General features: G+C 43.2%; 2 protein-coding genes and 4 long non-coding RNA genes across 26 annotated transcripts; 3 read left to right on the top strand and 3 right to left on the bottom strand.

Moving 5' to 3' along the window:
- Positions 1-91958: 91958 nt before the first annotated feature.
- Positions 91959-94003, bottom strand: LOC130360795 (uncharacterized). 2 transcript variants are annotated; one of them, XR_008890798.1, is made up of 4 exons: positions 93672-94003; positions 92929-93016; positions 92435-92496; positions 91959-92210 (listed from the first exon to the last, which is right to left on the bottom strand). It is a non-coding gene; the product is annotated as an uncharacterized LOC130360795 (long non-coding RNA). The 2 variants fall into 2 exon arrangements; XR_008890799.1 differs by lacking the exon at positions 93672-94003 and adding an exon at positions 93098-93121.
- Positions 94004-128935: 34932 nt separating this feature from the next.
- LOC130360794 (uncharacterized) lies at positions 128936-130786 on the bottom strand. 2 transcript variants are annotated; one of them, XR_008890796.1, is made up of 4 exons: positions 130655-130786; positions 129912-129999; positions 129415-129479; positions 128936-129190 (listed from the first exon to the last, which is right to left on the bottom strand). It is a non-coding gene; the product is annotated as an uncharacterized LOC130360794 (long non-coding RNA). The 2 variants fall into 2 exon arrangements; XR_008890797.1 differs by lacking the exon at positions 130655-130786 and adding an exon at positions 130081-130109.
- A 21174-nt stretch (positions 130787-151960) lies between these two features.
- SYNE1 (spectrin repeat containing nuclear envelope protein 1) lies at positions 151961-635853 on the bottom strand. 14 transcript variants are annotated; one of them, XM_056567280.1, is made up of 146 exons: positions 635700-635853; positions 601159-601445; positions 526945-527006; positions 515228-515323; positions 513878-513961; positions 496531-496551; positions 495145-495237; positions 494228-494406; positions 489890-490086; positions 489666-489775; positions 481412-481519; positions 479534-479671; positions 479159-479323; positions 464723-464835; positions 459126-459294; positions 453429-453525; positions 453056-453258; positions 448118-448282; positions 446541-446693; positions 445807-445950; positions 444281-444454; positions 443323-443481; positions 434169-434333; positions 432872-433006; positions 431092-431250; positions 427821-428029; positions 426571-426703; positions 423472-423636; positions 418620-418787; positions 418218-418394; positions 417476-417616; positions 417202-417362; positions 408118-408268; positions 405918-406145; positions 405503-405601; positions 405083-405270; positions 403646-403769; positions 403259-403422; positions 399431-399584; positions 398496-399124; positions 389326-389505; positions 387700-387850; positions 387071-387229; positions 384918-385100; positions 380276-380377; positions 375889-376092; positions 374562-374769; positions 373980-374092; positions 373674-373879; positions 372471-372626; positions 370226-370517; positions 369950-370122; positions 368180-368489; positions 365628-365792; positions 363887-364243; positions 357349-357485; positions 355651-355828; positions 353308-353490; positions 350264-350407; positions 349887-350042; positions 348672-348836; positions 347575-347747; positions 345126-345279; positions 344368-344511; positions 343665-343829; positions 342288-342605; positions 341111-341263; positions 339884-340054; positions 339443-339769; positions 338811-338963; positions 338061-338228; positions 337505-337681; positions 335748-335894; positions 327500-327625; positions 327087-327263; positions 324644-324909; positions 322060-324223; positions 318974-319311; positions 314855-314999; positions 312566-312784; positions 311233-311498; positions 306442-306604; positions 303883-304038; positions 298938-299090; positions 293773-293955; positions 292845-292982; positions 291768-291953; positions 288780-288902; positions 287673-287855; positions 283682-283825; positions 278910-279104; positions 272530-272670; positions 268211-268378; positions 267699-267860; positions 267366-267560; positions 266450-266623; positions 265014-265205; positions 262350-262481; positions 260914-261020; positions 260117-260273; positions 259878-260009; positions 258925-259080; positions 255334-255543; positions 254347-254448; positions 245043-245162; positions 244721-244921; positions 244303-244476; positions 242073-242204; positions 240908-241104; positions 240646-240778; positions 231848-232030; positions 230843-230992; positions 229794-229970; positions 229210-229365; positions 226550-226705; positions 222264-222434; positions 216164-216297; positions 214554-214758; positions 213067-213249; positions 212352-212498; positions 212100-212254; positions 211679-211826; positions 209282-209376; positions 208838-209072; positions 207757-207951; positions 207220-207345; positions 203133-203288; positions 200616-200774; positions 199504-199670; positions 191273-191435; positions 187098-187285; positions 182437-182587; positions 179868-180050; positions 179323-179460; positions 178313-178504; positions 177636-177969; positions 176786-176854; positions 175155-175297; positions 171955-172081; positions 171154-171365; positions 169405-169605; positions 163803-163931; positions 163337-163549; positions 162443-162535; positions 161617-161675; positions 151961-152818 (listed from the first exon to the last, which is right to left on the bottom strand). In XM_056567280.1, the coding sequence occupies exons 2-146, from the start codon at positions 601223-601225 to the stop codon at positions 152578-152580; spliced, it is 26463 nt and encodes an 8820-aa protein (XP_056423255.1). In that variant the 5' UTR covers positions 601226-601445; positions 635700-635853; the 3' UTR covers positions 151961-152577. The 14 variants fall into 14 exon arrangements, with proteins under 14 accessions (XP_056423255.1, XP_056423260.1, XP_056423254.1 ...); XM_056567285.1 differs by lacking the exons at positions 601159-601445; positions 635700-635853 and adding an exon at positions 561177-561231; XM_056567279.1 differs by lacking the exons at positions 601159-601445; positions 635700-635853 and adding an exon at positions 547821-548054.
- Positions 347304-374727, top strand: LOC130362574 (uncharacterized). Its single transcript, XR_008891473.1, has 3 exons — positions 347304-347462; positions 365663-365744; positions 374593-374727. It is a non-coding gene; the product is annotated as an uncharacterized LOC130362574 (long non-coding RNA).
- LOC130362573 (uncharacterized) lies at positions 547456-552036 on the top strand. 6 transcript variants are annotated; one of them, XR_008891472.1, is made up of 5 exons: positions 547456-547516; positions 548131-548303; positions 548866-549024; positions 549124-549464; positions 551522-552036. It is a non-coding gene; the product is annotated as an uncharacterized LOC130362573 (long non-coding RNA). The 6 variants fall into 6 exon arrangements; XR_008891469.1 differs by lacking the exon at positions 547456-547516 and adding an exon at positions 547544-547861; XR_008891471.1 differs by lacking the exon at positions 547456-547516 and adding an exon at positions 547892-548012.
- A 180895-nt stretch (positions 635854-816748) lies between the features above and the next one.
- On the top strand, positions 816749-859945 carry MYCT1 (MYC target 1). Its single transcript, XM_056563359.1, has 2 exons — positions 816749-816949; positions 858252-859945. The coding sequence occupies exons 1-2, from the start codon at positions 816859-816861 to the stop codon at positions 858779-858781; spliced, it is 621 nt and encodes a 206-aa protein (XP_056419334.1). The 5' UTR covers positions 816749-816858; the 3' UTR covers positions 858782-859945.
- Positions 859946-982490: the final 122545 nt, after the last annotated feature.

Genomic DNA, 982490 nt, shown 5'->3' with positions numbered 1-982490 from the left:
TTATCTTGTATCTCCTGCCAAGGGTTAGGATATATTAGGGTACATTCCCACACGGCGTATTTGCTGCGTATTTGCTGCTGCGTATTTTATTTTCTCTGTTGAAGTCAATGGGTAGGAAAATACGCAGCACCAAATACGCAGCAAATACGCAGCAAAATACGCCGTGTGGGAACGTACCCTTAGAGAGCAAATAAAATTTTTTTTTAAGATAGGGCAGGAATAAGCAAGCATACAAATCTAAGTGACTTCAACAAAGACCAAGTTATGATGGATAGATGACTGGGTCAGAGAATTTCCAAAAATGCAGGTCTTGTAGAGTGTTCTTGGTATACCAAAAGTGGACCAAGGAAAGACAACTGGTGAATCAGCACCAGAGTCTAGGACACCCGAAGTTTACTCATAGGCTTGGGCATTGAAGGCCTAGCCCTTCTGGTCTGATCCTACATTAAAAACATTAATGCTAGCTAAGTTAGAAAGGTATAAGAACACTGTATGTTGTAGCATGCTGTGTATAGGACAGATGACTCCTGCTCACTGGTCAGAATAGACACTATTCAGGACTATTATAAAATATAGATAGTAACATTTAAAACTATTTAAAAAAAATCACCAAAAATTATAAAAAAATAAAATAAAATAAAAAATGATATGGTAAACATAAAAACTTTCTGGTGACACGTTCCCTTTAAGATGTTGACTTGGTTCCCAGAACATAACCTGATTGAGCATCCATGGTGTGTGCAGGTTATCACACGACTCCTTCAGAGGTCTTGTGGATGACCTGATGGGTCAGAGCTGAGGGGCCTACACAGTAGGTTTTAAAGTTTTGGCTGATCTATGCATTTTTATATCTATTAGCTCAGTTCTTTTTTTTTTTTTTTTCAAAGAAAAGCACCTTATGCAACAGAAATGGGTTAAAGACAATTCGACAGTTGAATGTATTTGTTATACAGTGTCACATGATTTCTATAAATCAAGACCATAGGTATTGATTGAAAGTTGCATGTGCAAGCTTTTGTGCCTTTTATCTTTATTTTACTTAATTCATCTTAAAGGGGTACTTCGGTGGAAAACATTTTTACTGGAGTACCCCTTTAATTTTACGCAACGTACAAGTAAAAAAAAAAATATTTAAAAAAAAAACAAGGATAAGAAGATGAATGTGTTCTAATTCTATTAATAATGGCAGCTAATATATGTGACTTAGCAGCAGTTGGTAACCTAGAGATGAAATGTTGCCTTTTTTGCATGGGTGAATAAACACTTTTTTTTTTTTTGCTTTTGCATCTTGTTGACCATGTATCTAGGCCCTGGCCGCGGACAACAGGGATATTAAAATCTTTTAAACATGTATCCGTAGTATGTATAGATGCAATAGGGAATATTTACTTAAGCTACTGTGCCAGACCTTCATCCTTAAAGGGGTACTCCGGTGAAAAACTTTTTTTTTTTAAATCAACTGGTGCCCGAAAGTTAAACAGATTTGTAAATTACTTCTATTAAAAAATCTTAATCCTTCCTGTACTTATTAGCTGCTGAATACTACAGTGGAAATTCTTTTCCGTTAGAAACACAGAGCTGTCTGCTGACATCATGATCACAGTGCTCTCTGCTTACCTCTGCTGTCCATTTTAGGAACTGTCCAGAGTAAAAGGAAATCCCCCTAGCAAACATTTGCTGATCTGGGCAGTTCCTAAAATGGACAGAGATGTCAAGAGAGAGCACTGTGCTCATGATGTCAGCAGACTGCTCTGTGTTTCAAAAAGAAAAGAATTTCCGCTGTAGTATTCAGAAGCTAATAAGTACAGGAAGGATTAAGATTTTTTAATAGAAGTAATTTACAAATCTGTTTAACTTTCTGGCACCGATTGATTTAGAAAAAAAAAAGTTTTTCACCGGAGTACCCCTTTAAATGCACCATAATTGTGGCATGAGACTCCCTATTATGTGCAAAATAGAATATACAGAATAGCTACAGAAAAAGTACATAAAAATATACAATAGCACAGTTGTGGGGCCAAGGTACGGTAATTGTGACTTTTTACTTAATTATGCCACACTAAAATGACCTTTTAAGCCATGTTCACACATCATTAAAAAAAAAAATAAAAGTATGAGTATAAAAGTATAAGTATCCGATTACAGGCATTATAGTTTTTGTGTCCAATATTTTTCATAGTGGGCTGATAAACGATTGTAAATAAAATATGGCCAATTTTTTCCCCGCTTTGTGGTCCAGAGCAGGCATTCACCTTGTGTTGAGGAGGAGCTAGGAAGTGTTGATCAGTAGTAGTAGAAAATGTAGGCTGTTTTTTCACTCAAGGCCAAGGTTTAGTTTGCTGCCATAACCCTATACTTAAATACCCCGGCCAAGAAAAACATTTTTTTCACATCCTTCCTGGCAATCTGTGCCCGTGTTAAAAATGCTGGTACCATATCAATTATTTTTCTTTGGCCTTTCCTGAGATGTTTCCCATATTTTTAACTCCAGACAATGGGCCTCATTTACTATTCTAAACCCGACTTCTTTTGTCTGTTTTTTTTGGCGCATCTTTGTCTGCGACATTTCGCAGACATCGTGCGCCAGTCTGCGACACGATGTGACATTTTTTCCCGACGGACCCGATGTGGATTCTCCCAAACCCGAAAAAGGAGCGTAACCCGACATTTCTGAGCTTTCCCACGTATTTATAAAGGTTTCCAACCCGAATTTGTTGAATTGTTGTGGATTTTTCCCCGACAACTCAGAGGAGTTAGAAACCAAAACCAACAAAACCCAGTGCGACAAACAGGATGCGACATAATAATAAATACCAGGGGAAAAAAGCAGTCGGGTAAGAAAGCAAGATAGACTTACAACCCGATTTTCTAAGTAAATGAGGGCCCATGTTGTTCTGAGGGAGATACGTTTCCACCAGAGCTGTCTGACTGTGGCTTACTCCTCCCTTCTCCATAGAGGAAACATGAAGGTTTAGCTATGGCAAACATTCATGTGTATGGGGAGGTCAGAAGTGATGTCTGTCAGCTGACCAAATAAATGTTCAGCCAAACATTATTGAAAGTGTATGGCTACCATTAAATGCAAGTTGCAGAGATGGTGGAAATTGGGTTAAATTTTTTAATATGGCACTTTATTTTTTTTTTTTTTATTTCATGACAAAAGATAGTTACTCAGGAAGTCAGGGAATAAGTATAACAAACAATTGCTTTATAGTTAAAAAAAAACAAACAAAAAAAAAAAACACTAGCAGTAATAATAATTACTAACACAGGTATTATGTTCTCCTTTTCTGATAATTGTACTAAGAAGTACCCAAGGTCTTAAAAAGCTGTATTACAGAATCATTAATATGATATGCACTTACGGTAATTTAGGTTATACAATTGCTGTTGTAATAGAAGAAAGTGTCACATATAAAGGAGAAGATAAAAGCTTTACAAAAGAATTCATTAATTTTGAGCAGAAGATGGTTTTGTGTAAAAAATGTATTTTAATGTTTTGGATTGCATTGATTTTTATTATACTTTTTTCAATGTTTTTATCTTTGGTGTCCATTGCAATTTGAATTTTAAAATTCGATTCAAACATATTTGGTGAGATACTTTTCATTGTCAATGTTACTGGTTTTGTTAAAAAATTGTGTACGCTTCCGTTTTGTCTTGAATAAAATATATGAAACAATTAAATACGAAAAAAAAAACCTGAAGACAACAAAGATGTTTTCTCAAACCATTTGATGTTGAAATAAAAAAAATAAAAATAATAATGTGTTTTCACCTTTTTTTTTTTTTTTATGTGCAAACACAACAGAGTAAATCCGTCCCATGAAGTGGAGAATAGGTCAAAATAGCATAAATGTAGGATCAGACAACATAGGTTTTGCTGTCTCTTGCCATGGAGACGCAATTGGTTCATAGCAGCTGTAGACACTGAATTATACTCTTCTTTAAACCAACAGAAAGTAAAATATGGATTTTTTTTCTATTGTTCAGACAAGTGCGGATTAAGTAAGTATAATTTAACTCATAGTTTCACACACACTAATCCTATATCCTAATCATAGATACTTATCTTTCTATGTCGCACTTTTGCTCCTTATATGCATCTTCTCAGTTTATCAAATGAGCAGGACTTTAGCAACGTCCAAGGTGGGAAGCAGACTACATTTCCCATTATGCACTCCTGACATATATTGCAACCTGTTTTTCTTTCCCTGACTGCTCCACCCTCTTATACATTTCACACACACTTTTAAAACATAAGCCTGCGTTGTCTATTGCATTAGGGTCCACTCCCTTCATTTTGGGAGACATTCCAATTCCATTTTGGTGATTGATGGGGGGGTCCCCTAGATCACCTAGTTATCCCCTATCCTGTGTATAGGGGAGAATTTAAAATTGTGGGAGTGTCTCTTTAAAAGGAACCTGTCATCAGTTTCATGCTTCCCAAACCACAGGTGGCATAAAGCTGGTGCATGCAGTCAGTCCAGGACACTATGAATTACTCCGATATGCTCAGGTATTTCTGAGTAATCATAGTTTAAAAATGCCGCCAGGACTTGGGTAACTAGTCCTTAGAGCGCGTCCCGGCAGCTGCTCCCTGCCCAGTGGGCTAAAGTGACACATCCCTCCCTATACACATATATAATATACACTGTTAGATAGAGACTCATCACTCAAGCCAGCCAAGTAGGTGAGCACCCACCAGGAGTCACCCTGAGTACTAGTTACCTAGGCCCTAGTGTATCAGAGTAATTCATAATGTCCTGGACTGGCGATGCCGGTGTAGTGCCATATTTAGTTTTTTGCCATGGAAGTGTTACATGACTCAGCACTTTCCAGTGCTTGACTAAGACAGCTCTATTGTCTGACACGCGCACACCCGCCCCCTACCATTGGTTCCTGGGGGGGCTGGGGGGTGCGCATGTCACATGACCACAAATATGCTGTCTCGAACACCGTTCCCTTCAGTGTAAGTACAGCTACCAGAGCAAGAGGATGTCTCCTGCTGTGGTAGCCGAAGCGCTGTGGCTGCAATGTTATTCGTGCTGCGGCTGTAATGTAATTGATCCCAGCCAGGCGGACCGTGCACCCGCCGGGGGGATCTCAATGCTGCGGCTGACATTAAAATAATTCCCTGCTATGGGGACCGTGCGCCCGCAGGTGTCATAAGCTAAGCGCAGTGGCTGGCATCTCATACAGTCCCCACTATAGGGATTGCACTGCGGCTGATATGTGACACTCTCCCCACTATGGGACCCGTGCGCCAGCGGGTGGCATTAGCTGAGCGCAGAGGCTGGCATCTTCATTATTTCAGCGGGGATTGTCGAAAAATGTGGCAAGAGCAGTACTGTTACTGAAAAAAATGGTGCCTTGCCTTGTCCCTGAGCAAGTGTCTGAGATGCCCCCCACCAGCATATGTCTGAGATCCCCCTACAGCGCTTACTCACTGATCCTCGAGAGCTGTAACCATGGAAAAGCAGGATAGAATAGGTGATTTGTCCACCGCGGGCACATGGTCCCCATAACAGGCAATGTATCACATGTCAGCTGCAGTGCGATCCCCATAGCGGGGACTGTGTAAGATGCTAGCTGCTGCGCTCAGCTTATGACACCCGCAGGTGCACGGTCCCCATAGTGGGGAGAGTGTCACATGTCAGCCGCAGTGCGATCCCCATGGCAGGGACAGTATAAGATGCCAGCCGCTGCTCTCAGCTTATGACACTCACGGGCGCACGGTCCCAATAGCGGGGAATGAATGTAATGTCAGATGCAGCGCTGAGATCCCCCTTCAAGCGCACAGTCCCCATAGCAGGGAATGAGTTGAATGTCAGCTGCAGCGCTGAGATTCCCCCCACTGGTGCCCGGTCCCCATGGCGGGGAATGAGATAAGTGACAGCCGCAGCGCTTAGATCCCCCGGGGGCACGGTCCCCAAAGCAGGGAATGAATTACATTACAGCCTCATTGCTTCGGCTATCACAGCCATAGTCGTAGCCGAACTCACACTGGAGGGAACGGTGTTTCAGACAGCATATTTGTGGTCACGTGACACACACGCACCCAACCCCCCCCCCCCCCCCCCCCCCCCTAAAGAAACCAATGGTAGGGTGTGGGTCCAGCAGTGGAAAGTGCTGAGTCATTCCATGGCAAAACACAAGATATGGCACTACATAGGCACCAGTTTTATGCTACCCACAGGGAGGAGCCTGGGGCTGTGAGCTGAACAGCATTTTATTTAGCTTTAATTGTGTCATATGGATACGGTTATAGATAAATACAGTGGGACCAGGTGTTTCGGTGATGCGCTTGGAGTGTAATAAAAGAAGAAGTCTGACATCCTTAAGGTTAGGAATACAGACAGCAGCTTCACTGCAAACAAGAAATTAAGCTTACAGCCAAAGTATGGACTGTCTGGAAAAGGTCTGCAAAAGATAATGGCCCATATCTAGTACATTAATGGGCTATGACTAAAAAGACCTTGGATAATGCCTACAATGTCCCAAAAATCAACATTCCTAATGACCCATAGAAGTTTATGTTTAAATATCAGCATGAAAACAAACACAGTATGGAATGGAGCCCTGAGGGACGGGTACTCCACTGGAAAATATATATATATTTTTTTTAATCAACTGGTACCAGAAAGAAAAACAGATTTGTAAATTATTTCTATTTAAAAATCTTAATCCTTCCAGTACTTATCAACTGCTGTATGATCAACAGGAAGTTCTTTTTGTTTTGAATTTCTTTTATGTCTGACCACAGTGCTCTCTGCTGACACCTTTGTCAACAGAGAGCACCGTGGTCAGACAGAAAGGAAATTCAAAAAGAAAAGAACTTCTTGTGGAGCATACAGTAGCCGATAAGTCCTGGAAGGATTAAGATTTTTAAATATAAGTAATTTACAAATCTGTTTAACTTTCTGCCACCAGTTGATTAAAAAAAAAAAGTTTCCAGGGAGTACCCTTTTAATACTGCCTAAGAGCTCTAAAGCCTTGTATTACACTGCTGAGGGTCAAATAGGAATGTATTAAAGTGGTTTTTAGCTTGTTTAGAAACATTCTGCGCTAGTAAATTTTGTATGCTTTTTGGTGCCTGCCAGTGTTAAAATGCACGCGGAGGTATCAAAAGACGCATTGGTTCTTTTGAAGCATTCCAAAATGGTGGAAAATATTGAAAATAGTGATAAAGAAATAGCTTTTGTAAATATTACAAGGTTAAAATATGAGTCTTGCAAGTAAAGAGGCAATGGATTTTTCCAAGCGTTTTTAAAAATGCTTTCTTTTGAGAGTTGCAACAGGACTGGTGTTCCAAAATATTGAAAAAGAAATAGCTTTTTTATGAAAAGCTGAAAAAATCATGGGTTGTGTATGTGTAGGCCTGGATGGTAGTAGTGGCAACAAGGGTGATGATGGATTGGTGGTAGTTGTAGCCATTGGACAGTAGGCGGCGGTAGACTGGTGGGAGTTGTATTGGTCAGTGTACAGCAGGCAGTATTAGACTAGTGGGAGTTGTAGTAGCCAGTGGACAGTACAGCAGGCAGTGGTGAACTGGTGTGAGTTGCAGAAGCCAGTGGACAGCAGACAGTGATGGACTGGTCAGAGTTGTAGTAGCCAGCAGACAGGACAACAGGCAGTGATGGCCCATTGGTAGTTGTAGTAGCCAGCGGACAGGACAGCAGACAGTGGTTGATGGGAGTTGTCGTAGCCAGAGGAAGCAGGTAGCGGTGGACTGGTGGGAGTTGTAGTAGCCAGCAAATTGAACAATTTTTTTAAATTTTTTACTTTTCAGTTCTAGTGGACACTATGCACACCAGGGAAAGTTTCATTTACAACGTGGCTTAGGAGGTGAGTCTGGGCTGAGAGGTAGACAACATTTATTTTTATTTTTTTAAATCAAGTCTGAAAAAAAATTGTGTTTAGTGCACAAAGTCTTGTTTATGAAATAACTCAGGAGTCTGAGCTAAGAGGGTCTTTAAAATTATGAAAGGACAAAAACATGAACACCAAGTTAAAACAGTGCCGTATTGTAAGAAAAAAGTGGAGAAGGCAATCTTTAGTGAGAGCGACCAGAAAGAGACAGTAGAGGTCACAAAGAAGCCCTAAACTGCAAGAGAAAGAGCTGACTGTGTGCCAATCATGTAAAGGGCCGCCTTAGCATATCAAAAGCGTAAGAAGATCTGAAACACATTGCCAAGAGAAGCAGACACCAAAAAGAGGGGATAAGATAGAAAAGAGGAAAGAAAGAGAATAAATGAAAACGAGTAAGGTGAGGCAAGAGCACAGAGTAGCAGGAGAGTAATCACGGTCCAGAGAGGGGGACACCGGTTGGCTGTAAACCACTAGAGAAAGGGGGGGAAACCATGAAGGAGCAACACAGCTATCAAGGCTCGCAAGGGCTATCGCAAGGACCTGTACCTATCATAAGAACAGAACTGTGATCAAGGGAGCCATGTGGATTCCGTGTGGACCGCGTCCGGCAGGGAGACAGACATAAGTACCTCCATATGGCGGATGTGAGCGACCTCTGCAAACCACTCCTCCAAGGATGGGGGTTCGTAGACTTCGACCTCAGAGGAATGACCGTCTTTGCAGCCTGAAGTAGATGTCGTGCCAGGGACCTTTTATAGTGTGCTTGCGCCATAGGGAACATAAAAAGCAAAGCCGCTTCAGAAGTAGAGGGAACATGAACCCCGGACACCTCCTGGATGACCTGCAAGACCGAGCACCAAAACGAAGCAAGCGCGGGACAAGCCCACCATATATGCGTCATCGTACCCACAGCAGCTCCACACTGCCAACAAGCCTCCAGAATGAAAGGATACCAGCGATGAAGAGTCGCCGGTACACAGTACCAGCGAGACAGGATTTTGTAGCATGTTTCCTGCTCTTTGGTGGCAATCGCATACTTGTGAAACTTAGGTAGAAACACCTGGCCCAAGCTTCTGGGGCAAATATCTCACCCAGCTCGTTTTTCCATGCACGACAATATGCCGGGAGGGATTGAGATCTAGGAGATAATAGCAAGCCATACAGAATAGAGATGGAGTGTCTGGGGTATGAGGAGGCAAGGCAAAAACGCTCAAACTGTGTTTTCACGGTGCAACTCAAAAGACTTCAGGAGAGAGAAGTAAAAGTGGCGCAACTGAAGATAAGCAAAGGGGGCTCATCGAGAGGATGGCCTCTCTGTCAGCAGGGTATTCAGGAGCTTAAACTGGCACTCGGCTAAGACATGGTGAAATCGGAGGGGGTGAGATCGGGAGGCGGCAAAAAAGGGACCCTCAGAGGAAGCCCCAGGTGGGAAATCATGGTGGTCGGTCACTGGTAGAAGGGGATTCTGGCGGTCAATTAAACAACTCCCCGTGCCAGCAGAGTGTAAGGAGGCAAGAGTATGACGGGTAGAATAAGAAGTCGGGTACAAGGTCAACTGGGTTTGGGACCAGGTCCAAGGCAGGGTGGCCAGGGCTTTAGGGCAGATGTCTTGGGCCAGGCGAACCCACAGCTTGGAGTCGGGGTTGTGGGACCAGTCAAGGACACTGGCATGTACGCAGGCCAAAAAGTACAATCGGCAATCAAGCAGACCCGCTCCTCTAGATAATTTAGGTCTGGAAAGGAGTAGCCGATTCAATCGAAGACGTGTCGATGACCAGACAAACAACCCAAAGCAACACTCTATGAGTTGCCAAAAGGAAGAAGGGAAGTGAATAGGGATGGTTTGTAGGAGATATAATAAACGGGGCAGAAGATCCATTTTCGGGATGCTCATCCGACCAAACCAAGAGAACTCCCTCCTATCCCAGGAAGTCAAGTCCACATGAAACTGTGCTAGCAAGGGAGAAAAGTTGAGGGATACCCTGGGGCCTAAGTAAGTGATCTCCTGGGGAGGCCAAGTAAAGGGAAAGTCCAAACATAGGGAGTCCACTGTACGCCCTGGTAAGGAGACACCAAGTGCCTCAGATTTGGAATAGTTAATTTTAAAATTACACCAAGCACCAAAGTCCCGAAGGTGGACCATGAGATTGGGCAACGCCACCACAGGGTCTGTAAGGTAAACCAGATCATCAGCGAAAGCAGAGCACTTATATTCAGTGTCAAGGACAGTCACCCCACGAATGTTTGGGTCGGCTCTGATGCCAGCTAAAAGATGCTTCATCACCAGGACGTACAGAAGAGGGGAGAGGGGGCATCCCTGACGTGTACCATTACCGTTGATTTTTAAATGAGCTGGCGGGGAATCATAAAGGGCCATGACCGTAGCTACAAAGTTGGAGCCAAGCCCAATGTGTTGTAAGATTTGTGCCAGGGAGGGCCAGAAGATTCGAACAAATGCCTTTTCGGCATCAAGGGAGAGCACCATCAAGTGTAACTTAGCAGTGTTGGCATAGTGGATGAGGTCAATGGTCTTGATGGTGTTATCTCTGGCCTCCCTCCCGGGCACAAAGCCCACCTGATCAAGATGAATCAGAGAGGGGAGGATGGAGTTGAGGCGAACCACCAGTAATTTAAAGTAAATCTTTAGGTCCGCATTTAAAAGGGAGATAGGGTGGTAGCTCACACACAACTGAGGTTCCTTACCAGGTTTGGGAAGTACTACTATAAGGCCAGCATGGAGGAGGTCGGGATGGGAGTGGAGGGAGAAAGAGTTAAAAGCACGAAGCATGAGTGGGGACAGGGAGTCTATCAGGGTTTTGTAAAATATGGCCGAATACCCATCAGGGCCAGGGCTCTTTCCACCCGGAGGTCCTTGATATCTAGGGCCAGTTCCTCCGGAGAGAAAGGAGCATCCAGCTTTTCCAAGGAGTCCGGGGGGACAGAAGGAAAAGGTGAGTGCAAGGGCGGGGAAGGGGGGTAAGGAGAAGGTAGATTGCATAGAGAAAAAGGTGTGGAAAGTGGAAATTATATCTGGGGTTGAGTGAACTACCGAGCCAGCGCGAGAGCGAATACAGGGGATATGGGTGTGGGCTAATTGGGTGCGCAATGCCCTGGCCAGCATGCGACCACTCTTGTTCCAATATTCGTAGAACCTACTTCGACCCATCTGGAGCCAGCAACCCCAAGATTCTTCCAGTAAGAGCTTAACCTCAAGCCTAGCAAGCTGCAAATCTTGAAGAACTGAGTGGGAGAGGGAGCGCTTATGGGACAATTCCAGGGAGGAGACCCGGAGGAGAGCATTATGGAGAGCCTGGGCCCGGTCCTTTTTCAGATGAGAGCCGTGTTTGATGAGTACCACCCTAAGAACACATTTAAGAGCTTCCCACTGATAGTAAGGGGTCGTGGGGTCAGATTGTTGGTCAGCAAAAAAAGAGGAAACAGTTGTGGCCAGATCTGCCAGACAGAGCGGATCCATGAGCAGGGATTTGTTAAGTCTCCACGACCAGGCAGAGCGAGTCTGTGATGGAAGATGGAGAGTACAGAAAATTGGGGCATGATCAGACTACAAAATGTTACCAATGGAGGAGGATACAACCCATGGCAAGGCACTATGCTGAACTAGAATGTAGTCCAGGCAACTGTATGACCCATGCGGGGAAGAGAAAAACTGTAATCCCTGTCTGAAGGGTGTTGGAGACGCCAAACATCAGACAGCTGCAGGAGAGCAAGAGCCCTCTTCACACGTTTGAGAGCAGCATAAGATATACAGGAACGACCCGTGGAATTATCCAGGGTAGGGTCCAGAGTCAAAATTAGATCCCACATAGGACAACAGTCCCCGAGACCACGGGTAGAACAGAGCCAACAAGGTCGACCAGGAAATTCATCTGACCTAGATTGGGAGCGTAAGCATTAATGACAGTGAGCGCGGAACTCCCCAGGGAGAGGGATAAGACTATGTATCGGGCCTGCGGGTCTAAGATAACATTAAGGACCTGGTGAACAAGGGATTTGTGGAGAGCTATGGCAACCCCCTTAGCCCACGCGTCTGGGTTATTAGCACAGAACCATACGGGATAATGTTTGTTCTTAAGGGCAGGGGCATGACCAACCTTATAGTGGATTTCCTGAAAGCAAGCGATGTGAACCTTGTGTCTCTGGAGATGGTGCTGGATCTGTGTCCGTTTCGCAGGTATGTTAAGTCCCTTCACATTGAAGGAAGCTATGTTGAGCCCCGCCATAGCAGGACGATGGAGAGTGGTTCATACCTGCTGGCCACCCGAAAGAAAATGGTAGAAAAAAAGAAAGAGAGCCACAAAAGACAGGGAAAAGAAGACAAGAAGAAAGGGAAGAAACACAAAGACAGCAGCAAAGGCACCACCGCAGCTCAAACTAAGAAAGAAGTGGTCAAGGACCAAGGAGACAAACACCGGGAAAAGAACCCAACGGAGTCACCAACCTAGTTGGGGAAGTAGAAAGCAAGCAAGCAGAGGGTGAGTCCGGAGGCAGCACCACACAAGAGGCTGAAGAAACAGGTATCATGAGAAGGAGACCTCTAGAGGGAAAATGAAAGCCATGAGGAAAGATAGAAGTGCAAGATGGAGGTTAAAACCAAGGAGCAGAGACATCATAAAGCCAAGGAGCAGAGACATCATGACACAAGTGAGGAGGAAGAAGGAAGAAGAGGCACGTGAAAAAGTTACATGATATACCAATAATAAATGGGGCCTGGAATTTACACCCAACATCAGCACCGAAACAATTGTTTTCCTTGATCTACAAATATACCACCCAGAAAACCATATTGCAACACGTACCCATTTTAAAGATGTGGACACCAACAGTTTTCTTGACTTTAAAAGCGCCCACTATATTAAATGGCTGAAAAACATCCCTTTCAGCCAGTATCGCAGGATCCGAAAGAACTGCTCCAGCACAGAAGACTACAAGGACCAATCCAAAACCCTCCAGAAACGATTCCGCCAAAAAAACTATCCTATACCCCTCCTAAAAAACGCTTACTTACGGAACCTTGCAACCAATCAAAAAGCACTTTTACCATCCAACGAACAAACCACAGTTGAAGAAACCCCTTCCACTTCAGCAAGCACGCCAGGCTCTCCGACAGATTTCTCCTCCAACTTCATCACCACGTATAACCAATCACACCATCGAATAAAAAGTATCTTTCAAAAACACTGGAACATCCTGATTCAAGACCCCATATTGAAAAAAATAATCCCCAAAAAAACAGGATTTACATTCCAAAGGGCAAAAACTCTTAGAAACATACTGGCCCCAAGCCGCCTGAAGAACCGTACTAAGGCAAACACACAACCTTTACTAGCTCCAATTACCCCAGGCTGATACAAATGCAGCCAAAGGGGGTGCCTCTGCTGAAACAGCATCGACCACAACGTGAACACCTTGACTTCGAAGACCACCTCTACCACTTTCACAATCAAAACCTACCTCAACTGTGGCTCTTCATGCGTAATCTATCTGATTGAATGTAGCTGTGGACTACAGTACATTGGGAGGACGACCCAACCATTATGTAAACGCCTAAACGGTCATCGTCACAACTGTTCTACTGGTTTTCTTGAACACAGTGTCTACTGCCATCTGGCTGAAAAACATAACAAAGATTTCCCACTTATTCGTATCCTACCTATCGAACAGATCTACCCAGAAGCTCAAAATAGAGTGACTACACTGAACAGAAAGCTTACGGACTAAATGAATGCATATATTTAAATGTAATACTTCATACATCCAGCACGCACCTCTTTATCCACCCCTCCCTCCCTATCCCCATCCCTAGATCCCCACACACAGCCTAATACACTCTAGGGACAACCCCCCCCCCCCCATCATATCCACCTTTTCCATTATTCATTCTTTCTCCCACCTCTCCCTTATTATTTTCTCCCACCTCTCCATATAACCTTTTCTCCAATTCCTCACTTGTGAAAGTGGTAGAGGTGGCTTTTATTTTTATATTCCATTTTTTATATTCCTTTATTTTTTTTATTTACATTTATTTTTATTTTCATTTTTATCTTCATTGTTATTTCTCTTTTTCTCTTTCTCCTTTTTATCATCAATACCTCTCCATTATTTCTACTTATACACTTTAATTTTTTTTTTATTTTTTATATTTATTATTATTTATTTTATTTTTTCAGTTTTAATTTTATTTTCATTTTCATTCCAATTCCACCTTATTCTCAACTCTTATTTCCATTTCCATCCACAATCATCATTTCCAATCTGTCTTTTTCTTCTCATTTCATTCCTTCTCAGCACATTCCCACAACCTTCATCCTATTCTATCTCTCTTTCCATTCCTCACCTACTACAAAAATAATCCTCCCCACTTTCTCCTCCAGGCAAATTCATTCCCAATACCATTCACCCTCACTTTCCTTTTCCAGTCTATTACACCCTTTCCATAACCCTCTCATCCAATCTCATCGTTCTGGTTTTCCCTTTGCAAGTTTATAACACCTGGAATCCAGGCTATACATGACCTCCTAACACAGTGCTTATACGCGCCACCCACACACACAGCTTCCACTAACCAGCGCAGCAATGCGCCGCCCATACACGTGGCTTTCACGCCACAACCTTAGCGTCCTCCATTAGCACACCAGCATCCGCCGGAAGTGACGTATTGGCCGTTCTCCCGGCCAAATACGCGCACTCTGGGCCAGCTGCCCCAGACCGGCGGCAGCACAGACACGGGCATAACGGGCATAACTCCCCACCCTCTACTTACTAACTAACTTCATCCCCCCCTCCCCACAGCTCTACAGTACTACCACAGGCATCTACGTGGGGTAAGTACTGATTCATTATCTTATCCTTGAACTAGTCTATCAATACAAGCACCATTCCCACTCCCTACCAGCATAATAGTCCTGTCCTGCTATTTGGAGATTTTATGTGCACATCTTGATATAATGAAGCCTTTAGGTTTTCCATAAGCGCATTTGCTCATGGTTCTCCTTCCCCCCCACCCCCTTTTTCTTTTACCTTTTACCTAGGGACCCACCACCCCAATTACTACTGGAGTACTTTATTATTATTATTATTATTATATATTTTTTTATTATTATTATTACTGCTTATCAATTTTTCATTTTTAATGTCTTAACTGTGACACTCCGCCATAATTTTTGTCTACATGTCACAGCATAATTCCTTTTCTATCGGTCCAAACATTTATATGTACTACAACCCAAACATAAACGAAACTTCCTCACCCTATACCATTTCTACTACCAACTTATCCTTTTTTTATTATATATATTTGTTTTTTTTAAATATATATACATGTGTCTATATCTGTATTTTTCTAGCACTGTAAGAACTGTTGTTTTTTATATATATGTATGTGTATACATGTGTCTATATCTGTATTTTTCTAGCACTGTAAGTGGACCTGAGGAAGGCATGAGTACATGCCAAAATGCGTTGTCCCCGTTATACCAATAAAAATATTTTATTGTCCTGTCTATGATATACCATCAGGAATCAGGGGGAATCTGCCAGACCAAATATGAGAACAGCAATCAGCAGCATAACATTACAATAATCAAGTAGCAGAGAAAGGCCCGGCCCGGGTTGAGGAGGGGACAGATTCCCAACGAGTAATCAACCTCTGGCGGCTGGAGCCCTTTGGTGGAAGTCCAGAATGGGCCTGTTTAGGGGACTTCTGGGGTGACTGTTGGATAGGCCGCTTGGGGGCTAGAGGGGCAAGCATGGGCCAATCAGGCAAGGTAACAGATGGCAAGTCCAAGTCCTGCAAAAGTCCAGGAAGGTCATCTGGGGAGCAAAGGGTGTAAGTTTTGCCATCTTTGTGCACCATGACGGCGAATGGGAAACCCCAGCGGTAAATGAGGCCTCTCTCCCTGAGCATATGCAGCAGCGGCCGGAGGGCTGCATGTTGAGCCAAGGTATAGCGGGACAAGTCCGGATACAGCTGCACTTCAACATCCTTGTAGAGAATCCGGCGACGGGGTCCTCCTCCTTGATAGCATAAAAGTGGACCCGACAAATGACATCTCGGGGGCATCTATCATCAGGACGAGGAGGACGAAGAGCTCTATGGGCCCTGTCCAGTCGATGTGTGCATCCGCAGGTCGCTCCAGCATGTCAATGAAAATTGAAAGCAAGGCAGGATACAGTTCATCAGGGCCTACAATCTCAGGCAGGCCGATTCTCAACATCGTGCAAGTGTTGTTGCAAGGCGAACAGCTGGTCACTATGCTTCTGCACCGTCTCCTGGAGAGCATGAAGCGAGGCAGCAGACGAATCCTGAACAGTGACAACCATGTCCACTCTAGATGACAAGGTAGACACCTCTGAGCGAAGTTGAGCAAATTCCTGCTTGCACTCACCACTTGTTTAGCCAAAGAAGAGAAGTCCTCTCTAGTAGGTAATGAAGCCATCAAGGAACGTAAGTCCGCAAGAGTAATCGGTCGGTCCGTCTCCGCAACCGAAGGAGAGGCAGCACAGGATGGATCCTTCTGGAAAGAAGTAGGTAGAGGGGAGGCAGGTGGAGGGGAGCGAAGAACTGGTGGAGTGCCCCCCAAACTCAATGGGGGGTCCAGGTGCACAGGAGCCTCCAACTCAAGGTGTCCCCCCACGTGGAGTGAGGAGGGACAGTGGTTAGGGGGGTCCCAGGAGGAGCCAGAGGACCACTGCAGAGAGGGGGGGGAGCCAGGATGGGGTTGGGGAGGGCACCGCATAAAATGCCAACACAGGCGAGGGACAATGTCCAGGAATAGGGGGCCACTCAGAAGGTGTCAGCAGGTGGCTCAGCACAGGCCCCTCAGTGGAGGCTGCAGGGGACCCAGTGGCAGGGGCACTATGAGAGCGGTGGGGCCAGAGGGGACCTCCCTGTGATGGGAAGGCATGAGCGCCACAGGGACAGGGAATGCATGGTGCTCCTGAGGAGAAGTAGTGCAGGCTGCCCGTTGCAGGTGGCTCACCTGTGGGGCACAGCAGTCCTGTAGTGTGCCAGCAGCGGCATGATCCTGCACCGTGCGCTCATCCAGCACAGGGGAAGCAGTCCCAATGTCGTGGCCTCGCTGGGGAGCTGGCGGGAGGCTGCGGCAGAGCGGAGGCATCGGCAGCCAGCAGGGACGTAGGCAGCAGGGTCCCGAAGGTGAGCGGCAGCTTTCTGGAGTCCACATGGAAAGGCTGGTGAGTGTCCTGGAGGGGGTGCGGCCCGCCCGCAGACCGTACAGCAGAGGGAAACACAGGGGAGGAGGGAGCCGCCATGAGGCAGCGAGGAGCTGCGGCATGGCTGAGAACGGGTGAAATAGCCTGTTAGATCCCGCTGGGGGGAAGCTGGACGGGTCAGGATCCCCCTCTTAGACTTCTTCCTACTGTGCCCCATTTACAGATCCCGAGGTCTCCTTGAATCTAGGGGTGCAGGACCAGAGCTCCTCCAACACACCAGCATAGCCAGCCACGCCCTCCCACTATGAAAATGTTTTTGAGCTGATCATACCAGCAAGCTTATATTTTGTACATTTGACAGATGTTTTAGCCCTACCTCTGCTATGCTCTTCTTCATTAACAGTAGCAGTACTCTCCTGTTCTGGATGCATCACCTTCTCATCCCTGATGCTCCTTTCACAATGAACTTCTGATGTCTGATCATGGGTTCTTTGCTCCACCTCAGCATATCCACCATGATGCCTCACAGTATCACTACCACACCTACCACCACCAATCCCACTAGTGATATGCTCAGCCGCAGCTTTCACCTCCATCAGAGGACATGGCAGGGTTGCTCTTTCTTCTGCCAACCAAGAGACATTTCTACATAGTTAGAAATACTATATGTTTAACTAAACTCAGAAAATGCATGTAGCTTTCCTTAGATAGCTATGTTGTGTTAATACTTTTAAATGTGTAGTTATGTTAAATCCAGGTAGACATTTTGTATGTTCAATTAAACCCCAAAAATACATAACGTACTTAATTTGGCCTTATGTGGCTATTCTGTGTTCCCACTCAACCCTTTTAAATGTGTAGGTATGTTAAACCCAGGTAGAAATAATATATATTTGATTAAACCCATAAAATACATGTAGCTTGTCCTTAGATGGCTATGCTGTGTCCACTCTCAAGGCCTTTAAATGTGTAGTTATGATAAACCAAGGTACAAATACTATATGTTTGAATAAACCCATAAAATACAGGTAACATGTCCTTATATCGCTATTCCACATTCACTTTCAATTATATCAAATGCATAGTTATGTGAAACCCAGGTAGATATACTATATATTCGATTAACCCCTTAAGGACCAAGCCCATTTTCACCATAAGGACCAGAGTGTTTTTTGTACATCTGACCACTCTCACTTTAAGCAACTTTATGCTTTTACTTATAAATTTGATTCCGAAATAGTTTTTTCATGACATATTCTTCATTATGTTAGTGGTAAATTTTTGTCAATACTTGCATAATTTCTTGGTGAAAAATGCCCAAATTTTATGAAAAATTTTGCATTTTTCTAACTTTGAAGCTCTCTGCTTGTAAGGAAAATAGACATTCCAAATAAATTATATATTTATTCACATATACAATATGTCTACTTTATGTTTGCATTATAAAGTTGACATGTTTTTACTATTGGAAGACATCAGAGGACTTCAAAGTTCAGCGGAATTTTTCAGGGACCAGTTAAATTTTGAAGTGGATTTGAAGGGCCTTCATATTAGAAATACCCCATAAATTACTCCATTATAAAAACTGCACCTTTCAAAGTATTTAAAATGACATTCAGAAAGTTTGTTAACCCTTTAGGTGTTTCACAGGAATAGCAGCAAAGTGAAAGTGAAAATTCAAAATCTTAATTTTTTACACTCGCATGTTCTTGTAGATCCAGTTTTTGAATTTTTAAAAGGGGTAATAGGAGAAAAAGGCCCCCCAAAATTTGTAACTCATTTTCTCTCAATTAAGGAAATACCTCATATGTGTATGTGAAGTGTTTGGCGAGCGCAGTAGAGGACTCAGAAGGGAAGGAGCGACAATGGGATTTTGGAGAATGAATTTTGCTGAAATGTTTTTTTGGGGGCATGTCGCATTTGGGAAGCCCCTGGTGCCAGAACAGCAAAAAAAAAAAAAAAAAAACCACATGACATACTATTTTGGAAACTACACCCCTCAAGGCACGTAACAAGGGGTTCAGAGAGCTTTAACACCCCACAGGTGTTTGACGACTTTTCGTTAAAGTGTGTAAATGAAAAAAAAAGATTTTTCACTGAAGTGCAGTTTTTTCCCCCAAATTTAACATTTTTACAAGGGGTAATGGGAGAAAATGCCCCCAAAATTTGTAACCCCATCTCTTCTGAGTATGGAAATACCCCAGGTTAGGACATAAAATGCTCTTATGGGCGAACTACAATGCTCAGAAGAGAAGAAGTCACATTTGGCTTTTGGAAAGCAAATTTTGCTGAAATGGTTTTTGGGGGGCATGTCGCATTTAGGAAGCCCCTATTGTGTCAGAGCAGCAAAAAAAAAACACATGGTCTACTATTTTGTGAAGCTACACTCCTCAAGGAATGTAACAAGGGGTACAGTGAGCCATAAAGGATGTGTAAATGAAAAAAACATTTTTACACAAAAGTGCAGTTTTTTCCCAAAATGTTTTACATTTTTACATGGGGTAATAGGAGAAAATGCCCCCCAAAATTTGTTACCCCGTTTCTTCTGAGTATGGAAATACCTCATGTGTGGATGTAAAGTGCTCTGCGGGCGAACTACAATGAACTACAAGAGGGAGCGCCATTGAGATTTTGGAGAGAGAATTTGATCGGAATGGAAATCAGGGGCCATGTGTGTTTACAAAGCCCCCCCGTGGTGTCAGAACAGTGGACCCCCCACATGTGACCCCATTTTGGAAAATATACCCCTCACAGAATTTAAAAAGGGGTGCAGTGAGCATTTACCTCCCACTGGTGTTTGACAGATATTTTAAACAGTGGGCTGTGCAAATGAAAATTCAATTTTCATTTTCACGAACCACTGTTCCAAAAATCTGTCAGACACCTGTGGGGCATAAATGTTCAGTGCCCCCCTTATTACATTCCGTGAAGGGTTCAGTTTCCAAAATGGGGTCACGTGTGTGTGTGTGTGTGTTGGGGTGGGGGTCCATTGTTCTGGCACTATGGGGGCTTTGTAAACACACGTGGCCTTCAATTCCGGACAAATTTTCTCTCCAAAAGCCCAATGGCACTCCTTCTCTTCTGAGCATTTTTGTTTTGCCCACATAGCACTTACATCCACATATGGGGTATGTTCTTAGAAATGGGGTTACAAAATTTGGGGGGCTTTTTGTCCTAGTTTCCCTTGTGAAAATGAAAAATTTAGGGTAACACTAGCATTTTAGTGAAAAAAAAAAGTTTTTCTAAATTTTCCCATCCAACTTTAATAAAAATACGTCAAACACCTGTGGGATGTTAATGCTCACTATACCCCTTGTTACGTTCCGTTAGGGGAGTCGTTTTCAAAATGGGGTCACACGTGGGTATTTTATTTTTTATTTATGTCGGAACCGCTGTAAAATCAGCCACCCCTGTGCAAATCACCAAATTAGGCTTCAACTGTACATAGTGCGCTCTCACTCCTGAGCCTTGTTGTGTGTCCACAGAGCATTTTACGCCCACATATGGGGTAATTTTTTTACACTAACAGGCCGGTGTAGACCCCAACTTTTCTTTTTTATGAGGGGTAAAAGGAGGAAAAGACCCCCAAAATGTGTAGTGCAATTGCTCCCGAGTACGGAAATACCCCATATGTTGCCCTAAACTGTTTCCTTGAAATACGACAGGGCTCCGAAGTGAGAGAGCGCCATGCGCATTTGAGGACTAAATTAGGGATTGCATGGGGGTTGACATAGGGGTATTCTACGCCAGTGATTCCCAAACAGGGTGCTCCGTTTTGGAAACACTGCTGTACGATAAGTTTTCATTTTTATTGGGGGGACCGTGTAAGGGGGTATATAAGTAGTGTTTTACACTTTATTCTGTGTTAGCGTAGTGTGGTCTTTTTAGGGTACATTCGCACTGACGGGGGGGGGGGTTACAGTAAGTTTCCCGCTAGGAGTTTGCGCTGCGGCGGAAAATTTTCCGCAGCTCAAACTTGAAGCAGGAAACTCACTGTAAACCCACCCGTGTGAATGTACCCTGTAAATTAACATGGGGGGGGGTGCAAACCTCGAGATGTTGCAAAACTACAACTCCCAGCATGCACTGACAGACCGTGCATGCTGGGAGTTGTACTTTTGCAACAGCTGGAGGCACACTGGTTGGAAAACCTTCAGTTAGGTTCTGTTATCTAACTCAGTATTTTCCAACCAGCGTTCCTCCAGCTTTTGCAAAACTACAACTCCCAGCGTGTATTGATCGCCGAAGGACATGCTGGGAGATATAGTTATGCAACAGTTGGAGGTACGCAATTACAACTCCCAGCATGCTGAGACAGCTGTTTGGGCATGCTGGGAGTTGTAGTTTTGGAAGATCTGGAGGGCTACAGTTTAGAGACCACTGTATAGTGGTGTCAAACTGAAGCCCTCCTAATGTTGCTAGGCAACTCATCGGCTTCCGTAGTCTGCACCAGGGAGCCAGCCGCATGTCATCGCCATCCACTGCAGCCACCGATCGCAGCCCGCTGCTGCCGCCGATGGTAAGTGACCTCCGGCGCCGTTCACCAATGGCTCTGCCAGGACTACTGTGGGAGGGCAGAGCGGGGGAACCAAACTTTAACCCCCCCCATCTGCTATTGGTCGGTTGCTTCTGACTGACCAATAGCAGGGATCGGAGGGGCGGCACCCCTGCCACCTAACTTTTATCCCTTCAGGGGGACCGGGGGTGTCTTGGACACCCACGATCCCCCTTATTTTCAGGGTCACCTGGTAACCAGAGACCCGTATGACCCAAAATCGCCGCAAATCGCCAGTGTGAATTCACCGGCCACTGCTGACATGGGGGGTCTCAGGACCCCCCTGGACATTGGCACGGGATGCCTCCTGAATGATTTCAGCAGGCATCCTGGTCCGGTCCCTGACCGGTTCACATCGGGGACGGAAATTCCCACGGGCGTACAGTTACGCCCATGGTCCTTAAGTACCAGCGAGCAAAGGCGTACCCATATGCCCGTGGTCCTTAAGGGGTAAACCCAGAAAATACATGTAGCTTGTCCTTGGATGGCTATGCTGTGTTCACTCTCAACACTTTTAAATGCGGTTATATTAAACCCAGGTAGAAACACTATATGTTCCAATAAAGCCAGAAAATACATGTACCATGTCCTTATATCGTTGTTCCACATTCACTCTCAATGCTTTAAAATGCATAGTTATGTTAACCCCAGGTACATATACTATATGTTAGACTAAACCCCCCAAAAATACACATAACTTAGCCTTAGATGTCTATTATGCATTCACTCTTAACGCTTTCAAATGTGTAGTTATGTTAAATCTCGGTAGAAATACTATATGTTCAATTAAACCCAGAAAATACATGTTGGTTAACCTTATATGGCTATTACACGTTCCCTCTTAACCCTTTTAAATGTGTATTTATGTTAAATCCAAGTAGAAAAACTATACGTTCGATTAAACCCAGAAAATACATGAAGCTTGTCAATAGATGACTTACTGTTTCAATCAGAACAAAGGCCAATAGGACACAGCAAGTGACACAGATAAAAGGGCAGTGATGTCACCCACAGCATTCAGAGCGCTGGAAGTTCTGCACAGAGGAGACGGAGAAAGAGAGAGAGAGAGAGGGAAAGAGTCACGAAAAAGGGACAGTTATTGGTTGGAAAGATAGAGAATGGGATACAGATTACAAAAATAGATGAAATAGTTAGTTATTAAAAAGAGACACCAAAACAGCATATAAGGGAACATCTTAATGACAGCTTTTGAAGGGCTCATCTTTTGCTACCACAAATCCAAAATCTTTTTCAAGGCTTATACCTGCATATACCTGAACTAGCTACAGTAAGGTACATTGATCTGTGCCACCCACCCACAAAGCGTGTTCAAGTGGCACCTATATACCGATAGGGCCTGTCAACACAGTAGTGAATATAATAGATTTTCGCAAACACCTTCAGTAAGCATTGTGCTGTCATCTCTGCCTCGCAAAAAGCGTGTTGAAGTTACATGTATCTAGCATGTAGTGTTATACGGTTCTGGTGCATTTAGTATGGTACTGCAAACACCTTCAGTACTCATTGTGCTGTCATCCCTGCCAAGCAAAAAAGAGTGTTGAAGTTAAATGTATCTAGCCTCTAATGGTATATGGGTCTGGTGCATTTAATATTGTTCCTCAAAGACCTTCATTCCCATGACCTGCTGTCATCCCCACCACGCAAAAAGCGTATTGAAGTTACACATATCTAGCCTGTAGTGTTTATACAGTTCTGGTGTATTTCATATTGTTCCGCAAACACCTTCAGTACTTATTGTGCTGTCATCTCTGCCATGCAAAAAGCGTTAAAAGCGTTGAAACTTAGATTTTACAAGTAGGTTGGTAAAAATTCACACAAAAAGGATAAAAGTAACAAAAAAATAGATCTGGAATTAGGTAGAATCAGTGGTCGAATCACAAGCGCTACTGGTGGTGGTAGACGTGGTGTGGATACTGTAATGCGTCATGGTGTCTATTCTTAGGGGGAGCAAGGAGCCCAAGAAGTCTATGCAGAGAGGAATGGCGTACGTAGAAGAAGAGGAGTTTGATGTTGATGATGATGAGGTGTTGTACAGGATGTGGGAACCACCTGGGCATGAGCTGACATGTTCACAGCAGGAGGGTAGTGGCAATGTCAGTGAAGAAGAGCATAGCCATGGTAGGGGAAGGAAACCTGTGAAACCTAACAGGCGTAGGGCTGCTGGTCTGATGAGCTCAGGTGACAGCGACGCTGCTGTATGTTCAGTTTCTATTAAGAAAATTATCCAGAGGAGGGGCACAATCAGGTGGTGCAGTCTCCGATATTCTGATGTGTGGAGCTTCTTTTATACCTTACCTGATGCAGAGAACGTGGCGATATGTCATCTCTGCAAACAGAAAGTAAGTCGTGGCCAGGGTAAGAGTGTAGGAACTATGGCCAAGATTCATCAAACTGTGTAAGAAAAAAACTGGAGTGATTTTCTCACAGCAGCCAATCAATGCTCAGCTTTCACTTTACCAGAGCTCGTTAACTGAGCTGTGATTGGTTGCTGTAGAAAAATCCCTCCACTTTTTCTCTCCCACAGTTTGAGAAATCTGGGCCTATGTCTCTACGTAGACATATGGAGCATCACTACAAGGCCACGTGGGACAGCTGAGATGCCCCACAACATGAGGAAAATGCTGCTCCTGGATGAGTGTAGGATGAGTGTGCAAGAAAGAACAGTCAAATTTATTTGTAGTGCACTACAAATAAATTTGACTGTTCTTTCTGGCACACTCATCCTGTGTGGTCTAGACTGTTATTGACAAGAGGAGAAGTGCCTGGCAAAATACTGTTTTTATGGACCTGATCCACCTGCCACTCTTCCACATGCCGTACATTTTCAGGATTTTCCTCATCAGTCTTGCCCCCATCCTCCCCAATCCCATCTGTTATCCATTGGGGAATTCATGTCCTCCAGACAACAGTTTTCTTAAAAGTCACCCTGTTGTAGTGCACCTCAATTCGTACCTGGCCAAGTTGTTGGTGAGGCAGGCCCTCCCATCTTGTTGACTCCACAGCCTTCAGGCAACTAATTAGGTGTGGCCAGCCCAGGTGGCGCATACCTAGTCACCATTATTTTGCAAAGAAAGCCGTCCTCGCTTTGCACGATAGTGTGGCAGTGAGGGTGAGCCACTCCCTGAACTTGTCTGTGTGCAGAACAGTGCATGCCATGGATTATACGTGGAGTAATAGCTACAGCCAGGGAAAATATGTGTCTGAAAAAATGTTTTGATCCATTGCTGTAGTTTCAGTTTGATTCCCAAGCCAGGCATGGGCTGCCCGGCTGGGACAAAATGCTTTTGCAAAGGCCCCTCGTCCAGCCAGAGTTGCTGGCCAAATGAAAAAAAAAATTTGGGCAAACCTGCTACTTCCAGCCATGGGGCAAAATTTTTATTGATTTTAAAGGTTTCTCAATCTGCTGCTGTAAACAGGCTACTACAACTTCCTCCAGTAAACCACTGTGACATGCTGAAGATTGCTATTGCAACCTCCTCTCCACTCCCCCTCTAGCCAACGAGGAGTGGGTCACTGGGCTGGCCATATTTGAATTAATTTTAACCCCTTAAGCCCTTTTTCACCTTAAGGACTTGGCCGTTTTTTGCAATTCTGACCACAGTCACTTTAAACATTAATAACTCTGGAATGCTTTTACTTATCATTCTGATTCCGAGATAGTTTTTTCGTGACATATTCTACTTTAACATAGTGGTACATTTTTGTGGTAACTTGCATCCTTTCTTGGTGAAAAATCCCCAAATTTGATGAAAAAATTCAAAACTTTGCATTTGTCTAACTTTGAAGCTCTCTGCTTGTAAGGAAAATGGATATTCAAAATACATTTTTTTTGGTTCACATATACAATATGTCCACTTTATGTTTGCATCATAAAATTTACGTGTTTTTACTTTTGGAAGACACCAGAGAGCCTCAAAGTTCAGCAGCAATTTTCCAAATTTTCACAAAATTTTCAAACTCAATATTTTTCAGGGACCAGTTCAGTTTTGAAGTGGATTTGAAGGGTTTTCATATTAGAAATACCCCATAAATGACCCCATTATAAAAACTACACCCCCAAAGTATTCAAAATGACATTCAGTCAGTGTTTTACCCTTTAGGTGTTTCAGCCGCAAAGTGAAGGAGAAAATTCAAAATCTTCATTTTTTACACTCGCATGTTCTTGTAGACCCAATTTTTGAATTTTTGCAAGGGGTAAAAGGAGAATTTTTTTACTTCTATTTGTAGCCCAATTTATCTCGAGTAAGCACATACCTCATATGTCTATGTAAAGTGTTCGGCGGGCGCAGTAGAAGGCTCAGAAGGGAAGAAGCGACAAGGGGATTTTGGAGACAAAATTTTTCTGAAATGGTTTTTGGGGGGCATGTCACCTTTAGGAAGCCCCTAGGGGGCCAAAACAGCAAAAAACAAAAACCACATGGCATACCATTTTGGAAACTAGACCCCTTGAGGAACGTAACAAGGAATTAAGTGAGCCTTAATACCCCACAGGTGTTTCATGACTTTTGCAAATGTAAAAAAAAAATTTTTTTTACCTAAAATGCTTGTTTTCCCAAAAATTTTACATTTTTAAAGAGAGTAATAGCAGAAAATACCCCCTTAAATTTGAAGCCCAATTTCTTCCGATTCAGAAAACACCCCATATGGGGGTGAAAAAAGCTCTGCTGGCGCACTACAGGTCTCAGAAGAGGAGTAGTCACATTTGGCTTTTTGGAAACAAATTTTGGTCTGGGGGCATGCCGCATTTAGGAAGCACCTATGGTGCCAGGACAGCAAAAAAAAAACATGGCATACCATTTTGGAAACTAAACCCCTTGGGGAACGTAACAAGGGGTAAAGTGAACCTTAATACCCCACAGGGGTTTCACGACTTTTGCATATATAAAAAAAAATTTTTTAACCTAAAATGCTTGGTTTCCCCAAAAAATTACATTTTTACAAAGGGTTAAAGCAGAAAATACCCCCCAAAATGTGAAGCCCAATTTCTCCCAATTCAGAAAACACCCTATATGGGGGTGAAAAGTGCTCTGCTGGCACACTACAGGTCTCAGAAGAGAAGGAGTCACATTTGGCTTTTTTGAAGCAAATTTTGCTCTGGGGGCATGCCACATTTAGGAAGCCCCTATGGTGCAAGGACAGCCAAAAAAAAAAAAACACATGGCATTACATTTTGGAATCTAGATCCCTTGGGGAACGTAACAGTGTTACAGTGAGTACTTACACCTCACAGGTTTTTTGAACAGTGGGCCGTAAAAGTGAAAAATTTGATTTTTTTTCACTATTTTGATAGTGTTACCCCAAATGTTTCATTTTCACATTGGGTAATAGGGCAAAAGGCCCCCAAAATTTGTAGAACAATTTTGTCAAAAAAAAAAAACCATATGTGGATGTAAATTGCTATGTGGACGCACTGCAATGCTCAGTGAAAATGTTGTTGAAATTGAAGTTGGGGGTCATGTGCATTTATAAAGCCCCCATTGTGCAAAAACAGCAAAAAATAAACACATGTGACACCAATTTAAAAAACTACACCCCTCAATGAACGTAACAAGGGGTACAGTGGTAAATAACAGCTCACAGGTTTTTTGAAAAGTGGGCCATAAATTGAAAAATTAGATTTTTTTACACTAAAATGCTGGGGTTACCCAATTTTTTACATTTTCACACGGGGTAATATGAGAAATTGGGTTACAAATTTTGGAGGGCTTTTTCTCCTGACTATGTAAATATACCCACATATGGGGTAACATGCTGGGCGGGCGCACAATAAGGCTCAGAAGTCATAGAGGTCTGTTTGCATTTGTGGCCTATGGCATATCAGTAGCTGACGGTTACATACATTCTGACCAAAATACAAAAATGAAACACCCACATGTGGCACCATTACAGAAAATACCCACCCTGAGGAGTGGGTATAGGGGTAAAGAGGACATTTTGAACGCACAGGTGTTTCCTAAATTTATTTTCCAGGAATGGATGAAGGGTAGCTTTTGAAAATTGCAATTTTCAACCTATGCTCTGCTTCATTTTTCTGGGAACAACTAATATGTGACTCCGAATTGTCGCCTGGAAATACGACAGAGCTCAGCGAGAACTCTTCGCATTTGAGGCCGATGTTTGTTACGGACATTCAGAGGAACATTCAGAGGAACAGTTACATACATTCAGAGGAAAATACAAGAAAGGAACACCCACATGTGAGAATACTACAAACAGTACACCCCCTAGGGAAGGTGTATAGGGTGAAGTGGAGATTTGGAACAGACGGGTGTTCCCTTCATTTATTTTCCAGGAATGGATGAAGTGTACTATGGGGGGAAGAAAATTGCAATTTTAGTACTGATATGGCAATTATTTTCCCAGAATGAGGACCCAGAGTACAGCCAAAAGTAAAAATGATGCCCGCCCCAAACCCTATACTCTGAAATATCATTCTGGGAAGGGGATGTGTGGGGCCGTCCCTATTCTGTTACCTCAAATGCACAACCTGCTCAGGTGGAGAGAGAGAGGCATTTGAGGCAACTGCAAACCTCCAATGCTGTTGACTCTGTGTCCCATGACACATTTTTTAGGGAGAAGAAAAAATAAAAGATATTGGGGTATTGGGAAAAAGGTTGTTTTTTTTAATAGTTTTTTTTTTGGGGGGGGGGTGCTTTGGTTTAAAATTTGGAAGTCAATGTACTCTGGACTGGTACATTGGAGCCAAATTCTGGGGAATGAAAATTAGGGCAAAGGAGGGAAAATGTAGTACTCCATGGAAGTGTGATACTCCCTGAAGCAGCCTACGCAGAGGCCCGGATGATCGGGGCAAGTGTCACATTGGTACATGGTGTCCCTCCATCTCCCCTTCCTGTGACACACTCTGCATTTCTTCTGGGTTCGTCCCGTCCTTCCAGTGTTGGGGATCACACCTGGAAAGTGTTGGCCGGGGACGATCCGAGGACCTGAAGTTCCAGAGGTGCTCTGACCCGCTCCTTGGTGGTCACCAAAGATGAGGGCCCTTAGAACTACCTCTTGAAACTCCAGGTATGTCCCTGTGTTGCCAGCGTACTTGTACAGTATAAAAGAGTTGTACATGGCAACCTGTACCATGTACACCGCAACCTTTTTATACCATACATGTGTTTTCTGCATGGCATTATATGGTTTCAGGACTTGATCAGAAAGATCAACTACCCCCCATATACCGATTGTAGTCCAGAATACAATCGGGCTTGAGGACCGGTCCCGTGGTACCTCACACAGGGACAGGGGTGCGGTCGTTCCCATGAATAGTGGTGAGCATAAGGCCATCCCTCTTGTCCTTATACCGGATCAACAACAGGTTCTCATGGGAAAGGCATGGGACTCACCCCAGGGGATAGGAGCATGTAGGGGATGGGGCGGTAGGCCTCTTTGATTCTTCCGGACTGTCCCACAAGCGACCGTGGATCTGCCAGCGAGGGATGTGAAGAGACGGATACTAGTATAAAAGTTATCCACGTAAAGGTGGTAACCTTTATCTAGCAATGGGTGCAAAAGGCCCCAAATGATTTTCCCGCTAACACCCAGAGTGGGGGGACATTCTGGGGGCTCAAAACGGGAATCTCGTCCCTCATACATTATAAACTTGCAAGTGTACCCGGAGGTACTCTCGCAAAGTTTATACATCTTCACGCCATACCGCGCTCGCTTGGTAGGGATGTATTGCCGGAAGCTGAGTCTCCCCTTAAAGCTGATGAGAGATTCATCAATAGCGACCTCCCGCCCTGGAACATAGGCCTCCCAAAATCTGGCCCCGAAGTGATTGATGACCGGCCTGATTTTATACAGGCGGTCATATGCAGGCAGGATCAGTTCGGAGGGACATGCCGCATTATCAGCATAATGCAAACATCTCCGAATGGCTTCGAACCGGGGATGTGTCATGGCCATACTGTTGAGGGGTGTCTGGTAAAGGACGTCCCCACTCCAATATTGCCTGACACTGGGTTTTTTCTAACTAGACCCATATGCAGCACGAGGCCCCAAAAGGTCCTAATTTTTGCTGCATCGACTGGAGTCCAGCCACCGGGTCTAGCTAAAAATTAGCCCAGGTTAGCGGCGACGAACTGTTGGGCATACAGATTCGTCTGTGTAACCATCAAATTAACAAAGTTGTCACTGGAAAATGACCGAAAAAGTCCATTTCAGTGAACCCGACAATGTTAATTTTGATTCCTGAGCCGCCAACAAACACAGGAATCACAGGCTTGTGGTCCGCTGGCTGAGTCCAGACAAATTCTCCGGTACGATGTACCAGTGATCTTGGCTGGGGGGCTTCACTAGTATGAGCGCCAGGGGGACTCATACTAGCGTGGGGCACAGGGTTAAGGACAGAGGAGGTTTGCAGCGCCCCACGGCGACGAGTTCGCCTCCTTGGAGGCTCATCATCACAACTAGATGATGAGGAGGACAATGAATTAAGGAAGGTGGGGTCTTCATCGTCCTCTGAGCCACTCTCGGTGTCGGAGGCAATTATGGCATATGCCTCCTCTGCCTAAAACGCTCTGGGGCCATTTCCCTACTCTATTGGGGATACAGGTGTGTGTGTGGGGGGGGAACTTTATTGGTGTGTGTGCTGTGTGTGGTGTGGTGGGAGACTGCCTCCCTAACCCGCCCTAACCTAACCTAACGAAACTAACCCGCCCTAAAAGAAAAATATATAATATAAAAAGGGGACTTTTTTTTAAAAAAGAGGGGACTTCTAGCGCGAAAAAGCCCTGCGTCCAAAAAAAAGTGTTTAACTAATCAGTGGTGTGCACACTGATTAGCGCTTGTGGTGGCAGGGGGCGCAGAAGTCAGTTGGGGGTCCGGCCACTCAGCCCAGAACAGTGGCTGGTGGCTTGTACACAGACCCCCACACAAAAAAAAACTGAAAAATAAAATAAAAAAACGCTTTACCCCGAAACAAATGCACCCACCTGAACCCCAAAAAAATCTCTGATCAGTGAAAAATCACTGATAGCGGTGGGACAGGCTGCACACACAGGTACGGCCCGTCCACACAGTACACGCCTGCTACTGGTGGCACGGACCGCCTATGGGAGCAAAAAAACGCTAGAAAACGCAAAAAAAAGCGCCGGCACCACAAAAAAAACGCTGATCAGTACTACGGGACTGATCAGCGGCGGGTGGGCTTTAACAAACGGTGGCGGACCGCTCTTTTATAACTAAGAGGGTCCGCACACACGCTTAGGGAAAAAAAAAAGATCTGCAACAAAAAAACACTGGCGGCAGACCGCAGTGACCCAAAAGGGGTCAGAAGGGTTTTTCTTTTTTTTTAACCCTAACCTGTCCCTACCTAATCGAAAGCTAACCCTGGGGGATTTCTGTGCCAAGGGGCCACAGAAAGGGGGCAAGGAGCACTTTTTTTTAACTGAGGGGATGGTGGGCAGCACGGGGCTCCGTCCTGCTCGCCAGATCTCTGTGGAATGGTGGGCAGAACGGAGCAACATGCTCCTAGCCCCCACCATCCCCTCCCATTACACTGTGATTGGTGTGGCCACTTTGGCCACCCAATCACAACTCTACTGAGGGGGGTGGCCACAATGCCAGACCCCAGTACAGCAGGGATGATGATTGGTGGTGTATATTACACCACCAGTCACCATCTATATCCGGGTCACAGGGTCACCTCCGGACCTCCTCTAAAACACTCCCGGAATGTCTGCTGAATGAAATCAGCAGACATCCGGCTCCGATCCCCGCCCGGCGAGCGGCGGGGAATGGAATCGCAGCACATCGCTCGTCTGAATTGACGAGCGGTGCGCTGCGATCGCCGACATGGGGGGTCATCATGACCCCCCTGGGCGATATGCCGCAATGCCTGCTGATCGATATCAGCAGGTATCGGGCACCGGCTCACCTCCGGCTAGCGTTTTCCCATGCCTCCGTATGCGTATTAACACCGGCAGGCATCTACTTTATGGTGCTTTATTTTGGCATGAATAAACCAAAAAATGGGCGAGCTGTAATATTTACCATGGGTTGTTGCCATAACCGAGCCATAAAAGCACTTTAAAACTACTTGAATACATTCCTTCCTAACAGTGTTAGACAGGGCTTTAGAACTGTTAGGCAGTGTTATAAACAATTTTAAGTTTAGGGGCTTATTTCATTGCAGGTTCAGGTGGAACCGAGCCGAACTCGGGATTTCTGAAAAGTTCAGCAAGTTCGGCGAGTCCAGCGAACTAAACTTTTCAACAGTTCGCTCAACTCATAAGCCTAAGCCATGTTCACTCTCTGCAAAAAAATGTTTAACCTGTTGTGCCCAGACTAGGTTTCAAAATAACAAAAGCTTTTTTTACGTTACTCAATCGATCACCTGCAGATCCTCCCCCCAACCCCACAACCCCCACAAACTTCAATATCCTGTGCCCAATTTCCACCAACAGTAGACAATATATCACACTGCTGCTGCTGCAACGGTGTCCTGCCTCAGTCTGTGATTGGATGAGCTGGATGTGACATGCCATCTGCTGCCCCTGGAAGTGAAGGGCAGCGGAGACCGGTCACCAATACCAGAGGGTACAGGGGCATCAAGGGAGTAGAGACTTTTTTTTTTTTTTTAAACAGCCTGGGCACATTAATAAAACGTGATTACAAATTCACTGGAGCACTTATTTAAAGCGTACATGTCGTTAACAAATAGTTTTGATATAATTTAGATAATACCATTATATATTTGTAATTACATTGGTAAAAAAAATGCATATTTTTGTGTGAAACCGGAAGCATGTCACAGAGCTTTGGTGCACAGAGCCCTACGTGTCCTCAGTGCACAGAGCCCTGCTTTTCCTCAGTGCACAGAGCCCTGCTTGTCCTCAGTGCACAGAGCCTTGCTTGTCCTCTGTGCACAGAGCCCTGCTTGTCCTCGGTGTACAGAGCCCTGCTTGTCCTCAGTGCATAGAGCCCTGCTTGTCCTCAGTGTACAGAACCCTGCTTGCCCTCAGTGTATAGAGCTCTGCTTGTCCTTAGTGTAAAGAGCCCTGCTTGTCCTCAGTGTAAAGAGCCCTGCTTGTCCTCAGTGTACAGAGCCCTGCTTGTCCTCCGTGCATAAAGCCCTGCTTGTCCTCGGTGTACAGAGCCCTGCTTGTCCTCAGTGCATAGAGCCCTGCTTGTCCTCAGTGTACAGAACCCTGCTTGCCCTCAGTGTATAGAGCTCTGCTTGTCCTTAGTGTAAAGAGCCCTGCTTGTCCTCAGTGCACAGAGCCCTGCTTGTCCTCAGTGTACAGAGCCCTGCTTGTCCTCCGTGCATAAAGCCCTGCTTGTCCTCGGTGTACAGAGCCCTGCTTGTCCTCGGTGTATAGAGCCCTGCTTGTCCTCACTGTACAGAACCCTGCTTGTCCTCAGTGTACAGAGCCCTGCTTGTCCTCAGTGTAAAGAGCCTTGCTTGTCCTCAGTGCACAGAGCCCTGCTTGTCCTCAGTGTACAGAACCCTGCTTGTCCTTGGTGTACAGAGCCCTGCTTGTCCTCAGTGCACAGAGCTCTGCTTGTCCTCAGTGTAAAGGGCCCTGCTTGTCCTCAGTGCACAGATCTCTGCTTGTCCAAACTCCTCAGTGCACAGAACCCTGCTTGTCCTCGGTGTACAGAGCCCTGCTTGTCCTCGGTGTACAGAGCCCTGCTTGTCCTCGGTGTACAGAGCCCTGCTTGTCCTCAGTTTACAGAGCCCTGCTTGTCCTCAGTGCACAGAGCCCTGCTTGTCCTCAGTGCACAGAGCCCTGCTTGTCCTCGATGTACAGAGCCCTGCTTGTCCTCAGTGTACAGAGCCCTGCTTATCCTCACTGTACAGAACCCTACTTGTCCTTAGTGTACAGAGCCCTGCTTGTCCTTAGTGTAAAGAGCCTTGCTTGTCCTCAGTGCATAGAGCCCTGCTTGTTCTCAGTGTACAGAGCCCTGCTTGTCCTCGGTGTACAGAGCCCTGCTTGTCCTCGGTGTACAGAGCCCTGCTGGTCCTCGGTGTACAGAGCCCTGCTTGTCCTCAGTGTACAGAGCCCTGCTTGTCCTCAGTGTACAGAGCCCTGCTTGTTCTCAGTGTACAGAGCCCTGCTTGTCCTCACTGTACAGAACCCTGCTTGTCCTCACTGTACAGAACCCTGCTTGTCCTTAGTGTAAAGAGCCCTGCTTGTCCTCAGTGTACAGAGCCCTGCTTGTCCTTAGTGTAAAGAGCCCTGCTTGTCCTTAATGTAAAGAGCCCTGCTTGTCCTTAGTGTAAAGAGCCTTGCTTGTCCTCGGTTCACTGAGCCCTGCTTGTCCTCAGTGTACAGAACCCTGCTTGTCCTCGGTGTACAGAGCCCTGCTTGTCCTTAGTGCACAGAGCTCTGCTTGTCCTTAGTGTAAAGAGCCCTGCTTGTCCTCAGTGCACAGAGCCCTGCTTGTCATCGGTGTACAGAGCCCTGCTTGTCCTCAGTTTACAGAGCCCTGCTTGTCCTCCGTGCATAAAGCCCTGCTTGTCCTCGGTGTACAGAACCCTGCTTGTCCTCAGTGTACAGAACCCATCTTGTCCTCGGTATACAGAGCCCTGCTTGTCCTCGGTGTACAGAGCCCTGCTTGTCCTCAGTGTACAGAGCCCTGCTAATCCTCACTGTACAGAACCCTGAGGAGTGTACAGAGCCTTGCTTGTCCTTAGTGTAAAGAGCCCTGCTTGTCCTCAGTGCACAGAGCCCTGCTTGTCCTCAGTGTACAGAGCCCTGCTTGTCCTCAGTGTACAGAACCCATCTTGTCCTCGGTATACAGAGCCCTGCTTGTCCTCGGTGTACAGAGCCCTGCTTGTCCTCAGTGTACAGAGCCCTGCTTATCCTCGCTGTACAGAACCCTGAGGAGTGTACAGAGCCCTGCTTGTCCTTAGTGTAAAGAGCCCTGCTTGTCCTCAGTGCACAGAGCCCTGCTTGTCCTCAGTGTACAGAGCCCTGCTTGTCCTCGGTGTACAGAGCCCTTCTTGCCCGTCCACACTTCCTGTTTTTGGAGACACACAGGCAGTATGACAAAATGACAAAAAATGACAAAAAATATACACAATTTTTAACCAATGTCTATTTAAAAAAATAAATAAATAAATAAATATATATATATATATATATATATATATATATATATATATATATATAGAATGGTATTATCTACATTATATAAAATGTTTTTGGTAACGTCAGGTAAACTTTAACCTCCTCCATGTGGGCTTCAGATGATTGTGTTCAGACACTCCCTTTGGTTAGTTTTGCTTTATCTCCCCTGATGAATTCTAGCTAACTTGGATGAAAAGTTTAGGGAGACAAGTTAGGGCTTGGGCCAGGTTTCTGTTTAAGTCTGTCCTTTTCAGGGCAATTGTCCTATTTGCCAGGAAGGGTGCATTAGGAAGAGCTCTGAGGGAAAGATCTTGCTGTTATATGAACACACCGTTTAGTGCCCTGTGAGAGGTACTATTTGCCATTGTCCCTTTGCCAATGTGATTGAAAGGAAATTGTCACAGTACACGTCTACTGAAGCATGACCATGTGCGATTTTTCTCATTTTTTCTTGCTGGCAATTGTTTTTTAATTCATATAATTAAAGCTACACTTAAATATAAACTGATTTTTTTTTTTTTGAGTGACACAGCAAAATAAGCCTAGGATGGGTGCACTGTGTCAATTTACAGCCAATCTGATTTCAAATGGCTGGGATCGTAGGGACGTTTGATCCTGGCTTTTCAAACACTAAGATACTGAGGTAACAACTACAGCAGCACCATGTTCCCATCAATGTTTTGGGCCTAATAGAAGGCTTTTTACTTTTTACATTGATAGACATAACACTTTTCACAGCTTCAGTAGTGCACAGTATTGTGGGACTAATAATTGTTGTCAATTAAAGTTCTGTAAAGTGTTAAAAAAAATACCCTTACAAAAGAAATTATAATAAAAAGAAGCCCACATGATTAGTTTCTCAAAATCCATAATGACCAAAAATGTTACATTATCTTAGGGGGAATACTGTAAAAAAAAAAAAAATATGTCAATCCCTAAAACAATTTCCAAGGGAAACAAATATTGAATGTATATATGACTACAAAAAACTGATTATCCCACAATTCTTATACAGATAAGTCAACCCTTACCTTTTTACAAATTTAATTAAAAGGAACCTGCCACATAGGTTGTGCCTGGTGATCTTGTGCAACCCATCACAAGATATGATGAGTCAAGAGGAAGTATGGAAGGACACATCTGTTCACAAAATAACAAATATAGGTCAAGATGTATTAATCTCCTTGAAACCAATCTGTCTGGCATTGTTCACAGAAATCAATCACAGCTCAGCTTTCATTTTATCATTGCATCTTTACATTTGAAAGTTGAGCTGTGATTGATACTATTATTTCTTTTGTCGAGACACTTAACACTAATCACATAGGCATGCACTTCACTTTGGAAATTCACAATACTCACCTGCACTTTCTAGATCTCACTATCTCTTTAGACAATTCAGGATCAGTACACACCAAAATATATCGCAAACCCACGTCAACGAATAATTTTCTAAACTGGCAGAGCTATCATCCCCAACCCCTGAAAAAGTAAATACCCATTGGCCAATATTTAAGGGCCTAAAGAAATTGCTCAGATCCCACTGCCTTCCAGGAGGAATGTGATCTCCTATACCGCAGATTTATATCACGTGGATATCCAAAAAAAGTTCTACATAAGGCGTATGCTAGGGCGAAAGCTACGCCACAAGAGACATTACTACAGGATAAACCAAAACAGACAGAGGAGAGGTTAATAAGGTGTATATGCACCTTTGATCAGAATAACCATAAAATATTAGGTATCCTCAGGAGGTTTTGGCCAATCCTCACATCTGACACCGATATAAAACAGGTGATCACACCTAGACCGTCGGTTACTTACCGGAGAGGGCGCAATATACAGGAACAGTTGGTGAGAAGTTTATATCAGGAGAGGTCGGGTCAAACATGGCTTCAGTCATCTATAAAAGGTTCCCATCTGTGTGGTTCTTGCACGTTTTGCCGCTTTATGCCAAAGAAAAAACAGTTTGTTAATCACATTGACAATACAACATATGTGATTAATGACTTTATTAATTGTCGGACTATGGGAGTAGTCTATATGGCTGAATGCCCCTGTCCTAAATTATATGCAGGAAAAACAGTACAAGAATTACGTAGAGGTATATCTATACAATTGAGCACGATTAATACCAGAGCGGATACCCCGATTTCCAGACATATGAGGGATGTGCATGCCCCAAATCCGTTAGATCTAAAATTCTGGGGGGTATCTTATTGTAAATTAGGACCAAGACGAGGCAATCTAAATACCAAATTGATACGTGAAGAAGCACGTTGGATATACCGCCTGAAAACGAAAAGTCCTAGCGGTCTAAATGAAGGATTCACTTTTACTGCATTTTTTTAGTGCAAATTATTTACAAATTTGATGCCTGCATTTTTTTTATTCCCTATAGTTCTAAGTTGCCAAATGGTGAGCCCTTAGTGATGTCTAATATAAGATAAAATAGACAGTTCCTAATCTCTATAGATCACATAGGATTCACAGTTCCTTCCCATCATTTGGTAGGTTAATCTCTGATGCAATATAGGTGTTTCAGAGATGAATTGGATTTAATACAAACTATTATTAATAATAAGAACATATTTGACTTTTGATACAAACCCAGTTAGGAATTCAAGATGTACCTGAGGAGAGCTATTTAATTATACTTGCCTCTGGTATCCTATTGCACTAAATAATCTGGTTATATCCAGTATGCCTGTATAAGTCTCGCTATTTGACAACTATTAGCCAATGGATTATAGACTAAGAACTCGCGCAGCTTAGTCTGCGCACCTTTCAAATATTCTATTACTTCACGCAGCTTAGTCTGCGCATCTACGTCATGCCCGCTCCATCCAGTGAGAGCGGAATACGTCACATAGACCGCAACCAATCAGCGGCTATGTAAACAAATCAACGCGTGAGCACAGGCACGCTGGGTTCATCCAGGAGTGTAAGTGCCGGCGCAGGATCATCGGCGCAGTTACATCATATTGGGGACATCCATTCAGGATACGGTACGTCATGGTATGCTAATACAAGTTGCGCCTGCGTACATGAACATTTGAGTGCTACAGAATACAAGTGTTAGCGCAGTTCCATCAGCGCATATACGTGGATGCATTCCTGTCCAATCATGTAGGCTATGTATGTGCAGTGTGAAGCAATTGGATGGAATGTTTAGAGGCGTAACCTAGCTAATAGTACATCTCTAATAGACAACTTCTAATTGGGTGATTTTCTGTCAATCAAATCAATATACCAATTAGATGGGTAAGGGAACTGTGAAATCATTTCCTGTGAGTGACATCACTAAATAGGATGTTATAAAACTCCAAACAGAGCTCGACCACATGCCATTGACCCTTTAGTCCTTGATAAAGCCACTGCTTGTGATGAAACGTCTGGGAGGGTTATGTGTGACCGTTTTTAACTACAGTGTGCTCCTAGTCTGAGTTGCCAATCGGACTGTAGCCGAGGCAATGAAATCATATATAAAGCACTAGCATGTGGATACATGCATTAGATATGATATTGCAGCAATCAACTGGAGACATATACACTGAAAATTTTAAATGAGTTGGCAATAAAAGTTATATTTTAGGTTTCATAATTCATTTAGTGGGTGGTAAATTTAGGGTTCTAGTGATCACTCCTTGTAAATAGTATTGAGATAATTAACCCTCCACCCATAGGTCCTTTTGTTGTTATTAGTGATTTATACTAATGGGCAAAACCAGACAGTGTTAGCTTCATCTATAAAAGACATAGAAGGTGCTCCATCAAAGTCATTCAAAGTAGTATCATACCAGCTTCTAAGAATAGCAGGATCCAGCCAGCGCTGACAGGACCAAGGCAACAGCGGAATCACATAAATTCAGGTTTATTGTCCAGAATGCAAGGCGTTTGACTGCGCAAGAACATGCCTGATGAAGCTGCGCTTGCGCAGTGAAATGCATTGCATTCTAGACAATAAACTTGAATTAATTTGATCCAGCTGTTGCCTTGGTCCTGTCAGCGCTGGCTAGATCCTGCTACTCTTGGAAGCTGGTATGATACTGCTTTAAGCGTTAGCTTCAGGCCGATTGATAAATTTGAACCATAAGGTAAAACACTAACTAAACTGTTCCAGCATGTATGATCCCTTGGATTATGTATTTCCACAAGGCTTGTTATTAATTTTCCTACTTTAAAAGAAGCTGACTATGACGCATGGCACAAAACTAAGAACCCCTAAATCTGAGAGAATCCTGAATTTCTCAGAATCTCAGAATCCACAGATGAGTGGGGGGAGAGAGTGAATAAAAGTAAATGTTTATTTTAAAGCAAGATCAGCATAGACTAAAAGCATAGCACAACTATATGCCATACTAACTCAATAGATGGTGTTTTTATTTCTCATGACTTCTCTTTAGAGGCCATCGGCATGCAAAATAAGAATTGTGCATATTAGTTACCGTAACAGGTGTATCTGTCTCTTGCTCTCACAGTAGCTCCAGCCCCTCCTGTTAAGCTGTGGCATTGCCAGTTGCTGTGATGATGCCTGGGCCAATCAGGAGGAGGTCGACTAGCCAATTGTTTCTAGCCTTAGCAACCCCTGAGCTGGTCTACTTGAGCTGCACTCTACTTCCAGACACTTGTCTGAGATAAGGGATTCTTCCTTGTCCCTGGCTTTTGTTTTTGCCATATTATGTGTATATATACACATATAAAGATATATATATATATATATATATATATATATATATTCCTGACTGGTTCTCTGATTCCTTAATTTTTTATTGCAAATTGAAGTGGAAGGAGTTTTGGAGGCGTTGCTCAAAGATGTTCACAAAATGACAGACTCAGGCCAGCACAGGACAATAACTATTTTATTAGAAAAGTACCGACAACACGTTTCGGCACATACAAAGTGCCTTCCTCAGGTACAATACGACAATGCTAGAGAGACAGATCTAAAGCTATACAAAATACAGATAAAATATCAAGTTGATATGGAGTAGCAAATAGTTATAAAAATTCAAAAAATAGTGACCACAGTTGTGAGCCAGACTTATACTCATTGTTATGACAAATCTAAAATATTTTTTCATGGGGAATGAATGCGTAAAATCCAAGTAAAATTCATATAAATAAACATGTGGTTGCTAAAAAAAAAAAACACTTATTTGGAATATTGATACGTTTATATATCCACTAGTATGGAAGGTATAATATACACAATATAATGTAATATAGTGTAGCGAGTCATTGGGGGTAATAGACATTAAAGAAAACATATAAATACATGTAAATACATAAAAAATATTGCTCCATACTACATAATAACAAGCATAAGTTTGTATTAGGGTATTTGGTGGTAGGTACATGTGTAATCAAAATTATATTAGCATTTCATAGATTTCATCTTATATTCATATTTATGTGTGCAAATGGATTTAGATAACATGCAGTATGAATGTTGAGCTTTCCACTCTTCGTTGTGGGAGTGTGCTGGGGAGAGGAAGAGAAAGCTGAGAATATGCCAAAGGATGTTTCTGGGAACAAAGCTTATGGTATGTGACAATACCTGGTCGGTATCATGTGTGTTCACGTTGCCGGCATGGTCTGAATGCGCTTGCTGGGAACGCACGCATTATGCAGGGAATCCTGGCACGTCACTTCCTGCCAACACCATCATTGCCATGGAGCCGCAGATGCCGTGTTGTCAGCGGCGCGCAGCTCCTTGGAGTGCAGTGAATGTACATGGTCTGTGCAGAAGCGTGACAGGCACTGCTGTTGTAATTGGTACTAGTCATTAGTGCAGGGGGAGATGGGTGATGTTGTAGGTAGTTTAATAGACTGACAGCCTAAAGCAGATTGTTATAGATGCAGTGTATAGGGGATGTGGGGACAGTGGCTTACATAGAATAGGAATGTATAGGCGGAGTTATGGCTACTATGGTACTGAGGCCAATAGGAGGGGGATTATGAAGTATATGATGAATAGGCAACTACTAGTGTAGGTATGGTTAGGATTAAGATAAATAGAGGGGAACCCCATTATATGTTTCTCACCCTTGATGTATCGTCACTCTACTCCAATATTCGTCACAAACTGGGTCTAACAACCGCAGCAGATTTTTTAAATAAAACTGTAAACCTTGAAACAAAACAGATTGACTTTCTACTAGAATGTTTGGAATTTATTCTGACCCACAATGTTTTTAGTCACGAAGGCAACCCTTACCACCAGAAGCATGGCAATGGGGACCCGGGTAGTCCCCAGCTATGCCAATCTTTTCATGAGGGGCTTTGAAGCCGAATATATCCATGGATCCACTGAATACAACAGAGACATCCTATACTATAAATGATACATAGATGTCCTGTTTGTCATCTGGAGAGGAGGACCAAAACGAGCAGAGGACTTCAAAAAGCATCTTAACAACAATGAATGGGGTTTGCAATTCAGCCCAAACATGAGCCAAGATTCAATAGTATTCCTAGATCTGGAGGTAAGCCACCACAATAGCCAGATTAAAACATGCACCCACTTTAAAGAGGTCGACACGAACAGCTTTTTGGACTTCAAAAGGGCCCATTACAAAAATTGGCTGAAAAACATACCATTCAGCCAGTATCGCAGAATACGAAGGAATTTCACTCAAGTGGGTGACTATAAAGGCACAATCTAAAATCCTACAGAACCGATTCAAACAAAAACCCCACTGCCATTCTGAAAGATGCCTTCACTCGTAATCTATCCAGCAGTCAGACCTCTTTATTACCACCACCTACCAATAACACCTCCAATCAAATATCCAGCTCTGTCACGCATAAAAAAATCTGAAAATGTAAACACTGAATTCTGTACCAACTTTATAACTACTTACAGTTATCAGTCACTCCAAGAAATTCAAAACATCTTCAAAAAGATCTGGCATATTCTCCATCAAGATCCCATCCTAAAGAAAACAATCCCCACTACACCTGCATTTACGTTCCGCACAGCTAAAACATTGAGGAATATTTTGACACCAAGCCGGCTCAAGAGGAATACAACAAAGGTGCCACCTCAACAAATCCTAAGGGGTCTTACAAATGCGGCCAAAAAAGCTGTCTCTGCTATGAAAGCTTTACCCACAACACAAGCTCCTTCCCTTCCAGTATCACCTCCACCTCTTTCTCCATCAAAACTCACTTGAACTGCAGATCCTCCTTTGTCATCTACCTCATAGAATGCATCTGTGGAGTAGCCATAACTCCACCTATACATTCCCATTCTATGCAAGCCACTGTTAGTCTATTAAACTACCTACAACATCATCCATCTCCCCCTGCACTAGGGCCAATTACAACAACGGTGCCTGTCACGCTTCTGCACAGACACTGCACCTTCACTGACACTGACAACACGGCGTCCGCAGCTCCCGGCACGCGCATTCAGACCACGCCGACACCTTGAACACACAGGATACTGACCAGGTATTGTCGCACACCATAAGCTTTGTTCCCAGAAACATCCTTTGGCATATTCTCAGCTTTCTCCTACTCTCCCCACATTCATACTGCATGTTATCTAAATCCATTTGCATGCATAAATATGAATATAAGGTTAAATCTTTGAAATGCTCATATAATTTTGATTACACATGTACCTACCACCAAATACCCTGGGTATTGAACCTGAAGATGGCACTTTGTATTTGCCAAAACGCATTGTCCGTACCTTTCAAATGAGATAATTATTGTCCTGTGCTGGCCTGAGTCTGTCATTTCGTGACCATCTTTGAGCAGCGCCTCCAAAATTGCCTTTTTTTCCACTTCCATTTGCATTAATTGACTGGTCTCCCTACGGGAGTCCAGTACCGGTCGGGGGTGCGGCAGCTCTACAATATCCATCTGCAATTTCACCCCACCTCACTCTGATAACCACGACTCCCAGGAGCTGTGGATCAGATTGTCATCACCTCATAGGTGAGTAGATCACTTAGGTGTGGTGGAGGGCTCATGCCAAGTCGATATACACTACAAGGGAGCACCCCCTGGTCTCTTTTATCTCTCTCCCAACTTTGTCTATTTTTTATTGTATCTGTATTGCAACACTCTCTCTGCTACCCACTTGACATGTTTGACTCCGATTATACGTTTGTATTGGCTTTCCCTGTCTGCTTTTTTGCTGTGCTGTTGTTGCGTAACCCTTTTGTGCCAGGATCTGGTTCCTGACTTCCTTCCTGTATTTGAGTGTTACTTTGATTTCGCTATGCTCTGCACTTTAGTATCATAAGGACTAGCACTGTGGTTGGGGTCACCATATTAAGGAGACGGGCACCCCCAAAAGCAGGAACAATGCCCAGCATGACATTATCTCAGGACCAATACCACATCTTCTTCCTTAGTACTATGAATGCTATGACTGCTCTGGTAAAGTAGACGCAGTGTTTAACCCAATTGGTACAAGATCTGGCTGAACAGGCTCAGGCTCTAGAAACATTGAAGGCACCAGTTTACTTCCATTTGAAACCTCAGTCGGAAGGTTCTGAGGTCTAGAAAGTAGAAATCATGTTTCTACTTTATGGAGACTCTAAGGAATGGGCTTTCTCTCTTTCATCTTTCTCTCTTTCATCTTCCTCTCTTTCAAAAAAGGGGAGACACTCAAGAAATAATATATGTGTGTATATATATATATATATATATATATATAATTTCATTAAAGGGGTACTCCGCTGTTAGACATCTTACTCCCATCCAAAGGATGGGGGATAAGATGTCTGATCACAGGGGGCCCGCCGCGATCCCCCCTGCAGAAGCCCAGAGCGACCCCCCCCTGCAGAAGCCCAGAGCTAAGTTTTCTCCGAGGCTGATGACGGGCGTTGCAGGGAACGGGGCATCGTGATGTCATGGCCCGCCCCCTCAATACAAGTTTATGGGGCGTGACGCCCCTTTCATAGGCTTGCATTGAGGGGCCGGACGTGATGTCACGAGGGGGGCATAATGTCACAATGCCCAGTTCCCTGCACCGACTGTCATCAGCCTCGGAGAAAACTTAGCTCTGGGCTGCTGAGGTATCGGGCTGCTGCAGGGAAGATCATGGGGGTCCTCAGCAGCGGGCCCCCCGCGATCAGACATCTTATCCCCTATACTTTGGATAGAGGATAAGATGTCTAACAGCGGAGTACCCCTTTAAGCAAAGTAAAAATAATAATAAAAAAAATTGAGGAGATGCATTCCTCACCAAAAACAAAATCTCCAGGATCTCTATTGCATATGGTAGTGTATAACGTTTAACACTAATCAGTATAGCATGACGGGAGTGAAATTCCCAACATACATACATTGGAGCAGCAATTTAATAGAGGCAGTATAGAAAGGACCAACAAATGCATAGGTCCCTATCCCCTATGGGGATTGCAACAGAGTATAGGCAAGATACATAAACTTGCTTCAGTGCAAAAAACATTCTATGGTGATATAGAGTATATACAAACCTAACAGACAATGTAAAACACTAATAGCAATGGGAGATCTGTGGTACCAACTATTACAACGCGTTTCAGCAATGAAGGCTTCAGGTTGGAACGATCAGGGATTGAGGTGCCAGTTCAGACTTGGGTTATCTGATACTCTCAAGGACCTTTTAGATAGCTACCACTCCCCTGACTCATTTAAACAAGCCAGGATCTTAGCAGTTTGGTCAGATGTTTTAGAGAAAGGAAGATGAGAACGACCAGCTACTTGTTTAAATGGCTGTCTTTCTTCCCTCTCTCTTCTTTTCCTGTTGAACCTGAGGACAAGGCACGCAGCTTGGGAGGATAAATCTTTGGAATGGAGAGATTATCGGGAATCAAAAGCCTATATTTTTTACTTTGGCGATGCCAGCCATGTGCTCAGAGCCTGTCCTAAATGCAAGCAGCTGGAAAACTTTAGCATCTAAGGGGTAATCAGGGAGATCATGTATGTACAAAGGTATCCCCAATTTGTTTCAAATTTTTGATTTCTGCAAAATGATCTTTTTCTGGTAAATCTGTGTTAGGCTCTGCATTTGTTTACTCAGGCTCTGCTATTGTTGAAATTGATTAAAATGATTCTGATGACTGACCAATATATTAATACTTATATGCCATTGATAATGCTGCATGCTGGGAGCAGACCTCAGACTTCATACCCCATATCATCCCCAGAGCAGTGGGCAAGTTGAAAGACTAAAAGCCAGTAAAGAACTGTCCCTTCCATGGCCAGAAGTGCTGCCCATAGCTTTGTACTCTGTAAGAAACACTCCCTGACAGCCAACAGGTCTAACCCCATATGAGGCACTTTTAGGGGGAGTCCCTAAGCTAGGATGTTACTACCCTCAGCAGCTTAGTGCAGGAAATGATAGTCTGGTCAGTTTGTTATCACACTGTGTAATGAGCTGAGAGTAACACATGCTGCAGTTTATTCTTCCATTCCAGATCCAGATGCTGAACCAGGAAGTCACAGTTAGGGGGCCGCTGGAACCGAGATTCGAAGGCCCTTACCAGGTTCTACTGACAACTCCAATCTCAGTGAAACTGGGAGGAAAATCAAAATGGATACACGCCTCGCACTGCAAGAGGGATCCTACACCATGTTCCTGATACATATCCTTTTTTGTATATGTGAAGTGCAATCCCAGCAACTCAATTCGACTCCACAACACCATTGGGGCCTACTTGACAATGACCCAAGGGTTGTACCCCACGTTTTGGTATAACTCTTCCAGTGCTCAAGTGGCTACCTTTGAATTTGACTACTGTGACCTAGTGAACTGTCCCGAGGTGTCAAAACAATGTCTTATGTATGGGCATGACAATTCAATATACATATGTGTGACTGATGACTACTGGGGGAACAAATGTGACTATTGGCGAGCAGTTGGATGGAACACAGGGACTGACTGGGACTATAGACCACAGAGTGCCAATAGAAGAAAAGACAATGCTGACAAGTCTCTACTCCAGAGAATGATACTTACTAAATCGGGCTCCTGTAACGAAAATGGGAAAACTGGTTCTAGTATGCCTCTTACCATCAAGATAGAAAACCCCGGCCCACAAGATCAGGGGGAATATATTCTAGGGTGGTAAATGGTCAGGACACTCAAGGGGAAAATGGGGACAATTCAGGCTAATGGACATGGCCATTTCAAATGAGTTCAAAGATCAGTTAAGACCAATAATAATAATAATAATAAATGCCATACTGCAATATGCCCTGGCTTTTGAAGATCAAATGGTGACTACAGCGGACCCCACAATTGAGGATACCATGATAGTTGAAACTGGGTCCTCAGACACTAATCTATAGCTAGAAAGGATAACATTTACCGTAAAAAAGCATAGTAAATCAGACTGTTATGTATGTGCTGCAGCTAGACCTCACCTTTGTACAGTTCCTTTAAAAATTCCAGAAGAAAGTCAGGAGTGTTTTATTAGTCTTTACCAACATGACCACTGACTATACAAAATGTGAACAATGGAAGAAAGAGTACCCTTTAATAACTAAGAGCACAAGGCCAGGTGAGGGGATTACCATTTACAAAGGAAACTACACCTGCTATGTTAGCAGAAAAGAAAAAGGTAAATTTATGGGAAACTTTCCCAAATGGTATTGTTCTGAATACATTAAACTCAGTGGATCAGAGATACAAAATCAGTTTTACTCTTTAGGTGACATCTATTGGATCTGTGGTGACATGAAAATCCGAGCACGACTAAAGGGTGATTGGACAGGTGAATGTGCACTAGCCAAAGTTTTAATGCCTCTGCACATAATTCCAGATCAGGAGTATGAGACCAAATTAGCTGAATCAGTTGATACTCAAATTAGGAGGAAGAGGAAGGGAGGCCCCTGGAAGCAGCCTAGATCCTCATGTGTACTTGGATTCTATTGGAGTCCCAAGGAGTTTAAAGCAAGAGACCAGGTAAAAGCAGGGTTTGAATCAATTTTTCCTATGATCACTGCCAGCAAAATGTTGAATGAATAAACTACATATATTACAATCAACAAAGGTTTGTAAATTATACACGGGATGCCCTTAAAGGATTAGCTGAACAGTTGGAACCCACCTCTACCATGACCTTCCAGAATCTCCCTAGATATGATTTTGGCAGAGAAAAGAGGGGTATGTAAAATGATGGGTGAGACTTGTTGCACTTACATACCAGGTAACACTGGTCCAAATGGTAAGGTTACAAAGGCCATAAAGAAACTAGAGGATTGGTCTGTAGAATTGAAGAAGAATTCAGGAATAAGTGACCCCTGGGATCAATATTTCTCATGGTTAGGAGACTGGTTTCTCCAAATAGTTATCACATTAGTGGTTTTCATTGCAATGGTAATAACCATTGTATGTTGCATAGTCCCCTGTGTAAAGAAAACAATAACCTCCACTGTAGAGGCCGCAATTCCAACAGGGGCAATGTATGTGGATATTGAACCTACTATTTCAGTTTATCTAAACCTAATCGGTACATCAGACCCAAGCATGACCAAGAGAATTTCCCCCATGAGAACAACTATCCTGTATGCCAATGGCGCAAGGTCAAACCCAGCAAAGTAGGGCTAATATAGGAGTCTCAGATGAAGGCTCAGTCTGGGTACAAAGGGGGTGGTTCATAAGTAGCCACTCATCTCAAACCAGTGAAGCATCCCATTCCTTTTTTCCACCTGAACCTGAGACTATTAGGCAAAATATATTCTAGGGAAACATGTAGTGTACGTTTAACAAATATCTTTTTATGGGGGAATTGTTGAAATTGATTAAAATTATTCTGATGACTGACCAATATATTAATATTTATATGCCATTGCTAATGCTGCAAAAAGATATTTGTTACTCACCCTTACCTATATACCAGTTTGCTATCTGCTCGTGACTAAGATGAAGACCTTGGGATGAGGCCGAGAGAAGCGAGATAAGGAAGGAGTTGGAAGTTTGGAGACATAATTGTTACAACTAGCGCTCCGGGTCCCCGCTCCTCCCCGGAGCACTCACGGCGTCTCTCTCCCCGCAGCGCCCCGGTCGGTCCCGCTGACCGGGAGCTCTGCACTGTCATGGCCGTCGGGGATGCGATTCGCACAGCGGGACGTGCCCGCTCGCGAATCGCATCCCAGGTCACTTACCCGTCCCGGTCCCCTGCTGTCATGTGCTGGCGCGCGCGGCTCCGCTCTCTAGGGCGCGCGCGCGCCAGCTCTCTGAGACTTAAAGGGCCAGTGCACCAATGATTGGTGCCTGGCCCAATTAGCTTAATTGGCTCCCACCTGCTCCCAGACTATATCTGATCACTGCCCCTGCACTCCCCTGCCGGATCTTGTTGCCTTGTGCCAGTGAAAGCGTTTAGTGTGTCCAAAGCCTGTGTTACCTGAACTTCTGCTATCCATCTTGACTACGAACCTTGCCGCCTGCCCCGACCTTCTGCTACGTCTGACCTTGCCTCTGCCTAGTCCTTCTGTCCCACGCCTTCTCAGCAGTCAGCGAGGTTGAGCCGTTGCTAGTGGATACGACCTGGTTGCTACTGCCGCAGCAAGACCATCCCGCTTTGCGGCGGGCTCTGGTGAAAACCAGTAGCCTCTTAGAACCGGTCCACTAGCACGGTCCACGCCAATCCCTCGCTGACACAGCAGATCCACAACCCGTAAGCCGAATCGTGACAGTAGATCCGGCCATGGATCCCGCTGAGGTGCCGCTGCCAAGTCTCGCTGACCTTCCCACGGTGGTCGCTCAGCAATCGCAGCAGATTGCCCAACAAGGACAGCAGCTGTCGCAGTTGACCGCCATGTTACAGCAACTTCTGCCTCTGCTACAGCAGCAACCATCTCCTCCGCCAGCTCCTGCACCTCCTCCGCAGCGAGTGGCCGCTCCTAGCCTCCGCCTGTCCCTGCCGGACAAATTTGATGGGGACTCTAAACTCTGCCGTGGATTTTTGTCTCAGTGTTCCCTGCATATGGAGATGTTGTCGGACTTGTTTCCTACAGAACGGTCTAAGGTGGCGTTCGTAGTAAGCCTTCTTTCAGGAAAGGCCTTGTCTTGGGCCACACTGCTCTGGGACCGCAATGATCCTGCCACAGCCACAGTCCAGTCCTTCTTCGCTGAAGTCCGGAGTGTCTTCGAGGAGCCAGCCCGAGCTTCTTCTGCCGAGACTGCCCTGTTGAACCTGGTCCAGGGTAATTCTTCAGTGGGCGAGTACGCCATCCAATTTTGTACTCTTGCTTCCGAGTTATCATGGAATAACGAGGCTCTCTGCGCGACCTTTAAAAAAGGCCTATCCAGTTGCATCAAGGATGTGCTGGCCGCACGAGAGATTCCTGCCAACCTGCAAGAACTCATCCATTTGGCTACCCGCATTGACATGCGTTTTTCTGAGCGACACCAAGAGCTCCGCCAGGAAAAAGACTTAGATCTCTGGGCACCTCTCCCACAGCATCCTTTGCAGTCTACGCCTGGGCCTCCCGCCGAGGAGGCCATGCAAGTGGATCGGTCTCGCCTGACCCAGGAAGAGAGGAATCGCCGTAGGGAAGAAAATCTCTGTCTGTACTGTGCCAGTACCGAGCATTTCTTGGTGGATTGCCCTATCCGTCCTCCACGTCTGGGAAACGCACGCACGCACCCAGCTCACGTGGGTGTGGCGTCTCTTGGTTCTAAGTCTGCTTCTCCACGTCTCACGGTGCCCGTGCGGATTTCTCCTTCAGCCAACTCCTCCCTCTCAGCCGTGGCCTGCTTGGACTCTGGTGCCTCTGGGAATTTTATTTTGGAGTCGTTTGTGAATAAATTCCGCATCCCGGTGACCCGTCTCATCAAGCCCCTCTACATTTCCGCGGTCAACGGAGTCAGATTGGATTGCACCGTGCGTTACCGCACAGAACCCCTCCTGATGTCTATTGGACCCCACCACGAAAGGATTGAGTTATTCGTCCTTCCCAACTGTACCTCTGAGGTCCTCCTCGGTCTGCCATGGCTCCGGCTTCATTCTCCCACCCTTGATTGGACCACCGGGGAGATCAAGAACTGGGACTCTGCCTGCCATAGGAAGTGCCTCTCCCCCCCTCCCAGTCCCGTCAGGCAAGCCTCAGTGCCTCCTCATGGCCCCCGTCCTGGTGTCACACTGCCCCTTGCCAGGCTTCGCCCTCTGCCCTCCCTCCCCATTCCCACTCCTGCTGTGCTGCCTGCCGTTGAGGAAACCCTCCATTCTTTCCCGGTGTCCTCATCCCAGGGGAGGCAGTTACCGGACAAAGAAAAGGGGAGACCTAAGGGGGGGGGTACTGTTACGCCTAGCGCTCCGGGTCCCCGCTCCTCCCCGGAGCGCTCACGGCGTCTCTCTCCCTGCAGCGCCCCGGTCGGTCCCGCTGACCGGGAGCGCTGCACTGTCATGGCCGTCGGGGATGCGATTCGCACAGCGGGACGCGCCCGCTCGCGAATCGCATCCCAGGTCACTTATCCGTCCCGGTCCCCTGCTGTCATGTGCTGGCGCGCGCGGCTCCGCTCTCTAGGGCGCGCGCGCGCCAGCTCTCTGAGACTTAAAGGGCCAGTGCACCAATGATTGGTGCCTGGCCCAATTAGCTTAATTGGCTCCCACCTGCTCCCAGACTATATCTGATCACTGCCCCTGCACTCCCCTGCCGGATCTTGTTGCCTTGTGCCAGTGAAAGCGTTTAGTGTGTCCAAAGCCTGTGTTACCTGAACTTCTGCTATCCATCTTGACTACGAACCTTGCCGCCTGCCCCGACCTTCTGCTACGTCTGACCTTGCCTCTGCCTAGTCCTTCTGTCCCACGCCTTCTCAGCAGTCAGCGAGGTTGAGCCGTTGCTAGTGGATACGACCTGGTTGCTACTGCCGCAGCAAGACCATCCCGCTTTGCGGCGGGCTCTGGTGAAAACCAGTAGCCTCTTAGAACCGGTCCACTAGCACGGTCCACGCCAATCCCTCGCTGACACAGCGGATCCACAACCCGTAAGCCGAATCGTGACAATAATATTTTAAGAAAGAAATGAATGCTTAATATACTAATATATACACAGACGCAATACTCAAATAACCAATCAAAATATAACATGATGATTTTGACATGAACCTCCCCTTTTTGTCAAATGTAAAAACTAATGTACTTCCGTATAAGAAAGAGAACTCTTTCCAACTCTTGGGGAGAGCTCCTGAGCTTCCTGCTGAAAAAGAGTTTTATACCAACTTTTTGTCTGGTGTGTATCTCTTGTGTCGACACTCAGCTGTATACAGCGGCAGTCATACACATTTTTAGGCCTAACCAAAAGCTATCCTTGACATTACTAATATTGTTGATTTTGACTTTATTAATTCTTTTGATCTGCCCCTTGTAACCATGGAATAGCCAATGCCTATTGCTTGTAGAGTATAGGAAAATAAACCTTGTCGGAAAGTGCTGTTCAGAACATCAGAAGAATCAGGTGGAAGCCAGATTGAGATGAAAGTGCTAGGAAGCACTGTGTTTATTTAAATACCAGATAGACGCGTTTCGGAGGATCATACCTCCTTCCTCAGAATGGCATACCTTTTTTTCTCTTTTTCTTTCCACTAATGTTTATTGCTGGTATGGATAATTCTACAAAGCAGGTAGGTTTGTTAAGCCACTGGGGTTACCAGTAAGTTCCTCGCATTGAGAAAATGTTTTAATTTCTGGTAATCAAAAATGTGTTTGTCAATATGATACTAAGATAACCTTGGTTAAAACAACATAATTTTGTGTTTGACTGGTCCACTGGAGAACTGGTTTGTTGGGGTCCTATTTATGTTGATAAATGCTTTTCTGTCAAACTGGCATCTCTTGGTTACTTTTTCTGACATTTTTTCTAAGAAGCCCTCCTCTACTCTTCACCCACACTGAGAGCATGACTGTACTACTGATTTGGTGCCTGGAGTTAAGTTTCCAAAGGGGTGTATATTCAATATTAATGGGCCAGAAAGATTGGCTATGAAGGAATGCATTCAGTTTAGCCTTCAAAATGGTCACAGAAAAAAAAAATGGTGGACCTTGCATTTAATATCATGAGCTTAATAAGATCGTTATAAGAAACCAATACCCACTACTTCTCATTTCAGATTTGTTTAACCAGGGACAAGGAGCCTGTTGGTACACTGGACCTCAGAGGGGCCTATAATTTGATTTGCTTACGAGAAGGAGATGAGTTGACAACTTTAAACATGCCATGAAGATCATTTTGAATATCTTGTAATTGCAGTTATTCTCCAGCTATCTTTTAGAACTAATTTCTAGTAGTACTGTAATGCTGGCGGGTGCAACAAGGTTTCAAATGCATAAAAAAAGTCTTAAAACTTAAATGGGCACTGACACTTCACTTTTAAAAAAAACATTTAACATGTTATAGAGACATGTCAAAAGTTTTGATCAAGGTTTAAGTGTTCAGACTACAACCGATAGACAGAACTTGCTGGGAGAGGAGCACACTAAGTTAGGCAAACTTGCAATGTTGCATTGTAAGTCAGTGGGGTTGTCTTTATCAGCTGCACTTTTCTCCCTGCTTATTCTAACAATTGATCGGGTTCACACAGCAGAATTTCCTCACTGAATTTCCTCTACTTCACCATGTAAAAACAATGGCACACATGACTTTCGGTTCCAACGCAGGGATGTGAGGATGCACTTTCAGCAGCACCCATCTGTGTGCTCACAGAACACCCCGTACAGCTCATTACCCGCATATAAACTCATCTCTACCGAGACATTAACTGGAGGGGAGGAGGAATCTACAGGGTGGGCCATTTATATGGATACACCTTAATAAAATGGGAATGGTTGGTGATATTAACTTCCTGTTTGTGGCACATTAGTATATGTGAGGGGGGAAACTTTTCAAGGTGGGTGGTGACCATGGCAGCCATTTTGAGGTCGGCCATTTTGAATCCAACTTTTGTTTTTTCAATAGGAAGAGGGTCATGTGACACAACAAACTTATTGGGAATTTCACAAGAAAAACAATGATGTGCTTGGTTTTAACCCCTTAAGGACATTAATAACTCTGGAATGCTTTTAGTTATCATTCTGATTCCGAGATTGTTTTTTCGTGACATATTCTTCTTTAACATAGTGGTAAAATTTAGTGGTAACTTGCATCCTTTCTTGGTGAAAAATCCCCAAATTTGATGAAGGACCAGAGGACTTTAAAGTTCAGCAGCAATGTTCCAAATTTCCAAACTCACTATTTTTCAGGGACCAGTTCAGGCTTGAAGTGGATTTGAAGGGTCTTCATCTTAGAAATACCCCATAAATGACCCCATTATAAAAACTACACCCCCAAAGTATTCAAAATGACATTCAGTCAGTGTTTTAACCCTTTAGGTGTTTCACAGGAATAGCAGCAAAGTGAAGGAGAAAATTCACAATCTTCATTTTTTACACTCACATGTTCTTGTAGACCCAATTTTTGAATTTTTACAAGGGGTAAAAGGAGAAAATGTATACTTATATTTGTAGCCCAATTTCTCTCGAGTAAGCACATACCTCATATGTCTATGTAAAGTGTTCGGCGGGCGCAGTAGAGGGCTCAGAAGGGAAGGCGCGACAAAGGGATTTTAGAGAGTACGTTTTTCTGAAATGGTTTTTGGGGGACATGTTGCATTTAGGAAGCCCCTATGGTGCCAGAACAGCAAAAACCACATGGCATACCATTTTGGAAACTAGACCCCTTGAGGAATGTAACAAGGAATAAAGTGAGCCCTAATACCCCACAGGTGTTTCACGACTTTTGCATATGTAAAAAAGTAAATGAAAAAAAATTCACAAAAATGTGTGTCCCCCCAAATTTCACATTTTTGCAAGGGTTAATAGCAGAAAATACCCCCCAAAATTTGTAACCCCATCTCTTCTGAGTATGAAGGTACCCCATAAGTTGTCCTGAAGTGCACTACGGGCGAACTACAATGCTCAGAAGAGAAGGAGTCATATTTGGCTTTTTGAGACCAAATTTTGCTCGGGGGGCATGTCGCATTTAGGAAGCCCCTATGGTGCCAGGACAGCAAAAAAAACACATGGCATACTATTTTGGAAACTAGACCCCTCAGTGAACATAACAAGGGGTTAAGTGAACCTTTATACCCATCAAGGTGTTTCACGACTTTTGCATATGTAAAAAAAAAATTATTATTTTTTACCTAAAATGCTTGTTTTCCCAAAAATTTTACATTTTTAAAAAGGGTAAAAGCAGAAAATACCCCCCCAAAATTTGTAACACAATTTCTCCCGAGTACGGCGATACCCCATATGTGACCCTAAACTGTTGCCTTGAAATACGACAGGGCTCCAAAGTGAGAGCGCATTTGAGGCCTAAATTAGGGACTTGCATAGGGATGGACATGGGGGTATTCTAAGCCAGTGATTCCCAAACAGGGTGCCTCCAGCTGTAGTAAAACTCCCAGCATGCTTGGACAGTCAACGGCTGTCCGGCAATACTGGGAGTTGTTGTTTTGCAACAGCTGGAGGCTCCGTTTTGGAAACAGTGGCATACCAGACGTTTTTCATTTTTATTGGGGTGGGGGGCTGTGTAGGGGTATGTGTTTATGTAGTGTTTTTTACTTTTTATTTTATTTTGTGGTAGTGTAGTGTTTTTAGGGTACAGTCACATGGGCGGGGGTTCACAGTAGTTTCTCGCTGGCAGTTTGAGCTGCGGCAGAAAATTTGCCGCAGCTCAAACTTGCAGCCGGATACTTACTGTAAACCTCCGCCCATGTGAATGTACCCTGTACGTTCACATTGGGGGGGAACATCCAGCTGTTGCAAAACTACAACTCCCAGCATGCGCTGACAGACTGTACATGCTGAGAGTTTTAGTTTTGTAACAGCTGTAGGCACACTGGTTATGTATCACTGAGTTTGTGACCTAACTCAGTGTTTCACAACCAGTGTGCCTCCAGCTGTTGCAAAACTACAACTCCCAGCATGTACGGTGCATGGTGTACGGTGACTGCTGGGAGTTGTAGTTTGCAACAGCTGGAGGCACACCGATCATGAAACACTGAGTTAGGTAAAAAAAAAAAAAAAAACTCTGAGTTTCACAACGAGTGTGTCTTCAGCTGTTGCAAAACTACAACTCTCAGCAGTCACCGACAGCCAACGGGCATGCTGGGAGTTGTAGTTATGCAACCAGCAGATGCACCACTACAACTCCCAGCATGCACTTTAGCTGTTTGTGCAAGCTGGGAGTTGTAGTTATACAACAGCTGAAGGTACACTTTTCCATAGAAAAAATGTGCCTCCAGCTGTTGTAAAACTATAAGTCCCAGCATGCCCATAAGGGAATGCTGGGAGTTGTGGTGGTCTGCCTCCTGCTGTTGCATAACTACAGCTCCCAGCATGCCCTTTTTGCATGCTGGGAGCTGTTGCTAAGCAACAGCAGGGGGCTGTAACTCACCACCAACAATCCACGCTGCAGGTCAGTCCCTCGCCGCCGTCGCCGCTCCTGGGGCCCCGATCCCAACATTGACGCCTGGGATCGGGGTCCCCAGCTCCCAGGGTCTTCTTACCGCACCCACTCGCGTCCTCCGGAAGAGGGGCGGAGCGGGTTGCGGGAGTGACACCCGCAGCAGGTGCCCTGATTGGTCGGCTGGTAAACCGGCCGACGAATCAGGGCGATCGTGAGGTGGCACCAGTGCCACCTCACCCCTGCTGGCTATGGCTGTTCGGGGCCGTCAGAGATGGCCCCGATCAGCCAGTAATTCCGGGTCACCGGGTCAATTGACCCGGAATCGCCGCAGATCGCTGGACTGAATTGTCCAGCGATCTGCGGCCATCGCCGACACGGGGGGGCATAATGACCCCCCTGGGCGATATGCCGGGATGCCTGCTGAACGATTTCAGCAGGCTTCCGGCTCCGGTCCCCAACCAGCTAGTGGACCGGAATTCCCATGGGCGTATGGATACGCCTTGCGTCCTTAAGGACTCGGAATGCAGGGCGTATCAATACGCCCTGCGTCCTGAAGAGGTTAACGTAACTTTATTATTTCATGAGTTATTTACAAGTTTCTGACCACTTATAAAATGTGTTCAATGTGCTGCCCATTGTGTTGGATTGTCAATACAACCCTCTTCTCCCACTCTTCACACACTGATAGCAACACCGCACAGGCTTCCAGTATCCGTAGTTTCAGGTGCTGCACATCTTGTATCTTCACAGCATAGACAATTGCCTTCAGATCTTGGCCCACGATGACCAATTCACTTTCCAGGAAACTGTTCATCTAGGAATGCTCGGACCTGACACCCATAATGTGGTGGTGCACCATCTTGCTGGAAAAACTCAGGGAACGTTCCAGCTTCAGTGCCTAAAGAGGGAAACACATCATGATGTAACAATTTTGCATATCCAGTGGCCTTGAGGTTTCCATTGATGAAGAATGGCCCCACTATCTTTGTACCCCATATACCACACCATACCATCATTTTTTGTGTTCCAGCAGTCTTGGAGGGATCTATCCAATGTGGGTTAGTGTCAGACCAATAGCGGTGGTTTTGTTTGTTAACTTCACCATTCACATAAAAGTTTGCCTCATCACTGAACAAAATCTTCTGCATAAACTGAGGGTCCTGTTCCAATTTTTGTTTTGCCCATTCTGCAGCACCTGAAACTACAGATACTGTAAGCCTGTGCTAGCATTTCTCCTGCGGTGTTGCTATCAGTGTGTGAAGAGTGGGAGAAGAGGGTTGCATTGACAATCCAACACAATGGCAGCACATTGAACACATTTTAAAAGTGGTCAGAAACTTGTAAATAACTTATGAAAGAATAAAGTTACATTAAAACCAAGCACATTATTGTTTTTCTTGTGAAATTCCCAATAAGTTTGGTGTGTCACATGACCCTCTTCCTATTGAAAAAACTAAAGTTGGATTCAAAATAGCCAGCTTCAAAATGGCCACCATGGTCACCACCCATCTTGAAAAGTTTCCCCCCTCACATATACTAATGTGCCACAAACAGGAGTTACTATCACCAACCATTCCCATTTTATTAAGGTTATCCATATAAATGGCCCACCCTGTATAAATGGAACGCTATCTTGCTAAATCCCAGGTCCGCTCAGAGCAGCCGCCGGCCTCACAAGAGAAGGGGATGGCCAAAATGGCACCGGCAGAGAGGACAGAGGATGGCGCCAACACCACTATTGCCTCATGCAGCCCCACCGCAGAATTTCCAGCGACAGAGATGGATGTCTCCCTACCTTCCACCCCAGAACTGTTCCTGATAACCCAGAACTCCTGTGATAAAACTTCAAATCCGGGTACTGGAGGTGCTGCTGCTCCCTCGATTTTAAGAAACTGTCAGTCATAGTAGCTGAACGCTTATTCCCAGCTTTACAGGAAACAATGATAAAAACCCTCTCTGTTTCACTCCAGCAATTACAGGCTGAGTAAATCACTACCTCTCAAACTGTGGGAGTTCTGGAGCATAGGGTGCAATCTGTAGAAGATGTAATTACGTCATCAGTATCCACCATTAAATCAACTCTCAAGGACAATTCCTATATGCGTGACCACCTAGAAGACCTCGAGAATAGGTCTAGGCAGAACAATTTGCGGATGGTCGGCCTGCCTGAGACTATTCACCCCCAGCAACTACAACAACTGTGTGAACCCGACTTACCGGAATCGCTGGGACTTAAACACCCGATGCGTGTGGAACGAGTGAACAGGGTGGGCCCTCCTCCATTACCCTCCGTGGACCAACATAACAAGCCTGATGCATGCCCCCGGCAAGAAATCATGCTCTACCTTGATTACAACGATAAGGAATCCATACTTCGGGCTTTCAGAACCCGTTCGACTCCTTTACTTATCAGAGGCTACAAAGTGGTTCTCTTTGTTGACTATTCAGCGGCTGTTACTAAACAACGTAAAGCCTTCAGCTTCATCTGGTCATACGTTTTCAATAAAGGCTTAACGTTCTACCTTCAATACCCAGCTATTCTCCATGTTCAACTGACTGATGGCACAGCGAAAACGTTCCGTACACCGCTGGATGCTATATCCTTTTTTCAAGTGAATACTGACCCTCAGCTACTGGTTCCTGGAGGTTCCATTCAGATGGACCCTTTTGCAGTGGCAGTCTTCGTCAGTCCAGAAAAGAAACGACGGAGGAGACAACGAGCTATACCAACTTACACTACAGTATCCTTTCAGTGGTCCCCAGCAAGTCCATCAGCCCCCTTGGACACCACATCACCATCATCTCCAGCCTTGTCTTAGTCACCTGAACACTGTCAAGTCCTGAGAAGATTGTGATCGATTGCATATGAGAGAGTGTGTGATCCTATAGCGTTCCTATATAGGGCCATGCACCCCTCTGAAGTTATTAAGTAACACTGCCTGGTTATTCTGGCCCATTCAGTGGGCTGTCAAGAATGTTTGACATTTCTCCCTCTCCCCTCAGCGCTTACCTATTCTTTCCAACCTTTCCCTACCCTCCCTGATCTTCCCTGTTTATTTCCCTGATCCTGTCTTTCTCTCATCCTCCACCTCTCTTCTTCCCACTTTGTCCTCTCCCTGGAAACCCTCCCCCCCCCCCCCTTCCACCCCTCTCCTTATGTTGTGGAATAATCTCCATGTTATGCTGTAATGTGGTACTACTAGTTTTTTTTGGGCTACGGCCTATTAATATATGTTCTATTCTCTGTGGAAAAAGGAAGTCATGAATGGCACAGAATGTTGCCTAGTAGGAATGTTCTTTTTCCTGGGCAATTGGCTCTCCCATTCTATGTATTTTTTGTATATACCTGGGTTTATGCGTTTTTTGTTTTGTTACATGTCAGCAGTTACCACCCAGTAGATTCTCCTGTATCACATTACAGACGGATCTCCATATTTCATACCTGGATCTCACAGGTTTAGTATATGCGTATAGTCACATGGAACGTGAAAGGGCTGTGTTCCCTTCAAAAACGTATGAAAATTTTGAGACTCTTGCCTAAACTAAAGGTTGCAAAGGACATGTTGCAAGAGACACATCTGGCTGAACCTGACTTTTTGAGAATGAAAAATTGTGGGTTGGGACAGTTTTAGGATCTCCCTCGGATGATAGAAAAGCAGGGGTTATAACACTATTAGTAAACTTTTAGTAAACATCTTTCCATAAGATTCTTCAGTCTGACCATGATAATGAAGGCCGTCTTCATACATTGTTGTTAGATTCACCCATTGGCACTCTAAGGTTATACAATATATATGGACCCAACGCATCTAATGTGGAGTTTATCTCCGCTCTGGAAGCTCAGATCTTGACAGTCCAGGTAAACCTGCACAAAGAGACAAATTATTGTCACCACTTCTTGACCGGACGGCACTGGTGGATCCCTGGCATCTACAGAACCCTGCTGAATGTCAATTTACTTATTACTCCAGCGCACAGTCCTCCTGGTCAAGAATTTATCACTTTTTTGTACATACTTCAGTTCTCCCACTAGTGCACGATACCCAAATAGAGGATATGGTCATTTCTGACCACACACCCCTCTCTTTGCTGCTGAACACAGAGATAATCCACAGTTTTAGGAAACTGCAAAGGCTGTTCTCCTTGTACAGATAATTTCATATGTAGCAGGTAAGAAGAGGGAGTTAGCACTTAAATACACTCAGGCTAGTGACTCCCTTTGACAAGCATATACTGTACTACCTTTCTGGTAAACCCCTCTCCACAGACTAAATCTTTATGGATAACGGCTAAGGGAGTTTTTGATGATTGGTTGGAGAGAAGAGAACAGTACTACTACACAGAGTTCCTAGCACTCCTCCACAGATTTGGGATCAAATAGGGTTGCCTTTTAGCAAATCTAGCTAAGGGCCCTTCACCAAAAATCATCTCCATACGAACAGCCCATGGCAAACTACTTACCAATCCATGTCACATAACCGACTACATGGGAAAACACTATGCTGAGTTTTATTCCACATCTTCCCCCTCAGTTCCTTCTACTGACACCCTTCCTCAGAAAGTTACCCTGAATAAAATAACCCCGAATAGAGGCGCTGAATGCTCCAATTACCCTGGAGATTGTCAAACAGACTATAAAACTCCTACCCAACTTTAAAGCACCAGACCCTGATGGGTTTACTGGGGAATTTTACAAAATTATCCAAGATCATGTTCCTGATGTCTTAACAATACTCTTTAATGGGGTCTTGAAAGGAGAGAGTCTATCAGATTCGGCATTGATGTCTTACAACCACTTACTACCAAAACCAAATAAGGATCCTTTGGACCCAGGGTCTTATGGACCAATATCTTTGATCAACGTGGATTCCAGACTCCTTTCCAAAATAATGGCCGATAGACTCTCCCTCAACCTGCCCTCATTATTTTCGCCAGTATAATCGGGTTTCATAAAGAACAGGTCAGCAGTCCTTAACATCTGTACAGTATTGTCAGTGCTGGATTCCACTCACCACAGATCTAGCCAAGGAGGCTGTCCTTCATTACTTACGTTAGATGCTGAAAAGGCCTTCGATAATGTCAGATGGTCCTGGCTAGATCTGGTGCTAGATAGCATGAGTTTCAGAGGAGAATTTAGAACTCTGTTACTCTGTTATGTGCCTATTAATCATCTCCAAAGTCACGTATATACTTACCGGGGTTCCTTTCTGCTAGTTTTCCAATGCACACGGGTACTCGTTAGGAGTGTCCACTCTCCCCCTTACTCTCCAATATTGCGTTGGAGACTCTTGCACACTATCTCTCCACCACAAATGAGTTCTCAGGCATATCGGTGGGCACGGGGGAAGTCAGGGCATCCCTCTTTGCTGACTACATCATATTGTACATCACTGACTTGGTCCAGGCTATACCCCATATATTACATACTGTAGTTGCTTGGCACCTACTCAGGCTACCGAATTAATGCTCATAAATTTGACCTACTCCTCTAACGATTATTTAACCCAACTGCAATCCTTGGGAATCCCTATTGCTACTCAATCTATTACCTATCTGTGCATCAAAATTGGAAAACCAAAACAATCCTTATACTCTCTTAACTACCCACCATTGATAAATAAAATTCAGATAGAATTACTGCATTAGCATCACCTACCTCTCTCCCTATTAGGCAGCTGTCACCTACTCAAAATGTGAAGCTTTTCTAAACTACTCTATCTGTTACAGACTATCCCACTCGCTATGAAACATTCTGATGTTCAAGTACTCACTTCTACCTTCACTAAATTTAGATGGTCCAGAAAGAAACCAAGAATTGCATTATGCACTTTCATGCTTTCTACATGGGAAGGGGGGAGGAGGGGGGGTGAATTTCCCAGATATTAGAGGTTACAACCTAGCCTGCCTATTACGTCACATTATGGATTGGTTTCAGGGCTCTTCAAGGTTTTCCAACACTCAATTGGAAACACAGTATGCTTCTCCATGGCATCTTAAGGACCTACTTCACTGCCCTCTCTTGTCTCTTCCGCCAATAATCAAACTATCTCTCCTGTTTAGAGATACATTGGCTTCTTGGAAAATTATTCATAAATGGATGGGTCTTTCTTATCTAATTTCCAAACATTTATCTCCATGGCATACACCTGATTTTCCTGCAGGACATGATAATGCTCTATTTCTACTGTGGAGGTCGCGGGAAATCAATGACGGGAGATTTGATAAATGGTACTGAGGGCCGCTGGTTCACTTTACCAGAATTAACGGCCATTTATAATATTCCATCCTCTCATTTTTTTACAGTATGCACAACCCAAAACGCATTTTTTCTCCAAACTCTGTGATATACGCCATGGAACCATTAATAATGACTTTGATTCCCTAGTGACCTCGACAGAGGATAGATCCATCTCACAACTTTACACCAAACTCCGTAAGTGGTTTATTCCTTCGTCTCAAGGTAGCTTACTTACTTGACCAAAATTCTACGGAACTTAGAAGTGGCTAAACAAATATTAACAGGCCTCTCTGACTTCCGGGCTCATGTCCTCAATTAAAAATGGAGAGAAATGCAATTGAAACTAATTCACTCAGCCATTTATGCATTCAAACTCCCACTCTCATCAGGGAAACCTGACTGAATCACACATTGTCCAAAATACAAAATAGATAGGGCAGATTTGTTTCACTGTCTCTGGCAATGCCCCAAAGTGGAGCGCTATTGGAGGGAGGTGGCAGACCTACTTAAACATGTTAGTCCCTTTACGAGGGAACTGAGCTATTATGAGGCACTGTTTCATATCTCAGTATCTAAATCTGATGGTTCAATCTTACATACTCACCTCCCCCCCCCCATTTCTCACTCCATACTCACACTAGCGAAGGTGCACCTCTTACGAGACTAGTTATCACCTAAAGTAACAACTATACCACACTTTATGGAGGCATTAAAACAGCTTTTTACCTTGGAAAGGAAGATAGTCTTACAGCATAAGGAGCACATGGTGTAGAAATTTTTCGCCAAGTGGAAACTATTCTTAACGAGTTTTTATGATACCACAAAATTGCCTTCTGTCATGCGCCCCTTTCAATGCACACAGTGGTATGCTTTGGCGGCACTCTCAGGCACTTTGGGAACATAAGACATGAGTAGTTTCCTAATTGATATCCGATTTGTCATGTCTTTTGTGACTGGTCCTTCATGTTGGGAAATCTGGGTGGTAGCTGCTTCTATGTTTGTCCCTTTGTTTGTCCTTCTGTCGTGGTGTATGTCTGTCTTTGGTTTTGTTATTTGCCATTGGTTTTTGAGTGAGTGCATATTTTTCAGTTTACAATTCGAGACCTAATTGGTAGGATAGTAGGGCTGCATTCTCCCGATGAGCTACCAGAGCTTTTTGCATACATACGCATATTTATACCCTGTTTCCATATATACCTTGTTCATCGTATATTGCTCTTTGGAGGATTCTCTGATTTCAGTGTCCCTACGGCAATGTAAATCCGGTTTTATACTCTGATTAATCCTCTCCACAGCTCCTTCTATATTATTGAGTATCTTTACTTATTAGACTACGTACAACTCCTGGACATTTATATGAAGCTCATTGGAGTTAGCCTACACCTCAGTTTTCAGACTTTTGATAGGGCTACCTATTGTTATAGTGTTATTTTGTCCTGATTGTATTTACAGTTTGTCAATAATCGACGTGTACCTTTATCTTGAAATAATAAAAAGGGTTTATAAAAAAAAAAAAAAACATGGCGCACAAGTAATTTGAGACAAATCTAAGCAGAGTTTCCATGTAGAAATTCTGCCAGGAATTCTCATGGAATGGAAGGTCCTGACAAGGATTATTTTCAATGAGGAAATTCTGTCATGTGAAACCAGCCTTAGACCCCAACTAAACATACTTTTGACATATCTCTAGGACATGTCAAAACTTTTTTTTTTACAGTGACAGTTACACATTAGGTCCATAAGGGGGACAAAAAATTGTAATACATTTTTTTTTTTTTATATCGTAAAAAAAATATAAACCTTAAGTTGTAATTAAAATCACCTCCTTTTTTTCCTAGTTTTGAAATAAAATATTCTGAACTGGGGTATGGCTTGTCACGCTGGTGGACGGCAGCAGGACCTTAGAGCTCTGGCCAGGCAACAGATTTCAGGGCTCTTTTAACAGCAATGGGTAACAGAAATTGCCATAAAAAGGCAGATAATCTTGCCCCAGACGCCAGGATCCTGCTCACACCATCACCGTTTTCTTACGCCCACAGGAAGCGGCGCACAGTCCTCCAAGGCACAGGGCCCCCTCACCGCTCTCCTCTTCAGAGCTGCTGGCGGCTTCATGCTCTGCACCTGAAGCACAGACTGTCATGGTGGCTCCAGCTACACTGGAGCTGCTAGGCTGCTGACCCCGAAACGCAGGAGACCGCAGCTATGGGGATCTCCGCTACAGGTATGCCGCGACCTACCTCACTGCAGGGCAGCCAGGGACCCCCCTGAATGCACCTATACTGCTCCCATCAAGGAATGCCGCAATGAGCCCCAGCAACCAGTATCATGGGCAGCCATGGTCTTATCTCCCCAGCCTGCTGGGATTGCAAGCCAGCACATACAGAAGGAGCCCTTAGATTTGCCTGAGGGACCACAAGAGGGATCTGTTACTCACTGTCCCTCTCCCCAGCTCTCTGCCATCCCTGACAGCCTTCCTGTTTCAAACCTGCTGCTTGCTCATCCCTCACACTAGCAGATATGTCCCTCCTCAGACACTGACGGAATTTCTCCATTAGCACCCTCACAATCCCTCCGTTTAGGCTCTGCAACTCACAATGCTGTTACTCACCCCTCAGCTCACCGGGTAACTCAGCACTCTGCATCTGTTCTCCAGCCAATCCATCCCATGTCTCCATCTCTCTACTCTCCGTATGAAACGGCAGCTGTTTCTGCTATTCACATGGACTCTGGTGCTTCAGCTTCTAGCAGGGATTCATCTGATTGTGCCAGCCCACCTGAATATTGGGGTGCCAGCCCAATGGCAAAGAAAAAGCTCTTCAAAACCCCTCTGAAACATGCCCCTTCTGGGGGATGTAGCTCTGATTATTCCTCCTCAAAAGAATCTAGGATACAGGGTTCAAATTCCCACAGACGCTCTCATGCCCATACACCCCCGCCTACTGTGGAGCCTTCAGCACCTGATTAACAAGCCCCTACGGCGCATTCACTGCAGTCACCTGAAATGGCAGCACACACCTTATGGAACCATCCAGAGCTCCACGCACTTCTGGCTCTTCTCCCCACAAAGATGGACTTGCTCATCTTGAGTACAGACCTCAAGAAAGTTTGGAAAAACTCCCTCAGGCCTATCCACTCTGATTTTAATCGATTGAAACAGAAGGTCCTGGAATTGGAACAGTTCCGTTCTCCTATCTCCTCCCAGGTTGCAGATATCCATTCTACTGTTTGCATCCACCACTTCTGGCAGGCCTCCACTATGGCGCATATTGATGACCTTGACAATCGCAACAGGAGAATTTAATATTAGAATCAAGTGTCTACCCGAAACAGTGCTCCCTCAGGATATATCTGGGATTTTGCAGAGACTTTTTAACCAGGTTTTCCAGAAACCAGTGGACACGCCTCTGGAATTAGATAGGGCGCATAGAGCCCTAAAGGCTATGAATCCGGATCCTAAAAAGTCCCAGGATGTCATTTGCAGAGTACATCGCTACCAAATCAAAGAGGAGATCATGCGAAATAGCCGCTCCCTTCAACATCTCACTGTAACCGTCTCTTTCCTGACCTCTCGCAACGGACTCTGTGTCTTAGAGCAACCTTAAGACCCCCTACTTCTCATGCTACAAAACCCCCAAATGGTCTACCGCTGGGGATTCCCCTTCTCACTCATTGCTCGCTATGGCTCTAATGTGGCTACGTTGTGCCATCCGGGAGAACTGCAAACCTTTCTGGAGACTTTTAAATGTGCCTCTTTCTGATTGGGAGCAAATGTTTCTGCAACAGATGCCTCCACTACTATTGGGACTATCTCATCCAATCAAACTTGCTCACTCCTCGAGGTTTGCTGTTTGAATCCCATCGCCAAAAGTGCAAGACCTGAACTCTTCTGACATTTCCTGCTCATCTACAGGATCCTACCCACAGTGGATGTCACCTCTGTGTTTACTCACCTCTGCGAAGTTGTTGGATGTTGGCTGGTTTGTTCTATTATTGTATTCTTCTAGCCTCTCCCCTGTTACACATTACTCGCAGTATTTTATCCTGCCCCCTCACATACTTGCATGACCCATTACAGCTTTGCACTTCCATATATTATTACTCCAATGAAAGAACCAACACTGCTTAACACTTCATCCCCCAAGGACTCACAGCAAGAACCCCTGGACGTTCTCGGCACTGACCCCCCCCCCCCCCCCCCCCCCCGTGCTCACAGTGAAAACAGGACAGCTTGCAACAATTCGAATGAAGAAGAAAAGAGCACTGGGCAAACAGGTTCCGATCAAGCGGTTTATTTGCAGGAGGAAATGCTCAGAAACAATTGTATTTGCTACTCACAGGTAGCTTTTTCACAGCTTCACGAAACCTGTGTGCCCAGTGCTCTTTTTGTCTTCATTCGAATTCTTCCATATATTATATCACCCTATTAAGTTGATCGCCCTTGTTCGACTTTGTCGGTGGGGCTCTGTTACTGAGTTACTAGGCCCTCCCCCACATTGTTCCTTCTACACTGATGCCCACCCAGCGTCTCTTTCACGTTTCCCCAGTAGGGTATCCCCCGGACTGGTTCCGGTGTTGGTTGTGGCCCTTATGGCATTTTCTCTTAGCCCCCTTGTAGCTGTCCCATTACAGTTGCTTTTCTGCTGCTACTTGCCCATTCTTGTCTTCTTATGTTTTATATATATCTCCATAGCTCCTGTGCGATCGCCTATCCATTGCCTCCTGGATGGTTCCTGCTCCGAGCTTTCCTGAGTCATAGTAAGACGTGGTCACTCCTATACATCCCTCATGGCTGACATCTAAATGGCCACCCTTATTGTTAAGGATTTTAACACGCCTGAGAAGAGAGCTCAACTTATATATACCTTTCACAAACAGAGGAATCATATTCTCTGTCTTCAGGAGATGCACTTTAAGACAGGTAGCCTCCCCTCCATCTCCACTAGATATTACCCCACGTGGCTACATAGTACCAACCCTGAAGCCAGGACAAAGGTGTGTCTCACTGGCCTTTCACAAATCTCTTCCAATTACAATAACTGATTCCATGATAGATTTGATAGCTCGTTACATTGCTGGCCAAAAACTAATAGTCGCCACGGTATACACGCCCAATAATGATCAGTGTTGTTTCTCCTCAAAACACTGGATTTGCTGGCTACCTTTGCCACGGGACCTATTATCTTCTGTGGAGATCTTAATTTCTCTTTCCCTTGTTGGATACAACCTCAGGTCATATCTATCTTACCACAAGCTACGTGCGTTGAAGAAGAAACTACACCTGATGCACCTAAGCGATGTCTGGTGAGCCCTTTACCCTTATACACGTAACTATACCTTTTTTTCTCATCCTCGTCAGTCATATTCTAGGACTGATTATATTTTCTGTCCCCATCATGTCCTACAATCTGTTTCTTCTGTGTCCTTTGGTGTCATAACCCTGTCGGATCATGCGCACGTTGTGATCACTTTCTCCCTCCCTCTTTGGCTAAGCCCCATGCAACTTGGAAACTCAATGAGTCTCTGCTTCTGGATCTGCTTTGCCTTCAAGAGCTTAACCCCTTAAGGACCAGGTTTTTTTTCCATTTTTGCACTTTCATTTTTTCCTCCTTACCTTTAAAAAATCATAACTCTTAAAATTTTGCCATATTTTCATATGTTGGCTTATTGTTTGCGCCACCAATTCTACTTTGTAATGACATCGGTCATTTTACCCAAAAATCTACGACGAAACAAAAAGAAAATCATTGTGCCACAAAATTGAAGAAAAAACACCATTTTGTAAATTTTGTGAGCTTCCGTTTCTACGCAGTAAATATTTTGGTAAAAATTACACCTTCTCTTTATTCTGTACATCCATATGATTAAAATTATACCCTACTTATATAGGTTTGATTTTGTTGTATTTCTGGGAAAAATCATAACTACATGCAGTAAAATGTATACATTTAAAATTGTCATCTTCTGACCCCTATAATTTTTCTTTTTCTGCGTACGGGGCGGTATGAGGGCTCATATTTTGCGCGCCGTGATCTGAAGTTTTAAGCAGTACCATTTTTTGTATTATCGGACTTTTGGATCGCTTTTTATTAATTTTTTTATGATATAAAAAGTGAACAAAAATTTGCTATTTTGTACTTTGGAATTTTTTTGCGTGTACTCCAATGACCGTGCGGTTTAATTAATAATATATTTTTATAATTCGGACATTTCTGCACGCGGCGATACCACATGTTTATTTTTATTTACACAGGTTTTCTTTAATGGGAAAAGGGGGGTGATTCAAACTTTTATTAGGGAAGGGGTTAAATGATCTTTATTAACTTTTTTTTAACTCCCACAGGGGGCTATAACACTGCACATACTGATCTTTTACATTGAATTTTGTTATACCATAGGATAACATAGATCAATAATCCTGCCACTTGACTGCTCATGCCTGGATCTCGGGCACTGAGCAGTCATTTGGCGATCGGACACCAGGAGGCAGGTAGGGGGACCCTCCTCGTGTCCTACAGCTGTTCAGGATGCCATGATTTCACCACGGCGGTCCCAAACAGCCCACTGAGCTAGCAGTGGGTAGTTTACTTTCACTTTAGACGCCGCGTCTAAAGGGCTAATAGCGCGCGGCACCGCGATTAGTGTCGCGTGCTATTTGCCACGGATCCTGGCCGTTGTTAGAGGCCGGGCCCGATCCGCTATGACGTGGGGCCATGCCGTGGCCATGTGTTATAGAAACGGAGCGGTCAGGGCATACAGGTACGCCTTTGGTCCTTAACAGGTTAAGGACTCTATAGCTCCCTTTGCTCTAGATCATCAGGGTGATGATGCGACCCCTGCAAATCGCTGGGACATGGGGCTAGGCTAAAAAGGGAAGCGGCTGCCAAATGTAACTGTCTCACTGCCCAACTTCATACACTTGAGTCCCTCCATAAACAGAGTTGCTCAGAGGTGGTCCTCCGTGACCTAATTCGGGTCAGACATGAATTACTAGCTCATATGAACAATATGTTATAAGAATTATATACAACTGGCCGGCTGGGTCTTTTACGAGTGGGGGAACAAGGCAGGATGGATTCTAGGAACGGCTTTGAAGGAAAAGAGGTCCTCCCTGTTTGTTCCATCCATCCGTACACCCTCTGGCTCTCTCATGCATCTGACTCACGATATCGCTGATGTCTTCCGCTCCTACTATTCCACCCTCAATTCCTTGCCGAAGCCTGGTCCCCCATCTTCCACTCACCCCTCACCTCCCTCTCTTTCTGAATACATCTATTCTACGGCACTTCCGTCCCTCTCATCAGAGGCTGCTCAGGATTTGGATTCCCCATTTACATCAGACGAGCTAAATCTAGTCATCTCATCCTTGCCAGCTGGGAAAGGTTCTCTCCACTCAGAACCTTCTAACACTCTCCTGTCAGCCCTTAATATGGCTTCTTCTTCCTCAACCCCCCCCCCCCCCCCCCCCAGTCATTTCTTCAGCCTTCATCACTGTTATCCCTAAGGAGGGAAAAGACCCCTCCTTGTTTTACAGTTACCGTCCGATCTCATTGCTCAACACGAACCTAAATATCTATGCTAAACTGATCGCCAACCGACTGGCTGGTCACCTGGAGGCCTTAATCCACCCTGATCAAGTGGGTTTTGTCCGCAATCTTGAGGCTCATGACAACACTTCAAGAGTGTTCTCTGTAGTGCATCATGCCCCCTGAAACAAGAGCCCTCTCTTTTTGCTTTCCTTAGATGCTGAGAAGGCTTTTGATCGGGTGGATTGGGGCTACCTTGTCGCAAATTGGTATGGGTTCTTTGATAAAGGCTCGAATAATGGCTTTGTACTCTCGTCCCCAAGCTTAGGTCAGGATGAATGGTCAACTCTCCCGCCCGTTTAAGATTTGTAATGGCACGAGGCAGGGCTGTCCACTGTCCCCACTGCTTTTGTTCCATCAGAACCCAGACATCAAGGGACTAGTCACTCCAACGCACCATTACAAATGCTAAGCCTTTACGATGACCTTCTTCTCTTTTGCTCTTCCCCTCTGACCTCTCTTCCCTCTCTGATGGCCTCTCTCAAACGATACTTCGCATACAGTAATTATGAATTTTACCCGACTAAAAGAGAGGCCCTTAACCTATCACTCCACCCTCAAATGGTTCATCAGCTTCAAGAATCCAACCACTTTACCTGACGCCTCACTCCCTTCGGTATCTCAGCATTCATGTTCCTTCCAATATTTCTGATACCTATAGATACCTAAAATTTCCTCCCCTTCTTCAGTACCTTAGGTCAGACCTAGCCAGATGGGAACGTAAGGACTTTTTGTGGTTGGGGAGAATAAATATTCTGAAAATGAATGTCTTACCCCGACTCTTGTACTTGTTTTCCTGTGTTCCAACTCACTTACCTCGCCTCTTCTTTCAGAAGCTTGCAGGGCTCCTATCTGGCTATCTTAACCCATAGGAAAACTGCTGGTGGCTTGGCTCTCCCAGACTGTCAGTCCTATTACTTATCGTCTTAGCCCATGTCTTAGACTGTTTCCATAATGGGGAGCGGAAGTTGTGGGTAGACCTCGAATTAACCAATACTCAGTTAGACCCTAAGGCCCTTCTTTCACTCCCGAGTGCGGCACTTTCTAAATCAGTTCTCTACTAATTCTCAGTGTTCCCTACCCCCGGTGATGGCCTCTATTGCCATGATACTTGCCTCCTATCTTCACCATTCTCATATTTTTACCCCGAATGGCCCTCTCTTTTTGGTATTTTTGGTACCCATTTTTTGGGTAAGCGGAGATTGTTGGGCATTACGTTTAGAGACTTCCAAGATGTGTCTAGCTTGAAGCCGCTTGAGACAACTTTGGAAGGTGATACCTCATCTTCCGCTACTGCTTTTCAGTACGCGCTATAGTGTCACTTCTACGAGGCTTCTAAATGGACTTTGAATTACATCGCCCGCTGTCTCCTTTTGAGCGTCTTTGTGTCTCCTCTTCTACGATTTCTCGCCTGATTAGTGTACTATATAATCTTTTCCTGGACTCCTTTGGGGACTCGCTGCTCACTTTTAGACACAGTTGGGAAACAGCCATTGGTTGCATGCTGACTGACACAGAAAGGACGACGGCAATCAAAATGTGTCAAAAAAACCTCAATATCCTGTAGGGCACAGGAAATCAATTACAAACTCCTCACCAGATGGTACAGAGTGCCAGTTTTCCTATCGCTCTTCTACCCCTCTGTTCCTGACATGTGCTGGAGATGTGGAGCGCCAGGTGGGACTATCACTCTTGAGTGCCCTTCTCTTCATTTTGGTCCCAAGTACTGGACCTTTTTCATTGATTAACCGTGGTTCGCTTGACCCGGTTCCCCTGCTCTCGTCTGTGTTGCCGGGCTAAGTGCCCATGGGAGTCCGGATCCTCTTGCGCTTTCTACTCCTCACGGCAAGGACGTCATATCCCATCTGTGGAGATCTACAATCCAGGAGGTGGCTTTTCTGCACAGAATGGAAGAACTACTTGCGGATTCACACAACACAGCAGCTAGATACGTTGCGATATGGTCCCCGTAGTTAAGCTTCATTTCCTCGCCAGATTTCAGGGACCTACACTCTCAACCTGTTGCCCATATCTCCCCACTGGCCCATGATTAGTCATTGCCCGTATTACCTTGAGTTCTCTTGCCTTGACTGCAGGGGCTTAAAGGTACTCGGAGCTGGGATCGTCACACTAGGTATGTTGATAGTCTCTGCTTTTTTTGTGCTTGTGCTGTGAACTTGCCCTTCCCTTTCTTTTCTTCTCTTATGAGGCCTGTTTTTCCCTCTCCCTCTCTTGGAGGGTGTTTTTCTCTCTCTCTTTCCCTTCTCTGTCATCCCCTTCGTTGTTCCTTGCCTTGGTTATGTTTCCCGATCCTTTCCCCCTAAACCCCCCCCCACACACACACACACACTATTTTATTTTATGGAGGATTGTAATTGCTTATCAGACAAGTGCCTTCTTTTGTTATAGATTGTTGATGCATTTGCTGTTCTCGATACTGTGTATTTCACTTGCATTTCTCCTTTTGTGCTGTTGACTGTTCAATATTATTGTCATTATGCTCCTCTTTGGAAAAAAAAACTTTCTAATTAAAAAAATATATATATACTCTGACCTTTAAAAAATAAACATGATTTGTATTGTCGCAACAGAACTAATAACATATACTGTTATTTATTGCATGCTGTAAATGTAAATAAAAAGTGATGAAAAAGTCCTATTTATCTCAATATGACAGAAAAAAAACATCATATTACCGTGCAAAAACAAACCCAACTTTTTTTTATTTAGTAATGGGAAATATTTTATGGTAAAACATTCAATTGGTCCTGCAAAAAATATGCCCTCACTCAGAATAATAAATTAACTAAGAAAGATAGGAATGGTGTGAAATAACATAACTTACCTACTAATCCTATTATGTCAAACCTATTAGCATGACTGCAATATCTAATATTTTATGGGCCTAAGGTTCCCACACATGGCATTATATTTCATATATAATGACTAAGTAAAATCTGAAAGCTGTAGAAAGTCTAGGCTGAATATTGCGCTTTAAACAAGTGTAAAACATTCCCTCCTATCAATTAACAAAGTAAAACCAAGACTCGCTGCTTTTAAAATATTTTACTCTTACTTTCTATTGAGCTTCAAGAAAAAGTTCTAGCTTTATCAGGTCAGCAGACTTGACAAGTAATTTGACCAATGTTAGCAGCTAGTGATGTGACATGCATTCAGTGTCAGCAGTCTGACCTGTCTCTACTCTACAGATACTGAAGAAAGATGATGTATTAAATAAAGTTCACAATGGGCACTGGAAAAAAAAAATTTAGATAAAAAATGCAGATACTGCATTTTCTCTAACTATGTAGATTAATAACAGAGGCTCAGAGATAAAGACCTACTCTTGCCAGTGCAATAATATAAAACAATTTTGTAACTATATCTAAAGGAGGCCTTATACATGAAGATACATTTAGTGGCCAGTTGTAGTGGTTGTCCTGTGGTAAGGAGCTCTTGAAGGTATCTATAAGGCTATGTCCACACAGTGTAAGTTGAGGCTCAAGAAAGGTTTAACAAAAACATTTTACACGGAGAATATCTTTTAAACCTGTCATAACACAGAAAAAAAGTAATGCTTATATATATGTTACTCATTGAGTCATGCAGATGCTTTACATGTCATTTTACATGTATAGCTTCAATATTTGGCTCACAAATCCCTCTGTTCTGCAGCTTACTCATTCTGACATCCACTGCCCAGGAAGGTATGTGTCTGAGGAAAGCACTGAGGCCGCCATCACTCACCATGCATTTACTTCTGCCCTGAGTCTGCTGGGCTGGGTCTCTTTATCCAACTGGATATTGTCCCCGCCTGTGCATCAGTTGGGCCAAAGATGATGCTGCATCCAGACAGAATCATGTTCTGGATGATATAGTGATCCTAGTGGTCTTTTTGTATAAGCCGTGATTTCAATAAAAATTAAGTAAAAAAAATTGTTATATTAGTATAGTATTAGTATAGTATATTAGAAAGGTTAATGTTTTGCCAAGATGTACAACATATAAAAAGTTTTGATTCTAACAGGGCCTGGTTAACCACCTAGATGCTGTGGTCACCATTGACAGTGGCACCTAGGTTTTAAAATGACCATTATCACATCATAGACTTCCTAACAGCTCTCATTATTTAAAAGTAGTAAAATTATTCATGACTAGAGAAGAGCAAGTCTAATCTGGGGAACCCGGATTCGACCCAAACTTTAGGATTTTTACAGCTCGGCAAACTCCCGAGCTTTAACCGTTTCGGCTTGCGTGAAAAAACGTGAAAGCATGGTTTTATGGCCGGCAGGGGGCAGTGAGATGATGTAGGGAAAGCAGCAGATGCCATGATAACCCAGGTCTATCATGTGATTGGCTGCTTTCATGTGTCAATCAGCACAAAGGCAAATAAGACACATCCAGGGACACAATTAAAAATGCCAGTGACGTCACCCATGGCGTTCATAGTGCTGGGAAGTTGTGCAGCGAGCAGGCACAGAGAGGGAGAGAGGCAGACATAGTGGTTAGAAAGAGAAGATATACACTGCTCAAAAAAATAAAGGGAACACTAAGATAACACATCCTAGATTTGAATTAAAAAACTAATCTTATTAAATACTTTCATCTTTACATAGTTGAATGTGCTGATAACAAAATCACACAAAAATTATCAATGGAAATCAAATTTATCAAACCATGGAGGTCTGGATGTGAAGTTGCACTCAAAATCAAAGTGGAAAACCACACTACAGGCTGATCCAACTTTGATGTAACGTCCTTAAAACAAGTCAAAATGAGGCTCAGTAGTGTGTGTGTCCTCCATGTGCCCGTATGACCTCCCTACAATGCCTGGGCATGCTCCTGATGTGGTGGATGGTCTCCTGAGGGATGTCCTCCCAGACCTGGACTAAAGCATCTGCCAACTTCTGGAAGTCTGTAGTGCAACATGGCATTGGTGAATTGAGTGAAACATGATGTCCCAGATGTGCTCATTCGGATTCAGGTCTGAGAAACCGGTGGGTCAATCAATAGCATCAATGCTTTCCTCTTGCAGGAACTGCTGACACACTCCAGCCACATGAGGTCTAGCATTGTCTTGTATTAGGAGGAACCCAGGGCCAACCGGACCAGCATATGGTTTCACAAGGGGTCTGAGGATCTCATCTCGGTACATAATGGCAGTCAGGCTAGCTCTGGCAAGCACATGGAAGGCTGTGCGGCCCCCCAAAGAAATGCCACCCCACACCATTACTGACCCACCGCCAAACCGGTAATGCTGGAGGGTGTTGCAGGCAGCAAAACGTTCTCCACACTTCTCCAGACTCTGTCATGTCTGTCACGTGTTCAGTGTGAACCTGCTTTCATCTGTAAAGAGAACAGGGCACCAGTGGCGAATTTGCCAATCTTGGTGTTCTCTGGCAAATGCCAAACGTCCTGCACAGTGTTGGGCTGTAAGCACAACCCCCACCTGTGGACGTCGGGCCCTCATACCACCCTCATGGAGTCTGTTTCTGACCGTTTGAGTGGACACATGCACATTTGTGGCCTGCTGGAGGTCATTTTGCAGGGCTCTGGCAGTGCTTCTCCTTTCACAAAGGAGGAGGTAGCGGTCCTGCTGCTGGGTTGTTGCCCTCCTACGGCCTCCTCTACACCTCCTGGTAGCGTCTCCATGCTCTGGACACTACGCTGACAGACACAGCAAACTGTGTTGCCACAGCTCACATTGATATGCCATCCTGGATGAGCTGCACTACCTGAGCCACTTGTGTGGGTAGTAGACTCTGTGTCATGCTACCACTAGAGTGAAAGCACAGCCAGCATTAAAAAGTGACCAAAACATCAGTCAGGAAGCATTGGAACTGAGAAGTGGTCTGTGGTCACCACCTGCAGAACCACTCCTTTATTATGGGTGTCTTGCTAATTGCCTATAATTTCCACCTGTTGTCTGTTCCATTTGCACTACAACATGTCAACCAGTGTTGCTTCCTGAGTGGACAGTGTGATTTCACAGAAGTGTGATTGACATGGAGTTACATTGTGTTGTTTAAGTGTTCCCTTTATTTTTTTTTGAGCAGTGTAGATTAGAAAGAGAAAAGAAATATGGAAAGTTAGTGATTAGAGATACCTTTTGTGTGTGTGAACAGGATTCAATCCCCATACAAGAAGAATCCTAGAGGGGCTCCTATACACCAGCACAGCATATAAGGGGACATCCTAATTACAGCCTCTGAAGGGCTCATCTATTGCTCGACAAATGAATATGAAAAATATAATTCTCTCAGCTCACCTCCTCCACGGTCTGCAAGGACTCGAGCCCGGCCCGGCTTGGTACTTGTAAGTAAATGAAGAAAGGGTAGTCCAGCAATACCTTTAAAATGTAGATCCTTTATTGAGCTTTTATTTAAAATGCAGAGCACACACCATCCACCATCACCTAGTCAGCAAAACTCTCCTATGGACGCGTTTTGAACGCATGCGCGTTCTTGATCACCATACCACCTGTGTGTTCCTCACCTCCTAAATAGTAAGTTCAGAAGGGAGGAGCACTTTCTTCAAGAAGACTTGTATGAAAACACCCTTTGTGTTCTTTAAAACTTCACCCAAAAACAGGTTAACTTTAAAACATACTATTGCATGAAATTTTTTTGCCTTTATCTATGTATGTCATATACAATTAGGAACCGTTATGTTGCATGTGTCCTAACGTGACAGTGGAATCGGCATCGGAATCGTTCAATGTTTCAACGCAATTTCACTGTGCAAATCTTTGTAGTAAGATTCACATGAGATGCTGTGCTCACATGATGGTTTAGACGATGTTACAAGTGCTGTTTCTTACTGAAACCAAATGAGCAACTTAGAACATATAATACGAAAATGAATTCTAATAGTGCAACATTAGTTCTTTCCGTATGTTCAGACCGTGCGGCATTCTGGTGCGCAGGGTGAACTGCCAGAAGGCTTCACGACTGAACAATTTTCTTTGTATATCACCACCCCTCTTGGGCTTCTTTACCCTCTCAATGCCATATGCCACAAAATTCTTTATGCTACCAATGTGAACATGTGCAAAATGTAAGGATGCACCCGACTTGTTCCTGTTACTTTCAGTTTTGACATCGTCATATAAGTGTTCACGGATTCTGACCTTTAATGAACGTGAAGTGCATCCCACATATCTCAGGCTACAAGCGGTGCATCCAATTATGTACACAACATTTGTCACATTGCAATGAATGTATTGTTTAATGCTGTGTCTCTGATTTTCTGTATTACCAACGAAATCTTTGCACACTTTAGCAACTACACATAATTTGCAGCGGATGGCTCCATATTTGAAGAAACCTTTGTTTCTCAGCCACGTGTTTGCACCCTGCGTTTCTGAGACAACTACACTGGGTGACAAACTATCTTTCAAGGTACAAGCCTTTTTGGGCACTACTGCCACCCCATGTGCCAGGAGACCTGCCAATATTTCATCATCTTTCAAGAGGTACAGATGTAGATCTCTGATGTGTTTGAAGTGTGGATTGTATGTAATTGCCAGTACTGGTTTCTGTGTTCTATTGTGTTTTTGTTAATTTGTGTTATGCTTTTTTATTTTTTTGTTGTTTGTCACCAAATCTTCTCTGCTTTTATTTTGGATGATATTCATTGCTCTGTTAAATTGTTTGTGACTGTAGCCCCTTTTTAGCAATCTGCTCTCCAATTGTTTGGCCTCTTCCACCCCCTATGCGTCCGATAGTATCCAGCCGGGGTTCCTTACTAGAGAGATTATGTCTTTGGCTAGATCAAATGCTTCAACCACTTGTCCGCCAGGTGCCAGGATACCGGCAGGATTCCAGGGATGTGTTGTGCAATTTAGATGGTTTGCGGTGGCAGTCTGGGTGGTTCTGGCTTACCTGTGACGTTGTATCGTTATACACTTGTATACCCTGGCCAGTAGCCATGCAAGCTCTGGAACACCACCTAGACAATCACAGCAATTACACCAATGATCTACGTGAGTTTATCAAACAAGTCACATAGTTTTTGATGTCACACAATTTTTTCAGTTTTGACAGTCAGTTCTTCATTCAGCATAGTGGGGGTGTCAATGGGGGCCAGACACCCCCCCCCCCCCCCCTCTTTGGCAAACCTCACAATGTCTTTTTGGGAGGAGATCACCATTTTTTCAAGCCAAAATCCATTTGCCACCCACGTGCAGCGGTATGGAAGATTCATAGATGATCTTCTCCTTATTTGGATAGGGGATATGTCTTACATTACACTGTACATGGAATATTTAAACGACAACCAGTTTAATTTGAAGTTCACTCAACTTGTAGACCAAGTTAGAGTCAACTTTTTAGATCTTCAACTTACAGGCATACCAGGACAAACAATACAAAGTTCCACATACCGAAAACCAATATCAGGAAGCACAATCTTTCGGGCCAATAGCAATCATCCCATACAAACCACAAGAGCCATTCCAGTTGGAGAGTTGACTAGGTTACAGCGTAACTGTACATCACACTCCACATTTTTGGAAGAGGTAAAACAATTAGAGAGCAGATTGCTAAAAAAGCGGCTACAGTCACAAACAATTTAACAGAGCAATGAATATCATCCAAAATTAAAGAAGAGAAGATTTGGTGACAAACAACAGAAAAATAAAAAAGCATAACACAAATGAACAAAAACACAATAGAACACAGAAACCAGTACTGGCAATTACATACAATCCACACTTCAAACACATCAGAGATCTAATCAACAAACATCTGTACCTCTTGAAAGATGATGAAATATTGGCAGGTCTCCTGGTGCAGGGGGTGGCAGTAGTGCCCAAAAAGGCTTGTACCTTGAAAGATAGTTTGTCACCCAGTGTAGTTGTCTCAGAAACGCAGGGTGCAAACACGTGGCTGAGAAACAAAGGTTTCTTCAAATATGGAGCCATCCGCTGCAAATTATGTGACGTTGCTAAAGTGTGCAAAGATTTCGTTGGTAATACAGAATATCAGAGACACAGCATTAACATTCATTGTAATGTGACAAATGTCGTGTACATAATTGGATGCACCGCTTGTAGCCTGAGATATGTGGGATGCACTTCACGTTCATTAAAGGTCAGAATCCATGAACACTTATATGACGATGTCAAAACTGTAAGTAACAGGAACAAGTCGGGTGCATCCTTACATTTTGCACATGTTCACATTGGTAGCATAAATAATTTTGTGGCATATGGCATTGAGAGGGTAAAGAAGCCCATGAGGGGTGGTGACATACAAAGAAAATTGTTCAGTCGTGAAGCCTTCTGGCAGTTCACCCTGCGCACCAGAATGCCGCACGGTCTGAACATACGGAAAGAACTAATGTTGCACTATTAGAATTCATTTTCGTATTATATGTTCTAAGTTGCTCATTTTGTTTCAGTAAGAAACAGCACTTGTAACATCGTCTAAACCATCATGTGAACACAGCATCTCATGTGAATCTTACTACAAAGATTTGCACAGTGAAATTGTGCTGAAACATTGAAGCTGTACACATGATGCGTTTATTGCCGATTCCACTGTCACGTTAGGACACATGCAACATAACGGTTCCTAATTGTATATGACATAAATGGATAAAGGCAACACTTTTTCATGCAATAGTATGTTTTAAAGTTAACCTGTTTTTGGGTGAAGTTTTAAAGAACACAAAGGGTGTTTTCATACAAGTCTTCTTGAAGAAAGTGCTCCTCCCTCCTGAACTTACTATTTAGGAGGTGAGGAACACACAGGTGGTATGGTGATCAAGAACGCGCATGCGTTCAAAACGCGTCCATAGGAGAGTTTTGCTGACTAGGTGAAGGTGGAAGGTGTGTGCTCTGCATTTTAAAGAAAAGCTCAATAAAGGATCTACATTTTAAAGGTATTGCTGGACTACCCTTTCTTCATTTACTTACTCATCTGTTGCTACCACAAATCCACAGCCTTTTTCAAGGCTCATACCTGCATATACCTGAATTGAATAGTGTTCCTGAACCATCTCCAGTGAGGTGCATTGATCTGTTCCACCCACCCACAAAACATATTCAAGTGGCACCTATACAGTATATGCCTACAGGGCCTGTAAAGACAGTAGTGACTTGTGACTGTAATAGTGTTCCTGAACCAACTACATTAGCCAGTAAGGTGCATTAATCTGTGCCACCCACCCACAAAGCGTATTCAAGTGGCACCAATATATGCCTATAGGGCCTGTGAAGACAGTAGTGAAAATAATAGATTTCCGCAAACAACTTCAGTACTCATAGTGTTGTCATTTCTGCTACCCAAAAAGCGTGTTGACTAGTTACACGTATCTAGCCTGTAGTGTTAATACGGGTCTGTTGCATTTTATATTGTTCTGCAAACACCTTCAGTACTCATTGTGCTGTAATCTCTGGCATGCAGAAGCGTGTTCCTCTGACACGTATCTGTCCTGTTAACACAGTTTTGTTGAATTTCATATTTTTCCGCAAACACACCTTATATCTTTGTAGTTGTGTAGACGCAATCACGCATATACTAAAAGGTCTGTGCATTCCAAACACTTCTAAAGTGAATTTTGGGATTGTTAAACTTGCCTTATACATACCTTGTTGAATGATAACCAGAGTTCAAAACATTGAAGCTTAAAGTTGACAAGTAGGTTGGTGATAAATCACCCATAAAAAAATCCTTAAAAAATATGTCTGGTAAAGGAATTGTCTGTCCTTGAGGGTCTGTTTCCTCATCTCTGTCTTTGCTTCCCCCCTCCCCTACTGCTAAACAAAAAGATAGCACATGCCACGAGGAGGAGTTGGGTCATGTCAGCCTTTTTAGAGTGTTGCTGAGGTGGGGAAAGGGACTGCAGTGGCCGCAGTGGGGAAAGGGGCTTCAGTAGTTTGCAACCACCCTGCAGCCAGCCAGCGCTTCTGACCAAAATTCTAATTTATCGTCTTTGCTTTTGCAACCACCCTGCTGCCAGCCAGGGATGCTGGCCAAATTCAAATGTGCCATTTTCTTTTGCAACCAACCTGTGGCCAGTCAGGGCTGCTGGCCAAAATCAAATTTGTTGATTTTGCAACCATCCTGCGGCCAACCAGGGCTGCTGGCCAAAATCAATTTAGTTGTGTTTGCTTTTGAAACCACCATGCAGCACGCCAGGGATACTGGCCAAAATGAAATTGACTTTATGGCAAACCTGCTACTTCCAGCCAGACCCCATGGACTTGTGGCTCACCAGACTGGACCATTGGCCAGAACTTGCCCAGTTTGCCATGAGTGTTCTGTCTTGTCCACCCTCTAGTGTGGCTTCGGGGAGAGAGTTCAGCGCAGCAGGTGGCGTGATCACCCCAAAGCGAACAAGCCAGGCCTACACATACACAACCCATCATCCCAAGAAAAGGGACACTTTTTTTGGCTTTGCATACAAGAGCTATTTCTTCTTCAGTCTTTGCTATTTCTTCTTCAGTCTTTACTATTCTGGAACGCCAATTCTGTTACTACTCCCAAAAAAGGGATCATTTTTGGCACGCCGGGATAAAGCCACAGCGTCTTCCCATGCCTTTGTGTGCATATTAACACTGGCAGGCATCTATCGACAACCAGGCATACTTTATGCCACTTTACTATGGTGTACATAAGCCTAAAAAATGGGTGAGATGGAATAGTTACCATGGGATAACGCGTGTCACCATAACTTATCCTTAAAAACACTTTAGAACTACTTGAATACATTCCTAACAGTATTAGACAGGGATTTAGGGCTGTTAGGCAGTGTTCTAAATGTGTTTAGGGGCTTATTTCATTGTGGGTTTGAGTCAAATCGAGCTGATCCAAACTTGCGATTTCCAAAAAGTTTGGCGAGACCGTCAAACCGAACTTTTCAAAAGTTCGCTCAACTCTATTCAGGACTTAAAGGGGTACTCCACTGGAAAAAATTTTTTTTTAAATCAACTGGTTCCAGAAAGTGAAACAGATTTGTAAATTATACGAAAAAGGAGTGGACAGTGCTCACCTATCTTCAATCCACCATGAACTGAGCAATTAACAGTCTAAGCATCTATACCCTAGGTGTAAAAAATACTAAAATAGACAAATAGAAAGTGACAGTGCTCAGAGTTAAATGGATACTGGGTTTCAATACTTGAAAAATAAATGCATTTTAAAATATAGTATTTATTAAAAATCACAATAAGCATAGCTATGCTTATTGTGATTTTTTTAATAAATACAATTATTTTTTAAATACATTTATTTTTCAATCATTGAGACCCAGTATTCATTTAACTTTGAGCACTGTCACTTTCTATTTGTCTATTTTAAGATTGTAAATTACTTCTATTAAAAAATCTTAATCCCTCCAGTACTTATCAGCTGCTGTATGCTCCACAGGAAGTTTTTTCGTTTTGAATTTCCTTTCTTTCTGACCACAGTGCTCTCTGCTGACACCTCTGTCCATGTCAGGAACTGTCCAGCAGGATAGGTTTGCTATGGGGATTTGCTCCTACTCTGGACAGTTCCTAAAATGGACAGAGGTGCCAGCAGAGAGCACTGTGGTCAGGCAGAAAGGAAATTTAAAAAGAAAAGAACTTCCTGTGGATCATACAGCAGCTGATAAGTACTGGAAGGATTAGGATTTTTTTTATAGAAGTAATTTACAAATCTGTTTAACTTTCTGGCACCAGTTGATTTAAAAGAAAATGTTTTTCAGTGGAGTACCCCTTTAAATGTGATTGCACTGTAACCTCCATTTCGGAATGTTAGAAGGAGTAATGAAAGCTGATATGATGTTGACTAGTTACTCAGGAGCAATAGACCCTGTCACTCAGCCTACAGTTCTGTAACTGCCACTGACAATCTAGCAGAAAGTTCTGAATAGTGCCCTGGTGAGCACCTTGTGTTCTTTCAGTCTCATTGATTCTGATTTGACAAAAAATTTGAAGTAAAAGCCAGTTAGACATGGTGCTCAGTGAGTAGGCCAGTCATTGGCAAAAAGTGAAGGGGATAAATCTGGTGTCACAGAGGATAAGGTAGGTTGTTCTGGTGTCCATTGTGTCCAGGGGGAAAGGAATGTATTGGTGTCCAGAGAAGTAGAAAGGCTTAGTTGCCACATGCCCTTTGGCTGACAAATTCTGTTTTTAGAAGAAAAAGTGGGTGTGGCTTGATGCAAAAAGGTGTTTGGCCTAACCCTGTGACAAATTTATTTCAATATATGCATCAGCGAGTTGGAGTATATTGTGAAATATTTGTTCCAACTCAAAGCTGGTATAGATTTCTGTGTGCGGGGCAGCATCTGATTCTTTTAATGAGTTGACCATATGCTATGGCCACAGGGACTTGAAACACCACACACCTTTGCCCCTCGCAGCATGCATAGGGTTAAAAGGGGTTATCCAGTAATATAAAAACAAAGCTAATTTCTTCCAAAAACAGTGCCACGTCTGTCCCCAGGTTGTGTGTGGTATGACAACTTGGCTCCATTCATTTCAACGAATGGTGAGTGGCAATGCAAGGGTCTGGATACACAGGCTAGGGATACACAAAACGCTTTCTGAGGGCACTAGGGCAACAAGATCCGGCAAGGACAGGAAGGGGAAGTGGGTTTTTATACGTTTTGAACTGATTGGGCCAGGCACCAATTAGTGGTGCACTGGCCCTTTAAATTTCATAGAGCCAGCGCGCGCGCCCTAGAGAGCAGGGCCGCGCGCGCCGAGAGGGCAGTTAAGGAGGACGTGGTGTGTAAGAGACCTGGGACGCGGTCTGTGAGCGGGCACATCCCGTCCCACGGATCACGTCCCCACTGGTGGGAGTGGAGAGGCGCCCGCGATCAGCGGCACTGACCGGAGTGCTGGAAGCAGGGAGAGACGCCATGAGCGCTCCGGGGATGCAGCAGGACCCGGAGAGCTTGGCGTTACAATATGGATAATGTGAATTTATTATCCTCCTTCTTATCCGAAAATGAACGACCAATTGGCAATGGCCCTTTTACCAACTGTCACCTAAAAAGTGTAAAATTCCCCCCTGTAGGTGAAAAAGACAGTATTGATATTTTTGTCGATACTGTGTGCCAAGAAATTGAGACTAAATTTAGTAACTTTACCCCTTCGAGTAATAATTTAACATTTGCTGAGCGTCAAGCTCTCAAAGCCCTGGAGGGAAATAGAGAAATAGTCCTGAAGCCCTCAGATAAAGGGGGCAATTTGGTTCTAATGAACCATCAGGACTTTGTCTCTATGTGTTTGAAAATCCTTTTGGATGAAACCACATATCGCATTTTACCTTCTGATCCTACACAGATTTTTCAAAGGGAGCTCTTGGGAATACGTAAATCAGCTAAGGAGGCGGAGCTGATTGATGAGAAGGAAATTCTTAAATCCATCCTCACAAAGAGTCTCTACTTTTTATGGCCTTCCCAAGGTTCACAACGGGTTGGACCCCTTAAAATGCCGGCCCATAGTGTCCAGCATGGGTAATCTAACCCAGAAGCTTGGGGTTTACCTCGATAAAGTTCTTCATCCATTCGTTGTCAGCCTACCCTCCTATCTAAGGGACACGATGGACCTGTTAATAAAACTGCAGGATGTGTCCCTTGATGAGGAACATTGGTTGTGCTCCATTGACGTGGAGGCACTATATAGTTCCATTCCCCACCAAGTGGGCCTCCACGCCGTGGAGCACTTCCTCAGAAGTAGGAGTATACACCACATGGTACATAACGAATTGGTGACAACTCTCATAAACTTCGTATTAACGCACAATTACTTCCTGTTTAACCCCTTAAGGACCGGAGGTTTTTCCGTTTTTGCATTTTCGTTTTTTGCTCCTTGCCTTTAAAAAATCATAACTCTTTCAAATTTACACCTAAAAATCCATATGATGGCTTATTTTTTGCGCCACCAATTCTACTTTGTAATGACGTCAGTCATTTTGCCCAAAAATCTATGGTGAAGCGGGAAAAAAAATCATTGTGCGACAAAATTGAAAAAAAACGCTGTTTTGTAACTTTTGGGGGCTTCCGTTTCTACGTAGTACATTTTTCGGTAAAAATGACACCTGATATGTATTATGTAGGTCCATACGATTAAAATGATACCCTACTTATATAGGTTTGATTTTGTCGGACTTCTGGAAAAAATCATAACTACATGCAGGAAAATTAATACGTTTAAAATTGTCATCTTCTGACCCCTATAACTTTTTTATTTTTCCATGTATGGGGCGGTATGAGCGCTCATTTTTTGCGCCGTGATCTGAAGTTTTTAAGGGTACCATTTTTGTATTGATAGGACTTATTGATCACTTTTTATTCATTTTTAAATGATATAAAAAGTGACCAAAAATGCACTATTTTGGACTTTGGAATTTTTTTGCGCGCACGCCATTGACCGAGCGGTTTAATTAATGATATATTTTTATAATTCGGACATTTCCGCACGCGGTGATACCACATATGTTTATTTTTATTTTTATTTACACTGTGTTTTTTTATTATTGGAAAAGGGGGGTGATTCAAACTTTTAATAGGGGAGGAGTTAAATGATCTTTATTCACTTTTTTTTTTCACTTTTTTTTTGCAGTGTTATAGGTCCCATAGGGACCTATAACACTGCACACACTGATCTTCTATGTTGATCACTGGTTTCTCATAAGAAACCAGTGATCAACGATTCTGCCGGATGACTGCTCATGCCTGGATCTCAGGCACTGAGCAGTCATTCGGCGATCGGACAGCGAGGAGGCAGGAAGGGGCCCTCCCGCTGTCCTGTCAGCTGTTCGGGATGCCGCGATTAGCCGCGGCTATCCCGAACAGCCCGACTGAGCTAGCCGGGAACTTTCACTTTCACTTTTAGCCGCGCGGCTCAGCTTTGAGCGCGCGGCTAAAGGGTTAATAGCGCGCGGCGCCGCGATCGGCGCTGCGCGCTATTAGAGGCGGGTCCCGGCTTCACTATGACGCCGGGCCCGCCATGATATGACGCGGGGTTACTGTGTAACCCCGCGTTATATCAGAAGAGCAGGACCAAGGACGTACCGGTACGTCCTTGGTCCTTAAGGGGTTAAAGGGGTACTCCGGTGAAAACCTTTTTTTTCTTTTAAATCAACTGGTGGCAGAAAGTTAAACATATTTGTAAATTACTTCTATTAAAAATTCTTAATCCTTTCTGTACTTATTAGCTGCTGAAAACTACAGAGGAAATTCTTTTCTTTTTAGAATGCTCTCTGATGACATCACGAGTACAGTTCTCTCTGCTGACGCTATTATAATAATAATAACGCTTTATTTATTGTGGTCCTCAGTGGGATTTGAACACAAGTCCCCAGCACTGCAAGGCAGCAGTGCTAACCACTGAGCCACCATGCTTCCCTTAGCATACATCTGCTATGCATCTGCTATGCATGGTTGCTCAAATGGACAGAGATGTCAGCAGAGAGCACTGTGCTTGTGATATCATCAGTGTTCCAAAAAGAAAGGAATTTCCTCTGTTACATTCAGCAGCTAATAAGTACTAGAAGGATTAAGATTTTTTAATAGAAGTAATTTACAAATATGTTTAACTTTCTACCACCAGTTGATTTAAAAGAAAAAAGTTTTTCACCGGAGGACCCCTTTAACACCCGCTATTGCCATCAAATTAAAGGGACTGCCATGGGCAGTTCCGTGGCGCCCACCTACGCCAACCTAGTACTAGGATGGTGGGAGGAAGTGATTGTGTTCAGCAAAGACCTGGCCCAGTATCAGGATTCTATCCTGTACTGGGCAAGGTATATAGATGATATCATCATTATATCGGCAGGAGCCAGAGAGTCTTTTGAGGAATTTGTGGCCAGACTCTCTGTGTTTTCTAGACGTCTGTATATCTCGGGGAGCTAATGGGAACTTGGAGACGAGGGTCTACCATAAACCTACGGCAGGTAATACCTTACTTAAGTGGAATAGTCACCATCCACAGTCACTCCGTGCTGGAATTCCTAAGGGCCAGTACCTTAGGATCAGACGGAACTGTTTCAACAATGACACGTTCAAAGAGGAGGCTAAGAACTTGAGAGATTGATTCCTATCTAGGGGCTATCCAGATCACACTTTGAGAAAGGCTTTTCAGCATTCTAGGGATAGCGATAGGAATCAATTGCTAATTCCATCATCTAGGGGAGAGACTCCCCAGAATAGAATTATTGCCACTTACGATACGTCAGCCAAGGATATTAAGCAGCTAATCAATAACTTTTGGCCAATTTTACACACAGACCCTATCGTCTCCAAGTTTGTAGGCCCCAGACCCCTAATAATGTATAGAAGGGGGAAGAATCTTAAGGACCATTTAGTGCATAGCTTCTATGTTCCGCCCACCAAAATTGGCACCTGGTTGGATACAAAAATCATGGGAACATACAAGTGTGGGAGCTGTAAAGCTTGTAAGTACATTAACACCTCTAAAACATTTTTTAGCCATACTTGAAATCCAGAGTTCAGAAATTTTGATTTTGCCAACTGCAAGACCTCACATGTTGTTTATTTGGCTACGTGCCCTTGCCCAAAAGCATATGTGGGTAAAACCATCAGGGAAGTAAGGCGTAGAATATTAGAACATGTGGGAGATATTGAACACTCCAGAGATAAACCACTTGCTATGCACATGCGCAGTGTCCACCCGCAACACCCCTTTAACATATCATTTCAGGTCATTGAAGTATTAAAGATAGATGGAAGGGGTGGTAATTTGGATAGACAACTCCTCCAAAAAGAAGCCAAGTGGATTTTGAAACTAAAAACCATTAGTCCGGAGGGACTTAATGATAATCTTTCTTTTGCCTCCTTTAATGATCGATAATCAATACTTCATTTACCATCTTTTTATCTTGTCAGCCATTATGTATCATTATATATTTCATCATGTTAAGTAAGTTATGCCAGAAGAATAGACTCATACTCATTACCCATGTAATTGGAGGTAATGAGTTAATACAAAGCCCCTATGCCAGGTCCCCATTTATATTTATGATATCATTTACTATTTTTATATATTAATAGCCACTGCTGTATTAATACAGACTAGCCTATCTTACTGTGAAGGAACGCCTAATGTGTAGTATGGATGATCACTTTATCATTAAGTGACAGCCCCTAATACTTCATGAGTATCAAATTTAAATATGTGTAACTAAATAAACTTGTGTAAGTGTTGGATGACGGTGGTATATTAGTATCTTTACATGTTGCGTTAAGTATATACGCTTTTCATATTGTTGCGGTTCCCTTTCAGTATGTGCTCCGTAGATACACTGTGGAGGGCTTTGCGCAGCCGCACTGTTTGGAGCGCAGTTTGCGTTCCAGTCGGTGTGCGCAGGCGCATAGGCTGAAGCGCCGTGAATCATTCATCCATTGAGCTGATGGCCGCTGAGCCGGAAGCTCGTAATTACGCGCAGGCGCTTGGGCTGGAACGCTGTTTGCGGTTCACCCACCGGACAGCGTGCAGCTCCCCGGAAGGAGACGAGTTTGGCTACAGACGGAGAGCAGGTAAGGGTTATAAAAGGGGACACTTATCAGAGTGCAGAGTGTCAATATCGCTGTGTCCATCTTTTGGCATCCTCCCTGACAAAACCGGGCTTCCACTCAGCACCCCTATACATCTCTGGCTGCAGGACTGGGCACTTCAGCTGACAGGGCTGAAAAGGGAAAACATTTCTGAACCTGTTATCTTCTAATGGGGGCATTGAGCTAAGTATCACCTGTGTTTTTTTTTGATCTATATGTATATTACAATATAGAAAGTGACTTTTTGATGCTCTGTGTAGCCCTTGGATGGATCATCATTACCCGAATATTGTATATCATGTGGCTTTGGTGTTGTGTGTCACTTCTGGTCTAGCTTGCTTTGAATTTGTGGTACCAGGGTGATTGTTGCCCAAGTGATGTACCCTAGTCCCTATCCTGATGAACCCCTCTATGTTAAGAGTGGGGGAAACGCGTCCGTAAAATACATGGGGATTGTTACCTTGTTGTTTTAGGGAATGAATATACCTTTAACTAGGATGGTCCAAACATCTAGTGGACATGTGATTTTTGAATTTTGGATATATCACGTGTGTTCACATATACACTTTGGCCTGGATTCGAGACGATCTGAGATTATACCAATATTCAAAGTTCTTCACTGCCTTGTTATCTCTCTATTCCCCTTCTGCATCTGTTTTTTTTTTTATCCTGTACACATATTTTATAGGAAGGGAACGTCACCGTGGTCGAGGCCATCCTGTTAAGGAGTAGTGTTGAGCGGCATAGGCCATATTCGAATTCGCGATATTTCGCGAATATATGGACGAATATTCGTGATATATTCGCTAAATTTGCATATTCGTAATATTCACGTTTTATTTTCGAATATACGAAAATTCTCGCATGCGAAAATTAGCATATACAAAAATTAGCATAAGCGAAAATTCGCACATATGAATATTTGCATATGCTAATTTTCGCATGTGCGAAAATTCGCACGCCAGTCTCACACAGTAGTATTAGAGTCTTCTTTACATCACACAAGCTGGAAGAAGATAGAGGTGATCACTGTAATGTGTACTGTGAAAAAAAAAACACGAATATTCGTAATTACGAATATATAGCGCTATATTCGCGAATATTCGCGAATTCGCGAATATGCGATATTCGCGAATAAAATTAGCATCGTGAATATTCGCGAGCAACACTATTAAGGAGATGGGTCCCTAGAAAGGCAGGGAAAGGCTCTTTGGGGGGGATATATCCATAGGGTGGGCACTATTACCTATTCCTGCTCATTAATGTCCTAATATATTTATCCTTCCAATCCATCAATTTACATACATTTACTGAATTAATCACAACCAATAACCTTCATCTTGTTCTATTCTATTTATCCATATATCTTGATCAGTCTCCAATCCAGGCCATATGATTTTTGTACATACACTGCAATTGTAATTTTTTGATTTGGTACCTTTTAACTTTGAGTTATTAAAAGTTATGTTTTAGTATCATGCCTTAAGGGTGTTTTTTCCTTTGGATTTGAATATACAATTATGGACTGGCCGTCCGCTACCTTGGGTGTCCATTGACCTGGCAGTCTGCAGCTACTGCATTACTTCTTGCTGTTCTGATATTTTACAGAGTGTGGCAGTATTATATTTAGTGGGTACAGTTTATAGCAGTATTATATTCAGGGTACAGTGTGTTGCAGGATTATATTTAGTTGTACAGTGTATGGCAGTATTATATTCAGGGTACAGTGTGTGGCATGATTATATTTTGGGGATAGTGTATAGCAGTATTATATTCAGGGTACAGTGTGGGGCAGTATTTTACATAGGGTACACTTTCTGGCAAGGTTATAATGAATACTGAATACAAAGTGAGGAGCCAACAATGTCTGGATGTCAGAATTCTGCAGAGAAGATGGAGCTGGAGGAAGACCTGGTCTGTGGACCAGATGAAGAAGAAAAGATAACCTAGAAGATATCACTCAAGTCAGAAGACGTCACTCAAGTGATTGGTGGGGGGTCTCATCAGTTGGACCCCCACCAAAGAAATGGCCCTGGGGGATGGGTAGGGAGCCTAGAAGTAATTTTTTGCATCGGGGCCCTGTGGTTTCTAGCTACACCTATGGGGCAACTATTAACAGAGGGGCCTACACAAACTATATTGAGCCCCCTATATAGTTTGGGTAGGCCCCTCTTTTAATAGTTGCTTCCATATAGTTTGGGTAGGCCCCTCTGTTAAAGGAGTAGTCTGGTGAAAAATAAATTATCCCCTATCCAAGGATATGGGATAAGTTATCGGTCGCAGGGGGGTGCAAGTGCTGGGACCCCCCTTGCAGGGGCCTGGCAGTTTGCTGGAAGCTGACGTCTGTACCCCGCAGGAAGCAGCAGCCGGCACACCCCCTCCATGTATCCCTATGGGGTACATGGAGGGGCGTGTGGACCGGCGCTCTGTGCGGGGTGCGGCATGCCGCCCTTCCAGCCGTGCAGGAGATAGCGGGGGGCCCAATGCTCGGACCCCCCGCTATCTATAGCTTATCCCCTAAGGATGGGGGATAAGTTATTTTTTACCAGACAACTCCTTTAATAGCACGGTTTTACACAACACCGCACTCTGCTCTAATCTAATTAGAAATATATAATTAGAAAATAAAATAATATTGAGGGCAGGCCACAGGGGGGGGGGGCAGGAATTGAGCTGTGTGGGGGGCCCCGAAATTTGTGATGGCAGCCCTGTGTCTGGCTATCCAGAGAACAAATCTCTAAGATCCCTGAACTACAACCATTGGAGAGTGACCCACAGGAGACATTTTTGGAGAACATCTCCCCCCTACAACCAACTGACCCATGAGAAAAAACCCTTTGAAGAACTATGTCTCAGAAGCTGTCAGCTTGGTCACATGTTGCCGACAATATACACTATGATCCAGTACCCACCTGACTTACCACCTTCACCCTTCTGGGCAAAATGGGAAACGGACCTGAACCTCTCACTATCATTGGTGCAAAGGGAAAGGAAACTTACTTTGGCCCACAAGTCGTCTATTAGTTCCAAATATCAAGAAGCCAAATATAAACTTCATTTGCACCGGTATAGAGGACCTGTACGATTGCCGTTATACCTCAAGTAAGATGCTGGAGATGTTGTCAGGCGGAGGGCATCCTCCTTCATACATACTGGTCCTGCCCTGTGCTAGGCTCCATTTGTCCCTATTCTTCTAGTTACAATTCTCTCTTTAGATTTAGGTCTGGAACTTTTCTCTCTCCATTTTTATGAGATACCCAAAAAACGGTGTACAAGAAGTCCATCCTCAAATTTAGGGTGGCTGGATGAAGATCTTTGGCTGCATTCAGGACTCGTCTAGGTGTTTTTTAAAAAGTATATTGTATCACCGATACCTATTGAGCATGTACTCACCTGAGGATTTTCAGACCAGTCCTGAATGCAGCGAAAGATCTTCATCCAGCCAACCGCACTATCCTGATCCAGTATCCAGGCAGTCTTGTCATTTGCTTTTGACTTCACACGCCATAGGACACCACGAGGTCTGCATCCAGAAGCCGCTTGTTACCATCTATCAGCGAGCACCTTGGGAGCGGCACAATCACAATTTCATCCTGGTCTGTGGTCAGCAGACCGCCGCGGTAATGCATGCCAGCGTTGTATACCACCCAAGCATTGCGGACCTCACCTTTTGTCCTAAGGAGATCACGGCTCAGTAATCTACCAGGCTGGTAATTATATTTCTAATCCGTCATCTCTTATTATCTCAGAACTTGACTCAAAATACGGGACATTCCATTACTGTCTGGATTATCAGATACCAGATTACCGAAAAATGTCATCTTCTTTATAAAAACAGTGCTAGATATCGGTGTTTATTAACTAATGTTACAATATATGGTCTTATAATCCTTATAATACCTCTGCACAGGGCCCTGTGCTATGAGGTTTATTTTGCATATATAATTGTATTTTAATAAAAATTTTATAATATTTTGTAGGGGTTGGTTTTTGTTTAATTCTTACTAGATTTGTAAATTACTTCTATTTAAAAATCCTAAACCTTCTAGTACTCATCATCTCCTGTATGCTCCAGAGGAAGTTGTGTAGTTCTTTCCTGTCTGACCACAGTGCTCTCTGCTGCCACCTCTGTCTGTGTCAGGAACTGTCCAGAGCAAAATGTGTTTGCTATGGGGATTTGCTCTTAATCTAGTCAGTTCCTGACACAGACGGAGGTGCCAGCAGAGAGCACTGTGGTCAGACTGGAAAGAACTTCCTCTCTAGTATACAGCAGCTGATAAGTAGTGGAAGGGTCAATATTTTTAATAGAAGTAATATACAAATCTGTACAACTTTCTTGCACCAGTTAATTTGAAAACATGTTTCTGATCGGAGTACCCCTTTAAGCTTCCTCTTCCCCTACTGGATCTCTTTTCTGCTCCTTAATCTTCACCCCCAACACCACCACTATCAGGAGCTTAGCCCCTAAACCCACAAAGATACACACATACTACCACAACTCATCTTATAATTTTTTGGTTTATTTTTTTTATATATTTTTAGATTTTTTTTTTATTTTTTTTTATTTTTTTCAGATTATTTTCTATTTTTTTTTATTATTTTTATATTTTTTTGATTTTTTTTTTACTCCCCTTTTATATTTTTCCCTTTCCCCAAACTCCCAGCTGTTCAGATCCTCTGCAGATGAGTTCACTCTCCGCCGTCCTCCTCCATCTGCTTTAGGTCATTAGCTTTTTTTCCTTTTTCAGTCTCTAATAGAAAACAAAAAACAAAAATACATCTCACATAAATGTTATAAGATTGGGAATATACACATTACAACTGAAAATACGTCATTCATGTAACCTTCGGGTGATAGTCTATAGGCCTTGTCAGACCCCCACAAGCACAAACAATACCACCATAGATCACTAAGCAGGAGGCCCCTTAGGAAATGGGGTCTCTGGGCAGTTGTAGTATAAATTAGTATAGTTACCTCCTTTCGCCTCCACCACAACCTCTTCCAGTTTAGAATATTTTATTTCCTTATTATTATTCCTAAAAAAAGGGAAATGTAAATATATTGTCATGGATGATATTATAGAAGAATGACATTATTAATAATATTAATTAATTAATAATATTGGAATTTCCACAATTACACAGATTGACCCCCTAGGCCCCGTCACACAATAAAGGCCGAGCATACAAGTGGATCCAGAAGGCGCTACACGGAGGAGGTAAGGGGACCTCCGGCCGCCATCTTGACTCATGTACCCCCGCAATCATGCTGTGGGTGGTCTGATAGGTGTCACTAAGGTGTCAATCTGACTGATTCCTGATCTGTCTGGTGTCACCCATGGCAACCAATCACAGCTCAGCTTTCATTTTGCCAGAGATGGTTAGGATATGAAAGCTGAGCTGTGATTGGTTGCCAGGGGCAACACCTGACATCTAATTGTAAAGGGGACATCATGAAGGTGAACTTACCGGTGGCAAAAATACAGGTATAAGAAAGTCAGCAATAAAGCCGCCCAAAACACCCCCGCCGCCAGCAACAACAAAGTCGTTTTTAAGTCTGTGGAGGAGAAGAACCATCTTTATATACAGTTACATATAGAAATTCATTAAATACTCTATGGGGGAGATTTATCAAAACCTGTCCTGAGGAAAAGTTGCTGAGTTGACCATAGCAACCAATCAGATTGCTTCTTTCATTTTGCAGAGGCCTTTTCAAAATGAAAGTAGCGATCTGATTGGTTGCTATTGGCAACTCAGCAACTTTTCCTCTGGACAGGTATTGATAAATCTCCCCCTGAAGCTCTATATTTTTATATACGCTATAGCTGCTGCAAAACTACAACTCCCAGCATGCCCGGACAGCCGCATGCTTGGAGTTGTAGTTTTGCAACATTTGGAGGTTCACAGTTTGCAGACCACTGCTCTATAGAACTATCAGTCACCCCGCTCCCCCATCATATTAAGGATTATATTATAATATATTATAGTTGGGAGGGACCCATAGTGTCTTAAGGGAGATTTAAATACATTTCGGGGGTATAATGTGGGATCTGGATCAATAAAGGGGTTAAAATCTTGGATCTGCATTCATTTGAGGGTTTGATCTAAATTTGGGGTCTGAATGAATGTAAGGGTCCGGCGTCGGGTTTGTGCATTAGAAGGGAGGGGGTCAAAAGGTACACACGAATCCCCAAAAACCCCATAGCACTTACCCATCCTCTTTCTCTGTCGAATCACCGTAGTGTGAGGCTCGGTCTCCAGATCAGCAGGATTTTGCTGTTCTGTTCTATTGTGACATCACATCTGCATCTGATGATGTCATCATGGCATCCAGCAGCTGATTGAGCTCAATAAATACAGGGGTCCGAGGTTGGGATCATACAGGGATTTTGCTGGGGTTTTATTAGAGAACAGGTGAAATGTCATCACTGTTCTAAATGGGAGAATGCCGCTATAAACGAATAGTTATAAACAGGAACACTAAACCACTACAAGTCCCAGCATAACCTAGAAATGAATAATTACACAGTGCTGCAGGGATCACTTTTTCTGTTATACAGGGAAGGACTGCATTCTCTAAGATTTTTTTTAATAGAAGTAATTTATAAATCTGTTTAACTTTCTGGAGCCAGTTGATATATAGATTAATGCCGGACATCATCATGTAATGAAACCACATGGTCACTACACTAGAGCACTAACCGCGCCTGTATACGTTCAACAGAAACAAAACTGGGGTGTGAACCCTGCCTACCCTAGCCTTGTCAACATGTGTAGATCATTGGACTGTGTTACCTCTGTATCCTGACTGTATCTATTGTATCTTTACAGTATCTATGACTGTATGTTACAGAGTAAGTTGTGTAGTTCTGGGGACACCCAGGATCTCGGCTGCAGCACCCCTCTGTCATTACTGCACAGAGCAAATGCCCAGGCCTATTTTTGGTCCCAGTCCCTATTTTTGGCCCTCCTTGTAAGTCATTTATATCATTGTGTATTTGCCTGAATGTGTCCAAACAGTGCTGAAGACACTGATATCTTTGTGCGACCGAGGCCCGGGTAAGGGGGTTGTCCAGGATTGGGGAAGCAGGTCCTCAGGGGGTAGAAAGTTCCAAGGCAATTTTTCGCATCAGGGCCCTGTGGTGTCTAGTTATAGGTGGGACCCGCCTGTCATTAGTTAGGCCCCTGTATGCAAAACCCTACTGTAAGTAGCTTGGCCCCTGTAAGGAGCTTGGCCCCTGTAAGTAACACCCTTTTGTTGGTAGTTTGCCTCCTGTATGTAGGGCCCTCCTGTAGGTAGCCTGCCCCATGCATATAGGACCCTCCTGCAAGTAGCTTGCCCACTGTAATTAGGTAGGACCCTCTTATAGGAAGTTTTCAAATGATTAGGCGTACTGTACCAACATTTAAAAGATTTAACAAAGGATGTACAACGCGTTTTGAAGCCAGGCTGGCTTCTTCCTCAGGCAAGGTACAACTGAGCATATCACAAATATTTACACCCCCCCCCCCCCCCCCCCGGTCTGTCACATGAACGCAAATGCAATAGTAAAAATAGTAACATAATTACAAGATTGGCAACATAATGTAAAACCGCACTCCATAATTAACAGCACAATCAAAACCACACTCCAATCACAGCATACAGATAATGGCACAATAGAAAAAATAACAGCAAATTCAAATAACAATAAAATCACATAATAATAATAGTAATAATAATAATAACAAAAATAATACATGTAATAATAATAATAGTAATAATGATGATGATGAGACCCCAAGTGAAAAGTTCAAATTAAAACAAATATAAATAAAATAAGATAACAACTGCAATAAAGATATCATTAACAGCAAAAGCCTCTCTGGAGCAAAGTATGTAACGAGCAAGTCCCCTAAAAAAAAGTAGTGCTCTCAATAACTTCATTAAAGGGGTACTCCGCCCCTAGACATCTTATCCCCTATGCAAAGGATAGGGGATAAGATGTCTGATCGCTGGGGAACCCCGCAATCTCTCCTGCAGCACTCGCTTGTCATCAGCTGCACGGAGCGAAGATCACTCCATGCCTGATGACTCGCGATACAGGGGCTGGAGTATCGTGACGTCACGGCTCCGGCCCCTGTATCGTGAGTCATCAGGCATGGAGTGATCTTCGCTCCATGCAGCTGATGATAAGGGGATGATGCAGAAGAGATTGCGGGGGTCTCCAGCGATGGGACCCCCTGCGATCAGACATCTTATCCCCTATCCTTTGCATAGGGGATAAGATGTCTAGGGGCTGAGTACCTCTTTAAAGGGGTACTCCATTGAAAAACTTTTTCTTTTTTTTTTTTAATCAACTGGTGCCAGAAAGTTAAACAGATTTGTAAATTAATCTTAAAATCTTAATCCATCCTGTACTTATTAGCTGCTGAATACTACACCGGAAATTATTTTCTTTTTGAAACACAGAGCTGTCTGCTGCCATCATGAGCACAGTGCTCTCTGCTGACATCTCTGTCCATTTTAGGGACTGTCCAGGACAGCATATGGGGATTTCCTTTTATTCTGGACACTTCCTAAAATGGACAGATATGTCAGGAGAGAGCACTGTGCTCATGATGTCAGCAGACAGCTCTGTGTTTCAAATGGAAAATAATTTCCACTGTAGTATTCAGCAGCTAATAAGTACAGGAAGGATTAAGATTTTTTAATAGATGTCATTTACAAATCTGTTTAACTTTCTGGCACCAGTTGATTAAAAAAAATAAAAAAGTTTTTCACCGGAGTACCCCTTTAACCTGTTCAGGACCCTTGACGTACGCGAACGTCATGAAGCCCTGGTACTTAAGGACCCATGACGTACAGATACGTCATGGGCAGTTCCGGTCCCTGTCGTGTGCCGGGCTGGGATCATTCAGTAGGCATCCCGTGCAAACGCCCAGGGGAGTCATCAGACCCCCCCATGTCGGCGATCGCGGCAAATCTCAAGTGAATTCCCACTTGCGATTTGAGCGATTCCGGGTCATTACAGGTCTATGGTGACCCGGAATATAAGGGGGATCGCGGTTGTCTAAGACGCCTACGATCCCCCTGAAGGCATAGGAGTGAGGTGGCAGAGGTGCCACCCCTCCTATCCCTGCTATTGATCGCCAGAAGCGACGACCAATAGCAGATGGGGGGCGGGGACCGGCGGGGCAGAACGGGGAAATGACGGGGAGTGGCGCTGAAGATCCACTTACCCATCCGGGCGGGCGACGGAGGCATCGGCGACGGAGATCTGCGGGCGGCGATGTCGTGTGGCTGGATCGTACGGAAGCCGGTGAGTTGCTTAGCAACATCTGGAGTGTACAGTTTGAGACCACTATAAAGTGGTCTCTAACTGTAGCCCTCCAGATGTTGCAAAACTACAACTCCCAGCATACTCAGACAGCTGTTTGGGCATGCTGGAATATGTAGTTTTGCAACAGCTGGAGGGCTACAGTTAGAGACCATTATACAGTGATCTCTAAACTGTATCCCTCCAGATCTTGCATAACTACAACTCCTAACATGCCCAAACAGCTGTTTGCTGTCTGGGCATGCTGGGATTTGTAGTTTTGCAACAGCTGGAGGACCACAGTTTGGAGATCACTTTGCAGTGTTCTCTAAAACTGTAGCCCTCCAGATGTTGCAAAACTGCAAATCCCAGCATGCCCAAACAGCTGTCTCGGCATGCTGGGAGTTGCAGTTGTGTACCTCCAGGTATTGCATAACTACATCTCCCAGCATGCCCTTCAGCGATCAGTACATGCTGGGAGTTGTAGTTTGCAACAGCTGGAGGCATACTGGTTGGAAAATACTGAAATAAGTAACAGAACCTAACTGAAGGTTTTCCAACCAGTGTGCCTCCAGCTGTTGCAAAAGTACAACTACGAGGATGCACCGTCTGTCAGTACATGGTGGAAGTTGTAGTTTTGAAACAGCTGGGAGTTTGCCCCCCCCCCCCCCCCCATGTACATTCACACGGGCAGGTTCACAGTAAGTTTCCTGCTTCAAGTATGAGCTGCGGCAAATTTTTCGCCGCAGCGCAAACTCCTAGCGGGAAACTCACCGTAACACGCTAGTGCGAATGTATCCTAAAAACACTACACTACACTAACACATAATAAAGGGTAAAACAATACATATACACCCCCTTACACTGCCCCCCCCCCCAATAAAAAATAAAACGTATTGTATGGCAGTGTTTCCAAAACGGAGCCTCCAGCTGTTGCAAAACAACAACTCCCAGCATTTCCGGACAGCCACTCACTGTCCAGGCATGCTTGGAATTTAGCAACAGCTGGATGCACCCTGTTTGGGAATCACTGGCGTAGAATACCTCTATGTCCACCACTATGCGATCCCTAATTTAGTCCTAAAATGCGCATGGAGCTCCCACACTTCGGAGCCCTGTTGTATTTCAAGTAAACAGTTGAGGGCCACATCCGTACTCTGGAAAAATTGCACTACAAATTTTGGGGGGCTTTTTCTCCTTTACCCCTTATGAAAAAGAAAAGTTGGGGCTACACCAGCTTGTTAGTGTAAAAAAATAAGAAAATTTACGCTAACATGCTGGTGCTGCCCCATACTTTTTATTTTCACAACCGTTAAAAGGAAAAAAAGACCCCCAAAATTTGTAATGCAATTTCTCCTGAGTACGGAAATACCCCATATGTGGGCAAAAAAATGCTCTGCGGGCGCACAACAAGGCTCAGGAGTGAGAGGGCACTATGTACATTTGAGGCCTAAATTGGTGATTTGCACAGGGGTGGCTGATTTTACAGCGGTTCTGACATAAACGCAAAAAAAGAAATGCCCACATGTGACCCCATTTTGGAAACTACACCCCTCACGTAATGTAATAAGGGGTATAGTGAGCATTTACGCCCCACAGGTGTCTGTCTGACAGATTTTTGGAACAGTGGTCCGTGAAAATGAAAAATTTAATTTTTCATTTGCACAGCCCACTGTTCCAAAGATCTGTCAAACACGAGTGGGGTGTAAATACTCACTGCACCCCTTATTAAATTCTGTGAGGGGTGTAGTTTCCAAGTTAGGGTCACATGTGGGGGGGTCCACTGTTCTGGCACCACGGGGGCTTTGTAAACGCACATGGCCCCTGACTTCTATTTCAAACAAATTTTTTTCCCCAAAAGCTCAATGGCGCTCCTTCTCTTCTGAGCATTGTAGTGCGCCAGCAGAGAACTTGACATCCACACATGTGGTATTACCATACTCAGAAGAGATGGGGTTACAAATTTTGGGGGGCATTTTGTCCTATTACCCCTTGTAAAAAAAAATAATTTGAGGGAAAACTAGCATTTTATTATAAAAATAAATCATTTACACATCCAACTTTAACGAAAAGTCAGGGGACCCCTTTTTACGTGCCTTGAAGGGTATAGTTTCCAAAATAGTATCATGTGAGTGCCATGTGTTCTTTTTTTTTTTTGCTATTCTGGCACCATAGGGGCTTCCTAAATGTGACATGCCCCCCAAAAACCATTTCAGAAAAACTCACTCTCCAAAATCGCACTGTCGCTCCTTCCCTTCTAAGCCCTCTACTGCGCCTGCCGAACACTTGACATACCCAAATGAGGTATTTTCTTACTCGAGAGAAATTGGGTTGCACATTTTAGTAAGATTTTTCTCCTTTTACCCCTTGTAAAAATTCAATAACTGGGTCTACAAGAACATGCCAGTGTAAAAAATGAAGTGAAAAAATTTGCACTTTTGTGGTGCACAGGTAATAGGGATATTACAGCGCTGTCCACAACCAAGGTATAAGATGAAAGTATTTATTACATGTAACGCGTTTCAAGGACGCTCCGTCCTCTTCCTCAGACATGAGGAAGAGGACGGAGCGTCCTTGAAACGCGTTACATGTAATAAATACTTTCATCTTATACCTTGGTTGTGGACAGCGCTGTAATATCCCTATTACCTGTGCACCACAAAAAGCGCACATTTTTCACTTCATGTTCCCTATGCCTAGCCAAGGGCGGGATAAGCTGCAGTCCTAGGTGGATATCCAGGTGGAGTTTCCATCCCAACCATCCGAAAGGATTACATGCCTGCTAGAGCGTTGTGCCTCTATAGCACAACATCATCTGGTGAGTCTCTCTATTATTAGGGACTCACTTTATTTTGTCTATTGTCCTTCACAGTGGAGCGCTTCTCCATCCTTTTTATTTCAGTGTAAAAAATGAAAATTTTGAAATTTGAAATTTGCTGCTATTGCTGTGAAACACCTAAAGGGTGAACAAACCTTTGGAATCCCAGAAAATAAGCGTGATAGGAGCTGTCAGAGACAGCTCCGACCAGCCTAAAGGATAGGAGCGAGGTGGCAGTGTTTCCACCCCCTCCTATCCCCTGCCATTGGTCGGTCAGGCTGACCATCAATGGCAGGAGGGGGGGGGGGTTAGAGTTCATTTCCCCCCGCTCTGCCCACCGATCGAAGTCAGTACAGAGCGGGGGAACACGGGAGGAGAGGGGGGAGCATGGCCCGGCTTACCCGGACCTGCGGCGGCGGTTGCGGCGGCATCCTGGAGCAGCGGCGTCATCATCTGAGCGGCAGCCGGAAAGTGCGTCGGAGAAAGCTGCAGTGAAGATCGCGATAAGTAATCTTCACTGTGGCCTTCTAAAAGCTGCAAAACTACAACTCCCAGCATGTCCATACAGCCAAAGGCTGTCTGGGCATGCTGGGAGTTGTAGTTTTGCAACATCTGGAGGGTCACAGTTTGGAGACCCCTGTGTAGTGGTCTCTAAACTGTGGTCCTCCAGATGTTGCTAAACTACAACTTTCAGCATGCACTGACTGTCTCGGCATGCTGGGAGTTGTAGTTTTGCAACATCTGAAGTGGCACAGTTTGGAGACCACTATATGGTGGTCTCCAAACTGTAGCCCTCCAGATATTGCAAAACTACAACTCCCAGCATGGCCAGACAGTCAGGGATGCTGGGCATGTAGTTCTGCAATATCTGGCCCTTCAGAAGTTGCAGAAATACAACTCCCAGCATGCCTGGACAGTCTAGGCATGCTTGGAGTTGTAGTTTTGCAACATCTGGAGGGCTACAGTTTGGAGGCCACTATTTAGCGGTCTCCAAACTGTTCTTCCCCAGTTGTTGCATAACTACAACTCCTAGCATGCCCAGACTGTCCAGGCATGCTGGGAATTGTAGTTCTGCAACATCTGAAGGGCCAGATATCGAAGAACTACATGCCCAGCATCCCTGACTGTCTGGCCATGCTGGGAATTGTAGTTTTGCAATAGCTGTAGGCACACTGGTTGGGAAACACTGAGCTAGAGTCTGTTTCCTAACTCAGTGATTCCAACCAGTGTGCCTCCAGCTGTTGCAAAACTACAACTCCCAGAGTGATCTGACAGACTGTACATGCTGGGAGTTGTAGTCTTGCAACAGCTGGAGGCACATAGGTTAGACTCTAGCTCAGTGATTCCGTTTTCTAACTCAGTGGTTCCCCACCAGTGTGCCTACAGTTGTAGTAAAACTACAACTCCCAGCATATGTGGCCCTAAACTGTTGCCTTGAAATACGACAGGGCTCTGAAGTGAGAGAGCGCTATGCGCATTTGAGGCCTGAATAAGGAATTTGCAGTAGGGGTGGACCCGGTTACAAGGATGGTGCTTGTCTCCACCAAAACCCTACAGCAGTGTCTCCCACAGGGTGCCTCCAGCTGTTGCAAGACTCCCAGCCTGCCAGGACAGTCTATGGCTGTCCGGCAACACTGGGAGTTGTGGTTTTGCCACAGCTGGAGGCGCCGTTTAGGAAACACTGCCGTATGAGACGTTTTTCATTTTTATTGGGGGGGGGGGGGCCGCGGCGTGTAAGGGGGTGTATATGTAGTGTTTTACTTTTTATTATTTGTTAGTGTAGTGTAGTTTTTTTTTTTAGGGTACATTCACACAGGCAGGGGTTCACAGTAAGTTTCCTTGAAGGAAACCCACTGTAAACCCGCCCGTGTGAATGTACCCTGTACATTCACATGGGGGGGTGGGGGCGCCCCAAACCTTCAGTTGTGGCAAAATGACAACTCCCAGAATGCACTGACAGACCGTACATGCTGGGAGTTGTAGTTTTACAACAGCTGTAGGCACACTGGTGGGGAACCACTGAGTTAGAAAACAGACTCTAGCTCAGTGATTCCAACCAATGTGCCTCCAGCTGTTTCAAGACTACAACTCCCAGCATGTACGGTCTGTCAGTGTACTCTGGGAGTTGTAGTTTTGCAACAGCTGGAGGCACACGGGTTGGAACCACTGAGTTAGGAAACAGACTCTAGCTCAGTGTTTCCCAACCAGTGTGCCTACAGCTGTTGCAAAACTACAATTCCCAGCACGGCCAGACAATCAGGGATGCTGGGCGTGTAGTTCTGCAATATCTGGCCCTTCAGATGTTGCAGAACTACAACTCCCAGCATGCCTGGACAGTCTGGGCATGCTAGGAGTTGTAGTTATGCAACAACTGGGGAAGAACAGTGGCCTCCAAACTGTAGCCCTCCAGATGTTGCAAAACTACAACTCCAAGCATGCCCAGACTGTCCAGGTATGCTTGGTGTTGTAGTTCTGCAACATCTGAAGGGACAGATATTGCAGAACTACATGCCCAGCATCCCTGACTGTCTGGGCATGCTGGGAGTTGTAGTTTTGCAACATCTGGAGGGCTACAGTTTGGAGACCACCATATAGTGGTCTCCAAACTGTGCCACTTCAGATGTTGCAAAACTACAACTCCCAGCATGCCCAGACAGTCAGTGCATGCTGGGACTTGTAGTTTTGCAACATCTGGAGGACCACAGTTTAGAGACCACTACACAGTGGTCTCCAAACTGTGACCCTCCAGATGTTGCAAAACTACAACTCCCAGCATGCCCAGACAGCCTTTGGCTGTGTGGGCATGCTGGGAGTTGTAGTTTTGCAGCTTTTAGAAGGTCACTGCAGCCTTCTCCGCCGCACTTTCCGGCCGCCGCTGCAATGCGCCGCTGCAACGGGATGTCGCCTCCGCTGCCTCCTCCGGTCCGGGTAAGCCGGGCCATGTCCCCCACCTCGCCGCCCGTGTTCCCCCCGCTCTGTACCGACTTCGATCGGTGCGCAGAGCGGGGGGAAATGAACTGTAACCCCCCGCCCCCCTCCTGCCATTGGTGGTCAGCTGTAGACTGATCGGAGCTGGCTCTGACAGCTCCGATCAGTCTTATTTTCCGGGAGATCGGGTCACCAGTGACCCGATTTGCCCGGATCGCGGAAAATCGCAGGTCTGAATTGACCTGCGATTTGCTGCGATCGCCGATATGGGGGGGTCTCAGGACCCCCCTAGGCATTGCCACGGGATGCCTGCTGATAGATATCAGCAGGCATCCCGGTCCGATCACCGCCCGGCGAGCGGCAGTGATCGGAAATGCCGAGGGCGTATGGATACGCCCTCCGTCCTTAAGTGACAGGACGCGAAGGGCGTATGCATACGCCCTTCGTCCCCAAGGAGTTAATAAACCAGCTCCAACACAAGGCACAGACACGGAAATTTCCTCATCGGATACGGATTTCTCGGAAACAGATCAAACTATATCTAGGAACAAAAACAAAAAACATGGAATCGGTCAACTTATTACACCCGTTACCAAGGAAGGTGGGGATGGAATTCACAAAGAGGAGGAGGGAAAAATTACACAGGGATAAAGGCAAAGACCGGTCCACAAGGGGGGGGACCCTCATAAGTGTCCTCCTCCTCATCGTCCTCTTTTTTAGAGAGGAGCCTACAATCGGAACCACCAAATCCAATGTAAACTTGGGCAGGTCAGATGACAAGGAAATTATTAATTTGTCTTCCTATAACCTGTCAGAATTTGAATTGTCCCTTTTAAAGAAAGGTTTGTCCTTTGTGCCGTCTAATGGACCTCGAATCTTTGATTGGGTGAAGGACATACACCTCTTTGGTAGATCTTTAAAATGGAAAAAAAAATTCCATTTACATGATTTGAGGACTGCAAGAGATTTAGGTGTGGATCCAAGCGATATGGATAATGTGAATTTATTATCCTCCTTCTTATCCTAAAATGAACGACCAATTGGCAAGGGCTCTTTCACCAACTGTCACCTAAAAAGTGTAAAATTCCCCCCCCTGTAGGTGAAAAAGACAGTATTGATATTTTTGTCGATACTGTGTGCCGAGAAATTGAGACTAAATTTAGTAACTTTACCCCTTCGAGTAATAATTTAACATTTGCTGAGCGTCAAGCTCTCAAAGTCCTGGAGGGAAATAGAGACATATTTCTGAAGCCCTCAGATAAAGGGGGCAATTTGGTTCTAATGAACCATCAGGACTTTGTCTCTATGTGTTTGAAAATTCTTTTGGATGAAACCACATATCACATTTTACATTCTGATCCTACACAGATTTTTCAAAGGGAGCTCTTGGGAATACTTAAGTCAGCTAAGGAGGCGGAGCTGATTGATGAGAAGGAAATGGCTTTCTTATATCCATTCTCACCAAGAGTCTCTACTTTTTATAGCCTTCCCAAGGTTCACAAGGGGTTGGACCCCTTAAAATGTCGGCCCATAGTGAGTGTCCGGCATGGGTAATCTAACCCAGAACCTTGGGGTTTACCTCGATAAAGTTCTTCATCCATTCGTTGTCAGCCTGCCCTCCTATCTAAGGGACACGATGGACCTGTTACTAAAACTGCAGGATGTGTCCCTTGATGAGGATCATTGGTTGTGCTTTATTGACGTGGAGGCACTATATAGTTCCATTCCCCACCAAGTGGGCCTCCACGCCGTGGAGCACTTCCTCAGAAGTAGGAGTATACACCACATGGCACACAACGAATTGGTGACAACGCTCATAAACTTCGTATTAACGCTCAATTACTTCCTGTTTAACACCCGCTATTACCATCAAATTAAAGGGACTGCCATGGGCAGTCCCATGGCGCCCACCTACGCCAACCTAGTACTAGGATGGTGGGAGGAAGTGATTGTGTTCGGCAAAGACCTGGCCCAGTATCAGGATTCTTTCCTGTACTGGGCCAGGTATATAGATGATATCATCATTGTATGGGCAGGAACCAGACAGTCTTTTGAGAAATTTGTGGCCAGACTCAACCAAAATCAAATAGGCCTGGGGTTCACCTACGAGGTGAACAAAAACTCTCTGTGTTTTCTAGACTTCTGTATATCTCGGGGAGCTAATGGGAACTTGGAGACGAGGGTCTACCGTAAACCTATGGCAGGTAATACCTTACTGAAGTGGAAAAGTCGCCATCCACAGCCACTCCGTGCTGGAATTCCTAAGGGCCAGTACCTTAGGATCAGACGGAACTGTTTCAACAATGACACGTTCAAAGAGGAGGCTAAGAACTTGAGAGATTGATTCCTATCTAGGGGCTATCCAGATCACACTTTGAGAAAGGCTTTTCAGCATTCATGTGATAGCGATAGGAATCAATTGCTAATTCCATCATCTAGGGGAGAGACTCCCCAGAATAGAATTATTGCCACTTACGATACGGCAGCCAAGGATATTAAGCAGCTAATCAATAACTTTTGGCCAATTTTACACACAGACCCTATCGTCTCCAAGTTTGTAGGCCCCAGACCCCTAATAACGTATAGAAGGGGGAAGAATCTTAAGGACCATTTAGTGCATAGCTTCTATGTTCCGCCCACCAAAATTGGCACCTGGTTGGATAGAAAAATCATGGGAACATACAAGTGTGGGAGCTGTAAAGCTTGTAAGTGCATTAACATCTCTAAAACATTTTTTAGCCATACTTGAAATCCAGAGTTCAGACATTTTGATTTTGCCAACTGCAAGACCTCACATGTTGTATATTTGGCTACGTGCCCTTGCCCAAAAGCATACGTGGGTAAAACCATCAGGGAAGTAAGGCGTAGAATATTAGAACATGTGGGAGATATTGAATACTCCAGCGATAAACCACTTGCTATGCACATGCGCAGTGTCCACCCGCAACACCCCTTTAACATATCATTTCAGGTCATTGAAGTATGAAAGATAGATGGAAGGGGTGGTAATTTGGATAGACAACTCCTCCAAAAAGAAGCCAAGTGGATTTTCAAACTAAAAACCATTAGTCCGGAGGGACTTAATATAATCTTTGTATATAATATAATGATGATCTTTCTTTTGCCTCCTTTATTGATCCATAATCAATACTTCATTTACCATTTTTTTATTTTGTCAGCCATTATGTATCATTATATATTTCATCATGTTAAGCAAGTTATGCCAGAAGAATAGACTCATACTCATTACCCATGTAATTGGGGGTAATGAGTAAATACAAAGCAACTATGCCAGGTCCCCATTTATATTTATGATATCATTTACTATTTTTATATATTAATAGCCACTGCTGTATTAATACAGACTAGCCTATCTTACTGTGAAGGAACGCCTAATGTGTAGTATGGATGATCACTTTATCATTAAGTGTAAGCCCCTAATACTTCATCATGAGTATCAAATTTAAATATATGTAACTAAATAAACTTGTGTAAGTGTTGGATGACGGTGGTATATTAATATGTTTACATGTTGCGTTGAGTATATCCGCTTTTCATATTGTTGCGGTTCCCTTTCAGTATGTGCTCCGTAGATACACTGTGGAGGGCTTTGCGCAGCCGCACAGTTTGGAGCGCAGTTTGCGTTCCAGTCGGTGTGCGCAGGCGTATAGGCTGAAGCGCCGTGAATCATTTATCCATTGAGCTGATGGCCGCTGAGCCGGAAGCTCGTAATTACGTGCAGGCGCTTGGGCTGGAACGCTGTTTGCGGTTCATCCACCGGACAGCGTGCAGCTCCCCGGAAGGAGGCGAATTTGGCTCCAGACGGACAGCAGGTAAGGGTTATAAAAGGGGACACTTATCAGAGTGCAGGGTGTCAATATCGCTGTGTCCATCTTTTGGCATCCTCCCTGACAAAACCGGGCATCCACTCCGCAGCCTGGACATCTCTGGCTGCAGGACTGGGCACTTCAGCTGACAGGGCTGAAAAGGGAAAAAAATCCTGAACCTGTTATCTTCTAATGGGGGCATTGAGCTAAGTATCACCTGTGTTTTTTTGCTCTATATGTATATTACAATTAGAGATGAGCGAATCGAACTTGACAAACCCGAATTCGTTATGAACTTCATGAAAAATTCGATTTGCAGCGAATACGAATATCGCTTCATTAAACTCCATTTTACAGCGTTCCAGGCTATTGTAGAGCTAGGATGGCGGATCCACATGTGAGTACATGGGGCAGGGGATTATGGGAGGGCAGGAAACAGCGGCGAGAATGAAGGTAGGCGGGCTGACCCTGAATCACATGTGAGATGCAGCCTATCAGTGTTCACTGACCCCTGTGATGTCACAGCCCCTATATAATCGGCGGCCATCTTGCCTCTCTTCATTTCATCTATGCACTCAGATGGAGAGGACGGGACTGTGTGTGTGTGTGAATAGCTCATACCACAGCGTTACACTGCAACTGCTACTCACATCAGCATTAGGGAAAGACAGGAGTGCAGAGTGCTGTGCTGTTACATTGAGAAGGATCATTGATAGCTAAGCCTCCTATTCACGTTATTGAGCATTGCAGCAGAGAGGGGCAGATAGCTGTCAGCTGCCTCATACAGATCTCCAAGCTGCCTGAACTTTCTGAAGCATCTTATCTCCTCATTTTTCAGCCCTATTGAGTTTTTTTTTCTCCACAAATTTTCTGCTGCTCAGAATTGTGTGACAGAGTGCAATTTAGGGTTTAATCCCTGGATTTTTCTTTTGGTGGTTCTGCACTGTTGGGTCCTGCTGCTGTTCAGAAATAAGTCATATTAGTGTGGACTTTAGTGCCTTTTTACCATTTTTCACCTGTTACTCTGTCTCTGTGCTAAATTCAGTGTTAAACCACACGTTATACACCTGCCGGTGTATTAAAGAAAAACATTTTTTTCCTGAGTAAAAATACGCTTAACAGTGGCCTTATCATTGCAAAGGGCCTAAATATAAGCAAATAGCGTACCATATAGTACCTTTTTTTCTGTCTCTGTGCTAAACTCAGTGTTATACCACACGTTATACACCTGCCGGTGTATTAAAGAAAAAAAAGGTTTTCCTGAGTACAAATACGCTTTTTCAGCGGCATTATCATTGCAAAGGGCCTACAAACAAGCAAATAGCGTACCATATACCACCTTTTTTTCTGTCTCTGTGCTAAATTCTGTGTTATACCACATGTTATACACCTGCTGGTGTATTAAAGAAAAAAAAGGGTTTCCTGCGTAAAAATACGCTTAACAGTGGCCTTATCATTGCAAAGGGCCTACATACAAGCGAATAGCGTACCATATACTACCTTTTTTTCTGTCTCTGTGCTAAACTCAGTGTTATACCACACGTTATACACCTGCCGGTGTATTAAAGAAAATACATATTTCCTGAGTAAAAATACGCTTAACAGTGGCCTTATCATTGCAAAGGGCCTAAATATAAGCAAATAGCATACCATATAGTACCTTTTTTTCTGTCTCTGTGCTAAATTCAGTGTTATACCACATGTTATACACCTTCCGGTGTATTAAAGAAAATACATTTTTCCTGAGTACAAATACGCTTAACAGTGGCCTTATCATTGCAAAGGGCCTAAATATAAGCAAATAGCGTACCATATAGTACCTTTTTTTTCTGTCTCTGTGCTAAATTCAGTGTTATACCACACGTTATACACCTTCCGGTGTATTAAAGAAAATACATTTTTCCTGAGTAAAAATACGCTTAACAGTGGCCTTATCATTGCAAAGGGCCTAAATACAAGCAAATAGCGTACCATATACCACATTTTTTTCTGTCTCTGTGCTAAATTCAGTGTTATACCACACGTTATATACCTGCTGGTGTATTAAAGAAAAAAAGTTTTTCCCGAGTACAAATACGCTTTTTCAGTGGCATTATCATTGCAAAGGGCCTACATAGAAGCAAATAGCGTACCATATACCACCTTTTTTTCTGTCTCTGTGCTAAATTCAGTGTTATACCACACGTTATACACCTTCTGGTGTATTAAAGAAAAAAAGGTTTTCCTGCGTAAAAATACGCTTAACAGTGGCCTTATCATTGCAAAGGGCCTAAATACAAGCAAATAGCGTACCATATACTACCTTTTTTTCTGTCTCTGTGCTAAATTCAGTGTTATACCACACGTTATACACCTGCCGGTGTATTAAAGAACTTTTTTTTTTCCTGAATACAAATACGCTTAACAGTGGCCTTATCATTGCAAAGGGCCTAAATACAAGCAAATAGCGTACCATATACCACCTTTTTTTTTCTGTCTCTGTGCTAAATTCTGTGTTATACCACACATTATATACCTGCTGGTGTACTAAAGAAAAAAAAGGTTTTCCTGCGTAAAAATACACTTAACAGTGGCCTTATCATTGCAAAGGGCCTAAATACAAGCAAATAGCGTACCATATACCACCTTTTTTTCTGTCTCTGTGCTAAATTCAGTGTTATACCACACGTTATACACCTTCCGATGTATTAAAGAAAATAATTTTTTTCCTGAGTAAAAATACACTTAACAGTGGCCTTATCATTGCAAAGGGCCTAAATACAAGCAAATAGCGTACCATATACTACCTTTTTTTCTGTCTCTGTGCTAAATTCAGTGTTATACCCCACGTTATACACCTGCCGGTGTTTTAAAGAACATTTTTTTTCCTGAATACAAATACGCTTTACAGTGGCCTTATCATTGCAAAGGGCCTAAATACAAGCAAATAGCGTACCATATACTACCTTTCTTTTTGTCTCTGTGCTAAATTCAGTGTTATACCACACGTTATGCACCTGCCGGTGTATTAAAGAAAAAAAGGTTTTTCCTGAGTACAAATACACTTTTTCAGTGGCATTATCATTGCAAAGGGCCTAAATACAAGCAAATAGCGTACCATATACCACCTTTTTTCTGTCTCTGTGCTAAATTCAGTGTTATACCACACGTTATACACCTGCTGGTGTATTAAAGAAAATATTTTTTTTCCTGAGTAAAAATACGCTTAACAGTGGCCTTATCATTGCAAAGGACCTAAATACAAGCAAATAGCGTACCATATTGTTACGCCGAGCGCTCCGGGTCCCCGCTCCTCCCCGGAGCGCTCACGGCATTCTCCTGTTCGCAGCGCCCCGGTCAGACCCGCTGACCGGGTGCGCTGTGATAATGTCCCCAGCCGGGATGCGATTCGCGATGCGAGACGCGCCCGCTCGCGGGCCGCATCCAGCCTCCGTGTATCATTGTCGGACAAGTTTGATGGGGACTCTAAACTTTGCCGTGGTTTTCTCTCGCAATGTTCCCTGCATTTGGAGATGATGTCGGACCAATTTCCAACTGAAAGGTCAAAGGTGGCTTTCGTGGTCAGCCTTCTGTCTGGGAAAGCCCTGTCATAGGCCACACCGCTCTGGGACCGCAATGATCCTGTCACTGCCTCAGTACACTCTTTCTTTGCGGAGATTCGAAGTGTCTTCGAGGAACCAGCCCGAGCCTCTTCTGTCGAGACTGCCCTGCTGAACCTGGTCCAGGGTAATTCTTCTGTGGGCGAGTACGCCATCCAATTCCGTACTCTTGCCTCCGAATTGTCCTGGAATAACGAGGCCCTCTGCGCGACCTTCAAAAAAGGCCTATCCAGTAACATCAAAGATGTGCTGGCCACACGAGAAATCCCTGCTAACCTGCATGAACTTATTCATCTGGCCACCCGCATTGACATGCGTTTTTCCGAAAGGCGTTAGGAGCTCCGCCAGGATATGGACTTTGTTCGCACGAGGCGGTTTCTCTCCCCGGCTCCTCTCTTCTCTGGTCCGCTGCAATCTGTTCCTGTGCCTTCCGCTGTGGAGGCTATGCAAGTAGACCGGTCTCGCCTGACACCTCAAGAGAGGACACGCCGCCGCATTGAGAACCTATGCCTGTACTGTGCCAGTACCGAACACTTCTTGAAGGATTGTCCTATCCGACCTCCACGTCAGGAAAGACGCACTCCGACTCCGCACAAGGTTGAGACAGCTCTAGGTGTGAACTCTGCTTCTCCACGTCTTACTGTGCCTGTGTGGATTTCTTCTTCTACCTTCTCCTTCTCAGCTGTGGCCTTCTTGAATTCCGGATCTGCAGGAAATTTTCTTTTGGCCTCTTTCGTTAACAGGTTCAACATCCCAGTGACCAGTCTCGCCAGACCCCTCTACATCGCCTCTGTTAATGGTGAAAGATTGGACTGTACTGTGTGTTACCGCACGGAACCCCTCTTAATGTGCATTGGACCCCATCATGAAAAGATTGAATTTCTGGTCCTCTCTAACTGCACTTCTGAAATTCTTCTTGGACTACCTTGGCTTCAATGCCATTCCCCTACCCTCGATTGGACCACCGGGGAAATCAAGAACTGGGGTAATACTTGCCACAAAAATTGTCTTATGTCTGCTCCCAGTCATGTCAGTCAAAACCCTATGGCTCCTCCGATACCTGGTCTCCCCAAGGCCTATCTGGACTATGCTAAAGTTTTTTGCAAAAAACAAGCAGAGACTTTGCCTCCTCACAGGCCTTATGACTGTCCTATTGATCTCCTCCCTGGTACTACTCCACCCCGGGGCAGAATCTATCCCCTGTCTGCTCCGGAAACACAAGCTATGACGGAGTACATCCAAGAAAATTTAAAAAGGGGATTTATCCGCAAGTCTTCCTCCCCTGCCGGAGCTGGATTCTTCTTCGTCTCCAAAAAAGACGGCTCCTTACGACCATGCATTGATTACCGCGGTCTTAATAAAATCACTATAAAAAACCACTATCCCCTACCTCTTATCTCGGAACTCTTTGACCGCCTACGTGGCGCCAACATCTTTACCAAATTGGATTTAAGAGGTGCATATAATCTCATCCGCATCAGGAAGGGGGACGAGTGGAAGACCGCATTTAACACCAGAGATGGACACTTTGAATATTTGGTTATGCCTTTTGGGCTTTGCAACGCCCCTGCCGTCTTCCAGGACTTTGTAAATGAAATTTTTCGGGATCTTTTATATACCTGTGTTGTGGTCTACCTGGACGATATTTTGATTTTTTTCTTCCAACCTAGAACACCGCCGGCATGTCCGCATGGTTCTTCAGAGACTTCGGGACAATCAGTTATATGCCAAAATGGAAAAATGTCTCTTTGAATGTCAATCTCTTCCCTTCCTAGGATATTTAGTCTCTGGCCAGGGACTCCAAATGGACCCAGACAAACTATCAGCCGTATTGGATTGGCTACGCCCCTCCGGACTCCGAGCTATCCAACGTTTCTTGGGGTTTGCCAATTACTACAGACAGTTTATTCCACATTTTTCCACTATTGTGGCCCCAATTGTGGCCCTAACCAAGAAAAACGCCAACCCTAAGTACTGGCCTCCTCAAGCGGAAGAGGTGTTCAACCGTCTCAAAACTGCCTTTTCTTCTGCTCCCGTACTCTCCAGACCTGATCCATCTAAACCCTTCTCACTGGAGGTAGACGCCTCCTCGGTGGGAGCTGGAGCTGTACTCCTACAGAAAAATTCTTCCGGACATGCTGTTACATGTGGTTTCTTTTCTAGGACCTTCTCTCCGGCGGAAAAAAAACTGCTCCATTGGGGATCGAGAACTACTGGCCATAAAACTGGCTCTCGAGGAATGGAGGCACCTGCTGGAGGGGTCCAAATACCCAGTTATTATATACATTGATCACAAGAATCTCTCTTATCTTCAGTCTGCCCATCGGCTTAACCCTTGCCAGGCTAGGTGGTCGTTGTTCTTTGCCCGTTTTAACTTTGAGATTCATTTTCGCCCCACTGACAAGAACATTAGGGCTGACGCTCTCTCTCGTTCCTCGGATGCCTCTGAAATGGAAGCCTCCCCGCAACACATTATTCCTCCTGACTGTCTGATCTCCGCTTCTCCAGCTTCCATCAGACAAACTCCTCCAGGAAAGACCTTCGTCCCTCCACGCCAGCGCCTCAGGATTCTCAGGTGGGGACACTCCTCACACCTCGCCGGCCATGCTGGCATCAAGAAATCCGTCCAGCTCATCTCTCGTTTTTATTGGTGGCCTACCCTGGAAACAGATGTTGCTAATTTTGTTCGGGCTTGTACAGTCTGTGCCCGGGACAAGACTCCTCGCCAGAAGCCTGCCGGTCTCCTCCATCCTCTGCCTGTTCCTGAGCGACCATGGTCTCAGATTGCTATGGACTTTATTACAGACTTACCTTTATCCCATGGCAACACAGTTATTTTTGAGTGGTCGTTGATCGTTTTTCTAAGATGGCACATTTTATTTCTCTTGCAGGTCTTCCTTCTGCGCCTCAGTTGGCGAAACAATTTTTTGTGCACATTTTTCGCCTTCACGGGCTTCCCACGCATATCGTCTCGGATAGAGGCGTTCAATTTGTGTCGAAATTCTGGAGGGCCCTCTGTAATAAGCTTAAAATCAAATTAAACTTCTCGTCTTCTTATCATCCCCAATCAAATGGGCAAGTGGAAAGAGTTAATCAGGTTCTTGGTGACTATTTGCGACATTTTGTTTCCTCCCGCCAGGATGACTGGGCCGATCTCCTACCATGGGCCGAATTCTCGTACAATTTAAAAGTCTCTGAGTCTTCCGCTAAATCCCCATTCTTTGTGGTGTACGGCCGTCACCCTCTTCCCCCCCCTCCCCACTCCCATGCCTTCTGGTTTGCCCGCTGTTGATGAGGTGACTCGGGACTTCTCCACCATCTGGAAAGAGACTCAAAAATCTCTCCTACAGGCCTCATCCCGGATGAAGAAACATGCCGACAAAAAAAGAACTCCTCCTGTCTTTTCTCCTGGAGACAAAGTGTGGCTCTCCGCCAAGTATGTCCGCTTTCGTGTCCCCAGTTATAAACTGGGACCACGTTATCTTGGTCCCTTTAAAGTCAAATGCCAAATCAACCCTGTCTCCTACAAACTCCTTCTTCCTCCTTCTCTCCGTATTCCTAATGCTTTTCATGTCTCTCTCCTTAAACCACTCATCCTTAACTGCTTCTCTCCTAAGGTTGTTGCTCCTACTCCTGTCTCCGGGTCCTCTGACATCTTGTCGGTTAAAGAAATTCTGGCATCCAAGGCGGTCAGAGGTAAAAAAAAAATTCTTGTAGATTGGGAGAATTGCGGCCTGGAGGAGAGGTCATGGGAACCCGAGGACAACATCCTTGACAAGGACCTTATCCACAAGTTCTCGGGTTCTAAAAAGAGGGGGAGACCCAAGGGGGGGGGGGTACTGTTACGCCGAGCGCTCCGGGTCCCCGCTCCTCCCAGGAGCGCTCACGGCGTTCTCCTGTTCGCAGTGCCCCGGTCAGACCCGCTGACCGTGTGCGCTGCGATAATGTCCCCAGCCGGGATGCGATTCGCGATGCGGGACGCGCCCGCTCGTGGTGCGCATCCCAACCCGCTTACCAGACTCGTTCCCCGTCTGTGCTGTCCCGGCGCGCACGGCCCCGCTCGCTAGGGCGGGCTCTGGTGAAAACCAGTAGCAACTTAGAACCGGTCCGCCGACACGGTCCACGCCAATCCCTCTCTTACACAGAGGATCCACCTCCAGCCTGCCGAATCCTGACACATATACTACCTTTTTTTCTGTCTCTGTGCTAAATTAACCCCTTCACGACGAGCGACGTACATGTACGGCGCCGCGAAGTGTCACTTGGCGCGCGGCGACGTACATGTACGTCGCGGGGTTCCGGGAGCCCCGCGTCACCGGTAGCGGTGATCGGGCCGGGATGACTGCTGTTATCTAACAGCAGGCATCCCGGCACATCGCCGAGGGGGGTCCTGAGACCCCCCATGACCGCGATGCGCGCAAATCGCAGGTCAATTCAGACCTGCGATCTGCGCGATTCCGGGTCAAACGGGTCACTGGTGACCCCGTGACCCGGAAAATAAGAGGGATCGGGGGTGTCCGAGACACCCTCGATCCCCCTAAAGGGATAGGAGTTTGGTGGCAGGGGTGCCACCCCTCTTATCCCTGCTATTGGTCGGCCGAGCATTCGACCGATAGCAGACCGGGGGAGGGGGGGGTTAAAGTTCGGTTCCCCCGCTTTGCCCACCTATCGGTGTCCGGGCAAAACGGGGGAACCGTCCAGGGAAGGTCAGCGCCGAAGGTCCCTACCTGGATCCCGGATCCCCGTTCGCGATCCTCCCCCACGTGCGGCGGCGACAGCAATACTTCCGGGTCCTGCTAGGTAAGTTGTTGCCTAGCAACATCCGGAGGGCCACAGTTTACAGTGGTCTCTAAACCGTGGCCCTCCAGATGTTGCAAAACTACAACTCCCAGCATGCCCAGACAGCTGTTTGCTGTGTGGGCATGCTGGGACTTGTAGTTTTGCAATATTTAGAGGGGTTCAGGTTGTAGATCACTAAGTGGTCTCAAACTGTAGCCCTCCAGATGTTGCAAAACTACAACTCTCAGCATGCCCAGACAGCAGTTTGCTGTCTGGGCATGCTGCGAGTTGTAGTTTTGCAACATCTGGAGGGCCACAGTTTTGAGACCACTGGACAGTGATTTACAACTTGAACCCATCTAAATCTTGCAAAACTACAACTCCCAGCATTCAGGAACAGCATAAGGCTGTCTTGGCATGCTGGGAGTTGTACTTACGTGCCTCCAGCCATTGCATAACTATTCCGCAATCAGTACATGCTGGGAGTTGTAGTTTTGCAACAGCTGGAGGCACACTAGTTGGAAAATACTGAGTTAGGTCATAGAACCTAACTCAAGGTTTTCCAGCCAGTGTGCCTCCAGCTGTTGCAAAACTACAACTCCCAGCATGCATGGTCTGTCAGTGCATGCTGGGAGTTGTAGTTTTGACCCCCCCCCCTCCCGTGTGAATGTACAGGCTACATTCACACTGGCGGCAGATTACAGTGAGTTCCCCGCTACAAATTTGAGCTGCGGGAAATTTTTTGCCGCAGCTCAAACTCCTAGCGGGAGACTCAGTGTAATCCGCCGTCAGTGTGAATGTAACCTAAAAACACTACACTACACTAACATAAAATAAAGAGTAAAACACTACATATACACACGTACACTGCCCCCCCCCCACCCCCCCCCCCCCTCCCCAATAAAAATGAAAAACGTATTGTACGGCAGTGTTTCTAAGATGGAGCCGCCAGCTGTTGCAAAACAAAAACTCCCAGCATTTCTGGACAGCAATTGACTGTCCAAGCATGCTGGGAGTTTAGCAACAGCTGGAGGCACCCTGTTTGGGAATCACTGGCATAGAATACCCCTATGTCCACCCCTATGCAAGTCCCTAATTCAGGCCTCAAATGCGAATGGCGCTCTCACTTTGGAGCCTTGTCGTACTTCAAGGCAACAGAATAGGGTCACATATGGGGTATCGCCGTACTCGGGAGAAATTGCCTAACAAATTTTAGGGGGCTTTTTCTCCTTTTACCCCTTATGAAAAGAAACAGTTGGGGTCTACACCAGCATGTTAGTGTAAAAAAATAATTTTTACACTAACATGCTGGTGTTGCCCTATACTTTTTATTTTCACAAGAGGTAAAAGGGAAAAACGCCCCCCAAAATTTGTAACGCAATTTCTCCCGAGTACGGAGATACCCCATATGTGGGCGCAAAGTGCTCTGGGGGCACACAACAAGGCCCAGAAGGGAGAGTGTGCGCCATGTACATTTGAGGTGATTTGCACAGGGGTGGCTGATTGTTACAGCGGTTCTGACAAACGCAAAAAAAAAAACACACCCACATGTGACCCCATTTTGGAAACTACACCCCTCACGGAATGTAACAAGGGGTGCAGTGAGAATTTACACCCCACAGGTGTCTGACGGATCTTTGGAACAGTGGTCTGTGAAAATGAAAAATTTTGCACAGCCCACTGTTCCAAAGAACTGTCAGACACCAGTGGGGGGTAAATGCTCACTGTACCCCTTGTTACGTTCCTAAAGGGGTCTAGTTTCCAAAATAGTATGCCATGTGGGGGTTATTTTGCTGTCCTGGCACCATAGGGGCTTCCTAAATGAGACATGCCCCCCGAGCAAAATTTGCTCTCAAAAAGCCAAATATGACTCCTTCTCTTCTGAGCATTGTAGTTCGTCCGCAGTGCACTTCAGGTCCACTTTGGGGTACCTCCATACTCAGAAGAGATGGGGTTACGAATTTTGGGGGGTCTTTTCTGCTAATAACCCTTAAAAAATGTGAAATTTGGGGGAAAACCAACATTTTTGTGAAAAAAAATTTTTTTTTTTTACATATGCAAAAGTCGGGAAACACCTGTGGGGTATTAAGGCTCACTTTATTCCTTGTTATGTTCCTCAAGGGGTCTAGTTTCCAAAATGGTATACCATGTGTTTTTTTTTTTTTGCTGTTCTGGCACCATAGGGGCTTCCTAAATGTGAAATGCCCCCCAAAAACCATTTCAGAAAAACGTACTCTCTAAAATCCCCTTGTCGCTCCTTCGCTTCTGAGCCCTCTACTGCACCCGCCGAACACTTTACATAGACATATGAGGTATGTGCTTACTCGAGAGAAATTGGGCTACAAAAATAAGTATACATTTTCTCCTTTTACCCCTTGTAAAAATTCAAAAATTGGGTCTACAAGAACATTCGAGTGTAAAAAATGAAGATTTTGAATTTTCTCCTTCACTTTGCTGCTTTTCCGGTGAAACACCTAAATGGTTAAAACATTTACTGAATGTCATTTTGAATACTTTGGGGGGTGCAGTTTTTATAATGGGGTCATTTATGGGGTATTTCTAATATGAAGAACCTTCAAATCCACTTCAAACCTGAACTGGTCCCTGAAAAATTGCGAGTTTGAAAATTTTGTGAAAAATTGGAAAATTGCTGCTGAACTTTGAAGCCCTCTGGTGTCTTCCAAAAGTAATAACACGTCAATTTTATGATGCAAACATAAAGTAGACATATTGTATATGTGAATCCCCCCAAAAATTTTTGGAATATCCATTTTCCTTACAAGCAGAGAGCTTCAAAGTTAGAAAAATGCTACATTTTAAATTTTTTCATCAAATTTTGGGATTTTTCACCAAGAAAGGATGCAAGTTACCATAAAATTTTACCACTATGTTAAAGTAGAATATGTCACGAAAAAACAATCTCAGAATCAGAATGATAACTAAAAGTATTCCAGAGTTATTAATGTTTAAAGTGACAGTGGTCAGATTTGCAAAAAAGGGCTTTGTCCTAGAGGTGAAAATGGGCTCCGTCCTTAAGGGGTTAAGTGTTATACCACACATTATATACCTGCCGGTGTATTAAAGAAATAAAAGGTTTTCCTGCGTAAAAATACACTTAACAGTGGCCTTATCATTGCAAAGGGCCTACATACAAGCAAATAGCATGCTATTTAGTACCTGTATTTCTGTTTTATACCACACGCTATACACCTGCTGGTGTATTAAAGAAAAAAACGTTTTTCCTGCGTACAAATACGCTTAACAGTGCGCTCATCATTGCAAAGGGCATACATACAACCAAGTAGTGTACTATTTAGTACCTGTATTTCTGTCTCGGTGCTAAATTCAGTGCTATTCCACACATTAGTATACACTGGCTGGTGTATACAACAAAAAAAAGAGTTTTTTACTGCGTATAAATACGCTTAACAGTGCGCTCATCATTGCAAAGGGCATACAAACAACAAAGGAGTGTACTATTTAGTAACTGTTATTCTGTCTAGGGCCTATATACTTTGAAAGGACAGCCGTAAGTAATCGCCTGCTGCTGTTCTATACCCTCATAAACGCACTAAGTATGTCAGGCTTGGAAGTGCCAGGACGTGCACAGAGAAGGGGCAGAGGCCTACATACGTCAGGCAGAGTTGGCAGCAGACTTGGGGCGAGTGGGAGCAGGAGTCGCAGCAATAGGCCTGAGCTCCCGTTAACACCCAGCGGTCGTGTCGTCGACCCATCTCTCCTCGTCAATTGTTTGCACACTCATCCCCATCATCGCAAGCGACATCTGACAACCCCAGTCAAGAGTCGGTGGGTTCCTCAGACACAACCCTCAGTTGGCATGGCCCGGGATCAGTCCCTGTAATCCCATTGCCTTTGTCCTATGCTGTTCCCTCTACCAAAGAAGTATCTTATGCTTTGGGTTCAGCTCCACTATTTAGCGAGGACGATGTAATAGAGGACAGTCAGCATCTAATGGGCAGCCAAGAATGTGAGGAGACATGCGTCCCTTGCTCGGCAAGGCGGCCAAGTAGTGACGTGGGAGGTGGTGTTTCAATTGCTCAGGGTCCTGAGGCAGACACTGTTGTGGAATACGAGGAGGACATCAGTGATGTGCACACATTACTGATCGCAATTGGGAGCCGGGTGCAGAAGCCGGGGCTTCATCATCATCAGGAGAAGAGATTTGCTCTTTGTCTATGAGGCAGCAAGGCGGTAGCACGGTTGGCAATCAGCGTGGTGGTGGCAGTAGTGGAAATTCAGGAGCCAAACATGCCAGGGGGAGACCACCTGCTTCGCGGCAAGCTACCATTCAGGGAGGTAGTGGAACAGGGGTTCCTGGAGACGGCGCTAATAGCAGTGAAATAGTGCGAACTACGGGTGGGAAAATCAGCTACTCTGCGATGTGGTTGTTCTTCATAAAGAATCCGGAGGACCTTAGCGTAGTCACATGCAAAATCTGTGGGCAGAAAGTGAAGTGTGGCCAGGGTCCCAATATCGGCACCACGACCCTGCGTCAACACATGATTCGACACCATAAAGCGGCCTGGGATAACAGTGGCTCCGAGGTAGTGGTCCAGCCTGCCGCATCACCCAGTGGCCATCCGCTCCCTCCGTCATCCAGCCAAGGCTCCACCACCTCAGCCGAAGGGAGCATTGTGTCAAACCATCCTTCTTGCGCTCCTGCTTCCTCCACTTGTAGTCAGCCATTCCACCAACAATCGATCGGCGAAGCCATGTCCAAGAGCCAACAGTATGCGCCCACTCATCCAACGGCACAGAAGTTGAATGTGCTCCTGTCCAAGTTGCTGGTGTTGCAGTCCCTCCCTTTCCAACTGGTGGACTCTGCAGCTTTCAGGGAATTGATGGCTTGTGCCGAGCCGAGGTGGAGAGTCCCAAGCCATCATTTCTTTACGAAGAAGGCAGTACCAGCCCTGCATAAGTTTGTACAAGAGAAGGTGAGCCAGTCCTTGAGCCTGTCAGTGTGTTCAAAAGTGCACGGCAGCGCCGATGTGTGGAGATGTAGCTACGGGCAGGGACAATACATGTCTTTTACGGCCCACTGGGTAAATGTTGTTCCTGCACAGAAACAGCAGCAACTTGGACAGGTCACACCGCTTCCTCCTCCACGCTCTCGCTCCCAGGCAGTTGGTCCTTTTACAGTGTGCGCCTCCTCCTCCTCCCCGTGTCCTCGGCCTCCACTGCACATCCAAATCTCGTGGCCCTTCATTGTACCACGTGTGTAGGGCACAGCGGTGTCAAGCCGTCCTTCACATGGTTTGCCTTGGCGAACGGAGTCACACAGGGGAGGAACTGCTGAAGTTCATTAGGTAAGAAATCCGAGTATGGCTTTCTCCACGAGATCTGGAGATGGGAACCATGGTGACCGACAATGGGAAGAACATTGTGGCCGCGCTGCGACAAGGAAGTGTGAACCATTCGCCCTGCATGGCAGACGTGTTGAATCTGGTTGTCAAGAAGTTCATCAAGTCTTCACCCCATTTGCAAGATGTCCTGACAATGGCAAGGAAACTGTGCATGCACTTCAGCCACTCGTACACCGCCAAGCACACTTTGCTTGAGCTACAGCGTCAGAATGGTATCCCACAACATAGTCTCATTTGTGATGTTGCCACACGTTGGAATTCCACCCTCCATATGTTGGACAGATTATACGAACAAAGAAAAGCCATCACGGATTTTTTGATGATACAAGCAGATAGGAGTACTCCCCTGTGTAACTTCAATGTGCACGAGTGGCAGCTCATACGTGACACCTGCCGTTTGCTGAGGCCCTTTGAGGAAGCCACATTTTTGTTAGTCGCTCGAATTACGCCATGAACGACGTAATTCCACTCCTACATTTACTCCAAAAAATTATTGAAAACATGGCTGGTCACGGCAATGGAGATGTTGCGCCTACATCAGAAGGCTACATGAGTCCTGTGGGGGATGAACTGGAGGAGGATGATGAGGGGCAGAGCAGAGCACAGTTTACGGTGGATGAGATGGCCGGTGTTTCTGGTCATTGGACAGGAGGGGAGGAGCAGGAGCAGCCAGAGGAGCTGGAGGGTTATTATGAGGGAGGTGAGACAGAGGACCCGGACACACCGTGGCAGTATGCAGTGGAGATGGAGGCAGGTAGTCCCAGTGAGTAACTGTCACAAATGGCACGATGCATGCTGAGTTGCTTGCGTAGTGACCCCCGAATTGTCAAAATTCGTCAGCACGATGACTTCTGGATCTCCACCTTATTAGACCCTCGCTACCGGCCCTGAATGGGGGCCTTTTTTACACCCACTGAGAGGGAGGACAAACTGACCTACTTCATGGAGCTTCTACGTAGTTGGTTGGCCGATGCCTATCGGCCACATGGTCCATCCACTCACAGGTCTGACTCGGGGGGCCCTCTGCGCTCACCTTCCACTGCCATGGCTGCTGGGGAGGGGAGGGGTGGCAGGAGCAGTACCGGCTCAATCAGCAGCAGCCTGAGTCTACAGTCACTGATGAGTAGCTTTCTTCTGCCGCATAGTGAAGCTACTCATCAGCAGCAGGTGGACATGGAGCAGGACCTGAACCAGCAGGTGATGGCTTACCTCGACATGACCCTGCCAACAACCGTTGAAGATCCGCTGGACTTTTGGGCAGCCAAACTCAATTTATGGCCGCAACTAGCGGAGTTTGCCCTGGAAAAGCTGTCCTGCCCGGCCAGTAGTGTGCCATCAGAGCGGGTGTTTAGTGCGGCCGGGGCCATAGTCACCCCAAGGCGAACTCGTCTGTCCACTAAAAATGTGGAGAGACTGACGTTTGTCAAGATGAATCAGGGATGGATCAGCCAGGATTTCCAGCCACCAATGACAGATGGGTCTGAGTAGATTGACCATTTTCCTACAACAAAATTTTCTCTATTGTGGTTGGTTATGAAACCCTCTGGGGCAGACCAGGGGATTGTACGGCCTGCTTGACACATACGGCCCTTTGATTGGCTCTGACCGGCCCGCGCTGATTGGGGGACAACTATGCTGCCTAATCTGGGGGACATCTATGCTGCCTAATCTGAGGGACAAGTATGCTCCTAATCTGGGTGACATCTATGCTGCCTAATCTGGGGGACAACTATGCTCCTAATATGGGGAAAACTGAAGCTTCTAGCTTTGGGCCTATCATTTTTTGAAGTTTCGCAGTAGCTAAATACATGCTTAATGCAAATGTAAACATTGATCTTTAAATTTAAGGGGTTATGAAAACCTCTTGGGTACTGCAAATGCATGCTCCAGACTCATTCTGTGTCTTTCAGGAACTACTTGCCTCCCTGGTGCCTCTGGCCTTGGGCCTTACATTTTTGGATGTTTAGCAGTAGCTAAATACATGCTTAATGCAAATTTCAACAATGATCGTTAAATTCTTGGCGCTCTGCCAGGGCCTTCTCCTACCCCGCCTGGGCAGATCCAAGGACCTCACTAACTAATCCAATAGCTTATAACGACGGGCGGTGTGTACAAAGGGCAGGGACTTAATAAACGCCAGCTTATGACCCTCACTTACTGGTAATTCCTCATTTTAAGATTAAATAATTGCAATCACAGATCCCTATCACAAACTGGTTTCAGCGTGCAACACGCACCTGTCCTTGAAAGATAGAGAGACGCTAATCCGTTCAGTGGAGCGCTAGTGCGGCCCAGGACATCTGAGGCCATAACACACCTGTTATTGCTCGATCTCGCAATTGATCGGGCAAGGTAAGGGGTTATTACCTGGTGCAATGTATGGGGTAATTAAACACTCTAGGGTAGTGTTATTGTTAAATTTACTGGTAATTTTATCAGTAATAAAAAATTTAATTTTGCAGAATGCTAACCGTTACACAACGGAACGCTTGTTGCGTGTGATTTTTTTAATGGAAAAAAAAAATAGATGGAGAGGGATTAACTCTGCTTAATCATTTTTGGCGAATGGAATCCTTTTGTCATCTGATTTTTTGGAGACAGATGCACTTACACACATGTAATAATTTTTTTAACCAAATTTCAAACATTGTGTGGTTTATTACTTTTGAGAAGAATGTCTTTGGGTGGTCCACCATCCTGCATTATAGAGTCTTCTGAACTGCTGTATATGCGCTTGTTTTTTAAAAAAAAGGTATTTTGTCCGACAATTTCGATAAAATTTTGCATTTTTTTGGGGTGGATTGTGAAGCCCGGGTGATGGGTGTGTAGTGTGTGCTCGTGTATCAGTCAACTCCAGTCTGTGTCCGTTAAGCAATATATGGGTTACTGATGCAGCAGAGGTGGGGCCTTGGTCTTGGAATTTCAATTATTTAAAAAAATGTAACATATTGTGTGGTTTATTATATTATAGAAGAATTTCTTTGGGTTGTCCACTGTCCTGCATTATAGAGTCTTCTGAACTGCTGTATATGCGCTTGTTTGTTCAAAAAAAAAGGTATTTTGTCAGACAATTTCGAAAAAATGTTGCAGTTTTTTGGGGTGGATTGTGAAGCCCGGGTGACGGGTATGTAGTGTGTACTCGTGCATAAGTCAACTCCAGTCTGTGTCCGTTAGGCAATATATGGGTTACTGATGCAGCAGAGGTGGGGCCTTGGTCTTGGAATTTCAATTATTTAAAAAAATGTGAACATATTGTGTGGTTTATTATATTATGGAAGAATGTCTTTGGGTGTTCCACCGTCCTACATTATAGAGTCTTCTGAACTGCTGTATATGCGCTTGTTTTAACAAAAAGTTATTTTGTCAGACAATTTCAAAAAAAAATGTTGCGGTTTTTTGGGGTGGATTGTGAAGCCCGGGTGTGTACTGGTGCATCAGCCAACTCCAGGCTGTGTCCTTCAGGCAATATATGGGTTCCTGATGCCGCAGAGGTGGGGCCTGGGTCTTGAAATTTCAAATTTTTGGATAGCAGGTGCTACCAATGAGAAAACTTTGACAAAAATGTCATATATTGTGTTGGTTTCTGGGGGGGGGGGGGGATTGTGAAGCCCTGGTGTGTACTCTTGCATCAACCAACTCCAGGCTGTGTCATGCAGGCAATATATGGGTTACTGATGCCACAGGGGTGGGGCCTGGTTCTGGAAATTTCAAATTTTTGGATAGCGGGTGCTACCAATGAGAAATATTTGACAAACATTTCTCATTGGGTTGATTTTGGAGGGGGGGTTGTGAAGCCCTGGTGTGTACTGGTGCATCAGCCAACTCCAGGCTGTGTCCTACAGGCAATATATGGGTTCCTGATGCCGCAGAGGTGGGGTCTGGGTCTTGAAATTTGAAATTTTTGGACAGCGGGTGCTACCAATGAGAAATCTTTGACAAAAATGTCATATATTGTGTTGGTTTTTTTTGGGGGGGGGGGGGGGATTGTGAAGCCCTGGTGTGTACTCTTGCATCAGCCAACTCCAGGCTGTGTCATGCAGGCAATATGTGGGTGACTGATGCCGCAGGGGTGGGGCCTGGTTCTGGAAATTTCAAAATTTTTGGATAGCGGGTGCTACCAATGAGAAATCTTTGACAAAAATTTCACATATTGCGTTGGTTTTTTTGGGGGGGGGGGGATTGTGAAGCCCTGGTGTGTACTCCTGCATCAGCCAACTCCAGGCTGTGTCATGCAGGCAATATATGGGTTACTGATGCCACAGGGGTGGGGCCTGGTTCTGGAAATTTCAAATTTTTGGATAGCGGGTGCTACCAATGAGAAATCTTTGACAAAAATTTCATATATTGTGTTGTTTTTTTGGGGGGGATTGTGAAGCCCTGGTGTGTAGTGTACTAGTGCATCAGCCAACTCCACGCTGTGCCATTCAGCCACTAAATGGTCTCATTTTGCCACGCTATGTCCACGCTATGTCATTCAGTCACTATATGGTCTCCTGACACTGATGCCACCACCAGGCTCTGTCATTGTGCTGCTGTGCAGCATTGATTCTAAGAGCGATGCCGGTAATCTGCATGCTATTCTGAATAACAGTATTATTTCACTACCCCAGCACACTCCATATGCGTTTTACGACACAGCAAAGTGTTCTATACCCCTATAGAGGCTGTATGTAGGCTAGAAATAGCCTTTTTTAACATCAATTCGCCGCGACTAAATTCGGATTGAAACAAACTTTTCGGGAAAATTCGACGAATCGGCCGAATCGAATTTTTGAAAAGTTCGCTCATCTCTAATTACAATATAGAAAGTGACTTTTTGATGCTCTGTGTAGCCCTTGGATGGGTCATCATTACCTGAATATTATATATCATGTGGCTTTGGTGTTGTGTGTCACTTCTGGTCTAGCTTGCTTTGAATTTGTGGTACCAGGGTGATTGTTGCCCAAGTGATGTACCCTAGTCCCTATCCCTGATGAACCCCTCTATGTTAAGAGTGGGGGAAACGCGTCCGTAAAATACATGGGGATTGTTACCTTGTTGTTTTAGGGAATGAATATTCCTTTAACTAGGATGGTCCAAACATCTAGTGGACATTCTATGTGATTTTTGAATTTTGGATATATCACGTGTGTTCACATATACACTTTGGCCTGGATTCGAGACGATCTGAGATTATACCAATATTCAAAGTCCTTCACTGCCTTGTTATTTCTCTATTCCCCCTCTGCATCTGTTTGTTTTTTTATCCTGTGCACATAGTTTACAGGAAGGGAACGTCACCGTGGTCAAGGCCATCCTGTTAAGGAGATGGGTCCCTCAAAAGGCAGGGAAAGACTCTTAAGGGGGATATAGCCATAGGGTGGGCACTATTACCTATTCCCGCTCATTAATGTCCTAATATATTTATCCTTCCAATCCATCAATTTACATACATTTACTGAATTAATCACAACCAATAACCTTCATCTTGTTCTATTATATTTATCCATATATCTTGATCAGTCTCCAATCCAGGCCATATGATTTTTGTACATACACTGTAATTGTAATTTTTTGATTTGGTCCCTTTTAATTTTGAGTTATTAGAAGTTATGTTTTAGTATCATGCCTTAAGGGTGGTTTTTCCTTTGGATTTGAATATACAATTTTGGACTGGCCGTACGCTACCTTGGGGGTCCATTGACCTGGCAGTCTGCAGCTACTGCATTATTTCTTGCTGTTCTGATATTTTACAGTGTGTGGCAGTATTTTATTTAGTGGGTACAGTGAATAGCAGTATTATATTCAGGGTACAGTCTGTGGCATGATTATATTTTGGGGATAGTGTATAGCAGTATTATATTCAGGGTACAGTGTGGGGCAGTATTTTACATAGGGTACACTTTCTGGCAAGGTTATAATGAATACTGAATACAAAGTGAGGAGCCAACGATGTCTGGATGTCAGACTCTGCAGAGAAGATGGAGCTGGAGGAAGACCTGGTCTCTGGACCAGATGAAGAAGAAAAGATAAAGGAGAAGATATCACTCAAGTCAGAAGACGTCACTCAGGTCACTGATATCATTGTGTATTTTCCTGACTGTCCCATTAATGCTGTAGTCACTTGTAAGTTCTGCAGTGATGATGGGTTAAACTGTGTCCAATCTGTGTCTCTCCAGCTGTTACAAAACTACAACTCCCATTGCCAGAGGCTCTCCAGACATGATGGGAGTTTTAGCTTTCCAACACCTGGAGAACCCCTTCAACTGAGGTGATCGGTGGGGGGTCTCATCAGTTGGACCCCCACCAAAAAAATGGCCCTGGGGGATGGGTAGGGAGCCTAGAGGTAATTTTTCTAGCTACACCTATGGGGCAACTATTAACAGAGGGGCCTACACAAACTATATGGAGCCCCCTATATAGTTTGGGTAGGCCCTTCTGTTAATAGTTGCTTCCATATAGTTTGGGTAGGCCCCTCTGTTAAAGGAGTAGTCTGGTGAAAAATAACTTATCCCCTATCCAAGGATATGGGATAAATTATCGATCGCAGGGGGGTGCAAGTGCTGGGACCCCCCTTGCGGGGCCCTGGCAGTTTGCTGGATGCTGACGTCTGTACCCCGCAGGAAGCCGCGGATGGCACACCCCCTCCATGTATCACTATGGGGTACATGGAGGGGCGTGTTGGCCGGCGCTCTGTGCGGGGTGCGGCATGCCCCCCTTCCAGCCGTGCAGGAGATAGCGGGGGGCCCAATGCTCGGACCCCCGCTATCTATAGCTTATCCCCTAAGAATGGGGGATAAGTTATTTTTTACCAGACAACTCCTTTAATAGCACGGTTTTATACAACACCGCACTCTGCTCTAATCTAAATAGAAATATATAATTAGAAAATAAAATAATATTGGGGGCAGGCCACAGGGAGGGTGGCCCAGGCATTGGGCTGTGTGGGGGGCCCTGAAATTTCTGATGGCAGCCCTGTGTCTGGCTATACAGAGGACAAATCTCTAAGATCCCTGAACTACAACCATTGGAGAGTGACCCACAGGAGACATTTTTTGAGAACATCTCCCCCCTACAACCAACTGACCCATGAGAAAACCCCTTTGAAGAACTATGTCTCAGGAGCTGTCAGCTTGGTCACATGTTGCCGACAATATACACTATGATCCAGTACCCGCCTGACTTACCACCTTCACCCTTCTGGGCAAAATGGGAAACGGACCTGAACCTCTCACTATCATTGGTGCAAAGGGAAAGGAAACTTACTTTGGCCCACAAGTCGTCTATTAGTTCCAAATATCAAGAAGCCAAATATAAACTTCATTTGCACCGGTATAGAGGACCTGTACGATTGCCGTTATACCTCAAGTAAGATGCTGGAGATGTTGTCAGGCGGAAGGCATCCTCCTTCATACATACTGGTCCTGCCCTGTCCTAGGCTCCATTTGTCCCTATTCTTCTAGTTACAATTCTCTCTTTAGATTTAGGTCTGGAACTTTTCTCTCTCCATTTTTATGAGATACCCAAAAAACGGTGTACAAGAAGTCCATCCTCAAATTTAGGGTGGCTGGATGAAGATCTTTGGCTGCATTCAGGACTCGTCTAGGTGTTTTTTAAAAAGTATATTGTATCACCGATACCTATTGAGCATGTACTCACCTGAGGATTTTCAGACCAGTCCTGAATGCAGCGAAAGATCTTCATCCAGCCAACCGCACTATCCTGATCCAGTATCCAGGCAGTCTTGCCATTTGCTTGTGATATCACACGCCATAGGACACCACGAGGTCTGCATCCAGAAGCCGCTTGTTACCATCCATCAGCGAGCACCTTGGGAGCGGCAGAGTCCCCATTTCATCCTGGTCTGTGGTCAGCAGACCGCCGTGGTAACGCATGCCAGCATTGTATACCACCCAAGCATTGCGGACCTCACCTTTTGTCCAAAGGAGATCACGGCTCAGTAATCTACCAGGCTGGTAATTATATTTCTAATCCGTCATCTCTTATTATCTCAGGACTTGACTCAAAATACGGGACATTCCATTGTTGTCTGGATTTCCATTACTGTCTGGATTATCAGATACCAGATTACCGAAAAATTTCATCTTCTTTATAAAAACAATGCTAGATATCGGTGTTTATTAACTAATGTTACAATATATGGTCTTATAATCCTTATAATACCTCTGCACAAGGGCCCTGTGCTATGAGGTTTATTTTGCATATATAATTGTATTTTAATAAACATTTTATAATATTTTGTATCATATAATTGAAGCACGGTCTTAATTTATATTCAACTAGATTTAATCTATATATCAGTTTTTCTGATACTAGTTTTGAGGGGTTGGTTTTTGTTTAATTCTTACTAGATTTGTAAATTACTTCTATTTAAAAATCCTAAACCTTCTAGTACTCATCATCTCCTGTATGCTCCAGAGGAAGTTGTGTAGTTCTTTCCTGTCTGACCACAGTGCTCTCTGCTGCCACCTCTGTCTGTGTCAGGAACTGTCCAGAGCAAAATGGGTTTGCTATGGGGATTTGCTCTTAATCTAGTCAGTTCCTAACACGGACAGAGGTGCCAGCAGAGAGCACTGTGGTCAGACTGGAAAGAACTTCCTCTCTAGTATACAGCAGCTGATAAGTAGTGGAAGGGTCAATATTTTTAATAGAAGTAATATACAAATCTGTACAACTTTCTTGCACCAGTTGATTTGAAAACATGTTTCTGATCGGAGTACCCCTTTAAGCTTCCTCTTCCCCTACTGGATCTCTTTTCTGCTCCTTAATCTTCACCCCCAACACCACCACTATCAGGAGCTTAGCCCCTAAACCCACAAAGATACACACATACTACCACAACTCATCTTATAATTTTTTGGTTTATTTTTTTTTATATATTTTTAGATTTTTTTTTTTATTTTTTTTTATTTTTTTCAGATTATTTTCTATTTTTTTTTTATTATTTTTATATTTTTTTGATTTTTTTTTTACTCCCCTTTTATATTTTTCCCTTTCCCCAAACTCCCAGCTGTTCAGATCCTCTGCAGATGAGTTCACTCTCCGCCGTCCTCCTCCATCTGCTTTAGGTCATTAGCTTTTTTTCCTTTTTCGGTCTCTAATAGAAAACAAAAAACAAAAATACATCTCACATAAATGTTATAAGATTGGGAATATACACATTACAACTGAAAATACGTCATTTATGTAACCTTCGGGTGATAGTCTATAGGCCTTGTCAGACCCCCACAAGCACAAACAATACCACCATAGATCACTAAGCAGGAGGCCCCTTAGGAAATGGGGTCTCTGGGCAGTTGTAGTATAAATTAGTATAGTTACCTCCTTTCGCCTCCACCACAACCTCTTCCAGTTTAGAATATTTTATTTCCTTCTTATTATTATTCCTAAAAAAAGGGAAATGTAAATATATTGTCATGGATGATATTATAGAAGAATGACATTATTAATAATATTAATTAATTAATAATATTGGAATTTCCACAGTTACACAGATTGACCCCCTAGGCCCCGTCACACAATAAAGGCCGAGCATACAAGTGGATCCAGAAGGCGCTACACGGAGGAGGTAAGGGGACCTCCGGCCGCCATCTTGACTCATGTTCCCCCGCAATCATGCTGTGGGTGGTCTGATAGGTGTCACTAAGGTGTCAATCTGACTGATTCCTGATCTGTCTGGTGTCACCCATGGCAACCAATCACAGCTCAGCTTTCATTTTGCCAGAGATGGTTAGGATATGAAAGCTGAGCTGTGATTGGTTGCCAGGGGCAACACCTGACATCGAATTGTAAAGGGGACATCATGAAGGTGAACTTACCGGTGGCAAAAATACAGGTATAAGAAAGTCAGCAATAAAGCCGCCCAAAACACCCCCGCCGCCAGCAACAACAAAGTCGTTTTTAAGTCTGTTGAAGAGAAGAACCATCTTTATATAGAGTTACATATAGAAATTCATTAAATACTCTATGGGGGAGATTTATCAAAACCTGTCCTGAGGAAAAGTTGCTGAGTTGACCATAGCAACCAATCAGATTGCTTCTTTCATTTTGCAGAGGCCTTTTCAAAATGAAAGTAGCGATCTGATTGGTTGCTATTGGCAACTCAGCAACTTTTCCTCTGGACAGGTATTGATAAATCTCCCCCTGAAGCTCTATATTTGTATATACGCTATAGCTGCTGCAAAACTACAACTCCCAGCATGCCCGGACAGCCGCATGCTTGGAGTTGTAGTTTTGCAACATTTGGAGGTCCACAGTTTGCAGACCACTGCTCTATAGAACTATCAGTCACCCCACTCCCCCATCATATTAAGGATTATATTATAATATATTATAGTTGGGAGGGACCCATAGTGTCTTAAGGGAGATTTAAATACATTTCGGGGGTATAATGTGGGATCTGGATCAATAAAGGGGTTAAAATCTTGGATCTGCATTCATTTGAGGGTTTGATCTAAATTTGGGGTATGAATGAATGTAAGGGTCCAGCCTCGGGTTTGTGCATTAGAAGGGAGGGGGTCAAAAGGTACACACGAATCCCCAAAAACCCCATAGCACTTACCCATCCTCTTTCTCTGTCGAATCACCGTAGTGTGAGGCTCGGTCTCCAGATCAGCAGGATTTTGCTGTTCTGTTCTATTGTGACATCACATCTGCATCTGATGATGTCATCATGGCATCCAGCAGCTGATTGAGCTCAATAAATACAGGGGTCCGAGGTTGGGATCATACAGGGATTTTGCTGGGGTTTTATTAGAGAACAGGTGAAATGTCATCACTGTTCTAAATGGGAGAATGCCGCTATAAACGAATAGTTATAAACAGGAACACTAAACCACTACAAGTCCCAGCATAACCTAGAAATGAATAATTACACAGTGCTGCAGGGATCACTTTTTCTGTTATACAGGGAAGGACTGCATTCTCTAAGATTTTTTTTAATAGAAGTAATTTATAAATCTGTTTCACTTTCTGGAGCCAGTTGATATATAGATTAATGCCGGACATCATCATGTAATGAAACCACATGGTCACTACACTAGAGCACTAACCGCGCCTGTATACGTTCAACAGAAACAAAACTGGGGTGTGAACCCTGCCTACCCTAGCCTTGTCAACATGTGTAGATCATTGGACTGTGTTACCTCTGTATCCTGACTGTATCTATTGTATCTTTACAGTATCTATGACTGTATGTTACAGAGTAAGTTGTGTAGTTCTGGGGACACCCGGGACCCCTCTGTCATTACTGCACAGAGCAAATGCCCAGGCCTATTTTTGGTCCCAGTCCCTATTTTTGGCCCTGCTTGTAAGTCACTTATATCATTGTGTATTTGCCTGAATGTGTCCAAACAGTGCTGAAGACACTGATATCTTTGTGCGACCGAGGCCCAGGTAAGGGGGTTGTCCAGGATTGGGGAAGCAGGTCCTCAGGGGGTAGAAAGTTCCAAGGCAATTTTTCGCATCAGGGCCCTGTGGTGTCTAGTTGTAGGTGGGACCCGCCTGTCATTAGTTCGGCCCCTGTATGCAAAACCCTACTGTAAGTAGCTTGGCCCCTGTAAGGAGCTTGGCCCCTGTAAGTAACACCCTTTTGTTGGTAGTTTGCCTCCTGTATGTAGGGCTCTCTGGTATGTAGGGCCCTCCTGTAGGTAGCTTGCCCCATGCATATAGGACCCTCCTGCAAGTAGCTTGCCCACTGTAATTAGGTAGGACCCTCTTATAGGAAGTTTTCAAAACTCCAACTCCACACTCTAGATCTGCTGCCAAATGATTAGGCGTACTGTACCAACATGTAAAAGATTTAACAAAGGATGTACAACGCGTTTTGAAGCCAGGCTGGCTTCTTCCTCAGGCAAGGTACAACTGAGCATATCACAAATATTTATACCCCCCCCCCCCCTGGTCTGTCAGATGAACGCAAATGCAATAGTAAAAATAGTAACATAATTACAAGGTTGGCAACATAATGTAAAACCACACTCCATAATTAACAGCACAATCAAAACCACACTCCAATCACAGCATACAGATAATGGCACAATAGAAAAAATAACAGCAAATTCAAATAACAATAAAATCACATAATAATAATAATAGTAATAATAATAATAACAAAAATAATACATGTAATAATAATAATAGTAATAATGATGATGATGAGACCCCAAATGAAAAGTTCAAATTAAAACAAATATAAATAAAATAAGATAACAACTGCAATAAAGATATCATTAATAGCAAAAGCCTCTCTGGAGCAAAGTATGTAACGAGCAAGTCCCCTAAAAAAAAGTAGTGCTCTCAATAACTTCATTAAAGGGGTACTCTGCCCCTAGACATCTTATCCCCTATGCAAAGGATAGGGGATAAGATGTCTGATCGCGGGGGTCCCACCGCTGGGGACCCCCGCAATCTCTCCTGCATCATCCACTTGTCATCAGCTGCACGAAGCGAAGATCACTCCATGCCTGATGACTCGCGATACAGGGGCTGGAGTATCGTGACGTCACGGCTACGGCCCCTGTATCGTGAGTCATCAGGCATGGAGTGATCTTCGCTTCGTGCAGCTGATGACAAGTGGATGATGCAGGAGAGATTGCGGGGGTCCCCAGCGGTGGGACCCCCGCGATCAGACATCTTATCCCCTATCCTTTGGATAGAGGAAAAGATGTCTAGGGGCTGAGTACCTCTTTAAAGGGGTACTCCGCTGAAAAACTTTTTTTTTTTTTTTATCAACTGGTGCCAGAAAGTTAAACAGATTTGTAAATTAATTCTAATAAAAAAACTTAATCCTTCCTGTGCTTATTAGCTGCTGAATACTACAGCGGAAATTCTTTTCTTTTTAAAACACAGAGCTGTCTGCTGACATCATGAGCACAGTGCTCTCTGCTGACATCTCTGTCCATTTTATGAACTGTCCAGAACAGCATATGTTTGCTATGGGGATTTCCTTTTATTCTGGACACTTCCTAAAATGGACAGAGATGTCAGGAGAGAGCACTGTGCTCATGGTGTCAGCAGACAGCTCTGTGTTTCAAACGGAAAATAATTTCCACTGTAGTATTCAGCAGCTAATAAGTACAGGAAGGATTAAGATTTTTTAATAGAAATAATTTACAAATCTGTTTAACTTTCTGGCACCAGTTGATTTAAAAAAAAAAAAAAGTTTTTCACCGGAGTATCCCTTTAACCTGTTCAGGACCCTTGACGTACGCGTACGTCATGAAGCCCTGGTACTTAAGGACCCATGACGTACAGTTACGTCATGGGCAGTTCCGGTCCCCGCCGTGCGCCGGGTGGGGATCGGACTGGTATGACTGCTGAAATCATTAAGCAGGCATCCCGTGCAAACGCCCAGTTCACACTTGCGATTTGCGCGATTCCGGGTCATTACGGGTCTATGGTGACCCGGAATATAAGGGGGATCGCGGTTGTCTAAGACGCCTACGATCCCCCTGAAGGGATAGGAGTGAGGTGGCCGAGGTGCCACCCCTCCTATCCCTGCTATTGATCGCCAGAAGCGACGACTAATAGCAGATCGGGGGCGGGAGGGTTAACTTTCGTTTTCCCCCGTCCTGCCCACCCACAATAGGCAGGGCAGAACGGGGAAACAACGGGGACCGGCGCCAAAAATCCACTTACCCATCCGGGCGGGCAACGGAGGCAGCGGCGACGGAGATCGGTGGGCGGCGATGTCCTGCGGCTGGATCGTACGGAAGCCGGTGAGTTGCTTAGCAACATCTGGAGTGTACAGTTTGAGACCACTATAAAGTGGTCTCTAACTGTAGCCCTCCAGATATTGCAAAACTACAACTCCCAGCATGCCCAGACAGCTGTTTGGGCATGCTGGAATATGTAGTTTTGCAACAGCTGGAGGGCTACAGTTGGAGACCATTATACAGTGATCTCTAAACTGTATCCCTCCAGATCTTGCAAAACTACAACTCCTAGCATGCCCAAACAGCTGTTTGCTGTCTGGGCATGCTGGGATTTGTAGTTTTGCAACAGCTGTTTTGCAGTGTTCTCTAAAACTGTAGCCCTCCAGATGTTGCAAAACTGCAAAACCCAGCATGCCCAAACAGCTCTCTCGGCATGCTGGGAGTTGTAGTTGTGTACCTCCAGGTATTGCATAACTACATCTCCCAGCATGCCCTTCGGCGATCAGTACATGCTGGGAGTTGTAGTTTTGCAACAGCTGGAGGCACACTGGTTGGAAAATACTGAGTTAGGTAACAGAACCTAACTGAAGGTTTTCCAACCAGTGTGCCTCCAGCTGTTGCAAAAACACAACTCCCAGCATGCACCGTCTGTCAGTACATGCTGGGAGTTGTAATTTAGAAACAGCTGGTGGTTTGACCCCCCCCCCCCCCCCCATGTTAATTTTACAGGGTACATTCACACGGGCAGGTTTACAGTAAGTTTCCTGCTTCAAGTATGAGCTGTGGCAAATTTTTCGCCGCAGCGCCAACTCCTAGCGGGAAACTCACTGTAACACGGCAGTGCGAATGTACCCTAAAAACACTACACTACACTACACTAACATATAATAAAGGGTAAAACAATACATATAAACCCCCCCCCCCCAATAAAAAAATAAAAACGTATTGTATGGCAGTGTTTCCAAAACAACAACTCCAGCTGTTGCAGAACAACAACTCCCAGCATTTCTGGACAGCCACTGACTGTCCAGGCATGCTGGGAATTTAGCAACAGCTGGAGGCACCCTGTTTGGGAATCACTGGCGTAGAATACCCCTATGTCCACCCCTATGCGATCCCTAATTTACCGTATATACTCGAGTATAGGCCGAGTTTTTCAGCACGATTTTTCGTGCTGAAAACACCCCCCTCGGCTTATACTCGAGTGAACTCCCCCACCCGCAGTGGTCTTCAACCTGCGGACCTCCAGAGGTTTCAAAACTACAACTCCCAGCAAGCCCGGGCAGCCATCGGCTGTCCGGGCTTGCTGGGAGTTGTAGTTTTGAAACCTCCGGAGGTCCGCAGGTTGAAGACCACTGCGGCCTTCAACATCATCCAGCCCCCTCTCACCCCCCTTTAGTTCTGAGTACTCACCTCCGCTCGGCGCTGGTCCGGTCCTGCAGGGCTGTCCGGTGAGGAGGTGGTCCGGGCTGCTATCTTCACCGGGGAGGCCTCTTCTAAGCGCTTCGGGCCCGGCCTCAGAATAGTCACGTTGCCTTGACAACGACGCAGATACGTCGTTGTCAAGGCAACGGCTCTATTCCGGGCCGGAAGCGCGGAGAAGAGGCGCCCCCGGTGAAGATAGCAGCCCGGACCACCTCCTCACCGGACCACCTCCTTACCGGACAGCCCTGCAGGACCGGACCAGCGCCGAGCGGAGGTGAGTACTCAGAACTAAAGGGGGTGAGAGGGGGCTGGATGATGTTGAAGGCCGCAGTGGTCTTCAACCTGCGGACCTCCGGAGGTTTCAAAACTACAACTCCCAGCAAGCCCGGACAGCCGATGGCTGCCCGGGCTTGCTGGGAGTTGTAGTTTTGAAACCTCTGGAGGTCCGCAGGTTGAAGGCCGCAGTGGTCTTCAACCTGCGGACCTCCGGAGGTTTCAAAACTACAACTCCCAGCAAGCCCGGACAGCCGATGGCTGCCCGGGCTTGCTGGGAGTTGTAGTTTTGAAACCTCTGGAGGTCCGCAGGTTGAAGGCCGCAGTGGTCTTCAACCTGCGGACCTCCGGAGGTTTCAAAACTACAACTCCCAGCAAGCCCGGACAGCCGATGGCTGCCCGGGCTTGCTGGGAGTTGTAGTTTTGAAACCTCTGGAGGTCCGCAGGTTGAAGACCACTGAGGGCGAATGATGAGAAGAGGATGATGAAGGGGGGGGGGGGGTGTGGGGATGATGAAGGGGGGTGGGGATGATGAAGGGGGGGGTGTGGGATGATTACAAGGGGATGATGAAGGGGGGATGTGTGGGATGATGACAAGGGGATGATGAAGGGGGGATGTGTGGGATGATGACAAGGGGATGATGAAGGGGGGATGTGTGGGATAAGGGGATGTGTGGGATGATGACAAGGGGATGATGAAGGGGGGATGTGTGGGATGATGACAAGGGGATGATGAAGGGGGGATGTGTGGGATGATAAGGGGATGTGTGGGATGATGACAAGGGGATGATGAAGGGGGGATGTGTGGGATGATGACAAGGGGGGATGTGTGGGATGATGACAAGGGGATGATGAGGATGTTAATGACGGGTCTGGATGATGACAGGGGGGGATGAGGTATTTCCCACCCTAGGCTTATACTCGAGTCAATAACTTTTCCTGGGATTTTGGGTTGAAATTAGGGGTCTCGGCTTATACTCGGGTCGGCTTATACTCGAGTATATACGGTAGTCCTCAAATGCGCATGGAGCTCTCTCATTTGGGAGCCCTGTCGTATTTCAAGGAAACAGTTAAAGGCCACATATGGGGTATTTCCGTACTCGGGAGAAATTGCATTACAAAATTTGGGGGGCTTTCTCTCCTAAAAATTTACACTAACATGCTGGTGTTGCCCCATAATTTTCACAAGCGTTAAAAGGAAAAAAAAGACCCCCAAAATTTGTAACGCAATTTCTCCTGAGTACGGAAATACCCCATATGTGGGCATAAAATACTCTGCGGGCGCACACCAAGGCTCAGGAGTGAGAGTGCACCATGTACATTTGAGGCCTAAATTGGTGATTTGCACAGGAGTGGCTGATTTTACAGCAGTTCTGACATAAACACAAAAAAAGAAATACCCACATGTGACCCCATTTTGGAAACTACACCCCTCACGTAATGTAATAATTGGTATAGTGAGCATTTACGCCCCACAGGTGTCTGGCAGATTTTTGGAACAGTAGTCCGTAAAAATGAAAATTTAATATTTCATTTGCACAGCCCACTGTTCCAAAGATCTGTCAAACGCCAGTGGGATGTAAATACTCACAGCACCCCTTATTAAATTCTGTGAGGGGTGTAGTTTCCAAGATAGGGTCACATGTGGGGGTGTCTACTGTCCTGGCCCCACGGGGGGCTTTGTAAACGCACATGGCCCCTGACTTCCATTCCAAACAATTTTTCTCCCAAAAGCTCAATGGCGCTCCTTCTCTTCTGAGCATTGTAGTGCGCCAGCAGAGCACTTGACGTCCACACATGGGGTATTTCCATACTCAGAAGAGATGGGGTTACAAATTTTGGGGGGCATTTTGTCCTATTACCCCTTGTAAAAAATTCTAATTTGAGGTGCAAAAAAATTTTTGTGAAAAAAAAAAAAATAATTTACACATCCAACTTTAACGAAAAGTTGTCAAACACCTGTGGGGTGTTAAGGCTCACTGGACCCCTTGTTACGTGCCTTGAGGGGTGTAGTTTCCAAAATGGTATGCCATGTGTTTTTTTTTGCTGTTCTGGCACCATAGGGGCTTCCTAAATGTGACATGCCCCCTAAAAACCATTTCAGAAAAACTCACTCTCCAAAATCCCAGTGTCGCTCCATCCCTTCTAAGCCCTCTACTGCACCCGCCGAACACTTGACATACCCAAATGAGGTATTTTCTTACTCGAGAGAAATTGGGTTACACATTTTAGGAAGATTTCTCTCCTTTTACCCCTTGTAAAAATTAAATAACTGGGTCTACAAGAACATGCCAGTGTAAAAAATGAAGATTTTGAATTTTCTCCTTCAATTTGCTGCTATTGCTGTGAAACACCTAAAGGGTTAACAAACCTTTTGAATGTCATTTTGCATACAATGAGGGGTGCAGTTTTTATAATGGGGTCATTTGTGGGGTATTTCTAATATGAAGGCCCTTCAAATCCACTTCCAAACTGAACTGGCCCCTGAAAAATTTAGATTTAGAAAATTTTGTGAAAAATTGGAAAATTGCTGCTATACTTTGAAGCCCTCTGATGTCTTCCAAAAGTAAAAACATGTCAACTTTATGATGGAAACATAAAGTAGACATATTGTCTATGTGAATCAATATAGAATGTATTTGGAATATTCATTTTCCTTATAAGCAGAGAGCTTTAAATTTTCTATTTTTTCATCAAATTTTGGAATCTTTCACCAAGAAATGCTGCAAGTATTGACAAAATTTTACCACCAACATAAAGTAGAATATGTCACGAAAAATCTATCTCGGAATCAGAATGAAAAGTAAAAGCATCTCAGAGTTATTAATGTTTAAAGTGACAGTGGTCAGATGTGCAAAAAATGGCCGGGTCCTACAGTGAAAATTACCTGGGTCCTTAAGGTGTTAAGTACCTCTGGGAATAATGTTTTAAACATATATATCCAAAATGATTCTCTATTAATAAGAGTTTGAAATCTATTTGGTACTTCCGTAGATAAAGATTCAACAGAAAGTCCCAACCTCTCGATCACTTGATCGAGTTGCACAGGAAGTAACCAGTTGTTGATCACATGAACTTGCTCCAGCAGTAAGCACCTCGCTATTCTTCAATTCGGTACGTAATCTGCTTAGAGCAAGAATACTTCTAAGATTCCTTGCACGTCTAAAATGATACCAGCCTTAGAAGGACTTTGCTTTTTAAAGATGAGGTCTAATTTCAATACTGCCCAATGTTTGTTAATAATTCTTTTAATTTTGGAGCTGCTAGAATTAAAATTAGTAGTAAAATTTAAACGTAATTTATTTATCAAATTAGTCTCCTGTTTTAACCTCTTCAGGATGCCGGGCATATTCTGACCAATGTCAGTGCAGTACAGTGGGTTGCCATGGCAACCCCCATTCTGTCCACCCCTGGATGTCGTGGGGAATGTGGGGAGAAGACGGAGGCCGGCACCTGAAGGAGAAGATGCCTGGGGACCCCCGATCGTCGCTGGAGACTGCAGAGATCCTGGCTCAGGTAGGGAAACTACGGTGGGGTGGGTGGGGGGTAATGAAAGTGAAAGTAAAGTGATCTTTACTGTGGCAACCACTAGGAAGGCCAAACTGCAACTCCCAGCACACAGTTTTCACAGTTTGGAGACCACTGTTACAGTGGTGCCCAAATGGTGGCCCTCCAGATGTTGCCAAACTACAACTCTCAGCTGCCCAGGCATGCTGGGAGTTGTAGTTCTGTAACATCTGTCCCTTCAGATTTTGCCATTTTCATGAAATTTTTGAAAATTGCTGCTCTACTTTGAACCCCTCTAATTTTTTCAAAAAGCAAAAATATGTCCATTTATTGGGAATATCCATTTTCCTTACAAGCAGAGAGCTTCAAAGCTAGAAGAATGCAAAATTTTCAAAATTTTCATGAAATTTTGGGATTTTTTACCAAAAAAGGATGCAAGTAACGCCGAAAATTTACCACCAAAATAAAGTAGAATATGTCATGAAAAAACAATCTCAGAATCAGAATATTCGGTAAAAGCGTTTTCGAGTTATTAATTCATAAAGCGACGGTGGTCAGAATTGCAAAAAAGGGCTCAGTCCTTAACTCCTTGGGGACGAAGGGCGTATGCATACGCCCTCGTGTCCCGTCACTTAAGGACGGAGGGCGTATCCAGACGCCCTCGGCATTTCCGATCACTGCCGCTCGCCGGGCGGTGATCGGACCGGAATGCCTGCTGATATCTATCAGCAGGCATTCCGTGGCAATGCTTAGGGGGGTCCTGAGATCCCCCATATCGGCGATCACAGCAAATCGCAGGTCAATTCAGACCTGCGATTTGCCGCGATCCGGGCAAATCGGGTCACTAGTGACCCGATCTCCTGGAAAATAAGACTAATCGGAGCTGTCAGAGACAGCTCCGACCAGCCTAAAGGATAGGAGCGAGGTGGCAGTGTTGCCACCCCCTCCTATCCCCTGCCATTGGTCGGTCAGGCTGACCACCAATGGCAGGAGGGGGCGGGGGGTTAGAGTTCATTTCCCCCCCGCTCTGCGCACCAATCGATGTCGGTACAGAGCGGGGGGAACACGGGCGGCGAGGGGGGGGAATATGGCCTGGCTTACCCGGACCTGCGGAGGCGGCGGCATCCCGGAGCAGCGGCGGCAGGAGGAAGAGCGGTGGCCGGAAAGTGCGGCTGAGAAGGCTGCAGTGAAGATCGCGATAAGTGATCTTCACTGTGGCCTTCTAAAAGCTGCAAAACTACAACTCCCAGCATGCCCACACAGCCAAATGCTGTCTGGGCATGCTGGGAGTTGTAGTTTTGCAACATCTGGAGGGTCACAGTTTGGAGACCATTGTGTAGTGGTCTCTAAACTGTGGTCCTCCAGATGTTGCAAAACTACAACTCCCAGCATGCACTGACTGTCTGGGCATGCTGGGAGTTGTAGTTTTGCAACATCTGAAGTGGCACAGTTTGGAGACCACTATATGGTGGTCTCCAAACTGTAGCCCTGCAGATGTTGCAAAACTACAACTCCCAGCATGCCCAGACAGTCAGGGATGCTGGGCGTGTAGTTCTGCAATATCTGGCCCTTCAGATGTTGCAGAACTACAACTTCCAGCATGCCTGGACAGTCTGGGCATGCTTGGAGTTGTAGTTTTGCAACTTCTGGAAGGCTACAGTTTGGAGGCCACTGTTCTTCCCCAGTTGTTGCATAACTACAACTCCTAGCATGCCCAGACTGTCCATGCATGCTGGGAGTTGTAGTTCTGCAACATCTGAAGGGCCAGATATTGCAGAACTACACGCCCAGCATCCCTGACTGTACGGGCATGCTGGGAATTGTAGTTTTGCAACAGCTGTAGGCACACTGGTTGGGAAACACTGAGCTAGAGTCTGTTTTCTAACTCAGTGATTCCAACCCGTGTGCCTCCAGCTGTTGCAAAACTACAACTCCCAGAGTGCACTGACAGACCGTACATGCTGGGAGTTGTAGTCTTGCAACAGCTGGAGGCACATGGGTTGGAATCACTGAGCTAGAGTCTGTTTTCTAACTCAGTGGTTCCCCCCCCCCCCCCAGTGTGCCTACAGCTGTTGTAAAACCAACTCTCAGCATGTACGGTCTGTCAGTGCATTCTGGGAGTTGTCATTTTGCCACAGCTGAAGGTTTGGGGGGCCCCCCCCCCATGTGAATGTACAGGATACATTCACACGGGCGGGTTTACAGTGGGTTTCCTTCAAGGAAACTTACTGTGAACCCCTGCCTGTGTGAATGTACCCTAAAAACACTACACTACACTAACAAATAATAAAAAGTAAAACACTACACATACACCCCCTTACACGTCGCCCCCCCCCCCCCCCCAATAAAAATGAAAAACGTCTCATACGGCAGTGTTTCCTAAACGGCACCTCCAGCTGTGGCAAAACCACAACTCCCAGTGTTGCCGGACAGCCATAGACTGTCCTGGCGGGCTGGGAGTCTTGCAACAGCTGGAGGCACCCTGTGGGAGACACTGCTGTAGGGTTTTGGTGGAGACAAGCCCCATCCTTGTAACCGGGTCCACCCCTACTGCAAATTCCTTATTCAGGACTCAAATGCGCATGGCGCTCTCTCACTTTAGAGCCCTGTCGTATTTCAAGGCAACAGTTAAGGGCCACATATGGGGTATCTCCGTACTCGGGAGAAATTGCGTTACAAATTTTGGGGGGATTTTTCTCCCATTACCCTTTGTAGAAATGGTAAATTTTGGGAAAAAACCTGCACTTTAGTGAAAATTTTTTTTTTTCATTTACACATCCGATTTAATGAAAAGCCGTCAAACACCTGTGGGGTGTTAAGGCTCACCGGACCCCTTGTTACGTGCCTTGAGGGGTGTAGTTTCCAAAATGGTAAGCCATGTGTTTTTTTTTTTGCTGTTCTGGCACCATAGGGGCTTCCTAAATGCGACATGCCCCCAAAAACCATTTCAGCAAAACTCACTCTTCAAAATCCCAATGTCGCTCCTTCCCTTCTGAGCCCTCGACTGCGCCCGCCGGACACTTGACATACACATATGAGGTATTTCCATACTCGAGAGAAATTGGGTTACAAATTTTGGGGGGCTTTTTCTCCTTTTACCCCTTGTAAAATTTCAAAAACTGGGTCTACAAGAACATGCGAGTGTAAAAAAAATGAAGATTTTGAATTTTCTCCTTCACTTTGCTGCTATTCCTGTGAAACACCTAAAGGGTTAACACACTTACGGAATGTCATTTTGAATACTTTGAGGGGTGCAGTTTTTATAATGGGGTCATTTGTGGGGTATTTCTAATATGAAGGCCCTTCAAATCCAAATCCTAAAAAATCCGATTTTGAAAATTTTGTGAAAAATTGGAAAATTGCTTCTGAACTTTTAAGCCCTCTGATGTTTTCCAAAAGTAAAAACATGTCAACTTTATGATGCAAACATAAAGTAGCCATATTGTATATGTGAATCTAAATATTATTTATTTAGAATGTTTATTTTCCTTACAAGCAGAGAGCTTCAAAGTTAGAAAAATTTAAAATTCTAAAAAAGTATCGACAAAAATTTACCACTAACATAAAGTAGAATATGTCACGAAAAAACAATCTCGGAATCAGAATGAAAAGTAAAGGCATCCCAGAGTTATTAATGCTTATAGTGACAGTGGTCAGAATTGCAAAAAATGCTCCCGTCCTTAGGGTTATAATGGGCTCCGTTCCCAAGGAGTTAAAGGGGTACTCCGCTGCCTAGTGCTTATTTCACCAACTTTTTACCTCTTATTTGTTGACTTCACATAACACCCCTGTACTGTATGCGCCTTATCCATTAGCGTTGTCGATCCCAGAGTTGGCGTTCTGTCTGGCTCACGTTGTTGCTTATTTCCTGTTGTTCGGTCCGTGAAAACTACCATTCCCCTAATACTTTGCGGCCTCATTATGCGCTTAGGTGCCACCTATTTTTCCTTGTTATTCCGCCCATCCTTTTTTTTGTTCACGCCTATGTGCATGCCTCTTTTTTTTTTTTCCGCCCATAGGCGTCCTAGCATCCACCCCTTGTTTCTTCTTTCCACGCCCATTATGTTCCATCGTTCGGTAGAGAAATGTGCGCCTGTGCATCCCTACGCTGCCAGCGTAGTGCTAACGTAGCATACGTTAGTAGCGTAGCCATGCGCAGTTCTACTTCCAGTTCAGGGCTTACGCTCCTAGTGTAGCCCTGCGCATGCACAGTTGTCGTTACAGCTCAGGGCTACGCTACTAACGTAAGCCATTATCTGTAAGGACTACTGCACATGCGCAGGGCTACGCTACTGACGTAGCCAACGTTAGCACTATGCTGTAAGCGTAGTGCTGAGAACGCGATTCACAAAATGACCAGACATGCGCACTACGTGCCGAAGACTACTCTCAAAATATACATGACGCATGCGCCTGGCGCAAAGGACGATTGGACCAGGCTAGGACGCTCACACAAGGGGCGGCAAAGAAAGTGAAAAACGTCATTCCCACACAATTTGAAAGAATGAATATTCAAGAAGTGGGCCGGCTTGACAACGAACATGGGAGGAGGGAAATGCGGACGTCAACGCCGACACTGTAGGGCGGGCTGACAACAACATGGCCGCAAACGTCAGCAGTCACAAAGCACCAAAAAACTACACTACTTCCTGTACATAGGAACAGTAAGTATAACGGAAATAATATGTATTATTGACACAGCAAGCATATTAGAGAGTTAAACAACTTTACACAATGGGCAAATGTATTGATAAAGTCATAGCAGCGGAGTACCCCTTTAACTCCTTGGGGACGGAGCCCATTATAACCCTAAGGACGGGAGCATTTTTTGCAATTCTGACCACTGTCACTTTAAACATTAATAACTCTGGAATGCTTTTACTTTTCATTCTGATTCCAAGACTGTTTTTTCGTGACATATTCTACTTTATGTTAGTGGTACATTTTTGTCGATACTTGCATCATTTCTTGGTGAAAAATTCCAAAATTTGATGAAAAAATTGAAAATTTAGCATTTTTCTAACTTTGAAGCTCTCTGCTTGTAAGGAAAATAAACATTCTAAATAAATAATATTTTGATTCACATATACAATATGTCTACTTTATGTTTGCATCATAAAGTTGAGATGTTTTTACTTTTGGAAGACACCAGAGGGCTTCAAAGTTCAGAAGCAATTTTCCAATTTTTCACAACATTTTCAAAATCGGAATTTTTTAGGGGCCAGTTCAGTTTTGAAGTGGATTTGAAGGGCCTTCATATTAGAAATACCCCACAAATGACCCCATTATAAAAACTGCACCCCTCAAAGTATTCAAAATGACATTCAGTAAGGGTTTGTTAACCCTTTAGGTGTTTCACAGGAATAGCAGCAATGTGAAGGAGAAAATTCAAAATCTTAATTTTTTACACTCATGTGTTCTTGTAGACCCAGTTTTTGAAATTTTACAAGGGGTAAATGGAGAAAAAGCCCCCCAAAATTAAATTTGTAACCCAATTTCTCTCGAGTATGGAAATACCTCATATGTGTATGTCAAGTGTTCGGCGGGCGCAGTAGAGGGCTCAGAAGGGAAGGAGCGACAATGGGATTTTGGAGAGTGAGTTTTGCTGAAATGGTTTTTGGGGGCATGTCGCATTTAGGAAGCCCCTATGGTGCCAGAACAGCAAAAAAAAAAAAAAAAAACACATGGCTTACCATTTTGGAAACTACACCCCTCAAGGCACGTAACAAGGGGTCCGGTGAGCCTTAACACCCCACAGGTGTTTGACGGCTTTTCGTTAAATTCGGATGTGTAAATGAAAAAAAAAAAATTTTCACTAAAGTGCAGGTTTTTTCCCAAAATTTACCAAAATTTGTAACGCAATTTCTCCCGAGTACGGAGATACCCAATATGTGGCCCTAAACTGTTGCCTTGAAATACGACAGGGCTCTGAAGTGAGAGAGAGCGCCATGCGCATTTGAGGCCTGAATAAGGAATTTGCAGTAGGGGTGGACCCGGTTACAAGGATGGGGCTTGTCTCCACCAAAACCCTACAGCAGTGTCTCCCACAGGGTGCCTCCAGCTGTTGCAAGACTCCCAGCCCGCCAGGACAGTCTATGGCTGTCCGGCAACACTGGGAGTTGTGGTTTTGCCACAGCTGGAGGCGCCGTTTAGGAAACACTGCCGTATGAGACGTTTTTCATTTTTATTGGGGGGGGGGGGGGGGCGACGTATAAGGGTGTGTATATGTAGTGTTTTACTTTTTATTATTTGTTAGTGTAGTGTAGTGTTTTTAGGGTACATTCACACAGGCAGGGGTTCACAGTAAATTTCCTTGAAGGAAACCCACTGTAAACCCGCCCGTGTGAATGTATCCTGTACATTCACATGGGGGGGGGGGCGCCCCAAACCTTCAGCTGTGGCAAAATGACAACTCCCAGAATGCACTGACAGACCGTACATGCTGGGAGTTGGTTTTACAACAGCTGTAGGCACACTGGGGGGGGGGAAACACTGAGTTAGAAAACAGACTCTAGCTCAGTGATTCCAACCCATGTGCCTCCAGCTGTTGCAAGACTACAACTCCCAGCATGTACGGTCTGTCAGTGCACTCTGGGAGTTGTAGTTTTGCAACAGCTGGAGGCACACGGGTTGGAATCACTGAGTTAGAAAACACTAGCTCCGTGTTTCCCAACCAGTGTGCCTACAGCTGTTGCAAAACTACAATTCCCAGCATGCCCGTACAGTCAGGGATGCTGGGCGTGTAGTTCTGCAATATCTGGCCCTTCAGATGTTGCAGAGCTACAACTCCCAGCATGCCTGGACAGTCTGGGCATGCTAGGAGTTATAGTTATGCAACAACTGGGGAAGAACAGTGGCCTCCAAACTGTAGCCCTCCAGATGTTGCAAAACTACAACTCCAAGCATGCCCAGACTGTCCAGGCATGCTGGAAGTTGTAGTTCTGCAACATCTGAAGGGCCAGATATTGCAGAACTACACGCCCAGCATCCCTGACTGTCTGGGCATGCTGGGAGTTGTAGTTTTGCAACATCTGCAGGGCTACAGTTTGGAGACCACCATATAGTGGTCTCCAAACTGTGCCACTTCAGATGTTGCAAAACTACAACTCCCAGCATGCCCAGACAGTCAGTGCATGCTGGGAGTTGTAGTTTTGCAACATCTGGAGGACCACAGTTCAGAGACCACTACACAGTGGTCTCCAAACTGTGACCCTCCAGATGTTGCAAAACTACAACTCCCAGCATGCCCAGACAGCCTTTGGCTGTGTGGGCATGCTGGGAGTTGTAGTTTTGCAGCTTTTAGAAGGCCACAGTGAAGATCACTTATCGCGATCTCTTCCTCCTGCCGCCGCTGCTCCGGGATGCCGCCGCCTCCGCAGGTCCAGGTAAGCTGGGCCATGTCCCCCTCGCTCTGTACCGACTTCGATCGGTACAGAGCGGGGGGAAATGAATTGTAACCCCCCGCCCCCTCCTGCCATTGGTGGTCAGCCTGACCAACCAATGGCAGGGGATAGGAGGGGGTGGCAACACTGCCACCTCGCTCCTATGCTTTAGGCTGGTCGGAGCTGTCTCTGACAGCTCCGATCAGACTTATTTTCCGGGAGATCGGGTCACCAGTGACCCCATTTGCCCGGATCGCGGCAAATCGCAGGTCTGAATTGACCTGCGATTTGCTGCGATCGCGGATATGGGGGGGTCTCAGGACCCCCCTAGGCATTGCCACGGGATGCCTGCTGATAGATATCAGCAGGCATCCCGGTCCGATCACCGCCCGGCGAGCGGCAATGATCGGAAATGCCGAGGGCGTATGGATACGCCCTCCGTCCTTAAGTGACGGGACGCGAGGGCGTATGCATACGCCCTTTGTCCCCAAGGAGATAAGGTGAAAAAGGGCTGCGTCCTTAAGGGGTTAAAGGGGTATTCCAGGCCAAAACTTTTTTTTATATATCAACTGGCTCCGGAAAGTTAAACAGATTTGTAAATTGCTTCTATTAAAAATCTTAATCCTTCCAATAGTTATTAGCTTCTGAAGTTGAGTTGTTGTTTTCTGTCTAACTGCTCAATGATGATGTCACGTCCAGGGAGCTGTGCAGTTCCTATGGGGATATTCTCCCATCATGCACAGCTCCCGGGATGTGACATCATGATTGAGCAGTTAGACAGAAAACTTCAGAAGCTAATATCTATTGGAAGGATTAAGATTTTTTAATAGAAGTAATTTACAAATCTGTCAACTTTCCGGAGCCAGTTGATATATCAAAAAAAGGTTTTTGCCTGGAATACCCCCTTAAACCATTAGATTCTCGTGGTTTAACTCAATTACACTGTTTCTTTAAAATTTTAGATTGTTTATAGAAATTCACATTAAATGTACAATTTTTTCAAACCCTACGGAACCATAAGGGATATTATATATACACTTATGGTAATGACAACTCCTAGCATCAAGTAGACAATTTACATCTACTTTTGTAAAATGTGTACGAGTCTTAGCACCCTCAGAGTTCCTATAAATTTCCAAATCCAGAAATACTATATGAGAATCAGAAATATTAGGTGAGAAAGTGAGACCCCCAAGGATGGGTTAAGGTTTGCAATAAATTCAAGGGCCGCTTCCCTAGTGCTTGTTCAAATAAAAAATAAATCATCAATAAATCTCCGATAAATTAAAATATCCCCAGACCAGCATGACTACGCGATGTATTGGGACTCGAAGAGCCCCATATACAAAATTTGCATGACTTTGGGCAAATCAAGTTCTTTTAGGAAATTTGTCTCAGGTAGGTACGTAGGTAAATGGACCTCCTAGTAGGAATATAGTCCAAGATAAGTAGTTCATTGGTAAGTAGTCTATTAGTTGATTGGCCTCACCATGGTGCTCTAAAGTACTGGGTTGTGATCGAGCAGTCACTCACCTGCATCCCCCTGCCCTGTGTCCCTTGACTAGATCACCCTCAGGCGCCTTCTTTACATTCCCATCCCTCTCTGGGTCCTACAATTTTGCAGTGCTCTACACCGGTGAGCCCCTCACTCTTCTTTTCTACCACTTCCTCATTTATACTGATTTTAAGGAACCCTTCATTTGCACCAAGCTTATAGGATCCAAAGTTTAGGACCTTGGGTCCGGGGAATAGTTTTCGGAGTTGTCATATGCAGATGGGTTCCGTCTGGCCAGGGCCGCCATCAGGGGGGTACAAACCATACACCTATATGGGGCCCGGAGCTTCAGGGGACCCGGATGTCCCTGGACCTTTTTTTTTTTTTTTTACTGGCTTGTCACTTCTACCCCCCTGTCACTGTCACTCACGACTGTCACTCACTGACCACTGGGTTCCCCCAGGACTATGACCGGGCCTCATAGTCCGGGGGGCCCACATATTTCTATTAAATTTACCCAGGGCGCGGGCCCCTTAAGAAACAAAGCATGGCCGGACAGGTCAGGGGCTGATTGGAGTAGAGACGTCACGGCACGCACGTCTACACCAATCACCTGACCTGTCCCTACCCTACCCACGTCCCCACGCGACCTCCAGAATCAAGTGACAGGAATAGGAGCAGCAGCCTCACGCAGTTGCATCGATCCCCGGCAAGGTGAGTAAACTGGCGCGTGGCCCAGGGGCGGGGTCAAGGGGGTGCATGATGGTAAGGGGACTACAATGGTGATGGGGGGGGGGTGTTATGGGTGTGATGAGAGGTGCAGGGGAGGGGTGTTATGTGGGTCATAAGAGGTGCAGGGGTGTTATGGGGGTAATAAGAGATGCAAGGGTGATAAGAGGTGCAGGGGGGGTGTTATGGGGGTCATAAGAGGTGCGGGGGGGGGTGTTATGGGGTTGATAATAGGTGTGGGGTGTGTGTGTTATGGGGGTGATAAGAGGTGCAGGGGGGTGTTATGGAGGTCATAAGAGGTGCAAGGGTGATAAGAGGTGCAGGGGGGGTGTTATGGGGGTCATAAGAGGTGCGGGGGGGAGGTGTTATGGGGGTCATAAGAGGTGCGGGGGGTGTTATGGGGTTGATGAGAGGTGTGGGGGGGTGTTATGGGGGTCATAAGAGGTGCAGGGGGTGTTATGGGGGTCATAAGAGGTGCAGGGGGTTATGGGGGTGATAAGAGGTGCAGGGGGTCTTATAGTGGTGATGAGGAGAGGTGCAGGGGGGTTATGATGAGAGGTGCAGGGGGGTTATGGGGGTGATGAGAGGTGCAGGGGGTTATGGGGGTGATGAGAGGTGCAGGGGGGGTTATGGAGGGTGATGAGGAGAGGTGCCCCTCGCACCTCTCCTCATCACCCCCCTGGTTATAGTAGTGATGAGGAGAGGTGCTGGGGGGGGGGAGGGTTATAGTAGTGATGAGGAGAGGTTTGGCGGGGGGTTATGGGGGTGATGAGGAGTGATGAGTACACAGAGGATAAGAGGGGTTGTATATGTATATATATATGATAAGTATGCATGTGTGGCAGTATTATATTCAGTGGATACAGTGTGGAGCAGCATTATATTCAGGGTACAGTATGTGGCAGGATTATATTTAGTGGATACAGTGTATAGCAGTACAGTATTATATTCAGTGGATACAGTGTGGGGTAGTATTATATTCAGTGGATACAGTGTGGGGTAGTATTATATTCAGTGGATATAGTGTGGGGCAGCATTATATTCAGGGTACAGTGTGTGGCAGTATTATATTTAGTGGGTACAGTGTGTGGTAGTATTATATTTAGTGGGTACAGTGTGTGGTAGTATTCTATTTAGTGGATACAGTGTGTGGCAGCATTATATTCAGTGGATACAGTGTGTGGCAGTATTATATTTAGTGGGTACAGTGTATGGCAGTATTCTATTCATGGTACAGTGTGTTGCAGGATTATATTTAGTGGGTACAGTGTATGGCAGTATTTTATTCAGGGTACGGTGTGTGGCAGGATTATATTTAGTGGGTACAGTGTATAGCAGTATTATATTCAGGGTACAGTGTATAGCAGTATTATATTCAGGGTACAGTGTGTGGCAGTATTATATTTAGTGGGTACAGTGTATAGCAGTGTTATATTCAGGGTACAGTGTGTTGCAGGATTATATTTAGTTGTAAAGTGTATAGAAGTATTATATTCAGGGTACACTGTGGTGCAGTATTTTTCATAGGGTACACTTTCTGGCAAGGTTATAATGATTACTGTCTTCATGCAGAGGATGAGGATCTGCTAACAAAGTGAGGAGCCAACAATGTCTGGATGACAGACTCTGCAGAGAAGATGGAGCTGGAGGAAGACCTGGTCTCTGGACCAGATGAAGAAGAAAAGATAACAGTGAAGATATCACTCAAGTCAGAAGACGTCACTCAGGTCACTGACATCATTGTGTATTCTCCTGACTGTCCCATCAGAGCTGTAGTCACTTGTAAGTTCTGCAGTGATGATGGGTAAAACTGTCCAATCTGTGTCTCTCCAGCTGTTACAAAACTACAACTCCCATTGCCAGAGGCTCTCCAGACATGATGGGAGTTTTAGCTTTCTGGAGAACCACTTCAACCGAGGTGATCGGTGGGGGGTCTCATCAGTTAGACCCCCACCAAAAAAATGGCCCTGGGGGATGGGTAGGGAGCCTCGAGGTTATTTTTTGCATTTGCATTGTGGTTTTTAGCTACACCTATGGGGGGCAACTATTGGATAACCTTGGATAGGGGATAAGTTATTTTTCATCAGACTACTCCTTTAACAGAGGGGCCTACACAAAGTATATGGAGCCCCCTATATAGTTTGGGTAGGCCCCTCTGTTAATAGTTGCTTCCATATAGTTTGGGTTTGCCCTTCTGTTAAAGGAGTAGTCTGGTGAAAAATAACTTATCCCCTATCCAAGGATATGGGCCCTGGCAGTTTGCTGGAAGCTGACATCTGTACCCCGCAGGAAGCCGCGGCCGGCACACCCCCTCCATGTATCTCTATGGGGTACATGGAGGGGCGTGTTGGCCGGCGCTCTGTACGGGTACGGCATGCCCCCCTTCCAGCCGTGCAGGAGATAGCGGGGGGCCCAATGCTCGGACCCCCCGCTATCTATAGTTTATCCCCTAAGGATGGGGGATAAGTTATTTTTTACCAGATAACTCCTTTAATAGCACAGTTTTATACAACACCGCACCGCAGACAGAAAGGAAATTCAAAAAGAAAAGAACAACTTCTGGAGTATACAACAGCTGATAAGTACAGGAAGGATTAAGATTTTTTAATAGAAGTAATTTACAAATCTGTTGAACTTTCTGGCACCAGTTGATTTAAAAAAAATATTTTCTAGGGGAGTACCCCTTTAAGTAATGTAATCTTTGTTATTTGCTTATTGTTGGAGAAAAAAATGATAGCAAACTAATGCTTATTTGTAAAATTGATTAGTTGTCCGATTATTGGTTTGAATCATTAATTAATCAGCTATAAAAAAAAAACGGTATTAGGGGACCAGGGAAGGGTTAATTCGAGGACATGATTTCCATTATTCATTTTTTTCAATAATATCGATTAATCATTGGAGCACCATGACACTATAGGACAACAGTCCACATTGGATACCCCCAAAGTACAAATACATACATGTACAAACTAGTATAAGTTACAAATATAGACTAATGAAACAAAATATAGTGCCATAGATAGTGCTCCAATGAATAATCAATATTATTGATTAAAATTAATAATGGAAATCGCTGTCCTCAAATTAACCCTTCCCTGGTCCCCTAATCCATTTTTTTTTAAATCTGATTAACTGTGCATTTTATTCTATGTCCTGTACATGCCCTTTGAACCTGCAAACCTTAATGTACACTTGTTTAAATTTTGTACTGTTTTCTTACGCATTGTGTTATGATTTATAATGCAAAAACCTTAATAAAAAAGATCTGTTTAAGAAAAAAAGTGCTTAAAAATGGAGTAAATGTCAATAAAGATACACAGCAGACACTAGATTTAGATTGCTAATATGGCCATATTATTATGAGTCAATGGTGGCACACAACTTAACAAATAAAGAAGACACAGACACCATTATATTTTACAATGTCTATAATTGCAAGAAATTAATACAAACAGAACTCTGCTTAGCAAACTGTACATACATAAATAATATTTTCTATCTCTGAACGTTTCTTAGATTATTCTCAAATCATGATTTTATTTCTTACATCCAGTTTATTAGCCCAAAATGTGCCATTTATTTGTACATCCTTCATAATTGAACTAGAGTTTATAATGATTTCATGCTTCTCTCAACACACCAACACACAGAAAGCCCATAAACAAAAATGCAACAGGGAAAAGTAAAAAAATATTTGCCGTGTAAGCTTTTTAAAATTTTATATTACAAGCGTCTAAAATAGCTTCATAATTAGAGCCTTTTTGTCCAATACTGATAATGTTAAGAGTGAGAATTACAGAACCGAATCTTATTAGAGAGATGCCGTCTATGCATAGTCTTCTGTGGGTCAATGCTGATGTCATCTTTTCCAGGGTCACTTTAGTTACTGGGCCTCTACAGTATTGGCTTTATACTTACAGGTTAATTCAGAGAAGTAAAGCTGCCATGATAAGTGCAATTAAAAGCTGCAAACAGCTCATATATATTCCACAGTGATTTCCATTAAACAGGGTGTTCATATAGGTGGGGGCCCATTGGTATATCTGAGCATCGGGTGGAAAGATCGCGCAAAATTATTGGATAAAGTACAACTATAGTCTTCTTCAGTCATTGGTACAAGACAGGCAAGACCAATTAAAAGCAGCAGAAGAAGTTGAAGTGGTAAGGCTGCTCGCAAAACCCGTAGAAAGAATGACTGGTGTCCTTGAACCGAATTGGCATCAGAATGGCAGGAACCTAAGCCATCGTCTTTGGACCTGATAAACAAAGTTAATACAATGAGTATAAAGCAATAGTTTGTTTAAACACCGTCAGGCTTCTTTTTAGTGAGTTCCAAGTTTTCTGGACCACATTCGGAACTCTCTACACACGTTTTACCTTATTATCACATATATATGCTACAGATCTAGTATATTTCTGACTAAACAGCTCTTTCAGCATATATTTAAATAGCTTTTTTCTGGAAACCATCTTGAAATATATATTCAGAGTACTTTTTGCAAACAAGATGTAAAATGTTATATTTTGCATATACATTCACTATAATACTGTACGGAATATTATGAATGTTATTAAAAAAACAACTTAATTTATGTACAGGTAAGAATCTTGCACTGAATCAATAGCCAAAGAGTAAATATAATACACTGCTTAATAATCTCATCCCAACACCTTAACATTACAGAAATGTTGATTTAAATTTACAGAAGTCTAGTGCCACTGCACAGGGAGACAAAATATTTCATGCCCTATATACAATACAATTGGGAAATAAATGTGAGGTCTACAACAGATATGCAAATGTAGTGAAAAAAGCCATATATTGTATCTTAATGTACTGTCATGATAGACTTTACTTTTCAATACTGTCTGGAATATCCATGTATGAACTTCTACAAAAGTATGCCAAAATGACAATATTTAGAATGCATTTAACACATAGAAACCTATAGTTATATCAGAGCTAGGGATGTCCCAACAGCATTTTTTTTTAAGACCGTGTACGAGTACCGATATTTTAATACTAGTACTCTCCGAAAACAATTACGATTACTTTTATTTTTTTAAAGAGAATCTGACACCAGGGTGACCCGATTTCTGGCGCATGCTTACTGTGCTGATGTGGTTTCCTTGTTGTGTACAATGGAGGCGGATGCTGTAGTATGAGCAAAGATTTCTTTTTCTCTCCATTGGGCAGAACAGGGAATATGCACTGGCGGCGAGACCGATGTTGCTGATGTTCACATGGTGAGCAGCGGTAGAAACCTGGTCACCTGCACTATCTACCTATAAATTCAAGTTAGTGCAGGTGACTCTGCTGTAGGATTGCCTTTAATAGTAGGTAGTATCCCCTTGTAGGTAGTATAGATAGTTGCAGACATTAGTAGCAGCCCCCATTATAGACAGCACCCCCTCCTTATAGATAGAGCCCCACCCTTGTAAACAGCACCCCCCTTGCAGACAGCAGGCCCCCCCTTGTAGACAGCAGGCCCCCCCCGTTGTAGAGAGTGTCCCCTTGTATACAGCAGCCCCCCCTTGCAGACAGCAAGCCACCCCCCCTCAGTAGTGCCCCTGGGAGTTGCTCACCTGCGGCTGTCCTCTGTTGGATGTTGCCGCTCTGCTGCCCCGTTCTCCCGTCCGCATCATGGCACCCTATGGAAGAGCATGTGACATACACGTCACTCTGCTTCCTCCATAGCGTTACACTGGGCGCAGTGGAGGAGGTGGAGTTACGTGTGTGTCACATGCTCCTTCATAGGACGCCATGATGCGGACGAGAGAACGGGGCAGCGGAGCGGGGCATTTGACTGGAGGATGTTGCACTGCAGCAGGTATCGAGCTTGGTATTGGGGACATTAAACGAGTCCCCGATACCATGCAAATGCCGGGTATCGGACCCGATACCGATACTAGTAGCGGTACCGAGAAATCCCTAATCAGAGCATATCTGTGGTGTGAATAGAGCCTTACATTCCTGATTTCAGCTCCCTATTCTGGCAATTAATTTTGTCAATATGTACAACTAGTGTTGTAGCAGACTGGTAGCTAACAATCCTAAGTACCATTACCAATCGTATAATCCACTTACTGCAAGGCAACTAGCCTACCATATTTAGGAGTTCCATACATAGCAATATCTTTATAGGTAACTAAGGCATTTGACTAAACATGATCCATATTTATCCGCTGACTGTTCATATTAGGTTGGTGGGAATATGACTGCTGTATGGGTTGTATGGACTGGCAGTAGACAAGTAAAGATAAGTTCTTATACCCACAAACTTCAGTACCAGGATTTTACAGTATTGTAGTTTTGTTTTTACACACAATTTTATTTTTCCCCCTGAACTTAAACAATGGTAAGAAATCTTAGGGCCAAACGGAAACCCTAAGTGACTGTTTTTTTTTTGTTTTGTTTTTTCGCCCTCTCAGTCTCTCTGGGGTGGATGGGTGGGTAAAGGGAATGCATAATTGAACTATGTCGTTACTGACTGGTTGTATAGATATATATGACTAAGTAAGTTATATTTGTCAACTTTTTAAAAAAATAAAAAAAAAGATTGGATAAAAAAAAACAAAATAAAAAACAATGATGTCAATGTGAGTAGATGAACAGTTATTAAAATAATAATTAGCCCATATGCAAACCATTTGTTCTTCAGTTTGCTTCTCCTGTTCTTTTGACTAGATTTATCTGTGCTACATAAAAAGACAATTTGTACTTCCCTCATAATGCTGGAATGATGGTGTACATATTTAGTTGTACACTCTTTACTTTAAATTTAATCATCTGTAATCAAAAAAAGCCAGCAAGCAAAGACTAATGTTATAAAGCCCACATTTCAGATGCTTTAATGGTGTCTAGGATCACAAAAGACTGGAAAAGAATTGTTAGCTAATATGGATTAGATTTTTCATAACTAAACTAAGAATAACTAAAAACAAAACTAGATGAACTCGAATTAAATAAAAAATGTATATTAAAATATATACGTACTGGAGTTTCTGGGTAGCGTAGTTAGGGATTTAATAACAAATATGATGCACCTAGAATAATCGTGAATCTGGTATCTTATAATAATGCAGTAAAACTGAATACCACACTCTGTGTAACACGAGATATGCTCTACAGCCTATAGAAACAAACATTTACATAATAACATATATAAGCCAAGTGAAAAAATGGTTTCCAACTAAATTTATTCTTACCAAAACCTGATTAATAGTGCAGTCCAAATGATGGAAATAATGCAGGTTGAATTGGCCCTTGTCAGCTTCTGACAATTTGGTGTTGAGCCAACAACCTGGTGTTGAGCCATCTGACAGCCTATGCCAGGAATACACAACCGGTGTTTGTAATGGAAATGTTTAGCAGCATATCCTTACAGGGTACCTATTGTTTTAACAAACTATAACATGTCAAACGTTTTGATCGATTCTGAGACCCCCCCAACAACTGCTTAAACGAAGGGACAGAACACTCTGGACCTTTGGATAAGGCTGGATAAGACTTTATAAAGAGATTTTGTGTCGCATTGTGGTGCTGTCCACCAGAATTTCCGACAAAAAATACCACAATTAATTATTTTTATCTTTACTCAGAAAACTCTATTAATGAGTGAGGCCATCAGGGAAAAGGGGCCTGTCTCCAAAAAACCTACAAGTTTACAGACTCTGTTTAAACAGTCTAAGAATTAGACACTTAGGCTAAGTTTCCACTTGTTTTTTTTTTTTAGGGGGGGAACGCCAAGAAAAATGCCAATTCTGCTGCATGACGTTTTTTCGGCCAAAAAAAACCCGCTGCGGCCAGAGGTTAGCTGTAAATCAATGAGAAATCGCAAAAATCTTATTCCACTTTGCGTTTTTCACTTTGGCATTTTTTTTTTATCCTTTTGGTGTTTTTTTTACTCTTTTTTGGCGTTTTTCAGCTCCTTGGCGGTTTTCCAAAATCGCAGCATGTTGAGCCACTGGCGTTTTTTTTCCCTGGAATCGTGGCGTTTTTCTTCCATAGAAGTCTATGGGAGAAAAAAAAAAGCCAAAAAAACACCATGTGGGTCTTAACTTTTTTTGTTTTTTAGCGTTTTTGCAGGCGGTTTTTATTCTGTTTTGGACTTGGATCCAAAAAAGTAATGGAGATACCTTTTTTAATAAAATTTCGTAGGGTACCATTAAAAAAAAATAAAAAAGATACAGTAGTGATGGAAAAAATTGTATTTAACAAAATTCATCTTTTTTATAACAAAATTTTTATTCATTTTTAAACAGGGATCAATTCATGTGGGCGGGCAGGGCACAAAAAATATAGCCGACAATAATAAAAATGTAGTGTGTGTGTTTTTCACTTTTTATTCTTTATTTTTTAGGTGGTACTACTACTCCCAGCATGGAACACACACTGTTCAATGATAGGAGTAGTAACTGTACTAATTGACAGATTGCCCTGGGTTCCGTTGTGATCCTTCTGTATAATGTATAGATGCGACCGCTCTTCTATGGTCCCCTGCACTGCCGTATATATAAACCTATTCCTATTTCCCACAGAGAGCTGTGATTGGCCAGATGGTTCCAGCCAATCACAGCTCTCTGCAGGAAATATTAATAGGTGGGTGTATATATATAGCAGTGCAGGAGACCATAGAAGAGCGGCCGCCCGCATCTATACATTATACAGAAGGATCACAGCGGGTGTCAGGAGAGACATTCACTTTGATCTTTCCTTAACTGCAGGTACTACAGCTCCCAACCTGGAACAGAGCGTGCTCCATGATGGGAGTAGGAAAAGATCACAGCGGGTATCACTCCTGACATCCGCTGTGATCGTCCTATCTATTGCAGAGATGTGGAGCGGCTCTATACAGTGCTCGCATCTCTCCACTATACTCCGGCCAGTGGTGTGAATAGAACATCACTCATTCATATTTCCCCCTGAGAGCTGTGATTGGCTGCAACTATCTGGCCAATCCCCACTCTGGGCAGAAAATATTAATGAGTGATGTTCTATTCACATCACTGGCCGGAGAATAGTGCAGAGATGTGACCGCTGTATAGAGCCGCTCCGAATCTCTGCTATATTATGGACGATCGCATCAGGCGATATGTCTATTAGTACAGGTACTAATACTCCCATCATGGAACAGTCTGTTCCATGCTGGGAGTAGTAGTACTACCTAAAAAATGTCAAAAAATTGAGGGGAAAAAAGTGAAACACAGACACTTTATTAAAAATTTATTAAAAATTCCTAATAAAAAATATACATTTTGTTAAATACATTTTTTTTCCATCACTACTGCATCTTTTTTTGTTTTTTTTTGGTACTCAACAAATTTTGGGTACCATAAAAAAAAAAAAAACACCAAAAGGGGCCAAAAAGGCAATTTCCACACAAATTAAAAAACACCAGGAAAAACACCAGACGCAGGAAATTGCACTGGCGTTTTTTCAGGCATCTTTTCTTGCGTTTTTTTCAAACCAAAAAACGCAGGACAAAAAAACAAGTAGAAATTTAGCCTTATAGTAAATGTGCGCCACTGAAAAAAGAAGTCTGAATTGCATTGTAAATCCATAGAAAATGTCAGTACATTACATATGAAAATATGGGCCATGTGCTCATTATATTTTGGAAATGCTGTGGATTTCAGTAAGAACCTAATTCATTATTTAAGGGAATCTGTCATTAGACTATGCTACCCTGTGTGAGGACTGATAATATGGGAACAAGCCCACTACCCTATTAGCTAAAAAGGCAAACAAATAAAAAGTTTTGCCATATAAAGATATATTAATAAATAAATATATCTTTATATATGTATGCCTAGAAGTATACAAAAATTTTTTAGGCCACTTTGTTCAAAAAATGTGTGTGTAAAACCACCCAAAATGGGGGTTCTGGGCTTTAAAAGTGATGTCATCAACATCAGAGAGAGATGGTCTAATTAAGTGATTCACTGATTAAATGGGCTGCGGTGCTCTGAGTCCCATTCAAAGATTACCAAGTACAGCTCCATACTTTTGGAAATGGTTGTGCCTGGTATTATAGCAAACTGCAGTTCAGTCCTATTCAAGTAAACTTGACTAAGCTGCTATACTAAGCATAGCCAAGACCAAATATACTGACCAATACCTAGTAAACAATAAAGATCACTGTCCTGTGAACCAGCCGAGGGGTGGAAGTGCTGGGAGTCAGATGCCCACCAATCTGATATCAACAGCTTATCAATAAAGTCCATCAATATTGTAATCCTAAAAAACTCCTTGAGGATATATTCACATACACTTTCTATGCTGTAGATTTTATGCTTATATTTATTTTTAGTGATTATTGAGCCGACACTGTAAATATGCCCCAGTGTGTAAAGCCAGTACTCTTATTAATCACTCTGCTGATTATTAAATACTTAAGAACCCAAATGATTACTTGTTAGTCAAGGTACAAACAATTCATGAGATCTGCATAAAAATGCTCCAAAGCCATTAAAAATCCTGTAAAACCTCTTTATTTTGTCTGGCCTTAAACCAGAGTCTATCAATGTTTACTGATCCAGTGCAAGATCAAACACAAAGTACTCTGATCAGAAGCATTTAGAATAATAAGGAACACAGTGACAGCCTGTTCTGTGTTATCAGTTACTACTGCAGCTGACATCAAACACAACCTGTCTGACTTACGCTTTTGATTAAGTTCTCTATTCAATTGCGCCTCGTTTGTATTCCATGCTTGTCTGAATGACAAATTGAATATTGTGCTGTACTGCAAAAAGATGTGTTAATCAAAAGAGCCGGTGGAGAAGAAGAGTGCTGCGCTGGGATGGGATTAGGAAGTGGACCTTGCTGAAAGCTGCAAAGCTGTTAGGACACACACTGGACCAGATGTTTGGCAACGCAAGATGTGAGCTGGAGAGGCGATGATAGCTCAATGCTTTTATTAACACACTGGATTAAAGCACACATCAGCTTGTCAGTGAACCTGCTTGTTATTGTGCAGCCGCCATACAACACATGCTGAGAGGTACTGCAACTGATACCAATTGGTAAAAGTTGAAATCTATTATAAACTTCGGGTAATATCCCAATGGGATGTGGGAGGTACAAATATATTTACCCATGGCAAATACAACTTAGAAAAACTGAAGTCTGTTTGGACACGTCTAATGATTGGTTCCTTTAAGTTAAAACACATTTGTCCAGGATGTTGTCAGCATAAGCTCCTAAAATGGTAGCACCTTCCTAAATCGGGTATAATGCAACTTACTTTTTGTTTAGCTGAAACCGTTTATGGAAATGTCATGTGGATGGGATGATGCAAAGAGGCAAATGCTTTAAATTTTGCTGTGTCCTGCTTTTATGAAGCCATTAAGAATATATTTGTGGCTATACAATAAAGCTATTAGGTTCTTATTATCATTCTTTAAGCTTTTGGGTGCTCTTACAACCTCTGATCTAGGTCTATGCCACACACTGAATTGCTGCATTCCTTTGAGGCAGAGCGGCTTTTGGCCCACTAAGGCATTGAAGTGGTAATCCAGTGGTATTACTGCCTGCTATAGTACCCATCAGCTATAAAAAACAAACTTACACTTACCTCCCGCGCTCCCCCCTCCCCCGATACCTTCAGTATCCTGCTCCCAGCTTCTGATGTGATCTTCTTTCTGGTGCCATGGCTCAATACGTCACATTGCAACTCACTCAATCACTGCCCAAGGTGGGACTCCCCTGCAACCAGTGATTCACTGAGCTACACTGTAACGGATCAACCACCTGCACTACTAGCAGAATGCTATCGAAGGCACACGGGGAAGGATGGTGGTAAGTAAAAGTTTCTTTTTTTTTTTTTGTTATAGCAGGAAGACTATAGCAAGCAAAAAACAAAAAAACAAAAACACATCTTACCACCGGAGTACCCTTTTAAGACTGCCACTCCAACTTCTACACCCATTATGGCTATGGTACTGACTACTCTAGTTCTTACAACTACAGAAAGTTAAAAAACCCTCTACTGTCTAACGTTTATCAAAACCTGTCCAGAGGAAAAGTTGCTGAGTTGCCCATAGCAACCAATAAGATCGCTTCTTTCATTTTTGAAAAGGTCTCTGAAAATTTTAATAAGTGACCTCATTGGTTGCTATGGGCAACTCTTCCTCTGGACAGGTTTTGATAAATCTCTATTGGCAATATTTGATTAAAATTGCTACAGGATTAACTGTTCTCATGTATGGATATAGATAACGAACATCTGTCCCAATACCATATAACCATACAAATGAAATTTTATGACAATGCATCTTTCTAGAACCATTAAGTTCACAGTTGATAAACAAGAAAATGTTTTAGATGGTCTGAATAGCTACCGAAAATGTATTGCAAAATAATCTAATTTGAAATGAAAACAAGTCAACTATATTTTCAGGTATACTGCACTCTACAAGTCTTTGTCTATGTATATTGGGTTTATTTCCATTATAAATTGGTACTGTGATTTCATTGTCTTCGGTGCTATGTTTGTTCTTGTGCTAAAACATTTTGGGACTGAAGTAAGGGGGATAAAAAACTAATGCAAAAAAATGGAAAAAATGACTGAAGCACACAAAAAAATAACAGCAACAAAAATACAGAAACGATTTATGCAGAGATGCAAAATATACTAAAACAATATGGAAAGCAGAAGCTACCACAGCAAGTCTGCACTCTGGTGGCCAAAAGTGGGGGAAACTTTTTGAAAATGTTTGAGAATTGTGTTAGTGGGGATTAGTGGGGTTAGCAGAAGAAAGAAAAAGAACCGTCACCAAATATAAGGATGAAGCTGTTCTCATAATTAAGAGTACAAAGGAAGCAAATGCCCACAAAATGGACAGTCCATTTTGACACTGGTTCCAAAATTTATGGAACAGAGCCTTAAACTGAGGTCTAGAAAAAAGAGGATAATAAAAGTATACTCCATACTGAGTAACCTTCTAGTTTTAGAGGACTAGGGTTGACATCTTCAACCAGGCTTGATGGACTTATTCTATCATCCTCTGTGTTCCAGAGTAGAATGTGGAAACCAGGAGAATAAGGTACCTGCTAGGTGGGTTGTTGACAGAGGGTCCAGGCTGTGAGACACTACATTTGCCCCGTGGCTGTTTGCAATGAACAGGGGGTAAAGAAAGAAGAATGTTCAGTCCAGGCAAAAAAAGACAAGCTACCGGTGAAAATAAAATCAACAAAATGAAAAGTGCAGCAAAAGAAAATAAAATCACATGAGGTGACCAATACCAAGGACATAAGGAAACTGGCTTTTCAAGTTTATTTTATTCTAGAATACAATATGGTATATGTTGTCAGGGAATATAGACTAAGATTCCATCAAATGTAATTTATATAAGTACTAGAAATCCCTTACTATCTGTAAATGCTATATTACTTAGGTTGGTGTATTCATTATATATGGATACAGAAATTGCTATGTATCTTAAGATCAATTTTACATAAACTATTTGCAAACTAAAATCTGAAAAGCCAGTTTTCCTTGACAATTTATTACTAGGACCTACATGGATGAATGTAGAAAATCAATTAAGAAGATCATAAAGTTTATAAGGACAGATGTTATAAAACTAAAGTATAAAGGAAGTCCCAAAACCATCAAAACTGATTAAAATATAATTAAAAGAATTATAGGGGGAGGCCAGAATAATCCCAGCTTCAGTAAAAGAAGTATCTTTTTTATTTATGTCATGCAGGAATGAAATGTCAGGGAGCCAGGAGAGCTGAACATTGCAGCGTGAACAGTTCTTGGGAATGGGGGATGTATTCACTGCCCTTCCTAGCGGATAATGTAGTGAAACCTTTGCCTGGTGTAATCCATGGATTTTTATTATTTTCATATATTGCCAGGTTGCATTACCGTTCTCTCCCTACTTGGGGTACTTGTGCCCGAGACAGGACTGAGGGATCCGGAAGTGTCTAATTCATCTGCGGAAGACCACGAAGACAACTCCTAGTTGTAAAAAGAAGCAGTAAAAAAAACAATTACCTAGGTATTTCTTAGAAATCATGCACTACTATAATATCATCCTTTAAAGAGGCTTTATGGTAGCATAGTGTTTACACCCATTTTTAAATCAGGTTCACACCCACCTGGCTTTTCAGGAAAATGAGCATAACATTAACCAAATACTAAACAGCTTGAGAACAGGGTGATTTAGCAACAAAATGAAATAGCACTGGAATAAGGGCACCCAAGGCTACAAAATAATATATAATAATAGCATAATATGGGCAATAGTACAGTATTTTCCTTTGTTATGGGTAGAAATGAGCAAATTTACAGTGATTCGATTCGTCACGAACTTCTCGGCTCGGCAGTTGATGACTTCAGCCTGCATAAATGCTTTCAGGTGCTCCGGCTGGAGACTCACTCCTAGGACTGTATCCACCTTTTCCAGCCCACCGGAGCACCTGAAAGCTGAACTCATTTATGCAGGATAAAGTCAGCAACCGCTGAGCCGCGAGGTTCGTGACAAATTGAATCACTGTAAATTCACTCATCTCTAGTTGTGGGATATAAATATGTACCTGTTAGTTGCATATTTCTAGTTATGAGAAATTATTCCAACATTTCTCGATTTTTACCAGTGATATAGGGGTGTTAGTACTATTCCTTATTTAAATATGGAAATAAGAATATATCCTTGCAATCATTTTAACCCTATTAAGACTGTACCAACAACTCACTAATACACAACCCTCATTTATCTTTATCATTTCTGATCTTTCACACTAAGCGCCAAAAACTTACCAGCTGACTGCTGGAAATGTCCAATATTTTCTCAATTTGTTTGATGTGCTGGGTCACTTTCTTTAAGAGCACTTTGAGTCTGTTCCCAATGACATGCACCTTCTCTTTGGCTTCAAGACAATCCTTGCCCTCTGCATTGACAAGTAACTGGCAGGACATGTCTTGTAGAGATGCCACCTTGAGCTGAGATTCTAGCAGCTCACGCTTGATTTGCTGTTACATAAAGACAAGGTCAGCAGTGTCCTCGTAGATATCTACACATTAGACTTGCAGCAGTGTTTGCAGATTTTAGAAAGACTGTTCTTCAAGAAAAATACTATTTCTATTCTATGTTTAACAAACTACTTTACAATGTGAGGGCACAATTGAGCATTCATGTAAAAATGTCTATATCCAATAATTCATATTTTATCACTTATATTTTTACCATTATAATCCTGGGTAAAATAATTAAATCTCATTTTACCGTTAACAGCTTGTGGTGATCCTGTAGAGTGTCAGAATCTAAACTGGGATTGATAGGAATTATCTCATTTCTTCTACGGTCAATATTTTCTAACCAAAGTAGCAGCCCGTGGCTCATTTCATGGAAGTCCTACCATAAAAGATATTTAAAGAAAAAAAAAAAAAGCATGTTTACTATAGTTAGGAAAATCTTAGGAAATCTACTACAGCATATACTAACACCTTAAGGACATGCGCCATAAATGTATGGCACTACAGAGCGTTACTTGGCACACAACGCCGTACATTTACAGGTGCCGGCGGCTGTCAGTCAATACAGATCACGTCATCTGCGGCAGTACGACACTTATAATGGCCGATCTGATTGCCCGCGGCAATCTGTCTGTCTCCCGGGGTCTTCTGCACTGATCTGCTTTCCAGCAGACCAGAGCAGAAGAGATCGCCGATAATACTGATCAGTGCTATGCCCTATGCATAGCACCGAACAGTTTTTGCAATCTAATGATTGACATAAATAGTTGCCTATGGGGACTAAAAAAGTGTAAAATAAATGTAAAAAAAAAAAGTAAAAAATAAAAAGTGAAAAAAAAATGTGAAAAAGCTCCTCCGCAAATAAAGTTTTAAATCACCCCTTTTACCCATATTAATACAAAAAAGCGTTAAAAAATGATAAATAATAAACATATTTTGTATCATTGCGTGCGTAAATGTCCAAACTATAAAAATATAATGTTAATGATCCCCTACGGCGAATGGCATAAACGTAAAAAAAAAAGTAAAAATGTCTCCTTTTTTGTCACATCAAAATGCAAAAAAATTTTAATAAAAAACTATCAAAAAGTCACATATATATGCAAACGTGGTACCAAAACAAACTACAGATCATGGCGCAAAAAATGAGCCCTCCGACATCCCTGAATACAGAAAAATAAGAAAGTTAGAGGTGGTCAAAATAGGGCAATTTTAAACATACTGATTTTGTAAAAAAAAGTTTGAGATTTTTTTAAAAGCAGTACAATAATAGAAATGCATGTAACCATGGGTATACTTTTAAGCCCTTAAGGACTCAGGGTTTTTCCGTTTTTGCACTTTCGTTTTTTCCTCCTTACCTTTAAAAAATCACAATTCTTTCAATTTTGCACCTAAAAATCCATATGACGGCTTATTTTTTGTGCCACCAAATGTACGGCGAAATGGGAAAAATTTTGTGCGACAAAATTGAAGAAAAAACGCAATTTTGTAACATTTGGGGGCTTCCTTTTCTAAACAGTAAATTTTTTTGGGTAAAAATGACACCTGCTCTTTATTCTGTAGGTCCATACGATTAAAATTATACTCTACTTATATAGGTTTGATTTTGGGGGTATATTCGGGGTAGCGCCGCGGCGCTAACAAAGTTATTGTTTTCAACACAGGGTGCCTCCAGTTGTTTCACCACTACAACTCCCAGCATGTCCTGACAACCAGTAGATGTCAGGGCAAGCTGGTAGTTGTAGTGGTGAAACAGCTGGAGGCACCCTGTATAGTGAACTAAGGGCAGAAGTGTCGGCCCCAGCAGGCATCAGTGACGTTGTGCCTGCTGGGCAAGTCTGCCTGGTAGTTTTTAATATAGTAAAAAAAAATTAAAGGCAGGGAGGGGGTTAGGGATAGATGGGCAATAGGCAGGGCCAGCAAAAAAAATGGATGGTGGGAGCTACCCTTTAAGGTGAAAATGGGCCAAGTCCATAAGGGGTTAATATATCAAAATGTTAACTCTACGACTGTCTATCCATCATTTACCATAATGACAGACGTAACATGAAGGGGAAAAAACAGAAAGAGACCATGAGAAAAACTCAAACACATAGCTGATAACTGATAGAACACCTACTATCGTAGAGAAGGAACATGAATGAAAAGCAGCACTCCAAGGTTCCGGTGAAGTAACCTATTTTATTCACCCATCAAGTGAAACACAGCAATGTTTCAATTCTCCAACACTAATGAAATGTTACCATATTTCCCTTGATGGGTAAATAAACTACTTTGCGTCATTGGAACCTTAGAGTGCCACTTTCCATTTATCTGTTACACTGGATTACCTGTGGACTTTGGGTCAGGTCCTTGAGAGTGGAGCACCCACCTGTGCAACTACAAGTCCCGGCACTGTGCCTTATCCTTCTTATTATGGCATTACAGTAGAGAGGTACTGTATTTTTCCACATCAATAACTAGGTTTTACCATTTTGTAAATATGGTTGTAATATCAGCTCCACTACTTGATGCCCGCTGTAGTTTACATTTATGAAATCTAACAAGGCAAAAGTATCTAAACTATCTATAAAAACATGCTAAAAATAAGCATGGACTGATATGATCAAATGTAATGAATTAAAGTATTCAAACAAGATTTGAAGACACAAGAACATAGTGTTGATGTTCTTACAAGTAACATGGCCGCACACTTTATTCTACCAATACTGTTAGTGTTTATTAACCTCTACTGTAGACTGACTGTGCTTAAGACTCGGGATCAGTCATCTGTTTATGGCAGAGATTGTACTACTGGAACGTTTGGCACTAAAAGTAACACATAACTTATTTTGCAACTCTAAATTCAATGGGAAAACAAACTACAAAGTGAAAACATATAGGTTTCTTATACCATAAATCTTTATTCTAATTGTTTTAACTTCTGTACTTCTTAAAGTAATTTATCAATGCAAAGCCCCAAACAACAATTCTTAATATTTAGCATTGTACCTAGTATGCCAACTGGCTTCTTTTTAACTCCATTTTATAAGTTTTATGGAGCCTCATGATTAGTTGATAGAATAATGTGCCAAAGCTTTTATGTCTCTGATAACCCTAATTTAATATGTAAAGAAAGTACAGTGTGTCTGGTTCACATGCACAACTAAGCTTGGTGCATTTAGGGTAACAGGGTGATCCAAGCTTGGTACATGAGATCTGAGGGAAGTGGGCATTAAAATTATACCTCTGAAACTGGTGACTACACCAAGAATGCTAATACAAATATTCTTACTCATGGGTTTTCCGAGGAACTCTTTTTAGAGTTAAATCTGGCCAGGCTGCGGTAAAAACAATAAACAAGCTGTGCACATCTGCTCTGTTCCCATTGCCTCTGTAATTCCAGCTATTCCCAATCTCACTGCGCAGCACTTCCTGATCTCATTTTTGACACATGAAGCGCCCCTACAGCCAATCAGTGGCTGAGGTAGGTCAATGGCAGCAAGGGAATCAGGGCAGGTATGCACACCTTTCTTATTGTTTATACCCCAGGCTGGCATAACTTTTCAACAAATTCCCTGCACAACCCAGTTAATGATAAGGTCATTTTTGGGCCAGGCAAAATTAATGGATTTCTTATGTCATCATTAAGACAAGTTATGGTCTCATTTTGGGTTACACATATAGAATGTGAGCATTTCATAATTTCATTCTAATTAACCCCTTGCCGCAAATGGACGTGAATGTACGTCCACTGCGAGCTCCAGAGGTATGACGCGCGCTCAGCAGGTGAGCGCGCATCATACCTGGTGGCTAACAGCAACCGGGACCCACAGCTAATGCCGGATATCACCAATCAGGCTGATGGCCGGCATTAACCCTTTAGACGCCGCAATCAAAGTTGATTGCGGCATCTAAAAGCGGTTAATTCCCTTGCTGGTTAGCTCAGTGGGCTGATCGGGACTGCTGCAGCGAAACCACGGCATCCCGATAAGCTGAGAGGATGACGGTGGGTATCTTACCTTCTTCCTCGCCGTCCGATCGTCGCTCTATTGCTCCATGCCTGAGATCCAGGCAGGAGCAGTGGAGCGACCGTAACACTGATCAATAATATGCAATGGCATAGCATTGATCAGTGTCTGCAATCAAGGTATTGCATGTTATAGTCCCCTATGGGGGCTATCAAATAAAAAAAAAAAAAAAGGGTAAAAAAAAGAGTTAATAAATGTGATTTAACCCCTTCCCTAATAAAAGTTTGAATCACCCCCCTTTTCCCATAAAAAAAAATGTAAACAAAAAAAACATAAACATATGTGGTATCACTGCGTGCGTAAATGTCCGAACTATAAAAATATTATGTTAATTAAACTGCACGGTCAATGGCGTATACGTAAAAAAAAAATCAAAGTCCTAAATTGCGTACTTTTGGTCATTTTGTATACCCTAAAACAATGTATAAAAAGCGATCAAGAAGTCTGATCAAAACAAAAATAGTACCAATAAAAACTGCAGATCACGGCGCATAAAAGTTGCCCTCAAAGCGCCCCGTATGCAGAAAAATAAAAAAGTTATAGGGGTCAGAATATGACCATTTTGAACATACTAATTTTGGAGAATGTAGTTCAAATTTTTTTTTTGTAATAAAATAAAATCAAACCTATATAAATTGGGTATCTTTGCCACCATATGGACCTACAGAATAAATATAAGGTGTAAATTTTACCGAAAACTGTACTGCGTAGAAATGGAAGCAGCTAAACATTTTTTATTTTGCCCCACAAATAATTTTTTTCTGGTTTAGCCGTAGATTTTGTGGTGAAATTATTAATGGCAAAGCTGATGGACAACTAATATGGTAAACATATAAATTTCACATGGGCTTTTCTCAATGTTCTCAGACACTTAAATCGCAAATCTGCATAAATCTAATGTAAATGATAAGAAAAGAAACAATATTTTGCTGTATAACTGGAGAAGATGTGATACTGACTATAAATGCTGTAAGGCCACATTCATACAGCGTAAAATTTGCCAGCAGCATTTTTTTTCATGTCCGTTTTAATCCCCTAATTACAGCTGAAAAAGTGAGCATAAAATGAAATACTTCTGCTAATTTTACACCATGTGAACCTAGCCTAAGGCTTCTTTCACTGAAATAGTTAATGGTTCTTCTGCCTATTCTTTTAATTATATGTTTGTCAATAAGGAAATCTGTAACTTTGTGAGCCCAAGGATCCAGGGCCTTACGCCTTTGCTATGGCTTATAAACAGTATGGATTTTGTACCTCATAATGGTATTCCTATGACATTATTATTTTAAGTACGTGCAAAACAAGATATGGAATGGCCCGACACAGCAGGATTAAGGCTGCAGCGTCAGTTATGTACAGCTGTGGTGGAGTGCACGTGGAACCCCGTAGGGATGCCAATATGGGAGGTGCAAAGTCCGTGTAGAGAACGATGAATACAAAAAGAAGCAAAGAGACAGCACTCACCATGGGCGACGGAGCTTTATTGCAGCATACCAGGTAACAAACAGGTGGAAGGAGGGAGGCGGGAGCGTACACCAGGACAGGCTGTTTCACGCCGGAAACGGCGCTTCTTCAGCTTGAAGAAGCGATGTTTCCGGCGTGAAACAGCCTGTCCTGGTGTACGCTCCCCGCCTCCCTCCTTCCACCTGTTTGTTACCTGGTATGCTGCAATAAAGCTCCGTCTCCCGTGGTGAGTGCAGTCTCTTTGCTTCTTTATGTATTATTTAAATGACTGTATTAGTTGTTAAAAGCTAAATGAAATACCAAGTAAAATGACTTTCCAAAAAAAAAATTATATTAATAATAAAAGAACTCTGAATAACAGTAAGGTATATTATAGACCTGGCATTGCATTAAAGCATCCTGTAGTGAACTACGCCAATCCTCTAATGTGCTGCCCACACGGTCCCATCTGAGGTTCATTTGTCTCAGCCGCTCTTGAAGCTCCTTGCTTTCTGAAGTATCTGCCTGAGTGAACTCTGAGCTGCACAGGTTAATGGACAGGACAATAGCTTTCCGACCATCCACAGCTTTCTGAAGTTCCTGGAAAAAGGTAAGTAGAAAACAAAATGATGGCTGCCGTGTACAAAAAAAGACTGTGTTACTTCTATGAATCAAACTAAATAAGCACTGGGTACATTTCCAAATTAATTATACTATGGCATAAATGGCTGCTTTGTAAGTACTAAGGGCTTTGTCCAGACAAAATAATACAGCACTGAGAAACAGTAGCATCTCCCACAGCTTGTAATCACAAATACAGTAGTGACATTTTTCCTACGGGTAGAAAATCAAATGAGAGAAGCAACTCCCTGGGGGAGAAAACCAGCACTCCAGATTCCAATCAGGATATGATAAAAATTGAAAGCTTTATCTCCATCTTCTTAAAAACATTACAAAAAAGGGGAGAGAAGGTAAAACAGCATAGAAACACCAACGCGATTCGGGAGGACCCTTTATCAAGGCCTTAGAGCGTACAGTGTATATCTCATCGCTCCTGTACTTTTGTGATTTGCCCAAAACAAATGCTAAAACTTCTGAAGAATGCACATTTTCAAGTAAATGGAATTAACCAATTTGATCATCTCTAGCAGGGGCTCTTATTTATCTTTAAAGGAAAACTGTCACCCTGATCACCCACACTAAACCCAATACATTGGGTTATAGAGTGAGTGACCAGGAATCCAAAGAGGGGTCACATACTATAATCAGTGCCATGGTTCCCAAGATACTGGCTGGCGAAGTAACCCTTCTAAATTCAGGGAGTGGCGCGACTCCACGTCCTAGTGATGTCATGTGAGCGCTGCGCTCTGTTGGTAGAGCGCATGCGCCGGAAGTTTCTATACAGCTCTCATGTCCTGAGCTGTATGTAAACTGCCTGCACATGCGCACTACGGACAGAGCGCAGCGCTCATGTGACATACGTCACTAGGACGTGGAGTCGCAGAATATGAATATGCTTACTAAACGAACGGCTGATTCAGAAGATGGAAAGAAGCACGGGTGGCCAGCCGGCGGGGCGCCGCCTCCTGCACGCAACTCCCTGAATTCAGAAGGGGAAATTCGACAGCCAATATTTTAGGAACCACAGCACCGATTATAGTAAGTGACCCCTCTCTGGATCCCTGGTCACTCACACTAGTGTATTGGGTTTAGTGTGGGTGATCAGGGTGACAGTTTTCCTGTAAACTCCCTGCACCTGTACAGTAATGAGCAGCAATGCATATAGTACTGTATGCATGGCCACTAACTTAACATTTGACAAGAACGTACACTTGCTGCAGTGAACAGTAATACATACAGTACTGTTTGTGTCAGCGTTCACTACTGTACAGAAGCAAGTAGTCCAGGGATACAAAGGTGTCCCAGCTCCTACAACCAGAAGCATTTTCACGCCAAAATCCGCAATTTGGTGCAAATTTGTGCTGAGGAACTTGTTGTGGAAGTGTTGGATATTTTCCTCTGCCAACAATCTGCAGCATTTTCACCACATGGGGCAAAAACATTACGATACAAAGAAATATGACTTGGGAGTGCTGCAAGATAGGAAATATTAAATGAAAAAGGCACCAATAAACCCAGGAGAGGTACCTTCAGCTTCTTTATCCTTTGTTCAATAGTTTGTATGTCAGTACTAGCGTCTAGCCGCTGCAGCTGTGTAAGCTCCTCCTCTGTTTCTCCCAGCCAATCCCAAATGTTATCAAGGTCTGACATAAATTGCTGCCATTGCTGAAGTTTTTGCTTCATTCTATGCTCCTTATTAAGGGCTTGTGCGTGGATCAGTTCCCATCTCTCTATAACGCCTGAGAAAGTAAAGGCATAAAAAACAGAAAGTTATTGTTGTGGAAATATGTTCTTAATGTAGTAATCAATCCATATAGAAAGTATCACTATTTAACAAGAATGAAGAAGCATGTAAAAATTATTAATTCTTAATTGGTGGCCTTTTGTACAGGTGCATTTTTTCTAGGTGTTTTTCAAGTTCTTTTTTAAAGCAACTTATTTTTGTTTCTAAGGTTTAAAACACAACTCTGAATGCATGACTCAACTGAGCACTAATTTTATTCCACTAACATTAAATATAGGTGGTATACTAAATATAGGTGGTATAAGATGATAAAAAAGCCCACAATCTGTTTCAAAAACACTAGATTTGAACATACCCAAACAATAGAATAGAAAAAAAAAGAAAAAAAAAAAAGAATAGTAGCATTTACTCACTTAAACCAGAGACTCATGTGTTTAAATTTATTTTCATCAATACCAACTGATCATCATAATTATTTTCTAACTACTTAATAAATGACAATGGCTCCTAGACTGGTTGAACTGTCTCCCATAGTCTACAATAATAAATATTCCTCTATAGTAAACATATAATTGATGTATTACCTGCAGATTGTGTCTCTGTACTATTCAAGTTAATGAAACCAGACAGCTTTTCCTCCTCCTCTTTAAGGTTGTCGCTTACTCGTCTTACGTTGTCAATGCTGCCCCGACACTCTCCAAGAAGTTTCATCTGGTAAACGCAAAGATAAGTATAACTGAATTGAAGGTCTTATTTCTGTTGCTTTATGTCATCTGATATAGAGGATACATGTATAAAGTGTGACTGTATGTAACGTTTACCTTTTAAATATACAGCTCTAGTTCTCTGTGTTTATAAAATATACAGATACAGCACTTTAATGTGACATTTAATGCCTTACATATTCTGATGCAGAAAACTGTGCTTAACCCCTTAAGTACTCAGCCCATTTTCACCTTAACCTCCTGGGGATGCAGGGCATATGCATACGCCCTGCATCCCTGATCCTTAAGGACTCAGGACGTACCTGTACGCCCTGGTCCCGTTTACCGGGTTTAAACCGCTCTCACCAGCAGAGAACGGGTTAAACCCGGTGGGTCCCGGTTGCTATGGGCAGCCAGGACCCACGGCTAATGTCGGGCACGGCTGATCGGACCGATGCTCGGCATTAACCCTTTGGACACCTAGATCAAAGTTGATCGTGGCGTTTAAAACGAACGTAAAAGAATCCCAGCAGCTCAGCGGAGCTGATCTGGACTATCACGACAAAACATAGCGACGGGAGGGTCTTCCCCTGCCTCTCCGTCGTCCGATCGGCGATCTACTGCAGCAGAGCACCAGTTACACTGATCAGTGCTTTGTAATGGCTGAGCACTGATCAATGTATGCAATAAAAAAAAAGTGTACATTTTTTTTAATAAAAGTTCCTTAACCCCATTCCCTATTAAAAGTTTAAATCACCCCCTATTCACATTTTTTAAAATAAAATAATGTACTAAAGAATAAAAATAAACATATGTGGTACCGCCTCGTGCGTAAATGTCAGAATTATTAAAATATTCGGTTAACTAAATCACACGGCGATGGCATACATGTAAAAAAATACCAAAGTCCAAAATTGTGCATTTTTGGTCACTTCATATACCATAAAAATATTAATAAAAAGCAATCAAAAAGTCCCATCTAAACAAAAACTACAGTTTTGGTACCTATAAACACTACAGATGGCACCGTACACGGAAAATTAAAAAAGTTATAGGGGTGATAAGATGCCAATTTGAAACATACTAATTTTGGTGCATGTAGTTTACAACTTTTTAAAGTATTAAAATAAAATAAAACCTACATAAATTGTGTATCCTTGTAACCGTATGCACCTACAGAATAAAGATAAGGTGTCATTTTTACCAAACATTGCACTGCGTAGAAACGGGAGCCCCCAAAAGTTACAAAATGGTGTTTTTTTATTTATTTGACCCCACTATATTATAAAATAAGTGATGTCAATGCAAAGTGGAATTGGTAACACAAAAAACAAGCTCTTATATGGACCTGTAGGTGCAAAATTGAAAGAGTTATAGTTTTTTGAAAAGAAGCGAAAATGCAAAACTCTGCCCCTAGCATCTTATCCCCTATCCAAATATGTCAGATCGCGGGGGTCCCGCCGCTGGGGACCCCCGGGATCTCCGCTGCAGCGCCCCGCTATCATTACTGCACAGAGCAAACTCACTCTGTGCGTAATGACCGGCGATACAGGGGACTCCGCCCCCTTGTGAAGTCACGTCCCGCCCCATCAATACAAGTCTATGGGAGGGGGCGTGGTGGCCATCACGCCCCCTCCCATAGACTTGTATTGAGGGGGCGGACCGTAACGTCACAAGAGGCGGGACCGTGACATTACAAGGGGCGGAGCAGTTGTGTCACAAGGGGGCGGAGCCATGATGTCACGATGCTTCGGCCCCTGTATCGCCGGTCATTACGGACAGAGTGAGTTTGCTCTGTGCAGTAATGATAGGGGGCGCTGGAGCAGAGATCCCGGGGGTCCCCTATCCTTTGGATATAAAAATCTCCATCAAAGGAAAAAATGTTTATGGGAAAGTAAGTATTTAAGAGCCTCCAACACTAAATATTGTAAATTGGTGCCTTATGTGGAAAACTCAATGCTATTTACAATTGATCACTAAGTGATCACTAGAACCCTAAATTTACCACCCACTAAATTAATTATGAAACCTAAAATAATTTTATTAATAGTTCGGACATTTACGCACGCGGCGGTACCACATATGATAAATTTTATTAATTTTTATTTATTACTTTTATTAACTTTTAATTTTTAATTATTTTTTTTTTAGCCCCCATAGGGGTCTATACCATACAATCTTCTGATTGCATACACTGATCAATGCTATGCCATAGCATAGCATTGATCAGTGTTCTCGGCACTCTGCTGCTCAAGCCTGATGAGCAGGATTGGAGCAGCAGAACGACGTTCGGATGACCAGGAGGGTCCTCCAGTAAGCTGATCGGGACATCGAGATTATGTCGCAATAGTCCCGATCAGCTCCGCTGCCGGGATCATTTCGGTTTAGTTTTAGACGCCTCAATTAACTTTGATCACGGCTTCTAAAGGGTTAATGCCGGGCATCGTCCCGATCGGCTGTGCCCGGCATTAACCCTGGGTCCTGGCTGCTGATAGCAGTCGGGACCCACGGGGTTTAAACCGTTCTCCACTTGTGAAAACGGTTTAAACCCTGTTAACGGGACTCAGGATGTACAGGAACGCCCTGAGTCCTTAGGAATTTGTGGACGGGGGGTGGGGGGGTACGCGTATGCCCTGCGTCCCCAAGGTGTTAGAGAGAGCACTTCAGAAATATCCTCCATACTATGATACATACAAATACTGTAGATAGATACTTATTCTTTTACATGAGATACAGTAAGTAAACTATATATTTAAAAAAGAAGAAACTAAATGTTACTGTTCATCTAACCTACTGTTGTAGGCAAATCCACAGTGAGAATGAGTAGTAGGAACCATGTTTTACTCGACATTTTATAAAAATAATTATAAATAGTTCTATTGGTAATATAAAGTGTTTATCACAATCTCTGAAGCCTTGTTATGCTTCATGTCACGTCACAGATTAGATCAGATCTCTGTAGCATTGAAGCATTGATTTTCCTTTGCAAGAGGATCAACAATGATGCAGAAAGCGAGCTCTGACATTTCAGAATCACTGGTGTGAAATAAAAACACACGTTCCCCAGGGTTAATACTTACATAGCCCCTGTAACTTGAATCTAGCTCAGGTCCAGTGGGTGTCCTACTGCGAATGACATTCTCTGCTTGCTGTAAATGAAAGCGACTGGTGTCCAATGCTTTGTCAAGTTGACGGATCTGTGTTTCTAACAAACAGGACTCTCCTGGGGTGGAAGGAAAAAACGTTTTGTCAATCAAGATCTCTGAGCTTCCTAGGATTTACAATGAATGAGAGGTCCAATAGATCTAGAGAAGCTAGCATGCATACCATTAGTACTATGTATAACTTGTGTTAACAGTGAAGCTAGAAAATTAGTTTTATGCACTGTTCCCTGTATAAGTAACTACTCAGAAGGTGGGACGGTCCACATCACATAACTCCCCCAGGTAAAGAAGCAGGCTAGAAGGACATCCAAGACCTCTCTGCATTACAAGATTGATTCCGAAAACATGATAAGAGTATTCAAAAAGTCAACATCTCCAAATACTTGTTCCTCTTTTTTGTTCTAATTTTGGATAAGGGAACTATTTTATTTTTCACCCCTGGCAAAAAATAGCCTAGGACTCTCCAATGTCAAAGATCATCTCATAAACAGACAATAACTAAAGGGTTATATGTTTTGTTACTGGTCAAAGTGGCCTCTGATCCTAAACTATTCCTTTTATTGATAACATCACTTCAGATAGCTTGCTTTCATAATATGTGCAAATGATTCACAGGTCTATATGGAATCCTATTAAGAACATTCTTCCTTTAAATTGATTCTCAGAACTGCGGTGAATCACAAGTGACTCATCTGTTTCAGTGATTTTATATAGAACATTTAAATTTTACTAATTCAAATGTCTTCTAAACATTGTCTTAAATGTTGTCTTTCCTGGAGAAAACCATGATCCTGAAAAAAACCTGAAATTGGTAGAGGACATGCTTATAGTATGTAACGGAGGCTCATCAGCTAGCTGTAAGCTATCCAAGTATGCTGGGAGTTGTAGTTGAAGACTATTCATGTAATGTATGTGCTGCAACAAGGCAGTCCCTGAAATTGCATTTGCTTGTAAACATTCAGCACATACAGGAGAAGTAATAACCAGAATTCCAGGGACACATTCTGAATATACTAGATCTCATATAGACTTAAGAGTCATACAGTATGTCCTCTACTCATTTAAATAAACGTTATTTATCCTAACCTACAGAGATGCATCTCAACAATGTATATCATTTTACGTCGGTGAGCCAAATGTCACTGACATCTTACCAATAGCTGGAGATGTGCCATTTCCCCACATCTTTCATCAAAAACTCCTTTCTGGATTTCCCAGTTTTAAAGATCAAGTTAGAAGCATCCTTTACAAGATGCTGCAAAACCTGATGATTAAGGCCTCTACAAACAAGGGGTGCTAGTAGCGGAAGGATGAGTTCCAGGCAAATCTGCTCTGTGAGGTTGTGTTTTCAGGCAGAGATTTGAGAATGAATAGGTATTGTTAAAGAAGAGGAGACAGGCCTAGCTCACTGACTGCGAAGGTCACGTATTAATAGCTTTATAATAAACATGCAGAATGGTGAATGCTTGTGAAATTAGCATTATATGAAAATGATACAGAGTGTGCTACGTCAGTGAAGTTCTCTCAGATACTGGCATTTAGCCTACCAGAGGACTGTTTCAGAACATTTTCAGTAAGTTTAATATAGGCTTCAGGACTTTCAGGAATTTCTACATCTGTAAAGATAAATGACAAGCTAAGTGTTTATGATATGTGTAAATTTCCTGGATGGAGTCACTGTGGTCCCAACTACTGTCTCACATACTGCAAATCTGTATTGTACAGTTACCGAATATTATTTTGAGACCCATGCTGTTCTTCCAGTTCATGTACAATGGCCCAGATTTATCAAACTGTGTGAGAGAAAATGTGGAATGATTTTCCCACAGTAACCAATCACAGCTCAGCTAACGAGCTCTGGTAAAGTGAAAGCCGAGCTGTGATTGGTTGCTGTGGGGAAATCACTCCACTTTTTCTCTAACACAGTTTGATAAATCTGGGCCAATAAGATTAAAATATACTTTTTCCATATTCTAGTTTATGCACATTGTGTTTGTAAATAGTGATGTTTTAAAAACAAATGTGTTAGACATCTGAACATATTGAAGGCAATATGGAACAAATAAACATCCTATCCGGTACTAAACAAGATTATTTTAATACTGCCTTGTTAAATGCACCAAAGTACATGCTGAGATGATGGAAGGGGCCCAAGATTACCCTACAACAGAAACTGATGTGATCCTAACAAACAATTTATGTTTAAAGGAACCACAAACCCAAAGGAGGTTGTCCAAGAAAACACCTCTAAAATGGAGCCTTGCGCTCACTTAATCATATGCTTTTAGTTAGGTTATAAACAGTCAAGAAACTAGAAAATGTAAATGTACATTCACATGAAGAGTTTTGTGTAAACTACAACTATAAAACAAAAAATATATATACTAAAAACATTACCGGTTAAACTTGCGGCTCCTTGAGAGAAATAATTTTTGACATGTTCATCATCTTCATCATCTGAGTGTAATACTTGAGAAACGGCAGTTTCCAAGTCCCGACTAAGGTCATAGTCATGATCCCATTCCAAGGGAATAGAGTCCACACTTGCAGGAGTATCCCGACCTGATCTTTCACTTCTCATAGGAACGATTAGTGACAGTGAGTGGTTTGATGAGGGTAGGGGTGAAGGTGAGCCACCAGCTGCCTTTGTGTGCCAAGGCAGATCAGACAGATCCGCTGCTTCATCACCATCCATTTCTCGGTCAGAGAAGTCATGCTCATCATCTGTCAACTAGAGGAAACAACAGTGGAACGTATACAGTTAACATACATTTTGCAGTATTTTACATTATAAGGTGTAAGCATTGACAAACAATATAGCCATTGCCTGTTGTAGACAAGGTACATTAGTAAATTAATATTTGTTATTTGCATCAATTATTTAAGTGACTAAATCATGAACAGAGACCTAACCATTTCCAGCTGTCAAATACAACACAATAAACTCAATTCCTTAAGTAACCAACTCTATGGTGCAAATTTATATGACCCACTGCAGTATACCATTATATAAATATTTCATGCCATTGCTCTCACATCTCAATGTACCCAGATACTGTATGTTACAAACTTACCGGAAGACGGATTAACTTTTTGTGATATCGTTCAACACGACCAAAGACCTCTAGACAGTACCTTCGAAGCTCATCAAGCTCTTCCTCAATAACAGCAGCATCTAAAGGTTCACTCTTTTCTATGAGCTGTTCTCCTTGAGTAATAATTTGATCAATCTTACTGCTGTTTAATGCTATTTCTTGCTGAAAGGCCTAGGGGGAAAAAACACAGTGACCCTATTAGATGTTTCTCAGAACTAATGATATTATTTCCTCACTTATCTCTTTTACTGCCTGGACTCTCTCTAACCTTTAACAACAGGTATGTTTAATGCTACCTTTACTAAACGTTCTACAACACCATGCCTCTGTCTGACTACTGACATCTACTGTCATCCTACTTCATAGTCTACTTTTCTTTTAGCTTTGTATAATATTAAGAGAAGGATAATAGAGCACAGAAATTTAAAATGGAAACACAAGAATCAATTATTTTTGTGAGATCCCACAATGAAAGATTTGTCATGAAGTATTTTAGGAAAATCTAATTAGCCAATGGCTGCAGTGGTGTAACTACAGGGGGAAAGGTAAATGCCCCCCCCTAAGTTATGCCTTGGCCCCCTTTAAACGAGTTTATACGAGAAAACTGTACAATTGGAGTAGGCTCAAGTCCCCTGTTGGGCGCCTCTAGCCTGGATACAAGATGTCATGACCCCTCCCATAGACTTGCATTGAGGGTGCAGGGCATAACATCACAAGGGGGCGGGGGGGAGTCGTGATGTCACGAAATTCTGTCCACGTAGTCGTGAGCTGCCACAGGTGGGTGTATGCATGAGAGATTGTGGGGGTACCCAGCGGCGGGACCCCCTTGATCAGACATCTTATCCCCTATCCTTTGGATAGGGGATAAGATGTCTTAGGGCCGGAGTACCCCTTTAATTCATTGGAGACTGTGTAATACTATATCGTTCGGAGTCTTCCAGAGATAGAGAGACAATCTATGATCTTTATCATAATAATTCACTGCTTACCTTCAGCTGTTTAATTTTTGCTTGCACATCACATTCAGAGAAATGCTCAATGTTTGTTAACTGGAGGTCCATTTCTGTTAACCACACCAAAATGCTGTCACGGGCAGTCTCAAATTCTTCTCGCTGACCAATAAAATGCTGTAAAGATACAAACCAGAAGAGATTAAATTGAATTGGGCAGATAAAAGTTATGTCAATCATTGATAATATGTTTTGGTGAGCAGAGCTCATGACACTTTTTTCTAAATAAAGACAAGGCTCAGACTGTGGTCCTGTTCAGTATTTTCCATCAGTTTCATTGAAAAAATGGCATGTACTACCTGTCTCTTCTGAGACACCTGGTTAGCATTGCCAGGGCTTGCATCCCCGCACTGTGGAGACATCTGGAGCCTCCTCCATTAAAACTATGGATTCAAAAAGTAAAAGATCCAAGACAAATGGAGGATCTGACTGCACAACTTTCTAACCGAGAAGACCAGCTCCAAGGACATGGTTAAATTGAACATTCCAGGACTCCAGACACAAAGAATGTATATCAGACAAACCTTTAATCTCCTGAGAATGGAGGTGACCCTTTTCTGCAGGTTGTCCCACCGCTGGTTTCCTTCATGAACCATCTGCTTTAGTTTACATGCAGAGTCAGTGCGGTTCTCTCGGGCTAGGCGGCGGTATTGTTTGTTTATAAGCTCCAGCTGTGTAAGACTTTCATGAACTTGCCTTTGAAAAGCCTAAAACATAAATGCACATGTTTAGAAAGCCTTTCTACAAGGACTGTCCATGTGAGGTACATCATTACTTTTACATACTTTTATCTATAGGAAAAGAACTGATCTAACAGTAACAGATACATCGTGAAAATCGATTGCATGGACAGAAAGTTACCAAAGATATCGAAGTACATAGATCTTTTTACCGGAAATATCACAGCTATGAGTATGACTATGTCGTGGAGATATGTGTGCATACTACTTGGATATGATCAGTGTTTAAAATAAGATCTAGCCTTATGGACTCATCAATAGTATTAGGTGTCACCTGAATACACAACAGACACAAACCAATGAGTAAAAGGCTCTAAACACATGTATTCACACACACACTATATATATATGACTACATGAAAACAAATCTCTTTTTTCTATCAGCTGTTCCTGCAATAAGGAGCGATTATAATATAAGAACAGGTGTCTGGATGGTAGCAGCTGGGGGCGCTGTGGGCAGCTGTGATAGAACATGCATTCCATTTTCATGTGACTCTCACATTGACTCACAGACAGTTCACAGACTGTTTGTTAGCTTATGTGCAGACACAGACTTTGATACATTTTGCACACGTTAAAAATCACCTCAGAACTTGCTATAGGATGTCACTTTTCTAAGGCAAGGCAGAAGTGGTATGAATTTGCATTTGAACATTATTTTTGCGCCTTTTTAAAAAAGGACGCAGTAAATTAATCTCATCTACTGCATAGTCATGAATGAAGCACTGCATTTCACAGTCACTTTTGCCAAAGTTGTCAATTTTGAAATTCTGCACTACATTTCAGCCAATAAAATGTCAGGAAGGCAATGATAAATCTTCCCCCCCCTTTTTTTTTCCAAGTTGCCAAACTCAGACACTCCATTATGATAAATATGGATACTGATAATAATGGTTTAATGTGACAAGCATATTTAATCTTTAACCCCTTAAGGACGCAGCCCATTTTGACCTTAAGGACGCAGCCATTTCTTGCAAATCTGACCTCTGTCCCTTTACGCATTAATAACTCTTGGATGCTTTAACATATTAACTTGATTCAGAGAGACAGTTTTTTCATGACATATTCTACTTTATTTATCTAATTTTCATTGATACTTAAATAATTTCTTAGTGAAAAATTCCAAATTTTTATGAAAACTTTGAAAATTTTGCATTTTTCTAACTTTGAAACTCTCTGCTTGTAAGGAAAATAGACATTCCAAATAAATTATATATTGATTCACATATACAATATGTCTACTTTATGTTTGCATTTATGTTTTTACATTTTGAAGACATCAGAGGGCTTCAAAGTTCAGCAGCAATTTTCCAATTCTTCACGAAAATTATAAAATCTGAATTTTTCAGGGACCAGTTCCCTTTGTAAGTGAATTTGAGAGTCTTTATGTTAGAAATACCCTATTATGGACCCCATTATGAAAACTGCACCCCTTAAAGTATTCAAAATGACATTCAAAACGTTTGTGTTTTACAGGAATAGCAGTAAAGTGGAGGAGAGCGCCATGCGCATTTGAGGCGTGAAATAGGGATTTGCATAGGGGTGGAACCGGATGAAAGCATAGCGCATACCTCTGCCTACAAAATACAGTGTTTCCCAAAAAGGGTGCCTCCAGCTGTTGCAAAATTCCCAGCATGCCTGGACAATCAATGGCTTTCTGGGAATACTGGCAGTTATTTTGCAACAGCTGGATGCTCCGTTTTGGAAACACTGCAGTATGAGCCGTTTTTAATATTTATTGGGGGGGGGGGGGAGGCAGTGGAAGGGCATGTATATGTAGTGTTTGGCTATCTGGGCATGCTGGGAGTTGTACTTGTTAAACTACAAGGCAGCAGTGAAGATCACTTACTATATCTTCACTGCTGCCTCTTTCTCCGCCGCCGATCCTCGCCGCTGCCTGCGCCGGCCCCCCTTTTTCAATGGCCTGCAGCCATCGCTGCCATCTTCACCCGCTCTTCCCAGACTTCCAGGGGTGGGCAGAGTGGGGGATCTCACCTTTTAATCCCCGCCCTGTGATTGGCCGACAAATCGCAGGGGATAGGAGAAGGTGGCCCCGATCATCCCTATTTTCCGGGCAAATGGGTCACCAGACACCCGATCAGCCCTGAAAATCTGTGATTCGCTGGTTAGAATTGAGAGTCTCAGAGCCCCCCTAGGCGATATGCCGGTACGGCTGCTGATAGATATCAGCAGTTATCTTGTTCCGATCACCGCGTCTGGAGAGGCGGTGATCAAGAAACGCAGCGCTGTAAATGTATGGCGCTGTGTGCTAAGTAGCGCTAAGCAGCGCCATACATTTACAGCGCTCGTCGCTAAGGGGTTAATTGTATTCTTTAAATGAAAGTAAAATTACCTCAAATTTTTTCAGCTCTTCTTTTGCTACTGTATAGAGCACGCCAGAAGAACTAGGAAAAGCAGCGGTCCTCTCAGAAATCTGCAGCCAATCTTCAAACCGTGAGAAATCGTCCAAGAATTTCTGCCACAGTCTCCAGGTCTCTTCAATTCTACAAGGGGAAGTAGAAAGCTTTGTAACGGTGGTCTCACACATAGGGGGAGATTCATCAAAACCTGTCCTGAGGAAATGTTGCCCATAGCAACCAATCTGATTGCTTCTTTCATTTTGCAAAGGCCTTGTTTAAAACGAAAGAAGCGAGCTGATTGGTTGCTATAAGCAACTGGGCAAATTTTCCTCTGGACAGGTTTTGATACTTCTTCTCTATAGTGTTTTTGGGACAAACTTCCTGATGTTTTTTTTTAGCAGTGTTTATAGTTTTTTTTGTTTGTTTTGTTTTTTTATGCAACAGCGGGATATAAACATCATCATTCAGTTTTGTGTGACTTCATTTTTTTTTCAAAATAAAGCATTTCTAAGTATGGTGTTTAATTTGGTGTTCTTTCTGCATGGTATTAAATATGACACAAAAAACACATGGTAACCTGTCTGGATAAAAACACCACCCATAAACACTTAAAGGCATAGAAAAAGGTATGTATGAAGGAAGCCTTCCAATGACCCTTTAGCATGGTGAGCAGCATGAGACTTTACCTGATCAAGTCATAATACAGGCTGGTGTCTGCTACTGAATGATTTACAAGCAACAGATGGGGCAGTTACTATGGCGGCTAGCCAGGTCATGGCATCTACACTTGAGAGATGTACAACTGCTTTTGCTGGATTAAACCAGTTGCTTTCTAGCTGAATCAGTACTTTGAGGACTGAACAAAAGGGCATTTTAAACATGCTGGAGCTCGCTCAATACAGTACATGAATAAGGCAGGTATGCCAGTGTAACGCTGTTTACTCTGCTACACAGCCTATGCCCGCATGGCACAGTGTGCTGAATAACTTTGTTTTCATTAGATTAACACAAGCATGTTTTTACACCCTTATTTACCAGCATATGAATAAATAATGTTCTCCTTATAAAGGATACATATAATTGATAAAAAAATAAAATAAAAAGAAAGCGCTTTCATTGAACTAGGGCTACGCTAGGGCTATTCATAATGGAAGCCGGGGATCTGTGCTGGATCCATTATATGGCAGGCTCAAATAGCACCGACAAACTCTACATACTGATATGAAGGTATATCACATCTAATAGTTATTTTTATTTCAAATTTGCCAAATAAGGTTTCTAACAGAGGCTTAAATGCAAATATGAACATGGCCTATTACTTGCATAGGTGATGCAAATATCTGTTTTTGTAGTGTACAGATGAGTTTCCAAGCCTCTGTACATATGCAACAAATAAATACAGTAGGCACTGCCCCTTCCCAAACATCTTCAAACGTGAGAGAGTGTTCAGTGACACAGATACTTGATTGAAGTACTGAATGTCAGAGTACGAGGAGGAGGTGAGGCTAGAAGAAGGACAAGGGTGAGGCTTGAGCTGTATCTGCGATAATGAATTATGTTAGATAGAAATGAAAAAACATACAGTATATCACATAAGAGAATACACCCCTCAAATGTTTGTAAATATTTTATTATATCTTTTGATGTGACAAAAAAACTGAAGAAATGACACTGCTACAATGTAAAGTAGTGAGTGTGCAATCTGTATAGCCATTAATGTCTAAACCTTGGTAACAAAAGTGGAAATGTCCAAATTAACACAAAGTTATATTTTGTGAATATTTTGTGTAGTCACCATTATTTTGCAGCACTGCCTTAAATGGGCAATGTCAGATACAAAAACTTTTGATATGTTGTAAAGCATGCAAAACCACTAGCTTATGCAATTGCTTTCATTAGAAAATTTTCAGTATTTCATACTGAAAACGCCAGTCAAAAAACTGCCCCCCTGCCTGCTTGGACACATACTAGTCCTGCTGTGTCCATGCATCATCACCTATGTCATGGACACACTTCCTTGATTGACAGGTGTGAGCGCAGGGCTCACAACTGGAGGACAAATCCTCCTACTGTCAGTGAGGACAAGCTGGGAGTTGTAGTTTTGCTAATTCTAGGGGAGATGTGAGCAGACAGCATACTGAGGGAGGGGGTGGAGACCTGCACAGTGAGGCCACGCCCCCTCCCTTTCAGAGGAATTCAGACTAGTGAGCTAAATTAAAAGTGTAATAAAAAAAATAAAATAATAATAAATAAATGTACTAGACATCTAAAATTAGACGAACATGGTCAGGATTAGGTACTGAGTGATATATATATATATATATATATATATATATATATATATAAAGGTTTTTTATTGGATCTGATAGGTACGGCTTTAAGGCTAAGCTTCCACTTGATTTTATTTGTGCGTTTAAAAAAAAAAATTTAAAAAATTTAAAAAAAAACACAATATCCCCCATGGCGTTTTTTTTATTGAAAAAACGCTGCGGACAGATGTTACCTGTAAATCAATGAGAAATCGTAAAATTCTTTTTCCACTTTTTCCCCTAATTCTAGGGGAGATGTGAGCAGACAGCATACTGAGGGAGGGGGTGGAGACCTGCACAGTGAGGCCACGCCCCCTCCCTTTCAGAGGAATTCAGACTAGTGAGCTAAATTAAAAGTGTAATAAAAAAAAAAATAATAATAAATAAAGGTACTAGACATCTAAAATTAGACGAACATGGTCAGGATTAGGTACTGAGTGATATATATATATATATATATATATATATAAGGTTTTTTATTGGATCTGATAGGTACGGCTTTAAGGCTAAGCTTCCACTTGATTTTATTTGTGCGTTTAAAAAAAAAAATAAAAAAAATAAAAAAAAAAACACAATATCCCCCATGGCGTTTTTTTCATTGAAAAAACGCTGCGGACAGATGTTACCTGTAAATCAATGAGAAATCGTAAAATTCTTTTTCCACTTAGCGTTTTTCAGTTTGGCGTTTTTTCACTCTTTATTGGCATTTTTCAGCTCCTTGGCAGATTTGCAAAGTTGCAGCCTATGGCGTTTTTTCCCCTGAAATCGTGGCAGTTTCTCCCATAGAAGTCTATGGGAGTAAAAAAATGCCATGAAAAATGACATGAGGGTTTTAATTTTGGCGTTTTGGCAGGCGGTTTTTATTATTTTTTGGACTTTAACGATCCAAAAAAAGTGATGGAGATACCTTTTTTTAATAAAATTTTCTAGGGTACCATTAAAAAAAATAATCCAAAAGATACAGTAGTGATGGAAAAATTGTATTTAACGAAATGTATCTTTTTTATAAGGACATTTTTAAACAGGGATCAATTTATGTGGGTGGGCAGGGCACTAAAAATGTAGCCGACAATAATAAAAATGTAGTGTGTGTGTTCTCATTTATATTTCACGCTGAGAGCGGGGATTGGCTGCCACCATCCGGGCCAATCCCAACTCTGGGCAGAGTTGGGATTGACCCGCCCACAAAAATTGATCCCTGTTTAAAAATGAATCAAAATTTTGTGCCATGTGTGAATTTCCGCACTGAAATTGTGTGAACATGGCCTAACATGGATGTGTGAACATGGCCTAACACTCTCATCACCATGCTTGACTATAGGCAAGACACTCACCTGGGTGTCGCCACACACGCATCTGAAAACTAAATACGTTTTATCTTGGTTTCATCGGACCACAGGACATGGTTCCAGTAATCCATAAACTAAGTCTGCTTGTCTTCAGCAAACTGTTTGTGGGCTTTCTTATGCTTCATCTTTAAAAGAGGCTTCCTTCTGAGATGACATGCAGACTAATTTAATGCAGTATGTAGAATATAGTCTGAGCACTGATAGACTGACCTCCAACCCCTTCAACCTCTGCAGCAGTGTTGGCAGCATTCATACATCTATTTTCCATAGATCTCTGGATATAATGTTGAGAACATGCACTTAACTTTTTGGTGGATAATGGCAAGGCCTGTTCTGAGTGGATCCTGTTCTGTGAAACCGCTGTATGGTCTTGCCCACCTTGCTGCAGCTCAGTTTCATGGTCTTGGCAATCTTTTCATAGCCTAGGCCATCTTTATGCAGAGTAACAATTATTTTTAGCAGATCCTCAGAAAGGTTTTGCCATGTTGAACTTTCAGTGATCAGTATTGGAGAGTGTGAGAGCAATAACACAACATTTAGGACAACTGCTCTCCATTCACAACTGAGACCTTGTAACACTAACAAGTCACATGAAAAAAGCGAGGGAACCTGGCTTATTGGGCACAATTTGGACATTTACCCTTAGGGATATTAATGGCTGTGTGTTTAGTTATTCTGAGGGAACAGCAACACTGTTATAGAGGCTGTGCAGTCACTACTTTACATTGTAGCAGAGTGTCATTTCTTCAGTGTTGTCACATGAAAATATATAATAAAATATTTACAAAAATCTGAGGGGTGGACTCACTTATGTGAGATACTGTATATGAATTCAAAATTGTAGATGACGTCTTTATGACTTTCTCAGTGACTGGTATGTAGTGACATTAATATAGGAAATAATAATCTGACCAAGTGTTTCTTCTTCTTAAATGCAATAGTGTATTTCTTATTTATTTGGAGTACCTAATGTAATATTGGATGCATGTCACTTACTTGAGTCTCCTCTCCATAGACATAGCACAGATGTTCCTCCACCTACGGTCCAAACTACGAGTAGCCTGCTGGATGGAATCGCACTCTGTGTCGTTGGCACAGGCATCACAGTCATGGAGAAGAACTTCACAGAGATTAAGAACTGAAGCAACGCCTGTACTGTGTTTCTCTATGTCTCTCTGCAGTTCCTGCAAAAGACAACCTAAAGTGTCAACTAGTGTCAAAACATTTTCACCCGTGAGAGGAGAAGCAGGTGAAAGCTTCTACATACACAAATATATCATTTACTTGATGGCACACTGCAAGTATACCTGGATTACTAGTGTATATATTATGCCCAGATAGCTATGCAGTTCTAGTCCAGCAAGTTAATGAAAATTACACCATAACTCGACTTCGTAAGATAACATCATAAGACTTAAAATACAAAATCTTCTTGTTTCAATGATATCATTTTTAAGCAGGCATACACATAGCAAACACTTTGAGGAAGTAACTCCATCTGAGGTATTTATTAACCTGCCAGAACATGTAAAGTCCTGTCCGTTAGCGTTTCATGTTAAAAGAATCTCAACTGGACTTTGTCCAATGTTTAGTAAACTTAGCCATACTCATTTGCAGTAGGCTGTAGAGACCATTTAAGACAATGACCTGTTCATAAACTGCATCTTGAAATTTACGGTAGTCTCTAGCCAATGCCCATTTCACATTGTAATTCTTATAGTGTTCCTGTATGGCTTTACTTTACAGTTTCTACTATCTATATGGAAATCAGCTGAATTTTCTCCTTACACCTGGGCAACATACTAGTCAAACTAAGAAGCGCATTGTATTAGCTATATACATTACCACTATACTGTACATGCAATTAGTGCACATGAACGGGACATTCATTCCATTCATATTACCATGCAAAAATCACTAATTTCTGTACAGTATTTAATGGGATCTCCTACATCTTAATGGTGGTTGCCACAAAAGACCATCAGATGAAGGCGTCCTTTAACTTGTATGTTTAGTTAGCACTCCATTTCAAATAAACCAACATAACACCTTTATAAAACTCTATATCCCAAAATGCTACAGGCCGCTGTCTGTTGAGTAGGAGGGTCTTGAAAATTTTGGCTTACAAAGGTTAGCTGTTCGGCTTCTAGTTAGCAGTTGAGTAACTGGATGACCATGAGAGCTGACACAAATTTCCTGTATTATTTTTACTTCTGGGAGTTATATTAGCCTATAAAATAGAAGCTTATTCTACCTTAAAGGGGTACTCCTGTGAAAAAATTTTTTTAAACAATCTTATACCTTCCAGTACTTATCAGCTGCTTTAGCCCCACAGGAAATTGTATAGTTGTTTTTCTGTCTGTCCATAGTGCTCTCTGTTGACACCTTTGGCCATGTCAGGAACTGTTCAGAGAAGGAGGAAATCCCCATAGCAAACCTCTCCTGCTCTGGGCAGTTCCTAACATGGACAGAGCTGTCAAAAGAGAGCACTCTGATCAGACAAAATAGAACCTTGCAACGTCCTCTGGGTCATACATCAGCTGATAAATACTGGAAGGATTAAGATTTCTTAATAGAAGCAATTTACAAATCTGTTTACCTTTCTGGCACCTGTTGATTTGAAAAGATTTGTTTTCCAGTAAAGTACCCCTTTAACCTCTTAAGGACACAGGATTTTTCTGTTATTGCATTTTCGTTTTTTCCTCATCAACTTCTAAAAATCATAACACTTTCAATTTTGCACCTACAGACTCATATGATGGCTTTTTTTTTGCGTGACCAGTATTACTTTGTACTGACATTAGTCATTTTACCCAAAAATCTATGGCGAAACAAAAAAAATTAATCATTGTGCGACAAATTTTTTTTTTTTTAAACACGCCATTTTTTAACTTTTCGGGGCTTCCGTTTCTACGCAGTGCATTTTTCGGTAAAAGTGACACCTTCTCTTCATTCTGTAGGTCCATACGATTAAAATGATAACCTACTTATCTAAGTTTGATTTTGTCTTACTTCTGGAAAAAATAGTAACTACATGCACGTAAATTCATACGTTTAAAAATGTCCTCTTCTGACCCCTATAACTTTTTTATTTTTCCACATACGGGGCGGCATGATCTGAAGTTTTTATCAATACCATTTTTGTTTTGATTGGATGTTTGGTTGCTTTTTATAAATTTTTTATAGTATAAAGAGTGACCGAAAATACGCTATTTTGGAGCGTGTACGCCATTGACCGTGCGGTTTAATAACTAACTATATGAATTCAGGTAGAAGAAACAGACATGGGCGCACATCTACATATTGTATTTTGATCTAATTGCTTCTCAGCATAAATTCAAAAACTAACAGGTTGTTAGTATACATTTTGATCAAAAGGTACAAGCCCACTCGCCACGTCAAGGCCACCTAATTTGAGTGGGTCCCTAATGTCCCTAGCATAAAATGGCGTAGCACTGGGCGGTGACCACCACCGCCACGACACCAGTGCCCACATGGGGAAGGACCCACTGGCAGAGCGGCCCCAATGCCACTCAAACCAGTCCATGGGTCGCACCTCCCCACAGACACGGCGCCATGGCAGCAACGGATGCCGCGCAGCACCACACCAGTGTGAACAGGGTGTAAAAGCTCACTTACCATGCGCTCCCAGTCAGACTGGGAGGCTCCTAGGAAAGAAAAGGCCCTTGTGTAGTTAACTACTACTTATATAGGGTTGAGCTGAGGGGGTGGGGCAGAGTGCAGACACATGTTAAAAAAAAAAAAAAAAAAGGAGGGGATAGAAAACACAATGTGAATTCAGGTAGAAGAAACAGACATGTTCGCACATCTACATATTGTATTTTGATCTAATTGCTTCTCAGCATAAATTAAAAAACTAACAGGTTGTTAGTATACATTTTGATCAAAAGGTACAAGCCCACTCACCATGTCAAGGCCACCTAATTTGAGTGGGTCCCTAACGTCCCATGGACTGGTTTGTGCGGCCCATGGACTGGTTTCAGTGGCATTGGGGCCGCTCTGCCAGTGGGTCGTTCCCCCTGTGGACACTGGTGTCGCGGCGGTGGTGGTCGCCGCCCAGTGCTATGCCATTTTATGCTAGGGACGTCAGGGACCCACTCTAATTAGGTGGCCTTGACGTGGCGAGTGAACATGTACCTTTTGATCAAAATGTATACTAACAACCTGTTAGTTTTTGAATTTATGCTGAGAAGCAATTAGATCAAATTACAATATGTAGATGTGCGACCATGTCTGTTTCTTCTACCTGAATTAATTAACTATATATTTTTATAGTTCGGACTTTTACGCATGTAACAATACCACATGCTTATATTTATTTTTATTTACACAGTTTTTTTTTAAGGGTAAAGGGGGGTGATTCATTTTTCTTAATTTTTTTTATGCCATGTTATAGCCCTCATAGGGTACTATAACATGCATTACACCGATTGCCCACACTGATCAATGCTATGCCATAGCATAGATTAGTGTTTTTGGCGCTCGACTGCTCCTGCCTGGATCTCAGGCACATAGGTAGGGACCCTCCTCGTGTTCGCCCAGCTGATCGGTACACCGCAGTTTCACTGCGGTGGTCCCGATCAGCCCGACTGAGCTGCCGGGAATGTTTTTTTCTACTTTAGACGTGGCGATCAACTTTGTCTGAAGAGTTAATAATGGGCATCATCGCGATCGGTGATGTCTGATATTAGCCGCGGGTCTCGGCTATCGTCAGCCGCCGGGACTGAGCCGATATGACGCGGGGTCACCGTGTGACCTCGCATTATATCGCGGGAGTCGGCGCAGGACATAAATATATGTCCTACATTGTTAAGGGGTTAATATACTATACACATTTTCTTAGGATTAAGTGACATGTTTGGCAGCAAAAAGCTGAGAACAATATTAAAATGCAGGGGAGAAACGTTTCGGCAGCCTCATACACCATGCATTTAAGATGTTAGTGTTGCACAGTTTCTCTCATCCATTTTACCGTGGTAACATACCTGTATGAATGGTGGCCACTGAGCTGTTTTTCTTAGTTCCACCGCTGATGCATTGATAGCCAAGTGTGCTTGTACACTTGGACCTCCCTGATGTGGAGCCAATGCTATTTACCGTTTACTCCTGTTATAGGGAGGAGTGAGATACCATACTTATTTAGGGTTTACCTGCTGTTCATTAAGTTTTCTTTGTATCTCTTCAGAGTCACTGGTTTCATAAACGATGGGCTTGGACAGCTCAGACTCAATATGACCCAGCCATGTTCTCAGGCTGCTCATGTTCTTATCCAGTTGTTGTACTGCAAGCAATGTCTCCTTTAATTTCTTCACTCTGTGGAGTGGAAGTAAACTTTAATATTTATCCTTTAACATTTCAGAAAACAAAAAAATCATACTTTTTACACTGTGAACTAAAAGTTTTTTTTTCTTTAGGCTCTAAAGAATACGGATGAATAAAAATGTTAAGGGGGCAATAAATAACAAAAATAAAACATTTAAACAGTATGGCAGTGAAGAAGCATTAAAAATGTAAAATGTAAAATGTAAAATATGTGAAAAAAAACAGATAAAAGCTGCAAAAATAGAGACAGAAAAACTTATTGCCAAAGAGAGTAAAACTAACCCCACAATGTTTTTTAACTATATAAATAGCAAAAAGGGTAAAAATGAAAGTGTTGGCCCTTTAAAAAATAATGAGGAAGAAATTATAAAGGGGGATCAGGAAAAAGCAAATATACTAAACAAATTCTTCTCCACTGTATACACCGAGGAAAATGCCAGGTGAAATACAGCGAGATAAGGTACACTCCGCAGTACAGGTCACCTGTCTAACCCAGGAAGAAGTACAGTGCCGCCTACAAAAAATCTAAATAGACAAATAGCCAGGTCCAGATGACATTCACCCCAGTGTTCTAAAAGAATAAAGTAATATAATAGACAGACCCCTATTTTTTAATATTCAGGGACTCTATAGTAACAGGGACTGTTCCCCAGGACTGGCGCATGGCAAATGTGGTGCCAATATTTTATAAAGGGGTTAAAAAAAGGGGAATTAGAGACCTGTTAATTTAACCTCTGTTGTATGTAAATTGTTTGAGGGTTTTCTAAGGCAGTGTTTCCCAACCCAGTCCTCAAGGCACACCAACATTCCGGGTTTTTTCAGTTACTCCATTGGAATAGAACAGGAAAAAAATTAAAATCCTGGACTGTTGGTGTGCCTTGAGGACTGGGTTGGGAAACACTGTTCTAAGGGATGCTACTTTGGCATATCTTGATAAAAATAAATGTATGACTCCATATCAGCATGGCTTTATGAGGGATCAGTCTTGTCAAACTAACCTGATCAGCTTTTATGAGGAGCTGAGCTCCAGACTGGACCAGGGGCAATCGCTGGATGTTGTATATATGGATTTTTCCAAAGCATTTGATATGGTGCCACATTTAAGGTTGGTGCATAAAATGAGAAGGATGGGGCTGGGGGAAAATGTGTGTAAGTGAGTAAGTAACTGGTTCAGTGATAGGAAACAGAGGGTGGTTATTAATGGTACTTATTCTGATTGGGTCACTGTTACTAGTGGGGTACCACATGGGTCAGTCTTGGGTCCTGTTCTATTTAATATATTTATTAATGACCTTGTAGAGGGGTTGAATAGTAAAGTGGCAATCTTTGCAGATGATACTAAACTCTGTAAAGCAGTAAACATTATAGAGGACAGTGCACTGTTACAAATGGCTCTGGATAGGTTGGAGGTTTGGGCTGGGAAGTGGCAGATGAGGTTCAATACTGATAAATGTAAGGTAATGCACATGGGGAAGAAAAATCCGGGCTGGGGTTATGTATTAAATGGGAGCACACTTGGGACGACTGAAATGGAAAAGGACTTAGGAGTCTTAGTTAATAGTAAATTTAGCTATAGTGACCAGTGTCAGGCAGCTGCTGCCAAGGCATGTAAAATCATGGGGTGCATCAATAGGGGTATAGATGCCCATGACAAGGAAATAATTCTACCACTGTACAAATCACTAGTCAGACCACACATGGAATACTGTGTACAGTACTGGGCACCAGTGTACAAGAAAGATATAGTGGAGCTGGAGAGGGTTCAAAGACGGGCAACTAGAGTAATACGGGGAAAGGGGGGACTACAGTAGCCAGAAAGATTATCAGAATTGGGGTTATTTAGTTTAGAAAAATGAAGGCTTAGGGGAGATCTAATAACTATGTATAAATATATAATCTCCCATGATCTATTTATACCCAGGACTGTATCTATAACAAGGGGGCATCCTCTACGTTTAGAGGAAAGAAGGTTTCTACACCAGCACAGACGGGGGTTCTTTACTGTAAGAGCAGTGATACTATGGAACTCTTCCAGAGGAGGTGGTGATGGTGAACTCCGTAAAAGAATTTAAGGGGTCTGGATGCATTTTTGGAGAATAATAACATTACAGGTTATGGATTCTAGATCTATATCAACTCACTAGGGACTCATTGGGGTTATAGGTTGAACTTGATGGACTCTGGTCTTTTTTTTACCTTATGAACTATGTTACTATGTATTCGCACGTACAGTATTGTGCGAAGATTTGATGCAAAGGATTTTCTGTTGCAGATTTCAATGTAAACTCAATGACAATACAGCTTCAAATCCTGTGCTTTAAATCTGCAAAGAATACTGTATGTGTGAATAGACCCTTAGGGTGTTAACATTAACAGATACCCATGCAGAACTGAATGTTAATCCTACTAAAATTCTACATCTACTAGTCAGATAAAGCTATGCATCTCTATTAACCGATGTTCCAGCATAGAGTAGGGTAGGAACAAATTTAATGAGTTGACTTTTGTATGATAACCAACACTCAGACACTGGATGCATAGATGGCAGATATACAAAGAAAGTGCCCTGACATCTCCTTTTGGCTTGGCTCAGCTTTTCCCATTTAACCACAGCTACCAGACCCCCACTTATTGGACACTGATGACATTTATGTTTTTCTTCCTATTTATTTGGAAGAAGCTCAATCAAGAAAATGCTTTATTGAAAAAAACAAAACAAAAAAACTACATACACATAGCCCATACATGACTACCAAAGTGATCTACAATACTTAGAATATAAAAAGAGTGGTGTAGAGCACATTTTGGTTTAGACTGATTTAGACAAATTTTTAGTCAGTTCAAAAACATTCAGAAAGACCCAATTAGTTCAGAATGAATCCATTGTGGCATTGTTAAAATAATAATTTGAACAAAGCCTTATACCTTCATATACGGTAGTTATATTTGTTGGAGACTTTCTTTATTGTTCCTCTAGGCATAAGTGGTTCTATGTCTTTAATAAATGAATTTTACTAGACTTTAAGGGGCTTCTCTCTATTTATTGGTATGTTAAAAAGACAAGATAATATATTTAAATAAATGGGTGTCATAATACAACTCTACACCCATGCAACATGACTATTACCACATGAACAAATAGCCCAACAGAAAACTAGTATGACAGTAATTAAATGTAACTGGATCTAATCTAGTACAATGCATGTCGTAGACCTTTAACTTGCCTGGGTATATTTAGACTACTATAGACACCACTCTTGACAACAGGCTGGTTGCTTAGGGCTGGTAACACAACACAACACAACACAACACTGTATCTGCTAAGTACCTTTCCAAAACTGAATCCTACACTATACAATATTATAACTAAATGAGTTGTGGTGCTCACAATAGAAGACACAAGCTTAACTGCAACTCTCTCACTCAAAGAGAAAAAAGTATAAATGACAAGAAAAGCAAACAGAGCAGTCCTCAATGTCTCACTCAATCCAAAAGCGGAGTGTGTGGCGGTATAGGGTTAAATGATTGGATGGAGCCAGCTGAACCATAAAATAAAAAATGTAATATAATAAAACACAGAATATGATAAAAGAAAGTGGGATATCTATTACTACTAAAATTAGCAATTATATAGATAGCCATATGTTTAAACAGTTTCAGCTTGTCACACACTTAATCATATATGTAACACACTGGAATTATGGGTTTAAAGGGGTTATCCAGGAAAAAAACTTTTTTTGATATATCAACTGGCTCCAGAAAGTTAAACAGATTTGTAAATTAAACTAAAAAAGTAGCCAACCCCTCTAGGATAGCATCAGTTGCCTGATACAGTGATGTAATGGTAAAAATGATGACTGGATCGTGCTTCAATTATAATATGAAAGTGTATGAGCTTCTGAAGTTAAGGTTGTTCTTTTCTGTCTAAGTGCTCTCTGATGACAAGTGTCTTGGGAACCGCCCATTTTAGAAGAGGTTTGCTATGGGCATTTGCTTCTAAACTCAAGTACTGAAAGGATTAAGATTTTTTAATAGAAGTAATTTACAAATCTGTTTAACTCTCTTGAGCCAGATGATATATAAAAAAAGTTTTTTCCTGGATAACCAGGGCTCAAGTCCTGCAGGAACGTGTGGGAACTGAGTTCCTGCACTTTTTCCACAGCAGGAACACAGTTCCTATTAGCAGGATTGCTGAAGGACCAGCCCTTATGTGGAAGAGTTCCCACACTTTTTTTTCCAGGACTTGACCACTGGTTTAAACCACCTTTAAAACAAAATGTGGAATTTATATTCATGGATATTGAGCCTTAATTGCTCATATTGCAACAGTCTGTTCCACCTGTAGAAAATGCAAAATGCCCAAATTTTGTCCGTTCATAACTCGTTATTGTGGGCATAAAATGACGGCACTGTATTTCACCTGTGAATAAAGAGAGCGTTCTTAGAATATGTTACTAGAAAGTCCGTCTACAGGACCAACAAAGTTCCAGACAAATCAAGCAGTTCTCAACAAGAGCTCCAAAGCTGGGGCCGGTACTCTGTGGTACTCTGTGGGCTGACCTGCGGGAGAAAGCTAAATGTTGCTGGCACTTTGTGCCACTCACTGATCCACGTCATCCGGTTCCGCTCCTGCCTTTAGCTACGTGTCCTCTCGCTATACAATATTACAATGCAGCTATTTAAGACTGGTATAGTGCAAATCACCAAAAGTCAGTGCATCCTGTTCTAGGTTTTGACAACTATTAGCAAGCTATTCAAGAGATGCAAACAATTCTATTCATAGTATACCAGGTACATAAGTGACTGTAGTAGACTCCTGACAAAGATATGTAATATGGAACCCAGAACTTTGTTGTCTACAGTAAATACAGATGCAATGTTCATACTGAATAATGCAGCAGCATGCCGGCCTTAAAATCACAGGTACGGGCACACATTACAGTAAGACATCATTAATACTAATGAACTAAGGGGTCACAAAAGAGTGAAGTAAGGGCAAAGTTTAGTTAACAAGAATATATTTGAATTTACTTTTTTTTATTCAGGGTCAACAGATAAAAACCAGTAAGACAAGGGTCATATGACTAGATGGGCTCTTCAATATGCCAATTACTTGGAAAATATTTACTTGGAAAATATGCCAATTACTTGGAAAATATTTATTTACACAGATAAAATAAACGTAGAACAAATAGTGATACAATACAATATAATCAGTGCAAATCTATAGCTGCAAAGAAAAATGATGCACACATAAAATTTAGATACAGTATTGATACCTAAAAGCCTTTAAAATGTATTTAAAATGTCTACTGATATGTGTACACTTAAACACATACAATAGGTTGCCTGGTACGTCTACATAATGACAGTATCTGTAATGACAATATGGGCATGCAGTATAATACAAGATTCCTGCCTTGAGACATCACAGTCGCAGTCTGGGAGTTCAGAATCCTCAATGCTGTCCTCTGCCATCATATGTGGACCCAAATCAGCAATGGCTGCTGCCAGCACCATGAACGTACTCATCAGGAAGAGCAAAATCATGAGCAAATTAATGCTCACTGTTTAGTAAAGACCCGCTCACTTCTGCAGACAGAAGAGCAATGAAAGCAGCCAACAAGTCAAACACTTGGAGCTGCAATGTGAGAATGAGTGTTTGGACAACTGGTCATGTTTCTATAAAAAGGATCCACTCAGGAGAATGTGGGGGATCGGTCTCCAGGAATGTTGTCTGCAAATGTGATATGTCCTTGCAAAGGAGAACAGAGCTGCAGGAAACCTGGCGCATTACAAAAGTTTACACCCCAATTTATTATGCCAAGTGAAATGCATACTTTGTATATAGAATGCACCTGACAACATACTGCCGTAAAGAGGTATCTAGTCTAACACATTAACATATCACACAGGCTATTCTATGAAACAGGCTGGGGTAAAGTACCTCTGGATCTCCAGCTGTTGTAAAACTACAACTCTCAGCATGCCTGCAACTGTCAACATATGCGGGGTGTTGCAGCTGGACAACATATGGAGTACCACAGGCTGGAGATCAGTGTTATTGGTGGAGTAAACCTAAAGAAAGTGCATACTGTGGCTGAAGCACTTCAGAGAGCCAACAAGGCCAGATCATAACTAAAGCCCCTTGTGTAAAGCTTGATGGATGTAAATGAGCTAGCAGAATACCTGAGATGCCCCACGTCATTCACTCACCAAGAACCAGTCACTGTATATTACCACATGTCACATGATTTATCTAAGTCACAGTGTGTAAATAAACAGATGCTTGCCTGAGGCCAAAGACCAGTCACTTAACCATAAGGTCCTCTGAATGTCATGACAGCTGTATCCAATGACATAAGTTATAGAACAGACACGTGTCTATGAAGTTCTAACTTTCTTAGAGGTTACCATGGTTTATTTTACCTTATATAATATAGGAAACATAACCTAAATAGAGAATTAATCGACAAGGGGGGGGATCGACAAGGGGGGGGGGGGTACACAAACAGGCCTGTTTGTGTACCCCCCTTGTCGATCCCTCTCCCCTATCTACATTTTTACCTGTGAGCATTTTGCAATAAAGAAAGAAAATTAAAGAGAAGAAGGGTGAGTGCCGGTTTTTCTTCATTATCCTTGGATCGAGAAGTTTAGATTTGTAAATTACTTCTATTAAAAAATCTTAATCATTCCTGTACTTATTAGCTGCTGAATACTACAGAGGAAATTATTTTATTTTTGGAACAAAGAGCTTGCTGCTGACATTACAAGCACAGTGCTCTCTGCTGACACCTCTGTCCATTTTAAGAACTGTCCAGAGTAGGAGAAAATCTCCACAGCAAACACATGCTGCCCTGGACAGTTCCTAAAATGGACAGAGATGTCAGCAGAGAGCACTGTGCTCGTGATATCAGCAGAGAGCTCTGTGTTCCAAAAATATAAGAATTTCCTCTGTAGTATTCAGCAGCTAATAAGTACTGGAAGGATTAAGATGTTTTAAGAGAAGTAAATTACTAATCTGGTTAACTTTCTGGCACCAGTTGATTTAAAAAAAAGTTTTCCACCGGAGTACCCCTTTAAGTTCATTGCGAAAACTGACACAGAAACTCCTAAGATTGAAAATGATGAAGTTAAAACAGCAGGGCAGAGGCTAAAAAGTAGAGAGTACTCTAAAAGTACTGTCCAAACAGAAATCACACTACACAAACATCCTGTGTAAACCTAGCCTAGACAGAGTGAACATGCCCTTAATATAGGGAACTAATGAAAGGAAACACCTTGTTGTAAGACTATTGCCTGCCAAGCGATGGGCTGCAGACCGTTTATTTCACTTACACATAAAGCAGCTGAAGCTCTGGTCCCTCCCTAGTTTGTCACTTGATACTATAGCAATTAACAGCATGCTGTCCTACTGGTCACAACTGTCCTACTATTTGCAGAGAAGGCCAGTCATTTATCAATAATGGTACTTAGAAATTCCATACTTAGCAGAAAGACAGTAAGGACAATGGCTCCGATTTATCAAAATAAGTGAGAGAAAAACTGGAGAGATTTGGCCCATAACAACCAATCACAGCTCAGCTTTCATATCCTAACAAGCTCTGGTAAAGTAAACGCTGAGCTGTGATTGGTTGCTGTGAGCAAAATCTCTCCATATTTTTCTCTCACACATTTTGATAAATCAGGGCCACTGTGTATGACTTCCCATAGATAGTTCATGGAATCCTACATACTATAATGCACTTTGACTGCAGTATTAACTATTGGGAACTTTTATTACTGAACATGTAAGTATGTGACCTGCTGGGCATCCCAGTTATGTACACCCTGCAATTACCTGGGTAAGCATGAGAAATGTAGTATTACATGGCAGCTACTCAAATGACTATCCACCAGAGTGGAAATACTGTAGCTCTTTACAGTGGTTCTCTGCTTTTGGTAATAGAGTGATCCTGGTCAAGTATATGATATCCATATACCATAGGACTTTTAGCCTCCGAAAAAAATGATTAATTACAGGTACAAAATCTTATGGAACTGTTTCTAAGTAACTTACCGTGCACCAATAAGGTCTAAGAGATGTTGCCACCTGTCATTCACTTTGCTCAGCTTGTACTCTATCTCTGATGCCTTGCTTTCATGGCTGGCCTTGGCAAGTCTTTCTCCCATTTGCTGAAGTTGCATTTTGTTTTCCCGGAAAACATTTATTTCTTCTTGGTAATCCTATTTAGCACATAAAACATTGTTTTAGATTTTTCATGTGACTATTGCTATTACTTGGATCAGTGTCAGTACCTCATAACAAAAACATCTTGGAAACAACAGGTAAAGCTGCTAAACATATCAGGGATATTAACTTTTTAATATTAGCAAAATTAACAAAAATAATAATATTTGGTCCAGCATAGAAGCAAACGTCATCTATTTTTAGTCTGTGCAGGTGTATAACAGTGAGGTATTTGCCTGGCAGGGAGCAGTGCTGAGATTGTCTGTGTCCCGGCTGCAGTCTGAGATTTAGGACTCCAGCATGAGTCTGAAATCTATAAAAAAAAAAAAAGGCTTGCCAGGACTGGTAGGGAGACCCCTAGTGGTAATTTTTTCGAAGTGGAAAATTAAATAGAAAGAAGCCTATTTTTTTAATAACATGCAAATGGAAAGTTATTCTCCATACATTAATCTATAATATATCAAAAAAAAAAAATTTTTAAAAGAAAGGTACCCTTTAAATATAATAGATTTTTTTTTCTTCTTTTCGTAATTTACATATCTGCAATTATATCCTCAGCAGCACAAATACCTGTATGTACCTGCAAATCTGCAGCAGACTGGTTCTGTATGAGGGCAACATGATACTGTACTGTATTTTTAAGAATTTAACCAACTGTCATAAATACCTTCCAAATTGTATGTACAGGGTATTTAATGGAAAATGCAGTGCTGTCAGCATGTCATCTGCAGACTACTGACACCTGTAATCAGTGATTTATTAGTTTGCTGATTGCATTGGAATTTGTGATTCCACTAATAGTGATATATCATGGAACTGGACATTATGCAATTCCCTTGGAACTTACATAGGGACTTAGTTTACTACCGTATATCTTTTTTTTGTTGTTTATAAATCTAAATAAAACAAGCTATTATTTGGAGCTAGGATGATGGTGATACCTTTCTGAGCTTGTCAATCATTTCTTCAATGCTGATGTCCCCATTCTGAGAGACTTTGCTTTCCATTTGAGTCAGCCACTCGCACAGCTCCTTGTTCTTCTCATTGAAGATAGCCCACTCATTAAGCCTCTCACTGACCTGCTGCCGACGTACAGAGACCTTTAACAGAGATCACAGAGATAAGTGACAATTTACTTTTGTTCTCCTGCACAAGGGGTTAAAATGTCACTTGTAAAACTGCTGGACTCAACACAGCTAACACCTAATAAAATATATTCACAGACACAGCAGTCCTATACTCACAGATTCACTCTGCTACATGAACCTTAGACAGTCAGCTGTAGTTTCCTCTAGATTGTCAGAATAAGTGTCTCTGTGCTAAGATCAGTTTTATATACATTCTATGATAGTACATTTCCTGTTGTTTTCACCTCAGAAAGCGAAGACAGGAAACTACTAAGTTATGCTAAATAATTGTCACATCCTGGCAATATTAGACAAAATGCAGACTTTGTAATCATTGACAGGTTTTCTTATTCAGAATGTAAGAATATGCTCGTTTGCAATCTGCATGTTTTTTTTTTTGCATATATTAGTGCATATACTATTCCAAAGGCCATAAAAACACCAATTTCTAGCTTGGAGTCACAAGGTAAAAACATAAAAGCTCTTGTCTACACCTAGATGCTTAAGAACCAAGTATAAACTAAAAGGTCATTTGAGAATTATTTTCATTGCTACTATACTGGCTGTAGCACTGCTGCCCCCATTGGTGAAAAGCAGTATTGCAAATTTTGCGGTAAGCTAACTAAACTGCAATAAAAAGGCACCTTTCTTATCAGCAAGAAAGTTATACAATATAGGATGGGGTGCTCTCTATATTAACATAACATTTTTACAGTGCACTCTGTTCATAGCCCTAAACTCACACGATTACATCCTTATTTTGTGTCTTGGTATCAAAAACAACATCCATTCGCCGTCACTGGTCCTCATTTACTGTGAGTGGAGTGGAGTTTGCCTTGTGGTTTTTTTTTTCCTGACAGGTATTTTTTCGACTATTCCATCTATTCCATACACTTTGCTTTTTTTTTTTTTTTTTTTTTTTTTACAACTGCACTGTGCTGTCGGGTTTTCCAGAGCTCTAATCCACCACATTTTATGTTGAAACATCAGTAAATGTCTTAGGGTATGTTCACACTGAGGAATTGGAGAGGAATTTCCACAAGTAATTCTGCTCGCTTATTCCTCTCCAATTCATTCAGCAGTGAAAACCCTATAGTAAGCCGTTAACTTTCCTCTCCTCAGTTCCCACTGAGGAAATTCCGCTAGCGGAATTCTGTCACAGAATTCCGTTCCGCATGAAGAATGAACATGTTCTTTCTTCATGCGGAATTCGGCTCGTAACTCCATAGAAGTAAATGTAAACATTTTTGGCATTCTGCCACGCTTCCGCAAGGAATTTGCTCGGAATTCGTGCATTACTGTGTGTCCTATCCTCTTTCATTTCTGCAAGGAAATCAGAGCGGAATTCCGCGAGAATTCTGCGCAAATCCCGCGCAAATTCTGCGCATAAAAAAACTGCGTTTTGGAGCAGATTTTGTAAGCGAACATTCCGCTCACACCTTAACCAGTGTGAACATACCCTTAGGATGTTTCAAAACTGGCGGGGACATGCCCCTTAGTGGCTACACCCCCATTTTTCCTGGTGGTCATGCCCCTTCTTAGTGGCTATGCTCCCTTTTCCTGGCAGTCATGCCCCTTTTTCAGGTTTTCTGAGTAAAGTGGAGAGTTAGTAGGGTTTTTTTTTGCAGAAATTCTGGCGCATGACACATGTAACACAAAAAAAACCCTATAAAATCTACTCAGAAAAGCCTTAGTAAATGAGGCCCATTGAACTGCTTCTTAAAGGGGTATTCCAGGCAAAACCTTTTTTTTTATATATATCAACTGGCTCTGGAAAGTTAAACAGATTTGTATATTACTTCTATTAAAAAATCTTAATCCTTCCAATAGTTATTAGCTTCTGAAGTTTTCTGTCTAACTGCTCAATGATGATGTCACGTCCCGGTAGCTGTGCATGATGGGAAAATATCCCCATAGGAACTGCACAGCTCCCGGGACGTGAGTCATCAGAGAGCAGTTAGACAGAAAACAACAGCTCAACTTCAGAAGCTAATAACTATTGGAAGGATTACGATTTTTTAATAGATGTAATTTACAAATCTGTTTAACTTTCCGGAGCCAGTTGATATATAAAATATAGTTTTGGCCTGGAATACCCCTTTAAGGGCCCTTTACACTGGGTGACTATTGGACAAAAAGACTAATAATGAATGGCCAAAAAAATCATTGTTTGGCTGCACATATCCATGTAAAAAAACAGAGAAAATGCAGCCGACAATCATTATGCCACGTAAAAGGCTCATTAAACTAACAATGATCCTATAGACATGTTGTCTCTGTTCATGACCACTGATAATAGAGAGGAGGTTTGCAGATCCACCGATATAGTACCTGATGACAGAGTTCCTCCCACTGTCTCTGCAGCAGTTCAATGCGTTCGTTAACAATGGATATGTCATCCGCACTGATAAAGGGTGAAAATGAGTTCTTCAGTTTTGTCAAATGAGCAAGGTCTTCAACCCATCCTTCAACTGCATTTTCAAGCTCCTGTACAAAAAGTAAAGTTATAGTGAGAGCACTGAATACATTTATAATACATGTGAATAGGGCAGAAGCATTGTTGTTCAATTAACCTTAATAATCTAGAATTCTCCTGCAGCAAATATGTGCAGCTAACAGCGATCTCATGACACTCTCTACAATACCATATTTATTGGGATGTCTCAGCAGAGGCTTCTTCCAAAAAGTAGCCACTGCAGTAATGAGCTGATCGGCCTGGGTTCAAATCCCTGCACTCCTTCCAAATAATAGATTTTGCCATGGTAGGTCATGGCCAGTCAGTCAATATGTGCTGTAGAGGCTCCATGTAAAACAAGGATGGCTCGAATCCATCAAAAATAGGTACTACATCTAGCAAGAAGTAAATATGGTCTACTAAAGCACATGTAGTGGTCTTCAGTAGTGGTCTTCAGGAGGCAGCACCTTTATGGGGTAATATGACATCTGATAGAGTATGATATGTCAAATGGTGTTGGCAGATGCAAGTGCTACAGAGACGGCAAAAAGAAAAACATAGCTTGGGCTTTTTACCATGCTAAGGATTGTCTACTGGGCTCTTAAGCCTCATTTACATATTAACACAAAGGCTTATATCACTACTAAGGACTGATATAAAGAAAGGACTATTGAGATAAAAAAGTTATGCCCAGAATCCCAATTAGAATCCCCATTTAGCTATGTGCTTATATACACCCCTGTTTTCCTGCTGACAGCTCCTCTCTAAACCTTTTATGACCCAGCTCATTTTTTTTATGTTTTTTTCCTCCTTACCTTCTAAGACCCATAACTTTTTTATTTATTTTTTTACTGACAAAGTTTTATTAGGGCTTATTATCTGCGTGGCGAGTTTTACTTATTTTATTTTTTTTATCATATGATGTATTACAAAGCCAGAAAAAAATTATATGTAGGGCAAGAGTGAAAAAAATATGGACTTGCACGATTTTGTATGCCAATAATTTTTTGTGAGTTAAAAATACGGTAAATCTGACGATTCCAATGATACCAAATTTGAATAATTTTTTTTCGTTTTATGGTTAAAAAAAAAAAGTTTAAACCTTGAAAAATAAAAAATAAACTTTGTTCATTGCCATGTTCTCACCCCTATAATTTTTATTTTTCCACTATGCAGCTGTGTTAGGGATTTTTTTTGCGCCATGAGCTGTAGTTTTTAACGGTACCAAATTTGTGTAGTTCTGGCTTTTTGATCACTTTTTATGTCATTTTTTTGTGGACATTTTTTATAGCAGAATTTTTTTGCGTTTAAGCCTCTCACCGTGCAGGATCACAAACATAATACCGTATATACTCGAGTATAAGCCGACCCGAGTATAAGCCGAGACCCCTAATTTCAACCCAAAATCCCAGGAAAAGTTATTGACTCGAGTATAAGCCTAGGGTGGGAAATACCTCATCCCCCCCTGTCATCATCCAGACCCGTCATTAACATCCTCATCATCCCCTTGTCATCATCCCACACATCCCCCCTTCATCATCCCCTTGTCATCATCCCACACATCCCCTTATCATCCCACACATCTCCCCTTCATCATCCCCTTGTCATCATCCCACACATCCCCCCTTCATCATCCCCTTGTCATCATCCCACACATCCCCTTATCCCACACATCCCCCCTTCATCATCCCCTTGTCATCATCCCACACATCCCCTTATCCCACACATCCCCCTTCATCATCCCCTTGTCATCATCCCACACATCCCCCCTTCATCATCCCCTTGTCATCATCCCACACATCCCCTTATCATCCCACACATCCCCCCTTCATCATCCCCTTGTAATCATCCCACACCCCCCCCCTTCATCATCCCCACCCCCTTCATCATCCCCACACCCCCCCCCCCCCCTTCATCATCCTCTTCTCATCATTCGCCCTCAGTGGTCTTCAACCTGCGGACCTCCAGAGGTTTCAAAACTACAACTCCCAGCAAGCCCGGGCAGCCATCGGCTGTCCGGGCTTGCTGGGAGTTGTAGTTTTGAAACCTCCGGAGGTCCGCAGGTTGAAGACCACTGCGGCCTTCAACATGCGGACCTCCAGAGGTTTCAAAACTACAACTCCCAGCAAGCCCGGGCAGCCATCGGCTGTCCGGGCTTGCTGGGAGTTGTAGTTTTGAAACCTCCGGAGGTCCGCAGGTTGAAGACCACTGCGGCCTTCAACATGCGGACCTCCAGAGGTTTCAAAACTACAACTCCCAGCAAGCCCGGGCAGCCATCGGCTGTCCGGGCTTGCTGGGAGTTGTAGTTTTGAAACCTCCGGAGGTCCGCAGGTTGAAGACCACTGCGGCCTTCAACATCATCCAGCCCCCTCTCACCCCCTTTAGTTCTGAGTACTCACCTCCGCTCGGCGCTGGTCCGGTCCTGCAGGGCTGTCCGGTAAGGAGGTGGTCCGGGCTGCTATCTTCACTGGGGGCGCCTCTTCTCCGCGCTTCCGGCCCGGAATAGAGCCGTTGCCTTGACAACGACGTATCTGCGTCGTTGTCAAGGCAACGTGACTATTCTGAGGCCGGGCCCGAAGCGCTTAGAAGAGGCCTCCCCGGTGAAGATAGCAGCCCGGACCACCTCCTCACCGGACCACCTCCTTACCGGACAGCCCTGCAGGACCGGACCAGCGCCGAGCGGAGGTGAGTACTCAGAACTAAAGGGGGTGAGAGGGGGCTGGATGATGTTGAAGGCCGCAGTGGTCTTCAACCTGCGGACCTCCGGAGGTTTCAAAACTACAACTCCCAGCAAGCCCGGACAGCCGATGGCTGCCCTGGCTTGCTGGGAGTTGTAGTTTTGAAACCTCTGGAAGTCCGCAGGTTGAAGACCACTGCGGGTGGGGGAGTTCACTCGAGTATAAGCCGAGGGGGGTGTTTTCAGCACGAAAAATCGTGCTGAAAAACTCGGCTTATACTCGAGTATATACGGTAATTGTAATATGTGTAAAATATGTGTATTTTTTTTTTTTGTACAGTGTTTTATTAAAAAAAATGGGAAAAGGGAGTGATTTACATTTTTATTAGGGGAGGGATTTTTTATTTATTTCTAAAAACATTTTTTAACTTTTTTTTATTATACACTTTTTTTTGCCCCCCATGGCGCCTATCATAAGCCATCATCAGATGCCTTACTTAGATCAATGTAATGCTAGACCACTAGACACCAGCAATCTCCGAAGTCCATTATTGCCGGCAGATGGCAGCTGTTGATAGCCACGGACATCTCCCAATCATGATGCGGACCCGACCCGCGGGCACCCATCATATCCGCCCACCCGACCCATGACGTACATATATGTCATGGTTCGGGAAGGGGTTAACACAAGTTTTACATGTTTTCACCCGTTTAGAGTTTGCAAGTAAACATTTAACTCATAGTAAATACCTGACTAAAAATACAAGAAAATAAAGAACTGGATCTATAGGGATAACTGCTTGAAGATATCTATATGCAGCTTTGGCCCATTCAGCCACATCAACATCACGCTCTACTTTCTTTTATTATGAATTTTAAAAGGGGGCAGGAAGACACAGAATATAGTGAAAGGGAATTTCCTACACAAAATGGTCAGCACTATGATGGAAAATATTTTATATTATTAGATAGCAAAAAGGTGATTTGGGAGACTGACTGAAACCTATCAGGGATTTAACAGCTACTAGACCATTAAAACGGCATAATGCCTTGATGCCAATAACTAATAATATTTTGCACTTAGGTCATGTTATGGTCTAATGCAATGAAGAAAACAACGCTGCTGCAATGTGATGCTGTCATTATCAGCATTTCCCATCCAACCAACTAGAAAGAATAACATGCAACATGATGATTTACTGATGTCTGAGCCTACTGCCTCCCACACACCGCTTCATAAAGCCCACACTGTCAATGCTGCAGCACTAGGTAGCACTGCTGTTTACCTTGCAGCGGATCTGTTCTGTATGCAGCTCATCATGGTGATCAGGGAGCGGCTGAGAGAGATTTTTCCTGAATGTCCTCAGTTTCTCCAAAGATTCTGCTATTCCCTTTTCACACTTCTCCCAGTCCTGAAATTACAGAGATATTTCAATGTTGTCATTCGCTATGTGCGATTCTGAGCCTACAAAGGATTTTGTGTCTGTGAACGGTCGTAAAGTGTGCACTGCGGAGCTCAGATATAGTGTTCCTGTGGAAACCTTGCAAGGTCAGGATTGATTCCAAGGCTAATAGACAATGCAGACTCATACACATTGTATGGACTTACTCAACACCAATAATTATATATATTTTTAAACAGTATAATTGTTTGCAAATCCCATAAATATGAACATGTATTCTTTACAATCTAAGTTCATAAAATAAAATATTTTCTGTAGCATAGCCACTGTGTGCTTCCATTCTACTCCAGCACTGTAATGTACTGTTGCATCTAACAACTGAAAAAAATTAGATGTTTATGAGAAAAAATATACACATACTTTTAACAGGAATGCAAGCTGCTTCTTCTGTTCTTCCAGTCTCACTGTGGTGGCCTTCCATCTCTCCTGAATGTCAATGAGTTCTGCCTGTAAGGAAGCCTCCGCCTCGCTGTCAGCAGAAAGAAGCAGCTGCTTCCCAGCCTCCACAGTAAGGATGTAGCTCCCTTGTTGCCTGTGGAGCACTCGGTCTCTAAGCTGCAATACCAAAGGAGAGTATATAACATTATACACACATTATATAACATATACCACAAGTTGTAGTCGCTTATATCCTTCTTCTCACAAGGGCTCATGGCCTAACTTCCTTATACCAGGTGCACACATTTTAAGGCTAATGTCAAGAAAGCCTGTTAACCCACTAGGATGGTATTGGAGTACCAGTGGACTGACAGTACCCAGATGAAACTAAAAAGTCATACAGATGTACAGAAGGAACAGTGATAGACACTAAGCCACTATGCTGCTTCAGTCTCAGCTGCTAACAGTATAGCTTTGGTTACAAAAGCAATGGAGGATCTGTCAGGAGAATACATCACAAACTCTGTCATCTTTGAGGGGCAAAATAGCACTGTATGTAGGATATTTTACCTACCAAAATGGCAGGCACCCCAGTGAAACCAGACATGGTCAACTAATAGAGTCAAACCAACAACAAAGAAAAAAAAGTATTAAAAAAGCCTAAATTGCAGTTATTTTAATGGTTACCAAAACTGTAAAATCAAAACTGAAATTAGGTAAAAGGATCCTTTACTAAGCATATATGTGTGTTGAGTCTAAGTAGGAGGCCAATTATGGCCAAATCCACTGCTTAGTCTGGTACATTGCATGGAAGACCTAATGAACTGAACATGCTATTGTTTATTCTATGCTTATCCAATGGTTAACATGAATAATTCAGCTTGAAGCAGCCTCCCAATGTTTTCAATGGGATTCTTTTGCTCTGTGCACATGGTTGAAATTCTGAGTGTGAGAATATGGAAGTATAAATGTATAATTTACTTCAACGATACCAAATCTTTCTGCTCATTATATAATAGTAATGAAAGACATCTCTATTGATTCAGTGAAGGCAAACATATACCTGGACTTCATCTAGAAGGGTTCTGGCTTGTTGGAGTGGTGTAGGGATGCTTCCCAGGCCAGTCACTGGCTGGTAGGACATCTCCACCAGCCATTTCCGCAGCTTTTCTGACATCTCTCTGTAACGCTGCCATTGGCGTATCTGGCTATCAATGATGCCTCTCCTTTGTTGAGCACGACGGATCACTCCTTGCCACTGATTACTCAGCAGGGTTAGCTTAAGACTGAACTCATCCCTAAGAGATTGAGATAACAGGGCTCAATAAATGTATTCAAAGAGTGATGGCAACTATCTGCTCATTCATGATGTACAAGATCTTAATAATGTAATGTTAAATACATTTTATGTTAATGAACATATTCCATAAGGCACATAAAATGAACCAAAATCATGAAAAGAAATGGTCCCTTTATCACATTCAATACATTTGTAATGATTCAGTACCTATCATCCACTTGTCCTTGCTCAAGAAGCCTCTGTCCATCGGCAATTATTGAATGCAAAATCTGTTGGCGGCTGAACATTTCAGCTTGAAATAGCTGAGAACAGAAAAATACATGTTAACGGTTGTGACAGATAACTCCTTGAAGAGTATTGATGTGCTAGTTAAGGAGAGATTTAGGATTTGGCACGTGGTTCCCTTGATATTAACAAACCTGCCACCATATGAAGACATTGTCACTCTTTCAGAAATGCATTGTGACAGAAGTTATACATTTTTTATATACCATTAAGTCATAAAATGCACACCTCTTGTCAAAGGACTATCATGATTTACCATGGAAAGGCAGAAGATGGGACTTGCAAAAAGAAGGGTATACTTAATATTTGTACAAACTTTTAAAGGCAACCTATCACAGTTTTATGTTGCACAAATCAACAGACAGCATAAAACTGGTGCAGGCCGCGTGATCCAGGCAAACTATTATTTACTGAAATGTGTTTCAGAGAAATCATAGTTTAAAAATGCCAACAAGACCAAGATAAGTGGTCTGCTTCCAGCCCACGTGCCTTGAGTGATACATCTCTCCCTATACAAAGATAGGTAAAGACATATAACTTATCACGTCAGGATCCACCCAATGACTAGCTACCTGGGTTCCAGTGGCATTTTTAAACTAAAAAAATCTCTAAAACACCCTTGAAAGAGTAAATCATAGTGTGCCAGGATTGAGCTGCCTGCACCAGTTTTATGCTGTTTACAGTTTGGGTAGCAAAGAAACTGGTGACAATGACAATTTTTACACAGATCTGTAAACTTGAATGGGCTGCATAGTTCTCTTGAATTAAAGGTTAAAGGGGTTATCAGGATTCGAAAAACAGACCTAATTTCTTTCAAAGACCGCTCCCTGTCTGTCTTCAGGTTGGGAGTGGTATCACAACTTGGCTCCATTCACTTCAATGGAACTTTGAAACAAATTATCCTTGTTTTTCAATTCCTGGATAACCTTTTTAAGTAATCTTGAAAACATATTGCATAACTTTTTCTGTACTAGTTATGAGTTATAGCTGGAATTATAGTATAAAATTGCATTTACAAGCCTGCTGGCTGTTCCTGGAACACAACGTTTTGACAGCCCTATCAGTATAGCTGAGCTTTTAATATGTTGTGGTGCAAAATTTTGTAAAGATAACTGGACAGGGCCTAGTTTAAGTATTACATGTCCCATAATGGAATTCAACAAAGTAAGTTTGGGAAACAAATGCAACTAAGAATACTCGGAGATCTTTGCTTCAAAGCCTGATGAATTATGAATGCACCCTGGACTATAATAAAGGAAGTGATTAAGAATCACTGTACCAAGACACTTTGCCAGCAACAGCTCAAATTTACATGGAAGATGCCTCTTAATAATGCAATTTTCTAATAATTTTACCACTATTTTTAGTACCCTTCGGGAACACTTTCAATGCTATGCCATAGCATGATTGTGGTTATTGGAGCTATGCTTACACAGCCTGCCGAGGAGGCCTGTATAGTCAGACCACATATGTGATGCCAGGGAGAGGTAAGTACTCTCGAGCTGTGATGTTAACGGTTAGGGAACCTGCAAAGGCACTAAGGAGGTCCAGAAGAGCCACACTATCTAAGCAGCAACATTATTTAACAGTTTTAGATATCGGAATTGACTTTAATTGTGGCATCTGAAGAGTTAATGTAGGACATTGCCTAGCATGCTTATGTCCAGCAGTAGCGACAATCCCGGCTGCTGATAGTAGCTGAAACTCAGCAGGTAAGAAGTTCACTCAGCTTGTGAATGCACTTTATACTTCTGAAATGTAACCAAATGTCTCCTTTAGAGGTTAAACTGTGGAACAGCCTATTAAGGATTTTTTATTTACATTTAACAAAAAAGATATATATATTTGAAAATGTACATGAAAAATAAAGAATGCCAAAGGTTTTTTTAATTTAATACTATGATTAATTAATTATTTAATTCACACTAGCAAGGTACTGTTTCAGGATGGCACAGTTACCACCAGTAAAGCTTTGAGACACTTTTATGTGCCAGAAAGTGGCAATAAACCTTTGAATATCTAGGGTATAATGCACAAAACACAAGGCCATGCTTCTTTAAAAAAATGGTGTGCAAGGTGCTAATAATATATAAAACAAATGTAAAATATCCAGATATGTGGAGCTAATAACTGTGCCACATTTTACCAAATATGGCACAGTTAATGTGAAAAAAGTGGCGCTAAATTCTTTGAATATCCCCCATTTGAAAATAAAAAAATATATATATTCAAATTTAAGCAGATTATGTATATAGTGAAGGAGAACGTGCATTATTTTACAGCCTTAGATACATCACCGAGTCTTCTCCTTTTGTTTACCTCATGTGCCCTTTGCTGCTCTAGAAGATTCTGGTAGTTTCCTGGGATTTCCACCGCAAGCTTCTGTTCTGTTTGAATCAAGAACTCCATCCAAGTTTCACATTTTTCCAAAAAGGTCTGATGGTGTAGTAGGAAAGACTGTAATTTGCTGCAAAAGAAACAAATTCAAGTTATTCCATGGGAGTCACACATACGAAATGTTTTCTAGGATACGGCACTAACAGACCCACTGTAAATTACAAAGTGACCCAACCTTAAAAAGAGGTTTTAGAACAACTTTATATTCTGTGTTCTAAAAGCTCTAGTTTCTAAAATTCTGGTAGATATAAAGCAATAATAAGACTACAAAGATTCATCAGAAATTGCAAACTAAACTCTTCATATATTGAGCATATGTTGATAATACAAGTATTAACCTTACCTAAACCTTTCTGTCGTCTGTGATGAGATCATTGTCCATGTTCTATTCATACACTGCATGCGTTTGATTTCCTTATCATTCAGTGGTAGTCTGTATCCTAACTCATTGAGACGATCCAAGTCTGGAGCCATGCTGCTAAATTTTAACATCTGCCTCTGCAACACAGAAATATAGGAGATGTGTGAACAAGTTCATTCTTCGTAACTTCCCCATTCCATTCTGTTGTCCACACATATCCAAGCACTGGCTTACTTTGAGTTCCTCCATCCTCTCTTGAATTGTGGAGAGATCTGATGATCGATTAGGGTCCTGACCATTCAGAACATCTCTTGCTTCGAAAAGCCATGTTTCAAGGTCTTCAAGACTCTTCACAAATGTTTCATAATCCAACACACCCGCCTGCAACAAAATCTGTGATTACTATGATAAGTTGTCCGGAGATAACATGTAATTGTGGAAAAACCCCATGAAGCCAAATTTTTAAGGAAAAATTTAAATATGCAACTCATAAACATAATGTTACCCAGCTGTGTATCCTATAAGGAAACTCCTAAATATTTTTTTTTATTGAAAAAGGCCATGTGGAGGCTAGGGAATGCAACATGAAAATGGATTGTGTAATATTTCAGTAACTGAGTTACTAAGGACAATCTTTGCTTGTCAGTATTATATCCCCCTCCTGAATGAGACCATGCACAGGTCCGCCACTTCTCCCCAGTGCACTACTGCCTCCTAGTGCTGAACAGAAGTGACCATATCTTCTGTTCAGCATGAGTGCATCGCTGAAGGTGGGGGTCAGAGCACACTAGGAAGAAGTGGCGGACCCGTGCATGCAAAAGTGGGAGCCAGCGATTAAGAGAGAACCCCCTTATCTTCCAAAAACTAGAGTGGACAAACTTTAAAACTACTTGGGCATGCCATCTAGAAAATAAATGATCTGTATATACATTCTCACAAATCCGTATACCTGCAGGATTGCCTGTTGGCGTTGGAGTGCATGCTCCAATACTGACAAGCGCTGACTCATGGAGAGGTGATCGGACAGGATGGTTGCAGCAGCAGACAAATCGACTTGTTGTTTAAGCTGCTCTCCAGTCTCTTGGAGAATAGCCAATGAACTCTTAGCAGTGCCCAAGTTTTTCAAAATAACCTGAATGGAATAAAAAACACAACAATGGAAGAAGAAAGGCAGAAGAAATGTAAAAGAAAAAGCCTTCTGATGTTCCTAAACATAAATCTTTCTAAATGGGTTGCTGCTTTCCTTTTTCAAAATGACTAAAATGTGAGAGCCCAAAAATGGCTGGTGGCTTTGGGCAAATGCTCCACTATTCCTTAGCACTAGTTTTGATAAATCTTCCTCATAGAAGACAGCTATATTTTGTTTTCCTTAAACAGGGGTGTGGACATTTTTTTTTTTTAAACTACTTGCCCAAGGGACTAAAACGGGAATTAATTTATTTTTTTGAATTGGCATTTTTGGACCCCTGTAACTTTTTAATTTTTTCGTATACCAGGCTGTATGAGGGCTCATTTTTTGCGCCATAATCTGTTGTTTGTATCAGTACCATTTTGGAATTGCTCAAACTTTTTAATCACTTTTTACTTTTTTTGTAGGATGTTATAAAAAAATAGCAATTCTGGGGTTTGGTATTTTTCTTATATTTACCGTATGGGATATATAATGTTATATTTTAATAGTTCGGACAATTACTTATGCGGTGATACCAAATATGTTTATTTTTATTATGTTTACATTTTTTTTTATATAGGAATAAGGGGGGGGAATTTGAACTTTTAATATGAAAGGGGTTAAGGTGTGTCTTTTAAACTTTTATTAAACTTTTTTTGACACTTGGGGGACTTTTAGGAGGAAACATTAGATTCCCCATACAGATCAATGTAGTTCTATTGACCTCCATTTATCTGTGTGCTCTGCTCTCCATTAATAAAGCCTGGTCTAGCTAGACTCTATCAATGACAGAGCCATGGACACCATGGAACAAGAGGTAAGCTCTCTGGCTACCTCTACAGTGGTACCTTGCCCACCTGCGATCGCACCGTGGGGGGTGATCTACCGCACTAGCCAACTAGGGAGCATTTACATGTTCCTTTAGACACCACTGTCAGCTTTCAGAGCAGCGATCTAAAGGGTTAATAGCTGTCTGCATGCCGGCTATTAGCGGAGGCCCCCAGCTACTGAAATCAGCCTGGGGGGAGGGCGGGTATGGCCCTAAGCTCTGCCGTACTTTTTGGGGGCTTTCAGATCTGGCATGATTTCTGGCATGGATTTCATACATTGTACTACAGTAGGTGAAATCCACAGCTAAATCCACATCAAATCTGATTGCAGACTTTGGTGCAAATTTCCAAACTGTTTCAACATCTTAACATTTCCACTGTGTGTGGCCACAGCCATAGTGCTCTATGAAATTATGAATGTATATGAATACGTACATTGCATTCTTGTATCCAGGTGGCGATCTCTTCATCTCCTATGTCCTTGTTAGTGGCAGCCTTAAGTAACTGATTGGTGCGATCTTCTTGTAGCTGAACGCTATTAGAACACTGAATGCAGAAATCTTTGTATTTCTGCCACAGCTGGAGTAGAGTCCTGCTGGAGTGCAGCTGCTCTGCAATATCTTCTAATAAACTATTCCACCTTAAGACATATAATACATCCTTAATTAGTTCATTTGATTGCCAACCTTTGTGAGCAGATTTATGCTGCCTGAACTATGGGCAGCTTGAAATCAGCTTCCCTCCTCACTGACAATTTAGTTATTCTCTGAAAACCTACAGAATTTCAGGGAAAAATGCAGTATACAGCTGTAGAACTGGGAGTCTGGCAGACAGTCTCCTGGCTGCCCCTTGCCAGCACCAGCTTGATTAACAGGTCTCTTAAACAGTTTGATTAATAAGTATATAGGAAAAACTAAGGACACTGTCGATCAGACTCTTCCCCAGTGCTCAGTTCTAAAGTAAGTTTTTCCCTGAAATGCCACAGTGCCTCTGAATAAAAGTTAGTTGTCTTGATAAGGGAGTCTATGAGGATTTCATGCTGCCTGTGGTTCGGCAGTATAAATCTACTGACAGACCTCTTTTAAAACAATGCTGAACAACAACTTTTACAGCACTGTAGTAAAACCTTGGTTACATTGGAGGAAAAGATAAGTGTAAAAATCAGTATAATTTACATTTTAGAGGAATGCCTAGCAGTAAACCTACAGCTAAAGGATAGCCAGTTGCGCTGCCTGAATTCTACTGCATCACAGCTAATGGAAATGAGTGGAATTGTGTTGCATGAGTATTTATGTATATATACACGTGTGTGTATATATATATATATATATATATATATATATATATGAATGTATTTACAAAAATATTAACCTTGACATAGCCTACTAATTTTAGTAGAGACGAGAATACCCCTTTAACTATATTGGTTTATTAAAGGGGTACTCCGGCGCTAAGACATCTTATCCCCTATCCTTTGGATAAGATGCCTGATCGCGGGGGTCCCGCCGCTGGGGACCCCCGTGATCTTCCACAGGCCCCCTCCATAGGCTTGCATTGAGGGGGCGAAGCGTGACGTTACGCAGGGCGGAGCCGTGACATCACTATGCTCCGTCCTAGTGATCGCTAGTAATCAGACCCGGAGCGAGCGTGGAAGATGACGGGGGTCCCCAGCAGCGGGACCCCTGCGATCAGGCATCTTATCCCCTATGCTTTGGATAGGGGATAAGATGTCTTAGCGCCGGAGTACCCCTTTAACATAACAGTCTCTAATGTAGGGCATTCATATCTGTTAACTAGAATTCCCTGTTTTACAAAGCATTACTTTTTTATTGTTTTTCAAGAAAGAATAGTCTGATGAAATAGCTATCTAGAATTTGAACAGAAGCATCTAAGTGTCTTAGAACAGTTGGCCCTAGTTGCTTGTGATCTGTGTTAGAAGAGGTTCATATACACTGATTTAGAGTTTCAGTAATGTTTTGAAAGAGTATCTGAAATGCTAGGAGTGAAGAAAGCTCTACGTAGATATAAATAGAATCAGCTTTTACCTTGTAGTGACCTCCTTTAAAGTGCTCTCCAGTGTTACTCCCACAGTAGAATTACATTCATTCAGGAGCTTGTTGGTGACAGAACCAAACTTGTTTAAAACTGCCTCGTGCTTCTCCTGCTCTTCCTGAAGACTCTGTTAATGCAAAGTGTGAACCCAGCTCGGTTAATGGAAGCAGAAAACCTGTGTAAAATGTTCGGCTACAATTAAAATGATGAAGTGCTTACAAAGGGGACACTAATGCAGGAAAGTAACTATGGTTGAAGGATGGTATGGTTCAACCTAACGTTGATTTTATGGCCATAATGCTGGCGCATGTCAGCATCTGTTTTACTGCCACAATGTTCAGAGATTCTCCTATGTAAGGCTGCTTTCACACTATAAAATTCATCCGTTTTAAAGATCCGTTTGATGTTCCGTTATGAAAACCCTGAAAATCGGGCATTAAACGTCCGTTAGAAAATCCCATTATAGTCTATGGGATTTTTACATTATCCGTTTTAATCCGTTATAGTCCGTTATTAATAACGGACGTTATTTTGTGACGGAAGATAGTAACGGGAGAAATAGTGCATGTACTATTTCTTCCGTTCATTCTTCCGTCACAAAATAACGTCCGCTATTAATAACGGACTATAACAGATTAAACTGATAATGTAAAAATCCCATAGACTATAATGGGATTTTCTAACGGATGTATGGGATTTTCTAACGGACGTTTAATGGCCGATTTTCAGGGTTTTCATAACGGAAAATCAAACGGATCTTTAAAACTGATGAATTTTATAGTGTGAAAGCAGCCTCAGGCTGCAAGGCCTATAATCATCTGGTTCAGTAGAATTGCATGTGTGTGTGTGTTCTGTGATGTAGAATTGCAACTATAATACAGATGTTTTAAAGGTGCTGAAAATATGCCCACCTAAGGTGGTGAAATATTAAAGCAGACCTGTCAGCAGGAAAATGGGTGTAAACAAGCACATGGCTAGATACACAATGGGGCTAGTCATCATGGTTCCAGCTTTATATGTAATTATAAGGCAAATTCGGCTCAAGCGTTCTGTTGGCGTTTTTCTGACCGACAAGAGGACAGCTAAGTCCGGCCAAACTTTTTAAACAGCCCAAAAAAAATAAAAAACATCATGGGCTGGACTTACATGGGCTCTTGCCGTGCAGGGAAATGTGATTCCTAACATATTTGTAAAAAACTTCACTAGCTAAAACTGACTTCTTACCCCAGAAAAAAAAAAGCTGTATAGTCAGTGGAAATCTGTCTCTAGTAATACAATAGTGACCATACAAAGTATTTATATGTAAATGAACAAACACATCAATCAAATAGGTGGTACATCAATTAGTGAAAGGAAGTTACAAAAGGTGCATTTAAGATATAGGGTCACTTCGACCACTATAATGACAATATTGCACAAGTGCCCAGTGATATATTAAAATTAAATTACATATGAAAAAGCTACACATATTGTAGAAATGACATTTTAACAATAATTACAACAGGTGAATCGGATAATTAATAAACAAGCAAGGCGGGGGCAAGGTGGTCGCACCCATCGTACCTGTCTCTATATGTAGAGCCATCGTTGCTATGGGTAACAGTAGAGTCCGATTGTGTAGTACATATCTCCGCGCGTTCAGAACGCCAGGAGCGGCCCAGTGACTACCCCACGTCACATGACCTGGGCGTCACGTGACCGCTCCCTAGTCCGCGAGTGCGCACAAGGAGAAGAGTGTCGATGCTGCCATGATGTATAAGGGAAGACCGGGCAGTCAAGCGGCGTGATCCGAGGCGCGCCCAACCAAGGGCACGAATCAGAGCACAGTCGTGGCCGCACGGTCTGAATATGTGTTGAGATAAATCGTATGATCTTAAGTGCGGCACAGAAAAAAGGGCGTACACCTGATCACAGGCAGTGTATATATGATCAAGGTGCATGGATGCAATAAATAGAAAGAGTGAAGAAACAAATGTGTGGGTGTGAATAGAGTGTGTGAGTGAAACATAGAAAGTGATAGAGTAAAAGAGTGTGGTGTGAATAGAGCAAAGAAAAAATAAAAAATAAAATAAAAATAAAAAAAGGATAAAATGAATAAATACTAAATAATAATAAATATTAAATAATAAAATAATGAATAATAAATAAAAATAATGAAAAAGTAAAGTAAAATGATGGATATAAGACTTGGTGCAGTCAAGGCAGTAATCCCGGCTCCACACATAAATGTCACACACATTGGGCTATTATTCGCCCAAACCCCTCGACTGCCCCTGCTCGTCCCAAATAAATGGGGGAGTCACCACGAGGTCCCCGTCTGCAGCATATGTCAGCTCGGGTCCATGGTGGTAGGCTTCTGGAGGTGGGTGTTTTACCCAGGGCAGCCCCGCGATCATCTATCACTCACTGAGCACGGGTACCAGAAAGTATTTGATGCCATCTATATAAACATTGTAAATTAATGCTCACTAGAATAAATCCAAGTTGGAGTAAAGTCAAAATAAGATAAATTAAAATTATAAAAATAAAATAAATTAATAAAGTAAATAAAATAAATAAATAAATAAAGTAATGAAGTATGTAAAAAAAGGCAAAAACAAAAATGAATAACAAAAAATAAAGATTAATAATGGCAAATAATTGATAAATAAATAGTAAGTAAATAAAGCCAAAATAAAAAATATATAAAATATATAAAAAATGAAAAAAATAAAAGCAGGAATATAGTGTGAAGAAAAGAGCATGTGTTCATATATTAGAAAGAAAGGTGTAGGTGAATACAAATGTGTGAAAAATGCACTAATAGTGAAGCAACGTAACATTTATTTTTTACCATGGCAGCAAAGACAAAATCTCTAGTAATTTTCTATACATGTCACATTTAAGAGATTGTAGGTAGGAGTATCTGCGGCCACCTTGTTCCCAAAGTTATCTGAAGAGAAAAGAGAAAGGAAAAAAGCATTTTATTAAAAGACCATAATGATATTAAATTATATTTAGAGTAGTATATGTAAACGGTCACTACCCTACTCAAAGAGTACATCAATTCATTCTGACACCAATGTTATGCATTGTAAATTTGAGGCGTAATGGTAAAATCTACATTTAGCCCCCTAGGTTTGAGGCAAGCCCTCAAACCTAGGGGGCTAAATGTAGATTTTACCATTACGCCTCAAATTTACAATGCATAACATTGGTGTCAGAATGAATTGATGTACTCTTTGAGTAGGGTAGTGACCGTTTACATATACTACTCTAAATATAATTTAATATCATTATGGTCTTTTAATAAAATGCTTTTTTCCTTTCTCTTTTCTCTTCAGATAACTTTGGGAACAAGGTGGCCGCAGATACTCCTACCTACAATCTCTTAAATGTGACATGTATAGAAAATTACTAGAGATTTTGTCTTTGCTGCCATGGTAAAAAATAAATGTTACGTTGCTTCACTATTAGTGCATTTTTCACACATTTGTATTCACCTACACCTTTCTTTCTAATATATGAACACATGCTCTTTTCTTCACACTATATTCCTGCTTTTATTTTTTTCATTTTTTATATATTTTATATATTTTTTATTTTGGCTTTATTTACTTACTATTTATTTATCAATTATTTGCCATTATTAATCTTTATTTTTTGTTATTCATTTTTGTTTTTGCCTTTTTTTACATACTTCATTACTTTATTTATTTATTTATTTATTTTATTTACTTTATTCATTTATTTTATTTTTATAATTTTAATGTATCTTATTTTGACTTTACTCCAACTTGGATTTATTCTAGTGAGCATTAATTTACAATGTTTATATAGATGGCATCAAATACTTTCTGGTACCCGTGCTCAGTGAGTGATAGATGATCGCGGGGCTGCCCTGGGTAAAACACCCACCTCCAGAAGCCTACCACCATGGACCCGAGCTGACATATGCTGCAGACGGGGACCTCGTGGTGACTCCCCCATTTATTTGGGACGAGCAGGGGCAGTCGAGGGGTTTGGGCGAATAATAGCCCGATGTGTGTGACATTTATGTGGGGAGCCGGGATTACTGCCTTGACTGCACCAAGTCTTATATCCATCATTTTACTTTACTTTTTCATTATTTTTATTTATTATTCATTATTTTATTATTTAATATTTATTATTATTTAGTATTTATTCATTTTATCCTTTTTTTATTTTTATTTTATTTTTTATTTTTTCTTTGCTCTATTCACACCACACTCTTTTACTCTATCACTTTCTATGTTTCACTCACACACTCTATTCACACCCACACATTTGTTTCTTCACTCTTTCTATTTATTGCATCCATGCACCTTGATCATATATACACTGCCTGTGATCAGGTGTACGCCCTTTTTTCTGTGCCGCACTTAAGATCATACGATTTATCTCAACACATATTCAGACCGTGCGGCCACGACTGTGCTCTGATTCGTGCCCTTGGTTGGGCGCGCCTCGGATCACGCCGCTTGACTGCCCGGTCTTCCCTTATACATCATGGCAGCATCGACACTCTTCTCCTTGTGCGCACTCGCGGACTAGGGAGCGGTCACGTGACGCCCAGGTCATGTGACGTGGGGTAGTCACTGGGCCGCTCCTGGCGTTCTGAACGCGCGGAGATATGTACTACACAATCGGACTCTACTGTTACCCATAGCAACGATGGCTCTACACATAGAGACAGGTACGATGGGTGCGACCACCTTGCCCCCGCCTTGCTTGTTTATTAATTATCCGATTTACCTGTTGTAATTATTGTTAAAATGTCATTTCTACAATATGTGTAGCTTTTTCATATGTAATTTAATTTTAATATATCACTGGGCACTTGTGCAATATTGTCATTATAGTGGTCGAAGTGACCCTATATCTTAAATGCACCTTTTGTAACTTCCTTTCACTAATTGATGTACCACCTATTTGATTGATGTGTTTGTTCATTTACATATAAATACTTTGTATGGTCACTATTGTGTTGCTTGAAAAAGGCTGCACTGGCAGCTGAAACGTCGCTTGCTTGTATTTTCATGGAATAAACCACTGTTTTTTACACTCAAACTACTTTTGTGTGCTGCGGCATCCTCCCTAGATGTCTGACTTGTCTTGACCAGGCTCTTTTCGCCGCTTGCACCAGCACTATGATACAATAGGACGTGCTGCTCCAATCTGGTTTTTGTTGTCTCTAGTAATAGCTAGATCAGGGCAAATGACAGGAAGAGTGACAGGGTTTACCATGTGTAGGAAAGAGGCCTGAGAATGTCTGGACTGTGCATCTAGTTGAGCCAGTCTGCCTACTGAAGATGACCTACACTGTTTTTAAAATTCAAGGCTTCCCTCTCAATCACCACCCTTAGGGCAGCTGTAATTTATATGTCCAAATTGCTGCAGTGTAAACTCCCCCTCCCCTCACACTTTAGCTTTTTAGCAGTAGTAGCAACAACAGCACTTTGCTTAGCGTAGCCCTTTCCTGTGTTTGGTCAGAGAAGCAAGGGAAAAACATCCATCTATGTATATTTCTGACAAGCAGCTTGGCTCTGGTCCCATCCACTGAGATGTAAAAATTTTTAAATAGCTATGCCCCATGGGACTCCGGGGGTCAATAACAGCAGTGAGAGGTCTAAAATCACCTTGTTGCCACTGTGCGTGGTTAATTCTAATAAAACCATGCATGTTTAAAAAAAAAAAGAATGTTTTGAAACGACAGGTAAACTTGAAGTCAACACTGAACTGACCTAACTATGGTTTTAGTAAGAGAATATAAAAAATAGACAAAAAATCCCCACACAACATACTAGGTTACAGGATAAATTTTGTTAGCTTTACCACCTCATTTAGCTGTAGGAACGTTTCCATAAAAATCTGTTGAATATCAAATTCCACGCTTATACCTGCTTTATTGCAACCTGCAGTCCTCAACGCACCGACCATATGCAACTAAGAAGCACCAGTATAGATTTTGCATTCCATAACACTTGTCTCATGGGTAATACTCAATGACATTCTTATTTCCGCTGACACGTCACAGCAAATGGTATTCCACCAGTGAGAATTTCATAGTGCATCAGTCTGATGGTCTCTCACCTGTAGGTTGTCTACTTGAACCTTCACAGCTTCCATGGATCCTGTCAAGAGCCGGAAGCGGGACAGTGAATACCTGGCTTCCATCAAATAGCTGTTCAGCTCTTCATAAACCTCCTTGTAAATGCTCCACTGATCAAGTACCGACTGTAACAATATCTTCAGCTGACACACCTAGGAAAAACAATAGAGACATAAAACAAACGTGACTTTCTTCTGCTTTTTACTTTCTTTGTCCATGGCTTCAGGTGAAAGGAAGAACAAAAGATTTTAGGTTTTAGTAGCAATTCGCTTTTGTAACTTCAGTCCCCCTGTTCTTGGTTATTTACACTGCTGTTCCATCTACAAAGGAGAAGTGACTGGACCAAGAAGTACATTGTGCTTCTGAGGCATTTGGTTGGCAACAGTTTGTCTTATAATTGTTATTGAATGCAATCCAACAGGTACACTGGAGACAACAGAATACCATATGGAGAGGCTGGCTAGAGTGAAAAGTGTTTACCATCATAATATGTTACAATGAAAATTATTTTCTTCAGTAGAGGGAATAGTAGAGGTATAAAAATAATAGCTTAAAATAATTTAAACACTAAGACAATATAAAGATAAACAAAATAAAATATAAGATAAACAAAATAAAATATGAAAGTAAATTCCAATAAGAAACAGGATCCTCAAACTGATTCTACTGCCATCTTTGTATACAGTGTGATAGAAACATGTGATCAGGTGAGGCATAACTACAGTCCTGTAGGCCCTGCCACTCTGTCCTCATATAGCAGTTAAGCCCCTTTGTGTCCCATAAAGTACCGTATATACTCGAGTATAAGCCGACCCGAGTATAAGCCGAGACCCCTAATTTCAACCCAAAATCCCAGGAAAAGTTATTGACTCGAGTATAAGCCTAGGGTGGGAAATACCTCATCCCCCCCTGTCATCATCCAGACCCGTCATTAACATCCTCATCATCATCCCCTTGTCATCATCCCACACATCCCCCCTTCATCATCCTCTTATCATCCCACACATCCCCCCTTCATCATCCCCTTATCATCCCACACATCCCCCCTTCATCATCCCCTTGTCATCATCCCACACATCCCCCCTTCATCATCCCCTTATCATCCCGCACATCCCCCCTTCATCATCCCCTTATCATCCCACACATCCCCCCTTCATCATCCCCTTGTCATCATCCCACACATCCCCCCTTCATCATCCCCTTATCATCCCACACCCCCCCTTCATCATCCCCACCCCCCTTCATCATCCCCACCCCCCTTCATCATCCCCACACCCCCCCTTCATCATCCTCTTCTCATCATTCGCCCTCAGTGGTCTTCAACCTGCGGACCTCCAGAGGTTTCAAAACTACAACTCCCAGCAAGCCCGGGCAGCCATCGGCTGTCCGGGCTTGCTGGGAGTTGTAGTTTTGAAACCTCCGGAGGTCCGCAGGTTGAAGACCACTGCGGCCTTCAACATCATCCAGCCCCCTCTCACCCCCTTTAGTTCTGAGTACTCACCTCCGCTCGGCGCTGGTCCGGTCCTGCAGGGCTGTCCGGTGAGGAGGTGGTCCGGTGAGGAGGTGGTCCGGGCTGCTATCTTCACCGGGGGCGCCTCTTCTCCGCGCTTCCGGCCCGGAATAGAGGCGTTGCCTTGACAATGACGCAGAATTACGTTGGCAATGAACGCACCTCTGCGTCGTTGTCACGGCAACGTGACTATTCTGAGGCCGGGCCCGAAGCGCTTAGAAGAGGCCTCCCCGGTGAAGATAGCAGCCCACTATCCCACCGGACCACCTCCTCACCGGACAGTCCTGCAGGACCGGACCAGCGCCGAGCGGAGGTGAGTACTCAGAACTAAAGGGGGTGAGAGTGGGCTGGATGATGTTGAAGGCCGCAGTGGTCTTCAACCTGCGGACCTCCGGAGGTTTCAAAACTACAACTCCCAGCAAGCCCGGACAGCCGATGGCTGCCCGGGCGTGCTGGGAGTTGTAGTTTTGAAACCTCTGGAGGTCCGCAGGTTGAAGACCACTGCGGGTGGGGGAGTTCACTCGAGTATAAGCCGAGGGGGGTGTTTTCAGCACGATAAATCGTGCTGAAAAACTCGGCCTATACTCGAGTATATACGGTAGTCAGCAGAAAGTAAGGCAATATTGGATATAATTGTTATTGGCTTCGCTACACGTGATGAAGTCCAGCATCAATAAACAGCCCAACTTTTTTGTTAGTCATTTCATTCAAATGGAACATAATGCATCAAACAGCAATTCAGAGCAAATCGTGTAGAGGCGGTTTACTCCTTTTGGTGTTTTATAAGGCCCAACTCCGGGCCAATGGGCATGATGAAGTTGCCGGTGAATGCACCTGCACGATCTGCTCTGCAATACCCTGCACACTGTTGTATGATGTTCCACTCAAAATAAAACAACAAGCAAAAAAGTTCTTCATGGTGAGTGATCTATTTATTATTTTTCTATGTAAAAGTCAGGTCACCCCTGTGTCCCATATAGTACAGGGTGGGCCATTTATATGGATACACCTTAATAAAATGGAAATGGTTGGTGATATTAACTTCCTGTTTGTGGCACATTAGTATATGTGAGGGGGGAAACTTTTCAAGATGGGTGGTGACCATGGCGACCATTTTGAAGTTGGCCATTTTGAATCCAACTTTAGTTTTTTCAATAGGAAGAGGGTCATGTGATACATCAAACTTATTGGGAATTTCACAAGAAAAACAATGATGTGCTTGGTTTTAACATAACTTTATTCTTTCATGAGTTATTTACAAGTTTCTGACCATTTATAAAATGTGTTCAATGTGCTGCCCATTGTGTTGGATTGTCAATGCAACCCTATTCTCCCACTCTTCACACACTGATAGCAACACCGCAGGAGAAATGCTAGCACAGGCTTCCAGTATCCGTAGTTTCAGGTGCTGCACATCTCGTATCTTCACAGCATAGACAATTGCCTTCAGATGACCCTCAAGATAAAAGTCTAAGGGGGTCAGATCCGGAGACCTTGGGGGCCATTCAACTGGCCCACAACAACCAATCCACTTTCCAGGAACTGCTCATCTAGGAATGATCGGACCTGACACCTGACAAGATGGTGCACCACCACATTATGGGTGTCAGATCCGAGCATTCCTAGATGAACAGTTTCCTGGAAAGTGGATTGGTCATTGTAGCCCAGTTGAATGGCCCCCAAGGTCTCCCGATCTGACCCCCTTAGACTTTTATTTTTGGGATCATCTGAAGGCAATGGTCTATGCTGTGAAGATACGAGATGTGCAGCACCTGAAACTACGGATACTGGAAACCTGTGCTAGCATTTCTCCTTCGGTGTTGCTATCAGTGTGTGAAGAGTGGGAGAAGAGGGTTGCATTGACAATCCAACACAATGGGCAGCACATTGAACACATTTTATAAGTGGTCAGAAACTTGTAAATAACTCATGAAAGAATAAAGTTACATTAAAACCAAGCACATCATTGCTTTTCTTGCGAAATTCCCAATAAGTTGATGTGTCACATGACCCTCTTTCTATTGAAAAAACAAAAGTTGGATTCAAAATTGCCGACTTCAAAATGGCCACCATGGTCACCACTCATCTTGAAAAGTTTCCCCCCCCTCACATATACTAATGTGCCACAAACAGGAAGTTAATGTCACCAACCATTCCCATTCTATTAAGGTGTATCCATATAAATGACCCACCCTGTAGTTACGCTCCCCACGCTGAACCCATTTAGTAGTCAGGCCTTCCACACTGCCCTCGAATACACACAATATATATAACAAAATTTACCACTAAGCTAAAGTACACTGTATCGCAAAATAAAGCATCCAAAGTTTCTACCACAAAAATTGACACATGTCAGCCACAACGTCAAATACTTCCAGGTACTGTGAAACATCTCCTTACTAACTCAGCAGCTTGAACAGTATAGCTTAGGTTCACAAATGGAAAATTTTTCACATTTTATACATGGTTTGAAAATATATTGCATAACTTGTCATGTACAGATCATGGAATACAGCCTCAGGACTCATCCACTAATAAACAAGTGGACGAATTTCCATAAGAATAATTTAACCCAACCCAACACAATAACTTACACACTACTTGGTATGATCAGTAGCCATGTCATGTTGAATGAAAGTGAACTACACTGGTCAGCAATATGTAGGTCTCTGTTCATTTAGTTTGTCATAAATCACATACTCTGTGTATGGCTTGTAGTCTATGAAAATTATCATGAATGGGAACCAGACCACTGACCTTACAGTCCAAAGTTGCCCAAGACTGGTTTAGTTCACTGAGGGTATCCATAACTATAGCAGAGGCTCTCTCTTTCTTATTCTGGATTAAGGATATTCCTGTCTGTCCCAACTTCTCCAAATCATTTTCTTTGGCTTTGACAGCTTCTTCAAGTTCCTGAAAAATAATCATGAGACATAAATAGTTTGTGATGTCTCTTATCTTATTGTCTGGAATGTAATTTTTTTTTATTTATTTTTTTATGAAAAGGTTAGCTTTAGGGTATGTTCACATCTGTATTGGAGGCTCCTAAAGTAGCCTCCAATACAGATGTGAACATACCCTAAAGCTAACCTTTTCATAAAGAAAAAAAAAAAAAGAAAAAAATTCATAAAAATAAAAAAAAGATTCCCACCACAGAGTTAGTTGTTTTAATAGGAAAAAAGCACTGCATCCAATGTTGTTTTACTCTGCCAAAATGATAGACCCTTTCGAAAACCCTCCTATATCCCATAATAAGTTAAAGGGGTACTCCGGTGAAAACCTTTTTTTTTTTTTAAATCAACTGGTGCCAGAAAGTAAAAAAATTTGTAAATTACTTCAATTAAAAAATCTTAATCCTTCCTGTACTTATTAGCTGCTGAATACTACAGCGGAAATTCTTTTTTTCCCGTTTGAAACACAGAGCTGTCTGCTGACATCATGAGCACAGTGCTCTCTGCTGACATCTCTGTCCATTTTAGGAACTGTCCAGCGTAAAAGGAAATCCCCATAGCAAACATATGCTGTTCTGGACAGTTCCTAAAATGGACAGAGATGTCAGCAGAGAGCACTGTGCTCATGATGTCAGCAGAGAGCTCTGTGTTTCAAACGGGAAAAAAAGAATTTCCGCTGTAGTATTCAGCAGCTAATAAGTACAGGAAGGATTAAGATTTTTTAATTGAAGTAATTTACAAATTTGTTTAACTTTCTGGCACCAGTTGATTAAAAAAAAAAATAAAAAAAATAAAGGTTTTCACCTTAACTGTGTTTGTTTGGTGCAGTTGGTATTTTTTGTGCAACATATTCTGCATTGCATCATAGTTTATAATGTAAACCACAATGCAGAACATGCTTTGTGCAGGTAGTAATAATTGAGGGCAACTCAACAGCACATCTATTTTGCTGCTCAATAAATGTTTGTTCATCCTCTGACCTTGCTATGGAAGCCAATGCACTTTGACAGAACTCTAGGGACCTTTGCACAAACCAGTATGTACAGCATAGAAAAAAAAGGGCGTTCTTCATTAAATTGTCCAAAATGTTATATTTATTTCTTTTTTTTTCTATTTATGGTATGACAGTAAAGAAGACAGGTAAATATAATGTATGTTTCAATATATAAAGATTTGGCAAAGATTTCTTCTGGCATGCACTACCTACTAACAGTCTACCTACATACACCAGTTCTTTGGAGACATCTTCTGGTCGGTACTGAAAAGGCTTATTTTAAACACAAAGATACACATCTTATTACCAAAGGACTTTAGTAGATTATTTCTAAATGTACAATGAGATGTACATTTCAAATTATACTATACTATGTTACATTGTTTATATTATTTACAATGATGTAACTAAAGTGCTATTCTCATTGTGGCTAAAGTGAATACCAGTCAAAACTCAGCAGCCAGAGGTGACCAGGATTACAGCATTAGCCAAGTGCGTTGTTCTTTGCTGTTACAGTGATCCCTCAACTTACAATGGCCTCAACATACAATAGTTTCAACATACAATGGTCTTTTCTGGACCATTGTAAGTTGAAACCAGACTCAACGTACAATGTACAGACAGTCCAGATCTGTGAAACGTATCAATGTCTGGAAGAACTGATCAATTAGAATGGGCATTCACTGGTAAAACCCCTCTATTACTGAAGTGCATGCACTGACTGGTGTCTGGTAGCGCCCCCTACAATACAGTGAGGTATTACATGTTCTGTACTCTTTACCTGTACCAGCGTTACCTGCTCCTTTGGACACCAGGATAGGGCGACTCCATGTTACTTTTTTAGGACTTTGCATGTACTGTACAGGACCCTGAAGAAGCTCCTGTCCTCTACATAGACCAGTGTTTCCCAAGCAGGGTGCCCCCAGCTGTGGCAAAACTACAACTCCCAGCATGCCCGGACAGCCTTTGGCTGTCCGGGCATGCTGGGAGTTGTAGTTTTGCAACAGCTGGAGGCTCCCTGCTTGGGAAACACTGACATAGACAGTGATTACAGCTCCCAGCAGCTCTTTCTTACCTTTATATGTAAGGACGTGCTTTATCTATATTAGTTATCTACTTATTTTTCTTACTTATCTACTTATTAATTCTCACTTTTTCCTATTTTCAGATGACATTTTGGTGCCTTTAGAACCAATTACCAGGTTTCCATAGAGTTCTGGTCTCAACATACAATGGTCATCCCAGAACCAATTAATATTGTAACTTGAGGGACCACTGTACATGTCTCACATCATGAATTGAGTGAATAGGACTTACAGACACAGCTCGGCGGTGAGTTCTGCTGTTTCTACAACTATCATTCACTTCAGTGGAAGATAAAGAAACAGAGTAGAACAGCCTACTGTGCATCTTATTTATTCTTGACCCCCATTTTATGACACCTAGAAGGGTATTTAGGGTACATGAATTACCTGACATTCCTTTAGGCTGTTCTGGACTGACACCTGATCACCAATGCTTTGTTGCTTCTGTAACTTCTTTTCTTGCTTCTCATACCAGGATTTCAGACTCTGCACACTGTTTTTGTATTCTGTCCATGATTCTAATAATCTCTCAAGCATTTGAATCTTAAAAATAAATAAATGATCAAATAACGGTTAGCATGTAAAGTTATAAGACATTACCATTATATAATGCACACTGCTGTACTATCCTTTGAGCATCATGAAAGTCTGGATCTACAACCCTTATTTCTATTTCTCAATCAAAGCTTTAGTGAGCAGGCTGACAAAGCAAGGAGTCCTAACCCCAGCCTGCTTATATACTGTTATTTTTTGCAGTATTTCGTTTTAAAATGGGCTTGATTCGAGGGGGTCAATGGTTCAACATCATGGTGACAAATCCAAGGACTGTTGGCTCACCAATATAGCATTTCATGTTGTCATTTGTGTGAGATGGTCTTAGATGTCATAGTCAAATACAGTTACATGTATATCTGTTGTTATCCATATTAACAAAAGTGGGGTAGCCATGAGACCTATAGTGCAGTAGTTACCTTTTTAGTTATTAACCCTTGCAGGATCTGCCATCTCCTGTTCATAGTTCCCAGCTTTTCCGCAAAATCAGTTTTGTCACTTCTCTTACTTTCCACATCCTGGCTGCTGATTTGAAGCACAGACTGATTCACAAAATCCACTGTCAGCTGCTTGCAGTTTATGTCAATCTTGAACCCCTACACAAAGAAAATAAATTCAGACTATAAAAATGAATATCTTAAAATATAATTCTAAACTGGTTAAAGGGGTACTCCGCCCCTAGACATCTTATCCCCTGCAGCACCCCGCTATCATCACTGCGCAGAGCGAGATCGCTCTGCACGTAATGACGGGCAATACAGGGGCCGGAGGATCGTTACGTCACGGCTCCGCCCCTCGTGACGTCACGATCCACCCCCGTCAATACAAGTCCATGGGAGGGGGCGTGGCGGTCGTCACGCCCCCTGCCATAGACTTGCATTAAGGGGACGGGCCGTGATGTCATGAGGGGTGGAGCCATGACGTCACGCTGCTCCGGCCCCTGTATCGCCCGTCATTACGCACAGAGCGAACTCGCTCTGTACAGTAATGATGGCGGGGTGCCACAGCGGTGATCCCCGGGGTCCCCAGCAGCGGGACCGCGGCGATCTAACATCTTATCCCCAATCCTTTGGATAGGGGATAAGATGCCAGCGGCGGAGTACCTCTTTAAGTGTGTTATAGTGGAGTTTTCCTAAATATTTTTCAAGTGTATGCTGTGAATTTTTCAAATCTGCAGCTTGCCCTGTATTTAGGGATTAGAGACACAATTCTACTACATATTTCACTTTTATGATGGAGAAAATCTACAACAAATTCAATGCAACATTAAAGGCTGTCTATTCAGTCAGCAGAATGAGGTTGGTCATTCTATCTACATTTCACCAGATAATACAATGAGCATTATTTATTTGATACCAAAAATACACAACCGAGGAATATTTGACAAAATTCACTGTATCAATTACATATAAAACAACATGATGTATTTTTTTGCTTTGGACAATATAAAACTTCTTCCTGTCATCACCTTGTATTTCAAAAGATATTCATGAATAGCTTCACAGCCCACAACATTCCGGATAGCCTCTTCATCCTCCTTGATAACATTTTCCATCAGAGAGATCCAAGTCATGACTTCGGTGATAGCATGCCGTGAAGCGAGCTTGTCCATTTGTAGCTGCCAAACAAAACATCAGAAATTATGAATGAGAAAATATCTGGGGTAGTTTGGGAAACTCAACTTGTCAGACACTTATTCTCTATTCACAGAAGCCCCATAAGTGTATATACTGTATATACTGAGTCTAATGTATATACCCTAGATGTCACCGGATGTTATTGCACTGTAATCACTTGTGTCATCAATATGTCTGCAGAGCCTATGTAGAGCTGGTATGTTCCTCTGTATTTGCACTATATGGAAACATATTGGCAACCGTATGGTGGTATTATTTAATTACTTTGTGGTAGAAATATGGTCAAGATGTGGGGGTATTATTTGTCCCTTACATACTGTACAGTGTCATGTTGGTAATGTTGGTTTTGCTATACAGGGTTTTGTTTAGTAACAGTAAAATGGTAATATGTATGGTGATAATCTTTACTTCTTGTGTACTTGGTGTTACTAGGAATTGATCCTACAGCACTTATTTTTTATAATACAACGTATTGTTGCTTTATACAGCAATGCAGCCTGCTTATAATAATTGCATTTAGGCCAGCCTTACCAAAAAGAATTAGTGTAAACCAGAAGTAACAAAAGAAAAAGTGAAAAAAATTAAGATTATCAGGTCTATATTTTGTTCAATACTGTTATATGGTTGTATTCAGTGACTCTGGACATTAAAAACTAAATACATGGGTTTGGCTATATGCCATGTAACCACAGAAGCCTTGTTCATCTTGCAGGCAATTTGGAAATTTATCTGGCTTGTACACTACATTCAATTGATATGTCCTAGTTATGGTGCACATGATGATCATGTCAGTGTAACTTTTCATTATATATTTTCAACACAATAGTTTATCTTACCTGATGAAGTTTCTCTTGTACTACTGGAATATGTGTGAGAAGCTCTGTCCATTGGTTATCTATTTTTGCGAGTTCTGAACGAAGTGACGCTGTATCCACTTTTTTCAGCCGAAGCAACTGGTTTCCAGTGCTTAAGACAGATGACTTCAGTGAAGATTTGGCATCAACTTCTTTAGAGAATTCCTGTCATTAAAATGTGACAAACAACATATATTTTATGTGACAAAACCAGAGATTAGCAAATTTTAGAAAAATTCGATTCGGCGGATTCGCCAAATTTTTCGAAAAAATTGGTTCAGTCTGAATTTAATTGTGGCAAAATTCTATTAAAAATGGCTATTTCTGGTCTACAGAGAGCCTCAATAGAGGTGTTGAACACTTTGTAACATGCATAGGTTGTGTGTTGGGTTAGTGAAATAATACTGTTATTCAGTATGACATGCAGATTAGAGGCATCGCTATTAGAATCACTGTTGCAGAGTGGCACAATGACAGAGCCTGGAGGTGACATCAGTATGAGGAGACACTGCGCGGAGTTGGCGGCAGCATCAGGAGACCATATAGTGGCTGAATGACGCAGCCTGGAGTAGGCAGCAGCAAGAGGAGACCATATAGTGGCTGAATGACACAGCCTGGAGGTGGCAGCAGCATGAGGAGAACATATGGTGGCAGTATTATACAGCCTGCGAAGGTGGATGAAAAAAGGAGAACTTAGCATCAGATGTGTGGCATCAGGCGGGTGGCAGGATCAGAATACTAGATGAGGCAGGTAGGCAGAATAAAACTGTCTCTTTTGTAAAAGTGTTAGTGTGCACAAGTATTGAGGATATGCATTACGTAAAACGTTACTTTTAATAATATTCTTAGGATAAAATATATGTACCCCAATTTTTTTTTTAAATCAAACAAAAGGAAAGGTGTGCAAAAAACACCATGTACCACCTACACCACCAAGTATTGATGTGATGCAAAGACCTCTAAAAGGTAGAAGGGAACCACGTATGGTTCATTCTAACCGGTGGGGATTAAAACTTCCCCTGTAAGGGCTAAAAAAGGCGGCCCCATACAGAAACCTCTCCCTATTTCCACGTACAAACAATGCCATTTCCCAGGGTTTTAGGAGGAAGAGGTTTCTGTGTGGGGCCGCCCTTTTTAAGACGAGTAACACTTTCCTCGAAAAGGTGGAAGGGAACAACGTATTGTCCATTGAAGCAGGTGGGGGTAAAAAATTCCCCTGTACGGCAACACATCAATACTTGAGGTGTAGGTGGCACATGGTATTTTTTGCACACATTTCCTTTTGTTTGATTTCAAAAAACATTTTGGGTACATATATTTTATCCTAAGAAAAGTTAAGTTTTAGCTAATGCATATCCTCAATACTTACTTGTGGCCTGATGCGGAGCAATGTAACTGGGGAGCAGCACCTTAAATATGTTTTGCACTATCCATAATTGTGAAGTGTTGGTGTGGCACCATGGTCAATGTACTCTAATGCATCAGGCATTGGTGGGTTGAAATCCTGGCTGATCCATGCCTGATTCATCTTCAAAAAGGTCAGTCTCTGCACATTTTTTATGGACAGACGAGTTCTACTTGGGGTTACTATGGCCCCCACCGCACTAAACACCCACTCTGATGGCACACTACCGGCCAGGCAGGACAGCTTTTCCAGGGAAAACTCTGGTAGTTGCGCCACAAATCAAGTTTGGCTGCCCAGAAGTCAAGCGGATCTTCAAGGTGTTTTGGCATGGGTATGTCAAGGTATGCCCCCACCTACTGGTTCAGGTCCTGCTCCAGGTGTACCTGCTGCTGATGAGTTGCTTCACTATGCGGGAGAAGAAAGCTACTCATCAGCAACTGTAGATTTAGGCTGCTGCTGATGGAGCTGGTACTGCTCCTGCTACCCCACCCCTCCCCAGCCGCCATGGCATTGGAAGGTGAGCGCAGATGGCCCCACTGCGAGAGGATGGACGATAGTGCAGATAGCCATTGGCCAACTGACTACGTAGGATGTCTCTGTAGTAGGTAAGTTTGTCCTCCCTCACAGTGGGTGTAAAAAAAGGTCCCCATTTTGTGCCGGTAGCGAGGGTCCAATAAGGTGGAGAGCCAGAAGTCATCCCGCTGCCAAATGGTGACAATTCGGCGGTCACTACGCAAGCAAGTGAGCATGCATCGTGCCATTTGTGCAAGCGACTCGGAGGGACTCCCTGTCTCCATCTCCACTGCATATGGCCATGGTGTGCCTGGGTCCTCTGTCTCGCCTTCCTCATAACCCTCTAGCTCCTCTGGCTGCTCCTGCTCCTCCTTTCCTGTCAGATGACTAGTAAAACCGCCCATTTCGCAAAACCTAAACTGTGCCCCTCCCCCTCCTCCTCCAGTTCAGTCCACACAGGACTCATGTGGACGTGAGATGTAGGCGCCACGTCTCCATTGCTCTGACCAGCCATCGTTTCCAACACGTGTTGTAGGAAATGAAGCAGTGGAATGACATCGTTCATCCCGTAATCCTGGCGACTAACTAATAATGTGGCTTCCTTAAAGTGCCTGAGCAAATGGCAGGTGTCACGTATGTGCTGCCACTGGTTGACATTGAAGTTACACAGGGGAGTACCCCTATCCACTTGGATCATCAAGAAATCGGTGATGGCTTTTCTCTGTTCGCATAGTCGGTCCAACATATGGAGGGTGGAATTCCAACGTGTGGAGACGTCACAAATCAGACTATGTTGGGGGATACCATTCTGACCCTGCAGCTCAAGGAATGTGTTTTGCGATGGACGAGTGGCTGAAGTGCATGCAAAGTTTCCTTCCGATTGTTAGGATGTCTTGCAGATGGGGGAACATTTCAGGAACCACTTGAAAACCAGATTGAACACATGTCCCATGCAGGACGCATGGCTCAGGCTTCCTTGTCGCAGCGCAGACAAGATGTTCTTCCCGTTGTCTGTCACCATGGTTCCCATTTCCAGTTTTATTGGAGTAAGCCATGATTCGATTTCTTGATGAATGACTTTTAGCAGTTCCTCCCCTGTGTGACTCTGTTCGCCAAGGCAAACCATGTGAAGAACAGCGTGACACTGCTGTGCCCTGCAAACATGGTATGCTGGAGGGGCACTGAGACTTATCCGTGCAGTGGAGGGTGAGGAGGCGGAGTCACACACTGTCACAGGACCAACGGCCTGAGAGCGTGGAGGAGGAAGCGGCGTGAACTGTCCAAGTTGCTGATGTGGCTGTGCAGGAACCATAATCACCCAGTACGCCGTAAAGGACATGTATTTTCCCTGACCGTAGTTACTGCTCCAAACGTCGGCGCTGCCGTGCACTTTGGTACACACCGACAGGCTCAAAAACTGGCCCACCTTCTGTTCCACAAAATTGTGCAGAGCTGGTACTGTCTTTTTCACAAAGAAATGATGGCTTGGGACTCCACCTCAGCTCGGCACAACTGCAGGACCAGAAACTTGGACAGGAGCACATTCAGCTTCTGCACCGTTGGAGGAATGGGCGCATACTGTTGTCTCTTGGACATGGCTTTACCGATGGATTGCTGGTGGAATGACTGACTCGAACTAGGAGGAGCAGGAGCATCTGGAGCGACATAAGATGGGGATGACACACAGCTTCCTTCGGCTGAGGTGGTGGAGCATTGGCTGGCTGAAACAGGGAGCGGCGTGCCACTGGGTGATGCAGCAGGCTGGACCACCACATCGGAACCACGGTTCTCTTAGGCCACTTTATGGTGACGCTGCATATGCTAACATTGGGACCCTGGCCACGCTTAACCTCTTCAGGACTCATGACGTATGCATATGTCATCACACCCTGGGTCTTAAGGACCCATGACGTATGCATACGTCATGTCTTTTCCTGGTCTCCGCCGCTCACCCGGCGGAGATCGGAAGCGGATCCCTGCTGAAATCCTTCAGCAGGGATCCAGGGCAAACGCCGAGGGGGGCCATGTAGGCCCCCCATGTCGGCGATCGCCGCAAATCGCAAGGGAAATCGCCCTTGCGATCTGCGGCGATACCGGGCTGATTGGGTCTCTGGGACCCGACCGCCCGGTAATTTCGCATGATCCCGGCTGTCACAGACAGCCAGGACCATGCTGAAGACTAGGAGTGAGGTGGCAACCGACCAATCACAGTTAACCGACCAATCGCAGGAGGGGGGGCGGTTACTTCCTCCCGTCCTGCCCGGCCCCTTGAAGTCCGGAGAGGACGGGAGGAAGACCGGAGGACGCGGCGGGGGACGGGGGAGTGCTGGGGACTGGCCCCGGTACTTACCTCGTCCCTGAAGACCCGGATCCCGGCGATGAAGATGGCGGCGGCGACAGGTGAGTAGATCTTCAGCCGCGGTCGGGCCCTTTACAGCAATGCACGTCGCCGTAAAGCGACATGCATTGCTGTATTGGGACCCTATATACTACAACTCCCAGCATGCCCAGACAGCCCTTGGCATCTGGGCATGCTGGGAGTTGCAGTTTTGCAACATCTGGAGGTCCACAGTTTGGAGACCACTGTGCCCTTCCAGATGTTGCAAAACTACACATTCTCAGCATGCCCTTACTGTCCAGGCATGCTGGGAGTTGTAGTTCTGTAACATCTGGCCCTTCAGATGTTGCAGAACTACAACTCCCAGCATGCCTGGACAGTTTTGGCATACTGGGAGTTGTAGTTTTGCAACATCTGGAAGGGCACAGATTGGGAACCACTGTATTAGTGGTCTGCAAACTGTAGTCCTCCAGATGTTGCAAACTACAACTCCAAGCATGCTGGGAGTTGTAGTTCGGCAACATCTGGCTCTAAAGATGTTGCCGAACTACTACTCCCAGCATGCCTGAGAATGTTTGGGAGTTGTGGTTTTGCAACAACAGGAGGCACACTGGTTGGGAAGCATTGTCTGTTTCCTAACTCCATGTTTCCCAACCCGTGTGCCTCCAGCTGTTGCAAAACTATAACTACCAGCATGCACTGATAGACTGTGCATGCTGGGAGTTGTAGTTTTGCAACAGCTGGAGGTCCCCCCCTTGTGAATGTACAGGGTACATTCACATGGCCAGGGGCTTACAGTGAGTATCAGGCTGCAAGTTTGCGATGCAGCAAATTTTGCGCGGCAGCTCAAACTCGCAGCGGGAAAATCGCTGTAACCCCTCCCCCTGCCCGTGTGACTGTACCCTAAAAACACTACATTACACTACCACAAAATAAAATAAAAAAGTAAAAAACACTACATATACACATACCCCTACACAGCCCCCCTCCCCTCCCCAATAAAAATGAAAAACGTCTGGTACGCCACTGTTTCCAAAATGGAGCCTCCAGCTGTTGCAAAACAACAACTCCCAGTATTGCCGGACAGCCGTTGACTGTCCAAGCATGCTGGGAGTTTTGCAACAGCTGGAGGCACCCTGTTTGGGAATCACTGGCATAGAATACCCCTATGTCCACCCCAATGCAAATCCCTAATTCAGGCCTCAAATGCGAATGGCGCTCTCACTTCGGAGCCCTGTCGTATTTCAAGGCAACAGTTTAGGGTCACATAAGGGGTATCGCCGTACTCGGGAGAAATTGCCTTACAAATTTTGGGGGGCTTTTTCTGCTTTCACCCCTTATGAAAAGGTGAAATTGGGGTCTACACCAGCATGTTAGTGTAAAAAAAAAAAATGTTTACACTAACATGCTGGTGTTGCCCTATACTTTTCATTTTGACAAGAGGTAAAAGGGAAAAAAGCTCCCCAAAATTTGTAATGCAACTTCTCCCGACTACGGAGATACCCCATATGTGGGCGCAAAGTGCTCTGGGGGCGCACAACAAGGCTCAGAAGGGAGAGTGCACCATGTACATTTGAGGTGATTTGCACAGGGGTGGCTGATTGTTACAGCGGTTTTGACAAACGCAAAAAAAAAAAAAAAAAAAAAACACATGTGACCCCATTTCGGAAACTACACCCCTCACGGAATGTAATGAGGGGTGCAGTGAGAATTTACACCCCACTGGTGTCTGACAGATCTTTGGAACAGTGGGCTGCGCAAATTAAAAATTTTGTACAGCCCACTGTTCCAAAGATCTGACAGACACCAGTGGGGGGTAAATGCTCACTGTACCCCTTGTTACGTTCCTCAAGGGGTCTAGTTTCCAAAATGGTATGCCATGTGGGGGTTATTTTGCTGTTCTGGCACCATTGGGGCTTCCTAAATGCGACAAGCCCCCCCCGAGCAAAATTTGCTCTCAAAAAGCCAAATATGACTCCTTCTCTTCTGAGCATTGTAGTTCGCCCGTAGTGCGCTTCAGGTCAACTTATGGGGTACCTCCATACTCGGAAGAGATGGGGTTACAAATTTTGGTGGGTATTTTCTGCTATTAACCCTTGCAAAAATGTGAAATTTGGGGGGAAACACACATTTTATAGAAAATTTTTTAAATTTTTTTTACATATGCAAAAGTCGTGAAACACCTGTGGGGTATTAAGGCTCACTTTATTACTTGTTACGTTCCTCAAGGGGTCTAGTTTCCAAAATGGTATGCCATGTGTTTTTTTTTTTCCTGTTCTGGCACCATAGGGGCTTCCTAAATGCAACATGCCCCCCAAAAACCATTTCAGAAAAACGTACGCTCCAAAATCCCCTTGTCGCTCCTTCGCTTCTGAGCCCTCTACTGCGCCCGCCGAACACTTTACATAGACATATGAGGTATGTGCTTAGTCAAGAGAAATTGGGCTACAAATAGAAGTATACATTTTCTCCTTTTACCCCTTGTAAAAATTCAAAAATTGTGATTTTGGAAATTTTGTAAAAAATTGGAAAATTGCTGCTGAACTTTGAAGCCCTCTGGTGTCTTCCAAAAGTAAAAACACGTCAATTTTATGATGCAAATATAAAGTAGACATATTGTATATGTGAATAAAATAAAATAATATTTGGAATATCCACTTTCATTACAAGCAGAGAGCTTCAAAGTTAGAAAAATGCAAAATTTTCTAATTTTTCATCAAATTTTGGGATTTTTCACCAAGAAAGGATACAAGTTACCAAAAAATTTTACCACTAAGTTAAAGTAGAATATGTCCCGAAAAAACAATCTCGGAATCAGAATGATAACTAAAAGCATTCCAGAGTTATTAATGTTTAAAGTGACAGTGGTCAGATGTGCAAAAAATGGCCGGGTCCTAAGGTGTAAAATGGCTGGGTCCTTAAGGGGTTAACCTTCCGCCGACACATCTTGCATGTGGCCACGTTAACCTCCTTTGGATGCTTGATGAAAAACTGCCACATCACTGAGTAGCTGATTTCCTCACCAACAGTCCACACTGATTGACTGATACTGTTGCCGACTCCAGTAACCCCTGTTCCACTACCTCCCGGGAAGGTAGGCTGCCGCGAAGCAGGTGGTCTACCCCGGGCACATTTGGCTCCAGACTTTCCACTTCTGCCACCATGCTGACAGCCAACCATGCTACCACCTTGCTGGCTCAGCTGCTGCCTCAAGGGCAACCTGCAACCCTCTTCTCCTGATAATGACGAAGCCCCTTCTGCACCCGGCTACCAAGTGCGATCAGCTTCATCATCATCGAGTTGTGTATGCACATCACTGATGTCCTGCTCAGGTTGCTCAACAGTGTCTGCTTCAGGAGCCGAAACGCTCGCAACACCACCTTCCACGCCACTCTCCTCATCACTACCACTGGAATTTTTTATTTAAATCAACTGGTGCCAGAAAGTTAAATAGAATTGTAAATTACTTCTATTAAAAGATATTAATCCTTTCAGTACTGTTAAGCTGCTGTTATGACCCACAGGAAATTCTTTTCTTTTTGAAGTTCCTTTCTGCCTGACCACAGTGCTCTCTGCTGACACCTCTGTCCATTTAGGAACTGTCCAGAGCAGGATAGGTTTTCCTCCTACTCTGGACAGTACCTAAAATGGACAGAGGTGTCAGCAGAGAGCACTGTGGTCAGGCAGCAAGGACATTCAAAAAGAAAAGAACTTCTTGTGGATCACAACAACATCTGATAAGTACTGGAAGGATTAAGATTTTTTAATAGAAGTAATTTACAAATCTATTTAACTTTCTGGAACCAGTTGATTTAAAATGTTTTTTTTTTCCAGTGGAGTACCCCTTTAAAACAGTATTTGTCTACAACAACAGCAGGTGTGTACTTTTGGCTGGCCTTTCACAGTAACTAGGCCCTTAGGACTATAACAGGAACAAAATGGTACACCCCTTAGATGTACGTACATGGTATGCACTTATGAGGGGAGTACAATGCGCTCCACTATGCTTAAAACAGTATTTGTTTAGAACAGCAGCAGGTGTGTACTTTTGGCAGGCTTTTCACAGTAACTAGGCCCTTAAGACTTTAACAGGAACAAAATGGTACACCCCCTATGTACACACAGGTTACACTTAATAGAGGACAATACGCTCCGCTACTCAACCAGTATTAGGCACTAATAGCAGGTGATTGTGGCTTTTAGTGCTCTGCTCACCCTAACTGGCTGGCTACTATTAGCTTTTCAGTTGTTGTACACACCAGTGCTGCAGCACACAGTTGCTGTGTACTACACCCAAAATTGCATTCTCTCTCTCAATCTCTCTCCCTTCCCTATCAGTGCTTCAAAATTCTTCAGATTCGATTCGCTCATCCCTAGACAATACATGCGATACAAAAATGTTTCTGCTCTATTCCGCACAAAAAATTAATGCATCAATAATTATTATTGAGAGAATTAAATAGCAAGAATAGTGCAATTTTAATTAGTCTGAAGGTAAAAAACAAGATTATTTGGCATACATACCAGGAAGGCATTTAGGTGATCCCTGACTGTCTCCAGTTCTTGAGGCACAGTAACAGATTGTTCAGTCCAAAAGTCCAGCCTATCCATTGCAGAACGCAACCAGTGAAGAAGCTCCGCAGACTCATTTTTGTATCTGAAATGAGAAATATATCTCAAAAAGCTGTTTTGCTTTTTGTTTTACATAAGGCAAGTATCCGTGTGCTGGGGCCAACAATGTATTAGTTGGGACCCAAAATGAATCAGTTGCTTTATTAGTTAGTACCTTGTCCAGTGCTTGAGTATATTCTCCAATCGATTCAGTTCTTTGGAGACTCTGCTGGTGTCACTTAACCACTGTTCACCTAACTGACTCAACATGGCTTCCAGTTCTGGACAGTTTACAGACATCAGAAGTCTTTTTCCATCTTCCAGAACTTGGTAAAGTTTTGGCTGGGACTCTGCTAAGCTTGATCTAAAGCACTGGAAGGGAAATTAAAAGACCCCATATTACTTACAACACATAAATGATCCTCCCTTGTTTTTAGGTATGACCAAGTATAAAAAAAAAGTAATGTTATACCTAAAAGTAATTTTGTTGTGTTTGATAAAATGTGAAATATTTCTACTCAAATCTACAAACGATATTACAATCAACAAACCAGAAAATAAAAGAAACAGTGATGGGAAGACCAGTATATGATGAAACATAAAAACCATATCCACATGACTCTGAACATATACTGCAAAACTTCAGGGACTACATATATCTTCTAGGGGAATATTACTTCTTCATATGCAAAATGGCCAAAAAACAGGAGCTCCAAGGTGCAGAAATAAGACATGTGCATATAACGCAATGTGGTTTATACAGACACAGTTCAATGACAATGGGGGAGATTTATCAAAACCTGTGCAGAGTCAAAGTTGCCCAGTTGCCGATAGCAACCAATCAGATCGCTTCTTACATTCCTAACAAGGCCTCTGAAAAATGAAAGAAGCGATCTGATTGGTTGCTATGGGCAACTGGGCAACTTTGCCTCTGCACAGGTTTTGATAAATCTCCCCCTATGTCCTTGAACTACTTCTTTAAAGAAACATGATTTATCAAAACCTGTGCAGAGAAAAAGTTGTCAGTTGCTAATAGCAACCAATCAGATTGCTAATTTATTTTCCAGAGGCCTTGTTAGAAATTAAAGAAGCAGTCTGATTGGTTGATATCGACAACTGGTCAACTTTTCCTTTTCACAGGTTTTGATAAATCTTTTTTTTTTTTTTTTTTACAAATCCCTTTTATTTCCCTTTTCTGCTGCACCCGTATTGTGCTGTGACTTTTTGTGACTTTCTTTCATGTCAAACCACAAGTTCTGACTGTAGACTAGGTAGCATAGCTGGTTTAGCAGCTATACCTGACTTTGATGGGAAATGAATGACTACTTTTATGTAATTACCTGATACAGTTCGATTCTTTCTAATAGTCTTTCTTCGGATTCTTCCACCAGACTCACAACAGGTATGTTACTTTCAAGTGATTCCAGATGTCTGCTCAGTTCTAAATATTTTTCATCCAGGAGCATCCATGTCTACAGAGATTTGGTTGAATTAATTGTGAATATAGGTTACAATATAAGAACACAAGCATTAGATAACAAAAAGAATATTATTAGCTAATGATCTGTTTATATGTGGAGAATTGGTCTAAGAGTTTTAGTGTTCACTATTTGCACTCATTTCGTGTATGACATTTTGGGAGGCTGACATCTGTAAATGATTTTTACCGGTACAACAATTTTAAAGTATTACTAAGGTTGAAATGGTTGACTAAAATGTGTCACTTATCTGCCACTACATGTATTGTTTTGTCTTGGACTGAAATAAAATAAGAAGCTTTTTGTAGGAGCAAGCTGCGCTGGACCTTCTTTTCTCATACTGCTTAGCAATTTAATCCTCTGTTTCATCTTCCAGATCAGAAAAAACTGTCTAGATAGTGAAACGACACCCTAGTACCAGCTCTCTATGGTATTAAAGTTTTCTTTTGTGGTGAATATTATTTTCTTCAGTAAGTTAGTATACATTAATACAAAAGTAAATAGAGTGTGTGAAGTATACACAGCAATATAACAGTAAACTATTATGAAATATGGTAAATCCCTACAATGCCTATAATGTAACCTTGGGTATAGTGACTTTAATTTACTGATATCCTGTAACATGGAACATTTAGTTAATGCCATTAAAGAAGCATTCATGGTTATAGATTTTTTGGCACTGTGCTCCAATTCTGGATTAGACCAGATTAAAGCAGCACAAAAACTCTAAATCTATATTATTATTATTATGTACCAATATTTATATTTACACATTTACAGTAACCTTTGATGTGGTCTGAAGTCAGAATCTTTTTATACAGACTACCCACAATGATCTGTTTTCTGATGTTCCTACATACATAGAATAATAAACAGATGTGCACTCATGATAGTAATCATTTTGCAATACTCTGTTGGGAAATATATATACACTATATAAACACATTAAAGGGGTTATCCAGGAAAAGCTTTTTTATATACATCAACTGGCTCCAGAAAGTTAAACAGATTTGTAAATTACTTCTATTAAAAAATCTTAATCCTTTTTTTGAGCTTATGAGTTGTTCTTTTCTGTCTAAGTGCTCTCTGATGACACGTGTCTCGGGAACTGCCCAGAGTAGAAGCAAATCCCCATAGCAAACCTCTTCTTCTCTGTGCAGTTCCCAAGACAAGCAGAGATGTCAGCAGAGAGCACAGTTGCCAGACAGAAAAAAACAACTCAACTTCAGTAGCTGATAATTATTGGAAGGATTAAGATTTTTTAATAGAAGTCCTTTACAAATCTGTTTAACTTTCTGGAGCCATTTGATATTAAAAAAAAGTTTTTTCCTGGAATGCCCCTTTAATGTCAACAGAGAATAAGTATATTAAAGGAAGGCTATGGGAAGACACAGTTGTATTAGGATACACATTAGGATACACAGAAAATACATTTAAAAAAAAACTAAAAAAATAAAAAAAAACTTCCTGTTTAGCATACAGCAGCTGATAAGTACTGGAAAGATTAAAGATTTTTAAATAGAAGTAATTTACAAATCTACTGGAGAGTCCAGCACTGCTGTGACTACGGCAAATTAGTGGTGCACAGGTGGACAAACATGAAGCAGGCTGACCTCATCAGTGCTCAATCCAGAGACAGTAGAAATAAATCCAAATATAATTTAGAAGAAATGTGGACGGCACTCACCAAGGTAGTAGCTTCAAGTTTTTCTTTATTGTACAAACAGGTTAGTGGTGTCAAGCAGGTAAGGGAACAGGAACGCCGAGGACATCAGTATGCAAGCAACCTGCACGCTGAGGTCTTCGGCGTTCCTGTTTCCTTACCTGCTTGACACCGCCACCCTGTTTGTACAATAATTTACAAATCTGTTGAACTTTCTGGCACCAGTTGATTAAAAAATGTTTTTCCACTGGAGTACCCCTTTAACAACAGGAGAACATCTTGTAGCCTGATAACAGAGACTGCACATTCACAACCATACACAGATTTACCCAATAAAAAAGTGTTTTGGAAGTGTTTGCATGCTTAGTTCATCTACATAATTGGTGCTAACAACATAACATATAGTTTACATTACACACATTATCTTACCTCAAGAATATACTCCAGCTCTACACCTCTCTTGTGAGATTGTTTTAGTACAGTAGATGCCTTTGCCATCAAGTCCGAGTGGTGCTGAGCCTCTCTGGATGAAGAATAGCTGCAGATTTTCCTAAAAAGTGTTTCTGTGAGAATCATATGTGACTCCAATCCTTGAAAATACTCCTGGAGAAAGATATTAATATTTATTTGTAATAAGTCACTAATAGCGTACAATACAAAATGTGGAAATATTTCATTTTAATAGGATTATTTGTTTAGGTTTGCTACAGGGGGCTACAATTGGCAGTTTTAGTAAGCCACCAATGTAATGCCCTGCTGGATGACACCATAGTTCATATACACACAGCTATATTAATTGTGCAATGATTGCTGTCATTATTAATCTGGTTTAAGGTGATACACTTACCTTATGTTTATCTAGCATAATGTTGACATCCTTCCTAGAAGAAACCATGCATTTCTTTCCACCTGACACCTTCTCCTGTCCTGTTTCGATCAGATCAGCTAAGTCCTGCAGGGCTCGGTCATACTGACCCTTCAGTGCAAGGTTCTGATTCAGCCCACTTCTCCGAGAGCTGATGACCATCATGAGTTCATCATAGGTGTCCTGGACAGAGTAATAGGTTATTCATCTACTTTCTTACACAGGAACATATCAACATTTGGAGAGATGTTTAATAACATTGTAGATACCAAAAATGAGAGAAGAAAACTCCACTGTTCTTTACCTGAAGTTTGGATAGCTCTTGCATGGATTGCTGATCCACCTGCAGTTTGTCTCCACATCTTTTCAACTCTGTAATTTCAGTATCCAGTTCTTTTAAATTATCTTCTGCTTGCATTATTGCCTGTGGGAACAGAAGAACATCAGGAACATTAAAGAGGTTGTTTCACGAAGCTGGTCATATGTGACCCACAAGCATATATGTAAAAGAATACAAATGTGCTGTTTTACATAACCAACGTCCCTGTATTTGATCACTTCCTGGTTTCCTGTTTAAACAGTGATTGTGCTGTTGCCAGGCGACAGAACACACACTTTCCCACAATCCCCCTGGTTTACATGTGCAGGAGAGACTAAGCCAGTACTTCCTGGACAGACCTGGAGATGCACTTGAACTAAGCATGTGTGACCACCTTAGTGGGTTTTAACCAAGGGCAGCAGGTTTAAAAACAAAGCAGGCACATGGGGGTTTAGGAAGTAAATGTCTCTTTGGAATAGGTTTCACTTCACTTAAAGAAGACGTCCAGCACAAAAGAATGTATCACCTATCTGCAGGATACGGGATTAGTGTCTGATCGCAGGGGGTTCGACGCTGGGCCCCACTGTGATCTCCTGTACGGGGCCCTGGCTCTGCTCTACCAATGCATGTCTCGTACCCAGCACATCAGCTGCTCAAAACAAGCCCCCTCCATTAATTTCCTGTTATGTACCTGTCCTTTAAAAAAAATAAAAAATAATAACTTAGCGTCCAGATCCTGATCATTTGCTAGCAGAGCTGTGAGAAAAGAACTGCTGACCAAGACTATCCCATTGTAAGTTTGTCTCGCTTAGCACGTTGTTCTTCTGGTGATCCAAAACTTTTGACATGTCTCTATAACATGAAGTGACTGTGCCCATTTAACAAAATAAGTTTGACTTTTTTTTTTAAAAGCAGTACAATAAGGCATAGCATGTTACCATGGGTATTGACCCACAGAATCTATAGAACATGTCAGTTTTACTGTAAACTGTACACTGCGTAAAAATGAAACCTCTGAAAAGTTGCTACATTTTGGGTTTCTCTTCAATATTCCTATTTTATTATAAAATGAAAATTGGTTGTGCAGAAAACAAGCCCTCATACAGGTCTGGCATACAGGATGGCAAAATAAAAGAGTTATGGCTCTTAAACGGCCAAGAGGAAAAAAAAAAAAATATCAAAAATGAAAACTGTCTGGGTCCTCAAGGCCAAAATGGGCTGTGCCCTTAAGGAGTTAAGTAATGTAACTTACATTCCTGTATAGTTTTTCTTCCCCAAGGATCTGGTGAGTTTCTGCTTTCCTCTCTAAACTCTGACTGGGCTGTTGCCATGCAATAGGGCACACACTTTTCTACGATCTCCCTTAATTGCATGTGCAGTAGAGACTAAGGGTACGGTCACACCTAGCACACAACTGCCTCGTACTTCACGTGATGGATGTTCCGCTGGCAGTCACAAGAGTGAGCTCCATTCTGCGGCTGGGTAGCTTGGGTGTCAGCTCGTAAGGGCGGATTTCCCGCTGCCTATCCGCTACAAGGAGGCACTGAGTCTACAGTGGAAAATCTGACGCTATGAGCGAACACACAGAGCCACCCAGCTGCAGCAGGGAGCTTGCTCTTCTGACTGCAGTCAGCGCATGTGCAGCGTGAAATACACTGTAGATGCCCTACATGTGACTCTACCCTAAGGGCTCATTCACACAAGCAGATTTCATTTTAAACTCCCAGCAGATCTTCCGCTGCAAGTTTGAAAATGGGTGGGGTCTCCAGGCGCTACCCGCAGCAAATTTTCACCAGTGGAATCTCCGCTGTTGAAGATCTGCCGCAGATCCTATTGACGGGGTCTGCAGCAGATTTGTAAAAGAAATCTTCTCGTGTAAACGATCCCTAAGGGTGTACAGTATCCTGTGCATATTTTATGACCAGGATTTGAAGCTGCAGATTTTACTGTAAACTAAGTGACTGAACACAGCTTAAATCCTGTACCTAACTGACACTTTCCCATAGGTTTTCATAGTGCATATTATTACGTAAAAAATACAGGCACTTTTTATGTTGATGTTTAGTGTTGTACCTAAATCTAGGTACAACACTAAACATGTACCTCTATTTAAAGTTTTGGCAGAAATATTATCTGTATATGTGTTATCTCATGAGCTTTCAAAAACCTTAGTGAGCCCCCATTTTCATGTGGGTGCAAGTCTGTATATGATATTTTTTATATGACAACTGCTTTTGTAGTGAAGAAAATGATTAATAAATTTGCAATGCTTTAAATTATTGTTGTAATTCTACAAGTTAAGTGTCTCCAAGAGCTTCCACTGCTTGAATCCTAACTAGTCATGCAAATAAGTCAAATTATGGTATTTATACATTTTTCTTAAGCTACTGTATGTCAAGAAACTTACCGATTCAACTATGGCTTCCTTGTTTATTTTTATTATTTTATTTCAAACCTGTTGATGCCCTACACAAATAACTGACAAAAAAGTAAAAAAATGCTATACTGCATTTTTGCTTTTTTAAGTCCCAAGAGAACATTTGATATTGCCAGTAAAGCAGTGGCCAAACAGGTACCTATTTCTTAGTGGATCTTCACTATTGATTATACAGAAACAGATGAAACTGATGAAATGGTAAACAGAAAGATACCTTCAGACCTGTGCTTTCTTCCTCATCTTTAGACCCTTTTCTGACAAATGTCATCTGATCCCCCCTAGTCCTAGCAGAGAGCCACTGCTAAGGTCTCCTTCAGCAAGGCTCCAGATTTTAATAGTTGTCCTGTAATGCTTTATTTTTTGTACCCCCATCATTAGCTAGTTGTGATGGGAGTACTGCTTAATAACAGTTATTCAAAAGGGGACAATACATCTTGATGTGAAGGTACGCATTGGATCTTCCTTGTGTAAATGTACAAAAACATAATTTAATAAGTATACGGTAGCCGAAAACTTGACAATCTAGTACTGAATAGTTTTAAATCTAATGAAACTGAGCAGGGATAACCAGTAGAATAGTTATTTAAAAAAAAAAAAAAAAAGTGATTGTGTACTCCATTTTAGAATTTTGCTCTGGGCTGCCTTTCTGGAGGGTTTCTACAACTGAAGTTTAACTTCAAGAATATTTATAGGATAAGCTGTACTGAGTGTTTATTTGGAGCAGCACCATTTTTGGCCATTATATCACATGTATATGGCATTTTGTCTCTTGATTACCCCACGCCGGCTCTATCTCTGTGTCACATTTATCTAAGCTTAGCTGCAGAGTCAATACAGACTACCATCTATGATGGCTGTTTTTCTAGTCCTGGGTAACCCTATTAAGTCAGTTTAAAATTGGTACTGAAGCCTCAAAATGTCATCCAAAAATAGGAAAAATTGAGGGTTAAAATTCATAAAACAAAATGATAAAATAATGAATACACATAAAGCAAGTTCTAACAATGAAGAAAGAGCTTCAGGAAGCTGTTGGACACTGTAGAGGATAGCAGCTTCTTCAGGGTCCTGTACAGTACACACAGTGTCCCAAAAAAGTAAAATGGAGCCGCCTTTACCTGGTATCCAAAGGAGCAGTTAACCCCGGCCAAAATTATATGGTAATTTTTTTTCTATATACATGAAATATAGTATAAAGTATTTAGAGTCATACAGTAGTACAGAACACATAGTACCATCCTGTATTGCAGGGAGGTGTTACCAGACAGCCGGTCAGTGTATGCACTTTAGTAATGCAGGTGTTTCACCAGTAAAAAGTCCATTCTGATTGATCAGTTCTTCCAGCCATTGACACGTTTTGCATATCTGGACTGTATGTAGCATTGTATATTGAGTATGGAATCTAGTTAAAAAAAAAGTCTAGAAATAACACTATGTTGAATATTTTGTAACCTAACTCTAAGTTGAGGGACCACTGTGTGTGTGTGTGTGTGTGTGTGTGTATGTATACATATATATATATATATATATATATATATATATATATCCAGCTTAACATATCCAATTCTTTCTTTGGGTAAATCAAACAGTTTCACTTTATTTGCTTTTTCTATACATGCTAACAATTTCATATCCAGAAAGTAGTCAGACGGTCTTTTTAATAAGTGCATTTATTAAGGTGAACAGAATTTTTTTTTTCTTCACCATTTGCTGGTGATAGTTATGAGTTAAAGTGCGCTGTAAATTTAAAAAAAAAAAAATACAAAACTATGCTGCAAAATCACATGGAAGCTGTCATTCATGTACAACGGAAAATACAGATAATACATCAAACAACGAAATAAATGATGATTTATTACAAGCTTTAGCTGTGTGCAGATTCAATTACATATATGTAAGCATCGCTGATATATTATTAAGCAGATATGTCATCTGACTATGCAGCTTTAAGAGCAGAAACACGGCTAGTCTATAAGCGCGAGTGATATGAAAATATTGGGCTGCTTTGCAAGAGTCCAAGCCCAAGCCATAGTCACCATCATTTATGAGAGAAGACCTTTCCCAGCCCACACAGCAGACTATTAATAGCTGGTAGGAAGGATTGGGGGGAGCACTCTCTTCACTCTCTAGCAGTTTCCTAACTCCTAGGCAACAGAACAGTGGACATGTACCTGTACCTTCTGATGTTCTTTAATCATTAATAAAATATGTATATAAATTGATTCATGTTGTGATGTCATTCCATGATTTCATTAATAACAGAGACTAACTCATAAAGATAATCTCATGAGACAACTACTTTTGTAATACTGCCATGTCCATGCTCAACATTCATACAATACATTGATAGACGAGGTCCACCTTATACTTCGAGGCTCTCCACTCAGCTCACAGTGGGACCTTCTGAGCTTTCCTATATAGCAAATATATACCATATTAAGGCATATGAATATAAATTGCCTTAGTTTAACAATAGACAGCACCCTTTCTCAAACATAGTCACAATTAAACTATGTTCAGCTTTTCCAGTCAATGGGCTTGTGGCGAAACAATGGGCTGTATGTCAGCATCCTTTTCTGACAGGCTGCTGCATTATAGCCAGACAGAAGCCCAAAAAGCATGGTGTGAATGGGGCTTTACCTTCGCTTGCACTATTGACACTATTGCAATGACTGAAATGACAGTAACACTTTAATATAGACAGGAAAAGAGGGAAGATGAGAACTCTACAGCATGCAGAACAAAGTCATGAACAATGTTAGCGATATCGTGGAATGCGCCCCATTTGGTAGAGGGTTCCTGTAGATTGAAGAAAAGGACAGAATCCCTGAAAATATGAAATGCAAGAAAAAGGATTTGAAAAGTCAGACACAGCTATATATGGAGGGATACTACATATAACAGGGATTGTGCAGCACTCACAGCAGCCCAGCATAAAACATTCAGTAATACTGAAACCTTGATGGTGATAAATAATTATGTTATGCAAGCCTACCATGATGCAATAGCTGTAAAACACTGCGACACGAGGGCAGGTCATCCTAAAAATGCAGCTGTGCATATGTGTCACACAAAATGGGTGTGATCTTTAACAGAAAAAGTGTTGGACTGAGGGTAATGATTCTGAGGGTCCCCTTTAACCCCTTAAGGACTCAGCCCATTTGGACCTTAAGGACTCAGACAATTTTATTTTTACGTTTTCGTTTTTTCCTCCTCCCCTTCAAAAAATCATAACTCTTTTATATTTTCATTCACCGACTAGTATGAGGGCTTTTTTTTTGCGCGACCAGTTGTCCGTTGTAATGCCATCACTCACTTTATCATAAAATGTATGGCGCAACCCAAAAAATACTATTTGTGTGGGAAAATTAAAAAGAAAACCACAATTTTGCAAATTTTGGAAGGTTTTGTTTTCAGGCCGTACAATTTATGGTAAAAATGACGTGTTTTTTATTCTCTGGGTCAATACAATTAAAATGATACCCATGATAATAAACTTTTCTATTACTGTTGCGCTTAAAAAAAAAATCGCAAACTTTTTAACCAAATTAGTACATTTAAAATCCCCCTATTTTAAAGGCCTATAACTTTTTCATTTTTCCGTATAAGCGGTGGTATGAGGGCTCATTTATTTGCGCCGTGATCTGTACTTTTTAATGATACAATATTTGCTTATATAAAACTTTTATTACATTTTTTATAAATTTTTTTGGGAATAAAATGTTATAAAAAAAAGCAGCTATTTTGGCCTTTTTTTTTTTTTTTACGTTCACGCAGTTCACCGTACGGGATCATTTACATTTTATTTTAATAGTTTGGATATTTACGCACGTGGCGATACCAAATATGTATATAAAATATTTTTTTTTACACTTTTTGGCGGTAAAATAGGGAAAATGGGACAATTTACGTTTTTATTGGGGGAGGGGGTTTTTCACATTTTTTTTACTTTATTTTTTTACTTTTATTTTTACACTTTAATAGTCCCCATAGGGGACTATTTAAAGCAATCATTCGATTGCTAATCCTGTTCAGTGCTATGTATAAGACACAGCACTGATCAGGGTTATCGGTCATCTTCTGCTCTGGTCTGTGGGAAGGCAGATCAGAGCAGAAGACTCCCGGAAGACAGTGGAGGCAGGTGAGGGGACCTCCGTCTGCCGTGCAGGATGATCGGATCACCGCGGCAGCGCTGCGGGCGATCCGATCATCCTGTTAAGTGACCGCGATGCTGCAGATGCCGTGATCGGTATTGATCACGGCATCTGAGGGGTTAATGGCGGACATCCGCGGGATCGCGGGTGTCCGCCATTACCGGCGAGTCCCTGGCTGCGATCCACAGCCGGGACCTGCCGCGCATGATGCCGGCATCGCTCTGATGCCCACGGTTATGCTCAGGACGTAAATGTACGTCCTGGTGCGTTAAGTACCACGTCACCAGGACGTACATTTACGTCCTGCGTCGTTAAGGGGTTAAAGTAATGGCAGACCAAGAAGCTAAAGGGATTTTCCAGGACTTATTGACTGATGGCTTATCCAGAGGGCAAGCCATCAACTGCTAATCGGTGGGGTGCTGACACCTGGCACCCCCATTCGGTGTGCCCATGGTGATGGTCACTGGGCTTCGCATCTTTTCTGAAACATTGTTTGTGTTCGAAAAAGGCTCCATTTTTTTTTTATATGAAATAAAGCTACTAATTTTTTCATTACATCTGAGTGCTGCAGCATTTTTGTTTTTGCATGGATATGGATATATATATATATATATATATATATATATATATTTATATTGGCAAGGCTAGCATTTGTGGGAGGAGCAGAGGCTAAGCTTAAAAGCTTGCAGCCAGCCTCTTCCTCCTCAGGGGACTTTGTTGTGTCCCACCCTTACCCCCCCTCCCCCCCCCCCCTTCTTTTCATTTAATTAATTACCAGGGTATGCCTCCTTATAGCCTTTTACCGTTGACAATGGTTTGGGCACATCATCAGCCATCCTTAACAGGTTACTCGTCCACACGGTCAGTTAGGTTCATCTGCATAACTCTTACCTTAGCCATAGCCTGACCACAAATATATATGTGTGTGCATATATGTATTATATACGTATACTTATAGAACAGAAGCTCAGCAGCACTCCAATGCGACACCCTTTATTTATTTCTATGTGGGGGACAAAAAACTTTTACAACTGACAGTCACAGTGGAGTTTACAGCAGCAGTGCCGGGTCCAAATTCTACATATATATGTATTTATATATAAAACAAAAAGTCCTGGAAAACCCCTTTAATAGGATATCTGGTGATTGGTTTAAAACTAGGTTTCAAACACGCTGTCTTCTACTAGACTTTTAGGGCCCTATTTAGGAGTGCATTTTTGTGGTACAGCTTGGGACCAGAGGAGGATCTTCTAATACCCTGCTGGGCCAGACCAACCTTGAACATAAAGAACAAACATAACCAGTAGTCAGGGCCAGCCTAAGACATTGTGCTGCCTGGGTCCAAGAGTGAAATGCAACCCATCTGCAGCCTGGGATTACATTGCAGAGCTGCAGGTGGGTCCCCTAGAACCCAGGGATGACCGGCATTTAATGTTTAAATGCCGTGATCGCTATTGATCACAGCATTTAACCACTTAAATGACGGACATTGGAGCCAGCTCCGGTGTCTGTCATTACCGGCAAATGTGAGTTGCTGAAAGCAGGGATCTGCCGGTTATAACATGGACCCGACCAGCGGGCACGCGCCATATTCCCCTTACCCCACCCATGACGTACTGGTACATCATGGGTAGAGAAGGGGTTAACAATCTTCTTGGGGTGTCAATTTGCCACTCCTGTGAAGATGCTGCCTAGGTCCAATGGACCCAGCGGGATCAAATGTAGGGCCGGCCCTTCCAGTAGTCAGGTTTTGACTGGATTCCTAGAGGACTAGAAGATCTTCCAATGGTCCCATGTTCTGGCATGGGAAGGATAGGTTCACTTCTGAGTTGGAGGTTCTGTTTAGTGCCTCTTTCCCAGATCCAGTTTAACTAACGCTACAACAGAACGCTGATAGAATCATGCAAGATGACAGACACCAGAGGGAAACCCAATGGACCCCATTAAAGTCAATGGGTGACTTTAGATCCGTTGGTGTACGTCATGCAGTGGATCATCTGACTCTGTTCACTCCTATGATCCAGGGGTAGGTAAGTATATATTTTTTTCTACGGCCCTAGCGATCTAGGGATGCCGGAACCTTTAAGTAAGAATTATACAGATATAATTAAACGGGCACTGTCAGATACAGAAACTTTTTATATGTTTTACTGATGAAAATGTAATATCTTTTGTAATGTGGTTGTTCAACAAATTTTTTTTATTTTAATTCAGAAGGATGTAGAGTCACAGCGATGGATTTGTAAATTGATTGGGTGGAGCCCCGCCTCCTGGGCACGATTCACTGAATTTAGCAGAGGATCCTCTGGAGGACATAGCTCAGGACCTACTAGACATATTTAGGTAAGTGACCTCTAGTTGGACTCTTGTTTAACCATACTGTAATCCAGTTTATTAGGATTAGTGTGGGTGAACAGGCTGACAGTTCCTTTAAGCAATCCAGGTAATTGATCCAACTGTGATGGATTTTTACCTGTGCAATTAGTATCATTTGGCATAATAGGTAAAAATAGCCCTCTGAGTTATTGTTTACTCCACCTTTAGATCAAACAGCAAGGCTGCATTTGATGTACGTCTCTGATTTCTGTTACTGATGTACTATTTATAAATGTTTCAGCAGATTATATTTGTTAATGAGGAGAGTCTTTTATCTGTCACATCATAAGTGCTGATCATCACTAAGACCGTGTACACAACTTACCTGCATTTGGTCTTTTGCTGGTCGTTCAGCTGCTTCAGCAAGTTTATGCAATATTATATATTTGTTATCAGCCAAGGATGTAAAGAGTAACTTCAAATCATTCTATAAAAAACACAAATTTTTACAAATTTATTAATTGACTCATTTAGATTCTTCTGGTGCCAATATGAAAAGATAGCATTTTATTTGTTTTATTGCGCTTAAACCTTACCTTCAGTAACAAACAGTCAAAGCTATGATTATAATTTCTTATCATTGGTTAGGTATACAACACAGCAACAATTTACAGTTTGCTTAGCTTATTCTAATAACCAGCTTAATAACAAATGATGAGAACAAACACATTATTTATTCAAGTAAATGTAGTCAACTATGCATCCATGCATCAAAAGTCACTTCTATACAGGTCTTACAAATCTTTCAAAACTTCAAAAACAAGTGACTGAATTTGTACCATAAAGCCTGGTAACATTTTCTAATTCCAAATGAATATGTAAAACTAAGCCTAGCCTAATATGGCTGTATTTTTATGGCCCTATTAACGCTGCAAGTCCTTAATTGACTGCAGGTCTGATAACCCGATCTGGAAGCTATGCTCAGGCGGGGACTTGTGGCCATACCATGCTTGAAAAAATATGGCTGTATTAAAGTGATACTCTGTTACATCTTATCCCCTATCCACAAGAAAGGGGAGAAGTGTCTGATCTCCTTCCCGGCACCCCGCCCATCTCCATGCAGATTAGGTCAACAACCGCATGAAGCGATGGCCAACACTCACCTTCATGTAGCTCTATTGGAGAGCTGGAGAACATTTCTGTCCTGTGGATAGTATGCAGAGTAGCCCTTTAGGCTAGTGTGGACCTAGCCTCAAACAGCCTTGTTACAAATAACGTGCAATATACAAATTAAAAACTACTAAATGTGTAAAAAAAAAATGTAAATATAACTAATGCAAATACTAGAAGTAAAGAAATGTGAATGTCATACCTGGAAGGTCAAAAGGTCCTGTAGTCTTTCTTTCATCTGACAACATCTATTGTTGACCACTGACTCTAAGGAGTTAAGTCTTCCCAGAAGACAATACAAGGTATCCTCAATGATCTCATGGTGGTCTTCACTGCTTGTAAATGTTTGGAAAAACAGAGTCTTGTTCTTGTCCATTTCTTCAGTCATTTCTTTAATGTCTTTTGCTAAAGTCTGTATATAAAGCACATATAAAACATGAGAAAACTATCTAGGCTACATTACAGTAACTACAACATTCAAGTATTGTCTATCTTCTGTAACCTATGCAAAAACAATGAAAGCCTGACACATGGATGGCCTCACTGTGCCTTTATATAATAGAGTCCATGCTCTGTCTATACACGTTGGGGGGGAATTCATCAAGCTGTGCTTACGTACATGACTTACGTACACTGTTTTCCATGGTGTGATTCTTACATGTGTCACATACATAAGCAAAACCCAAGAAATGACTTCAGAACACCACCTCTTCTCCTCTTCACCAACTTTTCTGCTCTAAAGAAATGTGCGATATATATGTATCTATTTCATTTTTTGCCACTTTTTTCCCAACTTTATTTTTTTTAACTAACCCATTTTTGTATGTTTTTTTTCTCTCGTTTCAGTTCCGTGTATGCAAAGGACTACTTCGGACTACGGTGACCAGCATTTTTTTTTTGTTTAATATTAATAAAAATGGTTAAGGAGGGCTTGTGGGGGAGTGTTTTTTGGAATACATTTTTTTTTTTTTGTGTGTGATGTGGTGTTTTATTTTCTTTAGTTTTCTTAACAGGTTCAGTAGTGGAAGTGGTCTAATAGACAGAATCCATTACTAAGGCGGGCTTAGCTTTAGCCCAAAAACATCTAGCGCTAACCCTCAATTATTACCCCGGAACCCACTGCCACAGGCCTGGAGCGTTAAAAAATAGCGCTTCTGGGCCTAGGCAGTAACAGGCTGGCATTATTAAGGCTGGGGAGGGCCAGTAACAATGGTCTTCGCCCACCTTGGTAACGTCAGGCTGCTGCTTGGTTGGTATCGTGCTGAGAATGAAAATACGGGGAACCACACATGTTTTTTTGCATAAATAATTAAATTACAAAAACCAAAAATGCATAGGGTTCCCCGTATTTTCATTCTCAGCACAAAACCAACCAAGCAGCAACAGCCTGACGTTACCAGGGTGGGTTAGGACCACTGTCACTGGCCCTCCCCAAGCCTAAATAATGGCAGCATATTACCGCCATTTTTGACGCTCCGGGTTTGTTGGTACCGGCTCTTCACGGCACCCCTGTGGGGGTGGGTACAGGCATAATAATTGGGGGTAAGCGCTAGCTTTTTTTTGTGGCTAACGCTAAGCCCGACTTAGTAATGGATTCTGTCTATTAGACAGCTTCCACTACTAATCGCGTTAAGAAAAAAAAAACACTGCACGTTTAAAAAAAAAATTATTCCAAAAAACACAAGCCCCTCGTTAACAATTTTATTAATATTAGACAAAAAAAAAAATGCTAATCATCGACGTAATCCACCAAATCCGAAGAAGTCCTCTGCATACACGGATCTGAAATGAGAAGAAAAAAACAAGGGAAATATGTTAATACATTTACGATCCCTTCAGCAGTTGCTAAACTACAACCACCATCCCATGATGGGAGTTGTAATTTAGCAACAGTGAGCCTCCAGTTTAGCAACAGCTGGAGGCACCCTGTTCCTAAACTACAACACCCATCAAGGGAATTGTAGTTTAGCAACAGCCAGGGAGGCCCGCTTATCTCCCACCGCCTGCGCCACACGACTACAGCTCCCAGCATGTCCTCACTGTAAAGGCATGCTGGGAGTTTTAGTTGTGAGGCGCGGGCTGGCGGGAAATGTGCGGGCGGGTGACAGGGAAGCTTGTCACTCATTCGCACATCTCCCACCCGTCTTCCCCGCATGACTACAACTCCCAGCATGCCGTTAGAGCAATGTTGGGAGTTGTAGTTGTGTTGTGCGTGGGTGATAGATGTGGGTGGGCGGTGGGGAGCGAAGCCGGCCGGCAGGGAACCTTGAATATTATACTACAGCATTGTCATTTCATATTCCCCGCCTGGAGCTGTGCTTGGCCGAGGGGTCTCGGCCAATCACAGCTTCAGGAGCGAAAAATGAAACGACATCTGTTATATGCCTGTGAGCTGGCCGGGGAGTGGAGCGCTTGTCACCTGCGCACACCACACAACTACAGCTCCTAGCATGTCCTTACAGGCGCATGTCATACGGCGCAAGTGACAAGCGCTCTGCTCCCCGGTCAGCTACCATGAATACGAAACTACGGCACTGTAATTTCATTTTTCCCTCCTGAAGCTGTGATTGGCCGAGACCCCTCGGCCAATCACAGCTCCAGGCGGGGAATATGAAATGACAATGCTGTAGTATTATGTTCATGGTTCCTGGCCGGCCGGCTCCATTCCCCACCGCCCGTATCTATCACCCACTGCCCCCCGCATACACCCACCACCCTCAGTATGCCACCCCTTGCCCCCACCCCCCATATACCACCCGATGCCCGCCTGCATTTACCCCCGCCAGCTAGCTACTCCAAGACTACAAATCCCAGCATGTCTTCACTGTAAGGTCATGCCGGGAGCTGTAGTCTTACAACAGCGGGTGGGGGTGGTATATGCGGGCCGCTAGTGATAGATGCAGGCGGCGGGTGATAGATGTGGGCGGCCAGCGGGTGTTGGATGCGGGCGGCCAACGGGTGTTGGATGCGGGCGGGACCTTACGCTTCTTTTTCTAAGCCAACTTTTTTGGGTGTAGATTTGCAACTTTTTAGTCCGTTTGCAACCTTTTTTGCAACTTTTTATCAAAAGTTGCAGTTTGTAAGTCCCTGCCTACAGCTAAGTAAAAAAACGATCTTGTGTAAAACAGCTGGATTGTAAGAATTTGCGCATGCCGGCAGACCACTAAAAGTCGCACAAAAGTTGCATGTGCAACTTTTTTGAGACTTTTAAACACCAAAAATCCTGTGTAAATCCCTTGATAAATTCCCCCATTGACTTCCGAGCTACCATCGTTGTTGACCTTGCACTCTACAAGATCTCTACATTTTCTGGAATGGAGGATTTATTTTATTTATCATAGTTTTGTATATATGAAAGCTTCTACAATGATAACATCCATAACTTTATTATGCTTTTCTAACTGCTGCAGTATGCTGTGAAGTTGTTTATTTTACCTTTTCTGCCAATTTTTTATTTATGTATTTGTTACACACTTTGGCCTTTTATTTTATGACTGCTCTTATCAAAAAACTTTAATAAAAATACAGTTTAAAAGAAATATCCATTCCAACACTTTATCAAGACTGGTGTCTCACACTCTGGCCTTAAAGAAATCCTTTGCCAGCGCACAGGCATGCTGGATTTATGTAGAGGACCACACCTTTACATAAATCTGGATGTATCTGAGGCTGTCTATGTGGCCTTACTGAAATATTTCAAAGTCTCAAAAGTCACAAAATGTTAGCACAAAAAATGTAGAGACTTTTTGTCGAACACACCAGGCGCAGGGATGATACATCCCACACATTATACCTCTTGGTTATAAAGGCAGGCTTCGGTCTGATCTGGTTGATGTGCTGTTTGTACAAATAGGCTTTCCTCCACATCATCCAACCATGTTGAAGTGACTGACACAGCTTCATAAAGTTTCTTCTCTAGAGGGAGGATCTTCTTTTCCCCAACCCCATTCTAAAGAAAAAGAAAACGTTCATTGTTTTAAATTTTATCTAAATCAAAGCTATGCCATTGTAGTTTTAATGTGTTTTATAAAAAAAAAAAAAGTATGCATTGCAGTTAATCACTTTACATAAATATATGTTTCTATTTTTATTCTATATATTTTTCTTATAAGGGTACGTTCACACATACACAATCGGATATGGAAAAACCACAGAGGAAAATCTTGCTGCAGAACCAATGAATTAAATGAGTAGCAACAAACTCTGCTTCAATAAAATTTTGTGGCAGTGTGAAGGTTCCCTAAATACTGGGTAAGGCTGGGTTCACACTACGTTTTGTCCCATACGGGAGCGCATACGGCAGGGGGGAGCTAAAATCTTGCGCTTTTACAACCGGACCTAAAACCGTGGTTGACCACAGTTTTAGGTCCGGTTGTAAAAGCGCATACGGCGCAAAAATGAGCCGACCGGACCGAACGTTTCACTCCGGTCGGCTCATTGAAATGAATGGCATACGGGAGCGCATACGGTGACATACGGGAGCGCGAGCTTTTAGCTCCCCCCTGCGCTCCCGTATGGGACAAAACGTAGTGTGAACCCAGCCTTAGAGGAGTAAAACATCAAGGTAAGGCAAGTACCAGACTAATCACAGGTCACAAATCCCTATGCTGCTGTCAGTTCAGGTCATTAGACCTATGTCTTAGTAAGGACTTTAATCAAAAGCTGGCCTCATGGTATTTTTAAGTGACCAAGATTACAGGAAAAATATAATTTAGCTAAATATAAATTTTTTCTAAAACTACATACGTGAGAAGAAACGTCTTCCAGTGCTTGGTTTAACCCATCTAAAATGTTGACAACTGCTGATTTATCTTGAACTTGTTTGTCTCCTTTGTAAAAAGGCATCCCGGAAATGACTCTATTCGTCTTGTTGAAAATCTGTTCAAAGTAAAATATATGTCAGTCTAGAAACAAATAGTAGCGTTAAGATAATCAATACGCTATTGTCATTAATGTGGTTAAGCTATTCAGTCCTCCATATTTACTGGTTGTTCTTGCTCCTGTTGTAAAGCATTTTGCACCAATTTTTCCTTGGAGCAAAGTTCTTGATGCAATGTTTCCCATTTCTTTCTCATTTGCTCCGGTGATGTTGGCTTCACTCCTTCCAAGCCCAGTTCTCTGGATAATGAGTCAGGTCCCTCACTATGTAAAAGAAGAGAACGTTTATGGATAAAACACATTAACAAAATGTATTCTATTTCTAGTGTGTGGACTGGTCCAATATTTAGCTTAAAAAGTCACTATCCTCACATCTAGTAAAATGTCACTAGAACCTACCTATAAATCATAAGAAAGCAGTGAAAGGAAGCTTAGAAGTAAAACATAAAGAATGTAAAGTAAAACTCCATTTTGCATAAATATTTTATCATCCAACTAGTAAGAATTTCCATATGTATATCTATAGGTACAAGATTTACTACTGAAACTATGCCAGATATCTAGCTTAATTTGTAATAAAAAATGGTTTACATGACCTCAACACATAATATATTAATCATTAGAATTTTGGACACTCTTTTGTCTCACTCAATAAGGGGGTGTGGCAGAAATTAGACTATGGCATGTGTGCACCAAAAGTGCGCTATATTTGTGTCGTAACATTTTGTCATAAAGTGAGCCAACTAGGAGTTGGTCTTAGACAAGACAATAAAGATGCACCAGATTTACCATGAACCACTGTGAGGAATCTGGAGCATTTTAGACTGTCTATTCTAAGTTTTTATACCTGTCAGACAGTATTAGTAGATCTGAGCCATAGTATAAGGAGGAGAAAACTTCACACCTGATATTTGTCTGATCACTGGTTGTCTGCTGATTTATTATTTCACCCCCACGACTTGCAACCATCTGCAATAATTTCTTCTGCTCAGCAAGTTCCTGTTCCAGTTCCTGAAACAAAGTACCAAAAACCATGGTGTTTTATACTGTATTAAATACATGTAAAATGTATCTCTCTAAGTATGCTAATTCCAAAAACATGTAAGAAATAAAAATAAAAACTTTACTTGCATCAGAATAAAGGACCAATTTACAAAACATATGGCACTTCACAATCTTCCAGTGGTACAAAGATGGCAGTAATAATTATACAAGTTGGAGCTATGCAAGCCAGCAAAGTGCTTACACATACTGTATATACTCGAGTATAAGCCGACCCGAATATAAGCCGAGGCCCCTAATTTTACCCCCAAAACCCAGGAAAAGTTATTGACTCGACTATAAGCCTAGGGTGGGAAATACATCATCCCCCCCATGTCATCATCCAGACCCCGGCCATCATCCCCCCTTCATCATCATTGCCTGTCAATCCCTTCATCAGTGGTCTTCAACCTGCGGACCTCCAGATGTTGCACAACTACAACTCACAGCATGCCCGGACAGCCATCGGCTGTCCGGGCATGCTGGGTGTTGTAGTTTTGAAACCTCTGGAGGTCCGCAGGTTGAAGACCACTGCGGCCTTCGTCATCATCCAGCCCCTCTCCCCCCCCTTTTGTTTTGTATTCACCTCCCCTCGGCGGGAAGTTAGGGTGAGCTGGTCCGGATGGATGATGACGAAGGCCGCAGTGGTCTTCAACCTGCGGACCTCCAGAGGTTTCAAAACTACAACACCCAGCATGCCCGGACAGCCGATGGCTGTCCGGGCATGCTGGGAGTTGTAGTTTTGCAACATCTGGAGGTCCGCAGGTTGAAGACCACTGAGAAGGGATTGATAGGTGGAGAGTTCACTCGAGTATAAGCCGAGGGGACCGTTTTCAGCACAAAAAAATCGTGCTGAAAAACTCGGCTTATACTCGAGTATATACGGTAGCTACTATGCTCAGATGCACTCTTCAAGCCTTTAGTATGTTACACAGATCATTATAAAAATAAGAGAGGAGACCCTGAGCAAAAAACAATAAAAAAAATGTTTTATATTTTTATGATACCATACTGCCACATCCCAGGACCAGTGGACGCTTACTCATTAGAAGGATTCCTTCTCTCATGCTTTCTATCAAAACTATGCCTCCCAATATAACCTATGTACAAATTTACAAGTAAGTGACATGGCCAACCTTGATTGGGGCCTATCTCCAATAGTGTGTTAATGCCTGCACCAATATTACATACATGCTGCTGATAAAGCATCACAATTAAAATACAACATTGCAGAAACTGGTTAGTTATACTGATCTAAATACTTGCATAAATTGCAATTCAGTTAAAATAAAGATTTACCTTTTGTTTCTGAAGACTGTTCTGCTTTTGTAGTGAACGGGTAGTGCGTGCTTGAGCAAGCCATTCCTGGACACTGGGGCTTTGTGAAGAAGACAGCTCTGATTCAGACTCCTCTTTTTCATGGAACGTGCCCTGATCAAAGATAAATAGAATCAGAAAAAGGCCAGCCCTTGGCATGCCTAAGACATCACCTTTAGAAAATCAAATTGCTATAAAATAAAGGGTTGGAAAATAATAGGTTTCATTTTTTTTATCCTTCAAATCCTGCGTGAAATATTAACATGTATAGGAATATACACAATGTCTATGATTTTACTTTAGGGAAAATGTGCCAAAAGTTTCAATATAAACATATTCACTCCTATATGTTACATACCTATAGGTATTATGTATTGCTTGGATAACCCTAACTCTATAGGGCATCATTCCTGATTGTACAACTTTACAAGGAACATGATCTAGTAAATATTCAGTCAATAAGTGCAGGGGATTACAATATAAGAACAGAAACCTATGAGATGAGAACCATTTGGCCCATCTAGTCTGCCCAATAATCTGAATACTATGAATAGTCCCTGGCCGTATCTTATATGAAGGATAGCCTTATGCATATCCCATGCATGTTTAAACTCCTTCACTGTATTTTCAGCGACCAGAGAATGTTATAGGTCATTTTTTTCTATTATTAGTATCCTACAATATCCAGTATTGCATAAAAAAATCATTAAAATCATAACGTATTGCATTACATTCTCGACCTGATCCTGAGTCAATAGTAAGACCTCAAACTAGCCCTCATGTGCAACGCACTCCCTCATATTGCTTGTAGTAACAAATAGGTGTAGCGTGGGGTACTAAAGAATCAGCATTGCTTCTTTTACCATTTGGTCGTGCTGATTTACAGTGCATTACATTTGTCTCGAAGCCAGACAGGAAATGCGGGCCATCTAGTGGGTGTTATGGGTGTCCACAACTTTGAGATCCCTGAAATCTGAAGCCTATTTTATTGACTTTCTTGTCCTTAAAAACAAGGTTAGCTTGTAACACGAAGCAGCCTGTGGGTATCATCTAGTTCTGGTTGGTCAGTAAGTTTACACCCTCTATAAATTCAGACACAGCTGAATCTGCAGGTCCCCGCTGTAGTAGAAACATAATAATCCCTTCATTCATTTAACACATTCACGTCAGAATATGATTATGTGACGTGAAGAGATCAGTCACCCGTGTATAACTTCTTCTAATTGTTATGGCAAACATGTGAGACACAAATATTGTGTAAAACATATTTATGGCCACTTAAAGAAAAGGTTGGCACACCGATTTTAGTTTTTTAAATAAATCAGTCATCTTCATATAGCTGGAAGAAATTTACTGAGCTTTTTAATATTTTGTGGGCCAATAATTTATGTAAAATATACATTTTCCCAAACGTTTTTATTTCTCCATATAAAATGATGACTTAATAATGCAGACAAACTGTATAAAGTCTTTTACAAATCTAAATAGGTGCTACTATAACTGCACCTATAGCAATTATACACAAGCAGCACTATGCTCACTACTTTCTACCTCTATACAAACCAATTTCTTCTCAATGACTGCCTTCATCTAATATTAAAGATTTGCAGCAGAGTGTGCTGGGCAGATTATAGGGCAGAGGTTGACTGAATTATCACTATTTTTCTGCAAAATGTAGTAATGTCAGGTATTCAGATAAAAATTACAAAAATGTCCAAAAACATCCTCAAAACACACAGTAAATAGTATATGTGATTTATCACAAAATCAAAAAATATACCCAAAGACAAAGTAATTTTGGAGTGATTTGACATACAATGTATAATTGGTTTGCTTAGATAGTGATTAGGTAAAATACATTATTATTACTATTGATTGAAGGTTAAGGAAATAAAGAAGTGAAATATTGCACAGCACACCCTGATAAGTAAGAAAGATCAAAGAGCAAGCAATTCCCAAACCAAAAAACAGACATATTACATGTTCTGCTTTCATGTGTGCTTTCATCTCGCCCCATGCTAGCTTAGCCTGTGGAACAAACAAGACATAAAAGTGCTGTTATAGTGATACATTATTAATATGTTTCTACTCTATGCATTGTACTATACCCAATACTGCAGTAGTTACTGATTGCCTCAAAAGGCAACAATTATGATATCCAATCACAGTATAAAATGGTTACAGAGTTGGTAGCTATTAAAGTGATTCTTAACCGAGGAATTCTTGAACTCAAGAAAATGATCAGGCATTCCTGATAAGACAGGAGTGGCAAGAGCTGTACATTGATGTAGCAGGCATCATAAACTTAGCCAATCATAGATACTTGCCACTAAAATATTTGCCAAGACATCTGAACCAAAAAATATATTAAGTAATGCTTTCCCTTCATCTAGTTTCCCTAAGGGTAGTAATGGGAGCACAAGTGGCCTGGGAGTGAGAATATAATTCAGTAATTCCTCATGATAATAAGAAGTCTTAAGTCTTGGTTGGTTGATATCTTAGTGATCCATTGGGTCTTATGATCCACATATGACTCCTAAAAGGATTCATATAAATAGTCCTAATACAAATAGAATGCTTACTAATGTAAAAACATTTCTGAATGCCAATCATGCTTGGACTGAAAAACACTATCAAGAAATGTACCTGAATGCTGATTTGCTTGTCTTGTAGAACCCTTTGTAGTTCCAGGAGACTTCCCTTTAGTGTCCTCAGTTTCATGGCTAACTGTTCAGCCTCCTCCTTGGTGTGGGCCTTTCCTTCCATTAATAAGCTCTCACTGTGCACAGAGAGCTCGGACAGAGCCACCACCTTCTGTTCAATTTCCAGCAGCATGTTCTGCAGCAGTGAAAATAAACACGCAAATTCAAACATTTTATGAAAGAATCCCAGTCAACGTTGGCACTGGACTGCCATATTCCATTTCTGACCCACAAAGACAAAAAGAAATGAAGGTCATTTTTCCCTGGAGATCCATGAAATGTTCACCATTGGTGATGGCCAGGGTTTGGTTTTGTAAGGAATATGGAGTGTCGTAGGAAAGGTCCTGCCCAGTGCTTCATTCCATTATTCTTCAAGTAGATGATCTACACGCAGCACAAACTGACCACTAGACAGTCTTCTCTTCTACAAATGAGCCACGTGTTACACCGATAAGCTGCTGGCCTTCAGACGTTTGTGAATGACTCTGAGCATATCTACATAATCCTCTTTACAGATTAGCCTGCATAAACAGGTCTGTAAATGGGTATCCTTTTATGAACCACTGCAGTTATTTTTATCTTCCTAAAAAGTTCTGTGACTTCAGTAGTAAAAATGCCCAATTCTGAACTAAAACTGGATTCATGAATTATTTTGTGTTGGAGTGAAAAGACATGGATCATATCACACCAGAATGAATGTCAATTTAGTCATGTTTAGGCCTATGCATATAGAGTAATTTCACACTAAAAGCATATTGGAGGAGATTTCCTAATCCTGTCTAATACTAAGTGTAAATTTAGACCAGGCAGTCTAAGAATGCACCAGATTTATCACAGAGGCTCATATGCGGTTTGGAAAATCTATCACATTTTGCCTGACTTTATAGTACATATTTAAACCATGGTCTTTTTCTGTTAAGTCACCCCCTAGTTAGCATGGTGCAAAAAGTGTAGGTTCACAGGGGCATACAATGCACTGTTCTTGGATGTAAAAAATTAGCTGATTTCCAAGTATAATGCAAGTGTCACCCTCCAAAACCCTGCTCCCACTGATTTCAATGAGAAAGGGGAAAATGCAATGAAAAGAAGTGACATGCCACTTTTTCAGTGCGGTCCAGCACTGAAGCTCCCATTGAAGTCAATAGGAGCTTCAGGACCAACCTACCCCCTTTGCTGCCCGTGCAGAGCTTTACTTAGTGCATTTATGCCTGTGTGAACATACTCTAACACATAATAAATGTTGGCATGTATGGCTGGTTTAGTTTTTTCCTAACATACAGTCAGAATTCTGGCAAATTTGGAATAATTATATTTGCCTCATTGTTTTTTTTTTTTCATTGTTTTGCGGAATGATTATCTGACACTAAGACTTGACTTTACCTGGCAATCAATGAGCTGAGCTTCCATGTCCATGGGTTCTTCGAAAGCACGTAACACATTGTTTAAGGTAGCCCTGGCACCCAGCAGCCAATGATCTAGCTCATCAGCTTCAGTGCAGTATCTCTGCAGAGCCTGTTCATGACGCTGTTCTTCTAGCTGTTCATTAAGTTTTTCCTAATGATATAACAATATGTTTTCATTACTAGGTCATATTTGAAAACATTAGTGGAAGAATATTTCCTGTCAGGAAGAAAATTATCTTAACCCAGAGCGCAAAGTTAAAGGGGTTATCCACCAGAAGGTGATTTTAGTACGTAGCGGGCAGACAGTAATGGACATGCTTAGGAAGGATCTGCGCTTGTCTTGGAGCTAAATGGCTGTGTTGTGTGATTACCATAACACTGTGACTAACTTTCTGTGAACTGGTATTTCCTGTTTGAGTTTCCTTCATTGCCTACAAATACCATAATTACATTTTCCTCCCTCCCACACATCAGTCACCCAACCCATTGAAATATAAATGAGCTGCATCCATTCAAAAGCCCTGTGGTTTTCAATCAGGGTGTCTACAGCTGTTGCATTAGTTGCAGATTGATCTCCCTCCCACCAAGCGATCGATCCACCCATTGAAGCAGACAGGCTCCCTGTCATCAGCTGACTAGTGAGTCAGGTCTCGGACGCATTGCAACATGGGAAAAATCTGAGACAACAGTCATTTTGTATGCTGTTAAAAATAATAATGGGGTAAAAATAACATAAGAATTGTGAGAAAACCGTCACACACAGGTACAGACACTATATTATGAACTACACTAACTTTATAGCACCTGTAGCACAGTCAAATAAAAAAAAATTCTGGAATACCCCTTTAATATGACACCTGCATGTATATGTACTTCAGTGAATTTTAGATTACCTCTAATAGCTGGCGCTTTCCAGAAGCTTTCATTCTGATGGTAGCCATCCTTTCAGCCAACACAGTCAGTGTGGATTGCAGAGCTAGTTGGTCTGCAGCCTCAGAATCCAAAGATTCCGAAACAAGTTCATCTGCAAAAGATGCTTGCAACTTGCTGATTTCTTCTTGTAACATTAAGATTTCATCCATAAAAGCCTATAAGGAGAACAATAAAACATTGTTCAAATTTATGGACCGTCAACCAGTTTCTGTCAACAAGTTATTATATTCATCAGTACAGTTTCCTTTAATTCATGAGAAATACATTACACATTAAATGACCATTTGACATACCTGATGCTCGGCCATCTGACTTTCAGGTGTTTTACTGGGTTCTAGGCTTTCATTTAGTTTGACTTCAATGGCTTCCATTTTAGTGGAAATAGACTGGAGAGAATCTTGGTACCTCTGCTGTCGTTCAAGAGCCTCATATAAAGTGCGCTGCTTTTCACTAATCTGATAATGTAATACAAAGCAAGTGAATTGACTTATGTACATAGCTGCTAAACCTAAAAATAAGAGAAATTTCCAATAAGGCAGATTTGCTTCTGGGACTGTGCTTACTGACAAAACAACCCTGTTCAGATGAATAGAACAGATTTTCTATGTGAAATTAGTTGTGTGTATATATATTCTACACATTTTCAATATACTTATTTGCAGAGAATTTTTTGGACACTGGTAGTTTAGGTTTTTCAGTAAACGTTTGAGTATAACATTAGTTGTGGAATCCCAGTTCATGTAGTGCACAGATCAAAAAGCAATGAAATTATGTAACGTAATACTTATATCATGTAAAAACCCACCACATTCTTCAACGTCTCCCAGGAACGCTGAAGGTCATCTAGTTTGGCATGAGCAGCCATCTCTATCCCTGGCTCATACATGTCTTGAGGTAACGTGGTGTTTGGTTGGATCTTGGCTGCATCCGTCTGCAACTGTTCAGCAGATAAGGCCTGGTAATAAGCAATGTCCTAAGAGCATGAAGCACAACATAGTACTTTCAACAGATCACATACCACAAGCATGCACGCTTTCTTTTATATTAAATTAGATTAGATAGATACACTTTTCTTGTTTCCTTAGACCAGGGTTTCACTGCAACTTTTTGTAGCGCTACCAAATATATTTTACAATTTATGCAACTGCATCAGCTCATACCAAGACATTGAGTTATGTGCATTTTGTGGACTATTGGTATTACTCAATAGTTAAAATTAATCCATAGCACTACAAAAAGTCATAGTGTAGCCCAGGCTTTAATGTTGTTATAGTTGTTAGTTTTCACATTATAGTTAAAAAAAAGTTTACTCAAATACTAAAAAGGCTCAGCAAACGCAAAGAAAAAAAAAAGGTGCAGCTGAACATCGGGGTCTGGGTTAATATATATATATATATACGGTATATATATTTAGCTGTATTCAGAATCACTAACTGCTAAATGATTCCAATAAAAGCAGTTATATTAAATCCCCTTGGCTTTCTTGCAGTCAGGAAAGATTTCATTTTATGAAAGCTTGTGCCTGCTGTACCAAAGGATGGATACAGGTAGCTATAAAGCTGCATTCACATATTCTGGTGCATGTTTGTGACAAAAGTTCTGACTGCAATTCCCCTAAAGAAAGAGATCAACAAATTTATTGTTTATGACACAATAACAAAACTAGAAAACAAAATATCTAAAGTATATTCAACTGCATTCCTAATGCAAATAAGAATCTGCTCACATAATGTTTTGTAGCCATGTTCTACTATATATATGTTGAAAATAGAAAAAATTTGTCCCATGACTCAATGTAAGTGCTGCACGACACAGACAGGGCCAGGGAGGGAAGGGGTAGGTACAAACATGTAGGACGTATTGTACGTAAATGCATTTGTGGTTTGAATTCTATCAATCTATTTTATTTAGCAAAAAAAATAGTTCAAGAGAGAAAAAATTTTTCTCACATTTTCAACACATTGATTAAAAAAAATAAAAAAAAAAATTAAAAAAAAACAGGCACTTCCCCTGTTACTTGCCGAAACTTCTTACATATTTGTGATTGTTTGGGGTCTGGGTGTTCAGAATGTTAGAAGGAACCAGGAGAAGCATGTAGCTGTGCGCTTCACTCCCTGACAGGCTGCAATCTCTGTCTTAAAGACGGAAATCAACTCTATAGTAAGTTTATCATCTATTATAACAAGCAGACAGCAGAGTAGCTCTTCTCTATGGTTGGGGAAAGCAACAGACGAGAAGACACCATGGCCCAAACTGTGTGAGAGAAAAAGTGGAGAGATTTTCCCACAGCAGCCAATCACAGCTCAGCTTTCACTTTACTAGAACTCATTAGCTGAGCTGTGATTGGTGGCCTTGGGAAAAACCACTCCCACTTTTTCTCTCACACAGTTTCATTACTATGGGCCCATCTGATAATTCTTCCCCTAAGGTCCAGGGTCTTTAAACCAGGGTTACTATTAACCCAGTGTTTATGTAATAATTATAATGGGACCTTTTAATATACTGCCTGTTCTAACACTGTACTATTATATATATATATATCCAATAATTTACAAAATAATATTACGAAAACCCCAAAAAGCATTTTCCCCAATAAAAACAAATAAATCCCTGCTTTATTTAACAATTCCTACATTCAGTTAAATATTTAAGGGCGGTGTTCACAACACATTTTTAGCAATTATTGGTTGTACTCCATATGCCAGGAAAAAGGTTGCTTCGTACAGAAGGGGATTCGTAACAGCAGTGAGACTATGGACGAATTGGCATCTGATAGGGTTGTTGGTTGAACTTGGTCTTTTTTTCAACCTTATCAACTACATATGCCACTGTATACACACATATTGGGATCCATTGCTAACAGATTCCTATAGTAGAAAGTATACACTTTCTTAGAAGTAGTATATCCCACTATACTATTCCATACCTTTTTCTGCTGGACCATGAGGCTACAATTATCTTTTTTTTTGGGCCTCCCTCTAATGAATGGGGCAATGGGTAGGTGTTTAACAAGATGTGAACCAGGCCTTATGATGGCTATTTCTCACTACTCTGCTATTAATATGTCTACTCAGACTGGCTGACTGATTGTATTACCATAGGGAGATGGATGAGCCACTGCCAGATCATTGAGATGGTCAATATGTTATAAGGAAAATTAGACACTGTCATGGATCACCCCCTCAAGGCTTGCTCTAGGTATTACAAAGCATACTAGTGTTGTCTGGAGAGTTGTGTCAGTTAGGATACATTTACCTTTTATAGGGGAGTTTTAGTCACTTTTCTATAGGGGACATCTGGTATAAAAACACACTAACACATAACATCACAAACAACTCTACCAATTTAAATGTAATAGAAATGGTTATGGCAATAAGAAACATATAGAGGTGTATTAGGGAGGATTTATAAGCCACACATTTATTGGATAAAAATAGACAGTCTTGTAAACAAAAGAATCAGAAAGATCTCTGTCTCTATGTAATCTCAATTAGAAGATGGAGGCTTTCTCTTGGGGCAGTGGTCTGCCTGGAACCAGAATACTAATCTGTTTAAAGGGGTATTCCGGCATCTAACATTTTATCCTCTATCCAAAGGATAGGGTATAAAATGTCTGAACGCGGGAGGGACCCCCACGATCTCCCTGCATTGTATACAGGACTGCGTCTCCAGTTTCAGAAACCTCCAGTTTCCGGGACTGGAAATGTGACGTAACGCCATGCCCCCTCCATTCATGTCTATGGGAGGGGGCGTATTTTCAGTGATGGCTTCTTCTGCTTGGAATAACTGAATGGTACTTGTGAAGTCTCTCAGCTAGGTTCTTGAAAAGTCTCTAGAAAGGTGCACTGGTTGTCTATTAAAAGGAGAAGTCTCACACAAAAAAATGTATCCCCTATCCACAGTACAGGGGATAGGTTTTAGATGGGGTAGTGTGGGGGGTTTCGAGCACCGGGGCCCCCCGCAATCTCCTTTACAGAGCCTCGGCTCTCCCCTGGAGTACCCACGGTCCCTTCATATATCTCTATGGGAGAATCATATATCTCCCAAAAAGATATATGGAGGGGGGCGGGTGCCCCACGCTTTGAGCATGGGTTGCAACGCACTGGTCCCGGGAAGAGCCAGGACTCCGATCTAAAACTCATCCCCTATCCGGCTATTAGGGGATAAGTTCTTTGTATGAAATATATCCTTCATTAGACAAGAAGGGCAACTGGATAGTTGAACTGCATGGAGGAGGCGTGTTGGCCGCAGCTTCGTGCTGTGGTTAAAAATGCTTGTTCCATGCAGGGAGACGGGGCGCCGTTCAGGAGATCACGGGGGGCCCCAGTCGTCGGACTAACACTTATCCCCTATACTTAAGATAGGGGATAAGTTGTATATCCTGGAGTTATCCGTTTAAATTGTTATCATTGAGGCAGAGTACGTGTTTTTAAAAACACCAATACAAGCCCCCTCAAGAGGGGAGTTCTAGCATATATAGGGGTTTTTGTACCCCCGGTCTCTTCTTGCCCTTAGGGAGAACAGTGTTTATTGGTCATAATATAGCCAGATTTTAGGGTCAGTATTATGGTTGTGATACATGGAATCTACTAATCCAATCTTAAAACACCATGAAGTCAGATAAAAATGTATATTCTAAACAGACTTTCAAATAAATAAGCGTTAAACAATTCTGTAGCCCAACAATTGTTGAAGTTCAAGTATGAGGATATAATATCACATTTAACAGCTAATATGTGAATAAGCAGAACACAAAAAAATACAAGAAAATTAACAGGACAAAACAAATCTACCAGACAAGTGCAGCCCATGATTTCCTGGATCACATAAAGACACAACAGCTAAACCATTAGGTGTGAGGCAAATGTATGTAATATAGGGAAAAATGCAAACAAAATTACACTTTAAAGCTCAGCAAGACTGCGTGTATGCATGGTGCAGAAGCCACCGAACTGAAAGGAAGTGAGGAGGCCCTAAAAATAGAAAAGTGACAAATTCTCTAATAAGTATTTTAATAATCATCTTGTTTAGGAAACCATATACTTGTGTGCAGAGAAGAGCACAAGGGTCCAGAGAATCTGGCGCTGCACTTGCTGGCATCAAGTAAATACAGCATAGTGATACCTGATTAACAGAAGCATCTGTATTAGCCACAGGTGAAGGAGACCGACAGGCGGGTGGAGAGGAGATCTCACTGTTCGTACCCTCCTCCCCTGATTCCTCAGTGACAGGAGACAGAAGAGTGTGGCAGCGACCAGCGGTCATCTGTCACAGGAGAACACCGGAAGAACCCCAGAGGACAGCAAGCAGAGAGAAGTCAGAGATTTGACACAAAATAACAAACATTACATGACAAGTAGCATATGCACATAAAGGGATATACAGCTGTTTGTTACCTGCAGCCTGATAATAATATAAATGTGCATGAAATAACAACAAACTACAGATGTACACAAAACAAAGAAAGCCAATCGGAGTCACTTATATGAAAAACATTTACATACAATATACAAAGTGAATTGCGAGAGGAATATAGCATCAGTAAGGTGATATCACCGGCCCTCCATACAATATATCAATAAAGAGTACATAGACAGGTAACAAGCTATAGCAGCATATTTTGAACAAGATTAAAGGGGCACTCCGCTGCTCAGCGGCGTTTGGAACAACACTGGAGCAGGAAGCTCGTGACGCCATAGCCCCGCCATCATGACGTCAAGCCCCGCCCCTCAATGCAAGTCTATGGGAGGGGGCGTGACGTCATGGGGGGGGGGGGGGGGGGCTTTGACGCCACAAGCTCCGGGTGCCGGCTACAGCATATAGGAACAGTTTGTTCAGAACGCTGCGCAGCGGAGTACCCCTTTAAGGTATAATAGCACACTATGGCACTAAAGCAGGGGTCTCAAACTGGTGGCCCTTCAGATGTTGCAAAACTTCAATTCCCAGCATGCCCAGACAGCCATTAGCTGCAGCCAACTGTTGTCCGGGCATGTCCAGGCATGCTGGGAGTTGAAGTTTTTGAACATATGGAGGGCCACCAGTTTGAGACCTTTGCACTAAAGGGTAAGGTATATGGTATGCACACTCAAAGTGAGAGTAAAGTGCCAAATAAGTAAAATGGGGGGTAAACAGAGGACAAATAGTAGCAGGAGCTGGGATAGCACCACTCCACACACATTTCGGTACGCCACCTTCGTCTGGGAGTCCTCACTTTGAGTGTTTAGGGTGGATATGGTACACCTTACCCTTTAGTGCAATAGTGTGCCATTATACCTTAATCTTGTTCAAAATATGCTGCTATAGCCTGTGACCTGTCTATGTACTCTTCATTGATATAATGCATGCAGGGCCGGTGATATCACCTTATTGATGCTGTATTCCTCTCGCAATTCACTTTTTATATTGTATGTAAACGTTTTTCATGTATATTTAATAAACTTGTTGTCTCTCAGACACATTATTTATTCATAAGTGAGCACGATTTTGTCTCCGGTTTAAAAACCGTACTGCAACCGCATATGTTTTTTTTTTTTAACATGGACGTCAATGGGAAACGCACATGTATACGGTTCCATACGGGAAAACGTATACGGTTTTTACTTTCTACATGCGCATTTGCATCCTAAAGTCCCCACCCAAGACCCCTTCCATTAAAAATGGACAATTTTTTAAAAAATGTATGTTTTTTTTTTTCTATAAAAACGGACGGAACTGTATGCACTTTTAAAAACAGTATACAGACAACAACTTACTGTTACCGTATATAAGACCTACAGTAATTATCTGTAAAACATTTATTTTTGGGGTGACTGTTGGCAACAAAGTGTTAAGCACTTTCTAAGATGGATTTTTTAAGGTGATTAAATAATATTTTATTATATGAGCTAAGCTAAGGCTGACATTACATGTGTATATACATTTATTATATACTACTCAGTGGTTTAACTTGAACTTTCCCATCAAAATCTGTAACCCACTCCCTTAAACATCACATGTACTATAGCACCAGAGCTCAGTCTTTATTATACTGCATGTTTATGCCCCTGCTTTCAATCCTACAGTAAAACTGCCTGCATAGTCTTTACTGTTTCTTAGCAACCTTTCATATAAATCATTGTTTTGCTGGCTTAGAATGTATGCTCACTCTCGCACTCTAGGCCCTATTCACATTATGCTCATTGTCACTGATGCATGTTCACACTAAAATACCATTAAAAAATATCCGAATACAGTGATCCCTCAACTTACAATGGCCTAAACATACAATAGTTTCAACATACAATGGTCTTTTCTGGACCACTGTAACTTGAAACCAGACTCCACATACAATGCTACGGACAGTCCAGATCTGTGAAACGTGTCAATGGCTGGAAGATCTGACCAATCAGAATGGGCATTTCACTGGTAAAACACCTGTATTACTGAAGTGTATGCACTGAATTCCTGTCTGGTAGCGCCTCCCTACAGTACAAGGAGGTATTATATATCCTGTACTACTCCTTACCTGTGCCAGGATTAGCTGCTCCTTTGGACACCAGGTGAGGGCAGCTCCATTTTACTTTTTTAGGACATTGCATGTACTGTACAGGACCCTGAAGAAGCTCCTGTCCTCTACATAGACAGTGATTTACAGCTCCCAACAACTCTTTCTTACTTTTATATTTAAGGACTTGCTTAACCTGTATTAGTTATCTACTTATTTTTCTTTTTGGATGACATTTTGGGGCTTCAGAACCAATTACCATGTTTCCATAGAGTTATGGTCTCAACATACAATGGTTTCAACATACAATGGTCGTCCTGCAACAAATCAATATTGTAACTTCAGGGACCACTGTATAGTGCTGCATGGCACCTTCAATGTAGTCCCTAAATGTAGTCACAAGTATACTCTGTTTGGTCTATTAAAGCCTGTGGCTATGCAGTAAGCACACCGTGGCAGCCACATGCTGCTGAATTGCTGTGGATTTTACAAAGTGGAATATCAGTGCAGTGTTTGCTCAGCAAATTCTACAGTGGCAATGCAGTGCAGATGTGCTGCCAATTTGCCACTGTGGATGAGCAAATGAAAATAAAATCTGAGGATTTACTGCTGATCTGTAGCATTTTGGCAACAAAATCCACAACTTCAATAGATTTATTCCAAATTTTGACTTCCCCACGGAGGTCAACTGAGAAAATCTGCAAAAACAAGACAGGACATGCTGCAGATGTAAAATCTATACCACAGGACACTATCTGCTCATTGCTGAAATTGTAAATGAGTAAAAAAAATCCACAACATTTCCGCCAAGTGAGGCCAAAGCTTTATGTGCAATTCATTTTAAATAAGTTTTGAATGATTTAATAAAGAGAGTACCATACAGGCCAGACATACAGGAACGGGCCAAGGAAAGAGACATGTAAAATATACACACAAAGATAAAGATTTCCTCTCCTATCCCTTATAAGAACTTGAATATCTTTTGGATCGTATCCCAATGTACATCCATGACAAAGACCATAAGCATAATCCAAATGGGACCAAATAGTGTAGTTTTAAATATATATATATATATATATATATATATATATATATATACACACAGTCATGGCCATAAATGTTGGCACCCCTGAAATTTTTCTAGAAAATTAAGTATTTCTCACAGAAAAGGATTGCAGTAACACATGTTTTGCTATACGCATGTTTATTGCCCTTGTGTGAATTAGAACTAAACAAAAAAAAAGGGAGGAAAAAAAAGCAAATTGGGCATAATGCCCCACCAAACTCCAAAAATGGGATGGACAAGATTATTGGCACCCTTTCAAATTTGTGGAAAAATAAGATTGTTTCAAGCATGTGATGCTCCTTTAAACTCACCTGGGGCAAGCAACAGGTGTGGGCAATATAAAAATCACACCTGAAAGCAGATAAAAAGGAGAGAAGTTCACTTAGTCTTTGTATTGTGTGTGGTGTGTGCCACACTAAGCATGGACAACAGAAAGAGGAGAAGAGAACTGTCTGAGGACTTGAGAACCAAAATTGTGGAAAAATATCAACAATCTCAAGGTTACAAGTTCATCTCCAGAGATCTAGATTTGCCATTGTCAACATTGCGCAACATTATCAAGAAGTTTGCAACCCATGGCACTGTAGATAATCTCCCAGGGCGTGGACCGAAGAGAAAAATTGATGAAAGGTGTCAACCCAGGATAATCTGGATGGTGGATAAGCAGCCCCAAACAAGTTCCAAAGATATTCAAGCTGTCCTGCAGGCTCAGTGAGCATCAGTGTCAGCACAAACTATCCATTGACATTTAAATGGATGGGAAAATGTCTTGTGGACAGATGAGACCAAGACAGAGCTTTTTGGTAAAGCCCATCCTTCTACTTTTTTACCGAAAACGAAATGAGGCCTACAAACAAAAGAACACAGTACCTACAGCGAAATATGGTGGAGGTTCAATGATGTTTTGGGGTTGTTTTGATGCCTTTGGCACTGGGTACCTTGAATGTGTGCAAGGCATCATGACATCTGAGGATTACCAACAGATTTTGGGTTGCACTGTACAGCCCAGTGTCAGAAAGCTGGGTTTGCATCTGAGATCTTGGGACTTCCAGCAGGACAATGACCCCAAACATACATCAAAAAGCACCCAGAAATGGATTTGAAATAGAGAAGAAAAACAGGGTCCAGATCCCAGGAAAAAATGGGTTAAAAATCTAATATTTGAATTCAAGCCATTAAAAATATAAGTGAACAAAAAAAGGGGTGAATAAAATCATAGCAGAAACGCCGACGCGTTTCGGACCATATAGTCCTTAATCTTGATTAAGGACTATATGGTCCGAAACGCGTCGGCGTTTCTGCTATGATTTTATTCACCCCTTTTTTTGTTCACTTATATTTTTAATGGCTTGAATTAAAATATTACATTTTTAACCCATTTTTTTCCTGCGAGCTGGACCCTGTTCCTCTCTATTTCAAGTTTACACTCCAAGAATGCGGTTGGATGTTGTCCGTGTTTCCTATTCACACTTGAAGTCCTCCTCCTCTCAAGAATGTACATGGTGGTGAGCTGGTTTTTCTTTTCCATAGACTTTGGTTACCCAGAAATGGATGGCAACAAAGTGATGGAGACTTCTGAAATGGCCAGCAATGAGTCCAAATCTTAATCCCACTGAACACCTGTGGAGAGATCTTAAAATTGCTGTTGGGAAAAGGCGTCCTTCCAATAAGAGACCTGGAGCAGTTTGCAAAGGAAGAGTGGTCCAACATTCCGACTGAGAGGTGTAAGAAGCTTATTGATGGTTATAGGAAGCACCTGATTTCAGTAATTTTTTCCTTAATTTTTGGTGTACAACCAAATATTAAGTTAAGGGTGCCAATAATTTTGTCCAGACCATTTTTGGAGTTTGGTGTGACATTATGTCCAATTTGCTTTTTTTCTACTCTTTTTGGTTAGTTCCAATACACCCAAAGGGAATAAACATGTGTATAGCAAAACATGTATTACTGCAATCCTTTTCTGTGAGAAATACTTAACTTTCTTGAAAAATTTCAGGGGTGCCAACATTTACGGCCATGACTGTGTGTATGTGTGTATATATATATATATATATATATATATATATATATATATATCATAGTTTATTGGTGATATTATAATTATAATGCAATATTTACAATATTTATAATGCAATGTCAATTGAATCTGGTACAGTATATTAATAATAAAATAAAATTCCCTACACGGTCATACACATGAAGAACAATGCATACCATAAAGAACACGTGACAGCCTGACTATGGGATCTGTTAACATGAGTGTGTTACAATTATATGCAAGAGGGACTTGAATCTTGTGACACAACATATAGTCTCCCCACTGGTAACAGGTACTATGGCAGAGGTCCCCAAACTGTGGCCCTCCAGATGTAGCAAAACTACAATTCCCAGGATGCCTGGACAGCCGTAGGCTGTCCAGGCATCCTGGGAATTGTAGTTTTGCAACATCTGGAGGGCCACAGTTTGGCGACCACTGCACTATGGCATCACGTGACATGTACTCTAAATAGAAACAACCAGCTAAACTATGTGTGAAACCAACAAAGACACCATTATATGTAACCCATGTATTACCAACATCATAATGGAATGTAAGATAAAAAGATTTTAAAATGCCTGTATCTCAATAGGACATGCTACATTAGTGAACATGTGGATTTTGTTTCTATATTTAAATTACATACATCATCTGGACAATTAACTTTTACTTTAATTAAAACGTATTTATATTTTATTTTACAGCTATAGTGAAACTATTTATCCAATCTATGTACATGATCAATAGCATACTGTCCTAATAACAGATATAAGCAGACATTGTAATATTGTCTGATGTGCTTCAGTAGCAGCAGCTGCCATCTAGCTCATAGGAAAGCAGAGAAGCTGCAGCTTTGTTCTCTGGCTTGCATGAAGCGTAACCCATATGAAAGCAGCTAACGCAAGCATAGGCCTTACCATAACAACAGACGGGTGAGCAGAGTGTGCAGGGAGGAGTTCAGCATCCAGTTCCTCCATTCTCTCGGTCAGTCCTTCCACTTCGGTGACAGTGAGCAGCATTGTGGCATGCTTGGCCTTCATGGTTAACATTTTGCACTTGGAGTTGAGTGATGCTATCTGCTCCTGATAACCTTTGATCTTCTTTGCCAGCTCCTGTGAACACATTTTAATTCAGTATGCTAGATAAGACAGAGAAATACAGCCATAAAGGAATCCAAGCTTGCATTGTATTGTGTTCCTGGCTTGCAAGCAGGCTGGGAACGACTGACCAATAAAATCCCAGCTCACAAGTCCTGTATCATCTATCAGCACTGGCTGGAAGGGAGGATGTTGACTGTGAAACTGAACTAAGCCAGCCTGCATCTCACAATACAGGGAAACCACAGAGCTGCTGCGAGACAAGGAAATAGCTGTGCAGCTTAAGTCACTGCAAGGAGGACCGACACCATTCAGGGACAGCATTGACAACATTGTGGCCGCTTATTACAGCCGACTATAAGCTTCCCCCAGATGGCTCATGTCTCCGGCTCTGTAATGAGGTCATGTGGTGACTGCAACTACAAAAAATGCAACAGTCAGCTCTAAGCCAAGATTAAAACAATGGAAAACAATAGGTGGCAGAGAGGTTAAAATGACAAATGTTACCCTCCATAGCTTGGTTAAGTATATCGCCATTAACCTCATCAGTGCCGCATAAAGAAAAGGTTCCTTACTGTTCTTACATTTTGATATCATTTAACAATATCTTGTGTAAGTTTAAACAGAGATAAGAGGGATATTAAGGTGAACAACACCTGTCAGCATGGCCATCATCCATTCTCAAGCCTGTCACCACTTTTTCCTTTATAAAGTAGACATCAGGCAAAGTGCAGGTTCTCTATGCAATGTTGGGAGTTATCACTGTTTACTTTTTAAATAGAGAATACAAGTACCCTGGATAGTAAAGACTGTCTTAAGACAACAATTGGTGGAACATGCTATTGAATTAAACACAGCAAATATTTAAATAAAAAGCTTAATGATTTATAGTAATTTATCTCACATGTCATGTCAATATTAGGTCCACATTAGGTGTACAGTTTACATATAGAACATGTCATTGCAATGTCCATCAAGGTTAAACATGATGGACTATAGGTTGAATTTGATGGACTCTTTTTTTTTTTTTTTCAACCTTATGAACTATGTCACTATAGTCATGGCCGTAAATGTTGGCAATTTTTCTCGAAAATGAAGTATTTCTCACAGAAAAGGATTGCAGTAACACATGTTTTGCTATGCACATGTTTATTCCCTTTATGTGTATTGGAACTAAACCAAAAAAGGGAGGGGAAAAAAGCAAATTGGACATAATGTCACACTAAACTCCAAAAATGGGCTGGACAAAATTATTGGCACCCTTAACATAATATTTGGTTGCACACCCTTGAAATCAGTCGCTTTCTATAACCATCAATAAGCTTCTTACACCTCTCAGCCGGAATGTTGGACCACTATTCCTTTGCAAACTGCTCCAAGTCTCTCTTATTGGAAGGATGCCTTTTCCCAACAGCAATTTTAAGATCTCTCCATAGGTGTTCAATGGGATTAAGATTTGGACTCATTGCTGCCACTTTAGAACTCTCCATCGCTTTGTTGCCATCCATTTCTGGGTGCTTTTTTATGTATGTTTGGGGCCATTGTCCTGCTGGAAGACCCAAGATCTCAGATGCAAACCCAGCTTTCTGATACTGAGCTGTACAGTGCGACCCAAAATCTGTTGGTAATCCTCAGATTTCATGATGTCTTGCACACATCCAAGGCACCCAGTGCCAGAGGCAGCAAAACATCCTGAAAACATCATTGAACCTCCACCATATTTCACTGTAGGTACTGTGTTCTTTTCTTTGTAGGCCTCCTTCTGTTTTCGGTAAATAGTAGAATGATGTGCTTTACCAAAAAGCTCTATCTTGGTCTCATCTGTCCACAAGACGTTTTCCCAGAAGTTTTTTGGCAAAATGTAGTCTTGCTTTTTTACATCCCTGTGTCAGCAGTGTACTCCTCCTGGGTCTCCTGCCATAGCGTTTTATTTCATTTAAATGTCGACAGATATTCAAGCTGTCCTGCAGGCTCAGGGAGCATCAGTGTCAGCGTGAACTATCTTTGGAACTTGTTTGGGGCTGCTTATCCACCATCCAGACTATGCTTCGTTGACACCTTTCATAAATTTTTCTCTTTGATCCACACCCAGGGAGATTAGATACAGTGTCATGGGTTGCAAATTTCTTGATAATGTTGCGCACTGCGGACAAAGGCAAATCTAGATCTCTGGAGATGGACTTGTAACCTTGAGATTGTCGATATTTTTCCACAATTTTGGTTCACAAGTTCTCAGACAGTTCTCTTTTCCTCTTTCTGTTGTCCATGCTTAGTGTGGTACACACAGACACACAATGCAAATACTAAGTGAACGTCTCTCCTTTTTATCTGCTTTCAGGTGTGATTTGTATATTGCCCACACCTGTTACTTGCCCCAGGTGAGTTTAAAGGAGCATCACATGCTTGGAACAATCTTATTTTTCCACAATTTTGAAAGAGTGACAATCATTTTGTCCAATCCATTTTTGAAGTTTGGGATGACATTTTGTCCAATTTGCTTTTTTTTTCTCCCTTTTTTTGGTTTAATTCCAATACACACAAAGGGAATAAATATGTGTATAGCAAAACATCTGTTACTGCAATCCTTTTCTGTGAGAAATACTTCATTTTCTAGAAAAAATTCAGGGGTGCTAACATTATCAAGTATGTTACTTATGCCTGAACTGATCTGGAGTATTAGCAACAAGCTTGTGGACTATTTCTAATAACAGCAGAACTGTAAATGAAGCTCTGAAGTATAATACAAAATGTAATATGGCCTTTATGACTATATAGACTATATAGACCTATTTTGCATTTATTGTACAGGTACAGTATGTTATTTTATTACTGTTATGTTATAGTTTATTATTATTATTATTATTATTATTATTGGAATGTTCTATACTTTTAAATAATTTAGGATCATCACAAGTTACAACATGCATTTACAAGGCTACACAATTTTTACTGTAGAGGACATAAATTGTAAAACTGTATTTTAGGGTGAAGCTACCGTACTTAAATTTATTATGCACCAATAATATCTTAAAGGAAACCTGACAGCAGGATTACCCACACTTACCTGAATACCCAGGTAGATAATCTAGGTGACCCTGTTTCTAACACTTATTACTCGGCGAAAATCAGTTCAGCTTTTCAGGTGAAATCCATCTTGTTGCTAATATGGTAATTTATTTTTCTGTGCAATAGAGGCGGGCTTTTGCTGTATGAGCAACTCTCTCTCCTGCTGGCTTCAGTCGATATCACTGTTTCAGTCATGAACATTCATCCCTGCTTCACTCTCACGGCATGACAGGCACAGTAAAATCGGCCAAAGCAGGAGGAAGAAAGCTTCCCTAACATTTAGTCTAACTTAAATTAATGAATGATGACACTGTGCCTCCCATCAACTGTGCCACTATGCCCCCTATATGAACTGAAGCATTAAGCACTCCATATAAACTGTGCCACTATGCTCTCCTTCCTCCTTAATAACTGTGACACTATGACCCCCATGAACTGTGCCACTATGCCCCCGAGGTCCACCAGTTGAGTACCACTGATCTAGAGAATATTCCTTGTTCCCTGAGTTAATAAAGCAGCAGTGTGCATGCCCAGCCACAGCTCCATTTAATTTCTATGGGACTTCCAAAGATGAGCACTGTACTTGGCTGTGTTGAAAAGTCACAAAGAGAATGAAAGGAGCAGTGGTGAAGTATCCACATTGCCACTCTAATTCTGTAATTTTTTTTTAACAGAAAAAATAAAGTCTCTGCAGTACTTAAAGGGGTACTCCTTTTTTGTTAATCAACTGATGCCAGAAAGTTGAACAGATTTGTAAATTACTTCTAAGAAAAAATCTTAATCCTTCCAGTACTTATTAGCAGCTGTATACTACAGAGGAAATTATTTTCTGTCATGACGACAGTGCTCTCTGCTGACACCTTTGTCCATGTCAGGAAATGTCCAGAGTAGGAGCAAATCCCCATAGCAAACATATGCTGCTCTGGACAGTTCCTAAAATGGACAGAAGAAATCTAAAAAGAAAATAATTTCCTCTGTAGCATACAGCCGCTAATAAGACAGCCCACTTTTAAGCAATTGAAAAAGGGAAAATATATTCCCTAAACGCGTTTTGCACACTGTCATATGTTTTATTTGTTTTAATGTAACAATAAAACCTATTTTTTTTATATACTATACCCTGTGATACAGAGTCTGAAGCGGATCACATGAAAGCAGCGCCAGTGCAAAAAGTTTTTTCTGCCATATCTACTTGTCTACATTTACCGGCCCCCATTTGGAAGGTGATCGGTCCTACAATTTGCAGGCTGCAGCTCGAGATCCAAATACGTCTGTACCCCATACGGAGGGGTTACGTGCATGAACCCAAGTATCCAGCCAGGTGAGCATAACACCTACACTGGGGATCCTTAGGACATTTTCTATACAGAATTATGCTAGGCGCTGTCCTCCTGTCCAGTTGATTTAAAAAAAAAAAAAAGTTTTCCACCGGAATACCCCTTTAAATACAATACAATACATTGGCTGAAGTAAAAAGGACCACACATAATTCCCACATGGAAAATCAATAGTTATAAAATATTGACCTCATGACGTTTGATCTGGAATTGCAATTCCTGTATATTGCTGGTGGTTACTTTTGCATCTTGCAGTTCCCGATGTGCTTCCTCTATTAGCTGCTGTAAATGTTTCATCTCTTGTTCATATTGCTCATATTGGACCACCGCCTCCTGTAGGTTAAATGGATAACTGTCAAACAAATTCCGAACTAAAATAAAAGTGACTCATATTTTACACGCTGCCAAACATAGTACTTGGAAATAAAAAACATCTTTGAGATTTTTTTTTTCAAGCTGTAAAATGGTGGCAGACATTACTACCAATTCACAATTTCTGCATTTAGACTTATTTAAATTTAAGTGTAATATAAATAATAAACTGCAAAAAATTCATGATGTGACCAAAAACAATCAATGCAATATCACATCTTCCCCAACTGTACCATGTACAGTACAACTTGCTGAGCCATCACAAATTCTGTCATGCAACAAGGAGATGCTTGCAATATTCCCAAAAACATAGTACAATGCCTTTATGTACAATGTGTATTTCGTTGTATTTACGTTACCAGCAGAGACATCTAAACAGGGACTTATAAAAGGGGTACTCCGATGGAAAACGTAATCTTTTTAAATGAACTGATGCCAGAAAGTTAAACAGATTTGTAAATTACTTCTATTAAAAAATCTTAATCCTTCCAGTACTTCTTAGAGGCTGTATGCAACACAGGAAGTTCTTTTCTTTCTGGATTTCTTTTCTGTCTGACCACAATGCTTTCTGTGGACACCTCTGTCCATGTCAGGAACTGTCCACAGCAGGAAAAAATCTCCATAGCAAACATATGCTACTCTGGACAGTTCCTAAAATGGACAGAGGTGTCAGCAGAGAGCACTTTGGTTGTGAAAGAAAAATCCAAAAAGAGAAGAATTTCCTCTGTAGTATACAGAATTTTTAATAGAAGTAATTTTCAAATCTGTTTGACTTTCTGGCACCAGTTGATTTAAAAAAAAAAAAAAAGTTTTCCACCAGAGTACGGCTTTAAATCCCAGTATTTAGTTATACTATTCATACTGTTTGTAATAATAAAGCTACTCCTGAATTGTAAGGCAAATAAAATCATAAAGGCAGGAAATTGGCTTGCCTAGTTGTAGTAAAAAGATATTCAATATAATAAGACAAACAGTGGAAAGGGAGTAACCCTTATGATTTGACCAGCCAGGTAATGGGAATGGTTCTGGAAAGGGAAAATGTCAGGTAGGTCTCTATGAATACCTCTCTTCTAATAGGCTATGGAACTTGGTAGGTAGAGACCCTGTTACACATTAGGTATTGGGGCCCATGAGTTTTACCATTGGTGAAGGATTGTGGTCACCAATGTTAACCCCTTAACGACGCAGGACGTATATTTACGTCCTGCGCCGGCTACCGCGATATGAAGTGGGGTCGCGCTGCGACCCCGCATCACATCGCGTCGGTCCCGGCTCTCATCAACTACCGGGACCCGCGGCTAATACCACACATCGCCGATCGCGGCAATGTGCAGTATTAACCCTTTAGAAGCGGCGGTCAAAGCTGACCGCCGCTTCTAAAGTGAAAGTATCCCGGCTGCTCAGTCGGGCTGTTTGGGACCGCGCAGTGAAATCGCGGCGTCCCGAACAGCTTACAGGACACCGGGAGGGCCCTTACCTGCCTCCTCGGTGTCCGATCGACGAATGACTGCTCCGTGCCTGAGATCCAGGCAGGAGCAGTCAAGCACCGATAACACTGATCACAGGCGTGTTAATACATGCCAATGATCAGCATGAGAGATCAGTGAGTGCAGTGTTATAGGTCCCTATGGGGGCTATAACACTGCAAAAAAAAAAGTAAAAAAAAAGTTTTAATAAAGGTCATTTAACCCCTTCCCTAATAAAAATTTGAATCACCCCCCTTTTCCCATAAAAAAATAAAACAGTGTAAAAAAAATATTAAAAAAATAAACATAAGTGGTATCGCTGCGTGCGTAAATGTCAGAACTATAAAAATATAGCATTAATTAAACCGCACGGTCAATGGCGTACGTGCCAAAAAATTCCAAAGTCCAAAAAAGCATATTTTTGGTCACTTTTTATACCATTAAAAAATGAATAAAAAGTGATCAAAAAGTCCGATCAAAACAAAAATCATACTGATAAAAACTTCAGATCACGGCGCAAAAAAATGAGTCCTCATACCGCCCTGTACGTGGAAAAATAAAAAAGTTATAGGGGTCAGAAGATGACATTTTTAAACGTATAAATTTTCCTGCATGTAGTTATGATTTTTTCCAGAAGTACGACAAAATCAAACCTATATAAGTAGGGTATCATTTGAACCGTATGGACATACAGAATATTGATAAGGTGTAATTTTCACCGAAATATGCACTGCGTAGAAACGGAAGCCCCCAAAATGGCGTTTTTTCTTCGATTTTGTCGCACAATGATTTTATTTTCCGTTTCGCTGTGAATTTTTGGGTAAAATGACTAATGTCACTGCAAAGGTGAATTGGCGACGCAAAAAATAAGCCATAATATGGATTTTTAGGTGGAAAATTGAAAGGGTTATGATTTTTAAAAGTTAAGGAGGAAAAAACGTCCTTAACCCCTTAAGGACCAAGGGCGTACAGGTACGCCCTTGGTCCTGCTCTCCTGATATAACGCGGGGTTACACAGTAACCCCGCGTCATATCGCGGCGGGCCCGGCGTCATAGTGAAGCCGGGACCCGCCTCTAATAGCGCGCAGTGCCGATCGCGGCACCGCGCGCTATTAACCCTTTAGCCGCGCGCTCAGAGCTGAGCCGCGCGGCTAAAAGTGAAACCGAAAGTGGCCGGCTAGCTCAGTCGGGCTGTTCGGGATAGCCGCGGCTAATCGCGGCATCCCGAACAGCTGACAGGACAGCGGGAGGGCCCCTACCTGCCTCCTCGCTGTCCGATCGCCGAATGACTGCTCAGTGCCTGAGATCCAGGCATGAGCAGTCATGCGGCAGAATCGTTGATCACTGGTTTCTTATGAGAAACCAGTGATCAACATAGAAGATCAGTGTGTGCAGTGTTATAGGTCCCTATGGGACCTATAACACTGCAAAAAAAAAGTGAAAAAAAAAAGTGAATAAATATCATTTAACTCCTCCCCTATTAAAAGTTTGAATCACCCCCCTTTTCCAATAAAAAAAAAAACACAGTGTAAATAAAAAGAAAAATGAACATATATGGTATCACCGCGTGCGGAAATGTCCGAATTATAAAAATATATCATTAATTAAACCGCTCGGTCAATGGCGTGCGCGCAAAAAAATTCCAAAGTCCAAAATAGTGCTTTTTTGGTCACTTTTTATATCATTTAAAAATGAATAAAAAGCGATCAATAAGTCCTATCAATGCAAAAATTGTACCGTTAAAAACTTCAGATCACGGCGCAAAAAATGAGCCCTCATACCGCCCCATACACGGAAAAATAAAAAAGTTATAGGGGTCAGAAGATGACAATTTTAAACGTATTAATTTTCCTGCATGTAGTTATGATTTTTTCCAGAAGTCTTAAAAAATCAAATCTATATAAGTAGGGTATCATTTTAATCGTATGGACCTACAGAATAAAGATAAGGTGTCATTTTTACCGAAAAATGTACTACGTAGAAACGGAAGCCCCCAAAAGTTACAAAACTGCGTTTTTTTTTCAATTTTGTCGCACAATGATTTTTTTTTCCGTTTCACCGTAGATTTTTGGGCAAAATGACTGACGTCATTACAAATTAGAATTGGTGGCGCAAAAAATAAGCCATCATATGGATTTTTAGGTGCAAAATTGAAAGAGTTATGATTTTTTAAAGGCAAGGAGCAAAAAACGAAAATGCAAAAACGGAAAAAACCCCGGTCCTTAAGGGGTTAAGGGGCAGTAGTAGAAAAAAAAAATTATATATATATATATATATATATATATATATATATATGTCACAAAAAAGCATTGGTTTGTCAGCTCATTAATGTAATTGCTTACCTGCATAATATTACACTGCTGAATGGCAGTGTGCTGAAGACGACTGGTCTCCTCTTGCAGTCTAACAGCAGTGCGGCATATGGGAAGGCTAGTAACTACTTCTTCTGGAATTCTTAAGGCACTTTGGCAAAGCTGGACAGCATGAACCTTTGGCTTTAGAGACTCCATTTTGGATAGTAGATGCTGTAAATATAAAAAAAAAATTCAGTTCACTTAGTGAACTGGTCTAGATTTATCAATCTACCAAAACTGTCTGGTTTTGACCTTTATAACCAACCAAAGCACATCTTTTATATCTTAATGAGCTTTGGTAAAATGAAACGTGAGCTGTGGTAGATGGTAAACTGGAGTGGTAGATTGGAAGTAAAGGCTTTTGCCACCATGTACACCTGTTTCCTATTCACAAGATAGTGGATAAAGGTCTGATCTTGAAAAGAGCTTGGCTGTCCCGGAGATTGGGAATAGGACTTATATCTGAATGAAGCAGCAATGAACATACTCATCCCCCCCTCTGTTCATTGTCTATAGTCCGAAAGATAGGAGTGTACATCATTTGGTTGTATTAAGCAATCCCATGGGCAATGATTGGGATGGGAGTCAAGTAAGGGCATAGGTGCTCCACTCAGGTGGGAGCTTCCGGCGTTCCAAAGATAGTGGAGGGTCCTAGCAGTTGGAATCTTTAGGATCAGATATTTATTTCTTAACCTTTTCATAGAGAAAAGTGTCTATGATGGTAAAACCCCTTTAAGTCTTTGATCAATATTAGATCCCCATAGGCCTTTACTTAAAGCTTGGTTAACCCTTTTAAGGGTATGTTCACACGGAGCGCATCCGCAGCACATTTCCCTCTGCGGATGCACAGAAGAGAAGTCACAAGAGCGAGCTCCATGCTGCAGCCAGGTAGCTCTGTGTGTCTGCTCGTAGTGGCGGATTTCCCGCTGTGCATCTGCTACGAGTAGGCACTGTGTCTACAGTGGGAAATCCACAGCTATGAGCAGACACACAGCTACCCAGGGGAGTCCAATCTTGTGACTGCCGTCGGCGCTCAGTGTTTCCCTACCCTAAATCTACTTTGAATAATACACAATATTGGCATGTGCACAATACCTGTCTATGAGACAGTTGCTCCTTAAGACTCAAGCGCCCCAGCTCTGGTGACGTCAGCGTAGTCTGGGCTTGTTCTAATGCTGTTTGTAATACTCTAATTTCACTTTCAAACTTCTTCATATCCTGTAGTAAGAAATAAACAATACTGCTTATTTATACAAAGTGGTCAAGCTCTGTGGATCTCACTCTTCCATAGATAAATGGGTTATCCAGAAATCTAAATAAGGAGTTCCAAAAACAGCATCACTCCTGTCTGCAGGTTGTGTGTGGTATTATTACTTTGCTCATTTAAATGAAACACTGAGCTGCAAAATCACATCTAACATGCAGACAAATGTGGTGCAGTTTTTTTTTTATCAGCTCTGTGGCAGCATTGTCTCCACTTTTTAGTTACACATATTAAAGAGGAGATGAATCAACACCTGTGCTGTCTGTTTGGGACTACATTGCAACTTTAGAGCTCAATTCACCAAACAATGCAGGTCCCAAATAGAATATAACAGAAGAATGCTTTTTATTATTTCTTTTATCAATTGGTGCATATTGATTAAATACGTTCATATACTCATGTTCATATACTGTATCAGATCTCTAAGACTGAGTTTCCACTTGGCAGTTTTTTAGAAAACCACCACTGCAGTTTTTGAGCCAAAGTCAGAAGTGGAACCAGAAGGAAGAAGAAGTTCAAGTCCTTCTTTGTATTTTCCTTTTCTTTTGAAAACACTTCAGCGCAAAAACGGCAGTTTTTCAAAAATTCAGTCTAAGGCCATGTTCACATGCCGGAAATGCGCGAAATGTCCGACTTTAATACACGGGTGAACAATCAGCTCATTTGAAGGTTTCGGCGGGCGCTAGGACCATTTGGAAATGCTCTCTCATAGACGGCAATGCATTTCCGAGTGGAATCTGCAGAAAGAATAGACATATCTATTCTTTTTGCGGATGCCAGAACCGGAATTCCTGTGTGCACAGTGCACCAGAATACCATTGCTATCAATGGGACTCTGCTGCAATAGAGTTTTAGAGTAGAATATTCCAAATTGGAATGGGGGCGTATTTCCTGCAAATTTTCCACTGGGTATGTGCTGCTGAAAATTCCACCTGGGATTTTGCTACTATTGACTTCAATGGATCAGTGGAAAAGGTATAAATTTGCCACTATTTCGAATTTTCTGCTGAACCATTGAAGTAAATGGTAGAATAATCTGCTGCATATTTTCAGCAGCAAATGCACTGTGAAAAATCTGCAAGAAATAAATCAGTGTGAACATACCCTTAAAGCTATGTTCACATGTCCAGAATGTCCACATGGAAAATCGTCCATTTTAAATTTTTGCACTTTAGTTTTTTCCTCCTCACCTTCTAAAAATCATAACATGTTAAATTTTCCACCTACAGACGAATATGAGGGCTTGTCTTTTGCGCCACCATTAAACATTTCACCACAAAATCTACAGCAAACCAGAAAAAAAATATATTTGTGGGGTAACATTGAAAAACAAAACGGGGCAAAAATGAGCCAACTGGAGTCACTATCTGACTCCGGTCAGCTCATTCACATGAATGAGATCGGGGCCAGGCCTGGCAGGGATATAGGGATATGGGAGCGCCCGGTTTTCCCATCCCCGTATGGACAAGATGTAGTGTGAATGGAGCCTAAGGCTGGAATTTCCTTGAAAAAACGCTGTGGCCAGATGTTAGCTGCAAGCCAATATGAAACTGCAAAATGCCACATCCACTTGATTTTTCAGTTTTTGTTTTTTTTTAAATCCTTTTGGGCTCAGTGGATGATTTTCTAAAACGACCTCATGTTGAGACTGTGGCTATTTTTCTTGAAATAGAAGTCTATAGAAGTCTAAAAAATAAAATAAATTAAAAAAGCCATGTGGGATTTAGCACTGGCGTTTTTGCAGGCTTTTTATTTTTATTTATTTATTTAGAGATCTATAAAAGGGATGGACATGTTTTTTTTTAATTGATTTTCATATATAAAAAAATAAAAAATAGAAAAAACATGCAGTAGCTGGAATTTGTAGAGAACAAATTCTATTTATTTATTTATTTATTTTTTTTTTGAAGATTAGAAGAGTTTTCGGCAGCGGGCAGGGAATTGAAAGAGCAGAGCTGCTGGGAGCAAGAAAAGGAGAGGGGTAAGATTTTGTCTTTTATTTTATACTTTTCTGGTAAAATATGTTTTAATTATTATGATGTATTGTAGAGATTCCTCTTTTTTTACAATACATCCACCTAGGGAAAAGTTTCCAACATACAGGGCCAAGGAAGCACAGAACAGATCGCTACATTGTATCAGGAAGTATAGTACAGATTGCTATATCTCAGATACAATGTAGCGATTTGTTCTGTGCTTCCTTTGCCCTGTATGTTGGAAACTTTTACCTAGGTGGATGCATTGTGAAAAAGAGGAATCTCTAGGAATCTTACATCCTAAGGACCAAGGAAGTACAGTACAGATCGCTAAGAGAATGTCTGGCACTACTGCAGAGCATTGCTCTGCCTAACAATGGATGACACAGACACAATACTGTTGTAATGAAAAAGTAGAGTAGGACAATTAAAACTAGTATAGACAGATTACAAAGATGATCCCTGGACGTATACACACTGAAATTATATATCTTATGTCGGGGGACCACTGTATGTGCACACACCAAAATTTCCGTGCGAAATTCCGCACGTAGATTCTGCTGCAGCAGAATTGATTTCAAATGGTATTCTGCTGCACTGTGCACAATTTCCGCACCAGAAACATCTGGCATGGAAATTCAAAATCTGGTGTCCGCAGAAAGAATGGCCATGTCCATTCTTCCTGTTGACTCCGTACCGAATGCACTGACATCTAAGACACAGTGCATTCCCGAGCGGACATTCTCAAGATTTTCCGTGCAGACATTCTAACATGTGAACATAGCCTAAAACTCTTAACTTGCATAATCAGACAAAATGGTGAGTCTGGGGGAGGACTTATACCTTTGCTGCATCCTGAAGGTTCTGCAGACGATGCTTTATTGTTTGCTGTAGTTCTTCAGTCTGACGTCCAAGTTCTGACACTTGCTGAGACAATTCTTCTGTCTGGTAAATACTGGACAAATATTCAGTTTTTTCATTCATTGCTTCTAGATCACTATGGATATCTCTGGACTCTTCCAACATAGCCTGAACAGAAACAAATGTAAATTAAATTGGCAGGAGTTGGTGAGACACTGACATGTATTTAAGAAAATCTACATAAGGGTTCATTCACACCACGTTTTTGCAATACAGTTCCCGTATCAGGTTTTTGAGAAAAAAAGGATTCCTCAAAACCTGACTAAACTGTTTCAAAACGTGTGTACAAATTTTAACCTGTATACAGTTAGAAACCGTATACGGTTTGAAAATTGACATCCGGTTGCATCCGTTTTTTAAGAAAAAAACATATACGTTTTTAACTTTTCACTCCATTTTGAATAAAGTTTTACTGGTTTGATTGAAATTCCAAGAAAAAAAACTGTGCAAAGTCAAAAACCGTATGGTGAAAACCGGATGGAACCGTATGCACATACAGTTCTGTACGGTTCCCATTGACTCCCATGTAAAAAAAAAAACGTATACGGTTTAATACAGTTTTTCAACCGGACCTAAAACCGTGGTAGACTACGGTTTTGGGTACAGGAAAAAGAAACTGACAAAACCGTACAGGATGCAAAACGGACACAACCTGATGCATCTTTTGGCATATGGTTTTCAATGGAGAGTCAATGCATACATTTTCCAATATGGTTCCATACGTTTTTCAGATAGAAAACGTATACGGGAACTGTATTGCAAAAACGTGGTGTGAATGCAGCCTAATACATATTGCATACTTTACAAGGAATGTAAGTAGCTAAAGTCCTTTGTTAATATGTAGTATAACAAGCACTAGATTATAAGATCTGACCATTTCTTAAAAAAAAAAAAAAAAAAATGAATAATAAAAAAAAAAAAAAAAAAAAATTACGGTAAACAACATAAACACTCATTCACATACTAGCCATGTACTAAAAAAAAAGGGCCACATCGTACCTGGTGAGCCATTGCTTGGTCACGAAGCTGACTCGCTGAATTCCAGATGATGTTACTGTTCAGTAATATTTTAGATTTTTCAATCCAACGTAAAATAAATTCTAGCATTTCATTGTATTCCTCCAGCTGAACGACAGCCTAAGTATAGATTTTATAAAAAAAAAAGAAACATATTTCTAGAGGCAGAGTCACACCAGATATTTCACATTTACATTCATCTTTTTCAACATGACTGTCACAAATCTGGCCTCTAAACCCTACCATTTAAATATTATAATATTATCTAGAATAGTGGTCTTCAACCTGCGGACCTCCAGATGTGGACAAACTACAACTCCCAGCATGCCCGGACAGCCAACGGCTGTCCGGGCATGCTGGGAGTTGTAGTTTTGCAACACCTGGAGGTCCGCAGGTTGAAGACCACTGATCTAGAAGATGTATTAAAAATATATTTCTTGTTTACTCATCTTCCAGACATGGCTGATTCCTGGTGTGGATTCAGCACTGAAAATCTACCACTCTTTACAGCACAATACTTGTATCAAACCCCCATCCACATGTAGCAGAAAACATTCATGTGAATCTCGAGGAATGTGGCTTTTCAAATACACCGTATGTTCATTACTTTATGAAACGGTCTTAGATTTTCTGTGTGGATTTCACCCTTTGCACTAAAGAGGACAGATTGTACAAGGTGTTGATAGGGAGAAAATCACACACAAAGCAGTCTGAGGAGGAAGAATCACATAGGCTGTGTATGAGTGTAGAGAGGAAAACCCCCACAGCAGACTGCAGAGGGAGTCACACAATAAACTTTGATCAATGTATCATTTTGTACATTGATCAACGGTTATAAGGAATGCACCTTATTTCACAATATTTCATTATTAAATGTGTTACAAAAACTGTGTTACCAACACTGATATACCTGCTTGACTTTGCCTGCTCTGTATTCAGCCTGTTTGCTTGCTTGCTGCTGTAATTCTGTAAGTTTCCCTATCTTATCCACCAGTTGCTTTCCCAGAGTATGATTCTGTTCAGCAAAGTCCTGTACTGCAGCATCCAGTTCCACCAGCTTTATGTTACACTTGTCTAGTTCCTCACATAAAATCTGTATGAAAAACAAATAGTTGTAAAAATGAAAACTGAATCGAAACTATAGTTAGTGTCATTTACATGGTTATACTGGATGTCTATTATATGTGAAGATATATATTTATTTTTCCCCCCCTTTTCTATCAAGAGCTCAGGTGACCTCTAAGGTGAGTGATTCGCTGGAGCATCCTGTGTTGAATGTACAGGGACAATGCAAAAAAAAACAAAAATAGTCAGCAACTCTATTAATAAGATTACGGCTAGGTTCACAGTGATGTAGCGCTTCGACCCGTTTAGGGTTCCTTTGGTTCTTTTTTGTTTTTTTTTTGCACAGAATGGACCCCGAATCACTCCAATTTGAAAATTGCCCCCTCAAACTATTCAACATTAGATTTAGGAAGTTTATTCAACCCTAAGATGTTTTACAGAAATTACAGCAAAGTGGAGGTGGAATTTAAACATTTCATATTTTTGGGGTATATAATTATTTGAATAAATTTTTTCGCAGTTGGTTTTCCGAGAAATGCCACTCAATATGTAATCCTGAGTCTGAAGATTTTAGAAATACTCCATATGTGGCCCAAAGGGCACTACATGACTCAAACAGAAGCCTCAGACACAAAGGAGTACCTAGTGGATTTTGGAGCTTCATTTTATTTAGGATATGTTGTAGGCATCATATCAAGTTGGAGAGGCCCTTGGGTGCCAAAATATTTTTGGTAGACATGCTCTCATGTTCATCATTACAATTCTGGGATACATGTGACACTCTGATGACTTTTTCTTTCAATTTTAGAGAACAAGGCTTAAGAAAAACCTGCAATTTTGATGAGTTTTAATAAAAATTTTTATAGTGTCTTCTTACACCTTTATTCTGCAGGTCCGCATGATTATGATAATACCTAAATTTGACACTATATTTACACCATTAAAATATGTTTTGTTAAATAATTAAGTACATAATTTTAGTAAAATAAAAGTATTTTTAATATGCATCTGCAGCATTTCTACTAAAAAAATAATCTGCAACTACAGATTTATTGTTGATAGCGACACCCCCACTAAAGTCAATGGGAAAAAAGTAGATTTTTATGCTTGGCACTAGGCAACAAGAAAAGTCCTCCCCACCACCCCAAGCAGGATATACCCGCCCACAGGCACCTGAGCTAATCTGTTTAGTCCGAGAGCAGTAGGAGAGGACCGACAGGCAAGAAAACACAGTAACTGTCCGAGGAACCACAGAATAAAAAATAACTGAAACACCCTCAGACAGAAACCAAACCAGGAATACCAGAATAAATGGGAGGGTGCTGCGTCCCCAATGGATCCTCCGAGAAAGAGATTTTACGGTAAGCATAAAAATCTACTTTTCTCTATCGGCTCCATTGGGGGACACAGACCATGGGACTTAACAAAGCAGTCCCCAGGGTGGGTAAAAGATTCCAAACTTAGGTGAAAGACTGGACCACAGCCGCCTGCAACACCTAGCGACCCAGACTAGCATCAGCAGATGCAAAGGTATGTACCCGGTAGAATTTCGTAAAAGTGTATAAAGACAACCAGGTGGCTGCTTTACACATTTGCGAAGCTGAAGCCCTGTTACGGAGAGCCCAAGAGGCTCCGACAGAACGAGTGGAATGAGCTGAGATCCGAAAGGGTGGAGTCTTCCCCTTGCAGCAGTAAGCTTCCGAAAAGACAACAGATCTGAGAAATTGTGTCCCTGAAGAAGGAAGTCCCTTACGATGACCCTCCGTAAGCACAAAGAAGGAGTCACATTGGCGAAAAGAAGTGACTGAAAGGTAAATCCGAACAGCCCGTACCACATAAAGCTCATGGAGCAAACGTTCTTTGGGATGAGACGGAGAAGGACAAAAAGACAGAAGGACGATGTCCTAATTTAGATGAAATGTGGAAACAACCTTAGGTAAAAAGGAAGGGACTGGGCAAAAAACAACCCTGTCCTGGTGGAAGACCAGGTAGGGAGAGCGGCAGGATAGGGCTGCAAGTTCCAAAACCCTCCTAATAGAAGCCGAATCCGGGCGGACGCTATGTCGAACTGGAGTCCCAGGAAGATTAAAAGACTGGTTGGGAGTCAGGTTGGACTTGTCCTGATTAACCACCCAGTCGAAACGGGCCAAAAACTGAAGAGTGAGGCGGAGGCTCTCTTGTTTCTGGGCCCTGGTTGGGGCCTTGACCAGAGGTCGTCCAGGTAGGGGATCACTGATACACCCCCTGCTCGCAGGAGTGCGATCACTGCCGCCAGGACCTTGGTGAAGACCCTCGGAGCAGTGGCCAGTCCAAAAGGAAGGGCCACAAACAGAAAATGGCCCTCTGGAACTGCAAAGCGAAGATATCACTGATGTGCTGGAAAAAAGGGGATGTGGAGGTAGGCATCTCGGATGTCCACTGAGGAAGAAACTCCCCTTGATCCATGGACGCCACTACAGCACGGAGACTCCATACGGAAATGACGGATGAGTAGGTTGTGTTTGAGGTGCTTCAGATCCAAATCTGGCAAATGGAAACCCCTTTCTTGAACTAGAAACCTGGCGGGAATGGAAAAAAGCGATCCCTCAGAAAAGAAGCAAACTCGATCCGATAGGCGTTGGAAATGACATCTCGGACCCAGGAATCCTGCACGTGGGCAGACCAGACGTCCCGGAAGAGTCACAAACGCCTTCCCACCCGAGAAAAATCTTTGGGTGGGGGCGTACCTTCTTGCAGAGGGAGGTTAACGGGTGCCTGACTTGGCCTTGAAATGCCCTAAACGGTTATTCGATTTCCAGGAGGGACAGGCCTTGAAAGAAAGAGCCTACATGTCCTGTGAGGGTGCCTGGTCTGGGCGCTCTACTGGAGCCATAGAACTGAAAGGACCAAAGGAGGTCGACTTCCGTCGGGAGTCGGTACTGCAAGACTTCTTCTTTGGTAATAACCTAAAACGGCGACAAGGAGAGCGACCCTTAGAAGAGGGGCGTTTTCGTGGTGCCGGAAAATAGGGGCGATAACTATGTGGAGAGCACCTATTCCTGCTTCCGGACTCTGGAGACGAACCAGAGGACAAACGCCTAGGGCGCTTGTGAGAGTGCCTAAAATAAGGAGAGCGAGCCTCCCTGGAGGTCTGGCTTAAGGAAGACTTCTACAATGCAGTCACCATAGAACAGGATACCTGCACCAAGTCGGAAATAGACTGGGAGAGAGAAGACATCCACTCCGGAGGGAGAGCAGAGCCCACAGGTTGTGGAACATCCTGTGAAGAAACACCAGGAGGGCCGGGGGGCGCAGTGGTGCATGCAGGACAAATGGGTTCAGCAGTACCACAAGGCACTTTAATTTTGCAGCCCATGCAGACATATTAGGTGACCAGGGCCCCTAGTACCTGTCTTAAGGGGGGGTGGTCAGTATTGGGTTCTGAAATAGCACAAGCAAGAATAAAAATGATGCAGTCTCACCCAGTGTCTGTGTCTCTCAGGAAGAGAAGAAACAGGCTGTGTGAAGAAACTCCGGTCTTCAGCAGAGGGAGAGAGAGGGAGAGAGAGGGAGAGAGAGGGAGAGAGAGGGAGAGAGAGGGAGAGAGAGAGGGAGAGAGAGGGAGAGAGAGGGAGAGAGAGGGAGAGAGAGGGAGAGAGAGGGAGAGAGAGAGAGAGAGAGAGAGAGAGAGAGAGAGAGAGAGAGAGAGAGAGAGAGAGAGAGAGAGAGAGAGAGAGAGAGAGAGAGAGAGAGAGAAGGGGGGGACGCAATGAGAAGGCGGGAGCAAGGTCAGCACCAGCCAAGTGCTCATTGGTTCAAAATGACCCCTGCAGCGTGCGCAACTCGCTGATAGGCAGATAACCTAAAACCACTAATAAGTGTGCAGCAGCGTTATAGGGAAGGAATCCCTGCCAGCGGGGAGTGGGCAGAGCTAAGTTCCGTGAGGAGAACCTCGCCGCGGCCATCATTAAAATCACTCTGAATGTGCGGCAGGGAAAAAGGGAGAAACGTCAGACATGCGCGATCAGCGCGGCTGACAGGAAACAGAAGTTTCGGTGCCCCGGTCGCATCGCACATGGATGCGGCCGAAGCAAAAATAAATCGGAGCATGCGCACAAAGGAGGCAGAGCACGCATTAAAAAGTCCTGCACCAGTCATTTAGCCCCTATGTTCAGAATGGCCGAGCAGGAAACTGTCCCCAGTATGAATAAAAAGGAGTGGGCTCAAAATAGGGGGGCTACAGAGGTTGAGAATCCTGTAAAGAAAAGGGGGGGAAATACTCACCTTGTCTTTAGAAACTTACCTCATGAAGTCTTCAGTCAGCTATTAAACACCTGCATCATGCCGGGCTGAGACAGCAAGACGAGCAGTGAAGGTAGGGGGACCCGGACCCAGAGGTACAACCCCAGGTGCTGACCAGTGTCGAGAAGGGGTTGACAGTACATGACTCGATGTCTGTTCCCCTTCTTCGCAAATGGGGAAACAGTGAACGCTTTGTTCCTGAAACCCCAACTGAAAATAGGGAAATAAAAGGGAGAGAAAAAAAACTAACTATACATCCCTAATCTCAAAAATAAGAAAAAATAAGCGACCAGGTCTGGAGAGCACCAGACCTGTGTCAGCCTCCTACAGACACTAAGCTAAAACTGATTAGCTCAGGTGCCTGTGGGCGGGTATATCCTGCTGGGAGGGGCAGACTTTTCTTGTTGCCTAGTGTCACGCCTCCTAGTGACAGCAGCATATACCCATGGTCTGTGTCCCCCAATGAAGCCGATAGAGAAATCCACAATAAACCTGCAACATATATGCAGCAGAAATTGACATGCAGTGGATTTAAAATCTTCCCCACAGGTTAGTTTTTGAGAAGATTTTCTGAAGACTTTTTACACAGTGTGTACAACCAATTTCTAAAAAAAAAATGTATCCACTTTGCTGCTACATTGCTGTAATACACAGTTTTTTTTTTTTACATGTGAATTGGCTGCAGAACATCCATTTTGTGACCACATCTTTAGGCCTGTTCTTACATACCGTGTGATCTTTTCTAGCATCAGTCACATCAGTTGCTTTCTCTTTTAATTTTTCTAGAATAGAATTCAGTTCTCCCTCAGTTTCTGCTATTCGCTTATCCAGCTCCTGGTAAAGTATTTGATTCTGCTGTGCTTCTTTAAGTTTCATTTGTATCTACATTAATAAAACATAAAATTTAGGCATTAGACATAAGTATTGCATAATGTAAATGGTTAATATAGTATCCCATTGTTTTTGATGGAAAGGCTGCAGAGGGTGCATAAGTTCTTATTAAGGTTGTGCTTGGATACCACCCAGAGTAAGCGCATGTTCACACTAAGCGTTTGTTAAACCATAAGGCTATGTTCAAATACCAGAATTGCATTTTGAATTGATTTCAATGGGATCCTGCTGCGCTGCATCTGGCGGGGAAATTAAAACTCTGGTGTCCGCAGAAAGAAAGGACATGTCCTATGAGACGGCACATTCCCAAGCGATCCAACGCCGGCATGACAAGCTCACAGTCTGCAAAATGTCAGCACAGAGATTTACCGTGCGGACATTCTGACATGGGAATATAGCCTAACGGTATTGTACCATGGAGCTCTTCTCCTTTGTTTTGTAATATCATTTCCAGGGCACTGTAACATTAAAGTGTACCTGTCATTATACACTGGTTAAAAAATGTGTATATTTTGGGTGAAAATATCCTGCCCCTGTAGCTATTGCCTGTGTGTCTCTGTGTGGAGACCAAATACAGGAAGTGAGGGCAGGACAAGCAGGACTCTGTGCAGGCTCCTGGCTTGTCAATCATCCTGCTATGTAAGTCAGGTGCCTGTCACAGAGCCACAGTACACAAGAGTCCTGCTTGTCTTCAAAGCATAAAGCCCTATTTGTCCTTAGTGTATAGATCCCTGCTTGTCCTCAGTGCACACAGTCCTGCTTGTCCTCAGTGTACAGAGCCCTGCTTGTCCTCAGTGTACAGAGCCCTGCTTGTCCTCAGTGTACAGAACCCTGCTTGTCCTCAGTGTACAGAACCCTGCTTGTCCTCACTGCACAGAGCCCTGCTTGTCTTCAGTGTACAGAACCCTGCTTGTCCTCACTGCACAGAGCCCTACTTGTCCTCACTGCACAGAGCCCTGCTTGTCCTCACTGCACAGAGCCCTGCTTGTCCTCACTGTACAGAGCCTGATTGTCCTTGGTGCACAGAGCCCTGCTTGTCCTCGGTGTACAGAGCCCTGCTTGTCCTCAGTGTACAGAGCCCTGCTTGTCCTCAGTGTACAGAGCCCTGCTTGTCCTCAGTGTACAGAGCCCCTGCTTGTCCTCAGTGTACAGAGCCCCTGCTTGTCCTCAGTGCACAGAGCCCCTGCTCGTCCTCAGTGCACAGAGCCCCTGCTTGTCCTCAGTGCACAGAGCCCTGCTTGTCCTCAGTGCACAGAGCCCTGCTTGTCCTCAGTGCACAGAGCCCTGCTTGTCCTCAGTAAACAGAGCCCTACTTGTCCCCCCTGTAAAGAGCCTGCTTGTCCTCACTGTACATAGCCCTGCTTGTCCTCACTGTACAGAGCCTGCTTGTCCTCAGTGTACAGAGCCCTGCTTGTCCTCAGTGCAAAGAGCCCTGCTTGTCCTCAGTGCAAAGAGCCCTGCTTGTCCTCAGTGCAAAGAGCCCTGCTTGTCCTCAGTGCACAGAGCCCTGCTTGTTCTCCCTCACTTCCTGTATTTAGTCTCCTCACAGAGACACACAGGCAATAGCTGCAGGGACAAAAATATACAAATTTCTTTTAAACTAATGTATATTACAAATAGCTCACAGTCTGCAAAATGTCAGCACAGAGATTTACCGTGCGGACATTCTGACAAGGGAACATAGCCTAACGGTATTGTACCATGGAGCTCTTCTCCTTTGTTTTGTAATATCATTTCCAGGGCACTGTAACATTAAAGTGTACCTGTCGTTATACACTGGTTAAAAAATGTGTATATTTTGGGTGAAAATATCCTGCCCCTGTAGCTATTGCCTGTGTGTCTCTGTGTGGAGACCAAATACAGGAAGTGAGGGAAGGAGAAGCAGGACTCTGTGCAGGCTCCTGGCTTGTCAATCATCCTGCTATGTAAGTCAGGTGCCTGTCACAGAGCCACAGTACACAAGAGTCCTGCTTGTCTTCAAAGCATAAAGCCCTATTTGTCCTTGGTGTATAGATCCCTGCTTGTCCTCAGTGCACAAAGTCCTGCTTGTCCTCAGTGTACAGAACCCTGCTTGTCCTCACTGCACAGAGCCCTGCTTGTCCTCACTGTACAGAGCCCTGCTTGTCCTCACTGCACAGAGCCCTGCTTGTCCTCACTGCACAGAGCCCTGCTTGTCCTCACTGCACAGAGCCCTGCTTGTCCTCCCACACTTCCTGTATTTAGTCTCCTCACAGAGACACACAGGCAATAACTGCAGGGACAAAAAAATACAAATTTATTTTAAACCAATGTATATTACAAATATACATATAATGTTAATTTCTACATTATATATGAAATTATGAAGTATTCCTAATGGGGAAAAATAAAAAATAAATAAAAAAAACCATACAAGACAACATGCAAGGGATTTGCATGACCAAAAATTTTATAAAAACAAAAAAAGATAAATAGAATTTAGTAATTTTATAATGTATTGATCCTAATAGATCCTCTGTCCTTCTATTAAAGTTTAAAGGGGTTATCCAGGAAAAAAAAAATGTTTTGTATATCAACTGGCTCCAGAAAGTTAAACAGATTTGTAAATCACTTCTATTAAAAAATCTTAATCCTTTCAGTACTTATGAGCTTTTGAAGTTAAAGGGGTAGTCCAGTGGTGAAAAACTTATCCCCTATCCTAAGGATAGGGGATAAGTTTGAGATCGCGGGGGGTCCGACCGCTGGGGCCCCCTGCGATCTCTCTGTACGGGGCCCCGGCTCTCCGCTGAGATAGCGGGTGTCGACCCCCGCACGAGGCGGCGGCCGACACGCCCCCTCAATACATCTCAATGGCAGAGCCGGAGATTGCCGAAGGCAGCGCTTCGGCTCTGCCATAGAGTTGTATTGAGGGGGCGTGTCGGCCGCCGCCTCGTGCGGAGGTCGACACGCCCCCTTCCAGCGGGCTGTCGGGGCTCCGTACAGGAGATCGCGGGGGGCCCCAGGGGTCGGACCCCCCGCGATCTGCAACTTATCCCCTATCCTTAGGATAGGGGATAAGTTGCTCACCACTGAATCACCACTGGACTACTCCTTTAAGGTTGTTCTTTTCTGTCTAAGTGCTCTCTGATGACACGTGTCTCGGGAACCGCCCAGTTTAGAAGAGGTTTGCTATGGGGATTTGCTTCTAAAATGGGTGGTTCCCGAGACACGTGTCATCAGAGAGCACTTAGACAGAAAAAAACAACCTTAATTTCAGAAGCTCATAAGTACTGAAAGGATTAAGATTTTTTAATAGAAGTAATTTACAAATCTGTTTAACTTTCTGGAGCCAGTTGATATATAAAAAAAAGTTTTTTTCCTGGATAACCCCTTTAACTTTCTCAAAAAGCAGCATCCATCCAATGAAATAGGAACAGATTATATCATGCCTTTAGGAATCATTTGGCCTACATTCTGATTTCCTTTAACTGGTTAACAACCAAGGACTTGTATACACGTCCTTGTGCCGTTAACGGGGTATGACGCGGACTTCTGACTTGAGCCCGCGTCATACCGGCCAGCCCCCAGCTGATTTTTGTAGCTGACGGCCGGCATTAATAGTCAACATGCGGCGAATGCCGCAGCCGGCTATTAACCCTTTAGATTGTTGCTGTCAAAGCTGACAGCGGCGTCTAAAGGCACCTTTAACTGCTCCCCACCATGCCATTCTCTTAGACTGGCCATAGACATGACATATCTATCAACATTAGCAGAGTCATTTTATTTGTATGATTACCACAGACATCAATAAATTTTGCTGAATGTGTCTGTAGTTTTCATATACACATCTCATATCTTTGTCCAGCTTCAGTTATGATGATGCAGTAAAGAGAAGGGTAAAACAAAAGCTAGTAAATCATGATTTGAAATAAGCAGTGACCATGTCTAAAATAACAGACTCAGCTCTGCTGCACTGTAAATATTTCTGCCACAGCTATATCCATCAAAGTACATGCTGTATACAATATGAATGTATAAGACTACCCATTATGTGTCGTATAGCTGTCTAAATGCCGCTGTTAGTTTTGACATAGGCATCTAAACTGTTAAAATAGCCAGCAACAGTGATTGCTTTGTTCTGGCTCTTAGCATTAACCCTCAGCTAGTGAAAAGAGCAAGGAGCCTGCTCTGTAAACCATTTACAGCCCCAGGACAAGAACACTCATGCTGGGTCGTTAAGAGGTTAAAGGGAATGTGTCTTCAGAAAGTGGCCTATTGTGTAAATTAAGTTTTTATGTTCAACAGATTTTCTAGGAATTTTTTGTGAAGTTCTTCTTTTAATTTTCAATGTTACTATCTATATTTTATAAATAATCCTGAAACCTTTCAGCTTCCATTCTGACCCTAAAACTAAGCTGAGATTTCCTTTACTATCTGAAATGATAGGAAAGAGATGGCTGGAAAGTCATCTGTACAGCATTACAGTGAAAGGAACTTAGAAACCTGTCTTACACAAACCCAAGATGGCTGACCTTAGAATAATGTACTAAAAATAAAATAAAATTTACATTAAAAAAAAAACATGTTTTAGTATCTGGCTCTAATCGGTAAAAGAAAATCTAGGCGACATATCCCTTAGAACCACACCTACTTTTTAATCACTTTGTATGTTTGCCAAGTGATAAGAAGATTTCCAATTTTATTTTTTTTGTCCCAATTTATGCCAAAAACTGAACTATAATTAAGTACTTGGGATATGTGGACTGGTGAGTCCTATTATTTTTACAAAACATTTTTTTAAATGTGCATGGTATATTTAGTTTACCTCTTCATTCATATTGGCCAGGGCTAATGCCACTTCAGCGAGCAGCAATGAGAGCTCAGATGGCAGAATTGTGTACATTTCCAGATATTTATTCTGCTGTTCTCCAGAAAGATTATCCATTTTTTGATGATGAGAATTCAGCTCCTGAATTAGAACCTTGGACAAAAGAGAAGGAAATGAATCACATGGAACAGTATACTGTGCACAGTAACGCCTTTATTACACAAAACAACAGTCATCTAACTGTGCGGCAGACCTGCCTTTCCTGCTAGCTGATTAAAGCCACATTTGGCAGTCCTGCTATAGGCTAATGTGGTTACTATAAAGCCACAATACCATGCCTCTTTTGTATCTTGACTTCCCTGCACCTTCCATACCTGATGAATTATTGTCTATAGGTTGGTTGCATGAATATTTGTTCCTGCTCATGGAATAGGCAGCAGTGCAGGAAAATGGAGTAGATCAGTGTGTTGTATTGTTGGGTACTGTATTTGTACTAATTAAGAGAATTTTCTTACCCACCAACTCACGTATTGTGGTCTAAATAGATGTGACAAGAGTAACAACAGTAATGGGGGTAATTTACTAAAGTGATCCCGACACTTTTTAAATCGGTTTTGCGCCTAAATGTGTCACATGCTTCGGGTGTCAGAATTTGCTATCAAAAAACCCAACCAACAATCCATTTTATGTCAGAAATCTGGAAAAGGATGTGGCTGCCATTAAATGGGATGGAGCTGCCAAAAAGGGGCATATCCCCAACATTTTTAAAAAATTTCAACATATAGTGGGGCAAAAAAGTATTTAGTCAGCCACCAATTGTGAAAGTTCTCCCACTTAAAAAGATGAGAGGCCTGTAATTTTCACCATAGGTATACCTCAAATATGAGAGACAGAGAAAAAAAAATCCATAAAAACACATTATCTGTTTCTTAAATATTTTTTTTTTTGCAAATTATGGTGGAAAATAAGTATTTGGTCAATAACAAAAGTTCATCTCAATACTTTGTTATATACCCTTTGTTGGCAATGACAGAGGTCAAACGTTTCCTGTAAGTCTTCACAAGGTTTTCACACACTGTTGCTGGTATTTTGGCCCAATCCTCCATGCAGATCTCCTCTAGAGCAGTGACGTTTTGGGGCTGTCGCTGGGCAACACAGACTTTCAACTCCCTCCCAAGGTTTTTATGGGGTTGAGATCTGGAGACTGGCAAGGCCACTCCAGGACCTTGAAACGCTTCTTACGAAGCCACTCCTTTGTTGCCCAGGCGGTGTGTTTGGGATCACTGTCATGCTGAAAGACCCAGCCACATTTCATCTTCAATATCCTTCCTGACGGAAGGAGGTTTTCACTCAAAATCTCACAATGCATGGCCCCATTCATACTTTCCTTTACACAGATCAGTCGTCCTGGTCCCTTAGCAGAAAAACAGCCCTGAAACATGATGTTTCCATCCCCATGCTTCACAGTAGGTATGGTGTTCTTTGGGTGCAACTCAGCATTCTTTCTCCTCCAAATACGACGAGTTGAGTTTTTACCAAAAAGTTCTACTTTGGTTTCATCTGATCATAGGACATTCTCCCAATACCCTTCTAGATCATCCAAATGCTCTCTAGCAAACTTCAGATGGGCCCGGACATGTACTGGCTTAAGCAGGGGGACACGTCTGGCACTGCATGATTTGAGTCCCCAGCGGCGTAATGTGTTACTGATGTTAGCCTTTGTTACTTTTGTCCCAGCTCTCTGCAGGTCATTCACTAGGTCCCACTGTGTGGTTCTGGGATTTTTGCTCACCGTTCTTGTGATCATTTTGACACCACGGGGTAAGATCTTGCGTGGAGCCCCAGATTGAGGGAGATTATCAGTGGTCTTGCATGTCTTCCATTTTCTAATAATTGCTCCCACAGTTGATTTCTTCACACAAAGCTGCCTGCCTATTGCAGATTCAGTCTTCCCAGCCTGGTGTAGGTCTGCAATTTTGTTTCTGGTGTCCTTCGACAGCTCTTTGGTCTTGGCCATAGTGGAGTTTGAACAGTGACTATTTGAGGTTGTGGACAGGTGTCTTTTATAATGATAACAAGTTCAAACAGGTGCCATTAATACAGGTAATGAGTGGAGGACAGAGGAGACTCTTAAAGAAGAAGTTACAGGTCTGTGAGAGCCAGAAATCTTGCTTGTTTATAGGTGACCAAAAACTTATTTTCCACCATAATTTGCAAATAAACTCTTTAAAGATAACTTGCACAATTGGTGGCTGACTAAATACTTTTTTTCCCCACTGTATTTGCTAATGTTTCTTCAAAAAATTTAGTGTATTTGAGCTCTGAAAAACCCGACAGATTGAAGAAATTGTAAAAAAAAATTGTAAATACCATGGAAAAATACCTGTTGGGGGGGAAGCAAACTACACTACACTCTTAGTAAATCAGGAACAATGGGTCATGTCATGGTCCCATGATTTAGACACTACTATCGACTTTGCTATTTAAAAAAAAAAAAAAATTAACAGACAATTCCCAACAGTTTTGGATGAAATTACTCTTTTCATGATACAGTACCTGAAATTTTTCCAAGTGCATATCTCCTGATGCAGAATTCAGCAAAGTTTCCTTGGTGTCTCTGATCCAGGATTTAATAATATTAAGTTCCTTCTCCACATCTTCTCTTTCTTTTAGTTCCTGCTCTACAAGCTTTTTGCTTTTCTTGATTTTCTGTTGCATGCTGTAAAGCACATACATACATAGAGGAATGAGCAATGGACATCTAACAAATATTAAATAGATGGTATATATCTTGGCTATTACATGACTTCAATTCTCTGGTTTCCTTCCACTTAGAACAAGTCTATACATTCACAAGGGAGCATAATAGTAAAAGTCTAGCTGCTGTAAATTGTCCATATAGATATAAACAATGTATATGTGAAATGGGCACTGTGCTAGGACCCTCAACACCTAATCAGATGCTCTGGGTCACAAGGTTAGACTCCATACCTTGTCCTAAACATGCATCTAAAAATAAAGAAGCAGGGCTCCATATCTACATGAAATGTGTTATTTATTAACCCAGTCAAGTTGACTGCATCTGTAACTTGGATGGGTTAATGAATATCACTTTTCACATACATAGGGAGTGCCGCTTTTCTACTTTTGGCCCCATATTGCTGTACCGAAGCAGGATAGATCCATGTAGCTCATATTGTTCACCTTAGCCCCAAGGCTAGAGCAATCTGAATATAAGAAATCTTATCATTACTTACATTTTAACACAACTTAAATTATGCTTTCATTGAGGATCAGAACAATATAGTGTACTTGCCTACCAATTTTAAAAACTGACCGAGAAGTGGCTAGGTTTGTCTGGACCATGCGTTTCACACATACAGTCATGGCCGTAAATGTTGGCACCCCTGAAATCTTTCAAGAAAATTAAGTATTTCTCACAGAAAAGGATTGAAGTAACACATGTTTTGCTATACACATGTTTATTCCCTTTGTGTGTATTGGAACTAAACCAAAAAAGGGAGGAAAAAAAGCTAATTGGACATAATGGAACACAAAACTCCAAAAATTGTCAGGACAAAATTATTGGCACCCTTAACTTAATATTTGGTTGCACACCCTTTGGATATAAAACCTGAAATCAGTCGCTTCCTATAACCATCAATAAGCTTATTATGTTGGACACTCTTACTTTGCAAACTGCTCCAGGTCTCTCTTATTGGATGGGCGCCTTTTCCCAACAGCAATTTTAAAATCTCTCCACAGGTGTTCAATGGGATTTAGATCTGGACTCATTGCTGGCCACTTCAGAACTCTCCAGGGCTTTGTTGCCATCCATTTCTGGGTGCTATATGATGTATGTTTGGGGTCATTGTCCTGCTGGAAGACCCAAGATCTTGGATGCAAACCCAGCTTTCTGACACTGGGCTGTACAGTGCGACCCAAAATCCATTGGTAATCCTCAGATTTCATGATGCCTTGCACACATTCAAGGAACCCAGTGGCAGAGGCAGCAAAACAACCCCAAAACATCATTGAACCTCCACCATATTTCACTGTAGTTACTGTGTTCTTCTCTTTGTAGGCCTCATTCCATTTTCGGTAAACAGTAATATGATGTGCTTTACCAAAAGGCTCTATCTTGGTCTCATCTCTCCACAATATGTTTTCCCAGAAGGATTTTGGCTTACTCAAGTTCATTTTGGCAAAATGTAGTGTTGCTTTTTTATGTCTCTGTGTCAGCAGTGGGGTCCTCCTGGGTCTCCTGCCATAGCGTTTCATTTCATTTAAATGTCAACGGATAGTTTGCAATAACACTGATGCTCCCTAGGCCTGCAGGACAGCTTGAATATCTTTGGAACTTGTTTGCGGCTGCTTATCCACCATCTAGATTATCCTGCGTTGACACCTTTCATCAATTTTTCTCTTCCGTCCAAGCCCAGGGAGATTAGCTACAGTGCCATGGGTTGCAAACTTTTTGATAATGTTGCGGACTGTGGACAAAGGTTGTTGATATTTTTCCACAATTTTGGTTCTCAAGTCCTCAGATAGTTCTCTTCTCTTTCTGTTGTCCATACTTAGTGTGGCACACACAGACACACAATGCAAAGACTAAGTGAACTTCTTTCTGCTTTCTGGTGTGATTTTTATAATGCCCACACCTGTTACTTGGCTCAGGTGAGTTTCACAATTTTGAAAGGGTGCCAATAATTTTGCCCAGCCCATTTTTGGAGTTTGGTGTGACATTATGTCCAATTTGCTTATTTTCCTCCCTTTTTTGGTTTAGTTCCAATACGGAAAAAGGGAATAAACATGTGTATAGCAAAACATGTGTTACTGCAATCCTTTTCTGTGAGAAATACTTCATTTTCTTGAAATATTTCAGGGGTGCCAACATTTACGCCCATGACTGTACATGATATAATGAATTTCTGTGAAAATAAAATAAATGATTTTCTAAAACAGATAGCTGAATTACTGCTAGGGATTGGTTTACCCCTCATTGGATGGTCACTCTGACTGCACTTAATATCATCTTTGTTTCTAGAGCCGACACTCTAAATTGTATTATGCAGCTACATTAACTGCTTTACTATATGTAAGGTTTCTATCACATCTTAACTGTGTGGAATGTGGAGCTCACAATAAAAGGCACAAGGTTAACTGTAATTCTCTTATCCAAAGAGAAAAGATAAAAATTCTAAGAGAAACCAAAAAACAGTCCTCCGTGTCCTACCCAAAAATTGAGTGTATGATGGACATATGTTAAATGATTTGATGTGACTTTCTAGATTTTATAAAATTTAATACCAACAGATAACAATAAACATCAAATAAAATTGCATTAGAGTAGTGTAATAAATAAATTAATATATTCAGCAGGGCCCTTGCGGTTATTGTGATGTCCAGACTGCTTATCAAATGCTTATTGGATAACACACTATGACTGTGAAGCCCATGCAAGCTGAAATGGAATGCCTCTTATATTACAGTGACAAGTAATTCCAATAGTGGAGTCCACCTGTAAATGTTCATATAAAATGTTCATGAGAAATGTTCACTTAACCTGTGAGATAAAAAAAAATGTTCCAATATAACTGTGCCGGGAATGAAATAGTGACTGGCTTCTACCTGTGAAAGAAAATGCAAAGTTCCGACTGATAGCAGAAGTTGGCATGTAACGGTGTCCCGTGGACTGCCCGCTGGAGGAAAATAGTCTGGCACTGTGTGCCACTCACCGCTCCACGTCATTCGGATAGACTTCTGTTCTTTGTTCGTTGTCCCATCCAGCAGTAATGGTACTTGCTACGGCAACACGCCAATGGCGTCTGTGGCGTTCCCTGCGGCCGTATGCTGGCGAGCTTCCGGAAGGTGAGGTCAGCTAACTGTAGATCAGCTGACCGAGTTCGGGGCGCACGCTCCCTAGGATATTAAACTTGTAAGCCGGGTAACAAAAGTAAATGCCAGGTTGCAGGGGTAGATGTAGATGGGAGTAGCTAACCCCTTCTTGTCCAGCATGTTTTTTCTCACTGGTGAGAAACTTGGGATGAGTCCACAGATGTCCCTTAGTGTGAATAAAAATAAGACTTGATAGACGTCTTTTCTTCAAAATAGTCACCAAAAGCGTTTCGTGGGTATCCTGGGATCAATCCAAACCCCTTCTTCAGTGGTGTATGAGTTGTATACCATCTTGGTTCCATTTTATATCTAACTGGTCCAATCACCAGTATCATTACTGTATTATAAATAAAATCTGTTGTGGGTCAGGTCTACAAAGCAGGATAACATATATAACATCTCTATATGCTATCCTGCTTTGTAGACCTAACCCACACCAGATTTTATTTATAACACAGTAATGACACAGGTGATTGGACCAGGTAAATATATAATGGAACCAAGATGGTATACAACCCATACACCACTGAAGAAGGGGTTTGGATAGATCCCAGGATACCCTGAAACGCGTTTGGTGACTGTTGGTGACTATTTCGACGGAAAAACGTCTATCAAGTCTTATCTTTATTCACACTAAGTGACATCTGTGAACTCATCCCAAGTTCGGCTTTGCCGGCACCTGTGAGAAAAAAACTTGCTGGACAAGAAGGGGTTAGCTACTGCCACCTACATCTCTCCTGCTACCCGGCATTTACTTTTGTTATCCGACTTAAACGTTTAATATCCTATGGAGTGCGAGCCCCGAACTCTGTCAGCTGATCTGCAGCCAATTGACCACACCTTCCAAAAGCAGGGATGGCCCAGCAAGTACCATTACCGCTGGCTGGAGCACTGAACAAAGAACAGAAGTGCCAGACTATTTTCCTCCCGCAGGCAGTCCACGGGACACCGTTACATGCCAACTTCTGCTATCAGTCGGAACTTTGCATTTTCTTTCACAGGTGGAAGCCAGTCACTATTTCATTGCCGGCACAGTTCTATTGGAACATTTTTTATCTCACAGGTTAAGTGAACATTTCTCATGAGCATTTTATATGAACATTTACAGGTGGACTCCACTATTGAAATTACTTGTCACTGTAATATAAGAGGCATTCCATTTCAGCTTGCATGGGCTTCACAGTCATAGTGTGTTATCCAATAAGCATTTGATAAGCAGTCTGGACATCACAATAACCGCAAGGGCCCTGCGGAATATATTAATTTATTTATTACACTACTCTAATGCAATTTTATTTGATGTTTATTGTTATCTGTTGGTATTACATTTTATAAAATCTAGAAAGTCACATCAAATCATTTAACATATGTCCATCATACACTCAATTTTTGGGTAGGACATTGAGGACTGTTTTTTTTGGTTCTCTTTGAATTTCTATCACATCTTACTTGGAACATCTGTCAAGCATGGCTTTCATTTCCTGAATGACCGGCAGATCCTCCATAGAAGTTGATTCAGTAAGCACATCCCGAAGGAGGCCATTCAAAGCTTGCTGCCTCAAGCGGTTCACTGCAGAATACTCTTGCTCTAGATCTCGAGAGAATGTCTCGTGGCATTCCAGTAGCGCAACCAGTTCAGCCTTTGATGCCTTTTCAGTACAGCTGTCTGGAAGGCGTTCCTGTAGCTGATCAATTGCTAAGGTAGATGCCTGTATCTGGGAACACAAATTACATTCAGTAAATTGTTTTGCAAAATGCTGTGTGTATGACAGACATATGCATACTCTTTTTGCGGCTCTTTGAATCTCTATGTCAATAATTTCTAACGGCACTGCCATAAGCATAACAGTCTATTCGTTTTACCAAGACTGCTCCTTGAAGTACAAACTGTGTACTTTCCTTAACCTCATTAAAAGACCACCTCTTTATTTGGAACATATTTTCTGTGACAGCTTTTTACTTAAACCATATATCATGAATAATAGCTACGTTCCTCAAGAACACCAACACGAAGAAGACCACTTTTTCAATGCAGGTTTGGGTGGTCATCCCAAAGAGGTTTCACTGTACACTATTAGGGAACTCTGAGTTAATTAAAAAAAAAAGGTGTACCTTTTACGAACCCCATCCACTTGTAAAAACAGCTGCAAAGAGATACACTTTTGTACATTACATGTCCCAATAATATTAATGGGCACTGTGTAATAGGCATTGTTCTCCAATGGTGGCAATGCAGGAAAAGTAAACATTTTCTACCAGGTTCCCACACAGTTTATAGGTCACCGCAGGAGTCATATTAATCAAAAGTTGTCTAATGTGTATGAAGGCTTCCTGACTCTCCTGAGAGATGATGTTGGGGTCAGAAAAGGATTGTGCATAGTTGATTTTAACTGCCCAACACTTTTATTTTTGGAAAGATAAGCCACTGTCAGAGTTGTCTGGCAGCAGCTTACATCCCATTTGCCGATGCAGAACACATGAATGTACAGCCGAGCCAAATGTTCATGTGTATTGGTGAGATAGCTGCCAGCTGAATAAACAATTGAAAGTGTATGTGCACCTTAAGCTGTGGAATGCCCTATTATCAGCTTACAGTCTGAATATCCTCCTAACAAACAGGAGTTATCCAAAGCAGACAAACTGTTAAAAAAACTAACAACCTAAAACACTCTGCTACTTCTACTATTTAATTAGAAAAAAATATTCTCCCAAACTTTACAGTTCTCTGAATATAATACAGGTAAATGTGTTCAATGAATGCAGTTTATGTAATATTTGCTACCTTATCACTTAGCTTTTTCCATTCCTGCACAGCTTCCTCCAGTAGTTTTTCCTGTTCCCGAGCTGTACTGCGAAGCTTGGTCCATCTCTGCCACACTGTTGACATTGACTTACTTATGGTTGCTTTGGTAGCATTATTTCCCAACTTCTCTATTGCTGATGCCTTTTCCTCAAGTGCTGTGATTTTTTCGTGAAAAGAATTCACCAAGTTTACCAAAGTCTGTAAAACAAAAAATACACATAAAATGTTTTACCTGGATTTAATTCACACTGCATTGAAGACTATAGGAGATCTGTCCAGAAGTATCAAGCTAAATAATACAAGAAAGAACGAGACATTTATTGCAGAAGGTAAAAGATTCAAGTAACATTGTACATAGGAAAGGTCATGCTTGCAGTCAAGGTCATGCGTCACACCTAAAATACACTTTGCTTTCAATTTACAGATGACTGAACATTGTTCTTAAAGGGCTTGTCCACTTATAACAATCAGTTTTTGTTAGAAGAACCCCCAAACAATAAGCTAATCCCAGTGTGTATAGCATCTGTAACAAATCAGCCCCACATCATTCCAATACCATCACTTTATTTGACTGTCATGCTGTTGCACCTGTAATATCTTCATGAAACATATAATGGGACCTTTGCAGTACAAAGTGGCATTTATACTTAGAAGTCCATGGAACATGATCTTAAAGGTCTTGGGGATGACACAGCTGTTTTTAGAGCTGTGAGTTGAACTCTGATGTCAGGGTTAAACAAGCCTACCTGAGCATCAAAAATACTTATTCTTACTGGTGGTATGACCTGAGCGTGCAGTGAACACAACATACATGTTACTGTATATATAGTAGGAGGATGAGACAGAGTAATTTTCTCTGTTGTACCACTGTACTCTGGCACAACCTTACCTGATGTTACTCATAGACAGCAATGGATTCTGCCTTATCAGTAAGGCCAAGTTCACACTTTGGAATTACTGGCCAGCGCCGACTCAGTCAGTGCTCATAGAAGGCAATGTCTGCGGTTCAATATTCTGGTGGAATTGTTTGAGGGATTTTCCAGGCGGAAACTCCACCTCAAAAACTCTGCAGTGTCTTCTGGTCTCAGATGAAGTAGACCATAGCAGAAGATGACCGATAACACTGATCAGTGCTATGCCGTATGCATAGCACTGAACAGTATTAGCAATCAAAGGATTGCTAAAGATAGTCCCCTATGGGGACTATTGAAGTGTAAAAATGAAAGGCAAAATTGCTGCTTTTTTGTCACATTTTATAAAAAAAAAAATTTTTTAAATGTATAAACGTTTTATATACACAAATATGGTATCAATAAAAAGTACAGATCATGGCGCAAAAAATGAGCCCTCATACCGCCGCTTATACAGAAAAATGAAAAAGTTATAGGTCGTCAAAATAGAAGGATTTTAAATGTACTAATTTGGTTAAAAAGTTTGCGATTTTTTTTAAGTTGAACAGTAATAGAAAAGTATATAATAATGGGTATCATTTTAATCATTGACCCGCAGAATAAAGAACACATGTCATTTTACCGTAAATTGTACGGCGTGAAAACGAAACCTTCCAAAATTTGCAAAATTGCGGTTTTCTTTTTAATTTCCTCACACAAATTGTATTTTTTTTGGTTGCGCCATACATTTTATGGTAAAATGAGTGATGTCATTACGCAGGACAACTGGTTGCACAAAAAAACAAGCCCTCATACTAGTCTGTGGATGAAAAAATAAAAGAGTTATGATTTTTAGAAGACGAGGAGGAAAAAACTAAAATGCAAAAATAAAATTGGCCTAGTCCTTAAGGTCAAAATGGGTTTGGTCCTTAAGGGGTTATCCAGGAAAAGAAAAACAGAGCTAATTTCTTTTTTTTTTTTAAACCACTCCCCGTCTGTCTCCAGGTTGGGTGTGGTTCTGCAGCTCAGTGCCATTGCAGTGAATGGAGCCAAGTTGTAATACCACACACAACCTGGGGACAGACATGGAATTGTTTTTTAAATAAATTAGCTGTTTTTCTATTCCTTGATAACCCCTTTAAACTGCCAGATCCTTTTATTATTGGGGAGATTAGCTGCAGCCCGAGGAGTATGAAAGTTATTTTCTCTCCGCATTGAAAAAACATGCACGCTGTGGATCCATGCTGATTGTTTTGTCTATTATTAGATTTGATAAAAAATTATTTTATTAAAAAAATTTAGTTTAAGAAATAGGCGCTACACAAATAAAGATATGATACAGCAATAAACACACATATTCTTAGTGACCACTGCTTACCTTATGAGCACCAAGTTTCTCTTCAGATTTATGGCATGTAATATCCTTTGCGAGTGAAAACTTAAACAACTTTTTCTCAGCTTCATTTAGGGAAATTACAACTTGGTTTCTTTCTTCTTGGTATAAATGCCACTGAACTGTACACCTAGAAGTAAAAAAAAAAAACAAGTTGAGATTACGACACACTGGCTTTTGTCTTCTTTCCCACACAGCTATAATAGTTATAGACATATAAGCATTATAGTATAAAGTTTATTGTTTTAATGGGAATCTGTCAAGTGTATTTGCTGTTAAGAGCAGCAGCTACCACTGGACAGCTGTTAGGGTAAAAAAGGAAACTGTACCTGTCCTAGAACTGATGGCAGTTCCCAAACCTATAAAGGCCCTTTTTTTTTTCTCAGTTAAGTGTCAAGAAGGTGGGGTCAAACTGCTCAAGTGCCACATCCTGGTGTGTCTCCTCGCTTGCCATCATATCAGCCCCTCATTGACTGATATAAAGAGCCCTGTACATCAGTTAAGTCAAGTCTGGTAGGTGAAAACAACTGAGGATATGTGCCAGGCTCTGGCACTTAAGCAGCTTGGCTCCACCTTCTTGATAAAAAGGTAATTTTAATGGCAATCAACATCAGATCCAGGAAAGGTACAGTTTAATTTGATATCTTCTTAACAATAACCCTTTGGAGGGTCCCACTAAAACAATTCTTTATTGGTATGCATGGTAATGAGGGTGTGAGAGACCCCAAATAGTGTTTCCCATGGTGCATTGAAGCACTAAAAGTGTCATACAGAATAGAGAGGGAGTGAGAGACCCTCACTAGTGTTACCCACTCTGCACAGAATATCGAGTTACGAAATAAACTGTGATTAACAGTAATAAGAAAGGTTAATAAACTTAGCAAAATAGGGAAAATACTGGCCAGACAATAATTTACTCCATATAGGAGATATCCCTACCCACATTAAACTGTATACAGTAGTGATAATATTGGCCAGCCAATAGAGAGAGATCTCTAATAATTTTAATTCACTATTCCTTTGTATTTCCGCACAATTTTAATGCATACCAATAAAGATTTGTTTTAGTGGGACTCTGCTGCAGGGTTTTTTCCCCTCAGGGAGGTTAGCCCTCCAAAGGGTTACTGTTAAGTAAATATTGTCCTGGGACTCACATGGGATGAGTTGTGTTTAAGTACTTTTATATCTTAACAACTATCCACTTGTGTCTGCAGCATTATTTTAAAGACATTTTTTTTTTTTAGCCTTTGAGCCCATGAAGCCAAATTTTATTACTGTGTAATATTGCCTCTACAGGTATCATCCTGTAAAAACCTCCGTTATTACTCCAGGAAAAAAGTCCTGAAAATGTCCGTCGAAAAATCCCATTCATGTCAGTGGGATTTTTTGACCACCCTTTTGCATCAGGTATATCCGTTTTTACTAATGTCCGTTATTTTTGCCGGCACAAAGCCGTTAACATTTTACATTGAGGTCTATGGGAAACGGATGTTAAAAAAAAACAACTGTTATCATCCCTTATTGTCTATTTTTTAACATCCGTTTTTTGTACTGAGCATTCTCAGTACAGCTGTACAAAAAAAGGGTCAAAAACCTGAGTAAAAAAACAAACGGATGTAACTGATAACGGATGAACAACATCAGGTTTTTAAAGAAAACGCATTAAAAATAATGGATGACGGTCATCAGTTATCATCCGTTATTATCAGTTATTGCATCCGTTTTTTTTCATCCGTTTGAATTGTAAAATAACGGCAGTAAAAAAGCAGGATGATACCTGTAGTGTGAAAGGGGCCTTTCCTGTAGTGCAAGTTTTTTTTTTATTGTATTGTTGTCTCTGACCGTTCCCAGCATTCCATGCGGCCAGAGACAATATGCAATATGTCCCATGGTGTCCAAGGGGAGTGGCTATGCTGCGGTGGGTGGATAACAGGATAAGAGGGATTTATTGGAGTAATGCTATCAACCCACAGCACTACAGCACTTCCAGGTGAGGGTCCTGTGCATGAAAAAAAATTAAATAAATCATGGAACTTTCTTTTACGGTACATTCACACATACAGTATCCTGCGCATATTTGATGTGCAGGATTTTAAGCTTCATATTTTATGCTGCAGATTTCAATGTAAACTAAATGACTGAACACAGCTTCAAATCTGCACCTTCAAATCCTTTGCATCAGAAATGCGCAGGATACTGTATGTATGAATAGAATAGATCCTTAATGTTCCGACATAGAATTATTGAACCTAAAAAGACTACCATTTATTGGCGTATAACACTCATATTAAAAAGGAAATTTGAGTAAATGATTTGGAAGCTCTGGACTTTACATCCCCCTACATAAGCCACTGTGGCACATAATACTCCCCCCCCCCCCCCCCCGACCTCCCTTGTGTCACACATTTTTCCCCTCACTGATCCTCCCCCACACATCTTTCCCCTCACTGATCCCTCCCACACATCTTTCCCCTCACTGATCCCCCCCAACACATCTTTCCACTCACTGATCCCCCCCCAACACATCTTTCCCCTCATTAATCTCCCCCACGCATATTTCCCCTCGCTGATCCCCCCCCCACAATCTTTTCCTTTACTGAGCCCCCCTCCACTCTCACAGACATCTTTCCCCTCTCTGATTCCCATTGTGCCACCCATCTTTCCCCTCACTGATTGTACCACATCAGTGAGGTAGAATTCCCCTTTAATCCCTTGCTTGTTTTTTTGGGGCTTTTCCCCTTACCTGGCCTGCTCGTTCCAGCAGGCTCAGGATACGGCATTGTCTGGGGCCATGCAGAGCACGTCACTCATCAATGCGCAGGCAGCCCTAGATGGCACCAGAACCTGAGCCTGTCGGAGCATGCAGGCCAGGTAAGAAAACAAAAACAAAATACAAGCAGGGGATCAGAGGGGGAGGTGGGGGTGGTAGGGGGTGAATGTCCCGGCAGCTGCTGCTGGTAACTTGTTTAAAGTGGTCGCAGCACTGGCTGCTTGTTCAAGATCTGCAGTCTGGCTACTTTAAAACTGTGACCAGCGGCAGCTGCCAGGACCAGAGTAGGATTTATCGGTGTATAACACGCAGATAAGATTTTAGCTTAATATTTTAGATTAAAAAGTGTGTGTTATATGCCGATAAATATGGTAATTAAAGGAGTAGTCCAGTGGTGAACTAGTGGTGAACAACTTATCCCCTATCCTAAGGATAGGGGATAAGTTGTAGATCGCAGGGGGTCCGACCGCTGGGGCCCCCCGCGATCTCCTGTACAGCCCGCGCGAAGGGGGCGTGTCGACCACCACACGAAGTGGTGGCCGACACGCCCCCTTCGCCAATCTCCGGCTCTGCCATAGCGATGTATTGAGGGGGCGGCGCTTGGTGCGGTGGTTGACACCGGCTATCTGGCCGGAGAGCCTGGCCCCCGTACAGGATAGAGGATACGTTTTTCACCACTGGACTACCCCTTTAACTTAAAGGGGTAGTCCAGTGGTGAAAAACTTATCTCCTATCCTAAGGATAGGGGATAAGTTTGAGATCGCGGGGGGTCCGACCGCTGGGGCCCCCTGCGATCTCTCTGTACGGGGCCCCGGCTCTCCGCCGAGATAGCGGGTGTCGACCCCCGCACGAGGCGGCGGCCGACACGCCCCCTCAATACATCTCAATGGCAGAGCCGGAGATTGCCGAAGGCAGCGCTTCGGCTCTGCCATAGAGTTGTATTGAGGGGGCGTGTCGGCCGCCGCTTCGTGCGGAGGTCGACACGCCCCCTTCCCGCGGGCTGTCGGGGCTCCGTACAGGAGATCGCGGGGGGCCCCAGCGGTCGGACCCCCCGCGATCTCAAACTTATCCCCTATCCTTAAGATAGGGGATAAGTTGTAAACCACTGAATCACCACTGGACTACTCCTTTAACTGTAAATATATTGCATGGAACAATAATTATTCTAATACAATTATATTGGAAATTGTATATATTCCTAAATAAATATTTGAGAAGAAAATTTCCCTTCAAAGAAACATGCTGCAATAAACAACATTTACTGAGGTGGAGGTACAAGAAAAGCTATGCCTCCCCCTCTCTCCTATAATGCATACATCATAATAAAGCCATACTTTCTTAGCAGTTCTAGTTGACTTTGAGTTTGCTCCTTGGTCTCTTTCCCTCTTTTCTTTATGGAGGCCACAGCTTGTTTGAGTTGATCCATCCCTGACTTGTTAACAAGTCCTTCAAGCTCACAAGTTGAAATGTGAAGTTCATCAATGAGTCCATTTAGTTTATTTTCAGAGCTAAAAAAATCTGTATAGTCCCTAAGAGTGTCTTCAGCAGTCTCAATGTCTACACCACTTGAAGTCTGTTGCAGCATTTGGTGTGCTTCTTCTAGCCAGTTAGATGCAGACTGTAATGCCCGATGGTGTCTCTGACTTGTGATGTACATTTTTTCTAGAGTAGCCTTCAAAAAACAGAAAATGTGTGTAAGATTCAATAGATCTCGTATTACAAATAGATGAATTTTTGGAAACAAATGTGTGCATATTTGGTTTGTCCCTAGCAGATTGAGAAACTGAATGGAAATTAGAATTATTTCTAACTGAAATAAGAAACCTTCAAGAGTATGGTCACACGCAGCACATTTGAAGCATATTTGACGCTGCCGATGCACTGCCGGCAGTCACAGAGCGACTGCAGAGCGAGCTCCCTGCTTCCCTGTAGCTCTGTGTGTCAGATTTCCTGCCAGCAGTTACGAGCTGACACACAGAGCTACAGGAAGCAGCAGGGAGCTAGCTCTGCAGTTGCTCTGTGACTGCCGGCAGGGCATCCGCAGTGTAAAATACTATGTGGATGCACTATGTGTGACCCTACCCTAAAAAGCCAGCTGCTAAACATAGAGGCCCATACTTATCAGTCAGCCTGAAACCCTAATTGTCTGTTGTTTCCCACAGCAACCAATCAAAGCTCAACTTTTACTTTACAAGAACTTGTAAAGATATGAAAGCTGAGCCGTGATTGGTTGATGTGGGAAAAGACAGACAATTAGGGTTTCAGGCAGATTAATAAATCTCCCCCAATGTGTAGGAATTACAAAAAGCCTACCACTGTATTATTCTGCTTACATCATGTATACAATATTAAGGTATAGACTACTAAAGGATTAACAGAACTAACAGAAGTAATAAAAAGGAGAGATACAAATTTACAATGCAATCCACTGCAACCTAATTTGGGTTTAGGTGTTGGAAAAATGCTGCAAAGCAAGACATCTTCCATGAGAGAGGTGTCTGATTGCTCCAAATGTTGATTCTACAGCAGAACAATGACCCTAAACATACAGGCAGTGTCATTAAAAACTATCTGCATCATACAGAAAAACAAGGAGTCCTAGAAGTGATCATATGACCCCCACAGAGCCCTAGTCTCAAACATACGAAATCTGTCTGAAGGTTTTGAGATAGCTTACACCCACAGAAGATCTGTGCTTAGTTCTCCAAGATGTTCTCCCTGCCGAATTCCTACAAAAATATCTGCAAGTGTACCTAGAAGCATTGATGCAGTTTTGAAGACAAAAGATGGTCACACCAACTATTAAATTAATTTAGATTTCTGTTCACTTCTTTGTACATTTTAAAGCATTCTCACTTTGCAGCATTGTCTTCACACCAGCCCAAAGTTTCAAGGATACATTTAGCTATGGGCCCTGCCTATAAATAACTCTGGGATTCGGCTATGGGTATATGCCTCAAGCTTTGTTAATAGATTGTACACTGGATTTGTCAATTAAACCCATACATACAAGACATGATGTCTAAAAATGTCATAAAAATCATACAACATAAAATTTATTCCCTAAGTATTACAACACTGTTTTAAAGGATTTCTTCCGGATTTGAAAAGTGATTCATGTTTTATCCAGAAAAAAGCAACTCTTGTCCATTAACTGTGTATCTCTTGTATAACAGTTCATCCCCATTTCAAGTATGCCACTGTTTCTGCAATAAAAGATTATCCTTTTTTTCTAATCCCAAATGACCTATTTCAAGTGAATGTGTCATCAGAAAATGAACTACTGAATTCATTACATTAAGTTTTTATGTAAATATATTTAGAAATTGTTGGTGATATTATAATTTTCTATTTTGCTGAAATCTTGCAGTTTTACTCTGGCCATTAAGCTGTTCTTTCTGTGATGAAAAGGAGGAGGCTGCTGAAAAGTTATCTGAACAGCATTACAGTAAAGGTGACACTAATGAATAGATCAAACAAAAGAAGCTCAGCATCCTCTTTCCCTGTAGAATGACCTCTGCTCAGGTCATAGAGGTCACAGCATGCTTATAAGCCTTACAAGCATACAAAGAATAGGGTCTGGGGATGTTCCATGTGTCTATGTGTATATGGGGCTTACAGTAAAGCATATCACTAAATGCTGTTAGAAACAGCTTAGGCAAGATGGCTGCCCTGGTAATAATAAAAATAAAATGTAAAACAGAACATAGAAACAGACTAGAAAAAAAATAATGTTTCAGTATACAGAACTAATCAGTAAGAAAAGAACCTAGGCGACACATTCCCTTTAAATTCCTAAAGGCAAAAGCCATACAGACTTTGTAGGGACTATGGGGGACATTTATCATTGGCTTTACAACAGTTCGATGTTCTAAATGTCTCTGCAAATTTTACGCAATTGCATTTGTTGCACAATTTGTTTTGCGCAATTTTCGGTAGAATATCATTAAGTTGTCTACTGTTTGGTGCACCGTACCCCACTTTATGCAGTGGAGCTGTATTTATTATTTGCAGAAATTTTATTTAGAAGTGTTTTTTTTTTTTTTTTTTTTTTTTTTTTGCGCAAAGCCTACTTTTTTTGCAAAAATCTACACCACCTAATAGGACACGTACAAAGTGTCAGATGCTAGAGCACAAAGTGTAAACCAATCTCTGCAGCCACTGGTTTCTATAATTGAGCACACTTTATCAACTCCTGTGCACCTTTTTGGTAATTTTGAGCAACTGTGCAAACAATACGCCAAGCAAACGGGTAAAATCTATTCTACCTTACACCAACATTGATAAATGTCCCCCTATGTGCCTATGTCCTCTGACACATTTTCTTTACTGTCTGTATTAGTTATATGTCAGTATAGTACTACTATAGCATTAGTAGGATTAATGTCATACATTTAAAAATTCCATTTAGTACACAGACCTGTCTTCCACTGATCACTTCATTGATTTCTCTGTCCAGTTCAGACAAGTCAGATATGCTTTTGTCCAGATCGGCTAGGACCAACTCTTTTACTTTTAGGTACTTTTGCTTTTCCCTGTTGCTGAGGGCATTCATAATCCTTAGACTGGATGCTATTTCCTCTTGTTGAATATGTAACTTTCTGATTTCTTCTTGGATGCTTTCAAGCTTCCCATCCAAAGCCAGTGGTTCACTTAGTTCTACCTTCTTTTGCCTTAGCCACTCCAAAGTCCGGCATATTTCAATATGGAAGTCAATGCTCTGAATTAATCTATTTTCACACTCTCCCATTCTTTCCTTCATCACAGCATGCCAAGGTTTTAATTTTTCATGCCACTGTTGAACCTGAAGCTCTGCAGCTTCATACGCTGAAGGATCAAGCATTGGAGAAATTTCTTCTAAATGTTCGGTGACTTGTCTGAGAAGGGTGCCTGTATTATGGAGGTTGGCCGCCAATGTGCGATAGCTTTTCAATTTGTCCTCAGCTGGAAGGGTTTCCCTGTTAACTTGTTCAAATTCCTTATCCAGGGCCTCAAATTTTATCTTCAACTTTGAACAAAGTTCTTCATTTAGCCGATAGGCATTTTTAGTGTCTGCCAGTTGGCTAACTCTCTGTTCTATGGTTCTTTTTAATTTATTATACTGGCACACAAGTTGTAACATTTCTTCAGGAAGCCATGGTTGCCCTGTGCTCCGGAAAATCTCCTTTTTCTGATTTAGTTCAATAACTGCTGTGCCAAGTGTCACAACTTCATTTAGGAGAGAAGCATAGTCCTGCTGCAGTGTCAATGCTTCCTCAGCTGAAAGGCTGGAGGGAACTCTGTTCATGAGTAAAAAGTGGTCTTCGAGTTCTTTTAGAGCCTTGTTTGTCAGATCAAGCAATGAAACATACTCTTTGCGGATAAAGATTGCCTCCTGAACTCTACTAAGTTTTTCTTTGGCCAAAGTAACAACATAGTTACATTGCTGTGGCAAAGAATTGAGTTTCTCATCAAGGTAAGATCGTTCCACCTCGTTCAATGAAGGCAAAATATCTTGGCCATTTCTTTGCAATGAGAGTAGAAGATTTTCATATTCAGGGGCCTGCTCAAGGATTTTCTGATATTTAGAAAGCTGAAAATATAATTCAGAATCATCATTCATTAGATTAATTTCCGGAAATGTTAAAACATCTGCTTGCTTTATCCAATGACAAGCTTTGTCTAAATCTTCTTTAAAAAATTTTCTTGAAACAAAGCTTTTTTCAAGTTCTATAAGCCTTTGCCCACACTTTTGCAAAGTGCTGTCAAAAACATTTTGCAATTCTTGTAATTTACCCAAAACCTCACTTTTTTCTTGTTCAGTGGCTTCCTTCATTAAGTCTCGGCCCTGGTTCCACAGGCTGGTAATGTCACTCTGGTAAGCCTTCAAACCCGCCTGGACATGTTTGCATGTTCTGATCTGCTTACTTACATCATCTGGGAGCAAGCAAATGTGCTCCTGAAACATCACCTTCTTTTCATAGTGCTGAATTTGATTCAAGGCCTGATAGGCCGCCATCAAAAACTGTGCTCTTTCAGATAAAGCTTTATTTAAGTGTCTCTTCCTTTGGTTGACCAAATCACTGAGGCAGTCAACATGTTTCTGTGAATCTTCTAGTGCTTTCTGAAGCTGTTGCCTTTCATTCAGTCCTAGATCAGCCATAATTTTATCTGCATCTTTGATAAGGTTTTTCAGCAATACTTGCTTAGTTTCCACTTCACTGCATATTGTCAGGTGGTCCATAAGCAAGTTCTGAGCCAGTTCAGGGGGTGGGCTTTGTTTCAAAGCTTCTGACATGCTAGGCTGCTGATCTTCAGCCCATTCAGATAGTTCCTGCAACCGGGAATTTAGAAAACCTAATTCTTCCAATGTTGTGGCACAAGTAACAATTTTTGATTTTACTAGGTCTTCTATCTGAGTCCAGCGCTGCTCATAATGACTGGTCTGTTCCTTAACTAACTCTTTGTCATCTACATTTAAATAAATGTCAATCATCTTTTGCTTTTGTTCCTTTAGGTCCTCAAGTGCAAATCTCCTCTCCTGAAGGATTGATCCTAACGTTTTCAATGCTTCGAGGTGTGCTGCTGTGCTCTCGGAATCAGATCTGTCAAGAGTATAAATAAATGTTCAGTGACATAATATTTCTTTATAGAAAATGTATAATAAGTAAGATTCCAAAAAGTCTTTAACATGTTTCTAACAACACGTTAGTAACCTCATGTCAGCCTTCTTTAGAGACTTTACCATTATAAGGGATTCTAACACAGGTATCTTAGATACCATGGGGTACTAAAGTAAAATGAGATATGTTAAAAAGCATATCCAACCATAATGATGTTCCTCCATGCTGACAATGGAAGTGCAATGGAAGTCTCAACATATGCTGTGCTCAAATTCACCACCTACTGTATCCAGTGATTCAGACAGTGCAGCATGACTTTGGATCCAACAAAATATTTAGATTTTAGATACTTTTTTATTACTGTAATTTAAAAATCAACCTAGTGTCTGTGAATTACCGTACCTGGCTAAATTGTCCCACTCTGTAGTAAGTTTTTCAAGAAAGACATCGACTATGCCAAGACGGTCATGGTAATCCCGTGTTCGCTGCAGATCTTCCTCCCTCTGCTGGAGGAGACTGTTTATTTGAAAGCAAAAATCGAGCCATCGGTTACTTAGCTGACTGATCTCAGAATGTTCTGGTGACTCCTGTCCACTGGTTAGCTTGTTCACTTTCTCTGTAAAATTTGTAATCTGATCTTGCTGTGATTGAAGCTTCTGACTAAATTCCTAGAGTGGATAAACAAAGAATTTTGAATAAAACATTGTCCCAGCACATTTTAAGCAGTTTTAGTCCATATTTACTAGAAACTATGCAAATGACACTAAAAGAGTAACATCAATGTCCTACTTAGATTAAAAAACAACATAAACCTTGCCTTATCACCACTATAGGTTTTGTAAATATGAAACAGTTATTGGCAGCACAGTGACTGACAATGCCTGGGGGGTACCGTGGCTGATGCATTCATTTAAAGAGTTAAATATTCATATTCTTTAGTTAGACTGGGTTCACACCTGTGTTGATGGTTCTATTAGGAGCTTCTGTCACAGGTTCTATTCAAAACACCAAACACAGCAGAGCAGCATGCTGTGTAATTTTGGTGGGTAAAAGATCAAACTAAGCAGGCCCCATTAAGGTCAATGAGGTTGATCAGGTTTGGTTAGTGACTGACGTGGAACGGATCTGCTGACATAATTTTTCACCAAGTTCTAATCCAATTACAGAGCAGAACAATGAAAGGAACAACAATAGTGTAAAACCCAGCCTTATTGATGTGAAGCTCCTAAAGGTTTCAACCTCACCAGGATAGCTACTCTATCACCCTACCATACAAGAAACCAAAGGCGCTGTGAACACAGCTGGAAAATGATGTCTTCAGGCGCTCTCCAGAATAAGATGATACTACATAAAAAACAGTTGGAGCCATTTAGAAAAAATACAAAATATACTTTTATTAGTACTACATCAATACATAAAACATGGAGGACTTCCACCCAGATGGAGGACAGAACAGCAAGAAAACATGGGTGACCCCTCAGGTCAAGAATAGGAGCTAGTAGGACATAATATGCACAAACATTATAGAAGCCATAGCATAGCTGAGGTAAAATTGTGTCCAAAAGGACTACAAAGCACAGCAAGTTCAAAGTAGCAAAGCATACTTAGTCTAAAAATGTTCCAAGATGGCTTGAGGGGACACCACCCCCAACGCCGCGTTTCGGGATCAGAGCCTTTGTCAAGGACCTGACAAAGAGGGTGTCCCACCCTTTGAAACGCGTTGTCCGAGCTTATCTTATGTTGAATAAATCTTTATTATTTTACCAGTCCGTGTTTTACGGTGCATATTATTTGGTTATTCTGATGAGCGCCTGAAGAAATAATTTTCCAGCTGTGTTCACAGCGCCTTTGGTTTCTATTTCCTGACCGTAGGAAGGACGGGTTTGATGCCGGCTGCACTCCAGACCTGCTAAGCCACCCTGCTTTAGCTGAATGCACAGATTGGTGTTGTGCCTACAGTACAACACACTCAGGTGAGCGTACCCCTTACAGCACAATATCCACCTTGCTAAAGGAAATAATGGCACATGGTTGCGCTTTGCTTTTTCTGTTTTGTTTTGTTTTTCAAACGCACCCTACCATACAAGTCATATCATGCACAGATGTCATCAAACATGCACAAAACATACATTTATATCTTGGAGTATGACACATAATGGCTCATAAAATGCCAAACCAAAATTAGCTGAAAATAAAAAGTAAGGATATTTCCTCATTGGAAGGATTGTACGTTGAAACATTTCTGTAGAGTTATTTTTTTTAGTAAAAGGAGTCGTCTAATTCATAATATCAATTTAATATTCCCTATTAAGGAATTCTAAGTTAATGGAAGGAGGGGCTGTATTTAGAAATCTTATCTCTTGCCAGGGTGAAAAGTGGTTAGAAAAAGTCACTCTCACTCTGGAGGACCCATATCATCCTTCATTGGACAGATAACCCACTGATATGAGTGTGCAATGCTTCATTTCCCCTGTGTTGGTGTTGTTGAGAATTTAAACAGGTTGTCCCAAAGATTACTGATGATTGGTGTGAGAAAGGAAATCATTTGTGATCAACTTATTGTCAAGGATAAAAAATAGGGATAGACCAGAGTGGAGAACCCCTTTAAAAAGTCAAAAATTACATACCCACACGCACATGCATTCAGTATGTTAGTATTTTCTGCCTTTTTACACATACACAGTAAAATATAATGTTTGTAAATGTGTACCACAACAATCTTCAATAGGAACTTAAATAATTATAACTAATTATGAAACTGATATATCATTTTGAATAACACTCATATAAACATAAAGAAAACACAATATGTTAGGATATGCCACAAGTTAGGCCATTCTAGTACCTTCAGCTGTGTGACCACATTCTGTGCTAGTTTGACCTCCAGTTCTGCACGCTTTCCCTTTAAGTTTTGGAGTTGCTGGCCAGCCTCCTGAAAATATGTCTGAAGCTCCATCTTCATTTGTTTTACTTCTTCCCAGCCATTTGCCAGATCCTGAGACTGCATCATTCTTTTTTCAATCTAATGAAGAACACATTGTAAAAGACTCAATGTTATCAATCAGTCTGTGCAAAGTAACCAGCTTCACACTGCCAGAAGACTAAACTGTGTCTCCTGATTCAGATTCCTGGGGAACCTTGGAGAATGAATGGTCTCACATCATGTGACTAGCATGCTACTGTCGATCTGCGAGCATTCATTGAGTTGTCATGGAGCACACAAAATGTTACTGGTTATAAAAGCAGTTAAGAGCTTACTGTCTGTTTTGTCTGCTGAATGCTGATCGCTACATTCTTCACAACACTATCAGATAAGTCACAAGCCGTGCACAGAAGGTCCAAGTATGTGTTGGCCTGCTCCTGCAGAGTCCTGTAGTGTTTCACCTGTGTAGATAAAGACAATGAAAAGAGCTGGTGGCTAATTGATTAAGAATGTTACTATACAAGTAATATGGTATAGGTATAATTAGAGATGAGCAAACTTTGGAAAAATTTGATTTGGCAGATTCGCCGAATTTTTTGAAAATATTTGGTTTGGGTCGAATATTTTTGCGGCGAATCGCTATTAAATACGTCTATTTCTGGCCTACTGAGAGCCTCAATAGGGGTGTAGAGCACTTTTCCTTGTCCTAACATATAGGGAGTGTGCTGTGTTAGTGAAATAATACTGATATTCGATGTGGCAGCAAGGAGACAATATGGAGTCAAAATTGAACAGAATAAAGAGATTTTTAATGTTATTTTTATGTAATTTAACTTGAATTTATTAAAATTTTAGGAGAACCCATTCTGGCGAGCATCGAGCTGGCGGTCCTCCGCCAGGCGAGATACCACCTGTTCCAGCCCCTACCTCTCAGTGCCCCCCTGATTATGAAAGTGTGAATGTTTCATTTAATCAGTTATGGTTCATTGTTATGGCTCTAAGCGGTTTCATTGGATTCTTGTGATAATTCCACAGGTAATATGAAGTCGACGACCATAGGGCCTCAAGTCTTGAAAAGATTACATCAATTTCTTTAAATATAAGATTTATATTAGATTCCCAAGTTAACTGTACCGGTGTTTACTTTGAACTAATACTGTATGACCCCAAAAATGTATGAGTCACATGGCGGCACAATGACAGAGCCTAGAGGTGGCAGCAGCATGAGGAGACCATAATCTGTCAGAATGACACCGCCTGGAATTGACGGCAGCACGAGGAGACCATATAGTGGCAGAACTACCCAGTCTGGAGGTGGCAACAGCCTGACAAGACCATATGGCCTAACAATAGAGAAGATTAAAGATATTTTTGAAGAATTTAATTGAAGATTTATGGTAGCTAGTGCAACCATAAAATATTTTTAAGCCCAGCACCATCAGTAAACCATAAAGTGGCTGAATGGCACAGATTGGAGCTGGCGGCAGCATAAGTAGACAATAGGGCTTCACAATCCCTAAGACTAAGAGATGAATATTAAAATTTAAATTGAAGATTTTTCGTAGTTAGTGCAACCATAACATGTTTTTAGGTAATGTACCAGGCCCTGCAGCATCAGTAAACCATATAGTGGCGGAATGGCACAGCTTGGAGCTGGCGGCAGCATAAGTAGACAATAGGGCTTCTCAATCCCTAAGATTAAAAGATGAATTTTAAAATTTAAATTGAAGATTTTTCGTAGCTAGTGCAACCATAACATATTTTAGGAAATGTACCAGGCCCTGCAGCATCAGTAAACCATATAGTGGCTGAATGGAAAAGATTGGAGCTGGTGGCAGCATGAGTAGAAAATAGGGCTTCACAATCCCTAAGATTAAAAGATGATTTTCAAAATTTAAATCGAAGATTTATGGTAGCTACCATAAAATATTTTTAGATAATGGCCCAGGCCTGGAGGTGGCTGAAGCAAGAGGAGACCATATAGTGGCTGAATGCCACACCCTGGAGGTGGCTGAAGCATGAGGAGACCATATAGTGGCTGAAAGGCACAGCCTGGAGTTGGCTGAAGCATGAGGAGACCATATAGTGGATGAATGCCACACCCTGGAGGTGGCTGAAGCATGAGGAGACCATATAGTGGCTGAATGGCAAAGCCTGGAATTGGCTGAAGCATGAGGAGACCATATAGTGGATGAATGGCACAGCCTGGAGGTGGTGGTAGCAGCAGCATCAGGAGTCCTGAAAGTGACCTGGTGATAGAATGGTGCGGTGGGTGGCAATACCAGTACCTGGTGACGAAGGCTGGTGAGAAAAGGTCTGATGCGGAGGAATGTTTGTAACTGGGGAGCAGCACCTTAAATCTGTTTGGCACTATCCATATTTGTGAAGTGTTGGTGTGGCATCATGGTAAATCTACTCTGATGCATCAGGCATTGGTGGGTGGAAATCCTGGCTGATCCATGCCTGATTCATCTTCACAAAGGTCAGTTTCTCTACTTTTTTTGTGGATAGACGAGTTCTCCTTGGGGTGACTATGGTCCCCGCCGGACTAAACACTCGCTCTGATGGCACACTACTGGCCGGGCAGGACAGCTTTTCCATCGCAAACTCTGCTTGTTGCTGCCATAAATCAAGTTTGGCTGCCCAGAAGTCCAGCGGATCTTCAAGGTGTGTTGGCATGGGCATGTCAAGATATGCCACCACCTGCTGGTTCAGGTCCTGCTCCAGGTCTACCTGCTGCTGGAGAGTTGTTTCACTATGCGGATGAAGAAAGGCACTCATCAGCGACTGCTGATGATGGAGCTGATACTGCTCCTTCACCCCAACCCTCCCCAGCAGCCATGGCAGTGGAAGGTGAGCACAGAGGGCCCCCTCGAGTCAGACCTGCGAGAGGATGGACGATGACGCCGATAGGCATCGGCCAACTGACTACGTAGGATGTCTCTGTAGTAGGTCAGTTTGTCCTTTCTCTCAGTGGGTGTAAAAAAGGTTTTGTGGCGGTAGCAAGGGTCTAATAAGGTGGATAGTCCGCTGCCAAATGGTGACAATTCGGTGGTCACTATGCAAGCAAGTGAGTATGCATCGTGTCATTTGTGCAAGTGACTCGGTGGGAATCCCTGCCTCCATCTCCACTGCATACTGCCATGGTGTGTCTGGGTCCTCTGTCTCACCTTCCTCATGACCCTCTAGCTCCTCTGGCTGCTCCTGCTCCTCCTCTCCTATCAGATGACTAGAAAAAACACCCATTTGGCAAAACCTAAACTGTGCTCCACTGTGCCCCTCTCCCTCCTCCACCTCCTCCTTCAGTTCAGCCCCCACAGGGCTCATGTGGCCCTGAGATGTGGGCGCCACGTCTCCATTGCCCTGACCAGCCATCGTTTCCAACACGTGTTGTAGGAAATGAAGCAGTGGAATGATGTTGTTCATCCCCTAATCCTGGAGACTTACTAATAATGTGGCTTCCTCAAAGGGCCTGAGCAAACGGCAGGTGTCACGTATGAGCTGCCACTGGTTCGCACTGAAGTTACACAGGGGAGTACCCCCATCTGCTTGGATCATCAAGAAATCGGTGATGGCTTTTCTCTGTTCGTATAGTCGGTCCAACATATGGAGGGTGGAATTCCAACGTGTGGCAACTTCACAAATCAGACTATGTTGGGGGATACTGTTCTGACGATGCAGTTCAAGGAGGGTGTGCTTTGCGGTGTACAAGTGGCTTAAGTGCATGCAAAGTTTCCTTCCCATTGTTAGGATGTCTTCCAAATTGGGGGAACACTTCAGGAGCCGCTTAACAACCAGACTGAACACGTGTGCCATGCAGGGCGCATGGCTCAGCCTTCCATGTCGCAGCGCAGATAAGATGTTCTTCTCGTTGTCAGACACCATGGTTCCCATTTCCAGTTTTCGTGGAGAAAGCCATGCTCCAATTTCTTTATAATTGACTTTTACCAGTTCCTCCCCTGTGTGACTCTGTTCGCCAAGGCAAGCCACATGAAGAACAGCATGACACCGCCGTGCCCTGCACACATGGTATGCTGAAGGGGCACTGAGACTTGTCTGGAGGCTGAGGACACGGTGGAGGATGAGGAGGTGGAGCAGCACACTGTCACAGGACCAACGGCCTGAGAGCGTGGAGGAAGAAGCAGCATGACCTGTCCAAGTTGGTGTTGTGGCTGTGCAGGAACCACATTCACCCAGTCAGCCGTAAAGGACATGTATTGTCCCTGACCATAGTTACAGCTCCAGACCACCACATCGGAGCCATGGTTTCCCAGGCCGCTTTATGGTGGTGCAGCATATGCTGATGCAGGGCCGTGATGCCAACATTGGGACCCTGGCCACGCTTCACCTTCTGCTGACATATCCTAAATGTGGCTCTGTTAACCTCCTCCGGATGCCTGATGAAACATTGAGTAGCTGATTTTCCCACCAACAGTCCGCACTTATTGACTGCTACTGCCGCAGTCTCCAGGAACCCCTGTTCCACTATCTCCCGGGAAGGTAGGGTGCTGCGAAGCAGGTGGTCTCCCCCGGGCACGTTTGGCTCCAGAATTGCCACTTCTGCCACCATGCTGACTGCCAACCATGTTACCACCTTGCTGGCTCAGCTGCTGCCTCACGGGCAACCTGCAACCCTCTTCTCCTGATGATGATGAAGCCCCTTCTGCACCCAGCTCCCAATTGTGATCGGTTTCATCATCAACAACAACAAGTGCCTGCACGTCACTGATGTCCTCCTCAGGTTCCTCAACAGTGTCTGCTTCAGGACCCTGAACCCTGGCAACACCGCCTCCCACATCACTCTCCTTATCACTACTTGCCCGCCTAGCGGAGGAAGCGGCGGATGTCTCTTTCACTTCTTGGCTGGGCAGTAGCTGCTGACTGTCGTTTTTTAGATCGTCCTCACTGAATAGTGGAGCTGAACCCACAGAATAAGATACTTCTTTAGGGGAATGCAAAAGAAGAAGAATGTCCAGCGCACACACGTATAAAACTGAGCTGCTTTATTGCATAGTTGCCATGGGAAACATCGGACACTCAGGTAACGTGACGCGTTTCGGCCAGCAAGGCCTTAGTCATACACATGTTACAAGCACTTAGATCGTTTATATATGCAGGGTGGAAGTGTCCCGGGCGGGGCTAAGCCCCAAATCATGTGACATCCCACCTGCACATATAATTACAAACAATGTTAAAACGTATGTATCAAATCTTTATTTCAGCACATCTATAACAAAATTCATTGTATAAAAGAATTAAGACATTGTTAAAATAAATCTTATGCACCAGTTGTGTATGTTTGGTTCAAAACCTAGAGAACCAGACTCCATCCTTTTAAGCATATATCAGTTGGTGATACACAACTAGCACTAGGACCCAAAGGATTATAGTGTTGAACTGAGAGAACGGTTATTTAACAGAGCAAGAGATGCAATTTGTTAAATCTCATGACAGAAACGGATATAAAGAAAGGGGGGGGTTTATTTCAATCATCATCTTTTGTACCCATGCAAACATGAGAAAAGAGGGGGGGAGAGAGAGAGATACTGAACAGGCGACTGGAAAACGCGAGGCAACTAAGACATATATAGTAGTATTCGAATTATAATAATGCCACGGTCATAACAACCCACTTATTTAATAGTGCAAGATCGTATCCAGTCTCCTGTTCAGACCTAGCGGTATCCTAGTCTCAAGGGTGAGAATCCAGTATATTTCACGATCCAACACCTTCTGTCTCAGGTTGCCACCTCTCAGTGGTTTGTCCACCCTCTCAATACCTTGTACCACCAGACTAGAGGTATTTCCACCATGTACCTCAGCACAATGCTTACTGACCATTGATACGTGTCGTGCCTGAAAATGTGCAATATCTGATAGATGTTTACGTACTCTAATTTTTAGTGGGTTAATGGTACAACCCACATATTGCACATTGCAGGCGCGGCACGTAAACAGATATACAACTCCAGCTGTGTTGCAATTAATGTATTGTCTGATGTTAAATGTCTTATTATTGCTAGTGGATGTAAATGACACTGAATTGTTCATGTAATTACAGCAAATACACTTTCTAGATCCACATTTGTATGTACCTTGGCAATTGAGCCAAGTAGAGGCTTTTTTCGGAGAGGTAGAGAAGAGGCTGGGGGATAAAGTCTGGCCCAAAGTTGGGGCTCTCCTGGATACACACCTAATGCCCCCCTTCAATGCCGTCCGAAACTCAGGATCTGTGTGTATAATTGGCATATTCTTTTTAATGATGTTGCTGATTATTTTGAACTCAGTACTGTATTGAGTAGAAAAAACCACAGGTGAACTAAGGCTATGGATTTTCTTGCTATGGGTATTATCTTTTATTAGATCACAATGACCCTTTTAATAGCAATGTTGTGCGCCTTTTTGATGAGGATTTTTCGAACGAAGTGGTTGCTATTAGCAACAGACTCAAGCAACGCGGCTACCCTGAATGGACTATCAAAAAGGCGCACAACATGACATATATAGTAGTGAATACTACTATATATGTCAACTATGCAATAAAGCAGCTCAGTTTTATACGTGTGTGCGCTGGACATTCTTCTTCTTTTGCATTTCTCTGGATCCAGTCCTGGTCCTGTCCGTGCGCTGAAGCCCGGGGTAGAGCCGGTTCGACTTGCTTGTACCTTCTTTAGGGGAAGGAACAGCATATGGCAGAGGCCATTGGAGGACAGGGACTGCTCCCGGGCCATGCCAACTGAGGGTTGTGTCTGAGGAACCCACCAACTGTTGACTGGGGGTATCAGATGTCACTTGTGGTTAAGTGCATGACCGTGTTAACCAATCAATGACGGCAGATGGGTTGGTGGTCGAGACACGACTGCTAGACGACATCGGGAGCTCTGGCCCCTTACTGCGACTCCTGCTGCCACTCGGCCCTAGTCTGCTACGACCTCTGCCTGTTGAATTTAGGCTTCTGGCACTCCTCTGAGCACGTCCTGGAATTTCTCTGCCTGACATACTTAGTGCGTATATGAGGGGAGTACAATACGCTTCACTACGCTTTAAACAGCAGTACATAGTCGCTGTGTACTAAACCCAAAATTGAACTCTCTCAAAGACTATTAGGAAAGGACTGCTGGGTATTATACCATCTACAGACTAGTATAACCAGCAGACCAGTTGTTGTGGAAAAAAAGACACAGAATTGCACTGAAAAATTATTCCTCCATCCTCTTAAGGTTCATCAAGATGAGCCAGCATGTTGAAATGTATGAGGCAACACACAGCTCTCTGCCCCTCTCTGTAATACAATGCTGTAGAAAGTGACTGGGAGGGTAATGGCTGCAGTAAAAAATTGTTTCTGTGCCAAAACACACTGCTCTCTGTCCACTAGAACACTGAGGTGACTAGGAGGTGAAACGCTGCTGTAATAAGCTTTTCTGTGTAACACACACACAGGACGTCCATCCTATCTCTCTGCAGTGAAAGGATGTAGTGATGATCCAGAATATGGCTGCTGATTATATAGGGCTGTGACATCACAGGGGTGACTGGCTGCTGATAGGCTGCATTCTGCATGTGATTCAGGGTCATCCCGCCTACCCGCCTTGCCTTCCCAGAGTTCCTTGCCCCATGTCCTCACATGTGGATCCGCCATTTTAGATTCCCTGGAGCCTAGACCACACTAAATGGAGTTTAATGAAGCGATATGCGCAATAGAATTTTTTGCAAAACAAATGAAATTTGTAATGAATTTGGATTCGTCAGTTTCATGTCGCACATCTCTAGGTATAATCTAACAGAATAACATTTAAGTAGCCAGTGGTATTACATTAAATGGGCTGTCTGAGATTTAAAAATAAATTAATTAAACTAGCACTTGCATTTGTTCTAAAATGAAAAAAAGTCGATAACGTGCCTGATGATTCCCCTGCTGCTCCAGTGGTTCTGTTTTTGCATGTACAGAACATAACCACTGAGGCTAATGATTGATAGAAACGAGCACTTCCTTACTCAGGGACCACTGAAGTATCACTGCTGAAGTGGGCCAGTATTGTTCGATTTTTTAGTTTTATATAATTTTCTGTTGCAAGTTTAAAATCTTAAATTGTACCTGCCGTGAACAAAAACTTTTTATATAATGTAGATAATACCATTATATGTATATATGTAATACACACTGGTTAAAAATTGTGTATATTTTGGATGAAAAAGATGCAGCTATTGTCTGTGTGTCTCTATGAGGAGTCCAAAAACAGGAAGTGAGGGCTGTACAAGCAGGGATCTGTGCAGACTCCTGGCTTGTTAACCATCCTGATGTATGAGCCAGGAGCATGTTATAGAGCTTCACCGCACACTGTCCTGATTTTTCTTAGTGCTCAGGGCCCTGCTTGTTCACCCTCACTTCCTGTATTTGGACTCCTCATAGAGACACACAGGCAAAAGCTGCAGGGACAAAAATATACACACTTTTTAACCAATGTATATTACAAATATTCATATAATGGTATTATCTACATTATATAAAAAGTTTTTGTTGATGACAGGTACACTTTAAATTCTCAAACAAACCTTTATGTCTATTTTTAACTCTATGCGTACCTGTTTTGTGGCCTCGGCCAGGCAGAGTGGGGCTTTGACTTTTTCTTCTAACTCTTTCTTTACAGTAGAATACCAGGCTTGACACTGCAGCAGTGTGTCTTGGTTACTAACATACTTTTGTAGCTCGTTTTCCAAACTTAAATACACCTGGAGGTGAAAGTGGTGACAAAAGTTTCCCTTTTAATATATATATATATATATATATACATACACACACACACACACACTGTAAAAACAAACCAGATTTTTTCATAATGATCTTCAACATGCTAAGTAACAATATAGTCAAACTGTGGTTTTCTGATCAAATGGTCACCAACAAGCCCCACTGACTGGGGTCTGGTGGGGTTTCCATCACTTCTCATAAGAATGACACCGCACACTGCACTATTCTTGTTGTCATATAGTATTCAAACCAAGATGAATTCCACAAACATTACAGATTAAGGATACTAGATTTATAGGGACAGACCGTTGATCCAGGGATTTATAAATCCCCGAGTCAGAAAGGAATTTTTTTTACTCAATATGGGGCAATTGGCATCAGCCTCATAAGAAAATATGGCCTTCTTTTGGATTAACACAGTAGGGACACAATGGAGATATAGGTTTATTAAGATTGAAAAAAAATCTAAAATCACTATACAACTATGTGGGGGCAATATCTCATTTGCATTCTCTAGTGGAGATAAAGCATTGTTATACAAGAAAATTAAACAGTAGCATTATGTATTCTAAAGCACTACTGCACTTCAGGTCCAAACTGTTAGGTATAACATGATGGTAGATAACAAACACTGTTATTTCTTATTATTTTTAAAGGGGTAGTCCAGTGGTGAAAAACTTATCCCCTATCCTAAGGATAGGGGATAAGTTTGAAATCGCGGGGGGTCCGACCGCTGGGGCCCCCTGCGATCTCTCTGTACGGGGGCCCGGCTCTCCGGCCAGATAGCGGGTGTCGACCCCCGCACGAAGCGGCGGCCGACACGCCCCCTCAATACATCTCTATGGCAGAGCCGGAGATTGCCGAAGGCAGCGCTTCGGCTCTGCCATAGAGTTGTATTGAGGGGGCGTGTCGGCCACCGCTTCGTGCGGAGGTCGACATGCCCCCTTCCCGCGGGCTGTCGGGGCTCCGTACAGGAGATCACAGGGGGCCCCAGGGGTCGGACCCCCTGCGATCTGCAACTTATCCCCTATCCTTAGGATAGGGGATAAGTTGTTCACCACTGAGTCACCACTGGACTACTCCTTTAATGCTTTTTATATACAAATGAATTGGAGAGATTAAAGTGTCCATCATTTCATTATACTTTCAAGAAAATTTTTAATCGGTCAAGATCCCCCATCAATCAGTAGAATGAGTGGAGTCCCTCATCAATAAGTAGAATTAGCGGGGAGGAGAAGTGCGCAATAACATGCTTTGCTGCCCAGCTTGCAGCGATGTAAGTCTTGCTTCACAGGATGGCTCCTCAGACTTACAATCGGGCGGCAGGACAGAGATTGCAGCAAGCAGGTGAGTAAAGCCTGCGAACGCAAACTCCAATCCATTCGTTCTACTGAGCAGTGACATGTCATTGCTGAGACAACAACTGAACAAAACTTCTGACATGTCTCTGTGACATTTAAAAAGAAAGGGATTTTTAAGTGGATTTTCAAGGACTTATGTGTACTAGAGATATCTGCGAAATGAATAAAAGTTAATTAATTCAGTACTGGGTCCTGCATTATCTGTGCTATTATGGGTGTATATAACATACCCTCTGGACAGTACTACATATGGCCGAGTAGCTGTCTCTTGTTCCCTGTAAATGTGCTTGTATGGTTTGTTTGAACTTTGTTTGCAGATGTTCTGCACAGTGAAGAACCAGATTTTCTCCCTTTACTTTGAGACTATTCAAGCGCTCTTCAAAGGCAGCAATATCCTCCATCATTGCCTGGAAAAAAGATACAGCATTCATGTCAGAAAAATTAAACAAGTTCATCATTTGTATATAGTTTGCTTAAATGGGCACTGTCAGATACAAAAAACTTGTGATATGTTGTAAAGCATGCAAAACACCCTTATTCTTATATTTATGACACTGTCCCAATGTCAACCCCTGCTGTGAAATACTTGTGTCAATGCAAGGAACTGCTGTCACTGACACAAGGAAGTCATTCAAAGCAGGGACTGACAACATGATGGCAGCCGTGGCAGGGAAGATAGGAAGTAATGTAAAGCTTGTAAACACAATCCAGGTCACCTGCCTCAAATTTACTAAAAATTGCACAATTTCTGAATTTAAACATTCCATTCATAACACTATATAATACCTTGTGATTAGCCAGCTGTTGAGTGATCATCTCTAAGTTACTGCCTTCCATTAGGTCAGGAGTTACCAGTCTACTTGACATATGTAGGAGCCATTTTTCCACATCCTGCAGCTCACTGTTATAGCAATCATGCTCCTTCACGTTGTCCTCCAATTCATTAACAGTCCTCTGTTTTATTATACAACATTGTGTTAGCAAAAAAATAAAAATAAAAAGGAAAGATAGAATGTATGATTGGCATAAGGCTGTCTGTGATACGTATACCATCCAAATGACAATTTATTTCTGTACAGTAATATTGCTTTTGATCTACTGGATGTACACAGGTGTGTGTTCTGTCCATTTGTAAAAGCTGCATCATTTGCCACTAGTAAGGAGGATCCAACATGGGATAAGCATCTGAAACTTGCATGTCTGATCCAAACACATCAGGTGCACAAACATATGAAAAGGCATCTGCACAAGATACCTACTGTAGCTTATTGATCTGTATGATGATATTTGGCCACCTTGATATAATCATGTTTATAAGTATGCTGTATTAACTGTCATTAAAATATTTATGATCTTTACAGAACACAAAGGGGGGGAACTAACATATACATAAACATGTCACTTGTTTTGAGGTATCCAGTGTACGTTCAAAATCTCAATAGGTTTAGGTCAAATGTATCCATTAAAGTCCACAGGCCCTTGTTTATATTTATCATGATTTTATAAGTTGAATAAAATGTTATAGAAGTACTTTACCCTTGATAGGTTGCATAACCCTTGATAATCCTTTTGCAATTTGTGGATTTTTTCCCCCAGAAAGGCATCATGGGTCATTCTAAGCAGGGCTTCACCTTTTTCAATCACAACTTTGATGGACGGCTCACGTGAGAGGATAGTTTGCTGAATGGACTATATAAACAAAGAAAAGAACATGATTATTGTCATTGTTAAAGAAACGTAATTTAAACAAGTAGTAGCAAACCTGTGGCTATGCTGTTGCAAACACACATCTCTCAGTATCCCCTGCCTATTGCAGACTGTCTGTGTTTAGAGTTGTATTTCTGTAGCAATTGAAGAATAAATATCTCAATACAGTTTTGAGAAAGAGTCAGCAAAACTTGACGATTTTAGATGGATCAGCTGACTCTCTAATGTGTATGGGGGTATTGGGCCCATAGGTATTGCAGGTGTATGGTTAGCCTAACAAGTCAGGGACCACTAATGTACATGACACATATATTTGATGCTCACACATAACACTAAGATAAACATCTCTTTATAGGAGTGCAGGTTACTTTTCTGTCACATTGCAGCCAACTGTACGGCTCTTGGGTTCTATGGAACCAGGATTCAAAGCATATGGAGCAAAGAAAAAGTACAACATTCACCTTATATTTGGCTAGCTGCGCCTTCTTCTCATACAGCTCAGTTTTGGATTCCACATCGGCTTGCAGGATGTTCTGATACTCTGTCAGCCATTGTACTAGTCCACTGTACTTGTCAGAGAATTCCTTTGCATGATGGAGACCTTTTTCCAGTGCTGTATGCTCCTTTCTAACTGAACTTGTCAGCTCCTCCAACCTTTCCACATGGTTGTGTATATCTTTCTCCAGCTGGTCAGCTTCATCTCCAGTCAAGTACTTAAGAACACGTTCACCTTTTTCACGCAGAGCTTTCAGTAGTCTGTGACCCAAATCCATATCACCTAATATAGACTAAAGACAGAAAATGGAAGGACATCAAGGTTAAAAAATCTAGTAAAATGTACAGTATAAAATCAAGTACAAAGCTATGAAGCACTTAACATTTATTCTATGATTAACATTTACCTCGAGTTTTTTCATTTTTTTCTCCAGTACTGTCTTATCCACAACTCCCATATCTGTTGTTATATTTTGGAAGTTTTGTGAAACATCAGTAAACCAGTCCGTGTAACTTTTAATGGCAGCATCAGACTCCACTATGTTCCTTATTTCTTCTTCAAGGAAGTGCATTTGTTCCTTAAATAGGGAGACAAACGTTACTGGCATCAGCCATATACGTCTCAACAAAACTATTTATGCAATGTTAAATATAAGGGGAGATTTATCAAAACCTGTGCAGAGGAGAAGTTGACCAGTCGCCCATGGCAACCAATCATATCGCCTCTTTCGTTTTTAAAGAGACCTGTGAAAAAGGAAAGCGATCAGATTGGTTGCTATGGGCAACTGCACCGCTCTTCCTGTACACAGATATTGATAAGTCTCCCCCATAGAGTACAACAAAGAGTGCATAAAGAAAAACTACTACTACAGTGGCAATAGTTCTATACACAATCACATGCTTTCTACTGTGCAATAAGAGAATAGTAAATATAACAATTCAGTATATTTGTATTGAATGAAAACATACAGCTTATTTATATCTTCGTTGTTACTAACTAAAACATGTGCAGTTGTTATCTATCAGGTTTTCATTTAGTGTGCAGCGTCTTACTTAAACTTGCCTATTTTTAGGTTGAGGTAAGTAATATTTTAAGCAGGGGCAAATGGGGGACTCAGACCAACACCAGGCGCTGGCGAGGAGGGGTTAACAGCCCATCAAGCAATGTACCGTGCCCCAAGCTCGCAGGTTGGGGATCAAGCAGTGCCATGCTCCAGTTGCCCCACACTAGAGAAAACAACAAAGGAAAGAAAACTAAACTTTAGCTGAAACTAGGAGAAAAAACTAAAGAAATAAGAACAGGTCTGGAGAGCCCCAGACCTGTGTCTGCCTCCTGCTGACACTAAGCTAAAACTGAGTTGTTCATTGCCAGGAGGCTGGTATATCCTGCTAGGAGGAGCCGACTTTCTTTAGTTTTTTGCCTAGAGTCAGCCTCCTAGCGGCAAGCAGCATATACCCATGGTCCTGTGTCCCCATATGAAGCGTTCAATAAAATTTCACTGTAGATATCTGGCCAATATACGGTATATTATTTCTTAGTTACTTAATATATGTTTAACATGAAGGTGTTGATGTGATCTTGACCAAGAAAGAGCATTGTAAAGAAAATACTTGTTACTTATTGAAGTATTTACCAAAATATGAAGCCGAGCAGCCTGATAGCGAGATGTTAGCAGGGTAGCCATAGTGCCAATTCTGCTACTACGGCCTTCCTCTAACACTTGCTGGGCTAATGTGCCAATTTCTTCAACTTCATCCTTGTAGACCATCACCTCCTCATGCCATTTCTAAATGAGGGAACAAATAAAAAGGTTGTACAGAATGTGAGTTAAATGATAAAAGCTCAATAAGGAAAATAAACTATACAGAAAAAACTCAAATTCTAGACAATCTGGCAGGTCGATAATAACGTAGTGTAGCCATAGACATGATATACTGCTCAATTATACAAAAATCAATTACATTAAAACAAAGCAGCACATATAAAATAGGAGAACAAGCTAGAGGTAGAGATTATCAAGGAAATTTACAATACATTACATAATGCCAATAAAAAAGTATCCAAGGTAATAATTAATATATATATTAAGGAGAAGAACAGCACACCTTGTTCGGATTTTTTTTCACAGCAATAGTTAACTATGTAAACATTCCATAGCTAGAAGTAAAGTGCCAGAGTGCAAAAAAAAGATAACATATAAGATGTGTACTAGCAAGCTACCAGTGTTCAGGTGACACCCATCCCTAGGATCATTTCAAGCTGAACACACTTCCTTAAAGGGGGTGACATGTACTCGGTGGGGTAAGGTTTAATTATGCACCATTGATGGTTAGAGCCTATCAGAGTGGCTTTATCAGGTGACTAAGTCAGGTGACCTGGCACATGACGCTGGATCAAGAAGCCAGCTTTTTCTGGTATGATGATGTTTGCAGGTCGATAAATAGAAAATATGATTTGTATGGCTTCATACATTTTCAGTTCTGCTGCCGTATTTTGATGATTTTCCTTGGCTAAGTGCACACTTAGTTTTCTGTCAGTATTTTCAGCCTCAAAAAGAGAATGTGATACATGCAAAAACAGCAGAAAATGTTGCTACAGCAAAAATAAATGACCCAAAAAAGTGTGAACAAAATGTTTAAAAAAAAAAAAAAAAAGGATGCTCTTTAAGCCAAAAAAAAGGAATAAGCACAAAAATGTATGACTGTAAAAAATTGTGACTGAAGATTTAAAAAGTTATTGATTTGTTTTAGGATAAAACACTGACCCTACATATACGATGGATGTGGAACGGTTTTTATTTATATATTTACCTTCATCTGTTGTAGCTGTATCTCCTTTGTTGCTCGCTCTGATTGACGCCCCGTTCTGATATTTACTTTTCCTTCCACAGAAGTCAACCATTCGTCCATCTTTTGGAACTTTTTCTCCATCAGCCTTAGCTTGTTGAGTGAGGCATTTACCTGGCTTCGTCCTTCAGTCAGTATCTGCTGATAAACTTGCCAATCATGTCTTAAGGATTCCAATTGTCTGTCTTCTGTGTGAGGAACACCACATGGTATAACTTCTTCTCTTATGTGTAAGGTACTGTTTAATAATGCCTGTCCCTCTGCACAGCGCACCTGAAGGCCCTGTAGAGAATAAATAGAATGACTGATGGTATTAATACAGTTCTAAACTTCTAAAGGGAACCTGTCACTAAAACTCTACCTGCATCATGCTATAGAGCAGAATGAGCAGACTAAGATATAGTTTTGTGTAAAAAGATTCAGTATAACTTGTAATTCACTGATGGAAATTACGGCTCATGTTAGGCTTAGGTGTCCAGTGGATTGCCTCACTCAATGATTGAAGGCCTTTCCTCTATGAACAGTCATACAGAGATAGCTGTCAGTCACTCATAAGGACCAGACTAACCGCTTCACTTCTAAGCCCAAAATAGGCAGAGATTTAAATTTATAAAAGAAAAGTTATATTGAAATCTTTCCCTCAGCACTACAATGTATAGCAGTTTGCTCAGCTCTACTATGATGCTAGCAGATAAAACTGATGAAAGTCATTAGGTAAGGGTAATGAAAATAGCTTAGACATTTCACTAAACAAAATGAATGTGAATGCAGCTGTGAGTGTGTATAAGGCTTCTTCATATAAAGTTACAATACATACAGTGGTCATATTAAAAGAAAAAAGGTTCATTAGTAAACATTTCTTATGATGGTTTAAAGGGGTACTCCGTTGCACGCGCCACAGTTCCCGGAGCGTGTTCGCCCCGGGTCTGATTACTGGCGACCACACGGCTGGCGGCGTGTGACGTCACGCCTCCGCCCCCGTGTGACGTCACGCTCCGCCCCTCAATGCAAGCCTATGGGAGGGGGCGTATCACGCCACCGGCCGGGTGGTCGCAAATAATCAGACCCGGAGCGAACACGCTCTGGGGGCTGATTACAAACAGGGTGCCGCGTGCAAGATCCCGGGGGTCCCCAGCGGCGGGACTCCCATGATCAGGCATCTTATCCCCTATCCTGTGCATCTAAGCACCGGAGAACCCCTTTAAGACACTACAATATTTAGTGACAGAGAAAACTAGATACTGGTTGCTATAAATTCATGTTATTTTCTGAGCTAATAGTTTTGCTTATGAACCTCAAAATCTGCTACTTATTTATTCTATAAATAAGCCTAGGTTTTACCTGTAGTTCCCGAAGAGTAGCATCGAACCTCTCGGCATCACCATCAAACAACACTAGACAGTTCAGTTTCTCATTTTCATGCTGAAGCCAGTCTTCAAATACCCTGAGCGCCTTTTGATAGCTTTGGTGGTCTGACACCATTTTCTCTAGTTTGGCGATGGTGTCCTGTTAAGATATAAACCATTGACCACCTTCAAATATAACAATACACATAACAGATATAATTGTACTCCTATTACTAATATCACTCATATACTAAGATTATTATAATATTTATTGAGATCTGTCAGCACCTAAAGGGTTAATATTACAAACCATAGAATAAAAATCTTCTATGCAAACTGGTGAATTATACTGTGATCCCTCAACTTACAATGGCATCAACATACAATATTTTCAGCATACAATGTTTTTTTCTGGACCATTGTAACTTGAAGCCAGACTCAACATACAATACTACATACAGTCCAGATCTGTGAAACGTGTCAATGGCCGGAAGATCTGACCAATTAGAATGGGCATTTACTGGTAAAACACCTGTATTACTGAAGCGTATGCACTGAAACATACAATGGTCATCCTGGAACCAATTAATATTGTAACTTGACGGAACACTGTGTTGACACTGTGAAACATAAACAACATTAGAAAATCTCCAACTGAGCTTCCATTACATATACAACAGAAGAACATGCCGCTTTACCTTAATTTTTTCTTTCAGTGTACTGTAATGTTCTTGTAGGTCTTGGAGCTCCAATTGGGTAACATAATGTTCAGTCATACTGGATCCTTTCTTTTCTATGGTCTCAAATAAACTGCTGTGACTTAAAATTTCTTCATTCAGTAACTGTAAAATAAATTACAATAATACTTCAGAGTAACATGGGAGCCTTCATTCTTCTAGATTGGAAACTTGCACACAGTTTTTAAAGAGGCACTCCACCCCTAGACATCTTATCCCCTATCCAAAGGATAGGGGATAAGATGTCAGATCTCGAGGGTCCCACCGCTGGGGACCCCCAGGATCTCATCTGCAGGACCCACCTGTTGCGGCTTCCGGAAACACTGGAGGCTTCGGCTCCCGACCACGGTGACGTGAGACCGTGATGTCACGTCCCGCCCCTCAATGCAAGTCTATAGGAGGGGGCAAACACGCTCCGGGGACTGATTTTAACGGGGGGCGGCGTGCAAGATCATGGGGGTCCCCAGCAGCTGGATCCCCGCAATCAGGCATCTTATCCCCTATCTTTTGGATAGGAGATATGATGTCTAAGCGCTGGAGTACCCCTTTAATATAAATACTAATCTGCAAATGTGAAACAGTAAATCCATTAGTCCAACCCCCCCTTACATGACATGACAACCAACAGTACTGGTTCAAAGCTGCAGCTATAAAAGTTGAGTGGTGAGATATTCAGTAACAAATATGCATCTAAGATCAAAACGAACATAGACCATTACCTTAGCTTTACTCTGTGCTGCAATTTTGTCTCTTAGTTCACTATATTGCCTCTCAGGTTCATTTAGCCTCTCCTCCACTCTGTCCATCCAGCAGGAGAACTGACGCACATCATCCTGGTAACTTGTCCACTTGGACAGGGCTCCTTCCAGCTGGCTGTAAATTTAAAGGTCAATAAGTCAATGTAACCCTTCATTGCTCATCTGATAGTTGTGAGTAAAACTAAGTGAGCCCTTAGCACTTACCTGGATTTCTGCATTGATTACCAAAACATGTGATTGGAATGTTATCTAAGTCATACAACCTAACTAAACAAATAACAATTGTATTCATCGTGTATTTAATTGAGCTCATTGAGTAAACATTCACTGTGCAGGGAGAAAAAGTAAGTGTTAATATATTCTCCAAGAACACACTGATGTTTAAGTTAATAAGATGAGATGGGAAATGCAGGTTCACTGATGCTTTGGCCAATAAATAAACACAAAGCCTTGTTATTGAAAAATCTGTAGGGTGAACCGTACATCAATGCAAACAATTTTCAGAAGACCTTAGAACAGTAGTCTCCAACCTGCGGACCTCCAGATGTTGAAAAACTACAACTCCCAGCATGCCCAGACAGCCGTTGGCTGTCCGGGCATGCTGGGAGTTGTAGTTTTGTAACATCTGGAGGTCCGCAGGTTGAAGACCACTGCCTTAGAAGATGTGTTAGACAAATGCTTTAGCCTGCAAAAGGCAACAAAAGCATTGCTAAAGATTGGTGTCTTTGGCAATGCTGTAGTAGCCCTTTCTAGTTTGCTGCAAAATGTCTAAAACATTTAAACTGTTAGTATACTCCTTAGAAGAGGGTGTTCTACCAAGAGGGCAATAGGAAATTTTGGAAAGGAAAAAAAGAATACCAATGATAATCTCAAAAGACCTACACAAGACTCTTCAAGAATGTCTATTTATGTATCAACCATAAAAAAAAACACTGAACAAGAATGGAAATCATGAAAGAACATCACACAGGAAGGAAAAAAAAAACTGCTGCTAGTCAGTTTGCTTAGACCTCCTGGATGTTCCACAAGGCTCCACAGATGTTCTATGGAAAAACACACAGCACTATATACAAAGGAAAAAGAACACTGCACAACAATAAAACCACATTTCAGCTATGAAACATGTTGCATTGAGCATTAAAGGGGTATTCCAGGCAAAACCTTTTATATATATATATATATATATATATATATATATATATATCAACTGGCTCTGGAAAGTTAAACAAATTTGTAAATTACTTCTATTAAAAAATCTTAATCCTTCCAATAGTTATTAGCTTCTGAAGTTTTCTGTCTAACTGCTCAATGATGATGTCACGTCCCGGGAGCTGTGCACGGTGGGAGGATATCCCCATAGGAACTGCACAGCTCCCGGGACGTGAGTCATCAGAGAGCAGTTAGACAGAAAACATCAACTCAACTTCAGAAGCTAATAACTATTGGAAGGATTTAGATTTTTTAATAGAAGTAATTTACAAATCTGTTTAACTTTCCAGAGCCAGTTGATATATAAAAAAAAGTTTTGGCCTGGAATACCCCTTTAAAGGGGTACTCCGGGGAACTAAATCCATAGCCCATTCTTTCCCTCTCACCAACCTATGAATTTGTCTAAATATAATTCATTAGCTATATACAACAGTTTTCCTCTTTCAGCTGTCACTTACAGGAAGTGAGAGAGAAATTCATTTTTTAGATCCACGTTGTCTCCTCAGTGAGAGCAGTCCCTCCCATCAAGACAACATCACCTGATCTATGTCTGATTTCTGATTGGGCTAGAGCTCTGGCTGTACAGCCCCCCCCATGTGAGAGAAAAGCAGTGAAGATTCTTAGTCACAACTGAGCACATAGCTGCTGTTTTCCTTTTGAATAGGCTGCCATTCAGAAAGATTTATAGCAGGAGGAGGCATAGTTTAAAAGAAAAGACATGTACAGTGGCCCAGATTTATCAAACTGTGTGAGAGAGAAAGTGGAGAGATTTCCCCATATGCAGCCAATCACAGCTCAGCTTTCACTTTACCTCAGCTTGTTAGCTGGTTGCTGTGGGAAAATCCCTCCACTTTTTCTCTCACACAGTTTGATAAATCTCCCCCAGTGTGTGTGTGTGTGTGTGTGATCTGCAGTGTAAGCCTGCACACAGATAGTGAAAGCAGTTGGCTGGCAGCCATTACACAGACCTGCGCTGAATTCTGGGAGTTGTAGTCTCTGTACAGCAAACAAGGAAAAAGTATTTAGGAGACATCAGGGGCCAAAGGAGCTGCCAAAATCAAATGAATAACTACAGGGGACACAGAACAGGTATTGTGGTGGCTTTGGGGCATATTTATTTTTCTTAACTTCCCTGGAGTACCCCTTTAAGGTTCTGGGCTGTTTGCTGCCTCAGGGCCTGGATGTCTTGACATCACTATACCTTTTACATTGAATACAAGATGACAGAAGGGACGCCCAGGAATCCTTCAGGTCTTTTAGTTGCTGCTGAATGGTGGGGGCTCCATCAGGAGAGGTGTTTCTCAGTACAGATTCCCCTCGTGTTAATGTCATCTTCATTTGAATTTCTTTATCCTGCTTCACCAACAACAAAGTCTACAAAAAATATCCAGGTGAAAATTAATCACAATAATTAAACAGCATAGTCAACTGCACACACAACCTAGACAACAAGCAGATTCCCTACAAGTCCATATTACAGGCCATTAGCCACTATGGATCTGTAATGTATGGTCCGGAATTCCCACTAAACTTGTATGCAACAAAAATAGACACAAAAAATAATCGCATGCTAGTTATTGTACTGAATATCTGATTGATAATTCAGCACTGGGCATCTCCTATCCTCCTCAGTACATCTTTGTCTCTGCGTGGAAGCAGTGGGCATCTCCTATCCTCCTCAGTACATCTTTGTCTCTGCGTGGAAGCAGTGGGCATCTCCTATCCTCCTCAGTACATCTTTGTCTCTGCGTGGAAGCAGTGGGCATCTCCTATCCTCCTCAGTACATCTTTGTCTCTGCGTGGAAGCAGTGGGCATCTCCTATCCTCCTCAGTACATCTTTGTCTCTGCGTGGAAGCAGTGGGCATCTCCTATCCTCCTCAGTACATCTTTGTCTCTACGTGGAAGCAGTGGGCATCTCCTATCCTCCTCAGTACATCTTTGTCTCTGCGTGGAAGCAGTGGGCATCTCCTATCCTCCTCAGTACATCTTTGTCTCTACGTGGAAGCAGTGGGCATCTCCTATCCTCCTCAGTACATCTTTGTCTCTGCGTGGAAGCAGTGGGCGGTGTTGAACAGCTATAAGCTCTTAGCATATGGTGTGAGCCTTAGAGGTGATGTATGAAGAGGCTTCTGAGGTAAATGTCCAGGCCTACACAGTCATTTCTGTGCACTGTTATCACTGTATGCCACAGGAGACAAGGACCCACTGAAGGACTGTGGCAACAATATTATCCATTGACTCAACTGTCTTAGGATAGAAGCACTTTCTGCTGTCAAATGAAATATGTCACAACTTACCTCCAGCTTTGACATTCTGCTGTCTAGGACACTTTTATCTGCAGTAGGATGACAGTACATCTGCAGTAGGTGAACGGCATCATTTATCCACTCTTGGAGGTCTGTCAGACCCTGTAAAAACTGCTGGTGCTCTGCGACAATGCGATCCATCCTTGACATTTTCTCCTAAATGTGGCAGGTATTAAAGTGCTTACTTTATGCCTTTATAAATTCATGTACCATAATAAACCAATAAACCACTATAGAAAGCACTCTCAATAAAATACTTTTGGGCTGTATTGTTTTTGGTTACTATATAAAGTGGTAGAGTAAAATCATTGCATTCGGAAAATGGCAATAATAGAAAATCAGTGTATTTATGGTTATGTATGGACCTGATGATGCACTAATTGTGAAGAAGCCAGCAAACACCCTCTCCTTTATAGCCCTGCTTGTCCCTCTCCTTCTGGATTTCATTGATGTCTTTGTTATGAAAGGAATAAAGCACAAGATTGAAGGCAACAAAAACGGTGAGTGCCCCATTTATATATCTTTCGGTGGAGTTTTTATATTTATGGTTATGTTCACACACATACGGCCTATCTTTTTTTTTTAACCGTGTGTGAACATGGCCTTAGGCTGGGTTCACACATTGTAAAATTACATGAAAAATATGGCCGCATAATAGGAATAATAAAAGAAAAAAATGTGCACACACTATTTATGACCATAATTCCAACACTGGAATACATTGACCACTATTACATAGACTTTGATACAGCACATTGTTACATAAAATACAGCCGGTTTTTATACTTATTTAATGGCCATCCTTTATTATGTACTTTTACAATGCGTGTGCCCAGGCTACAGTTGCCTTCTATGCAGGCTATAGATACATAGCATCATCTTATAATAGTGCTGTAAATAACTGATATGTAAAAAGCCAAAATTTAGCTGTGGGACAAGGGCCCATGAGGCAATAACATTATGCCTCTACTTGCAAAGACGACCAGAAATACTTCAGAATGAGGTGAAACCATTGGAAGTTATTGTCCTTGAAGGAATAACACTACTTTCTTTACGAACTCTAAAACTAAAGGGTAAAATATTTTTTACTTTGAAAAAGAATTTCACTTGACACTACAAAACAGAGAGAGGCAAAAAGCAGTAGAAGAAAATACGACATTATACACTCAATGCAAAATCCATGCATAAAGCCCAGTCACACATTACCTTTGTTAGATTGCTTAGTGCTAGGTACTGAGAAGACAGCAGGGAAACCCTGTGCATATAGCTTTTGTTGGCAGACTGGCCTTCCCTTAGCTGTTGAGCCTTCTCTTTTAGTCTGGTGATCTGTGGCTCATGGCAGCCTATTTCTTCTAGGATAGACTAGAGGGCACAAGCACATTTGAAACAGTACAGAAAAAGCATGCAACGAACAGAAAGATACAATGCATGTTAAATGCATCATATGGGTGACATACGCATTGTGTGACTAGATGACAAATGTGGTCAATGTATTAATAAGAAAGCACAAGGCTGTAGAAACATATCGGTTAGAACAATGAAAGCACATGTACATTACAGCTCACATCAATCATAAGACTTACCTGGAGCTTCTGCTGCTCCTTTCTCTTAGATGGCAGGTCATGGAGACGATTTTTGCTGTCTTGCACTATCCTTTCAGTATTTGCCAGCCATTCCTGAACGGGTTTGGCACTTGTTTCAAAATCTCTCATTTGGACCTTCAAATTCTAAATTATAATAAACATGTTTATTGGAAACAATATATAAATAGATATGCTGTATAATAAAAAACAAACAAACAAAACAATGATCTATAGCAAACAACCAGATTGCTTCCTTCTTTCATTTCAAAAGCTCCCATGTCTAACTGTAATAAAATAAGAAGTATAAAGATATTTTAAGGGAAGATCTATTTAAAATTGAAGTCTATCAATATTATCTTTAAAGGACAACTGCAGCGGCATTACACTTATCCCCTATCCACAGGATAGTGGATAAGTGTTTGATCGCGGGGGGTCCGACCGCTGGGACCCCCCCGATCTCCCTAGTGGGGCGCCGCCATAAACGCTCAAGGTGAGCGCTAAGGGGGCGTAGCGTTGACCTAGAGGTCGACAGTAATGCCCAGTCTTCACCCCGTCCCCATACAGTTCTATGGGGGATGTGGGGAGGCACGAACGTCGCCTCCCCCAGAGATGTATGGAGGAGGCGTGTCGGCTGCAACGTCATGCTGCAGCCGGCACGCCCCCTGCACGGGACAGCCGCGGCCCCGTACAGGAGATCGCTGGGGCCCCAGCTTTCGGACCCCCCGCGATCAAACACTTATCCCCTATCTTGAGGATAGGGGATAAGTGTTTGTAACGCTGCAGATGTCCTTTAAGGGTTATGTTCATACAGGGCTGATATGCTGCTGATTTTCTGTAGCCTTCCCATACTGAATCCACATTAGAAACTGCATCAAACCATCAGGATTTGAGTTTAGATTAGTTGTTTATCCCTCTGTGGTTGTTGGCGTGTATTACATTGTTGTTGAAGAAGGAAAAAAAAAACTATGTATTTAAAATCTGCAGTTGCAAATAATACTGATGAGTTACAGCATTTCTGTGGCAAAATATGCAACAATTTATTGCAGAAGTTCACTCAAAGGACATCTGCAGCCTAAATACACTTATCCCCTATCCACAGGATAGGGGATAAGTGTTTGATCATGGGGGTCAGGGATATCCTGCGATCTCATGCACGTGGCCAAGGCTCTCACGTGCGTCACGGCGTCATGCCTCCTCCATGTAATTCTATGGGAGAGGCGGGGATGCAGCATTTGTGTATCCTCGCCTCACCCATAGAGCTGGGGATACCAGGGCCCCGTTTGGGAGATCCACAGGGGGATACGTGTTTGATTGTGGGGGTTCCCAATGGGCGGACCCCCCGCGACCAAACACTTATCCCCTATCCTGTGGATAGGGGATAAGTGTATTTAGGCTGCAGATGTCCTTTCAGTCAATGGGGAAAATCCATACTAAAAATTACATCCCATGAATTTGAAAGCTACATAAGTAAATTTTTGTCTTTTTGGATTTTTTAAGTTAAAGGGGTATTCCAGGAAAACCCTTTTTTTTATATATCAACTGGCTCCAGAAAGTTAAACAGATTTGTAAATCATGGTTACTCAGTCCTCAGCTATATTACTCAATAAGAAGAATATATGGTGGATGGATGGTTCAGGTGGAAAAAAATGTGTAGACTTCCAGACCAATAAATGTTAGACAATTTAATAACAAAAGTCATTAAAAGAATCACAGCCGTAGTGCGGGGAGATGGTAAACTCGTGCAACACATTTTACCATCTCCCCACATAGAACTTTCCTTTCCAGGACTTGCAGTACTCTTTTTTTTTTTTTTTTACTATTATTTTTTACTATTATTACTATATTTTACCTTTTTCTTTACAGGTTTTTGCATAGTAATTTTTTACAGGTTTTAAATTAGTATACAGATACTTTATTATATTGCTACATTGTTCCATATTGCTACATTTTGGCTATATTTTTGGCTATAGGATTATACAATACGATCCTTTCCAGTGATATTAGTCTATGTGATTACATTTAAACCTTCTTATGGGATTACTTTATTATTATTTAATATTTGTGTTAGATTTTATGTCCCAGTAGAAACAAACACTGTCACACAGTCGTAGGGCCCTACGGCTGTGATTCTTTTAATTACTTTTGTTATTAAACTGTCTAACATTTATTTGTCCGGAAATCTACAATTTCTTTTTCCACCTGAACCATCCATCCACCATATATTCTTCTTATTGAGTAATATAGCTGAGGACTGAGTAACAATTTTTTTAAATATTTTTTCTATATACAATTCTCATTTGGGTGTGAGATTATCTTAGTTAACCTCGCACATTTTTTCTGTGAGCTGCTCATACTCCATTTTTTTTCCCCTTAGATTTGTAAATCACTTGTATTAAAAAAGTGCTGGGGCCCCCCAGGATCTCCTGGACGAGGCCGCGGCAGTATGATGGAAAGGGGGCGTTCCGTCCCCGCATGACGCGGTGGCCGACACGCCCCCTCCATGTACCCAATAGAGATACATGGAGGGGGCGTGCCTGCCACGGCTTTCTGCTGGGGATGAAACTGCACTTCCTGCAGACTGCCACGGCCCCGTACTGGAGATCCCAGGGGGGAACCAGCGCTCGGACCCCCCCCCCCCCCGATCTACGACTTAGATTGCGCTGGAGTACTCCTTTAAAGAGATGTTTACAAATCCTATTCACTTTGCTACTACAGTTAAATTCTGCTGATTTTCTGCATGCAAATCTGCATATAAATGCATCTTCATGAGAGGACCAGTATAATTAAATAACGATTTGTTTCTAATGAGATGTTACATGACAATATCATTAAAAAACTGAACATCACTGTTCAACCAGACTGTTCATCTTGAAGCTGAACAGACACTGTGCTGACAGAAAGACAGCAATGTAACCATACTGCTACCTAAAGGTAGATTTTATGAAAATAGATGTATTGCAAAATCTGTTCTAAAGTGGAGCTAGGAGGGAGCCTGCCTGCATAAAATTGCTCAGACAACACTTACAACCTAGTAAAAACACTACCTCTAGTGCAGATTCCTTCAGATGTAGCGATGAAATAAAGTTTTTCCAGTCATCTTTTGCAGCCAGGACTTTCTTTTGGATAGTTTTCCTCTTTTCTTCAGGAATTATACTGCACAAAAGTTCACCCCTTGATGTTACAGTCTGTAGTTTCTGCTGACCACTTTCACTTTCAGAAAGGCATTCCTAGGGAAAGGTAGAAGCTATGTGACAAACTGAGACTCAGAAGTTACCAAATTTATCTTTAGGATACATAGAGGCAGTAATAAATGGGACTGACCTCACAGCTTAACCCCTTAAGGACGCAGGACGTAAATGTACGTCCTGGTGCGGTGGTACTTAACGCACCAGGACGTACATTTACGTCCTAAGCATAACCGCGGGCATCGGAGCGATGCCCGTGTCATGCGCGGCTGATCCCGGCTGCTGATCGCAGCCAGGGACCCGCCGGCAATGGCCGACGCCCGCGATCTCGCGGGCGTCCGCCATTAACCCCTCAGGTGCCGGGATCAATACAGATCCCGGCATCTGCGGCAGTTCGCGATTTGAATGAATGATCGGATGGCCCGCAGCGCTGCTGCGAGGATCCGATCATTCATAACGCCGCACGGAGGTCCCCTCTCCTTCCTCCGTGCGGCTCCCGGCGTCTCCTGCTCTGGTCTGTGATCGAGCAGACCAGAGCAGGAGATGACCGATAACACTGATCTGTTCTATGTCCTATACATAGAACAGATCAGTATTAGCAATCATGGTATTGCTATGAATAGTCCCCTATGGGGACTATTAAAGTGTAAAAAAAATGTAAAAGTAAAAAAAAAGTGAAAAATCCCCTCCCCCAATAGAAAAGTAAAACGTCCGTTTTTTCCTATTTTACCCCAAAAAAGCGTAAAATTTTTTTTTTATAGACATATTTGGTATCGCCGCGTGCGTAAATGTCCGAACTATTAAAATAAAATGTTAATGATCCCGTACGGTTAACGGCGTGAACGAAAAAAAAAAAAAAAAGTCCAAAATTCCTACTTTTTTTAAAACATTTTATTAAAAAAAAATTATAAAAAATGTATTAAAAGTTTTTTATATGCAAATGTGGTATCAAAAAAAAATACAGATCATGGCGCAAAAAATGAGCCTCCATACCGCCGCTTATACGGAAAAATAAAAAAGTTAGAGGTCATCAAAATAAAGGGATTATAAACGTACTAATTTGGTTAAAAAGTCTGTGATTTTTTTTAAGCACAACAATAATATAAAAGTATGTAATAATGGGTATCATTTTAATCGTATTGACCCTCAGAATAAAGAACACACGTCATTTTTACCATAAATTGTACGACGTGAAAACGAAACCTTCCAAAATTAGCAAAATTGCGTTTTTCGTTTTAATTTCCCCACAAAAATAGTGTTTTTTGGTTGCGCCATACATTTTATGATATAATGAGGGATGTCATTACAAAGGACAACTGGTCGCGCAAAAAACAAGCCCTCATACTAGTCTGTGGATGAAAATATAAAAGAGTTATGATTTTTAGAAGGCAAGGAGGAAAAAATTAAAACGTAAAAATTTTATTGTCTGAGTCCTTAAGGCCAAAATGGGCTGAGTCCTTAAGGGGTTAAAGGGGTATTCCAGGAAAAAACTTTTTTTTATACCGTAAATATCAACTGGCTCCAGAAAGTTAAACAGATTTGTAAATTACTTCTATTAAAAAATCTTAATCCTTTCAGTACTTATGAGCTTCTGAAGTTAAGGTTGTTCTTTTCTGTCTTTCTGTGCTCTCTGATTACACCTGTCTCGGGAAATGCCCAGTTTAGAAGAGGTTTGCTATGAGGATTTGCTTCTAAACTGGGCGTTTCCCGAGACAGGTGTCATCAGAGAGGACTTAGACAGAAAAGAACAACCTTAACTTCAGAAGCTCATAAGTACTGAAAGGATTAAGATCTTTTAACAGAAGTAATTTACAAATCTGTTTAACTTTCTGGAGCCAGTTGATATATATATATACGTTTTTTTCCTGGATAACCCCTTTAAATCAGTGTTTTTTAAAACAATATGTCTTCAGCTGTTGCAAAACTACAACTCCCAGCATGCTGGGAATTGTAATTTTTCAACAGCTAGAAACACAATGTTTCAAAAACACTGGCATAAACAATGAACTTGCTGATGGATGCAAAGGTGAAACTACATGTGTATTAGATGGCTAGACTGGTATAATATAACATGCATTTATATTTGGCAACATTTTTCAATATAATTTGATTTAATATAAAAGTAAATATTTATACCCATTAGAGACAATAATGTTCTATGTCATTTATAGTTACAAAACATATACTATACTATTGTCTTACTTGAATTCTTTGAAGACTTGCTGCTGTTTCCTCGATACTTTGGGAGGTATCAAAGCATTTGGCAGTCGTCACTTTTGCGTTTACAAGCCACTGCTGAAACTCTCGAAGAGCCGTACGAAACCTCTGCTGCAAAATGTGCTCTTTACTTTGACAACTTTTTGAAGTTTGCAATAAGAGGCTTCAAAGTAAGACAAATGAGATGAAAAGGAATGCCATCGGTAACTAGCAATGTAATGTTAGATTTATCAGGTATAAATAGCAATATTCACAAAGATATATAACCCATGCATATATATTACAAAGTCTCAGCCTACTGCTCTTTTAACATATCTAAGGTAAAGGTGACACAGTGATTTAAGCGACTCAGATTGCATTGCCAAAGATCACTGTCTGTCGGTGACTGCTTCACAGCTAAAAAATGTGGATTACTGAATGTGGTCAATCGATCCAGTTGGTTTTGGCAATTGGTGACCACAATTACATTCATTAGGCTAGGTTCACATTGACGTCGTCTTCAGTCCCATTCAGGGTCCGTTCGGCTCTTTTTCTTTTCTTTTTTTTCAGCAGAACGAACCCTGAAACAGGTCGGAACACAACGGCGGTTCCCGAGGATCCCATTCACTTGAATGGGGTCAGTTGGGGAGACCGGTAGTTTAGTGCAGAAAAAAGAAATAGTGCATGCACTATTTTTTTTCTTAGCTAAACTCCCGTCGTTCTGATGGAATTGCCGAACTCCGAATGGCAGAGACCGACGGCAATGTAAAGAGGTCTTAGCTGTAATGTGGCAATCTTTCATTATCTGACGTGTTGTGGGCAAAGTGGCAGTGTAGCCCTAGATATACCCAACAGTCCTGATTATAAGTGGAGAAACAGACTGCCTATAGTTGCTATATCAGTGCATGTAGTTGAGACATTTATTCTAAGGTCTGTCCCTTCAGTGACCCCCCCGACCTACGATGGCCCCGACATACGATCATTTCAACATACGATGGCCTCTCAGAGGCCATCGCATGTTGAAGGCAGCATCAACATACGATGCTTTTGTATGTCGGGGCCATCGCATAAACGGCTATCCGGCAGCGCAGATTGCTTCAGCTGCCACCGGATAGCCATTTACGGTGCCCCGTGTGGTCCGCTAACGATCACTTACCTGTCCTCGGGGCTCCTGCGCGGCCTCTTGGGGATCCCCTGCATCATCGGCGCTCTCCATCGTCGTCATCATGTCGCTGTGCACGCCGTCCCATCATCCAATAGGAGCGGTGTGCGTAGTGACGTGATGGCGGCGACGGAGAGCGTGGATGCCGGGGAAGCAGAGGCCTTGCCTGAGCGTCGGGGACACCCCCAGGACGCAGCGACAGCGATGGAAGGCGACATCCAGGGCAGCAGTGACGAGCGGTGATGGTCCGGAGCGGCGGGGACAGTTGAGTATAACTTCCTATACCAGTGGTCTTCAACCTGCGGACCTCCAGATGTTGCAAAACTACAACTCCCAGCATGCCCGGACAGCCGTTGGCTGTCCGGGCATGCTGGGTGTTGTAGTTTTGCAACATCTGGAGGTCCGCAGGTTGTAGACCACTGTCCTATACTTTACATTGTACGGATCCCTCAACATACGATGGTTTCAACAAACGATGGTCCATTTGGAACGGATTACCATCGTATGTTGAGGGACCACTTAAGAAAAAAATGATCTAATACCTGTTGTAATCCTTAATCAAAGCCGAGACCTTTGCAGAATATACACCTAAATCCTTTGAAAACTTGCATAGATCATTCAGCTGGGCTTTTAGGTAATCTGTGATATGTTCAGCTTCAGTGAGAGCATTTTGGGCCTCCTGCGAATGGATTATACCAAATTAGAACAGGGAAAAATAACATTTCTCGGCTTCTTTGAATTCACTCCAAAACTAGGATTACATTTTCAAGCATATCTCCATTTTTAGACTATGCTTCTTGTTTCCATACTTGCAGTCAAAAGCAGCTGACTGAAGAGTAATATTCGCTTTGGCATAAATATGAAACTTAAAACAATGACTGAATAAGTCTAGGGCACAAAACCTTTATGGGGAGGGGAGCAGACATACCCCACTTTATGAAATAAAATACAATTTTTCAATTTCATGTTTGTAAAAACAAACAAACAGACACTTCACTATGGTCCACTGAACCGAGCGATTGTGTATGCAAAGATTACATTGGAAAGTACATACATATTCTCCCCTGCTTCCCAGTCTGTTAATTCACCTATACACTGTGACATAGTGGCAATGGGGAACATACTGTATCCTGTACACTACACAGTAAGGTGAGTGGGATTATGTCCATAGAGTGGACTGGTGGTGTGTTGCATTTGCCTACTTATTAGTGGCATGCAAAACATTTGTCTTGTCGCGTGTGTCGTGCATTTACAGTATTATGTGTGCAGAACGTTTCTTATTTGTAAATGGTATGTGTGCAGCATGTGTCTTCGGCTGCTTTCACACTATAAAAATTCATCCGTTACAAACGTCCGTCAGAAAACCCATGTTAGACGTCTGTTAAACAATCCCATTCAAGTCTATGGGATTTTTTTTTTTTACCCGTTATGAACCGTTATAGCCCATCATGAACAACGGCCGTTAGTTGTGACGGGAGAAATAACAAGATATGCATTAATTTTTTGCCCGTCACAAGAAACGGATAAATTAACGGCCGTTATTTTTAACATTGAAGTCTATGGCAAATGGATGAGCCTTCATGGCATCTGTTTGCACTCGGTTTATAATATACGTTATTACTTCTGAGCATGCTCAGAAGAGGTGACATCAGAAGACTCCTGCAATGCTGAGGGACTACAGTGATCCCTCAACTTACAATGGCCTCAACATAAAATAGTTTCAACATACAATGGTCTTTTCTGGACCATTGTAACTTGAAACCAGACTCAATATACAATGCTATGGAATCTGCGAAACGTGTCAATGGCTGGAAGAACCGACCAATCAGAATGGACATTTCACTGGTAAAATCCCTGTGTTCCTGAAGTGTATGCACTGACTGGTGTCTGGTAGCACCCCCTACAGTACAGGGAGGTATTAAATGTTCTGTACTACTCTTTACCTGTATTACTGAAGTGCATGCACTGACTGTTGTCTGGTAGCGCTCCCTACAGTACAGGGAGGTATTACATGTTCTGTACTCTTAACCTGTGCCAGGGTTAGCTGCTCCTTTGGACATCAGGTAAGGGCGGCTCCATTTTTTAAATTTTATTTTATTCTATTTGTTTTGAGGACATTGCGTGTTCTGTAAAAGACCCAGAAGAAGCTTCTGTCCTCTACATAGACCAGTGTTTCCCAAAGAGGGTGCCTCCAGCTGTTGCAAAACTACAACTCCCAGCATGCCTGGACTACAACTCCGGGCATGCTGGGAGTTGTAGTTTTGCAACAGCTGGAGGTACCCTCTTTGGGAAACACTGACATATACAGTGAATTACAGCTCCCAGCAGATCTTTCTTACTTTTATATGTAAGGATTTGCTTTATCTGTATTAGTTATCTACTTATTTTTCTTTAATCCTCACTTTTTCCTATTTTTGGATGATATTTTGGGGCTTCAGAACCAATTACCAGGTTTCCATAAAGTTATGATCTCCACATACGATGGTTTCAACTTACAATGGTCGTCCTGGAACCAATTAACATTGTAACTTGAGGGATCACTGTACTACTACTCCCATCATGGAACAGACTTGTTTCCATGAGGGGAGTAGTAATACCCTGGCTGCGGGAATCTGCAGACAGCTGGGGGACTACATTAGTGTTTGTACTACTACCTCCATCATGGACCAGAGTCTGTTCCATGATGGGGGTTGTAGTACAGGGGCTGAGGGATTGATCGCATCGGGTTTCACTTCTGAGACCCGATGCGATCAGAAGTTATTAACCCTGCGATGTATCAGTGTGTTTTAACTTTCATTTTTAAATTTCCCGCGGGGAGCGCTGAATGGCCGGTACTGAGGAGCCATTCAGAGCTCTCAGCGGGAGATTTAAAAATGAACATTGTGAGTAGCAGGGGGCCATATGTATATTAAAAGCGCTTTGGGGGGGGGGAGATATATAGCGCTGCAGGGGAGGGGAGGCAGATATATAGCCTATATATCTATCCCCCCCAGCCATTTATAATATGCCCCCTGCAGCACATTAATGAATATATACCCCCCGCCGGCGCATCAATAAATATAATACCCCCCCGCCGGCGCATTAATAAATATATACCCCCCCGCCGGTGCATTAATAAATGTATATCCCCGCTGGCGCATTAATAAAATGTATACCCCCCCGCCAGCGCATGTATAATGTGCCCTCGCAGCGCAGCCATCTATATACATATGTCACCGCTGCGCTATGAATGAAAAGCATTCAAGCAGACGTCTGCTGGCACTATGCGTTGCTAATAGAAATACTTTTCATTCATAGCGCTGCAGGGGTATATGTATATAGATGCGCTGGGGGTGCAGACATATAGCGTTATTTGCCCCCCACAGCGCTTCTATATACATATGACGGCGCTGCGCTATGAATGAAAAGTATTTCTATCAGCAGCATCGGGCGGCCGGCTGACATATGTATATAGATGGCTGCGCTGCGAGGGCACATTATACATGCGCTGGCGGGGGGTATACATTTATTAATGCGCCAGCGGGGGGTATACATTTATTAATGCGCCGGCGGGGGTATGCATTTATTAATGCGCCGGTGGGGGTATATATTTATTAATGCGCCGGCGGGGGGTATATATATATATATATATATATATATATATATATATATATATATATATATAAATGCACTGCAGGGGGCATATTATAAATGGCTGGGGGGCTAGATATATAGGCTATATATCTGCCCCCCTCCCCTGCAGCGCTATATATCTTGCTACAACGCTTTTAATATAGATATGGCGCCCCTGCTACTCACAATGTTCATTTTTAAATCTCCCGCTGAGAGCCCTGATTAGCTCCTCAGTACCAGCCATTCAAAGCTCCCCGCGGGGAATTTAAAAATGAAAGTTAAAACACGCTATACATTGCAGGGTTGCGGAGCATGCCACCCGCTCCCCTGCTTAATATCTTCTGATTGCATCGAGTCTCAGAAGTGAGACCAGGTGCGATCAATCCCTCAGCCCCTGTACTACAACCTCCATCATGGAACAGACTCTGTTCCATAATGGGGGTAGTAGTACAAACACTAATGTAGCCTCCCCAGCTGTCTGCAGACTCCCGCAGCTAGGGAATTACAAGTCTGTTCCATGATGGGAGTAGTAGTAGACCTGGCTGTTGGAGTCTGTAGGCAGAGGTGTTACGGCCATACATGAGGGATATTATAACTAGGGATGTCCCGATACTGGTATCGGTATCGGGGCCGATACTAGCCATTTACATGGTATCGGGGACTCGTTTAATGTCCGCGATACCATGTCCGATACCTGGTGCCACTCTGCTGCCCCGTTCCCCGGTCCTCCCGTCTGCTTCATAGTGATCCATGGAGGAGCATGTGACACACACGTCACTCCGCCTCCTCCCCTGCACCCAGCGTAACGCTACGGAGGAAGCGGAGTGACGTCTATGTCACATGCTCCTCCATAGGACGCCATGATGCGGACCGGGAGGACGGAAGAACGGGGTAGCAGAGCGGTAGCACACGACGGAGGACAGCTGCAGGTGAGCTGTGTGCTGCTACTAATGTCTACTGGGGGCCCTGCTTCTGTCTAAAGGGGGGCCCTGCTTCTGTCTAAAGGGGGACCCTGCTGCTGTCTAAAGGGGGACCCTGCTGCTGTCTAAAGGGGGACCCTGCTGCTGTCTAAAGGGGGGCCCTGCTGCTGTCTAAAGGGGGGCCCTGCTGCTGTCTAAAGGGGGGGGCCCTGCTGCTGTCTAAAGGGGGGCCCCTGCTGCTGTCTAAAGGGGGCCCTGCTCCTGTCTAAAGGGGGGGGGCCCTGCTGCTGCTGTCTAAAGGGGGGCCCTGCTGCTGCTGTCTAAACGGGGCCCACTGTCTAAAGGGGGGGCTGCTGTCTCCAAGGGGGGCCTGCAGTCTATAGGGGGGGGGGGCTGCTGTCTACAAGGGGGGCTGCTACTAATGACTGCCGGGGGGCTGTTGCTAATGTCTGCAAGGGAATACTACTTACTATTAACCCCTTAAGGACTCAGGGTTTTTCCGTTTTTGCCCTTTTTTTTTTCTCCTTACCTTTTAAAAATCATAACCCTTTCAATTTTCCACCCAAAAATCCATATTATGGCTTATTTTTTGCGTCACCAATTCTACTTTGCAGTGACATTAGTCATTTTACCCAAAAATGCACGGCGAAACGGAAAAAAAAATCATTGTGCGACAAAATTGAAAAAAACAAACGCCATTTTGTAACTTTTGGGGGCTTCCGTTTCTACGCAGTGCATATTTCGGTAAAAATTACACCTTATCATTATTCTGTAGGTCCATACGGTTAAAATGATACCCTACTTATATAGGTTTAATTTTGTCGCACTTCTGGAAAAAATCATAACTACATGCAGGAAAATTTATACGTTTAAAAATGTCATCTTCTGACCTCTATAACTTTTTTATTTTTCCACGTACGGGGTGGTATGAGGGCTCATTTTTTGCGCCGTGATCTGAAGTTTTTATCGATATGATTTTTGTTTTGATCGGACTTTTTGATCACTTTTTATTCATTTTTTAATGGTATAAAAAGTGACCAAAATACGCTTTTTTGGACTTTTTTTTTGCGCGTACGCCATTGACCGTACGGCTTAATTAATTATATATTTTTATAGTTCGGACATTTACGCACGCGGCGATATCACATATGTTTATTTTTTTTTTTTTTTACACTGTTTAATTTTTTTTATGGGAAAAGGGGGGTGATTCAAACTTTTATTAGGGAAGGGGTTAAATGACCTTTATTAACACTTTTTTTTTACATTTTTTTTGCAGTGTTATAGGTCCTATAGGGACCTATAACACTGCACACACTGATCTCTTACACAGATCACAGGCGTGTATTAACACGCCTGTGATCAGTGTTATCGGCGCTTGACTGCTCCTGTCTGGATCTCAGGCATGGAGCAGTCATTCGCCGATCGGACACCGGGGAGGCAGGTAAGGGCCCTCCCGGTGTCCGGTCAGCTGTTCGGGACGCCGCGATTTCACCGCGGCGGTCCCGAACAGCCCGACTGAGCGGCCGGGTCACTTTCAGTTTCACTTTAGAAGCGGCGGTCAGCTTTGACCGCCGCTTCTAAACGGTTAATACCACACATCACCGCGATCGGCGATGTGTGGTATTAGCCGCGGGTCCCGGCCGTTGATTAGCGCCGGGACCGACGCGATATGATGCGGGATCACGGCGCGATCCCGCTTCATATCGCGGGAGCCGGCGCAGGACGTAAATATACGTCCTGAGTCGTTAAGGGGTTAAAGGCAATCTTACAGCAGGGTCACCTACACTAACTTCAATTTATAGGTAGATAGTGCAGGTGACCCGGTTTCTGCCGCTGCTCACCATGTGGTCATCGGTCTCGCCGCCAATGCAAATTCCCTGTTCTGTCCAATGGAGAAGAGAGAAATCTTGGCTCATACTACAGCAGCTGCCTCCATTGTACACAACAAGGAACCCACATATCATACGATAAGCAGCGCCAGAAACCGGATCACCCTGCTGTCAGATTCCCTTTAAAATAAAAGTACTCGTACTTGGTATCGGCAAGTACTAGAATTAAAGTATTGGTACTCGTACTCGGTCTTAAAAAAATGGTATCGGGACATCCCTAATTATAACGGGTCTTAACGGATGAATATTTATTCATCCGTTAGCACCCGTTATTTCATGCGTTATTATACATCCGTTTTCAGACAGAAAACGGACGTTTAATAACGGATGAATGCTCATAGTGTGAAAGCAGCCTTACATAAGGGTGACCATCAAACAAGACCATGCAAACCCATTGCTTGCCATGCTCACAAAGAGAACTTGACATTATGATCTCTTGGTAAATAAGAATCGGGAGCATGTAACGTGTATATTTAACAGCATACAGCAATAACCTTCTATGCTTTAGTTCGGCAGAAGCTCTATAAAACTATATGTGGACTTACATATATAGCTCACACAATCATTTTTCCTGCATTACAGTTAACTGATTATATATCTGTGTATACTGTTTTCATGCAGACGCTTTAGTAAATAAGTATGAAGTAAGAGTATGTCACCTTCTGTCTGTGCCAAGCGTCTACTATTTCTTTGTCTGTATTCTTGCCTTCCCCTTGCATTAGCTTCTGAGTCCATTTTCCTAGGAATACACCGAAGTCCTGCACCTCTTCTTCCAGCCTGGAGACCCCAGATGTGAATTCTTGTTCCGAAATTGCCATTTGACTTAAAACTGCTTCCAAAGTGTTCTGACTTTGACAGACACTTTCCTCCCACTGCTTCCAGTCATTCTGCAGGCCTTGAATCTCTGCCTCCATCAGTTCACATCCGCTAGCTGTGGTGTTCTTCTTCACTGCAGGAGCCAGAGCTTCTACCCTGCTAAGACGTTCAGCTCCAGTCTGTCTGGAATCCATCAACTCCTGTAATGGAAAAAAAAATCATCACTATAGCGACCAGAGTTGTTTCCAGTCTGAACAGGAGGGAACACTGACAAAGTTTACAACTATCTGCAAAGCAAAAATGACCAAGTTTCTTTTTTTTAGTCAAACAGTACACAGACAAATTAAGAATAGTATACACCGCTGAGGTACATCTTCTTATGCAGTTGAACTGTAAGTTATGGCTCATTTAATCTGGCCATAGACAATTGGTCAGTGTATATGTTTAGTTAAAATGTATAGTACATCTGTCTTTGTGCATGTATGTACACTGATATATATGTGTCTATTATGATTTTTATTAGGTAATGCATTAATGGGGCATATGGACATAATAAAGCAGACATAAATCAATAAATGGACATAATCAGGGATCTGGGCTTGATTGGCCACTCTTATAATTGCGTGTACATGAGGTAGTAAATGGTAACACAATACAATAGGCATGATCATGGAACCATGAGGAAAAACCAAGCCATGAGGTAAAAAGGAATCTTCCTAGAGCTGGTCAGGAGAGAAGGGCCTTTGTATGAGAGGTGACCAAGAGCCCAATGGTCACTCTGGCTGAGCTCCAAAGAGCCTGTGTGCAGATGGGAGAAACTTCCAGAAGGTCAAACATTACTGAAGCACTCCACCAATCTGGGCTTTATATCAGAGTGGCCATAAGATGCCCCTACTCAGTTAAAACACATGGAAGTCTGTCAGAAGTTTGCAAAAAAGCACCTAAAGGACTCAGACTATGGAAAAAAAAGACCAAGTTTGAACTTTTTGCCCTTAATTCTAAGCACCATGTTTGGAGGAAACCAGGCACTGCCCAACACTTGCCCAATACCATTCCTACAGTGAAGCATGGTAGCAGCATCATGCTGTGGACAGGGAGACTGGTCAGGGTTTAGGGGAAGCTGAATCGAGCAAAGTACAAGGATACAGGGATTTTCTTTATGAAAACCTGATCCAGCGTGATCTCGACCATTTCCTTTCAATAAGATAATGACCTTGGGCACACAGGAGTGGCTTATTCTGTCACTTATTTCTAAAATTCAGTTATCACTTTGCCCACAAGGCCGCAACAAAAAATGAAAAAAAAGAAGTGTTAATGGTGTAAAGTTGTGGTGTGCATTTCACTGTTCATCTCATGCAGCAGGAAGGCTATGTGATGCACCCTTATATCTTGAGACACATAGAGAACATTTATTTATAAATTGCAATATAATAAACAAAAAAATCAAAAGGAAAGCTGAGATAGTAGGAGTGTTGAATGTTTTAAATTTTTTGGTGTATTTTCCATGTTTCATGTTCCTGATTAAAATGACACTGAAGACTCAACCACAGAAAATACTGATAAGGTATAACTCCAGGAACTAACCTTAATCTTTGCAATTTTCTTTTGGATGGCTGCAGCATCCCCTGAGGCATCAGACCACCGGTGAAACTCCTCTTTGGCTGAATGGAGCCAGTCCGAGAATTCGTGAACAGCGTCCAGGTACAGCAGGTGATCTTTCACAATGTCTTCTACATTCCTCATCTTCTCCTGGTCACAAATATCACTTTTCAGATTCTACACTTTTTGTTTTTATAAAATTCCATACTAAATCTTAATGTTATGATAACTGCCAGAACAGTCTGGTAATGAAATGTTTTAGCTACACATGTAACCTTCATTCAACCTTATTCCCCAGAGTTAATATAAAGTTTTACATGAGTTAAAGGGTTTTCTGACCAAGATGGAGTGGCAGGTGAACATGCATGCTGCTGCTCAATTCAACTGTATGCCTCAATAAAGATAGACAAGTGTTGTAATATGCTTGGCTACCTTTGCCAGGCCCATGCAGTTAACAAGAGTGACAATGCACATGTCTGACCACTGCTCCATTCAAACAGGACCTCTGTTTTCATAGTCAATGAGAGTCCCAATGGTTAAACCCAAAATAACCTGACTGCAAGATCCCCAGGTGGCTTTTTATAAGGATAGGCTTCCCTGTGTGTGTACATGAAGAGCAGCACTATTTTTGGCCATTATATAAAAAATGATTTTTTTTTACCAGATTTCTGCCCTGCAGGCTTTATCTATAATTTGCAGTCCTACCAGAGCTATGGGAAAAGCCTACCATCTATGGTGTCTCATTACACTGTACACACAAAGAAAGAGATCCTGCACTTCTATAGGGTGAGATCTCTTACTTACAAAGCTTATTGAACTGTCTATCTTTGGGTCTATTTACACGGCAGAATTTCCGCTTGCAGAATTCTGCCTCAAATTAAAGTCCCTCAATAGTGTTGTAGAATGGATCAAATTAGGCTGGTGTGGATAATGCAACACCAGTCTATCACAAAATTAGGAAGCAATTGTTAAATTTAATATTAAATACAAGCCTCTGGCATTTCTAGTTTCCAAGTGCCCTGGAGGCTACCCTTATGTCAACATATCTCCTAATGTGTTTCTAGCTCCCAAATGAAGGTGGCATCATCCTAAGGGGAGTATCAAGAGGGTATAAAGTCTGTGTGGGAGCCGCTACGATAATCCCCTAACTTGCATACAGTGTTGCAGTGTAAAGAGATTCCCCCACACAATTATAACTAATAAATCATAACTGAATCATGTGAAGCTGATCATGCTTCCCCGTGGAGTCATATGGTGCATGTCTCCATGGCCAGGTACAGTTCAGTTGATCCGCTCGAAGAAGATCGATGGCGTGCTGCTGCAGTGGCAGCGATGACGGCACACTCAGCCTGGCAGCAAATTTCTTTACACTGGGACCCTGTATGCAACTTAGGGGGTTATCCTAGTGTCTCCCACACAGACTTTATACCCTCTTGATACACCCCTGAGGACAGTGCCACCGTCATTTGTGCGCTAGAAACGCATTGGGAGATATGTTGACATAAGGGTAGCCTGGGTACTTGGAAACTAGAAATGCAGGAGGCTTGCATTTAATATTAATTAAACAGTTGCTTCCTAATAATGTGATAGACTGGTGTTGCATTATCCACACCAGCCTAATTTGATCTATTCTACAACACTATTGAGTTGTAACTTGGGAGTAATCCCCAAGTGAGGCCGTGTACTGGGTCAGAACATAATTTAGCACAACACCATATCAAATTAAAGTCCATAGACTTCTATCGGATTCCGCACTCCCATTCACCCTGCGAACAGAAATTCAGAAGTGTGAATGGGAGTGCGGTATCTCATAGAAGTCTATGGGCTTTAATTTGAAGTGGAATTCCGCGAGCAGAATTCCGTAAGCGGAAATTCTGCCATGTGAATAGACCCTTACTCTGTCTCTCTGCAGCCTGTGTATGTTCACAGGCACATCCCCTCCCACATGCCTCCTCCATAGACTTGTAATGAAGACACAGGAAAAGCTGAGCTGATTTTTTAGAGTGGGGGAGTTTGATAATAGGAGAAAGAAGCACTTTTGTCTGAAAAGACCTATAACAAACTAAATTATATTTGCTTGTACTATTGATCTATGCAAGGTGTGTTCAAATGACAATGCCTATTTAAATAACATATTGTTGACACGTCAATATCTACCATCACTTCGTATGAAGCTTTTGCAGCTTTAACCTCTTTCCTGGCATTTTATATACTTGTCCTAGAAGACATCAGGGATGGAAATAAAGAGAGGACTTAGGGGTCGAGCCCACCCCATACATAGTTGACTGCAGTTAACAACCATATGCAACCTCCAGGATAGAGATAACTCTGATCTCAGCTGTTTAACTACTTAAGCCATTATACAAGGAACCCCTTTTCTGTCACTCGATTGCCCATCCCACATTGCAATCAGTGTTCTGAGCAGTTGAAAGGAAAGCTTGGACCTAATGAAGGCCACCTGGTCTGCCATGCTAGCACTACTATTACCCCCTGACAGAGACAGGGTGTCATATTAGAGCGATAAATGTAAAACTTACTTTTGCAACAGTCATGATGTCGTTGAAATGCATTTTCAGCTCATTCTGAGCCTTGTCTGAAAAGGTCATGTCCTCAGTCTTCTGGTGCAATTCCTTTGTCTTTTCTATAAGATGGTGAAGAGTAGTGGCATGATCTTCTATGTCTGACAAGACTGCTTGAAAGTGATCTAGCAATGTAAACTTTTCTTGAAGACCATTCTGGTTCTGGATGGGTTGCTCCAGCTTGTGATCGACAGACTCAAGCCACTGTTCTATTTGGGTTTTCCTCTCTATATATTCATTCCACTGACTGAGCAAAGACTCTAAACCACTATAATAAGAACATTCCAACATTAGCGAGGTCTAATATGTAAACAGTTTCCAATGTCCAAAAAGTTTAAAATATATGTGTAGTGATTAAAAATAGTGTAGTGTCACAGTTGTCCATAAGTTGTGTGTGGTCTTTGATCTCAGACATTCAGTAAGTACATTCACCAAACACCTGCACTTTTAAATGGAAATGCATAAGTCTCCCTATATTTCTGAGCTTCACCAAGCTAGGGCACAGACAGGGTTATTTTCCACTTATTAGCTCAGACATGAAGTAGATAAAAGTTAAACAGATTTGTAAATTACTTCTATTAAAAAATCTTAATCCTTCCAGCACTTATCAGCTGCTGTATACTACAGAGGAAGCCCACAAAGTCCCCTTAATCATGTGTAACAGGTGAGGAGTAGAAAGGTTATATGCTAGTAACATAGTTATGTGATTTCATTCAAGCACAGGCACCTACTTGTATGAAATTAAATGACTATGTTACTAGCGCATAACCTTCCCATCACTCTCAGGCATTATTAAGGGGGCCCCATTCCCCCCCAAATGTTTTCGCAGCCCAGGTTAAACGAGTCACTGTGTGCAAGGACTGCAGCTCTACATATTGTGTACTTCTAAACTTCCTACTTTTTGTAAAACATGGAAAAAAGATTAAACAGAGAAAATATGAGAATAATTAAACAATGGATTTGCAAAATCATGAGTTAATGCCCTGATGGGTAACCACTTCACGTCTGAGTTCATCGGAGAGTAACTCTGTCTGTGCCCTATTATGTCATTGAGTATTAGATCTCAGCTCCATTCACTTCAGTGGAGCAGAGCTGCCATACCATATACTACCCATGGACAGGTGTGGCAAAATAGTGCAAGTAGTGGCCATATTTTTCTAATCCTTAACAACCCCAATAGCAGCACACTTTAGGGCCGGTTCACATTGGCATTCGCTTTAACTCCATCAGTTTTCCTTTGCCTTCTGTAAGGCACAATAGAGAAGACTGCTGTGAGCGTCTTCGTGGTTAAACAACCCAATTTAAAAGGAAAATTCAGGTTTTAGGAAATATATATATTATAACTGCTAATATAGCATTTATCACAAAGTGTAATATATTGAGCCACAGCACTGTGGCTCAATGCATCACACTACTGACCAGCCTATCGCCAAAGCGGGACACTGCTCCGAACGGCGATTTGCTGAGCCACAGTGTGACGCATTGACTACAGGCAAACCAGGAGAAGGCGGCAGCGGAGGACTAGGGTGCAATACGAGGACACCGCGGGAGCAGCAGAAGGGAAGTGTGGTTTATTAATTTACATGCAATCTGCCTGGGAATAATATCGCTAACAATTTGAGCATGGGATTTCTCCTTTCAAATAACAAAGTGTTCATTTTCATATACAAGTGCATTTGTGCACATGAAGAGTGTTACTTTTGGGTTAGAATGGCCAGTAAAGCTTACTTGAGACACCTTGCGGCTGTACTATGGACAGTACCCCAGACATCTTTCAATGTCTGCAGTTGCATCTGGATTACCATCTGTCCCTCCATGTTGCTGCACTTAAGAGCCTGTTCACCTTTACCAATTGCCAAGTTCAGCTTCACCTCTCCTTCACCTTTCACTAGGAGGATTTCCTAACAAAAAAAAAAAGATATTTAAAAATTTGTGTCATAAGACAAACAGTAGAAATACACAATTCTGCCATTGTATGATCTGATTATCTAAATACATCTTCACCTGGACTTGTTGTAGACGATTCTCAAGTGTACTCTTACTGCCCACTGTACTTTCAGCAGTAGACAATTTGTCCTGCTTATCTTTCAGCCATGACCAGGTAGTCTGCAAAGCTTCTTCAAAAATCTGATGTTCTTGTACAGCCACCTGACAAATACGGAGTTTCTCCTTTAGAATTTTAACAAGGTTTTGATAATTTGTATTCAGCTGAGATGACAGGCGGACCTCCTGTCCATCTCCACATCCATCTTCATGTAATGCTTGAGCTCGGTGGCAAAGTTTCTCAAAAGAATCTCTAAAGCACAAAGTCAATGTCCAGTTAGTTCCATTCCAAGGATTGATTCCCAATAATCCCCAATCAAAGAAAAGATCTTAAGGTTTGATATTCCTTCCCAAAAGACCATTTTACTTTAACAGTATCTAAATTCTGTGTTTAGACAAAAGCCAGTAACATTCTTCAAAGTTATACGAAATATAGAATAGATGGAGTGATGCAATATTATGCAATTATCAGTAAAACATTTATTAACAATAATTATTGTATGTAAAATATTTAAATAAAATAAAAAAGTTTTACAAGGCACTTAATATCATATATACTCGAGTATAAGCCGAGTTTTTCAGCACGATTTTTCGTGCTGAAAACACCCCCCCTCGGCTTATACTCGAGTGAACTCTCCACCCGCAGTGGTCTTCAACCTGCGGACCTCCAGAGGTTTCAAAACTACAACTCCCAGCAAGCCCGGGCAGCCATCGGCTGTCCGGGCTTGCTGTGAGTTATAGTTTTGAAACCTCCGGAGGTCCGCAGGTTGAAGACCACTGCGGCCTTCGACATCATCCAGCCCCCTCTCACCCCCCTTTAGTTCTGTACAGTACTCACCTCCGCTCTGCGCTGGTCCGGTGCTGCAGGACTGTCCGGAGAGGAGGTCGTCCGGTGGGATAGTGGTTCCGGGCTGCTATCTTCACTGGGGAGGCCTCTTCTAAGCGCTTCGGACCCGGCCCCAGATTAGTCACGTTGCCTTGACAACGACGCAGAGGTACGTTCATTGCCAACATACTTCTGCGTCATTGTCAAGGCAACGCCTCTATTCCGGGCCGGAAGCGCGGAGAAGAGGCGCCCCCGGTGAAGATAGCAGCCCGGAACCACTATCCCACCGGACCACCTCCTCTCCGGACAGCCCTGCAGCACCGGACCAGCACCGAGCGGAGGTGAGTACTGTACAGAACTAAAGGGGGTGAGAGGGGGCTGGATGATGTCGAAGGCCGCAGTGGTCTTCAACCTGCGGACCTCCGGAGGTTTCAAAACTACAACTCCCAGCAAGCCCGGACAGCCGATGGCTGCCCGGGCTTGCTGGGAGTTGTAGTTTTGAAACCTCTGGAGGTCCGCAGGTTGAAGACCACTGAGGGCGGATGATGAGAAGAGGATGATGAAGGGGGGGTGTGGGATGATGACAAGAGGATGATGAAGGGGGGATGTGGGATGATGAAGGGGGGTGGGGATGATGACAAGGGGATGATGAAGGGGGGGTGTGGGATGATTACAAGGGGATGATGAAGGGGGGTGGGGATGATGACAAGGGGATGATGAAGGGGGGTGGGGATGATGACAAGGGGATGATGAAGGGGGGTGGGGATGATGACAAGGGGATGATGAAGGGGGGTGGGGATGATGACAAGGGGATGATGAAGGGGGGGGGTGGGATGATGACAAGGGGATGATGACAGGTGATGATGATGAGGGTCTGGATGATGACAGGCGGTGATGATGATGAGGATGTTAATGACGGGTCTGGATGATGACAGGGGGGGGATGATGTATTTCCCACCCTAGGCTTATACTCGAGTCAATAACTTTTCCTGGGATTTTGGGTTGAAATTAGGGGTCTCGGCTTATACTCGGGTCGGCTTATACTCGAGTATATACGGTATTGTTTTGTGTTAGTGATTTAGTGTTTTGGATTTGCTGCAGGGGGTCACTAATTCATGATTTTATATTTAAATCTCTTTTACTTACAATTATTATTGTATTATTCACACAAATAAATGTTTTAATAATCATAACATAATATAATACTGCAGCATTCCATCTATTCTATATTTCCTATAACTTCGAGGACTGTTACTTGCTTTTGTCTATTTATTTTCCTAATAATTGGGTATAGGAGCTATTTATAGTAACCTTAGTTATATAAAGGTATAGTGAACCACACTTTTTCAGGTATATTTCATAAATTCTGTATTTACTCACCGTGCTGCGAGTAGCTCCTCTAGGAACATCTCCACTTTATGCATTTCACTTTTCTTCTCAGGTATATGTTGTTTGCTCTCCCCAAGAGTTTCTGTCCTCATTCTCTCTTCAAGCTCATGGATCCACATACTTAACTTTTTATGTTGGTCCTCAAAACTGAAATTATCAGTGTACATTATCAAATGATCATAAGTTATAGTGACTTTCTTATTATTGGATTGATGGTATGAATACAGGCTGATTTGCCAAAAAGTCTTATTTTGCAGATTAGTTTACTACTGATACTTATATACTCACTGTATTTTTTCTCACCTTGTAATGTTCATCAATAATATTACATTTTAATAGCTTGAACATTTATGCACGTCACAATATTGATTATGTTTTTTTTTGGTTTTGGTTTTTCGAGCGAATTAGGGAAAAGAAGTGTGAGTACTTGAACATGTATTTGCTTAATCATTTGTATAACACAGTGCAATACTTATTTATTACAGTGTACTGTTAAACCGAGACATCACTGGACCCACACCTACTAGTTATGACATCTAGGGAATTAAACTGCCAAAATGGACTTAAGTCCAAAACCAAAAGTTGCCAGCAAGTGTCAGCTGTAATATACAACCACCACCTGCCGCATATAGAGTGGGTTATAGGATAGGGGATAACATGTCTGATCACGGGGGTCCCGCCGCTGAGGACCCATGTGAACTCCCTGCTGCACCCAGCGTTTGTTTAGAGCGAGGTCCTGCCGCTGGGTAGGGGATAAGATGTCTAGTGGTGGAGTAACCCTTTAAGCTTCTGAACCCACTCAATATCTTTGCAGCACACTTCTGACCTAAGTGTACATCTGAATGCACAAAAAGGGTAAAAGGGTCTGTCAGACTATAATTGCGATAACTAAACAATAACTTATAATCATCCGCTTCAACAATGATGTCCTTGTACATCCACATTGCCACTGCAGCTAATCACTGTCTTCAGTGGTATACAGGACAAGTCCAATGACTGGCTACAGTGGTAACATGCGTATAAAGGCACATAACTGTTTCAGCCCTGTAACAAAGACGGCAGGAAGGATCGAATCAGAGATAATGGAATGTGGTGGGAACTAAAGGGCTGAGCATAGGCATTTTTATCTCAATCACAACTATCTTAGTGCAGGTGCTAGAACAAATACACACATTAAACACAGGTAGTTCTCACCTTCCAAGCTCAGAGATACAGTCTTCTAGAGCCTGCTTGTCCTTAAGACATTGTTTCTTAAAGCTTTGGAATTCTTTCTCAGCTTTTGAGATCCTCTCCTGAATACTGAGAACAACTGGTTTTGGCAAACAAAAATAAAGCTTCTCTCCTTCTTCCGCAGCATCTTCTAATTTGTGCTGGCCTTCACTAATAACGTCCAGTATTTCCTATGTTAAATGAATAAGAGATTATGTTATTTTATTACATGTAATCAGCACAAATGAACTGGAATTTTATTTTTATCTCTGTTACATTTCTTTGTTTTACCTGTAACTGTTTTATTTTTCCTTCTAAAGTTTTGGTGTCACCTGACCAATCCGAAGAGCCTTTAACTCCCATGTTCATTTCTCCAAACCACTCGTCAAATTTACCCATAGACACTGCAGGAACAAACATGTAGAAAAGTTTACATTTTACTATTGTATTATTATTTTTTTACTAATGCATAACATATACATTTTTTTTTTTAAGATAAAACATATATTACTATTTAGTTGTTACTTTGGAAGGACTTTTTGTAGGTTGAGTTTTAGGTCACATTTTTTGAACCATTCATTGATAACATTAACTAACCTGTTTACTTTATTGTGAAGCTGTGAGCATGCTAAAACGGGTGTTATTTACTTGTTTGTAATGTTTCTATAAGGGGGTTTTCTGGGACTGTTTAACTGATGGCCTATCCTCAATATCCAACAACCAGCACAATGAAAGCTGGTTTCCACAAGTTTGCTGTTTTTGTGTTTTTTTAGATTTTTTAGTCAGATGTTTCTATGATATGTGAGTATTTAGAACATGATGTAAATAGACTAGTTATTGTTTAACATTTCTCTACAAATAAGTAATACTTACCAAAAAATCGATTTTCCAACTTCTCTTGCAGAGCAACTTGTGTCTTGAAGCAGAGCTGGTTTGTGGCTTCATACTTTTTCACCAGAGCGGTCACAGCTTCCCCAATGACCTCAAGTTCTGTAGACCTAAACTGTCGACAGAGTGTGTTGAGGTTTTCTTGTGTGGTATCAATACTGGATTGTTGGGTTTGGAGTTCTTTTTGCATTTCCTGCATTGAAATAAAAATAAAAAGAATCCTTTATTAAAACTCATTCACTTAAATAATATTTTAAATTGATATTTTACAGATTTTTTTGCTTATGTAGAACTACTGACAAAATGAAAATGATGCATGCCAACGTGCATGTCATTCACACATGTCTAGATTAAATTTTGTATTGGCACCAAACAAGTGAGTGCCGCTCCCCATTACTTATGTTTGGGTTTGATGTTTTCATGGGTTTGAAAGTCCAAGCCTGTAAGAGGGCATACACTGCCCATAGAGTACACATGTGCTCCATTCCTGCCTCTTAAAGGGTCAACATTGCTAGTGTCCCAATACAGGTGTCTACTGTATGTTTATCCATCATTGTGTATGATTCTAATTTGTTTCCTGATTCCCATCTCTGCCCTGAATTCTGATAGATGCTGTATATTACTAGTGTCTGAAATTAATATGCCCCTAACTATTGAACCTGTGCTGCCACCACCTTGACCTATTTCCTAACTGCTTACTTTTAACGTCCTCTCCCAGCTTGGACCTTGGTCTGTTCCTGGACTTCCTTTTTGCCTGACCCCTCAGTGAGTTGCACTGGTGTCACCAGGCCCACAAGGCCAGCTGTCACCTACAGTGGGACCACACTAGAGATAGATATCTGGTGACCCCCTGCAGCAAAGTTTACACCCTGAAGAAGGGTAAAGAGCTAAAAACCAGGAGACTACTTAGGTAGTGACTGAAGAAGTGGCTTAAAGCCAAACTGGATAGGGTGCATAGTGGGCCCATAGCCTCTGTTCCTTACAAATATCAACAAACCTATAAGACAATATTAGGATAATTCCCAGGTACCTCATATATTCTACTAAAAACAGAGCATACTGAAATACTCAGTTGGATTTTCCTTCTAGGGTCATTAACTGATTACAGTGTTTGTCCCTTTTGCAAATTATTGTGAATTTTCCACATTGAATCTTAAAAAATGTGTAGGCGTTTTCCCATTAAGATGTGGCAGCTCTTCATTCTTTTCTAAATACAGTGGTTTCTAGGTAGTTAAATGTAAAACCCATATCCTCCATTCACATATTGGTTAACATTGTATAAAGATAGCAAAAACCTGCTAACTGGTATTACCTTCAGTTTTTTCATATCTTCTGGTTCCCGACTATTTTCATATTTCAAAATTGATTCTTCCATTTTATTCAGCCAGTCTGTCATCTGTTTAATGAAGGTCTCCAATTGCATTTTTTGGGCACTGAAGTCACCTAATGTTATTTTGGCCAATTGAGAGACTTCTTTAGCATGCTCCAATTTCTGCTTTAAATCTGCTGCAATGAACTAGAATAAAGCAGAAATGACAATATTATGGAGTATCCACTGGATCACTGATGGGGTAGGACAAAGGATGCTGTTACGTTATTGTAGTGTGGATTTTTGCAACCATTGATGTGTAACGAAAATCAGGTCATAAAAGTAAGCCAGTTCTCTGTAATCTTTAGTTGGTGAATCAGCAGGATGCATAAACACGTTTCTGATTTTATTTACTTACAGGTATAATCATAGCACTTTATAACACAACCAAAGTGGTACAAAAGTTCAAAGGAGTTATTCGATAATAGAATCTACTTCCAACTGTCTAATAAATGAACATATATAACAATAAAGTTATTTTACTACTATTTCTGCAATCTCTCATGCTTCTGCTTCTGATAGAAGCTGTATGCCCTGTTGTCTTATTGCCCCACTTCCTGTCTAGTGAACATCCTGTGTAACAGACTACTTGCTGTACAGTCTATCTGGGAATTTAGCCAATCATCTCTTCCTCTCATTACAACTTCTTGACTATAACCCTGCCCGCTACACTCACAGAAGCCTCAAGCATAGTGGAAGGGTGACATTTTCTGAATTCCTAGCTAGTACAGTGGAACATGCCAATGTTTACAGGATGTACAGACAGACAGTTTGCATCAAAAATAAAAGAAAGTATATATATATATATATATATATATATATATATATATATATACACATATATATATATATATATATACACATACACAGTCACGGCCATAAATGTTGGCACCCCTGAAATTTTTCTAGAAAATTAAGTATTTCTCACAGAAAATGATTGCACTAACACGTTTTGCTATACACATGTTTATTCCCTTTGTGTGTATTGGAACTAAACCAAAAAAAAATAAAAATACTTCATCTTCTTAAAAAATTTCAGGGATGACAACATTTACGGCAATGACTGTGTGTGTGTGTGTCTGTGTGTATATATATATTTATATATATATATATATATATATATATATATATATATATATATTCATTAATTAGACAGTCAGAAGTAGGTTTTATCATTGGAGAACTTCTTTAAAACTTAAGAAGCAGGATTGTTGAGAAACCAGTGTGAACATTTAGCCATGATCACTTTCCCCCAAGCAAAAAAAAAAAAGGGGGAGATAAATAAAAGCTGTCTAGTTCTACACAGTATACACATAGACTAGACAGTTTTAGAATGCATTAGATTTATAACAGTGACTCAGGTCAGCAATTTATAGGGTAGGGTCACACATGCCATATTTTGATGTGTATTTGCTGCTGCGTATATTCCTGCCCAATGAAGTCAACAGGTAGCAGCTGATTTTGCTACCCACTGACTTCAGTGGGTAGAAAGATACACACCAACAAAATATGAAGCAAAATATGGCAGGTGTGACCCTACCCTAAAACTGTCTTGTTTATTCATTTATTTAAATTAGCTTACTAATGCATATTGGCCCAGATTTATCAAACTGTGTGAGAGAAAAAGTGGAGAGATTTTTCCACAGAACCCAATTACAGCTCAGCTAACGAGCTGTGGTAAAGTGAAAGCTGAGCTGTGATTGGTTGCTGTGGGAAAATCACTTCACTTTTTCACTCACAGAGTTTGATAAATCTGGGCCATGGTGATGCATTAAAGCCATGCTCCCTTGTCATTAAAGGAATTATCCTGTGGAATTAGGTAATTTGTTACTGACCCCAGGCTGCATATAAAATAACAAATACTGTAACTCACCTTCTGCTGCTCCCTTGTAGCTCCAACATCGGGGAGCCCTGCCCACAGCCGGTGTCTCTGCTTTCCCCTGTGCTGTAAGGCATAGCGCCATCACTGTTCAAGGCGGGACACTGCTGCAATTGGCAGAGTGATGCTGTGACGACACATCTAGAGCTCCGGACGGCTCTGCTGAAGCAGACTGTCAGCGGAGACCAGCCAGAGATGGGGTGTCCAGATCCCGTAGTTATAAAGGGAGCGAGGAGGGCGAGTTAAAGTGTTTGTTATTTTTTTTAGGCCGCCTGGGGACAAAAAGAAATTACCCAATTCCACTGGATAAGCCTGTTAAAGCCACATCCACTTTGCACTAAGTGACACCTACTTGTTGAGCATGGCACACAACACAATTCTTTTTCTCTAATATGGTATAAAAATCTGCTGAATATCTCATGCACCAGTTTGTGGCGCAAACTGCACCAACATTTTGGTACACACATATTTGTCCAATCTCCTCCAATGTCTCCTCCACATATCTCCTCCAATGTTTTTCTGATAAAATCTTACTCTGACCACAGATTTAACAATATCTGTAAATATGTGAACCCAAAGTATCCGGTAGCAACCTTAAAGGTTTTCAGTCAGCTTTAAATCATGCTCCGAGCTGCAGACAAGAGCAGATAGCTCATACGGAGATAAGATGTTTAGGGGTGGAGTACCCCTTTAAGTTTTCAATCATGTTTTTCTTCTAAGTTCAAAAATCATAGAGGATGAGCAGCTTCCAAGCCTCCTCCCTCCCCCACCCCTCTCTGCAATACAATGATTGATGATATGGCTCAGTTATGGAAGCCAAATCCTGTTCATCAATTGTGCTGGGCAAAAAGGGGGTTGAGGAAGTGAGGAGGGCAAGCATACTGCAGCACTACAGCACCTCTATAATACTATAAAGCTTAAATTCCCTTTTAGATAGGTCAAAAGTTATGACCTATTGTATACAGATTGGGCCAGGCTATAATCTAAGCCTACAATCTGAGTAGTGGCCAGAGGAGGTCAGGCCAACCTAATATCAACCCCCTGTCTTATCAGAGTTTCCGGTTTATGTTCTATTACTCCCCATGCTATACAATGTAGCACTAGGAATAAAGATTATCATGTAGCTGTCAATTATATGGTTATAATAATAATGTTAAATAAGAGAGGCCCTAGAGTCATGGGTTTGAAGACATGATATCACTTTATGCTGATCCAGTGAATGATGATAACTATTAGTCCCTGTGTGATTAAATGAAAATTAAATAGTAAAACCTGCTTTTGAGGAAAGGAAAAGTTAGAACACACTAGACAGCTACTAGACAGCTCAGTAAATTTCCTATCCACAGTTTTCTAAACAATAGCATATGGCCACAGACATGACTGTTAAATAAATAAATATATGTACCGTAGCAAGCTGAATCCCCACCTACCTAAGTATGATGAAAGGTTGGTTTTACACACAGTATTTTGCACCAGTATGTATAAGCTAAATCAGATGTATAATGTACAGACAAAAAAAATAAAAAATCAATGGAAAGTATACCTTTTCTGTGTTTTAGACCCACTCCTGGGTGTGACTTCCAAACAGTGATGCAAAATACTGGCATCCTACCTTACCCAGAGAACAAGAATCCAAAATGTCCCCAATGTAGCACTAACCTGTAGTACACCAACATGGCCTGTGCCACTGCACTGAATGAATAAAGATATAGGGGGACATTTATAAAAGGATTTACTCCCCTTTTCTTGCTTATATTTGTCTCTCAATTGTCACATATGCGACTACGCAATTTTATGTACAACATTTTTTTGCCTGCAGAGCGAGAAGAGCATGTTTTTTAGCTTTGCTTATGCGTCCAAGTTTTGAAAATGGAATTGCAGTGGTCAGAGATTTATAACATGCGACGGTCGCAAAAAAGTCGCACAGCTTTAAAAAAATGCCGTACATTTACTCCAGCTCAACCCTGACTTACAGATTTTGGTTACATGAGCAAAATCTCAAAATGGAAAACAGAATGGAGGAAAAAAGCTGATTTGCTTACGTGTGACATATTTATAAAGGCCATGTGACTTTTATGAAGGCCGAGTGATTGCACGCAAAACATTTAGCAAAATAAAACAACTAAAAAAAACATACATAAGCAAGTTTTTATAAGTGTCCCCCATAAAGTTTTTAGATTTCAATAAATTGTTAAAAAATACTTAAAATAATCAATATTCTACCAAGTGAACTATAAACATGTAATAATAATATATATATATATATATAATACATGTAACTTATACTTAATAACATTTTTCAGTACAAAGTCTGCAGTATGGGATTGCTGTTGTTATAAGGTCATGTCGCTATTCTTAGACCTTGATGTGCCAGGCAGTATACAACTTTCTTTTACAATATCTAAACCACTATGTAATGATATCAGCATATGATATGTAACGGCTACCTACCTGCAACTCTGCTGGGGGCTCCTGGCTCCGGGTCAGGTCTTTCAGTTCATTAATCTTTGAGTGAAATTCTTCCAACTTCTGCCCTTTATTCGTAACTTCAGTCTGAATTTTCCCGGGAGAGAAAATGGCGAACAAAGAATAAAAATAAGTTAAACAGTTTTCCAGAAATGCCTTGATTCAGGGCCAAACCACGCTCCCAAGCTAGCAGTGAGTAAATGAATAAGAATTTTTTCCAGCGCAGGCTATTGCTTTCTGAGTCAAATAAGAAAATACAATTTACGGTACCACAAAGACATGTAACCACTATTGTTTAATGCAAATTCCTATTATATCACAATTCATTTGCTGCAATAAATGTTTTCACAAGAACGATTCTGATATATTATTTGTAAAACAAGGCACCAAAGAATACAAACATGGTACCCCAATCAGTACCTAGGTATGCGCAGTGGAAGGGGGGATTGTCCCACTGACTGCTGTCACCGAGGAGGTGTCAAAGTTTATCAGAGTGAATTATCACAAAAACGGTCAGTGTTCTTACATATAGAGTGCGACAATCTGACTGTTAGCTCACAACAATGACCCCCAAACCACCTAACGCGTTTATGTTGCCAGGTAAATGGTGACTTCCTCAGGGGAGAAACGGTTAGGGGAATGTGAGCACAGCAAAAGGGTATGTGTGCTATGGTAGTAGCCACTACCCAGTCACACAATGTGATAAACAGTAAAAAGTAAATAGTACATAGTACAAAACTCCTATAGATCATGCATGCAAATGGTGTACTAATGCAACACATTTAACTCTCACAGTCTTTGGCAAAATTGTAAGCAACAGTCTGACCCCACCTGTTGTGGGGGTTCTAATTTCCAAGATGCCGGTGATCTGTGGATAAAAAGTGACCCCAATTGTGCCGGGAATTCAATTGGTAACAACCTGTGGGTAAAATTCATATATTTATAATATACGCTGAGGGCCGTAACCTGTAGATAGAATAAATCACAAGTGCACAATCAATACAGGTCAGCAAGTTATGCCACAAATGAAAATGGCTAAATCCCCTGCTGCAAGAAGAGAGTCATGGGGCAGGCAATGAAACACCCACCTGACCGGCTACTCACGACTCCCAGGAGTTAGAGATGGCAATTCCGCAAGAGGAGATTCAGCGACATATATGTAGTGTGAACATAACCTTAGAGATTGCATAACAGTGTGGTAAGACCTACAACAGATATTAGCACCTGCATGGGTACGGGAGCATCAACAGGCACCGCGAGCAGCAACAAACGGGCATCTGGACGCTCCCACCATATAGGTGACAGTAAGTCAAATGAGGACAATTAAAAAGCGAAAAAATATCCCTAATTTTGGTACAAATATGTAGTGTCGCCAATAAAAATAACACTGATGTCCATTTTTATAGGCATTAGTAAGTATATCACTGCACTCAATAATGACAGAGAGTAATGCAAGTATAAGGGTGCACTCAGCCCCTGATGGGGAATAATTCCCTGACCTACCTGATGCAGGAGGCTGGGAGGGATGGGTAAGCTGGCCGTGGGCTTATAAGTGTGGACTAAAAAGTGTGGTCCCACGCCGGAACCTAACCTAATAACCAGCTACATTATCCTCATCTTACAGGCGTGTATGAACTAGCTCCTCAGTGGATCCCACGATCCTCCCTAAACTGCTTGTCTACCGACCACATGAGCCCTTGGTGCACCCCTTAGACAGATCCTGTGTCCTGGTGACACTAGTCTTGTCCAAAAAACAGATAAAATTATACTGTTCATAAAGGCCCCTTGAGGCACGGCTATCCAGGTCAAAGATCCAGCGGCACTCTTTCTGGAGGAGGACTCTATTCAAGTCGTCCCCCCGTCCCCCCCCCCCCCGCCCTCTAGGGGAGGAATGTGTACCCTCTCCAATCCACAAATGTGAGGCCGCTGGTGTCCCCATGATGATTTATGTTCATATGCCAGGCAAGGGGCTTGTCTTTGTCATGTCAGACATCACCCAAGTGTTCAAGGACCCGCTGCAAAGCCTGTAGCTTCATGAGAACCACAAAATCAGTTACTAATGAGTTGACCGGTAAAACATACCACATCTCCAATTTCATTAATTGCAATACCAAAGTGGTCATCTATTTGGCCCGCTGTGACTGCCCCCGCTTTTATGTGGGTAAGACTATCAGGGACCTTAAGAAACAGTTTTTTGAACACGTGGGTGATATCCGACATGACAGAGACAAGCCCCTTACCAGGCACATGAACGTACATCATCATGGGGGCACCAGCAGCCTCATTTTCTGTGGATTGGAGAGGGTACACATTCCTCCCCTAGAAGGGGGGGGACTTTGATAGAGTCCTCCTCCAGAAAGAGTGCCGCTGGATCTTTAATCTGGATAGCCGTGTCTCAAGGGGCCTTAGTGAACAGTATCATTTTATCAGTTTTTTTGGACTAGACCAGTGTCACCAGGACACAGGATCTGTCTAAGGGGTGCACCAAGGGCTCGTGTGGTGGGTAAACAAGCAGTTTAAGGAGGATCGTGGGGTCCACTGAGGAGCTAGTTCATACCCGCCTGTAAGATGAGGGTAATGTAGCTGGTTATTAGGTTAGGTTCCGGCGTGGGACCGCACTTTTTAGTGCAGCGACCTCCACTTAGGTCTAGGGCCTAGATCAGGGTTTACCAGGACAAGTCATAGGATAGGCCCACAGCAAGCTTTCCCATGCCTCCCAGCCTCCTGCAACAGGTAGGTCAGGGAATTATTCCCCATCAGGGGCTGAGTGCACCCCTATACCCCTATTTCTCTCTCAGTCAAGGCATTATTGAGTACGGTGATATACTTACTGATGCCTATGAAAATGGACATCAGTGTTATATTTATTTGTGACACTACATATTTGTACCTAACTTAGGGATATTTTTCCACTTTTTTATTGTCCTCATTTGATCTACTGTCACCTATATGGTGGTAGCATCCAGATGCCCGTTTGTTGCTGCTCGCGGTGCCTGTTGATGCTCCCGTACCCATGCAGGTGCTAATATCTGTTGCAGGTCTTACCACACTGTTATGCAACCTCTATCATCCATACTAACACCTACATGCAATACGCATCCCTACCAGTAGCGCAATCTTAGGTGCTGGATGTTCTCGACATGCCAGGTTACCATGGCAGCCGAGGCGCTGCCACTGGTGGCTAGGGGGAGTGTCCTCCCAGTACCTGCGCTGCTCCGGAACGCCACCCTGCTTATACAGCATGAGTGGATTTGGATGACTTCACATGCCACCCGGCATAGCGCCCTTATAGAGCGTCCGGATTTCTAATCTCTCCAGACTGCCACTGCAGCGAGGAGGACGACACCAACTCAAACTCCTGGGAGTCGTGAGTAGCCGGTATCAACTGCTTGTCAGGTGGGTGTTTAATTGCCTGCCCCATGACTCTCTTCTTCCAGCAGGGGATCTAGCCATTATCAATTGTGGCATACCTTGCTGACCTATATTGATTGTGCACTTGCAATTTATCCTATTTACAGGTTACGGCCTCAGCGTATATTACATATATGTACATTTTACCCACAGGTTGTTACCAATTGAATTCATGGCACAATTGGGGTCACTCTTTATCCACAGGTCACCAGCATCTTGGAAATTAGCACCCCCACAACAGGAGGGGTCAGACTGTTTCTTACAATTTTGCCATAGACTGTGAGAGTTAAGTGTGTTGCATAAGTACACCATCTGCATGCATGATCTTTAGGAGTTTTTTTTTAAAAAACTTTTTACTGTTTATCACATTGTGTGACTGGGTAGTGGCTACTACCACAGCACACCTACTCTTTTGCTGTGCTCACATTCCCCTAATGGTTTCTCCCCTGAGGAAGTTGCCATTTATCTGGTGTCAGAAACACGTTGGGTGGTTTGGGGGTCATTATTGTGAGCTAATGGTCAGATTGTCGCACTCTATATGTAAGAACACTGACCGTTTTTGTGACAATGCACTCTGATAAACTTTGACACCTCCTCGGTGACAGTAGTCGGTGGGAAGATTCCCCCCCCCCCCCCCCTTCACTGCAAATACCTAGGTACTGATTGGGGTACCATATTTTTATTCTTTGGCACCTTATTTTATTATTATCATCATTAAATGTTAAGTTTTAAGCAAATCGAGTTTACAAATTGATAACACATTGCCTTGATTATTGCTGGTCAACAGACAACCTATTCCTTGTCTGTACAGTTCATCATATATTATTTAAAAATCCTTAGTAACCAAGCAACGGTCTTCGGACCAAAGATACTAGAGTGATTCTGAACTCAACCGTACACATGTACTGTCAATAAATAAATGTTACAAAAATTATAGGATCCACTGTCAAGTTGCCTTTATATAAAAAAAGGTAGACAAGTTACAATCTGAATAAATCTGCAGCATCATACATCTTGTACTACGTAGTGCCATGCACTTTCAAGGAACAATAAGTTTAGAATGTAAAAAAACAACAACAAATTCTCCTCTCTTTCTATCTGGTCTCATCTGGCTGTTCAGCCACTGGCGACGCAGGAACTCTACCCCACTGCTACATTTGCATTAGAAGATCATAATTTTTACAATACCATTGGCCATTCATAATTTACAACATACCTGAAATTCTTCAAGACAAGCCTTCATTCGCTGACTGCTGTTTAGGTTGGTAATATTGTCGCTCATCTGTGAAATGGAACTAATGGACCATCCATCAATTTCATCATTTATGCTTAAAACATTTTCCCACAAGGATAAGCTCACACTTAGTCTTTGCAGGTTTTCATCTGCTCTCTCCAGTACCTGTTAAAACCATTGACAGCAATTATTTTTTGTACAAGGTATCAGTGGTAATGATACTTCAACTCACTGTCAGGCAGCTTAAACAAGCCCTCTGTGCTGATATGGCTTCGGACATCAATTAACAGGTACAATGGCGTCCGCTAAAATGGCCACTGTCATTATGCAAAACCTTTAACATGCCCTAGTGACATCAATAGTTTAAACCATGGAAACTCAACATGTATGTCTTTGAGAGCGTCTCGATCACCTAACACAGGCAAAGGGGAGGCAGGGGGAGGAGCGCATGGCAGTGCATTCTTCTCCCAGCTCGTTCTCCTGATCAGTCTGTACACTCCCCACCGATCAAAACTTTTAAAATGTCATTAGGACAAGTCAAAAGTTTTGTATGATGACAGATACACTTTAAAAGAGCTTATTGATGACTTTCTTAGTTAAAAGCATCTGTTGTGGAGACAGATACCCTACAAATGCTGATCCACAGCAGAGCAATGTGTGTTTACTTGTAGGATCCAGCCTACATACACATCCCAACAATAAAACACTATCAAACATTTAGAATGTTCTTCTGTACCCTGTTATAATATTTGGTGTCCAAATTTTAACAGAAGAATTATACGTAGTAAACAGTAGGCAGTTTAGCTTAATGTACTAGAATTTACATGTCAAACATCAGAAATGTAGATGCAGATTGTGGTTTTTTATGAACTAACAACAGAAGATTTTCCTGCTATGTGAACATTGAAAAGAATTTACTAAAACTGTTGTATAGATAATGAAAGCTTAGAGGGACAGTCTTTGGATGTCTGGACCCTATGCCACAAGCCATTGTCAGACAACGTACATTTTTCCTCTGATTTTTGAAGCACACAACTTAACAAATGCTGTGCTCCACATTTTCAACACATTCAGAACTGAAATTGGGTGTATAACTTTTAGGATGCAGTTTTCAAGTCAAAGTCAAAAGTGGATTCAAAATGTATTGAGAAATAAAAGGGAAGAACCTATAATACCCTTTCTACTGGATCCACTTCTGACTTTGGCTCAAAAAACTGCATGGAAAATACATGTGGTTCCAGCCTTACACCGCCAAGTATTTTTACTGAATATCTTTGTTTTGCTCGCTGATGCTAAAACAGGAAGCAAAGCAAAAGCAGATTAATGGTGATTAATTGAAACAAATATGAATTTAGATTTTTCTACACATAGGATATACAACAAGAGAATATACGACACAGATCAATAACACCAGCAGTATTACCACTGGAAAGGGACGGCAATATAAATAATTTACCGTATATACTCGAGTATAAGACGAGTTTTTCAGCACGATTTTTCGTGCTGAAAACACCCCCCTCGGCTTATACTCGAGTGAACTCTCTGCCTGTTCAGTGGTCTTCAACCTGCGGACCTCCAGATGTTTCAAAACTACAACTCCCAGCATGCCCGGACAGCCATCGGCACCTGGAGGTCCGAAGGTTGAAGACCACTGCGGCCTTCGTCATCATCCAGACATGCCGGGAGTTGTAGTTTTGCAACATCTGGAGGTCCGCAGGTTGAAGACCCCACCCCTGGATTGACAGGCGGTGATGATGAAGGGGGGGGGGGGGATGATGACAGGCGGTGATGATGAAGGGGGGGGGTGGGATGATGACAGGGGGATGATGACAGGTGGTGATGATGAAGGGGGGAGGATGATGACAGGGTAATGATGAAGGGGGGATGATGACAGGCGGTGATGAAGGAGGGGATGATGACAGGGTAATGATGAAGGGGGGGATGATGACAGGGTGCTAATGACGGGGGTCTGGATGATGACATGGGGGGTGACATGATGTATTTCCCACCCTAGGCTTATAGTCGAGTCAATAACTATTTTCCTGGGTTTTTGGGGTGAAATTAGGGGCCTCGGCTTATAATCGGGTCAGCTTATACTCGAGTATATACGGTAACATATGACAAATGCTTCTTACGTCAAGCCATTGATCCACATAGTAGTCCATATCTTTTTTCACTGGTCTTGAATCGCAGCCATGGATTCGTTTTAGCTCAACTAATACGTGTTTCCCTTTGTTGGTGAATTCATCCAGCTCTTTCTGGTTTTCATTCAGTTCATTCTTGGCTGATTCATGCTTGAAAAACAGTAAAATTTAATTAGTGATCTAAATTACAAAGACAGCACTGAAGCTGAATGACTACATATTTTCGCCTTCTCTCATCTCTCTGATATAATATACTATATACGTGAAGGTTTTCAAATATTGTCAATTTGGCTATTTTTCAATGAGAGGGTAATTTATATCTCCTTGAAAAGACTGACAAGCTGGAATAGAGGATCTTATGGGCAATGAAATGCTCCCTGGGAAAAAAAATGCATAGTAGCTCTCATCCAGAGGAAAAAGAGATGGCTTTCTGGTGCCACCTTTAGGAGGATCACCATTGTGCAGGGACAGATTTTAGGACTATGCAGCGCTGGTTTTCATCTTTTTCACAATCAGAGCGGAGAACCCCAGAGATCAGACTACAAAGACCATAATGGTATAGCAAAACCTAGAATTATGTCCTAAGAGAGCTAATATAGTTCCATCTTTGCTATACTCACCTTTGCTATGGCACGCCGGATGTCTTCCTGATCTTTTAAAGTTGACTTAATTGTTATCATGTTTTCTGCATTCTCTATAAGTCTAGTAATAGAAGCCTTCAGATGTTCATATTCTTTCATCAGATCGATAAGAACCAAGCACTGTTCTTGACTACAAAAAATAATTATAAATCAAAGAAAAGTTAATTACTACTGACTTATGTTTTATTAATTAAAAGTTTTTCCTCCACTGGTGGTAGTTTAACTTTGTTTTCAGATCGCTGCAGAATTGCAGAAAGCTAAGGCGAACAGCTCTGGAATGATGTTTTCCAGACCAGTGAGGTCCCAGAGCTGGTGTGTGAGGCCCAAGAGACCTGGCAGGTTCCCATTAAGTGATGACAGGCTATGACATTACCTTCTGATCAGAGGGGTCTAGTAGCTGTGACCCCTTACAAACCTTGCAAGGTAAAAATGGAGCAGAGCCAAATAGTGCTGCTGTGGTTGGGGGTGGTTCTATACTTCACACCCACCGCTCCTTCACTCTAGTGATTGGGAGTCCTAGCTTGCAGATTTTTAGAAACTAATCAAGAAAGGCATATCCTCCACTGAACCAGACCAGTATTTAGATATAACTTTTTTGTTAGACTGTAGACATATCAAGCCATGTCATAATCCTCCCCTACATGCTTTACTCCCATACTTTTTTTTTTTGTTAGGAACAGTTATACTGATTTTTGGTGTAAAGTGTTATTATTGTGCCTAAGGGTAAGTTCATACATACAAGATCTGCTGCATATTTTGTTCTGCTGACTTTGCTACCTATTTATAACTTCAATGGGTAGCAAAATCAGCTGAAGAAAATATGCAGCAGATCCTGTATGTGTGAATGTATCACAAAACAGAGTCGTCTTTTCCACTGCTGTGCATGTTTATGGACTACAATAAAAGGGTTAATACCGGGCATCACCACGATCGGTTTTGTCCGGTATGAGCCGCGGATTCTGGCCGTTGATGGCTGCCGGGACCGACCCGATATGACGCGGGGTAACCGCGTGACCCAGTGTTATATCGCGGAAGCTGGCGCAGGACGTAAATGTATGCCCTGTGTCGTTAAAGGGGTACTCCACTGGAATTATTATTATTATTTTTTTTTTTTATCACTGGTGCCGGCAAGTTAAACAGATTTGTAAATTACTTCTATTAAAAATTCTTAATCCTTCCAGTACTTATCAGCTGCTGTATGATCCACAGAAAGTTATTTTCTTTTTGAATTTCCTTTCTGTCTGACCACAGTGTTCTCTGCTGACACCTCTGTCCATTTTAGGAACTCCAGAGCAGGATAGGTTTTCTATGGGGATTTCTCCTACTCTGGACAGTTCCTAAAATAGACAGAGGTGTCAGCCGAGAGCACTGTGGTCAGACAGAAAGAAAATTAAAAAAGAAAAGAACTTCCTATTGCTCATACAGCAGCTGATAAGTACTGGAAGGATTAAGAATTTTTTAAAGAAGTAATTTACAAATCTGTTTAACTTTCCGGCACCAGTTGATTTAAAAAAAATAATAATAATAATAAAAATTAACAGTGGGAGTACCCCTTTAATACATAGTGGATGTTTAGTAGGAGCACCAAGGCTATTTATATGTTACCTTTCAATTATGAGCTTGTTTGTGTCTTCCCACGTCATGATCAGACCATTCAGCTCTTTATCTGCTTCTGCAGCCTTAGATAAATCCTTCTGGGCAATCTGCTTTGCTTTATCCATAAGCCACTGTTTTTCATGCTGGTAAGAGTTAATTTCCTCCTCCAGTTCATTGAAAAATTTTAACCTGTATTTAAACATATAACAAGATTCAGTTGTTTGTAAGACGTGAAGAGGATTAAATGGAATTTGTAGAGAATCTACTAGAGTCTACTAACATAGCATGCTAAATACAGTGGCATTAAAAAGAATATTGCAATATTTTTTAAATGATTTTCACCACCACTTTTCTCTCAATCCTTATAGCTGCACACCATGGCAGCCTCATGCTTCCCTGGTCTTCTCCACAAGCCTCATGTCCATTAAAGATCTACTCCTCCTAGGACATTTGCTAGTATGCAAGCGTGGGCCCCCAGCTTCTTAAATGGTCAGTGCACCCAAAACTTTTCCTCCACCAATCCATTTTTTCCCTAGACAATTTAAGGATTCTTCTCCCTATGCTCCCTGTCTGAACAATAGGGTATCTGACCTCATCAGATAGCTTGCTATCTGCCCTCACTTTCTGATTGTCTCACCTATTGCAAGAATGCTGCCTCTCCTGACCTTGGCCTATCCAATATACACAATGAACTTTGCCTACCTTATCCATGTCTGGATACACTAGTCGTCTTTTCCATTTGTACCATGCTTAGATACATCTACTTTTGCTATTCAGAGACTACTCTATTAATAATGACTTAAAGGGGTATTCCAGTAAAAACATTTTTTTTTTCATATCAACTGGCTCCAGAAAGTTAAACAGATCTGTAAATTAATTCTATTAAAAAATCTTAATCCTTCCAGTACTTATCAGCTGCTGAAGTTAGTTGTTCTTTTCTGTCTGACCACAGTGCTCTCTGCTGACACCTCTGTCTGTCTCATGAACTGTCCAGAGCAGGAGAGGTTTGCTATGGGGATTTGTTCCTACTCTGGACAGCTCCTGAGACAGACAGAGGTGTCAGCAAAGAGCAATGTTGTCAGACAGAAAAGAACAACTCAACTTCAGCATCTGATAAGTCCTGGAAATATTAAGATTTTTTTGATAGAAGTGATTTACAAATCTGTTTAACTTTCTGCAGCCAGTTGATATGAAAAAAATCTCTTTCTCGTAGCCTTCATTGGGGGACACCTATACTGATGGGTATATGCTCTTGCCACTAGGAGGTGCTGACACTAGGAAAAAAAGTCAGCCCCTTCCTGGCAAGATATACCTGCCCACTGGAAGTGAGGTAATCAGTTGTCACCAAGCCGTAAGAGAAGCCAACAAAGAAATATGTCCGAAGGACCCCAGAAGGGAATCCCAGATAAAAAAAAAAACAAGAACAAGAAAAGAAAATCCGGACCAAGAAAGAAGAAATGGGTGGGTGCGGTGTCCCCAATGAAGGCTACGAGAAAGAGATTTTACGGTGAGTACAAAAAAAATCTCCTTTTCTCAGTCGCTCTTCATTGGGGGTACACCTATACTGATGGGACGTACCAAAGCTGTCCCCTAGGAAGAGAAAAACAACCAACAGCAAAAGGGGAATCAGGGAGGGAGCGGAATGCACTGAAAAAGGGGCATCCCGGAACACCGGAGCATCTGACATGGGAACTGGAGGTATCGGGGTCACCTGGAAGACATACACGTAAAAATAAATGGCCAAAAGGATCATCACGGAACACTGGAGCAGCCGACATGGGAAACAAAGGTTCCCGAATTGCCTGGAAGATGTACACCTGTAGAGTAAGTAAACCCAACGTCCGCGAAACGCTTCAGGTGACAAACTTCTACGTTTAGGAAAGCGGTACAGAAAGGCCACCCCACAAACGGGACTGCGGAGAAGTGAGGGCAGGAGAGCTAACCTGCCCGAGACCACAACCATCACTAAGGCCCAAAGAACAAGAAGGGCAAACCTAGAAAAGAAGACACACCACAGCATACTATGATAGTGTCCAAGACAAGGAGACTAACCAGACAAGAACCCCAGCGGTCTGAGCGGACCGAAGCAACATCCCGTCAGGATGAGACGGAGGGGAAAACAAAAGGAAAGGTTACTTCAGAAGACTGTAGTGTCAGTGTAGCGCAACTGACACCGAGAAGGAAGGAGGAACAATCCCCTCCCCCCCCCCCAGGGAGATTGCACCGAGGGAGGAGGAGAGCAATGGCAGGACCAAAACAACAGACAGTGTCGCTGAGCCATACATGAGTGCATAAACTCTTCCAACAGATGAGTGTGCCAAGTCTGTAAAAGCAGCAGTATATAACCAAGAAACTGGAAGAGAGCCAGGCTGCAGAAGTGTGTAGCTCAGCTGATTGCTCTCAGCATAAAACAAGGGCCCAGCCATGTACCCCACCAATATAGAGGATTAGGGTAAAACAAGGGGTGTGCGCTATGAGACCATGCCAAGCTGCTGATCCCTGTACCCCCTGTGGAAGGGGATGATCAAAAAGTACTAGGTGGACGTAGTCCCCAGGAACACTGCAACAACATATTAAGGAATGGAGGAGCTAATTTGAGTCCTGACTACGAATGGAAGGAAGAAGCACAAACACACCCAAAGCGTTGAGGGGAACACCTCAACGTGGTGTAACCCTGGACCAGAAGGGCATCAATGGAGCCATTCTGGTCATTCCCTAAGGAAACAGAGCTGGCGTCTGAACCACCCTGGAGAGGAATCCAGGACAGATACCAGAGCAGAGGAGTTCGACCACCTAAACCTGTGGAAACAAGATCACAGGAAGGCCCGAGGCACACCCCACAGAAAAAAAGGGTAAGTGGACTCTACACGTGCAGAGTGGCCTAGCATATGTAGAGACACAGACATGGTTATCGCACGATAGTAGAGGGGTACCAAGACTGCAGACACAAAAGAAACCGTAGACATTCAAAAGTCCGGCAGCATGGTGTCACAACCATGCCCCTAGCAGACCAACGTTGCCCCTTAGAAAGAGGAACAGAGTGCTGCTCTTTCTGCGAAAGACCATGGCAGCTGCAGGAAATGCCCACACCCCAGCACCAAATGGTGCCACACACCAGGACTGCTGTCACAGACGCAAGGGATAAAGGATGTATGTGGAGCAGGAAACATGCAGAAACAGTCTGAACGGCAAGAATAAAAGATCCAATGAAACACTCTTTGGAACTTCACCAGGAAAATGAGTCACCGGACTATAACTGTGGGAGTGGCAAGAATGGGGAAGGTTACCTGGCAGAGTAGAAAACCATGCAGGCACAGTCTGGCTATCTAGCATAGTGACTATGGCCACACCGGGTGCAGTAGACAGAATCACACCAAAGTGGGTTACCAGCCTTCAGCCTAGAGAGCAGCAGGCATGTAGGGAGGAACCTGGTAAAGGAAGGAACCCCGCAAACCAGTATGTGGTGTATTGTATAGGGCCCATGGAGCAACATGGGGAGACTCACGCGTAACTACACCTTGGCAGTGGATAACCTGAACTACCTTCCATGGTGTAGGAAGTGTATGGTAGTTGGACCGACGTAGTAGTAGACCATGCAGACAACCGTCGGGCTGACTGGTATAGGATTCCTGAATGCTCAGGGACACTCCATCGAACCCCCCTACAGAAAATGGGGTATTGGAGTACGACCGAACTAACAAGCGACCTGGCGGTGTGAGAGATCCAGCTGATGAAAGTCTGGCTGACTGTCATCAGTCAAGAGTACCTGCAGGGACTCTCATGCAGAGTCCTTATACCAGCAGAGAGATATGGGAGATTTGAGCAAGCCCGCGGCAGCCCAGAGATGGGAGACCGACAGCGATGGAGACCGTGCAGACAACAGTCTGGCTGAACAAGTACACTTCCAGGCGCTGGATAAAAGGGGACAGCCAGATAGGCGATCACTGTGCCCCACTGCCGCATGTGGGAGGGAAGGGAGGCCTAGGAGCCTTAGATAGTATCTCTGTCACCTTGGGAGATCGGGGGAGGCTGAGGAGCCACGGAATGTATCCCTGTACCCCATCTTGAGTCCATAGGACACGCTGGGACACGTCTTTGTACACCTCCACAGTAGTGGGGTACTGGAACTCCAGTACTGGAACATCAGCTGAGTGATGAGTGACAGGCAGCTGAGGAGACCACGCAGACCACTGTCTGGCTTACTGGTATGGGTCCATAGTAGACAACGGGTCACTCCGTCGGACACCTTACATTAGCAGTGGTGTACCGGAGTGCCAGCTGTGGACGCGGCAGCTGAGAGATGAGTGACAGGGGAGACTACTGTCTGGAATATCGACATCAGGACCAATCCATGCCCCCACAGGGACACTTTCATGGAGACCTCGCACTAGACGGGGGGATTCAGAACCCTAGCAGCGGATGCGGCAGCCTGTAGAGGAGGGAATCATATTGTATGACACGCCAGGACACCCCCATGACGGGTGACCGGCGGACCTGATAGTGTCCTTAGCATCCGCCAGGAATGCAAAAAAAAAACTCTTGCAAGGGCACCCGACCAGTGTCTTGCCTCAGTAGGGAGGGACTGGAATTCAGCTGTGGGCACGATGGGCATGACATGGCAAGACAGTGGTAGACACTTAATATATCCCCGACTGTTTCCAAGTGATCGAGAAATCCCTGGCAGTAACCCGCCATGTCGGTGCGCATATGTTCCCTAACAGAGTGAGAAGCCTGCAGAAAATAGATACGCCAGAGGCATACCTCAACTGGCAACGTAAATAGTCTAAGGCAGGCCACCATACAGGGTGACTGAAGGAATAAAGTGGTCCCTCGATTCAGTGCCTAGAAAAAACAGATGTGACAGGCCAAGGCTGTAATAGTGTTTGGTTGCCACAAGGGGGAGCTCAAGAAGTAATGAAAAATCCAGGACGTAATACAATTGATGGTCACAAGAGGCCACCAAACACCACCAAACGGTCTGAGTGACCAGTGGTGAATATATATATATATATTGTTTAAACTTTAACAGACAGCGCAGCCCGCCGAGAAGGGAAGGCACACTAGAAGAACATCACCCTTGGAGCCAGCCTCAGACTAGGAAAAGCACAGGGGGGTACTTGTGGTAAGATGCAGCACCCGGCCGCATGATCTGTGGCCATTACAGGAAGGAGGCTGGGGAACTGGGTGAAAGACGCAGCCGGTTCCTCCCCGACTGGGGAAGAGCACTGAGGGCAGTCCACGTGGGACCAGAGACCCGCTGCCTGTGGCTATAGGACTCCGGTCAGCCCATAAAGAATGCAGCCAGGACACTGTGCCTGGCCGCAAAGAATAGAAGCCAAAGGTATTGCAAAAACATGGATCTTCACAGGCGCATAAACGGCAAAATAGGTCCTCAAGTTCATATTAATTATTTATTTAAAGCACATAAAAGCAACACGTTTCCTGCCCGTAGCGGGCACTTCATCAGGCAAGTATGCAATTTCAAGCACATGCACACTTGCCTGATGAAGTGCCAATAATTTATATGAACTTGAGTACCTATTCTACCTAATTTATTGCCGTTTATGCGCCTGTTAAGATCCATGTTTTTGCAATACCTTTGGCTTCTGCTGTTTGGACCGGTGAGCTAGGATCGACCGGAGGATCCTGGCTGCTAACGGACCTTCCTTGATTCCTTGTACAGTGTTGTGCCCTTAGCGCAACACCTTCTGGTAAGTGTGACCTTTATTGCACTTACCCATCATCATAACGTATCATAATAGGGGCGTGTGTGCCTTTTTTCCTTTTTGTCTTTACATGGCCGCATAGAATAGGAGTAAGCCTGGGACCGAAGACCCGCTGCCTGCAGCTATAAGTCTCTGGTCAGCCTGTAAGAACGCGGCCAGAACATCGCGCCTGGCCACAGCAGATAGTAGTAAGTGGGCTGGTGTGCCCACACTGAGAATGCGGTCAGCCGCGTGGGACCGGAGACCTGCTGCCTGTAGCTATAGGTCTTCCCCCTCAGCCGAATAAAGAATGCCGTACAAGGTAGTAAGTGGTCAGACAACGCCCCCACTGGAGAAACTGGGGCAGCAGCATAGAGTCTCCGGCCGGTAGTGAAGATAACGTGGCCAGGGCACTGTGCCTGGCTGCAATACATGTGTAGAGATGCGTGGCCCAGAGGGGGAAGGGAAGGTTCACCAGACTGTCCTCTCCAGAATGGCGCCAGAGGCCATGAGGGGTAATGGCGGCTGAGGAGCTGGGCACATGAGAGGAAGGGGACCCCTGGATGAGCAAGAGGGAGGGCAAAGGGGAAGGGGGGTTGTAGTACATACTCACCCACGGCTCCATCTTCTTATACTTACCCTGAAGTCTTTAACCAGCTTATGGCCACGCTGCAACATACCAGGCTAAGATAGCGGGGAGAGCAGGGGCAAATGGGGGACCCGGGCCCAGGGTACAACCTCCAGGCACTGGCACTTTGTGATAAGGGGTTGATGGCCCATACTCTTTTGTGCCCCTTTGTCGCATATTGGGGAAAAGGTAGCACCATGCTCCTGAACCCCCACTGAAAAGGAAAACAAAAGGGAGATAAAAACCTAACTAAACAGCCCTTACTAGAAAATATAAAAAAAAATATGAGATCTGGGGTGCTCCCAGACCTGTGTCTTGCCTCCTACTGATACTAGCTAAAACTGATAAGTGGATGGGTATATCCTGCCAGGGAGGAGCTGACTTTTTTTTTTCCTAGTGTCAGTGCCTCCTAGTGACAAGAGCATATACCATATTTTTCACCGTATAAGACGCACTTTTTCTTCCCCAAAATTAGGGGGGGGGGGGGGGGGAAGTTGGTGCGTCTTATACGGCGAATACACACCTATAGGGTCGGTCCCTGTGGCCATCAACGGCCGGGACCCGTGGCTAATACAGGACATCACCAATCGCGGTGATGCCCTGTATTAACCCTTCAGACGCGGCCATCAAAGCTGACCACCGCGTCTGAAGCGAAAGGGACAGTAACCCGGCTGCTCAGTCGGGCTGTTCGGGACCGCTGCGGTGAACAGCTTACAGGAACAGCTGTGCGTCCCGAACAGCTTACAGGACACCGGGAGGGACCTTACCTGCCTCCTCGGTGTCTGCTCCGTGCCGGGATCCCCTGCATGGCGGCACTCTCCTTCGACGTCATCACGCCGTCCCGACATCCAATAGGAGTGGCGTGCGGACGGCGACCGAGAGCGTGGATCCCGAGGAAGAAGACGTCCGGAGCGTCGGGGACACCATGGGGATGCGGCGACAGTGATGGAGCGACATCCAGGGCAGCGGTGACGGGTTCGGAGCGGCGGGGACACGTGAGTATTACCTCCTATCCAGTGGTCTTCAACCTGTGGTCCTCCAGATGTTGCAAAACTACTACTCCCAGCATGCCCGGACAGCCAATGGCTGTCCGGGCATGCTGGGAGCTGTAGTTTTGCAACAACTGGAGGTCCGAAGGTTGAAGATCACTGTTGGGTGCAGAATAATTTTTTTCTAGATTTTGCACCTTTAAAATTGGGTGCGTTTTATATGCCGGTGCGTCCTATAAGGCGAAAAATATGGTACCCATCAGGTGTCCCCCCAATGAAGAGCGACCGAGAAAATTCTTTTTCACTGGAATACCCCTTTGAGGGTTTACTGTCCAGAGTTCTGTATAGAAGTTGAAGGGTGAAAACCAGGTGACCCCATACCTTAGTTAATGTTACACAAAACAAATTACCGTATTTATCGGCATATAACATGCACTTTTAAAACCTAAATTTAGGGCAAAAAGCCTGCCTGCGTGTTAAACCCCGATAAATGTTCTGTTCACTTATTTAAAGTGGCCGCAGCAGCCCTGTTGAAGATCAGCAGCCCGGCCGCGGCCACTTTAAAGCAGTGACCAGCGGCGGCTCCTGCGAGTCGGACGCTTCTCCTCCTGATTTTAATATTACCCTACCTGGCCGCGCTCTGGCAGGTTCAGGTAATGGGCTGTGTGAATAGTATGACTAGTGACGTCTCCTGCCGGCTCCTCTGCACAGCATCAGGGTTGTCACTACTCATTTCCTGCAGCCGCTGTGGGTGACTGTTCTAGAGTGGCCGCGGACGGTCTGCTAAATCTGAGTGACGTCCCTGATGCTGTGCAGAGGAGCCGGCAGCGGATGTCACTCATCATACCTTACTATCCACACAGCCCACAAGACCCGCTGCATTATCTGAGCCTGATGAGTAGGGGGGGAGGATGTTGAGGCAGAGGGGGGTGATGATGAGGCGGGGGGGTAATGATGAGCGGGGGGGATGGTGAGTCAGGGGGGGGGATGGTGAGTCAGAGGGGGAGGGATGATGAGTAAGAGGGGGGGATGATGAGTCAGAGGGGGAATGATGCGCGGGGGGGGGGGAATGATGCGCTGGGGGGGGAATGATGCACGGGGGGGGAGATGATGTGCGGGGGGGGGGGGGGGGGAATGATGACCTGGGGGAGAATGATGAGCCGGGGGAGAATGATGAGCCGGGGGAGAATGATGAGCCGGGGGAGAATGATGAGCCGGGGGAGAATGATGAGCCGAGGGAGAATGATGAGCCGGGGGAGAATGATGAGCCGGGGGCGAATGATGAGATGAGCCGGGGGAGAATGATGAGATGAGCCGGGGGAGAATGATGAGATGAGCCGGGGGAGAATGATGAGATGAGCCGGGGGAGAATGATGAGATGAGCCGGGGGAGAATGATGAGATGAGCCGGGGGAGAATGATGAGCCGGGGGAGAATGATGAGCCGAGCCGGGGGAGAATGATGAGCCGGGGGAGAATGATGAGCCGGGGGAGAATGATGAGCCGGGGGAGAATGATGAGCAGGGGGAATCACAGAGGAAAGGATTCACACAGGGGATCGGGGGGGGGGGGGGGGTAAATGTGACACAGGTGCAGATAAAACGGGAGGAATGATGTGGTACGGGGAAGGGGGGGGAAGGTTGAGAAGGTACAGGGGGAATCAAAGTTGCGGGGATGATGAGGCATATAGTTCAGAGCTTCCAAGTCATTTATTTTACATTTATTTATTTTTTCCTTCACATTTTCTTGTGAAAATGAGGGTGCTTGTTATACACCAGGGCGTGTTATACGATAAATACGCTACATTCTGTTATAATGAATGTAACAATAGGAACAAACATGTTGCGTTCACATTTTACCTTTGCTGAAGGGCCTGTAATGTTGACTCTTTCATCTCTTCATTGTCTGCCTTTTCTTCAATATCTTCAATTGTCTTGAGTAGTTTCTCTCTGCAGTCAATAAATGATTTCCAGAGTGCGCCAAGAGCTTCTGCTTCACTCCGTTTTGTTCCCAGAAACTTCTGAACTTTCTCCAGCTCCATATTAAGGTTATCAGCCAGAGCTCTGCAAGAAGTCCTCTGCTCAGAAGTGGGGCACTTTAGATGGTACTGTGCTTTGGTAAGAGCTGTATCTAGTCCTACTGACAGAGCTGTCAATTCATCAATATCCTGAGCAACTTTATTTATGTCTTTCTCCAGAGACTCAGATTGATCTTTATCTAGGCTGCTTTCTCCTTCTACTGTTTCTTTTAAGTTACAAAGGACATTTAGAATTTCTTGGTGCATTTGTAAGAAGGAGCCTAACTTGACAAGGGATTCTTGTCGTCGCTCAGTGATTTGAATTGTTTCTTCATACAGCTGTACACAGTCTGTGACCCTTCCTTCCAACACGAAATTATCAATGGGAATAGTGAAAATGCACAACTTACTGAGCTGATCCTTCAAATGATCTATTTCTGCCTGCTGTGCTTTTACTTTTGCTATATGGTTCTAGAAGAAATAAAAAAAATAAAGTTGGATGCATTGCAAAATGTATATAAAATACACTTAGTGATGGGTCCAGCTATAGAGGTTTGCTAAGGCCTCTATTAAGAGACACTTATTGCTCAAAACGAATTAGAATTGTTCTACAAGCTGAGGTTTTATGACAGGCTGACATTTTATGGGAAGTTGATGTCTTATGACAAATTCTAAAAGGACTAAATTCAATATATATGATAAAACGGTCTTTTGTGTAAGAGCAATAAATCATATGTATAACAGAGGTAACTGAAGAAGCAGATACAATAAGGTTACCTTATTTAAAAGAATAGCAGATTCATGATCAGATGTGTTTATTTCAGCAGCTTCCTGAAGGTCCTTAAGAAATTGCTTAATCCAGAGGGAAAATTCTAGTAACAAGTCATCAAATTTCTGGTGTTCACTTACAATGGATTCCACGACACCGATCCTAAAAAATGGCCATATCAAGATAGTTTAAAAATTTTTTTAAAGCGGTATTCAGATTTAAAATAACTTATTTCAGAAACACAGGCTAGGGAATTAGTGTCGAAGAGAGCTCAGTACTTGGCTATCTTCAGTAGCTCCACAAACAATGGGATTCCCTCCAGGAGATCGCAGGGGGCCCAGCAGTTGAACCATCAAAAATCTGACACTTAAATGGGCAATCTCATTTAAAAAATTTTAGCTATTGCACTCCTTATGGTAAATAAACAATCTTTCTAATGTACTTTGTTTAAAACGAATTACGTTTTCTATGTTTTCTTTTTGTGTTTAAAAAAGCTGCCACTAGGTGTCCCCCTATCTCTTGCACAGACTTTGGAAATGCAGTCTGGAGTGCTGAGGGGGGAGGGGGTATGGTGCAGGCTTAGCCAATCATAGGTCATCTCACACACTGAACTGCTATGGGATGTGTAGCAGAGTGAGGGAGGAAGTTCTCCCTTGTATGGCTTCAGATGATGTTACACCTGCTGGGGAATGCCCCTTCCCTGTCTGTGAATCTGTCTCAGGAACCATCCAGTGTAGGAGCAAATTCCCATAGCAAACCTCTAATGCTTCCTGAGACAAGCAGAGGTGTCAGCAGAGAGCACTGTTGTAGGAAAGAAAATAACAACTCAACTTCAGCAGCTGATACTGGTACTGGTAGGGTTACGATTTTTTTAATTTTCTGGAGCCAGTTGATATTAAAAAAAAACTTTTTTTAAATACTGGAATACCCCTTTAAGTCCAAGTCAAAAACTGGAAAGGCATTCGGAGTCATGTTAGTTAAATACATCAGGAGTTGAACAAATCTCACTGATGCTTTGCTACAATGTATCGGTCTAAAATCCAGGTTATGTAGCTGTTAGCAGGGCTTAGGTATGAACACATTTTAACAGCTTAAAGGGGTACTCCGCCCCTAGACATCTTATTCCCTATCCAAGGATAGGGGATAAGATGTCTGATCACAGAGGTCCTGCTACTGGGGACCCCCGCAATCTCTCCTGCAGCCCCTCGAGTCATCAGCTCTCCGGAGCTAAGTTTGCTCCGTGGCTGATGACAGGGGCCGGCGGTTCGTGACGTCATTGCTCCGCTCCTCGTGATGTCGCGCCCTGTCCCCTTAATGCAAGTCTATGGGAGGGGGGGGGTTACAGTTACGCCCCCTCCCATAGACTTGCATTAAGGGGTGGTGTGTGATGTCATGAAGGGGCGCATCAGCCACGGAGCAAATGTAGCTCTGGAGAGCTGATGACTCGGGGGGCTGCAGGAGAGATTGCGGGAGTCCTCAGCAGTGGGACCCCTGCGATTAGACATCTTATCCCCTATCCTTGGATAGGGGATAAGATGTCTAGGGGCAGAGTACCCCTTTAAGGACAAAGGGTGTACCTGTTCGGCCTTGTCCCACTCCCCTTTTATGACGGGGGCTCAGAAGCTTACCCTGTGTCATAGCGGGGAGGTCCCAATCGCAGTGATGCCCGGCACTAACTCCTTAGATGCCGCAATCAAAGTTGATTGCGGAGTCTAAAATATTTTTTTTTAAAGTTAATAAATGTGAATTAACCCCTTCCCTAATTCCCATTTAAAAAAAACAAAAAAACATAAATATATGTGGTATCCACATGCACGTAAATGTCCAAACTATAAAAATATAATGTTAATTAAACCTCACGGTCAATGGCGTATACGTAAAAAAAAATATCAAAGTCCAAATTTGAGTATTTTTGATCACTTTGTATTCCCTTAAAAAAATATATAAAAAGTAGGTATTGACCGATATTGATTTTTTAGGGCCCATACCGATAATATGTTAACTTTGAGGCCGATAGCCGATAATTTATACCGATATTCCGGTATAAGTTATCAGCTATTCCCTCCCCCCCCCCCCCCGGCCCAATAGAGGCCGCTGCAGAACAATGATTTAAAGCGGGTGCTTTAAATCAATGAACTGCAGCGGCTTTTGCGGGGCCAGAGACCGCCGTTGCCACCCGCTACTCTCCCCTTGCCTGTCCTGGGGTCCTCCTTAGTCCAACCACTGCTGCTACCCCATTGCCGGTTTTATAATTACCTGTTCCCGGGATCCGCGCTACTTCTAGCTCCAGGGGCGTCGTGAGCTGTCACTGTGACGTCGCATTGAGGACGTCACCCGTCATTGCGAAGCGCACAGCATTAGCGCAGGACGTCGCAGAAGCCTGAAGTAGCGCAGACCCTGGGTCCTGGGAACAGGTAATTATAAAATCGGGGATGGGGGAGGCAATTGGGCAGCGGCGGCAGCAGTCTCGGGCCGGGGGGGCGGAGCATTATTGGCATATCGGCAAGATAATTGCCGATAATGTCAAAAATTGTGAATATCGGCCGATAATTTGGGCCAAACCGATAATCGGTCGATCCCTAATAAAAAGCGATCAAAAAGTCTTAAAAAAGAGCCCTCAAATAAGAGCTTAGAGCACATAGAATACTGTGCGCCAAAGTAATAGAAGATAGGCAGGGGGAGAGAGAGAGAGGGGGAGAGGGGGAGAGGGGGAGAGGGGGAGAGGGAGGGAGAGAGAGGGAGAGGGAGGGAGAGAGAGGGAGAGAGAGGGAGAGAGAGAGAGAGAGAGAGAGAGAGAGGGAGAGGGAGAGAGAGAGAGGGAGAGGGAGAGAGAGAGAGAGAGAGAGAGAGAGAGAGAGAGAGAGAGAGATATTGATTCAAAGGTTGTTGAATTTATGATTTACCCTGTAACCTCCAGGGACATTTTTTGTGGATAAAGTTTGACCTCACATATCATGGCGCAAAAAATTAGCCCTCACATAACCCAGAATACTGAAAAATATAGTTATAGAGGTAAAAAAAAAAAAGGAAATTTTTAAACATACATACAGCCCCCATACCGCCCTGTACGTGGAAAAATACAAAAGTTATAGGGGTCAGAAAAGGTCAATTTTAAACGTATACATTTTTTTCAGAAGTAATACAAAATCAAACCTATATAAGTAGGGTATCATTTTAATCCTATGGACCTACAGAATAAAGAGAAGGTGAAATTTTTACCAAAAAATTTGCTGCGTAGAAACGTAAGCCCCCAAAATTTACAAAATTGTGTTTTTTTGGTCGCACAATGATTTTTTTCTCCGTTTAGCCATAGATGACTGATAAAATGACTGATGTCATTACAAAGTAGAATTGGTGGCGCAAAACATAAGCCATCATATGGATTCTTAGGTGCAAAATTGAAAGGGTTATGATTTTTAAAATGTAAGGAGGAAAAAACGAAAGTGCAAAAACAGAAAAACGCTATGTCCTTAAGGGGTTAAACACAAATAAAACATAGAAAACTTGATTTTTTTAAACAAAGTACATTAGAAAGATTTTTTATTTACCATAAGGAGTGCCATAGCAAAAAAAAATTTAATGAGAGTGACCATTTAATTTAAAACACTTAAGGTATGCTGACTTCACTTCACTTCAATTTACCATTAGTTTGGACTTCAAAAGGTTACATATATTTTTACAACTTAGATTTTTGATATAATCCCAAATTTTATTTTCAAATGCCTCCATGGCTTTTATGATTAATAAAAGGCTGGATAAGAGAACATGTGCAAGCTAATAAGATTTCTGTGTTCACAAAAATTACCTAAATATATATATATATAGGAAATACATACCGTTTTAGAACAGCTTCTGGTAGTCTATTCCATCTGAGGGACAGGTTTTCAAGGTGGCCCCTAAGTTGCTGTACACTGTTCTCATCAGATGTTGCATACAAAGATGCACACAACTGGACCAGAACTGTATATCGCTTAGACTGTGTTAACTCCTCTTTCAGATCCTGGGGGGAAAAAAAAGGAAAATATATAAAGCTGCTCAACCTATCAGTTGTCCAGCACCCAGAATTTTATAATTTTGTAACTGTAATTTACTGGGAAGAATCAACTTTACTACTTTTTTGCTATGTATTTCACATTTATTTTGGTCACTGCACGTGTTCAAAGTCATAATCATGAATCTACAATAATAATACTTTTGTGGTGAATTACATATAATATTCATACCTGAAGGGACTTCATTTCAGTCTCCAGTTTTGCTCTGTCTGCAGAGAACTGTTCTTGCAGTGGACTGACCAAAGCTTCAATACCATCAAGCCAGGTCACAAAAGTTGAAAATTCCTTTTCTTGCCTAAAAGTGAAAAGGAAAGTATTTATAAATACCTGGACATGTTGGCTTGGTCAGTAGGTGGAATCACACAGATATTTTGGAGAGGAAATTCATTTTGGATTCAAGTTTTTTATCCCATAGACTTTAAAGGATGTTTTAATTTTTTAACTCCATTTTACAGTTTATACCCTGATTTAGTCAAGATAAAGTTGTTCATTTATTACTTATCTTGTACTAGATAAATCCTATAATGCAATAAGGAGTTAGTGTATCCTACATAAAATAACTGTACATTGCACTACACTTCCCAGGATGCAAACTATCAGAGCTAACCATATTTAGTCACTGATCCAACAAGAGATTTCAGCCCTGAAGCTATAGAATTGTAATATAAAATTGTTAGGCTATGTTCACTTATCATAAAATGAAGAGCAAAATACGTCCATATTTTTTATCTAATAATGTGCACAATGAAAGTCAATAGAAAATTGTCAGTCAGTGCACACATTGTTTAAAAAACGTCTGTAATTTCAAAGTCGGAATTATGGTGTGTGACAGCCAATCTTCAATGTGCTTTTAAAGTGTACACTATTACATTAAATATACAGTCGTATTTTATTCCTATTTTTTTTACGGACAAATATTACTATTCATTTTAGAATGTGTGAGCATAGCCTAATATGTTATTGCAAATCCGGACTTTAATACAGACTTGAACTCAATTGAACTCAATTTCATTTAATACAGACTTGAACGCAATTTAATTGACAACACAATGGAAGTTTTTTTTTTCCCAAACTACTGAAAAACATCCGTGTGGATTAATGAATGCACCATGGGTTCACAACTGGCTCTGTTAATTGTCTATGGAGCAAATTTTTGGCCACAGCAGAAATCTGGAGTCTCTGCAGTGGTTTTAGATAAAATTCACAGAGTAGTAGGCTGCAGTAAATCCTGACTGTGTCAATATGCACATTACTATATTGCGACTCGTTCAACACCTAAGTAGTATGGAACCATAACGTAGCATGGAACCCATAATAAGGCATCCAAAGGATTCTACTGCACCTCTTACACCTTTAATTTTATACAGAAGAAGATATTTTGGTGTGCCCTAGAAGCATTACTTTTAGGAGAGAATACTGTATCCTTATGCCACAGTGGCCCTCTGTGTAGCCTTGTGAATACTCTTTGCACGCATGAGGTTTAACATATATAGCTAGTATATAAGGAAAAATTCTTAAACTATATATCTGAAACTTTATGTCTGAAACTGTGAAACATGTGTATCTTAGTTGTTAATTTACTGATTGCATAGTTTTCTAAAGTCTTACCTCTGCCAATGGACTAACAATTGCTCCAACAAGGAGAGTCTTTCTTTAGCCTGTGTAGTCACAACCTCAAACCGGGTTTGAAGGTTGGAAATGGCCTGTACTACTTTACTCTTGTTTGTGAGTTTGCGATTGCCAGCACTCAGAGAATGAATACTGTTCTTCAACATTTCAACATCATGGCACAGATCCTAAGGGGGGGAAAAACACGTGACCAATGAAAAAGCCAGTGATTTGTAAATGTAATAAACAATGGACAATCTTTTAAAATGATACAACCTGTCTAATTAATTACAAACCACCTCCACATGTTCTTTGTTAAGACCCACTTGTCTTTATCATCTAAAAGTTATATTGTAATTCCACATACCATTACTTTGAAACTAAATCTAAATAAAACAAATAGTTGTTCAGCCACGATACCTGATGGGAGTGAAGGAGCTTGTATGTTTCTGCTGCAGAGGAGCAGTTGTTAACTGGAAGAGTCAAAGTCGTCTCAATAGTCTCTAAAGAAGTCTGAATCTGTAAAAAGGGCCAACATGTTATAGTCTAACACTTCTTATTATCTAGTCTAAATACCTGAACTAACCCATTAAGAAAATCAATAGAAAATCTAATCCCTTTACTGAAATGTTTTTATAATTTTAGAGTAAAGTATCATATTATCAAGGGACAACAGCATTGCAATTCAACATTTTTCTCCAAAAATATAGGTACTAAAAAGTAGTACCATTCATCAAGGGTGAGGATGGATGGTGAAAGCATAAATTTACTCTAGATAAATGGACTTCGTATTGTGCGCTTTACCAAACAGCATTAATTCATAATTTTTATTTACCTGTCTAATTGTGTCATCAAACTTCTGTTGCTGTTCCGCAATGCCCAAAATACTTTGTTCTAGTCGATGTGTATGTTCTTTCAGCCCATCCCAATACTTGGCCATCTGTGATAGCTTGGCTTTTACCCGAGCCATCTCTGCACAGCTAAGAAATTCAGCAAATGTCTGGCTTTGTGCCTCAAGATCTTTTACTGCATTTGATTTATTCTGCAGATCCTTCAAAATTTCCTATAAAAATAATATTAAAGGGAACTTGATCAGTTTTAAAATAACATGGAAAATACGACAAACATTTCAAATGGATTTTTCCTGCTTAGTTTGTTTTTGCCAATGGTGTTCTTTTACATATTGCACCATACAGCATGTGAAACATCTTGTTTAGCAGTTGTAGCTCAATCTGCAGCATAGTTTCCTTTGTACAGCAGTGCAGCATGTTCCAGAAGCATCAGCAGGCTGCACATTCAGTTGATAAATCTGACATAAGCTAAAGTGATATAATGTTAAACCTGGTTTTGTTTTCTGATTCTTCTCTACTTCAAAACTATAATTTATTAAAACCTGGGCAAGCAAAAATTAAACAGTTGAAGATGGCAACCAATCAGATTGTTTCTATAATTTTAAAAAGGCTTCTAAAAAACAAAAGAAGCAATCTAATTGTTTGCTATGGGCTACTGCACCACTTGTCTTCTATACAAGATTTGATAAATCTCTCCCTTAAAGTTTTCGGAATTATGATGTTTGACTGTATAGTGGCATAAATACATGAATAAGTCTGCCCTATTGTTTTATTAGAAGCTGCTGATTTTCAACACTTTACAGCTTTGTAGTATCTGTTACGTTATGCGCTTTGGTCACACACTCTGGCCATGAGCGCATGGTCCCGCTACCTGCTGCTGCCGGTGGGGCTGGGAGCCCCAGTCTGTCACTCACCTGGTGCTTCTCCTGCCCCCGCCTCTGCCTCTCTGCTCCGGCGCATGTGTCTTCGTCCCCTAGGGTGCGCACGCCGGAGCTTTAAGTTTTAAAGAGCCAGTGCGCTCATTAATGTAATTCACCTGTGGCTCATTGATAAATTCCTCCACCCTCCTCACTTCCGTGCCAGATCTTTGTTGCCTTGTGCCTGAGAGAAAGCATTCCTGAGAGTTGCCTTGCTGTGTATCTGATCCTTTGCTCTGTGACTTGACCTTGCTCCTCTGCTCTGCTATGTCCTGAATACGCTACTGTGCCGCCTGCCTTGACCTTCTGCTATCATGACTATGAGCTGCCTTATCCCTCCTGTGCCTCGCATCTCCTCAGCCGCCTGTGTGGTTGAGTCGTCCTAGAGTTAGCGACCTGGGTGCCGCCTGCCGCAGCAAGTCCTTAGACTCCGCTCCATGATACGGTCTGAGTCATCTGCCCCACAGGTCCAGCGGATCCGCCGGTGTTCCTGTCTTCTGAAACGTGAGTGTTACAGTATCTTTCTGTGGGGTTTTATAGCCTGAACAAGGCCATACTTTGCAACATTGGGACATTTTATTGATCAAGGGTCTATTCACATGTACAGTATTCTGCGCAGATTTGATGCACAGGATTTCAAGCTGTGTTCAGTCATTCAGTTTACATTGAAATTTGAAGCAGAAAATCCTGCGCATCAAATCAGAGCAGAATACTGTACGTGTGAATAAACCATAAGGGGGATGTCCAAGGGTTGAATACAATACAGTAGCTGTAGGAAATGCTATAAAATACGAAACATTACCTGTTAAATCTCCCGTCGCTCCAATGTTGATGCCTAAGTGCCCCCTTCTGGTCTTTGATTATTTTTCTGCAGTGATGGCATGCTTTATAGCCATGTGACCGCTGCAGTCAATTACAAGGCTTTGTTTTAATGTTGGGTTATATACCACATGACTACTGGATCCAATAATGAGCTGCAGCGGTCACATGCATATACATAATTATTCCAGGGAAATAAACAAAGTCTGGAGGTGGTCACTGGAGCATGGGGTGACAGGGGATTTAAAAGATGAGTAATTCTGGATTTTCTTTAATTTTACGTTTCATGCAGGTACTGTAATTTCTTCAAATGTCAGCACAAATTCAACATCCGCTTATAAGTTATAGAGATTTGATAATAAGCAGTGGGCACAACGGTTACAGGAAATACATTCCCCTATTGTTTAAAACAAAAACCAATCAAGCATCTAATGGTATAAACATTCACCTGGATATGTGTGACTTGAAGCTCTGGTGAAATATCAGACAGTTCTAGATCATTAAGTTCCTTTTCTCTTTCTGACATCCAAGTGGAATGGGCCTCAAAATAATGTTCAAACTTCTCCCAATTATCTTTAGCCAACTCCATTTTCTTGATGCTTTAAAAAACAAAAAAAACACAAAACATGTTTTATACAAACAAATGATAACAAATATATTTTATACTCATTAATTAAAATGGCTATAAAGAGAAAGTCTCCGCTGGGCGCAAGAAAGCTAAGCCCATCTACCTCCTACAGAGGATCCATGCTAAAAGGTAAAATCAACACTTCCCTCTTATCTATGATCCCTAATAAAGTTATAGGCAGCTGTACCTTGTGTAGCTTGTCAGATCAGTAGTGTGGATTATAAACAGACTCTGAATAGGTGCTCTAACATCCATGGGCTCTTTGTAAATTCACCAGAAGTTACTTTAATTTTGAAAGTAGGCATACAATAACATCAGTGATACGTTATGGGGGTATATTTCCCCTTCTTCAGACTCCCTGTATGAAACTTTTCTCCTTGCTCATATTGTGTGAGCTCCCAGCAGGAGAAAGTGGGCGTTCCCCAGCAGACGCAATGTCACTGAAGCCTGCAAGAGCTGTGCCTCGCCATGCCCCACACGCACTTCCTGATTCTGGTCTCCTGCCAGGCTGGGAGGAGACCAAACTGTTTGACTTGTGGCAGGGAGCAGAACAGAGCCACCTAGTGGCCGTTTTTTTTAAAATCACATTAAAAACATATAAAGGTTGAGAATTTTAACAGAAAGTAAATAGCAAAGTGTCTTATAATTACACAAGGAACAATATATTAAAAGTTTATTTTGGTGCCAGTTACTCTAACCTCTTGGGGACGCAGGGCATACGCCCTGCATCCCTGATCCTTAAGGACTCCGGGTGTACCTGTACGCCCTGGTCCAGTTTAACGGGTTTAAACCGTTCTCACCTGCAGAGAACCGGTTAAACACGGTAGGTTGCGGTTGCTATGGGCAGCCAGGACCCACAGCTAATGCCGGGCACAGCCGATCGGGCCGATGCCCGGTATTAACCCTTTAGACCTCGTGTTCAAAGTTGATTGCGCGTCTAAAGCAAAAATAAAAGAATCCAGGCAGCCCAGCGGAGCTGATCAAGACTATCGCGACAAAATCGCGATTTCCCGATCAGTTTACCGGATGAAGGGAGGGTCCTCACCTGCCTCTTCAATCGGCAATCTACTGCTCCATGCCTGCGCAGCAGGCTTGAGCAGTAGAGCGCTGGTTACACTGATCAATGCTATGCAATGGCATAGCATTGACCAGTGTATGTAACCAGAATATTGCATGTTTTGACCCCTATGAGGGCTTAAAAAAAAAAAAGTGTAAAAAAATTAATAAAAAAGTAATAGAAGTTCATTAACCCCTTCCCTATTAAAAGTTTAAATCACCGGGGGGTGTGGCCAGAATGGAGAGTTGATCGTTCGCACGCTACGGTGCTCCCGCTGGCTCAGCTCTTAAAACCATGTTTACTTGATTCTGTACGGGTCTTGACTCACCTGGTGGCCTGGAGGGAGTTGCGGTGACCCTGCTGTTTCCTCTGGTGCTGCTCTCAGGTACTGGAGGTGAAGGAGTGAAAAGAGTGAGGAGCACGGAGGAGTGCCGGCGCTGCTGGTGAGCAGACGCTGGCGGGAGCTGCTGGCTGTGCGACTCTGACGTGCTACGAACCCCTGAAGGTGACGCAGAGGGCTGTTGGCGGGGTGGCCATCGGGTCCCCTGTGCGGGAGGATTGGAGGGAGCAGCTGCCATTGAGAAGACGTTCGTGGGTGGGGCTTCTGGTTGCCCTAGAGACTCCCGGGCAGTGCTGCAGGGGATGGAGAGCTGCGGCTGCTGAGGAGGGAGCTAAGTGCTGATTAACCCCTTGTGCACTCTGTGATTCTGCTGCTGTAGATTCTGCTGCTGATTGAGGGGGTGAAGTGGGGTCCCCTGTGTGGCATCTGACTGGTTCTGAGGTACCTGCCCCCTGATCTCTAACCCAACTCTTCGGGGATCAGTCCCCCCCCCCTTCTGCTCTCCTGGGAGTGCTTCGGTGTTGCTGCTGCTCTGTGCCGTGGGGCACTCCACATCGCTATCTTGCTCTTGCTTCTGTATTCCTGGACTTAGTGGTGCTTACAGTGTTAGTCAATATGGGGGGTCCGAAAGGGTGCAACAAGAAATCTAAACCTGCGGCTGAGACAGCAAGACAATCTACTGGGGGATGTGGCTTCCTCTGATGAGGGACCTCTGCCTGTCGGTGCTCTGCTTAGAGGTGACTCCTGTGCGCCAACCCCGCTGGCCTTCAAGTTGATGAACTCAGACAGGACTTTGTGATACTTCACCACGAACTCTAAAGCGCCTTGAACGCACTGGGGAGGTGGAACGCCGGGTCTCCACTATTGAGGATATTCTGCAACCTATTCCTGCACAGCTGTCCTCTATGCAACGGCAAATCAGGACTGTGCTGGACAGAGCTGATGATCTTGAAAATAGGCTCAGACGCAACAATATCCATCTGGTGGGCCTCCCTGAAAGAGCAGAAGGCTCGGATCCTGTGGCCTTCCTGGAGAAATGGCTGAAAGAAATATTACCTCCTGACACCTTGGCCCTATTTATATAGTTAGTTGAGGTTGGGTTGGTGGGAGGGTGTGGGACTGCTTGGGTCGCTAGAATTCTTGCTACCTCCATGAGTTTAGTATTTCAAGGTCTAGGTCTACACAAGTTTAGTGTTAGACAGGGTTTTGTTGGGGATGCATTTGTTATGAAATGTTTTTCTTTTTGTTTTCGTGTTTGTTTTTATGTTTTTCTGTTTGTCCGGTCATGTGCTTTATCTGTGGTATGCTTGCTGTGTGTTCCCAGAGTCTCCCAGGAGGTGGTGCGGTTGCCCAAGTAGGATGGTAAGTACATGCTATTCTTGTAGTGCAGCGTGCGGGTGCTATGCCACGATATACAGCTTCTGCCGATGGTGTTTTCCGTATGCCAAGAATGGGGTCTCTTAGAATATTGAACTGGAATGTTAAAGGTCTCAACTCCAAATTTAAACAGACATTGTGCTTGGATTTAAAAAAAAAAAAAAAAAAACAGTCCCCTCATCTGGTTTGCAAGAAACCCATTTAATGGTTCAAAAGATTCTCGCCTTGAAGAGGGCTTGGATTAGCATCAGGTTACCACTCCCCCTATACTTCCTCTGCAAGGGGTGTTTCTATTTTGGTTACTAAATCCCTTCCCTTGGTTATTGATCAAGTGTCTTGTGATCATTTTGGGAGGTTTGTAATTATTCAATGTTCCTTGCATGCCCTTAGTCTGCTTTTGGTGTCTTTATATTTCCCTCCTCCATTTCATGTTGACGTCTTAGAATGTATTCCCTCAAAATTGTTAACGTTTCCCTCTCTACCTGTTCTCCTTTTAGGTGACTTTAATGGGGTCCCAGATCAGGGTGTTGATCGAACTGGTGCAGCAGATTCTGTCTCTCCTGGTCTGAATGCCTGGAGTTCAGTGTTGTCCCTTACTTAGGTTTGGCACTGGAAACATATGTCTGACCCATTGTTCTCCTATTACTAGGTAGTGCATAAGTCGTTCACCAGGATAGACTTGGTTTCGCCTCCTCTGATCTTCTACCATTGGTAAGTGACTCATTGTACACCACTAGGGGGATCTCTGACCACTCAGAACTCATAATTTCCCTTGGCCTGGGCCCTCGCCCCTCCTCCAAGGTATGGCGGATGCACACGGGCTGGTTGCAGGAGGAGGTGGTGACGGCTTCCTTGCTGGCTGCTCATAATTGTTACTGGAAACATAATAGGTCCCACCCTGACATATTGGTGCAATGGGATGCATATAAAGCTCATGTTCGAGGAGGATTTTTGGCGGGGGTGGCTGGTCGGCGATGAGAGTATGTACTTAGGGAGAGGGCATTGCAGGTTAAGATTGGGGCTTTGGAGGTGGAGGTGGTGGTGTTGTTGAACGGGAATGGTTGAAGGCCCAGAGAGCTCTAGTAATCCTTCAGAAGGAGAGGGTACAGAATCGATCGGTGGATAGGGAAGCAGCCATATTTGAATTTGGGGATAAGAATGGTAGGTTGCTGGCATATCTGGCTAGAGAGAGTAAACCTGTGACCGCTATTCCCTGTATTAGAGGGATATATGAGATACTGGAAACTGACCCGGTTGCCATTAAGAGTGTGTTTCGGGACCTTTATTCTTCCCATTTACCAGCTGTTTCTGAAGGCTTAGTATTCTTTTTGAGGAGTGTCCCCCTTAAGCCCTTGACTGCAGACCATGCGGACGCTTTAGATGCCCCCTTTTCGGATGAGGAGGTCTCTGTAGCTATTGCTTCCCTTCAGCCGGGAAAGACCCCGGGGTTAGATGGCATGATTGGGGACTGGTACTGGATGAATGAGGAGAGGCCGATTACTATTTTACAGAGCCTCTTTAATGCGGTTTTGGAGACTGGGACTCTCCCTGACTCCATGAGGGAAGCTCTGATTGTTGGCCTTCCTAAGCTGGGCAAGGATCCTACTTTGCCGGATACATATAGACCTATTTCTCTCCTTAATGTGGATATTATATTACTGGCTAAAGTGTTGGCTAATTGGCTGCGTAAGGTTATGGCCGCTGTCATTCAAAAGAGAGCATAAAACCGACCGGGTGAGGGTAACGATTAAATGGAAAAGACCCTATACCGCAGGCGGTTGTGTGAACTCACGCACAACAAAGGTCAGCGTGAATGAGTAGTAGGGCCTGGTCTGCAGCCTCCCAACCAAACAAGCAGTAGTAGATGTGGACTTCCAAAGAACAGCGGGTTACCATGGCGCTGACCAGGGATAGGCACGTCAGGTGAGTAGAAAGAAAGATTTCATTTAAAACAATGCAAAGCATTTCACCGCGCTTGCGAGGCTTCATCAGGCCTGATGATGCCGCGCAAGCGCGGTGAAACGCGTTACACTGTTTTAAATTAAATCCTTCTTTCTACTCACCTGATGTGCCTATCCCTGGTCAGCGCTGGGGTAACCCAACATCATTTGGAAGTCTACTGTTCATCCTGACCAGACGAGTTTTATGCCAGGGAGAGCTACAAATATTAATGTACAGCGATTACAACTCAATATAGCTGCAGCGGACAGAGGCCTCAGGGGGGTACGTGGTTAGCTTAGACATTTATAAGGCCTTCGATTCTGTGAAGTGGCTGTATCTGATGGGTGTTTTGGGAGTCCCTAAGTTCCCCCCTTGGTTCCGGGCGTGGGTAAGGCTGTTGTACGATTGTCCTAGGGCCCGGGTGCGAACAAATCTGGAGATCTCTGAGTCCTTTCGGTTGGGTAGGGGAACAAGGCAGGGTTGTCCTCTGTTTCCCTTTCTGTTTGCCCTAGCAGTAGGTCCCCTGGCTACTGCCATCTGAGCATTCACTGTTATTCATGACGTATGTAGGGGTTCCTTAGAGGAAAAGGTGTCCATGTATGCGGATGATACGTTAGTTTATTTGGCTGACTTCCAGGGTTCCCTGGGGGCCTTGTTCTCCCTTTTAGCTGATTTTGGTTCTTTTTCAGGCCTCAGGGTTAATTGGGGAAAGTCTTTCTTGATGCCCCTGTCTATTAAGGTAGACCCTGTACCGCCTCTTCCCCATGGGCTACAAGTTGTTACTCAGTTCCAATATTTGGGTGTGGAGGTTTCTCCTTGTGTGATGGACTATGTAAGGTTGAATTTGGAACCGGTGTTGTCATCGGTGACTGCTAAATTGCAGGCTTGGTCTTCCTTGCCCCTCTCTTTGGCTGGCAGGATTAACATTTTTAAGATTATTTATTTACCTAAGTTTCTGTATCTCTTTCATCTTTCTCCAGTGATTCCCCCTAAACAGTAAAAATGAGTGGCGTTTTGAGGTCCTTCTATTGGCAAGTCAAGCCTGCACGATTGGGTCATGCGCTGCTCCAGGCGTCCAAACAGCGGGGTGGTTTGGCTGCCCCTAATATGCACAATTACTTCCTAGCATCTCAATTGGTGTAGGTTGCCTGGTGGATCGACCTGGATCTGCCAAACATTTCCACTGCTCTGGCTGGAGCTCTCATGGGTTCATATGAAACATTGACTAATGTCCTGTATAGATACACCACTTCTTCCAGACAGTTGACTCCTATAAGAATAGTGGATGAGGTGTGGTTGGCAGTTTTCCGGCGCTTCCCAATACCGGTAATGTCCCCCAGGGCACAATTGTGGTGGAATCCTCATTATGAGCACCTACAGGGGTTGGAGGCTGCTCGTTTCTGGAGACATCATGGAGTCAAGTTCACCATGCATTTGTTTGAGGAGTTTTCCTCCTTCCAGAAGATGTGTGACTGCTTTCATCTCCCTCGGAGTGCCCAATTTTGGTACTTCCAGCTGAGACATGCGGTGGTGGCGCAATTTGGCTCTCTTGATGTGACCTCGGCTTTTTCTGAAGTGGAGCTGCTTCTGGGTACCACTGACCTCGCTAAGCCTTTGACTCAGGCTTATGCTTTGTTGCAATCAGTGGGTCCTGATCTGTTTGAGAAATGGGTGGATATCCCTGACTTGACCGAAGATAATTGGCGTGAAGTTACTAAGACATTTTACCCTACGGTGGTTAGTGCGAGGGATTTACTTATTCAGGTACGGCTTATCTTCCGTCTATACTACACTCCGGTTAAATTGCTTTGTATTGGGGTCTCCTCTTCGGATGCTTGCTTCCGATAAAATGCAGATATGGGTTCCCTTCTACATGTAATGTAGAGTTGCCCTTGTGTGGAACCATTCTGGAGAGAGGTGCTGCAATTTATGGCTGATCATCTGGACTTCCCCTATGTTTTCTCCCCTGTTGTTTGTCTCTTGGGTGTTATTGATGATCTGACCACAGGCTCCCATAGGCGCCTTCTTATTAGGTTTTTGCTGGAAAAATATTGATAATGGCCTGGAAAGATACCTCCCCCATAACTAGATGGTTTAATCTGGTCAATAAATATGTGCCACTATATAGGACTATAGTCATAAATGCCCCAAGAATTTTCATAGGGTTTGGATGCCCCAGCTATTAATAGGCGAGTCAGTGGTTCCCCCAGAGATGATTGGTTCTCGGGGATAGAGTGGCTGTCTGTGACTGGGCGTAAGAAATGGAGGAGTGCTCCGGGAGTGTGTGAGTGTGTGTGTGGGTGTTTATCTGTTGTCTGTCCTAGTGTCTACTGTTTTAGTGATGGCCGGGTGTGGATTCCCTGTCAGGTGTAATTGGTCCTGACGTGATCCTTCGATGTTGTATGCACAAGGGTGAGCTGGGGGCCTTGTGCTCGGCCTCATGTGAGTATTTCCTTGTTGTTTAAAATTGCAAAAGCTCTAAATGCTTTAAAAAAAAAAAAAAAAAAAAAGCTAAAATCACCCCCCTAAATCAGACCCATCAAAAGAAAAATGGTACCGATAAAAACTACAGATGACAGCGCAAAAATGAGCCCTCATACCACCCCGTACATGGAAAAATAAAAAAGTTATAAGGGTCAGAAAATGCCAATTTTAAACATGATAATTTTGGTGCATGTAGTGTATAATTTATTTTAAGCATTAAACTAAAATAAAACCTATATCAGTTGGGTATCCTTGTAACTGTATGGACATACAGAATAAAGATAAGGTGTCATTTTTACCGAAAAGTGCACTGCGTAGAAACGGAAGCCCCCAAAATTTACAAAATGGCATTTCTTTTTGTATTTCAGCCCACAAATAATTTTGAAAATGAGAAAGATGTCCAGCGCAGGTAGGGGAACAAATTATTTATTTGATTAAAGCTTCAGCACACGGAAGACATGACAAAGTGATGCGTTTCGGCCCTAGCCTCAGGCCTTAGTCATACGGTATGACTAAGGCCCGACGCTGGGGCAGAAACTTGTCACTTTGTCATGTCTTCCGTGTGCTGAAGCTTTAATCAAATAAATAATTTGTTCCTCTACCTGTGCTGGACATCTTTCTAATTTTCACTTCTGTGTTACAAGCGCTGCCCACGCCAGTCAAGGCACTACGGGCTTGGGAGTGAGCTGGACTTTCTCTTGCTTGGTTTCCACAAATAATTTTGTCTCCTAAATACTTTTTCCTTGTTAGCAGCACAGACTATAACTCCCAGCCAAAAGCTTTCACTATCTGTGTGCATGCTTACACTGCAGCTTACACACACACTGCACATGTCTTTTCTTTCAGACTATCCTTCCTCCAGCAATAAATATTGCTGTGCTCTGAATAGCAAAAGTCAGTGATTAGACATTCAGCAGAAAAACAGCAGCTATGTGCTCAGTTGTGACTAAGAATCTTCAATGCTTTTCTCTCACAGCTCACAAGCTCTCATACGGGGAGGGGAGGAGGAGGGGAGGTGTGGCTGTACAGCCAGGGCTCTAGACCAAACAGAAATCAGACAGAAATCAGGTGATGTTGTCCTGAAGGGTGGGGGCTAGTCTCAGTGAGGGGTTTAAAACAAGACAAGGTGAATTTGAGTATTAAATTTTTCTCTCATTTCCTGCCTGTAAGTGACAGTTGAAAGAGGGAAATATAGCTAATGAATGATATTTAGATAAATACATAGGTTGGTGAGAGGGAAAGGATGGGCTATGGGTTTAGTTCCCCGGAGTACCCATTTAAGGTGAAAATAGGCTGAGTCCCTTAGGGGTTATATTGTGCCATTTGCCATGCAGTCTACACTTTTTCCTCATTGCGAATATTCTTTTCCTTCTATGCACTTTTGTATTAAATTTTTCCCTTATGTGAGAGTCTCTTTATTTTTATCTTCTTGGAATGCACATACACTGAGCTTGAGGAGTACATTTTGCTGCGTTGCCATTTCAAGACTAACCTAATGTTTCAGTGTATCCTGTATTCTGCCTCAGTACTTGTATTTTTTTTTATCAATTTTTGATGTATTAATAAAATATAACATTTTAAATCATCACTTTCTCTGACTGCAGTAGTTTTGGTTAGAGCAACCTTACAATGCGAGAAATCTCTCTTGCAAAGCTTATGAGTAACAGACTTGGTAAACACTACAATCCCTTTAAGACAAACATACTTTTCAGCAAGGGTCTCTTTAACATGATTTACGTTGTCTTGAATAGATTTGGTTGTTTCCTGCAGATGGCGCTTGCCCTTATCTCCAAGCTTAATAACAGTAGATTTCTTGACAATGTTTTCTGCTTGGACCAAAAGATCTTCACTTCGCTTACACACCTCCTGAAAGAATAACAAACAGTCAAGTTTCCTAAATCCAATGTAAAACTTTCCTAAATCAACTATGAACATGTATATTCATATTTGAAGTTACAGTACAGTAATTGTCTACTAACCTTTGCCTCCTCAAGTTCAGATGACAATGTTTCCAAAGTCCCAAAGTTCAAAGGTCGTTCAAGCGTAGGCTCTATTTGCTTCAGGTTCTGGGAAATTGATTTTTTGCCAGTTTCTATATGTTCCCAGTTTTGCATTGTATCCTTTGAACAAAAATAAAGAAGGAGAAAGTTTAGAAAAACTAAGTGAAAAGGCGGCAAAAGTAAAACTCAAGGGTGTCTTGGAAACGTATAGGTGTCTTCAGCTGGCAGTAAGACGAGTATTTGCCATCATTTAATAATTGAAAGGTGTCCTAATAATGGTAACCTTGCCAATTACCAGAATAAAGGAGCTGTATGATTGAGATTCTGCTCACTTTGGCCCAGATTTATCAAACTGTGTGAGACAAATAGTGGAGAGATTTTCCACAGCAGCCAATCACAGCTCAGCTAACAAGCTCTGGTAAAGTGAAAGTTGAGCTGTGATTGGCTGCTGTGGGAAATCCCTCCACTTTTTCTCTCACACAGTTTGATAAATCTGGGCCTTTATGTTTTACACAGTGTCATGGACAGGAGCACCTCCATGATTAAACAACTCTGTTTATTTGTTCTCATGGTCAGTGGGGATACTCCTTGATCAGAAAGTGACAACATCTCCTGGCGATCTACCATCACTGGCTATGACTGAAATACCCCTTCAAGAATGTTAATGCATTCCCCATATATCCTCATTATAAATAAAATAAGTTTATATGTTGCAACTTACTGTTAAGCTTTCTTTTTGCTTTATCATTGCAGTTGCCACTTTGTCCAATTCAGTTTCCATTTTTGAAAAGTCCTCCTGAATGTCTTTGGGCAAACCTTTCTTAAGTTGTAACTGCTTTGCCTGAGCAATCTGGACCTGGATATCCTGCTTCTTTGACTGTATTTTCTTTATCTTTTCCTATCAGAATATAAACATGTTGTTAGTTGTGACTTAAAAAGCATCTGAAAGGTATAACTAAAATATGCAAAAAAAAATTAAATGAGAGAGTGACCTAGCAGGATCCATGTGATCTAACTTCCTTGACCACCTGATGAAAGCTAAAAACTTTTATCTGCAAATGTACTAGGGGCACTATAAATTGTAACAGATATTTAAATGTAAACATTTTTATTTTGTTTATACCTCATAATGAAAAAGTAGCTCCTGGGCCTCATCAAAGCTTTCTGTGTTCAGTATCTTCTCAGCTTCTGACTGCACTTCTTTAGAATCAGTGAGGATCTCACTAAGGACATGTTTTACTTCTGCCTTGCACTGTACACAATCTCCAACAGTACTCAAGATTTTGTCAGCCTGTTACATAAAAAAAAATTTTTTTCATTATCTCACAGTGTTAGAAATCCTCTCAGGGAAGGGGAATGTGTCTCTGCCTTGTGGTGTGAGGTGATTGATGTGTCTGCTCATGCAGCCTTGTCCAGGAGTCATTTCTTGTCCATGACTCATGCATTACCAGAATTCTCCTTAACCTGTTCAGGACCCATGACGTAACATTACGTCATGAGTCCGCTCCCGATCTATAACGCGGGGCCACGGCATGCCGGTTAGCTCAGGGAACTGTTCGGGACAGCTGCGGCGAAATCGCGGCAACCCGAACAGCTTACAAGACACCTGGAGTATCCCTACCTGCCGCCTCACTGTCCGATCGTCGAATGACTGCTCAGTGCCTGAGATCCAGGCATGAGCAGTCAAGCGGCAGAATCATCGATCACTGGTTTCCTATGAGAAACCAGTGATCAATGTAAAAGATCAGTGTGTGCAGTGTTATAGGTCCCTATGGGAGCTTTAACACTGCAAAAAAAAAAGTGGAAAAAAAGTGAATAAAGATCATTTAACCCCTTCCCTAATAAAAGTTTGAATCACCCCCCTTTTCCCCTAAAAAAAAAAAACACAGTGTAAATAAACATATATGGTATCACCGCGTGCGGAAATGTCCGAATTATAAAAATATATCGTTAATTAAACCGCACGGTCAATGGCGTACGCGCAAAAAAAATTCAAAGTCCAAAATAGTGCATTTTTGGTCACTTTTTATATCATGAAAAAATGAATAAAAAGCGATCAATAAGTCCTATCAATGCAAAAATTGTACCGCTAAAAACTTCAGATCACGGCGCAAAAAATGAGCCCTCATACCGGCCAATACGCGGAAATTAAAAAGTTATAGGGGTCAGAAGATGACAATTTTAAACGTATTAATTTTCCTGCATATAGTTATGATTTTTTCCAGAAGTACGACAAAATCAAACCTATATAAGTAGGGTATCATTTTAACTGTATGGACCTACAGAATAAAGATAAGGTGTAATTTTTACCGAAAAAAGTACTGCGTAGAAACTGAAGCCCCCAAATTTCCAAAATGGCGTTTTGTTTTTTAAATTTTGTCGCACAATGATTTTTTCTTCCGTTTCACCATAGATTTTTGGGCAAGACTGATGCCATTACAAAGTAGAATTGGTGGCGCAAAAAATAAGCCATCATATGGATTTTTAGGTGCAAAATTGAAAGAGTTATGATTTTTTAGAGGCAAGGAGGAAAAAAACGAAAATGCAAAAACGGGAAAACCCCTGGTCCTTAAGGGGTTAATAAACAGGAGCTAAGTAAGTTTGTGCAGAAATAAAATAAGGACTACAGGTAAAACTGACATAGTGTTACTATTGTAAGGCTTAGAGTGAATGTTAACCTTTTATATACTATTTTTATTTTTAGCTTCAACATTTTTAGCTTGTTGGTTTCTTTATAAATATTTATTGCAACAAAAGCACTATTTTTCTTATGCTTAGCTGCAAATCTTCTGCAAAGAGATAGATATAAAAGGGTGGACCGACCAATAACACTTTTGCCCAATCTATTTCTAACCAGTACGGGGCCTAAGAAGAGGAACAAGACAAAGGGTTGCAAAGTGGACTGAAAGTGCACTCTAACCCCTTGAGGACTAGGACAATTTTCACTTTGCACTTTGGGTTTTCCTCCTACCCTACTAAAAATGACATTTCATTCATTTTTCCACCTACAGACCCACATGGGGGCTTGTTTTTTGCGCCACAAAAAGTACTTTGTAAATACATCAATCATATTATAACAAAATCTACGGTGAAACACAAAACAATTATTTGTGGGGTGAAATTTTGGGAGCTTCTGTGTCAACACAGTGTACTTTTCTGTAAAAATTAGACCTTATCTTTGTTCTGTAGGCCCATACCATTACAAGGATACCCAATTCATATAGGTTTTATTTTATTTTACTACTTAAAAAAAAATATATAACTACATGCACCAAAATAAGTATGCTTAACCTCTTAAGGACCAAGCCCATTTTCACCTTAAAGTGTACCCATCAGATCACTCAAAAAAACAAAACTTTTATATGTTGCTCAGTATCTCATCCTGATCATGTACATGTACTTTTTTATGTGTCTATGACCTACATTTCTCTCAGAATTATCTTTATTTCTGAAATACCTTAATTTTGTCCACTAGAAGCAGGGGGGCGGGTACTCACTGTGATAATCACTTCCCTTCATCCCCCTCCCTCTCCTCAGTCCAGTGCTTCCCAACCAGGGTGCCTCCAGCTGTTGCAAAACTACAGCTCCCAGCATGCCCACACATCATTTGGCTGTGCAGGCATGCTGGGAGTTTTAGTATTGCAACAGCTGGAGGATATGATTGTAGTCCCCCTTTATTACACACACTTACACACACACACACACACACTGGCTTCATATATTCTTACACATACACATTAGATAGACACACTGATATACCCACATACACATATATCCACACACACACACACACACACACACATGCTTGGACACTTACTTTTTCGTCTGCAATGCATGTTTCTGCCTCTCTCACTGATGTCTGCTGTGTGAGAGCCGGCAGCAGTCTTCCTGCCCCTCCCCCTCCCCTTCTCTTCACATGAGTCTCTGCAGTGTGTACAGCCCCTCCCCCCTCCAAAACGTCCTGGAGTCCAGGACGAAGCGGTGTAGACAGAAACACTAAATGCATCCCAGGAGGCAGGGGGGCAGTTGTTTGACTTGCTTTTTCAGTATGAAATACTGCAAATTTTCTAATGAAAGCAATTGCAAAGCCTATTTGCATGCTTTACAACATATCAAAAGTTTTTACATCTGACAGTGCCTATTTAAGGACCAGGCCAATTTTATCTTTTCGTTTTTTCCTCCTCGTCTTCTAAAATCCATAACTTTTTTTATATTTCCATCTACAGACCCATATAAGGGCTTGTTTTTTGCATGACCAATTGTACTTTGTAATGAAACCTCTCATTTTACCATAAAATGTACGGCGAACCCCAGAAAATATTTTTTAGGGAGGAAATTAAAATGAACACAACAATTTTGCACATTTTGGAGGGTTTTGCTTTCACACTGTACAATTTACGGTAAAAATGACATGTGTTCTTTATTCCGAGGGTCAATACGATTAAAATGATACCCATGGCTAGATGCTTTTATATTTTTGTACCGCTTAAAAAAAAATCTTAAACTTTTTGTACAAAATCAGTAATCTAAAATCGCTCTAATTTGACCACCTATATAACTTTTTCCTTTTTTCGTATATAGGGCGGTATGAGGGCTCATTTTTTGCGCCATCATCTGTACTTTTTATCGATACCACATTTGCATATATTAAACTTTTATATGATTTTTTTATTATTTTATTTTTTTTTAAATAAAATGTGACAAAAAAAAGCACCATTTTGGCAATTTTTTTTATTCTTTACGTTTACGCCATTCACCGTACGGGATCAGTAACATTATATTTTGATAATTCGGACATTAATGCACGTGGCAATACCAAATATGTTTATAAAAAAAAAAATTACGCTTTTTGGGGGTAAAATGGGAAAAACTGACAATTTTAATTTTTATTGGAGGAGGGGAATTTTATTTTTACATTTTTCAACTTTTTTTTTTTTTGTTTGTTTTTTTACACTTTTTATGTCCCCATAGGGGACTATCTATAGCAATCATTTGATTGCTAATACTGTTCAGTGCTATGTATAGGAAATAGCACTGATCAGTATTTTCGGCTATCTCCTGCTCTGGTCTGCTCGATCTCAGACCAGAGCAGGAGACGCCGGGAGACGGAAGGAGGCAGGTGAGGGGACCTCCGTCCACCATTACAGATGAACAGATCGCTGCGGCAGCGCTGCGGGCGATCCGATCATCTATTTTAACTTGCGCATTGCCGCAGATGCCGTGACCTGTACTGATCACGGCATCTGAGGGGTTAATGGCGGACATCCACGCGATCATGGATGTCGGCCAATACAGGTGGGTCCCCTTTCAGCAGCCGGAACCTGCCGTGTATGACGCTAGCACCGCTCCGATGCTCGCAGTCATACACAGGACGTAAATGTATGTCCTGGTGCGCGACGTACCGCCAAAACTTTTACGTCCGTGGTCGTTAAGGGGTTAAAATTATCCTGTTCTAACTCCAATAACAAAAACTTTTATTATAGAAGATGTTAACTCACATGTATTAACGTTTTTTTTTTTTTTTTTTTTTACACTTAAAATTTTTTTTTTGTCCCAATAGGAAGCTATAATATGCCCTAAGGGGATAAAGCATCACTGTCATTTGAACACAACTTTCGACAAGATGGCTAGACATGTTAGAAGTTTAGTCCTGAGATATGCTGCATTTGCGAGTTATTAACTGACTTGCCAGCCACCAAATTCAACTCACTCACTTCATTATAGTCTATGGGAAATTAACTGGGTTTGAGTGACAGTCAGGGAGTAAAGCGCGCTTCTGTGAATTTCACCCGGCTATAACTTGTGATTGCAGGGGGTCTGAGGAAAGCTTGTTGCGGTCTATACTTATGACATGTCCAGGCAACTTGTTAAAATGCTGATGAATCAGTTAGTCCTCCAAGGAAGCAAGCCAACTTTAATTTCATAAGACCAATTTCACTATATTGGCACTATAACTAGTGCTATATATTACCTACCTCATTGAGAGAGTCCAGCAGGATTTTCAGATCATTAGACACTTTGGATAGATTCATTTCTTGCTTTGTCACTTCTGTCTCAACTGAAACCCCCATAAGTGTAATAAGCCTGTCTTTCAGATATTCAAGTTCATCTTTTTGTGTTATTGCATCACGTCTGATGTCCTATAATAATTTAAATGACATTATTTAAAAGTGTCACCTAGGTAAGTTAATGAGGCCGAATTACAATGGAAAATGATCTAGAATAATGGTAAAAACTTATGTAGGCAGAGTTAGCCAATTTTGTAACCTGTTTGAATTGGACCTTAGGCCAACATATAAAAGTGAGATTTTTTACTATTCCTAAATAGCTTAGGGTACCCTGATCAAACACAATTTTACAGAATCTTCATATACCCTCCCACTCTTGATATATGTGGGCTTATAATTTGTCTGACCATTAAGGGAATCCCGAAATGGGTAATGACCGTAAGTTTTATAAGGGGAGTGAATATCAGGTCATGAGATTATACAGTCGGGATGTGTAAGACTCTTTGTACAATATTCACACCCCCTTGACTGTATGATCCTGTCCATCACCAGATATTAACTCCAATTATTAAAATTACATTCACACTCACCTGATTCCCAACATTTTCAGACAAATAATAAATCCACATATTCATTTTGGAACTCACAAGACACTTTCAAAAGGGGGCATGGCTAAATGGAGTCCTTACATTCAACTATTTTTTTTTAATAGAATTCAACACAATTTTGGCACATAAAATAAAGTAAGTTACCCAAAATGAAGCATAAGTAAAAGAAAAATGGATACAAATTTTTTATTATGTGTGGAATAAACCACACAGCACAGGCCGCAGGATACATTTGGTGCATCTTCTGCCTTTAAGTTTATGGTGTCATTGTTGGACCATATTAATAGATCAGCCCTTATGGCTTTAACAATTTAAACACTTTGGTGATCATACTCTTACCAGCAGCAGCTCAATGAGAATTACAGTACAACACAACATGATAGCATACTAGGTTGCAAAATTATATTTTGTTAAGAACGAAGGTTAAAAGGAAAATTACGAAATCACCAGATAACTAATACAGATAAAGCAAGTCCTTATATAACAAAACTTCAGAAATAGTTTGCTAGAAGCTACAAATCTCTTTATACAAGGAGAGAAGGTGCTTCTTCAGGGTCCTGTACAGTACACACAGAGTGCCAGAAATATAACTTGGAGCTGCCCTCACTTGGTGGCCAAAGGATCTGCTCATCCTGGCACAGATAAAGAGCAGTACAGCACTGCACTATATTGTAGGGAGGCGCTACTAGACAGCTAATCACTTCATTCACTTCAGTAATACAAGCTGATTGGTCAGATCTTCCAGTCATCCACACATGCCGCAGATCCAGATTTTCTTTGGCATTGTATATTAAGTATATTTTCCCGTTACAGTTTACCAGAAAGGACCACGGCATGTCAAACAAATACAACAATTCTAAAAATATGGGTGCAATGCTTCACCAAGGGTAAACACTAAATCCTAGGGAAAAAACAGCATTCGACAATAATGTTAATTTGAGTCTGGGTTCACATATGTCCAGCGATCCAGCATAGTTGTCATCCGCTGTGCAGGTGCCTGATAATAAAACCTTGCAAGCAGCGTTTTTAAATAGGGAAGACAATGCCAGGTAAATATGCTGAATGATCCCTGGATCAATTGCTTTGCCCAATTCCACTTATAGGGCAATGGATGGAAAGTCGTAAGCAAAAAAATCAGCTTCCTGCATGTGGCATTCCCAACTGGGATGTCTCCATATCACCAGACATATGCAAACCCAGCCTTCTGAACACTGGGAGAATACATTATTTTGGATACTACAATACTCCCCTATATCATGGTCTGCATGGGGCAAGCACAAATAAAGTAATCTGGCTTTGCACCCTCAAAGAAGATACTAGTTAAAGGGGTATTCCAGGCAAAACCTTTTTTTTTTATATATCAACTGGCTCCGGAAAGTTAAACAGATTTGTAAATTACTTCTATTAAAAAATCTTAATCCTTCCAATAGTTATTAGCTTCTGAAGTTTTCTGTCTAACTGCTCAATGATGATGTCACGTCCCGTGAGCTGTGCATGATGGGAGAATATCCCCATAGGAACTGCACAGCTCCCGGGACGTGAGTCATCAGAGAGCAGTTAGACAGAAAACAACAACTCAACTTCAGAAGCTAATAACTATTGGAAGGATTAAGATTTTTTAATAGAGGTAATTTACAAATCTGTTTAACTTTCCGGAGCCAGTTGATATATGAAAAAAAGTTTTGGCCTGGAATACCCCTTTAACAAGTACCTGTAGGAAACTGAATTATGGCTTGAACCTTCTGAACCACACTTATTTAGTCTGACTGATATTATTGTGCCAACTGGGAAAGGTGAGATTTACATGTGAAAGGGGGCATGGTCTTAAAGGGGTACTCCGCCCCTGGCATCTTATCGCAGTCCCGCTGCTGGGGACCACGGGAATCCCCGCTGCGGCACCCCGCCATCATTACTGCACAGAGCAAGTTCGCTCTGTGCGTAATGACGGAGCAGCTAGACGTCATGGCTCAGCCCCTCGTGACATCACGGCCCGTCCCCTTAATGCAAGTCTATGGCAGGGGGCGTGACGCATGCTGGGAGTTGTAGTTTTGCAACATCTGGAGGACCGCAGGTCAAAGACCACTGCTGTAAACTAAAACACAGCAGTGCAAACATAGACTAGACAGTCCGCATACAGTATAAAGTATAGAGTAACTAAATAAATAAATAAATCTATCACATTTGAAGTTTGTCCACCTACGATACAGTAAAAATCAGACAATTTTAGTAAATTCTCCCCATTGTGATAGAGTTTTTCACTTATTTACTGGGGCTTCAACAAGCTGAACCGCATGTATGTAAGTAAGATGCAGTACCTTTGTTGTGTTAAGTGACATGCTTCCTTTGTTCAAGCCTTATGTTTTAAGGATGGCATCTTACATTACATTTAATGTGCTTTTCTGTACTTGACAACAAATATACAGTAAAAGAAGTATAAGTCATGAAGAATTTGTGTCACCTGTACTGAAGCTTTTATTTGTTCAAATTTAGACACTTCTGTTATTTCATTTTTAATTCGCTTCAACTGCTTATCTTTTGTCACAAGCCAATCTGATAATCCTGATAACCTAGAAGAAAGATCATATTGACAGCTGGTTTTATGTGAACAAAAAATCTATTTTAGTATATGTTACTATTAATTGTAATAATATTGGACATAAAACAACAAACATTAAAACCCAAGCAAGTTAACCCAAGAAACTACATCAGTGTATCTATTAAAATATGCACAAAAACTCATTTAAACTATAAGGGGAAGATTTATCAAAACCCATAGCAACCAATCAGATTGCTTCTTTTGTTTTGCAGAGGCCTTGTTAAAAATTTAAGAAGCAATCTGATTGGTTGCTATGGCCAACTCAGCAACTTTTCCTCTGGACAGGTTTTGAGAAATCTCCCCCTAAATGACTGCATATGATAGGCCTTGGTTAATGAAATATTCAGAATTATTGGACAATAAATAAATAAAAACATTTATTCACGTAAGGCCATGTTCATACAATGTTAATATTTACAGCCGTATTGCAATTTGCAATCATAATCGGATGATAAAAGAGCGTGTCAATTAATTTTACAGCCTTAAAGGGTACGTCTCATCAAAAAAACTTTATATATATCAAAGATTAATGTATGCAGAATAACTTTACAATTGCATGTTATTAAAAAAATATGCTTCTTTCTATTTAATTTTCCACTTTGAAGAAATGACCACTAGGGGTCTCCCTACCAGTCCAGGCAGCAAGCATTTCAGACTCATGCTGGAGTCCTAAACACTACGAGCTGCCAGTCTGCTTTGTTCACAAAGGAGAACACTCAAAGCTGCCAGCCTGCTTTGTTCACAGCCTGTTTGGCTGTGAACAAAGCAGGCTGGCAGCTCTGAGTGTTTAGGACTTCAGCATGAGTCAGAAATGCTTGCTGACAGGACTGATCGGGAAAAATACAATAGAAAGAAGCATATTTTTCATTAACATGCTATTGGAAAGTTATTCAACATTCCTTAATCTAAAATATATCAAAAGTTTATTTGATGAGAGGTACCCTTTAAGAACTATGGACATAAAATTCATGTGTGTGTGCACTAACACCAGTTTTGTAAGAATTTAGAATTGAAGCCTGTTTTTGAGCAGTAAAATCGTGTAAACATAGCCTTATTTTTTTAAAAACTAAAAACATTTCCATATTGAAAACTCAATAATTTGAATATGCTACCTGATCCGGAAATCTTTCCACTTGTCGGGATGTTCCATGAATTTTAGATGTGTACTGTCAATCTGAGCTTTTAGATCTTTCAGCAGCTCTCTGGTGCTTTCATACACTCCTTTTACAGGGTCTCTTTCTTGTAGTTTTAAACATAGTTCCTCGATCAGGCGTAACCGCTTCTCACACAGCTGGTAGCAGCCTTTTTCACTAAAGAATGCCTAGTATACAATTGTGAAGAAAATTAAAGATGGCCGTACATTTACAATAAGTGTTCGAATGGCTGAACATTCATGTGTTCACTGTGGGGAGGGCGGAGGTCAGACTGCTCTGGCATATCTCTCCAAAAATGAAAGGCTCGGGTGGCAAAAATAAAGCATTCCTAACATCATCTATTGGTGGAAAGTGGGGAGGCTGTCAAATACCTTATACTGTTGACCACTGGAGCTGGTGGATTTGTCTGTCTGACTCACGTCCCAGGAGCTGTGCAGCTCCTATGGGAATATTTTCCCATCATGCACAGCTCCCTGGACATGACATCATCATTGAGCAGTTAGACAGAAAACTTCAGAAGCTAATAACTATTGGAAGGATTAAGATTTTTTTAATAGAAGTAATTTACAAATCTGTTTAACTTTCCGGAGCCAGTTGATATATAAAAAAAAGTTTTTGCCTGGAATACCCCTTTAAGTAATTCCTAATACAAATGTGCCAACTCAACACACATAACCAAAATAAACCTTTTTCTCAATTGATACTTATAGGATACCAAAACAGAATAACAAAATAATATTGTAAAGCAATTAACCATTGGCTACTGTAGCTTTTACCCAGACGAAGGTGAAGTACGTTGGAGTGGTGCTATCCCGGCCTCTGCCAGTGTTTTCTATTCCTCTGTTACGATTGTATTAGGTCTGTATCCCCCCATACCTGTTTAGCAGGTTTGCTGCTACATACACGTTGCACTTTGGTTACTTGCAGTACTGTAATCTTATTTGAGCTTCTACACTTGTTTATGTGCAAATAGTGTGATATAGCATGTAATGTGCAATAGGTGTGCTACTGTCACCTCCCTTATATACTCTTATGCTACATACACGTTGCACTTTGGTTATTTGCAATACTGTAATCTCCACATTTGTTTATGTGCAATTTGTGTGATCTAACAGATTATGTGCAGTAGGTGTGCTGATTGCCACCTCCTTTATATATTTCATGTTTTTTACATTTATCCTGGGATATACCCTATACATATAACTACCAGTATTATACCTACCACCTGTGCAGAGCCGGTGATATCACCGTTTTGTTGTTGTATTCCTCTTTTTAATATATATGTCTTTTATCATTGCCTTTTTTTCTACAGAAATAATAAAATTGGTGTCCCTTGGGCACAGACTTGTTTTAAATAAATGACTTTGTTGTTCTCTTTCGGTTTTTGAAATTATAGTTTGGAGTTCTTACATTTATGGCCTATACTTTAAATTGGGGTAATACCTGATAGTACCAGATACTATGTGTAGCACCATCGGTCTATAGTACAGTTTTTTCCCCCTATTTTTTGTCCTTTGTGTTCTATATACTGTAGCTTTTGCAGAATACTGGTTAGTAACACTACTGGCATGCACATTATGTTTAAAGGAGTGATAACAATTTATTTTAAATCAACTGGTGCCAAAAAGTTAAACAGATTTGTAAAAAAAAATCTTAATCCTTTCAGTACTTAGCTGCTGTTATTTTCTTTTTTAATTTATTTTCTGTCTGACCACAGTGTTCTCTGCTGATACCTCTGTCCATGCCAGGAACTGTCCAGAGCATGAACAAATCCCCATAGCAAACATATCCTGCCCTGGACAGTTCCTGACATGGACAGAGGTGTCAGCAGAGAGAACTGTGGACAGACAGAAAAGTAATTCAAAAATAAAAGAACTTCCTCTGTAGTATACATCTGCTGATAAGTACTGGAAGGATTAACATTTTTTTTTTAATAGTAGTAATTTACAAATTTGTTTAACTTTCTGTCCCCAATTTATTTCAAATAAATTGTTTTCCACCGGAGTACCCCATTTAAGGGACAAAACGTAGTCTAACAGTGACTATGTTTGGTCCATTTTCCGTGCGTATACTGTTTATCTGCACAGAAACTGCCTATGCTTGAGCAATTGAAGAAACAGTCGCTATTAGACTACTCTCCATGTTATCCATTTAACTCAGGAAAACGCTGCTGTATAAGTCAACATACCTTTATGACAGCTTGCTGGCAACATGAGTTCAAAACATAATGGGGGAGATTTATCAAAATCTGTTCAGAGGAAAAGTTGCTGAATTGCCCATAGCAACCAATCAGCTCGCTTCTTTCATTTTTGAAAAGGCCTCTGAGAAATGAAAGAAGCGATCTGATTGGTTGCTATGGGCAACTCAGCAACTTTACCCCTGGACAGGTTTTGATAAATCTCCCCCAATGTGAATGGGACCTAAACTGTTCTTGGCTAAGTGATACCAAGCAGTTAGAGCAATAATTGTTGTAACTATGTGGGAGATTTATCATAACCTGTCCAGAGGAAAAGTTGCTGAGTTGCCCATAGCAACCAATCAGATCGCTTCTTTCATTTTTGAAAAGGCCTCTGAAAAATAAAAGCAGTGATCTGATTGGTTGCTATGGGCAACTGAGCAACTTTTCTTCTGAACAGGTTTTAATAAATCTCCCCCTATGTCTGTTTTCAATAGTTACCTATTTGACTTGTTCAAAACTCTGAACAAAAGTGTCATTTTGGCCTCTGGCTAGCGGTGGTGGATCCAGAGGGGGCGCAACAGGTGTCCGAAGAACATTAGAACTTTGCCAGGTTTGCTTCTCCAGAGTCTGGTAAAGGTGCTATTATAGGAGTAGGGATGAGAAACACATGGCATTTTGGCATCTAAATGCATAGGATGAGGAAGTAGGAACACTGAGATGACGTTTGGTCCATTACGCCACCTCAAGGGCCCTCCCTGCCATTATTCCAAGTGCTGAGTTTTTCAGTATGGACATTCCCCAGTGCAAATATAGCCAGGTAGTGCCCCTCCTTGGATTAGACTTTGAATCCAACTAACAACAGCACAATGCAAAAAATAATGGGATAAGAAAGTGTAAATGTTTCTTTACAATGGGACCGTATGGGGCATAGACATTAAACAGAAGCAATCAATGATATGTGATCATAGCCTAAATCCCATGCTAGCTGACTGATTACCTTGTATTGCTACATTCATCAGCAAGTAGTAGGAATTTCATAAGTTAACTTACCCGATGTTCCTTAATGATTTTTTCACTTCCATTTACTGGTAAAACGTTGTTTTCTCTGGTCAGTTCCACATGACATTCTTCAATTGTGCCTAGAATCCTATTCTTCTCCAGTTGAATTTTCAATCGTAGTAAGTGGTAAGGAGCTTCACCCTGAAAATCCTGCATTACAAATAGTCAAAAACAATGGAATTCTTACATTCATTCCTAAAGACAATAATTAACACTACCTTTATATAAATATTACACATTTATTCTCTGCCCTGTTTTTCATCTTGTTTTCATACTGAAAGTGTTATTAAGCTCTTCAGAGTCCCCTCCATAGTCCATTACTACTTCTAATTATCTCCATAACAGGAGGTGGGACCAAAGCTCAGCTGTTTGCCAGTAGTACACATGCAAGCACTTCCTTTCCCTTACCGTCCAGGCCAATTACAAGACAGCATCTACTCCTCACTGCCATGCCAAAAGATAGTGCTGTAAAAGTGCACTGGCACTGTGCTGGGGGATGATTTACAGAATACTATAGAGGGAAGGTGGAGGGGAAAGGGGTTACTGATGCACTGGCTGTACAAGGTGAGGAGAAACTAAAGAAACTGCAACAGCCAGGAAGGGATTACACAAATAACTGAACTAAAATCAGGTGGAGTAAAGTAGCTTGAAAGCATTCATTTCTAATAATTACTTACGAGGACATCTAACAATCTTAAAATTAAGTAGTTGGGAAATATTTTATATATCTCCTTTAAACGGACAATTTTGTAGTAGTATTTTCTACTTTAATTTAAAGTATCACTGCATCCCTTGTTTTTCATGGATTTTATTTTACTGTGCCTTTAAGTGCCTCTATTTGGATAATCTAGAGCTAACATATTTTCCTTATTAATGTCTATAAATAAAACATTTACCGTATTTATCGGGGTATACCACGCACCCTCATTTTACCAAGGATATTTGGGTAAAAAAAGTTTTTTACCCAAGTATCCATGGTAAAATGAGGGTGCGTGTGTGCGCGTGTATACCCCGATACACCCCCAGGAAAGGCAGGGGGAGAGAGGCCGTCGCTGCCCGCTTCTCTCCCCCTGCCTTTCCTGGGGTCTAGAGCCGTGCTGCCGGCCCTTCTCTCCCCCTGGTTATCGGCACCGCTGCCCATTCTCTCCCCTTGACTATCAGTGCCGGCGCCGATAGCCAGGGGGAGAGAAGCGGCGCCGACAGACAGGGGGAGAGAAGGGGCAGCGGCACCCATTGCCGGCGCCGCTGCCCCGTAGCCTCCCCCCATCCCCGGTTGCATAATTACCTGTTGCCGGGGTCGGGTCCGCGCTGCTTCAGGCCTCCGGTGTGCGTCCCCTGCGTCGTTGCTATGCACGGCGCGGCGCACTGACGTCATGCGCCGCGCCGTGCAGCGCATAGCTGCTTCTCTCCCCCTGGCTATCGGCGCCGGCACCGATAGTCAGGGGGAGAGAACGGGCAGCGGCGCCGATAGCCAGGGGGAGAGAAGGGCCGGCAGCAGGGCTCTAGACCCCAGGGCAGGCAGGGACAGAGAAGCCGGCAGCGCTGGCTGTCTCTGCACCTGCAAAGCCGCTGCAGTTCATTGATTTAAAGCGCCCGCTTTAAATCATTGAACTGCAGCAGCTTATCAGCGTATAACACGCACATAGACTTTAGGCTAAAAATTTTAGACTAAAAAGTGCATGTTATACGCCGATAAATACGGTATCTTTAATATGCCTAAAATTACAATATGATGATATGTTCTATGATCTCAGGAAATAGATCTACAAACCTTCCACTGTTTATGTAACTTCCTGACAGTTTCTTGTAATGGCTGCTGGTCCTGCTCTGGTAGAAAATCTGTCAGCTCATCACAAGCTTTCAGGAAAGCGTTCAGCACCTTCTGATCTAGTTGTCCAAAAAACTCCTGTAATAAGCAATAACAAAACATTTAGGGTTTTGTCAGATACAGGCTTAACACCTTTTAAAATGCAGGCTGTAAGGATCAATCTCACTTCATTTATAAATATTATATCATCAAACAATTATAAAGAGCAATAAAATCTAAAATCAATCAAATATCAAAACATAAACCAAAACCCTGAAAACAGTGTATAACACTGCCTAAGAGCTCTAAAGCCCTATATAACACAGCTAGGTCAAGTAGGAATGTGCTCAAGTAGTTTTAAAGTGGTTTTAAGGCTAAGTTAATGTCAAAGTTATGCTGACATACGATAACCCATGGTAACAAACAGCTGGTTTAAAAACACCCTGCACTAGCAGATTTTGTAAGCTTTTTAACATTAAAATAAACAGCATTTCTAGCTGTGAGAGTGAAACTTGACTAGGCCTTGTACGCCATGTTGCCTATGTTTTCCAAAAAACAGGGCTGGGCTGGCACCTTAATAGCTGATAAAAATTCATATCCCCTCCCAAAAAAAATAAAAATAAAAAAAATAACAATGCAGGCCACTGCACAATGCTTTGCTCAAATTGCTTGCAAGCTTTCTATTGCTGGTCTCTGTAGTTCCACTGTCAAGTGTTCTGTGTTTTCTTACTGTTCAACTTGTCTGTCCAAGATGGCAGCCGCAACACAGTGCTTGGGTTTTATCAATCCTAATTGACCACGCAGCTGTGTGCAAGCAATGACTGGCTAATCAGCGGTCATGTGATATTTTTGACAATTGCAAAGTATCCTGGGCTGACATCATTTCAGTGTTCCTACTTCCTCATCTTATGCATTCAGGTGCCAAAATGCCATGTGTTTCTCATCCCTACTCCTATAATAGCACCGTTGCCAGGCTCGGGCAAAGCAAACCTGGCAAAGTTCTAAGGTTCTTCGAACATCATTTAAAGGGGTACTCTGCTGCTCAGCATTTGAAAAAACTGTTCCGAATGCTGGAGCCGGTGCTGAGTGCTTGTGACGTCATAGTCCCGCCCCCTCATGGCATCACGTCCCGCTCCCTCAATGCAAGTCTATGGGAGGGGGCGTGACTCTGAATAATCTGAACTAAACAACCAGGTTCTACGGTTTCAGACTAATTATATGAAATGTATTAATACAACAACCGGTGAGGTTGGCTACTTACTGTGTGCTTCTTCAGAAGTTCTTCAAGGTTTCCTTTCTCCCTAAAGTAGGATTCTGCTGTTTTGAGAACTTTCTCAAGTTCTGCTCTTGACTCTTCAAACTTCTTCATCGTGCTATTATTGGCCTCTGCCTTCTTTCTCCATTCTGATATTTTCTTTGCCACACTCTTGAATTAAACAAAAACAGTATATTTACAGTTTATATTTGTGATGAATAAAACAAGAATACAAGCGATCTTATCACCCTTGATATGCTAAGTTTCACAATAGATACATCAACCATCATAATTTAAGTAGGCTATTCACATTCTTTTCTCATCAGAACTACAATAAAGCACATCTTTGTTTTAATTAATAAAAAAGGAGCAATGGTTGTTGAAATAATGGTTGTCGATTCCATAATTCATTAAACTAACATATTTTGGCAGCAACTTGGGCAAGTTGTGTGTAATGAAATGCGGTCTAATAAAGAAATACAAAACATATAGGAATATAAAATATAAATTGGGAAAACAGATCAACATAACTGAGGTGTCTGTAATCAAATTATTTAAGAGAGAATAACAATTGCTCTTCAATTATATTGGGGCATTTGTTGAAGTGAATTTCCCTTTTCATTTAACAATGGAAACCTAGCGTGCTTGTTTTACATCTTTTTTCAAATGGGATTTCAATATCTTATCGGTTACTCGGCTGACACTTAGAACCCAAAACACAGTGAACTTTGCCAGAACAGACAACTCTGTACATTGTGTGGAGTCATGCTGGGTTACTACAGTTCAGCTCCCACTAAAATATGGAAGCTGAGCCGCAGTATCTCTGCACAGACACTACACTTTTGATCTTCATTAAAGGGGTTATCCAGGAAAAAACTTTTTTTCATATATCAACTGGCTCCAGAAAGTTAAACAGATTTGTAAATTACTTCTATTAAAAAATCTTAATCCTTTCAATACTTACGAGCTTCTGAAGTTGAGTTGTTCTTTTCTGTCTAAGTGCTCTCTGATGACACGTGTCTCGGGAACCGCCCAATTAAGAAGAGGTTTGTCATGGGGATTTTCTTCTAAACTGGGCGTTTCCCGAGACAGGTGTCATCAGAGAGCACTTAGACAGAAAAGAACAAATCAACTTCAGAAGCTCATAAGTACTGAAAAGATTAAGATTTTTTAATAGAGGTAATTTACAAATCTGTTTAACTTTCTGGAGCCAGTTGAGATATATATATATATATATATATATATATATATATATATATATATATAAAGTTTTTTCCTGGATAACCCCTTTAACCCTTTTCCCTGACATTCCTTCTTAAAGGGCGAAAGTAAACTTATCCCCAATCCACATTATATGGGATAAGTAGCTGATCTTGGGTGGTTCGACCACTTGGACCCCCCGCGATCTCTGGGACACAACCCCAACTCTCTCAGTGAGGAGTGTGTGTCGTATACCAGTTGACAGCACACCCTTCATTGACTTCTATGGGAACGCGGATGATGCCGGAGTGCTATACTCGGGTATTTTCAGCACTCCCATATAAATTAATGGGGTGCGTTCCGCTTGCAGCATGAGCTCCTCACTGAGTGTCAGGTGCCGTCCTGGTGATCGGACACCCCGCAATCCCCTATCCTGTGGATGGGTGATAAGTTTATTTTTGCCAGATTTCTCCTTTAATGCCCAGGCAATTTTTTCCGTTTTTCCATTACTGCCTTCCAAGTGCTGTAACTCTTTTTACTGGGGAAAGGACATTACTTTTTTGCACATCAAAATGTATTTTGTGGGTCAGTATGATAACAGCAATATCAAATTTATATAGTTTTTTATTTTTTGTTTTACTAGTATGGCGCAATAGAAAGATAAAAAAAATTATAATTTGTGTCCCTACTTAACAAAACTCATAACTATTTTATTTTTCACATGATGGCACTATGTTAGGGCTAGTTGATTAAAGGAAAACTTGTTTTTTTATTGATACCATTTAAAAATAGATATGACTCTTTATTTTCTTTTCCATGTTTTGGAAAATGAAACAATACAAAAACATTTTTTTCTTCAATTTTCTTTTTACAGGGTTCAACGTGCTGGTTAAATAATACATTTTTTTTACTGTTTTACCTGTAAAGGGAAAATATATATTTTTTTATTTTTATAGGATTTTAAGTACTTTTTATTTTATTAACTTTGTAATTTTGCTTTTTATCAGTCCCACATTAGGGCTTTGACAGCGATCAGCAGATTGCTGGTAAATACACTGCCCTAGTACACTACTAAGTGTATCGTACATGTCAGCATAACATACCCAGCTTTCACAAGGTCCCTGGCAATCATGCTACCAGAAAGTCGATGGGGTGAACGGAACACAGAGACTCAACCTTTGTTCCTGGTTACAAGAGCCCAGCGGTAATTTAGGAATTGGGAGGGGACTGGTTCTATTTTCTGATTGTAATTTTTTTTTTTATTTCCTTATTTGTACATTATTATGGGGGCTGCCATCTTGCCTGAGCTGTTTTAATAGCATTAAAGGGGTACTCCTGCGGAAAACTTTTTTTTTTTTTTTTTTAATCAGCTGCTGCCAGGAAGTTAAACAGATTTGTAAATTACTTCTATTAAAAAATCTTAATCCTTACAAGACATTTTATGGGCTGTATACTACAGAGGAAATGCTTTTCTTTTTGGATTTCTCGGATGTCACGACCACAGTGCTATCTGCTAACCTCTGCTGTCCATTTTAGGAACTGTCCAGAACAGCTTATGTTTGCTATGGGGATTTTCTCCTGCTCTGGACAGTTCCAAAAATGGACAGCAGAGGTCAGCAGAGAACACTGTGGTCATGACATCAGAGAAATCCAAAAAGAAAACAATTTCTTCTGTAGTATATATCACCTAAAAAGTACTGAAAGGATTAAGATTTTTTAACAAAGTAATTTACAAATCTGTTTAACTTTCTGGCACCAGTTAATTAAAAAAAAAAAAAGTTTTCCATGGGAGTACCCCTTTAAGTGATATGCTTCACAGCAAGACCCATGGGCATACACAACAATAGACTGGACCAGTCAGATTCAGATTCATTTAAAATGTTAGTAAGCATGCTATGTGACCTTTTCAGAGATCATTCTACAGGGGGGGGGGGGGGGAGAGGCGCTAATCTATGTTCTAAATGGTGGGAGATCCAGTGTTAGCTCTCTACATTTCACTGTACTCCTGAGAATAAAAGGCATGAATGGAAAAAAAATATGTACAGAACAGGTCTTAGCTTAGTTTAAGCCCTAGAGGGCAGAATACAAAATGCAAGATTTCATGATTATTTTAAAATATAGATAGTAAAATGCAAAATCAGAAAACAAAAAACAAAAACTATTTTTTTTTTTACATAATGTAGATAATACCATTTTATGTATATTTGTATTATATATTGGTTAAAAAATGTGTATATTTTTGGGTGAAAAAATGCTGTCCCTTTAGCTAATGCCTGTGTGTCTCTATGAGGAGTCCAAATACAGGAAGAGAGGGCGGGACAAGGAGGGCTCTGTGCAGGTTCCTGGTTTGTCAATCATCCTGCTGTGTGAGGCATATCACAGAGCCTCAGTGCACAGAGCCCTGCTTGTCCTCAATGCACAGAACCCTGCTTGTCCTCAATGCACAGAGCCCTGCTTGTCCTCAATGCACAGAGCCCTGCTTGTCCTCAATGCACAGAGCCCTGCTTGTCCTCAATGCACAGAGCCCTGCTTGTCCTCAATGCACAGAGCCCTGCTTGTCCTCAATGCACAGAGCCCTGCTTGTCCTCAATGCACAGAGCCCTGCTTGTCCTCAATGCACAGAACCCTGCTTGTCCTCAATGCACAGAGCCCTGCTTGTCCTCAGTGTACAGAGCCCTGCTTGTCCTCAGTGTACAGAGCCCTGTTTGTCCTCAATGCACAGAACCCTGCTTGTCCTCAATGCACAGAGCCCTGCTTGTCCTCAATACACAGAGCCCTGTTTGTCCATATACACTTCCTGTATTTGGACTCCTCACAGAGACATACAGACAATAGCTGCAGGGACAAAAATATAAACATTTTTTAACCAATGTATATTACAAATATACATATAATGGAATTATCTACTTTAAATAAAAAGTTTTTGTTGATGACAGGTACACTTAACATAAAAACTTTTGTTTATTTTTTTAATGACATAATACCTTTAAGAATTTAAAAAAAGAATCTGTCACCTGGACAGACCTCTTAAATTAGGGACCCTAACACTTAACAAGCAGCCCGTATAGTTCTCCTTTGTAATGTTGCTAGAAGGCATATATGCTAATTTAATGTCCTGCTTGGACACATGAGGTGACGTAAAAGGTGATGTAAGGTCACGTATATGTCTTGCTTGGTGGAGTACTTATTAGACTACTGTTGCCACTCTCTAGCAGTACTCCAGGTTCGAGAGGGGTTATAAAATGCTGAGTGGGTAAAGGAGTACCCGGCTACTTGTTTTTCTTGGGGCAGCTGTTAAAACAATTAGAAACCAATTAATATGCAGCTTTTATTTCTTAATCTGCTGTCGAGAAATTAAAGCTGCAATGGGACTGATTGTTACAGGTAACAAGGATGTCTATTTTTAAACACTATTAATAAAAGGATCTTGTGTCAAGCTGGTTACATCAAAGCTGTGAACAAAACATATGAAGTGATAGGAAGACACAGGCTTTTCTAGCACACATATCTATTATACAACAGTCATAACGTTAAATGAATAACATTAATTATCTCATGACAAGGGTACCTGTCAAGGGTTGGGAAATATGAGGCAGCAAAATAAACAGTCATTGTTATATCTGGTTGATGTGTTAGAAACAGAAAAGAAGCAAAAAGATCTGAGTGATACTGGGCATGGACAAATTGTCTATCTTACAACTTATAGGACTTAAAGGGGTACTCCTGTGGAAAACTTTTTATTTTATTTTCAATCAACTGGTGCCAGAAAGTTAAACAGATTTGTAAATCACTTCTATTAAATAATCTTAATCCTTCTAGTACTTTTTAGGGGCTGTATACTAAAGAGAAATCCAAAAAAGACATGCATTTCCTCTGATGTTATGACCACAGTGCTCTCTGCTGACCTCTGCTGTCCATTTTAGGAACTGTCCAGAGCAGCATATGTTTTCTATGGGGATTTTCTCATGCTCCTGGCAGTTCCTAAAATGGACAGCAGAGGTCAGCAGAGAGCACTGTTGTCATAACATCAGAGGAAATGCAGGTCTTTTTTGGATTTCTCTTTAGTATACAGCCCCTAAAAAGTACTGGAAGGATTAAGATTTTTTAATAGAAGTGATTTACAAATCTGTTTAACTTTCTGGCACCAGTTGATTTAAAAAAAAAATCAAAAAATCTAAATCTAAAATCTAAATCTAAAAAAAGTTTTCCACAGGAGTACCCCTTTAAAGGATCTGTGCATATAATCTTGGTCAAGCAAGTAAGAAAATATCTTATTCTACAGTCTGGACATGCTTAAGGGAAAGGGACTCTTGTCACATGTACACAAAAGTGCAGTGGATTATCCAAGTTCACCTAAGATCTTGGTATCAGATACTTATGGACACCATTAGAGGTCTTCTGGAGTTCATGCCTCAACAGGTCACAGCTATTAAGAGATACCTACATAATATTATAAAGGTGGTCTTAATGTTATGGCTGATGAGTGCATGATGGTGCAAGACAAAAACAACAACAATATGATGATCAAATAAAACACTAGAGGTGAACACATTTCAGTAGTTAAGTAGGTTATAACAGAAACCAATTACCATACACATGAGACACAATGCAGAACAAAAGCAAGGAATGTTTCCATCTAAGGACATAGAGGTGCAAACGCCATAAACAACATAACACACAGTATGGGTACAAACAGGTAAAAATACCCCAGACCAAAATGAAGGCACTTGTGCATTGCTGGTAGAATCCTGATGTGCTGTCAAGCTGTTAGATGGAATAGCAGGTTGCTTTCTCAGCAGTTTATAGAAGTCAGGACCTCTCAAAATTTTGCCATGGATCCCAAAAAAAATTATAATATATAATATTGATGTTGCATTTCATAAAAGATTGACTACTGCACTTGTAATACTTCATGAATCACTAGAAATAGACAATAACCGCTGCAATTCTGTAAATGATGGCAGCAAAGTGATCACACTATACCATGACATGGAATTCTGTGTTTCCTTATTGGAAAAACCTGTTTATATAAAGGTTTAAATTCCTTTAAAGTTTTTAATTTGTTTAATGTATTAAAAAAGTATTTTAAAAAGTATTTTATGGTCTAACATATTGTCTAATATTTCATGTCTTCAGGGACTATAGTTTTTATTTTCAAATGCAGAATGAGATGATTCATAGACACTTCTCATTGACTGCTACTAAAAATCTTGCTTTTAGACGACATTAAAAAATATTAATCCTTTCAATAGTTATTAGCTTCTGAAGTTTTCTGTCTAACTGCTCAATGATGATGTCACGTCCCGGGAGCTGTGCATGATGGGAGAATATTCTGAGTCATCAGAGAGCAGTTAGACAGAAAACTCAACTTCAGAAGCTAATAACTATTGGAAGGATTTAGATTTTTTAATAGAAGTAATTTACAAATCTGTTTAACTTTCCGGAGCCAGTTGATATATAAAAAAAAGTTTTGGCCTGGAACACCCCTTTAATAATTTACCAGCCCTTGCAAATAGATGTTTAGTATTTATTGGATTACAATCAGGAAAGCAGGTCAGAGGTGGTTATTTTCGAACAATATACTTAGTTTTCAATGGGTGTTTAGTATTATTTAAATTGCAGGAATAAGCGCAACGCAACAAGAATTACTTTCTGTATCTCAGCAATAGACTTATAATTGAGCAGCAAGGCAAAGATCACAGAAAGTCAAGGAGTAAAGAGCGCTACTGTGTGCTTATCCCCACTCGTTCTCTTGATCAGTGGGGAAATCGGCACTGAGATCCTGACTGGTAAAGCTTTTGAAATGTCTCTGTGACATGTCAAAAGTATTTTATATCAATAACTTTCAAGTAATCTGATTGATTTTGTGTTTCCAAGCATGAATGTTTCTACAAAAAAGTGTGTGTTTATACTGTTTACACAACCATATTCTTTCAATATAATAATTAAAAAACACAGTAGATCTTTACAGAGACCATTAAGATGGCCATGCATGAAAGTCTCCCAGGCATCGAAAGTCAGTGAGATATCTTTTCCTTCTCAGACTCCTCTCTATACTGCTGTCAAATTCCAGTTTTATGGTAAAAGGTGAGTCCGATCACTGGAAGCTGTCAACATCATCCCAAGTTCTCCAAGCATGGGCTGGTTCTTAGTCCGAATATCTTATCAGCCACTTTTGCAGATGACAGTAAATGACATGCCCAAAGATTCTCTGATCACTTATTGTTAATATTTGTCAGTAGGAAAAATACTGACCAAAATTACAAGCGGCTCAAAAAAGGATTTGTAAAAGTTGATTTAAACCAAATACAGCAGGGCTCCTCAAGGATGTTACAAGGGATGGCAGTAATTGATGTTAGTTGGAAAGCAAAGAATTCTGGGACCAAGTCTGTAACTGTTGTTGTTCCTAATGGAAGACTACTATTTCTTCTTGAAGACTACTTAAAAAAAAAAAAAAAAAAAAAAACAAGCAGCAGATTTTGGGATATACAATGCTTCCCAATGTGTTACAGATGCTAAAATCTTTAGCCTCACCATCCTCAGGCCCAGGGGAATACTTACAGAGTGGCCGTAGGGACTTACCGTATATACTCGAGTATAAGCCGAGTTTTTCAGCACAATCTTTCGTGCTGAAAAGGCCCCCCTGGCTTATACTCGAGTGAACTCTCCGCCTGTCAATCCCTTCTCAGTGGTCTTCAACCTGCGGACCTCAAGATGTTGCAAAACTACAACTCCCAGAATGCCATGCTGGGAGTTGTAGTTTTGAAACCTTTGGAGGTCCGCAGGTTGATGACCACTGCGGCCTTCGTCATCATCCAGACACCCCCTTTAGTTTTTTACTCACCTCCCCTCGGTGGGAAGGAAGGGTGAGCTGGTCCGGGCCATCTACGCTGAAGGGACCGTTCGGTCGGGAGGGTTAATCGTTCCGGGCTGTCCATTTTCAACCGGGGGGGCCCTCTTCTCCGCGCCTGCCCCAAACTAGTGACGTTGCCTTGATGATGACGCACATGGGCGCGCATGAACGTCCCTGTGCGTCGTCGTCAAGGCAATGTCACTAGTCCGGGCCCGGAGCGGAGAAGAGGGCCCCCCCCCCGGTGAAAATGGACAGCCCGGAACAACTAACCCTCCCCAGCGGAAAGTCCCTGCAGCATAGATGGCCCGGACCAGCTCACCCTTCCTTCCCACCGAGTGGAGGTGAGTAGAAAAATAGAATAAAGATTTCAGCATATGTAATGCATTGTCAATTGTTATTTATGCCAAAATCTGCTGCTTGGTTCCATAAAAAGTATCAAAACTGACACCTTCACCAAAATCTTTCTATCCAGAGGTTCCTACAGAACTAGCCCTGCACCAAGCAAAACGTACTTTTCTAAGGTCACATATTGATCCTGTCAGTTTTTGTTACACTAAAAGTATAGCTTATAGCTTGTTTAAGGCAAACAAGTAAAGTGTTTTAACCTAACTCAAAAAGGACAAGAAATGTTCTGGCAAACATCATGCAACTTATTTGCTTTACTGTACCTTAGGGCAATTTGCATATTCTCCTTAATTGTTTAGGATTTGCATTAGATTATTATTAGATGTGTAAAAAAATGTGTAAAGTATACAACATACAAAAGGTAAGCAACATGAATAAAAATGTTAGAATTATGGAAGTTTTTTCAAAACCTGCAAAAGAGACAAGTGACAGGAGGCACACAATGTTTTTTAAAAACAATTTTTTAATACAAAGCACAATATGTTTTAAAGGCAGTTTTCCATGATTGTGTTATGAAGATTCCCTTATTGCTTTGCGTTCTGCATTGTGTCTCACAGAAATTCCTTATAACCGGTGTAGACTGTAATATAGGAAGTGGTTATGGGTTGTTAAAAACCCTAGGAAATCAACATTCGAAGGAAATAAATCTACAAAAGGAGGGGGCTGAGATTGTCAGAATTGTAGCCATGTGCTGCAAATCACCTGAAATGTCGACTGAGCATCTGTTATTTTCTTCTGAAGACCAGATCGGTCAAAATGGTGCAATGATTTACTGATTGTCAATGCTTTGTGGACAGCTTGGCCATTCTTCTCAATTACAACCAGGGCCTTTTTACAGCTCTCTTGATATGTTAATAGTTCCTATGACATGAAAACAACAGGTTGTTCTGTTAAAACATGAGCTGTCAAGCATTATAGTGTCAACTGTTTGAGCAACTTCCTAAGACAGTAGATACAGAACAAGCTGAACAAGTGCACCTATAAATAAAATAATTTATTAGACAGCTGAAGCAAAAAAAAAAATGTGTCTTGTCTGTCTATGCCTTTTTTCTGTACTTTCCCATAGTACATGCCTCTTAGAAATTATGCAAAGAAAATTAATATAGTTTTGCGGAGGTAGTGTTTTTCTCTGGTGTGATACTGGCCATTTACTGCTACACACCTAAGGCAATTTACTAACCCAGTAACAACAGTTTTAGCTTCTTTTTTTTTTTTAGTACACTCACAAAAGCAGCTAGTGTTTAGCTGGAGGTTGTGCTGTCTCCTGCAGAAGACAGACTTGCATCTCTGGTGCAAAGACAACCATGTTTTGGGTTAAGAGCATTCTTAGTAAAGTAATAAAAAAAAAAAAAGTAAAACTACGACATGACATTCTGAGCCAGTCAAATGTAATCTCCAAATTCTTGCTCCATCTACCTGTTTACAATCATTTAGTCATGCAGAATTAGTCTTTGATATTTTTACTAAATACATATGGACAAGCTTAAGAATTATGATCGGGTTCTAAATAAAAGAGGTTGACATTTGGCAAATAATAATCTCAATAAAAGGAGCTAAGTACATGAAAGGGATAGTACAAAAATACGACCAGCAGTATAAGAGCTGTATACATCTCACAGATCATTCCTAAATTGCTTTGTTCCTGACCCTTGGTACATACCCGCTGTTTTTGTTTAAAGACAGAAGTAGACTGCAAATCTAAGTCTGACATTGCAATAATTCCACTCAGTTTCTCAAGACAATCATAAAAGTTGGTCATCTGATTCTCAAATTCCCCAAGTGGTGGAAGAAGTTGTTGTGATTCATAAAGCAAGGGGGGATACCTCTCTCTTATCTAAGGACATGAAAAGATACATGTGAGTCAGCAATTCATAGAGAAAGAGTAAAACAAAAAAGCATCAGAAATCTAACTACACGTGGAATAAATACTGATGAATTTAAAAAGGAACTCTACTTTCTTTTATGGTTTCATTTGTTACCATTTTCATCCCCCTACTTACTGACAGTCTACATTCAGAGGCTAAAAAGTCATCAAGTTTTTAGTTTTACTCATACTTCCACATTTTTTACAATATGAGATACGAATCCAGAAAAGAAAATGATGGAGCTGCTGCTTTGTTTAACTGAAAGACATTTGTCTTATGCTCATACACTGTAATATCTACATCAGAGATAAAGTGAGAAACCTCCATTGCAGATTCCATCAAAAACACAGGACAAAATAGCACAGTATACAGTGCTCCAGTACAATACTGGGCACCATGATGGAAACCTGAAGAATGTTTAAGTCAATGACAGGGTATTCCAGGATTTTTTTTTATTTGACTATGCTACAGGGGCTGTAAAGTTAGTGTAGTTCATAATATAGTGTCTGTACCTGTATGTGACTGTTTTCTCACAATTTTTATGTGATTTTCACCCCAATATTTATTTTTAACAGCACACAATGACTGTTGTCTAGGATTTTTCCCAGCTTGCAATGCGGCAGAGACCTGACTCACTGGTCAGCTGATGACAGGGAGCCTGTCTGCTTCAAAGGGTGGAGGGATAGCTTGGTGGGAGAGAGATCAATCTGCAACTAATGCAACAGCTGTAGACATGCTGATTGAAAACCACAGGTCTTTTGAATGGATGCAGCTCATTTATGTTTCAATGGGTGGGGAGGCTGATGTGTGGGAGGGAGGAAAATGGAATTGTGGGATTTGTAGTCAAAAAAAGAAAAAGTCATACAGGAAATACCAGTTCACAAAAAGCTAGCCACAGTGTTATGGTAATCTCAGAACATAGCCATTTAGCCCCAAGACAAGTGCAGATCCTTCCTAAGCATGTCCACTACTGTCTTGGCAGGTACGTACTAAAATCACCTTATGGTGGATAACCCCTTTAAGGATCGGGGGTTCATCTCATGTGCATGTCGGACAGGGGAGCACAGTAAGATGCGATCCTCTGTCTAGTGCCCATGCAACATGTTCCAGCATCCAACATGAGATCCCAGATGAATGTGAACTGTCTCATTCAAACAAATAGGATCAGTTCTAAAATCAGTTTCCCTCTGGACAATGGACATATGTGAAGGGGGCCTAAATGAAAGCAAAGTTCCAGCTCCAAATGTAAAGAATGTTCCCATTCATGAAACACAAAGAATATTTAAAAGTTTGAAGTTTCATTTTAATATTGGCTACTAACTTTATTGAGTTGGTCTTTTATCCTGGACACTGCTGCCAACATCTCATTGGATTCAGACTGAGGAGATTCCTTAGTGAGAAGCTGGGCCATTCTTGTCACTGACTTATACTGAGCTTCAATGATTGGCATTTTCTGTTTGATATCCTGTGAAAGACAATTTTTAGCACAACAGGTTTGTTATTTCTTTAACCTATTTATTTTTGTCAATACACTATAAAAACAAGTTTGTACAATAACTATCAGGATTATAGAAAAAAGAACACAGGTTATGGTCTACATGTACTGTATGTTTAAAGAAGCACTCCAGATTTGGGGGGGAGGGGGGGGGGTGTTGCTGTCCATATTGATTATAGGTCAAATTACTTCTTCAAATAGCTGTTGGTATCTCCCAACCTTAAAGCCACGTTTTTCCCTTTTCCCCATGCCCTGATGAACCTCTACAAGTACCCAAATCCTGCTGTTAAAGTGGCAGGACTTGCTATTGCTGTCTTCCAGGAAACCTCTAACAAGGCACTATACATAAGGGATATAGGTTTGCAAAAACTAACTTATGCATTCTCAAATAAATAGAGAATTTTTTTTTTGAATTTGATGTTTCCATTGAACATGTTGTCCATTACCCCGAACTAAGTTTCACACATCAACGCCTGAATATTTATATGTTTAGTGTTCATCCAAACTCACAGACAAGACACAAATGCCCGAAAATGTATTCACAGTTCTAAAAGACATGCCTCTAAATCTTGGACGAACATCTTAACATTTAGAAAGGAAACTTCCAACGGCATGGAGATTCTCTCGTTGCCTCCTTCTGCGAATGCTGCGAGTGCTATCAAGCCATCTGCATACTCCTTTCTTGCACGCTCAAATTCATCTGCTCGAGCATACTGCAAAATATCAGAACAGAAGAGTCAAATGTTTACTGACTGTCCTTGGCAGTATTATTGGCACAATTTTCAAGAACTATTACATATACATGTTCAAATGAAAAGATTTATGCTTTTTTAATTGTCCTTGAATTTTAACAGCAGATAAAACTGAAAAAAAAAATATTTTACGTTGGTCTTAAAGGGGTAGTCCAGTAAAAAACAACATATCCCCTATCGCCAGGATAGGGAATAAGTGTCTGATTGTGGGTGTGTCCGACCACTGCGCCCTTGTGAAAAACTAAAATATGGCATTGACATAAGTATTCAGACCACTACTTAGTTGAAGCCCCTTTGGCAGCCATTACGGCCTCCCGTCTTCCTGAATATGATGCCACAAAGTTTGGACACCTGATTTGGGGAATTTTCTGATGTTCTAAACTGGAGATACTCTTGTGCTCTGTCAGGTTGGATAAAAAACCATTGATGGAAGCCATTTTCAGGTCTCTCAAGAGATGCTTAATTAGGTTCAAGTCAAGGCTCTTGCTAGGCCAAGGACATTCACAGTTGTCTCGGCTGTGTGCTTACGGTGATTGTCTGAGGTCCAGAGCACTCTGAATCAAGGTTTCATTAAGAATATCTCTCTACCATAAAGCCCAGATTGGTGACCTTCTGGAAGTTTCTCCCATAGCCACACTGGATATTGTAAGGATATTGTAAGGAGATGGAGTGACGTCAAGAACACGGAAGCTCCAAGCTTTCGCGTTCAGAATGCCGCTGTGCGGGCCTGAAGATCGTGGGGGTCCAGCAGCCAGACCCCCACGATCAGACAACTTATAAAATGTCTAAGGGCAGAGTACCCCTTTAAGTTTGTGCCAAACTTTAGCTTTTCCTTTTCAATCTCATTATTGAGTGAAGATTGATGGGGGAAAACTTGAAATATATATATATATATATATATATATATATATATATTATTTTTTTTTAAGCACAAGTCCTTGAAGGGGAAGGGTCTGAATCTTTTCTTGGTGCATTGTACACAGACAAGTAGATTCATGTTTGGGTGATATATTCTATAAATTCTTCTTTTTATGTAATGTTTTCCCAGTTTCATACAGTAACGCAAGCAAACAAACATCATTACAAGGGTGCATAATATAATGCTATTATCCAACATGAAACAATTATCATAAATCAATCAAAAACCTGCTATATTATTCACCAACAGGAAAAAATAATATCTTTAATTGATATTTTTTTTCTCTCCCCCCTGAATTATATTGGATTTACATCATAAGAAATCATTGTCATTTTACTAAAACCTTTTGGAAAATGAACAAAATAATTTTCAAGTAAATTTAGAATATTAATAGTATGTGATCCTTGAAATTTGAACTTATTAATGAACATTATAAAATAAGTTGTACACAAGGTAAATAACATACATGTTTGACTTCCATGAAAAGTTCTCTCCATCTACCATTAAGAAGCAGAAGCTGCTGTTTGATGTCCTTAGAGACAGTGTCATCAGATGTCTCAATCAGGAAATTACCAGAGTCGTTCATTGTCGTGTGCTGCTGGATCATGTGAGGCAAGTGACGAAAGAACTCCTAAACAGGGAAAAAAAAAAAGGGGGTATTAGGAAGGTGACTTAATATCCATTTAATATTTAATATCCATGAGACTAGGTTTCCACTGGTTTTTTTCTTCACAAAAATGCCAATAAAAACGCCAAAATGCAGGAAAAAGCTTTGGCAGTTTTTCTGGAGTTTAAAAAAAAAGAAAAAAAAGTGGAAGCCTAATAAAAGCTATTTTTATGAGTAGCTGGTGACTGGACTCAACCCTCTATTTTTGGATGCCTACACGGGAACTGGTCCGCTCAGTTCCATGTCATCTGTGATCTCCTGGAAAGAATGCATTCCCTTACTCCACATATATCTAGAATAGCAGTGCTATGTATGCAGTCCTTGAACAGGCGTTTAAGGGGGCACATTGTTTTTCAGGATGTGTGCATATTGTGCCCAGATCCTGGATCTAAAGAAACAATTTGCAACACTGAGATCCATTAATTACATGGTAAGGAGTCTACTGACAAGAAGTTCCTGCGTCTGAAGTGAAGGAGGATGGTAGTATGAACGTGCAGAACACAGAGGCAGTTAGCTTGGTTACAGTAAGAATACAGAACAGGGGAAACGTGCCAGGGTGGCTAGCCCTGAACTGACACACCCCAACTAATTTATAAGTTGGCAGATGAAGAGGATGTTAGGTCAGGGCTAGCCTTGCTGCAGCAGGACACTGCTTTTGATAGCCAGGGGGTGTCTGCTCCAATAAGGAGGGGAGTAGGAATGAAGGGCAGACCAGACAGGTGTTGGTAATGGGTGACTTAATTATTAGGGGGACAGACGAGGCACTGTAAAAAAAAAAATGGTAAATTGTGAACTTCTAGAAATGCCTTCCCTAGAAATGCTTAAAGGGGTTATCCAGGGAAAAAAAAAATGTTATATATATATATATATATATATATATATATATATATATATATCTCAACTGGCTACAGAAAGTTAAACAGATTTGTAAATTACTTCTATTAAAAAAATCTTAATCCTTTCAGTACTTATGAGCTGCTGAAGTTGAGTTGTTCTTTTCTGTCTAAGTGCTCTCTGATGACACGTGTCTCGGGAACCACCCAGTTTAGAAGCAAATCCCCATAACAAACCGTTTCTACTCTGTGCAGTTCCCGAGACAAGCAGAGATGTCAACAGAGAGCACTGTCGCCAGACAGAAAACAACAACTCAACTTCAGCAGCTGATAATTATTGAAAGGATTAAGAATTTTTAATAGAAGTAATTTACAAATCTGTTTAACTTTCTGGAGCCAGTTAATAAATAAAAAAATTTAAAAAATTCCTGGAATACCCCTTTAAAATCAAATAAGAGACAGATCTGGGTGAACCCCATTTGCTGCTGCAGAGTCATTAAACCTGAATCTCTCTAGCTTACTATTACCCTGCCCTGTGTTTCAAAAGAGGCAGTAAGGCATTTCACTAAATACTATTAAAAGTAGCTCAGGTAAGCAGCCCCCATAATAATGTACTAAAAATTAAATACATAAAAAATGACAATCAGAAAATAGAAATAAATTATACACTACTCAAAAAAATAAAGGGAACACTAAGATAACACATCCTAGATCTGAATGAATGAACTAATAGTATGAAATACTTTCGTCTTTACATAGTTGAATGTGAGGACAACAAAATCACACAAAAATGATCAATGGAAATCAAATTTATCAACCCATGGAGGTTTGGATATGGAGTCCCACTCAAAATCAAAGTGGAAAACCACACTACAGGCTGATCCAACTTTGATGTAATGTCCTTAAAACAAGTCAAAATGAGGCTCAGTAGTGTGTGTGTGACCTCCATGTGCCCGTATGACCTCCCTACAATACCTGGGCATGCTCCTGATAAGGTGACGGATGGTCTCCTGAGGGATGTCCTTCCAGACCTGGACTAAAGCATCCGCCAACTCCTGGACAGTCTGTGGTGCAATGTGGTGTTGGTGGATGGAGAGAGACATGATGTCCCAGATGTGCTCAATCGGATTCAGGTCTGAGGAATGGGCGGGCCAGTCCATAGCATCAATGCCTTCCTCTTGCAGGAACTGCTCACACATTCCAGTCACATGAGGTCTAGCATTGTCTTGCATTAGGAGGAACCCAGGGCCAACCGCACCAGCATATGGTCTCACAAGAGGTCTAAGGATCTCATCTCGGTACCTAATGGCAGTCAGGCTACCTCTGGCCAGTCCCCCAAAGAAATGCCACCCCACACCATTACTGACCCACCGCCAACCCTTTCATGCTGGAGGATGTTGCAGGCAGCAGAATGTTCTCCACGGTGTCTCTAGATTCTGTTACATCTGTCACATGTGCTCAGAGTGAACCTGCTTTCTTCTGTGAAGAGCACAGGGTGACAGTGGCGAATTTGCCAATATTGGTGTTCTCTGGCAAATGCCAAACATCCTGCACGGTGTTGGGCTGTAAGCACAACCCCCACCTGTGGATGTCGGGCACTCATACCACCCTCATGGAGTCTGTTTCTGACCGTTTGAGTGGACACATGCATATTTGTGGCCTACTGGACGTCATTTTGCAGGGCTCTGGTAGTTTTCCGCCTTGCACAAAGGTGGAGGTAGCGGTCCTGCTGCTGGGTTGTTGTTGCCCTCCTACGGCTTCTCCACGTCTCCTGATGTACTGGCCTGTCTCCTGGTAGCGCCTCCATGCTCTGGACACTACGCTGACAGACACAGCAAACCTTCTTGCCACAGCTCGCATTGATGTGCGATCCTGGATGAGCTGCACTATTTGAGCCACGTGTGTGGGTTGAAGACTCCGTCTCATGCTACCACTAGAGTGAAAGCACCGCCAGCATTAAAAAGTGACCAAAACATCAGCCTGGAAGCATAGAAACTGAGAAGTGGTCTGTGGTCCCCACCTGCAGAACCACTTCTATATTGGGGGTGTCTTGATAATTGCCTATAATTCCTGCCTGTTGTCTGTTCCATATGCACAACAGCATGTGAAATTGATTGTCAATCAGTGTTGCTTCCTGAGTGGACAGTGTGATTTCACAGAAGTGCGATTGACTTGGAGTTACATTGTGTTGTTTAAGTGTTCCCTTTATTTTTTTGAGCAGTGTACAGAAAGAACATGTTTTAGCATCTGTCTCTAATCAGGGGGAAAAAAAACTAGAAGACACATTCACTTTAAGTTTTCTTCCATATAATTTAGACTCACAGAATGGTACATTGCAATCTTACAACAATAAGCCAAACAATATATATATTTTTTTTTATACATTGCTCTTTACAATAGGCAGAAAGTCAGTGTTTCCATGACGACTAACTACTAATAATAGACTTATGTACTTTGTAGTGATGTTAGTTGGCTATATTGTTACAGCTTCTCAACCAGGCACTGGAAAAGGGTTTATTAAAGTAATGTAGTGAATCAATACAGTCTGGGATAGACAGTAGCTTCCTGACAAAGACCACTCCCAGGCATATTGGATCTTGTAGGGCTAATTTCTTTGTCACTTCACTGCCTCCCACCCCCCTTCTCTGGGGAAGTTAGTCTTAAACCCCTTAGTCTCTCTCAATGAGATTATATTTAATCTTTGCAAATAAATAAGTGCAATTACTGAGCAATTTTCTTCTAAATAAAATGATATACTAGTAGCCAAAAGAAAGTTTCCAGCTATCAGCATAGACATTACTAAACAATGAAAATACCTTATCCTATTAAAGCAACCATACATGTACAGTGGAAGTTTGTTACGGAAACATGGAGTGGACTCCTATGTGGCGGGTGTCGGCTGTGTAGCACAACTGACAACCACCAGCAATAGCAGTAACTTCTATGCCAGCTGTTTAACCCTCAAAATTCTGCAGCAATCACAGGGTGACCTTGGGTGGTCATGGCAACCGGGAGTCTAGTGAAGGCAGAGGCAGCAATTAATGAGAGAATTGTGACCTCAAAATGGCAGTACACACATGGGGACTAAATATTAAAATAAAATACTGTGCTAATATATTTTTAAAAACACAAATATTAAAGCCTACATCAAGTGATGGATGCGTGAGTCTCAAGCAAGGCTTCGGGGTGCAGCACGAAAATTTATGGATATATCCTATGGCCAAGCCATCACTGGATGTACGCTTTAAAAACCCCATTTAACAATAATATATATTTTTATATACAAATTTTTTTTTTATATACCTGGTATTGCCCTGTGTAGGAATGCCCTAACTGTAATCAAAATAAAGCAATTTATCCCATAATGTGAGTGTTCTAAAATAAGAATAATTCCCAATGCCAAAATAGCTGTGTTTTTGTCACCTGGCCTCCCAAAAAACATCAAAAATGATTTCAAACAGCTCCCTAAATGATAAAATTATCGGGGTCAGATTATAGCAAGGGTTAGGAATTTTGTTTGCAAAATAATATAAGGTAGAAAAATATAACAAAAACAATATACATTTTTTATGGGTATTGGTAATCGTACTAACCTGAAAATCTCCAGGGCTCCCATGAACAGTGCATAGAGCAGGTGCTGACCCCCAACACTCCATGAACAGGGAGAACTGGGGGCCCCATTCTGGAGATCGCTGGGGGATCTCAGTGGTTAGAAGCCACCACACACACACATGATAAGACACTTATCTCCTATCCCACATATATCAATCCAGGAAATAAAAAGATTTAGAAAATCATGGAAAAGATGTATTAAGTAACATCAATTACCTTTTGTGATCTAATAACTTTGCTTTTTTTTCAAACTGAAGAAAAGAAAAAGACAAAATGTTTCCCCCACCCCTACCTTTTTGGCATGTTCTGGCTGATCCAGCATCTTTTCAGCATCTTCTAGCCATGCTTGTAAACTGGCTACTGTACTGCTGTATTTATCCCAGTTGTTAATGACTTCCTCAAGCATGCTTCTGACGCTCCTCACCTCCACCGATAGGTTTCTCCACTGAATAGTAGTCTCATTCAGAAACTTAGTCACAATCTCAGCCTCTTCAGCTATACATGAAAACACATTATTTTTTTAATTATGAAATTCAAGCATTTATGTTCTGCTTCCAACATGTTATAAAATGATTTTCACTATAGAAATCTAAAATTAAAGATGTTAAGAAATACATCTTTGTAGTCACTAAATAAAATTTAAAAAAACACGTGCAGGTTCTTACCTGATCCATCAGCTTTTACATACATCTCAGCAGCTTGCTTTAGTGACTGACTGGTAAATTCATATTGCTCAAAGAACCTATTTCCATCAATAAAAGTCTGCAAAACAATACAGAAGCAAAATATTAAGCATGCAAATGGCCTAAATATGTTTAAAATAGTTTCCCACAGTATACAGAGGCATACAGTAAATTGTTATGTATCAACGGGCTCCAGAAAGTTAAACAGATTTGTAAATTACTTCTATTAAAAAATATTACTCCTTCCAATAATTATCAGCTGCTGAAGTTGAGTTGTTCTTTTCTGTCTGGCAACAGTGCTCTCTGCTGACACCTCTGCTTGTCTCAGGAACTGCACAGAGTAGAAGAGGTTTGCTATGGGGATTTGCTTCTACTCTGGACAGTTCCCAAGACACGTGTCATCAGAGAGCACTTAGACAGAAAAGAACAACTCAATTTCAGCAGATCTGAAGTACTGAAAGAATTAAGATTTTTTTAATAGAAGTAATTTACAAATCTGTTTAACTCTCTGGAGCCAATTGATATATGTATATATATATATATATATATATATATATATATATATATATATATATATATATATAAATAACCCCTTTAAAGCTCTGAGACCAAAAAACATCTACAGTGTACATAATCAAATATATACAGAACCATGAAGAGGATATTTCTCTTCAGTTAATAGAGACATGGGCTAAGGGCACTTTAGTGAGGTGCATTTAGTATTCACAGAGAATGATATAGTGTCATAAAAGAAACAGTATAAAGGGTAAAAAGAAGAGATGCACTGGAAAATGTACCGTATATACTCGAGTATAAGCAGAGTTTTTCAGCACGATTTTTCGTGCTGAAAACACCCCCCTCGGCTTACACTCAAGTGAACTCTCTGCCCTCAGTGGTCTTCAACCTGCTGACCTCCAGATGTTTCAAAACTACAACTCCCAGCAACTACAACTCCCAGCATGCCCGGACATCCATCGGCGGGACGTTCGGCTGAGTTGGTCCGGGCCATCTGTGCTGCAGGACTGGTGGGGAGGGATAGTCGTTCCGGGCTGTCCATCTTCACCGGGGGGGTCCTCTTCTCCGCGCCCGTAATAATGACGTTGCCTTGACGACGACGCACAGGGACGCAACGTCGTCGTAAAGGCAACAACATTATTACGGGGCCGGGCGCGAAGAAGAGGCCCCCCCAGTGAAGATGGACAGTCCGGAACGACTATCCCTCCCCACCGGAAGGTCCCTGCAGCACAGATGGCCCGGACCAGCTCACCCTTACGTCCCTCCTAGCAGAGGTGAGTACAAAACTAAAGGGGGGATGGGGGGCTGGATGATGACGAAGGCCCGGGCAGTGGTCTTCAACCTGCGGACCTCTAGATGTTTCAAAACTACAACTCCCAGCATGCTGGGAGTTGTAGTTTTGGAACATCTGGAGGTCCGCAGGTTGAAGACCACTGTTAAATCAGACATTGACAAGCCGTGATGATGAAGGGGGTGGTGTGGGATGATGACAGGGTAATGATTAAGGGGGGGGATGATGAAGGGGGGATGATGACAGGGTAATGATGACAGGGTAATGATGAAGGGGGGGATGATGTCAGGGTAATGATGAAGGGGGGATGATGACAGAGTAATGATGAAGGGGGGATGATGAAGGGGGGATGATGACAGGGTAATGTTGAAGGGGGGATGATGACAGGTGATGATGATGAAGGGGGGATGATGACAGGGTGATGATGATGAGGGTGTTAATGACGGGGGTCTGGATGATGACATGGGGGGGATGATGTATTTCCCACCCTAGGCTTTTACTCAAGTCAATAACTTTTCCTGGGTTTTTGGGGTGAAATTACGGGCCTCTGCTTATATTCGGGTCGGCTTATATTCGAGTATACTACAAATTACTGGCAGTCAATAAAGAAAATAGGCAAAACACAGTAAATAACCAAAGGATATTTGTATCCTGCTTAGATGGCCATCCAAGGTTATGTGACACCTGTCTGTCTATATTCGCTCCTTAATTTTTTATTTATTTTATATATATAACAAAGATAGACATGAACAAATAACTGATGGGGGGAGGCTAATAGACAAATGTTTCTTAGCTGATGGCTGTTTGCAAAGTTATAAAATCATGTTTTCCTTCTAAGCTCAAGAGTCAGAGAGGCTGTCCTGAGCTAAAGCATTCACACCACCTCCCTACCCCACCCCGCCCTGTCCTGCATGACTGATGTACAAGACACAGAGGGAGATTTATCATAACCTGTACAGAGGAAAAGTTGCAGAGTTGCCCATAGCAACCAATCAGATTGCTTCTTTCATTTTTCCGAGGCCTTTCCAAAAATGAAAGTAGGGATCTGATTGTTGGCTATGGGCAACTCAGCAACTTTTCCTCTGGACAGGTTTTGATAAATCTAAAATTTTTCAAGAAAATGAAGTATTTCTCACAGAAAAGGATTGCAGTAACACACGTTTTGCTATACACACGTTTATTTCCTTTGTGTGTATTGGAACTAAACCAAAAAAGGGAGGAAAAAAAGCTAATTGGACATACGGTCACACCAAACTCCAAAAATGGTCTGGACAAAATTATTGGCACCCTTTTAAAATTGTGGGAAAATAAGATTGTTTTAAGCATGTGATACTCTTTTAAACTCATCTGGGGCAAGTAACAGGTGTGTAAAAATCATACCTGAAAGCAGATAAAAAGGAGAGAAGTTCACTTAGTATTTGCATTGTGTGTCTGTTTGTGCCACACTAAGCATAAACAACAGAAAGAGGAGAAGAGAACTGTCTTAAGACTTGAGAACCAAAATTGTGAAAAAATATCAACAATCTCAAAGTTACAAGTCCATCTCCAGAGATGTAGATTTGCCTTTGTCCATAGCTAATCTTCCTGGGCGTGGACAGAAGAGAAAAATTTATGAAAGGTGTCAACGCAGGATAGCCCAGAAGGTGGATAAGCCGCCACAAACAAGTTCCAAAGATATTCAAGCTGTCCTGCAGGCTCAGGGAACATCAGTGTCAGCGTGAACTATCTGACGACATTTAAATGAAATGAAACGCTATGGCAGGAGACCCAGGAGGACCCCACTACTGACACAGAGACATAAAAAAGCAAGACTACATTTTGCCAAAATGAACTTGAGTAAGCCAAAATCCTTCTGGGGAAACATCTTGTGGACAGATGAGACCAAGATAGAGCTTTTTGGTAAAGCACATCATTCTACTGTTTACCGAAAACGGAATGAGGCCTACAAAGAAAAGAACACAGTACCTACAGTGAAGTATGGTGGAGGTTCAATGATGTTTTGGGGTTGTTTTGATACCTCTGGCACTGGGTGGCTTGGATGTGTGCAAGACATCATGAAATCTGAGGATTACCAATGGATTTTGGGTCACATTGTACAGCCCGGTGTCAGAAAACTGGGTTTACGTCCGAGATCTTGGGTTTTCCAGCAGAACAATGACCCCAAACATACGTAAAAAAAAGCACCCAGAAATGGATGGCAACAAAGCGCTGGAGAGTTCTGAAGTGGCCAGCAATGAGTCCAGATCTAAATCCCATTGGACACCTGTGGAGAGATCTTAAAATTGTTGTTGGGAAAAGGCACCCTTCCAATAAGAGAGACCTGGAGCAGTTTGCAAAGGAAGAGTGATCCAACATTCCGGCTGAGAGGTGTCAGAAGCTTATTGATGGTTATAGGAAGCAACTGATTTCAGTTATTTTATCCAAAGGGTGTACAATAAAATATTAAGTTAAGGCTGCCAATAATTTTGTCCAGCCCATTTTTGGAGTTTGGTGTGACATTATGTCCAATTCGCTTTTTTTTCCTCCCTTTTTTTGGTTTAGTTCCAATACACACAAAGGGAATAAACATGTGTATAGCAAAACGAGTTACTGCAATCCTTTTCTGTGAGAAATACTCAATTTTCTAGAAAATGTTCAGGGGTGCCAACATTTATGGCCATGACTGTATAACCTACCAGACATAATTTCATGCCTATGTATCTAGGGGGTTTACATTTTTTTTTCTCAAGGTGTAATTTTTATTTTAGAGCTGTATTCACTGAATTATTGCTATTATTTGAATGTTTATTTTTGGAACACTATAAAACAAATGCAATAGCCATTAAAAGAACAAATCCTTCATCTCTAACTTACGCCAATGCTAAGAGTTCTCTAAAATCCAAAAATAAATGGTTAAGGTTTCTGCAACAGATGTTGCCACGGTGATGTATTAAATAGTACAGTAAATGACACCTCAGATTGCTATGACCTGCATTCAATAAGCAACTCTTCACCTCTAATAATCTACATTGTAAAATTCATATGTGAAATGTGTTTATATCCTGAACATAAAGACTGGCATTTTCAGGAAGAATACAAAGAGTGAACTTCTTCACCCAGCATTGTCAGGTATGAAAAACAATGCCAGAACATATATTAGAATTTCCAGATAAAATAATGTTCTCTTAATGCAGACTGTAAAAAAGAGCAGGTTTTAGGGTACATGCACATACTAAAACTGCCAATAGACGTGTTCTTTTAAACTTACAAGATGGGTTTTATAAGTCTTAAAGAAAGAGATCTATTTAATAAACCTGTTTTTGGGCCAACTTTTCAAATTTACTTTTTTTGGATACACACAAAATAGAGCCAGTTACCCTGTTAATTTCCTTCCCTAACGCTTCACTCCTTGAATGTTCTTCAATGTTAAGGTTTTGACTTGGATCTATTGATATACATCTTAAAGGGGTACTCCGCCCCAGGACATCTTATCCCCTATCCAAGCTCTCTGCGCAATGATGGGTGATACAGGGGCCGGAGCATCATGATGTCACTGCTCTGTCCCCTCATGACGTCACAGTCCGCCCCCTCAATACAAGTCTATGGGAGGGGGCGTGGCGGCCGTCACGCCCATTCCCATAGACTTGCATTAAGGGGGCGGGCCGTGACGTCACGATGCTCCAACCCGTCATTATGCACAGAGCGAGTTTGCTCTGTATAGTAATTAATGCGGGGTGCTACAGCCGAGATCACGGGGGTCCCCAGCGGCAGGACCCCCGCGAGTCCTAGGGCGGAGTACCCCTTTAATATTCTGAAGATTCTAAAAGAGATTATGAGGGGTTAAAGGGGTTATGAGGAATAGAAAAACACAGCTAATTTATTTTCAAAAACAGCTCCACGTCTGTCTCCAGGGTGGGTGTGGTTTTACAACTTGGCTCCATTCACTTCAATGGAACAGAGCTTCAAAACGAAACCCAACCTGGAGACAGACGGGAAGAAGTTTTCAATAGAAAGTAGCTGTGTATTTCTATTCATGGATAACCCCTTAAGGGACAATAAAAAGACATTCACAAGATGTTAAATTCCTTTTATAAACTGCTAAATAAACTGCCAAAGGAATAAGAAAGAGTTGTCCTAAAGTGGCCCATAGACAAGACATCCTGATGACAGGGCCCCATGATTAGGCACCTGGGGTCAATTGAACATTGGCTTATTTCCTTGTATGTAGCCTATATACAGACAGTAGTATACAGTTTATTGGAAACTGCATGCATAGGCCCATAAAAACGTTTCTTAAGTAAAACTATAACGACAAAACAGACAGATATCTGACAGAGATAATATAACACATCATTTACAATTCAAGGTTTTTGATATTAATGGATTTTACTTACAATATAATTTTGCAGTAGCAATTCCACAGATTCTCTTCTGCCATATTTTATGATCCAGGACTTGAGTTTAGATTCTGCTAACACTAAAAGTGCTAATAGTCGATACTTTAATTCCATGAACTCTAACTTCATCATATGGAGCTGGGAGGAGGAGGCCACATAACTGAATCTGCACAAAACCCAGATTTGTTTTATGTTATACAATCTCTGAAACCCATTTTAAAGAATGGTAGAATTAAAATGTACCGGTCATTAAACAAAAACTTTTTATACAATACAGAAAATAACATTATACACTGCTCAAAAAAATAAAGGGAACACTAAGATAACACATCCTAGAACTGATCATATGAAATACTTTCGTCTTCACATAGTTGAATGTGCTGACAACAAAATCACACAAAAATTATCAATGGAAATCAAATTTATCAACCCATGGAGGTCTGGATATGGAGTCACATTCAAAATCACAAGTGGAAAACCACACTACAGGCTGATCCAACTTTGATGTAACGTCCTCAAAAAAAAAAAAAAAAAGCCAAGAGTGATATCTTATAGTGTCTATCAGCGCAAAAATTGTAAAGCCAAAAAATAGACTAAAACTTAACATTTATTAGATCTCTGATAAAATACCCTTGTTTAAGTGCTGCCATCAAAAAGTAATACACCAAAAATAAAGTGCACAAAAGGGTGATTACAATATCCTTATACCTTAATTTGGTTGATATGAAATGTATGTAATAAAGATAATTAATGCACACAGGTATCACACCTGGCTATCACTAGCCCTAACCCCATGGCTCGGGGGGTGAAAGGTAGGGACAAAAGGCAGGGCAGGGCTTGGGGACCTATATGGCCCTAGGGTATCCCTAATATATGCCTGCCCTAGGTGGAGTTTACGTCCTGATAAGGACGGCCACGCTCTGGTACCTGCCCTGTCCTTACTAGATGTCCCTACAAGAACTAGCTCACTGGCTAAGTATATGAGCTATCTCTCTATGTTGGGCCAGACCCTATGCACATTCTAGATGGTATACTCAATATATGCACAAATATGAGTCCCCCTTGAGACAGGGTTATAGATGAAGGTACCTTAGTCTAAGATTGGTTCTATGTAGACCAAACAAAATTACAATAACTGATAGTGTGATATAATATAGCCGTGCATTTGTGTTGATATGGTTTGGCCTGTCTCCATATATACATATATATATATACATATAGTGACCAATACGCTATTGATAAATTAGCCGTCTGCTTATTTCCATATATATATATATATATATATATATATATATATATATATATACATATATATATATACATATATATATATAGATTAGCCGTTGGCCACATGTAGCACAGATCCTGCAGGTTAAAAAACCCTGTTTGTTTAGCTACACAAATATGCACAGGCAGAGCAAACATACATTAAATTAATGCCATAGAAAAGATGATACTTATATGTCCAGATGGCAAAGGTAACTGTCTTAACGCATTTCCTTGCTCAACTTGTCAGGAGACCAGTAGGAGCATGGTGCCGTGAGCACGCCATAGTGTCTTAATTATGGTCCTGATGGATAAAACAAGTCAAAGTGAGGCTTAGTAGTGTGTGTGTGTGTGTGTGTGTGTGTGTGGCCTCCATGTGCCCGTATGACCTGCCTACAATGCCTGGGCATGCTCCTGATGTGGTGGATGGTCTCCTGAGGGATGTCCTCCCAGAACTGGACTAAAGCATCCGCCAACTCCTAGAAAGTCTGTGGTGCAACGTGGCGTTGGTGGATGGAGCGAGACATGATGTCCCAGATGTGCTCAATCGGATTCAGGTCTGGGGAATGGGCGGGCCAGTCCATAGCATCAATGCCTTCTTCTTGCAGGAACTGCTGACACACTCCAGCCACATGAGGTCTAGCATTGTCTTGCATTAGGAGGAACCCAGGGCCAACCGCACCAGAATATGATCTTACAAGGGGTCTGAGGATCTCATCTCGGTACCTAATGGCAGTCAGGCTACCTCTGGCAAGCACATGGAGGGCTGTGCGGCCCCCCAAAGAAATACTACCCCACACCATCACTGATCCACAGCCAAACCTGTCATGCTGGAGGATGTTGCAGGCAGCAGAACATTCTCCACGGTGTCTCCAGACTCTGTCATGTCTGCCACATGTGCTCAGTGTGAACCTGCTTTCATCTGTGAAGAGCACAGGGCAACAGTGACAAAACGTCCTGCACGGTGTTGGGCTGTAAGCACAACCCCTTACTGTGCACATCCGGCCTTCGTACCACCCTCATGGAGTCTGTTTCTGACCGTTTGGGTGGACACATGCTTATTTTTGGCCTGCTGGAGGTCATTTTGCAGGGCTCTGGCAGTGCTCCCCCTGCTCCACCTTGCACAAGGGTGGAGGTAGGGATCCTGCTGCTGGGTTGTTGCCCTCCTACGGCCTCCTCCACGTCTCTTGGTAGCGCCTCCATGCTCTGGACACTACGTTGACAGACACAATAAACCTTCTTGCCACAGCTCGCATTGATGTGCCATCCTGGATGAGCTGCACTACCTGAGCCACTTGTGTGGGTTGTAGATTCCGTCTCATGCTATCACAGCATGAAAGCTCCACCAGCATTCAAAACTGACCAAAACATTAGCCAGTAAGCATAGGAACTGAGAATTGGTCACCAACTGCAGAAGTATATTTGTAATATACATTTGTTAAAAATGTTTTGTCACTGCAGCTATTGCCTGTGTGTCTCTGTGACAAGACCAAATAAAGGAAGCGTGAATGGTGAAGCAGGGCTCTGTGCACTGAGGCTCTGTGACACAGCAGGATGATTGAAAATTCTGCAGCCTGCACAGAGCCCTGCTTGTCCGGCCCCGACTTCCTGTATTTGATATCCTCACAGAGACACACAGGCAATAGCTGCAGGGACAGCATTTTTTCACCCAAAAATATACACATTATTAAATCAATGTACAGTATATTACAAATATATATATATATATATATATATATATATAATGGTATTATCTACATTATATAAAAAATTTTTGTTAATGACAGGTACACTTTAATTACAGTAAATATAATATTTACATTTCCATGTAACAAAAAATTGCAACCATAAAAACAGTAAGAAGACTACCAAGCCAAATTGTAGGGGGTTCATCATAAATGCAACCACTGTCCATATGTCCTATTAAGGCATTTGGACCCAGGCCTGGTGCAAGGATTTTTGCCACCCTAGGCAAAAGCTAATTTTGCCTCCCATTGACCCTGCCCATTGGCTCCTCCCAATGTATGGAGGCATGCGCAATGCTGAATGGATCTGACCTTGGTGATCGTCCCTGTCTGCCTCGGAAGTGGAGCTGCGTTCCACCAGGAGGATGAAAAATGTAGATTATTATAATACGGGTGGGGTGGGGGTAGTGTGGCAGGGTTTTGTTAGATGGGCAAGTGCTTTGGATGCTGGCTAACATTAAGGGGGCACTCTAGGCAGCTGCCTTTTCAGGCAGAGCCGGCCCTGTATGGTCCTAACAGATGGTGGGATGCCATACTATAAGCCAGAAGGAAAAGCTGCTCTACACAAGCAAGTCATCCTTATATTACATCCACGGCCAGATAATACTACATCCGCCCTGCAGTGGCTGCCTGGAGGCTTAAGGCTTCCTTCCTACAAAATCTTTTGTTAGCCAGGGGTGCAAGGAGTTGGATCCTGAGCAATCCTTAATATATAAATCAATATATAACTTGTAAATGGTATTTTTCAATATATGTTAGGAGGACGCTACCTTTTGGTAAAGGAGAGTTTCAACAGATATAATAAAAAAAATAAGCTGTATCAATGAAATCCATTATACAGTCATCCACAAAAATATGATGACAAACAATTTTAATACAATGGTTATTTCTGGACCATTGTAAATTGAAACCAGACTCAACATACAATGCTACGGACAGTCCAAATCTATGAATCGTGGACATTCACTGGTAAAACACCTGTATTACTGAAGCATATGCAATGAATTCCTGTCTGGTAGCACCTCCTACAGTACAGGGAGGTACTACATGTTCTGTACTACTCTTTACCTCTGCCACGGTTAGCTGCTCCTTTGGAAACTAGTTAAGGTTGGCTCCATTTTACTTTTTTAGGACAGTGCGTGTACTGTACAGGACCCTGAAGAAGCTCCAGTCCTCTACATAGACAGTGATTTACAGCTCCCAGCAGCTCTTTCTTACTTTTTTTAATGTAAGGACTTGCTTTATCTGTATTAATCAACTACTTATTTTTCTTTAATCCTCCCTTTTTCCTTTTTTTTTTTTATGACATTTACGGGGCTTCAGAACCAATGACCGGGTTTCCATTGAGTTATGGTCTCAACATACAATGGTTGTCCCGGAACCGATTAATATTGTAACTTGAGGGATCACTGTATAACAATGAACTATATATTTGTCCTATTACAGAACCTGCTTATGATATCATTATAAAATAATTGGAATGTGGATTGTATAACATTCTAAGCACTGACTAACAAAAAGTTGGTTCAAATTGTTGTCTATAAATGTAAGAAAATAGGGCCGGTCTTCTAAGGTGTCTTACAGAACTGCGTTGTAGTAAGTAAAAAAGCTTTGTTTTCTAGGCTAAAATGCTAATTATTTGTGGGGCTAATACATACGTGCTGTGTAAAAATGAAATATTATAAAAGTAACCCTAATCCCTAGCTACCACTTAGTATTGGAAATATTTCAGGAGCAAACCTTAGGACCAAGGAAGCCGATGTATCTAGAAAGTCTCTGTTGGTGCCACTCCTATGGGATGTTTTCTATGGATAGTGTTAGTTTTTGGCAACCAAATAACAAACAAACTGGAGAGGTCTGACTGGCTCCTAATTCTGATGTTTGTCTAGATTATATAATACTAACAAGAACTCCCTTCTCATCCATTTTATCACCATTGTAACTTGCTTATTTCCCATAAAGATATAGTTTATTTTACTAATAATCTCTTACTTTCCATAATATAAAAAGGTATACCACTACTTTCTTAATCTATAGTCTATGTTAAATTAATAATAGATCACATATTGAAACATAACAAAGTATATAATCAGATTATACAATACAATCGTTTTCACATAAAATATATAGTACTCATGTACTGTCATTTTGGTCTTGACAACTAAACTAAAACAAAAAAAGTAATTTCTTAAACATTTACAATTATAACATTACTCAAAACTTCCTAAAACATTTAAATCCTGACAAAATTTGAGGAAATCCACATAAGCCTGCTGCACACTAAGTGTTTAGATACCAGACTGACAATTAGTTGCTGATCTCCTTGGTAACTAACCTTTAATGCAGACCCATTTCTATGCTTGATATCTTTGAGATATAGCGTTTCATGCTGTCAGGTCTAAACTACAGCAAATCAATCTGTGTCATAATCTTTTAGCTATACATGCCATCTAATATTTTACATAAAGCATCTTATTATACTCCTTAAGGTTCACATCCCCCTGGCTCATCCTTTTTATGCTGCCTTTGCCCAAATGTGAACGATCAATGGGGGGAGAGGTAATGCATGAAATTCTTTTTTACCTTTCTGCCATGTCTTCAAGCTGCTCAACAGGGACCGGAACTCCGTTGACAGATCGTGAGCGATGGATCTCTTGAAAAGCCTTTTTATAACCATCCAGATTCTTGAGTACGTCCTATTTGAAAAATAAGATAAAAAAAGCATACATTGTAAGGAAAACACAGAAATGATTTGGCTGTGTAACCAGAAAAAAAATATATAAAGCACCAAGCTGCAGAGATGAGTCACTGTTCCGTATTTGTGTGCTAGGAAATGTTATCTGTCACACCGGCATGCAATTTTATCCCGTCATGAAAGCTCGTCTTAATAAACGCTTTGTACAGATCAGTAGAACGCCTTACAGTCACTGTGCTCAAAGACTGAACCTGAAGAGAAATTTGGCATCAGAAGAGATGCAGGACTGGCACTGCCTCTCACTTTCAGGGGTTTCCCTGAATATAGATCTGATGTCTATTGATTGGATTTAGACTGCCAGTGTATTTCGGAGAAGGAAGAAATTGTTCTGCATTCACAAGATCAGAGCAGGTGATTCAAAAAGCTGCTATTTCAGTAACAGCTCAGCAGTTTTATCTCAAAGATGTAGACTGCTCCTGATAGCATATTAAAAATTGGCATAAAAAAAATGATACTTTGATATTATTCATTATTATGCAAGGATAATGCCATTATTTAAGCTATGTATGGTCGAGGGGGCACTGTAGTGTGACTGTTACGCCGAGCGCTCCGGGTCCCCGCTCCTCCCCGGAGCGCTCGCTACACTTCCCTCACTGCAGCGCCCCGGTCGGTTCCACGGACCCGGGGCGCTGCGTTACCACCTCCGGCCGGGATGCGATTCGCGATGCGGGTAGCGCCCGCTCGCGATGCGCACCCCGGCTCCCGTACCTGACTCGCTCCCCGTCAGTTCTGTCCCGGCGCGCGCGGCCCCGCTCCCTAGGGCGCGCGCGCGCCGGGTCTTTGCGATTTAAAGGGCCACTGCACCGCTGATTGGTGCAGTGGTTCCAATTAGTGTTTACACCTGTGCACTTCCCTATATCACCTCACTTCCCCTTCACTCCCTGGCCGGATCTTGTTGCCCTAGTGCCAGTGAAAGCGTTCCTTGTGTGTTCCTTGCCTGTGATTCCAGACCTTCTGCCGTTGCCCCTGACTACGATCCTTGCTGCCTGCCCCGACCTTCTGCTACGTCCGACCTTGCTTCTGTCTACTCCCTTGTACCGCGCCTATCTTCAGCAGCCAGAGAGGTTGAGCCGTTGCTAGGGGATACGACCTGGTCACTACCGCCGCAGCAAGACCATCCCGCTTTGCGGCGGGCTCTGGTGAAAACCAGTAGTGACTTAGAACCGATCCTCTAGCACGGTCCACGCCAATCCCTCTCTGGCACAGAGGATCCACCACCTGCCAGCCGGCATCGTGACAGTAGATCCGGCCATGGATCCCGCTGAAGTTCCTCTGCCAGTTGTCGCTGACCTCACCACGGTGGTCGCCCAGCAGTCACAACAGATTGCGCAACAAGGCCAACAGCTGTCTCAACTGACTGTTATGCTACAACAGTTACTACCACAGCTCCAGCAATCATCTCCTCCGCCAGCTCCTGTACCTCCTCCGCAGCGAGTGGCCGCTTCTGGAATACGACTATCCTTGCCGGATAAATTTGATGGGGACTCTAAGTTTTGCCGTGGCTTTCTTTCCCAATGTTCATTACACTTGGAGATGATGTCGGACCAGTTCCCCACTGAAAGGTCTAAGGTGGCTTTCGTAGTCAGCCTGCTGTCTGGAAAAGCCCTGGCTTGGGCCACACCGCTCTGGGACCGCAATGACCCCGTCACTGCCTCTGTACACTCCTTCTTCTCGGAAATTCGAAGTGTCTTTGAGGAACCTGCCCGAGCCTCTTCTGCTGAGACTGCCCTGTTGAACCTGGTCCAGGGTAATTCTTCCGTTGGCGAGTATGCCGTACAGTTCCGTACCCTTGCTTCAGAATTATCCTGGAATAATGAGGCACTCTGCGCGACCTTTAAAAAAGGCCTATCCAGCAACATTAAAGATGTTCTGGCCGCACGAGAAATCCCTGCTAACCTACATGAACTCATCCATCTTGCCACTCGCATTGACATGCGTTTTTCCGAACGGCGTCAGGAGCTCCGCCAGGATATGGACTCTGTTCGCACGAGGCGTTTCTTCTCCCCGGCTCCTCTCTCCTCTGGTCCCCTGCAACCTGTTCCTGTGCCTCCCGCCGTGGAGGCTATGCAGGTCGACCGGTCTCGCCTGACACCCCAAGAGAGGACACGACGCCGCATGGAGAATCTCTGCCTGTACTGTGCTAGTACCGAACACTTCCTGAAGGATTGTCCTATCCGTCCTCCCCGCCTGGAAAGACGTCCGCTGACTCCGCACAAAGGTGAGACAGTCCTTGATGTCTACTCTGCTTCTCCACGTCTTACTGTGCCTGTGCGGATGTCTGCCTCTGCCTTCTCCTTCTCTGCTGTGGCCTTCTTGGACTCTGGATCTGCAGGAAATTTTATCTTGGCCTCTCTCGTCAACAGGTTCAACATCCCGGTGACCAGTCTCGCCAGACCCCTCTATATCAATTGTGTAAACAATGAAAGATTGGACTGTACTATACGTTTCCGCACGGAGCCCCTTCTAATGCGCATCGGATCTCATCACGAGAGGATTGAACTGTTGGTCCTCCCCAATTGCACTTCTGAAATCCTTCTTGGACTTCCCTGGCTTCAACTCCATTCCCCAATCCTGGATTGGTCCACTGGGGAGATCAAGAGTTGGGGGCCCTCTTGTTCCAAGGACTGCTTAAAACCGGTTCCCAGTAAACCTTGCCGTGTCCCTGTGCTTCCTCATGTAACCGGTCTCCCTAAGGCCTATATGGACTTTGCGGACGTTTTTTGCAAAAAACAAGCTGAGACTCTACCTCCTCACAGGCCTTATGATTGTCCCATTGACCTCCTCCCGGGCACTACTCCACCCCGGGGCAGAATCTATCCTCTGTCCGTCCCAGAGACTCTTGCCATGTCTGAATACGTCCAAGAAAATTTAAAAAAGGGCTTTATCCGTAAATCCTCCTCTCCTGCCGGAGCCGGATTTTTCTTTGTGTCCAAAAAAGATGGCTCTCTACGTCCTTGCATTGACTACCGCGGTCTTAATAAAATCACGGTTAAGAACCGCTACCCCCTACCCCTCATCTCTGAACTCTTTGATCGTCTCCAAGGTGCCCATATTTTTACCAAACTGGACTTAAGAGGTGCTTATAATCTCATCCGCATCAGAGAGGGGGATGAATGGAAAACGGCATTTAACACCAGAGATGGACACTTTGAGTATCTGGTCATGCCCTTTGGTCTATGCAACGCCCCTGCCGTCTTCCAAGACTTTGTTAATGAAATTTTTCGTGATCTCCTATACTCCTGTGTTGTTGTATATCTGGACGATATCCTGATTTTTTCTGCCAATCTTGAAGAACACCGCCAGCATGTCCGTATGGTTCTTCAGAGACTTCGTGATAATCAACTCTATGCCAAAATAGAGAAATGTCTGTTTGAATGCCAATCTCTTCCTTTTCTAGGATACTTGGTCTCTGGCCAGGGACTACAAATGGACCCAGATAAACTCTCTGCCGTCTTAGATTGGCCACGCCCCTCCGGACTCCGTGCCATCCAACGTTTTTTGGGGTTCGCCAATTATTACAGGCAATTTATTCCACATTTTTCTACCATTGTGGCTCCTATTGTGGCTTTAACAAAAAAAAATGCCGATCCCAAGTCTTGGCCTCCTCAAGCGGAAGACGCCTTTAAACGACTCAAGTCTGCCTTTTCTTCGGCTCCCGTGCTCTCCAGACCTGACCCATCTAAACCCTTCCTATTGGAGGTTGATGCCTCCTCAGTGGGAGCTGGAGCTGTCCTTCTACAAAAAAACTCTTCCGGGCATGCTGTTACTTGTGGTTTTTTTTCCAGGACCTTCTCTCCGGCGGAGAGGAACTACTCCATCGGGGATCGAGAGCTTCTAGCCATTAAATTAGCACTTGAGGAATGGAGGCATCTGCTGGAGGGATCAAGATTTCCAGTTATTATTTACACCGATCACAAGAACCTCTCCTACCTCCAGTCTGCCCAACGGCTGAATCCTCGTCAGGCCAGGTGGTCTCTGTTCTTTGCCCGATTTAATTTTGAAATTCACTTTCGGCCTGCTGATAAGAACATTAGGGCCGATGCTCTCTCTCGTTCCTCAGATGCCTCTGAAATTGAACTCTCTCCTCAACACATCATTCCTCCTGACTGCCTGATTTCCACTTCTCCAGCCTCCATCAGACTAACTCCTCCAGGAAAGACCTTTGTTTCTCCACGCCAACGCCTTGGGATCCTCAAATGGGGTCACTCCTCCCATCTCGCAGGTCATGCGGGCATTAAGAAATCTGTGCAACTCATCTCTCGCTTCTATTGGTGGCCGACTCTAGAGACTGATGTGGTGGACTTTGTGCGAGCCTGCACTATCTGTGCCCGGGATAAGACTCCTCGCCAGAAGCCCGCTGGTTTTCTTCATCCTCTACCTGTCCCCGAACAACCTTGGTCTCTGATTGGTATGGATTTTATTACTGACTTACCCCCATCCCATGGCAACACTGTTATTTGGGTGGTCGTTGATCGATTCTCCAAAATGGCACATTTCATCCCTCTTCCTGGTCTTCCTTCAGCGCCTCAGTTGGCTAAACAATTTTTTGTACACATTTTTCGTCTTCACGGGTTGCCTACACAGATCGTCTCGGATAGAGGCGTCCAATTTGTGTCTAAATTCTGGAGGGCTCTCTGTAAACAACTCAAGATTAAATTAAATTTTTCTTCTGCATACCATCCTCAATCCAATGGACAAGTAGAGAGAATTAACCAGATCTTGGGTGACTATTTACGACATTTTGTTTCCTCCCGCCAGGATGACTGGGCAGATCTTCTACCTTGGGCCGAATTCTCGTATAATTTCAGAATCTCTGAATCTTCCTCCAAATCTCCGTTTTTCGTGGTGTACGGCCGTCACCCTCTTCCCCCCCTCCCTACCCCCTTGCCCTCTGGTCTGCCCGCTGTGGATGAAATTTCTCGTGATCTTTCCACCATATGGAAAGAGACCCAAAATTCTCTCTTACAGGCTTCTTCTCGCATGAAGAGATTCGCAGATAAGAAAAGAAGAGCTCCTCCCATTTTTTCCCCTGGAGACAAGGTATGGCTCTCCGCTAAATATGTCCGTTTCCGTGTCCCGAGCTATAAGTTGGGACCACGCTATCTTGGTCCTTTTAAAGTTTTGTCTCAAATTAATCCTGTCTCTTACAAACTTCTTCTTCCTCCTTCTCTTCGTATCCCTAATGCCTTTCACGTCTCTCTTCTTAAACCTCTCATCCTCAACCGTTTTTCTCCTAAATCTGTTCCTCCCACTCCTGTTTCCGGCTCCTCGGACATCTTCTCTGTCAGAGAAATCTTGGCCTCTAAGAGAGTCAGAGGAAAAACTTTTTTTTTGGTGGATTGGGAGGGTTGTGGTCCAGAAGAGAGGTCCTGGGAACCTGAGGACAATATCCTGGACAAAAGTCTGATCCTCAGGTTCTCAGGCCCCAAGAAGAGGGGGAGACCCAAGGGGGGGGGTACTGTTACGCCGAGCGCTCCGGGTCCCCGCTCCTCCCCGGAGCGCTCGCTACACTTCCCTCACTGCAGCGCCCCGGTCGGTTCCACGGACCCGGGGCGCTGCGTTACCACCTCCGGCCGGGATGCGATTCGCGATGCGGGTAGCGCCCGCTCGCGATGCGCACCCCGGCTCCCGTACCTGACTCGCTCCCCGTCAGTTCTGTCCCGGCGCGCGCGGCCCCGCTCCCTAGGGCGCGCGCGCGCCGGGTCTTTGCGATTTAAAGGGCCACTGCACCGCTGATTGGTGCAGTGGTTCCAATTAGTGTTTACACCTGTGCACTTCCCTATATCACCTCACTTCCCCTTCACTCCCTGGCCGGATCTTGTTGCCCTAGTGCCAGTGAAAGCGTTCCTTGTGTGTTCCTTGCCTGTGATTCCAGACCTTCTGCCGTTGCCCCTGACTACGATCCTTGCTGCCTGCCCCGACCTTCTGCTACGTCCGACCTTGCTTCTGTCTACTCCCTTGTACCGCGCCTATCTTCAGCAGCCAGAGAGGTTGAGCCGTTGCTAGGGGATACGACCTGGTCACTACCGCCGCAGCAAGACCATCCCGCTTTGCGGCGGGCTCTGGTGAAAACCAGTAGTGACTTAGAACCGATCCTCTAGCACGGTCCACGCCAATCCCTCTCTGGCACAGAGGATCCACCACCTGCCAGCCGGCATCGTGACAGTGACAGTGTAGTAGCACCTATGGATCTGTGTACAGTGCTCTTTTTTTATGCAGAAGAAATTATTCTAAGGCAGAGTACCTCCATAATATCATCTGCTATTGCCCATGCCACAATACTTTTTCCTAAAAATTCTGTATTGATCCTCTATGAGCCTTTTCATAAAATTTTGGGAACATTGCCCTGTCTGACCACAGTGCTCTCTGTCTGTGTCAGTTCCTGACATGGACAAAGGTGTCAGCAGAGAGCACTGTGGTCAGAATGAAAATAACTACTCAACTTCCTCTGGAACATACAGCAGCAGCTAAGTACTGGAAAGATTAAGATTTTTTTTAATAGAACTAATTTGCAAATCTGTTTAAATTTCTGGCACTAGTTAATAAAAAATAAAAAAATTCCGCTGGAAAACCCCTTAAGGACTCAGCCCATCTGGGCCTTAAGGATTCCTCGCCTTCTAAAAATCCTCCTCGCCTTCTAAAAATAATAACTCTCTTATATTTTCATCCACAGACTAGTATGAGGGCTTGTTTTTTACGCGACCAGTTGCCCTTTGTAATGACATCACTCATTTTACCTTAAAATGTACGGCACAACCAAAAAAAGAAAAAATACTATTTGTGTGGGAAAATTGATAAGAAAACCGCAATTTGGCAAATTTTGGAAGGTTTTGTTTTCATGCTGTACACTTTATGGTAAAATAGACATGTTATCTTTATTCTGTGGGTCAATACAATTACATACTTTTCTATTATTATTCCACTTAAAAAAAAAATCGCTAACTTTTTAAAGGAGTACTCCGATGCTAGTTTTTTTTTTTATGGTAAACTAACCCTAAAGCAAAATTATATAACATTGTAAATTACTTACCTTATCCATATCGCTCTTTTCCTGGTCTTCTCCCGCATTTCTCCTTCTAACGGAAACTGGCTCCTTTTTCTTCAATCTATGACGCTCGATCGCTATTTCTTCTGCGCCGCCGCCATCTTAGCCCGGTGACTCATAGCTCCCATGAGTCCCTGCGGGCTGTGCTGGCCTCCCAGCTCGGAGTCGGCTACTCCCCCAAAGTTAATTTATTCTGCGCATACACAGTACTACGCAAATAGCGTAGGGCTAACGCTAGGCTCCTATCGCTGCCTACATTAGCCCTACGCTATTTGCGTAATGCTGCGCCTGAGCAGTACTACGTTAGCCGCGCACAACCCTGCTAGCGGTGATGGTAGGGATGGGAGGCATTCTTGTGACACCGCTAGTGCAGTGTTTCCCTAGTTGGGAAACATTGCGCTAGTGGGCACATGGAAAGAGGGAAGGAACTCTATTATAATTTATTATAATTTCCTGGGGGGGGGGGGAGAGAGCAGCAGCTAACAGGAAGCTGGCGCAGAGAGTCATGGGAAATGTAGTCTTTACGACATGGCTGCTTACTGTTACAGGTGGCAATTACAAGAGAATGGCTGGGCCAAATTTGACAAATGAGGTATCGTTTTTAAGTACCAGCGCTCCGGAGTACTCCTTTAACCAAATTAGTGCGTTTAACCCCTTAAGGACAAAGCCCATTTTCACCTTAAGGACCAGATCAATTTTATTTTTGTGTTTTCGATTTTCCTTCTCGCCTTCTAAAAATCCGTAACTCTTTCATATTTCCATCTACAGACCCATATAAGGGCTTGTTTTTTGCGTGACCAATTGTACTTTGTAATGAAACCTCTCATGTTACCATAAAATGTACGGCGAACCCCAAAAAATATTTTTTTAGGGAGAAAATTTTAATGAAAACCACAAGTTTATAGTAAAAATGACATGTGTTCTTTATTCTGTGGGTCAATACGATTAAAATGATACCCATGGCTAGATACTTATATTTTTGCACCGCTTAAAAAAAAATCACAGCATCTGAGGGGTTAATGGCGGACATCTGCGCAATCGCTTATGTCGGCCATTACCGGCGTGTCCCCGGCTGCCGATAGCAGCCGGAAACTGCCGTGTATGACGCGAGCACCGCTCCGATGCTCGCGGTCATACACAAGACGTAAATGTACGTCCTGGTGCGCGAAGTACCGCCAAACCAGGACGTACATTTACGTCTGTGGTCGTTAAGGGGTTAAAATCCCTCTATTTTGCTTTTTCATTTTTCCGCATAAGCGTATGAGAGCTCATTTTTTGTGCCGTGATCTGTAATTTTTTTTATACCACATTTGCATATATAAAACTTTTAACACATTTTTTATCAATTTTTTTAAAATAAAATGTTATAAAAAAAAAAAAAAAAGCAGCAATTTTGGACTCTTTTTTTTGGCCAAGATGGCATCTTGCCGTGTTACCGAAGCGCAGTGCCTGTTGAGTCTGTACATGGGCCCTGCCTCCTAAATGCCAAAGCTCCCTAACCCTCGGTGCTCCACATATGCAGTCTCTGCCAGGTCTTATTAGACAAGCACTTTGTGCATACCTACAAGTATATCACACGCACTAATAATGATTTCATCAGCAGTGCTTGCAGTCCTAATGGATCTAGTGTTGCAACATGGAATCCAATTATAAACAATTATTTAAACATTAATTGTGATCTTGTCAAAAGAGCAACTATTATTTTTCTACAAATTATTATCAATCCACACATGCTTGTGACTGCTCTTGAAATGCACGCTCCCTTCTAGTGCATGTATATACCTCTAATTATACCCACTTGTGCTGTTGGCTATTAGAAAAATTCCCACTTATATAGGTGATCTATCACGTTCCCAATCACTCCATCAAGCTGCATACAGGGATTTTTTTTCACTCTTGCATTTGACTCTTCAAACCAGTGTATCTACACTACTACAGTCATGGCTGTAAATGTTGGCACCCTTAAATTTTTCAAGAAAATTAAGTATTTCTCACAGAAAAGGATTGCAGTAACACATGTTTTGCTATACACACGTTAACTCCCTTCATGTGTATTGGAACTGAACCAAGAAAGGGAGAAAAAAAGCAATTTTGACATAATGTCACACCAAACTCCAAAAATGGTCTGGACAAAATTATTGACACCCTTCACTTAATATTTTGTTGCACACCCTTTGGAAAAAATTACTGAAATCAGTTGCTTTCTATAATCATCTATAACCTTCTTACACCTCTCAGTCGCAATGTTGGACCACTCTTCCTTTGCAAACTGCTCCAGGTCTCTCTTATTGGAATGGCGCCTTTTCCCAACAGCAATTTTAAGATCTCTCCACAGGTGTTCAATGGGATTTAGATCTGGACTCATTGCTGGCCACTTCAGAACTCTCCAGGGCTTTGTTGCCATCCATTTCTGGGTGCTTTTTGATGTATGTTTGGGGTGATTGTCCTGCTGGATCTTGGACACAAACCCAGCTTTCTGACACTGGGCTGTACAGTGCGACCCAAAATCAGTTGGTAATCCTCAGATTTCATGATGCATTGCACACATTCAAGTCACCAGTGCCAGAGGCAGAAAAACAACCCCAAATCATCATTGAACCTCCACCATATTTCACTGATTTACTTTTCTTTGTAGGCCTCATTCTGTTTTCGGTAAACAGTAGAATGATGTGCTTTACCAAAAAGCTCTATCTTGCTCTCATCTGTCCACAAAATGTTTTCCCAGAAGGATTTTGGCTTACTCAAGTTCATTTTGGCAAAATGTAGTCTTGCTTTTTTATGTCTCTGTGTCAGTAGTGGGGTCCTCCTGGGGCTCCTGCCATAGAGTTTAATTTCATTTAAATGTCGACGGATAGTTCACGCTGACACTGAATATCTTTGGAACTTGTTTGGGGCTGCTTATCAACCATCTGGACTATTCTGCGGTGATACCTTTCATAAATTTTTCTTCCATCCACGTCCAAGTAAATTAGTTACAGTGCCATGGGTTGCAAACTTCTTGATAATGGTGCGCACTAAGGACGAAAGCAAATCTAGATCTCTGGATATGGACTTGTAGAGATTGATATTTTTCCACAATTTTGGTTCTCAAGTCCTCAGTGTGTGGCACACACAGACACACAATTCAAAGACTAAGTGAAATTCTCTCCTTTTTATCTGCTTTCAGGTGTGTGACTTTTTTGAGTTTAAAGGAGCATCACATGCTTGAAACAATCTTATTTTTCCACAATTTTGAAAGGGCCCCAATAATTTTGTCCAGCCCATTTTTGGAGTTTGGTGTGACATTATGTCCAATTACCTTTTTTTCCTCCCTTTTTTGCGTTAGATCCCATACACACACAAAGGGAATAAACATGTGTATAGCAAAACATGTGTTACTGCAATCCTTTTCTGTAAGAAATAATTAATTTTCTTGAAAAATTTCAAAAGTGCCAGGTTTTACGGCGTACATCCAAAACTATTATATTTAGAAGGGCACAGCATACTAGAATGAATGGGGACATTTAAATAAATAAAAGAGAGCACAATGTATTACAGTTAAAAAAGGAGGGGGGGGCAGAGTGTGGCAAATACCATATTCAGAGGACACAGCTATTGATTTTAGAGGACACCATGTGTGTCAGTATTATATTCAAAGGGCACAGTGTGTGGTAGAATTTTATTTAGAGAGCACCGAAATGACAATATTATATTTAGGTGGCACCATGTGTAGCAGTGTTATATACGGTGGGCACAGTGTGTGACATTAGTATTCACTGCAAGTGCCTCCTTTTTACCTTGTGCCTTGAGGCTGCAGCCACAATGACATACCAGTCAGTTTGGCTTTCATATTCCCTTGAACTGCAAGCAGTTTGCTTGTTAATAGTTATTTAGTACAAACTGCTGTTTCACTTGCATATCGGTGCGGCCGTGGCCTCATCACTATTGTAACTGCTACATAAGTATGCAACTCGAAACTTCACATGACTGCAGACCCAAATAAGTTGACCTTAAAGGAGTACTCCAGCGCAAAATAACTTATCCCCTATCCAAAGGATAGGGGATAAGTTATAGATCGTGGGGGGTCCTAGCGCTGGGGCCCCCCGGGATCTCCTGGACGGGGCCGCGACAGTCTGCCGGAAGTGAAGTTTCGTCCCCAGCAGAAAGCCGTGGCAGACACTCCCCCTCCATGTATGTCTATGGGATTCATGGAGGGGGCGTGTCGGCCGCCGCGTCATGCGGGGACGGAACGCCCCCTTTCCTGAATATTGCCGTGGCCCCGTGCCGAAGACCGCCCGCGATCTATAACTTATCCCCTATCCTTCGGATAGGGGATAAGTTATTTTGCACTATAGATGTCCTTTAACTAAAAGTAGTTGAGTACCTCTGACCTATTGTAACCAGCATTTTAAAAGCCAAAATCAAGACAATAACTCCTAACCCCAAACCATCCAGGAATGCCCCAAAAAGCCCAGGTACACCCCAAAACAGACATTTTAGCATGGGGTTTAAATAAACTCCACCCATTTTAAGGCTTAATTGTCCCAGTAAAATTGTTGGTAAGTATTCACCCCATCTGAGTTACCAATTCATTATAACCTTTAAGCAAAATAACAGAAACACCATAGTATATGGTATGTCCTCTAATTGCAGAGAAAGGTAACCTACTGTACATAGCAAGATAACAAAAATACAATTCATTACAAATTCCAGTGTAACAATATGCTAAAACACAATACAGTGTAAAAAAACTGATTTGCATTGCCACATAGCATTATTATTCACATGCATAAGACCACCAATGATAAAAACATGCACATAAATACAGACTTAGTAAGATTGTCTGGATTTCAGAATCACATGACATTAGAGTTCTAATTTCTCATCCTGATAGTGTACTTGGTTGCTTTCTCAAATGTGACGCCAACTTCAACTAATGTGCACATCTTTGTGCCAAACTGTGCCAATCACATCACTAAATGTGAAAACAGAACAATATAAGGTTGGTCAGAAAAGAGCAAACCCCATATGGCTCTGTTGCACCATTCTTAGCCACGTTACACCAAAAACTGAAGGAAAACCCTTCATAAATATTTCGGGACATAGGAAAAAGCAAGAGACATGCCCCCTTTTGGGGGGTTTCTGAGCAGCTTTGTCAATTTTAATGCAATAGCTGAAAAAAATCGGACAGAAGCACATGTTAAATCTGTCACAATGGTATTGTCTACATTTGATTCTCCATTTTATTCTGCATGCATTGTGCAGCTTTTTACAGAGGAATTGGAGAGAACCTGCCCTTTCAAACTTTGCTATATAAATCCATCAAACTATTTAAATCCACCAAGATCACCTCTTAATGTGGTGACCTATAACATTAAACACAAATGCTTTTCATAGTTTGCCTTGCATATTCTTTACTATCATTAGGGGATTTCACACAGAGTGGTCATAAATTCATCACAAAAACGGTGTACCAGGAGCTACATGGCATTGGTTCCCATGGCCAAACAGATGCATGCAAGCTTTACATTAGATGGAGAAAGAAAGAAGAAATCAGGAGATGGATGAGGAAATGCTGTGGAGGAACTTAAACCATTTTGGTGTTTGAGCCACGGAAAAAATCTGCACCAACTCAGTGTCAACTCTGTTCCCAACTCATTTTGACTACAATGGGCTTCTACCATAGGATTTCGCAAGAAGAATAAACATGTTCAATTATCTGGCAAAATGTGATTCTGTGTCTTAATTTCGTCCATGAAATATTTCCGAGAATGAACAGAGCTGAAGAAAGACCAATAGGGTATGTTCACAGTGAGTAATTTGAGCAGAACTTATGTCAATGGTGCCGGCGCAGGGCTGCGCGGTCCTATCACTGAAGGATTTGGACGGCGGCTGTAAGACGGAATCTCCACTCATTAAAATTCCACAAGCGGAGATTCAGCTCACATTACTCAATGTGAACATACCCTTATAGTGAAAGGAACTTTCATTCAAGGTAGAATTGGTTTGGAATACTGGTGAGGAATCACGCGAGTAAACATACCCTAAAGTTTGCCATCACTGGATGTCCTGGAGAAGCCCACTGCTATCAGCAGCAGACAACTGCAAGTAATGACCGACATCGTAGATTGCGCAAATGTCCATCACTTAAAGGGGTACTCCACTGGGAAAAAAAATTAAATCAACTGGTGCCAGAAAGTTGAACATATTTGTAAATTACATCTATTTAAAAATTGTAATCCTTCCAGTACTTATCAGCTTCTGCATACTACAGAGGAAGTTGTTTTCTTTTTGAATTTCTTTTCTGTCCGACCACAGCGCTCTCTGCTGACACCTCTGTCCATGTCAGGAACTGTAGGATAGGTTTGCTATGGGGATTTGTTCCTGCTCTGGACAGTTCCTGACCTGGACAGAGGTGTCAGCAGGGAGCACTGTGGTCAGACAGAAAATAACTATACAACTTCCTCTGTAGTATACAGCAGTTGATAAGTACTTGAAGGATTACAATTTTTAAATAGAAGTAATTTAGAAATCTGTTTAACTTCCTAACACCTGCTGATTAAAAAAAATAGTTTTCTACCGAAGTACCCCTTTAACTGGTTTAATACTGTGATCTATACAGATTATGGAATATAAACATTAAATGCAGCTTTTCCCTGGTTAATTCTAAACAGTTTAAAGTTATAAACGTTAACACAGTAAACTTTAACACCAAATAAGCATGATAATATTGAATCAAATCTCATCAACATGGCTAAGGTGAATTCACACAAATTATTTGGGTCAGTAATCTTACCAAAAACAGGAGTGGAACTCTGGACATGTAGGAAAATTATAATGGAAATATTTACACCATTTTTTTAGGTGTTGTAAACCCACTCCAGGTTTGAGTGGGTCCAAAGCACAGAGAGAAAAAAATGCAAAAAACTGAGGGGAAACGTATCTTATTTTCAGCTGTCCTGTGCTATGTTCCCAAACATTTTTTCAGCTGTCTTTTGATTCTGGTCTACCCCCCCTCGTTTACTAATGAATAAAAACATCCCATACAAAAGTGTGGCAACATAGCTTTATACTGTAATCTCTTGTGGCTTTTCCATGCACAAATCAGATAAATAACCCACAGCGAAACCAGTGTGCATTTACACTAACTTTCACAACGGATGGCAAACCGTAATACCATCTACTCCCAAATAACATCTTGTATTTATAGTAACATAGAAATTTCCGTCTGCTTTCTTACCTTATGTTGCTCTAGTTTTCTATGTATCATATTTGCTGTTTCTTCATGAGATTGTTGCATAATAATATCTTCCCTGAGTGCAATCTCGGCTCGATATAACCAGGAGCCAATGGTCCCTAATGGAGCTGGTAGAGATTTGTCAAGCTGCACGTGCCAATCAAAAATCTAGAAATAAAACCATTATTTTTCTCATTTATCATGTATCCTATTTACATTAGCTCAATGCAATGTTGATCTTTTGGTAATAGGCACAGAAGAAGCAATGTTCTAGAGAAAGTAGCAGAAGCTAAAGATTTCACATCAACAGTAGAACACATCTCTACATATACAGAGACACAGTAATAAAAAGAATTACAAGTAACACCAATAGCTTACCCTTGCGGTAACCTTCTCCCATGCTTGCTTCACCATTGTCTGATCAAGTGATAGTTTTCCATCTTTGCCCAATGGCTGAATTGCACTTTCAACCTGTTTTCGTTTCATTTCATATTGTACTCTGTACTGTTTATATGACTGCGAAATGAAACAAGTGAAAGGGAATAATTAAAGAAGAATTTAAAGAAGTGTATCCATTAAATTAGATTTTTAAAGAATTTATTTGCAAATCATGGTGGAAAATAAGTATTTGGTCAATAACAAACCTCAATACTTTGTTATATACCCTTTGTTGGCAATGACAGAGGTCAAACGTTTTCTGTAAGTCTTCACAAAGTTTTCACACACTGTTGCTGGTATTTTGGCCCATTCCTCCATGCAGATCTCCTCTAGAGCAGTGATGTTTTGGGGTTGACGCTGGGCAACACGGACTTTCAACTTCCTCCAAAGGTTTTCTATAGGGTTGAAATCTGAAGACTGTCTAGGCCACTCCAGGACCTTGAAATGCTTTTTACGAAGCCCCTCCTTCATTGCCTTGGCAGTTTGTTTGGGATAATTTTCATGCTGAAAAACCCAGCCACGTTTCATCTTCAATGCCCTTGCTGAGGTTTTCACTAAAAATCTAAAAATAAATGGCCCCATTTATTCTTTCCTTTACATGGATCAGTTGTCCTGGTCCCTTAGCAAAAAAACAGCCCCAAAACATCATGTTTCCACCCCCATGCTTCACAGTAGGTATGGTGTTCTTTGGATGCAACTCAGCATTCTTTCTCCTCCAAACACAATGAGTTGAGCTTTTCCAAAAAGTTCTACTTTGGTTTCATCTGACCATATGACAGTCTCTGAATACTCTTCTGGATCATCCAAATGCTCTCTAGCAAACTTCAGACTGGTCAGGACATGTATTGGCTTAAGCAGGACACGTCTAGCACTGCATGATTTGAGTCCCTGGCGGCGTAGTGTGTTATTTGGTAGCCTTTGTTACTTTGGTCCCAGCTCTCTGCAGGTCATTCACTAGGTCCCCCCATGTGGTTTTGGGATTTTTGCTCACTGTTCTTGTGATCATTCTGACACCACGGGGTGAGATCTTGCGTGGAGCCCTAGATCAAGGGAGATTATCAGTGGTCTTGTAGGTCTTCCATTTTGAAATTTTTGGAGAATAATAACATCACAGGTTATGTATACTACATTTATAGGGACAGAACCTTGATCCAGGGATTTATTCTCCAGGGATATTATTTGGAGTCGAGAAGGAATTTTTACTTCTAGTATGAGGGTTTTTTGCCTTCCTCAGTAGGTACTCATTAGGGTTATAGGTTGAAATTGATGGACTCTGGTCTTTTTTCAACCTTATGAACTATGTTACTATTGCAGATTCAGTCTTTCCAGCCTGGTGTAGGTCTACAATTTTGTTTCTGGGGTCCTTCAACAGCTCTTTGGAGATTGAAGTGTGACTGTTTGAGGTTGTGGACAGGTGTCTTTTATACTGATAACAAGTTCAAACAGGTGCCATTAATACAGGTAACAAGTGGAGGACAGAGGAGACCCTTAAAGAAGTTACAGGTCTGTGAGCCAGAAATATTGCTTGTTTGTAGGTGACCAAATACTTATTTTCCACCATAATTTGCAAATACATTCTTTAAAAATCAGACAATGTGATTTTATGGATTTTTTATCTCATTATATCTCTCATAGTTGAGGTATACCTATGATGAAAATTACAGGCCTCTCATCTTTTTAAGTGGGAGAACTTGCACAATTGGTGGCTGACTAAATACTTTTTTGCTCCACTGTGTGTGTGTGTGTGTGTATATACACACACACATATATCCACAAGGTGCACAGTGGTTGGTTCTCAAAACTACACAATTTACATACCTGGTATCTGTCCTGTAAACTGCTTTCTACTGTTTGTGCCCGGGTAATGTCCCGTTCAAATTGTTCTATCCAAACTTTTAAGTCCCGAAGCACCACCCTGTCTTCTCTCTAGAAAAGAAAAAAACAAAATTCATATGTATATAAATCATGCATAAACAATGTATAGCACAGACCAATTAAATAGGATAAAATAATATATTAATGTAGTAATAGTCGGAGTGATTACTTGAAGTCATCCAAGTTTATCAACCCAAATACATCAGTTTTATAGAATTTAAATACATTTCTACATTGAAATAAATATTGCTATTGCTTACTTCCCCAGCTGAGTGAAACTCTATGCCTAGTACCTCATAGGAAAAAGACATCAGTTTTATCAGAATTTTTTTTCTCAGACAGGGAAATAGGAATTCTAGTGGACGAGGTTGGGTTGATTAGGAGTATAAAATCTGAGTATAGGATTTAAGTTTTGTTCTTACTGCATTTTTACTGTTCTTTTATAGTATACATCGGTAGTCTCTTGAGTATCCAGTACGATGAAGCATTAATACAAATTCATATAGTGTATTATATTCTCAAATGGTAAAAAAAAAAAAAAAAAAAAAAAAAAATTTACTTAAATGAGCTCTGTCAGATTCAAAAGCTTTTTATATGTTGTACATTTTGGCAAAACATTAACCTTTCTAATATACTTCAAAAGGAAATTTTATTTCCTTTTTATAGAAATTATGGCTTATAAAATCATGGCTTTGTCCAAGCTGAAGCGCAGGCATGGCCAAAGTCCAGCAAGTGAGGGTGAGCTAGCACTCGTCTGAGCTTTGTCCTGTCAGATAGGATTCATGTGATCTCTCCTGTACTATCAGACAGGAGAGAGCACAGAGGAGTGCTATTAGACAGGAGAGAGCACAGAGGAGTCCTATCAGACAGGAGAGAGCACAGAGGAGTGCTATCAGACAGGAAAGAGCACAGAGGGGTGCTATCAGATAGGACAGAGCACAGAGGAGTGCTATCAGACAGGAGAGAGCACAGAGGAGTCCTATCAGACAGGAGAGAGCACAGAGGAGTGCTATTAGACAGGAGAGAGCACAGAGGAATACTATCAGACAGGAGAGAGCACAGAGAAATGCTATCAGACAGGAGAGAGCACAGAGGAGTGCTATCAGACAGGAGAGAGCACAGAGGAATACTATCAGACAGGAGAGAGCACAGAGAAATGTTATCAGACAGGAGAGAGCACATAGGGGTGCTATCAGATAGGACATACTCCTGCCTGATGCAAATTTGTATCCGCTGATCCTACAATAAAGTACCTGTCGTTTTACCACAATTGACGCTGGACATTCCTTTGTTATACCGTTGATCGGTTTTAAATCACTCCTTTTTTTTATTCCCCCCCCCAAAAAAAAATACATATATATATATCGGGTATCCGAAGCGTGTGAAAATGTATTATCCCACACAGTGAATGTCAGAAACATACAAAAAATACCAGATGCCAGAATTGCTGATTTTTATTCACTCCAAATACCAGGAAAAAAAATGATTAAAAAGTGCTGAAAAAGTCCAAACCGATGAAAACTAAAAGATCACTGTGCAAAAATTAGCCCAGTGTTATATAAATGTAAATAGGGGGGGCAAAAAAATAGGACAATTTTAAGTATACTTATTTTCCGTAAAAAAAAAAATAAAAAAAAATGTAAGACTTTTTGAAATTTGTCAAATTAAACACAACTTACACAAAATGAGAATCATTGTAGTCACATTGATCCACAAAATAAATATACAGTGACAGTTTTACCATTAAATGAACTGCAAAAAAAAAAACTAATCTAACAGTAAAATCAGTTTAACAAAAAATAAAATAAAACAAGCCTTAATTTGGCTATGTGGATGGAAAAATAAAACAGTTACGGAAAAAAGGCGAAGGAAAAGACAAAACACAAAAACAAAAATTGTCCTGTTATTAAGGTTATAACAGGATGTGTCATCAAGGGGTTAATTCAATGCAGTTAAGTACATAATATGTCATATGGAAAATAATATTTTGGAACATCTGAGCAATCTATGAGTATCTGCGGAAAAAGCTGAGAAACTATGAATGCTAAGACAGACATAGGCACATTTTCCTCTCACATGGTAGCCAAAGTTGCCTAGCAACATATTCTGCTAATAAAAGGGAAAGGCAGAATCTAGTTAAAACACCCACATACATAATTAAAAATACTAATGTAGCACATGGTTCTAATTGATACATTCTACCCTGCTTATAAAATTTATATTGGTTCATGCCAAGAGGGTTGCTGAAAAAAAACTTTTGATGCCAACACATCTTCTAATATTAAAAGTCATCACCAATTAGTTTTCATTAACTGTATTCACAATGGTGCTGTTAACACCAAGTACATACAAATAAGGATGTACTTTGCATTCACACAAAGCTAAACTCTTCACTGCCATCTGTTAGAGATACTGATTGGCACCGACGCTTCCTGGTCTATCACCAGGTGACCATATGGTTACATTTTCGAATGTTTTTGCCTCATTGGAGGACTGTAAACACTAGATTTAGTTTATGCTGAACATTGTTTGGTATCTGATGTGCCATAACATATAGCATCAATATAGTTATAAAGTATATTTATACATTAAACAGACTTCCCCACTAGAGACATTAAAGGGGTAGTCCGGTGAAAACCTTTTTTCTTTTAAATCAACTGGTGGCAGAAAGTTAAACATATTTGTAAATTACTTCTATTAAAAAATCTTAATCCTTCCAGTACTTATTAGCTGCTGAAAGCTACAGAGAAAATTACTTTCTTTTTGGAACACTGATGACATCACGAGCACAGTTCTCTCTGCTGACATCTCTGTCCATTTTAGTAACCGTGCATAGCAGATGTATGCTAAGGGCAGCATGGTGGCTCAGTGGTTAGCACTGCTGCCTTGCAGTGCAGGGGACTTGGGTTCAAATCCCACTAAGAACAACAATAAATAAAGCGTTATTCTTATTATAATAACGTCAGTAGAGAGCACTGTGCTCGTGATGTCATCAGAGAGCATTCCAAAAAGAAAAGAATTTCCTCTGTAGTTTTCAGCAGTTAATAAGTACAGGAAGGATTAAGATTTTTTAATAGAAGTAATTTACAAATATGTTTAACTTTCTGCCACCAGTTGATTTAAAAGAAAAAAAGGTTTTCACCGGAGTACCCCTTTAATGACATATTTTATTTTATTTTTTTTTATTTTTTTTTTAAAGGCTAAAACATATAGTAAAATGCAGTGGATTTTCCTCTGGATTATAAGATGGGGACATGTTGTAGGTCTCTCCTATGTTGATATAGCTTTGCTTGGATTTAGCTATGGCACAGTGCCAATACAGTTATACTTCAAAGTTTTGGTCAGTAGTTAACCCATCCCTAAGTTAAAGGAAAACTGTGGCGCAACACTTAACTTCTCCTGTGCCCGGGCTGCAAAGACTAAAAAACTAACTTTAATTCACCTTCCTGCATTCCCCCGTTGCGCCGATACCGGCCTCCCGTTCCTCCGGAGCTGCTCTGCTTCCTGCTTCTTAGGTTCGGAACGTCACACTGCAGTCAGCGTATCGCCGGCCGCAGCAATGTCCTGCCTCGGACGGTGATAAGCTGAGTACACTGTCATGTAAGGAGCCCGGGCAGCAGGGAGAAGGTGGGGCCCAAGCTCCTTACATGACAGTGCACTCAGCCTATCATTAGCCGAGGTGGGACATCGCTGGTGCCGGCGATACGCTGACTGCAGTGTGACGTTCCGAGCCTAAGAAACAGGGAGCCAAGCAGCACCGGAAGAAAGGGACACCTATATTGGCGCAATGGGGTAACGTAGGAAGGTGAGTTAAAGTTTGTTTTTTAAGTTTTTGCAGCCCGGGCACAGGGGAAGTTAAAGTGTTGCACCGCAGTCCTTCTATAAACAAACATGAACTTGCTAAATTTTCTTCAATAACAATTTATTACCATTTTGGTGCTGTAGCTTCTGTGTATCTCCTTTACAAAGCTGACTGTGCGGCTGAATCTGATAGAGACTCAACAGCACACTGAACCGGCTGTGTTAGCTCAGGGCTGAAGTCATCTGCTTTCTTCTCTTACCCTTGTTTCTCCCAGGCTGGGTTCACATATATCCTGCTCAGTGAACCCTGCCTAAAACTAATGCCACAACTGATGACAAAGTGCAACAAGATACCCATGTAAATATAATTTAGAGGCAGCTAAATTGTAAGTTATATGGAGATATATAAAGAGCTTAAGGTATCTGTCATCCACCACTTTCTTTACAATCACCACATTTGACTCAATCTTAGTTCTGTATTGAGGATGAGGCTTTACATGTGGAGTAGTAGGCCCTATCCTGCACAGTACAATAATAATGCACAAAAGCATTGTAAGAGATTCAATGTATTATTTTAAATGCTTCAGTGCTTTCAATAAAAGATCTCTGATGTCACTGTTACATTATTTTTAAGGGTATTTAATGGTTTAGGAAGTTACGTTCACTTATTAACAGGCATTCATGGATCGGTACTGAATTTCTACAGAAATAGCCACAGTGACATCTTCAGGCCACAACAGGAATCAACACAAGAAAACCGCAAACCATTCTAAACAATGCCCCGAACATGGGACAACCACTGACTAATGTGAAGATCACGGACTGCAGAGATGCGATCTCAAGAGATCTACAAAGAAGGTTTCCTTTTTGTGTGAATAAAGCAAAATTATGTTATTATAAAAAAATTACTTAGTGGCTACACCCCATGTATTTTCATTTGCTGTTAAAGGGGTTGTCCAGGGAATAATTTGTATAGTTGAATTTGGCCAGATTGATGTAAAAAATAAAATAAAAAATGTATACACTTATGTTGAGACTGAGATCAGGAACTGCCGTGTAGCAGGAACTGACTTCATTGCAATGCAGTGGTGGGAAATTGAGGCAGATGAGTACTGTTTTATTGTTTACACCACAACCTGACTAGAAGAAGTATTCCCTGGACAACCACTTCAGTGAATGTTCACTTCTGTTTAAATCCAGAAGCTGACAATCTATACAGACATAATAGTCAAGATTTACAAATGCAAAATAGCTAATTATTAATTTGTGACAAACTGGCTTATATGACTTGCACCACACTTATTATGAGCTTTAGGTACTTTTCCTGCATCTGACAGAAGTGTAACCTCACCAGAAGGGATGTTTCTTCAGTAAACAAGGGCATGGCTTAAAGGGGTACTCCGACAAAAATATTTTTTCTGTTAATATGCACAGGCTACCACAATTAGAAAAATAAACCTGTACTAAGCCTTCTGATGCTCCCCTGATTTCTCCGGTATCATTGTCCTGTCCTCGGCTACAATCCTCTTTCGGCACCTGTTGCCTGAAAGCAACAATAATCACTGGCCACAGCTGTGACACGTGTGATAGGCTGATTGGAAATATTAAATTTTTGGCCCAGGGACTGGGACCAGAGCTCCATACATCACGCTGCCGCTCAGCCAATTATTAGCTGAAGCAGGACACCTCTATGGCTATCAATTAGCTGAACTGCATTGTTGAGTTCAGGGACCAGAAGCAGGAAGAGGATCACAGCGGAGCACAACTTCCACTGCCGGGTCATGACAAATCCCACTGACTTGACAGATTGACCGATAGAGTTCCCTTTACTGGAGCACAATGGCTGTGTGAACAAGCCCTTACAGAAAAAAAACATTTTTTGCAAGAGGACCCCTTAAAGATGCAACACTGTTTGCCAAAGATTTCCCAGAATTCTGGTACAAGATTTTGGAGCAGTTTAAGCCAACTGATGGAATAAACTTACACTAGGCTAGTGGTCTCTAAACTGTAGACCTTCAGAAATTGTAAAACTAAACTCCCAAGCTGATTTATACCATTTCCTGCTAACTATTGGGGCTTTTTAAAGTACAAATGAGCTTGACAGATGCCAACCGATGGCAGATGTGAGGAAAGATGATGGGCCTCATTTACTAAGCTGAAACTGACCAGTTTTTGTCTGGTTATTTTGTCTGAGACATGTCTGAGACATGTCTGCGCCAGTGTGCACCTGAAAAACCCGACAAACCCGATACGGGGGTGTGGTCTGTCACAAAAGGGGTGTGGTTTCACAACCCGACCGATTTAGTACGGAATTCACAGAAAATCCTGTGGGTAAATAGCTGAAAATATCGACCTAGAAAAAGCTGGCCAGAAAATGTCCCCGACTTTTCCCAATAGTAAATAGAGAGGAATCCTGCATGTCTGAAACTACTTTTCCCACTAGTAAAAACCTGAAACTCTTAGTAAATGAGGCCCGATGTGTTGCATTTTTTCATTGGTCAGGTCCTGAAATAAAAAAACTCATTTGTGATGAGTAAAATATCTGAATCTCATAAATGAAAGCCCAGACTAGGCCACAAATGGCAGCAGAGATCGATCAGTGATTTGTTATGTTAACTTCCAAAATAAAGCCCTTTACAAACCAACCAAATTGTTGACAATACGGCAGAGACCTTCAAATACCTAATACTACAGACTGTAGAAGACCAATCCCCAGACATAACCAGCTGTTGTCAGGAGGGTATTATGACTCTCATGTTAAAAGGTTTCCTGTGATAAGACATTAGTGCAAAATAATTTGCATCACTTTGCTGTGCAGCTAAAGTAAATTCATGCAATAAATATGTAAGTGTAATGCCAACAACTGATCTTACATACCTCTAAATTTTGTTCTATTTCTCTAGGATTTAGCTGTAACTGGAAAGCATAGTAGAGCACAAGAGGGATGTAAACAGAAGTACTGGTTGAGAGAAGTAAATGACAATGGCAAGAAAGAATAGATAATGGCACAAATGTAAGAAAATCAAGAGTGTGAAACATTAGAAATGAAACACATTAAAATGCAAGAAAACCTAAAACTAAGAAGAAGGCTCTGCTGTAAACTATGCAGCGAGCTAAAAACTAACTTTCATTGGCATTTACCATGACTGGTATCCAGTCACGGGAAAGGGGATGTGGCAGCTTCCAGTCACACTTGCCTCACTTTCCAGTGACGCTTGACAATCGGAGTGAGTGCTGAGCTTCTCTCTTCACTTTGGCTGTGAATCAAGCTAGTCTGGCCAGTAGGAGGGCAAGACAGGCATGATGGGAGCCGCTGCCAGCGCCATTTACCAGTCATGGTTAACACATTTTAAAGTTATTTTTTAACTCTATGCAGTATTGTAGGCAGTAAAGGAAATCAGCATCAGACCACAGTTCTATTCTCCTGACAGGTCATCGGGCCAGTGTGTGGGGCCCCAGGGTTCTATCAGGTTCCCTTTCAAATTCATAGCTTGACTGAACGAATGCCTGTATGTGTATGTATATGCTCTCTCCCTTGTAGCTGTAACATCAAGTCACATTCAGAGCTCTCACCCCTGCACCCCCCTCCCCCTCCTGTCTGCTCAGGGCCAGACCACTGATGTGAAGAGGCTTACTGCTGTCTTACCTGAGAATAACTTCCTGCTGCATGAAAGTCTGCATGAGCAGAAATATGAGCTCCTCTCTTCAAATTAATGGTCTTATCCTGAGCAGACAGAAGGGAGAGAGCTCTGTTTTCAGAGTGTGTGGCCGGACGTCAGTGCAGTATGGTAAAAAAACATTATATAAGTAAGTTCCTTTAATACACTTTTGACACCATACACAAGTTGTCCAAAGGGGATATAACAACACTTGTGCATCTCTAAAATCACAATATATATAATTGACAAAGACTAGGACAGCAAGATGTTCATAAAATCAATGCTGTTATACCAATGAACAATTTGATCACTTTATTTTCCTCTTTCCCTGCGCCGCCCTTGTTACACAAAAGGTGAAGCAGCACAAATTTGTTATACTTGTGATAATTGTTTAGTAAATTAATAGATTTCATAGATTAAGAGTAGCTGCAACAAAGATTTTACTCTTCCATTAGGTTTATAAAACACATTAGGGACATTGCCAGCTATGGCTTCCACTGACACATGCAACTGTCCAATAAACTGGGTCTGAGCCACTTCTGAACTTTTTAAGAACCTGTTAATTATACTTAGGAGACATCCTTATACCATGTTTTTTTTCAAGACAGTAAGACCAGCATGTATTTTTTAATTTTTTTTCTAATCAAATCATAAAAATGAAGCAGAGATAAGAGCACAATAGCCCTGTATTGTTGATTCTTTGTAACAATGAAATAAACAGTATTCATTACACTTACATCATCTTCTTGGCCATCTGCTGTTGTGTTGTGAGGATCAGGATAGAGTTTTAGGAACTGAGCTATGTAAGTCATGATAGACTTCTCATCAGGCTTATCAACATCAACATCTAGATGCAAAAAAGTTGAATTATTTGTATATTTGTGTTACTTATTATATGAATCAGATGTTTGATCATTTTACTCTAAGTACCAGCAATATGTCTTATAATGATGTAAATTACCTTCAGGATCCAGCAGCCTTGGAATCCCTAGCTCAGTTTCTGCAATGGAAAAGGCCTCTTCCAGATTTTCACGATTAGTTCTCCCTTTCAGTTTTTCCATGTCCACCAACTCTGGCCTTATAGCATATACTAATGAGTGAAAGGCAATGCCGTTTCTCCAGCTTGGCCCAAAATCTTTTATTTCGATTCCTAGACGCCTTAAATATTTGAACAAAGAAAAAAAAAAAGTAAAAATGGTTGGCATTCCAAGTTTTTCTAATTATTAAATAGGTCAGTATTATTTTCATAGCTCCCAACCGTCCCTGATCCGGTGGGACATTCCCGCTTTTGGGGTGATATCCCGCCGTCACAGAACAGCCCCCACATGTCCCGCATTTAACTGTAAATGCCTCTTATGAGGCATATACAGTTAAATGTGACACTCTGTGGGAAGTTTGACAGGGTGGAGAGCAACTGGATCCTCATCCTGTCAATCACTCTTGTGCCCGCTGGTTACATTTAGCCAGCAAACACAACGGGTCGGGCCGAGCCCTTCCTCTGTGCTCCGGCACGCGACATCATCAGACGCCTGAGTGCGGAGGAAGAGGAAAGAACTAAAGAGGCTGCACTGAGGGAGCAAACAGGGGAAGAAGACAGAAGAGAAGAGCCGTAAGAGGTAAGTCTCCGGGAGGGGGGGGGGGGGCTGCTGCTGCCTACCATGGAGAAAACTGCTGCTGCCTACCATGGGGGAAACCGATGCTGCCTACCATGGAGGAAACTGCTGATGCCTACCATGGAGGAAATGGCTGCTGCCCACTATGGGGGGGAAACTGCTGATGCCCACTATGGGGGGGGGGGGGGGGAAACTGCTGCCCACAATGGGGGGGAAACTGCTGCCTACTATGGGGGGAAACTGCTGCCTACTATGGAGGAACATGCTGCTGACTACAATGGGGGAACTACTGCTGCCTACTATGGTGAAACTGCTGATGCCTAATATGGGGAAACTGCTGATGCCTAATATTGGGGAAGGTACTGCTGCTTACTAAATGGGAAGCTGCTGCATACTAAGGTAGGGGACAACTACTGCCTACCTAATGTTGGGGACATCTGCTGCCTACCAAATGTGGAAAACATCTGCTGCCTACCTAATGTGGGGGACATCTGATTCCAACATAATGTGGGGGACATCAGCTGCCTTCCTAATGTGGGGGACATCTACCTATGATGGGGGAGTCTGTTGCACCTAACTAATGTGGGGGACTTCTGCTGCCACCCATTCTACTAAGGGGGGCATTATTACAGTTTGGGGCATTATAGTTATTAGAAAAGTGCAGAGCCTAAAATGTTTTTCCCGCCATGTTCTCCAGAGATGAGTCGTAGCCAGAAGAAATCATCATGGCCATCTGAGCTGGATGGAGAAGAAACTCAGATCAGAGAAGATGTCCCTTGATATAACTGTATGTAATCTCTTATATGGTCTGTAGGGGTAATGGTGGGGGTTGTTGTCAGTCACCAGATGTAATTGTATGTAATCTCTTATATGGTCTGTACTGGTAATGATGGGGGATGCTGTCAGTATTGGAGGTCCTCCTAAACTTAGGTGACAGACTGACAACATTATTGCTGCTAAAGAGGTATTCCCTCTTTAACAGCAGGGAGTGACTAAGGGCATGGTTAGGGGGCATGACTGGGAATATGTTAAGAGAGCGTGGCTTGCCTTTCTTTTCTCTCAGCAAAAGTTGGAAGGTATGTTATTTTAAAAATTAAGGCTGCCCTTAAATGCATCTCGAGCAGGCACCACTAGTGCCGAGTTCATGATCACTGCAGGCTGGTCCTGCAGATGGTGCTTTAAGCAGCAGAAAGTCCAGTTGCAGCCTATAAGTATCAGAGATTTGTTAGCATTAGTGGCCATAGCTAACACTGGCAATTGACTGATTATTGTGGGCTGCACATTGACAACTCCAGGACCAGCCTGCAGCACAAGCCATGGCGAATAACGCTGTGTGTAGGGGGGTTATCCAGTAATAGAAAATAAAAGCTAATTTCTTTCAAAAACAGCACCACACCTGCCCTCAGGTTGTAGGGGATATTATAACTTGGCTTCATTCACTTTAAGGGAACAGAGCTGCAATGCCAGGCACAACATAAGGACAGATGTGGTCCTGTTATTTAAATCATCTGTTTTTCTGATCCTGGAATAACCCGTTAAGGAGATTATCCACTTTGTGCTCCCTTTTTGTTAGAAGAGCGCTCTGATAAAAAAATAAAAATAAACTGTTCTTTGGGTTTCTTACTGTGAGGTTTCCCAGTGATTCCCTTTATTCATTTCTTTGCTGCTCCACACAAAAACATTCTTTAAAAAAATCCATGGGCTGTTCATATATATGCTGGGTTCTCCAAAGAAAGATATGCTATTGATGGCAACTCATTGCTCTAGCTTATAGATGAGGGTCATTAAATATATAGTTGATAGGTGGGATTCAGACCACTTTTACCCCATTTATAAAGGAAAATGGGGGTCTTTTTCCCCTTGGTTGATAGAGTGGTAGGCTGCACACTAAACCACTGGCTTCATTCATTCTATATGGGATTTCAAATGATAGCCATGTACTATCTCCATCCCACAGAGAGTGAATGTAGCAAAGGCTGAGTATGTGCTCTGCATCTCCATTTACCTGGGGTACAAGAAACTTGGGGTACATGTTCTGAAGATTAATGCGGGTCCCAATATTTGGAAGCTCACAAATCAGCAAGTTAGGATAGGTGACAACTTTTTATTTTGGTATAAGACTACCTTGGAGCTACCCTGTTTCTCTTAACATGTCCTGCATAGGTGTGTCTGTACTTAAAAAAATTCAAGAAATGTCCCTTCCCTAAACTCCTGTATACAATGTATGTAAGATACAGCATGAACCTTTACTGGTTGGCAGAAGGAAATCATATGAGCCTTTTAATGACAAAAGTGCTGTTTTATAAGCAGCAAGTGCTAAGGCCAGGTTGAAATCACATTTCACCAGATGATATACATCTTTACCATACAGTATTTGACAGTTTGCTGACATCAACCTGAATGTAATAGGGAAATGCTATATGAACTTTAGTTGGGAATTTAGACTTGTGCACCAACTAGCTTAGTGCTATTGGAAAAGATTTTCTTTTAAAAGAAATTGTATTAGATTAGAGGAAAAGATCTGTTACTTTTCCAGAAACAGTGCCGCTGTTTTCAATGGGAAAATTAGGAAAGCTTTAACAGATAGCATGAAATTCTGGACTATGCTCTCAATTTTGCGCAGATTTATTTCTACAGCATGTGAAAGAGGTATACTATCACCCAATCTGACATGGGCTTTTTATTATTATTATTATTTATTTTTTTACAATTATTATTTTTTATATATACTTACAAAGGTGTAAGCCCCAGGACCATGTGCAATAAATTTACACCAGATGGTCACTAACATCGGAAACAAACTTACAAATTCATGTCTACAAGCAAAACTGTATCCATTAGTAAGCACATTGTGAAAGACCTTCTCTATACAAAGAACAAAGGAGCTGTATTCCTCCTATAGACATATAGGGTCTCCTCCGGTCCCTTCTGGTCCTCAGGGTATATAACATGTTTATTATTTTACACCACCTTCAGCCACAGAGCAATTGTTTAAAACATTTGCCCTATCTGAATAAAATGGACTTTTCCACATGACAAGGATATGAATGGTATTGATGAGTTCCCCCCAAACTGAGGCTGTCATAAAATTTATGGCATTTCAAATGAAAACATAGTTTAAAGGGTATTTCCCTATCCACAGGATAGGGGGATAAAAAGATGATTTGTTGGGGTCCAATCCCATTCTGACAAGTTCAGAACATGCAATGTTTAGCGGCCCCATACAGGTTATATGGTTATATATAACTTGCTATATCCTACACTGTTAAAATAGAATAATTTCTTCTGATGGGAATACCCCTTTAAAATTGTGCGGTGGCACCAAGTGAAGTGGAATGCGATCTGCCAAACTTCTGCACAGCCAGCCTGGCTTGACTAAAGGGTCTCTCCCTATAAACAAAAATAAAGAGACCTCAGTCAGGTAAGCTAAGCTGGGCCGGGAGTTGCCAGGTAGTATGCCACTTTGACACCTCACATGGCGACATGGCTTGGTTTTAAACTGTTATCTCTGAAACGCTGCATCACTTTAACAAAATATACAGTAAGCCTGTCAGGATATCCTATTTCCTATGATTTGGGCAGCACAAATATCCTGAGAGATTCCATGTGGCATCACAATGGAGATTTCTCTCAAATACATAACCAAAGGCAAAAAAAAAAATCAATAAACAGGAGATTGCACTTACTTGGCTGCTGTGTACTGCACCCATCTCAGCAGGGCTTTTTTGGCACTTCCTTGAATTTTATTAACCACTTTTCTTTTGGTTGGAGGGCTGGCTGTCTCAGAACCCACGACACTGTCTACCGAAGATGTACTACTGGACAGTGAATGTAGTTGTGGAAGATTGCTGGTTAATTCTTCAATCTGTAAAATAAAAAAAGGAATTGTCCACTCCAGCTCTCCGTTAAATTGTGAATTTTCTGCTAAGTCGCTTTGCTGTCTAATTTCACTTGTAAGATCAATAGTTAGCACTTGGTCTGCTGTACCCTGTGTGCACATGGTTCTACATTATGCACACACCTAAGTCTTTTTTCCTGCAACTTATATTTAGTGCTAAGAAGGGTCAGCTCACATGCACTTTACCTAGTCAATGGGAAGGAAGAGGAGACACACAGCAAACAAACATTTATAACCTTTCTTGTGGATAAGTGATTAATACAGATTGTGGGAAAACCTCAACCCTAAGGTTGGACCTAGATGACCTACTTTGGTCACCATGTTGCTAAGGCGGTGACAGTGACTCCTTGCACGCTGCAGTAATGATTTGATGCAAGGGGTTAAACTACCAAGAGCGCTGGTGTCTCCACTCCTGGTAGTTAGAGCAGCCACCCAGCTATAATGACACAGCCCAGCGCAGGCTAAAATAGAGACCCTTAATGACCACTATAAAAAGGTGTATCAGCGGCATTAAGAAGTTAATGACTCAAACCTATGGAAACTTACAGGGTTAAACCCAAAATTATCATTTATTTTCTTGATTTAGTAAAGACATAAATCAAACCAAACCTGGTAAGTTAATATAAGTTTATTTACATGCAAATATTCTGCTATTTATTTACAGTGTATTATTACTGCAAATGCAGATTCTCACTGTAGAGTTACCTGAAAATATAAGATTATGGTCCAGACCAAACCAAGCACAATGGAGGGTCTTCCGTCAGCTATATCTGTTGAGTTTATGTTCACCAATTTAATCTGAAAGAAGATGCATCATGTTAGCAGGTTACAATATATTCTTAATATAGTTAGTATTTATTTCATGAACTTCTCCCTTTCTCATACAGGTTAAGCTTTCGGTTGATTTAGGTCTTTCCCTTGAATTCATAATAAAACCACCAAATGTTTCTGAATGACTGTAGAACTAATAAAAGTCCCTAAGTGACCATTAGTTCGAATCACAATCCTTAATTTTTCATTTTTAAACCTTTATCCCATCACAAATTCCTAGTACATAGGGAGAATACCAATTGATGCCTATAGGTGGTGCTGTACACCATAGAATGCAGCAAAAACAAAAATTTGCTATTTTATCATCCAATACTTTTTTATTGTTAGTGATTTTTAATTGTTCATTCACAAATTAGTTTTAGTTTTTTTTTTTTGCGAGTGTCTACTTGCAGAGGCATAAAGTTATAAAGTGTATCTGTCACACTGCCTACAACTTCACAAGCCTACTACAGCCATATCTTTGTTACTAATGTAGGCTGCTGTATATCCACAAAAAACACTCTTGTAAACCCCCAGGAGTCGGCCCGAAGAGTTGGAGAGGCAGCGTCATGTGTACTTTTAATAAGATTGGTGCCATTTGTAAATTGATCCATGGTATGACACTATTAAGGCCACAGAAGTAACTGAGCAACCTGCTTATGGCTCCTGGACACTAATGCTGGATAAAGCAAGCTTATAGCAAGGCCTGTCTTATAACTTGCATGCATAACACCATGCACTTATGTCACATATAGTTGCCAGAATGTTGTCCATGTAGCCAAAGCCAAAGACAGGACAGGCACAGATAAACATAAAAACAGATGCTCACTAGGCTGTGTATATGGATATCACAGAAACTGAGACACATATATATATATATATATATATATATACACACACATATACACACACACAAACGGATGAGGCATAACATTATGTAAGAAAATCTAAAATAGTAGATGTTTTTAAGGATTATACTGCTGTGTGGATTAAAAGTCACTTTTCCTATGCATCTCTTTAATACTCATTAGGGAAAAGGACTTTCTATCCACAAGGCAGTGGATAATACTAATAAATAATACTAGCAGAAGTAGTTTCCTGCTTCAATTAAATCAATAAAAAAAAAAAATGTAATTCACATCATTTAATGTTATGGCTGATCAGTATGTGAGAGTGTATGTAATAAGTTGCCATATAAGGCTGTCCTCACGCTATATCAGGCAATATTTAGCATTGTACAGCAGCAATGTACTGCAGTTACTATAGTAAAAATTTACTAACCGGGGATCCTCTGTATGCAGACTTGCATGGAAAGTAAAAAGGTGTTTAATTGACAAAACTCTTTTACACATTGGAACTACTACAGATCACAACCAGGAACGAATAATGTACAAAGCCATAAATCTAAAGAGGTACTCCGCTGCTAAGCGTTTTGAACAGACTGTCCCAGACGCTGGAGCCGATGCCGGGAACTTGTGACATCATAGCCCTGTCCCCTCATTAAGTCACACCACGCCCCATCAATGCAAGTCGATGGGAGGGGGCATGACAGCCATCACGTCCCCTCCCATAGATTTGCATTGAGGGAACAGGGTGTAACATCATGATGGGGCGGGGCTATGACATCACGAGCTCCCGGCGCCGGCTCCAGCGTTCGGAACAGTTTGTTCCAAAGGCTGAGCAGCGGAGTACCTCTTTAATTATACATCTGAATATGATCAGCTGATTCACTAAGAGTGTAGGGTTTTTGTCTGACTTATTTTTTTATTTTTTTTTGTCCTCTTCTTTTTTGTGTTCCTGTAGCATGTGTGAGAGGTAGGAATCCCGGCAAGGGTCTCCTATCCTCCTGTGGGTAACAATTTCGGCGCTGCAGCGCTTCACCGGCGGAGTGAAATTAGCAATCGGAGATAGTGCAGAGGATGGTGATAACTTTTTATTGTATAGTCATAAAAAGAATCAGTGTCGGATGGACAGCGCGTTTCGGAGGGGCTCCCTCCTTCGTCAGGTCCGCATTACAGTGTGCTCAGACAGTGTACAATATATACATTCATACAATTGCATTTGGACATTTGAAAATTGGCAGGTTAGATTTCAATTGGAGGTTGGGTCTGTGACGTCAGCCTCCTCTTACTGTAATGGATTTTCAAATGTCCAAATGCTAATGTATGAATGTATATATTGTACACTGTCTGAGCACACTGTAATGCGGACCTGACGAAGGAGGGAGCCCCTTCGAAGCACGTTGTCCATCCGACACTGATTCTTTTTATGACTATACAATAAAAAGTTTTCACCATCCTCTGCACTATCTCCGATTGCTAATTTAACCTCGCCGGTGAAGAGCTGCAGCGCCGAAATTGTTACCCACGGGAAGTATAGGAGACCCTTGCCGGGATTCCTACCTCCCACACACGCTACAGGATCGCACCAACCATCTCTGATGGGACCGACGGCCAGCTGCTCCCGGCGCACCTACAGAAAAGATACCTGCTTAAGGCTTTCAATCAGCGTTGCGCCTGACATTAGCGCAACCAACAAAGGTGAGCAGGCTCTTATCTACCTATCTACCTAACATCCGTTATCCGCGGATAACCGGCACTATTAGCACCACATCTGTCTACCTTTTTCTCCCCTACATATTACTTCTTTTTTGTGTGTTATTCAGAAAGTACTAACATGTAACAATGCAAACATCAAAGTAAACAGTAAAATTTCCACACATTTAAGGTATAAAAATTTAATATTTGTCCATACATCCTATCAAGTCAGGAATATAGAGTTAAAGGACAACTGCAGCGGCATTACACTTATCCCCTATCCACAGCCATAGGTTACATCCTGTAGGCAGTTTCCTCTTTTGGTCAGGCATGCAAAATTCTCCTCACACAGTCAACATACAGCCAAATAGATTGCACTACATAATGTTTACTTAGGGAGTTTGCTTGCTTGACTGGCCAGCATTAGGTAAATGCACATTATTTACAGCTATAGCTGTCTATATTACAGGCTGTAAGTCTAAAGGGAGGAGGTAAGCATATTTTTACTATAATACCACTGAATGTTGTGTGAGGAGTTGGAGAGAAGAGAACTTTAAAAAGGAAAACTCACCAGTGTCATCCACACTACCAGTGGTACTGGCTGGTAGTGCGGGTGACACTGAATAAAATGATGTCTAACTCGATCAGACCCGCCGCTGCTAATTAGCAGCTTGGTGCATGGATGGGACCTCGGGCATGCTGACATTAGTGCTGTTCGTACAGCACTTAGCCCAACTTATAAATCTTAATCTCATCCCTCTGCCTCCCTGCTCTGTGTCAGTACCTACTGCGCATGCGCTGCTTCCTTCAATCGAGGTAGGCATAATTTTAATCAGTTTCACCCGCATTTTTTTGCTTCTTTTTGAGAAGTGTACAGTAAGGTTTTCCAAACTGGATTTTCAGACACATTAGTGTGTTGGCGGCAGTGCACAGGGGTGTCACGGGACTGTCCCCTTCTGCTGAAGCAGACACCACTGGTCACTGTTCTTAAGTGGCCCTGATCTTAAGCTGGCAGCCAACACTGCTAACACTTTAAATCAGTAAGTTGTGGTGGCGAGCCTGCTAGAGCGTGGTATTAGGGAGCTGGGGGGGGGGGGGGGGGGGAAGGGGAGAATTAGGGTCTATTCACACGTACAGTATTCTGCGTAGATTTGATGCACAGGATTTGAAGCGGTGTTCAATCATTGTGTTTACATTGAAATCTGCAGCAGAAAATCCTGCAAATCATATCTGTGCATCAAATCTGCACAGAATACTGTACGTGTGAATAGACCATAATTCTCCCCTTTCCCCCCAGCTCCCTCATACCAAAGGAGGTGATGAAGGGGAGGAATGGGGGGATGGTCAAGTGGGGGAATGAAGTGGCACGGGGCTGATCAAGGGAGGTAATGAGGTGGCACAGTGGGTGATCAAGCCGGGGGAATGATATGGCACAGGGTTTGATGAAATGGCACAGGGTGTGATGAAATGGCACAGGGGGAAATAAAATGGCACAGGGGTAAATGAAATGGCACAGGGGTAAATGAAATGGCACAGGGGTAAATGAAATGGCACAGGAGGAGTAGCAGCCACATTTGTAATGCTGATACTGGTATCACATTGTGCGTTGTGAGACAGACTATGTGATACGTGCAATTGGCGGGACAGTAAGTAGTGTATCTCCAAACTATATACGTCTAAAAAGGGTGTCACCAACATGTAAAGTTTGGAAAGCTCTGGTAAACAGAAAGTGGTTCAAGCCAACATACAAAGTGTTTTTATGTCATTCATTTCTAGATCTACAGTCTAAGAATTATCGCTAATTGTGATATTCTTGAGTTGTGCTAAAATGACAGCCCAACTACATCTAAATATAATACACTGTCAACCTGATATAGTTACAGTTTGCATTGAGCAGTAAACATAAGACTTGATGTAAAAACTGTTCGGTAATGGAAGGAGCGACCATACATAATTCTGAATACCATATAATTTCAGTCCATTTCAGCAAGTCTTTCATTAAACATTAAGGCTGGGCAGAAACATTAATCTCACTCTGCACTATGGCTCTAGGCTCCCAAGTAAATCATTAATCTTTAGCTTGACTCAATCTGTGTGCCTGAGCTACATTTCTTTCTACAATCAATCTCTATGCTCCTGACTATATATCAATACCTCCCCCTTCTGAATCTTCAAGCCTAAACCAAAATCTCAGTCTTCAATTGCATGTTCAAGGTCTGTGGGTTGTAGAGTGGTTTGTTTTAGTATACAGCGGGGTTCAAAAGTTTGGGCACCCCAGGTAAAAATTTGTATTAATGTGCATAAAGAAGCCAAGGAAAGATGGAAAAATCTCCAAAGGCATCAAATTACAGATTAGACATTCTTATAATATGTCAACAAAAGTTAGATTTTATTTCCATCATTTACACTTTCGAAATAACAGAAAAAAAAAATGGCATCTGCAAAAGTTTGGGCATCCTGCAGTGTTAAAGGAGTACTCTGGTGCAGAGTATTCCTGCTCCGTCCTGCCCGGGCTGCAAAAAAAAAATTAAAATAAACCATTTCTCACCTTCCTGGGTTCCCGCGGAGCGCCATTACAGCTGATCGGTCCTCCGGTCCATCTTCTTCATACTTCCGTGTGTAACGAAGCGTCACATGGCGCTCAGTTTATTGCCGGCCATAGCGATGTTTTGCCTCGCCCGGCGATAGGCTGAGCGCCATGTGACGCTTCGTTACACACGGAAGTATGAAGAGGATGGATCGGAGGACCGATCAGCTGTAGTGGCACTCCGCGGGAACCCAGGAAGGTGAGTGATGGTTTATTTTCATTTTTTTTGCAGCCCGGGCAGGACGGAGCAGGAGTACTCTGCACCAGAGTACTTCCTTAATATCTTGTACTGCCCCCTTTGGCAAGTATCACAGCTTCTAAATGCTTTTTTTAGCCAGCCAAGAGTCTTTCAATTCTTGTTTGAGGTATCTTTGCCCATTCTTCCTTACAAAAGTCTTCCAGTTCTTTGAGATTTCTGGGCTGTCTGTCACACACTGCTCTTTTAAGGTCTATCCATAGATTTTCAATTATGTTGAGGTCAGGAGATTGTGAAGGCCATGGCAAAACCTACAGTTTACGCCTCTTGATGTAATTCCCCGTGGATTTCGAGGTGTGTTTAGGATCATTATCCATTTGTAGAAGCCATCCTCTCTTTAACTTCAGCTTTTTCACAGATGGCATCAAGTTAGCATCCAAAATGTGCTGAAATTTTATTGAATCCATTTTTCCTTCTACTTGTGAGATGTTCTCTGTGCCACTGGCTGCAATACAACCCCAAAGCATGATTGATTCACCCCCATGCTTAACAGTTGTACAGAGGTTATTTTCATTAAATTCTCTTCCCCTTCTTCTCCAAACGTACCTTTGCTCATTCCGGGCAAAAAGTTCAATTTTAACCTCATCGGTCCACAGAACTTGCACAAAATGCATTAGGCTTGTCTTTATGTTCATTTGCAAAGTTCAAACGCTGATTTTTGTGGTGAGGATGTAGAAGAGGTTTTCTTCTGATGACTCTTCCATGAAGACCATATTTGTACTAGTATCTCTTTATAGTGGAATAGTGTACCACAACTCCAGTGTCTGCCAGATCTTTCTAGAGGGATTGTGCAGTCAAACGTGGGTTTTGAATTGTATTTCTCACAATCCTGCGAGCTGTTCTGTCTGATATTTGTCTTGGTCTTTCAGATCTTGCTTTAACTTCCACTGTTCCTGATGACTGCCATTTCTTAAAGGACAACTGCAGCGGAATTACACTTATCCCCTATCCGCAGGATAGGGGATAAGTGTTTGATCGCGGGGGTCCGACCGATGGGACCCCCTCGATCTCCCTAACGGGGCGCCGGCATTAGTGCCCATGGTGTTGTAGTGTCGACCTAGAGGTCGCCGGTGACGCCCCGTCTCCTCCCTGTCCCCATACAATTCTATGGGGGATGCGGGGAGGCACGAATGCTGCCTCCCCGCCTCTCCCATAGAGATGTATGGAGGAGGCGTGCCGGCCGCAACATCATGCTGCGGCTGGCACGCCCCCTGCACGGGAGAGCCGCGGCCCCGTACAGGAGATCCCCGGGGACCCCAGCGTTCGGACCCCCCACGATCAAACACTTATCCCCTATCTTGAGGATAGGGGATAAGTGTTTGTACCGCTGCAGATGTCCTTTAATTACATTCCAAACAGAGGATATTGACATCTGAAATGTTTTGCTATCTTCTTATAGCCTTCTCCAGCTTTGTGGGCGTCAACTATTTTCAGTTTCAGATTTCTAGACACCTGCTTAGAAGAACCCATGGTGCTGATTGTTGGGGCAAGGTCAGATGAGTCTGGGCATTTAAAACCTTTGAGATTGACATCACCTGGTCTTCCCAGATGATGATTGAGAACAATCCATGACACTGGCAGGTCTCAGCTTTGCAAAGGGTGCAGTGCATGCTATAAATTCTTTTTTTTTTTTGTTTTCTGTTATTTTCAAAGTGTAAATGATGGAAATAAAATCTAACTTTTGTTGACATATTATAAGAATGTCTAATCTGTAATTTGATGCCTTTTGGAGATTTGTCCATCTTTCCTTGGCTTCTTTATGCACATTAATACAAATTTTTACCTGGGGTGCCCAAACTTTTGATCCCCACTGTAGCAAAAAGGAAATCAGCCAACATTGCATTTATTTACAAAACTAAGACATTTACCTTGTCTATAAAAGCTATCACATATATGTAATGGATTTTATCAAACATTTACACATTACAAGAGACAGCCTTGATCTCACAGCAAGTAGGTAACTATAGAGGAAATGAGGGATGGATGACTAAAGAAGGCGCTCTCTCATACTGTACTGTTTCCGTATGAATGCACATGATTTGCAATCAAATTTTATGCTGTGCCAGTTGGACAAGTCATAAAATGGTAGGTGAGGATGAGTAAGAGTCAGAATACTTTATCCCATGAATCTTGTGTAAAAATTGGTCCAGCTAAACATTTTTGGGGCTGGACAGGCATGAATGCATCCTTTTCAAGGAAATTAATGGATTTTAAAGAAATACATTTGTATTTTTATTCAATAAAACCAAATGACTATACGAAAGAGGTGACCATATATATGCAATCACAACTAGTGACTGGTGGGAAACCCTATATGGGCAAGTATGGAATTTTTTTTATAACAATTACACATGGACACAACTGCCTCTAAGACCATGTTCACACAGTATTTTAGCCAAAACCAGGAGTAGGTAAAAAACACAAAAAAAGAGCACATCTTTCCATTACAGTTTAGTCTGTGTTGTCTCACTCCAGGTTCCAACTGAAAATACTGACCAAATACTCTAACTTGTTACATTATCTCCTTCAGGCCTCAAACACATGAGCGTGTGCATTTTGGCCCGTGATATGAAACTACACTGCTCAAAAAATATAGGGAACACTAAGATAACACATCCTAAATCTGAATGAATGAACTAATTGTATGAAATACTTTCGTCTTTACATAGTTGAATGTGCTGACAACAAAATCACACAAAAATTGAATGGAAATCAAATTTATCAACCTATGGAGATCTGGATATGGAGTCACCCTCAAAATCAAAGTGGAAAACCTCACTACAGGCTGATCCAACTTTGATGCAATATCCTTAAAACAAGTCAAAATGAGGCTCAGTAGTGTGTTTGGCCTTCACATGCCCGTTTGACCTCCCTTAAACACCTGGGCATGCTCCTGATGAGGTGGCAGATGGTCTCCTGAGGGATGTCCTCCCAGACCTGGACTAAAGCATCCGCCAACTCCTGGACAGTCTGTGGTGCAACATGGCATTGGTGGATGGAGCGAGACATGATCTCCCAGATGGGCTCAATCGGATTCATGTCTGGGGAACGGGCGGGCCAGTCCATTGCATCAATGCCTTCCTTTTGCAGGAACTGCTGACACACTCCAGCCACATGAGGTCTAGCATTGCCTTGCATTAGGAGGAACCCAGGGACAACCGCACCAGCATATGGTCTCATAAGGGGTCTGAGGATATCATCTCTGTACCTAATTGCAGTCAGGCTAATTCTGGTAAGCACATGGAGGGCTGTTCGTCCCCCCCAAAGAAATGCCACCCCCCACCATTACTGACCCACCACCAAACCGGTCATGCTCGAGGATGTTGCAGGCAGAAGAACGTTCTCCACGGCGTCTCCAGACCCTGTTACGTCTGTCACATGTGCTCAGTGTGAACCTGCTTTTATCTGTGAAGAACACAGGGCGCCAGTGGCGAATTTGCCAATCTTGGTGTTCTCTGGCAAATGCCAAATGTCCTGCGTGGTGTTGAGCTGTAAGCATAACCCCCGCCTGTGGACATCGGGCCCTCATACCACCCTCATGGAGTCTGTTTCTGAGCATTTGAGTAGGCACATGCACATTTGTGGCCTGCTGGAGGTCATGTTGCAGGGCTCTGGCAGTGCTCCTCCTTGCACAAAGGCAGAGGTAGCGGTCCTGCTGCTGGGTAATTGCCCTCCTACGGCCTCCTCCACATTTCCTGATGTACTGGCCTGTCTCCTGGTAGCGCCTCCATGCTCAGAACACTACGCTGACAGACACAGCAAACCATCTTGCCACAGCTCGCATTGATGTGCCATCCTGGATGAGCTTCCCAACCTGAGACCCTTGTGTGAGTTGTAGACTCCGTCTCATGCTACAATTAGAGTGAAACCATGGCCAGCATTCAAAAGTGACAAAAACATCAGCCAGGAAGCATAGGAACAGAGAAGTGGTCTGTGGTAACCACTTGCAGAACCATTCCTTTATTGGGGATGTCTTGCTAATTGCCTATAATTTCCACCTGTTGTCTGTTCCATTTGCACAACAGCATGTGAAATTGATTGTCAATCAGTGTTGCTTCTGAGTGGACAGTGCGATTACACAAAAGTGTGATTGACTTGGAGTTACATTGTGTTTGTGTTCCTTTAATTTTTTTGAGCAGTGTATATTGAGACAAAGTAGCTCAGAGTAGCTCTATTTTATATATAAGGTGCAGAGAATAGTTTCAGTAGGAACTTATTCGCCATAATTTCAGTACTATTCTTCTCTTAAAGGGGTACTCCGGTGAAAACCTTTTTTCTTTTAAATCAACTGGTGCCAGAAAGTTAAACATATTTGTAAATTACTTCTATTAAAAAATCTTAATCCTTCCTGTACTTATTAGCTGCTGAATACTACAGAGGAAATTATTTTCTTTTTGGAATACTCTCTGATGACATCACGAGCACAGTTCTCTCTGCTGACATTATTATAATAATAACACTTTACTTATTGTTGTCTTTAGTGGGATTTGAACCCAAGTCCCCAGCACTGCAAGGCAGCAGTGCTAACCACTGAGCCACCATGCTGCCCTTAGCATACATCTGCTATGCACGGTTGCTAAAATGGACAGAGATGTCATCAGTGTTCCAAAAAGAAAGGAATTTCTTCTGTAGCATTCAGCAGCTAATAAGAACTGGAAGGATTAAGAATTTTTAATAGAAGTAATTTACAAATATGTTTAACTTTCTGCCACCAGTTGATTTAAAAGAAAAAAGGTTTTCACCGGAGTACCCCTTTAACCATGGATTTCTTCAAATAATGTAATAAATACATTTATTCTATAAGGCAATAATTATGCCATACCCATTCATTCAATGTAACAGTTAACTTCTATTTATTTCTATAAATAAAAATGTTCTAGATAATACAGTTATTCACTCTATTGTCACCAGGACTGCTGCCCTAGACAACCAGACTGAACAAACCCCTTGAAGGGTATCGGTCCTCAGTGTCACCCGCACTAACCTATTGGTCTAGGCTTGTAGTGCAGGTGACACTGATGAAAATAATACTTACCACGGTCCGATCAGTGGTCCCATTTGCCAGTTATTTTCCTTAATCGTGCGGATGGCTTGGTGCACGGGAAGCACTCCAGAAGTATGCTGACCTCAAGACTGCTGCTTCCTTACTCCGCTCGGCTGCGAACAGGCTTGAGGAAGTGGAAGCGGTAACGTCAGTGAGCTCCTGGAGCGCCGACCATGTAACAAGCCTGCAATCCGAATAAGTTTAATGTAGAGCAAACAGGGCCATGGATCGGTCCATGGTAAGTATCATTTTAATCAGTGTCACCTACTCTACAAGCCTTTACTATCAGGTTAGTGACATTGATGATGATGACAGATTCCCTCCAAGGGTACATTCACACATATAATCTGTTGAGAAAATTCTGCTAGCAGATTATATGGCCATGCATTGACTTCAGTGGGTCTGCAGCAAATAAGCTTCCGCTTGCGGAATTACGCAGTGGATTATGCAGGTGTGCACATAAATTTAGGGCCCATTCAAACTAACAATTCTCCACCCGGAATTCCGTTAAAAGAATGAACATTCTTTTGGCAGAGTCTGGGATCTGCCCTGGAAAATCCGTATTGTTATCGGTGCAGCAGATTCCTATTGACAGCAATGGGAGGCTCTTGCACCGGAATTAATCCACTCCGGAAATATGTAGTGTAAATGGGCCTCCACGAGTTGAATTTTTTTTCAAGAGACTTGTCCCAAGTATGCAGCAACAAATGTTTGGGTTACATGCAGGTTTTGTTGCAGATTCACTGTGGATCTTAGTGTCTCACACAGAAAGTTTTCTTGTTGTTCTTTTACCTACTGATGTACTGCCCCCTCAACTCTGCTGCCCTAGGTACGTTCTACCATTTAACTATACAGAGAATCTGAATTCTAATTATAAGAGTCATAAGCTGGACAATGTCAGTGTCCTTAAGTTGCAATTGATGGACCCAGAAATCCCAAATTCAAGGTAGAGATAGTCAACAGGTGAGACGTCTCCACTTTAAAGCGTTAAGGTAATTTAAAACAACTTGCTGCCCAGACATGTAAAAATTTGAGGTGGCATTGGGTATCGCATCTGAGTAAGGCTGCATTCACATCACGTTTAGACACTACAGCTGCTGGGTGGTATACTACGTTTTAGGTCCGGTCAAAAAACCGCATATGGAGCAAAAATGAGGCGACTGTAGTCACTATCTGACTACGGTCGGCTCATTAAAGTGAATGGGTTTCGGTTTCGAAATTTCCTAGCCAGACCCGGCAGCCATAGTGCCTAAACGTGATGTGAATGCAGCCTAAGACGCATGCTGCTGCGTACATAACCAGGCTGTAACTTACGATCACAGCACGTCTCAGGAGACGAGATGCAATCTCAACTTTTGTCTGGGTAACATGTCAAAAGTTGTTTTGAATGACAGTAATGCTTCAAAGGGGTTTTCTGGTAAAAAAAATATATATATATATTGATAGCCTATCAGTAAAGTTCATTAAGTACCCCATCATCAGTACCAAGCCGATCAGCAGTTTGCTGGAGCCACAGCTCCAGCATACACAGGGACCAGAGCCTTAAGGTGCCCATACATCTTATGCTAGTCAGCTGAACTTGTTGCCAGGTTTGGCTAACTCTCTGGTGTATGGTGGCTTCCCAACTCTTCCCCAATGGGAGGAGAGAAGGGTCAGGCATGCTGGATTTTTGGTACCAAACCTTTTTGTCCAGGGAGGGATAAGCTGCCTCCAGAGCAGTCTTGCTGTGGCTTAGCCCTTCCCTTTCCAACAAGAAATCCTGCACCAAAGGTTAATGTGTATGGGGAAGTGAGGAGATATAACTTGCTAGGAGTTTTTGAATGTAACTCAGCACGACCAATATACTGAAAACATAGCCGTCTGCTTCAAGCTATGTTTCACCAATCATACCAAAACCATGGCTCTGTCCATCAGCTGATGGCAAATCTGCAGAGTGGCAATTGTTGGCTGAGCATCTTAAAAATAGGCCATCAATAGGTTTTGACCAAAAGACGTTTTTATTATTTTCTTTACATGTTTCTGTTGTGCATATGTTGTACATTCATTTTTACTTAAATTTGTATCCATAACTTGATCTACAAATTTGCAAATTTTTCTGGTTACCCAACAAAGGAAACACTTCTAGACATTTTGTCTTTTCTGACACAACAGTATTTAACATCAGACATTTGTTAGGCTATGTTCCCATCAGTGCTGTTCAAATCCGTTATGAGATGTCCATTAATGACACATAATGGAGGTGACTCCTAATGCATATAAAACTGATGTTCACAGAAGAAAATGGTAAAAGATTTTGGAAAACTTGCATATGAAATAACAGACCATTACCATCTGTTATTATGGGGGAGATTCATCAAGACCTGTGCTGAATAACTGACATTAACGGACATAAACGGATGTTTTAGCAGATAGGGGAAGATTCATCGAAACCTGTGGAAGGGAAAAGTTCCCCAGTTGCCCACAGCAACCAATCAGGTAAGTAACTTCTTTCATTATTGAAAATGGCAAGTAAGTCTTGGAAAAGCCGGGTTGTGACGTCTGCTGGTTAGGTGCAAAGTTTCTTTATTAAAACCAGACAACAAAGCGTTTCCAGGCAGCAGTGCCTCTTCATCAGGCAAAAGGCTTGTGTACAGACATTAGGACAAGCTTGCTTTATATATACACTGTAATTGGCGCCAAGTTCTGTAACAAAATAGGCCACGCCCACTGGACAGACAGGAAATACATCATACAAAGGAAGTGGGAGATGAAATACAATACAATGAACTAAAACATGAAAAAGCCTTGCATGGATGTCCTTCTACTTTAACCCCTTAAGGACCGAGCCCTTTTTCACCTTAAGGACCAGAGCATTTTTTGCAATTCTGACCACTGTCACTTTAAACATTAATAACTCTGGAATGCTTTTAGTTATCAATCTGATTCCGAGATTGTTTTTTCGTGACATATTCTACTTTAACTTAGTGGTAAAAATTTTGTGGTATCTTGCATCCTTTCTTGGTGAAAAATCCCCAAATTTGATGAAAAAAATGAAAATTTTGCATTTTTCTAACTTTGAAGCTCTCTGCTTGTAAGGAAAATGGATATTCAAAATAATATTTTTTTGGGTTCACATATACAATATGTCTACTCTATGTTTGCATCATAAAATTTATGAGTTTTTACTTTTGGAAGACACCAGAGGGCTTCAAAGTTCAGCAGCAATTTTACAATTTTTCACAAAATTTTCAAACTCGCTATTTTTCATGGACCAGTTCAGGTTTGAAGTGGATTTGAAGGGTCTTCATATTAGAAATACCCCATAAAAGACCCCATTATAAAAACTACACCCCCCAAAGTATTCAAAATGATATTCAGTAAGTGTATTAACCCTTTAGGTGTTTCACAGGAATAGCAGCAAAGTGAAGGAGAAAATTCAAAATCTTCATTTTTTACATTCGCATGTTCTTGTAGACCCAATTTTTGAATTTTTGCAAGGGATAAAAAGGAGAAAATTTTTACTTATATTTGAAACCCAATTTCTCTCGAGTAAGCACATACCTCATATGTCTATGTTAATTGTTCAGTGGGCGCAGTAGAGGGCTCAGAAGGGAAGGAGCGACAAATGGTTTTTGGGGGGCATGTCACCTTTAGGAAGCCCTTATAGTGCCAGGACAGCAAAAAAAAAAACATGGCATACCATTTTGGAAACTAGACCCCTCAGGAAACGTAACAAGGGGTAAAGTGAACCTTAATACCCTACAGGTGTTTCACGACTTTTGCATATGTAAAAAAAAATTTTTTTTTTTTACCTAAGATGCTTGGTTTCCCAAAAATTTAACATTTTTAAAAAGGGTAATAGCAGAAAATACCCCCCAAAATTTGAAACCCAATTTCTCCCGATTCAGAAAACACCCCATATGGGGGTGAAAATTGCTCTGCTGGCGCACTACAGGTCTCAGAAGAGAAGGAGTCACATTTGGCTTTTTGAAAGCAAATTTTGCTCTGGGGGCATGCCGCATTTAGGAAGCCCCTATGGTGCCAGAACAGCAAAAAAAAACACATGGCATACCATTTTGGAAACTAGACCCCTCGGGGAACGTAACAAGGGGTAAAGTGAACCTTAATACCCCACAGGTGTTTCACGACTTTTGCATATGTGAAATTTTTATTTTTTTTTTTTACCTAAAATGCTTGGTTTCCCAAAATTTTTACATTTTTTAAAAGGGTAATAGCAGAAAACACCCCCCAAAATTTGAAGCCCAATTTCTCCTGATTCAGAAAACACCCCATATGGGGGTGAAAAGTGCTCTGCTGGCGCACTACAGGTCTCAGAAGAGAAGGAGTCACATTTGGCTTTTTGAAAGCAAATTTTGCTCTGGGGGCATGCCGCATTTAGGAAGCCCCTATGGTGCCAGAACAGCAAAAAAAAACACATGGCATACCATTTTGGAAACTAGACCCCTCGGGGAACGTAACAAGGGGTAATGTGAACCTTAATACCCTACAGGTGTTTCACGACTTTTGCATATGTGAAATTTTTTTTTTTTTTTTTACCTAAAATGCTTGGTTTCCCAACATTTTTACATTTTTAAAAAGGGTAATAGCAGAAGACACCCCCCAAAATTTGAAGCCCAATTTCTCCCGATTCAGAAAACACCCCATATGGGGGTGAAAAGTGCTCTGCTGGCGCACTACAGGTCTCAGAAGAGAAGGAGTCACATTTGGCTTTTTGAAAGCAAATTTTGCTCTGGGGGCATGCCGCATTTCGGAAGCCCCTATGGTGCCAGGACAGCAAAAAAAAAAACACATGGCATACCATTTTGGAAACTAGACCCCTCGGGGAACGTAACAAAGGGTTAAGTGAACCTTTATACCCCACAGGTGTTTCATGACTTTTGTATATGTAAAAAAAATTTTTTTTTTTAACCTAAAATGCTTGTTTTCCCCAAAATTTTACATTTTTAAAAAGGGTAATAGCAGAAAATCACCCCCAAAATTTGAAGCCCAATTTCTCCGGAGTACGGCGATACCCCATATGTGACCCTAAACTGTTGCCTTGAAATACGACAGGGCTCCAAAGTGAGAGCGCCATGTGCATTTGAGGCCTAAATTAGGGACTTGCATAGGGGTGGACATAGGGGTATTCTACACCAGTGATTCCCAAACAGGGTGCCTCCAGCTGTTGTAAAACTCCCAGCATGCCTAGACAGTCAGTGGCTATCTGGCAATACTGGGAGTAGTTGTTTTGCAACAGCTGGAGGCTCCGTTCTGGAAACAGTGGCGTACCAGACGTTTTTCATTTTTATTGGGGAGGGGGGCTGTGTAGGGGTATGTGTATATGTAGTGTTTTTTACTTTTTATTTTATTTTGTGTTAGTGTAGTGTAGTGTAGTGTTTTTAGGGTACAGTCACACGGGCGGAGGGTTCACAGTAGTTTCTCGCTGGCAGTTTGAGCAGCGGCAGAAAATTTGCCGCAACTCAAACTTGCAGCCGGATACTTACTGTAATCCTCCGCCCGTGTGAGTGTACCCTGTACGTTCACATTGGGGGGGGGGGGGGGGGGGTTTAAATACCTCCAGCTGTTGCAAAACTACAATTCCCAGCATGTACAGTCTATCAGTGCATGCTGGGAGTTGTAGTTTTGCAACAGCTGGAGACACACAGGTTGTGAAACACCGAGTTTGGTAACAAACTCAGTGTTTTGCAACCAGTGTGCCTTCAGCTGTTGCAAAAGCTACAACCCCCAGCATGTACAGACAGCGGAAGGGCATGCTGGGTCTTGTAGTTATGCAACAGCCGGAGGCATACTACATTGGCTGGGGATGCTGGAGATTGTAGTTATGCAACAGCTGGAGACACACTGGTTTGCTACTTAACTCAGTGTGCCTTCAGCTGTTGCAAAACTACAACTCTCAGCAGTCACCGACAGCCAACGGGCATGCTGGGAGTTGTAGTTATGCAACCACCAGATGCACCACTACAACTCCCAGCATGCACTTTAGCTGATTGTGCAAGCTGGGAGTTGTAGTTATACAACAGCTGAAGGTACACTTTTCCATAGAAAGAATGTGCCTCCAGCTGTTGCAAAACTACAAGTCCCAGCATGCCCATAAGGGCATGCTGGGAGTTGTGGTGGTCTGCCTCCTGCTGTTGCATAACTACAGCTCCCAGCATGCCCTTTTTGCATGCTGGGAGCTGTTGCTAAGCAACAGCAGGAGGCTGTCACTCACCTCCTGCTGCTGCTCCACGATGCCGCCGCACAGGTCAGTCCCTCGCCGCCACCGTCGCTCCTGGGGCCCCGATCCTAACAGGGACGCCGGAGATCGGGGTCCCCAGCACCCGGGGTCGTCTTCCCGCACCCGCTCACGTCCTCCGGAAGAGGGGCGGAGCGGGTTGCGGGAGTGACACCCGCAGCAGGCGCCCTGATTGGTCGGCCGGGAATCCGGCCGACGAATCAGGGTGATCGTGAGGTGGCACCAGTGCCACCTCACCCCTGCTGGCTCTGGCTGTTCGGGGCCGTCTCTGATCAGCCAGTAATTCCGGGTCATCGGGTCACTGGAGACCGATTGACCCGGAATCCGCTGCAGATCGCTGGACTGAATTGTCCAGCGATCTGCGGCAATCGCCGACATGGGGGGACATAATGACCCCCCTGGGCGATATGCCGGGATGCCTGCTGAACGATTTCAGCAGGCATCCGGCTCCGGCTCCGCTCCGGCTAGCGGCAGGGGCCGGAAATGCTCAGGGCGTATCCATACGCCCTCGGTCCTTAAGGACTTGGAAACGGGGGCATATGGATACGCCCTATGTCCTTAAGGGGTTAAAACCATGTGATTGCATAAAGTTAAATTAAGATTATTTTCCATTTTTAATATTGTGTTGAAATATGTGTTGATTTTTTATGTATTTATATTCAATCTTTTTCACTATCCTTAGGGTTTATACTTTCCCACAATTCCTCCTATGTCGATTCAGCCCTCCATTCCTCCTTACATACCCAGCTCCACAAGCATTCATTTCCATCCCATCATTTTATATATTCATATTAATCCATTCCCATCTCTGCTCTTTCCCCTTCACATGGCCCTGCATCCTCCTATCCACCATCCCTGTTCACGTGTACGGATCACCTTACGGGATCTTGTGCCTCTATGTCTATGCTCAGCAGTCATCACTAGTAATTTTTCCCATTGGCGCATGCGCACCAAGCTCCGTTTGACATCGGGCTGATACGCACAGCCGCGATGATAACAGCAGCCCCATTCTCTACAAGGACACTCTTGCGCATGAGCATCAAGCCCTGAGTGTCATCGGGCTGATGCGCATAGCGCATCTGAAAACTGTAGCCCCGCTCCCCGCACGAGCACTAAAAGAAGTGCTTGTTTTAGTCTTCCTTTTTATAAAATTTTAATATAACTTTATGCAATCACATGGTTTTTAAAGTAGAAGGACATCCATGCAAGGCTTTTTCATGTTTTAGTTCATTGTATTATATTTCATCTCCCACTTCCTTTGTATGATGTATTTCCTGCCTGTCCAGTGGGCGTGGCCTATTTTCTTACACAACTTGGCGCCAATTACAGTTTATATATAAAGCAAGCTTGTCCTAATGTTGGTACACAAGACTTTTTCCTGATGAAGAGGCACTGCTGCCTCGAAATGCTTTGTTGCCTGGCTTTAATAAAGAAACTCTGCAACTAACCAGAAGACGTCCGTGTGGTTTGCGCTACAACCTGGCTTTTCCAAGACTTACTTGCCATTTTCAATAATGAAAGAAGTTACCTGATTGGTTGCTATGGGCAACTGGTGAACTTTTCCTTTCCACAGGTTTCGATGAATCTCCTCCTATCTGCTAAAACATCCGCTTAAGTCCGTTAATGTCAGTTATTATTATAAACATTTACTTTTTCTTTCTGAGCATGCTAGTTGCAATAACGGATGAAATAACATATAAAAAGAACAAAGTATAACTAAGTTACTTTGTTCAATTACTATATCCATTATTACATCCGTTTTTATGAAGGAAAAAAAAATCCTACATGCCGTTTTTTATATGCTCAAAAATAAAGCAAATTTAATGCAACAAATCATAACAGAGAACATTGTAGATTAAAAAAAAGCCCATTGACATGAATGTTGCTTATTTCTATAACAGAGATGAAAAACATTGATGTGAACCCAGCCTTCTTAAATAGGACATACAGTAAGAGTAATTCTACTCACCCGCCTGCCTTCCAAAAACTTTAGCGCTGCACCAATATTAGCCACCCAGTGAATGCGTTTCAGTTGCTTCCCTTGTTCACATGGCTGAAACAATATTACATAGTGTCATTCGTTTCACACACAGCAGAGATATGATAATAGTTGTATTGTAACAGAATTTATGTGATTATATCACCACATAAGGATAAGATGTTGTGTATAAAATAATTTTAACAACAAACTGCCTCTACTATTCCAGCCAATAAGCCAGTAGTATGATACCTTTCCTTTTATCATTCATGTAGCCAAGTTCCCAGCACAGCACCTAAACGGCAGAGGAGCTATGCAAAAAAAAAGGCCAAAAGGACTGGTCCAGAATATGACTGCAGCTTAGGACAGCAATACTACATATACACAAACCAAGAAAGGTATTTACAAACTTATTGAATTTTGTTTGGATTATAAGTCAATGTATGGAATATTTACAGGACTGCGGACTGACCAGCAGTAGCATTTACACTAGACTGTGGACTGACTGGTAGCTGTGTTTACACTAAAATGTGGACTGACTGATGCCAGTGTTTACATTAAAATGTGGACTGACTGATGCCAGTGTTTACACCAGACTGTGGACTGACTGATGCCAGTGTTTACATTAAAATGTGGACTAACTGTTGCCAGTGTTTACACTAAAATGTCGACTAAATGATGCCAGTGTTTACACTAAAATATGGACTAAATGGGGGAGATTTATCAAAAGCTGTGCAGAGGAAAAGTTGCCCAGTTGCCCATAGCAACCAATCAGATCGCTTCTTTCATTTTGCAGAAGCCTTGTTAAAAATGAAAGAAGCGATCTGATTGGTTGCTATGGGCAACTCAGCAACTTTTCCTCTGCACAGGTTTTGATAAATCTCCCCCAATGATGCCAGTGTTTACACCAGACTGTGGACTGACTGATGCCAGTGTTTACATTAAAATGTGGACTAACTGATGCCAGTGTTTACACTAAAATGTGGACTAAATGATGCCAGTGTTTACACTACAATGTGGACTAAATGATGCCAGTGTTTACACCAGACTGTGGACTGACTGGTAGCAGTGTTTACACTAAAATGTGGACTGACTGATGCCAGTGTTTACACCAGACTGTGGACTGACTGCTGGCAGTGTTTACACTAGGCTATCTCATGACTGATGCCAGTGTTTACGCTAGACTGTGTACTGACTGTTGCCAGTGTTTACACTGCACTGTAGATTGACACTTGACTCTGTATAGAATGTAATTTTTTATATTTCCTGACAATTGAAAAACTACTATCAGTCACCATGCATTCTCACCACAGTATTGTTTCACCTCTGTAAAGTACCTACCAGTTTTTGACCAGATAAGACTTCTAATAAGGCAAGCAGCTTAGTCCCATCTTTTATATCTTCAAAAAGATCATTTATGATTAGTGGAGGGTTACGCTGTAAAAAGACAAAACATGAAGTCAATTCTTTCTGTAAAACAGAGATGCATCTCTCAGTATAAATACATGCCAAACTAAGGTAGATGTAGGGCATGGTCATCAGTAGTGTGGTGTACTATAGAGACAAAAAAACAGGAGGAGCGCAATCTTAGTGAAATACCATTAAAAATGCAGGCAATGTTGGCAATAATATTATGCTCGCCGGAACGTGTTATGCTTAGAGCATAACATTTGTAACAGCTCATCAGATAGCGGGTCAGCAGTCTTGGAGCACCCTATCCTCCAGAGGAGTCGGCAGACAGAGATAGAACTTGGTAGCAAAAAAATAAAGAATTTCTCCAAAAACAGGCGCTTCTCCCAATAAAAGGTTGTCTTTATTCCATCATGGTAAATATAAAGATTAAAAAGCACTTTCAACCCGTTTCTAGCTCGGACCGAGCTCTTTATCAAGACATGTACGTCTTGATAAAGAGCTCGGTCCGAGCTAGAAACGCGTTGAAAGTGCTTTTTAATCTTTATATTTACCATGATGGCATAAAGACATCCTTTAATTGGGAGAAGCGCCTGTTTTTGGAGAAATTCTTTCTTTTTTTGCTACCAATTTCTATATCAGTAGTGTGGTGGCAGCAACTATCCTAGGCCCTGGCAGCCAACCCTATCAAAGGATTCAGGGAACAGGTGAGAGTCAAGAGGGCATTGAAATACATACATTGAGGTCAGCTGCAATAGTCTGAAGAAAAAAAAAATGTACTTGTATGACTACATCAAAGCACTTTTAGTGCATTACAATATGTTAAAATAAATGCCTTTCTTTACGAAATGCCTTATCTAACTCCAAAGACTACACAGAATGAAAAGCTGAGCCTAGCTAATTTACTACAATTGCTTATACTGTGGAAGACAAGTCTAGAAAACCGCAGTGAAAAAAAGCCATGATAATCTTCTGTTATATTAATTCTGCAGTTTCTGTATTTACGTTGTGTGAAAATTGTAAATGGTTATCTTTTTGCACATTGTACAATCAATGAACATTTTAATGTTCTATGTAGGGGTGCAACAGTATGCTGGTAGTTGTAGTTAGAAACATAGAATGTGTCGGCAGATAAGAACCATTTGGCCCATCTAGTCTACCCGATAATCTGAATCCTATCAATAGTCCCCAGCCCTATCTTATATGAAGGATAGCCTTATGCTTATCCCATGCATGTTTAAACTCCTTCACTGTATTTGTAGCGACCACTTCTGCAGGAAGGCTATTCCATGAATCCACTACTCTCTCAGTAAAGTAATACTTCCTGATATTACTTTTAAACCTTTGCCCTTCTAATTTAAAACTATGTCCTCTTGTGGTAGTTTTTCTTCTTTTAAATATGCTCTCCTCCTTTACTGTGCTGATTCCCTTTATGTATTTAAAAGTCTCTATCATATCCCCTCTGTTTCTTCTTTCTTCCAAGCTATACATGTTACTATTTCAGTTGACTATTTCAGTTACTTTTTCAGTGACAGTGGGGTGTTAAGGCTCACTGTACCCCTTGTTACGTTCCTTGAGGGGTGTAGTTTCCAAAATACTATGCCATGTGGGTATTTTTTTTTGTGTTTTTTTTTTTTTTTTTTGCTGTTCTGGCACCATAGGGGCTTCCTAAATGCGACATGCCCCCCAAAACCCATTTCAGCAAAATTTGCTTTCCAAAAGCCAAATGTGACTCCTTCTTTTCTGAGCATTGTAGTTTGCCAGTGCATTTTATGTCCTAACATGGGGTATTTCCATACTCAGAAGAGATGGGGTTACAAATTTTTTTTTTTTTTGGGGGGGGGTTGGGGGGGGCATTTTCTCCCATTACCCTTTGTAAAAATGGTAAATTTGGAGAAAAAAAAACCCTGCACTTTAGTGAAAATAAATATTTCATTTACACATCTGACTTTGACGAAAAGTCGTCAAACACCTGTGGGGTGTTAAGGCTCACTGTACCCCTTATGTGCCTTGAGGGGTGTAGTTTCCAAAATAGTATGCCATGTGTTTTTTTTTTTTTTTTTTTTTGCTGTTCTGGCACAATAGGGGCTTCCTAAATGTGACATGCCCCCCAAAAACCATGTCAGCAAAATTCACTCTACAAAATCCCATTGTTGCTCCTTCCCTTCTGAGCCCTCTACTGCACCTGCCGAACAATTTACATACACATATGAGGTATTACCTTACTCGAGAGAAATTGGGGGGCTTTTTCTCCTATTTTACCCTTGTAAAAATTCAGAAACTGGGTCTACAATAACATGCAAGTGTAGAAAATTAAGATTTAGAATGTTCTCCTGCTATTCCAGTAAAACACCTAAAGGGTTAACAAACTTTCTGAATGTCATTTTGAATACTTTAGGGGCGCAGTTTCTATAATGGAGTCATTTATGGGGTATTTCTAATATGAAGGCCCTTCAAATCCACTTCAAAACTGAACTTCCCTGAAAAATTCAGATTTTTAAAATTTCATGAAAAATTTTAAAATTGCTGCTGAACTTTGAAGCCCTCTGATGTCTTCCAAAAGTAAAAACATGTCAATTTTATGATGCCAACAAAAAGTAGACATATTGTATATGTGAATCAATATAAAATTTATTTGCAATGTCTATTTTCCTTACAAGCTTCAAAGTTCGAAAAATGCTAAATTTTCAAATTTTTCATAAAATATTTTGACTTTTTCACCAAGAAATGGTGCAAGTATGGACAAAAATTTACCACTATGTTAAAGCAGAATATGTCACGAAAAAACTATCTCGGAATAAAATTCATAAGTAAAAGCATCCCAGAGTTATTAATGCTTAAAATGACAGTGGTCAGATGTGCAAAAAATGCTCAGGTCCTTAAGGTGAAAATGGGCTTGGTCCTTAAGGGGTTAAAAGCACATGGAATGCTTAATGGAGTTATATTTGGTAAAATAAAAGAACAAAGACGTAAGCTAATTTGCAGAAAACAAAGTTTAGTATCTAAAAGCATATTACTCAGACACACATAAAACGAACATGTAAAGAATGGGTTTTAAATGACCTACATCACACTGCCAGCAGCTTCACTTTGAAAAGAGTGCTGACTGCTCCCCATTAGTATCCTGATGGAACCTCTCCTCAATTGAGGAGCTTACTAGTCTACAAAACTAGTTTCAGGGCATTACTATTGTAATATTGTACAAAAAGGAAGGACATCAATTGGTAAACATGATCCAATTACAGGGGGATGTTTTTAAGATTTTCATGAATGGATAAGATTTTTCGTACTTAAAGGGGTACTTCAGCCATAATTAACATATCCCCTATACACAGGATAGGGGATAAGTAGCGGATCTCCATAACGGGACCTGGCTCTAAGTGAAGAGCGTGTGAGGTAGATGGCACACCCTACATTGATTTCTATGGAAGCTCCGAAAAGACCCAGGTCCAGCACTCAGGCATCATCGGCACTACCATAGAAATTAATGGAGCATGTTCTGTCTAGTGGTAGACAACACGTGCTCCTCACTGAGGATCTCGTTCCAGAGATTGCGGGGGGGGGGGGGTCCCAGAAGTCGGACCCCCCACGATCAGCTACTTATTCCCTAACGTGTGGATAGGGGATAAATAAATTTTGGCTGCAGTACACCTTTAATTAACAAGTTAAATACCATGGATTTTTTTAATGCAAAAATTAAACAATATTTGTCATATTGTTTGTCTTAAAATTGGCTTTATTTTATTAGGTTTACTAACAGGTGAAGTCATAAGCTTACATATATTTAGGTTAAAGCTATAAACCCCTTGTGGACGCAGCCATTTTGGCATAGATAAGACTTTCTATTCCATTTTATCTAAGATGTGACAAACATTTTCTTTTTTTTTTTTTATTGTTTATGGCGTCCACAGTGCAGGATAAATATTATATTTTATAAGTTTGGATATTTCGCACTCAGCAATACCAGTTAAAGAAATAAAAATTTTAAAAAGGGGTGATTACAAATTTTATTGGGTTATATTGTTACTTTTTCTTTTCAAAATTTTTTTTCTTAAACATTGTTTAAATTCTCCAAAAGGACTTGTACGAGCAAGCATTCAATGCCAATACTATACACTGTAATACAATCGAATTGCATTCTACTGTCAGATCAGTGATCTGCTAGCATGTGTCAGGCTGTAATAATAGAGTGTAAGTGGCAGCTACAGTGACCTCTGGTAATTGATTGGCACCTGACTCCCCCACTATACAATGAACAGCGCAGAGGCTTCTGACTGTTTACTATGTATATGTTGGAGCTGCGGCAACTACCATTTTGACCTTTATGGCCTATCCTCTTGATAGGCCAACAGTCTTTACACCTCAGAAACCCCATTTAATTTGTTATGAAGAAGGCTCAGTGCCTTCTATATACCCAAGGAGCCCTCTTCATACCCCTAGGCTGCCAAGTGCCTTCAACAGCCAGCAGGGGTTGTAGGGGTCTGTAGATGAAAATGTAAAAAAGTTATAGGGGTTATATGTTTTCTGCCCCAATTCAAATGAGCTTACTGAACCCTGACTCCGAAAGTCATTTATAAAGCATCAGCTCCAAATGTTGGCTCTAGGGAAAACATTTAAACAACAACTTGTACTACAATTCTTTTTTTTAATTATTATTATTTTTTTTTTTTTAGTATTTAGCACTGAATACAGGGAACAAATTCACAGTCACTTGTTTTATAAATACTTTACACAATGACGTCTTCCATTTCCTTAAGCATTTCATATCAAAAGCAATTTCGAAATACTTGTTATGTAAACATCTTAATTTTCTAAAGGACACATTTATCATGGCTCCAAACTTCCTCCTACAACGTCACTTGTACTGAGGATTACTTATTTTTAGGGAATTCTTAGCCTAAGGATGGGTGCACATGCTGTATTTCATCAGTATTTTTAGCCAAAACCAAGAGTACATGCAAAACACAGAAATATGTTTCTATTATCATTTTTGTCTGTATCAGTTCTACTTCTGATTTTGGCTAAAAATACTAACAAATATTGGACCAAATACTGCCCAAAATAATCCAGAATTGATTTAAAACATCCCAGATTGCTGATGCTGTAATGCATGGTACAGGACTGATGAAAGCATGTCCGTGGTACCAAGGTATAACTAGTACATGGAAAGAACTATCTGGGAGATAGAAAATAAATAAAAAAGAAAGTTAGAGGGGATAACATTTAAACCAAGAAATGTAAAACTTAAAGGGTAGCTCCCACCATCCTATTTTTTTTTTTTTTTTGGCTCATTGATAAATTCCTCCACCCTCCTCACTTCCCTGCCAGATCTCTGTTGCCTTGAGCCGGAGAGAAACCATTCCTGTTATTGCCTTGCCGTGTATCTGATCCTTTGCTCCGTGACCTGACCTTGCTCCTTGCCACCTTCTTACAGACCATTTTCTATGTTCCTGTGCTGCCTGCCCTGACCTTCTGCTATTCTGACTACAAGCTGTCTTATCCCTCCATTGCCTCGCATCTCCTTAGCCGCCTGTGTGGTCGAGCCGTTCTAGGGGTAGCGACCTGGGTGCTGCCTGCCGCAGCAAGTCTGTCCCGCTTTGCGACGGGCTCTGGTGAAAACCAGCGGCACCTTAGATTCTGCTCCCTGGTACAGTCCAAGTCATCTGCCACACAGGTCCAGCGGATCCATATTCACCGGGGTTCCTGTCTTCTGAAACATGAGTGTAACAGTATCTAGTATGCCTGTTTTGAGGGCATACTAGATATTATTTAATATCAAAGCGCCAAAGTTTCAACTCTCTATAAAAATGCACCAAAAATTTATGAAATATTATGATAGATAGGCGAGTAATCTCTAATAATAATAATAATAATAAACTATGGTAGATATCAAACCACTATTCGCACAGCATTGCTTGTTTATAACCCCTCTTCCCAAAAATAAATATAATTTCTTTGATTTTAAGTGTGGGAGAGATATATTTAGAGCCCTGTGGAGGACAGGAACAGATAAAGTGAACACAATTTCTGTACCGATAGACACATGGTGCTGTATAAGGAACAGGAAATAAATACATTTATAATTTTTTTCTGCTGAAACCCAATAAAATGTTCCAGTCCTGCCAATTAGTATATTTATTATGTCAGAGAAGTGTGGTGAACTGTCCTGAGTGGCTAATGTTTACTATGAGAGTTGAGATCATAATAGTTTCCAATGGCTTTGCCAATATCCAGTGAAGTCATGACAAAGGGGGAAAAAAAAGTCCATCCGTTGTAATGTTTGCTTTGACAGTGTGCCTCAGTGCTTCCTCCCTTCTTATACTGCAGACAGGAACATGGAAATTACATGAAATGTTATTACTTCATTTAGCAATTCTGTGTGAACTTAGCATTTCAGAACAGTGCATGTGTGTGTAATAAAAGTGCTTTTTCTAGAACTGATGAAAATGTGTACTCTAAATGGTTTGCAAGATATCAGTCAAGGAGTCGGCACTCCGCCTCTGGTCCCCACCTCACTGGGCTTGATTTACTTTTACCTATGCGTGTATAGGTAGAGACCTTTTTTAGGAGGTGGGGCCCCAGCTCCTTGGTTGCTAACCCAGTTACTTGCACACTATTAAAGTGTCACTTTCATTATTAAAGTGTCAATAAAATGATCAGGGAGAAGCAAGTAGCTGAGATCTATTTCTCACCATTATTTTCAATGCTACTCCAGACAGGCTCCATAGAAAGTCTACAAGCCTGTCTTTAGTGAGTGCTGAGACAGTGGGTAGAAACAACGCTTAGCTGAATGTGCCCTGCTCTTTATAGCAACTGGTGTTTAGAATGTATTGTAGTGAAAGTGCTGGTTCCTGTTTTACACCTCCCATGAATGAACAAACTGGCCGTAAGTTTGTGATCCACTTTTTGGGGTTATACTTTACAATAATTTAATGTGTACTAACAAATTTATTCAACTTTATATTTTTATGTGTTTCTGTTTTAACCCATATCCACTTTTAAGATCTCTGCTAGCTTTTCAAAGCCTCAGTTGTATTCAATCTAAGCAAGCCTCTGTGAATTAAATAAGGCTGGGTCCACACTACGTTTTGTCCCATACGGGAGCGCATACGGCAGGAGGGAGCTAAAAGCTCGCGCTCCCGTATGTGACCGTATGCGCTCCCGTATGCCATTCACTTCAATGAGCCGACCGGAGTGAAACGTTCGGTCCGGTCGGCTCATTTTTGCGCCGTATGCGCTTTTACAACCGGACCTAAAACTGTGGTCAACCACGGTTTTAGGTCCGGTTGTAAAAGCGCATACGGCGCAAAAATGAGCCGACCGGACCGAACGTTTCACTCCGGTCGGCTCATTGAAATGAATGACATACGGGAGCGCATACGGTAACATACGGGAGCGCGAGGTTTTAGCTCCCCCCTGCCGTATGCGCTCCCGTATGGGACAAAACGTAGTGTGGACCCAGCCTAAATCAGGCTTCATACAGTTTTAAGGTTGCATAGGATAATTCTATAAAAATGATAAAAACTGAAACACATGATGGGTTCACACTGGGTTTATGTAAGTTTCACAGTTTTTGTGTACAAAAGCATAGTCAACTATGCTACTATATACAGCAAAAAAAAAATATGTTATAATACGTTTTTCTTTTTTTAAATGCAAGACAAGGAAAATGGATTCTGCTGTACTGCCTGTTTTAAGCATACCTTAACATCTATGTTAAATGTAAACCAAAACACACACAGTGGGAACCTAGCCTTACTTTAAAATGTTGCTATGGTTTCAAAAGATATTTAAAGGGGTACTCCGGTGGGGAAAAAAAAAATTCAAATCAACTGGTGCCAGAAACTTCTACAGATTTGTAAATTAACTCTGATAAAAAAATCTTAAGACTTCCAGTACTTATCAGCTGCTTTATACTACAGAGAAAGTTATATAGTTCTTATACAACTTAGTCAGTCTGACCACAGTGCTCTCTGCTGTCATTCCTATCAGTGTCAGGAACTGTCCAGAGCAGGAGAGGTTTGCTATGAGGTTCAAGTAATTATCAGTACTTATCAGCCTTCCAGTACTTATCAGCTGCTGTGTACTACAGAGAAAGTTGTATAGTTCTTATACAACTTATCCATTCTGACCATAGTGCTCTCTGCTGCCATCTCTATCCATTTCAGGAACTGTCCAAAGCAGGAGAAGTTTGCTATGAGGTTTTGCACCAGAAAGATCTTTCAGCTTCTGGTCAGACAGGAGGACTCCTGCGATGTCAGGACCGGAGGCTTCTTGTCACCGGAGGTGCCGAGGACAAGGAGGCGGCGCCAGCTTTCGGACAGCACTACAGGCTGCAGTCTCAGTGCTGCAGGTGGGTAGCAGATGTCGCAGGCTGGCCATTTAAATTGATAATATCGGTTAATCGTTGCAGCCCTAGATATATTTGACCTATGGTGGGCAGTTTATGGACACATTACTTTCTGTACCAACCTAGAATGGTATGAGTGGTCTATTGACTCCCATTTAAAAAGTATATGCACAATCTAAATATTTATTTTAATATCCATTTGCAGTAAACTATAAAAAAAAAAAGTATGTTGAAGCATAATACTCTGGAATATGCCAAAAAGGAGATTTGGAGTAGGTGAAGCCACTTAAGAGCTTCAGAGGTAAAAATGGATACCTTGTTTCTGACAAATAAAAGAATAAAAGGTTATTGTTATATTTACATGTAAATTAATGGACGTGTTTCAAGGGAGGACTCCCCTGTTCGTCAGGTCCTAATGAGAACATAGATATGAAATGGTATATATAGCAGAGTACATTCAAATACCAGCGGGAACATGAGGTCAATTGCGGTAAGTGCACCGACAGTGATTGTCTGCAGTATCCGGTGTACATAAGAGATAAATAAAGCGGAGAAGATCATCGATAAAATAATCCAGACTGGAGATTTGGGGCACTTTTCTGCTGTGCACACATGGTATAAATCTCGCCTTGCTTTGATAATAATGACTCACAACGTATCCTTCTTCCATATAATTGTATAAGTTCATTTATCCATTAAACTGTTTCCATTATTTGATTATATTAGTTAACACTGTAATTCACTTCTAAATGTAATTACAGGAGATGGAAGGATCGTTCCTGATAATTTAATTCTCCCCTCAAGACTGGATTAGCATTTCAAACACAGGGGGAGACCGCCTGAACCGTACTGAACAAACAGCCAATCCAAGCGCTCAAGGATCATTGAGGATGGGACAAACACTGTTTAGTTAGATAATTATTCACATGAGCTTCCACAGTCTCTACTTATTCATATGACTCAAAAGGGATGACTCTAATTTAGTCAACAACAGTGTAGAAAGAGCCATATTTACAGCTGATGCTGCCTGCAATGAGAATAACCATGCCTCACTTCATCAGCTTCTCATTGGATATAAATCTTAGTAGAAAAGTAACACATTCAACAAATTACAAACAACTGTGCTATAGCTGTAAAACAAACATTTTCAAATCAACCTGGTGCCAGAAAGTTATACAGATTAGTAAATTACCGTATTTATCGGCATATAACACGCACTTTTAAAACTTAAATGTAAGGCAAAAAGCCTGCCTGCGTGTTATACACCGAGAAATGTGTTGGTCACTGATCTAAAGTGGCCGCAACGGCGGCTGCTTGTTAAGGATCAGCAGCCTGGCCGTGGCCACTTTAAATCAGTGACCAGCAGCGTCTTCTGCTGGCTCACACTTCTCCCCGCTCTGATTTTTATTTTCCTTACCTCCCCCTTCCTCATAATTCCCCCTTTTCCCCTGCTTTTTTTTTTTTTTTCCTTACCGGGCTGTGCTTCGGCGGGTCTTGCGGGCGACGTCACTTTTCATTTCCTGCAGCCCCCACTAGTCAGAGTGGCCGAAGCGCCGGCGGCTTAAGTTCAGCAGCTCAGCTGCAGCCACTTTAGAATAGTGACCAACGGCAACTGCAGGAAATGAAAAGTGACGTCCCTGATACCGCGCAGAGTAGCCGGCAGAAGACATCACTCATATGCTTCCCTGACTACACAACCCACAAGACCCACCGCCTGACCTGGCCTGTCGAAGCGCAGCCAGATAAGGAAAATAACAAAAACTATAAAAAGCAGAAGAAAAGGGGGAATGATGAGGCATGGGAAGAATGGCATAGGAGTAACGATGAGGGGGGGGGGGAATGATGGGGAGGATGATGAGACAGGGGCAAATGATGAGGGGGGTGATGAGGCACTAAATGGGTAATGTCTGTTTGGCTAGTGGTCTATGGCAGGGGGAAATGATGAGGTGGGATGATTAGACTGGAAGGGGGCGATGAGAGGGTTAACTGTGGCACAGGGAATAATGTGCCACTGGGGGGGATGGGACCAAACGGAGGTACAGGGGAAATCAAAGTTGGGGGGATGATGTGGCATTTAGTCCAAGCCATTCATTTTACTTTTTTTTACTTAAATATAACAGTAAATATTGGGGTGCATGTTATACGCCAATGAATACGATACTGCTATTAAAACATCTTAATCCTTCCAATACATATCAGCTGCCGCATGCTCCACATGAAGTTGTATAGTTCTTTTCTGTCTGACCACAGTGCTCTCTGCTGACACCTTTGTCAGTGTCAGGAACTGTCCAGAGTACAAGCAAATCCCCATAGCAAACCTCTCCTGCTCTGGACAGTTCCTGACACAGACAGGTGTGTCAGTAGAGAGCACTGTGGTCAGAATGAAAAGAACTATACAACTTTCTGTGGAGCATACAGCAGCTGATAAGTATTGGAAGGATTAAGATGTTTTAATAGAAGTAATTTGAAAATCTGTTTCTGGCACCAGTTGATTTGGAAAAAAATGTGTTTTCCACTGGAGTACCCCTTTAAAGGGGTACTCCGCCCCTGGCATCTTATCCCCATAAGATGTTAGATCGTCGCTGTCCCGCTGTTGGGGACCCAGGGGATCGCCGCTGCGGCACCCCGCCATCATTACTGCACAGAGCGAGTTCGCTCTGTGAGTAATTACGGGCGATACAGGGGCCGGAGCAGCGTGACGTCATGGCTCCGCCCCTCATGACATTACGGCCCGTCCCCTTAATGCAAGTCTATGGCAGGGGCGTAACGACCGCCACGTCCCCTTCCCATAGACTTGTATTGACGGGGACGGGCCGTGATGTCACGAGGGGCGGAGCCGTGACGTAACGATGCTTCGGCCCCTGTATTGCCCGTCATTACGTGCAGAGCGATCTCGCTCTGCGCAGTAATGATAGCGGGGTGCTGCAGCAGCGATCCCGGGGTCCCCAGCAGCGGGATAAGATGTCTAGGGGCGGAGTACCCCTTTAAGTTATATTGTAGCAGAGTGTCATTTCTTCAGTGCTGTTACATGAAAAGGTATAAAAAAAAATGTGAATGGTGTACTCCTAAAGTACCTATTACACTTAATAGAGTGAGCTTTGGGCACCTAGCAAAAAGAGGCCGCCTCCTGAACACTTTCTATAGTAGCAGCCAGGACATCAAATAATGTTTTCTCAGCCAAGCAAACAGCAGGTATCATTACTGCTCCCCAACCTCTGTCTAGAGCTGTCTGGTAGCTCAAAAATACTGACAGATTACCTCTTAATTAAATAATAAAACAATGTAAATTAAAATCTACCTTGGCCAAATGTGAATTGATCCATTTGGTAAAAGTTCTCTTTTGAACTGCTTCTTGCTCATCTGCAAACGAAAGAGAAGAGAAAATTATCATTACAATTAGAATGTCAGAGACTGTAGCATCATTGAATCAAAAGTCTACCTACATATGGAATAATAACAGATCTCTTTTACAAGTGCATGCATAGTGACAACTCGAGTCCTTGCAGTTCCACAAGTGATAGACAAGATACACTGAAGACCTGCAATTGAGTTAGCAAACACCACTCAACCCCAAATATGTCATTGGAGCTCCACAAACCTAAATGCTGTGTATGTAAATTATTCTTATTTATGTATATATTCTCAAATTTACTGTAGACCTTTAACCCCCTCAAGGACGGAGGGTGTACAGGTATGCCCTTGCGTCCTGGTACTTAAGGACCGAGGGTGAACCTGTACACCTTGGTCCTGTTACCAGGGTTTGAAGCGTGCTCACGAGCTGAGCATACTTCATACCAGTTGGGTCCCGGTTGCTATTAGCAGCCAGGACCCAGGGTTAATGCTGGGTATTGCCGGTCGGCCGATGCCGTCATTAATCCTTAAGACGCCGCAATCAAAGTTGATTGCGACATTTAAAGTGCGGGGTTAATGGTGCCAGTTAGTTCAGGGCAGCTGATTGGGACATCCGTGGCAAAATTGCGGGTCCCGATCAGCTAAGTGGACAGCGGGAGGGCCCTTACCTGCCTCCTTGCCGTCCGATCGGTGCTCTCAAGCTCTGGCCAGCCTGAACAGTGTATGCAATCAATAGATTGCATATTAAAGCCCCATATGGGAACTAGAAAAAAAAGTGTAAAAAAATAAATAAAATAAAATAAAGTTCATAATAGTGAATTAACACCTTCCCTAATAAAAGATTGAATCACCCCCTTTTCCAATTTTTAAAATAAAATAATGTAATCAAAATAAAATAATCATATGTGGTACTGCCACATGCGTAAATGTCCGAACTATTAAAATATAAGGTTTTTTAAACCACATGGTTGATGGTGTCCACGTAAAAAAAACACCTATGTCTATTTTTTATCACTTCATATACCACAAAAAAGGTAATAAAAAGCTATCAAAAAGTCCCATAAAAATAAACCAATAAAAACTAAAGATAACGGCGCAAAAAATTAGCCCTCATACAGGCCTGTATGTGGAACAATAAAAATAAGTTATAGGGGTCAGAAGAGGACAATTTTGAACATACTAATTTTGGTGCATGTAGTTATAGTTTTTAGTAGTAAAATAAAACCTTCATAAATTGAATATCCTTGTAATCGTATGGACCTACAGAATAAATATAAGTTTTTGGGTTTTGCCATAGATTTGGTTATGAAATTATTTATGTCATTACAAATAGGGATGCACCGAAATAAAAATTTTGGTGTGAACCCAAAAATATAGGCTGAGCTTGGTCGAAAACCGAAACAGAAAATGCATTGCCCCGCCCACTTTTTTCAATATAGTTTTTGTAAAATTGTATTATCAGAATGACACCGGAACACATACAGGGTGGCTATAGAAAGTACTGGCCGGGCTTGGAGCCACAGCACCGCCACTCACCATACATTGACTCCAGGACACATTATAGGGGTACACACCTATCTGATTGGTTGCTATGGGCAACTACTCAATTTTTCTGCAGCACATTTTGATGAATCACCCCTTATATCTTCATTAAAAAAACAAAACAAAAAAACAGCATGCTTGCTTAACCCCTTAAGGACCAAGCCCATTGTGACCTTAAGGACCAGAGCATTATTTGCACATCTGACCACTGTCACTTTAAGCATTAATAACTCTGGGATGCTTTTCCTTATGAATTTTATTCCGAGATAGTTTTTTTGTGACATATTCTACTTTAACATAGTGGTATTCGTCGATACTTGCATCCTTTCTTCAAAATTCTCAAATTTCATGAAAAATTTGAAAATTTAGCATTTTTCTAACTTTGAAGCTCTTCACTTGTAAGGAAAATAGATATAAAAAATTAATTATATATTGATTCACACATACAATATGTCTACTTTATGCTTGCATCACAGAGTTGACATGTTTTTAGTTTTTGAAGACATCAGAGGGCTTCAAAGTATAGCAGCAATTTTCGAATTTTTCACAACATTTTCTAAATCTGAATTTTTCAGGGACCAGTTCAGTTTTGAAGTGGATTTGGAGGGCCTTCATATAAGAAATACCCCATAATACCTCATTGAGAAAGTTTGTTAACCCTTTAGTTGTTTCACAGGAATAGCAGCAAAGTGAAGGAGAAAATTCTAAATCTTCATTTTTTACACTCGCATGATCTTGTAGAGCCATTTTTTTTAAAGGGGTAAAAGGAGAAAAAGCCCCCCCAAAATTTGTAAACCAATTTCTCTAAAGTAAGGAATTACCTCATTTGTGGATGTAAAGTGCTCTGTGTGTGCACTAGAGGGCTCAGAAAGGAAGGAGCGACAATGGGATTTTGGAGAGCAAATTTTGCTGAAATGTTTTTTTTTTGGGGGGGGGGGGGGCATGTTGCATTGAGGAAGCCCCTATGGTTCCAGAACAGCAAAAAAATAAATAAATAAATAAAAACACATGGTACTATTTTGGAAACTGAACCCCTCAAAGAACATAACAAGGGGTATAATGAGCCTTAACATCCCACAGGTGTTTGAAGACTTTTCATAAAATATGGATGTGTAAACAACATTTCTTTTTTTTTTTTCCACTAAAATGCTGGTGTTACCCCAATTATTTTTATTTCACAAGGGGTAATAGGAGAAAAGCCCCTCAAAATATGTAACACCATTTCTTCTGTGAATGGAAATACCCCATATGTGGATGTAAAAAGCTCTGCGGGCGCACTACAGCTGTAGCAAAACTGTTGCAAAACTACAACTCCCAGCATGTACTGATTGCCAAAAGGCATGCTGGGAGATGTAGTTATGCAAATGCTGGAGGCACGCAACTACAACTTCCAGCATGCCCAGACAGCCATTTGCTGTGTGGGCATGCTGGGAGTTGTAGTTTTGCAAGATCTAGAGGGCCACAGTTTAGAGACCACTGCATAGTGATCTCCAAAATGTGCCACTCTAAATCTTGCATAATTACAAATCCCAGCATGCCCAAACAGCAAACAGCTGTCTGGGCATGCTGGGAATTGTAGTTTTGCAACATTTGGAGGGCTACAGCTTAGAGACCACTGTAAACTGTGGCCCTTCAGATGTTGCTGGGCAACAACTCACCTGGAAATAGCTGGATCGTCACCGCCGCCGCACAGACGAGGATCGCCGCCGGTAAGGGACCTTCGGCGCTGGTCCCAGCATAGTTCCCCCGCTATGCCCGGACTACCGTGGGTGGGCAGAGCTGGGGAACCAAACTTTAACCCCCGCCACCGATCTGCTATTGGTCGGTCCCTTCTGACCGGCCAATAGCAGGGATAGGAGGGGTGGCACTAGTGCTGAGCGGTATACCGGTTCATACCGAATACCAATGTGTTTTTTCTGTACGATATGAATTTTTCCTTATACCGCAATACCGGTCAGGCCCCTACCCCCCTCGAATGAATGAACTGCAACGCTGAATCAGCTGCAGCGCTGTCCCCACATCGGGGGACTAATCATGTTACCTGTAGGCGCTGCTCTCCTTCTCCTCCTGTGAGCCACAGTGCTGGAAATGAATGAGTTGTGAGCCGCGGGCGGAGGAGTTCTGTTCAGAAAACGGAAGCTGTCACCTCCCCCTGCAAGCGCAGAAAGCCAGTGGGCTTCTGATCAGAAGTTTCGTGGGGGGGGAGGGAAAGTAGAGCAGCGCCCATGGGTCATATATTAATAGTTCCCCAGCGCACTGCTGCTGATAATTCACTCGAGGGGGGGGGGGGGTAGGTGGAAATAAGTGGGAAAAAAATACAGTCAAATATCGTGATACACATTTTTGTCATACTGCCCAGCACTAGGTGGCACCCCTGCCACCTCACTCCTATCCCTTTAGGGGGTTTGGGGGTGTCTTGGGTAGCCCTGATCGCCCTTTTTTCCGGGTCACCGGATACCCCTATAACCTGGAATCGCTGCAGATCGCCGGTCTCAATTGACAGGACCCCCCGCAGGCTTCGGCACGGGATGCCTGCTGAATGATTTCAGCAGGAATCACGGTCCAGTCCACGCCCGTGAGAGTTGGAAACCAAAATTCCCACGGGGGCGTATGCCCTGGGTCCTTAACCCCTTAAGGACCCAGCCAATTTTCAGTGTAGGACCCGGCCATTTTTTGCACATCTGACCACTGTCACTTTAAGCATTAATAACTCTGGGACGCTTTTACCTTTCATTCTGATTCTGAGATTGTTTTTCGTGACATATTCTACTTTATGTTAGTGGTAAATTTTTGTTGATACTTGCATGATTTCTTGGTGAAAAAGTCCAAAATTTGATGAAAAAATTGAAAATGTTGCATTTTTTTTACTTTGAAGCTCTCAGCTTGTAAGGCAAATAAATATTCAAAATAAATTATATATTGATTCACATATACAGTATGTCTACTTTATGTTTGCATCATAAAGTTGAGATGTTTTTACTTTTGGAAGACATCAGAGGACTTCAAAGTATAGCAGCAATTTTCCATTTTTTCACAAAATGGACCAGTTTATTTTGAAGTGGATTTGAAGGGTCTTCATATTAGAAATACCCCATAAATGACCCCATTATAAAAACTGCAACCCTCAAAGTATTCAAAGTGACATTCAAAAAGGTTTGTTAACCCTTTAGGTTGTTTAACAGGAATAGCAGCAAATTGAAGGAGAAAATTCAAAATCTTCATTTTTTACACTGGCATGTTCTTGAAGACCCAATTTTTTAATTTTTACAAGGGGTAAAAGGAGAGACATCTTCCTAAAATGTGTAACCCAATTTCTCTTGAGTAAGGAAATACCTAATTTGTGTATGTCAAGTGTTCGGCGGGCGCAGTAGAGTGCTCAGAAGGGAAGGAGCGACAATGGGATTTTGGAGAGTGAATTTTTCTGAAATGGTTTTTGGGGGCATGTCGCATTTAAGAAGCCCCATGGTGCTAGAACCGCAAAAAAAACAAACAAAAAAAAAAACCACATGGCATACTACCCCTCAAGGAACATAACAAGGGGTACAGTGAGCCTTAACACCCCACAGGTGTTTGACAACTTTTCGTTAAATTTGGATGTGTAAATGATTTTTTTTTTCACTAAAATGCAAGTTTTCCCCCAAATTTAAAATGTTTACAAAGAGTAATAGTAGAAAATGCCCCACAAAATTTGTAACTCCATCTCTGATTCCCAAACAGGGTGCCTCCAGATGTTGCTAAACTCCCAGCATGCCTGGACAGTCAGTGGCTGTCCGGAAATGCTGGGAGTTGTTGTTTTGCAACAGCTGGAGGCTCCATTTTGGAAACACTGCCATACAATACCTTTTTCATTTTTATTGGGGGGGGGGGGGGGGGACAGTGTAAGGGGGTGTATATGTAGTGTTTTACCCTTTATTATGTGTTAGTGTAGTGTTTTTAGGGTACATTCGCACTGGCGGGTTACGGTGAGTTTCCCGATAGGCGTTTGAGCTGCGGCGAAAAATGTAAGCAGGAAACTTACTGTAAACTCGCCCGTGTGAATGGGGGGGGGGGGGCAAACCTCCAACTGTTTCAAAACTACAACTCCCAGCATGTACTGACAGACCATGCATGCTGGGAGTTGTACTTTTGCTACAGCTGGAGGCACACTGGTTGGAAAACCTTCAGTTAGGTTCTGTTACCTAACTCATTATTTTCCAACCAGTGTGCCTTCAGCTGTTGCAAAAATACAACTTCCAGCATGTACTGATCGCCGAAGGGCATGCTGGAAGGTGTAGTTATGCAACAGCTGGAGGTATGCAACTACAACTCCCAGCATGCCGAGACAGCTGTTTGCTGTCTGGTTATGCTGGGATTTGCAGTTTTGCAACATCTGGAGGGCTACAGTTTGGAGACCAGTGCACAGTGATCTCCAAACTGGTGCCCTCCAGATGTTACAAAACTATAAATCCCAGCATGCACAGACAGCAAACTGATGTGTGGGCATGCTAGGAGTTGTAGTTTTGCAAGATCTAGAGGGCTACAGTTTGGAGATCACTGTGCAGTGGTCTCTAAACTGTAGACCTCCAGCTGTTGCAAAACTACAAATCCCAGCATGCCCAAACAGCTGCCTGGGCATGCTGGTAGTTGTAGTTTTGCAACATCTGGAGGGCTACACTTTAGAGACCACTGTATATATCAGCAGTCACCCCGGTCTGGTCCCCGCCTGGCGTCCCCAAGTGGTTAAGTGAACAAAAATCAGCAGTTCTGGACATTGGTATTTTTTTTTACATTTACGCCATTGACCGTACGGTTTCATTAACATTATATTTTAATAGTTCAGACATTAACGCACACACTTTAAACTTTTATTTAAGGGAAGGGGCTTTTTACACTTATTGCCTTTTTAATTTTTTACATATTTATATTTATAATATTTTTGTCCCCATAGGGCAGTGTTTTCCACAGTGTGCCTCCAGTTGTTGCAAAAGTACAACTACCAGCATGCCCAGATGGCCAAGGGCTATAGGGCATGCTGGGAGTTGTAGTTTTGTAACAGCTGGAGACGCACAGATGTACTCCTGTGCTTGTAGACATTGATCAATTCTGTGCCATAGGAGCCTATAGCACATCATTGATCAGTGTTATCGGCACTCCATTACTACAGCCTGCTAAAGCTGCCAGCAGTATTGAAGCGCCGATCGGTCAAGCCGGTGGCAGGTAGGGAACCTCCGCTAGTCCTCTCAGCTGATCGGGAACATGAGGTACCTCAGATTGTTTGCGGCATTTTAGACGGCACGATCAATGTTGATTGCGGCATCTAAAGGGTTAATGCCGGACATCACATTGATCAGCGATGTCCGGCATTAGCTAGTATGGCGCGAGCTCAGCTCCTGAGCTTGCTTCATACGCCCGCTGCACGGCTGTCAGCCGTGCAAGGGTTAAGTCATCTCCTCCCAGCGGACCATGCCGCACAGGATCGGGGGGTCATATACTGCCACACGAGACCTGGGGGGGGGGGGGGCGCAGGGGGTGGTAGATGTACTGCAGCATGGGAGTGTACTGCCGATTGCCCGAGTTCCCACAGCTAAGGGACACATCGGAGGACAAGGCAGTGTAGCGCCGGTGTGCCGTTCTGCACCTCACACCTGATAGAGTAGTTGAAAGACACGCCCCCATTTTAGGCCACGCCCCCCAAAATTATCGGCAAGAAATTCCCTTAGCTGAAAAGGCCGAAAGGGGCGTTTTCGGCAGATAATTTTAAGCAGCCGAAATTTCGGTGCATCCCTAATTACAAAGTACAATTTGTACTTGTAAGGTAATTTGTAATGTAAGTTGATGCAAAAAACAAGCCCTTATATAGTCTGTAGGTGCAAAATTAAAAGCATTATGAAGGAGCTTTATCATGCTCCGTAGATTTCTATTGCGTAAAAAAGTCGCACGCACGACTTTTCTATAAATGCTGCGACTTTTTGATTTTTGCTTATTCCAAAGCACATTTCTGAAATCTGCTCACATAGTAATTTTATTTTTTTATTTTGCAGTGGTCATGTATTTATCAAATGCGATAGTAACTATTTATGAAGAAAAAAAAGTTGCATCTCCATTTAAAAGTCGCATATGTATTCTAGGTCCAACCTGGCTTACAGAAAGTGCATATGTCTGCAGAAAAGGACATTGACACCCACTTTGAAGCAGTGCTGTGGAGTCGGCCGAAATTTTGGGTACCTGGAGTCGGAGTCGGCAAACAATGCACCGACTCCGACTCCTACTAAATTTAGATTGGAAAAAAAAAGCAAGTTTAAATGTCCCAATTCACAAAAAGTTATAATTAATGACTTCTCTACTGTAAGAATAAAGACCAATCCAGGCAGTGCCTCACGTAACCGCAAAACGAATACGTTAAGTGACCGTGAAGAAGCATGCTTTTCATGTGCTTCACTATATGGCATTAATGCACAATTAGGAGCGGCAATACTTATACTTTCCATAGTGTTGTGTTCTGCTGTTACAGGGAACCCAAGGGTAACCTAACCTCTCACTGATAAGGGATTAAAGGGGTACTCCGGTGAAAAACTTATTTATTTTTTTTTTTTTTTAAATATCAACTGGTGCCAGAAAGTTAAACAGATTTGTAAATTACTTCTATTAAAAAATCTTAATCCTTCCTGTACTTATTAGCTGCTGAATACTACAGCGGAAATTCTTTTCTTTTTGAAACACAGAGCTGTCTGCTGACATCATGAGCACAGTGCTCTCTGCTGACAACTCTGTACATTTTAGGAACTTTCCAGAACAGCATATGTTTGCTATGGGGATTTCCTTTTACTCTGGACAGTTCCTAAAATGGACAGAAATGTCAGCAGAGAGCACTGTGCTCACGATGTCAGCAGACAGCTCTGTGTTTCAAACGGAAAATAATTTCCATTGTAGTATTCAGCAGCTAATAAGTACAGGAATGATTAAGATTTTTTAATAGAAGTAATTTACAAATCTGTTTAACTTTCTGGCACCAGTTGATTAAAAAAAAGTAAATATGTTTTTTGCAGGACTAGAGACACTTGTATAAGTAAGGGGAATGGAGGGTCAATAGTTTAAGACTGAAGCTGTAAACCATTGGAAAAACTGCTGCCATTCAGCTAAGGCTATAAAAACTTGTAAATTCCGATTGTTAGCTTAAGCTTTAAACATCACTATGGGATTCTACTAGGGAAATCATGTTTTATAATAAATGCCCCTTCCTGGGTCCTCCCACTGCCCTATCTTCAGCAGCAGATCAGCACACAAAAAGGAGAAGGCAGCAGCTTCTTCCCAACTACCTCTCTCTGCTAGAAGAGCTTAGAAGAACTTGGTGGAACAGCTTCTTGGATTCAAATGTAAGTGTTTATAAATACATTCGCATATTAATACAGAGGAGTCGGAGTCGGGGAGTCGGAAGTACAAAAAACTGCGGAGTCAGAGTCGGAACATTTATCTACCGACTCCACAGCCCTGCTTTAAAGGGTAACTCTCATTAAAATAAATGTTTGCTATTGCACTCCTTAAATGGTAAATAAAAAATATTTCTAATATACTTTGTTTTAAAGAAATTAAGTTTTCTATGTTTTATTTGTGCTTAAAAAAGCTCAAGAGCAGCACATTTTACCCCATCTTATACACAGATTTAGGACCCAGGTCCAAACACAGAAAGTGCAGTCTGGACTGCTGAGGGGGGAGTCCAGCCTCATCCAATTATAGCTCCTCTCAAACTTAACTGCCATATGCTGTTGGTTGGACACACACACACCCTCAGCACTCCAGGCTGCACTTCCTGTGTTTGGGTTTCGGTCCAAATTCTGTGTATGAGATGGGGGAAAATAAGCACAAATAAGACTTGTGTTCGGGGCTCCATACGTGTACTAGTGACAGGAAAGATTGCCTACATACCTATACCAGATCTTACCCTAGCATAGCGGTCTGAGTTGTGCCATAACTGCGCAATGAGGGCACACCTATAGAGGGCATGCCCTATAGTGAAGGAATAAAATAAGGGAGGGTTGGGAGGGTTCCACAAACGACACGTGCTCCGCCCCTGTAGGAGAGGGAGGAGTTATATGCACACGCCCCCACCTGTTCCCAATAAGCCCCACCTAGAAGTGCAGAGAGCGATAATTACCTCCGCCCCTCACACAAATGCAGCCCTGCGGGCTTTATACTTGTGTTCGGGGCTCCATACATGTACTAGTGACAGGAAAGATTGCCTACATACCCATACCAGATCTTACCCTAGCATAGCGGTCCGAGTTGTGCCATAACTGTGCAATGAGGGCACGCCTATATAGGGCAAAAAGCAACCATGCTAGGATAAATATAATTCCTGAAATAACACATCCTACACCCAGCATCAATCTTCACATACCCGAAGTAGACTATACCTAGTGTGCTGAAAGAGTAGCCTCGACCAACTAGTGACTACTAGAGGTGGTAACCATACCTTAGAAACTGTGGTAGTAACGCCCATCTATAAAGAAAAGACCTGAGAATGATAACATTCCCTGCCAAATATACTAACTGAACTATACCTATTACCATCCCTACTTGTGACATTACTTCAAATGGACACGAAAAGGCTAACTTCATGGCAGGTCTGACAAGCACCAATCCCCTGCTATTTAAGAGGCAAAAACTAAACTGACAGGTAAATGACAAGAAATACCTATCTACCTGATAGACCATGTGGGTCATGTCGCCTGACAAGGTTCAAGAAGGCACCTTACCTGATTGAGACTGTAACAACAGACCTACCTAACTAGTCAATGTACTGACCCAACTGGACTTGGGAGTGATGACCACGGAGGAGGCTGTATCTGTCCTGAGAACGTGTCAGGTCATGACAATAAACCACAATGTAATTGCTCTGAAAATTCGTCGGTAGCAACCGACATTAACCCCTTAAGCTGAAGGAGTAAGGCAAATAGGGCAACATCCTAACAAAGCTGTATAAGCTTTCTATATAAACACTATGCACGAATATGCAGTATGAAAGCTATGAGCATGAGTACAGTAAAGATACGGGAGCATATGTGTAGTGTAGACTCTAAAGATGGAAATGCAGAACAACTATTAACCATGTGCAGTACAACAAAATAAAGCTATGAACGTAACCAGACTACCAGACTATGAGCGTAACGTGCAACTATGCCGGATAGTTGAATCTGTGTACTATAACGAAATGATAATGTAATCGATAAATACAACAGACGAGGTAGTATCTGACCTGAAAACGTGTCAGGTCATAACAAATACACAAACGACAAAATTGCTATGAAAACAAGTCAGTAGCAACCGACATTTCCCCTAACCTGAAGAGGAGTCAGGCAACAGGGTAACATAGTGAGTATTCCTGAAATTGGTTGCTCTGAATGTGAGTCAGTAACAACCGCCATTCAACCCCTAATCCTGAAGGAACGAGTCAGGTGATCGGGTATTGAACAGCCAATTAGTGCCACTAAAATGATGACCACCCTTTGAACGAGCACCTGTGCCAGATAGTTGAATATGTGTACTATAACTAACTGATAACATAGTCGTGAAATACAACAGAGGAGGTTGTATCTGACCTGAGAACGTGTCAGGTGATGACAATAAACTATTTCCTTTTTTTTTTTTTTCCAAATATATATATTTTTTCATAGACATGTCAGGAATAATGAGTATATCACCGCCTGTGTGTCATAATGTTGTTGCTCTGAAGGCGTGTCAGTAACAACAATTATGCAACGTACCCCCCTGCAAATGTGGCAGGCCTGATGAGTATACACCCCCTATGTGTCATAATGTTGTTGCTCTGAAGACGTGTCAGTAACAACAATTAAGCAATGTAACGCCCTGCAGACGTGGCAGGCATAATGAGTATACACCACCTATGTGTCGTAATGTCGTTGCTCTGAAGACGTTTCAGTAACAACAATTGTGCAATGGAACGCCCTGCAGACGTGGCAGGCATAATGGGTATACACCACCTATGTGTCATGTTATTGTTGTGCTGTAGGCGTGTCAGTAACAACAAAATGCAACGTACCCCCCCTGCAGGCGTGGCAGGCTTAATGGGTATACACCGCCTGTGTGTCGTGTTATTGTTGTTCTGAAGACGTGTCAGTAACAACAACAACGCCATGTATCTCCCTGCCTATATACAGATGTGTACAGAACGACTATGTGCGAAACTGTCATATAACAGCTATGCGTGGCTGTACCACCAAACTTGATGAACCTATACTCAGGCCAACTATATGCGTGTATGCACCGCCGGAACGAGAGCACATGTGGCCAACCACAACCGATGACAAAGAACATGCATGCATGTAGTAACTATTAGGGCCACACCCCATGCGCTGTATGAGCATGTGCGCGGCACAAAAACTGCGAGTGCGTGAATAAAATACCATTAACATATGAACCGAATGACACTTTGAGCATATGAACCAGTGATAAGTACGAGGTGTTTGACTGCCATGAACGTAACATGGATAGAAAGAACGTAAGACCATGAACATGCCCAGAATATATGAGCAGCATAAATGCCAAGTTTGCGGACCGTGTAAACGCCAGTGATTGAGAGAATAACCATGAGGTGAACAGCATAAACGAGTTTGCACAATATAAATGCTGTGAATATATCGTCAGTGAGTATATGTACCGTATAATAATATTAGCACATGAAACTGTATACATACTATGCGCGTACGAGCAGTTTGCCATAAGCGAATGAATTAACCATGAGAATACGGATGATAAGAAACTCATGTAGTTATCAAACCGTGAAGATGCTCTACTCGTGTGCACCTTGTACCAGTAATGCGTGTATGCCCATTATAAACCAAGCGTATGAACCATATGGATACCATGATCGTGCAAATAACGAGTATTACACTGTATATCCTATGATTTAAAGGACATCTGCAGCGGTACAAACAATTATTCCCTATCCTCAAGATAGGGGATAAGTGTTTAATAGCGGGGGGTCCGAACGCTGGGGCCCCCGGTGATCTCCTGTACGGGGGCCGCGACTGTGGCGGCGCCTCATTAGGGAGATCGTGGGGGGGGGGGGGTCCCAGCGGTTGGACCCCCCGCAATCAAATACTTATCCCCTATCCTGTGTATAGGGGATAAGTGTAATGCCGCTGCAGTTGTCCTTTAATTAGATGTAGCCTATGTTATATCTCGACAGAGCATTGCACCCTACTGTATACCGTATGCTAAATTGAAACAAGACACTCTGCAGAGCATTGCACCACCACACACAGCACATGCTACCCTGCAACGAGATCCTCTGCAGAGTATTGCACCACACCAAACACTGTACATGCCACCCAGAGCACTGCACCACACTGCACATGCTAACTGTAACGACCCTCTGCAGAACATTGCACTATACCCTATATAGTATGTTATATTGAAATCAGCCCATCTGCAGAGCATTGCACTAACTGTATAAAGTTTGTTTGTAATGAGACCATCTGAGAATATTGCACTATACTGTATATAGCATATATTATATTGTAACGAGACCATCTGCAGAGCATTGCACCATAACTGTATATCATGTATACTATATTGTAACAAGACCATCTGCAGAGCATTGCACCATAACTGTATATCATGCATACTATATTGTAACAAGACCATCTGCAGAGCATTGCACCATAACTATATATCATGTATACTGTATTGTAACGAGGCCATCTGCAGAGCATTGCACCATAACTGTATATCATGTATACTATATTGTAACAAGACCATCTGCAGAGCACTGCACCATAACTATATATCATGTATACTATATTGTAACGACACCATCTGCAGAGCACTGCACCATAACTGTATATCATGTATACTACATTGTAATGAGACCATCTGCAGAGCACAGCACTATACTGTTATACAGTACATGTTATATTGTAACAAGACCCTTTGCAGAGCATTACACTGTACCATATACTGCAAGGGCACCCTATACCCCGCAGAGCACCGCAGCACACAGCAAAAGTTATATTGCAACAACTCTTTGCAGACTATTGCACCACACTGTATACAGCAAACGTTATATTGAAACAACCCTCCGCAGAGCATTGCACTATACTTTAGATTAACGATAGCAGACAAGCTGACAGGAGCGCCTAACGAGCGGCCATGCAGAGAACTGGGCAGCTGCCGCAACCTGTCCCAAGGGCATAGACAATTGTAGCTGTGCGGGTGGCGGGCGGACAACATGTCGCCATGAGGCAGCTAGCGGGCTGCGCGAGATGCTGAGGCCGCACCACCCCCAGAACCGATTTAAATCACCTGCTTGCCGCTCCTGGACCCCACTACCGTTGCGGGCAGAGCCAGCCAGAACCAAACCTGCCCTATATTACCTTATAATCAGAGTGAGACACAGCATCCCCAGATAAGACAGCCAGCGGAGCTGCCAGGGATGCCGCGCCTGCACCCCCCAAGCCAGACTCATGAACAGTGAGGCCTCGGCACCGTGAGCAGCAGTTCTGAAGATTTTAGCGGGAAATTCAAACACCAGACACAGGAAGCAGAGGCTTCCACAAACGACATGTGCTCCACCCCTGTAGGAGAGGGGGGAGTTATATACACACGCCCCCACCTGTTCCCAATAAGCCCCACCTGCAAGTGCAGGGAGAGTTAATTACTTCCGCCCCTTGCACAAATGCAGCCCTGTGGGCTTTATACATAGAAAACTAAAGTATATTAGAAATATTTACCATAAGCAGTGCAATAGCAAAAATTCGTTTTAATGAGAGTGCCCATTTAAGGGGTTAAACAAATAATAATAATAGTATTTATTTATATGGCGCCAACAGATTTCGCAGAACTTTACAATTTTGGGGATACAAATAAAGACAAGTATCAGAGATTAAAATATTACACAATAAATATTCGTACAGGTGGATTGAGGGTCCTGCTTGCAGGATCTTACAATCTATGAGGAATGTGGTTGAGACAAAAGGCAGAAGGTACTTTATCGATACAATGGTCCAGCCATGTTTTATAAATAGAGGTTACATAAAGGACAGTGCACTAGCTAATCTCCGAATGTAAAGTGCCAAGAGCTTAGGTGGAGACAGTGGAATATGGCACTTACAGTCATGGCCGTAAATGTTGGCAGCACTGAAGTATTTCTCACAGAAAAGGATTGCAGTAACACACGTTTTGCTATACACATGTTTATTCCCTTTGTGTGTATTGAAACTAAACAAAAAAAGGGAGAAAAAAAAAGCTAATTGGACATAATGTCACACCAAACTCCAAAAATGGGCTGGACAAAATTATTGGCACCCTGAACTTAATATTTGGTTGCACACCTTTTGGAAAAAATAACTGAAATCAGTCGCTTCCTATAACCATCAATAAGCTTCTTACACCTCTCAGCCAGAATGTTGGATCACTCTTCCTTTGCAAACTGCTCCAGGTCTCTCTTATTGGAAGGATGCCTTTTCCCAACAGCAATTTTAAGATCTCTCCACAGGTGTCCAATGGGATTTAGATCTGGACTCATTGTTGGCCACTTCAGAACTCGCTTTGTTGCCATCCATTTCTGAGAACTTTTTGACGTATGTTTGGGGTCATTGTCTTGCTGGAAGATGCAAGATCTTGGATGCAAACACAGCTTTATGACACTGGGCTGTACAGTGCGACCCAAAATCCATTGGTAATCCTCAGATTTCATGATGCCTTGCACACCTTCAAGGCACCCAGTGCCAAAGACAGAAAGACAACCCCAAAACATCATTGAACCTCCACCATATTTCACTGTAGGTACTGTGTTCTTTTCTTTGTAGGCCTCATTCCGTTTTTGGTCTCATCTGTCCACAAGACTTTTTCCTAGAAGGATTTTGGCTTACTCAAGTTCATTCTGGCAAAATATAGTCTTGCTTTTTTATGTCTCTGTGTCAGCGGTGGGGTCTCCTGTCATAGCATTTCATTTGATTTCATTTAATGTCAACAGATAGTTCGTGCTGACACTGATGCTCCCTGAGCCTGCGGACAGCTTGAATAGCTTTGGAACTTGTTTGGGGCTGCTTATCCACCATCCGGATTATCCTGCATTGACACCTTTCATCAATTTTTCTCTTCCGTCCAAGCCCAGGGAGATTAGCTACAGTGCCATGGGTTGCAAACTTCTTGATAATGTTGCACACTGTGGACAAAGGCAAATCTAGATCTCTGGAGATGGACTTGTAACTTCATTTTCTTGAAAAATGTCAGGGGTGCCAACATTTACGGCCATGACTATATGATGTCTCCAAAACCCAGGGGTCTCAAAAGGGGCAAAGTGATAAAAGAAGAGACCAATGTTATAGGCCTGCTTGAGGAGATGTGGATGTTGGGTATAAGTCTGAGGGTTTAGGGTATCACATTCTAGAGAACAGGTGCAGAACGAGCAAAGTCTTGGCGACGGGAGTAAAAGGTTCAGATTATAGAAGATGTTAGTTTTATCGTTAGCAGAGCAAACAGTATGTGTAGGATGGTAGACAGAGATGTGGGATGAAATGTAAGGAGCTACTGCACTGTGAAGAGACTGTGGAAAACCATGTGGGTGAAAGTGAGGATTTTGTACTCTGGACCGAATAGTAGAGACTGACACAAGGGGAGGCATCAGCTGGTGAGGAAGAGGAGCCTGGCTTCAGCATTCAGGATGGACTGAAGAGGGGAGAGCTTAGAGAAGGGAAGGTCTATCAGTAAAGAGTTACAATAGTCAAGCAAGAATAAATCAATAAGTAATAATGAGATTTTTAGTGGTTTCAATAGTGAAAAACAAGCAGATTTTGGAGATGTTTTTGAGGTGCAGGTGACAAGAACGTGAATGGGATTGATTATAGAGAGTGAAAGACATATCAGAGTCTAGCATGACTCCAAGAAAGTGAGCTTACTGCCTAGGAGTTATGGTAGTCCAAACACAAGATGGAAATGTCAGGTTTAGGTAGATTTGATGGAGAAAAGACGTTCAGTTCAAGAAAGATTTTGTTTCAGATATGAGGCGGACATGATGTTTGAGACAGCAGAGAGACTGTCACTGTTTTTTTGTAGGAGTGCAGGGGTGATTTCATGGGAAGAGGTATAGAGTTGGGTGTCATTAGTGTAGAGATGGTACTACAATCTTCTAATAGGGGATGTGACAGGACGTATCCCTGGGTAACCCTGACAGCAAGGAAAAGAGGAGAAGAAGTAGAGCCAAAAAATATGACACTGAAGGAGCGGTCAGTGTAATTCACATGCCACATATGAATAACACTGAGTCGAATTTGTATACTTTGTGCATGTGGTTTATTGCATTTTTTTTGTTTGTTTATAGACTTTGGTTCACAGAGAGTGACCCAAAGCAAGATTGTGAATAACCCCAACCACAGCAACCCTTCCCATGTTCAACTTCATCTCCAGGATTACCTTCATTAGTAGCAACAAGATAAATGGTTTTTCCAAGCTGCTTATAGTATAAAACCCATAATATACATACTACCCCTTTAATCACATGGTACTTACTAGTCTCAACAATAATGCAACAAGACCACTACAGTCTGCCACTAATATCAGTATGTATGGTAGATAACCATTTGTTGGCTGTTTTCATTTTTCTATTAGCTTACTTACACTCCCTTTAAAGCAGTAAGTTGTATCCATTATGTAGATAGCAGCTCAGGTAATTGTATTAAGAAGGCCTTTATTGTGCTATGTGCTCCTTTTCACTGCAGTACCAAACGATCGGAACTGAGATTTATTGGATCTTCTAGGTGTTCATGTGTGCACAGGAAGTCAGTTTCTCTATTTCTATGAGAGGCTTGATGTGCATCTCATAGGAATTAATAGGGAAACTAACCTCTTGTGCACACATGGGAAGCTGTAAGACTCAGTAAGTCTTAGTGGTGATCATATGGTACAACCAGGGACCAGAACAGAGCGAACAGCGTCACAATAAAGGCAGCGGTAACAGAATTGCCTGTGCTTCTATCAGCATCATGTTGATTAGTAACAGGCCAAAGGATTAAACCTTCTATAGAGTTCTGCTTTAATACAAAACCATGTCAGGGGGAAGATAAGAAACAAAATTAGAAAATATTTTACTGAAAAAGTAGTAGATTCTTGTAATAAATGTCCAGCAAATGTGGTTGGTAAATCAAGGTAAGTGAATTTAATTGTGCTCGGATAAACATCTAACTATCCTCAGATAAAATAAATAAAGGAGATAATATGAGGGCAGACAAGAAGAACCAGGGGGTATTTTTTGTGGACAATTTTCTATGTTTCTACATTTGTAAGTCTAGTCAGTTCTGACACTAACATGTTCTCAAGAGTATATATCACTAATGCAGACATGAAGGAGAATGTAAAGTGCGCTCTAAAACCTGCTTTATACAATATCTCCTTAACTGCACTGGAGTATTGTCTTTATAAAATATTAATGACTTTTTCAAGCAAATTACTTAATAAATAAATGATCTCACTTTCATCTTAAACATTTTCATATATATATTCCTCATGTTTTTAACTACAGCATCCTTACTGCCAACACAAAGTCCTACCTCTTTGCCCAAACGTACATACACTGAACTAGAGACACTTGGGATTATGCCTCTGTGTATAGTATCTATGGCAGTTTATTGTTGTAATTGTATCAATATTTTTTAAGAATCTTTTGTGTTTTTTCTAATTTTCCATTTTACAATCTATATTTTCAAATAATGCTTATATTTTGCAGTTCTGATTCTGGCCATTAGGCTCAATAATGACATGTCATTTACAGTCCTGTATAAATCACTTTCCAGCTGTGTCCCCCTTCTCACAGACAGGATTACAGTAAAATGCGATACTAGTACAGTGATCCCTCAACTTACAATTGCCTCAACATACAATATTTTCAACAGACAATGATCTATTCTGGACCATTTTAACTTGAAACCAGATTAAACATACAATGGTACGGACAGTCCAATTCTGTGAAATGTGTCAATGGCTGGAAGAACTGACCAATCAGAATGGGCATTTCACTGGTAAAACCCCTGTATTCCTACAGTGCATGCACTGACTAGCTGTCTGATAGTGCCCCCTACAGTACAGGGAGGTATTACACGTTCTGTACTACTCTTTAACTGTGCCTGGGATAGCTGCTGTGAGGTTGGCTCCATTTTACTTTTTAGGACACTGTGTGTACTGTACGGGACCCTGAAGAAGCTCCTGTCCTCTACATAGACAGTGATTTACAGCTCCCAGCAGATCTTTCTTACATTTATATGTAAGGATTTGCTTTATCTGTATTAGTTATCTACTTATTTTTCTTTAATCCTCACTTTACCTATTTTTGGTGACATTTTGGGGCTTCAGAACCAATCACCAGGTTTCCATAAAGTTATGATCTCAACATACAACGGTCGTCCTAGAACCGATTAATATTATAATTTGAGGGACCACTGTATATAGATAACACAAAAACTACCTCCGTTCACCGTAGTTGATGTTTAATGCAGAGTCGTCCCCCCCCTCCTCTCTACATAATAACCTCTGCACAGGTCACAGAGCATAAATACCTCCTCCCCCCCCCCCCCCCCCCCGTGCTTTCAGCTTGCTATAAAACATAAATCTTGATAAATAATAAAATTATGTTAAAACAACTCAAGCAAGATGGCAACCCCTATTGTAATATACTAAAATGAAAGAAGTGTGGATGTTACTTCGACAAATACCTAAACACTACTGACTACCAAGTACACCCAGTCTTGGCAGTAGCATTCCCTAGGGGCAGTGATCTCTTTCAGCAAGATAATATTCCCTGTTCAGCAAAACAATTGTTCATGAGTGGTCCTAGGAACATGCCAAAGAGTTAAACCCATTCATTTAATCTCCAAATTCCCCTGATCTCCAGATCCCCAGAGATGACCAATCCACAACCAATCCAATGACAAGACCAATCCAATGAAGCCCCAATTCACAGCTCATTGGTGGTTTTATTGTTAAGGCAGATCAATGTATATATGTAATATGATACCTATTCAACAATATAATGTATGAAAATAAACAGGTTCATCCAAAAATATACTAAAAAGGAGATACACTACTCCTTGAGGCTGTAAGCCACACAATGGAAATGGACCAGATTATAGATGAATGCTTATTGATTTCACCAAATAGAATATATTGGATGGAATTGTGGAAAATCTATATTTCTAATTTGATTAAGTATTTCTACCTCCAGGGCAGTTCTGATGCTATCTATGCAAAACTGATATCTTAATACTGTTTGGCCCAGAACATTATTTCACTTTTCCATATCTTCACATAACATGCTTGTCTAATCTCCAGAAATACTTGTAAAAACATTGTGAGATTAAACGTACAATGGTAAAGGACATATATACCGAAACAAAAACCGAATGGAAGCGGAAGTGCTTCAGTAACCTTTAGCTGTATGATTTATCTCATCCTGACATCCTTAGAGGTGGATATTGATTTTTGTAGCTGGCCTCTGCACACAATCTCTCTATAAACAGCAGTCACTACAGACGACTCTTTATAATACAGACTCTAGCTTTCTTGTATGGTGATGTATTCCCATCTTCTATACACATGATAGACAACAAAACTGTCAGGACTTGAGCTTTGATATTATTCAGTAAGAGGCCCATCTACACCGAGCCGTGTACTGACACCATTCAGGACACTGAAATAAAATGTTGGTTATTGTAAAATATTGGTTACGGAGCCAGTCACATGTCATTGCTACCTTACAACATTATGTACAAGCTGACACATTATACATTTCTACTTGTAAACAGTCCTGACAGAAGACACTGGGGGAGATCTATCAAAACCTGTGCAGAGGAAGAGTGGTGTAGTTGCCCATAGCAACCAATCAGATTGCTTCTTTCATTTTCCACAGGCCTCTTTAGAGGCCTGTGGAAAATGAAAGAAGCAATCTGATTGGTTGCTATGGGCAACTGCACCACTCTTCCTCTGCACAGGTTTTGATAAATCTCCCCCAACTGTATCCAATATTGTGTGCTTGGAGTAAAGCACGTTGCCTTAAGCATATAAGTTTACTATATATTATATATGTTTATTATATCTTCATTTTGCTGTATATCATTTCATTTTCACCTAAAATTCTCAAACGAGATGACATGATAACTACAAATGACTGTAACCTAAATCTATCTTGGTGTCATTGTTTGTCATCACAGCTCCAGACATGATACGCAGAGAAGACAACAATACAAAGCACAATAAGAATATACATAGTCTACAATAACAATATAGTAAACCTACCTCGAAGATACTGAAAAAACCCAGTAACCAGATTAATAGAGGTAACCTTCCGGGTACCAACTTCCTTACACCAAGACATGACAGCACCTTGTGACCTACTATTCCTGTAGCGGTTTTGTTGAACTTGTTAATAAAAAGCCCTTAATCCCACAAAGCATGCTGGATCCAATATAGTCAGCGTCTCGATTTCAGGTTATTAAGGCAATCCTTCCCTTGTGTGATCCACAGCCAGCTGTTTTGTAGTAGTGATTCCGGCTCTATCTCCTGCCATCATGCTGTCTTCCTGATGTGAATTTCCATCTTCCTAAAGGACAACCAATCTGTGCCCTGGAACCTGTGATGATGTCAGTAACCTAGATAATGTATCCCGTGCTCAGGACAGCCCAAGGAAAGGCAGCTGATACGCTGAAGCAAGCAGTTCTGTCCAGACAAACAGTAAGAGGCTGCTGCTTGTATTGTATGGAAAAGGATGTGTAACAGAAGGTAAGATATAAATGATTGCTTAATACTATTATACTATATTACTGGAATATTATACATACCATATAAGCAGAAAAAAACAGACTCTACTGCAATTACTATATAGAATTTAATGAATCAGAAGCTTACATGAAACAAAACCTGTGCAGAGGAAGAGTGGTGCAGTTGCCCATAGCAACCAGATTGCTTCTTTCATTTTCCACAGGCCTCTAAAGAGGCCTGTGGAAAATGAAAGAAGCAATCTGATTGGTTGCTATGGGCAACTGGACCACTCTTCCTCTGCACAGGTTTTGATAAATCTCCCCATTAGTCTCTTGTATACTCTTATCACCACATGTAGGGTTTAGGCTGGATGTAGACATTTGCTTTGTGCTATGTATATATATCATCATGAACTTGCATGAAGAAACATCCCCCCAGAGAACCAGAGAAGGTACAGCAGTGTATCTCAATGTATTATTCACCACTTGACGAAAAAATACTAGACAGTCAACAAGCAGACATATTTCCCCATATGGTATCTGTTTATATTTTCCATATGTTTGTGAACCCAAACACTGAGCAGAGAAAGGCTGACTCCTACAAATCCACACGGTTTCTCTGCATGCCTAGATAGCAGACGTAGTGTCACAAGCATCATCTCTACAATACAGGGCTGTACTGCTCCACCATATATGCTCTGCCATGTGAATGGGGCTGAAAGGGCATCTGTCATCACAAAATGGTATGGAGTACCTACAATTTGTAACATTTACAATTTACATGGATTATTAAATGATGTATAATTTTTTTAAATATACTTACCTGTATCCTTGGCCACTAGGGGTCCTGGTTCCTAAATGGGTGATATATTCTCTGGTGTCCTCATCATCTGTGTTTCAGCCGCCAAGACAAAGTCAAGGAAGTGACGACTGAACAAGCAGGCAAGCGGGGTTCTCTGTGTGCTCCAGGCTTGTCAATCACACTGCTTAGAGTGTGCGGCACAGAGTCCTGCTTATCCTGCAATAAGGAGGAGGGTGGAAGCTTTCCTACGCCATGTGCTGGCAAGTGTGACGCTTGCAGAAGGGAATGCCCCCTCCTCAGTGAACTGCAAAATATCTAGAGCCGTAACGCAGGAGATACCAGAAGAATGAAGATAACGACTGAAGAATGGAGGGTTTAGCTGTAAGCAAGAATGTTTTTTTTCTTCTAGTTTTTCATTTTACTATCAATATTATAAAAGAAATCCTGCAGTTTTCATTTTAACCACTAGGCCTAAAACTAAGCTGACACTTCCTGTTCTGTATAGATCAGTGTCCTCCTTATCAACACAGGCAGGAGTACAGCGAAAGGCGACACCAGTATATAGATAAGATAGTAGGTGATACTCACACCCTCTACACGCTAATAAAGTCATAAATGCTCAAAAGTGGTACCTATAAAAACTACAGATCAGGGCACGATACACCCCCCGAGTACTCATACAGCCCTATATACAGAATAATAAATAAAAAAAAGTTATAGGAATAAGAATAAGGCAATTTTAAACATACTAATTTTGTTTCAAGAGTGCGACTTTTTTTTTTTAAAGCAGTAAAATAGTAAAAAAGCTTTACATGAGTATTCTTTAAATTGTATTGACCCATAGAATAAAGATTACATTTCATTTTTACCGTAAACTCCGTAAAAACGAAACTCCCTAAAATATGCAAAATTGCCGTTTTCTTTTTTACTGTTTATTTTATAGTAAAATTAAAGATGTCATTACAAAGTTTAATTGGTCACGCAAAAAAACAGGCCCTCGTACAGGTTATGGAGTTATAATAGAGTTATGGCTCTTAAAACGTGAGGAGAAAAAAAACGAAAATGCTAAATATGATATCAGCTGTGTCCTCATGGTCAAAATTGTTTCTTTCCTTAAAGGGGTACTCCGCCCCTAGACATCTTATCCCCTATCCAAAGGATAGGGGATAAGATGTCAGATCGCCGGGTTCCCGCTGCTGGGGACCCCGGGGATCGCTGCTGCAGCACCCCGCTATCATTACTGCGCAGAGCGAGATCGCTCTGCACGTAATGACGGGCAATACAGGGGCCGGAGCATCATTACGTCACGGCTCCGCCCTCCCCCGTCAGTACAAGTCTATGGGAGGGGGTGTGGCAGTCGTCACGCCCCCTGCCATAGACTTGCATTAAGGGGACGGGCCGTGATGTCATGAGGGGCGGAGCCATGATGTCACGCTTCTCCGGCCCCTGTATCGCCCGTCATTACGCACAGAGCGAACTCCCTCTGTGCAGTAATGATGGCGGGGTGCCGCAGCGGCGATCCCCGGGTCCCCAACAGCTGGACCGCGGCGATCTAACATCTTATCCCCTATCCTTTGGATAGGGGATAAGATGCCAGGGGCAGAGTACCCCTTTAAGGGGTTAAAGGCTGGGTTCACATGTTGTTTGTTTTGCATTTTTTATTGTGCACCGCCACAGTTAACAATGCATGCAATCTGTCATATTAGTGTGCTTTGTTAGCATTCTACCACAATCGCCAACTAGGCTGAGATCAGACTACGGATTTTGCAAGGGTAATTCAACTTAAAAATTATGGTTGGAAATTCCGCTGTAGCACAGTCACATTGCTGTCAGTGAGATTCTACTGCACAGAGCGTCGCTTAAATTCTTCTGCTGGAATACACTGCGGTCTATGGGACCAACTGATTTGGTAGGTGCCAGCCGCTCTAAAAATCTCCAACCAGAATATTTCCAGCCGAGAATGCCTCAGTCTGAACCCAGCATAAATGTCATTTAGCTCCAATGGCCAAGAAAGACTGCAGACAGGCATGCTCCTGGCCATTTAAACCCTCAAATGCCTCAGAAAATGCTGACTATGGCAAAATGCTGACTATGGCAACTATGTGGTTAGACAGAGGGAGAGGGGGCTCCCCCTATCACATCATTGGGCCTCCCGTGATGCAATTACAGAATGCCAGTGTGTTTTCATGGTAGCCAGGGTTCGAATGGAAACTCCATTCAAACGGGGAAAAAAAAGTACGCTTGATTGAAATCGCTATGTTTGTATTGGCAAATATATGAACTGAAACAATAAATTCATCCCACAAAACACAATCACTCACAAGGCTGTATTGTTATGTAAGTTATGGCCCTAAAAATATGAATCAAAAAATAAGTACTTGTGTGGGTAAACACATTTAATCCAAACAATCTTCAAATTATATTTCTTCTGTTTTCAGGTTCCACTTTTGGTGAACATGTTACCAGAAATCATATAACTGGTGCTATCACACTTCAACCTCAAGTATTTGCAACTGTATTCATTCCATGATAACTTTTCCATGAAAAGCAACTAAAGCAGAGTAAATTACATAATAAAATATGTTGAAATATACAATAAACCCAACAGCTGGATCCAATTTGTTGTGTTCAGAATAGTTCAGCCAACAGTGATGCCGTCCATTTACAGTCGCTTGTTGACAAGTCTCTCGGGAAGCGCGGCTCACAATGACCACTAAGGGTTCTGTGCCCAGATAACAATAACATATAGTTAGATGCCATTCAAATGAACAGCACAAATCAGAAGGAAATCAGAAGGAAATGCTGCAAAAAGAGAAAGCACATGGAAAGTTGCAGTTATGGTACAGCTTTTTCTTGGCTTTATGAGGAAACAAGAAAAAAAAGTCAGTGGAAAGGAAAGCTCAAGACTGGACCAGAGTACATTGCTGCATGTCATATACAGTCATGGCCGTAAATGTTGGCACTAAAGATGAGCGAACTTACAGTAAATTCAATTCGTCACGAACTTCTCGGCTCGGCAGTTGATGACTTATCCTGCATTAATGAGTTCAGCTTTCAGGTGCTCCCGTGGGCTGGAAAAGGTGGATACATTCCTAGGAGACTCTTTCCTAGGACTGTATCCACCTTTTCCAGCCCACCGGAGCACCTGAAAGCTGAACTAATTTATGCAGGATAAGTCATCAACTGCCGAGCCGAGAAGTTTGTGACGAATCGAATTTACTGTAAGTTCGCTCATCTCTAGTTGGCACCCCTGACATTATTCTACAAAATGAAGTATTTCTCACAGAAAAGGATTGCAGTAACACTTTTTTTGCTATACACATGTTTATTCCCTTTGTGTGTATTGGAACTAAACCAAAAAATGGGGGGGGGGGGGGGGGGGAGAAGCCAATTGGACTTAAGGTCACACCAAACTCCAAAAATTGGCTGGTCAAAATTTTTGGTACCCTTTCAAAATTGTGGAAAAATAAGATTGTTTCAAGAATGTAATGATCCTTTAAACTCACCTGGGGCAAGCAACATATGTGGGCAATTTAAAAATCACACCTGGAAGGTAAAAAGTAGAGAAGTTCACTTAGTCTTTGCATTGTGTGTCTTTGTGTGCCACACTAAGCATGGGAAACAGAAAGAGGAGAAGAGAACTGTCTGAGGACTTGAGAATCAAAATTGGGGGAAAATATCAACATCTCCAGAGATCTAGGTTTACCTTTGTCCACAGTACGCAACATTATCAAGAAGTTTGCAACCCATGGCACTGTAGCTAATCTCCCTGGTCATTGGCAGAAAAGAAAAATTGATGAAAGGTGTCAACGCAGGATAGTCTGAATGGTGGATAAGCAGCCCCAAACAAGTTCCAAACATATTCAAGCTGTCCTGCAGGCTCAGGGAGCATCAGTGTCAGCGCGAACTATCCGTTGACATTTAAATTAAATGAAACGCTATGGCAGGAGACCCAGGAGGACCCCACTGCTGACACAGAGACATTTTGCCTAAATGAACTTGCCAAAATCCTTCTAGGAAAACGTCTTGTGGACAGATGAGACCAAGATAGAGCTTTTTGGTACCTGCACACCTGTGGAGAGATCTTAAAATTGCTGTTGGGAAAAGGCGCCATTCCAACAAGAGAGACCTGGAGCAGTTTGCAAAGTAGGAGTGGTCCAACATTCCGACTGAGAGGTGTAAGAAGCCTATTGATGGTTATAGGAAGCAACTGACTTCTGTTATTTTTTTCCAAAGGGTGTGCAACCAAATATTAAGTTAAGGGTGGCAATAATTTTGTCCAGCCCCTTTTTGGAGTTTGGTGTGACATTATGTCCAATTAGCTTTTTGTCCTAACATTTTTGGTTTAGTTCCAATACACACAAAGGGAATAAACATGTGTATAGCAAAACATGTGTTATTGCAATCCTTTTCTGTGAGAAATACTTCATTTTCTTGAAAGATTTTAGGGGCGCCAACAATTACGCCCATAACTGTATCTTTATTTTTTTCAAAGCATTTGATACTGTGCCAAGATTGGTACATATAATGAGAATGCTTGGGCTGGGGGAAAATGTGTGTAAGTGGGTAGGTTACTGGCACAGTGATAGGTAACAGAGGGTGGTTATCAATGGTACATACTCTGATTGGGTGACTGTTACTAGTGGGGTACACAGGGTCAGTTTTGGGTCATATTCTTTTTAATATAATTTATTAATAATCTTGTACAGGGATTGTATAGTAAAGTATTACTCTTTGCAGATGATACTAAGCTCTGCATAGTAGTACAATAGAGGACAGTGCACTAGTACAAACGGATCAGGATAGGTTGGAGGTTTGGGCTGGGAAGTGGCAGATGAGGCTCAACACTGATAAATGTAAGGTTATGCACATGGGGAAGAAAAATCCAGGCTGGGATTATGTATTAAATGGGAAAATACTAGGGACGACTCATGTGGAAAAGAACTTAGGAGTTTTAGTCACCAGTAAGTTTAACAGTAGTAGCCAGTGTCAGGCAGTGGCTGCCAGAGCAAATAAAATCATAAGGTGCAACAAAAATGGGCATAGATGCCCACAACAAGGAAATAATTTTACCACTGTACAAATCACTAGTCAGACCACACATCGAATACTGTGTACAGTACTGGGCCCCAGTGTACAAGATAGATGTAATGGTGCTGGAGAGGGTTCAAAGACTGGCAACCAGAGTAATACAGGGAATGGGAGGACTGCAGTACCCAAAAAGGTCATCAGAATTAGGGTTAGTAGGGGAGATTTATCAAAAACCTGTGGAGAGGAAAAGTTGAACAGTTGCCCATAGCAACAAATCAGATTGCTAAGATTTTTAACAAGGCCTTGAAAAATAAAAGTACTCTGATTGGTTGCTATGGGAAACCAATAAATCTTCCCCATTTAGTTCAGAAAAAATGTGGCTTAGGGCCGACCCATACAACGTATAAATAAATCAGGGAGCAGTACAGAGATCTTTCCCTTGATCTACTTTTACCCAGGACTGTATCTATAACAGAGTGGCATCCTCTATGTCTAGAGGAAAGGTGGTTTCTACATCAGCACAGACGGGGGTTCTTTACTGTAAGAGCAATGAGACTATAGAACTCTCTGACAGAGGAAGCAGTCATGGAGAACTCAAAAGAGTTCAAGAGTTCCTGGATGCATTTCTGAACAGTAATAACATTACAGGTTATGAATAATAGATTTATAGGGACAGAATGTTGATCAAGGGATTTATTCTGACTGCCATATTTCGAGTCAGGAAGGAATTTTTCCCAGGTTTGGGGCAATTGGCATCAGCCTAATCAGTTTTTTGTTTGCCTTCCTCAGAATGAACATAGGGACACAATAGGAAATAGGTTGAACCTGATGGACTCTGGTCTTTTTTCAAATTTATGTAAAAGACCACACAATATTCATAGGATTTCATTTCATACAAAATGTAGAATAATCTGCCATGTATTATAGATTGTGATTTATAGTAATTTTGTAAAAGGAGTGTTCAGGACCACATACATACATACATTTCTCACTTTCATGCCGATTCGTTCATCCATACGTACACAAGAGGTGCTTTGCTTCTTAATGCCCCTTATACCCCTACATTTAAGGGTAAAATAAATGTTAACACCTTACGCTTGAACAGACCTCTCTGTACCTAGCGCATGCAATCCAGCGTATGTGTCCTTTTGTTTCTTCACTCAGCACAGGCAATAGCCCACTTAACATGCATATGAAGTAATGTAAATAAAAAACATAGGAATTCCATATGGAATTGAAAAAAAAAATGTCTTAAAAGGCATAAACATTCCAAAATGTTTATTGACCAATAAAGAAAGCACACAAAAATAAAGAATAAGAGTAATCATTTTAATTTTAATAAATACTTTTTTAATTATTAGGTCAAATATTTATTATTAGATGAATAAATATCCCCTCTTTTCTTTACCCCTTTCTCTCCCAACTGATGTACTTCTCCCATTGTCTGCCCTTATGTTGGTTGTCACATACCATTGCTCTGAACCAGTATGTGCCGATAATACCTACATAATATAATATGAGTCCCCTCACCACAGTGGAAGATGGAATTCCCTTTACTGGGTGTCGAGATGTGTTATACATTACTAGTGTTGCTCACAGTAGAGATGTGTCCACCTTGCCACTTGGACCCAGATAAGGGAATCCCCTATAGTGATGACTTACTTATGCTGACGAGACCGCTATGATATTGCTGGGCTTCTTCTTTATTGCACTTATGTACTGTTTTATTGAAAACTTTAATAAACTTTTATTATGGGGAAAAAAAACAAAAAACATAAATCTATTTTATTCACCCTGTCTATATACCCTACTTGGGCAAATGAATATCATAGAAGAGTATCCCCTGTTAATGCCCCAGTGGCTAGAGTGAAATTGGCTACCTTCAATTAGACAGCCCAAGAAGTAACACTGGAAAGCACAAGGGTTAAAATACCAGCCTTTAAAATACCTTTGGAGCTACAGTATGTGCCAAGAGTATTTTCTTACATGTACCTTAGGAATGTCACTGAATATGCATTTAGTAGCATCAGTCACTCATAGGATATCAATGTATATATATATATATATATATATATATATATATATATATATATATATCAGTATTTTTTTTTTTTACTGGATATCCAATCTGTATGGAATATCCCTCTGTATGGAATACAGTTTCATGACTTTCCTGGTGCATATGAAAAATGTACACAGCAAACAAAGTGTGAAAGTTGTGGAGGAAGTTGTTTCTGTGAATAGTCCAGTAACCTGAAGCTTGAATTGCGCCCAATACATCCACTGCCTGAGGCGGAAACTGAAATTCTTGTGACAGAATAAAATACTGCCCCATTGTCTCCAATTGTCACTAAACCCCACAAGGTGTCACTGGTATTGTGCTCAGCTTCTAATTTGTTTTAAAGGAGTAAACACCACAATTTATAGTATGAAGAAAGTGAGACACATGACTAGGATACTGGATGTTTTTAACTTCATTCTATACCCCAAATTATATAAAGATTTGTTACAGTGACAACCTCTCGGTCACATACTAAATACTGAAAAAGTGTATGGGACTTTAGTGTATGTAACTTGTTACTTGAAGCGGTTATGTAATATCCTCAGCAACTTAGAAAAAATATTGCTGCTTTTTTTTTTTCGAACACCACCATACCTGTCCTCAGGTTGTGTTTGGTATTAAAACTATCATAAAAAGAAATGAGATACATGAACATCAAAAAGACACACAGATTAAAAACACTTAAAAAGGCTCCATAGAGCCACACTACAGCAGGGAGACCAAGTACTGGTGGCCCAAGGGCATTGATGGAAATATACTGGTATCACTCCCTATCCTGTGGAACCATCTGTCGGTGAACAGCCCAAGTAGGTGAACAGTGGGCACTCAATTAAAAAATAACCATGTATGGATACAAGATGGTATGCATACGTGGTTATTGTTGGATTGAGTGCCCAGTCTTCACCGACAGATGGTTCCACAGGATAGGGAGTGATACCAGTATATTTCCATCAATGCCCTTGGGCCACCAGTACTTGGTCTCCCTGCTGTAGTGTGGCTCTATGGAGCCTTTTTAAAGGGGTTATCCAGGAGAAAAAAAAACTTATATATATATATATTTATATATATATATATATATATATATATATAAATCAACTGGCTCTAGAAAATTAAAGAAATTTGTAAATTATTTCTATTTAAAAAAATCTTAATCCTTTCAGTACTTATGAGCTGTTGAAGTTGAGTTGTTCTTTTCTGTCTAAGTGCACTCTGATGATACCTGTCTCAGGAACTGTCCAGAGTAGAAGCAAATCCCCATAACAAACCTTTTCTACACTGTGCAGTTCCAGAGACAAGCAGAGATGTCAGCAGAGAGCACTGTTGCCAGACAGAAAAGAACAACTCAACTTCAGCAGCTGATAATTATTGGAAGGATTAAGATTTTTTACTAGAAGTAATTTACAAATCTGTTTAACTTTCTGGAGCCAGGTGAATACCTCTTTAAGTGTTTTTAATCTGTGTGTCTTTTTGATATTCATGTATCTCATTTCTGTTTAAGAAAATATTGTGGTCGGTGCTCATGACGCGAAGTGCGTACCTACCTAACATAGTCAAACAATCGCGCGGATGTCCGCCATTAACCCCTCAGATGCTGTGATCAGTACAGATCACGGCATCTGCGGCAATGCGCATGTTAAAATAGATGATCGGATCGCCCGCAGTGCTGCCGCGGGGATCCGATCATCTGTAATGGCGGACGGAGGTCCCCTCTCCTGCCTCCGTCCGTCTCCCGGCATCTTCTGCTCTGGTCTAAGATCAGAGCAGGAGACAGCCGATAATACTGATCAGTGCTATGTCCTATGCATAGCACTGAACAGTATTAGCAATCAAATGACTGCTATAGATAGTCCCCTATGGGGACATAAAAAGTGTAAAAAAAAAAAGGTTGAAAAATATAAAAATAAAAAGTAAAAAAAAAAGTGAAAAATCCCGTCCCCCAATAAAAATGAAACTTGTCAGTTTTTCCCATTTTACCCCCAAAAAGCTTCTTTTTTTTTATTTATAAACATAATTGGTATCGCCGCGTGCGTAAATGTCCGAACTATCAAAATATAATGTTAATAATCCTGTACGGTGAATGGCGTAACATAAAAAAAAAAAAATCCAAAAATGCAGCTTTTTTTCCCTCACATTTTATTCCCAAAAAAAATTTATAAAAAATGTTCTAAAAGTTTTATATATGTAAATGTAGTATCGATAAAAAGTACAGATGACGGTACAAAAACTGAGCCCTCATACCGCCCTATATACGGAAGAATGAAAAAGTTATAGGTGGTCAAAATAGGGCGATTTTAGATTACTGATTTTGTACAAAAAGTTTTAGATTTTAGCCATGGGTATCATTTAATCGTATTGACAAACAGAATAAAGAACATGTCATTTTTACCGTAAATTGTACAGTGTAAAAAACGGAACCCTCCAAAATGTGCAAAATTGTGGTTTTCATTTAAATTTCCTCCCTAAAAAAATATTTTTTAGGGTTCGCCGTACATTCTATGGTAAAATGAGAGGTTTCATTACAAAGTAAAATTGGTCACGCAAAAAACAAGCCCTTATATGGGTCTGTAGATGGAAATATAAAAAGAGTTATGGATTTTAGAAGGCGAGGAGGAAAAAACAAAAACGCAAAAGTAAAATTGGCCGTGTCCTTAAGGTGAAAATGGGCTTGGTCCTTAAAGGACATCTGCAGCGTGATTAACACTTATCCCCTATCCATAGGATAGGGGATAAGTGTTTGATCACGGGGGGTCCGACCGCTGGGACCCCCTGTGATCTTCTGTATGGGGCCGCGGCTGTCCCGTGCCGGGGGCGTGCCAGCCGCAGCATGACGTTGCAGCCGGCACGCCTCCTCCATACATCTCTATGGGAGAGGCGGGGAGGCAGCGTTCGTGCCTCCCCGTCTCCCCCATAGAACTGTATGGGGACGGGGAGGAGACGGGGCGTCACCGCTGACCTCTAGGTCGACGCTACCTCACTATGAGCGCTAATGGCGGCGCCTCGTTAGGGTGACCGAGGGAGGTCCCAGCGGTCGGACCCCCTGCGATCAAACACTTATTCCCTATCTTGTAGATAGGGGAGAAGTGTATATTGCGCTGCAGTTGTCCTTTAAGGGTGCTTGTTATGGTGATTAGTGGGTATGGAGCCCTACTATTACGATACTAATAGTCCTGGCTATCAATATGTATTTTAAAAAAACCTACAGAGAAAACTCCTTTAAAAAAATAGTAAATGCAGCTTCCAAACTGCCATCGGCTGAACAGGACCAAGTCTGCCAGAGCATATTCTGTTCCTTCTTAATGGCTCTCTGCTGTGGATTACAGACACATCCATATTCCCTAATGGAGAAACCCCTACTTTGATTAATTCCATGTTTTGGCTTAAAACCCGCATGAAAAAAAGAAATGGGTGACCTCTTAAAGGGGTACTCCAGCGCTAAGACATCTTATCCCCTATCCAAAGGATAGGGGATAAGATGCCTGATCGCGGGGGTCCCACCGCTGGGGACCTCCTTGATCTTCCACGCCGCACCCCGTTAGAATCAGCCCCCGCAGCGTGCTTGCTCCGGGTCTGATTACTGGCGATCACGGGGACGGAGCATAGTGATGTCACGGCTCCGCCCCCATTTGACATCACGCTCCGCGGGGGCTGGACCCCCGCGATCAGGCATCTTATCCCTATCCTTTGGATAGGGGATAAGATGTCTTAGCGCCAGAGTACCCCTTTAAGCCCTAGATAGTTGACCAATTCCAACTAAATCATCAAGTGTGCTGAGTTTTCTCTTAGGCTGGGTTCATAATTCCTTAGTGCACCTGTAATCTGTTGGCCTCCTGCTGAAAACAGGATGCTGACATATACTATTAATGGGAGCAGCGGACCCCATTAATTTTAATTGTCTGAACAGAGGTGTCAGCAGAGAGCACTGTGGTCAGACAGAAAAGAACTATACAATTTCCTCTGTAGTATACTGCAGTTGAAAAGTACTAGAAGGATTAGGATTTTTATATAGAAGCAATTAAAACATTTGCTTCATTTTCTGGCACCAGTAGATTAGAAAAAAATGTGTTTTCCACCAGAGTATCCCTTGGAAAGTATAGGTGGGTGAGGATCTCAAGCTACCTGCCACCGCTGCCTGCTTCTACTTTTCTAAGCACAGGCTTCATTCCAGATGCCGATACAATAATGGGCTATGCATTGTGTTCTCCCACACACAAGCACAGGAGGGGATCCCGTCATAACGTTTTTAAACAAATCAATCAACCACACTGAGAATTTACAATTACTTCCACAAAAAGATCTGCCGCAGCTCTCAGAATAACACCATTCAGTACAGCACAGCTGCTATGAATAACTCCCAGGCCAGTAGAACTTGTGGCACCATGTGCATAGTTAGTCCTTTCTAAAGCTGAGAACTAGGGATTGATCTGCTGCTTTTTGGGTTTATGATAACACAGTAGATTAAGACGTCTGTGGTCGTAAGGTAATCAATGAAATGTTATATTATACCTTCATATGGTCAATACAATGGACAGTGGCCAAGCCATTAACTGTGAGAAAATAGAATTCTTCAAGGTACAAACTGGGCCCTACATGTAGCCTTTATAGCAGCATAGCGAACATATACAGAAGCGAACATATAAACTAACACTAAAACACCAGTCGCCCGAATACACACAGAACTACTCAAGACCACACTCTGTAGCAAAGTTTAAATAATTCATGTAACCAATAATGACCAAAGTGAAATGACCCCTTTGTTCTAGATTATATAGCATATAAATGCAAGACTATACAATAAAAGATACAAGAATATACCATGTACAGTCATTATCTGTTATTCCTAATCAGTGAAGCCAATGTTGCCTGGTAAACAAGTGGGAAGCGCAGAGTTGTAACATGAGGGTCCTGCTATACGATAAAACATCCCATACATTGGCATGTAAACATATACAAATATGATATATTACAATAACATGATGATAAAGCAGTGGGATCATAGTTACCTTTCTTATGAGAGGAAATGGCAAGATTGATTTTCAGCATGTTTCATAAACTTTCAGGGAACTTTTAGACCGTAGCTGCCTAATTCCTGGAGTGTCAGAAGCAAACACCGGCCTTTGTCAAGGAAACCTCCAGCCAGTACTCCTATTCAGCAGCCATTGTCATGGCAACCCTTCTGTATATCCAAGATAATTCGTCCTCTGCCCAAGCCCCTTCTACCACCTAAACTTGTGTGTCCAACCTCAAACAGCTTGTCAGATAGCAAGTGCAGATAGGAGGTCTATTGTGTACAAGCTCTTCCCTAACAACCCCCCAGGTACTATGCACAGGACTGTCTGACCTCTATCAACTCTTACAAGTACAAGGCACAACTGTTTATGGACCACAGCACCTCCTATGTGATCCATGACAACATATGCTTTTTAACAACACAACTGGCCCTGGACATTATCAAAAAATAGATTAAAACAGGTTGGATTCTAGATTCCCCTAAAATAAGCAGTGCTAATGTGTTTGACAGCCACTGATCTCCCTAATCTTTATTAACATTTAAATAGAGAAATTACAAAAAAAGACAGTAACCCATCCCTATTGATCTACCTTAGACATCGTATCCCCTATCCAAAGGGACCCCTGCGATCTCGGCTGCGGCACCCTGACATCCGATGCGGGAGCGGAGGCTCATGGCATCACAGTCGCACCCTGCTCATGACGCCGCGGCCATGCCCCCTCAACGCCCATCACGCCCCCTCCCACAGACTTGCATTGAGGAGGCATGGCCATGACATCACGAGCGGGGCACGGCCGTGATGTCACGAGCCTCCGGCTCTGTAACCCAGCGCTCTAAACAAACGCCGGGTGCAGAAGGGAGACCATTGGGGTCCCCAGTGACGGGACCCCCCGCGATCAGACATCTTATACCCTATCATTTGGCTAGGGGATAAGATGTCTAGGGGCAGAGCACCCCTTTAACTTAACTGTAAGAAGGTTTTACTGATCTGTGATTAAATTGTCCAGAAAATACACATAATACATTGAAAACCTTGCTTCTCATCCCCATGTCTGGTATATATACAGATTGCTTGTGCTTTACAATTGAAGGGTTTGTTCAGGGAAATAGAATTAATGCATAGGTGCGGAAGTTGGGCTGAAAAAAAAAAAAGTCGCACAAAGTTTCCAGTCCTGGCTGAGCAGCGCAACTGTTTTCATGCAGACAGGAAGATCACGCTCAGCCAATCACTGCCAGCGCCAGCCAGAACACATATTTTATTTTTCCCGATAACCCCTTTAAATATATGAACATAAATTCATGGCCAATATTAATGGAACACATAGTGAAGGAGAAAATTATATTTGAACCCCTGCTGATTTTGTACGTTTGCCCATTGATCAGTCTATAATTTTAAAGGTAAGTTTATATGAACAGTAAGAGTCAGAATAACAACAACCACAACAAATAATTAGAAAAAATAAACACATTTCAAATAAGTAATGAATTGATTTGCATTTTGCTCAGTGAAATAAGTATTCAATCTATATTAATAGCATATTAACACTGCTCAATGTCTTTTCCATCTTCCCAAAGGGAGGGGGTGTGTCCTCTCTCTTGCTTGCACTGTGATGACTCCTCCCCCTCCCTCACTCTGTTGACTTACTGCTCTCGGGACCGAGCCTGACAGCCCTGTGGTTTCATGCTGTACACACACACACACACACACACACACACACACAAACACAATGATTAGTAAAGATTGCTTGTACCAACAAAGACAATATGGTGAGTGTATAACTTACATCTTCCTATGTTATTCATGTGTATCATCCTTTGGCAGTCCTCTAATGCTGGGACTTGTGTTTGTATAATTCTTTTTTTTTGCAGCAGTGTTGCTTTCAGCTATGTGCCTACAGCTTTTGCAAAACTACAACTCCCAGCATGCCCAGATATCCTTTACCATCCAGGCATACTTGGAGTTGGAGTTCTGCAACAACTGGAGGCACATGTTTGGTGAAACTCTGTGTTCCTCCTGCAGCCTTGTCAATCAGCCCTTGGACACACTGGTGGTATGGGGACCCCTAGTGGTGGGATTTTCAAAGGCAATTTTCTTTAATAAAAGAAGTACATTAGAACTATTGTTTTGCCATGATGTACAACATATAAAACATTTTTATATCTGACAGTGCCCATTTAAATTAACATTTATTGCACATTAGCTGGTGTGTTTGATCATTGTGGAGTTGACCATGGTAACCCCATACCAACTCTAGAATAAGTATCTGTAGTATTTACATTTTCTGACTCCGTTTTTAAGTCAGGGGCTTTATTTACATCTTTTTGACTGCTGTAAATTACTAAACCTGCATGATGTCTCTTTCACAAACTTCATTTTATGAATCCCATCCTCACAGTGAAGTTATAGAAGCACTTGTTTTGTAGGGTATAATGCGCTTTTGAAAAGAGGTTTACATAGAAATGCTTATCTTCTCTGATATTTAGGGTGGTACTGGGGTGGTTTTTTACTACAGTAACAACCATGTGTTTTGGATGCAAATACCTACCTTACTGCTGAGCGAAACATGATGTTCATATTGACTCTTGGCCACAAGAGGACAGAATCTGATGAAAGTCTTCAGACAGCTGAGAACATGCAGTACGGTTCAGGCCTTTGTTAATGACTGTCACTCTCTGCTGCTTTATTGATTTACTGAGCCTTAGGCTGCCGCTAGTGCTGCCACTGGAAGTGTTTAGAGATTCTATCAGTGTGAATACATCCATACTCACTAATTACTAAATAAAATGTCCATGGAAACGTCCCTGTCCCCGAAGAGTCAATCCACTTCCATTGTAAATGCCTTTTGCACCAGAGAACACAAATACGTAGCGAATTGTACAGAAACATGTCAAATGCACAGGTTGTTAAATGGGAGGTTTGGTTTATCATTAAAGGGAACCTGGGCTGTCCCTGGTGGCTTCCCTCTGCCCCACCGCAAGCCTATACCCAACACAGGGAGAAGCTGCTGGGAACGTCCCTATGGACTGGTGCTGTGCTCCCCTTCAATGTTTACCAGGCGCTGCTATATAGTTTTAGCAGTGTCTCTACAGCCTAGTCCCAACTGAGTGAGGATTGAGCTGTAATACTAGGCACAGCCATGACAAAGTCCACAGCTCTGTCTAGTTAACAATAAAAGAAATACAGTACTGCCCACAGTACAATGGACCCAACAGACTGTTAAATAATGGGGGTGCTGAGTTTCTTCACTAAACTAATACTGATAGCCTATAGTAAGGATAGGTTATCATTTATAATGTCCTGGATAAAGCTTTTAAGATAATTGGCAGGTTTTCTCAAATATATGTATACAGAGGCTTTACATATACCTGCATGTGTATATCAGCCTGTAATATGGTGCACAATACCAATACAGTGTGAGGTTCCATACTCTGGCATGTTCTCATTGGTGTTAACCCTGAAATTTCCCGCCAAAACAAATAAAACATCTCCCAAATGGGTTCCAGAAAGAAAGTTCTACAGATTTGTAAATTACTTCTATGAAAAAAATCTTAATCCTTCCTGTACTTATCAGCTGCTGTACACTATAGAGGAAGTTGTGTAGTTCTTTCTATTCTGATCACAATCATCTCTGCTGCCCCCTCTGTCCGTGTCAGGAACTGTCCAGAGCTTGAGCAAATCCCCATGGCAAACCCCTCCTGCTGAGACAGACAGATTGTGGTCAGACTAGAAAGAAATACACAACTTTCTCTGTAGTATACAGCAGCTGATAAGTACTTATCAGCTGCTGTATACTACATAGAAAGTTGTGTATTTTAAATAGAAGTTACTTACAAATCTGTATAATTATCTGGCACCAGTTGATTAGATTTTTTTTTTCTCTCTGGAATACTCCTTTAGGCAATTTTTTTCAGTTTTTTCATTGTTGCCTTCCAAGTGCCATAACTTTTTTATTCCATCGACAAAGTCATATATGGGCTTGTTTTATGCGGGACAAGTTGTGCTTTTCAATGCCACGGTTTTGTTGTTCATATACATCTTGTTGGCTAATTTTTATTAACTCTTTTTCTTGTTCAATGGAAAAAATCTGAATTTGTCATTTAATTTTTGCATTTTAAATTCACACCTTTCGTATTACAGTAAAAATAACATTCTAGGTTTATTCTGTGGGTCAGTACCATTAAAGTGATATAAAATTTTGCTTTAACCGTTTGCTGTCTAAGGACGAGCTGGCGCGTCCTGAGAGAGCAAGCAGTGTATGACGCGGGCTCCTGACTCGAGCCTGTGTCATACCAGCCAGCCCCCAGTTGATTCTTGTAGCTGAGGGCTGGCATTAATAGTAGATATGCGGCGATTGCCTTGGCGGCTATTAACCCTTTAGATCGCTGATGTCAAAGTTGACAGTGGTGTCTAAAGGGACATTTAAACCATCCCTGGTGGTCCACTGGGGTGGATAGCCCCCCTGCAGCGCGATCGTGCGGGTGGGGGCGATCCACTGCTGAGGTAGCTGGAGGACTTACCTCTCCTCCTGTGCTGGCTGCTGTGCTGTGAATGATAAGGCAGGACCATGCTTTATCAATCGTGCGCAGAGCACACAGATCAATGTGGTTTCTATGAAACCACATTGATCTGTATGAGAAATCTAATGATTCCTCCTAAAAGTCCCCTAAGGGGACTAAAAGTGTAAAAAAAAATAATAATAAATAAAAAAAAGTTGAATAAAAAGTAAAAAAATGTATACATTAAAGGGGTGTTCCAATAATAAACTTTTTTTAATATATCAACGGGCTCCAGAAAGTTAAACAGATTTGTAAATTACTTCTATTAAAAAATCTTAATCCTTCCAATAATTATCAGCTGCTGAAGTTGAGTTGTTCTTTTCTGTCTAGCCATAGTGCTCTCTGCTGACATCTCTGCTTGTCTCGGGAACTGCACAGTGTAGAAGAGGTTTGCTATGGGGATTTGCTTCTACTTTGAACAGTTCCCGAGACACGTGTCATCAGAGAGCACTTAGAAAAGAACAACTCAACTTCAGCATCTAAAAAGTACAGAAAGGATTAAGATTTTTTAATAGAAGTAATTTACAAATCTGTTTAACTTTCTGGAGCCTGTTGATATTTATAAAAAAAAAAAAAAAAAAGTTTTTTTCCTGGATAACCCCTTTCATATTAAAAGCATGAATAACCCCTTTTCCCTAATTCCAAATAAAAAATATGTAAACATAATAAAAATAAACATATGTGGTATTGCCATGTGCGTAAATGTCCAAACTATAAAAATATAATGTAAATTAAACTGCACAGTCAATGGCGTACGCGTAAAAAAAATTCCAACGTCCAAAATTGTGTATTTTTGGTCATTTTGTATACCCTAAAAAAATGTATAAAAAAAAGTCCCATCAAGACAAAAATGCTACAGATAAAAACTTCAGATCACGGCACAAAAAATTAGCTCTCATATAGCCCTGTATATGGAAAAATAAAAACATTATAGGGGTCAGAAAATGAGAATTTTACACATACTAATTTTGGTGCATGTAGTTGTAATTTTTAAGTAGTAAGATTAAATAAAACCTATATAAATTAGGTATCCTTGTAACCGTATGGACCTACAGAATAAAGATACGGTGTCATTTTTACTGAAAAGTGCACTTCATAGAATCAAAAGTCCCCAAAAGTTACAAAATGGCTTTTTTTTTCCAATTTTGACATACAAATATATTTTTTTTGGTTTCGCGTAAATTTTGTGGTGAAATTATTGATGGTGATGAAGAAAAAACCAAAGTGCAAAAAGGAAAAGCCCTGTGTCCTGGTCACTCTCTTAAAATACATTTTTGCTATTACACTCCTTATGGTAAATAAAAAATATTTCTAATATACTTTGTAGAGATGAGCGAAGTTACAATGATTCGATTCGTCACGAACCTCTCGGCTCGGCATTTGCTGACTTTAGCCTGCATAAATTAGTTCAGCTTTCAGGTGCTCCAGTTGGCTGGAAAATTTGAATGTATCCACTTTTTCCAGCCCACCGAAGCACCTAAAGCTGAACTAATTTATGCAGGCTAAAGTCAGCAAATGCAGAGCCACAAGGTTCGTGACGAATCAAATTACTGTAACTTTGCTCATCTCTAATACTTTATTTTTTTTTTAAATGAAGTTTTCTATGATTTATTTGTGCTTAAAAAAGCTCAAGAGCACATTTTCCCCCATCTCATACACAGACTTTGGACCGAAGCCCAAACACAGGAAGTGCAGCCTGGAGTGCTGAGTACTCCAGAATAGGAAAATTGTTCTCCATACTGCCAGCAGTAAAAAAATAAAGAGGTACATACCTTCCTTCGCTCCCCCGGTAACCCACTCCGGTCTCCGCCGCGATCCTCTTCCTGGTTGCCGATGGTAGGCGAGTCATACCGCACTCAGCCAATCACCGATCGCAGCGAAGTCCCGACTCGGCCAGCGATTGCGCCGGTTCCGGCAGTATTAACCCCCTAAATGCCGTGATCAATCCTGATCATGGCATCTATGGTGTGGACAGGGGGAGCACTCTCCACCTGTTCACCAACGGCGGCGCCGCGATACGATCGTGGGTTACCGTTGGTTGCTATGGCAGCAGGAGGTCAGATCATGACATCCTGTCTGCCTGCTATGGAAGCCTGTGAGATCCAGCCAGAGGCTGTGCTGTGTGCAGCTGATCTGGTCATACTGTGCTGCAGTACAAATGTATTGCAGCATAGTATAACCTGTAAAAAGTGTAAAAAATAAAATAAAATTTTTTTCAATAAAAGTATGAAGTGTTTTAAAAAAAATTAAATAAAAAAATGCCCCTTTCCCAATAAAAGCCCTATATTATCACCAAAAAAGGTCAAAAACACAAATCATATACATAATAGGTATTGCCACATCCGTAATGACGTGTACTATAAAACTGTAATGTAAATTATCCCGCACGGTGAACGCCGTAAAAAAAACATTAAAAAAAGCGCAAAATTTTCCAATCTTGGTACAAATAGCGGAATAAAAAAGATCAAAAGGTAGCGCGTAGCACAAAAATGATACCAACAAAAAGTACAGCTCATCCCGCAAAAAATAAGCCCTTACTCAATGACGTTACGGCTGTTGGAAAATGATGGCAGAAAAAGAACTTTGCTCAGAAAAGGAAAAAGAACATAGAAAGCTATATAAAATGGGTATCGCCATAATCGTACTGACCCACAGAATAAATATAACATCACTTTTACGGCACAGTGTACACCATAAATAAATTAAAAACACCAGAAATTTTCTAGTTTTTCACAATATTTTGAAGTGTTTCACAAAAAATGCTGCACGTGTCAACAAAAATGCACCACTTATATAAAGTACAATATGTCACGAAAAAACACTATCTCAGAATCGCTCCACTCAGAAAAAGCGTTCTAAAGTTATTACCATTTAAAGATATACATGTCAAATAATAAAAAATAAAAAAAAGAGCTTGGGCATTGAGGTAAAAAATGGGTCTGTCCTTAAGGGGTTAAACAAAGTATATTAGAAATATTTTTTGTTTACCATAAGGAGTGCAATAGCAAAAATTTCTTTTAATGAGAGTGCCCATTTAAGGGGTTAAGGTCAATGAACAATTAATTAAATATGTAACATATATAACACCGATACATAACCTTAAATTATTCTGTTACCATTAAAGGGGTTATCTGGCGGGGGGGGGAGGGGGGGGGTTGTAAAAGAATGCCCATTCTAGATAATATTTGAAAAAATATAAATACAGTGGTCCCTCAAGTTACAATATTAATTGGTTCCGGGACGACCATTGTATGTTGAAACCAGAACTCTATGGAAACCTGGTAATTGGTTCTAAAGCCCCAAAATGTCATCCAAAAATAGGAAAAAAGTGAGGATTAAAGAAAAATAAGTAGATAACTAATATAGATAAAGCAAATCCTTACATATAAAGGTAAGAAAGATCTGCTGGGAGCTGTAATCACTGTCTATATCAGTGTTTTCCCAGCAGGGAGCCTCCAGCTGTTGCAAAACTACAACTCCCAGCATGCCCGGACAGCCAAAGGCTGTCCGGGCATGCTGGGAGTTGTAGTTTTGCAACAGCTGGGGGCACCCTGCATGGGAAACACTGGTCTATGTAGGGGACAGGAGCTTCTTCGGGGTCCTGTACAGTACATGCAATGTCCTAAAAAAGTAACATGGAGTCGCCCTTACTTGGTGTCCAAAGGTGCTGATAACCTTGGTACAGGTAAAGTGTACGGAACATGTTATACCTCTCTGTACTGTAGGGGGCGCTACCAGACATCAGTCAGTGCATACGCTTCAGTAATACAGGGGTTTTACCAGTAAATTGCCCATTCTGATTGGTAGGTTCTTCCAGAGATTGACACGTTTCGCAGATCTGGACTGTCCGTACATTGCATGTTGAGTCTGGTTTCAAGTTACAATGGTCCAGAAAAGACCATTGTATGTTGAAACTATTGTATGTTGAGGCCATTGTAAGTTGAGGGATCACTGTAAACCTGTGCTTACCTCCAGCACTCCCACTGTGCCTCCAGTGTCCCCCTCTGGTCCCAGGTGCCGCTCAGCCAATTACTGGTCACAGTGATGTCCTGCCTCGGCCAATAATTGGCAAAGCATGCAACATGCTTTTTCGAGGACCGAAGCGGGACATTGGAGGAATTGGAGGAAAGTACCGGTATTCTTTTACAAGAAAAAAACTAAAACTCCATTTAACTTTCTTGTGAAAAAACATCTTTGCTTAGACCACACCACCTCAATCCATCATTAGTCTAAACAGTCAGTAGAGCACCCACTACAAACCACTGCCCAAGTAATAAAAACTGTATGTAAAAACATTTGCAAAATCTCATACAGCTGCATGCCTGCCGATAGGTGCAGTCTCCTGAATCTGTGCCCTATATTAGGAAATTAAAGGATCAGAGATCAGATGATAAATATGCTTCTTGGGGCTGGTGGGCGCTCCTGACAGACAACCAAACAGTAATAAACTCCCTGAGCTCTGTGCATGCTGTGACTTGGACAGACATCACATCAACTTTTATTTCAGTCCATTCAATCTATTATAAATATGCATTGTAGATTGAAAACCTCCATGAATTTTTTATGACTGCTGTGCTTGTGGTCGATATTACTATTTCTTTAATAAATCAATGCATATGTTTAAGTTCCTTAGCACCCAAAATCTATCTATATATCTATCTCAATGTTATGTCTATAAAAACAATTCAACAAAGGTCAAATAAGACAAACAATGAGGAATTCCTTGCAATGCTTCCAATAACCAGGGGAAATGCCCATTGTTTAATCTGTCAAAACAGAAAGTGCAACTACAATGAAACATGTTACAACAGGCCTCTCCTCAAAGCCATCATTTGCATTTGTGTTCCACTTCTTTCATATGAAAAAGGCAGCATTTACATTTCTAAGCAATGCATCAAAACAAGAGAGAGGTATGAATAAGGATTCTAGCTGCTTCTTAGTAAAACTAGAGCTACTCTGGGGAAAGCCGACAGCCCATGTGGTGCACTTTACAGATTTCAGATCATCCATATTTTCTCATTTCTGAATATGATATCACAGTAATAATGTAGCAATCATAATGGTTACAATGAAGCCTTCACAAAATACACACATCTCATCATTTGCCTTTTGGTTTCAGCTTAAAATGCTGTTTAAGGGTGTGTTCACACGCTATTACTAGCAGCAGGTTTTCCGCTGCAGGAATCCCGTTGCGACTTACGCTACATTGGTTTAAAGGAGATGTCCGGTGCAGACTTTTCCTATTCCATCCTGCCCGGGCTGCAAAAAAAGAGAAAACAAACTTTCACTTACCTTCCTACGTTCCCCTGGAGCTCCGCAACAGCTGATCGGTCGGCCGGGCTGTCTACTTCCTACTTCCCTTAGCCCGGTACGTCACACGGCGCTTTAGACTATCACCGGCTGCAGCGATGTCCCGCCTCGGCCGATGATAGGCTGAAGCGCCATATGATGTACTGGGCTAAGGGAAGTAGGTAATAGACAGCCTGGCTGACCGATCAGCTGTTGCGGAGCTCCAGGGGAACGTAGGAAGGTAAGTGAAAAATGTTTTCTCTTTTTTTGGAAAAAAAGGATGGAATAGGAAAATGCGGACTGTCCGCTGACCAATTCAAATGAATGGTAGTGTAACTCGCAGCGGAAAACCCGCTGCTAGTTACTAGTGTGTGAACGCACCCTAAAGGGGTTATCCAGAAATAGAAAAATCTAGGAAATGTCTTTCAAATACAGCACCACACCTGTCCTTAGGTTGTGTGTAGTATAACAAATTGGCTCCATTCACTCACCCACACCACCCGCCCCATGTTGGCAATAGCCGCAAATCAGGTCCCCGGTGACCCAGAAAAAAAAAAGGATGATAGATGCCGTCCGACACGGCACCTATCCCCCTATAGCAGCAGGAGTGCTGCCGTTACCGGCCGACGAATTAGGACTCCTGCTGTGGGGGTGTCCCTTAGGGCACCCACACAGCCCCTACTCTAGAGGGCGAGAGCCAGCTGAGACAGCGGTGGCGGCAGTAGGCAGGATCTGGTGTGTGCAGCAGGAGGTAAAGCTATGACTCCTGCTGTTGCTTAGCAACAACTCCCAGCATGCACAAAAGGGCATGCTGAGACTTGTTGTTATGCATCAGCAGAAGGCACAGCTACAACTCCCAGCATGCCCTTTGGTAGTTTGTGCCTGCTGGGGGCTGTAGTTATGCAACAGCTGGTGGCACATTTTTTCTATAAAAAGTGTGCCTCCAGCAATTGCATAACTACAACCCCCAGCATGCACAAACTATCAAAAGGCATGCTGGGAGTTGCAGTAGCGTGCCTCCAGCTGTTGAATTACTACAAGTCCCAGCATGCCCTTTGGCTGTAAGTGCATGCTGAGAGCTGTCATTTTGCAACAGCTGAAGGCACACTGGTTGCAAAACACAGTTTGTTACTTAACTCAGTGTTTCTAAACCAATGTGCCTCCAGCTGTTGCAAACAACTAATAGACCGTACATGCTGGGAGGTGTAGTTTTGCAACAGCTGGAGGCAAATTGGTTGCGAAACACTGAGTTAAGTAACAAACTCTGTATTTTGCAACCAGCTGTTGCATAACTACAACCCCCAGCATGCATGGACAGCCAAAGGGCATGCTGGAAGTTGTAGTAGTATGCCTCTAGCTGTTGCATAACTATAATTCCCAGCATGCCCTTCGGCTGTCCATGCATGCTGAAGGTTGTAGCTTTTGCAACAGCTGAAGGCACACTGGTTGCAAAACACAGAGTTTGTTACCTAACTCAGTGTTTCACAACCAGTGTACCTCCAGCTGTTGCAAGCTACAACTCCCAGCATGCACTGACAGACCGTACATGCTGGGAGTTGTAGTTTTGCAACAGCTGGAGGCACACTGGTTGCGAAACACTGAGTTAAGTAACAAAGTAACAATCAGTTGTAGTAGTATGCCTCCAGCTGTTGCATAACTACAAACCCCAGCATGCACGGACAGCCAAAGAGCATGCTAGGAGTTGTAGTCTTGCAACAGATGCTGGACTGCTGGACAGCCATTGACTATCCAGGCATGCTGGGAGTTTTGCAACAGCTCGAGGCACCCTGTTTGGGAAACACTGCTGTAGAGCAATTTTGGTATCGGAGGCAAGTGTAATTCTTGCATCCGGGTCCGTCCCTGTGCAAATCCCTAATTTAGGCCTCAAATGTGCATGGCGCTCTCTCACTTCAGCCCCCTATCGTATTTTAACGTAACAGTTTAGGGCCACATATGGGGTATTTCTGTACTCATAACAAATTTTGGGGGCTTTTTCTTCTTTTAATCCTTATGAAAAGGTAAAGTTGGGGTCTACTCCAGCATGTTATTGTAAAAATTTTCAATTTTTTACACTAACATGCTGGTGTTGCCCCATACTTTTCATTTTCACAAGAGGATAAAAGGAAAAAAAGACCCCCAAAATTTGTAATGCAAATTCTCCTGAGTACAGAAATATGTGGACGTAAAATGCTTTGCGGGGTGCACAACAAGGTTCAGGAGTGAGATCGCCATGTACCTTTGAGGCGATTTGCACAGGGGTGGCTAATCGTTACAGCAGTTGTGACCCCATTTTGTAAACTTAACCCCTCACGGAACATAACAAGGGGTATAGTGAGCCTTAACACCCCACAGGTGTTTGAAGAATTTTCATTAAAGCTGGACGTGAAAATAAAATGAAAATTTTTTTTCACAAAAATGCTGGTGTTATCCCAAATTTTTCATTTTCACAAGGGGTAACAGAAAAAGACCCACCAAATTGGTAACACCATTTCTTCTGGTGCAGCACACTACAATGTTTAGAAGAGAAGGAGCGCCATTGGGCTTTTGAGAGAGAAGTTGTCTGGAATTGAAGGCCATGTGCGTTTACAAATCCCCCATGGTGCCAGAACAATGGACATGTGACCCCATGTAAAAAACTACACGCCTCACAGAATGTAATAAGGGGTGCAGTGAGCATTTTTGAACAGTGTTCCATGAAAATGAAAAATTAAATTTTTCATTTGCACAGCCCACTGTGCCAAACGACAGTGGGGTGTAAATGCTCACTGCACCCCTTATTAAATTCTGTGAGGGATGTGGTTTCCAAAATGGGGTCACATGTGGGTGGTCCACTGTTCTGTGCCCATGGGGGTTTTGTAAACGCACATGGCCCCCGACTTCCATTCCAAACAAATTCTCTCTCCAACAGCCCAATGGCTCTCCTTTTCTTCTGAGCATTGTAGTTCACCCGCAGAGCACTTTACATCCACATATGGGGTATTTCACATATGGGGTTAAAAATTTTGGGTGGCATTTTCTCCTATTACCCCTTGTGAAAATGAAAAATTTGGGGTAACACCAGTATTTTTGTGAAAAAAAAATCAAATTTTTCATTTTCACACCCAACTTTGTCAAACACCTGTGGGGTGTTAAGGCTCACTGTACCCCTTGTTACGTTCCTTGAGGGGTGTTGTTTCCCAAATAGTGTGCCATGTGTTTTTTTTTTTTTTTTTTTGCTGTTCTGGCACCATAGGGGCTTCCTAAATGTGACATGCCCCCCAAAAACCATTTCAGCAAAATTTGTAGGGATGTCCCGATACATTTTTTAAGACCGAGTACGAGTACCAATACTTTAATTCTAGTACTCGCCGATACCAAGTACGAGTACTTTTATTTTAAAAGGGAATCTGACACCAGGGTGACCCGGTTTCTGGCGCTGCTTATCGTATGACATGTGGGTTCCTTGTTGTATGCAATGGAGGCGGCTGCTGTAGTATGAGACAAGATTTCTCTCTTCTCCATTGGACAGAACAGGGAATTTGCATTGGTGGCGAGACCGATGACCACATGGTGAGCAGCTGTAGAAACCTGGTCACCTGCACTATCTACCTATAAATTCAAGTTAGTGCAGGCGACTCTGCTGTAAGATTGTCTTTAATAGTAGGTAGTATCCGCTTGCAGACATTAGCAGCAGCCCCCCAGCAGTCATTAGTAGCAGCCCCCCTATAGACAGCAGCCCCCCTGTAGACTGCAGCCCCCCCCCCCTTGTAGACATTAGTAGCAGCCCCCTCCTGTAGACCACAGCCCCCCCTTTAGACAGTGGGCCCCCATTTAAACAGCAGCAGGGCCCCCCCTTTAGACAGCAGAAGCAGGGCCCCCCATTTAGACAGCAGCTCCCCCTCCCCCCCTGTAGACAGCAGGGCCCCTGTTTGGACAGAAGCAGCAGCAGGGCCCCCCGTTTGGACAGCAGCCCCCCTCCCCCCCTGTAGACAGAAGGGCCCCCCTTTAGACAGCAGCAGGAAGTGTACTGGCTCCAGAAAGTTAAACAGATTTGTAAATTACTTCTATTAAAAAATCTTAATCCTTTCAGTACTTATGAGCTTCTGAAGTTAAGGTTGTTCTTTTCTGTCTAAATCCTCTCTGATGACACCTGTCTTGGGAAACGCCCAGTTTAGAAGCAAATCCCCATAGCAAACCTCTTCTAAACTGGGCGTTTCCCGAGACAGGTGTCATCAGAGAGGATTTAGACAGAAAAAGATTAAGATTTTTTAATAGAAGTAATTTACAATAGGGATCGACCGATTATCGATATGGCCGATATTATCGGCCGATAATCACGATTTTGGGCATTATCGGTATCGGCAATTACCTTGCCGATAAGCCGATAATGCCCCGCACCGCGACCGCCACCCCCCCCCCCGACCCGCCGCACCGCACCCCCGACCCACCGCACCGCGTCGCACCCCCCACCGTGATGCTGGGCGGTACACCGGTATGGATTTTTGCCCATACCCGACAGGTAGAGGGAGAGAAGCGGGTGGTGGTGGCGGCGGCCCCGCAAAAGCCACTGCAGATCATTGATTTAAAGCGCCCGCTTTAAATCAATGATCTGCAGCGGTGTCGCGGGGGGTTAAATAGCCGATAACTTGTACCGAAATATCGGTATAAGTTATCGGCTATCGGCCCTAACCTACACCGATTATCGGTATCGGCCCTAAAAAAACGATATCGGTCGATCCCTAATTTACAAATCTGTTTAACTTTCTGGAGCCAGTTGATATATAAAAATGTTTTTTCCTGGAATACCCCTTTAAATAGCTAAGGGCGACCTGGTCCCACACCATTTTAAGATTCTTCATATGTCCCATGTCCGAGATATGTTTATAGTTTGTCTGACAATTTAGGAAATCAGTTAGATAGGTCTAAAGTTTATTTGAACCCCTTGGTTGGGTGGGGTGGGGTGGGGTGGTGGGGGGGAATTAATGGCATTTAATGTTTAACCCCTTAAGGACCAGTTTTTTCCATTTTTCCACCTCACCTTCTAAAAATCAGAAAACTTTCAATTTTGCACCTATAGACCCATAAAAAAAAATTCCAAAGGCTTGTTTTTTGCGCCATCAATTGTACTTTGTAATGACACCAATCATGTGATTTTGGGGGCTTTTGATTCTATGCAGTGCACTTTTCGGTAAAAATTACACCATATCTTTATTCTGTATGTCCATATGGTTACAAGGATACACAATTTATATAGGTTTTATTTTATTTTACTACTAAAAAAAAAAACTAAAAAGACTATAACATGCACCAAAATTTGTATGTATAAAATTATCCTCTTCTGATCCCTATAAACGTTATTATTTTTTCATATACGGAGTGGTAGGAGGGCAAATTTTTTGCACCGTGATCTGAAGTTTTTTTGCGGTACCATTTTTGTTTTGATGGGACTTTTTGATCACTTGTTATACCTTTTTTTAGGGCAATTTTCGACTTTGGAATTTTTACGTGTACGCCATTAACCATGCGGTTTAATTGACATTATATTTTTATAGTTATATTTTACGCAGACGGCGATACCACATATGTTTAATTTTTATTTACACACACACATATATATATATTTATTTATTTTATATGGGAAAAGGGGAGTGATTCAAACTTCAATTACTGAAGGGGTTAAATCCCATTTATTAACTTTTTTTTAAAACTTCTTTTACACTTTTTTTTGTCCCCCACACAATACTTAGATTGCATACACTGAACAATGCTATGCCATAACATAGCATTGATCAGTGTTATCTGTGCTCGATTGCTCAAGCCTGGATCTCAGGCCTAAAGCAATGGAGCACCGATCGAACGGCAGAAGGAAAGTAAGCACCCTCCTGCTGTCATCTCAGCTGTTCGGGACACCACTATTTCACCGTGGCAGACCTGAACAGCTCCGCTGAGCTAACGGCAGTGTATTCTCCCGTTTTAGACACCGGGACCACCTTTGATCGCGGCGTCTAAAGGGTTAATACCGGACATCAGCCTGATCGTCGATGTCCGGTATTAGCCGCGGGTCCTCGTTGCTGATACGAGCTGAGCACGCTTTACATAACAAGAGCCGGCCACGGATGTAAATATATGTCCATGGTCGTTAAGGGGTTAAATGCCGTGATCACTATTGATCGTGGCGTTTAACCATTTCAGTGACTGACATTGGAGCCAGCTTCAATGTCCATCAATACTGGCAGATGTCAGCTGCTGATAGCAATGGGCCTGCTATCAGCAGCCGACATCTGCAGGTATTGACTGACATCGGAGCTGGCTGATGTCAGTCACTAAAATGGTTAAACGCTGCAATCAATAGTGATCACGGCATTTAAACATTAAATGCCATCAATCCCTGGGGTCTTACCCTTCCTTCCCAATGCTCTGTGGATCGGCTATTGCTTACATTTTGGCACCTCGCAGACGATCAAATTACTCAGAGCTTAAAAGGAAGTGGGTAGCAGTTCTTTACCGTAATTTTATTCAAGCCTCGGTAGTCGATGCAAGGTCGCAAAGACCCGTCTTTTTTCTCCACGAAGAAGAACCCTGCTCTGGCAGGGGAAGAGGACTTCCTAATAAATCCCTTTTGAAGGTTCTCTTGGATGTAATTTGACATGGCCTGAGTTTCAGGAACAGACAACGGGTAGATTCTGCCTCTGGGAGGTGTGGTGCCGGGTAGTAAGTCAATAGGACAATTGTAAGGACGATGTGGTGGTAAAACTTCAGCTTGCTTTTCACTGAAGACATCAGCAAAGTCCTGAAGGAACGAAGGCATACAAGGCAGAGGACAAGATGATGGTTCCAATTTAGACAAACGTATATGAATACAGTGGTTGTTGCACTGCGGACCCCAGTGAAGAACGTCTCCAGTTTTCCAATCCAACTGCGGAACATGGAGTTTCAACTAAGGTAGGCCAAGCCAGAGAGGAGAAGTACAGTGAAAGAGAAAACAGAGGGACAAGTTTTCCTTATGCAAGACTCCAACCTGCATAGTCAATGGTTCTGTGCAATATAGCACAGTCCAGTCCAGTTTTTCACAATTGACTGTAGAGATATAAAAGGGATTTAACAAGCTGGACACTGGCAGGCAATGCCTATGCACTAGGAAGGCATAACATTTTTTTCCCATTGAGCCAGAGTCCAGGAAGGGAAAAACTGAGATAATCTCTTTGGAGGGTAGAAAAAGCTGGACTGTCAAATTCAAGCGTGGAGAGGTGATATCAACACCTAGGGAGGCCTCCCCAACAAACCATAGGTGCAAGCGTTTCCCTGTGACTGTGGACGCGAGGACAAACTTTGGGGAAGTGATCTGCACTGGCCCAATATAGGCATAGACTCTCAGTTCGTCGGCGAGTTCTTTCCTGCAGGGTCAGGCAAGACCGATCCACCTGCATAGCCTCCACTGCGGGAGGCAATGAAAAAGATTGCGGTGGTTGCTGGAAGACAGGTGCCAAATGGAAAGCACCGGGGACGTGCAGACCTTTCTTGGCATAGCTCCTCATGGCGCTCAGAGAAACGGATATCAATCCGGGATGCCAACTGTATAAGTTCATTCAGGTTAGATGGCAATTCCTGGGCAGCGAGGACATCCTTGTTCCTAGATAACTCCGATGCCAGGGTACGAAATCGGATGGCATACTCGCCCACAGAGGAGGAACTGGAGCAGGAGGAGGCTGAGGCTGTGGCAGTTGCTGTTGTGCGATGAACAATTACTGTATCAGAGCGGATAACTGGCTCAACTGCTGTGCCTGCTGGGCCAACTGCTGTGACTGGAGCACCACGATGGAAGCGAGATCCGGGTTTTCTGGCAGAGGAACCCCAGCGGGATCCATGGTCGGATCTTGCTGTTACGGAGCAGGATGTGGATCCTCTTACCTGTGTGGCTGATGACTCGGACCGTATCGGGGAGCGGAGTCTAAGGTGCCGCTGGTATTCACCAGAGCCTGCCGCAAGGCTCGACCACACAGGTAGCTGGGCTAGGCGAGGTACTGAAGGATATGACAGTGGCATAGTCAAACGTAGCAGAAGGTCAAGGCCGGCGGCAAAGGTGCAAAATCAAATAACGTAGCAGAAGGTCTGGATACAAGGGTAAGGCAACAGGCAATATGGAACTCTTAATCTCAGGCTAGGGGCACTGAAGATCCATCAGGGAAGTGTGGGAGGTGCAGGGACTTTATAATTTAGTGTGTGGTTTAACAACTAACTATGGGCGTACTGGCCCTTTAAATTTCAGAGCTTAGGAGAGCTCAGACAAAGGAGGCGGCGGCAGCGGAGCATGGGCTGGGATTCCCATGCGGTTGTGTCCCACGATGTGAATCCCAGCCCCGCCGGCAGTCGGGGATTCAGGGACCATGCGATAACAGCCGGTGCTTGTGGCCGGAGTGCAGTGTGTGACAATCTGAACTGCTTTCTGCACTTTAAATGTGGTAGTGGTGGCGGACCGTTTATAATAAGGTGTGTTCTATGTGAATATATATTTAATCATTTTTAAGAAGCATAATAAAAGTAAAGTTTTAATTGTTTGCTAAAAAGGTTCCCAGAGTAAAACATTCTGTGTTATTTCAATAGGGAGACCTGAACACTACCATTGGATCATTGATTCTTATTGGTAAAATCTCCTTGTACAGCCTGCCTAGACAGATCGCACAAGAAGATCAGAGATTCTGCGTGCCAGAGGAGGGTTAAAGACCTCTGTCCGCTATTTGTTTAAAAAGGTAACAGGCTGTTTTACACAGTTTACGTAACTACCAAACACATAAATAAGGTTTTGTTGTTTTCAGTCAAGCATGCTACTGTGTTTACTCCAATTAACCTCTAGAGGAGCTACATGGCTGTTTTTGACTTTGTGAGCACCTCCAGAAGCCATTGGGATTCCAATCTTGAGATAGACACTGGTCCTGTAGGTGGTACCTCAATCTATCAGACAAATGATGGCATATCCTGTGAATATGTCATAAATATCCTGACGGAAATAGTTAATATATACAGCATTCATGCAGTAGAATTTAGCAGCATATATGCGCTAACTGTACTGGGGAGCTGACAATTTTCTACCATACAGCAAGGCTAATTCAATGTCAAATCTGTATATTGCTAAATGAAGGGCAGTAACCAGAGATTTCTCTAGTAATAAAGTCTATACTTATTGCTTTGAAACTGCACATCACATGAACTGCGCTTTTTTTTTACCATAGCAACTGTTACTATGAATGGACCAGAAGCATCATAGAAGATGGGTCCTTTTTTTCTAAACCCTCCAGCATTATCAAATAAATGTGATATCTAAAGTGACAATTCTGAAACAAGTCTTGAGTATATACCAAATTTGCTTCATGTGTTTTGTATTTCCCATTGTAATGAAATTGCTAGCAGGCAGTGACAGTGTATATGAGGGCAGTATGAGGGCTCGGATGTTAGCACTACTGCCCTGAAGAACAGAGGTACAATGGGAGAGGTTTAACAAAACCTGCGCAGAGGAAAAGTGCAGCACTTGCCCATAGCAATCAGAGAGATTGCTTCTTTCTTTTTTAAAGGCTTTTATAAAAAATAATCTAAGCATTCTGATTGGCTGCTATGGGTAACTGCTACACGTTTCCTCTTAGCAGGTTTTTTGTGAATCTCCTCCAGTGTGTTAAAGGGGTATTCCAGGCCAAAACTTTTTTTTCATATATATCAACTGGCTCCGGAAAGTTAAACAGATTTGTAAATTACTTCTATTAAAAAATCTTAATCCTTCCAATAGTTATTAGCTTCTGACGTTGAGTTGTTGTTTTCTGTCTAACTGCTCTCTGATGACTCACGTCCCGGGAGCTGTGCAGTTCCTATGGGGATATTCTCCCATCATGCACAGCTCCCGGGACGTGACATCATCATTGAGCAGTTAGACAGAAAACTTCAGAAGCTAATAACTATTGGAAGGATTAAGATTTTTTAATAGAAGTAATTTACAAATCTGTTTAACTTTCCGGAGCCAGTTGATATATATAAAAAAAGGTTTTGCCTGGAATACCCCTTTAATGTAAAGAGCAACATTTGCATGGAGTTTATATTCATTTGATCTGGAAAGTCCACTTTCACCAGCTCTAACCACCTGCCTAACAAACAGGAGGCATAGATATGCTGGTGGCACCAGGAACACTGCAGAAAAATGGAGAACATGACTCCCGGTAGTTCAGATAAAGGACCAAACAAAGAAGCCATTGATCTGAACCAACAAGAGTAGATAGGTCAGAAAAGGTCTGAAAGGTGTCATTCCCACTTCTGTAACCCTCACCTATCTAGACAACAGGGACCATATTTGTGTATGAAATTGTCTATATAATTCTATGGGAGTTACAGAAATTGAGTGGGAAATCTGTTTAACATAAAGATACTTACTATCCCAAAGAAGAGTTACTGTCTCATAAATGTTTAAAATGGAAATCCCTCTTTAATATGATATACACTTTGGTAGTGAAATGTTAGGAGGAGAGGCAAGAAAGTGTGTATTCAGGGTACGAAGATAAGTGAAATTTATTCTAGTACATTATCTCACATAAGTATGTACACCCCCCCCCCCCCACACACACACACACCCACAGACACATTTTTGTAAATAATTTTATTATATCTTTTCATGTGACAACACTGAAGAAATTACCATCTGCTACAATGTATAGTAGTGAGCGCACAGCCTGTATAACAGTGTTTAACCCCTTGCCGCAAATGGACGTAATTGTACGTCCATTTTTTCTGTGCGTTCCTGCAAATGGACGTACAATCACATCCATTCACGATCACAGCGCCGCAGATGTGCGGGCGGTGATCAGCGGCAGGGGCCGGTAATCGCATATCGCTGGGCACCCTCTGCAACTGTCAGGAGCGGAGCTCCGATCCTGACAGTTAACCCCGGCACCGGCACTAATCGCCGGTGATCGAGGAAGTGAGCTCCCTCTGTTCTCCAATGAAACCCTGCAATGCTATGCACCTCAGTGAACAGCTGTTATCAGTGTTCACTGTCAGGCATAATACACTGCAGTATAGATCTGTACTGCAGTGTATTATAAGTGTCAAAAATAAGTAAATAAAATAAAACAATAAATATAAATAAAAAAAATTATAAACACAATCCCCCTTTCCCCATTATTTTTTTTTATCTGTAATAACCCAAACAATAAAACAATCACATTATTTACCCCGTATTATGTACACTTTAAAAAAATAATAATAAAAAACTTGCCAAATTTACCGCTTTGTTACTGCGGCATCTCTAAAACAAAAATAAAAAGTGATCAAAATGTCGCATGTACCCCCAAATGGTACTACTAAAAACGACAACTCATCCCAAAAATAATGTGCCCTCACACAATGTTTTCAGTAGAAAAAAAATATAAAATTACGGCTCTCAGAAAATGGTGACATACAAACATTTTTCTTATCAACAAACGTTTTTAATAGTCAAACCATAAAGCTTTTAATTGATAGAAGCGAGCAGACATGACAAAAAGACAGCTTCCAAAGTATAAAGAACAGTAGTCCATAGACCAGGATTAACACACAGAACGTACATCGGTACATAAGCAAGTCATATGTATAAAATTAGCATCCAGAACAATAGTAGGTAATAAAAGTACGACTGTCAGTTACAAAAACATAAAGATACAAAATAATGAAGCCGAGCGAAAGCAATCTGGAAGTGGCCGACACCTGCAGGAATACATACAGAAGGGGTTAATAAAGAGACAGACAACGAGTCCTATCGGGGCAGTGATTAGAGGACAGCCAGGGGTCCCATAGAGCAGTAAAAGTATTCACCACATCTTCCCTAATAGCAGACAGTTTTTCATATAGCAATATAAGATTAATCCTAGAGACTACATCCCCCACTCTCCGTACAGATTGTTTCCATTGAGTTGCGATATGTATTCTAGCAGCCAGCAGGATATATTGAGCAAAAATATTTAACTTCTGTCTCGTCCTGTTTGGTCTGTAGCCCAGTAGGCAGAAGGCAGGTGTCCGGGGAACTTTCACAGATAAGACAGACTCAATAAGGTCCAAAATGTGCGACCAAAACGTAGAGACTATTGGACAGGACCACCACGTATGGTAAATTGTACCCCTCATGCCACAAGCACGAAAACATAGTGAGGATACGGAAGGGTAAATAGCATGTAATCTCATAGGAACCAAATAGGTCCGATGAAGGACTTTGAGAGCTGTTTCCATCAAGGACACCTGCCAATTGCCCCTGCCCTGTACTGCACAGCCTTCACGCCATTGTGCAAGCGACATAGTGGTATGTAGATCATTTTCCCACGCTAACATAAATTTTAATTTAGTGTCAACTGGCGGAGCATTTAGATGAGAGTAGAGTAAGGACAGCAGGCCAGGCCGATCAGGAGTATAGAGAGAGAGCGAGCTTCAAAGAAAGTAGGATTCAAAGCGGGAAGTGAAGAGCCTGGGCACGAATAAATGAGAAAATCTGGCGTTCTCTGAACAACTCACTAGTGGGAACTGCATGGGACAATCTGAAAGTTTCGAATGTAGGAAGTATATTTCACATGAGAAAATCATAGAGTTTAGTAAGTTTGGCTGAAATCCACCAGGAAAAGTTTGTAGGAGAGAGACCAGGAGGAAAAAGAGGATTAGAGAACAGTGGGAGAAGAGGGGAGACTGAAGATTGCAGGGAGAATTTGAAGCAAACCTGACGCCAGAGAGACAATGAATAAAGAGCCACTAGAGCCGAGGAGGGTAGAGACTGGGCACGAGGACCACATGAAGGCTGCATAGGAGTATGGTGCCAACAAGGAGTTCTCCAGGAATACCCACTTAGGGGTGCCCATAACTAGGTTAGTTAAGGCCAGCTGAGCCAGGCGTGTGGCGTAATAATATTTCAGGAAGTTAAGGACCGATAATCCGCCCAGCGATTTATGGAAATGCATCACATTCCGAGCAATCCTGGGTTTGTTAGAAGCCCAGATAAATTTAAAGACATCATTTTGCAAGGATAGGAGATCGGACCTAACCACCGGGACGGGAAGGGAGCGGAAAAGGTACAAAAGTCTCGGAAGAATAACCATTTTTATAACATTAACCCTCCCCAGCCATGACAGGTAAGCATAGGACCACGTAGCTAAGTCCGCCCTAATAGTACGATAGAGCAGAATATAGTTACTACCATACAGTGTGGACAATGAAGGAGTAAGTGTTTTACCAAGATAAGAAAGGCCATGAGAGGAGTCTCGAAATCCAAAGTTAAGAGAGATAAGCTGCCTTACAGAGGGAGGAACATGACAGTACAGCGCCTGTGATTTATGAGCATTTACATTCAGGCCCAAATGAGCGGAAAAAGTATTAAAGGGGTACTCCGCCCCTAGACATCTTATCCCCTATCCAAAGGATAGGGGATAAGATGTTAGATCACCGCGGTCCCGCTGCTGGGGACCCCGGGGATCACTCCTGCAGCACCCCGCTATCATTACTGCGCAGAGCGAGATCGCTCTGCACGTAATGACGGGCAATACAGGGGCCGGAGCATTGTTACGTCACGGCTCCGCCCCTCGTGATGTTACGGCCCGCCCCCGTCAATACAAGTCTATGGGAGGGGGCGTGGCGGTCATCACGCCCCCTGCCATAGACTTGCATTAAGGGGACGGGCTGTGATGTCTTGAGGGGCGGAGCCATGACGTCACGCTGCTCCGGCCCCTGTATCGCCCGTAATTACGCACAGAGCGAACTCGCTCTGTGCAGTAATGATGGCGGGGTGCCACAGTGGCGTTCCCCGGGGTCCCCAACAGCGGGACCACGGCGATCTAACATCTTATGGGGATAAGATGCCAGGGGCGGAGTACCCCTTTAAGGATGCCAAAAAGATTCGGCAAAGACACTAGAGGCTCAGTCAGCATCAGCAGGAGATCATCTGCAAACAAATTAACCTTATATTAGCAACAAAAGTTTTTATAGTATAAGTATGATAAACAAAAAAATAAAGTACATAAATGAGGTATCGCATTAATCATACCGACCTGCAGAATCAAATTATCATATAATTTATAGCAAGAAAGATGAAGAACTAGCACCAAGGTTTATACAACCAACTCTACTGTATACAGTGACCCCTCGACCTACGTGGCCCCGACATACGATTATTTCAACATGCGATGGCCTCTCAGAGGCCATCACATGTTGAAGGCAGCATCTACATACGATGCATTTTTATGTCGGGGCCATCGCATAAACGGCTATCCAGTAGCGCAGACTGCTTCAGCAGCCGCCGAAAAGCCGTTTACGGTGCCCCGTGAGCTCCGGGGATGGTCACTCACCTGTCCTCAGGGCTACGGTGCGTCCTCTTCGGGATCCCCTGCATCATCGGCGCTCTCCATCAACGTCATCACTTCGCTGCGCACGCCGTCCCGTCATCCAATAGAATCGGCGTGCGTAGCGACGTGATGGCGGCGACGGAGAGCGCGGATGCTGGGGAAGCAGAGGCCTTGCCGGAGCGTCGGGGACGCGGCGACAGCGATGGACGGCGACATCCCGGGCATCGGTGACGAGCGGTGACGGTCCGGAGCGGCGGGGACAGGTGAGTACAACTTCGTCTAATAGTGGTCTACAACCTGCGGATGGCTGTCCGGGCATGCTGGGTGTTGTAGTTTTGCAACATCTGGAGGTCCGCAGGTTGTAGACCACTGTCCTATACTTTACATTGCAGGAATCCCTCAACATGCGATGGTCCATTTGGAACGGATTACCATCGTATGTTGAGGGACCACTGTATCTTCCTTGGGTATGCTGTATTAAAACAGCAATGCCTGTCTATTATCTAGAGACCTGAGCCACACTAGTTCTGAAGGCCAGTATCTATCCATTGACATCAGTGGGTGCCCTGGCACCATGGCCTGCACTGTGGTTGTACTGAATATATAAAATGAAGAATCTGATGAGTGAAGGACCTATAAAACAGAGATAAACATAATCTCAGCATTGGTATTCCACATTGCTCCCTAGCAAGGGGACGAGCCAGGTAGTCTTAATCCACACCCCCTAGTGTAGACCACCTGAGTCATCTATATAAGAGAAGTGCTGGTACCATGTGTAGTTTAGAGGAGAGAATTATTCGGGTGGCAGGCTTGCTTTTTTTCACTGTCTCACAAGATAGAGGGCAGTAGGACGTAATCTTCCACTTCATTTAATTTCATTAATATATTTAATTGTCTGTCAATAATAAAACTGCCAAAGAAGTGAAACTGAAACTAATAAAGAAATAAACCTCTTGAGTGGTGCTATTTCTCCTTGTGGAGACCAGCAGCTAGAGTGTACAGGCAATGCTCCCTGAGAAAATGGGTGCAACTTCGCTCTCCTCCTATAGGTGGCACTAGACAATTCTTTCCTTCGTTAAAAGAGATATTTTGCATAGCTTTTCCCAGGGGCCAGGGACTCTCCTTACTCTAGCTCGCAGTCCCTACAAGACCAGCCATTATCCCCAGAGAGCTACCTTGAGGGTCTATTCACACATACAGAATTCTGCTCAGATTTGAAGCGCAGGATTTGAAGCTGTATTCAGTCAGTTTACATTGAAATCTGCGCAGAATACTGTATGTGTGAATAGGCCCTAAAGGATTCTCACACAGCCAGCACCATAGGAATCACCAAAGCAATTCCTACCAATAGGTGGCACTAGAAACAACTTATGAATCATTTCTTCTTTCTTTGAGACATCTATATATTTGCAGCTATTTCAGCCGCTTAGCAGTATTAATATACACATATTTACTAAGGTGTGAACACTTGATTTATTGACAGCTTTGTATTTACTTATTTAGTCTTTCTATGAGGATAATATTCATATGTAAACACTCATTCACACAGTGAAAGCGCTAAGTGTGACCGATAAAATATGGTTCAATGACAGATAACATTCGCAGCTTTATGTTACTAATCTACCATTTCATGTAATGTTACAGAGAGCTGTCAATCATAGAAAAATCACTACACCTGAGCAAGCAGTAGCCAGCCCCATCCAGAGAGATTTAAACCTTAAAGGGGTACTCCGCTTTTTTTTTTTTTTTTTTTATCAACTGGTTTTATCAACTGGTGCCAGAGAGTTAAACGGATTTGTAAATTCTATTAAAAACTCTTAATCCTTTCAGTCGCTGTATGCTCCAAAGGAAGTCCTTTTCTTTTTTATTAATTTCCTTTCTGTCTGACCACAGTGCTCTCTGCTGACACCTCTGTCCATGTCAGAAACTATTCAGACTAGGAGCAAATCCCCTTAGCAAACCTATCCTGCTCTGGACAGTTCCTGGCATGGATAGAAGTGTCAGCAGAGAGCACTGTGGTGGGACAGAAAAGGAAATTCAAAAAGAAAAAGAACTTCCTCTGGAGCATACAACATCTGATAAGTACTAGAAGGATTAAGATTTTGAAATAGAAGTAATTTACAAATCTGTTTAACTTTCTGGCACCAGTTGATTTAAAAAAAAAAAAATTTCAACGGAGTACCCCTTTAACCCCTTAACGACGCAGGACATAAGTGTACATCCTGGTGAGCTGGTACTTAATGCACCAGGATGTACATTTACGTCCTATACATAACCGCGAGCATCTGAGCGATGCTTGGGTCATGTGCGGCAGGTCCCGGCTGCTGATAGCAGCCAGGGACCCGTTGGTAATGGCTGACATCCGCGATCACGCAGCTTTGCCGTCAATAAAATGGATGATCGGATCGCCCTCAATGCTGCCGCGGAGATCCAATCATCCAGAACGGCAGACAGAGGTCCCCTCACCTGCCTCTGCTGCCTTCCATGGGTCTTCTGCTCTGGTCCTGCGATCGAGCAGAAGATGACAGATAACACTAATCAGTGTTATGCCCTATGCATAGCACTGAAAAGTATTAGCAATCAAATGATTGCTATCAATAGTCCCCTATGGGGACTATTAAAGTGTAAAAATAAAAATAGTAAAAAAAAAAAAATTACAAACTGTGAAAAAACCCTCCCCTAAAAAAATGTAAATTGTCCCATTTTTCCTATTTCACCCCCAAATAGTGTAAAAAAAATAAATAAATAATGTATATACATATCTGGTATCGTCGCGTGTTTAAATATCCGAACTATTAAAATATGTTAATGATACCGTACAGTGAACGGTGTTAACGTAAAAAAAAAAAAAAATCCAAAATTGCTGATTTTATTCCCCCCCCCCAAAAAAAATAGATAAAAACATTTATTAAAAGTTTTATATAACCAAATATGGTATCAATAAAAAGAACAGATCACGCCGCAAAAAATGAGCCCGCACACCGCCGCTTATAGGGAAAATGAAAAAGAAAGAGGTCTTCAAAATAGGGGGATTTTAAACGTACTAATTTTGTTAAAAAGTTTGCGATTATTTTTAAGCACAACAGTAATAGAAAAGTATATTATCATGGGTATCATCTTAATTGTATTGATCCAAAGAATAAAGAACACATGTCATTTTTACCGTAAATTGTACAGTGTGAAAAACAAAACCTTCCAAAATGTGTAAAACTGCGGTTTTCTTTTCAATTTCCCCACACAAATAGTATTTTTTGGTTGCGCCATACATCTTATGGTAAAGTGAGTGATGGCATTACAACGGACAACTGGTCACGCAAAAAACAAGCCCTCATACTAGTCTGTGGATGAAAATATAAAAGAGTTATGAAGGCGAGGAGGAAAAAATGAAAGCGTAAAAATAGAATTGTCTGAGCCCTTAAGGTCCAAATGAGTTCTTAAGGGGTTAAAGGGGGTATTCCGGGCAAAAAAACATTTTATCCCTTATCCAAAGGATAGGCAGGCTGCTGAGACCCCCCCCCCCCTGCGATCTCCCTGCAGCACCCGTCACGCCCCCTCCCATAGACATGAATGGAGGGGGCGTGGCGTGACGTCACGTCCCCAGTCCCGAAAACTCGGAGGTTTCCGAAACTGGAGATTCAGCACTTGCATAGAATGCGGGTGCTGCAGGGAGATCGCGGGGGGTCTCAGCAGTGGGCCCCCTGCGATCAGACATCTTATCCTTTTAGATAGGGGATAAAATGTTTTTGCCCCGAATACCCCTTTAAGGTTGTGCCCTGGTTTGGTTCTAAATGATGCAGCGATTATTTTGCTTTTTCATCTCCACATTTCAAAAGCCATAGTTTAAAATTTTTACAGTCAACAAAGTCATATCAGGGCTACTCTTTTTGCTTTAAGGGACAAGTTGTATTTTTTAATGGCACCATTCTGGAGTAAGATAGTTTAGGCTTTGTTTACACATAGTATTTTGGTCAGAAATTTGGCAGCATTTTGATCAATATTTTAACCAAAACCAGGAATGGGTCAAAAACACAGAATAGGGGCAACTCTTCCCATTTTAGTTTTTTTCTGTGTCAGTTCGACTCCTGGTCATGCATGACTAAGGGGAGGTTCCCTGAAACGTTGCGTCCAGACTGAGTAGTGGCTGGGTCTGTAATACCTCCACAGAGGCATTGTTATGGCAGAAAAAAACTTTTGTATTGAACCATGTAAAGAAACATATAAATCATGGAATGAAGATAACGTCTGAAGTTTGAGTTAAATTAGTTCACTGGTTGCCCTTGTCTATTAGTGTGTCTGTAGTATTTTGCATACCCCTTGCAACTTGTCCAAAATGTCAAATAGGTAACTTGACATTTCTCTAGAGTTTAAAAAGTTAGGGCCCTTTTACACAGGCTGACGGGCTCCCAATAACAAGTATCAATCTTGGTAAATGCCCCTCATATACTGAGCCTTGATGAGATTAAGGCTAGCTGGGTTGTTCGTGTGGCTCTAAACTTTATCATTGCTGGCTGAACATCCACTGTTTACACATGTGACTGATAACAACAAAAGATCCCATCAGCTGACAAATCGCTGGCCCTTTTATACAGGCCCTAGGACAGCAATGATAAAGTTTAGAGCCACACGAACACCCAGCTAGCCTTAATCTCATCAAAAAAAGCACAAACGGATGCGCTCCGTAGTGTAACACCAAAGGTGAGTTGGTAACGCTAAGTGTGAATTGCGCTTGCCACATGAAGTTGTACTCCAACCAAGTACAACAATGCAACAGGGTGTATCATCAAAGGGTCTCTGCAGCTTCGTCCCGCTGAAATAAAATCACGATAAAAACAAGCAATCTCCAGGTAGCAGAGCGGGATCAATGGAAGCGCTGGGACCAGATAAGAAGTTAAAAGGATTTATTTCCCATAATGCAACGCGTTTCACGGTCACCCGCTTCCTCAGGCATGATGCCTGAGGAAGCGGGTGACCGTGAAACGCGTTGCATTATGGGAAATAAATCCTTTTAACTTCTTATCTGGTCCCAGCGCTTCCATTGATCCCGCTCTGCTACCTGGAGATTGCTTGTTTTTATTGTTAATCTCATCAAGGCTCAGTATATGAGGGGCATTTACCAAGATTGATACTTGTTATTGGGAGCCCGTCAGCCTGTGTAAAATGGCCCGAACTTTTGTCAATATTCAAAGTCAGATAACCCCTTTAACATTACAAACCCTAGAAAAATGTCAGGTTAGTTATTTCAATCAGCAAAGAAACCTCTACAATGTTCAGTAATTTAAGGAAATGTTTATTAGAGGAGATGCTAATGGGATATTAGGTATCCTACTGCTAAAAGAGTGTACACAGTATAAGGCACCAAAGTTTCTGTAGCATACGCAGGAAAATAGAGCATAAAGCTGCCTTTTCATATCTGTCTCACTATTGAGTCACACAAAAGTACATGTATTATATAATCCTATTAAAGTGAAAAGCGTGCCTGGGAGCACTGACCATGCTGGAAGTATTGCAGAAGCAGTAAGAAGCTGCTGTAACCAGATCACATTGACGTGCATTATTAATTATTGCTCATTTCTGACAATGAACAGCTTGGAGAATATCAGCTATTACCTTTAGCACGCTGAAATAAAATACAATGGAGGAGATTTATCAAAACTTGTGCAAAGGAAAAAAAATGATCAGTTTTGCATAGCACCAATCAGATTGCTTCTTTCATTTTTCAAAAGCCTTTGGTCCCATCATGATTGGCCTCTCACTTACCAACTCCCACCCTGCTCTGTACTGACAAGGGTCAATGGGGGATATTTATCAAAATAGTGGTGCAGTTGCACACAGCAACCAGACAGCTTCTTTTATTTTTAAATAGGCCTGTAAAAACAAAAAAAGCAATCTGATTGGTTGCCATGTGCAACTGCCCCACTTTTCTTCCACACAGGTTTTGATAAATCTCCCCGAATGTGTTTGACAACCTATAAGGCCTCATGCACAAGTGTTGTATGTAACCCTTGTCCAGGACCCGCCACCCAGAATAGGGTTAGGGGAACACAGGATCAGGTCCCCCCTCCCCATGTGTTCATTGCTTCTCCCCTTTCCCTCTCCCTGTTACTTACCATTTTAGATGCAGCTGTTCTGTTCTGACCAGGTTTGGATTGGTTCTGCTGGTCGGGGCGGGGACCAAGAGTTGATTTAAGACTGCAATATGCTGGCCCCTTTTTGACCTTCACAGCAAATTGAACAGCTTCCCACCCCCTTCCACCTTTTTTCTTCATCACAGTTCTCTATTTGGGGGATTCAGTTGCTCAGAGAACCTACTGGACAAACTTGGTTTCTTATTGGCTGCTAGTATAATTCTTGGACTTCTCTAAATACTTTATTGCCTGATCTTTATTTACCTATAATAATAATAATAATAATAATAATAATAAACAGTGGCAGGAGCTATGGCAGGAGACCCAGGAGGACCCCAGTGCTGACACAGAGACATAAAAAACAAGACTACATTTTGCCAAAATGAACTTGAGTAAGCCAAAATCCTTCTGGGAAAACATCTTGTGGAGGGATGAGACCAAGATAGAGCTTTTTGGTAAAGCACATCATTCTAGTGTTTACCGAAAACGGAATGAGGCCTACAAAGAAAAGAACACAGTACCTACAGTGAAATATGGTGGAGGGTCAATGATGTTTTGGGGTTGTTTTGCTGCCTCTGGCACTGGGTGCCTTGGATGTGTGGAAGGCATCATGAAATCTGACGATTACCAATGGATTTTGTGTCGCACTGTACAGCCCAGTGTCAGAAAGTTGTGTTTGTGTCCGAGATCTTGGGTCTTCCAGCAGGACAATGACCCCAAACATACATCAAAAAGCACCCAGAAATGGATGGCAACAAAGCGCTGGAGAGTTCTGAAGTGGCAGCAATGAGTCAAGATCTAAATCCCATTGAACACCTGTAGAGAGATCTTAAAATTGCTGTTGGGAAAAGTCACCCTTCCAATAAGAGAGACCTGGAGAAGTTTGTAAAGGAAGAGTGATCCAACATTCCGGCTGAGAGGTGTAAGAAGCTTATTGATGGTTATAGTAAGCGACCGATTTCAGTTATTTTTTCCAAAGGGTGTGCAACCAAATATTAAATTAAGGGTGCCAATAGTTTTGTCCAGCCCATTTTCGGAGTTTGGTGTGACATTATGTCCAATTTGCTTTTTTTTCCACCCTTTTTTAAGTTTAGTTCCAATACACACAAAGGGAATAAACGTGTATAGCAAAACGTGTGTTACTGCAATCCTTTTCTGTGAGAAATACTTCATTTTCTTGAAAGATTTCAGGGGTGCCAACATTTACGGTCATGACTGTATACACATATACCAGGATTTCTTCCAAAAGGAAGCCAAATGACTGATCAGTTTGTTACTATATGTGAAGAAATCAATGCAAGATTTGTGGGCCTTTGTGGGCTTTAAACCAAGGACCTAGTACTGTATGATACAGGTGGAAACCACTGAGTCACCATTTCCCTGTAATAATAGACTAAGCATTTCAACGTAATAGAAACGTATGCTTCATCAGAGTCAGAGAGGTTTGTGCAACCCACAGCCAGCTCCTTGAGAACAGCGTGTATACAATTCTATCAACAACTGAAAAGATATTGTCACTCACATGGCACGGCCCTGCCCATGGCTTCCTTAGTTACACAAACAGAAAATCGCTTCTGTTCAGCCTCAGGAATGTATTCTGCATTTACAACTCAATGTTTGCAGACTACACATTCACGTATAGCTTTCTGCTGTCATGTAGTGCAACTGGAGACTTTCCCTAGCGTCCAGGTCACCATAATGCTTAAATACTACCATACTATTACCAGCACAAGATTATTACAGAACACAAGGAAGTGACATTGAGCCAGATCAGAAAACAAGGGAATGGCAGGTCTGCTGTAGTAGATGTCAAAACCCAGTCAAGTGTACGGCACAAGTAGTGATAATACTAAAACACGCCATCCAACAAGACAGCAAGTTAACTTCTTAGAGTTTTTATTTCTTAGAATACGTTTTATATACTTTTTGATAATTGTCCAAGCATCCAGCACATTTCATAATATGCCACCTAGACCTCACCTAAATAATCGAAATAATAATCTAATATATCACTTCTACTTAGGGCTGGGCGGTATGACCAAATCTGCGTATCACGGTATTTTTTTAACTTTCGGCGGTTCCACGGTATGTAACGGTTTTTCCTCCCCCCCCCAAATGAATAATCAGCCCAGCGCTGCGCTATTCTGCCCCCCCCCAAACAAAAATTAATTATCAGCCCAGCGCTGCGCTATTCTGCCCCCCCCCCCCCCCCCCAAGAAAAATTAATTATCAGCCCACCGCTGCCCCCATCGGGGTAAATACTCACATGTCGCCCGCTGCCCTCCTGGTGCTGTTTGTTGCCGCTGCCGGCGCAGACACAAGATAAACAAAATAAACTCACGCGGCTTCTTACATGACAGGGGGCTCAGCCTATCAGCGGCCGAGGCGGAACATCGCTGCGGCCGGTGATAGGCTGACGGCTGTCCGACGTTCCATTCACTAGGAAGCAGATGAGGCCGGTACCGGACCAACGGGAGGTGAGTTAAAGTTTATTTTGTTTATTTTTTGAAGCCCGGGCATAGGGATACCACACAGTATAGAGCGGTGGTCTTCAACCTACCGACCTCCAGAAGTTGCAAAACTACAACTCCCAGCATGCCCGGACAGCCAACGGCTGTCCGGGCATGCTGAGAGTTGTAGTTTTGCAACATCTGGAGGTCCGCAGGTTGAAGACCACTGGTATAGAGTGTCGGCGCCGGCGGCCGCAACAAACATGAGGATGAGGAGGGCAGTGCATGCGGGTGACATATCAGTATTTACCCTGATGGGGACAGCGCTGGGCTGATAATTAATTGGGGGGGCAGAACAGCGCTCGCAGGTGACTTGTGATTAGTTCCCCGATGTGGGGACAGCGCAGCGCTGGGCTCATTCATTCCCGAGGGGGAGGGGCCAAACCGGTATTGCGGTATGGGTTAAAATTCATATCGTGCAGCACAAAAATGTCAGTATTCGGTATGAACCGGTATACAGCCCAGCCCTACTTCTACTTTACACAACCAATAACCTCCATACACATATATGTAGAAAGTAGAAAAAGTCATAGTTTCCCTAGTCGACAGCTTACAGAGGATAACTCAGAACACGTCATTACGATATCTCATAGTAAATGGCATGCTGCAGATATAGGCCATGTTCCCATTATTAAGAATTTACCCAAGGCAAATCCAGTATTTTATTTTTTTTTTTTAGAAACTCTGCTGAAGAAATGTGCAGCTGCTACTGAGATTTCTGCCGTGGATTGTCCTGTGGATCAGCACAACAGTTAGATCTTTTGTAAGACCCGGTTCACACGGCCGAAAATGTGCAGAATGTCTATCTGCAAAGCGCGGACAGACATTTCGCACATCTAAATGTTCCGGCAGGCACTAGATATCCCAAATGCGCTAACCCATAGACAGCAATGCACTTCTGAGCAAAATCCTCAGAAAGAATACACAAGTCTATTCTGTCTGCAGAGGACGGAATCAGGATTTCCGTGGCAGAAACATCTGTTGTGTAAATCTGGATTCCACCTCCTGCAGATAGAATTTTCTCTGTGTGCACAGTGCAGCAGAATCCCGCACTGAATCGGCCGTGTGAACATGCTCTAATTCAGTGGAGCTGTATTGCAGCTTTTCCTTAAGGAATCAGCTGCAATGATGACCTTGCTGTGATTTTGAAATCACTCTGCATTCACCAATACCCAATTTACACTCATATCGTATGTAATGCTGAATAAATTATGTATTCAATAATACTAGCTTCAGGATAAAGTGAGTTTGCAATCCGTGACGTCACGGCCCGCCCCTGTCAATACAAGTCGTCACGCCCCCTGCCATAGACTTGCATTAAGGGGACAAGCCGTGATGTCATGAGGGGGTGGAGCCATGACGTCACGCTGCTCCGGCCCCTGTATCGCCCGTCATTACGCACAGAGCGAACTCGCTCTGTGCAGTAATGATGGTGGGGTGCCGCAGCGGTGATCCCCGGGGTTCCCAGCAGCGGGACCGCAGCGATCTAACATCGTATCCCCTATCCTATGGATAGGGGATAAAATGCCAGGGGCGGAGTACCCCTTTAACCAATGCATATTACAAATATACCTATAATGGTATTATCTACATTATATAAAAAGTTTTTGTTGACAGGAGGTACACTTTAAATACGGTTCCCCTATACGGCTGAGTGCGGGCGCCGCGATTAAGCCGCGCCCACCCCTCCTCCCAGCCGTATACGGGAACCGTAGTTCAAATCGTAGTGTGAACCCAGCCTAAGGGGGGTATTTTTCAACAGATTTTTGTGTGTTTTTTTGTGTGTGTGTGTGTGTGTGTAACTTTGGCGCAATTGTTTGGCGCATTCTCTCCACTGTCATGTTTTAAACTTGCTCAAAATCAAACAGTCCTGTGTGTGATTTTTGCTTTGGTCAGTAATTCATAATTTGCGCTAATCGATTGGTGCAATTTGGCGCCTTTAGGGGTTTTTTGGGCGCAATTCACCACCAAGAAATTTTGTACATGGAAAACACACATAGCATTGTCAGAAAATGTAAAGGCATCAAAATACATTATACATTTTTTTTTTGTGAAAGCAGCGACACCCTGGGGCTGTGCACTACTATCCTGCAACATGGTTGTCTCTGAGGGACCTTCACCCTCCGTTGAGCCAGTATCGGACATGGCCACACAGGTTCAGGAAAGGTAAGCACTAAAGTAACCCCAAAAAAACAAAAAAACACTGAAGTTAAAAATAAAATCCATTTCACATGGTGGCTATAAACCCCACAATAGAAGATAACTCCCGTCGCTTGCTGATATACTGCAGGAGGGACTCCGAAATGGCTGCTCTACAGACTAAAATACGTTGTCCTCTGTGGCGGTAAGTTCTGTGTAAAAGGCGCTGATTTCTGCATTTGCGCCAAAATTACTAACAACATGCGCCAAATGAAATTTTGGCGCACGTCGGCAAAAAACAAAGTGAAAAAAAAGGGGAAAATTGATAAATACCCCCTTAAATATTTCTCTTAATAAGAAGAATTGTGTTTGCATGTTTGCATTACATAGAGAGAGCCAAGAGGTATTGTGACCTCCAGGAGATCCAGAGAATGAGGCCCAACAAATGAAAAACCACATTCAAACCAGCACCAACAACAACACAGAAGATTTTGTGCGGAATTTAAGGTTGCTCCTCCACAGTGGTTTTTGTCCATGTGAACATACTCCTGCATAGCCAGGTAGCTGGAAGATCAACAGTTAAAATGGGCCTCTTCATTTTCGGGATCAGTGAGGTCCCACAAGATCTCCACCAGCCACAAAGCATACTCTAGTAATAATTCGCAAGTCACAGTGGTCGGCACTCAACCTCCATTCACTGACTGAGTATATGGCTAAGAGCCTGTCAGCTATCCTAGGCACACGTGGGTAACAGCATAAATGTACCTGTAGGGGTGCGGTAAATCCAGAAAGCAAAGTTTCCAATAGAATCCAGTACAGTAGACGAAATGGATCGCACTCACAACTTCAGGTGCAAAAAGCTTGAACTGTCTTTATTCCAACGGTGCAAATCACATACAAAATGTTTCAGGACGCTACTGGTGAAACAGCCTCAGGTGACAGCTGTTGCGCGTTCGTGTGCACGCTTCATCAGACCCTGCCCTCTCTCAGGTAAGCCAGCCCTTTATACCGCTTACCTGGTGACGTACCCGAGGGAGGGATTATCAGGTTTACAATACAATTATTAAAACCAACACAAATCTACTTGTATCTAAGACAAAATATTAACAACAATTATAGATACAAAAAAGGTTTACAAATACATGTATAAAACCTAAAAAATCCAACACTTACAAGATCACACTAAAATCGAGTCTCTCATTTAACCCCATATTACCCTGTGCTTGCGTTTTTAAAATCCATCTGGCTTCTGCTTGAAGGAGTTTTTTCTTTAAATCACATCCTTCTGTTTGTGTTATTTTCTGAATACCCTGAAATGTTAGTTTGCTGCAATCCCCATTGTGCACAGTATCCATGTGCTCAATGAAGCGCGGCGTTCCTTTTCTTGAGCACACTGAATAGACGTGCTCACGGAACCTTGTGTGAACAGGTCTCTTCGTGCTGCCCAAATAAAATCTCCCGCAGCTACATGTAATTACATATACTACCAACCTGAGGCTGTTTCACCAATAGCGTCCTGAAACGTTTTGTATGTGATTTGCGCCGTTGGAATAAAGACAGTTCAAGCTTTTTGCACCTGAAGTTGTGAGTGCGATCCATTTCTTCTACTGTACTGGATACTCTAGTAATATTGATCAGTTTATTGAAGTTATTACTAGTGTTGCTCGCGAATATTTTATATTACTTTATATTCTCAATTACGAATATTCGTTTTTTTTTTTTTTCTTCACAGTACACATCACAGTGATCACTGCATCCCTCTCTGCTCTTCGCATATGCGAATATTGAACCCTCCCTTCTTTAATGGTATAGGGAACTAGGGAACTAACGGGCTAGTGCAGTGGTCTCCAACCTGCGGACCTCCAGATGTTGCAAAACTACAACTCCAGCATGCACGGACAGCCAACGGCTGTCCGGGCATGCTGGAAGTTGTAGTTTTGCAACATCTGGAGGTCAGCAGGTTGGAGACCACTGCACTAGCCCATTAGATCCCTATACCATTAAAGAAGGGAGGGCTCAATATTCACGAATATGCGCATAAATATTGCGGGGGGAAGCGAATATAACGAATATGCGAATTTCGCGTATATATGACGAATATTCGTCCATATATCCGCCAAATATCGTGAATTTGAATATGGCCTATGCCGCTCATCACTAGTTATTACATAAAAGCACTCATTTAACCTCCTGTGATCCTTTATTAGTAAATACATATATTGCACATGCATTTTTGATTTGCAAAAAAAAAAAAACTGTGACATCTAAGGCTCCTTTCACACTATATGTTGCTCCGTTTTAAAGACCAGTTACAATGTCTCATTAAGAAAACCCTTAAAAATGGCTGTTAAACGGCCGTTACAAAATCCCATTCAAGTCTATGGGATTTTTTCATTATCCGTTATCACTCGTTATGAATAACGCACGTTATTTGTGACAGGAGAAAAAATGTTACATGCACTAATTTTTCTCCCGTCACAAATAACGTCCATTATTCATAACGGGTGATAACGGATAATGAAAAAATCCCATAGACTTGAATGGGATTTTGTACCGGCCGTTTAACAGCCATTTTTAAGGGTTTTCTTAATGAGACATTGTAACAGGTCTTTAAAAAGGAGCAACATATAGTGTGAAAGGAGCCTTATAAGATGAGGAATCCTATATTTCAGAGTCTGTTCTATATTCCAAAACACACAACCTTCAAAGGATAATAAACATCATGTCTTCTATTGCAGCTTTAAGGATGTAACAATGTATCTGCAGTGCCGACCATCCATTTTTTTCATGCATAATGCAGCACAATTGTCTACCCGTGAGTCAGGGCACATTCCACTGTACATCTTGGCAAAAGGTAAAATATTTATGGAAATGAGTGCAGCAATACCGGCATATTGAGTTTATCACGTCCAGCATCTGGCATCAGAGCTAGACACAGAAAACAGATAAACAGTGTCATACGGAGCCTACAATCTGTTTGTATCATACTGTAAATCATCATTACCATCTTCTGTGTCTAAACTCAGCAAATACATAAGAGGATAATGTGGTTTTGCTACATCACTTCATCCATGTAAACGTTTAGCACTGCAGCAAAAACTGACAGGCCATAATACAAGTATTAACAGTTTTGGAAGACCATTCCTTTAGGGTATGTTCACATGTTGGTATTTTGCTGCAGACTGTCTGCAACAGATTTTGCTACCAATTAATGTCAATGGATAGCAAAATCAGCTGCAGATAATCAGCAGCAGAATACGCACAAGTAAACGTACCGTTTAGGGTCTATTCACATGTTCAGTATCCTGCACATATTTCAAGGGGAGAATTTGAAGCTGCAGACTTGATGCTATGTTCAGTCATTTAGCTTACATTAACATCTGCAGCTTCAAATCCTGAACATCAAATTAGCGTGTATTTCATGCTTTGGATGTGCTTTAGCGGCGGATTTCCCACCACAGAGCGAACACACAGAGCTACTCAGCCGCAGCAGAGAGCTCGTCGGCACATCCGCAGCATAAAATACGCTGCATATGCGCTCCGTGTGACCCTATCCTTAGGGTGTATTCACACATACAGTATCCTGTTTTGAAGCTGTGTTCAGTCATTGAGTTTATATGGAACTCTGCAGAATAAAATCCGCAGCTTCAAACAATGCGCATTTAATTTGTGCAGGATACTGCAAGGGATACTCTGCCCCTATACATCTTATCCCCTATTCAAAGGATAGGGGATACGATCTCTAAATACGGGGTCAAGCCGCTGGGAACCCCCGCGATCTCTCCTGCAGCACCCCTTATCATCTGCTGCACGGAGCGAACTTCACTCCATGCCTGATGACGGGTGGTACAGGGGCTGGAGTATTGTGATGTCATGGCCCCGCCCCTTGTGACATCACGTCCCGCCCCCTCAATGCAAGTCTATGGGAGGGCGCGTGGCAGCCGTCACGCCCACTCCCATAGATTTGTATTGAGGGGGCGGACCCCCGCAATCAGACATTTTAACCCCTATCCATTGGATAGGGTATAAGATGTCTAGGAGCGAAGTACCCCTTTATGGGGCTTTCAGGATTGCATTGAAAAAAATTACTACAGGCTGGAAATGGTCTTAAAAAGGAAATTAAGCAAACCTTTCCGAACCCCCACTAAGGTGCCAAACCACTGGGCATGCTGCAATGACATCACGTACACTGTTCATGTGATGCTGGAGCCAATCACTGACCTCAGCTGTCACGTGATGTACAAGGAGGTACAGACTGCTGAGACCGAGATTGGCTGCGGTATCACATGAACACCGTATGTGATGTCAATGCAGGGGGCCAAACAAAGGGCACTAGAGTGGCAGTGGCATTAGAGTGTTTTTGGATTAAGGGGTAAGTTAGGGTTTGTTTGTTTTTTCTAATTCCTCATCCTGCCAATGGTCAACTTTTAAAAATGCCTAAAACCCTATAAAGCCAAATCCCCTTACTTTAGTACTTTAACTCTGTGATGTTTTAAAAAGCTAAAACATGCCATTCTGTGCCTGCAGATGATCAATAAATGAACCACCATTTATACAATGAAAACGCAACCATGTTAAAATCACGATACAAGGAAAGGACACCCAAAAGACCATAATATGGATTTGCAAGGCGGCTCTCTTCTCGGAACCTTTAGTCCGGTATAAGACACCTTTTAAGATTTTTTAAAGAGACGATTTTGGGATTGTATTACCTGACTCATGACTTCACACATTTTCTCTATTCTTGTAACCGATGCTCCATTTTAGCAGGATCTAATTTTAGCACATCAGATATTGTCTAATGCAGCAGACAATGGCAGATCAGAGTTGTATTTGCGTATACCAGTGTTTTCCAAACATTGTGCCTTCAGCTGTTGCAAAACTACAACTTCCAGCATGCCCGGACAGCCAACGGCTGTCCGGGCATGCTGGGAGTTGTAGATTTGCAACAGCTGTAGGCACACTGGTTGGAAAACACTGGTGTGCACAATAAAACATCCCAAACATATAAGATACTGCAGATAGAGTATATGAAGGATACTAACCTTGTAACCTTTGCATCACATTTGCAATGTCCCTGGTGTTCCGGTTTACTAGCCGAGAGGTGGCCATGGTGACTCTTCAGAGTATCCTTAGCTGAAGAAATGTTCACTTCAAGTTAAGGTCTTTGGATGTTCCAGAATATCTTGCACGGCTCTCCTAAGGCATCCTCCAGCGGATGCTTGAGTCACTGCTGTCTGGCACCCAAACAAAAGCAGTCCGGTCACGACTGTGGTGCCGCTTTTAATTTCTTCTTATGGGGCCTGTCCTTCTCACAGAAAGCTTAAGCTGCCTGAAAAGACAGAGAGGTAGGATTTAGAAAGGACTTGCATGGTGTATTGCAATGCTTAAACCTGTAATCTCATTAGTAATTCTGACAAAGATTGGCAGTCCGGGATATGCTGTACCGCTCGTGCCAAGTAGACAATTACTGTAGAGAGCACATGTAGTGTGGCACTGCCGTATTGAGTGAAATATCCATAAACAAATAAAGTCAGCCGAGTGAGCTATACATCAGGACTTCTTATATCAAAGGATTCTCAAAGATGCTTTCAACAGAAAAACATGACCTACATTTGTACTAAAGCAACAAGACCAAGTAAGAAGAACAATTAAAAGAGATTGGGGGGGGGGGGACTGTATCATGGTCTGTGCAAATCCAGTTCTTTTTACCCCTGTTTGCCTGGGCGTACTTCATGTTTTCTTCCCCCGTAGGAAGGAGTCATGAGGAATCATGACTACTGAGGAAAGGGTTACATCATACAACCCTGAAACGCGTCTAGTCGTTATCTACTGGCATAGTAGTACTTGAACTGTGCCTAAATTTTATGGCCAGTTACCTTTTATGAACTGTACCATCATTAGCGCTCTTACTCTGCTACCTACCCGGTCCAGCAGTTCAGATCCATTCCGGTGTAACCATCCTGGTGCAGCCATCCCGGCTCTGACGTCAGACGCCGGCACCACGAGATGAACTTCCAGCCCTCCAGTACATAGTCCTGTCTACCAACTAGCAAAGCGGTGAGGAATACCAACTCCAGCGCACGCCAGCGCCAGCAGTCCCCGGACACCACTGCGATCTTCGGCGCCTGCCAGCGCCTCAGCCGACAGCGACTGCCACCGCGCTCAGATCCTACTGGACCAGGCTCACAATTGGAAGCACCGCACAGAGAACTGTGCACACCACGGACACTCAGCCATTGCGGGAGCAATACCCATCGCCTGAGTTACCATTTACAGACCGGTAACAATTTCTAATATTACAGACTGTTTGCTACTGTATCTAAAAGGGACATATCTACCCTAAATATCTAGAAGAGCAACTGTCTAATATATTTGTATGGTACAGATCTTACTCTGCTATTCTATTTTATTATCCTATGCCAAGTTTATAGTTATAGTTTTAATTACTATTGCCTAAATACATTGTTAGGTTGCCTTTTAATATGTATGTTCTTCTCACAAGGGCCCTGTGAGAAGTGTTGAAATCTTATCTATATTTTATAATAAATGATAATTATTATTGAAGCACGATCCACGTACATCCATTTTTATTTACTCACCTAGAAGGTCCGGGCTACATTGTATTTTTTGGTTTTTCCCTTTCTAGAAATTAAGGTATAGTTGCTTGCCCAGTTTGACCTTGGTGCGTAATAGTTGTGAGCTGCACACACCTACATAGTTTTTTCAGATTTGTAAATTACTTCTATTAAAAAAAAATCTTTACCCTTCCAGTACTTTTTAGCAGCTGTATGCTACAGAGAAAATTTTTTAATTTTTTTATTTCTTTTTTGTCTTGTCCACAGTGCTCTCTACTGACACCTGATGCCCGTATCAGGAACTGTCCAGAGCAGGAGAAGATCCCCATAGCAAACCTATGCTGCTCTGGACAATTCCTGACATGGACAGAGGTGTCAGCAGAGAGCACTTCCATCCATCTTTGCTGCAGGGACCATACGACTAGTGACACTGCATTGATGCCGCCGCACAGGGACGTCCGTGCGCAGCAGACGTCCGTGACGTCAGGGGCGTCCCTGCGCACGGACGTCCCAGCGCGTCGTCTTCAATGCAGCGTCACTAGTCTGGGGGTGGCCCGGAGCAGAGAAGAGGGCCTCCTGGTGAAGATGGACAGCCCAGACCGGCTGACCCTCCCCACCGGAATGCGGATGGTCCCTGAAGCTACTAAGCAACAGGACCGAGAGAACTGGGGAGGTGAGTAGACAACGAGGGGGGCCTATGTAATGACGGAGGGGGCGGTCTGGATGATGGCAAGGGGGATATAGACTGGGGGTCATGATGACAGGGGGGTTGACAGGGGTTGATGATGACGAGGGTCTGGATGATGACAGGGAGAGATGATGTATTCCCCCCCCCCCCCCTAGGCTTATACTCGAGTCAATAAGTTTTCCCAGGTTTGGGGGGTGAAAGTAGGGGCCTCGGCTTATATTCGGGTTGGCTAATACTCGAGTATATACGGTATGTTGAATCTTTATAAACATTATTATACATCAATCTATTAAGCTTTTCCTGCCCTATAACATGATGCTGGTAGATTGGACTACATTTTTATGTTGGCAGATTCCCTTTAAGGTGTCCTGTGATATTTGGCACCATCTGTTAAAAATATATCCATTACAATAAGAAGTCAAATGTAAACATAGCTTAAGAATTGTCATCGAGCAAATTGTAATGACAACCCCTGTCCACATTAGCCATGGGGGCATATGGATATCATAAAGGGAGGTCCCCAGCTTGAAATAAATCTCTAGGAGTTGGATCTGAGTGTTGCACAGTAAGATCTGTTTCATGAGCTAATATAATTGAAACTCCACATAATACTGTACTGTAAAATAAAATGAATGGTATTCAATGTGCACGTTTCTCTCATAAATGTAGTTTCCTTATAAATTGTGGCTACAGTCTGTTCTATTAGTAATAAATATTTATCTCACTGACAGATCTAAAATTAAAACAGGAAAAAGCAGACACTACGGATGTCAAAAAAATAATATATCAGTGAAGAGGCAACATCAAGCGGAGAAGCTTCTTGTTATACTTCCTTTCAGCACTTCTGAAAGCAAAACACAAGATACAAAGAGAAATCCATGTAAAATACAGAGTGGCCCTGATTTACTATTGTAATCCCGACATTCTGTCAGAATGTGCGCCACAATTTGTGCCAAAAAAAAAAACCACAACTCTCCATTTTACTGAGAAAACCCGAAAAAGGTGCGTGAACGGTGGGGAAAGGGGGCGTGTCCCAGACATTTTCGAAAAATCTCAACTTATTTACTAGGGTTTCAACAGAAAATGTGGTGGATCTGAGCCGAAGAAAACTCCACAGATCAGAGCATGAGTAAAAAAAGCAAAATGTAGGGAAAAGTGCAAAATGTAGGGAAACCTTAGTAAATACCGTGGAAAAATAACTGTTGGGGAAAAAAACCCACAAAGAAACCTCCACTCTACTCTTAGTAAATCAGGGCCTGTGTGTATCACCAAGGAAAATAAGGTGCAAGAAAGTAGATTGAGCTATGCTTACACATCACTTTTGACTGAAAAAGGTATGTTTTTGAGCCAAGAAATGTCTATTTTTTTATATGTATATATTTATTTATCACTTTTCTCTCTTTTGGGCCATTGTTTTGACATAATTGGGCTCTGTCATTTGCAGAATGTTTTATATAATGCAGATAATACACACACACACACACACACACACACACAGTGACCCCTCGACCTACGGTGGCCCCGACATACGATAATTTCAACATGCAATGGCCTCTTAGAGTCCATCGTATATTGAAGGCAGCATCAACATACAATGTTTTTATATGTCGGGGTCATCACATAAACGGCTATCCGGCAGCGCAGACTGCTTCAGCTGTGGCCGGATAGCTGTTTATGGTGCCCCGTGTGGTCCTCTGACGATCACTTACCTGTCCTCGGGGCTCTGGCGCATCCTCTTCGGGATCCCCTGCATCGTCGGTGCTCTCCATCGTCGTCATCACATCGCTGCACACGCCGTCCCGTCATCCAATAGGAGCGGCGTGCATAGCAACGTCATGGCGGCGACGGAGAGCGAGGATGCCGGGGAAGCAGAGGCCTTGCTGGAGCATCGGGGACACCTCGTGGACGCGGCGACAGCGATGGAGGGCGACATCCCAGGCAGCGGTGACGAGCGGTGACGGTCCGGAGCGGCGGGGACAGGTGAGTACAACTTCCTCTAACAGTGGTCTTCAACCTGCGGACCTCCAGATGTTGCAAAACTACAACTCCCAGCCAACGGCTATCCGGGCATGCTGGGTGTTGTAGTTTTGCAACATCTGGAGGTCCGCAGGTTGTAGACCACTGTCCTATACTTTACATTGCACGGATCCCTCAACATGCGATGGTTTCAACAAACGATGGTCCGTTTGGAACGGATTACCATCGTATGTTGAGAGACCACTGTATGTTATATACATTGGTAAAAAATGTGTATATTTTTTTTTATAGTGATTTCACAGAAATACACATAAAAAGGTCATTGTGTACACAGCAACATAAGCGTATTATTTAAAAGCGTCCTCGTACTTCTCTACCTGCTCCTTCTCGACCCCCACCTATACATTTTTTTGACAAGTCCCAAGGACAGATATACTTTAATTTAAACAATAGGTCATTTTCTGATGAAATGTTCTCTTTGAGTCATCAGTACAGTTAGTTCCTGTGTCACAGGTATAAGTGTTATATGACCATCTAACAGTAAAGCTGTTACTTCTAGTTTGTCATTGTAAGTGTGAAAGTCATGCTTAGAATTCTTGGCAAAAGCATACAGAATCTCCCAGCCGGAATAACAGGGAGACCTAACAAAACATTAATTATTGGCCTCAGACGCTGCATTTAACACTGATTTTTTTTCTTTTTTGTAATATACTGCTTTGCTGTAATGTTCTATTTGGGGGGGGGGACTATACTAAACTACAAATGTGCAGCTGACTAGAAAGCTGACTAAGGGTGCATTCTCACCATGTTTCTGTTTAACACTTTAAAGGGGTTGTGCACTGCCCTGCCTTTCGGAGCTCCGCACGCTGTCACGCCCCCTTCCCATAGACTTTGGTAGAGGGGGCGGGCGTGACGTCACGAGGGGGCTGGCCCGGCGGCCGCGAACACGGAAGCCCGCACACAGCGTTTCGGAGTAATGAACTTCCGGACGATGCGTGCGGAGCTCCGAAAGGCAGGGCAGCGCACAACCCCTTTAAAGGGGTATCCACCATATGGTGATTTTAGTACGTACCTGGCAGACAGTAATGAACATGCTTAGGAAGGATCTGCGCTTGTCTTGGGGCTAAATGGCTATATTGTGAGATTACCATAACACTGTGTCTAGCTTTTTGTGAACTGGGATTTCCTGTTTGAGTTTTCTTCTTTGCCTACAAATCCCATAATTACATTCTCCTCCCTCCCACACATCAGCCACCCCACCCATTGAAATATAAATGAGCTGAATCCATTCAAAAGACCTGTGGTTTTCAATCAGGGTCTACAGCTGTTGCATTAGTTGCAGATTGATCTCTCTCCCACCAAGCGATCGCTCCACCCATTGAAGCAGACAGGCTCCCTGTCATCAGCTGACTAGTGAGTCAGGTCTCTGCCGCATTGCAAGCTGGGAAAAATCTGAGACAACAGTCATTTTGTATGCTGTTAAAAATAAATATTGGGGAGAAAATCACATAAGAATTGTGAGAAAACCGTCACACACAGGTAAAGACACTATATTATGAACTACACTAACATTACAGCCCCTGCAGCATAGTCAAATAAAAAAAATTCCAAGGTTGTACCGGTATGACCTTGGCCTTTGGTGCTTAAGGACAGAGGGCATACCTGGTTCCGTTACCATTGTTTGAAGCATGCTCACGAGCTAAACACGCTTCAAACCCGATGGGTCCCGACTTCCATCAACAGCCAGGACCAACAGTTAATGCCGGGAATTACCACGTTAACCCCGCATTAACCCTTTAGGTTCTGCGATCAAAGTTGATTGCAGAGTCTAAAATGCTGGGCTAACGATCCCGGCATCTCAGCGGAGCTGATCGGGATCATCGCAGTAAAATTGCGATGTCCTGATCAGCTGAGTGGACGGCGGGAGGGCCATTAACTGCCTCTTCACTGTCCGATCGGTCCTCTGCTGCTCCAGGAAGCCAAGCAGGCTGGAGCACAGCAGAGCACCATTAACGATGATCATAATAAGTTAATAGAGAATTAACACCTTCCTAATAAAAGTTTGAATTCCCCCCCCCTTTCCCATTTTTTTAATAAAACAATGTAATAAAAAATAAAAACAATAATTTGTGGTACTGTTATGTGCATAAATGTCCGAACTCATTGTATCAGCCCCCAAGCCACAGGATCTGAACGACCTGAGACAACACATCATTGAAATAGTGGAGTCCATATCTGAGGATTTGCTGGCCTACGTATGGACAGAACTGGACCAGTGTAGAGATATAACTAGGAAAGATAGTGGCCCTCATGTACAAAGACTGGTGTTTCGGTTAGGTTTTTTTTTTTCAGTGTACTTGTCTTTTTTTTCCTTGTGATTTACTAATCTGTCGCATGTGTCAGGTTTTTTTGTGTCGCACGATATTAAATTCTGTCGCACGGGAATAAAAAGTGTCACACTTGAAAAATAAAAATTAAGCCAAATAAATAAAGTAAAGTTACTCTGCACAAGGATGTAACTTTACATTCATGATTGTTAATGGGTTAACAACCCAAAAGTAAAAAAAAAAAAAAATATATATATATATATATATATATATATATATATATATATATATATATATTAAAAAAATCTATTACATAATTTAATCATAAAAGCGTTGAGGGGTTAAAAATGCTTTTAAAGTATAAAACAAGTACCGTATTTATCGGCGTATAACACGCACTTTTTAGGCTAAAATTTTTAGCCTAAAGTCTATGTGCGTGTTATACGCCGATACACTCCCAGGAAAGGCAGGGGGAGAGAGGCCGTTGCTGCCCGCTTCTCTCCCCCTGCCTTTCCTGGGGTCTAGAGCCCTGCTGCCGGCCCTTCTCTCCCCCTGGCTATCGGCGCCGCTGCCCGTTCTGTCCCCCTGACTATCGGTACCGGCGCCCCATTGCCGGCACCGATAGCCAGGGGGAGAGAAGCGGCGCCGACAGCCAGGGGGAGAGAAGGGGCAGCGGCACCCATTGCCGGCGCCGCTGCCCCGTTGCCTCCCCCATACCCGGTGGCATAATTACCTGGGTCGGATCCGCGCTGCTGCAGGCCTCCGGCGTGCGTCCCCTGCGTCGTTGCTATGCACGGCGCGGTGCACTGACGTCATGCGCCGCGCTGTGCAGCGCATAGCAACGACGCCGGGGACGCACGCCGGAGGCCTGCAGCAGCGCGGACCCGACCCAGGTAATTATACCACCGGGGATGGGGGGAGGCAACGGGGCAGTGGCGCCGGCAATCGGTGCCGCTGCCCCTTCTCTCCCCCTGGCTATCGGCGCCGGCACCGATAGTCAGGGGGACAGAACGGGCAGCGGCGCCGATAGCTAGGGGGAGAGAAGGGCCGGCAGCAGGGCTCTAGACCCCAGGAAAGGCAGGGGGAGAGAAGCGGGCAGCGACGGCCTCTCTCCCCCTGCCTTTCCTGGGGGTATATCGGGGTATACACGCGCACACACGCACCCTCATTTTACCATGGATATTTGGGTAAAAAACTTTTTTTACCCAAATATCCTTGGTAAAATGAGGGTGCGTGTTATAGGCCGGTGTGTGGTATACCTCGATAAATACAGTAATTTAATCATGAACCACAATGGTCAGCTGTCCCTTCCTCAAAAAAACTAAATTTTTCCATTTTCACTCGACCCCTGGGCTGTCGGTTTTTCAGAGTTGAGAAATCACACTTTTTTCAGAGTGATTTTCCCATTTTGTCGGGTTAACGCCCATTTTTGAGTAAACCACAACCATTTTGTAGGCTAAATAAAACTCTCCGAGTGTTTTTGAAAATATAGGTTGTGCGCCTAAATTTTGGGCGCAGATTTGGTCGCACACGGGATGTGACCAAATTTTGGGCACAATAACCGAGAAAAACCGTCGGTTCTCCTTTAGTAAATGAGGGCCAGTGTGTATTTTCATGTTAATACATTTGTAGTAACATAGTTCATAGGGTGGAAAAAGACCAGCGTCCATCAAGTTCAACCTATAACCCTAATGAGTCCCTACTGAGTTGATCCAGAAGAAGGCAAAAAAAACTCATACTAGAGGTAAACATTTATTCCTTACTCCAAATATGGATATCAGAATAGATCCCTGGATCAACCTGCTGTCCCTATAGATCTAGAATCCATAACATGTAATGTTATCGTTCTCCAAAAATGCATCCAGACCCCTTTTAAATTATTTTACAAAGTTAACCATGACCACCTCCTCAGGCAGAGAATTCCACATTCATCACTGCTCTTACAGTAAATAACTCCTGTCTGTGCTGGTGTAGAAACCTTCTTTCCTCTAAATGTAGAGGATGCCCCCTTGTTATGGATACAATCCTGGGTATAAATACACTGCTCAAAAAAATAAAGGGAACATTAAGATAACACATCCTAGATCTGAATGAATGAACTAATCGTATGAAATACTTTCGTCTTTACATAGTTGAATGTGCTGACAACAAAATCACACAAAAATTATCAATGGAAATCAAATTTATCAAACCATGGAGGTCTGGATATGGAGACACACTCAAAATCATAAGTGGAAAACCACACTACAGGCCGATACAACTTTGATGTTATGTCCTTAAATAGGCACTGTCAGATATAAAAATGTTGATAAGTTGTAAAGCATGCAAAACCAATAGGTTTTGCAATTGCTTTGATTAGAAAATGTTCAGCATTTCATACTGAAAAAGCCAGTCAAACAATGCCCCCCCCCCCCCCCCCTGCCTCCTGGAATACATTCAGTGATTCTGTCTACACTGCTTAGTCCTGGACTCCAGGACTTTTGGAGGGGGGAGGGGCTGTACACACTGCAGAGACACATGTGAAGAGAAGGGGAGGGGCAGGAAGACTGCTGGCGGCTCTCACACAGCAGACATCAGTGAGAGAGGCAGAAACACATTGCATTGCAGATGAAAAAGTAAGTGTCCCTGCATGTATGTGTGTGTGGATATATGTATATGTGTGTATATCAGTGTGTCTATCTAAGGCTCAGGGATGTGGAATTTCTATCGCCCGACGCCCGGGACTAGCAGTTTTGGGCGCCGGGCAGGTGAATTTGTTCGGCCCTTAGCCCGGCTTCGGGCAAGCAGGGCCGGACCTGACAAGTGCGGCGATCTGCAGTCTGTATGGAGCGGGTCCAGATCATGCAGTCTGTATGCCCACTCCATACTCTGCAGCCTGTGTCCTCAGAAGCAGAGCAGGGGAGATGAGAAGCTGTGTATTGGTCTTCTCTCCCCTGCTCTGCAGACGTGCGGGGGGGGGGGGGGGGGGGGAGATGAGGGGGCGTGGCTTCTTTCTCCCCGTGCAGACCTGCGTCCTCTGCCTTCGCTCCCCGCACGTCTGCACGGGGAGACTGTATGGGCACTCACAGGGGAGTATGGACCGGGCTTGGGATTCCTGCCCGCTCCATACACTGCAGCCCCCGGCTGTTCTCAGTAGCCGGGGGCCGCTGCTAATAGCCAGCTTGCGGCGATTGCCGCGGCTGGCTATTAACCCTTTAGATCGCCGCTGTCAAAGCTGACAGCGGCGTCTAAAGGGACATGTGAACGCTTCCTGGTGGGCTAGTGGGGGTGGATCGCCCCCCCCCCCCCGCAGTGTGATCGCAGGGGGGCGATCCACTATAGAGGTAGCCGGAGGACTTACCTCTGCTTCCTCCAGTCCCAGCTCTGTCATTGATAGAGCCAGGCTGGACCAGACTCTATCAATGGATCACAGAGCACACAGATCAATGGAGTTCAATAGAATCTATTCATCTGTCTGAGGAATCTAATGATTCCTCATAAGTCTAATAAAGTGTCAAAAAAAATAATAATAATAAATAAAAGTTTTAATAAAAGTTTGAAAGACACATATTAACCCAGTGGTCTTCAAACTGTGCTCCTCCAGATGTTACAAAACTACAATTCCCAGCATGCCAGGACAGCTGCCCGGGCATGCTGGGAGTTGTAGTTTTGCAACATCTGGAAGGCCACAGTTTGAAGACCGCTGCATTAACCCCTTCCATGTTAAAAGTTCAAATCACCCCCTTTTCCTATATAAAAACATGCAAACATAATAAAAATAAACATATTTGGCATTGCTTCGTGCGTAATTGTACAATCTATTAAAATATAACATTATGTATCCCGTACAGTAAATGTAATAAAAATACCAAACCACAGATTTGAAATTTTTATAATATCCCAGAAAAAAAAAGTTAAAAAGCGATTAAAAAGTCAGATCAATACCAAAATGGCACCAATACAAAAAACAGATTATGGCGCAAAAAATGAGCCCTCATACAGCCTGGTATGCGGAAAAAAAAAAAGCTACAGGGGTTAAAAAATGGCAATTAAAAATTTTTTGAAAAAGTCCAGAATTAGTAAAACATGACGTAAACTATACAAATCTGGTATTGCTGTAATCAGGCGCCTAAAGTATAAAACTAACATGTTACCTCAACCACAAGGTAAATGGCGCAGAAAAGAAAACCACCAAATCTGCAAAATTATCTTTTACTATTTCAATTTCACTTCCCTTAAGACTAAATTTAGAAAGTTAATTTGTTTTCCCTTAGTCTCCTCAGCAGCACAATGTGGGGTGTGTCTCCGCCCCTGTGAGCAAATGGGACCTGGGATTTTTTAATGATTTAAATAAAAAAATACCCCGGAACCTCCCCCCCCCCCCCTGGTATAAAGCACCAGGATCACACTAGAACAGTGAGTAGATTATAAAGCAAAAAGAAAATAAGGGAGGGAAGCTTGTGCTGCTGAGGAGACTAAGGGAAAACAAATTAACTTTCTAAATTTAGTCTTCCCTAGCGTCCCTCAGCAGCACAATGTGGGGATCTAGCAAGAATCACCCCTAGGGAGGGTTTTCCTGCATAGCAGTTTGTATAATAGACTTAGCGAAAGTAGTTTCGCTAGACAAAAAGGTATCCACTCTATAATGTTTTAAAAAAGTGAGTGGAGAGTTCCAGGTTGCGGACTGGCAGATCTGTTCCAAGGGAACAGAGTTACGCTCTGCCCAAGAGGCAGAAACAGATCTCGTAGAGTGCGCTCTGGTGAACTCTGGTGAAGTTAACCCTCTAGAGGTATAACATAAATTTATGCATTCGCATATCCATCTTGAAATGGATGGTTTAGATGCCTTGGCACCTTTCTTTACACCCTGGAATAAAATGAGGAGATTCTCCGCTTTCCTGAATGGTTTTGTTCTATCTAGATAGACCCTTAGGCATCTTACCAGATCCAGGGAGGTAAGGTCCTTCTGGGAAGATTCAGAGTCAGGAAACTTTGGGAGACAGATAACCTGGTTAATATTTGCGAAGGAGGGGACCTTAGGCAAAAAAGAAGGTAGGAATCTCAGAAGGACTCTGTCCTGCAAGAAAACTGTGTAAGGTTCTGCCGCAGCTAATGCTTGAAGTTCACCAACTCTCTTGGCGGTGGTGACAGCTAGAAGTAGCACCACCTTAAGAGTGAGGAACCTAAGTTCCACTTCCTCTAAAGGTTCAAAGGGTTGAACACACAATTGTTGCAAGACCAATGCCAGATCCCAGGGTGTCACTGGTTTCACCGCTCTAGGACGAATTCTAGTGATGGCCTTGATAAATGACTTTATCACTGGTTCCTGAAACAGTCGTCTTTGTAAGGTCGCCGACAGTGCGGCTAGTTGGACCTTGATGGAATTTGGAGAGAGACCTTTGTCAAATCCAATCTGTAAAAATTCGAGAATTGATGGAGTGGATGGAGAAGAAGCATTGATCTTCTTGGTGACACACCAGGAGAAAAAAATCCTTTTGATTCTAGCATAGGCCTTGTTGGTTGCCTCACTCCTAGAGTGAGATAGTGTTTCAAGGATGCGGTCCGAAAACCCTCTGGCTTTTAATAAGGACCTATCAACTTCCATGCTGTCAGATTGAGCGTCTTGAGATTGTGGCAGAATTGAGTGCCCTGAGACACAAGATTCTGCCTGACAGGAAGTTTCCAGTATATTCCCTTGCTCATCTGAATGAGCTGGGAGAACCAGGATCTTTTTGACCAAAAGGGAATGATGGCAATCACCGAGGCCTGATCCTGCCTGATCTTCATTAATACCCTGGGTATCATCGAGATAGGAGGGAATATGTAGGCCAGTTTGAAATTCCATGGAATCGACATTGCATCCAGATAAAGAGGTTTGTCCATCTGGTAAAGGGAGCAGAACTTGTCTAGTTTGCGATTGGATCTTGTGGCCATAAGATCTATTTCCGGGAGACCCCAGCGGTCTATGAGCTGAAGGAATATATCCTGGTCTAGAGTCCATTCTCCCGGTACCGTAAGACCTCTGCTTAGACGGTCTGCTATGATATTGTGTACTCCCCTTATGTGGACTGCGGAGAGCCTGAGAACTCGAGTCTCGGCCCATCGAAAGATCTTTGCCACCTCCTGAAGCAGTGGAACTGATCTTGTCCCTCCCTGCTTGTTTATGTAGTAAACAGCCGACATGTTGTCCGTCCTTATTTAGACGGCTTGTCCCAGGAGAGAGGGGGCGAAGTGGAGAAGGGCATAATATATTGCCCTTAGTTCCTTTATATTGGAAGAAAGAGGAAGTTCTTCTGTACTCCACCAGCCATTCACCTTTCTCCCTAGCAGGTGGGCTCCCCATCCTGACCCTGAGGCGTCTGTCGTTAGGATTGACCACTGAGGTTCTACCAGAGACATTCCGTCCTGGGGGTTCGCCCACCAGTTTAGAGATCTGCGGACTGTGGGAGAAAGTTTTAGACACCTCTCTAGAGAGGAACTCCTCCTGTCCCAGGCCTGGAGAACCTCTGTCTGGAGAGGTCTCATGTGCCAGAGTGCCCAAGGGACAGCTTCTACTGAGGAGGATAGGAGTCCTACGAATCTCATCAGAGTCCTCAGTGACACTTTGCGGGGGACTCGAAGGAATTGATATCCCCTGGATATCCTGTCCTTCCGTGCTGGAGACAGATAGATTCTCATGTTGTGGGAATCCAAGTAGAACCCTAAAAAGGTTATTTCCTTTGTGGGGAATAGTCTGGATTTCTGAAGATTCACTATCCAACCTAAACTGTGGAGTAAGTCTAGTGTGGTGGTGATGTGATGGCTGAGCTCCTCCTGAGTTTTTGCTAGAAAAAGCCAATCGTCTAAATATGGTATGATTCTGATGCCCTGTCTTCTGAGAATCGCCATCATGGATGAAACCACCTTTGTGAATACGAACGGGGCTGTGGAAATGCCAAATGGCAGAACCTTGAACTGGAGATGATGGAGAATTCCCTTGATAAAGACAGCAATTCTTAGGAATTTCCTGTGCCCTGGAAATATGGGAATGTGAAAATAGGCGTCTTTTAGGTCTAATGACGCCATGTAATCGTCTATCAGAATGAGGGATTTTACTGATCTTATAGTCTCCATCCGAAATTTCTTCTTGACTATAAATTGATTGAGAAACCTGAGGTCTATCATAAGCCTCCATTTTCTTCCAGGCTTGGGTACTAGGAACACTGGGGAATAGACCCCCATGCCCCTCTCGTGTCTGGGAACAGGTTCTACCGCAGAACTTGAGATAAGCTCTAGGATGGCTTCCTCTAAAGCCTCCTGTTTTGCAGAAGCTAGAGAGGGGGATATTAGACACCTCTCTGGAGGGAGATACGTTAGGGGAAGGAAATAACCATTCTCCACTACATTTATGACCCAAACATCTTTTATTAGAGTTTTCCAAGTCTTGAGAAAAAAATGAAGGCGCCCGCCTACAGGTAGACTTCTCGCGTCAGAATTCTGGCTTCTTTGAGCCTCTGGCTCTAGATGATCCCTTCCTTGTGGATCCTGATCCTCTGCCACGTCCAGAACCTCTATATTGCCTGTTACCTTGTCGAGATCGATCTCTCCTGGGTTGATTATAGCGCCCGCGAAAGGACTTCTCTGATAAAGGAAGGTTCTTCCCCTTCTTATTGGAGAGCTCCTCCATAACGGTGTCAAGTTCAGGACGAAATAATTTAGCCGGATTGAACTCCAGATTACCAAGAATGTACTTGGAATGACTGTCTCCAGGCCATGGTCTTAACCAAAGAGCCCTCCTAGCAGCTGAAGATAGGGCCATGTTTCTAGAAGCTAGCTTCACCTGTTGACAATTTGAGTCATATAGGTAGTCCATACCTAGGTTAACATATTTAAAGGACCTAAGTAAGTCCTGTCTACTGACCCCAGAGTCTATGTCATCCTGTATTCTTGAAAGCCAAGATCTCATAGCTCTTATGACCTCAAAGGAGGCATTCCCTACAGCACACTGGCTGGAAGATGCTGTATACGATCTTCTGAGAGTGACCTCCATGCGTCGGTCCATGGGATCCTTGAGACTAGAACCATCATCAGATGGGATAATGGTTCTCTTAGAAAGTTTGGCGATGGCGTAATCCACCTTTGGTGGGTTGACCCAATCCTTAGATCTTTCTTGATCCATGGGGTAAAGAGTTTTAAACCTTTTATTTATAACAGGTGCCTTCTCTGGGTTGATCCATTCTGCCTTCATTAAGTCTAGGACCGTGTCCTCAATCGGGAAAACTCTAGGCCCCCTGGAGGTAGAAGGAGCGTCCTCGCGGGTGGCTGGTGCATTCTCTGCTTGCACAGCTCTGATAAATTTCGGAAACTTCTCCATAGGAAAAAATACTTTCCCCTGAAGCTCCTCTTCCTCTGAACTAGATGATTTTGTCTCATCTATAACCCTGAATTCTTCATCAGAGTGTACAACTACAGGCCTATCGCTTAGTCTGGGCTTCTTCTTAGGAGGAGGAGCAGTGGTTAATGAATCCTTCAATTCTTTGATGGAAGAAAAAACGAAATCCTTAACCCAGCAGAACATGTCCTGCATAGAAGGCTCAGTGTCTGGTGGTAACCTGGGGCGACATGTGGAACAAATAGGATAATCGTATCCGTCTGGAAGGGGAGTCTTGCATGAGTTACACTCCAAATGCTTCCTCTTGTGGGAGGATTTCCCATGGGTCTCCCTGCGCCCTCCAGAACCTCCAGAATCCATAGAAGACATCTAAGAGGTAAGAGAAAGGATTTAAAATGTAAGGGAAAAAAATCAACTCGCAAGTATAAATGGACTCCTCCTATCAGGGCAGTAAGAATACCTATTTCTCAGGTATATTAAGTGTGGAAACAACACACCGAATAGGGTCAACGTCTAGTAGCTTTCAGACAATAGTCTTCTGGCTCCAAGAGACCAGAGCCAGGCTATGGGACGTTTAAATAGCTGCAAATTGCGCCAAAAAATATATAAGCCCCTCCCACTTCCGGGTCCTGTGCCCGGAAACTTAATAATAAATCAAATCTCTTACCTCAACTCTAGGAAACCTTTACCTAACCATATCACCTAAGCACCCTTGATCTTTAACATATTTGGGCTCCCCCTAATAAGAACCGACTCTATACTGCTCTGTACGGATCCGCCGGAAGTGACGTCCCGCAATCCTCGGGCTACAGGAAAATGGCGCCGAAACCGGAAGTGCGGCTAGCGTGGGGACCGCGAATCCTCCCGGACCCAGGAAAGATGGCGGCGTGCAGCAAACCGGCGGATCACCTGCAAGAAAGGAAAAGAGAAAGTAGGTAGGGGGAGCGTGGAACGTCCATGCTCACACTAGGACAGACAAAAAACTCACTGTTCTAGTGTGATCCTGGTGCTTTATACCAGGGGGGGGGGGGGAGGTTCCGGGGTATTTTTTTTATTTAAATCATTAAAAAATCCCAGGTCCCATTTGCTCACAGGGGCGGAGACACACCCCACATTGTGCTGCTGAGGGACGCTAGGGAATATATATTTATATATTTTTTTGGTTCAGAGAATATGTTATTGAAAAATTAAAAGGTGTCATTATAGTAGGTAGTTATGGCTATTATAGGGCGAGGAGGAAAAAATGAGAGCGTAAAAGCGAAAATTGGCCGGACAAGTGGATCGTCATGAGGGACAAGTAGATTTTGCTCCATTTTAGTCCCGTGGACAAGTAGTTTTTTTTATAAAATTTCCACACCCCTGTAAATTTCCTCCAGCTGTTTCAAAACTAAAACTCCCAGCATGCCTGCACAGCCAAATGATGTGTGGGCATGCTGGGAGCTGTAGTTTTGCAACAGCTGGAGGCACCCTGGTTGGGAAGCACTGGACCGAGGAGAGGGGAGTGGTTATCACAGTGAGTACCTGCCCCCCTGCTTCTGGTGGACAAAATTAAGGTATTTCAGAAATAAAGCCAATTCTGAGAGAAATGTAGGTCATAGACACATAAAAAAGTACATGTACATGATCAGGATGTGATACTGAGCAACATATAACAGTTTTGTTTTTTTGAGTGATCCGACAGGTACACTTTAAAAGTCAAAATGAGGCTCAGTAGTGTGTGTGTGTGTGTGTGTGTGTGTGGCCTCCACATGCCCGTATGACCTCCCTACAACGTCTGGGCATGCTCCTCATGAGGAAGCAGATGTCTCCTGAGGAATGTCCTCCCAGACCTGGACTAAAGCATCTGCCAATTCCTGGACAGTCTGTGGTGCAACATGGCGTTGGTGGATGGAGCAAGACATGAAGTCCCAGATGTGCTCAATCGGATTCAGGTCTTGGGAACAGGAGGGCCAGTCCATAGCATCAATGTCTTCCTCTTGCAGGAACTGCTGACACACTCCAGACACATGAGGTCTAGCATTGTCTTGCATTAAGAGGAACCCAGAGCCAACCGCACCAGCATATGGTCTCACAAGGGGTCTGAGGATCTCATCTCGGTACCTAATGGCAGTCAGGCTACCTCTGGCAAGCACATGAAAGGCTGCCCACCAAAGAAATGCCACCCCACACCATTACTGACCCACCGCCAAACCGGTCATACTGGAGGATGTTGCAGGCAGCAGAATGTTCTCCACGGCATCTCCCGACTCTTTCATGTCTGTCACGTGCTCAATGTGAACCTGCTTTAATCTGTGAAGAGCACAGGGCGCCAGTGGCAAATTTGCCAATTTTGGTGTTCTCTGCAAATGCCAAACGTCCTGCACGGTGTTGGGCTGTAAGCACAACCCCAGCCTGTGGACATCGGGCCCTCATACAACCCTCATGGAGTCTGTTTCTGACTGTTTGAGTGGACACATGCACATTTGTGGCCTGCTGGAGGTCATTTTGCAGAGCTCTGGCAGTGCTCCTCCTGCTCCTCCTTGCGCAAAGGCGGAGGTAGCGGTCCTGCTGCTGGGTTGTTGCCCTCCTACGGCCTCCTCCACGTCTCCTGATGTACTGGCCTGACACTACGCTGATAGACACAGCAAACCTTTTTGCCACAGCTCGCATTGATGTGCCATCGTGGATGAGCTGCCCTACCTGAGACACTTGTGTGGGTTGTAAACTGTCTCATGCTACCACTAGAGTGAAAGCACTGCCGGCATTCAAAAGTGACCAAAACATCAGCCAGGAAGAATAGGAACTGAGAAGTGGTCTGTGGTCACCACCTGCAGAACTAATCCTTTATTGGGGAGTGTCTTGCTAATTGCCTATAATTTCCACCTGTTGTATTTTCCATTTTCCCAACAGCATGTGAAATTGATTGTCAAATCAATTTTGCTGGACAGTGTGATTACACAGAAGTGTGATTGACTTACATTGTGTAGTTTAAGTGTTCCCTTTATTTTTTTTTTTGAGCAGTGTAGATCCTGGGAGAGATCTCTGTAGGGTCCCCTGATATATTTATACATAGTTATTAGGTCTCCCCTAAGCCTTCTTTTTTTCTAAACTAAATAACCCTAATTCTGATAATCTTTCTGGGTACTGTAGTCCTCCCATTCCCCGTATTACTCTGGTTGCCCGTCTTTGAACCCTCTCCAGCTCCACTATATCTTTCTTGAACACTGGTGCCCAGTACTGTACACAGTATTATATGTCTGGTCTGACTAGTGATTTGTACAGCGGTAGAATAATTTCCTTGTCGTGGGCATCTATGCCCCTATTGATGCACCCCATGATTTTATTTGCCTTGGCAGCAGCTGCCCGACACTGGTCACTACAGCTAAATTTACTATTAAATACAGTCATGGCCATACATGTTGGCACCCCTGAAATTTTTCATGAAAATTAAGTATTTCTCATAGAAAAGGAGTGCAGTAACACATGTTTTGCTATACACATGTTTATTCCCTTTGTGTGTATTGAAACTCAACCAAAAAAGGCAGGAAAAAAAGCAAATTGGACATAATGTCACACCAAACTCCAAAAATAGTCTGGACAAACTTATTGGCACCCGTAACTTAATATTTGGTTGCACACCCTTTGGAAAAAATAACTGAAATCAGTCGCTTCCTATAACCATCAATAAGCTTCTTACACCTCTCAGCCGGAATGTTGGACCACTCTTCCTTTGCAAACTGCTCCAGGCCTCTCTTATTGGAAGGGTGCCTTTTCCCAACAGCAATTTTAAGATCGCTCCACAGGTGTTCAATGGAATTTAGATCTGGACTCATTTCTGGCCACTTCAGAACTCTCCAGTGCTTTGTTTGGGGTCATTGTTCTGCTGGAAAACCCAAGATCTCGGACGCAAACCCAGCTTTCTGACACTGGGCTGTACAGTGTGACCAAAAATCCATGGGTAATCCTCAGATTCCACAATGCCTTGCACACATTCAAGGCACCCACTGCCAGAGGCAGCAAAACAACCCCAAAACATAATTGATATTACCGGCCGATATTCTCGATTTTGAACATTATCAGTATTGACAATTACCTTGTCGATATGCTGATAATGCCACGCCCCCCGCCGCTGCCCCGTTGCCTCCCCCATCCCAGGTTTTATAATTACCTGTTCATGGGGCCCGGGGTCCGCGATACTTCTTGTTCCTGCGACACGCTGCGCAGCGCAATGACGAGTGACGTCCTCAACACGATGTCACCGTCAGTGCGCACAGTGACAGCTCAGGACGCCGCCAGAGCCAGAAGTAGCGCGGACCCTGGGAACAGGGAATATTGGTATAAATTATCGGCTATCGGCCTGAAAGGTCACAGATTATCGGTATCGGCCCTTAAAAAAAAAAAAAAAAAGCAATATCGGTCGATCCCTAATCCCAGCCCAGATTTTTCCTCCCCATGTGCATTACCTTACATTTATCAGTATTGAACCTCATCTGCCACTTCCCAGCCCAAACCTCCAACCTATCCAGATCCATTTGTAACAGTGCACTGTCCTCTATAGTGTTTACCGCTTTACAGAGTTTAGTATCCTCTGTAAAGCTTGTTACTTTACTCTTCAACCCTTCCACATGGTCATTAATAAATATATTAAATAGAACAGGACCCAAGAATGACCCCTGTGGTACCCCACTAGTAACTAACCACCCTCTGTTTCCTACCACTGAACCAGTTACTTATCCACTTGCACACATTTTTCCTCAGCACAATCCCTGTGTTATGTTCTCTTGGTTATGAATAATGAGGCTATAATTTTGCACCATCATTTTATAAGCCTAAACATGTACAGAAACGCTATGGACAAAACACACACACAGATTTCTCTGTAATTCCTATACTGCTGAATAATGTAACATTAGGCCATGTTTAGCACAATGTACACTAAGCCCTAATGGGCCCCCTATTTCGAGCCTTAGGGTTCATTTACACCAGGGGCCTCAAACTCGCGGCCCATTTGAGGCCCGCTGCACAGTGGCATAGCAAGGGGAGCCCCGTATTCTAGCATGGTGGAGCTCCTCCATTCACTAACCTTCCTCACATGCTGTGAGTACACATGGATGAGATCCACGGCAGCCTGGCGCGATGAAGTCACGACGTCCCGCCGGCGCCTGGAGATCCCCTTCCCGTGGCTCACATATTGTAAGTAAGATGAGTATGCTCAGGGCCAAGGGGGCACTATATTGTACAGAAGGAGGAGGTGGGGGGGGGGGGATTTAAAAAATTGGGGGGGGGGGGGGGGGCAGAGATAAAGGTAATATTTATGTGAGGGGCAAAGCACAGGGGGCATTATATGTGAAGAGCACATGACAGGTGGGGCCCCCTGTGCTGTGCTCCTCACATATAATGCCCCCTGTGCTGTGCCCCTCACATAATGCCCCCTGAGGGGACAGGACAGGAGGCATTATATGTGAGGGGCACATGGCAGGAGCATTATATGTGAGGGGTGCATGATGAGGGCATTATATGTAAGGGGCACATGATGGGGGCATTATATGTAAGGGGCACATGATGGGGGCATTATATGTAAGGGGCACATGATGGGGGCATTATATGTAAGGGGCACATGATGGGGGCATTATATGTGAGGTGCGCATGATGGTGGCATTATATGTGAGGTGCGCATGATGGGGGCATTATATGTGAGGTGCACATGATGGGGGCATTATATGTGAGGTGCGCATGATGGGGGCATTATATGTGAGGTGCGCATGATGGGGGCATTATATGTGAGGTGCGCATGATGGGGGCATTATATGTGAGGTGCGCATGATGGGGGCATTATATGTGAGGTGCGCATGATGGGGGCATTATATGCGAGATGTGCATGATGGAGGCATTATATGCAAGGAGCGCATGCGGCCAGCCTCACCCAGCCTCTACCTCCATTGGCCCCCAGATAATTTGAGTTTGAGACCCCTGATTTACACATACAGATTTGGAGCTAATCATTTAGTTGCATTAAAAGGGTTATTCCAGGAAAAAAAAAATTTTTTTTTTAGATCAACTGGCTCCAGAAAGTTAAACAGACTTTTAAATTACTTCTACTAAAAAATCTTAAACCTTCCAATTATCAGCTGCTGAAGTTGAGTTGTTCTTATCTGTCTGGAAACAGTGCTCTCTGCTGACATCTCTGCTTGTCTAAGGAGCTGCACAGAGCAGAATAGGTTTGCTAAGGGAATTTGCTTCTACTCTGGACTGCTCCCGAGACACGTGTCATCAAAGAGCACTTAGACAGAAAAGAACAACTCAACTTCAGCAGCTCATAAGTACTGAAAGGATTAAGATTTTTTAATAGAAGTAATTTACAAATCTGTATAACTTTCTGGAGCCAGTTGATATATATAAAAAGTTTTTTTTCCTGGATAACTCCTTTAATATCTACAGCAGATCCTATACAAGTGAATGCAGCCAATCACTGGCATCTGTGGTCAGGGTTAAGCTGCACGGTATACTGACAAGACAGCGCAGTATGTAGTGCTATTTTGTCCAGTAAAATTGTGGATACCATGACATTAACCTGTTGTTGTTCATCAGGCCTTACTGGTCTGTTATATGAGGGATCTGGCTCTGTTCATTGTTCTGCTCCTCTGATGAAGTATTAGTCATTTACAGCAAATACATATTTTGAAAAAGACAGGTATTCGAACACAAGGTGCATTAGAAGGTTCTAGAATTTTTCAATTACAGCGATTATATCACAGGCATCAGTTAGACTTCATTCTGTCTGGTCTACTTCGTTTATGCCAGGAACAATACCATAGTATCTTCCATTACGTTTTCCTTTTCCTTTAAGTGTGAATGCAGCTTTACACAGAAATACTTACACTGAACCCTGGAGAAACATGCATGTGAAACTAGGTGAAATGGGTCAAAGGTCATAGGAGCATCAATCCCCCAATTCCCAGTGACAAACATCAACTTTAATATAATATGATATGGACAAATTCCTAGTAACAGTCCATTGCTGCAAGAGGTTTAATGGATCCTATGGATTTATGAAATGAGATTTTATATCAGTCATTGATTAATATATTGTTTGGTTATAGAGAGCTCACATATTATGGTTATGTGTTTCTATGTATTTATGTGTAGACTAGCAGATCACCTGACCACCACAGGTCCGACTTCAGAAGTGTACAAGTACATTCATCTGTTATCACTGCAGGAAGTCACATTTGTCCATTTTTCTTTCAGCGACTTCTCGTTTGTGACCCAACCTTGTAATATGTATTTTTCTTAATAGGACATTTGTTTGTCTGAAGAGTAAACAGAACAAAAAATCTAACAAATAAAGGATATTCTATGGTGTCAAATGGCCTAGCTGCTGGCTGCACTCCTAGAGATATTCTATTAGGGAAAACTGTATTGAATAGAATGACTTTTGGGTTATTAAAGTAAACTGAAGACATAAACAATGATAATCTTGTGGATCAATGCGCTGAGTTGCTTTGTTTGCCAGGGTTACATTAAAGTTATAATACTGAAAATAACCCTTCAGAGTCCTGAAAAGATCAATATTTCACAGAACTACACGCAGAACATGTTTATAGGGCTCCAAAGTGCTATTTTTCCCATGTGGATTGTTCAACATCCGTTGTGTCATCTCATGAAAACGTAATATTGTAGTTAGTTAGAGTTGTATCATACTTGTATGTAGCTCTGTTTCCTTGGAGTTGCTGGTTCACTTGATTGAATGGGATGAAATTAGGAGAAGATACATCTCAATTTCCCCCACACTTTTTTTTTCCTTTTATTATTATGGAGTTATGTCAATGGCAAACATTTTGGGGTTGGTTCCCCTCTGGCTTTTGTGACCCCCCACCCCATTGACATACATCTTATTTAGTCTTTTATAAATGTACATATTATTGTTCTGTATTTCATTTACTATAGTTTTGCTGAGTATACATTGAGTATGTATATAGTATACATTGAACCATAATGTTTATATTAGGGCTGGGCTGTATACCGGTTCATACCGAATACCGAAATTTTTGGGCTGCACGATATCAATTTTTCCCATACCGCAATATCGATTGGGCCCCTCCCCCTTGGAAACGAATTATCAGCCCAGCGCTGCTCTGTCCCCACATCTGAGAACTAATCATATGCTCCCGCCAGCGCTGTTCTGCTCCCCCCCAATTAATCATCAGCCCAGCGGGGTACTACTCACATATGTCACCCGCAAGCACTGCCCTCCTCCTCTTTGTTGGGGGCCGCTGACGCTGGAACTCACTGTACGCCAGTGGTCTCCAACCTGCGGAGCTCCAGCTGTTGCAAAACTACAACTCCCAGCATGCCCGGACAGCAAACGGCTGTCCGGGCATGCTGGGAGTTGTAGTTTTGCAACAGCTGGAGGTCCGCAGGTTGGAGACCACTGCTGTACGCTGTATCCCTATGCCCGGGCTGCAAAAGATAAAGAAAATAAACTTTAACTTACCTACGTCGGCCTCACGCTGTTCCTGGGAACTGGAACGTCGGACAGCCGTCAGCCTATCACCGGCCGCAGTAGGCTGAGCCCACTGTCATGTAAGGAGCTCTGGCCGGCTTCTTACATGACAGTGCGTTTAACCTATCATTGGCTGGGGCGGGACATCGCTGCAGCCGGTGATAGGCTGACAGCTGTCCGAAGTTCCAGTCCCCAGGAATAGCGTGAGGCCGACGTAGGTAAGTTAAAGTTTATTTTTTTAATCTTTTGCAGCCCGGGCATAGGGATACAGCGTACAGCAGTGGTCTCCAACCTGCGGACCTCCAGCTGTTGCAAATCTACAACTGCCAGCATGCTTGGACACCCGGACAGCCGTTGGCTGTCTGGGCATGCTGGGAGTTGTAGTTTTGCAACAGCTGGAGGTCCGCAGGTTGGAGACCACTGGCGTACAGTGAGTTCCAGCGCCGGCGGCCCCCAACAAAGAGGAGGAGGGCAGTGCTTGCGGGTGACATATGTGAGTAGTACCCCGCTGGGCTGATCATTAATTAATTGGGGGGAGAAGAACAGCGCTGCCGGGTAACATGATTTGGTGGGGGGGGGAGCAGAACAGCGCTGGCGGGTAACATGATTTGGTGGGGGGGGGAGCAGAACAGCGCTGGCGGGTAACATGATTTGGTGGGGGGAGCAGAACAGCGCTGGCGGGTAACATGATTTGGTGGGGGGGGGAGCAGAACAGCGCTGGCGGGTAACATGATTTGGTGGGGGGGGGGGAGCAGAACAGCGCTGGCGGGTAACATGATTTGGTGGGGGGAGCAGAACAGCGCTCGCGGGTCACATGATTTGGGGGGGGTGAAAGAAATACTGTTATATACCGCGGAACCGCCATAAGTTACAATACTGTGATACACATATTTGGTCATACCGCCCAGCTCTAGTTTATATTTTGTTGAAAATTCATAAAACAGGGATTAAAAGAAAAATATATCATATTGTAGTTATAATGGAAGTCAAAGGCCACCTGGCACTAAAAAAATAATAAAAAAACAGAACTGATGGGATTCTTACTTCATATTTCTATTTCCTGTGTCAATGGTTAGCCAGAAGTGTTTCATAAGTACATTCTGACCATTTCAGGAACTATTGTAAGAGTTGCTAAATTCAGCTTATTACTTCTGGTGGACAGAAGCGGCCAGAATCACTGTGTCTTGGCTTTGTGTGATATTATGAGACAAGGTTTTAGAAACATGTCACGGTATTTGTCAGTATGCACTGATGGTATTTATGGCACATTTTGTTGATATATTGTAAATAAATATGTTGGGAAAAGCCCCTCTAATATACTTTACAGTGCTTTGTAGGGGGAGTGGCACCAAGCTCATGAGAAATCCCTATATATTTACTCACATCTGGCACTAACCTCCACCGTCCAGGACTTCTAATGAGATCTGGTGACTTTAGGCTGAAGAGGGTGCCGAGTTTACTGAGACCAGCAGATTTTGTGCTGCAGTGCTGGATCAGTGCTAGGGGAAAATAAAGGTCGCATCTTCAGAGCGGTGCTGTTCCTGTTAATAAATGGAGCAGCTAGAAGCAAACTGCTGCTCATCCAATCAGGTTTAGCATAAAGAGAAAAGGAAGGAACATTGCTCATCTCCCTCTCAGACTGCATGCATCCTGTACCCATTTAATGTGAGCATATATAGTTATCTGAATACACATACCGTCTAAAGTCTATGCGTCTAATGTGTATACCGTATTTTTCGCCGTATAAGATGCAACTTTTTCTTCCCCAAAACTGGGGGGGGGGGGAAGTTGGTGCGTTTTATACGGCGAATACACACCTATCGCGGCGGTCCCTTCGGCCATCAACGGCCGGGACCCGCGGCTAATACAGGACATCACCAATTGCAGTGATGCCCTGTATTAACCCTTCAGACGCGATGATCAAAGTTGACCGCCGGGTCTGAAGTGAAAGTGACACTAACCGGCTGTTCAGTGAAAGTGACACTAATCGGGTTGTTTGGGACCGCCGCGGTGATATTGCGGCGTCCCGAACAGCTTACAAGACACCGGGAGGGACCTTACCTGCCTCCTCGGTGTCTGCTCCATTCCGGGATCCCCTGCATGGCCGGCACTCTCCTTCGACGTCATCACATCATCGCGCATGCTGTCCCGTCATCCAATAGGAGCGGCGTGCGTAGCGACGTGATGACGGAGAGCGTGGATCCCGGGGAAGAAGACGTCCGGAGCGATGGAGCGACATCCAGGGCAGCGTTGACGAGCAGTGACGGGTCCGGAGCGGCAGGGACACGTGAGTACTACCTCCTATACCAGTGGTCTTCAACCTGCGGACCTCCAGATATGCAAATCTACAACTCCCAGCATGCCCGGACAGCCATTGGCTGTCCGGGAATGCTGGGAGTTGTAGTTTTGCAACATCTGGAGGTCCGCAGGTTGAAGATTACTGTTGGGTTCAGAATCTTTTTTTTTTCTAGATTTTGCACCTTTAAAATTGGGTGCGTCTTATATGCCGGTGCGTCTTATAGGGCGAAAAATACGATATATATGAGTGTGTAATATGTGCATGTGTAGGTATATAGGTATGTGTTGGGGGACTCTGGATTTAACAAGATGGTTCATTATCTCAGGGGGAAAAAAAAAATATGAGGTACAGTTCTTTTTCTAGTGTAGGAACTAAAATTACCTAGGGCAGCTTGATTCCTAGAAATGGCCCTGACCAAACACAACTTGTGGACAGGAGTGGTACTGTTTAATCAAGAAAGAAGCAGCATTTTTCTAATCCCCTTTAAAGAGTACCTGTCATGATGATACATTTTATAATCCTCCCAGTTCGCACCCCCTATCATGATAAACCACCCCCTGCCTTTATTTTTATTATGTGTTATGTTTCTACCTTGATGTTGCTCTGTATTTTCTTCTCAGTTTCAGTCAGCTCCAAAAGACTGGAAAGGGGCGTTCCCCAGCAGGTGTGACATCATCTAATGCAGGGGAGAACTTCCTTTCTCACTCTGCTGTTGCCGTGCGGAATTCTACAAAGGAAATTTACTGTCCATAGACTGCAATGGGATTTCGCTGTCCCATTCACACAGTGGAATTTCCGTGGCAGCAATTCCGATGCGGAAATTCTACATTCCACAAAATGTAAGATCAGTCTTTAATTTTGCAGGATTCTGCAGTGGAATCCCTTTGAAGTGAATGTGGCTTTGCATTTCAACCTTTGCAGAATTGCAGAAATTACGCCATGTGAACATGGCCAAGAGTGGATCCAAAGGGAATGAGAAATATAAAGAAGGGCCTGATCATTTTCCTTCCAGCAAGATCGACTTCTGGTAAACCTGCTGCGGCTCAAACTCTCAGCAGGAAACTTGCTGTAAACCTGCCTGTGTGAATGGACCCTTAAAAGGGGTACTCCACTGGAAAACATTCTTTTTTTAAATCAACTGGTGCCAGAAAGTTAAACAGACTTGTAAATTATTTCTATAAAAAAATATTAATCATTCCAGTACTTATCAGCTGCTGTATAATACAGAGGAAGTTCTTTTCTTTTTGAACTTCCTTTCTGTCTGACCACAGAGCTCTCTGCTGACACCTCTGTCCATTTTAAAAACTGTCCAGAGTAGGAGCAAATCCCCATATAAACCCTATCCTGCTCTGGACAGTTCCTGATATAGACAGAGGTGTCAGCAGAGAGCACTGTGGTCAGACAGAAAGGAAATTCAAAAAGAAAAGAACTTCCTGTGGATTATACAGCAGCTGATAAGTACTGGAAGAATTAAGATTTTTTAAAAGAAGTAATTTACAAATCTGTTTAAATTTCTACCAGTTGATTTAAAAAATGTTTTCCAGTGGAGTACCCCTTTAAGGGTAGGGTCACCCATGCCATATTTTTGTGGTCAATGGGTAGCAAAATACACAGCTGATGTTGTAACCCAATGACTTCAATGGGTAAGGAAATACTCAGCAACAAATACACAGCAAAATACGACACATGTGACCCTACCCTAAAGGTGTATTGGGAGGAATTTATCATTATGTTTCTTTTGAAAGTGTGTTGTGAAACTTCTTTTTCACTATGGTTTTGCTTTTTCTGGGACCAATTTATCATAATGGCACAGGAAGATTGATACATTTGGCAAGTTCAGAAATCCCTCCTCTTCTGCTTTTCTGCAATTTTTTGCTCCGTTGTGAAAAAAAAAAAGAGTAACTTTAAAAAAAGAAATATGCTATCAAAAGTCAGTTTTGTAAGCCCGTTTAGGGCTGGAATAGATTTGCTGTGTTTTTTGTGGGTTGAGTGACTTTTTATGCAAAAAGTCACATTTGATAAATTTATTACCATTGCAGTGAAGTGAAATCCCTAAATTACTCCACATACAGCATGGACTCAAAATTGCTTACGGTAAATTCCGTCCCTCATGGATTGTTGCATTAATATATGCTTAGGCGCTCCTGTGGCAATCAATGCTCCCAAGCTAAGCAGAAAAAAAAGCTTTACCTCCTATGATAAATGTCCATCTTTTAGTTACCGCCTCCTGGTACTTAAAAAAAATAAAATAAAAATAAAAAATAAAGCTGGTATACTTACCTCACCCGCTACCAAGGCACTGCAGCTGTGAGATTTTCCACTACCCGCTTTGGTCCGGATTTTTCTCTTTCCGATGACAGCCCACTCCCCACTCAGCACATCACAGAGCTGTACAGGGAAGCGGGACATCATTGCAAGGAGAAAATAAAACAGGACCGTAAGATCTGACAGCTGCAGCGCCAAAGGAGCAAGCAAGGTAAGTATGCAGACTTTTGTTACTTTACTGCGGTAAACATATATTTTCCTTGAAAATACCTTTAAATATGAAAAAGAATAATTTGTCACAACAAGGACATTTTTTGGGTAGAATCTTTGGCGGCCCAAGCATGCATGTTACACTTTATTTTTAGCCCTCTAGCACCTTAACAATGGTGCAGAGATTTTATATAAGCTTTTCTTTGACTAGCAAAAGGTGGTATTTTTCCAAAAAATGTTGTGTGTGACACAAGCCTCAACCCCTTAAGGACCCAGCCCATTTTCACCATAATGGGGTACCCCGCTGCTCAGCATTTGGAACAAACGAACACACGAGCTGGGAGCTCATGACGTCATAGCCCAGCCCCCTCGTGACATCACCTTTGCCTCTCTCAATGCAAGTCTATGGAAGGGGCGTCACGCCCCCTCCCATAGACTTGTATTGAGGGGACAAGGCGGGCATGAGGTCACGAGGGGGTGGGCCGGGATGTCACGATGCCCCCTCCCCTGCACTGCCTGTCATCCGCCTCGGAGAGGTTGATGGGCTGATGAGGTACCGGGCTTCTTCTGCAGGGAGGATTGCGGGGGTCCTCAGCGGCGGCCCCCCCCCCGCAATCAGACATTTTATATAGATAAGAGAACAGCAGAGTACCCCTTTAAAGGAAAACTGACAGCAGGGTCACCAATGCTAACCTGAATATACAGGTAGATGTAAAGGTAAAAATAAATAAAAAATCAGTGCAGCTGTTCAGGAGATATTTATATTGTTGCTAGTATGGTATTTATGGGTTTTCCCTGCATGGATCTGCTTGATTGACAGGTCTTCCTAAACTGAATAGGGAGAGAGTAGATGACAAATTAATACTTCACCCCATGTCCCGCTCTTTTTTAAAACAATTTTTATCTTTGAAAAGCCACAAGATTCAGAGTAAGACACAGCTCTTTGATGAGTTCACCTGTCAGGTTTTCATAATGGTTGTGGATACGACAGAATGAAACTGACAGGTTCCCTTTAAATTTCAGTCAGCTGCACCTCAGCAACAAACTGCAGACAAAAGTATTCAATATAAATTATGAAACAAATGTAATCTGTAGAGCCCATGCTACAAAAATGCTGCATCCCCACAGGTACATGGGAAGAACGCTGAACAGACTATCGGCAAGAAGGTCCATAGGCTGAAAACACAATGGCGCCGGTGTTAAGGGATCAGCAGTGCTGCACACAAATACTTAATACAAAAAAAGGCTTAAATGTCACTTTATATTGCTTGGGCAGAAAGACAACAGGCCTTATGTAAACTGATAGAACTTCTGGTCTTGTGTACATAGCAACCAATCACAGGGCTCATTTTTTGTGCTGCACGATATGAATATTAACCCATACCGCAATACTGGTTTGGCCCCACCCCCTCGGGAATGAATGAATGAATGAATGAATCAGCCCAGCGCTGTCCCCATCGGGGAACTTATCATATGTGACCTGCGAGCGCTGTTCTGCCCCCCCCCCCCCCCCCCAATTAATTATTAGCCTGGCCCAGCGCTGTCCCCATCAGGGTACTACTCACATGTCACCCAAATGCGCTGCCCTCCTCGCCCTGTTTGTTGCAGCCGCCGGCACTGACACTCTATACCAGTGGTCTCCAACCTGCGGACCTACAGATGTTGCAAAACTACAACTCCCAGCATGCTCGGACAGCCGTTGGCTGTCCGGGCATGCTGGGAGTAGTAGTTTTGCAACATCTGGAGGTCCGCAGGTTGGAGACCACTGCTTTATACTGTGCGGTATCACTATGCCCGGGCTACAAACTGCAAAAAATAAAACAAAATAAACTTTAACTCACCTCCCGTTGGTCCAGTACCGGCCTCACCTGCTTCCTGGGGATGGAACGTCGGACAGTCGTCAGCCTATGACCGGCCGCAGCGATGTTCTGCCTCGGCCTGTGATAGGCTGAGCCCACTGTCATGTAAGAAGTCGGCTTCTTACATGACAGTGGGCTCAGCCTATCATCGGCCGAGGCGGAACATCGCTGCGGCCGGTGAAAGGCTGATGGCTCTGTGACGTTCCCGTCCCCAGCGTAAGGCCGACATAGGTGCGTTAAAGTTTATTTTGTTTACCTTTTGCAGCTCGGGCATAGGGATACAGCGCACAGTATAGAGTGCCAGCGCCGGCGGCTGCAACAAACAGGACGAGGAGGGCAGCGCTTGCGGGTGATATGTGAGTATTTACCCCGATGGGGATGTGGGCTGATAATTAATATGGGGGGGAGGGGCTAGGAAATACCGTTATATACCGTGGAACCGCCGAAAGTTTAAAAAATACCGTGATTCACACATTTGGTCATACCGCCCGGCCCTAGACCACAGTGCCTGTCCGTGTGAGGAACTGTCCCGAGTAGGACCAAATCCCCATAACAAACCTCTCCTGCTCTGGACAGTTCCTGACACAACTTCCTCTGTAGTATACAGCAGCTAAGTACTGAAAGGGTTAAGATTTTTTTAATAGAAGTAATTTACAAATCTGTTTAACTTTCTGGCATTAGTTGCTTAGAAATAAAAAAATTTCCACTGGAGTACCCCTTAAGTATCAGTATTCCAAAAACTGCCAGAAAAAAACCCAAGTGGGAACCTAGCCTTACAACTGTATTGGGGAGTACTCCGCTTTTTCTTCTTTTTGTGTGGCATATGTAGCGCTACCTGGATCATTTACACTGTCACACCTGTGCTGCTCACATGTGCATTGTCTTATTGGACTTGTAGGGTTAAAGGGGTATTCCAGGCAAAACCTTTTTTTATAGATATCAACTGGCTCCGGAAAGTTTAACAGATTTGTAAATTACTTCTATAAAAAAAATCTTAATCCTTCCAATAGTTATTAGCTTCTGAAGTTTTCTGTCTAACTGCTCAATGATGGTGTCACGTCCCAGGAGCTGTGCATGATGGGAGAATATCCCCATAGGAACTGCACAGCTCCCGGGACGTGAGTCATCAGAGAGCAGTTAGACAGAAAACAACAACTCAACTTCAGAAGCCAATAACTATTGGAAGGATTAAGATTTTTTTATTACATTAGGACATAGCACTGATCAGTGTTATCGGTGATCTTCAGCTCTGGTCTGCCTGATCTCAGACCAGAGCAGAAGACCCCCTGGAGACGGCCGGAGGCAGGTGAGGGGACCTATTGGCCACCATGCTGAATGATCAGATCCCCACGGCAGCGCTGCGAGCGATCCGATCATCCATTTTAAGTGGCGCACTGCGGCAGAATCTGTTCGCATATGCATTTCCATCTAGGGAGACGGGGCATGTCCATGTGGTCCTAGCGTCGACTGATTCAGTCACAGCAGAAGGAAACTTATATTTCCAGGCAGAAAATCCGTAATTAGAATCAACAAAGGTTGTAGAATTCTGACTGCCAAGGAAATACTAGAACAGTTTTCCCAACCTGTGGCCCTCCATCTGTTGCAAAACTGAATGCTGTCAGGGCATGCTGGGAGTTGTAGTTTTGCAACAGCTGAAAAGCCAAGGTTTGGAAACCACTGCTCGAGATATACTGTATGCTATCAATATCAGTACTAAGAAAGCCCTTAAATAAAGCCTAGTTATAGTAGGGCTGGGCGGTATACCGGTTCATACCGAAATTTTTGTGCTGCACGATATGAATTTTTTCCATACCGCAATACCCTCGGGAATGAATTATCAGCCCAGCGCTGTCCCCACATCGGGGAACTAATCATATGTCACCCGCAAGCACTGCCCTCCTCCTCTTCTGTTGTGGGCCGCTGGAACTCTATACTGTACGCCAGTGGTCTCCAACCTCCGGACTTCCAGCTGTTGCAAAACTACAACTCCCAGCATACCCGGTCATGCTGGGAGTTGTAGTTTTGCAACATCTGGAGGTCCGCAGGTTGGAGACCACTGCCCTATGGGGTCACTATGGTTGGCCCTTTTGGGGTCACTGAATTTACCACATACAGGGACAATAGCTGATACCTATGTGGACAGGGACTTGTGTGTCACCCGCAAGCACTGTTCTCCTCTTCTTTGTTGGGGGCCGCTGGCGCTGGAACTCACTGTACGCCAGTGGTCTCCAACCTGCGGACCTCCAGCTATTGCAAAACTACAACTTCCAGCATGCCCGGACAGCCAACGGCTGTCCGGGCATGCTGGGAGTTGTAGTTTTGCAACAGCTGGAGGTCCGCAGGTTTGAGATCACTGCTGTACGCTGTATCCCTATGCCCGGGCTGCAAAAGATAAACAAAATAAACTTTAACTTACCTATGTCAGCCTCACGCTGTTCCTGGGGACGTGAACGTCGGACAGCCGTCAGCCTATCACCGGCCGCAGCGATGTCCCGCCCCGGCCAGTGATAGGTTAAATGCACTGTCATGTAAGGAGCTCTGGCCGGCAGGACATCGCTGCGGCCGGTCATAGGCTGATGGCTGTCCGACGTTCACGTCCCCAGGAAGAGCGTGAGGCCGACGTGGTAAGTTAAAGTTTATTTTGTTTATCTTTTGCAGCCCGGGCATAGAGATACAGCGTACAGCAGTGATCTCAAACCTGCGGACCTCCAGCTGTTGCAAAACTACAACTCCCAGCATGCCCGGACAGCCGTTGGCTGTTCGGGCATGCTGGGAGTTGTAGTTTTGCAACACCTGGAAGTCCGCTGGTTGGAGACCACTGGCGTACAGTATAGAGTTCCATCGCCAGCGGCCCCCAACAAAGAGGAGGAGGGCAGTGCTTGCAGGTGACATATGTGAGTAGTACCCCGCTGGGCTGATAATTAATTGGGGGGGGGGGGGAGCAGAAGAGCGCTGGCGGGTAACATGATTTGGTGGGGGAGAGCAGAACAGCGCTGGCGGGTAACATGATTTGGGGGGGGGGGTTGAAAGAAATACCGTTATATACCGTGGAACCGCCATAAGTTACAAAAATACCGTGATACGCATATTTGGTCATACCGCCCAGCTCTAAGTCATAGATGGTATTGCATTTCCCAGCGTATTCCACAGTAAGAATTGACATGTCAATTCTTTCTGTGGAGGCTGGAATGGAAATTTCTGCGGCAGATGTTTTTGCCACAGAAGTTCTGCTGTGTGCATGGTGCAGCAGAATCTGATGAGACTCTGCTGCAACGGAATTTCAGAGCAAAATTTTTCCACCAGATTCCACTCGGAAATTCCACCGTCCTTGGAATTACTTAGAATACTGAAAGTAATAGCAGAAAATATGTACATGGTCAGAGAAGCCTTGAAATGACAAAATTACATAAACACAGTTGAGAAAAGACTCAGGTTCTTTGGGTTCAACCCAGGGAGGGGGGGGGGGGACATGTATATAAAGAGGAGGGGTATGCCATATTAAGGGAATAGAGAACATTCTGCCAGACTGACTTCACGACCACCCATTGGACCCCAATGATTCTGTAGGGGTGTCAATCGTTTTGGTAGAATGAACAGTCTGGTGTCCTGTATTAGTATTGCTAGTGATAAACCTGTCTACAGTGACAACAGATTCTAATAGTGACACCAGGCCGATGTGTAGGTACGGTGCCCGACTGTGGATCTCTGGGAAGAAATCTTTGTGGCAGTGCCCTCAGACGGTGCAGAATACGACATTACACTGAATATTTCATTCCAGGACAAGCTTTGGGTAGCCAATGACTAGCACTGAGGTCTCCCATATGGAATGATGCCCTCCAGATGGGGCACCGCACCGTACAGTGACAACAGATTCTAATAGTGACACCAGGCCGATGTGTAGGTACGGTGCCCGACTGTGGATCTCTGGGAAGAAATCTTGGTGGCAGTGCCCTCAGACAGGGCAGAATACGACATTACACTGAATATTTCTTCCCAGGACAAGCTTTGGGTAGCCAATGACTAGCAATGAGGTCTCCCATGTGGAATGATGCCCTCCAGATCCTGTGTATACCCCAGGGATTGTGTGACCCCATAATACAGAACCATGATGGGCTTCTCCACATGAAGGCTTCAGACAGCAGACACATTTACTTTCTGTGTCCATCTCATCATCTCCCCTCACCTCTATAGCCATGGCTGCTCTCTGGGATTCCTTCAGCCAGCTCTCCTCCTCCAAGCAGTGTCCTCCTCCATCCCTCCCGTGTTGTGGTTGACAGGAAGCCCTGCTCCTTGGTAACGAAGTACAACAACTCTGCTCGACTAGTCCCGGGCTCAGTGACTACCATGTCCTGGCCCTACAGCTGGCACACAGTCAGGGTGTGTGGCCTACACACATATATATACAGCAGCAGGGCTTCAGCCAGAATATACATATACAACACGTACTGCAGCACTGGGGTCTCACCTGCCCGGCACACGGTGCCCCCGGCACTATGGATGCTGGGCACAGACTACATAGAATCACACATGCCCTCCTGCCCGCAGACTCACCCCGTGTCCCGCTGGTGCAGAGCCGCGCATCCTCCCCGGTCCCCGTGCTCCGGTCCTCCCTGCAGCAGGCTCCGTAGTAATGTGTCCTCAGCCTCCGGTGTAGCACTGAGGCGGGGAGAGCAGAGCTGAGGAGGAGGCAGCCCGGGAGGAGGGGTCTCTATAGCCCGCACTGTGTCTCCTCACCGACCTGGTAGCTTCTCTATAGCATTGCATAACCTAGGCTGCAGTGTACAATACACACAATGCGGTTTACATAATGGTTTCCATGTGCTCTGTCTCCACACACGCTGCGGCACCGCATTTACACGTCAGGAAGGACAGCTAGAGACCTCGCACAAGTCCCTGTCCACATAGGTATCAGCTATTGTCCCTGTATGTGGTAACTTCACTGACCCCAAAAGGGCCAACCATAGTGACCCCATAGGGCAGTGGTCTCCAACCTGCGGACCTCCAGATGTTGCAAAACTACAACTCCCAGCATGCCCGGACAGCCAACGGCTGTCCGGGCATGCTGGGAGTTGTAGTTTTGCAACATCTGGAGGTCCGCAGGTTGGAGACCACTGCCATAGGGCTATGTTCATACAGTAAAGTTTAAGGCTCCCAAATACACTTGTTTTACAAAAACAAGTCTTTTTTTTTTTTTTTGCTTTTTGGAGCATTTTAAGTCTTCATTCAGACACAAGTTTCCCGTTCTTTGTCATCCATGATGCAGCTTTTGTAGTATTTTCCCAACATAGTGCGTATTAGTATATGCGTTTTTTGTGCTGTTTTTCACCTACGTTTTTCTTATTACAAATCATGCAATTCTTTAATCGTAGAATTCAAGGATTATTCATGAACAATGTAGGGGGGGGGAACGCCAGAAAAACACCCACACACTTGTTTTTTTATGGTATATTTTATATATGGGAGGGAAAATCTAAATCGGGTAGGAGGTAAGTTGTGTGGAAACGTGGCCTAAGGCTAGGTTCACACTGTGGAATTTCTGGGCAGAATTTCTGCCGGAGATCGAGTCGGCAGCACTAGGACTGCATGGACTACATTGCTGTCCCCATAGATGGCAATGCATTTCTGAGCAGATCTCCCAAAAGATCCACCCAGAAATGTATAGCAGTAATGCAGTCTGCACGGTGCTAGCGCCGCCAGCTCGATCTCCGGCAGAAATTCTGCCAGCCTTAGGGTCTATTCACACAGCAGAATTTTGGCTTGCAGAATTCCGCCTCAAATTAAAGCCCATAGACTTCTAAGGCTGGGTTTACACTGCAGAATTTCTGCCGAAGATCGAGCTGGCGGCGCTAGGACCGAGCAGACTGCATTGCTGCCCCCATAGACTGCAATGCATTTCTAGGTGGATCTTATGGGAGATCTGCTCAGAAATGCATTGCCATCTATGGGAACGGCAATGTAGTCCACGCGGTCCTAGTGCCGCCAGCTTGATCTCCGGAAGAAATTCTGCCCAGAAATTCCACAGTGTGAACATAGCTTAAGGGATTCCATTCACACTTCTGAAATTCTGCTTGCGGAATTCGGCAAGCGGAAATTCGGAAGTGTGAATGGAAGTGCCGAATCCCATAGAAATCTATTGGCTTTAATATGAGGTGGAATTCTGAAAGCGGAAATTTTGCCGTGTTAATAACCCTGAGGCTAAGTTTCCACTTGTTTTTTTTCTGGCAGTTTTTGGATAGCTGCCACTGCAGTTTTTGACCAAAGCCAGAAATGTATTCAAAAGGAATAGGACATATAAAGGAAGGACTTACACTTCTCCTCCCTTATGGATCCACTTCTGACTTTGGCTCAAAAACTGCCAGAAAAAAACCAAGTGGAATCCTAGCCTAAGGCTAGGTTCACACTGTGGAATCCCCAGGCAGAAAATTTCTGCCTGGAGATTCCGAGTGCGGTCAGCGCCGGCTGAATCAGTCGGCACTAGGACCGCATGGACACTGCAGTCTCCAATAGCCTGCAATGTGTTCCGCGAGTATTTCCGCCTGAAGAATGAGCAACGCCATGCTTCAGGTGGAAATTTTCAAGCGGATTTTCCATTCACAAATTCTGCTTCACAAAGTGAAGTGTGAATTTGTGAATGGAAACCCAGCCACTATACTATACATTTTAGTAAGCGGATTTTCTTCCTGCAATTTTAAAGTGGAATTGCAGGCGGAAATTCCGTAGTTTGAACCTAGCCTTAGGCTGGGTTCACACTGTGGAATTTCTGGGCAGAATTTCTGCCGGAGATCGAGCCGGCGGCATTAGGACCGCGCGGACTACATTGCCTTTCCCATAGATGGCGATGCATTTTTGAGCAGATCTCCCAAAAGATCCACCCAGAAATGCATTGCAGTCTATGGGGGCAGCAATGCAGACTGCTCGGTCCTAGCGCCACTGGCTCGATCTCCGGCAGAAATTCTGCCCAGAAATTCTGCAGTGTGAACCTAGCCTTAGGGTGGTTTCACTGATGAAGTTCTTACAGAAATTTGTCAGAAAAAAAAACATGGAGGACATGTGGCATTTTGTCATTTCTTAGGAAAAAAATGCTGCAACAGAAGTTGAAACATAACCCCACCTATACCATGGTCGCTGACGTCACTTCACAAGGACACACCAATATCAGCTGTCCTCACAACGGTAGATATATAGATCTTCTGGACTGGCACCAGACTAGCCACATAGTTTCTAATTCACACCATGTTCAGTATATTGTGGAACTGCTGCTAATTTTATCACATATTTCATCCTTTTCATAGCAAAAGGTATAATAAGGGACAAAACATCAGCAAAATATGCATATAGTAAACTGCATTATACTGGGACATCACCTCCCCAGCTATATTTGTTATATTTTCCTAGCTCTTAGTTATATATACAGCTCAGTTTTACCATTTCTATTGCCATTTCAGGTCAGGTATTATTTATGTTTATTGTGAAGAACCTTCTTCTATTACTCTTCCTTGGCTGTATATCTTGACTTTTTCTCATTCCTGCATGTGACATAATATTGCTGCAGCTACTCTGCAATTCTGATACAGAAAAATGCCCTGTCTGCATTTTGACACTAAGGACAATGAGTGTAGAGTAATGCCGGAAAGACTAATACTCCAATAGTGTCCCTTGTTCTTTATTTTTTTTTATTTTTTTACGGGTCTAACTAATGAGAATTTATGTTAAGCAAACTAGAGATGCAGGAAATGCCATCTTAAAGTGGTTGCCCATTTTAGAAAAAACCTGTTTAGACAAACCCTTCCTTCTGTTTTTTATGTCTGTTCTTCCACAGTTATGTACATTGCCTTTGTTGCACTCAATTTTATATAGAGTTTAATAGCACTTCTATACACCTCCACATGCTCAAATGTCTTCACACGCATGGTCATGTGTGGTGTCCCACAGCAGGGTCATCCTGTGCTACCATGAACACTTTTCGGGTGACTGTTGCCTCAAAGGTCCCCAGCTCGAACTCTGTGTCTTCATATAAAAATGTATTTTGCTCTGTCTTTATTTTTTTATTTTGCATGCACTGTCCTTAAACATAGTGTAAGGGGTTAACTGTCTGCACCCACAATCCTGTGTAAAGCTGGCAAGATGTCACATGTTACCCTTCAGCCAATAGGGCTAAGGCAGCTTTGTCTCCACCTCAGGGACAGTGGACGGCCCAAAACAACACCTCACTGCTGGAGATCCCACACCTTCAGTATGAGTCTGCCTTCAAGCACGAGATTTCAAATCCAGACACAGCTATAACCATCCTGGCGAATCCTGCTGCAGGGGTAGAACCATCTCAAGTAAAGCTTTAGGGACAATACAAAGCTCATGGGCCCTCTTACATAGAAGGACTAGGTTCAGATATCCTCCTGGCTGGTCTGTCCAAAGCACCTGTCCCTGCTGGATGTCCAATTCAGTGGCGTCTCAGTGCAACCCAAGGAAATGTAGGTTAGGGAGGGAGACTTTGGAAGTGCACAACGGACCACCCACCCAAAGACCTTTGGGGTATGCACTCTCACTGGATAGCCATCAGCATAGAAAGCCAGTCTCATGTCACGAGTAAATCTGTCACAAGTCGGCTCTGTCATAAGTCAATCAGTATAAAGCCAGATCTATTCAGGAGGACTGCAAGTCAACCAACACTGTGACGGAAGCATCCTACCAGCTAAGAGTGTCAATCCAGTGTCATATCTAACGTTTCATCTTTACTGTCTGTTGTATTACTGAACTTGCAATTTCAGTAAAGTTCAAGCTGTTATCCATACATGCTGGCTTTTGAGGTATTTATTTTCCTGGGCTTTGATATGAATAGCCATTTTATTTATAGTAGTGGTAAGTTGAACTGTCAGTATCACACTACAGTCACTGGTCACTAAGGATGAGCAAATCGAATTTGATGAATCCGAATTCGTTACGAATTTCAGGAAAAATTAAATTTGCACCGAATGTGAATATCGCCACGATTCTATTGCGCAAATCGCTTATTTAAACTCTAGTGTGGTTAAGGCTCCAGGGAATTTAAAATGGCGAATCCACATGTGAGAAAATGGGGCAAGGAATCCTGGGAAGGCGGGAACAAGGATCGGCGGGATGACCCTGAATCATATTCATGCTGAATCAATCACATGCAGCCTATCAACAGCTAGCCACCCCTGTGATCTTACAGCCCTATATAAGCGGCAGCCATCTTGCGGCCACTCACATCAGTATTCTATTGCAGAGAGAGAAAGGGACAGAGAGCAGTGTGTTGCACAGAAAAGCTTTTTTTACAGCAGTGATTCACCTGAAGCCCGACTCCAGCCTAGAAGCACAGATAGGGAAGGGAGAGAGATTGAGAGAGAAAGTGCAATTGTGGGTGTATTACAGCAGTGATTCACCTCAAGCCCAAATCCAGCCTAGAAGCACTGACAGGGAAGGGAGTGAGATTGAGAGAGAAAGTGCAATTGTGGGTGTATTACATCATCGATTCACCTCAAGCCCAAATCCAGCCTAGAAGCACTGATGGGAAAGGGAGTGAGATTGAGAGAGAAAGTGCAATTTTGGGTGTAGTACACAGCAACTGTGTGCTGCACCACTGGTGTGTACAACAACTGAAACGCTAATAGTAGTCAGCCAGTTAGGGTGAGCAGAGCAATAAAAGCGTATTGTCCTCTATTAAGTGGAACCTGTGCGTACATCTAAGTGGTGTACCATTTTGTTCATGTTAAAGTCTCAAGGGCCTAGTTACTGTGAAAGGCCAGCCAAAAGTACACACCTGCTGGTGTTGTAGACAAAAACTGTTTTAAGCGTACTCGAGCGCATTGTACTTCCCTCATAAGTGCATACCACATGCGTACATCTAAGTGGTGTACCATTTTGTTCCTGTTAAAGTCTCAAGGGCCTAGTTACTGTGAAAGGCCAGCCAAAAGTACACATCTGCTGTTTTTTTTTTACAAATACTGTTTTATGCATACTGGAGCGCATTGTACTCCCCTCATAAGTTCATACCACATTCGTACATCTAAGTGGTGTACCATTTTGTTCCTGTTAAAGTCTCAAGGGCCTAGTTACTGTGAAAGGCCAGCCAAAAGTACACATCTGCTGGTGCTGTAGAAAAATACTGTTTTAAGCGTAGTGGAGCACATTGTACTTCCCTCATAAGTGCATACCACATACGTACATCTAACTGGTGTACCATTTTGTTCCTGTTAAAGTCTTAGGGGCCTAGATACTGACAAAAGCCAGCCAAAAGTACACACCTGCTGGTGTTGTTGACAAATACTGTTTTAAGCGTAGTGGAGCATATTGCACTCCCCTCATAAGTGCATACCACATACGTACATCTAAGTGGTGTACCATTTTGTTCCTGTTAAAGACTTAAGGGCCTAGATACTGTGAAAGTCCAGCCAAAAGTACACACCTGCTGGTGTTGTAGAGGTGTTGTAGATAAATACTGTTTAAAGCGTAGTGGAGCGTATTGTACTCTCCTCATATACGCACTAAGTATGTAGGGCAGAGAAGTGCCAGGATGTGCCCAGAGGAGTGGCAGAGGCCTAAATTCCTCAGGCAGAGGTCACAGCAGACTAGGGGCGAGTGGCAGCAGGAGTACCAGCAAGAGGCCTGAGCTCCCGTTATCAGCTAGCTGTTGTGTTTTGATTGGTTAACACGGTCATCCACTTCATCACAAGTGATATCTGACACCCCCAGTCAACAGTCGGTGGGTTCCTAAGACACAACCCTCAGTTGGCATGGCCTGGGAGCAGTCCATGTCCTCCCATTGCTTCTGTTCTATGCTGTTCCCTCCCCCACAGAAGTATCTTATGCTGTGGGTTCAGCTCCACTATTTAGTGAGGACGATATACTAGAGGACAAAGTAGATTAGACATCCGCCGCTTCCTCTGCTAGGCGGGCAAGTAGTGATGAGGAGAGTGACATGAGAGGTGGTATTGCGAGCTTTCAGGCTCCTGAAGCAGACACTGTTGAGGAACCTGAGGAGGACATCAGTGACGTGCAGACACAACTCGATGATGATGAAGCCAATTACACTTGGGAGCCGGGTGCATCATCATCTGTAGAAGAGGGTTGCAGGTTGCCTGTCAGGCAGCAACTGAGCCAGCAAGGTGGCAGCATGGTTAGCAGTCAGCATGGTGGCAGAAGTGGAAAGTCTGGAGCCAAACTGCCCGGGGTAAACCACCTGCTTCTCGGCAGCCTACCTTCTCGGGAGATAGTGGAACAGGGGTTCCTGGAGTCAGCGGCAGTAGCAGTCAATCAGTGCGGACTGTTGTTGGGAAAATCAGCTACTCGGTGGTTTGGCAGTTTTTCATCAAGCATCTGGAAGAGGTTAACATGGCCACATTCAAGATGTGTCGGCAGAAGGTGAAGTGTGGCCAGGGTCTCAATGTTGGCACCACGCCTTGTCAACATATGCAGCATCACCATAAAGCGTTCTGGGAGAGCTGTGGCTCTGATGTGGTTGTCCAGCCTGCTGAATCACCCAGTAGCACGCCGCTACCTGTTTCAGTCAGCCAAGGCTCCACCACCTCAGCTGAAGGGAGCTGTGTGTCATACCCATCTTCTGTCACTCCAGATGCCCCTGCTCCTACTACTTGGCGTCAGTCATTTTTCCAGTAATCCATTGGCGAAGCCATGTCCAAGAGACAACAGTATGCGCCCACTCATCCAATGGCGCAGAAGCGGAATTTGCTCCTGTCCAAGTTGCTGGTGCTGCAGTCCCTCCCTTTTCAAGTGGTGGACTCTGCACCTTTCAGAGAACTGATGGCTTGTGCCGAGCTGAGGTGGAGAGTCCCAAGCCGTCATTTCTTTGCGAACAAGGCAGTACAAGTCCTGTACAATTTTGTGGAACAGAAGGTGGTCCAGTCCTTGAGCCTGTCGTTGTGTACCAAAGTGCACAACACCGCCGATGTATGGAGCTCTAACTACGGTCAGGGACAATACATGTCCTTTGTGGCCCACTGGGTGAATGTGGTTCCTGCACAGCCATAACAGCAACTTGGACAGGTCGCGCCGCTTCCGCCTCCTCACTCTCAGGCCGTCGGTCCTGTGACAGTGTGCGACTCCGCCTCCTCATCCTCCACCGTCTCCTCAGCAAGACAAGTCTCAGTGCCCCACCAGCATATCATGTGTGCAGGGCACGGTGGTGTCATGCTGTCCACGCAGGGGAGGAACTGCTAAAAGTCATTCATCAAGAAATCGCATCATGGCTTACTCCACGAAAGCTGAAAATGGGAACCATGGTGACCGATAACGGGAAGAACATCTTTTCTGCGCTGCAACAAGGAACCCTGAGCCATGCGCCCTGCATGGCACACGTGTTCAATCTGATTGTCAAGCGGTTTCTGAAGTGTTCCCCCCTGTTCCACGCTTGGAATTCCACCCTCCATATGTTGGACCAACTATATGAACAGAGAAAAGCCATCACCGATTTCTTGATGATCCAAGCAGATAGAGGGACTCCCCTGTATAACTTCAATGTCAACCAGTGGCAGCTCATACATGACACCTGCCGTTTGCTCATGCCCTTTGAGGAAGCCACCTTATTGGTCAGTCGCCAGGATTACGGGATGAACGACGTCATGACTGCTTCATTTACTACAACACGTGTTGGAAAGATGTCTGGTCAGGGCACTGGAGACATGGCACCTACAGCTCACGGCCACATGAGCCCTGTGGGGGCTGAACTGGAGGAGGAGGAAGTGGAGGGGCACAGTGGAGCACAGTTTAGGTTTTGCGAGATGGGCGTTTTTTCTAGTCATTTGACAGGAAAGGAGGAGCAGGAGCAGCCAGAGAAGCTAGTGGGTTATGAGGAAGGCAAGACAGAGGACCCAGACACACCGTGGCAATATACAGGACCCTTGCTACTGGTACAAAATGAAGGCCTTTTGTACACCAACTGAGAAGGAGGACAAACTGATCTACTACAGAGAGATCCTACATAGTCAGTTGACTGATGCCTATCTGCACCATTGTCCATCCTCTCGCAGGTCTCACTCGGGGGGCCCTCTGCGTTCACCTTCCACTGTTATGGCTGGTGGGGAGGGGTGGGGTGGCAGGAGCAGTACCAGCTCCATCAGCAGCAATCTACAGTCACTGATGAGTAGTTTTTTCAACCACATAGTGAAGCAAGTCAGCAGCAGGTAGATCTGGAGCAGGATCTGAACCAGTAGGTGGTGGCATACCTTAAACATTACTTTGCCAACACACCTTAAAGATCTGCTGGACTTCTGGGCAGCCAAACTTGATTTGTGGCCTCAACTGGCAGAGTTTGCCCTGGAAAAGCTGTCCTGCCCGGCCAATAGTGTGCCATCAGAGCGGGTGTTTATTGAGGCGGGGCCATAGTAACCCCAAGGAGAACTCGTCTGTCCACGAAAAATGTGGAGAGACTGACCTTTGTAAAGATGAATCAGGCATGGATCAGCCAGGATTTTAACTCACCAATGCCTGATGCATGAGAGTAGATTGACCATGGTGCCACACCAACACTTCACAAATATATATATGTAGTGCAAAACATGTTTAAGGTGCTGCTTCCCAGTTACAGAAATTCCTCTGCATCAGGCCACAAGTAAGTATTGAGGATATGCATTAGCTAAAACATAACTTTTCTTTGGATAAAATGTATGTTTCCAAAAAATGTTTTAAGTCAAACAAAAGGAAAAACACCATGTGCCACCTACACTACCAAATATTGATGTGATGCAAAGACCTCTAAAAGGTGGAAGGGAACAATGTATGGTTTATTGTAACCAGTGGGGGTAAAAACTTCCCCTGTAAGCCCCTACTCATGCATTATTAATTCCCAGTAACACTTGCCAGGATTTTTTTTATTCCCACCTTCTACAATGGACAATACCTTGTTCCCTTCCACCTTTTCGAGGAAAGTGTTACCCGTCTTAAAAAAGGGCGGCCCCACACAGGAACCTCTCCCTATTTCCACCTAAAAACCTTGTGAAATGGCAGTGTTTGCAAGTAGAAATAGGGAGAGTTTCCTGTGTAGGGCCGCTCATGCTGATGCCAGCTCCAGGCTGTCTCATACTGCCACCATATGTTCTCCTAATGCTGATGCCAGCTCCAGGCTGTCTCAAACTACCACCATATGTTCTCCTCATGCTAATACCAGATCCAGGCTGTCTCATACTGCCACCATATGTTCTCCTCGTGCTGATGCCAGGCTCCAGGCTGTCTCATACTGCCACCATAGTTTCTCATGCTGCTGCCAGCTCCAGACTGTCTCATACTGCCACCATATGTTCTCCTCATCCTGCCGCCAACTCCAGGCTGTGTCATTCAGCCACTATATGGTCTCCTCATGCTGCCGCCAACTCCAGGCTGTACCATTCAGCCATTATATGGCCTTCTCATGATTCCACCACCTCCAAGCTGTGTCATTCAGCCACTATATGGTCTCTTGCTGCCGCCAACAACAGGGTGTGCCATTCAGCCACTGCGTGGTCTACTCATCCTTCCGCCACTTCCAGGCTGTGTCATTCAGCCACTATATGTTCTCCTCATGCTGTCGCCACCTCCACGCTGTGTCATTCAGCCACTATATGGTGTCCTCATGCTGCCATTACCTCCACGCTGTGTCATTCAGTGGCGCTGATTCTAATAGCGACTCCTCTAATCTGCATGTCATACTGAATAACAGTATTATTTCACTGACCCAGCACACACCCTATGCGTGTTACAGCAAGGCAAAGTGTTCTACACCCCTATTGAGGCTCTCTGTAGGCCAGAAATGTTCTCCTTATGCTGATGCCAGCTCCAATCTGTCTCATACCTACACCATATGTTCTCCTCATGCTGCTGCCGCCTCCAGGCTGTCTCATTTTGCAACTATATGGTCTCCTCATGCTTCCGCCACCTCCTGGCTGTGTCATTCAGCCACTATATGGTCTCCTCATGCTGCCTCCATGTCCAGGCTGTGTCATTAAGCCACTATATGGTCTCCTCATGCTGCCGCCAACTACAGGATGTGTCATTCAGCCACTATATGGTCTCATCTTGCTCCCACCAACTCCAGGCTGTGCCATTCAGCCAATATATTGTCTCCTCATGATTCTGCCACCTCCAGGCTGTGTCATTCAGCCACTATATGGTCTTCTCATGTTGCTGCCACCTCCACGCTGTGTCATTCAGCCACTATATGGTCTCCTCATGCTTCCACCCCCTCCAGGCTGTGTTATTCAGCCACTATATGGTCTCCTCATGCTGCCGCCACCTCCACACTGTGTCATTCAGGCACTATATGGTCTCCTCATGCTGCCTCCATGTCCAGGCTGTGTCATTAAGCCACTATATGGTCTCCTCATGCTGCCGCCAACTACAGGATGTGTCATTCAGCCACTATATGGTCTCATCTTGCTCCCACCAACTCCAGGCTGTGCCATTCAGCCAATATATTGTCTCCTCATGATTCCGCCACCTCCAGGCTGTGTCATTCAGCCACTATATGGTCTTCTCATGTTGCTGCCACCTCCACGCTGTGTCATTCAGCCACTATATGGTCTCCTCATGCTTCCACCCCCTCCAGGCTGTGTTATTCAGCCACTATATGGTCTCCTCATGATGCCGCCACCTCCACGCTTTGCCATTCAGCCACTATATGGTCTCCTTATGCTGCCACCACCTCCATGCTGTGTCATTCAGCCACTATATGGTCTCCTCATGCTGCCGCCACCTCCACACTGTGTCATTCAGGCACTATATGGTCTCCTCATACTGATGACACCTCCAGGCTTTGTCATTGTGGCGCTCTGCGACAGTAATTCTAATAGCGACACCTCTAATCTGCATGTCAAACTGAATAACAGTTTTATTTCACTAACCCAGCACACACCCTATGCGTGTTACAGCAAGGCAAAGTATTTAACACCCCTGTTGAGGCTCTCTGTAGGCTAGAAATAACCGTTTTTAATACAGATTCACTGCAAATAAATTTCAGAAAATTTAGCCGAATGGGCTGAATTGAATGGTCTCTATAAACCCCATCAGTAGACTTACAGATAAACTGCTACTCTACAGCTAGGATTCCACTAAGGTTTTGAGCTTTCGTTTTTTTTAGGCTAAAAAACGCCAGGAAAAAAAACAATGAAAATCTGCCCTGATTTTCCTGGCGTTTTTTGGGGTGTTTTTTTCTGGTGTTTTTACCTTTGAGTAGAAATTGCATTTTTGGTCGTTTTGGCATTAACATTTTTATTAATTTTCAATCAGGAACCAATTTATGTGAGCGGTCAGGGACATAAAAATGTATCCGGCAATATTAAAAATGGCTAAATGGGCCATGTAATTATCAAAATAACATATTTTTGAAATTAATTTTTTGAAACTTTTTATTAATAATATACAACACAGTTCCCTCGGACATCCAAAATAATGATTATCATATTCATATTATCATTCTTATGTCCTCCGAGCCTAAGATAAGTACTAAGTACTCTACTTTCAAACTTTATACACTAGAGAAAAATGTAGAGCTTACACTTCAATAGATATATAAAACTGAATTTTATTAAACAACATTAAAAATATGTAAGACTTAACAGACAGTATTACCAATATACTATATGAAGCATAGGGCCCAAATGTTAATACAGTATTATGCACCGTTATTTGCACTCCTATCATGTATTAAATATGTCCAAAAATATGATATCCCACTGTATTCACTGTATTGTCAATACTCCAGTTGCCCTACAATTTTGTTACAACAAGTGCTAATAATCATATATTAATACATAATTCTAATGAAGTCACTAATGCTGTATGGACAATTACTAGACTGGACTCATTTCAATAACCTGAAATGGTATCCACCTACTTAACTGGACTTCTATCATGATATGAAAACAGTTAGTGCAATATTAAAAATGGTGCCAGAGTCTTCTTACCCATTATGTTTGGTGCCACACCGCTCCACTACCCCAACAGTTACTGTTCCGGCTTCTTCCTCAGGGAGCTCTCTGAGGAAGGAGCCGAAACAGTAACTGTGGAGTTGGACTGAGCCGGTACTGTTCCATACTGACCATGCGTCAGGAGATGTGCACTTCCACACATTTTGTGTCAGTGTACATGAGTTCTTTACCACCACATTATCCATAATCTGAATTGCAGTCCTCCAAGTTTGAAAACTTTTCAGTGTGCTTCACTTTGGTCCACAAGTACCATTACATATTTGAATTGTGGGTGCGTTTCCTCAAAACACTTCATTATAAGTCAAACAGGTCCATCGGGTGCTATTTGGATCAATAACAAAACAATACATACATCATTTACAGCACCAACATACAGTCATTGGAGTAAGGAGAGTGGTCGTGATGATCACAATGAGCAGTCAGATGTTTTAAAGGGGTTAGTCTTTAGAAACTGATAGTATTTACAGAGCTGAATAAATGGTTCCGCCCCCCAGAATTGGAAAGCCTACAGTGCAGTTACAACCAGTGACTCACGAGTGGCATCTTCTCTGAGCACAGTAATTCTCTATTTCTTCTCAATCAGGCCTAGACAGCTATGAAGACGTCTTTCAGCCCTGAATTATCTCTGCAGAATCTGTTGGTCAAACATCTTAGGCTACTTACTTTTCCAACATCATCTTCGTCTTTTTCTAACCCATAGGGTCCCAAATAATATTAAAGCAAAGCAAAAGGGGTCGGCACTGGGGAATTTGGCGGTGCTCACGGACAGCAAGATACTGGTAAGGTAAAGGCACTCGCTGGATATTTTGCAAATAGTAGTGTGTTTTATTCATACGATGTAGATTACAACTCACAAGTATAACGCGTTTCGGCCAATGCCTTTCTCCGACTGACATGATGTCAGTCTGAGAGAAGCATTGGCCGAAACACGTTATACTTGTGAGTTGTAATCTACATCGTGTGAATAAAACACGGTACTATTTGCCAAATATCCAGCGAGTGCCAGGAATTCTTTACCTTACCAAATAATAGTAATGCCCTCTTGGTGGGTAAGTACCCCCACTAGGTAGGTAGGTTCCACCAGTAGGTAGATAGGTGCCACCCAGTAAGTAGGAAGTTGCCAGACAGGAAGTAGAGAAGTTCCCTTTCACTACATAGAGATTCCCTAGTAGGTAGGGCTGCCCCCTGTACTCTAGAAAGTAGAACTGTCCCAGTAAGTAGAGAGCTGCAATCCAATAGATAGACATGCCCCCCCCCCCCCAGTAGGTATAATGTTGCTCCAGTAAATATAATTTTCCCCAGTAGTTATGGAGTTGTACCCCATGCCCATGTAGGTAGAGGGCGGTGCCCTTATAAAAAACAAAAAAAATAATATGTAAATATATTCACCACCTCTCCGACCCCCTGTTGACAGGGTCTTCTCTACCTCTTATGTCATCAGTTTTCCTTTTCTCTGCTTACCCCCACCCCTGCTGTCTCTCACAGTCACATATGACAGATCTGTTGGTTGTCAGTGCAGGTGGCGGGAATATGCGGGGAAGGGGCAGCGCTTTGGGCCCCAACCTTGCCCCTCCAGGGACTCTGCCACAGGAACCCTGCCACCTGGAGGAAGATGCTCATCTTGCCTCATGGCAGATGTGGCCCTGGGCCTATCCTGAGGAATATTGCATTTGTGGGAGTCCAACTTTTGGCACACCTGACCATTAGCTGTTTGAAGAGGCTGCTGTATCTGCTGTATGTCTCCTGCAATCTTATTTCTTCTTGCAAACACTGTACTACCTGGTGGTGTTGCTCGTGAATATTCGCAATGTGAATTTTATTCGCGAATATAGCATATTTGCGAATTCGCGAATATAGCGCTATATATTCGTAATTACGAATATTCGTTTTTTTCTTTTCTTTTTTTTTCACAGTACACATCACAGTGATCATCCCTCTCTGCTTCCAGCTTGTGTGGTGTAAAGAAGGCTCTAATACTACTGTGTGAGACTGGTGTGCGGATTTTTGCATATGCGAAAATTTGCACATGCTAATTTTCGCATATGCGAATTTCTGCTTATGCTAATTTTTGTATATGGTAATTTTCGCATATGTTAATTTTCGCATACGCAAATTGTTCGCATATGCGAAAATAAAACGAGAATATTACGAATATGCAAATATTCGCGAATATACGACGAATTCGTCCATATATTTGCGAATATTCGCAAATTCGAATATGGCCTATGCCGCTCAACACTACTACCTGGAGCAGTACTGCAGCACTGTAAAGTTAACACTGCACTACCTTGTATCGCCGCTACAAGTAAAGTGCTTGCAAGTACGAATTAGAAACAGCCGATATAAAAATTGAAGGGGCTGCAATGATAGTGACCTCTTCAAACAGTTCTTTAGTGGGGGTGCCAGGAGTCAAACCCCTGTTGATCAAATATTGATGGTAAATTTAAAGGCTGGATAACACCTTTAAGATGCATTTAATCCAGTGGCATACTTCTGACTTTGGCTCAAAAACTGCAGTGGCAGTATTCCAAAAACTGCCAGAAAAAAAACCAAGTGGAAACTTATCATACAAATGGTAAGTAATTTATTATTTACCACTTTTATAGCATTCTGGGGATGTTCATTTTCAGTTACTCTCATCTCTGTTTTAACAATTTTATTGTCTAATTATGTCTAATTGTTGCCAAGTTATAATAAAGGCTATGTATTTTTTCAATTTCATATCTGCTGCAGTATTCTTCTTGTAGGTACTATGTGTTTCTAACTGATGGTGGCAGATTTACTATTGGTCCTATATATTTTTCGAGCGTTATTAAGGGTTTAATTCCCCTGCCCTGTGTTACTGATATCTAACATTATTATTAATATATATATATATATATATATATATGTATATCTATCAATTATATAACTGTATATTTCCATGTGATTGGTTTTGTGTATTATTGTTGCATCTTAATGCAGGAAGTAAACAGTTTACAGCCATTTAATGTGTCATCACAAATGTATGTTATGATGTATGGCTCCCTTAATGTCAGCATCCTTTTTCCAAGTTGTAATTCAAGGACTATGTCCTTGTAGCTTACTGTTCATTATAAGTGATGAGCTTTCACTTTCCATTCCGTTAACATGCTTTATATTAAGTGAGGTCTATTGTGCTTGTAGAATTATTTTATAGTGCGATACAGGCTACATGTGGAGCTCTGAAGATCTAAATTCATAAGACAGTTTCCAAAACACAATTAAAACACCTAATGAGGGAAAATTGTCATTAGAGTCAATTATCATTAATATAATTTTTTTTTTATTTAAGTGGTTATCTCACAAAAGCAATGCCCCCTGCAGTAGAAATGTTACACTGTGTGGCGAACATTCAAATGAATAGCAAGCTGTCCATATAATGCATGCATGGGCTGGGCCCACCAGAGCAATGGACCCCCTTATGGTGTCCATATGCAATAGTGCAATGGCCCAGATTTATCAAACTGTGTAAGAGAAAACATTTAGTGATTTGTCCACAGCAACCAATCACAGCTCAGCTAACACGTTCTAATAAAGTGAAAGCTGAGCTGTGATTGGTTGCTGTGGGAAAATCTCTCTACTTCTTCTCTCACACAGTTTGATTAATCTAGGCCACTATCTCTTGTTAGATATAAGCTATAACAATATATATCTCAAAAATGACTTTGTTACAAACACTTTTGAATCTGTCATTTACTTTTATTATAAAATAAAAATGTACTGTAGCATATGTTATTTTATAAAGTATTAAAAGTCCAAATGCAAAAGCCAATTTTTGGTGAAATGTTTTTCTAATATGGCTGTACTAGGGCTGGTTATTTTGCAGGACCATATTATTTCATTTCACCAATTATTTTGCTATATAATTATTTAGAACCTTTTTAAAAATTATTTGGGAAATAAAAAAATAAAAAAAATTCTGCCACTGGGATTTGTCTTTACATTATTAAAGTTGCCACATCATTTAACAAGACTTTTGTTACAGAAACATGTCAAAAGTATTGATCAGTCAAAATGTGGTTGTTCAAATTGGAACAGGATGGGAGAAATACACAATTGTGCCCTTCACTCCCTGGCTCGCTGCGATCTCTGTCCAGTTTTAGAGAAAATCTTCATAGGCTTATAATGGAGTACATCTCCTACAACTGGATAGAGATTACAGTAAACCAAAGAGTGAAGGGCACAACTGGGTGCTTCTCCACACTTGCATTAACAATCAGTATGGTTGTGAACACCCAGACTCTGCCAGATCAAAAGTTTTGTTAAATGTCAGTAAAAAGGAGAAAACTATTTACATCACCATATTTTGGCTTTAGAAAAAATATATATGGGTCTATGTCTTTTTTTTACAGGGTGAGCTGAAGTTTTTATTGGTATCATGAGGAAAATGTTAGTTTGATCATATTTTTTATAATTTGTTTAGGAAAGACAGGGTGACCAAAATTAGAAAATTCTTGAACAGTCCAGACTGAGACAGTTAGTTATAACCAGGCTATGAAAAGCTGTGTTTTAGCACATACCTTACCTGTATAAAGCATATACATATCTAGATAATACCTGCTCTGTCGCTAATTATTCTCTTTATTATATCTATTAAGTTTGCATAAGTTTTTTTCCCCCACATTCTAACTTTTATAACTCCACTTCTTGCTTAAAGGGGTTGTCTGGTAAAAAAAAAACTCTTACCCCCTATCCCGGACAACCCTGGTAAAGGGGTACTCCAGTGGAAATGTTTTTTTTTTTTTTTTTTTTAAATCAACTGGTACCAGATTCTATTTAAAAATCTTAATCTTTCCTGTACTTATCAGCTGCTGTATGCTCCACAGGAAGTTCTTTTCTGTCTGACCACAGTGCTCTCTACTGACACTTCTGTCCATGTTAGAGCAGGAGCAAATCCCCATAGCAAACTTTTCCTGCTCTGGACAGTTGCTGACATAGACTCTGGACAGTTGCTGTCAGCAGATAGCACTGTGGTCAGACAGAAAATAAATTCAAAAAGAAAAGAACTTCCTGTAGAGCATACAGAAGCTGATAAGTACTGGGAGGATTAAGATTTTTAAATAGAAGTAATTTACAAATCTGTTTAACTTTCTGACACCAGTTGTGTTGAAAAAAAATTGTTTTCCACCGGTACCCCTTTAAAGGGTTACTCTGCTTCCCAGCTTCCAGAACTCATTGTTCTGAATGCTGGGTGCGGGCTTCTGTGTCACGACCATCGCACCCCCTCCCATAGACTTGCATTAAGGGGGCGGGATGTGATGGGGCGGGTCGCGACGTCACAAGGGGGAGGGCATGAACACGGAAGCCCGCTCCCAGCGTTCGGAACATTGAGTTCTGGACACTGGGGAGCGGAGTAACCCTTTAAGCTGGCTATGCACATCTATCTTTTCTGATCTCAAGTGCATGCACACTTGGCTTGGCCAAGAATTTATGTGTTCTGAATGGAGAGTGAGGAGAAACTCCTCTGGCAAGGGCCTATTTTCCTGACAATGGAAGCATTTAGCAGTTAAAATATAATGTGCACATGACAGAATTTCAGAGCAGAATTCAGTAGTAATATTTTGCTGAGAAATTCTGCTGCAGCAGACTCCCATTAATTTAAATGGGATTCTGCTGCACTGTGCACACAGCAGAATTTATGCTGCGAAAATCCTGATTTTGGTGTCAACAGAAACAATGAACATGTTCAATGTGTCTGCAGATTCCACTAGGAATTACATTGCTGGCTATTGAGGTGGCGCATTTCCGAGCAGTCCTAGAGCTGTCAGAACATGCAAATAAGCAAAATGTTAGGCCGTGTTTTCCGGGAAGACATTCTGCACATTTTACGAAATGTGAACATGGCTTGACATTCAGAGGAAAGCCTTAAACCTCATGATGTTTCTGATATTAGATGTAGGACACCATAATTGAGATGTTTTTGTTGCATTTTTGCAGTAATTTGTCCCAATATACCTTAATGTAGACCATCAATATAGAAATAGAAATAGTTAAACATTTCATAGAAAGACATGTGTATGAGAAGCTAAAACCGTAAATATGACAAAATCACAAATTAATTAATTTATTTTATTCAGTACAGAACAGGAGTTGCTATATATGGTATTATTACTTTGCTATGTAAATGTATCCTTAGGCCACATAGGCCTGTTTTGACCTCTAGTTTGCATTAGTATTTGTAAGTCAAAACCAAGAGTGGGTTCACCCATGGATGATTGCCAATCTTTCCATTATATTCAATTCTGTTTATGTTCCACTCTTAGTTTTGGCTAACAAATACTGTTGTAAAATACTGACCAAACGGCCATGTGAAAGGGTTTCCATTCATTTCAATAGAAAAAAATACTGTAGCCTGGAGGAAAATAGATACAATATTAAAGGGGTACTCTGGCGCTAAACATCTTATCCCTTATCAAAAGATCGATCCTTGCTCTGTGCAGCTAAAAAACGGGGGTTCTGTAGGAGAGATCGTGAAGGGTCCCCAGCGGCGGGATCCCCGCGATTTAAAGGGGTACTCCGGTGCTTAGACATCTTATCCCCTATCCCAGGGGTCCCGCCGCTGGGGACCCCTGGGATCATGCACGCGGCACCACGTTTATAATCACGCCCCCTCCCATAGACTTGCATTGAGGGGCGGAGCGTGACGTCACACAGGGGCGGAGGCTTGACGTCACATGCCGCTGGCCCTGCGGTCGAGCGTAATCAGACCCGGAGCGAACACGCTACGGGGACTGATTACAAACAGGGTGCCGCGTGCATGATCACGGGTGTCCCCAGCTGCGGGACTCCCGCGATCAGGCATCTTATCCCCTATCCTTTGGATAGGGGATAAGATGTGTAAGCACCGGAGTACCCCTTTAACATCTTAACCCTATCCTTTTGATAAGATGTTTAGTGCTGGAGTACCCCTTTAAGGTAAGACATTTAGCTTTTAAATGAAAAAAAATATATATATATATATATATATATATATATATATATATATATATGCTTAATTGGACTTACAACTGTACATCTGTACACTTTAACAAAACTGTATGTATTTGTGGCATGTGCTATCAAGGAATTCTACAAAAAGAAGTCTAATACAATTTATTAAATGTAAAATCAGGGTTCTACCACTGGAGTAATAGCCATTGACATCTTTTACTTGATTACCAATCAATTATATTCACATATGCCCAACCCATGTATATTACCAGAAATATACTTGGTGCTTTGCAGATTGGATTTTCTATCTCTCACACTGAACCACAAGAGGAAGTGTGGCATCACAGTGTCTGAGTTTCATTTCTACATGTAGCACTATTTAAACAGTCACGCAGTTGGAAAGGAAGTGTTAAAAGCAATACAGAAATGAGCTCACTAAAGTATAGATAACCATTCTTGGCTCATTTCCGTGCAAGTAAGTTTGATATGCTTGACGGTTATTCTGTCATTCTGTCAATTGTAATACTTACCGTAAATCATGTGCTACTATGTACTTGCTGTCGTCTGTTGGCTTTGTGTACTTTTCAAACAAATATCAGTATATTAAATACAAATATAACTATATATATATCTATTTATTTACCTATCTACAGTGTCTTGCATATGTATGAACACCTACACCCCTTGGACCTTTTTCTCATTTTGTTACTGTTACAAATTGGAACTGAAATACTTTTCAATAGATTTTTATACATTCAAAGTAGTTTGATTGCAAAATACCTTTTATTGTGACACAAACAATAATGAGAACACAAAAGTTGACATCTGTTGGATGTATAATTAAATACTTACTACACCCACCTTTCACTGCAATTACAGTCCTTTGGAGGTATGGTGCTACCAACTTTGCACGTCAGATTGCTTCTTTAATTTTTTAAAAGGCCTCTGAAAAATAAAATAGGCCATCTAATTAGCTGCTATGGGCAAGCGGTCAACTTTTTCTCTGCCCAGGTTTTTATAAATCTCTCAAATATCCTGCTGAAAAATGCAGCTCCATCCTAGTCTCAACTCTTTTGCAGATTTTCTTCAAGGATTGCCCTCTATTTAGCTTGATCTATCTTTCTATTAATTCTAACCTGTTTCCATGTACCTGCTGAAGGCAAGCATCCTCACAGAATGATGCTACCACCACCACATTGTTAGGTTTCTGCCACAGATATTGTTTTGCACTAAAGTCAAAATGGTTAATGTTGGTCCCATCTGCGCTGAGCACCTTCTTCCACCTCTTTGCTGTGTCTCCAATATTAAGCACTAGATGACACAGGATGTACATGTACGCCTTGGCTGCCTGGTTTTAAGCACACAAGGGCATTTATGTACAACCTGGACTGCCATGTCCAACCTGTACAGGAGCTGCGCTCACTTTATAAAAGGTGGGTGACAGCTACTATCAGCAAATACGATGTTCACCATTAACTTTTAGATGATCAATGCCAATCACAGCGGAAGGAAGAAAATTAAGGTACTCATCAGACCTCCACAATCCTGTTAATGCCAGAGGTCTGTTACTAACCTCTGCTGTCCATGCTGTCTTTCCTCCACTAATACAGCCTCTGATGCAGTGCCAATTTCACTTTGTAATTAATTCTATGCAATAGCATAGTATTGTAAATTGAATGCAATCCAATAATATAAGTCCAAATGGGACTTGTAAAAATGTAGACATTTTTTTTCTCAAATCATATAAAAGCCCCTCCTCTACGAAAAAATATAAATCCCTATACAAAATATAAAAAATGTACAAAAAAAAACAAAACATATTTACTGACATATAACACCCACTGATGTACACCCTGTTCCAAATTATTATGCAAATGATATTTTTCTCATTTACCTAAATAATTTATGTTAATAACAGTCAGCATAATTCTCATGTTATCAACTATTAAGAGTACAATTCATATTTTATTGAACAAACCTCCTATTAATAACAGTAGTTTTTTTTTAAAACATGAAAAACGTGCAATGCACTATTCCGAATTATTACGCACAGTAAGTTTCAAAACACTTTATAGGTTGTAAAGAACTGAATATTGCAATTTGTTGTGTTTGCAGCATATTTACTGAAATCAAAAGTTATTTCAATTAAACTTTTAACAACATTTTAACTTTTTAAACATTTTAACAGGTCACGTTACATTTTAAAATAGGACCCCTTATTTGATAGCAGCTTCATAGTTACATAGTTACATAGTTAGTACGGTTGAAAAAAGACATACGTCCATCAAGTCCAACCAGGGAATTGTAGTGAAGGGTGTAAGGGGATAAGGGAAAGGGATGTAGTTTTATAATTCTGCATAAGCATTAATGTTATTTTGTTCCAGGAATGTATCTAACCCTGTTTTAAAGCTGTTAATTGTTCCTGCTGTGACCAGTTCCTGAGGTAGACTGTTCCATAAATTCACAGTCCTCACGGTAAAGAAGGCGTGTCAGCCCCTTTAGACTAAACCTTTTCTTCTCCAGACGGAGTGAGTGCCCCCTCGTCCTTTGGGGGGGGTCGGGGGTGTTTAACCTGGAACAGTTTTTCTCCATATTTTTTGTATGGGCCATTTATATACTTATATACGTTTATCATATCCCCCCTTAAACGTCTCTTCTCAAGACTAAACAATTGTAACTCCTTTAATCGCTCCTCATAGCTAAGATGTTCCATGCCCCATAAACTTGTGAACTTGTGAGTTTTTTGACAGTTTCTTCTTGAATTTGTTTGCAAGATGTCAGAATAGTCTCCCAGAGCTGCTGTTTGGATATAAACTGCCTCCTACCCTCATAGATCTTTTTCTTGAGGATGCTCCAAAGGTTTTCAATAGGATTGAGGTCAGGGGAGGATGGAGGCCACACCATGACTTTCTCTTCTTTTATCCCCATAGCAGTCACTGATGCGGAGGTATTCTTTGCAGCATAAGATGATGCATTGTCATGCATGAAGATGATTTTATTATGGAAAGTATAGTTCTTCCTTCTGTACCAAGGAAGAAAGTGGTAAGCCAGAAACTCTGCATACTTTGCAGAGGACATCTTTACACCTTCGGGGACCCTAAAGGGCCCAACCAGCTCTCTTCCCATGATTCCGGCCCAAAACATGACCCCACCAACGCCTTGCTGACATCGCAGCTAGAGATCAGTGAATTTTTCGACTAGGCCGATTCGCCAAATTTTCCTGAAAAAATTAGGTTCGGTCCGAATTTGTTAGCAGCTAATCGCTATTAAAAACTGCTATTTTTGGGCTACAGAGATCCTCAATAGGGGTTTAGAACACAGTGCCTTGTTGTAACACGCATAGGGAGTGTGCTGTGTTAGGGAAATAATACCGTTATTCAGTATGACATGCAGATTGTTTTGGAAATGTCCTTCATGCCAAGAGAATGTAGTAACAAGAGTTACCTTCCATTAGGTACTTCTTATGTAGCTTTTATGTATCGAAATTATTTATTTAAATTCTATTACATTTTATATAAAATTTTACCAATCACTCTTCATCAATTATAAAACTTAAACGTCTTTAACCCCTTTGGCCTTAAGGACATAGCAAATTGAATTTTTATCTTTCTTCCTCCTTGTCTTCTAAAAATAATAACTCTTTACTATTTTCATCCACAGACAAGTATGCAGGCTTGTTTTTTGCATGGCCAGTTGTCCTTTTTAATGACATCACTCATTTTACCATAAAATTTATGGCGCAACCAAAGAAATGCTACTTGTGTGGGGAAATTTAAATGAAAACCCCAATTTAGCAAATTTTTGAGGAGACCATAAAGTGGCTGAATGACACAGCGTGGAAGTGGCAGCGGCAGCATGAGGAGACCATATAGTTGCTGAATGACACATACTGGACGTGACATCATCATGAGGAGACCGTAGAGTGGCTGAATAACACAGCCTGGAGCTGGCATTAGCATGAGGAAAACATATGGTGGCAAAATGAGACAGCCTGGAGCTGGCATCAGCATGAGAAGAAGATACGACAGTCTGGAGGTGGGATCAGCATGATGAGAACATATGGCAGCAGAATGAGACAGCCTGGAGCTGGCATCAGCATGAGGAGAACATATGGTGGCAGAATGAGACAGCCTGGAGGTTGCATCAGCATGAGAAGAACATAAGACAGCCTGGAGGTTGCATCAGCATGATGAGAACATATGGTGGCAGAATGAGACAGCCTGGAGGTGGCATCAGCATGAGAACATACGATGGCAGAATGAGACAGCCTGGAGCTGGCATCAGCATGAGGAGAAGATATGGTGGCAGAATTAGACAGCCTGGAGCTGGCATCAGCATGAGTAGAATATATGGTGGTAGAATGAGACAGCCTGGAGCTGGCATCAGCATGAGGAGAAGATATGGTGGCAGAATTAGACAGTCTGGAGCTGGCATCAGCATGAAGAGAACATATGGTGGCAGTATGAGACAGCCTAGAGCTGACATCAGCATGAGATCATATGGTGGCAAAATGAGACAGCCTGGAGCTGGCATCAGCATGAGGAGAAGATATTGTGGCAGAATGAGACAGCCTTAAGCTAGCATCAGCATGAGGAGAACATATGGTGGCAGAATGAGACAGCCTGGAGCTGGCAGCAGAACATATGATGGCAGTATGAGACAGCCTGGAGCTGGCATCAGTGTGAGTAGAACATACGGTGGCAGAATGAGACAGCCTGGAGGGGGCATCAGCAGCATCAGGAGTCCTGAAAGTGACCCGGAGACAGAGTGGGGCGGTGGGTGGCAATATCAGTCCCCGGTGACGAAGGTGGATGAAAGAAGGAGAACTTGGCATCAGATGTGTGGCATCAGGTGGGTGGCAGGATCAGAATAGTAGCTGAGGTAGGTAGGCAGAAGAAAACGGTCTCTTTTGTAAAAGTGTTAGTGTGCACAAGTAAGTATTGAGGATATGTGTGGTGGCCCAGTACAGGAGTTGCTCCCCTGTACCCTTGCTGCCCTGTCAGGCAGACTCCATTCAGTGACCCCTGGGCCCTCTCTATATCAATGGTCCGTGAATAGTATTTGATGTCTATGATAATTAATCTAAAGTGTATATAGTGTTATTAAATAATGTTGCTATGCATTGTAACCAAGGAAGGTACCAGTGACCATGTGACCTACAGGGTGACCTATGGGACCCCTCCAGAGTCTCCCCCTTATAAACCCTGGGTGGAGCGAGTTCAGTCTCTTAGTCTCCTCTCTACTGAGTGCAGCAAGGTCAAGTCCAGAGAGAGAGTGTCTAGTGTCCTGAGGAGGCCTAAAGCCTACCAGACAGCCACGCATCCACAAGTCCACTACCCCACAGGTGAACATCAAAACCTGGTAAGCTACAAACGGGGTGGAGTCTGTCTAGTCAGTCCCAGTCAAGTTAGTCAAGATTAATCTATGTCAAGTCAGCATGGCCCTGCATCAAATTGTCCAAGTCCACAACAAGTCCCAACGAGCCCTAAACTCTCTGAAGTCACTGGTCACCTCCTTGGGCCTGGCTAAGCTGTTAAGACTGTTACACCTGTCTATCTCGGTAAAGCTTCCATTGTTCCGTAACTTGGCGTCGGAGTTATTATTTGCCCCCATGCCTAGCCCAGGATCCAGCGGTATTCATTTGGATGGTGTAGAGGTTAAACCACACCCTGGCGTCACGAACACAAGGGGTTAGTGCCATCTGCCCCTAGGGTGATTCCATCTACCCTCATCACACCCTCACCACATATGCATTACGTAAAACTTAACTTTTAATAATATTACTAGGATAAAATATATGTACCCAAAAATGTTTTTCTATCAAACAAAATGAAAGGTGTGCAGAAAACAGAATGTGCCACCTACACCACCAAGTATTGATGTGATGCAAAGACCTCTAAAAGGTGGAAGGGAACAATGTATCGTCCATTGTAACCAGTGGGGGGAAAAAACTTCCCCTGTAAGGCCCGAATCTCGCACAATTAATTCCCTTCTTGGCAAGTGTTACTCGCCCTAAAAAGGGCGGCCCCACACAACAACCTCTCCCTATTTCCACCTACAAACACTGCCATTTCCCAGGGTTTTTATTTACAAAATAGGGAGAGGTTCCTGTGTGTGGCTGCCCTTTTTAGGGCGCGTAACACTTGCCTCCAAAAGGTGGAAGGGAACAATGTATTGTCCATTGTAGCAGGTGGGGGTAAAAACTTCCCCTGTAAGGCCCTACTCTCGCCTTAATGCCCTTCTTGGCAGGTGTTACTTGCCCTAAAAAGGGCGACCCCATACAGGAACCTCTCCCTATTTCCAACTAAAAACCCTGGGAAATGGAAGTGTTTTAGGTGGAAATAGGCAGGGGTTCTTGTGTGGGGCAGCCCTTTTTTAGGGTCAGTAATAGGGATGATCGAATCTGATGAATCCGAATTCGTTACGAATTTCCGAAAAAATTTGCTTTGCAACAAATGCGAATATCACCGCGATTCGATCACATGAAACACTTCATTAAACTCCATTTAGTGCGGTCCAGGCTCCAGGGCATCTAAGATGGCAGCTCTACATGTCGGAACATGGGGTAAGGAATGCTGGGAAGGCGGGAACAAGGGTAGGCGGGATGATCCTGAATCACATGCAGCCTATCAGCAGCCAGCCGCCCCTGTGATGTCACAGCCCTATATAATTGGCAGCCATCTTGCGGCCACTCACATCAGTGTTCTATTGCAGAGAGAGAGGGACAGAGAGCAGTGTGTTGCACAGAAAATCATTTTTACAGCAGCGATTAACCTCAAGCCTAAATCCAGCCTAGAAGCACTGATAGGAAAGGGAGAGAGATTGAGAGCAAGTGCAATTGTGGGTGTATTACAGCAGCGATTCACCTCAAGCCCCAATCCAGCCTAGAAGCACTGATAGGAAAGGGAGAGAGATTGAGAGAAAGTGCAATTGTGGGTGTATTACAGCAGCGATTCACCTCAAGCCCCAATCCAGCCTAGAAGCACTGATAGGAAAGGGAGAGAGATTGAGAGAGAAAGTGCAATTGTGGGTGTATTACAGCAGCGATTTACCTCAAGCCGAAATTCAGCCTAGAAGCTCTGACAGGGAAGGGAGAGAGATTGAGAGAGAATATACAATTTTGGGTGTAGTACACAGCTACTGTGTGCTGCAGCTCTGGTGTGTACAACAACTGAAAAGCCAGCCAGTTAGGGTGAGCAGAGCACTAAAAGCCACAATCACCTGCTATTAATGCCTAATACAGGTTGAGTAGCAGAGCGTATTGTCCTCTATTAAATGTAACCTGTGCATACATAGGTGGTGTACCATTTTGTTCCTGTTAATGTCTTAAAGGGGTACTTCAGTCGAAAACATTTTTTTTGTTTAATCAACTGGTGCCAGAAAGTTAAACTGATTTGTAAATGACTTCTGTTAAGAAATCTTTACCCTTCCAGTCCTTTTTAGCAGTTGTATGTTACAGAGGAAATTCTGAAAAAAGAATTTCCTCTGTAGCATACAGATGCAAAAAAGTAGTGAAAGGGTAAAGATTTTTTAATAGAAGTATTTTACAAATCTGTGTAACTTTCTGGCACCAGTTGATTCAACAAAAATGTTTTCCACTGCAGTACCCCTTTAAGGGCCTAGTTACTGTGAAAGGCCAGCCAAAAGTACACACCTGCTGCTGTTCTAGGCAAATACTGTTTTAAGCATAGTGGAGCGCATTGTACTCCCCTCATAAGTGCATGCACGTACGTACATCTAAGTGGTGTACCATTTTGTTCCTGTTAAAGCCTTAAGGGCCTAGTTACTGTGAAAGGTCAGTCAAAAGTACACACCTACTGGTGTTGTAGACAAATACTATTTTAAGCGTACTGAAGCGCATTGTACTCCCCTCATAAGTGCATACCATGTACTCCTTATGTTCTCCTCATACTGATGCCAGCTCCAGGCTGTCTCATTCTTCCACCATGTGTTCTTCTCATGCTGCTGCCAGCTTCAGGCTGTCTCATACTGCCACCATATGTTCTCCCAATGCTGATGACAGCTCCAGGCTGTCTCATACTGCCACCATTTGTTCTCCTCATGCTGATGCCAGCTCCAGGCTGTCTCATACTGCCACCATATGTTCTACTAATGCTGATGACAGCTCCAGGCTGTCTCATACTACCAACATATGTTCTCCTCATTCTGATGCCAGATCCAGGCTGTCTCATTCTGCCACCATTTGTTCTCCTCATTCTGATGCCAGCTCCAGGCAGTCTCATACGGCCACCACATGTTCTACTAATGCTGATGCCAGATCCAGGCTGTCTCATTCTGCCACCATCTGTTCACATGCTGCTGCCAGCTCCAGGCTGTCTCATACTGCCACCATATGTTCTCCTCATGCTGCTGCCACCTCCAGGCTGTCTCATTCTGCCACCATGTGTTCTCCTCATGCTGCTGCCACCTCCAGGCTGTCTATTTCTTCCACAATATGGTCTCCTCATGCTTCAGCCACCTTCAGGCTGTGTCATTCAGCTACTATATGGTCTCCTCATGCTGCTGCCAACTCTAGGCTGTGTCATTCAGCCTCTATATGGTCTCCTCATGCTGCCGCCACCTTCACGCTGTGTCATTCAGCCACTATATGGTCTCCTCATACTGATGCCACCTCCAGGCTCTGTCATTGTGCCACTCTGTGACAGTTATTCCAATAGCAATGCCTCTAATCTGCATGTCATACTGAATAACAGTATTATTTCCCTAACCCAGCACACACCGTATGCGTGTTACAGCAAGGCAAAGTGTTCTACACCACTACTGAGGCTCTCTGAATGCCAGAAATAGTCGTTTTTAATAGTGGTTCGCCGCGGATCTGATCTAACCAAATTTTTTCAGAAAATTCGACAAATCAGCTGAGTAAAATTTTTCTAAAAATTTGCTCATCTCTAGTGAGTAACACTTGCCAAGAAGGGAATTAATAGTGTGAGAGTAGGGCCTTACAGGGGAAGTTTTTACCCCCACCTGTAACAATGGACTATACGTTGTTCCCTTCCACCTGTTAGAGGTGTTTGTATCACATCAATACTTGGTGGTGTAGGTGGCACATGGTGCTTTTTAAAACACATTTCCTGTCTTAGATGTGAAAAAAAATTGGGGTCCATATATTTTATTCTAAGAAAAGTTAAGTTTTAGCCAAAGCATATCCTCAATACTTACCTGTGGTCTGAGGCGGAGGAGGAATTTCTTTAACTGGGAAGCACCGTATATATGTTTAGCACTATCCATATTTGTGAAGTGTTGGTGTGGCACCATGGTCAATCTACTCTGATGCATCAGGCATTGGTGGGTGGAAATCCTGGCTGATCCATGCCTGATTCATCTTCAGAAAGGTCAGTCTTTTCACATTTTTGGAGGACAGACATGTTCTCCTTGGGGTTACTATGGCCCCCACCGCACTAAACACCACCTCTGATGGCACACTACTGGCTAGGCAGCACAGCTTTTCCAGGGCAAACTCTGCTAGTTGCGGCCACAAATCAATTTTGGCTGACCAGAAGTCCAGCGGAACTTCAAAGTGTGTTGGCAGGGTCATGTCAAGGTATGCCACCACCTGCTGCTTCAGTTCCTGCTCCAGGTCTACCTGCTGCTGATGAGTTGCTTCACTATGCGGGTGAAGAAGGCTACTCATCAGTGACTGTAGATTCAGGCTGCTACTGATGGAGCTGGTACCACCCCTCCCCTGCAGCCATGGCAGTGGAAAGTGAGCGCAGAGCCCCCCCCCCCCCCAGACCTGCGAGAGGATGGACGATGGCGCAGATAGGCATCGGAAAACTGACTACGTAGGATGTCTTTTTAGTGGCGCAGATGGGCATCAGCAAACTGACTACATAGGATGTCTTTCTAGTAGGTCAGTTTATCCACCTACTCAGTGGGTGTAAAAAAGGCCCCCATTTTCTGCCGTTGCCGAGGGTCCAATAAGGCGGAGAGCCAGGAGTCATCCCGCTGCCAAATGGTGTCAATCCGGTGGTCACTACGCAAGCAAGTGAGCATGCATCGTGCTATTTGTGCAAAGGACTTGGAGGGACTACCGGCCTCCATCTCCCACAGTGTGTCTGGGTCCTCTGTCTCGTCTTCCTCATCACCCTGTAGCTCCTCTGGCTGCTCCTGCTCCTCCTCTCTTGTCAGATGACTACAAAAACCACCCATTTCGTGAAACCTAAACTGTCCTCCACTCTCCCCCTCCTCCCTCTTATTCCAGTTCAGCCCCCACAGGGCTCATGTGGCCGTGAGATGTAGGTGTCATGTATCCAGTGCCCTGACCAGCCATCGTTTCCAACACGTGTTGTAGGAAATGAAGCAGTGGAATGACATCGTTCATCCCTTAACCCTGATGAATGACTAATAATGTTGCTTCCTCAAAGGGCCTGAGCAAACGGTAGGTGTTACGTATGAGCTGCTTTTGGTTGACATTGAAGTTCCACAGGGGAGTACCCCTATCCGCTTGGATCATCAAGAAATCGGTGGAGGGTGGAATTCAAACGTGTGGAAACTTTGCAAATCAGACTATGTTGTCGGATGCTGTTCTGACGCTGCAGCTCAAGGAGGGTGGTCACAATGGTTCCCATTTCCAGTTTTCTTGGAGTAAGCCATGATTCGATTTCTTGATGAATGACTTTCAGCGGTTCCTTCCCTGTGTGACTCCGTTCGCCAAGGCAAACCATGTGAAGAATAGCATGACACCGCTGTGTCCTGCACACATGGTATGCTGGAGGGGCATTGAGACTTGTCCGTGCAGTGGAGGCTGAGGACACGATGGAGGATGAGGAGATGATGTTGCATACTGTCACAGAACCAACGGCCTGAGAACACTGAGGCGGAAGTGGCTTGACCTGTCCAAGTTGCTGTTGGGGCTGTGCAGGAACCACATTCACCCAGTGGACCGTAAAGGACATGTATTGTCCTTGACCGTAGTTACAGCTCCACATGTCGGTGCTACTGTGCACTTTGGTACACACCGACACTCTCAAGGACTGGCCCACCTTCTGTTCCACAAAATTGTGCAGGGCTGGTACTGTCTTTTTCCAAAAGAAAAGACGACTTGGGACTCTTCAACTCAGCTCGCCCCAACCATCAGTTCTCTGAAAGGTGCAGAGTCCACCAATTGAAAAGGGAGGGACTGCAGCACCAGCAACTTGGACAGGAGTACATTCTGCTTTTGTGCCATTGGGTGGGCGCATACTCTTGTCTCTTGGACATGGCTTCACTGATGGATTGCTGGCGGAATGACTGACTCTAAGTAGGAGGAGCAGGAGCATCAGTAGTGACAGAAGATGGGTCTGACAGACAGTTCCCTTTGGCTGAGGTGGTGGAGCCTTGGCTGGCTGAAACATGGAGCGGCATGTTACTGGGTGATGCAACAGGCTGGACCACCACATCGGAGCCACGGTTCTCCCAGGCCGCTTTATGGTGACGCTGCATATGTTGACGCAAGGCCGTGGTGGCAACATTGGGACCCTAGCCACGCTTCACCTTCTGCCGACACATTTTTCATGTGGCCTGGTTAACATCCTGCAGATGCTTGATGAAAAACTGCCACACTGCAGAGTAGCTGATTTTCCCCCCAACAGTCCACTCTGATTGACTGCTACTGCCGCTGACTTCAGGAACCCCTGTTCCACCACCTCTCGGGAAGGTAGGCTGCCACGAAGCAGGTGGTCTACCCTGGGCACATTTGGCTCCAGCATACGATACTTCTGTGGGGGAAGGAAAAGCATAGGACAGAGGCAATGGGAGGACAGGGCCATGCCAACGGAGGATTATGAATTGAAACCATAGAAAAAAAGAGTTCAAACAATGCCTATTTTAAAAATTATATACATCTTTATTAAACACATATTTTTATTAAAAACATGTATCATGCAGCAATGGAGAAGTGACAAGGATGGGTATCCAATACAACTAGAGGGGCAAAAAATGGTTGCTCAAATAAATATATTCACATAACAGCTCATAATCCGACTATAGAGAAAAAATGTATTTACAAACATGCACAATATATCACATATAATGTATGTACACTACTTCACAGATACATTCATGTGCACAATCTCACATTTAATATTCGTCGTTGCTACTGATTTATTTGTAGTGGGACTGTCACACAGATTTTATATGATATTGCACTTTCTTTGTATATATATTAGGTTTTTATAACACATATTGGGAACCACATTAGAGTATACTCACAATGCACTGTATTTATAACAAAGAGAATTCCTCTATTGTTACTTTGGTATCACTATGTATTTTGATCTCTTGTTTTATTTAACTGCTTTGGATTGATATATATTTCTGTACTTGCTACTGCACATGTGTCATTTTTTGTTCTGTTTTTTATTTCTCACTGATGCAATTAATGTCCCTGACAAGTTATCATGTGAACCGGTCACTGTGAATGGGTATTGGGTGGATGCAGACGTTACCCGTACTTCAATACAGCACTGTTTTTCAGTGCGCCTGCGTTAGGCTTCCCCGCCTGTGACGTGGCTCCCCGATGCGACAGAAGTCCTTGTGTGCATGCTCGGAAATAACTGTTCCCCGGGCCTGCGCACTGGGATGGAGACGCCGGAAGTGGGGCTCACAGACAGTTCCGGCGGAGTAGCACGCAGGCGCCATTACGATCACACACTGCTGTAAGTAATTTAGTTCATTGACTTACCATATAAATTACGGTAGTGACTGATACTATTAGTGCCTCTTGAAAAAGGGAAACCAAAACGATCGTAGGGGTCGGAGCTTTGGCTGCTCTCCCACATGGGTAAGGTTATACTAGCATGCTGATGTGACCGCTCATTATCTTGCAGGTGTTGCGGACTATGTCTGCATTTACCCAGTACTTATCTTATATATGTGATGCACTGGCACTTTATGGTCAGTATATTTGATTTAGTTCTGGACGGGATTAACTAAGCATTATCCCTACAGGTCTATTGTATTGACATAAGTCTATATTTCATGCACATTGTTATGAAGGTAACACCTTTGCTGTATCTGTGAAGTAGTGTACATACATTATATGTGATATATTGTGCATGTTTGTAAATAAATTTTTTCTCTATAGTCGGATTATGAGCTGTTATGTGAATACCGTATATTTATTTGAGCAACCATTTTTTGCCCCTCTAGTTGTATTGGATACCCATCCTTGTCTCTTCTCCATTGCTTTAAGTTTTTAATGAAATATGTGTTTAATAAAGATGTATATAATTTTTGTAATAGGCATTGTTTGAACTCTTTTTTCTATGGTTTCAATTCACATTATAGAGTTCCCCTGTTGATGACAGGATTTTTTTTCATACACTCCCTTATGGGTGTCAATATGACACAAGGGAGCTATTTTTGCATTAGGCTAGAACTGTGGTATTCAACTGAGGATTGTGTCTTAGGAACTCGCTGACTGTTGACTTGGGGTGTCAGATGTAACTTGTGATATAGTGGATGACTGTGTTAACCAATCGATGACGGCAGATGGGTTGCTGGTTGAGACACGAGACACTTTCCCCTAGTTTGCTGGGACCTCTGCCTGATGAATATAGGCCTCCGCCACTCCGCTGTGTACGTCCTGGCACTTCCCTGCCTGACATAGTTATACACCAGCTGAGTGCGTATTTGTTACACTTTTGAGAGGAGGACAATATGCTCTACTACCCTTAAAACTGTATTAGACTACAGAAACAAGTGTGTAGCTTTGGCTGGCCATTCACAGTAACTAGGCCCAAATAAGTTATACTTAATGTTTCCCTCTGACCTGATACAGACGGTAATATGGCAAGTAACCTGGAAATGAAAGATCGCCCTTGGGGTATGATGCACATAGCAAAAGCCATCATCCCAAGCGGACTTTGTAGCTCAGATTTTGTGGTAGTATGGCATCTTATAAACTTGTGGATGGTCTCTCTGATTCTGGCAAGCTTCTCAGGAGGGAGTCTGGCTTGTATGTTTACCCAGTCAAGAATGATCCCTAGGAATGCGAGTTGTGTGTTGGGACCCTCGGTTTTGTGGGGGGATACTGGTACCCCTAGGTTATCAAATTATGACAGGAGGGAATCTAGGTTTGAAGGAACTGATGTAGGTGGCTCTAGCAGAAGGAAGTCATCTAAGTAATGATAACGAATTGACAACCGGCCAAGTTCTGCAGGGAACAGTGTAATGCAATAATGAGTTGGTCAAATAACCATGGGCTTCTTTTTGCACCGAATGCTAGTCTCACAGCAAAGAAATATTTATCCAACCACCTTATACCATGCCACTGCCATAAGTCTTTTCTAATGGTGATATCCGCCTTGTAAAGCCAGGTGCCCTTGCCTAGCTGTAGAATGATTTGTATAGAGTGATCAATGGACGCATATTTCATTGAAAATTCTTCAGACGGGATTCATGTGTTGATACTCGGGACTGTGGAGGAATAAAGAGCTGAGAGGTCATAAATTAGACTTTTTTATTGTAAAATTTTCCTGTTTCTACTCCCAGCGTGCTGACTCTCCATAACTCAAACAGGGAGGAAGAGAATAGCCTGATCATGAACCCTTTCTCTACTTCCACATGCAACAACTGTGACACAACCTTGAGAGCTGGCATAAAGTTCTTGCACTCATAAGTAAACTGGGGGAGGGCGGTCAACCCAGTTTGAAACCCTTCACAGAAGCCAGTTACTAACCAACTAACCCAAGCGTGATCTGGATGGCCACTAAGCACCTGAGCCAAGGCTTGGGCCTGTACTATGCCTAGTCACGCCTGGGGCCCCTTTTGTGTACAGATGGTCTTAGGGTGGGCTCTAAAACAGTTAAAGCAAACATGCAAGAGGCGGCAATTACTATAAGTGCAGGTGGCAAGATTAAAATTATTGCAAATCTGGCTCTTACCGAGACATTGAACTGAGCGACCCAGTTTATCAACAGTGGTATTAGATTTTTGATTGGGAAAATTAGTAACCACCGGGGCTTTACTGGTGCTGGGTTCCTCCCAGGTTGTTGACCTGTGAGCACCATGTGGAAGTGTGTGATATCAGAAGGGGCTTTAAAACCAGAAAAATACATGCAATATAGTTCAGTGTCAATTGGGCCCCAGTTGGGGGTATAGTTGAACTGGGTGAAAGCTGCAGCTGCTTTGATTTGCGATAATCATAAAATGCGGATCCGCCCTACATGTACACCATCTCCCTCACTTTATGAAGATACAAATCTAGTTCTTCCTTGCATTCTGGTTTAGCAGAACAAACAACATCCCTGAACAAACCAAAAGTGATGCCGAACTCAGGAATGGTTATCTTCCTGTTCAGTCTCGCATCCTTACTTTTGAAAACAACAGCTAATTCGCCACATGCAACGGTTTTGGTTTCGGTCAGGTCATTAGTTGCAATTAACAAGGAGGCCAAGTTGACATTCTTGCCTTTCAGGATGTCCTTCTTAATCACTGCCGGAATAAAATGAGCATGAGCAACATTAAGAGGCATGAGAGGTTTACCTGGCGGAGTTGCTTGAGAAGTAGACGCTACAGGCGTTGTAGCTGTGCTGGGTGGTTCCCTAGTGCGAGACCTTTCTAACTTTGCCAGTCTGGACTGGACCCTGCCATCGAGGACATCATGGTGTTCATTATGCTGTGCAATTGGGTTAGGGAAGTGCTCATTGTTTGAGCGGACATAACTTCCTGACTACCCCCTGGCGTGGGATCGGACATCAATAAATTATACAGTTCAACTTTCCTGGCCGATGCCGGGAAAGGGATGGCCTTTCTCCTCAATTCCTCCATTAGTTTGGTGATGGTGATGCAGGAAAGGGCTGCTGAACAGAAGGATGACTTACCAACACCCTGTAATGTTCAGGGAGTGTAACATTATCTCATCAACAGGGTAGTATAGTGCACAGAGAGGTACACGGCATGTGAATTACAAGTGGCTACCGTGAGAGAAACCTTAAGTGACCTGCTAACAGCACAACCGTGGGTCATACGACTACAGACATGACAGAAAATTGTGAATTCCAGTGGCAGTGTCCCATCTGTTACCTGAAGGCTGTTGCTCTGAAGGACAAGTCAGTAACAACAGTGATGCAGTGGGCACCATCTGAAGACGTGTCAGATAAACCAGTGGCCTGACTAATGGCGTTGCTCTGATGATGAGTCAGAAGCAACCCAGGGAGTCCTGCCTGAAGAAGAGTCAGGCCTGCGGTGACTCACTGACTAAGTGTGATGTCATTGCTCTGAAGTCGTGTCAAAAACAATGACTAACAGAAGACTCCCTCCAAAGTACATGTCAGACAACCCGGTAGTCTACTGACTATGTGTAGCAACGAGGCCCTATATCGTGATACAGTCCTGTTTGTAATATAAGTGATGTTAGACCTAAGTCTCTCATCCGTTATTGCGTGAACCTATGTGAACATATGGGTATAAATGACAGAAGTGCACGAGAAATACACGCTGAATGGGAAAAACATGCCTGAATGAGAATGCAAGCAGGTATAGAAATGACTAGCAAAAACAAAAAAACAAAAATGTAGCCAGCAGCTATACCCAATACACGAGTGCACACTGCTGTGGCTAGTACAAAACATGTAAGAAAATAAAATGGCAGCAGCACACTTGGTCAACAAAATGGAGGCTCTTAGCGGACTTTTTGTTCAAAACGTGTCCCCCCATCCACCACGTGCAGGTGGTCTCATAATGGATGGGACCCTAACACAAATACTGAGCCTAACACTCATAACACTCACCTCTGCTGGGCATATAGCCTCTGACTGGGTGGCATGTTGGATCCACTATGAATCCAAACCACCTCCTGTGAAATAGGGGAGGGGATGCACGGCTACAGAGGGAGCCACTCCCCCAAATTGCAGAGCAAAAACAAAAAAACAAAAATGTAGCTGCACCTATACCCAATACACGGGTGCACGCTGCTGTGGCAAGTACAAAACATGTAAGAAAAGAAATGGCAGCAGCACACTTGGTCAACAAAATGGAGGCTCTTAGCGCACTTTTTGATCAAAACGTGTCCCCCCCCATCCACCACGCGGAGGTGGCCTCATAACGGATGGGACCCTAACACAAATACTGAGCCTAACACTCCTAACACTCACCTCTGCTGGGCATATAGCGCTGACTGGGTGGCATGTTGGATCCACTATCAATCCAAACCACCTCCTGTGAAATAGGGGAGGGGATGCACGGCTACAGAGGGAGCCACTCCCCCAAATTGCACAGCAAAAACAAAAAAACAAAAATGTAGCCAGCACCTATACCCAATACACGGGTGCACACTGCTGTGGCAAGTACAAAACATGTAAAAAAAAGAAAATGGCAGCAGCACACTCGGTCAACAAAATGGAGGCTCTTAGCGCACTTTTTGATCAAAACGTGCCCCCCCATCAACCACGCAGAGGTGGCCTCATATCGGAAGGGACCCTAACATAAATACTGAGCTTAACACTCATAACACTCACCTCTGCTGGGCATATAGCCTCTGATTGGGTGACATGTTGGATCCACTATCAATCCAAACCACCTCCTGTGAAAATAGGGGACCTTAGGTATGGCCACTGAGGCAGAGATGGTGGCTGATACAGGTTTCTCTGCAGATGCTGGAACTGCTGACACTGCAGGCAGTGGGTCTGACACTAAAGGTGGTGATGAAAGCAGGGCTTTTAGCCACACTTACAGTCACAGGGCTCTTGCTGGTATGACTTGGTTGCCCTGGGTTGAGGAACACAATGTTGGGGGCTCTGGACTAGTGATCCAAGCTGACCACCATCACAGAGGTCCCAGTATCGGGGTCTATTCTGCTGTCTCCCCTGGAGTCCTATAGGTTGTGAAGATAGGAAGATTGGCATGCTTGATAGAGCTATATCTGACAAAAAGGGATTTACTATTGTAATCGTCCTTCAGGAATCCATATCCTCTTGTTTAGTCAAAATGTACAACAGTAGCTTGCTACTGGAGTGAATAGAGGTCTCCCGTCTGCAGATTTTCCAGGTGACATTGGACATCATGTTTCTGATCCACCCACTCCTGGAACCATTGGGTGAAGTCTGCTTCTCTCTGGCGAGATCTGCAAGAGGTCTGCAGTCTTTGATGTAACCAGTACCTAGTACCACCTTCTGCAGCATGGGATGAAGGCAGAAATTTCAAGACTGGGATACAGTTAAGTTTGGGTCTAGCAGTCTTCCTGTCACCTGAAATGGGCGCACAACTGGTTGCTCTGGTGATGCTAGCGGACCTGTTGTCACATTGCGCAGTTGGTAGTTGGCTGTTGCTTCCTCCAATGCAGATGGTGGAGTCTCAGACTATACCTCCTTTCCCTGTTGATGTGCAGAGGCTAACCCTGATACAGATGACAAGGACTGCAAAGGGCACATTGCCTGGTATGTTATTGCCTGGTATGTTCTGCAGGCCTGGCCTGAGCTGATGATGTAGCATTGGGTTTCACTAGGACAAGGAACAGGAACATTTGTTCACCCCATGTGGGGCACTTGCATGGTGAAATTACACATTAAAACAATTGTTTAAGAGTGCAATTTAAGTTCCAAATATACATTTCCAGTTTCTTGCACAGTCTTGCAATAAATCTGGATTAGTGTATTTTTCAGTTTTAGGATTTATGTATTCCCACTCTTTAAGGATGATACTCTCAGGGCAGGTAGTTTAGTTCAGTACAGTCAATTTACTTTGTAGGATAGGCACACTGTAACACTCACGTTTCAGAAGACAGGAACACCGGTGGATGTGGATCCGCTGGACCTGTCTGGCAGATGGCTCGGACCGTACCAGGGAGCGGAGTCTAAGGTGCCGCTGGTTTTCACCAGAGCCCGCCGCAAAGCGGGATGGAATTGCTGCGGTAGGTGGCACCCTAGTCGCTACCCCTGGCACGGCTTGACCACACAGGCGGCTGAGGAGATGCGAGGCCCAGGAGAGATAAGCAATCTCGTAGTCAGGATAGCAGAAGGTCAAAGCAGGCGGCACAGTAGCGTAATCAGGACGTAGCAGTGCGTCAGTAGGCAGGCGGCAGAGGAGCAAGGTCAAGTCATAGAGCAAAGGATCAGATACACGGCAAGACAATACTCAGGAATGCTTTCTCTCAGGCACAAGGCAACAGAGATCTGGCAGGGAAGTGAGGAGGTGTCAGGATTCGGCAGTCTGGAGGTGGATCCTCTGTGTCAGAGAGGGATTGGCGTGGACCGTGCCGGCGGACCGGTTCTAAGTTGCTACTGGTTTTCACCAGAGCCCGCTGCAAAGCGGGATGGTCTTGCAGCGGCGGTAGCAACCAGGTCGTATCCACCGGCAATGGCTCAACCTCTCTGACTGCTGAGATAAGCGCGGTACAAGGGATTAGGCAAGAGCAAGATCGGACGTAGCAGAAGGTCAGGGCAGGCAGCAAGGATCATAGTCAGGGGCAACGGCAAGAGGTCTGGAACACTGGCTTGGGATACACAAGGAACGCTTTCACTGGCACAATGGCAACAAGATCCGTCAAGGAAGTGAAGGGGAAGTGAGGTAATATAGGGAAGTGCACAGGTGAACACACTAATTAAAACCATGCGCCAATCAGTGGCGCACTGGCCCTTTATATCGCAGTGAGCCGGCGCGCGGGCACCCTAGGGAGCGGGGCCGCGCGCGTCGGGACAGCACAGACGGGGAACGAGTCTGGTAAGCGGGTCGGGATGCGCACCGCGAGCGAGCGCGTCCCGCATCACGAATCGCATCCCGGCTAGGGACATTATCGCAGTGCTCCTGGTCAGCGGGTCTGACCGGGGCGCTGCGAACAGGAGAACACTGCGAGCGCTCCGGGGAGGAGCGGGGACCCGGAGCGCTCGGCATAACAGTACCCCCCTCCTTGGGTGTCCCCCTCTTTTTTGAACCTGAAAATTTGAGAATAAGGTCCTTGTCGAGAATGTTATCCTCGGGTTCCCATGACCTCTCCTCAGGGCCGCAATTCTCCCAGTCTACAAGAAATTTCTTTTTACCTCTGACAGTCTTGGATGCGAAAAGTCATCTGAGGACCCGGAGACAGGAGTAGGAGCAACAACCTTGGGAGAGAAGCGGTTAAGGATAAGCGGTTTAAGGAGAGAGACATAAAAAGCATTGGGAATACGGAGAGAAGGGGGAAGAAGGAGTTTGTAGAATACAGGATTGATTTGGCACATGATTTTAAAGTGTCCAAGATAACGTGGTCCCAGTTTATAACTGGGGACACGGAAGCGGATATACTTGGCAGAGAGCCACACTTTGTCTCCAGGAGCAAAGACAGGAGGAGTTCTTCTTTTTTTGTCGGCATATTTCTTCATCCGGGATGAGGCCTGTATGAGGGATTTTTGAGTCTCTTTCCAGATGGTGGAGAAGTCCCGGGTAACCTCATCAACAGCGGGCAAACCAGAAGGCGTGGGAGTGGGGAGGGGGGGAAGAGGGTGACGGCCGTACACCACAAAGAACGGGGATTTAGCGGAGGACTCAGAGACTTTAAAATTGTACGAGAATTCGGCCATGGTAGAAGATCGGCCCAATCATCCTGGCGGGAGGAAACAAAATGTCGCAAATAGTCACCAAGAACCTGGTTAACTCTCTCCACTTGCCCATTGGATTGGGGATGATAGGAAGATGAGAAGTTTAATTTGATTTTAAGCTGATTACAGAGGGCCCTTCAGAATTTCAACACAAATTGAATGCCTCTATCCGAGACGATATGTGTGGGAAGCCCGTGAAGGCGAAAAATGTGCACAAAAAATTGTTTCGCCAACTGTGGCGCAGAAGGAAGACCTGGAAGTGGAATAAAATGTGCCATCTTGGAGAAACGATCAACAACCACCCAAATGACTGTGTTGCTATGGGATAAACGCAGGTCTGTTATAAAGTCCATAGCAATTTGAGACCATGGTAGCTCAGGAACAGACAGAGGATGAAGGAGGCCGGCAGGCTTCTGACGAGGAGTTTTGTCCCAGGCACAGACTGTACAAGCCTGAACAAAATCAGTAACATCTGCTTCCAGGGTAGGCCACCAATAAAAACGAGAGATGAGCTGGATGGACTTTTTGACGCCAGCATGGCCGGCGTGATGTGAGGAGTGTCCCCACCTGAGGATCCTGAGGCGCTGGCGTGGAGGGACGAAGGTCTTTCCAGGAGGAGTTTGTCTGATGGAAGCTGGGGAAGCAGAGATCAGACACTCAGGAGGAATAATGTGTTGCAGGGAGGCTTCCATTTTAGAGGCATCCGAGGAGCGAGAGAGGGCGTCAGCCCTGATGTTCTTGTCAGCAGGGCGAAAATGAATCTCAAAGTTAAAACGGGCAAAAAACCATGACCAACTTGCCTGGCGTGGGTTCAGCCGTTGGGCAGACTGAAGATAAGTGAGAGTCTTGTGATCAGTGTATATAATAATTGGGTATTTGGACCCTTCCAGCAGGTGCCTCCATTCCTCGAGGGCCAGTTTTATGGCCAGTAGTTCTCGATCACCAATGGAGTAATTTTTCTCCGCCGGAGAGAAGGTCCTAGAAAAGAAACCACAAGTAACGTTATGTCCAGAAGAGTACAGCTCCGGCTCCCACCGAGGAGTCGTCTACCTCTAGTGCGAAGGGTTTAGATGGATCAGGTCTGGAGAGTACGGGAGCAGAAGAAAAGGCAGTTTTGAGACGGTTGAACGCCTCGTCCGCTTGAGGAGGCCAGGACTTAGGGTTGCCGTTTTTCTTGGTTAGGGCCACAATAGGGGCCACAATGGTGGAAAAATGTGGAATAAATTGTCTGTAGTAATTGGTAAACCCCAAGAAACGTTGGATAGCTCGGAGTCCGGAGGGGCGTGGCCAATCCAACACGGCCGACAGTTTGTCCGGGTCCATTTGAAGTCCCTGGACAGAGACTAAATATCCTAGGAAGGGAAGAGATTGGCATTCAAAGAGACATTTCTTCATCTTGGCATATAGCTGATTGTCCCGGAGTCTCTGAAGAACCAGGCGGACATGACGGCGGTGTTCTTCGAGGTTAGAAGGGAAAATCAAAATGTCGTCCAAGTAGACCACAACACAGGTATATAATAAATCACGGAAAATTTCATTTACAAAGTCCTGGAAGACGGCAGGGGCGTTGCAAAGCCCAAAGGGCATAACCAGATATTCAAAGTGTCCGTCTCTGGTGTTAAATGTGGTCTTCCACTCGTCCCCTTCCCTGATGCGGATGAGATTATATGCACCTCTTAAATCCAATTTGGTAAAGATGTTGGCGCCACGTAGGCGGTCAAAGAGTTCCGAGATAAGAGGCAGGGGATAGCGTTTTTTTATGGTGATTTTATTAAGACCGCGGTAATCAATGCATGGACGTAAGGAACCGTCTTTTTTGGAGACAAAGAAGAACCCTGCTCCGGCAGGGGAGGAAGACTTGCGGATAAATCCCCTTTTTACATTTTCTTGGCTGTACTCCGTCATGGCTTGTGTTTCAGGAGCAGACAGGGGATAGATTCTGCCCCGTGGTGGAGTAGTACCAGGGAGGAGATCAATAGGACAGTCATAAGGCCTATGAGGAGGCAAAGTCTCTGCTTGTTTTTTGCAAAAAACATCGGCATAGTCCAGATAGGCCTTGGGGAGACCTGGTATCGGAGGAGCCATAGGGTTTTGACTGGCAGGACTGGGAGCAGACATAAGGCATTTTTTGTAGCAAGAAGTACCCCAGTTCTTGATTTCCCCGGTGGTCCAGTCAAGGGTAGGGGAATGGCGTTGAAGCCAAGGTAGTCCGAGAAGAATTTCAGAAGTGCAGTTAGAAAGTACCAGAAATGCAATCTTTTCGTGATGGGGTCCAATGCACATTAAGAGGGGTTCTGTGCCGTAACGCACAGTAAAGTCCAATCTTTCACCATTAACTGAGGCGATGTATAGAGGTCTGGCGAGACTGGTCACTGGGATGTTGAATCTGTTAACGAAAGAGGCCAAAATAAAATTTCCTGCAGATCCAGAATCCAAGAAGGCCACAGCTGAGAAGGAGGAGTTAGAAGAAGAAATCCGCACAGGCACAGTAAGACGTGGAGAAGCAGAGTTCACCCCTAGGGCTGTTTCACCTTTGTGCGGAATCGGAGTGCGTCTTTCCTGACGTGGAGGACGGATAGGACAATCCTTCAAGAAGTGTTCGGTACTGGCACAGTACAGGCATAGGTTCTCATTGCGGCGGCGTGTCCTCTCTTGTGGTGTCAGGCGAGACCGGTCTACTTGCATAGCCTCCACGGCGGAAGGCACAGGAACAGATTGCGGACCAGAGAAGAGGGGAGCCGGGGAGAGAAACCGCCTAGTGCGAACAAAGTCCATATCCTGGCGGAGCTCCTGGCGTCTTTCGGAAAAACGCATGTCAATGCGGGTGGCCAAATGAATAAGTTCATGCAGGTTGGCAGGGATTTCTCGTGCGGCCAGCACATCTTTGATGTTACTGGATAGGCCTTTTTTGAAGGTCGCGCAGAGGGCCTCGTTATTCCAAGATAATTCGGAGGCGAGAGTACGGAATTGGATGGCGTACTCACCTACTGAAGAATTACCCTGGACCAGGTTCAGCAGGGCAGTCTCGGCAGAAGAGGCTCAGGCTGGTTCCTCGAAGACACTTCGAATCTCCGTGAAGAAAGAGTGTACGGAGGCAGTGACAGGATCATTGCGGTCCCAGAGCGGTGTGGCCCATGACAGGGCCTTCCCAGACAGGAGACTAACCACGAAAGCCACCTTTGACCGTTCGGTTGGGAATTGGTCCGACATCATCTCCAAATGCAGGGAACATTGGGAGAGAAAACTACGGCAAAGTCAAGAGTCCCCATCAAACTTGTCCGGCAATGATAAACGGAGGCTGGATGCGGTCACTCGCTGCGGAGGAGGTGCCGGAGCTGGCGGAGGAGATGATTGCTGAAGCTGTGGTAGAAGCTGCTGAAGCATAACAGTCAGTTGAGACAGCTGATGGCCTTGTTGCACTATCTGTTGCGACTGCTGGGCGACCACCGTGGTAAGGTCAAAGACAACTGGCAGTGGGACCTCAGCGGGATCAATGGCCGGATCTACTGTCAGGATTCGGCAGGCTGGAGGTGGATCCTCTGTGTCAGAGAGGGATTGGCGTGGACCTTGCCGGCGGACTGGTTCAAAGTTGCTACTGGTATTCACCAGAGCCCGCCCCAAAGCGGGATGGTCTTGCAGCGGCGGTAGCAACCAGGTCGTATCCACCGGCAATGGCTCAACCTCTCTGACTGCTGAGATAAGCGCGGTACAAGGGATTAGGCAAGAGCAAGGTCGGACGTAGCAGAAGGTCAGGGCAGGCAGCAAGCATCGTAGTCAGGGGCAACGGCAAGAGGTCTGGAACGCTGGCTTGGGATACACAAGGAATGCTTTCACTGCCACAATGGCAACAAGATCCAGCAAGGAAGTGAAGGGGAATTGGCCCTTTAAAACCCTTTAAAACTTAAAGCTCCGGCGCGCACGTGCCCTAGAGGACGGGGACATGTGCACCGCAGCAAAGGCAGGGGCAAGAGAAGCACCAGGTGAGTGACGGACTGGAGCTCGCATGCAGGCACGTCCCGCGATGCGAGTCCCAGCCCCGCCGGCAGCAGCAGGTAACAGGAACATGCGCTTATGGCCAGCGTGTGCGAACGGAGTGCCTAACATAACACACACAAATGTATCCTGTTCCGTGGCATCAAAAACTATGTTGTGGTAACCCCAGGGAGAACAGGATGGGGAAGTTCAGGGTCCACTGGTGCTTGTAGTTCTTCTAGCAGCATGGTACCCCCTGTGATCAGACACAAGTTTTATTCCCCGGATAACCCCTTTAAATGTAGTGTTTCTAGATGTTGCTGCCCTAAGGTGGAATGTAAATGTTTCTGGTTGGCTCAAAGGGGTTATGACTTAAAGGGGCTCCAGAAAGTTAAACAGACGTGTAAATTATTTCTATTCAAAAATCTTAATCCTTCCAGTACTTTTCAGCTGCTGTATACTACAGAGAAAATTCTTTTCATTTTGACCACAATGACCACAATGCTCCAGTTAAAAAAAATGGATGGAAAATGTTATGTTTTCACCGATAACAACATCAGTGTATGTGTATCAGTGTATGTGTATCAGTGTATCAGTACTGAGCCCCAGTCTGCTGCTTGAGTTGAGTTGTTCTTTTCTGTCTGACCACTGAAACCTCTGTCCATGTCAGGAACTGTCCAGAGCAGGAGAGGTTCGCTATAGGGATTTGCTTGTACTCTGGACAGTTCCTGACATGGACAGAGGTGTCAGCAGAGAGCACTGTGGTCAGACAGAAAAGAACAACTCAACTCAAGCAGCAGACTGGGGCTCAGTACTGATACACTGATACACATACCCTTATACACATACACTGATGTTGTTATCGGTGAAAACATAACATTTTCCATCAATTTTTTTTAACTAGTTTTGCTGTGAAAAATCATTTAGGAACTTTGTTTCTCAATGTCATAATGCACCAGTTCGCCAGATTAAGAAGTGACAGGAAATGTGCTTAGTCAGCTTTTACTGTTGCAATACCCTAAGAAATTCCATGCTCCCAAAAATACTAAATGCTATTATTTATTACTAAGCAATAAATGCTATGAAAAAAAAAAATTGTCACAGAACACAGCAAAGAGTTACAATACACCATTATTACCGTATATACTCGAGTATAAGCCGACTTGAATATAAGCCGAGGCCCCTAATTTCACCCCAAAAACCCAGGAAAAGTTATTGACTCGACTATAAGCCTAGGGTGGGAAATACATCATCCCCCATGTCATCATCCAGACCCCCGTCATCATCCAGACCTCCGTCATCACCCCCCCCCCCCTTCATCATCACCGCCTGTCAATCCCTTCAGCAATGGTCTTCAACCTGCGGACCTCCAGATGTTGCAAAACTACAACTCCCAGCATGCCCGGACAGCCATCGGGAGTTGTAGTTTTGAAACCTCTGGAGGTCCGCAGGTTGAATACCACTGTGGCCTTCGTCATCATCCAGACCCCCCTTTAGTTTTCTACTTACCTCCCCTCGGTGGGAAGGAAGGGTGAGCTGGTCCGGGCCATCTATGCTGCAGGGACCATCCGGTGGGGAGGGTTAGTCATTCTGGGCTGTCCATTTTCACCTGGGGGGCCCTCTACTCCGTGCTCCGGAATGAACGTCCCTGCGAATGAACTTGCCTGTGCGTTGTCATCAAGGCAACGTCACTAGTCCGGGGCCGGGCTCGGAGCGCGGAGAAGAGGGCCCCCCCCCGTTGAAAATGGACAGCCCGGAACGACTAATCCTCCCCACCGGACGGTCCCTGCAGCATAGATGGCCGAGATTCCCACCGAGGGGAGGTGAGTAGAAAACTAAAGGGGGGGGGGGGGGAGGTCTGGATGATGACAAAGGCTGCAGTGGTCTTCAACCTGCAGACCTCCAGAGGTTTCAAAACTACAACTCCCAGCATGCCTGGACAGCTGATGGCTGTCCGGGCGTGCTGGGAGTTGTAGTTCTGCAACATCTGGAGGTCCGCAGGTTGAAGACCACTGAGAAGGGATTGACAGGTGGAGAGTTCACTCGAGTATAAGCCGAGGGGGCGTTTTCAGCACGAAAAATCATGCTGAAAAACTCTGCTTATACACGAGTATATACGGTAGTACATTAGGGCCATTGTTTTTTGTACCTGTCTGACAATACTTACTATGTTTTTTTCATAAAAACATAAATAATCAAAATGTCATTGCAAAAACAAAGTAAGAAAAAACTGTTTGAAATAAGCCCTAGATAGGTACATTTCAGAGATTTGCAATAAATTAGGATATGTTTTTTGTTCACCGGTGACCTCTGTTGGTACATCTACTGCAGTACATGCAATGTAGGGCATATTCACTAGTTATCTTATGCTGACACCTACAGGTCTTAATGAAATCATATTTCTAGCATATATCTATTTATCATATTTGCAGTTGTATGAATTGAATTTCACAGGATACACCCTGATCATTAAAGCGAAACTGACAGCGAGTTCACCCACACTAAACCCACGCTAAAAAGGGTTTACACGCGGTTTAGTGCGAGTGAACCGGATTAAAATTATGTATTTGTGGTGTCCCAGTACCGTATGGTATACTGTACCTTGTATGGTGGTCCCCAAAGTCAGAGTTACTTCGTTCCAGTAGAGTCCTCCTGGTGGTATAGCCCCTAGTCGCCTCTTCCTTCTTAAATTTTGTGATGTTTACATGTATATGTAATTATATATCTAATGTTGTATTTAGCGTCGCAGGACCTTAGGTCATGTGATCAGTGTTAATTCTATTAGAGTATGTTGAAGGACCTTCCTAGGTCACGTGTGTGGTCACATGTCTAGACCGTAATTCCTTGTAAAGTGAATGACAGATGGTATGGACCAATGAGCTCAAGGCCAGCCCCTGCCCATATAAAGGAGCTGGAAGCCAATCATCGCTCTCTTGTGCTCTTGCTCCTGAGCTGCAGAGCAAGCAGCGTTATCTCTTGGGTTCCGGACTAGCAGAGAGTAGATCTGTGCAACTTACAAAGACAAGACCAGGCCAAAGCCTGATAATACTAAACCGTGAGTTATAATACAACTCCCCGCTGAAGCTAGCGTGACAGCTGGACCTAAACTCAATCCCCTAAATCCAGCGCATATAATTCTCCTGAGCTTAAAGGAAATCTGTCATCAGAATCACCCGCACTAAACCTGTTACACAGGCTTGTAGTGCGGGTGATCCTGATTAAAACGCTCCTTACCTGGTTAAAAATGGTTCAGCGGTTCTTCAGATATCTTTATTTTTAGTTTTCTGTTATTCCCTGGCTTGGGACTCAGTGGGAGGTGTTATCATCTGGGACTCGGCCACACGTCATTCTAGCTGGGCGGAGCTGCTGCCCGGCTCATGAATATTCATGACCTTATCCTCGTAGTCTAACTCCTTTTTCTAGGTCTGGTGGGGAGGACCGCGCATGAGGATAAAGTCATGAATATTCATGAGCCGGGCGGCAGCTCCGCCCAGCTAGAATGACGTGTAGCCGAGTCCCAGATGATAACACCTCCCAATGTTTCCCAAGCCAGGGAATAACAGAAAACTAAAAATAAAGATATCTGAAGAACCGCTGAACCATTTTTAACCAGGTAAGAAGCGTTTTAATCAGGATCCCCCGCACTACAAGCCTGTGTAACAGGTTTAGTGCGGGTCATTCTGATTACAGATTTCCTTTAAAACTCACAAGGTTCCAATCAACTGTCAGGATCCTCATAGACTCTGATTGTACAAAGACTGTTCCTGTTTGATGTTGCATAAAACCTACAGTAAGGCTAGGTTCACACTGTGGAATTTCTGGGCAGAATTTCTGCCGTAGATCAAGCCGGCGGCACTAGGACCGTGCGGACTGCATTGCCGTCCCCATAGATGTCAATGCATTTCTGAGCAGATCTCCCAAAAGATCCACCCAGAAATGCATTGCCGTCTATGAGGACGGCAATGCAGTCCGTGCGGTCTTAATGCCGCTGGCTAAATCTCCGGCAGAAATTCTGCCCAGAAATTCCGTAGTGTGAACCTATCCTAAAAGTTCTGACAGTTTTCTGAAAACCCTCCGGTTGTGGACAATCATTTATTATACCTCCCTATCGCTCTTGGGACGGGTGGCGATAGGACAAGCATATACAGAGGAGCCCTCACCCTGGCATTTCGAGTGATGAGGGTTAAACAAGCACCCTTTAGTTACCGCACAGCTACACCCCATATACCCTACACCCCCAAGCTACCACATATTACTCACCCAGATCCATGGTCCAGTTTCGGAGATAGACCTATTATTAGCCTCCATTGCTAATGTGTTAATCACTGGCTTTGTGCAAAGAGGTCAGACACGGCATACCCAACGCCTTCATTCCCTCTGCTTCCATATGCCTGCCCACATAGCCATAGCCAAATGTGACACGTGCAGTGATTGGCTGAGGTGCGCACACCCTCAGCTATGGGGGGACACAGTTTTGTTATTAACAGCTGGTTCCAATTTTTGTCCATCCCTGATCTCTTTCACTCCATCCTTGCAACCCTTTCTCAGAGGAACAGGGACACAGTTTTTCTGCACATCTCCCCGCCATTTAGACACACTGTGGAGCGCAGCCAGAAGAGTGCTCCACAGCCTTTTTCCCTCCCACCAGCACATCTACCACCTGCCCATGCTGAGGGTAGGTGGAGGAAAGGCTGTGGAGAGCTCGCTGTTTCCAAACTGACACGGATTTCTGTTTGTGTATCTTTAGATTTACTTCTGTTAATTTTGTGTGCCTCCAGTTGTTGAGGCAGGGCTTCACTGTTCCCTGCCCATATATGACCCAACATTTAAAGGAATTGTAACAAAATATTCTTTCTTCTGATAATCTTTCTGGGTACTGTAGTCTTCCCATTCCCTTTATTACTGTGGTTTATGATACAGGTTGCATTTGTTACATTGTAATAAACTGAGTTGCTATACATTGGCATTGTTGGCAGTACAAGACTGCTTCATTTGGATGAAGTTGGCAGAATATACAGAGTATGTTGAGTAGTTAATAGGCTTAGGGTACAGTTGTTATCTGTATAGGGGACTTGGTGATGGTAAGGGTTGACACTTTTAGTTAGCCATATGGTATTTGTAGTATGGGTATGGTGACATTTGTAGTTGATTCTACACTTGAGTTGGCGACTTTTTATTTTGTCACCACTACACCACTACAAGTAAATGGTTACATTTTTCTAGGCCTGTTTCTAATCAGGTGGGTATACATAGGCTGCCAAAGCTACAGGTGGCTATGCTAGGTTGGGTCACATTCACAGGCAAGGTAGTTACGTCTAGTTCGCTCATGTCTATAGGTAAGGTGGTTATGTTTAGTCTAGTCAGGTCTAAAGATAAGGGGGATAACCAAGTCCATCACGTATACAGGCAAGTTGGTTATGCTAAAACCTGTCACGTCTACAGGCTAGGAGATTACTCAAAACCTTTCAGGCCTACAGGCAAGATGGCTGCACAAAGACCTGTTATGTCTACATACTAAGTGGTCCTGTCATGTTTAACCCCTTAAGGACCGGGGTTTTTTCCGTTTTTGCATTTTCGTTTTTTGCTCCTTGCCTTTAAAAAATCATAACTCTTTCAATTTTGCACCTAAAAATCCATATGATGGCTTATTTTTTGTGCCACCAATTCTACTTTGTAATGACATCAGTCATTTTGCCCAAAAATCTACGGTGAAACGGAAAAAAAATCATTGTGCGACAAAATTGAAAAAAAAAAACGCTGTTTTGGAACTTTTGGGGGCTTCCGTTTCTATGTAGTACATTTTTCGGTAAAAATGACACCTTATCTTTATTCTGTAGGTCCATACGATTAAAATGATACCCTACCTATATAGGTTTGATTTTGTTGGACTTCTGGAAAAAATCATAACTACATGCAGGAAAATTAATATGTTTAAAATTGTCATCTTCTGACCCCTATAACTTTTTTATTTTTCCGTGTATGGGGCGGTATGAGGGCTCATTATTTGCGCCGTGATCTGAAGTTTTTAACGGTACCATTTTTGCATTGATAGGACTTATTGATCTTTTATTTTTTATAATCTTAATCTTGATTTTTAAATGATATAAAAAAGTGACCAAAAATGCACTATTTTGGACTTTGGAATTTTTTTGCGCGCATGCCATTGACCGAGCGGTTTAATTAATGATATATTTTTATAATTCGGACATTTCCGCACGCGGTGATACCATATATATTTATTTTTATTTTTATTTACACTGTGTTTTTTTTTTTTATTGAAAAAGGGGGGTGATTCAAACTTTTAATAGGGGAGGAGTTAAATGATCTTTATTCACTTTTTTTTTCACTTTTTTTTTGCAGTGTTATAGGTCCCATAGGGACCTATAACACTGCACACACTGATCTTCATCATTGATCACTGGTTTCTCATAAGAAACCAGTGATCAACGATTCTGCCGCATGACTGCTCAGGCCTGGATCTCAGGCACTGAGCAGTCATTCGCCAATCGGACAGCGAGGAGGCAGGTAGGGACCCTCCCGCTGTCCTGTCAGCTGTTCGGGATGCCGCGATTAGCCGCGGCTATCCCGAACAGCCCGACTGAGCTAGCCGGCCACTTTCGGTTTCACTTTTAGCCGCGCGGCTCAGCGTGGAGCCGCGTGGAGCCGCGATCGGCGCTGCGCACTATTATAGGCGGGTCCCGGCTTCACTATGACGCCGGGCCCGCCGTGATTTGACGCGGGGTTACTGTGTAACCCCGCGTTATATCAGGAGAGCAGGACCAAGGGCGTACCTGTACGCCCTTGGTCCTTAAGGGGTTAAAGGTACGATGGCTTTGCAAAGACCTGTCACATCTACAGGAAAGGTGGTTAAACAAAGACCTATCATGTCTACAGGCAAGATGGTCATATAAAGACCTGTCACGTCAACTGGCAGGCCAGTCCTTTTGGGGTGGTCACAGAGAAGTTTTCTAATAATAAGTGGTTAATATATAACTTCTTGGGGCTGCATTCGTCATCCATTCCTAGCCTCAATTCCTTGATTTCTTCTGAGGAATTTGGGATTAAATATTCATCCATAGATGAAGCCCTACAGGTTATCTTGCACTTATGGCCAAGAGCATGGTTATCAAAGGTAGATAAAACTGATGCCTTTAAATTGTAGCCAGCGGACCCAGAACTATTAAAATGGTATGTGTGAAATGGCAGCGTTTTTATTATTTTTCCAACAGGTTCACATTTGGTTTAAAGAGCAGTCCTTGGTTGTTCGACCAATTGGCACAGGTGATTCAGTCGATTTTGTCACAGGCAGTAAGTTGTCATCAGGTTATATCTGGCAGGCATGCACCATTTTTTGTCTATAGAAAACCCAGGGCATCATTTTCTTATGCTCATTCCATCAGAGATATTAAGTCCAGACCAGCTGTCATCCCTTCCAGGAAACTGATCATATGGGAATAGTTTCATAGCTTGTCCTCTTTACTTGACAATAGGCCCTATGTATCTAAGAATTCACTTACTTGGGGCCCTGTCAGGGTGTTGAGTGAGTTAAAGGAGATCTATCATGCACAAAAACGTATTCCCTATCTGCCGAATGGGGAATCATCTTTAGATCACAGGGGTTCGACCTATAGCTCTATGGGAGAGCCAAAGATAGCAGAACGGCTCTGCCATAGAGATAAATGAAGGGAGCGTGTCTGTCGCCACTTTGTGGGAGGGTTTAAAAAGCTCCTGTGGTAGCCCTTGGGGGGCATGGTGTAGTTGGGGTGTTGCTTCAGAATATAAGGGGTTAATTTAACCCCTGTCACTCGTGACGCCAGGGTGATGGTTAATACGCTGAGGTAAATCTCCAGCCTATCGCCACCCTTCCCAGGAACTATAGGTGCGTGCTTAAATGAATGAAGGTCCACAATGGAGATGAACTTGCATAAACTTTACTGAAGTACTTGCGGTACATCCAATTAACAGCAGCAATCTTAATAATACAGTCTCTATATAGCACGGCAGTGATTGACAGATGCTGAGGACCATTGACTTATCCAAAGAGTTATTAGATTTAGGATTTTTGTCCGGATTTAGGGGAATCCGTCCGGATTTAAGGGAATGTTTAGGTCCGGTGATCTTGCTGAGGTAATAGGGATTGAAGTAACTCACAGTTTTGAGAGATGACCGTTGCCGCAAGGCTTAGGCCTGGTTACTGCTGATGACAGCTGCACAGATCCGTCCTCATCAGCAGCCCACGAGGAAAAAAAAAAGCTAGTAATGGCCGCCGCTCTCTTATATGGGCAGGGGCAGGGCCATTTTGGATTGGTCCGTGTCAGCTGTCACTCACCGTTGCAAGGCATGGTGGGTGAACACGTCACGGGGGACCTCCAAAGGTCCTTAAGCAAAACCATAGAGTTTCTACCTGATCACGTGACCCGCGGGTCCTGCTACACTCTGTACAGGTAAATAACCAGATATATACAGTTTCTATACCTATAGCCATACAAATATCAAATAGAACCACTATATATCTACTGACTAAGTGAGAGGTGACAAGGGGAAGACTAGACAAGAGGGACCCCGACGTCCTAGGGACTCTGGCTATGGGGACCTCTACACAGGTAACGTATAGGATACGGTACCGGGACACCACACTCCATTTCCAGGGAGAGCCAGGACCTCATACAGGAGATCATGAGGGTCCCAGTTGTCAGACCCCCCGCAATCAGCCGCAAGAGACTCTCTTCCAAATGCCCACTAAAACCATTTCCAAAAAACATAATATTTCAGCCCATGTAATCAGAAAAATGGGATGCTGGAATTTGTTTTGTTTTGCTAGGTATGTGCCGAGTCCCCAAACAGAAATGTCCGCAGCTTTCAAGAGTCTTATACTTTAAGATCTTTATTCTTATAAAGTCAAAAAATTACCCTACTATCATGGTTTTTACCCTCTTTAGGGATAACCTTGGCATAGGTCCGGGCTCACTACTAGCCACAGGTGTCAGATAGAGTTGAGAGTAGAGTGGGGCAAGGGTTTTTATGTTCAATGTATATCACACCCACAAGTTATTAAGGCTATGCACAGCCCATATTTTTGGGAGGGGCTATAGGGATAAATGCCCACGGCCACACATTTGTGCTGTTCTTTGGTTGCCATCTTGACCACAACTAACACTTGTCTTTATGATTGGCATACTGTCACTTCTGGTGTAGGGTGGTGCTACAGTCCTTGCTATACGGGTTGCTTTCACCCAACGTGGCTGTCTCCATCGAGCTTAAGAAGTTCTGGTTGAACTTGTCTTTTCCTGGAGGAGCTTGGTAAAAAGATTTTGATTACCGGAGGTGGGCTGATAGACAATATTGGTTCCCCTGTATAAAGGCGTGTCCTAGATTTTCCAGCACTTTAGCAGACAATTTGTTAACCCCTGCTGGGGTGGTTAGAGTCCATAATTGTGCAGCACATGCCGCAAGCAATAGAAAGCAAAGTCCAGTAGATCACACACAATATTAACAACATTCAAATGTTGCACAAACATGGTACATAGAAATTAACTCACTATAGCTATCAATTGACACAGTTCAGAAATACTTAAGTAGAGTTACCTCCTATCCTTTTTTTTCAAGAGTTCTGGGATGTTGTAGCAGCAGACAAAGCTAACAAAGTAGACAATGTCCCTGAGAGGAATTTCTGGTCGGTAGGCACAAAAATTTTAATCCAATAATTATAAACCAACAGAGACAAAGTCATTTAGTGTAGAACAGATTGGTGATGAACTGATGAACCCCAAGTGTCTCCTAGAGTCACTACAATGCTGAGGTGCAGCATTGAATGAACATAGTCTATATCCTGATTCTGCCCACAAACAAGTAAAAAATACTCAGTAGTAAGTAAAAAAAAATGTTATTCAGACTAGGGTTAATCTTTACATATGATGTTGTAGTCTTTAGCATAGTAGCTTGAAGAGGTACATGTAGCCCTGTTAAATTTTAGTAACTTTCATACTCCAACTTGTAAGACAAACAGCAGAAACCCTTGCAGATTTTGAGATCCACTCTAGGCCATGCTTTGAGTCACTAGGGCCTAGTGCCTCACTATTTCATAGTTTCACATTTGCATCTATTACACCATAGCTGTATAGCTCTCCATGTTTTAACTGCATATTCATGTTTCATCTATATCTTTGTGCTGGCAGTGTGCTGCTGCATTCTTCTGTTGCTGTATATCTAGCCTAGTAGCGTGCACCTGTAGGCCAGGTCCATATAATAGTTTGGTATCAACTAAAGTGCTGGCTGACTTATTCTTTGTCTGTATTGCACATATGGGGGAGTGGCTACCTCCATGTTGGCCTTGCACCCCACCCACCTCTATCAGGTGTGTATATAAGGTGTCTTGGATGTTCCAGACCCTGCTATGCTTACTGAACTGTTCACACAGAGGCATATTCACAGTGTAGGGTCCGTCCCAATGAGGCCACCTTATCGCGGTGGGACGGTCCAAGCTATTTGACCGCCGGCGGAGACAAATTTGCGAGCTAAGTGCCTCACTATTTCATAGTTTCACATTTGCATCTATTACACCATAGCTGTATAGCTCTCCATGTTTTAACTGCATATTCATGTTTCATCTATATCTTTGTGCTGGCAGTGTGCTGCTGCATTCTTCTGTTGCTGTATATCTAGCCTAGTAGCGTGCACCTGTAGGCCAGGTCCATATAATAGTTTGGTATCAACTAAAGTGCTGGCTGACTTATTCTTTGTCTGTATTGCACATACGGGGGAGTGGCTACCTCCATGTTGGCCTTGCACACCACCCACCTCTATCAGGTGTGTATATAAGGTGTCTTGGATGTTCCAGACCCTGCTATGCTTACTGAACTGTTCACACAGAGGCATATTCACAGTGTAGGGTCCGTCCCAATGAGGCCACCTTATCGCGGTGGGACGTTCCAAGCTATTTGACCGCCGGCGGAGACAAATTTGCGAGCTAAGTGCCTCACTATTTCATAGTTTCACATTTGCATCTATTACACCATAGCTGTATAGCTCTCCATGTTTTAACTGCATATTCATGTTTCATCTATATCTTTGTGATGGCAGTGTGCTGCTGCATTCTTCTGTTGCTGTATATCTAGCCTAGTAGCGTGCACCTGTAGGCCAGGTCCATATAATAGTTTGGTATCAACTAAAGTGCTGGCTGACTTATTCTTTGTCTGTAGGGCCTAGAAAAGCTAGATTTATATATATATATATATATATATATAGAGAGAGAGAGAGAGAGAGAGAGAGAGAGAGAGAGAGAGAGAGAGAGAGAGAGAGAGCTAATTGTAATAACCCCACCTATTAACTAGAAAGCTCTGGTGAATTCTGGAAAATGCCAGAAAATAGTAGGTTAACTACAGTAAGGCTGTCTTACCAGAGGTGGTAGCAGAGAGCAGATAGTGTACATGAATGTAAATGAATGTGAATACATGTGACTGAATGGAATTGCATATAAGCACATGGGTTTCCACTCCATGTTTACCATGTGCCATTACCTGGTAACATTATAAAATAGCAATTAAACAACTATGAAGCACATAAAATGTACAGAAGGGAGATGATAAAGCTATGGCCCAGAGCTTTCCAACCTTTTCATATTGAGGACACCCTTTTAAGACAAGCATAGTTCTATGTCACACCAGTATTCACTATCAGCATTACAAATATTACTGCTACCCCCGTGCCATTTCATCATCCTCCCCACCTTCATCACCCCCTGTGCCTCTTCATCACCCCCTGTGCAATTTTATCCCCACCTGTGCCACTTTATCCCCCTCCCTGATCACCCCCTGTGCCACTTCTTCCCCCGATCACCCCTTGTGCCAGTCCATCCCCCCTGATAACCCCCTGTGCCATTTCTTTCCCCCCCCTTGATCCCCCCTTGGCTACTTTATTTCCCCCTTGATCTCTCCTGTGCCACTTTATTCCCCCACCATGATCTGCAACATCATTCCACCCCCCTTTGCCACTTTATTCTCCTTTTATCCTCCCTGTATCACTCCATTCCCCTCCTTGATTCCCCCTGTGCCACTCCCCCGTTTATCCAATCCCCCCACATGCCACTTCAGAACCCCCCTCTGATCCCCCACTGTGCCATTTCACACCTTGTCTGTGTCTCTTAGTGCACTTCAGCAGGCTCAGGTGCACTGTCCTCCTTCTTGCATTATTAGGGGGGGTCACTCCTTGCATCGTCAGGGTGGTAGTGGTGGGGGGATATTACTCTGTTGACGTCCTGGCAGCCACCACTGCTCACTTTTTATTATAAAGTGGCTATGGCACCACGTGCCAGTTCAAGATCAGGCAGCACGGGGCGTGGCCACTTAAAAATAGTGACCAGCAGCTGCTGCTGCCTGTCAAAGCAACCTGGCACCCAGTTTGGAAAGCAATGTTATAGGCTATAAGTCTATCTTCGCTTTACAACATTGCTTAAGGTCAGCTAATTTTGATGACATGAGCTGCAAATTCCCTTCCATAGACAACAGTACGAGTGTACTATACACACCACTTTTGCAATTGTAGGTCAAACAATGACTTATAAATAGCTATTTATCCAAGCTTAGCTCCACTTCTTTGACTCCTCCAAGTTTAACAGTGGTATTTATTGTACGCTTGTACTTGTCTTTGAAAGAGAACACACAGCTTATTTGGTGAGAGATTCCCTATTAGGCCCACGTAAAGAAACCAGTCAACCACTTACTCACATGCAAACGGCTCCCAGATAGTAAGGTCTGGGAGATCTGCTCCCCCAGAAAACGTTGTATAGCAAAGAATAAAAATATGTATTATTCCACCATAATTTTTCTTATGTTGGTTAGGTTTGATTTTAACTGGCAAAATATCAATTTAGGTCTGTAAACCCACAGTCTGGCCAGGGCTTGTGGCCATAATATGGACCAAAGTATTTGCTCATCATTATGCTGGTGTGAAACTTATCTAGTAAATGCACACAAAATCTGCCAGCCACACAAAGTAGTGAAGGAAAGTGGAGGTGAAGGAAAGACTGTCGTTTGCTGCTGTGGAGTGTAAAGAGTCGATACCTGAAAGGGTTGAATTGGTCCAGTGTTTCCCGCGCGCACGATCGGTCGCAGCTCCATCCCATCATCCCCAGCGATGACGCCTCTTCATTGTGTTGCGAAGAGGAACCAAAGATCCACCCTTTGTTGCACAGGGGAAGACTTTACTGGCCAGACTGAAACAGGAAGCTCCCTGGGCACAGCCATATTGGAGGTTCTGGCGGCTGCGTCCGTCTCTGTTGTGTATTATCCTGCACCCACTGCGGCGAAGACTCTGCAAGTACCTGCGAGCATCAGTATCCAGTCTCTGGTGTCATTAACTAGCCTCGTTAACCCCCTAGTGCCCAACAGTATTACTGGGTACCTGCAAAATAGAGGGGGAGCACCCCCCAGAGAGCTTCCGCCAGCAAAGACTAAGCTGCTGCAGCACTTCAATGGAGACCCCTTCACCCTGAGGAATTTCAAGGAAAGGATCCAGAGTTTGTTTGTATTTTATTCTATCCCTCCTAATCAACAGGTGCAGTTGCTCACAGGACAACTACAGGGACCAGTACTGGAGGAAGTCCGCACCTGGCCCAACTCCGAGAAGGTGATTGTAGAGCAGATCTTTAAAGGGCTGTACCAGGTATTTGAGTCACATTTTCCATCAGAGGTACGTCTCCGGCTGTGTGAAAGGCGACAGAAGCCAGGTGAGACGTTAACCCCTTAACGACGCAGGATGTATATTTACATCCTGCGCCGGCTCCCGCGATATAACGCGGGGTCACCCGTCATATCGGGTCGGTCCCGGATGCCATCAACGTCCGGGACCCGCGGCTAATACAGGATCGGTCATGGTGATGCCCTGTATTAACCCTTCAGACGCAGCGACCAAAGTTGACCGCCAAGTCTGAAGCAAAACTGAAAGTATCGGGGCAGCTAAGTCGGCAGCTCAGTCGGGCTGTTCGGGACCACCGTAATGAAATCGCGACGTCCCGAACAGCTTACAGGACACCGGGAGGATCCCTACCTGCCTTCTCGGTGTCTGATCGGCGAATGACTGCTCCGTGCTTGAGATCCAGGCAGGAGCAGTCAAGCGCCGATAACAATGATCTATGGCATATTAATACATGCCAGTGATCAGTGTAAGAGATCAGTGTGTGCAGTGTTATAGCCTGCTGCAAAAAAAAGTGAAAAAAATGTGTTTTAACCCCTTCCCTAATAAAAGTTTGAATCACCCCCCTTTACCCATAAAAAAAACAGTGTAAATAAAAATAAACATATGTGGTATCGCCGCGTGTGTAAATGTCCGAACTATAAAAATATATCACTAATTAAACTGCACGGTCAATGGCGTACGCGTAAAAAAATTCCAAAGTCCAAAATATTGTATTTTAGTCACTTTTTTACCATTAAAAAATGAATAAAAAGAGATCAAAAAGTCAGATCAAAACAAAAATGGTACTGATAAAATCTTCAGATCACGGCGCAAACAATGAGCCCTCAAACCGCCCCGTATGCGGATAAAAAAAAAATTATGGGGGCCAGAAGAGGACATTTTTAAACGTATACATTTTCCTGCATGTAGTTATGATTTTTTTCCAGAAGTATGACAAAATCAAACCTATATAAGTAGGGTATCATTTTAACCACATGGACCTATGAAATAAAGATAAGGTGTAATTTCTACCGAAAAATGCACTGCGTAGAGACGGAAGGCCCCAAAAGTTACAAAATTGTGTTTTTTCTTCAATTTTGTTACATAAAGATTTTTTTTTACATTTCGCCCTGGATATTTGGGTAAAATGACTAATGTCACTGCAAAGTAGAATTAATGGCGCAAAAAATAAGCCATAATATGGATTTGTAGGTGGAAAATTGAAAGGGTTATGGTTTTTAAAATGGAAGGAGGAAAAAACAAAAATGCAAAAACTGAAAAATGCTGAGTCCTTAAGGAGTTAAGAGCTTATACTGTAGCCTTGCAGGATGCCCTAGAGACTGTCCAAAAGATGGTATAATTCCCGAGCAGGACAACAAGGTGTTAATGGACAGATTTATCGATGGGGCTCATAATAAGTAGGACAAAGCCCAAATGATAATGTTAGCAGTCCAAAACCTCAGTCGGTCCTACCCCAGTCGGTCTTTTAGGAGACTGGCTATTCAAGTGATTGAGTCCGGGACAGAGTTAGAGGAAGTTTGTACCCCTGTCTCAGAGCCACTAGGGGTGGTAGCTAGACCCGTACCACCACCATCACCGGCCCCCGCCCCAGTATCATCTGCTATGCCAGTCACCACAGCCTCTGGCCTACATAGTGTTAAGCAGGACATTTGACTAAGGCTGTGAAGGAGCTTACCACCCGGGCCGCTCCACCTGCACAACCCCTGCATAGAAAATCTGTCCCGACTCCTGCTTCCTGCAATTTCAAGCCTCCGCCCAATAGGCCTTCGGGGACTCAAAGACCCTTTTGCACCTATTGTAATAAACCAGGACATTGGAAAATGCAGTGTGTCGATTTAAACGGATTTCCCCTGAGGTTGCGGACTGGCCCTCAGGAAAACAGTCTTCAGGTCCAATCCCCAAACGATCTTGGTCAGGATTCTCACTTTATGTCGCCTCCTACTCCTATGTAAAAATTGTTGTAGAAGGTGTATAATTGGAGGCGTTGATAGATACAGGGTCACAAGTGTCTACTATACCAAAAAATGTTTTCTATAAGCACTGGAATGCTAGCTTATTGTGTGAGTCTGATGACGTTGACTTTAGAGTAGTGGCGGGTAACGGGCAACCAACACCCAGACATGGATTTTGGGAGCCAGCCATTCAGTTGGGAGAGCATGTACTTAGAGGGCAGGGAGTGATTGTAACTAATGTGTCAGATAAGGGATCTGTTGAGTTTATATTGGAGATAAACATTATGAAAAACTGTTTTGCTGAAATAGTAGATACCTTGCATGCCTCTCTTCTCTACATATCTCCTTCAGGCCAGCAGGCTGTGCAGCACCACTTGAAAGTTCTAGATACGAAGCAGAAGTTTGCCAACAAGCAAAGGGAAATCTGCAGAGTTCAAGTACGAGACATCAGGTCGATGACCTTGCAACCTAACACAGAGACTGTTATATGGCGCCATGCATGTCCTGGAGTAAGGAACAAGGACTATCAAGCCCTGCTGGAGCCTATGCAACTGGGAGATCATCCCCTTGTCTGAGCTGTGAGAAGCCTTGTCACAGTTACCAATGGGAGAGTCCCAGTCCAGTTAGTCAATCTGTCTGATGCTTTTACTGTGTTACCTAAATACACCCCAGTCGCCCGGCTGTATCTCATAGAGTCAAGGGACATCCTAACAGAACGCAAGGTGGCCCAACAGCGTGTGGCCCAAGTGGCTGAAGGATCTGATGCAAGTACACCTGAACCCTGGTGGGCGCAACTCCAAGGAGGAGATGATACTTCCCCAAGGGCTCAAGTCAAAGGAGTCGTCAATGTCGCCAAAAGGTACCACAAGGCTTTTAGCTAACCACAGACTTTGGACAAACGTCTATGATCTAACACAGAATCCTCACCGGTGGCAGACCACCTATTAAAGAAAGACACTGTCCACTTGTGCCAGGCATGTATCAGACTGTCAAGAAGAGGCTGGCCGATATGAAAGAGGCAGACGTAATTTATGAGAGTTAGAGTCCCTTGCCGGCGCCCCTTGTTCTGGTCAAGAAAAAAGACAGAACTATCTTCTTTTGTGTTGACTACAGGAAGTTGAACAATGTCACACATAAGGACGCTTATCCTCTACCCAGAATCGAAGAGTCACTCACAGCCCTTGGGTCGGCTGCTTATTTCTGCACACTGAACTTAACCAGCGATATTGGCAAGTGCCTGTGGCCATGTAGGACCGAGAGAAGACCAACTTTGTGACACCCATGGCACTGTTCGAGTTTAAAAGTATGCCCTTTGGGCTATGTAATGCGCCTGCTACATTCCAGCGTCTGGACGTCATCATGTATTCCACCAAGAGCACCTCATCATGTGTTCTACCAAGAGCACCTCAGTCACCTGTCAGACGTCTTCAAAGTCCTGATCAAACATGGGTTGAAGATTAAGCCATCAAAGTTTCATTTGCTTAAGCCCCAGGTACACTACCTAGGTCATGTTGTCAGCGCCGAGGGAGTCCAGCCCAATCCTGAAAAGGTGGAGGTTGTCAAGAACTGGCCTACCCCGTGCATGGTGAAGGATGTCAGAAGCTTCCTGGGATTTGCCGGCTACTACGGCCACTTCATTCCCCACTTCGTCCAGATTGCAGAACCCCTCACAGCTCTCCTGCGGGGAAAAGGCGAAGGAGAACTAGAGTACACTACCTGTTGAATGGGCCAATGAGTAAGATACATCATTCCGAGCTCTTAAACGTCTGCTTACAGAACCACCCATCCTGGCTTATCCAGACTACAGTCAGCTGTCCCGGCTATATACTGATGCCAGCTTCAAAGGTCTGGGAGCTGTCCTGTCCCAATTGCAAGAAGGGCAAGAGCATGTGATAGCCTATGCAAGTCGTAACCTGCGAGGAGCAGAAAAAAAACAATGCAAACTACAGCTCCTTCAAGCTGGAGCTTCTTGCCCTAGTATGGGCCGTGACTGAAAAGTTTATGGATTACTTGGCTGCCATGCAATTCACTGTCTACACGGATAATAACCCATTGGCCCGTATGAATACGGCCAAGTTGGGTGCCATTGTGCAGCGTTGGGCCTCAAGATTGACCAATTACAGTTTCACCATCAAGTACAGGAGCGGCAAGTCAAATGTCAACACCGATGTACTCTCGGATTACCCCCGGCGTAGAATCACCTGTCAAAGACGAGTGGGAAGTCGTGGAGATGCCCCCATTTTACCAGAAGTTTGTGAATCAGAATGTTGTGACCGCCCTTGATGACGGTGAAGCCAGGTCCAAGAAGGTCCAAGAAGACCTATACACCTGGAAGACACTACAAGACGAAAGTCGAGTCATGGGGGATCTGTTGGACTTCCTTCTGACGAAAAAGGTACCAACCTGTCTACGCTGGGTCCAGTGTGACTACGAGTTATAATATCTGTGGTGACAGAGGAGGCGACTGTTCTTGCACAAGGGACTGTTGTAACGAAATGCTTTGGATCCGGTCTCTGGGGATCGACTTAATCAGATTCTGGTTCCCCGATTAGACGCGGCGATGGTCCTCAACACATATCATGATCAGTCGGGACACTTTGAAGTTCACAAGACCAAGACTACTGTCAGACGAAGATTCTACTGGATTGGAATGTGGAGCGACATTGAGAAATGGTGCAGTGAGTGTGCAGTCTGTAACGTCACCAAGAATGTACGCAAAGACGCAAGAGCACACCTCCATTCCATCCAGAGTGAAAGGCTTAATCAGTTGGTTGCACTAGACCATGTCCAGTTGTCTCCTACCCGGTCCGGGTACACTTATGCTCTCACCATGGTGGATCACTACTCCAAATGGGTTATCGTAGTACCTGTTAAAGACCTCACAGCCAAAACAGCGGCCCAGATGTTCTACTCTAATTGGGTACAAACCCTTGGGTGTCCGGAGTCTGCCCTAACGGACCGAGGAACGGCCTTCGAGGCCCAACTCTTTCAGGAGTTGTGTCAGTTCCACGCCTGTAAGAAACTTTGGACTACAGCTTACCACCCTCAAGGGAACGAGCTCTGTGAGAGCATCAATCAAGTCTTCATCCACATGTTGTGAGCGGCTTCTGTATCCAAGCATGAAGAGTGGCCCTGATTGTTGCCCCGAATTGATGGAGATTTATGATAACACGACCCATTGTTCTACAGGGTACATCCCTTTCTACCTGATGATGTGGCGGCATGGGAAGCTGCCGAAGGACCGGACATTTGGGCTTCAGGCACCATTCAATAACTCCCCGCAAGCCTCTATGGAGTGGGTCTCTGACCATCAAAGAAGGATCCAAGAAGCAAAAGTGATTGTTGGCGAAAAGATGGGCAAGGCTCAATGAAGACAACAGCAAGATTATAACTGTCATGCCTCTGCCAAACCCCTCCAGCTAGGTGACAAAGTCTGGCTGCGGAAGTTCCCGAGAACTCATAAACTGTACTCTATCTAGGAGGCAGAACCATACACAGTGACGGCCATACCCTATCCAGACTCTGACGTGTACGAGGTACAAAAACTCGGGTACAAGCCGCAAGTTGTCCATCATAACAGAATTAAGCTCTGTCACAAAGAAGACCTACCTGTGCTCCCCATCCCTTCTTCACCAGCAGTCAGACCTACACGGGAGTACGTGCCAGGAGAGGGGATCCATCCATTCATGGATGTTCCAATGTTCTCTCCCAGCCAACCTGCAATTTTCTGTATCTCGCCAACCCCGGGACCGGTGCAACCAACCTTAGTTGCCACACCAGCCCCAGTCCTGTCACCATTGGAGCCGGTCTATGCTCCAATCTCCAGACCACCTGTCTCATCAATGTCTCTGCCAACAAGTCCAAGTCCTGCCAATCCAGAACAGCTACCTACTACAGCAAGCATGTCAAACTCAAAGGCTAACATTGGCCAAAAAAACAAGGTTTAAGTTTATGTGGGCCACTTCAAACAACCCATGCCCCCCTGCACAACATCTCATGCCCCCCTGCACAAGACCCCATGCCCCTCCCTGCACAAGACCCCATGCCCCCTGCACAACACCTCATGACCCCCTTCACAAGGCCCCATGACCCCCCTTCACAAGACCCCATGCCCCTTTTGTACAACACTCCATGCCCCCTTTGCACAAGCCCCCATTCCCCCCTTTGCACAAGACCCTGCCCCCCTGCACAAGACTGTGCAGTACAGTTCCCCCACATTAGGTGCAGTATAGTTCCCCCCACATTAGGTTCAGTATAGTTCCCCACATTAGGTGCAGTATAGCTCCCCCACATTAGGTGCAGCACAGTTCCCCCACATTAAGTGCAGTATAGTTCCCCCACATTAGGTTGGCAGTATGGTTCCCCACATTAGGTGCAGTACAGTCCCGCCACATTAGGTTGGCAGTATAGTACCCCCACATTAGGTTGCCAGTATGGTTCCCCCACATTAGGTGCAGTATAGTTCCCCACATTAGGTGCAGTATAGTCCCCCCACATTAGGTGCAGTATAGTCCCCCCTCATTAGGTGCAGTATAGTTCCCCCAAATTAGGACCAGTATAGTTCCCCCACATTAGGTACAGTATAGTTCCCAACATTAGGTGCAGTATAGTTCCCCACATTAGGTGCAGTATAGTTCCCCATATTAGGTGCAGTATAGTTCGCCACATTAGGTGCAGTATAGTTTGCCACATTAAGTGCAGTACAGTTCCCCCACATTAGGTGCAGTATAGTTCCCCCAAATTAGGTGCAGTATAGATCCCCCACAATAGGTGCAGTATAGTTCCCCACATTAGGTGCAGTATAGTTCCCCACATTAGGTGCAGTATAGTTCCCCACATTAGGTGCAGTATAGTTCCCCACTTTAGATGCAGTATAGTTCGCCACATTAGGTGCAGTATAGTTTGCCACATTAAGTGCAGTACAGTTCCCCCACATTAGGTGCAGTATAGTTCCCCCAAATTAGGTGCAGTATAGATCCCCCACAATAGGTGCAGTATAGTTCCCCACATTAGGTGCAGTATAGTTCCCCACATTAGGTGCAGTATAGTTCCCCACATTAGGTGCAGTATAGTTCCCCACTTTAGATGCAGTATAGTTTGCCACATTAGGTGCAGTATAGTTCCCCCAAATTAGGTGCAGTATAGTTCCCCACATTAGGTGCAGTATAGTTCCCCACATTAGGTGCAGTATAGTTCGCCACATTAGGTGCAGTATAGTTCCCCACATTAGGTGCAGTATAGTTCCCCACATTAGGTGCAGTATAGTTCCTCACATTAGGTGCTGTACAGTTCCCCCACAGACATACAGCCTTCAGCCATATACAGTGTATGGCTGGAGGCTGTATGCCTGTTTACTGCCCCACTTCAGTGTTCCAACCACCACTCCTTCAGGCGGGGCCATAGCAGTAGGTCCCGGGACCGGAGGACGGTGGTCCGAACACAAAAGATGACGTGCTGGTGAGTGGTGACTTGCCATACCCGCGCATCCTCCTCACTGCTCGGCTCCTCTCTGCTCCGCTCCGCTCTGCTCCTATGGGCTCACACACGGGACGTCAGTGACGTCATTGTGTTTGCTACCTCCTGGTGGCCCCTGCATTTTTTAAGTTAACGCAGGGCCGCAGAGAGGTATCCGGGGCATCCTTGTGTCCTGAAAAGATTTTTCGGGACACAGGGATGCCCCGAATGTGACGGGGGGCCCCCTGCGGGCACAGGGCCCGAAGCAGGCACTCCAGGAGTGCCAATGATGATTCAGCCCTAACCAGAGCAATGAATATCTTTGCTGGGCTGAAAAGATATTCATTGTGGGCCGGGAGACATGTTTGATACCCATGTACTACAGAAATTGACAAAAGAGAGCCTGCTGCAACTCAAGTTGCATCAAGAGCTCCCGAAGAAGTAGGCGTTCCTGATTCTCAAGAAGTGGTGCTGCATAGGTCCCTACGGTCCACTCACGGCCAAATCCAAGCCAGGTATAAAGATTAAAATACCACATAGAGTTAATTGTCACACATAGTTAACTAATACTACGTAATGTACATATGTCTATATCTACATTAGGGCTGTAGCATTTACAGTGATACCAGTCTACAAATGTCTATAATGTCTAAAATTTTTCTTATGTCCACGTGCCCAGGATACTTTACTGGCCAGAAGGTATTCCTGTCAATTAACAGCACACATACAGTAAAAAGATAACACTAATGTCTAATGTTGTCTAGTGATGTATGTAGAGTTCTGGGGGGAAGTGTGTCCAACTGAGGGACCCCAGTAGCCAAGGAATTGTGTAAAAAGCCTCCAGCAGCCCAATCCAAAAAAGTCATGTATATTGTTATGTATATTGTCCTATAGTCATATTCCTAAAGCAGTTACTAGGTCTAATAACCCTCCCATGTTTGGAGAATGTAAGGACATTTTATGCTAAATGGACTCTTGTGTACCTCTGCTCATCTACATCAGACCTGGAAATGGACGTTGTTTGAAATGCCCCAGGAGCTGTCTGTGGCCCCTTTGGTCATTCAGGTCCTCTGCCCTCCATGACTGGGCGTCGAGGACAACTCCATTAAAGAGGGGGAGTTTGTGGTGGCCAGTACGGGATGGTGTGTCCCTGTACTTCTCCTTTCCTGTCAGGCAGAGACTCTCCAAGTCCCCAGGGCCCCCTTTATGTGTTATCCCCTATGTACATAAGTTGTATAATAAAATTTACTGTTTCTTTAAAAGTCATTACCATGTGATTGTTAGCCAGGAGGCACTAGTGACCAGGTAACCCCCCCAAGTGAACTATGGGCTCCTTGCACAGCCCCCCTATAAAATCAAGGGAGGGGCTGCAATCTCTCTTGGAGCTCTTAACTCATTGCTATTCCTGCTGAGGTCCAGTACAGTTGTCTCAGTGTGTGTGTGTCCAGAGCATTGGAGGCCTCAAGCCTAAAGTCTGCAGCCACAAGTCAGCTCAAGTAAGCTCCAAGTTATCTTCTTGTCAATTGTCAAGTCAGTCAAGAATTGTCAAGTCAGTCAAGTCTTCTATATAGTCACCGTGGCCTGCACTAAAGTGTCTCTACATTCTGCAAGTCCCAGCAAGCCTGCAAGGTCTCCCTGTGTTACTGGTCACCTCCTTGGGATATTGGCTGTACTGCATAGACTGTATCACCTGTCTACCCTCAGTAACGCTACTGTTGTCCGTAACTTGGCATCGGTGTCTTCATTGCCCCCATGCCTAGCACAGGACCAACGGTATTACCTTTGGGTGGTTAAGGCTAAACCACACACTGGCATCACAACAAGAAGGGGTTAATAACCTCTGCCCCCAAGGTTAAAACATCTGCCCTACATTGCACCCCGCACACCACATATTTTAAAACAGTTATCACCATTATCACTGTTCATTCTTTACACTAAAAGGAGGTCCTTTGGGACATTAAGTCTGATGGTCAGTCCAATGATTGGTTATCAATGTTTGACTTATGGATGTCCAACCTCCAAGACCACCTATATTATTACTACAGTAACATTGTCTAATTCATACAAAGCAGCTCTACCTGGAACTGAACCTAAGGCTATGTTCACATGTTGGACGTGCGGACATTCCGCAAACTGCAGGTGCTGGCATAAACATACCGGAGCTAGGACCACACAGGAATGCATTCCGTGTGTAGTCCGCAGAAAGAATGAATGGAAAACGGAATTTGGCATGGAAATTCCACAGTGTACACAGTGCAGCAGAATCTCGCTGTATTCAACTGCAGCAGAATCTCCAATGCAGAATCCAGCACGGAAATTCCAACATGTAAACATGGCCTAAGCCTCACTTATTCCCATTCAAGTGAAAGGGGATGAGCTGCATTACCAGACACAACTGCTGTGTGTGAACAAGCTGCTAAGCCTATGTAAACAATTTCTTAGATTGGACCCCTGACAATTAGAGACTGTGGCCATCCTAAGGACAGGCAATCATTGTTAAAGGGGTATTCCAGGAAAAAACTTTTTTTTATATCAACTGGCTCCAGAAAGTTAAACAGATTTGTAAATTAGACGTGTAGAAGAATGGGAAATGAGCGGCACTCTCCACGTCCAGGTAGTGACAAACTTCTTTATTTCTTAAAGTGCAGTTAGGACATACAGGTGCAGGGAGACAGGAACGCCGGAATATCAGGTAGACTGGTCACAGCCATATCGTGCTTCCGCACTTCGTCAGACCAGCAGGTGAGCACCCCACCGGAGGTGGCGCTTGTACACATCTGTTTATGCTAAGGAGCGGTTTTTGGTTGTATGGCTGGCTGTGCCGAATGCTGTTTCTTGTTGCAAGATTTGTAAATTACTTCTATTAAAAAATCTTAATCCTTTCAATAATTATGAGCTGCTGAAACTGAGTTGTTGTTTTCTGTCTGGCAACAGTGTTCTCTGCTGACATCTCTGCTTGTCTCGGGAACTGCACAGAGTAGAAGAGGTTTGCTATGGGGATTTGCTTCTAAACTGGGTGGTTCCCGAGACACGTGTCATCAGAGAGCACTTAGACAGAACAGAACAACTCAGCTTCAGCAGCTCATAAGTACTGAAAGATTAAGATTTTTAATAGAAGTAATTTACAAATCTGTTTAACGTTCTGGAGCCAGTTGATATATAAAAAAAAGTTTTTCCTGGATAATCCCTTTAATGTCTTTGTGACCTACGAAAAAAATTGATGTAATGGAAAGCTGTCAATTCTTGCATTCTCATGTAAAGCTGTACCGTAATATGCTACCAACGCTCTCCAGTGCTGGGATCAAACATGATTATTATGATTATTCAAGTGCAATGGTAATTCTTTCTGAAGCTTTTAGAAATATAACCTTTTAGTTTCATGCTACAGTGAAATAAGGCCTCAAGGGGGAGTTGCCTGCCTGTTTTCTGATTATTTAGTAAGACACAACATTTCTAAGCATTAAAAATGGCTTTTAACATTGATGACTTATCCTAAGGAAATGTTATCAATATTAGATCAGTGGGGGTTCATCTCTGAGCTGTTTGCAGGGTACATGCTGATTTAACAAGCACGGGGCCACTTCATTGTTTATATGGGATTTCAAAATGTTTGTACATCACAAATCTATGCTTTTATATTGACTGTGCTAGATATTGCAGCTGTGTCCCATTCAGTAGAATCACTTTTTAAAAGCCCAGATAACCCCTTTAAGTTTTTGAAAGTAGGTTTCCATTAGTGAGTAGTTATTGAATATCGTAAGCATGCAGCAGGAAAAGTAAATGAGGAAATGCATATTGTAACACTGGCTGAGATTTAAAAAAAAAAAAAAAAAATCCAGGAAAGCTGGGTTTGCTCAGTATACCTAGTTGAGTGGGCCTGATATTTTATGGAATGGTAGGTAGTTGACAGTGGGCTCACTTTTTCTCTCCTTCCAGTATAGGTCATTAGTGGACAATGAAGTGTAGTCTGTTACTGCCTAGGATCAATGTAAAAGATAAGTGTGTGCAGTGTTATAGGTCCCTATGGGAGCTAAAACATTGCAAAAAAAAAAGGGAAAAAAAAGTGAATAAAGATCATTTAACCCCTTCCCTAATAAAAGTTTGAATCACCCCCCTTTTCCCATAAAAAAACTGTGTAAATAAAACTAAAAATAAACATATGTGATATCGCCACGTGTGGAAATGTCCGAATCATAAAAATAAATTGTTAATTAAACCGCACGGTCAATGGCGTATGCGCAAAAAAGTTCCAAAGTCCAAAATAGAGTATTTTTGGTCACTTTTTATATCATGAAAAAATGAATAAAAAGCGATCAAAAAGTCTGATCAATACAAAAATGGTACCGCTAAAAATTTCAGATCACAGCACAAAAAATAAGCCCTCATACAGCCCTGTACACAGAAAAATAAAAAAAGTTACAGGGGTCAGAAGATGACAATTTTAAACGTATACATTTTCCTGCATGTAGTTATGATTTTTACCAGAAGTACGACAAAATCAAACCTATATAAGTAGGGTATCATTTTAATTGTATGGACCTACAGAATAAAGAGAAGGTGTCATTTTTACTGAAAAATGTACTGCGTAGAAAAGGAAGCCCCCAAAAGTTATGTTTTTTCTTCAATTTTGTCGCACAATGATTATTTTTTTCCCGTTTCGCCGTATATTGTTGGGTAAAATTACTGATGTCATTACAAAGTAGAATTGGTGGCGCAAAAAATAAGCCATGAGTTAGGTGCAAAATTGAAAGGTTTATAATTTTTAAAAGGTAGGGAGGAAAAAACAAAAGTGCAAAATCAGAAAAACGCTCGGTCCTTAAGGGGTTCATACCATTGCCTAATATTGTGTCTCTTTGTTGAACTCGATGGCCTCTTCTCTTTTTTCAACCTTAAAAGCTGTTGCTATGTTTCCCTTTGGAGCATTCTGAGTTTTGTTTTCTTTGTTTGTAAACCATGATATTCTCAAAGTTCACAACTTACAGTTACAGTTATTTTACACAGCTCTATAAGTGCTTTAGGTACTGTATACATGACAAAGATTTAGGAAAATATTACCCCCAATAATATACATCACAACCCGGTATTGTTCCAAATGTAAGTAAAATAAATATATCCAAGCTGTATAAACAGAGTTTTCCAGCAGAATCAAATCTGTACAGAAGCCACACATTCAACAAAGTAGTGAAACGGGGTACAGGACGGTTTTTCTATTACACCCTTAAAAACTGTGCAAAAGCAGCGTACATAACCATATCCCAGAACTGCTGTATAAACAATGTGTTTTCCAACTGGCAATCCCCCTATTTCTCACATTAGACACTCCTTAAAGTAGCATGGCTGTGTATGTAGGGGCTATATCAATGAATATAGATGCCTCTATGTAAGGGGTCTTGAATTATTTTAGTGTGGGATCTAACACAGATCATTTATAGTATCGTACATTGCATAACATTAATTCCTCACCTAATATTGTGTTTCATCAGACATTACATTAATACTACCTCTTAATATTGTGCCCCATCAGCCATAACATGAATGCCACCGCCTAATATGTTTGATCAGCCATAACATTAATACCAATGCCTAATATTGTGTTTCATCAGCCATAACATTAATACAACCCTCTAATATTGTGTTTCATCAGCCAGAAAATGAATACCACTCTCTAATATTGTGTCCCAGCAGCCATACCATGAATACCACAGCCTAAAATGTTTCCTCATCCATAACATTAATACCAAAGCCTAATATTGTGTTTCATAAGCCATAACATTAATGCCACTACCTAATATTGTCTCCCATAAGCCATAACATTAATACCAATGCCTAATATTGTGTCCCATCAGCCATAACATTAATACCACCGCCTAATATGTTTACTCAGCCATAGCATTAATACCAACACCTAATATTGGGTTTCATCAGCCATAACATTAATACCCCCACTAATATTGTGTCCCATTAGCCATAACATTAATACCACACCTAATATTGTGTTCCATCAGACATAACATTAATAACATTGCCTAATATTGTGTCCCATGAGCTATAATATTAAAGGAGTAGTCCAGTGGTGACTCAGTGGTGAGCAACTTATCCCCTATCCTAAGGATAGAGGATAAGTTGCAGATCGCGGGGGGTCCGACCACTGGGGCCCCCTGCGATCTCCTGTACGGAAAAGGGGGCGGGAAGCCCGCGGGAAGGGGGCGTGTTGACCTCCGCACGAGGCGGCGGCCGACACGCCCCCTCAATACAACTCTATGGCAGAGCCGAAGCGCTGCCTTCGGCAATCTCCGGCTCTGCCATTGAGATGTATTGAGGGGGCGTGTCGGCCGCCGCCTCGTGCGGGGGTCGACACCCGCTATCTCGGCGGTGAACCTGGCCCCCGTACAGAGAGATCGCAGGGGGCCCCAGCAGACGGACCCCTCGCGATTTCAAACTTATCCCCTATCCTTAGGATAGGGGATAAGTTTTTCACCACTGGACTACCTCTTTAATACCACAACCTAATATGTCCCATTAGCCATAATATTAATACCACCTTCTAATATTGCATTCTTATGACTCATAAAATTAATTACACTGTCTAATATTGTGTCCCAGCAGCTATAATATTAATACCATGGCCTAATATTATGTCCCATCAGCCATGATATTAATACCATTGCCTTATATTGTTTCTCTAGGTTGAACTTGACGGCCTCTTGTCTTTTTTCAACCTTACAAACTGTTACTATGTTTCCCTTTGGAGCATTCTGAGTTTTGTTTTATTTCTTTGTAAACCATGATATTCTCAAAGTTCGCAACTTACAGTTACAGATATTTTACACACTCTATAAGTGCTTTAGGAACTGTATACATGACAAATAGAGATGAGCGAATTTACAGTAAATTCGATCCATCACAAACTTCTCGGCTCGGCAGTTGATAACTTTTCCTGCATAAATTAGTTCAGCTTTCAGCTGCTACGGTGGGCTGGTAAAGGTGGATGCAGTCCTAGGAAAGAGTCTCCTAGGACTGTATCCACCTTTTCCAGCCCACCGGAGCACCTGAAAGCTGAACTCTAATGACAAAGATTAAGGAAAATATTACCCCCAATAAAATAAATTGCAATCAGGTATTGTTCCAAATGTAAGGACAAAAATATATCCAATCATAGCAATATTACTAACATATAAACTGAAAGAAAATACTATATTGATGATGTTATATAATTATAATACATAAATAATTCCATTTATAATTATCAGTGACAGTAATAATAATAACAGGACATGTATGAACACAGTAAATATACAGTTGATGAATCTTAATTTTATACAATAAAAGGGTTGCTAGAGAACGCAAGTAAGTTATAAAGACAAAATAAATCCGTGGCATGGATCTCATCTCTAAAAATTATACAAGTCATATTCTATAATGAAGCCACTATCAAGGTAACTGCCTGGAATTGCTGAAAATCATGTTTTTTTTCTTAGGCTCCCGGTAACATGTAATGTTCTGATGAACTGTAAAGTTACACAGGTTCAATGTAGCTATCTATGTCAGTCGGGGTCAATTAAAACATACAAGGCCTGAGAACATATGTTTTAGTGGTAGACTTAGTGAGCTACATTACTAGTGTTTGTCATTTTACTGCTGCGGTTTTAAACTCAAATAGTAGAGTTTATTTTCTAAAATAAACGTCACACACATTTGCAGGGGTTTAGCAATGATGCTATTATTTTGAGCATTTTGTGTTTTGTTTGGTTTATTTGTAAATTACAGTCAGGCTAATTCCACTCCTAATTTTGGTTACAATAACAATAGTGCCATTTGAAGTTTGTCCCTCACTAGCTAATAGGAAAACAATGTGAGAACAAAAAGGAATAAATTAATTGAAAAATGCCCATAACATTCCATTAGATCTTTGAGGCCTTATGGTATATTCACACATGTAGATATAATCAAATAATCCATCAATACAGCTGAATAGTTTGTTTATACAATATGTGCATGGATTTAACCATTACAGAGACAAAGTCCTGCAACACATTTCAAATTTGCGTTGTTTGGACACATCCAAAGGTGAATACTTTCAAAGTGCATACATATTGTACAAACCATATAGTTGCTGAATGACACAGCCTGGAGCTGGCGGCAGCATAAGGAGACAATAGGGCTTCACAATCCCTAAGATTAAAAGATGAATTTTAACATTTTAATTGAAGATTAACCCCTTAAGGACCAAGCCCATTTTCACCTTAAGGGCGAGGCCAATTTCATATTTGCATTTTCTTTTTTTCCACCTCACCTTCTAAAATCCGTAACTCTTTCATATTTCCATCTACAGACCCATATAAGGGCTTGTTTTTTGCGAAACCAATTGTACTTTGTAATGAAACCTCTGTTTTTACCATAAAATGTACGGCAAACCCCCCAAAAAATTTTTTTTAGGGAGGAAATTTAAATGAAAACCCAAATTTTGCACATTTTGGAGGGTTTCGTTTTCATACTGTACAATTTACAGTAAAAATGACATGTGTTCTTTATTCTGTGGGTCAATACAATTAAAATGATACTCATGGCTAGATACTTTTATATTTTTTACCACTTAAAAAAAATCTAAAAGTTTTTGTACAAAATCAGTAATCTAAAATAGCCTTATTTTGACCACCTATAACTTTTTCATTTTTCTGTATATAGGGCGGTATGAGGGCTCATATTTTGCGCCGTCATCTGAACTTTTTACCACATTTGCATATATAAAACTTTTACATAATTTTTTATAAATTTTTTTGAATAAAATGTGACAATAAAGCTTTTTTTAATTTTTTTGCGTTTACGCTGTTCACCGCACGGGATCATTAACATAATATTTTGATAGTTCGGACATTTACCCACGCGGTGATACCAAATATAGTTATTTTAAAAAATTACGCTTTTTGGGGGTAAAATAGGAAAAACTGACAATTTTTATTTTTATTGGGGGAAGGGATTTTATTGTTACGCCGAGCGCTCCGGGTCCCCGCTCCTCCCCGGAGCGCTCGCTACACTTCCCTCACTGCAGCGCCCCGGTCGGTTCCACGGACCCGGGGCGCTGCGTTACCACCTCCGGCCGGGATGCGATTCGCGATGCGGGTAGCGCCCGCTCGCGATGCGCACCCCGGCTCCCGTACCTTACTCGCTCCCCGTCAGTTCTGTCCCGGCGCGCGCGGCCCCGCTCCCTAGGGCGCGCGCGCGCCGGGTCTTTGCGATTTAAAGGGCCACTGCACCGCTGATTGGTGCAGTGGTTCCAATTAGTGTTTACACCTGTGCACTTCCCTATATCACCTCACTTCCCCTTCACTCCCTCGCCGGATCTTGTTGCCCTAGTGCCAGTGAAAGCGTTCCTTGTGTATTCCTTGCCTGTGATTCCAGACCTTCTGCCGTTGCCCCTGACTACGATCCTTGCTGCCTGCCCCGACCTTCTGCTACGTCCGACCTTGCTTCTGTCTACTCCCTTGTACCGCGCCTATCTTCAGCAGCCAGAGAGGTTGAGCCGTTGCTAGGGGATACGACCTGGTCACTACCGCCGCAGCAAGACCATCCCGCTTTGCGGCGGGCTCTGGTGAAAACCAGTAGTGACTTAGAACCGATCCTCTAGCACGGTCCACGCCAATCCCTCTCTGGCACAGAGGATCCACTACCTGCCAGCCGGCATCGTGACAGTAGATCCGGCCATGGATCCCGCTGAAGTTCCTCTGCCAGTTGTCGCTGACCTCACCACGGTGGTCGCCCAGCAGTCACAACAGATTGCGCAACAAGGCCAACAGCTGTCTCAACTGACTGTTATGCTACAACAGTTACTACCACAGCTCCAGCAATCATCTCCTCCGCCAGCTCCTGTACCTCCTCCGCAGCGAGTGGCCGCTTCTGGAATACGACTATCCTTGCCGGATAAATTTGATGGGGACTCTAAGTTTTGCCGTGGCTTTCTTTCCCAATGTTCATTACACTTGGAGATGATGTCGGACCAGTTCCCCACTGAAAGGTCTAAGGTGGCTTTCGTAGTCAGCCTGCTGTCTGGAAAAGCCCTGGCTTGGGCCACACCGCTCTGGGACCGCAATGACCCCGTCACTGCCTCTGTACACTCCTTCCTCTCGGAAATTCGAAGTGTCTTTGAGGAACCTGCCCGAGCCTCTTCTGCTGAGACTGCCCTGTTGAACCTGGTCCAGGGTAATTCTTCCGTTGGCGAGTATGCCGTACAGTTCCGTACCCTTGCTTCAGAATTATCCTGGAATAATGAGGCACTCTGCGCGACCTTTAAAAAAGGCCTATCCAGCAACATTAAAGATGTTCTGGCCGCACGAGAAATCCCTGCTAACCTACATGAACTCATCCATCTTGCCACTCGCATTGACATGCGTTTTTCCGAACGGCGTCAGGAGCTCCGCCAGGATATGGACTCTGTTCGCACGAGGCGTTTCTTCTCCCCGGCTCCTCTCTCCTCTGGTCCCCTGCAATCTGTTCCTGTGCCTCCCGCCGTGGAGGCTATGCAGGTCGACCGGTCTCGCCTGACACCCCAAGAGAGGACACGACGCCGCATGGAGAATCTCTGCCTGTACTGTGCTAGTACCGAACACTTCCTGAAGGATTGTCCTATCCGTCCTCCCCGCCTGGAAAGACGTCCGCTGACTCCGCACAAAGGTGAGACAGTCCTTGATGTCTACTCTGCTTCTCCACGTCTTACTGTGCCTGTGCGGATGTCTGCCTCTGCCTTCTCCTTCTCTGCTGTGGCCTTCTTGGACTCTGGATCTGCAGGAAATTTCATCTTAGCCTCTCTCGTCAACAGGTTCAACATCCCGGTGACCAGTCTCGCCAGACCCCTCTACATCAATTGTGTAAACAATGAAAGATTGGACTGTACTATACGTTTCCGCACGGAGCCCCTTCTAATGTGCATCGGATCTCATCACGAGAGGATTGAACTGTTGGTCCTCCCCAATTGCACTTCTGAAATCCTTCTTGGACTTCCCTGGCTTCAACTCCATTCCCCAATCCTGGATTGGTCCACTGGGGAGATCAAGAGTTGGGGGCCCTCTTGTTCCAAGGACTGCTTAAAACCGGTTCCCAGTAAACCTTGCCGTGTCCCTGTGCTTCCTCATGTAACCGGTCTCCCTAAGGCCTATATGGACTTTGCGGACGTTTTTTGCAAAAAACAAGCTGAGACTCTACCTCCTCACAGGCCTTATGATTGTCCCATTGACCTCCTCCCGGGCACTACTCCACCCCGGGGCAGAATCTATCCTCTGTCCGTCCCAGAGACTCTTGCCATGTCTGAATACGTCCAAGAAAATTTAAAAAAGGGCTTTATCCGTAAATCCTCCTCTCCTGCCGGAGCCGGATTTTTCTTTGTGTCCAAAAAAGATGGCTCTCTACGTCCTTGCATTGACTACCGCGGTCTTAATAAAATCACGGTTAAGAACCGCTACCCCCTACCCCTCATCTCTGAACTCTTTGATCGTCTCCAAGGTGCCCATATTTTTACCAAACTGGACTTAAGAGGTGCTTATAATCTCATCCGCATCAGAGAGGGGGATGAATGGAAAACGGCATTTAACACCAGAGATGGACACTTTGAGTATCTGGTCATGCCCTTTGGTCTATGCAACGCCCCTGCCGTCTTCCAAGACTTTGTTAATGAAATTTTTCGTGATCTACTATACTCCTGTGTTGTTGTATATCTGGACGATATCCTGATTTTTTCTGCCAATCTTGAAGAACACCGCCAGCATGTCCGTATGGTTCTTCAGAGACTTCGTGATAATCAACTCTATGCCAAAATAGAGAAATGTCTGTTTGAATGCCAATCTCTTCCTTTTCTAGGATACTTGGTCTCTGGCCAGGGACTACAAATGGACCCAGATAAACTCTCTGCCGTCTTAGATTGGCCACGCCCCTCCGGACTCCGTGCCATCCAACGTTTTTTGGGGTTCGCCAATTATTACAGGCAATTTATTCCACATTTTTCTACCATTGTGGCTCCTATTGTGGCTTTAACAAAAAAAAATGCCGATCCCAAGTCTTGGCCTCCTCAAGCGGAAGACGCCTTTAAACGACTCAAGTCTGCCTTTTCTTCGGCTCCCGTGCTCTCCAGACCTGACCCATCTAAACCCTTCCTATTGGAGGTTGATGCCTCCTCAGTGGGAGCTGGAGCTGTCCTTCTACAAAAAAACTCTTCCGGGCATGCTGTTACTTGTGGTTTTTTTTCCAGGACCTTCTCTCCGGCGGAGAGGAACTACTCCATCGGGGATCGAGAGCTTCTAGCCATTAAATTAGCACTTGAGGAATGGAGGCATCTGCTGGAGGGATCAAGATTTCCAGTTATTATTTACACCGATCACAAGAACCTCTCCTACCTCCAGTCTGCCCAACGGCTGAATCCTCGTCAGGCCAGGTGGTCTCTGTTCTTTGCCCGATTTAATTTTGAAATTCACTTTCGGCCTGCTGATAAAAACATTAGGGCCGATGCTCTCTCTCGTTCCTCAGATGCCTCTGAAATTGAACTCTCTCCTCAACACATCATTCCTCCTGACTGCCTGATTTCCACTTCTCCAGCCTCCATCAGGCAAACTCCTCCAGGAAAGACCTTTGTTTCTCCACGCCAACGCCTTGGGATCCTCAAATGGGGTCACTCCTCCCATCTCGCAGGTCATGCGGGCATCAAGAAATCTGTGCAACTCATCTCTCGCTTCTATTGGTGGCCGACTCTAGAGACTGATGTGGTGGACTTTGTGCGAGCCTGCACTATCTGTGCCCGGGATAAGACTCCTCGCCAGAAGCCCGCTGGTTTTCTTCATCCTCTACCTGTCCCCGAACAACCTTGGTCTCTGATTGGTATGGATTTTATTACTGACTTACCCCCATCCCATGGCAACACTGTTATTTGGGTGGTCGTTGATCGATTCTCCAAAATGGCACATTTCATCCCTCTTCCTGGTCTTCCTTCAGCGCCTCAGTTGGCTAAACAATTTTTTGTACACATTTTTCGTCTTCACGGGTTGCCTACACAGATCGTCTCGGATAGAGGCGTCCAATTTGTGTCTAAATTCTGGAGGGCTCTCTGTAAACAACTCAAGATTAAATTAAATTTTTCTTCTGCATACCATCCTCAATCCAATGGACAAGTAGAGAGAATTAACCAGATCTTGGGTGACTATTTACGACATTTTGTTTCCTCCCGCCAGGATGACTGGGCAGATCTTCTACCTTGGGCCGAATTCTCGTATAATTTCAGAATCTCTGAATCTTCCTCCAAATCTCCGTTTTTCGTGGTGTACGGCCGTCACCCTCTTCCCCCCCTCCCTACCCCCTTGCCCTCTGGTCTGCCCGCTGTGGATGAAATTTCTCGTGATCTTTCCACCATATGGAAAGAGACCCAAAATTCTCTCTTACAGGCTTCTTCTCGCATGAAGAGATTCGCAGATAAGAAAAGAAGAGCTCCTCCCATTTTTTCCCCTGGAGACAAGGTATGGCTCTCCGCTAAATATGTCCGTTTCCGTGTCCCGAGCTATAAGTTGGGACCACGCTATCTTGGTCCTTTTAAAGTTTTGTGTCAAATTAATCCTGTCTCCTACAAACTTCTTCTTCCTCCTTCTCTTCGTATCCCTAATGCCTTTCACGTCTCTCTTCTTAAACCTCTCATCCTCAACCGTTTTTCTCCTAAATCTGTTCCTCCCACTCCTGTTTCCGGCTCCTCGGACATCTTCTCTGTCAAAGAGATTTTGGCCTCTAAAAAGGTCAGGGGAAGAACTTTTTTTTTAGTGGATTGGGAGGGTTGTGGTCCAGAAGAGAGGTCCTGGGAACCTGAGGACAATATCCTGGACAAAAGTCTGATCCTCAGGTTCTCAGGCCCCAAGAAGAGGGGGAGACCCAAGGGGGGGGGTACTGTTACGCCGAGCGCTCCGGGTCCCCGCTCCTCCCCGGAGCGCTCGCTACACTTCCCTCACTGCAGCGCCCCGGTCGGTTCCACGGACCCGGGGCGCTGCGTTACCACCTCCGGCCGGGATGCGATTCGCGATGCGGGTAGCGCCCGCTCGCGATGCGCACCCCGGCTCCCGTACCTTACTCGCTCCCCGTCAGTTCTGTCCCGGCGCGCGCGGCCCCGCTCCCTAGGGCGCGCGCGCGCCGGGTCTTTGCGATTTAAAGGGCCACTGCACCGCTGATTGGTGCAGTGGTTCCAATTAGTGTTTACACCTGTGCACTTCCCTATATCACCTCACTTCCCCTTCACTCCCTCGCCGGATCTTGTTGCCCTAGTGCCAGTGAAAGCGTTCCTTGTGTATTCCTTGCCTGTGATTCCAGACCTTCTGCCGTTGCCCCTGACTACGATCCTTGCTGCCTGCCCCGACCTTCTGCTACGTCCGACCTTGCTTCTGTCTACTCCCTTGTACCGCGCCTATCTTCAGCAGCCAGAGAGGTTGAGCCGTTGCTAGGGGATACGACCTGGTCACTACCGCCGCAGCAAGACCATCCCGCTTTGCGGCGGGCTCTGGTGAAAACCAGTAGTGACTTAGAACCGATCCTCTAGCACGGTCCACGCCAATCCCTCTCTGGCACAGAGGATCCACTACCTGCCAGCCGGCATCGTGACATTTATTTTTACATTTTTCAACTTTTTTTTTACACGTTTTATGCCCCCATAGGGGACTATCTATAGAAATCCTACGACTATCCTAGCAATCCTAGGACATAGCACTGATCAGTATTATCGTCAATCTCCTGCTCTCGTCTGCTCGATCTCAGACCAGAGCAGGAGATGCCGGGAGAAAGCCGGGAGAAAGCCAGAGCCAGGTGAGGGGACCTCCGGCCACCATGCTGGATGATCGTATCGCCGCGGCAGCACTGTGGGCAATCCGATCATCCATTCAAAGTATGCCGCAGATGCATCGCGTGATCGCGGATGTCAGCCATTACCGGCGGGTCCCCGGAACCTGCCGTGTATGACGTGAGCACCGCTCAGTTGCTCGCGGTCATACACAGGACGTAAATGTACGTCCTGGTGCGGGAAGTCCCGCAAAACCAGGACGTACATTTACGTCCGTGGTCGTTAAGGGGTTAATGTAGCTAGTGCTACCATAAAATTTTTTAGGTAATGTCCCAGGCTCAGCAGCATCAATAAACCATATAGTGGCTGAATGACACAGCCTGGAGCTTGCGGCAGCATGTGGAGACAATAGGGCTTCACAATCCCTAAGATTAAAAGATTAATTTTAAATTTTTAATTGAAGATTTATGGTAGCTAGTGCTACCATAAATGTTTTTAGGTAATGTCCCAGGCTCAGTAGCATCAGTAAACCATATAGTGGCTGAATGACACAGCCTGGAGCTCGCGGCAGCATGAGGAGACAATAGGGCTTCACAATCCCTAATATTAAAAGATTAATTTTAAAATTTTAATTGAAGATTAATGTAGCTAGTGCTACCATAAAAATTTGTAGGTAATGTCCCAGGACCAGCAGCATCAGTAAACCATAAAGTAGCTGAATGACACAGCCTGGAGCTGGCGGCAGCATGAGGAGACAAAAGGGCTTCACAATCTCTAATATTAAAATATGAATTTTAAAATTTAAATTGAAGATTAATGTAGCTAGTACTATCATAAAAATTTGCAGGTAATGTCCCAGGCCTAGCAACATCAGCTAACCATATAGTGGCTGAATGGCACAGCCTGCAGTTGGCAGCAGCATGAGTAGAACATATAGTGGCTGAATGGCACAGCCTTGAGTTGGCAGCAGATGAGGAGACCATATAGTGGCTGAATGGCACAACCTGGAGTTGGTGGCAGAGGAGGAGACCATATAGTGGCTGAATGGCACAGCCTGGAGTTGGCGGCGGCATGGGTAGAACATATAGTGGCTGAATGGCACAGCCTTGAGTTGGCAGCAGATGAGGAGACCATATAGTGGCTGAATGGCACAGTCTGGAGTTGGGGGCAGATGAGGAGACCATATAGTGGCTGAGTGGCACAGCCTGAAGTTGGCGGCAGCATGAGTGGAACATATAGTGGGGGAATAGCACAGCCTGGAGTTGGCAGCAGATGAGGAGACCATATAGTGGCTGAATAGCACAGCCTGGAGTTGGTGGCAGCATGAGTAGAACATTTAGTGGCTGAAGGGCAAATGGCACGGCCTGGAGTTGGGGGCAGATGAAGAAACCATATAGTGGTTGAATGGCAAAGCCTGGAGTTGGCGGAAGATGAGGAGACCATATAGTGGCTTAATGGCACAGCCTGTAGTTGGCGGCAGCATAAGTAGAACATATAGTGGCTTATTGGCACAGCCTGGAGTTGGTGGCAGCATGAGTAGAACATATAGTGACTTAATGGTACAGCTTGGAGTTGGCTGCAGATGAGGAGAACATATAGTGGCTGAATGGCACAGCCTGGAGTTGGCAGCAGATGAGGAGACAAAATGGTGGCGGAATGAGACAGCCTGGAGGTGGCAACAGCATCAGCAGTCCTGAAAGTGACCCAGTGACAGAGTGGTGCAGTGGGTGGCAATACCAGTACCTGGTGACGAAGGTGGGTGAAAAAAGGTCTGATGTGGAGGAATGTTTGTAACTGGGGAGCAGCGCCTTAAACCTGTTTGGCACTATCCATATTTGTGAAGTGTTGGTGTGGCACCATGGTTAATCTGCTCTGATGCATCAGGCATTGGTGGGTGGAAATCCTGGCTGATCCATGCCTGATTCATCTTGACAAAGATCAGTCTCTCCACATTTTTAGTGGACAGATGAGTTCCACTTGGACTGACTATGGCCCCCGCAGCACTTAACATCTGCTCTGATGGCACACTACTTGCTGGGCAGGACAGCTTTTCCAGGGCAAACTCTGCTAGTTGCGGCCAAAAATCAAGTTTGGCTGCCCAGAAGTCCAGCGGATCTTCAAGGTGTGTTTGTATGGACATGTCAAGGTATGCCATCATCTGCTGGTTCCGGTCCTGCTTCAGGTCTACCTGCTGATGAGTTGCTTCACAATGCGGGTGAAGAAAGGTACTCATCAGTGACTGTAGACTCAGGCTGCTGCTGATGGAGCTGGTACTGCTCCTGCCACTCCACCCCTCCCCAGAAGCCATGGCAGTGGAAGGTGAGCGCAGAGGGCCCTCCCGAGTCAGAGCTGCAAGAGGATGGACGATGGCACTGATAGGCATCGGCCAACTGACTATGTAGGATGTCTCTCTAGTAGGTTAGTTTGTCCTCCCACTCAGTGGGTGTAAAAAAGGCCCCCAATTTTGTGGTGGTAGCAAGGGTCCAATAAGGTGGAGAGCCAAAAGTGATCCCGCTGTCGAATGGTGACAATCCGGTGGTCACTACGCAAGTAAGTGAGCATGCATCGTGCAATTTGTGCAAGTTACTCGGAAGGACTCCCTGACTCCATCTCTACTGCATACTGATACCGTGTGTCTGGGTCCTCTGTCTTGCCTTCCTGATAACCCTCTAGCTCCTCTGGCTGCTCCTGCTCTTCCTCTCCTGTCAGATGACTAGAAAAAACACCCATTTTAACAAAACCTAGGCTGTTTTCCACTGTGCCCCTCCCCCTCCTCCTCCAGTTCAGCCCCCACAGGGCTCATGTGGCCGTGAGATGTAGGTGCCATATCTCCATTGCCCTGACCAGCCATCGTTTCCAACGCGTGTTAGGAAATGAAGCAGTGGAATGATGTTGTTCATCCTGTAATCCTGGCGACTGACTAATAATGTGGCTTCCTCAAAGTTCCTGAGCCAGGTGTCACGTATAAGCTGCCACTGGTTGACATTTAAGATACACAAGGGAGTTCTGTTATCCACTTGCATCATCAAGAAATGGGTGGTGGCTTTTCTTTGTTCGTATAGTCGGTCAAGTAGGTGGAATTCCAACGTGTGTCAACCGTTCTGACGCTGCAGCTCAAGGAGGGTGTGCTTTGTGGTGTCTGAGTGGCTGAAGTGCATGCAAAGTTTCCTTCCCATTGTTAGGATGTCTTGCAAATGGGGGGAACACTTCAGGAACCACTTGACAACCAGATTGAACATGTGTGCCATGCAGGGCGCATGGCTCAGCACAGACAAGATGTTCTTCCCATTATCAGTCACCATGGTTCCCATTTCCAGTTTTCGTGGAGTAAGCCATGCTCCAATTTCTTTATGAATGACTTTTAGCAGGTCCTCCCCTGTGTGACTACGTTTGCCAAGGCAAACCATGTGAACAACAGCATGTCACACCGCCGTGCCCTGCACACACTGTATGCTGAAGGGGCACTAAGACTTGTCTGTGCAGTGGAGGCTGAGGACACGGTGGAAAATTAGGAAGCGGAGTCTCACACTGTCACAGAACCAACGGCCTGAGAGCGTAGAGGAGGAAGCGGCGTGACCTGTCCAAGTTGGTGTTGTGGCTGTGCAGGAACCACCAGTGGGCCGTAAAGGACATGTATTGTCCCTGACCATAGTTACAGCTCCAGACGTTGGTGCTGCCGTGCACTTTGGTACACATCGACAGGCTCAAGGACTGAACCAACTTTTCTTCCACAAAATTGTGCTTCTTCGCAAAGAAATGATGGCTTAGCACTGTTCACCTCGGCTTGTCACAAGCCATCAGTTCTCTGAAAGGTGCAACCACTTGAAAAAGGAGGGACTGCAGCACCAGCAACTTTGACAGGAGCACATTCAACTTCTGCGCCATTGGATGAGTGGGCACATACTGTTGTCTCTTGGACATGACTTCGCCGATAGATTGCTGGCAGACTGATTGACTCAAAGTAGGAGGAGCAGGAGCATCTGGAGCTACAGAAGGAGGGTATGACACACAGCTCTCTTCGGTTGAGGTGGTGGAGCCTTGGCTGGCTGAAAGTGGAAGCGGCGTGCCACTGGGTGATGCAGCAGGCTGGACCACTACATCGGAGCTACGGTTCTCCCAGGCCACTTCATAGCGGCGAAGCATATGTTGATGCAGGGCCATGGTGCCAACATTGGAACCCTGGTCACGCTTTACCTTCTGGTCTTTAGGACCCTGAACTCTGGCAAAACTGGCTCCCACGTCACTCTCCCCATAACTACTTGCCTGCCTAATAGGGGAAGCGGTAGATGTCTCCTCCACTTCTTGGCTGGGCAGTAGCTGCTGACTGTCCTCTAATAGATCGTCCTCAGTGAATAGTGGAACTGAACCTACAGCATAAGATACTTCTTTAGAGGAGGGAACAGCATAGGACAGAGGCAATGGGAGGACAGAGACTGCTCTTGGGCCATGCCAACTGAGGGTTGTGTATGAGGAACCCATTGACTGGGAGGTCACTTGTGATGAAGTGTTAACCAATCGAATACGGCAGATGGGTTGCTGGTCGAGACGACGGCTAGCTGATAACGAGAGCTCAGGCCTCTTGCTGCGACTCCTGTTGCCTCTAACCCCTTGTCTGCTGCCACCTGTACCTGAAGGATTTAGGCCTCTGCCGCTCCTCTGTGCACATCCTGGCACTTCTCTGCCTGACATAGTTAGTGCGTATATGTGGGGAATACAATACGCTTCACTACGCTTAAAACAGTATTTGTCTAGAGCAGCAGCAGGTGTGTACGTTTGGCTGGCCTTTCACAGTATCTAGGCCAGGGGTACTCATCTGGCCGACCGTGGTCCAGATCCGGACCGCAGCCACCAACAATGCGGACCGCCTGCCGACTTCCTCCTCTTTCACTTGTATAGGCTTCCCAGGGGGCCATCCATCTGCCCAGACAATTTTTTCAATAAAACAAATGCGGTTCAGGCTGCTCTCAACAAGTTCCCCCTTCGCGAGACTCCCACTTCGGCTGGTCCCACATCCCCAAGTAAAGTGCGCAGGGGCATGGACGCTGCCGCTTTAAAACATCCGCATGTAATGCACGCCCGATGTCACGGACATGTACCTGCCCCGGCTGCTAAGCAGCAGAAGGAGATCCCGCCACCACCGAGAGCTGCTGCTTCTACAAAGTGCGGACACTATGGGGAAGCACTGATTTCAGGTGAGGAGGAAATGTGTATTTTAGGATGGCAGAGGGGTGGGAGGCACTGTAGGAATTTGGAGAATGAGGGGGGCTGTAAATGGGGAGGATGGGGGGGCTGTAACAGTGTGGAGGATGGGGGGCTGTAGTAGTGTGGAGGATGGAGGGGCTGAGTAGTGTGGAGGATGGGGTCTGTAGTAGTGTGGAGGATGGGGGGGCTCAGTAGTGTGGAGGATGGGGGGGCTTTAGCAGTGTGGAGGATGGGAGGGCTGTAGCAGTGTGGAGGATGGGGGGCTGTAACAGTGTGGAGGATGGGGGGGCTGAGTAGTGTGGAGGATGGGGGGGCTGTAGTAGAGTGGAGGATGGGGTGGCTGAGTGGTGTGGATGATGGGGGGGGGGTGTAGTATTGTGGAGGATGGGGGGCTGTAGCAGTGTGGAGGATGGGGTTACTGAGTAGTGTGGAGGATGGGGGGCTGTATTAGTGTGGAGGATGGGGTGCTGAGTAGTGAGGAGGATGGGGGCTGAGTAGTGTGGAGGATGGGGGCTGTAGCAGTGTGGAGGATGGGGGGCTGTAGCAGTGTGGAGGATGGAGGCTGAGTAGTGTGGAGGATGGGGGGCTGAGTAGTGTGGAGGATGGGGGCTGTAGTAGTGTGGAGGATGGGGGCTGAGTAGTGTGGAGGATGGAGGGCTGTAGCAGTGTGGAGGATGGGGGGCTGCAGCAGTGTGGAGGATGGGGGGCTGAGTAGTGAGGAGGATGGGGGGCTGTAGTAGTGTGGAGGATGGGGGGCTGAGCAGTGTGGAGGATGGGGGGGCTGAAGTAGAGTGGAGGATGGGGTGGCTGAGTGGTGTGGATGATGGGGGGGTGTAGTATTGTGGAGGATGGGGGGCTGTAGCAGTGTGGAGGATGGGGTTACTGAGTAGTGTGGAGGATGGGGGGCTGTATTAGTGTGGAGGATGGGGTGCTGAGTAGTGAGGAGGATGGGGGCTGAGTAGTGTGGAGGATAGGGGCTGTAGCAGTGTGGAGGATGGGGGGCTGTAGCAGTGTGGAGGATGGGAGGCTGAGTAGTGTGGAGGATGGGGGCTGTAGTAGTGTGGAGGATGGGGGCTGAGTAGTGTGGAGGATGGGGGCTGTAGTAGTGTGGAGGATGGGGGGCTGAGTAGTGTGGAGGATGGAGGGCTGTAGCAGTGTGGAGGATGGGGGGCTGCAGCAGTGTGGAGGATGGGGGGCTGAGTAGTGTGGAGGATGGGGGGCTGTAGTAGTGTGGAGAATGGGGGCTGAGTAGTGTGGAGGATGGGGGGGCTGAGTAGTGTGGAGGATGGGGGGCTGAGTAGTGTGGAGGATGGGGGGCTGCAGCAGGGTGTAGGATGGGGGGCTGCAGCAGTGTGTAGGATGGGGGGGCTGAGTAGTGTGGAGGATGGGGGGGCTGAGTAGTGTGGAGGATGGGGGGGGGCTGTAGTAGTGTGAAGGATGGGGGGGCTGTAGTAGTGTGGTGGATGGAGGGGCTGAGTAGTGTGAAGGATGGGGGGCTCAGCAGTGTGGAGGATGGGGAGGCTGTAGCAGTGTGGAGGACGGGGGGCTGTAGCAGTGTGGAGGATGGGGGGCTGTAACAGTGTGGAGGATGGGGGGACTGAGTAGTGTGGAGGATGGGGGGCTGTAGTAGTGTGGAGGATGGGGGGCTGAGTAGTGTGGATGATGGGGGGGCTGTAGTAGTGTGGAGGATGGGGGGCTGAGTAGTGTGGAGGCTGGGGGGCTGTAGTAGTGTGGAGGATGGGGGGCTGAGTAGTGTGGAGAATGGGGGGCTGTAACAGTGTGGAGGATGGGGGGACTGTAGTGGTGTGGAGGATGGGGGGCTGTAGTAGTGTGGGGGATGGGGGGCTGTAGTAGTGTGGAGGATGGGGGGCTGTAGTAGTGTGGAGGATGGGGGCTGAGTAGTGTGGAGGATGGGGGCTGTAGCAGTGTGGACGATGGGGGGCTGTAGCAGTGTGGAGGATGGGGGGGCTGTAGTAGTGTGGAGGATGGGAGGGCAGAGGAGTGTGGAGGATTGGGTGGCTGAGTAGTGTGGAGGATGGGGGGGGGCTGAAGCAGTGTGGAGGATGGGGGGGCTGTAGCAGTGTGTGGAGGATGGGGGGCTGTAGTAGTGTTGAGGATGGGGGGCTGTAGCAGTGTAAAGGATGGGGGGCCTTAGCAGTGTGGAGGATGAGGGGGGGCTGTAGTAGTGTGGGGGATGGGGGGGGGGCTGTAGCAGTGTGGAGGATGGGGGCTGAGTAGTGTGGAGGATGAGGGGGCTGTAGTAGTGTTGAGGATGGGGGGCTGTAGCAGTGTGGAGGATGGGGGGCCTTAGCAGTGTGGAGGATGAGGGGGGCTGTAGTAGTTTGGGGGATGGGGGTCTGTAGCAGTGTGGAGGATGGGGGTCTGTAGCAGTGTGGAGGATGGGGGGGCTGTAGTAGTGTGGAGGATGGGGGGGCCGTAACAGTGTGGAGGATGGGGGGGCTGAGTAGTGTGAAGGATGATGGGGCTGTAGTAGTGTGGAGGATGGGGGGGTGTAGCAGTGTGGAAGATTGAGGGGCTAAGTAGTGTGGAGGATGGGGGGCAGAGTAGTCTGGAGGATGGGGGGCTGTAGCAGTGTGGAGGATGGGGGGGGGCGTAGCAGTGTGGAGGACGGGGAACGGGGGGCCGTAACAGTGTGGAGGATGGGGGCTTAGTAGTGTGGAGGATGGGGGCTGAGTATTGTGGAGGATCAGGGCTGTAGCAGTGTGGAGGATGGGGCCTGAGTAGTGTGGAGGATGGGGGGTCTATAGTAGTATGGAGGATGGGGGGGGCTGTAACAGTGTGGAGGATGGGGGGGCTATAGAAGTGTGGAGGATGGGAGGGCTGTAGCAGTGTGGAGGATGGGGGGCTGTAACAGTGTGGAGGATGGGGGGGCTGAGTAGTGTGGAGGATGGGGGGGCTGTAGTAGAGTGGAGGATGGGGTGGCTGAGTGGTGTGGATGATGGGGGGGTGTAGTATTGTGGAGGATGGGGGGCTGTAGCAGTGTGGAGGATGGGGTTACTGAGTAGTGTGGAGGATGGGGGGGCTGTATTAGTGTGGAGGATGGGGTGCTGAGTAGTGAGGAGGATGGGGGCTGAGTAGTGTGGAGGATAGGGGCTGTAGCAGTGTGGAGGATGGGGGGCTGTAGCAGTGTGGAGGATGGGGTCTGAGTAGTGTGGAGGATGGGGGCTGTAGTAGTGTGGAGGATGGGGGGCTGAGTAGTGTGGAGGATGGGGGCTGTAGTAGTGTGGAGGATGGGGGGCTGAGTAGTGTGGAGGATGGAGGGCTGTAGCAGTGTGGAGGATGGGGGGCTGCAGCAGTGTGGAGGATGGGGGGCTGAGTAGTGTGGAGGATGGGGGGCTGTAGTAGTGTGGAGGATGGGGGGCTGAGTAGTGTGGAGGATGGGGGGGCTGAGTAGTGTGGAGGATGGGGGGCTGAGTAGTGTGGAGGATGGGGGGCTGCAGCAGGGTGTAGGATGGGGGGCTGCAGCAGTGTGTAGGATGGGGGGGCTGAGTAGTGTGGAGGATGGGGGGGCTGAGTAGTGTGGAGGATGGGGGGGGCTGTAGTAGTGTGGAGGATGGGGGGGCTGTAGTAGTGTGGTGGATGGAGGGGCTGAGTAGTGTGGAGGATGGGGGGCTCAGCAGTGTGGAGGACGGGGGGCTGTAGCAGTGTGGAGGATGGGGGGCTGTAACAGTGTTGAGGATGGGGGGACTGAGTAGTGTGGAGGATGGGGGGCTGTAGTAGTGTGGAGGATGGGGGGCTGAGTAGTGTGGATGATGGGGGGGCTGTAGTAGGGTGGAGGATGGGGGGGCTGTAGCAGTGTGGAGGATGGGGTGGCTGAGTAGTGTGGATGATGGGGGGCTGTAGTAGTGTGGAGGATGGGGGGCTGAGTAGTGTGGAGGCTGGAGGGCTGTAGTAGTGTGGAGGATGGGGGGCTGAGTAGTGTGGAGAATGGGGGGCTGTAACAGTGTGGAGGATGGGGGGACTGTAGTGGTGTGGAGGATGGGGGGCTGTAGTAGTGTGGGGGATGGGGGGCTGTAGTAGTGTGGAGGATGGGGGGCTGTAGTAGTGTGGAGGATGGGGGCTGAGTAGTGTGGAGGATGGGGGCTGTAGCAGTGTGGACGATGGGGGGCTGTAGCAGTGTAGAGGATGGGGGGGCTGTAGTAGTGTGGAGGATGGGAGGGCAGAGGAGTGTGGAGGATTGGGTGGCTGAGTAGTGTGGAGGATGGGGGGGGGGGCTGAAGCAGTGTGGAGGATGGGGGGGCTGTAGTAGTGTGGAGGATGGGAGGGCCGAGGAGTGTGGAGGATTGGGTGGCTGAGTAGTGTGGAGGATGGAGGGCTGTAGTAGGTGTGGAGGATGGGGGGGCTGTAGTAGTGTGGAGGATGGGGGGGCTGTAGCAGTGTGGAGGATGGGGGGGGCTGTAGTAGTGTGGAGGATGGGGGGCTGAGTAGTGTGGAGGATGGGGTGCTGTAGCAGTGTGGAGGATGGGGGTGCTGTAGCAGTGTGGAGGATGGGGGGCTGTAGCAGTGTGGAGGATGGGGGTCTGTAGCAGTGTGGAGGATGGGGGGCTGTAATAGTGTGGAGGATGGGGGGGCTGTAGTAGTGTGGAGGATGGGGGGGGGTGAGTGGTGTGGAAGATGGGGGGGTGAGTGGTGTGGAGGATGGGGGGGCTGTAGCAGTGTGTGGAGGATGGGGGCTGTAGTAGTGTTGAGGATGGGGGGGCTGTAGCAGTGTAAAGGATGGGGGCCTTAGCAGTGTGGAGGATGAGGGGGGGCTGTAGTAGTGTGGGGGATGGGGGGGCTGTAGCAGTGTGGAGGATGGGGGCTGAGTAGTGTGGAGGATGAGGGGGCTGTAGTAGTGTTGAGGATGGGGGGCTGTAGCAGTGTGGAGGATGAGGGGGGCTGTAGTAGTTTGGGGGATGGGGGACTGTAGCAGTGTGGAGGATGGGGGTCTGTAGCAGTGTGGAGGATGGGGGGGCTGTAGTAGTGTGGAGGATGGGGGGGCCGTAACAGTGTGGAGGATGGGGGGGCTGAGTAGTGTGAAGGATGATGGGGCTGTAGTAGTGTGGAGGATGGGGGGGTGTAGCAGTGTGGAAGATTGAGGGGCTAAGTAGTGTGGAGGATGGGGGGCAGAGTAGTCTGGAGGATGGGGGGCTGTAGCAGTGTGGAGGATGGGGGGGCATAGCAGTGTGGAGGACGGGGAACGGGGGGCCGTAACAGTGTGGAGGATGGGGGCTTAGTAGTGTGGAGGATGGGGGGCAGAGTAGTGTGGAGGATGAGGGGAATGTAGCAGTGTGGAGGATGGGGGGCTGAGTATTGTGGAGGATCGGGGCTGTAGCAGTGTGGAGGATGGGGGCTGAGTAGTGTGGAGGATGGGGGGTCTATAGTAGTATGGAGGATGGGGGGGGCTGTAACAGTGTGGAGGATGGGGGGGGCTATAGAAGTGTGTAGGATGGGGGGGGGGCTGAGTAGAGTGTAGGATGGGGGGTCCGTAGTAGTGTGGAGGATGGGGGGGCTGTAACAGTGTGGAGGATGGGGGGGCTATAGAAGTGTGTAGGATGGGGGGGGCTGAGTAGAGTGTAGGATGGGGGGTCCATAGTAGTGTGGAGGATGGGGGGGCTGAGTAGTGTGGAGGATGGGGGGTCTGTATTTACTGTGGAGGATTGGGTTGCTGAGTAGTGTGGAGGATGGGGGGGCTGTAGCAGTGTGGAGGATGGGGGGGCTGTAGCAGTGTGGAGGATGGGGGGGGGGGCTTTAGCAGTGTGGAGGATGGGGGCTGAGTAGTGTGGAGGATGGGGAGACTGAGTAGTGTGGAGGATGGTGGGCTGTAGCAGTGTGGAGGATTGGGGGCTGTAGTAGTGGGGAGGATGGGGTGGCGGTAGCAGTGTGGAGGATGGGGGGGCTGTAGTAGGGTGGAGGATGGGGGGGCTGTAGCAGTGTGGAGGATGGGGTGGCTGAGTAGTGTGGATGATGGGGGGGGCTGTAGTAGTGTGGAGGATGGGGGGCTGAGTAGTGTGGAGGCTGGGGGGCTGTAGTAGTGTGGAGGATGGGGGGCTGAGTAGTGTGGAGAATGGGGGGCTGTAACAGTGTGGAGGATGGGGGGACTGTAGTGGTGTGGAGGATGGGGGGGCTGTAGTAGTGTGGGGGATGGGGGGCTGTAGTAGTGTGGAGGATGGGGGACTGTAGTAGTGTGGAGGATGGGGGCTGAGTAGTGTGGAGGATGGGGGCTGAGTAGTGTGGAGGATGGGGGCTGTAGCAGTGTGGACGATGGGGGGGCTGTAGCAGTGTAGAGGATGGGGGGGCTGTAGTAGTGTGGAGGATGGGAGGGCAGAGGAGTGTGGAGGATTGGGTGGCTGAGTAGTGTGGAGGATGGGGGGGGGGGCTGAAGCAGTGTGGAGGATGGGGGGGCTGTAGTAGTGTGGAGGATGGGAGGGCCGAGGAGTGTGGAGGATTGGGTGGCTGAGTAGTGTGGAGGATGGAGGGCTGTAGTAGGTGTGGAGGATGGGGGGGCTGTAGTAGTGTGGAGGATGGGGGGCTGTAGCAGTGTGGAGGATGGGGGGGGCTGTAGTAGTGTGGAGGATGGGGGGCTGAGTAGTGTGGAGGATGGGGTGCTGTAGCAGTGTGGAGGATGGGGGTGCTGTAGCAGTGTGGAGGATGGGGGGCTGTAGCAGTGTGGAGGATGGGGGTCTGTAGCAGTGTGGAGGATGGGGGGCTGTAATAGTGTGGAGGATGGGGGGGCTGTAGTAGTGTGGAGGATGGGGGGGGTGAGTGGTGTGGAAGATGGGGGGGTGAGTGGTGTGGAGGATGGGGGGGCTGTAGCAGTGTGTGGAGGATGGGGGCTGTAGTAGTGTTGAGGATGGGGGGCTGTAGCAGTGTAAAGGATGGGGAGCCTTAGCAGTGTGGAGGATGAGGGGGGGGCTGTAGTAGTGTGGGGGATGGGGGGGCTGTAGCAGTGTGGAGGATGGGGGCTGAGTAGTGTGGAGGATGAGGGGGCTGTAGTAGTGTTGAGGATGGGGGGCTGTAGCAGTGTGGAGGATGGGGGGCCTTAGCAGTGTGGAGGATGAGGGGGGCTGTAGTAGTTTGGGGGATGGGGGACTGTAGCAGTGTGGAGGATGGGGGTCTGTAGCAGTGTGGAGGATGGGGGGGCTGTAGTAGTGTGGAGGATGGGGGGGCCGTAACAGTGTGGAGGATGGGGGGGGCTGAGTAGTGTGAAGGATGATGGGGCTGTAGTAGTGTGGAGGATGGGGGGGTGTAGCAGTGTGGAAGATTGAGGGGCTAAGTAGTGTGGAGGATGGGGGGCAGAGTAGTCTGGAGGATGGGGGGCTGTAGCAGTGTGGAGGATGGGGGGGGCGTAGCAGTGTGGAGGACGGGGAACGGGGGGCCGTAACAGTGTGGAGGATGGGGGCTTAGTAGTGTGGAGGATGGGGGGCAGAGTAGTGTGGAGGATGAGGGGGATGTAGCAGTGTGGAGGATGGGGGCTGAGTATTGTGGAGGATCGGGGCTGTAGCAGTGTGGAGGATGGGGGCTGAGTAGTGTGGAGGATGGGGGGTCTATAGTAGTATGGAGGATGGGGGGGGCTGTAACAGTGTGGATGATGGGGGGGCTATAGAAGTGTGTAGGATGGGGGGGGGCTGAGTAGAGTGTAGGATGGGGGGTCCGTAGTAGTGTGGAGGATGGGGGGGGCTGTAACAGTGTGGAGGATGGGGGGGCTATAGAAGTATAGAAGTGTGTAGGATGGGGGGGGCTGAGTAGAGTGTAGGATGGGGGGTCCGTAGTAGTGTGGAGGATGGGGGGGCTGAGTAGTGTGGAGGATGGGGGGTCTGTATTTACTGTGGAGGATTGGGTTGCTGAGTAGTGTGGAGGATGGGGGGGCTGTAGCAGTGTGGAGGATGGGGGGGCTGTAGCAGTGTGGAGGATGGGGGAGGGGCTTTAGCAGTGTGGAGGATGGGGGCTGAGTAGTGTGGAGGATGGTGGGCTGTAGCAGTGTGGAGGATTGGGGGCTGTAGTAGTGGGGAGGATGGGGTGGCCGGTAGCAGTGTGGAGGATGGGGGGCCGTAGCAGTGTGGAGGATGGGGGGCTCTAGCAGTGGGGAGGATGGGAGGGCCGTAGCAGTGTGGAGGATGGGGGGGGCCATAGCAGTGTGGAGGATGGGGGGCCGTAGCAGTGAAGAGGATGGGGGGCTGTAGTCGTGTAGAGGATAGGGGGGCCGTAGTAGGGTGGAGGATGGGGGGGCCCTAGTAGTGTTGTGGAGGATGGGGGGCTGTAGTAGTGTGGAGGATGGGCGGCAGAGTAATGTGGAGGATGAGGGGGATGTAGCAGTGTGGAGGATGGGGCTGAGTAGTGTGGAGGATGGGGGCTGTAGCAGTGTGGAGGATGGGAGGCTGTAGTAGTGTTGAGGATGGGGGGGCTGTAACAGTGTGGAGTATGGGGGGGCTGTAACAGTGTGGAGGATGGGGGGGCCGTAGCAGTGTGGAGGATGGGGGGTCTGAGTAGTGTGGAGGATGGGGGGGCTGAGTAGTGTGGAGGATGGGGGGGTTGAGTAGAGTGGAGGATGGGGTGTAGTAGTGTGGAGGATGTTTGGGGGGCTGTGGCATTTTGGAGGATGAGGGGGGGGGGGGCGTAGCAGTGTGGAGGATGTGGGGGCCATAGCAGTGTGGAGAATGGGGGGGCTGTAGTAGTGTGGAGGATGGGGTTCTGTAGTAGTGTGGAGGATGGGGGGCTGTAACAGTGTGGAGAATGGGGGGCTGTAGCAGTGTGGAGGATGGGGCGCCTCCCCATCCTCCACACTGCTACTGCCCCCCCATCCTCCACACTGTTACAGCCCCCCATCCTCCAGACTGTTACAGCCCCCCCATCCTCCACATTACTCAGCCCTACCATCCGCCACACTACAATGCCCCCCCATCCTCCACACTGCTACAGCCCCCCATCCTCCACTCTACTCAGCCCCCCCCATCCTCCACACTACTCAACCCCCCCCATCTTCCACACTGTTACAGGCCCCCCACCCTCCACACTACTCAGCCCCCCATCCTCCACACTACTACAGCCCCCCCATCCTCCACACTACTACAGCCCCCCCCATCCTCCACACTGTTACAGCCCCTCCATCCTCCACACTACTCAGACCCCCCATCGTCCACACTACTACAGCCCCCCCAACCCCCAAACTGTTACAGCCCCCCATCCTCCACACTGCTACGGCTCCCCATCCTCCACACTGCTACAGCCCCCATCCTCCACACTACTCAGCCCCCCATCCTCCACACTGCTACAGCCCCCATCCTCCACACTACTCACCCCCCCCATCCTCCACACTCCTCCTAATTTCCCAGGTGAACAGTCATTCCCCCACCTGTGACTCTCCAGATGTTACAGAACTACAACTCCCATCATGATTGTCTGTGCATGATGGGGGTTGTAGTTTGCAGAAGCTGAAGTGTCACAGTTGCACAGTTTGTGGTGGCATAGCTGCATTGTGTATTCTGGGGGGCACAGGGGCATAATTTTTTGTGGGGGCAAAATGTGTGGCAGTAATATACCAGGGGTATAGTGTGTAGAAATAATATATTCAGGGGCACAGCACGTAGCAGTATTATATTCAGGGGCACAGCATGTGGCAGTATTATATTCATGGGTACAGTGTGTGGCAGTATTATATTCAGGAGTACACCATGTGGCAGTATTATATACAGAGGGTACAGTGTGTGGCAGTATTATATTCAGGAGTACACCATGTGGCAGTATTATATACAGAGGGTACAGTGTGTGGCAGTATTATATTCAGAGGGTACAGTGTGTGGCAGTATTATATTCAGGGGGTACAGTGTGTGGCAGTATTATATTCAGGGGTACACCATATGGCAGTTTTATATTCAGGGGTACAGTGTGTGGTAGTATTATATTCAGAGGGTACAGTGTGTGGCAGTATTATATTCAGGGGTACAGTGTGTGGCAGTATTATATTCAGGGATACACCATGTGGCAGTATTATATTCAAGGGTACACCATGTGGCAGTATTTTTCAGGGGGTACACAATGCGGCAGTATTTTATTAAGGAGTACAGTATGTGGCAGCACTATATTCAGGGATACACAATGCAGCAGTATTTTATTCAGGAGTATAGGAGTATAGGAGTATGTATTATTTTCAGGGGTACAGTCTCTGGCAGTATTTAGAAAATACAGGTAACTGTTGGTTTACATCCTCCATACTCCAGTCTTTTTACCTATTTCCGTCATGGCACTGTGGCCATTGGGTGTGAACCAAACTTCAGCGCTTTACTCGGACCTTTACCAGTGGCAGATCTGAATAATGGACCCTCGCTAAAAATAGTTGAGTACCCCTTATTTAGGCCCTTGACAGATTAACAGGTACAAAATGGTACACTACGTAGATGTACGTATGCGGTATGCACTTATGAGGGCAGAAAAATGCGCTATAGTACGCCTAAAAACTGTATTTTTGTAGAATACCAGCCGGTGATTACTTTTGTCGGTCCTTTGACAGTATGTAGGCCCTTGACAGATTAACAGGTACAAAATAGTACACTACTTAGCAGGTGCAACCCTCTCCTCCTGATGATAATGAAGCCCCATCATCATTAACAAGTGTCTGCACTTCACTGATGTCCTCCCCAGGTTCCTCAACAGTGTCTGCTTCAGGACCCTGAACGCTGGCAACACCGCCTCCCACGTCACTCTCCTCATTAGACTTGTGCACTAGAAAAATTTTCGTTTCGGAAATTTTTTTCGGTTCGGTAATATTTTCGGTTTAGATTTTTCGGATACATTCGGTATTCGAGTGTTCGGTCAGATTTTTCGGATACATTCGGTATTCGAGTACATTCGGTATATCATTTTATTCTTTTTTGGACTTTAGCGAACCTAAAAAATTATGGAGATACCTTTTTTATAAAAATCTCGTAGGGTACCATAAAAAAATAATAATAAAAAAGATACAGTACTGATGGAAAAAATTGTATCTAACGAAATGTATCTTTTTTATTATGAAATGTTTATAAATTTTTAAACAGGGATCAATTTATGTGAGAGGGTAAAGCACTAAAAATGTAGCGGACAATAATAAAAATGTATTGTGTGCGTGTTTTTCACTTTTTTTTTTGTACATTTTTTAGGTAGTACTACTACTCCCAGCATGGAACACACTGTTCCATGATGGGAGTAGTAGTTCCTGTACTAATTGACAGATCGCCGGGGTCCCTTGTATAATGTATAGATGCGGCAGTCGCTCTTCCATGGTCCCCTGCACTGCCGTATACACATATTCATATTTCCCGCAGATGGTTCCAGCCAATCACAGCTCTCTGTGAAAAATAGGAATATGTGTATATATACGGCCGTGCAGGGGACCATAGGAGAGCAGCCGCCGCATCCATACATTATACAGGAGCATCACAGCGGGTGTCAGGAGTGATACCCGCAGTGATCTTTCCTTTACTACAAGTACTACTACTCCCAACATGGAGTACACTCTGCTCCATGCTAGGAGCTGTAGTACCTGATATGTCTATTAATGCAGGTACTACAGCTCCCAATATGGAGAAGAGTGTACTCCATGTTGGGAGTATTAGTACCTGCAGTAAGGGACAGATCCCAGTGGATGTCACTCCTATTGACACCCGCTGTGATCGTCCTTATGTGAATGTCGGGATCAGCTGTTCTCAGGGCTACAGAGCCAGGAGAACAGCTGACGCTGAGCCATAGGTATACATCGTATATCTACTGCCCAGCAAGAACTTACAGTTTGAGCCTGCAATGTGTATACAGTATACACATTGCTGGCTCACTTAACCCCTTGCTGAGCTGGGCGCTATGCGCAAGCCCAGCAAGGAAAGAGTTAACTTACACTGCTGGACAGTGTAGGTTAACCCTTTGGGCGGTATACACTATGTACAGCTATCTATAGATAGCTGTATGTAGTGTATACAGAAGACCAAGTCCGCTTACTTCTCTCAAATACCGGGCAGGTCTGTATAGCTTCGCCCCCTAGTGATGATGTCATTAGGGGGCGGAGCTACAGAACGGAACTAGGCTAGTTAATCTGAAGCTCTGTTCACATTGTCCATTTTGTATAATGTGAACAGACCCTTCTGGCAGTGTCTACCCAGACAGGGAGACTCCAGCTGTTGCTAAACTACAACTACCAGCATGCCCAGACAGCCAAAGGCTGTCGTAACCAATTTTTTGTGTTTTTTTTCTTCTCATTTCAGATCCGTGTATGCAGAGGATTACTGCGGATTTGATGGATTACGGCGATTTTTTTTTCTTTTAATAAAATGGTTAACAAGGGCTGTGGGGGAGTGTTTTTTTTAAATAAAATAATTTTTCCAATGTGTTGTGTTTTTTTTATTGAATTTTCAGGCTTAGTAGTGGAAGCTGGTCTTATTGATTGAATCCATTACTAAGCCAGGGCTTAGTGCTAGCCCCAAAAACAGCTAGCGCTAACCCCCAATTATTACCCCGGTACCCACCGCCACAGGGGTGCCGGGAAGAGCCGATACCAACAGGCCCGGAGCGTCAAAAATGGCGCTCCTGGGCCTAGGCGGTAACAGGCTGGCGTTATTTAGGCTGGGGAGGGCCAGTAACAATGGTCCTCGCCCACCCTGGTAACGTCAGGCTGTTGCTGTTTGGTTGGTATTTGGCTGAGAATGAAAATACGGGGAACCCTATACGTTTAAATTTTTTTTTTAAATAAATAAAAAAAAAATGCATAGGGTTCCCCGTATTTTCATTCTCAGCACAATACCAACCAAATAGCAACAGCCTGACGTTACCAGGGTGGGCGAGGACCATTGTTACTGGCCCTCCCCAGCCTAAATAACGCCAACCTGTTACCGCCTAGGCCCAGGAGCGCCATTTTTGACGCTCCGGGCCTGTTGGTACCGGCTCTTCCCGGCACCCTTGTGGCGGTGGGTTTCGGGGTAATAATTGGGGGTTAGCGCTAGCTGTTTTTGGGGCTAGCACTAAGCCCTGGCCTAGTAATGGATTCAGTCGATAAGACCAGCTTCCACTACTAAGCCTGAAAATTCAATAAAAAAAAAAAACACAACACATTGGAAAAATTATTTTATTTAAAAAAATACTCCCCCACAGCCCTTCTTAACCATTTTATTAAAAGAGAAAAAAATTATCCGCCGTAATTCATCGAATCCGCAGTAATCCTCTGCATACACGGATCTGAAACGAGAAGAAAAAAAAACACAAAAAATTGGTTATGACATTTTTGGCGCTGTCCGCTGGGGAGAGCACCCATGATGCAATGTCTACCCAAACAGGGAGCCACCAATTGGTGCAAAACTACAACTCCCAGCATGCCCAGACAGCCTTTGGCTGTCTGGGCATGCTGGTAGTTGTAGTTTAGCAACAGCTGGAGTCTCCCTGTCTGGGTAGACACTGCCAGAAGGGTCTGTTCACATTATACAAAACGGACAATGTGAACAGAGCTTCAGATTAACTAGCCTTGTTCCCTTCTGTAGCTCCGCCCCTAATGACATCATCACTAGGGGTGGAGCTACACGGACCTGCCTTGTACTCGAAGGAAGTAAGCAGACTTCGTCTTCTGTATACACTATATACAGCTATCTATAGACAGCTGTATATAGTGTATACCGCCCAAAGGGTTAACCTACACTGTCCAGCAGTGTAAGTTAACTCTTTCCTTGCTGGGCTTGCGCATACGCACAGCTCAGCAAGGGGTTAAGTGAGCCAGCAATGTGTATACTGTATGCACATTGCAGGCTCACTGTAAGTTCTTGCTGGGCAGTAGATATACGATGTATACCTACGGCTCAGCGTCAGCTGTTCTCCCGGCTCTGTAGCCCTGAGAACAGCTGAACCCGACATTCACATAATGACGATAGCAGCGGGTGTCAGGAAGAGTGACATCCGCTGGGATCTGTCCCTTACTGTAGGTACTAATACTCCCAACATGGAGCACACTCTGCTCCATGCTGGGAGCTGTAGTACCTGCATTAATAGACATATCGCAGAGAGTGTAACTTCTGACACCCGCTGCGATCTGCGGGTATCACTCCTGACACCCGCTGTGATGGTCCTGTGTAATGTATGGATGCGACGGTCGCTCTCCTATGGTCCCCTGGACGGCCGTATATATACACATATTCCTATTTGTCACAGAGAGCTGTGATTGGCTGGAACCATCTGGCCAATCACAGCTCTGCGGGAAATATGAATAGGTGTATATATACGTGAGTGCAGGGGACCATAGAAGAGCTCCTGCCGCATCTATACATTATACTAGAGGATCGCAAGGGACCCCGGCGATCTGTCAATTAGTACAGGTAACTACTACTCCCATCATGGAACAGTGTGTTCCATGCTGGGAGTAGTAGTAGTACTACCTAAAAAATAAAAAATAAAAGTGAAAAACACGCACACACTACATTTTTATTATTGTCGGCTACATTTTTAGTGCTTTACCCGCTCACATAAATTGATCCCTGTTTAAAAATTAATAAACATTTCATTAAAAAAAAAGATACATTTTATTAGATACAATTCTTTCCATCACTACTGTATCTTTTTTATTATTTTTTGTTATTAAAATGAATTCTTTACGTTCGTTTACAGATAACGAATGCATTCGTTATTTACCGCATGCTTTCGGTAAATAACGAATGCATTCGTTATTTTGCTATTCGTATTATCTTGGCTATTCGGGAATGTTCAAAATATTTTTTCATGCATTCGGATTGGTCCGAATGTCCGAAAACGGTAAAATTCGGTAAATTAGACATTCGTACCGAACCGAATTGCACATGTCTACTCCTCATCACTACTTGCCCGCCTAGCGGAGGAAGCGGCAGATCTCTCCTCCTTTTCTTGGCTGGGCAGTAGCTGCTGACTGTCATCTATTAGATTGTCCTCACTGAATAGTGGAGCTGAACCCACAGCATAAGATACTTCTTTAGGGGAGGGAACAGCATGGGACAGAGGCAATGGGAGGACAGGGACTGCCAACTGAGGGTTTTGTCTGAGGAACCCACTGACTGTTGACTTGGGGTATCAGATGTCACTTGTGATGAAGTGGATGACCGTGTTAACCAATCGATGACAGCAGAAGGGTTGCTGGTCAAGACACGACCGCTAGCTGATACCGGGAGATAAGGCCTCTCGCTGTGACTTCTGCTGCCGCTCACCCCTAGTCTGCTGTGACCTCTGCCTGTGCCTGATGAATTTAGACCTCTGCCACTCCTCTGTACACGTCCTGGCACTTCTCTGCCTGACATACTTTGTGCGTATGTGAGGGGAGTACAATACGCTTCACTATGCTTAAAACAGTATTTGTCTAGAAAAGCAGCATCTGTGCACTTTTGCCTGTCCTTTCACAGTATCTAGGCCCTTGACAGATGAACAGGTACAAAATAGTACACTACTTAGATGTAGGTATGTGGTATGCACTTATGAGGGCAGAAAAATGTGATACAGTACGCTTAAAAAGTATTTGAGTACAACACTAGCCAGTGAGCACTTTTGCCTGGCCTTTCACAGTATGTAGGCCCTTGACAGATTAACAGGTACAAAATAGTACACTAGTTAGATGTACGTATGTGGTATGCACTTATGAGGGCAGAAAAATGCGCTACAGTACGCTTAAGGAAGAAGTGGAGTAAAACACCAGCCGGTGATTCCTTTTGCCTAGACTTTCACAGTATCTAGGCCATTTACAGATTAACAGGTAAAAAATAGTACACTACTTAGATGTACGTATGTGATATGCACTTATGAGGGCAGAAAAATGCACTACAGTATGCTTAAAAAACTTATTTTTACACATCACCAGCAGTACACAACAGTGTTGCAGCACACAGTTGCTGTGTACTAAACCCAAAATTGCACTCTCTCACAGACTATAAGAAATGGTATGCTGGGTGTGTATTATACCGTCTACAGACTATAACCAGCAGACCATTTGTTGTGGAACAAAGAGGGCAGAATAATGCACTACAGTATGCTTAAAAACGTATTGGAGCAAAAGACCAGCCGGTAATTACTTTTGCTTGGCCTTTCACAGTATCTAGGCCCTTGACAGATTAACAGGTACAAAACAGTACAGAACTTAGATGTACATATGGGGTATGCACTTATGAAGGCAGAAAAATGCGTCACAGTACGGTTAAGAAACGTATTTTTGCACAACACCCGCAGTACACAACAGTGCTGCAGCACACGCCCTACGCCCGGTCCCAGTGTTTCAAACGGGGTCATGCCGTGACCCTGCATCACACCGGGTCGGTCCTGAACTAATAGCGTGCGGCACCGATGATTGTGCCGCGCACTATTAACCCTTCAGACGCGGTGATCAAAGTTGACCACCGCGTGTAAAAGTGAAAGTAAATTCTTCCCGACAGCCTAATCGGGCTGATCGGGACATCATGATAAAATCGCGATGTCCCGATCAGCTAGGACGCAAGTGGAGGCCCCCTTACCTGTCTCCGCTGCGTCCGATCTGGGTTTGATTGGTCCAAGCCTGAGCTACAGGCTTGAGCAATCGAGCCCCTATCTTGCTGATCCATGCAAAGCTATGGCTTTGCAGGGATCAGCATAAGAGATCAGTGTGTGCAGTGCTATAGGTCCCTAAAAAAAAGGGAAAAAAAAAAAGTTAACAAAGGTCATTTAACCACTCCTTCCCTTCTGAGCATTGTAGTTCGCCCTCAGAGCATTTTACATCCCAACATGGGGTATTTCCATACTCAGAAGAGATGGGGTTACAAATTTTGGGGGGCATTTTCTCCTACTACCTTTTGCAAAAATGGTAAATTTGGTAAAAAAAACTGCACTTTACTGAATTTTTTTTTTTCATTTACACATCCGAATTAAAAGTCATCAAACACCTGGGGGGGTGTTAAGGCTCACTGGACCCCTTGTTATGTGCCTTGAGCGGTGTAGTTTCCAAAATGGTATGCCATGTGGGGGGTTTTCTGCTCTTCTGGCACAATAGGGGCTTCCTAAATGCGACATGCCCCCCAAAAACCATTTCAGCAAAATTCACTCTCCAAAATCCCATTGTCGCTCCTTCCCTTCTGAGCCCTCTACTGCGCCCGCCGAACACTTGACATACACATATGAGGTATTTCCTTACTTGAGAGAAATTGTTGAAGACAATTACGTCACACTCCACTGGTGTGAGTGCTCTAAGTAGGAATCCCAATCCTTACAGTAAGCGATAAAGTAGACTTGGCACACCAATCAATGTGAAAATGGAGTGTATTTATTAGCAATCCAAAATAATGTAACGTTTCGATCCTGTTAGGATCTTCCTCAGACCTATGAGGAATAACAAATGCAGAGCATATCATAAATGAAAAGGTAAAGCCACATATTAGTAAAGTCATATGTGATACTCATACTGGAGGGACAGTGTCATAAACTATACAAAAAGAGACCGGCGAGCGGTGGAATGCAAAATGCGTTCCACCCATGGTCATGTGATACATCAATAGCCGCAAGCGCATCAGAGACCGCTGATAAACAGCGATCTCCGCAGCGCGCCGTGCAGTGGAACGCTGGATGCGCTCCACCGGACGGTCATGTGATACGGGGGCGGGGAAGGGCCAGACTAAAATGAAGCGCCACTGAGACCGCTGTTAAACAGCGGTCTCCGCATGCGCCCCATGTGGTGGAACGCAAAGTGCGCCTCCCTCGCAGGTCACAAGAAAAAATGGACAAATAGTGAATAAGGGAGTAAAATGCAGGTGGAACGCAAACTGCGTTCCACAGGGAGAAAATAAGCTGTATGTGTAAAGAAAGAAGGAAAAAGGAAAAAGAAGGAAAATGCAAAAAATGGATAAGAATAGAAAAGTAACTAGAATAGAGATAGTGTGTATGTGGAAAAACTAAAATGAGACTATTAGAAGCTTATAGTATGTGTGAAAAAAATAGAAAAATGAAAAAATTATAAAAATTATATGGCGCGCTGCGGAGATCGCTGTTTATCAGCGGTCTCTGATGCGCTTGCGGCTATTGATGTATCACATGACCATGGGTGGAACGCATTTTGCATTCCACCGATCGCCGGTCTCTTTTTGTATAGTTTATGACACTGTCCCCCCCTTTTTTTTCATAGTTATGTCAGTAGGCATATACAGGTATTATCTACATTTGTAATTTTATCTCTGTAGTTCTCCCTTTTTTGCTTTTTACATTTTATCCTATTACCCTTTCGCTTCCTGTTCAGTGAACCGGAAGTGATCCTGTACTGACCTATATTTACCACATTGTTTGCTTCATGTGCCATGACATCAGCAACAATAGGCTGCACTTCCAGATACCTATATTCCTATCTTTCTTAACCATCATCTCTTCAGCAATCCGGTAAGCCCATAATATGAGTCCAGATATCCTCTCATGTATGCCGCGACTATTTGATGTATACTCTTTTCCTTTTTTTGTGTGATGTCATGATTTCTTTGTAGCATCATTTGTTTGACGTCTATACACCATTCATTTTGTACCTTATACCAATTTTGGTATGATGCACCAATAATTTTTGACTTCACCTCTTATGTATTTCTCTGTACCATTATCAGTCCGATGTCAATTTACCACTCATTTTTTCCATACCATTATTGGTATGATGTACCTATAATTTTTGATTGTGTCTCCTATGTCTTACTACTATACCAGTGTCATTGATGTGTTTCTCAATTATGTATATATCTTGTGATGCATCACACACAATTTTTGTAGTATTATTATTATTTGTTACATATGATGACTCTCCAGTATGAGTATCACATATGACTTTACTAATATGTGGCTTTACCTTTTCAGTTATGATATGTTCTGCATTTGTTATTCCTCATAGGTCTGAGGAAGATCCTAACAGGATCGAAACGTTACATTATTTTGGATTGCTAATAAATACACTCTATTTTCACATTGATTGGTGTGCCAAGTCTACTTTATCGCTTATTGAGAGAAATTGTGTTACAAATTTTGGGGGGCTTTTTCTCCTATTACCCCTTGCAAAAATTCAAAAACTGGGTCTACAAGAACATGCCAGTGTAAAAAATGAAGATTTTGAATTTTCTCCTAAAGGGTAAACAAACCTTTTGAAGGTCATTTTGAATACTTTGAGGGGTGCAGTTTTTTTTCATAATGGGGTCATATATGGGGTATTTCTAATAAGAAGGCCCCTAAAATCCACTTCAAAACTGAACTGATCCCTGAAAAATTTCGATTTTTAAAATTTTGTGAAAAATTGGAAAATTGCTGCTATACTTTGAAGCCCTCTTCCAAAAGTAAAAACACGTCAACTTTATGATGCAAATATAAATTAGACATATTGTATATGTGAATCAATATATAATTTATTTGGAATATCCATTTTCCTTTTAAGCAGAAAGCTTCAAAGTAAAAAAAAAATGCAATTTTTCTATTTTTTCATCAATTTTTTAATTTTTTACCAAGAAATGATGCAAGTATCGCCAAAATTTTACCACTTATATAAAGTAGAATATGTCACAAAAAAACAATCTCGGAATCAGAATGAAAGGTAAAAGCATCCCAGAGTTATTAATGCTTAACCCCTTAAGGACTCAGCCCATTTTGGCCTTAAGGACTCAGACAATTTAATTTTTACGTTTTCATTTTTTCCTCCTCGCCTTCTAAAAATCATAACTCTTTTATATTTTCATCCACAGACTAGTATGAGGGCTTGTTTTTTGCGCGACCAGTTGTCCTTTGTAATGACATCACTCATTATATCATAAAATGTTTGGCGCAACCCAAAAACACTATTTTTGTGGGGAAATTAAAACGAAAAACGCAATTTTGCTAATTTTGGAAGGTTTTGTTTTCACGCCGTACAATTTCTGGTAAAAATGACATGTGTTCTTTATTCTGAGGGTCAATACGATTAAAATGATACCCATTATTATATACTTTTATATTATTGTTGCGCTTAAAAAAAATCACAAACTTTTTAACCAAATTAGTACGTTTATAATCCCTTTATTTTGATGACCTATAACTTTTTTATTTTTCCGTATAAGCGGCGGTATGGGGGCTCATTTTTTGCGCCATGATCTGTACTTTTTTTTGATACCACATTTGTATATAAAAAACTTTTAATACATTTTTTATAATTTTTTTTTTAATAAAATGTATTAAAAAAGTAGGAATTTGGGACTTTTTAAATTTTTTTTCGTTCACGCCGTTCACCGTACGGGATCATTAACATTTTATTTTAATAGTTCGGACATTTACGCACGCGGCGATACCAAATATGTCTATAAAAAATGTTTTTTACGCTTTTTGGGGGTAAAATAGGAAAAAACGGACGTTTTACTTTTTTATTGGGGGAGGGGATTTTTCACTTTTTTTTTACTTTTACTTTTACATTTTTTTACATTTTTTTTTACACTTGAATAGTCCCCATAGGGGACTATTCATAGCAATACCATGATTGCTAATACTGATCTGTTCTATGTATAGGACATAGAACAGATCAGTATTATCGGTCATCTCCTGCTCTGGTCTGCTCGATCACAGACCAGAGCAGGAGACACCGGGAGCCGCACGGAGGAAGGTGAGGGGACCTCCGGGCGGCGTTATGAATGATCGGATCCCCGCAGCAGCGCTGCGGGCGATCCGATCGTTCATTTTAATCGCGAACTGCCGCAGATGCCGGGATCTGTATTGATCCCGGCACCTGAGGGGTTAATGGCGGACGCCCGCGAGATCGCGGGCGTCGGCCATTGCCGGCGGGTCCCTGGCTGCGATCAGCAGCCGGGATCAGCCGCGCATGACACGGGCATCGCTCCGATGCCCGCGGTTATGCTTAGGACGTAAATGTACGTCCTGGTGCGTTAAGTACCACCTCACCAGGACGTACATTTACGTCCTGCGTCCTTAAGGGGTTAAAGTGACAGTGGTCAGATGTGCAAAAAATGGCCGGGTCCTACAGTGAAAATTGGTTGGGTCCTTAAGGGGTTAAAGGGGTACTTCACCCCTAGACATCTTATCCCCTGTCGAAAGGATAGGGGATAAAATTTCTGATCGTGGGGGTCCTGCCCCTGGGAATCCCCGCAATCTCCTGCACAAGCCACCATTGATGCACAATCCTCAAAGTAGACTTTACCTGCCTGTATTTTATTGGGGCTGGGCACAAGGAAAAAGATCTAAAGTAAACATTAATGAATCATCATATGGGGATGATCAGGTTAGTCTTTTAAAAAAAATGTGAACTGAGATGGATCTATACAATAAACGTGCTACGTCCAAGTGGTTTAAATGTAGTCGTTGTAGTGACTCCTACCATTTATAATTTATCTTTGAAATTTTTTTGTGCCTGTAATATATTTTTGCTGTTATGCATTCAAATAATTTATGTATTTCAGAAGTTATAACAGAGCCATATAGTGATTAATGACTAACATTTGTTCTTGAAGCTGAATAGTGGGATTGATTTTATTGTCAGTTCAGATTGTACTATCCGTTTGGTGGCAGGCACTCACAAGACTATGGAGCTTTCTGTATTATATTTGCCCTGTGGTTTGCTAACCATTTTACACAGATTTTATGAAAAAAAATCGTTGTCCATCTTGCTTAATGGGTTAGAAGTATACATATGGGTATGGGCACAAAGTGATGGCCAACACCCCCCCTCCATGCAGCTCTATGGGAGAGCCGGAGATTCCCGAATGCAATGTTCCGGCTCTCCTATAGAGATGCATTGAGGGGGGCGTGTCGGCCATTGCTTCATGTTGAGGTCGACGTGCCCCATTCAGGAGGAGAGTGGGAGCCCCTACAGGAGATCACAGGGGGTCCCAGTGGTCAGACCCCTCCCGATATGCCACTATTCTCCTATTCTTAGGATAGGGGATAAGTTTTTCTATCTCAGAGATCTCCTTTATGCTTAAAATTTATCTTTCCTTCAGTGTCCCTTTAAAGAAAAGTAATAGAATAAAAAATAGGTTAACATTTTAGAGCAACTTACTTGACATAGATTTGATCTCCAGAACATTAGGGGAAAAATTAAAGAAATACAAGTAACTGAAATTTCTTCCAAAGGCTGATAATAAAAATGACAACTCATTACAAGTCTTTGTCCTTTAAGGAGTAATCAACAAATGAATCACTGATGAAATTGGCAGAAAGATTAGTTGTTTTATATTATCATTGGCAACAAGTAATGAGAATAGTATCAGTAAGGCATAGATCCTTTAAAAAAAACTCTACAAGGTAATTCAAGGCCCAAAAATTATAAATCTAAAATAATCAAATGCTTCATCACATATATGTTTTTGTAAAAGTTACAAAAATGTTTCATGCCACCTCACCCATTAAATGTAAAGAGACAGCAGACCACAACAGTAATATTCACATTATTATTACTATGAATTATTAGGTGTAAAGTCTACAATACCAAGTAAATAGATTTTTTGACAAAGACTCATTGGATTTAAAGATTCTATTGATTACTATTGGATTTAATTGCTGGACATTTGTGGATTGATTTGAACATGGCAAAAGACATGCCAAGGTCAGCTAGCAGTTTCACATGCCTGACTAAAAAGGAGAACTGGATAAAGCATATGAACTCACATGATCTACTGGAAGGGTGCACAGCAATTAAGTACTTCAGTGGAACCAATAACCTTCAAGACTAAGAGCTTTAACTCCTAGGTGCTTCACATTATGGCCCCGCTCCCACTGGATTTCTAACTTCTCCTGCAAACATTTTGTTACAGCTTTTAGAAATAGTACATTGTTCAGTATCTGCAATATAAATGTAAAAGTTACCCATGGGGACTAAAAAATAGTGAATAAAGTGTTTAAAAAAGTTGTGAATAAGCCCCTAATAAAAGTTTGAATCACCCCCTTTTCCAATAAAATAATGTCAACAAAAATAAACATATGTGGTATCAACCTGTGTGTAAATGTCTCAACTATTAAAATATAACAAACACTGATTAAACCACACAGTTAATTGCGTAAACGTAAAAAAATATGAAATTCTAGAATAGCATATTTTTGGTAACTTTATATGCCATAAAAAATTTATAAAAATGGTCAATGGTACTAAAAAAGCTAAAGATGAAGGCTAAAAAAAATGAGCCCTCATACACTTCCATGAACAGAAAAATAAAAAGAATTACAGGGTTAAGGGGTTAAGCCGGATGAAACTTAATATGGTCAATTACATCACTAGAACCTTCATTTGCATAAATATACACCCATTATACTTATTGGAGGATTCTGATTCATGGGGTGTGTTAACTGATAAGGTTTCTGGTAAAAACTATGTGTAGATACACAAAAGATAGACATCATTATGTAGAACTTAGACAGAAATACTCCAGAATTACTTTACATTTCTAGAAGCTACCTGAGGGATGGGACCATGAAGAGTCAGGGTCAGACACATTCTACACTGCTGCTAGGCCTCATCTGATGGTAAGGCTCCTTTCACACTATGAAAAGGATCCGTTATATAACACCCTTTATAAAATCGTGGGCGATCGCGGGGTAAAATGGCGATTAGAAAAGCCCTAACTTACGTTAGTAAATCCCATTATAGTCTATGGGATCGTTCTAATATACGTTTTAACCCATTCTCGCCCGTCATTCATAACGCACGTTATGTTGGGACGGGACATAGTAGCCGGAAAAATAGTGCATGCACTATTTCTCCCGCTACTATCTCCCGTCCCAAAATAACATCCGTTATGAATGACGGGCGAGAACGGGTTAAAACGTGTATTAGAACAATCCCATAGATTATAATGGGATTTACTAACGTAAGTTAGGGCTTTTCTATTGGCCATTTTACCCTGTGATCGCCCACGATTTTATAACAGGTGTTATATAACGGGTCCTTTTCATAGTGTGAAAGGAGCCTTACAAAAAAAAGGCTGCCCGTGATGATTCGATGTACCTGGCTTTCCCATGTGCAAAAGATAAATCTCACATGATCTTGGCAAGATACACATGGCTTCTTGATTGTTTAAGACCCATTTAATGGCATAAATTAAATCATGTCATTAGTTTTGATGAATTATTGATCTCTATATTTAGACTATAGTCTTAGGATGCTTTGAATACCACATTCTACCTGCAGAATCTGTGATTCAGATTTATATTATGACAACTCTTACTCCCAGTAAAACCTACTTTTATTTTTTTTTTTAAAGTGGCAACCTAGGAAATAAAATCGCCCCTACTGTACAAAACATCAAATCTAATACAGTAAATTTGTCATTAAAAACAGGTTTTTTTTCCCCTGCCGACAATGCAGGGCTTGCACAATAATGAATAATAAAACTCCAGTATATACCATTTATTCACAAGATCAACAAGAAATAGAAGTCAAACAACACATTCACTGCAAATCAAAAGGAATTATATACTGTATAAAATGTCCTTGTAACAAGTTATATGTCGGCTGCACATACCGCATGTTATCTAAAAGAATAAATGAACATATTTACAATATAAAAAGGAAATTTGAGGGGAATCCATTATCTAAACATTTTGTAGATAAACATGGATTAATATTGAACGGAACCACCTTTTTTTTAATAGAACAAGTAGCACCTCATTGGAGAGGAGGAGATTTTATAGCTAAAATGTCATGGGCGGAAAGCAAGTGGATTTTCGATCTAAATTCACTGGCCCCACAAGGACTCAATCAAGTACTAAAACTATACGAATTCCTTTGAATTTTTTAGGAAATCACTTACCCGCCTTTGAAGATATAAAAGGATGTCAAGGGAAGGAAGATGTAGCCCAGACGAAGGTAACCGTTAAGCTTACCGAAACGCGTCGGATATCTTTTTTGTCCCAAACGAGCCTTAGTAGTGACGTCACTCAGCTGCTCCAACTGCATCCATTTTTCATTTAGGCAGGTAGTGAGGTAGAGATGCCACCGGCCGGGGCCGTCTCCCTCTTACCGAGTGTATCATCAACTCAACAGGATCTGAATACGAATTCATCTGAACGTCCGGACATTCATCTCCACCACTCTTATAAAACCAGGTACCCTCTTATCAGTTACAGTGTACCCGATCGTTAGGAAGCATATGTATTATCGCCAGACAGTTGCTCATCTTTACAACTATATTTTTCCAGCATACCGCACAGTCAGATTAGTAAGTCTGATAAACCGGAATCTTCAACAAATCAGGATTTCATGCATCCATTCCACTAGAGGTACTTAATATTAAGGATTGTGCACTACTATAATAATATAGTGATACAGCCACATAAATGATATCAGTATTATTACACTTTTTATATCCACAGAAGCTGCAACAAGAATCACAAGAATAACGTTTTTGTGCTTACATGAAATTGATTTATTTGAAACTCATGAATCAATGACAATGGACTTGGATGGAGTTTAACTCCCCCAAGTCCATTGTCCCCGGCGTGTGACTACAAAGGACCAAATCTAACAAGGAGTCACATGTCACATGGCAGCACAATGACAGAGCCTGGAGGTGGCATCAGTAGGAGGAGACCATATAGTGGCTGAATGAGACAGCCTGGAGGTGGCATCAGTATGAGAAGACCATATAGTGGCTGAATGACTGCCTGGAGTTTGTGGCAGCATGGGTATAGTGTCTGAATGGCTCAGCCTGGAGTGGGTGGCAGATGAGGAGGCAATAGGCCCTCACAATCTAAGAATAAAAGATGAATTTTGAAATTTCCATTGAAGATGTATGGTACCTAGTGCTACCATAAACATATATATGTAGTGTCCTAGGCCCAGCAGCATCACTTAACCATGTAGGATGAATGGCACAGCCTGGAGGTGGCTGAAGCATGAGGAGACCATATAGTGACTGAATGACACAGCCTGGAGTAGGCTGAAGCATGAGAAGAGACCATATAGTGGCTGAATGAGACAGCCTGGAGGTGGCAGCAGCAGCATCAGGAGTCCTGAAAGTGACCCGGTGACAGAGTGGTCCAGTGGGTGGCAATACCAGTACTCGGTGATGAAGGTGGGGGAAAAAGGTCTGATGAGGAGGAATGTTTGTAACTGGGGAGTAGTGCCTTGAATCTGTTTGCCACTATCCATATTTGTGAAGTGTTGGTGTGGCACCATGGTCATTGGTGGCTGGAAATCCTGGCTGATTCATGCCTGGTTCATCTTCACAAATGTCAGTCTCTCCACATTTTTTGTGGAGTGACTATGGCCCCGGCCGCACTAAACATCCGCTCTGATGGCACACTACTGGCCGGGCAGGACAGCTTTTCCAGGGAAAACTCTGCTAGTTGCGGCCACAAATCAAGTTTGGCTGCCCAGAAGTCCAGCAGATCTTCAAGGTGTGTTGGCATGGGCATGTCAAGGTATGCCACCACCTACTGGTTCAGGTCCTGCTCCAGGTCCACCTGCAGCTGATGAGTTGCTTTACTATGCGGGTAAAGAAAGTTACTCATCAGCGACTGTAGACTCAGGCTGCTGCTGATGGAGCTGGTACTGCTCCTGCCACTCCACCCCATCCCAGCAGCCATGGCAGTGGAAGGTGAGCACAGGGGGCCCCCCGATTCAGACCTGCGAGAGGATGGACAATGGCGCCGATAGGCATCGGCCAACTGACTACATAGGATGCCTCTGTAGTAGTTCATTTTGTCCTCCCTCTCAGTGGGTGTAAAAAAGGCCCCTATTTTGTGGCAGTAGCGAGGGTCCAATAAGGTAGAGATCCAGAAGTCATCCCGCTGCCGAATGGTGACAATTTGACTGTCACTACGCAAGCGGGTGAGCATGCATTGTTGTGCAAGTGGCTCGGAGGGACTCCCTGCCTCCATCTCCACTGCATACTGCCACGGTGTGTCTGGGTTCTCTGTCTCGCCTTCCTCATAGCCCTCTTGCTCTTCTGGCTGCTCCTGCTCCTCCTCTCATGTCATATTACTAGAAAAAAAAACGCCCATTTGGCGAAACCTAAACTGTGATCCACTGTGCCCCTCCACCTCCTCTCCCTCCTCCTCATCCAGTTCAGCCCCCATAGTGCTCATGTGGCCGTGAGATGTAGACGCAACGCCTCCAGTGCCCTGACCAGCCATCGTTTCCAACATGTGTTGTAAGAAATGAAGCAGTGGAATTACTTCGTTCATCCCATAATCCTGGCGACTTACTAATAATGTAGCTTCCTCAAAGGGCCTCAAAGAGCAAGTGGCAGGTGTCACGTATGAGCTGCCCCTGGTTCACATTGAAGTTACACAGGGGAGTACCCCTATCCGCTTGGATCATCAAGAAATCGGTGATGGCTTTTCTCTTGTTTGTACAGTCGGTCCAACATATGGAGGGTGGAATTCCAATGTGTGGCAATGTCACAAATCAGACTATGTTGTGGGATACCATTCTGAGACTGCAGCTCAAGGACTGTGTGCTTTGCAGTGTACGAGTGGCTGAAGTGTATGCAAAGTTTCCTTCCAATTGTTAGGATGTCTTGCAAATGGGGGGAACACTTCAGGAACTGCTTCACCACCAGATTGAACATGTGTGCCATGCAGGGCACATGGCTCAGCCTTCCCAGTTGCAGCACATGCAAGATGTTCTTCCTGTTGTCAGTCACCATGGTTCCCATTTCCAGTTTTCGTGGAGTAAGCCATGCCCCAATATCTTTACGAATGACTTTTAGCAGTTCCTCACCTGTGTGACTCTTTTCGCCAAGGCAAACCATGTGAAGAACAGTGTGACACTGATGTGCTCTGCACACATGCTATGCTGAAGGGCCACTGAGACTTGTCTAGGCAGTGGAGGCTGAGGACACGGTGGAGGATGAGGAGGCGGAGTCGCACACTGTCACAGGACCAACAGGCTGAGAGTGTGGAGGAGGAAGCAGCGTGACCTGTCCAAGTTGGTGTTGTGGCTGTGCAGGAACAACATTCACCCAGTGAGCCGTAAAGCACATGTATTGTCCCTGACCGTAGTTACAGCTCCACACGTCGGCGCTGCCGTGCACTTTGGTACACACCGACAGGCTCAAGGACTGGACCACTTTCTCTTCCACAAAATTGTGCAGGGCTGGTACTGCCTTCTTCACAAAGAAATTACGGCTTGGCACTCTCCACCTCAGCTCGGCACAAGCCATCAGTTCTCTGAAAGGTGCAGAGTCCCCCACTTGAAAAGGGAGGGACTGCAGCACCAGCAACTTAGACAGGAGCACATTCAGCTTCTGCACCGTTGGATGAGTGGGCGCATACTGTTGTCTCTTGGACATGGCTTCGCCGATGGATTGATGTCGGAATGGCGGAATGACACACAGCTCCCTTCGGCTGAGGTGGTGGAGCCTTGGTTGGCTGAAAGAGGGAGCTGCGTGCCACTGGGTGATGCAGCAGGCTGGACCACTACATCGGAGCCACGGTTCTCCCAGGCCACCTTATGGTGGCGAAGCATATGTTGACGCAGGACCTTGGTGCCAACATTGGGACCCTGGCCACGCTTCACCTTCTGCTGACATATCTTGCATGTGGCTATGTGAACCTCCTTCAGATACTTGATGAAAAACTGGCACACCGCCGAGTAGCTGATTTTCCCACCAATAGTCCGCACTAATTGACTGCTACTGCCGTCGTCTCAAGGAACCCCTGTTCCACTACTTTCCAGGAAGGTAGGCGGTCTCCCCCGGGCATGTTTGGCTTCATAATTTCCACTTCTGCCACCATGCTGACTGCCAACCGTGCTACCGCATTGCTGGTTCAGCTGCTGTCTCACCGGCAACCTGCAACTCTCTTCTCCTGATGATGATGAAGCCCCTTCTGCACCCGGCTCTCAATTGCGATCGGCTTCATCATCATCAACAAGTGTCTGCACATCACTGATGTCCTCCTCAGATTCCTCAACAGTGCTTGCTTCAGGACCCTGAAGCCTGGCAACACCGCCTCCCAAGCCACTCTTCTCATCATTACTTGCCCGCCTAGCTGAGGAAGCGGCGGATTTCTCCCCCATTTCTTGGCTCGGCAGTAGCTGCTGACTGTCCTCTATTAGATTGTCCTTAGTGAATAGTGGAGCTGAACCCACAGCATAAGATACTTCTGTAGGGGAGTGAACAGCATAGGACAGAGGCAATGAGAGGACAGGGACTGGCGGTGGGAGGGAGATAAGCAGTGGTGGTGGGGGGGGGGGAGATGAGCGATGGCGGCGGCGACTTAAATTTGCTCACATATGGGAGTTTTGTACTTCAGGTCAGACCTTGAGCAGATTTGCGACTTTTTGAAGGTTTTTTTTGCCTACTTTTGACTTTCAAACATCATAAATACCTGACCACTGCAAAAGGAAAACTTAAATTTGCTTAGGTAAGGCTGTTTGTAACTTTTTGCTTGCCCAAAAAAGTCGCACAAAAAAGTGCTTAGGCACATGTGCGATTTTTATGCAACTTTTGTAAGAAAAAAAAAAAAAGGCTCTAAATACCTTGATAAATGTCCCCCACTAACATCCCAGGCATTCCTTACTTGCACCCAGACACCACATGCCAAAAAGTACTCTAGGGTCATACATTGTTTTCACAAGTGAGGAACCCTTCAAAATAAATGACTGTGGACACAATGAAGGTGGCCAGTGTGCAGCTATTGCTGTCCAGCTGCTGTGACGCTAACATTCCACAAGCACACTAAATGTACCTAGCTAGCCCCTCCACTACATCTATAGCCCTTTTCTTGTGGGTTACAACAATTCAATAAAGCTTTTTGCAAAGAGATTATTTATTGTGTCTATAGGAGTTATTTTCCAAATCTGGATCAAGTCTTCATGACAAGGATTGTATCATGCATCTTTGTCTACAGGTTTCATGTAAGGTTGATCATCTGCAATTTCTGATGTTAAAATCTCCTGTTGAAAGCCATCCCAAAAAAATTATGTGACATTAGTGATTTGCAGGTAGCATGGCCTCTGTTTGTAAAGACTTAGCTTTACTAAAAATTCCTCTATGGATAGCTGGTTTTATGTGGCAATGATCGAAAATCCACATGGTAGGTGCATAAGCAATATTAGTTTTTTTTCCCCACAATGCAACGCGCTTCATGGCAATAGCACTCTGCTTTGCTAGATGCCGCAGCAAACCAGCTATCCATAGGGGAATTTGTTTGTTCTGCTTCAATGAGTGGGAGCGTGGACATTTGTTGCAGTCTGATGTTCTACATGGATCATGGATCTACAAGTAACGTTTAACCACACTTATATCTGCACTATGGGGCACTTTCAATTTTTCTTTTAGTACTCAAGAGGGTACACTCACTATAAATTTGCATAGTATAAATTTGTTACACTGAAGCTACCTGGATCTTTAGCCAAGCCTTTTTCCTGGACTGAGCTAGACTTTTTCACAGAGAAGCTTCTATTGGATTTTACTGTAATTTTTTTTTATCAAAAGAAAGTTGTCATAACATGATTACATATGGGAATTTATGGTAAATATATCTTGATGAAATTCATGAACTGTAAGAATTTAATTATGTGATCAGTCATGTCACCTGGGAAATTATTTGGAATTAATTATTAATCTAAAGCTGGTGTAAAAAAAACTTGTTTTGAACATCACTCGCAAGAAGTATGATATCTTAGAGACCAGTCGTACAAACTTTTCTGGTTTGTGGGCAACACATCATATTGGACCACTCCCAAGGCTGCAAGAAGGCATTAGAGGGCATTTTCAGAGTGTTTAAAAAAAAATGACTATAGGCTAGAACCAGTTTAAAAATAGAAGAAGAAAATTAACCCTAAGTTCTCTGCATAGAATCAAGTGCCCATTGCTGTGCCTGTTGCCTCATGCCCAAGCTGTGTAAATTCAGTGTCTAATTGGACTTTGCAATAGGGTCCTGACATGTGGGAATGTATTTTTTATGATTCCCACCTATTGGGAAAACAGACACAGCAATGTAATGGAATTAGTAGCACAGTTATAGTAGAGTTGAAAAAAAGATTATCACGTTAAACCAAGGGAGGGGAGAAGAAGGGAATCAGCATGGAAAATTACAGTACAAGAATGTTTTTTATTTTACATAAGGTTTAATGCTATTTTACTCTAAGAATTTGTGTAAGCCTCTTCTGAAGCCCTCAACTGTTTTTGCTGTGGCTAGTTCCTGAGGTAGACTGTTCCATGGACTCACAGTACGTATGGTAACAAAGGTTTGTTACCTCAGAAGAGTCTATTTATTTTAATCTATTTCCATAAGATTATCCATGCCTTATAAGTTTGGTTGCAAATCTTTGTCCTTTTCAATTTCCAGAAATTCTTTCTATGAACCAGTCTGCACCAATCCACAAGACAGAGCACGCCAGCATACCCCTGAGATGTGCCCCACTGCAGCACGGACTGGAGCAGACATAATAGAAATGGAAGATTGTCCAGCGCAGAAGCTCGGTAAAAACCTTATTTCTATATAAATATCCGAACATAGACATACAGGAGTAACAGGTGATGTGTTTAAGCTATGTTATGTAGCTTTAGTCGAACAAAGACATTGCACAAGTGAAGCTCTTATATAGTGGGTGAAGGGCGGATCAACTCGGTTTCATACCGGCCTAATTTACGATTAACCCTTCAACCACCAAATTCACATTGTACATGTGCACATATCCAGCATAGCATATATACAGCAAGTAAAGCAGCACACAAGTCCAGAAGTAAAGGGTGCACGCTGTGGTCGGACCTGAGCCCCAAGGTCCCTCCAGATACAGCAATGTCAAACACAAGCAGCACTCCAAATTCAGGTGCAAAACAGAAGTGGCTTTATTCACACCAAATAGTGCAAAGCGACGTTTCGACCACCTCTCGTGGTCTGCATCAGGCCTGATGCAGACCACGAGAGGTGGTTGAAACGTCGTCTTGCACTATTTGGTGTGAATAAAGCCACTTCTATTTTGCACCTGAATTTGGAGTGCTGCCTGTGTTTGACATTGCAGCATAGCATATATACATATATATATATATATATATATATATATATATATATATATATATATACAAAACACTATAAACAAATTGGATTTAAAACCATAAAGGACAAACATATACAGCATGATGGTGCCAGAAAAAATCATTATAAAAATGGATATAACAATGGACCAATATTGCATGAGTTGGTGAAACCATGTGACCTGAGTATCAAATCTTTGTTCAAACAAAAAATCTTAGTCATAATGACAATCATAGATCACCATACCCATACCAATATATGCCTTCCATCATTTTCCATGTGACATCTGGTTAGACAAAAACGCAGATGTGACTGAGACCTAGTATAAGAAAATACTCACATACCTATCCAAAAGCACACAGGAGGATGAAGGAGAAAAAAGTCACATATATCTGTATATCAAAACCAAAAGTATAGGATGTGGACAATCATCAAGCAAATGCAAGCATCAAAATTATACTAAAATAGACTCTAAATTATTTATAATGCAACATCACATCCTGTCTTTTGTTACCAGTAGGAAAATGCCTATTTAATTTCAGAATCCAGAAAATCTCCCGATCTTACAATTTCAGTTTAGAATTACCACCCGTAATAGATGGCAAAACTCGCTATACTCCCTGTACTATAAGGGAGGAAAAACTCCCGGCATGTTTCTCGGCACAATGACCATAGAAACATGATGGGAGTTAGAATGGGGGATATCGGAGAGATGTTTTCGGATTCTGACATTTAGTGGAGTTGATGTACATCCCACTTATTGTATGTGACACTGTTCACACGAGGTCATATAGACAACGTTGGCTGTGTTGCAATTAATGAACTGCTTCATTCCATAACACTCTCCAGTGTCATAAGACAATAAACTGGTGGTGCTCTTCATCACTTTGCAACATGTACAGAATATATGTCCACATTTATAAGATCCTATCATCTTCAGCCAGGTAGGTACTGATTTTTTTGTTGTATTGAATAAACCAGGAGAGACTCTTTCTCCCAAGGTACAGGCACGTCTTGCTACACATTTGAAACCGTCATTAAAAACATCTTTGAAATGCCTATCTCCAGCAACAATAGGTAGATACTTTCCAATAATTTTACAGATGTTCCTGACTAAATTGGGTAGAAAAAACAATAGGTTTCTTCTGCTGGTGAGTACCAACAACCTGTTTTTTGTGTATTAAAGAAGTTTGGTTCAGAAGTGTCGCCCGTTTAATGGCTCTCTGGACACTCCACTTAGAGTATCCCCTTTGTATCAGACGAGTCCCAATTTCCTGGGATTCTCTGATAAAATCATCCCAGAGAGTACAATTGCGCCTAGATATAGTCATCTCTCCGATTGGAAGATTGGTGATGACATGGCCCGGATGGCAAGAAGTGGCCTGCAGTACCGAATTAACAGCCAAATCCTTACGGTACATGGATTTCACTACAATACATCTTTCACTATCTCCAGACATAAATCCAGGAAAGAAAACTCTATCCGTATGAGTTACTGTAAATTTCAAACCACAGGGATTGGTATTGAGGTATTCCCTAAACCGCGGCACGGCCAACATACCCGACTTCCAAATAAACAGGAAATCGTTGATGTATCGACCAAACCACAGTAAATCCTCCCTAAAAACATTACGTGCAGAAAATAAAAACTTACTCTCCCACCAACACATGAATATAATGGCGAGAGAGGGAGAAAATTTTGCGCCCATCGACGCCCCTGTGACCTGCAGGTAAAAAGCTCCATCAAACTGTGATAGCAAAAAATCAACTACCTGACAAATAAAATCCTGCAGGGCACCGGGGTAAGTCGAATAGATGGACAAAATCCGACAAAGCAGACAAGAGAGAAAAAAAAAAGAGAAAGCGATACACGTCCCTGGTGAAGTATATCACAGTAATATGCAGGAGGTAACTGGAAAACCACTGGTGTTTCGGTCAGAGCACAACACCTCAGAAGACGTCTAGATAGAGATGTGGACCCTGCAGCCTCAGCTCGTCTGGTCTTTAGCTCCGCTGTGCCGATAAGAAACCAATATAGTAAAAGAGAAAACTTGAGCTTTTTCTGGGTGCTGGTTCTCCAAATTAGGCAGTGGGACACGATTTCATGTCCAAAAGATATTTCTTGCACTAAAGCAACGCGTTTCCGGTCCGGATAGGACCCTTCCTCAGGTAAGGTGCTTACAGGTAAAAGACAGGTGAGACAATGAAATACCCTTGCAGTGTCAAATAAAGGTCACATCAATTTAGATATTCACAAAAATGTCTTAAATTCATAAAAACATTCAAATTGTATTAAAATAAAAAATGGTATAAGAACATGTGATAAAAATTATATATATTATATCAAAATCATGTTTTGTACAGCTAAAACCTTTATTATAGTCTTAATATTGCTGATTTACATTGTAGGTATAGATATGTAAATCGCGTATCTTACGCTGATTGCGTAAGCTGCGTATCTTGCGCTGATTGTTAATTTACATTGTGGGTATAAGTACGTTCATTGCGTATCTTACGCTGATTGCGTAAGCCCTGGATTACCAGGAACGCAACCAGCATAAGGCTTAGCTTGTCAGTGTGTCAGGGAGAGGAGGCGGGGGAAGATGTACTGAATGGCTACGCTCACTGTACGAAGTAATCCACAGCAGTAGCGTAGCTGGGGGAAGTCGGGGTTATGCATGAAATGTGTTGCATTGTATATTATACTGCGCTCAGAACCAGAGCGCTATGTAGCAGTGGCGTAGCTTGTAGGGGGCGGGATTATCACACTGACCAGTATCAGTAGGGGATGAACGGATGGAGCCGCTGGAGCTGCCCAGACAGCATTGATAAGAAGGAGAAGTGCCGGATCAGTGTGTGCCGGACCAGTGAATGTCAGATTTCTGAATGCCGGACCAGTAGGTGCCGGACCAGTAGAGGGGGAGACAAAGCTGGAAATACAGACAGATTCTATGAATTTTGGTCAGATTATTGGGATACCAAACAATTTTACACTATAAAATGGGATACCAAACAATTTTACATTATAAAATGGTAGCAACATATATAATTACATGTCAAAATTGACAGCAGATATCCATGACTACATGCCAGTGTAATGTTACTGATGCTGGTAATGTGGCTGTTATTTTGTAACATAGAGGTGGTATTGATAGTGATAATATATTATGGATCCTTCTGGTGACGGATTTTCTCAGGAGGGATTGATGAACTTGATCCGGAGAAGAATTATGAAAGATTTATTTGCCGTAAAGGTTATATTAAGGCAGCGTCGGAGAAGAAAATCAAACTAGTATAGTTTCTGAGATTTCATTCAGACTCAATGGTTGCAACTCAGGGAATTACATTTGTAGATCCAGAAGACTTCTAATTTCTTTAGGACCTCAAACCGATTTGACTTACTTTCCAGAACGGTATCTATTTTGTTTTTTTTTTCAAATGCATCAGTGAGTAATTGTTTTGGGTATTTTTTTTTGTCATAAATAGTTTTCTTAAAATACCTGCTTGTTTCGTTTCTGAAAATCCTCTTCACGGGTGCACTTTTCTAGCCACTTTTTGTAGTGACCGCTGTTAAAGTCAATATAACTATTTGTGTCAACTTTTTTGATGAATTTTTCTTTATCATGAGTGATGACCAGATGCTTACATTGTCGGCTGGAGGGTGAAAGTTATACCCCAGTTGTTATTGTTTAGGTGCTCCAGTAGCATGTTGGTGGTATGTGGTGGTCCTCGTCAGATGAATATCAGATCATCGATATATCGACAGTAGCAGATGATGTGTTTGAGAAGAGTAAAAGTTCTCCAGATATGTTCAGCTTCGAATTCTCCCATAAATAAATTAGCATACGAGGGGGCCACTTTGGCCCCCATAGCGGTGCCTTTCTTTTGTTGGTATATGGCTCCATTGTATGTAAAAAGTTGTTTTCTAGAATGTATCTTAGTCCTTGTAGAAGGAAGCAACGCTGTGGTTCTGGTAGCTGGTCATCGTTCTGCAAAAAGGATTGGACTGCATTAAGGCCCAATTGATGGTCAATGTTGGTGTACAAGGATGTGACATCGCACGTGACCATGGTATATGTAGGGTCCCAGGTTAGACCTGAAAGTTGAGTGAAGAGCTGTGAAGAATCACATAAAAAACTGGGTAAGGTCATTACCTATTTCTGTAAATACAGATCAATATAATGGGCCAAATAACTGGTGGGGGAATTGCGTAGACCCATCATAGCGGGCACCAGAATTTGCGCCAGAATTGAAAAAACCCTGACTAACTCTCCATTTTGCTAAGAAAACCCGAAAAAGAGGCGTGGCAGCCGGGGAAAGGGTGCGTGGTCTCCAGAAAGGGGCGTGTTCCTGACATTTTCACAAAAACCCAACATATTTACTATGGTTTCCACATAATATGTGGTGGATTTGAGCTGAGGAAAACCAGACAGATCAGAGCTTGTGTAAAAAAAGCAAAGTGTAGGGAAAGTGGAAAATGTAGGGAAACCTTAGTAAATACCGTGGAAAATAAAATGTAGGGATTTAAAACCCACAAAGAAACCTACACTCCACTCTTAGTAAATGAGGGCCATTGTGCATTGTCCAAAACAGAAATCTCCAGTCACACAGAGCCCGATGAATTCCAACCACACAATGCCCCATAATAGTGTCACCATCATATTGCTGGCCATGGCAGTTCCAGACATAGCGCTTCCTGTATAATGTCAACTATATAAAGACCTCTCTGTGCCAGTCATACCTCTGTACCAGCCATACCTTGTCCCTACTAATTAGAACCATACAATGCTCCCACAACAGTGCCAGTTAGACATTGCCACCATAGCGGTGCCAACAACACATTGCCCCTCTGTAGTGCCACAGCTTGCTGCTTCTGTTTTCACTGGTATGGAAGAGACACATGAGCAACCAACATTAGGCACTCACATGTATCTTCCTAGAACTCAGATAACCCCAATAAAGGAGTTTATTTTTTTGCAGAATCCGACAGAAGGTACTAACATGTATGTTTCAAAAAGTATGCAAAACATGCAACAAAGACCTACATATATGGGGAACTAATGATTGTACTGTAATAATGTTCCCTATAACAGTGGCTACATGTAATAAATATTTGCAGTGCCCCTTTACTTGTAGGATAAGCCTAAATAACAGACTCCAAAAAGATTACAATAAATGAGCAATAAACGTAGCTACTCAAAATATTATGAATTAATTATGAATGCTTATTGAGCATAAGATTAAAAGTACATGATTAAAACAGTAGGAAATCGACACAGACAGGCGGCATACCTGGGACATCTCTGTATTAAAGGGGTACTCTGGCCCTAATAGATCTTATCCCCTATCAAAAGGATAGGGGATGAGATGTCTGATCGCGGGGGTCGTGCCACTGGGGACCCCCGAAATCTGTCATTCAGCTCCCACCTTTGCGAGCTCTCCACAATGCTGGAGGCTTCAAGTGAGTGTGGTGACCGCAGAGCCGGCAGTTCTTTGTCTCATTGATTAGACTTGAGCTTGTAGTTGTTCTATTTATCCAGCAGCCACAAACACCATCTCTTCCAGTGCTAGTGTGGTGTCCCACTACAGGTACATAGTCCTGTACTACCTGTAGGCCCTGTCAGGTAGAGTCCCTCAGTGACCTGGGGGCTCCCCTGCAGGGACTCCTTGTGTTATCTTGCTAGTTTATTAAATTTGGTGTATGTTACCTTAAGACCATAGATAGGATTCTAATGTATGGATAGTATATAGGACCTTTGGAGGACTCCAGGACCTGTGTGAGTAAGCCTCATCATGTTATGTTATACTGTTATATGCTTTGTTGCAACATGTACTCCCAGAGATCACCAGGTTTAACCTATGACCCACACCTTGACCAATGGGCTATAGTCCAGCCCCCTCACTATATATAAGGGGAAGCCATCTTTAATTCACTCTCTTTTCCTCTGACTCTTCTGAGAGTAACATCAATGTCTTTGCTGAAGCAGCTACCAGAGAATCTCAGGACAGTCAGTGTTCAGCATCTGAAGTTCCACAAAGCTACAACTCTCCAGTAAGTCAAGTCAATCTTTGCACGTGCGTGGCATTCATAATGTCCATGTGATCACATGAGGACCCATGTGACTCGAGTGTGTCACGTGTGTCAACATACTACGATATGCGCTGGATCTGATGCAGCCGTGCTATAAGCGCATGCGCGTCATGTACACCAGTTAGGTGTGGATGTGCGCGTGCACGGGAATTGATGTTTTTCGTGCCGCCAGCGCATGCATACACTACACTCGGGCTGGGCGGAATTGTTCGCATACAGGGGCGGAAGTTCACGCCGTGAAGCGGCGTGCGCTTGGCGCCATGTGTGCACAGGAACGGACATCACACCTGTCGGGTATTATTATTGAATATGCTGTATATATAGAGGGAGACTTGGAATCTTCTGCACATCACCCCTGAGGAAGTCACCTGAGAGTGATGGAACGCATGGGGTTACGGTCTCCCTGCCCTGCTGCTATCTGTACTATTGCTCCTCTGTCTGTGGTTTGCTTGCCTATTTCATTATTTGTATTAACAATGTATTATTTCAATAGCACATTTTTCCACTGACTGTGATTATTATTTTTGTATGTGGTTTATTCCTATACATCTTTGGAGCACCAGTTGTATTGCTGTACTGTATTAACCCCTTAAGGACCAGGCCATTTTATACCTTAAGGACCGGAGCGTTTTATGCAATTCTGACCACTGTCACTTTAAACATTAATAACTCTGGAATACTTTTAGTTATCATTCTGATTCCGAGATTGTTTTTTTGTGACATATTCTACTTTAACTTAGTGGTAAAATTTTATGGTAACTTGCATCCTTTCTTGGTGAAAAATCCCAAAATTTGATGAAAAAAATGAAAATTTTGCATTTTTCTAATTTGAAGCTCTCTGCTTGTAAGGAAAATGGATATTCAAAATAATTTTTTTTGGGTTCACATATAAAATATGTCTACTTTATGTTTGCATCATAAAATTTATGAGTTTTTACTTTTGGAAGACACCATAGGGCTTCAAAGTTCAGTAGCAATTTTGAAATTTTTCACAAAATTTTCAAACTCACTATTTTTCAGGGACCAGTTCAGGTTTGAAGTGGATTTGAAGGGTCTTCATATTAGAAATACCCCATAAAAGACCCCATTATAAAAACTACACCCCCTAAAGTATTCAAAAAAACATTCAGTAAGTGTATTAACCCTTTAGGTGTTTCACAGGAATAGCAGCAAAGTGAAGGAGAAAATTCAAAATCTTCATTTTTTACACTCGCATGTTCTTGTAGACCCAATTTTTGAATTTTTGCAAGGGATAAAAAGGAAAAAATTTGTACTTGTATTTGAAACCCAATTTCTCTCGAGTAAGCACATACCTCATATGTCTATGTTAATTGTTCGGCGGGCGCAGTAGAGGGCTCAGAAGAGAAGGAGCGACAAATGGTTTTTGGGGGGCATGCCGCATTTAGGAAGCCCCTATGGTGCCAGGACAGCAAAAAAAAAAACACGTGGCATACCATTTTGGAAACTAGACCCCTCAGGGAACGTAACAAGGGGTAAAGTGAACCTTAATACCCTACAGGTGATTCACGACTTTTGCATATGTAAAAAAAATATATATTTTTTTTACCTAAAATGCTTGGTTTCCCAAAAATTTTACATTTTTAAAAAGGGTAATAGCAGAAAATACCCCCCAAAATTTGAAGCCCAATTTCTCCCGATACAGAAAACACCTCGCATGGGGGTGAAAAGTGCTCTGCTGGTGCACTACAGGTCTCAGAAGAGAAGGAGTCACATTTGGCTTTTTGAAAGCAAATTTTGCTCTGGGGGCATGCCGCATTTAGGAAGCCCCTATGGTGCCAGAACAGCAAAAAAAAAACACATGGCATACCATTTTGGAAACTAGACCCCTCAGGGAACGTAACAAGGGGTAATGTGAACCTTAATACCCTACAGGTGTTTCACGACTTTTGCATATGTAAAAAAATATATATTTTTTTTTACCTAAAATGCTTGGTTTCCCAAAATTTTTACAATTTTAAAAAGGGTAATAGCAGAAAATACCCCCCAAAATTTGAAGCCCAATTTCTCCCGATTCAGAAAACACCCCATATGGGTGTGAAAAGTGCTCTGCTGGCGCACTACAGGTCTCAGAAGAGAAGGAGTCACATTTGGCTTTTTGAAAGCGAATTTTGCTCTGGGGGCATGCCGCATTTAGGAAGCCCCTATGGTGCCAGGACAGCAAAAAAAAAAAACACATGGCATACCATTTTGGAAACTAGACCCCTCGGGGAACGTAACAAGGGGTAATTTGAACCTTAATACCCTACAGGTGTTTCACGACTTTTGCATATGTAAAAAAATATATATATTTTTTTACCTAAAATGCTTGTTTTCCCAAAAATTTTACATTTTTTAAAAGGGTAATAGCAGAAAATACCCCCCAAAATTTGAAGCCCAATTTCTCCCGAGTACGGCGATACCCCATATGTGGCCCTAAACTGTTGCCTTGAAATACGACAGGGCTCCAAAGTGAGAGCGCCATGCGCATTTGAGGCCTAAATTAGGGACTTGCATAGGGGTGGACATAGGGGTATTCTACGCCAGTGATTCCCAAACAGGGTGCCTCCAGCTGTTGTAAAACTCCCAGCATGCCTGGACAGTCAACGGCTATCTGGCAATACTGGGAGTAGTTGTTTTGCAACAGCTGGAGGCTCCGTTTTGGAAACAGTGGCGTACCAGACGTTTTTCATTTTTATTGGGGAGGGGGGTTGTATAGGGGTATGTGTATATGTAGTGTTTTTTACTTTTTATTTTATTTTGTGTTAGTGTAGTGTAGTGTTTTTAGGGTACAGTCGCACGGGCGGGGGTTCACAGTAGTTTCTTGCTGGCAGTTTGAGCTACGGCAGAAAATTTGACGCAGCTCAAACTTGCAGCCGGATACTTACTGTAATCCTCCGCCCATGTGAGTGTACCCTGTACGTTCACATTGGGGGGGGGGAACATCCAGCTGTTGCAAAACTACAACTCCCAGCATGTACGGTCTATCAGTGCAAGCTGGGAGTTGTAGTTTTGCAACCACTGGAGGCTCCGTTTTGGAAACAGTGGCGTACCAGACGTTTTTCATTTTTATTGGGGAGGGGAGGGGGGCTGTGTCGGGGTATTTGTATATGTAGTGTTTTTTACTTTTTATTTTATTGTGTGTTAGTGTAGTGTAGTGTTTTTAGGGTACAGTCACACGGGCGGGGGGTTCACAGTAGTTTCTCGCTGGCAGTTTGAGCTGCGGCAGAAATTTTGCCGTACCTCAAACTTGCAGCCGGATACTAACTGTAATCCTCCGCCCATGTGAGTGTACCCTGTACGTTCACATTGGGGGGGGAACATCCAGCTGTTGCAAAACTACAACTCCCAGCATGTACGGTCTATCAGTGCATGCTGGGAGTTGTAGTTTTGCAACAGCTGGAGGCACACTGGTTGTGAAACACCGAGTTTGGTAACAAACTCAGTGTTTTGCAACCAGTGTGCCTTCAGCTGTTGCAAAAGCTACAACCCCCAGCATGTACGGACAGCGGAAGGGCATGCTGGGTGTTGTAGTTATGCAACAGCTGGAGGCATACTACTTTGGCTGGGGATGCTGGGGATTGTAGTTATGCAACAGCTGGAGACACACTGGTTTACTACTTAACTCAGTGTGCCTTCAGCTGTTGCAAAACTACAACTCTCAGCAGTCACCGACAGCCAACGGGCATGCTGGGAGTTGTAGTTATGCAACCACCAGATGCACCACTACAACTCCCAGCATGCACTTTAGCTGATTGTGCAAGCTGGGAGTTGTAGTTACACAACAGCTGAAGGTACACTTTTCCATAGAAAGAATGTGCCTCCAGCTGTTGCAAAACTACAAGTCCCAGCATGCCCATAAGGGCATGCTGGGAGTTGTGGTGGTCTGCCTCCTGCTGTTGCATAACTACAGCTCCCAGCATGCCCTTTTTGCATGCTGGGAGCTGTTGCTAAGCAACAGCAGGAGGCTGTCACTCACCTCCAGCGATCCTCGCCGCACAGGTCAGTCCCTCGTCGTCTCCGCCGCCGCCACTGCTCCTGGGGCCCCGATCCCAACAGGGGCGCCGGGGATCGGGGTCCCCAGCACCCAGGGTGCACGTCCCGCACCCGCTCACGTCCTCCGGAAGAGGGGCGGAGCGGGTTGCGGGAGTGACACCCGCAGCAGGCGCCCTGATTGGTCGGCCGGTAATCAGTGCCACCTCACCCCTGCTGGCTCTGGCTGATCGGGGCCGTCTCTGACGGCCCCGATCAGCCAATAATTCCGGGTCACCGGGTCACTGGAGACCCGATTGACCCGGAATCCGCCGCAGATCGCTGCACTGAATTGTCCAGCGATCTGCGGCCATCGCCGACATGGGGGGTCATAATGACCCCCCTGGGCGATATGCCCTGATGCCTGCTGAACGATTTCAGCAGGCATCGGGGACCGGCTCCGCTCCAGATGGTTGCGGGGGGCCGGTAAAACACATGACGTTCTCATACGTCATGTGTCCTTAAGGACTCGGAAATGGAGACGTATGAGAACGTCATGTGTCCTTAAGGGGTTTAGGGCAGGGTTGGGGTTAGGGGGTTCATGGCCCCTCCCCTAGTGGTTGTGTCAGGCTCAATATTGAGCCTTTTTAATTGCTTTTAGATGTATGTGTCTCCCTTGCTTTTATGTGGTTTCCATAATAAAGTTTATTTATGATCTATATATGCTTTGGGTGTGTACTATATGCAGCAACATTTTTTTCTGGTATGTACTAGTGTTGAGCGGCATAGGCCATATTCGAATCCGCAATATTTTGCGAATATACGGATGAATATTCGTCATATATTTGCTAAATTCGCATATTCGTAATATGCGCGTTTTATTTTCCCATATACGAAAATTAGCATATGCGAAAATTAGCACAAACAAAAATTAGCATAAGCGAAAATTAGCATATGCAAAAATTAGCATAAACACAAATTAACATAAGCGAAAATTCGCATATGCGAAAATTCGCATATGCAAAGTTTCGCATGTGCGAAAATTCGCACGTCAGTCTCAAACAGAAGTATTAGAGCCTTCTTTACATCACACAAGCTGGAAGCAGAGAGGGGTGATCACTGTGATGTGTACTGTGAAAAAAAAACTAAAAAAAAACCCGAATATTCATAATTATGAATATATAGCGCTATATTCGCGAATATTCGCGAATTCGCGAATATGCTATATTCGCGAATAAAATTTGCATTGCGAATATTCGCGAGCAACACTAATATGTACTAAGTCCTGCACATAGTCAAGTCCAGTCTAATAACAGTCAAGTCTAAATTACAAGATAAAGTCAAGTTTATTACAAGAATTGGTCCAGCAAGCTGCGAAGTCCTCTGGGTACTGGTCACATCTCTGGGACAATCTGGCTACAGCTGTGAAGATAATTACACCTGTTTTCTATTCAGTAAAGCCTCCGTTTACCTGAAACTGGTTGTGGACTCTTTATTCACTACTAGCCCATGGGATAGCGGAGAATCCGGGTGTGTGGTGCTCCGGAACCCTGAAAACCACACTGGCGTCACAAACACATAGGGGTTAATACCATCCGACCCCTGGGGTTAATAACATCTGATCCCACCACTCGCTGGAACACCCATGGCCCTGCCACTACTCACTAAAGTGGCAAACCACATATTTTGGCATCCCACGAACAGGATACGGGTGTGTGCCTTAACCATTCAGTCACCAAGTCAAGTCCTTGCCCCCAAGTCTGAACTGTGTCTGATATTAAACCGCATACAGTCACGGAAAAGTGTGCGCCCACAAAGTGTACGGGACTGTGTTAGAAGAGTTTGTCTTATTGTGGCACGAATACAAGTAGTGGGGAAGGTGAAGGAAGAACTGTTAACTGTCATTGCTAACTGTATAAAGTCCGTACCTGAGGGAGTTAAACTAAGTCCGGTGTTTCCCGTGCGTGGGAGCGGTCGCAGCTCTGCCCAGTCAGTCCCCAGCGGTGACACCTCTTCAGTGTGCGAGCCGGAACTAAAGATCCGCCCTGTGTTACACAGGGATAGCATTTATCAACCGGACCAAAAAGGAAGTTCCCTGGGCGCAGCCATAGCAACGATTCCGGCAGCTGCCTCCGACTCTGCAGAATACCGTACCAGCGGCAGCGCAGACTTTGTTCAATACTACCGAAGCTGCTACAGAAAGTTTCTGGAGCCAGCGGTTACCAGCATTAACCCCTGGGTGTCCAGTCAAGGTCGCAGGTACCCACTCCAGTTCATTGTCGGGCAGCTTAAAGGAACACACACTCAATTCCTGCAGAGACAATGCTCTCAAATCTTCTTAAAGACACAACACTCTCAAATCTTCTTAAAGAGACAATGCACTCAAATCTTCTTAAAGAGACAACGCTCTCAAATCTTCTTTAAGGGCTAGTGCACCCAATCAAGCCAGCAAGATGTCAGCACCTAGTTCTTGGGGCTCACCGGATGAAAGTGCTTCTTCAATTCCACAAGCTGGATCACCTCCTGCTGTAGAAACCCAGAGGTTTCTACCCCCTTCGCCTCCAATTCAATGCCTCAGCTGTTTCTCCCCCATTGTTCTTGGGGAAACCTGTCCTTCCTACCTACAGTGGAGATCCCGTTACCCTGAAGGATTTCCATGAGAGCATCAAGAGCTTGTTTGTTTTCTATTCTCTTCCCCCTAATCAACAGGTGCCATTGCTCATGGGGCAGCTACAGGGACTAGCATTTGATGAAGTCCGCACCTGGCCCGCCTCCGAGAAGGCAACAGTGGACCAGATCTTCGAGGGATTATATCAGGTATTTGAATCGCATTCCCCCTCAGAGCTACGCCTCCGACTGTACAAGAGGCGACAAAGGCCAGGTGAGACATTAAGAGCATATGCAGTCCACAGCCTCAGAAATTCAGAGTGTCAAACAAGACTGTCAGGATTCGGCAGGCTGGTGGTGGATCCTCTGTGTCAGTGAGGGATTGGCGTGGACCGTACCGGAGGACCGGTTTTAAGTTGCTACTGGTTTTCACCAGAGCCCGCCGCAAAATGGGATGGTCTTGCTGTGGCGGTAGCAACCAGGTCTTGTCCACCTGTAGCGGCTCAACCTCACTGACTGCTGAGACTGGCGTGGTACAGGAGGACTAGACAGAGGCAAGGTCAGACGTAGCAGAAGGTCAGGGCAGGCGGCAAAGGTTCGTAGTCAAGGGCAACAGCAGAAGGTCTGGAAACACTGGTAATGGACACACACAAAAACGCTTTCACTAGGCACTAAGGCAACAAGATCCGGCCCGGACAGGAAGGGGAAGTGGGTTTTTATTCACATGGAGCAGGGAAGCTAATTGACACTGATTGCGCCAGGCACCAATTAGTGGTGCACCGGCCCTTTAAATCTCAGAGAGCCGGCGCGCGTGGCCCCGCTCTCTAGGGCGTGCGCCGGCTCTCTGAGATTTAAAGGGCCAGTGCACGAGGACAGCCGGGGAACGGGACAGGTGAGTAGATTGGGATGCGACCCGAGGGCGGGCGCATCCCTGCCGGATCGCATCCCCGCCGGAAGTGACAGTGCAGCGCTCCCGGTCAGCGGGTCTGACCGGGGCGCTGCAGAGAAGAGAGCGCCGCGAGGGCTCCGGGGAGGAGCAGGGACCCGGAGCGCTCGGCGTAACAAAGACATTGCTCAATTGACTCAGGCTGTGAAGGAATTTGCTAGTCAGGCCGCTCAGGCCAATAGAGAGCCACCCTTATCTAAGAGACCTGTAACTGCTCCTCCTCCCCATCAAAATGGCCCTCGTCAGGGTCCACTCAACAGGCCCTCAGGGTCCTCAAGGCCCTTCTGCACTTATTGCAACAAAGCCGGGCATTGGAAGATGCAATGTTGGGATTTAAACAGGCTTCCCCTGAGGTCGAGGACCGGCCCTCAGGAGAGCAGATCTCAGGTCCGCTAACAGAACAACCTAAATCAGGACTCTCGCTATACATCGCCCCATGCCCCTATGCAACTGTCACTATAGATGGTATCCAGCTACAGGCATTAATTGACAAAGGTTCACAGGTGTCCACCATCTCTAAGAGTCTTTTCTGTAAATACTGGAATGTTGATTCATTGTGTGAACCCGATGACATGGATTTCAGAGTCATGGCAGGCAATGGGAAACCAGTCCCCAGGCATAGGTACTGGGAGCCCACTATTCAGCTGGAGAACCATATACTTAGGGGGCAAGGAATAATTGTTACTAACGTATCTGAAAAGGGGGCAACTGAATTATTTATATTGGGGATGAACATTAGGAGACACTGCTTCACAGATACTGTAGACTCTTTGCATGCCTCTCTCCCCTATATGTCCCCCTCAGGCCAGCAGGCTGCGCAGCACCATCTCAAAGTTCTGCAGGCGGAGCAGAAGTTTGTTAACCGAAGAGGAGAAATCTGTAATGTCCGGATCCAAGATATTAGGTCAGTGACCTTGCAGCCAAATACTGAGACGATTCAATGGTGCCGAGTGCGCCCAGGGGTAAGGAACCAAGACTACCAAGCCCTGCTTTAACCCCTACAGTCTGAGGATCACCCATTGATTCGAGCTGTGAGAAGCTTAGTTACGGTAGTTAATGGGAGAGTCCCCGTCCGCCTGGTCAACTTATCCAGTGTAGCCACCGTGCTGCCGAAGTACACGCCAGTGGCCCAACTCTACTTCCTGGAACCTAGTGATGTCCTGTCCACACGTAAGATGGCCCAGCAGCGAGCGACCAATGTCACCCTGGATTCCACAAGAAGTCCTCAGGAACCTTGGTGGGCACATCTGCAGGTAGGAGATCCTTCTACCCCGCCGTAACAAGTCTAAATTCATCAGATCCTGGTTCCTCGGAGGGATGCCGCTATGGTCCTTAATGCCTACCATGACCAGTCAAGACACTTTGGGGTCCACAAAACCGAAGCCACTGTTAGATGACGGTTTTACTGGGTTGGAATGAGAAGTGACATTGAGAAGTGGTGCAGTGAATGTGCAGTCTGCAATTTCACCATAGATGGCTGCAAGGATGCCAGAGCACCCCTCCATTCCATCCAGAGTGAGAGGCCTAACCAATTGGTCACCCTAGATCATGTCAAGTTGTCTCCTACATGGTCCGGGTATTCGTATGCTCTCACCATGGGGGATCACTAGTCCAAGTGGGTTGTAGTCGTGCCTGTTAAAGATCTTACAGCCAAGACCACAGCACAGATGTTCTACTCCCAGTGGGTACATATCCTTGGATGTCCAGAGTCCATCCTGACCTACCGAGGCACAACTCTTACAGGAATTATGCCAATTAAATGCCTGTAAGAAGCTCAGGACAACTGCTTATCACCCACAAGGGAATGGACTCTGTGAAAGGATCAATCAAGTCTTCATTCACATGCTGCGAGCAGCGTCTGTGTCCAGATATGAAGAGTGGCTTCGGCTGTTGCCAGAACTGTTGGAGATCTACAACAATACTGTACATTGCTCCACTGGATACACTCCATTCTATCTGATGATGGGCCGACATGGCCAGCTACCCAAGGATAGAACATTTTAACAATTCTCCACAAGCCTCTATTGAATAAATATAAACATATGTGGTATCGCCACGTGCTTTAATGTCCGAACTATTAAAATATATCATTAATCAAACCGCACGGGAAATGGTGGGACCGTAAAAAAATTCCAGAGTCCAAAATAACGTGTTTTTGTTCACTTTTTATACCAAAAAGTGTCATCAAAACAAAAATGATACCGATAAAAACTTCAGATCACAGTGCAAAAAATGAACCCTCATACCACTCCGTATACGGAAAAATAAAGTTGTAGGGGTCAGAAGAGGACAATTTTAAACATACAAATTTTGGGTATTATTGCAACCTTAAATTGGGTATCATTGTAACTGTATGGACCAACAGAATAAATGTATGGTGTCATTTTTACTGAAAAGCACACCACGTAGAATCGGAAGCCGACAAAATTTACAAAATGGCGTTTTTTTTCCAATTTTTGAGAGCATTGTCTCTGCAGGAATTGAGTGTGTGTTCCTTTAAGCTGCCCGACAATGAACTGGAGGGGGTACCTGCGGCCTTGACTGGACACCAAGGGGTTAATGCTGGCAACCGCTGGCTCCAGAAACTTTCTGTAGCAGCTTCGGTAGTATTGAACAAAGGCTGCGCTGCCACGGGTACGGTATTCTACAGAGTCCGAGGCAGCCGTCGGAATCGTTGCTATGGCTGCGCCCCGGGAACTTCCGGTTTGGTCCGGTTGATAAATGCTATCCCTGTGTAACACAGGGCGGATCTTTAGTTCCGGCTCGCACACTGAAGAGGTGTCACCGCTGGGGACTGACTGGGCAGAGCTGCGACCGCTCTCGTGCATGGGAAACACCGGACATAGTTTAACTCCCTCAGGTACGGACTTTATACAGTTAGCAATGACAGTTAACAGTTCTTCCTTCACCTTCCCCACTACTTGTATTCGTGCCACAATAAGACAAACTCTTCTAACACAGTCCCATACACTTTGTGGGCGCACACTTTTCCATGACTGTATGCGGTTCAATATCAGACACAGTTCAGACTTGGGGGGAAGGACTTGATTTGGTGACTGAATACACACCCGTATCCTGTTCGTGGGATGCCAAAATATGTGGTGTGCCACTTTAGTGAGTAGTGGCAGGGCCATGGGTGTTGCAGCGAGTGGTGGGATCAGATGTTATTAACCCCAGGGGTCGGATGGTATTAACCCCTATGTGTTTGTGACGCCAGTGTGGTTTTCAGGGTTCCGGAGCACCACACGCCCGGATTCTCCGCTATCCCATGGGCTAGTAGTGAATAAAGAGTCCACAACCAGTTGTCTCTACGTAGTAAATTTTTTGGTAAAAATGGCACCTTATCTTTATTATGTAGGTCCATACGATTAAAATGATATCCTACTTAAATAGGTTTGATTTTTTCGTACTTCTGGAAAAAATCATAACTACATGCAGGAAAATTAATATGTTTAAAATTGTCATCTTCTGACCCCTATAACTTTTTTATTTTTCCGCGTATGGGGCGGTATGAGGGCTCATTTTTTGCGCAGTGATGTGAAGTTTTTATCGGTACCATTTTTTTATTGATAGGACTTACTGATCGCTTTTTATTAATTTTTTCATGATATAAAAAGTGCCCAAAAATGCACTATTTTGGACTTTGGAATTTTTTTGCGTGTACGCCATTGACCGTGCGGTTTAATTAACAATATATTTTTATAATTCGGACATTTCTGCACGTGGCGATACCATATATGTTTATTTTTATTTTTATTTACACTGCATTCTTTTTACGGGAAAAATAGGGACCTATAACACTGCACACACTGATCTTTTACATTGATCACTGGTTTCTCATAGGAAACCAGTGATCGATGATTCTGCCGCTTGACTGCCCATGCCTGGATATCAGGCACCGAGCAGTCATACGGCGATCGGACAGTGAGGAGGCAGGTAGGGATCCTCCAGCTGTCCTGTAAGCTGTTCGGGATGCCGCGATTTCGCCGCGGCTATCCCGAAAGCTCCCTGAGCTAACCGGCATGCTTTCACTTTCACTTTGGACGCGGTGTTCAACTTTGAACGCCGCGTCTAAAGGGTTAATAGCGCGCGACTCCGAAATCAATGCCGCGCGCTATTAGCCACGGGTCCCGTCCGTTGTTAGAGGCCGGGCCCGACCCACTATATAGATCGTGGCCCCGCGTTATAGATCGGGAGCGGACACATGACGTACCGGTACGTCATGTGTCCTTAAGGAGTTAAGGGGTTAAACTATCAGGACACAGACAAGCATTGCTGTGTCCTGATGTCTGGGGACTAGACATAGCTGCATCGTGGGTTGTAGATTGTGTACCCCTGTATAAGAGCTAAGCTTATAGTTTAAATTGAAGAGCAATATACACTTACCCTTTTTGTTATCTCAATTATTATAAGCTCCTTTATCTTATTAAAGTTATTTGGTTCATTTCAGGTAAATATATACTACAGATTATTGCAAATATATAAAAGTGTGAGGTTCCCAAATCTCTTATTATGATTCTTGAAGCCAAACATTAGAAAGGAAATGTGATCATATTAGGAGAATGGTCATTATTTGTTTCAAAACTTCAGCTTCAATGCGCTTGACTCATTGATAAAGATTGGATCATGCTCTCTCCACAATTACTTCCAATGTGAAGTACAATTAAAGTAAATCTCCTTATGTAATTGCATTTTCAATCTGTGAATAGCGCTTCTGGATTCTGTAGCAATAGATAAAGTAAGTTAACGCTTTACAGTTTTACCAGATGTCAGAACTGAAAAAAAGTTTAAGCTTGCTGGAAAAGTAGACAATTGTAAGTTTGGGACTCCTTGTATTCTGAATGTCTGGTCAAAAATTGTACACATTTTGTGAAAAATCTATTTGCATGCTAAAAAAATACTGTCCCTAAAACATTTTGTCAATATTTAAAATAAACTTCTTCATAAAGTAATTTATAATATTATACATAATTACTATATCTTGTCCTATAAGTAATTTAAGAATATATAAAGTATAAAAAATAAAGTTTGGAAAATATGTATTCTCAAAGGCTATGCACATTTTAGCAATATTTTTTGTTTGCTCCAATGCATCTAAAAAACATATAATATATAAATCAGCTTTGATTAGAAATATTCTCCTGTGTTGACTTACACATTCTATGGTTACAGACTACAAACTGTATTTTGGGATTCTGTAGTCCAGTTGTGCAATCCTGCAGATCCAGTTCATCTGACCTCTACTTCTTGTTAAACGGGCACTGTCATTAAAACTAATTTTTGCTATTGCACTCTTTTATGGTAAATAAAAAAATCTTTCTAATATACTTTGTTTAAAATAAAACAAAAAAAATGACGTTTTCTATGTTTTATTTGTGCCACTAGGTGTCTCCCTACTTGTCCAGAGAGAGTTAGCGTATCTTTATTGTGTTTGCCCATGGCTTCTATACTTCCAAAAAATATTTGGCCGGCTGTCTGACTAGTCATAGGCCGCCTTGACTCTCTTACTTGCACCCTCCATCTATGAGTAACAGACAGCGCTCTCCGAACCCTGCTGCAATCTCGTGCAGTTGCTGTATATTGTTTTCTAGTGCATTTAAAAACAAGGAATGCTCAGTGGTTGCATTAGTGAGAGAAATATTTGTGTCTTCTCCTATTTAAAAGGGTACTCAACTGGAAAAAAAAAAATTTGAACTGGTGCCAGAAAGTTAAACAGATTTATAAATCATTTCTATTAAAAAATCTTAATCCTTCTAGTACTTATCAGATGCAGTATGCTCCACAGGAAGTTCTTTTCTTTCTGAATTTCCTTTCTGTCTGACCACAGTGCTCTCTGCTGACAGGTTCATGTCAGGAACTGTCTAGAGCAGGATAGGTTTGCTATGGGGATTTGCTCCTACTCTGGACAGTTCCTTAAATGGACGGAGGTTTCAGCAGAGAGTACTGTGGTCAGACAGAAAGGAAAGAACTTCCTGTGGAGCATGCAGCAGCTGATAAGTATTGGAAGGATTAAAGGGGTTCTCCGGTGCTTAGACATCTTATCCCCTATCCAAAGGATAGGGGATAAGATGCCTGATTGCAGGAGTCCTGCCGCTGGGGACCCCCGTGATCTTGCACGGGGAACCCCGTTTGTAATCAGTCCCCGGAGCGTGTTCGCTCCGGGTCTGATTACCGGCGACCACAGGGCTGGCGGCATGTGACGTCACACCTCCGCCCCCGTGTGACATCCCGCTCCACCCCTCAATGCAAGCCTATCACAGCTATCACGCCCCCTCCCGTAGGCTTGCATTGAGGGGCGGAGCGTGACGTCACACGAGGGCGGAGGTGTGACGTCACACGCCGCCGGCCCTGTGTTCGCCGGTAATTAGACCTGGAGCGAACACGCTCCGGGGACTGATTACAAACGGGGTGCTGCGTGCAAGATCACGGGGGTCCCCAGCGGCGGGGTCCTTTGGATAGGGGATAAGATGTCTAAGCACCAGAGTACCCCTTTAAGATTTTTTAATAGAAGTAATTTACAAATCTGTTTAACTTTCTGGCACCAGTTGATAAAAAAAAAAAAATAAATGTCTTGCAGTGGAGTACCCCTTTAAGTTTTGATAAACTATCTGTAACTGGCAAAATAACATACAGTAATTTTAAAAGGTAATATAAATATATTTTGCTGACAAAAGTCCATATAGAATATTCTCCCTAATTTGCAGACCCCACCCAGCATGTATAAGAGGCTATTTTGCATTATTTTCATTCCTATACAGGTAGTGAATAGTGTATACATGTTGTGAGACAATGACAGAAATGGTGGTCAAGGATTACTGTGTTTCCCCCAGGTACCTGTAGAGTAAATATGTGACACTAGGTTTCAAAAAGTGCATATCCAATCTAGGCAAAGCTCGGTGCAAAATGGGAAATCCAGGAGAGAGTTATATTTTGATAGGGATCAGCTTGATAGGCACTTTGGTAAGTCTTATGTGGTGACCAACGGTGATGGCAGGACCACGGGGTGAAGTGGTGTAGGTGGATGGGGCAAGATGGTATTAACTCCAGGGGCAAGGTGTTATTAACCACTAATGTTCTTGACGCCAGAGTGGTTTTTGGGTACCGGAACCACTCAAACGGTATCTCTGCTATTCCAGTAGTCAGGCAGTGAAAATGAAATCCCACAACTAGGTTATGGTTTAATGGAGGCTTTAGTGAGGTCAGATAGGTGCTATTGTCTACACAGCTGTGCCAGAATCCCAGAGAGGTGGCCAGGAACACAAAATGACCTCTCAGCTTGCTGGGACCAATTATACTTGTAATAGACTTTAGATAATTGACTTGAGGCTTGACTAGACTGTAGATAGTGATAGCAGAGATAGACTTGACTTACTGGAATGACTGTAGATTTGAGGCCTTCCAGGTGCTCAATCTTGGGATCACACTTATTTTCGGGCCTCTGTTTTTATGGAATGAAAAGCAGGATTGGCTGTGGAGCCTTTCATTCCATTTCCTTGGCCATTGGCAGGCTTTCAGATGAGCCCAAATCAGCACAGGTTCTGACGACAGTTGGTCACTGGGTGTTAAAAAAAACTAGCTGGATGTAAGTCTGCTAAAGAAGCAGAGATGATCCTGACCCTCTGTTGTGCTTTTTTAGTCTAGAAGGCTGCAGCCTCAAACATCAGACTCGGTGACAAGTGCCAGTGGTGTGAGGTAACATCTTTTAAAAAAAATTCTCAATTAAAGTCCAGTTAAAGTGTTGAGTTAGTGCTGGACAAGCAGGTTTTGCTTTGTTTCATGCAAATGTAATTATGGCTGTGGTTTTTTTTTCTTTTTTTTTTTTTGCAATAAACTGCAGAAGAAGACCTGTGCTTGGACTATGTCACTGTCTTTGACTGGTGTTTTACGTTGTTTTCCCCTCTCTACTAAGCTCAACTCCCACAGTGTAAAACGACTTCTATTTGTAAGTAACCACTTAAGGACCAAGGGCGTACCTGTACGCCGGGATGCCTGCTGACTGTACTGGACCGGGATGCCTGCTGAAATCATTCAGCAGGCACCCCGTGCAAACCCCTGGGGGGGTCCATGTTGGCGATTGCTGCAAATCACCGATCAATTCAGATCAGCGTTTTGCGGCGATTCTCGATCAATCAGGACCCGGAAAAAAAGGGTGATTGGTGCAGTCCGAGTCGGCACCAATCACCCTTGCCCTATTGATCGGCGTGATTAGTCGGGCCGGCCAATCACCCGTACTGCAGGGCGGCTTCAGGGGGGTTATTGGCGGTGGAGGGAGAGGGTGATCAGCGGTGGGGGGTGTGGGGAGGGTCATCTGGGGTCCGGTGTGGCTGCAGTCCAGAGCGGTGGCGGTCCCGAGTGGCGGTGGGGGGTCTCTTGAGGCGGCGGTTCCGGCAGTCTGTGGCGGAGGGATCTAAAAGCAGGAGGTAAGCGCTGTTTGCCTCCTGCTGTTGTTTAGCAACAACTCCCAGCATAAACTGCCATAGGGCATGCTGGGAGTGATAATTTTGCAACAGCTGAAGGCACAACTGCAACTCCCAACATGCCCTTTGGCTGTCTGGGCATGCCGGCAGTTGTAGTTATGTAGTTATGAAAAAGTGTGCCTCCAGCTGTGGCATAACTATAACTCCCACCATGCACGGACAGCCAAAGGGCATGCTGGAAGTAGTAGTATGCCTCCAGCTGTTGCATAACTACAAGACCCAGCATGCCCTTCGGCTGTCACTGCATGCTGGGAGTTGTAGTTTTGCAACAGCTGGAGGCACACTGGTTTGCGAAACACTGAGTTAAGTAACAAACTCTGTGTTTTGCAACCAGTGTGCCTCCAGCTGTTGCAAAAATACAACTCCCAGCATGCACTGAGAGACTGTACATGCTGGGAGTTCTAGTTTTGCAACAGCTGGAGGCACACTGGTTGCGAAACACTGAGTTAAGAAACAAACTCTCAGTGTTTCCCAACCAATGCGCCCCCAGCTGTTGTATAACTACAACTCCAGCATGTATGGTCTGTCAGTGCATGCTTGGAGTTGTAGTTTTGCAACAGCTGGAGGTTTGCCCCCCCCATGTGAATGTACAGGGTACACTCACACGGGCGGGTTAACAGTGGGTTGTATTGTATGGCACTGTTTCCAAAACGGAGCCTCCAGCTGTTGAAAAACAGCAACTCACAGTATTGCTGGACAGCCACTGACAAGGCATGCTGGGAGGTTTGCAACAGCTGGAGACACCCTGTTTGGGAAACACTGCCGTAGGGTATTTTTGTGGCGGATTCAAATCTCCAATTTAGTCCTCAAATGCGCATGGCGCTCTCTCACTTCGGAGCCCTGTCATATTTCAAGGAAAGAGTTTAGGGCCACATATGGGGTATCTCCGTACTCGGGAGAAATTGTGTTACAAATTTTGGGGGGCTTTTTCTCCTTTTAATTGGAAAATTGATGCTGAACTTTGAAGCCCTCTGATGTCTTCCAAAAGTAAAAACATGTCAACTTTATGATGCAAATATAAAGTAGACATATTGTATATGTGAATCAATATATAATTTATTTGCAATATCAATTTTCCTTACAAGCAGAGAGTTTCAAAGTTAGAAAAATGCTACATTTTCAAAATTTTCAAGATATTTGGGGATTTTTCACCAAGAAAGGATGCAAGTAACGATGTAAATTTACCACTATCATAAAGTAGAATATGTCACGAAAAAACAATCTCGGAATCAGAATAATCGGTAAAAGCATCCCAGAGATATTAATGCATAAAGTGACAGTGGTCAGAATTGCAAAAAAGGGCTCAGTCCTTAAGGGGTTAATACACTGACTATAATCCTATCACAATAAATGACACTTATAATAACAGCAGGGGAGACACTGTAGGAGAGCCCCCAGGTCACTGAGGGACTCAAACTGACAGGGCCTAAGGGTGATACTGGGACATTACATACTGAATAAAAACCCATCAAAATAAAAAATTGTACTGATAAAAACTACAGATCACAGCGCAAAAATTGAGCCCTCAGACATGCACGAATATGGGAAAATAAAAAAGTTACAGAGGTCAGAAAAGGACAATTTTATGCATACAAATTTTGTTAAGAAAAGTTAGCATTTTTTTAAGTAGTACAATAATAGAAAAACTATATAAATTGGATATCATTTTAATCACATGGACCTAATGTTTACCATAAAGTGCAGTGTAAAAACCAAACTCCCCAAAAGTTGCAAAATTGCAGTTTCCTTATAAATTTCCACCCACAAATAAAAATTTTGGGGTTTTGCTGTACATTTTATGTTAAAATGTAAGGTGGCATTACAAAGTACAAATGGTCACGAAAAAAACAAGCTGTAGGTGAAAAAATAAAAAAGATTATAGATCATGGATTTTAAAAGGAAAGAAGGAAAAAACGAAAACGCAAAAATGAAAAATGTTTAGGTCAAAATGGGATATGGGGTTAAAGTGAGGATTGAAAGATCCCTGTCAGGGACATACTAATGGCTGGCAAACTCTATATGGGCCTTTAGCAAGAAACCAAGGTCAGTAATAAAATTATTTCTGCTACTTCTTAGGAAAGCTTACTGCATATGAATTGATAATAGAGTTCATTGGATGATATGTAGATCCCTATCCCTACTGTTTAACTACAGTTTAGTACTGAATAATGGAAGATAGGGAATCTGAAGCTCTGACCCTGAATAAAGAATTTTGCACCCCGTTAGGTTAAAAATAATCAATTATAGATCAGTAGAGCCCCATTGATCATTGGTAACTATACATTGAAATGATAGGCGTTCGCACAGAGTGGTCCTGGTGTGCCTGGGCACACCCTTATCAAGCTTCAAACTTAGGGCTCTATCACCTCCGTGCCCCATCCCCCAGGCGGCCCCTGTGGGCTGCTCAGTGGCGGATTCAGGGGGGGATCCGCTACTGAGCAGCCTGCAGGGGGCCCCATCACATTCGGGACATCCCTGTGTCCCAAAAAGATCTGTCCCGGTTATCTTTCTGCGGCCCCACGTTACATAGTTACATAGTTAGTACGGTCGAAAAAAAACATATGTCCATCAAGTTCAACCAGGGAATTAAAGGGTAGGGGTGTTGACTTTGAAAACACAGGGCCGCCAGGAGGTAGCGCACGCAGCAACATGACTGACGTCCCACGCGTGCGCCCATAGGAATGGAGGAGCGGAGCATTGGAGCATCGAGGAGGAGGACACGCGTGCACATAGTAAGTTACCTGCACGTCATCTTCAGTGCTCCGACCACTGCTCCTCCGGTTTCGGGACCTACCACTATGGCCTATAGGCCATAGCAGTAGGTCCCGGGACCGGAGAAGTGGTGGTTGGAGCACTGAAGTGGGGCAGCACACAGGCATACATCCTCCAGCCATACACTGTATATGGCTGAAGGCTGTATGTCTGTGGGGGAGCCATACTGCACCTAATGTGGGGGAACTACACTGCATCTAATGTGGGGGAAACTATACTGCACCCAATGTGGGGGAACTATACTGCACCCAATGTGGGGGAACTATACTGCCAACCTAATGTGGGGGAACTACACTGCACCTAATGTGGGGGAACTATTCTGCACCTAATGTGGGGAACTACACTGCACCTAATGTGGGGGAACTATACTGCCAACCCAATGTGGGGGAACTATACTGCACATAATATGGGGGAACTATACTGCACCTAATGTGGGGGAACTATACTGCAACTAATTTGGGGGAACTATACTGCACCTAATGTGAGGGAACTATGCTGCACCTAATGTGGGGGAACTATACTGCACCTAATGTGGGGTAACTATACTGCACCTAATGTGGGGGAACTATACTGCCAACCTTATGTGGGGGAACTACAACCTAATGTGGGGGAACTGTACTGCCTACCTAATGTGGGGGAACTATACTGAGAACCTAATGTGGGGGAATTATACTGACAACCTAATGTGGGGAGAACTACACTGCCAACCTAATGTGGGGGGGGGGGGGGAACTATACTGCACCTAATGTGGGGGAACTATACTGCCATCCTAACGTGAGGGAACTACAACCTAATGTGGGGGAACTGTACTGCCTACCTAATGTGGGGGAACTATACTGAGAACCTAATGTGGGGGAATTATACTGACAACCTAATGTGGGGAGAACTACACTGCCAACCTAATGTGGGGGGGGGGGGAACTATACTGCCAACCTAATGTAGGGGGACCTATACTGCCAACCTAATGTGGGGGAACTAAAACCTAATGTGGGGGAACTGTACTGCCTACCTAATGTGGGGGAACTATACTGCCAACCTAATGTGGGGGAACTATGCTGCCAACCTAATGTGGGGGGACCTATACTGCCAACTTAATGTGGGGGAACTGCAACCTAATGTGGAGGAACTATGCTGCCATCCTAATGTGGGGGAACTATGCTGACAACCTAATGTGGGGGAACTATACAAAAATATAAAATTTTACTAATTTGATACCTATAACTCTTTAATTTTTCTGTATATGGGGATGTATGAGCGTCAATTTTTGCGCTGTGATTTGTAGTTTTTATTGGCACCATTTTTGTTTTAATGGGACTTTTCAATTGCTTTTAGATATTTTTATATGGTATTTGAAGTGACCAAAAATGTGCAAATCTGGTAAGTGCACTATTATGACTTTTGGGGCCCCACTTTTGATTTTGCCCAGGACCACGCTAAGCCTAAAACCAGCCCTGATGCGAGCTATATCGCCGCACAGTGTAGGACGGACATACTCCTACTCCAGACCTCCCCTGTAGCATGCGCAGCGCGTTTCGTGACATCACGCGAAGGTGGAGTCATGGCAATGCAAGGGTGGCATGGCCAGGTGGTCACTGCGCAATGCCAGCGGCATTACTCTCGGTATCCCACTCTCCCAGAATGGCAGCCAATATCTGCTAGAGGTGATTTTTTCATTTTTAAATCATCAAATTGTAATAAATTGTGTACCGTATTTATTGGCGTATAACACGCACTTTTAAATCTACAATTACAGGCAAAAACCCTGCGTGTTATACGCCGATAAATCTGCTGATCACAGATTGAAAGTGGCCGCAGCCCTGGCTGTTTGTTAAAAGATCAACAGCTCGGCCGCGGCCACTTTAAAACAATGACCAGTGGTGGCTGCTGCAGCGTGGATTACACCTATCATTGTCCTTGCCCTTTTCCCAGGCTTTTCTCCCCTGCTTATTTGTAAATTTAACCTCACCTGACCGCTCTCCAGCAGGCTCAGATTCAGGCTGCGGGTCTTTCGGGGCTGCATGGCCAGTAAAGCATTGAAAGTGTGCCGAGTGACGATCCCTGCCGACTCTTCTGTGTGGCATCAGGGACGTCACTCGTCATTCCCTTCAGCTGCAGCGGGTGAAAGTGACGTCCCTGATGCAGCGCAGAAGAGGAGCAGGCAGGGAACATCACTCTGCATACTTTCAATCCTTTACTGGCCGTGCAGCCTCGGAAGCCCCACAGTCTGAACTTGAGCCTGCCGGAGCGAAGCCAGTCGAGGTCAAATAAAATTAAAAAAAAAGCAGGGGAGAAAAATCAGGGTGAAGGAGGGAAGACAATCATAAGACACAGATAATCTGGGAGGGGGGGGGAATGATGAGGCACAGGAGGGGGTCATGGAGACACAGGGGCATAACTAAAGGGAAATGAGGCACAGGGGGATCACCAATGGGAAATGAGGAACAGGGGGATCACAAATCACAGGGGCAAATGAGGCACAGGGGGATCACAAATCATAGGGGCAAATGAGGCACGCGGTAAATGATGAGCCACAGGGGGATGTGGGGCATGTTGTAGCCCAGGGGTTGATAAAGGGGAAGGAATGATGTGGCACAAGGGAGGGGGCAGACTGAGGAGCAGGAAAATTATGTGGCAAATGGGGGGAATGATGTGACATTAAGTTCAGATAAACATTTATTTATTTTTTTACTCAAATTTCCCTGTTAAGATGAGGGTGGGTGTTATACACCAGTGTGTGTTATACGCCGATAAATATGGTAATTTATTGGTTGTATAATTAATATTATGATAGTGTACGCTAGCACTACCATCTTTCTATGGATTCTCTAGTTAGTTAGTCACCCTAATGCTTTAGTTAAACAGACTTAATGATAACAGCTATTGTTTATTTATTTTATATATATTTTTCAGATTTCATATTTTTTCCCTCAGCCATGTACACTTAGGCTAAGTTTCTACTTGTTTTTTTGGCATTTGGCATGGCGTTTTTTCGGGCCAAAAAACGCTGCGGCCAGATGTTAGCTGTAAATCAATGAGAAATCGCTAAATTCTTATTCCACTTGTTTTTTTTCACTTTGGCATTTTTTTTTAATCCTTTTGGCGTTTTTTCACTCTTTTTTGGCGTTTTTCATCTCCTTGGCGGTTTTCCAAAATCACAGCATGTTGAGCCACTGGTGATTTTTTAGTCAAAATCGTGGTGCTTTTCTCCCATAGAAGTCTTTGGGAGTGAAAAAAACGCCAAGAAAAACAATATGGGGGTTTTAACTTTGGTGTTTTTGCAGGCGGTTTTTATTCTTTTTTGGACTTTAGTGATCCAAAAAAGTGATGGAGATACCTTTTTTTAATAAAATTTAGTAGGGTACCATTACATTTTTTTTTTATAGAATAGATACAGTAGTGAAGGAAAAAATTGTATCTAACCAAATGTATCTTTTTTTATAACAAAATTTTTATTAATTTTTAAAACAGGGATCAATTTATGTGGGTGGCGGGGACCTAAAAATGTAGCCGACAATAATAAAAATGTAGTGTGTGTATGTTTTTCACTTTTTTTCTTAATTTTTTTGTTGAGTACCAAAAAAAAAAAAAAGATGCAGTAGTGATGGAAAAAATGTTATTTAACGAAATTTATATATTTTATAACAAAATTTTAATACATTTTTAATAAAGTGTGTGTGTGTTTCACTTTTTTTTTCTCTATTTTTAATTTTTTTAGGTAGTACTACTACTCCCAGCATGGAAAACACTGTTCCATGATGGGAGTAGTAGTACCTGTACTAATTGACAGATCGCCCGTTGCGATCCTCCTGTATAATATAGAGATGCGGCCGGCCGCTCTCCTATGGTCCCCTGCACTGACGTAAAGTACAGACCAAAAGTTTGGACACACCTTTTCTTTATTTTCATGACTATGAAAATCGTAGATTCCCATTGAAGGCATTACTATGAATTAACACATGTGGAATTATAGACATAACAAAAAAGTGTGAAACAACTGAAAATATGTCATATTCTAGGTTCTTCAAAGTAGCCACCTTTTGCTTTGATTACTGCTTTGCACACTCTTGGCAATCTCTTGTTGAGATTCAAGAGGTAGTCACCTGAAATGGTTTTCACTTCACAGGTGTGCTGGTGTGGAGGAGGAGGTGTGATGGTGTGGGGTGCTTTGCTGGTGACACTGTTGGGGATTTATTCAAAATTGAAGGCATACTGAACCAGCATGGCTACCACAGCATCTTGCAGCGGCATGCTATTCCATCCGGTTTGTGTTTAGTTGGACCATCATTTATTTTTCAACAGGACAATGACCCCAAACACACCTCCAGGCTGTGTAAGGGCTATTTGACCAAGAAGGAGAGTGATGGGGTGCTGCGCCAGATGACCTGGCCTCCACAGTCACCGGACCTGAACCCAATCGAGATGGTTTGGGGTGAGCTGGACCGCAGAGTGAAGGCAAAAAGGGCCAACAAGTGCTAAGCATCTCTGGGAACTCCTTCAAGACTGTTGGAAGACCATTTCAGGTGACTACCTCTTGAAGCTCATCAAGATAATGCCAAGAGTGTGCAAAGCAGTAATCAAAGCAAAAGGTGGCTAGAACCTAGAATATTACATATTTTCACACTTTTTTGTTATGTATATAATTCCACATTTGCTAATTCATAGTTTTGATGCCTTCAGTGTGAATCTACAATTGTCATAGTCATGAAAATAAAGAAAACTCTGAATGAGAAGGTGTGTCCAAACTTTTGGTCTGTACTGTATATATACACCTATTCATATTTCCCGCAGAGAGCTGTGATTGGCCAGATGGTTCCAGCCAATCACAGCTCTCTGTGGGAAATAGGAATATGTGTATATATACGTCAGTGCAGGGGACCATAGAAGAGCGGCCGGCCGCATCAATACATTATACAGGAGGATCACAGTGGGTGTCAGGAGTGACATCCGCTGTGATCTTTCCTTACCTGCAGGTACTACTACTCCCAACATGAAGCACACTCTGCTCCATGCTGGGAGCTGTAGTACCTGCATTAATAGACAGATCATGTGTCAGAAATTACATTCGCTGCGATATGTCTATTAATGCAGGTACTTCAGCTCCCAGCATGGAGCAGAGTGGGCTCCATGTTAGGAGTAGTAGTACCTGCAGGTAAGAACAGATCACAGCGGGTATCACTCCTGACATCCGCTGTGATCGTCCTGTCTATTTCAGAGATGTGAAGTGGCTCTCTACACCATACTCCGGCCGGCCACTCACTCATTCATATTTCCCTCTGAGAGCTGTGATTGGCTGCAACCATTCGGCCAATCACCACTATGGCCGTAAAATATGAAGTGATGTTAAAATATGAAGTGATGTTCTTTTAGCATCACTGGCCTGAGTACAGAGCAGAGATGTGAGCGCTGTATAGAGCTGTTCTGCATTTTTTCTATATTATGGACGATCGCATCGGGTGTCACGATTGACACCCGGGGCGATATGTCTATTAGTACAGGTACTACTACTCCCATCATAGAACAGTGTGTTCCTTGCTGGGAGTAGTAGTACTACTTAAAAAATGTTAAAAATAGAGAAAAAAAAGTAAAACCCACACACACTTTATTAAAAATGAATTCAAATGTTGTTATAAAATATTTTGGGTACCAAAAAAAACTGCCAAGGTGCAATTTCCACACAAATGAAAAAAACGCCAGAAAAAACGCCAGATGCAGGAAATTGCACTGCCATTTTTTCAGGCGTTTTTTCTTGCGTTTGCTTTTCAAACCAAAAAACGCAGGACAAAAAAATAAGTAGAAACTTAGCCTAAGAGTTTATTTCTTCTTCCTTCATGCTGCATTTTTATTTCATTTACTCCTTCGGTCAGACCCATCTGTGTCACATAGTAAAGGGGCAAATGGCTACCTACTGATAATTTAGATTCAAATACAAATTGTTCTGATTTATTGTTTTTAACTTGCATGATACTACATATTGTTCACACAGAGCACCTGACCTGGGCTGATTTACTGAGTGAGTGCAATTCACATAGAGATCATGGGCAAATTGTGCAGGTCTGTTTATGTATGTTTGCATGCAAGCAAGAGTGTATTTGTGTGTGTGTATATATGTATATGTGTGTGTGTATATATATATATATATGTATGCTTTAGGCTGCACACCCTAATGCAATATGCTACGCACGCCTATGATTGAAATCCAAAGAGGTTTCTATGGACTAATATTTTACATCTTCTTGTCTTCTAAAACCAACTAAAATCTCCCCCGACCTATAGGAGCAAGTATTTATTTATAATATAGACTTATTTGCTGAGTCAATTCATATTCTTTGCACATCTGCATATGAAGGCAGAGTAGATGAGGTTCTCAAATCATGGAACAATGGAAGGAAATCCCAACCCAAACTTTTTATATCAGTTGGAAATAGACTCCTCTGTAGACTTGACTGACAACATGTTCTGAAAATATCATACCTAAAACCCAATAGACCTTTTAAGGAGATATCTAGTTGATATATATAATTATTTTGTTTGGTGAAAACAATGTTGTAATACTCGATCCTATCAGCTTCTTGCAGCTATATTTAATCCTACTTTATATATAAACACCATTTACAATCAATTCTCATGACACCCATATGATGCTAGATTGTTGCTTATTTTTAATGTTCAAACTTAGAAAAAGGGAAATTCTTGGTTTAAAGGGATTTTCCAGTTACACTTTTTGATGACCTATCCTCAGGTGCTGCAAGCAGATGGCTCCACTAACTGTAGTTACTGCCGCTCAGCTCATTTTCACTGTAATGGAACTGAGCTGCGGTAACCTGGCACTGTCACTATAAAGTACATGGAGCCATCTGTTTCCATCTTCATTCACAGTATAGATTTAGCTGCCCTGGCATTGTTGAACAGTATAAATGAGGAAAACTCTTTTAAAGTGGACCTGTCATCAGCTTAAAAATAAGCCTGTGGACTGCTTAAAAATGGCTCCCTATGCTCTCCTATCCCCATTAGCATTGGTATGTGACAGAGCTGCCCGCTCTCCCCCCTTCTTCATGTTTTATGCATGGAGCACCTTTTGATCGCTCTCTGGATGGACCCGGCAATTAAGGTGTTCCTCCGGGGTGGGGTGGGTGGGTGGGGGGGATGGGGGGACGAGCACCTGCTCCTCTAAGGATGACCTGCTCCTCTACATCTCCTACTCTCACACCACTCTGCCTGCAATCTCCATGGCCCTTTAGCTCTACCCCCACTTTAGCAATCACAAAATCACCATGACTAAAAGCGTGGCCTTAAATATCACCCTCCCTGCAGCTGATGTGTCCCGGCTTAAGCAAGAACACCCGTTTCAATGGAACCCCAAGTCAATCAAGTATCTGCGGGTTCAGGTCCTGGCGAATCCCCTTGATAGTTTTGCCCTCAACCTCCCGCCGCTGTTGTTGACCCTAGCGAGTGATCTGAAGAGGTAGTCCGGAGGCACGTTTTCCTGGCTGGGTATGGACAAAATTCTGAAAATGAATGTCATCCCCAGCTTACTCTACCTCTTGCCATGCCCATCCCTTTTTTTTCGGAAGCTTGATAAAATGTTCCGCACTTTTGTATGGGCTGGGCGACCATCGAAAATTGCCAAGCAGGTTTTGACTTGGCGGAAGCAAGCAGGTGGGCTTGCGGTTCAAGACTGCAAAGCCTACTACATCGCTGCCACATTGACCAGGTTCTTGGACTTTTCCACGGTCACCTCTCGAAGAGGGGGGTGGGGGTTGAGGTGTGTGAGGCTGGGCTTGAGATCACGTCCTTCCAGTGGCTATCCCCTGGGGCGATCCCGGCAAAGATGCTTCTGGAATTTCTGTTGGTGTCAAAGGAGTTGGGTATATAGGGTATCTTATCAGGTATCTTATCAGGATTCCAGCCATTTTTTTTCTGTCTCCATATTCTTTTTCAGCACTGAGAATTAAGATTTATCACAGGATTGTGACTATTCACCTGTGAGGGATACACTTGAATGCAATTCCTATGGGCTCCATAATAGAATACGCCTGGAAAGTTGACATCCAACAGCACATCAGAGCACATACATTGACATTTATATACATTTTTTTGTTTACTGTACATTATGAACCGTTGACATTGTCTGTAAAAAATGCAATATGTCCATTGTCGGGCTTACTCCTGATAGTATCTCTTTACTATTAGGAATAGGGTTATCCATCCCCATCCACACAGCGGGATAGGGTACCCCAGTGAGATAGAAAGTCCCTATCCTCTCTGTTCCTGATCATAGGGCTTAACAGGGTCACACAGAGTTAGGTTCCGGAGCGGGGCCGCCCTTATCAGGGTGTACACTCCGCCTAGGATTATGTGTTGTATGAGGGCCTAATGTAGGGTATAAGTTAGGTAGGGGCCACCTGCACAACAGGCCCAACCATCTCCCCCTCTTGCCCCTTCCCTACACCCGTCCTTGAGATAGGTAAAAACCATCATTACATTGTATTATTGCATATATCTTTACCTTTGTCTGACTGACAGATTAGCAGTAAATATAATTTTGTTTGTCATGTAAGTCTGCAATCTCGACACCAATTATGGTTCTTGGATTTTTTTAATATTGATGTACCATTGGGTACTGGTTTGATGGCATTGGACCAGTTGATATCAATAATAGTTGCATATGGATAATTCTTCTGATGATTATTGAGATTTTACCACTTAGGGAAAAGAAAAATCCAAACTCTGTAGAAAGAGAACTAAGCTCTGATCACTGGTAGATGGTATGCTACACCTACCACCTTGCCTCCCTGAGAACATGGATTTTACTATTAGGTAGACTAGACTGGCGTTATATTTATTAAAATAAAAGTTGCCAGTGCTGGTTATGAAGGACTCTCTGGCTGTTATGTTAAATTTCTTAGAAGTTCACAAAAAAGGCAGTACACTGCAATACAAAACTACTGCAGTGAACTGTGATCAAATTATTGCTTATAGAAGTTTCTCAGAGGGACAACAAAAGTGAAAAAAAGTTAATATTTTTTTAAGGGTAGGGTCACATGTGCCATATTTTGCTGCATATTTGCTGCTGCATATTTTCCTGTCCTATGAAGTCAATAGTAGCAAAGTCAACTGCAAATATGCAGCAAAATATGCAGTAAAATAGGGCATGTGTGACCCTACCCAAAGAGTATTAAAAAAAAATCCCCCAATAAAAATTCCAATCATCACCATCATCTCACAAAACATGGAATAAAAAATTATCAAAAAGCCCTATCGTGCCAACATTGTACCAAAAAAAAAAAAAAAGTGAGCTTTCACACAGATCTGTAAAGGGAAAGCTAAATTTGTTTGCCACTTTATTTGCAATTCAGAGACCATAAACTAGCTGAGTACCCTGTATTGCCCGTTTTTTCCTTCCTAATCCTTGTTGGGGAGGAAAATCAACAAAGGAGGAAGCTTTTGACTTCATGTCCCATCCTCATATATTGTTGTCATATCCCAACCCAATATCCCATCCTCATATCTCAACCTCATATCCCGTCCTCATATCCCAACCTCCTATCCCGTCCTTATTTCGACCTCAAATCCTGTCCTCATATCCCATCCTCATATCTCGACCTCCTATCCCGACCTCATATCCTGACCTAATATCCCATCCTCATATCCTGACCTCATATCTCATCCTAATATCTCGACCTCCAATCCCAACCTCCTATCCCGTCCTCATATTCCGTCCTCATATATCAACCTCATATGCCATCCTCATATCCCGACCTCATATCTCGACCTAATTTCCCATCCTCCTATCTCGACCTCATATCCTGTCCTCAAATCCTGATCTCATATCCCAACCTAATATCTCGACCTCCTATCCCGTCCTCATATTCCGTCCTCATATCTCAACCTCATATCCCATCATCATATACCGTCCTCATATAACGTCCTTATATCCCGTCCTCATATCCCGTCCTCATATCCCAGCCTCCTATCTCGACCTCCTATCCCGACCTCATATCCCGTCCTCATATCCTGACCTCCTATCCTGTCCTCATATCCGACCCCATATCCCTTCCTAATATCTCAACCTCTGATGCCGTCCTCATATCCCGACCTCATATCTCGACCTCATTTCCCATCCTCCTATCTCAACCTCATATCCCGTCCTCACATCCAGTCTTCATATACCGTCCTTATATCTCGTCCTCATATCCCATCCTTATGTCCCATCCTCATATCCTGTCCTCAGGTGGGACTGATTTGTGATGAAGCTATTGTAAGATGAAATTAGAAGGGGACCTGGCTTTGTGGGACTGGGCGTGATTTGCAAGCCAGACCGATGCACAAAAAGGTAGATAATAAAAGGGGTGGGGCTTAAAATGTGGGCATGTCTTTGTGAGATGGGGTGTGGCTTGCAAGCCGGATTGACACATTCACCAGGAGATGTAGAGTGGAGCTTGTGGAGTAAAATCAACTAAGGAGGATGCTTTTGACTTCATATCCCATCCCCATATATTGTTGTCATATCCCAACCCCATATCCTGTCCCCATATCCCATCCTCATATCTCAACCTCATATCCCGACCTCATATCCTGTCCTCATCTCCCTTCCTCATATCCCGTCCTCATATCCCGACATCCTATCTCGACCTCCTATCCCGTCCTCATATCTCGACCTCATATCCTGTCCTCATATGCCGTTCTCATATCTCGACCTCATATCCCATCCTCATATCCCGACATCCTATCCCGACCTCCTATCCCGACCTCCTATGCCGTCCTCATATCCCGACCTCCTATGCCGACCTCATATCCCGTCCTCATATACCGTCATCATATCTCGACCTCCTATCCCGTCCTCAAATCTCGACCTCATTTCCCATCCTCCTATCTCGACCTCATATGCCGACTTCATATCCCGTTCTCACATCCCGTCTTCATACCCCGACCTCATATACCGTCCTTATATCCCATCCTCACATCCCATCCTCATATCCTGAACTCAGGTGGGAACGATTTGTGATGAAGATATTGTAAGCTGAAAATAGAAGGGGACGTGGCTTTGTGGGACTAGGCGTAATTTGCAAGCCAGACCGATGCCCAAAAGGGTAGATAATAAAAGGGGTGGGGGTTAAAATGTGGCTGTGTCTTTGTGAGATGGGTGTGGCTTGCAAGTCGGATTGACACATTCACCAGGAGATGCAGGGGAGTAAGGTACTGGAAGTCCCATATACTTGCATGGGACTTGAAACACAAACCCATCTTTTATAAAAGGGTGTATTTAACTATAATATCTTTTTATTTGGCATATAAGTAAATGTGTACCAGGTATTATTGAAATATCTCCAGCCATACGGAAGTTATGTGGGAACATACATTTCCCATTGTTTTGCATGGGACTTTAAACAAAAACCACGACCCTGGCAAATGTGGGTAGTTAATGGTTAAATTAACTATCCTATATTTTAAGTGGACATATAAGTAACATGTGACCAAGTATTATCAAAATATCTCCAGCTGTTTGGAAGTTATGCAGTAACATATATTTCCCATAGACTTGTATGGGACATTAAAAAAAAAAAAACGACCCTGGCAAATGGGGGTGAGTAAGTTTCATGTAAATATCTTTAGCCGTTTGGACGTGATGCTGGAACATACACACATACACACACACACATTGAGTTTTATATATATATAGACTAGCTGAGTACCTGGCATTAACCGGTTTTTCCTTCCTCATCCTTGTTGGGGAGGAAAATCAACTAAAGAGGAAGCTTTTGACTTCATATTCCATCTCCATATATTGTTGTCATATCCCAACCCCATATCCCGTCCTCATATCTCAACCTCATATCCCAACCTCATATCCCATCCTCCTATCCAGTCCTCATATCTCGACCTCATATCTCGACCTCCTATCCCGTCCTGATATCTTGACCTCATATCCTGTCCTCATATCCCGACCTCATATCTCGACCTCCTATCCCATCCTCATATCTCGACCTCCTATTCCGTCCTGATATCCCGATCTCACATGCCATCCTCATATCCCGACCTCCTATCCCAACTTCCTATCCAGTCCTCATATCTCAACCTCCTATTCCGTCCTGACATCCTGTCCTCATATGCCATCCTCATATCCCATCCTCCTATCCCATCATCCTATCTCAACCTCCTATATTGACCTCCTATCCCATCCTCCTATCCCGTCCTCCTATCTCGACCTCCCATCCCGTCTTCATATCCCGTCCTCATATCCCATCCTCCTATCTCGTCCTAATATCTCGTCCTCCTATCCCGACCTCCTATCCCGACCTCCTATCCTGACCTCCTATCTCGTGTTCCTATCCCGACCTCCTATCTCAACCTCCTATCTCGGCCTCCTATCCCAACCATCCCATCCTCCTATCTCGATCTCCTATCTCGACCTCCTATCCTGACCTCCTATCTCGACCTCCCATCCCGTCCTCATATCCTGACCTGTAATATGTGTACCAGGTATTGAAATCTCTCCAGCCATACAGAAGTTATTAGGGAACATATATTTCCCATTGATTTGCATGGAACTTTAAACAAAAAACCCGACCCTCACAAATGGGGATAGTTAAGGGTTAAATTAACTATCCTTTATTTTAAGTTGACATATAAGTAACATGTGACCAAGTATAATAAAAATATCTCCAGCCATACAGAAGTTATGTGGGAACATACATTTCCCATTGATTCGAATGAGACATTAAACAAAAACCCCGACCCTCACAAATGGTTGTAGTTAAAAGTAAAATTAACTATCCTATATTTTAAGTAGACATATAAGTATCATCGAAATATCTCCAGCCGTTTGGAAGTTATGCAGTAACATATATTTCCCTTAGACTTGTATGGGACTTTAAACAAAAACCCCAACCCTGGCAAATGGGGTTGAGTAAGGGTTAAATCACCTATCCTATGTTTGTTGTTGACATATAAGTAACAAGTGTGCCAAGTTTCATGTTAATATCTTTAGCCGTTTGGACGTGATGCTGGAACCAAGATTTATGTTTTCTCTAGCCTTTTGGATGTGATTGTGGAACATACATACACACACACACACACACACACACATACACACATACATACACACACACGTTGAGTTTTATATATATAGACTAGCTGAGTACCCGGCGTAGCCAGGTTTTTCCTTCCTAATCCTTGTTGTGGAGGAAAATCAACAGAGGAAGCTTTTGAGTTCATATCCTGTCCTCATATATTGTTGTCATATCCCGTCCTCATATCCGACCTCCTATACCGACCTCCTATCTCGAACTCCTATCTCGACCTCCTATCCTGACCTCCTATTCCATCCTCATATCCCGTCCTCCTATCCCGTCCTCCTATCCCGTCCTCATATCTCGACCTCCTATCTCGACCTCCTATCTCGACCTCCTATCCTGACCTCCTATCCCGTCCTCATATCCCGTCCTCATATCCCGACCTGTAATATGTGCACCAGGTATTGAAATATCTCCAGCCGTACGGAAGTTATGTGGGAACATACATTTCCCATTGATTTGCATGGGACTTTAACCCCTTAAGGACGCAGGACGTAAATGTACGTCCTGGTGAGGTGGTACTTAACGCACCAGGACGTACATTTACGTCCTGTGCATAACCGCGGGCATCGGAGCGATGCCCGTGTCATGCGCGGCTGATCCCGGCTGCTGATTGCAGCCAGGGACCCGCCGGCAATGGCTGACGCCCGCGATCTCGCGGGCGTCCGCCATTAACCCCTCAGGTGCCGGGATCAATACAGATCCGGGCATCTGCGGGAGTTCGCGATTTAAATGAACGATCGGATCGCCCGCAGCGCTGCTGCGAGGATCCGATCATTCATAACGCCGCACGGAGGTCCCCTCACCTTCCTCCGTGCGGCTCCCGGCGTCTCCTGCTCTGGTCTGTGATCGAGCAGACCAGAGCAGGAGATGACCGATAATACTGATCTGTTCTATGTCCTATACATAGAACAGATCAGTATTAGCAATCATGGTATTGCTATGAATAGTCCTCTATGAGGACTATTCAAGTGTAAAAAAAAATGTAAAAAAATGTAAAAGTAAAAGTAAAAAAAAAGTGAAAAATCCCCTCCCCCAATAAAAAAGTAAAACGTCCGTTTTTTCCTATTTTACCCCCAAAAAGCGTAAAAAACATTTTTTATAGACATATTTGGTATCGCCGCGTGCGTAAATGTCCGAACTATTAAAATAAAATGTTAATGATCCCTAACGGGGTACGGCGTGAACGAAAAAAAAAAAGTACAAAATTCCGACTTTTTTAATACATTTTATAAAAAAAAAATTATAAAAAATGTATTAAAAGTTTTTTATATGCAAATGTGGTATCAAAAAAAAAAGTACAGATCATGGCGCAAAAAATGAGCCCCCATACCGCCACTTATACGGAAAAATAAAAAAGTTAGAGGTCATCAAAATAAAGGGGTTATAAACGTACTAATTTGGTTAAAAAGTTTGTGATTTTTTTTAAGCGCAACAATAATATAAAAGTATATAATAATGGATATCATTTTAATCATATTGACCCTCAGAATAAAGAACACATGTCATTTTTACCATAAATTGTACGGCGTGAAAACAAAACCTTCAAAAATTAGCAAAATTGCGTTTTTCGTTTTAATTTCCCCACAAAAATAGTGTTTTTTGGTTGCGCCATACATTTTATGATATAATGAGTGATGTCATTACAAAGGACAACTGATCGCGCAAAAAACAAGCCCTCATACTAGTCTGTGGATGAAAATATAAAAGAGTTATGATTTTTAGAAGGCGAGGAGGAAAAAATGAAAACGTAAAAATTTTATTGTCTGAGTCCTTAAGGCCAAAATGGGCTGAGTCCTTAAGGGGTTAAAGAAAAACCCCAACCCTCACAAATGGGGGTAGTTAAGGGTTAAATTAACTATCCTATATTTTAAGTGGACATATAAGTAACATGTGACCAAGTATTATCGAAATATCTCCAGCCATTTGGAAGTTATGCAGTAACATATATTTCCCATAGACTTGTATGGGACTTTAAACAAAAACCCCGACCCTGGCAAATGGGCTTGAGTAAGGGTTAAATCCCCTATCCTATGTTTGTTGTCGACATATAAGAGGTGTGTGCCAAGTTTCATGTTAATATCTTTAGCCGTTTGGACGTAATGCTGGAACATACACACACACACACATTGAGTTTTATGTACGTACTAGCTGAGTACCCGGCGTTGCCCGGTTTTTCCTACCTCATCTTTTTTGGGGAGGAAAATCAACAAAGGAGGAAGCTTTTGACTTCATATCCCCATATATTGTTGTCATATCCCAACCCCATATCCTGTCCTCATACCCCGACCTCATACCCCGACCTCCTATCCCGACCTCCTATTCCATCCTCCTATCCCGTCCTCCTATCCCGTCCTCATATAACATCCTCCTATCTCGACCTCCTATCTTGACCTCCTATCTCGACCTCCTATCCCGACCTCCTATCCTGTCCTCCTATCGCGTCCTTCTGTCTCGACCTCCTTTCCCGACTTCCTATCCCATTCTCCTATCCCGTCCGCCTATCTCAACCTATTATCCCGACCTCCTATCCTGACCTCCTATCCCAACCTCCTATCCCGACCTCCTATCCCGACCTCCTATCTCGACCTCCTATCTCGACCTCCTATCCCGCCCTCCTATCCCGCTCTCCTATCTCCATCTCCAATCTCGACCTCCTATCCTGTCCTCATATCCCATCCTCATATCCCGTCCTCCTATCTCGACCTCCTATCCCGACCATCCCGTCCTCCTATCTTGACCTCCTATCTCAACCTCCTATCTCGACCTCCTATCCCGTCCTCATATCCCGACATGTAATATGTGTACCAGATATTGAAATATCTCCAGCCACACAGAAGTTATGTGAGAACATACATTTCCCATTGATTTGCATGGGATGTTAATCAAAAACCTCGACCCTCACAAATGGCGGTAGTTAAGGGTTAAATTAACTATCCTATATTTTAAGTGGACATAAGTAAGTAACCTGTAACCAAGTATTATCGAAATATCTCCAGCCGTTTGAAAGTTATGCAGTAATTTATATTTCTCATAGACTTGTATGGGACTTTAAACATAAACCCCACCCCTGGCAAATGGTGGTGAGTAAGGGTTAAATTACCTATCCTATGTTTGTTGTTGACATATAAGTAACGTGTGCCAAGTTTCATGTAAATATCTTTAGCCGTTTGGACGTGATGCTGGAACCAAGATTCATGTTTTCTCTAGCCTTTTGGATGTGATTGTGGAACATACATACATACATACACACATACAGACACACACACACACGTTGAGTTATATATATATATATATATATATATATATATATATTAGTTAAATGTTTTGGTTAATAATAACAATTATAATTAACCCCTTCCTGCTATTGGACGTATGCATACGTCCCAGCTGCTAACATGTTCATGGGCGTATACATATGTCCAACTGATCTCCTGCTCTGCACGACACGCTGCAGGAGGTCAGCATCGGGACCCGGACCACAGCTGCTGAGACTGAGATCGCGCTGGTCCAGGCAGCATTAACCCCATAAATGCTGTGGTCAGTAGTACTTGAGTGTATTGGCAGGGTAAATGGACCCCCCCTGTCCCCATCGGTGACCCCCCAATGGTATTGCTTGGTCCCGATGGTTGCCATAGCAGCAGGAAGCCAGTTGATAGCCTCCTGTCTGCCAAGTACAGCAGCCTGTGAGGTTTAGCCATAGGCTGGATATCACAGGCTTAGTGTCAGTGTAAGGGAAGGGGACGTTTACAAGGGCAGATTACCCGCAGAATTTCTGCAGCGTATTTGCTGCAGAAAATCCGCAGTGGATTTTGCTACCATTGACTTCAATGGGTCCGAAGGAAAATCTGCAAATCTTCCTCTATTTAGGAATTTCTTCTCACCAATTGAAGTCAATCGTAGCAAAATCAGCTGCAGATTTTCCACAGCAAATACGCTGCGGAAATTCCGCAGGTAATCCACCCGTGTGAACGTACCCTTACACTGACAGTAATGCAGTGCTGCAAAGATGTTCTGCAGCATAGTATAACTGGTAAAAAGCAAAAATTATAAAAATTAAAGGTTTATCAATAAATAAAGTGTAAAAAATTAAGTAAAATGAATACCCCCTTCCCAATAAAGCCCTGTATTATCATAAAAAGTCCTGCAAAACTATACATAAAAGTTATAGACCCATTCGTAATGTACAATAAAACGATAATGTTATTTATTCGGCACAGTGAACATCGTAAAAAAACAAACAAAGAAGTGCAAGAATGGCTAACTTTTGTCCAAAATGGGGAATTAAATGATCAAGAGGTAGCATGTATAATGAAAATGGTGCCAATATAAATAGCAGCTTGTTCCACCAAAAATAAGCCCTCACACAATGCGGTTGAATGAAAAATATAAATGTTATGGCTGTCCGAACATAAACAATAGGCTTTTTTATGAAAAGATAGAAAGAACATGAAAAGCTACATAGATTGCAAATCGCCATAAATTGGACCCACCCACATAATTTAACCATAATTTGTTACTGCACAGTTAAAGCCATAAAAAAAGTAATAAAAAAAAATGCCAGAAATGTTCCAATTTTTCACAATATGTTGGAGTTTCCACAAAAACTGCATGCATCAACAAAAACTTACCACAAATATAAAGTACAACATGTCACAAAAACTCAGAATCGCTTTTCTCAGTATAAGCACTTCAAAGTGTTTACCACTGAAAAACACATACCAGATTTGAAAAATTGGGCTTGGTCATTAGGGTAAAAACAAGTGGTGTCCTTAAAGGGGTTATCCAGCAGAGGGGTTATATTATAACATCTTTGTCTATTTAACAGCATTTAAAAAAGAACCTTTACTTACCAAGATCACTCACGCAGTGCCTCTGGTGTCCCGCTCTGGTCCCTGGCTGCGGTCATTTTTCTCAGAAATCATGACACTTGGGCCCAGAGTGATGTCGGGCCCAGAGTGTCACACTACCACTCAGCTGGCCGCAGTGATTTTCTGCCTTGTCCAGCAGTGTAATACTTTTGGCTCTGAGGTCACTCTGGGCCAGGGCCAGACTGGGAATGAAAATAGGCCTGAGCATTTTAGACTAAGCAGCCCATTTCGGTAATGAGTGTGACTATATGAGGGTGGGGCCAAAAAGAGGAGGAGCCAAATGACAATCATAGTTGTGTATCAAACATTAACATAGGGAAGACAAGTCCCCATTATAAACACATGTATCTCTAAATAAATCATATAGTTACCTAATAATACCTGCATATAAGGAGGAATGTTATAACCATATGTTTTACCATCATAATGTTAATCCTGTTTACTGACCAATATTAGCAATAATACCAGTATACAACGATGAATATTATCACCATACGTATATTCCCACAATACTGTTACTGACCAAATCCTGTATACTGAAACCAATATTACCAAGAATATCAGTTTACAACGAGGAAATATTATCACCATACATATTACCACCATACTGATACTGACCATATCCTGTATACTGAGACCAATATGACCAATAATACTAGCATACAAGGAGGAACTATTATCACCATCATACTGTTACTGACCAAATCCTGTATACTGAGTTCAATATTACCTATAATACTAGTAAACAAGGAGGAACTATTATCCTTAGAGATGAGCGAACCGAAACTGATGTACCCGAATTTGTTACGAATTTCATGAAAAATTCGATTTGCAACTAATGCGAATATTGCCGCGATTCTATAGCGCAAATCGCTTCATTAAACTCCATTTTACAGCGTTCCAGGCTATTGGAGACCTAAAATGGTCAGTACATGGGGCAGGGGATTATGGGAGGGCGGGAAACTGCGGCGGGAATGGAGGTAGGCGGGATGACCCTGAATCACATGTGAGATGCAGCCTATCAGCATTCATTGACCCCTGTGATGTCACAGCCCTATATAATCGGCAGCCATCTTGCCTATCTTCATTTCGTGCATGCACTCATAGAGAGAGGACGGGACTGCGTGTGTGTGAATTGCATATACCACAGCGTACCACTGCAACTGTTAGTCACATCAGCATTGCGGACAGACAGGAGTGCAGTGCTTTGGTGTTCTCATTGAGAAGGATCTTTGATATATAAACCTCCTATTCACGTTATTGAGCATTGCATCAGAGAGGGGCAGATAGCTGTTAGCTGCCTCATACAGATCAACAAGTTGCCTGAACTTTATCAACCATCTTTTTAGCGCAATTTAGTGTTTTTTATGCTCCACAAATCATCTGCTGCTCAGAATTGTGTGACAGAGTGCAATTTAGGGTTTAATCCCTGTATTTTTTTTTGTGGTGCTGCACTTTTGGGTCCTGCTGCTGTTCACAAATAAGTTATTTTTCAGTGGACTGTAGTGCATTTGTCTGCCCTCATACGTGCATAACACATGCCTACATCAAAGCAGTCTACTATTCTGTATCTGTAACAAGTCTAGATACAGGGAAAGTCCTGACTCCTGCCAAAAGTAATCAGCTGCTGGTGTTTTTAAAAAATACTGATTTTTTTTCTGCGTATTGTTGCTCATATTTCTGCCCTCATCAGTGCATACCGCATACGTACATCCAAGTATTGTACCATTTTGTACCTGTTGATCTGTCAAGGGCCTACATACTGGGAAAATCCAAACAATATTACTCACCGGCTGGTGTTTTACAAAAAAACTGATTTTTTTCTGCGTATTGTTGCGCATATATCTGCCCTCATCAGTGCATACCGCATACGTAAATCCAAGTAGTGTAACATTTTGTACCTGTTAATCTGTCAAGGGCCTACATACTGGGAAAGTCCAAACAATAGTATTCACTGGCTGGTGTTTTACAAAAATACAGATTTTTTTCTGCGTATTGTTGCGCATATTTCTGCCCTCATCAGTGCATACCACATACATACATCCGAATATTGTACCATTTTGTACCTGTTAATCTGTCAAGGGCCTACATACTGTGAAAGGACAGCCATAAGTAATCACCTGCTGCTGTTCTACACAAATACTGTTTAACCCCTTAAGGACCAAGGACGTACCGGTACGTCCTTGGTCCTGCTCTCCTGATATAACGCGGGGTTACAAGGTAACCCCGCATCATATCACGGCGGGCCCGGCGTCATAGTGAAGCCGGGACCCGCCTCTAATAGCGCGCAGCGCCGATCGCGGTGCCGCACACTATTAACCCTTTAGCCGCGCGCTCAGAGCTGAAACCGGCTAAAACCGAAAGCGAAAGTTGCCGGTTAACTCAGTGGGCTGTTCGGGATAGCCGAGGCGAAATCGCGGCATCCTGAACAGCTTACAGGACAGCGGGAGGGCCCCTACCTGCCTCCTCGCTGTCCGATCGCCGAATGACTGCTCAGTGCCTGAGATCCAGGCATGAGCAGTCATGCGGCAGAATCGTCGATCACTGGTTTCCTATGAGAAACCAGTGATCAATGATGAAGATCAGTGTGTGCAGTGTTATAGGTCCCTATGGGACCTATAACACTGCAAAAAAAAAAAGTGAAAAAAGGGAATAAAGATCATTTAACTCCTCCCCTATTAAAAGTTTGAATCACCCCCCTTTTCCCATAAAAAAAAAACACAGTGTAAATAAAAATAAACATATATGGTATCACCGTGGGCGGAAATGTCCGAATTATAAAAATATATCATTAATTAAACCGCTCGGTCAATGGCGTGCGCGCAAAAAAATTCCAAAGTCCAAAATAGTGCATTTTTGGTCACTTTTTATATCATTTAAAAGATCAATAAGTCCTATCAATGCAAAAATTGTACCATTAAAAACTTCAGATCACGGCGCAAAAAATGAGCCCTCATACTGCCCCATACACGGAAAAATAAAAAAGTTATAGGGGTCAGAAGATGACAATTTTAAACGTATACATTTTCCTGCATGTAGTTATGATTTTTTCCAGAAGTCCGACAAAATCAAACCTATATAAGTAGGGTATCATTTTAATCGTATGGACCTACAGAATAAAGATAAGGTATCATTTTTACCAACAATATTACTCACCGGCTGGTGTTTTACAAAAAAACTGATTTTTTTCTGCATTTTTTTTTCAATTTTGTCGCACAATGATTTTTTTTTCCGTTTCACCGTAGATTTTTGGGCAAAATGACTGATGTCATTACAACGTAGAATTGGTGGCGCAAAAAATAAGCCATCATATGGATTTTTAGGTGCAAAATTGAAAGAGTTATGATTTTTCAAAGGCAAGGAGCAAAAAACGAAAATGCAAAAACGGAAAAACCCCCGGTCCTTAAGGGGTTAAAGATTAGTGTAGCGTATTGTAATACCCTCATCTATGCACTAAGTATGTCAGGCAGAGAAGTGCCAGAACGTGCACAGGGGAGTGGCAGAGAGTTGGCAGGAGACTAGGGGCGAGTGGCAGCAGAAGTCGCAGCGAGAGGCCTCAGCTCCTGTTATCAGCCAGCGGTCGTGTCTCGACCAGCAACCCATCTGCCGTCGTCGATTGGTTAACATGCTCATCCACATCATCACAAGTGACATCTGACACCACCAGTCAACAGTCGGTGGGTTCCTCAGACACAACCCTCAGTTGGCATGGCCCGGGAGCAGTCCCTGTCCTCTCATTGCCTTTGTCCTATGCTGTTCCCTCTCCTAGAGAAGTATCTTATGCTGTGGGTTCAGCTCCACTATTCACTGAGGACGATCTAATAGAGGACAGTCAGCAGCTACTGCCCAGCCAAGAACGGGAGGAGACATGCGCCGCTTGCTCCGCTAGGTGGCCAAGTAGTGATGCGGAGAGTGACGTGGGAGGCGGTGTTGCAAGGGTTCAGGGTCCTGAAGCAGACACTGTTGGGGAACCTGAGGAGAATATCAGTGACGTGCACACACCTGTTGATGATGATGAAGCCGATCGCAATTGGGAGCCGGGTGCAGAAGGGGCTTCATCATCATCAGGAGAAGAGAGTTGCAGATTGCCCTTGAGGCAGCAAGGCGGTAGCACAGTTGGCAGTCAGCGTGGTGGCAGAAGTGGAAATTCAGGAGCCAAACGTGCCCGGGGAGACCACCTGCTTCGCGGCAGCCTACCTTTCCGGGAGGTAGTGGAACAGGGGTTCCTGGAGACAGCGCCAGTAGCAGTCAATTAGTGCGGACTGCAGGTGGGAAAATCAGCTACTCGACGGTGTGGCAGTTTTTCATCAGGCCTCCGGAGGAGGTTCATGTAGCCACATGCAAGATCTGTCGGCAGAAGGTGAAGCGTGGCCAGGGTCCCAATGTCGGCACCACGGCCCTGCGTCAGCACATGCTTCACCACCATAAAGCGGCCTGGGAGAACCATGGCTCCGATGTAGTGGTCCAGCCTGCTGCATCACCCAGTGGCCATCCGCTCCCTCCTTCATCCAGCCAAGGCTCCACCACCTCAATCGAAGGGAGCTGTGTGTCAAACCCTTCTTCTGTCGCTCCAGATGCTCCTGCTTCTCCCGCTTTTAGTCAGGCATTCCGCCAACAATCCATCGGCGAAGCCATGTCCAAGAGACAACAGTATGCGCCCACTCATCCATTGGCGCAGAAGTTGAATGTGCTCCTGTCCAAGTTGCTGGTGCTGCAGTCCCTCCCTTTTCAAGTGGTGGACTATGCACCTTTCAGAGAATTGATGGCTTGTGCCGAGCCAAGGTGGAGAGTCCCAAGCCATCATTTCTTTGCGAAGAAGGCAGTACCAGCCCTGCATAAGTTTGTACAAGAGAAGGTGGGCCAGTCCTTGAGCCTGCCGGTGAGTTCAAAAGGGCACGGCAGCGTTGACGTGTGGAGCTGTAACTACGGGCAGGGACAATACTGGTCTTTTACGGCCCACTGGGTAAATGTGGTTCCTGTACAGCCACAACAGCAACTTGGACAGGTCACACCGCTTCCTCCTCCACGCTCTCGCTCTCAGGCAGTTGGTCCTGTTACAGTGTGCGCCGCCGCCTCCTCATCCTCCACCGTGTCCTCCACTGCACGTCCAAATCTCGGTGGCCCTTCATCGTACCATGTGTGTAGGGGACATCGGTGTCAAGCTGTTCTTCACATGGTTTGCCTTGGCGAACGGAGTCACACAGGGGAGGAACTGCTAAAATTCATTCGTAAAGAAATCCGAGTATGGCTTACTCCACGAAATCTGGAAATGGGAACCATGGTGACCGACAACAGGAAGAACATCGTGTCCGCGCTGCGACAAGGAAGTGTGAAACATGCGCCCTGCATGGCACACATGTTGAATCTGGTTGTCAAGCACTTCATCAAGTCTTCACCCCATTTGAAAAACATCCTGAAAATGGCAAGGAAACTGTGCATGCACTTCAGCCACTCGTACACCGCCAAGCACACCTTCCTTGAGCTGCAGCGTCAGAACGGTATCCCACAACAACATAGTCTTATTTGTGACATTGTCACATGTTGGAATTCCACCCTCCATATGTTGGACAGACTATACGAACAAAGAAAAGCTATCACCAATTTCTTGATGATCCAAGCAGATAGGACTACTCCCCTGTGTAACTTCAATGTAAACCAGTGGCAGCTCAGACATGACACCTGCCGGTTGCTGAGGCCCTTTGAGGAAGCCACATTATATGTAAGTCACCTGGATTACGCCATGAACTACGTAATTCCACTCCTACATTTCCTACAACAAATGATTGAAACGATGGCTGATCACAGCAAGGGAGACGTTGCACCTACATATCAAGGCTACATGAGCCCTGTGGGGGCTGAACTGGAGGAAGAGGATGAGGGGCAGAGTGGAGCACAGTTTAGGTTGGATGAGATGGCCAGTGTTTCTAGTCATCGGACAGGAGAGGAGGAGCAGGAGCAGCCAGAGGAGCTGGATGGGTTATGAGGAAGGCGATACAGAGGAACCAGACACACCATGGCAGTATGCAGTGGAGATGGAGGCAGGTAGTCCCTCTGAGTCACTGGCACAAATGGCACGATGCATGCTCAGGTGCTTGCATAGTGACCCCGAATTGTCAAAATTCGTCAGCGGGATGACTTATGGATCTCCACCTTATTGGACCCTCGCTACCGTCCCCGAATGGGGGCCTTTTTTACACCCACTAAGAGGGAGGACAAACTGACCTACTACAGAGAGATCCTACGTAGTCAGTTGGCCGATGCCTATCGGCGGCATGGTCCATCCACTCGCAGATCTGACTCGTGGGGGCCCTCTGCGCTCACCTTCCACTGCCATGGCTGCTGGGGAGGGGAGGGGTGGCAGGAGCAGTACCAGCTCAATCAGCAGCAGCCTTAGTCTACAGTTGCTGATGAGTAGCTTTCTTCACCCGCATAGTGAAGCAACTCATCAGCAGCAGGTAGACATGGAGCAGGACCTGAAGCAGCAGGTGGTGGTATACCTTGACATGGCCATGACAACAAACATTGAAGATCCGCTGGACTTCTGGGCAGCCAAACTTGATTTATGGCCGCAACTAGCAGAGTTTGCCCTGGAAAAGCTGTCCTGCCCAGCCAGTAGTGTGCCATCAGAGCGGGTGTTTAGTGCGGCCGGGGCCATAGTCACCCCACGGCAAACTCGTCTGTCCACTAAAAATGTGGACAGACTGACGTTTGTCAAGATGAATCAGGGATGGATCAGCCAGGATTTCCAGCCACCAATGCCAGATGCCTCAGAGTAGATTGACCATGCTGCTACACCAACACTTCCCAATTATGGTTATGAAACCCTCTTGGGTTATTAATTAGGGTTTGGTACTGTAAATGCCTGCTCCTGGCTCATCCTGTGTCTTTCAGGAACTACTTGCCTCACAGTTGCTTCGGGCCTTGGCCCTTGAATTTTTGGATGTTTAGCAGTAGCTAAATACATGCTTAATGCAAATTTCAACATTGATCTTTACATGTAAGGGGTTATGAAACCCTCTTGGGTACTGCAAATGCCTGCTCCTGGCTCATCCTGTGTCTTTCAGGGACTACTTGCCTCACAGATGCTTCGGGCCTTGGCCCTTTAATTTTTGGATGTTTAGCAGTAGCTAAATACATGCTTAATGCAAATTACAACATTGATCTTTACATGTAAGGGGTTATTAAACCCTCTTGGATACTGCAAATGCCTGCTCCTGGCTGATCCTGTGTCTTTCAGAAACGACTTGACTCACTGACGCTTCTGGCCTTGGGCCTTTAATTTTTGGATGTTTAGCAGTAGCTTAATACATGCTTAATGCAAATTTCAACATTGATCTTTACATGTAAGGGGTTATGAAACCCTCTTGGGTACTGCAAATGCCTGCTCCTGGCTCATCCTGTGTCTTTCAGGGACTACTTGCCTCACAGATGCTTCGGGCCTTGGCCCTTTAATTTTTGGATGTTTAGCAGTAGCTAAATACATGCTTAATGCAAATTACAACATTGATCTTTACATGTAAGGGGTTATTAAACCCTCTTGGATACTGCAAATGCCTGCTCCTGGCTGATCCTGTGTCTTTCAGAAACGACTTGACTCACTGACGCTTCTGGCCTTGGGCCTTTAATTTTTGGATGTTTAGCAGTAGCTAAATACATGCTTAATGCAAATTTCAACATTGATCTTTAGTAAAGGGGTTATGAAACCCTCTTGGGTACTGCGAATGCTTGCTCCTGACTCATCCTGTGTCTTCCAGGAACTTCTTGCCTCACTGATGCTTCTGGCCTTGGACCTTTAATTTTTGGAAGTTTAGCAGTAGCTAATACATGCTTAAAGCTAGGTAGTAGAGACAGGCGGTGTGTACAAAGGGCAGGGACTTAATGATCCCGAGCTTATGACCCACACTAAGTTGGAATTTTTCTTTAATGGCAAATAATTGCTATCCCCGATCCCTATCAAGAACGGGGTTGAGCGGGTTACCTGCACTTGTCAGTGAAGGATAGACACACACTGGTCCGTTCAGTGTAGCGCGCGTGCAGCCCCGGACATCTGAGGGCATCACACACCTGTTATTGCTCGATCTCGCGATTGATCATGCAATGTAAGGGGTAATGAAAACCTCTTGGGTACTGCTGATGCCTACTCTTGACTGATCCTGTGTCTTTAATCCTGGGCCTTTAATTTTAGGATTTGTGAAATAGATACATACATGCTTAATTAAAATTTCAACATTCATGGTGCAATGTATGGGGTTATTAAACCATCTTGGGTACTGTCTTTTTAAAATTTTCTGATAATTTTCTCAGTAATAAACTTGGATTTTACAGAATAATAACCATTACACCATTGAACGCTTGTTGTGTGTGATTTTTTTAATTAAAATTTTCAAAAATAATACGGAGATGGATGAACTCTGCTTCTTTATTTCAGAAAACATTACTTTAGAGAAGAATGTCTTTTTGTGGTCCACCGTCCTAAATTATAGAGTCTTCTGTACTCTTGGATATGCGCTTGTTCTTAAACAAAGGTACAAAAAATAAAAAAAAGGGTCGGTCAGGGCAATGGAGACATTGCACCTACATCTCACGGCCACATGAGCCCTGTGGGGGCTTGTTGGATTTGGTTCTTCGTACCCACACACTGAGGTCCGGGACACTCAAAGTTTGATTTAAATTTCTAATTAAAAAATCTGACTTTTCAATGGTCTCCTCATGCATCAGCCAACTCCAGGCTGTGTAATTCAGGCAATATATGGTTTCCTGATGGCGCTGCTGGGCCTGGGAATTTCAAATTTTCTCATAGGTTGCACCCGCTCTCCAAAATCTTTTTCTAAAATTTCTAAAATTGTTGTGTTTTTTTGGGGGGGGATTGTGAAGCCCTGGTGTGTACTCCTGCATCAGCCAACTCCAGGCTGTGTCATTCAGGCAATATATGGTTTACTGATGCCGCTGCTTGGTCTGCGTCTGGGAATTTCAAATTTTCTCATACGTAGCACCTGCTATTCAATAGTCTTCTTCATAAATTTCTACTATTGCTGTGTTTTTTGTGGGGGATTGTGAAGCCCTGGTGTGTACTCATGCATCAGCCAACTCCAGGCTGTGTCATTCAGGCAATATATGGTTTACTGATGCTGCTGTGGGGGCTTGTTGGATTTAGTCCTTCGTACCCACACGCTGGGGTCCGGGACATTCAAAGTTTGATTTAAATTTCTAATAAAAAAATCAGACATTTCAATGGTCTCCTCATGCATCAGCCAACTCCAGGCTGTATCATTCAGGCAATATATGGTTTACTGATGCCGCTGCTGGGCCTGGGAATTTCAAATTTTCTAACAGGTAGCACCCGATATCCAAAATCTTCTTCAAATATTTCAAAAATGGTTGTTTTTTCTTAGGGATTGTGAAGCCCTGGTGTGTACTCATGCTGCTTTCTGCTACACTCTGTCAGCCCGTTGGTCCTGTGACAGTGTGCGACTCCGCCTCCACATCCTCCAGTGTGTCCTAAGCCTCCACTGCCCGTACAAGTCTCAGTGGCCCTTTAGCATACCATGTGTGCAGGGCACAGCGGTGTCACGCTGTTCTTCACATGGTTTGCCTTGGCGAAAAGTCTTTGAACCAATGGCCAGTCATGGCACTGGAGACGTTGCGCCTACATCTCACGGCCACATGAGCCCTGTGGGGGCTTGTTGGATTTGGTCCTTCGTACCCACACGCTGGGGTCCGGGACAATCAAAGTTTGATTTAAATTTCAAATTAAAAAATCAGACATTTCAATGGTCTCCTCATGCATCAGCCAACTCCAGGCTGTGTCATTCAGGCAATATATGGTTTAATGATGGCACTGCTGGGCCTGGGTCTGGGAATTTCAAATTTTCTCATAGGTAGCACCTGCTATCCAAAATCTTTTTCAAAAATGTCTAAAAATGTTGTGTTTTGGGGGGGGGGGGGGGGGATTGTGAAGCCTTGGTGTGTACTCGTGCATCAGCCAACTCCAGGCTGTGTCATTTAGGCAATATATGGTTTACTGATGGCGCTGCTTGGCCTGGGTCTGGGAATTTCAAATTTTCTCATAGGTAGCACCCGCTATCCAAAATCTTTTTCAAAAATTTCTAAAAGGGTTGTGTTTTTTTAGGGGGGGGGATTGTGAAGCCCTGTTGTGTACTCATGGATCAGCCAACTCCAGGCTGTGTCATTCAGGCAATATATGGTTTACTGCTGGGCCTGGGTCTGGGAATTTCAAATTTTCTCATAGGTAGCACCCGCTATCCAAAATCTTCTTCAAACATTTCAAAAATGATTGTTTTTTCTTAGGGATTGTGAAGCCCTGGTGTGTACTCATGCTGCTTTCTGCTACACTCTGTCAGCCCGTTGGTCCTGTGACAGTGTGCGACTCCGCCTCCACATCCTCCACTGTGTCCTAAGCCTCCGCTATCCGGACAAGTCTCAGTGGCCCTTCAGCATACCATGTGTGCAGGGCACGGCGGTGTCATGCTGTTCTTCACATGGTTTGCCTTGGCGAACAGTCTTTGAAATAATTGCCAGTCAGGGCAATGGATACGTTGCGCCTACATCTCACTGCCACATGAGCCCTGTGGGGGCTTGTTGGATTTTGTCCTTCGTACCCACACGCTGGGGTCCGGGACAATCAAAGTTTGATTAAATTTCAAATAAAAAAATCTGACATTTCAATGGTCTCCTCATGCATCAGCCAACTCCAGGCTGTGTCATTCAGGCAATATATGGTTTACTGATGGCGCTGCTGGGCCTGGGAATTAAAATTTTTCGCATAGGAAGCGCCCGCTATCCAAAATCTTTTTCATAAATTTCTAACATTGTTGTGTTTTTTGGGGGGGATTGTGAAGCCCTGGTGTGTACTCATGGATCAGCCAACTCCAGGCTGTGTCATTCAGGCAATATATGGTTTACTGATGCCGCTGCTGGGCCTGGGAATTTTTAAATTTTCTCATAAGTAGCACCCGCTATCCAAAATCTTTTTTTTTTTTATTTCAAAAAATGTTGTGTTTTTTGGGGGGGATTGTGAAGCCCTGGTGTGTACTCGTGTATCAGCCAACTCCAGGCTGTGTCATTCAGGCAATATATGGTTTAATGATGGCACTGCTGGGCCTGGGTCTGGGAATTTCAAATTTTCTCATAGGTAGCAACCGCTATCCAAAATCTTTTTCAAAAATGTCTAAAAATGTTGTGTTTTGGGGGGGGGGGGGGATTGTGAAGCCGTGGTGTGTACTCGTGCATCAGCCAACTCCAGGCTGTGTCATTCAGGCAATATATGGTTTACTGATGGCGCTGCTTGGCCTGGGTCTGGGAATTTTTAAATGTTCTCATAGGTAGCACCCGCTATCCAAAATCTTTTAAAAAAATTTCTAAAATGGTTGTGTTTTTTTGGGGGGGGGATTGTGAAGCCCTGCTGTGTACTTGTTACGCCGAGCGCTCCGGGTCCCCGCTCCTCCCCGGAGCGCTCGCAACATCCTCGCTACGGCAGCGCCCCGGTCAGACCCACTGACCGGGTGCGCTGCGATACCGCCTCCAGCCGGGATGCGATTCGCGATGCGGGTGGCGCCCGCTCGCGATGCGCACCCCGGCTTCCGTACCTGACTCGCTCTCCCTCGGTCCTGTCCCGGCGCGCGCGGCCCCGCTCCCTAGGGCGCGCACGCGCCGGGTCTCTGCGATTTAAAGGGCCACTGCGCCACTGATTGGCGCAGTGGTTCCAATTAGTGTCTTCACCTGTGCACTCCCTATGTATACCTCACTTCCCCTGCACTCCCTCGCCGGATCTTGTTGCCCTTGTGCCTAGTGAAAGCGTTCCCTTGTGTGTTCCTAGCCTGTGTTCCAGACCTCCTGCCGTTGCCCCTGACTACGATCCTTGCTGCCTGCCCCGACCTTCTGCTACGTCCGACCTTGCTTCTGTCTACTCCCTTGTACCGCGCCTATCTTCAGCAGTCAGAGAGGTTGAGCCGTTGCTAGTGGATACGACCTGGTCACTACCGCCGCAGCAAGACCATCCCGCTTTGCGGCGGGCTCTGGTGAATACCAGTAGTGACTTAGAACCGGTCCACTAGCACGGTCCACGCCAATCCCTCTCTGGCACAGAGGATCCACCTCCTGCCAGCCGGCATCGTGACAGTAGATCCGGCCATGGATCCCGCTGAAGTACCTCTGCCAGTTGTCGCTGACCTCACCACGGTGGTCGCCCAGCAGTCACAACAGATAGCGCAACAAGGCCACCAGCTGTCTCAACTGACCGTGATGCTACAGCAGCTACTACCACAGCTTCAGCAATCATCTCCTCCGCCAGCTCCTGCACCTCCTCCGCAGCGAGTGGCCGCTTCAGGCCTACGACTATCCTTGCCGGATAAATTTGATGGGGACTCTAAGTTTTGCCGTGGCTTTCTTTCACAATGTTCTCTGCACTTGGAGATGATGTCGGACCAGTTTCCTACTGAAAGGTCTAAGGTGGCTTTTGTAGTCAGCCTTCTGTCTGGAAAAGCTCTGTCATGGGCCACACCGCTCTGGGACCGCAATGACCCCGTCACTGCCTCTGTACACTCCTTCTTCTCGGAAATTCGTAGTGTCTTTGAGGAACCTGCCCGAGCCTCCTCTGCTGAGACTGCCCTGCTGAACCTGGTCCAGGGTAATTCTTCCGTTGGCGAGTACGCCATACAATTCCGTACTCTTGCTTCTGAACTATCCTGGAATAATGAGGCCCTCTGCGCGACCTTTAAAAAAGGCCTATCCAGCAACATTAAAGATGTTCTGGCCGCACGAGAAATTCCTGCTAATCTACATGAACTCATTCATCTTGCCACTCGCATTGACATGCGTTTTTCCGAAAGGCGTCAGGAGCTCCGCCAGGATATGGACTTTGTTCGCACAAGGCGTTTTTTCTCCCCGGCTCCTCTCTCCTCTGGTCCTCTGCAATCCGTTCCTGTGCCTCCCGCCGTGGAGGCTATGCAAGTTGACCGGTCTCGCCTGACACCTCAAGAGAGGACACGACGCCGCATGGAGAATCTCTGCCTGTACTGTGCCGGTACCGAACACTTCCTGAAGGATTGTCCTATCCGTCCTCCCTGCCTGGAAAGACGCACGCAGACTCCGCACAAAAGTGAGACAGTCCTTGATGTCTACTCTGCTTCTCCACGTCTTACTGTGCCTGTGCGGATATCTGCATCTACCTTCTCCTTCTCTACTATGGCCTTCTTGGATTCCGGATCTGCAGGAAACTTTATTTTGGCCTCTCTCATCAACAGGTTCAACATCCCGGTAACCAGTCTCGCCAGGCCCCTCTACATCAATTGTGTTAACAATGAAAGATTGGACTGTACCATACGTTACCGCACGGAGCCCCTTCTAATGTGCATCGGACCTCATCAAGAAAAAATTGAGTTCTTGGTCCTCCCCAATTGCACTTCCGAAATTCTCCATGGACTACCGTGGCTCCAACGCCATTCCCCAACCCTGGATTGGTCCACGGGGGAGATCAAGAGCTGGGGTACCTCTTGTTTCAAGGACTGCCTTAAACCGGTTCCCAATACTCCCTGCCGTGACCCTGTGGTTCCCCCTGTAACCGGTCTCCCTAAGGCCTATATGGACTTTGCTGATGTGTTTTGCAAAAAACAAGCTGAGACTCTACCTCCTCACAGGCCTTATGACTGTCCTATTGACCTCCTCCCGGGCACTACTCCACCCCGGGGCAGAATTTATCCTCTGTCCGCCCCAGAGACTCTTGCTATGTCTGAGTACATCCAGGAAAATTTAAAAAAGGGGTTTATCCGCAAATCCTCCTCTCCTGCCGGAGCTGGATTTTTCTTTGTGTCCAAAAAAGATGGCTCCCTACGTCCTTGCATTGACTACCGCGGACTTAATAAAATCACGGTAAAGAACCGCTACCCTCTACCTCTTATCTCTGAACTGAACTTTGATCGCCTCCAAGGTGCCCACATCTTTACCAAACTGGACTTAAGAGGTGCTTATAATCTCATCCGCATCAGGGAGGGGGACGAATGGAAAACGGCATTTAACACTAGAGATGGACACTTTGAGTATCTGGTCATGCCCTTTGGCCTGTGCAACGCCCCTGCCGTCTTCCAAGACTTTGTTAATGAAATTTTTCGTGATCTCTTATATTCCTGTGTTGTTGTGTATCTGGACGATATTCTGACTTTTTCTGCCAACCTAGAAGAACACCGCCAGCATGTCCGCATGGTTCTTCAGAGACTTCGAGACAACCAACTTTATGCCAAAATGGAGAAATGTCTGTTTGAATGTCAATCTCTTCCTTTCCTAGGATACTTGGTCTCTGGCCAGGGACTACAAATGGACCCAGACAAACTCTCTGCCGTCTTAGATTGGCCACGCCCCTCCGGACTCCGTGCTATCCAACGTTTTTTGGGGTTCGCCCATTATTACAGACAATTTATTCCACATTTTTCCACCATTGTGGCTCCTATCGTGGCTTTAACCAAGAAGAACGCCAATCCTAAGTCATGGCCTTCTCAAGCGGAAGACGCCTTTAAACAGCTCAAGTCTGCCTTTTCTTCTGCTCCCGTGCTCTCCAGACCTGACCCATCTAAATCCTTCCTATTGGAGGTTGATGCCTCCTCAGTAGGAGCTGGAGCAGTTCTTCTACAAAAAAATTCTTCCGGGCATGCTGTTACTTGTGGTTTTTTTTCTAGGACCTTCTCTCCGGCGGAGAGGAACTACTCCATCGGGGATCGAGAGCTACTGGCCATTAAATTAGCACTTGAGGAATGGAGGCATCTGCTGGAGGGATCAAAATTTCCAGTTATTATTTACACCGATCACAAGAATCTCTCCTATCTTCAGTCTGCCCAACGGCTGAACCCTCACCAGGCCAGGTGGTCTCTGTTCTTTGCCCGGTTTAATTTTGAAATTCACTTTCGCCCTGCCGATAAGAACATTAGGGCCGATGCTCTCTTTCGTTCCTCGGATGCCTCGGAAGTAGAGCTCTCTCCGCAACACATCATTCCTCCTGACTGCCTGATCTCCACTTCTCCAGCCTCCATCAGGCAAACTCCTCCAGGGAAGACCTTCGTTTCTCCACGCCAACGCCTCGGAATCCTCAAATGGGGTCACTCCTCCCATCTCGCAGGCCATGCGGGCATCAAGAAATCCTTGCAACTCATCTCTCGTTTCTATTGGTGGCCGACTCTGGAAACGGATGTTGTTGATTTTGTGCGGGCCTGTACTGTCTGTGCCCGGGATAAGACTCCTCGCCAGAAGCCTGCTGGTCTTCTTCATCCTCTGCCTGTCCCCGAACAGCCTTGGTCTCTGATTGGTATGGACTTTATTACAGACTTACCCCCATCCCGTGGCAACACTGTTGTTTGGGTGGTCGTTGATCGATTTTCCAAGATGGCACATTTTATTCCTCTTCCTGGTCTTCCTTCAGCGCCTCAGTTGGCAAAACAATTTTTTGTACACATTTTTCGTCTTCACGGGTTGCCCACGCAGATCGTCTCGGATAGAGGCGTCCAATTCATGTCAAAATTCTGGAGGGCTCTCTGTAAACAACTCAAGATTAAATTAAACTTTTCTTCTGCTTATCATCCTCAATCCAATGGGCAAGTAGAAAGAATTAACCAGGTCCTGGGTGATTATTTACGGCATTTTGTTTCCTCCCGCCAGGATGACTGGGCAGATCTTCTTCCATGGGCCGAATTCTCGTACAACTTCAGAGTCTCTGAATCTTCTTCCAAATCCCCATTTTTCGTGGTGTACGGCCGTCACCCTCTTCCCCCCCTCCCTACTCCCTTGCCCTCTGGTTTGCCCGCTGTGGATGAAATAACTCGTGATCTTTCCACCATATGGAAAGAGACCCAAAATTCTCTCTTACAGGCTTCATCACGCATGAAGAAGTTTGCTGATAAGAAAAGAAGAGCTCCCCCCATTTTTTCTCCCGGAGACAAGGTATGGCTCTCCGCTAAATATGTCCGCTTCCGTGTTCCCAGCTACAAATTGGGACCACGCTATCTTGGTCCTTTCAAGATCTTGTGCCAAATTAATCCTGTCTCTTACAAACTTCTTCTTCCTCCTTCTCTTCGTATTCCTAATGCCTTTCATGTCTCTCTTCTTAAACCACTCGTCATCAACCGTTTCTCTCCCAAACTTATTTCTCCTACTCCTGTCTCCGGTTCTTCAGACATCTTCCCCGTAAAGGAGATACTAGCCTCCAAAAAGGTCAGAGGAAAAACTTTTTTTTTAGTGGACTGGGAGGGCTGTGGCCCTGAAGAGAGATCCTGGGAACCTGAGGACAATATCCTAGATAAAAGTCTGGTCCTCAGGTTCTCAGGCTCTAAGAAGAGGGGGAGACCCAAGGGGGGGGGGTACTGTTACGCCGAGCGCTCCGGGTCCCCGCTCCTCCCCGGAGCGCTCACAACATCCTCGCTACGGCAGCGCCCCGGTCAGACCCACTGACCGGGTGCGCTGCGAAACCGCCTCCAGCCGGGATGCGATTCGCGATGCGGGTGGCGCCCGCTCGCGATGCGCACCCCGGCTTCCATACCTGACTCGCTCTCCCTCGGTCCTGTCCCGGCGCGCGCGGCCCCGCTCCCTAGGGCACGCGCGCGCCGGGTCTCTGCGATTTAAAGGGCCACTGCGCCACTGATTGGCGCAGTGGTTCCAATTAGTGTCTTCACCTGTGCACTCCCTATGTATACCTCACTTCCCCTGCACTCCCTCGCCGGATCTTGTTGCCCTTGTGCCTAGTGAAAGCGTTCCCTTGTGTGTTCCTAGCCTGTGTTCCAGACCTCCTGCCGTTGCCCCTGACTACGATCCTTGCTGCCTGCCCCGACCTTCTGCTACGTCCGACCTTGCTTCTGTCTACTCCCTTGTACCGCGCCTATCTTCAGCAGTCAGAGAGGTTGAGCCGTTGCTAGTGGATACGACCTGGTCACTACCGCCGCAGCAAGACCATCCCGCTTTGCGGCGGGCTCTGGTGAATACCAGTAGTGACTTAGAACCGGTCCACTAGCACGGTCCACGCCAATCCCTCTCTGGCACAGAGGATCCACCTCCTGCTAGCCGGCATCGTGACAGTACTCATGTATCAGCCAACTCCAGGCTGTGTCATTCAGGCAATATATGGTTTACTGCTGGGCCTGGGTCTGGGAATTTCAAATTTTCTCATAGGTAGCACCCGCTATCCAAAATCTTCTTCAAACATTTCATAAATGGTTGTTTTTTCTTAGGGATTGTGAAGCCCTGGTGTGTACTCATGCTGCTTTCTGCTACACTCTGTCAGCCCGTTGGTCCTGTGACAGTGTGCGACTCCGCCTCCACATCCTCCACTGTGTCCTAAGCCTCCACTACCCGGACAAGTCTCAGTGGCCCTTCAGCATACCATGTGTGCAGGGCACGGCGGTGTCACGCTGTTCTTCACATGGTTTGCCTTGGTGAACAGTCTTTGAAATAATTGCCAGTCAGGGCAATGGAGACGTTGCGCCTACATCTCACGGCCACATGAGCCCTGTGGGGGCTTGTTGGATTTGGTCCTTCGTACCCACACGCTGGGGTCCGGGACAATCAAAGTTTGATTTAAATTTCAAATAAAAAAATCAGACATTTCAATGGTCTCCTCATGCATCAGCCAACTCCAGGCTGTGTCATTCAGGCAATATAAGGTTTACTGATGGCGCTGCTGGGCCTGGGTCTGGGAATTTCAAATTTTCTCATAGGTAGCACCCGCTATCCCAAATCTTTTTCAAAAATTTCTAAAAATGTTGTGTTTTTTGGGGGGATTGTGAAGCCCTGGTGTGTACTCGTGCATCAGCCAACTCCATGCTGTGTCCTTCAGGCAATATATGGTTTACTGATGGCGCTGCTTGGCCTGGGTCTGGGAATTTCAAATTATCTCATAGGTAGCACCCGCTATCCAAAATCTTTTTCCAAAATTTCTAAAATTGTTGTGTTTTTTGGGGGGGATTGTGAAGCCCTGCTGTGTACTCATGGATCAGCCAACTCCAGGCTGTGTCATTCAGGCAATATATGGTTTACTGATGACACTGCTGGGCCTGGGTCTGGGAATTTCAAATGTTCTCATAGGTAGCACCCGCTATCCAAAATCTTTTTCAAAAATTTCTAAAATTGTCGTGTTTTTTGGGGGGGATTGTGAAGCCCTGCTGTGTACTCATGGATCAGCCAACTCCAGGCTGTGTCATTCAGGCAATATATGGTTTACTGATGACGCTGCTGGGCTTGGGTCTGGGAATTTCAAATTTTATCATAGGTAGCACCCGCTATGCAAAATCTTCGGTTTAAATTTCAAAATTCCTCTTTTAATCTTAGGGATTGTGAAGGCCTAGTGCCTACTCATGCTGCTGGCAACTCCGGGCGGTGCCATTCATCCACTATATGGTCTCCTCATGCTGCAAACACCTCCACGCTGTGTCATTCAGCCACTATATGGTGTCCTCATGCTTCAGCCTCATCCAAGCTGTGTCATTCAGCCACTATATGGTGTCCTCATGCTGCCAACACCTCCACGTTATAGCTATCACACCCCCTCCCGTCGGCTTGCATTGAGGGGCAGAGCGTGACGTCACACGGGGACAAAGGCGTGACGTCACACGCCACCGGTCCTGTAGTCACCCGTAATCAGACCCGGAGCGAACACACTCCGGGGACTGATTACAAACGGGGTGCCGCGTGCATGATCACGGGCGTCCCCAGCTTCGGGACTCCCGCGATCAGGCATCTTATCCTCTATCCTTTGGATAGGGGATAAGATGTGTAAGCACCGGAGAACCCCTTTAACATTTTTTTGGGGGGTCTATATGTACCTTATGACATCATAAGAATTATCACAGCATTGTGACTATTCACCTGTGAGGGATACACTTGAATGCAATTCCTCTGGGCTCTATAATAGAATACACCTGGAAAGTTGACATCAAACAGCATATCAGAGCGCATTGACATTTATATATATTTTTTTGCTTCCTGTACATTATGAACCATTGACAAAACGCAATATCCTCATTGTCGGGCTTACCCCTGATAGGATCTATTTACTATTAGGAATAGGGTTATCCATCCCCATCCACACAGCTAGATAGGGTACTCCAGTGAGATAGAGAGTCCCTGATCGAACAGGGTCACACAGGGTTAGGTTCCGGAGTGGGGCCGCCCTTAGCAGGACATACACTCCGCCTAGGATTAGGTGTAGTATGAGGGCCTAATGTAGACTAATGTATTGAACGCAGTATATAGGTGACTCCCAGATGACGATTTTTCTAATTGGAGTCATTCACTATTCTTGTTCTTCTTCATTCGTCCCAGACCGTCATCACGCTTTCTTCAAGCTTGTCTCCACAGAACCTGCAAGACAAAAATTATAGGCTGCACACTTTTACAGCACCTGTAGTGCTCCAAACCATGATAATAATCCCTGCATATAGTTGTAGCCCTCCTTTAGTTAGAAGTAGTGGCAGACAACTTTAGATAGTAGTATTAGCAGCCTCCTTTAGGTAGTATTAGTTGCCCCGTTTAGGTCATAGTCGTAGCTGCCCCTTTAGGTAGTTGTAATAGTATCCCCCTTTAGGTAGTAGTAGTCCCCTTTTATGAAGTAGTAGCAGCCCCCTTTAGGTATTAATAGTAGCCTCTTTAGGAATTAATAGTAGCCCCATTCAGGTAGTAATAGGAGCCCTGTTAGGGTAGTAACAGTAGCATCCTTAGAAATAGTAATAGTAGCTCCCCAAAACATACTCACCTGGCTCCCGCGTAGCATTGCCTCTCTTCTCATCTTCTTCTCCTGTCTGTGCTCCTGCGCATGATGACATCTTGCACTGGAACACAGAGTGCAGAGGAAGGCTGTTCGGCATCTTGTGACTGCCTGCATTTTGTGGGCGGCCACAAGAATAATTGACAGGGCGGAGAGCCAAACAGCAAAGGGTTGCATCAATAAAGGGGTATCCAAAGCATAGGGGATAAGATGTCTCACCGCGGAGGTCCTGACGCTGGGGACCCCCGCAATCTTGTATTCGCCACTCACCTGTTTGAGCTGCGGAGCCAGCACACAAACAGCCGTCACGGCCCCTCCCATAGACTTGCATTGAGGGGGCGGGGGTGATGTCACATGAGGGCGGAGTCATGGCATCATGATACTCCGGCCCCGTGGTCGCCACCTGGCTGTTTGTGAGCTGGCACCGCGGCATGCAGCTCAAACAAGTGGGTGGTGAATACAAGATTGCGGGGGTCCCCAGCGGCGGGACCCCCGCAGTGAGACATCTTATGCCCTGTCCTTTGGATAGGGGATAAGATGTCTCAGGGCCGGAGTACCCCTTTAAGACGCACTTATAGTTAAATAAGTCCCAGACCGGAAGGCCTTGTGCTGGGCCCAAGCGTCACGATTTGATGTTGTAAAGTGGAAAAAGGTGTACAAATAAAACCCCTCCTGCTGGATAACCACTTTAACAGTTTTTTCCTTAATAACTAAGCTCCATTTTTTTGATTCAGGCATGTATCTTTTAACAACATAATAGACATGCTGTGGATTTCAAAATTGAAAGCATGAGCTAAAATTCTCATAGAATTAGAATTATAAAGTGAGTTTTATCAAATTGAATCTCAATGCTTTATCCTGTACATTATTGTTGATTTTTGATGCATCCACAACTGAATGTGACTTTTTTTTAATTTTAAACGTCTTTTTATTTATTTATTTATTTATTTATTTATCATTGAATAGTTGACTATTTTTGCAAATCATTCAAACAATAGAACCCCCCCCCAATAAATGAATAAATAAATCTATAAATAAATAAACAAATCAACAAATAAATAAATACATTTTTGTCAATAATAATAATATAAATATATGTATACCGTTATATAAAAAGCTAGTAAAAAATAGTAGTTATGTTTGACTAAAACAGTTAAAAGGATTGATCTAAATGAACAATAAGCCAAATACCTTTCATTGTATGAGATAAGGGAAAGTTATACGTTATATGTGATTAGGAAGAGATTTGTGGGAAAACTGGAGAATACAGTAAACTAAGGAAGTTGGTTATTTTAGGGATGGAATTCTATAGATCTACTATCGTAAACTTTCACACTGACTGCAGTTCCTTCATGGTGTGTTACTAAATATTATTACAGAAGTGAGGGGTAAGGAGAAGCCACTTGCTTAGAGTCACATGTCTCTGGACCCTAGAGACTGTAGCCTGTTGTTTACTGGTGAAAGAAGTACAGTAAGTATGAGCCCAGCATTTTGAGAATGCCATGGAATTGTGCATTGTTTTGAGTCAATGCAGTGCAACTGGGGAAATGACGAGAAGGAAATTGTTCCATGTCTCAGGAACTGTATGGTGTCCTGAGATAAGAAATGGCTTGTTCGCTATGAGTATAAATGCAGGAAGTGTGCTACACTCATGTTTCCTTTGACACAACTAAAGTGCACCAGGGATGTAGTCTAATTCACTCAGTCTGCCACTGAAACGTATTCACTTTCCCAGTCTTTGTATGACTGAACTGGACCTACCTGTCATAGATTCCTACATTGAATATGGGTAACATAACAGTTCATCAGAACTTTACATGTTATGCGGAGCCAAAGAACATGACATGCTTTTCAACACTGCCAGAAAATTTTGTTGGTAAGAGCATCATTTACATTATAGAATGGGAGAGTCTACAATACCTAGAGACGGGGTCCAGGGATCAGATGTATTTTGTCTATGATACTTGCATTATCTAGCAACTCTTCATTGTATAAAAGCCAAATTATATTACAACAGATAATGAATGGAACCCTGTTCATGTATATACTTTGACTCAGAAGCCTGGATTGTTTTACTCTAGCATTTATTATCTGTTCATAATTAGTCTTAATGTAACTGATAAAATAATTGATAATGTTATATAATTATCGCACATAAATAATGTTACATTATTATTATACTTTCTTAAAGTTAATATGTTGCTACCAACTTTTCTATGTTTGGACATGTTAAGAACAATGCCTGGTTGTGTTACCTTGTTTGGGTAACACAATATTTTGTTAAATCCTGAATCTTTAGTGTGGATGCAAAATAACCGTAACTGTAAACTGTGTACTGAAAGTATTTACCTATATTGTGTATAGTTTAATATAGAAAATGTGTTGCAGAACTTTGTCTCTATAATTGTTAAATCCCTGCACATATTGTAGAAACAAATATACCGTATCTAAAAAAGTCAGTTTATTGGGTGGCTTTTCAGTTTCTAATATATAATTAATCTAATATGTAATATGAATATACCATAAAGGCCTCAAAGATCTAGTGGTAAGTTGTATGGATTTTTCAATTCCTTAATTCTATTTGTTCCCCTATGGATTAGTTAGGGAAAATCCTCAGTCTTTTTAGCCAAAATCAGGAGTTGAACCAACACAGAGAACAAACTATAATGCAAAGAATTGCAAAAATTTTGGACCAACACCCAATGGCTAAAAATACAACATGTGAGCCCAGGCTCGATTAAAAAAAAAAAAAAAAGCAAACAAAAAACAGAATGATTAGAACTGTTCAAAACAATCGTAGAATTGTATATATATATTACAGAAGTAGGAATGACAAGTGAACAATGTTACATTATTATTTATAATTTATTATTATTACTATTTATAATTTTTTTTTACGATTATACAGTTGATATTCTTCTATATCCAGCACATACATTTTTGTCTTTTCTTTCCCTTAGTGTAGTAAGTGACATCAGACTTATACGGTTGATATTCTACAATATCCAGCACATAAACATTTGTCTCTTCTTTCCCTTGTTGTAGTAAGAGACATCAGACTTATACGGGTGATATTCTATGATATCCAGCACATAAACATTTGTCTCTTCTTTCCCTTGTTGTAGTAAGAGACATCAGACTTATACGGGTGATATTCTATGATATCCAGCACATAAATATTTTTCCCTTATTGTAGTAAGAGACATCAGACTTATACGGTTGATATTCTACTATATCCAGCACATAAATATTTGTCCCTTCTTTCCCTTATTGTAGTAAGAGACATCAGACTTATACGGTTGATATTCTACAATATCCAGCACATAAATATTTTTCCCTTCTTTCCCTTATTGTAGTAAGAGACATGAGACTTATATGGGTGATATTCTATTATATCCAGCACATAAATATTTGTCCCTTCTTTCCCTTATTGTAGTAAGAGACATGAGACTTATACGGTTGATATTCTATTATATCCAGCACATAAATATTTTCCCCTTCTTCCCCTTATTGTAGTAAGAGACATTAGACTTATACGGGTGATATTCTACTATATCCAGCACATAAATATTTTTCCCTTCTCTCCCTTATTGTAGTAAGAGACATGAGACTTATATGGGTGATATTCTACTATATCCAGCACATAAATATTTGTCTCTTCTTTCCCATATTGTAGTAAGAGACATCTGACTTATACGGGTGATATTCTACTATATCCAGCACATAAATATTTTCCCCTTCTTTCCCATATTGTAGTAAGAGACATCAGACTTTTGCTGAAGCCATATTTCCCCTAGAGAGCTGTTTAAACCAATATGTGAGAGAAATACATAAATACTGCTTTGCTGTATTATAATAATATTAGAAAAATTCTCTTTAGTCATTGGAGTTTCCCTTATTCAAAGAATCTCATCCTCCCTATGGTTCCCCGGCACATACATTATCAGTTAGCGTCTACAAAGTACTAACTGGTAAGTCCCTTATAAGAACCCTTTGGCTTGCTGCAGTCATTCGCAATACACGTATGTATTCGGGAGTTGCTGTCCACTGTGGAATGCCGGACAATGTAGCAATGTGTGATCTTGTATTGTTCTATGATGCATTTGTTAACCTTTCACATAGATTTTTTATGATTCTGTCTAAACAGGATGCTGGATATGAGTGTGGTTTGTATTGGAGGAAGCCATGGCAGTAAAACAAATGCTTGTATGAAGAACTTAGAATTCTTGAAAGCAAGTTTCCATAATGCTATCACAAGGAATAAAAGACATTTACCTAGTGACATTGGAGAAAACAAATGATATCAACTATGCTAGGCCTATTATTAAAATAAGGGCTCATGTATATAGCAATACTATGGATCTGTGTTACATGGATCCATAATGTGGCATTTATAGACTGCTGTGGGCCTTTACTGTACATCCGGAGGCACTGAAGCTCCTATACAGCATTATGCTGCCCCTCTCACCACCCTATGATAACACTTAAAGGGGTTTTCCAGGCAAAAACTTTTTTTTATATATCAACTGGCTCCGGAAAGTTAAACAGATTTGTAAATTACTTCTATTAAAAAATCTTAATCCTTGCAATAGTTATTAGCTTCTGAAGTTTTCTGTCTAACTGCTCAGTCCCGGGAGCTGTGCATGCTGGGAGAATATCCCCATAGGAGCTGGACAGCTCCTGGGACGTGAGTCATCAGAGAGAAGTTAGACAGAAAACAGCAACTCAACTTCAGAAGCTAATAACTATTGGAAGGATTAAGATTTTTTAATAGAAGTAATGTAGAAATCTGTTTAACTTTCCGGAGCCAGTTGATATATAGAAAAAAGTTTTTGCCTGGAATACCCCTTTAATGTAGGCCTCAAGCACATGGGAAAGTGGTAGGTCGACTAAAAATACTCAGAGGCTACTTTCACCCGTCTTTGATCTGCCGTAGATTTCCTGCTGCAGAATCATGTTTGGAAAATCCGACAGTGGATCATAGTACCAATGAATTTCAATGTTTTTATTTTAAAATGTATTTTAGAGGCTGTGAATAATATCTGCACAAAATCCCCAAAAATATTGACCCGTGGTGCGGATTTCAAAATGTCAGGAAGACAATTCCTGTTGCCTATCTGATGTGGACTTAGGGTATGTTCACACTGAGGAATGTGAACGGATTCCATCTGGCGGCCGACTAAATACTTAGTATCCCGTGACCCTGGTTCGTCACCATTGATGGCCTTCCGTACATAGAATGAACATGTTCTTTCTTTGTGCGGAACAATTTAAGCAGCAGAATTGTCCTCCGCTGAAATTTCTCAGTGTGAAAGGGTCTTGCAGAAGACCCATTAACACTAATGTTATAATTCACTGCACGCAATTCCACTCGCGGAATTCCACGGGAATTACGCAGTGTGAACATGCTCTTACTGTGCATTTTTCCCATTGGCTTCAATGGAGAAGTCAAATTCTGCAATACATTTGTAGTGTTGTACATTTTTCTGTGGAAAAGTCGCAGATATTCAGGAAAATCTGCAACTGTGGATTTAATAAACCTGAGATCTTTTTTTTACACACACACATATATATATATATATATATATATATATATATATATATATATATATGTATCTGGTTCATTTATATTTATACTGTATATATATATATATATATATATATATATATATATATATGTATATCCACAACTATATCCACAGTGGCAAACCTATAACAAAATTGCAAAATTTCCACTTCTGATTTACTTGTGGTTATACTGTAAAAAGTAGCCTTACATATGAATATACTGTATCAGTGTTTCCCAACCAGGGTGCCTCCAGCAGTTGCAAAACTACAACTCCCAGCATGACCGGACAGCCTGTGGCTGTCCGGGCATGCTGGAAGTTGTAGTTTTTCAACAGCTGGAGGCACCCTAGTTGGGAAACACCGGCTTATATAGACACTGTTTTATATACTGTAATATATATATATATATATATATATATATTTATTTTTTTTTTTATTTTTTTTTTACTACATTTACTTCTAATGAACTTTAGTCAATTCTATCAATAAGAGCATAAATAACCTATAAGATACCAGGTGCAGTATGTGGAGTGTCATCATGAAAAAACATCCTGTGTTTTGTACAAATATGGGAAGTTATATATCTTTTAGAACCTGCTGTTAGCTGTGAGGTCAGTGTCACAGAACCCTCAGCCCACACACATTCATTGTTACATACTGTATTGTTTGCCTGGCAAGGAACTATAGTTTGCTCCTTGGTTATATGTAGTAGCTATATTTGTTTGGGCATTATCACTGTGGAATATTTAGGGGTTACAAAAATAAATGAATAGATATGTAGCTGAGGTGGGGGGTGCATCAATGACCTTGGGGTATGTTCACACTATGGAATTTCCACTAGTGGAGTTGTGTTCAGGAATTCCGCTGTATGAAACTTTGGTAGAGAAATAGAGAAAAACTTGACCATTCCTGTCGCTGGTTCTCTGGACAGCAATAGACTAGGACATCTGGTATATTCCTTTAAAGCTGGTTTATTAAGCAGATACAAAGGCAGCACGTTTCTGGTCCCTACCGGACCCTTTGTCAGGTAAAAAGTGCCTGATGAAGGGTCCGGTACGGACCAGAAACGCTCTGCCTGTGTAGCTACTTAATAAACCAGCTTTAAAGGAATATACCAGATCTCCTAGTCTATTGCTGTCCAGAGAACCAGCGACAGGAATTGTCAAGTTTTTCTCTATTTTTCTACCATTGCTTCAAGTGGGACAGTGAGGCTGCTACCAGAGGACTGTGGTGAAAGTCTGGAGTTTTTGAAAATGCAAGATTAGGTGTTGTGCTCTGAGCACAACCCTACATGGTACGTGTATTTCTATTTACCACTCCTATCACTCATAAAACAGCCTTTACTAGGGGCGCAAACTCCCCTTTTTTTCTTTTTCTTGCGTGGCTGTGTGAACCTTAACATTGATGTGAATGGGTCGTCCGCTGACCCATTCACACAGTGGAATTTCACTGTGAATTCAGCCACTGAAATTGATCTTCTGTAAGCATGAACATGTTCATTCTTTCAGTGGAATTAAGTGCAGACAGCATTGCTGTCAATGGTGATGGTGCAGGTCCCTGCGGTCCTATTGCCGAAGGATTCCAGTGGAATCCTTTCACGCTATTACAGCATTTCTTCTGGCCTTGAAGCGCTGTAAGGGTACGTTCACATGAACGGATCGGCAGCGTATTTTACGATGTGGATCCGCCGATGATGCATCCTACATTGTGCCTCCAGCTGTGCCTGGTCGTAGCAGCAATCTGCCGCTATGAGCAGACGCGCTGCGATGTGCGAGCTACCACACTCATGTACTCGCACACTTCGTGGCCACTCCCCTGGCTCCCTGAGCTAGACCAAGAGCAGCCGCAATGTGTGCGAGTATACTACACATGCACGCGGCGACTCGCACATCGCAGCGTGTCTGCTTATAGCGGCGGATTGCTGCACTGAGCAGGCACAGCTGGAGGCACTATGTAGGGACAACTGTCGGCAGATCTGTGGTGTAAAATGCGCTGCGGATCCGTCCATGTGAACGTACCCTAATAGCGTGAAACAATTGTCACCCTCTCATCTTTGTACTCACCTGCCTCATGTTTGTGATCTGCTTCCCTGCACCTGTTTCGTTTATTGTTACTGCTACATCATTCCTTCGTTACCTCTCTGTTTTGCAACCTATTACACTGCTTGTTTGTGGGATCATTTGTGCACCCCTTTACTTCCATCATTTGTCAGATGCACATCACCTAGTACACATGGACGTGTGTGGCCGATGAATTCGAATTTTTTAACCTGCCAACAAATTGACCTTTACATGGGTGATAGCTGGGCCTATTACACTGGCCCATATTGGCCTGTGTACGGATAGGGCTACACTGTGAGCTTTTGTAGTGCTACAGATTGATTTTAACACCTAAGTTAGCTGTAGCTCAATAATTAAAATCAATTTGTAATGCTACAAAGAGTCACAGTGTAGCCTTATATAACAGGGTCCTTACTGGGCTGTGATACACTACAGTTCTGGATGCATCGTGAGAACTTGGGGCATGAATCATTGCTGTATCATAGTAAAGATATTTTGATTTATCTATGCTCCCTCTAATTCATGTTCATAAAGGAGTTAAAGGGGTACTCCAGTGGAAATTTTTTTTTTTTAATCAATTGGTGCCAGAACGTTAAACAGATTTATAAATTACTTCTATTAAAAGATCTTAATCTTTCCAATACTTATCAGCTGCTGTATGCTCCACAGGAAGTTTTTCTTTTTTAATTTATTTTCTGTCTGACCACAGTTCTCTCTGCTGATACCTCTGAGCATTTCAGGAACTGTCCAGAGCAGGATAAAGTCCCCATAGCAAACCTATCCTGCTCTGGTCAGTTCCTGACATGGACAGAGGTGTCAGCAGAGAGCTGAAAAAAATTCCAGAAAGAAATACAACTTCCTCTGTAGTATACAGCAGCTGTTAAGTACAGGAATGATAAAGATTGTTAAATACAAGTAATTTACAAATCTGTTTAACATTCTGGCACCAGTTGATTTAAAAAAAAAAGTTTTTCAATGGAGTACCCCTTTAATATGACAGAAAAATTAACAGTGTATAGTTTTACACAGTCATTTGAAAAAAATGACTCCAGTTTTCTTTAACCCCTTAACGACGCAGGACGTATATTTACGTCCTGCGCCGGCTCCCGCGATATGAAGCGGGATCACGCCGCGATCCCGCATCATATCGCGTGGGTCCCGCCGCTAATCAACGGCCGGGACCCGCGGCTAATACCACACATCGCCGATCGCGGCGATGTGCGGTATTAACCCTTTAGAAGCGGCAGTCAAAGCTGACCGCCGCTTCTAAAGTGAAACTGAAAGTATCCCGGCTGCTCAGTCGGGCTGTTCGGGACCGACGCGGTGAAATCGCGGCGTCCCGAACAGCTGATCGGACACCGGGAGGGCTCTTACCTGCCTCCTCGGTGTCCGATCGACGAATGACTGCTCCATGCCTGAGATCCAGGCAGGAGCAGTCAAGCGCCGATAATGCTGATCACAGGCGTGTTAATACACGCCTGTGATCAGGATGAGAGATCAGTGTGTGCAGTGTTATAGGTCCCTATGGGACCTATAACACTGCAAAAAAAAAGTAAAAAAAAAGTGTTAATAATGGTCATTTAACCCCTTCCCTAATAAAAGTTTGAATCACCCCCCTTTTCCCATAAAAAAATAAAACAGTGTAAAAAAAAATAAAAATAAACATATGTGGTATCGCCGCGTGCGTAAATGTCCGAACTATAAAAATATATCATTAATTTAGCCGTACGGTCAATGGTGTACGCGCAAAAAAATTCCAAAGTCCAAAAAAGCGTATTTTGGTAACTTTTTATACCATTAAAAAATGAATAAAAAGTGATCAAAAAGTCAGATCAAAACAAAAATCATACCAGTAGAAACTTCAGATCACGTCGCAAAAAATGAGTCCTCATACCGCGCCGTACGTGGAAAAATAAAAAAGTTATAGGGGTCAGAAGATGACATTTTTAAACGTATACATTTTCCTGCATGTAGTTATGATTTTTTCCAGAAGTGCGACAAAATCAAACCTATATAAGTAGGGTATCATTTTAACCGTATGGACCTACAGAATAATGATAAGGTGTAATTTTTACCGAAATATGCACTGCGTAGAAACGGAAGCCCCCAAAAGTTACAAAATGGCGTTTTTTTTCCGATTTTGTCGCACAATGATTTTTTTTTCCGTTTCGCCGTGCATATTTGGGTAAAATGACTAATGTCACTGCAAAGTAGAATTGGCGACGCAAAAAATAAGCCATAATATGGATTTTTAGGTGGAAAATTGAAAGGGTTATGATTTTTAAAAGGTAAGGAGGAAAAAACGAAAGTGCAAAAACGGAAAAACCCTGAGTCCTTAAGGGGTTAAAGGGGTATTCCAGGGAAAAAAAAAACTATTTTTTTTTATATCAACTGGCTCCAGAAAGTGAAACAGATTTGTAAATTACTTCTATTAAAAAAATCTTAATCCTTTCAATAATTATCAGCTGCTGAATTTGAGTTGTTGTTTTCTGTCTGGCAACAGTGCTCTCTGCTGACATCTCTGCTTGTCTCGGGAACTGCACAGAGTAGAATAGGTTTGCTATGGGGATTTGCTTCTAAACTGGACAGTTCCTGAGACAGGTGTCATCAGAGAGCACTTAGACGGAAAAGAACAACTCAGCTTTATCAGCTCATAAGTACTGAAATGAATCAGTTCATTCAGATGTAGGATGTGTTATCTTAAGGTAGACAGTGAAGGCATCGTCAAAGAGGAAAGGCAGAGAAGGAGTGAGGGAGAGGTGGATTAGTTGGGCAGCAGAGATGAGGATGGAAAGGAGGGGAGCAAGGGTGTAGATGGAAGGCCACAGAGAAGGATGCAGTAGTCTAAGCGGGAGATGATAAGGACATGTTTTGTTAAGTCAAAGATGAGAAAAGAGCAAATTTAATAAATGTTTTTGAGGTGGAGGCAGCAGGAGGTGGTAAGGATTTGGACGTGTGGTTTGAAAGACAGCAGAAAAAAAGGTTATCCCAAAACAGTGGACTTGTGGGACAGGATAGAGAGCGGATGTATAAATGATGTGAGACATCTCTAAAAATAAATGAAAGATGTGTAATGGCTGAGATTTGCTAATTGTCATTTAACATTTTATTAGATATTTTTAATGGTTTCCTTCTTATTTTATTAAGTGAAAATCAAGATTGCAACAGTTTGAAGACTGTTGCTACATAACTATATTATTTTGGTGACTTTACTTTATGCCGTCTATATTTTCCAATTGGGCTTAAGAACAGGATTTTTCCTAATAGGGCCACCTCTTAAATTTATATATTCCCCTGTTAATCTTGAAACTGTGCATGATACTGATTTTCAAATTCTAGCAAAATGCTCATGAGTTGTTTTATCACATACACATAATATAATGAATTGTTCATTTATAAGCCAATAAAATGACATCATAATGTCATCACAAAAATAATGTGTTTGCAATATGCAGGCTCTGCTCGGTTGGTTGCAGTATTTAAAATTGAGGAAATATTGTTATTTTAATGTTAGGGCAATAATGATTCTATGAAGCTGAGTTTACACAAAATATATTTTGTTACCAAATAGGACCAAGCAAAAACACATAAACTCAACCTGGTTTAATCCTTCTCCTGATCCTCCTTTTGAATTCCTTAAACCTTTAAGGACCCGGGATTTTTCCATTTTTGCACTTTCGTTTTTTCCTCCTTACGTTTAAAAAATCCTAATTCTTTCAATTTTGCACCTAAAAATCCATATTATGGCTTATTTTTTGCGCCACCAATTCTACTTTGTAATGACATCAGTCATTTAAAACTACTGCAAAATTGAAAAAAATAATCATTGTGCGTCAAAATTGAAGAAAAAACATAATTGTGTTACTTTTGGGGGCTTCCGTTTCTACACAGTACAAATTTTCGGTAACAATGACACCTTATCTTTATTCTGTAGTAGTGTTGAGCGGCATAGGTCATATTCGAATTCGCGAATATTCGCGAATATATGGACGAATATTCGTCATATATTCGCGAATATTCGCGTTTTATTTTCGCATATGCAAATATTCGCGTGTGCGAAAATTAACATATGCAAAAATTTGCATATACAAAAACCCGTGCAAGCAAAAATTCGCATTTGCGAAAATTAGCATATGCTAAATTTCGCATATGCGAAAATTTGCACACCAGTCTCACACAGTAGTATTAGAGCCTTCTTTATACTACACAAGCTAGAAGCAGAAAGGGATGATCACTGTGATGTGTACTGTGAAAAAAAAAAAAAAAAAAAAAAATATTCGTAATTACGAATATATAATGCTATATTCGCGAATATTCGCGAATTCGCGAATATGCGATATTCGCGAATAAAATTCGTATTGCGAATATTCGCAAGCAACACTCTTCTGTAGGTCCACACGGATAAAATTATACCCTACTTATATAGGTTTGATTTTGTCGTACTTCTGGAAAAAATCATAACAACATGCATGAAAATTAATACGCTTAAAATTTTCATTTTCTCACCCCTATTTTTATCAATGATATAAAAAGTGACCAAAAATATGTTATTTTGGACTTTGGAACTTCTTTTTTACATGTACGCCATTGACCGTGTGGTTTAATTAACAAAATATTTTCACAATTCGGACATTTCTGCATGCGGTGATACCACATATGCTTATTTTTATGTACACAGTTTTTTTTTAATGGGAAAAGGGTGGTGATTCAAATTTTTATTAGGGAAGGGGTTAAATGATCTTTATAAACTTTTTTTCACTTTTCTTTTGCAATGTTATAGCCTTATAGGGGGCTATAACACTGCACACACTGATCTTTTACGTTGATCATTGTTATCCCATAGGATAACATTGATCAATGATTCTGCCGCTTGACTGCTCATGCCTAGATCTCAGGCACTGAGCAGTCATTCGGCGATTGGAAAAACAGGAGGAAGGTAGGGGCCCTTCTTGTGTGCTCTAGCTGTTTGGGACGCCGCGATCACGACCACTGCCGCAGGAACCTGGTGTTTGTTTAGAACGGCGGGTGCTGCGGTAGAACGTGGTGGGCCCCAGCAGCAGGACCCCCTGGGATCAGATATCTTATCCACTATCCTTTGGATAGGGGTAAGATGTCTAGCAGTGGAGTACCCCTTTAAGTGATTGTTTATGTTGGAAATCATTTGAAAAAATAGAAAAGTCAAACTGTTCTATCAGGTTTTGACTGCTATTGGTCTGATTCATAGTCTCTGTAAGGGGCAGACACACAAAATAAATAAAAAAAGTACTATGCCACAAAGTTGCACTCACATTAATCTGCATTAGGTAGGCAGCAGTTCCCCCCCACATTAATTGAATAGGATTCCTCCACATTAGGTAGCATAGGATTCCCCCACATTAGGTAGTATAGGATTCCCCCACATTAGGTAGCATAGGATTCCCCCACATTAGGTAGCATAGGATCCCCCCACATTAGGTAGCATAGGATTCCCCCACATTAAGTAGCATAGTTTTCCCCACATTAGGTCTGCTCTACTTCACTATTTACATCTGCCTGCGGGGACTTTCCTGGCGGAGGTGTGTGCTATGAGTGACATGATCGCTTGCGCCACACAGGACGCTGGGGGCGTCGCTTGCAATGACGTCACTCACCATGTGCACCTCCGCCAGGTGGTCCCCGCAGGCAAATGTAAGTAGCAGTTACTTACTAGCAGTTTATTGACGGGGCAAGACTGGTTGCCCCGTCATATGTGCACCGGGTCCCATGGTAGGTGTGGCCCAGTGTGTAATGGGGCCTGCCGCCGTTTCAAAGGGCGATGGGCCACCTCCCATGCTGGGCCCCTTTGCAGCTGAACCAGCTGCACAGGCAATATGTCCGCCCCTGGTCTGTGTGTAAACCCAACATAACGTAGACTTTTCTTTACTCTCCAACATACAATGTACTTTTTTGCAGTTTGTAGGCTATGTATGTTTATGCTTGCAATTACAAATGTTGTACTTTTTCATCTCTTTGCATATCGCCTATCTATGGATGCAAAGGACAGATATGTGTGTGCTGATCATGTTACATATGTATCCACTGTATGGTAATTGTTCTGAAAATCAATTGACTTCTTGACCATGTCTGCATGCTGGTCTGCATTGAGCTGCTGCCACATAGATAATCAGATATTGTCTATAATTAGATAGACATAAGTATTATGAGTTATACCTTATATACTGAGCACTGTTTATTTATGTCCAGCATGGAAGGTATAACTATATAGAGTACTATGGACACATCATTTTAGCTCTATGGAACCAAATTTATAAAAAAATATACAGTGTCAAAAGATTATCTTTATATTTAAACAAGTTTAACAATATCTGAATACCTCTCAGTAAGGAATAGTATGTGCACATATAAAGCTCACAGTGTGTTATATAGACAAGCATTCCAAATTATATTACTATGATTTGATGTAGATTAACAAAGAATACAGTGGCAGACAACTTGTCCCCTTAGTGACTGATCGCAGGGGTATGAGCGCTGGGACCCCCCCCCCCCCCCCCCACAATCTCCTGTATGGAGCCCTGGCTCAGCACCGGCTTTTAATTTAGCGGTTTCCTGTTTTGAGGGTGGGTCATCTTTTTCATTGTATACAGTACAGTAGTCCAGGTGGGGGCCATATTGGCTCCCCCTGTCTTGTAGGGTGGCTCTGTGTTGAGCGTTATAAGTGTTTTTAAATGTCTGTGTCTTTTTGAAATTGTTCTGCAATAAAATTATTAGATTTATCTTATCTCATTTTGGATGTGCACAATTGAATGGTATCTTCTTTGTTCTTGGATTTTCTGCTTCTGGAAGTGACGTTTTTCACCCAGCACTGACGCTGGCAAAAACATGCCCCCTCCATTAATTTCAATGGGAGAGGCGGAGACACACAAACGCTGTGTCTCCGCCACTCCCATAGAAATGAATGGAGGGGGCATGTTTCCACCATGTTAGTGCTGGGTGCGACAGTCCACCTAGTGAAGCAGAGCAGGGGCCGAGCTAGGGCCCCGTACAGGAGTCGATAAGGGGATAAGTTGTCTACCACTGTATTTCTTCTTTAAGAGGAAAATCAACAATGACCCCAAAAACGAAATTTATCATATACCGTATCATATCATATTTTACTATAGGCTAATAATTAGCATCTGGCTGCAGCATTTTAACCCTATTCAGTCAAAAAACCTTGATAAATGCACATAAATGAAATGTGTGACTTAAACGTTAATATTTCTACATAGTGGGACCAATAGTACACCATCATTCAACCATCACATTAATACTAGTGAAAGGTGAAGTGAGTAACATGGATTAAAGGGGTATTATGGCTTTAGACATTTTATCCCCTATCCAAAGGATAGGGGATAAGATGTCTGATTGCGGGGGGCCTGCTAATGGCGTTACGTCACATATCCAGTCCCGAAAACGTCCGGTTTCTGAGCCTGGAGACGCAGCTTCACACATAATGCTGGTGCTGCAGGGAGATTGCAGGGAGTCCCAGCGGCGGGCCCCCCGTGATCAGACATCTTATCCCCAAGGTTGTCGGTATGTGGTGGTTTGTATCTAAAAGTGTTCCAAGGAAAGACAACCGGTAAAAGACCACCAGGGTCATGGGCAGCATAGGATCATTAATAGGCATAGGGACCAATGGTTAGCCCATCTGTAGCTAAACGTTAATGGGGGCTATGATAGAAAGGTTACAGTACATACAGTACATTGTTAAGTAGGGGGCTATGTACCCACAGACCTATAAGAATGTCCATTCTTCAGTTTTTCACTGAAAGTGCCTACAATTGGCATAAGAAAATCAGAACTGTACTATAGGGCAATGAGCGAAGGTGACCTTATCTGATGAATGGTGTTTTCTTTTACATCATGTGGATAGCTGTTTGTCTGCCTGTAGAGATGGGGCCATTTATGTACCTCTAGGCACTAAGAGTACCGTATTTATCGGCGTATAACACGCACTTTTTAGGCTAAATTTTTTAGCCTAAAGTCTATGTGCGTGTTATACGCCGATGCACCCCCAGGAAAGGCAGGGGGAGAGAGGCCGTCGCTGCCCGCTTCTCTCCCCCTGCCTTTCCTGGGGTCTAGAGCCCTGCTGCCGGCCCTTCTCTCCCCCTGGCTATCGGCGCCGCTGCCCGTTCTGTCCCCCTGACTAACGGTGCCGGCGCCCCATTGCCGGCACCGATAGCCAGGGGGAGAGAAGCTGCGCCGACAGCCAGGGGGAGAGAAAGGGCAGCGGCACCCATTGCCGGCGCCGCTGCCCCGTTGCCTCCCCCCATCCCCGGTGGCATAATTACCTGGGTCGGGTCCGCGCTGCTGCAGGCCTCCGGCGTGCGTCCCTGGTGTCGTTGCTATGCCTGGATTGGAAGTGCTGAGAATTTTTCCTTTTTTGGATCCCATTTTCTGCATTATCTCCTACTGCCTTAGTGATGAAGCAAACTGTAGATGTTAAAGTAAAGTGCTGTGCAGGTTCTGGTGCAGGTTCTTATTCTGTAAACATATATATGATGTGTAATAATATATCATGTGTACAATTTATATGAATTAGGTTGTTTTCACAGAAAGCAGAGGGATTTTTCCCCCCTTCAGATGAATGGGACAGTTTTAAAAATTGTTGCCCCTGTGAATATATCCTAATGGGGATTTGGAGGCTGATCAGAGCAGACTACTGCTTGATGCGAGCGCCAATCTAGTTGTTTTAAGAGCATACTCCACAGCATTAATAATGTTAGCAAATACAGTGACCCCCCGACATACGATGGCCCCGACATATAATCAAATCGACATACGATGGCCTCTCAGAGGCCATCGCATGTCGATGTCAGCATCGACATACAATGCTTTTTTATGTCGGGGCCATCGCATTAAGTGCTATCCAGCAGCGCAAAATGCTTAAGCTGCTGCCGGATAGCAGCTTAATGTTCCCCGTGTGGTGCGGTGAGTATTAGTTACCCCTCCACGATGCTCCGGGGTGCCCTTCGGGTCCAGCGCTGGTCCTCCGGTGTCTTCTCGGCCCTCTTCGGTGACGTCAATACGCTGTTGCGCACGCCGTCCCGTCATCCAATAGGAACGACGTACGCAGCGGCGTAATGACGTCGCTACGCAGGCCCAGTAAGGCCTTGCGGAAGACAGCGAAGGACCGGAGAAGACCAGGAGAGCCCAGCGGAGGACCGGAGAAGACCAGGAGAGCCCAGCGGAGGACCGGAGAAGACCAGGAGAGCCCAGCGGAGGCCCGGGGTCACCATCGGGAGTGGCGGGGACACCATCGGGAGTGGCGGGACGCGGTCCGGAGCGGCGGGGACAGGTGAGTACAGCTTCCTATACTTTACATTGCAAGAATCCCTCAACATACGATGGATTCAACAAACGATGGCTCGTTTGGAACGAATTACCATCGTATGTTGAGGGACCACTGTAAAAGGATAAATATGATTCTGTTTTGCCATGGATTTAAACCATGCGATACAGCACAACCTCTACTCTACATTAAATATATATATTTAAATATATATATATATATATATATATATATATATGTCAGTGAGGAGAGTATGAAGCAGGCTAAACAGTTAAAACAAATTGATGCACAACAGGTTCCGGCTGTTTACTACAGCTGACACCCACCTGCAATGGTGGCTAGGATTGGCTATAACTCAATAGCAACCAGTATTGTGTGCTATGTCAGCTTCAGATGCTACAATTTTCAGCTACAAGAAAGTGAAGTGTCAACGACTGCACATGGGTCCTCATGATCCTGTGTTCCACTATTATTTTATTACCCGTTTAATAATACAACTCATTCTGCAAAAATATGATGCAGAAAAACAAACAAAACATGTATGGCTTTTGAAAAGAGGATTACAAACATTGAATTGCTGTTGCCAAAATTCACTTCATCATTTGAAAGGGTAAATAAAGGAAATTCATTTTTCTGCCCATTGGTGTGTGCTATAGACAGGTATTTTGTGTGCTAAATATAGGAGAACAATTTAGCTCCAATCTTTACTGTTCAGCTGCAGGAAAGGGCATGGCTGGGAAGTAGTTCTATATTTGGAGAGCATATATCACATCTGAGCTTCTACACATATAGATACAAGCACTTCATTAATCATTTTCCTGTTTGGAAAATAAACATTGCTTTACTTATCCAACTGTATTACATGTGGTGTCTTTTTAGCAAGATAATGCAAAATGCCTAATTATTTCCATCCACTTATCTTTATACTTGTTTGTTTTTTAACCTCCCCCTATGGTGGGTAGCATTTTACTTACATCACATGATTCTACCAATTGCTGCAATTTGTTATCATGATTGGAAAATTCCATCTGAAACAGGAATAAAATGTTCAAAACAAATGAAGCCGCATAGTTTTTTCTTACTTACCAATATTGGCTTATTAAAGGGGTATTTTCTTTTATTTGACTATGCTACAGGGGCTATAAAGTTAGTGTAGTTCATAATATAGTTTCTGTACCTGTGGTTCATTGTGGTCTTTTAATTCTTCTGTGTTTTTTGCCCCAAAGTTTTTTTTTAACAGCATACAAAATGACTGTCATCTCAGGTTTTCCCAGGTTCCTGTGCAGCCCGAGACATTACATCACTAGTCAGGGGATGAAAGGAAGCCTGTCTTTGCTTCAGTGGGTAGAGTGACCACTAAGTGGTAGGGAGATCATTAGTCACAAAACACTTGTCTATTGCATTGAAGGGAGCACAGGTGTGTTTCAATGGGTGGGGTGGCTGATGTGTGGGAGGAAGAAAAGTGAACTCCCACTTACAAACAAGGAATTATGGGACTTGTAGTTTGAGAAAGGAAATAGCCAGTTCACAAAAAGATATCCACAGTGGTATGGTATGGTAAAACACTTGTATTATGGGATAGAGGGACACTGAGTGAAAGAATGGGGGGCGGGCAGAGGATGGGGTCACTAAGTGGAGCAGTGTTTCCCAACCATGGTGCTTACAGACGTTGCAAAACTTCAACTTACAGCATGCCACAGCCTTTGCCTGTCTGGACATGCTGGGAATTGTACTTTTGCAGCAGCTGGAGGCACCCTGGTTGGGAAACACTGATATGGAGGGATCGTGGGATGGGGTGTGGTAGCTGATGTGTGGGAGGAAGAAAAGTGACCTCACACTTACAAACATAGAATTATGGGAGTTTGAGAAATAGAACTCCAACAATAAATAGCCAGTTCACAAAAAGATAGCCACAGCATTATGGTAATCTCTTAACGTAGCAATTTAGCCCCAAGACAAGCACAGATCCTTCCTAAGCATGTCCATTACTGTCTGGCAGGTTCATACTAAAATCACCTTATGGTGGATAACCTTTTTAACATTAATGTGTAGAATCACCTTAAATTAGTGGACTGGATATAATAAATCCAACTCAATGTAGCAAACTTCAACAGATGAATTTTGGCCGGAGACAAGTATTGGGTGCCCAGTTCTGGAGATTGCATTTTAATATTTAATAAACAGGTTTGAAAGGATTACAGCATCACAGGTTAGAAACTGTAATCCACAATGACACTTGTAATGCGCAACAGCAAGACCTCTTCACTAGCTTTCCAGCTGTATAGTCTACACATCTGTCACGATTCGGCTGGCAGGAGGTGGATCCTCTGTGCCAGAGAGGGATTGGCGTGGACCGTGCTAGTGGACCGGTTCTAAGTTACTACTGGAATTCACCAGAGCCCGCCGCAAAGCGGGATGGTCTTGCAGCGGCGGTAGTAACCAGGTCGTATCCACTAGCAACGGCTCAACCTCTCTGACTGCTGAAGGTAGGCCCGGTACAAGGGAGTAGACAAGAGCAAGGTCGGACGTAGCAGAAGGTCGGGGCAGGCAGCAAGGATCGTAGTCAGGGGCAACGGCAGGAGGTCTGGAACACAGGCTAGGAACACACAAGGAAACGCTTTCACTGGCACAATGGCAACAAGATCCGGCAAGGGAGTGCAGGGGCAGTGAGCAGATATAGTCTGGGAGCAGGTGGAGCCAATTAAGCTAATTGGGCCAGGCACCAATCATTGGTGCACTGGCCCTTTAAGTCTCAGAGAGCTGGCGCGCGCGCGCCCTAGAGAGCGGAGCCGCGCGCGCCAGCACATGACAGCAGGGGACCGGGACGGGTAAGTGACCTGGGATGCGATTCGCGAGCGGGCGCGTCCCGCTGTGCGAATCGCATCCCCGACGGCCATGACAGTGCAGCGCTCTCGGTCAGCGGGACTGACCGGGGCGCTGCAGGGAGAGAGACGCCGTGAGCGCTCCGGGGAGGAGCGGGGACCCGGAGCGCTAGGCGTAACAGTACCCCCCCCCCTTAGGTCTCCCCTTTTCTTTGTCCGGTAACTGCCTCCCCTGGGATGAGGACACCGGGAAAGAATGGAGGGTTTCCTCAACGGCAGGCAGTACAGCAGGAGTGGGAATGGGGAGGGAGGGCAGAGGGCGAAGTCTGGCACGGGGCAGTGTGTCACCAGGACGGGGGCCATGAGGAGGCACTGAGGCTTGCCTGACGGGACTGGGAGGGGGGGAGAGGCACTTCCTATGGCAGACAGAGTCCCAGTTCTTGATCTCCCCGGTGGTCCAATCAAGGGTGGGAGAATGAAGCCGGAGCCATGGCAGACCGAGGAGGACCTCAGAGGTACAGTTGGGAAGGACGAATAACTCAATCCTTTCGTGGTGGGGTCCAATACACATCAGGAGGGGTTCTGTGCGGTAACGCATGGTGCAATCCAATCTGACTCCGTTGACCACGGAAATGTAGAGCGGCTTGACGAGACGGGTCACCGGGATGCGGAATTTATTCACAAAAGACTCCAAAATAAAATTCCCAGAGGCACCAGAGTCCAAGCAGGCCACGGCTGAGAGGGAGGAGTTGGCTGAAGGAGAAATCCGCACGGGCACCGTGAGACGTGGAGAAGCAGACTTAGAACCAAGAGACGCCACACCCACGTGAGCTGGGTGCGTGCGTGCGTTTCCCAGACGTGGAGGACGGATAGGGCAATCCACCAAGAAATGCTCGGTACTGGCACAGTACAGACAGAGATTTTCTTCCCTACGGCGATTCTCTCTTCCTGGGTCAGGCGAGACCGATCCACTTGCATGGCCTCCTCGGCGGGAGGCCCAGGCGTAGACTGCAAAGGATGCTGTGGGAGAGGTGCCCAGAGATCTAAGTCTTTTTCCTGGCGGAGCTCCTGATGCCTCTCAGAAAAACGCATGTCAATGCGGGTGGCCAAATGGATAAGTTCTTGCAGGTTGGCAGGAATCTCTCGTGCGGCCAGCACATCCTTGATGCGACTGGATAGGCCTTTTTTAAAGGTCGCGCAGAGAGCCTCGTTATTCCATGATAATTCGGAAGCAAGAGTACGAAATTGGATGGCGTACTCGCCCACTGAAGAATTACCCTGGACCAGGTTCAGCAGGGCAGTCTCGGCAGAAGAAGCTCGGGCTGGCTCCTCGAAGACACTACGGACCTCAGCGAAGAAGGACTGGACTGTGGCTGTGGCAGGATCATTGCGGTCCCAGAGCGGTGTGGCCCAAGACAAGGTCTTTCCTGAAAGAAGGCTCACTACGAACGCCACCTTAGACTGTTCTGTAGGAAACAAGTCCGACAACATCTCCATATGCAGGGAACACTGAGACAAAAATCCACGGCAGAGTCTGGAGTCCCCATCAAATTTGTCCGGCAGGGACAAGCGGAGGCTAGGAGCGGCCACTCGCTGCGGAGGAGGTGCAGGAGCTGGCGGAGGAGATGGTTGCTGCTGTAGCAGAGGCAGAAGTTGCTGTAACGTGGCGGTCAACTGCGACAGCTGCTGTCCTTGTTGGGCAATTTTCTGCGATTGCTGAGCGACCACCGTGGTAAGGTCAGCGAGACTTGGCAGCGGCACCTCAGCGGGATCCATGGCCGGATCTACTGTCACGATTCGGCTGGCAGGAGGTGGATCCTCTGTGCCAGAGAGGGATTGGCGTGGACCGTGCTAGTGGACCGGTTCTAAGTTACTACTGGAATTCACCAGAGCCCGCCGCAAAGCGGGATGGTCTTGCAGCGGCGGTAGTAACCAGGTCGTATCCACTAGCAACGGCTCAACCTCTCTGACTGCTGAAGATAGGCGCGGTACAAGGGAGTAGACAAGAGCAAGGTCGGACGTAGCAGAAGGTCGGGGCAGGCAGCAAGGATCGTAGTCAGGGGCAACGGCAGGAGGTCTGGAACACAGGCTAGGAACACACAAGGAAACGCTTTCACTGGCACAATGGCAACAAGATCCGGCAAGGGAGTGCAGGGGCAGTGAGCAGATATAGTCTGGGAGCAGGTGGAGCCAATTAAGCTAATTGGGCCAGGCACCAATCATTGGTGCACTGGCCCTTTAAGTCTCAGAGAGCTGGCGCGCGCGCGCCCTAGAGAGCGGAGCCGCGCGCGCCAGCACATGACAGCAGGGGACCGGGACGGGTAAGTGACCTGGGATGCGATTCGCGAGCGGGCGCGTCCCGCTGTGCGAATCGCATCCCCGACGGCCATGATAGTGCAGCGCTCTCGGTCAGCGGGACTGACCGGGGCGCTGCAGGGAGAGAGACGCCGTGAGCGCTCCGGGGAGGAGCGGGGACCCGGAGCGCTAGGCGTAACAACATCCCATAGACACTCCTTGGTTTTGTTGCCAAGATGAAATTTGACAGGACCACGCTAACAGAGTTTTTTAAATATGTTTAAAGGGAGCAGTAGCACCTGGGCCAAAAGTATGTATCTAAAATGATCCAAATGGTGCTTTTTCTCATATTAGAAGACCTGTACTATAAAAGAGCCATCACAACTGGGAGGCCAAGGTACAGAGGATGGGGCAGCAGTTTCTAAAAACATCTTGTGACTTGTAATGCTGGCCCCCAGTGAAATATGTTATAGGGTTCCCAACTAACATTTTCCATTTATAAAATTGGTGTTCATCTGGTAGATGGCCTTTGGTTCACCTAAGGCAACATGGGTTGGGTGCAACTGCTATTTCTTCCCTACTTAGTAGCTAGGCTACTGTAAATTTAGAATGGAGAGTGACATCTATTTTTTTTTAAGTACAAAAAGTATTATGCCCTAATGGGGTTACCTAGTTCAGACAACTTATTTTACTAGTCCCCATTAGGGAATGCTAAAGCAAGAGAGGGGTCTCCATTCAGGATCCTCATTTCCTGACCATTATGAAGAACAGTAACAGGGAGGGTTAATTGTTTTAAAGGATTTCCCCAGTTGTGTATTACCTAACCCATTGATTTAAATGTGTACTGTGTAATGGTTAATTTTCCCTTTGGTGGCAATGCAAGATTGGTTTGAAGGAAAGCCTCTGTTTGGTAGAGTCTTATATGGTTCACCAGTGTTTTGGGAAATTAAATGTATGATACATGATCCCTGTTTAAGAAGATATTTGTGAAAAGCAAAAGGAGCTAAAAGGAGTACTAAGAAATATCTAAAGAATTGTTCAATATGTGTTCCAGGGTGACCAGTCATCTGAAGTAAGGGAAGAACAGGACCACATTGCCCAATGTGATAGTGCCAGCGTTCAGCTCAAATCGTACAGAAGTTACAATTGTATTATTTGTAGTTAATAATAATATTTGTAATTTAAAAGTGTTTTATAGAACAGAGACATCAGGGTATAGCAGTAAAGATGAGTGTTGACAGACAAGGGGTTAAAGAGAATGAAAGCAGTAATGCATAATACAGCATCTTTACTACACAATAGCCAACATAACAAAAAACACCTCTTATTAACTCAAGAAAAAGGGGAACTACATGGTATTATTATAAAAGTGCATACCTTGTCTTTGTAACCTTGTATATTATTATAGCTGTAAAGTAACTCTATGGCATTAAGAAATTCTAATCAGAGGGTCATATTCATTTAGAGGTTCATTTCAGTCATCAAGAGCATCCTCATTCTTTCTACAGGACAAAGCCAGCAGATTTTACTTCCTTCACATAATTCTTAAAGCAAATGTTTGTCATGGAAGAGAATGTTAGATAGCCTGTTTGCTGTCCCAAATCTGCTTCCAAGTATAGTCATCTGGAAACAAACTTCTGACTTGTTACTTTGATTTTGCCATGGCCCCTACACCTTTAATAGTACAGGGACTTCCGCCTAGTTGTGGATCCGCTGTCTAGGGCAGATACACAAGTAGGAAGGGAAGTGGTTCTGTGTGAACTCAGGGCCGCACTATTCCCTTCCAGTCTTGACAACTTGTTTTTTAGGCTGACAGACATTGGGGCAAAAAAGTAAGTCAGCCCCCAATTGTGCAAGTTCTCCCACTTAAAATGATTAGAGAGGCCTGTAATGTTCATCATAGGTATACCTCAGCAATTAGAGACATTATGAGAAAAAAAATTCCATAAAATTACATTGTCAGATTTTTAAATAATTTATTTACAAATTATGGTGGAAAATAAGTATTTGGTCACCTACAAACAAGCAAGATTTCTGGCTCTCACAGACCTGTAACTCCTTCTTTAAGAGTCTCCTCTGTCCTCCACTCGTTACCTGTATTAATGGCACCTGTTTGAACTTGTTATCAGTATAAAAGACACCTGTCCACAACCTCAAACAGTCACACTCCAAACTCCACAGCTCCGATCCTCCCTATATTCTGGGTGATCAGGTCACCAGAGACCCGATCAGCCCGGAGAAGCAGAAATTTGCATGTCTGAATTGACATGCGATTTTCTGCGATCACTGACATGGTGGGGGTGGGGGGGTGGGGGTGGGGGGTGTCCTGGGCAATGTGCTGTGATGCCTGCTGAATGATTTCAGCAGGCATCCCGGTCCGGTCCTCAACCGGCTAGCGGCGGGGACCGGAATTCCCACGGGCGTATGCATACGCCCCACATCCTTAAGGACTCGGAATGCAGGGCATATGCATACACCTGGCGTCCTGAAGAGGTTAAACACTTTTAAGACACTTGACAACAGTGTGGCATTACCATAAAGTGGGCATGATTTTGTTGAAAAGGAGCATAGTTAAACTGTGACACCACATGCCAAAGTTACATTAACTTTTTAGCTTAAAAATAAACCAACTAATAGATGCATATGTAGTCGAACACTGTAACACTGTAGTCTAAATGCATAGCGTACATTATTTTGGTGCATTTATATATTACTTAGTACTGTTACCATATAGAGATCTATTGGTCTATTTGGAAATCAGCAAAAAAAATTAATACAGCATTTTGAGAAAATAAAACTTAGCACAGGTCCACATTGCCGTTGTTCTCCATCCCTTTCTGGGTCCATTTGGCTCTTTTTTTTTGTGCTGAGCAGTCTCAAAAAGGGTTGGAGCACAGGTAACTCCACCGGGTCACCATTGGGGCCCAACGGAGCCAGTTGACTTGAACGAAGTTTGTTGAGGATCTGAAAAAAAAAGTGCATACCCTATTTTCTTCTTCGCTAAACTCCCATTGTTGCAACAAAGTTGCCAATAGAGCTCCATAAAGCAGACCCCAATGGCAATGTGAACCTAGCCTTACTGTGCAAAAGTTTTATGCAGGTGTGGAAAACATTTTGTAAAGTAAAAATTTCTAAATCGAAGTGTTTATATTTCATAGTTAAGTAACAACATGCAAATATTGATTTTAGATTTTTCTTCGCATTTTGTTCACCACTGAAAATAAACTGTGATGTGAAGTCACAGACAAGGAATATGTAAATTGAGCCGGCAAAGCCCCGCCCCCTGCATGCAATTCACTGAATTCAGTAGAGGATTTTCAGGGGGACATATCTCAGGATCTACAAGACATATTTAAGTAAGTGACCCCTCGTTGGACTCCTGTTCACCCATACTATAACCCAATGTAGTGGGTTTAATGTTGGTGAACAGGCTGACCGTTTTCCTTTAAGGCATCCACTTTATATGTAGGTGCTTGGAGATTAGTTTAAAGATAACACTAAATTCACTCGGCAGGAGAAGAGGGGAAGAATGGTATTCCCTATACTAACACTGTATACTGTGTGAAGAGAGAAGAGACAACTTTACCATTATGAAGATTACATTTTTTTGATCCAGCACAGGAATGAGCATCTGCACGAATGACTGCTGGGAAATTTCAAATTCAAAATAAATCATTTGACAGAAGCCCCGCCCATCACACAGATATTTATATGAAAAGGGGAAAGAATGAAAAAAAGGCAGAGACAAGGAAATAAGGTCATGTCTGTGTAATTTTTCAGAGGCAGACATGTAATTTTATTAAACCTACCAAAATATTAAGTTTGTTGTGGAAAATGGATCTTGGTAAAGGGGTACTTCACTAGCCAGTCTTTCAGCTGCGTTTGGAACATTTAGTTCCGAACGCTGCGCACTCACTGCGAAGGTCGGTCACGCCCCCTCCCATAGACTTGCATGAGGGGGCAAGGGGTGACGTCACGAGGGGGCATGGCCGACCACCGCAGCGCGTGCACAGCGTTCGGAACAAAATGTTCTGAATGCAGTCGGAAGTACCCCTTTAAGTGAGCATCTATATCCTTAGGTAAGAATGAACTAAGGTAAAATGAGAACCAATATTTCATTAATTAGATCAACCTTCAACGTCACAATAAAGTGATCACTCTTGATAGCAAGGGTAAAAAGTCAATATCGTTTATTATTGTACCATTGAGTGACAATGAATCTTTACTTATCTGGAGATATTTTTATTGGTCTAGTGACCATTTTATGTTCACCAAAAAGGAGACATGAATCAGCAATTGTTGAAGGGAAGCATCTGGCAATAGAAGCTATAATAACATTGAAAACAGAATGCTGCTGTGTTCTGATGTCTGCACACACATAGCTCAAAACTACTAAAAATAGCAACAATAGCAAAAATTCACATTAAAATGTCTTCCCCACCCTTTCTTAAAACTTAGGAGGAGATTTATCAAGCTTATTTGGCTAAAAAGAGGAGAATAAGCTTAGTTTTGTTATGCGCAGAATTTATCATTAATAGGCATAGTTTCTAATTTGCATGTGTTTTGTATTTGCACACATTTTGAAAAGTAGCACATTTAGGCGCATCTGTACCCCACCTCTGACCAGGCATAGCTTATACCACACTTTACCCAAAGGTGAAGGGGAACATTTTTTTAACCAAATTCATGCCGAAGCTAGCACATTTTTATATATTTTAAAAGAAAAAACGCAAATGCTTAAAGTGCAACTGAAAGCTTTTTATACTTTTATTTTAAATACTTTTTATACTGGGTTATAGTGTGGGTGAACTGCTTTAAAAAGAGGGGTTACTTACTTTAATCACTGTAGTACTTGCAGAGTTCTGTTCATTTATATATCTGTTCCTGTTGTGCTGCTGTGCGCACTGAAGGTGGGGAGCCTCCTCTATATTCACCGCCCGGCCCACCCACTTGATGAATATGCAAACGTCTTCACTCACTTGTCACTAGGACGTGTGAGCCTGTCAGTGTGGGTGAGCAGAGTACAAGTGCCACTGCCTTGCTGCTCCCAAAAGGCAATAGCAGTGGCATCTGCAGAGTGCTCAGCATCGGCTGACATTTACAAGTTCACTATGGGGGCAGGCCAGACGGGTAATATATAAGAGGCTAGTACCACACCCATTATTGTTAGTAACCCTTCTTTGAAAGCTGTATATCCGCCCTATAACCTAATATTTTGGGTTGAGTGCGGGTGAACTAGCTGTCATATTCTCTTTAAAAAAATATGCAGAATAAAGGAAAATTCTGTAAATGGTTCCAGACTCTATGCATTAGAATTATATTCTTATAGACAATATGGGAGTATTTATCTTCCCTGTGCCTGATGTATATGTCATAGAGTCGCTAAAATTTTGGTTTAGACACTCGCCTTGAGCGGAAATGTAGAGACTTTTGCACCACACTCGCTAAGTAGGAGGAGCGTCGTGCCAAATGGCATTACATCATGAAAAGAAGGTATGGCATCATAGACGCACCAAATTTATTACAATTCATGTCTGCAAACAGCATGGGAGCATGGGTCCGGCTACTACTGCAGTAGTCACTGCCACCTGTTGAGTAAAGAGTGTATTGCCTCCCAGCAGCCCCAGTCCCGCGATCTTTAGCCTGTGTTTCCTGCACCTCCCCCAACATCCTGCAGACAGTATGACAGTGGCATGCCTCTTTGTTCTTGCAGGCTGTTCACTTCTGTCTTTATAAATAAGCACTGAACAGCTCTTGTGAGTCACTGACCCTGGATAGGAGAGTCCTTTTATGTGACTAAAGGGGGGGGGGGGGGGGAGAAGTGGTATGTGACTACTAGTGGGAGAGGGGGCAATCCTGCATGTGTCTACTTAATGGGAAGGGGGCAATCTTGGTGTGTAACTACTGAATGGGGAAGAGGGTCATCTTTCTATGGGACTACTAAATGTGTCAGAGGGAATTTCTGCTATGTGACTATTGAGAGGGGGAACAGAGGTCCTGCTATGTAACTACTGAGTGGGAGTAGTCTTGCTATTTGAATACTGAGTGGAGGGAGGGGGTAATCCTGCTATGTAAGGGTGTGTTCACACGGAGTAAATGAAGAGTAATTCACGCTGAAAATTTTTTGGGCGGAAAAAAGAATTTAATTTTTGCGCGAAATTTGCTGGAAAATCGCGCGGACTTGGGGGAGAAAGAAGTGAAGGGTTTTTCAGCCATTTCCGCGCAAATTGCGCGTGAATTGGGTGCAAAAACGATGTCGGGCGGAATTTTTTTTACCATTGAATGTAAAAGTGAAGGGCGAAATATGTCTCAGGAGTGATCTCTGCAGTCATCAGAAGAAGTTGTCATAGAGGTCATGGATTATGGAGAAGCTGTCTCCTCTCTCCTAACATTTCTGCCGTATTTCATAACTTTGTTTTCTGGTAATCTTGTGTTCTTCCTACTGAAAATGTAAGAATAAGACCTGACCTTGCGACAGAATAATTAATCAGTAGTGCTATAAAAAGTCTCTATGTAGTCCAGGCCTGACTGACATCTGGCTGTTCCCAATTCTTGGGCAATAAGATGTGTCCCTACATAGTCTGAATGTCAGCTGGGATTGGACTGTGTGTAGAAACAAGGCTAAGGCTTGGATTCCACTGAGGTTTTTTCATTGCGTTTTTTTATGCTTAAAAATGCCAGAAAAAAACGCCAGAAAAACTGCCACTGTTTTTCCCTGCATTTTGGCATTTTTTCTTGTGTTTTTACCTTTGTGTGGAATTTGCATTTTCTGGCCCCTTTGGTGTTTTTTTCAAAATTTGTTGGGTAACAAAAAAAAAAGAAAAAAAATCTTTTTTGCTAATTTTTTATTCTTTATAGCAAATTTTGTATTCATTTTTAATAACGTTTGTGTGTGTGATTTTCACTTATTTTTGAAATTTTTTTTAGGTAGTAATACTACTTCCAGCATGGAACGGACTGTTCCATGATGGGAATAGAAGTACCTGTACTAATAGAAAGATCGCCCCTGGTGTCACTCCTGATGCGATCGTCCTATCTGTTGCAGAGATGCGGAGCTGCTATATACAGTGCTAGAAATTCACATCACTCATTCGTATTTTCCGCCCAGTGTTGTGATTGGCCGGATGGTTGCAGCCAATCCCCACTCTCAGTGGGAAATATGAATGAGTGATGTTCTATTCATATCACTGGCCAGCCAGAGTATAGTGCAGAGATGCGAGTGCTGTATAGAGCCGCCTGCATCTCTGCAATAGATAGGACAATCTCATCAGGTGTCAGGAGTGACATCCGCTGTGATCTGTCCTTAACTGCAAGTACTACTACTCCCAACATGAAGCGCACTCTGCTCCATGCTGGGAGCTGTAGTACCTGCATTAATAGACAGATTGCAGCGAGTGTAATTTCTGACACCTGTTGCGATCTGTCTATTAATGCAGGTACTACAGCTCCCAGCATGGAGAAGAGTTTGCTCCTTGTAGTGAACAGTAGTATCTGCAGTTAAGTAAAGATCACAGCGGATGTCACTCCTGATACCCGCTGTGATCCAACTGTATAATGCATAGATGCGTGCATCTGCTCTTCTATGGTCCCCTGCACTGATGTATATACACACCTATTCATATTTCCCACAGAGAGTTGTGATTGGCTGGAACCATCTGGCCAATCACAGCTTTCTGCGGGAAATATGAATAGGTGTATATATACGGCAGTGCAGGGGACCATAGAAGAGCGGCCGGCCGCATCTATGAATTATACAGAAGGATCGCAACGGACCCGGGGTGTTCTGTCAATTAGTACAGGTACTACTAGTCCCATCATGGAACAGTGTGTTCCATGCTGGGAGTAGTAGTACTACCTAAAAAAATGTTTAAAAAAAAAGAAAAGAAAGTGAAAAACACACACACTACATTATTATTAGAGATGAGCGAACTTCCAGTAATTCGATTTGTCACAAACTTCTCTGCCCGGCAGTTGTTGACTTTTGCCTGCATAAATTAGTTCAGCTTTCAGGTGCTCCTTTGGGCTGGAAAAAGTGGATAAAGTCCTAGGAGACTCTCTTCTAGCACTGTATCCACCTTTTCCAGCCCACCGGAGCACCTGAAAGCTGAACTATTTTATGCAGACTAAAGTCAGCAAACGCCGAGCCGGGAAGTTCGTGGCGAATTGAATTACTATAAGTTCGCTCATCTCTAATTATTATTATTGTCGGCTACAATTTTAGAGCCCGGCCTGCCCACATAAATTGACCCCTGTTTAACAATTTATAAAAATGTTGTCAAAAAAAAGAAAAATTTCATTAAATACAATTTTTTCCATCACTACTGTATCTTTTTTATAATTTTTTTTAATGGTACCCTACGAAATTTTATTAAAAAAGGTATCTCCAGCACTTTTTTGGATAGCTTAAGTCCAAAAAAGAATAAAAACCGCCGGCAAAAACGCCAAAGTTAAAACATGGAAGGAAAATGCCAATATTTTCCCGTCAAAAACGCCCAACTAGGATTTTGAGGACGTTTTTGAAAACCAGCCTTTGAGTCCAAAATAGCAAAAGAAAAACGCCCAAAGGATTAAAAAAAAAAAATAAAAAATAAAGAAAGAAAAAAGAAAAACATTTGCAGTTCACTATTGACTTGCAGCTAACATCTGGCCACTGCGTTTTTTCACAGAAAAAATGCCATGCAGCAAAATGGGCGTTTTTATCGACGTATTTGCCTGGAAAACCTCAGTGGAATTCTAGCCTAATAGTAACACTAAGCTATCAGCTTACTCATAGATTTCCAGGAGGAGTAACAATAGAACTGCACATTATGCCCCATAATTATTTCATCAGTATAACTTTAAGATGAAAAGAAAAAAAAAAAAGAAAACCTTGGGGCACTGCTTTCCTGAAAGACCAGACTTTGTTGATTGTGATTTATTTAATTGAAAACAGAAAAATTTACTAAATCAGACAGGTCAGGAGAGCAGATAGATCCTCTATCATTTGTAGATATTCTGCCTGTGACTGCATCTGATCAGTGCTGTTTTTTCTTTTATAGTGGTCAGTGTAATAATTCTCTGAATACTCCGGTGCTTAGACATCTTATCCCCAATCTTATCCCTTATCCGCTGGGGACCCCCGTGATCTTGCACCCCAGTTAAAATCAGTCCCCAGAGCATGTTCGCTCCGGGTCTGATTACCGGCGACCACGGGGCCGGCGGCGTGTGACGTCACGCCTCCGCCCCCGTGTGACGTCACGCTCTGCCCCTCAATGCAAGCCTATGGGAGGGGGCATGACACACGTGGTCGCCGGTTATCAGGCCCGGAGCGAACATGCTCCGGGGACTGATTTTAACTGGGGTGCTGCGTGCAAGATCACGGGGGTCCCCAGCGGCGGGACCCCCGCGATCAGGCATCTTATCCCCTATCCTTTGGATAGGGGATAAGATGTCTAAGCGCCGGAGTACCCCTTTAATTGGTGCTAATACCCATACTCTGTGCTCAGATTAATTCCTCATGCATCCCAGAGGGCACCACTGTGTGTGCGGTGTTGAGTTTTATCTTTGTTTTATCTAAGTCCAGTATCTTGACAATCCTCCTAACTGAGTAGATTCCAGTGTTTCATTACTGTTGCTGTGCCTTGTAATAATTACACTTTCACCTGGCAATACTCTTTTAATTCATCATGGATTCTGTCTAAAATGACTCAGTGTGCACATACTCAGGCACCTTTCACACTATGGGGGAGATTTATCAAAACCAGTGCAAAGGAAAAATTGCCCAGTTGCCCATAGCAACAAATCAGATTTTTTCTTTCATTTTGCAGAGGCCTTGTTAAAAATGAAAGAAGCGATCTGATTGGTTGCTATGAGCAACTGGGCAACTTTTCCTCTGGACAGGTTTTGATAAATCTCCCCCACTTTATGTTGCTCCATTTTAACCCCTTAAGGACCAGGGGGTTTTCCGTTTTTGCACTTTTGTTTTTTCCTCCTTACCTTTAAAAAATCATAACTCTTTCAATTTTGCACCAAAAAAATCCACATGATGGCTTATTTTTTGCGCCACCAATTCTACTTTGTAATTACATCAGTCATTTTACCCAAAAATCTACGGCGAAACGAAAAAAAAAAATCATTGTGAGACAAAATTGAAAAACCCCCGCAATTTTGTAACTTTTGGGGGCTTCCGTTTCAACGCAGTAAATTTTTTGGTAAAAATTACACATTCTCTTTATTCTGTAGGTCCATACGATAAAATGATACCCTACTTATATTGGTTTGATTTTGTCGTACTTCTGAAAAAAATCATAACTACATGCAGGAAAATTTATACATTTAAAATTGTCATCTTCTGACCCCTAAAACTTTTTTTTACTGCATATGGGGCGGTATGAGGGCTCATTTTTTGCTCCGTGATGTATTGATCCGACTTGTTGATCACTTTTTATTTATTTTTTCATGATATAAAAAGTGACCAAAAAGACACTATTTTGGACTTTGGAATTTTTTTGCATGTACTCCATTGACCGTGCGGTTTAATTAACAATATATTTTTATAATTCGGACATTTCCACACACGGCGATACCACATATGTTTATTATTATTTTGATTTACACAGTTTTTTTTAAATAGGAAAAGGGGGGTGATTCAAACTTTTATTAGGGGAGGTGTTAAATGATCTTTATTCACTTTTTTTTTTTCACTTTTTTTTTTGCAGTGTTATAGCTCCCATAGGGACCTACAACACTGCACACACTGATCTTTTACATTGATCAGTTGTTTCTCATAGGAAACCAGTGATCGATGATTCTGCTGCTTGACTGCTCATGCCTAGATCTCAGGCACTGAGCAGTCATTCGGCGATCGGACACCAGGAGGCAAGGTAGGAGACCCTTCTTGTGTCTAACAGCTGTTTGGGACGCCGCAATTTCGCCGCAGCGATCACGAACAGCTCCCTGAGCTAGACGGCATGGTTTCCCTTTCACTTTAGACGCGCCGTTCAACTTTGGCTGTTACAAAATCCCATTCAAGTCTAGGGGATTTTTTGATTATCCGTTATCACCGTTATGAATAACGGACGTTATTTGTGATGAGAGAAAAATTAGTGCATGTAACATTATTTCTCTCTATCACAAATAACGTCCGTTATTCATAGCGAGCTATAACGGGTGATAATGGATAATCCAAAAATCCCGTAGACTTGAATGGGATTTAGTAACGGCCGTTTAACGGCCCTTTTTAAGGGTTTTCTTAACGGGACATTATAACAGGTCTTTAAAACGGAGCAACATATAGTGTGAAAGGAGCCTAAGACGTCTGCTCCGCACCACCTAGGAGTCTCTCCTTCTACTGGTTATAGGGACATATAGAGACATGCTATAGACTTCCCCTCCTCCTTCCTGCTTCATTTTCAAGAAGCTTCATACCAGCAGGAAGCAGCATCACGCAGTGACACTTTACTAAGTTTTCCACCAGCAGACTACCTTGGCACCGCTTTACTTCCTAACTCAAATTCACTGCAGCTCCTATAGCATAAAGACCTCTTCGGTGCTCACATTAAGAAAGGTAACAATAATCCAACACATAGCACATTGAAAGAATGGATCACTCACCCAGTCTCTTATTTCACATAACAAGTATACATGCGGGAGAGAGGACAGGAGCGGTGATGTGGGGGAGTGGTTGGGCGACGGTCCCTATTGCCCCTAGGGGCCTGACAAAGGGCCAAGTGCGCGATGCAGACCATCGCCCAACCACTCCCCCACATCACCGCTCCTGTCCACTCTCCCGCATGTATACTTGTAATGTGAAATAAGAGACTGGGTGATGAGTGCTCCATTCTTTCTATGTGCTATGTGTTGGATTATTGACACAATACTAAGGATAACCACTGTTTTTTAAATTCTATTTAAAATGTATTATTGTTCGCTATGGCTGAAGGCAGACACATTTATTTCTTCAGAAAATGTGATTAGGTGGTGTTGGATTATTTTGGCTGTGGTCAGCTGAAAATAGAAATGTATTGCATGATGGACTAAATTTGGCATATCAGTGGCCACTGTGTGCATGCTCACTGTGTTTTTACAAAAACAACCCAAAACAATCCCACTGATAATATGTGGTCTACCGTTACTGCACTGCAACCACATTATTTGCTTTCACTCTAAGGGTATATTCACACTACAGAATTTCCGTGCACTTGTTTCCGGAATTGTGCTCCGGAATTCCGCTGTGTGAACTCTAACATAGTTCTGAATGTGTCTTTTGCGGACCATTCTGCAGCAGAGAATTTTGATGCTTAAATTGATCCGCCGAAAAGTTGAACCTGTTTATTCTTTCAACTGTTTTACACTTATACTGCATAGCCTTCAATGTGATGGTGCAGGTCCGCGTGGTCCTACCATCAAAGGATTTTGACAGCAATGGCCAGATGGAATCTCCGAGCTGAATTATTGATTAGAATTCGAAGAGCGGAGATTCCTCAGTGTGAACAAACTCTAGTATAGAGGAGAAAAAGGTATTACTGTTTTCACACTCCCAGCCCTACCATTCCTCAGGGCACCATTGCAGCTGAATTGCCTGCCCTAGTGTATTGGCTTCTCTGTATAATTTTCATCTGATCCATAATAATATAGACGAGCATGAAATTTGATCTTGCGTTGTGGTCTAACCAGTGTATATTACTTTTAACACAATTAAAAAATAATGATGCTGTCTCAGAAGAGTCTAATCTTATTAACAAGCAGCTTACTTATGGTAATAGAAAAGGACGCTGTAAGAATTATGTTTCAGGTAGTGACTATGCAGAAAGAGAACAGAATGGAAATCAAAGTCTTATATAATAGAAAAATATCACATGGGCAACTGGTCAACCTACACAGGTTTTGATAAATCTCCCCCATCTAAGTGTGATCTGTCATATTAATATAACATTCAACTATTCAAGCTATGGGTGTTACTATTGCTTTCAAAATTATCTTAGGCTTTACTAAAACTGGAGAAAATTATGTGGAGCATGCAGTGTGCCCCACCCATTTCACTCTTTTCTTTAATGACCCCTAATGTTTCTCTAACAGTGTTTGTAGAGAAACTCTTAGCTACCCCTTGAGCTCCAGTTAAAAATTGCCTTTCTAGAGTGTCTGGCACAGATACAGTAAAATCTCCTTTAGTGGACACCTCCCAATAAGGGACACCTCTTTCCCCGACAGAGTCCTATAAGACTTAATGTATTTGCACCCTCCGAATAGGGGACACTCCCAATAGTGGATGCGGACACACCCAACAGGGGACAAAACATTCTCAATAGGGGACAAAACACACCCAACAGGGGACAAAATGCTCCCAATAGGGGACAACCAGGATTATGTGCCAGCCCTACCTTGTACACAGGGCTGCTCTCAGGCGGGTACAGCCAATACCCAAGTAAGGGGCCCAGGCTCCCCAGCACAGTAGCAGAAGACCACTGTTTAAACAGTGGTCTTCTGCTTCTGTAGGTCCGCCGGCCACATAATTTGCCCTCCCCGATCCCCCTGTGCCAAATCATCTCCCCCATTATAACACCCTGTGCTACATAATTTCCCCTTGATTCTCCCTGTCAGTCCCCACAGTCGCTGCTGCTGCTCTTAGTAAATGCAGTGTAGAGGACGTCAGGAGGACGTCAATCCCGCTAAGAGCATATGCACCTGAGCCTGCTGACCAGGAAAGAAGAACAACAGGCGGAGGAGGGAAGGGTAAAAGTGATGTGTCACAAGGGGAACAGGGGGAATAAAGTGGCACAGGTAGATAAAGGGTGAATGAAATGGCACAGGAAGAAGAAATGGCACAGGGAGTGGTAAAGAGGGGGTAATGAATTTACACAGAGGGTACTAAAGGGGGAATGAAATGGCACAGGGGAGGATCAAGGGGAAATTATATGGCACAGGGGGGAAGGGGGATGATTTGGCACAGGGCACAGGGAGAATAAAGTGGCACAGGGTATAAATGGGGAATGAAATGGAACAGAAGGGTTCAAAGGGGGAAGAATTAAGTGGCATTGGAGTGACCAAGAGGGGGAATTCAACAGCACTGGGAAATTCTACTGTAACATTGCTTTTTATCGTGTTTTATAGGTAATTACTCTCTGGAGTGAGTACAGTACAGTATTCCGTCATATAGAAATAATTTTGAGCATTTTTCCCTGTAGGGAACATCTCTCAATAGTGGACACTTGTTTTTTCTCCGTGAGTGTCCCCTATTGGGAGATTCTACTACATAGAGAACCTTCCACCTTAAACACCACAAGTTCCAGCCATTGATGTTCACCTAAATGCTTACCTGTTGCAGTAGGCTTTTTCACAGTGCCTATCACACATCACACGTGACACTGACATCACAAAACAAATTGCCCTACATTAAGGATTGCCCTACATTAAGAGGGAATCTGTATCAATTTAATTTTTTAAGGGAAAATACAAGGGAAAAGTAAACAAAAAATAAAATGGTGCAGCTGTCAATGAACCCTGAGGCCCCACCGTCACAAAGGAACAATTAATCGCTTAAAGTGAACCCTATGGGGCCCTTTAGTTTCCTGTTCATCAAATTTCTCTAGGTTTCATATAATCTATAATAGTCCTCCACTGTCACTCACAGCATTTCCTTTTTTCATGCTTTAGTCATACTTTGCGTCCTCATTTTGTGCTACCCTTATTTTCTTGCACTAACCCTTCACAGTAGATTAGATTAAATAATTGTCTTGACTTTTATTCTTAGAATTAAATATAAACCCGTAAGTATACTTTAATAGTCAGCATAAGGGATTATTATATGCTTACTTATATGTAAATATAAGTTGTAATGAATGGATGCCAAACAGCATCCTTGGGTAATGCATTGGGCACATATTATACTTTTCCCATGTATGCACTACTTGTAGAATAAGAGGAACTTACTGTCTGGAATTTAGATTTTACTGAATAGATGCTAAGAGGGGACTCTAGGCAGCACATTGGGTGCTTACCAGGCATCTCTGACATGTGGGCTGTGTAAAGACCTATACACAATGGGGAACTTTTAGGTAACATGCTCTAAACACAGAGAATGTTATACCAAGTTACAGAATTCAATCAATGTCCTTCATGTCCATCACTGTGGACTTTTCCTGCGCATGGTATTTTTGGAGTAAGTTAAATGTAAAAGTAGAGGAAATGTGTTTATTATATCTCCACATGTAAAATTTGTAATTCAGAAGTAAAGGAAACTATGTTTTTGGCAATTCATAACTATTATTGTACTGAGGATTTGTTTCCAATATACAAAATGATCATTGACTGTGTCTGTTACTCATACACATGCTTGGAAAAGTGTGCTACTTCCAAAACGTTGCCTTTTGAATTTATTTATTGAATTATTGAAATTATTTTTTATTAGCTAATTTTTAAAGAACTGTTGTAGTTTTTCTCCTTGTTTAGCTATTGTGTGAGACATACTGTGCAGTGGTCTTAAAAATAAAAATATCTGAAATGTCCTACAAATGCACAGCACAAGAAAACCATGTATTATGCCAATCTGTGTATCTGCCAACTGGTTAAACAAGGATGGCAATCCAGTTCTTGTTTCTGTGGACAACTTACCTAAAATTCGCAGACATTGTTTTTTTGAGACAAATTAGAAAACCAACAGAAAGAAACAGAAAGATTATAAATTACACATATTCAAAGGTCAATATACCGATATGAATTTATTACCATTACCAATTTCCCATTCATGGGAAAGACTGAGGAAGAGTGAGAACTAACCGATGCACTTTGGGGATAGCCTTCCCATAGTATAAGACACAGGCTGTGACCTGAAAAAGTCATAACTCTAAGTGACTAAGGGGGAATCATGAGTGCCCTTTAAGCACTATGTTGCAGCAGCCAAACTTCACATTTATTATTGTTGTATACAGAAATACTGGCAAGCTTGTTGAAATGCGTAGCAAAGAATTTTTGTCTAAGCTGCATTATTTTCTCTTACAAGTGGCCTATCTCACCATTTGAAGGATGGACCTTTTATCCTGACTTTTATCCTGTTTAGCACATTAGAAGAGGAATATTTTTGTAAAGACTTCTGGGCATATTTGTGTTAAAGAGGGGCATTTAAATATTTAAGAACAACTAGTAGACATTCATTTTCTCATTTTAAACAAGAAAAGGTGTAAAGAATGTGTGCAGCCAAGCTGTTAAAAGACATTCAAATGAAATCCTTTCAATAAGTATATGTTATTCTTATAGCTGGCACAAACAACATCTGACCCATCAAATAGTTCCAAATGCACAAAATGTATTAACAAGCAGGCAATCCATGTGGAGCCAGTGTCATCAGCCACTTTTTCATATTTTATTAGAACAAAATATGGCATTTATAAAACAAAATGTTGGTCATTCACTTTACAAGAAGTTTACAAAAACTATTTTTTTTAAATGGGCACTGTCAGAATCAAAAACATTTTATATGTTATACATCTTGGCAGAACATCAACCTTTCTAATATACATTATGTTTCAAAAAAGACCAGTAGGGGTCACAATCCTGTCTGGCAGTATCATCTTTGCCCCAGCTGGAGCACAGATGTGGCAAAGTCTAGAAACTACTCTCTGCTTGCTCCTGTCCTATCTATCCCTCCTATCTATCAGACTCCTATCTGGAAACAGAGAGGAGGGGTTGCAGAGCAGCCTGCAGTGATTGGATGAAGAGACCCAGCAGAGCACAGCACACTCAGGGAGGAAGTGAAAGCATGGTAATTGAGGACAGGCTTAGTGTTTGCCTCAAACATGCCCCTTCCTGAGCAGTGGATGTCAAAATGAATGAGCAGCAGAATGGAGCCAAACGTAGAAGCTGAACACATAAAAAACTATATGTAAAGCATCTACATGACCTTGTGAGTAACATATATAAGCATTTTTCTGTGATATAATAAGTACATTTTAATAAATAAGAGTCCCAAAAAATATTTTACCAGGAATACCATACAGAGTTTAGTTAGGGACTATGGAGAATAAACTGAACCTGGTTGGCTAAGTTAGCACACATGATGTATTTTTTTTCCTCTTTGGGTGATAATTTTTTTTTAACTGACTATAAATGATTACTAAATTACCAATTTTACACAAAATACCACTGACATTACTCATTCAATTTCAATAACTGTATGTATTATTTTTGTATTTCATGTCATGATTTACTCATGTAAAGTATCATGTGTGGTATCTGACAACATAATACCATACAAAAGACAAGAATAATGCCAAAATGCTATCAATATTGACGTCAGTAACAGTGAATGCAATTGGCTATCATGTATTATTCAAGTAACTGGTAACATGAGTCATTCCAGGGACACAGCTCAAGATCATAATGTCTTATTATATGACACACTGACCATACAACAAATAACATTACCAAAGCGTATAAATGGGAATACTCTTTGTCAAAAATGAATTATATTTAACATCAATATTTCATTTCCATGTATTTTTCTAGACTTTATTCAGTCTTCGCGGAAAAGCTATTTTTAAACAATTGTGTAAATATTCTCAACTTCCCAAGGTGTCATGATGGCTCAAAATATTATGAGCATTATTAATGCCCTCTACTGCGTTAGTTGCCATAATCATAGTATTACATATAAATACATACTTACATAGTTGACAAGGTTACAAAAAGAAGATCCAGGTCCATCAAGTCTAAGCAATAATCCTTGATGAAATATTCTTACCAATTCCAGATATGGCAATCAGGATAAATCCTTCAATCAATGCTCCATCTCCAGAAACCTTAATCCATAACATAGTATAATATTTTGAACAAAGAGAGTTCCAAAGTGTTACTGCTTCTACAGTAAACAGTCACTGTCTATGATGACAGTGAAATCTTCTTTCCTCTAGACTAAATAATGTCCCCTTGTCAAGGTCACATGCTTAGGTGAGATCACTAGAAACATGTGTATGCACATTGTTATTAGATCACCCCAAAAAGTTTTTTCCCCAAACTGAATAAATATTCCAAATTTGATAACCTGTCATGGTGCGGCGGTCCACCCATGTCTTTAAATACCTTGATTGCCCTTGTCTACACAAGCTCCAGGTCAGCTATGCTGTTCTACATGAGGTTGTATTGCAGGCCAACTAGGTGTGTGGTCACATGGCAGAGTGGTATAGCTAACCTGATGTTCCCTTGTGAACCAAAGTAAGCGTATGTCAAAGGAGATGTCCCCATAGTGTGGAGTACAGGAATGATAGCTCCGGACACTTGTGTAATGGGGAAACTAACTGAGCGTTCTTTGCAAATTAAGAAAGATACAGGGGGAGATTTATCAAAACCTGTCCAGAGGAAAAGTTGCCCAGTTGCCCATAGCAACCAATCAGCTCACTTCTTTAATTTTTAACAAGGCCTCTGCAAAATCAAAGAAGCGATCTGATTGGTTGCTATGGGCAACTGGGCAACTTTTCCTTTGCACAGGTTTTGATAAATCTCTCCCAACAGTCTTTTTTTTTTTTTTAGCACAGAGTACTATGTTACATGGTTTAGGCCAATAAGTGAGTAGTGGATCACTGTCTGTTTTATAGTTGCTTTTACAGCAGATATACTGGCTGGAAAGTCTATAGTGTGTTGTACATGTTCGTGAAGTTATTACTGTAATGCCGTGGCAAACAAGATACAGTCCAATTAGATCAGACTGTGAAAGGCCTACACACACATTGGGCCACATTTACTAAGAGTGTAGGGTTTTTACTAGTGGGAAAGGTTGTTTCAGACTTGCAGGATGCAGGATTCCTCTCTATTTACTATTGGGAAAAGTCTGGAACATTTTCTGGCCAGCTTTTTCTAGGTGGATATTTCCAGTCATTTATCCACACAATTTTCTTTGAATTCAATAGTAAATCGGTCAGGTTGTGAAACCACACCCCCTTTTGGACCGGCCACGCTCCCTTTGCGACAGCCCCTTTTTCGGCTTTTCACAGCGCAATGTTGGGTTTGTCGGATTTTCCATGCGCAGACTCTCGCACACTGGCGCAGACTGGCGCAGACATGTCGCAGACACCTCGCCAAAATAATCTGACAAAAACTGGTCGGTTTCAGCTTAGTAAATGAGGCCCATTGTCTTACTGTTGTGCACATTTTTGTACGTTTTGCTCACAGGTTAGCAACATGATTCTCTATATACAGGGTGTACGCTGAAGGACGATACCTTCACAGTGTGTAATGGTGATGACTTTCTAGGCAAAAGCCTTCAAACTCTGTACAGTGCCATGATCGCCGAAACATGGCTCAGATATTTCTCAGATGTAATGGAAATTGCAACTGGTACAGGACCTGTGACTTGCTTGAAGAAGGTTTTGACTTGAAGAGAATACAGAACATTTAAGAGGTTTGAATTTGTCCCAGGAGGTACCCTTAACTAGGGGTTCTCTCTCTCTCTTCTGGCCTAAACTTTACTAGACCTAGAAGAAGCATTCTAGATGAGGTGTATTTCTGCCTAGCAGGAGCTAGGAAACATGTTACTCTGACAAAATCCAGCCCTCTGGGTTAAGGACGCTGGACTAGGAACTCATTCCACAGCCTTTGTATGAAACTTCTGCCTAGAAGCTTAGCTGGGGAATGTATCATGTGACCAATGGTACAATACGTAAATTGTAATTGTGAGACCTCAGTGTATGCTATTATGGCAATGTTATGTACAAAACAGTGATGAAGGTCAATTCACAGTACCTCATACAATTATAAAGATTTGTAAATTACTTCTATTTAAAAATCTTAAGCCTTCTTGTACTTAACAAAATAAACACCACCAGTGTGTAGAAGGTGCCTTACAGTTTAACTTTTAATAATCCTCTCTAAAACACCAACTTAGGATGTGCTTCCAAAGTGCCAAGAGATATAAATACAACGTCCAAAAGATAATAGCTGCTAAAATGCCAATAAAAATACTAGTTAGCCCGGAGTGCAATGTTGGTCCTACATTGCACACCGGATTACTCAGTATTTTTATTGGAATTTTAGCAGCTATTATCTTTTGGATGTTATATTTATAACTCTTGGCACTTTGTAAGCACATCCTTAGTTCGTGTTTTAGACAGAATTATTAAAAGTTTAATTTTAAAGCACCTTCTTCACACTCGTGTTGGTTAGCTGGTGTTTATTTAGTTTTTCTGCTAGGAAGTCTTGTGGAGATATCGGTTATGTGTAGGACCACTATTTGATTGTATGTCTGGGGGCCTTCCAGTACTTATCAGCTGCTATATGATCTAGACTAAGTTGTATAGTTCTTTCCAGTCTGACCTCAGTGCTCTCTGCTGCCACCTCTGTATTTGTCAGGAATTGTCTAGAGCTGCATATGTTTTAATATTTTGCACTACATTGTGGGCACTTAACACCACTAAAAAATGTGCCTTTTAAGAACAAACTAGCATAAACCTTGAGTTTGGATTTGCATGACTTTTCAACAGATATCACTTTTGGCAAGTATGATAGTGATAAATCTAAGGAATATTCTACATATTCACTCTGGCCCTGATTTACTAAGAGTGGAGTGGAGGTTTTGTTGCGTTTTTTGCTGTTCCGACCTTTTTTTCCCCATGGTATTTACTAATTTACTCCGCTTTTGGAAACTTTATACTGTACATGCTTTAAAGTGTAGGTTTTTTCCCCCAGAAAATTCACATGATTTTCACAGTTGTTTTCAGAAAAGACGAGTGATTTTGGATGGAATGTAGGGAACACTCCCCTTTTCCCAAAAACCACGCCCATTTTGTATTTTTTTTCCCCCCACTCTGACTGATTCTGATTCTGTCAGGATTTTTCTGTCGCACATTCTGTCCCATGGTCCTTGCAACAGAATTTAGGTGCTAAACTCTACAAAAAGAGTAGGAATCCTGTTAGTAAATGAGGGCCTCTATGTCCTAGCAGCATTAAAATAGCTGTTTACATGAATATGCTGTACAGACTGTATATATTCCTGAGCTCAGCACCTCCCTCTCTATCATATGATGTCCATTAGACCCATAGAGACATGACAGATGTTTAAATGAAGTAATGAATTCATCAAATGCATAACATATTAACATTACTTCAATTATTTTACCTGTATATATGTTTGTAATAATTTATATATTTGATTTTGAACAGGTGGAGTAATACTATCATTTACAGTCTCCATTGCCATTGGATTGATAATTGGAGGCATAATATGGATTCTACTCACATGCCTGTCCCGCCGTCGTGCCAGTGCAGCTATTTCCCCAAGAATGACCAGCTCATCAAGTCGTCGTCCTAGAACTTCTTCTCAAAACCATGCATTGAACAGATCTGGGTTTTATCGCAACAGTACTTGTGAACGTAGAAGCAACCTCAGCTTAGCCAGCCTGACTTTTCAACGGCAGACTTCCCAAGAGCAGCCTGATCCATTCACAAGAAAAAATAGCTTTAGAGCATCCACTTTTCATCCATTCTTGCAATCTCCTCCACTTGCAGTTGAAGCTGAGAGTCAACTTGTCACTCTACCTCGGGCCAACAGCACGTCACCAACAACTAGCCCCACTGGCAACTTTGGCCGTCCAGACTTTCACTGGTCTAGTAACAGCCTACGTCTTGGCCACTCAACTCACACACCTCCTCCAGCCTATGAGAGTATCATCAAAGCTTTTCCTGATCCTTGAAAACTGTTGGGTTGAGCAGTTACTGTAAAGGAATTTGGGAAACAGTATACTCGCACAGAAGAACTCTTATTTCCCTAGAGTTCAGTACACTAATAGTTCAAAGCCAAGTATACCAAATTGTACAAAAAAGTTTGGTTGGTTTTATAAGCCAATGTTGGGTCAATATTTGACTCATTCTATAAATTGGGCAGTGTAAATCTACTATGTACATGGACACTGAATAACCAATATATTACTTGCAGCTGCTTATTTGAGTGGTTTTGTTTCTTCACATAACTATTTGTATCACATACTCTAAGTCTTAACTTTTTATTTTATATTTCTTCATGCATATCAAACACTGTTTTTGTTGCTAAATTTGTTTGATTTTCACATTTCCATGTTATTTTTGCTAGAAATGTTTAAATGTACGCATTATATTTTATTTTTATAATACTTTAGAAGGCCTTTACATCTATTTGCAAAATTTTTCTTCATTTAATATACAACCGCTGGCAAAACCTATGATATCCACATACTAAGAGGATGGTCACCCAGCTTTTTAATTTCTTTACAAACACACAAATCATAAATATGACAAAAAACAATGTTTGTTTAATACCCGGACATTCTGGCTTTCTGAACTTTCTCCAAATGAAGAAAAAAATGTTTTATTCAAATTAATGACATATAATTTTTTTAGATCAAGCAGAGAAAAAAAATCACTACAACCCCACATTAGTGGTGATATGCAATAGTTTTCTTCAGGCATCATTTTTATATATTTCATTAGAATGACACGAGACAAAAGTTGCAGCATGATGTCCTTGGCAGATTTATGATTTATCACTGAATACTACTTTCATCCATTCCTCCACACTCCTTGATTGTTTCTCTTTAGCCCAGTGTAACATGTTTTTTTCTGTTCAGGTGCTAGTGCTAGTTTATGTTTGACTTTTCTATATGTACCGTATATACTCGAGTATAAGCCGACCCGAGTATAAGCCGAGACCCCTAATTTCAACCCAAAATCCCAGGAAAAGTTATTGACTCGAGTATAAGCCTAGGGTGGGAAATACCTCATCCCCCCTGTCATCATCCAGACCCGTCATTAACATCCTCATCATCATCCCCTTGTCATCATCCCACACATCCCCCCTTCATCATCCCCTTATCATCCCACACATCCCCCCTTCATCATCCCCTTATCATCCCACACATCCCCCCTTCATCATCCCCTTATCATCCCACACATCCCCCCTTCATCATCCCCTTATCATCCCGCACATCCCCCCTTCATCATCCCCTTATCATCCCACACATCCCCACACATCCCCCCTTCATCATCCCCTTGTAATCATCCCACACCCCCCCTTCATCATCCCCACCCCCCTTCATCATCCTCTTCTCATCATTCGCCCTCAGTGGTCTTCAACCTGCGGACCTCCAGAGGTTTCAAAACTACAACTCCCAGCAAGCCCGGGCAGCCATCGGCTGTCCGGGCTTGCTGGGAGTTGTAGTTTTGAAACCTCCGGAGGTCCGCAGGTTGAAGACCACTGCGGCCTTCAACATCATCCAGCCCCCTCTCACCCCCTTTAGTTCTGAGTACTCACCTCCGCTCGGCGCTGGTCCGGTCCTGCAGGACTGTCCGGAGAGGAGGTGGTCCGGTGAGGAGGTGGTCCGGGCTGCTATCTTCACCGGGGGCGCCTCTTCTCCGCGCTTCCGGCCCGGAATAGAGGCGTTGCCTTGACAATGACGCAGAAGTACGTTGGCAATGAACGCACCTCTGCGTCGTTGTCACGGCAACGTGACTATTCTGAGGCCGGGCCCGAAGCGCTTAGAAGAGGCCTCCCCGGTGAAGATAGCAGCCCGGAACCACTATCCCACCGGACCACCTCCTCACCGGACAGTCCTGCAAGACCGGACCAGCGCCGAGCGGAGGTGAGTATTCAGAACTAAAGGGAGTGAGAGGGGGCTGGATGATGTTGAAGGCCGCAGTGGTCTTCAACCTGCGGACCTCCGGAGGTTTCAAAACTACAACTCCCAGCAAGCCCGGACAGCCGATGGCTGCCCGGGCTTGCTGGGAGATGTAGTTTTGTAACCTCTGGAAGTCCGCAGGTTGAAGACCACTGCGGGTGGGGGAGTTCACTCGAGTATAAGCCGAGGGGGGTGTTTTCAGCACGAAAAATTGTGCTGAAAAACTCGGCTTATACTCGAGTATATACGGTAAATCCTATTTTGCTCAACCCGTTTCTTAAAGAGATTTTCCAGGAAAAAACTATTAATACACAGGATAGGAACTGGAAACAGCTGTCTCTGTACTCTTTGTAACAGCAGCCTTCTAGTAAATCTGTAACATCTTTAGGTGTTTGTGCCACATTCTAAAATTTTTATTATTTGATTGTTGATTTTCACTAAAACTTAGAGCTGCTCTTAATTAGAAAATGTAGTTTTTTATTATTTCCATTCCTTACAATGACTCCTATTTCTACCCATTTCTTTTTCATCTGTTTTGTTGTGCATGCCTATTTATATTTCTTTATTTTTACTGCCATGTACAGGGGCAACAATCACCAATATGTTGTGTGCAGCTGCTTGCTTGCTGTCATTCAGCAGACAGAGAAACTGACATGAACTTATCCCATTGATGTCAATGGGTCATTTTTGTCATCAATTTATCTCAGTTTTCTTCATTTCCGTTTGCAGTCAGTCTTTTTTTTTTTTTTTTTGGTTGATGAAAAACCGTGGCATGCACACTTTTTTTGTTCAGCCGAAAAAACAGGACTACAGATGGAACTCTAATGTACTGATGGAAACGGATTGAAAAACTAATGCAAACTGATAAAATCGTTCCATTTTGTTAACTGGAACACGCAATTTGAATCAATTTACATCAGTTTATCATCCATAATTCAAAATATCCTGATCCTTTCAACCACATAAACTCACCATGACTGAACAGATCATAAACTCTGATATGAAACTTTTTGGTACCAATCAACCACGGTAACATTTACTAAATTTATCTTGTCATTTTAAGGCTGTAAATTCTTCATTGGTCCACCTCTGTGTTTTCCTTTGATAACTTTCCCATTTTGTTCGTAATTGCACTTGCACCAGATTTTATACACAATTGACTGTGAAGCACCAAAATATTTTGCCATACATAATCTGTTCCATTGTTTTAACTGACAACTCTCTTGTTGGAAACATGTTTAATTGCAGAATAATGCACATTTTGAACATTTGGCAGTATTATTTTATAAATACAAATTACAAGGTGACTACGGCTCATTTCTTTGACCTGTTTTCAGAAACAAATGCCACTGATTAAAATATCTGACTTTTATTGGAGTGATGTATGTTTACACATCCAAAAGGTTCAGCTATTAAATATTGTTTTGTGTCATATCTGTGATTTATGTGTTTCCCACAAACAAAATATCTTGGTGAACATATTCTAATTGTTGTCATTCTGTAATTTTAGGGGATATGAAAGGAAATCAGTACTTAGAGGGAAACTCTGCTACTTAAAAACTTATTCCCTATTCAGAGGATAGAGGATAAGTGTCTGATCATGTGCAACCAACCACCAGGACCCACACGATCTCCTGCCCTGCGCATGGCTCTACCCATACATGAAACAATCTCCACTCTATGCAGGTAGCTGTGTCCACCACCGCATGGAGCATGGAGGGAGCATGTTGGCCACTGCTCCATGGCTGCTCTGTGCATGGAGAGAGCGAGGGCACTATTCAGGAAATCTTGAAGGGTCCCAGCGGTCAGATCCCCTGCAATAAGATACTTATCCCCTATCCTGTAGATAGGGGATATGTTGTTAAAAGGGTACTCCCCTGGGGAAAAAAAATTAATCAACTGGTGCCAGAAAGATAAATAGATTTGTAAATTACTTCTATTAAAAAATCTTATTCCTTTCTGTATTTATCAGCTGTTGTATTCTGCACAGGAAGTTCTTTGCTTTTTGAATTTCCTTTCTGTGCTCTCTGCTGACATCTCTGTCAATTTTAGGAACTGTCCGGAGCAGGATAGGTTTGCTATGGGGATTTGCTCCTACTCCGCCCAGTTCCTAAAATGGACAGAGGTGTCAGCAGAGAGCACTGTGGTCAGACAGAAAGGAAATTCAAAAAGAAAATAACATCCTGTGGAGCGTACTACAGCTGATAAGTACAGGATTTTTTTTTATAGAAGTAATTTACAAATCTAATAAAAATATATATTGGAGAGGCTCTTGTCTATCTAACTATCAAAATGACCTGGGCTACCCAATCTGACGCTTATACCCACAGTGTCTACAACATAAAATATACCATAAAAAATATTGGGGCTCAAGGTCAAAGATATAGGTCCACAAATGGATTAAATAATTAATTGAATACAAATATGTGCTATAATACCTGGAACTCACAGGGCCCTTGTGAGTGACCAGGAACAATATATTAGTATAATATAATAATGGTGTTATTTACAAATCTGTTTAACTTTCTGGCACCAGTTGATTTAAATAAAAAGTTGTCCAGGGGAGTACCCCTTTAAGTACCAGAGTTCCCCTTTAATATACCATTATGTTATTTTTGGTCAACCATATAAAAGGTCTTCCTAATGTTCACATAAACTTGATAGGGAAATGCAAGTTTATTGATTTTAAATGTTATATCCCCTTTTTAAGCAACAGCCATATGGTTTATCTGCCACCATAAAATTTCTCCCGTCTATATGTAACATTTCTCCCGTCTATATAGATTGTGACTGGTCCACAAAACAGAACATAAAAGTGCATGCATACACTTCAACATTTGAAAATAGAAATAAAGTATAACACTCCTGCCCCATAGAGTAAGATAAGGGTGAAACAATAAAAGGCTCTAAAATTGCTAGAAACAATGTTATGCTGTAGATTAGCCCAAAATACCTTCCCCAGATTAGCCCAGAATGCCAATCGCTGATGAACCTTAATACAGCCATAGATTTCCCATAACAGTGTGTGCTGTAGCCTCCACTATAATATAGGCAAGCCACAGTGCCATGTTGATTTTCACCATAAACAACAAATTTTCAGAAGTTAAATAGATTTTTTTTCTTAATGCCTAATACCCCTGGCTGTGCTCATCTCAGTATCTTCTACTGTGCAGCTTGAACAAGTCAGGTCATCATTTGAATGCATATCAGCTGTATGAACCAAGCAGCCAGAAAATGCAGTGCTAAGCCACGGTAACCTGTGGTTAAATCGCTTCTAGTCTAACTGCAATGTTCTAAGTCATATGGCCTCTCCTGCTACATGTACAGCAGTCTTAGGTAAGCTTGAAAAGTATTATCTATAGATGCATCTCATACTTGGAAGTACAATATTACAATAATCTATATTAAATACAATATAAACAGTTACATAGTTTGAATGGTTGAAAAAAGACAAGAGTTTACCCTATATCCCTACTGTGTCCCTATTGTGTTTATCTAGAGGAAGGCAAAAAACCCTTATGAGGCTGATGCCAATTGCCCCATATCAGGGATAAAATTCCTTCCCGACTCCAATTAGTATCAGAATAAATCCTTGGATCAACGTTCTGTCCCCACAAATCCTTCATAAATATCAAACTTCTTACAATTATATTTATTATTTTTTATCACATAAGATGCTTATATACAATGTATCTCTGTACATTTTTCTACAAAATATAATGTAAGGTTGTAACATTTAAATATGCCTTTGCCCATTTTTTACAACACAGTTATTGTAATTTCTAAATGAAATGTGTAAATATTGAGTGTAGGTGCTGTAATAAATGTGTATTAATTTGTAATAAAGATGCAAAAAAAAAATCATAAATGAATTAAGTTTCCTTTTACAAGTAAATACTTACTTTGAGGTATATTAACCCTTTCAGGACAAGGCCATTTTTCTTTTTTGAGTTTTTTTTTTCCTTCTCGCCTTCTAATAGACATAACTCTTTTATTTTTCCATCTAAAGACAAGAATGAGGACTTGATTTTTGCATCACCAATTGTACTTTGTAATGACATTATTGATTTTACCCCTTAAGGACCAAGGGCGTACAGGTACGCCCTGATGTCCTGGTACTTAAGGACCAAGGGTGTACCTGTACCTGGACTGGACTGGGATGCCTGCTAAAATCATTCAGCAGGCACCACGTGCAAACCCCTGGGGGGGGGGAGGGTCCTGAGACCCCCATGTCGGCCATGTCAGAGTGTGGCTTTGGAAGAGAGGCAGCTGTAAGAGAGTTATAAAACAGAGAGATATCTGCTGTGTGGAGTGAATCTGTGAAGCTGGAGTGACTTGTGTACTTTTATTTGCACATAGAGGGATCACTGATAGAATTTTACAGCCTTTTCACATTTTTTTCTCTACTCTAGAAGGAGGGGTAGATTTGTCACAGGTATATAAATCTTAGTTTTGGACTCAGCTCCGATCGTGTGGCTTTGGAAGAGAGGCAGCTGTAAGAGAGTTTGAAAGCAGGAGTTTGAGATCGCTGTGAGTGTTACTTGCCTTACACTGTAGAGACTTAAACTCACAAGGTCTACTGAGAATTTAATTCTAATAGTTACAGTCTGTTTTTGGCTGTTAATCTGTGAAATCCCCAAATCTATTATGGCCTCCTTGAACAGCAGTTTGAGGGTGCATATTGTTGTGCAAGATGTGTGCGAGGTGTTCATTTGGAAGCCCAGATCCTGGATCTAGAGGAGCAACTGACAACATTGAGATGCATTAACAACTTGGAGAGGAGTCTCCTGCTCACTGAGAAAGTACTCTCTGGGGTAGAGGTGGGGGAGGATAGTGGGACAGAGATGCAGGACAATCAGGCAGTTAGCTGGGTTACAGTTAGAAAACGGGGTAGAGGGAAAAGTGTCAGGGAGGCTAGTCCTGATCTGGCACACCCCAACAAGTTTGCCCGTTTGGCAGATGAGGGGGATGCCATTTCAGACCTAGCAGTACTGCAGCAAGACTCTGCCTCTGACCACCAGGGGGGTTTCAGGTACGCCCTGATGTCCTGGTACTTAAGGGAAGGAGGAGTGCAGGGCAGGCCAGACAGGTACTGGTCATGGGGGACTCAATTATTAGGGGGACAGACAGGGCGATCTGTCACAAAGACCGGGATCGTTGAACAGTGTGTTGTCTTCCTGTCATCGAGTTCAACACATTGCAGATCGGGTTGACAGGTTGCTGGGTGGAGCTGGAGATGACCCAGCAGTCATGGCACATATTGACACCAATGACAAAGTAAGAGGCAGGTGGAGTGTCCTTAAAAATGAATCAGGGACTTAGGCCGCAAGCTTAAGGCAAGGACCTCCAAGGTAATATTTTCTGAAATATTACCTGTTCCACAAGCCACACTGGAGAAGCAGCGCGAGATTAGGGAGGTAACCAAGTGGCTCAGAAGCTGGTGTAGGAAGGAGGGGTTTGGGTTCATGGAGAACTGGGCAGACTTCGCTGTCGGATACCGGCTCTACCGTAGGAATGGGCTGCACCTCAATGGGGAGGGTGCAGCTGTGCTGGGGGAGAAGATGGCTAGAAGGGTGGAGAAGTGTTTAAAATAGGGACTGGGGGAGGGAACCTACAACGTAGAGGGGGAAGATAGTGTAGATAGAGAGGAGGGACTTATGAATGTACCTGGGGGTGGAGCGGAGGGAGGGGTTAGCGGAGTTGAGCGCGCCTGCCCGGACACTGGACCGGCACACTCTGCCACTGCAGAGTTTAATTGAGTACCTTAAGATATCTACTTCATCTCCCATGCCATATTTGTCACTGGTGATTGTATCTGCATCCGATCACTGCAGTGCACCATGGGCTTTTAGTGGAGATGACTTTGTATCTTGCCATGATCTTTTTGTGACTAACCCGGATGGGTGAAACTGGCTATAATAGCTGTTAGACTATATATAACACAAGTAAGTCCTGTCAGTTCATTGGGATATGAGACTAACTCAAGATCCTTGTTACCTTGAGGTCTAGGGTGCTATCTTTTATGCATCTTTGTTGTTTATAGGTCCCCTGATGAAGTGTGAAGGACACTTATGAGATTGTCCCACACACGGAAACGCGTTGGGACAGGGACAAATATATCCCATTTACTGAGGCTAAAGTGTAAAAGAATATTGGTTGCTGTTGGATACAGCATCTGCGATGATCAGTTGGCATCGGTGTCATCGGTGTTCCAGCGGACTCCTTTGTCACCTGCCTCACCTCCTGCTGAAGAAGCTATGTAAGTTGACCACCCTCACCTGTCACAGCATGAGAGGTCCCGCTGGCGTGAGGGAATTCTTTGCCTCTATTGTGCCAATCTGGAACTTTTCCTCAAAGACTGTCCTCCTGTCCTTCTTGTCCTTGGAGAGGCGTCCCTAGGTGAGAATATCTCCTCTCCCCGTTTGTCTAGGTCAGTCCAAATCGACACCCCTTCCGGGACTTCGTTTCATGCCTCTGCTTTCTTAGACTCTGGTTCTGCATTTCATCAATGCATCCCTGGTCCACAAGCATCGTCTTCCGGTGACATGGCTCAGCAAACCCCTTTCCTTTTCTCCATCAATGGTGAAAGTTTGAACTTCGCGGTACAATTCCGCACGGATCCTCTGACGATGCACGTGGGAGTTTTACACAAAGGGAAGATCATGTTCTATGTGCTTCCTTTCTGTACTTCTTCAGTTCTCTTGGTTTTACCTTGGTTGCAACTACATGCACTGGTTCTCAATTGGCAAACTGGTGAAGTCTCTCGCTGGGGTCAAGGCTGTCAGAATCTCTGCTTATTGGCACCGCAATTGAAGAGCTCTCTTCCTTCTCCTCTGCCGGGTCTGCCCTCTCCTTATCAGGACTTTACTGATGCGTTTTGTGAGAAACAGGCCGAAAGTCTTCCTCCACATTGACCCTATGATTGTCCTATTGAGCTTCTGCCTTGTGCCACTCCTCCCCAAGGGAGAATCTACCCCCTGTCGGTGCCTGAAACGCAAGCCATGTCTCAGTATATATAAAAGAGAATCTCCAGTTCTATTCGGAAATCCTCCTCTCCTGCCAGAGCTGGATTCTTTTTTGTGGAGAAGAAGGACGGCTCTTTGCCCTTGCAATGACTACCGTGGTCTCAATAAACATTACCATCAAGAATTGGTATCTTTTAATTCTCATTTCTGAGCTCTTCCACCGTCTGCGGGGCACCAAGGTCTTCCCAAATTGGATCTGCGAGGAGCATATAATTTAATCAGGATTCGAGAAGGAGACGAATGGAAGACAGCTTTTAATACACGTGATGGGCACTTTGAGTACTTAGTGATGCAATTTGGACTCTGTAACGCCCCAGCGGTCTTCCAAGAATTTGTAAATTACATCTTCTGGGATCTTCTTTACACTTGTGTCGTGGTCTATTTAGATGACATCTTGATCTTCTCTCCCAAACTGGAGGTGCATCGCACCCATGTGCGCCAGGTCTTACGTCGCTTGCAGAATAATCATCTTTATGCCAAACTCGAGAAATGCCTCTTTGAGAAGTTGAGTCTTCCGTTCCTGGGTTACATTGTCTCTAGCCAAGGCCTCCAGATGGATCCAGTCAAGTTGTCTTCGGTACTCAATTGGCCACGACCTTCTGGCTTACGGGCCATACAGCGTTTTCTTGGATTTGCTAATTTTTATAGACAGTTCATTCCACATTTCTCCTCCTTGATTGCTCCGATTGTGGCTCTCACCAAGAAAAACAGTAATCCTAAGTCCTGGTCCCCAGAAGCAGAAGAGTCTTTTACCCATTTGAAATCTGCCTTTGCTTCTGCACCTGTTCTATCTAGACCCGATACAGAAAAGCCGTTCTTTCTTGAAGTAGATGCCTCATCCGTAGGAGCCGGTGCCATCATAACTCAAAAGATCTCCAGGGGTAAACGGTATCTTTTCTAAGACATTCTCACCTGCTGAGAGGAATTATTCTATTGGAAATTGGGAACTCTTTGCCATTAAGCTTGCCTTAGAAGAGTGGCGTCACTTATTGGAAGGATCAACTCATCCAGTCAGTATCTACACAGACCATAAAAATCTTTTATATCTTCAGTCCACACAGCAACTGAACCGACAGCAGGCCAGATGGTCCTTTTTCTTTTCCCGGTTTAATTTCTTTATTCATTTTCGACTTGCAGACAAGAATGTCAGAGCTGATGCTCTCTAGAGGTCTGAACTATACTCCTCGGCATATTGTTCCTCCTGAATAAATTATTACGGTGGCTACTGATGTTCTTCAGTAAGTTCCTCCAGGGAAGTCTTTTGTGCCTACTCTTCTGAGACGCAAAGTGTTGAGTTGGGGCCATTCTTCCTTACTAGCTGGGCAGGCTGGAGTACGGAAGGCTATTCTATTGATCACCCAACATTACTGGTGGCCGAATCTGGAGCGTGATGTTCCTGTACTACCTGTGCTCGTGACAAGACTAATCGGCTCAAGCCTCTTTTCAAGTCTTTTACTTCCTTTGCCTATCTCTGAGTGCCCTTGGCCACACAATGCTATGGACTTTGTCACCAATCTGCCTCCCTCCGGCAACAACACAGTCATTTGGGTGGTCATTGATCTTCTGTTCCACAGCTGGCAGATCAATTCCTTCGACATATCTTTAGTTTACATGGCCTATCATCTCACATTGTCTCTGATCTTGGGGTTCAGTTTGTTTTCAAATTCTGGCGTGCTTTCTGCTCTCGTCTCAAGATCAAGCTTGACTTCTCTTCTGCATACCACCCCCAGTCCAACGGTCATGTAGAGAGGGTGAATCAAATTCTTGGAGATTATCTTCGTTATTTTGTTCTGCTTGACAAGACAATTGGGCCAACCTCCTTCCCTGGGCAGAGTTTTTGTATAACCACCGGGACTCTCAAGCTACTAAAAAATATTCCCCGTTCTTTATTCACCCTCATCCTCCTCTTCTTCTACCTGTTCCTTCTGAAGTACCTGCGGTGAATATTCTGTTATGGGACTTTTCATCTATTTGGCAAGAGACTCGGCGCTCTTTAATTCTTGCATCCACCTACATGAAGTCGCAGGCTGACAAGAAGAGAAGACCGCCTTCAATCTTTTCACAGATCTTTTCAGTCTGGTTATCCACCAAGTATATTCGTTTTAAGATACCCAGCTACAAGTTGGGTCCCAGCTTCCTGGGCCCTTTCAAAGTCAATCATAAATCCTGTGTGTTTATTGACTCCACCTGCCTCCATCTCTACGTATCCAGAACTTGTTTTACGTCTCTCTCCTCAAACCCGTTATTCTTAATCATTTTTCTCATGGGATGTCTCTTCCACTCCTGTCTCTGGTTTCTCTGACATCTTCGAAGTTAAGGAGATTTTGGCAATCAAGATCGTCAGAGGAAAACGCTTTTTCTTCATGGATTGGAAGGGGTTCGGGCCTGAAGAAAGATCTTGAGAACTTGAGGAGAACATACTGGAACAAGATCTGATTCATCGGTTCCTGTGGCCCAAAAAGAGGGGGAGACCTAAGGGGGGGTACTGTTACACTTAGTGCTGTGGTCAGATTTGCTGACTGCAAGCGCTTCCCTCTCTCTGCTGCCGGCCCCGCTGCGGTTCGCATCCCGCAATGCAGACGCACCCGGCTGCCGAGTCTCCCTTCACCTCCTCGCTGCTCTGCCTCCTCTACTCTCTGTGTCCGCCTGTGCACGCGTCCCTGACTCCTAAGGCGCGTGCGCGTCGGCTCTTTAAAATTTAAAGGGCCAGTGCACCATTAATTGGTGCTAGTGTGGTTTGACCCTATATAACCCTGAATTTCTTTTAATCCTTGCCGGACCTTTGAGCCCTTATTGCATAAGAGCTTTTACTTGTGTCTTGCCTTGCCGTGTATCTGACCCCTTGCTATGTATCCTGACCTTGCTCTTGTGCCGCCTGCCTTCTGACCTCTTGCTACGTGACCTGACCTTGCTTCATTGCCGCCAGCCCTGACCTCCTGCCTGTCATAACTTCATCTGTGCCTCATCCTTCCTGTGCCACGTTATACCTCAGCTGCCTGTGGGGACGAGTCATATCAGGGATATCGACCTGGGTGCTGCCTGCCGCAGCAAGTCCATCCCGCTTTGCAGCGTGCTCTAGTCAAAACCAGCGGCACTTTAGACTCCGCTTCCTGGTACGGCCAGGATCAACCTCACTACAGCCGTTACAGTGCAAAAAAGGCTCTGGTCTTTAAAGCGTACCCGTCAGATCCAACCCCAATTTTTTTTTTTTACATATCACTCAGTGCCTAATGCTGACCATGTACATGTAATTTTTATTTGTCTAGCACCTTTATTTATTTTTTATTACACTTTTAATTTCGCTCACTAGTCTGAATTCCTCTCAAAGGGATGGGGCGTGGCCTCACTGTGCAGGTCTCCGCCCCCTCCCTCAGTATACTGTCTGCTCACATCTTCCCTAGCATTAGCAAAACTACAACTCCCAGCTTGTCCTCACTGACAGTAGCGGGACACAAGCTGACAGTGATCGGCGCTGACCGGGATAAGGACACCAACAAGGTAGTATACCTTAACCCCTTAAGGACTGAGCCCTTTTTCACCTTAAGGACTCGGCCATTTTTTGCAAATCTGACCACTGTCACTTTAAACATTAATAACTCTGGAATGCTTTTAGTTATCATTCTGATTCCGAGATTGTTTTTTTATGACATATTCTACTTTAACTTAGTGGTAAAATTTTTTGGTAACTTCCATCCTTTCTTGGTGAAAAATCCCAAAATTTTATGAAAAATGGGAACATTTTTCTAACTTTGAAGCTCTCTGCTTGTAAGGAAAATGGATATTCCAAATAATTATTTTTTTTATTCACATATACAATATGTCTACTTTATGTTTGCATCATAAAATTGATGAGTTTTTACTTTTGGAAGACACCAAAGGGCTTCAAAGTTCCGCAGCAATTTTCCAATTTTTCACAAAATTTTGAAACTCGCTTTTTTTCAGGGACCAGTTCAGGTTTGAAGTGGATTTGAAGGGTCTTCATATTAGAAATACCCCATAAATGACCACATTATAAAAACTGCACCCCCCAAAGTATTCAAAATGACATTCAGTAAGCGTTTTAACCCTTTAGGGGTTTCACAGGAATAGCAGCAAAGTGAAGGAGAAAATTCCCAATCTTCATTTTTTACACTCGCATGTTCTTGTAGACCCAATTTTTGAATTTTTGCTGCAAGGGGTAAAAAGGAGAACATTTTTACTTGTATTTGAAACCCAATTTTTCTCGAGTAAGCACATACCTCATATGTCTATGTTAATTGTTCGGCGGGCGCAGTAGAGGGCTCAGAAGGGAAGGAGCGTCAAATGGTTTTTGGGGGGCATGTCACCTTTAGGAAGCCCCTATGGTGCCAGAACAGCAAAAAACCCCACATGGCATACCATTTTGGAAACTAGACCCCTCGGGGAACGTAACAAGGGGTAATGTGAACCTTAATACCCCACAGGTGATTCACGACTTTTGCATATGTAAAAAAACAAACAAACAATTTTTACCTAAAATGCTTGGTTTCCCAAAAGTTTAACATTTTTAAAAAAGGGTAATAGCAGAAAATACCCCCCCAAAATTTGAAGCCCAATTTCTCCCGATTCAGAAAACACCCCATATGGGGGTGAAAAGTGCTCTGCTGGCGGACTACAGGTCTTAGAAGAGAAGGAGTCAAATTTGGCTTTTTTGAAGGAAATTTTGCTCTGGGGGCATGCCGCATTTAGGAAGCCCCTATGGTGCCAGGACAGCAAAAAAAAAAAACACATGGCATACCATTTTGGAAACTAGACCCCTCGGGGAACGTAACAAGGGGTAAAGTGAACCTTAATACCCTACAGGTGTTTCACGACTTTTGCATATGTAAACAAAAATTAAAAAATTTACCTAAAATGCTTGGTTTCCCAAAAAATTTACATTTATACAAAGGGTTAAAGCAGAAAATACCCCCCAAAATTTGAAGCCCAATTTCTCCCGATTCAGAAAACACCCCATATGGGGGTGAAAAGTGCTCTTCTGGCGCACTACAGGTCTCAGAAGAGAAGGAGTCACATTTGGCTTTTTGAAAGCAAATTTTCCTCTGGGGGCATGCCGCATTTAGGAAGCCCATATGGTGCCAGGACAGCAAAAAAAAACCCACATGGCATACCATTTTGGAAACTAGAGCCCTCGGGGAATGTAACAAGGGGTTAAGTGAACCTTAATACCCCACAGGCGTTTCACGACTATTGCATATGTAAAAAAAAAAAAAAAATTTTACCTAAAATGCTTCTTTTCCCAAAAATTTTTACATTTTTAAAAAGGGTAAAAGCAGAAAATACCCCCCAAAATTTGTAACACAATTTCTCCCGAGTACGGCGATACCCCATATGTGACCCTTAACTGTTGCCTTGAAATACAACAGGGCTCCAAAGTGAGAGCGCCATGCGCATTTGAGGCCTGAATTAGGGACTTGCATAGGGGTGGACATAGGGGAATTCTACGCCAGTGATTCCCAAACAGTGTTTTTAGGGTACAGTCGCACGGGCGGGGGTTCACAGTAGTTTCTCGCTGGCAGTTTGAGCTGTTGCAGAAAATTTGCTGCAGCTCAAACTTGCAGCCCGATACTTACTGTAAGCCTCCGCCCATGTGAGTGTACCCTGTACGTTCACATTGGGGGGGGGGGGGGAACATCCAGCTGTTGCAAAACTACAACTCCCAGCATGTGCTGACAGACTGTATAAGCTGAGAGTTTTAGTTTTGCAACAGCTGTAGGCACACTGGTTATGTATCACTGAGTTTGTGACCTTACTCAGTGTTTCAAAACCAGTGTGCCTCCAGCTGTTGCAAAACTACAACTCCCAGCATGTACGGTGCATGGTGTAAGGTGACTGCTGGGAGTTGTAGTTTGCAACAGCTGGAGGCACACCGGTCGTGAAACACTGAGTTAGGTAAAAAAAAAAAATATGGGTTTCACAACCAGTGTGCCTTCAGCTGTTGCAAAACTACCTCTCTCAGCAGTCACCGACAGACAACGGGCATGCTGGGAGTTGTAGTTATGCAACCAGCAGATGCACCACTACAACTCCCAGCATGCACTTTAGCTGTTTGTGCAAGCTGGGAGTTGTAGTTATACAACAGCTGAAGGTACACTTTTCCATAGAAAAAATGTGCCTCCAGCTGTTGCAAAACCATAAGTCCCAGCATGCCCATAAGGGAATGCTGGGAGTTGTGGTGGTCTGCCTCCTGCTGTTGCATAACTACAGCTCCCAGCATGCCCTTTTTGCATGCTGGGAGCTGTTGCTAAGCAACAGCAGGAGGCTGTAACTCACCTCCTGCTGCTGCTCCGTCGCAGGACTGTCCCTCGCCGCTGCCGTCGCTCCTGGGGTCCCGATCCAAACATGGACGCCGGGGGTCGTCTTCCCGCACCCGCTCATGTCCTCCGGAAGAGGGGTGGAGCGGGTGCGGGAGTGACACCCGCAGCAGGCGCCCTGATTGGTCGGCCGGTAATCAGGCCGACGAATCAGGGCGATCGTGAGGTGGCACCAGTGCCACCTCACCCCTGCAGGCTCTGGCTGTTCGGGGCCATCAGAGACGGCCCCGATCAGCCAGTAGTTCCGGGTCACCGGGTCACTGGAGACCCGATTGACCCGGAATCGCCGCAGATCGCTGGACTGAATTGTCCAGCGATCTGCGGCCATCGCCGACATGGGGGGGGGGGGCATAATGACCCCCTGGGCGATATGCCGGGATGCCTGCTGAATGATTTCAGCAGGCATCCGGCTCAGGTCCCCAACCGGCTAGCAGTGGGGACCGGAATTCCCACGGGCGTATGGATACGCCCTGCGTCCTTAAGGACTCGGAATGCAGGGCGTATCTATACGCCCTGCGTCCTTAAGAGGTTAAAGGAGGGATTTATTGTAGATAATGCAACGCGTTTTACCACACATGCGTGGCTTCCTCAGGCATGCTAATCAGCAGCAACAGCTTGGTTTTATACACCGGGATTAAACCTTGTATATCACAATTAAAATTAAAATACAGACAAAGACATAAAAATCATTACAATATATACATATATAGATAACAGAAAGAATAGATATATCTGTACAATAACAAGGTAAAAGAATATCTATGTTATTATATATTTAGAATACATAAAACCGCATAATGTGAACAGAGAGATAAAAAAAAAAAATAGATATTGCCACATATATTGTCATGATGCATATGACATTGCATATACCCCAACTGACCAATCAGAACTAACAACTCGCCGTGTAAAATCAAAAACATCTGCTGATAAATTTAGGTTTAACTTTATAACCAATTTTAACAATGAATCTACTAATATTAGAAAAATACTATCTAAACATTGGTCCATTATTAGTGGTAACCCTATTCTCAAAACATCCATTCCACATACCCCTCAGATTACTTATAGAAGAGCCCGTAATTTGCAAAACCTTCTGGCACCTGGCAGATTCCAAAGCTCCGGGTTGGTCCCAGTTCAGACGGCATCTTCTTGCAGCCCTTGCGGCAAGAGTCGCTGCCTCTGTTGTGGCCTACTTAAAGAGACCTCTATGGAATTTAAATCATCACAAACTGGAAAAAAGTTTAGTGTTAAAGGCACAGTTTCATGTGAATCGACTTTTGTAATATATTTGATAACATGCGGTTGTCATTTACAATATGTGGGCCGCACTGTACAGACAGTGGGGTCACGCATAAATAAGCACAGTTTCAATATTACTCACAGTTTTATGCTCCATGGAGTCTCAAGATATTTTTCGGTCATACATAATAACTCTATGGATTCCTTTAAATTGACCATTATCGAAAGTATTCCCCAAAATACTCCGAATCGCTTCCAACGTCTAATTAATAGAGAATCCTACTGGATACATAAACTTGCTACTTTGGTCCCGGGGGGTCTAATGAGACCATAGAGAATGTACGCTAACCAATTACATCCAGATACTGTGCATTTACCATTCGTCTATCCTTTACATACGATGGGATAAGTTGGATAACTGGTATGTATTTATCTGTATATATTGACTAATCCTAATGAATAGTGTGATATGTTGTTGGGGTATATGCAATGTCATATGCATCATGACAATATATGTGGCAATATCTTTTTTTTTTTTTTTTAATCTCTCTGTTCACATTATGCGGTTTTATGTATTCTAAATATATAATAACATAAATATTCTTTTACCTTGTTATTGTACAGATATATCTATTCTTTCTGTTATCTATATATGTGTATATATTGTAATGATTTTTATGTCTTTGTCTGTATTTTAATTTTAATTGTGATATGCAAGGGTTAATCCCGGTGTATAAAACCAAGCTTTTGCTGCTGATTTGCATGCCTGAGGAAGCCACGCATGCGTGTTGCATTATCTACAATAAATCCCTTCTTTAACCCCTTAACGACGCAGGACGTATATTTACGTCCTGCGCCGGCTCCCGCGATATGAAGCGGGATCGCGCCGCGATCCTGCATCATATCGCGTCGGTCCCGGCGCTCATCAACGGCCGGGACCCGCGGCTAATACCACACATCGCCGATCGCGGCGATGTGCGGTATTAACCCTTGAGAAGCGGCGGTCAAAGCTGACCGCCGCTTCTAAAGTGAAACTGTAAGTGACCCGGCTGCTCAGTCGGGCTGTTCGGGACCGCCACGGTGACATCGCGGCGTCCCGAACAGCTGACCAGACACCGGGAGGGCAGTTACCTCCCTCCTTGGTGTCCGATCGACGAATGACTGCTCCATGCATGAGATCCAGGCAGGAGCAGTCCAGCGCTGATAATGCTGATCACAGGCATGTTAATACACGCCAGTGATCAGCATAGGAGATCAGTGTGTGCAGTGTTATAGGTCCCTATGGGGCCTATAACACTGCAAAAAAAAATTAAAAAAAAAGTGTTAATAAAGGTCATTTAACTCCTTCCCTAATAAAAGTTTGAATCACCCCCCTTTTCCCATAAAAAAAATAAAACAGTGTAAAAAAAAAAAAAATAAACATATGTGGTATCGCCGCGTGCGTAAATGTCCAAACTATAAAAATATATCATTAATTAAACCGCACATTCAATGGCGTACGCGCAAAAAAGTCCATAAAAGCGTATTTTGGTCACTTTTTATACCATTAAAAAAATGAATAAAAAGTGATCAAAAAGTCCAATCAAAAAAAAAATCATACTGATAAAAACTTCAGATCATGGCGCAAAAAATGAGTCCTCATACCGCCCTGTACATGGAAAAATAAAAAAGTTATAGGGGTCAGAAGATGACATTTTTAAACGTATACATTTTCCTGCATGTAGTTATGATTTTTTCCAGAAGTGCGACAAAATCAAACCTATATAAGTAGGGTATCATTTTAACCGTATGGACCTACAGAATAATGATACGGTGTAATTTTTACCGAAATATGCACTGCGTAGAAACGGAAGCCCCCAAAAGTTCCAAATTGTTTATTTTTTTTTCGATTTTGTCGCACAATGATTTTTTTTTTCATTTCGCCGTGCATTTTTGGGTAAAATGACTAATGTCACTGCAAAGTAGAATTGGTGATGCAAAAAATAAGCCATAATATGGATTTTTAGGTGGAAAATTGAAAATGATTTTTAAAAGGTAAGGAGGAAAAAACGAAAGTGCAAAAACGGAAAAACCCTGAGTCCTTAAGGGGTTAAGGTATACTACCTTGTTGGTGTCCTTATCCCGGTCAGCGCCGATCAATTCCTGAACCAGAAGCCCACCCTGTCACTACTGTTCACACCAGGAAGGCTTCATATTCCGGATTACTTATCCACGCGATCCCCATTGTTGTGTATGGGCTACACAACTATATCGGGTGAGCGGGGATTTTTCCCCCATTCCTTCCCCATTGAAGTGAATTTACTCCACAAGGAGCGCCTCCGCCTCTTCCCTTTTTTCTACAAGCTGACAGTGGGAGGATGTTTCCTCCAGCTGTGAGCCCTGCGCTCACAGCTGTCAATCAAGGAAGTATGTCCATGAAGTTGGTAATGACGCATGGACACAGCAGGCAAGGGGGCAGTTGTTTGACTGGCTTTTTCAGTATGAAATATTGAAACATTTCTAATGAAAGCAATTGCAAAACCTATTGGTTTTGTTTTATGTTACTACTTTTTAAAAATTCTAACTTTTTGTATGAAAATTAGTATGCTTAAAATTGTCCTCTTCTGACCACTTTAACCCCTTAAGGACGCAGGACGTAAATGTACGTCCTGGTGAGGTGGTACTTAACGCACCAGGACGTACATTTACGTCCTAAGCATAACCGCGGGCATCGGAGCGATGCCCGTGTCATGCGCGGCTGATCCCGGCTGCTAATCGCAGCCAGGGACCCGCCGGCAATGGCCGACGCCCGCGATCTCGCGGGCGTCCGCCATTAACCCCTCAGGTGCCGGGATCAATACAGATCCCGGCATCTGCGGGAGTTCGCGATTAAAATGAACGATCGGATCGCCCGCAGCGCTGCTGCGGGGATCCGATCATTCATAACGCCGCACGGAGGTCCCCTCTCCTTCCTCCGTGCGGCTCCCGGCGTCTCCTGCTCTGGTCTGTGATCGAGCAGACCAGAGCAGGAGATGACCGATAATACTGATCTGTTCTATGTCCTATACATAGAACAGATCAGTATTAGCAATCATGGTATTGCTATGAATAGTCCCCTATGGGGACTATTCAAGTGTAAAAAAATTTTTAAAAAAATGTAAAAGTAAAAGTAAAAAAAAAGTGAAAAATCCCCTCCCCCAATAAAAAAGTAAAACGTCCGTTTTTTTCCTATTTTACCCCCAAAAAGCGTAAAAAACATTTTTTATAGACATATTTGGTATCGCCGCGTGCGTAAATGTCCGAACTATTAAAATAAAATGTTAATGATCCCGTACGGTGAACGGCGTGAACGAAAAAAATTTTAAAAAGTCCAAAATTCCTACTTTTTTAATACATTTTATTAAAAAAAAAATTATAAAAAATGTATTAAAAGTTTTTTATATACAAATGTGGTATCAAAAAAAAGTACAGATCATGGCGCATAAAATGAGCCCCCATACCGCCGCTTATACTGAAAAATAAAAAAGTTATAGGTCATCAAAATAAAGGGATTATTTAAAGGGACTAATTTGGTTAAAAAGTTTGTGATTTTTTTTAAGCGCAACAATAATATAAAAGTATATAATAATGGGTATCATTTTAATCGTATTGACCCTCAGAATAAAGAACACATGTCATTTTTACCAGAAATTGTACGGCGTGAAAACAAAACCTTCCAAAATTAGCAAAATTGCGTTTTTCGTTTTCATTTCCCCACAAAAATAGTGTTTTTTGGTTGCGCCATACATTTTATGATATAATGAGTGATGTCATTACAAAGGACAACTGGTCACGCAAAAAATAAGCCCTCATACTAGTCTGTGGATGAAAATATAAAAGAGTTATGATTTTTAGAAGGCGAGGAGGAAAAAATGAAAACGTAAAAATTAAATTGTCTGAGTCCTTAAGGCCAAAATGGGCTGAGTCCTTAAGGGGTTAAATTATTTTTTTCCTCGTGTAGAAATGTTTTATGGCTAATTTTTTGCATCATGATCTGTAGTTTTTAATATAATTTTTATGGCACTTTTTGATTGCGCTTTTCTTTTCCATTTTTTTCTAGTTTATGACGTAACCAAAAATACGCATTTCTGGACTTTGACATTTTTTTATGCTTTGGTTTAATTAACATTATTTTTAAATAGTTTGGACATTTACGCACGTGGCCATACCACTTATGTTTTTTTTTGTTTTTTTTTTTACATTATTTTATTTGAAGAATGGGAAAAGGGGGATGAATCAAACTTTTATTAGAGAAGGGATTAATGCATATTTATTACTTTTTAGTTTTTGTTTTGTTTTTAACCTTTTTTTAGTCCCCTGTTGCTCCATAGAACAGCATTGATCAGTGTTATCGGTGCTCTATTGCTCCAGCCTACCTTGGCTGACTGAAGCTTTGAAGCATCGATCGGACAGCAAGGAGGATGGTAAAAGACCTCCCGCTGCCCTCTTAGCGGATCAGGATGCCTCGATTTCCCCGCAGCAGTCCCGATCAGCCTGCTGAGCTAGCGGGGAGCGGGATTCACTGCATTTAGACACCGCAATCAACGTTGATAGCGCCATCCAAAGGGTTAATGCCGGACATCAGCCCGATCAGCGATGTCCGACATTAGCCGTAGGTTCCGGTTGCTAATAGCAACCAACCGGAACCCACCAGGTATGATGCTCGCTAAGCTGCTGAGCGCGCATCATACACCAGGAGCCCCCAGTGGGTGTAAATGTACATCATTTTGCCAAAAGGGTTTAAAAGGGTTTTTCTATGATTGTAACTGATGATATAACACCAGAATATGCCTATACTTCCTTATGAGTGGAGGCACAAATAATGCGACACCTACTGATACTCAGGTTACAGTACTGTGGATCCACTCCTGGTTTTGGCTAAAAGAATAACCAAAATACTGACCAAAATACTGTGGGTGTGAACCCAGCCTAAGGCCTCCTTTACATATATGCGTCATCAGTTTTTTTTTCCCTCCGGTACTGCAGAATATGCACTGGAGGGAAAATTAAGCAAGAACTGATCCCATTCATTTGAATTTGTCCAAACTGAGATGTCCGAGGATCGGACTCACCGGACCGACACAGACAGGGGAACGCATTTTGCTGTGTTCCCCTGTCCGGCTATCACAAAAAATGGATGCTGCATGATGCACAACTGATGCACTTATGACATCATTTGTAGCAATTTTCACCCAGTTTCGCCAAACTGATCACTAAAATGAAGTAGCAGCAATGCTTAGACGCATGTACTATGCCCCATATTTGGCTCTTCTATTCTCAGTAAGCGCAATATAGCGCTATAGTGGTATACAGTTTTACATTGAAAGTGTACAAAATTTTAAGTAAGTGCGTACACTGCTAGTTTTGGCCAGGCATCCCCCAGAAAAGGGGCATCTACTTCTGGGTGAAAATTTTCATTTCCCATTATTAATGGTAATGGATCGTTTGCAGAGAAGAGACAAGTTTTCAGAAGATATAACCTACAAATCACAGCAAGATTATATGCTAATAAAGAGTTCCTGTTATGGCAGGAAGACAATGATGATGGGATAAGAGATATAGATGCTTTGAACAGAATTCACAATTCTGTTCAAAGTGTGACACCTACTGATACTCAGGTTACAGTACTGGGACCCACTCCTGGTTTTGGCTAAAAGACTAACTAAAATACTGTGGGTGTGAACCCAGCCTAAGGCCTCCTTTACATATATGCATCATCAGTTTTTTCTTCCCATCGGCACTGCAGTATATGCACTGGAGGGAAAATGAAGCAAGAACTGATCCCATTCATTTGAATTTGTCAAAACTGAGACGTCCGTGGATCGGACTCACCGGACCGACACAAACAGGGGAGCGCATCTCGCTGTGTTCCCCTGCCCGGCAATCACAAACAATGGACGCTGGATGATGCACAACTGATGCACTTATGGCATCAGTTGTGGCAATTTTTTGCATGGAGGTGCTACCAGGAGACATGTAGGCTGTAGGAGGGCAGCAACCCAGTAGCAGGACCGCTACCTCCGCTTTTTTGCAATGAGGAGCAGAAGGAGCACTGCCAGAGTCCTTCAAAATGATCTCCAGCAGGCCACAAATGTGCAAGTGTCCACTCAAACGGTCAGAAACAGACTCCATGAGGGTGGTATGAGGGCCCGACGTTTGGCATTTACCAGAGGACACCAAGATTGGCAAATTCGCCACTGGCACCCTATGCTCTTCACAGATGAAAGTAGGTTCACACTGAGCATGTGACAGACGTGACAGAGGCTGGAGACGCCGTGGATAATGTTCTGCTGCCTGCAACATCCTCCAGCATTACTGGTTTGGCGGTGGGTCAGCATTTCTTTGGGGGGACGCGCAGCTCTCCATGTGCTTGCCAGAGGTAGCCTGACTGCCATTAGGTACCGAGATGAGATCCTGAGACCATATAATGGTGCGGTTGGCCCTGGGTTCCTCCTAATGCAAGACAATGCTAGACCTCATGTGGCTGGAGTGTGTCAGCAGTTCCTGCAAGAGGAAGGCATTGATGCTATAGACTGGCCTGCTCATTCCCCAGACCTGAATCCGATTGAGCACATCTGGGACATCATGTCTCGCTCCATCCACCAATGCCATGTTGAACGACAGACTGACCAGGAGTTGGCGGATGCTTTAGTCTAGGTCTAGGAGGACATCCTTCAGGAGACCAACCGCCACCTCATCAGGAGCATGCCCAGGCATTGTAGGGAGGGGATACGGACACATGGAGGCCACACACACTACTGAGCCTCATTTTGACTTGTTTTAAGGACATTACATCAAATTTGGATCAGCCTGAAGTGGGGTTTTCCACTTTGATTTTGAGTGTGACTCCATATCAAGACCTCCATGGGTTGATAAATGTGATTTCCATTGATAATTTTAGTGTGATTTTGTTGTCAGCCCATTCAACTATGTAAACACGAAAGTATTTCATACAATTAGTTCATTCATTCAGATCTAGGATGTGTTATCTTAGTGTTTCATTAATTTTTTTGAGCAGTGTATAATAAATGTCTGGCGATGTCAAACTCCCATTCTGTTTCCTCTTAAGCAATGGTCTCAAATTGGTGGCCCTTTCAGATGTTGCAAAACGTTGCAGCGTGCCTAGACATGCCCGGACAGCTGTTGGTTGCAGCTAATGGCAGTTGGCTGCAGCCAACAGCTGTCTGGGCATGCTGGGAGTTCTGCAACATCTGGAGGGCCACAAGTTTGAGACCCCTTCTCTTAAGCAAGGTCATTTAGTTGCTTTTGGTGGTTTATTTGCCCAGTTGGGATTTTTTTGGGATGTTGTCCATGATTGTCAGGTTTTTTACATGTCTAATTTTTTTTTTTTGCCAAGCATGCTATCTGGATATTGTCATGGGTTTGTGTCTACCGTGCTCTGGAATATCATGGTGGAGAAAATTCAGGAGGTACAGTAAATATTAAATCATAATAATCATTGTAATCTTGTCGAGCAATTTATGAAAACTCTCCAAACCAGGCATGCTGCGTCTATGTATACATAAGCCAGTTTTAATTATTTTTGCGCAAAAACAAATAACTATGAACCAGGGTAAACAATAACAAGACAGAAAATGCTACTGTAATTTCCTGAATTAGTATAAAGTATCAGCTGTATCCACAGCTAGCTGCTCAGCAAAAAATACACGCCCATTTATGGATTACTGTGTGCTATCGATTACATTTAGGGCATAAATCATCATTGTTTCATGAAAAAGTATTACACAAAAATGCCAACTAACTATTTTCCTATTTGAATTCAAAAACAGGAAACATTCCTTCCTGAATCTAAAATGTTATTTGCCTGGTAAAGCAGTATATGGAACATAAGCCTTTTTAGGGTACATGGATGTCATGGCAGGATCCTTTCTGGGACTCCCTAGTGTGAGCTAAAACAGATCTTAACAAGCAATTTCTTTCCCTCTGGTCAACTCAAATATACATCTGACTAGCAGCCATGTAATGTTACATTATTACATCTATATATCAAAGGAGGTATCTAGTATAAAAAAAAATGTATCACCTATCTGAATGATAGGGGATAAGTGTCAGATTGTGGGGGTCCGATCGCTGGGACCCCCCCCCCATCTCCCGTCCGACACCCCAGCTTTCAGCATGAATGAAGTATGTTGACCATGGCACGAAGCTGTGGCCGACAGGCCCCTCCAAGCATCTCTATGGGAGAGCCAGGGATACACGAACACTGTTTCTCTGGCTCTCCTAGATCACGGGAGATCACAAGGGTCAAAGCGGTTGGACCCCCCACAATTTGACACTTATCTCCTATCCGTAGATACTGGACTACTCCTTTAAATATGTGTATTATGTATTCACAATAAAGATTTCACTTTATTAAAGTAATTTGAACAAATGAAAATTTGATTTGTTACTATGGGCAAATTAGACTGTTTAGGAAGATTAATAAATCTGGGCCATTGTGTTGGTTGTAAGATATTGCCCTCTACATTCTCAGAACAATGAAGCATTGTACTTTATTGCACCTTTGGCATTGCTTTTGTCCATGCACTTTCCACTGGAGGCTCTGAGCATTCTCTCATGACAATAAGGGTATCAGTCAAGGAGTGGGGTATATTAAAAATGGCCAAACATTGATGGCTAGACTACAGGGTCAGAATAATTTTGAAATGGCAGGTCTTGAGGAGTATTCCTAGTATGCAGTGATAATAACCTAAAAAAAAAAAAAAGGGTACAAGGAACGGGACTTGTTACGTTGCTGAAAAAGAAAGAAGTCTAGTTGTGTCCTCTTACCTTAAATTAAATGGAAACATCAACAAAACCATTCCTAGAAAGATATAAAGAAAGATTTTATTTTTTTATTTTTATTATAAACTTGCTCTTACTTATGAAGTGGCATTATGGGGACAGTAGAAGTGCGTAACATATGGTAGTCCTTGTGTTACAAGAAACATTTCTGAATTTTGTGAAAAAGACTGTTTAATTTGTTTAAATATCACATTAACTAGATTAGGATTGGGACTAGATTGAAGAAAATATTCAAGGAGACTAGTAGAGCAAACACAATGTGATGGCCAGCTCACCTCCCGGAAACTCTGCACGGATCCGCCCGGACCAGGCGCGTAGAGACAGGAAACAAGTAAGAAGTTGATCCAGCAGAGTTAAAGGGGTACTCCAGTGAAAACCTTTTTTCTTTTAAATCAACTGATGGCAGAAAGTTAAACATATTGTAAATTACTTCTATTAAAAAATCTTAATCTTTCCTGTACTTATTAGCTGCTGAATACTACAGAGGAAATTCTTTTCTTTTTCGAATTCTCTCTGACGACATCACAAGCACAGTTTTCTGCTGACGTTATTATAATAATAATAACGCTTTATTTATTGTTGTCTTTAGTGGGATTTGAACCCAAATCCCCAGCTCTGCATGGCAGCAGTGCTAACCACTGAGCCACAATGCTGCCCTTAGCAAACATCTGCTATGCATGGTTGCTAAAATGGACAGATATGTCAGCAGAGAGCACTGTGCTCGTGATGTCATCAGTGTTCCAAAAAGAAAGGAATTTCCTCTGTAGCATTCAGCAGCTAATAAGTACTGTAAGGATTAAGATTTTTTAATAGAAGTAATTTACAAATATGTTTAACTTTCTGCCACCAGTTGATTTGAAAGAAAAAAGGTTTTCACCGGAGTACCCCTTTAATGCAAAATCCAGCTTTATTGAAGGTAAAAGCAGTACATCCACCGTGGAGCGTTAGGAGCAGCTTCTGGATTAGTTTCAAACGGCAATCTGTTCTTTGTCCAGATAACCCATGAATGCCCAATGTCTGGTTAAATAGACAACCAAGAACCAATGGGGCAGGCACAAACACGTGTGCAATTAATACAAAGCAAATTAAAACATCCAGGATATACCTAAAGGTGGACACTGTGCAAATATGCACCCATGAAATGCAACTATTAGGACAAAACACTGGAAATAGAATGAGTCCCCATTCACACACTGCGTATTTCACACATAAAGACATTTTTTTTCTTGTAATACCAGATGTAGCATGTCTCCAATGTCAGTATACAATACATTACGAAAAGATTAATAGCAAAAAAAAAGGGGGCAGCAAAGAGACCTAAAGTGTCAAAAATAGAACATATTCCCAACAATATAAAAATAATTATTTACGGATGTTAAGTCCAGCAGGTTCAACTGTGTTAAAAGTGAATTGCCAGAAGGCTGCACGATTGAGAGGTCTCCTCCGCAAGTCTCCACAACGCATATGGGGCTGAATTATTTCTATTGCATAAGCCACAAACGCATTGTGTGAACCACAGTGTACATTGGCAAAATGAGAAGATACCGCTGACCATGTACATCTGGAGGGGTTGTTGATATCATTAAGATGCTCTAGAATTCTAGCCTTAAGCTTGCCATGCCAAGTAACCATGTTCTTTTATTGCAAGTGATGAAAATTATTGATCTTGATTTAAGGCTGTAAGACATGGCATGCAGGCAGTTCTAGTGCAACCTCAGAGCTTTCAGAGCAATTGCATCTCTGATAGCAGGCTCACTAAGCATTGTTTCATTGGCCTGCAGATACCACATGACAGTGCTTCATGCTCAACTAATAAGAGCAGGCATGTAAACTAGCGCTTATAGAGAAGAAACAATAAACACGGTAACTGGTTAGCACCTAACCCCTTAAGGACTGGTCTTTTTTTCCGTTTTTGCATTTTCGTTTTTTGCTCCTTGCCTTTAAAAAAATCATAACTATTTCAATTTTGCACCTAAAAATCCGTATGATTGCTTATTTTTTTGCGCCACCAATTCTACTTTGTAATCAGTCATTTTGCCCAAAAATCTACACTGAAACGGAAAAAAAAATCAATGTGCGACAAAATTGAAAAAAACCCGCCGTTTTGTAACTTTTGGGGCTTCCGTTTCTAGGTAGTACATTTTTCTGTAAAAATGACACCTTCTCTTTATTCTGTAGGTCCATACGATTAAAATGATACCCTACTTATATAGGTTTGATTTTGTCGTACTTCTGGAAAAAATCATAACTACATGCAGGAAAATTAATACGTTTAAAATTGTCATATTCTGACCCCTATAACTTTTTTATTTTTCCGTGTATGGGGCAATATGAGGGCTCATTTTTTGTGCCATAATCTGACGTTTTTAACGGTGCCATTTTTGCATTGATAGGACTTATTGATTTTTTTGCCCGTACGCCATTGACCGAGCGGTTTAATTAACAATATATTTTTATAATTCGGACATTTCCGCATGCGGTGATATCATATATGTTTATTTTTATTTTTATTTACACTGTGGTTTTTTTTTGTGGGAAAAGGGGGGTGATTCAAACTTTTAATAGGGGAGGGGTTAAATGATCTTTATTCACTTTTTTTTTCACAGGGACCTATAACACTGCACACACTGATCTTCATCATTGATCACTGGTTTCTCATAGGAAACCAGTGATCGATGATTCTGCCGCTTGACTGCTCATGCCTGGATCTCAGGCACTGAGCAGTCATTCGGTGATCGGACAGCGAGGAAGCAGGTAGGGACCCTCCCGCTGTCCTGTAAGCTGTTCGGAATGCCACGATTTCGCCGCGGCTATCCCGAACAGACCACTGAGCTAACCGGCAGTTTTTACTTTCACTTTTAGCCGCGTGGCTCAGCTCTGAGCGTGCGGCTAAAGAGTTAATAACGCGCGGCGCATCGATCGGCGCTGCGCGCTATTAGCGGCGGGTCCCGGCTTCACTATGATGCCCAGCCCGCCGTGATATGATGCGGGGTTACCATGTAACCCCGCGTTATATCACGGGAGCAGGACCAAGGATGTACCGGTACGTCCTTGGTTCTTAAAGGGGCTAATTCACCTTTCCGGAGGTATATATTTGAGCCAACACAGAATTATCCTATCAATCTGCTCATTTCCAGTGGTGCCCTGTCCGTGAAACGTACATCTTCCTTCAAGGTCATGAGGAAGTGCGATTAGCATGAAACGGCCCATTGGCATTATTTTCATCTGTAATCATCATGTTCCAATAAATGTTTTTCTGCAAGATAAGTGAGTGCAATCTGATCTATTTTATACTATTTATATGGAAGATGTAAACTAGCACTGCCGACATCACTCAGGGGGGCTGGCTGAAAACTACGACATTAGACCAGAGCCCTTTGATGTGGAAAAGCCATGACGTATTGTCCCATGAAAGGAGTCACTGTAGTAATGCGGGAACAACACAAATAAAAAATTAAAAAAATTAGGGAACTGCACAACTTCACGCAAAAGTGCAATGTACACTCAGATTTAGGAGCAGAAGCATGAGCAGGATTTGTATAACTTCTGATAAAGTATTTATTCAACAACAAATTCCTGAAACCAGATATCCCCTTCTTTTGAAATGAAAAGGAAAACCTGATTGTTTGGCAAACTGTAAACATGTGCGGGATGACTGCTGTCTAACTTATTCTTATAACTATGTATAAGCCACATTAAAGGGGTACTCTGCCCCTAGACATCTTATCCCCTATCCTTAGTGGGGTCTGGCTGCTGGGACACCCTGCAGTCTCCAGGCCGGCACCTTGGCGTTCAGAACATAAATGTTCGTGATGTCATGCTGGACTGCCCCGTTTGTAGCGTCATGCCATACCCACTCCATTCATGTCCCCATTTAAGTTAAGTAAAACAAACATGTAGCCAGCATCACTAAAATGAATAAAATAACCAGTGCTGGATTTAACTATAGGCATAGTAAACACATTCCTATAAGCATCCATGAGAAGGAAAATGTACTTATAAATATACATTGGAATATTGTGCATTTATAAGTACATGCTGTGTAGGCATACTGTATGTTGGAATAATTGGAAAGCTGCATACTGTGCTAGATAATATTTTGTAATTTTTCTGGCAGTGCCCCATTTCCAAGTGTTCAGCCTGGGCAGTGTTGTGCTTTTTTTTCTCCTTCCTCCAGCGGTTATTAGAGCTGTCTCTACCTTTTCCAGTGGCCACTGTCACCATTTGAAGTGTAAGGTTGGCTGAACTTGTAGTTATTTATCAGACAGGAGGCTTGTATCTTGCATTAATCTTCCTTCTTTAATGTCCATAGCAGAAAACACAATATTTTCAATTACTCTCATTAACGTATGTATTATAGAAAAAACTTTACAGAACTACAATTCCCAGCAGCCCCTGTGATTTTCCCCACCAATCCTAGCCCAGATGGCTCCTATATAAGGGGCTGTCTGGAAACACTACTCCTCTTCCTTTCTGCTCATGGCAGTCAGTTAAGTGATCTATGTTACAGTCATATGTTAGGTATATGTGAATTCTGTCTCTAATAGTATATTTAACTATTCCCCTCTTTTCTGTTTTTCTATTCTGTGTCTGTTGTTTTTTATTCAGTCCTAATATTTCTTTTAACTCAGTCCTATTATTCTCGTATTCCTCTATTATTCTCATATTCCTTGTTCTTTATCTCCCTACTCTTGTCCGGTACCGCGATTGTACTTACTTGCTCCTCGGTGTCCGGATTTCGGTGAAGGTGTCAGATTGGGAGTGGTGGCTAGAGGTCTCTGAGCTTTCCTCCCTCTATTTCACCTGTTCCTCCGGTGCCATTTTGTGATCGCGCCGCCCTTCTTCTTCGTTTCTTCCCGCCGCGAAGTCCTCGGCGTGCGGGGAGGAGGAGGAAGGAGGTGTGTTCTCCTTCCCTTGCGCCAGCCAATCGCATCGCGGCTTGTCTTGCGGCTGGCCTATTGCACCGCTCTCGGCCGTAATCTCGCGCGATAATGCCTTCGGCTCCTCCTCTCCTCCTTTTCGCCATTTCATGCCAGCGGAGAGAGGATCGGCATTAGGAGCGCTGCACTGTGTCTATCATTTTATATATATATATATATATATATATATATAATCAGGTACCTTGTCCTTAGGATTTGGGCAGTCTTAGGAGATTGGCCACTCTTAAGGGGATATACATATATTCTATAAACAGTCATTTTTTCACAAGTTACCTCAGACATAAAGGGATAATTAGCAGGCACTTTAGCCATTCATTCCTGTATTAGCTTACTGGTCATTCAGTAGTTCTATCTTGATTATGGCCGGAGAGACCTCCCAAGCAAGCATGGTACTCCCTGAAGCTTCCCAACCCTTATCTGAAGCACAAATTCAAGACCTAATCAATAGGTCAGTTCAGGTGGCTCTGGCCTCTGCTGCTGCTCCTAATGTACCTCAATCCACCTCTGCAAACACCACCAAGAAAGGTAAAGCACACTGTAAGCGTAAGCACACAGTGACCTCTGACTCCCCAGCAGGGGAAGTACAATTGATGCCCCAGACAGGACCCACCATGGCCTGTCAACCCGCACAAATAAATGTCTCCAACCGACCCTCGAGCCTCGAGGAGTACATCAATAAGAGGTACAAGTCGGCCAAGCGGACTAAACCAAACTCCTTCGATACATCTGACGAGGAGTCTGCTGATGAATCTGATGGCCCGGAGGGCACAGATTCAGAATCTGAACATGATGAGGCGGGCATACTGGCGGACTTTACAGACGCCGATCCGGAAGTACCAGGAGATGCAATCCTGGATACCTTAGGGCAACCCTTTTTTAATCCGGATGCCATCACGCACCCACGCTCTGGCGATTGGGCCCCTTTGCCCCAGGTGGCCAATTATATTGAGTTCTGGACCCGGCGGACTCTCGACCGGGTTAACAGGAACAAGCTGAGAGCGGAATGCCCTAGGCCTTTTGTGGCCAAGAAAGTGGCCGATACTCCTGTGGTGGATCCTGTCCTCATGAAATACTTGTCCAGATCAGGCAAATATGCCAAAAAAAAAAAAAGAACGATCATTTAAGACCATTCAGGACAGGGTTTTGGATCTGCTTGGTCCATTAACAAAAATCCTCAATTTATCTGAACAAGCGGCATCCTCAGGTGATCCTGTGGACTTAGTCCAGCTTAGAGGATGGGCACAGCGTGCCATCTGCATGTTGGGAACGGCTAATAACACATGTTACATCGAGCGGCGTAGGTCAATACTTATGAAGTTGGAGCCGCAACTTTCCCTCCTTGCTGAGAACGAACCCGGTCCCTCAGCAGAGGGTCTACTTTTCGGTGAGGATCTCGTCAAAAATATTAACCCCTTTGTCGGCTTGTTTACAAGTCTTGATAAAGCTCAAAATTCGCTAAAGAAGTCTGGTAGTGGCAAGGTTTTTATCAAGGCCGGCAGAGGTAGAGGCCGATCTGCCAGCCGTAGTAACTACTTCAGGCCCTATGCCAGATCTCCCGCTCAGCCCTACGTTCCACCTCAACAACCGTACCCTATGCCGGTGGCGCAACCAGCCCCTTTCTTTCCTCCACGCGGAAGGCCCTGGAGAGGAAGAGGCAGTAGATGATACCCACGTTCTCGGCCAACAACTGGTGAGTACAAGTTTACTATGTCTTCCGCACACGCTTGTGGGGGGCAGGTTGAGGTATTTTACCCACGTCTGGTCCACGATTACGGCAGACGTTTGGATATTGAACACAGTAGCGGGATATCAAATAGAATTTCAGTCTCTACAAGACATGCAGTTCATTCCCCAATCTATTCGGTTTTCAGATCTAAACAGGGCACTCATAGACAAGGAGCTCCAGGAGCTCTTAGAAAAACAAGCGGTGCAAGAAGTGAACCCCTTGTCTCATGGGTTTATCAGCAACCTCTTCTTAGTCAAGAAGAAGGATGGCGGCTACCGCCCGGTGATAAACCTATGAGAGTTAAACCAACATGTGACTTACCGTCACTTCAAGATGGAAGGTATCCATCTACTTCGCGACCTCCTATGCCCAGGAGACTGGCTGGTGAAGGTGGACCTGAAAGATGCCTACCTCACCGTCCCCATGCACCAGTCCTCCCAACCATTCCTAAGGTTTCTGTGGAGGGACCGCTTATGGCAGTTCACTTGCCTTCCTTTCGGCCTGTCCTCGGCCCCTTGGTTTTTCACCAAATTGATGAAACCCGTAGTGGTGACTCTCCGGAGCAGAGGGGTGCGTTTGATTATCTACCTAGATGATTTGCTAATTATGGCTCGGTCCAAAGAGCTAATCAGGCTACACAGTCAATGGACAGTGTCCTTGTTGGAGGAACTAGGTTTCCTTATAAACCACAAGAAATCGGTACTCTCTCCAGCACAGGAGATGGAGTTCTTGGGTTTTTTAGTGGACACCAGGAAAGCTGTCCTACGTTTGCCCAAGTCCAAACTAGCCCTGATTCGCAAAGAAATCAGGGCTGTCTTACGCAAACGTCGAGTATCTTTGAGAGTGATCGCCCGCATAGTCGGCTTGTTGTCGGCTTCCATTCAGGCAATTTTTCTGGCCCTGCTTCACTATCGGGCCCTTCAGCGACTCAAGACCCTCCATCTACGGCAGGGTTTGCATTATGCGGACGAGGTGAATCGGTGGAGGAATTAAGATGGTGGCTTCGCCACACCGTCGAGTGGAATGGCAAAACCATTTTCAACTCCAGCCCAGATGTGATCATAGAATCGGATGTGAGCCGACAGGGCTGGGGGTCTCGTTGCGGTCAGGACGCAACAGGAGGGATATGGTCCGAAGAAGAGTCTCTTCTACATATCAACGCTCTGGAACTTCTAGCGGCATTCTTTGCTATCAGGAGTTTCCTTTCTCAGGAGTCCAATTGTTGCGTACTTTTACGCATGGACAACGTGGCGGCGGTTCAATATATCAATCGCCTTGGGGGTTCCAGATCCAGAGTGTTAGCGGACAGCGCATCCGACTTCTGGCATTTTTGTCTGGCTCGCAACCTTATTCCTATTGCAGAATATATTCCGGGAGTATCCAACTCCGTGGCAGACTGGAACTCCCGCTATTTGGTCGACTCCAGCGATTGGACACTGGATCGATCAGTTTTCCTGGCATTACGGGATCTTTGGGGTCCGTTACACACGAATCTTTTTGCATCTCCTCTCAACCGTCAATTGCCCTGATTCTACAGCTGGAGACCAGATCTGGAAGCGTTAGCAGTGGACCCTTTCTGCCAACGATGGCTGGAGGGGACGCACTATGCGTTTCCTCCCTTCCCAATGATTACCAGAGTTCTCCTTCACATAGTGACTCAGAGGGCGATGGTGGTGTTGATCACCCCATGGTGGCCGACACAACCGTGGTTTCCTCTACTTCTGGGGATGGCGATAGACTTCCCCAGATTGCTTCCCCATCTGCCTCACATACTCACGAATCCGAACAAAGGTCTTCATCCCCTAGTCCTGGATGGCAACCTCCCTCTCCTTGCATGGTTGGTTTCGGGGTGCCGGAGTCAGGTAGAGACCTCCTCGCCTTGGCCTGGGCCCCTGGGACTAGTCGGCGTATCGCTCATCCTGGAGACTTTGGGTTCGTTGGTGTGATCAACGGGAAATTGATCCCGTTTAAGTACCTGTTCAGGTAGTGGTTAAAGGAGATGTCCCACGGAGAAAAATTGTACAGGTTTAGGTGCATAAATTAAAGTTATATAAGTTTGTAAATCACTTACATCACCCATCCTGCATGGAAATTATGTTTTCAGCGATTCTTTTGTCAGTCAGGAAGCTCAGCAGTTACAGTTTCTGGTGACTTTCGACCCCCCATTCACCTCCGTTATACTGGGGGCCGTGACGCAACACATTCCCACAATACCCCACGCAGCCTTCAGTTCGGCTGCCCGCCCCGTGCACGGCCTCTGCCCGCCCCATCTCATAAATAATCATTTTCCCCCCTCCCCTCCTACGTGGTTGGCTGAGCAGCTATGAATATGTAATAGCTGCTTCAGCCAATTAGAGCAGCCCCTGCGCACACTTTCACTTTCATTCTTATCCCACGGCAGGTTAGAGCAGGAACTGATAGTGTTCTGCCCTGCCTCAGTCAAAAAAACCTGTAATCACCCTCATTTGTGCCCTGTATTTGTCCCCCTGCACTCTCCCCTGTCCAGTTTAGCGCTGTGTCCTCCCGGCAGCACTATATTACCGAGGACTCAGCGCTGATCGGAACAAGGATACAGACTTCTATAGCCCAGGAGCGCACTCCCCTGCATCTGGGCTATAGAAGTATATGTCCCTGCTTTGATCAGCGCTGAAGCAGCGGTCATATAGTGCTACAGGTCAGGAGAGGGCATGAGATATATATCTTTTCTAAGGAGTTGAAAATAAATCGTGTGTGCAGAGGCAGGCACCCCCCCCCCTGCTTGTAGTACCATTTTTTTGCAAACCAGTGTGCTGTCCGGGCATGCTGGGAGTTGTAGTTTTGCAACAGCTGGGGGCACCCTGGTTGGGAAACACTGTTCTAGGCTATATAAAGTATTTTCCCCTAGGCCAGTGTTTCCCAACCAGTGTGCCTTCAGCTGTCCGGGCATGCTGGGAGTTGTAGTTTTGGAACAGCTGGGGGCACCCTGGTTGGGAAACACTGTTCTAGGCTATATAAAGTATTTTCCCCTAGGCCAGTGTTTCCCAACCAGTGTGCCTCCTGCTGTTGCAAAACTACAACTCCCAGCATGCACAGACAGCCTTCAGCTGTCCGGGCATGCTGGGAGTTGTAGTTTTGCAACAGCTGGAGGCACCCTGGTTAGGAAAAACACTGTTCTAGGCTATATAAAGCATTGTTCTCTGCTTCTATTCCAGTGTTTTCAAATCAGGGTGCCTCCTGCTGTTGCAAAACTACAACTCCCAGCTTGCCCGTATAGCCTTCAGCTGTCCGGACATGCTGGGAGTTGTAGTTTTGCAACAGCTGGGGGCACCCTGGTTGGGAAACACTGTTCTAGGCTATATAAAGTATTTTCCCCTAGGCCAGTGTTTCCCAACCAGTGTGCCTTCAGCTGTCCGGGCATGCTGGGAGTTGTAGTTTTGCAACAGCTGGGGGCACCCTGGTTGGGAAACACTGTTCTAGGCTATATAAAGTATTTTTCCCTAGGCCAGTGTTTCCCAACCAGTGTGCCTCCTGCTGTTGCAAAACTACAACTCCCAGCATGCACAGACAGCCTTCAGCTGTCCGGGCATGCTGGGAGTTGTAGTTTTGCAACAGCTGGAGGCATCCTGGTTGGGAAACACTGTTCTAGGCTATATAAAGTATTTTTCCCTAGGCCAGTGTTTCCCAACCAGTGTGCCTCCTGCTGTTGCAAAACTACAACTCCCAGCATGCACAGACAGCCTTCAGCTGTCCGGGCATGCTGGGAGTTGTAGTTTTGCAACAGCTGGAGGCACCCTGGTTAGGAAAAACACTGTTCTAGGCTATATAAAGCATTGTTCTCTGCTTCTATTCCAGTGTTTTCAAATCAGGGTGCCTCCTGCTGTTGCAAAACTACAACTCCCAGCTTGCCCGTATAGCCTTCAGCTGTCCGGACATGCTGGGAGTTGTAGTTTTGCAACAGCTGGGGGCACCCTGGTTGGGAAACACTGTTCTAGGCTATATAAAGTATTTTCCCCTAGGCCAGTGTTTCCCAACCAGTGTGCCTTCAGCTGTCCGGGCATGCTGGGAGTTGTAGTTTTGCAACAGCTGGGGGCACCCTGGTTGGGAAACACTGTTCTAGGCTATATAAAGTATTTTTCCCTAGGCCAGTGTTTCCCAACCAGTGTGCCTCCTGCTGTTGCAAAACTACAACTCCCAGCATGCACAGACAGCCTTCAGCTGTCCGGGCATGCTGGGAGTTGTAGTTTTGCAACAGCTGGAGGCATCCTGGTTGGGAAACACTGTTCTAGGCTATATAAAGTATTTTTCCCTAGGCCAGTGTTTCCCAACCAGTGTGCCTCCTGCTGTTGCAAAACTACAACTCCCAGCATGCACAGACAGCCTTCAGCTGTCCGGGCATGCTGGGAGTTGTAGTTTTGCAACAGCTGGAGGCATCCTGGTTGGGAAACACTGTTCTAGGCTATATAAAGCATTTTCCGATGCTTCTAGGCCAGTGTTCCCCAACCAGTGTGCCTCCTGCTGTTGCAAAACTACAACTCCCTGCATGCACAGACAGCCTTTGGCTGTCCGGGCATGCTGGGAGTTGTAGTTTTGCAACAGCTGGAGGCACACTGGTTGGGAAACCCTGGCACATTTGGAGGGTGCAAAAGAGAAATGTTGTATCATTCTTACTGTAATTAAAAAATAAGACATCCCCTAAAAATAAGCCATAGTGGTAGATGTGTTTTATTGAAAGTAATGAATAGGGACCCCCCTACTCATCTGCCCCAGGTACCTCAGGGATGTCACCATGTCATGAAGCGGTGGCGTCCTTATATGCCCGTGTTTTTTCCAAACCAGTGTGCCTCCAGCTGTTGCAATACTACAACTCCCAGCATGCCCGGACAGCTGAAGGCTGTCCGGGCATGCTGGGAGTTGTAGTTTTGAAACAGCTGGAGGCACACTGGTTGGGAAACACTGGCATATAAGGAGGGTGCAAAAGAGAAATGTGTGTATATATATATATATATATAAACACACACATGCACATACAGACACACATGTGTAAGTGTGTGTGTGTGTGTGTATATGCACATGCAGACATACACATGTGCAAATGTATGTGTATAATATATATATATATATATATATATATATATATATATATATATATATATAGATATACACAAACATACATGGGTTAATATATATTTGTTTTCTTTGTATTGCATGTTTCACTTGTGCACATTGATTTACCATGATGGGGCTTTCTTCCTCCGACACTAGTGATGAAAGCTAGATAAGCAAACTGCTTACATAGCTGGATCACTAGCCGGGGAACACGTGCATGAGTGGGGATTGGATGACACAGGCTGCCACCTGTGCTGGGGAAGCTAGGGGGATAGCAGAACGGGGGAGGGTGGGGGAGAAGAGAAATGTGTGGGCGTTATTGCATTAATGAGGGGGTGGAGAAGTAAGGCAGTGTAGGCTGGGCTGGAGCCCTGCTAGAAACGAAAGGAACTGTGGGAACCCATGTGCAGACCGGAAGACAGAGAGGTACATGAAGCAGGAAGTAACGGAGTTTCAGCTGGGATTGCGGGCGAACGGAATGGGCAATTTGGACGGGGACCAGGTCATTATGAAGGTAAGAACATGTACTTTAATATGAGCTTTTTTTGTTTTTTAAATTGGGGCATGGGATTTCTTCTTTAATTACCTAGCGGATTCGTTCGAGTCGGGCAAATCTTATAGCTCTATTAATGTTTATAGATCTGCCATTTCAGCGTATCATTCTCCGGTGGACTCTTTGCCGGTTGGTAAGCACCCGTTGGTGTGCCGACTTTTACGTGGCGTGAAATTTCAACGTCCTCCTCATCCTAAATATCAAGCTACGTGGGATGTTTCCCGCGTGCTGGATATGTTTTCCTCATGGGAAGACAATGCTGCTCTTCCTTTGAAGGTTCTTTCTATTAAATTGACCGTTCTTTTATGTCTGGTCTCTATAAAGAGAGTATCAGATGTTAGGGCTCTGTTTCTAGGCGACAATTTTCCCCTAGGGGTGTCCGATTTTCGGTTGTACGCAGGAATAAGACGGGTCTTCATTCCGTCTTTTATCCATTTTTTCCGGCTCGTCCACGGCTTTGTGTTGTACGTTGTCTCCAAGAATATGAGACGCGTACGGCGTCTCTCCGTTCCTCTAGTCATAATCAATTACTTATTTCTTATGTCAGACCTCATCTCCCGGTCACCTCTGCTACCTTAGCTCATTGGGTGCGATCAGCCATGGAGATGGCGGTGATTGATGTTTCCTTATTTGGCGCCCATTCCTCTAGAGGGGCTATGGCCACTAAGGTAGTTGTGTCAGAAGGCTCTTTGTCAGATCTACTATTGGCCGCTGACTGGTCTTCTCAGACGACTTTTCGTCAGTTTTATTTTAGACCTGAAGAACATGTCTCCATGTCAGTTCTGTGATTCCTCTTCTAGATTGTACTGTTTATCCGTCATGTTGTTCAGCTTTGAACTTGCAAGATACGAGCCTACTGTCTGATATATAAATCGAGATTTTCCTAGCTTGTGACGGAAAATATAAGTTATATGAAGACAGGAGGCGAGTATCTTCCCTCCCGACCCAACCCTGTCATGGTGTTTTTTTTTTTTTCCAGGTTATTGAGGAAGAAAGTTTTTGTCTTCAGCATGGAGGCTGATGTGTTCCTGAAGTGTGGTTCATCGCTTTGCGGTTCCTGTTGAATCCGACGGTTGCGGTCCTGTTGACCATGATGTTCAGAAGAACGAAGTCGGAGCTGTTCCAGTTCTTCGCGCTGTCGACTGCTGTTATGGAAGTCGCATAAAGAAAGAGGAGGAGTGTTTTCAGACAGCCCCTTATATAGGAGCCATCCGGGCTAGGATTGGTGGGGAGAATCACAGGGGCTGCTGGGAATTGTAGTTCTGTAAAGTTTTTTCTATGATACATACGTTAATGAGAGTAATTGAAAAGATTGTGTTTTCTGCTATGGCCATTAAAGAAGAAAGATTAATGCAAGATACGAGCCTCCTGTCTTCATATAACTTATATTTTCCGTCACAAGCTAGGAAAATCTCGATTTACAAATTTCAATCCCACTGCTGCCTCTATTACTTTTTACTTTAAACATACAATGTTTCTCAGTGGCCGCGGCATATTGCAGGAGCCGGCGCAGGACGTAATTATACGTCCTTCGTCGTTCAGGAGTTATAGGGGTACCCCAGTAAAAAACTATTGTTTTAAAGAAAATCTGTCACCAGTGTCACCTGGACTAACCCGTCGGTACCAAGAGGTAGTGCAGGTGATATTGATGACAATGCTACTTACCTTGTCCCATTCCGTGGTGGGGATCTTCAGTAATATCCTCCATTAGCTCCACTCTGGGCACCCAGCTTGGGGCATGGGCGGAGCTTACTGATGTCACCGCTGCTGCGAGACCCAGCAGAGAGCAGCAGCGGCTTGGGGCATGGGCGGAGCTTAGTGATGTCACCGCTGCTGCTCCCTGCTGGGTTCTGCTGTTAGAAAACAGCATCGGTGACGTCACTAAGCTCCACCTGTGCCCCAAGCCGGGTGCCCGGAGCAGAGCTAATGGAGGATATTACTGAAGATCCATGCCACAGAACGGGACAAGGTGAGTAATGTTGTTATCAGTGTCACCTGCACTACCTATAAAGACAAAAAGACAGAAGGATGCGCTCTGTTGTGTAATAACTTCAGGTATAGGGCACAAACGCACAATGTGAACTGTGCTTTCCAGATGATGTTGTACTCGATCCAAGTACAACAATGGATAAAGGGGACAAAGGTGAAGGGCTCTGCAGCTGCTCCAAGCTCACATAACAATAATAGATAAAAATCTCCTTCAAAAACCGGCAGGATAAAATCAAGCGGTGAGACCAGGATAAAATGAGGTATGTTAAATTATCCACAATGCAATGCGTTTCGCGGGACTTACGCTTCTTCAGGCATTGCCTGAAGAAGTGGAACTCCCGCGAAACACGTTGCATTGTGGGCCCCCTTCCCATAGACTTTGGTAGAGGGGTGGGCGTGACGTCACGAGGGGGCGGGCGAGACGTCACGAGGGGGCGGGCAAGACGTCGCGAGGGGCCGCGCGTGACATCACGCCCGGCAGCCGCGAACACGGAAGCCCGCACACAGCGTTCGGAGTAATGAACTTCCGGACACTGTGAGCGGAGCTCGCAAAATGAGGGCAGCGCACAACCCCTTTAAGTCTGCTGTGGTGTGTCTCTTCATTCAATCACTGGAGGCTGCTCTGAACACCCCTTTCTCTGTTTTCAGACATGAGTCTGATAGGACAGGAGTAATGCTAGTCCAACCCTTCCTTCCTGGACTTTGTCCCAGCCTGTGCTTTAGTTGGGACTAAGATGATGCTGCAGCCGGACATGGCCATGTTTTGGATGATATGGGGAATTCTAGTGGTCTTCTTTTATAAGATTTTCAGAATTTCTATAAAAAGGAGATACAACAATTTATAAAGTATATTAGAAAGGTTAATGTTTTACCAAGATGTACAACATATAAAAATGTTTTAACTCTGAAAGTGCTCATTTAATACATCACTGCATATAATATCAACTTGTGTTAATTACAGACCTTATGAGCGTTATGCTGCAGGGTAGATGGGAGTAATAGTTTTCTAACTGTTATGTCACGAGGCAGAAAGGTATAGCTAACCTGGTGTTACTTTGTGGACCCCATTGACACTTTAATTATTTGACTTGTTCCCGTAGTGTAAAGTACAGGAATGAGACCTCTGGAAATAAGGATTCCAAGGGACAACTTTAACTTCTTGTGTAATTCTGTGGTGGCCCAGTACGGGAGTTTTTACCCCGTACCCTTGCTGCCCTGTCAGGCAGCCTCCTTACAGTGTCCCCTGGCCCCCATGCACCTGTTTTACTGTAACTGTATATTAACCCCTAGGTTACATATAAAAGAATGTTGTATCTTTAAGAACTGTTAACATGTGATCACCAGTTGTCATGTGAGTTGTCATGTGATTGTTACCCAGGAGACATCAGTGAACAGGTGACCTAAGGGTGACCAATGGGACCCCACCAGAGTCTCCCCCATAAAAGCCCTGGGAGGAGTCTCTTCTCTCTCTTAGTTCCTGAGTCTTTGCTGAGGTGCAGTCGAGTCTAAGAGTGTGTCTGAAGTCATAGGAGGTGTCAAGTCTGCCGCCACAAGCAACAAGTCTACAAGTAAGCTAAAGTCACAACTTTGTCTGTCTCCAGTCAAGTCAAGTCAGTCACTGTTATCTATTGTCAAGTCAATGTGGCCTGCATTACATTGTCCAAAACCACTGCAAGTCCCAGCAAGCCCTTAAGGTCTCTGAAGTCACCGGTCACCTCCGTGGGCCTGGCTACCCTGTATAGACTGTACCATCTACAGTTCAATAAAGCTACCATTGTCCGTAACTTGGCGTCAGAGTCCTTTTTGCCCCCGTGCCTAGCCCAGGATCCAGCGGTATACCTTCAGGTGGTATTGAGGATAAACCACGCCCTGGCGTCACGAATACAAGGGGTTATTGCCATCTGCCTCTAGGTTAATTCCATCTTCCCTGCATCACACCCCATACCACAATTCCATGTAACACAATTACCTTGGTAGAGATTGGAATGTTAAAGTCCTTTATGCCAGATGAATAGATATTTTGTCATTGTCACTTTAATTGTGCTTTTGGCAGATTTACTGAATTTAGCAATCTCTGAGGGGCTTTTTAGCACATGTACATGTAATGACTCTTCCAGAAGTAGATGTAGATGTAAATGTTCACAATTAAATATGTTCTTAGTTTAATGTACTGAAACTGTTGATGGGGTGCAATGTGTAGACTATTTTTACTCACACAACTATGGTTCTGTGAAGCAATACCTAGAAGTGGCAGGAAAAGTTCTCATGACATGACAACTAAGGGGCACTAACTCTAAACAGAGACCAACAAAGAGATTTGTTTATTGGAGAGAGATCCTTGTTCAGTCTTCTTTTCTCTGATGGAAATTATAAACTGTATCTTGGAGAGGAAGAAATTGAATACTAAATATAGGCCCAGATTTAACAAATTGTGTGAGAGAAAAAGTGGAGAAATTTTCCCACAGCAACCAATCACAGCTCAGGTCTCACTTTACCAGAGCTCGTTAGCTGAGCTGTGATTGGTTGCTGTGGAAAAATCTCTCCACTTTTACTCTCACAAGGTTTGATAAATCTGGGCCTATATCCTCATACTGTGGGAAGATACAGGAACTGTGGCTTGATTGGAGATAGGGTTTTACCTAGGTAGAACACATGTGGTCTAGGTGTACATATGCCTAGCAATAGCAAAAGCTACAAAATATGCACACTTTCTGACAGGATTACCCAGCAAGAGCAGGACTGGGAGATGTTTCTCTGGCCAAGGCCAGGTGTTTAGGTCCTTCTCCTGAGAGAGGAAGGCTGGACTAGTGACTTTTCCCACAACTATTGGCTAAGGGAGTATCACAGGACCAAGGCATCATTCATCAGAAAAATTAAGACAGATTTTAGTGTATGTAAAATTATGAAGCAATGCACATTAATACCTTTTGCAAATAAACCAAAGGTACCTACACACATTTATGTAATTAGCAAAAACCCTTTCTATGCCTTATGACTAGTGATGAGAGGCATAGGCCATATTCGATTTTGAAATGTTTTGCGAATATATGGATGAATATTCGTCCCATATTCACAAATTTCGCATATTCATTCACTTTTTTTATTACTTTTTCGGAATGAAATTCTCTAAATGCGCATGCACGATTATATCTTTCAACTAACTACTTTCCTATTGGTTGCTAGGGATGTTGCTAACCTCTGACAACTGTATTTGGATCTTTCTCATTGGCCCACAAGCTAAAAGAAGGGAGGAATCAGTGTCCTCTGGAAGTGCCGATATTTGTGAATTTTCGCATATTTTTTGCAAATTTGCATATTCGTATATTCGCCTTCTTTGGACCACAAGCTGGAAGCAGGGAGGGATGATCAAATTTAAATTACACATAATTGTGAAGTGTAGTGCGAAAAAAAAACTATTTGTCATAACGAATATATTTCGCTATATTTTAAATATTCGCAAACTTCGGTATAGGGACACTACAACCTTATATATCCAAACATAAAGAGCACAGACAGTGGCACTCACTCATTCAGTAACTGCTTTATTGAGGTGGTACAGGCAGGTCAAGCGATATGGAAGCTGGGGCAACCGGAACTGGCAGTTTAGAGCGTGTGACGCACTTCCTCAAGCCGGAACAACGGCAGCTAGCGTCATTCCACAATACATAGGGAGGACGCGTCTCTGTCGCTTGGTAACCATGTGACCAGTCATGTGATAGATAATAACTAAAATATAAACAGACAACATACAAGCACTGCAGGTGCGTATTGGAATTCAGCAAATAACTATTCGGATTCATATTAAACTTTCCCTACAGAAATGACATCCCACAAGTGAAGAGATAGAGATGTTAGATACATTATGCACATTAGCAGACACAGGTTCTCCACCAACACCTACCACCCATGTAGAGATTTTGCCCTTTAAGGGGTAACCCTTCCAGGTTTTCTCCTCCCATCCCCGTGGGTAGTCCCATCAGCTTATTCACTAGGGCTGTCACACGAGATGTAAAATCCCCAGGCTAGGAGAAACCATTCCCCAGGGGAGCAAAGCGCTAAACTGGCTTACTTCCAGAACTGATCTAAAAATAGTGAAGGCCGAAAAAGGTGGCAGCACTGTTGTTATGACCACAGAGGCATATGACACTGAGAAATGACACCTACTGGGCAACACAGTCACGTATAAGTGTGTCTCTTCTAACCCAACTAAAAGAACCATGGGTCAACTCAGGTCTTTTCTCCGCATCAGCAAGGAAAAGGGAGTTATCTCCTTCAAGACTGCAGAGAAATTACTCCCCATTTCTCCTCGTCACCCTAAATGGTATTATTTACCTAAGGTGCCCAAGTCGCAGAGCCTCGCAGAGTCCAACCCCTGGACGCCCTATTGTGGTGGGGATCGGCTCTGCGACCGAGTACCTATCTCAGTACATTAAGTGGTTATTAAAGCCCTTCTTACCCTCCACTCCAACATACGTGAAGGACACTGGATTCCTTTTGACATACTTACAGGACTTTGACTGGCACGAGAATTACAGACTTGCCTCAGTGGATGTTGAGAGCCGGTACATCCGCATCCCCCACGGTACAGGTGTACTGGCTATCCGGGAAGTTCTACAGGAGACTGACAGGACAGACGACTGTATTTATTTTGATTGTGATGCCCTTCTTTTCCTTTTGACACACAATGGAATTCGCGACAGAAAGGATTGGTATTGGCAGGAGACCGGCACTGCTATGGGCACGCCGGTCTCCTGCACGTATGCCAATCTTTTCCTCGCCATCTTCAAACGTCTGCATATATTCTCCACCACTGATCCCTTCATGCGACATATTTAACTCTTTTTGCATTATTTCAACAACAATTTGGTTGTTTGGGACAGTTCAAAGACTTCCTTTTTTGACTTTGTTAATTTTTTTGAATCAGACGAACCAGGAGAATATCCTCTTCACGGCTGTGTTCAGGGGAGACGAGCTTGACTTCTTACACGTAGAGTTAAAGGTGGTTTACCATGAGTTGGTTACTCAAGGCTTTTGCAAAGCCACTGCCCGTAATGCCCTCTTTCACTATCACAGCTCTCACCCCCGCCATGTTGTGAAGATCATCCTCTATTTTCAATTTTTAAGATTGAAGAGAATAAATAGCGACAAACGGACTCTTGAGAGACAAGCTCAATAATTGAAGAAAAGCCTCATTGCCAGACAGTATCCAGAGGACATTATTGACAAAGGACTGCAACGAGTTAGAAGACTGGAAAGTACCACACTTTTAGAGAAGAAGACTAGGTGTATGAACTCTCCTAAAAGGTTTACTTTTTCCCTTGAAAATTCCAAAATTAACTATGCAGTGACAAATGCCATACACCATAATTGGTTCATTTTGGATACCGACCCTGATCTCCACAATGTCACAATACATCCTCCGTTGTTGACATTGAGAAAGAATATCACAATGTGAGATAAATTAAAAAGAACTACTGACTCCATAAACCACAATGCTTGTCCACAATGCTTGGTTAACATCACAAGCCCTGAGAGGTAACCACCCATGCAGATCATGTTCTTTTTGCACCCACATGCTCATAGGGAGGAACATTAAGATAGAACCTGTTGAACACTGTGTAAATAACCTCATTACCTGCCGGACATCTTGTGGCAGATTGTATGTGGGCAAGACTATTTGACAGCTCCAGATCCGGTTTCGTGAACATCTGCATTCCATCTTGACTGAGAGCGGGGCTCCTAGATTCATTGCCCACATTAATCAAGTTCATGGCGGTAATTGTAAAGAGTTAAAATTTTGTGGTTTGGAGAGAGTGTTTCCTCCATAATATGGAGGAGATCGTAGTAAACTGTTGCTACAGAAAGATGCCCCGTGGATTGCCAGATTGGATGCCACTGGCGGGCTGGGTCTTAATGGGGTTATCCACCATAAGGTGATTTTAGTATGTACCTGGCAGGCAGTAATGGACATGCTTAGTAAGGATCTGCACTTCTCTTTGGGCTTAATGGCTATGTTGTGAGATTACCATAACACTGTGACTAGCTTTTTGTGAACTGGTATTTCCTTTTTGAGTTTTCTTCTTTGCCTAAAAATCCCATAATTCCATTATCCTCCCTCCCACACATCAGCCACCTCACCCATTGGAACATAAATGAGCTGCATCTATTCATATGGCCTGTGGTTTTAAATCAGGGTGCCTACAGCTGTTGCATTAGTTAAAGATTGATCTCTCTCCCACCAAGCGATCCCTCCACCCATTGAAGCAGACAGGCTACCTGTCATCAGCTGACTAGTGAATCAGGTCTCTTCCGCATTGCAACCTGGCAAAAATCTGAGACAATAGTCATTTTGTTTGCTGTTAAAAATAAATATTGGGGTGAAAATCACATAAGAATTGTAACTGTCACACACTAGTATAGATAACATATAATGAACTACACTAACTTTACAGCCTCTGTAGCATATATTTTATTCAAATAAAAATAAAATCCTGGAATACCCTTTTAATGACCGCAATGAATTAAACTACTTTCTGTAGCGACAGTTTAATATGAATCCGAATAGTTAACTGCTGAATTCCAATACGCACCTGCAGTGTTTGTATGTTGTCTGTTTATATTTTGGTTGTTATCTATCACATGACTGGTCACATTCAACAGGTTACCAAGCGACAGAGACACGTCCTCCCTGTGTATTGCGGAGTGACGCTAGCTGCCGTTGTTCCGGCTTGAGGAAGTGTGTCACATACACAAAACTGCCAGTTCCGGTTGCCCCAGCTTCCACATCGCTTGACCTGCCTGTACCTGCTATGCTGCAACCACCTCAATAAAGCAGTTACTGAATGGTGAGTGCCGCTGTCTGTGCTCTTTATGTTTGCATTGTCCTTGTCTTACATATGCTGAACACCACCACTTCATTATTTCACTAAGCCGGGTCGGAGTATGCAGTTTTTCTACTTAGTGACGTCAGTGCGGGATTTTCTGCTTACCTGTTTGCACAACCTTATATATACTTTCCAAGATCTTCTAAACTCTCCCAAAAAATGCCTCACTGTTGGGAAGGAAAGTCTCTTGCAATGTTAGGAGTCTCTTAAATTGGGGCAAGTGAATTTTAGTGGCTGTTGGATGCCCACAGGTGCCCTTTCTGTAGGGCTGAAGGAAGGCGGGATGCATAAGTCCATTATTTATACTGATTGTCTAGGTTAATGTATATGGAGGCACTTTTATGTATGGGGCAACTCTCTGGCAGGGACACTGTATGTACTTTCTGGCATTGTTAACAGGGGTTCTCTGTTATTAATTAGAGATGAGCGAACTTACAGTAAATTCGATTCGTCACGAACTTCTCGGCTCTGCAATTGATGACTTTTCCTGCATAAATTAGTTCAGCTTTCCGGTGCTCCGGTGGGCTGGAAAAGGTGGATACAGTCCTAGGAGACTCTTTCCTAGGACTGTATCCACCTTTTCGAGCCCACCGGAGCACCGGAAAGCTGAACTAATTTATGCAGGAAAAGTCAGCAACCGCCGAGCCGAGAAGTTCGTGACGAATCGAATTTACTATAAGTTCGCTCATCTCTATTATTAATGGTGGCCTGGCTATTTTATGTATGTAAATGAATATGTAAAATAGTCACATCTATTTTGTTCTCAGAAGTTCCTAACTTTCTAGTCATGTATATGTTGTACACAGTGTAAACCAGAATGGGGTTTACATTGTCAGTTGAATCCAGAGAACAGGAAATAAATGGCAAATTAAAAATGTAGAGAAAATGTTTTAAAAAATAAATTTTTGTAATTTGATATTGTTTTATATTATTCAGCTTGGCCACTAGAGGCCATCAGAGATTAACACAGAATGTATCCAGAACCTGAAACATTGAATTAATGGGAACAATACTTGTGATTTATTTTACATAAGGGGCTCTTTGTAGAAGTAAAAAAATAGATAGAAGAAATTATGACATAGAGTTTTTAGAACATATATTACAGGTTCACACAAGAATATTGTCTGTGCTACAGTACATGTTTAAACAAACAACTACATACTGACCAATAGACAAAGATCAATGCAATAAATCAGAGTAATCAAACTATTATAAGCAATTCAATAAATATAAGAGATATGTTTGGTTTAAAAGATTTTATTGAAGGTTCCACTAAATTTCATACTAGTGTTCACAGGCCAGGGTATCTGTATTATCTGCACATTTATACATCTCAGAAAAAATTATATTGATACTTTTTTTTTACAAAAAAAATGTATTAAACTAACAGGTCATTAGTGTACTTGATGATCATGAAGTGCAAGCCCACTAGCCATGTCACAGCCACCTGTAAGTAGCGGGTCCCTAACATCCCTAGCATAAAATGGCGCTGCACAAAGCGGCAACGACCACCGCTGCAACACCAGTGTCCACAGGGGGAACAACCCTCTTGCAGAGCAGCCCCATCTGCATGACCAGTCCCTGAGCCGTGCCTCCCCATTGACACGGCGCAGCAGCAGCAATGGATGCCGTGTTGCACCAGTGGGAACAGGTGACAAAGCTCCCTTACCATGTGCTCCCAGTCAAAGACTGGCAGAAAGAATAGGGCCCTTTGCAGCTTCCTGCCAATTTAAATAGGCCTGGGCTAAGGCTCATTCAGCCCAAGCATTTTTAATTAGCAGGATACTGCATATGGCTTTCCTCCTAGCATTCTCCCAGCCCTCTGTCAGAAGCACATGGTAGGCATTCACGATGGTGTGGTGCTCTGTAGTGTGGTGTCATGCTATGTGTTTGGGGGGGGGGGGGGTGTTGCCCAGAGTCAGGGGCTTGTTCGGGCAGCAGTGGGGCTGCCTGGCCACTGGGTCATTCCCCCTGTGGCTTGGTGCGACGATGGCAGTGGTCGCCGCTCGGCGCTATGCCAGTGATAGTTTAGGGAACCACTCTGACTAAGTTGCCTTGACGTGGCGAGTGGGCTTGTACTTTTTGATCAAAATGTATACTAACAAACTGTTGGTTTTTGAAATTATGATGAGAAACAAGTACCGTATATACTCGAGTATAAGCCGAGTTTTTCAGCACGATTTTTCGTGCTGAAAACACCCCCCTCGGCTTATACTCGAGTGAACTCCCCCACCCGCAGTGGTCTTCAACCTGCGGACCTCCAGAGGTTTCAAAACTACAACTCCCAGCAAGCCCGGGCAGCCATCGGCTGTCCGGGCTTGCTGGGAGTTGTAGTTTTGAAACCTCCGGAGGTCCGCAGGTTGAAGACCACTGCGGCCTTCGACATCATCCAGCCCCCTCTCACCCCCCTTTAGTTCTGACTACTCACCTCCACTCGGCGCTGGTCCGGTCCTGCAGGGCTGTCCGGAGAGGAGGTGGTCCGGTGGCATAGTGGTTCCGGGCTGCTATCTTCACCGGGGAGGCCTCTTCTAAGCGCTTCGGGCCCGGCCTCAGAATAGTCACGTTGCCTTGACAACGACGCAGAGGTGCGTTCATTGCCAACGTACTTCTGCGTCATTGTCAAGGCAACGCCTCTATTCCGGGCCGGAAGCGCGGAGAAGAGGCGCCCCCGGTGAAGATAGCAGCCCAGAACCACTATGCCACCGGACCACCTCCTCTCCGGACAGCCCTGCAGGACCGGACCAGCGCCGAGCGGAGGTGAGTACTCAGAACTAAAGGGGGTGAGAGGGGGCTGGATGATGTCGAAGGCCGCAGTGGTCTTCAACCTGCGGTCCTCCGGAGGTTTCAAAACTACAACTCCCAGCAAGCCCGGACAGCCGATGGCTGCCCGGGCTTGCTGGGAGTTGTAGTTTTGAAACCTCTGGAGGTCCGCAGGTTGAAGACCACTGAGGGCGAATGATGAGAAGAGGATGATGAAGGGGGGGGGGGAGGGGGGGTGTGGGATGATGACAAGAGGATGATGAAGGGGGGGGGTGGGATGATGAAGGGGGGATGTGTGGGATGATAAGGGGATGATGAAGGGGGGATGTGTGGGATGATAAGGGGATGATGAAGGGGGGATGTGTGGGATGATGACAAGGGGATGATGAAGGGGGGATGTGTGGGATGATAAGGGGATGATGAAGGGGGGATGTGTGGGATGATGAAAAGGGGATGATGATGAGGATGTTAATGACGGGTCTGGATGATGACAGGGGGGGATGATGTATTTCCCACCCTAGGCTTATACTCGAGTCAATAACTTTTCCTGGGATTTTGGGTTGAAATTAGGGGTCTCGGCTTATACTCGGGTCGGCTTATACTCGAGTATATACGGTAGATCAAAATAGAGATTGTAGATTATGTTTTTCTACTTTTGTTTAATATTCACATAAAATATTTTATGAAATGTTTGTTGTAACATAAATATGTTGTTATTTAGGGAATATATATATATATATATATATATATATATATATATATATATATAGCTTCTCTAAAAGGAAGGGGTGAAAATAGGTTGCCAGTAATAGTTTTTTTAGTAATTGCATGTAATATCGCTATGTTATGCCTAATTTTTCGGAACCCAAGTATGGTCTGTCCTCGATTGCCCAAGACATAGCTGCTATCTCAAAAGTTTCCAGAAAAAGTACATAACATGTTTTCATTTTGCTTTGGAATATATATCGGTTTTAAAAATGTAACCCTTTAGCTTCTGTGGAACATAAGATGATTTCTTGGTTAAGAGTGCCATCCATAAGAAATGTATAGATATTTTTCTCAGGGGGAAATTTTCTGTCTCCCTGTTGGTCGAAAGTTTAAAGTTTAAAAGGCGGCATATTTAATAGATAGACTCAGATATTTAAAAATACTCCCAAAACAAAGAGGAGAGGGGGTAATTAAAATTTTTCTTGAAATAAACTGGTGGTGACAATTAGGGATTTTATCTGTCATGATGTTCACTCTCTGAAAAATTCATGACAATTCCTTGTTCACGTGGCACTGAAATATTTGGTAAAGAAGAAGTTGTATTAGTTTTTCCCAATATAATATTCTGATAGAATCATATGATAGATGACTGAGGTTACCCGCATTTGCAGAGGTATAGTTATAAACCGTGTGCTCAGATCTGGTTATTCCGTGGATTCTGCAGATCACTGAATTATCCGATTTGAACAATATAAAGAGAAATGTCTCATGGGATATATACATATGTTCTACAGACAAAGAATAAGTCAGCCAGCACTTTAGTTGATACCAAACTATTATATGGACCTGGCCTGCAGGTGCACGCTACTAGGCTAAATATACAACAACAGAAGAATGCAGCAGCAGCACACTGCCAGCACAAGGATATAGGTGAAACATGAACATGCAGATAAAACATGGAGAGCTATACAGCTATGGTGTAATAGATGCAAATGTGAAACTGTGAGATAGTGAGGCACTTAGCTCGCAAATTTGTCTCCGCCGGCGGTCAAATAGCTTGGACCGTCCCACAGCGATAAGGTGGCCTCATTGGGACGGACCCTACACTGTGAATATGCCTCTGTGTGAACAGTTCAGTAAGCATGGCAGGGTCTGGAACATCCAACACACCTTATATACACACCTGATAGAGGTGGTGTTGCTGTTGCTACATATGTTCTAGGGATGAGCGAATCAAATCTGACTAATCCGAATTCATTACAAATTTCAGGAAAAATTAGCTTTGCAACGAATCTGAATATCTCTGCGATTTGATTGCACAAATGGCTTCATTAAACTCCATTTAGTGTGGTTAAGGTTCCAGGGCATCTAAGATGGCGTCTCCACATGTCAGGACATGGAGAAAGGAATGCTGGGAAGGCAGAAACACAAGTAGCTGGGATGACCCTGAATCCAATGCAGCATCAGGCCCGTCGCTACAGGACAGGCAAACCAAGCAATTGCTTTGGGCCCCGAGCTGGCTGGGGGGCCCTGAGCAGAGCCGCTGCTTGTCCATCCTGTAGCAATGGGGCACTTCGGGGGGCCCGCACATATCAATTAAATTACCTTTTTGTAGGGCGCGGGCCCCTTAAGAAACAAAGCAGGGCCGGACAGGTCAGGGGCTGATGGGAGTAGAGACGTCACGTGCCCCGCGCAAGCACGCACGTCTACTCCAATCACCTGACCTGTCCCTGCTTACGTCCCCACGTGATCTCCAACATCCTCCTCATGCAGTGACAGGACAAGGAGCAGCAGCCTCACGTCGAGGCTTCAATCCCCGGTAGGGTAAGTAAACTGGCGCAGGGGGCCCCGGGGAGGGGGATTGTATGGTGGTTAGGGGACTACAATGGTGATGAGAGGTGTGTGTGTGGGTGTGTGGGGGGGGGGGGTGTTGTGGGGGTCATGAGAGGTGCAGGGGGGGGGTGTTATGGGGGTCATGAGAGGTGCAGGGGTGTTATGGGGGTCATGAGAGGTGCAGGGGTGTTATGGGGGTGATAAGAGGTGCAGGGGAGTTATGGGGGTGTTATGGGGAATGTTATGGGGGTGTTATGGGGGTGATGAGAGGTGCAGGGGGAGTGTTATGGGGTCATGAGAGGTGCAGGGGTGTTATGGGGGTGATAAGAGGTGCAGGGGAGAGTGTTATGGGGGTGATAAGAGGTACAGGGGTGTTATGGGGAATGTTATGGGGGGTGTTATGGGGGTGATGAGAGGTGCAGGGGGGAGTGTTATGTGGGTCATGAGAGGTGCAGGGGTGTTATGGGGGTGATAAGAGGTGCAGGGGTGTTGTGGGGAATGTTATGGGGGGTGTTATGGGGGTGATGAGAGGTGCAGGGGTGTTATGGGGGTGATAAGAGGTGCAGGGGAGAGTGTTATGGGGGTGATAAGAGGTGCAGGGGTGTTATGGGGAATGTTATGGGGGGTGTTATGGGGGTGATGAGAGGTGCAGGGGGAGTGTTATGGGGGTCATTAGAGGTGCAAGGGTGTTATGGGGGGATAAGAGGTGCAGGGGTGTTATGGGGGGATAAGGGGTGTTATGGGGAATGTTATGGGGGGTGTTATGGGGGTGATGAGAGGTGCAGGGGGGTGTTATGGGGGTGATGAGTGGTGCAGGGGGGTGTTTTGGGGGTGATAAGAGGTGCAGGAGTGTTATGGGGAATGTTATGGGGGTGATGAGAGGTGCAGGGGGAGTGTTATGGGGGTCATGAGAGGTGCAGGGGTGTTATGGGGGTGATAATAGGTGCAGGGGGGTGTTATGGGGAATGTTATTGGGGTGATGAGAGGTGCAGGGAGAGTGTTATGGGGTTCATAAAAGGTGCAGGGGTGTTATGGGGGGGATAAGAGGTGCAAGGGGGGGGGGGTGTTACATAGTTAGTACGGTCGAAAAAATACATATGTCCATCAAGTTCAACCAGAGAATTGAAGGGTAGGGGTGTGGCGCGATATTGGGGAAGGGATGAGATTTTATATTTCTTCATAAGCATTAATTTTGGGGGATAAGAGGTTCAGGGGTGTTATGGGGAATTTTATGGGGGGTGTTACGGGGGTGATGAGAGGTGCAGGTGGAGTGTTATGGGGGTCATGAGAGGTGCAGGGGTGTTATGGGGGGTGATAAGAGGTGCAGGGGGGTGTTATGGGGAATGTTATGGGCGGGTGTTATGGGGGTGATGAGAGGTGCAGGGGGAGTGTTATGCGGGTCATGAGAGGTGCAGGGGTATTATGGGGGTGATAAGAGGTGCAGGGGGGGGGGTGTTACATAGTTAGTACAGTCGAAAAAATACATATGTCCATCAAGTTCAACCAGGGAATTGAAGGGTAGGGGTGTGGCGCGATATTGGGGAAGGGATGAGATTTTATATTTCTTCATAAGCATTAATGTTATTTTGTTCCAGGAATGTATCTAATCCTGTTTTAAAGCTGTTAATTTTTCCTGCTGTCACCAGTTCCTGAGGTAGACTGTTCCATAAGTTCACAGTTCTCATGGTAAAGAAGGCGTGTCGCCCCTTGAGACTAAACTTTTTCTTCTCCTTTGAGGGGGTTTAACCTGGAACAGTTTTTCTCCATATTTTTTGTATGGGCGATTAATATACTTATATACGTTTATCATATCCCCCCTTAAACGTCTCTTCTCAAGACTAAACAATTGTAACTCCTTTAATCACTCCTCATAGCTAAGATGTTCCATGCCCCATATTAGTTTAGTCGCGCATCTCTGCACCCTTTCCAGCTCCACAGTGTCCCTTTTATGGACAGGTGACCAAAACTGAACAGCATATTCCAGGTGAGGCCGTACGAATGCTTTATAAAGGGGGAGTATTATGTCCCTGTCCCTCGAGTCCATGCCTCTTTTGATACATGACAATATCCTGCTGGCTTTGGAAGCAGCAGCCTGACATTGCATGCTATTCTGTAGTCTGTGATCTACAAGTACACCCAGATCCTTCTCTTCCAGTGACTCTGCCAGTTTAATCCCCCCTAAGACATACGACGCATGCAGGTTATTAGTACCCAGATGCATAACTTTACATTTATCCACATTGAACCTCATTTGCCAAGTGGATGCCCAGACACTTAGTCTATCCAAGTCATCTTGTAACCTATACACCTCCTCTATAGACTGTACCGTGCTACAAAGCTTGGTGTCATCTGCAAAGATAGAAACAGAGCTGTTAATGCCATCCTCTATATCATTGATAAATAAATTAAACAACAGCGGTCCCAGTACTGAACCTTGGGGTACACCACTAATAACCGGGGACCAATCAGAGTACGAATCATTGACCACCACTCTCTGGGTACGATCCATGAGCCAGTGCTCAATCCAGTTACAAACTAAAATTTCCAAACCCAAAGACCTTAACTTACCTGTCAGACGTCTGTGAGGGACAGTATCAAATGCTTTAGCAAAATCCAGAAACACTATATCCACAGCCATTCCTCTGTCAAGGCTTCTACTCACCTCTTCATAAAAGCAAATTAGATTGGTTTGACAACTTCTATCCTTAGTAAACCCATGCTGGCTATCACTTATAATACTATTATCCCCTATGTATTCCTGTATGTAATCCCTTATAAGTCCTTCAAACAATTTACCCACAATGCACGTTAAACTTACCGGTCTATAGTTTCCTGGGGAAGACCTAGAGCCCTTTTTGAAGATTGGCACCACATTCGCCTTGCGCCAGTCCCTGGGCACAATACCAGACACCAGTGAATCTCTAAATATCCTGAACAGGGGTACAGATATTACTGAACTTACCTCTCTAAGAACTCTTGGGTGCAATCCATCTGGACCTGGAGATTTGCTTACATTTATATTACTTAACTTACCTTGTACCATTTCTACATTAAGCCATTCAGTACATTACATGATGTGTTACCAGCACTGACCTGGCCAATGTCAGCTCCTCCTTCTTCCATAGTGTATACAGAACTAAAGAACCCATTCAGTAGCTCCGCCTTCTCTTGATCGCCCGTGACAACCTCCCCATTATCATTATTAAGGGGTCCTACATGCTCTGTCCTTGGTTTTTTTGCATTTATATATCTAAAAAAATATTTAGGATTAGTTTTGCTTTCTTTGGCCACCTCTCTCTCATTTTGAATTTTTGCTGTTTTTATTACATTTTGACAGATTTTATTAAGCTCTTTGTACTGTTGAAATGTTATAGCTGACCCATCAGATTTGTATTTTCTGAAGGCTATTTTTTTTGTTGTTTATTGCTCTTTTAACATAATTTGTCAGCCATGTAGGATTTAGTTTTAATCGTTTATATTTGTTCCCTTTGTTATATATTTAGCTGTATAGTTATTTAGAGTTGATTTAAAGATGTCCCATTTACCTTCTGTATCAGTATTTCAGAACACCTCCCCCCAGTCTATGTCCTGTAGTGCAGCATTCATCCCAGGGAAGTTTGCCTTTTTAAAGTTATATGTTTTTTGCTTTTTCCCCGCCTGTCTTTGTTTTCCACATTTTAAGTCAAAAGTAACTATATTGTGGTCGCTATTACCAAGGTTTTCCCTCACAGTTACATTACCAACCAGCTCTGCGTTGTTGGAAATGATCAGATCCAACAAGGCATCACTTCTTGTTGGGTCCTCCACAAACTGGCCCATAAAATTATCCTGCAATAAATTTAGGAATTGTCGCCCCTTTGTAGTTTTAGCCAACCCCGGACCCCAATCTATATCTGAATAGTTAAAATCTCCCATTATTACCACTGTATCTGTGTTATGGGGGTGATGAGAGGTGCAGGGGGGGTGTTATGGGGCTGATGAGAGGTGCAGGGGGGTGTTATGGGGGTGATACGAGGTGCAGGGGGGGTGTTATGGGGGTGATGAGAGGTGCAGGGGGGGTGTTATGGGGGTGAGGAGAAGTGCAGGGGGAGTGTTAAGGGGGTAATGAGAGGTGCAGGGGGAGTGTTATGGGGTGATGAGAGGTGCAGGGGGGTGTTATGGGGGTGATGAGAGGTGCAGGGGGGTGTTATGGGGGTGATGGGAGGTGCAGGGGGGGTGTTATGGGGTGATGAGAGGTGCAGGGGGTGTTATGGGGGTGATGAGAGTTGAAGGGGGTGTTATGGGGGTGATACGAGGTGCAGGGGGGTGTTATGGGGTGATGATAGGTGCAGGGTGGTGTTATGGGGGTGATGAGAGGTGCAGGGGGTGTTATGGGGGTGATGGGAGGTGCAGGGGGGGTGTTATGGTGGTGATGGGTGATGAGAGGTGCAGGGGGTATCATGGGGGTGATGAGAGGTGCAGGGGGGGTGCTATGACAGGTGCAGGGGGGGTGTTATGGGGGGCGATGACGAGAGGTGCCCCCCTGCACCTCTCCTCACCACCCCCCCCATAACCCCTCCTGGTTATAGTAGTGATGAGGAGAGGTGGGGGGGGGGAGATAAAGTAATGATGAGGAGAGGTTTGGCAGGGGGTTATGGGGGTGATGAGGACACAGAGGATAAGTGGGGGTGTATATGTATATATGATGTGTATGCCTGTGTGGCTGGATTATATTCAGTGGATACAGTGTGGCAGAATTATATTTAGTGGGTACAGTGTATAGCAGTATTATATTCAGTGGATACAGTGAGTGGCAGTATTATATTTAGTGGGTACAGTGTGTGGCAGTATTATATTTAGTGGGTACAGTGTGTGGCAGTATTATATTCAGGGTACAGTGTGTGGCAGTATTATATTCAGTGTACAGTGTGTGGCAGTATTATATTTAGTGGGTACAGTGTGTGGCAGTATGATATTTAGTGGGTACAGTTTGTGGCAGGATTATATTTAGTGGGTACAGCATGCTGCACTATTCAGGTTACAGTGTGTGGCAGTATTATATTCAGTGGATACAGTGTGTTGCAGTATTGTATTCAGGGTACAGTGTTTGGCAGTATTATATTCAGTGGATACAGTGTGTTGCAGTATTGTATTCAGGGTACAGTGTGTGGCAGTATTATATTCAGTGGATACAGTGTGTGGCAGTATTATATTCAGGGTACAGTGTGTGGCAGGATTATATTTAGTGGGTACAGTGTATAGCCGTATTATATTCAGGGTACAGTGTGTGGCAGGATTATATTTAGTGGGTACAGTGTATAGCAGTATTTTATTTAGGGTACAGTGTGGGGCAGTATTTTATTTAGGGTACAGTGTGGGGCAGTATTTTATTTAGGTTACACTTTCTGGCAAGGTTATAATGATTACTGTCTTCATGCAGAGGATGAGGATCTGGTGAGGAGCCAATGATGTCTGGATGTCAGACTCTGCAGAGAAGATGGAGCTGGAGGAAGACCTGATCTCTGGACCAGATGAAGAAGAAAAGATAACAGAGAAGATATCACTCAAGTCAGAAGACATCACTCAGGTCACTGATATCATTGTGTGTTCTCCTGACTGTCCCATCAGAGCTGCTGGAGTCCCACCCTTTCCAAGTGGTGGACTCTGCACCTTTCAGAGAACTGATGGCTTGTGCCGAGCTGAGGTGGAGAGTCCCAAGCCATGTGAAAAAGGCAGTACCAGCCCTGCACAATTTTGTGGAACAGAAGGTGGGCCAGTCCTTGAGCCTGTCGGTGTGTACCAAAGTGCATGGCAACGCTGATGCGTGGAGCTGTAACTATGGTCAGGGACAATACATGTCCTTTACAGCCCACTGCATAAATGTGGTTCCTGCACAACCACAACAGCAAGTTGGACAGGTCACGCCGCTTCTGCCTCCACGCTCTCAGGCCATTGGTCCTGTGACAGTGTGTGACTCCGCCTCCTCATCCTCCCCCGTGTCCTCAGCCTCCACTGCACGGACAAGTCTCAGTGCCCCTCCAGTATACCATGTGTAAAGGGCCCAGCGGTGTCAAGCTGTTCTTCACATGGTTTGCCTTGGCGAACGGAGTCACACAGGGGACGAACTGCTAAAAGTCATTCATGAAAAAATCGAATCATGGCTTACTCCACGAAAACTGGAAATGGGAGCCATGGTGACCAACAACGGGAAGAGCATCTTGTCTGCGCTGTGACAAGGAAGCCTGAGCCATGCGCCCTGCATGGCACACGTGTTCAATCTGGTTGTCAAGCAATTCCTGAAGTGTTCACTCCATCAGCAAGACATCCTAACAATGGGAAGAAAACTTTGCATGCACATCAGCCACTCGTACACCACAAACACACCCTCCTTCAGCTGCAGCATCAGAATGGTGTCCCCCAACATACTCTGATTTGCGAAGTTTCCACATGTTGGAATTCCACCCTCCATATGTTGGACTGACTATACAAACAAAAAAAAGCCATCACCGATTTCTTGATGATCCAAGCGGATAGGGGGACTCCCCTGTGTAACTTTAATGTCAACCAGTGGCAGCTCATATATGACACCTGCCGTTTGCTCAGGCCCTTTGAGGAAGCCAAATTGTTAGTCATTCGCCAGGATTACGGGATGAACAATGTCATTCCACTGCTAAATTTCCTACAACACGTGTTGGAAACGATGGCTGGTCAGGGCACTGGAGATGTGGCGTTTACACCTCACGGCCACATGAGCCCTGTGGGGACTGAACTGGAAGAGGAGGTGGATGGGGACAGTGGAGCACAGTTTAGGTTTTGTGAAATGGGCAATTTTTATAGTCATTTGACAGGAAAGGAGGAGCAGAAGCAGCCAGAGGAGCTAGAGGGTGATGAGGAAGACGAGACAGAGGATCCAGACACACCATGGCAGTATGCAGTGAAGGTGGAGGCAGGGAGTTCCTCCGAGTCACTTGCACAAATGGCACGATGCATGCTCACTTGCTTGCATAGTGACCGCTGAATTGATGCCATTCGGCAGCGGGATGACTTCTGGCTCTCCATCTTATTGAACCCTCACTACTGGCACAAAATAGGGGCCTTTTTTACACCCACTGAGAGGGAGGACAAACTGACCTACTACAAAAACATCCTATGTAGTCTGTAGGCCGATGCCTATCTGCGCCATCATTCATCCTCTCACAGGTCTGACTCGGGGGGCCCTTTGTGCTCACCTTCCCCTGCCATGGCTACTTTGGATGGGTGGGGTGGTAGGAGCAGTACCAGTTCCATCAGCAGCAGTCTGAGTCTACAGTCGCTGATGAGTTGCTTTCTTCACCTGCATAGTGAAGCAACTCATCAGCGGCAGGTAGACATGGAGCAGGACCTGAACCAGCAGGTGGTGGCATACCTTGACATGGCCATGCCAACAAACCTTGAAGATCTGCTGAACTTCTGGGAATACAAACTTGATTTGCGGCAGCAACTAGCAGAGTTTGTCCTGGAAAAGCTGTCCTGCCCGGTCAGTAGTATGCCATCAGAGTTGGTGTTTAGTGTGGCGGGGACCTTAGTAAGCCCAAGGAGAACTCATCTGTCCACGAAAAATGTGTAGAGACTGACCTTTGTTAATATGAATCAGGCATGGATCAGCCAGGATTTCCACCCACCAATGCCTGATGCATCAGAGTAGATTGACCATGGTTCCACATCTGCCACCTACACCGTCAAGTATTGATGTGATGCAAAGACCTCTAAAAGGTGGAAGGGGACAACGTATGGTCCATTGTAACAGGTGGGGGTAAAAACTTCCACTGTAACGCCCTACTTATTAATTCCCTTCTTGGCAAGTGTTACCCTAAAAAGGTGGCCCCACACAGGAACCTCTCCCTATTTCCACCTACAAACACTGCCATTTCCCAGGGTTTTTAGGTGGAAATAGGGAGAGTTTTAGGGAATTATTAGGGCGAGAGTAAGGCCTTACAGGGGAGTTTTTACCCCCACCTGCTACAATGGACAATGCGTTGTTCCCTTCCACCTTTTCAAGGAAAGTGTTACTCATCTTAAAAAGGGCGGCCCCTCACAGGAACCTCTCCCTATTTTCACCTAAAAACCCTGAGAAATGGCAGTGTTTTTAGGTGGAAATAGGGAGAGGTTTTAGAGGTTGTCACGATCCCGGCTGGTAGGAGGTGGATCCTCTGTGCCAGAGAGGGATTGGCGTGGACCGTGCTAGTGGACCGGTTCTAAGTCACTACTGGTTTTCACCAGAGCCCGCCGCAAAGCGGGATGGTCTTGCTGCGGCGGTAGTGATCAGGTCGTATCCACTAGCAACGGCTCAACCTCTCTGGCTGCTGAAGATAGGCGCGGTACAAGGGAGTAGACAGAAGCAAGGTCGGACGTAGCAGAAGGTCGGGGCAGGCAGCAAGGTTCGTAGTCAGGGTGGATAGCAGAACTTCTGGTACACAGGCTTAGGACACACAAAACGCTTTCACAAGGCACAAGGGCAACAAGATCCGGCAAGGGAGTGCATGGGAGTAGGTCAGATATAGTCAGGGACCAGGTGGAAGCCAATTAAGCTAATTGGGCCAGGCACCAATCATTGGTGCACTGGCCCTTTAAGTCTCAGGGAGCTGGCGCGCGCGCGCCCTAGAGAGCGGAGCAGCGCGCGCCAGCACATGACAGCAGGGGACGGGAACGGGTAAGTGACCTGGGATGCGATTCGCGAGCGGGCGCGTCCCGCTGTGCGAATCGCATCCCCGACGGCCATGACAGTGCAGCGCTCCCGGTCAGCGGGACCGACCGGGGCGCTGCGGAGAGAGAGACGCCGTACGCGCTCCGGGGAGGAGCGGGGACCCGGAGCGCTAGGCGTAACAGTACCCCCCCCCTTAGGTCTCCCCTTCTCTTTGTCCGGTAACTGCCCCCCCTGGGATGAGGACACCGGGAAAGGATGGAGGGATTCCTCAACGGCAGGCAGTACAGCAGGAGTGGGAATGGGGAGGGAGGGCAGAGGGCGAGGCCTGGCACGGGGCAGTGTGACACCAGGACGAGGGCCACGAGGAGGCACCGAGGCTTGACTGACTGGACTGGGAGGGGGGGAGAGGCACTTCTTAAGGCGGGCAGAGTCCATAACGACCTTAGGGAGACCGGATACAGGAGGAACCACAGGGTCACGGCAGGGAGTACTGGGAACCGGTTTAATGCAGTCCTTGAAGCAAGAGGTACCCCAGCTCTTGATCTCCCCTGAGGACCAATCCAGGGTTGGGGAATGGTGTTGAAGCCAGGGTAGTCCAAGGAGAATTTCAGAAGTGCAATTGGAGAGGACCAAAAACTCAATTTTCTCATGATGAGGTCCGATGCACATTAGGAGGGGCTCCGTGCGGAAATGCACGGTGCAATCCAACCTGGCTCCGTTGACCGCGGAAATGTGGAGTGGCTTGACAAGACGGGTCACCGGGATGCGGAATTTATTCACCAAGGACTCCCAAATAAAATTCCCAGAAGCACCAGAGTCCAGGCAGGCCACGGCTGAGAGGGAAGAGCTGGCTGAAGAAGAAATCCGTACAGGCACCGTGAGACGTGGAGAAGCCGACTTAGCATCAAGAGACGCCACACCCACGAGAGCTGGGTGCGAGCGTGCGTTTCCCAGACGTGGAGGACGGATAGGGCAATCCACCAAAAAATGTTCGGTACTGGCACAGTACAGACAAAGATTCTCTTCCTTACGGCGATTCCTCTCTTCCAGGGTCAGGCGAGACCGATCCACTTGCATGGCCTCCTCGGCGGGAGGCCTAGGCGCAGATTGCAATGGAGACTGTGGGAGAGGAGTCCAGAGATCTAAGTCTTTTTCCTGGCGGAGCTCTTGATGCCTCTCAGAAAAATGCATGTCAATGCGAGTGGCTAGATGAATGAGTTCATGCAGATTAGCAGGAGTATCTCGTGCGGCCAGAACATCTTTAATGTTGCTGGATAGGCCTTTTTTAAAGGTCGCGCAGAGGGCCTCATTATTCCAGGAAAGTTCAGAAGCAAGAGTACGGAATTGTATGGCGTACTCGCCAACGGAAGAATTACCCTGGACCAGGTTCAGCAGGGCAGTCTCAGCAGAAGAGGCTCGGGCAGGTTCCTCAAAGACACTTCGAATTTCCGAGAAGAAGGAGTGTACAGAGGCAGTGACGGGGTCATCGCGGTCCCAGAGCGGTGTGGCCCATGACAGGGCTTTTCCAGACAGAAGGCTGACTACGAAAGCCACCTTAGACCTTTCAGTAGGAAACTGATCCGACATCATCTCCAAGTGCAGGGAACATTGCGAAAGAAAGCCACGGCAAAACTTAGAGTCCCCATTAAATTTGTCCGGCAAGGACAGGCGGAGGCTAGGAGTGGCCACTCGCTGCGGAAGAGGTGCAGGAGCTGGCGGAGGAGATGGTTGCTGCTGCTGTAGCTGAGACTGAATCTGCTGTAGCTGCGACTGGAGTTGCTGAGTCATGGTGGTCAAGTACGACAGCTGGTGGTCTTGTTGGGCAATCTGTGGGGCTTGCTGGGCGATCTGTTGGGCTTGCTGGGCGACCAGTGTGGGGAGGTCGGCGACAACTGGCAGAGGAACTTCAGCGGAATCCATGGCCGGATCTACTGTCACGATCCCGGCTGGTAGGAGGTGGATCCTCTGTGCCAGAGAGGGATTGGCGTGGACCGTGCTAGTGGACCGGTTCTAAGTCACTACTGGTTTTCACCAGAGCCCGTCGCAAAGCGGGATGGTCTTGCTGCGGCGGTAGTGACCAGGTCGTATCCACTAGCAACGGCTCAACCTCTCTGGCTGCTGAAAATAGGCGCGGTACAAGGGAGTAGACAGAAGCAAGGTCGGACGTAGCAGAAGGTCGGGGCAGGCAGCAAGGTTCGTAGTCAGGGTGGATAGCAGAAGTTCTGGTACACAGGCTTAGGACACACAAAACGCTTTCACAAGGCACAAGGGCAACAAGATCCGGCAAGGGAGTGCATGGGAGTAGGTCAGATATAGTCAGGGACCAGGTGGAAGCCAATTAAGCTAATTGGGCCAGGCACCAATCATTGGTGCACTGGCCCTTTAAGTCTCAGGGAGCTGGCGCGCGCGCGCCCTAGAGAGCGGAGCAGCGCGCGCCAGCACATGACAGCAGGGGACGGGAACGGGTAAGTGACCTGGGATGCGATTCGCGAGCGGGCGCGTCCCGCTGTGCGAATCGCATCCCCGACGGCCATGACAGTGCAGCGCTCCTCAGCGGGACCGACCGGGGCGCTGCGGAGAGAGAGACGCCGTACGCGCTCCGGGGAGGAGCGGGGACCCGGAGCGCTAGGCGTAACAGAGGTTTTGCATCACATCAATACTTGGTGGTGTAGGGGTGGCACATGGTGTTTTTTTCACACCTTTCCTTTTGTTTGAGTTCCAAAAAATTTTGAGTACATATATTTTATCGTAAGAATATTATTAAAATTTAAGTTTTATGTAATGCATATCCTCAATACTTGTGAACACTAACACTTTTGCAAAAGAGACCGTTTTCTTCTGCCTACCTGCCTCAGCTACTATTCTGATCCTGCCCCCTGCCTGATGCCACACGTCTGATGCCAAGTTATCCTTTTATCACCCACCTTCGTTACCATGTACTGGCATTGCCACCCACCACCCCACTCTGTCACCAGGTAACTTTCAGGACTCCTGATGCTGCTGATGCCATCTCCAGGCTGTCTCATACTGCCACTAAATGTTCACCTCATGCTGATGCCAGCTCCAGGCTGTTTCATTCTGCCACTATATGTTCTCCTCATGCTGATGCCAGCTCCAGGCTGTGTCATTCTCCCACCATATGTTCTCCTCATGCTGATTCCAGCTCCAGGCTGTCTCATACTGCCACCATATGTTCTCTTCATGCTGACATGCTGATGCCAGCGGCATTCTGTGTCATTCAGCCACTATATGGTCTCCTCTTGCTGCTGCCACCTCCAGAGTGTGTCACTATACAGCCATGTGGTCTCCTCATGCTGCTGGCACATTAAATACAACTTTTTAGGTTCATCTGTTTAAAAACTTCAATTTGAAGGTTAAAAAATATCTTTAATCTTTTCAATTGTGAGGCCCTATGGTCTCGTCAGGTTGTTGCTACCTCCAGGCTGGGTCATTCAGCCACTATATGGTCTCCTCATGCTGTTGCCACCTGCACGCTGTCTCATTCAGTCACTAAATGGTCTCCTCTTGCTGCTGCCAACTCCAGGCTGTGTGATTCAGCCACTATATGGTCTCCTCTTGCTCCTGCCACCTCCAGGCTGTGTCACTCTACCGCCATGTGGTCTCCTCATGCTGCTGGCACATTAAATAAAACTTTTTAGGTTCATTTATTTGAAATCTTCAATTGAAAGGTTACAAAATATATTTAATCTTTTCAATTGTGAGGCCCTATGGTCTCATCACGCTGTTGCCACCTCCAGGCTGGGTCATTCAGCTACTATATGGTGTCCTCATGCTGTCGCTACCTCCATGAAGTGCCATTCAGCCACTATATGGTCTCCTCATACCACCATATTCAAAGAAGGGGAAGCGGCACTCCAATTCATGATAGAAAAATGGTGTCTTTATTCACCCATCAAGATAAGTGCAACGTTTCAACCTCACCATGAGGTCTTTCTCAAGCCACCATCATGGTGAGTTTGAAACATTGCACTTATCTTGATGAGTGAATACAGACACCATTTTTCCCTCATGAATTGGAGTGCCGCTTCCCCTTCTTTGAATGTGGTTGGATGAAGGTTCTGGAGTTTGGACCTATTTGAGGCTGAGCGCCCACTTGTGACTATAAGTCTCGCCTGCATTGCCTGTTCCCTTCCTTCCCCCCTTTCTCTGATCTCCTCATACTGATGCCCCCTCCAGGCTCTGTCATTATGCCGCTCTGCGGCGGTGATTCTAATAGTGATGCCTGTAATCTGCATGTAATATTGAATAACAGTAATATTTCACTAACCCAGCACACTCCCTATGCGTGTTACAGCAAGGCAAAGTGTTCTACACCCCTATTGAGGCTCTCTGTAGGCCAGAAGTAGCCATTTTTAATAGCGTTTCGTTGCAAATAAATCCGTACCCAAAAATTTGGGGGGGAAAGTTCGGCGAATTGGCCGAATCAAATTTTTCTATAATATGCTCTTCTCTAATATGTTCCATAGTTAGTATATAGTCAGCCATGTATACAATGGTTATAAAATGCAGTGACTTGAGTAACTATGCTAAAGTGTTGTTCAGATTTTTTTTATTAAGTTAGAATGCCTATAATTTGGTCTCAGAGAAGGTATCGGGTAACTGCATAAACTTTTTGTTTTCTTGCATTAGTTGACTACATGTGCATTGTTCATGTCGCTATATTGTGGTTATTATGGGTATTATTGCATTATTGTTGTTTGCCGAGATTGATGTTTGTGGACATTATCTAGATGAGGGTGTTTAATCAGTAGATTATAGTAGATTACAGTAGATCATGCATTATATTTCAATAAATGGTATATTCCTATTTTCATAAACTCCTGCCCTGTGCTTTGCATATTGCAACAAAGCTAGATCAAATCGCTTGATCAAAGAACTAAGGTTTATTTTAATATATCAGCCTAGGTTGTAGGAATTACATTGTTTGGATATATATTTTTTTGTATTAATTACTTCTAATTGAAAATAATAAACACATAGGGTACAAAGGCAAGAAGGGGGCACATCCAGAGGAAGAGGATAAAGAAAAACAAACAAACATAAAAGCAAGGAAGTATACAATATAGGAATTCAAATAGCCTGTGAACGGAACATATTTGTCATCAACCTGACACAGCAGGGCAGTGCTGGCATGTGTGGACATCACAGAGAAAGAAAGAAGAAGACCAGAATCTCTCAAGGTAGGCACTATGGTTCAAGGAGAAATAGAGAAAATGAACGTAAATAATAAGGCTGGGTTCACACTACGTTTTTGCCATACTGTTTTCAATCCGTTTTTCTAAAGAAAACCATATGGCAAAAAAACGGATGGAACAGTATGGGAAAAAGTAAACCGTATGTGTTTTTAAACAGTATACTGTTTTTAAAAGTGCATACAGTTCCGTCAGTTTTTATAGAAAAAAACCCATACGTTTTTGAGAATTTTGTCCATTATTAATGGGAGGGCTCTTGGGTGGGGACTTTAGGATTCAAATGCGCATGTGCAAAGTAAAAACGTATACGTTTTTCCCGTATGGAACCGTATACATGTGCGTTTTCCCATTGACGTCCATGTTAAAAAAAAAGTATCTGGTTGCAGTACGGTTTTTAAACCGGAGACAAAATTGTGGTCAACCACGGTTTTCACTCCGGTTTAAAAATCGTACTGCAACCGCATACGTTTTTTTTAACATGGACGTCAATGGGAAACGCACATGTATACGGTTCCATACGGGAAAAACGTATACGTTTTTACTTTGCACATGTGCATTTGAATCCTAAAGTCCCCACCCAAGACCCCTCCCATTAAAAATGGACAAAATTTTCAAAAACGTATGTTTTTTTTTTTTTTATAAAAACTGACGGAACTGTATGCACTTTTAAAAACAGTATACTGTTTAAAAACGCATACGGTTTACTTTTTTCCATACTGTTCCATCCGTTTTTTTGCCATACGGTTTTCTTTAGAAAAACGGATTGAAAACAGTATGGCAAAAACGTATTGTGAACCCAGCCTAAGCTGGATTGTCTACATAAGGAATAAGAATTTAAAAATGTTAAACTTGAAAAACTAACCAGCCAGATAAGCCCCAAGCATGGCAGGGGCAATGAACAATGACATGAACCCTACCAAACAACAGTAAATACCTCAAACCACACAGCCCAACTAAAATGTAACTGAGAAAATATGGTAGGGAGAACAAGGTGTATGACATTTGAAACTCACAGGGTGCTGCAGTGATATGATCCACTCAAGACGGTGAATCTGCCAGATGAATCTTCATCCTATGAAGGTGAGTGATTTCAGCAAACCTCATTGAGATTAAGGGAGGCTGGGCATCTTTCCATCGTCCGTGCCACCATAAGAAGAAGGTAGGAAAGTTGTGGTGCAGGGTGCTTCCGGGAGATAGAAAGAATGGATAGCAGAATGGGCTTAGGACAGGCAGAGATCTCAATCCCAGAAAGCTCTAATCAGAAGGCACGACTACCAAATGTCCTCTATGTGTCAAAACCTGGAAAATACCTTGAAGTTTGTCTCATGAGTCATACAGGAAATGAACAGTTTATATCATAAATCGGAAACTGACAAAAAAGTCTGTACTTCTCTTTCCAGAGATGTTGTGAAGGAAGGCAGGTCCCTCTCCAAACAGTTTAAAATGAGACCCTATATTGTTTGCATATTTTTGGCAATTTACATAGGTCACACACACAATTGGTATTTTTCTTGTGACCACAATTCATAAGTCTTCACGATCTATAAATGATCTAACAACAATGAACATTTTTCTTCTATAATCGTTTACATAAAGATGTAGCAATGACTTATTAGGCAATTTTAGCCAGTGAGATCAAATGTACGGATACTATCAATGTGATGAATTATTCATTAAAAAACTGTAAACACATATTAGCATACACGCATTAATCTATTAAAAAAATGAATTTGAATTTCAGTTCTCATACATTACGTATAGCTGTTGTAAGAACTGATGGGTTAATCTGCACATAGGTCTTTTGTTATTCAGGCTACTGTGGAAACGCCCTGTTCTCTGGATGGTCAGCTGACCTCGTTGGCTTTTCACTTGCTTAGCTCCCTATTTAAACACTCAGAATTCATCCAGCCTTTGCCTGCAAAAGAGCTCATACTCCTAGCTAGCGTTTGTACTGTGTCTTGCATTTCTGGCATATTTGACCCATTAGCTCTGCTCTCTGACTCCTCTCCTGTTTCTGCGATTTGGCTTTTCTGTTATCTCTTGGTACTGACTCGGCTTGTGGACTGTGACATAGTGTATTTATGTTTAGTTATTATTTCTGTTAGTGTGTGTGACTCCTACAGTGTCCCAACCTCCGTCTGTATTGTAAGTTTAATTTGTTGACATTTGACTCCCTGCACTTATTCAGGCAGGGACTGTCACCGTGGTTGTGGACCCACCACCTAGGGTGGGTACGCAAGTAGGCAGGGAAAGTGGGAGAGGGTGAGTTCAGGGCTTCAATCTTCCCTGCCCAAACGTGACATTTTCGAAGGCCTAACATACCTGCATTTGTGTTGCTCCTGCTATGGAAGCTATGTCTGCTTTGGTTGAGCAAATGAAGGGTTTGACTCAGCTGATTCAGGATTTAGCTGAAAGACTTCAGCAGTGTGAATCTTCTCTGTCTCAGCATCTGTCAGCATCAGTTCAGACCATGACTCAGAGACTACAAGATCAGGAGCAGTTAATCTAGAGTTTACTAGCTAGAATCCAGCAGTTAGAGTCTGCCCATACCCAGGTGTCATCTGGTTCTGTCCCAGCTCTTGTAGAGCCGCAAGTTAACCTGTTGGGGATGGAGGGCGTACAGGTCTGCCCTTGCGTCCTGGAACCTAAGGACCGAGATGACTGCTGATATCTATCAACAAGCATCCCATAGCAATGCCTAGGGGGGTCCAGAGACAGACCGGCGATTTGCAGCGATTCCAGGCCAATCGGGTCATGGGTGACCCGATCGCCCCGAAAATAAGAATGATTGGAGCTGTCAGAGACAGCTCCGACAATCCTAAAACATAGGAGTGAGGTGGCAGTGCTGCCACCTCCTCCTATCCCCTGCCATTGGTCGGTCAGTACGACCACCAATGGCAGTTGAGGGCGGGGGGATGAAAGTTAATTTCCTCCGAGGGGGGGAGCAAGGCCAGCTTACCAGGCGGCATCGGAGCGGTGGTGGCAGCATGGAGCAGGAGGAGTGCGCCCGGAAAGTGCGGCGGTGGAGGAGGCTGCTGTGAAGATGTGTGATCACTGTGATCTTCTAAAAGTGGCAAAACTACAACTCCCAGCATGCACAGACAGCCAAAGGCTGTTTGGGCTACTGGGAGCTGTAGTTTTGCAACATCTGGAGGGCCACAGTTTGGAGACCACTGGGTAGTGGTCTCTAAACTGTGGTCCTTCAGATGTTGCAAAACTACAACTTTCAGCATGCACTGACTGTCTGGGCATGCTGGGAGTTGCAGTTTTTCAACATCTGGAGGGCTATAGTTTGGAGAACACTGGTTAATGGTCTCTAAACTGTGGTCCTCCAGATGTTGCAAAACTGCAACTTTCAGGATGCACTGACTATCTGGGCATGCTGGGAGTTGTAGTTTTGCAACATCTGAAGTGGCACAGTTTTGAGACCACAATACGGTGGTCTCCAAACTGTAGCCCTCCAGATGTTGCAAAACTACAATTCCCAGCATGCCCAGACAGTCAGGAATGGTGGGCATGTAGTTCTGCAATATCTGGCCCTTCATATGTTGCAGAACTACAACTCCCAGCATGCCTGGACATTCTGGGCATAGCTGGAGTTGTAGTTTTGCAACATCTTGAGGGCTACAGTTTGGAGACCACTACTTAGCGGTCTTCAAACTGTTCTTCCCCAGTTGTTGCATAACTACAACTCCAAGCATGCCCAGACTGTCCAGGCATGCTGGGAGTTGTAGTTCTGCAACATCTGAAGGGCCAGATATTGCAGAACTACACACCCAGCATCCCTGACTGTCTGGCCATGCTGGGAATTATAGCTTTGCAACAGCTGTAGCCACACTGGTTGGGAAACATTGAGCTAGAGTCTGTTGTACATTTGAGGCCTAAATTGAGGATTTGCACAGCGGTGCTGACTTGAACGCAAAAAAAAATACCCACATGTGACCATATTCCCCTCACGGAATGTAACAAGGGGTATAGTGAGCCTTCACACCCCACAGGTCTTTCTTAAATTTTTGGTAAAGTTGGACATGAAAATTAAAAATGTGTTTTTTCTTATTCAACTCCCAACATTCCCATAGCTCTTTCACAATTTCCTCCTTACCCCCTATCAAGTTCAGCCAATGTGGGTTCAGATTAAAAACCCTCTCCCTCTGATTTTCCCGGTCCCCAATTCTGAACTTCATTACCACTGGGGAGTGGTCTGATATGGTCCTACTTTAGTACCTAACTCCTTCAAAAAACCGCAACCCCTTATCATTAAAAAGAACAACATCAATACGTGATGCCACTTCATAGGAGGCCGAGAAGCATGAAACACCCTTCTATCAGGATTCATTAAATGCCACGGGTCCCTCCAACCCATCTCTACACATAATTTATGGAGGGGGGTGTCAGACTCCCTACCGGCCCTAGTTGAGGCCCTATCCTGAATCGGGTTTAATACACAGTTATAATCCCCTAACAAATAAAGAGGGAGGAGTTTCTTCCCTTTAGAGAAGGCAATTAGATTTGGCAGTGGCTAAGTAGAGAATGGCAGGGGGAAGTAAAAAAAGGCCATCAATACTTCCCAATCAAAAAGCTTGGCATGCAAAAAAACATTCTTACCCCTTTGATCTATCCGCCATTAACCCCTCAGATGCAGTGATCAATACAGATCACGGCATCTGCAGCATCGCGGTCATTAAAATGAATGATCGGATTGCCCGCAGCGCTGCCATCCGATCATCCAGCACGGTAGACGGAGGTCCCTTCACCTGGCTCCGCTGCCTTCCCGGGGTCTTCTGCTCTGATCTGCCTTCCTGCAGACCAGAGCAGAGGATGACCGATAACCATGATCAGTGCTATGTCCTATACATAGCACAGAACAGTATTAGCAATTGAATAATTGCTATGAATAGTCCCCTATGGGGAAAAAAACCCTCCCCCAATAAAAATGTAAATTGTCCCATTTTCCCTATTTCACCCCCAAAAAGTGTTAAAATATACATATTTTGTATTGCCGCGTGCGTAAATATCTGAACTATTAAAATAAAATGTTATTGATACCGAATGGTGAACGACGTGAACATTTATAAAAAATGAATTTAAAGTTTTATATAAGCAAATATGGTATCAATAAAAAGTACATGGCACAGAAAATGAGCCCTCAAACCGCTGCTTATACGGAAAAATGAAAAAGTTATAGGTCTTCAAAATAGGGGAATTTTAAACTAACTAATTTGGTTAAAAAGTTTGCGATTATTTTTTAAGCGCAATAGTAATAGAAAAGTATGTTATCATGGGTATGATTTTAATCGTATTGACCCAAAGGATAAAGAACAAATGCCATTTTTACCATAAATTGTACGGCGTGAAAACGAAACCTTCCAAAATTAGCAAAATTGTGGTTTTCTTTTTAATTTCACCACACAAATAGTATTTTTTTGGTTGCGCCATACATTTTATGGTAAAGTGAGTGATGGCATTACAACGGACAACTGGTCGTGCAAAAAACAAGCCCTCATACTAGTCTGTGGATGAAAATATTAAAGAGTTATGATTTTTCGAAGGCGAGGAGGAAAAAACGAAAACGTAAAAATAAAATTATCTGCGTCCTTAAGGCCCAAATGGGCTGAGTCCCTAAGGGGTTAAGGAAGAGAGAAGAGAAAAAAACCTTTCCCCCTTCTGGCAGTCCAAATCTCCAACTCTCCCTTCCCCTCCCTCCTCATGACCTGCTAACATTAGCCGGTCTCTATCCTACACATAGGCGTGCGCAGTCTATTGCATTAGGGTGTGCACCCTAAAGCACAAACTCACGCTGCGCGCGTGCATATATATATATATATATATATATATATATATACGCACACAGTTAGTATAGTATAGTATAGTTGTGCAGTATAAGTCCCGCCACATTAGGTGCAGTATAGTTCCCCCACATTAGGTGCAGTATAAGTCCCACCACATTAGGTTGGCAGTATAAGTCCCCGCACATTAGGTTGGCAGTACAGTTCCCCCACATTAGGTTGGCAGTACAGTTCCCCCACATTAGGTGCCACTTGATGTGGGGGAACTGTACTGCACCTAATGTGGGGGAACTGTACTGCACCTAATGAAGGGGAACTGTACTGCACCTAATGAGGGGGAACTGTACTGCACCTAATGTGGGGGAACTGTACTGCACCTAATGTGGGGGAACTGTACTGCACCTAATGTGGGGGAACTGTACTGCACCAGTACAGTTCCCCTACATTAAGTGCAGTACAGTTCCCCCACATTATGTGCAGTACAGTTCCCCTACATTATGTGCAGTACAGTTCCCCTACATTATGTGCAGAATAGTTCCCCTACATTAGGTGCAGTATAGTTCCCCACATTAGGTGCAGTATAGTTCCCCCACATTAGGTGCAGTATAGTTCCCCACATTAGGTGCAGTATAGTTCCCCACATTAGGTGCAGTATAGTTCCCCCACATTAGGTTGGCAGTATAGTTCCCCACATTAGGTTGGCAGTATAGTTCCCCCACATTAGGTGTGCAGTATAGTTCCCCCTCATTAGGTGCGGTATAGTCCCCCACATTAGGTGCAGTATAGTCCCCCACATTAGGTGCAGTATAGTTCCCCCACATTAGGTGCAGTATAGTTCCCCACATTAGGTGCAGTTTAGTTCCCCTACATTAGGTGCAGTATAAGTCCCCGCACATTAGGTTGGCAGTACAGTTCCCCCACATTAGGTGCAGTACAGTTTCCCCACATTAGGTTGGCAGTATAGTTCCCCACATTAGGTTGGAAGTATAGTTCCCCACATTAGGTGCAGTATAGTTCCCCCCACATTAGGTGCAGTATAGTTCCCCCCACATTAGGTGCAGTACAGTTCCCCCACATTAGGTGCAGTACAGTTCCCCTACATTAGGTGCAGTACAGTTCCCCCACATTAGGTGCAGTACAGTTCCCCCACATTATGTGCAGAACAGTTCCCCTACATTAGGTGCAGTATAGTTCCCCACATTAGGTGCAGTATAGTTCCCCCACATTAGGTGCAGTATAGTTCCCCACATTAGGTGCAGTATAGTTCCCCACATTAGGTGCAGTATAGTTCCCCCACATTAGGTGCAGTATAGTTCCCCCACATTAGGTTGGCAGTATAGTTCCCCACATTAGGTTGGCAGTATAGTTCCCCACATTAGGTGCAGTTTAGTTTCCCCACATTAGGTGCAGTATAAGTCCCCGCACATTAGGTTGGCAGTACAGTTCCCCCACATTAGGTGCAGTACAGTTTCCCCACATTAGGTTGGCAGTATAGTTCCTCACATTAGGTTGGCAATATAGTTCCTCACATTAGGTGCAGTATAGTTCCCCCACATTAGGTGCAGTATAGTTCCCCCCACATTAGGTGCAGTACAGTTCCCCCACATTAGGTGCAGTACAGTTCCCCCACATTAGGTGCAGTACAGTTCCCCCACATTAGGTGCAGTACAGTTCCCCCACATTAGGTGCAGTACAGTTCCCCCACATTAGGCTGGCAGTATAGTTCCCCCACATTAGGTGCAGTATAGTTCCCCCCACATTAGAGGTGCAGTATAGTTCCCCACATTAGGTGCAGTATAGTTCCCCCACATTAGGTGCAGTATAGTTCCCTTCATTAGGTGCAGTATAGTTCCCCCACATTAGGTGCAGTATAGTTCCCCACATTAGGTGCAGTATAGTTCCCCCACATTAGGTGCAGTATAGTTCCCCCACATTAGGTTGGCAGTATAGTTCCCCACATTAGGTGCAGTATAGTTCCCACATTAGGTGCAGTATGTTCCCCCACATTAAGTGCAGTATAGTTCCCCCACATTAGGTGCAGTATAGTTCCCCACATTAGGTGCAGTATAGTTCCCCCACATTAGGTGCAGTATAGTTCCCCACATTAGGTGCAGTATAGTTCCCCCACATTAGGTGCAGTATAGTTCCCCCACATTAGGTTGGCAGTATAGTTCCCCACATTAGGTGCAGTATAGTTCCCACATTAGGTGCAGTATGTTCCCCCACATTAGGTGTGGTATAATTCGCCACATTAGGTGCAGTACAGTCCCCTACAAAAGCAAAATAGACATGGAGGCCACCAGCATCTGGGGGTGCTACCTTCCTACTGGCAGGAAGAGGGGGTTAATTTGAGGGTACTACCTTCTTACTGGGGGGGGGGGGGGGGTAATCTGGGGGCACTACCATCCTACTGGGGGGGGAAGGGGTTAATCTGGGGGTACTACCTGCCTACTCGGGGCCCCATATTAACCCCCCCCCCACCCTGTAAGAATGCAGTACCCCCCAGATTAACCCTATCCCCCCCACCCTGTTAGAAGGTAGTACCCCCCTGATGACCCCCTCCCCCCCACAGTAGGATGTAGTACCCCCCAGTTTAACCCCCCCTGTAGGAATGCAGTACCCCCCAGATTAACCCTATCCCCCCACCCTGTTAGAAGGTAGTACCCCCCTGATGACCCCCTCACCCCCAGTAGGATGGTAGTACCCCCCAGTTTAACCCCCTCTCCCCCCTGAAGGAATGCAGTACCCCCCAGATTAACCCTATCCCCCACCCTGTTAGAAAGTAGTACCCCCTGATGACCCCCTCCCCCCCAGTAGGATGGTAGTACTCCCCAGTTTAACCCCCTCTCCCCCTGTAGGAATGCAGAACCCCCCAGATTAACCCCCTCCCCCCAGACCCAGTAGGCAGGTTGAAATAACATTCACTCACTCAGCGCGGTAATCCTGCGAACCGCATACCGTCACGTCACACTCTGGGGCCGGCGTCCTTGAATACAGCGTGACGTCCTGATGGTCATGTGACGGCAGTAATGCGCCGTCACATGACCGGACCAACTGAAGGTGAGCCAGAGTGGAGCGGGGCGGGGCACAAACAGGAGTAGGAGGCAGCGCTGTGCGGTGCTCCTGACGGACAGGCGCACCGCACAGCGGGGAAGCGGGGGTCTGGGCTGGTGAATGACGGTCGGGCACAGATGGGGGGTGCTGCGGAGTGTCTTGGTGTCACTCAGTGCGGGCCGCACCCGGGTCGCAACGCCACTGGATTAGGGTGTGCCTGGGCACACCCGGCACACTCCGTGCGCACGCCTATGATCCTACATCATCTAACTCCTCCTCCCCCCCTCTCACTCTCCGAAAAAGAAAAAATAATTATACTTACATTCACTGATGCCATCCGGTACAGACAAGACCCCCAAAATAGAGACCCATCTACACCAGACGCCACCTCACAAAATGATGTTTCTAGAAATCATTTTATCCCTTCCTGATCCAACCAATTCCCTGCTTCATTACTCTCTGTAAAAAAATAGATTTTATCATTATACAGGGAAAATTAATGAAAGCTAAACTTTAGCCAATGCCAACCGTCTCTTAATGTCTCTGAAGGAGGCTCTTTTTATTTGAGTAGCCCTGGCACAGTCTGGAAAGATTGACATTTTCACTCCCCCATAAAATAGTTGGCCCTTCTCTCGTGCTTTCCGGGTGATAATGTCCCGGTCATTAGAACTGAAGAGCTTAAAGGGGTAGTCCAGTGGTGAAAAACTTATCCCCTATCCTAAGGATAGGGGATAAGTTTGAGATTGCGCTGGGGCCCCCCGCGATCTCTCTGTACGGGGCCCCGGCTCTCCGCCGACACGCCCCCTCAATACATCTCTATGGTAGAGCCGGAGATTGCCGAAGGCAGCGCTTCGGCTCTGCCATAGAGTTGTATTGAGGGGGCGTGTCGGCCGCCGCTTGGTGCGGAGGTCGACACGCCCCCTTCCCGCGGGCTGTCGGGGCTTCATACAGGAGATGGCGGGGGGCCCCAGGGGTCGGACCCCCCGCGATCTGCAACTTATCCCCTATCCTTAAGATAGGGGATAAGTTGTAAACCACTGAGTCACCACTGGACTACTCCTTTAACTATTATAGTACTCGGGGGAGAACCAGGTGGAGGTCTCCGCATCAGAACCCGATGGGCCCACATAGGAGTCAAAACCTGCTGGCCCACCAACTCTTGCAGCCATGTAGAGCAGAAAGATCTCATGTCTCCACTTTCCACCTCTTCTGGAAATCCCACCATTCTAATGTTTGCTCTTCTAGCTCTGTCCTCTAAATCGATGACTTTCAGTGTCAACTCCCCCACCTCCTTCCTAAGAGACGTAGACTCCTCTGTAAGGGCAGAGACATCCTTCTCTACTACGGGCAGAGCCTTCTTCATTACTTTAGTACGGTCTCGGATCTTATTGGTTTCGTCCCTTATTATAGAAAGGTCAGAGACTAGAGAACCGACCTGAGTGTGGAGATCCGAGAGGGACTAATTACATCTCTGTACTTCTTTCAGGATTCTCTCAATCTTTGATTTTTTTGCTCCTGCTACCTCCTCCTCCCCATCATTTCAGACATCTTAGAGTATTGCAAATCGAGAGCCTTGCAAAATGTAGCCAACAATAATAAAAATGTAGTGTGTGCGAGTTTTTCACTTTTTTTAAACATTTTTTAGGAAGTACTACTACTCCCAGCATGGAACACCCTGTTCCATGATGGGAGTAGTAGTTACTTGTACTAACTGACAGATCGCCGGGGTCCCTTGCGGTCCTCTTGTATAGATGGGCGGCCGCTCTTCTATGGTCCCCTGCCCTGACGTATATATACGCATATTTATATTTCCCGCAGAGCTGTGATTGGCCAGATGGTTCCAGCCAATCACAGCTCTCTGTGTGAAATAGGAATATGTGTATATATACGGCCGTGCAGGGGACCATAGGAGGGCGGCTGCCGCATCCATACATTATACAGGAGCATCACAGCGGGTGTCACAAGTGATACCCGCAGTGATCTTTCCTTAACTACAAGTACTACTACTCCCAAAATGGAGTACACTCTGCTCCATGCTGGGAGCGGTAGTACCTGCATTAATAGACAGATTGTAGCGAGTGTCAGAAGTTACACTCGCTGCGATATGTCTATTATTGCAGGTACTACAGCTCCCAGCATGGAGTAGAGTGTGCTCCATGTTGGGAGTATTAGTACCTGCAGTAAGAGACAGATCCCAGCGGATGTCACTCCTCCTGACACCCACTGCGATCGTCCTTATGTGAATGTCGGGATCAGCTGTTCTCAGGGCTACAGAGCCGGGAGAACAGCTGACGCTTAGCTGTAGGTATACATCGTATATCTACTGCCCAGCAAGAACTTACAGTGAGCCTGCAATGTGTATACAGTATACACATTGCTGGCTCACTTAACCCCTTGCTGAGCTGTGCGCTATGCGCAAGCCCAGCAAGGGAAGGGTTGAGTTACACTGCTGAACAGTATAGGTTAACCCTTTGGGCGGTATACACTATATACAGCTATCTATAGATAGCTGTATACAGTGTATACAGAAGACGAAGTCCGCTTACTTCCCTCGAGTACCGGGCAGGTCCGTGTAGCTCTGCCCCTAGTGATGACGTAATTAGGGGCGGAGCTACAGAAGGGAACAAGGCTAGTTAATCTGAAGCTCTGTTCACATTGTCCGTTTTGTATAATGTGAACAGACCCTTCTGGCAGTGTCTACCCAGACAGGGAGACTCCAGCTGTTGCTAAACTACAACTCCCAGCATGCCCAGACAGCCAAAGGCTGTCTGGGCATGCTGGGAGGTGTAGTTTTGCACCAATTGGTGGCTCCCTGTTTGGGTAGACATTGCATCATGGGTGCTTTCCCCAGCGGACAGCGACAATAATGTTATAAACATTTTTTGTGTTTTTTTTCTTCTCGTTTCATATCCGTGTATGCAGAGGATTTCTGCGGATTCGATGGATTACGGCAGATTATTTTTTTTTTCTTTTAATAAAATGGTTAACGAGGGCTGTGGGGGTATTGTGCTGAGAATGAAAATACGGGGAACCCTATGTGTTTATTAATTTTTATTTATTTAAATAAAAAAAATTAAAAAAACGTATAGGGTTCCCCGTATTTTCATTCTCAGCACAATACCAACCAAACAGCAACTGCCTGACGTTACCAGGGTGGGCGAGGACCATTGTTACTTGCCCTCCCCAGCCTAAATAACACCAGCCTGTTACCGCCTAGGCCCAGGAGTGCCATTTTTGATGCTCCGGGCCTGTTGGTACTGGCTATTCCCGGCACCCCTGTGGTGGTGGGTACCGGGGTAATAATTGGGGGTTAGCGCTAGCTGTTTTTGGGGCTAGCACTAAGCCCTGGCTTAGTAATGAATTCAATCAATAAGACCAGCTTCCACTACTAAACCTGAAAATTCAATTAAAAAAAACACAACACATTGGAAACATTTTTTTATTTAAAAAAACACTCCCCCACAGCCCTCATTAACCATTTTATTAAAAGAAAAAAAAATAATCCGCCGTAATCCATCGAATCCGCAGTAATCCTCTGCATACACAGATCTGAAACGAGAAGAATAAAAACACAAAGAAATGGTTATGACCTTTTTGGCGCTGTCCGCTGGGGAGAGCACCCATGATACAATGTCTACCCAAACAGGGAGCCACCAATTGGTGCAAAACTACAACTCCCAGCATGCACAGACAGCCTTTGGCTGTCTGGGCATGCTGGGAGTTGTAGTTTAGCAACAGCTGGAGTCTCCCTGTCTGGGTAGACACTGCCAGAAGGGTCTGTTCACATTATACAAAACGGACAATGTGAACAGATTTACTAGCCTTGTTCCCTTCTGTAGCTCCGCCCCCTAATGACGTCATCACTAGGGGGCGAAGCTACACGAACCTGCACCGGTACTCGAGTGAAGTAAGCGAACTTCATCTTCTGTATACACTGTATACACTGTATACCGCCCAAAGGGTTAACCTACACTGTCCAGCAGTGTAAGTTAACTCTTTCCTTGCTGGGCTTGCGCATAGTGCACAGCTCAGCAAGGGGTTAAGTGAGCCAGCAATGTGTATACTATATAAACATTGCAGGCTCACTGTAAGTTCTTGCTGGGCAGTAGATATTCGATGTATACCTACGGCTCAGCGTCAGCTGTTCTCCCGGCTCTGTAGCCCTGAGAACAGCTGATCCCGACATTCACATAAGGACGATCGCAGCGGGTGTCAGGAAAAGTGACATCTGCTGGGATCTGTCCCTTACTGCAGGTACTAATACTCCCAACATGGAGCACACTCTGCTCCATGCTGGGAGCTGTAGTACCTGCATTAATAGACATATCGCAGCGAGTGTAACTTCTGACACCCGCTGGGATCTGTCTATTGATGCAGGTACTACAGCTTCCAGCATGGAGCAGAGTGTACTCCATGTTGGGAGTAGTAGTACTTGTAGTAAAGGAAAGATCACTGCGGGTATCACTCGTGACACCCGCTGTGATGCTCCTGTATAATATATGGATGCGGCAGCCGCTCTCCTATGGTCCCCTGCACGGCCGTATATATACACATATTCCTATTTCTCACAGAGAGCTGTGATTGGCTGGAACCATCTGGCCAATCACAGCTCTGCGGGAAATATGAATATGTGTATATATATGTGAGTGCAGGGGCCCATAGAAGAGCGGCTGCCGCATCTATACATTATACAAGAGGATCGCAAGGGACTCCGGCGATCTGTCAATTAGTACAGGTAACTACTACTCCCATCATGGAACAGTGTGTTTCATGCTGGGAGTAGTAGTACTACCTAAAAAATAAAAAAATAAAAAAGTGAAAAACACACACACAATAAATTTTTATTATTGTCGGCTACATTTTTAGTGCTTTACCCGCTCACATAAATTGATCCCTGTTTAAAAATTTATAAACATTTCATAATAAAAAAGATACTGTCACGATGCCGGCTGGCAGGTAGTGGATCCTCTGTGCCAGAGAGGGATTGGCGTGGACCGTGCTAGTGGATCGGTTCTAAGTCACTACTGGTTTTCACCAGAGCCCGCCGCAAAGCGGGATGGACTTGCTGCGGCGGTAGTGACCAGGTCGTATCCACTAGCAACGGCTCAACCTCTCTGGCTGCTGAAGATAGGCGCGGTACAAGGGAGTAGACAGAAGCAAGGTCGGACATAGCAGAAGTTCGGGGGCAGGCGGCAAGGTTCGTAGTCAGGGTGATAGCAGAAGTACTGGTACACAGGCTTTGGACACACAAAACGCTTTCACTGGCACAAGGCAACAAGATCCGGCAAGGGAGTGCATGGGAGGAGGTCAGATAAAGGCAGGGAGCAGATGGAAGCCAATTAAGCTAATTGGGCCAGGCACCAATCATTGGTGCACTGGCCCTTTAAGTCTCAGGGAGCTGGCGCGCGCGCGCCCTAGAGAGCGGAGCCTCGCGCGCCAGCACATGACAGCAGGGGACGGGAACGGGTAAGTGACCTGGGATGCGATTCGCGAGCGGGCGCGTCCCGCTGTGCGAATCGCATCCCCGACGGCCATGACAGTGCAGCGCTCCCGGTCAGCGGGACCGACCGGGGCGCTGCGGAGAGAGAGACGCCGTACGCGCTCCGGGGAGGAGCGGGGACCCGGAGCGCTAGGCGTAACAGTACCCCCCCCCTTAGGTCTCCCCTTCTCTTTGTCCGGTAACTGCCTCCCCTGGGATGAGGACACCGGGAAAGGATGGAGGGATTCCTCAACGGCAGGCAGTACAGCAGGAGTGGGAATGGGGAGGGAGGGCAGAGGGCGAGGCCTGGCACGGGGCAGTGTGACACCAGGACGAGGGCCATGAGGAGGCACCGAGGCTTGCCTGACTGGACTGGGAGGGGGGGAGAGGCACTTCTTAAGGCGGGCAGAGTCCATAACGACCTTAGGGAGACCGGATACAGGAGGAACCACAGGGTCACGGCAGGGAGTACTGGTAACCGGTTTAAGGCAGTCCTTGAAGCAAGAAGTACCCCAGCTCTTCATCTCCCCTGTGGACCAATCCAGGGTTGGGGAATGGTGTTGAAGCCAGGGTAGTCCAAGGAGAACTTCAGAAGTGCAATTGGAGAGGACCAAAAACTCAATTTTCTCATGATGAGGTCCGATGCACATTAGGAGGGGCTTCGTGCGGAAACGCACGGTGCAATCCAACCTGGCTCCGTTGACCGCGGAAATGTGGAGTGGCTTGACAAGACGGGTCACCGGGATGCGGAATTTATTCACCAAGGACTCCCGAATAAAATTCCCAGAGGCACCAGAGTCCAGGCAGGCCACGGCTGAGAGGGAAGAGCTGGCTGAAGAAGAAATCCGTACAGGCACCGTGAGACGTGGAGAAGCCGACTTAGCATCAAGAGACGCCACACCCACGAGAGCTGGGTGCGAGCGTGCGTTTCCCAGACGTGGAGGACGGATGGGGCAATCCACCAAAAAATGTTCGGTACTGGCACAGTACAGACAAAGATTCTCTTCCTTACGGCGATTCCTCTCTTCCAGGGTCAGGCGAGACCGATCCACTTGCATGGCCTCCTCGGCGGGAGGCCTAGGCGCAGATTGCAATGGAGACTGTGGGAGAGGTGTCCAGAGATCTAAGTCTTTTTCCTGGCGGAGCTCTTGATGCCTCTCAGAAAAACGCATGTCAATGCGAGTGGCTAGATGAATGAGTTCATGCAGGTTGGTAGGAGTATCTCGTGCGGCCAGAACATCTTTAATGTTGCTGGATAGGCCTTTTTTAAAGGTCGCGCAGAGGGCCTCATTATTCCAGGAAAGTTCAGAAGCAAGAGTACGGAATTGTATGGCGTACTCGCCAACGGAAGAATTACCCTGGACCAGGTTCAGCAGGGCAGTCTCAGCAGAAGAGGCTCGGGCAGGTTCCTCAAAGACACTTCGAATTTCCGAGAAGAAGGAGTGTACAGAGGCAGTGACGGGGTCATTGCGGTCCCAGAGCGGTGTGGCCCATGACAGGGCTTTTCCAGACAGAAGGCTGACTACGAAAGCCACCTTAGACCTTTCAGTAGGAAACTGATCCGACATCATCTCCAAATGCAGGGAACATTGCGAAAGAAAGCCACGGCAAAACTTAGAGTCCCCATTAAATTTGTCCGGCAAGGACAGGCGGAGGCTAGGAGTGGCCACTCGCTGCGGAAGAGGTGCAGGAGCTGGCGGAGGAGATGGTTGCAGCTGCTGTAGCTGAGACTGAATCTGCTGTAGCTGCGACTGGAGTTGCTGAGTCATGGTGGTCAAGTACGACAGCTGGTGATCTTGTTGGGCAATCTGTCGGGCTTGCTGGGCGACCAGTGTGGGGAGGTCGGCGACAACAGGCAGAGGAACTTCAGCGGGATCCATGGCCGGATCTACTGTCACGATGCCGGCTGGCAGGTAGTGGATCCTCTGTGCCAGAGAGGGATTGGCGTGGACCGTGCTAGTGGATCGGTTCTAAGTCACTACTGGTTTTCACCAGAGCCCGCCGCAAAGCGGGATGGACTTGCTGCGGCGGTAGTGACCAGGTCGTATCCACTAGCAACGGCTCAACCTCTCTGGCTGCTGAAGATAGGCGCGGTACAAGGGAGTAGACAGAAGCAAGGTCGGACGTAGCAGAAGGTCGGGGGCAGGCGGCAAGGTTCGTAGTCAGGGTGATAGCAGAAGTACTGGTACACAGGCTTTGGACACACAAAACGCTTTCACTGGCACAAGGCAACAAGATCCGGCAAGGGAGTGCATGGGAGGAGGTCAGATAAAGGCAGGGAGCAGATGGAAGCCAATTAAGCTAATTGGGCCAGGCACCAATCATTGGTGCACTGGCCCTTTAAGTCTCAGGGAGCTGGCGCGCGCGCGCCCTAGAGAGCGGAGCCTCGCGCGCCAGCACATGACAGCAGGGGACGGGAACGGGTAAGTGACCTGGGATGCGATTCGCGAGCGGGCGCGTCCCGCTGTGCGAATCGCATCCCCGACGGCCATGACAGTGCAGCGCTCCCTGTCAGCGGGACCGACCGGGGCGCTGCGGAGAGAGAGACGCCGTACGCGCTCCGGGGAGGAGCGGGGACCCGGAGCACTAGGCGTAACAGATACCTTTCGTTAGATACTATTTTTTTCCTCACTACTGTATCTTTTTTATTATGATTTTTTTATGGTACCCTACGGAATTTTAATAAAAATGGTATCTCCTTAATTTTTTAGGATCGCTAAAGTCCAAAAAAGAATAAAAAGATTTACCGAATGTACCCGAATACCGAATGTATCCGAAAAAAAAATCAACCCGAATACCAAATGTATCCGAAAAATCAAAACGAAAATATTGCCAAACCGAAAAAATTTTCCAAAACGAAAAAACGAAACGAAACGAAAATTTTTCTAGTACACAAGTCTAAATCTCTCTCCACTCCCTTCACCCCTACTATTTAACTTATATTTTCCTTTAGACCTGAACACTCATAACAGTTTCCCCAACAGCACATATATAATGGCAAGTGACCTGGGAGGGATAGAGGAACAGCGAAAACATTTTATGTTGACAAAAATAGCTTACCTCCGACCTCCAACCTCCCCTGGCTTACTTCGTCCGTGCTTGTGATGATACAGAGGGCTTGTGGCTTAATAAATTAGAAGCTCAGTAGATCATTCATTCTTGAATGGAAAATAGTTCTTAGATCTCTATTAAGAAAGGAGTGGGGGAGTACAGTGTTACTCATTCAAAAATAGTTCCAGGAAGGTCAGGAGACAGTGGGGGAATTTACTCCAACATTTTCAAAGAGGCTCATTATGGTATCTGCTTCCTCACCTTCATACAACAATCCTACTTCCAGCTATTTTCCAGCTGGGCACCACAAAATGGCATCCCCCAACCCCTCTTACCTGCCCCCCCCCCCCATCAAACACAACGGAAACCCGAGACCACTCCCCACCCGACAACTGACCCAATCCCCCAAGGTCCGCACCCCCTGACCCTGCATCTGTCTCTTGTATATGGTGGGATTAACAAAAACTATATTTAATAAATATTTTTAATAAATGTCCTAATCCATAAATAAAATATATACACACATGGACAAAATTGTTAAAAACAGAAAAACACAAAATAACATGAAACGGACAAAAGTAATCTATATACATAAAACTCAACGTGTGTGTATGTATGTATGTAATGCATGTATGTGTATATGTTCCAGCATCACGCCCAAACGGCTAAAGATATTAACATGAAACTTGGCACACATGTTACTTATATGTCAGCAACAAACATAGGATAGGTGATTTAACCCTTACTCACCCCCATTTGCCAGGGGCGTGGTTTATGTTTAAAGTCCCATACAAGTCAATGGGAAATATATGTTACTGCATAACTTCCAAACGGCTGGAGATATTTCGATAATACTTGGTCACATGTTACTTATCTATCCACTTAGAATGTAGGATAGTTAATTTAACCCTAAACTATCCCCATTTGTGAGGGTCGGGGTTTTTGTTTAAAGTCCCATGCAAATCAATGGGAAATGTATGTTCCCACATAACTTCCGTACGGCTGGAGATATTTCAATAACTGGTACACAAATTACGGGTCGGGATAGGAGGTCGAAATAGGAGGTCGGGATGGGAGGTCGGGATAGGAGGACGGGATGAGGACGGGATAGGAGGACGCGATAGGAGGACCGGGATAGGAGGACCTGGATAGGAGGACCAGGATAGGAGGTCGGGATAGGAGGTCGAGATAGGAGGACGGGATAGGAGGTCGGGATAGGAGGTCGAGATAGGAGGTCGGTATAGAAGGTCGGGATAGGAGGTCGAGATAGGAGGTCGGGATAGGAGGTCGGGATAGGAGGTCAGGATAGGAGGACGGGATAGGAGGACAGGATAGGAGGACAGGATAGGAGGACAGAATAGAAGGACGGGATAGGAGGTCGGGATAGGAGTTCGGGATAGGAGGACGGGATAGAAGGTCGAGATAGGAGGACGGGATAGGAGGTCGAGATATGAGGACGGGATAGGAGGTCGTGATAGGAGGACGGGATAGGAGGTCGTGATAGGAGGAAGGGATATGAGGACGGGATAGGAGGACGGGATAGGAGGTCGGGATGGGAGGTCGGGATAGGAGGACGGATAGGAGGACGGGATAGGAGGACTGGAAAGGAGGACGGGAAAGGAGGACGGGATTGGAGGACAGGATAGAAGGACGGGATAGGAGGACGGGATAGATGGACGAGATAGGAGGACGGGATAGGAGGACGGGATAGGAGGATGGGAAAGGAGGATGGGAAAGGAGGTCGAGATAGGAGGACAGGAAAGGAGGGCGAGATAGGAGGACGGGAAAGGAGGACGGGAAAGGAGGACGGGAAAGGAGGTCGAGATATGAGGACAGGAAAGGAGGACGGGATAGGAGGACGGGATAGGAGGACATGATAGGAGGACGGGATAGGAGGACGGGATAGGAGGACGGGATAGGGGGTTGGGATAGGAGGTCGGGATATGATGACGGGATAGGAGGTTGGGATATGACAACAATATATGAGGACGAGATATGAAGTCAAATGCTTCCTCCTTTGTTTATTTTCCTCCCCAACAAGGATTAGGAAGGAAAAACCGGGCAATGCCGAGTACTCAGCTAGTCTATATACTTAAAACTCAACGTGTGTGTGTGTGTGTGTGTGTATGTATGTATGTATGTATGTGTGTGTGTATGTTCCAGCATCACGTCCAAACGGCTAAAGATATTAACATGAAACTTGGCACACGTTACTTATATGTCAACAACAAACATAGGATAGGTGATTTAATCCTTACTCACCCCCATTTGCCAGGGGCGGGGTTTATGTTTAAAGTCCCATACAAGTCAATGTGAAATATATGTTACTGCATAACTTCCAAACGTCTCGAGATATTTCGATAATACTTGGTCACATGTTACTTATATGTCCACTTAAAATATAGGAAAGTTAATGTAACCCTTAACTACCCCTATTTGTGAGGGTCGGGGTTTTTATTTAAAGTCCCATGCAAATCAATGGGAAATATATGTTCCCACATAACTTCCGTACCGCTGGAGATATTTCAAAACCTGGTACACATATTACAGGGCAGGACAGGAGGTCGGGATAGGAGGTCGGGATAGGAGGTCGGGATAGGAGGACAGAATAGGAGGACGGGATAGGAGGACGGGGATTGGAGGACAAGGATAGGAGGTCGGGATAGGAGGTCGGGATAGGAGGTTTGGATAGGAGGTTGGGATAGATGGACTGGATAGGAGGACGAAATAGGAGATCGAGATAGGAGGTCGAGATAGGAGGACAGGATAGGAGGTTGAGATAGGAGGACAAGATATGAGGATGGGATCGGAGGACAGGATATGAGGACGGAATAGGCGGTTGGGATAGGAGGTCAGGATAGGAGGTCGGGATAGGAGGTCGGGATAAAAGGTCAGGATTGGAGGTCGGGATAGGAGGAGGGGATAGGAGGTCGGGATAGGAGGTTGGGATATGAGGACGGGATATGAGGATGGCATATGAGGTCGAGCTATGATGACGGGATGTGAAGTCAAAAGCTTCCTCCTTTGTTTATTTTCCTCCCCAACAAGGATTAGAAAGGAAAAACCGGGCAACGCTGGGTACTCAGCTAGTATGGAATAAAAATGCACTGGAAATCAACTGATGAAAAACAGACATCACTTTTGAATGTTGGTTAATCAGAATCATAAAAAAAAATAATAATAATAATAATGAAACTGTTCCGGACAAAAAAGATGTTACCCTGAACTTAATATTTTGTTGTGCAACCTTTTGAGGCAGTCACCATAGTCAAGCGATTTCTATAACTCTCAATGAGACTTCTGCACTTGTCTCCAGGTATCTTGGCCCACTCCTCATAAGATACTGCTCTAGCTGTTTCAGGTGTAAAGGGGGTCTTCTCCAGATTAAGTTTTCAGCTCCTTCCACAGATGATGAAGGCCACTTTGGAATAGTCCAGTATTTTGCTCTATAATAGCTGTGTTTTTGGTCATTGTCCTGTTGGACCAGCCACTGGGACCAAGCTTCTTGAATTGGTCAGCACAGTTCGCTCCAAAATGCTTTCAAAGTCTTGAGATTTGATTGTATCCTGTACAGGTTCAAGACACCCTATACCCTAAAAAAACAAACACGTCTTAATATAAAAAAAAAAAAATATTGTAAAAACCTTACATGTGTTGGCACAACACAATTCCTGAGGTATTTAACCTCAGCCAGTCACGTCAGCTGAAGCAACTGGCGCCATGGAGGGACATTACAATCTATAATGTCATTTGTAACTTTACAAATTTGGCACTTAATGGTCGGAATAAGAAGCCGTTTTCCCTGTCTCCTTCTTATGAGATGAAGCATCATGCTGGGTCTTGCTGTAGAGACAGTTGCTATATCTATAAAGCGGGAAGCTCTATCTCATATAAATTACAATACGCTATTGTGCACAGTACTGCATCTTAGTCATTTGTCAAATATTTATTACAGGTATTCTATAATAAAAATATAAGTTTTAAAGTCGTTTTTTTGCTTTGGTTATGCTTATGTTCAACATATTTATCATTCTCAAGGGGGTTGATAAATTTTGCGCACATAAGCAAAAAAATAAATAACCTCACCTCTTCGACTTTTTGCACAACTTTTTGTGAAACTTTTTAAAAGTCCTCTCCAACGGCAGTTCTGTAAGACAGGTCTGACCTGGCTTAGGTGTGCAACTTTTTGGACGTGTTTGCGACTTTTATATGACTTTTATATGTGTGACATTCGCAACCACTGCAAACTTAAAATTGAAAATTGCTTGGGTAAGGCAGTTTAGGTACCCACAAAAGTCACAAGAAACAGTGCTCAGGTGCGTGTGCAACATTTTATGCTCCCGAAGCAGCACACGCAGCACTCTTGTAAGGCCATAGTGTCCCTATTCAGGCTCTTAGAGAATGGGTGCAGGCTATTGCAAATGTCCACCAAAGTCCCACAACATATAAAACTTTAAAAATCCATGCAGCACTCCATAGTAGAGAAAAACGTGAAAAAAATATATTCCATCAAAAAATGTGTTACAGTAACGTATCAACCTTCTTTATTATTTCCTTTTTATATAAATCTTGGCTTGCACTAGGAGTCCTCATACAATCCAGAACATAATCCTGTCTCGCTGCAGCACCATCATTGTCCAAGCTGCCGCACAGGATTGGACAAAGTCCAGTAAGTGAGGGTGGGATAGCCCTCCTTTGTGCTCACTCCTGTCCTATCAGACTGCAGCATGAAAACATAGAGGAGGAGGAGGTTACAGAGCAGCCTGCAGTGATTTGATGAAGAGACCCAGCACAGCACAGCAGATTTAGGGAGGAACATGAGTCACATAGAGTGGGGGCAGGAGACAGACAATCTCCCTCCAAAGCACAGGAAGATAAGCCAAGTGAGCAACATAAATAAGGTATATGTGAAAGAAATATAGGTGCTAGATACATATATGTTTTCTATCTTTTCTAGGAGTACCATCTTTTTTGTTCAGGCCAGTTTTATTACTTTGTTTTTCAAAACAATTCTGTCGAGCCACAAAAGCAATGTCTGAATTTCATCTTTTAATTTTTTAGTATTTTTTTTATTCATTATTACTTTTGTTCTTCAAGTAATTTCAGGGAACATTGTTAGTTTATCTGTCTTTAACAGAAGGGTACCAACAATTTTGTCTACATTTATGTTTGTTTGCATTTACTTTGAATCTTTTTTATTTTATAGGTGTCTGTTTCTAAATACAAAATAATGGAACATACTGATGACTTCTTGATTGAGCCAGCCCTGTACATGGATATTCTACCACCTCACTAGACCACCCTAAGGCCATGTTAACGTGATGGAACTTCCATGCGGAATTGATTTCAATGGGATTGTGCTGCGGAAATCCTGATTTTAGAGTTGGAAGAAAGTATCGACAAGTCTATTCTTTCTGCAGAGTCCACAAGGGAATGCATTGCCGTCTATGAGACGTGCATTTCCGAGCGGTCCTAGCCCCAGTATGTTCTGCTGGTGCTTCTCTTTGGGGGAAGAGCGTAAAAATGTCCATGCGTTCCATGCAGACATTATCCTCTACCATTTAATTGAACTTTGTACTGTACCAGCGAACTGTCAAAGGAGTGTGCACTCCAGTCCACTAGGACACCACAACTTTCCTAATCAATCGTACTTAAGCCATATACTCACCTCTGTACCCATTATTATCTCTTTCTATAGCATAACGGTGGGAGCACTCGCATGCACGAACATCCTGCACAGCAGTAACTGTTATTAGCAGCACGGCACTTCTAGTCTCACAGCAAAGACGTTTCTACACCTAACAGTGGGACTGTAGTAGGGTACACCAGCATACCTTTTTCCTAAAGTATACCATATCTGGGAGAGTGTTACTAGTCAGATCAGCTATACAAGCATTTTTTAACTTCAGGCTACTAAGTATCTCTTTTACAGCTGGATATTCACTGGTACATAAAAATCATGGGTGATCCACTTTAACATAATATCTCCTAGGGGTCAGTTTAAATTTCCTTACTTTTGCAGCAGATTTGCTGCAGCAGATTTTGCTGCCCATTGACTTCAATGGGTAGTAAAATCTGCTGCAGAAAATCTACAACAAAAAAAGGATGTCTGTCTGACCCCAAAAGTGGAGATTTTCTTCTCTTTCCCAGAGGAAGCCCATTTATTTTTTGCAGCAAATCTGTATGTGACATGTGAACTGACTCTTAGGGTACATTCACACATACAAATTTTCTGCTGCAGATCTTCTTCTGCAGATTTTGCTGCCCATTGACTTTAATGGGCAGCAAATTCTGGAAAAGCAGATCTGCAGCAGAAAATAGGCACGTGTGAACGAACTCTAAGGGTACGTTCACACGAGCGGATCCACAGCGTATTTTACCATCAAACAAAGAAGCTTTATTGAATAGTAAAAAGAAGCATATACAGAGTATGCAAAGCAAGAACCAAAACAGGCAAGAACCAAAAAACATCGACCCAAAAGAAACAAGAAGTCAGAAATAAAGTCGCACTCACCCAAATCTTCAGCAACGTAGAAGTCTTTATTGCATATATTCGGAGCTGAACAATCAAAAGTCCATGGCGGGGAGCGAGAGTCAGCCGACTCTCCTGACGCGGGACACACCTGTGGGAGCGACTAGTTTCACGTCACGTGGGGCGCTTCTTCCAGATTTGGGTGAGTGCGACTTTATTTCTGACTTCTTCCTTTGTGATATTATCTATACCACTTGGACACTCACAAGTCAGCACCCTCAGATACAGCGTTACTTCGGAAGATACTTTTGAGTCTTGCCGCATGGTGTGAACTACACCTATACACTGTGTTAATGATCTGACAGCATAACGCCCATAGTGCAGTGCCTGGACTTTCTACCTTGCTATTGTCTCCAAAAGAAACAAGAATAACCAGGTACAATTGGCTAAGCAATACAAAAAGCCAACATAAGATAGCAGTACAGTCGTCAAACAGTCTTCGGTACAATGGTGTCTTTACATGTGCCTGCTCTGAGCAGCAATATGCCACTACGAGCAGACACACTGAAGCGATGTGCGACTCACCGCCCATGCACGGTGTACTCGCACACAGCGCGGCCACTCCCTCTGCACCATGAGCTAGGCCGAGAGCTACCGCGATGTGCAAGTATACTACACATGCGTGCGGCTACTCGCACATCGCAGTGTGTCTGTTACGCCGAGCGCTCCAGGTCCCCGCTCCTCCCCGGAGCGCTCGCAGCATCCTCTCATTCGCAGCGCCCCGGTCAGACCTGCTGACTGGGTGCGCTGCAATATCACTCCCAGCCGGGATGCGATTCGCGACGCAGGAGGCGCCCGCTCGCGATGCGCATCCCGGCTCCCGTACCTGACCCATTCCCCGTCTGTCTTGTCCCGGCGCGCGCGGACCCGCTCCTTATGGCGCGCACGCGCCGGGTCTCTGCAATTTAAAGGGCCACTGCGCCACTGATTGGCGCAGCAGGCCTAATCAGTGTTATCACCTGTGCACTCCCTACTTATACCTCACTTCCCCTGCACTCCCTCGCCGGATCTTGTTGCCATTGTGCCAGTGAAAGCGTTCCCTTGTGTGTTCCTAGCCTGTGTTTCAGACCTCCTGCCGTTGCCCCTGACTACGATCCTTGCTGCCTGCCCTGACCTTCTGCTACGTCCGACCTTGCTCTTGTCTACTCCCTTGTACCGCGCTTATCTTCAGCAGTCAGAGAGGTTGAGCCGTTGCTGGTAGATACGACCTGGTTGCTACCGCCGCTGCAAGACCATCCCGCTTTGCGGCGGGCTCTGGTGAATACCAGTAGCAACTAAGAAGAAGTTTTTTTTCTAGGACCTTCTCTCCGGCGGAGAAAAACTACTCCATTGGTGATCGAGAACTACTGGCCATTAAATTGGCGCTTGAGGAATGGAGGCACCTGCTGGAGGGATCAAAATATCCAGTTATTATATACACTGATCACAAGAATCTCTCCTATCTCCAGTCTGCCCAACGAACCCTCGCCAGGCTAGGTGGTCGTTGTTCTTTGCCCGTTTTAACTTTGAAATCCATTTTCGCCCTGCTGACAAGAACATTAGGGCCGATGCCCTCTCTCGTTCTTCTGATGCCTCTGAAGTAGAGGTCTCTCCGCAACACATCATTCCTCCGGACTGTCTGATCTCCACTTCTCCAGCTTCCATCAGGCAAACTCCTCCAGGGAAGACCTTCGTTTCTCCACGCCAGCGTCTCGGGATTCTCAAATGGGGACACTCCTCCCACCTCGCAGGCCATGCGGGCATCAAAAAATCCTTTCAACTCATCTCTCGATTTTATTGGTGGCCGAATCTGGAGACTGATGTTGTTGATTTCGTGCGGGCCTGTACTGTCTGTGCCCGGGATAAGACTCCTCGCCAGAAGCCTGCTGGGCTCCTTCATCCTCTGCCTGTTCTTGAACAGCCTTGGTCACAGATTGGTACGGACTTTATTACGGACTTGCCCTCATCCCGTGGCAACACAGTTGTTTGGTTGTCGTTGATCGATTTCCCAAGATGGCACATTTTATTCCTCTTCCTGGTCTTCCTTCAGCGCCTCAGTTGGCAAAGCAATTTTTTATACACATTTTTCGCCTTCACGGTTTGCCCACGCATATCGTCTCAGATAGAGGCGTCCAATTCGTGTCTAAATTCTGGAGGGCCCTCTGTAAACAGCTCAAGATCAAATTAAACTTCTCTTCTTCTTATCATCTCCAATCCAATGGGCAAGTAGAAAGAATTAATCAGGTCCTGGGTGACTATTTACGGCATTTTGTTTCCTCCCGCCAGGATGACTGGGCAGATCTTCTACCATGGGCCGAATTCTCATACAACTTCAGAGTCTCCGAATCTTCTGCTAAATCCCCATTTTTCGTGGTGTACGGCCGTCACCCTCTTCCTCCCCTCCCTACTCCCTTGCCCTCTGGTTTGCCCGCTGTGGATGAAGTGACTCGTGATCTTTCCACCATATGGAAAGAAACCCAAAATTCTCTTTTACAGGCTTCATCCCGGATAAAAAAATTTGCTGATAAAAAAAGAAGAACTCCCCCCATTTCTGCTCCCGGAGACAAGGTATGGCTCTCCGCTAAGTATGTCCGCTTTCGTGTCCCCAGTTACAAACTGGGACCACGCTATCTTGGTCCTTTCAAAATCTTGTGCCAGATTAACCCTGTCTCTTACAAACTCCTTCTTCCTCCTTCTCTCCGTATTCCCAATGCCTTCCATGTCTCTCTCCTTAAACCACTCATCCTTAACCGTTTCTCTCCCAAAGTTGTTTCTCCCACTCCTGTTTCCGGTTCGTCTGACGTCTTCTCTGTGAAGAAGATTCTGGCCTCCAAGATTGTCAGAGGTAAAAGATTTTTTTGGGTGGATTGGGAAAACTGTGGCCCAGAGGAGAGATCCTGGGAACCTGAGGACAACATCCTAGACAAAAGTCTTATCCTCAGGTTCTCAGGCTCCAAGAAGAGGGGGAGACCCAAGGGGGGGGTACTGTTATGCCGAGCGCTCCGGGCCCCCATCCTCCCCGAAGCGCTCGCAGCATCCTCTCATTCGCAGCGCCCCGGTCAGACCTGCTGACCAGGTGCGCTGCAATATCACTCCCAGCCGGGATGCAATTCGTGACGCAGGAGGCGCCCGCTCGTGATGCGCATCCCAGCTCCCGTACCTGACCCGTTCCCCGTCTGTCTTGTCCCGGCGCGCGCGGCCCCGCTCCTTAGGGCGCGCACGCGCCGGGTCTCTGCAATTTAAAGGGCCACTGCGCCACTGATTGGCGCAGCAGGCCCAATCAGTGTTATCACCTGTGCACTCCCTACTTATACCTCACTTCCCCTGCACTCCCTCGCCGGATCTTGTTGCCATTGTGCCAGTGAAAGCGTTCCCTTGTGTGTTCCTAGCCTGTGTTTCAGACCTCCTGCCGTTGCCCCTGACTACGATCCTTGCTGCCTGCCCTGACCTTCTGCTACGTCCGACCTTGCTCTTGTCTACTCCCCTGTACCGTGCTTATCTTCAGCAGTCAGAGAGGTTGAGCCGTTGCTGGTGGATACGACCTGGTTGCTACCGCCGCTGCAAGACCATCCCGCTTTGCGGCCGGCTCTGGTGAATACCAGTAGCAACTTAGAACCGGTCCACCAACACGGTCCACGCCAATCCCTCTCTGGCACAGAGGATCCACCTCCAGCCAGCCGAATCGTGACAGTGTCTGCTCGTAGCGGCGTATTGCAGGCTCCTGTAAAGACACCATACAGTGGTCCTTCAGCGGCATATCCGCTCGTGTGAACGTACCCTTAGGCTTGAATTGAAATGCTGACCTGACCCTGACCCCAGAAGAAATCCTCACAGGAGAAGCAGTTTGTCCTAAAGAGATGTAAATCCCTTTTAAGGATCCAGGATTAACCAGTCTTTATAGTGTATAAAAAGCGAAGGCTTGTAGTGTAACATCAATATGACTCCCTATGAGTCACTAGCAATCCATGACCCAACTGATGCCACAACCATTTCTGAGGTAAATGTTCATTTCTATGGGTTTTTGAAAGTAGTTCTGTAATTTGTTTTGTATTGATTTACTGGCATTATCTTAGCTTCAAGAAGTTTGTTATTTTCTTGGGTACACTACAGAAGTACATTGTACAAAAAAAGAGCAGGTGGTAATAAAATAAGCCTGCATGACAGCCGCTGTTTGCCAGGATCGGCAAATCAGTAGTCATACACTCTCAGTTTTCTGAAAAGTTTGACCATTGATGAGGAACCATAACATGTATTTTATTCTCTCTAGGTCTTATTTCCAGTGCTATGGTGATCCTTAATAATACTTAATGTACAATATTGTAATTTACATTTTATATATATATCTCAAAAATAGCATTAAAGTGACACTTCAGTTCTGCATTAAAAATTCACAATAAGTAATGAAGATTAAGTTACCCAATACCCATCGCTGTCCTTATTGAAAGGGGTATTCCGGCCAAATTCATCTTACCCCTATCCAGGGGATAGGGGATAAGATGTCTGATCTCGGGTGGGGGGCGACAACGCGACCCCCCGCGATCTTTGTGCAGAACCCGCATTCTATGCAGGGCTGTGTCTCCAGTCTCAGAAACCTCTTTATTTCTGGGACTGGAGACATGATGTCACACCATGCCACGTCACATCTCCAGTCCTGGAAACAAAGGGGTTTCCGAGACTGGAGACGCAATCCTGCATAGAATGCGGGTGCTGTACGGAGATTGCGGGGTCCCAGCGGCAATTCCCCCACGATCAGACATCTTATCCCCTATCCTTTGGATAGGGGATAAGATGTATTTGGCCGGAATACCCTATTTAATTTTTTGTTTTAGTTCCTGTAAAATAATTTGTTGTTATCTGGCCAAAGAGCAGCACCCACATTCTATGTGGGGCTGCGTCTCCAGTTTCAGAAAGCTCTTTGTTTTCGGGACGGGGGATGTGACGCCACGCCACACCACGACCCCTGATGACCTCACGCCATTCATGTCTATGGGAGGGGGCGTTAGCAGTGATCAGGTAGACATTGAATAGGGACATTTTTGTTTACTTCTAATGCTATTTTTATATTTTATTTATTTTTATTGTTATTGTTTATTTTAATGTAATATTTTTTTATTATTATTATTATTTTTATCTATTTTTATCTATTTGCATACCGTATATCCCGGCGTATAAGACGACTTTTTAACCCCAAATTTTCTTCTGAAAAGTCTGGGGTCGTCTTATACGCCGGGTATTGAGGTCCGGGATAGGAAAACTTCTGATTATCTGCCCGGGCCGCCTATCGTGTGTGGCTGCAGGCGGGGGCCAGCCAGAGCAAGTAAAAACTAATACTGTATACTAAAAACCAGGGGGCCTCCAGCTGTTGTGAAACTACAACTCCCAGCACGGCAAAGGCTGTTCGGGCATGCTGGTAGTTGTAGTTTCACAACAGCTGGAGGCACCCTGGTTTTTAGTATACAGTATTAGTTTTTACCTGCTCTGGCTTGCCCCCGCCTGCAACCACACTTGGGAGCCGGCCCGGGCAGATGATCATAGGTATTCCTATCCCGGAAATCCGTGTCCCGAAATTTTTTTTCGGGACATAAGGATGTCCGCCGGTCACTTACCATTCCCCGGCGTCCTCCTGCGATCCTCCTTCGGTCCTCCTGCGGTCCGGTCCTCCGTCTCTATGGTTGTACGCACGGGACGTCAGTGACTTCATGTGCGTACAACCATAGAGGCAGAGGAGCGCTGGACCAGGAGGACGCGCGCCGACCGGGGCCTGGTGAGTGACCAACCGTGCTACCTTAAGTGATCCGGTCACCGCTCCCCGGTCCCGGCACCTACTGTTATGGTCCATAGGCCATAGCAGTAGATGGTGACCCGGGCTGGAGGAGCGGTGATCGGAACACTGTGGGGGCAGTACAGACATACAGCCTCCAGCCATACACTGTATATGGCTGGAAGCTGTATGTCTGTTGGGGGGAGCTGCCAATCTAATGTGGGGGAACTGCCTACAAATGTGGGGGGAGCTGCCTACTATTGCGGGGGAACTGCTGACCTAATGTGGGGGGAGCTGCCTACAAATGTGGGGAGAGCTGCCTAAAAATGGGGGGGAGCTGCCTAAAAATGTATGGGGAGCTGCCTTCAAATGTGGGGGAAATGCTGACCTAATATGGGGAAATGCTGACCTAATGTGGGGGAATTGCCTACTAATGTGGGGGAGCTGCCTACTAATGTGGGGGAACTGCTACTAATGTGGGGGAGCTGCCTACTAATGTGGGGGAACTGCCTACTAATGTGGGGTAACTCCCGACCTAATGTGGGGGAGCTGCCTACTATTGTGGGGGAGCTGCCGACCTAATGTGGGGGAGCTGGCAATCTAATGTGGGGGAGCTGGCAACCTAATGTGGGAGAGCTGGCAACCTAATGTGGGGGAACTGCCAACTTAATGTGGGGGGAACTATACTTCCTACCTAATGTGGGGGAACATGCTGCCTACCTAATGTGGGGGAACATGATGCTTACCTAATGTGGGGGGAAATACAAGGTACCGTACATCGCGGTAGGAGGGGTAGTCTTACATGGCGAGTATATCCCAAACTCTATATTTTAACTGTAAAAATTGGGGGTCGTCTTATACGCCCAGTCGTCTTATACGCCGGCATATACAGTATTAATATTTTATCTATCGACACATGTATATCAACACATTTCCCCTTTCCCATATAGTGGCTAAATAACACAGCGTAGAGGTGTTGGCAGCATGAGGAGACCATATAGTGCCTGAATGACACAGCTTGGAAGTGGCTGAAGCATGAGGAGACCATATAGTGACTGAATGACACAGTGTGGAGGTGTTGGCAGGATGAGTAGACCATATAGTCGCTGAATGACACAGCCTGGAGCTGGCAGCAGCATGAGTAGACACTAGGGCTTCACAATCCCTAAGATTAAAAGATGAATTTTGAAATTTAAATTGAAGATTAATGGTAGCCAGTGCTACATCAGTAAACCATTTATTGGATGAATGACACAGCCTGGAGGTGGCTGAAGCATGAGGAGACCATATAGTGGCTGAATGACACAGCCTGGAGTTGGCTGAAGCATGAGGAGACCATTGAAATTTAAGATTTTGAAATAGAAATATAAGATTTTGAAATTGAAATTGAGGATTTTGAAATTGAAATTTTAACTCCCATGTTATAGTGCCCCGGGCCCCGGCGTGTGGGTACAAAAGACCAAGTTTAGCAAGGAGTTGCATGTCACATGGTAGCACAATGACAGAGCCTGGAGATGGCATCAGTATAAGGAGACCATATAGTGGCTGAATGAGACAGCCTGAAGTTGGCTGAAGCATGAGGAGACCATATAGTGGCTGAATTGCACAGCCTGGAGTTGGCTGAAGCATGAGGAGACCATTGATATTTAAGATTTTTAACTCCCAAGTTTTAATGTCCCGCGCCCCAGCGCGTGGGTACACAGGAAGAAATTTAACAAGGAGTCACAAGTCACATGGCTGCACAATGAGAGAGCCTTGAGGTGGCAGCAGCAGCATGAGGGCCATGCCAACTGAGGGTTGAGTCTGAGGAACCCACCGTCTGTTGACTGGGGGGTGTCGGATGTCACTTGGGGTGAAGTGGATGACCGAGTGAACCGATCAATCACAGCTGCTGGGTTGCTGGTCGAGACACATCTGCTAGCTGACACCAGGAGCTCAGACCTCTCGCTGCGACTCCGGCTGCCACACGCCCCTACTCTGCTGTGACCTCTGCCTGTGCCTGATGAATTTAGGCCTCTGCCACTCCACTGTGCACGTCCTGGCATGTGGTATGCACTCATGAGGGCAGAAAAATGTGGTACAGTATGCTTAAAAAATCACATTTTAGTAAAACACCAGCCGGTGATTACTTTTGCCTGGACTTTTACAGTATCTAGGGCCTTGACAGATTAACAGGTACAAAATAGTACACTACTTAGATGTATGTATGTGGTATGCACATATGAGGGCAGAAAAATGCGCTACAGTACAATTTTGCCTGGTGAGTACTTTTGTCTGGACTTTCACAGTATCTAGGCTCTTGACAGATAAACAGGTACAAAATAGTACACTACAATGTAGGTATGTGGTATGCATTTATGAGGGCAGAAAAATGCGCTACAGTACGCTTAATAAACGTATTGGAGTAAAACACCAGCCGGTGATTACTTTTGGCTGTCCTTTCACAGTATGTAGGCCCTTGACAGATTAACAGTTACAAAATAGTATACACTTAGATGTACGTATGTGGTATGCACTTATGAGGGCAGAAAAATGCGCTACTGTACGCTTCAAAATTTATTTGAGTAAAACACCAGCCGGGATTACTTTTGGCTGTCCTTTCACAGTATGTAGGCCTTTCACAGATTAACAGGCACAAAATAGTATACACTTAGATGTAGGTATGTGGTATGCACTTATGAGGGCAGAAAAATGCGCTACTGTACGCTTAAAAAAACGTATTTTAGTAAAACACCAGCCGGTGATTACTTTTGCCTGGACTTTCACAGTATCTCGGCTCTTTATAGATTAACAGGTACAAAATAGTACACTACTTAGATGTACGTATGTGGTATGCACTTATGAGGGCAGAAAAATGCGTTACAGTGCGCTTAAAAACTCAGTATTTTTGTAAAACACCAGCCGGTGATTACTTTTGCCTGGACTTTCACAGTATCTCGGCCCTTGACAGATTAACAGGTACAAAATAGTACACTACTTAGATGTATGTATGTGGTATTCACTTATGAGGGCAGAAAAATTAGCTACAATAAATGATTAATAAATGTATTGGAGTAAACCACCAGCTGCTGATTAATTTTGGCTGTCCTTTCACAGTATCTAGGCCCTTGACAGATTAACAGGTACAAAATAGTACACTACTCAGATGTCTGTATGTGGTATGCACTTATGAGGGAAGAAAAATGCGCTACTGTACACTTAAACTTATTTTATTACAACACCAGCCGGTGATTACTTTTGCCTGGACTTTTACAGTATGTAGGCCCTTGACAGATTAACAGGTACAAAATAGTACACTACTTAGATGTTGGTATGTGGTATGCACTTATGAGGCCAGAAAAATGCAGAACAGTACACTTAAAAAAAAACTTTTTTCTGCACAACACCAGCAGTACACAACAGTGCTGCATCACAAAAAAGCTGTGTACTAAACACAAAATTGCATTCTGTCAAAGACTATTGGGAATGAACTGCTGGGTATTATACCGTCTACAGACTATTATAACCAGCAGATGATTTGTTGTGGAACAAAAACACAGAATTGCGCTGAAAAATGATTCCTGCCTCCTCTGCTAAGGTTTATGAAGTTGAGGCAGCTAGTTGAAATGTCGAATATGTCATGAAATTCGTAACGAATTCGGGATCGTCAGCTTGGATTCGTTCATCTCTATCGATATGCATACCAATTTTAATTCATGTATGTATTTTTTCTGACCATTCATTTTGGCTGATATTACCTCCCATATGTTTTAGGATGCTCATTCCACTTCTTTTCTATTGTATTTTCTATTGTATTCTCCATTCTGTTCAGCATTTCTTTCTGCTGGATTTTGCTTTCCACTTTTTCTATCTTACTTTCACTTTTCTCCATTTCCTTTCACCCCATCTCACCCTTTTTGGTAAACCACTAGGGTATAAAAGACTGATATCCCCATACTATGCTAGCTACTTAAGAACGGAGGCGATTCCAGAAATGCGTCTAGCCTAGCATTCCCCATCCATAACCTTATGCATCGGACCTATCCAGACAACCAACATCCAGCACCGCTGAAACTCTAATTAAGCGCTTTTCTTCACGGCAGTTACAGCAAAGCAGCGCTTTTCCATTACAGCACACCCACCATTCGCACACAAGGAGACTTCACATTACTTGCTGTCAATGCTCGATGTAGCTGGTGGTCTGCTTGACAGCTGCCGCTAGTAAGCTGGTAGCGTCATATAATTTTACTGATTTGGTGTTTACAATGAGTGAGAGGTTGGCTGCACGAGCCCAGCGGCCTACCCACCCACTTAACAATTCAGTCTATATTCTGCTTTGCAGGCCGCTCCCTCTCGTTCCATTCCCACTAACCTCCCTCAGGTGGATGGGGACACAGTTTCTACACCGAGCACCCCACAGCCTTTCGCCCACCGGCCGCGATGCATATTAACCATCGCCCGCTACCTGCAGCGCAGTGTAGCTGCATGTATCGCCGGCTTGTTAACTTAATAAATGCGTATCGCAGCAGATCATTCTCTGGAGACCCGCATTTATTAACTATACAAGCTGGCTGTACATGCGTCTCCACTGCGCTGCCCGTCGGCTTCTATATACAGCTTTCATAATTCATAATCCCCACCGCTGGAACACGGGAGCTCTGATTGATGAATAGCCAATTGACCAATCAGAGCTCCCCTCTCCCGGCAGGGATTAATAATTATGACAGTGTATATACAAGTTGGCGGGGAGCGCAGTGGAGACGCATGTACCGTCAGCTTGTTGACTTAAATGCAGATCGCAGCGGGTCTCAGCAGAATGACCCGATGCGATCTGCACCTCAGCCCCTAACCTACAACTCCCATCATGTGCAGAGTCTGTACATGATGGGAGTAGTAGTCCTAAAAGTCCCGCATCCAGGGTATGTGCAAGTGCCATCCCTCAGCAGCGCTGCGGTAATACAACTATTCCCATCATGGGACAGACTCTTTCCCATGATAGGAGTAGTAGTCCAAGGGCAGAGGGACAGATCTCTGTTCACATTATGCATTTTGCATAATGGGAACAGAGCCTTTCTGGCAGTGTGTTCCCAAACAGGGAGACTCCAGCTGTTGCTTAACTACAGCCCACCATGATGGGAGTTGTAGTTTAGCAACAATTGGAGGCTCCCTGTTTGGGAACACGCTGCATTATGTGCGTTCTTCTCAGGGGAGTGCGCAAAAATGTACTAACCCATTTTTCTTGTTTTTCTTTTCTTCTTATTTCAGATACATGAATGCAGAGGACTACGTCAGATTCGGTGGACTGCGACGATGACCAGCATTTTTTTCAATAAAATTGTTAACGAGGGCTGTGGGGGAGCGTTTAAAAAAATTTTTTTTTCAATGTGTCGTGTTTTTTATAATTTAATTTTCAGGGTTAGTAGTGGAAGCTGTCTTATAGACGGAATCCATTACTAAGCCGAGACGTAGCGTTAGCCCCAAAATCAGCTAATTATTATTACCCTGGTACCCACCGCCACAGGGGTGTCGGGAAGAGCCAGTACCAACAGGCCCGGAGCGTTAAAGGCTGGTGTTATTTAGGCTGGGGAGGGCCAGTAACATTGGTCCTCGACCACCCTGGTAACGTCAGGCTGATGCTGCTTGGTTGGTACCGGGGTAATAATTGGGGGTTAGTGCTAACTGATTTTGTGGCTAACACTAAGCCCCAGCTTGGTAATGGGTTCCATCTACAGGATGCCTTCCACTACTAAGCCTGAAAATGCAATTATAAAAAACACAACACATTGAAAAATATTTTTTATTTAAAAAAAAAAACACTCCCCCACAGCTCTCGTTAACCCTTTTATTGACATTTAAAAAAATGCTGCTCATTGTCGCAATACACCAAATCTGACGTAGTCCTCCACATTCACGTATATAAATTTTGAAGAAAAAAACAACAAAAAGTTTAGTAAACTTTTTTGTTTCCACACACCAGCAAAACGCAAGAAAAAACGACAAAATGCAGGAAAAAGCTGGGACAGTTTTTCTGGCGTTTTTGCTGATAGACAAAAGACTTCAATGGATTCCGACCTCAATGCAATAGAACAAAATCCCTACGTTCACTTTTCCTGTGAGGTAGAGAAGGAGTGTACGCTAGAGCGAGGGGAGCATTTCTATATTTGCACAAGATTTATCAAAGGAGTGCACAGCCTTTGTAAATTCTGAGCAAGAGTGTAAATTAGACAAGCAGTGTAAAGGGGTAGATCTGTGTCTACAATTCAGGGTGGGCCATTTATATGGATACACCTCAATAAAATGGGAATGGTTGGTGATATTAACTTCCTGTTTGTGGCACATAAGTATGTGAGGGGGAAACTTTTCAAGATGGGTGGTGGCCATTTTGAAGTCAGCCATTTTGAATCCAACTTTTCTTTTTTCAATAGGAAGAGGTTCATGTGACACATCAAACTTATTTGGGAATTTCATCAGAAAACAATGATGTGCTTGGTTTTAACGTAACTTTATTCTTTCATGAGTTATTTACAAGTTTCTGACCACTTATAAAATGTGTTCAATGTGCTGCCCATTGTGTTGGATTGTCAATGCAACCCTCTTCTCCCACTCTTCACACACTGATAACAAAACCGCAAGAGAAATGCTAGCACAGGCTTCCAGTATCCGTAGTTTCAGGTGTTGCACATCTCATATCTTCACAGCATAGACAATTGCCTTTGGATGACCCCAAAGATAAAAGTCTAAGGGGGTCAGATCAGGAGACCTTGGGGGCCATTCAACTGGCCCACGACGACCAATCCATTTTCCATCTTGCTCGAAAAACTCATCATGTAGCAATTTCACATATCCAGTGGCCTTGAGGTTTCCATTGATGAAGAATGGCCCCACTATCTTTGCACCCCATATACCACACCATACCATCAATTTTTGTGTTCCAACAGTCTTGGAGTGATCTATCCAATGTGGGTTAGTGTCAGACCAATAGCGGTGGTTTTGTTTGTAAACTTCACCATTCACATGAAAGTTGGCCTCATCACTGAACAAAATCTTCTGCGTAAACTGATGGTCCTGTTCCAATTTTTGCTTTGCCCATTCTGCAGAACCTGAAACTACGGATACTGGAAGCCTGTGCTAACATTTCTCCTGCGGTGTTACTATCAGTATGTGAAGAGTGGGAGAAGAGGTTTCATTGACAATCCAACACAATGGGCAGCATATTGAACACATTTTATAAGTGGACAGAAACTTGTAAATAACTCATGAAAGAATAAAGTTACATAAAAACCAAGCACATCATTGTTTTTCTTGTGAAATTCCCAATAAGTTTGATGTGTCACATGACCCTCTTCCTATTGAAAACAACTAAAGTTGGATTCAAAATGGCTAACTTCAAAATGGCCACCATGGTCACCACCCATCTTGAAAAGTTCCCCCCCTCACATATACTAATGTGACTCAAAAAGGAAGTTAATATCACTAACCATTCCCATTTTATTAAGGTGTATCCATATAAATAGCCCACCCTGTAGACAAATAATGATAAATCTAGTATATATATATTGCCATAATTTGTTCTTAGCTGCACTCCTCTCTTCGGCTGTTTCCCTACATTTAGGGAGCAGGCAACAATTTTACCATGAAAAGGGTACAAGGAATTAGAAGAAAGAAAGTGAGAAAATCATTTAATGTAAAATGTTTATGGAAAACCAGAGGGTCTTTCTAGATACTTCTACGATACTGCAAAAAATATTGTGACTAAAAGGTTCATGGAAAATAGGGGGGAATAGAAAAACAGAGATAGTTTTTTCCAAAAGCAGCATAATTGTCCTAATGATAGGTGAGGTACAAAGAAGTCCACCTTTAAATTTTCTTGAATTTAGTTAAGGCTCTCATGATACAAATTCAATTCAATATCACAACATAACAATGGAAACAGAGTCCCAGCTCTCTACCTCTATACCCAATGTGCCTGGACTGGCATGGACAACGCCTGGAATGGATGGCTGAAGAAAGTAGAATGCCCAGCACAGGTAGATCCAAGAGAGCAATTTATTGAAGATAAAACCTCAGTACATGGACATCGTGGACACAGATGATGCGTTTCGGCCCACAAAATGGGCCTTCGTCATACGACTATAGTTGTATGACTAAGGCCCATTTGGTGGGCCGAAATGCGTCACCTGTGCCCACGATGTCCATGTACTGAGGTTTTATCTTCAATAAATTGCTCTGTTGGATCTACCTGCTGTTACGTTATGCGCTCTGGCCGTGAGCGCCTGGTCCCGTTACCTGCTGCTGCCGGCGGGGCTGGGACTTGCATCGCAGGGACGCGCCCGCATGTGAGCCCCAGTCCATCACTCACCTGATGCTTCTCTTGCCCCAGCCTCTGCCTCACTGCTCCAGCATGTGTGTCCCCATTTCCTAGGGCGCGTGCGTGCCAGAGCTTTAAGATTTAAATGGTCAGTGTGCTCATTAGTGTGATTTACCTGTGGCTCATTTATATATTCCTCCACTCTCCTCACTCCCCTGCCGGATCTTCGTTGCCTTGAGCCTGAGAGAAAGCATTCCTGTTTCTGCTTTGCCGTGTATCTGATCCTTCGCTTTGTGACCTGACCTTGCTTCTCTGCCGCCTGCCTATTGACCTCCTGCTATGTCCTGACTACGCAACCGTGCCACCTGCCCTGACCTTCTGCTATCCAGACTACGAGCTGCCTCATCCCTCCTGTGCCTCGCATCTCCTCAGCCGCCTGTGTGGTCGAGCCATGCCAGGGGTAGCAACCTGGGTGCCGCCTGCCGCAGCAAGTCCATGCTGCTTTGCGGTGCACTCTGGTGAAAACCAGCGGAACCTTAGACTCTGCTCCCTGATACAGTCTGAGTCATCTGCCACACCGGTCCAGCAGATCCACATCCACCGGGGTTACTGTCTTCTGAAACGTGAGTGTTCCAGTATGATCCAGCCCTGGATCCCGCTGAGGTACTCCTGCATGAAGTCGCGGATCTTCCCACCGTTGTGGTACGTCAGTCACAGCAGTTGTCCCGACAGGCGCAGCAACTTTCTCAACTTTCAGCTATGATGCAACAGCTTTTGGCCGTGCAACAGCAGCAGGTACCGCAACCTTGTCTACTCCCACCACCAGCTCCTGCAGTGTCTTCTGGCTCCCAGCTGTATCTGCCTTTACCTTCCAAGTATGATGGGGATTCCAAGTCATGTAGAGGCTTCATTACACAGTGCTCCATGCACTTGGAGCTCATGTCTGAACTGTTTCCGACAGATTGTGCGAAGGTGGCCTTTGTCATTAGCCTACTGTCTGTCAAAGCCCTGGCCTGGGCTACACCCTTTTGGGACTGCGGTGATACAGTAGCATCCAACTTAACTTCTGGCAGAATTTCGCTGTGTCTTTGAGGAAACCGCACATGCCTCTCCTGCTGAGTCAGCTTTGCTGAACCTCTGTCAAGGGAATTCTTCCATTGGTGACTACGTGGTTCAATTCCGCACTCTAGCCTCAGAACTGGCATGGAAGGATGAGGACTTGTGTGCCACATTCAAAAAAGGATTAGCTAGCAGGACTAAAGATGCCCTTGCTGCTTGTGATCCTCCTTCTTCTCCAGCTAAACTTATCCACCTGGCCACACGTATTGATGTGCGTTTTGCTGACAGGCAGAAGGAATTGCGCTTAGAGATGGCACCTGCCCGAACATGGAGATATCCTCAACTGGCACCCGTGTTTCAAAGTTCACCTCTACAGTTTCCTGCGCCTCATGCTGAAGAGGCTATGTGGGTCGTTCCCGTCTTACGCAACAGGAGAGATCACGATGACGCAGTGAGAATTTGTGCTTGTATTGTGCTAGCCCTGAACACTTCCTCAAATACTGTTCTATTAGTACACAGTATTCAGGAAAACGCTTGCACCTAGGGAACGTAGGAGAGGCATCACTAGGTGTGAATACCACCTCTCCTCACTTAACTATTTCTGTACAAGTCTTCGCTTCTGCCAAGTTTTCCTTCAGAGCTACAGCATTTTTGGATTCAGGATCAGCAGGTGACGTTATTGATACTTCTTTGATCCACAAGTATCATCGTCATGTCACTCGCCTTGCCAAGCCCTTGTTCCTCTCCTCTGTTAATGGACAAAATCTGGACTGTATGGTTCACTTCCGTACTGAATCTCTTGTCATGCAAGTGGATGTATTGCATAAAGAAAAGATTGAATGCTATGTTCTGCCACACTGTACTTCAGAGATTCTTCTTGGCCTTCCTTGGCTGCAACGCCATTCTCCGCAACTGGATTGGAGAACTGGAGAGATTATTCATTGGGACAACCCTGTCAAAATCTTTGCCTCCTACCAGCTCTGCGTAAAGTTGTTTATTGTCTTCCTCCTTTACCTGGCCTGCCGCCAAGATTTCTCTGAAGTTTTCTGCAAGAAACAGGCTGAGTCTCTGCCTTCACATCGTCCTTACGATTGCCCTATTGATCTTCTGCTTGGTACCACTCCTCCTCGTGGGAGGATTAGTGATGTTGCAAACATAAAATTTTCCATTTGTGAACAGCGAATGCGAATTTACGCAAATGTTTGTGAACATGTGAACCGGGCAAACCGCCATAGACTTCAATAGGCAGGCAAACTCTAAAACCCGCAGGGACTTTTTCTGGCCACAATAGTGATGGAAAAGTTGTTTCAAGGGGACTAACACCTGGACTGTGGCATGTGGAGGGGGATCCATGGCAAAACTCCCATGGAAAATTACATAGTTGATGCAGAGTCTTACCTGGCAGGGGAGATACCATGATCACCAAGGTCTAAAGAACTCTCAGCATTGTGGTAGAGATTTTGCATAGTACGATTGCAGTACTTTTCGTTCTTATTAGATCCACAATTCTCCAGAAGATTCACCAGAAGATCATATCCTGAAACTGCCTCAGAACATCTGAAGAAGGAGAAGATCTTGAAGACTGCAGCTCCGGAAGAAGCCGACAAAGAACTTGGAAGAAGGGAATAGGCGATGAATTCCGGAACTTCGGCGAAGACAAAAGCGGCACAGAATATCTTTGGAGAAGCTCACCACCTCTGGAGAAGATTTGCACAGCTCCTCCCATTGGGAACATATTTGCATAGCTCCTCCCACACAGGAAAGAAGACTTTGTTAAGACTCTTCATAAGCAGGAAAGAAAGAGGAAAGAGCCTGTTGGAAGAAGCCATGGCCTCAACCAGCAAGTCAACCCAGGAAGCTGCAGGGCAAAGCCTGGAGGTCCAGCACCAACCACAGCAAGTTTCAACCTCCACCACAGCAAGGCAGAAGGGCAGCAGAATTCCCAACCAAGAAGCTCCAACCCTGGAGCCCTGGATGAGGCAGACTGTTGCCTTGAAGCTGAAGCCAGTGGATGGAAGGGTGCCGGACATGTACCACGACGTGTTCTGGAGTCTGTCATTTTTGGAGGGAGAGGGCTCTTGGTATATAAAGGGAACTGTGTTCTATGCAGTCAAATGTACACTACTGTTACACCAGATATGAGTTGCACAGGTGTGACACTGTGCACTGGCAGGCCCTGAAACGCACACGTGTGAAGGAAACTGACTGCTATTATTTCACAGTCAAATTTCTATTTTTTTTTTATATACACTACTGTTACATCAGATATGGTTTGCACTGGTGTGACACTGTGCCCTTGCAGGCCCTGAAACGCACTTGTGTGAAGGAAACTGACTGTTATTATTTCACAGTCAAAAAACTTTTTTTTTTTTTAAATGTACACTACTTTTACACCATTTATGAGTTGCATTAGTGTGACACTGTGGCATTGCAGGCCCTGAAACGCACTTGTGTGAAGGAAACTGACTGCTATTATTTCAGTCAAAAAAGTTATTTTTTTTTTAAATGCAAGCTATTGTGACACCAGATATGAGTGGTGGCACTGGGAAAGTGGGCACAGTGTAAGTTGTGAGGCTGCCACACACACTGGACGGCAGGCAAATAGATTACATGGGAGAAAATAAATAACGCAGACTGATGTTCGAGCCCTAAAAAGTGCTTTTTTGGGTGCTGTCCTTACAGCAGAGATCAGATGAGTCCTTCAGGACTTTAGTGGACACTGAATACTGTAGTTGATTGAAAGAAAAAAAGTTTTCCACCGGAGTACCCCTTTAAACGTGTGGTTCCCAACCAGGGTGCCTACAGCTGTAGCAAAACACACGTGTGAAAGAAACTGACTGCTATATTACTGCTATAGTGAGAGGTGGCACTGGGCAAATGGGCACAATATACACTGTGAGCCTGCTACACAGGCTGCCAGGCAGGCAAATGCAATTAGATTACACAGGAAAAAAAAAATGAAGACTGAAGTTTGAGCCTTAAAAAGGGCTTTTTTGGGTGCTGTGTTTACAGCAGAGATCATATTAGTCCTTGAGGACTGTAGCGGACCCTGAATAAACTACCTAGCTATCGATTTCCCTATTAAATCAGGAGCAGGTTCACTGTCCCTCCTCTCACTAACCATGCAGCTTCAGAATGATTCTAAAATCGAGTCTGTCTGAGAGGTGGGAGGGTCTGGGAGGGAGGGTCTGCTGCTGATTGGCTGGAATGTGTCTGCTGACTGTGAGGTACAGGGTCAAAGTTTACTCAATGATGACGAATAGGGGGAGGATCGAACATCGCATATGTTCGCACAGCGCGGCGAACGTGAACAAGCTATGTTCGCCAGGAACCATTCGCTGGCGAACAATTTGCGACATCTCTAGGGAGGATATACCCTCTATCGGTTCCTGAGACCAAAGCCATGGCTGAGTATATCCAGGAGAATCTCCAAAAGGGATTTATCCGTAAGTCTTCTTCTCGTCCTGGAGCTGGTTTCTTCTTTGTATGGAAGAAGGATGGCTCACTCTGTCCATGCATTTACTACAGGGGACTTAACAAAATCACGGTCAAGAACCATTAACCTCTACCTCTCATCTCCAAACTTTTTGAACGTCTACGTGGTGCCAAGGTCTTCTCCAAATTGGACTTGCGTGGAGCGTATAACCTCATTCGTATCAGCAAAGGAGGTTAGTAGAAAATGGCCTTCAATACTCATGACGGACATTTTGAGTATCTCGTAATGCCATTTGGTCTCTGCAATGCTCCAGCCGTTTTTCAAGAGTTTGTCAATGATATCTTCCGGGATCTTCTTTACACCTGTGTTGTCGTATACCTAGATGACATGCTGATCTTCTCTTCCAACTTAGAGGAGCATCATACTCATGTTCGTCTGGTTCTTCAGAGACTAAGGAAGAATCATCTCTACGCCAAACTGGAGAAATGCCTGTTCAAGAAATCTAGCCTTCAGTTTCTTGGCTACATTTTTTCTCACCATGGCCTGCAGATGGATCCAGATAAATTGTCTGCAGTATTGGATTGGCCTCGTCCTTTGGGCCTACGTGCTATTCAATGCTTTCTGGGGTTTGCAAGCTATTATCGTCAATTTATTCCACATTTTTCATCCTTTGTTGCTCCAATTGTGGTTCTCACTAAGAAGGCATCTAATCCTAAGTCTTGGCCTCAAAAGGCTGAAGAGGCCTTCTCCGGTTTAAAGTCTGCGCTTGCCCCTGCTCCCGTGCTTACAAGACCTGATCCGGAGAGGCCCTTTGCTTTGTAGGTTGATGCCACATCTTTTGGAGCGGGTGCCGTTCTTACTCAGAAAAACGCAAGAGGGCAAGACTGTTACTTGTGGGCTCTTCTCCAAAACCTTCTCTACTGCTGAGAGGATTTACTTTATTGGAGATCGTGAACTTCTCGCTATCAAGCTAGCTTTGGAGGAATGGTTTGGAGCAACATTTTTGGAAGTTTCTTCTCCGACCATAGACATCTTCTATACCTTCAGTCTGCTCAGCGTTTGAACCCCTGCCAGGCAAGGTGGTCACTATTATTTTCTATGTTCAACGTCTTCATTCACTTCTGTCTAGCAGACAAGAACATCAGGGCTGATGCTCTCTCCAGGTCCTCTGACGTTATTGGTTTGGACTCCACGCCTAGGCATATTATTCCTCCTGACCATTTGATTTCTGCAGCTCCTGCAGAGATTCAGCAAGTTTCTCCGGGAAAATCCTTTGTGCCCGCCAGATTGAGATGCAAGGTCCTGAAATGGGGTCATTCTTCCTTGACAGCAGGACATCCTGGAATACCTAAGACTCTACTTCTTATCTCCCAGCACTACTGGTGGCCCCATCTTGAACGTGATGTTTCTGATTTTGTTTGTTCCTGTGAAACTTGTGCCCGTGACAAAACTCCTAGACAGAGACCTGCAGAACTCTTACAGCCTTTACCCATTCCAGAGACTCCCTGGTCCCATATCGCCATGGATTTCATCACAGATTTGCCACCATCTCGTAATAACACTGTTATCTGGGTCGTTGTTTTCTAAGATGGCTCATTTCATTCCTCTACCAGGTCTTCCTTCTGCTCCGCAGCTGGCAAAGTACTTCTTGTTGCATGTCTTTCGTTTACATGATCTTCCTCAGCATATCATTTCGGACCGAGGAGTTCAGTTTGTCTCTAAATTCTGGTGAGCCCTTTGTAACCGTCTGGACATCAATCTGGACTTCTCCTCGGCCTACCACCCTTAGTCCAACGGACAGGTGGAGAGGGTTAACCCCTTAAGGACGCAGGACGTAAATGTACGTCCTGGTGCGGTGGTACTTAACGCCCCAGGACGTACATTTACGTCCTAAGCATAACCGCGGGCTGATCGCAGCCAGGGACCCGCCGGCAATGGGCGACGCCCGCGATCTCGCGGGCGTCCGCCATTAACCCCTCAGGTGCCGGGATCAATACAGATCCTGGCATCTGCGGCAGTGCGCGATTTGAATGAATGATCGGATCGCCCGCAGCGCTGCTGCGGGGATCCGATCATTCATAGCGCCGCACGGAGGTCCCCTCTCCTTCCTCTGTGCGGCTCCCGGCGTCTCCTGCTCTGGTCTGTGATCGAGCAGACCAGAGCAGGAGATGACAGATAATACTGATCTGTTCTATGTCCTATACATAGAACAGATCAGTATTAGCAATCATGGTATTGCTATGAATAGTCCCCTATGGGGACTATTCAAGTGTAAAAAAAAAAGTTAAAAAATGTAAAAGTAAAAGTAAAAAAAAAGTGAAAAATCCCCTCCCCCAATAAAAAAGTAAAACGTCCGTTTTTTCCTATTTTACCCCCAAAAAGCGCAAAATTTTTTTTTTATAGACATATTTGCTATCGCCGCGTGCGTAAATGTCCGAACTATTAAAATAAAATGTTAATGATCCCGTACGGTTAACGGCGTGAACGAAAAAAAAAAAAGTCCAAAATTCCTACTTTTTAAATACATTTTATTTAAAAATAAATAATAAAAAATGTATTAAAAGTTTTTTATATGCAAATGTGGTATCAAAAAAAAGTACAGATCATGGCGCAAAAAATGAGCCCCCATACTGCCGCTTATACGGAAAAATAAAAAAGTTATAGGTCATCAAAATAAAGGGATTATAAACGTACTAATTTGGTTAAAAAGTTTGTGATTTTTTTTAAGCGCAACAATAATATAAAAGGATGTAATAATGGCTATCATTTTAATCGTATTGACCCTCAGAATAAAGAACACATGTCATTTTTACCATAAATTGTACGGAGTGAAAACGAAACCATCCAAAATTAGCAAAATTGCGTTTTTCGTTTAAATTTCCCCACAAAAATAGTGTTTTTTGGTTGCGCCATACATTTTATGATATAATGAGTTATGTCATTACAAAGGACAATTGGTCGCGCAAAAAACAAGCCCTCATACTAGTCTGTGGATGAAAATATAAAAGAGTTATGATTTTTAGAAGGCGAGGAGGAAAAAATGAAAACGTAAAAATTAAATTGTCTGAGTCCTTAAGGCCAAAATGGGCTGAGTCCTTAAGGTGTTAATCAAATCCTAGAGACTTTTCTTCGGCATTTTGTTTCAGCTCGCCAAGATGATTGGGTTGACCTTCTTCCATGGGCAGAATTCTCATATATTCATAAGGATTCTGAGACCACAAGGTCGTCTCCCTTTTTTGTTGTCTATGGACTCAATCCCCATCCTCCTCTTCCTCTTCCAGTCTCCTCCAGTGTGCCTGCTGTTGATGAGCTGGTCCGTGATTCTCTACCATCTGAGTGTAATCCAAACCCAAGGGCCGAGGCCCGGGGTGAAAAAAACCCAATATGCATACCCTTAAAAATTAACTTTTATTGTAATCATTTAAAATATATCCCCAAAGTGAAAGTTTAAAACCAGTACATTACAGGGGAATATATAATTAAAAGTACTGGAGCAAATCTACTCCGACTGTATTTAGTGTAGCGGCACTGCAGACTACCGCACTAACTCCTGTGAATGTAGTCATTAAAAACTAACATAACATGCCGACCTCTACATGTTACACTGTTACAACGGCGTTCTCAAGAGGAATATTATGGCAATGTCGAATATTAGGACATTGCCATAATATTCCTCTTGAGAATGCCGTTGTGACAGCGAAACATGTAGAGGTCGGCATGTTATGTTAGTTTTTAATAACTACATTCACAGGAGTTAGTGCGGTAGTCTGCAGTGCCGCTACACTAAATACAGTCGGAGTAGGTTTGCCCTAGTACTATTAATTATATATACCCCTGTAATGTCCTGGTTTTAAACTTTCACTTTGGGGATATAGTTTAAATGATTACAATAAAAGTACATTTTTAAGGGTGTGCATATTGAAGTTTTTTCACCCCGGGCCTCGGCCCTGGGGTTTGGTTGGACATATTATGTCTTTGGCCCCTGACTGACCCTGGGTCTTTTGTTTTGTATTTATTCTCTACCATCTGGTAGAAGACCTCCTCCATCCTTCTCTCCTGGTGACATGGTGTTGCTTTCATCCAAGTACATCCACTTCAAGATCCCCTGTTACAAGATCAATCCTCGCTACCTTGGTCCCTTCCAGATTCTACAAAAAATCAACCCTGTCTCCTACAAACTCCGTCTACCTGCTACGTTACGTATTCCTAATTCTTTCCATGTCTCTGTCCTCAATTCTCTTGTCATAAACTGGTTTTCTCAGAAGAATCTTGTCCCCACACCTGTCACTGGCACTTCTGACATATTCAAGGTTAAAGAGATTCTTGCTACAAAGACTGTGAGAGGTAAACAATTATTATTTTTTTGTCGACTGGGAGGGTTACGATCCTGAGGAGAGATCTTGGGAGCCTGAGGAGAATATCCTGGACCGTGACCTTCTCAGAAGTTTTATGAGTTGTAAAAGGAGGGGGAGACCAAAGGGGGGGGTGGTACTGTTATGTTATGCACTCCGGTCGCACACGCTGGCCGTGAGCGCATGGTCCCGTTACCTGCTGCTGCCGGCATGGCTGGGACCTGCAATGCGGGACCCGCCCATATGCGAGCTCCAGTCCATCACTCACGTAGTGCTTCTCCTGCCCCAGCCTCTGCCTCACTGCTCTGGCGCGCATGTCCCCGTTCTCTAGGGAGCGTGCGCTCATTAGTGGGATTCTTTGTTGCCTTCAGCCTGAGAGAAAGTATTCCTGTTTCTGCCTTGCCGAGTATCTGATCTTTCGCTTTGTGACCCGACCTTGCTTCTCTGCCGCCTGCCTATTGACCTCCTGCTACGTCCTGTCTACGCAACCTGCCCTGACCTTCTGCTATCCAGACTATGAGCTGCCTTATCCCTCCTGTGCCTCGCATCTCCTCAGCCGCCTGTGTGGTCGAGCTATGCTAGAGGTAGACTCTGCTCCCTGGTACGGCCCGAGTGATCTGCCACACAGGTCCAGCGGACCCACATCCACTGGGGATCCTGTCTTCTGAAACAGGAGTGTTACACCTGCGCTGGACATTCTACTTTCTTCAATATCACCACATACTAGCAAAATCAGACGAAAAGAAAATAGCGGAGCACTTACTTCAGGTCAGCAGGAGACTTCCTTATTGATCGAGTCGATCAGCTGGGGTACATGCAGGGGAGGGTGGAACAGACATGGGGGTACAGGAGTGGCGACAGACCGCTTACACGCCAGAGCGCTTTGTCAGGCCGGTACTTGATACAGGAAGGAGAGGGGCGTGTTATATACCAGGGAGGGAGAAGACAGGTGTGGGTTAACCCTTTGCATACCAAAGTGAATACAAAAAACACAGACATTATTCAACATTATGCAGAACTTCCTGGTCATGCGAGTGATAAGTATTCATATTAAATAAACAACCTAGGTACTAGTAATAATTGAGGTATGGGAGGCTTGTTATATTGCAATTAAAATTAAATAGTCACCGTAGTGAATACTATTTTGCTGCTGTATGCCTGGATGAAAAGATATACTAATCTCCATGTCTCACAGCAACACACTTGTTTAAAATTTGTCATTCAGGCCAAGTGGTCCTGTAGCGTCGGTACGGAGAATCCAAAGAGCCTCTCTCCTCAGTAGTACTTGTTCCTTTGTATAACCTTGTTCTGGATATTCTACACGTTCAATAGCAAAAAATTGTAAGGCTTCAGGATCATTCAAATGGGTTTCTCTCATGTGGGATATCAATCGAGGAGCCCCTATTCCAGTTTTCACGGATCTCAAATGTTCCCTAACCCTATGGAAAAGGGGTCGTATGGTCTTCCCTATGTAAAAAAAAGCCACACGTACACATAAGGCAATAAACAACAAAGGGGGTTCTGCAGGTAAAAAATTGTGTGATATTGATGTCAACACCACCCAAGATTACTGATTTCTGTTTACCATTAAATTTACAAAAAGAACAGTTCCCACGTGTAAAATTACCTATGGGGCGGCTATCACTCAACCAGTTTTGCGTTTTTTTCTTCATATTCGATCTTTTCTGTTGTTTAATGTAGTCAGCTATAGTGGTGTTTTTTATATATGTTATTATAGGTTTCTCTTTAGTAGTCTCGCTCAAATCCGGATCCTGTTGTAGCATATACCAAAATTTGTTGATAGATTGCCGTATGCAGTCATTCATGGGGGTATTCCTGAATGCAAAGGCAAATCTATCATTTTTTTGGTGTTTTTTCTTTTTCAATAAATTTTGTCTGGGAATATCATTTACCTTTAACTGGGCTTGCCTCACTACTGATAAAGGATAGCCACGTTGTATGAGCCTTTGTTCTAAATCTGCAGCTTGTACAGCATACCTTTCTGGGTCATTATTTATTCTTTTTAGACGGATGAACTGGCCTACTGGCACTGCATTCTTTGTATGTAAAGGGTGGGAGGAGGCATAATGGAGCAGGGCATTTTTTGAAATAGGTTTTCTGAAACCCGAAGTAATGATATTATTTCTTTCGATCAATCCTGAAATCCAAGAATTCAAGTGACTGTCCACCAAAAACCTAAGTAAAGACCATGTTCATGGTATTAACAACGTTGAGATGGGTGACAAACTGGCCAAACTCCTCCTCCGTCCCATCCCATACAACAAAGACATCATCAACAAAACAAAGAAATGCCCTTATATATTTATGAAACGGATTAGATGGAGAGAAGACATAATTCTGTTCAAACACAGCCAGGTAGATATTGACAAACGCACATGAGATGGGCGTGCCCATAGCTGTCCCATGGCGTTGCCTATACCACTGGTTATTGTGCTGGATGCAATTATTCTGCAAGATGAAGGCTATGGACTCTGAGACAAAATTAATAAACTCGACTGATTTGTCAGTGCTCTCCAAGAACTCCCTGATAGCCTGTACACCCGTATCCTGAGGGATACGGGTGTACAGGCTCTCAACGTCTATGGAGGCAAGTGTGTAAGTATCCTGCCACTGGAACTGCTCCAAAAAAGTTAGTAAGTCGCTTGTGTCTTTGAGGAAAGATGGAATATAAGTTAGTAGGGAAGACCATATGACCCCTTTTCCATTGGGTTAGGGAACATTTGAGATCCCTGAAAAGTGGAATAGGGGCTCCTCGATTGATATTCCACATGAGAGAAACCCATTTGAATGATCCTGAAGCCTTACAATTTTTTGCTATTGAACATGTAGAATATCCAGAACAAGGTTATACAAAGGAACACGTACTACTGAGGAGAGAGGCTCTTTGGATTCTCCGTACCGAAGCTACAGGACCACTTGACCTGAATGACAAATTTGAAACTAGTGTATTGCTGTGAGACATGGAAATTAGTATATTTTTTCATCCATGCATACAGCAGCAAAATAGTATTCACTACGGTGACTATTTAATTTTAATTGTAATATAACAAGCTTCCCATACCTCAATTATTACTTGTACCTAGGTTGTTTATTTAATATAAATACTTGTGACTCGCATGACCAGGAAGTTCTGCATAATGTTGCATAATGTCTGTGTTTTTTGTGTTCACTTTGATATGCACAGGGTTAACCCACACCTCTCTTATGCCTCACCTGGTATATAACAGGCCCCTCTACTTCCTGTATCAAGTATTGGCCTGACGAAGCGCTCAGGCGCTTAAACGGTCCGTTGCCACTCCGCGTCTGTTCCACCCTCCCCTGCATGTACCCCGTCTGATCGACTTGATCAATAAAGAAGTCTCCTGCTGACCTGAAGTAAGTGCTCCGCTATTTTCTTTTCGTCTGATGTTCATCAGCTGTATTTGCTCAGCGTGGTAGCACTCAAGTGGTTGAGATTGCTGACTTCCAGGGACTGTGTGGATCAGGTGTCCATCCATCTAAGGTTCTATGCAATGTAAGGGAAGGTGCTGAGATCCATTCTCTTTGTGCAGATACTAGCAAAACCCTTCACAGGCTGCAACTCACATCACAACCTCTGTAACATAAGAAGATACAAAAATGTTTGGCCTGTGTGGGGCCCTATTACATATTTTGCATCCTAAGATATATTATGCCATGATGAAAGGGGAGAAAGGACATTTGTATGACAACTAAAAATTGGTGGTGCATGTGGACAATAGTGGTGCAGGACAGCTAGGAGTAGTAGTCCTCCAACAGTTATGTTATGTGGTAGGGTGTGGCTAACTTAATATTCCTGCTCTTTTGTCAGTGCAAAGTGCAGGAATGAGAGCTCTGGATATTAGGGTTCTCTGAAACAACCTTAACAACTTTACTGAACTTCTTGCGAAAATCGCACATATTACAAGCACTTTTGCACAGCTTGGAATATTACAGGTCTTTAAGCCAGATACATGTTTCGTCACTGTCCTTTTTAACCCCTTAAGGACGCAGGACGTAAATGTACGTCCTGGTGCGGTGGTACTTAACGCACCAGGACGTACATTTACGTCCTAAGCATAACCGCGGGCATCGGAGCGATGCCCGTGTCATGCGCGGCTGATCCCGGCTGCTGATCGCAGCCAGGGACCCGCCGGCAATGGCCAACGCCCGCGATCTCGCGGGCGTCCGCCATTAACCCCTCAGGTGCCGGGATCAATACAGATCCCGGCATCTGCGGCAGTGCGCGATTTGAATGAATGATCGGATCGCCCGCAGCGCTGCTGTGGGGATCCGATCATTCATAACGCCGCACGGAGGTCCCCTATCCTTCCTCCGTGCGGCTCCCGGCGTCTCCTGCTCTGGTCTGTGATCGAGCAGACCAGAGCAGAAGATGACCGAAAACACTGATCTGTTCTATGTCCTATACATAGAACAGATCAGTATTAGCAATCATGGTATTGCTATGAATAGTCCCCTATGGGGACTATTCAAGTGTAAAAAAAAATGTAAAAAAATGTAAAAGTAAAAGTAAAAAAAAAGTGAAAAATCCCCTCCCCCAATAAAAAAGTAAAATGTCCGTTTTTTCCTATTTTACCCCCAAAAAGCGTAAAAAATTTTTTTTATAGACATATTTGGTATCGCCGCGTGCGTAAATGTCCGAACTATTAAAATAAAATGTTAATGATCCCGTACGGTTAACGGCGTGAACGAAAAAAAAAAAGTCCAAAATTCCTACTTTTTTAATACATTTTATTAAAAAAAAATTATAAAAAATGTATTAAAAGTTTTTTATATGCAAATGTGGTATCAAAAAAAAGTACAGATCATGGTGCAAAAAATGAGCCCCCATACTGCCGCTTATACGGAAAAATAAAAAAGTTATAGGTCATCAAAATAAAGGGATTATAAACGTACTAATTTGGTTAAAAAGTTTGTGATTTTTTTTAAGCGCAACAATAATATAAAAGTATGTAATAATGGGTATCATTTTAATCGTATTGACCCTCAGAATAAAGAACATACGTCATTTTTACCATAAATTGTACGGCGTGAAAACGAAACCTTCCAAAATTAGCAAAATTGCGTTTTTCGTTTTAATTTCCCCACAAAAATAGTGTTTTTTGGTTGCGCCATACATTTTATGATATAATGATTTATGTCATTACAAAGGACAACTGGTCGCGCAAAAAACAAGCCCTCATACTAGTCTGTGGATGAAAATATAAAAGATGAAAATATAAAAGAGTTATGATTTTTAGAAGGCGAGGAGGAAAAAATGAGTCCTTAAGGCCAAAATGGGCTGAGTCCTTAAGGGGTTAAATTATAATAAAGAGATTGTTACTTGTCTCTAGTAAGGTCTTTATGTGTATATACGTGGTGTCATTCAATAAATATTTCAAATATGAATCCAGACAGTGTTATACAATATTACACTGGTAATAGGTAAAGAGATATTTAAATAGTATATTCAAGAAATCTGCTAAAATGTTGTAAAATACACATATTTACTTGTAAAATACACAAATTGTATTGAGCTAACTGCAGAACCCTTGCAGAAGTTCACAAATACAGTAGAGTAAGATCAAATAAGAATATTGTATAGATGTATATAAAAACATGTAATAAAAATATTATATTAAATAATGTCGCTGCAGTGCCACTATTAAAAAATATAGATCAATTATAGATATTACATATTATGACTCTGGTTTTGTAAATCGATACACAGAGGGACAAGGGCAGGAAAAACTTCTCATGAGATGACAGCCAAGCAGACCAACTGGAAACCAATGAAGAGATTATTGTTTTGCACAGAGACCCTTGGTCAACCTTATTCTTTCTGATGAAGACAAAAAACTCCTTCTTAGAGATGAGAAACTTGAGCACTTGTGACTTGATTGATTGACTTGATTGTAGACAAAGTTTTACCTAATGATAACACATGTGGTATAGGGGGAGGTATGCCTAACAATAGCAAAAGCTAGAAAATAAGTACACTTTGCTGTTTGACGTGACTACCCAGCATAACCAGACTAGAACTCACTAACAGGTTTTTGGGTCTACCCCTAGTGATTTGGAGGTTGGACTTGGGAATTCTCCCACAGCATTTAATTACAAGGATCATGTGACCAAGACATCATTCATATGTGTTTAGTAAATGCAGATTTTAACCCTTTACACTTTTGTTTCCCCTCAGTGTGTGCAATGAAACATTGTGCAATGCACTTAAACTTTCAGTACCTTCACACATTCATGCATTTGCAAATACCCTTTTCCTTAGCCACATAACTTCTGGTGCATAGTAGCTGGGCCATTGGTACTAAGATACTACATGTGCATATTTTCTGTAGCTGACTCCAAAAACATGGCTTTGGAGACAAGGCATGGATGGAAATGAAATTGATGACTGACTACTATTAGTACATTGTAATTGCCAAATAGAACAATTTTAATGCTAAAACTATGTTATGAAATTAGTCTTTTGGTAGCCTTCCTACAATCTATACAATTGGTCCACTATTGATCAACTTATAGCTAAAAATCAATACCATTCAGATAGTTATAAAAAGTGTTTCTTACTCATATGTACTTGGTTTGCAGTGCACAGTCCTCCTTGACATTTTTTCAGTAGAGAATTCTTAAATGCTCCCTTAGAGAATTTCAAATGATCCTTTTTGTTTAACTGCAAGACAGACTATTCTTTATTCCAAACCTAATCTGAAAAGTTCACTAACAATTTATCATGAGTCATAGAAGCATATTTTCTTTTTCTTTACAAAGCAAAGCTGCATTTGCAGGAACTATTGTCTTTCAGGAAGGATATGATGCATGCCAGATCTCAGACCTAGGCTAACTTGATGAGATTAGGACATAAACTATGACACAAAGCAGCTTGAGCAAACTGCTCATTAGCCATTTACCTTTCCCTCTGTGGCTATGATGTTTACTTGGATTTTGTGCATGTACAGGTATTTATAGACATGAGAACACATATTAAGGGGGGCATTTCTTTACCAGTGATTTGGATTTCTCAGATACACAGTATTTAAAATAATTTATAAAACAGTAAATAAATAAATAAATCTATAAACTAAATACCAAGAGAAATCCATATAAATGGTGCAGTGCTGAGCCTTTCTTATGAGAAAGGTGCTTAAAACCCCCCCGGAATAAAAATGTAATGAAAAATAAAACATGTTTATTAGCTTTTTATTTTCCTCCCTGCCTTCTAAGAGCAATGCCTTGTTAATTTCTTTTGTTTGACAACAGTGCGGAATGCTTATTTTTCCATTGCAGTTGAATCAGATAAAAATTTATGATATTTTACTTACTAGGATTGGTCCCACCTTTATTGAGAAACACCCAGTTTTAGCTTCCATTGCTAATATGTAAAAAAACTACTTTATGAAAATTGAGGCGGGAGCTGGCATACCCAGCATCCCTGCCTCCTTTCCCTCTGCTCCAATATGCCCACACACAGAGCGCTCACATGGGTGAATGGGGTCTCATGAATATTTGAGGTGGGCTAACATATGGAAGCAGAGGGGAAGGAGGCAGGGATGCTTGGTATGCCAGTGTCCGCCTCCATTGTACAAAGCTGGCTATTTACATTGCAAAGGAGGCTAATAGGGGACGTATCTCTGCGGCACCGATCCTGGTAACCAAAATGTAATTTTAATGCATTTTATTCTGTGTATTGAGAAAGGTGCGGGTGAACCAGCTGTGAGTGTCCCTTTATCACACTTTTTGGTGCCCAACACAGCTGTGTAGAATGCCCCAAATTTACATACTTGAGAGCGTCTAAATAGAAAACCAATGAACAGTTTAAAAGTAGGTAGAAGCAATTTTGTCAGTGTGAACACAGACTATTAAAGTAAAGTGCTCCATAGTGTTAAACAGACGTCTGTAAATTACTTTTTGATTTTGGTTAGCGCTCTACAATCTGTTGTCTGATGGATTTCTTAGCAGCGTACTATCATTACACCAGTAGCTAAGGTGAATGTTTTAATCAAATATTGTGGAAGGTTCTAAGAAACCTTATCTTTCCCAAACAAGATAATTGGGTGAGCCTACTGCCTTAGACATATTTCACTTACAATAACCATATGGATGAGTCTACTCAGGCATTACGCTTATTTTTGGTTTAGTGAAAACATACCAAAGAGCCTCTTGCCTTTGCTACACCTTCTGAGGTTACTGCAGCCATCACCTCTCACATGGACTTCCTTTACATTTGGCAGAAGGCTAAAGAGTCCTTAAAATATGGTTTAGAAGAAAAGTGGAAAAAGCAAAGACCTCCTCCTTAGTAGACATTACCTGACAACTTAGCTTCCAAGCAGATACATCTCAGATCACCCTGCTACAACCAGGCTCCCAGATTTCTGGCTCCATACTCTGTTCTGGAGAAAATTAATCCTGCATGTTACAAGCTTCACCTTCCAGCATCTATAAGGACACCACACAATTTCCATGCTTCTCTCCTCGAGTCACTTGTCCTCGACTGTTTCCCTAAGAACCCCAGCTGCAGTCACAAAGCCCAGTACTGATCCTGACACTAAATTTGGAGTAAATGATATTTGGCATCAAGAGATCCAGGGGAAAACTGTGAGCGAGATGAAAGAGTCGAAAGAATTATAGTCCTGGAGAGAAGTCTTTGGAACTAGTAAAGAAAATCAACACTCTAATCTTAGTTATAAGTTTCATCTTTGTTATAACCCTAAGATGAAGAGCTGTAATAGTGATGCGATTATTGTCACGATCACAAACACCAACAGAAGAGTGAAATAATAAGAATTTCTGTAAAAAGTCATCTCCACTGGGTCTTTTTCTGGGCCATCCGAAGCCTGTTTTCCATGTCGGCATGCTCTCATATAACCACTGCTCCTAAGAATGGCCGAGATGGCAGGCTCTGTACTGAAACTGGGGGCTGAAGATGCACCCCCTCTCAAAGTCTGTCAACTTTGCAAAATGTCTTAGAGTGCACCACAGAGGCATATTTTGTAGTTAACAATCTCTCACAAGAGGCTCAATACCCCAAGGTAGCCTCTTAGATCTTTTTTATAGAGTAGTAGAGTAAGTATTTTATTGTTATTTTGTGGCAAGATCCGGTGTCTAATCAGACCACACCTGTAACCCTTTACATAGCTTCATGCTGAGTTTTACTGTAAACCAACATTTCTATTTGGGTGCATAATTTGTTTTGTCAATGACTGTAGTTTGGTGGGGGCCACCATGGGAGGCAGAGATCAGATCAATGATTTCTAACTTAGTAAAAAGTAAGACACATTGTCTTGCCTTTTATGTCATAATCGTAATAATGTAACATGGGGTAACAGGTTCGATTCCTATTTAATTGGTCTTTCAAATTGTCACCTTTACATTCAATCGTCTGCTGAATGTAAAGGTTTAGATTTCATTCATAGACTTGAGCCCCTCTGATGTAAAATGTATTCCATCTATTTTTTTTCTGTCCATAATTTAGAATTAGTACTAGGGGACAGTAGGTGGCTATTCACATAACGATGTATTATAGCCATGTATTTTATGCATCATACATTACTTTCATGTGTTTAGAAGACGTAAAATATTCACTGATGTCTATAGATCTGAATGTGATTACTATGTGTTCTGTATTGCATCAGTATGTCATCAGTATTGCTTAGCAATGCTGCATTGTTAGGGAACTGTATGTCCTTGAAGTATAATCTCTTAGGCCAGGTAAGGTGCCTTGCCACACTGCAAAAATTGCTCAGGGATGGTTTGGTGGTGGTTTTAATGTTATTGCCGATTAGCATATTATCTTGCATAGTACATGCACAAAAAAAATCAATCATCAGACATATATGCAAACAGTGGCACACACACTCACACGAACATACAGGAAACATACATACAGACACTCTGACACACATGCTCACAAAATCAGCAAAGACATCAAATGTTAGTCACTGTATGTAACCTTTACGTACTCTCACAGTGACTGCTTTTCAAACTTTTAATTATTCTCTTGTATAGTCTGATGTTTGATAAAACTCTGCAGACTGCCATTGCAGAACTGGTAATTGACGACTGTAGGGTTACTGTATGGCAGAATTACTGGTTGTGTTTTTCTTGATATGGTGGTAGCATACATCTGCCATTGACTAAAGGAGCAACTGTTTGCTTCTCAACTAGCTAAAAGAAAATTCCAGATAGACATACTGACAGACAGATATATGGTTAGAGGACAGGGCTGTCTCTAGCATAAGCTTCCTGTGGTGGCACAATCAGAATCCCCAGCCACTTGCACAGGATTTAAATCAGAAACAGATCTCCCCCAACTGCTCCTCCACCTCTCAGTGCCAACTTCTAGCAGTGACCTCTGAAATTGAGGCTGTTACTTGCGATTGCTTATATCAGTGGTCTTCAAATTGTGGACCTCCAGATGTTACAAAACCACAACTTCCAGCTTCCCAGAAGTTTTAGTTTTGCAACTTCTGTAGGTCCACAGTTTGCAGACCAGTGGCTCACATTATCACATTTCTGTCCCAACACACAACCTCACTAAACACTATCTATCTATCTGTGGTGACCCACCAGGTGAATGGCGGGACCACGGGTGTTGCGGTGTGAGTGGTGGGATCTGATGTTATTAACCCCGGGGGTCGGATGGTATTAACCCCTATGTGTTTCCGGAACACCACACGCCCGTATTCTCTGCTATCCCACGGGCTAGTAGTGAATAAAGAGTCCACAACCAGTTATGGTTTTAGGCTGCATTCACACCTCTTTTTTACATACGGGTGCCAGATCCGGCTGGGGGAGGGGAAAACTGGGTGCTCCCGTACCCCAGCCGGATCAGCCTGTGACTCCATTTACTTTAATGAGCCGACCGGAGTCAAACGGGGACTCCAGTCGGCTCACTTTTGACCCGTATGCGGTTTCCTGACCGGACCTAAAACTGTAGTATACTACGGTTTTAGGTCCGGTCCACAACCGGATACGGGTCAAAACTGAGCTGACCAGAGTCACCGTTTGACTCCGGTCGGCTCATTAAAGTAAATGGAGTCACGGGCTGATCCGGCTGGGGTACAGGAGCGCCCGGTTTTCCCCTCCCCCAGCCGGATCCGGCACCCGTATGTAAAAAACTAGGTGTGAATGCAGCCTAACGGAGGTTTCCCAGAGAGGGGGCCAGTACCCAGA

This window comes from Hyla sarda, chromosome 3 (assembly GCF_029499605.1).
Source record: "Hyla sarda isolate aHylSar1 chromosome 3, aHylSar1.hap1, whole genome shotgun sequence".
Classification (NCBI taxonomy): domain Eukaryota; kingdom Metazoa; phylum Chordata; class Amphibia; order Anura; family Hylidae; genus Hyla; species Hyla sarda.
This window is presented reverse-complemented; position numbering and strand designations above follow the sequence as displayed.

Bases quoted from the DNA above. Each gene is read 5' to 3' on its own strand.
- SYNE1 (XM_056567279.1), bottom strand. From the start codon at position 547,899: ATGTCTTGGTGTAAGGAAGTTGGTACCCGGAAGGTTACCTCTATTAAT. The intron at 399,585-403,258 runs GTATGTATTTCC...GCCATTTTTTAG, and splicing joins CCAGAAGCTGTTCTAAAACG to GATCGGTGTCGTGGAATCCA. The intron at 335,895-337,504 runs GTATGTTATATA...TTTCACCTCCAG, and splicing joins TATGTAGTACTGTCCAGAGG to GTGTATTTAAGTTTGGAAAA.
- MYCT1 (XM_056563359.1), top strand. From the start codon at position 816,859: ATGGGTAACATAACAGTTCATCAGAACTTTACATGTTATGCGGAGCCA. The intron at 816,950-858,251 runs GTAAGAGCATCA...GATTTTGAACAG, and splicing joins ACTGCCAGAAAATTTTGTTG to GTGGAGTAATACTATCATTT.